Here is a 1,145,373-nt window from a genome sequence, read left to right as displayed (position 1 = left end):
AACAAATAGTGAAGTTGATCCTAAAGCCTAAAGCAGTTTTTTTAAAAAGATGAAATACACAGCTGTTGATAAAGGTTTTAAAAAAGAAGGCCCAAGGGACTATCAAACAGAGTAAGTATATTTTCAGCATGGGGATAGTTTGCCTACACTGATCCCAGAGCAAAGTGCAGCTTTCCCGCTGTTCACAAGCACGTGCGTATGGCTGGGAAACCCACCGTTACCTGGAGTCCTGGAACTTTTGAGTCCTGAGGGTTGTGGAAGGCTTTTTCTTTTTCAGATTAAGGTCTTCGTCATGAAAGATGCACATCCTGCAAGAGAGGATGACAGAGCCAGAGAGAGAGAGGCTCTGGGACCCGTCCCTCCTCCTGAGAGCGCGGCTGTGTCCGTGGAGTTTCCTGCTTCCCTTCAGAAAACCCCATCACTTCCCAGAGAAGCCGGCCTGCGGCTGGCGAATGACACACGTACTGTGCTTGATCTCACTGCTGTGAGCCCCGAGTGACACTGCTCTACGCGGTGTTCATCTCGCAGTCTCATCACTGGGGAAAGTAGCTTTTCCTTTCAGCAGCAGCCCCCTTGCAGTCGGATTTCACTGTTCATTTTGCAGATACAGTCTCCCTCTTAGCTTTGCAGGAATTAAAGATAATGAAAGAGTTCAAAAGAAATTAGACGCAGAAAATTTTAATAGTTTTCAACTACTTTGATTCACTGCCAACTGCTGGTCCAGCGTAAAAATCTTAACAAGCGTGGGGTTTTTCCTTCCTAGCCTGTTGATAACATAAACCACCTGGGTTTTGTGAAGTTTCCTGGACCCAGACTATTACCTCCAGGCACGCCGAGCTCAGTCAGCATTTTTTTGCAGTAAACCTTATGTCCCGGAAGAAGTCGCCCTGATGGGGAAAGGTTCAGAGTTCCTATGTGAACCACTTTCCAGTGGCTGCAAGAAATCTGGGCCCACGTCCACCCCGTCTGTCCACCCCACCTCGCCTGTGTCCCCACTGGCTGTTGCGTGGGAACTCCTCTGCCAGTCGAGTTCTTAGCTGACTGACCCGAAGTCTGCTCTGCTGTGTACCGCTGTCTTCTGCTTTTCAGCCTCAGCCCAGACCTGGTCTTCCCTGAAGATCAGGACGGCCCTCTGGGAGAGCCAGAGGGCCAAACGCCAGCGATCTTTGTCTTGTCTGGCTTTGGCTTTTTCCACTTTATAACATGTCCGTGTTCTGATACTACATTTTTCAAGTGTATTTATTGCCAAAATTATTCATCACCCTGGCAAGGTGTGTGGCACCAGCACCCACCCCCCCGCCCCCGGCACACCACTCTACCAGCTCTCCCTTCTCCCCCCAAAAATCTCGCATAGCATGTTGAATAGTTTTCCCCCAGAACCACTGTAGAGGGGCTCCTAGCCTAGGATCCAGGAGACCCACACACAGTGTGTGAAACTGTGCATAAGGGTGTTTTCTGGGAGGAACTGTGGCTCTTTCGTCAGATTCTCCAAGGGAAACCCCAGTTCCCCGAGGATTCCAGCTGCGGCCACTAGACGGCGCTGCCCAGGGAGTGATTCATTTGAAGGCACATCCTAGGGCCACATCTTCCCCTGCAAGGAGAGAGCCTGCCCTGGCTAACTGGGTTCATCCGATTCAAGGAAAACGCAGTGTCCCTAAGAGTTGAGTTCTGGTCCAAGTCCTCCGTACCCTCCAGAGCCAGGGTCCTCTCCATTTGAGAGAACAGTGCGTCTCACTCTGCATTCAGAAGGCAAACACTGGCCACGGTGAACCAACCCTGCTCACCGTTGGAGAGAAGTGGCCTGGTGGGGATGCAGCCTTCTCTTACTGGGGCCTGTCAGGACGGGCAGAGCTGGGGGCTGCTGGCCTTCCCTTACTCGGGCCTTCGCTCTGCACAGCAGCTGTGGCATCCGGGAGCGAGCAGTGCCGGCTGCCAGGCCCCGGTTCCCCAACCACGCGGACCTGCTCGCCTCACCCGTGGCCAGGCCAGATGGCTCCCTGGCTGCTGTGCAGGGCCCTGGGTGATTTGGACGGTGATGCCTGGGGTGGGCAACGGCAGAGCCCCCCTCATTGGGCTCCAGCCGGTGCCATGTGGGCGCCAGACTGCTCTCCCTGCCTCTGCTGCTGGGCAGGGGCTTCCAAGCAGAGGCTCCACCGGGGAACTTCTCTGCCCCTAGAATTGGGTGGACAGGCTCCCCCGTACCCAGAGCCGAGCCTATCCTGATCTCCCCTTGCCCAGCGCCAGTGCGAACGCCCCCTCCTGGATTCCTTCAGAGGGAGGCGCTGCAAGCTACTCCTTGGGCGCATCCATCCACCTTAGTGCATCTGCCCACCTGACTGCTGCCCCATGGACCACACCCCCGCTGCCCCATGGATCGTGCCCCCACTTGCCCCATGGACTTTTCCAGGGTAAAGACGGGAAACCCAGTCCCTGCTGACCTGGTCCACCAGCGGGTTAGGAGGAAGAGGAGCTATCACGTGCCCATCAGAGTCCTCAGTCCTCCTGGGGGCCAAGTTCCTCCAACCACTGAATCCCTCCTGGCATTGGTCACCGGTTCTGGAGAAGCCCAGAGACAAAGGCAACACTGACACCCTGGGAGGAGGTGGTGAAAGCCCCGGCTCCTCCCACTCAACTCTCCAAGGCCTTCCCAAGGTCACTGTGTGGGAGGACAGCTTGCAAGGCAACTTGTATTTTTAACTCTTATCAGCCTACGTGAAGTCACTGTGCTGTGTGAGGTTGAGCTTCAGCCTGGTGAACCCCGGGCAGCAGAGACGGGTTCACCTGCTCGGTGACAAGGATCAGATCCACACATGAACCTGCTTCCCATTAGCAAAGCACATAAAGAACATCCCCATTCCCCCGGGTCAGAAAATAAACGGCTGAAGTCTAGGCGTAACTCAGTAACTTGTTCCCTCAGAGGGTGCTCGGCCAAGACTGGAAGCTCCTGCCATCGTACTCCATTCCTTTATCCATAATTCATGTGTAACCTGGCTGCAGGTTTCCCTTGAGCTTCTCATATTAGATTTCCATTACACAGCCCTTTTGTAAACCTACCACATGGCTGTGTGTGTGTGTCAAATCGCTGTATTCTAACAGCCAAAAGCAGAGTTGTGGTAACATTTTCTCCTTGGTCATACGGCAGCATTGGACTAGACCCTGCCTTCATCCCAATTCCTGGGAAGTGGGTGGAGGACGTGGGGAGAGGTGACCTCACCCTCGTCCTGCACGCTGTGGACACGTCCCCGCTCCGTCTCCTCCACCCACAGCCCGAGGCCCTCAAAGCACTGACTTCAAATATTTGATTTAGCATTGATTAGTCATGAGTATAATTCCCAATGAGAGGAAAGCTGTAAAACGGGCATTTGTTCTACAGCAGGCAAATTGAGAAATCGACAGACACGTCATTTCAGATGGGGGCAGAGCTACACTCAGGGTCTCTGCCCCTTCTGAGCACACCCACGGGTCCAGCCTGTCACAGGGGCCATGCCAAGACTCGTGCCCAGAGCAGTGACCCTCGTTCTTTCCAGTCAAAGGCCAGCAGGCTGTGGGGAATAACCGCCCTCCCTAGGAGTGGGCCTGCCCTAACTAACAGCCGACCCCAATCACTCCCTGAATGACCAAATGAGTGAAAATACCACCTCACGCACACGGTGCCCTGGGGGCCCACAGGAGAGCCCCAGGCTGACTGGCCCGCCTTCTGGTGGCAGGCAGGCAGACTCCCTCAGGGACAGTGGGGTGTCAGCATGCTCTGGGGCAGCACGGACCAGGCTCGGGGTGAATAAATCCCTTTCTAACTAGCAGTTTAGGTAAGCCGTGGCCAAAGCTCCAAAGACACCCAGCTGGCCCTTGGTGAACAAGTACAAACGCACGCTCTGCACCCACAGTGGCCACGCTCCCCAACGCAGGCTGGGCAGGTAGAAGGTCTGTTATTTACAAAAACACTACATGAACTGCCTTTGTTGAGAAGACTAAAGCAAACGGAGAATCCCAGAAAACAGCCCTCGCAGCCACGCCAGCAGGCCTGCTCTGAGCGACTCCGCGGGCCCCTGGCATCCATGCTGGGCGGGAAAGGACTCAGCAGGGGCTTGGGGGCTAGAGGCACGCGTGCTTCAGCCAGGCCGCGGGCGTCTCACTGCAGACCCATCCTGGACGAGCGCTGACTAGCACTTACACGGGACCAGCTCTCCCGACTGCAGGTCTTTCTAAATTCCTTCTGCTGGCAACCAGATCCCAGCAACGGGAGGAGCGGGGAGGGGTGTTGGAGTCAGGGGTGGGGGCAATCACATCCCAGTCTCCCACACAAATGCTGCCTTCTTACCTGGAGGGTAAGAAGCAGAGGCCTCGGGCTTTGCTCCTGAAAATGTCAAAACATTTGTGGAATTCAGCACTAAACGAGCAAATCCAAAAGCATGGCACCAGGAACTACATCCAGTCTCCTGGGATAAACCACAGTGGGAAGGAATATACAGAAAGGATGTACGTAGTATGTGTCTAACTGAGTCACTTTGCTGTTCAGCAGAAATTAGCGCAATGCTGTAAATCAACTATACTTCATCAAAAGGCCAAAAATCAGTAAAAATTACAAAGAAGCAGCAGAGCTCTGGAAGTGATTCCACACGGCTCTCGACTCACGGGAGATGGAGATGGGGTGGCACTGTCCCAGCCGCCTGTCTGCACATCAGGGTCCATGGAGCCGGCGTTTCTCAGGCCCCGCTGGGGTGGGAGGTCCTAGCCAGCCCCGCCATGCGCTCCCCAGGGCTGAAATGCCCACACCAGCGCTCACCATCTGAATAAGGAGGGCTTTCCAGCTCTGCCACCACCCTGAGACACAGGCTTCTCAACTCTGTGCTAGGTGGTCACGCTTCCCTTCATCACCTCGTGGGTCTGTTTTGGCTTCAAAATACCAACATTCACCTCGTCCTAAGCAACACATCCGCTGTGTGCGCCTGACACAGCTCCGGGGGCGTGTAGACCCGGGCGCTGGGCATCGGATGAAGGCTCTGGGGTGTGCCTGTTACATTCTGAACCCTAACATGTGAGTGTAAGATAGAGAAAAGATGCTTAATACCAAAACTGAATTGCAAATTTAAGAGCACAAAGAATAACAGCAGTAACCAATGATCAGGGGAGCTTTCCTAGAAGGCTAGGAAGGTGCCTTCCAGTGGGTGTCAATAACGGACCACCAGGAAGCGGAGCGTGACGAGAGACCACAGTGCTGCCCGAGAGTCAGCAGGTCCCCAGGGCACCACTGAAGGCCAGCCCTGTGCTGACTCCCCGGCCACAGCCACCGCCCCGGCTGAAGGACCGTGCTTCCCCCTTGCCTCAGCCTCCACTGCCGGCGGGTGACAACCGAGGTGTGGAGATGCTTACCTGGGCCGGTGGCCTCCGCAGCTGCCGCTGTGCTGCGGACCTCTGGGTGCAGGCCGTGTGGCTGTCCTCAGGCCAGGCCCCCCGAATCTGATCCTGCCAGGCAGACTGCCGGCGCCCCCAGTACCACGGGGTGAACTTGGGTGGTCCCCGTGGCTGGCCCTGCTCACGTCTTCTCCTTGGGTCTCAATATCGGATCGTGACACCCAGGAAGCCCCCAACCCCAACCCCTGCCCCCATGGAGGAGCTGGAGACTGAGGAGGCAGACGAGTTCCCAGCACTTGTGTCGGGAAAACAGCAACCTGTTAATCCCAAATACGCCAGGCAGGAAGGGAGAAAAAAAAATCCCCTTGCAAACCAGCCTTTGAGAACTAGCTGCTACTGCTTGCTCCTCACGGTCAACCTCTGGGCCACCAGACGGCCAGGCTGCACGTGTGGACGTGGGGGACAGACAGGAGCCACGCTCGTTACCAAACCCTTTTCCTTTTTTATTAGAGATAAAAACACCAAAGTCCCACACACCATACCCTGCGGGAAAACGAGATGAGCGAGGCGTGTCGGCTATTTACAATAACGGCTGCAGCAAACGGGCCCCCTGCGCAGTCCAGATCCCGGTGCAGGCGCTCCGTGGGGGCGGGCAGTCAGTGGCACAGGGCGATGGTCTCCATGTTAAGGAAGCGGACGTGCATCTTGGTCTCGATGTCGATGCCCTGCCAGATCTGGAGCACGGACGGAGCGGCGTGAGTGGGCACCCCCGCTCCCCCAGACCCCCGGCCACTCCCCGCCCACCCACCTCCACCGCCCACCGTGATGCCCCCGCAGGTGAGATCCAGAGCGAAGCACGGAACCTCCTCCATCTGCCTCTTTGCTGGTTAACTGGGCTCTGATGTTCGGATTCTTTCTGGACTGTCACAGCAAGTCAAGTGCTGAATCCAGGCTCCTAGCTGAAGTCGCTCGAATCCCACCCACCACCACTTCAGACTCTGTGATTTTCACGCAAATTCCTGAGCCCCTGTTAAACCTCTTTTGCACCAGAAAGACGTGGAGACCACCACCTGTGCTGCCCACTCTGTGGTGGGGGCTCCCGTGGAATCCTGCATAGAAGTGGCTTTTAAACTGTTAAGAGCTGTGTAATTCTAAGATCGCATCAAGCCATCATTCATTCAAAGGTCGCGACAGTTAGGTCTTTATAACCTCCCAGAGATAGGTCACAGTGTTCCAGAAAGACAAGCTCCTGCCCAGGAAAGGTGATTTCTGCCAAAGACCAAGTCTGTCACCACATACCTGGCACCTCCATCAGGGTCCATCCTGGCCAGGTCCCTAGCGGACACTCAGGCCACCAGACCCCACGCCGCACTACGAGCTCCAGCGCCCAGGACTCCTGCCCCTCGGCCACTCGGGCCCCAAGAGGACCACGGATGGTGAGACGGCCAGAAGGATGCGGGCAGGGCCCGAGGGGTGTGGTGGGCGGTGACTGGTCACCGTCTCCCCGATTACGTAAGAACTTCAGACTCTCAGTGTCGCCCTCAACATCTGCAGGGACAGCCACGCGGCTCGGGCGAGCACAGTGCTGTGGGCACCCAAGCCACAGGGAGGCCTTGGCACGTTTTCAGCCACCTTCACAAGCCCACAGCCCCAGGCGCTTTCCTTGTTAGGTGGGCAGGGTGTTCCCAGGAAGAGATGTCTGGATGCCCAGGGTGGTTTCTGCCAAATGCCAAGGTGACGAGAGGGTCACAGTGGGGCTCAGAGAACGGGAGTGGCCGGCTGGTGGGGAAAAGCCCAGGGGCCACGGACTTGGGAGCCCTGGAGGCAGGCGGGGCAGGGCTGGGGAACGGACTGCGGGGGAAGAAGCTGGTTTTCTGGGGCCAAAAAGGATTTCATCTCGTCTTCTGGCTTAAAGCAGCCTCCCTAACCTCCCCTTGGCCTCCCTGGTCTTCTCACTGCTCACTCTGGTTCTTGCTTGGGTGTTACCACCTTTCCATATGCCAAGGTGACCCATGGCACAAATGCCAGCTCAATTTCTCCCCACCCACCTGCCCCCCTCCTGAGAAAGGAGAGTGCCCTCCTCCAGCCCAGCAGACCCTTCCAGTCTCTCCTTCAGGCCTGGTCTGTACCACCCATGCCCCTCCTCTTGCCATGACCGGCCAAGTTGGTGGCTCAGACTTAGGGGGAGTCCCTCAGGCAGGCTGCCCCTCAGCTTCCCAGAGCTTCAGCCATGGGGTGGGGGTCTCCGGCCCCGTCCTGGGCACAGGCCTGTTCGTTCTCTCAGGGTTGCCTGGGAGCGCTGGAGCCCCTGGCTGTTGTTGCCCCAACCTCCCATCTTCCTCAGCTCCTGGAAGGGGTGCAGGGACCCCACTGTTGGGGTACTCAGGGCCAAAGAGTGGGCAGAATACAGGAGGGGGGCTTGACTCCTCACCGATCAGAGCACCCAGGGCCCCCGTTCCCAGTCTGCGGGCACGTTTACAGATGTGAAGGCTGGGTGAGGCCTGAACATCCACTAACCAGGGTAGAAGGTGGGCAGCTGGGCACACAGCACTGTCTGTGAGGCCCAGGAGGACAGCAGGACCGCACGTGGGCAGCACCAGTGTGTGCTTCTGGGAAGAGCTGGGCTCACAGTCATGGAACATTCCAGACCCTGGCTCCAGCTGTCAACAGGGTGCTTCTGAGAAAGGGGACCAGGGACTTGATGGGGAGAAAAACGGAGCCTTCCTCAGAGGCCCTTTCGTACTTGCTAAGTTGTTTTGAGCGTCTGTGACTATGATCACCCTTTCAATAAACATAAGTAAAACCAGTTTCAGTTCAGTTGCTCAGTCGTGTCCGACTCTTTGCAACCCCATGAATCGCAGTACGCCAGGCCTCCCTGTCCATCACCAACTCCCAGAGTTCACTCAGGCTCACGTCCATCAAGTCGGTGATGCCATCTAGCCATCTCATCCTCTGTCGTCCCCTTCTCCTCCTGCCCCCAATCCCTCCCAGCATCAGAGTCTTTTCCAATGAGTCAACTCTTTGCATGAGGTGGCCAAAGTACTGGAGTTTCAGCTTATCATCATTCCTTCCAAAGAATACCCAGGACTGATCTCCTTTACGATGGACTGGTTGGATCTCCTTGCAGTCCAAGGGACTCTCAAGAGTCTTCTCCAACACCACAGTTCAAAAGCATCAATTCTACGGCTCTCAGCTTTCTTCACAGTCCAACTCTCACATCCATACATGACCACAGGAAAAACCATAGCCTTGACTAGACGGACCTTTGTTGGCAAAGTAATGTCTCTGCTTTTGAATATGCTATCTAGGTTGGTCATAACTTTCCTTCCGAGGAGTAAGCGTCTTTTAATTTCATGGCTTCAATCACCATCTGCAGTGATTTTGGAGCCCCCAAAAATAAAGTCTGACACTGTTTCCCCATCTATTTCCCATGAAGTGATGGGACCAGGTGCCATGATCTTAGTTTTCTGAATGTTGAGCTTTAAGCCAACTTTTTCACTCTCCTCTTTCACTCTCATCAAGAGGCTTTTTAGTTCCTCTTCACTTTCTGCCACCAGTTTAAACCACTGTAAAGGCCACACTCAGGCTAGACTCTATTCACTCGAGATGCCTGTCTCTTCCTGACTAGCAGGGTCCCCTGCAAGCCCCGAGCGCAGCCCCCGTGCCCACCCCCAGCTCCCAGGCACCCACCTTTAGGAAGTCATCAAAGGTGATCCCCTCATACACCTGATCGGGCTCCTGCAGAGAGAACGGGGTGCAGTGAGTGGCTTCTGCCCAGGGACCCTCCACTTCCACCCCCCGACACAGAAAGAGGGGTGAGGTGTGCAGGCAGGACCACGAGAACACTGTGACTGTTCGCCTCCAGCTCGGGGCTGGTCACCTTGAACTCCAGCATCCCCTTGAGGGTAGGGTGGAAGCCGGTGCAGGCTCACCCCCTACCTATGCTCCTGGGGAGGACAGGGCTGACAAGGATGGGAAAAGAAGGGGGGTGGGGTGGGCACAGAGGCTGGAGTGGCCACCAACAGACACCCCCTGTTGTTTCTCTGTTCTGCCTTCTCAAACCAGGCTTGGTTAAGAGCAGCTCTGGGCTGACCGGCGCTCCAGACACTGGGAAAGGGCCAAGAGAATGAAGGGCCAGCCTGCACGGCCCACCCCTTCTCGCCCGTGAGTCACCCTGATGGCATGGGGTCCAGGAGCCTCCCTCCTGCTGAGTCACCTGTGCACACAGGGACGCACAAGATGATAAGCAGGGCTCCTGCCCCTGATGCCACTACGGCCAAGTCACCACAGCCCCCGCCCCGGCCCACAGCGCCCTCTGTGCCTGTGACAACTGGGTGGACATCCCACCGCCTGTCAACACGAGACCAGCTAAAGAAAGTGTGGTCGTCCGGGCTACAGATTACCACGAAGAAGGGGTTGATCCCAGATGGGCTGACATGGAAGAGGCTCCAAGATATGCACCCGGTGGAAGAAAAAAACAAGGAGCAGAAAGATGCTTGCAGATGGCTGCCACCTGTCCTGTGGACGTGCAGGGTCAGCACGGGGATGAGGAAGCCGGGGGAGTTGAACGCCACGTTGTGTGACTCAGAACTAGAAGACACACATGTGTGCGTTGATCTGTGTCGGGAAAAACCCATCAAAGGCAGGTCTCTTTAGGGAGGAGGACCAGGAGAGACGCACTTCTCTTTATGCGCCGCCCAGAGATTTGTTCTGATGCATAGTTAAGAAAACACTAGGGACTTCCCTGGTGGTCCAGTGGTTCAGAGTCGCCTTGCAATGCAGGGGACACCAGTTCGATCCCTGGTCCGGGAAGATCCCACATGCCACAGGGCAACTAAGCTCATACATGACAACGACCGAGCCAGCGCTCTGAGAAGCCAGCGCACCGCAACTAGGGTAAGCCCTGTCGCCGCAGCTTGAGAAAGCCCACGCACAGCAACCAAGACCCAGTGCAGCTAAAAATAAATGCATAAATAATTCATTTAAAAAAAGAAGAAAACACCAGCAGGCTCTCTACGAGTGTTTTACCAACGTGATTACCATGAGCTGATGCGAATCTCACAACAGCCCCCTCAAGTGGGCTCTGCTCTTAATCTAATTTGGGATATACTTTTTAATTTTATGAAAAACGTCAGATTCTTAGAAGGCCTGGACCAGCCCTGTCCCTAGGGTTGCCTGCTCTTCCTGACCAGGGTCAATAGACAGAAGAAGTGGCTGCCCTCCGCCTGCCCGCCACCCTAGGTCCCTGGGGGCGGCCGAGGGGAGCGAGGCCCCGCTGGCCCGAGACCTGGCCTGGAGGGTGGGTGCCCAGTGGAAGCAAGGCAGGTGGAGGGGCCAGAGGCTCGGGGAAGCACTGGGGCTGAGGCCCCGGGAAAGCCGGCCCACCCTCCAGCCACAGGAAGGCTTCCCAGAGACACACTCTGGAAAGATCCCAGCCACACCGGACAACCAGCCCTGGAAGTCCATGATGGTGGGCGATGCCTCATCTGTCTTTGGCAGATATGTCAAGTGTCCTCAGAGGCCATGTAGTATGAAAGGATGTGGCCGCCCCTCGCCCCTGTGTTTATCTGGTCGACGATCACACGAGAAAACATTAGGACTGGTAACTAGAGGGAGATGATGCCCACGGTGGCGGGATGCCCCCCAGGAAGCCGGCACGGGCTCCAAAGATGCGTGGATTCTATGCAGACCAGCAGCTGCCAGCTGCCAGCGATTTCACGACAGCAAATTAAGAAAACTCGCCAATTGAAACTGGAGTACGACAGGGAGCAATTTATCGGAGGAGAGTGTAATTAAATCAAGTGAGGATTCTGCTCGCACAGCCCAGCCGGGGATCCCTGCGCTCCCCAACGAGGCCACCAGCCCTTTCTGCAGCAGTTTAATCTGCTGAAGAGGGTGGGTTCACCAAACTCAGAAGCCTCCCTAGGGCCCCTGAAGCAGACAGATAAAATGCAGGTCAATAAAGTGACCGCAACCCCCTTGCCCCAGGGGGCAGGCCCAGGCCCGCCGTCTACAGTGATGGGCCTGGGCACAAACAGCAGGTTCCAGCAGGAAAAAAACAGCCCTCCACCTGGGCTGGGGTGACCCCAAAGCCGTGGTGGTGTCTGGGACAGCAGCCACAGTGAATACGCAGGAGCCAGACGGGGTGGCCTTAGAGGGAACACCCAAGACACCTCCCCGCAAGGAACAAAGTCCATGGAGGTGATCATGTGCCTGCCCTCAGAGCCCCTGCAAGAGAGAGAGTCCAAGGTCATTGCCCAGGAAATCCAGAAGATTCCTATGCCTCTGAGCCTTGGTTCCCCTCAGTTCACTTGGAACCAGTGAAACAGGCTACAAGTCCATTAAGCAATGCCCGTGAAGAACCTAGCATGGCGCCTGCACACACTGTGCGCACACCCTTTGGAGGACCCTGGGGGTGCCTGGGTGCCTGGAGCCTCCCAAGGGAACCTGCAACTGCCCCTCCCCCCAACAGCACCATCCGAGCCCGTGAGTGCCAGCCGTGGCCGCTCACAGACGCGCTGGCTCCCAGTCCCCTGACCGTCCGTCCCTGTGCCCTCTGCTCCATCGGTTCTGCACTGGGGGTGACTTCACACACACACCCCACCCCAGCACCAACCCAGGGATGGTAGCTGTGTCTGGAGACACGTTTGCTTGTCGTGACTTGGAGGGTGTGACTGGCATCCAGTAGGTAGAAGCCAGGGACGCTGCTCAACACCCTGCAACCCCAGAGGGCCTCGTGTCCACAGAGCCGGGAGGAGAAACCCCAGGCCTGAGAGCCCGGCTGAGAAATGACTCACCACTTCTGATACCAGCCGGAGCCTCCCACCCTCGTCAGCCACACGCCCGGATGGCCGAGCCCCTGTCTCATCTACACGTGGCCCCCGCTGCTCCCAGCTCCTCCCTGGACGCCAGATCGTGGGCCCTCAGGAGACCCCTGCCCTCCAGGCCACAAATCGCCTCAAATAATAAAATTAATGACAGCGAGCCCCTGCTGTACACCAACTGGGCCTGGCGCTGTGCCAGATGCTACCTGTGGGTCCAGGGAGGCTATCTAGTAGGGTCTGTGGCCCCCCAAAGCCCAGCCTCCCCTGCCTGGCCCACCCCCCCAGGACTGGGACCTCAGATCTGGTCTGGTGGGACAGGAAAGCAGCGAGGCCTCTGAGCAGAGCTCTGCGCCAGGCCCAGCTGGAGTGGTGAGCAGGCCACGTGCGGTCTCTGCCCTCCAGGCCTTCCAGAAGCACAGACTCACAGCGGGCAGGGCTCCGCAGGCGGAGAGTGGAGCGTGGAGACAGGGGCCCCAGGCCCTCACCATCTGCCCCACGCAGACGCTGGCCGCCTCCATCATGGCGCCGTCGGCGATGGAGCGCGCCGACTCCTTTTCGATGTGCGGGTTCCCCGACAGCAGCTCCTCTACCACCTGCCGGAGGGGCAGACACACCGTGAGCTCGGGACTACGCCAGGCTGCTGAGCGCGGGGTGTGGGGGGGCGCCGGGGCCCGCCGGGCGCGGGAGCATACTTTACATTTCGATACTCTTCCAGGGTGATGCGGCCGTCGCTGTCCGAGTCGTACATGTGGAACAGAACTGGGGGCGGCGGGGAGAGGCGGAGGATGAGTCAGGCGAGGCAGACGGAAGCCCTGGGTTCCCCGTTACCGCAACCTCCCCCTCCCTCAAACTGAGCAAAACACCCCCAGCAATGCAACCCGAATGCCAAGGCTGTAGGGGGCAAGGGCAAAGGGCCAGACGGACCACTTCAGGTGGGTGACCTTGGGCAAGCGACCTCACTGCCCTGAGCCTCAGCTTTCCCATCTGTAAAATGGGAGTCAACACACCTCTGCCTCGTGGTGGTGGTATCAGGTGAGCCAAGGCCGGTGGACCATGCGCAGTCTCATTAACAGGAAGTCAGCGCAGCGTGACTTCAAGGTGTCACTCCTGACACCCAAGAGGCTGGCTGCCGTCCTGGGCTTGGGGCAGGTCACAGACCCCGCTGCTTCCCTCCCGCCCCTGGCTGATCCAAGCAGGCCCTGAGGGGCATTCACAGCAGCTCGGCTCGCTTCCCTCTCAGTGACGTCACCTGGTCCCTTTACTGACATCACTCAGCAGCCCACATCCCAGCAGAGCCATGAGCTGAAGGGGAGGGGACCTTTCCACCCCTGGCTGAGCCTCAGGGAGCCTCGAGCTCACGATGGCCTTGGTCCCGGCATTTACCCTGCCTGGCGCTCTGCAAGCATCTCTGCCCCTCATCCTCACATGACCCCTCCCCGAGCCCGTGTCACAGACGGGGCTGACAAGCTCAGAGAAGTGAAGGCATTTGCCCACAGCTGCCCCATTAAGGGGGGGCTTCCCCTGAGGCTCAGACGGTAAAGAATCCGCCTGCCATGCAGGAGACCTGGGTATGATCCCTAGGTTGGGAGAATCCCCTGGAGAAGGGAAGAGCCTACCCACTCCAGTATTCTTGCCTGGAGAATTCCATGGATAGAGGAGCCTGGCGGGCTACAGTCCATGGGGTCGCAAAGAGATGGACACGATTGAGTGATTTTCACTTCACTTCATTAACAGAGGGGCAGCCACGGGTTTGAACCAGAGTCCATCCCATCCCATAGGCCCCATGACCCCTGACCAGCCCTTGGAACCATCTGGAAGCTGGGCCGACACCAGGCGCCATCCCCCTGCCCCCAGCAGCCCTCGGTACACGTCCAGAGCTAAGTATAGCCCAGGCCCGTGTTTACATTTCCCTGCAGACGCTGCTGCCTCAGGGGCGGGGTGCAGAAGGATGCTGGAGTCATGGGAAAGTGCACAGGGAGGGCCGGGGTGCCGCCCGCCCTGAACTCAGATCCAGGGCCAGAGCGGCTCCAAAGGTGGGGGCGTGGGCCCGCAGAGGCCACCCCGTGAAGCTGAGTCTGGTGGCAGGCTGTGGACCGGGGCAAGGGACGAAAGCACCCCTGCGGTCTCCTCCAGCCTCAGAACCAGCCACATGTCCAGCCCACGTTCCCACTGTCAGGTTTAAGGTCACACAGCTGCTTAGTGGAAGGGCTGGATTGAACCAGGTCTGTCCAAACCAATTTCCCATCACCGACAGACCCTTCTATTCCCAGAAAATCACCAGCTGCTGAGGAGTGTCAACAAGGAGGCTGTCTCAGAACAGCCTAGGAGGGGGAGCACCCTCTGTGCTGTGAAAGCCCCCTCCTCAAGGCCCAGAGCTGGTGCTCCCTGACCCTCCCCACCCCCTGCAGGGGCACAACAGGCCTCGGGGACATGCAAACGGGCACCCACATCTCAGCTTCTCTTTCCGGCACAGCTGCACCTGCTCCTCGTCCATGGTGGTGTCGATGGGCCGGAAGTAGGACATGATGGTCAGAAAGTCCTCAAAGTTGATCTCGTCGGCCAGGCCGCTGGTCCCCTTGCGCAGGTTCCTGTAGGAGCAAGAAGGGGATATCGGAAATATATTCAAAACAGAAGCTCATCTCGCTGCTGCCCACAGCCCCAGAGAAACTGGCCCTTCCAAGCACTCGCTTCACCTACAATGGCTGTCCCAGCCTTGGGTTCTGCTACCCAGCGACCAGCTCGTGGGTGGCACCGGGGGGCCCCTGGGGGGTTAGTCCAGCCCTGTGCTGCACTCCCCCCTACCCAGAAACCACCATCTGGGGGTCTGGGGGAGACACAGGCAGCTGTGTCTGTGGGGCAGGGGCTGCTGGGCATGCATGGTGCACAGAGTTGGGCGGTAATTCACCAGGTACGTCTCGTGATCCTTTCCTTTAGATCGAAAGGGTCAGGGAGTCACCCAGGGGCCAAATCCTGTCTGCTGCCTGCTTTTATATAGCCCATGAACTAAGAAGGGTTTGTATGTTTTGATATGGTTGAAAAAAAAATGTTAAGGGGGAAAAAAAGAATAGCATCGCATGACAAGTGAAAATTACATGAAATTCAAATCTGAGCGTCCAGAAATAAAGTTTTATTGGCACACGGCCACGCCTGCTCATTTACATGGTATCCGCGGCTGCTTTCAGGCTATAAAGGCAGAGCTGAACAGTTGTAACAGAGATGATGTGGCCCGCAAAGCCTAAAATATTTACTCTCTGGCCTTTTAGAGAAAGTTTGCCAGTTCCTGCTCTCTATCAGCTGTCTGAAACTCGGGCACAGTGATCTGTTGGCAGGCACTCTGAGTAATCTGTTTCCTACCAACGTGTAAAGTGCACCAATTAACTGCAGGTTTTCGAACAGATCAGGACAGGTTTGAGGTTGTCCCTGCAGGTGTGTTTTTCTGAAGGGGTGGCAAAGGGCTTGAGTTCCTGGCAGGGCTTGGGGAGGGTACCCAAGGCTGGGTCCGTCCCATGCTGAACACACAGCAGGTACTCAGCAAATGCATATGAAGGCATCGACAAGCCACCAAGTACAGGTCCTGGCAGAGGAGTTGAGAAAACAGCTCGGAGCCGATTCCAACCAGACACGGGCTCCTGACCCACTGCTGCCATACTCTTACCACTAATCAACTTCTACTGGGGCAGGTTGCCATCTGTCTGATGGTCCCCCTACCCTCCCTGTGCCTCCTTACAAAGGGATAGCTCTCAGTTTGCCTGGGATGATGGTGCTTCTCAAATGCACTTGGGTGCCTCTTGGGGTCAAGACCACATCTCAGCTTAAAGGAACATGTTCAAGGTTCTCTAAGGGCCCAGCTGTTGTTGTTTGGTCGCTAAGTTATATCTGACTCTTTGTGATCCCCATAGACTATAGCCCGCCAGGCTCTTCTTACCATGGGATTTCCTGAGCAAAAATACTGGAGTGGGTTGCCATTTCCTTCTCCAGGGGATCATCCTAACCTGGGGATCGAACCTGCATCTCCTGCATTGGCAGACAGGCTCTTTACCGCTGTGCCACTGGGGAAGCAGGGGCCCAGCTGTTCCCTTTCAAATCCTGCCCCTGCAGCGGCCACCACACTTCACAGTTTAGAGATCTCACTATCCCCAAGCTTCCATTCCAGGAGATTTTCCAGAAAGAAGTGGCTCCCGAGCCTGGATCACGAAAGGTGGATTGTGAAACAACAAACTGCAGAGATGAGAGGAGATCTCCCCAGGACTCAGAAAGCCTAGTCTTTGAGTGTTTTTTTTTTTCCCCCCTCAATTTTCTCTGAAATCATCTCTTACAAAGGTTTCCCACTGTTTCTCTGGACAGACTTTTAATAACCTCAGAGTTCCTGCTGTCGGGGGCACAGACCAGACTTACAAGGTGTAAAAATAGCCCCAGGCATCATCAGGCTCCTAGGAGGCATGGTTCACTGGGTTAGCTTGCACCTCCTTCTCAGGGGGTTCCGGCTGCAGCAAGGGGCACGGAGATGAGCTCAGAGAAACGTGATGGACCCTGTGGCAGGCAGGCCATGTGTGTCTGCTTCTCAGGGAAGGCTGTGACCTGGCTGCTTCGGCATCAGGACCCAATTCAGGGGCAAGGGGTTCCTGCCCATGTCCCTGGGAGGTCCCTGTGGGCCAGCATCCTGGTCTCTCAAGGTAACCAGAGGGCAGAGGCCGAGGAAACCCAGACACAGCACCCAGAGCCAGGCCCACCTGCACTCCACTCCAATTTCCACAGTGGGGCACCCCGAGGCCAGGGTCAGTGGGTAGAAGAATGGGCGTGTGTGCTAAGTCGCTTCAGTCGTGTCCCACTCTATGCGACCCTATAGACTGTAGCCCACCAGGCTCCTCTGTCCATGAGACTCTCTAGGCAAGAATACTGGACCGGGTTGCCATACCCTCCTCGAGGGGATCTTCCTGACCTAAGGAACCTAACTCACGTCTCCCAAGTCTCCTGCACTGGCAGGCGGGTTCTTTACCACTAGTGCCACCTGGGACGCCCTAAAAGAATGGGGCTCCATCCAAACCTGCAGCCCTCCATCACAGCACTCTTTTGCAAGAAAGCCTGCTTGAATGCAGTATTTTCACTTCCTTAACTCTCCAATGACTCTGTGAGGACCAGAACCCTTGGAGGTGGGGACAGACCCTGCTCGGCTGCCTTCCAAACAGCTTTTTGCTTCACTGTCTTGTTCCCAAAGCACCTTAGGATGCAAGGCAGACACTGGTACTTTTTGAAAGGAAACTCCCACCTCCAGCCTGTCCTCTGACTCCTCCATCACTCCTTGGCAGAGCTTACAGGACAGAAATACAAAGGACGCACAGGTGCTGAGCGGCTCCAGGTCCCGGTTGGGGAAGCCTTTCCTCAATCCTCCTCTTCTTGTTCACCTTGGGCAGTCCACCAACTCACCAGGGGCCTCCCTTTCTCCAGAGCATGTCTGTAAGCAGCTGGCCCAAGGCTGAGGTCCCAGAACCCACAGGGGGCCGGGGGCAGGAGTGGGCTCTCACCTCCTGCTGTGGGCAGCTGTCCTTCCCTGTCTCCTGCTCACTGTCCTGCATCATCTTCCAGTGGTCACTCCCTAGAGCAGGGGTCTTGTGAGCCGCCCGCACTACAGGCCTGGGGACCCCCTGACTCCCTCCCCATCATATCCAATCTTCTTCTCTCCTAGGACAGCCTGGGCCAGCTTCCACCATCCCGACCGGCAGAGGCCAGGATGAGCTCCGCAAAAAGCAAGTCAGAGATGTCCCTGGCGGTCCAGTGGCTAAGACTCTGCACTCCCAACGCAGGGGCCCAGGTTCCCTCCCTGGTCAGGGAACTAGATCCCACATGCTGCAACTAAGACCCAATGCAGCCAAATAAATAAATAAATTAAAAAAAAAAAAAAAAGCAAATTAGACTCTGTTGCTCCCTTGCTCAATGCTCTCTGGAAGCTTCTCCAGCTCTTGTGGTGACTCCCCCCACCACAAGCCTCCACCTGGTCTCCCAGGTCTCAGCCCAGCCCTTGCCCCCGTTTCCGGCCGCACACCCCTCATGAGGGGCTCAAAGGCCTGATGACACCTTGCAGACACCCAACATTCCCTGACTGACCAAGGGTCTCCCTCCATCCTTCGGGAGGCACCTGCCTGTGCCCGCGCTCATGGCTCTGTCCTAACGTTGGATGCTCCAAGCAAGGCGGGGGTCTCTCCTGCCTCTGACTGTGGATTCAGGGCCACTTGTCCTCTGGCTGGAGGGAGGTTTCTGCTCCAGCTCGGGCCCAGGCCCAGCCCCCTTGGCAGGCAGCGTATCAGTCCTGGAGAGCAGCCTGGCCACACCCAACTTCCACCCCCACCTGAAAACACAACTCCTGGAACCTGTTCCCAGTTCCCCAGCGGACAGCGGAGGGCCAAGCAACCTCCGGCCAGCCTTGCTTTAAGGAACAGCTTCCCTGGTGGCTCAGATGGTAAAGAATCCGCCTGCAATGTGGGAGACCAGGGTTCAATCCCTGTGTTGGGAAGATCTCCTGGAGAAGGAAATGGCTACCCACTCCAGGATTCCTGCCTGGAGAATCCCATGGACAGAGGAGCCTTGGGGGGGCCAGTGAGGGAAGGCAGGTACAGTCCACGGGGTCACAGAGAGTCGGATGCGACTGAGCACTGAGCGTACCGTGGCTCTTGAACACACGTCACCTCAGCACAGCCTCACAGCAACGCCATGAGGCAGGGGCTGTTACTACCGTCATCGTTCTGTATATGAGCAAAGTGAGGCAGCCTCCTGGTGTCCACGGCCCCGCCCCCACCAATCAGGGCAGTAGAGGTTTCCTGGGGTCCCCCTCCAGCCCCGCCACTCTCCTCCTGGGCTGTCGGTGAGGACAGAAGAACCAAGCCCTTGGCCCCAGGTGGGCTCCACAGGCCCGGGGGGCAGCGGGGTCACTGGGACCTCTGGGGTGTCCCCCTCTCCCCATCTTGGCCCACCCGGTACATGAAGACAGCAGCCCCTCCAGCTCCAAGCACAGAAGGCTGGGTCCCCGGAGCCCGGCCAACCTCACAGCTGCCCCGGTCTCATCCCGTCTTTCAGAGACAAGCCTCACAGGCAGGCGCCCGCGGGCCTGTGTACACACAGACACACACATCTGCACGCCGCCCCCTTCTCGTGTCAGGCGCCACGACACTCTGGTCACCCTTCACCATCTTCCTGCGACACCTCCAACCCTAGACCCCACGGGCCATATTGTCTCCACGTTGGGGGCCACATCACCCCATCCCCGCTCCACTACCTGTCAGGAACCCACCCCCTCCAATCCTGCTCTGCTCACTGCCCACCCTCCCAGGCCTCACCCTGGGATTCCGAAGGCAGAACCAGGGTTAAAAAGGAGGTGGGGATGCTGAATTCTACTCCCGTCTTCACCACGGACCACGTGACTTCAAACTATCCCTCTGTGAAGGGACGTGTGACAATTTGCTGGGGGTGATTCCTCAGATACCAGCTCCCTCACTTTCCTCTGCCCTCTGTCACCCCCTCCGGTATCTCAAAGCCACCCATCGCTATCCCTCTGCACTCAGGAGTCCTGGCTCCAGCCAGAGGGACCCTGGCCTCAGTCCCCGACAACCCACTGGCAGCCAGAGTGACGTCTGCAAGATGCCAACCTGCTTCATGCCCCACATACCTGCCTTAAAGCCTATCTGTGCCCCCACCCCTGATGCTGCTCCTGGGTTGAAGTCAAGACCCCTCTTGCTGGCCTAGGGTCTGCACGATGCGCCCTGCCCACCCCACACCTCTCCCCACGCTCAGCCTGTGTTCCAGCTGAGTCCCCTGTCACTTGTATATCTGGACTTTAGGCCACAGGGCCTTTGCACATGCAGTTCTGGTTTCTCCTTTGCCTGGTTAACTCCTGGGCACTTTCTCCTCAGGTCTCACCCCACAGGCCCTAGAGGAAGGTCTCTGCATTTTCTGGGGCAGCCAGAGGACTTCCCAGTCCCAGCCCATGAGCACTGAGGTCCTGCTTCTGGCTCAGGTCCCCATAGTCCTGGCAGAACTGAGCTGGGCGGTTCAGGCTCGCATGACTTGAAGCCCATCCAGGGAGACCCCACCTATCACATGATCTCAACACACCAGTTCCCTTCCTTCCTCTTTCTGCCCGCTCCTCTGCTCCTCAGCGATCTCTGCAGACACAGGGTGTCAGCCCGAGAGTGTGCCCATCCCCCATGTCCATCTCCTACCTCCTCACTAAGCCTCAGACACAGTGATGTCCCTCCCGATACCTGAGTCTTTCAACCCTGACGACACCGGACATTTGGAGACATGAGCTCTGACCTTAGCCTCAGCTCTGGGACACTGTCCATGGTGCCTCTCTCTGCCTCAGTTTCTCCATCTGTAAGCCAGGGCACTGAGCATACTCTGGCTCTTCAACACACATCATCTCAGCACAGTCTCACAGCAACACCGCAAGGCAGGTGTATCACCATCATTCTATCAATAAGGAAAGTGAGGCAGCCCCCAGGAGGGCGCCAGTGAGCCTGCTTCCTGGTATCCATGCCCCATGAGGTCCCCATTTCAAGTGTGGGGAGACCCAGGGACTCACTTCTGAAGAAAACAATAAAGAAAAGTTGATGGAATGTTATGTGCAAGATGAAGTTCCAATAGATTCCATCTCAAGTGCCCAGTCTCTCTCTTCTCCCTCCCTCCCTCTCTCTCTTTCTCCCTGGAACATCTTACTCTTGAGGGAACCCAGCTGCCAGGTGTGGTAACTCTGGGGATTGGTTCATGAGCTGCCAACATCCAGGTGGATGAGCTCGGAAGCAGAGCCTCCCCCAGTCATGCCTTTGGGTGACTGCAGCCCCAGTTAACCCTCCCTGAGCCAGAGAACCCAAATCCCTGATGCATAGAACTGGTGAGCTAATAAATATGTATTGTCTTAAACTGCTAAGTTTGCTGCTGCTGCTGCTAAGTCGCTTCAGTCGTGTCCGACTCTGTGCGACCCCATAGACGGCAACCCACCAGGCTCCGCCGTCCCTGGGATTCTCTAGGCAAGATCACTGGAGTGGGTTGCCATTTCCTTCTCCAATGCATGAAAGTGACAAGTGAAAGTGAAGTCGCTCAGTCGTGTCCAACCCTCAGCGACCCCATGGACTGCAGCCCACCAGGCTCCTCCATCCATGGGGTTTTCCAGGCAAGAGTACTGGAGTGGTGTGCCATCGCCTTCTCCGAAACTGCTAAGTTTGGGGGGGGGAGCAATTTGTTATGCAGCCATAACTAAGGAATACAGAGGCTGAGAGAGACTGAGTGAGCTGTCCCAAGTCACCTAGCCACGAATCCAGAACTGCTAGACCTCTGGCCCATGCTCACAACTCCTACCAACATGAGTTATGACAGAGGTTACAAAGGCAAAACACTCCCCACAAAGTCACCCACCATCAGCATTCCAGGAGAAGGGCCCACCTGTTGTCGAAGAAGGCACGGACGATTTTGGACCGGATTGGGTTGAGCTCCAGGTCAGGGACGTTGTTGAAGTTCTCCTTCCTGGGTTTCCAAGGAGGCACACCGGGAAATGAGGGAGAAAAGAATGACATCAGAGAGCGTGTTCATCACCTCTCATGTTGTGTTTTCTGAGCAGGCCCTACGAGAATGGTCTGGAATTCCCAAGTCAGGACTGGGGTTCGCTGCACTGGTCCACCTCCTCCTCTAACCCTTGGACCAGCGGGGCCACAGAGGGCCTGGAGGCTCAGAGGCGCCTTTGGGAATCTGACAGATGTCCCGGACATCCACCCTGCCCATCCCCCAGAAAGATGCAGCAACACAAGACCTGCATCCTATTCCGAGGGGTCAGATACCCCAGTAGGGAAACCCTGAGTTGGCTATCCTGGAATCAGAGCAGCAAGCTGCTCGCTTGGAGATTTCAAAAACAGTGTCCACACTAGGTTAAAAACCTGGAGTTACACATGACCCAGTGATTCCATGGCTAGGTATATACCTGGATATGTCCCAAGAGAAATGAAAACATTCATCCACATAGAAATTTGCCTGTGAATATTGATAGAAGTGGGCTTCCTGGGTAGCTTAGCTGGTAAAGAATGCCTGCAATGCAGAAGACTTGGGTTCAGTCCCTGGGTTGGGAAGATCCCTTGGAGGAGAGCATGGCAACCCATACCAGTATTCTTGCCTGGAGAATCCCCATGGACAGAGAAGCCTGGTGGGTTACAGTCCATAGGGTCACAAAGAGTCGGACACAACTGAGCGGCTAAGCACATTCAGCCATTAAAAGGAAATAAATACAGACACAGGCCACAATACAGATGGACCGTATAGACACGGTGCTAAGTGAAATAAGCTGGGCCACACAGTGTATGATTTCATTTATATGAAAAGTCCAGAAGAAATCAATCCATAGAGACAGAAAGGAGATTCGTGGTTGCCAGAGGCTAGGGGATTGGGAGCCATGCTGGGGAACGGTATTAAGGGTACGAGGACTCTTTAGGGGGTGATGAAAACGTTGTCAAACTGACTGTGGTGATGGATACAGTGCTCTGGAAGCATACTAAAAGCCAATTGCATTGCACATTTTAGTGGGTAAATCGCTGGATATGCGAATTCTATTTCAGTAAAGCTGTTCAAAGAAAGAGAGAAATGTTCGTATGAGATGGTGAATTTCAAACACAGCCACCCTGTGGCTGAGGCCAGGTGTCGCTGGGTCCCAGAGGCTGTGAATTTGCAGTCATGGAGGCAGGTAAGTCCCCAGCTGCCTGACCTTCCCGCATAAGGCTGTCCTTTGTTCTCGGACCTGCTTCCTGCTCACCTTTTCTTCTGCTCTGTGGATTTCAACAGGCAGTGGCCTTGGTAGGGACCCAGGACACAGGCTGGTAATCCCGGGGAATAAGGAGGCAGACCCAGCTTGGGGAAGCTGGGAGGATATTAGCCACTTAAAAGTAGAATGTCCAGGAGCCCTCAGATTTAGAACTTGAACCTAGAACCAACCCACGCTGGGAAGGAGGAAGTGCCACATACAAGGGGTACTCTGCACCATCAGAGCTGGAAGGCTCTGTAAACACACAGCTGAGCCCTGTCCTGCCCCCACCAAACAGATGGGGGAGCTGAGGCTCAGACAGGAGAAGCAGGACCTACCCGGGGCCCGGATGCCTCCATCTTCTCTCCCTCTCCAAGCTGTCTCCCACCTCTCCCCACCACTCAGTGCTCCTAGCTTCGTTTGCTTGCAGCATCTGGCCAAACTCAGGAGCCAGCATCAACGGATGCCAACATTTCAGATTCCTGAGGTTCCCAGTTCTGAAGGCAACCCACTCAGAGCAGCTGGCCCACAGCACTGGAATATTATTCAGCCATAAAAAGGACTGCAGTGCTGACCCATGCTACAACAGAGATGAACTTCAAGAGCAAGATGCTAAGTGAAGGCAGCCAGACACAAAAGGCCACACGGTGTATGATTCTATGTATGAATATATGAGATGTCCAGAATAAGCAAATCCAGGGAGACAGAAAGCAGACTGGCGGGTGCCAGGGACTGGGGGACAGTTGACAGCTAGCAGATACAGGGTTTCTCTTGGCAGTGATGAAAATGTTCTTATATGGACTGTAGACTAAGTGGATGAATTGTATAACATGTGAATTATATCTCAATCAGGCTGTTTTAAGGGCTTCCCAGGGGGCTCAGTGGTTGAAGAACCTGCCTGCAATGCAGGAGGCAAAGGTTCGATCCCTGGGTCAGGAAGACCTCTCCCTCGCCCCAGAGGAGGGCATGGCAACCCACTCCAGTATTCTTGCCTGGGAAACCCCATGGACAGAGGAGCCTGGCGGGCGACAGTCCATGGGGCTGCAGAGAGTCAGACACGACTGAAGCAACTGAGCACAAGCATGAGCAAGTCTGCTTTAAAATATTCCTAAAATATTTTTTAAAAACTAGAAAGCAAAGAGCCACTGCACCACAGCTTCATCAATATAGAGCTCAAAAGGTGAGGCGCTAACCTGTGCAGCTCAGAGTCAGGTTCATGGTCAACTACCTCCAGGGTTGGTCACTAGGAGACAGCACGAGGCCTGGGGCCAAGGATGCTCTGCCCTTGCTCTGGTTTGGGGTCACGGGTGTGTTTCAGCTTGTGAAAGCTCGTCTCACTGTCCCCGTCACTGTTCACACACCCAACAGTCTGCACTGCTCTGGCACGGCACCCGTGAGTGAGATGCAGTGACAGGAGGAAACACACGGAAAACCCAGAGCCCCCGGGATGGGAACAGCTCAAGTCAAAGGGACTATGTGGGGTTTGAGAGGGGATGTGGGGAGAAAGGAGAGGAAGCCAGCAGCTGCTGCACGGCTAGTTAGCACGAGACCCCAAGCCCTCTCTGGCTTTTCTTGGCCAGTCTTGGTGACTGTCAACCCTTCCTCAGCCTCAGTCTCCTCATCTACAAAGTGGGCGCAGCCTCTGGAATCACATTGGGGTTCTACCAGCTCTGCCACCTGGGACAAGCGACTTGGCTTCTCTTAAGCTCGGGCTTGCTCTTCTGCACTCAGGAGCCTCAGAGGGTTGTGGCGAGCATTCCTGGGAGGAAGTCTGGAACACAGCACGCATGGTGTCCTGTGAGGAGCGAGGGCTTTCAGGTGCCCGAGAGCATGGGTACAGGCCTCGCGTTTCCATAGCACCACATCCTCAAGGCCTCCCGTAACCAGAGGCAGCGCAAGCACAGAGCACACACGGTGGAGCTGAAGGGAGAGTCGGCGTGGGTGGAGCATTGGGTGTGGGCGTGGCATTGGCCCCAGGCCCCGCCCCTTCCCCCAGCGTCCTTGCCCTTCAGCGTCCCGAGGCACTCCTGGTTCGCAGATCCTTGCAGAGCATCACAACCCTGCTCTGCCCTGTGGAGCCCAGGTAGGGGCTCTCAATGGAGCTTTGTCCCAGGGCTGCTGGAAGGACCACATTCAGGGATACACCGGGAAAGTGGGTCTGACTGATTCCCCAGGAGGGAACAGAAGCCAAAGCTGCAGGTTCTAAAGGGACTGGGAGAAAACAGGTCCTCATGCTTATTAAGGTGGCAAGGAGGGACACACCAGCAGCACCCCTGGCACCAGGAGATCCCACAAAAGGTAGCGGGGCCCCGGGCTGACATGAGAGGGCAACATCTCAGGAGGAGGACAGAGGCAGGAGGACTTCAAAGAACCCAACTGTACGACTGAGCGACTAGAGAAGAAAATTAACAACCAAAGAGAGGTCTGGCCTTCCACTGACAGAGGGCAGGCAGATGTTAGGAATCGAGCTGGGGAGACAGTGTCACGGTGTCCTGGCCTCAGCCCCCAGCAGGTCTGTGCAGGTGTCCTTGAATCCTAGCTGCCTTTCTCTGTAAGCCAGGACCAGTCTCCCTCACCGTGGGCACCTTACTGATGCTCCCAGCCTCAGTTTCCTCATCTGTGAACTGGGTACAGACCAAGCAGTAACCCCACCCCCACACACACCCATATCAAAGCAGAAACGAAGCCAAGCACAGCTGGGGCCAGTCCAGGCTCTGCCCCACACCAGGCACATGCCCTAGTTGAGGCACTGCAGATCCCAGAGTCTTAATTTCTTATCTATAAAATGGGCATCATGGAAATATCCAGGCAGCATCATGGGGTTAATGAGGTGATTAGGTGAGATAAACACACAGAAGGTGCTACTGGGCTCCCCAGGCAGCACTAGTGGTAAAGAACCTGCCTGCCAATGCAGGAGACATAAGAGTTGGGGGTTCGATCCTTGAGTTGAGAAGGTCCCTGGGAGGAGGGTATGGCAACCCACTCCAGTATTCCAGCCTGGAGAATCCCATGGACAGAGGAGCCTGGTGGGCTACAGTGCATGGGGTTGCCAAGAGTTGGACACAACTGAGCAACTTCACACACACACACAAGGTGCTATTAGCATAACGTGTGACACGCAGTGAGTTCATTTTAAAACAGTGATAATGGTGATAGTAGCAGCAGCTAACCTTCTATAGACACCCCAGGTGTCAGGTACTGTTTGCGAGCTTTACATTATGAAAGTAGGAACATATTCCCACCTTACAGATGAGGAAACTGAAGCAGAGAGGTGAAGTAACATCTTATTGCTGAGAACGATGCCCCGACTTAGAGTCTGGATGCCCAGCCTTGGAGCAACTTCTCCTGAGTTCTGTCTGGTCCTGGGGAGGCAGTGGGCACTTCTGCGGTATCTGCCAACATCCTTCTTCAATGAGTTGAGCTGCAGGCCTTGAGCCCAGAGGCAGGGAAAGGCCAACTGCAGTTTAGGACATGGAAAGATGCGGGGAGCTGCCCGTGAGAACGGGGTCCTTTGTCCGAAGGATACAGCTCTGGGAGCTGCCTCAGTCCTTGAGGGTTTGCTTGCAAACATAGCTCTCTGTCCCGCCACCCCAGAGATTAGGCGCTTATTTACTGCAGACACCTGGAGTTCTGTGCAAACTTCTCACGCACAGAGAAATGTTATCTGGTGTAAGAAATAATAACAGGGAGCCATTCCCATGCTCTCAAGATTTCTTGTGACTGTAAGACGTATAGGCCAACCAAGAAAAAATGTCAACTGTCTTGTCTTTCTCACGCTTTTCTGTATAAATATAAGATGCTGAATAAAGTTGGGGTCAGACTGCGTCCCTTCGTGGAGACATGTCTGAACCTCTCGACCCCATCTTTGTTGTAGTCTCTTGCTTTACTTTCTTTCTTAGCCCTGCCGTGCACGTTCTCGGGACCTGATCAACTTTGCCGGCTGGCACCGGCAGAAGGAGGCATTTATCTGAGGGCACGGAACAGGACAGGACCAGGACTTTCCTGCAAGGATCTTTTGCACAAAGGTACGTGGACAGGAGAACCACCTGGTGCAAGCAGAGAACTCTTGGGAGTTCCCTGGAAGTCCCGTGGTTAGGACTCTGTGCTTTCACTGCCATGGCCCCAAGGTTCAATTCCTGGTCGAGGAACTAAGAAGATCCTGCAAGCCGTGCGGTGCAACCCCTGTGCCCCCCAAACTAGGGAATTTGGGCACTTCTCAAACACAAACTTGCACACAAATCCTGGGGATCATGGTAAAAAGCGGGTTCTGACTCTACAGTCCTGTAAAGGCCAGTTTCAGTCTCATTTCCTTTTCTCCCTCGAGCCCCGAGGTGCCCATCAGGCTGGTCGAACCAGCTCAGCCCAAGACCTCCCCCCACCTATGGGAACTGCCCTGTATCACCCAGAGCCCAGCACTGGGGGCGGGGCACTGCTCGGGGGCAGGAGCTGAAACTGTGGCCAGTGGTCCAGCGACGCCGCCCCAGTGACCAGCGGGAAGGGTCTGCCCACACGGGGCTCCTGGGCTCACATCCTTGGGGCCCATAAAATTAAAAGACGCTTACTCCTTGGAAGGAAAGTTATGACCAACCTAGACAGCATATTAAAAAGCAGAGACATTACTTTGCCAACAAAGGTCCATCTAGTCAAGGCTATGGTTTTCCCAGTGGTCATGTATGGATGTGAGAGTTGGACTGTGAAGAAAGCTGAGCGCCAAAGAATTGATGCTTTTGAACTGTGGTGTTGGAGAAGACTCTTGAGAGTCCCTTGGACTGTGAGGAGATCCAACAAGTCCATCCTAAAGGAGATCAGTCCTGGGCGTTCATTGGAAGGACTGATGTTGAAGCTGAAACTCCAATACTTTGGCCACCTGATGCGAAGAGCTGACTCATTTGAAAAGACCCTGATGCTGGGAAAGATTGAGGGCAGGAGGAGAAGGGGACGACAGAGGATGAGATGGTTGGATGGCATCACCAACTCAATGGACATGAGTTTGGGTGAATTCCGGAGTTGGTGATGGACAGGGAGGCCTGTGCTGCAGTTCATGGGGTCGCAAAGAGTCAGACACAACTGAGCGACTGAACTGAACTGAAACTCTCCTGCTTGAGGCCCTCTTGTATCCTCTGAGGCTGAGTGCTCTGTGAGCTCAGGCATGTTCAATCACCCCCGTATCCCAATGATGGGAGAGGTCAATGACCTCCATTTTACAGATGAGAAAATGAGGCCCAGAGTGGTGAAGTGACCAAGCTATAGTCACACAGTTACAAGAAGAGCTTTGAATCCAGCACTCACCACCCCATGCACTTCCTCACACCCGCTACTTCCTTCCAGTTTGGTATGTTTTTACTTCAAAGAGAGAACAAGGGACCTTCCTGGGGCATCTGCTCCTCCCCAGCCCCGAGAGGCCCCATCCATGACCCAAAAGACAGCAAGGCAAGCACCCACAGGGGAAGGAAAGACTGAAAACCACAGAGGAGGGTGGGCGGGCGCTTCCTCCTGCCTCAGTGTGGCTTGGTTTCCGGTGGCGGTGAGGCTCAGCTCAAGTGCAAAGTTCTCTCTGCAGGTCCGGGGAGGCTTCTTGGCCTGAGGCCCCGGCCTCCCTGCTCTGTGCTGGTCCAGGGCTTCCCCCATCAAGACAGGCCGCCGGCCCCACACTGCCAGACCCACCCCCCACACTTGGTATTTACTTGTGACGGTTAAACAGTGGGGAACTGGGGGCCCCACGGTGCTCGTGCAGGAGCGGGCATGCCCCATCCAGCACGTGTCTTCCTGGGAAACGCTGAGCCACTCAGAGCACAGCACCCACACCAGCAGCAGCATCACTTGGGAGCTTGTGAGAAATGCAGAGTCTTGGCCAGGCCCAGACCTCCTGAATCAGAACCCCCATTTCACCACTACTGCCAGCATTCCCGTGCAAGTTCGAGAAGCGCCAAGAATTCCCGACACACGGTGAGTGGTTCTCCTATCCACATGACGATGTCCGCCTGGCACACAACAGTGTGCAGTTGCTCAGTCGTGTCTGACTCTTTGTGACCCCATGGCCTGTAGCCCGCCAGGCTCCTCTGCCCATGGGATTTCCCAGGCAAGAATACTGGAGTGGGCCAGCATGCCCTCCTCCAGGGGATCTTCCTGACCTGGGTATCGAACCTGCATCTCCTGCTCTGCAGGTGGGTTCTTTACTGATGTCTTTGCACAGAAGATTCTGGCCAGAAGGCCCTGGCCCCCGGCCCCAGGCAAATGCGTCTTTCAAATGCGGAGGCAGCATCAGCAAAGTGATTCCTCCCCCACAGGCTTCCCGCCTCCTCCTGCCTGCTTCACACCTAGGACTGGCCATCCCTCAACACCTGTCACGTACTCATTCCAGCGGGAGTGACAGGTATTCCAGCACCTTCCTGGTGTCAGGCCCTGTTCTGGGTGCTGGCTTCAGCAGTGATGGGACAGACATGATCCCTCCTGGCATTTCAGCGAGGGCAAAAATAGAGACGGAAAATGGAACTTTCAAGGCAGCAACAAGCGCTCTGCAGACACACCGAGCAGTGGGAACGGATGAGACCGCAGGGAGTTGGTGACATCCCCGTGGGCTGGTCAGGGAAGGCCTCGGAGTGAAGGGGACACGTGAGCAAAGACCTGCAGGAGGTGACTGCTCCCCCCAGGGGACTCTTGGTGACGCCTGGAGACATTTCTGGTTGTCTCACTGGGGAAAGGTGCTCCAGGAAGCCAGGGACACTGCACAACATCCTGCAATAATACATCCTAACTCCACTCTGCCCCTAGCAAGCCTGATCCAGCTCTGGGCTTCCCTGGTGGCTCAGTGGTAAAGAATCCATCTGCCAATGCAGCAGACACGGGTTCCGTCCCTGATCCGGGAAAACCCCACATGCCTCAGAGCAACTAAGCCCGTCCGCCACAACTACTGAGTCTGTGCTCTAGAGCCCAGGAACCGCAACTACTGAAGCCTGAATGCCTAGAGCCTGTTCTCCACAACGACAGACGCCACCGCGATGAGCAGCTCATGTTCTGCAACTGGAGAGTAGCCCCTGCTCAAGGCAACTAGAGAAAAGCCCGCACGCAGCACCCAAGATCCGGCACAGCCAAACATAAATAAAATTAAATAATTTTTTTTTAAAGTACCTACTAAAATTAAAAAAAAAAAATAACCCAGCCAATGGAAACTCTGCTCTGAGGAAGAGTGTTCTAGAAGGAAGGAAGGGTGTGTGCTAGAGCCCTGAGGCGGGAACAGCAAGAACATCCTTGCAGCTGGAACAGGAGTAAAAAAAGGTCAGGGGGTCGGAGAGGTGGTGGGATGCGAGGATCTGCAGGACACGTGCTGACCAGGTGGCTGTTATTTTTACTTGGCAAGGTGGAACCTTTGGAGCAGAGAGGTGCCATTTTCAAAGGTTCCCCCTGCCGCTCATGCATTACTGTGGGTCTCTATGAGGGTGGGGCAGTGAACAGGAGCGGCATATCCAGAAGTGGGGGGATGGTGTGAGATGAAGGCAACCCGGGAGGATGATGGGGGCTCTCCTTGGGACACGTTAAGTGTGAGATGCCACAAGAACATCAAGGGAACGAGCAGTGGCTGGGGTTCAGAGGAGATGGCCCAGCCACAAACTGGGCAGTTAGCATCCACGTGGTACTTTGAGCCTAGGCTGAGTCTTCCATTTCGGGTCCTTCCTACGGCCAAGTCGGGCCTCTGCGATCTGCCCCAACCGGCCAGTCCTCTTATCGCTCGGGCTGATGAAGCTCGGCCCTACCTCTGTCTGGAGCAGCCTTCCCTCTTCCCTCCACACGCCGCAGCCACCTCAGAGGGGCCCGTGCTGACCACCTGTCCCCAGGTCCTTCTCCCCATGGTGGTCCCAAGGATGCGCCCTCTGCCCTGCTTCCTTCCTCCATCATCGTATATTGTGAGCTTATATGCTAGTTTCCTCGCTCACACTCACATGCACACCTCAACAGAGCCCCCCGCCCCCTGGGGCAGTCAGCACTAGAACCCACCACAGAAGGTCCTGACGCCTGCTTCTGTAAAGCAATGACTGGGTCAAGTATTTATCATCCTGGGAAAAGAATCTCTTAAAACTTTTTAAGTGAGTCACCACTAATATATCTAAGACCATTTAGAAACCTTCTTTCCACTCCGGGGGACACCTAGGCACCTTTCACACCAAGCTGACACTTTCATGGCTCCCATTCTCATATCTGCCCTCACCTGAGCAGGTGTGGGAGCCCCAGGGCCACTCCCTCCTGATGTTTCCTAGCCAGTGTTACAAGTAACTGCGGGTCTTTCTTTCTAAGTGAATGTGCATCATCTCAGCTGAGGCTTTAAAGAGAGGTCTGGTTACCTCCTGAGTGAAAGACGCGCATAATGTCTCTTTGTGACCCCATGGACTACACTGTCCATGGATTCTCCAGGCCAGAATACTGGAGTGGGTAGCCTTTCCCTTCTCCAGGGGATCTTCCCAACCTAGGGATCGAACCGGAGTCTCCTGCATTGCAGATGGATTCTTTACCAACTGAGTTAACAGGGAAGCCTGGTTACCTCCTTGAATACGGTAAATACTGGCCATGAAACAGCCTCGCAATCTAAGCGGGGCCTCAATTCTCTCACTGTCAGGCATATTCTTTTTTTTTAAGTAAATCTTTAGCTACTTGACAGAGTTAAAAAGCAAAGTAAATAGGTTAAAAAGTGACTTAAAAAGACAGATACACCCACATATTCACAGCACTCTTATTTACAACAGCCAAGATATGGAAGCCACCTAATAGTCTGTCGACAGATACATGGATAAAAAAGATGTTTTACATATATATATGTATATATATATAATGGAATATTACTTAGCCATAAATAGGATGAAATTGTGCTGTTTTCAACAACACGGATGGGCCTGAAGGATATTATGCTTTGTGAAATAAATCAGAGAAAGATAAATACTGTATGTTATGACATGTATGTGGAATCTAGAAAATGAAAAATAAGTGACTTAATTTGGAGAAAAGTGATGTGATCACAGTGCTCCAGGGCTCTGGCTATTCCAACAGCCAGCCCTTAACCTTCCTGCAGGTTAAGCTGTGGGGCCTTAACCTTCTTAGCCTCAGTTTCTTGACCTGTCAGCTGGGGTAATGGTGTGAACTTCAGAGGGTCCCCGAGACCCTTAAGACCACACAGGTAATGGCAGCTCCTAACACCAAGCTAACCTCTCACTTGTTAAAGCGATGGGAGGCACTGCCGAGGGGTGTAAAACAAGCCCTGGGGTTGGGACTTCGCTGGCTCCGGGGATCAAGCCCATCAGAACGCTGCTTGGGGCTCTGGTGGTGCGGGCAGTGGGCAACTGCCTCCTTTCTCTTCCTCATGTACATCTGTGGTTGCGTTCATCCCAGGAATCACTCCACATGTGATGTGTTCAGTATTCATCTAAAACTATTTTTGCAGTGCAGCTCTATCTAATCAGGCGCCCTCCTGGCCTGCATCACTACATTTGAAGGGTTCTATCGCATCTATTTCTGGGGGTTGGTTAGCCTGCCAGAGCGCTCTCAGGAAGTAGAAGGCTGCTGTTTAAAACATCTGACACCTAAGGGACCCTACTAAAGGGAGAAAAAGTACAAGAAGCCATTCTTGTATTGTCTAAAATCAGTATCGTTTAATGAGCTTGCTTATGGAGGGTCTTCCTTCTAGAAGGAGAGCTTTTGAGGACAGAAGTCTCTGCATAGTAGATGCTCGATAAATGAGTCAGAGGAACATTTTCTATCATGCATTTTTCACCAAGACCCCTTAGAACAAAGTGCTTTGTGATCAAGGTGCTCTCAGGTTTGGGGGATCCTGAAACACATATAATCTGGGGGACCCTTCCTAAAGAAAAAGAATGCAGCATTAGGAATTGAAAAAAAATTCAAGTGCTGGGCCTTGTAAGGAAGCCATACAGAGTGGCATCCATACAGAGTGGGGCCCTGACTTGGAAAGCCTCATGGTAAACTCACCCCTGAATGTCCTTACATGATCTTCAGCCAAAGAGGGAACATGACCAGACACAGTAGGAAGTGGGGGGTTAAAATGAAAATCAATATTCAGGACTTTCCTGGTAGTCCAGCAGTCGGGACTCTGTGCTCCCAATGCAGGGAGCCCAGGCTCCATCCCTGGTCAGCGAACTAGATCCCACATGCCACAACTAAGACTCGTACAGCCAAATAAACAAACAAAAGTAAAATCAATTTTGGCAGTTTTTACCCTCTGATATTTTTTTTAAAGCTACCCTCAACTTACTCAAGTCATAAATTCAGAGACACAATTCTTCGTTAAGCTTTTAGATGTAACTTACAAGTCTACGTATAAAAGCTGCAGGTGTGAATGGGGCCTTTTGCACTGCTGTATTCAAAAGTCCAGGCCCTTCACTCTCTCAGAGGAGGGGGCCGAAGGGCCTGCAACCACCCACACCCCTCCCAGACTGGGGTGCTGGGGGCCACGCTCAGGGGACCCTGGTTGACGACTTTCACAAATCTCGGCACTAAAGAAACAAAGCTTCTTTCCATGCTCCGACATCCCAGCAAGGCTTCCCGAACGTGCCCGAGGATCAGAGAGGTTGAAGGCTCAGCCTGGGGTCACACAGGAAACCCGTGGCAGACTGGGGGCCAGAACACTGTCCGGGGCTGCTCACCCCTTCTGCCCAGGGAGGATGTGCAGGAAAGCCTAGGAGGACGGGAAAAGCTGCCCCCACGCCCTTCTCCAGCCCTGGAGGGTGGATGAGGGTCAGGCAAAGCAGCTCCAGGGGCTGGGAGGGGGCCCTGCATGCAGGCCTGTTTGCACCAGCACTACAGTTGGGTGGGGTCACCTCCTCCTGCAGGCTGGGCTGGCCTGTCACCGAGTGCAGCTGACACTGCCTGCCCAGCAGAGGCTGCAGACGCTGGAGCAGGGGCCGCGGTGTCGCTAATGTGCCCCCATCCCAGGATGTCAGGGCACAGGGTCCTCAGAGAGCAGAGCAGGGAGACTGAGGTCCTTACTGGACACTCGCCAGTCACAGCCAGGCTCCCAGCTTCTTTACAGAGGGATCTCAGCACCAGGCTTGAGTCCCAGCTCCTCCACTTGTGAGCTGTGTGATCAGGGGCCAGGTATGTGACCTCTCTGAGCCTCACTTTCCCACGTCTCAGGTGGGGCGCTCCCCTACCTATGGGGTCATCTAAGGCACACGTTAAAGACTGTACGGCACAAAGCACGCTGGAAATAAGGTGGCTTATTATCTGTGAACCGTCTCCACGTGCCAGGCCCCCAGATAAATCCTTTCACCACAAACATGTAAGCCCTGTGAAGGAGGGCTGTTAATAACGCTGGGTCTCATGTATACCATGCTTGGCGTTACGGAGAACTCTTCCGGCCAGTGTGCTCATTCGCTTGTTCCTCACTTCATTGCTCTCATTCATCCGTTCATTCAATCAGCTGCTCCCAGAGCATCTATCCCGTCATAAGCCCCGGACTCAGCACTAGAAACAAAGAAGAGATCCAGCTTCTGTTCCCCAAGGGGCCGGCCATCTGTTAGAGGGGGTGGGGGTGGCTGGAAGAGGGGCAGTTACAATTCTGTGCTGCAAATGCTAGGCTGGGGCACCCCCCAGGAGGGATCTGTGGGCTGGGGCATCCCCCAGGAGGGGTCTGTGGGGATGCAGGGGGCAGGAGAGTATCTTGGAGGAGGTGATGTCCACACTGAGACCTCAACAAAGCAAAACCCAGCAGCTGAAGACTGTGGTGGACCCCAACTAAAGAGCATGGACGTGACATTGACTGGGGAGCCCTCAGGGCTAGGGAGCAGCGGCTACTTGCTGGGTCCAGGTGGACAGAGTCAGGGGTTACTTGAGGGCAGGGCTGGGAAGGCAATGCATATGGTGCTCCTGGGGGTGGCTGTGCAAGAGATGGGTAAGTGGTGGGCAGGGTGGCAGGCAGAGCCACCAGTTCAAACTCTCCCACATCCTGGCTTGACCTACAAGGTGTGGGAAGTAGGAGGCTGCACTTGGACGGCTCAGTACTTGGGAGAGGGGTGCCCCCTCCACCTATTCAAGCCTGGAGGGCAAATTGGATCCATTCCCAGGTGCTAGGCAAGGCCAACCTCACCAAGATGGCCTATGGTAGTTATAAATGCAGAGTCCTAGGCCCCACTCCAGTCTTGTGAACCAAAACCCACGTTTTAGCAAAATTCCCCGGTGATTTGCACACACACTAATGGTGGGAAAGAGCCAGGGTAGACCGCTCACTATAACCAAGACAAGGAAACAGCCTAAATGTCCATCAACAGAGGAGTGGATAAAGAAGATGTGGAACATATACACTCAGCCATAAAAAGAATGAAATAATGCCATTTGCAGCAACATGGATGAACCCAGAGTAATTTATCACATTAAGTCAGAAAGACAAAGACAAGTATCATATGATATCACTTATATATGTGGAATCTAAAATATGAAATCTACTTATCTATGAAACATAAACAGACCCACAGACATAGAGGACAGACTCCTGTTGTCAAGGTGGAAGGGAGAGGTCAGAGGAGACAGGGATTGGGAGTTTCAGGTTAACAGATGCAAACTATTATATACAGAATGATTGGAAGGGAAGAGGCAAAGCTGTCACTATATGCAGATGACATGATATTATACATATAGAAAATCCTAAGGACTCCACAAAAAAACTACTAGATCTGATAAATGAATTCAGCAAAGTAGCAGGATACAAGATTAACACTCAGAAAGCAGTTGCACTTCTTTACACTAATAATGAAATATCATCAGAAAGAAAATGTAAAAAAAAAATACCTTTTAAAATTATACCAGCCCCCACCCCCAACAACAACAAACCCTCAGGAAAAAAACCTCACCAGGGAGCTGAAAAGACTTAAAGGCAGATAACTACAAAACATTAAGAAATTACAGAAGATTCAAAGAAATGGAATGATATCCTATGTTCTTGAGTTGGAAGAATATTGTTAAAATGCCAATACTACCCAAAGCAATCTACAAATTTAATGTGATCCCTATAAATTACCCATGACATTTTTCATAGAACTAGAATAATCCAAAATTTTACATGGAACCATAAAAGACACAGAATTGCCAAAGCAATCCTAAGGAAAAAAAGTTGAGCATGAGGCATAACTCTCCCAGACTTCAGACTATACTACAAAAGTACAATAATTAAAACAGTGTGGTATTACCGCAAAGACAGACACATGGATCAATAGAACAGAAGAGAGAACCCAGAAATAAACCCACACGCCTATGGTCAATTAATATTTGACAAAAGAAGTAAGAATATAAAATGGGAAGAAGACAATCTTCAGCAAGTGGTGTTGGGAAAGTTAAACAGCTACATGTAAATCAATGAAGTTGGAACACATCCTTACGGTCTACACAAAATAAACTAAAAGATGGCTTGAAGACATAAACATAAGACATGACATCATAAAACTCCTAGAAGAGAGCATAGGCAAAATATTCTGATATAAAAATCAACTTTTTTTGTCAGTCTCCAAAGTCGACAGAAATAAAAGCAAACAAATAGGAAATATTTAAACTGACAAGCTTTTGTACAACAGGGGAAACTATTTTTAAAAAAGGAAAAGACAATCTATGGAATAGGAGAAAATATTTGCAAATGATGTGACTGACAAGGGCTTATATATACAAACAGTTCATACAACTCAACAACAACAAAACAACCCAATTAAAAAGGGGCTGCTGCTGCTGCTGCTGCTAAGTTGCTTCAGTCGTGTCCAACCCTGTGCGATCCCATAGACAGCAGCCCACCAGGCTCCCCTGTCCCTGGGATTCTCCAGGCAAGAACACTGGAATGGGTTGCCATTTCCTTCTCCAATGCATGAAAGTGAAAAGTGAAAGTGAAGTCGCTTAGTCGTGTCCGACTCTTAGCAACCCCATGGACTGTAGCCTACCAGGCTCCTCTGTCCATGGGATTTTCCAGGCCAGAGTAGTGGAGTGGGTTGCCATTGCCTTCTCCTAAAAAGGGGCAGAAAGCCTAAACAGACATTTCTCCAAAGAAGATATACAGATGGCCAGCAGCACGTGAAAAGAGGCTCAGCATTACTAATGAGAGAAATGCAAATCAAAACTACAATGAGGTATCACCTCACACCAGTCAGAAGGTTGTCATTAAAAAATCTACAAATAACAAATGCTGGAGAGGGTGTGGAGGAAAGGGAACCCTCCTACAGTGTTGGTGGGGATGTAAATTGGTGCAGCCACTATGGAAAACAACACTGAGATTCCTTCAACTAAAAACAAAACCACCACATGATCTAGCAATCCCACTCCTGGACATATGTCTGGAGAAAACCATAATTCAAAAAGATACATGCACCCCAGTGTTCACTGCAGCACTGTTTACAGTAGCCAAGACACAGAAACAAACTAAATGCCCATTGCCAGAGGAATGGGTAAAGAAGATGTGGTACATATACACAATGGGATATTACTCAGCCATAAAAAAGAATGAAATAACACCATTTGCAGCAACACGGATGCAACTAGAGAGTCTCACAGTGAGTGAAGTTAGAAAGAGAAAGACAAATACCACATGATACCACTTATACATGGAATCCAAAGCATGGCACAATGAACCTATCTACAAAGTGGAAAAAGACTTACATAGAGACCAGGCTTGTGGGTGCCAAGGGGGAGAGGCTTGGCGGAAGGAGGGAGGAGGAGTTTGGGGTTAGTAGATGGAAACTATTACATTTAGAATGGATAAACGACAAGGTCCTACTATATAGCACAAGGAACTACATCCAATCTCCTGGGATAGACCGTAACAAAAAAGACTATAAAAAAGAATCTATACGTGGGTATAACAGAGTCACTCTGCTGTGGAGCAGAAATTAACACGATACTGTATGTCAACTATATTTCAACAAGAAAATAATGGATAAACAACATGGCCCTACTGTATAGCACAGGGGGCTATATTCAATATCCTGAAATAAATCACAATGAATAAGAACGAGAATATATAAGTAACACTGAATCACTTTCTGTACAGAAGAAATTAATACAACATTGTAAATTGACTATACTACAATAAAATTTTAAAAAAAGTGTAGAGCTCAACACGTTAGTATATCCTTGGAAAAGCCCATGAAGGGTTGCTGGGCAACACAGTCTGAGCTCCAAAGCTACAGCCTCAGAGTGGGAGGGCTTCCTGCTCACACAGCACCTTCCCTCCCCACCTCCACTCCAGCCTGAGGATCAGTGGCCACTGCTTGGGCACCTCAGGGTGCATCCTCATGACCTCACCAATGGTGGAATGATGACAGTCCTGTTTGCCAAATACCAACCCAGCTCAGAACAGAGGTGTACCATGTGCGTCTGCTCATCTTTAATGCTCAAATCAAATCCCAAATGACCACGCTCGCTTTACAGAAGAGACAGGCTCAGAGAAACACAGCAACTAACCCAAAGTCAACCAGCCAGGGACACAGATGTTTCAAATACGATTTGTTTCCCAGACCTGGGTTTTTGCCTCTGCTTCCCCCAAGTCTGAAAAGTATACATGTGTGGAATTGAAACCTGAAGCCTCTCACCAAACCAAGACCCATGGACCCCAGACACATAACAACGAGAAGCCCAGGGCAGATTGTGACATGCTGGGGGCACAGCATGCTGGAAAATCATCTTGAGAAAGGGGGCTCTGCCATTACACACCCCCAATTAAGAGTTGCATGGTGGTCCTGTCCCCCAAGCACAGGTACTGCCTGCCTGGCACAGCACATGTGCCCATGAACTTCTAAAGAAACGGAGGATGCCCTTGACACTTCCATGTTCCAATATCCAGGTGTACCTGTGTCAGCTCACCTGAGACCTGCATCCATTCCTCAGCCCCTGGTCCAAGGAAGCCCACCTTGCCCTGGGAAATCACCCCACCCTCCACCCCTCCCCTTGGCAAGTGACCCCGCCCTGCTCACTCACAGCTCTGGGGGAAAAAAAAACAGTTTGCTGGTTACCCTTGGCCACAGTGATTGGCTCAGCCTTGGGCATGTGACCCCATAGGAAGCCAGGGGATCTTCTGCTGGGCTCATTACTGGGATTAGTAAGAGAGACTGTGTAGAATTCAAGAAGCCAGTCCCAGGCCTCCTTGGTGATCCGATGGTTAAGAATCTGCCTGCCAGTGCAGGGGACATGGGTTCGATCCCTGGTCTGGGAAGATCCCACATGCTGTGTGGCATCTGAGCCCATGTGTCACAACTACTGAGTCAGAGCTCCAGAGCCCGTGAGACTCACCTACTGAAGCCCACACGCCTAGAGCCTGGGGTCTGCAACTAGAGAAGCCGCTGCAGTGAGAAGCCCGAGCGTTGCAACAGAGTAGTCCCCGATTGGTGCAACCAGAGAAAGCCCACACACAGTAACAAAGACCCAGCAGAATCATAAATGAATAAATAAACCTTAAAACTTTAAAAAGTCAGTCCTGATTTCACTTACTTCTGTCTTGGATCCAATCAAATTAAGACCAATGGCCCCCAGAACCTTGAGACTGCCAGACTCTGAGCTCTGGAAACGGATGCTCTTGAGACTATGACGTGCTGGATTAACATGCCATTGTTTAGACAGATGAGACAAATCGGACAGTATTTACATGTTGTTTTCCATTCAAACTTGGGTCAATTTTAAATCCACTTACTAAGAAAACAAGACACTTTCCTGGACTACTAAAAGGTTTAAAGTTCCAAGTCTGTAGCCTTGAGACTCTGCATGCCTATTTTAGGAAACTACATCTGTTAGATAGTTTGTGGCAGGGCAGCATTCGCTTTATGTTGGAAACGGTTCGGCTCCAAGCGTCTTCCTCACCAAGTCAGATCAACTCACTGACGAGGAACTCTCATAGCCTGGTTTGAAATGACATGGCCACTACCCAAGACTGAACACTCGTTCCCAGGAGGAGACGCACAGTCCGAGGCATTCCTCCTCAAAAAAAAGTTAAACCACCCACCTTCTAAGAGATTCACATGAAATAACGCGACGTAAAACGGTGGTTTTCCTAGACAGAAATCCACAGCTGCCGCCCACCATCTTGTCTGGGGCTGGAACTACTGACCAGAGGAAGCAGAGTCAAGACACCCTCATGACAGCATCCAACTCTTGAACTGAGGCACACCGCAACCGATTCACCTTGGGGTGCCTGGCACTGGGCATGGTCCTGGCATTCGACAGGCCCGCCCTTTGTGCCTGGGTTCCAGGGAAGTCGGGGTAGTCGGGGTAAAGTGGCTGACCAGCTTTTCATCCCACTTGTCTTCCCTCCAGTTATAATCTTCTGACTCCAGTTAGAACCATGATCCTGGCATTCGACAGGCCCTCCCTATGTGTCTGGGGTCCCAGGGAAGTCGGGGTAAAGTGGCTGACCGACCAGCTTTTCATCCCTTTTGTCTTCCCTTCAGTATAATCTTCTGACCCCAGTTAGAACCAGGTGGGGTTCCTCCCCCCCGGCCCAGTTAAGGACAGCTTGTCTAGAAGGGACCCAAAGCACTGAGGGAACTACAAGTTTGTCTCAGGAAATGGGATCACCCAGTGGCTCCGGCAGAGCCAGCCAGCACTCAGGGGAAGAGATATATGGAAAGGGACCTCCTCTAGGACCACAGTCCTGCCGACGCCTACACCCAGCTGCCCGTCTTACCGGATGGTGGGCTGGTCTCCGCTCAGCTGCTTAAACCTCCGGTGGAGCTGCTCAATCTGGTCTGATGAGACTGCAGGGGGGAAAAAAGAAAGAAAGAAAAGGCATCACCGACCTCTGAACTCAGAGCTGCAGGAGGCAGGCTGGACCCCCATCCCCTCTCCTGTTCGGTTCATTCTCGGGTCATATCCCACCAAGGCAAAACTGAGCGTGGGATGAAGCAGCAGAGAAAGGGTCTGCCATTCCTCCTGGTAATGCAGTGCTGGGGTTGCTGGCTCTGACCCCCTCAGCAGTAAGACAATTACTACTAACAACAGCTCCTGGCGAACAGGACAAACGTGAACCAGCTCACCCTCTCCTTCCTCAGCTCGTTAAGAGAGATCGTATCGGCTTGTCTGGCTTTCTCCCCTCCCACTCCTGAAGATGGGTGTCTTCCCCGATGAGAAAGGGGCTTCGTGTGTCACATCTTAAGAAACAGAGGATGAGGGGAGGGCGAGATGGTTCAGGCTGGTGCCAGAAGTGATTCGGGGAAGACCTGTAGTCAGAAGAGTACAGAGAATCTGGTAAAAGCGGGGGAAGTGGAAGGAAAAGAAGCGGACTTCTGGTCATTGCTGCTGTGGGCGATGCATTTACATAACCTCAACTGTTTCATTTTTTTCCCTTCCTGTTTGAGATATAACTGATGTACAGCACAGCACTGTAGACATTTAAGGTGTACTGCAAATGATTTGACTCACACAGTGAGTGAAAGAGTGACCATGTTTAAGTTTAGTGAATATCCATCTCATATGCAAAATTAAATAAGTCACCAAAGGAATCAAAGACACAATCAAAAAACACCTAGAGACAGATGACCATGAAAACACAATGATCCAAAACCTATGGGATGCAGCAAAAGCAGTTCTAAGAAAGAAGTTTATAGCAATACAATGGTACCTCAGGAAACAGGAAAAATCTCAAATAAAGAGCCTAACCTTACACCTGGGATAACCAGAGAAAGAACAGACAAAACCCAAAGTTAGTAGAAGAAATCATAAGGATCAGAGCAGCAATAAATGAAACGGAGACCAAGAAAACAAAAGATCAATGAAACTCAAAGCTGGTTCTTTGAAAAGATAAAGAAAATTGACACACCTTTAGCCAGACTCATCAAGAAAAAAGGGGGAGGTCTCAAATTAATAAAATGAAAACTGAGAAGTTACAATGGACATCACAGAAATACAAAGCATCGTAAGAGATTACTCTAGCAACTGTAAGTCAATAAAACGGTCAACCTATAAGAAACAAATTCTTAAAAAAAAAAAAAAAAGATTATTTGTTTATTGGTTTTGTTTCGGCTGTGCAGCCCAGAATGGCATGTGGGATCTTAGTGCCCCGACCAGGGATTGATCCCGCACACTCTGCCGTGGAAGCGTGGAGTCTTAACCACTGGACTGCCAGAGAACTCTCCTGGACAAATTCTTAGGTACAACCTTCCAAGACTGAACCGTGGAGAAATAGAAAATACGAACAGACAAATTACAAGTACTGAAACTGCAACTGTGATTAAAAATCTTCCAACAAACAAAAGTCCAAGACTAGATGGCTTCACAGACAAATTCTATCAAATGGTTAGAGAAGAGTTACCACTTATACTTTTGAAACCCTTCCAAAAAACTGCAGAGGAAGGAACACTCCCAAGCTCATTCCACAAGGCCACCATCACCCCGATACCCAAATCAGACAAAGACACCACACAAAAAAAGAAAATTATAGGTCAGTATCACTGATGAACATAAATGTAAAACTCCTCAATAGGGCTTCCCTGTGGTCCAGTGGTTAAGAACCTGCCTTGTAACACAAAGGATGTCAGTTCAATCCCTGGTCCTGGAAGATCCCACATGCCTCGGAGCAGTTAAGCCCATGTGCCACAACTACTGAGCCCGCTCTCTAGAGCCCGGGAGCCACAACTACTGAGCCCACACACTGCGACTCCTGAAGCCCGCATGCCTGGAGCCTGTGCAACAGTGAGAAGTCTCCACACCAATGAAGAGTAACCCCCGCTAGATGCAACAGGAGAAAGTCTGTGTGCAGCGATGAAGACCCACCATGGCCAATACATGAGTAAATAAATACTAAAAAAAAAAAAAAAATCCTCAGCAAAATACTAGCAAATCAAATCCAACAATACATTAAAAGGAACACACACCATGATCAAGTGGGATCTATCCCAGGGATGCAAGGATTCTTCAATATCCTCAAATCAGTCGGTGATATACCACATTAACAAACTGAAGAATAAAAACCATATAATCATCTCCATAGATGCAGAAAAAGCTTTTGACAAAATTCAACATCCATTTATGATAAAAATTCTCCCTAAAGTGGGCACAGAGGGGACTCACCCCAACATTAAAAAGCCCATATATGACAAACCCAGAGCTAACATCATTCTCAGCGATGAAAAGCTGAAAGTATCCCTCTAAGATTAGGGACAAGACGAGGATGTCCACTGTTACCACTTAAACTCAGCACAGTTTTGGAAGTCCTAGCTACAGTGATCAAAGAAAGAGAAACAAAAGGCACATAAATTGGAAAAAGAAGTAAAGCTGTCACTGCTCGCAGATGACATGATACTATACATAGAAAATCCTAAAGATGCTCCCAGAAAACTACTAAAGCTCAAGGAATTTGGTAAAACTGCAGGATACAAAATTAGTTACACAGAAATCACTTGCATTCCTATACACTTACAATGTAAGAGCAGAAGGGAAATTCAGGAAATAACCTATTACACCAGAAAGGATAAATACCTAGGAATACACCTACTTAAGGAGACAAAAGACCTGTGACTTGAAAACTACAAGACACTGATCAAAGAAATCGAAGATGACATAAACAGATGGAGAGATACACTACATCCTCAGATTGGAAGACCTTCAGCAGCGCCCCAGGCAGAGCGGAGAGGCCCTCCGGCCGGAGATGGGGTAACCGACTTCCTGTGACCTAGGAGAGGCTGCTAAAGATGTCTTCAATAAAGGATATGGATTTGGCACGGTCAAAATAGATCTGGGAACCAAGTCATATAGTGAAGTGGAATTTTCTACTTCTGGTAATGCTTACACAGATACAGGGAAAGCATCAGGCAACCTAGAGGCAAATACAAGGTTGGTAACTACAGCCTGACCTTCACCCAAGAGTGGAACACAGACAATACTCCTGGGACAGAAATTGCTTGGGAGAATAAGTCGGCTGAAGGACTGAAACCGACTCTTAATACCATATTTGTACCGCACACAGGAAAGAAGAATGGGAAAGTGAAGGCCTCCTATAAAGGGGATTGTTTCAGTCTTGGCAGTCATATTGATATAGATTTTTCTGGCCAACCATCTATGGCTGGGCTGTGCTGGCCTTTGAAGGTTGACTTGCTATCAGATGAGTTCTGACACAGCTGATTCCAAATTGTCACAGAATAATTTTGCCTTGGGTTACAAAGCCGCAGACCTCCAGCTGCACACTCACAGGAATGACGGCACGAATTTGGAGGGTCCGTCTGCCAGAAGGTGAGCGACAAGACTGAAATGTTAATGAATGTCACGTGGATGGGTGAGGGGAACAACACCCACTTTGGCATCTCTGCTAAGTACACGCTGGACTCTAGAACTTCTCTCTCTGCTCAAGTAAATAATACCAGCCTGATTGGACTGGGTTACACTCAGACCCTTCGACCTGGAGGGAAACTGACCCTGTCAGCTCTAATCGATGGAAAGAACATCAATGCAGGAGGGCACACAGTCGAGCTGGGATTGGAACTGGAAGCTTAATGTGGTTTGGAGGTGAAGAGAAATGTGTTTGGGCCTTAAAATTCTTCTTTGAAATTTCAAAAGCATGAACTTCTTATTCTTCCGAAGGATTCTGATCCTCCCCACACTGAAGCCTGGGTTCGGAGCCCATCCTAAGGGGAGGCGTGTTTGGAGGCATGCCCAGAGGTTGCCACGTTCGTGCCGCCCTTCAGTTTCACAGTGTTATTTTCAACGTGTTCCTCAGGACGGTGTAGTGTCATGTACAAAGGAGATGACCTGCCCCTGCGGCTGTCCATCACGTCCTGCGTGTCCCACGCCACTTTTTCATGACCTTGTAACATACTGGTCTCTGTGCAGCAGTGGAATCTTTGGTTTTGCATCAGAGTGAAAATAAAATAAACCCATCACATTTGGAACATAAATAAATAAGTGGAAGACTGTACCTTCTGAAGCTAAGTTGCTTCAGTTGTGTCTGACTCTTTGCGGCCCTATGGACTGTAGATTGCCAGGCTCCTCTGGGATTCTCCAGGCAAGAATACTGGAGCAGCTTGCCATTTCCTCCTTCAGGGGATATTCTCGACCCAGGGATCAAGCCCACATCTCTTACATCTCCTGCATTGGCAGGCAGGTTCTTTACCACTAGTGCCACCTGAGAAGCCCCTAAAAACACACAGGTATCTATATGTCTGATTCTTTGTGATCCCATGGACTGTAGCCTGCCAGGCTCCTCTGTCCATGGAATTCTCCAGGGGAGAATACTGCAGTGGGTCACCATTCTCTTCTCTGGGGGATCTTCCCAACAAAGGGATCGAACCCAGGTCTCCTGCATTACAGGCAGATTCTGTACCAACTGAACTGTCTTCAGCCAATTCCTCCTCTCCCCATCCCCAACTGTTTCAGAAAACCCACATACAGGTTTGCTTTTTAATTACCATTTTTAGTAGGTGGGCCCTGTTTTCTTCCACAGCTAAGACCAGACCTGGTGGGTTCCAGGATTTAGAGAGTTTCCACCCACATGCTTGCTTTACGAAATGCACAATATTAGACACTTCTGTGTACCTTCTCACCTCCTCCTCAAAACACCCTGTGAACAGATACTTTTCTCCTCTGTTACATCATTTGAATAGTGCAGCTCGGAGGGTGCTGTACTCACACAACTGTGATTGGCAGAGTTGGGATTCAACCCCAAGTCTCCCCAACTCCAAAGACCACACCCCCCAACCGCTACGCAACACTGCCTCTTTTCCCAGAACATCCTGGTGTTCGAGGCCCTCAAGCCTGGTGTCTGGGGACTATGTATGTGTTCAGTCGCTAAGTTGTGCCCAACTTTTGGCGACTTCATGGACTGCAGCTCGCCAGGCTCCTCCGTCCATGGGATTTCCTAAGCAAGAACACTGGAGTGGGTTGCCATTTCCTCCTCCAGGGGATATTCCTGACCCAGGGATTAAACCCGTGTCTCCTGCATTGGCAGGTGGGTTCTTTACCACTGTGCCACCAGAGAAGCCCCGGGGGACTGCATACAGTTCAGGCAAAAATTTCTGAAACCGCCTCTGGCCTGGGGCAGGGCTCACTCCTCCCACCACACTCGACATCTCTCATCCCTCAAGCAGCTTTTCTCTTCCTGTTTAAGGCGGCTAATATCTGGGGTCAAGTGGCCACCTTACTTCATGTTCTTTTTTTTTCCTTTTTGGCCTCAGGCTCCAGCTGTCATCTCTTCAAGAATCTACAACTCAGAGTTCTCAAGCTTCTCTAGAAGCTGTAGTTGGCTAGAAATGATCACTACAACGACCAAGCCATCCTGAAGGCCTGCCATGTGCTGGGGGAGTGGGACATCTCCAAGCATTAGCTCATCTGTTCTCAGGAAACCATGGGAGGGGGGCCACATCCCATGGTACAGATGTAGAAACTGATGCTTGGAAAGGTTAGGTAAGCCCTGGGGACAGTCACTACTTTTCCAGAGAAAAATACAGCCATTTGCGTCACATGCATGTTAGCACAGACATTCACATATTCCATGGTCTGGCCCATGCACCCAACAGAAATGCATATTTGCTGGGACTTCCTTGGTGGTCCAAACATGCATTTCTGTGCTTGCAATGCAGGGCACTCAGGTTCCATCCCTGGTCCGGAAACTAGATCCCACAGGCCACAACTAAGACCCAGTGTAGCCAAATTAAAAAAAAAAAAAAAAAAAAAAGCATATTTGCACTCAATCAGAGGCAGTATGATCTGAAGAGCCCTGGACTTCAGCCATGTGGTGCTAGTGGTAAAGAACCCACCTATTAATGCAGGAGATGTAAGTGATGCGGGTTGGATCCCTGAATCGGGAAGATCCCCTGGAGGGGGAAATGGCAACCCTCTCCAGTATTCTTGCCTGGGAAATCCCATGGACAGAGTAGCCTGGCAGGCTACTGTCCATAGGGTTGCAAAGAGTTGAAGCAATTTAGCACATACTAACACAAGACTACAGCCATGAAATTAAAAGACACTTGCTACTTGAAAGAAAAGCTATGACAAACTCAGTGTATTAAAAGGCAGAGACATCACTTTGCCAACAAAGTGATGGTTTTTATAGTCAAAGTTATGGTTTTTCTAGTATTCATGTATAGATGTGACAGGTGGACCATAAAGAAGGCTGAGAGCTGAAGAATTGATGCTTTCAAATTGTGGTGCTAGAAAACTCTAAAGAGTCCCTTAGACTACAAGGAGATCAAATCAGTCAATCCTAAAGGAAATCAACCCTGAATATTCTTGGAAGGACTGATGCTGAATACTGACACTCTAATACTTTGGCGGCCATCTGATGTGAAGAGCCGACTCACTGGAAAAGACCCTGATGCTGGGAAAGACTGAAGGTAGGAGGAGAAGGGGGCATCAGAGGATGGGATGGTTGGATGGCATCACTGACTCAGTGGACATGAGTTTAAGCAAACTCCGGGAAACAGTGAAGGGCAGGGAAGCCTGGAGCGCTGCAGCCCATGGGGCTGCAAAGAGTTGGATACAACTTAGCAACTGAACAGCAACAACAAACTGGAAATTACCTGAATGCCCCACAGCAGCAGAATAAAGTGGGTGTTCAGGGCCCAGTCGCTCAGTCATGTCTGACTCTTTGTGGCCCACCAGGCTCCTCTTCACGGGATTTTCCAGGCAAGAATACTAGACAGAGTTGTCATTTCCTACTCCAGGGGATCTTCCCAACCCAGGGATCCAACAGGCAAGGTCTTTACCACTAGTGCCACCTGGGAAGCCCAGAGTGGGTGGTATATTCAAACAATGGAATAGTATGCAGCAGAAGATGAATGCGTAGTAGGCCATTAACTAGGGTGATTTTCAAAACATAACAACAAGCAGAAGCCAGGTATGAAAAGAGTACATACTTTATGACTCCATTTACATAAAGCACAAAACCCGGCAGAGCTCATCTGCAGTATTAGAAGTCAGTCTAGAAAGGCTACATACGGTATGATTCCAACTACACGACCTTCTGGAAGAGGCAAAACTTACCAAGACAGTAATAAGACCAGTGGTTACCAGGGGAAAGATGAGCTGATGAAGCACACAGAATTTTCAGGGCAGTGAACCTACTCTGTGTGAACCTTATACATTTGTCCAACTCAAAGAATGTAGGACACCAAAGTGAAGTGAAAAAGGGTTAGTTGCCCAGTCGTGTCTGAATCTTTGTGATCCCATGGACTGTAGCCCGCCAGGCTCCTCTGTCTATGGAATTCTCCTGGCAAGAATACTGGAATGGATGGCCATTCCCTTCTCCAGGGGATCTTCCTGACCCAGGGATCGAACTCAGGTCTCCTGCACTGCAGGCAGATTCTTTACTGTCTGAGCCACCAGGGAAGCCTGGACACCAAGGAACCTAACATAAGCCTGATGTAAACCATGAACTCTGGGTGTTGATATGTCAGTGTAGATCCATCAATTATAACAAAGGCCCCATGCTGCAGGGGGTGTTAATGGTAGGGAGGCTGTGCATGTGGGTGGGGGCAGGCGTGCTGTGCTGGGCTTAGTCGCTCAGTTGCTCAGTCGTGTCCGACAATTTGCAACCCCATGGACTGTAGCCCACCAGGCTCCTCTGTCCATGGGGATTCTCCAGGCAAGAATACTGGTGTGGGTTGCCATGCCCTTCTCCAGGAGATCTTCCCAACCAAGGGATTGAACCCAGGTCTCCCACACTGCAGGTGGATTCTTTACCATCTCAGCCACCAGGGAAGCCTGGGGGCTGGGGTGCATGTAATCTCTTTTCCTTCCCATTAATTTGCTGTTAACCTTAAATGGCTAATAACAAAGTCTTAATTTTTTTAAAGTTACAACAGCAGTTGCCCTTGACGGGGTAGTAACTTGAACGGGGCATGAGAGGGTTTCTGGGGGCTGGAAAGGTTTCATTCTTGACCCAGCAGCAGGTTACACAGCTGTGAAAAGTTTGTGGAACTGTATGCTCATGCGTGATGCACTTTTCTATAGGTGACCGTGCAATAAGACATTTGAGAAGCTGAGTAATGCTACATGTCGGGGATCTATCCTGAAAGAATAAATCCAACAGGTACAGTGAGATGAGTTTGTAAGTGTGTTCACTGTGTATTCTCCACAACAGCTTAACAACTGGACTCAATCTCAGTGCCCCCCAAAAGCAGGTCAGTTAAGTATTCTATGGTGTGTGTGTGCGTGCTCAGTTGTGTCTGACTCTTTGCAACCTTTTGGACTGTAGCCCACCAGGCTCCTCTTGTCCATGGGGTTTTTTCAGGCAAGAATATGGGAGTGGGTTGCCGTTTCCTCCTCCGGGGGATCTTCCCAACCCAGGGATCGAACTCGTGTCTCCTGTGTCTTCTGCACTGCAGGTTAGTTCTTTACAGAGCCATCCGGGAAGCCCCCACCTTATGGTGTGTTTAGCCAATTAAACAATAAAAAAGGACGCTGAGAATTCCCTGGTGGTCCAGTGATTAAGACTCCGCACTTCCACTGCAGGGGGCGAAGGTTTGATCTCTGCCTGGGGGACTGAGATCTCACATGCTGGGCGGGCAGTGCAGCCGAAAAAAAAGATTTTAAAAAGGATGCTGACTTTAAAAGGGACAGCTGTGTATTTAACAGGAACATACATTCTAACATAATGTTGTCTAAAACAACCTGCTACAAAGACAGCAAGACTCCATTTTGGGGGGAACATCTAAATATACATAAATGCATGCAAGTAATGGAAGTCAACTTGTTTTCCCAAAATAATAATAGCAATTATCTCTCAACACTGGGATTAAAGACTCTTCTTGTTTGTTTTGCTTCCACTCATCTATATTTTCCAAATCTTCCATAATATACAATGTATACTTCTTAGTCATATAAGGATTTAAGCAGGTCCCATATGGGACAGCTGAGGAATCTCAAAAATAGTGTTAATGGTGAATCATTCACTGGCAAGTACACATCCTGGGCACACATGTACTATTTAATCCTTTCCGTGACCCTGTGACTGACCGACAATTCCCACTTTATAGACAAGAAATGGAGGTCCTGAGGGGGTCGGGAGTTTGCTCAAGGTCACTAAACTTAGAAAGCAGCAGCCCCAGGATATGAACATAGTTTGTCTGACAGAACATGTGTGATTCAGTCTGCTTGTTTTGTTTGTAGCTGACACCCCACACTGCCTCCCTTTGGGTGATCGGATTGTGTGTGTGTGTGCGCTCAGTCGCTCAGCTGTGTCTGACTCTTTGGGACCCCATGGACTGCAGCCCACCAGGCTCTTCTGTCTATGGGATTTCCCAGGCAAGAATACTGGAGTGGTTTGCCATTTCCCACTCCAGGAGATCTTCCCAACACAGGGATCGAACCCACATCTCTTGCGTCCCCTGCATTGGCAGGCAGACTCTTTATCACGGTGCCACCTGGGAAGCCCGGGTGATCAGAGTTTACTGGTCAATTAGAGTCCCCACAGATCAAAAAAAAAAAAAAAAAGGAATACACTGATGCCGTTTGCAGCAACAGGGACGGATCTAGAGATTAGCATTCTGAATCAAATAAATCAGACCAAGAAAGTCTCTTATGACAGTGCTCATGTGTGAAATCTTAAAAAACGATACAAATGAATTTACAAAGCATAAGTGGACTTTCAGACATAGAAAACAAATTTATGGTTAACCAAAGGGGCAAAAGGGAGGGAAGAAGAAATTAGGAGCTTGGAATTAACATAAACACACCACTATATATGATAGAACAACAACAAGGTCCTATTGTATAGCACAGGGAACTATACTCAGTATCTTGTAATAACCCATAATGGAAACGCATCTAAAAGAGAATATACGTAACTAAATCACTTTGCTGTACACCTGAAATTAATACAACACTATAAATCAATTATATTTCAATAGAAAATTCAAAAATACACTGATGTGTTGCAAAATAATGATCAGAAATTATAGCCAAACACATGCTGCTAAACCATCTCCAAGAAAGATGAGTTCCCTTGAAGACACTGTGCTAAGTGAGAGACGCTGATCACAAAGCCCACGCCTGGCAGAATCCTCTTTACACAAAACGCTTAGAGAGGCAAAGCCACAGACACAGAAAGTAGACCAGTGGTTGCCTGGGGCTGAGGAAGGAGAGAAGGAATCACTGATAATAGCAAAGGAGTTTCTTCAGAGGGGGTTGACAAGGTTCTAGAATGAGATTGTTACCCAACCCTTTGATTATACTAAAAGCTGCTGCTGCTGCTGCTGCTAAGTCGCTTCAGTCATGTTCGACTCTGTGTGATCCCATAGATGGCAGCCCACCAGGCTCCCCCGTCCCTGGGATTCTCCAGGCAAGAACACTGGAGTGGATTGCCATTTCCTTCTCCAGTGCATGAAAGTGAAAAGTGAAAGTGAAGTCGCTCAGTCGTGCCCGACTCTTAGCGACCCCATGGACTGCAGCCCACCAGGCTCCTCCGTCCATGGGATTTTCCAGGCAAGAGTACTGGGGTGGGGTGCCACTGCCTTCTCCGACGCTAAAAGTTGAGCACACTGTAAAGGCGTGAGATGCAGGAGGTGAGTGACGGCTCAGTAAAGACGCTGAAAAGTAAGTTAGGCCGCCCCTGGTGGGCCAGGGGTAAAGAATCTGCCTGCCAACTCGGGATGCGGGTTTAATCCCGGGTCCTGGACGATTCCAAATGCCAAAGGGCAACGAAGCCCCTGAGCCGCAGCTGCTGAGCCCCCGTGTGCCGCAGCTGCTGAAGCCTGCACGCCTAGAGCCTGTGTTCTGCAACAAGGGAACTGCAATGAGAAGCCCACGCACAGCAACCAGAGTAGCCCCTGCTCGACACAACTAAAGAAAGCACGCAGGGCGCAGCAACAAAGACCCAGTACAGACAAAAATAAATAAATAAAATGTTTTTAAAAAGTTAGTGCACCATCATGACAACAACCATAGCTGTTAATTAACAAGAGGCATTCATCAAGCTGTGTCCTGGGCACAGCGCCCGACTCTATTCTTGACGAGCCTTGGCTCACATAAGCCTCAATCAATCCTACCAGGCAGGCACAGCTTTTCCCCCAACCTAGAGATGGGAACACTGAGACCTGTCCCAGGCCACACAGACAGGAACGGTGAATAAACTATAAACCACCGTAGGCCAGGTTTCTCTAATGAAGAGTTTTCAGCTGATGCCATCCAAAAGGCAAGCACACGTGTGCACCACACACCTTTCTGCCCTGCTGCACTGAAAGCAGAGGAATCAGGAGGAAAACTCCTGCAGCTCGGGTTCCCTTTTTGGCACCCAAACCTTCAGAGCCAAGAACTCAGTCCTTAACAAAGTTCTATGTGCCCTCATCACCAGCCTCCCAGGTTGATCCTGTCACACAGGGTCCCCCATACACATGTGCCCATGTTACACCCTGGAAGGCCCTGTCTGTCCTTCCCTCAAGGGTTCTCATGATCCCTTGATCTCATGATCCCTCTCAAAGTTTCCCTGCTCCTCACTCTGAGCCCTCTCTGTTTCCCCCACCCCCACTGTGAGGTCACAGTTGCCATGGGAACGAGAGGCAGAGACACCTCGGTGCCTGGCATCTGGACCTGGTTATTTGGGGTTTTAGATTTCAACCTGAGGGAAATGCACACCCTTCCATGGGAGTGGTGGGAGTTTAATCTGCCTCATCCAGGGCTGGCAGGGTTGCGGGGGACGGGGTGGGGGCTGACCTGTTGCTTTTGTATCAAAAGTTTAAAAGGAAAAGTATACATCTGCAGGGCCCAATACAGAGCCACCAGCCACAAGTAGCTATGAAGATGGGCTGATGTGTGAAAAAACATACCAGCTTTCAAAGACTTATTACAAAACACGTGACAACTGTCTTAATACCTTTTCTATTAATTATATTTGAAATATTTTAGTTAGGTTAAATACATCATTAAAATTAACTTCAGTTGTTTATTTTTTTTAATGTGGCTACTAGAAAATCTAGAATTATGTTCCATCTATAGTTCACTGAAAATTTAGAATTATTCTACCTCACATTATATTTGTGCTGAACAGTGCCTGGTATTTGTGCTCTGAACCAGCAACTTGTCCCTAGGAATGAATCCTAAAGAACAGAGACAAATATACAAAGATAAATACATAAGAGTAATCACCATTGCCTATTTCGAACAGTAAAAAAAAAAAAAAAGAATTGGGTAAATGCTGGGCCACAGAAAACTGGTTAAATAAATGCTGAAAATTGTTTTAGTATTGTGGGACACAGAAAAATACTCATGGAATATCATTCTATGGGAAAACCAACAGGCAACAAAGATCTTATTTACATGAAAGATCTCATTAACACATTGATATACAAGTGTGTACAAAAGAAAAATTAGGAAAAGGCTACAACAAAACAGTAGATTGTTCCAGATGGTAGCATGACAGGATATTTGTCTCCTCTAGCTCCTTATTTTGCTTAAGTAAGTAAGTGTTAGTCGCTCAGTCATGCCCGACTCTTTGTGACACCATGGACTGTAGCCCATCAGGCTCCTCTGTCCCTGAGATTTTCCAGGCAAGGATCCTGGAGTGGGTTGCCATTTCCTTCTCCAGGGGATCTTCCCAATCCAGGGATCGAACCCAGGACTCCTGCACTTCAGGCAGATTCTTTACCTGCTGAGCTACGTATCTATCGTTTAAGTTTCCTGCAATTAATAGGGATAACTTGTGTAATCTTATTTAAATTTTTTTCCTTCTATGGCTATAATGAAAATAAAATAGAGAATATCAAGCACTGGTGATACCATGGAGAAAGTGGATCCCTCAGACGTTGCAGATGGGAGTGGAAAATGATCCAGCAACTATGGAAAACAGTCTGGTGATTCCTCTTCTAACTAAACATAGATTTACACCGAATCCAGAAATCCTGCTCCTAAGCATGTACCCAGGATAAACAAAAATGTACATCCACACAGAAACCCGTAAACAAATGCTCACAGCAGCCCTATGCACAACAGCCAAAATGTAGGAACAACCCAGATGTCCTTCAACAGGTGAATGGATTAAAAAAACAGCTCATGCAGCTCAATATAAAAAAGAAACAACAAAACTCAAAGAGTGGGCAGAAGATCTAAACAGACACTTCTGCAAAGACAACATACAGATGGCCAAATAAGCCCATGAAAAGATGCTCAACATCGCTAATTATCAGAGAAATGAAAATCAAAACTACAGTGAGGTTACTGCCTCATACCAGTCAGAATGGCCATCATCAGAAAGTCTACGAACAATAAATGCTGGAGAGGGTGTGGAGAAAATAGAACCTGCTTACAGTGCTGGTGGGAATCTAAGTTGGCGCACCTACTATAGAGAACAGTATAGGGTTCCTTAAAAATCTAAAAACAGAACTACCATATGATCCAGCAAGGCCACCCCTGGGCATATTTCTGAAGAAAACCATATACACGCACTCCAGTGTTCATTGCAGCACTGTTTACAATAGCCTAGACATGGAAGCAACCTAAATGTCCACCGCCAGAGGAATGGATAAAAAGATGGGCACACACAATGGAATATTCATCAATCATAAAAAAGAACGAAATAATGTCATTTACTGTACAAGGATGTACCTTCATACTAAGTGAAATCAGAAAGAGAAAGACAAATACCATAGGTATCACTTACATGTGGAATTCTAAAAAAAAAAATGATACAAATGAATTTATTTACAAAATAGAAACAGACTTGCAGATATCAAAAACAAAGATATGGTTACCAAAAGGGAAAGGTGGAGGGGAGGGATAAACTAGGAGCTAGGAACAAAGATAATACACACCATTATATATAAAATAATCATCAAGGGCCTACTATATAGGTCCTATACCCAGTGGATAGCACAGAGAACTACCCAATATTCTATAATATCCTATATGGGAAAAGAATCTGAAAAAGAACGTACATGGATAACTGAATCACGCTGCTGCATACCTGAAACTAACATGACGTTGTAAATCAACCATACTCTAATATAATAAAACTTAAATTAAAAGTACTAGGGATGATAGTATATAATAAATATAATTAACACTGCTGTATGTTATACATGAAAGTTATTGAGAGTAAATCTTAAGAGTTCTCATCACAAGAAAATTTTTTTCTGTTTCTTCTTTAATTGAATCTATATGAAATGATGGCTGTTCACTAAGCTTATTACGATAATCACTTCATGATCTATGTAAACCAAATCTTTATGCTGTACACCTTAAACTTATGTAGTGCTGTATATCAACTATATGTCAATAAAACTGAAGGAGGAAAAAGGCCAGGAACACAAATCTTTTCTTTCCTCCCATAGTCAGTTTGTTTGTTTACTAAAAAAAAAAACTACATATTTAAGGAAACAAAGAATATTTGATTAAAACTGATTTAATAAATGTGTGCTCTATCCATACAGTGGACTATTATTCAGACATAAAAAAGGATGAACTACTGATGCCAGCTACAACGTGGATGAACCCTGAACACATTCTGCTGAAGGAAAGGAACCAGACCCAAAAGGCCACAGGTGTGTGATTCCATTTATCTGCAAAGGCCAGAGTAGGCAAACCTACAGACACAGACTGGATGGGTGCCTGCCAGGGGCAGGGGGGCAGTGAGGAGTGGCTATGGACATGGGGTCTCTGCCTGGCCCTGGCCCCGCCGCTCAGCCTGCCCCCTGCTATGCTAGGAGGGGTTGTGCTCACTGGGGGAAGGAGAATCGCATAGATCAGGAGGTCAGAGACAACACTCAGGAAGGAGGGCAGGTGGAGACTAGGAGCAGAGAAGCCAGCCCCAAATCCCCTGCAGGGTCCAGCCTCCCCTACATGACTCGGGAGGAAATGGGAGACCCGCATTCACCCACGTCCACTATGGGGTGGTCAGGACTGTTCGAGCCTGGTGGCAGGCATACAAAATACCACTTGCTCCTTCCTTCCAGAATCTGTGCTGGTCTCAAGGGAGTGGGGGCCTGACAGATGCCCCCCTGGGGTACAGCTGTGTCTGCTTCATCCCCTGACGGGTGCCCCCATCACTCTGAGAGACATGTACTGAGTGCCTCTGATTTGCTGGGCACCTGCCAGATGCCAAGGACGCAGACACAAAAGGCAGAGCCCTCACCTCGCTGTGATCCAGGACCCTAAGAGGGGCATCTGCTGGCCAAGGAGCATCAAGTGGGGCTGCTAGTCCACAGGGATGGGCTGGGAGGTGATGCCATTGGGATCCCAGAGGCTGAGGGCCCGGTGCAGGAGGCAGGGCTGGTGGAGGCAGAATGGGAGGAACTCAAGGAGCCCCAAGCCCTTGAGCATGGGCGAAGGCAGACTAAGAACAGAGGTGCTGGGTGTGGGGGGCGGGCACATACAACAGACGACGGCAATCAGACTTTACTCTGAGTTTCCAGAGGATGCTAAGCCACAAAACAAGAGCCCAGGCACCTGGCAACTGAATGGACGGTGATGCAGATGATGGAGCTGCGTACCTGCTGAGAGGCCCGCAGGTGTAGTGCTCCTGGCAGGGAAGGGAGCTCAAGACACAGCTGGGAGAAGCAGGGCTGACTGAGAGCATGCTGGCTCCTTTTTCAGGGGGCGCCCTCAAGCTACCCTGCCCCTTCATGTCCCCTCAGCAGTGCCAGCCTGGATGCAGGTGCCAGGATGCCAAGTGGCATCACCGGGAAGGTCTTGGTGCCTCTCAGGGCCTGCTGAATCCTGACAGACTGACCAGGACTCAACCCCTGGCATCAGCCGAAGTCCTAAAACACAGAGGTATGCCCGACCGGACAGAAAGGGGAGCTAAACCCACTGCTGCCAAGAGCTGCCGGTTCCACCCCAGCTTCACGTCCTAAGAAACCGCCTCCCGAGACTGTAACTTCCTCCTCCGTATGAAGATAATAATAGCACCGCCCACAAGAGGCTGTTCATACCATGAGAAACAATCAAACCCCATACACAATATGCATAATCGTCAAAACGTGGGAACCCCAACATCCATCCACGGGTAGATGGATGAGCAAAATGAGGCATCTCCACCTGATGGCATATTACTCCACCACAAGACCAGCGAAGTACTGACACTTGCTACAGCCTGGATGAACCTTGAAAGTGTGACGTTAAGTGAGAGAAGCCAGACACGCAAGGCCACTACTGCATGCTCCCTTTCATATGAATCACCCAAAGCAAGCAGATCCATAGAGACAGAAAGTAGGTTAGTGGTTGCCAGGGGCTGCCAGTTAGTTGGGAGATTAGAGTGTTTGCTGATGGGCATGAAGTTTCTTTTGGGGGTGACGAAGATGGTTGGGAAATACAGAAGTGGTGGCGGCGCATCACTGTGAAAGGGCTTAATGCCACTGAATTGTATGCTTTAAAATGGTTAAGATGGGGGAATTCCCTGGCGGTCCAGTGGTTTGGACTTTGTGCTTCTACTGCTGGGGGCCAGGGTTCAATTCCTGGTTGGGCAACTAAGAGCCTGCAAGCTGCATGGTGCAGCCAAAATAAATAAACAAACACAAAATTTTAAAAAATTTTTAATAGTTTAAGAGAATTCCTTGGTGCTGGGGAACTAAGATCCCACATGCCACAGGGCACGGCCAAAAAGAAATAATATAAATAAAATTAAATGGTTAAGATAATAAATTTCATGTTATATGAATTTTGCCCCAATTGTAAAAGAAACTGTGTTACATGCTCAGCACTGCACCTGGTAGGAGGGGCATGAGACCCTGGAGTTGCCACGGTTGTTATTACTGTGCCCCCAAAGCACTCATCTCGTGGTACCTACTCAGCTCTTCAGCTGCCTCCAGGCTCCCAGGGAAGAGGGAACGTGCTGTGAGCCGCCTGGGGCTACAGCCAAAGCAATGACTAAGCCAGGGCCTGGGGAGGGAGAGTGAGGGACTGGCCTTCACAGCCTGGAAGGGACCCGCTCTCACACGCCTGGTGCACACAAGATGCTGCGTGGTGTGAGGCGCCCTGCTTCTGTCCTCCACCTGCCGGCCACGCGGAAGCCACGTGCTGGGTGTGTTACAAACCACACCTCGCTGCTGGGAATTTAAAAAAAAAAAAAGCACCTGGGAGCACGTGGCCTGGAGAAGGAAGTTTTCAGCCTCCATTCAATTCTCCACAGCTGAAGCAGCCACAAGAAGACTGACTGCTGGCCTTCCTCCAGCACCTTTAAATCCTTTCTACACAAACTTCAACCCACTTTGTAAACGCAAGAGCTGAGGAGTTCCCAGGAAAAGGTTGCCCCAGCCCTGAACCAGCGTGCAAGATGGCATTTATTTTAGGTACTGAAGGTCTTGTTAGATATTTGGGGTTGTATTTTTTGTTTTCCTGCACAGAAAGAATCCTCCAAATCTCAGAACTGGAGGGGATGCTGGGAGAGAGTAAAGTGACATGAGTTTAGAAAACATTCTCCTCCCAGGAGAGACGAGACAATTCTCAAAATCACACAGACCATGCCCTGCTCATCCACGCTCATCTTCCCACGGCTAGGGTCTGGCCTTTCCCGTTCGCCTTACAGCAGCAATCGTAACTGCTGTGTGTCAGCATTTATGCAGAGGCAGGACCTAAGCCAAATGCTTGACACACATTATCTTATTTAATCCTCAACACAGTGTCTGTCTCTCATGATTATCACACCCATTTTACAGATAAGGAAACTGAGAGGTTAAGTCACTCCCCAAGGTCACAGAGATATGAGTGGCAGAACTGGGATTTGAACCAGGGTCTGTGACTCCAGAATCTGCTCTCCTGACCATTTGTGGTGCTGTCTGCCAAAATGAAGAAATGACTAGGACAACAAACACATTATCACTTACCTCACTAAAGACAGAAAGATGTCTCCATTGTAATAAAAAGACTAGGGCTTCCCTGGTGGCTCAGTGGTAAAGAATCCTCCCACCAAAGCAGGAGAGGCGGTTCAATCCCTGATCCAGGAAGATCCCACATGCCGTGGAGCAACTAAGCCCATGTGCTATAATTACTTAGCCTGTGCTCTCGAGCTGGGAGCCATTACTGAAGCTCGAGAGCCTACAGTCTGTGCTCTGCAACGAGAAGCCACTGCAATGAGAAGCCTGTGAGCCACAGCTAGAGAGTAGGCCCCACTTGCTGCAACTGGAGAGAGGCCCACACAGCAGCCAAGATCCAGCACAGCCAAAAATGAATAAATAAAAATTATATTTTTAAAAAAGGCTAAAGCTAAGGAAGAAAAACAACAGGGGAGATTTGGGCACCTTTCAGAGCCTATAGGGAACTGGTTTTCAGATCTTTCCAGATCTATTTTCAGTTCCAGATTTACCAAAAGTACAAGGGTTTATTATGGTAGGACATTTAAGTAAAGAATTCCAGTTCCATCAGAACTGGTCCAATGGTTAAGACTCCATGCTTCCAATGCAGGGGGCACAGGTTTGATCCTGATTGGGGAACTAAGATCCCACATGCCACAGACAAAAAAATAAAAAAATATACAAAAAGAAAAAAAAAAAGAACTCTAGTTCCTTCTACAAAGAGCTAACACAGACTCTCTATTCCATTACAAACCCATGAAGCACTGGATTAAATTAGAAAAAAATTTAAGATATCACTAAGCTGGGAAATCTTCAGGTACTAGAAGCAAGGAGGAAACTCAGTCGCAGTAAGACAGGTGGCCCAGGGGTACCAGAACAATTCCAGGCTCTAACAGCTAAGTGTGAGGCTTCTAGCCCACTGAGTAGCAGCAGTGGCCTGGGGTCTGTATGAGTTAGAAGCGAGACTCCTAACAAAGGCTAGAGCACAAAAGGCTGCCTCCCCATGTAAGGTGGGACAGAAAAATGTTCCCACTGGCCCAGAGAACCAACAGGGAAGCTGACTCTGCCGAAGAGGTGGGATGGTGCAGAGGGGGGAGGAGGACTCTGTGACGAATCAAAACTGTGGGCCTGCGACGTGCATGAGAGAAAAATCCAAACCTCTGTAGTGAAGGAAAACCAAATTGAGGAATTAATGTAAATAGTGTTTCCAGACCAGTGAAAACCCTAATAAGGTATCCAGAACAACAGATGCAAAGCACTGTGAGAGCCACTTCTATAGCCCTGAGCACAGGGTACTCTCATCAGGGAGGCACTTCAGCTAAGCTCATCTCTTTGGCCTTGGCATGAATGTGGAGATGAAGGTACACAGAAAGATATGAAAACCAGGGGCAGACAGCCCAAAGATGAGCTCAGGCTCAAAAACCAAACTACGCAAGCAAACGATCAGCATTTAGGAGAATCAGCAGACACAAATAATAAATGGAATGGAACTCCAAGAAGATGAGACAGCAGAAACTATAAATTATTTCAAATAATGTGAGAACAGTGCCCTATGACAAAAGTGGTGACTCTGAAAACCACATAGAACTTACAAAATAGTTTTTTAAATTCCATAGACTTAAAAAAAAAAAAAGCTAAGGCAGCAAAGTTGTAATAAATAAAGAGTGAATTAGTGAATTAGAAGACAGACTTAAGTACACAGCTTAAAATACAGCACAGAGAAACAAAAAGCTATGGAATATGAAAGAAAGGTAAAGAGGCATTCAGGACAGAATGACAGGGTTCATCACCTTTCTAAAGGAATTATTGAGGAAGAAGATAAGGAGAAAGGGGAGAGAGAATATTTTCATGATGGAAGACATGAGTTGCTTTTAAATAATATAGCATAAACCATTCCCCAGCAGAATAAATTAAATTCACACCTAGACAAAAGCATAGTATATTAAAAAAAAAAAAACCAACAAAGAAAAAAAACTCCCACAACAGTTATTTTTAAAACACAGAGGAAAAAACAGATTTCCACAAAGGAATATCAGTCAGACAAAAGAGTTGACTTTTCAACAACAGAGAGAGACCAAAAATTTCAGTCCTGAGAGAAAACATGTAGCAATCTCAAATTTTATACCTAGCCAAATGATCATTCCTATGAAACGAAAGGAAATGTTAGTCTCTCAGTTGTGTCTGACTCTTTGCAACCCCATGGACTGTAGTCTGCCAGGCTCCTCTGTGCATGGGATTCTCCAGGCAAGAATACTGGAGATGGTTGCCATTCTCTTCTCCAGGGGATCTTCCTGAGATCAGGGATTGAACCTGGGTCTCCTGCATTGCAGGCAAATTCTTTACTGTCCGAGTCACCAGGGAAGCCCTATGGGCTAGCCAAAAAAAAAAAAAAAGACATTTTCAGACAAAGCTGACAACTCAGAGACTGACTGCAAACTCTATGGAAAAGTGTGTTACAAAGGAAGAAAACTGAATCTGTAAGGAAGAATGGTTGCAAGAATTAATAGAGACTGCGTAAAACAATAAAAATATAGGTTTTAAAAATAAAGAAAAAAAACTACAGAGTGATACAAATTCAAGCATGCTAAGGTCCCTGAAATTAAAAGATGCTTACTCCTTGGAAGGGAAAGTTATGACCAACCTAGACAGCATATTGAAAAACAGAGACATTACTTTGTCAACAAAGTTCCATCTAGTCAATGGTTTCTAGTCAAGGCTATGGTTTTTCCAGTAGTCACATACAGATGTGAGAGTTGGACTCTCACTCTCACATCTTCAGCTGAGCACTGAAGAATTGATGCTTTTGAACTGTGGTGTTGGAGAAGACTCTTGAGAGTCCCTTGGACTGCAAGGAGATCCATCCTAAAGGAGACCAGTCCATCCTAAAGGAGACCAGTCCTGGGTTTTTATTGGAAGGACTTATGTGGAAGCTGAAACTCCAATACTTTGGCCACCTGATGCAGAGAGCTGACTCATTTGAAAAGACCCTGATGCTAGGAAAGATTGAGGGCAGGAGGAGAAGGGGACGACAGAGGATGAGATGGTTGAATGGCATCACTGACTCAATGGACATGGGTTTGGGTGGACTCTGGGAGTTGGACAGGGAGGCCTGGTGTGCTGCGGTTCACGGGGTCCCAAAGAGTTGGACACGACTGAGCAACTGAACTGAACTGAAGGTCCCTGATCATCAGCACAAGGGCAAGATAATGACTAACTTGAGGCATGTCAAAGATGGCAGACATGTCAAAGATGATATGAACTTCTGAAGGAAGTTACAGAATACCCTTAAAAGGGTTATATGTGGCCAGCTTCTGAAAGGTTTACAAAAATCAAAATAATTCTTACCTGCCAACAACTACTGAACACAGATGGTGTGTGCAGACCTTTACTCAAATTCTTACTTAATCCTCACAGCAGGCTTAGGACACATTTCCATTTTACAGATGAGGAGACTGAGACTCAGGGAGGCAAGTTTTCTTGCTTAGACAGTTAAGAAGTAGTGCCGTGATTCAAACCCACACCTATCTGCTGGTAAAGGCAAACGTGGTGGGAGGCTAGTCTCTGCCCACAGGGGACTCTGGCTGAGGTCTCAGAGACACAGGAGAGGACAAGATAAGGGAAACCCTGAGAGCTACCAGGTGGGCGAGGTCTGTGAAGTGCTGGGTGCTCACCCGGGGTTCTTAGATCACTGGGACCCTGGTATTGGTACTCAGGAGGTGGAAGGAATCCCCCCGCCCTTCTCTTTCCATTGCTGTATGACTCAGTCACACCAACCCTGCTGATGTCTCCTGCCTGGCCACCGGCCCTCCGTCCCAGAAGTACCTCAGCCCTGAAACTGTGCTCTCTCACCTCCCAGGGAGCTGTGCAGAGAACTGCAGGCCCACTTCTGACAGCCTACCGGTCCACAAAGCTCACAGGGCTGGGACAACAAAGGCCTTTTTGTCCTGGGCCTTAAGGTGACTGCCACCACCAGCGGAAATCACCCACTTGACCTTCTGGTTTTATGAATTAATAATAAAGCTGGCGCCGGCGACAGGATGGCTGGCAGGACCTGGGTGCCAGGTTCCTTTCCGTCACCTTGCCTGGCCTCTCCAGCCTGGGAAAAGGAGGCCTTACCTTATCTCCCCAAAGCAGTGGGTATCCCAGAGCCAAAAACACTGTGTTCCCTGGGCTTGAGATAATAGATACTAAAGTGCTTTGCAAAAGCAGCAGCATCTTATCAACACATGAGGCATTTTGTCTGTAGGATTGGGCCGTATGGCATATCTGATCAGTGATTAAGTTCCACGCTGCCTTCTGGGGACCATTAACTCACAAAAAAATTATCCTGCCAGCGTGGGGGTGGGGAAAGCTAGAAGGAAAGATGCATAAGGGATGTAATTACTACTAGTCCGTGGAGCTGGGAAGTGCTGGAGTAGATCACCAGCTGCTCTCACGCAGAGAAAACACAACTATTTCTTCTGAAACCGGCGCGAGTCTCACAGTCAGACCTGTGAGGTCTGACTCCACAGGATTTGGAGAGGGCCTCCTCTTTCTTAGCCCTTTCTACACCCCTCACAGTGCCCACCACCAAGCTTGCCCTCCCTGGAGGATAGGTAGCCTACAGTTCTAGAACTTTCCAAATCACCCAGAGCTAATCCTATCCATCTCGAGGTCCCATTTTCCCCTTGCCAACTTAGTAAACAAGTGTGTAGAACACTATTGACAAGGTTGTGGTGAGGGGCACAGTTCCCTGGTAGTCCAGTGGATAAGACTCTGCACTTCAAGTGCAGGGGGCCCCAAGTTCAATCCTTGGTCAGGCAACTAGATCACACGTGCCTCAGCTAAGAGTTTGCATGCCACAACTAAGACCTGGAACAGCCAAATAAGCAATATCTAAAAACAAAATAAAACGAAACAAGGTCACGGGTCAGCAGTGTCACGTCTCCCAGATAAGACAGACTCAGGGACCCTCACACTGTCTACATTATGTCACGTGGGACAGGCAGTTTCTCCTTACCCCCCCCAAAAAAAGTCTGGTTTTGGATTTGGGTTCTACACACAGCATCTAAGTCATCTTTTGTAGACTGTGTTTTCCTTTTTTATAGAAGTATAACTGATTCATAGTATCAAGATCATGTTAGTTTCAGGTGTATAGCACAGCAGTTCAGTTACACATATGCATGGAAGTAACCTTGAGCCATCAGCTGCACGTCTGAGCCTCAGTGTCCTTCTCAGTGTCCTCATCTGTAAACAGGTAACAAAAGTCCCACTGGGCTCTTAGGATGGGAGGATGATGGATGGAAAGGGCCCCAGAAGGAGCAGCTATGACCTCAGCCACAGTCCAAGACCATCTGGTCAACTGCTGCATCTTTAAAGGTGTGGAACTGATGGCGTGGACAGCATGTCTCAGAACTACCACACGGGGCAGACCCCACGATCACCTTGCCCTGCTCTGCAGCTGCCACAGACACAGAACGAGCGGGCCAGCTGCACAGAGCGGGCCAGAGCAGGGGTGCTTGTGGGTGCCCAGGAATCAGTTCCCTTGTACCCAGCCCTCTCCTGCATGTTTCCACACTGTGAGCACCCAGAGGTAGGCAGAGATCCGGACACCCCTGCCTGACCAAGGGAGAGGAGGTTACTGAGGGCTGGGGCCTCTCGGCCCTCCCTTCTGTGGTAGAGACCACTGCACCCAGGGCCCCTGAGAGCTCAGACGTCGGCGACCAGTCCTCCTACACATGTCTGTTCCTCCCTCAGCAGGAAGCCACCCTTTTTCATTTTTCTAAAAAAAATTTAGTGCTCACTTTATCTTCACTTTTCTTTTGCGGTCTTATTTACATACAGTAGACTGCACTGTCACCATTTTAAGAATCTCATGAAAGCTGAGGGTCCATGTCTCCCAGGGCCCCCAGGACACAATTCTGCACCCTATTTTATGGGGGTTCAGAGACTCCTCAAGGATCCCAAGTTAAAACCACAGTCTAGGACTTCCCTGGTGGCTCAGTGCTAAAGAAACCACCTGCCAATGCAGCAGACACAGGTTCCATCCTTGGTCCAGGAAGATCCTACATGCTGCGAAGCAAATAAGCTTGTGTGCCACGACTACTGAACCTGTGCTCTAGAGCTTGGAAGCCGAAACGCTGAAGCCTGAGTGCCCTAGGGCCCATGCTCTGCAACGAGAGAAGCCGCCACAGTGAGAAGCCTACACATTACGAGTAAAGAAACGCCCACACAGCAACGAGGACCCAGCCCAGCCAAAAATAAATGAAATAAATACATTATTTTTTTTTTCTTAATGAAAACAAACTATAATCTACCCCAGAGAAAATGGAAAGGGAGCTGGGTGGGTCTTGTCTGGCCATTTAGCTTCACAAGCCTTGATGACAACAGGAAGAACACAGTGGTACCTGCTGGCCTGCCCTTACCCCTCAAGGCCCCTTCAGGAGGGCAGAGGAGGCGCCTGTTGCATGGGAGAAGGTGGTGAAGGGGCTGAGGCCACGGTCTGGGGCTTCTTGAAGGCTTTATAACCCAGGAGTATCGCCCAGCAGGGAGATTCTGGTGGAAAACGTACTGTGTCACCCCTAGAAGCCTGCCCAGGCCGCACAGGACTCCCTCATCTCTGGTTCCCTCCCCAAAGGATGAAGTCTGGGGGTCAGACCAGAAACTGCATCCTGCCTCTGCTTCTTAGTGGCCTGTGGCCCTGGTCTGTCATGTCTTCTCCTCAGCCTCGACTTGCCCATCTACGGAACAGGGAGGCCACAGCATCCCCGGGAGGATTCTGTGAGCCGCCGCGGGGAACATCCCAGCTCAGCCCGGCGTCTGGCAGATGACGGGCGCCTGATAAACACTAGCTCCAATCATCATGAGGTCTGAGCTCCCGATCTGTGAGATTGTTTTTTCTTCTTCCTTCTGGCAGCTTCTTGGCATCTATATAGACATGCCTGTGGAGCTGTTTTGGAGCCTGAAGGAAAAAAAAACAGACCCTTCCACCTTTCCCAGAATCCCACTCTTATTGTTTCCTTTCCAATTCCAGGAGCAGACATCGGGCGGGGGGACGGGAAGCAGGGCCACCTCCACGCCAGCTCCAGGTGGTGACGGGGGACACGCTTCAGTGAGTGTCTCCTAAGGAGCTTTTCCTCCCGTCCAGGGCCCATGTCACACCCCAGGACACACACGCTGGGCTTGACTCCACACCTGCCATGGAGAAAGGCAAGCTCACCACTCAGACACACAATGAGGATGCCTTTGCTGGGGTTTTTAATAGGAATGTTAACCATCTAGGTAGTTGGCTTTGCTGGCACAGCAAAGATGTTTGGGAATACTTGCTTGTGTTTTAAATTGATCGACAAGGTTCTCAGAGGAAAGGAGAGGTGGGTGTGCAGACCTGAGGATGCCCTCTGTGGGCGAGCTTGCACTCAGGCCTATTTTTGGTGGGGCTGGCATGGCCCGGGCCGGCTGCTGGGGTGGTGCTGGATTTTATACCGGACACACGCTCCTGGGCAATACTGCTCGGGTTATAAAGTCCCCAGGGCCTTCACCCCCTCAACGTGAACCTCTTGTGTTCCCAGTGAGTACAAAGGTGAACAAGACACATCCTCCTCACTCTCGAGGAGCTCCAAGTTTCGAGGGGGTGGCAGGTGACAAAGCTGACAATTACAACAGGCTGTGATGCTATTATGGGAGGCAACACAGGAGCTGCTGGAGTGCTGGGGACTGGCATTTAACACACCAAGGTTGGAAGGAGGGTAGCCAGGGAAGGCTCTCTGGGAGGAAACAATAGCTAAGCTGAGCTCTGAACCAAGAACATGAGTTTCATGAAGAGATGAGAAGAGGAGCCATGCTCCATCTTCTCCTGGGTGATGGTTACTGCCACATGCAAATGCCGAATTACCTGAAATGGAAAGAGTGCTCCGGGGCACGGGGAACAGATTGTGCAAAGGCCTGGAGGTGAGAAAAACGTATGGCAGGCTGTTCCTACCCTTTCTGGGTTCCTAGAAATCTGCAAGGCGATGACACACAGTAAAAGCACAGTAGTGGCAGGACAGTGAACCCCGGGGGTGCTGGGATCCCCTACTCCTCTGCTTATGCACTGTGGGATGGCAGGCAAGTTGCTTGAGTCCTCTGAGCCTCGGTTTCCTCATCTGAATTGGCCACAGTACCACCTTCCCTGAACGATTACTATGAGGATTCCTTGAGGGTGCGTGCAAAGGGATCAGGCTGATTCTTCCAATTAGGGACCATCTTGGTGCTCAGAGAGGCAGGGGGAACCTAGAAACCCCGTGGGAACCGCCTGTCCTCTGGCTGCCCTGGTCTGAGGCTCTGCTAACTTTCTCAGAGATGCTTCCCAAGGGTTCTGACGGGAACACTCCACCCAGCCTGCAGGATCCTGGGAGCTGATGTCCCTGCACCAAGTCAGGTATTGCCACACATACATACATCATCTGGTTCAATCTATACCTCCACCCCAGGATCCAGGTGGGTGCATTAACACTCAGAGAGGTAAAACAACTTGCTTAAGGTCACACAGCTCTGAAGAAGTGGGACCAAAACTTAACTCTTACTTGTGGCTCAGAGTGACCAGGATCTATCAATGTGTTTAAAGCAAGGCTGAGAATATTAAATAATTGTGCTTGTTCTAAATGTGTGCATAGTTGCTCAGTAGTGTCTCTCTGCGACCCCATGGACTGTAACCTGCTAGGCTCCTTTGTCCATGGAATTTCCCAGGCAAGAATACTGAAGTAGGTTGTCATGCCCTCTTCCAGGGAATCTTCCCAAGCCCAAGGACTGAACCCAAGTCTCCTGAGTCTCCTGCACTGGCAGGCGGATTCTTTACCACTGCGCCACGTGGCAAGCTGCTTGTTCTAAATACTTTGCATATATTCACTCATTTAATCCTTCCTAACAACTCAGAAGAAGGTATGACTTCTATTCTGACTTCACAGTGCATGAAACTGAGGCACTCAGGGCATGAATGACTTGCCCAAGTCCACATACCTAGCAAGACTCCCTAAATCAGGCTCCTGACCCAGCTTGAGCCCTACATCCGTGTCCTCATCTCAAACAAACCTCACTCATTGTCTTCACTCTGTTCCTGCCAAAGGACCTTTGCATTTGCTGCGCCCTCTGCCCCCAGTGCATTTCCCACTGGTCTTCACACAGCTTGCTCCTTCTTATTTGGGTCTGCTCCATTATCACCTCCTCTGAGAAGCCCTCCAGGTCGACCCTAAAGAAATGTTTCCTTGCCCCATCCCAGCCCTCATGCCATTGGGTTGTACCCTCTTCCCAGAACTACGGATTGATTTGTTCATACTGTGCGTTGCGTCTCCCCTCTGCAATATCAGTCTCTCAGGTCTGAATGGGTAAAAGAGCTCAGACCGTGCCAACCCTTTTCACAGAAATAGGGGAGCTTTCCACCTACTTAAAGTTCAGATAACAGAAGGCAGGCGTTCATCCATCCCCCTAGTCTGATCTCAGAACACCCCTTCCTGGCTCTCCTCTGTCTCCCCTCTCTCTTTGGGGTGTGAAATCCGAGTTCTGAGCAGCAAGAAGGGAAGCCATATCTGGGAAAGCAACAGAGCATGGAACACTCAGCATCTGTCATCCCTGTAGGAGGCTGGACCCAGGAAACTGACAAGATTCCCAGCATGCTCTGCAGCCCCATCACCTGTCAAACTGCACAGGCAGATGGAATTCCCCCAGACTGCCTGGCGTGGGGGCTGCCTGCAAGGCTATAGCCAGTAGAGCCCACACTTCCTGCAGAGATCCCAGCCTCAGAGAATCCTACTTCTAGGCAGCCAGCGGGCACTCAAGAAATATAACAGAAACGAGGGAAGCCCAAGGAAGTCAGGTCATGGTCCTACCTCCTCTCTCACATGAGCCTTGGGGCTGAACTAGACTTTGTAAAACTTTCTGAAGAAATAGTCACACATGATTCAAAATGAAAATGTAAAAAAGTTAACAGTGAAAGGCTCACTCCTCCATCCCTTCTACCAAATCCCTGGTAAGTATTCATTACTCTTCCTTGATGCAAATGAAACAGTTACGAAAATATACTCTTACTTCTCTTTTAAAAAAAAAAAAAGAAAGAAAGAAAGGGGTTCTATATTATGTATATGAACCACACCTTTTTCCCCCCTCCCACAGAAGACAGCTCTATATTTGTACACAGGAAGGTGTCTGTATACATGTCTGTGTATGTATGCACCTGTATACACACACACACACACACAAACACATCTAATTAAGGGCTTTCTGTAATTTTCACCCAATTCTTCTGGAAAGAGGTATTTAGATTGGGGGTCAGGAGGGGTCATTTTTCAGCCCAGGCACAAATGGCTGGGCTGCTCCCTCCAGCTGATCAACCATGGACTCTGTCTGCATTAAACTCCAAGCAGGCACCAGGGGCCTGCTGCCTGGAAACAACATCTGCGGCTCCCGTTTTCATGACCATCTAGTCTACCAGATACTAGCAGAAATTCCATTCTAGAAAGAAACCGAGACTCAGAGGGGTAAAGTGACTAGCCCAAGGTCACACAGCCAGGAAGTGGAGCTGGCAGGGATCAAACACCATCTGCCCACTGTCAAAGCCAGTCTGCCCACTCACCTAGCCTTTCGTGGTCCTCAGTCCACACTCCGCTTCACAGCCCCGTAACAGAAGCAGGGGCCCAGAGGTCATGGCCTACGGTCAAGTTCCCAGCCCGGCAGGACTTGGGCAGTCAGGCGCTTCCGCCATCACTTCCCTGCGGTCAGCTCAGCCCGCAGCACGGCCTCCTGGTGCGCCCTGCCCGGGCGGACGCTGGGCGCGCAGCCTCTGCGGGGCCCGGGAGTCCGGGCGAGCTCGAGGAAGGTCGCCGAGCTCCCGCAAAGTGCTCCTCGGGCGCTGCCTCGCTTAATCCTCCCAGTTACTCATGGAGCGGGACCCACCTGAACCCATTTCACAGACGGGAGGCGCAGAGACCCGCGCAGCCGCCAAAGGTCACGCAGCCCGGCTCGTACCCAGCTGCCGCCGATTTCAAAACTTTCCTCCCCCGGCGCATCGCGAATCCATCGACTTTCAGGTGCGGGGCGCTCACAACAGCTGAGCGCGCCCGGGCGCTCGCTCTCCCGGGCGCCTGCTCTGCCCCCGGCGGGGGCAGCCAGGACCCTGCTCCCTCCCGGGTCTGCAGTCCCAGGCGAGGCTTCCCGGCCAACTCCGAGGGCGCCGGGGCACAGCGGCCCCGGCACTTACTCAGCATCGCCGTTGCCTGCAAAGCGGCCGGCGGGGAACCCATTTGAAGGAAGAGGAGACTGAGGCGCCCAGAGAGCCAGCTACTAGCCCAAGGGCACACAGAGCGGGGACCCAGAGCCGAGCGGCCGGCTGTGGGCTGGGAACCCCAGGGCCAGCCGGCCAGCGGTCCCCGCCCCTGTCCCCGCGCGCGCCCCCCGCGGGATACTCACAGCCGGTCTTGCCCTCCAGCTCCCGCACCTCCTCGGACGCGGAGTGGGCAGCGCCCATGGTGCCCGCGGCGGGGTGGGGTCCCGGGACGCTTGTCCGTCCCAGGCCCTGGGCTGGCGTCAGCTGCGCCGCGGCCGCACCGGCCTCGGGTCCAACACACCGGTCGGGACGCCAGGAACGGGTCTGAGCCGCGGGTTCCGCGTGGGGCGCGAGCGCAGCCTCTTATAGCGGCGGCGGGCGGAGCGCCACGGTCCTAGCGCGCGCCGGTTTCGCCCACGGCCGGGAGTGGGCAGCGCCCCGCCCCGGGCGGGGGACCCAGGTTCCTCAGTCCTTGCAGCCGCCGCCGTGCTCATCCCTTCTGCACCCGTGACGGCCCTGGGAAGAAGCAGGTATGAGCAGAGTTGGGGTATACAGGTAGGAGGGATCAGAACGAATGGAGGTTCCACGCCCATGCCCACCCCCACCCCGGTTCCACTACACCTCCTCCCAATTCTCAGAAAGGAAACTCCCTGGGAACAGTGAAGAAGGACAGCGTTAATTAGCTCTACGGTGAACAGCAATAGAGATAATAATAATAACAATCCAGCTTGAATGCACATGGAGGGGGTGCTTTGCTTAGCTTATTCCAGGAGAGCCCAACATGATGAAGTGGACACACCCACAGACAACACTAACCAGCCCTAGCCGCTCAGCCTAGTAGCTTAGGGTGGGGACCTTCTCAAACTTGAGGGTCAGGGACTCAGGCAGCGCCCAGGAGGCTGCATTTCAACCTGTCAGAGAATGCAATCCTTCTGGGAGAAGCTCTGACTTAGGCTGGCTGTAGGGAGCTGGGTTTTGTTAACCAGGCTGGGTGACCCCAGCCAGTCCCACCAGCTGTCTAACTGTGACTCCTCCTCCTTAAGATGGGGATAATAATAGTTGATGAGAACCTCCATCAGAAGGGCCTGGCCTGGGCCACAGTGCAAAGGCAGTCGCCATGGAATCATGTCCACTTTACAACAAAGGAACTGGTTCTCAGAAAGGTCACACAGCCAGGGCAGAAATCAAAGTCAGCATATTCCCTGGTCTCAAGCCCAGACCACTGCGCTCCACGGTGCCTAAAGATGTGTGTTATTAGCATGTATTTGGGGACTGTCCTGGGTGCCAGGCTCTGTTGATAGTGCTGGCTGGGGGAGACTTGAGCAGACCCACTTACATCTATGTCACAGGAGGCTGGGGAGGGGGTGCTCAAACCAACTGCTCATACCTGCAGACCACAGGTCCAAGCTGAGGGTCACAGCTCTTTCAGAGTAGAGGAGCTGTTCAGAGTCACCAAGGAGCTACCTGAAATCTACCAGAGCAGAGAATCAGCCCCCGCCTGGTTGAAAATCCGGCTCCCCTTCACACTCTTGTTACTCACAGAGCAGGGGCTGCACCTGGAATGTGCATTTGCAAAAGCTCGGCAGGGCTGAGATCTCGCCAAGCTGGGGAAATGTTGGCTGCGGGGCATCAGCTGGTCCAAGCAAACTGGAAAGTTGCCTGGGAGGCTGCACATCAGGTCAGAAGGAATTTAGAAACCGAGGCTGGCCTCTGGAATAGGAAAGGGGTCCCGGGGAACCTTGGGAATTACCCGAAGCTGCCGGACACAGTTTTGTTCTGACTTAAAATATCTGTTCCTGGAATTTTATTCTATTGAATTATCCAGTGATTTTATGCTGGGGCTTTTTGCTGGGGAGAGAGAAAACGATGTTCTCATGCATCTCCTCCCCTTGGCACGGCTGCTCTCAGAGCTGGTACAGTGCAGGTGGGTGGGGGTGAAAGCCCTGGAACAGTGCCCAGGGGCAGGGAGGGTCACATGGCTTTGCTCTGGCCCTTGGGTGATCGCCCAGAGACCCCCCAGTGTATGGGGTGAAGGGAGGTGGTCTTTATTCCATCACCCGTCTACACGGTCAACTTCATCTCAAGCCCCGCTGGCCACTGTCAGCTCCGAGACAAGCATTTGCACTGGTCCCTTCTGCCTGAAACGCCCCTCCCTTCCCTCCTCCCATGGCGGGGGCTCCTGAATCTCAGTATAATCATCACCTCCTTGGAGAGTCCTTCTAAGGGCCCCCATCCACTGTTCTGGGTCTACTGCCAAAAATGCCACCTTCACCAGCCAGCAGGAGCTGGGAGGCTGGGCTGTGATGACCATGGGAAATTTATTCCTGATGGCAGGGCTTGGAGGAGTCAAGAACTCCGGGCACCAGGGAGGCACACTGTGCAGGTTTGCTTGCTCATTCATTTATTCACTGCCCGTTTATCCAGGGCCTGCTGTGTATAGGGGCCTGCATGGGTCCTGGAGCCACAACCAGGAACAACTGGGAGCCTTACTTCTGCTCTTGAGAGTCCTGGAGGAGTGGGAGACGGACACACAGGAGGAATGCAGCGGGGTAAACAGGCCCCCGGAGATCGGGATTGATCCAGCCAGAATGGCCCTGGAGAGATTGTTATACCCTAAGCTGAGCTTTGGGGAATCTGTGACTGTCCCCAACTGTGCTCCCAAAGGGACATGTCAGAGGCACATACGGCTAGACAGGTTTGGGGGCCCTGCAGTCACCCACCCTCTGCCTGGGCTTTGCCTTGTTCTCTGGCCGTGATGCCCACACACCGCAGGCTCTCTGCACACAAGCCTGCTGCACTGCTCTGGGACGTCAGGCCTTTAATTCGATCCAGCTAATGGCGTCAGGGATCCAGGAGGCCTGGAGTGCTGCAGGGGGTCTGGCTGGGCTGACTGGCTCTGTTGTCTGGAGCCCTGGAAGTGGGGGCGCCCCCTGTGGCGACCTTTATCCTCCCCCTCACTCAGCGTGACCTTCTTCAGAGGGCCAGGAAAACACTTTGGTCACCAGGCAACTGCTTCTCTTCTCCCAGAGGAGCTGATTAAAAACAGCGGCGGTGAGAACAACTGGTACCTGTGAGGCCATGCCGGGCAGCCGAGCCCAGGGATGGCAAAGGCCGTCCTCATTCACATAAGTGAAGCAGACCATTGAACCACTTGTGGGCAAGTGGCTTTGCTCCCCGGGCCTCGGCTTCCTGTCTGTAGAGTGGGATGATAACGGTGCCATCTTACGATGCTTGCGTGGAGTCATACGTGTGAAGACTGCCTGACACAGGAAGTGGCATCCGGCAGGGTGCAGGTGAGCAGGCTCTGAGGAAGCAGAGGGGAAGCTAGCCTTTACAACCTTGTCGATTGCCCTCATGTATAAATACTCCCACCACAGTCGATTTCAAGCTACCAGTAACTGAACAATGGGCTTGCAAAACTCTTGAATGTTTAATCATTTGTTCTCACAAGCTGGTCTGAGATAACTCGGTACACCACTACACAATCGGCTGTTATGATTCATATGTTCATCTGTCCATTCATTCATTCATCCATCCATTCACTCATTCACTACTGAGTGCTGGGGATTCTGATACTAGAGCGAGGTCATTGGTCTCTGACCTCCCAGTCTGGAAGGAAAGAGATAGGAACAGACCTAGATCACTAGCGGGTATCCAACACATGCCCATTCTATTGATGGGAAAGCCAAGGTGTCCAGGATGGGTGGTAAACCAGAATCAGAGCACATGTATGAAACTGTGTAAACGGCAGTTCCCATAATTCACCTGTACTGCCCTCCTGTCCCTCTTATCACTTAGCTTGGGGGATCTCCCAAGGCTTGGCAATGTTCTGGGGGCAACAAAACACTTTTCTTAATTTGGGGACCACTGACCCTAAGAAAGCTACGGGGATTTCAAGAGCCATCTTGTTTGGCCTTTGACTTAGAGAACACCACACCTAAGTCACTTCAAACAAGGAAGGAAGTGGTGCTCTCATAAAATACATCCAGGGAAGGAAACCCCAGAAATGGCTACACCAGCATCTCGACTCTGAAACAATTTTCCTCTTACCCTCATTTAAGTTCCTTACACTGGTCTCATATGTCTGGGCCTCTTTGTGAATGGAATGAGAGAAGAATCAACCCCAATTTGCATTTTGAATTAAAGTTGGCCTTTTGGTTATCTGTTAAACAATCCCTTCTCACCCAAGGCACCTTAATCTTTGAAGCTAACCTTGGGTGACAGTGCCCTGTAGGAGATGGATTCAGATCTGAGTTGCATCCGGGCCCTGCCACTCCCCAGGTAGAGTGTGGCCTCGGGTTGGTTCCTTTGCAGTGCTGAACCTTGATGTCCTCATCTGTATAATGGGTCCACAATCCCATCTCTATAAATAGGATTCAGCAAGGGGGTTTCAGGGCTGGGGTGGATCCACTGGGGGTGGATGCTGAGCAGGCCACCTTGGCGACCACGAACTTGACCAACCAGGCAGTACCACTGGCTGGGATCCTACCACCTGGCTCATCTCAGCACCTCCCCAGCCAAGGGGAGGGTGTGGGGGCAGGCACAGCCATCTCTGCCCTCTCTCCTTCCATCCTCTCACTCCTGGGGTGGCTGAAAGTACAAGCAAGACCCAACTGAGGGCCTGGGAGGTAGGGTGATAAATATATGCTGGGGTGCAGAGCCGGTGCAGTCGATAATTTGGAGCTGATGTGGGACAGGATGGAGCAGGTACCTCCCATCTGGGCCAGACGGAGGGCAGAGACAGGCTGGGGCGGACAGGGTTGAAGGTGGAGGTGAGAGGTAGGCCCAGGTGCCCCGCCCCACACCCTCCTCCCCAGGCTGTGCTGACTTGGCAGCACCCGGGGCGCTCCTGCTGACTGGGCACGCTTCCCAGATGTCCACCCGGCAGTGTCCTCAGGCTGCGGACAGCAGGGATGGGAACCGCATCCACCTCTACCCTTCGTGGAGAACGATGTGGATGTGAAGCAGAGACAGGCGGCTCCCCGGCTGTTCTTTGGAGACTCCTTAAGCAAAGGAGGCATCCCCTCTGCCCGAGAGACTCCAGGGCAGGGTCGGGGATGGCTGGGAGATAAAGGTGCTTTGGGGGCTTCTGGGTTCCTCGCTGCATGTAGTAGAAGCAGGTGAAAATCCTGGGCAGGATTGAGTGTTCTGACCTGGCGGAAGGGCTGCTGGGGGAAAAACACAGGGAGAAGGAGCCCAACAGAGGGAGCCAAGTTGGGGGCGGCTCCAGGAGGGATCAAAAGGCCCCTGGGAATTGACTAGCTCGATCCTTTCATTTTCACCAGGGAGGAAGCTCAGAGAGGTCAAGGTCACAGGGATCTAAGGCTCAAAGAGGGCGGGCGTGCAGAGAGGACCACGGGCCTCAAGCCCAACCTCCACATGTCACAGGGTGAGGGGAGGCCTGGGGATCCTGGGGAGGGGGCGGCCAGTGAAGACAGCAGGGAACTCACCTTTGTGGAGCCCCTGGGCTTCCGGTCAGCAGAACAGGAGAGCCCGTGCTGGGCGGGGGTTCAGGAGAGGGGCTTCTGGAAAAAGCCATCCTTCCCGGGGGAACTCGGTCACCCTGAGGGCAGGGCAGACGGTGGAGGCACAAGTGAGACAGAGCTGGGGCTGCCCTGAAACCCGTGGGGCTCAGATACTGCTGTGTGCACTCGGGGCTGAGGAGCCAGGACCCTCCAGAGGCTTAGGGTGAGGCCTCGGGGGTTGGCTGACCACAGAAGCCCCCTCCCCTGTCTCTGTCTTCATGCTCTACAGTCTGAGCCTTTATTTCCTGTTCAGGAAGGTGCAGCCAGAGGATGCATTGCTTTGGATCACCTTCTTGACATTCAAAAGTCAAGAGCAGAATTTTCTCGAGATGCAGAGATATAGATTTAGAAACAGCAACACAAGGCTACAGTCTCTCTGGGGAGGACTTGGGAGCTGCAGGGCGGCCCTGGCTGCTGGGGATTGGGCGGCCAAGAGACCAGGTACAGAATGAACCCGAGCGGCGTCCTCAGATGTGGCCGCACCTCTGAACCACCAATGTGTGTGCGTGTTTAGTTGCTCGGACTAAACAGTAGTGTCTGACTCTTTTGCAATCCTGTGGTCTGTAGCCCGCCAGGGTCCTCTGTCCATGGGATTTCCCAGGTAAGAATACTGAAGTAGGTACCCATTTCCTCTTCCAGGGGATCTTCCCGACCCAGGAATCGAACCCGTATCTCCTACAAGGGCAGGCTGGGTTCTTTACCTAGCCATGTGGGAAGTGTTGAAAACCCCTAATGCTCAAGCCACACCCCAGACCCCAATTAGAGCAAGCTGGGGATGGGGATCTGAATTGTAATCCCCCAGGTGATTCCAAGACCTTACCAAGTTGCAGGCGTACTGTCTCCACCCTAGCTGTGGTGACACACAGCTGGGGAGGTTACAGCCTGCAATCAGAATCCCTGGCGGGGAGGGGCGGTGCCCAGGTGTTGGTGTTTTTATAAAGAGTGGAGTATGATGAACCACATGGACAGGGCGCTGTGGCTCCTGGGCCACCTGGGCGCACAGGTGCGCCTGTGTTACAGTGTTTTCTTGGAGAGTCCTGGTAGCATGACCTTCGGCTGAGACCCGTCGCTTGGCAGCTGTGCAGAAAGACGCAGCTCATTAACTCTGCATCCAGAGACGAGAACCTTGAGGGCTGTAACACCAGTGTACCCAGGGACGGCTCACAGGTGGCACCATGTTAGCCCTTCTCCAGGGCCGGTCACCTAACCTCCGCCTCTTTAACCCAGGGAACATCTGAGGCCTCCCAGGGAGAGCCGCTCTCCTTAGGGACAATTCTGGTTAAGGAAGCCTCAGGAACGCGGGAGAACATCAGGGCAAGTCACTCTCTGGCTTCAGTGTTTCCTTTGTTTTTTAAAAAGACTGACTCGCACTTTGCTCCTCCTTGAAGGAGGGGGGTGAATGTTTGGGGCTCTCTGAGGGTCAGGTGCAATGAGTTTTTAAAAGATGGTTTCTCCAGCCCCTCCTAGGTGTCAGAAGACAAAAACTGAACCTCAGAAAGGGGGAAACTGAGGCTTGGGGTGGGGGCTCAGTTTTGTGGAGCCAGGGAGCAAGGCCAACAACAGACGCAGCCACAATAGCCCCCAAAGGCCCCCCAGTGGACACAAAGTAAGAACCGCACAGTTTCACGCACACGCCTGGCGCGGTAGACGCAGAATGTATGCAGCAAACGCCCAGTCACATACCGCGCAGGACCGCCGGCAAGACGTAATTTTAAAGAGTATATTTTAAGTTGAAACTTCCCTTTTCTCTCTCCTCTCTAGTACTTCCACTGAAAGCTCACAGCTCTTGGCGGGGAGCCATAGTTTAACCTCAGTTTGACTTAATCTTTGTACTTTCTCTCTACCCAGAATTAATGAACTTCAGAAAAAGTCAGCGGTTACCTGCTGGGGCTTGGAGCAAGCTCTGGACTGGAGTCTTCCTTCCCTTAAACAGCAGGAGTTCCCACACTCGGGCGCAAATGCGAATCCCCCCGCGGTGGGCTGGGCTGGGGGCCTGGAGTCTGCACGTGTTAGAGGCCCCTCAGGTGCCAGTGAGGCCGGGGGTGGGGGGTGCCGGCAGGATGGAGGCACCTGAGCTCTCTCGCTGCCCAGGAAACATCTAAATACAAAGCGGCCAGGGACCACCGGCCTCCCCTGCTGACCTCTGCTCTCCGTCCCCAGTCTACTGGTCAGGTGGCCAGCGTGCAGCCAGCAGTGGGGTGGTGAGGTGGGAAAGTGACAGGTTAGATCAGCTTCTTGACATTCAAAAGTCAAGAACAAATCCCATCTTGGTAATCACCTGGCACCGTTCCAACACCTTCATTGAATTCCCCAGGCTCAGCGCATCCCTCTGGAAGGTGGCGGGGGTGGGCAGGGAGGCTGTTCTGGCAGCTGTTATCCCCTCACCACCCCCCAAGACGCTGCTGCTCTGCTCTGACGTCACCAGAAAACATCTCCCGTCAGGCCTAGGCAGCTATTCTTAGTCTGGAGAACACACCTCTGCCTGTTAGAAGTCTCTAGACTTGAGCAGGCTTTTTATAAATCACTTAGAAACTTGCAGCCTGCCAGGCGCTGGTTAAGTACTTCTTTCTTGTACGCAGGATGTTCGACTGTCTCAGGGGTGGGCGCACCCCGCCCCTCCCTCCCCCGGGAACCTTGCAGACAATGTCATTACATCAGCAGTGATCACTTCTAGCAACTGAACTTGCACGAAGCCCTTCGGTACTAGCAGCAAACAGCGGGTGTGTTCTGTGTGTGGAGCAGCATGTGAGTGATTTCAGGGTACAGAGCCACTGGAAGACCTTGTTCAAATCCTGCCTGCTGGTCATGTGACCAAGAGGAGTTCACTTTGCCTGTCTTTGCGTCTGGGGACCCAGGATGCTCACCATCGCAGGGGCGCTGGGCTGCTGTGAGGTGCTCCTACTGCTGGTGCTGCTCAGTCGTGTCTGACTCATTGCGGCCCCATGGACTGTAGGCCGCCAGGCTTCTCTGTCCGTGGGATTTTCCAGGCAAGAATACTGGAGTGGGGAGCCATGTCCTACACCAGGGGAATCTTCCCTCCCCAGGGGATCGAACCCGAGTCTCTGCATCTCCCTGCATTGGCAGGTGGATTCTTTCACTAGTGCCACCTGGGAAGACCAAAGTGAAGATGTCTAGACCTTAAACACCAAGTCTTGGAGCTAGGTGAGCCCTCAGGGATCTGCTGCTCCCGACGGGAAGATGAGTAACACACTCCATGGAGATCCTCATCTCTCTGCCAGCCCAGTGGAAACAGAGACCCTGCTGCAGGCTATATGACCAGCCCACGCTAGTTAGTAACAGAAGCCTCTCTGGAACTTGAGTCTGGGCCACTGCAAAGCAAGGTCAGTTATGAGGCTCTGCTGCCCCCTAGGGCCTGGGGGGAATCAGACACCACTGCGGGGTTCCCAGCCTCTCTGAACCTGTAACCAAAGGAAAATCAGTGCCACTCTGTCCCCTGTCCCCTGGGGGAGCCATCCTCCTCCACCATGTGGTTCTTTCCCCTTTGAGATCTGGAGTACCCTGTCGCTGAGCCTCAGTTTCTTCATCTGTAAAGCGGGTTGATAACAGCGTCCACTCTGCAGAGTGGCACGAGGACTAAATGATGTGGCTTTTCTGAAGGCACAGTCCCCCGCCTTCTCCTCTTGGCCCCATCAGGTGGGGGGGGCATCGTCAGCCTCCTGGATGGGGCAGTCCCCCAGCCCTCACCCCGCAACACCAACTGATCTGCGAGATGTGCTCAGGCTGGGAACATTCTTTTCCTGGATCTCCTCACAGACCTCTGGGTGTCCTCTCTGGCACAGATCCTCTGGGGACTCGTACTGTTCTGCTGTTAGGTTGTGTGACTGTCTCCCTGGATAGACGCTGAGGCTTGGTGATGACCTCGCAGGAGCAGGTGTCCGGGGAGTCAGAAGGATGCTGTCTCTGTCTGCTCCCCTCACCCCAGCCCCACAGGCATTACGGCGCAATCCACCCAGCTTGGTGAGGCTCCATCTGGGGACTTATCCAGGTGTTTCCCACATTTTTTCACATCTACGAGGGACACCAGCCTTGGCTGAACTCACTGCACGGCCAGCGCCTCCTGCCAGCTCCAGGAGGGAGTGCGGAGCAAAGAATGCACAGAGACACGAGCCCCAGGGTCTCTTCCAGGCCCCTCCAGCCTGGCAGGTTCCATTTATCAAGGGGGCTCCTCACTCCATTTCTGACCTGATGAAAGTGAGTGAAAGAAGGGGTGAGCCCTTCATCCAACAATCAGGACTCAGCAGACCCCTCCCGAGACGGGAGGCAGTCCTCATTTCCTTGCCTGCACTTCCCTGACACAGGGTGGGAGACCACACAGCCGGTTTCCTTCCTAAGCGCCCCCTGATTCATCCCATGAGACCACTGTCTCCTCCTCGTGCCTCCCATAGCCACCGATGGGGAGATGGCAGGGCACTCCCAAAGCCCAGGGAGACACAGCCGGCCCTGGTCCTCGGGGCTGTGGGGACAAGGTACTGAGTGTCAGTTCCCTGAGTCACTTACTGGAGCCAAGAAAGGGCAGGTTTGCTCAGCAAACATGACCCCAAAGAGAGCGTTTTGGAAGCTACCGCCCCTCTCCTGTGACTTTTCCCAGCCCGTTGTGTTCTCGTGGAATTGTGGCAGGTCCCACAAGGCAGCGATGTGTGGCTCAAACCTCACCCCCAAGACCTGCCCATCCCTAGACTAAGGGAGGGGCACTTCCATTTAAAATGAAAGGACCACAGAGACACAGCGTCTCCAGGCGAACAAGCAGGGCCCCCAGCAGATGCGAGGTGGAGAGGAGGGCAGATCGCAGAAAGAACGGATCAGGAGGTGGAGTGGGTGTGGAGAAGTCTCCCTCAGCCTTCAGTCTGCGCTGCTCAGCAAGAGAAATGACAGAAGTAGTAAAACAAGCTGGGAACAGATTTTGCTTTCTTCTGAGTCACCCAGGGAAGGAAAATGGAAAATTACCACTCTCTCTCTCTGTGGGAACATGAGTTACTCGGAGAGGACAGCGGGGCCTGGGGTGTGTGAGCAGCTGGCAGGATCCCTGGGCCATCCTGCGTGGTGGCCGCTCCATCCTGGTTGTCTCTGTGCGCCTGTTCTGTGTCTTCTCCTGGCGGGTCACACAGTGCTGGAGCTTAATGTGCTTTTAACCCTAGGGGTACAGTTGCCTTGGGGAGCTGTGCCTCCTGATTGGGGGTGACATGCTGGATGCACCTCGCCCAGACAGTGACACTTAGCAGAATCTGTCACTCTCAGAGCAAACTACAAAACATATGCCCCAGCCCCCCTCACCCCAGAACCATCTGTTTGTCTCTATTACCGCAGGACGATGCTGCTGGGAGGGAGACTTCCGCCTCCCCTCCCTCCAGCGGGGCTCACTGTGGGGAACCGCAGCTTCAGACATCAGACGTGTGCACCTCAGCCCCAAGAAGCAGCCCTCTGTCCCCCCCTCACCCCGACCCTCAAGCTCCAAGCAGAAGGCAAAGCAAACCGGAATCAGCACCCATGATAAATGGTGCTTGGATGATTTCTAATTGCGAGAAAAGTTACACGGAAGACTTAATACGCAAGGAGGAAATTTAGCTGTTGATACCTAACACACCCATATAAACGTGTGACCGAGTCACCATCTTGAGAAACCAAGGACTCAACAGGCAGTCCTCCGAACATCTTTGGCTGGCAGCTCTAGTCCCTCAAAAGACAAAGGATGTTGAATGCACAAGGAAATCACACTTTGCCAGGAGGTCACACAGTGAGTGCCCTGAGACCACCCTTCTGACCTTCACCAACTCCCCCGCCTGTTCTCGCTGAAGCTTTCTCACAGTGAGCGTCACCAAAAGCCATCGACATCTTTAATGGGAGGGCTGCCTTTTTTCTGTTTCCGGGAGAGCTGTTATTCTAGTTTGGGCTGCTTTAGCAAAAACACCAACAGACTGGGTGGCTTCAACAACAAACACTTACTGTTCTGGAGACGAGGAAGGCCAAGGTGCTGGCAGATTTGGTGTCTGGTGAAGAGCACGTGTCCTGGTTTGGAGGTGGCCAGCTTCTTGCTGTGTCCTCATATGATGGCGGGGGTGAGGGAACAGCCTGAGGCCCCTTTTTATAAGGGCACTAATTCTACCACGAGGGCTCCACCCTCGTGACCTAATCACCTCCCAGAGGCCCCACCTCCTAAAATTCCCACCAAATGGAAGATGTTAACTACATCATGACCACAAACAAGGAGTCCCCCAGACCTACAGGTGTCTAGGAATGGACAGTTAACACCTGTGACATCACCTCATTACCTCACCGTCACCCAGAGAACTGTGCACTAGCTGATCACAGACCCTGGGATGCCCCTGTGTCACCTGGCCTTCAAAAATGCTGTCTTGAACCCTATCAGAGAGTTTGGGGTTTGGGGGCAGCAGCTGTCCTGGAAGTCCTTGCTGGGCGCCTACAATAAACGCTGCACTTCCCTTCACCACCACCTGGTGGCAGTAGATGGGCTTTACTGCGCATGAGCGAGCAGACGATTTGGTTCGGCAACATGCACGTGGGCAAAGCTGAAGTTTTGGGGAACGAAAAACCCCAAAGCCCAAAGGGATACAGGGAAACTTTTGGAAATGATGGATCTGTTTATCACGGGGATTGTGGTGATGGGAACACAAGTGGATGCATATATCCAAACTCAGCAAACTGTGTACGTGATTATGTGCAGTTTTCAGCATACCTGTTATATACTTCGAAAAGGCTGGAGCAGTGAAAAGCAGCTTCCTCGCAAAAGTCTCTACCGCCTTGTAATAGGGTATCCCCAACTGCAAGAGCACACATTGCTGGGATGGGGAGGGAGAATAACATGTCCTCATTTTCCCTCAACAGAGTCAATGCGAGTGAAACAGAGTAGCTGAAGGTGGCCAGGTGGTTGTCACAGCACAGTCGGCGAAGAAATAACAAGGTTCTGAATCCCAAATAATGAGAGATGGTATTACTAGTAAGGTGTTTTCTGAGGTCAAGTCTGAAGGCCCAAGCTCTAGTCCCTGCTTCGAGACCCACACCAGATCAAGTCACTTGAACCTCGGTGGGCCTCATTACTTCTCTCTGTAAAATACCAGGAACCAGGGTTCTAGCAGCTGATTCTTCAGGGGTCCTTTAGCTTTCAAATTCTCAGAGGAGGCAATTTAGGACATAGTCTCAAACAAAGGTGGCCATTACTCAGAAAACTTTACAAGTACACTTTTAAAAAATCCTACTTTTATAAGAGGCAAATAAATCTCTAATCGTTTGGTTTTTTTTTTTTAAGGAACACGTTCTAAGAGATTCTGGTTAAAGTGTTAGTTGCTCAGTCATGTCTGACTCTTTGTGACCCCAAGGACTGTCGTCTGCTAGGTTCCTCTGATCCACTGGGATTATCCAGGCAAGCATGCTGGAGTGGGTTGCCATTCCCTTCTCTAGGGGATCTTCCTGGCCTGGGGATTGAACCCCCATTTCCTGTACTGCAGGCAGATTCTTCACTGTCTGAGCCACCAGGAGATTCTGGGGTCAAGTCAATATACTAAGCAAAGACTATTATGCAATACATATCAAGCAAGCTCTCTGGAATATACCTTTTGGCTTGCAGGTGACATAAATGTACTTCTGTATTCACTACAGCTCCTGGCGCAAAGGTGGGCACACTAAAAGACACTCCAAGACAAGACAGCGGTGGTCAAGCAGGAAGGGGCAGACGGGCTTTTCCCAGTGCTGCCTCCCAGTGGGAGTGAAAAACAGTTACTCTTGATGTGTAAGGGCAGATACACATATGGCACCTCAGTGGATATACAGTCTGGTATTAAAATTTCATAGCAGTTTGCAGTGGCTCTATTCACAGGGGTTAAAAGGTGAAAACAACGCAAGTGTCCAGCGTCAGCTGAATGCATGAACAGAGTGTGGTCCATGCGTAAATATTACTTGGCCATAGAAAGGAATACTGCTTCATGCTACAGAGTGTGGACTTTGAAAACCTGATGCTACGTGAAATAAACCAGTCCCCAAAGGTCTATTATTATGATTCTTTTTATATGAAATGTCTAGAATAGACAAGCCCATAGAAAGAGAAAGCAGACTGGGGTGGTGGGGGACAGGGCGGAGAAACAGGGAGTGGTGGTTTCACGGGGTCAAGGTTTTGTTTGGAGGCAGTCAAATGTTTACATCTAGATAAAGGTGGTGGCTGCCCAATATTGTGATTGTGCTAAATGCCACTGACTTCAAAATGGTGAGAGACTGACCTGGCGGTCTAGTGGTTGAGACTTTATGCTTCCAATGCAGGATGCGTGGGTTTGATCCCAGGTTGGGGAATTAAGATCCCACGTGCTGTGTGGCATGGCCACAAGATAAAAAAATAAATTAAAAAAAAATGAAATAAAGTGCTGAATTTTATGTTCTATGAATTTCACCTCAATTTTTCAAAAAGAGGTCAAAACTCTTTCATGGGGTGAGGGCCCCCTTAATTTCCTTAATTTTAGGAAAAAATTTAGTAAAAAGGGTCCTGGAGTGGGGCAGGGAGGAATTACTGGGAAAACAAGGCTGAGAAGCACTGGGGGTAGAGACAGGCAAGAGACACTGAGGGGAAAGCCATCTGTGCAGGAACAGCCAGGAACGACCGTCGTGATGGCAGATTATGAAAGACCCTCACCACCTTGAGAAGACAGTGGTGATCTGCAAACAGGGAAAACTCAGAACTCTCCAAGTGCTCTCAAATTGCTCCCAGATTCAACAACTTAAATACCAACATTTCCATTAAGAATTCTGTCATGTTTAGAAGTAGGTGGAAATTTGATCTAACCACACAAGGAGTCTAGAATGAACTGGCTCTTCCCCTCTACATTTTTCTTTATTCTGTACAACTTCTTTTCCTAAGTTTCCAAAACAATGTGCTTTATAGATAGCTCTTTCTACTTCCCAGAAGACACTGACATCACTGTCTTTAGTTTGTCTTTTTTTTTTTTCCCATAGCCAAACAGGAAATAGAGCTTCCTCTGGAAAAATTAGCCCACTTTGAACTTAAAACCAAAACAAAGAAACATCCCCCCCTCCAGAAACCAACACTTGAAAGAAATGCTGTGCCAAACCCCACACTAACGGTGTCAGCAGTTGGGTGCCCGGGAGGCTGGAGCGCTGTGCTGGGGGTTATATTTGGTTAAATTGCTGCTTACAACTTGCAAGGTGGAGCCGCAGGCACTGCAGCAGGTCTAGGGGAAGTTGTCAAAGACACTTGAATACAGGGTGCTGGCTGCTTTTCGCAGCTGATAGCAAGGTACCAGAGGGATGCTCGGGCCAAAACATGCTGGTTTAGACCCAAGACAGAAGAGTCAGAACTCGCAGGCTCCCTTTGTTGGGAATGGCACTGTTTCAGGACACCGCGGCAAGAGAGGAGGATGGAAATCAGTTTGAGCCACGAAGGCCCCTTAGACACTTGCCTGTTACAGTGAGACTCTGCTCCGGCCAGTAGCAGAGTCAGGCAGCTGCCATCTAGGTCAGGAAGAAGGGACAGGCACCAGGCAGAGGAGCGAGGTAAGAAAGCGGATTTCTGGAAAAGAACCTGACCGGCACAGGTAGCCTGCTAAGTTTTTGAGGGAATTGTTGCTGGAGGTATCAAAAGCTTGTAGAAACAAATGGACGTCTTGGACTGGAGCTGTGAAGACTAGACGGCTTGCAGGCAGGGGGCGCCCCCAGCACCCACTAGTGAAGTGACCAGAGAGGATGGGCCCCAGAAGGCAGGATGGGGCGCGGGGAGCAGTGGACGAGGGAGTCCCTCCCAGAGGGCGCCATCACCCTCCCCCACATACCCTGCAGGGACGGGGCCTCACCCCCCTGCCCCCCAGTATTTCATCATCCAGGGCCCAGGGCCTGCTGTCTCATTCCTTCTTCCACTGCTGTTGTCCTGTCCCTGCTTCACCAGTGAATGGGCACTGGGAGTGGGGCGTGGACCGGTGGGGACAGCTGAGCTCCGAGAGAACTGAGAGCTGGGCAGGAAGTGGGTGAGAGGCACAGATATGGCGGGGACCCCACACACCTTTCACTGTCCCCACCCCCGACATGGGTGGCCACTGCCCACCTCCTCTGGAATTGGGCTGAGTGTCGGTGACCTGAGTTCTGGCTATGAAGGCAGTTCTGGGCGTGACTCACCTCGTGAGGTCTGTGCTCCTCCCCCCGAGGCCATCTGTTGCGGGGACGACGGGTCTGAGGTGGCAGAATGGCCAGCAGGAACACCCGCTGCTGGTGGTCGTGCTGGGCCCGGGGCCAGCAAGGCGATTCTGGACTGGGCCGCCTGACTGCAGTGGCCAGCTCCCTGGGCAGCAGCGGGTCCTACAGGGGATGGGCACACCCAGAGCGACAACCAGCAGGCCACCTCTGTCCCCTCACCTCCGTCCTGGCCTCCCTGCAGGAAGGAGGGGAAGCAGTGAACGCCACTGCCCGCCTCGGCGCAAGGGCTCTGCGTCCAGGGCCTGTGTTCTAGGGCCCTTCCAGACAAGTCCCTCCACACTCCCTACTCCCACTGGATGGCAGGGGGCCTGGGGGCTTCGGGAAGCCACGCATGGTGGTCCTGGGTCCTTAGGTGATGGCGTGTAGGGCCGCCCGCCAACCCACTCCCCCTGCCCCGTGTTATGTCAGCCAAGAAAGTTCTTCTGTGTTCAAGCCATCGTACATTTCTGGGTCTATTTATTACAGAACTAGTGTGACCCTAATACAATCATTGCTAAATGGCCATAATACATCTCTTCTGTATTTGCACATAAATTTTATTCACCGAAGGAATGTTCTTTTCTCTCAGGACTCTAAACTTTCAGAACTGAAACATGGGAAGTTAAGGATGCGGCAAGGCAGAGGACCAAGACGTTTGTGAGGTAGCTGCTGAGGTTGCAGGCAGCATGGCTGCGGGGAGCTGGAGTTTGGAGGCCAGGCTCTCCACCTGGGAGCGGTCCACTCGGGGAACTCGGCCGGCCTAGGCCTCAGCGGGGGTCAGCCAACTATAGCCCACGGCCATCTGGCCCCATCCAGCCTGCAGCCTCACAGCCCTCAAGCTAAGAATGCTTTTTTTCCCCTTACATTTTTCCAACCAAGAAGAACATGTGACAGAGACTTTATGCAGCCTGCGAAAGTATTCACCGCCCGGCCCGCGTCCTAAAGGGTTGCTGTGGGGGTTATAAACAGTTGTGCCTAGAGCCTAGCCTGACGTAATACAAGGTAATACATGCAATACAGCTGTTTTCTCCAAAACCAAACCGTCACGGAGCCAAATTCTGCATTTCCTCTAGGTGAACAGTCTCTCCTTCCCTTCAAAAAAAAGAAAAAAACCACCAAACAAAAACCACAAAGAGCAACAACAGCTTGATTATTATGACCACGAGACACTTCCCAAAGGAAAGACTTCTGGCAGTCTGCTTCAGAGGAAGGAAAGACGCATCCCCCACTTCCCCTTTTACAGCAAACGGGCCTGGCGGTAGCAGACCAGAGCTCAGGACACTAAAGCGCGACTCCGTTTAATACGTTAAGAAAGACTTGGACATTTTAAAAGTAGAAACGAGCCTTTAAGCGGATATTCGAAAACATAAAGCTGATTGAGGGAGAGTATTAACACAGGTTTTTGAAGTAACACGACTTTGCGGTGTGAAATGTCACTTCCAATGGAGATCTGTGAGGCTCTGGCAGACAGGCCACAAAGCCAGCCTCTCAAACTGCGAATAGATGGATCATACGTTCCAATGAGACGCTTGGCCAGACTGGTCTGCTGGTGACATGGACTAGATTGGGTGTGACTGACACCTCGCTGCAAGTGTTTCCCAAAGCACGGCTGCAAACCTTGGGCCTCGGGGTGGGCGGGGAGGGTTGCTGTGACTATGCAGGTGTGTCACGGCAGGAAAGCTCCAGGGCCTGAGCAGTTGGGAAGACACCACCACACTCCCCTCCTGGGAAGTCACAATCACAACAGCGCGTGAAAGGTTCCGAGTGTGCGGAACTGGGGAGTGCTCAGCCGCGACGAGCGTGACAGCATGCATGTGACCACAGGCAAGACACAGTGCTCGGTGCGACGCTGTGGACATGCTGTGGGCGTGCAGCTGTGGGGTCAGCATCGACACCCCGAGAACCTGGGTTTCCCTCACAAGGCGTCCACAGCTCTTGCTTCAAGACATGACTCAATGTCATTAAAAAGCTGCCATCTTTGTGTTACAACCACTCTCAAGGTGAGCAGCCAGCTCAGAAGGTTAACGTTTGGCAGGGAAATCACAGTATAAAGGTACTCTGTTTGCTCACAGATGTTAGAAAAAGGCAGGAGTCAATTCTCGCCCGTTTCAATCAATGAGAACCAAGCAAGACTCTGCTGTTGTCATGGCTGGGCTGTCTACCTGGAACGAAACCCGGCAGGCCATTTGTGTGGTTTCTCTGGATAAGTTCCATTTATTAATTATTGTACAAAAAAATCTTGGCATTCATTGGAGGAGAAAAGAAGTTACTATATCCAAAGAGAGTATTTCAACATTGTGAAAGTTCTACTTTTATAACAGGGCTTTTTTTTTTTTTAAGTGGAGAAAACATTTGGAAAAATTTTAAAAAGAAACTTATGATTTATTAGAGTACAGGATCCAAAACACGTTTTTAGAAAAATATAAAGTGCCCAAAGACCAACTTACACAGGTGACACAGGCTTCCTGGAGCCAAATGAAGCATTCATGAAGAAACACACTTAGAAACAGTCTAGATACATATTTACATCGGGTCAGCAAAGGTAAAACCATCTTTCTTGGCTTCAATGTCACTCTAAGAAAAAAGGAAATCAAACCAGAAAACCAACAATTTTAACTCTCAGCATGCGCCACAGATTCTTAGTAATGCATCTCATTAATATTAATGCCATAGTATCTAATTTTCACCTTTAAATGAGAGTAGTGTAAAACGGCCCCAACCTTGGGCAGGCCGGGTGTTGTGAGTGGTCACAATTTCCAATGCGCGTCCAGACCATCTGACTTTGGATTGGACCAATGAGGAACATGGGCCCTGGACCAGAGCTAATTGGGGCGGGAAGGAGCTGGCTAGCCAAATCCCCATCTCTTTCTAGTAACTGCTCAGGAACTGTCACTAGCTGGGAAGTGGTCTCAGGTGGCTTCTCCAAACCTCAGTCATCCCAGGGTTTCCGAAGGGTAAACGAGAGGCGGTCACCAAATGTAGTATGGGAATACTGCATGCAAAGGGACAGACGGGCGGCGAGGCGTGGCTGGATCACGGCCCCCAGAGCTTCATTCACTATAGCAACTGGAAATCTTTTCAGCTTAAGAGAGTAGAGTAACTAGGTTCTAACTTCAGAAGTTAGCTACTACAGGTTAACTGCAAGGCTGGCCCACTGGAGAAGGGGCAGGTGGAGAACGGTGGGAGTCCAGAGCTGTGTTAGGACAAGGTACCTTCCTGCTTGGGTACCACAAACGTGGAAAAGATGGATATCCAGCAGCAACTGGATATGAAGGTGGACTCCCGGGCGCTTGAGCACAGGCTTCCTCCTGCTGCTGTCATGGCAACGGTGACTCTGCCGGCCACACTGTCTCCTTTCCCACTGAGCTCATGCTCTTACACCGGAGGTATTTCGCTTACTTCTACTCTGCCACATTAAAAAAAAAGGTCTTGAAATGATTCTAAGGGAGAACAGGGAGCATGAGGCCTCCCCTTCCCTTTTTAGTTTCTAAGCTTCATTATTTCTTCTCGTTTCTGGTTATCAAAGTAAAACCTCATTTTCAGGTTTTTGGAGACCATGGAGCACGGTTTCCAAAAAGCAGACATTTTAACAGCAGACTGTACTTTCCTACTACAAAGAGAACTCATTGCTGATTTAAGATCTACTTATGATACTGGAGTAGATTAAAAAAAAAAACACTTATTTTTAAGGGAGGAATAGTAAATGAAAGTGGGAAAACCCATTCACAAAGACTATTATTATGCATTTTTTCAAAGAATTTTATGTAATAAAATTAAAAAACCTAATGATTCTTAAGAGATATGAGCATAAATCCGAGAGATGAATCTGGGAAAGCAAAACTGTGTCATGTGCTCGATTCATATAAAGAAAAAATAAAATGCCGGAAATCTGTTTCAAAGATTAGGAAAAAAAAAATCGAATGATTCTGATTACTGTTAGTTTGTTAATGACTCCAGATCCACTATGTGGCCAAGATCACTTAGAGCTTCAGCCCTGGGTAAAAAGACAGACCATCCTGACCAAGGAGCGCACACGGTTCACAAAGAGATCAGAGAGAAACGATTGCAAACGGACAACCCCACCTATCCAGCAAGCGAAACGCTCTGAGACAACGTAGACAGACGCGATGCGGGGTGGGGAAGAGGTGTGAGGAAAAGAACGGTTGTAAGTGTCAACAGTGAGACGTCCTGAAGACAGCATGTCATAAACGGTCACCACAGGACAAGCATACAAGCCATGCCACTGAGACAGTGCCTGTCAAATGAATCACTAGTGTAGGCGGAGAGCAACATTGTCTTTGCAGCTGGCGGAGAGAGCACACGTGATTTCCACTTGGTAGGAGGCAACCAGCACGACGGCTGAGTGGCCTGCCCGGTGGTGTGAGTCCAGAGGGATCCAAGGGGACGTCTGCACCCCAAACCCCGTCGTCTTGGAAGAGAGCAGCAGCAGCAAAGGTCCGATGTCCCCGAGACTTTACTCCACATTCTCTTTCTTTGCGCTGTAAATGTTCTGCACCGTCTCATACACAGACTCCAGGTCCTCTGGGTACCGGATCTCTAGCTCTGCGTTCGGGATGTAGTGAGTGCCTGTGAACTCCGAGAAGTAGCGTCCAACATCAGGATGGGAGATCTCCTGAGGCTCCACGTTATACTCCAAGTTCTCTGTTGGCAGAGAGGCACACGGACATTCTCATTAAAACTGGTTTTTCTGCAGCATCTTTTATTCAGAGAACCTCTGGAGAAATCTCTGAGTGCATTTTTGAGGTTGGGGGCAGGGAAAGAAACAGATGTTTTTGGAAGTCGGGAGGGAAAAGGTAGAAGGTGGGGGGTGCCCTGGAGGATGGAGGGAGGGGCCAGCTCCGCACAGAACACCAATGTTTTCCTTCTCTCTGAGCGGAGCTCCAGCAGCCCCTTGGGGTCTGCAGGCTGAAGGTGCAGAGGCTTGTCTCACCTGATCCAACACACACACAGCTGCACACGCGCGCGCACACACACACACACACACACACACACACACACACACACACAGCGGGCCGAGGGTATCCTGGCCTGTTCTGTTCTCACCACACACACACACACACACACACACACACACACACACACACACACACACACACACAGCGGGCCGAGGGTATCCTGGCCTGTTCTGTTCTCACCAGTGAAGTTTCTGAAGCCTTCACAGCACCGGGCCACAGGTCTCTCCCTGCGTCCTCTGTTGCACACTCCCCCTGCCCCCACCACCCCTGAGCACCGTGCAGTGCTGGCTCCTGCTTCCGAGGGTGAGGGCCCAGCTCCCAGGGCTGATGTGGCGTCCAGGGAGGAGTGGAAAAGTGGCTCGTGCCCCTAGACCCTAGAGGGTAGGGGTCATGCCATCTGTATCAGCTCTTAGGAAAACCATGCCCCGTCCCTTCTCTGCTCCATGTTTTGCCACTAGAGACAGAAACAGAAAATGACTCCTTTAAAATGGAAATAATAAAAAAAACAGAGGTGACAGCACGTGTGAGGTATTTTAAAGACCGACATCCTTTCAGATGGCTTCTCCCTCCCAAAGCTATCTGAGAAACGGCTCCTCCGTGGACCCAAAGAGAGGACGGTGGGTTGTGGGCCCTTCCCCGCTGGCCGTGGAGGCCTGGCCTAGACTGGTTGTGGGCCAGCCAGGAGGGCCCAGCCCAGTCCTCCATGACCTGGACCAGAAAGCAGCTGGCCAGGAAGGCCTGCCTGCTCTGACTGCGTCCCAGGGTGCTCTTGGTTCTGATCAACATGAGCCACAATCAATTCAGGGAGTCCCCGCACACGCCAGTCGACCGGCTAACTAACACCAATGGTGCAGGAGGTTATCTCTTACACCGCTCGCGCCCTCCACCCCGAGAACAGAGGATAAACACCACGGGATAAACACAAGCGCCTCCCAGAAGCACTGCCTGTAACTTGTAACTGATGCTTGTCTTTCAGGAGAGGGGGAAAGAGTTTGTAATTCAATCTGTAACATATTGCTTTAACCCAAGAAGGAACATTTAGAGAACTTCTGTGCTTATAGCTGTTTAAGGCTGATCCTTCAGATTACGTGGGACATACCAGTTTGAGAAATCACATACCAATTAAAGACGGATATCCACAGACTACCTCAGCATTGCTCAGGAGAGCAAAAGAAAAGAAAAAAAAAAGGCAGCAACAGTCTACATGTCCACCTGCAGGTCACTGTAAATAAACAACGGCATGTTAACTCAGTACATCCCAGGCAGCCAGGAAAACGAGCAACCTGTTTTCCAGACGAGACGGGGGAAGCGGGAGTAAAAACACGTCTTATGAAAGGATAGGAAGGCCAAACACCTGTGCTGCTACGTGACACGTGCATACAGATACATATTTTAAGTGACCTCTTTTAAACTGGGCATGTACGGTACGCCAGGCACCGCGAGACCTGCCCGGGCTCCAGCTCCTGTGACCCTCACAGGGCTCCACGAGAGGCTCCACTCACGACGCCCTCTAGCAGCTGGGCTGACAGCAGCAAGGGTGAGGACTCCGCCGGGGCTGGGGAAGCAGACCAAGAACGGCATCCCTGTGCACTGTCCTGCCAGCAGCGGTTAGGGAGAACGGGCTGGGACAGACCCCAGGGCCCAGACAGGCCTGCCTCAGAAGGCAGGCTGCGGGACGGTGCTCCGCAAACAGGCGCCTGGGGAGTCCAAGAGGTAACTGGGGGCTATGCTAACTGGTTTCTCCCTGCTATGACCACCAAAGTGTGGAGATGACTTCACTTCCTTCTTTACACTTATTTTCGACATTAAAACAAACTTGGACTTTCTAAAATGCTGCTGACTGAAAAAATCTGCTGTCCTGCCCACATGGCCCTCCTGCAGCGAGTGAGGGGTCACAGGCGTACCTGCCTTGGGGAGGCCTATGGGGATGCGAACACGGCCACGGGCCCTAACCTGGCCAGCTGCCTCCCTGTTGGCTTTTCTTGCCCCAGAGATGTTCAAGAGATGATGGCAGGGAATCTGGGATCACCAACAAGAGATCCAAGTCCCTTTTGTTTTCATCTGGGGGCCATTCTGCCTCAGACAGGATGCTCAGCAATGGCTGAAGACATTTCTGGCTGTTGCGATCGGGGCCTGTCATGATCTCGTGGGCAGGGGCCAGGGTGACAGAACATCCCCCAACACAGAGCTGTCTGGACCACAACACGTACAGCACCTGCTCTGAAGACAGTCAGACACACGCTTCAGCATCGCTTCTTCCCCCTCTTTTTCTAAGTATCACTAAGCAGCAGCCTGGTGTTGGCTGCCACTTGGCGTCTGAGTGTTGGCAGGAGGGCAGGAAGGCTGCTGTCAGGTCAGGACCACCCATCTGTTTAAGGACAGCACGACTGGGCAGCTGCACGGAGTTCTGAGCATGGGTCCAAAACAAGAGGCAGGGGCAGTGACGGCCCCGGGGGCTCCCAGCCCCGCTCCAAGCTGCCCACCAGCAGCACAGACTGAACGTGCTGTGTTTGCCTGCCTCGGCTCCCAGCAAAACAGGAAAGCTGTACTAACAAAAGACACTTTTTTAGGAGAAAACCAGACACTGAAGTTGGCAGCGAAGAGTTATCAGGGGACGATAATTCCCAATCCACTATATGAGTTTAAAAAATTTTTTTGAAGTTTTAAAAAAATTTGAAGGAAGAAATCTAAGTGAAATGAAACTTAAGAAAGAGCAAAATATTAAACAGGGAATACTTAAAATGCCTGTAAAAATCGTGGGAAGAACTTCATTCCCCCAATATTTTCTGAGAAATGTTTCTGATTTTATTTAAAATTTTCAGCTACCTACATCAAAATATATGCATACCTCCCTGTAAAAGCCTAGAAATGGTACCCATGAGTCCTCTGGGGGCACCTGTCAGGCCCTCCCAAGAGGAAACCCCTAGGACTGTGGGTCTAGCTTCCCAATCCTTGTATAAACACATATACATGCAGTTAAACATACTTACATGCACTCAGGAGGTAACTCCATGTTGTCTTACGTGTGTTTATTCATACAAAGCATACAGTAAGCACTGACCTGCATGTGGTTTATTTGGCTGCAGCTTAGCATCCCCAAGCTTGGATATACCTCCACTGACCAGGCGAGTCCCATGCATGACTGTTTCTGTCATAACAAGGGGACCGCAGGCCCCCTGTGTGAGGGTATCTCTAGTGGAGGGACTGACTGGGGGAGCTGCCAGGTCAGAGGAAAACAGGCACTTGAGATTTTGACAACTTAAAAGACAGCACCAAACTGCCCTCTGAAGTGGCTGCAAGTTTACACTCCAGCCCTGACACAGGGAATCACCACAGTTAACAGCGTGTGCAGACTGCCACTGGCTGTGTCCGTGTGGGGGTGGGGTGGAGGGCTATAGAGCAAACTAGTTTGGAAGTGGAGGACAAATCATGGAAAACGAAACTGGCGCTGGGGAGGGCACACTTGGACCCAAGCACTCAACCAGGTGCTTGGCCATCACACCCAAAGCGTGCAAGAACCAGGTTTTCACAGCACAGCCCAATTCCTGACTTTGCAATGTGGCAGCTGGCTTAAATTCAGAGCATCTGTGATAGTCACCTTCTCCAGGATCTAAGAAGTACGCAGGGAAGCTGAGACAGTTCCTGCTATCAGAAAAATACTAAAGCACGCCCCCTAGTGGTAGGAAAATCACAAACACGCAAAATGCTGCAGAGCCTGCTAAAATACTGATGGAAAACATATCTTAATGCTGCTGGCTAAACTATTTGAGGATGGCACACACATACTTGGCTCATAACTCACTCTTCTGTGGAGAGTGAAGAGAAGGGCATTCATTAATGGGCTCTTCCCAGATTACTAGGATCAATGCAGCCAAAGGCTGAAAATTTAGAAGATGAAAGTTTAAAAATAATTTAATGCAAACGTATTAGCCCATAAATGTTCAAAAATATATTTAAATAAGTCCTTTTAAAACGTTGTTTCTCAAGATCACTCCCTGGCTAAATGTGGGCTAACCTGAGCATAAAATTGTTCCAAATCATTATAACACATTGACTAAACAAAAAATCCAGCAATCCTTGGGAGGAGGCGGGAAGGAGAGAGAGACAGCCAGCAAGGGAAAGGAGAGGAGAGAGAGGTGGTGGTGGAGAGGAAAGTGAGAGGGGGCAAAGCTCTGCTTCACGGAACTAGAGGGTACACTCGCAGCAGAAAATCACCATTTTGCAACTTTCATATCATGATTTAGGCAGGAAGAGCCAACAGGAGCTAAAACAAACGTAAGGACAAAGGTCATCACTGGGGAACAGGTTATACCCAGGATTGGGTCACAGTTTGACCTCATGGATTTCTTGTTAACTGCAGATGGAACACTATCCCTTACAGGGTGTTGCTGTCTTGGCCAAGTGACCAAACCCCGCCTCCCTGATAGTGGACATGGAACCCCACGGCCTCTGGACGAGACGCAACGTGAACCACACAGCACCCGAGAGCAAGCTTGCCAGCCAAAAACCCTGACTCCATCTAATACAACCTGAGACTAACTTCTGGTTTACAGATGATAATACAAAGAAACAGTGAGACAAATCCAGACTGTTAAGACAATTCATAAGCCAACTGGTCCAGACTTTTCAAAAAAGTCAAAGTCTTGTGAAAAGCGGGGAAAAGATGAGGATTGAAGAACTGTTCTTTACCAAGAGAGAATAGAGACATAAAAACCAAACACAACCATTAAGGAGGCCATAGGAGTGAAGGCCAGGCCTGGGAAGAACCCTGAGGAGAGGGCCCCCCAGGGCAGGGCGGGCCGGCCTCCGGGGGCTACAACAGAGCTCTTCTTCAGCGCTGAACCCCAGAGCCCAGCACCCCCGGGCACACACGTGCTGGGGAAATGCGGACCTCGGGCCGACAAACCACTAGCAGCCATCACAGGGTGATACCCATGCTCAGTCCTAAGAATTTCCTAAGTCCCAGCATTTAAAACTTAAAAAGGGCTATTTGCTACCTTTACCCATGATCCTTCAATCTCAGTTTTAGAGTGTGAAACTGATAAGCAGATACTACATTTATAAAACAATGTCATTCCAGTATTCTTGCAGTGAACCTTTACAGCGCATGCTGGCCTCAGATACAATTAGGATGCATTCCTGAATCGTAGGGACACTGGACAAATTCAGGACACCTTGAAACCAAATACCCAGCTTTACGTACTCTAAAAAGCCCGTTTTAAAGTTAATATGGCTGTTTCTAGACACCCAAATATGAGATACTACAAGTCTTCATATCAACCCCACGTAATGGGCAACGACTGGATAAGGTGCGGGCGCAGACACTGGCCCCCAGAGCTGACAGTCTCCTCTGTTCTCGTGACGCGCTCTGAGACGTGCAGTGTGAAATGCGCAGAGTGATCGGTGGGGGTGCAAACCGTCCACGAATCATTCAGCAATTCCCAAATAACTTGATTGCTAAAATTTGTAGGATTTTTTTCTGACACAGCTTCTTACATTAAATAAAATCAGTCAGTATCTCCGTCTGACATGGAGTACACGCCAACCCCTCTCATAACTCCCCTTGTGCTGATGGAGGTTAGGTGACCTCTGGTCTCAATAAAGGGAAGTTCTCTTTTATAAGATCCTCTCTCATATTCTGATGAATTAATAGTAATTAACATGAGCCCTTTTCTAGTCTTGTTGGCACTTCTGAGATTTTTATACATCCAACATTTCTATTACTGGATTTACCAGAACATAATACTGACTTAGGTCAAGCCTTATGTTTTAGGTGAGACGCAAAAAGGTTCAGCATGAAGGTTAGGGTGAAGGCTCTTTGCCAAGCTGTCTGTGTTCGTACTCTGTAAAATTTACACATCTCTACGTGCTTCACTTTCCTAGTGTATCAAATGCACATGACGATGACGATGAGAGCGATTTAGAGTTCTCAGAGAAGTTAATACACATCAGAAGGCTGCTGTCACAGAGCAACACTGCAAAGCATTCATGTTTTTATGAAAAAATGAACAATGTGGATGCCTTGACAGGCAGGCATTCAATAAATTCATCCCATTAAACGGAGAGGACTAAGACAACGAGGGCCCTGGGTGAGCATCTGTCGGGCTGGCAGTGGCCCCTAACACCTAGGGAGCACCTACCTGCTGACTCCCAGCTGCTCTCAGAGCTAGAGCTGTGACCTGCAGTTCCCACGATGGCCACTGGGGGTGTAGCTCTCCCAAGCACAACTTAACTGGCTGCCAGTTTCAGGGTGCCAGGGCGGCTCCCCCAACAGAGCCCATTCCGTGCCCTCTAGTTCAGGTAGGCAGTATGAGCAGGGCAAAAACTGACCCTCCTTGCCTGGAGTGAGCCAAAGGCAGTGGCTAACAAACAGGACTTTCAGGAACTAGGACTGGTAGAGGCAATGACCAATCAGAACAGAAATGGGCAACAGCTTGGAACAGGGGTGTGGTGGTGACTAGGGGGGAAGACCCCAACCTGTTGATATGGCCGCAAAAATACATACCCACCTACGTTTAGCTGACTATCAGCCCTGATAAGGTTGATGGCCGTGTGACAACTGCTGACTCTCAAACCGACCACCTCTGCCCGCAGCATCCGAGTGCTCAGACGTGTGCCTGAGGTACAGACAGAGCCCGCCACTCACCCTGGGCGGCGTATCGACAGGACCCATCCTCCACCAGGACGTTGTAAAAGGGCTGATGGTGGCCGTGAGGCAGGCTGTGGACGTTCATGTTTCGGATCCACTCGTGTCCCATCATACAGGTGGGGTCCCAGCCGTAGATGACACAGTTATAGCCGTACCTGATCAACACAAGAGCAGCCACACGTCAGCTTCCTGTCGCGGGAGAGCAGAACAGAGGCGATGGCTTGGCTTCTCCGAGGCTCGGGTTCTTACAGATCCACCCGCCTTCACTCTACGCTGAGTCAATTTCACTCCTGACCTCTTTATGAGCCCCTCTTATTGACAAGCTCACTCCATCTTGTTGCTGCTGCTGTTAGTCCGACTCTTTGTGACCCCACAGACTGCAGCAAGCCAGGTTTCCCTGTCCTTCACTGTCTTCCAGAGTTTGCTCAGAGAGTAGTATAATTGGGGAAACACTGAAGTCTCACTAGATTTTTGATGAGGTTAACAAACTGTTGATTTTTTTCTGAGTTATGACAATGGAATGGTAAACACTCTTTTGAAAAGAAAGAGCTCTTACCTTTTTAGTGCTACTAAAATAGCTACAGATGAAATGACCTCTGGTATTTGCTCCAGGGGGAGGGGGAGAGTCAGGGGGTGGAGGGGAAATGTAGACTGACCTCATAATGATAGCCTTTGAAGCTGGACACGGGAACATCACTTGGTTCATTACACTCCTCTCTCTACTCTCACATACACTTGAAAATCTCACAACAAAGTTGAAAAAAAAAAAAAAAAAAAAAGAATCCAGTAAAAGAATGGAAAATCCTAGCCAAAAACTGAGGAGACATTTGCAATTTATCCGCCCATAGAGACTAATACACAGAATAAAGAAACTGCAAATCAGTAAGACTAACAACTCAATTGAAAAACACGCAAAATGCCCGAAGAGGCACTTAATCAAAGGAAACTTAAAAGGCCAGTTAACACAGGAAAAGAACCTCGATCTGCGTGGCAACCAGGAAAATGAAAATTAAAACCGCACGAAATGCCATTTGCCACTTACTACAGAAGCACACTGTTCAAGGGCTGGCACTGCCACAAGGTGGCGAGGCTCAAGCCTCAGCGCCTGGCCTGCTGGCGGGATGCGAATCAGCACAGGTGCTCTGGGGGGCAGGTTAACTGTGCCTCATCCACCAGCCATAGGACCCACTGGGTAAGTCCCTACCGAACTCAGATCCAAGGAGAGTGAGACGGCGGGACAGAGAGGCTGACAAGAAGGGGAAGCATCCGGCCGGCAGGGCTTCCACTCCCCAGAGATGGGACGCTACAATTGTTAGAAGAGCTCCCAGTTAGGAAAGCCAGGTGCTTCTTAACAAACAAAAAGGTTAGATACACGGTTTGGTCTTCGGTCCTTGCTGTGATGGGCCTTGGTCTCTGCTGCACCGGGTCAGGTCCCCGCCGCTCATGGCGCTGTGTCCTCGGCAGCCACGCGGGGTGGGAGCAGGCGCCAAGAGCACTCACCTCTTGTGCTTCATAATGAGCCCAATGGAGTAGCAGACGTCCCTGTGCTTCTCGTGGGAGCGAAGCTTGACCTCCACCCCCACCTCCTCCTTTTTCCGCTCAATGTGCTCCAGTGTGTGCTGCACCAGGTAACCCACCGCCCCGTGCTGCCCCGGGTCTAGGGTCTGGATGTGCTGGAGGATGTCAAGCACCTTCAAGACAAGACAGAAAGACTAGGAGATAATATTTTCATTTAGGCCTTTTCGGTTTCCTGGCGATAGATTTAAACCTGCATAACCTGATGAAAGACGGCAAGGTGGGCTGGGCTAATAGCCTGCGTCTCTGTGACCCATGGGGGTCTGTCCCCACTGGTGCCAAGTACACCCAGAGTCGCTTCATGTGCTGGGGGCTGACCCTGGCATCTGAGTCCAACCAGTCTGAGTGGGAGGAACTCTATTTAGATACACAAGGCACTGGAGCCCACACGGGACGGGGAGGCCAGGGCTGCCGTCCGTGAGTGCACTGGGGCTGGGTGAAGCCTAACAGGTCCGCACATTCCTGGGAAGTGGGGACTCGACGTCTTATACACAGAAAGGAAACCTTTTCAACCTGCTGCTCATGAACTGGAAAGTGAAATGCGAAGTTGCTTCAATCAAGATGGAAAGGCTGAGTGCAGAGTGGCCTCGGGGCTGCAGGAGAGGGGAGGGGTCACAGAGAGGGCAAGGGGAGATGGACGTGCGTCAGCACAGCGCGTTTATGATGCTCTACGTAAGAAGAAAGACGTGTAGGTCCAGGGCTCGGAGAGCCTACTGTCATGCCAAGCACGTTAACCCTCAGTGGACTTTAGTGTTCAGAACAGGGAGAAAGCCCTCTCCTCGGAAGTTACGTGACGAGCTGGTGGAGCAGAACTGCCTGAACCTGAGGTTCTATTCTCTTTACGGCACCCAGTGCCGCTATGGAAAAATACAAGTTCAAGGAAAGCTGACTCACGTGAGCAATTACCAAGCGCCTACTGTCTCAGCTGTCAGATGAGGGTCTCTGACGTGTTTCTGTTTTAGAAAAGGATCTCTTCCTATTTATTGACGCGGGATTCTGGCCCCAAATCTGCCAAACTCAACTGCTTTTGTCTTTGAATTAATCTACTTATCAAATAATGATTAAAAACTCCCCTATTTCCTGACACACCGTGAGCCTGTATAAGTGCTGTGAAAACTGCAGTTTTCTGCAACGCAAGGTATTATTTTAAAACCCAATCTTGTCTTCCAGAATGAAATTTGCAGGATCTCAGCATTTCCTGAATATTCTTCTCCTGCTGGTTCACTGTGCCAAGCCTGTCACAGGTCTTTTGAACCAGGCTTAGAGAAGTTAAGCAAGGTGCCTGAGGTCACAGGGTTATGGAAACATGCAGTGAAAACGTGGACCTGGGGCTGCAGCAGTCGCCTTCACACCAAACCAGAAAGAAGAGGATTGTAATTAACTGTTAGGAAAATTCTCAAACACGGATCAGGTGGACAGAATAGCACAACCCCCAGTAGCAGAGCCAGCTCGGAGCCCAGCCATCCACCTGCCACCCCCGCAGTGGCCTCGTCACGCAGGGGCACTAGCAACAGTTGCGCCTTGTAGCTAAAAGCATCGGGTTTCACAGTAGGCTCCTTGTGTTCCCCTCTGCAGTTCCAACTAATTACTTCCGACAAGTTTTCTGTAGACACAGGCTTCCTCTCCTTCCTGGCAGCCCCTTCCTACCAGATAAGTGAAAGAAATGTTAACTTGGAATCTTCAAAGCACAAAGGAAGTCTTGAACTCAGAGTGTCAGAGGAGGAGATAAGGTTCAGGGATGATTACGTCCTTCCTTTGGTGGGAGGGGGGATGATGGGGTGACGGGGGAGGCCAGAAATGGAGAAGGTGCCGTAAGACGTGCCCAGGGCGTCCCGAAGGCCTTTGCTGCCGGTGGGCCACCACGACATCTCCAGCTAATGTCCAGGCTAACGAATTCCGTCATTTCTTATTCATTCAAATAAAACTTCTGTGAGTACCTACTGGGTGGGAGGAATTGTGTTGAGAGCCAGGGGAATAGCTACAGTAAGGAACAAAACAAGGACGTCCCTGGTGGTCCAGGGGCTTAAGACTCTGTGCTGCCAATGCAGGGGGCTTCTGTTGACACCTGGTCAGAGGCCTAGATCCCACACGTCCCAGTTAAGAGTTCACATGCTGCAACTAAAGATCCCTCCTGCCACAACAAAGACTGGAGGTCTCGTGTGCTGTAAGAAAGACCCGGGACAAAAAAAAAAAAAAAAAGAACAAAACAGATGGTCCCGGTCCTTAAAGAGCACCGTCTAGTGGGGAAGCTTGGGGAAACAGGCAGCTCCAGACACCCTGCACGAGCATGTGGAAGGGCGAGCACAAGGCACAGCGTGGAGAGCTCGGAGGGGGTTCAGAGGCGAGAGCTAAGCTGACATTTTGTCTCAGCAGGCGTGAGCCACAGAGCTGAGGGACAGGAAGGAAGCTCCAGGCAGAGCTTCAGCGTGTGCAGAGGAGGAACCAAGAGCACGGGGGTGGGAGGACAACGCAGCCCGGGCAGTGCAGAGTGGACGTGAGAAAGCACAGCCTGGTGGAGCCGGGCCACCAAGAACCCGGCAGGCCTCGGCAGAGAGTGGGAGCCTGACCTTGCAGCCAAGGAGGGAGCCACTCGGAGGGTCCCGAGCAGGGAAGGGACATGAGTGACATATGGTTACGGTTACTCTGACTCCAGTGCTTAAAATGCGTTCAAGGGGTCTAAGAGAAGGAAGGAGACCGCGCAGGCAGCCTATGTGGTCACAGAGGGGACACAGCTGCCGGCAGATGTGTGGTGGACGCCTGCTGGTGTGGAGCCCAGGGTCCAGGCAGGGATTCAGGAGCCATCGGCCTACAGAGGGGAGCGGAGGACTGGACAGCAGGTATGATCGCCGAGGGGAACAGCAGAAGGAAGTCTAGAAACTGCTCCCCCCACCCTGCGCTGTGGAGCCTTTAACGGAGAGCAGGAGGACAGGAACTAGAGTCAAAAGAACAGAGCGTTCTGAGTGGTGGGGAAGTGGCCTCCATGATCAAGAGAGATAAGGAAAGACAAGTATCCACTGCATTTGGCAACAAGGAGAAAAGTTTTAACAAGAGGGGTCACGGACTTCCAGTTCACGTGGAGGAGGGGTGGGAACAGAGCCCTGGGTTCTGAGCAGCCGGAGGAGGCGAGGGGGAGGTCGGCCCTAGGACCCTGGCCAGGCGGGGAGCAGATAAGGTGGAGCCACGGGGCAAAGCAGAGGGCTGCCATGGGAGGCTTTGTCTTTTCTTTTTTCAAAGATGAAGAGAGACCTGAGTGTGTTTAATGCTGACAACAGAAGTAGAGACAGGGACCTGCAGATCCAGGAAAAGAAACAAAAGACTTAGCAGTCCCTGGACAGGCAGCAGGCTAGACCCAGAGCCTGGGGGTGTGCGCCTTGGGAAACCGAGGGGCTTCTTTTCCACTGAAATGTGGAGAATGGAGGCAGGAATAACTGGATCACAAGGATGCCGATTTGGCAGCAGAAGTGGTAAGTGCCCATCTGTTGGCTTCTTTAGAGACCATCTCGCCTGACCCGGTCCACAGGGGTGAAGTGTGTGGGTGGGCTTGGAATCTGAATGCCTGGTGCCATCAGCTCCTGTAGGAATCCCTGACAGGTCACTAAACTTCTCTCAATGCCTGTTTCATTATTTACAAAAGGGCAAAAAAGCTTGTATCCACCCCGAGGGGCTGGCAGGTGTTGGAGGCATGCAGCCTGAGCTCTCTAGCTGTCGTCGTCCCCCCCAGCCCTGGAGGAACCTACTCCTTGCTCTGAAATCCTTTCCCGGGCCTTCCAGGGGCACCTCAAACCCTCCTCTGGAGCAGACCCTCTTCTAATTGCTCTGCACCCCTGGGGGTCTTCCTTACTGGGGGCCTAGCCCTCCTTTCTTGCTGCAGCTGGAGTACAGTTCACGGAGCTGGGAAGGTGAGCTGTGGGAAGGGAAATGGCCACTTTCCCCTCCTGATCTCAGATGCGGAGGGGAGGGGTCAGTGGGGGGGGGGTCCCGGCAGCCCACGTCACAGAGAAAAATGTTCTGTGTGAGACAGTTTTTGGAACTTGCTCCAGTGACGTCTGCTTGGCAGGAAGGCAATCTTGGCCATCTGAGGAGGAGGCCGAGGAAACTCCCTGGAAATGGTAGAGGAGCCCTAAACGGAGCCCAGCATTAAAAGGAAGGACGCCAGCGCTTCAGCAGGCACTCCTCACAGAGGGGACATCGACCCCTCTCCTCCTAAGGCTGAGCTGTGTTTTCAGTACAGAATCTACTTGGGAGGAACCACACTTTGAAAGCATCTCTGAGTCTCACAAACTATCATGAAATTCCTTAACCAACATACAGTAAAAAGTGACAGGAATTAGTTATGTATATACTGGTATCAAAAATAAAGTAAAAAGATAAAAATCAACTGTTCATTTCTGGACAACAAGGTGCTGAGAGGCAGGTGGTGACTTGGGGGGAGTCTCATTTTCCTCTACTGGGTCCCATGGGGGTCCTGGGAAGACGGTGCTGTCTGGGCTGGAGGCAACACCTTAAGACAGGAGCCCAGGACTTCCTATTGCCGCGTCCTTTCCCAGAACTCCGGCAGATGTGTGATGCTGTGAATAGACGAGACGCCATAGATCTAAGCTGCGCTGAGTCACTGAGACTATTTCCTTTCTTAGAGAAGGCTTCCCCACTCTCCAGTGACAGGGCTGACGATTTCTTGATGTTGGTCCTGAGAGAGCTCAGAGGTCAATTCTCTCACCAGGCTGTCCAAACAAAGTGGACTATGAACATATTCTCAGGACATGCAAGGGCAGGACAGGAGTGAGCAGCTGCCCCAGCACATGCAGTGCGGCTGGAAGCCACATGGGCTGCACCCACAGCTTGCCAGGAGCAGGGCTGACCTCAAACATGGTCAGGAAGCGCTGACAGGGCTTTCTGCTGGCCAAAGGGGGCGTCACCAGCCTGCAAGATCCACATGGAATGGTATCAAAACCCAACAGCTTCCAAAGGTGTGCACCATCCTTCTTGCACCCAGCAGCTAGACCTGAGCAAATCTGAGATCTCCTTTTCCTACATCTCCAGGTCGGTTTAGTCTCTAACAGCACAGCTGAAGGATGAACATTTCAAACTTCTGCTCCCCCTTGAGAAGGGGGACTTGGGGGAAAAGACATCTTTGGGCCACCAGTGGGTGAGCGGTAGGGCAGAGGCCTTGTAGTTCTGGGAGTTTAAGGTGCTGATCACAAAGAGAATGGGCAACTCCTGGCAGGATAGCCAATTTTCAGGAAAATAAAAGGAGACAAAAAATTCAGTCGATGGGTCAAAACTGTGACACTTTGAATAAATCTGTGTTTATCCCCCAGGTTAATCCAAGGATAAACCGGTCAGTGTGGCCTTTCAATTAAGATTTCCCTCTCTATGGCAAGGGGAGAGCATCAAGATAAAATAATTACCTTCTCTGGCCAGATGCCCAGGTGGAAGTAAAGCCTGGCTTGGAGGAGGAGCAGCTGCACCTGGTCGGGGTACATCGCCAAGTACAGGTCCAGAGAGTCCCTCAGGAGCTGGTAGGACTGGTCGATGCCCTCCCTATGAGGAAGAAAACTTCATTTTAGCCTACTGGCTTCCGAGTTAGGGCCTGCTTTTTCAAAGACCAGGTTTCAAAACGAATGAGACACAAATCCCACACGTTCCCTGATTCTGATACTTCCTCTCTGTTTAGCAAAGTTACAGTGCTCTTAATAAAAAGAAGGAAGAGACAGAAATTTCGTACCCCACTAATTTAAAATCGTAAAAGTGCTTTCCTTGGAAGTCACCTCAACAGCACCGTACATCAATTAGAAGTGGATTCTGAATAGGTGGTGCACGGAGGTCCTTCAGGACAGTGAAACCATTCTGGATGATGCTACAGTGGTGGGCAGGTGTCACCACACATTTGTCAAAATCCACAGACTGGACACCACCTAGAGCAAAGCCTGATGTAAAGGACGGTAGGCTCATCAATGGTAACAAATGCCTCTGGAGGGGATGCTGACGTGAGGGAGGCTGTGCGTGTCTGGAGGCAGGGGGGAAATATTCTGGACTTTTTGCTCAGGTTTTGCTGTGAACCTAAAACTGCTTTTTTTTTTTTTTTTGATGCAGACCATTTTTAAAGTCTTTACTGAATTTGTTACAATATTGCTTCTTCTTCTTCTTCTTTTTTTTTAATGTTTTAGTGTTTTTGGCTGTGTGGCATATGGGATCTTCACTCCCTGACCAGGGACCTGCATTGGGAGGTGTAGTCTTAACCACTGGACCACTTTAGAAAAGTGGACTTTATGGGAAGTCCCCCTAAAACTGATTTTTTTTTTAAGAAGACTAAAGTCTATTTTTAAAAAAATTCTACCATTAGGCAGAAAACTATGACTCCAATGTATACATTTTTTTCCCTGAAAGACAATTTTCTTTGGACTCAGAAGCCTGTTTCATATTTTTGCTTGTTTCCTTAACTGCTGCTGCTAAGTCGACTGCTTCAGTTGTGTCCGAATCTGTGCGACCCCATAGATGGCAGCCCACCAGGCTCCTCCGTCCCTGGGATTCTCCAGGCAAGAACACTGGATCCAGGGTTGCCATTTCCTTCTCCAATGCATGAAAGTGAAAAGCGAAAGTGAAGTCGCTCAGTCACATCCAACTCTTCGCGACACAATGGACTGCAGCCTATCAGGCTCCTCTATCCATGGGGTTTTCCAGGCAAGAGTACTGGAGTGGGTTGCCATCACCTTCTCCGGTTCCCTTAACTAAGTGATTGGTATTGTTGTTCAGTCACTAAGTCGTGTCTGACTCTTTGCAACCCCACAGACTGCAGAACGTCAGGTTTTCCTATCCTTCATCTCCCAAAGTTTGCTCAAAACTCATGTCCACTGAGTTGGTGATGCCATCTAATCATCTCATCCTCTGCTGCCCCTTCTCCTGCCCTCAATCTTTCCCATCATCAGTCTTTTCCAATGAGTCAGCTCTTTGCACCAGGTGGCCAAAGTACTGGAGCTTCTGCATCAGCATCAGTTCTTCCAATCGCCAGTCTAAAATGTTTTTGTTACTGGAGAATGCTTTCAGCTTTTATAAAAGAGCCCTTGTCCAAGTCCATTGCAAAGACCTCGAGGAAAGGTCACTGAGCACATCCAAGTCTGGACAGTATTATGTCATGGGAACCGGTTCCTCCCCTGTGGCCCAAGGGTGCTGCGCAGCATCCAGAGCTCCTCCGTACGGCAGGCAGGCTCGTGAAACAAAACTCTCTGTAAGGCGATCTGCGCCTCCAAAGACGCACACGCTACAAAAGAACTGGAAAACCGAGCAAACCTTACCGCTTCCCCAGACTTAACAGGTTTCCCACCATTCGCTGCAACACCTTCTTCACGTTCACCACCCCGTACAGTGCTGCAGTCACGTGCTGGCCGATCAGGTATTCACACTCTTTCACTGTCAGCTGCTTGCCTTTCCCAAAAGCATCTATGTAGATGTAGTCGAAGATGTCCAGGGTCGTCCTGCCCAAAGAGCAGCAATGTAGTGAGTTGTCACTCAGGCTGGAGCTGAACCAGTCAAAACCCCCTAATAAACAGCTCAGAGACAGAATGTTAACACAGTTGCATTTCTGCTGAAAATATCAAGGCCTTGTCCAAAGTCTGAAAGCTGACCTTTATACATACTCTAATGGAGTAAGATGGCGATATACTGTTATTTAAGAAACAGCACTGATTTGTGCCATTTAATATAGGTTTTGAGAGACAGTAACCCTAAAACTCACTGCCAGGTAGATCTATTCAATATCCAGTTGAGAGGTATTTCTGGAATGCCTGAGGCAGTCAATAAATTCCACAGAGTAGCAGTTACTATGTGTGGAGCCTGGGCCCCTCGAGGCTGTGATGAAAGTTAGAGGAGTCTGGAGCCACAAGGGTTCTGGCCTCAGCTCTGCAGACACCCTCAGGCAGCTCAGGTGAGAACCTGCCCCGCATCACGGAGAGCTGTCCCTGGCCTCCACGCCCGCTCCTCCCTTGGAACTGCTTTGCACGAACCCAGCTCTCACACGAGGTGGCGGGGTGGGGTCGGGGGTGGGGGGTGGCCGGCAACACCAGAGCTAGGCAGGGAGGCGGTCCTAGGAGGCAAATTCTTACTGCAGTATCTCTAACTACATGGCATTTTCCCGAGGAGGATTCCTGAAGGGCTGGGGTGGGACTCTCAGGGAAAGCTGTGTTTTCTCCTTTGAGCAACTATTTCACTTTGATCTTATGCCGACTGCAAATCATGCAAGAGACTTTCTCTTGGGCTGCTAGAAAGCTGTCAGATTTCTTCCTTGAGTCATATCAATAGCCCAGCTTTAGCAAGACATATATAAATGTTCCAGAAATAAGGAATGCTCCTCAATCCCTTTTTAGTCTAGGAGAATCACACAAATGCACACAAATTTATGGGCAACGATTCTAAATACAATATGACCAAATCAAATACAATGATGTATGATCAAAATCTGTATGACAGAGTTAAGATGTTCCCTAAGAATGAAATGAGGGTTGAATGCTAAAAAACTTCAGCACATGCAGACTACAAGAGCAAAACCATATGATTCTATCTGTAGACACAGAAAAGAAATTTGAGGGGATAAAAATCCTATTAGTAAAACTCTGAGAAAATTACAATTTTAGAAGGTAGTTTTGATCATCTCAGTGAAAGGTACTGCTCCCGAACATCATGTCTGAGGTGAAATTGTAAAGTCACACCCAAGGCAGAGTGCCTGCTATCACTGTTTCTATTCCCTGTGTTCAAGAGGACCTAGCCAGCAGAGTAAGCGAAAGAGACACAAACATATAACAGTTGGGGGAAAAAAAAGAAGAGACACAATGTCATGATTCAGACAATATGATTATCTGCACAGAAAGGCTGAAAGACCTAACAAATATCATCACTAATAACTGATGCAGCAGAGGGGCCAAGCAATCAACCCAGATTTAAGTGTCAGCCATGCCCCTGTACACCACCAACACATAAAGTGCCATTTAAACAATGACCATTTTCAATAGCAACAAAAAAGTGAAGGTGCCCCGGAATAACTAAGATGTCAAAGAGCTGGCTATAGAAAAGAGTAAAATCCTTTGAAGGACATTAAAGATGGAGCAGGGACACACACACCATCTCCTCACGTGAATCCGTGAGTCCAGAGAAGCTCTGGGGCCAGCTGCCACACTAGAGCTTCAAGGGGCCTGACCACGGACTGTAAAGCTGCTCGTGGGCTTCAGGCTTAGAGGAGCCAGGGCGATTTTGAAGGACTCCACGAGGGTCTCAGCCTCCTAGTCTTTAAGACTCAAGATATGGTCACAGTCAGCAAGCACTATGGTCTCGGTGCAGACATGGAGGCCAAGAGCCCAGCAGGCGTGCACACCCCCACAGGCCAGACGTTCCCCAGCCTCAGTGTCTGCCAGGTGTTTGGGGTGCTAACAAACCACTTCACTGTTCGTCTGCAACGCGGTGTACATTCACTGGAGCCTAAACAAGGAGACACGATCCTGCTGGCACACACAAACGTGCCCAGCAATAGGTTACTGCGGTCAATAACATGGTAACTGGTGTTTTAAATGCTCTGTATCATGCAGAAGTCCCTGGTGGACCATTAAATAATACAGACATTTAAGGATGTTTTAGATATTTGGGGAAATTGGTTGAGTTACTCAGGGAGAGGGAATGGGCTGAAAAAGCATTTTTTTCTTTTCATTTAAAATAATGGAAAATGGGCACCTACTCTCCCACAGAGAAACTATCCAATACATCTTAAGAAACAGATTATATTTGGGAAACAAAGGAAGCTTGTCCTTCTTATTTAAGGAAACACACACATGTCATAGAATATGGAAATAACAAGTACTTTCAAACTAACCTCTATAAAGGAGAGGAGGGAGAAAAGAATGGAGAAGAATACCAAGGAGGTGTTTTATTTCCCAAACCCAGAGGTGGAAACACAGAGACCAGCATCAGAATTCCACCACGTGTAAAGCACTTGGGTTCTCTCACTGAACCCTCCAAAGCACTGTATGAAAAACATCAGCCCCATTTCAGAGAGGAAGAAACAAGCCCAGAGGAAGCTGAGGTCTGAACACAGTCAAACCTCAAAGCTCCGCTACTTTCTTTCATTCTGCTCATCACTTCAGCAAAGGGTACCACCACAGTCATCAGGAAGTAGTCTCAAATAACAGGATGTAATCAAATAACTTTGTTTCTTTTCCCTCTAAAGGGCACTTTTAAAGAGAGGGCATCTCTGCCCATTTGACGATCTGTTTTCAGAAAAGCTTGACTACTGCTGTAAAGGAGCTTTCTGTCCAATAGGATACCAGGTTTTAAAAAAAGAGAGAGAACAAAACAGAACTCTTTAACCTGGTCTGCAAAGCAGCCACTAACCTTGCCTGAAGGAGCTCCCCTGCTGAGAACATGCGTATTGGCTTTTGCAAATGAAGAACCTGGCCTCCCAGTTCCCTCTCCCCAGCCCAGTTCCCTCTACCTCCCCCACTCCACCCCCACCTCCCTTCTGTGGGAGGTTCTATGGAAGACTGGAAAGAAATATCTTAAGAATTCTTTGTCACTGATTTGCTTTGAACAAAGAGACTTTGAGATTCATACAAGACCCTGAACTGTTAGTCCTTCAAAAGTAAACTGTTTTCTTTGAGATAACTGGAGATTCACACTCCCGTTGGGAGAAACAAGGTAGAAGAATGCACACTGCCCTTCTCCCCTGAGCAGATTATGGACTTGGATACAATCAAGAGCAAACCAGCTCTCTCACCACCCTGGTCCCCTTGATAACTTCTGCTGTTACACTTCTCTCAGCACAGGACAATCACATGGGGTCGGAGATGGCTCACCCTTCTGCACCTTGGCACCACCTTAGTAAGAAGTGGCTGGGGAAGTTGACAGGCTCCAGTGGGACCCCCAACTGCCGGGCAATGGTCAGGTAGAGCAGTGACATGCTGATGGGGATTCCTGTTCTGCGGATTAACACCTAAAGAAGAAAGCAGGCTTTAGCTTCACACAGATGAATTACACCTTCTCGCCTCTTCCACACGCCTTCCCAGTCGGCGCCCACTGTGCAGCAGGTGCGAGGATAGGTTTTCAGACTTAAATGGATGAGTACTTTATTTATTTAGATCAGGGCTCTGTGGACTACAGTCCACATCAGACCAACCAGCTGTTTTTGGATTGCCTGCATAAGAATTTTAGCGTTTTTTTAATGTTTACAATAAGTCGACCAAACACCATTTCATAAAATGTGAAAACTATATGAAATTCACATGTCCTGGTCCACATACAAAGTTTTATGGGGACATAGCCACACTCCTTTGTTTCTGGATGGTTTGCGTTTTCCTTCACATGACTAGGGCAGAACTGAGCAGTTAGGACAGAGGGCATTTGGCTTGAGGAGCCAGGTCGAGAGAAGTCAGTCTGGCCTTCACAGCAGAAGTCTATAGACCTATGGTTAGGCCCTCCTTTTTCTAGGAAGAACTTAAGGGTATTTCAAAGAAAAGTGTGTAAGACATGACAAAAGAAAATACAGGTCTCAGAGCAACAGAACAGATATAAAAACAGAGACAGGTAGGGAGAAAACAAAAAATAAGCATCAATGACGCAGTCTGTCACTTACTTCTTCCAGTCTTCCTGGAGGCCAGTGCAAAAAGGGAGACCTGCTTAGTTTCACTGTTTACTGTTCACAAGAAGCGATCTGACCACACTGAGTCAGAGGAGTACCTATTTCTAGCCAGGAATTTACTTCAAGGGTTTTCAGACAAGAGGGTGCTCTGTGATGAATAAGATAAAATCCACAGCAATACCCTCATAGGAGAGGCAAAAAATGAGTTTCACCAGGCATTGGCAGACCAACAAAATCTAGTACTTGCCCTCAAACACTGTACGATTCATCAGAGATAAGCTCCACCTACCTACATTGTAACGGTATTTTCTCTCACCCCCACATTTACCTGGTGCATATATAAGTTCAAGGCGTTGTAGTAATCCATTCGGTTCCCCTTGAACTTCAGCTGGTCATATAGAACGTGGTTCATGGCATCCAGCACCTGACTCTGGAGCTCTATTTCCATGATCATGGAGGATTCGCCTGAAACACCGAGACCTACTCTGAGGACACAAGCACAAATAACGCCGTGACGAGTGTCCCCAACAACCCGACGTGAGACACTGGCAACATCCTAGGAAGGCTCATCAGGTGTCGCCAATGCTGGGTGGAAAAGAGACTGTGTTTGAAGCCTCTGACATCATGCGGGTTGTGTTATCTATCGCTTTGCGGGGACATAATAGGAATGCACTGCAGAATTTTCCAAACTAACCAATCACTCTAGGTTTTTCTTTTACAAATACAGCTGGATCCAAAGCAATTCCACACCTGCCTTGAAGGCCAAGCTGGGGTGGCGACTGTTTATGCCCCGGAGGGTTTTGCAAACAAGCTCCACGATGCTGTCAATCTGAGCCTGGATGTCCTTGAGACTGATGTCAGAGAGAGGGTTGCAGTACTGGTCAATATACACCGCGCCTGAAACAAACAAGAATCATGGATAAGTTCTTACCTTTGCCTTTTCTTAACAGTGGTCATTCGTCCCAGACTCCTGGGGCCATACTCCTCAGGTGGTTCCTATCCTGGATGTCAGGCCTGGCTCCTAATCCACTGAGAAGGGGCAACATGCTTACAACCAAGGAGCTGACATTTCATTATTAATATACCAAAACTCTCTCAGAGGTCAAGGACTTACTCTGACACATATATCCACGGTCTACTGCCAAGAGAGATAAATACCATAACGGAGCTCTTTTCAGGCTACTTCTCTCCCCCTCTTAATTATAATTCAAAATCCAACAACTCTGAGAACTCAATAGTATACAACAACATTTTGACTTGAAAAAAAAAATCGTTGAAAGTCCACAATGTCAGATATGCCATTTCCACTAACTATTCCCCTGAAAGGTGAGCCAGTAAATGGACTTTGGAGATAACCGGAGTTTGAAATTAAACAGTTACACTCAAGAAACCCACAGTTAAAAAGTTGTACAGAGCACACCAGAGACACTGTCTGTCAAAAATCACTACTTTACTGCCTCAGGTCACTTTTTAACCCTAGAATCGAAGAGCTAACTTGCTTTTTTGTCACAGGATATTTTCACTTGGGAAGTTGTGGAGTCCCTTAAAATCCACAAGGTGTTCTCAAACCAGCTCAGGACCCCGATTCCCAACTTGATCCCCAAGTGACCAGGGTATCAAGTGACCAGGACCCCATTTCTGGTGTTTCCACCAGCCCAGGCCTGGTTCCTGGGCCTCCTCAGGACTGAGTTCCCCCATCAGCCACGTGACAAGGTTTTTGCTGCATGGCTCTGGGATCCGCTGTATCTGACTGCTGCTTCCTAGACTTCATCAATGGCATTGGATGATTCTAGTCTGCCACTCAGAACCGGAATCCTAGAGCCAACTTCTATTCACTCAACTACTTAAAATAATCACTGCAGATGGTGACTGCAGCCATGAAATTAAAAAGATACTTGCTCCTTGGAAAAAAAGCTATCACCAACCTAGACAGCATATTAAAAAGCAGAGATATTACTTTGCTGCCAGGTCCATCAAAACCATGGTTTTTCCAGTAGTCATGTATGGATATGAGAGTTAGACCATAAAGAAAGCTGAGTGACGAAGAATTGATGCTTTTGAACTGAGGTGTTGGAGAAGACTCTTTTAAGAGTCCCTTGGACTGCAAGAATATCAAACCAATCAATACTAAAGGAAATAAGTCCTGAATATTTGTTGGAAGGACTGATGCTGAAGCTCCAATACTTTGGCCATCTGATGTGAAGAACTGACTCAGTGGAAAAGACCCTGATGCTGGGAAAGACTGAGGGCAGGAGGAGAAGGAGATGACAGAGGATGAGATGGTTGGATGTCACCAGACTCAATGGACATGAGTCTGAGCAAGATTCAGGAGTTGGTGAGCGACAATGAAGCCTGGTGTGCTGTAGTCCATGGTGTCGCAAAGAGTCAGACAGGACTGAGCGACTGAACTTAAAAAAATGATATTACTTTATATTATAAATAAAGAGGAAAGAGAAGTAATTGTTTTCATAAATAAAGCTCATCAAGTTATTCTTGACTGTGGAATAAACAGAAGATGACTCTCAGCTCCAGGACACATATGCGAAGACTCCAGGGCACTGAAGATATTTTAATGAACTGAAGCAGTCACTTCAATTGCTTCTGGATAGCACAACCAACGGAGAAGGCAATGGCAACCCACTCCAGTACTCTCGCCTGGAAAATCCCATGGACGGAGGAGCCTGGTGGGCTGCAGTCCATGGGGTCGCTGAAGGTCGGACATGACTGAGCGACTTCACTTTCACTTTTCACTTTCATGCACTGGAGAAGGAAATGGCAACCCACTCCAGTGTTCTTGCCTGGAGAATCCCAGGGACGGGGGAGCCTGGTGGGCTGCTGTCTATGGGGTTGCACAAAGTCAGACACGACTGAAGCGACTTAGCAGCAGCAGCAGCAGCACAACCAACAAGATCTATCAACAAGAACCTGCACACGGCACTGCGGAGTATATCTTGATTATAAGGCCAAAGAACCAAGAAATACAGTGACCACTGGAAACAGGATGGACATGGTTTACCAGCCACTGCTGCTGTGTTAGGTTGGAGGCAGCAAAATCTGCAAGTGCTGCAGCCATCAGAGAAACTTCATGCAAATGAAACCTGGAATGAACCTGGAGGGCGAGCAGGACTTAGAATGGAATCCTAAAGAAAAGGGATACTATGCACGAGGAAGTGAAGCCAGGTATCTGTGCGTAGGGTGCCAGTGAGGAGACTGGACTGGCTGGAGCAAATGGCACATTTTGGACAGTGATGGAGACAGGCCTGACCAAATAAAGGAGGGGACTGAAAGCAGGCAGAGATTTAATTTTAAAAAGGACGCCAGCTGGCCACGTGGCAGTATCACGTGGAGTGCAGACGGGGCTGCGTTTCAGATGGGGCCGGCACTGTATGCTGGTGACTTGGGAGCCAGAAAGGGCAATGCCCATGAAAGCAAGTATTACTTAGAAAGCTGCTGCTGGGAGAGGTAGGGAGGCCTGCATGAGACCAGGAATAGAATGGAGACGTGACTATGAGCAAGGGAAAAAAAAAAATTAATGTACTGGGTATATCACTGGGAGTAGGGAATGAAAGTGAATGAAGAGTCACACTTATATTTCATAACCATAATCTGTGGGAGTGTCTGGGTAATATGTTAGGAATTTAAAATCGTTTTTAAAAAATGAAGTCACATTGTGTTCTTGTCCAATTGGACAGGAACAGAAAGTACTACCCATCATCTTGCCTGTCCACAGGACTTCTTTCCACTCACTACTCATTATGGACGAGAAGACTCACTGACGTGCAGGAACATTTTGTCCTCATTAAACTCCAACCAGAAGGGTTAAGGGATTTGCTCAAGGTCGCATGGAGACAAAACTGGACACATTTGTTTCTGATGTGGAAATGAGACTTTAAAACTTAGAAAAATGGGGAATTAACCTCCTTAGCTAAAATATCAGCTTCATACTTTGAACTGACAATGCATCTTTAGAAAACACTCTTTAGCTGACAGCTGAAGATTCTGAGCAGATCTTAGCTCTAAACGCAATCATTTTGCTCAGACCATATATTGTGATCAGACCATATATCCCAACCTCCAGAAGCCATGTAGTACAGTTTCCTTCTCCACTGCTTCTTCATCAGGGCCACTTTCCACCACTGCTCTTGAGGGCAACTTAGCTGACTATCACAATATCAGTGCTGAAGTCTCACCTTCAAGATACGATTCATAGTCATCAGGCTGTTGAAGAAAAGCCTTAAGATTATTTAAAATTTTCTGTTGTCGTAGGTAATAAAGGATTTTTTTGGCGTAGTATTTCCAGGTCAAAGCTTTTCTGGAAAAAAAACAAACAAGTTAGCAATAAGTCAATAAGAATTAAGATATTAAAACTTTCCCATCATCCATTTCTTTACGTCATACTAATCATACTGTGTTAAGAGTCTACTTAACAAGAAAAGTACATCTGGCTCACAAGCGTAGAGTACTTCTCATGGAAACAGCAGAATTTAGGACTTTGAATTTGTAATTTACCACTAAATTAGCTGTGCTGAAATTCAAGAAATGGTTACCCATTTGGCTTCAGATATACTAACAGGAAATCAAAGAGAAACCTGAAAAGTCAGGGGAATTGGGTGAGTCTCAGGAAACAGGCATGAGGCACCTGGAAGCTTGCTGGCCACTTGGCACCTGCCAGGGGCAACTCGGGCCTCAGGCTGCTGCTGTCTCATCCATTCTCATGGCTTCAGACACCATCCATACCAACAGCCCTCGATTTATTTTCCAGAATGGATTTCTTCCTTCAACTCCACACCTGTATATCCAACTGCTACAATGATATCCCACCTCAGTATCTGATGAGACCTTAACTTTCTCCCTTCCTAGGGTCATGGCCATCTCAGACTGAGGCAACTCCATCATTCCAGGTGGGCCAAAACCTCTGGAGTCATCCTTGACTCCTTGCTTTTTCTCACAGTCATATTCAACCCATCTGCCAATAGTTATTAGTCTTATCATCCAAATGTATCAGAAACATAAAACATGTCTCACTAACTCAACTAAATCACCATCCTCTTTCATCTGTTTCATAGCAGCTTCTGCTTTGAACAGTCATAGTCAATGTTCAACAGGGTAGCCAGAGGACTCCAGCTGACATGTGAAGTCAGCACAAAAATACTCTGCCCCAAATTCTCCAACGGTTTTCCACCTTGCTCAAAGTAAAAATCCACGTGCCCATGATGACCGGAACAGTCCTTTACACTCTTGCTCCAGTTACCTATCTGACCCCTCAGTTCCTGTATCACCCCCACCCCACTCAGTCCAGTCACCGGTCGTGGGGGCTTTCTGACCGTCCCTTCATCACAGCTGCTGGAGCTCACATTAGGCCCCCTCACCTTTAGGCACTCAGTTCCTCCTGACTAGCACATCCTTTGAAGGCAATGGCACCCTACTCCAGTACTCTTGCCTGGAAAATCCCATGGGCAGAGGAGGCTGGTGGGCTGCAGTCCATGGGGTCGCTAAGAGTCGGGCACGACTGAAGAGACTTCACTTTCACTTTTCACTTTCCTGCATTGGAGAAGGAAATGGCAACCCACTCCAGTGTCCCTGCCTGGAGAATCCCAGGGACGGCAGAGCCAGGTGGGCTGCCGTCTATGGGGTCACACAGAGTCGGACACGACTGAAGCGACTTAGCAGCAGCAGCACATCCTTTCCCTGGAGATCTGCAATCTGTGCCCTCATCTCCTTTCAGGTTTTGATTCAAATGTCACTTTGAGTAAGGCTCTCTCCAATCACTCTGTTTAAAACTGGACCGCCCCCCGCCCCACCCCCACGACTCCCTTGCCCTCTTCCCTGGTTAACAGTTCTCTAGAACACTTCTCATTTCCTAATAAATATTTTACTTTGTTCAGCACCTCTTCTCTACTCAAGTGTGAGCTCCCTGAGGGCAAGGTTTTTAAGTGTGGCTGACTGCTGTATCCTCAGCACCCAGAATGTCTGACACAGCAGATGCTCAGTAAATAACTGCTGAGCAACTGAATTTCTCCACCAGATCTCTCGAATACACATAGGGATTGTGGGAAGTAGCAGGGAGTTAATGATTATCTTATCTGCCTGGCTTCATAAATAATGGACTCTTCAATTTTCAGGGAGTAAATGAAAATCAGCAGAGGTTTTACCAGCTTTTTAATCTTTGGGTTGTAAAATATTGCCATTGAGAAAAATCACATGAATCAAATAAATAACTTAATTACTATAAGGGAAACACCCCTGGATCCACCACTCAGGCCAAGAAACAACTTTGAAGAAACCCTGGAAGCCCTCCATGGGCCCTCTCCCCCTGCCCCACCCCCACCCCGTGACAACGATCACAATCCTCGCTCTACAGTCACCACTACTTTGCTTTTTTCCAGAGCTTTCACAAACATGCATCCCTAAAAACTCCGGACCAATCTGGTAAGATTCCTTTTAAGTCACTTAATTCACAGGCTTCCCCTTCACCTTTTTTTCCCCTTGTATTTTATTTGTTGAAGAAACCTGGTTGTTTGACCTGTATTTTCCCAGAGTCTGGAATTTGCTGACTGCATCCACGTGGTGTAGCTTAACATGTTGTTTTCTAAATTCCTGTAAACTGGATGTAGAGGCTTGATCAGATTCAGATTCCATTTACTCTTCATAGGTGGTAGTGAGTTCTGTAAGAAAGGCAATCGTGCCTCGGCTGTCTCTTTCTGTGACGTCAGCAGTGATTGCTACTCAAAGGCCCAGGTCCACTCCTTCATCAAAGGCCCTAAAGTGGTGAATTCTAATTCAACTATCCCTTTTCATTACTACCTAGAATATTTTACCATAATTTCCCCTCATCCATTATCTGGTCCCCAGTGGCAGCGTATGCAGGAAAAGGCAGAATAAATGCTCACTACCTTCATCAGATCCCAAAACAATACTTTGGGTTGTTATATCCTCCAAAGGTGACCAATTAGTTGTTGTTAAGTATTATGAGTTCACATTCTAGTACTGTCCACGTGGATGATTGAATCATCACATCTCTGACCAAAGGAAGCCTCCTCATACTGGCCCATGAACACTTCTGACGTGAAACACTGTTTACTTGTCTAAAGGAAGCCTCCTGTCCATGAATACTTCTGACATGAAATACTGTTACTTTCCTTGCTATCTGGCTCCAGGCTTCCAAGATGCTTCCGGGTCATCTTTTACATTTCCTGCTCTGGACCTAGAATCAGCCATTTCTCCAGAAACCCTGGCTGCTTTTGCGGGAAGTACTGACAGAAGACTACAATCTGAGGACTACTGATGATCGTTTCTGCTGGGTTGATTCTTGCTTCCAGACCTGTTCAGTCAGTCTAGTGTGTAAGTATGTGTACATATGCATCATATATACCTAACACATATTTCAGTAGCAAGTATCTTATGAGTTCATACTGATACATCTAATTTAAACTCACAACTATACAGTTTTTACCTTCTATATTTTTAATATATATATGTATGTCTTTTTTCCTCCAGGAGAATCCTGTTTCTTCAGGATACCAGGGATGAATCAAAATATCACATGATCACTTACTTGTTTTATTCCACATCTCTCTCTCTTTCACACACACACACACACACACACACCAGCCTTGGAATAACAAAAACAATATTCTCATCACCTTGATGGTTCCTGAAAACAGTGAACATTTTGCTCATACTCTCCCCCATTGTCTGTTCATTTCTTTTGGAGAGCTGTATTGTATCTACACAGAGCTTACAGCCACCACATACAATCCCTTTGTCTGTATCAACTGTCACTTGGATTTAATTCTACAAGTAAACCTATATTTAACGTTCACCACTAGTCCTTGTATTAAGGTCTCTCTGGTTATTTCGGTTGTTTGAAGCTTATTTTCTAGCACATTTTTCAGGCAGAGCTCAAAAGTCCCTGAGTTACTGCAAGTGGATAGGTTTCTCCACAGCTCTTACACCTGGAAATCAACTTGGCTGGATATAAAAATCCTTGGCTGACATTCTCCATCCTTGGATATCTTAAATGTGTTACTCTTTTTCTCTGGAAGAGACTACTCCTGTTGAAAAGTCTGATGGTATTCTGACTTATTCTCCCTTGTAAGTGGCTTCATCTTTTTTGCTTGGATTCTCAAAGGACTTTCCTGTCTTTAAAGTCCAATAGTTTTACTGAAATATGCTTCAGTGTTGGTCATTCTGGGTCAGTCTTCTTATCTATGGTGTATGCTCTTCTAATATGCTGCTTCAAATCTTTATTTACTCTTTTTTAAGACCATGAAGAATGTAAATGTAAACTGTTTTCAAATATCCAGGGATTAGTGCCTTAGCATTTATGGAAACTATGCTTCTTCCTTCCTATGCTTTCCATATCCAAACAACAAGCCATTTGCCAAGAATGAATATAAATAGGGTCATTTATGAAAACCAGCCGGAGAAGGCAATGGCACCCTACTCCAGTACTCTTGCCTGGAAAATTCCATGGACAGAGGAGCCTGGTGGGCTGCAGTCCATGGGGTCACTAAGAGTCGGACACGACTGAGAGACTTCACTTTCACTTTTCACTTTCATGCACTGGAGAAGGAAATGGCAACCCACTCCAGTATTCTTGCCTGGAGATTCCCAGGGACGGAGGAGCCTGGTGGGCTGCCGTCTCTGGGGTCACACAGAATTGGACACGACTGAAGAGACTTGGCAGCAGCAGCATGAAAACCAGCACCCCAAAATATTTACAAACGTGAAAGTTTTCTGTTATTAAAAACAACCCTGCTTTAGGTTTAAAATATTTGTCAGGCTAAAAAGTAACATATTTATGATATCTTATTTCTTAAAAAAAACTATAATAATATACATTTTTTTGCTAGCTATTCATATTTAGTCTTTGTAACCAATCCGATAAGTAAAAAAGCAGTACTTCATTATTATTTAACATTGATCTGAGTGAATTTAAAGGTATTTTTACTAGACTGTCAGTGCCCGGACTTGCTTTTCTGAGAATATTGTCCTCTTATCCTTTGTACATGTTAAAATTTCTTTTCAGAAATTTTAAGTATTCTACTGACTTTCTTTACAGTTTCTTTGGTCATACAAATCTTTTCTTTTTTACTGCAAAATCGTGTCCTTTTTTTTTTTTTTAAGTGCCTTTGCATTACCAGTCATGGTTCAGAAGGAATTCCTAGATTGTACATGAAGTCTCCTGTTTTCTTGAAATTTTCATGTGATAATTTAAAATTTTAGGTTGTTTAATCTTAGAATTTAATTTTTGTACATGATGCAAGTTTTACTTTCTTCCAGGTGGATATTCAGTTATGTCCAATACCTTTCATTAAATAATCCATTTTCTCCCCTCTGAGCTTAATTAAAATACGTTATCTTTTATGCTGGGACGTGGCTTTGAATGATCCTCTGCCACTGATGGAGCTATCCATTTTTATTCAAATTTTGTAATGTTTGATAACAGGTACCATTATAGTATGTTCTAATATCAAGTGGTGGAAGTTTCCTACTGTGTGTGTGTGGTTCAGTCACTCACTCATGCCCAACTGTTTGTGTTCCCATGGACTGTAGCCTGCCAGGCTCCTCTGTCCATGGGATTTCCCAGGCAAGAATACTGGAGTGGGTTGCCATTTCCTACTCCAGAAGTTTCCCGTTGTGATTATTTAAAAACTGTTTTTTTCTGGCTCTTCTTGTGAATTTATTCTTCTGTGTATATTTTATGACAATACTATCCATTTAAGACACACAAAACTCTTGTTGGATCCTAAACGGAACAGCACTATGTACTAATTTTGGAAGAACTGACATTTTTGTGATAGTAAGTCTTATTCAAGGACATGCTCTGCCTTGTGTACTTAGTCACTCAGTTGTGTCCAATTCTTTACAACCCCATAGACTGCAGGCCACCAGGCTCCTGTGTCCATGGGATTTCCCAGGCAAGAATACCAGAGTGGGTTGCCATTTCCTCCTCCAAGGGATCTTTCGAATCCAGGGATTGAACCTGCATCTCTTATGTCTTCTATGCTCTGCCTTATGTTTTTCAAACAACATTCTATAGTCTGACTTAAGAAACTCACTCCTAGGAACTAATACTTAGAAATGAAAGCACTAGAAACATCACTCTCCACAGTAACACAAAATAGAGAAAAAAGTGGTTATTACCAATAGAGGGATGGTTAAATAAGTCATGGTATATACTACAAAAAAGCAGGCAGTCATTATTAAAGGTGAATTTGATTTTTACCAATTGATCAGGACAGATTTCCACAGGGTAATGTTGAATGAGGATAAAGAGATATTTATTGCAAAGTACCTATTATATGATCTCAGTTTTGTAAAGTAATGATCCCCCTCCATCCTCATGTATATCATATTAGCATGGAAGCCTACAATCTAGATTGTCATCATAAATTATGGGAGTGGGGGCAGGGAAGGCCAATGCAAATGGATGGAGAAGAGAGGAAGGAAAAGTCACATAAATAAGATAAAAAAAACAAAGTCTGCACTAAACATCCAACCAAACCCAAACAACCAATAAACTCAGTATGTATTAACTATTTATGTATTTAAAAGTCCATATGTATATATGCAAAAAAGAGAGGTCGACTTTTATTTTTAAAGCTGCACAATACTATTAGATCACACTTCAATTCATTTATAGATAAACCAAAATAGAAACAGAAAAATGACCTCTGCATCAGGACTCATCCAAGGCCTAGAATAGTGACACATCTTACCTCTCCCCACAGTTGTTCCACTGATAGATATTTCGCTCTCCTAAAGCCCTTTGACCACAGTAAAGAAAAATGTCTTACGCCTTGTTTGGGAGCTATTTCACAATGAGCTCTCTTAAGAAGATGTTAAAATAGCATCCTTATCTTCCATCTCAAGTCAAGCTTCCAGAACTTTTAGAGCAGAAAATATTTTTCATAGATAAGTCAGGCTGGAAGCCAAGTCATCTTTCAGGTAAACTAGAAATTAACCTTCACAGCAGAAAATACAAAGCATAAAAAACTTTAAGCAACAACCAAGAGACAAAGGGTTCTTCTTGATCAGGAGAGATGAACAACTCTACCAGACATCTACAATGTCCATGGCTAAAGTAAGATCGCATCTTATCGGAATTCAGAAACTATGAAAAATTATCCATTAAATAAGATATCCCTAAGAAAAATATTTTTTAAAATTCAATTCACAACAGGCAAGTTTGGTGGTGACAACAAAGAAAGGATATTTGTGTTACCCTAACGACATAATGGACACAAGTACACAGAGCACAGCCATTTGACCCCCAGGAGGAATAAATACTATTTCTCCCACAAGGATTTTTGCACCATTTCTTCAAATATTAATTGTCTTGGTGTATTTACCTTGTATACACAGAATTTTTCAAAAACATAACTACAGCGACATGAAGGTAACATGAAACATTTGAAATAGATCTCATGGTTCAGCCACATACCTATTATAGCAATTAGTCCTGGGGTTAGTAAAACAAACTCCTGATAGAACTACAGCTTACCTTCCTTCCATATTTAGGATACACACCAGCTCATCCTCAAAAAATATCTCCGGGCCCTCAAGATTCTCAATGTCACTGAAACCGTTACAAGGGACCTATGAACAAGACAGATACAAGAGGCCTCAGTAAGGAGTAGCAATGCTGTTGTCTCTCACACACAAAGTTACAAGCAAAGCTGTTCACTTCCAAGGAAGTGGTAACACCTCTCCCACACTATCTGGCACCACCCACCCACTAGGGGAGAAAAGGAACCTGTGGGTAACAGTAATTTGTTCAAATAATATTATTAGCTGCAAATGAATTATATTTGGAATTTATAGACTGGAATTTCTGAAAGTGATAACCCAGAGTTCTCACCTAAGGAAAAACAACTCTGAAAGGAGGACTAAAAAAATAAAAATCATGTCTTTCACAGTACCTATTCTGTGCTGGCAACATGGTATTCAACTAGGAGTCCAGGGCCAAAGAGAGAAGTCTAGGGGTTTGGGTGACTCTGAAGGTCGAGGCATGTTTCTCCTCTGTAAGCTGAGGCGGTGGTGCCGATGAGCTGTAATATCCCCCCCCTTGGTTTAAAAATCTGATTCCTTTTCCCACTTTTCTTTCTGAAAGTAGGCAGGAAATTTGTCAGCCTATGTGCACGTGGAAAACACAGGAGCACAAGGGTCCTGAGCCAAAGTAATCATCTACCCACAGATCAATCCTAAGTATAGTCCTGCTATGTTCAAAGTCCTCGGCACACTTCTCATCATGCAGAGGTACAGGGAAAGACGAGCTGGGGAAAAACAACAACGCACCATTACTGGACAGAGGCTCGGGCTGTTACATACGCACACAAAACCAGCTGGACTGTAAGCAGAGGCTGCAAACGAGAAGCTCGTGTCCAAGTGCATCAAACACATCCAGCACCCCCACGTGTATGTGTGCAGACATATTTAAACCAGTGTGGAATATCTGAGACTATGAGTGCTTTTACCCAGCATATGGCTTATCCCAAATAGGACACAAATTCAGGTCATTCTGACATTAACAAACACTTGTTTATAGAAACAAATTACACTGCGCAACACCTGAGCTTTATTCTTTATAGGGAGATATATTCAAATGCGTGCCAAGTTCGAATTTCCCTTTCGAAACCTGAAAGGGGAATGTGTGAACTCATTAAAAGTAATTAAAATTAGACATCGGAATTAACATTCAGTAAATCAGGATAAATCAGACTGGTTCCATTTCTGGACCTCCAATCAGAAATAAAATATTGGTACTGTCTCTTTTCCAGAATGTGCAAAAAGTTAAGAATCAGGACCTCATACAGAAACTTCTGTGAGACATTTTGTGGAAGGGAAACCAAACAAACCCATGCATTTCAGCAACATTAAAAACAAACAAACCCCACAACTTTTCAGAAATAATGAATATGAGATGGTATCACTGAGGGAGTAATAATTCTTGCTTTACGGGTAGCTTTTAATCCTGTTACCGTAACAAATAATGCATTCACTACTGGTTTGAACCTGCAAAGCCAGAGAGAAGAACTATATTAACTTTGTCAACCATTCTGGGAAAACTACTGGGTGAAATTTGTAGTGTTCAATCATGGATGATACCCCCAATCATGTAGAGACTGCAAAAAATACTGTCTAACCCCCCTAAAGAGAAATAGTGCTGATCTGGATTCCCTCCACATCGCCCCCGGGGCCCTCCCTCTCTATCCCTCCCCCATTCTCTCTGGCTTTAGAAAACTAAAGCTGGCAGGGACAAATGGCTCCGTGTTGTTGGATAGGAGGAAAGGACACAATGACTCTTGCAGCCATCTAAGTGAGGAAGGGATTGTGAGCGCATTGAAAAGGGAGATAGCAAAAAGACTGGATGAGCTAATGCCTACAGACCCAGATGCAGACCACCGCTAGCAGGCAAATGCTTAGAGCTCCATCAACGGATCCTTACGTGCTCTGAAAAGAACCTCTTTGAGAACGAGGCTACAATCTTCCGGGCTTCTAACCCAGCTTTTTGCCGAACTTTGTACTCCTCCAACCAATTGACGTAGTCGGTGGGGCTGTAGTGTTTCATAAGGGAAGGCCACCTACAAGGAGAAAAACACCCCCTCAGCTTAACAGAGAAGCAAAGGCAGAAGAAACATGAATCAAAAGCAGCTCTGGAAAACAGCGAAAGCGGTTGGGTTTAGGGATCAGGGGCGGCCCTAGCGAGGGACCCAGTTCAAATCTTTACCCGGCGCGCACGCACTCGCATACACCGTGACCTTGGCTTAGCAATATCAATACTGTGTCTCCACTCCCCATTTATAAAATGGGGACAGTCATAGCAACAACAATCACAGTGACGGCAATCATAGTTAACATTAATTGTGCGCCTCCTAAGAGCGGGGCCCTGTGCAAGGCTCCCCTTGTATCAGCTCATCTAACCACCACAGTAAAAGATAGGTCTTCATCATAACACCATTTAAAGTCGATACATGAGACTCCAAAAAGGGAAGCTGCTACCCGCAAGGTCACACGGTGAGTATGCCAGGGCCAGATTTTATCCCGGGTCCTAACCGAAATCTGTGCTCTCGGCCAACTGCCAAAGGGATGCTGCGCCCGCTTCCCTCAAAGGGCCGTTAGGATCACTGCATCACCGGGTCCGTGTAAACATTTTAGCACGGAGTCGGGCACAAAAGAAGCGCGCAGGATGGATCAGCGGTGATAACCACGGTCGTCATCCTTGATGGGGGGCCGGACTACTGGGCGCTTCCCGAGACGCAATCTGGGCATTCGCGGGTCCGCCTGGCGTGGACGGAGGGGCCAGCGGCCTGGAGGCCTTTGTGTGTCTGTCCGCGGGAAGGGGTCCTCCCGGGGGTGGGGTCCGCGAGCCGGCAGGGAGGCGGCGGCGGCGGCTCGGAGCAGCCAGGCCGGGGCCCCGGGGTGGGGTGGGGTGGGGGGCGCGCAGAGAGAGGGGGGAGCGCGGGCTCACCTCACCCGGAACTGCTCCTTCCACACCTTCCCACTACCCTGGCACAGCTCGCGCAGCCGCCGGCAGGTGCTGGAGACGCGGCCGATGTCAGCGGCCGTCAGCGAGCCGCTACACAGGATGTACTCCAGCACCTCTCCCGGCAGGTTGACAAGGCAGCTGAGGCCCGCCGCCTCAGGCGCGGCCTCCTCCACCAGCGCCGGCACCACCTCCATCGCGCTGTCGACCACTGCCGCCGCCATCTTGTCCGCGTACCTGGGGCCCCGCGCGCGCGCGCCGGCGCGCGTTCGCTCGCGCCAGGGCGCCCCCCTTGGCCCCGCCTACCCGGTTCGAGGGGCGGGCGCCGAGGTCCCCCTCGGCTCCCCACGCCCCGCCCAGGCCTGTGGCCACAGCCCCGCTTGGCCCTGCCCACCCACCTCGAGGGGCGGGCACCGGGGTCCACCCCGCTCCCCCTCCGCTCAGGCCCGTGGCCACACCCGCCTCAGCTCCTCTCCCCCGTTTGGCCCCGCCTACCCGCCTCGAGGGGCGGGCCCGGGGTCCCCCAGCTCCTCCTCCGCTCAGGCCCGTGGCCACACCTCCCTCAGCTCCTCTCCCCCGCTTGGCCCCGCCCACCCGCCTCGAGGGGCAGGCGCCGGGGTCCCCCCACCCCCACCACAGCCCAGGCCCGTGGCCACACCCCCTCAGCCCCAGCTGCTCCGGGAGGGCTGCCCCTGGCTAAAGGAAGGAAACGCGTCTTGGAAAATAACCCGCTGTGGGCCTGGGAGCTGTGCTGCTGCTGTTAAGTCGCTTCAGTCGTGTCTGACTCTGTGCGACCCCACGGACGGCAGCCCACCAAGCTCCCCCGTCCCTGGGATTCTCCAGGCAAGAACACTGGAGTGGGTTGCCATTTCCTTCTGCAATGCATGAAAGTGAAAAGTGAAAGTGAAGTCGCTCAGTCGTGTCCAACTCTTAGCGACCCCATGGACTGCAGCTACCAGGCTCTTCCGTCCATGGGATTTTCCAGGCAAGAGTACTGGAGTGGGATGCCATTGCCTTCTCCGCTGGGAGCTGTGAGGGGACAGTATTAGTAGATTCCATCCTCCGCAATAACCCTAAGAACTGTTCTTTCCAAGTTACAGATCGGGAAACTGAGGTTCAGGGAGATAAATGGACTTGTTGGGAGTCCCGTGTCCTAGATTCTAACCCAGATCTGCTTGACTCTGCTTGACTGGATGCTAAACCAGTATGCTGTAATAATAAAACTCATGAGTGGGTGCCGTGCCAAGCATTGTAAGCACATTCTTCACGGCAGCCTATGTGAGCCCGGCTGTGATAGGTACCATATTTATATTTGATCTACAGATAAGGAAGACCTAGTTCACAAAGGTGAGCGTACTCATTAAAAGTGACAGAGACAAACAGTGGTCGAACATGGATTTGAATCCTCCAAACAGCAGTCCCCATTCAGCTATGGGCAGGCACTCTTTTTTCCCACACCTGCACCTATTTAAGTTTTTCAGCTCAGTTTCGTGCCAGGCCCTGTACTGTGTGCCTTGGGGACACAGAGGTGGACAAGACAGTGTCCTTGCCTCCCGGGAGCTCAAAGTCCTCACCCCTCCCCCAAGTTTACCTTGCTTCTTTCCCAGTGGTTCCTGCCTTGGAAGGGCTACCCATCCATGCATTCCTGCAAAACTGGAACCTGTTGCCATCCATGTCACTTCTCTCTCCCTCAGCATCTGGGTCCAAATGCCCAGTAGAGCATAACATCTCCAAGCCTCTGCTTTCACATCTATGAAATGGAGATAACAATAGGTCTTCCTGTTAAATGAAACAATGCACATACATCAGTTCCTGTCGCTGAGTAAGAGATTAATCCAAAACCTAGGAGATGGAAACAACCTTGTTTCTGTGCTCTTAATTTTGTAGGTCAGGAAACGGGGAAGGGCTTAGCTGGGCAACTCTGAGTTGCAATCAGGTGGTGGCTCCAGATTGGAAGCTTTCAACCACTGCAGATGCTAACTGCTGTTAGATCCCACAGGACCTGGAAAAAGGGTTGAGCTTTGTGCTAGCATACACTATTTGTATTCAGATGCCCAATACAGGTTAAGATTTCTGTGCCTCAGTTACTTCAAAGAAGCTTTTCTGGGGGGAAATAGGGAAGCAATTTCTTGTCTGAATGATCATTCTTAATATCCATCAAATCTGTCTCTTTCTCTTCAGCCACTGTCTCTGTCCATATCTCTACTGCGGCTCCTAACAGTCCAGCCCTGGCCCCGAGAAGGTGAACATCAGCCTTGGTGACACTCAGACCTTGGCAAAGTTTCCAGCCTGTGAAGCTGTTTTTATGAATGACTCTTGCTTTCTGATCAATGACAAATTTAAATTCTCCTCTGCCAATCCAGAGAATCCTCTCCAAGCCCTAGGAAAGAAGAACATTTTTATTTTTGTACATGCATTAAACCAGATGGTGATATACATCACAGGTAACCTGCTAATGAGATCACAGAGAGAAATCCCACCCTTTTATAGACAGCCAAGCATTGCGTCATGTACATGCTTCCGAGATTAGTGGTGGCTTGTGAATTACCATTCACTTAAAAAGTAAGAGGATCTGAGACTTCTCTGTTGACCTAGTGGCTAGGACTCCATTCTCCTAATGCAGGGGACCTGGGTTCGATCCCTGGTTGGGGAACTAGATTCCACATGCCTCAACTAAGACCCAACACAGCCCCAATAAATAAATAAGTAAAGTGTTTTTTTAAAAAAAGCACTAAAAGGTAAGAGTCTGATTGCATTTTCCCTAGCCCAGTTCATGCTAAGGTCACCTGCTAAGTGGAGCATACCTTATACTACCTGCTTTTGTCTCAAGGAATAAGAAAATTTCTCATCTTTGTGATAAGCTGGCAGATACAGTATAAATACAAGTGCTCCGATGCTGGATTCTTGGGGCTGATGCACTGGGAAGGCCCAGAGGGAGGGTATGGGGAGGGAGGAGGGAGGAGGGTTCAGGATGGGGAGCACGGGTATACCTGTGGCGGATTCATTTCGATGTTGGGCAAAACTAATACAATATTGTAAAGTTTAAAAATAAAATAAAATTTAAAAAAAAATAAATAAATACAAGTGCTCAAATTCCCACATGGCAAGGAGACAAGGACACAACCTTCCTTGACATTTACATTTCAAAGAGATGGCTCCCATGCCCTTAAAAGAAACAGTCCTGGGTTGTGATATTGGCCAAGAGGTGTATTTATTTAGCCTTTGAAAAAATTTGCAAAATGTAGTGTAGACACACAGTGGAGTAATACTCAGCCATAAAAAGGCATGAAGCACTGACATGTGCCACAACATGGGTAAGCCCGGAGAACATGATGCTAAGTGGAAGAAGCTGCATGTGAGGGACTTCCTGGTGGTCCCATGGCTAAGACTCTGCGCTCTCAATGTGTAGGGGGCTCGGGTTCAGACCCTGGCCAGGGAACTAGATTCCGCATGCCGCAACTGAAGATCCCATATGCTGCACCTAAGACCTGGTGTAGCCAAGTTAATTTAAAAAAGAAGCCACACTCAAAAGGACAGCTATTGTATGATCACACGTCTGTGAATATAGAATAGGCAAATTCTTGGAGACAGAATGTAGATTAGAGGTTTACCAGGGGCTGGGAGGGAGGAGAGAATGGAGGGGGTTCTTGCTGAATGGGTACAGAGTTTCTGTCTAGGGTGATGAAAAAATTCTGGAAGGAGATAGTGGTTGACAGTCACACAGCATGAATGCCCTCCATGCCATTGAATTTATACTTAAAAATAGTTGAATTGTAAATTTCCTGTTGTGTATAGTGTGCCATAGCATTAAAAAAAATAATAGAACCCACAGAAAAGATTCACATCCCTATGAAAGAGACAGAGGAGGGACTTCCCTGGTGGCCCAGTGGTAAAGACTCTGTGCTTCCAATGCAGGGAGCGTGGGTCAGATCCCTAGTCGAGGAACTAAGATCCCACATGTCCTGTGGCGTGGCCAAAAAAATAAAAAGGAGAGAGAGAGACAGAGGAAAGATTTACACATATAGAATTTATAAAGGAAATGCTCTGAGAAAGAAAAGAGGGAATGGGTCTCTCTTCATTTTGGTGACAGGGAAGATTCTAAGTTTTTAATGCACCTTTCTGCTGAACTGCTGACTGTATTTAACCCAAAGATGACCCCCACTACCTGCGTGTGCATGCTATCACTTCAGTCATGTCCGACTCTATGCGACTCTACGGACCGTAGCCTGCCAGGCTCCTCTGTCCATGGGATTCTCCAGGCATGAATACTAGAGTAGGTTTCCATGCCCTCCTCCAGGGGATCTTTCTGACCCAGGCATCTAACCCATGTCTCTTATGTCTCCTGCATTGCAGGCAGGTTTTTTACCGTTAGAGCCACTTGGGAAGCCACCCCACCCCTACTACCTGAGTTCCTATTTAAAATCCCCTCACACAAGCGCCAATCTTTGACCAACCTGGCTTCCCAGAGTTCCTCCTGGGTGTCCTTCCCCTGCTATAGCAAGAGAATATCTTCATGGACCTTAAGTGTATTTCTGGTTATCTTTGGCTGGAGGACTTCAAAATTCCTTTCCCATGAGACCACCACAGCCCAGCTAGAGAGACTATATCTCAACCCCCCTCAACATCTTCTATGGTTTTCCTTGTTCTCAAAATGAATCTTCTATGGTTTTCCTTGTTCTCAAAATAAATAAACGCATCCTTTCTCTTCTGGTCCAGCCCCTAGATTCTCTCTCCCACCTGCTAACCCAGGGCCACTTTCCTGGACTGTCTGTAGCTCCTAGTCATCCTTTAGCTCCAACTCAAGAGCTTGTCTGCAAGAACACATGCCTGCTGATCACAGACTAAGCCTGCCTCTCTTTCCTGTCCTCGCAGAACCCCTTTCATTCATTTGGTACATAGCTCAGCTGGTAAAGAATCTGCCTGGACTGCAGGAAACCCTGGTTCAATTCCTGGGTCGGGAACATTCCCTGGAGAAGGGATAGGCTACCCATTCCAGTATTTTTGGGCTTCCCTGGTGGCTCAAATGGTAAAGAATCTGCCCGCAATGGCGGAGATCTGGGTTTGATCCCTGGGTGGAGAAGATCCCCTGGAGGAGGGCATGGCAACTCCAGTATTCTTGCCTGGAGAATCCCCATGGACAGAGGAGCCTGGTGGGCTACAGTCTGTAGGGTTGCAAGGAGTCAGATATGACTGAGCAACTGAGCACACACATACTCCTAAAGTGCTGTAATACATACATTGGCATATCGGATTCACCCACCAGCATGGCTGATTCAGGCTTTGGGGGGTGTGGACAAAGAACATTGCCTCCCGTTTCAGTAAACAAAGAATGCTGCCACCCTCAAGCCAGCCGCTGCCTGGATGGTGCACCCTGAGGGGAATTCAGGATGGAGGAAAACGTGGTACGGCCCCACATCGTTAGAGATGCCTATCAAAGGGATGGTTTCCATGGGCCCGGCCTCTTGCATCTTTCCATACAGAGAAAAGCACTAAAATCATTAACGAGATGTCCGCTTTTGGTTGTTGTTTTTGTTTTGATTAGCAGCAATCTTTTGATGTTTGACTAAGTTTTGTTCTCCACCCCCCCAGCCAAAACGCCCATGTACCCTGGCTCCTCCCTTTTTACTTTGGAACAGTTCCTCAGAGCTTTCTGAGAAGGCTGACTTCCTGGGCTAGAGTCCTCAGTAAGGTCCCCAAATAAAATGTAAGTTGATACTTCGGCCACCTGATGCAAAGAACTGACTCATTTGAAAAGACCCTGATGCTGGGAAAGACTGAAGGCAGGAGGAGAAGGGGATGACAGAGGATGAGATGTTTGTGTGGCATCACCGACTCAATGGACATAAGTTTGAGTAAACTCTGGGAGCTGGTGATGGACAGGGAGGCCTGGCGTGCTGCAGTCCATGGGGTCGTAAAGAGTCAGACACGACTGAGCGACTGAGCGACTGAACTGAACTGAAACTTTGAGGTTGTGCATTTTTTGCAGTCAGAAGGAGCCTGAAGCTTTATTGTCTGGAGTCCTATTTTACTTTTCTTTTCATTTTTTTTTTTGGCCGTGCTGCTTGGCGTGTGGGATCTTAGTTCCCTGACCAGGGACTGAGCCTGTGCCCTCTGCAGTGGAAGGGTGTAAGTGTTAACCACTGGATCACTAGGGAAGTCCCAGGGGCCCTATTTTATTATTTATTTCTTTTTTTGGCCACATCACACAGCCTTCATGGAACCAGGGATCAAACCCAGGCCCTTGGCATTGAAAGCCCAGAGTCCTAACCACTGGACCGTCGGGGAATTCCCCGGAGGCCCTATTTTAGAAAAAGGACACACCAGGATAAACTCGTAAGTCAACTGGGGGACATTTATGTAAAATGAGGAAAGAAGGGGCCTTTGGTGAGGGTCCCGAGGTTTATCATTAATTTGATAATGAACACATTTCTTCCTATAAAAGGTAACCTCCATGTAAGCAGGGGCTCTGTCCCATTTGCTCAACTATTTGGTGACTCACATGGTACAGAATCTGCCTGCAGTGTAAGAGACAGGGGTTAGATCCCTGGGTTGGGAAGATCGCCTGTAGGAAATGGCAACCTGCTCCAGTATTCTTGCCTGGAGAATCCCCATAGAGAGAGGAGCCTGGCGGGCTACAGTCCATGGGGTCGCAAAGAGTCAGACATGACTTAGTGACTAAACAACAATGCTCCATAGGAATGACTGATTAAATCACTGGGCATTGACAGTTGATTCAACATCCAGCCCCTCTTCCCTCTGAGGAGCTCAGGGGCATAGGACCAAAAGATCCAACCCTCTAATCACCTGGTTGGTTCCCCTGGCAACCAGCCCCCTTCCTCAGGTGCTTTCCAAAAGTCACCACAGTAACATAAACGCAGGTGTGGTTGAAAGCAGCTTGTTAAGAATAACAAGACACCTTCATCACTTATCATAGGAGATTCCAAGAATTCTAGGAGCTCTGAGCCAGACATAGGACCGAGACCAAAAATGTAGCCTAGCATGCATGCTCAGTCATGTCTGACTCTTTGTGACCCTGTGGACTGTAACCCAGGAGGCTGCTCTGTCCATGGAATTCTCCAGGCAAGAATACTGGAGAGGGTTGCCATTCTCACTGGGGAAGCCCGAGAGCCCAAATATAACAATATTCCTTATTATAAACCGCAACATCACAGGTATCTTACACAGCAAAAGGAACTTTGCAGACGGAATCAAGTTGGGAATCCTGAGATGCAGAGATAATCCCGGACAATCCTGTGGGCTCAGTGTAATCACAAGGGTCCTTATCAGACAGGCAGGTGACTTTCCTGGTGGTCCAGTGGCCAAGACTCTGAAATCCCAACGCAGGAGGCCCCGGGTTCGATCCCTGGTCAGGGAACTAGATCCCACATGCCGCAACTAAGAGTTCACATGCCACAGCTAAAGATCCCGCATGCCACAATGAACACCGAAGATCTTGAGTGCCGTAACTAAGAGTCAGCACAGCCACATACATACTTACGTGCATGCGTGCTCAGTCGCATCAGTCGTGTCTGACTCTGCAACCCCATGGATTTCAGCCCACCAGGCTCCTCTATGAGATTCTCCAGGCAAGAATACTGGAGTGGGTGGACATGCCCTCCTCCAGGGGACCTTCCTGACCCAGGGATCAAACCCACATTTCCTGCATCCCCAGCAATGCAGGCAGATTCTTTACTGCTGAGCCACCTGGGAAGCCTTTTATATATATATAAAAGGGGGGCACAGGAGGGTCGGAGTCAGAGAGAGGGGATGTGACGATGGATACAGAGGTTGGAGTGATGTTGGGCTGTAAGCCAAGAAATGTGGGCAGCTTTCTAAAAGCTAGAAAACCTAAGGAAATAGATTCTTCCTTAGATCAGTAGCAATTAGAAATTAATATAGATTTAATACAGATTTTACTTTTCTATTGCTGCTGTAACAAATGACCACAACTTAGGGTCTTAAAACCATACCAACGTGTGATCTTATTGCCCTGGATGTCAGAGTCTCAAGTGAGTCTTAGGAGTCTTAGGAGTCTTAGGAGACTAAGATCAAGATGCAGCCGAGCTCTGTTCCTTGTGCAGGCTCTGGGTGAAACCCTTTCTGGCTTGTAGAGGCTACTTGAATCCCTTGGCTATAGCAGCATGACTCCAACCTCTGCAGCAATAAAATAGCATGCCAGGGAGATGTTGTGACTGTTTGTTAGGCAGCATTACTGTGGCAATAGATAATGGATACGCAGAAGCAGGTAATACAGACACACACACACACACACACACAATTGCAAAGCAGTACCTCCACTAGGTCAAGCGACTGGTACAGGCAGAAAGTATGGCTGGACGGTGGAGGAGGGCTTCCCTGAAAAGGCAGTGTTTGAATCCTGCCCTCAGCAATGGAGGTGAGATCCGCAGAAATGAGAGGGCAGGGTGGGCTCTCTAGGTGAGGGGCATGTCAGAAGCAAAGCCCCTGGGGGCAAATCAGAAGACTGGATGGTTTGGGTGGAGCAGCGGCCAAAACAGAAACACAAAAGGCTGCTTGTGGCCAGAGCAGGCACTGAGCGCTGGCCAGAGGGGTTGGTCTTCCCGCCTTGGCCCCTGGTGGTCCCAAATGCCTTTGCGCAAAGGCGAAGCGGGCTGAAAGAGAAGGTTCTGGAGGCAGCGTGCGCTTTTCAAGGAAGGCGACGTTATTAGCACCCGCTTGGAGGAACAAGGAACAGGTGTCTCTCCCTACAGATTTTCCCTGAGGCTTTTCTGCTAATAACTATATTTCCATTAGTGATTCTTTTCAAAGCCTTCAAAACAGAACTGATTCAGTTACTCACAGCTTAATGCCACAGATACTACACCTTGAGTTGGTAGTGTGTCTTAGAGGCTTTCTTGCCTTTAACAGTTTATTTTCCCCAATATATCCTTATGGCACGTGGGACTCATCACCCTTGAAGATCTCAAAATTCCTGGAAACAGTAAATTAGGGAGGAGAGAGTGGGGCTTCCAGCATCAACTTCCAACCTCAACCCTGACTTCCAGCCGAGAAAACGAAGATGCCAAGAAGCCGGGAGATCCATCTACCCTTGTCCTCTCACCCTGCCCCTACCCTGGTCTAGTAATCTAAAAGATTTGCATCTTAAAAAAAAAAAAAAAATCACTTTACTAATTTACTGTTTACTCTGGTTTTAATCTTCTGCTATTTGATTAACTTAATCTTATTTTCCTCCAGAGGTTATTACTAAAGTGGTTTCCTTCTACTGATGTGGGTTAAGCTCTGTATTGATTGTAAACACGTTCCCTGTTTTTTGCTTCCTCAGCGGTTTTGCAAAGGGTACAATGAAAAACAGAAGAAGTACATTTTTTTACTATTCAACTGACTGCGAAGCCCATATTCTCTATTGATCTGCTGTAACTCAAAATTCCTTTTTTTCCTTCCCCCACTTGTTTCCCGCCCCCTTCTCCTTTTGATTTGTGGTTGGGAAGGTTCTGTTTTGGTGTAAACTTGGATTTTTCACCTGGTTGCCAGGCAACAGAAGCCACCCCAGCCGGGAGGCACATAAATGTTAAATTGTCCTCAGCCACCTCTTGAGGCTGGGCCTGTCAAAACTCCAGTGTGTGTACGGGTCACATGGAGGAACTGGTTAAAAATGCAGCGGTGTCAAACCTAAATCCCCAGCAAGCACTAGTGAGCAGGTGTGGGGAGAGGGCAAGGATTTGGCTTTTAAAACCAGTGGCCCCGTGATGGCAGGTGGTCTGGGAAACCCAGCACCTAAGTGTCAAATGGCAAACAGCAACGAGATGGGGCTGTTTTGAGTTTCAATAAGAAAAAAGGACTGGGACTTCCCTGGTGGTCCAGTGGTTAGGAATCCGCCTGACAATGCAGGAGACACGAGTTCAATCCCTGTTCCAGGAAGATCCCACATGCCATGGAGCAACTAAGCCCGTTTGCCACAACTACTGAGCCTGTGCTCTGGAGCCCCTGAGCCACAACTATTGAAGCCCACGTGCCCTAGAGCCCCGTGCTCTGCAACGAGAAGCCTCCACAATGAGAAGCCCGCACACCACAGATAGAGAGTAGCCCCTGCTCGCTGCAAATAGAGAAAGCCCACACACAGCAATGAAGACCTAGCACAGCAACAAATAAATAAATACATATAGAAAAGCGATGAGAAAGTTGGAAGGAACCAGAGCTAGTTTACTCATGTATAGGACTATTCTATTCTGTCCTATTCTATTCCATTCCATGCCATTATGTTCTGTGTGTGTTGTATATATCAATTCATTTAATCCCATCGAAAGGCAATGAAGTCAAAATCATCACAACCTATTTTACAGTGAAGAAATGAAGGCACAGAGAGGTTAGGCAACTTATCCAAAGTTGCACAGCTCAGGAGTGGAGGAGCCGGGATTTGAACTGTGACAGTCTCTTAGTAGCAGCACTGTGTCAACTGGGGGAAAAAAAAGGCACAACCTAAAAGATTGCCAGGAGAAATATCAATAACCTCAGATATGCAGACGACACCACCCTTATGGCAGAAAGTGAAGAAGAACTAAAGAGCCTCTTGATGAAAGTGAAAGAGGAGAGTGCTCAACATTCAGAAAACCAAGATCATGGCATCCGGTCCCATCACTTCATGGCAAATAGATGGGGAAACAGTGGAAACAGTGGCTGACTTTATTTTTGGGGGCTCCAAAATCACTGCAGATGGTGACTGCAACCATGAAATTAAAAGATGCTTATTCCTTGGAAGGAAAATTATGACCAACCTAGACAGCATATTAAAAAGCAGAGACGTTACTTTACCAACAAAGGTCCGTCTAGTCAAGGCTATAGTTTTTCCAGGAGTCATGTATGGATGTTAGAGTTGGACTATAAAGAAAGCTGAGCTTAGAAGAATTGATGCTTTTGAACTGTGGTGCTGGAGAAGACTCTTAAGAGTCCCTTGGACTGCAAGGAGATCCAACCAGTCCATCCTAAAGGAGATCAGTCCTGGGTATTCATTGGAAGGACTGATGTTGAAGCTGAAACTCCAATACTTTGGCCATTTGAAGCGAAGAGCTGACTCATTTGAAAAGACCCTGATGCTGGGAAAGATTGAAGGCAGGAGGAGAAGGGGATGACAGAGGACGAGATGGTTGAATGGCATCACCGACTCAATGGACATGAGTTTGGGTAGGCTCCTGGAGTTGGTGATGGACAGGGAGGCCTGGTGTGCTGCAGTTCATGGGGTTGCAAAGAGGTGGACACAACTGAGCAACTGAACTGAACTGAAAATTAAGAATTATGTTTTACGTGGGACATTGTTGAGAACTCTAGCCTGGGAAAGGCAACATCTCAGATTGGTCTGAGGAACTGTTCCAGAGAAGAAAGGGGGAAGCTGGGGTATGTAGACATTTTTGCTGAAGACAAATGGACACGAAGTGGAACATCAAAAGATTACTGCTAGTCACACACATGCATAAAAACCAAGCCCTCTGAAGTTAATGATTTTAGTGCTGTTCTATGCATGGGAAGATCTAAGAATCTAGATGCACTGAAATTATTCCTTGAATATGTATCTTTTAGCAGCAGCAACTATCTAGGGCCAGCATCCTGGTTTTCTCCGTCCTGACTCCCCATCTGGGTGTGCTGAGGGGGAGGGGCAGGTTGTCCAGTTTTTTATACAGGAATGGCAGGAACAGTCTTTGTTTACTGAAATGGCTGCTGCTGCTGCTAAGTCACGTCAATCGTGTCTGACTGTGTGTGACCCCATAGACGACAGCCCACCAGACTCCTCCGTCCCTGGGATTCTCCAGGCAAGAACACTGGAGTGGGTTGCCATTTCCTTCTCCAATGCATAAAAGTAAAAAGTGAAAGTGAAGTCGCTCAGTTGTGTCTGAGAGACCTCATGGACTGCAGCCTACCAGGCTCCTCCGTCCATAGGAGTTTCCAGGCAAGAGTACTGGAGTGGGGTGCCATTGCCTTTTCCACTGAAATGGCAGGCAGCAATTTTTTTTTTTTTTTGTCTGAAACCAGGTGGTGGTTAAAAATGCAGATTCTCAAGCCGGACGGTCTGGGCTCAAACTCCATTTCTAATACTTACTGGCTGTGTTGACTGGTTGAGCTGCTTTCGCCTTGAAAGTGAAAATGTTAGTCACTCAGTCGTGTCCAACTCTTTGTGAACCCACGGACTGCAGCCACCAGGCTTCTCTCTCCATGGAGTTCTCCAAGCAAGAATACTGGAGTGGGTAGCCATTCCCTTCTCCAGGGGATTCTTCCTGACCCAGGGTTTGAACCTAGGCCTCCGGGTTCAATTGCAGGCAGATTCTTTACCATTTGAGCCACCAGGAAAGCCCCAAGCTCTTGCCTTAGTTTCTCAAGTTTTAAAGTACGGAGAGCAACAGTAACATGTCAGAGTATTCTTGTAAAGACTGGCACGTGATAACTGTTAGCCATTATTTTACTTCATTTCTGAAGGGCAGTGTGGATCGAGTGATGACTTTCTGCTTCCTTGCTGATCAGCATCTCCTGTTTGAACTTGGCCCTGAGGCTCAGAGATGGGGCAGAAGAGCCAGGAACAGTGTTAAGGGTATCTTTGCTGTTGGATAAATAACCTTGTAATTTAAAAGGTTGAGTATCTAATAGCTTATGCTTTTTGACTGGGAAATAGGTGTGAAGGTCAAACTGGCCACAGCATCTAATGGCCATGTTCAAAAGGGCTTGATAAAGGCCACCATTCACTTGATCCTTTCATAGTAGCCACTCTGTCAGGGTATTTGGGGTTGCTTCTTTTCATCTGTCCTTTATATGCTTTTTTTTTTTTTTTTAATGTGGACCAATTTTAAAGTCTTTGATGAATTTGCTACAATATTGTTTCTATCTTTTGTTTTTTCGGCCAAGAGGCATGTAGGATCTTAGCTCCCAGACCAGGGATTGAACCCACATCCCCTGCATTGGAAGGCAAAGTCTTAACTGCTGGACTGATGGGGATGTCCCCTTTTATTGCTTTGGAAGTCTCTTCCTTTCGGAATCGAGTCTGAAGTCAGCTGGGAATTAGGTTCAGGGCCTCAGGCTCGTGTGTACAGGGAGAGGGGGCTGAGGGAGAAGGTGGTACTATCCCTTTGGGGTCCTTTCTAGGGATGCAGCTGTGACAGGGGCAAAGGGGTCGGGAGGAGGGTGGACAGGACACTGAGAATTGCCCTCCAGATATGTGTCAGGAGTCCGCAGCTCTTCCTCTGGACCCTGAGAACGCCCTCATGCCCTTGGGAGATGGCTTCAGCTGCAGAGCGCCAGGGCTCCTTGTCCTACATTGGGGACAGCCCTGCAAGGCCATCTTCAGAATTCCCGGCAGGGTTGGCGGAAGTTTCTGTTGAGACAACGTGGCAGCTCAGGTTCCCTCCCTGCCCCATCCCCACCCATCAGCCTCCTGCCACCTCTATCTCAGACTGGGCTTCCTGGGGGCACCCGGCCAGCCGCACGCAGTGGGCAACAGGCGTGAGAAATTCTAGGCCAGTCAAACAAAAGACCACAGCCAGTTGAGTTGAGTCCACTTTTTAATATTTTGACCATGATGCAAACAGGCATAAATAGACTTTTGTTGAATTTCATCAAATTAGAAGAATGATACAGAAGAAGAGCATGCGGCGAGTACAGCCTGGACAACCTTGCAGAGCGCGTTCTGGGAAGGTGCTGGAGCGCACGGGACACTTGGCAGCATTAGCAGCATCGAGAGCTCAGAGGTAGGGGGAGGTCCGAGTTTCTGACGGTGCAGTGTGGTGAGAGGCGACGACACCCGCTCGGCCCACCTCCCCAGCTCCCCAGACCCGGAACAGAAACCCACCACCTGCCCAGTGACAGAGGGCGACCCCCACCCACAAACCCATCCGGCGCCGCCTGGAAAACCACTGCTGAGCCCGGAGTGGGTCTTACAATCACAACGACAACTCGACAGCAAGGACAGAAGGGTGGAGGCGGGGAGGGGGTGGGCACGGGAGGGCACTGGGCCTCCGTGAGTCTTCGTCCGAACTGGACGCCAAGGGCACAGCATCTTACTGAATCGGGACTGTCATCTTTCTGTCCTGGGAGGGAGTTGGTGAAACCGTACTTTCCCATTTCCTCTTGAAATCCTTCGAGTCTCTGTTGGGCAGCAGATAATGGAAGGAAAACCAGCGGGCTGAGAAATGCTTCGCTTATTCCAGAAGGTGGATGGTAAGAAGGCCTGGGGCAACCGGTACAGAGTCTGTTGTCCCCAGGGTTCATCTGGCAAGGTCTGAAGACACAGTTGGTTGTCACAACTTTCAAGGGGGTCGGGTGGGTGGGTGGAGGCCAGGGATGCTGGCCAACATCCTACAAAGCCCTGGGCAGCCCCCTACCCAAAGTTGAAACATGTATAATATCATATATGAAACGAGTCGCCAGTCCAGGTTTGATGCACGATACTGGATGCTTGGGGCTGGTGCGCTGGGACGACCCAGAGGGATGGTATGGGGAGGGAGGAGGGTTCAGGATGGGGAACACGTGTATACCTGTGGCGAATTCATGTTGATATATGGCAAAACCAATACAATATTGTAAAGTTAAAAAATAAAAAAATTAAAAAAAAAAAAAAAGAATTCTCCAGCCCCGAATGCCAACGATACTGAGGTTGACGGACTCTGGACTAGAGCCTCCAAGCATCTCCTAGGAGCCAAGTCTGGGCACTTTGATGTCCTGGAGCCAATTTCTAGAAGACTTTGGAAAGCTGTATCTTTGGGCAGATTTGTTCCCGCCTGCCAGGGCCACCTGCTTAAGAACGGTCTCTGCTTGGGACCAGACACACATGCCCTGCTTGCTCAGATATTCTAGGAAATAGCGAATTCAGAAACATGCCAAGGTGTGTTTACTCCCAATCACCTCCCATGCACATGACTCAGACAGTATTAATAGAGAACAGACCCCCCCCCCCCCCCTGCAAACAGTTCCTGCTTTCCTGGCGTAAGAGTTTACCTGAGTCCTTGGACCTGAGACACATCAGTGTGTTTGTGCCGTCAGGCAGAGACCGGCAGGTGGACCAAGGTCCGGGAGGGTGTGGGAGAAAGAGGAAAGGCCAGGCTGCATTAGTCCCCAAGGCTTCAGGTTTGTGGGGACCATCTCTGTTGAGTCCCTCGGGAAGGGGGCAGGGTTGCCTTCACAGCCTCTCAGATTCTTTATCCTCCATCCCTGCTTTTGGCCTTTCATTCTTGAGTCGAATGGCACACTTAGATGCAGGAGAAGGCTGGGAGAAGACAGGGAATGTGGGCAGGTCCCAAGGGAAGCCCAGATTAATATTTCTTTTTCCTTGTCTCTGGCAGGTGGTCTCAGATTAACGTGCCTATTCAGACAGCAGGCTTCGAGGGTAAGGCAGGCACAGCGCCATGCTGGATATTGGTGGCAGGGGCAATGGAAATATACAAGGGAACATGGCCAGCCTAAGATCTTAAGTCCACGCTTTTCCAAATGGCATGAATTAAAAGGGACCAGAGCCATGGTGGTGAGGAGTCCAGACATCAGCTTGCCGATAATCATTCTGGCACCGTGATCTGGGTCAGAGAATCTTGCTTGTGGCAAACCTGACTTAGGGCAAAACCTGACCTCCTTTTGGAAGCCCCAAGCAGGTGGCTGCAAAGAGTGTGTTTGGCAAGAAATTCCTGTGTTCTCGGGCTGATGTCTGGTGGCCTGGGGTCAGTTCTCTTTCTGCCCATCTAGGTGTGGACCTTGGAGGATCCACCCTGTTGACTTGGGGTGGAGGGAACCTGGCTCTGTCACCTCTGAAAACTCAGTTCTCTTTGGAGCCTGTTTTTTCCTCCTGAGACCTGTTTCTCAGCCTAGAGGCAAGACTTTTGACTCTGCCTTTGTTCTCTTTGTCCACAACAGGTCGGGAGTCCAGGTCCTGGTAATTCAACCCCTGGAATGTCTTTATCACTATAATCTGCCCCTTCCCTCATTCAAGTCTTGGGTTTCTGCAACAACTAGCCAATAGTTCAACAGGTCAGCAGTCTATGCTCTATGCTGTAGCCAGAACATTTTTTTCCAAGCATAACTCCCATCAGCTCATCTTCCTCTTAAAAAAGAAACACTCCTAAGGACTCCGTGTTGCCTACCAAATAAAGACAAAATCCCTTGACAAAATTCCATCCATTCCCTGCCTGTCTCTGCTGCATACCTCCATCTTTCTCAGCCTCCCAAAGCCAGGCTATGTCAGAAGCCAGACCTGATCCATCCTGCCTGCTCTCCATCCATGCTTCACCCCCCACCCCCGACCTCCTACATCCTGGCGATCTCGTTTCCCCAAACCTGCCGGGGGAATCCTGGCGATCACTCAAACCCCAGACCTGGACACTGATTCTAAGACCTGTGTCTCTGCATCACAAATCCCAACCTTCTGTAAGAGAGGAACTGTGGTTTGCTCTGTACACTTGACTGTGCCTTCCGGATACTGGAGAGGTAAGATGTGACACCGATTAAGTGAAACAAAATTCTATTGCTTATCATGGGCCAGGTATGGCAACTGGGGCATTTTCTGGACATTATCGCATCTAGTCCACTTTGTGATAAAGGGGGATATGCAGACTCAGAAAGATTAGGTCACCAGCTCAGGGCTGTCCGCAGAAATGATGGCAGAGTTACTGTTCGGACTCAGGACTGCTTTTAAAACTCCACTTCGGTGGGTCTGAAGCATTGCCCCCAAAGCAAAGACACCTGACTGTCTCACTCCATAGAAGCCAAGGGGAAGCCTGTATCCTCTTTGGGAGGTTAATGACTTCTGCTTCTTTTGCAGCACAACCATAGGAATAGGATTCACAGTGACAACCAGGGAGCATGACTGTTCCACTTTCCTGTGGCAGGGGATTTCGTGTCCCTCCAGGCCAAACTCACTTTTGTTAAATCGAGTTGGAGCTACTTCTGGCCAGCTCGAGAGGGAGGGAGAAATAATAGCCCTGTAACTAGGATGAACCTCCCCCCTGCCAAATCAAATGCCCAGTCAACCCCATTTTTGCTCACTAATTGTTAACACCCAAATTTGCAGGCTACTGGGACTGAACCTCACAGCACCACAAGAGGGCAGTGTTTAGCTACTGTGGATCAGAGCTGAGCCTGAAATCAGGGTTCCACTCCTGCCTCTTGATGGGCTCATTACAGCGAGGCTTTGGGTATCAGAGAATTCTGTCAAATGAGAGACACACATCAGACTAATCTCCTGTCCTCTAGACAGCAGTTATGAATCAGCTTGTGTTGAGGGTTGAAAGATACTTACTTAAAAACCAAACCAAACAATCGTTCTTGGGAAGAAAGATAAATCCTGGTGATACGATTATTTCTTTAGGCTATCTGATAAAACAAGATGCTATTTCCCTCGCCCTTCCTGCTACTAGATGACCAGGGCTATATGAGGAATGTGCCTGGCATGGAAATAAGTGCTCTTAAGTATTTATCTGGCGATGGAAAAGCATTTGTGCATAAAACTTGATTTGGAAAGGGGAGCACTGGTTCATTTCTCTGTGATGGCGGTCGGACACAGCAGTTCAGTCCCCCAGAAGCTAGTGACATCTTAGGAGCTATCTCCAAAGGGCTCAAACGGCTAGAAAGAAAGCTGCTGGGAGGAGAGCTACTAGCCAGGATCATGTTTGCAGGAAAGAAAGGGTTTAGAATGGGCTTCCCTCCAGGTCAGAGAGGGTCAGCCGAGCATGCTGAGCACTTGGTCTCTGTACCATGGAAGCCTGAGCGGGAGGAAACGGGATTAAAGGGAAGCAGGGTAATCAGAACTGGCATGAAGTCGAACTCCGAGCGCCAGGGATATGACACCAGCGAGGGCTGCCGGGAAGGGTGGAAAAAGGGAGACAGAGTTTACCCTTTGTCTTTAAGGGCACCTCCTGGGGACACCTCTGGCATCCAGATCTAAGGCCCTTCCAGAGAGGGCCAGGGCTCTCTCCCTTTGGCAGAGAAGAAAGAAAGAAATGCTCGTGCGCTGTATAGAAAGAAAAGGGCTAGCTTTCTGTAGGACAAGACAAAATGAAATAAGACGGAAGTTCCAAACTGGCTGACTGTTTGCCTTCAACCTTGGGGAAGGGGTTCTTGGGAGCATCAGCTGTCTCTGGGCACTGCCTACCATTGACTTTTAGTGCGTAAGTGTAGAAAGGGACCTTTCCATCCCATTTCCTCGGAGAAGGTGAATTCAGCAGGTTGTCTGCCTGGGAGAAACGGTACCCACCCTGATGCCTGCCAATGACTTTGCTGCCTTTTTTTTTTTATCTGAGTTGAGAATCATTTGTCAAGATGATCCTATCAGCTTAAAAAATGGGGGGAATCTCTTTTAGAAGACCAAAAGCATGAAGGCAGATCCTCCCCACCCTGGCTGTAGAGGAAGCCATTAGATGCCTCGTGACAGATTCCCTCTCCAACCTGATCTGCCTTCACTGGCTTCCATTACTTTACCCCCAGGGGTGAAATAGCAAGCTCCATGTGGGAGAATTAAAAAAAAAAAAAGTGATATTCTTCCTTGATATTGTTTCCAGTTTTCAAAACTTTAAAGTTTGATCCATTCACACTTTTTAGCTTCATAACATTACGATTAGGGGAAATTAAGCAACAAGTAATGTTTCCAAAGTTACCCAGAGGCAAAGACAGGAAGACCCTTATTTCCAGCTCATTCCCTTGGACAATGTTACTTCAGGTCTTGGGTGAGAGTGCCCGAGAGGGCCAATTAAGTGATCCTGGCTGGGGTGGGTGGGGCTGGGAAGTGGGTTTGCCCAATCCATCAGATGGGTTAACCTCCCCCCAAGAGCTCCGCTAACTGGTGCCACTACCTGAATGCATCTAATGCCCCCTTTCACTAGGGATTTCCCCCTTGGTCATCAAACCCCACCTCCATGCCCTGACCCTTTATAACCAGGACAATTAGGATGCGTCCCCGTGTTTCAGGTATGCTAGCACAGACCCTTAATTATGGATGTGTGAGGCTCCAATACGGGTTGGGGCGTATTTCTTGGCACCGAGGGTCTGGAGGCGACATGCTTACACAGGCAAGAGGACAGAGGGAGACCCAGGCCCATCACACCTGCGCACGCACATACACACACACACACACACACACGCACGACCGGAACGTCATCATAAAAAAGGATTGGGTGGGATTCGAATGGCTGAGGGACTAGCTCAAAAAACTCTTCTATCTGGTCCCTGCAGCCTCTCCAGGGCAAACCCCAGAAAACACCCTAACCCGAGCCCTGCCCACGTTCCAGTGGTTTTGTGCACCGGTGATTTGCCCTTGTCGGAAAGACAGAGAGAAAGAGGCGGGGGTGGGGAGATGGTTTCGTAAGAGCCACTGCGGATTATAAAGGCATTGCACTGCAGCACGAAAACTCAAGGAGAAAACCCAAGTGGGCCGGGAAACCACTGAGAGGTGAGAACCTGGGAGAGGAGGACCAGGACACAGCGACGGGACGAGAGGCAGAGCGGGGGCCACGTGGGGGTGCCTGAAGGGAAGGTTCAGCAGTGTCCGTGCTCACAAAAGCAGCCACCCCGGCCGAGTGCAATGGGGCGGCCACCCTGCCATCCGTCTGGGCAAGAGGGTCCAGTTAGGAGCTGAAAACCCTGTAGGAGGAGAAGTGGGGAGGGAGTTAGTGCCAGAGGAGCAAGGCTGCTCTGTTTCCTTAAAGAGACTCAGAGAAAAGCTCCTGAGTTCTGGACTTCGTCTCTTTCACTTCCTTGGCAGCTCCAGTGACTGGGACAGGCCCTGGCACCCGGGTGGGACTCATCTTGAGTGAATGAAGAATGAATCAATGAAAAGATGAAGGAGCCTGGCTCAGCCACACAATAAGCCAGGATGAGCTGTGATCTTCAAGGCAATAATGTCAGCTTGAGAGACACCAAAGTATGTTTTCAAGACTGCCGTGTTGTCATAAGGGGGAAGACAATGAGGAAGCTTATGAAATGGAATGTGTGTGCCCTAGCCTCCTGAAAACAAGGCAACTGAATTCCCACCTAATTTGAAGGGAGCTTGGTGGTGGTTTTGAGGCAGACGATGCAGGGAGTGAGCTTACAATCAGGGGTGATGTGTCATGGCATTAATGTAAGGCTTAAAGAGTTATGCTCAATCCCGGTTGTGTGGTACCTCAGACCATCTCCAGCAATTTCTAGAGGACAAATGGAATCATCAAAATAATAGCGATTGAAATTTGCATCCATGAGAATGCCAGCAGCATTTGAGGGGTGAGAGAGGTAGTATAAACCCTAGGAGCAGCGAATAGGAACACATCTTGCAGTGGCGAGAGCCATCACTCAACTTGGGGGTGCCCCAGTGGAAGCTGACATCCACAGCCAGGGTTCCCACACTTGAGGGGAACTCAGAATGCCCTGCAGGGGTCATAAAAACACCAACTGCTCGGTGCCGTGACCCCAGAGATTCAGATTCAGCAGGGCTGGGGCAGCCTGGGAATTTAGATTTGTAACACATTCCCAGGAGATGCCGATGCTGCTGGTCTGGGCCCCCAGCGTGGGAAAGCCATGGTCAACGGAGTCAGACATCTCTGTCTGTCAGGGCTCTGCCCGCCCCTCACCCCTGGGAAGGAGCCGGCTTACTCATCGGTGTCTTTCTTGCTCTCCTCAATGAAGGCAATGGATTCAGATCTAAGGCGGTTGGTCACTTCATATGTGCGCAGGGTGACCCCGAAAATATCCTCATGGTAGCGGTTGTCATCCTAGGCAACAGAAACAAGCAGGGATCAGATTCCAAATGCCAGCTGAGGGAGTGAAGAAGGGTGGACACACGGACATCCTGGAATGGAACATCCGTGGAGAAGATGGTTCCTGAAGACACCGTGCGCAGGGAGTTCCCTGGCGGCTCAGCGGTTAGGATTCAGTGCTTCCTTGGAGGGGCCTGGGTTCATCCCTAGTCAGAGAACTAAGGTTTTGCAAGCCCTGCACCATGGCCAAAGAAAGAGAAAAGAAATGAGATGTAACTCAGGGCCCCTGGAGACCCCTCTGGTCTCCGAGACTGTGTTTTAGCAAGAGCCTCTGCCCTGTAGGGCATGGGGTCTAAGCCCAGCTGGCAACAAACACTTCTGTTCCCACCCAGAGAGAGTGCTGCTGCTTTGCGGGTGCTAAGGACAGAAGAGCTGAGGGGCTCCAGGGGAAACCTTAGCTCATTTCCCCATTTCCTCCCTCCTCCTTGTTCCTGCCAGTTCAGATCTGGGGCACGGCTGGGTTTAGTGTGAAACGTCACCGTCAGTAGAGACCAGCAGAGATGGAAGAAAGGCCAAAGCGCCCGCTTAGCACTCAGGGAACACCATGGTTGCTAAAGTGGAGACTTCTCCTGACATAGTTTATCTGATGATGAGTATCTTAGCTCAGCTTTGCCCAGAAACAAACAGAAAAGTCGAGAAACACCATGAGTGAGGATGAACTTGGGGCATCCAAGGGTTTCTGGAGCCACTGGAGCTCCTTCGGCAGAACTGAGGGATGGGCATTAAGGAGACCCCATAGGGCGGTGTCACTGAGAATTTAACAAGGGGGTAAGGTGCCCCCCCACCCCTCACTGAGGAAAGGCGGTGTTTGGGGAATATGCATTGAGCAGAGTTTCTGGCATCCACAGTCCCAAAGGTTTTGAAGAAACTTTCCCATCTGTAGAGTGGCTTCATTTTAAGTTGGAGTGGTTTTTCGACCTTCTTCTGCAGAATCTATGAAAATGTGTCCCAAGGACTTATAGCAACGAGACAGAGTGGTAGGGGACTCTGCGTCTCTCCAGGGTGCTCTGGCATTTCTACTGGAAAGCTGTCATCATTGTTTTAACCTAGGAGAAGGCAATGGCACCCCACTCCAGTACTCTTGCCTGGAAAATCCCACGGATGGAGGAGCCTGGAAGGCTGCAGTCGATGGGGTTGCTGAGGGTCAGACATGACTGAGCGACTTCACTTTCACTTTTCACTTTCATGCATTGGAGAAGGAAATGGCAACCCACTCCAGTGTTCTTGCCTGGAGAATCCAAGGGATGGGGGAGCCCGGTGGGCTGCCATCTATGGGGTCGCACAGAGTTGGACACGACTGAAGCGACTTAGCTGCAGCAGCAGCAGCAGTAGGGGTTTAGTATCAGAATTAGAGCAAGGGCTTCTTCTGTGAAAATGTTTGACTGCTGCTCATTTAGGGAAGCAGGGAGAAGAATGGGGTCACATTTGGAGCTTTGTGGAGGCCTGGGACTTAGTTTATTCTATTTGGGGCAGTTGACCACAGAGTTGGGACTTTGCTTCCTGGGCTGCTACTAGCCTTTTTGCAAATTAGGAAAAGACACCCCTCCTTCTGGGAGGAACACAGTTCCATGCCAAGGCATGCTTCTTGGGAGGCCAGGCCTGGTGGTGACTTTCATCCACTGCTGCTGCTGCTGCTGCTAAGTCGCTTCAGTCGTGTCCAACTCTGTGCGACCCCATGGACTGCAGCCCACCAGGCTCCTCTGTCCTTGGGATTCTCCAGGCAAGAACACTGGAGTGGGTTGCCATTTCCTTCTCCAATGCATGAAAGTGAAAAGTCAAAGTGAAGTCATTCAGTCGTGTCCGACTCTTAGTGACCCCATGGACTGCAGCCCACCAGGCTCCTCCGTCCATGGGATTTTCCAGGCAAGAGTACTGGAGTGGGGAGCCATTGCCTTCTCCTTTCATCCCCTACTTGCCCCCTTTGGACAAACCCTTTTGTGCAGTGGCCAACCTACACAACTGCCCGGGGCAGTCCTGCAGCTTGGTACTGGGGACAGGAATGGTTGGGTTAGGATCGTTTCTGTCTAACTACTAGTGGCCCACCCGCTTTGTCATTTTCATACATCACAGCTCCCCATTCTATTTAATATACACACTGCATGCCCAGCTATCTTTCCTTCTCTACTATGGTTTGGGATCACCTGCGTCCTCTACCCCAAGTCATAAATGGGAAGATGGGAGCAGGGATGTCATCATGGGTCCCCTGAGTCACTGAGACAGGTAAGATGAGGAAGAGGAGACAGGATGCCAGAAAAGGGCTCCCAGGAGCCAGCCCATCACTCACCCTCAGCCTGCTGATGAACACACCAGCGTCCTCCACAGAGAGCTTGCCCTTCTGCGTCATGATGCGCTGGATGGCTTTGAGGACATCGGCCGCCATGGTGACATCCCCGCACACATAGATGTGGCCCCCTTGCTCCTTCAGGGCTCGATACACGGGTTCCGCCAGCTGCTCTTGTAGGATGTCTTGCACGTACTTCTGCGGGGTGTTAGGGGTGGGGTGGGAAGCGGGACGACTGGTGAGGAGGAGCCAGGCTGTGGAGCTCACCCCTCTCCCCCACCACCCCGGGAACAGAGCCTGACCCAGGCGCTTGGGGGCAGGTCTGTGTTTTGTGCAGAGATGCAGGGGACTGGGAAGAGTGAAGCAGGGGAAGAGGGACCATCCATCTGAGAGAGTGATGAGCTGCGCCTCTGCTGCAGCTTGCCTTTGCTGAGGACCCTGGAGGGAGCCATACTGCCCACGCCCAGAGCTGTCCGCCGGAGGCGTAAGAGTGGGGTGTTCTCTACCAGCTCCTCTCTCCCATGGCCAGTGGTCACCCCAGGGCTGTTTAGACCCGTGCACCTCTAGGTGTGGGGCTGGTACTGCAGGCATCCTATGCCCAGGTGCTGGAGAAGCCCCAGACAGACAGCAGGAGATGGGGGAGGGGCTCACAGGTGACACCCGAGCAAAGCCAGCTGCTGCAGGAATTGCTGGGATAAATGGTGGGCTAAGGGAATATCAGGTGGGCAAAAGGGGTGTCCAGTGCAGCCTCTAGAGAATTTTCTGGGTTGTTCAGGAAGCTTCCCCGAGGCGAGCCTGGTGTTCAGCTGGTACTTTTAGGCACGACCGTGCCAGCTGCTGAGACACTGATGAACTCTCATGCCAGGTGTCCAGTAGCTGCTGCCCAGACCCTCTGGGTACCCCCTTCCCCGGCTGTCCTGGGTCCTTTCCTGGGATGCGCCTGGGGGTCCAGTTGAAGTTCCCCAAGATCCAGCAGGGATGTGCCCCTGTCTTGTAGCCCGTGTCCACTCTGACTTGGAGTGCCTCTTATGGGCTGTTTAATTTTTTATTGGGGGGGGTGCTCTTTAACTTTAAAAAAATTCGTATTTAATTATTTTAAAAGTTTATTTTTTGGCCCTGAGGCATGTGGGATCTTAGTCCCCTGACCAGGGATTGAACCTGTGTCCCCTGCATTGGAAGCACGGAGTCTTAACCACTGGACCGCCAGGGAAGTCCCTTTTAATTCATTTTGTAAATATTTTTATTGTGATAAAATACACATAATGTAAAATGCAGGTGTGTTTTAAAGTGTGCAGCCCGACGCAGTGGGATTGAGCACATTCGTGGTATTGAACAACCACCCAAGCTTTCCCTCTGCCCCAGAAGGATACCCTGTACCCATAAGTGTCACTCCCCATTCCCCACTTCCCACAGGCCCTGGGGACCACAAATCAGCCTCTGTCTCTATGGATCTGGATGTTCTGGATATTTCATGTAAGTGGCATGACAGAGTATGGACTGTTAAATATTTTAGATCGCATGTTTATGCTTCATGCTTCCTGAAGTTCAGAGCAATGTCACGGAGGAGAGTTCAGAAGGGGTGAGGGTGTTCGGGAGCAGAGTGTGCATGCACACGTGTGTGACGGGCTGGGGCTTACCTTTGGTTTGTCTGGCTCCCGGGAGTAGGCTGTGTACAGCTCTCTGAAGACCCCCTTGCTCTTGGCCTGCAGGGTCTCCTCCCTGTAGATGTGGTCTATCTTGGACTGCCGGCACCCGAAGACCAGGACCATGGGGCAGGGGCTCATTCCTGGGGGTGGGGAAACCTGTCACCGACAGCTCTGATGCCCGATGTGGGGGTGCTAGGGTGCTGGGAACCTTAGCACGTGTGAGAGGGGCAGAGGCGTGCGGACGCTGGGGCAGGGGATGTGTGTTGTCTCTCTCACACACACATGCACACACTGAGGGAGGTAGGTGACGTGTGTTCAGGCTTCAGCAGACCCCTTTTCTCTGGGTCTCAATCGTTCCTCTGCCCCTCCCCCACACTGGTAGCACCAAACCCCCGGACTTGGAAGCTAGACTGCCTGGGTTCAAATCCCAGCTCTGTGTGATGCCAAGGGATGAACTTTCTATGTCTCTGTGTCGCCATGTGAAAAATGGAATAACAGCATCCAACCTCATAGGGTTATTTTAAGAAGCAAATGTACATTAGACCCCTGCCCAGTACATAGTGAAGTCCCTTGGTATCCCAGGGGGTCACTTCCAGGACCCACCCCGATACCAAAATCCACTGATGCTCAATGCTATAGTTGGTCCCCTGAACCCACTGGTCCTCTGTATCTGTGGTTCCACATCCATGGGCTCTCAGCTGGCCTCGGATGGTATATACGGATTTAAGGAAAAAAATTTTCATGAAAGTTGACCCACGCAATTCCCATGTCTGTCAAGGGTCAACTGTACTTTGTGAATGTATGTTTGCTATTCCACTAGAATGACAATTCCACTGGGCAAGAGTGTGTGTGTGTGTTTCCAGTTGTTTCTGTCTTGTTCATTGCTACGCCTCCAGCACCTACAATAGTGTTTGGCATCCATGAGATGCTCAGTAAATCTCCGTTTAATGCATGTCAGAACTGTGGGTTTTTTTTTTTTCCTCTCTCCTCCCAAAGCTGACGTGTTGTGTTTCTCGCACAGCAAACCCTGCACTTCAATAACCGCCTTTGCAACCATCCCAGAAACACACATCCATTGGATAAGGCTTAATGCACACCCCTTCTAGGACTGCGTACATTTTAAGATGGGGGTCCTAGCTTAACAGAAATGTTAACAGAAATGTCTTAACAGAAATGTCTTCTGGGGATGGGCTTTCAGGCCTTGCAACAAGTTGTGTGGATGACTTGTTTAGATGGGTCCCTTGAGTTGCCCCATAAACTTCACCTGTGGGTCTGGTTGCTACAGTATTCCCAGTCCCTCCCCAGGCAGTGATGCAAAGGAGACAGAACAGGACATGCCTCCTGGCTGCTGGGATACAGGCAGCCCTCCCAGGATCCAGGGGGAGGAAATCATGTGCTTGCTGGACCATAACCCACCTTTGTGTTGGATATCAAATTGCCGCTGCTGCCAGAAGCTCCGGAAGGGGGCGATGCCAGTGCCTGGGCCAACCAGGATACAGGGCACTTGGGGATTTTGGGGCAGGTGGAAGCTGGGCGCTCTGGACAAGGAAGGGAGAGTCAGGAGTCTGGCTGAGTTCAAATCTGATCAAGAACTGTTGGATCTCTGCTGTATACAGCAACAGAGATCCAACAGTTCTTGATCATATTTGAGCTCAGCAACAGCACTGTGAAACAATTATCTTCCAATAAAAAAATTTAAAAATAAAGAAAAGAAAAACCCTGTTGGATCTTAGGTAAACCAGATGGCTGTCCTGGGTGGAACTACAATGGGACTTAAAGCTCTTCAACTGGGGTCAGGTGGCCCTTTTCATGTTTGGAAGGTCCCATAAATTTGGAGAATTTCCCCAAACAGGAAATCCTCAGGGTCTGCCTATCGCTCCATTTTCTAATTATCCCCATTGCTGAGCTAAGCCACAAAGGGAATGGGATGGATCAAATACACGGCTTCCCTACCTCAGCCCTCCTGACATTGGGGGCTGCATAGTTCCCTGTATACAGTCCCACGACCAAGAGATGGGGGCTGTCCTGTGCACTGTAGGATACGGACTAGTGCCCAGGCCTCTATCTATTAGAAGCCAGGAGAACCCTCCAGCTGTGATAGCCAAAAATATCTCCAGACTTTGCCAAGGGCTCCTGGGGGGCAAAATCACCCTTGGCTGAGAACCACTGAATTAACCATCTATGAGATTTTCCAAATCTGGGAGCTGCAAATGTCAGCGTACAAAAGAATCACATGGGGATGTTCAAAGAGGGTGTAGATTGCTGGCAATGCAGTAAGTCTAGGCTCAGGACTCAGCATTTTTGAAGCACCCCAGGGGATTCTGGTGCTGGTGCTATGTGGACGATACCATGACCACTCTACCCTTCACAGCTGAGAAAAATGACTGTCCAAGTCCACGGTTTAGGTAGGGAAGTTATCAGTTGACAAAGCAGGTAAGTACAGAGGGCCTAAGCTCAGGTATATCAATGATTTTTTAATTTTTATGTTTTTAAGGCTATATTCTTCTTATTTGATTGACTGATTATGGTAGGAACACTTAACATGAAACTGATCCTTGTAATGTGTTTTTAAGTGTACAATACAGTACTGTTACCTGAGGGCAGAAATATCCTTTAAAACTGAGTTTGGAAGGGCAAGGTGGTTGACAGGGAGGGCGGTTAAATCTTCCTGGTCTCTAAGAAACTGGGAACACATGGGGTGGCCAGCAGGCTTCGGATAGAAATTTTATTGGCCTGAAAATTCCATTAAGGCTGAAAACTGCCTTTGCCTGGTTGTCTGCAGTGGCCCCAGCTAGCACAGGACAAGCACTTGATAAATATCTGTTGCACTGACCTGAATTTGACTAGAGGACTTGCTTAGCTCCTGCTAGGTTGCTCTGCCCCCATGAGCCTGTTGCCTAACAGCTGGGAGTGATGCTGAATGTTGCTCTCAGTCCTGCCTGACTCGGCCACCTCTCTAGAACCCTTCCGGCTGGTCCACCGGCCCCACCCACCCCATCTCAGGACCTCAGGATGCAGATTTGGGATGGCTGCTTCTCTTTCTTCGTTTGCTACTCACCCTCTCACGAAACAGGGCACCACTTCGTCAGCCTGGATCCGGTTGAGCCAGGAGGAGCACACGCCGTGGTGAATTGGTCCTTCTCCATCTAACAGGATAATCGAGGCGATCTGGCTCATCTACTGTCCCTCACGCTGCCCCATCCCTGGCCTCCCCAATCCTTCAGCACAGAAGGCTCACAGCCCCGATGCCAAGTTTCTGCCTTAGGGGTCCCTGTCTGGATCCCTTGCTCTGATGGCGAAAAGGAAATGGTAAAGCTGGGGTGGGCCCGTGGCTCTGAAACCACTGGGTAGGGGCGGGCTGGATTCTAATCCTGTCCACTGCAAGGGCCTCAGTCCATGTGCTCTCTGTGGCCTGCCAGGACCCTGGTCTCAGCACTCTCTCAGGCACCACGTACTTTTTTTCCTTTGGCTGTGCCTCGTGGCTTACAGGAGCTTAGTTCCCCGACCAGGGATTGAACCCAGGCCCCAGCAGTGAAAGCCTACAGTCCCAACCATCCGCCAGGGAATTCCCAGGCACCATGCATTTTCACCTCTTTACCAAGGATGGAAAACACAGGCACAGAGGTCAGGGTATCTGGCTGCCCTACAACCAGCTGGGTGTCACAGAGCACAGAGCTCCCCTCTCCGAGGGAAGAGAGGGTGGTGGTTTGTTCTAGCTGCCGCCTTGGGGTGCAAAGGGAGGAAGGGAGCAAAGGGCATCTCGGGCTTTGGGAGCAGAGGCTTCCAAAGGCACAGCTCATTTCTTTCCTAATTCTGCACAGAGCTGGCTCTGCCTAAGGGGGCAGTTTTCTGCACTGTTTCTTCTCGCAGTTTTCCTGACCTTGGACAGGGATGGGTCTCCTCCCCAGGGTTTGGGTCTTGGCAGAGGTTTAGGCAGGTGTTCAGGGGCCCTTGGAAGCAGGGTGGGAAATGCAGAGCCGGGGGCTCTCCCAGCGCCTCTGCCCACCTCGGGTGCGGTAGGAGACGATGGCCACGGTGAGGTGCACCTCGTCGGGGTACATGTCCGGGGAGGAGCTGATGGAATAGTAGCGAGGCTGCAGCAGGGACAGCTGGGTCAGGAGCAGGGTGGAGGGCATCTGGATGGACGGGAACTCCTCCAGCACTTCCACGATGGTGGGGTTCTTGCCCCATTTCCATTCCTCGTACTCCTGCAGACCCTGAACCGCAGACAGGGACAGAAGGGAACTTGCAGCCAGACCCTGGAGCGAACTTTCAAGGCAGGCTCGCTCGCGGAGGTTCAGGGAAGAAGGGAAATTAAAAAGTAGTCATAGTTAACTCTTACACAGGAATTATCCTGTGCCAAGTTTTCACTGTTGCAAGGATATTATGAAATAAGCCTGATTGTCACCCCTATTTTATTGATGGGGAAACTGAGGGATATAGAGATCACACAGCTATGAGGTGGTGGCAAACTTTAGCCCACAAACCACCTGCTCATATGGTCCGTGAACTAAGAGTTGTTTTTATATGTTTTAATGGCTGGAGGTAGAGAATCAAACGAACAATACTATCATCTGATGTGAAGAACTGAATCACTGGAAAAGACCCTGATGCTGGGAAAGATTGAGGGCAGGAGGAGAAGGGGACGGCAGAGGACAAGATGGTTGGGTGGCATCACTGACTCAATGGATATGAGTTTGAGCAAGCTCTGGGAGATAGTGAAGGACAGGGAAGCCTGGCGTGCTGTGGTCCATGGGGTCACAAAGAATTGAACACGACTAAGCGACTGAACAATAATAAGGGTTCCAAAGGAAGGAGAAAAAAGCGTTAGCAATTTCTACTGCCGTCAGAGAACTTAGAGGTTCAATGGGGTCGCTCTTCTGTTCCGTTAGACCTTTGTTAGAAGGAGGGGAGATGGCCAGGTCTAGCCTCGCCTGGAGAATCCCAGGGATGGGGGAGCCTGGTGGGCTGCCGTCTATGGGGTCACACAGAGTTGGACACGACTGAAGTGACTTAGCAGCAGCCGCCAAAATGGATTAGCTAACATGGTGACCTGCAAACTAGACCGTGGCAGCTCTCACTCAAGGCTGCCATCTGCTGAAACACTGCTGCAATAACCATAGGGAGAAGTGAAGTTGCTTAGTCACGTCCGATCCTTTGCGACCCCATGAACTGTGGCCTGCCAGTCTCCTCTGTCCATGGGATTTTCCAGGCAAGAATCCTGGAGTGGGTTGCCATTTCCTTCTCCAGGGGATCTTCCTAACCCAGGGATCGAACCCAGGTCTCCTGCATTGCAAGCAGACTCCTTACCAGCTGAGCCATGAGGGAACCATAAAATTCTCCAAGGAGCAGGTGGTGGGATTGAATGAGGCCAGGGACCCACCTTGCTGAGGACCAGCAGACGCTGCTTCTCTTTCTCACTGGTGGCCAGGGAGGCAAACTGCTGCAGCTGCAGTGGCGTTGGAGGCGTCGTGATGTCCAGGTAGTACTTGAAGGCCTGGAAGATGGTGCAGGGCGGCAGGCGATGCTCATCGGTCCAGTTACTGATAACCCCTGCAGAGGCACAACAGAGGTGAGAGATGGGTGGGGGAGGGACAGAGTGGGCTCTGAGGGTTTGGGTCCAAGTCAGGGAGGCCAGACCTGCTCCTGGAGCAGAGGATGGGGCCCAAAAAACTGACTGCCCCTGAGCCAACTGACCCCTTGGCTGGCCACCTCCATCCCACATCTAAAGCCAGGTTTCCTGGGGACCCTGTGGTCGCCTCCTGTACGCAAGGAGCATGTCCAAAATCAGCTGAGCAAGCTAGTGCCAGAATTTAAGAGTAAATATTAAAGTAGCATGAGACCGTCCCTTGATATTCTGAGCAATGAGCCACCAACTGAGCACGAACTATGAGTCCATTTTCCCCTCCGTCTCTCTTCTCGTGGTGTCAGTCTTTCACCCTCTGAGTGGGATTCTAGCATTTAAAATGACAAAAACGCCAAACACTTGCCTAGCCCTCTCTATGTACCATGTTTGTTTCCTCAGCACTTTCTATTAGCAACTCTCTTAATCCTTGCCACAATCCTAGGTGGTGGGTGCTATTATTATCTCCATTTTGCAGTTGAGAAAAGGGAAGCACAGAGAGGTTAAGGCATTTGCCCACGGTCACCAGGTGGCACTAGAGGAGATGCAGATGTGGGTTCCATCTCCGGTTTGGGAAGATCCCCTAGAGAAGGGAATGGCAACCCGTCCCACAGTATTCTTGCCTGGAGAATCCCATGGACAGAGGAGGCTGATGGGCTACAGTCTCTAGGGTCACAGAGAGTCAGACACGACCGAGCGACTGAGCTCAACAGCAACAACGCTGCTCAAATCCATAGTCAGGCAGTACTGCTCCAGACCATGTTTGAACTACTGCCTCTGTGTACTTAAGTCCAATAGAGGCCCTAAACACAAGCCTCTACTTCATCAGGCGCTCAACTCAAGATATAAAGTACTGTTCCAGTATGGAGGAAGAACTGGCTGGGCTGGATTTCATAAGAGAAGGAGTGTCTCTCCTAAGGGTACCAGCAGGGTTTCAACTACGTACTGTTTTCACACTCTGCGCTGACTTTATGTCCTGCCTCCCTTGTAGAAGAGATGTGTCACTGTATCATGGGCTACCACGTGCGGCCATCGCAGTTCCTTAAGTCCTGAGCTCACTCACAGCTACTGAGATGAAGCATCAGACCCATTTGCCTTGCAAAGTTCTTTAATAGGAATGTCAAGGGTGGCCCCCAAACAGGTTGGGACTTAATCTAATGATATCAGAAATCGGGTTCAATTCCAGTGGGCCACCAAGCTTCATTTAGTGCTTTTGGATTCTAAGAGAAGGCAGGAGTGGACTTTAGCTGCTATTCCCTTGGTGGGCGGTGAGGCTGGGGTGATGAAGGAAGTCAGACAAGTAGCCTATGCTAAGATCGGTGTCTAGCCGATGAAGGAAGGTAAGACTCTTTCCCTCAAGGGTGAACCATCAGTGTCCTGGCTTAAATGGACACTTGCTCAGCTAGTTGGGTCAAGGCTGTTCAGCCATGAAGAAGGGGAGCCTTCGGTCTCATAAGCTGGGGGGTGACAGAGACCCACTCTCCTGCCTGGACTGGCAACTGGGCAGAAGAACAGGTTTCCTCTTCCCTGGACACCTGGGACTCCTCGGAGATGGAAAGGGCCCTTGGGAGTGGCTGGGTGGGGTACTAGCTTGGCCGTAGTTACCCAAAGCCGTGTTCCGCTCCTCCAGCAGCTCCACCTTCACCAACTGGTTGGCAGGGGGGGCATCCTCCAGCCGCTCGATCAGGGCATTCACCAGGTCCTCGTGGTTGCCGGGGAAGACGCCCAGGTGGTCCCCGGGCTGGTACTGCAGCTCCTGACTCCCATTGGTGTGGAGACGCACGAAGATGGTCGATCGACTGGACGCAAGGGTGGGGGAACAACAGGGTGAGGGTCGCCAGCTTGTGCCCCTTTTCTTTGCCCCTTTGTCTGTCTTTGTGGCTACACCTCCCCTCCTTCCATTCTCCTTGGGGGCTCAGGCCAGACTTCCACCCTCATCAATTTCCACAGGGCGGGTTTCAGCAAGGTCACTCATGAGATCCTCTTTGCAAACCCAACAGCCAGCTCCCAGCGCTCACTGTGGTCATTAGAGCAGTACTCGACATGGCTTCTCACGTCTTCCTTCTCAATCCCCTTCTCTTGAGCTCCCCAGGCTCTCCTGGTCTCTTCCCTGGCTGCTCTTCCTCGGTCCCCTTTGTTGGTTCCTTCTCATCTCCCCTAACTCTGGACGGTGGAGCACCCCGAGATTCAGTCCCCAGATCTCTTTGCTTTTCTGACTTCCTGTCCCTGCTTTCCTTTTCTCCATAGCACTTACCAACCTCCACAGAATGGAGAGTTCACTCCATTCTATGGCATGTGGTCTGTCTCTATGCCTGCCCCTTCCCCATCCCCACCCTGAGGACAATAGAGGGGACTAGGAATCTGTCTAAACTCTAGAGGGCGAGGAACTTGTCTGTTTTCTCCACTGCTCTATTCTAGCACTTAGGACAGTGCATGACATACTGGATACTCAAGAAATATTTCTCGATTGAAGGAAGCTCAGATCCTCAGGGTTAACCAGCTGCTAGAATAGGCTCTACTTCTGATACCAGATTTCTACCAGGAACCACTAAACCCCACAGGAGCCACGGCAGTGATGGCCCTGTTCTGCGAAATTCCACCTCTCCTGGGAATCCCAAGCTCCACCTCCTTTTACAACTGGGATCCTCACCTTGTCCTGGAAAAGGGAAAAAGGCTTGACCTTAAGCTCAGGTTCTTACTATCCCCAGTCCACTGACAGTATAAAGTTTATAGAACAAAGGAGAAAACCCAGAGGGAAACTTGTTTAGGCCTGCCGAGTCATGCCCTTTCCTTCGATAGCTGGATTTCAAGTGCAGGACATCTATGAATGAATCCTTAGAATAGGATTATTCTGGTTCTTTTAAAGTTTTAGTACCAATACACTGCATTTTTATGCCTGAAAACTTTGGGATTGATGACTACACTTGGGTAAATCAAATCTTTTTGTATTCTTGGAGTTAAATTCGCATTTTCAGATCCACTTTTTCTTCCTTGCCAACTGGTTTTCAGTTGATAGAGACACTTGATATTCAACATGAAGTTTCTACATTCTCCATGGTATGTAAATCAGCACTTGAATAGACCAATGGGACTCGCTATTTGAAGGAGTTTTTGGCACAACCAAAAGTTCTTTTGTGCTGCAAATAGCCACCATTATTAAAAATAGTTGTGCTGGCATCTCTGCTTTTTTGGGTGTATTTTCTTAAAGCATGACACCCCTGTCCTTAGTAGGGTGGGGAACTCGGTGACTGAGCTTGTGAATGATGGTGGTGGGGGTCTGGGCTCCCACTCTCCTTCCCCGGGCAGATTTTGCCCTCCGTGGGGCACCGATCTTATCTATTAAATGGGCTTGCGTGAATGACTCTGCTCTGAGCTCATGCCAGTCTATTGGTTCCTGGAGAGCGAGACCTGCCAGCTTCAGGAAGGGAACGAGCAGAGGCCGACAGCCAGCAGGGGGCGCTGTGGGGTTGCGAATTTGGGAGCCTCCAGGGCCAACCACGGGAAGCCTTTGAAAGGCCCACAAATCAATTCCCACTTTCTCCCTGATCATCACGAGTTGTTGTTGTTGTTGTTGTTTTTTTCATAAGTATATTTGCCTCCGTTCCTATGGCCGGTACAAAATAGAAACGTGGAGGCCCCAAACTTGCTGAGCTGGCTTGTGCTCACAGCCTTTTCGCCTAAGTCCTCTTGAACGCAGCTGAGGGTGGTCAGGCAGAGAACGGCCAGGGATAAGAATGGAGCCCGCCTGTGGGCCACGAGGTGGGGGCAGGCTCTGCTGGGAGTCGGACCCCGGACACTGCATGCCTCTGACTGGAGAACCCAGAGCTGAATGGCTGCATGGCCCAAGGTCCTTGAAGCTTTGCTGGGAACCGATCCCCGCCTGTGGGCCATGAGGTGGGGGCAGGCTCTGCTGGGAGTCAGACCCCGGACACTGCATGCCTCTGACTGGAGAACCCAGAGCTGAATGGCTGCATGGCCCGAGGTCCTTGAAGCTTTGCTGGGAACCGATCCCCGCCTGTGGGCCACGAGGTGGGGGCAGGCTCTGCTGGGAGTCGGACCCCGGACACTGCATGCCTCTGACTGGAGAACCCAGAGCTGAATGGCTGCATGGCCCGAGGTCCTTGAAGCTTTGCTGGGAAGTGATCCCCCAGTGGGTAGCACTAGCCTGGAGACCTACTGTCTTATATCTCTGTTCTGCTGGGGGTTTCTAAGTATAGGACTTTCTAACCTTTCTTTCTTTTTTTTTTAAACGCTTGGGATATACATGGGTTGTCAGAAAGTATTAGGGGAAGGACTTCCCTGGAAGTCTAGTGATTAAGATTCCACACTTCTACTGCAGGGGGCATGAGTTCAATCCCTGGTTGGGGAAAGAAGATCCCGCATGCCACGTGGCACGGGCAAAAAAAAAAAAAAAAAGTCCTTTCCCAAGCTTAAAAAAAAAGTAAATATTTGGAGAAGGGGGTGAAAAAGGTAGCATTGGAAAGGCAACAGCCATTCAAATGCCTGTCCCCTGAGTATGGCCTGTTTGTGATATATTTACATCCACCTACAGTAACATTGCACACACACATACTCACTCATGTACACACACAGTTAGCAATGGTTCAATGACAGGTTCACAGGGGAAAGAACAGTCTGCTAACATCCAGCATTAAAAGTTGGGGGGGGGGTGGGAAACAGCTCATGTTCATTCACTTGTCAATGAAAAGAGTAAGCATGGTCTCTTGTGAGCAGTTTGAGGTGATAAGGCTCAGAGCTTCAACGAATTTGTTGACACTTTCTAGGCACTGGTGAGACAGTGATGGATAAAGAAAACACAGGGCCCCATTCTCATTAAGAAGCAACTGAAAAAGATTATGGATGGGGCTAGTGATGTGGATGGGTGGGTGCTGACAGGTTGGGGGCACTGGGCTCAGTGACCAGCAGATAAGGATGGTCAGGAAAGCCTTGCTGGCAATTTGATGTTGGAGCAGAGATCAGAACGATGAGGAGAAGGGGACATGCAAAGATCTGGGGGAAGAGTGTTCCCGAAAGGGGAAGCAGTACATGCAAAGGCCCTGAGGTTGGAAAAAGCATGACATGTCTGAGGATGGGAAAGAAGACTGGAGGGTTTGGAAGAGGGGTCAACACAGGGCTGACTGGCACAGGAGGAGGTTAGAGAGCTAGGAAGAGACCCGATCAGGAGGGTCTCATTGTAATCTGTTCAGGCAAGGAGTTTGGAGGTTTCCTGAGATCAGTGGGAAGCCATTGGAGGGTGTGAAGCTGCAGGAGGATGGGCTTCCATTTATGTTCTTAAAAGATTAGTCTGGCTGCTATTTGGAAGATGAATCTTTGAGAGAAAAGGCAAGAAACAAGGAAGACAAGTTAGGTGGCTTTGGGAGGCCCTCAGACCACAGATGATTGTGGCCTTTCTTACGGTGGCAGCTGTAGATCTGAAATGTATTTGAAAGACAAGCCCATGGTATCAGCTGAGAGTTGGATGGATATTAGGAGGGAGACAGAGGAGGCAGAGAGGGAGCCTGAGTTTGGGGCTTACACTGAATGTTGATGTCCTGTGTTAAGCTGGGGAAGGCTGGAAAGAAGTGATTTTATCCAAGAGGAGCTGGGAATTGAGAGTACTCCCATGCAGAACTCTCCATTACAATGTCCCATCTTTCTCTGCTATACCCCAGCACTCAGGCCCTTTCAGCATCTTTGCTCCTACACAGCCCTGTCTGTTCTCTATCTTATCTAAAGCTGACCCTGTGTCTCCCCTCCTCCTCCTGACTTCTAGGACTTACATGGCCCATACCCCACCCATTAGCGCTCCACTGTACTCTTTTCTGTATTGTTTGCTAATTGCCGCACACAGGACAGTTTATTTCCTGGCCAGGCAGTGTCGCTTTTCTCTTTAGAGTTGCAAGGATCACCCTCAAAAAGTGGTTTATTTCCTCTTAAGCACTTTGCTTGCTTAAGGGTCTCTTGTTATGGGTGGGAACAGGGTGGGGAGGGTGTTTCATAATATCTTTATGTGGTCTCCTGGCTCAAACATCCTGACTTTGGCTGTGGGCAGGGGAAGATGGGAGAAAGGGTCATACTTTTTTACTCAATCGTTAAACACACACACACACACACACACACACACACCCCTTATAAAGCTGGAAATGGTAGTAAGGCCTGAAAATAGGTAGTGCTGTGGAGTGTGGTTTTAAAGGGTTAAACACTGAGACCCCATTTGATTCTTTTAAAGCTAATCTGTAACTGATTTTAATACTATCTTCTGGTTACTAACCTTTCTGAAATGCCCTCTTGTAAGTCGCTCAGCACAGAGTCAGCTGCCCTTTCCAGAGGTGGATGGTTTGGTGGGGGTGGAGGGCATTTATTCTGGGACTTGGTCCAACTTAGCATCAAAACATTTGCAAATTACCTTGCTTTGTATGTACTATGGTTTGGGAGTAACTTTTATGATCTGGTCTTTCATGGTTGGTCGCTGAGAGAAATGCCCAGTAGATTCTTAGTCCCTTCTTCTCCAATGCCACTGAGATTGTACTTTTCCATGGGACAGAAATGGGGAGTAAGATGTGTATTTCAAATATAGAGTCACTTTCTACTGGGTTGGCCAGAAAGTTCGTTCACTTTGGGGCCAACCAATATATCAGAGATTATTATGCTCTGAATATTACATGTGACTAATTCTTCAAATACATTAATTTCCCAATCCATTTCTTGAGCGTTTGAGGGTCTGGGGGAGAACATGCGCGCCCTGGGGCTCCATCCTGTTGACCACATTGACGACTTTATCATATGTTTTACATCCGGGCACACAGAACAGACTTGTGGTTGCCAAGGGGGTGAGGGGTTTGGGGGAGATGGAGCGAGAGGCTGGGGGTCACAGAAGCAGCTTTTATATGTAGAATGGATAAACAAGTTCCTACTGTATGGCACAGAGGATTATATTCAATATCCCGTGATAAACCATAATAGGAAAGAATACTTAAGAATGTGTGTATACATGTATAACTGAAGCACTTTACTCTACAACAGAAATTAATGCAACATTGTAAATCAACTATAGTTTAATTGAAAAAAAAAGTTTTATATCCACATAGAAAGCACACATATTAAAATGTGCACATGTATGAAGCTGGGGTGGGTGAGGAGTAGTAGCAGAAACAGCATACCCCAGCTGCTTTGTGTGTGCTGTTTTTAATACAGCTGTCTTGTGATGCTGCTGATGCCACAGGTATAGCCATTTGGTGTTCTTGACTTTGGAGTCAGAGAACTGAGTCTGAGTGACCTTAAAAAGGCCACTTGCATTTTCTACTTGTCATTTTTCCTATTTAAAACACGGGTGATAACTACCTATTTCCTGGGCTGTTCCTGCACAGAGAGAACTCAAAACTGTGCTAGGAACACAGAAAATACTAGATAAGTACTAGTTCTCATTTTAGGTAAGGAGACAGGTATTCTGAAGACCTAAGGGACTTGTCCAAGGTCACATGGCTGGGGGATGGCAGCACTGGGGTAAGAACTCAGAGTTGTCTGGCTCAAGAGGCCACCCTCTGTACCGTGCCACGCAAAGGATGAAGATCTCAAAGGATTTTCATGGGCTAGTTTCCATTCAATGGGGATCCAGGCAAAGACTTTCAAAACTGCTAAAAAAATGTACTTATACATGGAGTGATGCAGAGATCTGGCTGGATCATTTTGAAAAGACTTCAGGTCTGAGAGCAGAAAGGACATAAGCTTAATGGGAGAGTGGCAAGGCTGTTAGGACAACCCCGGGCTGCTTTAGCAGCTCCTGTCCGGATTGAGGATGGTAACAATAGCCTTGGCGCACGTGGCCGTGATCACAGGACCTCACTGCTCTGTGACCAGGCCCGAGAACGACGCTTCTAGCAGGACAGTGTGTTCTTCTACTACAGCCAACGGTTCGGGAAACCGGGTCTCAGGAGAAATAGCTGGAAGGAACGAGAATCAGGGAGAGCGGCTGCTGTCTTGGCTACTGGCAGCTCTCTCATTTGGAAGAACTGACTTTGTTCTGGGTGTCACTGGAGAGTGTAACACAGGATCAAAATGGAAGTGCTAGGAACACATGCTTTGGTATAAACAATAGGAAGACAATTTCTAACAACTGGGACCTCAGAACACAGAAGGGGCTGTTTTGTAGGTTCATAAACTTCCTGTCATCCCAAAGGACTTAAAGTAGAGACTAAGCAGGCATTTCTCAGGACATCAGAGAAGAATTATCCGCAAAGAGGAGCTGTCTGGACTAAGCTGTCTGACTAAGGAGCTGTCTGACTAAGGTGCATGTTAGAGTGAATATTAGCAGTTTGACAAAGGTGTGGTCTCTATTAAAAAAAATTCCTCATAAAACATTTCTCTATCCCCTTTCCACAGAGATCATCACTATTCATTTTTTTTTTCTTTTCTTTTTGGCTGTACCAAGTAGCTTGTGGGATCTTAGTTCCTTAATCATGGATCAAACCTGCACCCCCTGCCGTGGAAACCTGGGGTCTTAACCACTGGATCACCAGGGAAGTCCCAACCATTTACTTTTTTCATCCCTGCAGGTTGGAGCTTGGCAAATGGAAAGCAGTAAGCCAAGATGCTGCAAGGCAGCAAAGGGGGTCTGGAGGACCCTTCCAGTGGTAATAGGAAGTCAGTCCTTGGAGTCAACAAGGGTTCATTCCTTGCTGTGGGAGGCGTCTGGGGCAGAGGCAGGGAACGTGAAGGGACCAGGGTGTTCCTACCTGGATTTTGGACTCTGAAGGTTCTGGCGGCTGAGGAGTCGAGCGGCTGAGACCCGCTTTTTGTGGACACTGGATAGACCTGGGTGGGGGAAGAACAAAGGTGCTCCTGAGATGGGGCAAAACAGTTGTCAATTCAGAGTCCCCAGCTTCTCCTGACCCTCTGGAGTGAGACGAAGAGATAAAAGAAAAGCGGTCAGGCGGGCCTTGGGGCGGGTGGTTGTGGATACAGCAGAACAGAAAGCAAAGCTGGCTGAACTTGGCGGAGAAGAGGAGGTTTAGGGTAACATGCTGCAGGGCTGGAGAGAGAGCCCAGAGCAGCCACAGTGTGTTTATTTGGGTGGCCTGCCTAAAGGGTGGAGGTGGGCACAGCAACCCACTCCAGTATTCTTGCCAGGAGAATCCCATGGATGGGGGAACCCAGTGGGCTACGATCCATGGGGTTGCAAAGGGCTGGACATGACTGAAGCGACTGAGCACACACGCATGTACTGCAAGGGAGACCTAAGCATCGAAGCCCACCTTCTCTAAGGACCTTTCGGAGGTGAGAACTGCCGTCTCCCGTCCCCACCCCCGGGTCGTGGATGTCTCCCCAGGCGGGTGGTAGGAGGTACCTTGTGTGAGTTCCGGAGCTTCCGCCACGTAGGTGAGACGGAACTTGTTCCTCTTCCAGCTGCGGTCATTGCTGATGAGGGAGTTGTTCGCCTTCTCAATGTTGACGTCATCACCCACGCAGAACACATCACAGGCTGCCTGTGTTACACATTATACACATTAGGAGCCACTCCCATCTTCCTCTCCGCACCTCCCCCGCCCCGGGGAATCACCAGTCCACTTCCTGTATCTCTGAATTTGCCTGTTCTGGACGTTTCGTGTACATGGACTCGGACAGTAAGTGTCCTTTTGTTCTGGCTTCTTCCACGTAGCACATGTTTTCAAGATTCATCCATGTCGTAGCATGCATCAGCACCTCATTCCTTGTTGTGCCCGAACATTCCATTGCAGGGACACACTACAGTTTGTTCATCCATTCATCATATTTAATGCTAACCAGTTTACATTTAAATCTAAATGACCACGTGTGGCCAGTGGCTACTGTACAGGTCACTGGAGATCTAGCACAAGAGGAACAAGATTGTCAAAGCAGACAGATTGGTGAGATCTGAGTTCCAGCCCGAGGCATGGCCCCCTGGGTTGGTTAACCAACTGTATGTTTTTGATTTACTTGTCTATGATTGTGAGTGAAGGATGGGTTCCTCCCAGCTCTAAAATTCCAAGGCTCTATAATTTTTTATAGACGAACTCTTTACCCTTAATACAGGAGGCTGGATTCCAGGTGGAAAATGTGTCTTAGGACCACCCAAAGTCATATGACTTGTTTAAAGCTGTCCCCTGGTTGGATACATAAGGGAAGTATCAAAGATTTTCTCAAGTTTTTTCTATTTCTGATGGTTTAGGTGATCTGTCCTTGGGGGTCCCTGGGGACATGATTCCTCATGGGTCTCTAAAACTGGGGCAGATGGTTACCTTGAAGACCTTCTTAGCCCAGGTCCTGAAAGCCTCTTCCTGCCCACAAAGCTCGTCCCCCTCCCTCATCTTCAAGATCCTCTCTCCTCCAAGCTCTTCCAGGAGAGTGTCCACGGCATGTCCAAAGGCGCAGAAGTGAGGGTATGCCCGTGAGCCAAGACCGAACACAGAGAACCTGCCAAGAAGACAAGAGAAGCTCTGGAATAGGGGGCTGGGGAGAACGTGCAGCGGTTCCAGTGTCAGGGACTGTTCAGTCAGTTCAGTTGCTCAGTCGTGTCCGACTCTTTGCGACCCTATGAATCGCAGCACGCCAAGCCTTCCTGTCCATCACCAACTCCTGGAGTTCACTCAAACTCACGTCCATAGAGTCAGTGATGCCATCCAGCCATCTCATCCTCTGTCGTCCCCTTCTCCTCCTGCCCCCAATCCCTCCCAGCATCATTCTTTTCCAATGAGTCAACTCTTTGCATGAGGTGGCCAAAGTACTGGAGTTTCATCTTTAGCATCATTCCTTCCAAAGAACACCCAGGACTGATCTCCTTTAGGATGGACTGGTTGGATCTCCTTGCATTCCAAGGGACTCTCAAGAGTCTTCTCCAACACCACAGTTCAAAAGCATCAATTCTTCAGCACTCAGCTTTATTCAAAGTCCAACTCTCACATCCATACATGACCACTGGAAAAACCATAGCCTTGACTAGACAGACCTTTGTTGGCAAAGTAATGACTCTGCTTTTCAATATACTGTCTAGGTTGGTCATAGCTTTCCTTCCAAGGAGTAAGTGTCTTTTAATTTCATGGCTGCAGTCACCATGTGCAGTGATTTTGGAGCCCTCAAAGATAAAGTCTGACACTGTTTCCACTGTTTCCCCATCTATTTCCCATGAAGTGATGGGACCAGATGCCATGATCTTCATTTTCTGAATGCTGAACTTGAAGCCCACTTTTTCACTCTCCTCTTTCACTTTCATCAAGAGGCTTTTGAGTTCCTCTTCACTTTCTGCCATAAGGGTGGTGTCATCTGCATATCTGAGGTTACTGATATTTCTCCCAGCAATCTTGATTCCAGCTTGTGCTTCTTCCAGCCCAGCGTTTCTCATGATGTACTCTGCATATAAGTTAAATAAGCAGGGTGACAATATACAGCCTTGACGAACTCCTTTTCCTATTTGGAACCAGTCTGTTGTTCCATGTCCAGTTCTAACTGTTGCTTCCTGACCTGCATACAGGTTTCTCAAGAGGCAGGTCAGGTGGTCTGGCATTCCCATCTCTTTCAGAATTTTCCACAGTTTACTGTGATCCACACAGTCAAAGGCTTTGGCATAGTCAATAAAGCAGAAATAGATGTTTTTCTGGAACTCTCTTGCTTTTTCTATGATCCAGCAGATGTTGGCAATTTGATCTCTGGTTCCTCTGCCTTTTCTAAAACCAGCTTGAACATCTGGAAGTTCAGGGTTCATGTATTGCTGAAGTCTGGATTGGTGAATTTTGAGCATTACTTTACTAGCGTGTGAGATGAGTGCAGTTGTGCAGTAGTTTGAGCATTCTTTGGCATTGCCTTTATTTGGGATTGGAACGAAAACTGACCTGTGAAGCCCTGTCCCCCAGTGTGACTGTATTTGGACATGGGGCCTTCAAGGAGGTAACTGAGGTCAAACGAGGTCATACGGGTGGGGCCCTAATCCTTCTAAAAAGAGGGAGAGGTACCTGAGAGCTCTCTCTTCCACCCCCAGTGAGAGGCTCTCAGAGGAAAGGCCACGTGAGGACACAGCAAGAAGGCGGATGTCTGCAAGCCAGGAAGACAGGCCTCACCAGAAACCTTGAGCTTGGACTTGCAGCTTCCAGAAGTGTTAGAAACAAATTTCTGTTGTTGAGGCCCCCAGCCTGTGGTACATTGTGGTGGCTGCCCAAGCAGATAAAGACAACTGGTACCTCCAGAAGGGCAGACCACCCCACACCCATTTGAGGAAGGCCATCTTTAAGCCTGAGAGCCCCTAAACCCTGCTCTCCCTTCCTTCTGGTCTCTGCTAGGTGCCACTGTCCTCAGGAGAAAACTCCCAGTTGGTCCTTAGGAGGATGGGTGACCTGGAACCATTGGCTGTTTCTTGAGTGTCCCTTTCTAAGCTAGACTAATTGGGAAAATTAATCTACTGGATTAGCCAAAAAGTTCATTTGGATTTTTCTGTAAGACATCGCAGAAAACCCTGAATGAACTTTTTGGCCAACTCCATACATCAGTGAAAGACTTGACTTTCTTACTCAGCATACAACTAAATTAGTTTCAAGTACAAAGAGCATGAAAACTCCAGCATAGCAGTTCTTGGGGACCTGTGCTAACGAGGAGATCAGAAGAACCCGTCATTAATACATCCAGTGTTGGTGTGTAAACAGGTTCTTCTCAAAGGGATTGAAAGATTTATGATATGCTGGCTGTGAAATTGATTTGTTTCACAAAGCCTCTTTGCTTGGAATAGACATATACACTCTGCTATATTTAAAATGAATGCGACAAGGACCTGCCGTACAGCACACGGGATGCCGCTCAATGTTCTGCGGCAGCCTGGATGGGAGGGGAGTCTCGGGGGGAATGGATCCATGTGTATGTATGGCTGGGTCCCTTCACTGTTCACCTGAAACTATCCCAACACTTGTTTGTTCATTGGCTATACCCCAGTACAAAACAAAAGAGCTTAATTTTTAAAAAATGTCTGTTTGCATAGATGCCACAAGAAAATGTTGGTGTTTGAATCAATGGGGGTCAAGTTAATGAGAATTTTCTGAAGTCTGGGAAGTAGAGGGCTGTGTCCCAGAGGACCCCTTAGTCCCGCACAGACTTGACATCACACTTCCAGGACTTGGTCCCGGCTGTGGGTCTTGGCCTCACTGGCCCTAGATGGACAAGGGAACAAGTGGGATACGAACAGCACCACAACTTGCATTTTTTTCCAGGTTGGAATGTGACTATCCTGTGGGTGACTGTCATTTCAGACAAGTCAAGGAGTGGAGCTGTTCAACTTGCTCCTTACAGAGTCTGACTCTGTCCCTGAATCTTTCTTATTAAAGAATGATGGAGCCAGCCATCACATGAAAGACTGCAATGGGGGATGAGGGGAAAACAGTAGGACAAGCTGGGAAGTGGCCCTCTTGTTATTGGAGAATGAGCCTGAGATGGGGTCCAGGTGTCTCAGAGATCGTGGGCAAGTTTACATAGATTAATATCCCCTCCTCTGAAATCCACACTGATGCTTCTTCATCTTATTCTCCCGCCCTTCTTTCCTGGGGGCTCCACAGTCTTCCCAAGGGAGGGATATAGGGTTAGGTAGCATGTTTCCCCATCACTCCTTCACCCACGATCCTCCTTTACCTGGATTCCTCACCTTTTCCCTGCAGGTGGTGAGAACTGGTGGCCAGCATGGGACTGCTTGGATGGGGGCCAAGAAGCTGCACTCCTGCCCCCAGCCATCGCCCTTAGCCTGATGCAGGTTTGAAAACTCAGTGCTAGTCATGCCTTGTGGTTAGGGAGTTGTTCCCCAAACCTCTACTATTTATTTACTTATTTTAATATTAATTTATTTATCTGGATGCACTGGGTCTTAGTTGTGGCACGTAGGATCTTTAGTTGTGACCTGTGGGATCTAGTTCCCTGACCAGGGATTGAACCCAGGCCTCCTGGATTGGAAGTGCAGAGTTTTAGCCACTGGACCACCAGGGAAGTCCCTCCAATATTGATTATGTTTGAGATATCCGCCATACTTGACTACCTCTCACACTGTTATTTACTTAATAGTTGCTATTTAATTTGGTTTTAATTTGTACTCTATTTGCACAAATTATTTGTACAATTATTTGTACTAGCTATTCAAACCCACTGGTGTTCACTAAGAGATGGCCCGGGGAATTAATTCATTAACGTGCTTCCCAATCTCTGAAGGCCTGTGTCACAGTCATCTCCTATATTCACATTTCATCACAGTCTAAACCTTATGATTGTAAAATTCCTATTTTAAAACCAGAAAACCTGGAAAAATTATTATAATTGGGGCCAGATAGTAAATATTTTCAGGCTTGTAGGCTAAGAAGCAAAACTGATTCTATTATGCAGATATCTGTGTAACAAGGAAGAAAATAAATTTCTGTATGCTTTTGGATAAAATTAAAAATATAATAGCAATAGTTATGGGGTACATTTTTCTAGTTATATATAGCTACTAATGAGAAGACTGGAATTTTTTTTTGAGAGGGGTATAGCATTTTGCTTAACTGGGGCTTGAAGGGAATATTTTCTATCATCAAATAAATTGTAGATGTTCATCTGTAAAAACCATTCTGGGTTGTACAGAGATATACAGTGGCTGGGCTGGATTCAGCCGATGGGCTGCAGTTTGCCAACCCCTGCTCTTAGGCATGATAGATTTAATAAGGAAAAAAATGGGTCTAAATGTCAAACCATGGATGTTTCAATGTCAAGCTAGAGAACATGAACTGATGTCAAAACCCATCAGTTCGAGGATGAACCAAGGGGGAACCCTAATGTAAACTATAGGCCCTGGGTGACAATGATGTGTCAATATAGGTTCATCAACTGTATAAATGCACCACCATGGTAGGGGATGGAGGTGGCTGTGTGTGTGTGTGTGTGTGTGTGTGTGTGTGTGTGTGTGCGTGCGTGCGTGCACCGAGGGTTGGGCAGGTAGTACACGCAGAATCTCTGTTGTCTTCCCTTCAATTTTGCTGTGAACCTAAAGCTACTTAAAAAAAAATAAAGTTTATTAAAAAGTGTACTGATGGGGAATTCCCTGGTTGCCCAGTGGTTAGGTCTTTGATGTACAGTCGCTCAGTCAACTCTGACTCTTTGCAGCCCCATGGACTGCAGCACACCAGGTTTCCCTGTCCTTCACCATCTCCCGGAGCTTGCTCAATCTCATGCCCATTGAGGCAGTGATGCCAACCAATCAAGTTACGTGGCATGGCCAAAAAGAAAAAAAGTGTACTGATAGAAACAATAGTTGAATATCTAGGAACCCTGTGATCTCTATCATATTCTAAGCATTGCCCTGAGCCGGTGTGGAGGAGGTTGCATTGGTGAAGGTCTAAGAGGTTCCTCGGACTGCAAGGAGATCCAACCAGTCCATCCTAAAGGAGATCAGCCCTGGGTGTTCATTGGAAGGACTGATGCTGAAGCTGAAACTCCAATACTTTGGCCACCTCATGTGAAGAGTTGACTCATTGGAAAAGACTCTGATGCTGGGAAGGATTGGGGGCAGGAGGAGAAGGGGACGACTGAGGATGAGATGGCTGGATGGCATCACTGACTCTACGGACGTGAGTTTGAGTGAACTCTGGGAGTTGGTGATGGACAGGGAGGCCTGGGGTGCTATGATTCATGGGGTCGCAAAGAGTTGGACACGACTGAGCGACTGAACTGAAGAGGTCCCTGGCTGTGCCTGAGCACTGCTTACACAGTAGCCTCATCTTGACCAGTGTCTATGAAACCAAGGGTTTGACATCCAGTTTTCTTCCTTTCCAAATACCCATGAAACTGAATCCACAACCACTGAAGTAGAAAATATCTGTCCACGTACTATCTAAAATGTTCTCATGGGATGTGACTACACTTTGGGAAACAAGGAGTCGTGACAATATTTTTTTTAATCTGACTGTACATGGGAGGCAATTAGGGAGATTGAAGAAAAAAAAAAAAACAAGCAAACCCTGGATCCAAGTTTAGACCCAACTACATCAAAGTCTCTGGAGGTGGGGCTCAGGTATCTGTACATTATAAACATTTCCAAGTGATTTTGATGAGCATCCAAGGTTGGGAACCACTGGGTCATGGTGGGGTGTCCCCAGAAGCTTCTAATATATAAGATATAGTAGCACTTATGAAGGGAACTCACTGAGTTACATCTGGGGGATTAGCATCCTTTAGCACAAATGATATGAAATTCATGCAAAGAGGTGAAACTTGGGTGATGGGGGCTCTGAAGGAGTGTGATTTTGGAAGAGGTCATAGGAGGGGTCCAGGTAATGTGCTTTAATGAAGCAGGAGGACATCCCCAAACAGTGAGAGTGCAGCTGGTTATTCAAGGGATGAATGGACATGGAAGGGAGACCCCTCCCCAAACAGAGAGCCCACTTTGTTACCCTGTCCAGCTCCCCAGGAGCCTTCATCATCCCTGACGCCCCAGGCCCCTCTCTCACCTCACGTTGGCCAGGGGTCCAGTACTCTCAAAGTTGTCTCTGAGGTCTGGCCCATCACCTGATGATTTGCGGGAGTCGGAGTACGAGGAAACGCTGTTGAAACGCACCTTGTAGCTCCTGCCAAGACGAAAGAGAGTCTGTGAACTCTGGTTCAGAGCCCCCGTCCTGGGGTTAGTACCCCCATGGCTATCTCTATTACCAGTCCTGGTTCTAGGACCTTCCCTTTGAGTGTTGAGTGAGACTGTAACACATCCATGGCCTTGACTAGAACATATCAACTCACCCTCGCCCACCACACGGACACCTAGCCATCATCTGATGCTGCGCGTATTGAAAAGGTTTCAGCAGAAACAGAATCACAGACACAGACAGCAGCCTGGTGGTTGCCGAGGGGGAGGGGGTGGCGGGGCGACGGAGTGGGAGGGTGGGGTGAGCAGGGGTAGCTTTCACACAGAGAAAGGATAAACCACGAGGTCCTGCTGTACAGCACAGGGAGCTATATTCAGTAGCCTATGATAAACCATAATGGGAAAGAAAATTCAAAAAAGAATGATTATATATAACTGAATCACTTTGCTGTACAGCAGATATTAATACAGCATTGTAAATCCACTATACTTCAATTAAAAATATTAAAACTGAAAAAAAAAAGGAAAAGGTTTGAGACCACATTAATTGTCCATTCCTTAACCCATTAGACCATGTTTCCTTACTTCCCACATGTTAACCAGGACAAGAATCATTCTGAGATCTTGTTAAGATGCAGATCCTGACTCAGGAGGTCCAGGGTAGGGCCTACGATGCTGCATTTCCGAGAAGTTCCCAGGAGATGCCGTTGGTCCCCAAACCTCACACTGCCTAGCGAAGAATTACACTCCTGCTGTCTGCTATAGTAACCACGAAAGAATTACATTTCTGCTGTCTGCTACAGTAGCCATGGGATGCATGTGACTATTTAAATTCATTCAGATTGGATATGATGAAACACTTTGCTCCCCACATGCACTAAACTCACGTCAAGGGCTTGACAGCCATGTGTGGCTAGTGGTGCTGTATAGGGCGACATAGATATAGAACATTTATGTGCTCATAGAAAGGCTTATTGGGCGGTGCAGGACTGTTTCACTCAATACTCTCTTTTCTTTTTCCTATTCAAAAAAATTGAAGTATAGTGGATATACAGTATTATGTAAGTTACAGGTGTACAATATAGTGATTCACAATTTTTAAAGGTTATACTCCATTTATGAGCTTCCCTGGTGGCTCAGTGGTAAAGAATTCGCCTGCCAATCCAAGATACACGGTTCAACCCTAGGTCGGGAAGATTCTCTGGAGAAGGAACTGGCAGTATTCTTGCTTGGGAAAGCCCATGGACACAGGAGCCTGGTGGGCTACAGTCTACAGGGTTGAAAAAGAGGTGGACACCACTTGGCGACTAAACAACAACTCCATTTATAGTTATTTTAAAATATTGACCACATTCCCTGTGTTATACAATATAACATTGCAGCTTATTTTACACATAATAGCTTGCACCTCTTAATCCCCTACCCCTATTTTAACCCTTCCCTCTCTCCATTGGTAACGACTACAACATTCTCTTTCAATAAGGCTATCATCTTTAGACATTTCAAGGGTCTTTCACATTTCACATTTCAAATAAACATGAAAAATGTTCAGACACAGCCTGAAAAGAGATTGGATTTCTTATGAAGTTGTTTCAAAGAAGGAGAAAAATGTCACTGGGACTCAAACCTCGGCATCGGAGGCTCAGGAGCCTCGAAATTAAAAAAAACAAAAACGGTTTCCCAGTTTTCTTCTAAAACTGGTAAGTTCTGTTCTCAGATAAGGCAAAAACCAATAAAACTCCAAGACCAACAAAACAAAACAAACCCCCAAACAACAACAAAAGACTTTCATAAAACCCTCAAATCAAAACCCCAAACACAAAAACTCAACACACAAATCTGAGTGCAAAAGACAAAAAAAGAAATTGCGCATTCTGGCAGCAGGGTTTCTAAGCTGGATGTTCTTCAAAGTTTTTGCTCCAGCATCAGGAAAGTTCTAAATATATGTAAGTGTATTTTCTGCCCTAAAATAGTCTTACATTGAGTCACATCTCCAAATAAGTCCTGTAACATATCAGGGGGTGGCTGTGTTGTTAGTGTGGGAGGTAGGGTTGATGGTTGTGGGGTAAAAATATCAGCACATGTATTTGTATGAGGTTTGAGGCTTTTCCAAATGTGTTCCTCTTTGTTATCATCCTTCGATCCCTGCACCAGCTCCCAGAGATGGTCGGGGCAGAGATAGTTTCTCCCTATTTGGAAGGTGAGAAAGACAGAGAAGCCCAGAGAGGTCAAGTAACAAGCTCAAGGTTACTTAGTGTGTTAGTGCCATGGCCTGCGTTAGAACTCGGGTCTCCTTGAGACAGGGGCGTGGCTTTCGATGCTGCAGTATTGGGCATGCGCACGTGCATACTCATCGCCATGCGCGCGAGTGCTTACACCATTCACACACGCACATGAACGCCGGGCAAACACGATCACACAGGTGCATCCTGCACGTGCACACGTGCATGTGAGCACACACACACACACAAGCACGCATGTGCACATACAGATGCTCTACCTGCGCTGGCTGTCACGAACTGCAGCCAGACCGTGGACTTCTCTGTCACCACGGGAGAGGGGAGGCCCTTTACGGGGAAAGAAACGCAAGGGTTCCGGGTACCTAGAGGGGAGAATGGATGGTGCCCTATCTCTCCCTGGAGGAGGGGTGAGGGGGACCTGCTGAAGACCACCAGGATGGGGTGGGGAGGAGAGAGGCAGAGAGGGTGAGGAATAAGATGCTGGTCTTAAAAACAGGAGGGCTGACCACCAGGGACTCAGCTGTCCCCTGGGTATGGGATGTAGGCAAGTTTGGCAACGTGTGCTTGGCTGAAAGAGAACCAAGAGGGATGTTCTGCAGAACACAGCCTCTGAACGCCAGTCAGGGAATTCCCTGGCAGTCCAGTGGCTAAGACTTCACCTCCAAGTGCAGGGGTGCAGGCTCGATTCTTGGTCAGGGAGCTAAGATCTCACATGCCTTTTGGCCAAAAAACCAAAACATAAAACAGAAGCAGTACTGTAGCAAATTGTATAAAGACTTTAAAAGCAGTCCACATTTTTAAAAACCCAAACAAAATAAACAACAAATAAAATGCCAGCCAGCAATGACATCCAATCCTCAGCTTAAGACCTACTCCATGGTGGAGGCAACACCGCATGTGATGCTCTCGAAGAAAGGCAGCTTATTACTCACAGTTTGTATGTTCTCTGCTTTGAGGGGATTTAAGGGCTTTTCACAGGTAATTTTGGTTACGAGTGTTTGTCACCTTATGAAATATCTGTAGAACCCAACCCATGTTAAGTGGTTTTACCAGTAACATCTTTTGACCTCAGGCATTCTTTTTTGCCTTAGGAGGTATCTTGTTTGAAGTCAGCCTCCACGTTAGTGGATGCAACTCCGCCATGAACATCAGATGGAAAAGTTCTAGGTAAAGAAGCTCACTGATTCTGAATGTAAGCTTCCAAAGGGTGGAGTAATAAGAACTATATTTACAGGGCACTCAGCTTTTCATGGGGCGTCCCTGATGGCTCAAGCACTAAAGCATCTACCTGCAATGCAGGAGACGTGGGTTCCATCCCTGGGTCAGGAAGACCCCCTGGAGAAGGAAATGGCAATCCACTCGAGTATTCTTGCCTGGTAAATCCCTTGGAGGAACCTGGCAGGCTACAGTCCATTGGGCTGCAGAGTCGGACATAACTCAGCACACACGCACAGCTTCTCATAGGATGCTGATACCTATTTTTTACCTTGATTCTTACAAATTAGAAAGTTCACGCAGGTAGAATAAACACAATTTGATGCAAAAAGAAACTGAGGCACAGGGCTGTAAGGTGATTAAAGACCAGAATGTCCACTTCAGTGGACCGCAGATACCCACTGGCTAAAATAAGTCACAGATGGACTTCAGGTCACAAAAGTATCCAGAACTCAGAGCTGAACCCCAGATGCCAAGAGACAACATTTGGTTTCCCCCAGAGAGTGTCACGGACACTGGCGGGTCGTTTACTTACTTCCTTTCCTCGTGCACAGAGTTAGGGTTCCTCATTTCCATCAGAGCACAGCCAAATTTCTGGAGGTCGAAAGAGACAAGCAGGATGTGAGGCAGATATGATTACCTTGGGAATGGGTTTGGGCAGAGGGTCTGGGGGTCCCGACTGGCAAAAGAGGAGCCTGATGCCTGGGGGCCAGGGTGTCAGGGGTTTGGGCCAGGCAGCAGTGGTGTGAGTGGAAGAGGACTGTTTATAAAGGGCTACAAGTGTGGATGCCCCGCCCCCCCACCTCAGCACGCAAATTCCCTTTGTAGTGGTTTTCTACAAAATATTCTCCCTGCTTCTCTCATCTGGAGTGGGGGACACCAAGCTCTTGACTGGAGCATCCACTGCAAAGAAGTAGTGAGCTCAGGTGACAACATTTTCAGGAGGGCTTGGCTGGTCAGCGGACGCCAGCAGACTGAGGACTAGGAGTTGTCCAGTCTTGGCACAACCTGGCCCCAAATCGAGGTCACTGGCTTTGCGATTCTGGGAGGATCTGCTACTGAAGAGCAGGGAAGGTGGAAACAGCTGCCAGAATAGGAGCTCATCTCACCTCCCCATTCTCAGGGGGGTCTCCATTGCCAAAGGTGCTGGTAACCACCAGGACCAGAGTTTCATGTTCCAGGTGTACAATGTCATATTCTTCCATGGACATCACCTAGGTGGGAGAACGAGAGGGGAGAAGAAGGGAGAAGGCGATGAGGAGAGAGAAGGGGTAGGAGAGAAAAAGTGATGGGGGAAGAGGAGAGAGGAAGAAGAGTTATCTTGAGCCATCTCCTTAGGACAGAGATCCAAAGGTTCTGGGTGCCACTGTTTCAATGGGCTCAAGTGGGTAGAACTAAAAGCTTGTTGGTAGTATGGGTTGCCTTTGGCCTGAAGGACTTCGGAGAGTCTGGGGCAATGCGTTGGCTGCCAGTAGAGACCGATCTTGACTGGGACTCCTGGGCTTCTTACAACCAATGGATGCCAGAGTCTTCTTGACCATGTGTAGGCTGGGAATGGCCCAGCTGGATCTGACCAACTGTGTGCTCAGGTTGCTTTCCAGTCCCCCATCCAGCAACGCAGAGGGCCTGGGCCAAACACGTCTGTGTGCCAAGTCACTGCAACCCTATAACTGTTTACAACCCTATGGACTGTAGCTCATCAGGCTCCTCCAACCCAGGGATTCTCCAGGCAAGAATAGCGGAGTAGGTTACCATACCCTCCTCCAGGGGATCTTCCGACCCAAGGATCAAACCTGTGTCTCTTAAGTCCTGCACTGGCAGGCAGGTTTTTTTGTTTTTGTTTTTGTTTTTACCATGAGCATCACCTTAAAAACTGCTTTGCCCTATCTCTTAGAATTCCTTGGGTACCCTTTCTCAAAGTAGATCCGAGGAAAACACTGTCTCCCTTAGATGTGCTTTAAAAATAAGTGAGCCATAAGCGAACATCTTTGGGATACATTTATTTTCTCTCCTCTCCTCTTTTGGAGATGGTAACACACATGTGCAGAGTAAAGGCTCTGAGAATTCCTGCAGCAAAGAAACCCACTGAATTGTATGAAATGCGGGGCTTCCCAGACTAACTTCCAGATTTGTTTTTCAGAAACTTTCTAACATTTTGGTCGAGAACTGGGGGTTATGATTCCTGAACTCCTGGAGAGTTCACAGGGAGAGAAGCATCATTGTCCCTTGAAATATATGCAGGTGGCCTGATGGGCATCTTCAGATGTGCTGTTACCCACTCTCTAAGGGTTCTTCTCTGCTGACTGCCTCTGTCCCCTCCCCAGCTTCACCAGGAGGGCCCAGAGAGCATGGTAACAGCCTGCTACCCACCTTGGCATCAAAAGCATGTTTGAAGATCTCACACAAGGTTTTGGCATAAGCCTGCGACTTGCCCGTCTCTGTGGCATAAAGGATGGTAGCCTTGACCCTCTTGGCCATAGCCTGCCCCATCAGTTTGGCTGAGAACTTGACGGCTCTGTGGGGGAAGAGGGTGGAGAGAAAGACAGGAAATGTAGAAGGGAGGAAGGGTGTCAGGCTGGGACTTGGGGGCAAGAACCACGATCCACGAGATATAACAGAGGGAACATACTCTCCTCATCTCTGATGGCATCAGGGATACTCAAAGTGTGAGCTGAGGCGCCATATTGATCCCTTTCTTAAGTCCCTCCAGAGCAACCAGTCATGAGCTAACATGGTTGGTGAGCTTTGCTAGTTTGTTACTTGATGGATCAATCCCAGCCGTGAGGACCTCGGTTTGCCAAGCATTGCCCCCAAAGATGATCATTCATTCATTCACTCACTCATTTGGCCATTCATCATGTGTTTTGTTGAGGCCTGGCTATGTGCCAGGCATTGTTATAGGAATGGAAAAACAGAGAAATGGCTGTCATGGGGCTTCCATTCTTGTGTGTGAGTGAGAGAGAGAGAGAGAGAGAGAAAATGAATCACTAATAAATGAACAGGCATTGAACTTGAGGGGATTTTAGAGGTTTATAACTCCACAAAAGAAGGGCCAGGTCTGGTGTAGTCAGCCATGCACATCCAGGGTTTTGCAGAGGGTGATTCTTAATAGGCACTAAATATCTACCAAGAGCAGGAATGGATTTTAAACCCGCTGCTACCACCAAAGCTCTGGGGAGCTTAAATGTCAAGTCGGGGCTCTTTCTGGTTAAATGGAGAGTCCAGAAACAGTGTTTTCTTCCTTCCCATCTATGAGGATGTGGGCTTGGCAGGTGGGCCAGAGGCTCAGGAATGCCTCAGTTCACCTTCCAAGCAAGCATCCCTGTTCTAAGTAGGAATCACTTTGAGTAGATAAATTGCTAATTTACCCCCACCTGGGGATTATTGGTGGTAAATTCATCATTTTTTAGACTCAGGGAAACCACCCACGCTGCCTGAGTTAAGGGGGAGAAACAGAAAAGAATAAAAGGCACCTGGAGGGTTCCCTTTGAATGACTGGAGCAGAAAAAAGCATCTGTAATTAACTCCCATTGTTTCTTCCTCAAACTTAATAGTGCAATTAATGCTTTAGATTTTTCCCTCCCTTCTTCCCTCAGAGACAGGTTGAACTGAACTGAAGCCAAAGGCTGCTATGCCTGAGAACTGGTGATGCTCTCGTTAGGGAAGGGATGGCTGCTCATGTGGTCCAGCTTGGCTGGAAGATAACTGTGAGGGAGAAGGAGAAGGGGGAGGGAGGGGAGGGGAGATCCCGTGGACCATATGGGTGGAGCCAGGACCTAGGTTTCAGTCCCTGCAGGATCTACCAGTCACCTGTAGAGAGCAGAGAGTTCTAGAAACGAGGGGCTGAGGAAAGTGAGTGAGTAGCTTGGTGCACAATAGCTCCTCTGCCAAAAAGTGAGCTTCAAATAAGGGGTCTGTGAGGAGTGGATCAGGGAGTTCTCTGTCTTTAGACAGAAGGCAGGCATCCCCATTTAACCATCTCAGTCACCCTACTTGTCCCCTGGCTGACCACAGGTTCTTCAGGACAATGACTCTTCAGTAGCCTTGGTCCCTGATCCTCTCCCCTCCCTCCTGTTCTCAGTGAAATCTTACTCATTTCATTCATTAACTCATCTCCTGAAGGAAGCCCCCTTTGACCTCTCAGACTCGGTGACGTCTGTGAGGCTTCCGTGACTCCTTCCTCGATGGTAGCTGGGAGCTTCATGAGGGCAGGATCACGTTACTAGGCTTGTCATGGCATCTCTGGGGCCCAGCATAGTGCCTGGCACTGAGTATCCATTTTTGTTGGCCAGATGAGTGAACTGAATGAGCGAGATGAGATTCAGCCCTGACGAGTGTCCACTCTAGGCAGTGGTGTGCCGGAGCCAGCTCATCCCAGCTCCTCCTGACTCTGGCTTCAGTGACTTCCTGTTGGGAGCTTGAAACTGGCCATAGCGGGAATATTTACACCATGGAAATTGGCAAATGTTACAAGTCTATTAATGTTATTATTACTGTGGCCACCATTATCATTAGGAGAGCTGGTTTATCAACACAACACTGCTTCCAGGACAAGAATTTGGGAACCTGGGGGTGGGAAGAGAGGTTGGGAAGGAGAAGGGTCATGGCAATGTTCACATCTCAGACTCTGGGGCAAAGGAGGGACAGGAATGTTGGAGAAAATGGAGAAGTTACGTCACACGACAGAGAGAAGCACAGCATCCTCCCAGCCTTCTTTTCTGGGGCTTTCTGAATCTGGGGACACATACATCCCCCCCCCCGCCACATTCCAGCTTTAGGAGACTTACTCTGCCAGCTTCTTGAAGCCGATGGCTCGCCGTTTTGTGGGGGTCCCGTTGGTGCCTTTCCAGACATGGGTGTTCCAAGGGTCAGGCTGGGGAGAGAGGACCATGGTCACTACAGTGAGGGAGCCTGGTTCCCCTTGGGAGATGTCCAGGATCCCTGGGGGCTTATGGCTGCCTGGCCACGCCCACCCCTTAGCCCTTGAAGGGAGTGAGTCTGCTGGTGGTGACCCCAGGGGACCTGGCAGAGTGGCTGGCCCAGCCTCCCTGCACTGTCCTGCTAGACCTTCCCACTCAGACCCTCTCTGACTCATGACCCCTGACTACTTGTTTCAGTTTCATTTGTCTTTCAGCTCGAGTTGTATTATCCAATCTGATGGCTGCACTTGAGAGTCTGAAACGCAAGTTTGAACTGAGGTGTGCCCTAGCCAGCAGACCCCAACTTTTTGGGCACCAGTTTTGTAGAAGACAATTTTCCCACAGACCTGGGTGGGCGGGGGACGGTTTTGGGATGATTCAAGTGCTTTCCATTCATTGCGCACTTTATTTCTATTATTATTACATCAACTCCACCTCAGCTCACCAGGCATTAAATCCCGGAGTTTGGGGACCCCTGCTCTAGTTGTAACATGCATACTGGCTACTGAAGATTTAGGACCAAAGACATGGAGAGGGGCAGGACCTGGTATTCGAAGGAGGGTGTGAGCCGGTAGTTGAGCATCTCCTGGTGGAAGACAGGGGTGATACTGCCAGACATGGGGGGCACGATCCACACCCAGTCAGCGGGGCAGCCCCCCCGGCAGCGGTATTCATTCTCCATGTGCTTAATGAAGGACTCGGTGGCGGAGTGGTGGTCGACGATGGTCACCTTGTCACTCTGTGGGAGGAGAGGACACTGGGGAGTCAGGAGGAAAGACAAGCCGGGCTGTTTCAGGGCTCCCTCACCCCCAGAGCATGTTTCCTAAAGGGTGGTCCTGGGGATGATTCTAGGCAGTGTAAAGTGATTCTCTGCGTTGTGTTTTTTTTTTTTTTTTTGATCCTGATCATATCCAGGAAAAAGACTCTGTGCTGTGCTTAGTCACTCAGTTGTGTCTGACTCTTTGCAACCCCATGGACTGCAGCCCATCAGCCTCCTCTGTCCAATGGGGATTCTCCAGGCAAGAAGACTAGAGTGGGTTGCCATGCCCTCCTCCAGGGGATCTTCCCAACCCAGAGATTGACCCCAGGTCTCTCTCATTGCAGGTGGATTCTTTACTGTCTGAGCCACCAGGGAAGCCCAGAAAGACTCTATTTGATGCTAATTCATTTTTAACATTTCTCTTGCCAATATTCCTCTCTCCTTCCTCCCTCCATTTTTTTTTAAACGAGAGAGAGAACTCAGGCAACTAGAATCTGACAACTTTGTGCTGTTTCCCTTGTGTGTATTTGTTTATATATTTATTTAAATTTACCATTCTCTTCTGTTTATGGCAAATGATACTGGTTCTCCGTTCATGAAGGTGACACAAAATCCTTTTTTTAAAATTGGAGTATAATTACTTTACCATGTTGTGTTAGTTTCTGCTGTACAACAAAGTGAATCAGCCGTATGTATACATACAGCCCCTCCCTCTTGAGCCTCCCTTCCTCCCCACTCTTCCCCTCTAGGTCATCACAAAGCACCGAGCTGAGCTCCCTGTGCTTGACAGCAGGTTCCCACTAGCTACCCGTTTTACACATAGTATATGTGTCCTCTTATGTCTCTGCTGTCTCTGGCTCACCAGCCTTCATACCAGTCCACCAGACCACCAGAGCATCCGCCTTCATTTCCCACAACTCCCCGAACTTCACTCCTCCGTGGTCAAGAGTGAAGGGAGGGGGCTTCTTGCCCCTTCAACCCCATCTCAACTGGTTTCTCCCCTGGGATATACATCTCCCAGTTTACCCAGTCTCCCTGTTCCTGACATGGGGACCTGTGGTTCATATTCAGGTCTTTATATGACTTGATATGCTCCTTCTACTGCCTGTGGGTGCCTCCCACATACGCACTCCTAGAAGACAGAGCTGGTCTCTACTACAGGAAGTGACCTCTATTCTATGGGTCTCCTGCTTTGCCCAGGAGAATCCCAGCTTATGCCCATGTGCTGTCACAATTATTAGTGGTGCTCCCACTTTGCTCTCTAATGTGTCATGGTTTAGCAGATAATCTTTTATTGGCTGTGCTGCATGGCATGTAGGATCTTAGTTCCCCGACCAGAGGTCAAACCTGGGCCCCCTGCAGTGGAAGCTGGGAGTCCTAACCACTGGACCACCAGGGAACTCCCTAGCTGATAATTTTTAAAACCATCATACTATATATATATATCTAATGGGCCTCCCTGGTGGCTCAGTGGCAAAGAATCCACCTGCCAATGCAGGAGATGCAGGTTTGATCCCTGGGTCAGGAAGATACCCTGGAGAAGAAAATGACAACCCACTCCAGTATTCTTGCCTGGAGAATCCCATGGGCAAAGGAGCCTGGTGGGCTACAGTCCATGAGGTTTCAAAGAGTCAGACATGACTTAGCAACTAAACAACAACTCAACTATATATATTTTAGCATTTACCATGGAGCCACATGTGCCGGGGGGCCCATATGCCTCTGATCATGATGATGGATATTTGTCTCTGCTATTTGAAAGTCTGAGTGTCTAAGAGGTCAAGACACAGAGGATGTTTACCATTTCAATTCTAAAAAAAATCAAGCAACAAGTCATAAGCCCTCTATCTTTTTATCTCTCCCTCAAATGGTCCCCCTCCCCCAAGATCCCTGATGGAGAGTCAGGCATGTGTGATGGGAAGGACACCTTGCTTATGAGCAGAGCCCTGCAAGCAAGGGTCCTGGGAGCTGGGCTCTTGATTTTCTGCCTAAGACTCTGAAAAGTTTTAGTTCCCCCTTTGCGGCTTGGCAGCCGGGAGGCGTGTCCTGATGCTACCTGGAAGCTGTACAGAACCGCAATATTGATCTCCACCAGTGCCTGGTCCTTCCACAGAGAGGATGTCTTCCTCATGTCCAAGTTCATCTTCTTGGCCACATCCTGAAAGGGGAAGGAAACATAGACTCACAGGCTGGGCTACCTCTGGGTTTCAGACTAAAGAGGGACCGGGCTAGCATCACCAATAAAATTCTTCATTAATTAATGAACTCATATGCAGACTAATTCACTCAAATTTTTTTTTTTGAGGACATACTGGTAGCAGGAAACTAGAGCGACTTGACTGGCCCTTTGGTTACTGAGCTTACCTTCTAGAGTGGGGAGAGACAGAAAATAATACTGTGGTGAGTGTTAATTCCTAGGAAGAAAATAAGGCAAGGAACTAGGAGAAAGAGGGATAGGGGCAGGATGAATTGAACCAGGGTAGTCACTGAAGGACCACTGCAAAGGTGGCACACACATGAGATCCAAATGATGAGAAGAAGCAAGACATTTGAAAATCTTGGGAGGAAATGTTCTAGGCAGAAAGAACAGTATGTGCAAAAAGCCTGGGGTGGGATCAGGCTGGTGTTGAGATACAGAAAGAAGGTCAATGTATTTGAACGGTAGGGAGTCAGGGGGACGTAGGACTCTGATGAAAAAGAGAGATGCAGGACTGGATTATGCAGAGTGTGCAAAGCAGTCAGGATTTTATTTCAAATATGATGAGGAGGGTCTTTGAAGGGCTTTAAGGAGCTATTTGGGTCTGGGAGTGATAGCAGTTGCTTTCTATCTTTTTTTTTTTTTTTTTAATTCTTCTTTTTCTTTCTTATCATCACTACTTTCTGTTGGGGAAAGCCCTCCACCCATTCCGTTTCATCTCCAGAGCGGCCACTACTTGGAATCTAGATCATGAGGATTTTGAGTTTATGGAGACACCTGTTGACTCCATTTGACAGATGAGGAAACTGAGGTTCAGACTGCTGCACAGACTTGCTCGCAGCCTGCAGAGCCAGTTGGCCTCAGAGCTGGAGCCAAGGAGTTGAGTAACACCCAAGACCTGGGAGCAGCTCCCCAGTCAGCCGACTCCTTTGGCAAAACTGCTTGGCAAAAACAACCCCTGACATTTAAGTTACGGCTCCAGCTCCAGTAGGAGCTGATGTCAGAAGCAGGGAAGACCCAACAGCAAATCCATTAATTAGAGCCTGGCTTCTCACTTCCTCTGTCAATTCTAATCATTTGTGGGAACCTAGGTCTCATTATGCGGCTAGAATGTGACAATTTCTCAAGTTTGAGTAAACTGCTTCGCAGTCCCAGCTGTCAACATTTGTACATAATGGCAGTTAGAGTTGGAAGGCTGGGGCGGGAGCAAGTCTCATTTAAGTTACCCAGTGACTACTCTGTGCAATCGAAATGTGAACCTGAGTCATGAAAGCAGACATTAATTTACTCTTTGGAGACTGGGGCGTTAGGTTCTGTTTGGGGTCTTTTAGCGGTGACACAAATGCAGAGAGTAAGAAATTGGCTGCTTTACATAAATACATATAAAATTTGAGTTACTTTATAAAAGAGAGTGTGTACAATCAGTCATGCTGCTATTGTTATTTCTACCACATTATTTTGGTTAAAATAATAGAAATTAGTTGCAGCGTCATCTAATGACTTCTTTTAAGTTATATGTATTAAGTCAAACATATATGACTTAAAAAAGTCCCCAAACATGACTTGAGCCACATCTCTGGAAATTGCCTAGAAATGTTTTTTCCTTTCCTGTCAGGAGTTTGTATAGATCAAGTGTCAGAGGTATTGGTTTGATAACATTTATATGTTGCAGTATAATTAGTGCTGTAGGGTGAGTTAACACCTCTATCCAGTCACATAATTACCATTTCTTTTTTTGTGGTGAGATTAAGATATAGTTTCTCTGCAACTTTGAAACTCATAACACAGTATCATTGTTGACTATAAATAACTACCTGTGCATTAGATCTCCATGACTTATCTGCAAGTTGTAAGTCTGTACACATCAACAAACATTTTTCCCAGTTCTCCTGCCACCTCCTCCTGCCAACCACCCTCCCGTGCCCCCCTTACAGCTCCTGGTAACCACCACTCTCCTCTCTGTTTTATGGAGTTTGGCTTTTTTTAGATTCCATATAGATGTGAGATCACCCAGTATCTGTCTTTTTATGTCTGATTTATCTCATTAGCATAATGCCCTCAAGGTCCACTCAGGTGAATGTCCATGGATTTTTAACACTATAAACCTAACGCATGACTCTGACGTCGAACTTTGCTCTGTGCTTTCTTTACTGTGTGACATAGGCTCAGTGCTTAACTTCTCTGTTTCTCAGTGTTTTCTTTTGAAATAAGGCCAACCACAGCAGACTGTTGTTAGAAACAGCATTTGCTGACAAAACCGCAGCGCTGCTGACACATTCAGCAAAGTGGAGCTCCAGGGAGCAGTCCGCCCCAGCAATGTTCAGTAGATGAAGATGACTCAGCCTGGGGTGGGGGTAGCAGAGGAATAGGGGGTGGGGAGTCAGACCCTCCACTGAGAAATGCACATGGTGGGAAAAATCACTGCCAACCCTCCCTCCTTGTTTTTTCAGAAAAGAGACCAAAAATGCCCCAAGTTCATGCCCCTTCCCAAAGCTTCTAACCAGGTTTGACCTTGACAGGCAGGGCAGTAGAATGGTCATGAACTTGGGTCATAATACCAGCCTGGGTTCACACCACAGCTCTGCCACTCCCTAGCCGTGTGACTCTGAACTTGTCATGTTAATCCGCCAAAAGGCCTCAGTTTCCTCACCTATGAAGGGGGCATTTTCACACCCGGAGGATGTGATGAAGATCAAATGAGCATACAGTAATCTGCAAAGTGCTTGGAGTCGCACTCAGCATATAGCACACGTACTCTTAATGCCACGGAAGCCTTCGGAAAAGCCTGGGGCTCCTTATAGCTGCAGGTTCTGTGTTAACCTCTTCCAGTTTCTGAGCCCCAGAGCTCAGCTGTGGGGAAGGACCACTGAGCCCATGCCCTCCACCCCACGCGTCCCCCGTCAGGATGGCCCGGGTGGGGCTTCACCTCCAGGATGTTGTATCGGGAGCTGTCGCAGTAGTCGCGGACGCCAATCTCTGTGCCCATGTACCAGCCGCTGAAGGGACACGCGCTGAACTCCAGGCCGCCGATCTCCAGGAGCATGTTGGACACAGCAGGGAGGCCGTACCACTTCAGTCCCAGGTCCTTGAACCACTCAAACCTGTGGAGAGCAGCATAGCCCAGCTCGCTGTGGGGCGGGAGCCTCAGGGGAACACACGTGGGCGGGATCTCCTTAGCCTGAGGATGCCGAAATGCCAGCGCCTGACTGGGGCTTACTACTTGGGAACCTGATTCCTGGGCTCACGTCTGACCTGTGGAATCATGCCGCCATCCACATCAGAGGCCTGAGAATATGCACTTTCACATATTTCCCAGGTCATTTGCATGGACATCCAGGCCTGGGAACCACTGCCATGGGCTGCTATTTATCCCCTAAACTCACCTGGAAGGTGAATTCAGGAGAAAGTGAGCATCGGTGAGTTCCTTTTTCTTTTTTTTTTTTTAATTAACTTTTTGTTTTGTATTAGGGTATAGCCAATTAACAATGTTGTGATAATTTCACGTGAACAGTGAAGAGACTCAGCCATACTTTTACATGTATCCATTCTCCCCCACACTCCCCTCCCATCCAGGCTGCCACATAACATTGAGCCGAGTTCCCTGTGCTACTCAGTAGGTCCTTGTTGGTTATCCATTTTAAATATAGAGCCGCTGAGTTCCTTCTGACCTCAGGGCGTTTGCAAGGCAGTTCCTTCCTGCTCTTTTCCTTCTGTGCCTGTCTAGCTCTTACTCACACTTTCATTCTCAGCTAAAATGCTGCTTACAAAAAAAATAATAATAAAATGCTGCTTACACTGGAAGCCTTCTCTGATGCCAGATCTGGGTTGGGTCAGGCAGCTTTACGCCTCTAAGTACCATAACATTATTTTGCAACACCCGATTGGAATTTTATTTGGGTAACCGATCTCCTCTTTGAGATCGAAAGCACCACGGAGGTGGGGACCAAGTCAGTGACAAAGGCCTGCACAATGCATGACCCAGAGTGGGAATAATAAACAGTTTTGAATGACAAGTGAATGAATGAATGGAGGCCAAGTTTCACCAATGAAGCTGGTTGAGATCCTAGATACCCGGCAGTGTTGGGAGCCTTAGGACACTTGCTCCATCTCCAGGACCTGGACCAGGGTGGGGCAAGTAAGGCACTGGCTGTGGGTACAAAATTGAGGAGCACCAACAAACCCAGTAATCAAGATCAAATATTCTAAATTAATTCAGTGTCTTAAAAAAAAATTAACACAAAACCGCCATGATGAGCAAAACATCAAAACTTTACATAAAGACAGGATCCCACTCTGTACTTGTATACTTTACCTCACTAGCTTACCCTAATCTCAGCCCTGAACTGGTCCTTGTTTGAGAATTTTGATCCATTATGCATCATGGATTTAAAAAGCTAATCTTGATTTTTTAAAATTACATTAAAATACTATTTATTTGATGATTGATTTTTTTGGTGCTTCCTCCATCAATTTTGCTCCTGAGGCCAGGTCTTATCGTGGGGTTCTTTTACTCTCAAAAAGTGTAAATTCTATTTGTGTTGCTGGCCTCAGCCCTCACAGCCCCATCCCAACCCCAAACTACTTTTGAACTTGAGCGGCATCAGGTCACACAGTTTTTAATGGTTCCCTCTGTTTGAAATTTGCACCTGTAACAATACAGGAAGCGCTTCTGCTCTTTTGCCCTTTGTGTGTGTGTGCGTGTTGATCACGTCAGTCACGTCTGACTCTTTGTGACTCCATGGACTATAGACCACAAGGCTCCTCTGTCCATGAGATTCTCCAGGCAAGAACACTGGAGTGGGTTGCCATTCCCTTCTCCAGCCCTTAGGTTTGGGAAATGGATTGGTCCAGGTTGATGGCTTAAAAGGAGTGGGGTAAAAAGGGACATTTTTAAAGAACTGAAGTATAGTCAATATATAATATTATATATTATAGTATGTAATGTGTACAATATAGTGAAAGACATATATATAATCACTATATATATAATCACTATAATATATAAGGTATACAATATAGTGATTCACAATTTTTAAAGGTTATATTCCATTTATAGTTGTTGTAAAATACTGGCTATATTGGGGCTTCCCTGGTGGCTCAGACAGTAAAGAATCTGCCTGCAATGTGGGAGACCTGGGTTCGATCCCTGGGTTGGAAAGATCCACTGGAGGAGGGCATGGCAACCCACTCCAGTATTCTTGCCTGGAGAATCCTGTGGACAGAGGAGCCTGGCGGGTTACAGTCCATGGGGTTGCAAAGAATTGGACAGACTGAGTGACTAAGCACAAAGCACTGGCTATATTCCCTATGTTGTACAGTATATTCTTATAGCTTACTTATTTTATCCATAATGGTTTTTACCTATTTATCCCCTATCCCTCTATTGCCCCTCACCTCTTCCATCTCCCCACTGGGACCCCTAGTTTATTCTCTGTGTCTGTATTCTCTATCTCCTTCTTTTTTGTTATATTCACTGCTGCTGCTGCTGCTAAGTTGCTTCAGTCGTGTCTGACTCTGTGCGACCCCATGGACTGCAGCGTACCAGGCTTCTCCGTCCATGGGATTCTCCAGGTTATATTCACTAGGTTGTTGTATTTTTTAGGTTCTACACCTAAGTGATATCATATAGTATTTGTCTTTCTCTATCTGACTTATAAGGAGGGGGATTTTGATTCAGAAAATATGATGGTCCCTCAGCTGGTAAAGGAGGAATTACTAATCTTGAGGGAACCCGCCTTGCCTTGGCCCCATGGTGAGGATAGGACCAAGACCCCCTTTCAGCCTCTGTCTGGGCTGGAGAGACAGGAGGGGGCTCCGGGGTTGGGCAGAGAGGGGCACTGGGTAAACCACTCCCCCACCCTCCCCCTCCCCACGCCAGGCCCTCTTACTTGGGGTGCCTGATGGGGACTTCCAGCACCAACTCTGGAGGGATCTGGAAGAGCTCTGGGTCATTGCCGTTTGCCTGGAGCAGGAGTGGCAGGACATCGAAGCGGCTTCGTGGGGGTTTCCAGCCCTGCTGTATGCAGATCTGCAAGCAGAGCCACCAGGTCAGACCACTGAGCCCCAGGCCCTCCAGACGCAACAGGGGTGAGGGGAGGGGCAAAGGTCCCAGGGCCCGCCCTCAGCGGCCCCTTCCTCCAGAGGCTCTGGGCCAGGCCACCTCCTACATGAAGTTCTCCCTGATATCATCACGTAACTAGTACAACTTCCTGTGGTTCCACAGGACAGAAGACAAGCCCCAAGCCCGCTCTCCGGCCCCTCACTTGGTGATGTTTTCTGGGCCTTCCCTGCCCTCTGGGAACTCCCGGGGCAAGGGTTGAACTGAAACTTGCACTGGAAGTATTTGCACTCCGTGCCCTGAGTGCAAAGACACAGGAAAATCTACCAAAGTGGATGAGGGCAGCTCTCTCAGAATGACCGCAGAAAAATGCATCTGTTAGAGCAGCTATCCGCTGAAATATAAAGCCAGCCATGTAAGTAACTTAAAATTTTCTAGAAGACACATTTTAAAATGTATTAACAAAAACACCCCAAAACCCCTAAAGCAAAACCAGGCAAAGATAAATTTAAATAATATATTCATTTGAAACAGTTTTAATTTCAATAATATTTAATTAGTTATTAATTATAGCATGATATTGATTATATAAATAGTAGTAGTAATTTATTAACACTATACTAAAACATTAATATAAAATATTAATAACAATCACATTAAACTAATATCTATATTATATCATTAATATTTATATAAAATATTAATGATATGTAAATATTATATAATATTGATAGCATATATAACTATACACTATAAGATTAATATTTTAATAGGGGCACAGTGGTAAAGAACCCACCTGCCAATGCAGGAGACAAAGAGTCAGACATGACTGAATGAGTATGTGCATGCAAGCGTGCACACGCATGCACGCACGCACACACACACACACACACACACACACACACACGTGGTGTGGTTCAGTCACTAAGTTGTATCTGACTCTTCTGTGACCTCATGGACCATAGCCCATCAAGCTCCTTTGTCCATGGCATTTCCCAGGCAAGAATACTAAAGTGCGTTGCCATTTCCTTCTCTGGAGGATCTTCCCAACCCAGGAATCAAACCCGTGTTTCCTGCATTGGCAGACAGATTCTTGACCCCTGAGGGAAACCTTATTAACAGTATATTTGGCACTAAAATTAAATATGAAATATATGTATTAATCCAATAAAATATAAAAATATATAATTAAAACACCATTAACTGATTAATGATAAATAATTAATATTAATATATTTAAAGATATTTAACAAAATTAACTATGTGTTAATACAGTAAATGTATTAATTTATTAATAAATAGATTAGTCCAATATTACCCACAACATTATTTTTCAGCAGGTAATCAAGATACAAATTACTAATGAGACCTTTTCACTCTTTTTTTGTTCTCCGTCTCAGAGACCGTGTACCTTACACTTAGGGCATGTTTCCATCTGGACTCACAACATTTCATGTGGTCACTGGCTCGGTGCGGCCAGTGGCTGCCATGCTGGGGCTTTCGAAAGTTACAGCCATGTGGTTATGTTTGGGGTGATTCCCTCTGCTGGGCTGGTAGACAGAGGAAGCACACAAGTGTGGGTTTAGGGGAGCATGTGGTATCAGTGAGGTTTCTGGGGACAGAAGGAGAGGAAGAGGCTGAGGCATGTCTGTTCTGGCGGCCACAAGGACAAGGTGAGCCAAGTATACAGTTAGAGCTCAGCCAGGTGGAGCAGAGAGTCTGGCTGAGCCTAAACGGCACAGGTGTGACTCCTGGTCACCTTGCTTACAACCCCCTCCCCAGGATAATAACATTTTAGTAAGAAAAGCTCCCTGAAAATAAAGTCAGCAGCCATGAGGGTGGGGGGCAGCCCCCTCACGGGGAAGGTACTGGGGTGGACCATGAGGGTGGTTTGAGGGAAGAACAAGGATGAAGCAGAATGGCAGCTGAGTGGGTGACAAATAAGAGGGGAACCAGGCCTGTACGCCTGGGTGTTCCAGGCGTGGGGTCCGCCTATGATACTTCCTGTGGGCATAGATTCTGGAAGCTTCCAGGCCTTACCTGTGCTACCTGTGTACATCACCACCTGGAAGGAACCTGGATAGGGAGAAGGTGGGGTTCATGTTCCCAGTGTCTTATATGAACTGACTTGGGCTGCCAGCAGTAGTGGGGTGCTGGAGAGTCAAGTTCATCTGGAGAGGGGCTGTGTCGGTGGGCAGAATGTTGTACAGAGAAATGAATGAATGGATGAAGGGGATGAGGCTGACATATACCTCACTCAGAAAAGATGGCGCCAGGGACTCCCTGGTGGCTAGGACTTTGCACTCCCAATGCAGGAGGCTCGAGTTCAATCCCTGGTCAGGGAACTAGATCCTACATGCCTCAACTAAGAGTTTGCATGGCACAACTTAAGATTCCACATTGACTAAAAGACTCCACATGCAGCAACTAAGACCCAGTGCAGCCAAACAAATAAATATTTTTTAAAAAGAAAAGAAAAGATGCTAGATATGACTTCCACATATTAGTTCCCCTCCTCGTGGGGGAAGGCAGGAGATTTGGCCTGTACTTCTAGCTTTCCCTTTGCTATTGCAGTAGCCTTGGATAATGCATTTGGCCAGTCTGAGTGTGACTCACTCTACTCATCTGTGAAATGGGACAACAGTCCCCATCATGAGGGTTGGGTGACGTAATGACATGAAAACGACCAGCTGTAACAGAACCAGCTGGACTGGAGGCAGACAGACAGAGCGGGAGGCCTGGAGGTGAGTAAGCGGCACCTACTGCCTGCTCTCTCTGTGATGATATCAAACCAAGAAAAGTCTGTGGATAAAGAGTTTAGGGGATGAGAGTCTGGGTGGGGGAGGGGCGGGGGCGCCTACCTCCGTGAACTCCACGTTGGCTGGGTCCCCCAGGATGGAGCCGTCGGGCTGCTTGTAGCCAGCGTAGCGGATGAGTTGGGAGTTCCAAACGCGGAAGTCGTGCTTGCCGTCGGTCCTCTGGGGAAATATGGTGATCGCAGATCTGTGGTGGAGACAGGGGGACATTTGGCATCGGGGCTGGGCTTGCACTTCAGAGAAAGACTGAAAGAGGAGCTGCTCAGGTCAACAGTGCACAAGGCTCAGGGTGGATTCACATCTGCTCCGAGGCCCCCAGGGCCCATGGAGCAGCTGTTGGAAGGGGTGGGACTCTGCTCTGTCCCTCCACTGATCACTAGGTGAGAAAGGGCAGAGGAAGGGAAGCCCTGGGCCAGCTCGCAGAAGGAAACAAATGCCTCTCCAACTGGAGTCTTTTGAACAATCTTGACTTGGGCCATTTTTCCAGAAAGTTCTTTTGTACCAGGTAATCCTCAGAGGGAGAAAAAAACCATCAGGCTCTGTCTCCTCTTAAGAACTCACCACTGATTCCCAGTTTCAGTCTTTCTTTTACCACCATCATTATTGCCCCAGTTGCTCACCCCCTCTACAGATTTATGATTAATAGGAGATCAACTTTCATTTATACTGATACTTATTTATTTAAAAAAAGTAGACTGCCCCTGGCCTCACTCACCCAAACAGGCAACTGTGAGACCCTGTATTATTATCAAACTGTAGAAAGATGTTGTTGCCTGCAGAAGGCACCTCACTGGAGCCCTGCCCTCTTTTTGTTAAAAGGGAGATCAGCAGTTTGGAGAGATGTTCATGATGCCTTATTCTCTTTGGCACCATCAGAAAGATTGAAAAAAAGGAGAGTAACTTTTTCACAAAGTGATTCAATGTAGGGACTTCCCTGGTGGTCCAGTGGTTAAGATTCCGTGTGCCCAAAGCAGGGGGCCCAGGTTCAATCCCTGATCAGGGAACTAGATGCCACATGCCACAACTGAGAGCCAAGGTGGCCACACACACACACACACAAAAAGGGTGGTTCAATGTTATCTCTTGCCAGGAGCTCTTGTTACCTGGACTTATCAGTTCCATCCATGGACCAAACCCGAGGCTACGGAAGCCACGTCCTGGCTTATGTCAACATGGGGGTGACATCACAGGTCCACCTCCATGCTCATAGATCTGCTCCCATTCATATCTTGCCCTGGAGCCCTGCTCCCGCTGCCTGCCTTGGCTGGAGTCCTTTTCTGCTGTCATGTACCTGATTTCAAGGCCCAACTCAAATCTGCCTTCTTCACACAGCATCACCTGTCTTATCTGGTTCCCAGGGCCTCCTCTGTGAGCACATTTAGATCTTGCTATCTGCACAAGATCGTTATCACATTTAATTCTGCAGGGAGTGGTGTGTCACACCTTGGGGGAATCTGGAACCCAGGCTGAAGGTGAAGTCACAGAGGGCCAAAGACGCTCTTAAGAATCTCTTGGCAAGGGTGCCGTATTGTAGATGAACACAGACTGAGTCAAATTGTCAGCATTTCCCTCCAGTGTTAAAACACATGGCTGTTTGGCTGAGCAGCAGATAACACGTGTTTGTGTGTGTTTGTTTACATATTTTAAAAGTATGTTTAGAAACTCCAGAATGACATGCAGTGGGATGGGATGCTTACTCTGTGCAAGAATGAGCCCGGAGGGAGACACGGGACAGCTTCACACCTCCTGTCTCCCAAGTCTCCTGAGCTTGTCATGAAATGGCAAGTCAAATGGCCCGTCTTGTTTAAATTTCATCTCTCTCCCTCTCTTCCTCCCTCTCTTATTTTAGATTATTTCTATATATGGCATACATTCTCTTATGGCCTCTCATTGTGTCCGGATGTGTAGTTTAAAACTTGTTAAAAAAAAATCAGCTGAATATTTCATCAATAGAAGGTCTCATCTAGACCTCCACCAACAGAAAATTGAAAAAAGTAAAGGTGCACTGCCCGGCCTGATGACCCCCATCCCAAATCACTCCATCACAGCATCATTTGAAAACTTTCAAAATAACTCACAAGCTCCTTGAGGCTAAGACCTTGGCTAGGCCATGCTTTAACGCTTAGGATATGCAGTTGAAGGGGGTTCTTTGTTGTTCTCTGAGGGGCAAGGTCTTTTCAGAAAAAGATCTGAATGCTAATTTCCCCAGCAGGCCTTAAATGACAGGCTCTTTTCTCACTGGTGGGCTCAGGTGGTAAACACAATTTCCTTCTCAAGGAAGAGACATGTCCAAGAAAAACCATGCTTAATGCCAATAAGCCACTTCATGGATGAGCTCAGCACAGCCCAAGGGCTTGTGGGAATATCTTTGCAGTGGTCCTGTGCAGCCCCAAGGTGAAGCTGGTCTTCAGCTTCTGGGAACAGATGCAGGGGCAGGACCGAGGAAGTATGATTAACAAGTGTCACCGCCTGTCTGTGGGGCCTCAGCTGTTCCTTCTCAGCTGCTCCTCTCCCAGCTGAGACTTGCTAGCATGGAAGCCACTAGCTCACATCAGCGCCTGTCTGCTTTGGCCTGCACCCTGCAGCTTTGTTCTTGGTGGGAGGTCAGAGAAGTCCCAGATGTGGCTCAGCTTGGTGAAACCAGAAATGGTGGTCCCCATGGCACAGGGAAGAGAAGTTGCATTTGAAACCCCGGAAACCTCGGAGGCGGCTCCAGGCAACAGAGGAGGTGCTGGTGAAAGCGGGTCACCACCAGCAAGGGGGTTTTCTTCTTCCTGGGAATCTGAAACATCTCATCCTGCTTCCTCTAGAGGTTGATATTAAACTGTGGGATGAACATGATTGTGGTTGCTATACTGCAAACCACAGGGGTGTCTGTGTCTCTCGGGAGAGAAGGCAGGTGGAGGTCAGAATGAGGAGGCCAGGCCACCTCTCCCCACGTGGCGCTGGCCCTGAGGAAAGAGGGGGAGCAATTCCATGGCAGGGGAGCCAGCTCCAGACTCAAGGGTCAACACCATGGGGACGTCAGATTCCCTTTCCCCAAGCTGGTTGGCTCACCTGAGGTTCCCTTTGTTGGTGGCATACTTGATGTGGTTACAGATGTAGTTGAACATCCCATGAGCAGTGGTACAGTCTCGGGCATCAAACACCTGTAAGGGGTACAATGTGGGAACGATTGCCTCCTCTTTCCCTGTTCAGCCCTGCCCAGCGCAGCCCTCCCATTGGAGAAGAGCCCAGAGCCCACCCTAGCTGCTGCCCCATAGGGGTAGTGAGCATTTCATTACTGAGCCCCCACCCTGTGTTTATCTTTTTATATTCTAATAACCATGGCTAATCAAACCAGGAAGAAATCCCCTAAAAGTAGGCATGGGGTGTAAGTGACCATGGGAAAGGAATGCTGAGCAGAGGAGTGACTCGTAATGGGCTGCCTGTATCTCCCGTGAGGTTGCTAGGGATTAGGGACTTTGTCACCTTGCCAACAAAGGTCCGTACAGTCAAAGCTATGGTTTTTCCAGTAGTCATGTATGGGTGTGAGAACTGGACCATAAAGAAGGCTGAGGGCTGAAGAATCGGTGCTTTGAAATTGTGGTGCTCAAGGGACTCTTAAGAGTCCCTTGGACATCAAGGAGATCAAACCAGTCAATCCTAAAAGAAATTAACCCTGGACATTCATTGGAAGGACTGATGCTGAAGCTGAAGCTCCAGTACTTTGGCCACCTATTGAGAACAGATGACTCATTGGAAAAGACTGTGATGCTGGGAAAGATTGAGGGCAAGAGGAAAAGGGGGCAGCAGAGGATAAGATGGTTGGATAGCATCATCAACTCAATGGACATGAGTCTGAGCAAACTCCGGGAGATAATGAAAGATAGGTGAGCTTGGCATGCTGCAGTCCATGGGGTTGCAAAGAATCATAAAAGACTTAGTGACTGAACAACAGCAATAGGGACTTAAAAATAAAACAAACACAAATCAGACAAACTCCCCCTGAGACTGATAACTAATCTATTTCCAATTTACAAATATTCTCCAAGGGAAAAAAAATCATACCAGGAGATGCAGAATCTAATGCTTTCAGGGAGTAAGCAAATAACGTAAATAAGGAAAGAGAGTAGGTGTAAGACAAAAGGGAGGAATGGGGTCTGTGGTAAACTGGACAGTATAAGCCCTACCTAGAGATGTCAAATTCAGTTTTTAAAAAAGATTGCTTTGGCTGAATAAAACAAGACTACAAGCCAGATGTGGTCATGATCTGAGAATCTGGGACCCCGTGATGACCATCTGATAGCTCACCATGGCTACCAAGGGCCCTCGGTAGAAGCTGACCCCTTTTAAAGCTCATTTCCCCCACACCGGTGCCCACCAAGGGGCTCTTCACAGTATCTGAGCCTGACTGCCCACCTGCAGCTTGGACCACTGGATCCTGCCAACACAGCGGGAGGCATTCCGCCAGGCGTGCTTGGCCCCGTAGATGAGCTCTGTGTCCTTGAGCTGGTAGGTGCTGGTGGTTTCGATTTCTTTGTTCACCTCTTCCAGCCTCTCCATGTGGGCTTTGGAGCCAAACCTGAGGGAAGAGGGAAGGGACACAGGAGCATTACTTTCTCTCCTCAGTTAGAGGCTGGTAGGAGGAGTAAGCTATTACAGGAGGCCAGCAGCCATGGAGAGTCTGAACTGATATCCGGACATGATAGTTTGTGCATAAAGCAGAGGACGGCAAATTCAAGTGCCTTCAAAGGCCCAAACATGGGACTAAACTGGCTGGGCGGGGACTGTGGCCAACAGGCCAGCCCGAGACTAGGCCCCAGCGGGCAGCCTTGACTCTGTTCCAGACTGCTGTTGTCTGATCGGGGGCGGTACTGCCAGGTCTTCTTTCAAGAGAAACTGGGCATCTGATTTTTAAAGGGAACTCTTCTCATTTCTAAACAAAAATTTAAATTCGTTTTTAAATAAATTCACTTTGAGAAAGTTAAAAAAAATTCTTATGGAAAGTTGCAGGCTACACAAAAGGTGTAGAAAATAATATAATGAACATCTGTGTCCCAAGCCTGGGAAATCATTAATAAACAAGAAAATATTTTATAATTCCTTGGGGACTACTCCTTACCATAGCTCACTTTCTTTCCAGAAGTGGTTGCTATTTTGAATGTGGCATTTAGCAGTCTCATGCTTTTGTCTAGATTTTTGCCATTTGAGCATTTGGTTGACCAAAAAGTTTGCTCAGGTTTTCTGATGTTATGGGAAAATGAATAAACTTTCTGGCCAGCCCAATATATATCCCCCTAAATCATGTATAGTGTTATTTTTTATGAATGGTGCTGTCCTAAATGTATCTTCTATAATAGATACACTGTATCTATTGAGTAGAATGTATCTATCTTTTCTTCCCTTTGCTCAAAGTTACTTGTGAGCTTCATTTCCATGAACACACAGAGCTTTAACGTGCTCATTTTCATAGCTGTATAATATTCCTTTACAGAAACTGCCACAGTTCACTTACACATTCTAACAATGGAGTTGAGGTCATTTCCAACTGGTTGCTTAATTTCATTTTTTCCCCATAATAACTATGCTTCAGTGAACATTCTTATGCTGACCTTCTTGTGAACAAGTGTGAGAGTTTCTTTAGGGAATATATCCAGGTGTGAAACTGCTTGAAGAGTTTCAAATTTAAAAGACACTCTTCAGGCTAAACAAAAACATTTCTAGGGGCCATATCTGGCCCTTGTGCATGATCAGGCCCAATTTTCAACCTCTGTGCGTGGCGGGCAGAGGTGCTCTGCTCGGGCTTGGTTCAACTGTCTGCAGAGCTGGACCTGAAGTCTCGGTACCCAGTACTGGGGCTCCCCAGTGTAGACATTAACTTGCCTTTTAATTGATGAGTAGTACTGATCAATGAACTCTTTGGCAAGGGGAAAGAGCTGTTCTTTTGTGCGGACGTCTTCAGGCTTTCGTATTTGCTGAGAAGGGAGCATGATGGACCCCATACAGATGTGCTCAGTGCATCCCGTTCCCTGGAAGGAAAAGAGGTTTGGGCTGTCACTTAGTTCCACCCAAGTGTGGCATGTGTAGGGCTGTGGCCTTGGCTCTGACATTCGTGGTAGAGTTTCCCTGGCCTTTAATTCCCAAAGTGAATTTCTCACATACCAGCTTCCAGTCACTGTTGTACCTGGTGATTAGCCCAGGTGAGGAAAAGATAACCAGCATTTTAGTGTGTGTGTTAGTCACTGAGTCATGTCCAGCTCTTTGCGACCACAGGCGCCTCTGTCCACTGGATTCTCCACAGGCAAGAATACTGGAGTGGGTTGCCATTTCTTCTCCAGGGTATCTTCCTGACCCAGGTATCGAACCCAGGTCTCCTGCATTTCAGACAGACTCTTTCCCATCTGAGTCACATCTGAGTTAGGGGAAGCCCTAACCAGCATTTTAAGGTTCTGTAATTATTTGCTCTACTCAGTGAGGTGGGGTGAGGAGAGGGGTTTTATGACTGTCATTCTCTGGGAATCAGAACCATTGATGCTGAATCTCCCAATATTAAAAAATTTTTTTTTTTTGGCTGCACCATGAGGCATGTAAGATCTTAGTTACCAACCAGGGATCGAACCCATGTCCCTTACATTGGAAGCATAGAGTCATAACCACTGGGCCATCAGTGGAGACCCCTCCCAACTATTTTTTGATCTCATGTTGATCAGGAAGGACTAGTAGAGTGATTACAATAGCTCTTTTGAGCAGATCCACGGGATGTTGATTGCAGAAAATCGCCCCAATTCTTTCCCTCCATCTATTCACGCCCTTTACTATGTGACTTTACAGCAACTCTCATCAAGAGGTGAAGCCTCCTCCCTCTCCTTTTGAATCTGAGCTGGTTTGGGCCAACAGAAAATGGCAGAGGTGACACTGTGCCCATTCTGATTCTAGGCCTCAAGATATCTTATATGTTTCTGCTCATTCTCTCCAGTGCATGGAGGAGACCAAGCTACCTTACTGGAGGCTGAGAGGCCCCATGGCACAGAGCTGATTTATCCCAGCCAAGGCCCTCCTAGCTCAGCCTGCCCAGAGCAGACCCCTCAGATAACTGAAGAAGCATGAGATCTGCAGAAGCATGAGAACCAGCCTGCCAATCTGTAGGTCCTGGAAAATAATAGTAGTAGTTGCTTTAGGTCACTAATTTTGGGGTGGTTTATTATACTGTGATAGCTAACTGATACAACATTCCTCCAAGCGTTATTTGCTCAGTCACGCCCGACTCTTTGCAACCGCATGGACTGCAGCCCACCAGGCTCCTCTGTCCATGGGATTTTTCCAGGCAAGAATACTGGAATGGGTTGCCATTTCCTTCTCCAGGAGATCTTTCCGACCCAGGGATAGAACCCGGGTCTCCTGCACTGGAGGTAGATTCTTTACCGACTGAGCTATGAGGGAAGCCCGCTTTCTACAATATAAAGAAATTGACTGACTGATTGACTTTAAAGTATATAAAAATTTAGAGGACAGATTGATAACTAAGAAGGGTTTGTTCAAAACTCCATCAGTGGTTGGATTGTGAGATGTAAAAAGAATGTACTTAGGAGCAGCAATCCCCTTTTGGGTACAGGGGACAGAAATAAATAGTATTCGCACAGCTAAGTATCTACCAGTGGTTCTCAAATGGGGGTGGATTTCCCCCCCAGTATCTACCAGTGGTTCTCAAATGGGGGTGGATTTCCCACTCAGGGGACATCTAACAATATCTGGAGACATATTTGGTTGTCACAACTGGCATCTGGGGGGCCCAGGTCAGGGGTGATGCTCAACATTCCACAATGCACAGGATGGTCCCCACAACGAGAATTATTCCGTCCCATGTGTGGATACTGCTGGGGCTGAGAAAAGCCTGGTCTCCCCCCGTGCTGGGATACTCACCAACGTGCTCTTGAGGTGGAGGGTGTCAGAGAGAACCACGTCGGTCTCCCAGTTCTTGACCTTGAGGAAGCGAGGGCACTTGGAGGGGCTGCCATTCTTTGTGGGAGACTGTTTTCCCGAGGCAGGGGGCTGGGGGAGAGAATGAAGATGGAATATTGGGCACTGGAAGATTGTCTCCACTGGGGTGGGAAGAGGTGGTATTCTCCCTGGAATCTGCCCCTAGTCACCACCTGTCTGTGACTCTCTGGGGTGGACACGTGCGAGGTGACTGGGACCTGGTCCCTCTACCTATACAGAAGGAGGTGCCGTGGAAGAACGTCTCAGGGGAAAGGGGTCAGGAGCTCAGAAGCTGGTCTCTCTGGCCTCTAGCACAGGGTCTGGCACGTAGCTGGGACTCAGTGAATATTTGTTGAATGAATAAGTGACTGAAAGAACACTGTCAGTCTCTCCAAATGGTAACAGCCCTCAGGGCTGAGGAATCAAACCTGAGGTTGGGTCAAGTTACTTGGATTTTTGGGCCATCCTGCCTTAGTCCAAACTTACCATTTTGGGCAAATACTGGGGAAACAAGAAGTTTAAGTGAGAAAGGTTTGAAGCATAGTGTGCTCAGCCATGTCTGACTCTTTGTGACCCCTTGGCTTGTCCCGCCAGGCTCCTCTGTCCATGGGATTCTCCAGGCCAGAATACTAGAGTGTGTAGCTGTTCCCTTCTCCAGGGGATCTTCCTGACCCAGGGACTGAACTCTGGTCTCCTGCATTGGCAGGTGAATTCTTTACCACCGTGCCACCTGGGAAGCCCTTGAAGTATAGGATACCTTCCTCCAATTTCAGGTTTCTGTTTTTTCAAAAAGGCCAAGCATGTCCCTGCCTCAGGGCCTTTGCACATACTGTCCTTTCCATCTTGAACATCTTCAGCTCCCCCATTTGTCTTCACCTCCGTAAGCAAATTTCCCAGTAGGTGAGAGGGGAGCGGCCTGGCTGGCAAATGTTGCCCATCCATTTTAAGCCTCGCTGATAAGGATCACCTTCTGTTCTTGGGTATTTCTGAGTGGTTGTCTACCAGCCCAGAGAGATGTGTGTTCATGCATCAGAAAAGCATCAGCAGCTCTAAGGGAGGGGCGTCAGGTATACCCTGATGCAACAGCTGAGCAAGGGAGGGGAGAGGATGAGACAGTGTTGAGTGACACTCATGCCAAAGAGTAGCATAGTGGGCAGTGACCTAGAGCCAGGATATTCACACATTCAAATTGTATTTCTTGAGCATCTACTATGTGCTAGGCACTGCTAGGTGCTGGGGACACTGAGGTGAACAAGGCAGTCAGGATCCTTGTTCTTCTGGAGCACTGTGTTTGGAGAAGTGGAGATAAATAATAAGTAAACTAATACGTGGATGATATAATTTCAGGAGGTGATAAGAATACAATATAGAGAGAAGTAATGGTGAAAAGTGGAGGAGGGTGGGAAAGGCACATGCAAAGGCCCTGAGGCACGGATGAGCTTGTAAGTTTAAAGGACCAGCAAGGAGGCCAGTGTGGCTGGGGTGTTTGAGTGTGAATGAATACAAAGGAGATGAAGTCAGAAAGGAGGCAGGATCCACTTCTCATAAGCATGGAGGTGCTCAGGCTAGTGAGAGAGCTATGAATTAGGACTGAATTGGGTTAAGTCTGGGACCGAAATCAGAAAGAACCCTGAAGGACAACTACTGAAAACTAACATCCACTGAGCACTTGCTATGTGCCAAGCAACCACCTTATCATCCCCATTTTACAGATGAGGAGACTGAGGCACAGAGAAATTAACTAAGTTGAACAAGATCGCAGAACTAATAAACTGGAGCCAGGAGTCAAATCCTGGCAGTCTGGCTTTCAAACCACGCCCTCCACTGTTTGACCACTCTGCCTCTTGGCCATCATGTACAATTCATTCACTCACTCACTCACTCATTCACCCAGCACAGGTTTACTGAGTATCTCCTATGTTCCAGGCAAGTCAGTAAGGGCAAGGGCTACAGTAACAAACACAACAGACATGATCTGTGCCCTCATGGAGTTTATGTAGCCCAGTGGAGATGATGATTGAATGAACTCTTACCACTGAATGAAATGAGTATCAGAACATGGGATGTTGGCAGTGTGCAGGGGACTGTGAAAGCGCACAGAAGGGGCATCTGACCAGGGTCACTTGACTTCTAAGTCAAGACCTGTTAATCAGGTAAAGAAGAGGGAGCAGAGTCTTGCTGGTAGAGAAGTGAGAGGCACAGCCACCTTTCTGCCAGTGCAGCGCTATGCTAAAGCATCCGTGCCACCACGTTGGAGTTTGGGGAACGGGAGGCAAGTGACAGCATGCCACCATTAAAGACTGCCAGACAGTGCAGGGAGCGAGGGCAAAGCACGAAAGGAAGGTGCTATGACTCATGATCTTCCAGACTCGCTTGTCCCCAGTGGCTCTCATCTCAGCGCTGGGTACCAACATCCACCCACCACCCGTGCACGCCACAGGAAGGAGCTGTCCTGAACATCATCTTCTTTATCTCCCACACCCAGACCTTCCCTGACTCCCATCCGTTTAGCCTTCTAAATGGCTCCAGAATCCTCATTCTCTCCATCTACTGTGTCACACTCTATCCAAGCTTCCACCATCTTTCACTTGGGTGATTGCAACAGCCTCCTAAATGTTAGCCACTCCTCATCATTGTTGGTGTCATTATTCTACTGCTAGTACAACCTGCAGTCCTGTTACAACTGTGCATGCGTGCTAAGTCACTTCAGTCGTGTCCAAGTCTTTGCAACTCCCATGGGCTGTAGCCCACAAGATTCCTCTGTCCATGGGGATTCTCCAGGCCAGAATACTGGAGTGGGTTGCCCTGCCCTCCTCCAGGGCATCTTCCTGACCCAGGGATTGAACCCACATCTCTTAACGTCTCCTGCATTGGCAGGTGGGTTCTTTACCTCTAACGCCACCTGGGAAGCCCTGTTATGACCGCTGCTGCTGCTATTGCTGCTAAGTCGCTTCAGTCATGTCCAACTCTGTGCAACCCCATAGACGGCAGCCCACCAGGCTCCCCCGTCCCTGGGATTCTCCAGGCAAGAACACTGGAGTGTTGCCATTATGACTACTACTGCTTTAAGTGTTACTACTGCACTATCACCCTGGGAGCAGGAGAAGGATTTGAACAAATTCTTCCCTCCATTCCCTATCTGCCCTTCTACCCTGCTAAACTCTTAAGTTCTTTTACTTATGTCCCCACATGAAGCCATGTACAGATGACTCTACTTTCTTTGAAGGCCTGTCTAGATATCCTGAACTTCTTTATTTAAGATTCTATTCCCACTCCCATCTCTCCCAGCAGATGTCCAGGTGATGGAGGTTGCCTCTAGGTGGGCCTTTGTGGTGACAAATTCCTCTGATCATGCCAGCAATCTGCATCCTTAGGAAAATAAAATCATCCCTTGTCCATATGGGATGCATCCTAGCCATCCTCCCTAAATACTGGGCATCACTTAGCCAGTAAAGAAACCCTCTCTTGACACCCCAGAGTTTGAGGAGCAGCTGCAATCCCAGAGTGGGGATAACAGACGTGGTGTTGGCATTTGGGGTCAGGCCCAGGGTCTGTGGAGGTAACAGATGGGCAGAAGGCAGTGGTGGGGGGAGCCTGACAAGGTGGGAGGAAGCTGGAAGTCTTCACAGGCAGGGTGGATGGAGCGAGATACAGGCGATCAAAGAGGCTATCTGTTGAGGGTCCAGATGTGCGAGGGGTGGCCACAACTAATTGGGGGCCCAGGCATGAGTCGTGCCACCCTCCGCCCTGGGCTGTGTGAAGGGCACACTTGAAACCAGGCATTAGGAGGCCTCTGGCAGGGCTGTTGTACTTGGGTTTTGATGTTTTAATTAGCCAGCAGTAATATTAGATGACTCAGGAGGGGACAAATGGGGAGATTAATATAGCAGTCGGGGGCCTGGCGTGGGGGATGCAAATGACTTTTCTGAGTGGGGACTGAAGTGCTTGGTCTAAAAACTCAGGATAGTGGCACTTGTGGGTTGTTAGGCTGGCGACAGGGCACGAGCAGGCTTGGGAACGCAGTGCGTTCTTCCCTGGATTTGTGTTCAGGGTAGACAATGGAAGCTTTTCAGGTGGCGGGAGACACTGACTCGACTTCAGTGGGTTCAACAGGAGGACTCCTCGGTGCCTGCTCCTAAATTGGCAAAGCAGGCTCTGAGCTCCTGGGCATTTCAAAGGCTTTGTCAACACCTATTCATTCTGTGAGTCTTTAGAGAGGTCCTGAGGAAACGGAAGAAAATGATCTTGCAGCCCAAGAGGAGACAGCAGGTGAGGTGTTGTCAGCCTTGGGCTCTGAGCCAGGAATTCAGCTTGTAGGATCCCTGGCAACTTGATTTCCACACCCCCTCCATGCCTCCCTTCCTTCTTTCTTTCAGCAAATACACACTGAGTACCTACTGTGTGCTATGGACTTGTGTTCTAGGTTCTACTGTGATCCCCACTCTCTTGGCAGCAGCATCTTACAGCTGCATGCTCTGAAGCAGGGGTTTGCAGATGGTGGCCCATGGGCCACATCTGGTCTACCCTCTCTTTTGGTATAGCCCATGGGCTAAGAATGGTTTTCCCATTTTAAACTTGTTGAATAAAACAGTCAGAAGAAGGATAATGCTCCACGACATGTGAAAGTTATATGATGCTTGAATTTCAGTGTCTGTAAATAAAGTTTTATTGGCACCCAGCTACCCTCATTTGTTTCCATATTGTCTATGGCTGCTTTTGAGATACAATGGCAGAGTGGAGGTAGTTGAGATGGAGATTCAGATGGAATGGCCCACAAAGTCACATATATTTCCTATTGCCTCCTATCCAGGAAAACTTTGCAGACTCCTGATCAAAAGGATTGAATTCCAGTGGCTGAAAGCAAATCTATCTTACTTAGGTCTCCATTAACTTAAACATCAGTTATCTGTTTTATACATGTGAAAGTGAAAATGTTACTCAGTGGTGTCTGACTCTTTGAGACTCCCTGGACAGAGGAGCCTGGCAGGCTACAGTCCATGGGATTTTCCAGGCAAGAATACTGGAGTGGGCTGCCATTCCCTTCTCCAAGGAGTCTTTCTGACTCAAGGATCAAACCTGCATCTCTTATGTCTCCTGTATTGGCAGGCGGGTTCTTTACCAGTGGTGTATATATGTCAATCCCAATCTCCCAATTCTTCCCACTCCTTTTCCCCCTTGGTATCCATACATTTGTTCTCTACATCTGTGTCTCTATTTCTGCTTTGCAAATAAGATCATCTCTATAATTTTCTAGATTCCACATATATGTGTTAATATACAATATTTGTTTTTTCCTTTCTGACTTACTTCACTTTGTATGACAGTCTTTAGCTAGGTCCATTCACATCTCTACAAACAACCCAATTCCATTCCTTTTATGGCTGAGTAATATTCCATTGTGTGTGTGTGTGTGTGTGTGTGTGTGTGTGTGTACACACATCATACCTTCTTTATACATATATCTTTATAGATGTTTGTATACAGATACCACTTTTTGCGACACATCATTCACTTTGCTCTACCTCCAGTGCCAAGCTGGAGAAGGCCATGGCACCCCACTCCAGTACTCTTGCCTGGAAAATCCCATGGATGGAGGAGCCTGGTACGCTGCAGTCCATGGGGTCGCTAAGAATCAGACACGACTAAGAAACTTCACTTTCACTTTTCACTTTTATGCATTGGAGAAGGAAATGGCACCCCACTCCAGTGTTCTTGCCTGGAGAATCCCAGCGATGGGGGAGCCTGGTGGGCTGCTGTCTATGGGGTCGCACAGAGTCAGACATGACTGAAGAGACTTAGCAGCAGCAGCAGTGCCAAGCACACACTTCCTGTTCAACAAACATTTGAGGTCTGCTATGGACTGAACTGTAGACCTCAAAGTTCTGTCGGAGAAGGCAATGGCACCCCACTCCAGTACTCTTGCCTTGAAAATCCCATGGATGGAGGAGCCTGGTAGGCTGCAGTCCATGGGGTCGCTAAGAGTCGGGCACGACTGAGCGACTTCACTTTCACTTTTCACTTTCATGCATTGGAGATGGAAATGGCAACCCTCTCCAGTGTTCTTGCCTGGAGAATCCCAGGGACGGCGGAGCCTGTGGGCTGCCGTCTATGGGGTCACACAGAGTCGGACATGACTGAAGGGACTTAGCAGCAGCAGTAGCAGCATGGACTGAACTGTATCCTCTCAAATTCATATGTTGAAGCTCTAACTCCCATTGTGACATATTTGGAGATAGGGCTTTTAGAAGGTAATTAAGGTTAAATGAGGTCACAAGGGTGGGCCCCTAATCTGATAGGATTAGTGGTCCTATATGAATGGGAAGAGACATCTATTTCTCTGCATGCACAGGCTGTTTAAGGACACAGTGAAGGTGGCTGTCTACAAGCCAGGAAGAGAGCCCTCACCAAATGTGACCACACCCCTGACTTTGGATCTCTACCCTCCATAACTGTGACAAATAATTTTCTATTGTTTAAGCTGCTGGGTCTGTGGTATATATAATGGCCGCCTGAGCTATTTAACATAAGATCTAAATGTATTTTTAAATTGTGGAGTCCCTTAAATGCTAAGCTGAAAGCTTTGGCCTTGAATGAGTAGACAGTGAGAACCCCTGAAGCTGCCTGGTGAAGAGGGTGGCCTTATCAAAGCCATTTTAGGACATACATGAGTGCAAGGACTGTAGGAGGGAGAGGGTGAAGGCTGAGAGACCCAGGAGGGGGTTGCTGCACCAGTGCAGGTGAGAGGCCAGGAGAGTGGAAAATACAGCAGTGGTAGCAGATGACAGGAAGGGAGGAGATGGGAGTTGGGGTGTCAGGAGCAGGACAAGAGCTCTGTGGCTTGAGAGGATGGGAGAGAAAAGAACAAGTCAACATTGACGCCGAGGCTTCCCATCTGGGTAAGTGGGAGGATGTGAGGCTTTTAGCAGAAGTTGGGAAGTAAGGAACTGAGGTGAGGGAAATGTGGAGGATTTTAAGGCTGGAAGACAGACACTAGACATCAGAATCTTGGTGGTCTAAAAAGAGAGGGCAGGCACCCTGTCCTCCTTCAGTTGTGGGCAGAAGGTTCACAATGAGATCGGGACAAGAGCTTGACAGAAGGGAGGGAGGGAGGTACCTGTGTACCACAGAGCATCTTAGGATGTCCCTCCAACTCATACGTTGATGGCCCAACCCCCAGGATCTCCAACTGTGACCTTATTTGGAGTCTTTAAAGAGGCAATTAAGTTAAAATAAGGTCGTTAAAGTGGCCCTAATCCAATATGACTTGTGTCCTTACAAAAAGGGGGAAATTAGGAGACAGACGTGTACACAGGGAGAACACCACATGAACATGAAGACCGTCATCTACGAGCCAAGGAGAGGAGCCTGGAGCAGAACCTTTGCTCACAGCCCTCGGGAGGAACGAGCCCTATAGCCACTTTGATCTCAGACTTTTGTGTTTCCAGACTCAGACAATAAATTCTGATTGTTGAAGCCACACAGTTTACGGTGCTTCCTCTAGAAAACAGCTCAAGGAGATGAATCCAGGAGCTGAGGCCCAAAGCTGTTCAAAGCGAGCCCGTTCCTATTTCTTTCACTGTTGGTACCAGCGCCAGCTCCTCCCTCTGAGGCCTGCAGCTCTTGCCCTGCTTGGCTTGCTCTAAAATGAGGGCAGCACGTTGGGGCTGAGCCAGGCAGCGGGCCATCCACACCAGGGGCCAGATGCCACACACCATGCCACAGCCCCTTCGCTGTAGCTCCAGGCAGTGCTGCTCCAATCTGTGGGTACCACCTTTTAGAGCAGTGAGTGTAACTATTAGGAGCTGTGGCAGCTCAGGTTCTAGAGCCATGGGCCTGCAAATCAGCAGGTACGCACCCATCCATGCAATTAAAAAATTGCTACTTATAAAACTTAACCAACAGTGTTAAGTACCCTGGAGTATAATTTCCTTGTAGTGTATTCAAAGCATGATTTCTAAAGTGATTCATTCTTTATAATAACTCCACAGAAGCTTGAAATCGCTTATTCTTCACCCCTCCACTCTCTTTCCCCCCTATTCAATGGTCCATGTTCTCTATGGAGGATGGTTACAGAAGGGAGTGCTTGGGAGTCAGACTCATCATGGTTTGGGGTTCACAGACAAGAGCCTCTGGAGATGAGGATTTTGTTTTGGCCATCCTGTGGCATGCAGGATCTTAGTTCCTCAACCAGGGATTGAACTCATGCCCCCAGCAGTAGAAGCACTGGGTCTTAACCACTGGACCCAAAGGGTCTTTAAGTTAGATTGTTGATGCTTTCTCCAAATGAAGTGATGCTTACAGTCATGATGATCTCACAAGATAATTAGATTATTAGACAACTTTAAACCTGACTCCATTACCAGATCAGAATGTACATGTGCATTATGAATTAATTTTGAGAAATCCTGCGATTATCTTGGGGCCCATCCCTCTTATATTGCATTGTACTGTGTGTGTTTATTAAAAGCATTAAACTGATAAATGTAAATACTTAAAATGTATAGCAGAAATAGAGACAGAGATGTAGAGAACAAACTTATGGATACCATGGGGGAGGGGGGAGTGGGATAAATTAGGGGATTGGGATTGATGTATATACACTATTATGTAGAAAACATATAATTAATGAGAACCTACTGTATAAACCCTACTCAATGCTCTGTGGTGACCTAAATGGGAAGGAAATTTAAAAAAGAGGGGATATATGTATACACAGAGCTGATTCACTTTGCTGTACAGCAGAAAGTAACACAACATTGTAAGGCAACTACACTCCAAAAAAATTTTTTTTAATTAAAAAAAAAATGCACAACAAGCTTTGTGATTATGTTTTGGACTTTTTACCTTGTAAAACATCCTGGGACCCTTAGAAAATAGAAGTGGGTTGTGGCTCTGTGGGCCTCTGAGAATCTCCGTGTGAAGGGAGTTTTGACAACTGATATCCATTTGTAAAGAGAGGAAGGAAAAAATGACTTTGATCGAGGGAAAGAATCTGAATATGGTTTGAAGCAATAAATGAGCATACAGAGTGCTATCACTGATTCCCAAACCAGAATGTCACTGTCCTTCTCGGACAACATTCAAACAGCCTGCGTTGAATATGCATGCTCAGTCACTCAGTCACTCAGTCGTGTCCAACTCTGCAACCCCATGGACCGTAGCCCACCAGACTCCTCTGTCCATGGCATTTCCCAGGCAAGAACACTGGCGTGGGTTGCCATTCCTTCTCCAGGGGACCTTTCAGACCCAGGGATGGAACCTGGGTCTCCTGCATCTCCTGCATTGGCAGGCGGATTCTTTACCACTGTGCCATCTGGGAAGCCCCTGCATTGACTATGCTCACTGTTAAACAGCAAAATATGTGGCAATTCCAGCAGGGCTGAACCCAAACACCTGTCAATTCAGGCCCCACTTCCTGGTTCCACCCTGCCTCTGACAGGAACAGGTGGAAGGACATGGGAGGCTGGTCCCCTGACTAAGTGACCTGTAAAGACCCAGGAGGTCACTAGGCAGGTGATGATCCAGGTGGAGGGATGTGAAACATCAGCAAGAATGGGATTCTGTGCCAGTGGGAACTGAGGGACTCTGTTCAATATAAATTCCTGGAAAGCATCCCTTTGTGCTTGTTTGAGGGTGTTCCAGGAACCCTCAAACAGGTGGAGGAAGGGGTGGAACATCCTTTTTGGGAAATCTGACCTGAGTGTCTCACTTCAGCCATGAGCCAGATCAAGGCCAAGGATACCTGGCCAGATACAGTTGGGGGCAGAAAAGGGCTTAATCAAGGCTTCTAGTAGGGACTGGGACACTTTCTTACAGAGAGAAATGAAGTTCAAAATAGAGGAGGTCTCTCAAGTACTTAGAGACAGGCTTAGCACAAGGGGCTGTGAGTAGGCGCCCCCAAGGAGTCAACATAAATGCGGCCGATGGAATGTGCTGGAGCCAGGCAGGGGGCACTCAGCATGGAATGTCTGTGCATGATTCTACAGAACCCCAAATATCACGGTATGCCGACTACCACGTATGTGTCTGTGTCTGGAGCTTGTTTCTGGACACTGAGACAAATATGTAAGTCTCAGTTCTGAACTAATGTCTAGGTTCTGAACTCGAGGGCTGTGATTTCAATTTCATTTTGAGTGACATTTATTAAATGCCTATTGTGTGTCTCCTCTAGGCTAGGCCACTGCGTACCCACTGGTTCGTGGATTCCTCATGATAACCCATTTTTCAGATGAGGAAATGGAGGCTCTGAGATGTAAAGTGCTGCTGCTGCTGCTGCTGCTGCTAAGTCGCTTCAGTCGTGTCTGACTCTGTGCGACCCCTGAGATAGCGGCCAACCAGGCTCCCCCGTCCCTGGGATTCTCTAGGCAAGAACACTGGAGTGGGTTGCCATTTCCTTCTCCAATACATGAAAGTGAAAAGTGAAAGTGAAGTCGCTCAGTCGTGTCCGACTCTTAGCGACCCCATGCGCTGCAGCCTACCAGGCTCTTCCGTCCAGGGATTTTCCAGGCAATAGTACTGGAGTGGGGTGCCATTGCCTTCTCCGGATGTAAAGTGACTGTCCCTAAATTAATAACTGACAGGCTAAAGAGCTGGGCATGGATTCCAGGCCCTCAAAGTTCCCATTTTTTTCCCCATTCCAGGTCTTTATTGCTTCCCCCCCTCTGCATATTCCTAGAGTCTGGCCCCAGAAGATAAAGACCGAATGCTACATTGATCTGAATGATTGACAAGGATGACAATGTTGCCATAAAGGCAAAGAGGTGTGCCTTTGCCACCAAGACTCCGCAGGTGGTCACCTTCCCTTTCGGGGCCATAAGGGTGTCACCTTCAGCCTCACATGAGCAATATGACCATTAGCAACACTCCTTTACCTAAATACACAGTATGATGCCTAGATCAGCAATATGATAATTAGCCAAACAACAATAACAGTAATGAACGTTTTTTGGAGCACTTATTCTGTGCAAGGCCTTGTAGAGTTGAGAGTGGGCTGTAGGGCTCTATGGCCTGGGTTCAAGTCCCATCTTGCCCACTTACTAGTCAAATGACATTCCTCAAGCTATTAAACTCTCTGGGCCTCAGTTTATTCATCTGTAAAATGGGAGCAGTAACAGTACTCCTTGGAAGGAAAGTTATGACCAACCTAGATAGCATATTGAAAAGCAGAGACATTACTTTGCCAACAAAGGTCCGTCTAGTCAAGGCTATGGTTTTTCCAGTGGTCATGTATGGATGTAAGAGTTGGACTGTGAAGAAAGCTGAGCGCCGAAGAATTGATGCTTTTGAACTGTGGTGTTGGAGAAGACTCTTGAGAGTCCCTTCGACTGCAAGGAGATCCAACCAGTCCATTCTGAAGGAGATCAGCCCTGGGATTTATTTGGAAGGAATGATGCTAAAGCTGAAACTCCAGTACTTTGGCCACCTCATATGAAGAGCTGACTCATTGGAAAAGACTCTGATGCTGGGAAGGATTGGGGGAAGGAGGAGAAGGGGACGACAGAGGATGAGATGGTTGGATGGCATCACCGACTTGATGGACGTGAGTCTGAGTGAACCCCAGGAGATGGTGATGGACAGGGAGGCCTGGAGTGCTGCAATTCATGGGGTCACAAAGAGTCGGACGCGACTGAACTGAACTGAACTGAACAGTACCCTCATGGGGTTGGGTTGGAGATTAAATGAGATTGCGGATCTAAACTGCTTGGCACAATGTCTGCCATCGCTCAACACATATTATTTCTTATCGTGAACAGCAGATGCAATCATTTCATATGGTATCTTATTTCTTCTTCCTCACAACTCCACAAGCTTATTATCCACTATAAGCTTCAGTGTGGATGCCAATCAGCTGTTTGACCAAGGTCACTGGGAGGAGGAGACCAAACCTGGGTTGACCCCTGAGCTGAGATCATGACCCCAGTGCTGTGGGTGAGTCCAGGGAATAGAACGGCCGCACCCCCACAAGGTGGTATTGTTGTCAGCATTATTGTTATTTTTATCCTGACATCATTAGCGTGCAGTGAGTCAGGGTTGACTTAGAAAGCTTCCCTGAAGCATGCTGGGTTGTCGCTGAGCAGCAGAGGGTTGGGCTTGTTTGCTTTCATCCAGGCATAGCTTGGAGGGGTCTGGATGCCTGCTTTCGGTCTTTAGCAAAGCCAGCAGTACTGGCCACTAGGGGTGCTTGCTCCTGAAGAGAGGGGCCCTGGACACCTCTGACCCTCTGAAGATTGGGAGCCCATAAGCACTCCCCTTTATGCCTTATAATTTGGAGTTCTGCAGAGAGGCTAGTGGGGGAGGCCGACACTTCCTTGGAAGGAGGGAAAAGCTTCTCAACAGATTTTGACATTTTGAAAGGCAACAAGCCCTATGTCCCCAGGGGTGAGGAAATGCCAGGTTGCTGATGAGGTGGTGGGGATGGGGTGGGCAGGGAGATTTCAAAATGAAAATCATCTCTCTGACTATCTGGCTGCCTTTGTCAGCAAGAGGCTGGAGAGAGGGGCAATGGGCTAAGTAAGAGAGAAGAACCCAAATGGAAATGCCACTTCCCCCAGACCCAAGACCTCTCACACTCACTAAGGGTTGGACGGATACTTAATTTGTATCTGAAAATAGACATTCTACCGCCAAGTATGACACAGTTCCACTCCTACCCCTTAGGAAAGCAAATCAGGCAGGCAAGAGAAATAGGTGCTTAATAAAAAAGGAAGCAAAGAAGGGCTTGAGTCAAATCCTAAGGTTTTGTGGGAAGAATGAACAAATAGCACTTTCTTACTAATCTAGGGGAACGTTTCCACTTAGGAGGGTTGTTATGTACAGGGCTTTGAGAATGGTGTCAAAACTCAAAGTGGCTCAGGTGGAATTAGCACCAAAGACAACCTCAGCAATCAAATAACAATCCTTAGTAAGAAAAAGAAACAGAGTTTATCAGCCCTCGCGGATTCTTTTAAAACTATAATGCCTTCCCCAACTTTCTTCTAGGCAAACTCCTATATGATCTTCAAAACCTAGATCAAAATGTCACCTCTTCTGGTAAATCTTTTCTATACCTGCCGAGGTATCTATGGCCCCACAGTGTCTTGTGCCCCTCTCTAGTTTAGGATTAATTGCACTGTCCATGTGTGTGTGTCGCCCCACTGCATCCGTGAAGGTCTTGAGGGCAGGGAGGGCAAAGTTTGCTCGCTTATGCTTCTACCCCAGAGTTGCGCATGCGGCAGTATTGAGTGACTATCTGTGTGATGGGTGAACGGATTCATTCCATCCACCAGTGCAGGCCAGATACAACTCGTCAGGGGATGCTAAAGATAAGCATCACCAAGTCATTCATACGCTATGTTCCAGTGACCAGGGATTTGAGTCTCACCAGCTCTACCCACTGCTGACCCAAGCTATCAAGAGAAATGACCACCAGGTATAGATAAGCATCCCAGATTTCTGAGGCTAACTTAAGAGAAGATGCTTCTACAGCAGAATTTCTGTTGAATTTGGACAAACAAGAGTATCAAGGAGAATGGGGCAGACCATAATATTCCTTCAGGGACCTAATAGTTGTCTGAGTCAGGAAGTCCTTTCTCGTGTCTAGCCTGCATCTCTCCCACTTCACCTGGCCTCTTGCCTTTTGCCAAGTCTTTGCAGGGAAAAAGCAGACCAGCTGTTCTTCCACCAGCTCCTATTGGCAGGTAGTAGCTGGGCCTCTCTCTGTGTTATTAACAATGCTCCCCCCTCCCTGGATGTCTAAAAAAGAAGCAAATGTGGGTTACAACTGGACAGAAGGGAGCTGATTCCAGGCGCTGCAGGTAAAGTGGCTTTGAGCAGATAGAGAAGAGGCTGAACACAGGAGCTGGTCTTTCAGGCCAGAAAGAAAATCATTGGGGTTTCTACTAATTTGCTTCGCCTGGGAAATGTTTCTGAGCCCTGTGGCTGTGGAGGTGTCTAGCAGGAGGTAGCCGAGCTGTTTGCTTAGCTCTGGGACTTCAATATAACTGAGCACTTGGGTCTCTGCTTCCTTTTAGCTCTATTTCTGAGAGGCATTTGGAAAATTGAGTCTCAGACAGCAGAGCCTGGATAATCTCACAGGCCAGTGATTTTGAAGCTTCTTTTGGGTCACAGACTAACAGCAAGGACTTGATAACATTCAAGGAGTAAGTCCAAGCACTGCTGGTCTGTATGTCACAATTCCAGGAGCTCCCATGTCTAAAACCGTTTGGCTGTCTTAACCTCAGAAGACTATCTTTCCCCCCTTTCTCCAGCACCCTTTCTCCTCCACAGAAATGGAGTTTCCATTTTAGAGGCAGCCTTAAGGCAGGTTCTCAGCACCTCCCCCTAATTGCTGTGGACTGAATGTTTATGACCCTCCTTCACCAAATTTATCTCTTGAAACCTAACCTTTATGTGATGGTATGTGGAAGTGGGGCCTTTGGGAGATGATGGAATGATGAGGGTGGAGTGCTCATGAATGGGATTAGTGCCCTTATAAAAGAGATCCTTTTCTCTTCTGCCATGTGAGGGCACAGTCATAAGAAAGTGGTCTACGAACCAGGAAGCAGGTCTGCACCGAATGTAGAATCTACCAGTGCCAGCCTCCAGAACAGTGACAAATATATTTCTGTTGTTTATAAGCCACCCAGTCTGTGGGATTCTGTTATAGCAGCCCAGACAGGCTAAGACACTGATCATTTCATCACGATGCCCCACAAAGGTCCCTGGGCCTATTAAACCTCCTGTCCTGTCCTCAGTATTGAGCCCTACTACTCAGGCTTGAAGTTCAAGGTTATGTTTTTTAACTGGTCACTGTCTGACCAAGGTGAAAGGAAATAGTCATCAGACTGCAATGGCTCAGATTTCAGCAGGACATAAAGGGTCTTTCTAGTGGGGTCAAGGCCTCCTTTGATTCTTCCCTACACCCCAGAGCTCAGGAATTACTGCAGGCCAGTGATTACAAACTCTGATACCTAGAGTAGGTAGGTAAGGCAAATCAGTAAAGCCAGCTGGGTAATCTTGAGACAGAACACTTGGTTGCATATCAAACACATAAGGATATTCTTCATTCTTACAAAACATGAAATCTTTCTCATCTTCCCTGAAATGTGTGAATCTCTCGGTCCATATCTACCTACCACTTACCCTAACCATTATAAGAAAACCAACAGTGCTAATGTTATGATAAATGACAATGAACAGTTGGTGGTAAAGAGAAGGGCACGCTAGGGAGTGGTGGGGATTGTGGCAAATTGGAGAGCCCATGCCCTATATAGTGGGAGCAGTGGTTAGTCAGTCTGGGCAGACAATTTCCCCATAAGAATATAGGCTCAATGTGGTCAGATTGTCCAGATTTGTAAGAGAAGTTGCAAATATGAGAGTCACATAAAAAACTGAAACACTGGCAATAAATTCAGTTATAAATATAAGTTGTCTATAGGACAATATAGTGCAAACCTAACAAATCATGTCTACAGCCCAGATCTCGCCTGAGTCTGCCTCTCTCTGCCCTTCTCTGTCTTGGGAGGGTTTGCATTATGGCAACACCCTTTACTTTCAATTGAGAAAATATGAAGAAAACTCAAGCTCTATTTGTTCACTTAATCATTGATGGATAACAATAGTCCTCACACTCACAATATGGCCTGGATTTTTGAGGACAGCATAATAGAGAACTAAAATTGTGCCTTGTCCACCAAACATTCCCAGGTGTCACTGTAGGAGTCAGAGTGCTTGGCCACTGGCATCATGGGTCTGACCTACTATGGGATCCCTGATGTCCTTCTTTTCCTGGCCAACCACTGGCAGCTAAGGAAAGCAAGTTCCACTGATGCTCTGGAATGTCCCATCCTCCCCCACGAAGCTACATACAGAGGCTATGAGTCACTGCTTACATGGGTTGGTGGTGAAAAGTGCTGTCCAAAGACTAAGCACTGAAAGAAAGAGCTTGGCAACCTGGCCTGTGCCATCCAAGGCTTGAGGTGGGTGGAGGGAAGGAAGAAGATGGCCATTCCAATAGTACTCTGCTGCAGTGCAGGGGAGGGGTGGGAAATTCACATGCTTCACCAGGGAAGCCATGGGCAGGTGAGAAACAGGCTCTGCTAATCTCTAGCCAGATCTAGACACTCTCAGGAAACCATATTGACTTTGCTGCTAAAACTCTCCTCAGCAAATTGGCAAAGTCTGGTAACACTCCAAGCTTGGAAGGCTGTGGTGAAATAGTTATTCTCCTACTTAGCAGATAGGAATGGTGCAACCTCTGTGGTGAGCAATCTGGCCATTTCTGCCCAAGTCATAACTGTATATGACCTTTGACTCAACAAGTGCTTCTAGGAATTTATTCTTTTGATGAGCCCACCCATCTGCCAATGAGGTATTTGCACAAGGTCATTCATTATAGTGATGTCATGGCAAAATATTGGTGAGGGGCCACATGTTCATTTTGGAGGCCTGGTTCAATAAATAAATAAAAGGGAATATTATGCAGCCATGAAAAAAGAACCAGGACTCTTCAACTACTAATTAGGACTAGTCTCCAAGATACACTGAAAGAACAAGATACAAAACAATACAGGCATATGGTGGAGATATTGTGGGTTCATTTCTGGACCAATAGTAATCCAGCAAATATCACAATAAAGTGAGTCACATGAGCTTTTTGGCTTCCCAGTGAATATAAAAGTTACATGCATTTTTATACTGTACTATGCATGTGTGCATCTTAAGTCGCTTCAGGAGTATCTGACTCTCTGTGACCCTATGGACTGTAACCCACCAGGCTCCTCTGTCCGTGAGATTCTCCAGGCAAGAATACTGGACTAGGTTGCCATGACCTCCTCCAGGGGATCTTCCCAACCCAGGGATCAAACCTGCATCTCTTACATCTCCTGCATTGGCAGGTGGGTTCTAGCCCACTCTGCACTTCCTATACTGTAGTCTATATGCTGTACAATAACCTTGTGTCTAAAAATGCATATACTTTAGCTTAAAAATAAAGCAATCAAAACCACAATGAGGTACCATCTCACGCCAGTCAGAATGGCTGCTATCAAAAAGTCTACTAAAAATAAATGCTGGAGATGGTGTGGAGAAAAAGGAACCCTCTTACACTGTTGGTGGGAATGCAAACTAGTACAGCCACTATGGAGAACAGTGTGGAATTCCTTAAAAAACTGGAAATAGAACTGCCATATGACCCAGCAATCCCAGTGCTGGGCATACACACTGAGGAAACCAGAATTGAAAGAGACATGTGTACCCCAATGTTCATCGCAGCACTGTTTACAAAAACCAGGATATGGAAGCAACCTAGATGTCCATCGGCAGACAAATGGATAAGAAAGCTGTGGTACATATACACAATGCAATATCATTCAGCTATTAAAAAGAATGCATTTGAATTAGTTCTAATGAGGTGGATGAAACTGGAGCCTATTATACAGAGCAAAGTAAGTCAGAAAGAAAAACACCAATACAGCATACTAACACATATATATGGAATTAGAAAGATGGTAACGATACCTCTGTATGCAAGATAGCAAAAGAGATACAGATGTATAGAACAGACTGTTGGACTCTGTGGGAGAAGGTGAGGGTGGGATGATTTGAGAGACCAGCATTGAAACATGTATATTATCATATATGAAATAGATCACCAGTCCAGGTTCGATGCATGAGGCAGGGTGCTCAGGACTGGTGCACTTGGATGACCCTGAGGGATGGGATGCGGAGGGAGGTGGGAGGGAGGGTCAGGATGGGGAACACATGTACACCCGTGGCTGATTCATGTGAATGTATGGCAAAAACCACCACGATATTGTAAAGTAATTAGCCTCCAATTAAAATTTAAAAAATGCAGTTGGAAAAATGGCACCAATAGACTTGCTCAGTGCAGGGTTGCCACAAACCTTCAATTCACACACACACACACACACACAAATAATACATGTAATAAGATGAAGTGCAATAGCATGAGGCTTGCCTGTATGTATGATGTGTTCTCATTTGTGTAAAAACATATGAAAATAATGTGTATATATTTGTTTGTCTATGCATAAAACATTGCTAAAAGGACCACAAAAATGATGAATAATGAATACTGCTTGCCTCTGGGGAGTGAAGCCGTGTGGCTGGGATGAAGGAAGAGAGAAGAAGCTTTTACCATCTATCTATTTTACCTTTTAAATTCAGAATCATGTGAATATCTTTCTTGGTAGAAACAATGAAAATTTGAAAACTGGCAAGCTAGCAAACAAAACCCACGGAATCAAAGCCCAAAGCCGCAGTCCAGGGAAAGTGCTGCTGGCTGAGCCCCCACGCCATTTCTCCAGCCACACGGCTGGTTTTCTCCCCAAGGTGGTTTGGAACTTGTCTTCCCAAGAACATTCAGGGACCCGTGGAGTGTGGGTGCCAGGCTGACATCGCCACTTACCTGCTCCTTCTCTGAGTACGGGTTGTTGAGGACGACGGGCATGCTGCCCTTCCCCCACAGGTCACTGAAGACTCGGTCGTTCTCCACGCCGAGGGGCAGAGGTTTGTGTGATTTGCCGTCCAGGTCTCTGAAAGGCAAGGCGGGAGAGGTTGAGGAAGACGGGACACCTGGAGTGGCCGGCTGGTCACCCTGGTCTGAAAGCCCTGAGTCCGTGAAGAACCCTCAGGGTTCACCCACATGACCCTCCACGGAGCCAGTGAGCTTTGGGTCCGCAGCCTGCCGCTTCGTAGGATCAAGCGTGAAGGTGAGCTTAACTGACTTGGCACCCACAGCTGGCACATACCCGTTGTGAGGAGATAGTTTCAGGATGTCTGTGACAGAGACTTTGTTCCTCCCTCCCCGGCCCCTGATTTCCTGATCTAGGAAGCCGGGAGGCCCCTCTCTTAGCAGAATCCCATGAAGAACCCCTGGACAGCTTAGCATCCATGAAACCTAATGGTGGAAGATACAGGAAGCAGGAGGGATAGGTCCGAAAACCAGTCCTGTGGGCCAGGGTGGGGAGTCACACCAACAGCAACTAGAGCACTGATCACGAGGCTAATGGTACCAGCCCAGGATATGCAGGAATGATTCTGAAAATAAGGGGAACACAGCGACAAAAACTATTAATACTGTTGGTGTTGATTAAGCACTTACTGGTGTGTCAAGCACTTAACATATGTTTTAGTGAATTTAGTCCTTGGGACAACCCGATGAGGTCGGTATGAATGTTTGTCACTCTTGTTTAGATGGCATAAGTGAGACAGAAGCTAAGTCACTCAAGGTCACAGTATTGCAGTCTGCTGTTGTTCAGTTGCTAAGTCCAGCTCTTTGTGACCCCATGGATTGTAGCACACCAGGCTTCCTTGCCTTCCACTATCTCCCAGAGTTTGCTCGAATTCATGTCCACTGAGTTGGTTTTCCAGCCTGCTCTTCACGTTTATCGTGAAGTGGAGGCTGTTACTATTACCCTCACTTATCATCAACACCATCAGCACCATCATTCTTACGATTGTTAACATCACCATCCAACTTTTCCTTATCAGCATCAGCATCATTGTCACCACAGCCATCATAAGTGTCCTCATCAACACCAATGTTGAAAACATCATTTTCATTATCACCATTATTGCCCAAATCATTCTCATCCTTCTCATCACCATCACCTTCGTCCCATCAGAATCGTCATGACCATCACCATGTTCATTACCACCATCACCACCCTTGCACTCATTATCAGATGAGGAAACTGAGGCTCAGAGAGGTTAAACCACTCACCTAAGTCTCACAGTCAGGGGTGAAGGAGTTGGGGTTCAAACCTAGGCTTACTCCTGACTCTAACCATGAAGCTTTCCTGGCTCTCTGCCCTTGAACTCGGATAGGTTCAGGAAGAGGCTATCTTGGCTGGACAGGCTGACCATCCTCTGAGCTGGAGGGAAGTCGTGGCTGAGATGGGACTGACTGCATCAGATCCAGACCTCCCAACCTGCCCCACCTCATCTCCGTGCTTCTGCCGTCCTGCTTTCTGACCCTCCCACCCAATTTCGCTTGATGGCCTCTGTCTGTTCCCCAACTTTGGGCAATGCGGCTCGCTCTGTACTCCATCTCACTTTTGGTCCCAGGCGTGGGGGCTGGCCGTACCCAGCTCTCCATCCTATGTTCCCAGCTTTGGGGACTCTTGGCTCCATAAATTCCCCCAGCCCCCAGCCTGGTGCTGATGGTCATTGGGATGAATCAGAGGCCAGGGCCCAAGCTCTGAGTGTAAGGCCCTACGTGGCCCCTCTGGCTGCTCGGATGGGGCTACCAGAATCCCCTCCTTGCTTTGTCTCGCAGCGTTCTGGTGGCTCATGCTGAAGCCACTTCTGCTCATCTTGCTTGGAGAGGTCTGCAGTTGTAAGAGGGAACATTATGTTTTACTCTCTCAAAAATGTCTCCAAAACACACCAGGAGTGGTTCTTGATTAGATATTTCCCAAGTCAATGGTTTACCTATGTGGTAATAAACAGAGGCATTGTCTGTGGAGTGGGCTGTTCTAAATGTCATGCAGCCCCTCTCAGCGCTAAAACTCCAGTTCTAGGATGTCATGTGACCATAAGTGGGGAATCAGCAGAGAAGAGAGGAGTTTAGCGCTGTTTGAGTGTTGGTAATGTACCAGGTACCAGCACAGAAGTTATTTCACTTCCTCCCAGCAGATATTAAAAGCTTCCCTATTTTACAGATGCAAAAACTGAGACCAGAGAGGTTATGTCAATTTCCCAAGGTTTCTCAGCAAACACAAAGAAGAGCTGGGATTTGAAACCAGGTCTGACTGATGCTCGGCTCAGATCCTTCCTTTTTCTGTAAACAGACTGGGAAAACAAGTCAGGATGTGTAGGATAAGCCAGAGGCTAAAGAGCTAGGAATCCAGCATCTCTCACTGAATGAGGCCAGTTTACAAAGATTACAGGGTACAATTACCCAGATGACTCTTAAATGGCTCACACGACCTGTCTTCTTGTGGATCTGTAGAGAGAGGTGCTTTTATCTTCATCCTTTGCTTTTTTTTAAAAAAAAGCCTTTAACACTTTTGTTTAAATAATATATTTGAAGTGTTTTGTCCACACAAACTTATGTAAGAGCCCTGTGATGAGCTGGGGAAGAATATTTTTATTTGAGACAACTGTCATGAGGTGAATGAAACTAGAGCCTGTTATACAGAGTGAAGTCAGTTAGAAAGAGAAAAGCAAATGTTATGTGTTAACACAGATCTCTGGAACCTAGAAAAATGGTACCGATGAACCTGTTAGCCTGGCTGGAATAGAGATGCAGATGTAGACGGTGGTCTTGAGGATATAGCAGGGGAAGGAGAGGGTGGGAAGGATAGGAGAGAGTCGCATGGACATATATATACTGCCATGCGTAAGAGAGACAGCTAATGAGAAACTGCTGGATGACACAGGGAGCCCAGGCCCTCTGCTCTGTGATGACCCAGAGGAGTGGGATGGGGGTGGATGGGAGGGAGGCTCAAGAAGGAGGGGATGCAACTTGCTTTATTGTACAGCATAAACCAACACAACATTGGAAAGCAATTAGCCTCCAACTTAAAACAAGAATATTTTTAACGTGGGACCACAGGGAACATCCTTCAGCATCTGACAAGGAGTTACTTTGCTTCTCCGCACCCAGGGACAAAATCAGGAGTAGATTTAGGTAGATTCTGAATTCCTAGTCCCCACCCCAAGTTTTCAGTAAAAGCTCTGAGGGAGATAAGGAGTTTATTGCCATGGATTTGCTCAGCCTGGGATGTGTCTGTTCGCTAGGTTTGTACGGGCAGTGAGATCCATGGGCTGTGGATTGGGTGGAGCTGGGTTCAACTTTCAGCTTTGCTGGTTGTAAGCTGTGTGACTTTGGATATTTTGGCTACTTAACCTTTCTAATTCTCAGTATACTCATCTCTAAAATAGTGTTGATAATAAAACCCAGTTTCCGGGGTTACTGCAACAATTACAGGAGGTAAGGCTCACAGCACTTAGCCTGGGGCATCTGCTATTGCTTTGACTACTGACGTGTTTGTAGGCTGATCAAACAGAAACAGAGAAAGGAAAATGTGAGTTCTTTCTAAAACAATCAAGATTCCTCTAAGTCAGCATGGTCTAGGAGAACTTTCTGAGTCAATGGAAACATTCCACGTCTGCTTGTGTTTTTTGGTATTTTAGCCATGGCCCACATGAAGCAACTGAATATTTCAAATGTGCTTAGGGACTTCCCTCATCGTCCAGTGGTTAATACTGCGCTTCCACTGGGCGGGTCATGAGTTCAATCCCTTGGTGGGGAACAAAGATCCCCTATGTGGCTCGGCTGTAAAAAAGCACCTATTGTCACTGAGAAATTAATTGAATTTTTAATTTTATTTCACTTTAATTAGCCATATATAGTTAGTGGCTATAGCACTGCATGGTACTGGCCAAAGCCTTACTGTCTCTAAAGACTGAAGGCATGTATGGCTCCTAACTGAGAAAGGGGCGTCTTCCCTGAGGGCTTATGGGGGCACAGGGAGGGATGTCTGCACTCAGACATTTCTTTTTAAATTGAAGGATAGTTGGCTTACAATGCTGCATTAGTTTCAGTGTATAGCAAAGTAATGCAGTTATACATACATATATTGCTATTGTTTAATCACTAAGTTGTATCTGACTCTTTTGGGACTCCATGGACTGTAGCCTGCCAAGGTGCTCTGTCCCTAGGATTTCCCTGGCAAGGACACTGGAGTGGGTTGCCATTTCTTTTTCATGGGTTCATATACATATATATGTGTATATATATTACATATACATTATATATATGTACGTATACATATAAATGCACACATATTATGTACAAGGCTTCCCAGGTGGATCAGTGGTAAAAAAATCTGCCTGCCAATGCAGGAGCTGCAGGAGCCATGGGTTTGATCCCTGGGTTGAGAAGATCCCCTGGTGTAGGAAATGGCAACCCACTCCAGTATTCTTGCCTAGAGAATCCCATGGACAGAGGAGTCTGGCAGGCTGTAGTCTATGCGGTCACAAAAAGTCAGACATCACTGAGCTACTAAGCACAGCAGAGAGTATATTTGATTTACAATGTTGTATTAGTTCCGGTGTCTAGCAAATCGATTCAGTGAGACACAGACACACACCCACATACATATATGTTTCCTTTCCATTATAGGTTATTATAAGATATTAAGTATAGTTTCCTCTGTTATGCAGTACAACCTTGCTTTTTTAAAAAACTATTTTCTATACAGACATGTGCAAATGTTAATCTCACACTCTTAATTTATCTCCCCCCTCCCACTAGATGTTCGTTTTCCATATATATGAGTCCATTTCTGTTTTGTAAATAAGTTCATTTGTATCATTTTTTTAGATTGCACATATAAGTGGTATTATATGGTATTTGTCTTTGTCTGACTTCACTCAGTACGATAATCTCTAGGTCCATCCATGTCGCTGCAAATGGCATTGTCTCATTCCTTTTTACGGCTGAGTAACTGCCCATTGCTCACAGAGCCCAGGAATCTGGGAATTCTCTGCTTCCTTTCCAGACTCCCCACTTCCATCACTCTTGGCCCCGACCTCCACTCCCCTCTCTTCCCAGGGAGCACACCGTGTCCATTCCTATGTCCATCCTTGCCCTCCCTGGAATGCCCTTTCATCTCCCCTCTGTCAAGAGTCAGCTCCTACTCACCCTTACAAGGCCCGCTTCACACACCACCTCTCCTGGGGGTTAAATAAGATCATGCTTGTAAAAGGTCTAGTATACAGTCAGCTCTGACCAAACATGAACTGTATTTGATCCCTGGGTCAGGAAGATCCCCTGGAGAAGAGAATGGCTACCCATTCCAGTATTCTTGCCTGGAGAATCCCATGGAGAGAGGAACCTGGTGGGCTACAGTCTACGGGGTTGCAAAGAGCTGGACACAACTGAGCGACTAACATTTAACTTGTGGCGATTGAAGTCCAGACAGATTAGGTAACTTGTTAAGATCACACCACCAGTGAGAAGCAGAGGAAATTTTGCAATTAAATGCCTCTTCCTTGCTGCCCTCCTCATTGAGAATCACTGAGAACAGGGCTTGAGGGGGGGCATTTGATTGGATTTCATACTCATGAAGAATCTCAAATTTAGATATCGAATGTTTCCCCCAAAATGAGGTGGTGGTAGTGAATGTGTTTATCCACTAAATGCAATTTTGCTAACTCCAGGTTATCATTTCTTCATTTAAGTAAGTACACTGGGAGCCCACGGATGGAGGTAGACGGGGCCTTGGCTTGACTTCTGAGAAGCCTGAATGGTGACTCTCCTTGGCCAGTACTTTTGAGTCTTGGTCCTGCCCAGCTGCCTGAGGGATCTTGGTTTAGATCAGAAATTCTCAGCCTGTAACTACTGATATTTAGGTTCAGATAATTCTTTGTGGTGGGGACTGCCCTGTGCATTGGAGAATGTTTAACAACATCCTTAGTCTCTCCTCATTAGATACCAGTAACATCTCCATCACCAGCTGGGACAACTGAAAACATCCCAGGAGATCAATCAATGTCCCTGTGGGGAGGGGAGGAATTAGACTCCTCCCTATTGAGAAGCAGGCGTAGCTTCAGTCAAGGACCACAAACCCACGCTTCCCAGCTCTCCCGTCCCTGTTCCACACCCACCCGGGGCCTGTGAGGATTTATTTACTAGTTGTGCCTTGTTCCCAGACGGGCCTGAGGAACCTGCCTTCGCTCAGTGGCTCCCACATCTGCTCAGTGTCCTTATTCCCCTGCAAAGACATCCTCCAGTGAACCTGGAATTATGGCAGACCAGCGAGGCCAGAGCCATCCTGCGGTCAAGCTTGGTGGTTCTCAAACATCAGGGTGCATCAGAATCAATTGAGGGGCTTGTTAAAATTCCCCCCAGCCCATCTCCAGAGAGTCTGAAATAGTGGGAAGCCTGGAATCTGCATTGTCAAAAGCACCCACACCGTCCAAGGACACCTGTGAAAACCTGTTTCCCTGGGAGAGCTCTGAGATAGACTCGCGCAGTGAGCACAGGTGCCCTCCTGGCTAGAAGTGCCGCCCTCCCCCAGCTCTCCTTCTCCCCCTGCCTTAGTGTGAGGCTCTCCCTCCTACCTGGTGAGCATTTTTCTGTGCTGCTTGGCAAGAACTAAACTATAAAGCCCTTTCCTTCCACTTCACTAGTTGGATCCTCATACTCAAGCCAAGAGTCGGTCTAGCATCTCTAAACCTTCTGAGGATCTTTGCCAGATCCTTCCAACCGAGGCTCCCTGATCTCACGGGCATCGGGATGGGGGTCCCAGGCCAGACTCCACAGGCAGTTTGCACGTGTTGGTTGGCCCCATGCTGACCACTAAACCTCCCCTGACCAAGGACCCAGGATGGGGAGCAGGTGGGCCAGGCCTGGGTACAGGGCGCAGCCTGGAGGTGGAGGCCACCCACTCCAGCCCAACCAGGCGAGGAGGCCGCCGAGGAGCAGCTGGTCCTGGCAGGAAGCCCTGCTCGCATCTCTCCGCAGACACCACGCTCTCTCCAGCTCCCCTCCTGGCCCTCCACACTCCAACGGTCTTTGGCTTCTGCTTCTATCTGGTTGCAGATTCTGATAGCTGAGTTGAAGCAGGAAGATTTGGGGGGCTGTGCAAGTGGGGTCTCTGTGCAGCTTTCCTTCTAGACTCCATCATGCTGGAGTTTGCAGGGGTGGTTCTTGATAAAGGTACGCTCTTCAGAGCAGGCATTCCACAGTGAGTGTTGTAGCGAGGGCCTCAAGGCTCCAAAACAACCATGACTCTCATTCCTAAGATCACAAAAGCTGGGCAGGATTCTCCAACTCATGTCTGTAGGCCCCAGGCTAGGGGGGATGGGGCTGAATTTGGGTCCCAGCTCCTAAGGCCAACTGTCTTACTGGGATTTGACTTCTTGCTAACAGCCCCTCTGATATATCTTTTTTTTTTTTTTTTTGAGAGGCTGGGAATAGGTTTTAATGTAAAATATCTTGATTTATCTATTTTGCCACAAATTCACTTTTTAAGAAAAAGATTTTTGGCCATGCCCCATGGCATGTGGGATCTTAGTGCCCTGAGCAGGGACTGAACCCACATCCTTTGCATTGTAAGGTGGATTCTTAACCACTGAACCATCAGGGACGTTCCAAGGTGTGTTGTTTTAAGGCACCAAGGTTGTGGTCATTTGTTAACAGCAGCCACAGGAACAATGGCAGATACAATGAGCGGGTGTTGGGATGGTTGATGGCCCTGCCCCCGTGTCTATGTCTGACCTCACTGCCTATTGCTCTCCTCCTGCTTGCTACACTCAAGGCCTCCCTTTAGTTCCTTGAACATCCCAACCTTGTTCCTGCCTCAGGACCTTTGCTCCTGCTGTGCCCTCTGCCAGGAACACCCCTGCCTAGATTTCGCAAGGTTCTCACCTTCTGGCCTTGGTACAAATGCCTGCAGAGAGGTTTTCCCCAACCTTCCGATCCAGCGTGCTACCCAACCCCAAGCCACTTCTCTTGAAGTCACTGTATGATCTCCTCCACAGCACACATTGCTATCTAAAATGACTGCATGTGTCTATTTATTATTCCTCGAGTGTTGTCTATGAGATGACTCTGTAGTGGATCATCAGTGGATCCCCAGCTCTGAGGACAGTATCTGAGGCAGAATAGATGCTCCATAAATATCCAGTGACTGAGAGATGCTGAGAAGCCATCAGTTACATGCAATTTGAGGTGGGTGAGCTTCTTTCCCCTCCAGAATGAGCGGCTGGGTGCCCACTAGACCAGGTGGCAGGGACATACGTGGGAGGAGGTCACAGAGCAAGTGCATTAACTGATTAAACAGGACCCCTGGCCCCTGCCTGGGAAAGAACGCATGGTGGCAGAGAGGGCAGTGCTGGAAGTCACTCACACTCAAATAGTCAGGGTGAGAAGTTGCTCCCAGATTCTGCATGACGGCAAAGTTATCAGAGTTAATTCCTGAGTTGAAAAATGCCAAAAAAAAAAAAAAAAAAAGAGAGAGAGAGAAAGAAGGAATAAAAAAAACAGTAGAAAAGAAAGAATGGAAATTGCCACCAGATGATGCACAGCCATGAGAAAGATCAAGTGCAGCCTAGGGGGAGGGGCTCTCAGGCATCAGTGCTGACATTGGTTGATCCGAGGTCACCTCTCTAGGGAGGCTGTCTTTAGTAGACGGCAACCTCAGGGCCTTGGTTTCCCCTCCAGTCTGAGAAAATACTCTGATAGCCTCAGAAAGTTGATGGCTAGTGGTTAAGGGCACTGTGGCCAACAGTGCAATCTACAAGCTTAGTAGAGGTCAAGAACGTGGGCTTAGGGTCAAGTTCTGGCTTTGCTGCAGGCTGGCTGTGTGACCTGGCACAAGAGACTACACCTCTCTGAGCCTTGGTTTCCTATCAGGAAAATGGGGTGCTATGTGGAGGAAGTGAATTACTTGATGTGAAGACCATAGCCTGGGGCCAGGCCCACCTGGAGTGCTCAGCAGAGGCTGGCTAACATGATGGGGATGAAACTTAGGCTTGTCACAGGAGGAGGCCCCTCCCCCAAAAAAGCGGATTCTCTAGGGTTAAAATCGACTTCTGTTCCTCCAGCCACATTTGCTTGTCTGGTTTCTTTTTAAACTCTAGACGCTCACTGTGAGATTGCTAGGTAGAACCTGGATAGAACCCTGTGGCCAGTGCTGTGTGACCCTGGGCAAGTTGCTTCACCTCTCTGAGCTTCAGTTCCTTCTTCTATAAGCGGGGGCTAGAACCACAGGTCCTACTTCAGGAGCTGCATTCGTACAGGTTCTAAAGAGGTGACTGTTGGGAAGGTACTCCTATAAGTAACCAAGGGAGGGCCCTGCAAGCAGACGAGGAGTTATCAGAGCGCAGGGCGAGGTGGCTGGCCGGCTGGTCCAGATGGATGCTGGACCGTGGACCTTGGCCTCTTTAGAACCCTCCTTCAGGGCAGCAAGCTGAGCAACCTGGATATCCTCTGACATGCAGCATTTTAAAGTGACCGCTCCCGAGTACAGAAGGCCCCGAATTCGCCGCCTCCCTTCCTGATCACCCTTCACCTGCTGTCACTGCCTGCTCAGGGTCCCCTCCCTCCTCCTGGGATGAAGGGAGGAGACTGTGTCTCAAGTCAACATCACTTATCTCCCCAAACACAGGCCGACACCCCAAACAACAGGACAGGGGTGCCCCCTGAGGGAAAGGGACTAGCTGGAGCAGGGGAATAAGTCCAGGTCCAAGGGGAAAGAAGGACGGAAGGAGGAAAATAAGGCCAAGAGAGCAGAGGAGTCAAGGTCGCTGCTGAGAACCAGTGATGGCCCAGCCTCTGCTCAGACCCAGAAGCCACGGATGCCGAGTGGGACCCGGATGTGGGGCTCTGGGCCCAGCGGGCTGCTGGCTTCATTGTCACCCAGCATCTAGGATGCTGGTCTGACCCCACCCCCAAAAGCAGCCTGGATGGAGAGGGGCCTGGGAGGATGAGTCGTTTCCAGGCAGCTGTGTGTGCTGTGGGGCTTGAACATTCCCAGGCCAGCAGCCCCAAGACGGGCTCTGAATGACATGCTGCCTCTGGGGTTGCGTTTCCTGACTTGGGACACTGATTCATAACAAGACACTTATTTTAGCCATGAGCAAACAGCTTTGCAATCTGTGGTTGTTACGACGATGGCCGATGCTTCTGACATCACAGTGGGAGGGAGGTGATGTCAGGGGTGAGGGACACCCTGGCAACACAAATGGCAATGCCACTCGAGGAGGAAGGGTCCTGACTGCCTCGCAGACTTTGGACACCTTTGAGTGAAAACAAAAACACGAAACATGCTTCAGTCTTTCAGCCGAAGTCTCATCGTGGGTTTATGTATAAATTCGGCTTTAAATTCTACTGAACTTGCAACTACTGGGAAATCAAAGACAGGACATCGTTTTACCAGGAATCATTCACCATTTGGGAAAACCGCATCACCAAGGCGACGCTGTGCGGCAGGTGGTGTCAGAGTTGCCAACACAACACACCTGTGTCAGTCTGCATCGTGTTTGCAGCGATTCTATCTTTAGGTGCCAACATGTGACACTCTGGTGGAGCCGTGCCTGTGTGCCGATATGTTAAATTATAGGCTCTTTTATTATAAATGACTTTTATGCTCTGTAGCCTTTATTCTATCGTTAGGGCATTACAGTGATTTAAAAAATGTAAAGTGTGGGTAGGCTACATGCTCCATGAAGGAGCTTCTGGTTAGTGAAGGGGGCATTTCAAAATATTTGTTAAAAAAACAGAGTGCAGGGGGAGAGCCATGCATCCAGCCATGGAGCCGGGGGGAACACATGCTATTACAGTATTACTCATCCTTAGAACCATTCATCTCAGTGGGTTTCGTGGAGCCATATACTTGCCCTGGGTCACTTTCTCCCAAAACATTTCTCCACCTAAGCAGTTTTTTCTGCTGCTTGTGGTCAGTCACACTGCAGGTGATGTGGGGTCCCTGGTGGAGGACCCTGAGGGATGAGGGTGGCTGAGAACTCAGATGTCACCTCCTGAGGTGGGAAATGGGTCTGTGGGAGCAGCGCTCCAAGGCAGACGGATCTATCTTGCCTTCATTCTTGGGGACACAAAGCCTGCTTCCCCGAGACAGAGTTTGGAGAGGCCCCTTGGGGCCTGGCTACCAAGTGGGCTCCCATTAAAGTTCATGGGACTCAAGTACCTCATCCCAGCCTGGGGTCCTGTCCACAGCCTTTATGTCCTGGACTGCAGGCTAGGAGAGGGTATTTGCTTGTATTTGCTCCTTGGATAGGCTTCTATAGCTCCCAACTATAGAAGGGACTTCTCTACATCATAACCGGAGAGTCAGACTCCTGGGCCGGGGTGGGGCTGAAACAGAGCCCTCGGGGTTCTGAGGCTCACACTCCACGCCTAGCTGATAATCAGAACCAAGTACACAGGACATTAGACCCAGGGCTTCCACTGGCATGCAAGGTGAGATGGTCCTATTCATGGACTCACTCCTGCTTCTGCAAGAGGTGGTGCTGAGGATGGGCGGGGCACGTAAAGGATTGGGGTGGGGAGAAGCCATGCCCAGGAGCCTCGGAGGATGGGCACTTCTGATGCCGTCTAGAAAAGAAGGCCAGTGATTGATTCTGGAGTCTCTAGCTGCCTTAGAATTCAAGCCCACGGGGTGAGACTTGGGAGTACCTACTGGCTGCCCAGAAACTACCTCATGGCTACACCCTCCATCTCCACCGAGTATGTCACAGTGGGGACCCCTGGGAAGTGGGTTCTAGCCCGCGGGGGGCTCCTGTGCTGGTTGTGGGAGAATGAGGTGCCAGGTCACTGACACCGGGAGAACCCTGAGGACGTGATCCTGGCCTCCAGCTCTGGAAATGGACATTAGGCCACTGGGGACCCCCAATCATCTGTCCCACTGAGAGGGTCACACCACGCCCTGTGTATGTGGCCTAAGACTCGCTGTCTCTCGTGGAGATGGGACCCAGGGTGTGGCAGACTCCAGGGTATCTGTGGGGAGCTCGCAGGAGAGAGGAAGGGTGGATGGGAGGGAGGAGCTGGGCGGGCAGGAGGTGCCCTCTGTCGCCCTCTGCCCAAGGCCTTCCGACAGAGCCTCCACTTTCCTCCTTGGGGGTCTTGCTGGATTGGCTCAGTTTTTGGCCAGGCGTGAGATGCTGGAAAAGCCCCAGGATGCAATGGTGGCCAGGGTGGGCTTCCACAGACTGGGGGGTGCACAGTGGGCGGTCTGGGGGCTGCCCTGCCAGGACTGGGTCCCATGCAGGCACAAGTGCACTTCAGGACCTTGGCACCTGCCACTGCCTCTGCCTGGATGCCCCTCCCCCTTGCAGCTGTGAGCCTCCCCGCCCCTGCCTCTGGGTCCTCCCCTGCTGCCTTCCTAGTGTGGCCTGCCAGCTTCCCCCCCGCAATGTTACCCTCCCCAACACTTCCTGGCCCTTCCCCGCTCTATTTATCTCCTCAGGGCGTATGACTAATGGTTTACAGCGTTAACCTCTCGCTTCTTTGGCTTCCCCTTGCACTGCAAGCTCCCCAAGTCAGGGGGTTTGTCTATTTCAGTCCCTCCCCCAAAGCCAGAGGACTTGTCCATTCATTGCTCCATCCCAGGGCCCAGAAGAGTACCTGCACAGAGTAGGTCCTCTGTGAATACTTCCTATATGAATACACACAGGGGCCTGGGAGCTAGTCAATTCAGGCCCCCACAGGATTTCCCAGTGACCTCTAAATGCCCTTGGAACTCTCAGGGGTCCTTGAGAAGAGGACTGGGAAAGCGCGGCCTGGATTTCCGTGGACCTCAGGTCTGAGCCTCCCTCTGTGTCTCCCAGGATCTGCCTAGTAACACTGTGGGCTGTAGCGTCAGTGCTAGACCTTAGAGGGGAGTGGAAGAAGGCAGAGAGAAAACCTGCCCCTCTCCACGTGTGTGTTCGCTCAGTCACTCAGTTGTGACCAACTCTTTGCGATCTTTTGGACTACGGCCTGCCAGGCTCCTCTATCCATGGGACTTTTCAGGCAGGGTTACTGGAGTGGGTTGCCATTTTCCTACTCCAGGGGATCTTTCCAACACAAGATTGAACTCGTGTCTCCTGGGTCTCCTATTTCCCCACCACCTGGCCCATCTGCTCCTCACCGACTGTGCAGCCCCTGGAGGGTCAGAAAATGCCAATCCGGCAAATACAGAGGGGCTGGTACCCAGTTCTAATTTTTAAAAAAATTTTTGGCCACACCACTCGGCATATGGGATCTTAGTTCCCTGACCAGGCATTGAAGCTGTGGCCCCTTCAGGGGAAGCATGGGGCCCTAACCACTGGACCCCAGGGAAGTCTTTGGTGCCCTGTTCTTCAACTGCTGGCCTCAGCTTCCATGTAATCAGAGCAATGCCAGAGTTTTGGGGAATGGGGACTAATTCTCTATTTTGTCTCCAGTTTCTCTCTTTAGAAGTTTTCTTGCCCTGGATGGGCTGCCCCCAGGAGAAAGCCAGTTTGGGCTGAGGCTCGCCCAGCACCCAGTTCTCTCTCTCTCTCCCCAGATTCTCAGCATCATCCACACCCAGGTCAGCCATGCCCAGGCGCCTCTCCTCATGCAGTGACCTCAGGGAAGGCCCCACCATCTGAGCCTTAGTCTTCTCACTCTTGAAATGTGGATTGCAAAAATACCCACCTTGTGGGGGTGCTGGAAGATGGGGCCTCAGCTACAATGATTATGAGCTCTGGGTTTCATGGCAAGAGATACGCACTAGACATTATGTCCATTCCATTCCGCAATGGCAATTTCCAGGGCAAGAGGCAAGGGGGGTTGAGCGGGTGTACGTGTGCTCGGATGCCTGAGACACTCAGCTTGGCTCCCGGGCTGTGAGATTGAGCTGCCACACACGCTCGCGTACAACACATGTGAGCACACACAGGCACCCCTGCAGCTTACCTGTCCACCTGGATTTCCACGTCCTTGGTCTCTGTCTTGGCAGGTCCCCCTCCATTGATCGCTTTGCCCCCACTGGTGAGAAGGTTCAGGACAGGCTCTATCTCTTTGAGCAGTTTATTGTTCTCTCCGCTGCCCTGGAGGGCGACCCCAGTGCTTTTCTTGGCTGGGTCCTGGCCTGGGGGCCTGGCAGCCAGGCCGTTGGCATGGGCGAGGGAGCTGGCTTCCTGCCCCGGGTCTGGCGCATGCTGGGGCCCATTGCCGGGCCCTGTGGCCCCGTCCACCACCAGCGTCTGCTCTCTGCCGGCTGACGCTTGGTGGGATAGGTCAACGGCTGCTGTGGGGGGACCCAGGGGCCGGGTCACCCGGATGGTCTTGGGGGTCCCGTCCCCGGTGAAGGTGGTCTCCAGGTGCGTGGTGAAGCCCTCGGGGCCCCTGAGGATGAGCACCACGTGGGTCTCAGAGGCAATCCCCCTGAGCACCTCCAGGGCGCTGTCGTAGCTCAGGTCCACCAAGGGCTGGCCATTGACGGCGAGAATGATGTCCCCAGCCTGGATGAGGCCGCTTTGCTCCGCGGCGCCCCCTCGGATCAGGTCAGAGATGATCACGGGTGGCTTGCTCACCCTCTCCTTCACCAGGAACCCCAGGCCCCCCACTTTGCGCTTGAAGAGGCGGACAGAAATGACATTGGGTTGGATCTGTTGAACGCTGAACATGTGGCTCTCCATGGTGTCTAGTGTCTAAGGGTCCACAGACCTCAAAACGGGTCTGGCCGAGGTCAGGTCCCCAGGAGTGGCCGGGCTTCAGGCCGCGCCGGGAGGAGCCGCCGGGGGCTGGTGCTGCGGGGCTGCAGCCGGGACGGGGAGCTGCTCTCGGTGCTGGTCTTCTGTGCCTCTGACGTCAACTCAGCGTCACTCGCTCATTGCTGTTGCGCCGTCGGTGGCATGATTTCCTGCGTCTGCCTCCTTCCTCGGTCTCTAAGGAAGTGATGGTTGATCAGGCAGACGTCAGGGGAAGCAGTGGGATGAGTCCCTATGCCACAGGTCAGGCGGATCCCGGAGGAGACGTGTCTGGTGGCTGTGCCTAGGGGTGACGCATGCTAGCATGGACTATCCAACTGGGCATCGTCAGCCCGCCAGAGGCAGATCCGATCCGGGTCTTCCTGAGGTCAAGAGAAGGAACAAGGGAGGGGAGGAAAAGGATTAAAAAAAAAAAGGAGAGAGGGATGTGGGATGCCCAAGACCACCTTTAAAACTAACATGGGAAACACAGCCAACTGAGAAGTCTAGCCATAAGATGCTCTGGAGTTCTGAAGACAACCTAGACACAAAATTCTTCTTCCTCCAGGGGGGCACACTCGCAGGTGGCTGCATATCGCCTGGTTTCATTTCCATGATCAAAGCCCTGTGAGACCGGGGGGCTCCTTGGGAAAACCACTGAGGAGTCAGCCCCAGAAATCAAATGGCAAGAACCCTAGGACCTCCCATCTTTTTTTCACCAGAAGAAGTCAGCACTCCTACCCTGTCATGCAGCCTTTGCCTCTCTGCTTTTTGCAACATTTTTCCATCCTCAGGTCAGGAGCTTGGCCGACAAGGATCATGGGGTGTGGGGCTCTCCATTCCTACCACTCCCAAAGCCCCCATCACAAACCCATCAACAGGAAATGACGTCACCCTCTACAGAACCACGGATGAGGAAGGTCAGCTGGACTTCAGGACCGTCATTTTTGTAATGATTCACTTATCTCAGGTTCAAAAGGACAGACTTGGCCACACTCCATCCCGTGATAAGCCAAAATTGGTATAATAAATACCAAAGACACAGGTCCTCGTCAAACTCTGGAGGGCATTTGTGTATCACAGACTGTCTGAAATCCTAACAGAGAAACATTAGGAAGTGTGGACTCTGTCCCCCTAGGGTTAGATAAACACAGAGCTGGTGCGCAACGAATATTTGTGGAACAAGAAAAAGCCCAAAAGACGGTGGACACTCATTGAGTGCATATGTTCTGTGTATTTTTTTCCTCCTTTGATCTTCACAGTTAACTCTTCAACAGATGAGAAGACTGAGACTTGGGAAGGTCCAGTGACTTGTCCAAGGTCAGGTGGAGAAGGATGGTGGGAGGAGGATTTGAACTCAGATCTGCTCCATTCTTGAGTCTGAGCTTTTAAATACTCTAGTTTTTAACAATTTATAGTCTAGTGACTTTTGCAATTCCCACCAGCTTCACCAGCCTCAGAGAAGGGACTGGAGTACCAAAAGACCACATGGAGGCCACCTGAAGATGCTGTAGCCCAGGTGAGGTGTGTGCACCCATGGCATGGGCCCAATGAGCAGCATGGAAGCACATCTTATGTGTCTGGGTTGGGGCAGGTGACCTGTGGGTTACGGGTGGAGTGGGGCAGGGTGGGAGGTAGCAGAAAATCCCTTCATCTCTTTTCCTACCCTCAGCTCCAGCCTCAGTTTCCTCTCTGCCCTGGCACCCCTTGCCATCAGCATCCTCAAAACTCCTTCACCCAAGGAGGGAGCTCTTATCCATCACTACTGACAAAGCAACACTCCCTTGTTTCCCTTTTAGCGGATTTCCGGGGTCACCCCAGGGCTGAGGCAGCCGATAAACTCCTGCCGCCTCTGAAAGCAGGGGGTGGGTGGGGATAACTCTCCCTGCACCCCGAGAAAGAGGCGCTACCTCCCAGATCCCCCTTTAAGGGAGGGTGGTGGTTAGCAAGTTCAGCCTCGCCCTTTTGCAGCTTGCGTTATGTAACTCTGCCAGCCCCTCTGTGTGGGTGAGGGAGTCATGAATACCCAGACCCAGCCTGGGCTGCTTTCTCCATCTGGCGTCGCTGTGAGTGTGTGTGTGTGTGTGTGTTTCTCTCTGTGTATTCATGCATCGCCCTCCTGCTGTGTCATTTCTCTGCTGTGTGTGTGAGCCTGTGTGGCCCGTGTGTTGACAGGCTGAGTGTCTTTCGGCGTCTTGCTGCTGGCCTTCTGGCTTGCAGAGAAAACCAGCCCAAACTGCTATGTCCTTCCTCACTGGGGTGGATTGGTCAACCTCCCTACCCGCCCCCACCCTGGGCTCTGGTTTCCTTAACTCTCCCAGAGCTCTCATGGTACCCATTTCTTCTGGGTACCAAACCCAGGATGCTTACTGTTTAGTTGAAGGCAGAGACAGCTGGGACCTCCAGATCTTTTGAGTGTTCTAGTTTGGCACTGGGCTCCATTCTTTAATTCAAGAAAGGACTTGAAGGTGAGCTCTTCGGGAGGTGGGGGCCCCCAGCTTGCTTCTACCCCATACTGGCTTCAGCCAGAACTTACCAAAGGGACTTTCCTTGTGACTCAGTGGTAAAGAATCCACCTGCCAATGCAGATGACATGGGTTCAATCCCTGATCTGGGAAGACCCCATGTACTGTAGAACAACTAAGCCCATGCACCACAACTCCTGAGTCTGTCTAGAGCCTGGGAACTGCAGCTACTGAGCCCACGCACCACCGTTACGGAAGCCTGCTTGCCCTAGAACCCCCGTGCTCTGCAGCAAGAGAACCACTGCAATGAGAAGCCCACGCACCGCAACTAGAGAGTGGCCCCCACTCCTCACAACTAGAGAAAAGCCCTCACAGCAACCAAGACCCAACACAGCCAAAAATAAACAAATAAAATTATTAAGAGAAATAACTAGTTGAGGCATTGCATTAAAAAAAACACTGCATTAAAAACTAAATGCTGGAGAGGGTGTGGAGAAAAGGGAACGCTCTTGCACTGTTGGTGGGAATGTAAATTGATAAAGCCACTATGGAAAACAGTATGGAGAGTCCTTAAAAAACTAGGAATAAAACCACCATATGACCCAGCAATCCCACTCCTAAGCACATACCCTGAGGGAACCAAAATTCAAAGAGACAAATGCATCCCATTGTTCACTGCAGCACTATTTACAATAGTTGGGACATGGAAGCAACCTAGATGTCCACTGACAGAAGAATGGATAAAGAAGTTGTGGTGCATATACACAGGGCTTCCCAGGTGGCTCAGTGGTGAAGAATCCGCCTGCCAATGCAGGAGATGCAGGAGACGTGGGTTTGATCCTTGGGTTGGGAAGATCCCCTGGAGGAGGAAATGGCAACCCACTCCAGTATTCTTGCCTGCAAAATTCCATGGACAGAGGAGCCTGGTGAGCTATAGTCCATGGGGTCACAAACAAGTCGGACACAATTGAGTGACATGGAATATTGCTGCTGCTGCTGCTAAGTCGCTTCAGTCGTGTCCGACTCTGTGTGACCCCATAGACGGCAGCCCACCAGGCTTTCCCGTCCCTGCGATTCTCCAGCAGCTAAGTCACTTCAGTCGTGTCCGACTCTGTGTGATCCCATAGACGGCAGCCCACCAGGCTCCGCCGTCCCTGGGATTCTCCAGGCAAGAACACTGGAGTGGGTTGCTGTTTCCTTCTCCAATGCATGAAAATGAAAAGCAAAACTGAATATTACTCAGCCATAAAAAGGAACTCATTTGAGTGAGTCCTAATGAGGTGGATGAACCTAGAACCTATTATACAGAGTGAAGTGAGTCAGAAAGAGAAAGATATATACCATATTCTAACGCATATATATGGAATCTAGAAAAATGGTACTGAAGAATTTATTTACAGGGCAACAATGGAGAAACAGACATAGAGAATAGACTTATGGACATGGGGAGCGGGGAGGAGAGGGTGGGATGCATGGAGAGAGTAACATGGAAACTCACATTACCATGTGTAAAATAGATAGCCAATGGGAATTTGCTATATGGCTCAGGAAACTCAAACAGGGGCTCTGTATCAACCTAGAGGGGTGGGGTGGGGAGGGAGATGGGAGGGAGGTTCAAAAGAGAGGGGATATATGCATATCTATGACTGATTCATGTTGAGGTTTGACAGAAAACAATAAAATTCTGTACAGCAATTATCCTTCAATAAAAAATAATACGAAAAACACAATTTACCAAAGGACAGAGCTGGGACTTGGCTTAAGAAAAAAGAAACAAGGCAAACCTGCAGATCTCCCTGGTCACTCCTAGCTTCTCCTCTCTCTTTCTCAGCTGCTTTCTAAATTGGCGGCAGGGAGAGGGGGGCGGGGGTGGGGCTGCTGGCTGGATGGGAATTGGGAAATTGAAGTGCTGTTTTTTAGACCTTGGCCCTAGAAAGACAACTTGATCTTTAGAAGGAATGGAAAGAGGCAGGGCTTCAAAGAGGCAATGATACTCAGCGTCTACTGAGAGACAGGTGGGGGTAAACAGCTCTAGGTCTAAGCAAGTGGATTCTGAACCTTCATCAGGGTCAATCCTAATCTTAATGACAATCCCCCCCTTAATAATATCCCTCTTTTCCCTCCCCAAACGCATCTTCACCCCCATCCTGACCAGGATCAGGTTTGACATCTGCAAAGAATATACTAAGATGCTAGATGGAGATGCGTCTGTCCTGCTTTGTGAATGTCCAGTATCCACAGTGTCTCCTCAAACCTGGGGCTCCAGGACGGCTGGCCACCATTTTGCCACAGGGAAGATTTTTAAGGCCCTTTCTGGCTCTATCTGTGTGTTTCTGGGTGAGTTCTTTATTTTCTCGGAACCTCAGTTTCTGTATGTGTAAAATGGGCTCTTTAAGTAATTCTTCACATCCTGGGTAACTGGGAGGACTGAATAAAAGAGTTAAGTGCATGGGTTTCAGTAATGTCACAGAATGAATGCTCAGAAGAAATGGCTTCTTACCACTGTCGTGTAACATGTAATGGTTCTGGCTTCCTGGCCCTTGACTCAGGGCACTTGCTACTCTGTGGCAGCCTCTCCAAAGGCATGTCATGTGCCAGGAGGGGGCCGATGCTTGAAAGCATAGAGAAATCTCACGCCACTCATGGTATGAGGCACTGAATACAGGGAGACGGGTGCTGGGTATCCTGCCAACCCAGCCTCCGACTCTTGGAGCTGTGATTTTAAACACGGCACATGTGCGTGCACACCACGGCATATACCATGGAAACAATACTTGGACCCAGGCCTCATTGGAGTACTTCAGTGGTTTTGGGAGTACCTTGCTGTGGAGGAAATTCATGCCTGACTTTCGAGGACGACTGCCAGGGAGAAGGAGGGAGCCAAAATAGGCCAGCGTCTGCTCTTACCATCTCACTGTGTGACCTTGGGCATGCCACCCCCGCCCCATCCTGGGCCCACGTCTGCATCCAGGATGGTGATGGGAGCAGTTCCCAGGGATGGAGAGTTTAGCCTGCCAGTGCAGGAGACGTAAGAGATGGGTTCACTTCCTGGGTCAGGAAGATCTCCTGGAGGAGGGCATGGCAACCCACTCCAGTATTGTTGCCTGGAGAATCCCACGGACAGAGGAGCCTGGTGGGCTACAGTTCATAGGGACGCAAAGAGTCGGACACGACTGAAGCGACTGAGCACGCATGCAAGCACAGCGCTGAGTCCTCCACACGGGTGTCTTATTTTATCCTGACAGTGACCATGTAAAGCACATGTCGTTTTATCCCCATTTAACAGAAAGACAGGCTTCCCAGCTGGCTCAGCAGGAAAAAAATCTGCCAGTGAAGCAGGATATGCAGGTTCAATCCCTGGGTTAGGAAGATTCCCCTGGAGAAGGAAATGGCAACCCATTCCAGTATTCTTGCCTTGGACATCCCATAGACAGAGGAGTCTTGCAGCTACAGTCTTTGGGGTCACAAGAGTCAGACGTGACTGAGCAACCAAACAACAACAATTACAGAAAGACAAGGTGATTGGGGTTCAGAGAAGCAAACTGGAAGACTGCCCTGGCTCTAAGCCAGCGGGTGCTGGGTACACACCTAACCCTAAAGACGATCCCCTAAGACGACGCCTCCCCCCAACACACTCTCATTGGCTGCCTTACTTTTCATTCTCACCCTGACTCATCGCATTCAATGGTCTCCATTTTACAGAGGTTGAGATTAAGCTGCCTATTCGTTTCATTTTTAGCACTGAAAGTCCATGGACAAGAGGATGATGAAGAGCCATTAAAATCCAAAAGATTGTCCAACTCCCACACTCAAAAATAAGGAAACAGAAGCCTGGAGAAGGGAGGAGGGTACTCATTCAACATGGATCAGCCACAGTTGGGGTGTCAAGAGCTGTCTGTCCAATAGGGCAGCCACCAGCCACATGTGGCCATTGAACACCTAAATTGTGACTGGTTCCTGGAGATGTGACCTAAGGGTGAAATCTACATGGGGTCTCAAAGACTAGGAGGAAAAAAAAGAATGTCAAATAGCTCAATAAGTTCGCAATATTGACCACATGTTGAAAGGATAATGCTTTGGGTATACTGGATTAAGCACAGTTATTATGAAAAAATAATTTCAACTGTTGCTTTTGATGCTTTTATATGCAACTACTGTACAGTTAACAAATCAGATATGTGCTCACACTGTGCTGCCGTTGGGTAGTGGAGGTCTAGAGTCTGACCCTCATGGTGCCTGGACCAGAGGGCCTCCCTGCACCCCACTGCCCCTTAGGTCCCCTCAAGCACCTACTGATAACCTAGGCAGGAAGAAGATAATTCTGCTTTCTAAAGAAGTCAGAAAATGACATAGAGGGTAAAAGGAAACATCTCGCCATTTTTTAAGGTTGACCACTGGATAGCAGGAGTGGGGGGAGAAAGAAAACCCACCTCAAACCATGTAAAGAGAGAGAGTAGGGTGTCATCTGGGCTGGTTGTCCAGAACCCAACAGCTTGCTGCCTGAATGTCATTTGAAATCTAACCCACCTGTGCAACAAATGTTTCATTTAAAAAGTGACGCAGATCTCTTTTTACAGGTGGGATATGAGCTCCAAGATATACCGCTAGGTGAAAAAAGAATGGTGCAAAAGCATATATTCTGTACATGTAAGTGGAGAGAATGTTCTGGAAGGAATGGGTGTCACTGGCTACATCTTAGATGGAATTCTGCACATCACTAGTAGGAGGGAGACAGACTTTGCACTGACTACCTTGACAGATTTTATTTTCTCAGGCTCCAAAATCACTGCTGATGGTCACACAGCCATGAAATGATGCTTGTTCCTTGGAAGAAATGCTATGACAAACCTAGACAGTATATTAAAGACCAAAGACACTTTGCTGACAAAGGTCCATATAGTCAAAGCTATGGTTTTTCTAGCAGTCATGTACAGATGTGAGAGGTGGACCATAAAGAAGAATGAGGGCCAAAGAATTGATGCTTTTGAATTGTGGTGCTGGAGAAGACTCTTGAGAGTCCCTTGGACAGCAAGGAGACCAAACCAGTCAATCCTAAAGAAAATCAACTCTGAATATTCATTAGAAGGACTGATGCTGAAGCTGAAGCTCCAATACTTTGGCCACGTGATGCAAAGAGCTGACTCACTGGAAAAGACCCTGATGCTGGGAAAGATTGAGGGCAGGAGGAGAAGGGGACGACAGAGGGTGGGATGGTTGGAGAGCATCACCGACTCAATGGACATGAGGTTTAGCAAACTCCGGGAGATAGTGAAAGACAGGGAAGCCTGGTGTGCTACAGTCCATGGGGTCACAAAGACAACTTAGCAACTGAAAAACAACAACAAATTATTACTTTAAAATCATCTAAATGTGTATACCATTAAATATTAAAGAAAACGACACTCAGCCTGTAAACTGGCTGTTTTCACTTCAAGCACCCACAAAATCTCTAAGGGAGTCACAACTCTGGTTCCCATGTCCCTCCAATCTCATTTAAAAACAAATCCCAAGCCCACCATGTCTTGAAAAGCAAAACAGGATAATGCCACCCCCAACACAAACAAAAGATCAAAACTGTAACCCAACTGTGCTCTTAAAATACAAAACAAAACACAACACCAAACCACAAAATACAGCAACCAACCAACTTCCTTACATCTCCTGAACTGCTAATTTGCAGTCTTTCCCCAGAAAGAACACCCCCCAGGGATCAAAATGACGTGCTTTCTCCCACGCTGGCAAGTCATAGCTACAAATCCTCCAACCTCTGCAAGCTGCTGGCGGGGGGTAGGGGTAGGTTGGCGTTCTGTGTCTTGGGGATCCCAGAGACACAAACACCCTGGTGCCAAGGGGGGTCTCCCCAGTCACATAATTCCCCAGTTTCAAGGCTACAGTTTGTTCCTGATCGTCTCAGATCTAATGCTCACAGATCATCGGGGCAGGAAGGAGCACTGTTTAGAGTCAGGAGCATGAGGATGAAGACCGTTTAGAGTTTGACAGAACACTCTGATGCGAGGCTTTGAGAAATTTACACTCTCATCTATCGTGCCTTGTATAGCCTCTTTGTACAGCAGATTGACAGTATCTACACCAAAATTGAAAACACATGGATTTTTGGCCTGGCAATTCAATTCTTAGGATAAATTGGAAGGAACATCCTTACACACACACACACACACACACACACAGGGTTGTTCAGAATATCAAGAGACTAGAAAATCTGAGTATCCATTAATAGGGAACTTCTACATAAACTATGGCACATCCATGCAATGGAATACGGCGCAGGCATTAAATACGGGGAGATTAGATCTATAAAGACCAATAAGGGGGCACTTCCCTGGCCATCCAGTGGTTAAGCCTCCCAGCTTCCAATTCAGGGGGTGTTGGTTCAATCCCTGGTTGGGGAACTAGGATCCCACATGTTGTGTGGCACAGCCAATAATAATAATAAATAATAAAGGGCCAATGGGGAATGATTCTTAAGACATAGTTAAATTAAAAAGCAAGGTAGAGAACACCAATACCTAAATATATTTGTAGACCCATTGCATGTATTCATCTATACTTCCATGTAAGCTTGGAGATGTACTCAGTATCTCTGGAAACACACTCAAGATGTTGGTCACAGGTGGCTTCTGGGAAAGGAGACGGGGAGGCAAAAGGTTAGGTGGGAGGAGGAAGTTCACTTTTATTATATATTCTTTCATATTGTTTATTTTTTTTACTATGCTTTTGTATCAGCTTTAATAAAAGGACAAATCTAAACTCCAATGAACAAAAAGATTGTTAGTGAACTTAGACAAATAACTATATTGCTATGAAAATAAGAATACTCAGTCTCTGAATTCTGGGGTGGGGGGATCAGGTAGGGGAAAAAATAAAAATGTTTTATCATTTTCCCAAAGATACATTTTATCAAATTGCTGTAAATCAGAGATAGCTTAAGAGAAAATAGAAAAAGGTTTCCTTAAATCTGGAAAAACAAAACATTTAGAAAATCAGCAATATTTTAGAAAATATACTTTTTAAAAAAACTTAAATTGAAGTCAGATTATTTTGTATTTGAACCCTAGCTTCTCCATGTAGCTTTGTGATGGTCAGCAAGTTACTTAACCTCTGAGTCACGGTTCTGCATCTATAAAATGGGAGTGATAATAGCATCTCCTCAGGGCATGCGTGTGTGAGGATGGCATGAGATAATAATGAGTATTTTCCGAGGTCTTACATTGCGCCATACAGAATGGTAAGTGCTCAGTAAATGGATCCTCCCCCGCCTCACTTCTTTACTAATTATTAAAATGCAAGCAGATGTTATTCTACTGGCTGTCTGGAGCATCCAATGGACGTATGTGGCTTAAAGTATTTTGTGCAGGAGGATCAGGTCAGTGCTGTGGACACACAGGTTGGTCCTGCTTGCCAATGGAATGGGAGCCTGTCACGGGCTCCTTTCTTGGAATACCAAGAGAACGGGATTCGTTGTGTCGGAATGTGGCACTCGAGAGACAGCCAGGAAGTCAGGCCCTGGGACTTCGTGAGGAGTCATCACCAGTGGGAGGGAGGTGGGGTATCACTGGTCCAGTCCATCATCAGGAGGGAGTTTCACAGCTGTCAGCCCCATGTTGGAAGAGATCTGGGGAATTATGAAACCTTCATTCCATCTTCATTTCGCAAAGCTCATTTTTATGAACAAGTTCAGCCGGCTGTAGAGCACTATACCCATCACACAGACTGCAAATTCCAGGGTGTGGGGCTAGGCTCTTAAAGTCTTCCATCTGTGGACCCCTCAGGGGCACAAGGTCCGCAAGGATGTACCTCTGCCCCTGTCCTTGCCAGACACACCCCATCACCGACATTGTCAGGTAGGGGTTGAAGGCATTTGCACTGGGGTTGGAAAGGCAAGGGTTTGTGACCCTCCTCCACCACATATTAGCCCCAGATTCCTCATCTGGCAAGCAGGAGAAATAAGTTACATGGAATAAGTGGATGGAAAACATTTGATGGCATAGTCCACGTAAAGTGCGTGGTGCTTCCATTATTTTAAGAGTCACTCTAGATGACACCTCAAGGAAAATGAAGTATTTCAGCCCAGATAGGTGAACAGAATCATGGCCAAGAGGACAGCCTCTTTACTATAAAAAAGAAACAAACTGGGACTTCCCTGGTGGTCCAGTGGCTAAGACTATGCTTTCAATGCAGGGGGCCTCAGTTCGATCCTTGGTCAGGGAACTATTAACAAATACCAAAACTAAAGGTTCAGACGCCACAACTAAAGATCCCCAGTGCCATAACCAAGATCTGGTATACATTTTTTTTTAAAGGAAACATATATTACCAGTGGTCTCTGAATCATTTCTTAAGAATCATTACAAGAAGATGGCACATATTTCCTACCCTCAATAAACCTTACCCTCTTTTACTTTCTTTTCTTCTTCCACTTCTTTTTGCTCCTTCCCTTCCTCTCTTCTTTCCTTTATTTTGCCATTCACATCATCTATTCCTTCACTAACCCTTACGAAGATCTCAGTTGGGCCAGCAAGAAGCTTGGCACTGAAAATGTAAGGTAGACAAGACAGACAGCATTCCTACCCTCGGATCTCCCAAGCCAGGAGTGAAGCAGGGAGTGGAGAGAGAGATTAATGACAAGTATAGTGAGTAGAATGAAGTGGAAAAACATGGTGCTAATGGGAGCACGGGAGGACACTTAACATAGTCAGAGTGGTGGTAGTCAGGGAAGGCTTCCTGGAGGAAGAGTCAGGAATACAGAATTGGCCAGATGAAAGGGTGGGTGGTGGGAGCAAAGGATGGGAGAGACAAAGCACTGAGGTGTGGGAGGGAGCAGGTTGGAGGCACTGGACAAAGTCCACTGTGATAGGAGAAGAAAGCCAAGGTTTTATAAAGCTGGAGGGATCTCCAGGAGCTAGATCATGCAGTTATCTTGAGGGCCAAGAGAAAGATTTTGGATCTTATTCTCACGGTGATGGCAAACACTGCAGGTATTTGAGAAGAGAAGTTCTGTGGTTAGATTTAGATTTTATTAAGATGCTGGACGGAAGATGGCTGGAAAAGCAAGGCTGTCTATGGGGAGCTCAGTTAGGAGGCTGCTGCAGGCCAGAGATGAGAGATGATGGTGGTCAGGATTAGGGAGGAAGGAGGAAAGTGGGTAGGTGTAAGAGATATTTGGGAGGTTGAGTCAACAAGATTCGGTGACTGAAACCTAAGGTTTGAAAGAGGGAGGTATCCAGAATAACTTTTCAGCCCTGGCTTCTACAAGCAGATAGAACATCACGGGGTGAAGGAAAGGAAAAGAATGAACGAAACTCATTTGACAGAATTGTCCTTCTTGGGCAGTAATAAATAATTTAACTGCATTTTAGTATATTTCAAGAGTCAACATTTCCTGATGCCATTACTTTCTTAATTCTGAGAATTAAGGGGGATTACAGCAAATAGAATTGATTTGGCTCATTTCCCCAGCTGTGCTATTTACTGGGCATTTGATCTTGGGCAAGTCATCTTTCACATTTTGAATCTCAATTTCCTTTTGTGAAATTGAAAAGGTAATAACAACTACTTGGAAGGTTTTTGTGAAGATTAAATAAGACGGATGCTAGAAAGAGCACTTTGTGAACTGGAAATGTCAACTGCGGTGGTAATGTTGAGTCTTTATTTTCAGGAGGGCATCGAGAACAGTATCATCCAGATAGCAGCTCACTGGTAATGGAGATTTAATTTAGTTTCTCCTCATGCCTGGCATCCTTGGGTGCCTCTGGTGCAGGGAAGCTGGGTCAAGAGGATGGCAAAAGGCACTCATGGGAGAAAAAAGAAAGAATGATTATATCTGCTCCCTTAATTCAAAGTGTTAGTCGCTTAGTCATGTCCAACTCTTTGCGAAGCCATGGACGGTAGCCCACCAGGTTCCTCTGTCCACAGAATTCTCCAGGCACGAATACTGGAGTAGCCATTCCCTTCTCTCAGGGATCTTCCTGACCCATGGATCAAACCCAGGCCTCCCATACTGCAGGCAGATTCCTTACCATCTGAGCCACCAGGGAAGCCCTCCTTAACTCCAAAGTTCCTTGCAAATAGATAACAGCATCCACAGAGGCTTAAATCAATTACAAATGAATTTCAGCAAAGGGAGAACACATTAAGTAGAAAACACAAACTTGCAATGGCAGGGATAACTCGCATATGTCAGATACATCAGTAATAATAATAAATGTAAATGGATTAAACTTAAGTAAAAGATCAAGACTCAGATTAGCTAAGTGGAATTGCAATTATCTGGTATTAGCATGGATGTAGGGACAAGAGCCAAGGACAGAAGGGAAAATAGTTTACTAAGGGAAGTATGAGCTGGGTGTGCATCTGCTGGTCACTTAACTCTAAGGCAGCATAAGTCTGATTTGATTTGAAAGACACAATTGGCTCTCTTCTTAGATTAGCATCTAGTAAACACAGAGTAAATATTTACTGAATACATGATCAGCTAGCCAAGCAGTATCTTTTAGTAAATTTGTATTAAATAAGCTGAAATATATGGAATTAGCAGTTTTGAAAATATCAAATTCAATAATTTCCTATAGTTCAATCTAATATTTCAAACATTTTTATATGTAAGAACTTTACTGAACTCTAATTTTGTTCTTGCAACAAATATGAAGGATGTGATAATAATATTTGTATTTATAGATGCTGAAACTGAGGCTCAAAAATATTAATTAAGTCATAGAAGTTTATCCATCTAGTGTCAATGGTGGGGATTCCAATCACATTTGTTGGAACTTAAAATCTTTGCTTTTTTTGTTTTAAATACTTACTAAACTCTTAATAGCCACAAGAATTTTGTCTCAGATTTTTTAAAGCAATCATATCACCTACAAATAATGACAGCTCAGTCTTTGCTTTTATCACTTTCCAGATACTACAGTGTATTTTTGTTTCAGTTGGCCTGATCACCAGCTATAATTTTAGTAATTGGAAGTTGAAAGGGACTCCAGGCATTTTCAATTCCATCATAATATGGAGTCTATGGGCCCCCTACAGGGCTCAGGAATCCCTGAAAATCCTGAAATTGTGTGCCAAAAATTTTGTGAGTACATGCATATATGCATTTACATGAGGAGGGGGGCATAGCATTAATATGATTTACTAAGCACTCCTTGACCCAATAAGCAGTAAGAGTGGAAGTTACTAGATTAACCTTACATTTTACAGATGAGGAGACTGAGGCTCTAGATGGGCAAGAACTTGCCATAAGTTCTTAGAAACAGAATCAGATCTCAGATTTGGACCTCTTGCATGATTTCTTCTCAAACCAAGGTTACATCCTCATTTCCCTCACCCCTCTTGTGAAATTAGGAAATTCTCTCAGGGTCCTGTATTCAACAGCAATGCAATGCTAATCTCAGGATGTCAGCTGCAGCCTTTTTGGTACCTGCCCCTTCTATCTAACTATACTATTTCTTGATTATTCAAAATAAGCCCAAGGCGTCAACAATCTCTTCATCCCTCCCCTCCTGGTGAGCCATCTCCAGTTACTTTATACTTCTCCAGGACTGGCGTCTGAGGACACCCTGACAGGTGAGAGTTAGGGGCAAATTGCCATAAAAGATGTACATACAATTCTAGGATTTTCAGGTAATCCAGAACCCTGTAGGGATCCACAGATTGCTTACCAAGGTAAATATTTGAAGACCAATACGTTCCATTTACTCACCTTTTAGCGAGTAACTACTTTGTTCTCAGAAAGGATGACTCTAGTGAACTGTGAGATTGTATGCACTATGAGACAACCTCTCCACGGTGCCGCAAACTCTCCACGGTGATCTCTCTAGAGAGCACGGTGCCCCGGTTTACTTGGACCCCTGGAGCACAGCAAAGTGCTGGACACACAGTAGGTGCTCAATATACCAGAGTCTCAATCCCCATGCCTATGACTTGCTATGTAAGGTATGGTCCATGGACTTCAGACATCATCTGAGAGCTGGTTAGAAATGCAGAATCTCAGTCTCCACCCCAGATCTACGAATCAGAATCTACATTTTTAATAAGACCTCTGGGTGATTGGTGTGTACATTATAATTTAAGAAACACCGTCTGGTTTGGCTCTAAATGCCTGTGTTACATTTTCACAGGCCAATGAAGCTTCAACCAGAACATTTCAGTCTAGGGTGTGCGGTAATATTACGCGGAACCACGTACAACTGCAGATACTCAACCATTTCGTGACCTACGAAAATGGCCATTTCCAATGAAATTTCAATTTCCTTCCAACTATAAACTGTTCTGCACAAAACTGTCTGCTTCAGAGAGGCAGGATATCACTTGCTTCAAAAAGGCTCTGGTCAGATTTTACAAACAATAGCCCACAGGCATACAGATGACTTCTGTTTAGTTAACACACTTAAAAAAAATTTTTTTTTTCCAAATTGGTTACCACCATTAAAAAACTGTAAGTTTCACATGAAAGCCAAATTTTTGGCTTTCTTGGGTTCCTGGCAGGTGCATTCATACTGGGTCTGCATTCCTCAATGTTGGCCAACAGCTGGAGTGAGAGGTGATGCCCCTTTTATGTGGGGCATGAGCTCCTCAGTGCCCAGCCCCTATGAAGCCCCCTCACTCATTTCTTCCTTGCCAGGACCCTGCAGGTGGGACCTGCAGGGTTTGACCGTGGGACCCCGGACAGATACTGTGTTTTAGAGGGGAACAAGGAAGGTCACCTTTAGAAGCTGCTCAGTGAAGGGAGGTGCTCAGTGATTTGGGTCCCATCATAGGTGCTCTCAGCTGGTCCAGGTGTTTGATGAGGAGCTCACCTTCCTGAGAGCTCTCTGCACCTGTCCCAGTCTGTGCACTTTGGTTGACGCTCACCCTGCCCTCGTCTCCCTGGGTTAAAGCTACTGAGAATAGCACAGCATTTCACACAGAGTGTGTGTGTGTGTGTATGTGTGTGTGTGTGAATCACTCAGTTTTGTGACCCCGTGGACTGCAGTCCACCAGTCTTCTCTGTCCATGGAGTTCTCCAGGCAAGAATACTGGAGTGGGTTGCCAATCCCTTACCCAGAGGGTCTTCCTGACCCAGGGATCGAACCTGAGTCTTCCGCACTGCAGGTGGTTTCTTTACCGTCTGAGCCATGAGGGAAGCCCGCTCCACATGACAGTCAACCTCAACTCCCTATCTGCTTCTTCTCATACCTCGGGGTTGTTTACAAAAACCTGTCCTGGAGTGACACCTCTCTCTCTAAATGGAGCTTTTTCTTTTGATGTCAAGCCGGTCTGTGCCTACTCATTCCAATGAGAGCTGAAGGGAAACCAGTGTCCTTCCTCTGTTGGGAGGGAACGCACAGTCCCAGATTCTATTGGTTTTCCTTGGTGACTCCACCTGGGTTCCCCGAGCTGGCTGGGAATTTATCTCCTGTTATGCCAGTGCACCTGGTAAGCCCCTCGAAGACATCCCTTCCTTGGTACTGAGGGACACATTCCTACCTGATTCAGTCTTACTGGACAGAGTTCTGCAAATTTCCCCCTGAAATAAAATCACAGGGAAAAAAAAAAGAGAATGATGTCACTGGGATCAGAGTCTACACATTGATCACAGAGGTGGGAAGGAAGGCTTATGGGAGAAGATCATGGCTAAGATTTTAGATTCTGGGTTCAAATCCTGACCCCGCTAATGACTGACTGTGGCTTCGGGCATGACATTTAGCATCTCTGTGCCTCTATTTTTTCATCTGGAAAATATCAAATATCGACAGTATCTACTTTGCAGGGCTCTTGTGATGATTCTATGAAATCATATCATGTTTCCCTGCCTGGTCTTGCCACCTTCATAGCTTCGTGCCATACCTGTGCCTTGTACTATGCAATTATTTATTTACTAGTTTCCCTTAAAGTCGACTCATTTTTTCCCTTAAAAACACCATGGCCTCATCCGAAGGAATAACATTCATGAAATTATGGTACAGAGGTGCCAGCTACATTTTTCTATTAACAAAACAAATATTGAATGAATGAATTTGAAAAATGGATACCGCTTTGCTCCAATCATGAGAAAACATTGAACAAAATCCAATTTAGGGAGTTCTAGAAAGTAACTGGGGTTTCCCTGGTTGCGCAGGTGGTAAAGAATCTGCCTGCAGTGCAGGAGACCACGGTTCAATCCCTGGATGAGGAAGATTCCCTTGGAGAAGGGAATGGCAACCCACTCCAGTATTCCTGCCTGGAGAATTCCATGGACAGAGGAGCCTGGTGGGCTATATAGTTCATGGGTCACAAAGAGTCAGAGAGGACTGAGTGACTAGCATAACAACACAGAAAATAACTGGCCATTCATCTTTAGAAGTCTCAAATGCATGAGAGGCAAGGAGAGATTCACAAACTCACAGATCAGAGAAAAGAGAAATCATGAATTAAAAACGCTGTGGGATCCAGGGCCCTGGAACAGGAAAAGGTTATCAGTGGGAAAAGTGGTGAAATTTAAATAAGCTCTGTTGTTTAGTTAATAATCTTGCTTCATTGTCCGTTTCCTGCTTTTGATAATTAATTGTATTGTGGCTGTGAATGATGATAACATTAGGGGATGCTGGATAAGGGATAATAAAGAAAATCATTATACTATTTTGCAACTTTTCTGTAAGCCTAAAATTACTTCCAAATAAAAAGTTTGAAAAAGTGGGTACCAGTGAATCGGTCTCTGTCTTTTGCCCTCTCCCTTCAGTGCCTGGCAAACACTAGCTTGCTTTTTGTCTCTATGGATTTGCCTGTTCCAGGCACTTCCTTTAAATGGAATCCTACAATTGGTGGCCTTTTGTGTCTGGCTTCTTTTACTTCCCATGATGTTTCCAAGGTCCATTCATGTTGTAGCAGGTATTAGTACTTCGTTCCATTTTTTACTGTTGAATAATATTCCATTGAATGCATAGGCCACATTTTGTTTATCCATTCATCCGTTGATGGCCATGTGGGTAGTTTCCACCTTTTGACTGCTGGGAACAATGCTGCTTTGAACGTTTGTGTTCAACCTTTTGTTTGAACACTTGTATTCAAAACCCAAGGGTATGGGGTTTCCTATTGGGATGATGAAATGTTTTGGAACTAGACAGAGGTGATGATTGTAAAATATTGTGAATGTACTAAGTGCTACTCAACTGTATATTTTAAAATGATGAAGTTCATGTAATGTAAACTTTATCTCAATAAAAATGGGTACTACCAGTGGAATAAATACCATATTTTGGAAAATCTGTGCTTATGAGACCCCAGCACTTAACATAGTACCTGGTCCTCAGAAAATGTGTGAAAAATGTTGGCCAGTATTAGTATCTTTGCAGGAGTAACATAAGACTCCCTTCTCCCACCACAGGAATTCTTCCAACAACATGACATTGCTTTCACCAAGAAAGTTCCTCCATGTTTAATCTACTACAGTTCTTGAAGGTACCAAAAATAAAAAAAATCTCAGGGACCTTGGGATACTACCACTAGAATGCCTTGCTTGGCATTCATGAACTTCTCCTATTTTCACAAAGTGCACAGCTGGCTGGAATGATACGGCCACCCACTGCTCAGACATGTGCTCAGAATGCAGAATGGAAGTTCAACAGATAAGAAACCGGTTACCTGTTGACTGAATACTGAACCTATTTCAGCAGCTTATTCAACAAGTCTCTTCAATAGACCAAATGCCTTATTGACCCAGGACTCCACCCTACAATTTGCTGGTTAAGTCTCAATGCCCCAGCACTCTTCACTTGATTTTCTAATGCCCGGTCCCATTTCCTCAAAGTACCTAGGGATGTACTCTAATGTTTGAAATGAAAGCAAATGCCTGAATCATTCTGAGGCTTTTATGAGGATCCTACAGGAGGCTGGGGACACCCCAGCACATCCCAGATTAGGGAAGCATCTCTCTGTTCAGAGCTAATGAACTGAGCTTGGCTGTACTGACCATTACCAGCAAAGTCGTCCTCTTTGTCTTGTCTGTGCTGGTTGTTCTCCGTCCTTTGTTCCCAGATCTGTTGTCCAACCTTCTCTGGGTCCTGGGAGGAGGCTGAGCTCTATGGGTATCAATAGGCTCCTTGTCCTCTGGCTTTTGACTGGAGGCCTCCAAGGGGACACACAAAGAAGATGAGACAGATGGAGGAGAGATAGGCTGCTTTCTTCCATCTCAGTGCTGTGGTCTGAAGAGGTCTACCATCCCCCCTTCCCTGACTCTGCCAGCCCACCCCACGGTCCAAAGGGCTTCGGCAACACTGGACTTCCTGCAGGTATATCAGGCCTCGGGTGATCCTCACTCCCTTTGCTGCTAACCCCTGGACAATTCACCTTCCCTGGTTGGTGCCAAAAACCATGTTCTTAAGTAATTCCTTCATTAAATTATCTGGGAATAAAGTCTCACAGCCACAGGTGCCTTCTGTTTATTGCTTGGACCTTGTCTAACAAATCTTCATCCTAATTGAACGTTGGGTTCAGGGATGAGGCATGTAAGAAGTGATGCTATGGTCAAGGGCATAGCAGGCCTCAACTGAAGCATTCTAATGGCCATCCCCATCCTTTCTAAGGGCTTCTCAGGTGGCACAGTGATAAAGAATCCACCTGCCAATGCAGGAGATGCAAGAGACATGGGTTCAATCCCTGGGTCAGGGAAGATCCCCTGGAGGAGGAAGTGGCAATCCACTCCAGTATTATTGCTGGGGAAATCCCATAGACAGAGGAGCCTGGTGAGCTATACTCCATGGGGTCACAAAGAGTTGGACATGCCTGAGCACATACACATCCTTTCTAATAAACACACAAGCACACAATGCGAGCCAAGCACTGACTGGTCCCAAGTACTCAGAGAAGTGGAGTCAACCTTCTGTTAACAGAAGAGGAATTCCATCATCTCCACTAGCTTTGCTCATAGTGATGCTTCCTAAGACCCACTTGACTTCGCATTCCAGGATGTCTGGCTCTAGGTGAGTGACCACAGCATCATGGTTTTCTGGGTCATGAACATCTTTGTACAGTTCTGTATATTCTTGCCACCTCTTCTTAATACCTTCTGATTCTGTTAGGTCCATACCATTTCTGTCCTTTATTGTACCCATCTTTACCTGAAATGTCCCCTTGGTATCTCTAATTTTCTTGAAGAGCTCTCTAGTCTTTGCCATTCTATTCTTTCCTGTATTTCTTTGCACTGATCACTGAGGAAACTTTCCTGTCTTTCCTTGCTCTTCTTTGGAACTTCGCATTCAAATGGGTATATTTTTCCTTTTCTCCTTTGGCTTTTGATTCTCAGCTATTTGTAAGGCCTCCTCAGACAACCATTTTTCCTTTTCTCGTTTCTTTTTCTTGAGGATGGTTTTGATCACTGCCTCCTGTACAACGTCACAAACCTCCATCCATAGTTCTTCATGCACTCTGTCTATCAGATCTAATCCCTTGAATCTACTTGTCACTTCCACTGCATAATCGTAAGGGATTTGATTTAGGCCATACCTGAACGGTCTCGTGGTTTTCCCTACTTTCTTTAAGTCTATTTGAAATCCTAAAAGATGATGCTGTGAAAGTGTTGCACTCAATATGCCAGCACATTTGGAAAACTCAGCAGTGGCCACAGGACTGGAAAAGGTCACTTATCATTTCAACCCCAAAGAAAGGTAGTGCCAAAGAATGCCCAAACTACCGCACAATTGCACTCTTCTCACAAACTAGCAAAGTAATGCTCAAAATTCTCTAAGCCAGGCTTCAACAGTACGTGAACCATGAACTTCCAGATGTTCAAGTTGGATTTAGAAAAGGCAGAGGAATCAGAGATCAAATTGCCAACATCTGTTGGATCATCGAAAAAGCAAGACAGTTCCAGAAAAACATCTACTTCTGCTTTATTGAACATGCCAAAGACTGACTGTGTGGATCATAACAAACTGTGGAAAATTCTTCAAGAGATGGGAATACCAGGACACCTGACCTGCCTCCTGAGAAATCTGTGTGCAGGTCAGCAAGCAACAGTTAGAACTGGATATGGAACAACAGACTGGTTCCAAATTGGGAAAGGAGTACATCAAGGCTGTGTATTGTCACCCTGTTTATTTAACTTATATGCAGAGTACATCATGAGAAATGCTGGGCTGGAAGAAGCACAAGCTGGAATCAAGACTGCCAGGAGAAATATCAATAACCTCATATATGTAGATGACACCACCCTTATGGCAGAAAGTGAAGAAGAACTAAAGAGCCTCTTGATGAAAGTGAAAGACGAGAGTGAAAAAGTTGGCTTAAAGTTCAACGTTCAGAAAACTAAGATCATTGCATCTGGTCTCATCACTTCATGGCAAATAGATAGGGAAACAAGGGAAACAGTGACAGACTTTATTTTGGGGGGCTCCAAAATCACTGCACATGGTGACTGTAGCCGTGAAATTAAAAGATGCTTACTCCTTGGAAGAAAAGCTATGACTAACCTAGATAGCATATTAAATAGCAGAGACATTACTTTGCCAACAAAGGTCCATCTAGTCAAGGCTATGGTTGTTCCAGTAGTCATGTATGGATGTGAGAGTTGGACAGTGAAGAAAGCTGAGCATTGAAGAATTGATGCTTTTGAACTGTGGTGTTGGAGAAGACTCTTGAGAGTCCCTTGGACTGCAAGGAGATCCAACCAGTACATCCTAAAGGAAATCAGTCCTGAATATTCACTGGAAGGACTGATGCTGAAGCTGAAACTCCAATACTTTGGCCACCTGATACAAACAACTGACTCACTGGAAAAGACCCTGATGCTGGAAAAGACTGAAGGTGGGAGGAGAAGGGGACGACAGAGGATGAGATGGTTGGATGGCATCACTGACTTGATGGACATGAGTTTGAGTAGGCTCCAGGAGTTGATGATGGACAGGGAGGCCTGGTGTGCTGCAGTCCATGGGGTCGCAAAGAGTCAGACACGACTGAGTGACTGAACTGAACTGAACTGAACAGAAGAACAAAAGGACATTTCAAGAGAGATTAAACAACTTGCCCAAGGTTACAGGGTGAAGGGCAGGGGACGGACTCCAATCCAGCTTGGTCAGAATCTTGCCTCCTCCCCCTCACCTCATGTCCAGAGGCCTCTGATACATTCAAGAGTTGATGTCATGGCCAGCTAGACCCCAGCGCCTGGGAGAAAAGCTTGCTGACACTGAGAAGGATGTCAAAGCTGCAGTTTTGAATCACCCTTTGGAGCGCTGTAGGTATTTCCTAGCTGTAAAGCCCGTGGTGGAAAAGGCAACTTTGGAAGATATTCCAGGGACAAACCTCAAGCTTATTTCTCAACTCCTCAAGAGGCCCAGAGCCTGCTCTGCGGCTGACAGAGGAACTGTCGCCTGCTCACTGCCCCTGATGTAATGAGCACCGTGGAAGAGGGCTCGACTGGGATGCTAAACAGCCATAAATGACATTGTCACCAGCCTTCATAAGGCACAGTGACTCACAGCTCTAATTAAAATGCTGAGGGAAAAATGTAAAGAAAGGCTGCCATGGAAAAACAGTGACATTCTGCTAAACTGCAGGATTATTTTCTTCCAGGAAAAGAGGTGCTTATGAGTGTGTGTGTGCATGCATGCATGCGTGTGTACGTGTGTGCATGCATATGTATTAATGGGTGTGTGTGGGGGGGGATTGGAGATGGGGAGGCTGAATAGTATTCTCTTAAGAAACTTGGGTAATTTTAATACAGAACAAACTCTAACTAAAGCTATTCTTGCCACCCAACTTTTTCTTTTGAAATATTTAAATACAGAAAATTTAAAAGGATAATGCAATAACATCTATAAGCTTTCCAACTATATTCAACGGTTATTAGCATTTGCCATATTTGCCCTGCCTATTGTATCTATCATCTACCTATCGATCGACCCATCCGTTCATCCATCATCTCTTTGACTCTACCTACCTACCTATCTATCCATCCATTCATCCACCCATCCACCTCTCTTCCTACCCGTATATCTGTATCAGTTATCTCCCATCTCTCTCTATCATCTTTGCACTGAACCATTTGGAAATAATTTGCAGACGTCATGATGCCTCAGCTCTAAATTCTTAAGCGTGCACATCCTAGACAAACCTCACAGCACCATCGTTACACCTAAAGATACTTGAAAATTTCACCAAATATTCAGCTAAAGTCATGTTTTAAATAATGGCAACCGAAGTAGTAAGTCCAATAGCTACTGCTCAGGAGAGAAGAGTCAATCTACCGCACAGAAACAGGCTGTCAGGGGTTTCTTGAACGGGAAGATTTTTGGCTTCATGGCTGGGTGCCGTCATCACAGTTTCAAGGTGAAATGCACAGGACATGATGCTTGACTTAGATGCCAGTTTAGAACTGCACAAGAAACCCAGTGTGATTACACGATATTATTTTAAAAAAGAGGCCCCCTCCTAACGAAATCATCACGTAACTTCATTCAATGCAACCTCCGCTTTTAACAAAATGTGGCTCCCAATGCCTTCCTGCTATTTCTGAAAAGCAAATGAACTCTTAAAAGCCCAATGAGGTAGCACTGGTAGGGAGATTCAGAAAGAAATATTGTAATTTCTGAAGGCAAGTCTTGAAGAAGATACCCCCAAGAAACCCTGGACATTGAAGGCAGTAGTTAAGAAAACAACCTTTATCTGTAAGTAAACGTTGTGCCTATTTGTTAAAAAATAATAATAATAAAAAAAAAACAAAAATAGCAAGCCTCCAAATTCAATCAGTCTCATCTTTTTGGAACACACATTGTGAGAAATCAAGGGATTTCAGTTCAGTGATGACCATGATATTAGGAGAGAAATGACAAATGAAGGTCTTTGCAGCTAAGACTTATCTTAATAAACTAGCACGGACATATTATTGACTCTTTCTATTACCTGAGTTCTGGTACATGAATATAATTGGTTTTCATTTGCCTTATTGAATATTCCAAAGAGACTGCTTCAGAAATCAAAGAGAAAAGCCTGCCCAAAATATGTCAGTGGCTATCGAATACCATTTTGATTTATCCCTGTGGGTTACATTTTTATGCTTAAAATTCCTGGAATGAAATACAGCACAATGAAATCCACATGGCTATTTTCATGACCAAATAGGAAGGATTGCTTGTATCGCCTGCCCTGTTGCATTCCAGTTACTGGCAAGTGGATCCCTTTCTTGGGCTTCAGGAACTGCTTGGGGGTACAGACGGTGTCTTCCACTCCTTTTTGCCCCAGACTGTCCTATAGGTTCTGGATCAGAGCTGGGAGCTCAGAGTTTGCTTCTCAGATGAAGGAGCTGCTGCCCCGACCCTTGTTCATGACAAGAAATCCTTTAAGTGAGAAACAGTGTCTGCTCAACAGTATTTAAAGTCAGGCAAGCTGTCTGAGTTCACAAGCTCCTTTCCTCATTCCTACCTGCAGCTGGGTCCCAGACAGACTCACCTTTTCAATCCCCCATGGGGGCAAGTTAGTGGTTGGGCTTGGAATAAAGAAGAGAGTCCTGAGTATTAATGCTGGTGGGCACAGTTCCCAGCAGCAGCACTTTCTAGGACACTCCTGAAAATCAGGGGAATTTCTTTCAGGTGCCTTTAGCCCACGCAGAAGCATCTTGCATGGTCAAAGAAAAGGTTTCTGTTTTCCGGGGATCCTGTTTGAGAAGAGGTGACCTAATGGACATACAAACAAGAGGTGGGGAAAAAGAAGACACTTCCCAGGCTGAAAATGGAGACTATGCCCCTGCAAAGGGCATCTGCTTTCAATCCTAACAGAACCATTCTTTTTTAAGGAACTGTCAGCAGAAATCACAAATGCCACTGATGGACAAGAATGTTTTTCTTGGGTGAGGCACAGAATGTAAGGTGGAAAAGATCTTGGGAGGAAGTTAGTCCAGGGTTCATACACAGAAATATCTCAAAGCAGGCAAGTAACACAAACAGTATTTAATGATAGGGGTCTGTGACCTAAAGGTGAGAAAAATGACCAAACCAAAGCAAAATGCAAACCGTGTGCCGGCCAGATAGAATGTATTTGCATGTTTCTGAATGGAGTTGCCCTTGAATTCCAGCTCCTTCATTTCACAGATGAGAATACTGGGGCTGAGTGAGGGGAAGGGCAGGGCCCCCATCAGCTAGCTAACTAAAAGGTCTTTTTTGCATTTCTTCTCTTTGATCATTAACTCAGCTCTGATGCTCTCTGTCCCCTTTCAAGAACTGCATTTACACCACCTCCCTGAATCCTTCCAACAACCCCATGCAGTCGTTATAACCTCTATTTACTGACGACAGGCCTGAGGTTCAGAGAGGTTAACTCACTCACCCCGAGTCACAGAATCCACAAGTGCCCGAGCCTGGCATCAGACGCTTTCCCAGATGACATCCTCATTTGATTTTCCTCTGCCTTTCGACCTGGCTGCACTTGACTTAGTTTGGTATCGGAGACCCTTCCACTGAGCAGGTGCTACACATCAGACAGCTACCAGTTCTGAGGTCACCTCCTCTGTGAAGCCTTCCCTTATACCTCGAGTCACCCGTCCCGAGCGCTGCAGCAACATTTCACCTCTCTTGTCAAACCTTTGAGCTTGGTATAGGGCTGGTCTAGTGCCCACTACCCAACCAGACTGCAGGCTGTGTCAGAGCAGGGCTCGCACCACCTTAATCCAAGCACCTGCCCTTGGGGCCGGACTCTGGGTCTGCCATTTAGCACTCATCATTACACATTTGACAAATGTGCTGACGTCTGCCGCAGAACCACAAGAACTGCTGCTCATCTCTGGCTGATCATTGCTAAACACAACTATGCCAAGATCCACGTCCACTGCACCCTGTCGGCTACACTCGCACTGGGGACTGAGGGACGTTTTCTGTTGAGAGATCCTTTTCATTTGGTAGATTCACATGGACTCAATTTTCCAGCATTGCAGGACCCTGCTCACCATTCTCCTTCCCTAGGAATGGGCATGTAAGCGGCATAAAGGGATGTGGGACTTGCAAAGCTGGGGTGGGGGCTGACTTGGCTGCTGAAATGAGCCCAAATCAATGGCTTTGGTGAAATCAAAGATAGGTAGGTAATAGGTAGACAAGGTTTATTAGCTCCTGTGATTACCTGGTTCCTAAAGTCATACCCACTAGCTCACTTTAAAAAGGGGATTTCCTCTTTGAAAGGACAAATGGATCAACCGAAAGGGCTAATGCCCAACATTAGACGAGGACTCGGGGCTTCGTGTACAAGGTCAAGGTGGCCAGGCTCACACTCAGTCTTTCCTGAACAGTTTATCCAACCTATGATGACAATCGGGAGAGAGACGGGATTACATTTCCTTTCAGTACTGAATCTGTAGGGCTTCTTTACACTGAAGTGAATGTGGCGTTATCATAAACAAGCACTGGGCAAAGAGCCAAGACACTGAGGTCCTATCCTAGCTTTGTCAATTCTGTGCTGTGTGACTTTCAGCAAATCCTGTATCTTCTCTGGGCTTCGGATTCTTCATCTGTAAAACAAGGGTACTGGACAAGAGCTGAGGGCACTGGAACCTCATGGAGAAATCTCATTAAGAATACATAAACTGCATGTCTCCCCTGGGGATATTGATTAAGGAGCTCTGGGGTGGGACCTGGCATCTCTGCTTTTGCTCAGTTCCTTGGTGGATTCTGACGCTGATGGTCCACTGGGCTAATGTTTGGCATCTACCGGATTAGATATGCCCAAATGCTGTCCTGTATTAGAATGAGGGAAATGGTCATGTTTACAGTCGTTGCAGTCTTCATGTTTTTAACTATGTAAACCCACCCTGACCAGTGGTGGGAAGAATGCCTGGCCAGATGAAAATTACTCCCGGAATGATGCCAGATTCAACTTCTGAGTGTTCTGGTTTCTAATAGGAAAAGGCTCCAGTTCTAAGGGTCATGATTATTGCCTGCAGCTCTCAACCACATTCCAAGGCTCATCATGGCATGCACAGACCAGGAACCTGAGTGACAGGCAACATAAGCAGTCTTGTCATGAAGACACCTCACAACATACACTGAAGAAGGCAGCCCAGCTAGACCCATGTGGGCTCACAACACGTGGATGAACTGACCCGCAAGTCTCCCTGTGTGCTAGGGAATCAGCAAGCCCCCACCAGTGGGAGGGAAAGTTTTTGGATAACTGCCTGGTGGTACCTTGGACAGCTCCCTGTGGCTCAGCTGTGGAGACCCTCAGAGAGCAGCCTACCCCACCACACAATTCCTAGCCTCTCATTCTTTCTGGTGAGGTCCTTCCCCAAAGGGAAGATAGAGCCTTTGGGGAATGGGGAGGGTCGAGGAGGTGGTGGGGTGGAGCTGGCTTTGGCCATTTGGGGAAAATGAAGAACAGGCAGGAAGAACAAGCAAACAGCAGGCTGATCTAGAAAAAACATCAACACTACGGGCCCCAAACGGTGCCACAGACTTCCCTGTTGGGTTCTTCTATTATCACCAATCTTGGCATAAAACTATTGTTTCCAGAACACTTGTCACATACCTTTTCACAAAATCTTCAGAACAAGCCCTTGTGGAAGTTATTGTTCTCATTTTACAGATAATGGAACGGAAGCCCATTATCAGGTTAAGTGATCGGCCAGAGGTCACACAGCCAATGGAGTGAGCTAAGCTTGGCCTCAATCAGGGGTCCTTACCAGGTCTCTCTACTGTGCGGCCTGCTCCTCTCCATACATGGCTGGGATTTTGCAGGGAACTCACAATTTCTGGAGACGCAGTCAGGTCTCTGACTATTGGGGTAGCCTCTGGCTGTGCAGACGTATCAGGAAATGAAGCTGTGAGCACTAAGGCAAGAGCACAGACTGCTTGTGTGCCCAGATGTGGGCAAAAGCCCCCCCAATTAAGTAACTAAAAAATGGCACTGAGGTCTCCAGTTGTGCCACTTACCAGCTAGATGGCTATGGGTGGGTCTCTTGGCTTGCCCTGCCTCAGTTTCCAAAGCTGCCAAATGGGTCAGATCACTGTGCTGGTGACCTGGGGGAGGTTTTAAGAGTATGCCTGGGCAGGGGGGCGGTAAACATTGTATGTAACAGCACCTTGAAGATGACACAGAGCTGTGAACCCTTTCAGGGGCTCCTAGAAATTGGATTGGTGGAAAGGACTGGGGTGATGGTGGTGGAAATGGTGGGGTGGAATGACTCCTTCTGGATACACGCCAAGCCTTCTCAAATCTGTCTGCTGAGATCCTGAGGGCAGAAGAGAATGGACACCACTCTGCTGCCAGCGAGGGCACAAGAAGGCTCCTTCCCTGTTTTATCTTAAATTCAAAATAACAATCGGGGGAAAATCGATGCTCCCTTGCACCTTTGTGAATGCAACCTGTTTGCCCCAATCCCAATTAGAGAAATGTACAAGAAAGAGAGCAGCTTTCCCTCATTCCTCTGGGGCCTGAGAGATCAGCTCCTTCCTTCTCTCTACCAAGGTTCCGGACCACCAGAGACCAGACAATGTGTTCTGGGTGTCTTCCTAGCCCTGCACACACCTCTGCCCATGGACACTGTCTTCCCAGGTCGTTTGTGTGCTCTTCTGGGGTCCAAAGTCAGGGTTTGAGCTGGGCTATGTGATTTTTTTTTTAAGGTTCTCAGGACAGTCTCATGAGAAAGGTACTGTTTTCCCATTTTACAGACAAGAACACTGAGGCTTAGAGAAGTAAAGGGACTAACTTAAAACCATGGAGTAAGTAAAAAGTAAATCTAGGATTAGAACCTAGGTATGTCATTCCAAAGATGCCTGCCCTCGTTCTAGTGACTTCTGGGCCAAGCGCTTCTCCTTTCTGGGTGCCGCCCCAAGCAATGCTGTCTGAGTGAGCGCCCCCGCCACAGCGCCCGGGGGATGGAGGTCTCTAGAGCACAGCTCGGAGAACCCTATCCAGACAAGGACCCCTCGGGTGGCTTGGATCTCACAGGGACCCAGCTCTGGCTTTGACTACCTGGCAGTAAAAACTACCGCTCTTGGTGGTACACGGCCCAGCCCCGAATCCCTGCAGAGTGCGCCCCTCGCCCGTCTGGGAGCTCTAGAGCCTCTTTCCAGCAGGAGGCACAACTTTCCTAGGTTCCGGGAGCCGGAGCTTTTGCACCCCAATCCCGCCCGAACGCTAAAAGTAAGAGGTGCAGGCAGCCCCGCCGTTACTGGGAGCGCAATAAGAACCCTGGCAAAGTTGGAAGCCAGGCGGGAGCAACAATGTACCCCACCCAGCAGCACAACCCTCCCGACCTCGGGGCCCCCCACCGAGGGTGGCGAGCGATGCCGAAGAGTCCGCCATTACCGGGCTGGCAGTGGCCGTGCCTCTGCCGAGCCCGGCGCGGAGGAAAGCTGAAAGTTGAGATTGGGCAGGTGCAACGATCCCCGGGGACTAGCGTCCCCCAGCCTCCGGCTGCCCGCGGGGGGTAGCGCGCCTTGCCAAAGGGGCCGCCATTACCGCAGGCGCGCAGCTCGGAGCCGAAGCGTGCAGCGGAACGGGGACGCTGGTCCCTGCAAAGTTGGAGCGACAGCGCAGCGGGCGCGACGATCGCTGGGACCTGAGCCCGCCGGCCTGGGGCTGCCAGCTGGGGAGGAGATCGAGGCCACCGGGACCAAGTTGGGACGCAAGCAAGCCCCCCATGCCCGCCCGTGAGCACTGGGGGCTGGGAGCCCAAGGGGACACCCAGGGGACGCGGGACGCCTGGGCCGAGAACTCACCTGCTGCCGAGTCGGGCAGTGCCGAGGCTGCCTCTTTGCTCTGCGCACCCGTCAGCCCGCCGGTCCGCGAGCCCGCCCGCCTCCTTCCTCCTCCTCCGTCTCCCTTCTCCTCCTCTTTCTCCTCCTCCTTCTCCCGGGCTCCTGCAGCCACCGCTCTCCCGGTTCCAAACCCTCCCGGTCCGACGCCCCGCACGGCTGTAAGGCGCCAGTCGTACCCGCTCACCTCTGGGTAGGAGCCGCGTGCATCCCTCCGCCTTCCCCGCCGCCTCTCCGATCCCTTCCCGCCCCCTCTCCTCGAGCCCCCACCCCTCCCCAAGTCCCCTCCCCTCCCTCCGCCCCTTGCGAACCCAAGTTCGGGACGGAGGCTGTGGGCTTCCCCGGCGCGGTGCCGGGGCGCCCCGCGCGCGCGCCCCTGGCTCACCCCGTCCGCCCGGCAGCCGCTCGCCGCCTGGCTGCCCCTTGGAGCAGCCCCGGGGCTAAGTAGCTCCTCGCCCAGAGGCCGGAAACGCGGCATAAATATGTAGGGGCAGAGCCGTGAGCTCAGCGAGGGTCGTGAGGGGGAATTTATTTCTTAATGTCCCTCCTTTATCCTATCATCGCTGAAACAAATTAGCGGTGACGTCCAACCCGGCTGGTTTATGGGTGCGGGGAGGGAGACGTCGCAACCCTCATTAAAAGAGCCGCTCTGGGCTCCAAAACATACATCTTTTATATAACCTAATTTCCATCTTTTTTCTATCAGGAAACACACACATACATACACACACACACACACACCCCATGACAATTTCTGGGAGCCTGGAGGGGGCTCAGTGTAGTAGCCACAGGGCAGCTCTCTTTGGGCAGAGAGGGCCCCGTGGAAAGCAGAGATGTTTATTTCTGCCTCTCCATCAGCCTTGGGGTAACGTTCCTCAATGGGACAGTGGGATGCGCTGCCTTTCACTCTAGACAAGGCCAAAAGACACCCCAGCCTGAATTCTGGCTCTGGCTCTTGGGTGGGCAGACAGGAAGAGAGGGGGCCGGTGGTGGAAATGCTGCCTTGTTCTGGTCTTCCTCCCCTGAGTAGCCTTAGTCCTGACAGCTGGCGAGGGGGAAGGACGGGAGGGCGCAGGCTTGCTCACCTGTGGCCTGGAAAAGCTGCAGGTAAACCTGCAGGTTGGAGATGCCCAGGGCTGGGCTGGGAGGAGGGGAGGAGGCAGAGAAGCAAGCTTTCCTTCCTTTCTTAGGGGCCCTAACATATGGGTAACCATATAAACCCGGCTCAAAAGCTGTCTTTTCCCGGGCAGATTGCAAAGAATTTTGCATTTCACTGTTGCTGCTGCTGCTCACACACTCTTGGGAAAATGGGAGAAAACCAGGGAAAGAGAATACACACACACACAGCACCTGGCTCTAGATGGCTTGAAGAGGCAAAAAGGAATCCCCCACTTTGTCACTAATAAATGCTTTTCTAATCGTTTTTCATATCAAGCACCAGGAGAAGGGGGTGTGACTTCGGGGGACAGAAGGAGGGGTGTGGGGATGAAGGGGGGGAAAGAGTGAAGAAGCTGGCAGAGAGGTGGCTGCACAGCCTTCTGTTTGTCTTCAACACACTGGAAGGAACACACGAGAGATTCCCTCTCAGCCCAGGGCTCTGCCACCTCCGGACTGTGCCACATGGCTCTAAGTCCAGAGCCTGTTTTCCCAGTGGTGAAACAGCCCCGGGGTCATTGTAAAGATGCCGACAGCCAGGTGATGCTGGCTGGGGAAGCTCTTGGCATAGAGCCTGGCATATAGTAAATGCTCAGTAAACAGTAGCCCCAAGTAATAATAACCACGATGAGAATCAGAACAGGAGCATAAAGGCTGGATAGGGTGTCCCAGGGAAGCATTCAGCCTGGGCCCAGCTTCCCCTGCCTGAACCATTTCAAAGTTGAGCGCTGGGCTTCAGTGCTACCAGAGTCAGACTCGGAATACTGCTCCCCTCAATTACCATGGCAACTGGGGAAAATCAGGAAGCCAGAGGAAGAGAAGCTGCTCTTCCACTGGGCTGGCCCTTCACCTGTTCAAAACAGCTACCATGTGCATGCCTGTCATGTGGGGGTGGGGCTGGAGGAGACCCCAGATGAGGGGGGCACCTTCTCTTCTGGATCACCAGCTGCTCTGACTCAGGGAAAAGGGTGGTTGGTAGGAGACAGGCAGCCACAAGATGGTGAGGTCCAGGCCAAGGCTGGCTGTGCTTACAGAAGGCAGAGTTAGCCTGGGTTCAGGGAGAGGGGGACAGACCCCCCGGCCTCAATCCTGTCCTCATCAGCAGGTGTCTGAGAGCAAAGCACAGGCATGCAGGTCCTGAGATGGAGATTTGGGAAGATGGGCTTCCAAGTCCAGGGAGGGAGCCAGTTACCACCATGGGTTTTGTGAGTGAGTGAGTGAGTGAGTGAGTGTGTGTGTGTGTGTGTGAGAGAGAGAAAGAGAGAGAGAGAAGGAGAGAGAGGTAGTGAGAGAGAGGAAAGGAAGAGAGAAAGAGATCCTCCCCTTCCTCCCTTACTCTGGTTGTTTCTGTAGGGATAAGGGGACTAGTAACAGTACTAATTGCGGCAGAAAGGATAATGACTGTCTTGTATCGAGTATGTCTCATTTTGCCAGTCTTGAGCCAAGCCTTCTTTAGGTGTTATCTCACTGAATGATCACAGAAATTGTAAGGGGTGATTGCTTTCTCTTATTCCCATTGTACAGAGGGGAAAGCAGAGGCTCTGAGAGGCAAAGTGACTCACTCCAGTTATCTGGTGGTAAAAGCAGCTATTAGCACTGGGCCATACTGACCTTCAGAGTGAGGCTCTTCCTGCCTCCCCACTGCCGCCTTGTGGAGAAAGAGGGAGTGAAGATGTTGCTGTTTTTCGGGGTGGCAGGGGAGTGTCTGGCGTTTGGAGGCCCTCCTTGCTTGTGCCAGAGGGCTTCAAAAACTGGCGCTTTTAAGCCACATGGTGGCCCTCGAACTGTGCAGAGGGACTGCCCCCCAGACACTCCTCAGGTGTGGTACCCTGGGAAGTCTTTCCTCTTTCTATGCTGCTTGGAGCTTTCCCTCTAAACTGATTCCTCGGGACCCCCTTGGTGTCAGGGGAGATGCTGATAACGCTTCTCTCCCTTCACCCACAACCCCACCCAGAGCACTGTAGTGCTCAACAGCCGAGACCTACCCAGGGGTCAGCCTGGAGCAAGGTGTCCATAAATGGTCACCATGATAACAATTATTCTTGGATCTTCTCTCGGGCCCACACCCTCCACCCCTGTGTGCTCGGCAGGTGGGTAAAAGCCTTCTCCCGGCTGAAGCAAGGGCCATCCCCTCTACCTGCTCTCTGCCCCTCTGGACCCTAACCAGTCGCTACCCCAGCAGCTTAGAGGTGAGCCTGGGGGAGCAGAGGGCTCTGGGGTGGCCAAGGGGAGAAGAGGGAAGGAGGAGTTGGCCAGTGTGCTGCCACTAAGGGGGTAATACATTATCCAGGGCTAATGAAAACATAATTATCTTCTTTTGGCTGCAGAGAGGGTCTAATTTAATAGGCTGCGATCGAAAGGCATCTGCTGAATTCACCCAGCAGTGAAAACACTTGAAGGGCTGGGGCGGAGGGGGACAGGGAGTGGGCAGAGCGCGGCTGGCTGGCAGAGCCCTGCAGCTGTGTCAAAGTGGTAGCTCTCCCAGGGGAGGGGAGCCTGGGGGCTGCAGGGCAGAGGCAGCAGAGAGGATGTGGCAGCTAACAGGTGTCCTCATTACAAGCTGGGGCTGCTTTCTTGCTCTCGAACTTGGACCTGTCCTTTGCCTCTCTGAGCCTCAGCTTCCCCATCTGTAAAATAGGGCTAATCCTGACTCCCTCCCATTAACTGGGAGGAATAGATGAGAAATGAGAGAGGAGTCCTGGTGCCTACTCAGTAAATATTTAGCAAAACCTCCCCACTCCCCTGCTGATTTGCTGGGTCGGTTCTACTTAGCCTTCTGGTCTTAGCATAAACAGCCCCTCTTTGGAGAAGACCCTGCCCCTCCCCTTTCATATCACAACACACTTTAGAATGTTTGCTGGTTTACAGCTGGACTGTTACAGCTCCACAAAGGCATGGCAGGTCTGTCTCATTTGTCACCAGAAGCCAGTGCTTCTCAGAGCATGTTCCCTGGACCAGAGGATTCAGCATCTCCTGGGAATGTATTTGAAAGTCTAGTCCTTGGGTCCCGCCCCAGACCTGCTGAACCAGATACTCAAATGCGGGCTGGGTGCTCGGTAATTTGCCCAAACTCTCTAGGTAGTCCTGATCCATACTCAAGTAGGAGAACCTCTTCTTCAGCCCCAAACTCCAGAAAATGTTTGGTTGAATAAATGAATGAAGAGCTTGCTAGGGTCCAGCTATAACAGCCTTACCTCCCTTATTGGCCATCAGCTGCATACCAATCCACCCAGGGCCCCTGATTCTGGAAGAGAATTCAGCTTTCAGGCCTGCTGCTGGGGTCTTGGCTGGGGAAGTCGCTCAGATGTGCTTGTGAAGGATTGTGCCTGGCGGTCAGTCTTGAAAAGTTAGAGAGGCCCCGGCACTGCGGCAACCTTGGAGATGACTGTCCTCAACCTTGGGTTTTTACACAGGGAAGTCAAGGTCCAGGGAGGTCTGGCAGCTCATCCAAGGGCAACAGCCAGTTAGTGGCCCATCAGATCCCTGCCGTGGCTCCCAACTCAGGATCCCTGAGAGGGCTGGGATCCCTGAGAGTGTAGTCCTGGAGGGCCCAGGGGATGGCAGGTCAGCAGAGCCAGGGCACAGAAAACAGAGTTGTCTAGGAGCCTGGAACACCCGGAAGGCGTGAGGGTGTCACAGTCCCTGGGATGGCTGCTGTAGTCAAATACCCTGCAGACATTCGCAGGGTTCTGACAGGGAAGAGAGGAGGAGGAGCCCTTTAAGGCTTAAAGAGGCAGCCTGAGCATAAGACGCACTAGAGCATCTGACTCTCAGACTTGGCTTTGCCACTAGCGGGCTGTGTGAGTTTGGGCAAACCCCTTGGAATCTCTGGGTCTCAGAGGTGATCTTAACCCAAGGATAGTCAGCTCCCTGGAATCATATGCAAAATCAAGCAGAAGTGTATTTTTCTGGGGTAGAGGATTCATAGTATTAAGTGGTTTTTTTAAAAGAAGGCTTAGAACTGGAAAAGGTTAATTGGAACTGAACCAAATGGTATCTCGGGGCGCTTTAATGGGCAGAAAAAGGAGATACCATTGCTGAGAAACCTGGCGGGGAAGTTTGCCCGACACCCTTTGCCCTACGCAGCCTATTTGGCAGAGAGGCAGTTCTCCAAATGACCGACAGATGGCGTTAAACCTTCACTGTAGCTTTCCTGTTCTCCCCAAGACCTGCCAGGTAGGTTCTGGCTTCTGTTTACTCAGCTTTGGGGACCAGGGGCCTGGGTCCCTGCTCTGCCGGGCTGACTTGAGTGGGATGACAGTGCTGCGCCACCTCTGGACTGTTGGTATCTCCTGGTTGCCACCCTGTCTTGCAGCGTCTGTCCACAGAGGAGGCATGGAAAAGGATACGAGTGTAGGGGCATTAGTGTGTAGGGCAGGGGTGAGGGGAGGTCTCTACCAGAGGAGACCACCTGAAGAATAGGAAGGGACCCTAAGTTTGGTGTTCATATCCCCTGCAACCCAAATATAGTCCCCGCTACACACCTGTGCTTCCCCATTCCAATTAAACACATCCCAACTCTCAGAACCCTGTAAAACTGGAGCGTCTGATGGTCTGTCACTGGGGTGTGAGGGGCCAAAGTATGTGCACCTTGAAGCCAGTGCCACTAGGGAACAGAGGAAGCCGGCTGGGTCAGAGACAGCAGGGAGTGGTGGGGCCTGGGGCTAAATGGAGGGAGTGCCCCCAACTAAAGGGCTGCACGTGCAAATGTTTTCAAAGCAACATTTTCTACCAGGCTAAACAGATTTGGCCCACCTGTGTGAGAACTTTGAGCAAGAAAATGGACTTCAGCACCTGAGTGGAGGTGTTTGAGTGCAAGGGAAGTCTTACTCAGAACAAAAAAAAGCAGAGATCCTTAACCTGTCAGGTACACAAAAATTGCATGAGATGAGGGCTACCGCTGCCTGGACTCTGCCTCCGCAGCTTATGAATCAGTAGGTCTCAAGAGGTGGTATTTTTTTTTTAAAGCAAACTCCTGGAGGAAACTGAGGCAGGTGGCCTTCTGGGCCCAAGTGGTCCACTCTGTGCCCGTCCGTCCACCCCAGTGAGCTGGGTGGGGCCTCATCCTCAGCCTGCAGGCACTCGGAGTTCAGTGACACAGCATCTTAGCAGCAAGACACCCCTTCCCGATTCAAAGTGGCCCTTCTCGTAATTCTCCTCCTCCGCACCATACTGCAGACATGCACAGAAAGGATGACACACCTGGTCTTATTTCTAAGAATTGAGGGAAATTCTGAGACCAGTCCCTGGGAGAGGGCAATGGGGAGGTGGTAGAGAGAAGGCACGCGCAATTCCAGCTCGGTATTCCAGAGAGCTACCCAAAGTGGGGTCATGGCGTGTGACTTCTCGTCTCCTGTGTGTGTGACCTTGGCCAAGGGGCCTCCCCTTTCTGGGTCTGTTTCCCCTTCTATAAAATTAAGGGGGTTGGACTGGAGCAGAGCTCCCTCCTGCGTTCCAGGACCTCCCTGGGGCTCTGCAGCAGTGTTTTGGGTGCTGGCAGTCATGCAAGTGGAGGGGCAAGGGTGTTGGGACTCTTCTGCCATTCCCGAGTTGACCTGCTTCTGTTCCGACTGTGCATCTAGCGTCCTCCTTTAGCTTTCATTTGAAAAACAAATGCGAGCAACAGGCCCGGAAGCTTTCTGTGGCATCTTCCATTGTCCATTTAATAGTCATTCATTATTGCCCCCTCTTTTTTTGTGGGCCATGGGCTGGGGCAACTGAGACCCCCATCCTATCCAGGCAGGATTTCTGGCTCCTGGAACACTCAGTCTAGTGGGGGAAATCAGACAAACACCCAGTTCATCAGCAGTGACAAGCCAGCCTACTGGTGAGCTGGCACCATGCCGATTGTACCTCCCCGAACCCCAGAAAGGGATCCTGCTGGCTTTCCTCTGACTTTTAAAGCCGTAATGAGAGAATCCACTTCCTTCTCCCCAGCCTGACAGCCCAGAGTTTCATTAGCGTCATGTGCTTTGGCATTTGATTTATTCAAGCTGACACTCAAGCAAACTGTCTTATACTCCTCTCTAATTGTGGGGAAGGGAAGAGTCTGCAAGTTTATGGTGTGACTTCAAAGCTTCAGAGTCAGTCTTGGGTTTTGCAACTTGCTGGCTGTGTGACCTTAGGCAGGTTAATTACCCTTTCTGAGCCTTGGCTTTCTCCACTGTTAAAAATGGGGACAATGATAGTTCCTACTTGATAGGATTGTGCTGATTAGATGAGACTGTGCTTGTGAAGTCCTTAGTAAGCACAGTCTTTGGCACTCGGTACAAGTTCAGTTAATTGTAGTTCCCCCTCCTTTTGAAACTACTATTATATTATATATTATATATATTATATTGTGTGGGGTTCTTATCTTCTGTTTTGAGATTAGAAGCTCTTTGAGGGATTTGGGCTGTATCTGAATCCATTTCTGATGTTCTCCAATATGCCTAGCCGTTTGCTGGCACATTCTAGGCACTCAATAGCTGCTGCTGCTACTAAGTCACTTCAGTCGTGTCTGACTCTGTGCGACCCCATAGATGGCAGCCCGCCAGGCTCCCCTGTCCCACTGGAGTGGGTTGCCATTTCCTTCTCCAACTCAATAGCTAGATTTATCTAATTGCATGGAGGAATCAGGAGAAATTCTCTGTTACAGTGGTTCTCAAAGTCTTGTCCAGCAGTGTGAGGATCACCTGGGAGCTAGAAATGCAGATTTTTCTGGACCCATCTCAGACTCACTGACTCAGCAGCTCTGGGAGGTTGTGGGATGGGGGTGGCAGTCTGGCACTTTGGGTTTTTACAAGCCTCCAGAAATTCTGATGCATTTTTAAGTTTGAGAATCACCTTTCTACACTAATGACTTTCAAACTTGTTTTAAAACTTAGCAATATTAAAAAAAAAAGTTCCAAATGAAATCATATTCAGAAGTCAAGATATAATAGGTGAAAGAGAAGTACTTAGGAATCACGGGGCAAGGCAAGACCCCTGCCTGCGTATCCTCCTAGGAGTCCTCAAACATTTAAGACTTCTGGAAATAGAGTTGAAAAAGCATGGCCTTACGATTTTTCATCCTCCTACTCATCACCTACCCGCCCATCTATCCACCCGCTCATGCATCCGTTCGTACACTCAGTATCACTTAGCACTTAATACATTTCAGCATTTCAATATGTTACCTCTCACCTACTTGGTAAGTGGCAGAGCCAGGATTTGAACCCAGCAAGGACAGGCTCTAGGGTCTATGCAATTAACCATTACATGATGGTTGCTGATATTGAGAAAGAAATGGGAAGAAGGAGCAGTTCAGGGCATAGAAAGATAGGATAGCAACTGACAAATAAGCTAAACATCACTTCTTCAAGATCACCATGGTTACCATTTCCAGAGCACTTCCTATGGGCCAGGCTAACCCTCCTTCATCTTCACAGCCACCTGGCAAATTGGATGTTACTGGCCTACTTTCTGGGGAAACTGAGGCACTGAGAGGTAGAATTACTTGCTCAAGGACACACAGCTAAGCAGTGGCCACCCCAGAATTTGAACCTAAGTTTGTTGGACTCCAACCCCCATAATCTTAAGGGGATTAAAAAGGTGAAGGGGAAGCCTTAGAAAATTGGAGTGACCTCAGGGCAAGGGGGTCTGTTGACTGGGTTTGGGGACAAGGTTGGGCTGACCCAGCCTTGGAGCCAAAGAGAAGACAGAGAGACAAAGAGGATGAGTGAGAAAATCTGGGCCCTTCCTGAACTTTCTAGCCTAGAGTACCCACATCACGGTTGTATCCCGCCAGCTGACGATATGAAAAAGTGTGTTGCCACTGGAGCCAGGTGGTGGTGGTGGTTTAGCCGCTAAGTCATGTCCAACTCTTGTGACCCCATCGACTGTAGCCCGCCAGGCTCCTCTGTCCATGGGATTCTCCAGGCAAGAATATTGGAGTGGGTTGCCATTTCCTACTCCAGGGGATCTTCCCAACCCAGGAATCGAACCTGGGTCTCCTGTACTGCAGGCAGATTCTTTATCCACTGAGCTATAAGGGAAGCCAAGTGAGACTGGGCCAAATCCTGGCTCTGTCTCTTGCTGGCTGTATGACCTTGGGCAAGTTACGTAACATCTCTGAGCCCCAGTAACGACTTGCCTTTCAAAACTTTGAAAATCATGTTAACAAACAAGGCACTTGGGTAGGCAGTAGGCATTCACATAATGCCCTATTGCCAAATGCCATTCATTGGTCCATTCACTCAGTAAATACTGACTGTAGCACTTGCTGTCAGTGCCCCAGCCAGACCACCTTGGTGTCCACCACTCATTCCCCTATGTGCTCACATCCCAGCTTCCAGCTGTCAGTACCTGCAATGCTTTCATAGAGGAAATAATGGGAAATTAACATCCCCCACCGCCTGGAGTGCCTTTAACCAATACCTGATAGCAGTTGGAGGACGTCTGCTCCCTTGACCCCCGAGGAGGGTAACTTTGAGACATATGGTCTACACTGGCTCCCAGGCGGTTCAGCTATGGTCGCCTACAGTGGTAACTTACTAGATAGCGCCCCCTTTCCTGGCTCCTCCCCTTCCCCATCCCACCTGCACTCTCTCCTCTGGGTGTTTCCTGGGATTACCTCCTGAAGAAATTTCCTTGTATTCCAGCACCTCAGGTTCTGCTTCTGGGACACAAAACCTCAAACAAAACTGAGACATTGATTAAACCCCTACTATGTGCCTAGAGGAACCTATGCCATCCTATGCCTAGATGAACCAGGCAGGGTCCCTGCTGTCAGCACACTGCCTACCGTCAGGCCATCAGAAAAACAGAGGATAAAAAAGCCTGTAAAGATTGAACTGCTTTCAGTATATGAAGCCCCAGAATGTTAAGGCCTCTTTCTTAGAACACGTCCAAGAATTACAATTATTTTTCTCCAGTCTTTCCCTGATGACCCAATGAATAAGCATTCTGAGGCCAGAATCCACATCTTGTTGCTCATTTCCTACTCCCCTGCAAATTGCCTAGCCCAGGGCTTGGCATTCACTTATCTGATAAAAATTCAGTGAGTACCCAGAGTATGTTCTAAGATGTGGGGACACAGCCAGCAGTGAGAAAAAGAGACCGGTTCCTAGCCCTCACGGAGTTGACCAAATGCAAGCAAGTAAAGTGGAGAAGGAAATGGCAACCCACTCCAGTATTCTTGCCTGGAGAATCCCATGGACAGAAGAGCCAGGGGGCTACAATCCACAGGATCACCAAGAGCCGGACATGACTGAAGTGACTTAGCACAAACAAGTGAAGGCAAACATAAGATAAAAGCACACGAGCAGACAAAGACTATAACGTCATTCTGTGACACATACGATGACAGAGACAGCAGGGCAAGGAGGAGATGGAGAGGGAGCTGGGGCAGGGAGAGCGTCTTGGAGGACGCACAGACCGCTGGTGCTCAGCAAAGGTTGCTGAACACAGGAAGTACAAGCCTTAGCTTTTGCGGTCAATGAGTAACACCACAATGAGGAGAGCATCTTCAACACAGAAAACCGTTCCAAGCACTTCAAACCCCGCTGACCCCTCTCTGAGTTGATGCCACAGGAAAGATTTCAATGACTTCATTCAGAAATCTGTTAGGTCCCCAACACAGACAAGTACTTGGGCCAATTAACACCCCCGAGAGGAAGGCAGCCTTGATCAATATGAGTAGGAGTGCGGCCAGAATCAATGAGGGGCTGTCTGAGGTCTTGGGAAACCACACGGCACTGGACAAGCAGGTTCTGGAACAGTTTCTGCAGGAAGTCTCATGACCACGAAGTGGCTAAAACCAGCAGCAGTGAGTCCTCACTGCCGGCTTCCTTGGTGCTGGGCACATTGCTAAGTATCATAAGGGCCACACCTGTTGGAGGCTCACACAGACCCTGTTTGCTGCTGCTGTTTATTCACTAAGTTATGTCTGAATCTTGCTGACCCCATGGACTACAGCCTTCCAGGTTCCTCTGTCCAAGGTATTTCCCAGGCAGGAATACTGGAGTGGGCTGCCATTTCCTTCTCCAGAGGATCTTTCTGACTCACGGATTGAACGCAAGTCTCCTGCATTGGCAGGTGGATTCTTTACTGTCTAAGCCACCAGGGAAGCTCAAAGACCCTGTTAGGTGGCTACTATCATAACCTCATTTTCCAGGGGAGGAAATAGAGGATCAGATGAGGTTAAGTAACTCGCTTGGGGTCACGCAATGACAATGTGGTTTGTTAAGGGCCACGAGGGGGGCTGCTAGTGGGAGCATAGAGGAGGTGTGCCTATCCAGTCTGGGGTAAAGGAACTCCTATGTCTGTGGGTATAATTTCTGAGTTGAGGTATGGAGAAGGTTGAAGTTGATGCAGGAATGTTGGAAGGTAAGGAGGGAGAGAAACTCATTTCAGTAACAGGCAATGCTTGAAAGTGAGGGCACATTCAGGAACCTCTGGGAGGTAGAACTTTGTCAAAAGGTAGAATTAACCCCTTGGCTTATTTTGTGCAGAGAAGGCAATGGCACCCTACTCCAGTACTCTTGCCTGGAAAATCCCATGGACAGAGGAGCCTGGTGGGCTGCTGTCCATGAGGTCGCTAAGAGTCGGACATGACTGAGCGACTTCACTTTAACTTTTCACTTTCATGCATTGGAGAAGGAAATGGCAACCCACTCTGGTGTTCTTGCCTGGAGAATCCCAGGGACGGGGGAGCCTGGTGGGCTGCCGTCTATGGGGTCACACAGAGTCAGACATGACTGAAGTGATTTAGCAGCAGCAGCAGCTTATTTTGTGTGGTTCAGGGTTTAGCCAGGTGGACATCACATTTCCGGAGCTGTGGTTTAATGCTAGGCTGGCTGGCACTCCCGAGAAGGGCTGTATGGGTGGTGTGGGCATCTTAGGGGTGATTCTGGGGGATTCCCTACTCCTCCTTCAGGTGGCAAGGTTATCCTTGTGCCCGTCTCCTTGGGCCCCATGGAGATCCCTGGGGTCAGCAATTGGACTCCACCATCCCAGCAGGATGAAGGCTATTCGTGTTGATTTTTAGATTAGCTTGTGGAGTCCACAGAGGTGATGGACGGTTAGGGGTGAACACAGTATCTGACAAGGTTGTCAGCATGTGCTGCCGCCCACACCCAGGGTGGCAGCCTCTCACCCAGGCCCTCTGAGGGTGCTGTGGACCACCCTGAGCAGCTTGATCAGTGATCGTCTATGTATAGTCTCCAAGGCTCTGACTGTGCCCCCAAGCCCCAAACTGCTTGACGTGACCTTCTCTTTCCTTCTGACAACACTCTAGTCTGAACTGCCATCTTCCTCACCTGGAACACTCCATCAGCCTCAAGAGGCTTTCTGCCCGCTGTGTTCCAGTCTCCCCGCACAAATCAGAGTCACCTTTCCAAAGTGCAAATATGACTGTGTCAAAGTCTCCAGTGCCCTCGAGTGCTTAAAGCCCAGATTCTCTAGCATTCCTCGGTTCATTCATTTTTCCATCCTACAAATGGTGATTGAGCACCACTGAGTCTTCTGAGGTCTGATGAGGTATTAGCCTCTCCACTGACTTGGCTGTATTGCCCTTTTGGTAGGAGTGAGTCTTGTGAGGACATCTCTTGCTTTTGTGGGCCCAGTTTTCACTGGGGAGTGCCCCCCTTTCACATACTGTCCTGGAGCCCATGAGGCACAGCTGTTTAACCTTTCCTCAAAATCTTAGAGCTACCTTGAATTCCTCCAATACATTCCTTGTTTTGTCAGACTCAGTTGATGGTGCTTGAAACCAAAGAAACCCTGATGGGTGGGGCCACCTCTCCTCTTTCAGCCTTAAAGAGCTGTGAGCTGCCCATAGTTTCCCCAGGTCCACCTGGACCCTTCTGTACTCTGCATGGTGCCCTTAGAGGCTGAGCCAATCAGCCGAGTCCCTTGCACCCAGCTTGCAGGGGGATTCAGCCAATGGAAAGCATCACACAACAGTGTGGGTGGGAGGACACAGAGGCTGGGTTTAATGCTCCTGGGTCCCTCCCTGAGGGCTAGAGGTGCAGTGGCCGCGCCCCTCTGTTAAAGGCAGTCTTTCACACACAGTTCACTCCCCAGGTCCTGTTAACGGCTCCTTCCTCTTGCTCTTTGAGGCTCCCCCTAGTTTTCTAGGCTCCCCCTAGTTCAAACCAATCAATCTGAAAGGAAATCAACTCTGAATATTCATTGGAAGGACTGATGCCAAAGCTCCAATACTTTGGCCACCTGATGTGGAGAGCTAATTAGAAAAGACCCTGATGCTGGGAAAGATTGAGGGCAGAAGCAGAAGGGAGCAACAGAGGATGAAATGGTGGGATGGCATCACAGACTCCATGGACATGAGTTTGAGCAAACTCCAGGAGATGGTGAAGGACAGGGAAACCGGGCATGCTGCAGTCCATGGGGTTTCAAAGAGTCGTACATGACTTAGCAACTGAACAACTAGTTCTGGGTCTTGCACTGCCTCTTGCTGGTTCCCCTTGACCCGGACCACACCTTTGTAAACAAAGCCTCCACAAATCTCGCCTCCAATTACATAGTTTGTATGTGTATCCTTTTCTTTCCAGGGCCCTGACTGTTTCCAGGGAGGCATCTGCCATCATCTGTGCCTGCTTGTTAGAAGCTGTGGAGGGTTTCCCAGGGTCCTGGATGCATGGGGGGTAGGGTGGGGGATGGAAGGCCTAGGAGAAGACAAAGAGAAATCCCCTAAAGTACCCCTAAAATGGGAATGCTAAGAAGAGCTCCAGCTAGAACAAGCTCTGAGCTGTAAGTTCACCATTTCCTTGCTGCGTGACCTTGAGAAAAACCACTTCCTGTCTCTGAGCCACATCTTCTCATCTGTAAAATGGGAATGATAATAGAACTTCCTACATCGCATCGGGCTCTGCTGGAGAGTCAACGACATCATGGTATTCATCCATTCATTCATTGACTCACTCAACAAATATGAATTGAGGGACTTCCCTGGCGTCCAGTGGCTGAGACTCTGCCCTCTCAATGCAGAGGGCCCAGGTTTGATCCCTGGTCAGGGAGCTAGATTGCACATGCCAGAATCAAAAGAACCTATATGCTACAATGAGGATAAAAGATGCCACGTGATGCAATTAAGACCTGGTACAATCAATTAAGTAAATAAAATTAAATATTAAAAGATGTATCGAGCCCCTGCTATGTGCCTGGCAATGTGCTGGGTGCTGGGGACCCCAGTAGAGAGCACAGATACTGCTCTTACCCTCCAGTAGCTCCCAGCCTACGTGGAGAAAGGCACATAGACAAAGAGCCATACAACCAAATATCCAGTCGTTCACTGTGGACATCCTTCTGTGGGGGGCCCAGATGGGACTGAAAAGTCTTCTCTGAGGAAATGGCTAGTGTGTGAGCTGAGTCTTGGAGGATGAGGAAGGCCAGCTGGAGGGTGAACCAAGATAACAGAGGTGGCTGTTGGAGGAGCTGTGAGTGACGGGGGAACAGATGATGAGGAAGAGGAGGTGGCAGAGATCAGGCTAATCAGAGCTTTGCCTCCCTCAGTGACGGGTCTGCATTTTATTCTGAGCATGAGAAGAGCCATGGGTGGTCTGATTTATGGCTTGAAGGACCACTCTGGCTGTTGTATGAAGAACAGACTAGAGATGGGCCAGGATGGAGTCAGGGAGACCAGAAGGGCCCTGTTGCAGTTGCCCAAGTGAGACAGGATGGTGGCTTAGGCTATGGAAGAGGCAGCCTAAGTGGTGGAGGAAATGAGCTGAGGCAGAGATGGCCTGCTGACCACCACAGATCCACTTCCATAGCGTATTGTGGCTGGGAAGCAGCTCTCCTGCCAGAGACTACACTTCCCAGTGCCCTTTGGGGCTGGATGAGGTCATGTGACTTGTTCTCACCAATGAAATGAGAGCAGAAGTGAAGGCCTCACTTCTGAACTGAAGCAGTTAAGAGCAGGTGTGTCTTTCCCACTTTCTCTTTTCCTGTCCATTGGTTGGAAGCAAAAAGCCCTACAGGATGGTGGAGGCATAAGATGGGAGCCCCTGAATCACCATCTGGACCCCTAAGTGGACTTTATTTGACCTATGCACACATTTCTGTTCTACAGAGCCACTGAGATTGTAGGGTCTGTTACAGTTAGACTGAGCAATGGGCAGACCAGTTAGGAGAAAGAACCAGCAGGACTTGGTGATGGATTGGATGAGCAAGAAGGAGGTCAAGAATAACTTCTGTTTTGGCTTGAGCAATTGTGCAGAGGAAGTTAATGTTTCCCGAGCTGGGGAAGATGAGAAAGGTGAAAGAGAGTCCCCCCCACCCCCTTCTTTCTTCCTTCCTTTTATTTCTTTGTAGGAGTGAAGAGTTGAGTTTAGAACATGATGTTTGCAATGCCTGGGAGACATTCGAATGGAGATGTTAAGTAAAAAGTTAGATGTAAGAATTCAGAAGAGGTCTGAGCCAGTGATGTAGTTTGGGATTTGTTGTTTTGTAGACAGCATTTGAAGTACATAGTAGGTCCTTGATAAATGTTCTCTGAATTGGAATGTGAGTCATGTCTTCTTCACTTCTACTCAGCATTTGGAAGTCGATGAGCGCAAATCATCCCAAAGTAGTTAATGACCTCTATCCCCACCCCAACAGCAAGCTGAACAACCACCCACTCTCTGCTCTGCGCTCCTCTACTCGTTGAAGAAGAGTCCCTTTGAGCTCAGAAAAAGTTGAGAATCTAGCTATTCAAAGGCTGAATGAAGGTAATTCTGATGACGCTTGAAAATGCCTTCCTGCTGTGTTGGGTAAAACACTCCTCTTTGATGCAATAAAATCACTTGTATCTCTGCCTCTTATGTCCTCAAGCAACTTCACCTAAGGGGCTGGGGTATGAAAACAGTGTGAAAGAGCAGGGCTGGGCTTCACCTGCCTCCAGATGAGGCCACTTGTCTCTTCCCAGGTCTTTTATTCCCCGGGTTTTACAGTTGCTGCAGCATAGGGAAGGTCTTCTGGGCAGACTGGGGAGGCAGTTTGGAAGAAATTCTTGGAAGAGCTGGTATTTTCACCCAATGGCCTCTAACTCCAGGGAAGCAAAACAAATATAGTCACCCCTCAGCATCCATGGGGGATTGGTTCCAGGACACCGCCCACCCCCCCACCCCCGCCCCGTGATCCCAGAATCCATGGATGTTCAAGTCCCTTATATACAATGGGGAAGCACAGTTGGCCTCTAGTATCTGTGGGGTCTGCATCTGTGGGTTTTGGATTCTTGAATTCCAGGAACCGAGGACTGAAGAATGCAGAACTGGTGAATGCGAAGCACTGGGATTGGCAGTTGGGTGAATCTGCAAATGCAGAACTGGACGTGGAGGGCTGTTTGGACCTGCAGGAGCCCACCAGTTGGACTCAAAGAAACTGGTCACGTGGGGACTTGAAGAATTGTGGAGTACAGATTCTCTCTAAAGGGATGGATGCAATGGGGTTCCAGCAGATTGTTGCCATGTGGAATGCAAATCCAGGATCACTGGGTCTTCTGACTTCTCAAGAGATACTTCAAATACAGATTTTATATGAAATCTGAATTTTAAATGCTGGCAACTAATTACATTTAAACAGTGTTTGTGGGCCAAACAAAGAACATGTGCTTGTGCATATGATGTCTTGAAACCAGCTTGCAGCCCTCAGGGACTTGTGGGGTGGACGTGTGCCTCTTTCCTAAGTAATTACCCATGGGGGGGAAATATGTAATCATTTTGGAATTGCTATTGAACCAGTGCAAGTTCATCAACTCAGCTCTATAAATCGTGAACCGTAATTCATGTGTGTGTGTGTGTGTGTAACCCCCTCTTCCCTGATAGCTCAGTTGGTTAAGAATCTGCCTGCAATGCAGGAGACCCCAGTTCAGTTCCTGGATTGGGAAGATCCGCTGGAGAAGGGATAGGCTACCCACTCCATTATCTTGGGCTTCCTTTGTGGCTCAGCTGGTAAAGAATCCATCTGCAGTGTGAGAGACCTGGATTCGACCCTGAGTTGGGAAGATCCCCTGGAGAAGGGCAAGGCTACCACTCCAGTATTCTGGCCTGGAGAATTCCATGGACTGTATAGTCCATGGGGTCACAAAGAGTCAGACACGACTGAGCAACTTTCACTTCATTTCACTTCACTTTGGTGAGGTAAGCCTTTTAGGTTTTTCAATAGGTGAGAAAGAATGTCAAGATAATGGTGATGGGGAGCAAACCAGACCTTGAGTCGGAGGGCTGTGTGTCTCTCTCACTGCTGAATCTTCGAAACTAAGCAGGTGCTTGAAAATATTGTTGGATAAAGTAATGAACGGGAAGGAATGGGCGAATAAAAGTAGAAGCAACCACAGAATCAGGTTTGCATGTTTCAGAACATGGGAACCCTTAGTGGCCCAATGGTCCCCCAAGCCCCACATCTTAGTTCTGCTACATTTATTTATTTATTAGGTAAGTGTATGTACTTGCCTATACTGGGGCTTAGTTGCTTAGTTGCGGCTTGTGGGATCTTAGTTCCCTGACCAGGGATTGAACCTGGGCCCCCTGTGGCGGGAGCATGGAGTCTTAGCTACTAGACCACCAGAGAAGTCCCAGTTCTGCTACATTTCAATGATCTTCTGAAGAGGTCACCTCTTGGGTGCTCGTGCAATGTATAATGATTGGTTCTTTCCTTCCTCCCTCCTTCTCTTCCACCCCTCTACTGTCATAAGTATTGAAGAGAATCAGAGAGTCAAGAGGATGCAGAGTCCCGTGTCCACACAAGCTTCACCCTACCATCCAATCCATTTTTCTTACTGCAAGAAGAGTGACATCATCCTGTCGCCCACTAACTTCATCAGTGGCCTTCCACTGCCCTCAAGACAGAATGAACTGCTAACTCCTATCAAGTGCATCTTCTGCCCAATCCTTCCCTGGCTCTCCCCGCCGCACCCACTGACCTAGACTCCAGCCAAACACAGAGACTCACAGTTGTTAGCAGGGGCTCACCCCACGGCCTTTGCACAAGTGCTTCTTTATGCCTTGAAGACATTTCCACTCCCTCTTTACCTGGCTAAACCCTACTTCTCCTTCACATCTCAGCTGAGACCTCACTGCCCCCAGAAGGCCTCTCCTATCTCCTGACACTGGGTTACATGGCCCCCTCTGGGTTCCCTGAGTTCCCTGGACTCCCTTCCAGCACAGATCACACGACTCTTGGCTCCCTGCCTGCCAGTCTCTGTCTCTGTGTCATGTTCAGGGTTGGCTGGCTTTCTGTTGCCTAACAGAATTGCAGGAAAGACTTCTGAATGAATACCATCTCTCCTTTCCCCTCTGCCTCCCGAGCCTGCAGGGCCCTGTGGATTATAAAGAGAGTTAATGGTCCTCCACAGGGTAGGGAGTGTGAGGTTACAGAAGGGGCCCCCTGTCCCCACAGCTCTAATCGACCACAGAGCAGGAGCCCACACCAATAGTAAGTCAGGGTCAAAAGAAAGCATTGTTCCCTTCTGGGAGGTCCTCAAGTAGAGACCTCACAAAGTCGGCGACACTTCTGGTGTCAAGGGAGTGTCCTATGGGGCAAAGACCTGGAAAGGGGTGTGTGTGTGTGTGTTACACCCCAGTACTTTGCAAGGGTCTCAAATTCAGACTTGTCAGCAGCATTGCCCCCAGATGCTGGGTAAGAGGCTCTGTGGTGTAGTGGTTACTTCCTCTGACTGTGGTGTCCAGCTTCCTGGGTTTGAATATTGTCTCTACTATAATTTTATTTATATAATATTACCCAGCGGGGTGCCCTTGGCCAAGCCATTAAACTTCTCTGTGCCTCAGTTTTCCCCTCATGTAAAACTGTCTTGAGGAGGACAGTATTACGTGTTGGGGTCGGAATGGGCATTCGGTGCTATGAGGTTGCTGAAGGGTTCAGGGCTGGGCTGGGCTGGGGTGTAGGAAGAGCTGGAGAAACCTCCGCGTTTGTCCTTGCTCTGCTTTGGGGACTGACATGAAGATGATTCTGCTCACTGCAAGGCCCGGCCTCCCCTCCCAGCTCTCCTGCAGACTCTCCGGGCAGCCCTGGGCAGGTTCCTTCTCCTTCTGGGGTCTCCCCAGCTGCTCAAGGAGTCTCCCGCCTCGGGCGGATGGGCCGTGCCAAGCATTTAGGAAACAGCTGTTTGACCGCCTGGCCAGAGCCTGCCCTTTCGGGGTGTGGATTAGAAGGCAGGTGGGTGGGAAGTGGGTTTGAATCACTGCGGGGACTGACTAGTCTGTGGAAGCCCTGGACGATAGGGGTACAGGGCCAGCAAACCGAGGGGGCCACAGGCAGGGTGACCGATGGTGCCCGTTTGCCTGGGACTGTCCTGGTTTTATCACTGAACCTTCTACGTACTGGAAACTCCCTCGGCCCTGGGCACACTGGGACCATTGGTGACCCAGGCACATCAGACACTCCCTAAGTGGGATCCTAACACTTCTGGGATAACGAGGTTGAGGGCAGATCGGATGTGGCTACTGGGGAACCGACAAGGGCACCCCAGCACCCCACCCCTGGTGTTGTCGGCTGCCTGACTTTCTCTTTTTGCATAACGTCCCCCCAGATGTCAGACACCCTATGAAATGAAAGCTGACACTTTTCCAGCCACAGGGTCTGTTCAGGCTGTACCCTCCACCTGGACCTGCCTTCCTCCCCTCCTTTCCTCCAGCAACAAAGGTTTATTGTATAGTACAGGGAACTGTAGTCAATGTCTTGTAATAACTTGTTCGGTTCAGTTCAGTTGCTCAGTTGTGTCCGACTCCTTGTGACCCCATGAATCACAGCACGCCAGGCCTCCCTGTCCATCACCAACCCCCGGAGTTCACCCAGACTCATGTCCAGCGAGTCAGTGATGCCATCTAGCCATCTCATCCTCTGTCGTCCCCTTTTCCTCCTGCCACCAATCCCTCCCAGCATCAGAGTCTTTTCCAATCAGTCAACTCTTCGCATGAGGTAGCCAAAGTACTGGAGTTTCAGCTTTAGCATCATTCCTTCCAAAGAAATCCCAGGGCTGATCTCCTTCAGAATGGACTGGTTGGATCTCCTTGCAGTCCAAGGGACTCTCAAGAGTCTTCTCCAACACCACAGTTCAAACACATCAATTCTTTGGCGCTCAGCCTTCTCATTCCAACTCTCACATCCATACACAACCACAGGGAAAAACCATAGCCTTGACTAGACGGACCTTTGCTAGCAAAGTAACGTCTCTGCTTTTCAATATACTATCTAGGTTGGTCATAACTTTCCTTCCAAGGAGTAAGTGTCTTTTAATTTCCTGGCTGCAGTCACCATCTGTAGTGATTTTGGAGCCCAAAAAAATAAAGTCTGACACTGTTTCCCCATCTATTTCCCATGAAGTGATGGGACCAGATGCCATGATCTTCGTTTTCTGAATGTTGAGCTTTAAGCCAACTTTTTCATTCTCCACTTTCACTTTCATCAAGAGGCTTTTTAGTTCCTCTTCACTTTCTGCCATAAGGGTGGTGTCATCTGCATATCTGAGGTTATTGATATTTCTCCCAGCAATCTTGATTCCAGCTTGTGTTTCTTCCAGTCCAGCATTTCTCATGATGTACTCTGCATATAAGTTAAATAAGCAGGGTGACAATATACAGCCTTGACGAACTCCTTTTCCTATTTGGAACCAGTCTGTTGTTCCATGTCCGGTTCTAACTGTTGCTTCCTGACCTGCATACAGATTTCTCAAGAGGCAGATCAGGTGGTCTGGTATTCCCATCTCTTTTAGAATTTTCCACAGTTTGTTGTGATCCACGCAGTCAAAGGCTTTGGCATAGTCAATAAAGCAGAAATAGATGTTTTTCTGGAACTCTCTTGCTTTTTCCATGATCCAGCGGATGTTGGCAATTTGATCTCTGGTTCCTCTGCCTTTTCTAAAACCAGCTTGAACATCAGGAAGTTCACAGTTCACATATTGCTGAAACCTGGCTTGGAGAATTTTGAGCATTACTTTACTAGCGTGTGAGATGAGTGCAATTGTGCGGTAGTTTGAGCATTCTTGGCATTGCCTTTCTTTGGGATTGGAATGAAAACTGACCTTTTCCAGTCCTATGGCCACTGCTGAGTTTTCCAAATTTGCTGGCATATTGAGTGCAGCACTTTCACAGCATCATCTTTCAGGATTTTAAATAGCTCCACTGGAATTCCAATCACCTCCACTAGCTTTGTTCGTAGTGATGCTTTCTAAGGCCCACTTGACTTCACATTCCAGGATGTCTAGCTCTAGGTCAGTGATCACACCCCTCCCTTCACACGACCCCTCTGGGACCCTGTGAAAATCCCTCCATCCTGCTGCTGGTGCCCACAGGCAAGTTGCTGGGACACCTCCATCTCCTTGTCCACACAACAGAACGTAAGAGACGAGACCTCTTAGGGGTACCAGGACACACACCACCCTTCTCCCCTGGGCCTTTTCTCTCACATACCTAAGAATTGGGCACCCAGAATGTGATTTGGTGAAGCCACTATGGAGAACAGTATGGAAGCTCCTCAAGAAATTAAAAAGAGTTGCCATTTGATCCAGCAATCCCACTCCCGGGCATAGATTTAGACAAAAGTATAATTCAAGAAGATACATGCACCCCAGTGTTCATAGCAACAATATTTACAACAGCCAAGATGTGGAAGCAGCCTAAATATCCATCAACAGACGAATGGATAAAGAAGATGTGGCACATACACACAATGGAATACTACTCAGCCATCACAACGATGACATAATGCTATCTGCAGCTACATGGATGGACCTAGAGATGATCACACTAAGAAAATCAGAAAGAAAGACAAATATATGATATTACTTATATGCAGAATCTAAAATAGGACACAAATGAACCTATCTACAAAACAGACTCACAGACATAGAAAACAGCCTTGTGGTTGCCAAGGGGGGGTGGGCGGGGGAAGGATAGATTGGGAGTTGGGGATAGCAGATGCAACCTGTCATATATAGAATGGATAAACAGCAAGGGCCTACTGTATAGCACAGGGAACTCTATTCAATATTCTGTGATAAACCATGATGGAAAAGAATATGAAAAAGAATGTGTATATATGTATAAGTGAATTACTTTGCGGTACAGAAGAAAATGAAGAAACTGTAAATCAACTGTACTTTAAATGAAAAAAAAAAAAAGAAGAACCAGGCTTACATATGTATCCATCCCAGGCTGGCCTTTAGCTCTCTGTACACATGTGATGTTTGATTGTTGAATCACGGATTTCAAAAACATCCTTTCAAAGGCCTTGAAAGGGCCTTTGGCAAGACAACTACGAGCACAGTGAACATCTGTCAAGTGCTTTCCGCGGCCTGCGATGTTCTAGGCTGCAGCCGCTTTGAATTCAGACATCGCTGCTAGTCTATCAAGTGCTGACCACATGCCAGTCATGGCACAGAGCGCTCCACACCAGTAATTCTCAGCAGGGGTGGGTTGGACCCCCAGGGGACCCGAGGCAACATCTGGAGACACTTCTGTTGCCACGACTGGGGGAGCGGTGCTGCTGGCATCTAGTAGGTGGAGGCCAAGGACGATGCCTAATGCCCTGCAAAGCACAGGGAAGCCCCCATCACGAACAGTTATCCAGACCAATGTATCGACGGTGCCAAGGTCTGGAGACCCCACTCCACCTGTGTGAGCTCTTATTTCATCTACCCGATGGCCACGGGACGTGGGTAAAACAGAGGAGGAAATGGAGACTCAGGTCCTGGCACATGCCCGGAGGAGTCAGGATAGGACCCCCAGTAAATATGATGCCGAGTCCCATGCTCTTTTCGCCCTGGCTTAGGGGGAGCAGACTCGGAGGGGTGTGTAGAGGTGGCTGCCTTGGCAGGAGATGAGGGGATGCTTGGCTGGAGTTAGGGGACCCTCCTGATTAGCTCAGTGCAACCCTGTCTGAGGGTCACTGGAGGGTTGGCTTGGGGCAGAGTGGCTTGCCAGAGCCCAGAGCCGGCCCTTCGGGAATTCTCCCAGCTGGCCAGAGCCGCCACCAGATGGGAGGCCAAGTAGAACTTAATATCTGACCATCTGCAGCCAGCAGCCCCCAAGCTTGGCAGGCAGCCCTCCCCGTGGATGAAAAGGGTCTGCTGGCAACACTGTATATCCTGCTGCTGGTTCTAGAAGACCTGATCACTGAAGATACAGTACCTCACACGCCACTGCACATCACACACACACACGGCTTCAATCTCTTGGGTGCCATGAGCTCTGATGGACACTGAAACCATCCATCTCTCTGTAACACGCCTGCTCCTGCCTTTCCTTAGGAACCTGATGGACACGAAGCTATGATAAAGGGGCTCTTGGTCTCCTACATCGAGCTGAAGGGAAAGCATCAACATTTCTGGGTGCAGCCAAAGACATTCATGACTGGCAAGGGGAGGGTGTCCTCTATCTGCCCCTGGCACACCCTAAGCCACCAGAAAGGCCTGGTCGGTCCCCTCCCTCCTGTGAGCTGCCCGCCAGCACTTTACTCTCTTGATCCACTTCCGGGAAGCTACAACCAGCTTCACACCTCGGGGACCCAGGGGTCCTGAGGCATTACAGAATCATTCTGAAGAGGCACAGTTCTTAATCGCAGCAGGGGTTCCCAGTAATGGAAGGTTTCTGTCAGGCTCCAGGCACTGCGATCCATTGTCACCTTCAAGTCCTGAGGATGCCTCTGATACTGAACCCCATTTTCTGATGCTCAGAGAGGTGAGGGCTTTCTCCCAAGATCACAGAGCATGTGCATGATTTCAGGGTTTTCTAGTAAGTTGAGAATTTTCACAGCTCATGCAGAAGGGTCCAGGGTAGAGCCGGCATACGGGGAACACCCCAGACCAGCCCATGTCCCTGTGGGGTCTCGGGAAGCCCTGTGCAACAAGCGACAAGGGTTGTCCCACTAGGCTCGTACCTGCCTGCCTTCCAGATGCCGGGGGCATGCTCTTCTTCTGAGGTGGTTGAAACACACACACTTGCCATCGATGACTCTTTTGATCAAAGCCCTCTTTAGAAATAGGGCCATGATCCACTTTGTAGCGATTACATGTCTGAGAAAGGTCCCGGCTCCTGAAGTTGCATCTTTTGCGCCCTCACCCTGTCCAGAAGTTGCATCTTCCCTGCTGGTTTACTTGATTAGCCGGGTCTGAGCCCAGCACAGGGAACACCAGCATGAGGGCAGCACGCCTCTGCCTGGCACATCCCATGTGCTGAGGAGAGCTGGCGTTAGCTTGGCACCCACCCTCTGAGGGGTGCTTTGCAGTCTCAGGCCTTCTCATCCTCTCAGTGGTCCTGTGATGTTGGATTACCATCACTTCCTCTTTGAGGCCTGGCAGCTGGGGCTTCCAGGGGTTTGTGGTTTGCGCAAAGTCCTGCAGTCAGATGGTGGCCAAGGTAGGGCAAGGAACCAGGTCTGGGCTGGGGTGTGTGTCCCCGTCCCTGTGGGTCTGAGCTCTGGAAGCCTGCCCTGCTGCCCTGATGGGGTCAGGAAGGGATGTGATCATTCTCTTGGCCTCCTGGGTTCTTCCACCTTTCGAAGTTCAAGGCAATTTCTTCACCAATGGGACCAGCTCTACACTCTTGCTTTTAACCTAAGCACACAGGGCTGGCTAGCTGGCTACAATTCTCCAGTAACTTTCAAGTGTCCAATGCAACCAAGCCAGATAGGCTAAAGAGTTTCCTTCTGCTGACCCGGGCAAGGAAATCATATTACCGAATTACGGTTCATTTGCAAAGTTCCCTTGACCAGCCAGTAGGCTGGCTTCCTGACCCCATTAATCAGATAGTCAACTTCCATGTTCAGGGTGGCCCAGACGGTCTGTGGCTGGTCCCAAAGGACAGTGGCCTGACCTTTGTGGAATGAGAGGTCAGTGATCAAAACACGGCTCAGATTCCAGTGGCTCATCTCAATTTCTGGGAGAGTTACCTAACTCCTCTGAGCCTCAAATTTCTCACTCATAAAACAGGGATGGTAACAGTATTTGGCTGTCTGGGAGGCCTTACAAATAGCTATGAAAAGAAGAGAAGTGAAAAGCAAAGGAGAAAAGGAAAGATATAAGCATCTAAATGCAGAGTTCCAAAGAATAGAAAGGAGAAATAAGAAAGCCTTCCTCAGCGATCAATGCAAAGAAGTAGAGGAAAACAACAGAATGGGAAAGACTAGAGATCTCTTCAAGAAAATTAGAGACACCAAGGGAACATTTCATGCAAAGATGGGCTCGATAAAGGACAGAAATGGTATGGACCTAACAGAAGCAGAAGATATTAAGAAGAGGTGGCAAGAATACACAGAAGAACTGTACAAAAAAGGTCTTCATAACCCAGATAATCACGATGGTGTGATCACTCACCTAGAGCCAGACATCCTGGAATGTGAAGTCAAGTGGGCCTTAGAAAGCATCACTACGAACAAAGCTAGTGGAGGTGATGGAATTCCAGTTGAGCTATTTCAAATCCTGAAAGATGATGCTGTGAAAGTGCTGCACTCAATATGCCAGCAAATTTGGAAAACTCAGCAATGGCCACAGGACTGGAAAAGGTCAGTTTTCATTCCAATCCCAAAGAAAGGCAATGCCAAAGAATGCTCAAACTACTGCACAATTGCACTCATCTCACACGCTAGTAAAGTAATGCTCCAAATTCTCTAAGCCAGGCTTCAGCAATACATGAACCGTGAACTTCCTGATGTTCAAGCTGGTTTTAGAAAAGGCAGAGGAACCAGAGATCAAATTGCCAACATCTGCTGGATCATAGAAAAAGCAAGAGAGTTCCAGAAAAACATCTGTTTCTGCTTTATTGACTATGCCAAAACCTTTGACTGTGTGGATCACAACAAACTGTGGAAAATTCTGAAAGAGATGGGGATACCAGACCACCTGACTTGCCTCTTGAGAAACCTGAATGCAGGTCAGGAAGCAACAGTTAGAACTGGACATGAAACAACAGACTAGTTCCAAATAGGAAAAGGAGTACGTCAAGGCTGTATATTGTCACCCTGCTTATTTAACTTATATGCAGAGTACATCATGAGAAACGCTGGGCTGGAATCAAGATTGCCAGGAGAAATATCACTAATCTCAGATACGTAGATGACACTACCCTTATGGCAGAAAGTGAAGAGGAACTAAAGAGCCCCTTGATGAAAGTGAAAGAGGAGAGTGAAAAAGTTGGCTTAAAGTTCAACATTCAGAAAATGAAGATCATGGCATCTGGTCCCATCACTTCATGGCAAATAGATGGAGAAACAGTGGAAACAGTGTCAGACTTTATTTTTGGGGGCTCCAAAATCACTGCAGATGGTGATTGCAGCCATGAAATTAAAAGACGCTTACTTCTTGGAAGGAAAGTTAGACCAACCTAGATGGCATATTCAATAGCAGAGACATTACTTTGCCAACAAAGGTTCGCCTAGTCAAGGCTATGGTTTTTCCAGTAGTCATGTATGGATGTGAGGGTGGGACTGTGAAGAAAGCTGAGCGCCGAAGAATTGATGCTTTTGAACTGTGGTGTTGGAGAAGACTCTTGAGAGTCCCTTAGACTGCAAGGAGATCCAACCAGTCCATTCTAAAGGAGATCAGTCCTGGGTGTTCTTTGGAAAGAATGATGCTGAAGCTGAAACTCCAGTACTTTGGCCACCTCATGCGAAGCGTTGACTCATTGGAAAAGACTCTGATGCTGGGAGGGATTGGGGGCAGGAAGTGAAGGGGATGACAGAGGTTGAGATGGCTGGATGGCGTCACCGACTTGATGGACGTGAGTTTGAGTGAACTCTGGGAGTTGGTGATGGACAGGGAGGCCTGGCGTGCTGCGATTTATGGGGTCGCAAAGAGCTGGACACGACTGAGCAACTGAACTGAACAGTATTTGGAAGACTTTTTTTTCCCTTTTAGTATGCATTTTCCTTTCTTATCAGCACCCCCATCTTTTAAGGGGTAGTTTGTCTTTCTCTGTTGGATGACCATTCATTCTGCTCATCCCTTGCCAAGGGGTGGGTAAGACTTAGCCTAGGGGGCCGTGGTGAGGATTAAATGGCTGATGCCTGCAAAGCATTTAATCTAGTACCTGGCATTCAGTGAGGATGCTGTCTCTCTGGGGTAGGAAGCCCCATGGTGTCGCCAATGACCCTGCCTCCCAGTAATCATCCTTGCATCCCTCTGAATCCTCCCCCAATGAAGTGTGGCTGGGACCTAGTGATTGCTTCTAACCAAGAGAACCCGGCTAAAGCAATGGATGTCACTTCCTAGATTTGGTTCCGAAAAGATAGACGCTTCTCTCTTCTTTCCTTCTCCTGTCCTTGCCTTAGAGATGGTTAAATGAGACAATGCCTGAAAAGCATTTAACCTTGGTTCTTTCTCTTGGAGTCTTTGCCCTGGGGGAAACTGGGGAGAAAGCCAGGAGCTGACGCTGGAGAGCCCTGCATTGTGGTGAGGAGCTGATGTCTCCTGGCAACAGGCGGCCAGACCCACACTGCAGAGACCCGCTGACTAGCTGGGAAGTGGATCTTCCTGCAATGGAACCTGGAGATGACTGCTAGTCTTCTGTCTTGCCTCACCCACTGAGGGGGGTCCGTGAGGACTATGGTTTTATTTTTTCTTTATTTAAAAAAATTTTTGGCTGTACCTGGCAACATGAGAGACCTTAGATCCCTGACCAGGAATTTAACCTGCATTGGAAGGTGGAGTCTTAACCACTGGACTGCCGAGGAAGTCCTGGGACTGTGGTTTTTAAAGTGTTCTGCTAGCTCTGAAGCCCTCTAAGGGATTTGCTATTTTTCTGTTAACTATTACTCCAGAAACTGCCAACTGAACCTCTCGAGACCAAAGTACACAGTGTTGAGCCCATCGGTCCACTTGAGATTTCAAATTCCCAGTTTGCAGATGTGAAAACTGAGGTTGGGAGAGTTTAAGAGATGTGTGCATGGTCACACAGCCAATACTGGGCCAAACTGGGACTTGCCAGAGTGGGCCTGCTCAGTGAACATTTGCCTCCCAACAAATTTGAGTCAGTCTTCTGAGAAATGGGCCCAGGGAGCCCTTTCTCACTCAAGAAACATCCTTAGCCTGTGCCAGGGTTGGCGAAGGTCATCCATGTTGTCTTTCCCAAGGGTCTGCCAAAGCTGAGACTGGTCCCAAGAGAACCAGAGATCAATGGGTTTGCAGCAGCTTCCTCTTAGGTTGAGGAGGGTGCTGGGACAGCCTGAGTGGAGGCAGGGGGATGGCTGAGGTGGTCTGTCTGAGCCCTGGATGACCAGGAGCAGAACTCAGAGGCCCTGGCCACAGGCCTCTGACTGGGTCTCTGGAGGCCCCCCTAGTGGAAAGTGGCCCCCACCTGTGTGATTGAAGGGTGAAGGATCCCCACTGTCAGTCTCCTTCCCGGGGACTCTCATCTGAGCCAGAGGTTCATGGTTGCTGTGACCTCATCCCCTGGGTCCGTCCCTGCTTCCCCATAATTTATGTCCACGTCCACGTTAATTGATGCTGCAGAGGCCGTGAACTGGGCTAATAGTTTCCAAATAGCAGATTGCCAGGTTTCTTGGCTGATTATGAGGCATTACAGTGGGAAGTGGCAAGGTTCTGCTGTAGGATAATTAGTGAAGGACCCGGGGGACGCCATCTGCCCGGATGGGATTCAGAAGCCTCCGTGTGGCGTGGCCACCCGGCGCCCTCTGAGGTCCTCCAACCCCAGACAGCAGGAAGGGTACATCTCCTGGGCGGAGCTGGAGGAATTCTCCTCGGGTGATTTCTTCAGTGTCCCCCATTTTCATGTGGTGATGACGTGTCAGACGGAAGCCTAGAGGGACTTCCCTGGTGGTCCAGTGGCTAAGACTCCATGCTCCCAAAGCAGGGGTCCAGGTTCCGTCCCTGGTTGGGGAACTAGATCCCACATACTGCACCTGAAGATCGCGCATGATGCAAAGAAGACTGAAGGTCCTGTGTGCCACAGCTAAGGCCTGGCGCAGCCATACAAATAAACAACCAAGTATAGATATATAAGAACGAAGCCTAGTGCTGGGCTTCCAGGATCCAGAGGGAGCAAATGCTTGTCAGATAATAATAATAATACCACTCTTAATAGTATTTGCTGTATGCCAGGCACTGTGCCAGGACTTTCCTTAGATCTCACCTACTTGACATGCCCACCTGGGGGAAGGGGCTTTTGGTGCTCCCATTCTACAGATGAGAAAACTGAGACATGAGCGGTGATGTCATATACCTCCAGCAAGAGGTGATGTTTGAGGAAGAGCTGGGCTTAACTCTGTGTGGTCTGGCTCTAAACCACCACTCCCCACAGCCTCTCCAGGGTGCAGTGGGACAAGCTTTGGGTTTTTTGTTTTTGGTTTTCCAACTTTCTATTGCTCCCCAATTACTCCAGTTTCAGTTCATTTCCAGGTTAGCCCCTTTGCACATGCCCTCACCAGTTATGCCAGGGTGTCCTTCCTCCCTTGTCTGACTTCCCACCTCCTCAGGATGGATGGCTGCAGGTGGGGAGAGGATGGGAAGAAGGGAGACAGGGCTCACTGAATCGTTCTGCATATATGATTCCATTTAATCCTTTAAAACGCCTGTGTGATAGCAGTGATGGCATTGCTACAATAATGAAAAGGAGAAACAGGCTCAGAGAGGTAGGTGACTTGCCCAAGGTCACACAGAAGACAGGTGGTGGAGCCAGGAGTGGTCTGATCTCAGACTCTGCTCTTTACTGTGGCATGTGACCTTGGGACAACCCCTGTTACCACCCTGCATCTATTTCTAGTGGGGCATTTTTCTCTAGGAAGCACAATGTTGTCCATTTGATCAGCTGTGGTAAATATCTGGCATGTGTACACCACCCACTCTTCCTGTGTCCCTGGCAGACATTACTAGTGGCTCACAGTACACTTTCCTCCTGATCCTGTATCTGTGCTCAACACAGTGGTCCAGGCAGCCATTACCAACCCCTCTGAGATGGCATTTGAGATGAAACCAGGTGTCACTCCTTTCCCAGTATTCTTGAAGACAAAGCAACATGTCTAATCCCTTGGACACCAATCTCAGGACCTCAGATGACTTCCCAATAATATGGAAGAAACCTGAAAACTCTTCCAAGATTGCTGAAAACAAACCCAACCTGAAGCTTGGCCTCCTTCCCAAACACAACTGTTTCTGGGACCTGCCCTTTCAGGAGTAAATACCACCTCAGTCCCACTAAATTGCAAATCTCAACTCTCACTCTTCTGAGACCCACAAAACAGATGAGGCAGTGCACTCTCATGGGTGTACCGACCTTAAGGCTGGAGAAACATTTAACAGAGAAGGAATGCAGTGCAATAGCTGGTGATCACCAGGACTGCCAACCCCCACCCATCAGGAGCTCACGGCATCAGGCATGGTGTGGCTGAAATTGGGTGGATGATGGGGGCAGAGCCTCATGCGTCTGTGATGCTGCCAGATCCTTCCCTCATGCTTGTGAAAGTCTCAGGGGCCTCCTGGAATCTACTTCGATATGAGTCAGATATTGACATGCTCAGGTGTTCCAGGGTCCCTTGCTTGATGACAACATGCCACTGTCCCACCCTGGAGGCGAGAAGTCATGAGGCCAGAAATGACTTCTCCCCACTGGTGCCCAGAATCTCCTCCAAGGACCTGGTGTAGGGTCTGTGATCCTGAGTCCTGAGTCCTTGAATCTACTCCCTGCACGGTCTGAGGAGGACACACCACCTGGATTTGCCTGACTGTCTCTATCCCACCCTGTTCTGGGAACATCTCATTATTTTCTTCTGGGACAATCCTCCCCTTGCTCTCATTGTCATGAGACTGGTGAGGAACAGGAGCCTCCAGCCAGGGCAGTCAGAGGCCCTGCACATCAGCTGAATTCCCACCTGTCTACCCCCTGCCCATTACTCTCCAACTCCCTCCCAGTTATCACTGGTTTAGGGAACTCATTATCCTGACTTGTTGATTGTTTGTCTCCCCACCTGGAACGTAGCCCCAAAGGACAAGGACTCTGTTTACTGATGATTCTTCAGTTCTTAGAACAGTGCCAAAACCCAGTTAAGGACTCACTCAGTTAAGATGTGTCCAATGAATAAATGGTCACTTGAACATGGTTGAAGTGATTAGAAAAGAGACCCTCTTTTCCCAGTAGAGTTGCTAAAACTTGCTCCAAGGAGACCCTGCCTGAGAATGAAGATAGCATAGAGGAGAGCAGTTCTAAGTAAACAGAGAAAGATTCCTGATGACAGCAATCACCTAGATCCAACTGTGCCTGAAGCCAGAACTGGAGTCACTGTATGGGATTGTTGTTGTCTCGTTTATTATGTGTAATTCATTGAATTAGATCCTGGGTTGTACACGGATAAATCATCCATAGTCCTGCCTTTTTAGTCCAAAGGAGGAACTAGACAACATAAAAGCAAGCAAGTGCACAAAAGCTATCGTTATAAGCCATGATAAGGGCTAAGAAGAAATGCCATAGGGTACAGTGAAAGAGAATGAGAGGGGATTTCCTCCAGCTAGGTATTTTGGAACATTATTCTGACTTGAAGCTTAAACTTGAATGAGTCCTCCTGCCTCTCATGTGAAGATGGGAGTATTCCAGACAAAGGAGAGAGCATGTGCAAAGGTCCTGAGGTTGGCACAGAGGCGGTATGCTTGAGGATGCCAGAATCCTGATGGGGACAGGGTGAGGGCCCACATGGCTTGAGATGAGGCAGGACAGGTAGATTCAGCTCATCATGTAGATTAGAATTTGCAGATTAAGGTGAGGCATTGAAATTTTCTCTGATAATCACTGAGAAGCTACAGAAGGATCTGGAACAAGGGAATGGCAGTCACCTTGTCTCTAGACGGAACTCCTCTGGTGCCTGAGATGAATGGACTTGGGAAGAGCAGAGACAGGAAGGAAAGGCACCAGCAAGGTGGTCATTTAAGACTCCAGGGAAGGACGTCAGGTGCTTGGAGCAGCGTGGAGAAGCTGGACTTTGCCAGGAGTGGGCAGATTCAAGGCTGGTGGTCTGACTGGACTTTCTGAGCCCCACTCATCAGCATCAGCTGTTTAGAATCATTCTGGTGGCTCCCCTATGGGATACCCACCCCCAGTCTGGCCCCGAAGACACTCCTAGTCATTTCCAGGCACGGCCTTCTGGGATCCTTCCCTCACCTGCTTTGCTGTCTGTGTTTTAAGCCCTTCATTATTCCTAATTGTCCTGGTTTCAGTTCTTTCTTGTTCTTGTCAAACACCAATTTAAAATATGAGTCATCATTAACTTCACACCACTCCTCATTTATAAATAGGCCCATTTCCCCACTCTTCCTCTCTCTCTGTCTTTTTAATCAGTGTTGAAAAACTAGAGGAGAAAAAGAAAACGATCATTTTTTTTTTTTGACATCTTTTGTGTCTCTTCTGCTAGCACAAAGGCTATTGGCTCTTCAGCTGTCTCGAAGTTCCCTTCAGCAGTTTTAATAGAGCAGTCTCGAGCTTCTGGCTACTTTAAATGCCACACATGGATCTCAGCTGGGGAACCTGAGAGGTGCCAGGATGCTTCAAGAGAGTACCATCAGCTGTGGCCTTTGGTGGCTCCTGGGGACATGTCTCACCGAGCCCAACCTCCAGGCCCCAGGACACAGCCTCCCAAACTGGCCAGCTCAGGTGTGAGTCAGGCTGAGGCCAGACCACTGGTGACATGATCCCATTGTTTGCCCTATGAGTAAAGCTGGCCTGGCTTTGAGCCCTGGGAAGTGAACCTAGGCTGTTTCTAATGCAGCAACTCCAAAGATCAACAGAACAGTTGCTTTGGGGGGAAGGGGTTTGTTTCAGTCAGTCAGTCAAAAAACACTGTCATGCTTGTCTGCTGGGTTATAAGGTTCTGTTGGGAGGGAGGGAGGATGGGCTTAGGGTTAAAGGCAGGCTCTGGATTCAAACTACCTGAGGCTGCTTCTTACAGGCTGTGGGGTTTGGGACAAATGTCTTACCCCTCTGAATCTCAGTTTTATTATCTGCAAAATGCAGGAATAAAAACGCTTTCTTACTGAGAAGGAAGAAAGACCTTTTTGAGAACTGAAAAGAAGTAGAAGGCTGTGTCTTACAGAGGAGATGAGGCACAAGGAAACATTCATGGATGCAGTCACTTGTGGTTTCTGGACCAAGGGTTCAGAGTGAGTGACGAATAAAAAATACACCCGTCAGCTATCAAGAAGGGGCCTCTGGCACAAAGAGATGTATACTGTGTGATTGCATCTTGGGAAGCTCAAGAGAAAAGAACTATTCCTTCCTAGAATACCTCTTGGGGCAGGTTACTGATTATAGGGCACAGGAGAAAGACAGCCAGGCGCACTGGGAATGTTCTGCATCTTGATCTAGGTGGTGGACACACAGATGCACAACCATGTAAATATCCATCAAGTGTGCGCCTTTAAGGTGAGTGTGCTTTCCTGGGTGTACTTATACCTGAGCCACAGAGAAATGGAGGGTCTGGGGGAGTTTGCAGAAAGGGCTGAGCGAGGGGAGCAGAGAAGAAAAGCTTAGGGATCCGGCTGAGCACGTTGAACCCCAGCCTTGCTAATGTTTCCTCCTCGTACGAAAGCTGGCCCTCTGGAATGCAGGCCAGGTGAGTGGACATCAAGTGGAAACTTGGTAGAAATGCAAATTCCTGCCCTCCGGGGGTAGGGTTTCCAGGTGGCTCAGTAAAGAACCCACCAGCCAATGCAGGAGATCTGGGTTCGATCCCTGGGTTAGGAAGATCCACTGGAGAAGGAAATGGCAACCCATTCCAGTATTCTTGCCTGGGAAATCCCATGGATGGAGGAGTCTATAGGTGGGCTATAGTCTATGGGGTTGCAAAAGAGTCGGACATGACTGAGTGACTGAACAACTTTCCTGGCCTGTCCCAGACCTACTGACTCAGGACCTCTGGGGCGGGGCCTGGGCATCTGAGTTTCATAAGCCCTGGGGGTGATCCTGCTCCCCCTCCACAGGGGATTAGCTGCTCTATGCCAAGACTCTGCCAGGGGAAGCTCTGGCCTTTGAGGACCCCCATCCTCTGGGAGAGTCTCCTTTGGTTTTCACTTGCTGCCCTGTCCTGCCCCTCCTCGGGCTCTCTGCATGCCTCTTCCTGTGTTGTCCTGTACATGTTTCTTTGTTCAGGGTTTTTCTCCATCCCTCCTCTTTTCTCTGTCCTGGGCTCCCTCTTACTCACCCCAGAAGCTTCAACCATCACCTTCCCCTGCCATGTCCCCAAGCTCTCCCATTAATTCACACTTCCATCTAGAGCTCCCAGCAGGTCCCTACACCCCTGCCTGGGTGGAGTCTGGGCTCCACTGTACCTGAGCAAGGAGGCAGGGAACCTGCTTCTCAATTTTACTCTCTGGGGTCTCAGCTGTTTTACCTTCAAAGGGGAATAATGATGCCCACCTCATCAGTCTGCTCTGAGAATTAAAGGAGATAAAATGTGGATTCAAATCTAGGCTCTGCCACATACCCCTGGACCCTTCTGAGCCTCAGTTTCCACATCTGTAGAATGGGATAGTCAATGCATGTACTCGACAGAGCTGCCGCAAACACGTATCTGAGCCTGGAAGGAGATCAGTGTTGGCTGATCTTGTAATCTATGATTTTACCAAAGCCTGGGCTGTTCACCTAGCTGGAGTGGGCTCAGCATTGACTTCAAGGTGCTTGGGGAAGAAGGAAGCTGCTTCTGAGGTAGAAACTGGCCCTAGACCTCCCCTCCTTCATAAACAAAAGCTCTTCCAAGGCTTCAGGATCCTCGTGTAGCTCCTTTCCCCTTTTCTCAAAACCTGAAAGTATCTTGGTTTCAGCAGTAAAACAGGCCCTAGGTCATGACCACACATCAACACACACTTAGTCATGGGTGCAATTTAGATTTCAGAAGAAGGTTTCTGGATTGTGTAATAAAAAACAGGAGTGTGTTAACAGGTGAGAGCTGATCTCTATTTAATTAGATGCCGGCTTCCTATGGCTCCAGGGAATGGTGAAAAGACTTCTGGGCTAGAGCGTGGCTTTTGCAGCCATGTCTCTCCTATGTTTCTCTCTGGGACATCTGTTGAAATTACCCGTGGAATATAAAAGCTAGAGAAAAGCCTTTATTGGAGGTAGAAACTAGGGAAGGTTGGCATTCATAATGCCCCAGACTTAAGATAATTGTGCAAAATAGCATGGAGATGGGATTAGATTGGAGGAAGGTCTGAACAGATCCATGGAAGGTCATGTGTGCAAGAATGTCACTACTAGTAAGGACCTGCTGTATAGCACAGGGAAACACACACACACACGCACACACACACACACACACACACACATGCATACTATGTGTAACATAATCAATAAGGACCTACTGTATAGCATAGGGGCATCTATTCAATACTCTGTAATGGCCTATGTGGGAAAAGTATCTAAGAAGAGTGGATGTATATATAACTGATTCACTTTGCTGTATACCTGAAACTAACACAGCATTGTAAATCAACTATATCCCAATAAAATTTTTTTGAAAAAAGAATAAGTCACTGTCAAGTTAGGAGAAGAGACCCCAGAGCATACCACTGTCAGGAATGGGGAGTAACAAGCCGTTCACTTATTGGACTTTTTAAAACCTGTTTTTGATCATGCCACACAGCATATGGGATGCTAGTTCCCCAACCAGGGATCAGACTGGTGCCCCTTGCACTGAAAGCACAGAGCCTTAACCGCTGAACCTCCAGGGAAGTCCCAAGCAGTTCGTTTAGCTCTAGCTGGCGCCTCTGGGAGGGTGTAGTATGGGCCACTGTGTTGTGGGGAGCCCCAAGGGGAAGCCGGTCAGCGGCTAGCATCGCCATGACTGGCTGACACTGAGGAAAGCCGGGCTTGGCGAGGAGTTAAGGGTATTGCCTTAGCTATTCCACAATTGTCAGAGACAAGACACTATTTGACCCAAAGCTTCCTAATGAATCTGGCGGTGTGGTGCAAACTCCACTCTGCTCTCCTAGGTCCCTAGAATTCCAAACCAGAAATGTTCCTCTGTAACAACTTCAGTTTTACTCCCTCTCACTCCCACTGTGACTGAAAGGACCGAAAGGATGCATAACCTTAGAAAAAGTCAACTCAATCCTAAAACTCGATTCAACACCCTATCAGCAGAGAGCTCCCTTAGAAAGGAAGTAGAGGAATGATATGAAACCTACAGAACGGTGGTGCATCCAAGAGAATAAGATGACGCATCCTTACGGGAGGGAGGGATTAAAAGAAATCAGAAAAACACTTGGTTAAATTTTTAGCTCATATTCTTGGCACAACTCTAATGGATGCTACCCTTAAGAAACTACAGCAAGTATTCATGAAAGAGGCATATCTGAGATTAAGGAAGACCGAAGAGATGAAAACATAATTGCTGAACTAAAAACTGCAATGGATATTAGAGAAATATGAATCAAAAGGACAGTGAGGCGCCACTTCACACCAGTCAGAATGGCCATCATTAAAACAGTCTACAAACTATAGATGCTGGAGAGGGTGTGGAGAAAAGGGAACCCTCCTACACAATGATGGGAATGTAAATTGGTGCAGCCACTATGGAAAACAGTAATGAAGTCCCTCAGAAAACTAAAAATAGAGTTGCTGTATGATCCAGCAATCCCATTCCTGGGCATATAACTGGACAAACTAAATTCAAAAAGATACATGTATCCCAGTGTTCATAGCAGCACTACTCACAATAGCCAAGACATGGAGGCAACTTAAATGTCCATCAGCACAGGAAGGGATAAAGAAGATGCGGCACATTTATACAATGGAATACTTGTGCTCATGCTTACTCACTCAGTCATGTCTGACTCTTTCTGACCCCATGGACTGTAGCCACCAGGCTCCTCTGTCCATGGGATTTTTCAGGCATGAATACTGGAGTGGATTGCCATTTCCTCTTCCAGGGGATCTTCCCGACCCAGCGATCAAACGCATGTCTCCTGCATTGCAGGCAGATTCTTTACCACAAGCCATCAGGGAAGCCCCACAGTGGAATACTACTCAGCCATAAAAAGAATGAAATAAAGCCATTTTCAGCAACATGGATGGATCTAGAGATTATCATACTAAGTGAAGTAAGTTAGAAAGAGAATGACAAATATTTAACACAACTTACATCCAGGAGAAAGCAGTGATCTCTTCTGTTGTAAGGAATGGGGAAAGAGGAGGTGTCTTAAATATCCATTTGGTCCCTTGTTTTCCTAACTGTGCTTTTTTTCCAGAGGGCCCTGGCTATGCAGTGACTGTTTGTAAGGCCTGATGGACATGCCATGCCTTGCTTTGGTGGCTTGCTTCTGCCAAGCTCTGGGCAACTCCACTGGTAGAAGTAGAATCAGGCCCTCCTCAGGGGACTGAGGAGTCACTGACAAGTTCTCACTAACATAGCACGTGGTGACCTTTCTGCCGGCAAGGGGTGATGACCTACCTCCAAAGTCCCCTGCTCTTCCCTGTCCAGCCAGGAAAGTTTTCAGCACCCCAGAGCACTGGCCAGCAGAGGCCCCTCTCCAGGGGCTTAATAAGAGGATGATGCTTTCGCAGTGAACATTTCCCAGGGATTTTCCAGCAGCCCTGTCCCGTTCTCTGCCTTTGAAACCAACTGCTCTCAAACTAAGACTTAAACAGAGGCCCCCTTCCCTCTTTTTGTCTCTGGTCACTGGGGTCAGGGGGTGGTGTCCCTGGAAGTGGCCTCTTTTATTCATGCATTCATGCATTAATCTATTCCCTCAATGTCATGTAATGTGCATCGTTAACAGGTTCAGTGACCACAGGAGGATTGATGGAGTCCAGTGAGAAAGACCATGGCCTCCAGTCTTAGCCAGCTTGGGGGTTCAAATCCTGGTTCTGCCATTTACTATGTGTGTGATCTTGGGGAAGTGACTTCACTTCTCTGTGACTCGGTTTCTCCTTCTGTACAATGGAGTCATAAGGAGCCCTACCTCAGGGAGCTGATGTGAGGATTTGAGCACATAAAATACTTAACCTGTGTTTAAGTGGCATATGGTGAGAAGCCAGAAAGGAAACTGCGATGATAATGATGACGATGGTGGTGGTGGTAGTGAGGAAATCTTGGCTTTGCATCCCAGTGATGCCCTCACATTTGGATCACTTTGGAAGGTTGCAGAATCTTCCTAGTCTTGAGGCTGGAAAACTAATGCAGGGGGAGTGCATGGCACAGTGCCTGGTACAAGCGAGGGTGTAAAAAGTATGAAACCAGCACAAAAGGGTGAAATTGGTTCTCTTGGCAACATGCCACACTAGTACGGGGAGAGAAGGGCAGGGTGCATTTGACTGGCAGCGGGTAGAGAGGACAGTGGCTTGGGCCCTCCTGCAGAAAGAACCCCCAGGGCCTCTGCTTTGCCTGTTTTTGTTTGTACCCCTCCCACGTCCTGCCCACAGGTCTAGACTCTTTGGAGCCAGCAGAGTTGAAGGGGTCGCTATGTTGTCCTGGGCGTATGCACTTCAGATCTAGAAAGAACCAGTCTGAGTCTTGACTCTGCCACCTCGCACCTGTGTGATGTAGATGAATTCTTTCTATGCCCAGGGCCCTAGTTTTTTCATCTTCAAAATAGGGGTGGTAGTAATGGTACCTGCTTGGGTGGGTGGTTGGAGGATTAAGTGAGATCACTCCACACTGTCCTGGATCTCTTAGACAGGGCCTGACACCAGGTATGGGGGTATGACAGTGAATGGCACAGGAATGGTCCCTGGCCTTGAGCAGGGGACATGTCACAAAGTCAGCATTCGATAATAGGGATCATTCAGTCATCATAACTAAATAACAGTGTTCATTCGTCCCACAACTCAAAGGTCCCTTACCCCAAATAGGATGATTCTGTTTTTCTTTTTGCATCTCTGGTCTCAGTTTCCCCAGGATTGTGGGAGGCTGGCTGATCCCTGGGCTCCCTTGCAGGAGGGTGACCATGCACTGAGCCAGCCTGATATTCCTCCACAGACCTGGCCCCATGCAGGAGGACACAGCTCTTCCCTCCATCTCAGAACCTGCAGCCTATAAGATGTCTCAGAGCATGCAGGCTGTATTTACTGAATGGTGGAGAGTCTCTACTGGGTGCAAGGGGTTAAGTGAGACCAGTCCAGGTCACAGAATCGCCATGTTTGCTCTTAGACCAAATAATGAAACCATAAACGGGGCTCTTAGTCAAGGCTTAATAGTTGAACTTGAGTGAAAAAGAGCCTAAGAGTTTCTGGTGAAACCACTTGGGTTTTCCTTGGGAAAAGAGACAGGAGGATTGATGGAGAATCCACCAGGAGCTTGTCAGGCTTTGGCTCCTGATAAATTGCAGGAGACGTGGCTCACGGGGAAAGAGGCACGTGCCTGATGTGAGCAGCCGGGCCTCCTTCTGTTTCAAGGACAGGTAATAGGATAAGAGCCCCTTCTCCCTCCACTACGTTATTTGAGTTTTATGATAACCTGTGAAATAGGCAGGATGAGTACATTTTTCCCTATAATATAAATGAAAAAACCGAGGCCCAGAGAAATTAAGTAACTGACCAAGGCCACATAGCTAAGTAATTGACAGCTTTGTGGAGCCAGATTAAGTGCTGATGCCACCAACCATGACGACTACATAAATAGGTACCTTGGCCTGGAAGGAAAACACCGTCAGAGGAGACTGCATGGTGATAATATACTTTGGGTGGAATCTACTTCCCCACCCTGTGGGTCTGGGCTGGTCATGTGACTTGCTTTGACCAATAGAATGCAGCAGAAGTGACAATACCCAGTTACCAGCAAAGGCACCAAGAGGCCACATATCTCCTCTCACACACTTAAAATCCTGCCACTGCCACATACATGAGCTCAGACTAGTCACTACAAGTTGAGTGACCAGGTGGAACAGAGGCGAGTCATTCAGCTAAAGGTCTTCTAGATCAGCCAGCCCCCAGCCAACTTGGGAGCTGACCACAGATTCAAACTGCTGACCCACAAGATGGCAAACTTCTATAGTGACTCTGTATAGAGAACGAACTTGTGGACACAGCAGGGGAGGGGAAGGAAAGGGTGGGATGGACTGAGAGAGTAGCATCGAAACATACATATTACTATATGTAAAATAGATAGCTAATGGGAAGGTGCTGTATGATACAGGGAGCTCAACCCAGTACTGTGACAACCTAGAGGGGTAGGATGGGGTAGGGAGTGAGAGACAGGGTCAAGAAGGAGGGGACATATATATACTTATGGCTGATTCATGTTGTTATATGGCAGAAGTCAACACAACATTGTAAAGCAATTATCCTCTGATTAAAAATTAAAAAAAGCATTTGCTTTTGGGGTGGTTTGTTACACAGCCAAAGCTCACTGATAAATCACAAGGAGAGACAGTTTCTTTTGGCCTGGCATCTGTCAGACTTGAGCATCTATGGAGTCAGGACCTCACTCCCTCATGAGGCCAGGGTCTCCATCCATGCAGTCTTCTGATCCGTCCCCTTGGGGACTTCCAAGGTTGGGAACCCGGATGCCTCCTGTGCAATGAACATATGGAGGTGTTCCCCATAAAATAGCAACCCCAATAAAAAGCAACCATTTTATTATATCACTGATACAATCTAGCAGTGTTTCAGTGGGTGGGCTTTGGAGACAAGGCCAGGTTCAACTGTGATACTCAACAGTCACTCTCCCTCTCAGAGCCTCATTTTTTTCAATTCTTAAAGTGGGGAGTTTTTAAAAACAGCAAAGGATTGCTAATGCTTTAACCAGCTTGCTACAGGCCTAGCACAGCATTAAGCATCAGCATCGTGTTAGGTGATATCCCTCCTGGGCCTTTCTCTGATTATAGGTCCCAGGCAGCAGGACACATGCCCTCTTGGCTGCTCTTCTTGTATTGATATTTACAAGAGGAGGGTGTGATATCCTGATACTGTAACAAAGAGTTAGAAGAAGGACTTCACTCTGCGTGCCCAATGCAGGGGTCCTGGATTCAATCCCTGGTCAGGGAACTGGAACCTGCATGCTGCAACTAAGAGTTTGCATTCTACAACTAAAAGACTCCACATGCCACAGCTAAGATCTGGCCACAATCAAATAAATAAATAAAGTCATCTTTTCTTTTTAAGAGAAGATGAGGTTAAAAAAAAGTTAAAATGTTGATATATGGCAGAAACCAACACAATATTGTAGAGCAATTATCCTCCAATTAAAAATAAATAAATTTAAATTTTAAAAAAGTTAAAAGAAGTAGAGAAACACACAGCCCTGGGTTTCTTGACCTCAGCGCTACTGACCTTAGGGATCATTCTTTGCGGTGGTGGTGGTGTGGAGGGCTGTCCTGTGCATTGCAACATGCTTAGCAGTACCCCTGGCCCCTACCCACTAGATGCCAGTTGTGACAGCTAGAAATGTCTCCAGACACTGCCAAGTGTCCCTCAGGGGACAAAATTGTCTCCAACTGAAAACCCACTGACATGGCCACCCTCTGATGCCCAAAGAACAGGGCTGAACTTCCTCCATCCTGGAGGACAGCAGAAAGTAGAGATAGGATGCTAAAAATACCGACTGCCCAATCAAGAACCATCAATCACTGTGGAGGGAGCTCTCTTGCCCAGATGATGCCATCTGCTTCCAAGTTGGTGGTGGAGGTGCCTGAGGGGGTTGTCCGGGAGGGGAAGGCAGAGAGGGGAGGGGCGATGGGGAGGGTGAGGATGAGAGGGAGGGGCCCCTGGGAGGCTGAGATGGAAAGAGATACTGTCTTTGGTTGGGTTCCCCAGCGTCAGACCCTGAGATGAGGATTTGGGTGGCACTGATTTATGGGAAATGTCTCCATGAAAAGTGGTCGGGGAGGGTTTCCCACTGGTCCAGTGGCTAAGATTCTGAGCTTCCAATGCAGGGGGCCCAGGTTCCATCCCCGGTCAAGGAACTAGATTCCACATGATGCAGCTAAGTGTTCACATGCCAAGCCACAGCTGAAAGAACCTGCCTGCCACAATGAAGACTCAGCACAGCAAAATAAATAAATATTAAAAGAAAAAGAAGAAGAGTGGAAGGGGAGAGTGGGAAGGAGGAACCAGGGAGGGAAGGTGACTGAGAGAGGATTTGTTAACACCCCGGAGTTGTCCCTATTAGGACATGAGGGTGCTACACTCCTCAATCACTGGGTAGGGGTCACCCCAGGAGGATGTCAATTCCTGGGCACTCAGGTTCTCTCCCAGGCAAACCAGGTTCTGGCTGTTGGGAGTGAGTGTGCATGGAGAGTAGCTGTGCACACAGGGAAGGAGCCTTGGTGAACGTGCATGGGACATGGAGCTTGGAAGCATGCCTGCTGCAGACAATCAGGGAAAGAACTAGAAGAGAAGAGGAGGAATGTGCAGACATAGTTGTTTTTACTGAATAGGGTGCCAGATACCGTGCCTGCCACCAGACCCCATGTGCAAGCCTGCGACTTGTGATGGAGGCTGGCGCTCCAAATCCAGCCAGCCAGTCAGAATCCTTCTCTCAAGAGCTGAAGCCCCCAGACACTCAGAAACAGTCCTGAGTCAGAGTTATGGAGGAGGTGCAAAGAGGAGGTGGTCAGAGGTATGGATGCTGAGAAGACAGTGGCGCACACTTTGTAAACAGTTTTATTTTTTTTAATACCTGGTACACCCCCCATGTCACCTCTGGTTGGGGGTGGTCTCCAAAGGAGGCCCTGCCTTGTCTGACTGTCAAGTGTGCAAGCTCCATGCAGGTTGGAGGGGGGTGTTCCCTGCTTAGTGCCGCCCTCTGCACACAGTACACACACCCTGCATACTTCTTGTTCAACAAGGCTGCTACAGGGGCTTGACAGCATATGACGTCTAAGGGCACTGTACCCAGGGCCTGGCACACAGCAGGTGCTCAATAAATGCATGCTGCATGTGTGAAGGAGGGAAAGGGTGAATAAAAGAATGCCATTGCCTACCCAGGCAGAGCAAACCATCTCATGCTTTTGAAGCCACAGCTTCTTATGTTACAAAATGGCTCTGAATGTCACTCAAATACCACCTCTTCCAGGAAGACTTCCTTGATCTCCTCCCAGCCCTCAGTTCAATGAATTATTCCCTTCTCTATAAGATCATCTGCTTGGGCATATCTCTACTAATCACTCATTTATTTGAAGTGAAACTTATTTTAATGCCTGTCTTTGCTCTCTAATATGATGGAGGCCACAGGACTGGAGAAGGTCATTTTTCATTTCAATCCCAAAGAAGGGCAGTGCCAAAGAATATTCAAACTACCATACAGTTGTGCTCATTTTTAATGCTAGTAGGGTTATTCTTAAAATCCTTCAAGCTGGGCTTCTGTAGTATGTAAACTGAGAACTTGCTGATGCACAAGCTGGGTTTAGAAAGGACAGAGGAACCAGAGATCAAATTGCCAACATTTGTTGGATCATAGAGAAAGTAAGAGAATTCCAGAAAAACATCTACTTCTGTTTTACGGTCTATACAAAAGCCTTTGACTACATGGATCACAGCAAACTGTGGAAAATTCTTAAAGAGATGGGAATACCAGACCACCTTACTTGTCTCCTGAGAAACCTGTATGCAGGTCAGGAAGCAACAGTTAGAACTGGACATGGAACAATAGATTGGTTCCAAATTGGGGAAGGAGTACGACAAGGCCATATACTGTCACCCTGTTTATTTAACTTATATGCAGAATACACCATGCGAAATGTCAGGTTGGATGAATCAGAAGCTGGAATAAAGATTGCCAGGAGAAATATCAATAACCTCAGATATGCAGATGATATCACTCTAATGGCAGAAAGCAAAGGGGAATGAAAGAGCCTCTTGATGACGGTGTAAGAGAAGAGTGAAAAGGCTGGCTTAAAACTCAACATTCAAAAAACTAAGATCATGGCATCCAGTCCCATCACTTCATGGCAAATAGAAGGGGAAACAGTGACAGATTTTATTTTCTTGGGCTCCAAAATCACTGTGGATGGTGACAGTAGTCATGAAATTAAAAAACTCATGCTCCTTGGAAGGAAAGCTATGACAAACCTAGACAGCATATTAAAAAGTAAAGCTATCACTTTGCTGGCAAAGGTCCATATAGTCAAAGCTATGATTTTTCCAGTGTTGATGTACAGATGTGAGAGTTGTACCATAAAGAAGGCTGAGCACCAAAGAATTGATGTTTTCAAACTGTGGTGTTGGAAAAGACTCTTGTGAGTCCCTTGGACTGCAAGGAGATCAAACCAGTCAATCCTAAAGGAAATCAACCCTGAATATTGTTGGAAGGACTGATGCTGAAGCTGAAGCTCCAATACTTTGGCCACCTGATGTGAAGAGCTGACTCATTGGAAAAGACCCTGATTCTGGGAAAGATTGAGAACAGGAGAAGAGGGCGACAGAGGATGAGATGGTTGGATGGCTTCACGGACTCAGTGGACATGAGTTTGAGTGAACTCCGGAAGATAGTGAAGGACAGGGAAGCCTGGTGGGCTGCAGTCCATGGGGTCACAAAGAGTCGGACATGACTTAGCGATTAAACAGCAACAACATGCTAGAGGCTGCTTGAACACAGGCACCTTGGTCTAATTATTTCTGTATCCTGGTGCCTAGTGCTGTCCTTTGTGTATTGTAGGCACTGGACTGTCGGACATTAAACACAATTTCAGAGCCTGCTGATAAAGAATAAGATTTAGATGTACATGGGAAGTCAGCCTGGCAGCTTTCTCTCCTACTTCGCGAAGCCTCAGTTTCCTCTTTTATAAAGTGGGGGTATGGAGAGAGACCTCTCGAAACCATCATGGGAGCCTATGGTGGACAGACTCTAGGATGGCCTTTGATGGTTCCCACCAGGCGTCCACCCCCTTGTGTAACCCATGACCCTTGAGTGGTGGGCAGGACCTGTGATGTGCTTTCAGCTAACAGAATACAGAAAAGGTGATGAGATGTCAGTCCAGCGATTTGTTTACGCAGGAGTGTGACTCCCAGGTAACTAATGAGAGCCTACTGTACAGCTCAGGGAACCTTACTCAGTGCTCTGCGCTGTGCTGGGCTGTGCTTAGTCGCTCAGTCATGTCCAACTCTTTGCAACCCCATGGACTGTACCCTACTAGGCTCCTCTGTCCATGGAATTCTCCAGGCAAGAATACTGGAGAAGGTTGCCATGCCCTCCTCCAGGGGATCTTCCCAACCCAGGGATCAGTCTGGGCTCTCCTGCATTGCGGGCAGATTCTTTACCATCTGAGCCACCACGGAAGCCCATGAATACTGGAGTGGGTAGCCTATTCCTTACTCCAGGGGATCTTCCTGACCCAGGAATCAAACTGGGGTCTCCTGCATTGCAGGCAGATTCTTTACCAGCTGAGCTAGCAGGGAAGCCCAGTCAGTGCACCATGGTGACCTAAATGGGAAAGAAACTCAAAAAATAGGGGACATATGTGTACATATAGCTGATTCACCTTGCTCTACAGTAGAAACTAACACAACATGGTAAAACAACTATATTTAAATAAAAAAAAAAAAAAGAGTGTGACTTCCAACCGGAGAGCAGATTCTATTGCCTTTTCAGCTTACACACTTTGATGAAGTCAATAGCCATGCTGGAGAATCCCACAGGCACGCAGTCCACCAACCCTCAAGAAACTCCCTATTTTCAACAAACACAGGAGCCTGGAAACCTGTCCTTCCCCAGGTGAACCTTCGGATGAGACCCAAACCCAGGCTAACAGCCTGATTTCAGGCTCAGGAGACACTGAAGCAGAGGACCCAGCTAAGCTATGCTGGGATTACTGACCCACAGAAACAGAGATCACATCTGTGTGTTCTTGTAAGCCTCTAAGTTTGCAGTGACTTTATGCAGCAATAGACAACTTATATATATATATATAAATATATAATAACATATACTATATTAAATACTAAATAGTCATATATACATTATCTGCTATATATTTAGTTCTGATGCTCTCAATTAATGGCAGCCATGATTTTTAATGCTATTATTTTGGAGGGAGGGAAAGAGCCACCCCATCCCAACACCTGTGTAGTTTCACACTCCTAATGACAAACAGTCCTGATCATTTTGCTTTCCCATACTTTTCTGTTTGTCTACAAGGAACATAGATGTATGCAAGTTTTAAAAACCACATTGACAATATTCACAAATAAAGAAAGTTTGGCTGAACTGACTGTAGGAATTGAAGTTCCAATTTCTGAATATGCTAGAGAGGGCTTCCTTGTCTGTACCTGCCTGCCCACCTCTCCATCCTCAGTTCTCATACCAAGGGCTCTAGCCTCATCTGACCAGTTTCTGCTGTTCTTTCCTCCTGGTACCTCCTTTCCACCCCTCCTCACCGGGTTCATGCTTAATCATCGTTCAGGTCCCAGGTTAGAGCCACCTCCTCCAGGAAGTTCCCCTAATTGCCCCAGGCTCTGTGAGATGCTTCCTCCATCCTCCCACAGTGCCCTGCCTCATCCAACCACATCTCCTGGGCACCCCACCAGAATCCCACATGTCTCCCTAATGACCCACCACAGGTTTTATTCTTCAGCGAGTAAGAGCCCCAAACTCAGTCACCTAACGTGGTCTCCAAGAGTGCTCATTCATACAGTCACCAAGACACAGCCATAGGATCTCAAGTAGATGACATTCATCAAATAACTTTTAACTTCTGCTCATAGAACACTATAAATTCATATTTTTAAAAAATCCTGTCATTTTCTTCTGGCCAGTGTGTTTGGTGGTTGTTAAATATAGTCGTATTAGTTCACTGCAATCATTAAACATATAGTGGAGAATTTTTAAACTCTGCTTTGAAATTTCCTCCTTTCTCCATATACCAGGAGCCTCAGGAAATGAGGGTGCTCTGGATCCTTGTCAAACGCCCTGTTCCTGCTGTGGCCACTGCTAGGAACGCCTTTCTCATTCTTTCCTGCCCATTCAAGCCTGCCCTGGCCCCTCCAGCCACAATGGGCCATTTCCTTCACCAAATCCGGACGCTGCCCGGGATTGTAAGGGTGGCTGGTACCCAGGCAGGGCCTCCCTGGGGGCCGTGTGGAGTCTTGGCAGAAGGCCTCCCATACCAGGCCGACTGGCTGGGCTCCTCCCTGCCTGGGCCTTGTACCTGTTGAGGACGCTGAGACCCTTCGAGTCTCCTCCTCTCCGCCTCCGCTTCTGTCTCCTCCTCTCTTCAGAGCCGGCAGGTCCTGAGGACACCTCTGGCCTGGCTGTCCACAGGCTCCTGGCAGCCTGATGCTGACCAAGTCTGACCCAGGGCCTCTGCGAGCCCTGCCCCCAGGGTTCTGGGCTGTGAGAATCAGCCCAGGTGCGTCCCCGGAGCCCTGTCTCCCAGGCCCAGCTGTGCCTGTGATGTTGTGGCTGCGTGGGAGGCTTTGGGGCTGCAGCTGGGGTGGGGGGTGTGGGGGGGCCGAGACAGTTCACTCACCCCAGGCGGAACCCACCGTCTCGTCTGCTGTCAGAACAGGATTCCAGGTCCTGCATGGGGTATCCACAGAAAGATACTAGAAATCTCTACCCTTTAACAGGTTGTACCAGTTGAGGCAAGGGTGAAGGAAAGTTCTGGAAAGAAGCTTCTGCTGAAGCAGGACCTCTGGCCCAGGCTGTTAGCAGGACTGAAGGAGAAGCGTAAGGACAGGCTGGAGTACTGGCAGATGGACGGCCAGCCAGATGGACAGACAGGCAGCAGCCTGGTTATCTTCCCCAGAGTCTTGGCCCAGCTAGCGATTATATATTTGGCTGTTTGTTTACTTGTTATTGCTGTGTCCCCTACTAGAATGTCAGCCTTGGGAGGGCGGGGACTGTGTCTGTTCCAATGTCCCAGGCCTAGCATAGTACTAGGCACATAGTAAGTACTCAATAAATACTTGTGGAATAAATGAATGAATGAAGTGGATGCTTGAGAGGAGGAACTGGCAGTCAGGCAGATAGAAAGGTGAGTAGATGGGTGGATGAATGCATGGATGGATGGATGGACAAAGGCAGGGAAAGGCAGATGGATAGGCACCCAGGTCAGCACTCCAGGCAGGCTCCTGTCCAGTCTTCATCCCTATTTCTCCATCCTGAGACTTCCCAACCTCGAGGCTTCTCCCCGTCCCTCTGCCAATGTGCCCTGAGACCCCTCTAGCCTCTCAGCAGGTGGTCTTCTCCCTGTGTTGTCCAACCCCAAAGAAAGTCTACTCAAAGAGAAAAGCTGCCTCCTGGGTCACACTGAAGAGTTCCATAGGCCAGGTCAGAGCTGTCCTGAGCACGGCTGGAAGCTTCAGACCCAAAGCAGAAGGGTGCACTGAGGGCTGATGCTATTTCAGCCACTGAGGCCTCAGAGAGACCCTCTCCCAGCCTCCCAGTCTCAAGGTGGGGCAGGTCATAAATTTTTAAAAATACAAAGAATAAAATACAATAACTACCCTGCATAATCTGACCACCCAGCATTAATCTTAATTAACATTTTGGCATTCTGGCCTTTCTTCTAGACACACGCTTTAAGGTTTTATTTTACATTTACTCTGAATGGGAAGTACAGCGTTCCCATATGCCTCCTGCCAACCCCTCCTCCCCCAACACACAGCCTCTTCCACCACTGACCTCCCTCTTCAGAGTGGGATATTTGTCAAACTGATGAGCCGGCACAGACACGTCATTACCACCCAGAGTCCATGGTTTGACATTCAATGGGTTTGGACAAATGTATAACGACAATGTAAGAGTTGGACCATAAAGAAGGCTGAGCACTGAAGAACTGATGCTTTTGAATTGGGATGCTAGAGAAGACTCTTAAGAGTTCCTTGGACAGCAAGGAGATCAAACCAGTCATTCCTAAAGGAAATCAACCCTGAATACTCACCAGAAGGACGGATGCTGAAGCTGACGTCGCCTGACGCAAAAAACCAACTCATTGGAAAAGACCCTGATGCTGGGAAAGAGAGAGGGCAGGAGAAGGGGGTGACAGAGGATGAGATGGTTGGATGGCATCACAGACTCAATGGACATGAGTTTGAGCAAACTCAGGGTGATAGTGAAGGACAGGGAAATCTGCTGGGCTGCAGAGAGTCAGACAGGACTGAGAGACTGAAGAGCAACATAATGACATGCATCCATCATTACAGTATCACAGAGTAGTTCCACAGCCCTAAACACCCTCGGTGCTCCACCTAATCATCCCACCCTCCTCCCTAATCTCTGGAAGCCACTGATCTGTTTACTGTCTCTGAATTTTAAATCTTTTCCTGAATGTCATATAATTGTAATCAGACAGTATGTAGCCTTTTCAGATTGGCTTCTATCACCTAGTAACATGCATTTCAGTTTCCTCCTGATCTTTCCATGGCCTGAGAGCTCATTGCTGCTTAGTGCTGAATAATATTCCATTGGATGTACCTCAGTTTGTTTACTCACCTACTGAAAGACATTTTAGTTGCTTCCAAATTTTGGCAATGATGAATATAGCTGCTATAAAATCTGTCTGTAGGCTTTTGTTTGGACCTAAGATTTCAACTCATTTGAGTAAGTATCAAGAGTATGATTGCTGGGTCGTATGATAAGAATATATTTAGGCAAATACTTTAAAACTTACATTATTACTGTATGAACACATTGTCCTCTAGAAACATGGCTAACATTTACTGAGCATGTGCCATAGGCCAGATGGTAATTCTATGAATTTTATGACATTCTCACTGCTCCTCTGTGAAATAGGTATTACTGGCTCCCTGTTCCAGATGAGGAAAACAAGACCAGAGAGATAAAGTAATTTGCCCAGGGTCATACAATCTTGGGGTCAGGATTCAAACCCAGCAATCTGACTTCAGAGTCCATGCTCGAAAAATCGGAATATTATGGGTGGAGTTGAAGTCTCCTTTGACACCCCCAGCTCTGACCCTGGTCCCTACCAGCCTTCCCTAGCAATGGGATACCAAGTGTTGGGCTGAGGGGGTGGACCACCCTGTAAGCATAAAATAATGAACTGAGCTGTCTGTAGAAAAGTTTACAGTAAAGCTAACTTGGTCTGCTTTTTATTATCACCACGAACTATGTATTCACTGATTCTAGTCGGTGATCAAATACTCCTCCACAAGAAAGTGTTTTAGGTTCTAAACCATTGCTGCATTGCTGTTAAGGTTTAATAATAAGCTTCAAATTAGCCCATTTTTGTTACTCATGCTTTAATGATCATAGTATCCTATGGAAGCTAAATCAGTGAACCCCTCAATTATACACTGGCCCCTGACACAGGCAAACTCAGCTACACATAATTGTTTTGAAAGTTCAAACATTCCCAACAGCTCGGAATTGTTCAAAGCCACTTTGGGCTTAATTTGTGTCTCCAGCTTCTGAGAGAATATATATTCCTATGTTTAAACCATAGATTCAAACTAAACAGTGATTATAGGCAGTTTTGCTATTCTTTGCCACTGCGTGCAGCAGTGTTTGAAATTAATTTGCGTTTAAAATGTAAAACAGTGAAATGGAGTACAAATTGTTAGATGTAAAATTTCTGGGTTTTTTTGTCAAACACAAATGTTTAGTTTATTCATGACCTATTTTATTGAATTTGAATACATTGAAATGTATTTCTTTAAACATTTTTGGTTTAAAAACCCAAGAACAAGCCCTGAAAATAATGCTTGCTATTACAGAAAATATTTTGCCCTGTAGAGGTGGGTAGTGTTAGAAAGATGACCCACTCTTGAGGCTTCCCTGGTGGCTCAGTGGTAAAGAAGCTGCTTGCCAACGCAGGAGACATGGGTTCCATCCCTGGTTTGGGAAGATCTCATACACCACGGAACAGATAAGCCAGGGTGCCACAAATACTGAGCCTGTGCTCTAGGGCCTGGGAGCCACAACTAGGAAGCCACTGGAAGACCACGCCCCTAGAGGCCATGCTCAGCAGCAAGAGAAGGCACCGCAACGAGAAGCCCACGGACTGCCACTGGAGAAAACTCCACGCAGCAACAAAGACCCAGCAGAGCCCCAGACAAATGAATAAATTATTAAAGAAACAGTATCTTTCTAAGAAAGTGACCCACTCTAGGTATCACATATCCTGATCATTCTTGTTCCCAGAGGAATTCTATGCTGTGAGTTTCCCGTGTCTTTCCAAATTTGCTTTATACTGATGGAAACAAGTATGTATATCGATAAAGTAAATATATAGCGTAATTTTTTATATGCACACATATTTAAATATATGGGGGTATTATCACCTTTTGTACCTTAGTCCATACATTTTTCCCACTCTGCGGATGTGTTTGAGGTCTTGTCATGTGAACGCTTTTCTTTTCTAGACTAGTTCTTTAACCTGGCTGTATTCATCATAGAGAACAAACGTATGGATGCTGAGGGGAAAAGGGTGGATGGGATGAACTGGGACATTGGGATTGACCACACACACACTATTGATACTATGTGTGGAACGGATAACTAGGGACTTCCCTGGTGGTCCAGTGGTAAAGAATCCAATGCAGGTTTGATTCCTGGTCGGTGAACTAAGATCCCACATGCTGAGGGGCAACTAAGCCCGAGTCCCACAACTAGAGAGCCCACGCCCTGCAACTAGAGAAGGCTTCGTGCTGCAACGAAGACCCAGCACAGCCAAAATAAGTAATATGAATAAATAACCATTAAAAACAATAGATAACAAATGAGAACCTACTATCCAGCAGAGGGATCTGTGCTCTGTGGTGACCTAAATGGGAGGGAGATCCAAAAGAGAGGGGATATGTGTATACAGACGGCTGATCACTTTGCTGCAGAGGAGAAACGAGCACAACATTGTAAAGCAACTAGACTCTGATAAAAATTTTAAAAATAATAAAATACATGGCTGTATTCTCAAAGAGACTGCATTACACTCAATATACTTTCCTCCCACCTGTTATTCAGGCTGTTTTCAGTTTTTTTACTATTTAAGCAATGTGTCTGGGCTGGGGTTTCTCTAGAGGTGACAAGGTCAGAGGCAGGGCAGGTGCCCTCCTGAAGTCCTCCCTAGCCTGCAGCTCCTGACGGTCCTGGGCTATTTTCACTCCTGCCCTTTCCCCGATGGCCAGGGCCAGGCGAGGCCAGAGATGCCATTCCCATCTCAGGTGGCGCCTCCTGCATGGATCCCGTGACTCTGTGGCTGTCACAAACCTCAAGCCTTGTGATCTGGGCTGTTTAGGCAAGCTCCCCTGCCACACACACCCACACACACACCCTCCCTTGGTCTCTTCATACCAAGGAGAGATTTCTAGCCCTGATCAGGTTACTCTGCTCTGTGTTCTGGGGCTGGCAGCTGCGACTGGGGATCCCAAGGACTGTTCTCACTACCCATCTATACCACAGCTTCTTCCTCTTCCCCCAAATCCCCCTGGCCCTGGCCCTGGCCCATGCCTGCAAGAGACACCAGGCACGGCTGCCTTCTCTTATGCATACGTCTGCCTCCCCAACTTGTTTGTGACACCCTGGAGGATACGGACAGTGTCTTGCTCACTCAGCCCCCAGAACTTGGCATGAGGTAAGTGCTGGGTCAGATGTAAGAGTTGGACCATAAAGAAGGCTTGAACGCTGAAGAATTGATGCTTTTGAATTGTAGTGCTGGAAAAGACTCTCAAGGGTCCCTTGGATGGCAAGGAGATCAAACCAGTCCATCCTAAAGGAAATCAACCCTGAATATTCATTGGAAGGACTGATGCAAAGAACAGACTCACTGAAAAAGATCCGTGAACCGTGAACTTCCAGATGTTCAAGCTGGTTTTAGCAAAGGCAGAGGAACCAGAGATCAAATTGCCAACATCCACTGAATCATTACAGAGAAGGCAATGGCAACCCACTCCAGTACTCTTGCCTGGAAATCCCATGGACAGAGGAGCCTGGTAGGCTGCAGTCCATGGGGTTGCAAAGAGTCGGACATGACTGAGTGACTTCACTTTCACTTTTCACTTTCATGCACTGGAGAAGGAAATGGCAATCCACTCCACTGTTCTTGCCTGGAGAATCTCAGGGACAGGGGAGCCTGGTAGGCTGCTGTCTATGGGGTCGCACAGAGTCCGACATGACTGAAGCAACTTAGCAGCACCAACAGCAGCTGAATCATCGAAAAAGCAAGAGAGTTCCAGAAAAACATCTATTTCTGCTTTATTGACTATGCCAAAGCCTTTGACTGTGTGGATCACAATAAACTGTGGAAAATTCTGAAGGAGATGGGAATACCAGACCACCTGACCTGCCTCTTGAGAAACCTGTATGCAGGTCAGGAAGCAACAGTTAAAACTGGATATGGAACAACAGACTGGCTCCAAACAGGAAATGGAGTATGTCAAGGCTGTATATTGTCACCCTGCTTATTTAACTTCTATGTAGAGTACATCATGAGAAACACTGGGCTGGAGGAAGCACAAGCTGGAATCAAGATTGCTGGGAGAAATATAAATAACCTCAGATATGCAGATGACACCACCCTTATGGCAGAAAGTGAAGAAGAACTAAAGAGCCTCTTGATGAAAATGAAAGAGGAGAGTGAAAAAGTTGGCTTAACGCTCAACATTCAGAAAACTAAGATCATGGCATCTGGCCCCATCACTTCATGGCAAATATATGGGGAAACAGTGGAAACAGTGGCTGACTTTATTTTGGGGCGCTCCAAAATCACTGCAGATGGTGATTGTAGCCGTGAAATTAAAAGATGCTTACTCCTTGGAAGGAAAGTTATGACCAACCTACACAGCATATTAAAAAGCAAAGAAATTACTTTGTCAACAAAGGTCCATCTAGTCAAAGCTATGGTTTTTCCAGTAGTCATGTATGGATGTGAGAGTTGGACTATAAAGAAAGCTGAGCACAGAAGAATCGATGCTTTTGAACTGTGGTATTCGAGAAGGCTCTTGAGAGTCCCTTGGACTGCAAGGAGATCCAACCAGTCCATCCTAAAGGAGATCAGTCCTGAATATTCATTGGAAGGACTGATGCTGAAGCTGAAACTCCAAAACTTTGGCCACCTGATGCAAAGAGCTGACTCACTGGAAAAGACCCTGATGCTGGGAAAGATTGAGGGCAGGAGGAGAAGGGGACAACAGAGGATAAGATGGTTGGATGGCATCACCGACTCAATGGACATGGATTTGGGTGGACTCCGGGAGTTGGTGATGGACAGGGAGGCGTGGCATGCTGCAGTTCATGGGGCCACAAAGAGTCAGACACGACTGAGCTATTGAACTGAACTGATGCTGGGAAAGACTGAAGGCAGGAGGAGAAGGGGGTGACGGAGGATGAGATGGTTGGATGGCATCACTGACTTAATGGACATGAGTTTGAGCAAATTCCAGGAAATAGTGAAGACAGGGAAGGCTGGTGTGCTGTAGCCCATGGAGTCACAAAGAGTCGGATGTGACTAAGCGACTGAAGAACAACAAGGTGCTGGGTCATTAGAGAATTAACAATTGATAAATGCAATAATTGCAGCTACTCTGTGTTGGGTCTTTACTCTGTTGGGCACCATTCATTATAAGCACTTTCTCACTGAATTCTCACATAGCCAAATGATTAGAAGCTGTTGTTATTCCTGGGCGGTGGGGAATTATCTGTACTTTATGACTGGGGAAACCAAGGTTCAGAGAGCTTAAGCACGTTGCTCAAGGTCACACAGCAAATTCCTCCAAGGCCAGGGGCCTTCAGTGAACCACAGTGACAAAAATCACTGATCACAGCCCATCGTAACAAACAGATAATCGGAACAGAATGAAATATTGCAAGAATTACCAAAATGTGACACAGAGACACAAAGTGAGCAAATACTTTTGGGAAAACAGCACCGAGAGACCTGCTGTTTCCTAAAGAATTTAGTACCACCGCTGGACAGCAGGCTCCCATAGCACTGTGGCTGGGACCTTGGAATGATTTGATTTCTCATGTACAACTGCTCCTGGTCCAGAAGCAGGTGAGGGAGGCCTAGTCCAACCCCTGTGGGTCCTGCTGAGATCAGGGCTTGGGCTGGGGCGTGGGATGCATGCCCTCCCACCTGGGGGGCACCCCCAAGGTATGCACACTTCTGGGGTCAGCAGTTGGGATGGGAGGAGACTGGCCAGTTAATGGACCACTGCCCAGAGCCCCCTTTGGCTCTGAGCCAAAAGCCTCTTCGTTCCTTGGCACTGAATTGGGGGTGGTGGTGCTACTGGCTACTTTTGGCAGGTGAAGCCCCTGGGGAAGTGTCCCTTGTCTGTCTGTCTTTACTTCTCTTTAGTCTTTCCTGTCCCACGTTAATTATCCATTCCCCACCCCCACCACCATGCCAGGCACTGGGATAGAGCTGACAGTGACCATGGGTTCAGAGAGAGGATGGGCCCCATGGAAGACTCCAGCCCAGGCACGGCTCTCTCAAAGCTCCAGGGGGTTCTGCCCTTGTAGCTTTCCAGTGTGTCCCTTTAAGACTGGCCATGGGGATGCCACCTGCCACCCGGGAACACCACCTGACCTGACTGTAGTTGGGCGTGGTTCCATCTCTTGTCTTCTTCCTCATGCAAGAAAACCACACTGCAAAGTCCTGGTCAAACTTCATGACATCCCTTTGGGGTCAACCTCGGTCAGTCACCCACAAATTGTCACGAGAGGCTGGGAGCCCAGCGTACAGACACTTGTTCTTGTGAGCTTGTGTGGCCAGTTGTCTCTGTTGTATCTGACTGACTGTGACCCTATGGACGGTAGCCCACCAGGCTCCTGTGCCCATGGGATTCTCCAGGCAAGAATACTGGAGCAGGCTGCCATTTCCTTCTCCAGGGGATCTTCCCAACCCAGGGATGGAACCCGAGTCTCCTGTGTTGGCAGGTGGATTCTTTACTTCTGGGCCACTCAATTATCAAAGGGATCACAGATTCCAAGCCATCCTAGCATGGTCCTGAGTTGCTATGAAGTCCCCTCTCATTAAGGTTGAATTAGGCTCCCCTAACCTGCCACTTCCAATTCATATACTGATATCCTAACCCCCAGCACCACAGAATGTGACTTTATTTGGAAACAAGTCATCGCAGATGTATTAAATAGTTAGATGAGATCCTACTGGAGGGGAGTGGGAATTCAGTATGACTACTGTTCTATAAGAACAACTCCACGTGAAGGCACAGAGGGAAGATGGTATGCAGACCGGGCCATGTCACTGACAGGCTGGGGAACCCTGATGCAGCCCGAGCTAAGCGAGGCACATGACATGTTCTCATCTGCACCCCTCAGAAGGTGTCCCCCAACCTTGGTCTTGGACTTGCAGTCTCCAGGACTGTGAGATGATACACTTCTATCACCAAAGCCACCCAGCGTGTGGGAATTTGTTACGCTGGCCCTCGCAAATGAACACATCTCATATCCAGAGTGGTGAATGCCCTGCAGTCCAGCTGCAGAGTGGATTGCCACAGTCCCCTCGCATTTCAGAAGCGGGCGCCCAGCGATGTCAATCACATACGCCCGGTGTCCCCCAGCACTCTGGGCCTGAGCAAGGGGTGGACTTGGAACCTTTCCAGGCTGCCTCTTCCCTCCTTTCTGCTTTGGTGACATCTCCCACATTCTGTGGGTGGAGATGACAGAGGGAGACAAAGGCTGTCGAGGGCTCTAGTTGGCATGAGCTGGTCGGTTGGACAAACACCCTGTGGATAGTGGCCAAGCCCCCAGGAGGGGCCCGGGGACTGAAGTCACCTACATGAGCGTCTCCTGTGGCCCTATGCATGGGGAGACATCGCCACTGAGCCAGCAGCAGCCTGGTACTTCCCTGCCTATCAGAGTCATGGTGGAGCAGAACCCGCTACTGTGTCCCAGCCAGGAAACACAGCCTCTAGGTGACCAATTTCCTATGACTCCCACTGTTGCTCCTATTATTAGACAGTCTCAGAGTTCTAGGAATGAGAATGAGCATCCGACGAAAGGAAAGAATGCCCATGTGCTGCCATGAATGGGGCTGTCCCGCTGTTCTGTGCCACTGAGGCGAGCAGCCCACATCCCGCCACCTGGGGGCATCCTGCCCTGGAAATCTCAGGGGACTTTGGGAGAGACGGGTTCAGCACGCAGCCACACGCCCAGTGTGCCCCAAGGCAGGGAGCAGAGCGCATCGCAGTCACCTCCAGGATCTTACCAGGGAGTCCTGATGTATCTGCTCTGCTGCTGATCCACCCTCATGAGCTCTAGCCCAACAAAGACCCCACCTTACTGCATTTATCTGTGGGCTGTGTGTAATAACATCCTCTCACGTCAGAAGCATAGGTTAAAGGGACTCAGGTTCAAATCCTAGCTCTGCGGCTTACTGAATGATCCTAGGCGAGTAACCTCACCTCTCTGAGCCTCAGTGTCTTCACCTGCAAACCAGGGCTTATTATACGTGGGATTGTTTTGTCTGGACAAAACAATGTGAATGCATGTAAGAGGGTTCATGCCATGCTCAGAACTTGGGAAATGTCCAAACAATGGTGGTGGTGGTGGTTTTTTCTTTTTTCTTAAAAATCAATTCATAGGTGCTTTAGAGCATTTTTTGTTGTTGTTTGTTTGTCCATAGAGAGATTTTTCAAACCGAGTCATCTATGGTTTGGAGAAGGTCAGACATGACTGAGCGACTTCACTTTCACTTTTCACTTTCATGCATTGGAGAAGGAAATGGCAACCCACTCCAGTGTTCTTGCCTGGAGAATCCCAGGGACGGGGGAGCCTGGTAGGCTACCGTCTATGGGATCACACAGAGTCGGACACGACTGAAGTGACTTAGCATAGCATAGCATAGCATCTATGGTTCCTTGGGTTTCCAAAATCTGAGATCACTAAAATGCTGATGTGAGCACCTGCATGGCTTATTCCTCGGCCCTAAGCCCAGGAGGTCTGGCCCTGGGCCCAGGGTGGTGTATGGACCTCCTGAGATGACATATGCAGTACAGAGTGTATGTGAAGTTTTCTTCAGAGGGAGGTTCTGGATGTTGTCAGATTTTCCAAGCAGTTCTCTGTCTACAAAGGGATCATCTCTGAGTATGCTCTGAATAGGTTGTTCGTGCCCAAGGGCTGGCCAAAGGGACCCATTGCTTACTGAGCCTGGGTGCCAAGTTGAAATACATTATCCCTATACTAACAATTGGGCAAAGTATGTACCATCATTCCCATTTTCCAGATGAGGAAACAGAGGCTTGGGGAGCTCAATCTGATAGCCAGACCCTGGACCTGGCCACTTGCTTGTCCCATGACTGGCTGGCACTGGCCAGGGGTTTCAGCTCAGGACACTCTGATCCCAAGGTGAGTCCTGTCCTTAGTACTGTGGTGCCTTGGGGAAACCCAATGAGGTACCACAGCCAGGAAGTGCCCTTGGTCAGAGCCTCAGAAGCTTGACCCCATAGACCTCACCAGGCATGGAGGCACCAGAGCCCACAGGACAATGATGCTCAGGTCCACGAAGACTCCACGTCCCCTCCAGGAAGGACGAGTGCACTTCCCTCTCCAAGCGCTCCCCCAGTGCCTGGCTTGCCCCCTGGTGGGCCTTCTCTCGTGCTTTGCTGTGGGCTACAAACCCCAGGCAGGCAGTTGTTAAAAGCCTGGGTCCTGGCTGTTGCTTGTCAGTCGCTCAGTCACATCTGACTCTTTGCGACCCTATGGACTGCAGGCTTCCCTGGCCTTCACCATGTCCTAGAGTTTGCTCAAACTTATGTCCACTGAGTCGGTGATGCCATCCAACCATCTCATCATCTATCATCCCCTTCTCCTCCTGCCCTCAATCTTTCCCAGCATCAGAGTCTTTTCCAATCAGTCGGCCCCTGGAGGCAGGGAGAATGCTGATTCTACCACTGATCAGCTCTGTGATTGAGTGACTCACCTCATCCCTCCGAGCCTCACTTGCTATGTTTATACAATGAAGCTAAATAGTACCTGCCTCACATGACAGGGTATTCTATTCTTCTTGTACTTTCTCCCATCAAGACCACCCTCTCTTCTCTCTCCATCTCCATCTATTTTCCTCTGAGCATGAACTCAATAAATGTTAGCAACAGTGACTGCTGTTGTTACTGTGTTGTTATCCACAGCGTGCACATTCACATCCGCTACTTTCCCCACATTTTAAGCTCCAGGAAGGCAATGATTGTTTATTTCCATGTCCCTAGCCCCTACCATAGTTGCTGGAGCGTAATACAGCATCAGGAAATGTTTGCAGCTGAACAATCAACTCAAAGAAAGTCCTGCTTACACCACTGACGGTTAACACCGAACATTCAGAGCCCCAGACGCACTTCATAAAAGTACAGTTTTCAGGAAGGTTCAGAGCAATTTTTGACTGATATATCCCTGCTAGGTTACTGGGGAGAGCTGGAGAAAGTTGGGACATGAACTTAACCTTAAGGCTATGTTCAAAAGGACCAATTAAACCATCTTATGGCACATGTTTTGATATCTCCATCAACAATGGAATTTTAGGATGAAGGAAGCTTGTTGATATTTCTTATTATACTCTCCTTTTTGTTGTTGTTATTTAGTCGCTAGGTTGTGTCTGATTTTTTGCGACCTCATGGACTGTAGTCTGCCGCAGGGATTAAAAAGTCATCTACCTTCCATTCTTCTAACTGCAAACGTTTTCGCCCACCTGTATATCCATACCATCCTTCCAGTTATCCATCCATCCATGCATCCAAATATCCATTCAAACATTCATCTATCGATCTATCCATCCATCCATCCATTCAAATACCCATCTAAGCATTCATCTGTCTGTCCATTTATTTACCCATTCATCCATCTATCCATCCATTCATGCATACACCTATTAGTACATCTATCAACCTATACACCCATCATTAATGTATATATTGAACACTTTCCAGCTTCCAGGCATTGTGCTAGACATTGTTGTGACCTATCACTGAATAACCTATGGATCCCACTTCCAAAGAATTTACATTCAAGAGAGACAGACAAACAAGTAAACAGGTGTTTTCAATTTGGCATGATATGGGTGGGATACGGTGGAGTGTGTATGAGAGTCTAAGGGAGGACATAAGACCTAGGAGAGTCCAGCAAGAGTTCCTGCCAGAGGCAATGTCTACGCTGAGGCAGGAAGGACCAGCAGGGGATGCTCTGTGGGGAGATAGGCTGTCCTGGCAGCAGGAGCCACAGGTGCAGAGGCGAGGGCAAGAGGAAATGTGCTGAGCTGGGGGAAAAGTTCTGTCCTGTCTGGATGGACTATGTGAAGTGAAGCTGGGAGGAATGAGAGAGCTGGCAAGAGTCCAGGGCCTTGAGTTGAGCTTGGACTTTGTCCCAAGAAACTGAGAAGCCATGGATGGTCATAAAGAGGCTTGAGTGAAGGGAGTGGCTTTAGAAACTTCCCTCTCACAGGAAATGGATTCTCTTTTTGAACAGGAATGGCACTTGGGAAGCAAGTCATCAAACTCAGAATGATACGAGAAAGCCTTCTTTCTTCTGAAATTTGCCGTCTCCTTTCCCAGAATCATTTTATGCCTGGCTGAAAATCCAGTGATCCTGGCAGGAGGGGAGGTAATGGTTCATTATCTCTCAGTCATTAATATTCTCCCTGAAGAAGCTTCCTTGAAGCTCTAATGGGAAATTCAGACCCCCAAGTCCAAGAGAGAATTTCTACAGAGCTTAATTACAGGCAATGATGTCTTTTGCTCATTCAGTAGTCATGTTCCATTTCCTACCCTGACCATGGTGGTGTTTGGGGGCCTGTTGCCAGGTTAGGGGTACCTACTATAGCCAAGGCACAGAGCACAGGATACAGACTCACTGCCACCTACTGTGTGCCAAGCACTGCTGGATCCATGAGAAACCACATCAGGACCCTGTCTTCCAGAAGCTTATAACCATATTAGGTAGATAGGACCTGTGTATAGAATGAATCAGTGATCCGCATGGATCAGGCAAGAAAAAGAGGGAGAAGAAAAAGAAAACAAGATAGAACATCAAGGGCTCATCTGAAATGGTCATGGAGTCAAAATACCCTGCTTGTGGCTGATGAAATAAGAAATGAAAGTGGAAGGCATTTCTTGAAGTTGCCACGGTAACCAACGTGGGACTGAATATAGTGATAGACTCCCATTGGGAGGACAGGGCAGGACGTGTTGATAGATAAGGTCTAAGGTCCAGAAATCAATAAGCATCAAGTATATGCATGGGTTTGAGAGATTTGGAGATAACCACAGAAGAAACTCCTAGAAGACGTAAGAACGGGAACCCCTGGGAAGCTGACTAAGGGTAGGAAGGGGTGGGACAAGGAGCTACTTCCCAGTGAAAGGCTTTGTCTCCTGTTTATTTTTTACCATGTGAATGTTCTTAGATAAGAGATTTTAAACATTCAAATGGAGAGAAATCTTGGCTTAAAAGAGTCAGTGGCAAAAGCTACGTGCATGGTGCAGGCAGTTAACACCACTGGCTTTGGAGCAAAGGGTCTCTGGATACAATTAAGAGGGGCTGTGAACTTGGATGGGAAAAAATAATTACATCTTTATGTTATTAACCTCGAGCTGAAATTTAGCATTTGCTTTCCTTACAAATACAGGGGAAAAGCCACATCGGTATTATCAGACTTGTGACTTTATCACTGATAGAAAATAGTAGGTATTTTCATATTACCTTTTAGCTGTTAACAAATATCCCAAAATATTTATGCTCATCACTTCTTCAAATTCACAGTGTGTTAGGCTCACAGCTACTCATTTAGTTAATGCATAAAGAAACACACGTATTCTCTATTTGTTTTTTATAAAAATACATTTTTAGTAACTACAACTCAACAAAATTGGTTCCTTCACAATCCTGTGTGTTATTTTTTATGCATTGAAAAACACTCTTCTGCCAAGGGGTCTGTGGGTTTTGCGAGAGGGCCAAAGGGTGTGTGGCATGAGATAGGTTGAAAAGCTTCTTTAGAGACAGGAGAGCAACTAGGGGTGAAGGTATTTGATAAACTGGGGGGAAGAGGATTCACCTGTTGAGGGGAGCTGGGACTCAGGCTGATGGAGAGGAGGATAGAGGGTGCTGATGGAAGGGATGTGCTGGTCACATAGAGGTACGATCACAGGAACAGCAGCAGCAGAAGCTGCAACTTCTGAGCTCACAAGGTTCCAGACCTTTCTGTTTGACCTTGACAATAACCGTAAGAAGGTTTCTAATTCAATTTCCCTTTCAGAGCCAAGGAAACACAGCTGCAGACATGTTCAGGGGCTTGTCTGAGGTCCCATAGCTGGGGAGTCATAGAGCTAGAATTCACACCATGATCACCTTATCCCAACTTGCTTGTCTGTACTGCCAAGTACGGTAGAAGGTCTCAGTTAACCGACCAAGAAGCTGAGGATGGGACAAGTCAAGGGAAGCCGAGCCCAGAATCCCAGCATGCCTGGGAAAAGCTGAGCCTCTTTCCTTGCCTGGCTTCCTGCGAATTCCTCTCTCCTGGCACCTCATGGCTCTGGGAGGCTCCAGAAACCCCATGCCAGTTCTCTGGGCATTACTGTTAAGCCCAAACTCTGCCTAATCTGCCTTCAGCCCACCACTCAGACCTTCTGTCCCATTTTAGCTTTGGAGCCCTCCCGGCATCAAATCTTAACCATAACCTCCTAACTGGGCCCCCTAACTAGAATGCACATTTCTTCATAATACTAGATGTACCTGAACTAACATTTCTGAAATTGGGGTTCCCTTGTTGTTGTTCAGTCAGTCAGTCATGTCCAACTCTGCGACCCCATGAACTGCAGCATGCCAGGCTTCCCTGACCTAACTGTCTCCCGGAGTTTGCTCAAACTCAGGTCCATTGAGTCAATGATGACATCCAACCATCTCATCCTCTGTTGTCCCCTTCTCCTCCTGCCCTCAATCTTTCCCAGAATCAGGGTCTTTTCCAATGAGTCGGCTCTTTGCATCAGGTGGCCAAAGTATTGGACAAATTATTGGCCAAAGTATTGGGGTCCCCACAGGGGTTCATAAGACACTCTGAACATTTAGAAGTGTTATCATTTATGTGTAGGACACAACCATCAGCCTTTCCTGGATCTGCTGATGACTGTCTCATATCTAGGAGCTGCCACATGATTCCAGTGACTGTTCTGTGATGATGGCAGCTGGGCTGAGCTGTCCTGCTTTAATTACTGCACAGGAATGAGAAGAAGCCACCGGCATGATACAGAAATGATCCTCCCCGTGCCTGGAGAAGGCCAAAGGCTGGAACACCATGTTATACAGACAGAGGGGTCTAAGCAGTGTGAGGAGAGAGGGAGGGAAAACCAAGTCCTCACAGGGCCTGGCAGGTGGAACCTGGGGGACCCCAGAGGGCCTTCTGGTCCATGCATCATGTATTATACTTATGTTGCAAACAGAACTTCACTCAAGCCATCACTTACACGTTTTGAGCTCACATCTGATTTGCTCTGTAATTGGGATGGTGTTCAATTTGTGGATTTGCTTTGGTTTTGTAGGAATATAAGCATGAAGAACTCGTACCTGCTGTTCTGCGGGTGCACAATTAAGCAGCATCATAATCAAAATATTTTACAACAACATTGAGGGAGAGTGTCTGTGAGAATGTGCCCTTGAAAAGTGTGCCATGTTTGAAAGACATGGACCTATATGCCATCTTTTGAGTCGTTTTAAAGTTTTCCCTTTCCATTTCTTTATTCTCTATTGAAGTATAGTTGATTTACAACGATGCGTTAGTTTCTGGTGTACAGCAGAGTGGGTCAGATATATAAGTGTGTGTCTTCCCCATTATAGGTTAGTACAAGATATTGGTCTCTGTGCTATATAGTAGATCCTCGTTGGTTAACTATTTTTTTTTAATTAATTTTTTATCGGAGTATGGTTGCTTTACAATGCTGTGTTGGTTTCTTTAAATTTATTTTTAATTGAAGGATAATTGCTTTACAGCATTGTCTTGGTTTCTGCCAAACACAGTCAACTATTTTACAGACAGTGGCGTGTATCTGTTAATCCCAAATCCTAGTTTATCCCTCCCCAACCCCTCTCCCTGTTGGTGACCAAAAATTTGTTCCCTATATCTGTGAGTCTGTTTCTGTTTGGCAAATAGGTTCACTTGTATAGTTTCTTTGGATTCCACATACAAGTGATAAAGGATATTTGTCTTTCTCTGTCTGACTGACTTCTCTTAGTATGATGATCTCCAGGTCTGTCCATGTTGCTGCAATGGAAATCATTTCATTCTTTTTTTTATTATATGCTATCATCTTGCAGGCTACACCCACTGCTCAAAAACTGTTGCTCACTTAGAAGTAAATTCCAATCCTGCCAATCCCCATGGACAGGCTCTTCACTGCATCCAAATAGTTCGATTTAATCATTTTCAGCTAGTCTCTGCCAGTTTCCATCCATGGCAGGTAAGGATAGGGGGTGCCAATGGCTCAAACCAGCACCTAAAACACCAATCAGTACCCGATGGGTAGCAACCACGACTAATACCAGCATCGTTGCTGGCTCATGGGACTGATGGAAGTGACACTCAATGGTATAAAAACATCCTCTCCTGACATAGCGGTCTTTGCGTCTCACAACCTGGTCAAGAGAATACAGGAGAAAATGAGGTAAAGGTGCCAGCCAGAGTGGAGAAACACCTGGGAAGGAGACATGGGAGGCTCCATGATGACACAGGGAAGAACATTCTGGACTGGAAAGTACAGTCTTGAGGGGATGGCCCAGCTCCATGTGACCTTGGACAAGCTACCTAACCTCTCTGAGCCTTTGGCTCTCAGTATATGAAGGAGGACAAAGGATCGTCCCAGTCTTGCCCACTTCACAGAGCAGGTGGGAAGAAGGCCAGGGAAGGGACAAGGAAGAAGGCAGTGACAGCAACGTGAAAGGCTACCATTACTATCAGTAGAGTAGCAGTGACGAGGCAGAGCCAGAGAGATGCTCACACAGCCAGTGAGGGAGGGAGAGGGAGGGAGAGACAGAGAAGGAGACCTTCATTGCCTCGACCGTCTGTCCCCTCCCCAATGTTAACTTGGAACTGTCCTGAGAGATTTCCCTCCCAGCTCCCGCCCTTGGCTGCATCCAGCTCACACAGGCTCCCTGGGGCTGTCTTGCTGGCTGCTGAGGTCCCAATTGGGAGGCCAGAGGGTCAGGTCACAGCCCTGCTAGAAGAGGAACCTCGTGGGGACAGAGCATTGACCGCCCAGAGCAGGGATGCCCAAGGCTGGGCCTTGCTAAGCTCAGACCACACCACTGGGGTTCCGGAGCTCAGCACTGACCCTCTGTTCCTCTGAATGTAAGAGAGTCACCACTTCTATCTTCCTGAGGGTACTCGGGGGGCCCCGAGGTTAAGTAGGAAGATCCTTTGGGGGCGTTAGCTAATATGAAGATCCAGTGGGCAGAAGGCAGCTTGTTTCCTGAATCCATAGGGATTGCTGGCCAATTGCACAACTGGCTTCCTTAAGACTGAATTTGTTTTCTCTGCTTTGGGGTCTGAGTCTTTCAAAATATTTGGTCTTTATTTGAGATAGTTTGTTTTTCTTGTAAGCAGCGAATGTCTCTGTATAATGCATTGTTCCAGGGGAATCCTGGTGAGCATTTGCAAACCCATTTTTTTCCCCCTAAATTTTTTGAATAATGAGCTCCACTTTGATTTAAACATTTTTATAAGAATTTTTCCTGTTAATTCTAAAGTGATTTTTTAAAAAAGACATTTGGCAGGAGTGGGTGTGGGTGAGGAATGTGTCAAAGTTACAGACTCATTCATCCCTAATGAAGTGGAAGGGAAGTGGAACCAGAGGAGAACGAGGATAAAAAAAGAAAGTAATAGAATCAAAGGAGAAAAGAAATAGTGTAATGGATGTGTGTGGGCTTTGAATAGGCATCTTGCTATGTGGGTAAGTGCTTGAGCTGGAAGAGATACAGGGAGGAGCAGTCAGAGCTGGAATCTGGCCAGAAACAGAGTCCTGGGACCTGAAGGCACTGCCCCCACCTCCCTCTTGGCCTGGGGGCCTCAGTTGCCACATCTGTCGAATGGGTTGAAGCCATGTTCCCAGGGCTGCTGGGGGTGGGGCAGGGAACAATGAATGAATAGGAAAAGTGCAAGCTGTAGGGTGCTGTGCACGCATGAGTGGCTTATTGGGGTGGGCAGGCGGGGGTTGGACTGAAGGGGATTCAAGACTCTTTCTGGCTCTTAGAATCCAGAATTTGATGAAAATACATAGACACACACTTGCAAGTATAGACCCATGCACACAGATACACTCCCACCCCCACACACACACCCTTTCACTTGCTGGTTCTCACACACCCTCACGTGTGCCTGTGTATGTACCACACACAGGCAAGCTCATTCATTACACACCCCCACACGGCCCCCACACACCATTCAATACACATGTGCATTCCCCCACCACAACTGCCCCCCCACACACCCTCACAGGGGCTTCCTCACCACATGTACTCACACAAGCTCATACACATACCCTCCACACTCTTTATCGCACACATTTGCCTTTAAACACATTCTTGCACACATCCACACCCTCCACAGCCCTGCACGCACATTCTTATGCACTCAAGTGATCCTCAGTTAGACAGTCCCTCCTGGCCTGCACGCCACCTCCCTTTCCCAGCTGAGCTCTGGATGAAAAGTGAGGCAGGAGATGGATGGGCCCCAGGCTGGGCAGCTGGAGTTCGTCCCCTGTGGACAGACACTCCAAGATGGAGAGGAGGATGAGCTGAGTCCTGCTCAGATAAGAGACCACGTATTCCGCATTGTCAAGGTCAAGGTGACCTTCCCAACTATGCTTGCCCAGAAAGGCTCCTTGGAGGTCAAAAGGGTGGGAGCGTCACCTCACAGTAAGTGATGTCAACCTACCCTTGCCTCTTCACCAGAATCCATCTTGGCTGAGAGGTGTGTGTGCACACGTGGGAGGATTCTGACTTAAACCAAATACGACCTTGGAATCAGGCAAAGCAAGACAAGTGGCCAAAGGAAACCAGGAAGAGATGCCCCAAAGAAGTGATTCAAGCTACCACGGCGGGTGCGCCTCTGAGTCCACCAACATGTCTATTTACACATACGGTACTCTTCCTCCTAATAAACATTTTACTTGCTCCACTACTTTCCATCTTTGTGGGAATTCTTTTCTGCAAAGCCGAAGAGCAAGGGCCTTGTCATGGGCGACTGGTCTAGTGACGAGGACTTAGCGCTCACTGCCACTCTCTGGCTGGGAACTGAAACCTGGCTTCACGTCGCTGCAGGCTGAGGCCACCCAAGGTCAAAAGCAGAGTAGATCCTCTGTCCTCTGCCCATGCTGAGCTCACGCCTCACCGCCCTGAACCCAGGCCTCTGCCCGCCCCCCACTCCTACCATGCCCAGAAACCGCTCAAAGCTTCCATCTTCTCAACCCCTTGGCCATGTCCCTCTTTCTGTCCCCTGTCCTTGGTGTTTAATGACCCCCCTCCCCACCACAAACTGAGTTCCATGAGATTAGGGATCCTTTCTGTCTTAAACACATCCTCAGAGCCTGGCACACGTAGCCAGAGTTCTGGAAATAGCTGTTGAATAAGTGAATGGATGGATGGATGGATGGTTGGACAAGGGTGTGGTGCCTAGGGGAAGAGATTGTCTGCTCAGACCCGGGCTCTGTGTGTTGGGAGCAAGGTGTGGGGAGACCATGGGGGCCTTCCCCCTCTCGGTCAGTTTCAGGGCACTGTTTCCTCCTGGGGACAACTCTGCTCCGTCCACACGCATCCCCTCTTTGCCTCCACCTGAAGGACCCAAAGTACCGATGACACTCGGGACCTGACCCTGGCAGGCGTTTCTGGCTCACCTCCCAGGGCTCCCAGGGCTCTCTGGGACTCGGGAAAGAACTAGACTCTGTAGGCTCACAGCACTCTATAACCTGACCCCACGTCCATCCACCAGCTCCACCATCTGCAGCATCCCAGCACTTACCGTGTGTCCCAGGAATGGGGCCACTCGGATCACATGCAAGTCCTACCCACTGTTCCAGGAGGGAGCCCCAGGTAGCATCCACAGCGGAGAGCCGACCAAGCAGAGGCTCCGGGAGGGAAGGACCTGGCCTGGGGCTGTCACCTGGCAAATGGCAGTGCTAGGATTTGAATCCAGGCCCCAGGCTGCTTGAGGCCCCGTTTCCCTGACTTCCCACACTGGGTCTGGGGCCCCCTTCTGGCCTCCGCCAGCCCTCTGTGCTTCTCCACTGGGCCAGGGCACCCTCCCTCACCCGTCCACTGCCTGCCTCCTCCACCCCACTAGGAAATTCTCAGGGGCGGCACAGGAGGCCAATTTGGTGCCTTGCCCGAGTGTCCTTTGTCCAGCAATGTACGCACTCCCCAGCTGCTGATCTTTATTCCCGGAGAACGGCCTTATGTAGCCAAGCCGGTTTGTTGGGGAAAGATGACACCCCTCACCCTAACAGCACCAGTGACTAGCCAACATGGGGATCCTAAAGGCTCGCCCCCTTGCCTCAAGGTGGGATCAACTCCGCCGTGCCACTCACACTCTGGAGCCCCCATGGGGTCAGCTGAGCGTCTCCAGGCTTGTTAAGCCCCTTCGGCTGCCCTCTCCTGCTTCCCTCACTCTCCCTTTCTAGAAAGCATTCCCTCCACCTGTTAATCATTATAACCCCAGTGCCAAGATCAAGGCCAGGTGGCAGTATCCCTTACTGAAGGAAGGAGCCATTCCTTCTGCCCTCAGTGCAAAGGCTGTGTTGAGGATCAGTTCTTGGCAGAGGGAAGGAGCGTGGTTTACCATCGTCACCCCTCTAATCCTTGTGCCTTGACCAGTACCCTGCCTGGAGTAGGAGCTTAGTGAGTGTTTGCTGAGTGAGTGAATCAATGAATAAATCAATGAATGACTGCCTCATCTTTCCCCGGCCCCCATGCCTGCCTTTCTCCAAACATTTCAGGCCACCTCGCCTTCACCTGCCAGGTGACCTCACCTGCCATGTCCACCCTGGCTGGCTTTGACTTCACACCAAAGTGCTTTGCCAGCTGCCCACACACCCCAGGGTTTCACTGAGGGACCTTGGCCTCCTCCCCAAGGGCAGGGGATGAGAGGGAGCCCGGGCTGCACTGGGCCAGACCCCCACCCGAGATTCACACCCAGGCCATCTCTGCTCTGCTCTACTTTTGGACAAAAGTGCTCTGCGGCTGCAAAGACTCGGGAGCTCTTTGCATTTTCCAGCTGCCCCACCGCCCGCTTGAATGGGGCACATCCTCCCTTTTGTCGCCCCACTCTAATTTTGTTTGTAGATGTTCTGCTCATGTCCCTATCTAGACAGAAACTCCCTAAGGACTCTAGCCTAGAGGTTAAAAGCTTGGGCTCTGGAGCCAGAAAGGCCTGGGGCAGGTCATGAAGCCCCCTCACAGCCTCATTTTTGTATAGCTATGAAATGAGGAAGTAATAGGGCTGCCAGCTGACCTGGGCACAGCTTCAAAAAGATGAATCCTGTATATGCCTGACTTGTGGAAAATAATAAGTGGCACCTTCTAGTATTTATTAGTTACCTGAGCAAGTGCCTCAGGCATACCTGGTAGTTAATCATCAAAATGATCACAATTTCCTTTGGAAAAGGAAGTTAAACCACGTGTGTGTGTAAAGCTCACCCTGTTCTTGTCATGACCACTGGGTTCCAATGAAAGTTACTAATTCCAGGTAAACACTGGGGACATTCTAGTGGCAGCTGCATGGCTAAATGGGGCCCTTATGCCTTGCTGCGAAAGGACCAGAGAAGGGCCCTCAAGGTTCTTCTGTTTCTTAAGCACCTGGCTTTCTTCCAGATCCAGGCTTGCTGTGTACAGACAGCAAGGAAAGTTGGAAGAGAGGATGATTTCTCATTTCCCAGACTCGCTGGTGCAACTGCAGTGGCAAGCCCAGCATAGTGGTGCATAGCACTTGCTCCATAAATATTGTGGGGTGAATGAAGGAATAATTCCTTTTATGGATTAAAAGGAATGGATTTGAACTCTACCACGAAATGTCACCACCAAGTTTAGGGGTCTCTCAATCAATACTTGTGAGTGAGTGAATGAATTCCAGGTTCACTCTCACAATGCCAGTTCTGAGCCCAGGTTGTAGCCTGGAGGAGGCCTGTGATAAATATTTATGGAGGAATGAACTAGATCCAGTACTTCCCAGAAACCAGCTGAGCTTCAGCTGTGGTCGCCCCCGCTCACCCCAGGCCCACAGACAACATTCCAGGGACCGAGCCTTCGGATTCCAGCCACCAGCCTGTCTTGGCCTCAGCCAGCCCAGTGGGAATGGTGCCTTGGACACAGAGCAAGTTCAGGGCCTGGGGTGCACGACTGGGACCTAGCTAGCTCGCCAGGGAGCTCGTGGGTGCTCCCCTTGGGAAACACTGCCCCCTAACCTCCACGATGGACTGAGCTGGCAAGAGCAGACTGCAACGACCCAGGGACACTGCCAAGGAGCCCCCGTCTGCACAGCACTGGCATCAATACAACCACACACATACACACAGATGGGGACGTGTAGCTGTGCCCTGCTGCCCACAGGGCTCTCTGCCCGCAGCCCGTCCTTCCTCCTGAGCCCACGTGTCGGAGCCAACCACGTGTTGGAGCCACCATCCAGAACGGGCTCCAGTGATCCACACAGGTGATCCTCCTCAGCTCCTAAAGTCACCCCACGTGGTGCAAGCACGTGGACACACACCAGCATAGCTCCATCCCCCCAGGGTCCGCCATCCTGTTCCAAACACACCTTGCCTCCGCCCCAAGCTGGCGGAGGCTGCAGACCACCGAGTGGTACCACCAAGGGACAATGCCATCTGTCACCAGGGACCCGGTTCATGGATAATAGCACACCTCTCAGCCAGGAACTGGGCCCACAGGTCAAAGTGTGGGCCCCAGGACAAGTCACCGTGTAGCTGGGAGGTACCGAGCTGGACCTCTCTCTGACCAGCCCCCTAGTCTGTGCCATGGGTTGGCAGCTGTCCCCTCCTTTGCCACTACTGGGACTGACTCCCCACTGGGTACCATGGGGTAGCTCAGACTCTGCAGAAGCCTGCATGCTGGATGACGCCCCAGAAGCCTCTGGGGTCCTAGGCCAGGGCCCTACTTGCCCCCGGCTGTGCACCGAACCATGCGGCACTCTGAAACCAGAGGACTCCCCCTGAGCTCTGGCTTGGGGAGGGAGCAGCCCCCCATGTCAGCTTCCTGCAGGGGTCTCATGCCAGGCAACCAAACGGGGCCACCCCACGACATGAGCTGGCGGGCTGGAGGAACATGCGTGGCCTTGGGTGCCCAGACGGGCTGGCACAAAGAGCCAGTTCTTTCAGGGTGACGAGGGAAGAGTTGGGACCCTAAAGCCTCCCTCTGGGCTGACTGGCTCTTTGTTCACCCCTCAGGTCCCCTTCAGCCACAGGCGGGGGGTGGCCCCTGCAGCTGCACGATCCAGGGAGAAGGCCTCCAGGCTGGCATTTGGTCCCTGCAGGTCAAGCCAAAGCAAAGGGGGTCAGGGATGCTAGAAGCCTGAGATGCCCCAGCAAAGCAGAGACTGCAGTGAGCCCCTCTGCCCTACCACGGCCCAGTCGGGCTAGCCAGGCCCGCCGGCCTGGGAGTGGGCCCCCCAACCTGGGTACTCACCGGCTCCGGCGAGGCCGTCTCCTGGCGTGGTGGCAGGCGCCCCTCTCAGGCCGTGCTCCCCATCTGGAGAGGCCAGCGGCACTAATCAGCCGCCTGGCGTGGCGTGAGCCTTGTGGCTGGGGCTTAATTGACACCAGGTGGCCCCTCCCCAGGGGCAGGCTGGGAGGCGGCTCTGCCGGGGCCAGGGGGTCAAAGCCGGGGCAAGGGGGCCTGCACCCAGGCCAGGCTGGTTCAGGCCTCCCCTGGAGAGACCGGGGCAGTCAGGCAGCCGCTGGCCACCCCTCCCCTCCTCGCCTGCCGGCTGCCTCCATCACACACCCAGCCCGGCTTCCCTAGGCTCTGACCTTTCTTTCATTTCAGAGGCAGCAGTGGCAGTGACAGCCTCTGCCCAGGAGGAGGGTGGCTCAGGTTTCCCCCCAGCTGGCTGGGGGCAGCCGCGAGCATGTGTGCTGGGTCTGCAGTGGCCAGGCTGGGCCCGCAGGGTCCTGAGGAGGGCCACCCACTGCAATCACAAAGGATACCCCAAACCATCTTTTATTGAACACTTACTACATGCCAGGCCCCTGCATGGTCCCCACACGGACCCCCCATTAACTCTCCTGGGCCCTGAAAGGTGGGTATTTATTTAACCCCACTTAGCAGATGAAAAAATAAAAAAAATCAAAGCTCAGAGAAGCTAAGCGTTCCCCCCAAGGTCACACAGCAGGAGAGGCACCAAGTCAGGGATTTTAGTTGCTACCTGCAAAGTGAGGAATCATTTTTTAGATAGGGAAATCGAGGCTCAGAGACAGGAAGCCAAGTCTCGAGGTCATAGAGCAAAGTGCGGAATTTGGATTTACCACCAGATGTATTGGGTCAGGCTGCCTGGAAAAACAAAGTCTGTGTGTATGCTGAAACATAAGCTTTCTTTTCTGACCCGCATGAGTCCCTGCCTGTATTAGGGCTCTGAGGTGGAGCCACAGGTGACTTTAGGGGTAAGAACATTGGACATAGTATCAGGAGACCTCTGCTGAAGTTGCTGTGTGATCTTGAGCAAGTTACTCTACCTCTCTGGGCTTTGTTGAAGCTCCAGTGAACACCAAATGGGATGCCATGTCGAAAGGGCTTTGCGACTGGGACACACAGGGCAAGACTGGGGAGTGCTAAAGTGGTCCCTACTCTGTCCCCAGTACCCCTTCTCAGAGGCCCTGCACCCCTGCCCTAGCCCCTCACTGCCAGGGGCAGCAGCACCTAGCAGTTAAGAGCACACACGGGCTCTGCAACCACACAGACATGGGTTTAAGCCCTGGCTCTTCCTCACCAACTTGGGTGACCTTCAGAGGTCACTTCCCTTCTCCGGGGCTCAATTTTTCATCTCTAAGAGGTGCCAAAGAGGTGCTTCTCTGCCGGGGCTGTATAAGAATAAATGAGAAAATGCCAGCACCTGCCTCTTTACTCAATCACATCTACTGAACACCTACTGTGCGTGGGTTCCCACGCTGGGTGCTATGTGCCCTGCTGATGGAGACTGATGATAAATTTAAGACACATATAGGCATAATTCCTTGTAGAATGTCCTCCAAAAATAGGAAGTAGTTGTTGCTTGTTGTCTGTGCACTTACTCAACAAAGAACTTGTTGAGTACCTCCTATGGGCCAAGTACTCTTACAGGCACTGGGCATACAGCAGTGAACAGTGAGGATGGACCCCTGTCCACATGGAGCTGACAATTTCTAATAATTAACCATGACAATCCATTGCAATAATAATTATTTTAAGACCATTCTCTGGCAACACACACACACACACACACACACACACACACACAAACTGTGTTCCCTGGTGTCCTCACTGGTAGAATAACATGCCTGTCTGCTGGGTCTGCCCCTCGGGGAGCTCCAGGGTGGAGCGTGCCATTCCAGAATGTTCTTAGGTCTAATCCTCAGTGAGGTTCATGGGCTCCTTTTTGGTGTGACTGACGGGCAATCTGGCCAGCAGCCCATCCCCCTTACCCAGGCTCAGACCCCACGTGGGTTGGGAGAAGCTGAGCCCGTGACTCAGCTGGCCTGACCTGTCAGGCTGAGAAGGAAGCAAGCAGCTGGCTGGGCTGTGAGCCATGGGGTCCTTCTGAGCCAGACGTGGGGCAGGTGGCCAGGGTGAAGACTGGGGCTTCCAGATGGGAAGGGCTCTGAGTTAGGCGACTGCACCCTGGCCCCTGGTTATCTCACTAGTAAAGAGCATATTCTAGAAAGAAGCAGTGAGCGGGACTTCGCTGGCAGTCCAGTGGTCAAGATTTCACCTTCCAATGTAGGGGTGGGGGTTGTGGCATCGATCCCTGGTCGGGGAGCTAAGATCGCACATGCCTCATGGCCAAAACAAACAAAACATAAAACAGAGAAGCAATGTTCATAACAAATTCAATAAAGACTTTAAAAATGGCCCACATCAAAAAAAATCTAAAAAAAAAGAAAAAGCAGTGAGAAATCACAGGATGTTCTGCTTTGTGAGGGAATGAGCTCCCCGTCAGTCAAAAGATTCCAGCAGGATGCTGTTAAGGGGACTCCAGAAATGGGGAGAGTGTTCTAGAAAAGCTAGTCGATTTCTCCCGACATCACCTTCTCCTGGAAGCTTTTTCTGAGTCCATCTCCCACGCTAGTCAGGTGTTTCCCTGACCTCCCCCACCCCTGGGTTCACTCTTGCCCCCAGTCAGCACTTACTGCCCTTTGCCAGAAGGGCCAGTTCACTTGTCCATCTTGCCCACAAAACTGAGCCCCATCTCCTCTGTCCCCTTTACACTATGAAACCCTCAGTACTCAAACACAGAGTGCGGCACACAGTAGGTGCTCAGCAAATGTTTCTTGTATTAAAAAATGTATCTATCGAAATGATGATCTACCATGCCCTTTCATACTTTGAGCATTTGGTACTTTGACAAGGAGGAGTCTTGCCATTTCACTCATTCATTTAACAAATATGTCCTGAGCACGTCCTACGTGCCAGGCACTGCCCTAGGCTCTGGGGATACAGCAGTGATAAAGACTGATTAAAAAATCCCTGTCTTCAGGGAGTCTACCTCCTCATGATTGTACCTTTAATTAGGTAATCTTCACAGGTGTTTTTATTAATAACAATAATAGCCATTGCCATACAGCACAGTTTCTAAACCTCAATGCTATTTATTGATTAGTGTTTGAGGTGGGAGCTGAACCCTGCATGGTAGGAGGTTTAGCAATATCTCTGCTTTCCACCATTAAATGCCACTAGCAACCTCCTCCCTCTAAGTGTGACACCCCAAATGTTTCTAGACATTGCCAATTGCTGTAGGGGAAAACACCACCCCTAGTTGCTAACCTTAGTTATCTGTGAAGCACCTACTATGGGATATGCACTTTGCATTCATTCATTTACTCCATCTCTAAAATAACTCTAGGAGGCAGGGGCAATTATTTTCATTTTACAGATGAGGAAACAGAAAAGATTAGTCATTTGCTTACGGCCCCAGATTTGCACATGCAGCCCTGTACACGTAGCTTACCAGCATCCCTGTGCAGAAGGCAGGGCTGGTGGACCTTGGGAGCCGGGATACCAGCTGCAGAGACCAATCTCGGAGTGGCATAGCGGGTTCCTTGCCTGGGCTCCAGGGGTCTGTCAGCCTGGAGCTGAATTCTTTTCTGGTTTCACCCTGTAGCCCCTTGCAGAGCACAGGGCCTGGCACTCAGAAGGCCTTCCAGGGCAGCAACAGATGGGAGAAATATGCTGCAAGCCAAAGACCTAATTATAAGCTTTCTAGTAGCCACTTTAAGAAGCTGAAAAGAAACAGGCAAAATTAATGATAGTAAGGTATTTTATTTAACCAGATCTAGTCGAAAATGATTACATCAATATGTAACCATTATACAAAATTGTTAAGAAGATAGTTTACATTCCTTTTGCTTTTTTTTTTTTCACACCTTAGAAATCCACTGTGGATTGTACACATACATCTCCACTCAGACTCATTACACTTCAAGGGGTTTATAACCACAGGTAGTAAGAATCTGACTGTCAATGCAGGAGATGCAGGTTCGACTCCTGGGTTGGGAAGATTCCTTGGAGAAGGGAATGGCAACCTACTCCAGTATTGCCTGGAAAATCCATGGACAGAGGAGCCTGGCAGGCTAAAGTTCAGGGAGTTGCAAAGAATCAGATATGACTGAGTGAGTGAGCACATGCATGCATTCGAGAAAGTTTGTTGATCGTGGGAATGAACGCAGGAGGTAGGATATTCCGAGCGCAATGGATAAGGCATCCCTGGGCCCACAGAGCCTGTGGGCTGTCACATGGTACTGTCAGTTTTTCAGCTCACCTCTCTGTCTTCCAAGTTCATCTGTCTTGTTCTCCTTGGAGCCCAGCCCCAGAGCCTGGCTCTTGTAGGAGAAGCAGTGCAGTCTGGTGGCTTGGAATCAGAGGCCTGGTGCCTATCCTGGCTTAACTACACAGCTGAATGGCTCTGAGCCTCAGTGTTCTCATCTGGAAAGTGGGAGTGATGACAGTTTCGCTTGGTGCGGTGCACTCAGTGGAATTTCCTGCCATTATGGCCATGTGGGCACTAAGGTGGTTAAACTCTATCCACATGCGGCAGGTCTGATGGAGACTTGCTTTTCAAACTTTAACCATTAGTCACTCCGTCGTGTCTGACTCTTGCTGCCCCATGGACTGCAGCCCACCAGGGTCCTCTGTTCGTGGAATTCTCCAGGCAAGAATACTGGAGTGGGTAGCCATTTCTTTCTCCAGGAGATCTTCCTGACCCAGGGATCAAACCTGAGTCGCCTGCATTGCAGGCAGATTCTTAACCATCTGAAACAGGGAAGCCCAATTTTAACTAAATTTAAATGTAAATAACCACAAGTGGCTAGTGGCTACCGTGTATCAGCACAGTTTTGGAGCATCACTGCAGGGGACGAAGTCTAAACCTCCTGGCCCAAAGCAGGCCTTCCCCGCTTGGTGCCTGGTTTACCAGGCTGGAGAGGCTATACTGTGTGTGGAGGTCCCTTTACAGTACTCAGGGTACTGATGTGGGTGTGAGGAAATCACCTCAAGGTCCAGAAAAGAAGCCTCTGAGGGGATTGAAAGTGAAAGTGAAGTCACTCAGTTGTGTCCGACTCTTTGCAACCCCATGGGCTGTAGCCTACCAGGCTCCTCCCTCCATGAGATTCTCCAGGCAAGAGTACTGGAGTGGGTTGCTATTTTCCTTCTCCAGGGGGTCTTCCCAACCCAGGGTCTCCCGCATTCCAGGCAGATGCTTTAACCTCTGCTCCACCATGGACTCTGAGGGGATTAGGGTGGGGTTATTTGAAATGCAAATGCTGCTAAGCTGCTGCTAAGTCGTTTCAGTCGCTGTACAACCCCATGGACGGCAGCCCACGAGGCTCCCCCGTCCCTGGGATTCTCCAGCCAAGAACACTGGAATGGGTTGCCATTTCCTTCTCCAATACATGAAAGTAAAAAGTGAAAGTGAAGTTGCTGAGTCTTGTCCAACTCTTAGCGACCCCATGGACTGCGGCCCACCAGGCTCCTCCATCCATGGGATTTTCCAGGCAAGAGTACTGGAGTGGGGTATTTGAAATGCAAATATCTTGATACAATTTACTGGGATGCCGAGGGCCCTGAAAGCCTCAGAAGAACCTGCTCTCTCAGAGGTGCTGGAAGTCTCCAAGTTCATTCCGGCAAAGACCTTGCATCTTGAACATCAACCTTTGATGGGAAGATGAGAAAGAAAGAGAGGGTAGCTGGAACCAGGTAGCCCACAGACTTGAGGTAGGGGCAGGTGAGGCGGAGGCCACAGGATTGTTTAAACTGTGAGAAATGGGGAGGAAGGGTGACTGCCACCTTGAAATAGTGCTGGCCTTTCTGTGGGTAATCTATCATAAAACTGGTAACAACAGCTATCAGTTGTTGAGGGCTACCTCTGTGCCTGGCATGGAGTTAAATGGTTTAATGTGAATTATATCACTTACTGCTCACAATAACTCTATGGCATAGAGACCTGTGGGCTTCCCCAGTGGCTCAAGCAGTAAAGAATCCACCTGCAGTGCAGGAGATACTAGAGACTTGGGTTTGATCCCTGGGTTGGGAAGATCCCCTGAAGCAGGAAATGGCAATCTACCCCAGTATTCTTGCCTGAAAAATCCCATGGACAGGGTGGCCAGGTGGGCTACAGTCCATAGTGTCACAAAGAGTCAGACATGACTGAGTGACTGAGCATGCACACGTGATTGAGACTTGTACTGTCTCTGCTATGTGAATGGTGGAACTGAGGTTCAGATTGGTTAAGCAACCTGCCCAAGGTCACACAGCAACAGAGCTGAGATGCCAGCACAAGTCTGGCTGACTGTGAAGCCCTCTCTCTTTTCTCTACGGTGTGATACTGTTTCCTTATGCAACTCCCGTTATGTTTCCATGGCTTCTTAGTGATTCTGTATCAATCTTGACATTAGTTTTACAAGGTCACGTCATACTATCATTTGGTGATGATGAAAAAACTGGGCCGCCAATAGGTTTAACAACTTATCTAATAAAATATTAGTGTTAAGAACACTGTTAATGAAATTGACTCTAAAATTGGTTTGTACAATGTTTTTATATTTAAAAATAAAGCCTGTCATCTTTGCTCAAATTTAATCTTTCTAATTTACTTAGAGGGTCACTGTCTTCATCCTCTTGACTCTGGGTGTTTTGTAAGGCTCCTTTGCAAGAAGAAATGACCTTAAGACCTGACATCATATCATGTGAATGATGAGCAGAGATCTGGGCTAGAGCCTTGGGTTTCAGGTTTGTTCGGTTTGCAAATAACATCAACAAAAATTCTAACCGAGCTTTGGGGAAAAGAGGAGAAAGGGGGAAGAACTGATTAGAATCCAGCTGGAGAATACAAGGAATCTGAGGAAATGCAGAAATTCTGTCAGCAGCAGAAATTCTTGAAGGTCTTTGAGTCACAGACTGACTTCTAATACTAATCAATCCCTCCCTGCAAGCCCCAGTTCAGAATTCGAAATCCCCAGGAAAAGACATCTGATTGGTTCAGTTTGGGTCAGGTGTCTACCCCTAAACCAATCAGCTTATGGGTCAGTTCAGTCGCTCAGTCGTGTCCAACTCTTTGTGACCCCATGAATCGCAGCATGCCAGGCCTCCCTGTCCATCACCAACTCCCGGAGTTCACTCAGACTCACATCCATCGAGTCAGTGATGCCAGCCAGCCATTTCATCCTCTGTCGTCCCCTTCTCCTCCTGCCCCCAATCCTTCCCAGCATCAGAGTCTTTTCCAATGAGTCAGCTCTTCATATGAGGTGGCCAAAGTACTGGAGTTTCAGCTTTAGCATCATTCCTTCCAAAGAACACCCAGGGCTGATCTCCTTCAGAATGGACTGGTTGGATCTCCTTGCAGTCCAAGGGACTCTCAAGAGTCTTCTCCAACACCACAGTTCAAAAGCATCAATTCTTCGGTGCTCAGCCTTCTTCACAGTCCAACTCTCACATCCATACATGACCACAGGAAAAACCATAGCCTTGACTAGACGGACCTTTGTTGGCAAAGTAATGTCTCTGCTTTTGAATATGCTATCTAGGTTGGTCATAACTTTCCTTCCAAGGAGTAAGAGTCTTAATTTCCTGGCTGCAGTCACCATCTGCAGTGATTTTGGAGCCCCCAAAAATAAAGTCTGGCACTGTTTCCACTGTTTCCCCATCTATTTCCCATGAAGTGATAGGACCGGATGCCATGATCTTCGTTTTCTGAATGTTGAGCTTTAAGCCAACTTTTTCAGCTATGGGTAGGCAGGGCTTAATCATATAGTCATGGAGCAGAAAGGACTGCTGGGATATACACATCCATGCAGAGAAGACAGGGTGGGCAGTCAAGGAAAAAGGGACCCTTACCTTTGACACAGAACCCTCTTCCCAAAATCAGTGTGGCTTGATGTCCTCTCACTGTCCTACTCTGAACAGACCTGTTTCCTCCTTCCCTAGAAAGTGCTGACAATTCTGTACTGCAAGAGTCAGCGAAAATTTTCTGTAAAGGACCAGATAGTAAATATTTTTAGCTTCACAGACCATACCATGTGTGTTGCTGTGTCCCAATAAAATGTTATTTATGGACACTGAAATTTGAATTCCATATAATTTTCATATGTCACAGAATCTTCTTTTTTAAACCATTTAAAAGTAAAAGACTCATTCTTGTGGGCTGTGCAAAACCAGGTGGCTAGTCATGTGGGGCTTGGGGGCTGGAGGTTGCTGATCCCCTGTTGTCATGAAGAGTAACATTAAGTCCTTTGATCTGAATATTTACTTCAAGATAGAGAAAGCAGCAATGGAACCAAACATCACTTCAAATATGTTACAAGTGAAAGCTAAACCAGCCTTAGGAGGACTTAATTAGACATGTAATAAAACAACTGCAAATCTGGCCTAAGTGAGTGATGCTGGTCAATTCACCTCCTCCCCCAGGTCAGTGTCTAGGGGACATCATTCAGCTATGTTTCACCTCTGCCTCCTTATCAAAGTGGTATTGTAATTTATTGTTCCTTGAAGAACTTCTAGCCATTATTCTTTACGTGGGATCTGATTTTCCTTAAAAAAAAAAAAAAAGGCTCATTGAGGTTGGAAAATGTCACATAGAACAAAGAATCAGGATGATGCTGGACCAGAAGATCACAGAGCTGCTTCCCACCCTCCCTCCGAAGCCTAACCCCATAGTCAGCCTCCTGGTAGTGAGTCAGATATTTAAACAAGAAAAGAGGAAGCGATCAAATAAATTGAAATCCTCAGAGGTATGGTTGGAGGCACTGAAGCTTCGTTCTTTCTGGATGAACGGTCAGAGGGGAAGGAGTCCGGTGCTAGAGCTTCAAGCTCTAGCCCCTGTTCTGGGAGTACCTCCTGGCAGGGCGTGGGGGCAGGGGCGGGGCTGGGCCTATAGGTGAGGACCTTACAGGTGCACCATTGCTCAGAAGCCAGTCTTTCTTGTACGAGACTGATCTCTTGGGTTTTGAGCTGGAGAGAGAGCTGCTGCAAACTCCAAAGACACATAGGCTCCAATAACAATGTAATAATAAAGGCAAGTATCAGCTTTTCTTGAATTATGAGCTAGGCTCCATGCTAAATGGCTCACATATATCAGCTTCCTGAAGCTAAGAAGTTAGATATGATTATTGTCCTTATATGATGCCTGAGGAAATTGAGACTCTGAGACTGGCATGGGTGACTGTCTTAGCATGGCTTCTCCCAGAAGCAGATCCTAAGGAGTTGTGAGTGAGTCATTTATTAAAGACGTGTTCCCAGGGATGATGGGTGGGGAGAAGGCAGGCAAGGAACCATTTCAGGCTAGGTCCAGCCTCAGCCTGATCCTGCGGGGGAGGAGGGCTCCAGAGTGTAAGGTGTGCCTCAGAGGTCATCCTCCTTCAAGACGAAGACTGCCTAGTTTGGTACTTCTGTGACCAGTCCAGTCCTGGCTAACAGCTGCCCTAGGGGGATGCAAGAGCAGCTCGAGCAGCTCAAGCAGCTTGAGCACGACCTTCCTGAGATCACAGGTAGAGCTGTACTTAGAGGAAGGGGAAGGGCACACAGAATGACAGCTCTTCAGGGCCTTTGGGCAATGAATGGAAGGACTGGGGTTCAGAGTCCTGGTGTCAAACCCTAGAGCCCTGGACCTACCACACTAAGCGTGAGGCCCCCAAACACTTGAATATGGACTCGTGCTGGTCTGTGTCAGCGTGTTCACTGGGCTTTGGAGAAATGAAAAATATAAGGATATTTCATTTTATTCCCCCAAATGGTGGCTACTCTAATTTTTAGCCTTTCTTTCATAAAACAGTGGTGATAGTAAGGTGCACACGTGCTTAGTCCCTAAGTCATGTCTGACTCCTTGCGACCCCATGAACCATAGCCTTCCAGGCTCCTCTGTCCATGGGATTTCCCAGGCAAGAATATTGAAGTGGCTTGCCATTTCCTCCTTCAGGGGATCTTCCCAACCCAGGTATTGAACCTAAGTCTCCTGCATCTCCTGTGTCTCCAGCATTGGCAGGCAGATTTTTTTTTTTTTTTTTTTTTACTACTGAGCCCCCTGGGAAGTCTGATAGTAAAGTGGTGGAGAGACCTTATTTGGATTTTTCTGTTTTTTGACAAAACAAAATAAGAAGTTGAGACAATGCATCAGTTACCCCATTTTTCCTTTTCATCTAACAATGCAGGAAACATGGACTGTCATACTATATGGTCTGTAAAAGGCCCAAGAATATACTTTGAATTTTTCCCATGACTGAGAGCAAGGTTTCTCCCTTAGAATATGTATCTTCTAAGATACAGTGAACAAAGAGTTCTGAGGTCAAAAGAGTTGGGAAACCTATATACTCTAGTCCACTCTGGGAGAGTTTATGAGGTACATGAACATATAAAGGCCCTGACAAGTCCTGTAGCAACGGAACAGCACCTCATCTCGTTTTACCCAGTGCCCCTTTGCTTTTTGATCACACTCACTAGCCTGCTATTGACATATTTCAGGAAAACTCGGCACTGGCTGAACCACTGTTATCAGTACATAAGAATGCATATACCCTTGTTTGGCTTGTTAGTGGCATTGTGCCTAGGAAGAGGCCGATGGGAGACAGGAGATGAGGGTAGGCTCCGGAAGGTCTCAGTTTGGGCAAAGGTGAGGAGGACCCCAGGGGCCAGAAAGGTTTGAGAGGCCTCGTCCCTGCCACTGGGGCGGCTGGGTGACCGCCTCTCTTGTTTTCTCGCTCCCAGGCACTTTCCTTGCAGCCTGTGCATGGTGGTTAATGAGCCGTTCAGTTCCGTTGACTTGCAAGGCCTCCCGTACTCAGCTTAACACCGGTTGTGCTTGATTGATGGTGGCCCTGCGGCCACAGAGGACCACAAGTCAGAACCGGGACAATCAATTAGTTCCAGGCCCCAGGGAAACCTCTCCCCTTCTCTTCTGCTAGAAATAGAAGAGGAGGGGACAGAAGTTTCTGCTCTGTCTCACACTTTCTTCCCACGTCAACACTATCCCAGGGCTAAATGTCAGATCCAGGCTGGAAATATATAATGTTTATTGGTTGTTTATGTCATGCAGCGTGTTAAGTATTTTACCTGTTTTTAATCCTTATCACAGCCCTCTGAAGTGAGAGCAATTGTTATCCCAATTTTATAGTCACAAGAAACCGAGGCTGTGACAGTTGACATCACGGCCCAGCCAGGTCACAAGGCTGGTCTAAGTAACATAACCTGGGACTGAAATTCAGGTGCTGTGGGAAACTTTCACTTCCTGGAACCTCAGTTTCCCGATCTGTAAGATGAGGCAACTCATACCACCCACCCCATTTGATTGTTTTGAGAGGGAAAAAAAAAATCATGCTTATGAAGGCAGGTCAGTGAATTTAGAGCATTAGATACCAGGTGATATTCTCTGAAAGAGACACTGAGGGTGGGCTGGTGCCTGGGTCACCTCCCATCAGAGATGGGGCACTCTGGGGTGCAGAAACTTGGAGCGGAGATTGTTCTTTACCCACTAAGGCTGGCCCCACTCCACAGCCATATTAGTAACAAACTCTAACACTAGCGACTAACATCCGTAGAGCATTTACTAGAGGCCGGCACTGCTCCAAGTAGTTATGTTCTTCCACGTAAGCCACAATTATGCCTATTTTACCACAATTATGCCTATTACATGAAAATGGAGGCTCAGAGAAGCTAAGCGACTTACCCAAGGCCACACAGCTTGCATGTGGTAGAGCTAGACTTTGAGTCCAGGTCCATCAGGCTGCCCGTGCTCCTGGACTGCGTGCTGGGAAGAACTTACTGGGGCCAAGGAGGCCAGTTCATCTCTCTGCAGCATGGTCTCCAGGAAGGGGGCTGGGAATCTGAGTCAGTTACCCTTTGGCTTGTTTCCCCAGCTCTCAGTTCCTCCTGCTTTGGATGAGTTGAATAGCCTCTGCCTCACTGGCTAGTTTTCCTGATGAGAAGTGATCTGGTTTCATAAAAGCACTCTGTAAAGTGGGCTTTAGTAATCCATGTGACCAAGGAGCCCGTCATGCTGTGTGTGTGCCCAAGAGAACGTGGGCTTTGGGTTCACACCTTGGCTTGGGTGGGTTACTTCATCCCTCTGCACCAGTTTCCTCTGTCAAAAGGAATTGGGTGGTTGTGGGAATTAATGACTGTGCTTAACACTTTCTGGGCCAGGGACAGAGCAGGTGCTCAATGTGTAGAATCACGCTGGGGGGTGTGTGTGTGCACAGTGTGTGCATACCTGTGTATGCTCTTATACATTCTCACCATATGCATCCCCAGGGAGAAAACTCATCCACGGCTGGCCAGATGGAAGGATTCCTGGCCAGGCTGTGACAGTTTGCATTGTTGTTGAGCAAACATTCACTTTCCTCCCCCTCCTACTCTGGGTAGAGTTTACGGCCCCTTGCAAATGAATGGCTGGATCACGGGACTTACTTTGGCCACTGGAATGTTAGTGAATGTGGTTTGAGAAGATGCCTTGAATGTCTTTATATGCAGTTTGGCTAAGCATTTCTGTTCTGGGGACCTGCCATAGGAAGAGCATGCCCCAGGGAGCTTCTCCTTCAGCCTGGGTCCTGAATTAGGGAGATGGGTGGAGCAGGCTTGATCTTGAAAGGACCCTTATTTAAGTCAATATGGGCCTCCAGACCTAGGAGCATGAGAATAAATGCTAGCTGTTGTTGGCCACAGAGTTTGTGGGGAAATTCGTTACACAGCTTTGTTGTGTCAATGGCTGACTGAGACATTGGCTGATATCACATCACAGGATCCCCTTTATACCACAGACAACAACAGAATTCACACCTGTTTTGGCGGCAGTGCGATGCAGTAATTTTTCAAATTCTTTATTGGCATAAATAATTCAGACATTGGATTCTCACTAAACATTGCACTAAACACAAGAAACAATAGGCTTGCCGGCCCAGAGGCTCACAACCTGTCCAACAGCCCAAGTTAGAAATACTTTTTTGAGAAGTGTAGAAAACTTTATAAATGATTCTGTACAAATATACACAGTGGACCCTCCATCCAGCTGGCCTTCCTTTCTTGGATGGCATCTGAATCGACAGTTCTTTCCCAGCAATGAGACATTGGCAATGAGAGAGATGGACAGACAGACAGACGAAGACAGACAAAGAGACAGAACAAGGAAAGGAAAGAAGTGGCCCCAAAAGGAAAACATGAAACCAACTTCTTACATGAACTCATTCTGTGACAGTCAGCACGACATGAAGAAAGTATGGGCCATCGGTCCATGTCAGTCTGTACAAGAATTAGTCTTTATATATATATATATAATATATATATGTATAATATTTATAGGTATATATACTTTGTGTATAGAAAAAAGTAACAGCATAATTTACATAGAGAAAGCCTTTTTTTTGTTTGTTTACAACTGAGAATTTTCCTAAGGTCAATAACTTTGAAAGTAATCAACCAAATGAATCATGCAGTAAGTGTGTGGAGTGGCCCCCAGTGGAAGATCAAAGCTCAGGGAGGCAGAAACGAAAAGCTTAGGGTGGGACTTGACTGCCCAAGTGGGATGCTCTCAGCCTGGCCCAGCCACGGGCAAGGGCACTCACCGGGTGTGACCAGACTCATCTGGCCCCAGTGCCTACCTCTGGCTTCTGTCTTGGCGCCCTGGGGGCGGCTAGTCTTGCCAGAGGCTCTCCAGCTCCCTGAGGGTGAGCCTCTGCCCTATGGATGCTGACCACCACAGCAGTGGAGGGGGGTGTCCTTGTGAGATTTGGGCATCCTACCCCATGTCTATCAGGGAACCAACGTCTAAGAAAATAGTAAACACCTACCATCTCTCTATTCCAGTCCTTCCATTTTTTCAGGAAGATCCCCTTAGAGGTGGAATTCCTGGGGAAGCTTCAGTTGGGTCATGGAGAAGAGAAACCACATTTACTGAGCACCTACAGCTGTGCCAGGTATTGTGTGATGCTCCTGACATTCATGACTTCAGCTGCTCCCTCCAGTATCCTTGAGGGTTAGGGATATATGAAGCTCTCATAGGCTGCATGAAGCTAAGAAAATCCAAGGAATGTTTGGGGGGGGAGTGCTGGTGCTGAGAATTGATGGCGAGGTCATTATTCACGATCCAGCGTGGCTTATGAAATACATGTTGTCACAATGAAACAGGTGAGCAAGCCCTGTTAATTTACAGCAACACACACACACACACACACACACACACCCCTGGGAGTCCTATGGTTGGCAAAAATACCATGTTCCCTATCCTTTAAGCTCTGACACATATTTATAGGGATAATGACACACACCATTCCATCAACAGGGTAGATGCATTTTCTCCCACACTTTCAGCTGCGCTGCAGACATGGCCTGTGGCCCACTAGGACCCCTAGGTCTTCTTCAGCCACTCTGTAACAAACCAATATTTCGCCCATCACACCTGTCACATCTAGTTGGGAGACCCTTAAAGCAGGGTATTTCCATGTTCACGCCTGTGCTTCATTTCAACACTCCAGTGGCCTATGAACAGGGTGACATAAACTCTCCAGCAAAGAGGCCCTGGTGACACAGCTGAGGGAGGCTTCCTGGTGTGGCAAGACAGATGTGCGGACCTCAGCGATCAGAGACACAGGTTGCAAGAGGAGGCAGAAGCAAAGACAGAGAGGAAAATGCCTTAAAGAGAAGGGCTGACGGCCAATCCATCTACAGAAGTGACGCCCCTGAGTCCTACCCAATGAAGGGGCACTAAGAGACACTGCATGGAGACAGGAAGCACAGAGCCAGAGGCGGTGAGGCAAAGGGAGTCCAAGGCAGCCTAAACGCTGGTCTGATGCGGCGAGTGCAAATTCACTTGGGACGCCTATTTCCTCAGCTCAAGGCCAAGATCCTGGACCAGGTATGATGGGGGAGAAGTTGAGGACTCCACATCTGAGCCAGGGTGCCTTCTGTTCAGGCATGAAACTTCCCAGGGTCTGGCACCAGGGTTGGGGGAAAGCAGGGGAAGGGCAGAGCTAGTTCCTAGGGGGCAGGCTTTTCAGTAAATCGAGATCTTGCCTCTGGGCCTGCACATGGGCTGTTCCCTCCACCTGGCACACTGTTCCCTACCACTCACTCCCATGTGACTCAAATCTCAAGATAAGGTTCAGGAGTCCCCTCCTCCGAGAAGCTTCTCTTGAGGGCCCTTGCTGGGGCAGGGTGATCCTCTGGAGCTTCAGAACCCCGTCACAACTTCTCTGTCTTCTCCTCTGGACTTAGGTCCCTGCAGGGAGTGGCCACCTCCTCACTTTTTCCAGGAACACAGGAAGCACTGACTGAATATTTACTGGATGAGTGTATGAGATGAAGTCTTGGGGAATGAAGGGACACATGTTGCCTGATGCTGAGCTCTGCGGGGGGTATAGGCAGTGTGGCTGGGGACACAGGCTTTTGAAATACTGGGAAGATTTTCTTTGAGTCCTTCAACTGCTCAATAGGAAGCATCTTAAACCCATCAAAGGGCCAGAAAGTAGGAGCTACAGTGGTACTCAGGGACCACGACATGGAGCAACGCCTGTGGAATGTGGGAGTCTATGTGGATTTGGGGAGCCCACAGTGGGTAAAGGCTACCAACTGGATGAAAGCTTGGGAAGGGGGTGCCAGAGAGGCCTGGGTGACATCACGCCTGACACTGTTCGGGCATCCAGCCCCAAGGCTTGGGGCTTTCTGAGGATTTATTCTGGACAGCAAGGTCAGGATGAATGGGCCAAGAAAGGGAAATGAAAATCTACCGCCTTCCTTGAGGTAGGGGGCACCGGGGCAGAGGAAAGACATGAGAGAGAGGAGGAAGAAGCTGGGGAAAATCTTTAGGCATCTCACAGTTGTGCTCAGACCTGGCCAAGGGCACCCACACTGGCTGTGCCCACTCCATTAATTACCCAGCCTGGCCCAGCACTGCCCAGCTGGCTGGGCATTTATAGGGGGGCTGAGCAGGACTCCATGGGAGGCTGGTTGGGAGCACGAGTGGGTGGGCACTGGAAGGGACTTGGTGTAGCAAGACAGGTACATTAGGGTAGTCTGGTATCTACACTGTAGCTGCAGAGCAGTTACTTGAACTTACACGGGTTCATAGGTACCCATTTCATTATTAGTAGTAGTAGCAACACAGAAAATAAACAGAGGGAAGTGGCTACAGTCTTGGGGACCAATGCATGGCATTCACTGACAAGGATGCATTTAAACTGCCACTGCCCCGAGCCAGGCAGGGCTAGGGTGGGGAAAAGTTGACACCCTGGGGAATGGAACTCCAGTCTTGACTCAGAATCCTTCTTGGAAGGTGCTGGGCTGAGTGTCCCTGACTCCCAAAACAACTTTCCCAGCCCTAGTCCTTTGCGATGCCTGACTTCCTCGCACCCCCCATCCTGGGACCGTGGGAACCCCCTAGGATCTGACTGCAGGGGTGGAGCAGTGGAACCCACAGAGCTCATCCATACCCCACCACCCACCCCCATCCCCGAATCAGTCACATGGCACGGCACTGAACAGCCACCTCTTGTTCACACCGTCCGTTTTATGACTGTCCCCACCAGAGACAGCCCTTAGAACTCTCTTCCCCACAGTTAACTGGGGATTAGAAGGAGGGTGGGAGAGGCCCTCGGATGTCAGGGGACTCTCCTTCCTGGGGAGGACAGAGGGGACTTCCCTGAGTAGCCCCTGAGAGCAGCACTGGGGTTGCTGATGCAAGTGCTGAGATTTCCATTCAATAAGAGGATCTGCATCAGTTAAGAGGATGGGGCCGGCCACCATGGAAGGAACAGGGGAGGATGTGGCAGGGAGAGCCGGGAGTCGGGTGCATGACCCGTGGGTCGCTTCCTAGCCTGTGAGCTGGGATTGCAGACCTTGTCATGTTCATGTAGATGGTGACGGGTAAGTCAATTTCCTCTTCACCCAGGCAGCCTTCCAACCATTGAAGATGGCCTTTAAAACCCATTTCCGTGCCTTAGGTACTTCCTTCTTGCCTAGGCAGCCTTCCAACCATTGAAGGTTGCCCTTAAAACCTATTTCCATGCCTTCGGTTCTCAAAGAGCCCCCTCCTTGGGTTTTCCCATTTCCCCTCCATCTGATTTCCCTTTTCTCTCATGAAAGGCTGCAGAATGGCAGGAGGCTGAATGTGGGTCCTAGTGAGGTGGCCAGAAGACAGTGTGCAAACGACGTCTGCCTTCGCTTAAAGCGGTGAAAGTCAGATGGTGACAGTGGAGCCCTTAAAAGCGCCCAGTGCCTCCCCGCTGCCCTCCGAAGACCTTTGAGATGCTCCCCAGCCTGGGATGCTCCCACTCCCCAGCCCCCAGCCTGCTTCATGCACTGTCTACCCTGCTCATCCCCTCCCTGGTCTCCCGCCACGCCTTGGCCCATGCCACACTTGTCTTCTTCTCGGGGTATTTGTGTTTTGTGTTTCCTCTGCCTAGAATGGTGCTTTCAAATGGGCGAGGGAGGGGGATCTATCCTCCTCCCCACCAGGGACATTTGCAATGTCTGGAGACATCTTTGCTTGTCTCAACTCAGGGGTGGCAGGAAAGTGGGGGTGCCACCAGCAGCTAGTGGATGGAGGCCAGGGGTGCTACTCAACACCCTCCAGCACACAGGATGCCCCACTCACAACACGAATTTCCTGGTCCCAAACATCAACAGTGTCGCGGCTGAGGGACCCTGACCTAGAACGAGCGCCCCTTCCCTTCTCTTCCCTGAAATCTCATCTGAAATGTTACCTGCCAGCAAAGACCTTTGCCAATTGCTCCCTCAACTATAGTCTCATCTCATGTTACTGATCCTCTTGTGGTGGTGGTGGGGAGGGGGAGGGATGGTGCTATGTGAGTGGTAATTTATATATTTGTCAATGGCTGCCTTCTTGTCTACCTCCTCCAGTAGGCTCTAAATTTCAGAAAGGGGAGACTTTATTTCCCTCATCACTGAATGCCCAGGGTCCACCAGCGTAGTAGACGCTCAGTGAATAACCTGTCGCATACATGGCATATGAAGGAAAAACCCTGTGGAGTTCAGATCTGATCCGGCCCTTGTCATCCGTGTGGGGATGCAAAAAGTCCGTCTACCACCTTGGCCAGCCCAGCGCTCCCTCCTTCACAATAGGCTTCTCTGTCTCCTACTGTCTGTTGTTGTTTTCTGCTATCCTGGCACCAGTCTCTCCAAAATTCTCACTCTAAGCACTGGAGGTCAGGGTATTTTTAAACTACAAGAACTAGCCAAGCTGGTCTTTTTTTTTTTTTTTTTCTTAAGTGGTGGAAAAGAAAAACTAAGATTTGTTTTTAATCATTAGACGTTCAAATCTAAGAAGGCAGGATGCAAATAGCCCGTTGACATAAACAATGACTGCCCGCTCAATGGAGGGAGGGAACTGTTCTTCTGAGCTAATTTAAGCTAAATACATGGCAGCTATTTTTCATCTCTACTATTGTGTAACTTTCTCCTCGGCTCATGGTCCGGGGGAGATGCTATCTGGCAGGAGGCAGTGGTGGTAGAGGATAAGGGGAGAAAGGGAACGCAGAAAAGCGGCATACAGAAAGTCCTCTCGGCCACCAAGCTGGTTACTAAAGGCATTTCAAAAGCTCAAGGATAGAGTTGTTGGTCCACTGGGATTCCAGGGAATTTTATCTGGGTGAAAACTTGATTTTGAGCCTTCCACACAGTGAAACAACCAAAAAACAACTGCAATTAGATTTCCTTCTGCCTCTCTACAGGCAGCATTCCATATCTCAGAGATGTCCAGATTGAACCACAGAAACTTTTATAAACTGCCTCAAGTGAAGAAACCCACCCACTCACATACACACCGTATTTTCCTAAGGTCCAGGAGATTAAACCAGTCCATCCTAAAGGAAATCAACCCTGAATATTCACCGGAAGGACGGATGCTGAAGTTGAAGCTCCAATACTTTGGCCACCTGATGCGAAGAGCTGACTCATTGGAAAAGACCCTGATGCTGGGAAAGATTGAGGGCAGGGGGAGAAGGGGACAACAGAGGATGAGATGGTTGGATGGCATCACCGACTCGATGGACATGAGTTTCAGCAAGCTCTGGGGGATGGTGAAGGACACGTTAGCCCGGCGTGCTGCAATCCATGGGGTTGCAAAGAGTCGGACGTGACTGAGCGACTGAACAATGGGGCCTTCCAGCCCAGTGAGTATGAGGTCTTGAGGGGAAGCCGTTCCCAGGAGGTTAAATGATTTCTCTCCAAGCAAACACATTATCAAATAGGATCATACTCAAGGTCTTAGGATAGAATCTTTCTTTCTGCATTTTAACTTACCTGACTGCAAATAAAGCTCTGCAGGGCCCATTGAGCCCACCAGCAACAGCCAAGACAGTTTCTGGAAATTTCTGGGGCCTTAGTTCTAAATCTGCCTCTAAGAAGGGCCCTGGCTTGGGAGAGTTCACCTTCCATGCTCTGGGTCCGAGTTCTTTCTCCTGTATAAGGAGGGGAGGCATGAGATAAGGCTGGCTACTTGTGTCCACATGAAGTAGGAAGGCATGCTGTGATTTTAGAAATATCTGCCACTAGTATGGAAGGTGCAGTGGTGGCAGAAATGTCACATATTTGTACCCCCTGGATCAGGTCGTCCTTCTGGATCTTCTAAATATAGATCATTCTAGACCTTTGCTGCAATGACCAGGCTGAGATAAAATTTCAGGTCCAGACCTAGCTGGCCCCTATGAGGGCATGCTGTGTTCCTCTATTTCTGCATTGGTCTCTGAGCCATAGTGTGTGGGGGAGTCACTGACACACAGCACATCTGACCCCTCCATTGGAAGACACGACCAGCCAGGGTTTTCCTTTGTGGGGTCCTTGAGTGTGGAATCATTGTCCTCATTTATGGAACCAGGCTCTTCCTTCAGCAGGCCTGGGGAGGGAATGTGAGGTGGCAGGGACAAATTCAAGTTTTCTGGGGCTCAGAATAGCCACTGGCCACTCTCCAGCTGCATCCCTCTGCCCAGTGCATCTTGTTCAGCTTCCAGGTTCATCGTCTTCACAGAGCCAGCCTCCAGGGGAGGTGGGGCTGATCTCCGTCTCCTAGCTCCTAGCAGGTGATGGCTGAATGCTGGGGGTCAGCTGTTCTCTTCTGTAGGCTGGCACTGGCTCTCAGAACACTGTGCAGGACATCAAGTCGAATTCACAGAAGTTGATTTTACTGGGGATTCAGAAACCAGGTGGGGAAGCTTGGAAAAAGCAGCCTGTTGTCAGTCTTTTAGAGATTTAGCTACACAGTAGTGTCTTCAAAGCTCTGATAAGCCCTGCAGTCAACAACTCGGCTCAGTCTTGTCCTTCCTAAGCATTTCCAATGCGTGTTTGTCTCGAACCCTTCCGACGATGTGACATTCATCTAATCTGCCATGGAATTAAAGGCCTATGCGCCACACCTGGTTAACTGGGTCAACCTGGCTGAGGCAAGCTCCGGACAAAGCCCATTTCCTCCAGCGTGGCCCTCGACAGAGGGACAGCGGCCATCTCAACCCCAGGGCAACAAATCCTTTGTATCCTTGGTGTTAGGAAAAGGGGCTAGAGGATGCTAGTGTTCAGCGTGACCCAGTGGGAGGGAGAGGGACTCACTGCTGAGCCTCCCAAGACAGAGGACCACAGTTCAATGTTCAGAGTGGTACAGCAAGGGGGCTGGGCTGAAGGTGCAGGCTACTCAGCACAGCGGTGTTGAAGAAGCTTGGGAGTGGCTTTGCCAACCCAGATGCACATTTCCTGGAAATGTGCAGCTCCTGGCAGCCTGTCAGTCTGGGGGTGTAAGTGGGAGCTTCCATGCAAACTCCCAGGAGGGTCCCCACCCTCCCCTGAATCCTCTCCTTATCCCGGTTATAAGCTACAAATAACACCAGCGGTGGGGCCTGTAACACCCCGACAGACAGCCAGCATCTACTGCTCAAGGTGGTGGTGGGCTCCTGGGAAGGAACGAGCCCAGAGAACCACATTTATAATGTTGGCTCTACCACGTCCCAGGCTGGTTTATGTCTGAGTCCCACCACTTCTCTGCCTGTGAAATGCGGGTGATGGTACCACCTCCGAGGGCCATCCTGTCAGGGGGATTCAGTGAGCCTGGCATGCAGCAAGTGCTCGGTGAAAAGCGGCTGTTAGAGATGCATCATTACTCTGCATCCCAGGACTTAGGTACCTGTGACACTGGTCCCAGCAAGTCTCTTTGTGAGTCACCACCACTGAATCTGGCATATTCATTCGGAGTGAGGTGGAATCCACAGTACAGGGCCAGGGTGTGGGGAATCCCATTACCACCCAGCCCTGCCAGTGGACCCTCCTGGCTGCAGGGAAGGACATGTGGTCCCCTGTCTCAGGGCCTTGCACTGACTCCCTTCAGCTCCCGGCCCCCGCATTCAGCAAGCATTTACTGAGTGCCTATGATGTGCCAGGAGTTATGCTTGGTGGCAGTGTGTAGGTAAGTTGAGAACGTTGGGGAAGCTTAAAGGTCTCCCACCAACTTTGTGCCCCATCTGGTAGGAAGGGCATGGATGGTGTGCCCTTGAGAGGGGAGTCAGTGACTTGGGGTGATAATCAGGAGCAGTGGCTGGAGAGGAATGGGGCTGCCCAGGAAGAACCTGCCAGACACAAGGTTTCTACATTCCAGGGCTCCAGGCTGCACCTCATCCCCCTTGGAGGTCAGGACTATTCTTACAGGTGTGTGCAGGTGAGGGCTGGGCTGGGAATGGGGGCTGGTAAGGTGAAGCTGGGGGGCCAGGGAGAGTGTCCGCCTGAGCTTGCTCAAAACCTTCCTCACTTCACAGGTAAAGCTGAAAGAGGACACAGCAAATGCACAGCTCACTGAGGTCTGTTCCTTTGTTGCTAAGACAGAATGTCAACAGAAGCCATCATGATGTCACCACCACCCTTTCGGACTGGGCTGAAGAGCATTCAATGGTCAAATGACTGTCCTGCTACACGTGGGCTGCTCACCCTCATCCATTGCACTGAAATATGGGACCACTGGACCCCAGTGATGGGATGTGGGGGGCATGGGGCAGGTTTGATAAAAGTGGCAGCAGTGGGCTGACCCTGGTGGCCCAGAGGTCTGGGGAATCTATCTCTGGGGGGTCTGCTACGAAAGAACCAAAGTGACCACCGAAGGCACAGCCGAAAGCTCCTTGGAGGACGTCAGGGGTTTTGAAATGAGCCCCTCTCCCCAAAAACGATACATTCAAGTCCTAACCCTGACTACCTCAGTATGTGACCTTATTTGGAAAGAGGGTCTCTGCGGATGTCATTGGTTAAGATAAAGTTGAACTTGAGTAGGATGGATCCTAATCCAACATAACTGGCGTGTCCTTAGGTGAAGATGCTGGGAGATGACAGACACACACAAGGAGAAGGCTGTGTGATGACAGGGGCAGAGGTTGGAGAGATGAAGCCACAAGCCAAGGAATGCCAAAACTGCCAGAAAACCATGGGGAGTAAAGAGGCGGCCGGGAAGGACTCCTTAAGAACTCCTTTATGAGTTCCAGGGGAACTGTGGTCCTGCCAGCCCTTGATTCTAGACCTCTAGCCTTCAGAACTGAGAACATCAATTCCTGCTCTTTGCACTTTGCTCCAGCAGCCCTAGCCAGCTGGTGCAGAGGGGGGAAGGGGCTTGAGTGCATCGGTGGCATATTTGAAACAAGACTGGCCCTAAGGGGATGGCTGGGTAAAAAGGCCGGTGAAGGATGAGGACAGAGTGGGCAAATTTAGGAACTCAAGGTTGAGAACAAGCATGGAAAAGCCAGCCAAGGATGGCAGTCTTGCCTCCAAAGGCCCCCAAGTCAGAGTCCTTGAAATCCCAAGGGTCCTTGTGAGGGACTGAATCATGCACACACTGCCCTCCCCCAACTCATACGTTGAAGCTCTAACCTCCACTGTGGCTGTTTGGAGAGAGGGTCCTTAAAGAGGTAATTAAGGTCAAACTGGGTTGTAAGGGCAGGACGGTAGTGTGATGTGACTGGTGTCCTTAGAAGAGACAGATGCCAGGCACGTTTGCACCCAGAGAAAAGGCCACGTAAAGACAGAGTGGGAGGCTGACTGTCTCCAAGCCAAGCAGAGAGGCCTCAGAAGAAACCAACCCTGACACCTTGATCTTGAACTTCCAGCCTCCAGAACTGTGAGCCAATATGTTTCTGTTGTTGAAGCTTCCCAGGCTATGGTATTTTGCAACGGCAGCCAGAGCAGACTGGACGAAAGCAGGAGCCCTCCTGAGGTAGGGCCTGAATTCCCCTCCAGATCCTGCCCACAAAGTGGTCTCCATGTCCGCACACCTCTCCCAGGATGGGGAGCTTTCTACCTCCCAGAGCGAGCCGTTGGGAAGTCCTTCCCCTGCTAGGATATGTTCTTGGCCCTTGTGACTCCCATCCCAGCTCCTGGTTCCCCCAGCTGGGAGCTATGTGCAAGCTGGTTTTTCCTTCTTTCTGACAGTTGCCTAGATCAAAGGTTAGGAAAAGTCTTCAGTGAAGGGCAAGACGGTAAATATTTTCAGCTTGAAGGGCCACCCTGTCTCCGTTACAAGTAGTCGTGGCACAAATGAAACTGTGGCCTGTATGTAAATGAGTGGGTGTGGCTATGCACCAGCCACCTTTGTTTATTCTCACCGATATTTGAATTTCGTAGGGTTTTCACATACTATGAAACCTTCAGTTTTTTTTTTTCCCCTCCAGTTAAACACTGTACAAACCATCTGATGGGCTGGATACAGCCTATTCTGCCTACAGTAAGTCTAGAGTTTTAAACATAGTGACTGGGCCTAAGTGCATATCACTTCTTTCCTGTTCCTTACTGCTAAGTCACTTCAGTCGTGTCCGACTCTGTGCGACCCCATAGAATCCCAGGCTCCCCCGTCCCTGGGATTCTCCAGGCAAGAACACTGGAGTGGGTTGCCATTTCCTTCTCCAATGCAGGAAATTGAAAAGTGAAAGTGAAGTCGCTCAGTCGTGTCCGACTCTTAGTGACCCCATGGACTGCAGCCTACCAGGCTCCTCCACCCATGGGATTTTCCAGGCAAGAGTACTGGAGTGGGGTGCCATTGCCTATTGCCTTTTCCTGTTCCTTAGCCAATCACAAAAACTGCAGGAGATGGTGGGTGGGGCAGGATGTGGAAAGGGGACAGACCAGGGTTTCCCAGATACAGGAATCTAGTCTCCAGATAGAAATCCAGAGCTTCTACTGGCAAAGAATCCAAGATAGAAATAGAGAGTCGGGGGGCTCCATGGCAAGATGAGAGCTTTCTCTTTGACCAGCAAAAGGAAAACCAGGACAAAACAATTACATGCAGACTCTGATCTTTAGTCTACTCTGGGAATGGTGACATGTGGAGATGGCCCCACATAAGGTCAAGGAAGTTTCCCTCCGAGGGGATTCCCCCCCGCCCCATTTTATGAAAGACCTGTGGCCAGGAAGAGCTGGGTGGAATTCAGTGTGCAAATCCACACACCCTGCAAAAAAGGCAGAGTCACGACTCACTAGTGAATCTTTACCCCACAGACTGGTCCCTTTGGGAAGCCCGTGTGTGTGAGCGTTTGCTGAAAGGGAGGCAGAGACAGAAGTAACTGGCAGTTGGGTGCTGGGCAGCTGTGTGCAGCTATGGTGGGATGTGTGCACACGATCTGTGTTGCGTGGATTCTGCAGAGTGAGCCAATGGTGGGTCTGGCAACTGTGATGTAAATGCACACACCCCTTTTCCTTCCTTGCAGAAGATGAATGAATGTGACCTCCTCCCTGTGCTTCAGTGAATGAGGATGGAGGTCAGCAGGGGAAGCAGCGGTTTGGTTCTTTATGTGAAAGCTGGCTTCTAAACAATTCAGGGCGGTGAAGCCAGAGGAAGGTAACAGGGAGGGGCTGGACTGGTTACAGTGGAGACGGAGGAAGGAGGGAGCCAAGTGAAGACCTGGGAAAAGAGGGAGGAGGTGAGAGTAGGTGACGTGGGACCCAGTTCTGCAGGCAGAGGAGCTGCAAAGGCGCAGGGGCTTCTCCCTGGTCTCTCAGCCCCTGTCTTTAATCCCAACCTGGTGCTCGTGAACAAATGGAAAAATTAGCCTGTGGAGATGCCGCTGGGCCCTGCCAAAGGCTCTGGGTGGCGTGTTAGTTTAATTCAGGAAACAACAGCGACCAGAGGTTCCGATGAGCATTTTGGCTTTAGGCAGCTGACCCTGACTGCTCCTCCCCTTCCCCATTTCCTTCCCCTGCACAGAGGTCCCTGATAAAGACTGGGGTCCAGGGACCCAAGAAGTCTGATTGGGCTAAAGAGATGCAAGACTCTCAGGAGGCTCAAGCGGAGGTCTGGGGCACGTCTGCTGGGGGACCTCCTGGGACAGGGAGGCAGCCACTGACGAGAGCTGCCTGCAGCAACATCAGAGCAGCTGGGGTTTGTGCAAACATGTATAAATGGCTCTAGGACACATAAAAGATGGCCTGAGGGCCACAGTGACAGATGCCCCCAGAAAAGGAACATTCAGGAACGGCCCATGTGAGGGCCTGGAGTCTCTGGTCCCAGGCGGCTGGGAAGGTGATCAGGAAGGCCTTTGGGGAGGCACAGGGCTCCCCTTCGGCCTGGGTCTTGGGAAGCATGACTGGTCTCATCATTTTCCCCAGTTTGGAAGCAGGCTTGGCCCCCACAGCATGAACCTGTCTGGGGGCCACCCAGAGTGGGAAAGATCCCTGTTTCTCCGGTTGGATGTTGAGTCTGAGCCTAGGTTGGGTTTTTGACGTCTGAGGTCCCCTCTCTGGGAGGGAGATGTCTGGATGAGGTGGCGATCAGAATAAACCAAGCCTGGGCAGTGCCCAGGAAGTTCGGCAGGACTGTGGGCTGACCCCGGGCCTCCTGCCTAATGCCCAGCTGTCCTGCTAGTATCCTACTGGGGAACAGAGTTCCCCCTGATGCCAGGTCAGGTGAGTGCAGTGCAGGGTTTGGGGAACGAAAGACATTCCCTTGTAAGGTAAGGAACATAAGATAGAGGCTCTCCTTATCGCTCTGCACCTAACTTGTTCCCAGCGACCTCCACGTAGAACACTGTACCCCAGTGTGGTCAGAAAAAGCAGCTGGTCCAGGTGGGGAGGGGGCGAGAGATGGGAGGTGGGGGAACCGAGTGTGCAGAGACATCAGATGGGGAAGCCACTCTGGGGCTCGGCACCGGCTGGAGCCCAGGACACAAAGCCCTGAAGAACAGCCGCCCTCCTCGCCTCCCCAAGGACTTCTTTTTTTTTTTTTTTCCCCAAGGACTTCTTAAGGGCAAAGCGGTGGGGGTGGGGGAGGGATCACTGGCAAATAGGATGCCATGCACGTGCCATACAACCTGTCACACACACACACACACAACCTAGCGACCCGTATCTGTCATCGTGGTGGACAAACTTAGCTGGTGTGAGTGCCAGAGCAGAGGGAGGGAAAAAGAATGTCCTAGAACTTATCCCTCCCAGAGCCCCGTTTCCCAAGGCTCAGACTTCAGAGGGTGTCATGGATAAAGGTGAGCTGGAAGGAGGCCCCCTGAAGTCATCCTGGCCAGGGAGCCACTGTGCTTTCCAAACGGTGGTGGTGGGGGGCAGCGAGGAAAAAGGGATGAGGCTGTTACAGAACAGGAGAAGGCGGCAGAAAGTGGGCAGCATACCCAAGAGAGACCCAGAGGGCAGAAGACATGCACTTCAGAACGAGATGCAAAAGTACCCAAACCCTGACGGGCTTGTGTGGAGCCTCTGAGAACAGACGTTTGCAAAGGAACAGCTGAGTCCCCCACCCAGATCTCAGCCCTGTAGCCTCCACTAAGCAGGTGCTCAGCTTTGCAGCCCCCTCACCATCTTTGCAGAGAGCGCAGCCGAACCCCCATGAAGATACGGAAACAGCTGGGGGTGGGGTGCCCTACTCTGGACCCGGACAGCCTGACTCCTGTTGTCAAGAGGAGCTGAGAGCAGATGGCATCGTGCACATAGACACACACGCACACACAGACCGGCCCTGCGAGCCTGCCCGCATGGGCCCCCTGCCCTCGTCTCCATGGCCCAGCGGCTCTGTATCCAGCCCGTCATTCTCTTGTCTACACCGTCCCCCGAGGCTCACTGATCAACTCCGTGTCCCCCTAGCCGGTCCCGTGAAGTCCTGGCGGGGGGTCCCTGCCCTTGCCTGGGCGAAGGCGCGAGTCTGGGTGCAGGGAAGCCGCCGGGCTCAGTCGTGCAGCACTCCCAGGCCGGCCCGGGGTCGGTACCCTCTGATGGTGAGCCTCTGGCCTCCTGAACTGGCAGAGGGCAGAGCGGGGGAGGAGAGGTGGCTTGGGAGCTGAGGGAGCTGAGCGCTGTCCCCTTGGCTCAGCGGTCACAGCCTGGAGCGCGGAGAGAATGAGAGAGTGGGAAGAGGTCACATGAGTATGACAACAGCATCTTTTGTGAATCAGTGCCCTGTCAGAGGGCAGGTGGTCTGAGATGAGTGGTTCCCATGCTCTGCAAGAAAAAGTGGTGGTCCTACTGGGCACTGGGCTCAGGGCTGAGTGCCGCACATACCTGATCTCACTTAAACCTGAGGATGGTCCGCAAGAAAGGCACATTGCACCCCTTTTACAGATGCGAAAACTGAGGCTCAGAGATGTTAGGTGTTTTGCCCAAGGGTGCACAGCCAGCAAGTAGCAGGCTCTCCTCACTGGAGCAAGTGGCCTCTGGACTAGGGATGGTTACCCAGGTGTGGCTGGGTTGAGGCCATGTGGAGCTGCTGAGAATGCTCGGTCGGGGATGGAGTTGCAGGAGGAGGAGGGGAGACCAGAGCCACATCACAGACCCCAGCTCTGACTGGAGGCTCTGCTGACTGCTGCTGAGCCAAGATCTGGGCTGTTGGGGGCAGAATTTATGCCCACTCTCCCTGGATGGTTTTAGAAAGAGACCCAGAAAGTACACAGGCAGTCTTTGCCTAGAAAGCAGTGAAGTGGAGGGATCAAGGTCCAGACCAAGCTGGGTTCCAGTACTTGCTCTGCTCCTTACTTGCCGTGTGACCTGGGATAGGCACTTAACCTCTCGGGCACTCCTCTGGGGTTACCAGATTACCTCTTGGTGAAGGGGTGGGGGTTCTGAGGATTCAGTGAGATGACGCGGATAGAATGCTTGACACAGCACCTTTCACACATATGTGCTTAATAAATGATCCCCAGAAGATGCAGATGGTGCTGGTGGTCGAGGTGATGAAAAAAGAACTGGAAGCAGGGACTTGAACAAATGCTCATACACCAAAGTTCACAGTGATGCCATCCACAATAGCCCCAAAGCACATACGAACCAAGTGTCCAGCAACAGATTAATGGAAAAAAACTGTGGTATATATTCACAGTGGAATATCACTCAGCCATGAAAAAGAATGACGGTCTAATACATGCTACAACAGAGGTCCCCAACCCCTGGGTCACAGACTGGCACTGGTCCGTGGCCTGTTAGGAACCATGCCACACAGCAGGAGGTGAGTGGCAGGTGAGCAAGTGAAGCTCCTCTGTATTTACAGCTGCTCCCTCTTGCTTGCATTACCGCCTGAGCTCCACCTCCTATCAGATCAGCGGCAGCATTAGATTCTCATAGGAGCACGGACACCGCTGTGAACTGGGCATGTGAGGGATCTTATGAGAATCATCCCCAAACCATCCTCCATCCTCCATGGTCTGTGGAAAACACTGTCTCCCACGAAGCCAGTCCCTGGTGCCAAAAGGGTGGGGACCGCTGTGCCAAATGTGGATAAAACATGAAAACATGCAGAGTGAAAGAAGCCAAACACAAAAGGGCAAATGTTGTATGCACTGGCTAAACGGAGTATCTAGAACAGGTACATTCATAGAGACAGAACACAGATGAGAGATTAGGGGTTAGGGAGGGAAGGGATTAACTGTTGTTTTTTTTTTTTTCCTTCTCCTAATTCTGAAATTTTGTGTAGATTTTACACTCAGAGCACATTTCAATCTAGATTCACCCCATTTCGACTGATCAATAGCCCCATACGGTGTGTGGCTGTTATTGGACAACACAGGTCGGAAGTGGGGTGTGGTCCATGGACCAGCAGCATCAGCATCACCTTGGAGTTTGTTGGAAATGCAAGATCTTGGGCCCCACCCCAGACCTAACAGAATGAAAATTTGCATTTTAACAAAGCCCCTGGGTAATATCAATGCGTATTAAATTTTGAGATGCATTGCTCTGGAACACAGGCTTGCCCCAGTTTTGCCTTCAACTTGCCATGTGTGAGGATTCTAGAAATGCCAGTTCCTCTGGCATCTGAGCCGTGGAAGGGCCCACCCAAGGTACCAGGGGCAAGTTTTGAGTTAGCTGCTGACCTCCTTGGAACATGTTGGCTACAGCTGAGAGCTCTTGGTTGGTCCCTTCTGCAGATTACAAAGCTCTAGGGCCCAGATCCTGGGCCTACTTTAGCCAAGGGCTCCCCCAATCCACTGCTGACCCAGGTAGCTTTTGGAAGGACCACACCACTGGAGTAGCCATCTCAAAGCCAGATGAGTGTGAGTGAGGAATCTGTAGGGGCTGAGGTTGTGGGGAGAGCAAATTCTAAATTATAGAACTGGAGCCTGACCTGTGTCCCCAGTTCTATCACCAACACCCCATGCAGATGTAGGTGAGGTGCTGAATGTCGCTGTGGGCCACAGTATATCCATGTGTAAAAGGAGTTAGACCAAATCTGGAATGGCCAGGAAGGGCACCAATGCTGATTGGCTGATTCTAAGTAACTGCTGATGAGTATCACTGAGTGGTGGCAAATGTACGGTGAGAGATTAGTCATGACTGCCATCAGTACAGGAACAGGGCAGAGACAACTCATACACGTTTATCATCCATGGAATAGGTACTCCCCAGGACTTTTGTACTTTGATGAATAGCTGACATGTAGGACTTGGTGGGTTCAGGGTACCACGTCACGATGTGATGCTCAGACTCACTGGGGTGTCAACCTTCATCAGGAAGAGATGGGCAATGAGATAGCCATGGTAGTCACTGGGATCTGTGCCCTGTGTGGACACCTCTAGGACCCAGATTCCAGAGGAGACTCCCCTGAACAGAAACGCAGTGGGGAAGGGTGTTGTGTAGGGGAGGGAGGTGGGTACACGGAAAGGAGATAGTTGGCAGAGGAGTTTGGAGTGGGAGCAAAAAGGTGACAAAAGCCACAGGAGAGAGGGCAGTGGGAAGAGATGCTAAGGCGGAAGGAACACTTACTCTGCAGACTTCCAGAAATGTCCAGGGTGAGACAGGCGGCGGTTTCGCTTTGGCAGTTTCTCCAGCATGTCCATGAGCTTGGTGAAGGTAGGTCTCTCTTCTTGTTCAAAGGCCCAGCAGAAGAGAAGAATGTCCTAAAAGGAACCAACGTGGTGATTTAATGTAAATAGTAACTGCTGATTACTCCTTGGCATCTCATTGGATCTGTCTACCCATTTGTTCCACTTTCAGATTCCACTATCGTCCATCCATCCATCCATCACGCATTCACCTACTGTGCATTTACCCATTTATCCATCTCAATTCACGTATTTACACTTCATCTATCATCCAGCCATGCGTTATTTATCCATGTATCATCCATCATTTTACTTATCTACTTTTTGAGCCTATATAGCAAACTAGGTAAATCCTATTATAGAAGATATGGGATACACTGAAATTAATAGTGCTCCCCAAGGAGTCTCTTGACAGTTTTCTCAAAAGGGAGGAGGAAGATCCTGAGGCTTCTATCCACATCTAATACTATAAGTGCCTCTGAAAGTCTCAGAGGGGAAAATTACTCTACCAGTGATCACCTCACCTGAGAAAGGAAATCTAGAGACAGGTAATCCTTAAAAAACATACACGTTTTTTATGTTCTAAAAACATACAGATAATTACACGTTCCCTGATTCATCTATTTTCTGATCAACAGAGGATTCTTCCTGATGTGTTTCGGAGGTTGATTATTAATTTATACTCGGGCTTCTGTGTTTTTGTGTATCTTGTTCTGAGTTGGATGATGCCCAAGTGTACTGCACCCTGATGGTAGGAACCTGAATTGCAGGCATAGTTTGAAGGCTTTGCCTTTGAAGCTCCAAATCATTACCTGACACGGCTGTGGGCAGGCGTTTTCATCACCCTCCCGGGAAGCATTTGCAACCTTAATGTATGGGGAAAGGAGTGCCTAGAACTGTGTCTGCTTCTCCCTTCGTCTCCCGGACCTGGCACCATCCTGGGACTTACCGAGATTTCTTTTCCCATGCCGATCTGGCTGAGGTTGGGTTTCATGCCTGTGCCCATTTGCCAGATTATTGCCTCTGCTGGTTGGGTCTTGAAAGGCCACTCCCTGGCATGGAGTTCATACCAGATAGTCCTGTGGGCAGACATTGTTAAGGGGATGCTGGGGTGATATGTCACCTGCAACTCTGTGTCCCCTCATTAACACACACCCACCCAGTCAGCCTGCTGGCTAATCACACTGGCCCCTGAGTTTCTGTCACACAGGACAGCTGTTTTGCTACCTAAGACGTACTTTAAGCTTTCATGATGTCTTAGAAGTCATGCTTATCCCAGGATATCTTCTCTGGTGCCTGAATTAAAATGAATCAAAAGCTAGAAACTGAACAGTTTAATATAATGTGGCTAGGATCTCTGGCCCCATGTTTGTAATTTTAGAAAACTATTCTAAGGATAAAATGAGGGATATAAACAAAAATTCATTTATAAGGATCTTCTGTACACCATTATATACACTGAAAAAAAGTAGCAATAACAAAACTGCTCAACAAGAATTGGTTATAGGGATGATGGTAAATCATTAAAATGAAATGGAATACTTTATTATTATTATTAGAAATTTCAAAGAAATTTTGCTGACATAAAAATGCTAAATATATTAATTTAAGTGAAAAAAAGCAGGACACAACTGTATATTAGATATGTTACACTTTAAAAAACCATTATATACATATTGCTATATATATAATGTATAATAATACACGATTGATATATGTATACCCATATGTATATGGATATAAAGAGAATTAATAACAACAAAGCAAAATATTAGCAAACTTTCTTTTCTTAGTGATAGAAAGGACATATTTTTTCTATTATATTTGTGTTTTCTAAGAAGGAACCCTTCCTGTGAAATAATGGAAAACAAAAATAAAGATCTGAAGGTCAGACTGCCTTGAAGGGTTCAAGTCCTGATTCTGTTCTACGCTACGCTAGGAGTATGTCACTGGGTGGGTTGCTTCCCTTCTGAATACAGGTTTCCTTACCTGCCAAATGAGAATGATGATAAAACTGCAGTGGAAGAATGTTTATCTGGGAGGCTGAATATCAGAACAACTCAAGGCTGGGATTATTCTAGAGGGATCAACTATGTTATCATCTCTGTTTCATACATCATGATATGGTAATGACTGAAGAAACCACTGCTTGTGAGCAGCACATATGGGCTGGATGGGGAGATGGGCTGACGCTGAAGGGATGCTGGGAGAGGTGTGGGCGGCACTGAGGACCATGGCGGATGCCGTAGGGGTGTCAGAGGATGCTGGGCTATCACTGAGTTGGACCATGGGGACAGGTCTCAACTCACTGAGAAGATTCCCCAACTCAGGAAATATCTGTAACAACGCTAGGAAATGATCTTTCCTCTAACCTAAGGTAATTTATGTACATTTGCTTTAAAGAATACGGAGCACTTGGTCATCCTTTTTAATGATGAAAAGTGAAAGTCATGTCTGACTCTTTGCAACCCTATGGGCTATACAGTCCATGGAATTCCCCAGACCAGAATACTGGAGTGGGTAGCCTTTTCCTTCTCCAGGGCATCTTACTGACCCAGGAATTGAACCAGGGTCTTCAGCATTGCAGGCAGATTCTTTACTAACTGAGCCAATAGAAGACTGTATCAAACCAGCTATTTCCAGGGGCCTGCCTCTCAGCATACTCCCTCCCCTGCTAACCTCATCCATCTGGGTCAGGCAGGGGTGGTGATGCCCAGGTGTTGGGCTGTTGAGTCAGATGCCAGGAAGTTCTCAAGTTAAGGTGCTGGATGGGTCTAGTCATCGTCATCATAAACAATAACACTTACTGAGTTTTCACTCTGTGCTGGACACTAATCTAAGCCCTTTGTATTTATTATGATTACAGAGGGGCTGTATTAAGCAAGCCTTTTTATTCTGATGCTTTGATATCTGGGGTCTAGCTGACCCTGGAGGGTTTGCCCCTCTCAGGGCCAGCCAATTTCTAGAGACAGTAAAGGGCTGATCTGTAAGTGGTGATTTTCATATGCAAACTAACCAATCCAAAGCTCTGTCCCCCATCTTCTCTATCAAGCTCTCACGTTCAGGTCTGGTACCCCCCTGTCCTACTTAAGACAGCTCTCAGACTCTGTGCCCACTGAAGTTAGTCAAAGCAGCCAATCTTAAATCTGCTTACCCTGCCTCATCCATTCCTTCCTGGGGAAACCGCAATAATGGCTCTTGCCTATATTCTCTTCCTGCTCCTTCTGGCTCTTGACTGACCCTGGTGCCTCCCCATGAGCCCCTGAATGGGACAATGTGCCCCCTCCTTTTGGGAGCTGTGAATAACAAACTATCCAATGCTAAGTTGTTTCCTGATCTACTGGCCTCATCATACTGGAAAAAGGGTAAAAACCTACACTTGAAAATAAGAAGTGCTATTATCAGCCCCATTTCACAGCTGGGGAAACTGAGGCTCAGGAGGGTTATGTATCTTACCCAGGGTCACACAACGTTTGAGAGGTCATAGCCAGAGTCGAGACCATCTGGCCACAGAATCACAGCACTGGCCATCCTGCTGTACTGGGAAACCTACACACGGTCCTATTTGCGAGACCTTTGTAACGGGGGCAGTGCACTATTTGGGAGGGCGACCCTATAGTTGATGGTTGGGGCCTGGTGACAGAGGCACGAAGTGTAGGCATTGCTCATGCGAATTGGGGAAGGGAGACTATGGGAAGCCTGGCCCTGTGCTGGGTGCCTTACAGATGTTTTCTCATTCAGTCCTTAGAATATCACAGTGGCTTTATTGACTTTGATTTGTGGCTGAGGGAAGTAGGGCTTTGAGTGGTGAAATGACTCTCAAGCCCACTGGGGGCTCTGTGATTAAAAGCTCCAAGTGTGGAGTCAGGATGACCCCAGTTTGATTCCCAGCTCCATGGTTAATTACTGTAAGGCAAGTCACTGAGCCACTTGGAACCTCAGTTTCCTCATCTGTCAATTGGGAACGATGGTACCTGCTTCAAAGCTGTACTTCTGAAGATGCCCTGAGACAGTGCCCATGACAAGCTTAACACGGTGCTCAACACACTTTTAAAAATCCATTTTTGTTCCAAGTCATGCCCCAGCATGAGGTTCCCAAGCAACAAGATGCACCTAATTGGCAGGAAACCAAGAGCACCAGGTCCCTTGGAATTCAGCAGTGTCAGGAATAAACGTCTCATTAAAACTTCCTTTCAAACCTAACTTTCAAGAGAAACTTGCTTTAAGGGGGAAAAAAAATTGCTCAAGATTAAAACTCCAGTGGAAAACCAATTACTTACTTTGGTACATTTTGTTAATTACATTCTTTTTTTTTTCTTTTGCTAAATTGATACTAAAATATACCAACTTAATTACTGCAATTTGGTTTCAGATAACAATATTTAACTAGATAAAGATCTGGGCATAAACTAGCTGGAACAAGTGACAGCCTCTAAAGGGGTCCAAGTGACAGATGGTGAGGCTCCTGATGTGCCAGCCAATGCCGCCCCCACCCCGATTTATGGAGAGGACGCAGTGGGGGTACTTCTCCGTGGAAGACGGTCTCTGTACCAGCTCCTGGTGGTGCTAAAATCTAACTTCACACATCTGTGAGCCTCCAGCTTTCCCAAACAGCTTCCCCCGCGTCATCTCTGCCAGTCCTTGCAACCGCCCCCCACGGTCAAGGTAAGATGAGGCTCCTGGTGGATCTTTTCAGAATGCCAGGATCTGCATCTTAGGACAGTGCCCTGGAGCCTCTCTCCCTCCTCTGTACTTTCAAAGACAACTCATTTTCTCCCATGGCTGCAGTTACTCTGTCTTTGCTGATGTGTCCTACGCTCTTCATCTCCAGACTTAATATGTAGATTCAGCTGCTTTCTGGTCGCTTCTATGGGCTGACTCTAAGGTGGCTCAAACTCACTGTGTCCAGATCTGCTCTCTTTGCCTTCCTGGTACACCCCACCCCCAACCCCCACCCCCCAGGCAGGGTCTCTACTTTGGCAAAAGACACTACTCTCCACCCAGCTGTTTCAGGAGGATATTGGCACCACCCACATTTAAACCAACAGTCAAGCCCTATCACTTCCACTCCCCAAATCCTGCTTCTTATGTCCAATCCCAGCTTTCATTCCCCTGGCACTGATTCGGTGCAGAATTTCAGGGTCTCCCCCTGCACTGGTCACCTGGCCCCATTTGTCCTCCTCCTTTCTGTTTTTTTTGACACAGTAGAGATTGTTCTAAAACTCAACATGTGATTATGTCATTCTCCTGTTTAACGACCATCAGTGGCTCCCTTGTGCCCTGAAGATGGAAACTGCTTAACTCAGCCTCTAAGTCCCTGCAGCGTGCCTTCTTTCCGCTCTAGGCTTTCATCTCACCACCTTAGTCTCATTTTCTCCCCTGAGTCTTCATCCATCGGCTCTCTTTCCACCCCTGCCCTGCTCTCCAGTGTGTTCCTCCATGGTGGGCAATTTGCTCCTTGTCACCCGTGTTCCTTTTCACTGGAACACGTGAACTTGCCCTCACCTGGACCACTTGTACTCAATCTTTAACACAGGCTCAGGAGTCCCCTCCTCCAGGAAGCCCTCTCTGATCTCCCAGACTGGATTTAGTTCCTCCTTTCTTCCCACAGTCCTGTGCTTATCCTCAGCATAGCATTTATCGTGGAATTTTGTAAAAACAACTGTTTCCTTGTCTGTCTTCCATTAGACAAGAGAGAATAGGGAACCTATGATGGTTTTAAAACATCTACGAATTGATACTCCTTTTTATAAAAAAAAGTAGAGCTTAATTCTCTTCACTTTGATTTACTGACTTGGTTCTAACAGAGTATGGTAGAAGTGACTATATATAATTTCTATGACCAGGTCATAAAGGCAGTGCAGCTTCTTGCCACTGAGCCTGTGGAAAGGCCTGTGTGGTGAGGACCTGAGGCCTCCTGCCAACAGCCATGTGAGTGGTCACCTTGGTAACAGATCCTCAGCTGTCAAACCATCAGATGAGACTGCAGCCCTGGTCAACATCTTGACTGTGACCTCATGTGAGATGCTGAGCCAGCTCAGAACCGCTCCCAAACTCCTGGCTATAGAAACTTGAGATCATAAATGTCTTTTTAAGCCACTAAGTTTTTGACAGTTCATTAATACTAAGCACCCAATACAAAGCTATTGCATGAATGAATGAATGAGTGAGTCAGGCAATTTGCCATGTTTGCACCATCAGTTAGAAACCAGGCATGGAGGTTTGCTATAGTCTCTCTACTACAGCCCACTCAGACCCCTCCCTCCATAATTTCACCCAGAAATCTTCAGACAGACGCCTTGCTCCTTCCAAAAGGGAAGTGCCCCTCTGCCCAGGCCGGGGCTCTGAAGAGCCTGGGTTGGGCCACCTACCCGAGTGCAAAGACGTCTGAGTGTTTGGAGAAGGGGAGCTTGTCCTCCTCTGTGTCGGGAGACAGCTGGCGGATGATCTCTGGAGCCAAGTGGCACAGCCAGCCGTTCTGGATACGCAGCTTGTCATCACGCCTGGAGAAGTGAAGCACAGGGTGAGCCCTGTTCCACAGCCCAGAGAGGACTGGTCTTCCATCTCTGACTGCAAGTCCCTGGACCATCTCTGCTGGCTTCCTTCTGTTTCTCCCCTGCTCTATGCTCCCCATAAGGCACTGCCTGACCTTGTACTTGAGGCCAAAACCCAGTGGGAGGTACAAGACAGGATGGTCTGGAGAGAGACGTTCAACACCCAAACGGTCATCCTGTTCCTTCGACACTGAGGCGCCCCCTCCTCCATCCTCATCGAACAAATAGAGCTGGTCCTCGTTATTCATGGCACTTATGTTCTATATGGAGCCTCAGTAAACACTGGATTAGTAGTGAATACTGAGAGCAAACCAGTCAATCCTAAAGAAAATCAGTCCAGAATATTCATTGAAAGGACTGATGCTGAAGCTGAAGCTCCAATACTTTGGCCACCTGATGCAAAGAGCTGACTCACTAGAAAAGACTGTGATGCTTGGAAAGACTGAAGGCAGGAGGAGAAGGGGGCGACAGGATGAGATGGTTGGATAGCATCACCGACTCAATGGACATGAATTTGAGCAAGCTCCAGGAGTTGGTGATTGACAGGGAAGCCTGGTGTGCTGCAGTCCACGGGGTCACAAAGAGTTGGACATGACTGAGAGACTGAACTGACTAATACTCCTGGAGGAGATATACAATATATACACTTGCATGCATGTGTCTCATATACATTAATCTTAAATCCTAAAAACAACTCACTCATCCTAGTCTAGTTTATTTTGCACAAGAGAAAATGGGGCTCAGAAGTATTAAGTGACTTGCTCTGAGGCTGCCCTTCTACCAGGGAGGCAGAGTTGCAAAACCCATCCAACTGGCCCGAGAGTTGGAGCTTCTTGCCCTGCACTGCACCACCTACTCCTGTGTCCGTGCCCTGGTCATCTCCAAGTGAGAGCCAAAGCAAGACTGCATGGCAGCCTCTCCTTGGACCTCAGTTGGGAACATGTGTATAGGTTGACCTGATAGAACACATTCTCTGCTAGAAAATAGGACTCAAATCCATTCACTAAAAAAACAAACCAACCATGAGTTTGCAGGGTCCAATGAGTTCTTGCTTCTAGAATCGGGGACACCTGCGGGGGTTTAAGGACCCATCTGTTGCTTACTAGCTGTGTGTCCTTGAACAGACCTGAGTCTCCACTTTCCCATCTGTGAAATGAACACATGAACTTGGACTCAAGATGACTGGCGCAAGAATGAAAAGGAGAAGGGTTGGGTCAGCTGCCAGGGCTACACGATTCCTGGACATCATTATTCCCTGTGGATGTTTTTGTGCCTTGAGGACACAGAAACGGAATGGAGGTTAGAGTCCAAAGTAAGAATGTCATCCAAGAGAGGGGTCGTGTCCTGGGCCAGCCGCCCTTCTCCTGGCATGCCCAGGCCGTGTGGGGTGGGATGCTGCTGCCAGAAGGACAAACCTGCCAGTTTCCATCTTACTCAACAGCCCCTTCTGCCTCCTCCTGACTTGCTGGGGCAGTGGAGCTTTGGAACTGCAAGGCTGGGTCACTTGATAACCATCATCCTGGGGTGGATGTAGGCACATGCCTGGCAGGGGGCTGGGACCCAGGCCTGGCACAGACACCCTGGGGTGTCCTGTTCCCCTGGTGACGGGCCTATCAGTGACCAACCCAAATTGTCTTCATTATGAGTATCACTATAGGCGGTTGGCGCGATAGCACTGGCATCTTAAATGACACCTTTTCTGGATGACGGCAGAACAGCTGTAGACAAGGCAGTGCTGGGGATGGGCTCAGGGAAGCCCTGGCGTCTGTCTGGATGTCCAGAATGTGCTCACTGTTACTGTGACTCACCCTTGCCCCAGACCCGGCTGATCTCCCCTTTCTGGGCACAGAGTCCTGTGGATGCCCCAAGGTCTAACTGAGGGAAGGGCAGGAAGGCGAGTAGCTCCTGCTGAGTGCCTACTGTATACCAGGAGTTCCAGCCCATTTAATTCTCAGGCGCCCACAATCAACTGGGGATCACTGCTGTTCTGTGGGTGAGGAAATCGCCTCAAAAATGTTTAAGTGTGTGCGTGTGCTCAGCTGCTAAATTGTATCCGACTCTTGGCGACCCCATAGACTGCAGCCCTCCAGGCAAGTTTGTCCATGGGATTCCCCAGACAAGAATACTGGAGTGGGTTGCCATTTCCTTCTCCAGGGGATCTTCCCCACCCAGGGATCAAAGCCGTGTCTCTGGTACTGGCAGGCAGATTCTTTACCACTGAACCACCTGGGAAGCTCCAAAAGCTTAAGTGACCCTCGCAAAACCACAGAGATAAAAAGTGAAAGAACTAAGATCTGTTTGATTGCTAGTCTTTAAAACTCCAGCGACTAGACTCCTAACTACAATCCTACAAGAATTCCATGGCACCATTTGGGAGCAGAGTTCTGAATTGAGTCCTATTTCCCCAGCAACAAAAAAAAAGCACAGGAAGTCACTGATGGCTCCTCCTGGGTAGCCAGGTGATGTGGGTCTCTGGTGGGGAGGTGTTACTGAGGGTTCCCTGGCCTCCTGTGATACTAACTGGGTTTGCATTGACAACCAGACTGGGGCACGGTTGGGGCAGGGTGCTATCTGGGGGACAAGGCCAGAAGCCATCTTGCCCTTGATTTGACTTCTCTTCCTGGTTAACATGGGGCCTCCATGAATAAGCTGAAGGTCATTCCATTTCCCTGTGCTTTTTCTTCAGTCTATGGCTTAGGAAAACCATGAATCTAATGGAAAAAAAGCAGAGGCCCTGCCCTGCTTTCCCCAACTTGGGGGAAAAGCCACTGGCCAGGAGGATGAGTGTGGACCTGCCACCAGGAGGGAAGAATCCGATTTTTTTTTTTAAGAGCCTTGAACTAGGTTTAAAGAGACACCTGCTGAGCCTCTTCATGTCTTGACACACAGTACTTAGGTTCATAATGACATCACCAACTGCTTTCTCTGCCCTTGACCTTGGGGTGATGGAAGCAGCTATTCCCCAACCAGGAAACTGCAACCTCAGTGAGCACCTGGCTTCTTGGGTTCTGCTTGACGACCCTCTCCATCTATCTATTAATCTCCTGTCTCCTTATTTTCTTATCTTAGGGACTATAGGTCATTTTGGAAGATGAATCTCTTTGGGTGAAGTAATATCTGAGAACAAACAAACCCTTAAGCTTCTCATTGTTAACTGCATCGCAAAGAACAACAAGATTAGGTTTTGCCAAATTTCAGATGGTCTGACCGAGATTCAAAGTATCATAGAGCATGAAGAAAATTCACTGTGCCGGGAGGAGTATTGGGGCTCCTGGGGCATACCTCAAAGAGATCAGAGATTCCCCAAATCAGCTGAAACAGGAGTACAAATAGAGAAGCCTGGAGGGGGGTGTAAAGCTGTCTTTCTGGAGAGGCACACCATTTGTTATAGAGCCGTGATTAGAGGAAACACACTGGGTTTACAGTGTGTGTGTGTGTGTGTGTGCACGCGCGAGCACAACTCTCCAAATTAAAAGTTACAAAGGGCAGACCTTCGGAATTAAGGGTTGTTTATTCAGGATCCCGGCTGTTTCTTCACTGGTCAGCTCAAGGCAGCCTGCTCCAGGGTGAGTGGTGGCTGAGCTTTAATTACTTAACGATAGTTAATGATCCTCCTGGGTGATACTGGGGAGGTGTATGCAAATTCATACTAATTAGAACAGCTCCACAGTGGCTATTGTTTATACTGCTTGATGCGCTCCAGGCGCTGTGCTGGACGCTCGCTGTGTGCTATCTTATTCTACGCTCATAAAGACCCGAAGGTAGGCACCATCATACCCATCATCTTCCTTGCAGGAACGTGGAGGCACAGTTAATGAGTGGCCAAGCCACACTAGGCCCTGGGTGGGTCTGACTTCAAATCTCTTGCTCTCAACTACACTCCAGCTGCACTGAAATGAAGGAATTCATATGAAAACTGAGCAAGGGTGCTTGGGTGAGTCCAACTTCCATGTGCGTGCTTGGAGGAAGGAGAGAGTCCTCAGGTGAAATTCAAGGGCAAGGGCATTGCAGGACTGAAGGAAGCTCTGTGCCCATTCAAAGGCACCACTTCCAAGACAGGCCCCATGGGACTCAGAGCCTGACCTGGCACCAGCATTGCACCAGAGGCATAGCAGCCTCGCCCCTTGGTTAAACAATCTCAGGTCCAGCATCACGTCTAGGTCACTAAGGCCATTTGGGTGACTTCCCATCCCCTGACCATCACCTCTCGAGAACCCCTCGGGGCCCTTCCAACCAGCGCTCACCTGCCAGCCTGCAGCACCCCAGAAATGCTGAAGAGCCCGAAGTCTGTGATCACCACTTTGCCGTTGTCGTAGAAGACATTCTTGGACTTGAGGTCCTTGTGCAGGATCCCCTTGGCGTGGAGATAGCCCATGCCCTGCAGGAGACAAGGACACCTCTGTGCTCACTGTAGCCTGGCCTGGGCTCACGGTTCACATGCGCTGCCTTCCCACTGAGACCACACATGCTGAACAGCTGTAGGCCTGGGGTCCAAACACCCAGGCTTGCAAGTAGGGTGGAGAAGGCATGGCAAGTGGGAACAGGCAGGGTCCCCAAGGCAGAAATCTGCCACCAGCCTCAGATCATAGCAAAACCATCTCTATCTAAGTGCTTCTGCTTCCTGAAAAAGAAGCAAGGAAAGATCTCCCCCGAGGGAAAGGGGCAGGGCCAAATCTGAAAAGAGGGCCCCCAAGAGAAAGGAACCCCTTAGATCTTATTCCACACCACTGCAGAAATTCACTTGTGTTCCTCAAGAGACGTATCATGAGGCAATAATCAAGAACATGGAGAAAGGCTTATGGGAGGTCAGGCTCAAGGGTGAAATATCTAGATTTCTATTTTTGCCTTAATGAGCAGTCACAGTTTTATTTCTTTTTTGAAGTTCAGTCCTAACACATCCAATGGAGAATAAAAACCTGAATATAACGGAGTCATGAGGTACCCAGAAAACACAGGATGTTCTTGTTTGTTCTAATCCCAAACAACACCCAACAATTTGATAGTTCCCCAGCAGCTATGGAGAGAGATGGTTTACACTCATGGGAATTCAAGGATTCAGGGGGTAAGGAATTCTAGTCATGAGAAGAGCCCCTTGGTCCCTGCACACACCCAATTATCCTGACGACGGGACACCAGAAGGAAACCAAACATTGGTTGACCGTCTCTAATGGTTGTTTTAGCAATTGTTACACACACATGACACCTGGTATCATTCAGGTGAAGTTTAATTGCTTTTAAGCCCAAACTGTTGGTCTGAAGCTAGACCATGAGTCTCAGGATGGGGCAAGGTCTTTCTGAGGTTCAGGGAGGAGGCCCCAGACCCTACAGTACCTTCACAATTTCTTGGGCAATCTGTCTTGTTTTGTTGACATCCAAGACGATCTTGGCGTCTCTCACCACAGAGTAGAGTGTCCGGCCCTTACAGAGGCTGGAAAGCAAAAGAACAAAATTAATGGCTGGCAGTTGTTAAGATAAGGGCCACCCACAACAGCTATTAAAAGCGACACACAGAGGGAATTTTCAAGTGGCCCAGGGGTTAGGACTTGGCGCTTTCACTGCCAGGGCCCAGGTTTGACCCCTGGTTGGGGAATAAAGATCTTGCAAGCTGTGCGGCACACACACAAAGTGATGCATAGAGAGTGGGGCGTGTGTGGACACACCACTATTATGCCCCTGAGATATTAAGCCTGCTACTGGACCTTGATTCCGGTTCTGGGATGCAGGTCTGAGAGCAAGTCCTTTGGGGTTCTTCAGGATCTTCACCAGCTTCCCCCTGCCCGCCTCGGCATCCAAGGATACCTTCAGAGTCTAGCCTAGCCCAGAAGCAGGAATGCCATGTACTGTCTAACCCAGGCTCTCACAGGTGAAAATCTGCTCGAAACCGATAACTTGTGTGTGGCAGTCCACAGGCAGCACTCAGACGGCACTCTGCTGGCCCCTCATCCCAGTTGCCATCACTTGCCAGGAGCCACTGGTGTGTGGGGACAGTGACGAAAGACCAGCAAAGCCATCGCTGATGTGTACTACGTGAATGATGTATTCAAGCCTTTGGACAGGGGTGTGTAAACACCAGTAACACTCCCCCAAACCAGATGCCTGTCTGGACAGAGGATTTTCAAACTATTTGCAGCCTCATTGAGTTCATTTTGAGGACCAGCGGTTCAAGATGAGTGACAAGATGAAAAAGGACATTATACAGTGACAGTAACACCTCATTTAATCGCCGGCATGTTTATCCATCCGTTTCCTCTGCAATGAGCACGATTCCTGATGCACACAGACCACACACTCGATGAACAGTCACCAAATGAATGAGAGAATGAATGAGTTCTAGATTCCCCATGGCATCCCCACCCCTAGGACCATGTCTCACTCACTGCATCCACTACTGGCTGGAAGAAGAAGGAAGGACACTAGGAACGTTCATTTTCTGTGTCAAAATGATGGCATGACTTTTTCTTTTAATCTGTGACTTGACTGCTAAAATGTTCTTGGCTTCGTGTTCATTCCTTTAGTAGTTACCAAGCCCTGCTGTGGGCTAGAATCAGCTGAGATCCTGTGGTTATAGCCAGAACTTTGGTGTCAGAAGGGCTCTGCTCTTCACCTACCATGTGTCTTGTGTCTTTCAGTGGGCTACCTAACCTCTCTGGGCCTCAGGTTCCTCATCTATCGAAGGATCTAAGGAGACCTAGCCACAAAGTTAGTACGAGGACCGAATAAGAAAAGATCTCTCTCACTGGTGTCCACCAATGAGAACAGGGGCCTAGTGTCAGATTGGGTTGGAACCGTGGTATGTCTGTCAGTGGCTGTGACCCTGAGCAGGAGAGTTAACCTGTCTGAGCCTCAGTTTCATTATCTGTAAAATGGGGTCAATACAGATTTTGCTTTTATCAGCTTACTTAGGAGAATCATATAAAATTGGGTGTGTCAGGGTGTAGGCAATTCTCCATGCCCAATACAGTCACTATTCCTGAAATGCTGGCTATTACGAGAGGTGGTAAATGATCAATAAAATGGTGAACATACACACACATACTTGTGTGCAAATATATATAAGAATTATATATTTATACACACGTCGCATTGGTCTGTCCACGTATTATCTACCCATCTGTCCACTCGCTCATCATGCTACCTATAATCACTCATGATCTTCGACTAAGGTTGGTTTCTTCACCTGCTTGAAGTGAGATTCCCAGGGTAGCTGACTCACAGACAGGCTGATTCTGCTGTCCAAGGCTGCCCAGTTTGTCAGCGGGTGACAGCCATGGTGACTCAGGGCTGTCCCCTCTTGCTGGGTAGTGCGTTTGCTGTGGCTGCTGGAGGCGAGGTGGAGGATCGGGGAGTGGGCTGCACAGCCAATTAGACCGAAGTGACATTTAAGTATTCAGGATGGTGGAGACCGTGGGTGGATTCCCTCGCCCAGAGACGCTGTTCCTGAATAGTCACCTACGCTGATTATCCGCCAGAGCCCAGAAGAAATATTATATGTTCCCACTGTAGACAGCATGGTGAACAATTGCAACAGGCTCCAAGACTCCTAGACTCTCAGAGTGATTGTGTAGAAGTTGCAGGGTTCAAATGTCCATCCCTGTCTCCTTTCCCCTGCTCACATCCTCCTTTCCAGCAGCAGCTGCTGAAGTCTGTGCTTCTCCTTCCACCTTAGGGCATCTGGAGCCCCGTGGACACACACACACACCACCTATGGCATCTGGAGCCCCCTGGACACACACACACACACACACACACACACACACACACATTCACACACAGGCTGGTAGGATATCAATTGGTAAGATCACAGCTTGGCACATCCACTAAAGCGAAATATACAAATAACTCAGGACCAGCAATTCCTTCCCTAAGCATGTACCCAGGAGGCATGCATACTCACACTGACCTACAGACATGTACCAGAATGTACCAGAATATTCTAGAATGTTAATAGCAATCCATTCATATTAGCCCCAAACTGGAACCTACCCACATGTCCACCAACAGAAAAATGATGATACATCCATGTAACAAAATACATTCATAACTGGATTATTAATAAGCAAATTATTGCTAACTGCAAAAGACATGAAGTTCTAAACAAATGCTGAGCAAAAGAAGCCACATAAACACTGAATGATTCCATTTACATGAAGTCCAAAAGCAGACAAAACTGGTTTATGTGCTACAAGTTAGCACAGCGGTGACCTTTCGTGGGGAGGCTGGAAAGGGCGTGAGGGGTGCTGGGGGCAGGTGATGCGCCATATTTTGATGTGGATGTTGGTTATATGGATGTGTGTTTAGTGAAAATCCATCAGGCTGTCCTCTTAGGATATGAACACTGTGGTAGATACATTATCCTTCCAAAAATATATACTTAAAAAAAAATCCATGATTACTGGGCATATACCCCTAAGAAAACCAAAATTGAAAGAAACACATGTACCCTAATGTTCGCTGCAGCACTATTTACAATAGTTAAGACGTGGAAGCAACCTCGATGTCTATCAACAGGTGAATGGATAAGGAAGTTATGGTACATACACACAATGGAATATTACTCAGCCATGAAAAAGAACACATTTGAATCAGTTCTAATGAGGTAGATGAACCTATAGCCTATACAGAGTGAAGAAAGTCAGAAAGAGGAAGACAAATGTCGTATATTAACACATTTATATGGAATCTAGAAAATGGTACTGATGAACCTATTTGCAGGGCAGCAGTGGAAACACAGACACAGAGAACAGACTGCTGGATACAGTGGGGGAAGGAGAGTGTGGGATGAATTGAGAGAGTAGTATGGAAACATACACATTACCATATATAAAACAGATAGCCAGTAGGAACTTGCTGTATGACACAGGGAGGTCAAATCAGGTACTCTGTGACAACCAAGAGGGGTAGGATGGGGCAGGAGGTGGGAGGGAGATTCAAGAAGGAGGGGACATATGGATACCTATGGCTGATTCATGTTGATGTATGGCAGAGACCAACACAACATTGTAAAGCAATTATCCTCCAATTAAAAGTAAATTAAAAATCAGTGAGGAAAGGATGAACCATTAATACATGGTGTTGAAACAAAATCCCAGCCAATATCGACACCCCTGGTATCCGTTTCTAAATGCTTCACACAGTCCAGAGGGACAGTACCTGCAGGGGAAAGGGGGGCAGCGTGCAGGGCTGCGCCTGCTCAGGTGTGTATACGTGGCTGAGTGAGAGCAGGTGTGGGGTGAGGGCTGAGCTCTGAGCAGAACAGGCACTGGGCAGGCGCACGAGTGGCTGAGGCTCCAATAGTCCAGGCAGGTCGGTCCAAGTATCCGCGGCAACTGCTCTGAGCATGGGATTTCTGTGGCTAATGCCAGTGCCCTAAAAGCCACTGGTGGATGCGCAGTGGGGAAGGGAAGGGAGGATGGGATGGTTTTCTGAGCACGTGTGGAACCTAACTCACCCCAGCATCCTCTAAGCATCCCTGCAGGGTCCACGCTGTCACCCACCTCTTACAGACACCCAGAGGGGCAGAGGACCTGTGTCAGGGACACAGCCACGGCATCCACGGTGCGGGTGCCAGGTGCTGGACACGATTCGGGGTGCCATGCAAGAGACACAGGGCTGAGGGAATCCAAATTCCAACTCTACCCTTTACTGCTTGTTGGGTGACCTGGGGAAGTGACTTCATACTCGCCTCCTCATGTGTAAAATGGGGATAATAGTAACAATACCAGCTAACACAGGCCGAGCCCTTTATATGTGCCCAGCGCCAGTCTAAGCCTAGAACCCAGGAGGTGGGTACTCTCTTGGTGTTTCACTGATTTCAATGGGCATTTCCTCACATTGTAACGAGCATCTTTGAAATCAGAATGCATTTTGCATTCGTGGACAGGCGACAGTTTTACGGGCACTGCCTTTCTCTGGGGTACATGGAAGAAATGGTACATGTTCTAGTCGATGGCATCTTTGACTTCACTGAGTTCAGGATCAGCCCCGTTTCTACAGATGAGGCTCAGAGAGGTGAAGCTGACCTGGGATTTGAACCCAAGCAGGCTGCCTCCAGGGTTTATGTTCTTAACTCCTATCTTTTAGCAATTGATGGGGAGTTAACTCCCATCTTAATAATTTTTTTCAGACTCCAACATATTATAGGCCCTCAGTAAATGGTGGCTGTAATATCACTACGAACATCAACGATAGCAATGAAGATTAATGAGGTCCACTGCCCTCAGTAGCAGAGTTAGTCTGGAGGTCAAGAGAAGGTGTTTTGGTGGCTTACAGATATATTTAGAACCTCTCTAGCTTCTGGGGCGTATCCTCAAGAGCTAGTGTACACACAGCACCTCGCTCTGCAACAAAGATCCTATTCTTCTGAGAAGAGGAGCATGGACTGGGAATTTCCCATCTTATCTACAGGTCACTGTCCCTCCCAGCCCTGGCCCCAGGCAGCTCATAAAAGGCTGTCTTTGATCCCACATCCCAGGTGACACAGTAAACCTTTGGTGCAGCAAGTGTAAGATTTTTATTGTAAACCGGCCTAAAAGAGGCTTGTCAAAACCGATCAGATAAAACCATCTAGTGGGTTTCTCTCCAAGGGCCTCTGTTCAAACTGGCTCATTCTGCCAAAACAGTGGCTGGGAAAGAAATCTGAACGCCATAGCAGCTGTTTCCTTTCTCTCCCACAAACTCCTCACCGTCAAAGCCAGGGAGCCAGGCCAGCGTGAATGGTGGGGAGTGGGGGCGGGGGGCAACCTCCTCTGAAGACTGACAGACCGGCTCCCAGCCCAACTCTGCCCGCTCTGAGCCCGCACGCCCTGGGGACTTACTGTGGCTCACCTGTGTTCCCATTGGTAACTGTGGTCAACTCAGTAACAGTCCCCCAAAGACATCCACAGGCTTCCCTGGTGGCGCAGTGGTAAAGAATCCACCTGCCAATGCAGGAGACATGGCAGATGCAGGTGTCAGGGGTTAGATCCCTGGGCCAAGATCCCCTGGGGAAGGAAATGGCAACCCACTCCAGTATTCCTGCCCGGAAAATTCCATGGACAGAGGAGCCTGGCAGACTCCAGTCCATGGAGTCGCAGAGTCAGACACTACGGAGCATGTATGCAGAAAGAATATTTACGCGCAAAAGGGATTCTGTAGCTGTGATTAGATTAAGGTTCTTGAGGTGGGGAGACTACCCTGGAGGATCAGGGTGGGCCCAACATGTCATCACAAGGGTCCTTGTAAAAGGAAGGCAACAGTTGAGCGAGGGAAGGTGGCAAGTGAACCAGGAGGCAAAGGAGAGGCAGAGGGAGATCGGAGGACGAGGACGGTAGAGGAGGCTGAGTGATGTGATGTGAGAAGGAATCAACCAGTCTTTGCTGGCTGTGGGGATGGAGAAGCGGCTGCAAGCCAAGGGATGCAGGCAGCCAAGAGAAGCTGGAAAAAGCAAGGTGTGGGTTCTCCCCAAGGACTCCCCTCCCCGAACAGAATGCGGCTCTGTCCAAGCCCTGATTGTAATAACCCTGTGAGACCCATTTTGGACTTCCAACCTTCAGAGCTATATGTTTTTGTTGTTTCAAGCCACTGAGTTCATGGTAATCTTACTGCAGCAACTGACTTACTCAGCGGTAGTAAGTAGTGTCGCAGATAGGGTATGAGGGGGAAATGGGATCACGGAAGTGCAGTGCTAGGCCCAGCAACTGGCCAGAATGTGTACGCCTTGAACATGGCTCACATCACACCTAATAATGTTAATATTATGTCTAATAATATTCTAATATTACCTCTAATAATAACTCTCTCCTGTCTGGATGACTATGATGCCCCTCATGGCCACTCTGCCTCTCCCAATTCATCTTCCATCCAGAACTTTTGAGTGGCAGCTTCAAAATGCAAAGCTGACCAGGTCACTCCCCCACTACAATGGCTCCCCACTGCCTAACAGTGGACACAGACCTGACTCTTCCAGCGTCCAAAGATCCTGCAGAGTCTGGCCCCTGCAGATGACTCACCCCTTTGCTCATGGAGCTCCAGCCACAGTGGCCTAGCTCAGGGCCGCTGCCCGCCAGCTCATCTTTTTGGCCTGCGATGCTCTCCCCATCTGGCCTCAGAAGCCTCCCCAGCTAGGTCGGCCCCTGTGGCACCGGGCACTCCATCTTTGCAGCCTTTGTTGTGGTTGCCATTCCACATGGGTCAGCTGGAGTCTTTGATTACGGGCCGTCTCTCCCTCTGGACTGTACACGCCATGAGGGTAGGGTCTAGCCTACTTGGCTGCCACTGTCCTCCCAACATACAAAAGCTTCTGAAGGATGGAGAGATGTGATGCCTCCTATGGCCAGGCCTCCTCTTCCAGGGTTCCTGGGTGTGGGATCCCCACCAGAGCATCCACATCACATCCAACCAAACAAAAACACCTTCTCAGGGGCCTGTATCTTTACCTTTCTTGGCTTGTTTTGCTTGTGGGCTTTTTTGGGAAGTTCTAAGGGGCTCTGGATGAAAGTAACAATTGGTCCTTTTAGGAAGGAAGGGGTGTTGGACTTTTGGGCAGGCTCGGTCTTGCATTTGAATGTCCCCCGACAGGGCACATAGGTCTCCTCTGCCACATCTGCTCCACTTCCTGCAGTGACACCACCTGCCTGGACCTCACAGGTATTTAAGCACTGGGGCAGTGGCCAACAAACTTGAGTGTGCGTGAGAATTCCCCGGAAGGGCTTGGGAAAACAAAGATGGCTGTTCCCACCCACAAGAGATTCCGATTCTGAGAGTCCAGGGGGAGCCCTGAGAATGTGCTTTTCTGACAAGTTGCCAGGTGACGCTATTAATAACGCAGGTGGTCTGGGGACCCCACTTTGAGACCTGTCATTCAAGCCAATCTTGTTTTCCTGAGCCCCAGAGATCATTAAGTTCACAATCACAGTCCCTTTAGTGAGTGCCATTTGGACCCGGTACTGTTCTAGGTGTAACAGATACAGTGAGTGAGGCGGGCCCATCTTCATCTGGGCCTGCCGGGATGAGGAGAATTTAGGCGATAAACACGTAAGCCAGCAAATTGATGAACTTTCCGGGTGGAATGAGTGCTATGAACAGAATGAACAGACTTACTGGGAAAAACATGGTGGAGCTGGGAACCTTCTGGGCTAGGACACTCAGGAAAAGCTGCTCCAGGCAATGGCATGCTGAGACTAAAGAAATAAGCTGGCTGTGTGGAAATCTGGGAGACAAGGCCTCCAGGCTAAGGGGCCAGCAGGTGCTAAGGCCCTGAGGCAGGATCAATGCAGTACACTTGACCGCACAGCCCAGGCCATATGGCCGGACTCTAGAGAGCATCTAGAGGTGTCCGCCTTCCCCAAGTGTTGATCCTCCAGATAAAAGAAACAGCTGGGTGGGAACCGTCCTCAGCTCTGCCTGATTTTTAGCTGTTTTTAAAGTCAGCTATTATTTTAAAAACACTGGGTTCTGTCAGAAGGGATTTACAACCCCTCAGCTGCTCCTCCTCCTCACTTACTTCTCAGCATCCCCATCTCTCAAAACTCAAAACCCACTTAATTGCCCTCTGCGCTTTCCCCTTCCCTTGAGCAAATAAATCACACGCCCAGTGACAAGTTGCTGCTCCATCAAATTCCAGCCGCAGGCAATCTCTAACTTCCAAGTACTTTGTGAATCTAACACCGAGGATATTAAACCTTGGCACTCTGGGGCTTTATAATAAAAAAAAGCCAGGTTAGCTTCCCATAAAAATGGGAAATGCCAGAAAGCGAGTGAGAAATGCCAGCTGTGTGCCACCTGCTTAACCCGACCTGCGTCCAGGAAATGAAGAGTTATAGAGTTGCATTAAGTGAGGGGCTGGCTGGGGAAGGCTCATGTCCCAGCCAGGCAAGAAAGATGACAGGGACCCTCAAGGCCTCGGAATATGCAGAGCAGGAACTAGCAGTGCTTTAAAGCAGGGCTTCAGCTTTTTTTCTTTATTTTTGCAATGCACCACCCCCAACCCCACCCAGGCTTGGATACCCTGCCATGCTTGAAGAAGTGGGAAGGAAAAAGCAGCTTATAATCTCCACTTCACTGGATTCCTCTCTCCGTTTTTGCTAAATCCAGAAAGGCCAAGTGTTGAATCCTCTGGGCCCTACAAGGAGTGAGATAGGGGTTCTGTACATTTTAAGGGGTGTCCTAGCCGCTGACTGTGACATTCTGTCCTCCCTGTTCTGTGTCTTCTGAGGGAGGGAGTGTTCCAGGGGCACCGGCATCCAGCTGGGGAGGGTTGGGCCTCTAGTTCACTGCAAAAACTTCTGGCTGCTTCCTTTGCCTCTCATCACACTGTGTGGTCCAGCCACTGCCCAAGACCTGTTCTTCTGACTTTATCAGAGACATCCAAGTAATGTTTCTCCTGGACTCTACAGTATCTTTTCTCAGCATCACCTAAAGTTCAGTGAGGATTTCACTTGGTACCTCCCACATTGCAATCATTCCAAAACCACCTAAAGATTTTTTTGCCAGATTGGCCAGCTCTTATTATTTATCACTTGCTAATAGTTTTCCTTTAGATGCACTGCCTCTGAAAAATAAGTGTACTTCAGGAAGAAAATGTATCATTACCTTTTATCATTATCAGAAGGAAACTCAGAATTTCTAGCCCCAAATAAATGTAAAAATAGATATACAATGAAAACAAACCCACTAAAAACCAAAATTAAACCCTTGCTTGGCATCATGGCCTGCCAAATGGTTGAAGCTTAAGGCCTCCTCTTTTTGTTTAAATGATTGGCAAGTAAGGGTTGCTGCTGCTGCTGCTAAGTCGCTTCAGTCGTGTCTGACTCTGTGTGACCCCATAGACGGCAGCCCACCAGGCTCCCCCGTCCCTGGGATTCTCCAGGCAAGAACACTGGAGTGGGTTGCCATTTCCTTCTCCAGTGCATGAAAGTGAAAAGTGAAAGTGAAGTTGTCCGACTCTTCGCAGCCCCATGGACTGCAGCCTACCAGGCTCCTCCGTCTGTGGGATTAAATACCAGAACTGAATGAAAAGTTTCTCCTAAATGTCACCAGAAGGATAGAGAGAGAATTAAGAGGAAAATCATGATCCCACTAGTGGTTCAATATTCTCTGGGGCTGGTGGTACCTGTCCTAACTTCTGGGAAATCTGGGCTCATTTAATCCTTAGGCCTGACAACTTTCCCCTCCTGCCAATTAGGTATTAACAGGGAGGTGCTTCCCAGGTGGCTCAGTGAATAAAGAATCTGCCTGCAATGCAGGAGATACGGGTTCGATCCCTGGGCCAGGAAGATCCCCTGGAAATGGCAACCCACTCCAGTATTCTTGCCTGGGAAATCCCATGGACAGAGGAGCCTGGCAGGCTACAGTCCATGGGGTCATAATGAGTCAGACATGACTGAGCACGCACACACGCACACAGGCCAGGTATGTGCAGTGACAAGGTAAAAAGGATCATTTCCCTGGTGATGGAGCTGACGTTCTAGTGGGGGAGACAGATGACAGGCACACAGAATAACTGTAGGTGACGATGAGGGCAATGAGGAAGCACATGTGTGGACAGGCAGACCGTGAGCATGGAGAGGGTGCCTCTTTGAACAGGTAGCCAGGGTGAGCAGCGGGGAGTCCTTCCAACATCCTGTTCTGTTGTTTCAGGGCAAGGACTGTGGAGTGACTTCTGGCAACATCCAACCAAATGACCCTGATCTAATATCTCCAAGGAGGGCAGGCCTCATCATGTTTAGGAAGATGACCATCTACCTAAGGCTTCCCTGGGGATCAAGACAGAGCCAAAAGGTTCCCAGGTATCATCACACTGAATGCTTCTAATAACTTGGCAAAATAGACCTAATAGATCAAAATAACCCTAACCCTAACCCTTTGTATAGATGAGGAAGCCGAGGCAATGAGTCAGCCTGTCCTTTCTTAGCTATGTGGTCTTAGGCAAGTTACCTGAAATCTTTGGAACTCAGAGTGCTTTGTGAACTATGAGGAGAGGTGATTCCAGAAAAGAGTTGGTTATCCATGTGAGCAGGAGTGTGATCTCTACATGCACTTAGCTGCCTGGAGCTGATGGTGGTCTCTCTACAAGGCACTGAGCCGAGACCCTGTCATGCCAGCCTGCACAGGAGGGGAGGCTCTATGTTACAAATGGAAAAATTCATGTGCAGGAAGGTTAAGTAACCTGCCCAGGGCCCCATAGTCAGTGGGCAATGGGGTCAGGACCCGAGTCCAAGTCTCAAATTGTCTTTCCAGGATTTCTTAAGATCCCCTGGGAAAGGATGGTTTCACAGAGCAGGAACTGGCAGAGCCCAGCTCAGAGGACCTGATCTTAGAAACCCTTGTTTATCCACTGAGCTGAGACTCTCCCTCCCTTCCCAGCTCTAGGCCTCTCCTTCCACCCTTTCAATTCAGGGCCAGCCCACGTTTGGCCTCATCACCCACTCTGTTGCTTCTGTTTGGGAACTCTCAGCTGCCACCCAAAAACAGGCAAGGCAGGCTGCAGGGAGCTAGACCGTGGGAGAGGATCTGGAGGCTTCTGGATGCATCCATGCAAGCCAAGTCCAGTGGACAGTACACATGGGCCAGGCCTGGGGGAGGACTCAGGTAGTGCTTCCAGAATGGGTGAATGGATGAACAAAGAAATGAGGGACTCCAACCACTTTCCTTCTTCCCATCGCCTGTGGGACCTGGGAGAGCCATGCTCCGGGCCAAAGCAGATCTTCCTTACCAGCTCAGCACATGAAACTAACTATGTGCCAAACCAGACCCACTCAGCAAGGAAGCTTCAGGTCTCGTTCCTGCCCAAGGCTCTCTGTGGCACAAAAAGACTGGACCGACCCAGGTCCTTCCCTCTGGAGCTGGATATCAAAACTCAACTGGATATGTTACTGTTGCCCCTGACCAGAACCACATTTTTGTAAACTGAACAGTCAACTGAATGACTGTTTTTAAAGTGTATACATACACCACCTAATTCATATGCATTAAAACTCACAGAGAAGATAGACTCCAGGGTGTTAGCAGGCCTAGTCCCGGGCTGTGGGATTAGAAGCTTTGCAAGAAATTTTTTCTCCCTGCTTATCTCTTTTTCCTAATTTTTCTCCAATAAACATGTATTACTTTTGTAAAATGAGAAAAAAGGAAAAAAGCAACTTTGAGTCAGACTTAAATGAAACTAGACACATGTTTATGCTATAGACAGTTTGAAAAACATTGAACTGGTGACAGACTGAAATGAGAAAGCAGAGTGGGAACCAAATTCTTCCTCCCAGGAGCCCAGCCTCGCCTGGAAGGCTCTCTGGCTGTGACTCTCAGGGCAGAAAGCTGTTTACTGCTCCCCCGTCTTCTGCACAGGGTTTACAGCCCGGTCAGGGCACATGGCCAGTGACTGGCCCTTATGTGAAAGTCCCAATGGATCTCTTTCCCTCTGAAAAAATTGCATCCCTAATGAAGAAGATGAATTTGACTATTTGATATTTTAAAAAACTCTATCGGAGTCTAGTTGGTTTACAATGTTGTGTTAGTTTCAGGTGTACGGAAGAGTGAATGTTATACACATACACTCCTTTTCAGATTCTTTTCCCATATAAACTACTAGGGTATTGAGTAGAGTTCCTATGCTGTACAGCAAGTTATCATTAGCTATCTATTTTATATATCAGTTCAGTTCAGTCTCTCAGTCGTGTTCGACTCTTTGTGACCCTATGGACTACAGCACACCAGGCTTCCCTGTCCATCACCATCACCAACTCCCGGAGCTTGCTCAAACTCATATCCATCAAATTGGTGATGCCGTCCAACTATCTCATCCTCTGTCATCCCCTTCTCCGCTTGCCTTCAATCTTTCCCACTATCAGTGTCTTTTCTAATGAGTCGTTATTTGCATCAGGTGGCCAAAGTATTGGAGGTTCAGCTGCAGCATCAGTCCTTCCAATGAAGGGTTGATTTCCTTTAGGATTGGCTGGTTTGATCTCCTTATAGTAGTGTGTATATGTCAATCCCAGTCTTCCAATTTATCCCTCCCCCACGCTTACCCCCTAGTAACCTACATCTGTAACTCTATTTCTGTTTTGTGGATAAGTTCATTTGTACACTCCTCTGTTCGCCCCCCTCCTCACTTTTTTAGAGATTCCACATGTAAGTGCTATCGTATGGTTTTTGTCCTTCTCTGACTCACTTCACTCAGTCTGACAAAGTGACTGTGGGGCTGGTAAAGGAGAAGGGGCAGACAGATGAGTGGTGTGTGTAACCCCATAAAGAGTTGTGTCCTTTCCACCCTTGGGAAGAGAGGGAGGAGAAGGAAGGGAGGAGAAAAGGGGAAAGGGAATATGTGTAGAAATTTCTAGAGTTGTTGGGTTCTTGTCCTTCAGGAAGAGATGGGGAAACCAAAAAGCAGAAGGGGGATGGAATTTCCCAAGGCTGTGCTTCGACTGGCAAAGCTGAGCTGGAAACCAGACCTGTCTGAGACGAAACTGTGGGCTTACAGCCACAGAGCCATGCTGCCTCCTGAGAATAAGCAATACCATTCACTGAACCTTCCCGTGAGCCTTCTGCTAAAGGTTTTGCATGTATGATCTTACTTAGTCTTACTCTTAACTTGACCCTTTTGGGGAGGTATCGCTCCTACTTCACAGATGGGAAAACTGAGACTCGGACTCGTGAGGTTGTTTTCTAAGTTCACACAGCTAAGATACACGAGGCAGAGCTGGCATTCTCCCCTTGGTCTATTTGACACGTACATCTTGCTCTCAATCTCTAAGCTACTTGGCCTCTTCAGGAAATGGAAAGAACAGAGGCTGAGGGCTGAGAAAACCAATGTTCTTGAGCTCCTGAGATAAAACTGATGCTTGTCTCCCTCTCATCAGAGACCTGGGGGGTGATGGGGAAGGGGACTTTTCATCTTCCTACTTTTCCAACATCCATTTGTGACTTTCCTGGTGGTCCAGTGGCTAAGACTCTGCACTCCCAATGTAGGTGGTCCAGGTTCCACTCCTGGTCAAGGAATTAGATCCCACATGCCACAACCAAGAGTTCATATTGTTGTTGCTTAGTTGCTAAGTCGTGTCTGACTCTTTGGGACCCCATGGACTGTAGCCTGCCAGGCTCCTCAGTCCATGGGATTTCCCAGCCAAGGATATTGGAGTGGGGTTGCCTCTTCCTTCTCCAGGGGATCTTCCTGACCCAGGGATCAAATCCATGTATGCTGCACTGGCAGGCAGATTCTTTACCACTGAACCACCGTGGAACCCTGTATTGGTATTCTTCAACTAAAAGATCCTGCAGCATGCTGCAAGACCTGGTGCTGTCAAAGTAAATAAATGAACACTCATCTGTGCTAAAAACTCCTTAGAAAGTGAGCAGAGAGGGAACATATCTCAACATAATAAAGACCATATATGATAAATCCATAGCTACTTTTAACACCTTTAAATAAAAGTTTAAAAAATTCAAAAGAGAAATGGTATTTTATGACCTGTGAAAATTACATGAAATTCAAATTTCTGTGAAATAATGTTTTGTCGGCACACAGCCACACTCTTTGTTTCCATATTGTCTGTGGACACCTCTGCATCACAGCAGAAAAGCTGAGTAGTTATGACAGGGACTGACACAGTTGAAATATCTCCTGTCTGGTCCATTATGGAAAATGGCTGTTGACCTTTGTTCTAAGAAACTGGAGTGGGTCAGCAGAAATTGGGCTACTAGGTCTAGGAGTTTGACAGATTTGAACCATTCCTCTCTGCTCTGAGAACCGGGTGTGGTCAAGGTCAAGTGGGTTTTCCATTCATTTGTTCCCTCATTCACACATCCAACCATTCACCATCCACCCATGCCCTGAGCCAACACTCCCCGCCAGGTGTGGGCGGGCAGTGCAGGGGCACAGCTCTCCGCTGGGGATTCAGCCAGGCAAATGTGGGAGAAGGCAAGCGTCTGGGGCCAGCATAAATGCAGGCCAGGGACTTCTCTGCAAGCTAAGTTCCACAACAGTGGAGATGGATGTACTGCCCACCGCCACCCCTGACTGGAGGGAGGCTCCATCAAGGACCCACCTGAGCCTGGCATGCCGTGACTTTAACCGGGAAGCACATACCAAGTTCATGTCACACAATGTACATGTTTCTGAGTTTCCTACCTCTTCTGCCATTCCCTGCCTGACTTCCCACACCGTACCCTACCAGAGCCTTCCCAGGTGGCCCCTGGGCATGAAATTAGCTGGACAAATGTGCACCGGAGTGAGGTAAATCCCAAATTGCTTTAGAATGCCTTTCTTGCAGACCACTGGCTTGGACAGGGCCAGCAGGGGGAGGTTACCTGATGCGCTGCCAGCAAAGGATCCCTGTAGCAAAGGACACGTCTGTGCATACTGATAAGTGCATGCACTTTGTTTCTATGGGTTCAAGTGCCTCTGCCTGTATGCATGCGTGTGTGCATATGAATATGTGTACATTGTTTACATGGGAGTGAATTCACGTGTGTACGTGTGCAAGAAGGCAGTAGTATGTGTATATACTTGTGTGTATGTGTGCTGGGGGGTGTCTTTGCATTTACGGGTACACTTGTGTAGTATATACTTGTGTGTATGTGTGCTGGGGGGATGTCTTTGCATTTACGGGTACACTTGTGTAGTATATACTTGTGTGTATGTGTGCTGGGGGGATGTCTTTGCATTTACGGGTACACTTGTGTAGAGTCTACGTATGGATTTGTTTTTTTGTGACTAGAATTGGGGAAAGGAAAGCAGGTACAGTCATGCCAGCTGCAGAACTGGCCACTGCCTCTCTCTCTCCCCTTGAAAAGCACTCTGTCTTCATTTCCCCCAGTCTCTGGAATGCTCCAATGAAAACCTCAATTTTTTTGTCTGAAAACTGGAGGCTCAGGTTACCAGGGGCTGGAGATAGTGAGTGACTGTTAATGGGTACAGGGTTTCTTTGTGAGGTGATAAGATGTTCTGAAATCATATAGTAACATTTCATGAAACATAATCTATAAAAATATTGAATAGCTATGTTGTACATCTTGCAGAGTCAGAAGGACTTAGCAACTGAACAACAATGTTGTACATATGAAACTAACATAATATTGTAAATCAACTATACTTCAATAACATTAGATTTGGTGACAGTTTCACAGCTTTGTAAATAAATTACAAACCACTGAACTGTATGGATAATATATACAGATTTTATCTATCTATCTATACATATAGATACAAAATCAACTAAGTTGTTTAAAAAAGAAAAAATTTTAAGTTCACAAAAATTTCCACCCTCCCACTCACTTATTCTCACTACATTTACAGAGGAGCCCTGGTCTGGGGAAAAAAAAAATCCTGATTTCTCAGCCCGGAAAGGAATTTTACCAGGGAGGGATTTCCTCAACTTTCTAGAACCCATGGCTTTGCCAGGCTGACAGCAAGGAATTCTGTGTCCTCTGCACTTGAAGTTTGTAGCTAAATCTACAACGCTGAGAAGGGGTTAAGACAGGCTGGATGGACAGAATCACGGGGATGAACACTGGCAGGGAAATGAACTACCATTTCATTACCCCGAGAGAGATGGAGAATCCAGGGACAGGGGAGTGCACTGGGAGAAGTCAGAAACAGAAATGGGAGAAACAGAAAAAAGAGGGGAGAGGGGAGAGAACTCACCAGGGAGGCAGCCGTGTCCAGCAGTTAAGAGCTCAGAGTTTGGAGCTGGGCAGAACTGGGCTCCAGATCCATGCCTGGACCTCTTATGTTAGAAGCCTCTGGGCATGTTGCTAAAGATAAAAAATGTGGGTGGACAAGGCAGAAACTACCTTACAGGTCTGGGGGTATTAAATTAGAACACTCTTGCATGGAAGACAAAAGGTCCTGTGCTCACCAAGTTCAGTGTCCTATTGCTCCCTTCCAGCTCCCCTGGAGACCACTTCTCGGTCTCTTTGTGGGTATGCAGCACCACATGACTGGTTCTGGGCCAATGGAAAGAGACCCCTGGAGCTTTCTGTCTGGGGTACAGAGAAGCCTATGGCTGATCTGCAGCCTCTTCTACCACGGTCAGTGTGGAGGCCTCAGGATGACAGGGTAGAGTCACAAGACTGGAGTTTGCTGGATCCCTGAATGACTGCGTGGAAGACAGCTCCCCTGGAGCACTGACCAACCTATAGCAAATTCAAGTGAGTGAGAAACTTTGAGTAAGCCAAAGAGATACCAGGGGCCTTTGTCACTGCAGCATAAGCCTATCCTATCCTGACTACAGTACCTGGTTGGCAGGTAATTGATGCAATCCGCCAACTCAACGGAAAAGACCCTGATGCTGGGGATGATTGAAGGCAAAAGGAGAAGAGGGCGGCAGAGGATGAGATGGTTGGATGGTATCATAAATTCAATGGACATGAACTTGGGCAAATTCCAGGAGACAGTGAGGGACAGGAAGAACTGGCATGCTGCAGTCCACGAGTCGCAAAGAGCTGGACACAACTTAGCAACTGAACAACACAGTAATTAGCAGGACGGAAAGGTCTGCAGGTGTAGGGCTTTCCCAGCAGGTAGGACAGGTACCACCAGCCCCAAAGAGCACTGACTCACACAGAGATGAAGTGAGTGGGGGCCTAAGAAAACATAAATAGACACAGTAGTAAAATAAAAATAAGATACTCTGGCTAGGGCCATGCTTCTACAGCCACCATCACCAGGGAAACCAGTCTCCGAGATGGGAACCGTGCTTTCCGCTCTGCTGAAGAAGCATGGTTCTTTACCAAATGGCCCACTGCTGCTGCTGCTAAGTCGCTTCAGTTGTGTCCGACTCTGTGCGACCCCATAGATGGCAGCCTACCAGGCTCCCCCGTCCCTGGGATTCTCCAGGCAAGGACACTGGAGTGGGTTGCCATTTCCTTCTCCAATGCATGAAAGTGAAAAGTGAAAGTGAAGTCGCTCAGTCATGTCCAACTCCCAGCGACCCCACGGACTGCAGCCCACCAGGCTCCTGCATCCACGGGATTCTCCAGGCAAGAGTACTGGAGTGGGGTGCCACCATCCTCTCCCACAGACACCTCCATTTGTCTATAACTTGGCAGTGGTTTTAAAGAAGCAGAAGCAAATGGGAACTTATGCTCAGCAAGATTCTATTTCATGTTTTTGTTAATAGCTTTCTCCTGCTTTGCACAGATAGAAAGCAAGTCACCCCAGGGATATGACCTTACCTCTCAATCATTTAAAAACAGAAAAAAAATAAATGTCCAGAGAGATTAAAAACACAGGTTCTGTGCCCCGAAGCGCTGTCACATGACAACGTGGCATCTTCATGGGAAAGATAAAAACTCCATGTAATCCTATTACAAATATTTCCACTAGTCACCTAGCTTCACTTTGGTAATCTGTTTCAATGTAAAGTCCTGTCGTTCCCCATAAACCAATTTAGAAGGTACAGGAGCAAAATGTAAGTTTGTGCCAATTTCTCGAAGATGGGTGAGAATCGTCACTCAGGTTCATCTGGGGTTCTTTTTTCCCCTTAAACTCTTAACTCCAGGGCATGAAGAGAGTTCCTTTCCAATATTCACTCAGGTAATCTTGCCCTTCCAGGCCTCCTTAACTCCCAGAGGCACTCTAGTTTCTATCTGCAAAGCTTTGAGGGCAAAGATGAAGGGATCTTCACAAGCAAAGGTCCGGCTATCTTGACACCCAAGGCTCATGTGCTTGGAGATGCTATAGGGAGGTTTGTGGGAGGGGATGCCCAGGCCTGGGGCTGGGATGCATATAAGAGAAGTGAGGACCAGCCAGGCCATTCAGTCTATACAGCTCAGGACCAGAGTCCTGACCTCATACCAGTCCCTATCCGGTCCTCTGTGCTATATCAGTTCATACACACTGCCTGAATGGGTCTGCTGCTTCTAAGTCACTTCAGTTGTGTCCGACTCTGTGCGACCCCATAGACAGCAGCCGACCAGGCTCCTCTATCCCTGGGATTCTCCAGGCAAGCACACTAGAGTGGGTTGCCATTTCCTAGTTGGCCCCATTTTACCCCAAGGAAATGGAAGTTCAGGGTTTAACTCAAACCCTGGAGCCAGCACGTGGAGATGCTACTTCTACCCAAGAGTAGAACCCAGACCATTCTGTTTCCATGTCTTCATCTTTTCCCATCAGATCACCCCAGCCTCCTGCTCAAACTGAGTTGTGCTTCTGTTGCTCACACCCAGGGTAACCTGGACAAGTAAAAAAACTTCTTGGACAGAATTATAGAGAAAATTTGTATCCCTCCACCTGAAATTCATAAGTTGAAACCTAACCCCCAGTGTGACGGTACTTGGAAGTGGGGCCTTGGGGAGTTGATTAGATCATGAGAGTGAAGCCCCCATGAATAGGACCAGTGCCCAGAGCTCCCTTACCCCCTCCATCACGTGAGGTTACAGTGATGAGACAGTCATCTATGAACCTGGAATTGAGCTCTCACCAGACACTGAGTCTGCCAGTGCCTCGTTCTTGGACTTCTCAGCTTCTGGAACTGTGAGAAATTAATGTCTGCTGTTTATAAGCCACCCAGTCTGTGACATTTTGTTACAGCAGCCAGAACAGACTAAAATAGAGTCTGATCTATAAGAAGAATAATCATTCACTTCTCAGGGTGGCCATGAGCATTCAATAACAAAGTATCATGTTACAGATCCCACATGTCACAACTAAGAGTTTGCATGTTGCAACTGAAAGATCCTGCATGCCACAACTAAAAATGATCTTGAGTACTGCATCTAAAGATCCTGAGTGTCACAACCGAGACCTGGTGCAGCCAAATAAACAAATAAAAATAAATATTAAAAAAATCCAAAATAACACGCTTGGCATAGTGCCTGGCACACAGTAAAACTCAGTAATCATTTACTCTTATTATGGTTACTTATCCTTGAGGGTCAAGAGACCTCACACTTTGGTGCCTATTGTACATGCTCCAGTTGACACCACATGTACCAACTGAACCGAACTATTGTTACTTTTCTAAATGTCACATCTTATTTCTACTACCTTCTTGCCTTTGCCTATACTGTTTCCTCCATCAAAAACACCCTTCCTCTATTTCTTCCAAATGTCTTATTCCTCAGGACATAGCCCATCTCTCTGCTCCTTGAATTCTCATCACACTTTGTACACTTGTTTCAACCCTTCCTACCTGGTATAGTGATTGCTGGGTTTCTCATGAGTTGGGTGGGTGGATGAACGGATGGACAAGTGAATGGTTGGATACACGGATTATTAACAAAGCTGTTTCTGAACATTTTGTTTGGAGACACATGTTTTGGGCATTGACAATGCATACCGCCTCATTGGGCCAACAAAACATCATCTCTATCAAGATTAGGAGCTACATGCAAGGCTCTCAGATGAAATTTCATAAATTATTTCAACCAGGCAGCTCAGAAGAATCAGACTATGGATTTTATTGGCTCTCTACATTATATGTTATGCTTTTTTTGGCAGCCTGAAAATGATGTTTCTCTCCCAGCCAATATCACCTCTTTTCCCACTTAACAAACATTGATATTCCACCCCCCTCACCGAGTTGTCAATTTCAGCTTGAGATTGTGTCCTCCTTTGGTGTGTGCACATGAGAGTCTGCTCACTTCAGAGAATCAGAAACACCATCCTCTTGGTGTCAGAAGAGCCCTGTGTTGCTCACAAGCCTGACTGTTGCTTCCTAGGGCAGCTTCAAAAGGCACACAGGAGATGGGAGGAGGGAGCCTGGTCTAGGAGCTTTTTCCAGGAGAAGAGCTGAGAAGCAGACCTTGGAGGATCTTCTCCAAGATCTGGAGGCTGGACAGAGACCCAGGAGGGAGCTCATGGGCTTCAGAGTAACACACAGGCTCAAGTACTTCATAGTTGAGTAACCCAGGCATATTTTTTTAACCTTTCTGGGCCTCAGTTTCCTAACCTGAGATAAGGGTGATAAGACCATCTTCCTGAGAGTCAAGGAAATGCTCAGGTGTGAATCCTAACTCCACCAATACTTTGCCTTCCTGAGTCTCAGTTTTTTCATCTGTAAGCTGGGCTTAATAAGCCTACAACCCTGCTCTGAAAATGCATTTAGATAATACATCTAAATTGTAAGAACCTAACAGAAGCAGAAGAGATTAAGAAGAGGAGGCAAGAATACATAGAATAACTGTACAGAAACATCATAATGACCTGGGTAACAATGATGGTCTGGTCATTCACCTAGCGTAAGACATCCTGGAGTGTAAGGTCAGTTGGGCATTAGGAAGCATAAAGCTAGTGGAGGTGATGGAATTTCAGCTGAGCTACTTAAAATCCTAAAAGATGATGCTGTGAAAGTGCTGCATTCAATATGCCAACAAATTTGGAAAACTCAGCAGTGGCCACAGGACTGGAAAAGGTCAGTTTTCATTCCAATCCCAAAGAAAGGAAATGCCAAAGAATGTTCAAACTACCACACAATTGCACTCATCTCACATGCTAGTAAACTAATGCTCAAAATTCTCCAAGCCAGGTGTCAACAGTATCTAAACTGTGAACTTCCAGATGTTCAAGCTGGATTTAGAAAAGGCAGAGGAACCAGAGATCAAATTGCCAACATCCGTTGGATCATCAAAAAAGCAAGAGAGTTCCAGAAAAACATCTACTTCTGCTTTATTGACTATGCCAAAGCTTTTGACTATGTGGATTACAACAAACTGTGGAAAATTCTTCAAGAAATGGGAATACCAGACCATCTGATCTGCCTCCTGAGAAATCTGTATGCAGGTCAAGAAGCAACAGTTAGAACTGGACATGGAACAACAGACTGGTTCCAAACTGGAAAAGGAGTACATCAAGGATATATATCATCACCCTGCTTATTTAGAATCTGCCTGCAATGAAGGAGACCTGGGTTCAATTCCTGGGTCAGGAAGATTCCCTGGAGAAGGAAATGGCAATTCACTCTAGTATTCTTGCCTGGAAAATCCCATGGACAGAGGATCCTGGTGGGCTACAGTCCTTGGGGTCACAGGAGTCAGACATGACTTAGCGACTAAACCAACCCCCACCACCAGTGCTTATTTAACATATACGCAGAGGACATCATGTGAAATGCTGGGCTGGATGCAGCACAGGCTGGAATCAAGATTGCCAGGAGAAATGTCAATAACCTCAGATATGCAGATGACACCACCCTTATGGCAGAAAGCGAGGAGGAACTAAAGAGCCTTTTGATGAAAGTGAATGAGGAGAATGAAAAAGCTGGCTTAAAAATCAACATTCAAAAAACTAAGATCATGGCATCCAGTCCCATCACTTCATGGCAAATAGATGGGGAAAAATGAAAACAGTGACAGACTTTATTTTGGGGGGCTCCAAAATCACTGTGGATGTTGATTGTAGCCATGAAATTAAAAGATGCTTGCTCCTTGGAAGAAAAACTATGACAAACCTAGATAGCATGTTAAAAAGCAGAGACATTACTTTGCTGACAGAGGTCCATATAGTCAAAGCTATGGTTTTTCCAGTCATCATGTACAGATACGAGTTGGACCAGAAAGAAGGTTGAGCACTGAAGAACTGATGCTTTTGAACTGTGGTTCTGGACAAGACTCTTGAGAGTCGCTTGGATTCCAAGGAGATCAAACCAGTCAATCCTAAAGAAATCAGTCCTGATTATTCATTGGAAGGACTGAAGCTGAAGCTCTAATACTTTGGTCACCTGATGCAAAGAGCCGGATCATTGGAAAAGACCCTGATGCTGGGAAAGATTGAGGGCTGGAGGCAACAGAGGATGAGATGGTTGGATGGCATCATCGACTCAATGGACATGAGTTTGAGCAAACTCCAGGAGATGGTGAAGGACAGGGAAGCCTGGCATTCTGCAGTCTGTGAGGTTGAGTCGGACATGACTGAGTGACTGAAAACAACAATACATTTAGGGGCTTACTGCTGTGCCTGGCTCACAGCAAGAGCTGAAGGATCACCACCATTCACCAGCACTCCTCATGTGCATGTTCTGAGTCTGTTACAGGCATCACCACCTTCAAGCTTCCATGTAAGTCTATGAGGTTGGTCCTCTCTCATTATCCCCATTCAACAGTGGAGGAAAGTGAGGCTTAGGGAGGGGAAGTGACGTCCTGCTCTCACTAGGGCACTAAGTGAGGGATCCCGGGCTGAAAGGCAGATCTACATTCTCTTGAGAAGACAAGAGTGGAGATGCTCCCTTTGCTTTCAGTTCAGTTCAGTTGCTCACTCGTGTCCGACTCTTTGCGACCCCATGAACTGCTTTAGCAGGATCTAAAAGGTTCAAGGCTTACACTGTTGGTGGGAGTGCAAACTAGTACAGCCACTATGGAGAACAGTGTGGAGATTCCTTAAAAAACTGGAAGTAGAACTGCCATACGACCCAGCAATCCCACTGCTGGGCATACACACGGAGGAAACCAGAATTGAAAGAGACACATGTACCCCAATGTTCATCGCAGCACTGTTCATAATAGCCAGGACATGGAAGCAACCTAGATGTCCATCAGCAGATGAATGGATAAGAAAGCTGTGGTACATATGCACAATGGAGTATTACTCAGTCATTAAAAAGAATACATTTGAATCAGTTCTAATGAGGTGGATGAAACTGGAGCCTATCATACAGAGTGAAGTAAGCCAGAAAGAAAACACCAATACAGTATACTAACGCATATATATGGAATTTAGAAAGAGGGTAATGACAATCCTGTATGCGAGACAGCAAAAGAGACACAGATGTATAGAACAATCTTTTGGACTCTGTGGGAGAGGGAGGTGGGGGATGATTTGGGAGAATGGCATTAAAACATGTATAATATTATATAAGAAATGAATCGCCAGTCCAGGTTCGATGCAGGATACAGGAAGCTTGGGGCTGGTGCACTGGGATGACCCAGAGGGATGGTATGGGGAAGGAGGTGGGAGGGGGGTTCAGGATGGGGAACACGTGTACACCCGTGGCAGATGCATGTTGATGTATGGCAAAACCAATACAATATTGTAAAGTAAAAATAATAATAATAATAAAATAGAATAATAAAAAAATAAAAATAAAAGGTTCAAGGCACGTGGATGATGATGCCTCACCATCCAGGGCAGCACCTCTCTGGTTATTATCTGCTTTCTCCCTGACTCTTGATGTGGAGGTTCTGGAGTCTGGCTGCTGGGTTCAAACCCCAGCCTGCCTCCTCCCTAAATGCCTCAGGAAATCACCTCCACTGAGTCCTTCAGCTGTCAAGTGGTAATACAGTCATAGCTCCTTAAGGAAGCTAGCTGTTAAGATGATCCCAAATCATCCAAGTAAAGGGATTATTTATCAAGAGCCCTGGGACCCTGATGCTGGAAAAGACTGAAGGCAGGAGAAGAAGGGATGATAGAGGATGAGATGGTTGGATGGCATCATCAACTTGATGGACATGGGTTTGAGCAAGCTCCAGGAGTTGGTGAAGGAGAGGGAAGCCTGGCATGCTGTAGTCCATGGGGTTGCAAAGAGTTGGACACGACTGAGTGACTGAACAACAACTGGGACCTAGTAGGTACTTCATACTGATGGTCATTACTACTGTTACTCCCGCTCTTCTAGCAAGAGCTACTGCCATTGCCATGGCTTCTACTGAAACTGAATTTTGTCCCAGGGAACCCCCAATACCATTTGTACCTGGGATTTTATTGGTCAGTCCCTTGCAAGTAACAACAGTGATTTTAGCTACCAATTGTTGAGCCCGAACTGTTTTAGGTAAAGAAGGGCAGCTGTGATGTTATCATATTTACTCTTCTCAACAACACTGGTCGCTGAGACATTCTACCCTTTGTAAAGGACAAACACAGCAGTGAGGAAGTGACAGAGGCATGGTTGTACCAGAGTCTGCAAGATTCCAGGCGCCCTGTCACGAAGCTTTTCTGATCCTAAGAGTGGGGAGAAAGCTTGACATGGCTCATTCTGGGAATTGTGCAGAGGTTCCTCATCCTGGTTCCAGGATAGAATGACCTGGAGAGGGTCAACAGAATGATACCCAAGCCCCACCCCAGATCAACTGAATCAGGACTTTGGGGGGATGGGAGGGGCAGAGAGTCCGGGCATCACTCAGGATTAAAAAGCTCCCCTAGGTGATGTTAATCCTAATGTGAAAAGGTTCAGAACTACTGGAAAAGCTGAAACCATTCATCCTGACTCAAAGGAATAAGAAAAAAAAACACAACCCTTATTTTCACTGAAATCCTTCTAAAAAACTATTTTCCTCCTCACATCTGTTTTTGTTGTTGTTGTTGTTTACAAAACATTTTCATCTTCTTGGCTTAATCTACTATTTGAAACAGTTCTGTGGAATAAGGATCCATGTGCCCTGTACAGATCCATGTACAGATGAGGAAGTTGAGGATCACAGAGCCCAAATGACTCACCCAAGGCCATCCAGCATCAAGCTGGGAAACCAGGGATCCCAATCCCAAGTTCACGAGATCTTCCTCAGACAAAAGGACCAGATCTTCAGGGCATTTAAAGAAAGCCATGGCCATTCACCTCACATAAGTTAAGGGACTCAAGGGACCTGGTTTGGACACTTGACTCCAAAGATATTCTTACTGAGGTTGAGCAAAGGGTTTTACCGTGATACTAAAATGGCAACATAGAGCTAACTGCCATCCATGGGTGGGAGTTTCAACAGAAACAGGGTTGGATGGGGCAAGAGAAGGGGAGAGACGTGTTCCTTAGAGAGAGACCATTTTAAGAGCAAGTGAAGGTTTCTGAGGTTGCAAGGCAGGAACCATGAAGGCCAGTGGGTGTCCATCTGCCAACAGCATTCCGTCTGCCTTTAAGCAGTGAATGTGCTCTGGAAGGATTTCTTGAGTGGGTTAAATCTACCCCACTGTGATCTTGTTTGAACTGTTGATTTGCTTAGCAAACACTTTCTCAATAAATAATGAATAAGTAAACTCCAGCCTGCCGCTGATAAATTATCATGAGTTGAGGGTTAATGGGGTGTAACACAGGCAGCAAACAGCCCTGTGCCTTTTGGTCTGCAGCAGCCCCCCCGCCCAACACCCAACCATCAGCTTCTGGAAAAAGTGCTGAGCTACCAGAGAGCCTATTAAATGAGCACCTTCTTCTCCCATCCCCCACAGCCCAAGATGACCCTCTGACCAGCCTCTCCTCCTCCATTTATCCCCAGGGTCTCAGCTTCCACACTTCTCAGCAGGGTTCCACAAAAATAGAGACGAAGGGAAGGAAACATGGAGGCACAGATGATTCTGAGTCTTTTAGTCTTGCTGCCTGGTTTTTCACTGGAGTGGTCTGTTTCCTTTCCATATCTGGGAACACGGCCTATAGTTCCTTTCCATAGATGTGCAGTCTGCTGAAACTCCCACCCGTGGATGCGCCTGTGGAGTCACTGATTGTTGGCTCCAGCCCAGTGACACCAGAATGATGCTAACCAGTTTCCCCACTTCCCTGCCATCCTGTGCTCAATCAAAGGACTGGCTTTAACTCTGACAAGCTGACTCCATCACATCCCCGAAGAAAAGCCCCAAATACTCGTTCTTAGTAAAATGGCAGTGCCTAAGAGAACAGCTCTCAACAATTATTTGCTAAATGGCTTGATGGCTGAGTGGATGGGTATATGAATGGATAGGTGGGAGGATAGATGGATGGTGGATGGATGGGTAGTTGAAAAGACAGATGTTGGATGGATGAATATGTGGGAAAGGCAGGTGGGTGGGTGGATATGGGATGGGTGGAAGGGTGGGTGGATAGGTCTATGAAGGGGGAGAGGGTATAAGATGAATGGACAAATTGATGAGAAGATAGATGGATGGATGAGGCTCATTCACTTCTCAGCATTCAGCTTAGGCCAACCAGGTCCAGACAAGGAAGGAAATGACCCTACAAAGGGGGAAGTAAGAAATGTTATAATCATTTCACAAACAAGGCAACTGAAAGGTTAAAGGCCTATCTAAAGTCACAGCAGAGAACTTCTTGAATTATTGGCTCCTTCCTCCCTCCATGCTCTTTCCTTGTCATATTCAGCACCTGATTGAAGACCCATTGTTCTACAGGCTGAGTAAGCAGCTCCAGTTTTTCATCTCTATACTTCGTATTAGAGTGGTAAGATTAGTCCCTGGGATATGCCAGCACCAAGGCTGAAAGCAGGAGAGGAAGAAGGTGAACAGGGAGGACAGAGGCAGCAGAGTTTCTGCAGAAGGAAGGGCTGCAAGGCCAGCAGAGCCAGAGAAAGAGTGGCTTATTAACAAGACTGAATAATAATCCACTGGGCTGTAGTGTGGCATCTCCAATTTTGAGAAACTGTCACAGGCAGCTCTTGTTGCTCAGAGAGAGATCAGATTCCAGTGACTGAGATGCTATGACAGTCCTCAATGGTCTACAAACACTTCCAAACAAGTCCGCTGAGAATCCTTGATCTGTGCCTCAAATCCCAATGGGCTGTGCTAATAACTGCCTTGGAGGAACTGGCCTCAGCTGGGGAAATGCTGAAGATGGTTGCGACCCCTTCCTTGCCTTTGAAGGTACTTGATCTGTTCCCTGCTCTGCGCTCCTCTGGGTCTTTTGAATGCCTAGAAGAAAAGGAATCCACTTTTGAAGAGAACTCAGAGACAAACCTTTTGATTAAAGGCAAGAGCAACTTCTCAGCCACAGATTCTCTGTTTCAATCAAAGAGAGAAGATGACAAGAAGGCTCAGGAGAGGGGTCCCTGCATCTTATCTGTCAGTTACAACCTAAGGATGGTCACTTCCCCAAAGACCAAAAGGCTTGAACCCCAAGAAAGGGAGACTGAGTGCAGGTCCCCTCAACTTTAAACTTGGGTCACTGCTGCCTACCAATTCAAGCAGAAAGTTCTCTTAGCCAATGAAGTATTTATGTATACCAGCTTTGACAAGAGCAGAACTAAGTTCAAATCCCTGCTCCACCACCACGAAAGTATCAATCTTATCTGGCAGTGGGGAAAAGTCAAAGTGCTAGAGGTTTCCCTTGTAGCTCTTGTTGGTAAAGAATCTGCCTGCAATGCAGGAGATCCAGGTTCAATCCCTGGGTCAGAAAGATATCCTGGAGAAGAAAATGAAACCCACTTCAGTATGCTTGCCTGGAGAATCCCATGGACAGAGGAGCCTGGCAGGCTACAGTCCATGGGGTCGCAAGTGTCAGACACGACTTAGAGACTAAGCCACCACTGGAGTGCTTAGAATACTACCATACATATATTCAATGCTTCCTAAACTATTGTTATTATTATAAAATTTAAATTATCCCACATTTCTCTATTCCTGGTCATGTTATGAAGAATTTTCAGTTCTGGTATTTCATGTGCTCCTCTTAAGACACCCAAGGATTTATGTTATTCCCAGTTTACAGATGAGAGCACTGAGGGTCAAAGAGGTGACATAAATTTGTCCAGGGTCAAACAGTCAGCAGGTCAAACAATCACCCAGGACTCCGAACTCTATATCCGATATTCTTTCTGTTGCAGCACAGGACAGGAGTGCTATTTTTGTCACTTCCCTTGGTGCAGGGCTAGTAGTAATAAAAACTGCAACAACAGCAAATGCTAACTAACACTTAAATGGCACTTGGTGTGTGCCAGGTTCTTATCTTAGTACCTTATACATATGAGCTCACTTAGTCCTCACAATAATACCAAGAGGTGAAAGCTATCATTATCTCCATTGTACAGATGCAGAAATTAAGGCCCAGAAAGGCGAAATTACTACCAGTACAAAAGAAAAACCTGCGCCAGCAAGGCTGCCCCCCCCACCCCCCACCCCCCACCCCCCCCACCCCCCCCCGATCCAGACAACTGGTCAACCAGACACTTCCCTACGGGATGTTTTGGTGACCATCAGCTTGGTATTTTCTGATAATCCACAAGGTCAATTGGTGGAAGACCCACAGAAGCTTGACTCTGACATGGAAGAACTTTTTTAATCAGTTTAAAATTTCTATACGGGGGTCAAGTCCCATAAATCTAACTCCATTCCCAAGACTGAGAGGAGAGGCTGGACTGTGATGGTAAGCTATATAAAACTCAGCTGGAGGGCCTTGGGGGAACAGCCAAAAAGAATACTGCTGTTTGTTACATATGAAAGTTGTTAAGAGAGAAAATCCTAAGAGTTCTCATCACAGGGGAAAAAATATATTTTTTCTATTTCGTTAATCTTGTATCTATGTGACATGATGGATGTTCACTAAACTTGCGGTAATCATCTCATGACATACGTAATTAAAATCATCGTGCAGTGCACCTTAGACTTACACAGTGCTGCATGTCCATCACATCTCAATAAAACTGGAAGGAAAAAATAAATAATTTAAAAAATATTCAAACAAAGAGGTAATTCAGTCTAAGATGGCACAGGACAGCCTGGTGTACTTAAGGCTCAGACTCTGGAGTCAGAAAGATCAAGTGAGACCCTGACTCAGCTTCACACAAACCATTTCATCTCTCTACGCCCCAGGTTCCCCATCTATAAAATGGGGACAACAATCACTGTCCATAAAGTTCTTAGCACAGAGCCTAGCATGTAGTAGATGCTCAATAAACATTTCCCTTAATAAATATTCAGAATGCCTTTTCACAGCAAAGCTCTCTTTCATGTTTACAATGGTTCGACCAAGCCACCAACTTTCCTTATTTTTAAAAGGATGGTGGTGGCTGAGTAGGTTTTGAGAACAATACTGTGCAGTCTCTCCCTGGAGTAGAGATTCATTTCGGTCTCAGGGACCCCACACAGCCATCAGATGAATTTAGACTCTTTCCTTTGGGAACTGTTTTTGGGGGATGGATCTTCCACCTGTGTTTCAGGCCCCTCTGACAGCTGTCACTACACCATCCTTCCGGTTTGGAAGGTGAAGTGCTCCATTATGATCTGAAGCCTAGCCCTAACCTGGAAGGCACATGGTAGGCACCCAGGATCACAGTGCGGGTGTCAAAGGTCACTGGGCAGGTGAACAGGAAATTCAAGTAGGTCTAAAATCACAACCCAACAAATTTCAAGGCTGCAATAAGTCTGAGGGCCACTTTTCCAGGTGTATCTTGCCTGTCTTTTCAACACAGCTGATCACTCCTCCTTTGTGAAAAAAAAAAAAAAAATAAGTGTCTTCTCCAGATTTCCATGATAACATACTCTCCTGGTTTTCCTCTGACTCTCTGGCCACTACTCAGCAGTCTTTAGAGTAACCCTCTGTTTTCTTCTCACTTTGATCTTTTCCCCCCAGGACTGCTGGTCCTCAAAGTGGGGTTCCCACACCTGCAGCATCAGCATCACCTGGGAACATGTGAATTCCAGGAAAAATGCAATTTCTTAGGCCCCCATTCAAGAGCAACCGTATCCAAAGCTGAGGGTAGAGCCCACCACCTGTGTCTGCTCGAGCCCTCCAGGGCATTCTAATATGCAGTCAAGTTTGAGAAGCACTGCCTGGGGCCAGCTCCCCAGGTCCATAGCTCTTAATTCCTCACAGTACACATGGCTCCCAGTTTTATATCTCTAGGCAAATAGATGGGGAAGAAGTAGAAGCATTGACACATTTTATTTTCTTGGGCTCCAAAATCACTGCAGCCATGAAATGAAAAGATGTTTGTACCTTGGAAGAAAAGCTATGACAAACCCAGACAGTGTATTAAAAAGCAGAGACATCACTCTGGCCAACAAAGATTCATATAGTCTAAGCTATGGTTTTTCCAGTAGTCATGTATGGATGTGAGAGTTGGATCATAAAGATGGCTGAGGGCCAAAGAATTGATGCTTTCAAATTGTGGTGTTGGAAAAGACTCTTGAGAGTCCCTTAGACTGCAAGGAGATCAAACCAGTCAAGCCTAAAGGAGATCAACCCTGAATATTCATTGGAAGGACTAATGCTGAAGCTCCAATAATTTGGCCACCTGATGCAAAGAGTTGACTCATTGGAAAAGACCCTGATGCTGGGAAAGATTGAGGGCAAAAGGAGAAGGGGGTGGCAGAGGATGAGATGGTTAGATAGTATCACCAACTCAATGGGCATGAATTTCAGCAAACTAAAGATGTTATTTAGTGGAGGACAGAGGAGTCTGGCGTGCTGCTGTCTGTGGGGTCACAGAGTCAGATACAACTTAGCAACTGAACAACAGCAACAAGGCTAGAACTCCTCTCTGAACAATGATTTATCTAAATGCCTACTTAACATCTCTTCCTAACAAATTCAGCGGCCCCTCAAACTCAACCCAACTCTTGATTTTGCTCCCTGAACCTGATGAGGTTCTGCAAACCTCTTTCTCTGTGCATGTCGCCAGTACCCAAGCAGCCTGGTCTCCGCTCCTCCGCTCTCCCCACCCCATCGTCATTTCCAGTCCTTCCCACCTCTTTCCTTCCAGTGATACTGGAAGGCCAAACACAAACAGAACGACACACCCCTTGGGCAGAGGGGGTCTCTGGGTGCTTGGACATCCAGAGAATAGAAACAGTAAACACAAAATAGAGGCTTCCCCAATGGCTCAAGCGGTAAAGAATCTGCCTGCAGTGCAGGAGACACAGGAGACTCGGGTTTGATCCCTGGGTCAGGAAGATCCCTTGGAGGAGGAAATGGCACTCCATTCAGTATTCTTTCCTGGAAAATCCCATTGATAGAGAAGCCTGGTGGGCTATAGTCCGTGGGGTCACAAAGAATCAAGACACGACTGAGCACGCACATACACATGCGAACACTAAATATAGTTTCTCTTTAAAGCAAACCTCTCCTTGGATTTCTGCAGTTCACCAAGGAATCAGCGAGCGCCTACGGTGTGCCCGGTACCCTGCTCAGGTATCCACGGATACCGACGGTCAGTCTCTGCTCTCCTGTTTGCCCCTTCTCCCAGAACAAACTCTTTCTTCACTTTTGAAGATATACGCTCCCAATGCATATAGTAATATACTATTGATCTTCCTCTTGCCAGTCATTATCAAGATTTATTTATCCCCCCAGTTCCCCATTGATTGAGGAAAGCAGTATTCCCAGTGGTCAATCAATTCTGATATACTCCATGACAAAGAGTCAATAGCTATTTATTATTTGATTTATGGGCTTAATTATCTTAAACATGATCAGGCAGGGACAAAGCAGAAGCTGAGCAGTGCTAAGCAACTGTAGCCAGGTTGGGAAGCCATCAAACCTAACCCCAAGGCAGGCAAGCTCCCAGAAGTGGTGAAAAGCCACTGCTCTGACGTTTCCCACCCTCTGCCCACTGGGGCCACCTTGGACTCTGCCATCTGGGGAGGGAAGAGAAGGGACAAATACCAAGGCCAACTCTGCATGCCAGGCAAGGCTTGGTGGCTCGGACAATGAATCTGACTAGGACGTGGGTCAGCTTTTGCTTTCCTTGGGGCAGAGGACCCAGTAGCGGAGGGTTCTAAGAGGTCCATGGTGCATGGAGAAGGGGGGATGGACTTAGGTGTGTCTGGGAAGGGAAACAGGAGAAGAAGATGGTTTAATATGAACTTTGGTCTGAACCAGACAGTCTTGGGTTTGAACCCTGCTTCTTCCTAAGCCTTATAACCTTAGGCCTCCTGCTTCCTCTCTCCATTCCCTTGTCTAAAATGGGAGGGTTACATGGTGCTTACTTCAGAGGGTTGTTAACATGATTCGGAAGACAGGAAAACCAAAATGTGTACCCAGGTCGATTGGATGCAGGGCACCAGCTTTTAATGACAATTTCACCTCCCTCTCTCCATGAAGCTGCCTCCACTCCCGGGACTCCTGAATTTCTGTTTAACCACTGCCTGCCAGCCGGGCAGAAGAAACCTTTCCTCTGGTTTCTGGGATACATGGAAAGGAGCTGATGCTGCCCACATTTGCCTTCAAAACATGGGAGTGCAGTGGCTATTTTTAACTCGGGTAAATAGAGAAAGGCTGTTGAAGACGCCTTCATTTCCACAGGGCTGCCAGCTCACAGTTGCTTTCCCCTTAGGGAGTCAAGCCAAGGATCTTTCAGGACCAAGGGCTTTAAAACCTGCACTGGTTCCCACTGACGTCGGATAAGGATCAACACTGACTATCTACACCCTTCTTAAAGTAGAGACGCACATCAACAATCCTGTGACAAGCCCTCCTAAGAAAAGGGATTGCCCTAAAGTGGTCTTTCTAAATTGCAAACCCGACGTTGTCACTCCTTTGGTTACAACTCTGGGGGGGATTCCTGCTGACTTTAGAAGAGTTCTGTGTCCTTAGCTTGGCTCTTGAAGTCCTTTAAGAGCATCTCCAACTTCTTATCTCTTGTTATTCCCCATGTGGATCCTATATTCCAGCTGTGACTCCAGCTTGTGCCCTAGCCCCACCCCTACCCCCTGGTCTTGCTGCCTCCTACCTCCTGCCCTCTGCACGTGCCAGTCCCTCTACTAGGAATGCCAAGACCTTCTTGCACATCTGGCCAATTGGTTGAATAAGGGGGCCACTCTGGGGCCCCAGTCAGCCCCTTAGGATCCTATAGCAGCCATTAGGACACCATTAGAGAATCACCCAGTTACCTGTCTACTAGGAAGCACCAAGGATGGAGGGGCCATGCCCACTTCTTTTCATTCCCAGCACCAGGGCCAGGACCTTATACATGATGAGTGTTCAAAGCAAACACCCCCAAGCCATTCAGCTTCTTTACTATATTTTTATCACCAACATCACCTTATTGGCATCTTTCCTCTTGCCATCACCACGAATTCTCCCACATCCTCAAGCCACCCCCTGACTAGTTTGTACTATATTTTACTTATGTCCCACTCATTCCTCAGTGATTCTAAGTAAATAGTACCATTCATTGTTTGCTGCTACACTTGCCGAGAGAAGCAGGCTATGATAACGTGAGTGAGTGTATTTTTGGAATCTGTTATTCATTCATTCAACATGTATTTATGGAGGACTTAATAGTTTAGGGGCTGGGGACACAAGGGTGAGTCAAATAGCTGAGGCTCTGTGTTCCTGGGGTTTATATTCTAAGGTCGGGGAGGGGATGTAGGGAAAAGAGGCAAGAAGCAAATGAATTGAGGAATAAAATATTATCTTATGGTAAGAAGTGCCCTATAGAAAATAAAACACAGTAATGACATAGGATGTGGGTTCAAATCCTGGGTCGGGGAGATACCCTGGAGGAAGGCATGGAAGCCCACTCCATTATTCTTGCCTGGTGAATCCCATAGACACAGGGGCCTAGTGGGCTACAGTCCATAGGGTTGAAAGAGTTGGACACAACTGAAGCGACTGAGCATGCACACGTGACAACATAGGAGGGACCAGTGGTGGGGAAGATGGGTGGTGGGAGGTGCTTTGCATTGGCTTCCCGACTCCATGACCTCTGGCTGCTCCTATTGCCATTCCCAGGGTGATCCAGGGGAGAGGAGGGTGACCTCAGCTTCCACTGAAGCCCACGGCTTCTATCACCACTTCTATGCGGATGACTCACATGCAGTTATTTCCAGCTCCAACCTTTCATCTGAGCTTTAGACCAGCACATTCAAGCCCTGACTTGACATCTCCTCCTGGGCAGCTTGAAGCATACAGAGGTTAAGCCACGTGGCCAAGGCTCAAGCCTGGAGCAGAGCTGGGTCACAAGCCCAAGCATCAAGCTGCAGTCATTGCCTTGTATCATTTGATATTATAATAAACACAAAACATCTTTTTGTAGCGCTAAGGCTTTGGCACCTGAAAATACACTACTTCTCCTAATTGTCGCTATCATTTTCATTATTGTTGTCATCGCTGTTAGAATGTTGTCATTACCATAGCAACCAGGAGATACAAGGTATCGAGCACCTCTAGTTACCAGAGGCATTAAGCTACAGCCTTTTCATACAAGATCTCCAATTCTTATCCCTCCCTAGAAAAAGAGATTAATGTCATCCCCATTTTACAGATGAGGAAACTGAGGCAAACAGGAGTTTGGCATTGGCAATAATAGACTTAAATCCAAAACAGGTATTGTTCATGCAAAAATCGTTCAGTGCAAACAGCTAGCCATGAACAGGGTTGGTGGAGAAGTCTATTTTCAATGAAGAAGGACTTGTTTAGATGCCAGGAGAAATATCAATAACCTCAGATGTGCAGATGACATCATCCTGATGACAGAAAGCAAAGACAAACTAAAGAGCCTTTTGATGAAGGTGAAAGAGGAGAGTGGAAAAGTTGGCTTAAAACTCAACATTCAAAAAACTGAGATCATGACATCTGGTCCCATCACTACATGGCAAATAGATGGGGGAAAAATGAAAACAGTGACAGATTTTATTTTATTGGGCTCCAAAATCTCTGTGGATGGTGACTGCATCCATGAAATTAAAAGATGCTTCCTCCTTAGAAGGAAAGCTATGACAAACCTTAGACAGCATATTAAAAAGCAGAGACATCACTTTGCTGACAATGGTGAATATAGTCAAAACTATGGTTTTTCCAGTAGCCACGTATGGATGTGAGAGTTGGACCATAAAGAAGGCTGAGCGCTGAAGGATTGATGCTTTTGAACTGTGGTACTGGAGAAGACTCTTGAGAGTCCCTTGGACTGCAAGGAGATCAAACCAGTCAATGCTAAAGGATATCAACACTGAATACTCATTGGAAGGATTGATGCTGAAGCTGAAACTCTAATACTTTGGCCACCTGATGCAAAGAGCCAACTCATTGGAAAAGACCCTTATGCTGGGAAAGATTGAAGGCAGGAGGAGAAGGGGGCAACAGAGGATGAGATGGTTGGATGGCTTCACTGATTCAATGGACATGAGTTTGAGCAAACTCCAGGAGATGGTGAAGGACAGGGAAGCCTGGCATGCTGCAGTTTAGGGGGTTGCAAAGAGTCAGACACAACCGAGTGACTGAACAACAACAACAAAATGCTAAGTTGTATCTAACTCTTTGCAACCTAATGGACAGTAGCCTGTCAGGCTCCTCTGCCCATGGGATTTCCCAGACAGGAATACTGGAGTGTGTTGCCATTTCTTTCTCCATATCTTACCGATCCTACCCATAAATGTGTGTTTTTCACAGCTGCTGGTTCTTCATTGAAACCCAAGTTGTTTTCTTTCCAGGGATATAGTTTAGCTATTTCTCAGCCTCCCTTGCAGTCAGGTGTGGCCCAGGGGCTGGGCCAGTCCCTGACGTACGAGTGAAATGGTGTGTCGCCCATGTGACCCTCCAGGCTTTTCCTCTTTCCCCAACTGAAAGCAGAGGACTCTGAGCCCTGGGAAAAGCTCCAAAAGATGGGATTGAGTATGAACCCCTCCACACGTGCAGAAGAGCCACCTGCCATCCAGAAACACATGTCTTGGACTGTTACATAAACAAGAAATACATTTCTCTTGTATTAAGCCACTTAATGTTTTAAGGCTTATTTGTTACAGCAGCTACTTGTTACTCTGACAAATACAAACTGTGAGTTGGCATATATCCTTAGAAAACTGCCTAGCATGATACATAGCAAAATGCCTCTGGCTGGAGACACTCTGGGTGAATTTCACTTTCTTTCTGCTGATCTGTATTTTCAACACCAAATGAGTTATCACTCGTGTAATAAGACACAAAGGGCAAGTGAAGATGGTGTCACACCGGCCAGTGTAGAATCTTTCAGATTTGAGGAAAGCAGTGGCATAACGTTTCACCCACGCAAGTCCTCTGCTGGTCACATGATCATTTACCAACAGGCATGTACAGTATAAATGAGACGATGCTAATAATAATAATAATGATGATGCAGCACATTTATAGGCTTCCTTCACAAAGGTCCCAGGGCATCTTACATTCCAGCACAATTAAAGACAGCCACAGACAAAAAAATCTTTTCAGCTGTGCTTTATATAAAGAGAAAGCAATTCAGCTTTTTGAACATAAAAGGAAGTCAGTTCCACTAGATGATGGGGGGGAACAGAATGTTCATGTGCTCAGGTCCCCCCCCACCCCCCGCCCAACTCTTGTATGATATATTTAGGACAATCAAAGTGGCCTGAAGACAGAAAAAAATCAGAAAGCCCATACATACAGAGTTACAAAAAAGATCTCATTCAGGCACTAAGTTACCATCTTAGCAGAAGGCAGGGTCCTCCTCGTGTCAAAGATAGCAGCCTGGAGTTATGATGTTTGAAAGCGTGAAAAACAGGAACTGATTCGGAGCTGGAAATAAATAACCTATTAAATAACTCCTGATATTTACCAGACTTAAAAAGCTGTGCAAATGAGGCCCCGTGGGATTTCATTCCTATCTCATCCCTGGGAGATGAGGACAGGCTGTGGATGTCCTGTGTGTGCCGGCAGAACAGTCAGGATGACATGACTGCAGAACTGCACGTGGACTCCAGGCACCCAGCAAGGGGACTGACGACAGGCACTAAACGAGAGATAAAATCTGCTCGAGCTGTGGAGAGATGTTCTCCTTCCTTCCCTCTCTTTCCTGGGGCGCACAGCCCGAGCCCCTCTTTTGAGACCAGATGTTTATTTAAGGTAATGCCCCTCCCTAATGCGTCACTCTCCCCTACTTCCATCCTTGTGAGAGCATCACGGTGAAGTTCACTGTGTTCCCAAAGGCAGAGGAACAATTCAGCATCTTTCCTGTCAGCCAGGACACCCCAGAGTCCCATTTCCTCTGTCTGTGTCCCTCAGAGCTGGGCTTGGTGAATGGCATTGTTGCTCTCAACCAAATGAGTTCTGACACAGTTGATTCAAGCAGGTGAGAGTCAAAGGAGGCAGCAGCCTGGCCTTCAGGAAACTTCCAGAGGGGTGGGAGCAGCTCCTGCTTAACATCTTCCCCCTGCATTAGGATAGACTCCAAGGCTTCACCTGCACTTCTGAGGCCCTGTAGCTCCTTCCCCCCGGCCCCCATCACTCGCTCTTGCTTCCTTGTAGTCCTCAGACATGCCCATCTCATTCCCATCTTGAAACCCAGTCCCTTCCTAAAACCAGGTTCCTCTGCCAAGTTTAGGATTTCCTCTTCTCGTCCTGTACCTGTTCCTTCTCAAGATCGAAGAGTATCAAAGAAGAGAGGGGATCGTAGCTGAGCAGAACCCATGGGGCCTTCTGGGGATAGAAACCCCGCCCTCCATGTCCTTCCCTTGCCTCTTATTTATAGAAAAATTTTGGCCTCCCAGGCCTTCCCTGGGAGGAAAAATTTAATTAGAAAAGTGAGAAAATGCAGAGGCAAAGGAAAACAGCCAAGGAAGAGAAAATAATAATAGTTTAACCATTAAGCAAAGTCGAGGACTTTTCTTTAGTCCTCCCCAATGCAGGAGACCCGGGTTCAATCCCTGGGTCAGGAAGATCCCGTGGAGAAGGGAATGGCTACCCACTCCTGTATTCTTACCTGGAGAACCCCATGGACAGAGGAGCCCAGTCGGCTACAGTCCATGGGGTCTCAAAGAGTCAGACAGGACTGAGTAACTAACACTTTCACTTTCAAGGGCTGTAGATAATATTCTGAGCTATATCCTCTGACCTGTTTTGTAGATACTGAAACCCCTAGGTGGAAGAAGTTAACTACACATTGCCCAGAAGCATGCAGATTCCAGACCCACTGGAACCAGAAGGTTGATAATGCTGACTCCCAATTACCTCAACTACCAACCCATCAGGAGAATGTCTATATATTCAGATGTACGTCTGCTCAATTTCAGGTTCTACCAGTTATCTGTTCTATGATCTGGACAAGGGCTCCCTGAGCTTCTCTGACCTCAGTTTTCTCATCTGTAAAATGGGCATCACCCTTATGGCAGAAAGTGAAGATGAAGTAAAGAGCCTCTGGATGAAAGTGAAAGAGAAGAGTGAAAAGTTGGCTTAAAGCTCAAAATTCAGAAAACTAAGATCATGGCATCCGGTCCCATCACTTCATGGCAAATAGATAGGGAAATAATGGAAACAGTGGCAGACTTTATTTTGGGGGGCTTCAAAATCACAAAGATGGTGACTGCAGCCATGAAATTAAAAGATGCTTACTCCTTGGAAGAAAAGTTATGACCAACCTAGACAACATATTAAAAAGCAAAGACATTACTTTGCCAACAAAGGTTTGTCTAGTCAAGGCTAAGGTGTTCCCAGTAGTTATGTATGGATATGACAGTTGGACTCTAAAGAAAGCTGAGTGCCCAAGAATTGATGCTTTTGAACTGTGGTGTTAGAGAAGACTCTTTGAGAGTCCCTTGGACAGCAAGGAGATCCAATCAGTCCATCCTAAAGGAGATCAGTCCTGAATATTCATTGGAAGGACTGATGCTGAAGCTGAAACTACAATACTTTGGCCACCTGATATGAAGAGCTGACTCATTGGAAGATTCTGATGCTGGGAAAGATTAAAGGTGAGAGGAGAAGGGGACGACAGGATGAGATGGTTGGATGGCATCACTGACTCAATGATCATGAGTTTAAGTAAACTCCAGGAGTTGGTGATGGACAGGGAGGCCTGGCGTGCTGCAATCCATGGGGTTGCAGAGAGTCAGACACGACTGAGCGACTGAACTGAACTGAAAATGGGCACAGTGATAACCAGGAGACTGTCCCTGTGCCTTGCTGAAGGCTGGTGGCATCTGTTGCTTCTGGAGGATTCTGCATTTATTAACATTAAATTATTAACGTTCCTCAGTCAGGGAAATGGTTTTAACAATGAGGATCAGCTATGCTGCCTCCTTTAGCTATAAGAAAAGGCAAGAAAAGCCTCTACCTGGCTCACAGCTCTCCAAGTCCTCCTGTCCTGGCTGATACAGAATGTAAGGAGGACACTGGGACATTGTGATAAACCTTTCTGGAAGGAATGGGGCAGCTTCTTCTTCCCTAGGCTTACACTTGGCAGCTTCCCCTCTGCTGGTGCAGACCCTCATTCACTGTTAATACAGTGCTTCCCGGTCTGGCCAGGGGCAGTGGGATGGGTGGTGGGAGTGGATGCTGGCACCCACTGAAGCCACCAGCTCTTTGATCGTGTTGGGAAGTTAGGGCAGATAAACTGACATTTCTTTGAACTGTTGTTGCCTTGGCAGCCATCAAAATACTCCTGCTTTAAAAACACTCCGCAACATCCTTCATGTTGGAAATTTCCCAGTTTTTGCCCCCAAACACACTAGATACTGTCCCTGCCTGCTGCACTGAGCATAAAACTCAGAATTCTCATCAAGCTTTTAGGTCCTGTGACAGAGGGTCTCCTGGCTGCTCAAAGAGTCACCTGGGGAGGCTTTGTACTGAGGGCCAAGCCCCATCCAGACTAATTAGAGATTCTATGGGAACTACAGAGTCCTTAACTGGGGCAACTTTGCCCCCAGGTGGTGTCGACAATCTAAAGACATTTGGGTTATCACAACTAGGGAGTTGGTACTGCTGGTGCCTAGTGGGCAGGGGGCAGGGAGTGCCTAGAATGCACAGGACAGCCCGCATAAATGAATCGTCCAGCCCCAAAGCTCACAGTGCCGAGGATGAGAGACTGGGGTAGGTGTCAGTATTGTTTTAAACCCTGCTCCCTAAACCAGCTAGAGAGCCCCTCCCCTCCCCAGTCTGAGTCCTGCCAGCTTCTTTACCTTTGTTGTCTACCCTCTTGCCCTTACCCACCGGGCTCTGCCACCACAGTCTTCCTTCTGGTCTTTTAAGCACCCTCTGCTCATTCCTACTCCTGGGCCTTCGTATTTGCTGTTCCCTGCCTCCATGTCTGCACTGCTGGCTCCTAAAATCAGGGTCCCTGCCCAAATACCACTGCTTCAGAGAGGCTGCCTGGACACCACCCCAGCCTGACACACACATCCCTAAAACTACCCTGACACCCAAGTCCCTCTGCAGCACATCTCTCCAGTTTGTTTCCTTCAACAGACTAGGACCTACTCAAATGATGTCTATTGCTTTAGCATTTACTGCTGTCTCTCCAAATGAAATAATAGCCTTCTGTGAACCCGGTCCATGTCTGTCTTGCTCACTATCATCCCCTAACATCCAGCAAAATGCTTGGTGCTTAATAAGAGTTTGCTAAATATCTGTTGTTTGGATGGATGGATGGATGGATGGATGGTTGGATGGACAAGACTGGAGAAGGATGGGATTTTCAAACTGACAGGGGATGACGTGTACTGATGATGGAGACCTGTGCTCCTGTCCTGGCTCCCTCTTGCCTTTCCTGGTCTCAGTTTCCACATCTGTGACATGGCCAGGGTGGGTTCAGTGGCATCAGGCTGCCCTAGGGAAGCCCTTCTGGAGACATAAACTTCAGGGATTTGTTTTGTCTCCATGGCATCAAGCTAAGGCAGGTTGGCCCAGACTCCTGTCACCAGACAGGTAACACATTACCTCCCCCTGAGGTCCCAGTCCTTTGTAATTCTGTCCTGCCTGTCTTCCTTGGAAATTTCCATTTCCATTTCCCTCTGCATTAGCTGGACGCATCTGACACCTATGCTGTGCACTTAATAATACTCCCTGGCGATACTCTTTATGGAAGGATCCCAAGTGTTTGTTGGAATTAGAATGGGAGCTTGGTTGAAAAAGGCTTCACCTATAGACTTGATCCACCAGATTGAGGACAATTCAATAGACTGGAAAGTGGCCCCCAGAGATATCCAGCTCCTAATTGCTGGACACTGTGATTGTCAGTTTATACGGCAAAAGGGACTTTGCAGGTGCCATTAAGTCAAACATCTTGAAATGGGAGATTATCTTGGATTACCTGGGTAGGTCCTACATGTAACCACAAGAGTCCTTATTAGAGAGATGTGACCTGCGACAGTGGAAGTAAGACGCCATGTTTTGGGCTTTGAAGATGAAGGATGGGGCCACAAGCCAAGGGATGCAAGGAAGGCAGCTCTAAAAGTTGGGAGCTCTAACAGCTCCAAAGCCTCCAGAAAACAAAGCAGCCCTGCTTTGGTTGTAGCAAGACCCACTCCAAACTTCTGACCTCCACACCTGTAAGAGAATGAATGCATGGTGCTTTAAGCCATCAAGGTTATGGCCATTTGTCATGATGGTCCTAGGAAATGAATAGAAGTGGGACCCAGGAATCTGCATTTTAACAACCTTCCTCCCTTGGTGGCTCTGATGCAGGAGGCCCTGGTGGACTGCGTTTTGGGAAGCATGGTTCCAGGGCTGTTCCAGACTGCTTCTGAAGCAGCCCAGGCTCAGAGAACCAAAGAAGGACCCTGCACTCAACATCTGCTTCTACCTCTTCATTTTACAGACGGGGAATCTGATATCTAAGAGACACTGCAGCAAGGGAGAAGCACAAGAGATGCTTTCATTCAACTCTATCTTTATTAGCTTTCACATTCAATCTGGGGCCTTAAAAAAAATGAGTGATTGTGCAGACGGTCTATAGCCTTGCAATAATCCTATAATGACCCAATTGTGAAACGATTTAGCAATCTTGCTGCTAATTGCATTTGTGGCTCTAGCAACTGGGTAACTAGTTGGTTATTACTCACTCCCCAACAGCCACCCACACCGCATTACAAGGAAGCTAATCTTAGAAATATGTGTTAACTTCAATGATAATTACTAAGTAATTGGCTAGAACATGCCATTGTGAATTTATCCAGAATATGCCAGGTGATTATCTGGTTTTATGTTCCCTGTAAAATAAATCCAGGGTCCAGAAGCTGTTCCAGTTGGTTGGCTCGCATCCAACCATCAACCTCTGCCAGCCAATTGCACGAATGCAAGTGATTAATCAAATTACTCAAATATTTGGTTTCAAACTGAACGTTCAGATAAGAAACCTGGTGGCCAACAAGTGGACCGTGTTGAACGGGAATGAAGAGGGCACCCGGCCCCTCCCTCAGATAAACACATAATGACACAATAATATGGAATAAATGCCACTTCTTTGGGGCTCATCTGGCTTCTTCAAACAAAATACCAAAACACTTCAGAGACCAATTATATGTCCCAAAGCTGCGGAGTCTTTATCGTGGTGCCAGGAAAAGGCTGTGCTATTTGTGAAATCTGCAGGCAGTTATGGTGCTTGGGGAGGGGGACTCAGGATTCTGTATATAATAGAAAAGGGGCCGCCAATGCAGCTGGCTTGCAGGGGGAGTGACACATTTTCATAATAGCCCACTCTTTTTTTCAAGGAAGGCTGCTAACTGCATCCATCCATTTCCAATTAGCCTGCCCTTGGGGAAGAGGGGAGGAGACGTGGGTAAGTGGGTTCCACTGTTACCCCTGGAAAAAGTCAGAGGCCAGGAGGTCCTTAGAGGGTCCAGGCACAGGAGAAGAGATGATGGATTTTGAATTTCTAATCTGGGGATTTGAAAAAGAGGGGTTTAGTAGGCCAGAAGGTGAGGAGCTGATCAGAGAGAAGGAACTGGGATGACAGACTGGTGGGAACAGGGACAGAAACCAGTGGTGGTGGGGAAGACCATCTTCTAATCAGACTTGTGTACCCCAAGTAAAGGGCTGCAGACAGCCTGCTAATATAGATGATACATACCAGAAAGGAGAAAGAAAAGGGAGCTAAGGGGCTTGCTGGCAGTGGTAGATGGGAAAAACAACCACACACTGGCCCTCTCGCGGCATGAACATTCTTACAACAATGGCATTCCAAATCCTCCCAGCCAGAGGTAGAGTCTGTTCTCCACACCTTGGATGGAGGTTGGCCATGTGACTTGCTGTGGCCACTGGACATCAGCCAGTGCAACACAGACAGAGATGAGAATGCCTCTGTCCATCAGGGCTTGACCTCTTGCTGTCTTGCTGCACTTGGAACTCCAAGACCACCATGGAAAGGAGCCCACGCTGGCCTTTTGTGGGTGAGAGGCCACGTGAAGAAGAACTGAGGCACCCCAGCTGACAATCTGTCAACCATCAGACATGTGTCCAACCATCAGACATGTGAGTGAGGGCATTCGAGACTGACCAGCCCTCAATCTGACCTGCCAGTGGACCACAGACACATCCAAGACCCCAGCCACTGAGCCTGGCTTAGCCCAGAAGAATTGTGTGCAGACTAGCGAGAAACTGTAAAGTTTGGGGGTGTTCGTTATTCAGAAAAGCTTACTGATCCAGTCCTCTACTCAGAGCAGCTCAGCCCCCGAATATGATCTGAGCTGATTATCTGAAAGCCACTTTTGGTCCTGTGTAGAAGTGAGAGCTGCCAATTTCTACCTTGGTTTAAAGAAGGGTTGAAGGGCCATCCTTAGATCTCTAATCCTTTGCAAACACTTAGCATTTGACACACAAGTTCAAGTCAACCCACCAGCTGCATAATCAATGGTGACAGATGATAACACAGCTTCTACCCATCACCCAGGTCTTACAAATGGACTCAAAGAGGGTTTGTATGGATCACAAGGGAATAGATCAAAGACATACCAGATCTTCCCTGAGCCCACAGGTCCCACCACAGCACTTGCCAAGATGCAAGGCTTGTGTACTTGGGATCTTATTGCTTGTATTGAGATTAAGAAAGAAAAGATTCCTAATGGACCCCTGGCATCACAGTCCACACCAAGAACACTGATGCTGTGGCTAGTCCTAAGTGATAGGAGAGCAAAGGCCTCAACTTAAAAACACATCAAAAGATTGTTCCACAACTGCTCAACTGAGTCTACATCACTGCATGAGGTTAGAGACAGCAAGTCCAAAAAAGTTACCAACATCTGATATGTTCCTAATGTCACTTCTCTGTTCACCATCCCTTTTGTGCAGCTATAGACTATGGATCCTGAATATTTAAAACAACAATGGTGGAGCCCTACAAATGTGCTCTGCTGTTTTAATGAAAGTCAGACTAAGTCATCAGAATGTTGATCCGGGTTCAACAAACTAGGGTCTGTAGGTCAAACCCAGCCCATTGCCTGGTTGTGTTAATAAAGCTTTATTGGCACACAGCCACAGACATCCACTTATCGTTTATCTGAGGTTGCTTTCACACTACAGTAGCAGAGATGAGCTGTTGCTGCAGAAACCTTATGGCCTGCAAGGCCAAAAACACTATTGGGTCCTTTACAGGAAAAGTTTGCTGACACCTGAGTTAGTCTAATCCATTCAATTACATTTGGAGAAAGTGAGTCTCAAAGATGCTTTTTCACAAATGTGGAGCACAAGGGGGTTCAATACCAGCTTTTCTGACTTCCCACGGGGAGCTCTCTCCAGAGCACTTCTCAGCCAGAGTTACAGCATGAATAGCATTTTCTGGAATCTCAAAGCTTCAAACCACAGATGTTGTGATTGGTAAAGCCAGACTCTCTATTCACCAGAATGTTGAATCTACCAGAACCCCCGCTGCTCAACACTGCCGGAAGCAGAGCTTTGGGAATGAATATTCCCAAATATTCCTGGTGGGAGTATTCCTGGTGGGGAACCCGGGCAGGACTGACCTGGTGATGATGGCCAGGTGGGGCGGGCTCATGCAGGCGCCCATGAACAGCACCACGTTCTCGTGCCGCGTCTGCCTGTAGGCCATCACCTCCCGCTTGAAGGCCTTGAGCTGGTCCTCGTTGTCCCTCTCAATGTCAATTAGCCGGATGGCCACCTCGCCATGCCAGCGGCCGTGGTACACCTGCCCGAAGCGGCCCTTCCCGATGAGCTCGCCGATTTCCAGCTGCTCGAAGGGGATGTCCCACTCCTGGAGGAAGATGCTGGTCTGGCTGGCCTTGCGTGGGAAGCTCCGGGCCGAGAGGAGGGACAGGTTCATCTCCTCAAAGTCGTCCTCCGACTCCTCGGCCTCGTCGTGGCCCTCCTCATTCTACAGCCAGAGCAGGAGAGGGGTCAGTTCCCATCAGCACCCCGCCTGCCCGCCAGGTCCCCACTGTGTATTGTTGGCTGGTGCACACGTGTCTCTCTCTAATTGCCCAGGTACGTTCTGTCTATCATTGTGCTGCAGTGAAGGGGCTGAAAGGGAAATCATCAAACTGAAGCTCAGAGATAGGAAATGCTGGGGGGCAGGGACCACCTATCCTGGTTTCCCAGGACTTTGCCCGTTTGGGGACAGATAGTCTCACACTTGGGAAACCAGCAGACAGGGATGGTTGGTTCCTGAGGGAAGTGCCTAGCTCTGGTCAGGCCGCCAGGCAGAGCAAGGGTTAAGAATCAGGTCTCTCGACTCCTAATATTCGATGCCCTTCTACTAGACCATGATGTTCTGACTTGTCTGGTTATTTATGTGGGAGTAAGAAAGACAACAGGCTGAAATACAGACACCCTATACACCTTCATATAACATGTGACAGTCCTCAACAGGGAGGGCCTTCGCTCCCTCGGAGGAATTTGAATTCATGAGGCAGAAACCAGGAGATGTCAGAGCTACTCGGCATAGGCCGGAGGCCCGGGGTTCCTGTGCAGCTGGGAGGGCAGGAGATACAAGAGTGAGAGGTTGAAAGAATGCGCTTAACAGTCAGACCAGATGAGCTGGAATCTGGCTGCTGTGTGACCTTGGGCAAGGTGCTTCACTTCTCTGGGCCTTCCTTGACTCATCATAAAGTGGGGCTAATGACATCTGCCCCTGGGGGTGGTGCGAGGTTTTCCATGAGGCAAAGATCTGTTGAGTTCTTTGCACAGACCTGACTGCCTGTATGAAACAGCTTCCAGGATGGCTGAAAAAAAATACAGACTCCTGGGCCCCAGCCAGATTTTCTGAATCAGAAAATCAGCAGGCCAGATCCAGGACTCTGCATTTTCACTGCATATCCACATGACTCAGGCACACTTAGACATGACCACTGCAACAGTGAGAAACTCCAGGCCTAGGGATCCGCCTTCCCCGCGTGGTGTCTGGGGGCACCTAAGGCTAGGGGGCCTGGTCCCTTGCCTTCTTCATCTGGAACAGGCAAGCAGCAGTGGCCTGAGCCCAGTGGGGGTGGTACTGGAGGGGGAGGTGGTGGTGATTTTCAGGGGCTTGGAGCCTGACAAGATGGCCGGAGGAGGCCCCTTGGCCGGGTGCAGTCTCTCTAAACCCCAAACCTGAGCAAGCTACTCCCAAAGGCATGTTCAGGAGAAATGACATGGGAAATACAGCTTCTTTGAGGGTCACTTTCCAGCTACTGCGATCATTCTAGAAAAGGACATGATTTGCTCTGGGTACCCTGACTCTATTCCCTTCAGTTAAGGACAGACCAGCAGAGCAGAGGAGTCAGGGCTCTAGTTCTCACCCCAAAGACTTCGTTTATTCCTCTAGGAGTTCTGGCAGCTGGGAAGAGGCCCCAGAACATTCTTAACACCCTACTAAGCCAGAGACCCTGAGGCCCTCGTCCCCTCCTCTCACATATTCTTCAGAAAGTAGTGGGGGCACATCCCCCTTGGTACTCACTGGCCCTGAGCTGAATTTCCAACTAAGAATGCAGATCACTTGCCAACTTCTGCACAACTAGCTTTTCCGTGATGCACACCATGTTAACGGCCCATTAGGCTTGGCGCCAGGAGGGGCCCCTCGCTCATTAGTCGTCCTGGAGTTAGAACATCCATCAAGCAGGGCACTGTACCCCCAGTCCACCCCAAGCCCTCTGCGTCATCAAAGACATCAATCGCCTTTGCCAAGTGGGCAGCCCCCGGAAAAAGCTGCTTCATTTGCTTCATCGCTCTCCGGTTCTCACCTCCGAGGTTGGCTCCACTTCAATTTGAAGTAATGGATTTCCTTCCAAGCTTTAAAGAAAGAAAAATAAACGTGACCCTTGGGTGAAATGATGGGTGCATGCATTGACTTGATCCATGTATGAAACATCTTAAAATGTGAAGTTCTCCATTAAGCCTTTTTCTCCAATTTCCCTTCACTGCTTGTGTCTAAAATAATCCATAACCTTGCCACCAAGGAGAGGTGCGCAAGGACACTGTTTTAAATGGACTTTCTGGTCTGCTCAGGGCTCATTTTTCTTTGTTGGTTTCCTCTAATCTAGCAATTTCTGTATAAATTGGCCTTATAAATCCCTTATAAAATGCCATGGATGGCAGGCAGGATCCCCAGAGCTCTAGGTGTTCCTTAGGAAAGGATTAATCAGATCTCTACAGTTCTGAATCTTTTGGAAGGATTCTTTGGCTGTTTTTGCTCATTCATTCATTCACCCATTTGATTAGAATTAAGAGTCAGGAACAGTGCCAGACCCTTAGAGGGATACAGCATTGAGACTGACCTTAAGGAATATTTATATTACTAGTGCAGAAAGGCTATGAGTAACAAGGGTCAAAAGTTAGGTATGAACTGAATAAATGGATGGTGATGGAAATGCCCAAGAGAGAGGATTACTGGATGAATTTGAAAGTTCGCAGTGTTTTGAATTGGACCTTGCCAATCACGTTCAGTGGAGATATGTGGGTGAGAATGAGGAGGAGACAGATTGTATTGGACTGGAAGACACAGGTGTGTGTGCGAGTGTGTGCATGCGTGTGTGTATCCCATGCATTCTTGAGCTCCTGAGCTGCAGTTGTGTTCTGAGTATGGGAACAAGCAGGGTATGGGAGCTGGGGGCACACACACCGTGAGTGCTAAGTGTCCACTGAGGACTGTGTGGGTATCATGGGATGTGCTCTGTGCAGGGGTTTGTTCTGTGTGCATGTGAGTTGGGTGCACATGCAGGGGATGTGTGGGCGTGCTGGAGCACAGGATACGTGAGGGAAATGCAACGCACAGTGTGTGTTAAAGAATTTGGTGGGGGGAGTGGGTTTTTAAGGTAGAGGATATTTCCGGAGTGAACTGAAACTGGTGGGAGAAAAGGATCACAATGGCCACCATGGCCCCTTCCTATTTCTCCAGTGGAAGCTTAGCAGATTCCCCCAACCCATCTCCTTATTTGAGGGGGGCTCCCCTATTCTGACCTTCAGACCGCACCAGGAAGCTACCAACCCTGCAGACAGGGTCAATCCACTTGCTGGAGAGACTCCTGGTGAGAGGGAGTCTGAAAGATTGTAAGAGCTCAAAGAAGAAGAAAGAAGTAGCATTTGCCGTCCTATTAACCAATAATTTACAGTACAGCTTCGAAAGGCAGAAACCACACGCTGGAAATCTGATGCCCCGGGGGAGATGGAACAATGCAGCTGGAGTCCCTCCTCACGCCCAACAGAACGGGCTGCCCTCCTAGGCTTGCATCAGGCGTGATTACAGCAGCCAGGGCTATTAAATGATTTCCCTGCTGCAAAGAGTCAGTTCCCATCACTCCACGCACATTTAAGCAGATCGTGGGCACTTATTGACTTCGTTTTTCACTGGCACTCCCTGACTCTCAGTTAATAACCTGGAGTTCATCTTGCACAAATTGTGGAATTGGTTTATGTGCTGCAGAGAAACGATCTGGAGCTAGATGTCAGCACAACATCCCCCCGGCAAATGTACCATTTGGGTCTTTAACAAAGTGGGTAACATGGGTCAGAAAGGATGGAGCAGCTGCGGGAGCCGGAAGAAAAACCAGGTAGGCAAAAATGTGAGTTTGAAAAGATGTCAAACCGAAGTTGGGTCTTTAGCATGCCCTGGACTTGGGTCACAACCAAAGAAGTTATGGAAAGTGATTTCACTTTGGCTGCATGGGCAATAGAGTGCCTAGAAAGAGGGCTTGTATCCTAAGGATGCTAAAGACATCACACACAAAGATGTTCACTGCAGAACTGTTTATAACAGTGAAATATGGGAAGATGTAAGATCCAGCAGTGGAGAAACGGTTAAGGAAATCATTCCACATCAATATGGTATTTTAAAATCAATGTGTATGAAGAGTCTGGAATAGTAAGAAAAATATGATGTTATAGCATTAAGGGATAAACAGAGCAGGATGGAAATTGCACAGTTTAGATCACAAGTATGTAAAATATGAATAGAGCATACTTCTAAGAGTGGTGCAATTATAAATTATTCTTTTTCTTTTTTTATAGAATAGTTTAAATTTCACAAAAGAAGCTTGTTTTATTTTTGTAATGTTAGAAACCAGGGATTGGCAAATTTGCTGGGCCAGATAGTAAATATTTTAGAGTCTGCTGGCCACACAGCGGTCTCTATTGGAACGACTATCTCTGTTGTTGTAGTCCGAATGCTGCCATAGATAGCATGTTGTGAATAAATGGGCATGGCTGTGTTCCAATAAAACTTTATTTACAAAAACATGGGTCTGTCCGATTGGCTGTAAGTTACTGATCTCTAGTATAAAACCTAAATTTTCCTCTTTAAACAGGGGATAATGATGTAGAATACCTGCCCTTCCATTAAGGTTTAGCTATTGCCTGGGGGAAGTTGTATTTCTGATCACAGGAGGGTCTGGGGATCTGAAGGAAATGGTCTGGCCCCTGGAAGTCACACTTGATTGGCAAGACCAGAGACACAAGGCAGAAGTGGCTCAGGGGGACTAGCACTGTCCATCTCGGCCTGGGCTGTCATATTCTCTCCTCTCTTTGCCCAAGTTATTCCCTTGTCTCTATGGCCCCCTCAGGCTTTCCCATCAACCCTGCCTCCCACCCCATCAATTCCAGGAAGAGGAAGAAAGAAGACAGGGATCCTGAGCAAACTGAAAGGCCAGGGCAGGGGGAGAGGTCTCTGTCCCACTTACATTGGATTTGAGGTCACTGGGTGCAGGATGACCTGGGGTGCCCGCGTCGGCGTCTCCGGCACCGGCACCACATCTGAGAGCCAAAGATTGGACAGTCAGAAACCAGACAAGGGGTCCACGAGCTCCCTCAAAAGCCTGATTCCTGGGAGATGCCGGCGGCTGGAAACTTCTCAACAGATCAGGAGTCCCTGGCTGCCCAATTCCCTCTCTTCTTTCCCTGGCCACTTGAATTTACCTGCTGAGATGCATGAGCAGTCAAGATGACATCCTGAACAAAACTCCCCATCGGCACCTATGGGGCTGCCGGAGCCCTCAAGCCTCTGGCCTGAAGCACTCACTGAAGCATCATCTCTGGGTTCTCCTCACTCCTGAGTCCCCTTTGGGATGATGAGGCCTCTTAGTTTCATGTCTCCCATGCCCGATTACAGCCCCTTTGACCATCTCTCCCCCACCATGGGGTTCTGGACCTCTCCCCACCCTTGCCCATCCTTGCACTGCAGACCACCCACTCAGGCCTTTCCATTTGTGCTTTGGGACCTCATTGGTGCCACTGAGTCCTTGGACTCCCCATCCTTTTTACCCTCCGCCTCCACAGCCAGTCGCTAGCCTGTTGTCTGGGTGGTTCCACCTGATCCTCTTTGGGCTCATCTACCCCGGCAACACTCGCCGCTGTTCCCTCACAGCAGCTGCCATGCCTCAGTGGGCTCGCTTGGAAGAAACTGAGCTCACAGGAAACTCACCTGGGAAGATGAACTGCTGCCTGTATTTGTAGTAGTGGGACGCTTGCAAAAGAAAGAAAATACCACAGTGAGTGCCGCCCCAGAGCTGGCCCTTCAGGTAACAAATGGGGCTCCTGTAGCCACCCTGTGGTCCTCTGCCCACCCCTGACAGTTTCCAGACTTCTGCAGACACCCCGAATTCTAAGGGACTGAGAACATGTGTAAAGAATCCAGAAACATTCAAGCCAACCCTCCCATTGAAACTCCCTAAAGACAGAGGACCCCACCTTGGAGAGCCATCCTGAGCACCATCTCATCTTTGTTAAATGCATAAAGACACACACGTAGAGAGAAAAAGCCTCTAAACCCACAATCTAACACATTAATTTTCTCCCTTCTGGCAGAGTGATTATAGTGGCTTAAGAAAATCCTTTATGACCACAATAACGTATCACCTCACAGTTAGGATGCCTATTATCAAAAAAGACAAGAAAATGACAAATATTGGTAAAGATGTAAAGGAAAGGAAACCCTTGTGCACCCTTAGTGGGAATGTAAATTGGTGCACCCACTGTGGAAAACAGTGGGCGGCTCCTAAAAAAGTAAAAATTAGAACTACCAGATGATCCAGCAATCGCACTTCTGGGTATGTATCTGAAGGAAAAGAAATCAGCATCCAAAGTTATGGAAATAACCTAAGTGTCCATCGATAGACAAATGGATAAAGAAAACATGTGTGTGTATACACACACACACACACATACATACATACACAATTGAATACTATTCAGCCGTGATAAATGCTGTTTGTGACAAAAGGGATGGGCCTCGAGGGTACCATGCTAAGTAAAATAAATCCGATGGGGAAGATAAACAGTACAATCTCACTTATATGCAGAATCTAAAAAACAATATCAAACTCACAGAAACAGAGATCAGATTTGGGACTGCCAGATGGGGATGGGGCCAGGAGCACTGGATGAAGGTGGTCTATGTGTTTCCTCTATGTGTTTCCCATGTTTTTCTAAGTTTCTGCACTGAGCATTGTATTGGTTTTCTTTGGGGCTGCCGGAGTTTGTTGCTGCTGTAACAAATTATCATAAATTAGATGGTTTAACACAAATTTATCCTCATAGAGTTCTGAAGGTCAGAAGCCTGAAAACAGTCATAGGCGGCTTGTTCCTTCTGGAGGCTCCAAAGGAGAATTTTCTCCTTGCCTTTTCCAGCTGGAGAATCTACCTCCATTTCTTGGCTCACGCCCTCATCACCCCAGTCGCTGCTTCCATCCTGACGTCAACTTCTACTGTCTTTGATCGCCTTGTCTCCCTCTTATAAAAGATCCTCATGACTGTGTTTAGAATCCACCCAGACAATCCAGGGTAATCTTTCCACTTCAAGATCCTTAATTCAGTAACAGCTGCAAAGTTCCTTTAGCTGTGTAAAGTAACATATTCACAGGACCCAGGATCAGACCATTATTCTGCCTAGCAAAGGCACAAATTAATTTCTGTATCTAAAGAAAGATAATATAAAAGAAAATTCCTCAGATTCACTGCTGATTTTCCTAGAATTCATTTTACTTTCCGTCTGTGTACTGGAGGCCAGTTGTTCTGGACATCCCCAAGGTTTCCAGTGTTATCACTGCTCCAGTGTGGTGGAGAACCTGGATCGGGGGTCAAGAGGGCAGGGCAGGGGACAAGGGGACAGGGGCAGGGGACAAGTCACACAGAGTTTTATATCCTCAAGTAAAGGCAGTGAGCAGGGATGGGCTCAGATATGAGTCTGAGCTGGTGGATACACTTCCAGAAACAGTTTTATCCATTCAGGGACAAGCTGGCTCACCAAGAAATCAGTACAGTGGCTCCAAACCTGGAGTCCAGAAGCCGATCCTGTAGGGTTGAATCCGTGTTCCTCCTTTGATTGCCTGTGAAAGTTTGGGCATCTCTCTCCAAGTCTCAGTTTCCAGATATGTGTAATGGGGACCAATAATAATCTCTCCTACATAGGGCTCATCATTACATGAGATGAGAGCTCAGGGATGATGCAGAATCAGGGTTAACGGCAATGCATAAGCTGGTATCTTTCTAAGTTCTCTTAACTAACAGACAGAATGCTTTATAATTCATAGACAGAGTTTCAAACAACTCAGTCATGAGCTGGCCCTGAGGGTGGAACTGGTTTATAAAGCTTACCCCCATCCCAGAATGGACAGCAACTTCTGGTATTCAGGATCCAAGCACCTGGCTTGGAGCCTTGCACCCAGTCAGTGAACTGCTCATGTTTGTTGAATTACTCAAGTCTCTTTTAGCACAGCAATCCCCCAAATATCTTAGCTAGCTGGAACCCAAATGGATGCATTTTTTGATTCTGGAAAACAAAGTACCCAGTTTGGGCAGCAACTCATTCAAGGTTACAGAACACAGCTTTAAAAGAAATCTGACCTCCATGATATCAGGGACCCTTTTCCCATTAGATAACTTAGGTGTTTTTTTTTTTTTTTTTTTTGCATTTGGACATTTTATTAGTCAACAAGGACTAAAATTTAAAAAGAAAAACTACCTGGGATTCTCAAGAGACTTAGCTTATCTCTTTCCTCCCGAACTGGAACTGGGGATTCAGTGTCTGCAGAAAAGGTTAGCTGGCAGTTAAACATTCTTTTAAAGAGGCGGGGCTGGTGATGCAGAATGGGTGTCACTCTGAGAAGGGACAGGGGTCCAGCAATGGGACGCCCGGCAAATGCCTCCACACACAGCCTCCGACTCCTGCCAGGACCCTTCCGTGGCCTGAGGACAACTCGTTCCTGATGACTGACAGGGAGAGAGTCTTGGGCAGAGGAGGAGGGGAAGGGTGCTGTGAGCCCCGCCTGATCTTGCTGATGACAGACACCAGAGAGAAGCAGGTCAGAGAGGCAGCTGATGACTCTGAGTGGCTCCTGGCTGTCTGGTACCAAAGACAGTTCGGGAACTGAGAGGTTGCAGGTGACCAGAGGTCAGAGAGACAAACAGGCCACTTTCAAGGCTCTTCCACTCTCAAGGCCACATTCCCTCCCTATGGACTCCTCAGAGAGCAGCCTCAGTGGCCATCTGAAAGAAAGGATCTAGAAGGAAGGTGGAAAGATCAAATCATCCCCTGCCTAAACCATGCAATTCCCTGCAAGGCCCCACCAGGCCTCAGCCCTGCAGCTCTGAGCCTTGCCTGGTGCCTTGGTTATGGGCACTCTGAGCCATCAGTCACATGTTTCCAGCTCTTTCTGGTAACAGGGCCTTTACATGTGCTCCCCTCTGTCTGCCTGAACAACCTCCCTCCTGCCTTAAGCTGCCTCTGACGTTTCAGCCTCTTGACTTTGCTCATAGCACTGTTCTCTCCTCACAGCACTCACCACAATTTATAATCCTATTTTCGTGTGTCTGTTTGCTAGACTAACACCTGTCTCTTCCACTAAGCTATAAACTCAATGAGGGCAGAGACTGTGACAGGCAGAACAAGGCCCTTCTCCCCCAACTCCATTCCCAAGACGGCCACATCCTAGTCTTAGGAACCCAGGAATATGTTACCTCACATGACCAAGGGGACTCTGCATATGTTAAGTTGAGGATCCTGAGATGAGAGGATTATTCTGGATTCTCTGGGTGAACCTTGAGTATAATCACAAGGGTCCTTATGAGAGGGAGGCAGGAGGATCCAAGTCAGAGGATCAGAGGAGGAGATGTGACAACGGAAGCGGAGGTTGGACAGATGCAGGGCCATGAGCAAAGGCACGCAGGCGGCCCTTCAGAAGCTAGGAAAAGGCAAGGGAATGGATTCTTTCCCAGAACCTCCTAAAGGAACCAGCTCTGCAGACACCTTGATATTGAGCCCAGGGAAACTGATTTGGGACTTCTGACTCCTTAACTGTAGAGTTGTAAACTTCTGCTGCTTGGAGCCACTAAGCTCATGGCAATTTGTTACAGCGGCAACAGTGAACTCATACGGGGCACATCTGATGTGTACCTTGCTCCTTACCCAGTGCCTCAAACAGCACCTGGTATATAGCGGATGCTCAATAAACATCCGTTCAAGAAATGAATGGGTGGAATGCCGGGCCAGAGACAGTTTAAAGAAAAAGACCCTGCAGTTCTGGGAGGTAAACGAGCCTCAAGTCACGTGTTCAGTCATTCATTCACTCAACAAACATTTAATTAGTGCCTTCAGCAGTCGGCACTGGGCTGGGCTTTGGGTGTAGAGTGGCAGGTGACGCAGATGAGTTTCCTAGTGTCATGGAGCTGACTTTCTGGTGGAGGAGACAGTAAACACGGCACCAGGTTACTCCAAAGGAGGAAGGCATTTGAACACTTTAGTCTGAGGAACCCACACAACAGTCCCTTACAAAGTCCCTTCATGTACCTTCCCACAGCAACTGTCATACAAACGGGCAGGTCAGACCCATTTTACAGATGAGAAACTGAGGCCTAAACAAGAGTCAGTGCCATAGTCAAGGCCACAGAGGTGGGAGAGGGCAAATCTGGGATCCAAAGGAAGCCCTCCACCCTTCACTGTGCCACGTTCAACATGGTACCAGGATTCTGAAGGGAGTGGCAAAGAGCAAGGGGGTCCACCCAACCAGCAGAGCACAATCCCAGATCTGTGAAGGGTGTCCTTCACGGGCCCTGAGGTTAACAGTTAAGCCAAATGCCTGTTAACCACACGGCCTCTTTTTGAAAAGAATGTTCTAGAGTAACCAGTGCCAGGGGCATTGTTATACCTAGGTGTTAGCTTGAATTATCTTCAGAAAACTCAACATCTGGCAGGAAACCAGAGCCAAAGCTCCTTTCCCATCAACAGAGACTCAGTCTGGAGTATGTAACAGGTGACCGGGGCCTTGTGTGAACAGAATAGATGCCTGTCACCCTGGAGGAATTTCGCCAAAACCGCCTAAGGCAGGCAGCAGGGGTGGGGGAAGGTCTGGCTGTCCTTCTAGAGGGTGAAAGTGAAAGTGAAGTCAAGTCCGACTCTTTGCAACCCTGTGAAGTGTAGCCCACCAGGCTCCTCTGTCCATGGGATTCTCCAGGCAAGAATAGTGGAGTGGGTTGCCATTTCCTTCTCCAGGGGATCTTCCCAACCCAGGGACTGAACCCAGGTTTCCCGCATTGCAGGCAGACGCTTTTACCTCTGAGCCACCAGGCAAGCGTCCTATTTTGTTTTCTATGTCAACACTGCATTTTATTGTTATTATTCAGTTATAAAACGGATGCATGTTTCTCGCTATTATATACACTACAGAAGTGCATAAAATAAAATTCCTCTTCTTAGAAAGAACACCTGCCATGAAGTCCTGCAGACAATTGTCTGCATATACAAATACATACACACACACACAGGTATAAATATATACATATAAATACATTAAATCATTTTACAACAAATAGGATGCTATTATACCAGTGCTTTTGCAAATCACGTATTTTCCACTTAAAAAGATATTATGGATTTCTTCCCATGTCCAGGATATTTACAAAGAGCTACCCCATTCTTTTCAAGGGCGGCTGAGTATTTGGTTTTACAGATATATTACAGTGTATTCAAACACTCCCCTCCTGATGGGCATTTGGGTTGAGTCCAGATTTTTCACTGCTGCCAAAAAAAATCGTTATAGATCCCTGTGCAAACACTTCTGTGTATAAATTCTTAGAAGTGATACTGCTGGTCCAGGGAATGTACATTTGAAACACTGACAATGCCAAATTACCTCCCCTAAAAGTTTAATTCCTACTCCCAATTTCAGGGTATCTGGGGACCTCATCTTTATTTCCACAATTCTGGTTAGGGCATAATACTTAGCAGTGGGAGCCACGGTAACTTGCTAATCCTGTGTTTAATCTAATAGTGATGAAAGCAGCTCACCTTCGGTTAGCTCTCGGATGAGACCGGTGCTCTGCTAAGTTTTGCACATGTATGGTAATGTTGAGCCCTTTGAAGGTTCTACAAAGTAGGTACTATTATTATCCCCATTGTACAGATGAGGAGACAGGGGCACAGACAGGTCACTAGTTTGCTCAACAGCACATAGATATTAAGTGATGGAGCTGGGATTTGAACCCAAGCAGCCTAGTTCCAGAGTTCACACTGTTTTAACTGCTGTTCTAAAGCGCCTTCACCCAGAGGACCCGTTAGTCCACTCCCCAAAGAGGGTCAGGGCACTATTGGGACCAGCCATGGAGTAGATGCAGACCCGCTGGCAGGCTAGCATAGTAATTTGGTCAAGACCCCTCCCCAGGGCTCTGACTGACAGGATGAAGGAAATAAGGATCACCCCTGGCGACTCAAGATGCCAGCAGAGTGTCCTAGAGATAAAAGAGTGCTGGTGTTTTGATGCACGGTTCCCCCTTAAGACGTCCTTTGCCAGCTCCGTGTCTGTAAACAAGCAGCAATGGTTACAAGGAAAATAGCCCTGAAGTGAGCATCTTGGGTGAGGCGTGGAACAGCTCCAGGAAAGCATCCAGACTCTTCCCCGCTGAGATTGAGGGGGAGGGGTCTAAGGGGTAAAGGGGGTGTCAAAGGGCTTTTTTCCCATTCGCCTCCTTCCGCGGAAGTGGAAATGGCTGGGGGTGCTGGTGGGAACCCTCGGTCTACGGAAACACTGGGCACTGTTGCCTGGTTGACTCGGAGGCACTTACTGAGACGGTTCCAACTGATGATTCCCGTTATGGTCCTTGTTGGCTGCCAGGTGAGAGGCCCTCACACCACAGGTACGAGGCTGCCTCGGGATTGGACTTAACCAAAAAAATTCCTCATGATGCAAGTCTTTAAGACGCACTCTATCCCTTCGGATGCAGCCCAGATCAAAGCGGTGTGGGCAGGTGACATGAGCAGCTTATGCTCAATGGGTGGGTGTATCTGGGTGTTGCCTAAACGTGGGGCTGAGTCTTCATTTGTTTCCCAGATATCCTCTCGTGGCTGGGTAGGCTTGGAGATGTGACCTGTTACTGAGGACCTGGGGTTTTTTCTTTCCCCCTGTGAGGAAGCTCTCTGGCTCAAGAGGAAACCAACCCCTAGACCAGCACTGTCCAGTGGAACTTCCTGCAACGGTGGGAAGTGGTCTACACCTGTGCTGCCCAACATGGTGGCCACCAGCCACTAGTGGCTCCCAAGCACTTGGAATGTGGCAAGCGTGACCAAGGAATTAAAATTTTAATTGTATTTATTTTTAGTTCATTTAAATTTAAATAGGCACGTGTGACTAGTCTGTACCATATTGAACAACATAGAGCTAGACTTTGCTCCCAACTCGTCAAACCAGACCTCATCCCGCCAGCCTCCGTCTTGAAGTCAGCTATGGTGCCACAAATATGGCTGAGCTGGAAGTGTCCTTGAGGTCGGAGAACAGGAGGTGGGCTGGGCTGAGCCCTGGAAGGGGTGGGAAGACACTCAGGTCTGTCTCACCTGAGAGCTGAGAAAGATCCCTTTCGTAAGTCCAAGAAGCCAGAACACCACACGAGGGCTTCTCCATTGTCTCATAGCCCAGCACATGGTCTCAGGTCAGCGGCGGAGTGGCCTGGAGTTTGTGAGCTGGAAGACCCTTTGGGGTCCTCTTGTCCACCGGCATCCCTTCAGAGGTGTGAAAACTGAAGCCAGAGGTCACAGGGCAGGGGCATGAGAGAGCTGGCTATTGACTCCTGGACGCCAGCTCACTCTTTCGGAGTCCTGTCTTGATGTCTGCGCAGACTCAGGATGCAGCCCTGCTCAGGTGTGTGGGCCCTGAGATCCTTAGCACAGGATCCCGTTGCCAGTTTCAACTGATTTAGCTCTTCTTTTTTTTGGCAGCACTAGGTCTGAGCTCTTCTTAGATCTTCACTCTTCATTGGGGCATGCGGGCTCATTAGCTTTCAGTGTGCAAACACTTATTTGCAGCATGTGGAATCCAGTTTCCTGACCAGCATTTGAACCCAGGCTCCCTGCATTGGGAGTATGGAGTCTTAGCCACCGGCCCACCAGGGATTTTGCACTTAAGGCAATGTCCAGCTCCAGAGCAGAGGGCTCCCCCTGTGACTCAGACTTAGGTAGAGACCCTGGGCTGCTGCTTCCCAAAAGACAGAGTCTCTGAGAGTCTCCTTACCTTCTGAGCCTCGGTTTCCTCATCTGTAAAATGGAGCTGATCCTACTTACCTTGTGACTGCTCTAAAGATCACATAAGGGACTATGCAGCAGTTGCCCTGCATATGGTAAGGCTTAATCCATACGCTGCCAACTCAACACCTTTCATGCGGACTGGCCTGGACACGGCCCTGGCACGAGCCCGACTGCTCACCCCATGACCTCCCACGCGCAGGAGGTACCTGGCAGGCTGAGATTCTTCTGTTGCCTTGTGCACTGTGGAGAAGGGTGTAGGGGAGAAGGCGGCGTGGCGCTGGGCGGGAGCGGGGGCGCTGGCGAGGAGGGCGTGGAGGATGTCGTGGACGAGGGGTTGCTGCTGGAGTCCGGCTGGTAAGGAACAGGGATGTGGTCCTGAAGAAAGAAAACAGGGCGGGGTGGGGGCAGGGGCAGGCGGAGACACTGCAGCAGTGAGGCTGAGCTGCTCGGGAAGACCACCACCTCTGCATCCTCAGTGCCTCCTCTGTTTTCCTCAACCACCAGACAACCCCCAGCAGAATCCCACCTGCCTCCCCCACCCCACCGGGTTGCATCCAGCTGTGGAAGGCAGTCGCTCGAGTCAAGTTCCTGCCCACTGCCTGGAGCCCGGGCTGGAAGGTTACCACGCAATGAAAGCCAGGCGGGCGATAGCCACACTCCTCGGGCCTCTTTGATTTTGGAAAGTCCCATGCCAAGGTGCCCAGAGAGCTCTTCCCATCCTAACGCCTCTCCTCCCGAGTGTTTTATTAAAGAATCAACAGCCTGACAGCTCAGGAGAGAGTGCGAGAGCCAGCCTGCAGCATCTTTGCTCGCATCTCGGTTGGAATCAGCACAGCCTCCTCTGGCCAAGATGAAGACAGAATCTGTGTGCACATCCCCAGAATGGCGCTGGCCAGGGTGGGGCCAGTAGCCATGCAGTGGGCTGAATACTGTCTCCCCTCCAAGACACGTCTACTCAGAATCGTAGTAATTGACCTAATTGTGATGGGACCATCCTGGATTTGGGGTGGGGTGGGGTGCATAAAATCCCATGTCAAGTGTCTTTATGAGAAACAGGAAAGGAAAGACACACAGAGGAAATGGTGCTGTGAAGACGGGTGGATGGGGACTGATGCTTCTAGAAGCCAAGAAGTGCCAAGGACTGCCGGAGCCACCGAAGGTCAGGAGAAGGGGATGGAATGGATCCTCCCTTGGAGTTTTCCTAAGGAGCCAACCCCGCTTGACACCTTGACCTCAGGCTCCTGGACCCCAGACTGTGAGAGAGCAAATGGCTTTTGTCTCAGCTACCCAGTTTGCAGTAATTTGTTTCTGCAGCTCCAGGAAAGTAATAAGAGCAGAATTCCGAGTGAAGAAAAGGGAAACACAGCCACCTGTTCCCCATGCATCCTGAACAAAATGCCCAACCTCACCATTCCTCAGTTTTGCCCTCTGTAAAATGGGAATAAATACTAGCAAACCTCAGCATCCCAGGAAAGAGGTTCCTGCCTCTCAAAGTTGGCAGAGCTAAGCATTCTCAGGGGTACCTTAATCTGTTCACTCACAGCACATGGATAATTTGGTCCCTGAATCACTCAGAGCTCCACCACTCAGCATGGCTCCAGGTACCCAAGGATGGTTTTGTGTGATCTGATTTTGTCAACAGGTGTGTTTACCTGCCAAACTCCAGAGTCTGTATAGCAAATACCAACGAGCATAGAAGAGTGGAGGGTGGGGAACAGACATTCCTCATCTGGAGGCCCAGTGGGTGCTCAACCGGGTTGTGCATGCCCGCTTCCCAGAGGTCATTCCACTCCCATGAGGTCATACTGCCTCCACATCAGTGACTTCCCCACTTCGAGCTTCAGTCTCTCCTCGTCCTTCACGTGGGCTGAGAACACCCACTGTGCGGCTCTGTTGTGAAGTTTAAGGTGATGTATGTACCTAAATCCCTAGCATTGGGATAAGGCATTTTCTTATCAATAAATGGAAGCAATTATATTTGTGACAGCATTTATTTTTGCAATTAAGCTTTCAATTTGAGATAGCTGCAGTTTCGTATGCTGTTTTAAGGGATCCCGGTCAAAGCTGTGCTTTTTCCAGTAGTTATGTACGGATGTGAGAGTTGGACCATAGAGAAAGCTGAGTGATGAAAAATTGATGCTTTCCGACTGTGGTGCTGGAGAAGACTTGAGTCACTTGGACTGCAAGGAGATCAATCAGTCCTAAAGGAAATTAACCCTGACTATTCATTGGAAGGACTGATGCTGAAGCTCCAATACTTTGGCCACCTGATGTGAAGAGCCAACTCACTGGAAAAGATCCTGATGCTGGGAAATATTGAGGGCAGGAGGAGAAGGGGGCAACAGAGGATGAGAAGGTTGGATGGCATCACTGACTCAATGGACGTGTGTTTGAGCAAATTCTGGGAGGTAGTGAAGGACAGGGAGGCCTGGTGTGCTGCAGTTCTCGCGGTCGCAAAGAGTCAGACGTGACTTAGAGACTGAACAACAACAATGCATTCTTATTTAGTTTTTTCCAATGATAACATCTTGCAAAACTAGGGTACAATAAAACGACAAGCCAGACACTGAATTGATACAGTCGAGATACAGAACATTTCCATTACCAGAAGGATCCCTCATGCTGTCCTGTTCTAACTACACCCATTTCCTTCTCTCTCCTCACAACCCCTCCCTCCCATCTTTTCTCCCCGGCACCACTAATCTAGTCTTCATTGCTATAATGTCATTTCAAGAATGTTCTATAAATTGAACCATACAGTACGTAATCTTTTTGGATTGGCTTTTTTTTCACTCAGAATGGTTCTCTGGAGATTCACTCAAGTTACTGCATGCAACAATGGATTGTTCCTTTTTATTGCTGAGTGATATTTCATGATATGGATGTACCCAGTTTATTTGATCAACCATCTACTGAAGGACAGGTAGGTTGTCACCCCCCGAGGCTCTTGTGGATCAAGCAACTACAAACATGCCCTGGACAAAGTCCTATTCCAGGCAAGGTCATGCTCTAGTTCATTCCAGCCACCTTCCACGCAAGACCACCTTGGAGGTAATTCTGATCTGATTTTAATAGTAAGGTATCAGGAGGCCAGCCTTCTTGCTCCATCCTAATTTACCAAATGGTAATTACATGTTCCTGGCAACAGACTTGTTAATGTAAGGAAAAATAAGGCAGTGACATGTGGGCTAAGGTTTATGTGGCTGGGCTGTGAAGCTACCACACATTCAAAGAGGGTACAGGAGGTTTTCAGAGGAAGTCAGTGACCGTGTCAGTAGAGGGATAAGGGGAAATGAAAGTCAGGCATCTATCCATCCTAGCAAGACTCTCTTCTTTGAACTTCTACTCATAGATGGGCAAAGAAGTTTCCACAGATGCTCTGCAAAAAAAAACATTATCCTTATTTAAAAAGCATAAAGGTTTGTGCTAAAAACAGTGTCCCACTAGGCATACAGATCATGCTCAAATGACAGAGCATGTTTAAATGAACATGTTGGTTCATGATGCACACATTCAGGCTGGACCTGGGCTCGCATCACTTCCTCTTCTCATTCCCACAACGACTGCCATAGTCACATCAAATGGCCCACAGTTCCCAACACAAACCAGGCTATTTCACATCTCCAAGGCTTGGGAGATGTTATTATTCCTGCTTGGAATGGGCTTCTCTGGTGGCTCAGATGGTAAAGAATCTGTCTGCGATGCAGGAGACCTGGGTTTAATCCCTGAGTCTAGAAGATCTCTTGGAGAAGGGAATGGGTACCCACTCCAGTATTCTTGCCTGGAGAATTCCATGGACAGAAGAGCCTGGCAGGCTGCAGTCCATGAGTTCACAAAGAGACTGAGTGACTAACACTATCTTCCCAGCCTTGTCCAGTCGGCCTGGAAGATGCCTACTCTTTCTTCAAAATGCAGCTCAGATTGCCCCTCCTCCATGAAGCTCCCCTGACCTCCCACTCAACCAACCAGGTCAGCACGTTCCTCCTCCTGGGAATGGCCCTGCCTGGTACTAGCTTGCTCTGGTACTGGTCTTGGCTTCTGCTGTTGCTTCAACACCATCACTTCTCAGCTTGCTTGTCTGTCTTTGTCCTCAAGGCTACTGCTACTGCTAAGTCACTTCAGTCGTGTTCGACTCTGTGTGAGCCCATAGATGGCAGCCCACCAGGCTCCACCATCCCTGGGATTCTCCAGACAAGAACACTAGAGTGGGTTGCCATTTCCTTCTCCAATGCATGAAAGTGAAAAGTGAAAGTGAAGTCGCTCAGTCGTGTCCGACTCCCAGCGACCCCATGGACTGCAGCCTACCAGGCTCCTCCGCCCATGGGATTTTCCAGGCAAGAGTACTGGAGTGGGGTGCCATTGCCTTCTCCAGTCCTCAAGGCTAGAAGCTCCATATTCTCATCGTGGTCCCTTGAAAAATGTGTGCTAGAGGAAGGAAAATAGAAAGAAATGAAGAGAGAGATGGATAAGGAGAGAGAGAGGGAAGAAAAGATTTATGTCCTCCTACTAGACTGTGCCTTATTTATCTTGGAATCTGCAAAACTTAGCACAGAAACAAAAACATAAGAGGTGGCTAATAAATGTTATATGTATCAGTGAATGGAAAGGAAGGAAGGAGGGAAGGTGAGACAAAGAGAGGGAGGCAAGAAGAAGTTGTCTTTATGGAAGAAACAGTTAAGGCAGGAATTCAGTCTCTTTCATATCTGAGGCTCAGGGCTGATGTGAATCAACAGAATCAGCAGAAGAGAAATGTGCATATAGTGCCCACATTCCCCAGCAGAACAGCTAAATGGGAGGGGAAACTCCTTCCTTGGGCCAGACCCAGATCTGTGTCCCAGTAGGAGGTTGTCTTCCATCAGAAGGAAACTCAGACTCTCTCAGATCATGCAGGGAAGGGCTAATGGCGTAATTCCTCTTTCTGAGTGCAGCTAAAATGTGGAAACATCCTTCAGAAACCATCCAACACCCCATTTCATGTTGTAGAGGGGGATGCTGAGACTCAGACATGGGGGCGATGTGCTAGAGTCATACAGAGAGTTAGTAGCCCAGGTCCCCATCTCCAGCCCAGAAGCAGAAACAGAAGGCTGAACCAAGTATTGAGAACTCACATCTGACTCTGAGAATCAAACAAAGTATGTTCGCTTCCCAGGTTCCCCTTCAACCAGCTGTGCACTGACTTTGACATGGCAGTGATAATAACTCTCTCCCATGGAATCTGTCTCCTAGGGAAACTGTCCCCACCCCCCAACCCAAAAGTAGTAGTAGTAGTGTTAGTCGCTCAGTCGTGTCTGACTCTTTGTGACCCCATGGACTGTATAGCCCGCCAGGCTACAGTTCACGTACATTCCTCTGTCCATGGAAATATTCAGGCAAGAATACTGGAGTGGGTTGCCATATCCTTCTCCACTTCCAACCCAACAGAGTCTCCTAAACAGCCTTACTTGTCTTGTGACCTCCAAAGCCCACTCCCAACTCAGGACCAAAAGTCAGGGCATCACAGCAGCTGGTTAATGACCTATGATACCTGGAATAAACAGATGAGTGGGTCTAAGAGGAAGAATAGCAGAAAGCAGAGCAAAGGTGGAGAGGAGATGAGGTTGAAGGGGACAGAAGAGCCACAACAGGCCAGAAAACAAATCAGCTGAGGTAACAAGGAGCAGGAGTGCTTCTATGGCTGCAGAAGTGAAGATGGAAAGAAAAGATGAGAGCAGAGGATGAGGAAAACAGTCAACAGTTACAGACCAGAGGGGACCCACAAAGAGTAGCCAACCACTGTCATGATGGAGGACCAGAACAGTGAGCCATGGTCTTGCTGGGGGTCTGAGCTGCTGACCTGAGCACAGTTCTGTCCTCTACGTCCAGTTTCATGAGCCCTAGCTCCTTAACCAGGATTCCTCTTTCTCTTATTGCCCCATGCCCAATCCTTCCAAGAGACAGTTCCTGGTGCTGAGCTAGCAGAGATGAGGCTCTGTTCCTTGCAACCAGCTGAAAAGGACAGCGAGTAGGCAGCCACTCCAGAAAGCTTCCCTGCAGTGGGCAGATATTCAGCTTCGGACACCCAGATAGGTGGGGCTTTTGATGCCTTGATGTGGAAGCATGCGCCTTACAGACTAGACCCCTCAGGAGCCGGCAGATGCTCCTGCTGCTGTCGCTTCTCCTCCATCTCCTCATTCTCCTCCATGTCCTCCGTCCTCCACATCCTTCTTCTTTCTTCCGTTTCCTCCTCCTGCCTCTTCTTTCTTCTTCCTATTCTTGTTCCTCCCCCGTCCTCTTTCTCTTCTTCTCCCTCCTCCTCCACCCCTTTTCTTCCTCCTACTCCTCCTTCTGTTCCTCCTTCTCCTCCCCACTGTCTCTCTTCATCCCTGAGCTCTTCCATGCCCTGAGGATCCAGTGTCAGGACTAAATCCCTTACATGTATCACTGCACCAAATCCTCTCCACAACCCCTGAAACATCTATTATTAGAATGCCTATTTTACACAGAGGGAAACAAAGGCAGAAGGATCTTGGTTCGGTCACAGAGTGTATGAAGAAACTGAGTTTCAAGCCCAGACCTTCTGATTCCAAAATGCACATTCAAACCATTAGGCTGGGTGAACAGGCTAGGTTTTTATGAAGCTAGATTGACAGAGCTAGACGAGAGAGGAGACAGAGCAACGAAAAGGAAATCCTCAGACCAAATTGGCTCAGATATCTATTGCACTAACCACATCATTGCCTGACAGAAAGAATCTGTGTGAAGCTAGTGAGAACAGAAGTAGGGGGGAAAAAATAACCCAGTTCTCTGATAGCTCCTGTCCACCTTCATGCCAAAGCCACTTTCTAAATAGAGGTTAATTTATTTCTCTTATCAAATTCTCCTGCTGGCAGACAAGCAGAACAATGTCAGAGTCACCGATCTATCTGACCCATGTTTCTGTCCCACCTGACACCAAGAGGCTCACTGTGTCTATAAAGCCAGAGAGAAAGGTCTCAAGATGGCTCTGAGCCACTCACCCCTCAAGAGGTCAAAAAGGAAAGGATGGTTATAGTTACTGCCCAGGAGCCTCACCACCGGAACCCCATAAGCACCCCAACTCCAGAAGGGGGAGACCCTCCCCTAGAGACCTACGTATTTTACCAAAAAATAAAGGAAAAGTGGACCCAGCCTGACACTGTGATTAGAAGCCCAAGATTTAAGCCTATAAAAATAGCTAGAATTTCTTGGACACGTATCCACATGCCAGGAACCTCTCCCAAGTGCCTCGCCTTACACTGATTATTTCATTTCATCCTCACAGCCATTCTGAGGTTGGTACTCTTCTTGCTCAGCAGGAGACATTTAAAAAATGTGGCCACAAATTCCTTGGACGCTTCCCATTGACAAGTGGGGCCATGCCTCCTCCCCTCAAATCTGAGTAGGCTTGCGACTGCTTCTATCAGTACAGTACAGCAGAACCCACGCTTGCGACTGCTTCTATCAGTACAGTACAGCAGAACCCACACTGACACCCCGAGGCTAGTGACAAGCCAAGACAGTGCTTGGGGCTTTTATATCGCTAGGTTACAAAAGCCTCGCAGCTTCCAGCTTGTTGGATGAGAAAGTTGCTCTGCAAGCCCTGAGGTGCCGTGTAAGAAGAGCCTCACTACCCTGAAGCAGCCATATCGTGAGGAAGCCCAAGCCACAAGGCAAGACTGTGTGTACTTGCTCCCAAAGAGACCCTCTGTTGAGTTCAGCCTTTGACTCATCCCAGCTCAGACATGTGAGTGAAGGAGCCTCTAGATCAGGGGTTGGCAAGTTTTTTCTCTAAATGGCTCATTAGTACACATTTTAGGCTTTGTGAGCCAGTGATCTCTGTTGTAACTGCTTAATTCTGCTGTTGTAGTTTGAAAGCAGCCATAGAAAATATGAACGTGGCTTGTTCCAACACAATTTAATTCACACAAAAAAAAACAAGCTGTGAGCTAGATATGGCCTGTGAACCATAGTTTGCCAATCCCTATTCTAGATGATTCCAGCCCCCAGCTGCATCAGCTTTCCCAGTTGAGTCCCTGGGCATCATGAAGCAGAAACAAACCATCCCCACTGTACTGCTTTCCAGATACCTGACCCACAGCTTCCACAAGTGTAATTAAAAAGCTGTTGATGTCCACCACTAAGTTTGAGGTTGTTGGTTTGCACAGCTGTGGATAACTGGAACATGCCCATTTTACACATAGGAAAGCTGAGGCTCAGAGATATTAAGTAACTTGCCCAGAGACTCTAAGAGCGAGGAAGTGGAGGAAGCCAAGACTGGCTGCCAAGTCTGCCTGACTTCAGAGGCCAAGTGTATCATCAAGTCCTAAGACGATGCCACAGGAGCCAGATGGTGCATGACTGAGACCCAGTGCGGTAGGTGACAGCTAGAGACAGAAAGAACATAGGGGCTTTGGTAGGGAGGTCAGAGAAAGAGGGAGGGACCAGTTGTGCATGGAGGCTTGCAGACTGCAGGAAGGGGGTTGACTGTTTCCTCCACTTGATAGAAATCCACAGGAGGGTTTTTCAGCAGAGGGTGGCATGATTCAAATTACATTCATTAAGAATCACTCTGGCTGCTGTGTAGAGAATGGATTAGGGAGGGGGCTAGGCCCTCCCCAGCCTTATGCACAGAAGGGAGAGTATGGTTGCCAGAGAGGTCAAGTGGCCAGAGATGCTCATCCGGGTGGGTGACTGTCCACACACATGGACTGGCCCACACTTTATCCACCTTCCACACAATGCATGGAGGCACCATAGGGCTTGAGAAATCATCTGCTGGCATGTGTTACCTCTTCCTTCCATGAGGCTTTAAGTGTCCCTGGGATCCCTTTGGTGTCATCCAACCCATAGATCAAACAAAGAATGAGGAAATCCCCAGTGGAAATTTCCAGGCCATGTTAGAAAGAAAGACACACAGAGAGGCCCACTGCTGACCGTCATCTGAGAACCAGTCAGAAGCCAACCAGATCGGCTATGGCTCAGAGCTCAGGGCCTCCACACAGATCCATCTACCTGGTCTCCAGCAGGAGCTCAGAAACTGACTTTTGTCTGGGGTGATTAGATTCAACAGATGTGTCAGAGAGTTCAGAACCTTCTGCAAAGCTCATCCTGGCAGATGATGAAACAGCTCAGAGCAGAGGGTGGAGCCTGGACCACTAAGGATCCCCTCTCAGGCTCTCCTCCCATCCCTACTGTGCCCCCATCAACATGTTCATTCATTCTCATTGCCAGGTGCCCTCTCTCTACATCAGACAGACTTCTGGCACACTCGCTCTGCACTGATGGCTGGATGCCCCCCAAAACTTTCCTAGACACAAACCACACAGAATGAGGACAGAGCCCAGGGGCGCTGGGAAGTAAGGGCAAGGCTCCCAGATCAAGCCACCGAGTCCTGTTCGAGAACATTCCTCCCTCCTGCTCCGCATCTGGCAGTGCCCCAACCCAGCAAGCCTGAACCCAGGGGAACCCCAGTCTCACCTTGTTGATTTTGTTGGTTTTGGGGAGCGTCTGGCTGATGTGCAGGTCCGAATACCGGGGTGGCTTTCGTAGAGGGTTGTTGATGTCACACGGGACGGACTCTGTCCGGACTAACCTTGCTGGATCCGTAGGGGTAAAGACAGAGATTTGGGAGTTTAAGTACCACTTCTGCTCTGTAACGATGCCAGGAGAGCAGACCCCACCTCAAAGGCCCACCCCCAAGGCTGGAAGGGAGTTGCTGAGAAATGATAGTTGTTGTGTTGTGTTACAGTAGCGGGACACTCTCCCCACTACCTGCGTCCTCTGCGGTTTCTAAGATGTTCGTGCTGTCAACATACAGCTTTAGACAATTAAAACTTCTAATAATGAAACTGAAGCTATCAGAATTTTTTTCTCCAGGATCATAATTGTTTCACATTGGTGTTCATTTCAGAATTGTACCTCCTTTGAAAGACAGGAGGCTCCAGATTTCTCAGGCGCTATCATGAGTGGACAGCTCATCATGGCCACCGGTCCCTCCCCCATCTAAGCTTGTGTGTTAGGACCGTCCTGCATCACTGGTGGGATTTCTCAGGCCCGAGCGGCCTCTAGCCTGTCAAAGCACACTTGTCCTACACAAGGGCATTGGGGATCCCTGAAGGGAAGTCTCGGCTCCCCCAGCCTCCCCTCTGCATCCATCCCTGAAGGCACACCAAAGCTGGACCAGCAGGCGGTGCTAAACAAACGCGTCCTGACTCCAACCGTGCCACCTGAGCCCCTCTCTGTGAGCCCTTGGTTACTTACTGTTTACAGGGGCTGTGGGAGGGGCGAAGCTCACATGCAAATATGATGCCTGGTAATGCTACTGGTTAGCTGTTTTTTATTGTGTGGGTGGGGCCGTTAGGGAGAAAGTTACAGCTTTGGACTGACCCAGGGATTTAATTTCTCTCTTAAGCCTGAGCTGCCATCACCATGGAAACCAACTATATTTTCAACTTCCTACCAAAGAGAGGCCGGTAGAACAAGAAGCTAGCAGAGTGCTGGAAGGTTCCTGTTTGTTCTTTGAGTAACGGGGGCATGGCCCTGATGGTAGGTGGGCAGGAGGGTGCCCTTCTTCAGATGTTGGCGTCTGAGAGTGGGTCACCTCCCAGCAGGCTGGTTCTGGTCTCCACGTGGGAGTCAGGACTCCAGCAGGCTACCACGGAGGGGTGTCCAGCGGGAGGTGATTTTCCCCAAAGAATCTTTTGCAAGACAAGGTCTCCAGAGCAGTGAGAGTTCAGGTTTAAAATAGGCTTGGGGTGTGTATACAGTTGCTCAAGGAACAGATGGTTCTTAATTAAGGATGTGAGGTGGGAAGGGGCAAGAGGAAAGAGCTGCAGACTTTTCCTTCTCTTGCAATTTCCTCTTGGAGGAAAGCAATGCAAAGATCATCGAAAACCAATGGCCCATTGGCTCTGGAAGACGAGCCAGCACTTTCGGCAGCCATCTGCCTCCTTTTTTAAGTTTTCCTTTGGTTCATTTGAGAACAGGGCAGGTTGCCCTGAGCCTACGCTGACCCAAGACCAGGAGGACTGGGAGGGGTGGAGGAGGAGGACAAGGACTAGCAAGTTGTGTTCCCCAAAGTTGGCGCTAAGCCTCCACCCAACCTAGAGAAGGCGGGTGGCCAGAGGGGGCCAGCAAGTATTTTCATAATTTTAATAAGTTGTTTACATGGGCTTCCCAGTGGCGCTAGTGGTAAAGAACCCGTCTACTAATTCAGGAGACATAAGAGACTGGGGTTCGATCACTGGGTCAGGAAGATGCCCTGGAGGAGGGCATGGCAACCCACTCCAGTATCCTTGCCTGGAGAGTCCCATGGACAGAGGAGCCTGGAGGGCTATAGTCCATAGGGTCACAAAGAACTGGACACGACTGAAGTGAATTAGCACACACGCACAACTTTTAAAAGTAAGTATACGGCATATGAAGCCATTTGGGCTTTTTTAGAAACATGAGAAGTGGTACAATGCAAGTCATGTTGCTGGAGTGGCCATCCTCTCTAGGAGGTGCCTGGGCTCTCTCTCCACTTTGCATGGCCCCGTCTGGCCAGCATCTGTCATTCACCTGCTTGACCCTGGCAGGCATCTGAGTTTGCAACTTCTACTCCAGAGCAGTGCTTCTTAACTTTAAAGTGCAGACGAATCACGTGTAGATGCTGTTTAAAATGCAGGTTTTGATTCGATAGGTTTGGAGTGGGACCAAAAGTTGTGCATTTCTAACAAGCTCCCAGGTGATTCCCGTGTTGCTGCTGGTCCACGGGCCACAGCTGGAAGAGTAAGGGTCTGGACCAGCGATGGCCAATATCTGCGATGATGAACGTGTTCTATGTCTGCACTGTTCAGTACAGTAGCTGCATGTGGCCACGGAGCCCTTGAAATGTGGCTGGTATGACTGAGTAATTAAATTTTTATTTCATTGTAATTCACCTAAATTTAAATAGTCAGATGTGGCTGGTAGCTACTGTATTGAACAATACAGGCTTAGAGAGTCCCCCACTAGATGAAGTACAGTGTCGATAATGGAAAAACTACCCCAAGAATCAGGAGAACTACATTTTGAAAGTTGGACTACAAGGCCTCCTATTGTATTCTTGGCAGGCAGGGAAAAAACTTTCCTTATAGTCTTTCCTTCCGACTAAATTGGTCTTGCTTTTGCCTGGTGGAAGGCTGGTAGTGGCTTCCCAGAGGCAGTGTCTGGCTACCTCCCTGCCCAGCCAGGTTGGCCCAGGCACTCCCAAGGCCCCAGGAGACAGAAGATGGATGACCCAAACCAACAGGTCCGATCAAGACCCCTCTCTGTGCCTATTTCTACAGGGCCAATTGACTGAGTCTGAAGAGCACACAGTGGAAAAACACTCAGCTAGTATTCTTTTTACGTGGGAAAGGAAAGGAATAGGACTGGGGGGAAAAAGAGGAGAGTGAAAAATTAGGAGAGAGGACAAGAATGAGAGAAAAGAATTAGGGAGGGGAGATGAATCTGGGGGCTAAACTATCAAGGAGACCAGAGTGAGGACAAAGAATAGGGAGAACAGGCACTGGGGTGGATTAAGGAGACAGATATCAGGAGGAGGGGGTCAGAGGGAAAGAAATGAGGCAGGCAACGGTTAAGGATCAAGGGGTTTTCCAAAATTTACCTGGATGGACAGCTATCTCAGATGGCCTGCAGGAACCCCCACTACTACCCCAGGGCAGGAAGTGTTAAATACTTACCTCCTCGGTGGATGATCAGAAGATGACAAGGCGGGGCTTCTTTGGTGCATTTGTTGTGGCACTTTAACCTGAGAGAGAAAAAGAGAGAAGGATGGATAGGTGTATGGATGTCGGGATGAACAAGTGGATGGATGGATGGGTGAGTGGATGGATAGATGGATGGATGGATGAATAGATGGATGTTTAAATGGATCAGTGGATGGATAGATAGATGGGTGGATAGATGGGTGGGTGGATATATGGCTGGGTAGATGGATGGGTGGATGAGACACACCAATGGTTCAGAAAGCTCTGGGTGCTATGGATACCAAGACGTGGGGGTGAGATAAGACAGCTACTGCAAAGGCATACCCCGGGAACCTAGGAGATTAACTCTGGAGAGAGTTTTTCTGCCATCCTACATTCACAGGTCAGTCCTGGGTAGTCCAAGAGTGGGAAGCAACTGTTTAACCAACAACATCCACTTGGCCTTCAGGCTTTGAAAGACATTGTTATCTACCAGTCTATATTTGTCATCATTCAATCACCACCTGCTTACCTGAAGACTCATTTGGCAGCCATTGTATCAAGCGTTCTATAGATGTTAAGTCATTAGATCTTTAAAGCACTTTTATGAAATAGGTATTATTCTTCCCATTTTACAGATAGAAAAGCTGAGATTAACTGACTTGTCCTGGCAGAAACCCTGGCTCAGTGGTGCCTGAGGCAGCCTCATTTTTTTCTTAAAGGCTCATTCTATAGGAGACAGCCAACCCAGACTTCCAATTAGGATGAGATTAGTAACAGGTATTAAGTTTTACTGGCATAAGAGTTTAGAGGCAAAATGTCTTCCTTTGGGACAAATCCAAGATGTCACCTTGCTCTTCCCCATACCTTTGTCAGATTTCAAAGGGTACTATGACCTGGTTTTCTCTCTTTCTTTTCTAAGGCCCAGACTCAGACCCATAGGGAAGGTGCCTGCTCCCCTGGAGATAACTAGTGTTGCATCAAAGCCCTTATGGAAAGCCCTGCTGAGTGTGAAATTAGCCTTTGATTCATTCTACAAATACATCCTGGGGACATACACAACAGTCACGCAGATGAAGCCCCTGTGTTTATGGGGACAGTTAATAAACACATAAATATCAGATCATTGCCAGTGTGGGAAGATGGTGGAAAAATAATGCAGGGAAATGAGATAGAAAATGACAGGAGTGGGAGGGGAAAGGCTCCAGAGGCACAAAGGTTAGGGGGCAAAATCAAGCCTGATGGATTCAAGGGTCAGAAGTTAAAGGCTGATGCTGAAACGAGAACCAGAGTGAAAGGAAGATTTGAGGAACGGGAGGTGGGCAGAGCCCCAGTATGAGAGTCTGTATTTGATCCCACAAACACCCGGAAGAAATCAGACGCTTTAGACAACTGTGACTGGGTCAGATGAATGAGCCTGAACTGGGGAGACTGCTGATGACAAATGATAGTCAGATCAAGAGGTTTCTGTACTCTTCCCTGATTCAAATAGCTCAACTTCCAGAAACTTCCAGAAAGAGATTGTTCCTTTCTGCCACCCCCGACCGAGGAGTCTTCTTGAGCAAACCCAGCTGGAAGGCTGATGGGCAGGTGTGAAGCACCCTGTTCCCTGTCATGGGCAGCACCATGAAGCGAGGGCAAGCAATTCAACGTTACCTCTGGACCGTGTCCAAATCAGGACGAGACAGGCGAGAGCCCTAGTGACCTCAGCCATCTCCTGTCTCCTCCTGGCATCTTCCTTTCCGTCTTCTGCAGGAAGGGAGCAGCCCTCCTCCACCTCTGGCTGCAAGGTGGGAGATGGAACATGCATCCTTCCAGTCATGGCTTCAGAGGGCAGTGCCAGGGCCGGGAGCATGGCCCCTCCTTGCTCTTGCAGAAACCCCAAGAGATCGTTCTCTGATGCCCGGACAGTTAAACCTTGCACAGAGGTTCTCATGTGAAAAACTAGAGCCCACACATCCAGGACTTGCTGATCCAGACAGTAGGATGAGCTTGGCAGTGGAATCACCCAGACCCTGGAGGGGAGTGGGCACAGGGACTGAGGCCAGACATGCCTCATTTATGAAGAATCATTTTTCCAGCAGGAAACACGCACAATTCCACCCAAAATTAGATTTTTTCCTTTTCACTGGCTAAGAAAGAAGAGCCACTAGCATGCAATTTATCGGTAGACCACCTACTTCAGAGTCAGATTCCCAAGGCATACCCTCTTGGGTTCTGAATCAGGAAGTGCTGGGAGTGTGGGTTTTCAGCAAATGCACACCAGAGCTCAAGGACCACACAGAAGAGGGACATACTCTACTTCCCAGATAGGAGATGTCTGGATGCCTAAGTCTTCCAGAAGGCAGGGTTCTCCTTGCTCCATATACCCCCCACTAAATAAACAGATTAAAAAAGTAAAAGGAAATGGTGTCAGGATAATATACTGAACAAATCTGAGTTCAAAGCCTGACACCACCACCTCCTGACTGTGACAAGCTGGGCAAGTCGCTGACCCACTCTGAGCCTCAGTTTTCTCATCTGTAAAGTGGGCACAATCACAGCATCTGTCTCACAGGACAGTAGAGATGAAAGACACAACAGAGGTAAGGTGCCTAGGACGAGCACTTGAAGCTGCAGGTACTCTTGTTTTTACTGTGGGAGTTCTGTTTAGTGTTAGTTTGCGCAGTGTTCCACAGACTAACAATTTGTGGGACAACTCAGGGGTGTATTGTCAAGGGATTGGACCCCAGGTGCCCATGACCGTCACCTGCTCTTCTAGGACCCAGGACAGGCTGCATTCCCTTCCCGTCCCTCTCTCACTTCTCAACACCTACCCCCCACCCGCCCTCACACTGGGATGGCCTTGGCTCACCTCTCAAAGAAACTACTTGTCTCCAGATCTTTGTCTCAGGGTCTGTAGAAAAAAGGGAGCCCAACTAAGTCACCGTGATTATTACAGGAGGTTTGGAACACCTACACGGTCTGCCCCAAAGCTCTCACATCAAACCCAAGCCTTCTGTTCCTTGTCCTTCACGTGTCCCTTGATCCCACAGTCCTTAAGGAATTGGGTCCTCCATGTGCTCCGTTCCACAAGGAGGAAAACGGAGAGGTGGGGAGGACACAGCAGACCGCTCTGGACAAATCTCCGTACCAGACATGGCCCTGAGGAGCCCTGCAAGTTAGGGTGGTAGCTCTGATCAACTCAAGGCACCAGGTAAAGGTCATATGTGCTTCCAGGTTAAAAGCCTGGGCTTCAGAATCCAGCTGACCTGAGCCTGGGTCACAGTTTTACCTTTTCCAGACCAAGGAGGCATCCACCTGCCTGGCTAAGTTCCAGGTTCCTCCTAGGCAGAACTGCCATGAGGATCCAATGAGAAAATGTCTGAGTGGTGCCCACCTGGATGGCAAATAGGTCAATGTCTCTGCAGGCAGGGCTAAGGCACACTTGAGGGCACACAGGAAATGTCACACGAGCCTCAGGCAGCCTGGACACTTGGTAAGGATTTATTTAAAACTTTCATGGAAAACAGTTCATTTTTTTCAACTTCAAAGGCTAACAGGATAAGCTTCAGTTATCAAGAAAAGTTGCTTACGTGGGATATCTCATTCTCCAAAGGAGCTAGCTGCTGGCCAAATGAGACACCCTTTCTGTCTGAAAATTAAATATGTGAATTTATCTTGGGGGCAGGATTTGGGTCTTCCGCATCCTTGCAGCAACTTTCCTACCCTGATGTCAGTGCCTGGTTTGGTGGCTGATGCCTGATACATGCTGAACAGACACTGGAGAGATGGAGGGAGAGAGGAGAAGAGAAAGAAACAGGAAGGTAGCCCAGCAGAAGGGAATGCCCCCAGATTGCTCCTGGCATGGGAACATGAATAGTTTCCATCAAATTTTCTGAAAATTTTTTTGATGTGGACTACTCTTTAAAGTCTTTATTGAACATGTTATAATATTGTTTCTGTTTTATGTTTTGGTTTTCTGGCCATGAGGCATGTGGGATCTTAACTCTCTGACCAGGGATTGAACCTGTGGCCCCTGCATTGGAAGGTGAAATCGTAACCACTGGATCATCAGGGAAGTCCCAAGTCTTCATCAGTTTTTAGAAAATTATTTCTATTTCTTATAAATTGTATCCCTTGCAGTTTGTGAAGTGCGAACACACCCAATTCTGCGTTCCCTTCTTTTGGCCCTCTTCCTCCCCAGCGTGGGGGTGGGAGATGGGGATCTGACCACAAGCAAACTGGACTTCTGTGGATCCTGCCCAGGAACTATATGAGACAAACAGTTTTATAAGCAGCTCTGCCCCGTCCTTAATGGATGTGTCCTGGTCCCCAGCAGCCCCTAAGAGCAGACACAAGCCAGGAGAGTGGCGTGGGGCTGGGATCAGAAAGGCAGCCTTCATGGACGGGGCGCCACTGACCCTTGCTGGTGAAGACAAACATGTTCAAGTGGTTTGCCAGCGGAGTTGAACCAATTTATGAAAAGTTTGCTCCAGGTAGCCTAAATCCCTGATCCTTTCTTTCATCCCACACCAGCTCACTTTGCAATCTGCCTCTCCTTACGGAGTGCAAATGGGATGTTTTTAAATACCTGGTCCCCAACATCCAGTTGAAGAAATGTTAAGCAAACACCCAGTTGGAGCCAGGCGCTCTTATATAACCCTTGGTGATTCTGAACAACAATTCTGTGAGCGATGATTACTGTTACACCCATTTTAAAGTCAAAAAGACTGAGGCTCAGGAAACAGCCCAATCACATAGATATCAGACTCAGGATAAACATGCATTCATGCTCACATAAAACAACATCATCTTCTCCCTCTGTGCCAGGTGCTGTGTGAGGCACTGCGAGTGTATAATAACATAGGGGGAGAATTCTTCTTTAACCATCTTTCTTAGAATCATCTAGCAAGGAGTTTACTATCTACATGGGTATGGAAACCCATCTCTTGTCCTTTCAAACATAAATGCCATTTCACTCATTTCATTGCCTCAAAGTCAAGTCATCTCCTAGAAATGACCCCATTTGGATGGGAACCAGGGTCCCAGAGCCTTGGGTTCGGAAGAACCACTTCCATCCAGAGGCTCCTTTTGAGATCGATTCCACCATCTAGTATTTCCTGAGCACTTACTGTGCCAGGCATTGTGCTCACCCTGTTTGTATGAACGGTGAACAAAGCAGACACAGCCCTTCCCTTGAACAAAGTCTGGTTAGAGGGACAGAGCGGTAAATAGACAAACACATCATATGTTACACGGGATGATCTGAAAGGGCAGGATATGGCAATTTGGAACTGAGGGGAGTCAGGGAGGGCTTCCTGGGGGAAGTGATAACTGAGCTGAGCCCAGGGAGCTAGCAGAGGTGCACAAGAAAGATCTAGGCTGAGGCACTTGAGTGCAAAGAAGCATCAGTGAGAGGGCACGGATGCTGCTGCAGGGTTGGTGGCATGAAGAGGCTGGAGCTCTGGGCCAAAGGAGGGACGTGGTGAGAGGGGAGGAAGGAGAGGTAAATGAGGATGGCACAGGTCTGCTCAGGAAACTGGATTTTATTCTGAGAACTGAGGGGAACCAAGGAGGGTGTTAAACAGGGAGGTGAAGGCTGGATGAGCATTTTCGAAAGACCTCCCCCAACCCCCGCCCCACTCCGGGAAGCAGATACTTACACTTACAGGGCAGCCAGTGCCCTTCTCGGGTTATCCCTCCTCACTCTCCTGCCTCTGCGTGCCTCCCCAACATCACTGTATTAGGTGCTTCTTAAGGCTTCTTGCAAAATCTCTAAACCAAATCAGTACCCTCTTTGCAGTGGGCTTGTCTGTATGACTACCCCAACTGAGCAGTTTTGTCTAATTTTGGTTCCCCTGGGGTCTGTCATTTGAGCCAATACTTCTAGAAACGCCTCCTTATGGTCTCGGTGAAGGACCTCAAAGAACACACCCCCCCTTAACTCACTGCTGACCGCCCAGTGGGGTTGAGCTCTTTGGCCTTCAACTAACTGAGTTAGAAAGAGAAAGGCAACAGCCGAAATAAGCAAGGGAGATGGGGAGTATTAACACAGAAATCAGAATGAATGCTCCAGCAACATAATGGACGACAATCGGGAAAACCCCAGCACCGGTCTTTCCATAAGAGGTCTCCGTAAGGAAGCTGTAGAATTATTACCTGTTGGAGACTCCTCCCCCAACCCCACACCCCACTTCCCCGAGAGAGGAGAGCGTGACTACAGAGTCTTCTGGGTTCCCAGCACCTGGTGGGGGATGGGGTTCATCACAGAGACCCATTCATTATCTTTCTATTCAAGAAGGGATGATGGGAGAAGGCAGCAGGCGGGGGAGGAAAAGACTGATAGCTCTGGTCCAGTGTCAGGTTGAGATCAGAGTCTCATCTTCTGCTTGTCTGGTTCAAAGAGAAGCAGAGTGGGGACTGGCAGCTGTGTGGTTGGTCCTTGGCCCACGTAAAATGGTTAAGGCTCTGGGATCTTGAATCAGAGGGATCAGTGGGTTTGAGGAATGGATTCACCCACGGTGATACTTTTGGGCCAACGAGTTATTCCTGAAGGGCTCTGTTTTCTTAGAAACAGGGATAATAATAGACCCTACCTTCCCTGGTTGTTGTAAGAATTAAATGAGTTCGTGCATGTAAAGTACTTAGCAGAATGTCTGGTACTCAGCAAGCCCTCGATACATGATACCATGACCATGACTATCATCCTTGTATCCAATCCCCACCTCAACCTCCAGAATTATAATCCACCCTCACATACAACTGTAATTGGACTGAACTATAACAGATAAGGGGCTTCCCAGGTGGTACAAGTGGAAAAGAACCTTCCTGCCAATAAAGGATACATAAGAGACTCGGGTTCAATACCTGGGTCAGGAAGATCCCCTGGAGAAGGGCATGGCAACCCACTCCAGTATTCTTGCCTAGAGAATCCCATGGACAGAGGAGCCTGGCAGGCTAAGAGTTGGACATGACTGAAGCGACTTAGCACACATAATAGGTAAAAACTCATATAAGGGATCATTAATTCTCACGATGATTATTGCAAAAACTGAAGTGTTTCTATTAATGGAAAAAATAAGTTTAGGCTTCAAGCTGGTGATCTCTGAAATGCACGCTCATAATTATATCCTGCCAATATCCTGCCTGTTGTACAAATTCCTGAAGCTTCCAGGAACTTCGCAGCAGCTGCAACACCAGCTCATCATTTCCCCAGTTTTGCAAGAGCTGGGAAAATTAGAGCGCCCAGTGGCTCAAACCAACCATGGCTTACTTCCTGCTTTTATCTCCTTGTCACCTGTGGCTGAAGTCATTTTGCAAACACAGGAAAATTTCAGATAAAACATTGGACTTTGAGGCAAGGGCACCGGAGAGGAGGACACACAGGGCAAGGAGGGCACCGAAAAGCATGTGAAATCCAAGTGAAAAAATCCAATAACAGAGCAAAACCAGATAAAGAAGTGCCTGTAAAATGGCAAAGGGACTGCTTACGTGAAAAGAATTCAGTGCAAGCATGTCTATCCAGGCTACTGCGGGCAGGAGGAGGGGAACTGTGGAAAATGCATTAAAACACACTGGAATAAACTGGAAATAGTGTGCTGTTTCTAAACATCACTTTCTACCTTTTCTGGGAAGTGATTATGGCTCTCACGCCTACGGAAGCGGGCAGTGACCTTAATTGGAGCATGTCAAATGTTTCTACCAGCACAGACCTGCCTCCGCCAGCCTGGGCCACCTGGGACCTGGGACTTTCAGCGCTTGACCAGGGAAGTCCCAGGCTACCTGAGTGGTTTGATCATTCTATTGAGTACTTTAGTAATGGCACTCTAATGCGGGCACTTAAAAGCTGAATAATGGATATACAGCCCCACTGGTTGGGGATGAGGGATTTATGATATAAAACAATGGTTCTCCCCCAAGGGCAATTTTGCACCCCCTCCACAACACAAGGGACATTTGGCAATATTTGGAGACATTTTTGATTGTCATAGCTGAGAGTGGAGTCGGGGAAGGGTGGAGTGGGGGTGTGTGTGTGGAAGTAATGGTGCTAATCATCCTTCAATGCACAGGACAGCCTCCTTACCACAAAGAATTATCTGGCTCAAAATGTCAAGAGTACCAAGGTTGAGAAACCTTGTTACGAAGCCTTTAACTAGTCTCCCAAGAAACTGACTGGTTCAGAAAATCCCCAAAGAAAAATGGGGAACAAGGACTACAGAAAAGTAGGAAATGGGCTAACTGTTCCAGAACTTCGACATTGCTTAAACCCTCAGAGGTGATCTGGTGAGTCTGTTTCTTTTCATATTTCATATTAATAGAGAATCCACTTCTTTAATGAAATAACTGCTGAACATCTGAAAGAATCATCAAATCATTAATGTGACTGGAGCACTCACATGTCTCATCACATCAAATGAACATAGTAGCCTCACTTTATCGGAGAAGGCAATGGCACCCTACTCCAGTACTCTTGCCTGGAAAATCCCATGGATAGAGGAGCCTGGAAGGCTGCAGTCCATGGGGTCGCTGAGGGTCGGACATGACTGAGCGACTTCACTTTCACTTTTCACTTTCATGCACTGGAGAAGGAAATGGCAACCCACTCCAGTGTTCTTGCCTGAAGAATCCCAGGGACGGGGGAGCCTGGTGGGCTGCCGTCTATGGGGTTGCACAGAGTCGGACACGACTGAAGTGACTTAGCAGCAGCAGCAACCTCACTTTATATCAGAGAGGGTTAGAAACTTTCCCAGAGTCACACAGCTTGGAAGCAGCAGAACCAGGACCTACTCTCTCTGGCTCCAGCGTCTGGATCGTGTTGTTGCTTTACTGTCCTAAGTCGAGCTCCCTAGAAACAGATCCTGAGATGGGCAATCTGGCAAGTGATTTATGGAGGGAGTTCTACAGGATGTTCCTTAGCACGGGAGGATGGGGGAGAAGCTAAGCAAGGACGTGGTTGCAGGTGACTCTAGTCTCAGCCTGATCCCATAGGGGGCTCTGGGGTGTGAACTGTACCCTTGAGTCCGTCTGCCTGCAGGAAAGGAAGCTGGCCTTTTGTACACCTGTACCAGTTACAACCTGACTGCCTGCCTCTAAGCCCCCTGGGGGAGAAGCTACAATCAGCCAAGGGCAAGCCCCCCAGGGAAGGTCTCAGGTTTGAACTGGTAGCACCGGCATCCCTAAACGAGGTCACTGGTACTGTGCTCAGTGGCTACTAAGTTAATCATCTTATCTTCAAAGCAGAGGAGCGAGTACTCTGTGGTCCTAGAGGAAAATGAGTCTTATACATCTGCAAGGTGTTCTGATACCCATACAGTTCCTGTCTCAGGCCCCAAGAGCAGGTGACTCAGAGCACAGCAGGACTCTCCACCACCACCCAGAGGCACAGCCATCCCAATACCATATTCTCCTCCCTGCACTGGGCCTCGTCCTGGCCAGTGAGCTGGTCCAGGGTAGTGGGAGCTCCAGAGCCCAAGACTGCTTTCCCAGAAGAGTGGCTGGCTGGGTGGTAAGGGGTGCCTCCCCTCCATGGGCCTGGAGCCTCAGGAAGCAACAGCAGGAGTCCTAGGGCTGGTACCACAGCTGCAAAGCAGAACCAGTTTCCCCCCTACCCTGGACTCTGCCTGCAAAATACGCTCAGACCAGGTTCGATTCCTGGGTTGGGACGATCCCCTGGAGAAGGAAATGGCAACCTACTCCAGTATTCTCGCCTGGATAATCCCAAGGACAGAGGAGTCTGGCGGGCTACAGTCCAGGGGGTCGCAGAGCCGAACACAACTGAGCAACTAACACTAAATCCCGAGCCAAGCCTTTGTCCGTGCTGTTTCCTCAGCCCAGGACACTCACACTTATGTGCAAATAGGAATTATCTGCGAGGTTGACTAAAAATGCAGATTTCTAGGCCCTACACCAAGAGTCCGGGTCAGAGTCACCTTGGTTCAAACTCTTATTTTCTAGAACACAACCACTCAAATCACCACTGCTGGTTTTCCTGCAAGAAACCCAGAGAGACATGGAGAGGTTTCCAAGGAACCTGACCTCAGCCCCGCAGAAGTGTCCTTCTCTGGAAGGACTCTGAGAAGGGGGAAGAGTGCAGATAAGACATGACTGAGCCAGGAAAATCCATCAGCATCTTACTGCAAAAGCAAACTTCAGCCAGCTGAATCCATGGTTATCAGACAATACATGGTCTGTACTGACAGCCGACCACTTAGAACTAAACTCCATTCCGTGCTCATGAACCTATTAGACGAAAACGCCTCATTTTAGATAACTGCAAATTGCTTTCTGAGCATAATTTCCTATTAGTTCATTAATCTCTCTATTCACAATGCTGACAAGACAGCTGATGATAATTCCGGAGGAAGTGGGCACAGAACCAAAGCAGGGGGGAAGGCGGTTAGACATTCAGAAGTACTCCGGGTTCCTGGGTGGAGAGGTACTCCCAAATTAATTTAATAACAGCATTAACTTTCATTTATTAAGCTCTTATAATAGGCCAGGTACCAGGCTAAGCATTTTCCCTTATTTAGTCAGTTTAAAAAAAAAGATTTAGTAAAATAGATGTCATTTTTTTTCTTTCTATATAGCAAGAGGGCTTCCCAGTTGGTGCTAGTGGTAAAGAACACACCTTCCAGTACAGGAAATGTAAGAGACCTGGGTTTGATCCCTGGGTTGGGAAGATCCCCTGGAGAAGGAAATGACAACCCACTCTAGTATTCTTGCCTGGAAAATCCCATGGACAGAGGAGACTGGCAGGCTACAGTCCAGAGGGTCACAAAGAGTCGAACATGACTGAAGTGACTTAGTACGCATGTAGAAAAAAAGTGAAGCTTAGAAGTGATTATACAGTTAGTGGTGAGTCAGGATTCAAAGAGAGGTGTGTGTGTGTCTGACCTACAGCCTGGGTTCCTAATCATAGCGTATCTTTTCTGACTCAGCACACAAATATTTACTGGATGAATTTACTGGAGAGACCAGGATGAGCAAGACTCATGTCTACAGAGTGAGGCCAAGGGATGTAACAGCAGAAGAGACTGAAAAGTAATCAGCAAAGATGGACCAACGTTAAAAAAACAAAACAAAAAACTCATGTGCTAAAATAAGGTTTGATCTTGGGAAACCAGTGCTTTCATATAGAGAGCAATGGTTCTCAGACTGTGGTCCCAGGTCCGGCACTGGCAGCATCAGCATCACCTGAGAACTTGTCAGAGACGCGGGTTCTGGGGACCCACCTCAGACCTGCTGAACTGGAGACTCCGGGGTAGGTCCTGCGAGCTGTGTTCTATTCAACTTTCCAGGAGATGCTGACTCAAACTCCAGTTTGAGATCCATAACCTACAGAAATAAAATCAGCTCTGCAAGGGGATTTGGAGCTCATGAGAGCAGCGCTTCTCAAAATTAATGTGCACAAGAGGCACCTGGACAATCTTAAAATGCAGATTCAGGTGCAGCAGGTCTGGGGTGGGGCCTAAGAATCTGAGTTTCTGATCAGCTTCCAGGTGCTGCTGCTGCTACAGGTTACAGGCCCAGGGACCACATTTGGAGTAGCATATGTCTAAGCCAGGACACCACCAGAATTGTCCTAGATTTTTTAGTTGCTTAGTTGTGTCCAACTCTTTGCAATCCCAAGGACTGTAGCCCTCCAGGCTCCTCTGTGCTTGGAACTCTCCAGGCAAGAATACTGGAGTGGGTTGCCGTTCCCTTCTCCAAGGGATCTTCCTGACCCAGGCATTGAACCTGGGTCTCCTGCATTGTAGGCAGGATTCTTTACTGTCTGAGGCACCAGGTAAGCCCTGTTCTGGGTTTTCTTTTTTAAAAAAGGCAGGGATGGGGCAGGGGTGGGGGTGGAGAATCACTACCTTCAGGACAGATTCAAACCCAAGCCTCTGGAAATTGCTTTAGGGTAATTAGGAAATGACCCGCATCACACACCACTTTCCCCCTCAAGGTTCCCAGTCAGGTTTAAGACCTTCCCTGAGCACTCCAATTAAAACTGCAGCCCCTTGCCTGGCCCTCCCTGCCTCCCTGCTCTGCTTTGTTCTTCTCCTTAGCACTTCAGCATCATCTGAACAGATGACCTATTTCACTACTTCGTTTACTGTCTGGCCTCCCCGTCTCCACCCCCACTAGCATGCAAACTCCGTGAAGGCAGGGATTCTGTTTCATTGACTGTTGTTTCTCCTGTTCCTAGAACAGTTTCTGGCACATAGTACATGCTCAGTAAACATCAGTCAAGTACATGAACAAACAGTTCTGCCCATTTTTTAAATCAGCTCTGACAGCTAAGAATCTGCAGGAAACACAGGTTTGATCCCTGGGTGGGGAAGATCCTCTAAAGAAGGAAATGGCAACCCACTCCAGTATTCTTGCCTGGTGAATTCCATGGACAGAGAAGTCCAGCGAGCTACAGCCATGGGGTTGCAAAGAGGCAGACACGACTGAACAACTAACACTAAAACAGTTCCCGGCACACGGTACATGCTCAATAAACACTGGTAGAATAAATGAACAAATAGTTCTGCCCATTTTTCTAACCAGCTCCCTCCCCATTTTCGGCGTTGCCCTCTGGGATTTCACTGGTTACTGCTTGTGTGCCCACACTTGAGCTTCACCGAAGTTCATTTCTCTATAGGTGTGTCTTCCCCTAACCTCTTTGACAATGGGGTCTGTTTCCCTTTTCTGTCCTTCATCCAAATCTTTTCAACTAAAATTTTGCGCATCTTTTAAATCACATATAAACAGCCATCCATCATCACTACTAATCAATGCAAAAAACTGCACAATTTCACTGATGGAAGAGTAAAATCAAACTTCAGAGGATGATATCAGTAATGCAAGCTCCTAATGGCAACCCACACCAGTACTCTTGCCTGAAAAGTCCCACGGACAGGGGAGCCTGGTGGGCTACAGTCCACGGTGTCACAGAAGAGTCGGACATGACTCAGCAACTAAACAGCAACAGCAACAATTACACACCAGAGAGAGCACTAAACTCTGCTGACATCAGGCGAGTACAGCATCAAAGTTCCTGAGGCATCCGGAAGGTCTGTGGCTGCTACAGATTCTGCTTTCACCTTTTGGGTGGTTGTTCTAAAGTGAAAGAAAGTGAAAGTGAAGTCGCTCAGTCGTGTCCAACTCTTTTCGACCCCATGGACTGTAGCCTACCAGGCTCCTCTGTCCATGGGATTCTCCAGGCAAGAGTACTGGAGTGGGTTGCCATTTCCTTCTCCAGGAGATCTTCCCGACCCAGGGATTGAACCCAGGTTCCCGCATTGTAGGCAGACGCTTTACTGCCTGAGCCACCAGGGAAGTCCTAAGGGCTGAGCAAATTGGTTAGATCAAGTGTTCCTTCCAACCAGGGCTTGGTTTGAATCCTGCCTCTTACAATTCCAGGAGGCGTTTCTGTACAAGGTAAGAGTGGGGAGGAATGTTTGATAAAATGTTTGTCATCTGGGGCGAGGACCTTTCACAGACTCCTTCCAACAGCCCTGTGACGGGGGTGGGGGTGGGGAAGGGGCACTAACATCACGCCCACTTTGCAGGTGAGGAAACTGAGCCCGCAATGAGAGTCCCTTCCTAAGGTCACACAGGGAGTTCGGCAGTGCAGGTGGGACTCCAGCTCAGTTCTGCCTGCTTTAGAGCCTCTGCTTCTGGCAGGCATCCACGTCTCTCTCTCTCAGGTCCCCATCCCTCCCCCAACCTTCCGCAGGGTCTGAGCCTCTGCTCATTACTTCTGGAACAGAGAGAGTGTGAGTGAAGGCTACCTCAGACTTCTGCCTCTAGCGCTGAAAATTAAAACGGCTTAGGAAGCGTTCAGCCTCATGGACTCCTGGCTGCGTTCCTGTCACCTAATTACCTGACTTCAAAGCCTCTGCTCGGCAGGTGTGAGGATGTGAAAGCTGCCATCTCCCCCTCAGAACATGGTGTGACTACACACAGATGAGACGGACCCCGAAGCATCTGGTGTACCGGGGAAAGCAGACCAAAGTTCCACCCGGACCCAAAAGCATGGCTTCGTGCGTCTCCAGATCAGAAAGAGGAGAGGCCGCCGTCCTGGGGACTCACCTGGGGCCAAGGTGGGGACGTGGGCCTCTAGACACTAACACCTGGTAGCTACTGCCCCCACCCCGTCCCCGTGTGCCATGCAGTTTAAGGTTCCTTAGAAGTTGGAACTAATTAATCCTCCCCACAACTCCAGGAGGGAAGGGGGCTCAGCCTTGCCTTATCACTGAGACATCCAGGCTGCAGGGAGAGTAAGAACTCCTTCATGGGGCAGCGATGTGGGGAGGCCTGATGCAACTTGAATCAGTTCCCAACCTGGGCTGGACAAGGAAGAGGGAGGCTGGAGGAGAAAGAAGGAAGAGGCTGGAGGAGTCCTACTTTTCAACTTAGTGGCCCCTATAAAGCGATCAGATGCATACTCATTTGTAACCCTTGATATAGTTGAACGTTCATATTTTACAGACCAGAGCAGGTATTTAGTACAAGTTTACAGGAGGGAAGAAGAAGACCAAACAGAAAGGCATTTGTGACCTTTGACAGAAAGCCTGGCCCTGGGCTATGTCCTTTGGTGTTGATTTATTCAGTGCTCACTGCCACATCAGGCAGGTGTGATGATCATTTCTTTGGTGCAGATGAAAATCCTAGCAACAGAAATGTGAGGCAACTCGCCCACGGTCACTGAGCTAAACAGTGGCGGGACCAGGATGTAAAAACCTATCTCAGTCTGACTCCAAGGCCTACGTTGGGCGTCACAGTCCCTCCTGCATCCCGTTGCCAGACGCGACCTGGGGTGGGTACGTGGAAGCAGGGGGAGGTGGGGGCTTGAGTGGTCTGGTCTTCTCGCCAGAACTCGAGACCAACACGATGCCACAGAAAGAACAAGAGTTTGTGGGACAGGGTTCAAGTCTTGACTGCCACCTCTCAGCTGTGTGACCTCAGGCTTATCCTAGCTTTAACTCAGCTTTCACATTTGTAAAATGGGAAGAATCGGAACCACTCCCACTTGGAGAGACACCATGAGGAGAAAAAAATTAAGGGCAAAAGCCCTTTGCAAAGTTGAATTCAGGGATTGGCAAACCATGGCTGAGGGGCCAAAACCAGCCATGGGCTGTCTTTGTACAAAGGGCTTTACTGGAATAGATAAATCTGTCATGCTTATTTGTTTATATATTGTCTATGGCTGCTTTTGAACAACACAGCAGAGCTGAGGGACCCTGTGGGCCACAAAGCCTAAAATATTTACTCTCTGGTCGACCAGAGAAACAGTTTGGCAACCCCTGATTGCAGAGCCTGTGGAAATGCAGGTTCTCTCTGTACTCTGCAGACAGTACTCTGAGTTTCCAGCATAGACCATGAGCTCCAGTTCTTACTCACAAGCACTCTCCTGACCCCTTCCCCAAGTGCAGGTGTTCTTTTAGGGCATATTTCCAAAAACAGAGCAAGCAGCTCTCCTGAGAGCCAAGGAACAAAACCTCCTAAGCCATTTCAGAGCCCAGGCCGGCTCCAGCCTGACATTAGGCACTATGAAAAGGCGTTTGTGGGAACAGCCACTTACTTGCAATTTTTACACTTGAGGCCAAAAAGCATTCCTTTCCCACAGACTGTGCACGTCTGAGACATCCAGTACTTGGTGGAAAACCTGTGAGGAAGAGAGAGAAAGTGTTCAAGGCCAAGGTGATGGTGACTGACCTAGCTCTAGAAGGATGACCACTGGAAGGAAAAGCAATGGGCCCTTGATTCCAGCCCCACTTCTTCCAAACTAGGTGACTTAATCAAACTGTTTAAACCACTGGAGCTTTGGTCTTTTCATCTGGAAAGTGGGCATAATAACACTATTGACCTCATAGGTTGTTTGGAGGATTAGACAAGGTTACACATGTCAAGGGCTTCACACAGGGCCTGGTAGACAGAAAGCAGTCACTGCATGGGGTTGTGACTATATTATTACTATATTATGACATTCAAAACAGTCATTCAGTCATTCAACAAACATGCCTGGAGGCCTACTATGTGCCAATTTCAGTTCCAGGACAGATGGATGGGACTGTGACTGTCCTCAGAGAACCACAAAGCAAAGTGCGGTTTCCCTGGGAGTCTGTTTCCTATCACTGAGCTGAGCCTTCCCCATCACTGCTATTTACATCCCTTGGTTAGGGAGCTTCAGGAGGGAATCTCCCCAAAAAGTGGAGACCCCCAAACTTTAGTAGCAGAGAAGAGGCCTCTAAAGGGAAAGCCTTTGCGGACCACCAGCTCACCTCCCTGCCTAGCCACCACCACGTGTTGCAAACAGAAGGCAGTTTGGAGGTTTCTGATATTCAGTTAAGAACTAGCGGGAACAGAGGTGCATTAACTTCCGAGGTTCCCTGATGTTGCCAGGGTGCTTTCCTCGCACAGAGATACCAGGCAGCAGCAGGGCTGGGCCCAAGAAAAGTACTGAAGGTTGTCAGGTCAGAGTTAATTTTCATTTCCAATTTTTGTCACCTCCAGCAGGAGTTGTATCTAATCTCCACTGCCTCACAGTGTCAAAATGAAAATTGGAAGTGATTATGTAACTTTGCTGCTTGAAAATTTTGAGGGCAAGCCTGCATCCCTCTGCTGTACCATCTTGCCTGATTTGGGTCAGTCACTTTCCAAACAGAATGAGCTGCAGCCCGAAGCCTCCATGTATAAACAAATAGCAATATTCTGAATACAGACTCTTGTGGCCAAGAAAACTCCCTTTCCAGTTTTGGACTGGGGGTTGGTTAAGTCCCATTCTGCCCCTTCAGTAGGGCCAGTGAGTTTGGCAGGATCTATTTTTGCAGGATTTTGCAGCTTTGGGGAATGGCAAATGGGCTCATGTTCCACCCACTAGCCAGCAGTGTGGGAATCGAGAGTATGAGTGGCAGACGGGAATTCCTTTTTTCCAGCCCTCTCTCATCCTTGGGATCAGCAATCCCTCTTCCCCAGATGTGACTGAGGTGACTCTGAGGACAGGGGATGGTATGCGATTTTAATTTCATTTTTTCACGAAGGCTGGGATGAGTGCAGGTCTCTCTGTCCTGGCATGGAGCCGGGGAGAAACACAGGGTGAGACTGGACAGTAACAGGGAATCCTAAGTGCTAGCTCTTCTAAGAAGATGTTCCTGTTGCCCAAAATCACCAGATGATTTCCCTCCTCTTGGCATCAGCATTTGAATCTGAGGTACCACCAGGTCTAACCTTAGGATGCTAGAGTCTGGCGTCTTGGTTCAGCCAATTGGGGTGGAGCCAAGTCAGGGCGTAAAGCTGAGCTAGGGGTGTGACCAATCCAGAGGTGGAGCTGAGCTGGAGTGTGGCCAACCCAGGGGTGGAGCTGAGCTAGGGGTGTGGCCAATCCCAGGGTGGAGCTGACCTTGGGGTGTGGCCAGTCCAGGGGTGGAGATGACATCAGGGAACAGAATGTAAGAAAACAAAACCGGGCCCTTCTTTTTGACGTCTTTCTCTCTGCATCTCACTGCCTGACTATTGATGTGTCTATCATGTATTTCTCAAGGCTTCCTTCACCGTTTTCCATTTGAGTCTTAGCAACTATCCTGTCAACACATTTCTTTCAAAAACTGTTGACGAGATGACATTCTGAGAGATTGTGCCCACTCCTGCCTCACCCCAGGATACCCTTAGGTGTCTGCCCCTGGTATTGCCCATCTCTTATAGCCCCGATCCCCTCTGTACTGTCATGGTCTGTTAAATGTCTATCCCTCCACTAGACTGCGAGCTCCCCAAGGCTGAAAGCCTTCCGTGGTGCTCAGCGTTGCAGCCCTGGTTCAGATATTCTCTATAAATACTAGAGAAAAAAACCATGAATGAGTGAACTCTGCTGGTCACAGAGGCCTCAGTGCACAGAAAACTCTCAGCAGTGGTGTCAAAAGAACACAAAGTTCTGAGGTTAGTTAGCTTGCTGATTCATCACTTAATTATTTAGGGCCTCAGTCTCCCTATCTGTCAAATGGATGTGACCACACTTGTGCTACTTACCCCACTGAGTTTGTGAACAGATTGTGAGGATAACACAATAAAAAGTGAAAAGTTAACTTCATGTAATGGGTGACTTAGTGGACAGAAATCTCCCTCCTGAAAAGGGCAAGTGCACTCCTGGAGAGGCTGAACCCTGCACCAAACAGAGCTGGAGCTCTGGACTGACAGAAAGTGAGCATCTCTGCAATCTTGTCTTCTGGGTACAAAGACTCAAAATTAGGACAAGCATTTGTCTCAATACTGAGTGGTTATTACATGCCAGGCCCTTCGCTTAGCACTTCAATACATTATCTCACTTAATCTTCATGACCACCCTGAGTAGGCAGAATTATCTGATGAGAAAATTGATCCTCAGCGAGGTTAAGTAACTTCTTCAAGGTTGCAAAACTTTACTAGCTGGGAATGGAATACAGATCAGTCTGACTCCAAAGCCCTGGCTTTTAACCACTAGGTGTTAACTTTGTAAGAGCCAGGTGAAAAAGAAGCAGGCATTTCAATGCCCTGCCACATCAAGGTTCAACCTGGCAGAGGACAGAAGGGAAGAGCAGGGCCATCCAGGAACTGGGGCAGAACACTCTGCCGAGCCTTTCCCCACCCTGGGGCCAGAGCCCCCAGCCCTCACACGCTGGGAGAGAGCCACCCATGCACTCAGGAACCCGGCCTACCTGTGCTTGATGGAGTTGCCGAGGTCTCTGCGAGGGATCTGTGGGGACCAGCGCGGCACTGACAGTGTGTCTGCAGGGAGAGAAGACACAAGAAGGTCTGGTTACACAAAGAACTGGAAGTGGGGTGGGCTCTCACCAAGCCCTGGAAGGAAGAGGCAGGCTTGCTGGCCTCAGGAAGGGCACTGGCCACCATCACTTGCTAAACCAAAGCGAAGTGGAAAACTGGTTTAGCTTCTGTTATCTTGACTCAAGCAAGGTCCCCAGAATGAGGCTTCCAGTCAGTGCCTGGAAAGAAAGCAGCCAAGGGAGAATAAAACTGAGCCTGGCTCCCATCAGCAAGCACTTACTGTGAGCCAGGTGTGTGCCACGTGACTCACATGCCTGACTTCATGACATCCTCAAAACACAGTTAGAGACTGTGAGCATCCCATCCTCACAGATGAGGAAGCTGAGGCCTGGAGACAGGAAGTCATGTGCTCAAGGTCCTCACACCTTGTAGATGGCACACCAGCTGAGTCCGGGCTTAAGGGACCTAGAACACATGCCTGTGCTTGCAAGGCTCTGACTCGGCAGATTCCAAATGCTGGTCATACAACTACCACTCCCCTAGTTTTTGTATGCCCTTGTACAACTTAATTAAGTTGACTTGTTTGTTTAAACACATTTCTCCTCAAAGTAAACTCTATATGGAAAACCAATATCACATTCTGTATAAGTAACTGTTTAGAATATGTCTAACCATGCACCACCTTAAACTCACGCTAGAATAAGTGATGGATGGATGAATGGATGGATGAGTGGGTATATGGATGGATAGATGAATTGGCAGATGGATTGGTAGGTGGGCTGATAGATGGATAGATGAATGTTTGGATAGATAGGTGGATAAGTGGTTGGATGGGTGGACAGATGGGAAGATGGGTAAATGGACTGGTAGGTGGATGGATGGATGGATGTTTGGATAGCTGGGTGGATGCATGGTTGGATAGGTGGGTAGATGGACAGATGAGCTGCAATGTGGACAGATGGGTAGGTGGATCAATGAATTGGTAGGTGAGTGGATGGAAGGAAGGATGGATGGATGGATGGAAGGATGAACTGGTAGGTGAGTGGATGGAAGGATGAATGGACAGACAGCTAGATGGATGGATAATCTGATGGATAAATGGGAATGAGGAGGAAGCAATAAATCACATGGACTTTAGACTGGGTGCCTGTTCTCATCAGGTCTTTTCTTTCATGCCTTGGGCTACGTCCCAGTGACCCACACCAGCACTCCACCACTGAGTTCCAGGACTCCTTCCACTGCCTCTGAGCACCAGCCCCCACCTTCACTCCAGTGCCTGGGTGCCTGCATCACCCTCCTCACAGACCTCACAGGCCCCAGGGAAGTGTGAAACAACAGCAGAAATGAACTGGTGCTTTCTGTGAAGCCTCTACCAGTTAGGAGAGAGAAGAAGGAAGTGGCTGACCCACACGCCAGCTCTCATTTCTCAGGCCAGATGGATGGAGTCGGTGCCCCGTCCTCAGAGCTGCAAATGCACGCCTCATTTTTCACAGCAATTGTTATGGAGTGGCATGCTCATTGGGGAGCCGGGCATGTCTGAACCCATCAGGGAGCGTTTAACCCCAACCCATTCACGCCTCCCTTTTGTCTAATGACACTGTCGACAGCCATCTGAAAGCTGTTTCCAGAAACCCCAATTCCGCCCTTGTAAAGCTGGGACCATTTCTGGGAGAGCAAATGATTCTGTAAGTCCCAAAGGGCAGAGAAAACCTAGAAGAGAGACAGCATGATGTATCAGTCAGAATCATAGCCAGTGGAATCTCCTCCAGGTTAACTAAAAACTAAACGTCATCAAACCCAAGCCCATTTTATAACTTGTTTCAACTTGTGGGAGAAACAAACAAAAAACAAGAAAGAAAAATAATTTTAAAGGAAAGAGAGTGGGGGACTGAAGTCAGATTTCGGAGGAAGGATGCGACCTGCTAACTCCTTACAATGGTTTCTCCCGGCCAGGAATGGGAGGCGGAATGACCGTGCTGGAGTGGAAGCTAGTACACTAGCTCAGATACACAGTCTCCTCATGGGGAATCCACAAAATTATTAGTACCAGCACCAAAGAGGTTTCATCTCATGGGACATTAGTAGCGGCTGTCTAGAAAGGTGTATTCAGAAGGATTCTGAGGCTCAAGAGGAGAGAGCATTGGGGTTGATCAGCAATGTCTGCCATTTTGTCCTTGTTTAGTCACTAAGCTGTGTCCGACTCTTTGCGACCCCATGGACTGTATAGCCACCAGGCTCCTCTGTCCATGGGATTCCCCAGGCAAGAATACTGGAGGGGGCTGCCATTCCCTTCTGCATTCTGCCACGGGTAGAGAACAAGGCAGTGCCAACAAGTCTGCACACTTCTGCCGCTCCTGCAAGGACAAGGACACATCTCCATCTCTGCATCACTGTCTCATAGCACAGCATCGTGGACGAAGCAAGCATGTAATACATGTTTGCTGAATCTGAGACTAGTATCACAGAAGGAGTGAGTAGACTGAGTACTCCATATGTGGTAGGCACTATTCTGTGCAGCTTACACCCAGAAGCTATGCCTCTGTGCAGTCGGTGTTCTCATTATTCCCACAGCACAAAGGAAGAGACAGGAGCTCAGAAAGCTGCAGTGACTTGCTGAAGGTCACACAGCCGGGCCCTGGTAGATCCTCAAGGAGAAACTCTGCAAGTGTTTATGAGCCTTCCAAAAGCCCCAGTCAGGGAGGTTTTGCCTTAAGGGAACATTTGGCATAGTCTGGAGATATTGCCAAATAACCAGAGTGGAGGAGGTGGTGGTGGGGCACTGGCATCTAACTAGGTAGAGACCAGGGACGCTGCTCAACATCCTATAATACACAAGACAGACCCCTGCATCAAAGAACTAACCAGACCCAAGTGGCAATGGTGCCAAGGTTAAGAAACCCTCATCAAGATGTTTTTCACTTCTCTGGCCGTCTCCCCACCCCCGTCCCGCCCCCCAACATCTCGAGATGATACTTGTGAAGCTCAACCCGGTAGAGAACAAATCCTCTTTTATTATAAGCACATCCCACCGTTGGATTTGTATCCTAGTTATTCTGTTATTCTCAATTACAGCACCTTCTCAGAAAAGTAGATGTAATTAAGTTTAGTAGTTTGGTTTCATTTCTCAATATCTGGTTGAAGGGGTGAATTCCGTCAATTACATTCAATGGCTGCGACATCATTAGTCTCAAGCAATAATAACCTCCAGACGGCTTCATCCGTGGGTGTGCAGATCTGAATTCTGAGATCTTCTCTTTACTTTCTTCATTTGGATTTCATTAAACTTGCCAATGCAAGCCTTAAAGCAAAGGAAAACTGTTTAAAAGGAAAATCTATGAAAATTCAGGCCTTATCATAACAGAGAAGGCAAACAGCATTTAGAGCAATTAAACTGATACAGAAACTTCTGTTTAACAATCAAAGTGCCTATTAAGATGTCTCCATAGCTGAACAAAAGCTTTCTACTCTCATTTTCTGATAACAAGTCAGGCAGACACAGAGGCAGAATTGTGATCATCCCTGGTGTGTTCCGTTCCAGGGGCAGGATAACAGGAAAACAGACACTTCTTCCCAGATATTTTCATTCACGGGGCATGGAAAGGGAGAGGGTTGGAGAGAAGGAGGACTCCTCTTCCCTCCTTTAGGTCCCACTTTTGATGCCCTCTCAGAAGTGGCCTCTGTAGAGAAGGGGAGAAACCAGGAGGCTTGGTCTTTGACACCTTGGTAGCCAGACAGACAAACAGGACCCATGATAGAAGGAATCAATATTAATAAAATCATCACAGTAGGTAGAGCTTTAAAATTAAAAACTTGGGCTCTGACCTGGTGAATTTGAACTCAGGCTAATGGAGGAGTCAGGCATGGAGAGCACGCTTGAAAACATTTATCACAGAGACAACACGTGAAGATGGGTGGTGAGAGACTTCTCTGGAGGCCCAAGGGTTAAGACTCCACGCTTCCACTGCAGGGGGCATGGGTTTGATTCCTGGTCAGGGAACTAAGACCCCAAATGCCGCTCAGTGAGACCAAATAAATAAATAAATACATTTTTTTTAAAAAAAAGATTAACAGTTGGAGTGATTAAAAAAAAATTTTTTTAATGGCTGATGATAAAACAAAAGAAAGGGATGAAAAAGAAGAGGAGGAGAGAAATAAGAATAATGATAAGAATTTTTAAAAATGAGAAATAAGAAAAACAATAAATATGCTTTGTGTTGAGCGTTACCACGCACCAAGCACTATTGCCAAATGAGCCCTTCACATATGTGATCTCATTTTATCCACACACCGCATGTATGAGCACATGTGATGCATCAGCTGTTACTGTCGGTGCCACTTCACCAACGAGGAAATCAAGAAGTGATGCCATTTGTCCAAGGTCACACAGCGTGTGTTTTTTAATTCAGGTTACCTAGCTGAGGCTCAATAAACAACAGCCAATTCATCCCTACTTCACAGATGGGAACACTGAGACGTAGAAGCAGTACGCAACTGTCTATAGTTTAGAAGTCTCTGAACTGGGATTTGAACCACAGACAGGAACAAACTGGATGCTTCCATTCCAGATCGCCCTCCAGATACACAGAGTTCACCCACCCTGTAACTGTCCATGCTTCCTACTTCTGAGAAGAGTAAAGGGAAGATGAGAACCAGCCGGTTCAAAAAGGCCACAGAGGCTTGGAGAGTGATGCCATAGTGTGCTGTGTATTCTGACTATCATTCATGCAGTTACTCAATAAATATTTTGTTGAATTTGCCCACCCTCCAAGTTATGACCAACCTAGACAGCATATTCAAAAGCAGAGACATTACTTTGTCAACAAAGGCCCATCTAGTCAAGGCTATGGTTTTCCCAGTGGTCATGTATGGATGTGAGAGTTGGACTATAAAGAAAGCTGAGCGCCGAAGAATTGATGCTTTTGAACTGTGGTGATGGAGAAGACTCTTGAGATTTCCTTGGACTGCAAGGAGATCCAACCAGTCCATCCTAAAGGAGATCAGTCCTGGGTATTCATTGGAAGGACTGATGTTGAAGCTGAAACTCCAATACTTTGGCCACCTGATGTGAAGAGCTGACTGATTGGAAAAGACCCTGATGCTGGGAAAGATTGAGAGCAGGAGGAGAAAGGGACGGCAGAGGATGAGATGGTTGGATGGCATCACCGACTCAATGGACATGGGTTTGGGTGGACCCCGGGAGTTGGTAATGGACAGGGAGGCCTGGCATGCTGCAGTTCATGGGGTTGCAAAGGGTCAGACACGACTGAGTGACTGAACTGAACTGAACCACCCCCAGAGATGTCCACATCCTGTGACCTAACAGGTAAAAAGAGACTTTGTCAGTGTGATTAAGTTAAGGATCTTGAGATGGGAGATTACTCTGGACTAGCCAGGTGGGCCTGATATAATCAGGTGAAAGAGGGAGGCAGGAGGGTCAGAGTCAGAGAAGGAGATGTGGAGATGTGGAGATCTGCTGGCTCTGAGGATGGATAGGGGCCAAGTGCCAAGGGATGCAGTGGCCTCTGGAAGCCAGAAAAGGCAAAAGAGCAGCTTCTCCAGAAGCAACAGCCCAGCAAACTCCTTCCCTTTAGCACCGAGACCAGTTCTAGGCTTCTGACCTCCAGAACTGTGCAATGATACATTTATGTTTTTGTAAGCCACTGAGCTTTGTGAATGTGTTACAGCAGCCACAGGAAACTGATAGATCACTGAAAGTGCCAGGAATGGAATTGGGGGTGGGTATGGTAAACAGGAGAGTTAAGAGTCTATAGGGGGAGACATAATGTGATATATGCAATGAATGAAATAAAACAAGACTTTGGAGTTTGTGTTAAAGCAATGGGAACCGTCTAGTACTCATTGGAAAAGTCCCTGATGCTGGGAAAGACTGAGGACAGGAGAAGAGGGTGTCAGAGGATGAGATGGATGGGTGGCATCACCGATGGAATGGACATGAACTTGAGCAAATTTCAGGAGATGGTGAGGGACAGAGAGGCCTGGCATGCTGCAGTCCATGGGGTCTCACAGAGTCGGACATGACTGAGCGACTGAACAAGTGTCTTAGAACAGAGTGGGATGCTGTGTGGGGTCTTGTACATATAAGCACTCCCTCTGGCGGCCGAGTGAAGAACAGCCTGCCAGGCTTTGACAAAAACAGGAGGGTCCACCCTCACCCCAACCGCTAACTCCCCACCCCTGCTGGGGTCCAAAATATGAGCCCTGACCCTTACAAGGCCATTCATCTCCCGGGCCAGGCTTTTCCCATTTGAGCTGTCATGTCATGATCTCACCTGCAGCCCCCAGTTGAAAAAAAAACAACCATACCGCAGGGACTTCCCTGGTGGTTCAGTGGTTAAAGACTATGAGCGTCCACTGCAGGGGACTTGGGTTCTATCCCTGGTCAGGGAACTAAGATCCCCCTGCGGGCACGATACAGCCCAAAGTGAAACAGACAAATAATACAGATTTAAAAAATAAACCCATATCCCCGAGTAATCAGTCCACTGGCTGGCACAGGAGCAAGGCACGGTCTTCTTCTTGTACGTATCCCAAATAAGGATTCACCTCTTGGAGCTGTTTCTTCATTGAATCCTGACAACCCCACGAGGTTGTATCCCTAGTTCAGAGATAAGGAAGATGGGGATATGTGTTCAACGTCTTACTGCTAGTATTTGGTGCACTTGAGAGTTGACTTCAGTTTCCTATAAAAACCAAAGCCTTGCTTTTCACCCCCACACCATCCTGCCTTCCTGTGCTATGTCTCCTGAGACAAGTGTAAAAATTATTGTTCAAATTGTGCATCCTAGAGTTGGACAGGACCACAAGAAACCATCTACTGCAGTCTAGTCCCTAAACTCTGTTGGCTAGAAGAGAAGCTATGCTAACCTTAAATGTTTCCATGGAGATAAAGACTTCTGAGCACACAATACTATTAATAATAACAGCTAACATTTATTGAGTATATACTATACGGCTGGACTCAGATTAAATGCTTAGATGTATTATTTCATCTGATCTCCTAACTCCTTTTTAGGCGGGAGAGCTGGGGTTTCATCCAGGACAGCCCAACGCCAGGCTTCATCCTCAGAAATGCCACAAATGAAATGGAAGGTCCAGCTGCCCTTCAGCTTCCAGCCCAGGGACAGGACAGACTGAGAACTTAACAATGGTGCTGCACTCAAATCGAGTAGCAAATTCTTTAGGCTCCTGAAACTAATAAAACTTAGAGCGTTCAAGCCACCAGCTAAAATCCCACTGATTCATCCAAGGTGCCAACCAATCCTTGACTAAAGCTGTTCACAGTATTATTCACATAGCGGCGAACAACTCTATTTGCTTTAATATCCAATTCAAAACATCACATCCAAGAGTCTTTTCATTCTGTGCTATCTCTAAAGGTTACAGCCCCATGGTGCTTCAGGGCCAAATTGAGTTTCTTGGCGTAGATGGACATAATTTTCTCCCTGTGACAACTACAAGCCACTTCTCAAGATGAGAATTTCATCATCTGGGGGCTCATGATTGCTATGGAGGTGACCGGGGAACCACTTAGCACTGGTGAGTATGTAGATGAAAGCGAACCTGGGTCCTGGGTCTTGCAGGGAAGCAATAAGGCAGAGGGACGGACAGTGATAAAGAGATGCTTGGTGTGAGCAAAGTTTGTGCTGCTCACTCTTAAAGGAAGAGACCCTTCAGAGGAGATTCTTAGGGGTCCACATGGCATTGGGGCAAAACAAAGGGCAATGGTGAAGCCACCAGCCTAGAAATAGGAAAACTGTGGGGTTGGAGGTATAGGGTAAACCAACCTGCATGTATATGGGGTTCAAGCCACCGACAAGGCTCTGAGTGTAGACCTATTCTGGAGACAGGGCAGCAGACTTCATTTCTGAATGGGAAGGGCCTCCAGGTTATCAAGCTGCCCGGGAGAGTGTGGGACTTTGAAGTGAGCAGACCTGTGTTCACCCATCAGCTCTGCCACTTCCCAGCTATGAGACCTCGGGCATTTTCACCTCTGTGAAAGGTGTCTTTCCTTATCTCCGGCCAAAAAAAAAAGGGGGGGGGTCACACTATCCCCCTCCTAGGAGGATGAAGCGGGCAATACAACTGGAACAGAGCTCAGCTGAGTGCCTGACATATTATTGTCATTCTTGTTCTTGTCATTGTCATCATCACTCTGCCTCTAGAATTAACACACCAGTTAGAACCTGACAAGGCTCTCCAAGGACCATGATTTAGAACAGAGGTTGGCAAACTATGACCCTCAGGCCAAGACTGGCCCATCTCCTGCTTTTATAAATAAAGTTTGATTGGCACATAGCCACGTCCACTCATTTACACATCATGACTGATTCTGCATTATAACAGCAGAGTTTGAGTAATTTAGACAGGGGCAATGCAGTCCACAAAATCAAAAGCTAATTATTACCTGGCCCTTTATTGAAAAAGTATGTCAAACCCTGATTAAGAGCTGTGTAATTCATTCCTTGGCTGATTAGTGGGAAAGTACTTTTCTACCTTTACTGAGGTATAATTAACAAAATTGTAAGATATTTAAAGTATATAATGTGATGGTTTGACATACGTATACATTGTGAAAGTTTTTTTTTTTTCTTTGAAGCCAGAAGGCTAGGGTTTGTAGACCCACTTCAGCCATTTACATGGTGGGAATTCTTGGACAAATGGTGTGCATTCTCCAAGCCGAAGTGTTCATGACCCACAGGGCGTCACCCCTCTGCTTACCTAATCCTAACACGGCATAGGGTGTGTTGTTTCCATGCCTATTTTACAGAAGAGAAGAGCCAGACACAGTAGGACCAATAAGCGGTCCAGCCAAGATTCTAACCTATCCCAGTCTCACCCCATGCCTGTTTTCTTTCCAGCTCTCACTGTCTCCTGGTAGAATAATCTGTGATGAGGCAATGTCTCTGATTACATGCCACTGCTGAAATCTATGTCAGCTCATGGAGACAGGGGGGGGGCGGGAATTAACCCTCTCCTCTCACTGCTTCTGTCTGGGTTAATTAATACGATTATCCGGTTGTCACTTCATCAAAGCAGAGAGAAGACCCTGAGGACGTGCAAGTTATCGTGGGAGAGGTGGCGGTGCTGGTCACGGCCAAGGGGAAGAGATGAAGTGGTCTCCTGGGGGTGTCTCAGGTGAAAGCCTACCTTGGTGGGATGGGTGGGCAGTGAGGACTAAGCAATGCGAGTGCAGAGAGGACTGATGTGTGGGGCGAGAGGCAGAAGAGTGCAGAGGAAAGGCCATGCTAGCACAAGGAGTTAGAATCCAAGCTGTCCTCTACCACCTGTCCCTCCTGGCCCACGGCCTGGGTAAAAAAAAATTTTTAAATGGTGAAACCAAACTGGAATTACCTTCAGGATCTAGTGGGAAAACTAGAATGTATGTATTGTAACACCCCCCACTTCAGAATCATGTTCCCCTTTTTAAAGACCATCACCACCTCACGTCTGAGTCCCGGCAGGTAACTGCTGAGCTGGGATCCCCTGAACTGCCCATAAATTACATGCATAGACAGCGGATAACATCACACCCTCTCCCAGTAGACACGTGAAACGTGGAGTCATCACCCGTGATTTATCTCAGCCCCCTCACGTGGCCTCAATTAAATTTCATTGCCAGTAAAGAAAGTGAAGATGGCTGAGGCATTTAATTACATTTTATAATGTGCTCACTGTTGAATTTATTAAAGTGTATCGGATTTTTAACCTCGTAACCAAACAATGGGACACCCGGGTGCCACACGAGTAATTATCTTCCTTGTGGGGATGATAGATGGAGATTCTAAGACATTAACAGTAGGCTGAGGATGTGTGTAGGCAGTGTGGGGGGAGTGGGGGCTGATGAGGGGGTGGATATGACAAGAAAATGAAGCAATGGGCCTCTAATTCCATAAGACACCACCACACAGATTGGAGTTGGGGGGAGTGGTACTAATTATCCATTTTCCCTCAATTCTAAAAATGAGACCTATTAGAAAACCCATCTTCCTTCTCTCTCCCTGTATCCTTACTCCAAACCTTCCCCTTGGGTTTCCCCTTGATATCATTTTACTCCTATGGTCTAGAAAGAGGAGAGGGATCATCTCCTTGAAATGTCAAAATCACTTTATATAATAAGATTTAAAAAATGCAAAAAGGGGAGAATAAAACATTATCTAGAAATCCAGAAGAATCTCATCAGGATAGTGGGTCCACGGTGGTTTATTCATGAAGCACTAAGGAAATTAATTATCAATAAGGAAATATGTGGGCTTCCCAGGTGGCACAAGTGATAAAGAACTCGCCTGCCAATGCAGGAGACATAGGAGATGCAGGTTTGATCCCTGGGTTGGGAAGATGCCCTAGAAGAGGGCATGGCAACCCACTCCAGTGTTCTTGCCTGGAGAACTCCATGGACAGAGGAGCCTGGCGGGCTACAGTACTCAGGGTTGCAGAGTCAGACACGACTGAAGCAACTTAGCATGCACGCATGCAAGGAAATATGTGTGGTGCTTCTGGAGGAGGAAGGTGGTGGATCCCATAAATATAATCCTGAGGGCAGACTTGGTATATCACAGGACCTCTATTATGGCATCATGTCTGCTCAAGAGACCAAGACAAGTCAGGTGAGGAGGAAGGCTACACTGATCCCAGACCAAAGAGGAAGAAATGCCCAGTGCCTCTGAGATAGCAGAAGTACAGCACTGAGAGCCAGTCCTGGCCTGAAAACTGCCACTGGCAGCACGGCTGTTTTGCAACAGCATCTGTATGCAACATACATTCTTCTGTATGTTCTATTCCCTTCCTACTTCTCTTAGTCCAACTCATGCCAACTCTCTCCAAGATCCAACACAGGCACGGTTCCTCCAGGAAGCCTTCCCTGAATGCACAGGGTCAGACACCCCTGCCATGCCCCTCCTGTAGCATCCTGTGCTGACTTCTCCAGGCCACTTGCTTTGTTGCACGAGAGCCTCTGCTAACACCTCTGATATCCTGACTACCCACTTGACAGTGAGATCCTGGACAGTAGGAGCTGCCAATTACTCACCTGTATGTCTTCAGAGTTTGGCTTAAAAGAGAGGTGAAGGGTTTTTCTTGCTAACTCCAGCAAAAATAACCCAGCAGCCTATCCCTCCAAATGGAGGCTTCACTTCTCCAGGGCATTTGAGCGCCTGGACCGGGGAGAGATCCCAGGAAGCCAGGCACTCTACTTGGCCCTGGCCACCCACCCATGGCTCTAGCCCCAGCTCTCAGGCTCTGGGTGGGGCTTTGGACCTCAGCTAGGGTGGCTGACCAAATGAAGCTCATCTGCTCAAAAACACAGCCCACCGCTTCCTCACTCAAACCTCTTCCCATGTGCCTGTCCAGGGCCCCATGGTTTCCAGAGCCACTGGAACATTTTCAACTCCTCCTGACTCTCACCATAGAGTCCCTCCCTGCAAGGTGCATCAGTGTTCACACTTAGGTCTCTTAGCTACTGTGTCAGGGAGGTCTAGTATCAGTCCCATTTTACAGGTGAAGACACTGAGGCTCCAAGAGCTTAAAACAGAAAACCAAAATGACCAAAAGAAGGGGTTCAGGGTTAGAAAGACCAGGGTTATTGTCCTGGTTCTGCCCCCAAACTGGGCAAGGTACTTGACTTCTGTGAGCTACAACCTAGGAATTGTAATAGCTAACATGACCCAGGCATTGCCCAAGTCAGTGGTTCCCCAGTTGTCAGCACCCTGGAACTGTCTGATGCCTGGATCCCTCCCCTGCACTGTGATTTAATTCAGGGGTCAGCAAACTAAAGGGCAAGGGTCAAATCTGGCCTGTAACCTGTTGTGTAAATAAAGTTTTATTGGCACATCAACATGTCCACTGTCTACAGCTGCTTTTGCACTGTAAGGGCAGAGCTGAGTAGCCATGATGGAAACCTGATGGCCCTCAGAACCTAAAATATTTACTATCTGGCTCTTTAATTAAAAGTTTGCTGATCCTCAATTTAATTATGCTGGGGTATGTATGGCCTGGCTTTGAACATTTCAAAAGGTCTTCACACCCTACTAATTCACAGGCAAGCTTGAGAATCATTGGCCTAAGTGTTCCATGTATATTGGCACACTGATTCTTTATAACACGCCTGTTTCATTTCCTCCTGTATCCCCAGCAGCCAGCACAGGGATGGGTACAAAGTGGCATTCCCACAAATACTGATGAGAGAATGAGTGAACGAACGAAAGACAAATCTACCCTGTGAGGTAGGTACTAATGATCCCATTTTTCAAATGGCAAATCGGAGGCTCAGAGGTCATCTATGGAATATGTCCTTCTGGGATTTTAACCTAAAACTCCTGGACTGCAGAGCCCTGTTCATGAGCACTGTGGCCTCTCTTCAGATATTCAGAAAGGAGGAGAGACCAGCAGAGTGTCAGTGAGGGTGTTTTCTTGTGCACCCTCCCTAGGAGAGGAGCCCCGAGCAAGAGGAGAGGCAGCCTGGAAACCTGAAGGAGCTCGGGGTCCCGCCAGCCATGCAGAGTCATCTCAGACCACACAGATACAGAGCCGTTCTCCTTGACCTCAAGGAAAATGCTAATTGGAAGAGGCTGGCTTACTGCACCCGGTTTAGGCTTAAACGAGGACAAAACAAGAGTTGACAGACAGAGGCCCCACGCTGCCATCACTGCAAATGTCCCTGTGAAGGGAGGAAAACAGTCAGATCTGTGCTCCATCAATTTCAGTTGTATTAATAAATGGCCTCATGTTGAAACCGAGCCACAGAAAAGGCAGTATCAGTGACAGGCGTGGGGCAGGGGGGACGTGCAGACTACAGCCTGGGATCTGCAAGTTGGGCTTGACACCTGGACCCAGAAATGGGCAACGAACACATTCATGGATGGCATGGTCCACCATCCAGGCAACCCAGGGGCCCTTGCCCACTCTTTTGCCTGAGAGGCAGAGGGACAAGACGGCATTAATTACAGGCGCAGACCTGAGTCCCAACCCCTGACTCTGCCTTTGTGATGCTTTTGTTCTCTGCTCTTTGGACCTCTTGCTCTGAGGCAGAGGACTGATGGAACCCATCCTGTGGGCTTTCCTTAGGAACGAGGCACTGGAACATGAAGCAAGTGCCTCGTACAGAGTAGGTATGCAACCAGGCTGGCTCCCCCTCGAGCAGCCCGGGTTCTTGTCTGCTTTTTCCTTAGTGGCCCTTCTCTCTGGCCCAAGAAGACAAAACCAGGGGGTGGAGGAAGCTCTTTTGGGAATGAGGCCACGAGTCTGGAGAAGCAGTGGTGAGTTATGGGGAAAGCAGAACTGTCTAGGTCCCTCTGACCATTTATTCCCCTCCTATCATCCTGTTCTCTGAGCGTGTCCACAGTCCTTGCTTGCCTGGGTGTGATGGATGGGTCTTAAGTTGCTTGCACACTACATCATCAATTACTTATATATTTATTGCCTTGAACTGGACTTACGGATCTTAAATCAGAGCCGTTCAGAGTTGCCTGAGATGAAATTCTTCCCCCATGGAACACTGGCACTTTTTTTTTTTTTTTTTTTAAATTATGCAGTCACCCAGTAGTCAGTGTTCGGCCGAAGTTAATTATCCATAGAATAAAGGGCTGCTGAGAAGTTCCCCACATGGAGTCATTTTGTGGAATTTACTGCCTTAGTGGGCTCAGTGGGGACAGACCAGGTAAGCTTGCTAGGAGAGACCCCAGTCTGACTTTAAGAAATCCAAGACACCAGGCATCTTTGGGTCTGAACTTTAGGCGATAGATTTGCTCCCCCTCTCAGTTCTGTGATGCTCAAAGTGATGTCCAAAGAGGTGTCACACTGTCTGCAGTTTGCAGACACGGTGGAGACAGGCTTGTGACGGAGCATATTCCAAGGTCAAGATGGGGCGCCGACATGCCAAAGCATCTCTAAATGGGGCTGAGGTGATGGAGATGTGACATCAGATACTGGTCCTGATGCACGGCCCTGAAGGTGAGGCCATGGAGATAGGAGACCTCTGCTCCAACAGGGTCACAGTTTATCAGCAAAGTATTGTCAATACTGGGGTGGACAGAGAACCCCCACCCCAAAAACTTGGAGCTAAGGAAGTTGATCTTTCAAGAGCGAATCTAGCACAACACCTAATTGGTCAGAGGGCAGTGGAGGAACATTAACCTAAAGCAGTGGTTCTCAAGTATCTGGAAACATTTAGGAGGTCACAACTGAGGGATGGTGCAACTGGCACCTAGTGGGTAGAAACCGGGAATGCTGTTGCTGCTGTTGCTGCTGCTGCTACTAAGTCACTTCAGTCGTGTCCGACTCTGTGCGACCCTATAGACGGCAGCCCACCAGGCTCTCCCATTCCTGGGATTCTCCAGGCAAGAACACTGGAGTGGGTTGCCATTTCCTTCTCCAATGCATGAAAGTGAAAAGTGAAAGTGAAGTCGCTCACTCATGTCTGACCCTCAGCGACCCTGTGGACTGCAGCCCTCCAGGCTCCTCCGTCCATGGGATTTTCCAGGCAGGAGTACTGGAGTGGGGTGACATTGCCTTCTCCGGGGAATGCTGTTAAACATCCTCTAACTACACATGGACATCACCAGATGGTCAACACTGAAATCAGACTGATTATATTCTTTGCAGCCAAAGATGGAGAAGCTCTATACAGTCAACAAAAACAAGACCAGGAGCTGACTGTGGCTCAGATCATGAACTCCTTATTGCCAAATTCAGACTTAAATTGAAGAAAGTAGGGAAAAACCACTAGACCATTCAGGTATGACCTAAATCAAATCCCTTATGATTATACAGTGGAAGTGAGAAATAGATTTAAGGGCCTAGATCTGATAGAGTGCCTGATGAACTATGGAATGAGGTTCATGACATTGTACAGGAGACAGGGATCAAGACCATCCCCATGGAAAAGAAATGCAAAAAAGCAAAATGGCTGTCTGGGGAGGCCTTACAAATAGCTGTGAAAAGAAGAGAAGTGAAAAGCAAAGGAGAAAAGGAAAGATATAAGCATCTGAATGCAGAGTTCCAAAAATAGCAAGAAGAGATAAGAAAGCCTTCCTCAGCGATCAATGCAAAGAAATAGAGGAAAACAACAGAATGGGAAAGACTAGAGATCTATTCAAGAAAATTAGAGACACCAATGGAACATTTCATGCAAAGATGGGCTCGATAAAGGACAGAAATGGTATCGACCTAACAGAACCAGAAGATATTAAGAAGAGGTGGCAAGAATACACACAGAAGAACTGTACAAAAAAGATCTTCATGACCCAGATAATCATGATGGTGTGATCACTCACCTAGAGCCAGACATCCTGGAATGTGAAGTCAAGTGGGCCTTAGAAAGCATCACTATGAACAAAGCTAGTGGAGGTGATGGAATTCCAGTTGAGCTATTTCAAGTCCTGAAAGATGATGCTGTGAAAGTGCTACACTCTATATGCCAGCAAATCTGGAAAACTCAGCAGTGGCCACAGGACTGGAAAAGGTCAGTTTTCATTCCAATCCCAAAGAAAGGCAATGCCAAAGAATGCTCCAACTACTGCACAATTGCACTCATCTCACATGCTAGTAAAGTAATATTCAAAATTCTCCAAGCCAGGCTTCAGCAATATGTGAACCGTGAACTTCCTGATGTTCCAGCTGGTTTTAGAAAAGGCAGAGGAACCAGATATCAAATTGCCAACATCCGCTGCATCATGGAAAAAGCAAGAGAGTTCCAGAAAAACATCTGTTTCTGCTTTATTGACTATGCCAAAGCCTTTGACTGTGTGGATCACAAAAAACTGTGGAAAATTCTGAAAGAGATGGGAATACCAGACCACCTGACCTGCCTCTTGAGAAATTTGTATGCGGGTCAGGAAGCAACAGTTAGAATTAGACATGGAACAATAGACTGGTTCCAAAGAGGAAAAGGAGTACGTCAAGGCTGTATATTGTCACCCTGCTTATTTAACTTCTATGCAGAGTACATCATGAGAAACGCTGGACTGGAAGAAACACAAGCTGGAATCAAGATTGCCAGGAGAAATATCAATAACCTCAGATATGCAGATGACACCACCCTTATGGCAGAAAGTGAAGAGGAACTACAAAGCCTCTTGATGAAAGTGAAAGTGGAGAATGAAAAAGTTGGCTTAAAGCTCAACATTCAGAAAACAAAGATCATGGCATCCAGTCCCGTCACTTCATGGGAAATAGATGGGGAAACAGTGGAAACAGTGTCAGACTTTATTTTTTGGGGCTCCAAAATCACTGCAGATGGTGATTGTAGCCATGAAATTAAAAGACGCTTACTCCTTGGAAGGAAAGTTATGACCAACCTAGATACCATATTCAAAAGCAGAGACATTACTTTGCCAACAAAGGTCCGTCTAGTCAAGGCTATGGTTTTTCCTGTGCTCATGTATGGATTTGAGAGTTGGACTGTGAAGAAGGCTGAGCACCGAAGAATTGATGCTTTTGAACTGTAGTGTTGGAGAAGACTCTTGAGAGTCCCTTGGACTGCAAGGAGATCCAACCAGTCCATTCTGAAGGAGATCAGCCCTGGGATTTCTTTAGAAGAAATGCTGCTAAAGCTGAAACTCCAGTACTTTGGCCACCTCATGCGAAGAGTTGACTCATTGGAAAAGACTCTGATGCTGGGAGGGATTGGGGGCAGGAGGAGAAGGGGACGACAGAGGATGAGATGGCTGGATGGCGTCACTGACTCGATGGACGTGAGTCTGGGTGAACTCTGGGAGTTGGTGATAGACAGGGAGGCCTGGAGTGCTGCAATTCATGGGGTCGCAAAGAGTCGGACACGACTGAGCGACTGAACTGAACTGAACTGAAAGCACAGGTCAGCCCCCCACACGAATAATTATCCAGCCCTAAATGGCCACAGTTTTATAGTTTAGAATCCCTGTCCAAAGAGTTATTAGGAAGGGATCTAGATCCAGAGCCTGATGTAATCAGATTAAATGTTAACACAGACTGAAAGAGGAGCTGAGTCGACTATGTTTATGTGTTTGCTCAGTCGCTTCAGTCATGTTCAGCTCTTTGCAATCCTATGGATTGTAGCCCACCAGGCTTCTCTGTCCATGAGATTCCTCATGCAGAATACTGGAGTGGGTAGCCATGCTCTCCTCCAGAGGATCTTCCCAACCCAGGGATCGAACCTAAGTCTCCTGTATTGCAGGTGGATTCTTTACCCACTGAGCCACCTGGGAAGCACTTAGTTAACCATAAAGAGAAGCAAAAAGAGTCCTGGAGGCAGATGTTGGCTCAACTCTCCCAGCCCATCCAGGGGATGGGGGACTCTGGCATCAGAGCCTATTCCTTCTTCTAGTAACAGCAGCCTGGTTTTCCATTGGGAAACAACCCTTCCAGCATCTCAGTCCTAGAGATTCAGAGTAGGCTGGATCTCCCAGTCCTGGGGCAGAGCATTTACCCAGGCACAGAGAGTCCAAAGCATTCCAACTCCTTGACCACTGTGATTGGTTCAGGGGCAGGCATGTGACCCAAGAGGGGCCAGAGTCCACAAAACACTCTGGGATTTTTTTTTTTTTTAAATAAAGGAAACCCTCTGTTCCCTGGAGTAGCTAAGTTGGTGGGTTGTACACCTGAGTGCCCGGGGCCACCTGAGCATACCTGTGAGAAGGGCCTGCCTGAGAAGGAAGTCAACACTCTAGGAAAACAGAGTGGAGGAATGCAGAGAAACCAAGGGCTGACAGGTCATATGAGCTCCTGGAGCTTCTCTATTACATCCTCATTTTTAAACATGTGAAGCAGTTTGAGTTGTTTCACTTATAAGCAGAAGAATGCTGTCCTTATACAAGGTCACACAAACAGACCTTATAGCAGACTTCTGTTATCTTCAATCCCTATAGCAACCCACTCCCAAACATTAGATGCTTAATCACTTAATCGTTCATATCCACGATTCACAGGCCACGCACCAGGCACTAGTACTAAACACTTTACAGGTGTTACCTCATTTAATCTGCACAATAGTCCTACAAGATCATCATTATTATCATCTCAAAATCACAGAGAAGCAAAGTAACATTCAGACAGGTTGAGTAACTTGCTCTAGGTCACACAGTTTTCCAGCGGTGGGGCCAGGATCTACCCCTGGGCAGTTTGCCTGTGTACTCCTCGTTACCCTGCCCAGGAAAAGCGGGTTATCCCAGCTTGGGGTCTTCAACATTTCATGTAGCAAACCCTCCTCCTCTGTATTCCAGAATCACCAGGAAGCCTCCCAGTGAAAATCTGGCCTTCAGGAAGGGTAGACTGCCGAGAGGAAATGGGCAAATCACACAGCCCTTGAGAAATGCAGCACTGGTGACAGTGAGTTCTCCTTGTACATTAACAAACATACATTTCAGCTTTATACATCAGTCTCAAAAGTCAGGTTAACGTGAATCTAACTCTAGGAGTCTCTATATTCTGAACTGGCAAAGCAAGACCCAGATTTCTGAATTCTGATGAATTCTTTTTCTCAGTAGTTCTCAAATTTGGGCATTCCTAACAGCATTATTGATAATATCAAGAAAGTAAAGACAACCCAAATGTCCATCAAGTGATGTGCAGATAAACAAAATGGAGTCTATCCAAATAATGGAATATTACTTGATCGTGAAAAACTATGGATGAGTCCTGAAAATCTTATGCTAAATAAAAGAAGCCAGACACAAATGGCTACATATTGTATGATATAATTTACACGAAATGTCCAGACTAGGTAAATCCACAGAGACAGAAAGTGGATTAATGGTTGTCAAGGGTTTGAGGGAGGAGTAACAGGGAGTGACAGCATATGGCTGTGGAGTTTCTTTTGGGGGTGATAGAAGTGTTCTGGAATTAGAGAGTGGTGATGGTTGCACAGAAGTAGAGTTCTTTCTGGAACTCTGCTGCTTTTTCGATGATCCAACAGATGTCGGCAATTTGATCTCCGGTTCCTCTGCCTTTTCTAAATCCAGCTTGAACATCTGGAAGTTCACGGTTCACGTACTGTTGAAGCCTGGCTTGGAGAATTTTGAGCATTACTTTGCTAGCATGTGAGACGAGTGCAAATGTGCGGTAGTTTGAGCATTCGTTGCCATTGCCTTTCTTTGGGATTGGAATGAAAACTGACCTTTTCCAGTCCTGTGGCCACTGCTGAGTTTTCCAGATTTGCTGGCATATTGAGTGCAGCACTTTCACAGCATCATCTTTCAGGACTTGAAATAGCTCAACTGGAATTCCATCACCTCCACTAGCTTTGTTCATAGTGATGCTTCCTAAGGCCCACTTGACTTCACATTCCAGGATGTCTGGCTCTAGGTGAGTGATCACACCATCATGGTTATCTGGGTCATGAATATCTTTTATGCATAGTTCTTCTGTGTATTCTTGCCACCTCTTCTTAATATCGTTTGCTTCCGTTAGGTCCATACCATTTCTGTTCTTTATTGTGCCCTCTAATTTTCTTGAAGAGATCTCTAGTCTTTCCCATTCTGTTGTTTTCCTCTATTTCTTTGCATTGATCACTGAGGAAGGCTTTCTTCTCTCTCCTTGCTATTCTTTGGAACTCTGCATTCAAATGGGTATATCTTTCCTTTTCTCCTTTGCCTTTAGCTTTTCTTCTTTTCTTGGCTATTTGTAAGACCTCCTTAGACAACCATTTTGCCTTTTTGCATTTCTTTTTCTTGGGGATGGTCTTGATCACTGCCTCCTGTACAATGTCACAAATTTCTGTCCATAGTTCTTCAGGCACTCTATCAGATCTAATCCCTTGAATCTATTTGTCACTTCTACTGTATAATCATAAGGGACTTGATTTAGGTCATACCTGAATGGTCTAGTGGTTTTCCCTACTTTCTTCAATTTAAGTCCGAATTTGGCAATAAGGAGTTCACAATATGAGCCACAGTCAGCTCCCGGTCTTATTTTTGCTCACTGTACAGAGCTTCTCCATTTTTGGCTGCAAAGAATATAATCAATCTGATTTCAGTATTGACCATCTGGTGATGTCCATGTGTAGAGTATTCTCTTGTGTTGCTGGAAGATGGTGTTTCTACGACCCAGTGCATTCTCTTGGAAAAACTCTGTTAGCCTTTGCTCTGCTTCATTCTGTACTCCAAGGCCAAATTTGCCTGTTACTCTAGGTATCTCTTGACTTCCTCCTTTTGCATTCCAGTCCCCTATAATGAAAAGGACATCTTTTTTGGGTGTTAGTTCTAAAAGATCTTGTAGGTCTTCATAGAACCGTTCAACTTCAGCTTCTTCGGCATTACTGGTTGGGGCACAGACTTGGATTACTAGGATACTGAATGGTTTGCCTTGGAAATGAACAGAGATCATTCTGTTGTTTTTGAGATTGCATCCAAATACTGCATTTTGGACTCTTTTGTTGACAATGAGGGATACTCCATTTCTTCTAAGGGATTCTTGCTCACAGTAATAGATACAATGGTCATCTAAGTTAAATTCACCCATTCCAGTCCATTTTAGTTCACTGATTCCTAAAATATTGCTAATCACTCTTGCCATCAGAGTTTCAGAAAAACATCTACTTCTGCTTTATTGACTATACTAAAGCCTTTGACTGTGTGGATGACAAGAAACTGGAAAATTCTTAAAAAGATGGGAATATCATACCACCTTACCTGCCTCCTGAGAAGTCTGTATGCAGGTCAAGAATCAAGTGTTAGAACTGGACATGGAACAACAGATTGGTTCCAAATCGGGAACAGAGAACGTCAAGGCTGTATATTGTCACCCTGCTTATTTAACTTATATGCAGAGTACATCATGCGAAATGCCAGGCTGGATGAAGCACAAGCTGGAATCAAGATTGCCGGGAGAAATATCAATAATCTCAGATGCAGATGACACCACCTTTATGGCAGAAAGTGAAGAAGAACTAAAGAGCCTCTTGATGAAAGTGAAAGAGGAGAGTGAAAAAGTTGCCTTAAAACTCAGCATTAAGAAAACTAAGATCATGGCATTCAATCCCATCACTTCATGGCAAACAGATGGGGAAACAATGAAAATAGTGAGAGACTATTTTCTTGGGCTCCAAAATCACTGCAGATGGTGACTGCAGCCATGAAATTAAATTGCTCCTTGAAAGGAAAGCTATGACCAACTTAGACAGCATATTAAAAAGCAGAGACATTATTTTGCCAACAAAGGTCTGTCTAGTCAAAGCTATGGCTTTTCCAGTAGTCATGTATGGATGTGAGAGTTGGACTATAAGAAAGCTGAGCACCGAAGAACTGATGCTTTTGAACTGTGGTGTTGGAGAAGATTCTTGAGAGTCCCTTGGACTGCAAGGAGATCAAACCAGTCCATCCCAAAGAATATCAACACTGAATACTCATTGGAAGGACTGATGCTGAAGCTGAGACTCCAATACTTTGGCCACCTGATGCAAAGAATTGACTCATTGGAAAAGACCCTGATGCTGGGGAAGATTGAAGGCAGGAGGAGAAGTGGACAACAGAGGATGAGATGGTTGAATGGCATCACTGACTCAATGGACATGAGTTTGAGTAAGCTCTGGGAGTTGGTGATGGACAGGAAAGTCTGGTGTGCTGCAGTCCATGGGGTCACAAAGAGTCGGACACGACTGAGTGACTGAACTGAACTGATGGTTGCACAATCCTGTGAATATACCAAAAACCAGTGAATCGTTTTAAGAGGATAAACTTTAAAGTATGTGAATTCTATTTCAATAAAACTACTATTTAAAAAAACTTGAATGGGCATCAGAACCATCAGGAGAGCTTGCTAAAATGCAGATTAACTGGGCTCTGCTGCCAGGGAAACTAATTTAGTTACAGCTGGATCAGGACCTGGGAATCTGCATTTGTAACAAGTTCCCAGGTGCTGTGGTGCTTCTAATCTAGGTGCCCCGCTCTTAGAAACACTGGTTGGTGCTTGCTGCTCCCCACCTGCCATAACTTTGGACTAGCCCTCAGGAATGGCAGTACCCGAACATCACCCTGTCACCAAACCTAGTGCCGGGCCCTTTCACTACTGTGTCTCCTACAAAGGGCTTTATTTATAGAACTGCCAATGACCTTAGTCACTGCGTGTTATGGACTGAATGTCTGTGTCCCTCCAAAATTCACATGGTGAAAGCCTTATCCTCAATGGGATGGTATTTGGAGGTGGGGCCTTTGGGAGGTGATGAGGTCATGAGTGTGAAGCCCTCCTCAGTGGGATTAGGATCCTTTCAAAAGAGACCCCAGGAAGTTCCCTGGTCCTTTCTCCCAGATGAGGACACAGCAGGAGGATGGGCATCAGGGAATCAGGAAGCCAGCTTCACTAGATGCCGAACCTGCTGGCTCTTTGATCCTGGACTTCCCAGCCTCCAGAATTGTGGGAATTAAATGTTTGGTTATTTAAGCCACCCAGTCAGTAGCATTTTTGTTACAGCAGCTTAAATGGGCTAAGACACTGTAGGCTGAACAATGGCCTCCCAAAGACACCTATTTCCTAATGCCGGGATCACATCTGGAGCCTCTAGAAGGAAACAGCCATGCACACACAAAGCTTGATTTTAGCCCCCTAAGACTCATTTTGGGCTTCTGACCTCCAGAACTGTTAGAAAATGTACATGTGGTTTTGAGTCATTAAACGTATGACAGTGTGTTACAGCAGCAATAAGGGAGGGACAGGGCCATATGCCTCCCAACTCTTCTTTCAAAGGAGAAGTATAAACGGGCATTTATCAAGTGTCTACTCTGTGCATGGCATTTTAGGTACAGGATTCTCCAGAAAGACAGGGACCCTATCCTTATTTACAGAAGAGAAAATTGCAGCTCAGTTCAGTTTAGTTCAGTCGCTCAGTCGTGTCTGACTCTTTGCGACCCCTTGGACTGTAGCACGTCGGGCTTCCCTGTCCATCACCAACTCCCAGAGTTTACTCAGACTCATTTCCATTGAGTTGGTGATTACAGCTCAGAGTTCAGTAATTTACCAACACAGCGAAAGGGAGGAGGGAGGAATTTCTTGCTACTTCCTTTATCAGAAACTTCCCATGGGGGAGCGAGGGAATCTGTTCATGCATCTAGCATCCTGAAGTGATGAGGCAGGCATGGTAGTATCTTTAAATAAGATTCAACATTCCGTGGAAATCAAAATCAAGGGAAATCCTGCCCTGGCTCTTTGTGGAGTCAAGCAACGTAATCTAACAAGCCCACAAGAGCCGGCAGCAGCCAGAGAAGCTCAAGGTGTGCTCTCCCCTCCAGTGGCCGTTTGGCAGTGCTTTTCACTTAATTCGCAAATTCTTTAGCCTCTTAGACCAACACTAGGCCCTGATGTGGGCCTTCCCAGGTGGCCCTAGTGGTAAAGAACCTGCTTGCCAATAACAGACGCGGGTTCGGACGATCCCCTGGAGGAGGGCATAGCAACCTACTCCAGTATTCTTGCCTAGAGAATCCCATGGACAGAGGAGCCTGGCGGGTTACAGTTCCTAGGGTTGCAAGGAGTTGGACACAGCTGAAATGACTTAGCACAGCAAGCAGGCCCTGGTGTGGAAGGTTAGCTATCTGTAGTCTGGCACAACCTCAAATGGGACCGAGAGATAGAATGATGGAGAACATGGACTCTGAGGTCAGAGAGGCATCTCTGTGGTATATGCAGGGAGACGTGGGCCCACAGCGGCTTCTCTCGGCCTTTTATAAAATGCACTGCCCTAAGTCAATGGTTCTCAAACCCCATGTGTCAGATCACCTGGAGGGCTTGGTAAAATACCGGTTTCTGGGCCCCAGTTGCTGAGTCACTGAGTCTGGGGTCGAGACCAAGAATGTGTGTTTCTAACAAGTTCCAGGTGATGCAGACACTGCTGTGAAGTTTGGTGATTGCACCTTGAGAATGATGCTCTAGATCAGGGTTTCCTGACCTCAGCATGATTGACACTTAGGGCCAGATAATTCTCTGTTGGAGGCTGTCTGTGCCTTATAGGATGTTGAGAAGAATCCCTGGTCTTCACCCACTAGATGCCGGCAGCACCCCCACCTGTGACACATATAAATGTCCCCAAACACTGTCAAGTGTCCCTGGGGAGTGGGTGGGGAAGAGACAGCATTGCCCCTGGTTGAGAATCGATGCTGTAGGCCAAAGATACTGAGAATGTATAAGAAGAAGGGAAACACTTAATGGGAGCCCCAAACATCTTGGGGTTCTTGACTATGGTCCCAACTACTTATCAATGGTGTGGAGTGAATGGTGAGCATGAGGGTTGGGACAGGTTGCCCAAGCCTGTGACTCCCGTGGGGATCACAAGGTCAGTCATGCAGCCACAGGTTCAACCAGCCACATGGCTCATCATCTTCAGACTAATCCTGAGGACTGAGTCTGAGCTGTCGAAGGCATTCAGGGCCAATGTTCAAAGATGGTGTGATTGCAGATATCACAGAGGAAAATAAATTCACAAAAGGAGCCCCAGGTTCCCAATTCTCCAGCTCAGCAAGCCAAACCCTAAGGTGAAATTTTCTCAGGTTTTGAAAAAGCTATGTGATTGACAGCTGGTGGAGAAAGGAAGAGGGGCTGAACCCAGGGCTGATGGATGGGCGTGGACGCAATCAGACATGTTTTCAGAGCCTCTTTGCTCCGACACCTGCCCCCATTCTCCATCTAGGTGGGCTCTGAATGCACTCCTGGACCACACCACACCCTCCGTCTCCTCTCCCTGGTGCCTCTGTGCTTGCAGGAAGGAACACAACCTAATGATGGATTCCTTCAATGTGATTATCCTCACTTATGCACAAAACAAAGGCAGGATTGATGAACTCCGAGGAAGCACATTCACCGGCCTGATATATGCCTTTCACCTTGGAGCGGGCAGTCAGCCCAGCACCCATGTCAACATCTTCACATTTGTCAATAGGACCTTGATTCTCTAAAGGCTGAAAGGGTTTTCATGGGTGAATGCTCAGAGTCAGCTCAGGGATTTTGGAGCCTCATCAAAGCCTCCAGGTGATTCTTTTTGCATCCGCTAGATTCTTTCATCCCTAGATACCACCCTTGAGTGAGGGCAGGCAAAAGACTTTCTCCACGCATGTAAGGAAGAAACGGAGATTAAAGGTGGGGGCTTGTGGGGAGGGGACACCTGTGCGCTAGAGAGAGCAAGGTCCTACTTCCTAAGTTTACAGCTCAGCTTTGCCGGTGGCTGAGTCCACTATCCTCTCTGAGACTGTTTACTTACTTAACCCGTGAAATGAAAATTTAAACAGCAGCCCCGCGAGGTGGCCGTCGGATTCAATAAGGCCCTGGAGTCATGCTGCCTGGGCTGGCATCCTCTCTCTGCTACGTGTCAGCTGCAAAACTTCAGGAAAGTTCTTGTCTAACCTCTTTGTGCCTCACTGGTTCCTCAGAGGATTAATCAAGCGCTTAAAACCATGCCCAGCACTTAGAAGGTGCTTAATTCATATTTAATAGCCCTCTGCTTACTTCCATTCAGCCTCAGGATGCTTCCAATTAGGCGTGAGTAGTCTGTGCTCCGACTGAGCGACTTCACTTTCACTTTTCACTTTCATGCATTGGAGAAGGAAATGGCAACCCACTCCAGTGTTCTTGCCTGGAGAATCCCAGGGACGGGGGAGCCTGGTGGGCTGCCGTCTATGGGGGTCGCAGAGTCGGACACGACTGAAGCGACTTAGCAGCAGCAGCGGCAGCAGTCTGTGCTCACTCATTCAGAGTCAAAGATCTTGGGAGCGCCTGATGCACTGGGTTAAATAGGGTCCCCCTCCCAAATTCATGTCTACTCAGAACCTCAGAATGTGACCTGATTTGTTTTTTCTTATCCATTATGGTTTAATCACAGGATATTAAATATAGTTCCCTGTTGCTGATCCATTCTGTATACACTAGTTGGATCTGCTAATCCCAATACTCTATACATCCCTCCTGCCCTACCACCACTTCCCACAAGTCTGTTCTCTATGTCTGTGAGTCTGTTTCCTAGATGTTTCTTCATTTGTGAGAATGTGACCTTATTTGGAAATAGGGTTTTAGGGGATGCAATCAAGTTAAGATGAGATCATAACGGGTTAGTGTGGTAGGTCCTAACCTGATGGTTTATAAGAAGAGGGGAAAATGGATACAGAGAAACAAAGAGGAAGGAGGATGTGACGTCACATTCAAGAGAAAGCCGTGTGAAGACAGAAACAAAGATTGGAGCAATGTGTCCACAAGTCAAGGATTGCTGGCAACCCCAAAAGCCAGCAAGACACAAGAAAGGATTCCCCACTAGAGCCTTTGGAGAGAGCATGGCCGTGCTGGTGCCTTGATTTCAGACATGTGGCTCCAGGAATAGGGAAGAATAAAAGTCCATTGTTTAAGCCACCCAGTTTGTGGAACTTTGCTGGAGCAGCCCTAGGACTAACACACTGAACATTCAGGGAAGCCTGTTTGTCCATCCCTCTGCCTCCTGGCTCAAGACCAGTGACCACTGTGCTCCCCTCTGGGAAACTGAGATACTAATTTCCACCTGACTTCCATTGCCTGGTCGAAAAAGATCTAGTCCAGAGGACAGAAAACTTCTTCAGTAAAGTTCCAGATGGGAAATATGTGAGACTTTTCAGCCCACAGAGTTTCTGTCTCAGCTACTCAACTCTACTGCTGTAACTCAAAAGCAGCCACAGGCAATACATAAATGAACTGGCATGGCTGTTTTCCAATAAGGCTGTATTTATGGACACTAAAATTAATTTCATATAGTGGTCACGAGTCATTAACTATTATTCTTCTTTTCCTTTGCTTCACTTATTTAAAAATGTAAAAGCACATTGTTAGCTTGCGGGCAGGGCAAAAACAGGAAGGGGGCTAGATTGTTTTTTTAACGAAGGGAAATTCACATAACATAAAATTAACTATTTCAATGTGTAGGATGCAGTGGAATTTAGCACATTCACAGCGCTGTGCAAACCACACTCTGTCTAGTTCCAAACCATGTTCATAAATGCCCAAAAAGGCTTATGAAGCAGTCCACTCCCTGTTTTCTACCCACTGGCAGCCCCCAGCAGCTATCTACTTTCCGTCTCAGTAGATGTACCTACCCTGGACATTTCCTATAAATGGAATCATACAGTCCATGACCTTTTGTGACTGTCTTCTTGCCCCTCAGCATCATGTTTTCAAGTTCATCCATGCTGTAGCATGCAGCAGTGCTTCACTCTTTTATGGCTGAATAATATTCTACTGTGTGATCACCATTTGTTTATCCACCCATCCACTGATGGGCATATGAGTAGTTTCCACCATTTGACTACTGTGAATCCTGCTTCTATGAACATCTCTGTACAAGTACTAGTTTGAAAACCTGTTTTCTATTCTAGGGATACATCTAGGAGTAGAATTCCTGGGTTTTATGGTAATTCTAAGTTTAACTTTTTGAGGAACTGCCAAACTGCTTTCTACAGCGCGTGCATGCTCAGTTGCTTAGCGACCAACTCTTAGCGACCCCATGGATTGTAGCCTGCCAGGATTCTCTCTTCATGGGATTCTCCAGGCAAGAATACTGGAGCAGATTGCCATTTCCTCCTCCAGGAGATCTTCCTGACTCAGGGATTAAACCCAAGTCTCCTGAATTGGCAGGTGGATTCTTTACCACAGAGCCACCTGGGAAGACCCCGTTTTCCCTTCTGCCATTTTGCCTTCAGTGGGCCGGGTGTCACTGGCAACTCACAGTTTGGCAATCCTTGATCTAGAGCAAGGAGATGAAATCTCAGTGCCTACAGGTTAGACTGAGCACCAAAGAATTGATACTTTCGAACTGTGGTGCTGGAGAAGACTCTTCAAAGCCCCTTGCATAGCAAGGAGATTAAACCAGTCAATCCTAAAGGAAATCAACCCTGAATATTCATTGGAAGGACTGATGCTGAAGCTGAGGCTCCAATACTTCAGCCACCTGATGTGAAGAGCCAGCTCACTGGAAAAGACCCTGATGCTGGGAAAAACTGAAGGCAAAATGAGAAAGGGAGTGACAGAGGATGAGATGGTTGGAATGCAACACCGATTCAATGGACACGAGTTGGAGCAAACTCCGGGAGATAGTGAAGGACAGGGAAACCCGGCGTGGTGCAGTCTATGGGGTCACAAAGAGTCAGACTTGACTGAGCAGCTGAACAACAACAACCACAGCGTTAGACAAATGAAACATGGGGCCCTCTCAGTCTGTTCATAATTTTCTTAAATTTTATAGAAACATGGATGCAGGAAATTGTTTATGATAATTAATCCAATTAAATATAGATTAAACCAACGAGTGCACGCAGTGCTAGGTGACAGCTGGCATTCTGCCTTGCTACTGGAGAGAAAACAGGAAGGGCGGGTTCTGTGATGAGGTGTATTCTGCATATGACTTACAGCAGAGGCCGCCACTCGGCTCTAGGGCTTTGTGGCCAATCAGGAACGAGGGTCCAATGCTGCCAGATTTTTCTGGGTTTTCTTTGAGAAACCAGAGATTCAGATTTTCATATGAAATTTTGCAAGTTTTAAACGTTGACAATTAATTCAGGGGAAAGATGGATTCATCTGCATGGACCATACAGTCTGTATTCAAGAGGTCTCATCTCTTGTGTTTCCTTCTAAGTTTGTTGGTGGCTTCTTCTAAAGAGAGGGACAAACAGATTCTCTGGGATCTTGGGGAATTTTGGTCTCTTGAGAGGATTTGTGTTCTGAGGTTCTCCCAGGAGTCTGCTGATGGACAGATGCGTGCATCCTGAGTTCGGGTGAGTGGTACTGTGACAAACTTGTTGATTGGGTTTTAAGGAGGCTCTCTCCAAGCCAACAAGGCTCTGACATCCACTGAAGCTCCTCTAGTGTTGCTGACAAGAACCCCAGACTTCCTATCCTGTCACTTAACGAGAGATAGGGGCAGTGGGCCACTGGACTAATGACAATGGGCTTATTTCATGCCTCAGATGGAATCCAGAAATAAGCAAAAGAAACCAATGAAAGAAACAATGAGGCCAAAATGAAGAAGGTTCGTCCACAAAAGATAGACAAGATCTTCCAAAATATTTATGGCAGTGAGTTGGGAGATATGCAATAGTTTTGTCTGCTGATATGAGCACTGGGCTTGGGATCAGGCTGGGTTTTAGGGATGCTCTGCTAACCTCTCTGTGCCTCGGTTTCTTTGCCTGTTAGATGGAGGCCCCGGTAAGCATTTTTCCCGCTTCTCTGACTTGCAAGATCAAAGTGTTTGGGGTTGTAAGATATAATTCTGTGCATCCCAAAACTTATTACATATACCATGCTAATCCTGATAAATGCCCTGTGAAAAAAACAGGATGCCATATCCACTGAGCTTTGAAGAGTCACCATTACCAACATCATCAGTTTTGAGAAGTCTTGTAGTTAAAGACTTAACTTGTTATAACTGCTTAACTTGTTATAACCTAGATTTTCCAAATGTGTTTGACCTGGGACCTTACCCTCCCTCCCATCACACCTATTAACATTCCACATAACTAATTTTCAACAAACACAACAGACATCCAGGATTTTCACAAAGGAGGCAATGGAGTGATCCCAATAGGCTAAGAGCTGGTGGTTAGCCTACAGCCCCTTGAAGCTTCTAAACATCTTCCCACCTGCCTCATCCGGGCTTCAGTCCTCAACCTCCAGCTCCCAGCTCCCCTCTCCAACTGTGACCCTCACTCCAAAAAGGAGAGGAAGGATCATAGAGGTTCCCTCTAAGGAAGGGTAGGACAGGAAAAGCCCTCCAACTCTACCCATTAATGAGAATCGCAGCAAGAGCTCAAATCTCAGCTCAGTCACTGCCTAGTCGGGCACTTTAGGTGAGTTACTGCTGCTCTCCGTTCTTTTCACCTGTTGTAAATCAGTAATATGCATGCCCCCGGGTGGTGGTCATGATTCATGTAAGATGCTGTAAAGAGATAATGCATGCAAAGTGTTTAAGGATAGAGCTGATCACAGAGGCAGGCTGTGCAGATGAAAGGTGAACAAATTAGAAAGCTTAAACAAAGCATTAAGGCTTTGGTCAAAACAGAGACAGGCTCCATAGCAGACTGAATATTTGTGCCATCCTCCCCCCATCCAGCTCTCCCCTCCCCAAGAATCTCTTTGTTGAAATCCTAGCCCTATGTGGGTCATTTGAGAGGTAATTAGGTCATAAGGGTGGAGCCCCTGTGAATGGATTAGTGCCCTTTCAGACACTTTCTCTCTGTTCTTCCCCTCTCATTGTGAAGACACAATGAGAAGGCATATAGCTGCAAACCAGGAAGGGGGTTCTCACCAGACATCAGACCTGTCAGCCCCTTGATCCTGGGCTTGCTCCAGAAGTGAGAAACAAAGTTCTGTTGTTTAGATGACCCAGTCTAGGGAACTTTTGTTAACAGCAGCCCAAACTGACCAAAAGTCTTCTTGGTGATTCCTGCTGACTCTCACACTGCTTGATTCCCTCCTTCCACCAGTGAGTGCCTGCTCACTGCCTTCTCTGGTTCACACACTGGACTTGGTTCTGGAAACATGGAAACAAGAATAACGGGACATCCTTTTCCATAAGAAACAAACAGTTCCTTCTAGACACATTCCTAAATGGCTAGAAAACAAAGAAGAAAATGAGTGATGTAGAGAGAGGATCCTGTGAATAAACCCAGGAGTGGGGACAGAAGATAAAGTTCCTGCCCAACATGGGAAGGAGGGGGTTCTGGAAGCTGCTCTCCACCCACTCAGCCCCCCTGCCTGCCTCCCCAAAGTTCTACCTACTCTGGAATCCACAGGCAGTTCTGTAGGGGATGGGGCCCTGTGCAGCCCTGACCTGTCCCTGAGAGGCACCTGCAGGCTGACTTGGGCTATCTCTCCATGCGTGATGGCGATGACCTTCAAGAACAAGGGGCAGATCTGGTTCATCTCAGCCTCCCGGGTGCTGGCCTAGGATTTGTATCGCTCAGAGGAATGGCTACTGAAGATCTAGGTGCATGAAAGTGAAGGTGGGCTAGGCTAGTCTGCACACAGAGGGATTCCCTCTCATAGTAATTACCTGAAATGTGTTCACTGTCTTTCCAAGGACTATGGGATGGGGAGGCATGCATATGTCCATTTCTCAGATAAGGAAACTGAGCTCAGAGAGATGCACGGCTGGTCGGCAGCAAAGCCAGCACTGAGCTCAGGGTGGGTAACCTGGGAAGGCTGCAGAAGGTCAGGTCTGCACCACCCTGGAGGGACCACTACTCCCTTCCGGCATGGGGAGCTGGGAATCTGGGGATCTTCTTGCCTCTCCAACCTCCCTAACCTCTCCCCGAGTAGGGAGATCCCTGAAGGGGAATCAGCAAAGTTCAGAGCTGTCCTGGACTCATGCTCCACCACCCGTATTGCATCAACAGCGCTTCCTGGAAAGCAAACTTCAGAGGAGCAATGAACAGGCTTGATGGGCAGGGTGGGTGACAGTGTCAGGCATCCAGCAGACAGGAGATTAACCCAGGGGTTCTGAGGATCTCAGGCTGAAAGACAGGTATGTCAGGAGGGGGCAGGATTTCTGACACTGCCAGGGACCTTCCGGAGAGAGCGGGACAGAGTCTGGGCACAGTTGCTACTACATGAAACTGGGTTATCCCTGAGGTCACTGAAGCATGAGTGATGCCTCCTGAGCAGGAACGCCCAGGCCACAGGAACCACCACCATGAGGGATCAGCTCAACTGTGCAAGGGGAGTGTCCCACCCACTGGGAAATATTATTTAAACTCTCTGAGCCTCAGCGTCTTCATCAGTAGTGGAGCAGAAAACAGTGCCTGCTTCCTGGGCTTGTTAAGTGCCAAACTGCCCATCAAGTGCCTAATGATGTCTGAGACTCACCAGTGTTTTGTTATAAGGTCAACCTGGACCACAAGCTCCTCAAAGCACAGCTGTGTCTTATGCTGCACCTAGAAAAGTACCAGGCATGTAGTAGTTGCTCAATTAATAAGAACAGTATCTGCTGACTGAAGGAAGGAAACCTCAGATCATTTCATCATTGCCTCCTGATTGAGATTTGTAAGGCATTGTTATTACTTTTGAAACAAGGAAATCTCAGCTCTGAGAATAAAGACTTCTCTAGAATTCATAACAGTCATGACCTGATCCCAGAACTCTGGGGAAACAGCACTGGAGCAGCTACTCTGCTCAGCATGGGAAGTTCAGTGCTGGAGGCCCATGAAAGAAGTTTTTGGTTTCATTTCTTTATAAATTAGAAGAAAGAAATGAATGCATGAATAATGGGTATATAATAATCAACAACAGTCTGGATAACAATGTAGGAGCAAAACAGGATTTTAAAAATTTTCTACTGGAGGAAGGGGTTCATGAAGGCAAAAGTGCCTTGGGGCACTCAGGGGGAACACAGCCACAAGAAGAGCCCATGAGTGGAGCCCATGAGTGGAGGCTACTTGATGGAGCCAAGTGCTGTGAGGTCTGAGATGGACATGGTGAGGGAATAACAGCTCAAACTGGGGGTGCATCCTTAGCCAGGGAGCCTCCTTTGTACCTTCTGTCAACAGGAAGCAGGGCTTTCTCTCAACCTCCTTCCTTTATACACTCTTCATTCTTCCCTACAGTCCCATCTATTCCCCCCACCTCCTGCCATCTCACCTTGGTCCCAACCTCAGACACACACATCTAGGTTTGGGGAAGAGGTGTATCATTTTGGAGCCAGGCGGTGTGTGGATTTCACGCTCTGGGTCCAGAAGGGGCCATCCCTGGGTTCAAATCCCAGTTCCACCACTTTGTAAGTGACAGATCTCAGACAAGTGACTTCATCTCTCTTTTGGTCTCAAGTTCCTCACCTCTAAAACAGGGATAAGAACCTTGCACAAGGTTGACATGAGAGGAAGCAAGGTAACCATCCACATACAGTACCTGGCGTAGAACGAATGCTCGAGGAGTAACATCTGTTGCCTCCCTCTGACAGAATCTCTGAACAGCTAACCCAAGAGGCTATAGAGTCCACCTAACGCAGAGGTCAGCAAACTGGCTTGACGGCCAAACTCAGTCCACCACTTATGGCTTCAGTCTAAGAATGGTTTTTACATTTTTTAAGTTATTTAAAAAAAAAAAAAAAAAGCTTCTTAATGACCAGTTTGTGACACGGGAAAATTATATGAAATCCAGATTTCAGGGTCCATAAACAAAGCCCCACTGGAGCACGTGGTGCCCATCCCTGACTCCTCCTGGGCTTCAGGGACAGAGCTGAGAAGTTGTGACAGGGAACCTACGGCAGGGACTCTCTGCTTCGGCACTGCTGACTTTGGCGTTGGGTGAATCTTTGTGGTGGGGGCTGTTCTGCTCGTTGCAGGTTGTTGAGCAGCACCCCTCCTGTCTCCCCGCTACACACCCATGGCACTCTTTCCCTGGCTGTGACGACCATAGTGTCTCCAGATACTGGCCATGGAAAAATAACCCCCAGTTGAAAACTACTGCCATATGGCCCACAGAACCTAAAATAATTACTATCAGGCCCTTAAGGGAAAAGGTTTGCCAGCGCCAGCCATAACCCAACTTCCCTACTGCATAAATGAAGAAACCGTTGTGGGGAGGGAGACAGAACTGCCCAGATCCTCCCAGCTGGGTAGTTTTCTTATTTTTATATTTTTCCGGAGTGTTCTTCCTACTATATTATTAACCAGCCTCCTGGGTAGGAAGATTTTTTAGTTTTCAGGGAGTATAAATCAGTACAATTTCCAGTGTAATTTGGCAACATAATTCAATAGCTTTATAAATATGCGCGCTCCCTGACACAGAAATTATTCTTACAAAAAACACCACCTAAGGAAATAATCGTGGTTGCACACAAAGCTCTGTAGCTATGTAGATTGTTTGGAAGTTGTAAAATTTTTAGAATGCCCCCAAATTAGAGAGCAACCCAAATGTCAAATGATAAGAGAATGGGTAAATAAAACACAGGACATGAGATGCTATGCAGCCATTAAAGTTGATCCTAATTAGCAGATCTAGACCCAGATATTCCAAAATTTTATATACAAACAAAATACATGTGGTGGGGGGAGGGGAGAAAAATACTGAATACATTTCACAATATAACTAAGAGCACGCTCTAAGAAGCAAGATTACTTCTGCGATAGACCATTATTAGCACTGTGTAAAAATTAAGTTCTTGTTAATTTTAAACTTTAAATGAAACTGAAATCATCATTCCTCCTTCCTCTCCTCTTAGCCTCAGCACCACATGTGGGCTTGGAGTTGTGAAATGAAGCCTACAGGGAGTAGGAATCCATGGGTGGGGCGGGGTGGCAGTCTCAAGGGAAGCTTGCCATGCTAAGTGGCTTCAGCCTTGTCCGCCTTTTTGTGATCCTATGAACTGTAGCCCGCCAGGCTCCTCTGTCCATGGGATTCTCCAGGCAAGAATACTGGAGTGGGTTGCTGTGCCCCCTTCCAGGGGATCTTCCCAACCCAGGGATCGAAACCGCATCTCTTGTGGCTCCTGCATTGCAGGCAGGTTCTTTACCCCTTGGCGCTACCTGGGAAGCCCCAAGGGAAGCTTGGGCAACTCTAACATGGTTCTGGATTTACAAAAGAAAGCTTAGAAGGTCCCACAGGGCATGGCAATTCCAGGGTTAACATATGATCTCTTTCAAAATTAGTCAAATCATGCCCCTCAGCATGACAGAAATCTGTCAATACTTGAAAAGACACACATACACATGTGTATTCGTTGCAGACTGTCTGCCATCAGTAAGCAGGGTGAGAAGTGGAGGGTCAAGGCAGAGGTAAGCGCTAATAAAGCTTATGTTCACAGGAAGCAGACAGAGAAGGTGAGGGGACACCTGGGGGCGCCTAGGAACCATGACGTGGCCAAGAAAAAACAGATCTGGAGCAGAAGTGATGGCTGAACCCAGTGCTCAGATAGCAACTTGGGGCCTCTTCTAACGATGGCTTCAGAAACCCATGCTCTACTGGAAAACTACAGGCAACCCTGTGCTGTGCTTAGCTGCTCAGTTGTGTCTGACTCTTTGTGACCCCATGGACTGTAGCTGGCCAGGTTCTTCTGTCCATGGAATTCCCCAGGCAAGGATACTGGAGTGGGTTGCCATGCCCTCCTCCAGGGAATCTTCCCAACCCAGGGATCGAACTCAGGTCTCCCCATTGCAGGCAGATTCTTTACCATCTGAGCCACCAGCCTCCACAGACAATCCTAACCAGTGATAATTTAAAGTCACACTTGTATCCCACCTCAGAGGATGGAAATTCTGATGCATGCTACAATCTGGCTTGAAGGTATTATGCTCAGTGACATCAGTAAGTCACAAAAGACCAAATCTTGTCTGATCCCACTGATAGGAGATACTTGGAGTAGTCAACTCACAGAGACAGGAAGTACAATGGTGGTTTCCAGGGAATGAGCAGAGGGGGAATGAGAAGTTAGTACTTAATGGGCACAGAATTTCTGTTTGGGAAGACAAAAATGTTCTGGAATTGGGTGTCAGTAATGGTTGCCCAGCAATGCAAATGTGTTTAATGCCACAGAACTGTATGCTTAAAAAATGTTACAATAGTTTTATGTTACATATATTTTACCACAATAAAAAAACAGAAAAAAAAGTCACATTTGTGTTTGACTTTGCAACTCTTTTTTGGCAGCAGTTTTCCTTTCTCTAGGGTCCCTTTGAACAATACTTAAATGCATTTATACTCCCTAGAAAAAGCATCCAGTAACTTGCTAGAAAATAGAAAATTGAAGTTGTTCCAAGACATATGAACGGGCAATTCACAGAAAAAACAAACAAAAAAAAACCAATGGCCAATACGTCTATGAAAGAAATGTTTAACCTCACTATTAATTAAATAATCACAGGTGAAACCAAAAGCATTTTCACCTATCAAGTTGGAAACCTTGGTGAAGACTGACAGTATCCTGAGTTGGTGAAAGTATAAGAAATGACTTTTTCATGCTCTCTTATGAGACTACAAATCTGTAGGACATTTCTGGAAAGAAATTCATTGGAATCTATCAAAATTCTATATGCACATTACCTTTGAATGAACAATTCTAGTAATACATTTTATAGAAGTATGAGTTTATTAGACACAACTCACTAGCCTCCCCAGACTATCTAGGCCTCCTGGCTGGCTTAAGACTCAACATTCAAAGAACTAAGATCACAGTCCCATCAGGAAAATAGATGGGGAAATAATGGAAACAGTGAGAGACTTTATTTTCTGGGACTCCAAAATCACTGCAGATGGTGACTACAGCCATGAAATTAAAAGATGCTTACTCCCTGGAATAAAAGCTATGATCAACCTAGACTGCATATTAAAAAGCAGAGACATTACTTTGCTGACAAATGTCCATCTAGTCAAAGCTATGGTTTCTCCAGCAGTCATATATGGATGTAAGAGTTGGACCATAAAGAAAGCTGAGCACCAAAAAATTGATGTTTTTGAACTGTGGTGTTGAAAAAGACTCTTGAGAGTCCCTTGGACTGCAAGGCGATCAAACCAGTCAATCCTAAAGGAAATCAGTCCTGAATACTCATTGTAAGGACTGATATTGAAACTGAAGCTCTAATACTCCAACTGATTCATTGGAAAAGACCATGATGCTGGGGAAGATTGAAGGCAGGAGGAGAAGGGGATGACAGAGGATGAAATGGTTGGATTGCATCCCTGACTCGATGGACATAAGTTTGAGGAACTCTAAGAGTTGGTGATGGACAGGGAAGCCTGGTGTGCTGCAATCCATGGGGTCGCAAACAGTTGGACATGACTGAGCAACTGAACTGAATGGTGCCTCCTGAAATCTCATTCTGCCCCAACTGCCCATTCAGACCCATCCCATGGGGCCTGCGTTGTTTAGTCACCTGAGGCTGATCAACAACACAGTCGGAGCCTCTGCAGCCTCCTGTACTGGCCCCAGAGAAAAAACACTGCAGGGAAGATTATTCAATATCCTGTGGTAAACCGTGATGGGAAAGAATATGTAAAGGAGGGTATAACTATGTATCACTGAATCACTTTGCTGTACAGTAGAAATTAACACAGCATTGTAAATCAACTACACTTCAACAAAATAAATTACACAGGAAAAGAAGAAACACCACCATCCCACGAGGCAGGGGATCTGGCCTCTGAGCAGCTACCAAATGGGCTGAAAGACACAGCCCGTAAGGGTGGGAGGCTTAATGCGCCGCAGGGTGAACCATGACCACTGGAAGCCAGGCTGAGAGAGACTGGTGGGCAGGTGCATTTTGTCTCCCTTCCTCCCCTGAGTGGTCAGCTCTTGAGGTAGAGTCTCTCTGCCCAGCTTGTCCTAGGACACCCCACATGGAAGAGCAGACACACCTGCCAAGTGACGTGGTGCTTCTGTGTGGCTCACAGTGGACCATTGGCCAGGATGGCATTGCTTCTCCTTCATCCTTTATTTCTCACTCTTGATGCCCTGGGATTGCACCACCCAAACAAAGCATTAGCACTTAATCCTTGCCTTAGACTCTGTGTTCCGAGACAGGCTAAAACAATGAACATTATGCTAAGAGAGCTGCATATGAGACGCTATGGTAACGACAGTTCCGTAAAATATGGGCACAATTTTATTTATTTATTTTATTCCCGACCCAGGGATCAAACCAGCACCTCGTATATCTCCTGCATTGGCAGGCAGGTTCTTTACCTCTAGTGCAGCCTGGGAATGTCAAATCTTTGAACAGCAATTTAATATTTTTGCCATCAACAGTACGATATGCCTCTAATATTTTATTTCTCTTTGCTGTTCTTCTGTTCTTTCAAAAAGCCTCAATTCAGCTTCTGATGGTTTAATGGTTTTTAAATTGGGTTATTTTCTTTTCTATCACATGTAAACCTAGCACTGTTTGATGGATTTTAGTGTAATATATATATATTTTTTCTTTTCCTTTGTTTTTGGGGTTCAGGTACTCATCTTGCTAGAGGAGGGCATGGGAACTCAGTCCAGCGTTCTTGCCTGGAGAACCCCATGGACAGAGGAGCCTGGTGGGCTACAGTCCACGGGGTCAAGAAGAGTCTGACACAACTGAAGTGACTTCACATGCACACACACTCATCTTGCTAACACACCTCTTCTAGATTTTGCTACCAACGCATACTTTAGGCCCTCCTGTAGTGAGATACAAAATTCTGAGTCTATCAAAGGCATCTGTTGCTTATCTAAATCTTGTCCAACTTCACCTCCTCTAAGTTAAATAATTCTATCCAGAAGGAGGTGTTTTCCCATTAAATTGACATACATTTCAGACTTGGACCAGCTCTCTCATTGCCCTGACTGACTTAGAAAAATACATGTCATCTTTGTTGGTATTTCTCTTAGAATCATATTTCTCTAAACTTCTTGGTGCTGTTCTCTCTTTTTTTTTTTTGAATGTTTTATACATTTGTATTTGTATTTTTTTTATTTTTTAACTTTACAATATTGTATTGGTTTTGCCATATATCAAAATGAATCTGCCACAGGTATACATGTATTCCCCATCCTGAACCCTCCTCCCACCTCCCTCCCCATACCATCCCTCTGGGTCGTCCCAGTGCACCAGCCCCAAGCATCCAGTATCGTGCATCAAACCTGGACTGGCGACTCATTTCATATATGATATTATACATGTTTCAATGCCATTCTCCCAATTCATCCCACCCTCTCCCACTCCCACAGAGTCCAAACGACTGTTCAATACATCAGTGTCTCTTTTGCTGTCTCGTATACAGGGTTATTGTTACCATCTTTCTAAATTCCATATATATGCGTTAGTATACTGTATTGGTGTTTTTCTTTCTGGCTTACTTCACTCTGTATAATAGGCTCCAGTTTCATCCACCTCATTAGAACTGACTCAAATGCATTCTTTTTAATGGTTGAGTAATACTCCATTGTGTATATGTACCACAGCTTTCTTATCCATTCATCTGATGATGGACATCTAGGTTGCTTCCATGTCCTGGCTATTATAAACAGTGCTGCGATGAACATTGGGGTACACGTGTCTCTTTCCCTTCTGGTTTCCTCAGTGTGTATGCCCAGCAGTGAGATTGCTGGATCATAAGGCAGTTCTATTCCCAGTTTTTTAAGGAATCTCCACACTGTTCTCCATAGTGGCTGTACTAGTTTGCATTCCCACCAACAGTGTAAGAGGGTTCCCTTTTCTCCATACCCTCTCCAGCATTTATTATTTGTAGACTTTTGGATCGCAGCCATTCTGACTGGTGTGAAATGGTACCTCATAGTGGTTTTGATTTGCATTTCTCTCATAATAAGCGATGTTGAGCATCTTTTCATGTGTTTGTTAGCCATCTGTATATCTTCTTTGGAGAAATGTCTATTTAGTTCTTTGGCCCATTTTTTGATTGGGTCATTTATTTTTCTGGAATTGAGCTGTAGGAATTGCTTGTATATTTTTGAGATTAGTTGTTTGTCAGTTGCTTCATTTGCTATTATTCTCTCCCATTCTGAAGTCTATCTTTTCACCTTGCTTATAGTTTCCTTTGTTGTGCAGAAGCTTTTAAGTTTAATTAGGTCCCATTTGTTTATTTTTGCTTTTATTTCCAATATTCTGGGAGGTGGGTCATAGAGGGTCCTGCTGTGATGTATGTTGGAGAGTGTTTTGCCTATGTTCTCCTCTAGGAGTCTTATAGTTTCTGGTCTTACGTTTAGATCTTTAATCCATTTTGAGTTTATTTTTGTGTATAGTGTTAGAAAGTGTTCTAGTTTCATTCTTTTACAAGTGATTGACCAGTTTCCCAGCACCACTTGTTAAAGAGATTGTCTTTAATCCATTGTATATTCCTGCCTCCTTTGTCAAAGATAAGGTGTCCATATGTGCGTGGATTTATCTCTGGGCTTTCTATTTTGTTCCATTGATCTATATTTCTGTCTTTCACAATTTTAATAATAAGACAGACTCACACAGAACCAATCAATGGTTATTAATGAGGAGGGGGTGGGGGAAGGGCAAGATAGGGTAAGGGGATAAAGAGGTACAAATACTAGATATAAAATAAGATAGGAGGATGTAATTAATGCACAGCATAGGGAAATACAGCTAATATTTTATAATCACTTTAAATATTTTATAATCACCTTTTAATAGAGGTATAATCTATAAAAATATCGAATTCCCTATGTTGTCCACATTATAATATTGTAAATCAACTGTCCTTCAGTTTAAAAAATATGGAAGTAAATAAATTATATTGTATCCAAAGTATAAAATATTATATCTTTAAAAGCATGGACATATACAGATAATGTGAAGAGATGTCCTTGACATATTAAGTGAAAATACACAACTGTCAATACATTTTAAAAATAGAATACTACTATATGTATAGAAAAAAAATTTAGGAAGGTAGACTCAGACTTGTTTATGTGAACATATCCTGATGGTGGGACTTGAGACCTCTTTATGTGATACACTTGATTTGTTTGAATTTGTTGTAATAGCATAAATTACTTTTTGTAATTAAAATAAAAAGCTGTAAAAATCTGGAGAAAACCTGATCTATGCATAAGACACACAGAATAAGGATTACAAATGGATAACAGAATTGACTGGACTTGTTCAGGCTGGATAAAAAAAAAAAAAAATGCCCTGAAACTCTCTGAAATACTTCTCCCTGGGTGGGCCGCTCAGAACTCTAGTTCATCATCTGATAAAATGTGAATTTAATATCACTATTAAGAGTAAATGATAGATCCTGTTGAAAAAGGAACCTCATAGATGATAAAAGGGAAGGCAATTGACATCTCCGTATGGAGAAAGGTCGCTTAATATCTTCCTGTTGTACTTTTGCACATTCAACTGTGGGCACCTGGGGAGAGGAAAATGATTCAACATTACAGGCTGGCTTTTAATTCACACCCATGAAATAATTTTGACAGTCATTCATAAGTGTTTAACTAATGTTTATTCTGGAAATGTCACCACTGCCTCTGAAATTTACTTGGATATTCTGAGTGTTATCTCTCTATTAATATGGGAGTGTGGAAACACTTGCTGTCTGCTTCCTGTCCTGACATCTTTTCTGACGTGCCAAGACTTGGCCTGAATTTGTTAATAGTGGTTGCAGTGGCGATAAAATTTATTTTTAAAGACCATTTATTTCATTCTCTTCGCCTCTCACCCCAACATACACACTTGGGTACACACCCAGTATACATATCGGGAACACCCCATATATACACCAGGAACTTCCACTACACACACCACGAACACCCAATATATGGACCAGGAACACCAAATATATGGACCAGAAATACTCAGCACACACACCAGGAACACCCTTGGTGTCTGGGGTGTTCCCCACTTCAGTGGACCTGCTACAGAGAGAAGAATCCTAGGGTAAAAGCAGAGGTGACCACCCACTCTTCTCCTGGTGAAATATACCCAGAGTGCTGAGAAGGCATGTTCCCTCCTCTCCAGTTCTACAACCCATTCAGGCATCGTATTCCATCTTGGTCTAGAAGAACTTGCTATGCTTTAAAGACCTAAGAGCAGCTCAGACACAGGGGTTAAATTCTGTCCAATGACCCAGCACCTTGAGAAGAGTACAATCTGCTAAGCAATGCTAAACGCTTTACCATTCTTTGCCACTTCCCCTTCCCTTCCTGCATTACCTATCCATCCCCAAGTTTCTAGTCTTCAGTAAAACATCAATTTACAACTCTGCTCACCTTGGAACAAAGCAGACTGGAGAGACCAACACGATGTGGAGAGGTGGGAACTAGCTCCTGTGAAACTCAGGCTGCTGTGTCATGAGGCCACTCAAAGAGCCCTACAGAAAGATACACATGGAGAGAAAGTCTTGCTGCCAAAAGCCAGCACCAGCTTGCTAGCCATCTAAGCACACCATCTTGGAAGCAGATCCTGCAGCCTCTGCTACAGGTCTAACCCGTACCTACCAAATTCATGTGTTGAGATCCGAACTGCCAAAGGATGATGGTTTAGTATGTGGGGCCTTTGGGAGGTGCTTAAGCCTGCGAGAGGAGCTCTCATGAATAGAATAAGTGCCTTATAAAAGGAGGCTCCAGAGAGATCCCTAGCTCTTTCCATCATGTGAGGACACAGCAAGAAAGGGCCAGCTACAAACCAGGAAGAGGGCCCTCTTAATGACTGTGCTGGTACCATGATCCTTCTAGTCTCTGAAACTGTGAGACATAAATGTCTGTCATTTGTAAGCCATCCAGTCTGTGGCATTTTGTTTTGGCAGCTCTAATGGACTAAGACCATCTCAGTCAAGTCTTCAGATGTGATTCTAGCTCCAACAATATCTTGCTTGCACTCTCATGAAAGACCCTTATCCAAAACCATCCAACTAAGCTGCTCCAAAATTCCTTACAGAACTGTGAGACAATAACGATATGTCATTTTAAGTCACTAAGTTTTGAGATAATTTGTCATGCAGCAACAGATAACATACGGATTTTTAAGAAAAAAGAACTTCAGTACCTAGTACAGTATCTCAAAAATAATTTTAAATATTTTAATAATGATGAATCATTAAATGGGTGAATTCTGAAAAAAAGAAAAGCATCAGGAAAAAAAAAAAACAGAATAGGTAAGTAGCACTTCAGTCACCACATCCCACAAGGTAAACGGATTTTCTTCATTCACACAGTATGAGAGCATAAGTTATTTTATATGAGTGTTAAAGAACTGGTAACTCCTGAAGGCTTTAAAACTTGGGATGCTGGGTTTCCATATCATTTCTTTTTCATGGGGAAGAGAAATGAAAGGAAGTATCAGAGAGCGAATGAACACTGCGAGGCACCCCCAAGATACACTCTCCACCTAGCAACCACTCTTGGCTGAAGAAAGCAGCCATGCCCAAAGCACACCCCACTCCTTGAGGACAGCCCACTACCAAAACTGGCCAATGAAGGCATGTAAAGACCTGAGCACTTTGTCCCTATTGAGAACATCTCTGCACCACCAGCCAAGCTCAAGTGTCCTGTGAGGTTCAATGAGGTCTTTATTGAGACTGTATCACAGCCCAACTTCTCCTTTTGCCCAGTTTGCATCCTTTACTTGCCCCTCACTGTAGATTCCAGGAGTGGTCCTCAAGAAACTTCCCACATGATAATTTCCATCTCAGATTCTGTTTCCCAGGAAACTACCTACATGGCAAGTCAGGGAAAGAAAACTGGGCTCCACGACTCATCTTCCTTCCGTTTTTAATTCTTTCCCTCTTTCCTTTCCTTCACCATTCATTCACACATACATGCATGTAACGAGCAATGACTGAGAGCCCTCCATGAAACAGGAACTGGATCTTACCAGTTTTACTAAGAGGTGCTTGGGTGTATTGGAGAAGGCAATGGCAACCCACTCCAGTACTCTTGCCTGGAAAATCCCATGGATGGAGGAGCCTGGTAGGCAGTTCATGGGGTCGCTACGAGTCAGACACAACTGAGCGACTTCACTTTCACTTTACACCTTCATGCATTGGAGAAGGAAATGGCAACCCACTCCAGTGTTCTTGCCTGGAGAATCCCAGGGATGGGGGAGCCCGGTGGGCTGCCGTCTATGGGGTCGCACAGAGTCGGACACTACTGAAGCGAATTAGCAGCAGCAGCAGCAGCTTGGGTGTATTCTTTCTTTGTATTCATTCTATTTGGGGTTCAAGGCACTTCTTAGCTTGACATCTTTTGTCATTTTTGGAAATTTCTCTATCGTTATCACTTTGCATGTTGCTTTTGTCTCTTTATCTCCTACCCTTCTGAAATCCCAAATACAAGTATATTAGACCATACAAGCATCTCCCATATATCTCACATATATTCTTCTCAATATTTTCTCTATCTTTATTCTCCCTTTGTGCTTAGGTCTGAGTATTTTCTTCTGACCCATCTTCCAGTTCACTAATTCTCTCTTCAACATGCTAATTTTTGAACCCACATATTTAATTTCTATTCTTATACCTTTCATTTATAGAATGCTCATTTGATTTTTTTTCTAGTTTCCAGATCTCTGCTGAAATTCTCCATCTTGTCATCAAATTTCTTATGTATCTTAATTATAGTTATTTAAAATCCATGTCTTACGATGAAATATAAGCAATAAAAATAACAAACCACTGATAACTCTAACAACAGAAATGAATTTCAGAAACATTACGCTGAGTGGGAAAAAAGCCAGACACAAAGGAATACATACCATATGAACCTATTTATATGAAGTTTTATAAAGTGCAAAATAATGTATAGTGACATAGAGAAGATAAGTGGTTGATGGGACTGGGAAGATGAAGAGATTAACTGCAGAGGGATATTGAAGAATTTTTTGGAATGATGAAAATGTTCTATATCTTCATTGTGATGGTGGTTACCTAGATGAATACACTTGTGAAAATCCATCCAACAGCAAATTTAAATGGGTGCAACTTATTATACCTCAATAGTGTTGATCTTATAAAAGCTAAATTAGACCTAGGCTAGTTGAGGAGACATCTTCTAATTCTGGCAAATCTTGAATCACGTGAATTAAGAAATTGAATCTTAATAAAACAAAAGACAAAGCCCTCAAATAACTCCTCTGGTCTGTCCTTTCCTTCTGGTTTTAAGTCATGTGGTTTTGCCTCCTAATATGCTTGGTATAATTTTTTTTTTACTGAATTCCCAAAATTGTCTGAAAATTGAGGTAATTCGAGATTCTAGATAATGTTATTTTTCTCCAGAAAGGGCTGGAGATTTTTGCTTCTGCTTTTGGCAGGCAGTTAAGGAAGGGGGAAATCATGTTAATCCAACCAGGGACTGATGAGATTTGAAGCTCAGCTTTATCTTTATAAGCACTGGTATGTTTCTACTTTACCCTTACTCCTAGAGTATAGCCTCTCAGGTCCCTACTGGACACATTACTATTTACCAAGGTCTTCTTCTGTTTGTCCTGAGCTCCAATTTTTATTCCTCCAGCCCCAAAAGGTGAAAGAAGTTCTTAGCTTTCTAATCTTTCGGCCGCCACTTTGGATTTAACCAATAACTTGAGTGGAAAAGTAGCATTGACCTATGGGCTCACTTCTTTGTGTGATCTTTCTTTCTGGGAGCCTCACTAACTGAGTACCTTACTGATGTCTTTAAATAGATTTTTCAAAATATCTTATCCAGTATTTCCAGTTATTCTTGGCAAGAAAGTTGGTCCACAAAAGTAAAGATTGCCATTACTGGAAGGACTTTCTTGAGGGCCTTTGGGAGACCCAGATCCAAGGCCAGCCCCTACCTTCCAGAAACTGACAACTTTCAATATTCATTATTTACTACAAGGATGTCTGGTAGACTGCCAGGCTACCAAGTTGGTGCAACTGTATTCCCCAGCAACGTTTTCTCTGTGCAGCTGGCCTCAGAGAGCAGACAACTTCCAGTTTTGAAAATGCTAATGATGGTGCACACACGTAGTGTCAGAATGTCTTAAGTGATTCCATTCCCATCATCTCACTGAGCCTCACAACGAATACTTTTTATAAAACAGCTTTTTTGAAATATCCTGGAGAAGGAGGTGGTAGTCAACTTGCCTAGAAGTCATTCTTGTCATTCTTGCCTGGAAAGTCCTATGGACAAAGAAGCCTAGTGGGCTACAATCCATGGGATCACAGAGTTGGACAAAACTTAGCAACTGAGCATGCATGCATTGAGGTATAATTTACAAATTTGTAAAATTCAGTCAGTTTAAGGGTACAGTTCAACGAACGTGAAAGTGAAAGTCACTCAGTTGTGTCCAACTCTTTGCAACCCCATGGACTGTACAGTCCATGGAATTCTCCAGGCCAGAATCCTGGAGTGGGTAGTCTTTCCCTTCTCCAGGCAATAGTCCCAATCCAGGGATCAAACCCAGGTATCCCACAACGCAGGTGGATTCTTTACCAGCTGAGCCACAAAGGACGCCCAAGAACACTGGAGTGGGTAGTCTTTCCCTTCTCCAGCTCATCTTCCCGACCCAGGAATCAAACCAGGGTCTCCTGCATTGCAGGCAGATTCTTTACCAATTGAGCTATCAGTAAATTTACACAGTTGTGATTATTGTCACAACTCAATTTTAGAACATTTCCATCACCCCAGGAGATACCTTGTGCCCATTTACAGTCCCTTCTTATTCCCATTTCCAGCTCCAGGCACCCACTAATCTTCTGTCTCTATATATTTGCTTTTCTGGACATTTCATATAAATGAAACTGTAGGGAATGTGGTCTTTTACATTTGCCTTATTTCATTTATCACAGTTGATCTTTAATGAAGGTACTCTTCCTTTCATTTTACAAATGAGAAAGTTGAGGGTCAGAGAGGTTAAGAGACTTGCTCAAAGTTCATCAGTTGGTTAATGATGAGGGCACTGGGATTTGAACCCATGTCTGAGAGCTTTTTCCCTCTACCAAACTGCCACCATCATGTGCAAGATGCCTGAAAATTAGAGCTAGTCCTAATGGTCCCTAGATCCTGAGTGATGAGCAGTGTCTGGCCCATTGGAGTGTTCAGTAATTATTCATTGAACTGAAGTCAATTTATCCTATTTAGTTCCTGCCCCTTTCCTTATTCATTATCCCCAGGTACCATTTTGAGTGACCTCATATTGACTGTCATTAGTTGATATATTCCTCAGGATCACACATTTGTGTCATGGTTGACCAAGGGCAAATAAAGAAAAATGAAGAAATTAAGGAAGTACATGCAGCACCATAGTTTGCGGATTAACTATTACAGAAGCTCACACACCTCAGAGCTTCTGATGAACAAATATCTGTGCCCTGATAACGGTAGGTTAGGTTTGCTCCTAGCTCCATTATGGGTTAGGCAAACACCAGAAAGGTGAGCCCATTCGCTGCCAACATGGCTTAGGATGCTGGTATCAGATCAAGTGGTTCATGACCAATAACCAAAGTGTGGCTATTTCCCATTCTTCCTTTTTTTTCCAAGGCTCTTTCATTCCTAGTTCTCGTGGCTTAGACTTAGCCATCCCCAAGTTCTGGGGATGTAGAGGGAAAACAAGATTCACTCTGGTCATACCCCATAGTCCCTGAAAGTGAAAGTCACTCAGTCATGTCTGACTCTTTTCAACCCCCATGGACTGTAGCCTGCCAGGCTCCTCTGTGCAAGGAATTCTCCAGGCCAGAATACTGAGGTTCGCTTCTCCATGGGATCTTCCCAACCCAGGGATCTTCCCAACCCAGGGATCAAACCTAGGTCTTCCACATTGCAGGTGGGTTCTTTACCATGTGAGTCACCAGGGAAGCCCAAGAATACTGGAGTGGGTAGCCTATCCCTTCTCCACGGGATCTTCCTGACCCAGGAATCAAACCAGGGTCTCCTGCATTGCAGGTGGATTCTTTACCAGCTAAGCTACCAGGGAAGCCCACTTCATAGAACCTACCCATCATGTATTCAAAATGAAAGTAAAAGTTGCTCAATCGTATCCGACTCTTTGTGACCCCAAGGTCTATACAGTCCATAGAATTTTCCAGGCCAGAATACTGGAGTGGGCAGCCTTTCCCTTCTCCAGGGGATCTTCCCAACCTGGATCGAACCCAGGTCTCTCACATTGCAGGCAGATTCTTTACCAGCTGAGCCAAAGGGAAGCCCAAACAAACCTAAATATGTAGTAAGCCCCTACCACAGGTAAATCACTGCAGTAAGAGTAGCAGGATATATAATTTAAGCCTCTACTTCCAAAGAATTTTACTACTGAGCTGGAAGGCACTAGAGAAAAGAGGTTAAGAATGTAGGCTCTGGAGTCAGATTCCAGGTTGGTATCACAACAGCACACTTACTAGCTGCATGCATTTAGGTAGCTTTTTTAACCAGTGTCTCACTCTCCCCATCTGTAAAATGGGGACAATGATAGCATCTACCTCAACATGTTCTAACCCACTCCAGTGTTCTTGCCTGGAGAATCCCAGGGACGGGGGAGCCCGACAGGCTGCCGTCTATGGGGTCACACAGAGTCGGACACGACTGAAGCGACTTAGCAGCAGCAGCAGCAACAGGTTCTTACAAGAACTTAAATGGTATCAGCATGCAAAGGGGTTGGTACAGAGTAAGAATTCAGTGATTGCACCCACATATTGTTGTTGCTCAGTCACCTGGTCGTGTCTGATTCTTTACAACCCCATGGACTGCAGCACAGCAGGCCTCCCTGTCCCTCACTATCTCCCAAAGTTTGTCCAAGTTCATGTCCATTGCATCGGTGATGCCATCCAGCCATTTCATCCTCTGATGCTCTCTTCTCCTTCTGCCCTCAATCTTCCCCATCATCATGATCTTTACCAATGAACTGGCTGTTCGCACCAGATGACCAAACTCTACATATATATGCATGTAAATAATACAAACCTTCTCTTTTAGTTTAGTTAATAGTATCATATCAATGTATCATATCATAAGAAGAGGTGGCAAGAATACACAGAAGAACTATACAAAAAAGATCTTCATGACCCAGATAACCACAATGATGTGATCACTCACCTAGAGCCAGACATCCTGGAATGTGAAGTCAAGTGGGCCTTAGGAAGCATCACTATGAACAAAGCTAGTGGAGGTGATGGAATTCCAGTTGAACTATTCAAATCCTAAGAGATGATGCTGTGAAAGTGCTGCACTCAATATGCCAGCAAATTTGGAAAACTCAGTAGTGGCCATCGGATTGGAAAAGGTCAGTTTTCATTCCAACCCCAAGGAAAGGCAATGCCAAAGAGTGTTCAAACTACCGCACAATTGCACTCATCTCACACACTATCAAAGTAATGCTCAAAATTCTCCAAGCCAGGCTTCAACAGTATGTGAACCGTGAACATCCAGATGTTCAAGCTGGATTTAGAAAAGACAGAGGAACCAGAGATCAAATTGCCAACATCTGTTGGATCATTGAAAAAGCAAGGGAGTTCCAGAAAAACATCTACTTCTGCTTTACTGACTACGGCAAAGCCTTTGGCTGTGTGGATCACAACAAACTATGGAAAATTCTTTAAGAGATGGGAATATTAGACCACTTGACCTGCCTCCTGAGAAATCTGTATGCAGGTCAAGAAGCAACAGATAGAACTGGACATGGAACAACAGACTGGTTCCAAATATGGAAAGGAGTATATCAATGCTGTATATTGTCACCCTGCTTATTTAACTTATATGCAGAGTACATCATGAGAAATGCCAGGCTGGATGAAGCACAAGCTGGAATCAAGGTTGCCGGGAGAAATATCAATAACCTTAGATATGCAGATGACACCACCCTGATGGCAGAAAGTGAAGAGGAACTAAAGAGCCTCTTGATGACAGTGAAAGAGGAGAGTAAAAAGTTGGCTTAAAACTCAACATTCAGAAAACTAAGATCACGGCATCTGGTCCCATCACCTTATGGCAAATAGATGGGGAAACAATGGAAACGGTGAGAGACTTTTTTTAGGAGGCGGCTCCAAAATCACTGCAGATGGTGACTGCAGCCATGAAATCAAAAGACGCTTACTCCTTGGAAGAAAAGCTATGACCAACCTAGACAGCATATTAAAAAGCAGGGACATTACTTTGCCAACAAAGGTCCATCTAGTCAAAGCTATGGTTTTTCCAGTAGTCATGTATGGATGTGAGAGTTGGACCATAAAGAAAGCTGAGCACCAAAAAATTGATGCTTTTGAACTGTGGTGTTGGAGAAGACTCTTGAGAGTCCCTTGGACTGCAAGGAGATCCAACCAGTGCATCCTAAAGGAAATCAGTCCTGAATATTCATTGGAAGGACTGATGCTGAAGCTGAAGCTCCACTATTTTGGCCACCTGATATGAAGAACTGACTCATGTGAAAAGACTCTGATGCTGGGAAAGACTGAAGGTGGGAGAAGGGGATAACAGACAATGAGATGGTTGGATGGCATCACGACTCAATGGACATGAGTTTGAGCAAGCTCTGGGAGCTGGTGATGGACAGGGAAGCCTGGCGTGCTGTAGTCCATGGGGTCACAAAGAGTCGGACATGACTGAGCAACTGAACTGAACTGAACTGATCATACTAATGTCATTTTCCTGGTAGTGGTAATAGATCAGTACTATAGCTATGTTTGATAAGGTCACTGGAGAAGCTGAGTGAAGAGTACACAGGAATCCTATACTATTTGGGCTCTTGTCATGAGTTCACTGTTATTTCAAAGTTTAAAAAAAGTATAAAATTCCTAAGCCAAATATAAAAGTGATCATCATAATACAGACCTTCTCCTCAATACCATCCACACCTCCAAGCTTTAGCCTCCACAATACTAATTTGCAAAAGGGAGACAGATGAAGGGGCCAGAGACACTCCATGGTTTACCTGGGGATGCACTGGCATACTCTAGTCCGTCAGTTTCGGGCACTGAGGGATGATCTCATTCAGCACATGAAAATTACATAACTGTATTGCTTACAAGCAAGATGGCACCAGCTGCAAACCTCAAGCCCATCTTTATAGAAGAGACTCAAACCATTCCCACCAATGACTCCCAATGCAACCATAGGCTGCTGCTGCTGCTAGGTCGATTCAGTCGTGTCCAACTCTGTGCGGCCCCATAGATGGCAGCCCACCAGGCTCCCCTGTCCCTGGGATTCTCCAGGCAAAAACACTGGAGTGGGTTGCCATTTCCTTCTCTAGGCAGGTCACCATAATTCTCTGCACTTTTGATTTCTTTAAAAAAGAAGAGAGGTGGAAAAAAGCACCCAATCCTTAAGAATCCAGGATTTAGGATGTGATTTGCTCAGGATTGAATCATCATTTCCTGCATCTTATTTTACATGCGTAATTCTAGAGCTCAGAGAGTCAACACGATTGGGATTCACAATTAGCCTTCACAGACTGCACCCCAAACAGCTGCAAAGCAGAAGATCCTATTGCAGAGTCTCTTTGATAAGACAACGAAAGTCATTTTATTCAACTGGCATCTCCTTCTCAGTGAGCCTATTTGTGCAATTTGAGTGTTGTGCAATTTAGTTATCAAGATTTCTTTTTTTCCCTGTCCCCAGAAGACAAGGTCAAACATGATTAAACACATGTTCATATCTTCCACTGCCTTGAACAAAGGCAAAACCATGACTAACTCACACTGATTGAAAAAGGTTCTCTTATATCTGCACAAAACTTCCAGGTCCATTATACACCAGAAAAAAAGAAAAAAGAAACACTTTAAATGAAATTTTCAGAATCATGAATTTAGAAATGTTCCTTACTCCACTTTTAGGAATAAGAGGAAATTGTTCCCAAAACCTAGTTTAAGCTGATACCCACTCAACAAATATTTATTGAACTTCTTCTATACTCTAAACATGGTGCTCAGGGCCAGGAATATGACACAAGTGTGAACACTGTCCTCCTGAAATACAGTCAGATCTGGGAAAAAGACAAGAAGCCAGACAATCACAATGCGCAGAGGTAGGCAAGCGCTCCCCTGGAGGAAGTGTAAGCTGGTGGTCTGAAGCCCAGTTTTTAAGAAGCTAGACTCAGCCCAGTGCTGATGTGTGACTCTGCGCAAGCTATCCAACCTCTTTGAGCCTCATTTTCCTTTTATTTAAACTTCATAATGCAAATCTGATCATGTAGACCAGTGCCTGCCATATGATAGACTCCCCATGGGCCCTTGGGGTGGAGGTGGGGAGGGTGAGTAGCCATAGATACAATGATACTTAACATTTGTACATTTTTAATGCCTTTATTCCAGAAAGGATCTATAACTGTTTATATGCATACACTATAGAAGGAAAATAAAAGTTTTTTGAATGAGCTAATAAAAAATGCTGAGCAAAAAGAAAATGAGAGTAGGAAATAAATCTAAAACCTAAGAGAACAGATGTAGCGTTTAAGCTGACAGTTGTGGGCAGCTGGCCAAAGATTTGATCTTGAGCTTCCTGGTAGCCCATGCAAAGAGGAAAATACAATCAGTCACCTGACCCAGTCGCCTGCTTCTATAATATAAAAAACGAAGCAAGAGAGTGTGAGAATCACAATTCTTCCTGTTACTGAAAGCAGAAATAGGTCCTCCCTAGGATACTGGTTACCAAGGCAACCAGCATCTGCCACAAACCCCTCTTGGGATCATCCTAAAATGTTTCAGTTAATGATGAGGAAATATAAGAGCCACAATGTAGGTTAGTGACAGGAATCCTGTGGGAAGTCAAAACGATTCCAGTCCTGGTATCATCCCAGAGACTTACTTGGTATATCAAGAAATGTGCACATACCCTCCATAAGCTCTACTCCCTTCAGTCAACTTTATGCAAAATAAGAAACATTAGCCAGTCCTCTAGTAGGGGGACTGTCTCCAGCTTCACTGAGTATGCTACCATCTGCTTTATTGTTCAGCCAAGTGGGCTCTCACGGAAGTGGGTCATGGGAATGTTCACAGACAGGCCAGGGAGAGTTCTCTTAAGTAGGTTTACAGTCCTTCCAGCACATCCAGGAGGAAGCAAGGAGAACCCTGAAATTTTAAGGAAGTGATGGTACACATGCCTAATATATGTACTCCCACAAGTAATGTCTCTCGGTATCTCCTTATGGAAACACAAACCTACTGCAGGGTGAGGGTTGACGCATACTCTGGGTGCTCAGTTGTGTTCCAGGCGGAGAGAGCAGCATGTGCAAAAGTCCTGGGGCAGAAGAGAACAGGGTGGCCTAAGCAGGGCTGAAAGAAACCAGTACATATGGAAGAGGGAGCGTGGAGATGGGGCAAAGAGAGAGAGGGCAGGAGGGAGAGAGAGAGAGACAGAGCGTGTGTGTGTGTGGTACAAAATGAAGCCAGAGAGGGAGGGGCCAGAGCACACAGCCTGGTGGCCACACTGAGGAGTTTTGTCTCTGATCTAGGGCTTCCCAGGTGGCGTAGTGATAAGGAACCCCCCTGCCAATGCAGGAGACATAAGAGATGTGGCTTTAGTCCTTGGGTTGGGAAGATCCCCTGGAGTAGGGCATGGCAACCCACTCCAGTATTCTTGCCTGGGGAATCCCACGGACAGAGGAGCCTGGTGGGCTACAGTTAGTTCATGCGGTTGCAAAGAGTTGGATACAACTGAATCGACTTAGCATGCTGCTGACCTGAGAGCAATGGAGGGTTTTGAAAGGATTCTAAGCAGGAGGAACTGACCAGAGTTGCCTTCTGCACAGATCTCCTTGGCTGCAGCTGGGTCATGGTTGGGAAGAAGACGAAGGGAGAGGAGGAGTTAGGGGACTGTGGTTGTGGCAGTGATGGCTTTGACTCAGAAGGAAAACATAAATGTAAAGATGCAATTTGAGAACTCACTGCTGCTGCTGCTAAGTCGCTTCAGTCACGTCCGACTCTGTGAGACCCCATAGACGGCAGCCCACGAGGCTCCCCCGTCCCTGGGATTCTCCAGGCAAGAATACTGGAGCAGGTTGCCATTTCCTTCTCCATGAGAACTCACTAGGAAGTGACAATAGGGAGGAATCAGGAACATAAGGTTCTGTGGGTGTGTGGTTGCTGAATGGGTGAAGAAAAGAGGCCCTGGTGGGCAGAATGGAGGGTGTTAAGGACAGCTGGACAAGGTAGAGGTCAGGACTATGTCTTCTGCAAAAAGCAGAGACCCTGAAGATAAAGGACAACAGTACTATTTCCTGTTGGTATCTATTCACCAAAGACCTGAGGATTTGCAACCCAGGCCAGTGGACTCCATGAAAAGTAAAACTCTTCTCCAGGCTGCCAAGAGAGACAGATGGAAAAACAAGGTTCTGAATAGTTTATTGAAAGAATGAATGATCAACCAAGTCTGGAGCTGCCTGGGACCTGCCATTTTAAAACTACAAGCCTGGATGATGGCCTGACCTCTTATAACTATTTCTGTTTTTGAAAAATATTTAGACTCTTAAGCTCAAAAAAAAAACTTCATGATTCTTCTTTGTGATTATTATTAATCTAAGTCTTTTCTTCTCCATCAGAAAAAAAAATCTTGATTTTTATCTATATTTTTCATGCCTAATTATTTTTCTTCATCTATATTCCAATATGCTAAATATTATGATAATAAATCTAGATAATCTTTAGTCAGTTCCTTTTCTAAGCATACTAAGTGTTAATTAACACCCAGAATCCAAATGAAACCTCAGTGTTTTCTACATACTCACAAATAAGATGAAACAAGTTCCTTGGGGGCAGAATGGGGATAATTATCATTATTTATCAACTATATGAGATTATAAACGAAAAAGCACTTTTAAGCTAAAAAGCATTATACAGAATGTGAGCTGTTACCATGCGTTAAACAAAATTCCAAAGTTAAAAAAAAAATCTTTTAAAGCCCTCATAAAAGATTTATTTATTCTGATGGAAGGAGAAAGTTGGGTGTGTAAGATGGAGCTTTAAAAGGCCCTCACAAAGTTCAGGTTTCCTGTAGAATCTGAAAGCCCCCATCAGGCATTCATCAGCCACCATGAATTGGCATTCACAAGCCAATCATGAAGGCACACAGTTGCCAGATTTAAAGGAGAAGAAATTTCACTTCAAGCAGAAAGTGGCTAGACAGAGATGCCCTCAGGATAAAATCTTACAGGAATTGTCTCTCCCCCAGCCTGCTGCTGAAATATACCAACTGAGGAAGAATTTCCATTTCAAGTCACACTTTCACTGTCACAGGAACTGACCACAAGGAAGGTAGGAATTCAGGGCTGGGTCGCCTTAGATCAGCCACACCCAGCACTCAGAGTCCCAGAGATGGTCGGCCTGCCCTGAGGACTCTGGAGTCAACTAGGGTTACCTCCAAGCTGAAGGTGTTTTCCTCGGTAAGGAAAATGTCAGTGTTGAGATACACCATCTCCATCTTCCTGGAGAACTTGAGTCAGGCCCAGAGGCAGACTGTCTGACCATCCCAAAGTCAGGGATGTGAGAGCAGTGAGATCGGTCAACAGAGGTGAAGGAGGCCCAGATGCAATGATACCAGGCCGGGACTTTCAAGGAGGAGATGCCATGTAGGTGTGATGGCTGTTACCCCAGCAAATCAAACATGCCATCTGCACTCAGAACAGTTGCCTGTAGAGGGTTAACCCAGGGCAAGGCTCCCAGAGCGGGACCTCTGGAGAACTAGAGGCCAACGCTAAAACTCAGGGCAGGGAGGAAGCAGGCCAGCTGTGGCCCCCTCCCCATCCCCATTCATGCTGAGGGTTTTCTCCTTGCTGGCTTCCTATGGCCAGGTTTTCTGCTGTTACAAACACGACCAAAACTAAGAAAAGGTATTCAGAGAGAAGCAGAGGAGAGAAATATTACATATTTTAATACATATTTATATAACATGTAATAATATTATGTATTTAAAATATATAATATTTTAAAGGGAGGGTAGATGGTTATGAAGAGATGAAAGGTGAGAGCGAACTAAAAGTGATGAATAACCCATAAGTTCAAAATCAGTCAGGATGCCAATAAGCAGAAGACAGAGAGAGTTTTTGCCTTATGTGTTGAGAGAGAAGAAAGGAGACTGAAAATAAAAAATGACTATCAGTCAAGGAAGCAGAAATTTAAAAGATGGAGGGCAAAAGAGCTCAAAGATTAAGACAAATGGTTTAAAGCCGAGAGATGATAAATTAAAAAATGTAAAAGTAAGTGATGGGTGTAAGGATTAGAGACGGCATTAGAGACGGTGTTAGTAACAAAAGGCCAAAAAAAAAATTTTTTTTTAAATGAGAGAAATCTGTTTTAATCAACGTACTACTTTGCAAAGATAGTACAGAGAATTCCCATATACCTTTCATGCAGCTTCTTCCACAAACACAGTACCTCTGTCAAGACTAACAAACTGATGTTGGTACACTGCTACTCAGTAAACACCAGACTTTATTTATATTTTCCTCAGTGTCCTTTTCTTCTCTGAGATACCCCAGTGCATTTAAGACAGACTACTTTTAAAAGAAAATTAAAACAAAATTTTCAAAATTATTCAGATACACTTGAAAAAAAAAAATAGGGATAGGAAGAAGTGACAACTAGTGGAACAGAATAAAAAGTACAGGAGTGGCCCTGAGTGAACGTAGACACCTGACCAACAACAAGGCGAAATGGCAGATTCGTGGGGCAAAAGAAAGCCTACTTGATAAGTGACGCTGGGAAACTGGCTACCCATTTGGGAAAGAAAACAAGAAAGAGAGCTGCCCTTACACCATACATCCAAATCAGTTCCAGGTGGACAGGACAATGTGTTTATGACTTCAGGGCAGAAAGACTTTATTAAATAAGATTTCTTAAAAGCAAGAGCCATAAAGGAAAGAAATGATACATCTGACTACATTAATGTTAAAAACTTCTATTCATCAACAGAGACAATAAAGTGAGAAGGCAATGCCACAAATCAAGAAGATATTTGCCACACATATAACAAAGAATTAGAACCCAGAATATTTTTAGTCCTTAAAAATCAATAAGGTAAAAAATAAAAAGGAAACAACTCGTTAGGGGAAAAAAAAAAAAATGGGCCAAAGGCACAGAGGAGGAAACATGAGAGGTCAAAACACTTTTGAAAAGATCCTCAACCACACTGGCAACTGGGGCACCGCAAACAGAAACAAAGCCCAGACGCAGTTTTATTCTCACCACATGGGCAAAGGAGTTCAACAGTCCGGCCTAATGAAAGCTGGCAAAAACAGGGAGGATAGAGAACCCCATGAACCACTGGGTGAACGTATTAATTGAGGCAGCCACTGTGGCCACCAATCATATATCCTCTAGTTGCGCGGTTCTCAGCCATGGGGTGATTTTTGCCCCTGGAGGAAGGTTGGCAATGTCTGAAGAGCTCCTGGTTTCTGAAATGTGCTTTTTTGGGGGAATGGTTCTCCTGGCATTTCAGAGGGAGAGGCCATGGGTGCTGCTAAACATCCTAAGACAGACAAGCAGGCCCCACCATGAAAAATGACTCATCCTCAAGTGTCAATAGTTCTGAAGCTGAGAAACTCTGACCTTGAGTTGAAAACTTCAGTGAAAAAGAGGGAAAAGGGACTTCCCTGGCGGTCCAGTGGTTAAGAATCTGTCTGCCACTGCAGGGGACACAGGCTCGATGCCTGGTCTGGGAAGTTTCCCCATGCTGCGGGGCGACTAAGCCCATGTACCACAGCTACTGAGCCTGCACACCCGAGAGCCCATGCTCTCCAACAAGTTACTGCGATGAGAAGCCCATTCAGAGCAACTGGAGAATAGTCTCTGTTCCCCGCAACTAGAGAAAATCCAAGTGCAGCAACGAAGAACCAGCACAGCCAAAAATAAATAAAGAGGGAAAAATATCCCAACATCATCCACAGAGGAACGCTTGCATTCACTGTGGCCTATTCATACAATGGATTATTACCATATTTCACTGGCTTTTAAGATGCTGTTGAGTGTAAGGTTATCAATTTATGAACCACTAAGATAGAAACACTACTTTGTCAACAAAGGTCTGTCTAGTCAAGGCTATGGTTTTTCCAGTAGTCATGTATGGATGTGAGAGTTGGAATATAAAGAAAGCTGAGCACCAAAGAATTGATGCTTTTGAACTGTGGTGTTGGAGAAGACTCTTGAGAGTCCCTTGGACTGCAAGGAGATCCAACCAGTCCATCCTAAAGGAGATCAGTCCTGGGTGTTCATTGGAAGGACTGATGTTGAAGCTGAAACTCCAATATTTTGGGCCACCTGATGTTAAGAGCTGACTCATTTGAAAAGACCCTGATGTTGGGAAAGATTGAAGGCAGGAGGAGAAGGGGAAGACAGAGGATGAGATGGTTAGGTGGCTTCACCGACTCAATGAACCTGAGTTTGGGTAAACTCCAGGAGTTGGTGATGGACAAGGAGGCCTGGCGTGCTGCGGTTCATGGGGACGCAAAGAGTCGGACACGACTGAGCAACTGAACTGAACTGAACTGAAGATAGAAAGAGGCTACCAATTATCTAGGACACAGTGCTTTCTTACAGTTAAAACTTTTAAATTTGATGTTACTTTAAAATATCTTTTAGGGCTTCCCTAGTGATTCAGTGGTAAAGAATCCACCTGCCAATGCAGGAGACACAGGTTCAGTCCCTGATCAGAGAAGATTTCATTTGCTGCAAAACAGCTAAGCTTGTGTGCCACAACTCTCGAGCCAGTGCTCTAGCGCCTGGAAGCCACAAGTACTGAAGCCCGTCAGCCCTAAAGCCCATGCTCCACAGTAAGAGAAGCCACCACAATGAGAAGCTCTGTGCACTAGTTACAGAATATAACTAGTGAAAAGCTCACAAATCAATGAAGATTCAGTGCAGCCAGAAAAATAAACCAAAAAAAAGTATTTAAAAATAAATAAAATACCTTTTAGACTTATTTAGACATATCATATATCATGCGGCTCTGTTCTTACACCTTTCTGTGTAAGACTGTTTCAACTCCAATGAAACTCAACTCACATAAGATCAAAAAAGCAGAGGCCCCCAGAAGTGACAACGTTATGAAGAGCCATGTCTGTGTGCAATGCATGGATGGTAAATGATGACAGCCTGAAACTCTGCCAGGAGGAGAGCAACCAAGAGGTGCCAGAAACTGCAAGTCACAGCCCAGTTTCAGTGGTGTTGAACTGTGGGGGGACATGTGCGTCTTAGAGTTGGTGAAACACAGGATGTGACAGTATGAAAATGATCTACGATTATTTATATAGACCTGAATGCATCTAAAAACCAGAGTTTTCACAGGGGAAAAGCCACAGAATATGTGAGGGATGATTCCATTTCTGTGAAGTCAAATTCATGCAAAACTAAACTATGTGTTGTTTAGGGACTTGCACATGTGAGGTGGCCCACAAAGAAAAGCAAGACTGGTGAGACAAACCCAGGATGCCGTCAGTCCCTCAGGGGAACAGAAGAGGAATGCACATAAACAGGAGCCTGAGATGCCATATTCTCAAATTCAAGTTTGGTTTCCTGAGCAGTATTATCAGGGCTGGGACTAGGGGAAGGACTAGGGGCATTAGCCTGCAGGAATTTAAGGAGGTGGCCAAAACACTCAGGTGTCAAGATAAAAATATTTTGATGCGGCATTTTGAACTGAGCGCAAAAAATCCACTAGAAACAAAATAGCCAACTTTTATATAAGCACTTACATGACCTTGCCTCACTTGATACTCCCTGGTTTGAATAAAACTTTATTAACAAAAACTGACGGCTGGCCCACACACTGTAGTCTGTCCACCTGTTATCTTAAAATATTGCATTAAGCTTGTAATATTTTTCTTTTGAGTGTATATAGATTGTAAACACACACATATGTATTATGTATATATGCAAATACACTATTTTTCATTTGGGATATATATTTTGTAAATATTTTACAGAAAGGAAAAAACAGTAAGAACAATACCCAGAACAACATTGGTCTGGGAGATCTCAACTGCAGCCACCACTCATCAGTCATTTTCAGTAAGATCAAAGGATGTTTTCTACCATGAACCCCAAACAGAGGGGTGGGGGGCTTCACGCAAACCTCTCTCAGGATGAGTGGATAAAGAAGATGTGGAATATATACATATATATGTATGTGTGTGTGTGTGTATACACACACACACACACACACACACACACACACAATGGAATATTACTGAGCCACCAAAAATGAAATATTGCCATTTGCAGCAACACAGATGGATCTAGAAATTATGCTACTAAGTGAAGTAAGTCAGAAAGAGAAAGGCAAATATCATATGATATCACTTACATGTGGGATCTTAAAAAAAAGCAAATGAACTTTTTACAAAACAGAAACAGACTCATAGACATAGAAAACAAAGGGGAAAGATGGGGAGATAAGAGTTTGGGATTAACATATACACATACATAAAACAGATAACCAACAAAGACCTACTGTATAGCACAGGGAACTACATGATATTTTGTAATAATGTACAATGGAAAAGACTCTGAAAAAGAATATATATTGTAATATATATATATAATATGTATAAATCTATATACCTGAAACTAAGACAATATTGTAAATCAACTGTGCTTCAATACATTTTTTTTAAAGCCTCTGTCAGCCTGCCTAGCAACTCCTTCAAACAGCCTTCCCCAATGGGGCAGAATTCTTCAGGACAGAAGCCACTTAGCCATCCAGTCTTAAATCTAATCTTTATCATATTACTGTGTGGGGAAGTAGCATAATCTTCACTTTCCAATGGGGACACTGAGTCTCAGAGAGGTTGACTAACCCTGCCAACACTGCACAGTGAGGGATCACAGGCCCCGGCTCACACTGGGGAGTTTCCAATCCTTCCAACATTCATTACGTAGACGCCAGCATCAGACTCACATCCTTTGTGAATTAAGAGGCGCCATACCCAGTTCACCATCAAATCACCACATGGGGTGACAATAGGTACAATGGGGCTGCCACTGAGGCTTTCTGGGCTGGGACAGTGGCTGATTCCGAAGAGCTTATTCCCATGGTGCTGCAGGCAGTATGGACACGTGCGCCTGAGGGTGGGCGGCAACAGCTGTGCCTAATTGGCTCCCACCCTCTCCTCCGCCAAGAGGCCCCGTGGGCTGCATGTCCAGACTCTCTTCTGTGGCAAACGGCCATCCAGGGAGCCACCAGGCCATCTTGGGAAGCGGCACTAACTCTTTATGGTCACTAGGAGGCCATCTGCGAGGTGATCACTCGAACGCACTGATTGACGAGCAATTTCACAGCTGAGAAGAACTCATGTCATTTTCCCAAAAAGCACCCAGTTTACTCCCAGACCAATTATACAGTCACCAGGAGACTGACTCATGAGCATGACACTCGCATACGTCAGGGCTGAAGATGTAGCCCTTAGAGACGCCTGTTACTGTCCGGGGGCTGCCGTAACAGAGTGCCCCAAGCTGGGTGGCTTCCAACAGTGGAGAGGTATTGTCTCATGCTTTTACAGGCCAGAAATCTGAAATCACGACTAAACGCAATCCTTCCTTGTCTCCTTCAGTTTCTGGGGGTGGTCGTCAACCTTGGGGGCCCCTTTGTTTGCAGCTGTGCCCCTCCAGTCTCTGCCTCCATTTTCATGAGTCATTCCCCTTGTTGGTTTCTGCCTTGGTGTCCAAATTTCCCTCTTCTTAAAAGGATTACCAGTCATGTTGGATGAAAGGCTTGCCCTGCTCTTTTATGACCTCATAGTAACTTGGCTAATTATACCTGCAATGACTCCCTTTCCAAATATGAGCATGTTCTATCCTGAGGGGCTAGGACTACAACATATTTTTGAGGGGATCTCAATTCAACCCATAACAGACCCACCTGTCAGAGAGCTGCTGCTGCTGCTGCTAAGTCACTTCAGTCGTGTCTGACTCTGTGTGACCCCATAGACGGCAGCCCACCAGGCTCCCCTGTCCCTGGGATTCTCCAGGCAAGAACACTGGAGTGGGTTGCCATTTCCTTCTCCAGTGCATGAAAGTGAAAAGTGAAAGTGAAGTCGCTCAGTCGTGTCCGACCCTCAGCGACCCCATGGACTGCAGCCTACCAGGCTCCTCCATCCATGGGATTTTCCAGGCAGGAGTGGGGTGCCATTGCCTTCTCCGGTCAGAGAGCAGGAGATGCCATCAAAGGGAAGGGTGAAACAGCACAGGTGAGTCAGTGCCTGAGACCTGAGGCTTAAAAGCTTCCCTCAGCACTAAACCCCATACACTAAACCAAAATTCCGGATCTGCGCTCCTGTTCACCTCTTTTTCTCTGCCATGCCTCATCCACAGGCTCCTGGGTTCCTGAAACCTGTCCAACTCTTTCAGCCCAGGCTGTTCTTTCTGCCTTAAATGGATGTCCATCACATTATCTGACTGGCCCCATCTAGCCTTCAAGTCTCAGCATAAACAGCCCATGCTCTTGGAAGCCTTCCCTGGTTCCTCGGCTGGACTAGATATCCCTGCTCCGCCCACTGCCATCATCGCTCCTGTTTTAATTTGCATAGCATCCTGGACATTCACTCGCAGCTTTCATCACTGCCATAGCTAGTGGCTCTTTATATCTGTTTCCCCCAGCAGTCTGGCTGCTCCGTGAAGACGGAGATCTTGAATGTCTACACATCCTCGTATCCCTGGTACCCACACAGGGAGAAGGCAATCTGAAATATTTTTGGTTGAATGGACAGATGGAGGAATGACTCTTGAAGAGATAGACTCATACGTTATACTATCAGAAAAGCCATAGTTCCTTAATATTTTTGAAGCTCCCTCCGAGACGCCAGAGCCAGCTTTGTCCCATAAGGGAAAACGGAAAGGTGCTCTGGACCTCAAGGTAAACCAAGTCCTGACCCCAAGTCCTTCCTCCTTCTTGGTGACCCTGAGAAAGTCATGTCACTTCCCTGGGCTATGTTCTTCTCATTTTCGAAGTGAGAAAATAGGGGTTGTTACAACGAAGATGATGCCCCCAATACCTACTAGGTGCTAAGTCCATTCTGGGGTTGGTGGGGGATGGGAGAGTCTTTTTAATTCATCAGTGACATGAACCCTTGGGATGACTGGACCCAATTAGGAATCAGGAGTTTGAGAGAATGCTCTCCATCCTAAGGCCTCAGGTTTCCCATTCGAATCATTCAAAGAAATTTCTGAGATAGCAGTTCCAAATTGAATTTCAAAGAAGTATCTCCAAAGCCATCATTGAGGGGAGGGCCAGGACATGGAACATCAGGCTCCTTGGTTTACAAAACCCAAAACAACTTCCCTTTCGTCTGCTGATTCATACAGTAAGGGGTTATATGAGCTTCTTTTTGAAGAAGGAGCTTTGGTTCAATAATATTAATAATCAACCTTTAAACGCCAATCTAGAGAAAGAGTTCCTGACTTGAATTTTACAGACCAGAATATTTAATAAACAGGAGACAGCTTACAGTTAGCAATGTCTGTTTCTAAGAAAGGACGCTATGTAAAAAAAAAAAAAAAAAATCACCATCTATAATTATCCATCATTTCACTTTAAAAAGGATATTTAATACCAAAAAATTTTGATGGATATTATCTCAAACTAAAGGAAATCAGTCCTGAACGAATATTCATTGGAAGCTGAAGCTCCAATACTTTAGCCACCTGATGTGAAGAGCTGACTCATTGGAAAAGACCCTGATGTTGGGAAAGATTGAGAGCAGGAGGAGAAGGGGGAGACAGAGGATGAGATGGTTGGATGGCATCACTGACTCAATGGACATGAGTTTGAGCAAACTCTGGGAGATAGTGAAGGACAAGGAAGCCTGGCCTGTTGCAGTCCATGGGATCGCAGAATCGGACACACCTGAGTGACTGAATAACAACAATCTCAAACTAAAAAGCTGCTTATTTAGCTCACTAACATACTTCCTGGAAACACAATTTGTTCCTTGTCCTTATTTCTTTTATCTAGCTGGAAGCCAGTTAAAAACAGCCCCAGGCCCCAAACTGGGGCATACTTCAAGGGTGCTTGTTCAATTCCCAGATTCCAGGCCCAGCCTCAGAGACTGGGATGGGAAAGAGACTCTTGAACAGCTGATCCATTTGAACCAATACAGGACCTTCCAGGGTCTCCTCTCACTCAATAAGAGGAGGTTCAGATGCTTCTGCATAGCTCCTGATTTTGTAAGCCCGTCACCAGCACTGAATGAGCCTAAGAGGAGAACTGCAGATATTTGAAGCTCTCTGGGGAAGGCAATGGCACCCCACTCCAGTACTGTTGCCTGGAAAATCCCATGGATGGAGGAGCCTGGTAGGCTGCAGTCCATGGGGTCGCTAAGAGTCGGACACGACTGAGCGACTTCACTTTCACTTTCCACTTTCATGCCTTGGAGAAGGAAATGGCAACCCACTCCAGTGTTCTTGCATGGAGAATCCCATGGATGGAGAAGCCTGGTAGGCTGCAGTCCATGGGGTTGAACAGAGTCAGACACGACTGAAGCGACTTAGCAGTAGCAGCAGCAACACAGGTGTCCAAGTCTCCTCATTGGCCCTGTTGCCATAAGCTGATCTGTCTGTCATCCACCCCAGGAACCACAGTCCTGTCTGTCTTTCACACCTGTCCGCCCACCCACTTCCTCCACCTCTGCATATATGCTTTCAAAATCCCATGTTGCTGCCTCAGTGTCGGCCCAGCTTAAGATTCAGCAAGGAAACCAGATAATCTAACAGTAATCAGTGTGCTAGCAAGCAGGAACAGCAGTGGTGAATCATGGCCCCAGCAGGGGCCCAACACCTGTAAATCACATGGGTCACACTGCAGACCAAAACCTGTCTTCTATTTAATTCTAAAGCTTGAGATGAGAAGACAGTTCCCAGTATCCACAGAGATGACGTAGGTCTTCAGAAAATCCTACAAGAACTTACCTCCGCCTGTCTAGGATAGCTTCTGAATATGCTGGCCACTCCAGCTGGATCTGTGGTTCTTGATGTTGGCTGCACATTGTAATTACCCAGGGAGCACTGAAAAGTATTGATGCCTGGGCCTCACCTTCCAGTGACTCTGGTATCACTGGACAGGGGCTGCAGCCTGGGAATTAGGATTTTGAAAAGCCCTCCCTGCCCAGGTGACTGGGATGTACAGTCAGGGTTGGAACCACTGCTGCTGCTGCTGCTGCTAAGTCACTTCAGTCATGTCTGACTCTGTACGACCCATAGACGGCAGCCCACCAGGCTCTCCTGTCCCTGGGATTCTCCAGGCAAGAACACTGGAGTGGGTTGCCATTTCCTTCTCCAATGCATGAAAGTGAAAAGTGAAAGTGAAGCTGCTCAATCGCATCCGACTCCTATCGACCCCATGGACCACAGCCTACCAGGCTCCTCCATCCATGGGACTTTCCAGGCAAAAGTACTGGAGTGGGGTGCCGTTGCCTTCTCCATGGAACCACTGAGTTCCTTCTTATTTCATGACTGACTGAAGGGGAAAAGATTCCTGACGCCCTCTGACAGTGGGAATCTCAAGTAAACAGAAAGGGAAGCGGAACTCATCAAATAGGTTCACGCTCTTTTTCTGATTTACTAATCATTCATATTTCCCCTGGCTCCTCAATGAGGAGAGAAACAAGTGAGAGACTGAATCACAGGTACTCAACCCACAGACAGTTTTGTAGGAGCAGTTGTTGCTCTTGTCTGCTCAGCATCCCTATTCTGGATGTTTCATAACCCTGGTGTTCCCTGGAGATCTATCCCCTTAACTGCAATCCAGTTGGTTCAAGGGGCTGATGCGCTTAGATCTATAAGGATGGAAACCTGGGCCAGCCAAAGGCTACCATGAAGGGAAAGCCTACCTGAGAATGAAACCCATAAAAAGGAAAGCATAATGTGAGATGAGAGACAAAAAGAACATGATCTGATGACACTGGCTTCTGGACCCATCCATCCCTGAAGACCTTGTCTAGGCTTTTTTCCCCCCCAGTACCTACACCAGCAACTTCCCTTTTATCTTCTGAAGCCAGTATGTGGAAGGTCTCTGCATCAGAAAAAGCCCTGATGAATGCAGTCTTGGAGGCGTCTAAGCCAGGTACTCTTCTTTCACCAGCAACCCCTACTCTCTTTTGTTAAAAAAAAAAAAAAAAACCCACTTTTTTGTCCAGATTCTATGGGATTTCAAAAGGAAGTGAAACTGGGTAAGTAAGGACTGTTTCCTCTGTCTAGACGCCTGGGTCTCCCAAACCATGTATCTGCTCTTGGGATTAAGTTTACATATGAGCAGAGGCTGTACTGGCCCTGGTGCAAATCTTGATTTCATAGTCTGTCTCTCCACTCACTGTCACTGGAAACTGAATCCCATACTGCATGGAAGGGGTTGTGAACGGCAATCACCCCAATGTGGACGAACTGGGTGGTGGGTATGGCAGCCCTGACACAGGAAATGGGTCCTGGATTAAAGCCCTGGCTTCTCGTGAGGACCAACTGTGAAGTGGCCTCATTAAGTAAGGTGGGTGCAGAAGCCTCACCAAAAACCACACTGTTTTGGTTCTTCCTGTAATTCCAAATCCATCACAGAAAACAACTGCAACTCGTGGAGCATATGTGTATGTCTGTGTGTGTGTCTGTGTGTGTGTATGTATATAACGTATATAACATATATATGAGTGTTCTATATAACATGTACACATATTAGTAACATTATATATATAATAATTGCTGATATTTATTGCCTGCTCACCATGTGCTTGACCCTGTGCTAGCCATTTACAGGCATTCTCTCATGTAATCTTAAAACCACCCTATGAGGGAAGCCCAAATGTTCTCCTAACTTTGCAGATGAGAAACAGCAGCTCAGAGACCTCACTCGCCCAAGGTCTCCTTGCCAGTAGGGGGCAGAGCTGGGAGGTGAAAACAGGTCTTGTTTAGCTTCCAAGTCTGAGCCCAAGTTAGCCCACCCCCTGTTTTATAAATAAAGCTTTACTGGGACACAGCCCTACCCCTTTGGTTACATAAGGCTATATTCATGCTACTATTGAAGAGTTAGTAGTTGAGACTGTTGACTTGCAAAGCTGGAAATATTTGCTCTCTGGTCACAGAAAAAATTGCTGAGCCCTGGCCTAAATACTCTGTCTCCTGGGGTTTCCAGAAAATGCTGAGGCCAAATGCAGCATGGAAAGCTTGGGGAAACAGAAAATAATGACCCTGGCTGGAAGCAGGCTGAGCCATGCCAATTAGCATCTAAGGACCTAAGACCCCAGTTCTGTCATGATGGGATCAGCAGTGGGGTTCACCCAGAAGAGGCAGGCCAGCCCCTGCCCCAGACAGGACCCTTCTGCCGTCTACCCCTACGATTTGTAATGAATCCCTAAGAGACAGGCACTTTGGGGTTTTTCTCTTGGCGGGGGGGTTAGTCGTCCCTCTCTCCAGCCCCCAAGCCACCAAATCCAGATCACCTCTATCAAGGAACGCAGCACAGAGTGGCTGGAAGAGTCAGGCTGGGAAGGTGGGTAACTGGAGACAGCAGGGTGAGGACAGAAAGACAGAGGAGAAGAGAGAGAGGGGACGTCAGCAAGGGGTAGGGCATGGAGGGGGACTGAAAGTGTGAAGGTGACACCACGGGAGAAAGGGGAGGGTGCAATGTTCCCAGGGGAAACCAACAGAAAAAGAGGCTGACCAATCCAGAGAGACAGACAGGATGGAGAAAGAGAGGAGGAGAGAAAACAGAGAAGGGAGGAGTTGGGGGCAGCACCGTGTCCATCACGCCTGCCTGGTGATGCCCTGACTTTTAGCCGAGGGGAGAATCGCTTAACAGGGGTCTCGGACAGAGCAGCGTGGAGCACAGTGAGACACTTGCCACTCGTATCCCAGCTGAGAAGAAAGTGCCTGGAATGAAACACAGGTGCCCAGATCCTGCCTGGATGCTGGTGGGGTGGGGCATTCGAGCAAGGGTGTGCACCCATGACCAGTAAGACGATGCGCCCAGGCCAGCAGGGGTGGGGCGGGGACAGGTCCACCTGAGGCCCAGGAGGCAACGGGCGACTCTCCCCGTTGAGAAGGAGTGTGTACATGGTCAGTTACCAGGTCGTGTCTGTCTCTTCATGACCCCATGGACTGTGGCCTGCCAGGCTCCTCTGCCCACGGGATTTTTCAGACAAGAATACCGGGGTGGGTGGCCATTTCCTCTCCCAGGGGATCTTCCTGACCCAGGGACTGAAACCATGTCTCCTGCATCTCCTGCATTGGAGGGCAGACTCAACCGCTGAACCACCGGGGAAGCCCCACTCAAAAGGAGTAACAGACAAAATGTCTGGGAGGAAGATGAGAGTTATCAGAGCTACATCCTAGAACAGGACAGCCTGTGTCATGTGAGTGATGGAAAAGGTCATCAGGAGGGGAGTGGGGGGGCACAGTCCTGGGGATGAGAAGAGTGGACTCTATGTCTGTGAAAAGAAAACCTTCTGTTGTTAGAATTAGCAAAGGACATGTCATTTAAGGCAGGTATGGGCACAAGGACCAGAAAAGCCCACAAGGACTAAGTCGCTCAGTATCACACTTTACTCGTCCGGCATTCAATCAGTAGTGATGGTTCCATTCAGGTGTGGTGTGGGTGACGGGGGTGGTTTGGACCGATGTCCAGCAGAAACCAGGGAGGATCAAAGCTGACTGAAACCCAAACCCTACATGATAGTATTGACGACCACAGAAAAACAGGTCTAAGCAACAGGCACAGTGCTCAGCTTCCTTTTATTTCAAATCCTAATAACTAGTCCACGAGCAATGGACTGAGGATGGGGAAACTGAGGCTCAGAGATGTTAGGCAATAAGTGGCAGAGATGAGATTCAAACCCAGGTTTGTCCAACTCTACATCCCATGCCTGGCTAATACCAAGATGCTATGGCTTCAAATTGTGAGTGGAGCTGAGTCTCCACCCGGAACCACGGGTTAACCTTCCCTGACAGGCTGTGTGCTTCCTGGAGACCCCACCACAGGAGTGTCAGAGGGATAGAAAAGAAATTCCTTGCCAGGGATCACTGAGAAATACAGCCCAAGGGAGACCCGCAGAAATAGGAAAGAGCTTTCTGTACAGTAGTGGGGACAAGTCCCCACTAACTTGGATCATGAACTAATTTGGCCAGAAAGGTGCTCCTCAAAGCTTTTGAGTACAGGGACCATTGTTGCTCATTTCTACTCTAATGGGCACTGGTTGTCAGCTTCCCCAGCATTCATGTTCCCTTTTTAGGCAAAAAAGATTCCATTTCTAAGCCCCAAAGTAAAAATCACAGCTCAGGATTAAACGAGTAAGTTTCCACCCCATTCCCCTGACTCCACTGATTGGTTCAGAGGTGAGCACATGGTCATGCTGGTTGACTCAGTGAATCTCAGACTTAAACAATCTCACTCCTTTACTATGGATCAGAAGAGGGAAGGGACTGGAACTTCTGAGGCCATATAGTCACCACATGAAAGCCTAAAAGTGAAGCCACCCTGGAGAGGAGCAGAGCTGAGAGATACAGAGTCCTGACATGAACTGAGCCCCTAGATCGAGCCATGCCTGAAGCTCACACAACCCCTGGACTTTTCACTTACATGTGCCAATAAATCACTTTCACAGTTTAAAAAAAAAAAGCTCAAGTTTGTTTACTGTCACTTGTAACAAAGCCATACGTCCATACAACCACTATCATGAAGCAATAAAGACCTGCTTATTTTCTGATTAACAAAACAGTTTTTGGCAGAATTTTGCTTGGACACCTGCTTCTCTGGTCAGGAAAAACATCCATAAAATACAAAGACTGCATTGAAGTCTAGCAACTTCAGTTCCTGCCTCAGTGATGCCAAAACCATCCAGCTCAGCAGCTCTGAAGAGCAACAAGCAGAATCTTTTCTACTTTGCCTTCAAGCTCCTGGGTAGCTATAGACTCACAATGTTGGCCCCAAAGTGCATGCTCAAAAATGGTACTGTCTGTTCAAAAATATTTATTTGTGCAGGAGGCGCTGTTGGTGAGACAAAGGCACAATCAGACACAGAAACAGGATGTCCGTGCCGACAATGTGTACCTGACTGGGGATCAGGACTCACTCCAAGAGGTACAAATGACTCCCCCACACAGTTCCAAGTGCCAACCACTTACCAACCAATTTTTGCTGCCACAGTTCCTGGTGAGAACAATCATAACAAAAGGTCTAAGGCTGTCCACACTGCATGCTGAGCCCAAACTGTTTGTGCTAAGGCAGGAATTACAAAATATACGGGCACATCAGAGAAGGAGTTGATAAAAACCCAATAGTGGCCTCACATAAAATGTACATATTCACATGCGCACACACACACACCCCACACATCATTAGCCCTTCATACATACAAAATACATTGCCTTTTAATCAAAGGCACTGTTCCCTTCCTCTGTGGCACTTTCAGCACAAACCTTTATGAAGCTTCAGTTTTCCATCCAACTTGGTGTAACAGAGAGAACCATTAGCTGGGCATCAGGAGACCTGGGTTCAAACCCAGCTCTGTAACCCTGGGCAAGTCCTTTCCGCTCTCTGGTCTCATTTTCTACATCTGTAAAAATGAGGGCTTAGACTTGGTTATTTTTGAGGTACCTATCTGTTCTGACCTCCATGATTCTAGAACAGAGGTTAAAAACTGGGAAACCCAAGACCAAGTAGGACCCACAAGCCTGTGGGACTATTTAAACTGGTTCACACACGGTTGAAAGATTTTTCACTGGGTGCTTAGATTTTAAAATTTGGAGCTTTCTCATCAACATCATGGTCTCAGACTGTTTTTTTTTTTTTAAAAAAAAGCTAAAGGTCTGGAAGCCCTGGCCCACAGAGAATAGGGCTGCACTGGAAAGTTATGACCAACCTAGATAGCATATTCAAAAGCAGAGACATTACTTTGCCAACAAAAGTCCATCTAGTCAAGGCTATGGTTTTTCCTGTGGTCATGTATGGATGTGAGAGTTGGACTGTGAAGAATGCTGAGCACTGAAGAATTGATGCTTTTGAACTGTGGTGCTGGAGAAGACTCTTGAGAGTCCCTTGGACTGCAAGGAGATCCAACCAGTCCATTCTGAAGGAGATCAGCCCTGGGATTTCTTTGGAAGGAATGATGCTAAAGCTGAAACTCCAGTACTTTGGCCACCTCATGCGAAGAGTTGACTCATTGTAAAAGACTCTGATGCTGGGAGGGATTGGGGGCAGGAGGAGAAGGGGACGACAGAGGATGAGATGGCTGGATGGCATCACTGACTCGATGGACGTGAGTCTGAGTGAACTCCAGGAGTTGGTGATGGACAGGGAGGCCTGGCGTGCTGCGATTCATGGGGTCGCAAAGAGTCGGACACGACTGAGCGACTGAACTGAACTGAACTGAAGTAAAACACAGCACCACTTGAGTAGAAGTCCCACCAAAGCTGCACAGCCCAAGTCTAACCACAAGGAAACGTGAGACAAACCTAAACTGAGGGACATTCTGTTATGTGGCTGGTCCCTACTCTTCGAAAATGTCAAAGTCAAAATGACGAGGGCTAAAGAACTGTCCAAGGTCAACAAAACAGCTAAATGTAGTATGTGACCTCAGATTGGATCCTGCACCAGAAAAAAAAATACTATAAAGGATGCTATTGAGACAAATTGCTGAAATTGGAAGATGGTCAGATGAAAGTCTTGATTCAATATCAAGTTTACTAAATCTGGTGTGGTTATGTAAGAGAATATGCAACCTAGTCTCGAATGGTCCACAGAAAGGAGAGAAAGAGAGAGAGGGAGGGAGAGAGATGGAAAGAGAAACTGAGGGTGGGGGGGGGTGGGGGATTGGAGAGAAGAAGCAAATGTAAAGAAATGATAAAAACTAATGACTCTGAGCTAAGGGGGTACAGGAAACCTTTGTATTGTTTTTGCAACTTTTCTGTAAGCTTGAAACTATTTCCCATAAAAGAGAGAGAGATATAATCGGGTGATTCTCAAATGTTCAAGTGCAGAATACCCTGAAGGGGTGGTGAAAATACAGAAGTCTGGACCCTCCCCAGGGGTACTGATTCAGTGGGTCTGGAAGGAGAAGAGTAAGAATTTGCATTTCTCACAAGCTTTGGGATGGTGCTGGTCTGAGACATGCTTTGAGAACAACAAAGCGGTTATAACCTAGCTTAAATTGTGTGAGTCCAGCAGCAGCAGCAGACATGGAAAGCATTTTTTAAAAGCAAGACTGGGAGAGGGATGATGAGAGGGACAGAAGTCCTCATTATGAATCTTTCTGTACCATTTCACTTGCTCCCAGGTACACACATCTGAGAGCCTATCAAGCACCTACAGCAGCACCTGCCTGGCAAGTGGCAGGCAGATGGTCAGTAAGTGTTAGCAACCCGCTGGGATCTCAGTTTCTAAAATACCACAAAGATGCCAGGTGGCATGGGACATGGGCGCTTCCTGGGTCTCTTGGGTACGGGTGTGGGGAGCAGGATTTCCGCTGGCTCACTCTAGGGGAGAAAAGTCCTTTGGGTCACTCGTATGGGATATCATGTCTTCCCCTTGGATATGCCACCACTGAGCCAGGTCAGACTCAAATTTCTCAAAATTTCTCCCGATTCTGAGATGAGAACGTGGTTCAGGCAATCAAATTTTGTCAAAGCACGCGCTCCTCTTCCCCCTCTTCCAGGGGGTGGCGGTAATGAACCTTGGCCTCAAGCCTCATTAAACCCCATTATATAATGCACCCCCATCCCGAGTCTCTTTATAACCCTTCCAGTGGCTGGTTTCTTGGGAGTCCGCAGCTCGGCTTCATCAGTCTTTATTGCTACCTTCGGTTGCCTCCCTAACAAACTGGGCTTCTGACTCATCTTGCCAAGGCACACAAGGCCAGGCCCTCAGCTGAGGGTCAGCTGCCTGTTGCTGTGTCTCTGGAACAAAGAACAGGAGCTTCTTGGAAAAGAGATGAGAGGGCACAGTGAGACGGGGCAAGGCGAGGGCATGCTGTCCTTCAAACACCTGGTGAAGGACTATTTCATAAGACCGGGGTCTCATATCCAACTGCAGCTGGTGTTCAGGACCAAGATGGGGATGTCCAGGTATCATCAGTCACTTGTTCATTCTGGCAGCTGCTGCCCTGAAGTACCCACCCACCCAGCCAGACAGCTAATAAACACCCCCAAAACTGCAGGTGGCAAAAGAAGTCCCCATCACCCCTCATCTTCTACCAAAGATGTTCAGGATGACATCTTTTGGGTGCATTCTGCAGCTGCCTGCCCCCTGCCCACAGGGATGGCCACTGCCTGGGACGATGGATCCCCTGAATATAAACACTGGAGTCCGGAGGGGTAACAGTCTGCTAGCCAGCATGGGTGCTGATTGTTGAGCAAGCACTGTGCTCTGGTGGAACAAGAGGCATCCTTGGAGCAAGACTGGCCCCCATCACACAGTCTCCCAACGAGGCAAGGGTGCCACAGAGAAACTTTGAACAAGGTAAGCTCCCTACTTGCTGAACAAAGAAGTTTCAGTGGAAAAGGTGTTGCCATTTCACATGCCAGTGTTGCAGATTTGGCAGATTCTGAATAAGAGCAAACTCCATCCCATTCCTGGCCTGTGACCTTGGGGCAATGACTTAAATCTCAGCCCCAGCTTCTTCATCTGTAAAATGGGCATCATAATAGGAAGCCTGGTGCGCTGTAGTCCATGGTCGCAAAGAGTCAGACATGACTGAGCGACTGAATTGAACTGAACTGAAGAGTACCTACCCAATGGAGGACTATGAAGCTTAAACAAAACAACACAAATAAATTGCTTTGCCTGAATTGATGAAGCTTGGGACATTGTCAACACACAATAAATGCCGACTGCTATTATTATCGGCATTTTCCTCATTGTTACAAGCTATTCCATCACCTAATGTACAGCAAGAGCTCCCCAAGCGACCCTTCATTGAGACTTAATGCTTTAAGTTCTGGCCCCCATGCTAGGAAATTCACACGATTTCCTCATTTTACCCTCACTACCATCTTTGCTGGGTAGAACTAGACCCACGGGGTTCAGTGATGTGCCCAATGATACGTCAGCCACCACTTGGTTGCTATAATCCCCAAATCACTTCCACCATCCGGTATCGAATGGTGATGAATAGTTACTGTTCCCATGTAGGCAGCAATTTATTTTTTTTTCATTCTGAAGAAGCTCCTTTATAGGGATCATAGAGGCTACCTGAACTGAGTCAGCTGGGGGTCAGAGATGCCCTCCAAGGTGGCACAGACACACAGCTTATTGGTCCAAAAATGGTCCATGGGTGGAAGGCATCCAATGAGACAATACAGGGCAATGTGGCATGCATGAACGCAGCACGGAGTAAATAAATACAGCAAGGATGGAGAGGTAAGTGATGGTTCTCTCCTCTGAGAAGCAGGTTCACTCCTGGGTCAGCATCCTCCATGCTGAGCAGTAGAGTCTGATATCTGGTGTTTTGTCCATGGCTAATCTTAGAGATGGATTCCTCAGGAGCCAAGACTCCTTCTACTCTCCTCCCTTCCCCTGCCTGTCATCCCCAGACCAGGGAAGCAGGGCCAGCCCCAAGGAGGTTAAGTCCTTCTTGCAGCTCATTCGAGGTGGCTAGGCACCCCGGGTCCAAGGCCCGGCCACTCTGCAGCCAGAATCTTCCTAATGCTGACTCCCGGCATTACCATCGGGGATAACAGGACATAGGATCTCCGCCCTTCTCAGCACAGCCACAGCCAGAGCTGACAGTGACAAACGGGAGGACGGACTCAGCCTGGCAGGGACACTGCCTCAGAGGTTTCCTCAGCCGGGTCAGGGGAGGAAGGCTGGCACTGGGGCCCAGAGGCCGGAAGTTCTCCTCTAGAACTCAGAGTGGCGTGAGAACAGGACTGTCAGTAGTATGGGGGAGCCGGTGCCCGCAGCTGTGTGCTCCCCGTAGCCCTGACCCAGAGACTCCCAGACTGGCATTCTGAGTGCGTCAAAATATCTGCCTAGAAAAGCCGCTCTGCATACTCCCTGGGTTAGCCTTAGAGTTCCTGAGCTCCGGAATGGACCTGCATGGAGTCTTTTATTGCACAGTTGGGGAAACTGAGACCCAGAGAGAGAAAGGAAGACGGGATGCAGGTTAGAGTTTGCGTTTGAATTCAATACCTATAATGTGGTCAAGATCACTCGCCTTTCAGAGCCTCAGTTTCCTGATCTGTAACATGGGAATAATGATATCCGCCCGCAAAGAGTGCAATGCATCTGAACTGTGACAATGCCACTGACATGCCCAGCGAGGACAAAGGTCACAGGGCCACTGGTGACAACACCAAGATCCAGTGGAGAGCTTCTCATTTCCTGATCTGGAGCCTCCTCCACCAGGCTGCCTCTGCTTCTGTTGTTTGTTAGGATCACTAAAAATACGACTGGTCCACGGGAGTCCAGCTAATACTTGGGTTACACACTTGCTATCTCCCTGAGACTCAAATGCTAGCTTTCTCCTTCCTGGGAGATCAGGGAGGGGCCTCTCTGCATACAAGGACCAGGACTGTCCTGAGAGAAAATTGTGCTTCTAGGGCCTCATAGTATCGGGAGCTGATTTTAATTCAGAATGACTCCGCTCCTGCCCACGGGCAGGCAGGGAAGCGTCTCCTCCAGATGGAGATGAGGGCAGGATGAAAATGGGAAACTACGGTGAATCCTTGCAAAACTCTGGGGCAGAAGCAGGGGTCTGAACGTGCAAGTCTGACGGCTGTTGTTTTTTTTTTTTTAAGGTAAGATCGAGATATTTCTCCTCTGGCTGGAATTAAAGTCCAGAGCTATGGTCAAACCCTTTGAGGCAGCCATGCTGACATTCTCTCATATGACGGCGATGCCTGAAGACAGATGGCTGCCAGAGGCAGTGCGCAGCATCACGCCAAGGTAAATTCCAGGCACTCTTAGGGCCAAAAGGGAGTTGGGTTGGGGGTGCTGGGGTGACCTGAAAGGCATTTAGCTACAGCCTCAAAATTAATCATGGAGCCAGAGGATGGAAATGACTCTAGGAGAAGGAGACAACAAACATCAGAATAGCAACTGCCATTATGAGGCGCTTACTGTGTGCCAAGTACTGTGCAGGCAATTTGACAAATATGAGCTCATCCAGTCCTCACAAACATGTGTGACGTGAAGCTATTGTTTTCCCATTTCACAGATTATGGAAACTGAGGCTCAGAGAGGCTCTTAACTTGCTGGAGGTCAGCACACTGCTCAGAAATAACAGAGCTGGGGCTGGAACCCAGGCAGCCCCCTCCAGAGCCATGGCGCCCTGCCCCAGTCGGCTGCCAATACTCACCGCAAATGTCATCACCCCTTTCCCTTGACCAGGCTCACCTCAGGCCCACCCACCATCATGGAGTGTCTCTAATCCCTCTGACAGTGATTTCTCTTGACAAATGTATAAACTGGCTTTCTGGCGTCGACGTGTGTCGGGAGCACTATGTTAGTTTGCTTGCTTCAGGGCCTGTAGCCTCGGGCACCGAGACAAGCCAGGCTCTGGAGCCTCTCCTGACGTCCACACAAGTCTCTTCTGGCACCAGGCCCTCCACTGAGTCCTGCAGTGGACGCAGGAGACACATGTGTGGACTGTAAACTGAGTTCACCGTTCTGCTCGGGCCATCCAGCCGGGGAAAGGCAGAGCTTCTCAACCTGACAATCCTGACTCCAGACATCTGTGTTGGACATTCCATCTGCAGTTTTCCAGCGAGAGAACTAACAGATTGCATCCAATCCTTAACAGGTCCATGGGCTCCCTAAAAAGAGTTTTAAAAACCTTTATGTAAAGATAAAGAACAGAATCCCACATTTAGAGAAAGATGTCCTGCTGGGTATCTGAGGAACTTGGTTACAAAATCAGGCATGATGGTTAAACTGGTATACTCTGGAGTTAGAAGGAATCAGATTCAAATCCTGACTCAACTACATAGCTGTGTGACTTTAGGCAATTCTTTGATGTCTCTGGGCCTCAATTTCCTCATCTATACAATGGGAATAATCCATGTGTACCACTGATTGTTGCAAGAACTAAATGACATCACACATGTGTCTGATTAGCACATACTAGTTACTCAGTGAGCATCATTTATCACTTATCAGAGTAGCAACACGTGGACACAGTCTGGCTGTATTAAGGGCAAGGGGTTATTTCTCCACATTCTAGCACCCCCTCCTCTTCCCAAGTTCCCAAGCAATAAAGTTATTGTCTTGGCTGGAGGACTGGTTGAGCTTTTTTCAGGGGCTCCCCTCTGACCACATCTGCGCCTGCTCAGCAAAACGGGCCTCTGGGCAGAAAAGATTAAACGCCTTCTGAGACTTCATCCTTGATCACCAGAAAGTTCCATTTCTGCCCCTAGGAATAACCACTTTGCCGCAAAACTCATGACAGCAGAATGTAAGCCACCCCGGGCCCCGCTCAGCCCAGTGTGAACGAAAATCCATCATGGAGATGTAAAGGTTACACGCATCCACCGGTGTGGGGGAGAAAATTACAAAATTAAATCAGAGACGCCTTAGCCCATGGTGTCCAGGGAGAATCCTGTGACTGGGCAGCTGAGAAGCACAGGAAAGAAAGGACTGCTGTTTCCTGTAACGTCCTGCAAGCTTGCTTCTCGCTGTCATGCCTACACACCCGCAGGCACACGGGCCCAGTGACACTTAGCAGCACACGGCCCAGGGCCGCCCTATTCCACCCCCTTTTCTCCGAAACCATCCGCAGGGGCGTTGCGTGGCGCAGCGGGTGGTGCCTGGCGGAGCGCGGATGAGGCGTATTTTCACCGAAGGAAAAGCAGAGGGCGCGCCCCGGGAGCGGAGAGCAGCAGGTGCAGCCACCCGGGTACGGGTGCAGAGGACTTACTTGCGGAGAAATTGGCCTCGGAGTGGACGGGAGGGGTGGAGGGCAGGAAGGGCGCATGTCCCACGAAGAAGGAGCGGAGGGAGCGCTCGGACAGCAGCGGGGAGCGCTGCTGGGAGGGGATGTTCTCACAGCTGCCCACGCTGCTGTGGATCTTGAGGTTCAAGGGCTTGCTTTTCTTCTTGGCTCTGAAAAGGAGACAGAAAGAGAAGAGGGGAATGTATCCCTACGCACACACAAAGACAGCCGGAGGCCCTATCTCCTTACCATAGCACTCGGCACCGACCCCCCCCTCCCCCCCCATCTCCACCTGGCCTTGCCACCCTCTTCCGCTTTCCCTCCCGAGGCTCCCCGCACTATATTCTGTGCTGTTCCTCACCTCCAGTCCATGGCTTACACTGTTCCCATCGTCTGAAAGACCCACTCCTTCTTTGCCTGGTTGACCCCCACATGTCGTTTATAACTCTGGCTCTCATGTCCTCTCCTCCAAGAAGCCTTCCCTGGCACCGGTAGTGCATCCCAGCCAGGGTCGAGTGTTCTTCCTCCAGGAAGCCTTCCCTGATACTCCCCATTTCCTCCTAGTTTCGGTTGGTGCTCCTCCTCCACCCTTGTAAAGTATTCTCTATGTATCTCTGTGTCTGCACTTCCCTATTTTTTCCAGACTTATTCCTGTAGGCTTCCCAGGTGGCACGGTGCTAAAGAGTCTGCTTGCCAATGTAAGAGACACAGGTTCAATCCCTGGGTGGGGAATATTCCCTGGATTAGGAAATGGCAACCATTCCAGCTTTCTTGCCTGGGAAATCCCATGAACAGAGGAGCCTGGTAGGCTACAGTTCATGGGGTCACAAAGAGTTGGATACAACTAAGCTTGCCCGTGCATACACATGCACACACACACTCTCTCTCCCACGTGGACTGCGGATCTTTGAGGGCAATGATTTTGCACTGTTTTTGTTTTTCTGTCTTTGGCAACCATCACAGAGCCTGACACACAGTCGGTGCTCATGAAATGCTTGTTAAATGATTGCTCTGGATGGACACTTAGCAGACGGCGTTTGAATTCTCCTGACTGTGGGCTCTTTGGAGGGTGGGACCCCGTCATTACTGTTGTTGGAACTCTCAGCCCCTAGCTCAGCCCCAGCTGAATAGAAGGTCCCTCTTGGGCTGGTTTTGAAATGTTTCTGCCCTTCCCCAGGAGCTCATGTGATCAGCTGAAGAGAGTTTGGTTTAAAACTGCACCCCAAATTACCCTCACTTCTCTCCCCCTCACCTCCCCCCACCCCAGTGCCCTGTTCAGGTGTGGCAAGGAGTTGGGCGCCCCCCTGTGGTCAAAGCAAACCCCCTTGCAGATTTTCACAGCTCTGGACAGAGGGCGGGAGAGTGTTAATTTTAAGACTGGAGGCCTCCCACACGGGCAGCCTAGAAGTCACCCTCTCCAGGAGGTCTGCTGCTCCTCAGCTTTAAGGAGTTCTAGCAGTGCCTGCCGAGTCGCCCCCTTGCAGCACCTGCGCTGGCAGCCTTGCTTATTATCTCTCCAGGGGTCAGCAGCAAGGCCTCTTGTTAGAATGGCAGGCGGCGTTGGCTGGCTCACCAACCCCCCCCCCCGCCCCCCGTGAGAGGGATAGGGCGCGGCATTTCATTCCACATGAGCGTCCAGCTGTGAAGGTTCAAAAAGGCGTCTGCACAGAGGGAGTAGGAGTCAAATTCACACAGGCTTTGGGGTCGGGGGGAGGACTGGCGCTCAGGTCCTGATTGTAACCTCAGGAAAGAGATCCCACCTTTCTGTGCCTCAGTTTCCTCTCCTGGACCATGGGGGTAAATAATAGCACCTATCTAAGAAGGAAATCGTGATACGAATACTTCTATGAGATCACATGCATGACACGGGACGCAGCACAGAATGAGGGTTCAGGTTCAGTTCAGTTCAGTTCAGTCACTCAGTCGTGTCCGATTCTTTGCAACCCCATGAATTGCAGCACACCAGGCCTCCCTGTCCATCACCAACTCCCGGAGTTCACTCAGACTCACGTCCATCGAGTCCATGATGCCATCCAGCCATCTCATCCTCTGTCGTTCCCTTCTCCTCCTGCCCCCAATCCCTCCCAGCATCGGAGTCCTTTCCAATGAGTCAACCCTTCGCATGAGGTGGCCAAAGTTGGAGTTTCAGCTTTAGCATCATTCCTTCCAAAGAAATCCCAGGGCTGATCTCCTTCAGAATGGACTGGTTGGATCTCCTTGCAGTCCAAGGGACTCTCAAGAGTCTTCTCCAACACCACAGTTCAAAAGCATCAATTCTTCGGCGCTCAGCATTCTTCACAGTCCAACTCTCACATCCATACATGACCACTGGAAAAACCACAGTCTTGACTAGACGGACTTTTGTTGGCAAAGTAATGTCTCTGCTTTTGAATACTCTCTCTAGGTTGGTCATAACTTTTCTTCCAAGGAGTAAGCGTCTTTTAATTTCATGGCTGCAGTCACCATCTGCAGTGATTTTGGAGCCCAAAAAAATAAAGTCTGACACTGTTTCCACTGTTTCCCCATCTATTTCCCATGAAGTGATGCCATGATCTTCGTTTTCTGAATATTGAGCTTTAAGCCAGCTTTTTCACTCTCCTCTTTCACTTTCATCAAGCGGCTTTTTAGTTCCTCTTCATTTTCTGCCATAAGGTTGGTGTCATCTGCATATACCTGCTATTAATGCAACTATGACCAGGTTAAGCTGGATGTCCATGCAGACACAAAGCAGGCGCCCCACAGTGGCAGAGCCAGGTCCACAGACTCCCATCCAAGTCCATGTGCCCCAACTCAGGCTGGGAACCAACATCCGCCACCTCGTGAGAATTCTAAAGGACTGTGGCCCAGATCTGATCTGTGAGTCAGGAGGACTGTTTATTAACATCTTCCCAGTTACTTCTCAACTATGGGCTCCTAGAGGATGGAGATGCACCTTATTTCTTTTGCCAGCCTCGGCCACCTCTGCCTGGGTCTGGCAGACAGCTCTGCACTCAGAAGGCTCATGATGAATGTCCATTTGCCAACCTGCCTCTTAGAGCTTTCATCACAAAGGTTGCCGGGGGAAGTCGCAAACTGATGGTTGGGCTTTGTACCATTTCCTCTCCCTAAAGTCTGCTGGATCTTGAGTTAAGCTGAGCTGCCGGCTCACAGCCCCTCAGCTGCGTCAGGGGTGGGGTTATGTCCCCTTGAACTCGAAAGCCTTCAATGGCCAAATCCCTCAGCATCTCATTAACGGGGTCTGGAGCATCTGGCCCTGTCGACTGGGAGGAAATGACAGGGTTGGGGACAGACAAGCTCCTCTCGGCGGGCATGGCAGGAGGACAGGCGAAAACACGCGTTCTCACACACCACCCTGGGCGGTAGGGGGCTAATCCAGGAGCCATTTCCCCAAACAGGAAAAATGCCCGCTGGTCTAACCCGGGGCTGTGTGAGTTGCTCCTCCTTCTCAAATTGGGCCATTTAAATCTTTTGCAGTGGGCCTCATCTAATTAGCCAAAGGGTGACCTCCAGGAAAGACCCTTTTCAAACAGCAAAGAATAACACCAGTTCGTAGATGAGAAGGGGTGAAAGTTGGGGTGGCTGTACTTAGGGACCCTGGACACAGCTGCTCAGAGGAAGGGGAGGATTTGGAAAAGCCTAAGGCTGGGAGAGTGTTTATTGAGAATCCACTCTGTTCCTTGGCCACAGGCAACAACCCTCATTTCTGGCTTAAGCATGCCTGGAGCAGGGCAAGTATCAACAGGGGCCTTGGCAAAAGCAGAGGCACCAATGAGTCAAACAGCATAAGTTGCATTTGCCCGGGTGTGGAGGAACAGGCAATACTTTCAGATGAGACACAGAATCATGTTTGTATTTTAATAGTTAAAATTTGAAATATTGATTTTGTACACTAAATCTATAATTTCATGCAGTTAATTTCCAGTATACAGCCTTATGTAAAATATAATAAAAAGAATTAAAAGAAGAAGAGGAAGGGAAAGAAGAAAAAGGAAAATAAAGAGAAAAAGAGGAAGAAGCAGATGAGGAAGAAGAAAGGAGATGGAGATAGAGACATTGGTTAAAAAAAAAAAAAATGTCAAGTAAATTTTCGTACAGGTCTCACCAGAGTGGCTAATGGAGCTGACAGCACCAAATGTCAATACAGAGCAACCAGAATTCCCATAAAATCCTGGTGAGACTGTGAATTGGTACAACCATCTAGGAAAACAATTTGACAGTATCTACTGAAACTGAACAAATACTCTGATCCAATCATTTCACCCCAGGGTATTGTGTCCTTAACCAAAATGACTGCCCGTGTCCACAGAATGACCCATGTAAGAATGTTCATGCCAACATTGTTCATATGGGCAAACACTAGGAACACTCTCAATGGCCATCAATAATAGAATGGATAAATATATCATAGTATACTCAAATATTTGACTGTAACTGCATGACAATGAAAAAGAGGAAACCACTGCTATTCAACAATATGGCTGAGTCTCAAAGATACAGTGCTGGGCCAAAAAAGCCAGCCACAGAAGAGCATACGCTGTCTGAGTCCCTCATGATTCCATTTACATCAAGTCCAAGAACCAGCAAGACTGATCCATAGTGAGAGAGGCCAGAAGAGTGATTTTTGGGGGGGAGGTTATTGACTAGAAATGGAACCAGTAATCCTTCTCGGTGCTGGATGTGTCCTCTGTATTGATTGGGTGGTACTGATAAATAAAATTCGTCAAATTGTCCACAAAAATAGTGCATTTTACTTCTGAGTGGAAGTTATGCCTTACAAAAAAGTCTTTTAGACAACAGTAAAAAAGACAACCCAATTAAAAAGTGAAAGATTAAAAGATTTGAGCTGACATTTCTCCAAAGAAGGTACACAAATGACTGACAAGCACGTGAAAAGATGTCCAGCATTATTTAGTCATTGCTGCTGCTGCTAAGTCGCTTCAGTCGTGTCCGACTCTGTGCGACCCCATAGACGGCAGCCCACCAGGCTCCCCTGTCCCTGGGATTCTCCAGGCAAGAACACTGGAGTGGGTTGCCATTTCCTTCTCCAATGCATGAAAGTGAAAAGTGAAAGTGAAGTTGCTCAGTCATGTCTGACTCTTTGCGACCCCATGCACTGCAGCCCACCAGGCTCCTCCATCCATGGGATTTTCCAGGCAAGAGTACTGGAGTGGGGTGCCATTAGGGAAATGCAAATCAAAGCCACCATGAGATGCCACTTCACACCCACTAAGATGGCCATAATCAAGAAATCATAAAACAGTGAGTGTTGGTGAGGATGTGGAGAAACTGGAACCTGTGTGCACTGCCGGTGGGAATGTAAAATGGTGCGGCCACAGTGGAAGACAGTTTGACGATTCCTCAACAAGTAAACGTAGAATTACTGACCCAGCAATTCTATTCCTAGATATGTTCCCAACAGAATTGAAAACAGGTGTTCAAACAAAAACTGTGCGCAATGTTTATAGCAGCATCATTCACAGTGGTCAAAAGGTGGAAACAACTCAAATGTCCATCGACAGGTGAATGGATAAACCAATTGTGGTCTATCCAGACAATGGACTATTACTCAGTATTATGAAATACTGAGTCATGCTACAATGTAGATGAGCCTCAAAAACTTGAACTAAGTGAAAAAAACACATGCAAAGGCCACACACATATGATGATTCCATTTATATGAAATATTCAGAATAGGAAAGCCTATAGAGACAGAAAGCAAATTAGTGGTCGCCTGGGACTGAGGTCAGAAGGGTAAATGGGAAATGACTGTTTAATGGGTCTGGGGTTTCCATTTGAGCTGATGGGAAATTCTAGAACTGGATAGTGGTGATAGTTGCACAAGATTGAGAATACACTTAATGCCATTGAATTGTACACTTTAAAATGGTGTATTTTGTAGGATGGATAAACAACAAGGTCCTACTCTATAGCACAGGGAACTGTACTCAATATCCTGTGGTTTTCTGTGGATAAAGACAGCAGACAACACGGTAATGTGCTTCCCAAGGCCTGGAAGTCAAGTAGCCTGGTTGGAGGTCCTGCTCCCCTCGTGTTAGCTTTGTGGTCATGGGCTAGTTGCTTCCTTGTTCTGAGCCTTTCTGCTGAGGTCTATCATCCAAGTGTGCAAATTACCACTGGAGATTAGAGGGATCTGAAAGGTGTGAGGCCTGGCACCATCCTCTTGGTATGGATCTGTATTGTTTCCCGTCAATTTCCTACCTCACGAAGGCACGTGACCTCAACTCTGTTTTCCTTGTTACCTCTTACTGCCAGTGAGCGCTACCTCAGCTTCCCTGTGCCTTTACTCTCCTAGAACCCTCTCTCATCTACTCCCTGCACACCCTTAAAGACTGAACTCGAGGATGAGCAGCTCTGATCCCTCCAGAACCATCTGACGCTGGGTTGCCATCAACAACCCAGCATGTGCATCTCTGTCGTGCCCGAGTACTCACTGCATTCCAGACACCAACCCTACACAGGCAGTAATTCTTGCGGTCCTCCCCACTGCCTTGTGGGGAAGGTGCTACAGTCATTCCCATTTTACAGATGGGGAAACTGAAGCTCACAGAGTTGATGTGGCACTTGGTTTCAAATTCAGCACAGGTTGCCCAAGCACACTCTAAGTGTAAGGCACTGCATTGGACACCACAGGACATAAAAAAGGAAATGTGAGCCCAGTTTGTCCTCAGCAGCCCCATCTTGCATACCACTTCCACACCAGTGTAGACCTGGCCAGAAAGCAGGAGTCTGTACCACACCTGCTTTGTGGCTGTGGGTACCCCACCAAAGCAGAGCAGGAATCTCAAACTCAGGTGTAACCCGCCAGAAATCGTCTTTCACTGGAAGTAGGTCATCCCAGTAGCTACCTCCTACCCTGGCTGGGTGTACAAAATGTAAGAAACCCTGAGTTATGCCTGGGGCATTGTTCTCCTCTTGTTCTCTGGGAGGCTGCCTGCTGGTTTGAGCTGGGTAGATCCAGCCAGATTCTTCTAGTCCTGGGGCTGACAAACTCTGGACCAACTCTGGACCAAATGCACCTCCTAGGCGGTTCTTGTAAATAACGTTTTATCAGCCATGCCCATTCATAACACACTGTCTGTGAATTCTTTAGCTTGACAACGGGGGAGTTAAGTTGCAGCACACACTGTATGGCCCACAAAGCGGAAAGAAACTATTTCCTTTCTTGCCCTTTACCGAAAAAGTTTTCCAGTCCCTGTTCTAGGCTCCCTGCCCAAAGATGTTAATCATGAAAAAATCCTAAAAAGAACCAGAGCCAGCTTGGGATTTATTTTCCCTCAAGTGACAGCATCTCTTGACCTTCTGCAGCTAAATAATAAACACTCCGCCTTCTTATTCCCTTCTCTCCTTGTAGCTCAGCCACGGTGGCCTGACTCATCCAGGGTCAGGCATTGGCCACACCCCTGAGTGGATGCCTAAACCTATGCCATCCTATACAGTAACCACAGCCACAAGTGGCTATGAAGCTTTAAAAATTCAGTAAGATAAAATTTACAATTCTGTTCATCGGTCTCAAGTTGCCACAATTCAAATGCCCCGAAGTCACCTGCAGCTAGTGGCTGCTATTTGGGACACAGCACTTCCAGCATCACTGAAACTTCTTTTGGACTTTGCTGCTCTAAGGCACCCTGTTCCCGGCCAGACAGGGTGAGGTGATCACTGTTCTGCTATTAGAGCATCTTCATCATCCTACCCCCTCTCTTCTCTCTGATTTTCCCCCTCCCTCTCCTATAGTAAAATTAACTTTGCTTCGCAAAAGGCTGGAGACAGCAGAGATATGTATCATAGGGGGCTGATCCATTAAATGGTATGAAATGGTAACTCCGTTTGATGGAGCTGTGTAGGTGTTTAAAAGAATCTGGATAGTGAGAATACCACTTATTACAAAGTGAAGGAAGGAAGAGGAAAAAACAGTGTATATAGTATGACCTCATTTGTGTCGTTAAAAGATATATTAGTGAAAAACATGAATCCAATAAATATTCTTTTTTAAAGTTTTTTTTAATTTAAATTTATTTATTTTAATTGGAGGCTAATTACTTTACAATATTGTATTGGTTTTGCCATACATCAACATGAATCCGCCACGGGTATACACGTGTTCCCCATCCTGAAGCCCCCCTCCCAATAAATATTCTTAGGACAAGGAGGTGCTAGACTCCAACAATGAAGGAGGCAGATGCAAGAGCCATGGTTTCCCTGGGTTGGTATCCTGGTGGGGGATACAGACAAATACATGAAATGATAAGGAAATACTGGTTAATAATAAGAGCTACAGGGAGAACAAAAATCAGGTGATGTAGTGGCTCTGTGGCAGGGTCTCTCTGGGGACACGGCCTTTAGGCCGAGACTTGCATGTCAAGGAAAGCCAGACTTGCAGAGATCTGAAGGGAGAGGAGACCAGGCCATGAGGAAAGATCAAGGCCAGGGCAGGTCAACTCACAGCAAGAGAGGAGAAAAGAGGCAGGGGGCCACTCAAAGGAGATTGTGAAAGTGATGGGAACCTGTTGGAGAGGTTTAAGAAGGAAGATGATGAAATCTGATTCTGTTCTTAGATCGCTCTCCTTGGTGTGTAGAAAGCTGACTGGATGGAAGCAAGAATGGGATGAGGGAATCTGAACTGGAGGCTGCAGAAGGCACCCAGGCAAAAGATGAGCACGCCGTGGACCAAGGTCTGGGTCATGGAGGAAGAGGGAGAGGAGGCATTTGGGACTCAGCTCTCCCAGGACGTGCTGGCCAATTCAATCGAGGAGGGAAACAGGAAGAGACACAAGATGTGTGCTAAGCTGGTGTGTCATACGGACCCCCAGTCTTAGGTAGACACGCTCATGTCTAAAGCTACACAAGAAGCAATTGGCAAATTGGGATTTCCAGAGTACGTACTTTATTACTTTTAGACTTTTCTTTGCCATTTTAGCTTAGCAACAGGAGCATTCTTTTATAATAATAATAATAATAATAAATCTTTAAATGCATACCATATTATTTGCTTGAATTTCTCCTCTTTTTTTATTAAAATGAAAAAAATCTCTAGAAAACAAGAGGTATGGGCATGGAATAATGTGCTCCATTGTTACTTAATATTTCAATGATGTTTCATTATTATTTCAAGTTTTATATTGAAGATCAAACTTGAGGTGAATTTTGTTTCCCAGATGACTGGTACCAGTTAGTAACTGGTATCTCAGATTTAGTTAACAGATATTAAAATGTGGTTGTTTATATATTTTTAGAAATTTAGCATATATGTTTAATTATATAATATTATGTTTGTATATATTAATTATATACAATATTACATAAAATTTATGGATGTATATATTTATACACGTTTGTACTTTTATATTTATATGATATACAAGTAAACATATACATATATTTTTATATATTATATATGCATGCATGCATGAGTGCTAAATCCTGCTCTACAGCTTAAATGAGACTGTGCGTGTCGTGTCCGACTCTGCATGACCTTATAGACTGTAGCCTGCCAAGCTCCTCTGTCCATGGGGATTTCTTCAGGTAAGATTACTGGAGTGGGTTGCCATGACCTCCACCAGGGAATCTTCCCAACCCAGAGATCAAACCAGTGTCTCTTAAGTCTCCTGCATCGGCAGGCATGTTCTTTACCACTAGTACCACCTGGGAAGTCCATTTTATATATGATATATAATTAAATATATGTAAACTTTTATATCAGAGAAGGCAATGGCACCCCACTCCAGTACTCTTGCCTGGAGAATCCCATGGATGGGGGAGCCTGGAAGGCTGCAGTCCATGGGGTTGCTGAGGGTTGGACATGACTGAGCAACTTCACTTTCACTTTTCACTTTCATGCACTGGAGAAGGAAATGGCAACCCACTCCAGTGTTCTTGCCTGGAGAATCCCAGGGACAGGGGAGCCTGGTGGGCTGCCGTCTATGGGGTCGCACAGAGTCGGACACAACTGAAGTGACTTAGTAGTAGTAATAGTAGTAGTCAACTTTTATATAGTACATAATATATAACTAAACAAATATATTACATATAAATATGTCATATGTGAATGTATGTATAAATATGCACTTGAAAATCTTAAGAATAGATATACTGTATTTTTTTAAACTTCGCTCAGTAACAGATCAGCTCTCAATATCCAATAGATTTCTACCTATTGATTGACTTGATTTAGAGAAGAGCAAACAGTCCTCATACACACATTCTCCTCTCATCCACTAAGATACACTTCAGATCCAAGGTGAGTTGTTTAGTTGCTAAGTCATGTCTGACTCTTTGTGACCCCAGGGACTGTGGCCCTCCAGGCCCCTCTATCCATGGGATTTCCCAAGCACAAATAGTACAGGAGACAAAAAAAATGATCAGGAGAGGATAGGAAAGATGTTCAGTGCAGAGGTCGACAACTTCCTGTAAACAGCCAGAAAGTAAGCATCTTTGGCTTTGCAAGCCCTAAGCTCTCGGTCACAGCTCCTCAGCTCTGCCCTTGTGGCACAAGCTCAGTCAGTCCCGGGTGACAAGTGATGAACGGGCAGGGTGTATTCCAATAAAATACCCACAAAAGGAGGCTCTGGGCTGGATATGAGCTGCAGCTTACCAACCCCATCCTAGTAGGGTCTGGACTCACCTGAAAGCGGGAAAACTCCTCTGGTTTGTTTCACCCTGACTCCCACTTCCCATCACCTGGCTCATCCCATGAGCTTGCCACCCCTGCCTGCTGGACTTTGTTTGGTGTCTTTCCTTTCCTCATCCTGACCCCGCCTGTCCAGGGTAGGCTGGGTCTTGTCATAGCACCTGGACAGGCTTTCAAGTTCCAGCCCCGTTCTGGAATACACATCTGTTTTTCTAATTATTTGAAGAACATAGACCTCTCCCATCCACTTGGAAGCACCAGGAGGGCAGGGATCATGTGTGACTTGTTCTGTGTGGATCCCTAGGGCCCAGTATGGAGTCTGACACATAATAAGAGCTCAATTAATGAAATGAATGTCTGAAGGTCCAAGTGTGCCCACTGTACCACAGCCTGAATGCTCGGGGGCTCCTCCTGGCAGTGAGTGAGATGAGGGACCCTCCAGTGCACCCACTTTGCCTCGATGCCACAGGTGGGGGGTGCCAAGCTGGCACCCACCCTATACATTTATTTCTGGTAGGACACATTTTCTACATGGAGTGGCTGTGGGGCTGGTTAACCTGCAGGACAGGTAGGTGCCCATAATCAGCTACCTGGGGAGGCGGGTGGGGTTTGAATTCCAGTATTCCTGGGACTGCTAATGTCAGCATTAAGACTGGCCTGGCTGAGAGGTAAGGGGTCAGATGCTGTGTTCTGGACACATTATCTCATTGGAGTAGGAACAATCATGACTGCCGTTTTGCAGTGAAGGTAACTCGGTTTCTCCACACTTAACATACCCAGGTCACAGCTCAATAAAGGCTAGGAGCATGATCACAGATTTCACTGACTTCAAAGCCAATTCCTAATCGCTTTATCAATCACACCATAAGAGCTGACCACACATATTCCCATCTTACAGCAGCGCCTGTGCAGTTCTAGAGTTGTCTAGGTTGTTGATATGGGGGTTGGCTGGGGACAACCAATCTTACACTTGCAAGTCATGCATCTTGCAGTTTAGACCAGTTCTTGACCTGGACACGGACAACGGTGCTTCTGACCTGTGGGATGAGCCGGAGGCCCTTCTCCAGCTCCCTCTCCAGCCTCCCCCACCCCATCTGAGCTCACCCAGACAGCCACCCTCAATTCTGCCTTCCAGGCCTGATCTGTGCCGGCATCCAGGCCCGCTGATTTTCCTGCATCTCTGTGATTAGGAACTAATCTTATATTTTTGTTCCCCAACCCATAAATCAGTTACAGACCAAATATTTACACAGACCGTCATTTCCGAATGAACCAAGGCTCATGACAGCCCTCATTATTAGAAAGGATGACTGATTTTGGACAGAGATTTCACGGGCATGTGGCTGGATGTTTTCCTTTAGGTTTCCCTCCCCCTCCCCTGGCCTGAAGAAAAGACAATTTCCAAGATGAATTGGTACAGAGGTCTGCTCTTGCTGTCTCCCTGGGGACAGTAGGATGTGGACAGGCTTTCATCAGCCCCATAAGTGACAGCCAGTATTGGCTTCTTCCCGCTTCTCTTGGCCTCCTCCCGGGCAGAGAATCATTTAACTAAACATCCCCTAAAATCAGAAACCCTAAAGGAGACTGTGGTGCTGGAGAAAACTTTTGAGAGTCCCTTGGAGAGCAAGGAGATCAAACCAATCAATTCTAAAAGAAATCAACCTTGAATAATTCACTGGGAGGATTGACGCTGAAGCTGAAGCTCCAATACTTTGGTAACCTGAAGAGCTGACTCACTGGAAAAGACCCTGATGCTGGGAAAGACTGAAGGCAAGAGGAGAAGGGGGCGACAGAGGATGAGACGGTTGGAATGGCATCACTGACTCAAGGGACATGAGTTTGAGCAAACTCTGGGAGATAGTGAAGGGCAGGGAAGCCTCACGTGCTGTAGTTCCTGGGGTTGCAAAGAGCTGGACGTGACTGAGCAACTGAACAACAACAAAAGGAGACAGAGAGAGAAGAGGCCGGGAAGAGGGAACTCAGCAGCATCACTACCACCGTTAGGGACACCCACCCTACAGGGGATGCTGTGGCCTGTCCAGGGTGACCCTGAGGGGTCATGTGCTGTGCTGATAATATCTCTGGGTATGGAAGCAGGAGGCTGAGCTGCTGACCTGGCTCTGTCATTACTTAGCAGGTCACTGCGGCCTTGGAGGCTGGTTTCCCTTCCTGTCAAAGCAGGGATCTACCAAGCTGTCTCTGTCCCTTCCCAGTCCAGGTATCTTGGCTCTCATGGTGACAGGCACCATCCATTAAGCCCTTATGATGAGCCTGGTCTTGTGCTAAGCACTTTATAGGTATTTGGTCGTTTTAATCTTTAAAATGGGGATGGTCATCTCCAGGTGAAGAAACAGAGGATCAGAGAGACTGAGCCACTCTCCCAAGGTCATACTGCATGTGAGGAACAGAAGCCAGGACTTGAAATTGGTTCTGTCTGACCTTGGTGCTCGTGGTCCTAAAATATATCACAGCCTCCCTGAGACCTGAATGTGCTTGGGGCACAGAAGCAAGCTGTCACGTGCATTCTCAATGCCCCTTTAACCCCCAGTGAAAGCACTGACTGAGGGTCAGCATCCTAAGCAAAGGCAGAATTGACAGCTATCTGCCAGGTGGTGGGCCAGCGGAGAGCCTTCTCTCTGCAAAGCTAGAGGTTGGCAGGAAACGTTTCTTCAAGGAAACCATGATTTTTGTGTGTGTGCCACCTATAAAGCTCTTCAAAGAAGCTTCCTTTACCCTGGGAAAAATTAATTGGGAGTGAATCTTTACACACAAACCTAAAAAGCACATATTTCAATCTGGTGGTTCTCCGAGAGCCACATGAAAGGCGTCCATCAGAGCTGGCGAGACAGACAGCAGCCTCTGACACCCCTGAGGGTTTGGGCAGGATTCAGACAGCACCAGGGCTGGCTGGGCACTCGGGCCAGCCACTTAACCCCAGCGGGTGTTCAGCCACTCCACTCGTAAAATGAGGGCTTAGAGCAGATCATCCTTAAAAGCTCATCCATCCTCACTATGATCCTCCATCCTCACAGTCTTTCCTCCAGACTTACACCGTGACCTTCAGCAGGTCAGAAACCACAAGGCTTCAAGCCTTCTTATTTATACTGTGGGATAACCTCTCCAGACCCCTTGTCTACCCCTCGCTTCTCTGGGGGCAAATGAGTCAGCATGAGCGTGGTGAAACCTCGGCGCTATGATCCCAGCAGTGCGGAATTTCCGATAAGTCGGGACTGTCCTACGGCGACTCCAAGAAGAAGGTCTGAAACCCTTTTTCCATGTGAGTTTGAACACTGTTGCCTGAAATCAGTGTTTTGTTTTGCCTTTCAAACCAAGGCCTTCCACATGGTTTCAACTTATGCATCCAACAGTGACTTGTTATGATACAAAATGCATTCATTGGGGATCAAATAATACAGAGGGCGGGCCCACCAGGGATTGTAACTTAATGCACTTGCCCATGTATTTCTCTCTGCTCAGCACATCTCAGGTATTTAAAATTCTTAGCCAATGGCCTGTCTGGCTGCTTTGCAGTGGAATTTGATTGTGACCACCCACCCACCCCCACTGTTTGGGGGAATTCTCTCTCCTCTATGCACAACCTTGTTGGAGGCGTCCACCAGGGAACAGACGTTGCCTACCCCAAGTCACTAGGTGCCAAATCAGACCCATCAGAATCTCACCAGGGAATGTGAATCTTGAGTGGTGTGACACAATGGAAAAAAACACTTTGAAGCTCAGGTGATCTATGGCAGCTCCCCCAAACCCTTTCAAGTCATTCCTGCTACTGAGAACCTCTGGGACGCCCTGGATCCTGCTCCTTTCCAAGCTTTCCAGTAGATCCTGAGAGTTATCCCGGAATCTTCCAAGTAGGTCCATTCTCTGTGTAAGCCGGCTAGAACTGGCTTCCGTCATTTGCAACCCAACACCCCTAGTGCACCCTTGAGGGAGCCAATGAAAGCTGAGTTTCTTTTTCAAGAATGTCTATGGTTCCCTTTTTCATTGTGTTGGGCAGTATATGCTCAGCTCCAGAATTTCTCAAATCCTTTGGGGTGGGGCCCAGACATCTGCATTTTAACGGGCTTTCCAAAACCACTTCCACACTCCCAAGAACTGCTGCCCTGTCTGCCAATTCAACACCAATGGTCTATACTGTTACCAGCAGGTGTGGCACAATCTGACACTCTGAAATGAAAGACCACTCACCTTGCCAGCATCTGCTCAGGTTCTCCAAGGACCAGACCTCAAGGTCTGAGAGTTTAGGCCAGACCAGGGCAAAGGTATGCCAGAAGAGACAAAAACTACCACCGAAACACACTCCCCAAGACAGCCGTGGGGACACAGCTGCAGAAGCCACACTGCCCATCTCTGGTGCAAGCTTGAAAGCTAAGGGTTCACCACCCTCCCCATCAGAAAAGTCCACAATATGTATGTCAAACTGGAGGTATCACAGAGAGAGCCTGAGTTAGTGGGTCCCCACTAGAGTACAAACAGAGACTAAAGCAGAGGGCTTCCCTGGTGGCTCAGCTGGTAAAGAATCTGGCTGCAATGCGGGAGACCTGGGTTTGGTCCCTGGGTTGGGAAGATCCCCTGGAGAAGGGAAAGGCTACCCACTCCAGTATTGTGGCCTGGAGAATTCCATGGACTGGATAGTCCATGGTGTCACAAAGAGTCGGAAACAACTAAACGACTTTCACTTCACTTCACTTTAATAAAATACAGTACATCCACACTTTAGACTACTATGCAGTCATGAAAAAGGATAAGGTAGTTCTATAGCCAGGATCAACCAACTTTTTCTATAAAGGGCTAGGTAGCAAATTCTACAGACTTTGCAGGCCAGGGGGTATCCATCACAGCTCCTCAACTCTGCCAATGAAGCACAAAAGCTGTCCTGGGCAACACATAAACACATGGGTGAGGCTGTGTCCTAATTCAATTTTTTTTTTTTTTTTTTTACAAAAAAAAGCTATGGGCCAGATTTGACCTGGGGCCCTGGTTTGCCAACTCCTGTTCTCCATGAGCAGATGGGGAAAATGCCACCAGACAGTGATTTATGAAGAAAACTAACTGCCCAGCAACACATCCAGTGTGATCTCATCTCTACAAATATATAAAAATATGTATAGATACATTTGTGCAATATTCAAATATATTTACTATATATTCCTATGATGTATTTAAGGTCACAGAAGAAAGGCAGTGGGAGTAAGAGACTTGGAGAAACTCCCACATTTGACTATGTATGTGACAAGTAAGTGAAAATGCTTACCATGAGTGTAATGTGTGTAATTTGGAAGGAAGGGGAGATGGAAGGGAAGAAGAAGGAAATTAGGAGAAAGGAGAGAAAGGGAAGAGTGCAGGGAGGAAAGAAGAGAGGAAAAGAAATGAGGCAAAGGAGGAAGGGAGAGAGGGGAAGGACAGAAGGAAAACTGTGTTCCAATAAAACTTTATTTACAACACCAGGCAGTGGGCAGAGTTGGTCCATGGACCAAGGTCTAATCTAGAATACCAACTCAGTGAGAGCAGGGACATGGCAGTGTCTAGAGAAGACCCTGGTGCACAGTAGGAGCTCAAGAAATAACTGTTAGAAAAATGAATAAAACTGGCCTCTCTCTATGAACCTAGGAAACGAACAAGTCAACTATTACCCTAAGCCCTTGACACGAGCAGATATAAAGGGACCTGATTGTGTGTTACTCAGATGTCTTAAACTAATTGCTGCCAGCATATAGGTTAATTAAATGGCAGTGATCTTTAAAAAAAAAAATTCAGTTCTTATTCTAACAATACCACATCAAAGGGGTCTCGCTCTGTGGCACTGGGCTGCTTTAGAAAAAGAAACAGGACTCTGGCTTCTGCTCCACATCTAGAGACCAGTCCCCCAGTTACTGCCAGGCACAAAAGCTCGTCTGTGGTCATGCAGGTCCCCAGATCTGCCGGCAGATGTTTCCATCTCCACGGAAACCACATCTCTAAATGCCAGGCAGTGTTTTCCAACCACAGGCAAACAGATTCTGATTTGGAGGAAAATCTGCAAATCCCTTCTCAAAAACAGGAACAGGGCTTTAAGGGGGGACCAATATGAAGTGATGACATTGCAAAGGTGACTTTCAAAAGTATCGGGGCTGTTTTTTTGAGGGGGTGGGAGGAGAGATGAGAAGCTTTGCAAGAGGATTTTTAAAGCAGTGAGAAAATTGCTGTGCTTTTGGACACTTTGTTCCGCGGTGCCTGCGAATCAAGGGCAATTGGCGTCTTGACTGGCAGACTGGAGGGAGCAATGTCAAGTATGATCTTTAAGTCTTGGGGAAATGATACAACCTGGAGTCTCACTGCTATAGAGAAAGATAGCTGCAGTGGACACTGAGTCACTGGCCCTCACCTTATGCCACAGGCACCTAGGAAGCTAATAAGTAAGAGGCTCCCCTCTTCCTCTTGAATATGCAAACCTGCCTGCCCTTTGGGTTCTGCTGCCTTCAGTGTGACTGGGGCATCAAGATGAATTATGTATCGGAGAGGTTTGGCAGATTGACAGAGACAGACGGCTGCCCACCAAAGGCCGTGCTGAGTGCAAACACAGCCATCAAGATGTTGCAAAAGGCTCTCTCCTGCCCCTGTTCGCTTTGGTACAGAATCCCTAAGCTGTCTCCATCACTATCTGCAGCGTCCATCCCAGATCGCTAGTGGATGCAGAAGCATCCAGGAAGAGAGTATATGTCATGAGCCCAGCCATGAGCTGCAAATTCAATTGAGGGGCAGGAACAAAATTCAAGCTAACAAAAAGGGTTGCCATTTCTCGGGGGGCCTCCCCATGCTGGGCACTGGAATAAACATTCCCCCTACATTACTTCCAATCTTTAGAGCTCATGTAGGAAATAGAGGACCATGTCTCCATTTTATAGATGTAGAAACTGAGGCACAGAGAATGGAAGCTGCTTGCCCAAGGGCCCACAGAGGTAGTACTCCACCTGCCTACAGCAGTAGACCCTGCTGCCTACAAGTCTGCACTCCTTTACCTCTGAAAGGTGCTACTGCTACAGTTGGTGGGGGCTCAAGAGAAGGAGAAATGACAAATGTGGATTCGAAGAGAGCATGGAACAGAGACCAACAATCCAATTATTAAATGGACAAAAGGCTTGAATAGCTATTTCTCCAAAGGCGATCTACAAATGGTGGCCAACCAAAACATGAAAGGATGCTCAACACTGGTGAAACCACAATGAAATACCACTTCACACACCCTAGGGTGGCTAAAATTTTTAGAAAGGAAAATAACAAGTTGCCAAGGATGTGAATATGGAACCTTTGCCCATTCCTAGTGGGAATGTAAAATGGCAAAGCTGCCATGGGAAAGATTGGTGGCTCCTCAGAAAGTTTAAACATGATGTGACCACAGGACCCAGCAACCCTACTCCTAGATTAATCTCCAAATGAATTAAAAATAGGGATAGGTATGCAGGCAAATGTGGGCTTTCCTTGCGGTTTAGTGGTAAAGAATCTGCCTGCCAATGCAGGAGACATGGGTTTGATCCCTGGGTTGGGAAGATCCCTTGGAGAAGGAAATGGCAACTCACTCCAGTATTCTTGCCTGGAGAATCCTATGGATAGAGAGGAACCTGAAGGGCTATAGTCCATGGGGTTGCAAAAGAGTGGGACATGACTTAGTGACTAAACAACAACTCAGACCAATACATGTATATGTATGTTCACAGCAGCATTATTCAAAAGGTGAAAATGACCAAATGCCCATCAAAGGATGGATGGTTAAACAGGTTGTGGCACATCTATGCTGTGGATTATTATTCACCTGTGAAAAGGAATGAAGATTTACAATATGGAGGAACCTGAAAAACATGATGCTAAGTAAAGAAGCCAGACACCAGTGGTCACATATCGTACAATTCCACTTATGCGAAACGTTCAGAACAGCAAACCCATAGAGACAGAAAGCGGAGTAGTGGCTGCCAGGGGCTAAAGGGAGGGGGCACAGGGAGTGACTACTTAACGGGTATGAGCTTTCCTTCTGGGGTGATGACAGTGTTTAGGAACTGGACACAGATGGTGGCTGCACATGACGAAGTTACCAAATGCCACTGCACTGTTCACTTCAAAAGAGTTTGTTTGATGTTTTCTGAATTTTGATGTTGCAAAAGTGACTTTATTTCAATTTTAAAAAATACTTTTTAATAAAGGGTGGCATCCAAAGAAATGGGGACATTGGGTGATTGCAAAAGTGGAAACACGGATGTCAGGAGACTTGGAGGTTTTTGTCACCACTGGCTCTGTGACGGGTCACATCCATCGGTCTCTCTGGACCTCAGCTTCCTTGCCTACTGGATAACACAGTCACAGAAAAGTCTCTTGGGTTTACCCTCACTCGACAAGCACTGGCTGAGGGGCTACTATGTGCAGGTACTGGGAATTTGATAGTAAGCTACAGGCCTGCTTGCTGAAACCTCTGAATTCAGCAGGAACTACATAACCATCTAGCTGCTCCAGAAGTGAGTGGGGGTGGGGGTGAGAGGGATTCATTCCAACTCTAGAAATCAGTGAAAGGTTTACGGAAGATGGGGGATTGAGGCTGGATCCAATATGAATAATCTTAGTAACTCTCATTTATAGAGCATGTACAATGGTCCAAGCGCTGTACCATTTTATACACATCTTTCAAAACTGAATCTTCATTACAGATCCATGAAGCCAAGAGTGCTGTGCACCCTGAGTGCTAGATGCTGTGAGGTGCCACCCAGATGTGCCTTCAGGAAGAACCTGTTGCCCCAGCTGCCCTTCAGGGACTGGCTCACTCAAGATCATACCTCTTGGGGGAAGCCCTCATCCAATGACCCAAAAGAGTAGGGATATAAAGGCCTGGCCATGTGGACCCACTGCAAGTCAACTCTGGTTGGACATTTTGGCTCCCGAGCTCCCGTGGGATCTCTGGGCTGAGACTGTCTCACTTGACCATCACCACTCGACATCCCCCTCTGTCTGTTCCTACATATGCCCTCTCCCTTCCATAGGGGTGGATCCCCACTGCTGCTGCTGCTGCTAAGTCACTTCAGTCGTGTCGGACTCTGTGCGACCCCATAGATGGCAGCCCACCAGGCTCCGCCATCCCTGGGATTCTCCAGGCAAGAACACTGGAGTGGGTTGCCATTTCCTTCTCCAATGTATGAAAGTGAAAAGTGAAAGTGAAGTCGCTCAGTCCTGTCAGACTCTAGAGACCCCATGGACTGCTGCCTACCAGGCTCCTCCATCCATGGGATTTTCTAGGCAAGAGTACTGGAGTGGGGTGCCATTGCCTCCTCCGTGGATCCCCAGAGCACTCCATAATAAACATCCACTGTGCTTAACTCCATCTAAGAGGCTTATTCCTGGGGGAACCCAGCCCTCTACCCCATCTCAGAGCGGAGGAGACAACTGAGGCTCAAAGAGTTTTTTTTCACTTGCTTGAAATCACACAGCTGGGAAATGAGAAAGCAGGGACTCAAACCTCGGTTGACATAGCTCCTAAGCTCCTGTTTTATCTACCCTTTGAGATCACTTCCCAGGGGCTTCCCAGGGGGCACTAATGGTAAAGAATCCGCCTGCCAATGCAGGAGACTCAGGTTTGATCCCTGGGTTGGGAAGATCCCCTGGAGTAGGAAATGGTGACCCACTTCAGTATTCTTGCCCGAAAAATTCCATGGACAGAGGAGCCTGGCGGGTTATGGTCCATGCGTGGCAAAGACTTGGACACGACTGAGCACACACACATGCCCAGGAGCAAATAGAAACAGGACAGGTGTGGGGACAGAGGTACTCTTGAAGGTTCCCACAGCTCTGGCAAAGGAAGAGGTTTAGAGGCATGTGGTGAGGGCAGAGGGTCGAGTTGATTCTGATTGGTGGGGCTTGGTGGTGCCTGTGACATGCAAAGAATATTTCCCCTGAGAAAGGACTACAGGCAAAAAAGCATGAGGGCCATGTGGCTTCTGCTGAATTGCACTCAGTCCTGGAAATTTCAGGGAGCGGGGACACCATTTACTATTTCTCAGCCTGCACTCAGGGGCTCTTTCAGCTGCGTCATAAAGTCTGGAGAACAACTGTGGGTCCCAGCCTCGGGCAGGGGAGAGAGAACTTGACATCACCCACATACTTCTTGTCTTGCTTCAAGGGAATGTATTTGTTGCACAAATGAGATACTTAATGTGGTGGGATACCAAACAGTAGGGAGAAGAAAATGAATCAGACTAGAGAAAGGAAAGGGGAAGATGAACATGTCACCTGATGCTGGAGGCAGCCAGATGGCAGCTCTGCTGTGTCCTAGCTGTCACTCCAAGGGCCCTGGGCCTGTATGTCCTCATCTCCATCTCCACTGTAGGATGGACCTCCCTCCAGGGCTGTCATGAGGATTGAATGGGGTGACGCGTGTAAAGAGCTTTGCATGTGCCTGATGCTTAATGGATACTTGGTAAATGTTTCACATTTTCCCAAACTATGATATTAACCATCAGCAGTCCCTAGAGCTCCATAGTACACTGCAAACAAACTGTCATCTCTATGAAATAACACTTAGTAAGGACATCTGATCTGCCAGGCTTCCTATGTACATTAATAAAGTCAATTTAATTCTTCCAAATACTCCTTGGTGGGCACTAGTCCTACTGTCTTCATTTTACAGATAAGGAAACCGAGGCAGTATCCAGTCAGAACATCCATTCAATCTCTGAACAAATATTTACTGAGCGATAGGGAAGGATATATGAAGAGGCACCTGCCCTCGAGTTGCTGATAATCTAGTTGAGGAGACAAGATGGACTCCCACAAGAAGCTATACACAGAAAATGAATAAAAATAAAGGGGAACACATAGTGTTCTTTTATTCAAGTCATCTGTCCTGTGAGCAGTGAACTCAGGCTTCAAGAATTACCCTCTTTCTGTTGGTCTTATTTAAAGAAGAATCTAAGAGATGCTGTAGAGTAAGAACCAACATAAAATGAACCACTTACAGGCAATAAATGATTCCCAACCCATGCTTGATGGAAGCCCAGAGAATGGGACTGACATTCTAGAACATTCCTGAACTGGAGGAAGAAGCTCATTTTTCAAAATCTAGACCTCCTCTTCATTTCTGCTAGGTCACTGAAGATGTGACTATTTCTAAAGGCCTCTGCATCTCGAAGCCCAGGCCTTAAGAAGCAACAAGCATGACAGATAGTAGGTGTCTCTGTGAATTCCAAGGCCGAGCATTAGTAGGTGGTTGATAACTTCTGAGTGGAGGGATGCCTTCTATCCATACTAGGGATACTCCCAGAATGCTTTTCTCCTGTCAAGTCTCTATGCTAGATGCTTTCTATGCACAGTCTCATGGAACCCTCCCAAACCTAGAAAGCAGGTCCTGCTGTTATCCCACTAATTAGATGGGACACCTAAGACTTAGAAGGGAGCGTCATTTATTCAAGTCATCTGTCCTGTGAGCAGTGAACTCAGGCTTTAAAAATTACCCTCCCTCTGAGTCCACCCTGGGGCTAAACCACTCTGCTCTTGCCACTCAAATAAATTCCTTTCCTCAATTCCATATTCCTTGGTCTGCAATGGCTGAAGGGTCATCATTCAGCCCTTGAACTTTGTCTGGGCAAGACTAAGAGAGTTAACCAAAGGACCTACAAATGCATTGAGGATATGCAGAAATTGGAACCCTAGGGCATTGCTGGTGGGAATGGAAAATGGTACAATTGTTGAAGAAAACAATATGGCAGTTCCTCAAAAATGTAAACAGAATTACCATATGACTTCTAGGTATACAACCCCAAATTCCACTTCTAGGTTTTTAATCCCTCCAAAATGGAACGCAAAATCTCAAACTGATCTTGGTTTACCCATATTCATAGCAGCATTGTTCACAACAGCCAAGAGGCAACCCAAGTGTCCATCAACAGAAGAACAGACAGACATAATGTGGTCTATTCATACAACGGAATATGCGTCAACCTTTAAAAGGAAGAAAATTTTGACACATGCTACAATAAGGATGAACCCCTGAAGCCATTCAGTGAATTAAGACAGTAACAAAAGGATAAATGTATGATTCCTCCTATATGAGGTACTCAGAATAGTCAACATCATAGAGATGGGAAGTAGAATGGGAGTTTTCAGGGGCTGGGGGAAGGGAAGAATGAAGAATTCATGTTTAATGGAAACAAAATTTCAGTTTGGGAAGATGGGGAAAGCTCTAGAGATGGATGGTAGTAGTGGCTACAGAACAATGTTCAATTCATGCCACTGAACCATACACCTAAAGATGGTTAAAGTGACACGTCATAATAGCTCAACTGGTAAAGAATCCTCCTGAAATGCAGGAGTCCCCAGTTTGATCCCTGGGTTGGGAAGAGCCCCTGGAGAAGAGATAGGCTACCCACTCCAGTATTTGTGGGCTTCCCTGGTGACTCAGATGGTAAAGAATCCATCTGCAATGCGGGAGATCTGGGTTTGATCCCTGGGTTGGGAAGATCCTCTGGAAGAGGGCATAGGAACCCCACTCCAGTATTCTTGCCTGGAGAATCCCCATGGACAAAGCAGCCTGGTGGGCTACAGTCCATGCGGTCGCAAAGAGTCAGACATGACCGAGCGACTAAGTATACACATATTTTATCACAATTTAAAAACTGTGTCAGCAAGGGGATAATCCACCCAGTGATGTTGTTTGGGGAGGAGAGTCCTGTGGGGGAAGAGAGAGAAAGAGAGATGCTTGGAAAGGAAACTGCTTTTCTTTAAGGAGACCAAAGAGAGGACCACCGAGACCCGTGGCAGAACCAGGGTGCGAGTTTCTAGGCAAAGGAAGCTAAGCTGTGGGAATGAAAGTGCACAGCCATCACAATGAGAGAAGCCATCAGCCAGCACTGATTGTGTCCCCGCCTTTCCCATACACCTGCTCTAGCTATGTGCTCTCCACCTGCTCAGATCCAGTTTCATTAGAGAGTCAGGGCTTCCCAAGCACCAAAAGCAAACGCCAAGTTTATGAACACTGGCAAAGGAGCCGTAAAACCCAGACCTGCTCAAGTACATCTAGTGCCACCTGCCACCCTGAGGAGGCTGCTGAGCCCCAGCTTGGCTGTCCTTGGGGTCCCACTCCACCCATAATCAACACATTATCTGGATCATAAGGAAACCAGTGGACAGTGAACCCGAAAGGAGAGTGGATTTCTCAGGAGCACAGCTTGTACAAACTTTCAGAAAGGATCATGGTAATAATCTGAGCTACTCTGACAGCTGAGCAGCCAGAGCACTAGATGCCAAGAAAAATGCGGATCTGGAGTCAGACCAGCTTGGAACTTGTTTCTCTTACACCTTGGATTTCTCTGTAAGAAGGGATGTCATGTGTCTTTGCATCGCCAGAGGCGGTATCATGGAGCTATTCTCTGTGTGGGCTCAGGGGGTGGAATGGGATTCAGGTGCCAGTTCTGCAGTGGAGCACCTGGGCTGATTCAGTGAGACTGCTTAACCACTCTTATTAAGGGACTGGGTTGGGTTAGAGAGCACCATTCCCCAAAGGACCCTTCTCACGCCAACCTTCCCTAAGAGTAGCTACTATGGAAATTAAAGAGCGATTCCAGACATCCAAGGACATCCACGGCCTCCCCTTGCCAGGTCTGGTTGATGTTAAGAAAACACCTAAGAAACTGGACCTGTGAAGTCACCTCCAAGACCTTCAGCCTCCATACCTGTAAAATGGGACAAACAGTAGCGCCTGCCTCCTGAGGTTTCAGGACGGGTTTCCTGAGATGACATGTGTCAAGCTGGGCTCCTGAATTGTGTTCACCCCATGGTTCATGCAGAAAGTGACACAGATGACGGGGTCCAGCTGCCCCAGGCACCCAAGAGACTGTGTGGCCAGCTCCCAGAGCTGATGACCAGCTTGGTCAATGCTTTGATGCACCTTTAAGCCATTTTACAGGACACTGGTTGGGAAGCTCCACTGAAAAGCCTGAGCACGGACAACGCGCTAAGCTGCTCCCCTTCCGCCATGATGGAGGGACCCATGTGCGCTCCTGTTCCTCGGAGGCCCACAGGCTTGAGTTCTTTATTTCTAAGTTCAACTTGATTTTATCGTAAAGCAAACCCACACCATTTTAAAACGTCAAAGTCAGCATCAAAAGGTACATAATGAAAAATGAAATGCCCCTCTGGAAGACTTCTGGAGAGCTAGTAATGTTCAGATTCTTGGTCTGGGAGCTGGTCACACAGGTGAGCTTATTTGATGAAAATCCAAGAGCCACCGCCGCTGCTGCTGCTGCTGAGTCGCTTCATTTGTGTCCGACTCTGTTCGACCCCATAGACGGCAGCCCACTAGGCTCCCCCGTCCCTGGGATTCTCCAGGCAAGGATTCTGGAGTAGGTTGCCATTTCCTCCTCCAATGCATGAAAGTGAAAAGTGAAAGTGAAGCCTCTCAGTCGTGTCCGACTTGTAGCGACCCCATGGACTGCAGCCCACCAGGCTCCTCCGTCCATGGGATTTTCCAGGCAACAGTACTGGAGTGGGGTGCCATTGCCTTCTCCAATCCAAGAGCTATACACATACTAACATGCATTGTTCTATATATACGTTAGACTTCAATAAAAACGTTTCAGATCCCTTTGTTATAATTCAGATCTCTCTGAGTTGAAGTGGGCTCTGCCCCCAAACTATGTCGATTTTCTAACCTCCAGTAACTCAGACTGTGACTTTCCTGGGAACTAGGATTGTTGTAAATGTAATCAGTTAAATCTAGACCAGGCCATACTTGAGTCTGGAGAAGGGCATGGCAATCCACTCCAGTATTCTTGCCTGGAGAATCCCATGGACAGAGGAACCTGGCAGGCTACAGTCTATGGGGTCACACAGAATTGCTATCAGGGTGGTGACATGACTGAAGCAACTTAGCATGCATGTATGCACCCTGGAGTAGGGTGGGATCCTGATCCAACATGACTTGTCCTTACTAAAGGGGGAAAGTTGGGCACATCCAAGTGAGGAGACATGGAGAACACCATGTGAAGATGAAGGTGGAGGTCAGAGTGATACTCCTACAGACCAAAGTCTGCCGGGAAACCGCAGAGGCCAGAGGAGAGGCTAGAACAGGCTCTTCCTCCAGAAAGAACCAACCTTGCCAACACTTGGTTTTGGACTTCAAGCCTGCAGATCTGTGAGACAGTAAACTCCTGTCATGTACGCCATCCTGTTTACAGTGCTTGGCTATTACGAAATGAATACACTTTCTCTGTTTGTTTCTCTCATTCTCAGTCAAGCTCCTGAAAGGTCCTCACTTGTTAAGGGCTTCTTGTGTGTACTCCCAGAGAATGTGTTTTAATCCCCACTATCTGTTATCCCTTCTTAGCTTTGCTCGTGGCTCCGCTGTGAGGGGTCAGGCACACCTGGATTGAGAGCTCCACGCCCACTTCAGAGTAGTACCCGCTGGGACCTTTGGGGCAGTAGCCCACAGCTAAGAGCAGCCCCATCACTTCCCTCTATCTAAGACCATAAGCACCTTCAACATGGAGGATCAAAAAGGATGCTGCAGAGCCGCTCCCAAAGACGAGCTCTCCAGCACATCATACACCACTCTGATATCAAGATCCTCAAACAGACCTTCCCTGACTGCTCCCCCTCAAAAGACTTCCAGCAGGCTCCCATGCTGCATTCTGTCCCCTCACCCACCTCATTTTCTACCTAGCACCACCTGATGTTTTATTACCTCTCATTTATTGATCTTCTGCCTGTCTCCTGACTGGGGCCATGGAGTCTTACTGGCTGCCTCAGTGCCTTTGCACACACTGTTGTCTTAAACTGAAATACTCTTTCTACGGAAGTCCATACAGCTTGTTTTATCATTTCATTCAGCTCTGTGTTCCATCGTGCCCTCATTAGTAAAGCCACCTCACCCACCTTATCTAAATGGTAGCCATCCCCTTTACTGGAAGATGCGGATTGACACATATGCACTATTGATACCATGCATAAAATAGATGACTAATGAGAAGCTGCTGTACAGCTCAGAACTCTACTCGGTGCTCTGTGGTGACCTGAGTGGGAAAGAAATTCAAAAAAGAGGGGATATATGTATTTGTTGGTGTTGTTCGGTCACTCAGTCATGTCCTGAGCTGACTCTTTGCAGCCCCATGGACTGCAGCACATCACGTTTCCCTGTCTGTCACTATCTCCCAGAGCTTGCTCAAATTCACGTCCATTGAGTCGGTGATGCCATCCAACCATCTCGTCCTCTGTCGTCCCCTTCTCCTCCTGCCTTCAATATTTCCCAGCATCAGGGTCCTTTTATACGTATAGCTGATTCACTTTGCTCTGCAGCAGAAACTAACACAACTTAGTAAAGCAACTGAACTCCAAAAAAATTAATCTAGAAAATAAATAAATAAATAAAATGGCAGCCTCCTCTCCCACACACTCTGTTCCCTTACCTTGGCTCTCAGCTTCTTTGTGGCAGTAATCATCACCTAACACCGTGCATACTTCCTGGTTTATGTACCTAGGTCTATCTCCCCCACCAGGCCACTTGAGCACAGGGCCTTCAAGATTCTGTTCTGCTTGTAGCCTGGCACCTAAGATAGTGCCTGGCACCTAAGATAGTGCCTGGCATGTGCTAGGCACTCAACACACGCCTGTGAACAAATCCATCTGGTAGCGTTTACGTAAAACGTCTATGATGATCAGCACTACCCTTTGGCGAACTATTGTCAGTGCAGTATCTCATTTAATTCTCACAACAGCCCAATCAAGTTGGCATTAGGATTATCCCCTTTTACAGATGGAAACAGGGTTGCTAAGTGACTCACCCAAGGACACACAGCTATGGGGAGGTGGAGGGAGGATTTGATCGCAGGACCCCAGATCTCAGAGCCCCCGGGCAGAACCACCTTCCTTGCTCCCTCCACTCACCTCCTAAGCTCACCACGTACCACTCTGTCTCCCCAGCCCCAGCCATGATTTGAACTAGCACCATGGCAGAGCAAGATCCTTCAAGAAATGCAAATGAAATGCAACCAACAGTAACCACGAAATTGCCTTTTCTTATTTATTTCTGCTGCACAGGACTGGCCCAGTTGTTTTTTTTTTTTTTTTTAAGTCACTGGAAAATAATGATGCTGCACCGGTGCCTTGGAGCTATATGGAGATATATAAAGCCTTCCCAGGCTTTAATTGGCTTCCTGCCACTGTGTGTACTTAACTAGGTGAGGATGCTATTAACTGCCCAGAAGAAAACATTTATTCACAAAAAAGCCATGTAATGAGGGGAACTGTCTGTGTGAGAGCAAATGTTGGCATCTCTCAGATGAGGAAGAATGGCTCACTGAAACTGCTGAAACGTCCTCTTAACAATTCTCAACAACCAGGCCACCCTGCAGGGCAACGCTGAATAAATGATCCTAGGTGATAAGAAGGAACTTCTGGTTTATTTCCATTCACTTCTTCAACATCATTCCCTCCACTGCTCCAGGATAAGCCCCAGCATCTCTCTCCTGGAGGGAAAAAAGTCTTGGCTGCATCCGATGCCTTCCAGTCCTCTCATTGCATTAAAGAAGAGAAAACTTTTTAAAAGTTTAAATTTGGACATGCCATGCCTTTGCTTAGAACTCTTTAGTGGCTTCCCAAAGTCATAAAATAAATATCAAATTCTTTATCATCACCTCTGTAGTGAGTTGAATGGTTCCCCCCTCCTCCTCTGCCCTAAAACATACATCCCCTGGGATTTGTGAATGTTGCCTTATTTGGGGGGAAGTACATTTGTACTTTTGTACATTTGTACTTGTACTATTTGTACAAGTACATTTGGGACCCAAAGCTCAGATGTGGGGCACAGACAGGGTGGGGATCATGCCACTTTTCCTCATTTGTATAAAAACCTCACCTATGCATTCATGATAAAGAGATAAGCATATGTATTTTGTTCCCCAACCTCAGAATAAAAACCTGTTTGTTAAAAGAAAAGAAGGTCCCTGTAGATGCAATTAGTTATGGATCTTGAGATGAAATAATCCTAGATTATCCAGTGGGGCTCCAAATCCAACAACAAGTGTTCTTATAAGAGAAACAGAGAGGGAGATTTCAGATTGAAGAGGAGACAGAGTAGAAGGCCGTGTGAAGACGGAGGCAGAGACTGGAGTGATGCAGAGGAAAGCCTGAAGCCGCCAGCAGCCGGAAGAGGCCAGGAAGGGTCCTCCCCTGGAGCCTATGGAGGGGGCGGGGGATCCGCTACACCCCTGCTCTGACTCCTGGCCTCCAGAACTGTGAGAGAATTAATTCTTATTGTTAGCGTAAATTGTTACAGCAGCCCCAGGAAATTTGGGCTTCCCTGGTGGCTTAGATCGGTAAAGAGTCTGCCTGCAATGCAGGAGACCCAGGTTTCATCCTTGGGTGGGAAAGATCCCCTGGAGGAAGGAATGGCAACCCCCTCCAGTATTCTTGGCTGGAGAATCCCAAGGACAGAGGACCCTGGTGGGCCATGGTCCATGGGGTCACAAGGAGTCGGACAGCACTGAGCGACTAACACTTTCATTTTTCAGGAAATTTACACAGCCTCCAAAGTCTCCATGGGATTCACCCCTCACACTTGCCCCTGATCTCTTCCTCCTGCACTGCCCTTCTTCAGCCATTCAAATGCAACATGCTTTCCTGCCCACCCCAGGGCCTTTGCACTGATGTTGCCTCTGTCTGCCCCCATTTAACTTCTCCTGCACCTTCAGAGAGTAATTCAGTCATAACTGCTCTAAAGGAGGTTTTCCTGATGTCACTGGCCAAGCATGAGCTCCCTGTTAGAATTCTTCCCATTACCATGCCCCTCTCCTTGGTAGTCATGTCTGTTACCATTGCCAAGGTATGGAATTCAATCATCTTCCTCATCAAAAGTGCTCCATCAGGGTGAGCATCACATTGGTCTTCTACTCCTGTCCCTAGAGCTGTGCACACAGTGCCTGATATATAATAGATCCCTGAAGACTTGATTGAATATTGAAGGGAGTAGTAATTCAGAGAACCTCAGAAACAGGTTCTATAGCCAGACTTCAAATAGATCCATCAAATTAAAAAGGGAGGGGGGAAGAAAGGTCTCTGAGGTGAGCGGTCAATTTAGCCTGACTTGTTTTCCCAAAGCCACATAAAAGTTTTCAGGAACAACTTTCAGAGCCTTTAGATGGTGTCAAATCAGGACATCTTGTCTTCCAGACTCCCTAGTGTGGGCAGAACTAATTTCCTCATTAAGCATCATTTCTATCCATGCCTCCACCAAACTGGAATATTCCCAGAGACCAAGGCCAAGACTCTGATCATTTGCAAAAGGAGAAAAATTCAGTGAAGCTGCTGGAGCTGGTGACCGGCACACCATGGCCTTCTTAAAGCTCCTCTCCGGCTAATGGGATGTTTAGCTTGGCGTGAGATCTCCCAGAGCTACGCTATTACATGTTCGGGGCCATTTTTCTCTATTCACAGCTGGACAATTGACTGGATGAAGGGAAAACCAGCCAGCTTCCCCTGGGGGGATGAGGAGGAGAAAAAGTGAGGAAAGACAGTTTTCCAGCAACGGACTCCGTTCCTTCTCATTCTCTCTAAATTCAAACTCATCAACCTCCTCCAAAAACCCAACCCAGAAACAATGGGGAATTGACGAAAGCCAGGCTTTTGAACTGCGGTGTTGGAGAAGACTCTTGAGAGTCCCTTGGACTGCAAGGAGGTCCAACCAGTCCATCCTAAAAGAGATCAGTCCTGGGTGTTCATTGGACGGTCTGATGTTGAAGCTGAAACTCCAATACTTTGGCCACCTGATGCGAAGAGCTGACTTATTGGAAAAGACTCATGCTGGGAAAGATTGAGGGCAGGAGAAGGGGACGACAGAGGATGAGATTGTTGGATGGCATCACCGACTCAATGGACATGAGTTTGGGTAAACTCTGGGAGTTGGTGATGGACAGGGAGGCCTGGCGTGCTGCAGTTCATGAGGCGCAAAGAGTCGAACACGACTGAGCGACTGAACTGAACTGAACAGGATGGAGCAGGGGGCCATGGTGGGAGAGCAAGATGGCCCTGGGGTCAAGCCTAGGTTCCAGTCACAAACTCAGGAGCTGCCGTGTGCCAAATCTTGGGCAAATTGTTTAACCTCTTTTAGTCTCATTTCAGGGACTTCCCAGGTGACTCAACGGTAAAGAATCCACCTGCAGTGCAGGAGATGCAGGTTCGACCCCTGGGTCAGGAAGATTCCCTGGAGGAGGGCATGGCAACCCACTCCAGTATTCTTGCCTGGAGAATCCCACGGATAGAGGAGCCTGGACAGCTACAGTCCCTGGGGTCGCAGAGTCGGACATGACTGAAGTGACTCAGCATGCACGCACAGTCTCATTGAAGCTGTGGAGCAGGATTTCATTTGTTCATTCAACAAATACTCATGGAGTGCCAACAACGTGTTAGGCAGGGCTGGAACTAGGGGGAGCTGGGGGAGGTAGCTGGGGCCAAAGGTTCAGGCACTGGCCCAGCCCCCGAGTGAGCATCTCTGTAAACATCACTCCATATGCTCCTTACTCACCCAACCCTGGCTCTGGTGTTGGGGCAGGGGTCCTGGGAGAACAGCACCAAGTCCATTTTGCAGTCATGAAGTCTAGGAGCTGAAAGGGGGAAAGCCTGTCTACACTTCACGACACTGATCCCTTTGGCTGCAACAACAACAACAACAATAACGGCAAAGAAATTGCTCCCTGAAGTTCTTAAAAGGCAATTCCACCTCCTGCTGAAAAATCACTCGTGTGTCCTAGGCTAGGCTGAATTTATCAAACACTCACAGCTACCCAGCAATCTTCCCAGAGAGCAGGATTAGAGGCCAAAGGAAATTAACGCAAGCAGACCCAATAAATAGCAGCCTCTTCCAGACCTGCCCTGTTGGAGTGTCGGTCCTCCCAATCTGAATGCCAGGCACTCCAATTGCACCAGGGTCTGAATTGGGAGCACTGAAATTACCCCCTCTCTGCTCAGTGTAAGGAAGAAGCAGTGGAATCAGCTAGTCTCTTCACTTTGCAAAGAAACTGTCGGGGAGGAGGGGGAGGGCAAAAGAGGACATGCCCACAACTGGGATGTATCAACATAAATAGAAGGCATTCAGGCGATTTCTGGGTAAAAGCTGAGTCTCACTTGGGGGTATTATTTGATCCGTGCACTGCTTTCTGTGAGGTTCCAATAGAAGACCTGTAATCTTCAGGATTATCTGAATTTGAGAAGGACATTCTGTATTCACAGGTGAAGATGTTCCTATTCATGCTTTGGTGATGAACTTGGGCTCATCACCCAGCTCAGTTCCTAAGCTGCAGGTGCCCCTGAAAGATCTTTCACATCCATCATTTCCAGTGATGGAAACGTGTCTTTCCCTTCAAGGACTGTAAACCCACACACCACCATCTCCAGCTAAGTGGACAAGTGGAAAAGCCTGTTTCCAGCATGGATGGGGAAATTGGTACTGGCGAAGCTGGAAGAACCCAGCTGACATTGACCTTGGAGCTTACTTCTGCGTCGCTTCAATAACGAGCAACGAAGGCAACCCTGGAGACCCAGACGGCTGGGAAGAGAAGGAAGACCACCAAATGGGCCCCGGAATGCCAAGAGGCAGGGTGTCAAAGAACATGGGCTCCGTATCAGATTGCCTGGGTCTAAACCCCAGCCCCACACTTTACATCTGAAGGATGGCAATGATAATGACGTCTCTCTCGTGGGGCTGTTGTAAAGATCACATGAGATGATGTGTGGAAAGCCTTGGTGCCCCTACATCACTACCATGTCAGCTACTATCTGAGCAAGACAGCTATTCTGAGTATTCACTTCCTCGGGCTGCTGTTCCCAACTCCGACAAACTGGGTGGCTTGAAACAACAGAAATCTATTTTCTGGAGGCCGGCAGTTCAAAATCAGGGTGTTGGCAGGCCCACGCTCCCTCTAAAGGCTCCCGGGAAGAACCCTCCATCCAGCTTCTGAGGGCTCTCAGCACGCCTTGGCACTCCTTGGTGTGTAACCACTCACTCCAGTTTCTGTCTCTGTCTTCCCACGGCCTTCTCATCCGTGGGACTCTTGTGTCTCCCAGTGTCCCACTCCTCTACCGATAAGGACACCAGTCACTGGATTTAGGGTGCGCCCTAATCCAGAATGACCTCACCTTAACTTGATTCTTATCTGCAAAGACTCTTCTTCCTAATGAGGTCACATCCTGTAGTTCCGGATGGACATGATTTGGAAGGGGATGGGTCACTGTTCAATCCGCTCACTGCTCATGCTCTTTCTGGTCCTGAAAATCACCAGGAAGAACACCCTAGCACCTACTCTTAGCAGACATCTTTCAAGATACCCATATCTCCCGCTGTGAAGACTCCTACCCACTTCAGCCAGTACTGCAATATGTGTCCCTGCCCACTCCTCCCCAGCAACAGGTGATTGGATGAGAGAGGGCTCTGGACCTAGGAAGGGCCAATCAGAGTCTCTCTCCTGGGATTTTTGGCATTAGACCTAGTACATATGGTTGGCTAGCTGCAGATGCTGCACTATGAGGGCACATGAACTTGGGGTTGAGGCTGCCACTCAGAATGGGCAGAGAGTTAGGAAGGTTGACCTATAAAGGAACAGGGATTATACAGAGGAGCAGGGGAGCAGTAGCCCCTGGGTTCCCAACTTCAGCCTCCCTGGGGCACCCTTACCATTCCAACCAATGTCACTGTGTGTGTAAAAGTATGAATGTTCTTACAAAGGAGGGACTTCTGCTCCTTACATCCTTTACAACCTTGACTGAGACAAACACTCTCTAAGCCAAGGCTTCCATAGGGTCAAGAATTCTTTATCTCCAACCAAAGATTTTTTTAACTTGGGTCCACTTCACTTGTTCTGACCTCTCCATTGGAAATCACTGCATAGGATCTGATAAGCCGAAAACACACACACACACACACACACACACACACACACACGCCCTGAAAACAATCCCCTTCCAAATTCAAAGATATGAGCTGGACCACCTTTCTCCTCTGGGCCCAGGTTTCACAATGCCAGATCTTCCAATCTTTTGTCTATGGCCCTCCACACCCAAGGTCAACAAACTGTGGCCCTCTGGCCAAATCTGGCCCACAACCTGTTTCTGTAAATAAATTTTATTGCAACTCAACTAAGTCCGCTCACTGACATATCATCTCTGACTGCTTGCACATGGTAAATGCACTTAGTTGCAACAGAGGCCGAACGGCCCATGGAGCCTAAAGTATCTCCTATCTGTCTCTTTACAAATGAAGTGTGCTGACCTCTGTAATATACCACACTCAAGACACAATGGAAAAGGATCTAGAGCTGAGGTGATTTCCATTAGAAGCTACTAACTCTACATTTAAAGAGTAGGGCAAGGTCTCAAGAGCTTCATGTCTGGCCTTTTATTCATCACCTGCCCCACAAAGGGCCTAGACTGTGTGGGATGCTGGACTAAATGCTGGGGGTGTGATGTGGACGAGACTAGCCAAGAGCCCCTCCGAGGGACTCAGAGCTCATTCCATAAAGCATGGCTTCATTGAAACCACGGAAAGTGCTATGGAAGGGTGGTCCTCTCAGAGAGGATCAGGGGCACACAGCCTAGTGAAGGGGGCCAGGGAAGGTTCCCCAAGAAAGCTACGACCAGATGGGGTTAGGCAAAGGATGTTCCCAGAGTGGGAGATGCATACATGTGCAGTTTCTCAACCTGAATTAAGAAACGTCAGCTTTGTCCGTTTGCTCCCACACTCTCTGGATTATGCAACAGGGCCCCCTGTTTGTCAAGAAGCCATTAGGAGTCTGGAATTGGGGACATAGGGCAATGTGGCTCAGGGATACCCTTTCCTAGCTCTTCCATGCATGATGGCAGGTTCCCTGACAGGGCTCTAGGGGACACTGAGCAGAGGTGCCTAACCCAGTCCTCATCCTGATATCTTCAGATCCCACAGTCCCAGCCTCGAGGATGGCCTTAGCTTGGTGGCGAGCAGCTGCATATGACAGTTCCCATCTGCCTTATTACTATCCTTACCCAGAAACCACATTTACAGCTAAGTACTCTCGGCCCTAACTGGTTCCTGAGAGATGGGGCCATAACAAAGCACTCAGAACCCGTCAGGCAAGGTTGGGGTGGGGGCTTCCCCTCCTCTTTGGGAACTCTTCTTGTTGCAAAATCTGAGAAGCCAGTGAAGCAAGAGGGCCCAGACTCTGAAAGCTACTGATTTTGGAATTCATTCCCAGTACCTCCATCTACTGCTCTGAGTCTCAGTATATCCATCTGTAAAATGGGGCTGATGACACCCACCTCACAGAGCTGTTAGGAGAAGGTGAGGAGGTAATCAGGATGCCCCAAATTTGCTGAGCACCTCCCACACGAAGACCATCAAGCTGAGTATTTTGAATATATTCACTGGTTACAACTTCCAATCCTATAGTCATCAATCCCATTTCACATCTAGGGAAACTGAGGCAAAATCACCTGCCCAAGTCACCTGTCCCCGATCCACATTCTCCATCATGGATAGACATTCAGAAAGCAGAGCGTCTTCTCTAAGTAGTAACCGTTCTGCTTGCAAAACAGATATTAACATGGCTGAGTCACATATGTGGAGACACCTAATGTGAAGAAAGCAGATGGACAGTTGCCCGGATCTGGGGTAGGAGCAGGAATTAACTGCAAGCAAATGTAAGAAATATTTTTGGTCTGATGCATGCAATCTAAAACTAGGATATTGTGAAGGTTGTACAATTCTGTAAATTTACTAAAAATGCATTCATTGTATTTAAAATGGATGTATTTTATGGTATGTAGGTTAAACATGAACAAATATGATTTTGTTTCCCAAAAAAATAAACAAATATGATTATATTTCCCCAAAAGTGAGCTGATCAACGTGGCTGTAAATGGCTATAAAGATAAAATGTATACTATCACAAATAGGAGGGTTAAAATAGAAATGGAAATGTATGTCCGTACAAAAACTTCTACATAAATGTTCACAGCAGCGTTATTCATAATTGCCAAAAAGTCAAAACAACCCACACGTTCCTCAACTGAAGAGGGTATAAACAAAATGTGGTCCATCCATACAATGGAATAGTATCCAACCACAAAAAGGAATGAGGTATCGACACATGCTAGAGCCTTGAAAACATCACGCTCTGTGAAAGAAGCCAGACACAAAAGGCCACCTAGTATGTGATTCCATCTACATGGAAGGCCCAGAACAGGTAGGTCTACAGACACAGAAATAGGTTAGTGGTTGTCAGGGGCTGGGGTGGGAAGGAGTGAGGAGCAACTGCCAATGTAGATGTACAGGCCAAGTTCTTCAAAAAGCAGGAATGTGACTTTATTTGGAAATAAGATTTTTGCAGATGTAATTAAGGAACTCAAGATGAGATCATCATAGATTTAGGACAGGCCCTAAATCCAATGCCTAGTGTCTTTTAAGAAAAAGGAGAGGGAGATTTGAGACTCAGACACACAGAGGAGATCTTATGAAGACGAGGTAAAGATTCGAGTAATAAGTTTATAAACCAAGGAACATTAAGGATTGCCAGCAATCTCCACCAAAAGCTAGGAGAGAGGCATGAACTCCAGAAGGAATCAACACTGAGGTCATCTTGACTGCAGATCTCTGGTCTCCAAACTTGTGAGAGAATAAATGTCTGTTATCTAAGCCATGAACTTTGTGGTCATTGGTTACAGCAGCCCTGGGAGACTCATACAGCTTGCAAATCCAGAAACATCAGTTCTTAATCTCTATATGATTTTTTTTCCTGAAAGGGGATCAGGGGATGGTGGTCAGCAGGAACAGGAAGTGGGGGGGACGTAGGTGGTAGGTTACAATACAGAGGGGACATTTGGGAGGGAAGGGGCCAGACTTATTCACAACTTAGTGGACTTCACATAGTGATGAGCACCGTGATTGGGTGAGAGGAGAGTGTGATGGGGCTCGGAAGACAGACACCAGCATAGCCTGAGGGAGTCAAAGAAGGCCTCCCTGAACTGACTGTTAAAGAGTAAACAGGAATTAGCCAGGAGATGAAGATAAGGAAGGGCATGAGGAAAGGAACAGGTGAAGAAACTACACAGAGTTGGGGGTTGCTGGAGTGGACCATGGAGGGATGGGGGATGTAGGTGGGCCATTTCCCAAACTTCCAGCTGAGAGTGGCCAAATGTGATTATTTGTTCAACCAACATTTATTGAGTCTCTGCTGAGTGCCCAGAACTAGCCTGGGGAAACAGTGCTGAAGACAACAGCTTCCCTTGGGAGTCACAGTCTGATTCGGGATCACTCAGCTTCGATACTTTTGGGGTCAGGTAATTCTTTGTTGGGGCTTCCCAGGTGGCTTAGTGGTAAAGAATCCGTATTCCAATGCAGGAGACTTAAGAGATGAAGGTTCGATCCCTGAGTTGGGAAGATCCCCTCGAGAAGGGAATGGCAACCCACTCCAGTATTCATGCCTAGAAAAATCCCATGGACCGAGGAGCCTGGCGGGCTACACTCCATGGGGGTTGCAAAAAAGAGTCAGACATGACTTAGGAACTAAACAACAAAAATTCTCTGATGAGAGGAGCTGTCCCATGCATTGTAAGATATCAAGCAAAAAAAAAAAAAAGATATCAAGCAGCATCACTGGGCTATACCCGTCAGATGCCAACAGTGCCAGAACGGACCCAGGCATTGCCTGAAGTCCCCTGAGTAGCAGAGCCATCCAGATTGAGAACCACCGGCCCATGGGAGAGAGAGGTACTAAATACACTTGATCACAAAGAGTCTAGTTCCACACCGTTCTTATCCTCAGAGAGAAGGTCACAGAGTGAGATGGCTCTCAGCCCTCAAGGGGGTGGATCTGGACAGGACCTTTGGCATTTGAGACATATTTGAACAATTGTCTGCAAGGCAATTGGAATATTGAATTGGAGCCCTGAATCCAAGGAGAGAAATGAGTGAATAAAATATAGCGAGGCCCGACAGGTAATGATGCCATTTGAATATGGCCTCTTGCTCCGAACCATCAAACCATCACTGCTGTTTGTTCAAAGAATTAAAAAAAAAAAAAAATGACCAACATAAAAATTGGCAGGTGACATCGCAGGCCTTGAGGGCATCTGGATTTCATTATCTGCTTCTCATCTTTTATTTAACAAGGAAATGGGGGGGGGGAAACCACAAGGAAATGAGAGAGTTTCTGAGCACTGGGGGGGAATGAAAATAATAGAACATTTGAGTGCCTATGGAAAAAATGTCCATATTAGGGCTGGGCAGAAAGCTGGTTCCTGGAGTGGATTACAGGGGAGCTGGGGATGCTCATACCTCCCTGAACCTCCGGTGGCCTTGGATGCTGGGGCAGAGGAACCTGATCCTGTAACAAAGTGTAGACAGAAACAAGTGCATTGTGGGATTTAAAAGCTTTGGAGTTCTAGATTCAAATTTGGGTCTGTGCCTGCAGGCTGTGGGAGTGGGACTTTGGACATGTCACTTAACCTTTGGGAGTCTCCATTTCTTCATCTATATCCTAAGAATAACCTTATTTGGGGTTGTAAGAATTAAAGGAGCTACAAAAAAGCTTTTTGCTCAGGGCCTAAACATATTCAGTCAGTTCAGTTCAGTTGCTCAGTTGTGTCTGACTCTTTGCGACCCCATCAATTGCAGCACGCCAGGCCTCGCTGTCCATCACCAAATCCCGGAGTTCACTCAAACTCACGTCCATCGAGTCTGTGATGCCATCCAGCCATCTCATCCTCTGTCGTCCCCTTCTCTTCCTGCCCCCAATCCCTCCCAGCATCAGAGTCTTTTCCAATGAGTCAACTCTTCGCATGAGGTGGCCAAAGTACTGGAGTTTCAGCTTTAGCATCATTCCTTCCAAAGAACACCCAGGACTAATCTCCTTCAGAATGGACTGGTTGGATCTCCTTGCAGTCCATGGAACCCTCAAGAGTCTTCTCCAACACCACAGTTCAAAAGCATCAATTCTCTGGCACTCAGCTTTCTTCACAGTCCAACTCTCACATCCATACATGACCACTGGAGAAACCATAGCCTTGACTAGACGGACCTTTGTTGGCAAAGTAATCTCTGCTTTTGAATACTCTCTCTAGGTTGGTCATAACTTTCCTTCCAAGGAGTAAGCGTCTTTTAATTTCATGGCTGCAATCACCATCTGCAGTGATTTTGGAGCCCAGAAAAATAAAGTCTGACACTGTTTCCCCATCTATTTCCCATGAAGTGATGGGACCAGGTGCCATGATCTTCGTTTTCTGAATGTTGAGCTTTAAGCCAACTTTTTCACTCTCCTCTTTCACTTTCATCAGAATAAATGGTAAGTACCATTATGCTGGGCTTTCTCTGGTAGCTCAGCTGGTTAAAAAAAAAAAAAAAAAATCCAGCTGCAATGCAGGAGACGCCGGTTTGATTTCTAGGTTGGGAATATCTCCTGGAGAAGGGATAGGCTAACCACTCCATTATTCTTGGCCTTCCCTGGTAGCTCAGACAGTAAAGAATCCACCTCCAGTGCAGAAGACATGGGTTCAATCCCTCAGTTGGGAAGATCCCCTGGAGGAGGGCATGCAGCCCACTCCAGTATTCTGGCCTGGAGAATTCCATGGACAGACAAGCCTGGTGGACTACAGTTCATGGGGTCACAAAGAGTCGGACAAAACTGAGCAACTAACACTTAATGTCTAACATTTCCTTTAGAGATTGTCTTGAGTGTCACTTAATCAGAGATGCTTCTTCCATCTGTCTCATCTAAGTCAGATCCTCCTGGCTTCATCCTTCATCATGCCCATTATTTCCCTTCCTATTCCTTAACACAATTTTATCATGTATATAACTCTCTGTGCAATTGTCTGTTTAAAGACTATTGCTGCCTCTAAGTTCCAAGAAAGCAGGGGCTACTAGGAACAAGTCAGGGAATCCACAGTGGAGAACCTCAGAAACCTGGCTGGAGGGGCTTTCTTCCCTGCCCAGTCACAGGAACACTCTCACGACTGGGCTTCACTCCTTCCACCTGTAAGATGGGGTACTGAGCTTCACCCCTAACTCCTAGGTCATTTATAGGAGCAAACAGTTCAGTTGCTCAGTCATGCCCAACTCTTTGCAACCCCATGGACTGTACCACACCAGGCTTCCCTGTCCATCACCAACTCCTGGAGTTTGCTCAAACTCACGTCCATCAAGTTGGTGATGCCATCCAACCATCTCATCCTCTGTCATCACCTTCTCCTTCTGCCTTCAATCTTTCCCAACATCAGGGTCTTTTCAAATGAGTCAGTTCTTTGCATCAGGTGGCCAAAGTATTGGAGTTTCAGCTTCAGCATCAGTCCTTCCAATGAATATTCAGGACTTATTTCCTTTACCATTGACTGGATGGACCTCCTTGCAGTCCAAGGGACTCTCAAGAGTCTTCTCCAACACCACAATTCAAAAGCATCCATTCTTCAGTGCTCAGCTTTCTTTATAGTCCAACTCTCACATCCATACATGACTACTGGAAAAACCATAACTTTCACTAGATGGACCTTTGTTGGCAAAGTAATGTCTCTTTTTTAATATGCTGTCTAGGGTGGTCATAGCTTTTCTTCTAAGGACCAAGCATCTTTTAATTTCATGCAGTCACCTGCAGTCATCATCTGCAGTGATTCTGGAGCCCCCCTTCAAAAAAGTCTCTCACTGTTTCCATTGTTCCCCATCTATGTGCCATGAGGTGATGGGACCAGATGCCATGATCTTCGTTTTCTGAATATTGCCTTTTAAGCTAACTTTTTCACTCTTCTCTTTCACTTTCATCAAGAGGCTCTTTAGTTCTTCTTCACTTTCTGCCATAAGGGTGGTGTCATCTGCATATCTGAGGTTATTGATATTTCTCCTGGCAATCTTGATTCCAGCTTGTGCTTCATCCAGCCTGGCATTTCACATGATGTACTCTGCATATAAGTTAAATAAACAGAGTGAAAATATACAGCCTTGACATACTCCTTTTCCTATTTGGAGCCAGTCTGTTGTTCCATGTCCAGTTCTAAATGTTGCTTCATGACCTGAATACAGATTTCTTAGGAGGCAGGTAAGGTGATCTGGTATTCCCATCTCTTGAATTTTCCACAGTTTGTGATCCACACAGTCAAAGGCTTTGGCGCAGTCAATAAACCAGAAATAGATGTTTTTCTGGAACTCTCTTGCTTTTTGGATGATCCAACGGATGTTGGCAATTTGATCTCTGGTTCCTCTGGCTTTGCTAAATCCAGTTTGAACATCTGAAGTTCACGGTTCACGTACTGTTGAAGCCTGGCTTGGAAAATTTTTAGCATTACTTTGATAGCATGTGAGATGAATGCAATTATGCAGTAGTTTGAACATTCTTTGGCATTGCCTTTCTTTGGGATTGGAATGAAAACTGACCTTTTCCAGTCCTGTGGCCACTGCTGAATTTTCCAGATTTGCTGGCATATTGAGTGCAGCACTTTCACAGCATCATCTTTCAGGATTTGAAATAGCTCAACTGGAATTCCATCACCTCCACTAGCTTTGTTCATAGTGATGCTTCCTAAGGCCCACTTGACTTCACATTCCAGGATATCTGGCTCTAGGTGAGTGATCACACCATTATGGTTATCTGGGTCATGAAGATCTTTTTTGTATAGTTCTTCTCTGTGTTCTTGCCACCTCTTCTTATTATCTTTTGCCTCTGTTAAGTCCATACCATTTCTGTCCTTTATTGTGCCCATCTTTGCATGAAATGTTCCCTTGGTATCTCTAATTTTCTTGAAGAGGTCTCTAGTCTTTCCCATTCTATTGTTTCCTCTACTTCTTTGCACTGATCACTGAGGAAGGCTTTCTTCTCTCTCCTTGCTGTTCTTTGGAACTCTGCATTCAAATGGGTATATCTTTCCTTTTCTCCTTTGCCTTTAGCTTCTTTTTCTCAGCTATTTGTAAGGCCTCCTCAAACAACCATTTTGCCTTTTTGCATTTCTTTATCTTGGGGATGGTCTTGATCACCACCTTCTGTACAATGTCACAAACCTCTGTCCATCTGTCTATCAGATCTAATCCCTTGAATCTATTTGTCACTTCCACTGTATAATCTAGTAACAGATTTGATTTAGGTCATACCCGAGTTGTCTAGTGGTTTTCCCTACTTTCTTCTATTTAAGTCTGAATTTGGCAATAAGGAGTTCATGATCTGAACCACAGTCAGCTCATGGTCTTGTTTTTGCTGACTATACAGAGCTTCTCCATCTTTGGCTGCAAAGATATAATCAATCTGATTTCAGTACTGACCATCTGGTGATATCTATGTGTAGAGTCTTCTCGTGTGTTGTTGGAAGAGGGTGTTTGCTAGGACCAGTGCATTCTCTTGGCAAAACTCTGTTAGCCTTTGCCCTGCTTCATTATGTACTCCAACGCCAAATTTGCCTGTTACTCCAGGTATGTCTAGGAGCAAATACGATGCCATTAAAGGGCTTAACACAGCACCTAGCATGTGGGAAAGAATTCTGTCACCTCGCTGCCTCTGGACTCAAGGCTGCAGCATCAACTCTGGAATTGCTAGTCTGCCTTGCAGATTTTTGACTTTCCAGCCCCCACAGTCCCATGAGCCAATCCCTCAAATTCTGAATAGATATAAATACAGGTGCTATAGACATCACCGACTTGATGCATGAGTTTGGGTGAACTCCGGAAGTTAGTGATGGACAGGGAGGCCTGGCATGCTGCAATTCACGGGGTCGCAAAGAATCAGACACGACTGAGCAACTGAACTGAACTGAATAGATATATATGATATTGATATAGATACCTATATCGATATAGACGTAGGTGGTATTGATATAGATATAAATGATACTGATAGAGATGATATTGATAGAAATGACAGAGACAAAGACAATCCAGAGATAGAGCTATACACACATAGCCTCTTGGCTCTGTTTCTCTAGGAACCCTAATACAGATTTTTTGGCATGTTGGCTATTATTCCCCCAAAGCATGCACAGCAAAGGATTAAAAGCAGTCATCTGGGGAATAAAACTGGGGCTAGAGGGAAGGGGGACTCATCACTGTTTTACTCTAGGTACTTGTGTGTCATCTGTCTGTTACAGAAGCACAGCTTACCTTTATCATTTAAAATAGAGGAAGGGGAGGGATGGTCAGGGACAGTGAGAGGAAGGGATGAGAGGACAGAGCAGGATAAGCAAAGGAAAGCCGGTCCAGCCTCCACAACCATATCCTTGCCCTCTCTTCCCTCCTGTTTTCTGTAAGCGCTGATGAGCAAATACCAGCGAAAGGGCTTCTAGAGGGAGAGGTGAAATGGGGCTGCTCCCCCGGGGATGCAGCAAAAACACAAATTACTCCTGGAGGCTGACTCAATCTCGACTCCTCGGGCTCCCTGGATGCCAGCAACTCACTGCTCTGAAGTCAGAATTAAATGAGTTGGGCAGCATGATATTACTTGTGATGTTTGGGGGCTGGGGAGGGCAAATTATTCCCCACTATTTTACTTTATCCTTTCCTCATTCATCTAAGAGTCTGGAATGAAGAAGAGGAATTTTCTTTTCTGATTTGGGGGCAGGATCAGGGGAAGCAGCAGCTTTTCGTTATCAAAGCTGGGCTCATTAAATATTCATCCGGATGCCTGTCACTGTTCCAGGAGGATGATCGGATTTAAGGTTCGAATCTCACTGATCTATTATTCTATTTGGAGCTGCAGGTGGAACTCTTTCATGCAGCTGCAAATCAGAAAACCGCGCCATTCTTTGAAGAGAACTTTAAGTAATCAAATGCAACTTTTTCTTCACCCCAACAGGTGCTCTCCTATGCTGGATCTCATTGAAGAAAGGCAAAAGAAGAACAGGGGAAAACCTGGAATGAAGCCTGCACCCATTTGCCCTTACGGATCAGCTCAGAGGGGAAAAGACTCCAAGGAACTGGGGAGAAGGGAAGACAAGGAGGCAGCAGCAGTCGGGGGCAGGAAGCAGGGAAAGAAAGAATCCACACTCACAGAGGCCCTCCCTGGTGCCCAGCACTTCACTGAAACCATCCCATAGCATCTCTACAATGACCTTTCAAGCAGGAGTTATGCTCCAAAAGGTTAAGTCGTGTGTTCAGGGTCACACAGCTAGCAGGGACTTGAAGCCAGTTGGTCTGACCGCTAACCCCAAATCGGGAACAGCTGTCTGTTAACTCACACAGGTGTCCACAGCCAATGGTTACCTCTATACCACTGCTTCTCAACCAGGGACAGAGCTGTCCGCCAGGGGACATTAGGTAATATCAGGAGATGTCTTTGGTTGTCACAACTTGGGGGGAGGCGGGGTCCTAACTGGAGGCCAGGGAAGCTATTAACCTCCCTCCAATGTACAGGAAAGCCCCTTAATTACCTTGCCCCAAATGTCCACAGTGTCAAGGCTGAGAAGGTCTGAACTATGTGGAGGCCATGGGCAATCGCTCCCACAGCCCCCTGGCTTTCACCCTGGGAACCTAGAAATTCTGCCCGGTGCTCCTATATTTTTGCCCAATGCCTGGGACAAAACTCATCTGGTAGTGAGCAGGTATGTGGGGAATTCTTGCCTCTCTGCGTTGCCCCTGGATACATAAATTCTCATCTAAATTCATGCTCACGCTCACAATTTCACGGTGGCGAGAGAAGCACAACTTTCTCATTAAGGGGTGCAGTCAAAGTTTCTCTCTACCGAGAGCAGTAAGAAGAGTCTGGGCTCCCTTGAAATGAAGCGAGGCTGTAATTAACGTTAATGAAACCCCTAAGACAGTCCACATGCCTTGGAGCACGGGGTGACGGCAGCAGGGTCTATGAGCTACAGACCACCCCATCCTACCCTTACCCCCTCAAGCAAATGAAACACCACATTCAGGAGGAAACTCTGATCCAGACAGAGAAGTCAATTTCCCATTTCACCTGCCTTGGAACGTGAGCCGTCCACGGAAGGATGAACAGAGAGTTCAGAGAAGGATGAGGGAGGGGATGCAAAGGAGAAAATCCACCTCCTTGAGGGTAAACTAAGCCTAGTCACTGAGGCAGGCAAGGGACAGCCTCCTCTCATTTAATCACAACAACTGTTCAAAGAGGTCAGTATTATTGTTGACCCCATTTTATAACTCAGGGATCGTCAAACTTTTTTTCCGTAAAGAGCAAGATAGTAAATATTTCAGGCTTTGTAGTCTGTAGGATCTCTGTTCCAACTATTCAACTCTGCCTTTTTGGCAGAAAAGCAGCTGTAGACAATACATACGGCATGCACTCTTCTGTCCATCCAGCTGTCCATCCATTCATTTATTTATCCAGCTATCCATCTATTCATTAATTTATCCAACCATCCAACAAACCATCCATCCATCCATTCATTTATCCATGTGTCCATCCATCTATCCATACAATGAACATTCATTGACAACCTATCGTGTGTCAGAACCTTTGGATATCAAGACAAATGAGTTTCCTCCAACTCCTTCTCCAGGTAGCTCTGGCCACACAGGTTGTCAGAAAGCTCCTGGAACATGTGAGTGCTTTCCTTGCACAGGACCTTTGAATATTGTTCAGGGCCTCTATTCTCTTCCCCCTACAACACCTTCCACCATCCCCACACAACCAGCTCTTTGCCTGGCCACTGCTGTGATCCTTCTGATCTTAGCTTCTGATACAGACAGGCCTTCCTGACAGCCCTGTCATTCTCCATCTCAGCACCGTGTGTGTTTCTCTCATAGCACTGGGTATACTTTAAATGATTTTATTTATTTCATTTTAAATCAGCTTTGTGTCATCCTCCCTTATTAGCACATCGATTCCACAGAGGTGGAGATCAAGTCTTTCTCATTTGCCGTTATATTCTCAGCATCTGGCACATAACAGATGCTCAACAGATAGGTATTGAACTGAATTGGTAAGTTGATAAACCCAGAAAAGTTGATGCCAAAGTATGACCTCCACCCATTATAGCAAGTACAGCTTAGACTGTGCCATCCAGTATGGTGACCACTGGTCACATGCGGCTAGTGAGCAACTAAAATATGGGGAGTCTGAGTTGAGATGAGCTATAAGTATATGACACACACCAGATTTAGGAGACTTCATATGGAAAAAAGTAATAATGTAAAATATCTCAAGTTTTTAAACTGATTGTATTAGTTCAGTTCGGTTCAGTCACTCAGTCGTGTCCGACTCTTTGCGACCCCATGAACCGCAGCACGCCAGGCCTCCGTGTCCATCACCAACTCCCGGAGTTCACCCAAACCCATGTCCATTGAGTCAGTGATGCCATCCAACCTCAGGATGCCATCTCATCTTCTGTCATCCCCTTTTCCTCTTGCCCTCAATCTTTCCCAGCATCAGGGTCTTTTCCAATGAGTCAGTTCTTTGCATCAGGTGGCCAAAGTATTGGAGTTTCAGCTTCAACATCAGTCCTTCCAATGAACACCCAGGACTGATCTCCTTCAGAATGGACTGGTTGGACCTCCTTGCAGTCCAAGGGACTCTCAAGAGTCTTCTTCAACACCACAGTTCAAAAGCATCAATTCTTCTGCGCTCAGCTTTCTTTATGGTGAAATGGTATTTGAGATTTACAGGGCAAAATGAAATAAATTATTTAAATCAATTTCATCTGTTCACTGGGTAATTTTTTTACCTTTTTTTTAATGTGGCTACTAAAGTTTTAAAAATTACATATGGGATCTGCTTTATATGTCTATTAAGTAGCACTGGTTTAGACCTCCCCGATTCTATTCCCAGACTTCCTACTAATTAGCTCTCTGATGTTGGTTCAGTCAATTAACCTCAACAGGTCTTGGTTTCTTTATGCAACAAATGAATATTTCTGACCTGCCAAACACATGGGTTGTGGTGTAGCTCAAATGAGATAATGGATACGAAAGTGCCTGGAAAAAAATCTATATAGATGTAAGCTCTTCTGTAATGAGATTTTCTGACTCTGTTTCTAAATCCCCAAGGCGTTTTTTCCCTGCCTCCCTGGCTCCTGACTATGACCTAAGTTGCTCCATCCTTTCCAAATTCTGATTTTCATGGTCTGACTTCTGGAATCAATACTGGTTCTTTCTCCCAAGTGACACATCCCTCCTGCCCTGGGGACAGAATTCCAGAAGCTGAAGAGTTTGGCGAGACAAGTCCACTGTCACACTTCTCAAGTTCGTCAACGTCAGTGTGTTAGCACATTCCCACGCCACTCAGGGTGCTCTTTCAAGTAACAGTGATGTCAAGGGAAACTTAATTATTCGGACAGCTTCCTCTTGTAGTACAACTGCCCATTGACAACTGTACCCTTGAGAGAGCTCTATATTAATTAGGCTGACCCAGGGCTGAGGTTTCAATTATTTTTAAAATGTAGAAACCTTGTAGGTTTAGTCTGCCTATCATCCACTTCCTCTGGTTCCCACAAATGGATAATCATTACTCTATTAAGGACCCATTCTTTCCCTGGTCTTCACCCACATAGTCAGTGTAGGGCAGACAGGTGTATGTATGCCTGTCTTGATCAGTTTATTCCATCCCCCTGGACACAGTGATGGTTTTGAGGAAGGGTACAAGACTGAAGTTGATCTAGAGGAACTTTCAAGAAAGAAGAGTTGACTTTGCCACTGGATGATAAGTCTGCAACTACTTGAGACATGGAGTTGAGGGAAGCAGGCCACCATGAGAAAGCTAGACGAAACTATCATGGAGAAAGGGTCAAGACAGACAGTCTCTTCCACCCTGTTTAGTCACCTAGACACCACTATACCTGCAGCCAGTGAGTTCTGAATTCCTCTGAACTTTGCAGTCCCAAAAGCCAACAAGTGCATTTTGTGGGAGAAGTCAGTTTAACTTGAGATGTAATCACTTGCAACCAAAAGACACCTTTCTAAAACAAAAAGAGATCAAATACAGTGCATTTAAAAGAATTTTACTTTTATAACTTTCAATTAATGCAACAACTCCATCTGGGTTTAACAGAGTATTGTCCATAGGTGCCACTAAGAATCCTTTATAACTAGATCATGAATTAACCACAAACAGCCTCTTCTAAAGTCACTGAGAATGCATGGAAGTTCATGAAAGGGTCGCTTTCACTGGAATCATTTTCTGAAACTCAACTGTTCACTGTCCATGGAAGGAAAGGTACTGCTCTTCAGAAATAAACTTCAGACAAGTCACTCCACTTGGAATAATTCAGAATTGGATTACTGGGGTTTTAAATTAATGTGGGCTTCAGGGTTTTAGTCGTGTTACTTGAGAAAAACCTTCTGCCACCAGGAATGCCACCAAGAAACCTCCACTTTTACCCTGAAATCCTGGCCTGCTGGTCACCTTCCTGGCCACCTCACAAGGTTAGTGAGTAGATGGCTCATGGGGAGATGGGGAAACTGAGGGTCACATGTGCCATGCCCAGTCAGAAATAAATGTGTGGACTTCGGAAGTCCAGCTCTGCCCTCCAAGCCAGACTCCATGACATGAAGATTAATAAGGTGACAATTGTCAAGGACCTGGGAGGGGTTAAAACAATCACCCAACACCAAGACTATTTTTCAGCTTCTTCTGCATGGGCTTCAAGACATATGCCAACAGCAGACCTGGCAAAGTATGGCCTTTCAGCTGGTTTTCCGTGTGTCCCTTCTGCCATATATAACTTGAACATGGAGACACTGACAAGGTCCAGTTGATGTCATAGAGTCACCATCTCCCTGACAAAGATGACTTCCAACCTTTATTATTATTTTGGTTTTTTCCGGCTGCATTGCAAGGCTTGTGGGATCTTAGTTCCCCATTAAGGATTGAATCTGGGCCTCAGCAGCGAAAGCTCAGAGTCCTAACCACTGGACTGCCAGGGAAGTCCCAAGAGGACTTTCAATCTTTCAACAAACCACCCTGCAGTGGACCCAGCAGGCTTTCTAGTTTGGTGGACTTCAAGAAAAACATTTGTTAAATGAAGGCATAAGACTTTAAATTTAGTAAGCAACGGGGTGACCTATACAGTACCATTTGGACAGCAGACAAATTTTATCTGGCTCAATACGAGGCTTAAGTTTGGAGTTGCTGGCAACATTTTATTAACAGAGAAATTTCACATGAAAAAAATGCCATACTTCTGGCTTCACTTGATAAATTGAAGCAATGCACAGCCTGCATTCTCCACAGCAACAGTCAGCTGGAGATGGGGAGTGCAGATGGGGGCATGGGCTCTCTGGCTGGCCCCACTCCCCACCCTGCCCTATTGTGCTCCTTGAGTCTGAAGCAGAATGTGAGTTGCCATTTGTCATCTTACACCAGGCCTTTTCTGTCTGTCTGAATTTCCTGCCTGGCCCTATTAAATACTGGAGTTCACAAGCTCTGCAAAATGCACATGAATTAACTGCATAGTAAACTGTTTTGGTAAAACTCAAGTAAACCAGGAGGTGAAAAAAGATGAGGCTTCTAAGACCCCTTTGGACTCAGAAGATACCAGAACTGTACAAGCTTTGTGTGTGTGTGTGTGTGTGTTTTGTACAAGCTTTCTGAGACCACTGGCAGGAGGAGGCAGGGAGAAGGGAGGCAGGTGCTTCTCAAACCTTTAGTATATCTTTTCACGTGAAAGAAGCTCCACCCACATCCCACACAGGGTCCCCCTTCACCCACCATCACTCCTTCCGCAGAGAGAGGGAGGTTCAGTAACTCGAAGTTTGGAGGAAGAACTGGGCCAGTGTGTCCCCTGTGCTTCCTCACCCTCCTCCAGATTGAGAGTAGTAAAGTACTCCAGATTGGGAGTATTTTGATCTCCATCTGCATCTTTCTTTACTCACATTTCTCAACTGATTCAAAGCTCAGGCAGGGAAGGAAAGAAGGAGAGCTAGCTATTGAGTTTTGCAAAGACCCTGATGATCATCTAGGATGACAGTTATCATCACTTGGAGGGTTTGTTTCCCCCACTTCTGAGAATCTGATGAAAGCTACACACCTGTTCACACCACACTTGTACACATAATGTCCTGGTGCTCACAGCCCCCGAAGCCCATTCATAGACTTCAGATTGTTTTTAATCCTTGATTGGTTTCCATTCCCAAAGAGGAGTTATTCAAAGTGAGATGAGGCAGAGACAAGACTGATAAAAGCCCAGACATCCTGACTGGCAGTCTCCTTGTTTGGCATTCAGATGCAGGTACTCATTCAACACCGCCCAATGCCAGGCACTCACCAGGCACATGGTGCTGAGCTCCACTGTGTGTCCTAATAAAGGACTCAAACACCAGTCCACTTATTACACAAATGAACTTCCAAGCACACACCATGCCAAATACTATGATGGAGAAGAATGGGCACCATTCTTGACAAGGCAGTCTGATGTATTTGAAGGTTGTGGAGTGAGGAAAGATTCTCAAAGAGAATGACATTGGAGCCTAGATCAGAAATCTAAAGGATAAAGAGAAATTAATTAAAGGGGGAGAAAGGAACACATATGGAGAAGGAAATGGCAACCCACTCCAGTGTTCTTGCCTGGAGAATCCCAGGGATGGGGGAGCCTGGTGGGCTGCCGTCTGTGGGGTCACACAGAGATGGACACGACTGAAGCGACTTAACAGCAGCAGCAGTAGCAGCAAGGAACACATATAAGAGGCATCCAGACAGCATAGGCAAAATCTCTGGGGTAGGAGGGCTGGGAGAATGGAATGAGATGGAACTGGAAAGGAAAGACAGGTGTGTGCAGTACAGGTGACACACAGACATGTCAGGATAGACCCTTACAGCCCCATTCGGCCACTAGATCCACAATTGGTGTGGGGAGGGGGGCCACCTTAAGCTCTGACAGAGTTAAGAGGTTCATAAATTCAATCCCATGTCCCAATTCTGGGAGAATTTCTCCAAAGAAATCATCCAAATCAAGGAGCTATATACGCCAAGATGCTTGCAGTCGTGCTATCTATAACATCAAAGCTCTGGAAAGAATGGAAATCTCCAACTAAAAGAAGCATCACTAGAGAACCATGGGCATCAACATGATGTGATATTATCTAAAAAGGGAAATTCTAGTTGAAGTAGGAATTTGGGGACATGCATGTGAGAAATGAACAGCTATACAAGAGTGTAGAGAAGAAGTGGGGGGCAAGATATTTCCATACCTGTAGGCATGACTAGAAGGATATATGGTCAGAATGATTTTATTAATAATGACAGTGTAATAGGATATCAAGGGGGATTTCTCCTACTATCCTGGAATTATGGCTTAGGCCCAAAGTTAAAAATAAAACACATAACTCCACTTTCTAAAGAGAACTGCCCACAAGCTAAAGGTGGGACCAGTCTCCTTCCCACCAGGGTAGCAAAGAGGGGACAGAGTCAGCCCCATACCCCAGTGATCACTGCCACCTCCTCCTCTACAGGGGTATGGGGTGGTCTTTGCCCTTGTGAGGGTACAGAATTCACAAAGTGTGTGCAATCTGGTTCCCTGGAGTGTCTGCAAGAAAAGGGAAACAGGCATCTCATATCCTGAATAGACAGCTGCTGAAATATTGATGCTACAGCCATGCTCTAATGCCACCATCCAAGCAGAGAAGGGTGGGGGACAGTTCTTGGAAGAGATTAAGGTGAAGGATGTCTAGACCAACAATGTCCAAAAGAACTTTCTGTGCTAATGGAAATGTTCTATACCTGTGCTACACAATATGGCAGCACCCCCCCCACCCCGCCCCCCCCCCCCCCCCCCCGCCCAAACATGGTTACTGAGTACTTGAAATGTGATTGGTGTAACTGAGGAACTGAAAGTTTAATTTTGTTTCAAAGTCTGACTCTTTTGTGACCCCATGGACTGTATCCCGCCAGGCTCCTCTGTCCATGGGATTTTCTAAGCAAAACATACTGGAGTGGGTTGCCATTTCCTACTCCAAGGGATCTTCCCAACCCTGGGATTGAACCCTGGTCTCCTGCATTGGTAGGCAGATTCTTTACCACTGAGCCACTGGGGAAGCTGTTATTTCATTTTCATTACCTTCAATTTAAATAACTGCCAGCTGTGGCTAGTGACTACCATATTGGACAGCACAGGTCAAGGTGTTTCCATGGATGACACAGAAGTAGTGAGCCTGGGGAGGAAATGGGAAAACTTTCTACTTCATCCCAGATGTCTGCCCCCTCAGACAGTGTGAGAAGGGACCCCAGTGCTTCCATGGCTCCAGGAGAAGGAGCCTGAAGGTTAGTGGGTGAGTGGCATCTGTCCATGTCTAGGTGGCCACCAGAGAAGGGGTCAAGGGTGGTGCCCCAGATGGGGCCCACGGGATCCTCTGAGGAGGGTGGTTCTCAGGACGGGAGAGGCTGTCAGTATGAGCACGAAGACAGGTCAGAGAAAACCATGCTCCCCATTTATAATGGAAACCACTCACAGCAGAAGACCAAACCAGAGCATTACCCAGGAAGCCAAGCCTGGTTTTAAGTTTTTCCAACCAAAAGTGAACAAACCTGCCCAAGTTGTCATTAAGGATGGGAAAGGAGACATTCAGTTTATCTCAACTACAGGAAAAACAAACTGCTTCCTTCATGTTCACACTCTGATGAGTTTAGACTTTTCAACAAACCAATTATAACAGTGTCCAAGCACTATGTGCTCATAAAAGTTGTTTAAGCCTCACAATAACCCTACAGTTACCCCATTTTATGAGGAAGAAACTGAGGCTCAGAAAGTTTAAGTGAATCACCCATGATCCCACAGATAAGTGGCAAAGCTGAAATTTGCCCCCAGGTTTTCTTGCTCCAAAATTTTTAATTTTTTTAAGTCATCTTTTGGGCAATATGATAATTGTGGGTTTTTTTTAAGCTGAAAAAAAGCATTCATGTAAAACTGATGAAATCCAAATAAGATCCACACTTGTGTGAGCAGTCTTGTACCAATGTCAATGTCCTGGTTTTGACAACATACTGTGGTTAGTAAGACACCATCCATGCAGGGGGAAGCTAGGAGAAGCTGCACTACAACTTCTTGGGAGTCCTAAATCATTTTTATGTTCTACCTTTTTTTTTTCATTTTGGCCTCACCACCTGGCTTATGGAATCTTAACTCCCAGACCAGGCCCACAGCAGTGAAAGCACCAAGTCTTAACCATTGGACCACCAAGGAATTCTCAAAGGGAGTCCTAAACCATTTTATAATAAAAAGTTCTTTTAAGCTGAGTCTTTTGGAAGTTGTGCAAAATGTTTATTGTATGTTTTTTACATTAAAGTATTAGTCTATGATTTAAGAAAGAAAATCATTTAAAGATAATGGAAATCCTAAATTTTTCAGGTAAGTATTCCAGATTCAAGCTGTCTTTAAAGCCTGCTCTTACTGTTTATTTCAATGTACACTAAAATGGGGTTTCCCTGGTGGCTCAAATGGTTAAGAATCTGCCTGCAGTGTGAGAGACCCGAGTTTAATCCCTGGGTAGGGAAGCTCCCTGGAGAAGGGAATGGCTACCCACTCCGGGATTCTTGCCTGGACAAGTCCATGGACAGAGTAGTCTGGTGGGCTACAGTCCATGGGGTCATAAAGAGTCGGACATGACTGAGCAACTAACGTTCACTTTTTACTCTTTAAAACATAATATGTTTGGGGGACAGGACTTACTGTAAATCTTTTAAACCAGGGGTCCCTAACCTCCAGGATCTAATGCCTGATGATCTGAGGTGGAGCTTATGTAACAATAACACAAATAAAGTGGCAAAATAAATGCAATGTTCTTGAATCATCCCAAAACTAATGCCCGTTCCTGGTCTGTAGAAAAATTGTCTTCCATAAAACTGGTTCCTCATGCCAAGAAGGTTGGGGACCGCTGTGGTATACCTGGAAATAAGCAGCAATGCCTCTCAGATACTGAGGAAATCAGGGCAGGTTCTAAAGATCATTTCCATATAAAAGCACCAGACTTTCCCAGATACGATGGGCACTATAATCTTTCCCTTTAGTCCTGCAGAGTCATGGGACTTAGGTGGCTTTGCTGCTGGTAGCTACACAACAAGCATCGACTCTCTGGATCATTAGCAAAAGATAGCCTTGCCCCCTTCCTCCCTCTGTGCATTTCTGAGCTGCTGGATACTCCATGAGCCACGTCAAACAGGCAGGGGGTCTGCAATGCCAGGGCATAACCAGTGGCATCAGCCCAGATGCACAGGAACATGCCAAGAATAAACAGAATCAACGGAGACAAGAAACATTTTTGATCCCTTATAGGGATGGCTGTTTGTGAGTTTTCAGTCCTGGCTTGATGAGTCATTCATTAGGAGAGAAACATGACCTTTTTCTGTTGATTCCAGGAAGACTGGTGGAGGAGGGCAAGGATTTCAAGAAGTCAACAGAATCAAAAGACAAGGGGAAGAATAAGTTGTGGCCAATCTGCTTAAGCAGGACATTCTTGGGGTGAGTGAGAACTCAGGGGATGTGTAAAAAATAAGGAAACTGGTTAACAAGAACAAGGATGCTGGGTGCAGTCAGGTACTGCTTTTCACTCCTGGCTAAGTCAATTTTCTCACTCACACAGACACACAGGAGAGAGAGAAGATGAAAAGGGAGAGAGGCAGGCAAAGAGGCATGAAAATGGAAGAAATAAATAGTTTTTTTCCTCCCAATTGCCTTTATCCCAAGCCCAGTGAAAGAGGGGAAATTTAGGGAGGGGAAAAAAACAGAAGAGATGGATGAGCAGAGCAGGGCCAAGGAGACTACAGAATCAAGACAGTGTAAGACTGGCATAAGCATAGAACAGAAAAAGAGGCTTGAAATAGACTCACATATACATGGCCCATTTATTTGCAACAAAGTTACCAGGTAATTCAATGGGGAATAGGGGTCTTTACAGCAAAATAGCTGGAACAACTGGATATTCACACCTTAACCCTTACCTCACACCATGTGCAAAAATTAATGTAAGATGGATAATAAATCTAGATTATAAAAGCTGAAACTGTAAACTTCTAAAAGAAAACAGGAGACTATCTTAGTGACTTTGGGATTTGCAAAGATTTCTCAGGATATAGAAAGCACTAAGCATTAAACAAAAACTATGATACACTGACTCCTTTAAAATGGAAAACTTCAGCTGTTTGAAAGACAACTAATTGTATGAAAGTGATAAGGGAGGTTACAGATTGAGAGACAGTAGCCATAAAGCGTAACGTGGTAAAGGGTCTACAATACAGTAGTAAGAAGATAAACAATTAAAAAATAGGCAAAAGACTTGAACAGATAATTCACATAAAGAGAGATTAAATGACAAGGACAGGTTTAACATCTCCAGTCATGTGTGTTGTCCTCAGTCGTGTCCGACTCTTTGCGACTCCATGGACTGCAGCCCGCCAGCCTCCTCTGTCCATGAATTTTCCACGCAAAATTACTGGAGTGGGTTGCCATTTCCTACTCTAGGGGATCTTCCCGACCCAGGGACCAAATTTACCTCCCCTGTGTCTCCTGGATTGGTAGGTGGATTCTTTACCACTGAGCCACTTGCTTCTGCTGCTGCTGCTGCTAAGTCGCTTCAGTCATGGCTGACTCTGTGCGACCCCCATAGACAGCAGCCCACCAGGTTCCGCCATCCCTGGGATTCTCCAGGCAAGAGTACTGGAGTGGGTTGCCATTGCCTTCTCCGCTGAGCCACTTTTAAGCCCCAAAAAGTGTTAGTTGCTCAGTTGTGTCTGACTCTTTGCTATCCCATAGTCCACTAGGCTCCTCTTTCCATGGGATTCTCCAGGCAAGAATGCTGGAGTGGGTTGCCATTCCCTTCTCCAGGGGATCTTCCCGTCCCAGGGATTGAACTCTGGTCTCCTGCATTGCAGGCAGATTCTTTACCTTCTGTGCCTCCAGGGATGAGGGAAATACAAATCAATTAATTAGTGCAAATAAAAACATAATAAGATACCACTTCATACTTATTAAAAGGACAAAATCAAAAGCCTGACAATATTAAGTGGTGACAAGGATATAGAACACTTTCTCAGCGTCAGCACTGGTGATATTTTGGGTGTGAAAATTCTTTGCTGAGGAGGGGAGGGTGAAGGTGGGGGCTGCTCTATGCATTACAGGATGTCTATCAGCACCCCTGGTCTTCACCCAGGAGCCAGATGCTAGCAGCACCCTCCCCCCAGGCTGTGACAACACAAAATGTCTCCAGATGTTGCCAAATCTCCTCTGGGAGGCAGAGCTGTCCCGCACCGAGAACCACTGATGCAGACTTGCTGACTTTCCCTACACTGCTGGTGAGCTGTAAAATGTACAACCAGTTTGGCAGAGTCTTATACATACACTACAACCTAGGAATTCTACTCATAGGTATTTAACCAAGAGAAATGAAAATATACATTGACAAAAAGAAAAAAAAACACACAACTTGTACGGAATGTTCATAGCAGATTTATTCTCAATAGTCCCAAACTGGAAACACCCCAAATGTCAATCTATGTGAGTGTAGGGGGCTGAATTGTACCCTCCAAAGGACATGTTAGGGGCTTCCCTGGTGGTCCAGTGGTTAAGAGTTTGCCTGCCAACGGAGGGGATGTGGGTTTGATCCCTGGTCAGGGAACTAAGGTTCCACATTCTGCAGAGCCCGTGCACCACAACTACTGAAGCCTGTGCCCTGTGAGTACTAGACCCGAGTAGCCCTCGCTCACCGCAACTAGAGAAAGCCCAAGCACAGCAATGAAGACCCAGCGCAGCTATAAATAAATAAATGAACCCAATTTGGTGGGGGGGGGGGGGGATTGGGGGGAGGATATGCTGAAGCCCTAACCCCCCAGGATCTATGATTATGACCTTACTGAGGAATAGGGTATTTGCAGATATAATCAAGTTAAGATAAGGTCATATAGGATTAGAGGGGGCCTGACATCTACTGACTGCTGTCCTTAAAAGAAGAGGAGGGAAGAAGAAGGCCCTGTGTAGACAGAGGTAGAGATTGGAATGATGCAGCCACCAACCCAGAAATGTTAAGGATTGCTAGGAGCTGGAAGAGGCAAGGACAGATTCTTCTCTAGATCCTTCAGAGGAAGTAAGGCTCGGTCATCACCCTGACCTGGCCTTCTGGCCTCCAGAGCTGTGAGTTAATACATTTCTGGTGTTTTTTTTTTTTTCCCCTGGTGTTTTAAGCCTCCAGGTTTGTATTGCTTTGTTATAATAGCCCTAGGAAAAAGAATACAGGGAGAAGGGATAAATACACTGTGGTGTTGTCACACAATGAGGCATTATTAACAGATAATAATAAAGTGATGGGCTTCCCAGGTGGTGCTAGTGGTAAAAGAACCCACCTGCCAGTGCAAGAGAGGTGAGAGACTCAGGTTCGATCCCTGGGTCGGGAAGATCCCCTGCAGTAGGAAATGGCATCCCACTCCAGTATTGTTGCTTGGAAAATCCCATGGACAGAGAAGCCTGGCAGGCTACAGTCTATGGGGCTGTAAAGAGTCAGATGCAATTGAGTGAGCACACACGCAATAAAGTGATACAGAAGAATAAACTACTGATACACACTACAACATAGATTAAGCGCAAAAGCATCACACTGGGTGAAAGAAGCCAGACATGAAAGAGTATATGTTCAATGCAGGATTCTGTTTGCAATGAAGTTTTATAAGATATCTCAGCCTCTTTTAAAGTAATAAAAATCAGAATGGTGGTTGCCTTCAAGGTAGGGGAAAACAACTGGAGAATGGGGCACAAGGGGACTTTCCAGAGTGGATGAGAAATATTCTGTACCTTGATTGGGGTGGTGAGCATATGAGGATATACATTTATTACAACTCACTGAACTTTAAACCTGTATTTTTGATTGTATGTAAATTAATGCTAAGTTTTTAAAACTGGAAGTAAAGAGGCTCAAAAGAAAAGAAAACTGGGAAGCATGGGATGTTCTCACAATGATAAGGGTCAGAGAAGGAAAAGAGAGGAAGAAAGTAAGTGGCTGCATCAGAAAAAGACCAACTGCAAACACGCCAGCCACTGTGTCCCCACCTCCAACAAGTTTTGTCACTCTGTTACACCTGTGCTCGCCACGGGTAAGTAAACTCGAAAATTCCCCCCTGGAGGCCAAGTTTGCAGAGCTGTTCACAGCAAATTGGCCCAGGCAGACATCCCAGCTGCTGTCCATTATAACCTGGAATGGAACATTAACTTCTGAGAGGCCCCTCTGGCTCCCAGAGAGCCCCTAGCCACCCCACACTTCGGGAATTTTCTTGAAAACATAAATGGACAATGGAGAAAAACTCAGAACTCAGTGCCTGCTGAGCAACCTGTGAGGTTCGCTGGCATCAAAGCATGAAACGTTCTGAGTGAGGCCAACGACCATGCTGCCATCACCGCCCAGACAGCAGCGGGCAGTGCTGGGAACTTGGCCTGCGTGGAGCTGCAGACACCTAAGGGCTCAGGTAGGAAGCAGCGTCTGAGGTCAAAGCCTTCCTTGCTGCCTCACCTACAGCCAAGCCACACCAGGAGTCACTGCAAACACAGGGAGAGGCCAAAATTCCTAACTTTGGCTCCAGATAGCCCAGAGTTCAAGTGTCCGGACTGCCTCCTCCCTGGGCTCTTTACACCATCATTTCCCAACCTGAGAAATGGGAAGATGCTAAGATGCACACAGACAGGGAACTGGTGCTCAGGAAACACGGGGTTCCTCTTATGAAAGGTTAGCAGCTCTCTAAAGACTGTAAATTCCATGTGAATTACATTCCCTGCTTTAAAAAAAGCTGTCTGCTAGAGACTTCATTTTCTGTGGCCTTAGGATTGGCTGAAATGCTTCTGGGCTCGCCATTGGGCTTGGCCTCACAGCTGCCCTTTGAGGAGGGTGACACTGCTTTGGCCGCTTCCTGGGATTCCTGGCTGAGTGACAGAGCCCCCCTCTCCTTCAGGCCTAGTGCAAAAGTTCCAGCAAAGGTTCCCCACGAGTTCACAATCGGGACTGTGCTCACCATGTTGGCTGACACACGCTGCTTGAATAGAATAGGGTGTCAGGAATATTCAGAATCTGAATTCCAGACAAGGACAACTCCATGAGATTTGTCCAAATGAACAGTAAAGATTGCTTACTCTGGCTTCTGCCAGCTGCTTCCACATTACTCTGCCAGCAGGCGGGAGATGGAAACCATGGGGGAGGTGTCTTTGCCAGGGACATCACCACTCCCCTCTCTCCCTGACGTACAGGAGCAAACTGGACAAGGGCCCTTCTTATGCATCTTTGCTCACATTTACTCTGTAATGGGAAGAGTGCTAGACTGAGGGTAGGAAGTGGGGGCTTCCAATACTGGGGGTGCTGGGAGAATCATCCATCTACCCATTCATCCAGTCATTCAACAAACACTTATTGAGCCTTTAACTCTGCAGTCAGTGCTGTGTTAAGCAGAGAAGTGAAAGAGATGAATGAGACAGCATCCCTCCTCTCAAAAAAACTCACAGTCCAGGGTCTAGAAAAGAAGAGAGACTTAAACCCTGCTGGAGGAAAAGTGCCAGGTGCAGGCATGGCAATTATAGAGGCGGCCTAGTGTGTGTAAGGTCATGAATTCAGCTTCTGGGCCTGAAACATTACAATCACGACTTCAGCTAAAGACAGGAGTCTGTAAGCATTCTCTGAAAGGGCCAGAGAGCAAATATTTCAGGCTCTGGTCTCAATGACTTAACACTGGCATTGTAGTGTGAATGGATGTGATGGATTCCAATAAAACTTTATTTACATAAATAAGTGGAGGGCCAGATTTGGCTCTTAGGTGGTAGTTTGTCAATATCTGATGGAGAAGATGTCATCCTAGATGAACTATATAATCTCCTTTCACCTCAGTTTCTTTCAATACTAAAGAGAGATGATAATAATTACCTATTGCATGGGTGGCAGAAGCTGATACGACATGTAAAGCACTTAGCACAGTGCTCACAATATGGTAAGGGTGCAATAAATTATTATTTATTATTTGTTACTCACTGCATTACAGTATGAATACAAAATTATGCTGGCAGAGGCAGAAAGGAGTGGAGGGTCCATCTGGTGTGAGGGAAACCACAGTCAATGTTACCTATTTGAGTCTCTCTAAAATCTACTGCAGATGTTGACTGTAGCCATAAAATTAAAAGACTTGGAAGTGAAGCTATGACAAACCTAGACAGTGTATTAAAAAGCAGAGACATCACTTTGCTGACAAAGATCTGTGTAGTCAAAGCTACGGTTTTTCTAGCAGTCATGTGCAGACATGAGAGTTGAACCATAAAGAAGGCTGAGTGCCAAAGAATTGATGCTTTCTAATTGTGGTGCTGGAGAAGACTTTTAAGAGTCCCTTGGACAGCAAGGAGATCAAACCAGTCAACCCTAAAGGAAATCAACTCTGAATATTCACTGGAAAGACTGCTGCTGAAGCTGAAGTTCCAAAACTCTGCCCACCTGATGTGAAGAGCCAACTCTCTAGGAAAGGCCCTGATGCTGGGGAAGACTGAAGGCAAGAGGTGAAGCAGGCAGCAGAGGAGGAGATGACTAGATAGCATCACCAACTCCATGGACATTTGAACAAACTCTGGGAGACAGTGGAGGACAAAGGAGTCTGGTGTGCTGCAGTCCACAGGGTCACAAAGAGTCAGACACAAGTTAGTGAATGAACGACAATAACATATCTATGTGTCAGAACAAGGACTAACCCACCTAACTACCCTGCAGGGCTCAGTAGTGGTCCAAAAAGCTCTCTGGGGGGCGGGGGGGGGGGGGGCGGGGGAAGCTCTCTGAAAACTGGAACTTTCTCAGGTCCACACACACAAACTGTTGATGAAACAAGGGTATAAGAAAATTAATCTGTGCCTTCCCTGTGCAAACACGTTCCTTAGATACTCCCCCTCATTTTCACAGAAGACAAATGTTTTCAGTCTCAGGATCTTGGAAAGTGACATCAAAGCCGGTGCCAACCTCGGGTCCCAGGAGATGACATCCTGACAGCTGGGGCTCCCTAGACACAGCACACCCCTATTTGGTGGTTGAAATCCAGGCTGGTGAAGTGATAGCCACACACCTGTGCCTGATCCAGTGGCCAGACACCTAAAGGCCATCTCTTTCTAATGTCAGAGTCACGATCCCGAAACACAACCAGGGTTAGAAGGAAGGATTTGCTGACAGCTTCCTAACAATCATTAAGCACCATTCTAGAACGTTAACCTAGCCTGTTCGCAAAATCCAGGGCCCCAGCTGGACGCCTCAAGAGTTACTAAAATTTGTATTCTTACTCCGTTAATTTGAGTTAGTATTGACAAATACCTCTAGTCTGAGGAAAGCAAGAGCAGGGGGCGGAGAACTCACTGCTGTCCGGGGGAGAGCCCCAGCCACATTCATTCCAAATTACAGTCCCAACAGGGCCCAAAGGGGACTGCAAGCCAGGAGGCACTAGATGAAATGGGCAGCTCTAGAAGTGGGGTCAGGGGCCCCCTTCTCTACTATCAGCTGCCAGGAGCAGATGGTACGACCTCCCAAGTTACCAGAGCCATACTCTCCTGTGTCCTGGAAGGGACACCATATACCTGAAAGAATTAATTAATGGAAAACATGAAGAAAAGCGCTCGGAGCAATTGGACCGAGGCCTCGAGGCCAAAATGCCTCTCAGCTAAAATGACTCATGACAGGTCCTGCTCCTCAGCGCCGAGAGTCCTTCCAGAGGCTCCCTACCAATCACCTCGGGGAGACACTCCAAACTCCCCAACAGCTTATCCTTAATCTTCCCTCTCACCCCACACCACACCACACACACCACACCACACACACCACACCACACACACCACACCACACACACAAACACACATGCTACAGTCTGGTCACACAAATATTTTCAGCTCCCCAGGCAGCCCTCCCTTCCAGGCCTTTGCACCTGCCATTCCGCCTGCACACCTTTCCCCTTCTCTCCTCACCTGGACAACTTCCACTCACTCTGCAGGTCTCACCTTGGGCCAGGAACTGGCACACTACTACAGCCCGAAGGCCAAGTCTGGCCCACCACTTGTTTTTGTAGGGCTTCCCTGATAGCTCAGTTGGTAAAGAATCTGCCTGCAACACAGGAGACCCCAGTTTGATTCCTGGATCAGGAAGATCCTATGGAGAAGGAATAGGCTACCCACTCCAGTTCTGTCGGGCTTCCCTTGTGGCTCAACTGGTAAAGAGTCCTCCTGCGATACAGGAGATGGGTTTGATCCCTGGGCTGGGAAGATCCCCTGGGGAAGGGAAAGGCTACCCACTCCAGTATTCTGGCCTGGAGAGTTCCATGAACTGTACAGTCCATGGGGTCGCAAAGAGTCAGACTGAGCGACTTTCACTTGTTTTCATAAATAAAGCTTTGTTGGAACACAGCCACACCCACTCATTTGCATACCATCTATGGCTGCTTTCGCTTACAACTGCAGAGTTGAGTGGATGCCAGGGAGCCCACTGGGCTGCAGAGGTTGATGTATTTACTACCTGACCCCTACAGAAAGCTTTCCCACTGCTGCCTTAGACAACGGTTCCTCCACAAAGCTGTCCCTGACCTCCTCAAATGTTCTGGGTTATCCTCACTTGGGCTCCTTCAGTCCTACCCTTACTTCCCTTACTCCAGATCCTTCCCCACTGAGTTATAATATAGGTTTTGAGTCTGTATCCTCTAAATCCTGAGTTCCTTGAAAGGAATACTGTTTTCTTTTTGCAACTCTGCTTCCCCAGCTTCTCACACAGATCCTAGACATCCTAAGTGCTGGAAAAATACATTTTTTCTGAATGAAAGAATCAGTAAATGAGTGAGTGTTTGATGCAGGGCTGGAGAGCCCAATAATACCATTAAATAGGGTACAACTGATTCAGGCTCTTGGCAACTTGGTCAGGACACTTCCCAGCAGCATTATTCTCCTGGGATAAACAGAGAAAAGAGGGAAGGCTCAAATATTAGCCCATCCAATGAACAAAGAAGCCCTAAAATATGTCCTGGGGAATGGCTTCAGGACAAACACAAGGAAAGAAGAGAAGAAAAGGTCACTACCAGTTGGGGATGGACTGTTCCAAGGCGGGACCCATACTTTAAATCCTACTGTCCCTTCCAAGACAGCCCCCAAGGCTCAGCACACACTACTATTTTAGTCTGCTAACTGACCATTTCTTTCTGCTCAGTTGTAAGCTCCTGGAAAGTGAGGGTCATTTGCTAATCAGGGAATCCCTGTAGGACTTGGTACCAGGTAGGCAAAAACATATGATACATGAATGAATGAACCATAAAACATCAAATCCTTCTATCCGGTATACAGCAGTACAGAATGTCAGACGGGGCCTGATTTTACTCTGCAATGGACCCATGACTGGCCCCTGACCACAGGGGCCACAGGAGGGAACACAGAGTACCTTCCATAAGGACAGTCATGACTGTTTCATGGCTGTTTCACACCTGCATGCTGAGGCCACACACTTGGCTTCCAACAGCTTCTCCATCATGGCTTCCAGTTTTCTGGATGTATTTCTGGGGTCTCAGCTGTACCCAGCCTTGTTCCCGACTTCTGCCTTGGCTCTCAAAGGCCTCACTTATAAGCCTGCCTCATTGTGACCATTCCACCCCACGCTGATATCACTCCTGCATCCCGGCCCCCATTATCTTAAATCAAAGTGCTGGGCAGCTGCCCTCTATGACTCAAGTTGCCATCTGGGAGCCAAACAGAGGGGTGAAGTTGGCCCAGGGAGGAACTTTTCTGTCTTCCCATTTATCACAATAAAAGGTTTGTCTCAAATTCTATCAGACAGGCCAGATAGCAAGATAGAGAACAGTGCCTCCTGTTTGTTTTTTCCAGAAATGATACCATTCTCTCGAGTGAATAGATCTGGGGTATTTAATCTGGCAATCAAGTGACATTCCCTCCCAGAAGCCTGGCGCCTGCCAGTGGCAGAGCAAAGAGAGGGAGGCAGAGCAAAGAGAAGCAAAAACTCAACATCATTACCACAAAGAAAGATAAAAAAGACCCATAAATTCTACTCAGTAAATGAGGTCAATCAGGAAACCCTGCAGTTTTCTGTATGCAAGATGGACTTTTATTCCTAGGCATCTCAATCCTGAGTTTAATTCTAATGCTTTCCCTTTAATCCTGGTAATAACAATAACTATTGTTATACATTCAAAAGGATGCATGAATGAATGAAACTCAGTCATCAAGTCCTTCCCTCTGCCATACAGGGGTACAGAGTGTCAGGTGGGGCCTGATTTCACTGTGTGGACACACAGCTCCGATACCAGTGCCGTGCAAAATGTCTCATTCCACTTGCGGCCAAGCAGCTCTGGACTTACATGAACAATGGGCCCACAGGACGACATTTCTGGATGATTTGGGGAGAGTGCATCTATAAGATAATCATGGCACCACAAAAACCACTGCTGTATAACAGTAGGTAAGAAACACTTTTAACAGCTTAAGGGTGACACCCTTTCTCCAGCTTTTTCTTATCTGTCTTTGTTTCATATTTGAAGTCACATGCTCATCAAGAGAAGAACCATTTGTTCTAATCAACAGAACAAAGGGCTTTGGGGAAGGATGGAAATGCACAAACATTAATTAATCGAACATTCCAGCTTCAACTGACTGATAGTGACTTTCCCAAGGTGTTATGTTGAGAAGGATTCTGAAGTCATTAGCAGGGTCCATGAAAAATGCCTGCCCCGGAACTGGAAGGGAATGGCCAGTCTTACACATAGCAGACATGCCAACCCTACCGTTGGTCCTTTGACCATAGCCGAATCAAGTAAAATGGGTATTGAAATTTCTCCCCATTCTCTGTGCCCAGCCAAGTCAATCACACCCCACAAGGTGCCATTAAATGGTAACCTAGTATCACTTATTCACTTGAGCTTTCCTTGGCACTGTTCCCTTCTGCCTGTGGAGAACAAATATTTCTTTCTTCAAAAATGTAAAGTCATCCTTTTGATGGGAATGCAAGTTGGTGCAGCCACTATGGAAAACAGAATGGAGGTGCCTCAAAAAACTAAAAATAGAGTTGCCATATGATCCAGCCATCTCAGCCCTGGGCATACACCCAGACAAAACTATAATTCAAAAAGATACATGCACTCCTATTTTCATAGCAGCACTATCCATAATAGCCAAGACATGGAGACAACCTAAATGTCCACAGACAGATGAACAGTTAAGGAAGATGTGGAAGATGTGGGGGGTGTGTGTGTGTGTGTGTGTGTGTGTGTGTGTGTACTGGAATATTACTCGGCCATAAAAAAAGAAAGAATGCCATCTGCAACAACATAGACGGACCTAGAGATGATCATACTAAGTGAAGGAAGTCAGCCAAAGAAAGACAGCTACCATATGATATCACTTATGTGCGGAATCTAAAATATGAACTTATCTATGAAAGTTCATCCGTGTGAATAGAAACAGATTCACAGACACAGAGAACAGACATGCGGTTGCCGAGTGGGGAGGGAGGGAGGAGAGGGGTGAATTGGGAGTTTGGGGTTAACAGATGAAAACTGTTATACAGAGGATGGATAAACAACGAGGTCCTGTCGCATAGCACAGGGAACCAGTTTCAATATCCTGTGATAAACCATAATGGAAAAGAGTTTAAAAAAGAATGTATATGTAACTGAGTCACTTTGCGGCACAGCAGAAATTAACACAACATTGCAAATCAACTATCTCAATAAAATAATTTTTTTTACAAAGTAAACTCTACTCATTCTATAGCACTTTGACACTGACTAGGGAAACTTGCCTCCGTGTTCGTCTCTCTGTCCACCATGCTTATCACCATGGCTGGATCAGGAAAGGGGCCCAGTAAATAATTTGTTGAATTCATGTTGCATTTGAACAAATTCCATCCCATTCTCATCCCATCCCAAGAACTTTTAAAATTAATAAGGTGTATGGATACATTTCCACAGTACATTCCAATAAGTTTATTCCAGAGTAGGAGAGTTTCCTCCCCACCAAGAACCATGCTCCACGGCTTAGAGGGAAGCATGAAGATTAACCAACTGGAAAGCCACAGGAACACTGTACTTCTCCCCAGTCTGCAATCCAAAATCTTCTATATTCAGCTCAAAACACAGCTTTCTGCCTCCATGAACCTGTACATGTGTGTCACCCACATTGGATGTGTCTACCCTCTCACTAGTTGCTATGGTAAAGATTTACTAGCAACCTAGATGTCCATCAACAGGGGAATCAATAAATATGTGACTACGGTATATTTGTATACATATTTGTATACACATATTGTATATTTATATAATATACAATACAGCCATTGAAATGTGAATAACATGAAGCTGTGTATATATCAGCATGGAAAGGTCTCAAAACATCTTGAAGGAAAGCAAGAAACAATGATATGCACATATGTACATACCAGTCACATAAAAATGTTAAGTACACAAAAATAATACACACACACACAGGAAAGACACGCTCTGGAATGCATTTGTGGCTGCCTCCGAGAAGTGGCAGGAATGAGGCCGAGTTTTCAGAGGGCTCTTCGACTTTATCTGTCAGTTTCTGTTGTTGCTATTGTTGTTATTTGGGGGGCAGTGCAAATAGAACAAAATGTTAAGGCACATTCATTCTGAGTAATGAGAACCTAAGTGTCCATTATGAGTCATTACGTCTTTCTATAAACTTGCTAATTTCTCAAAAAAAATAGTGGACCCACTCCAGTGTTCTTGCCTTGAGAATCCCAGGGACGGGGGAGCCTGGTGGGCTGCCGTCTATGGGGTCGCACAGGATCGGACACGACTGAGGCAACTTAGCAGCAGCAGCAGCAAGGGGATACCCCCTGAAGACTGTATTGGAGTGAGTTAAGAGTCTGGGCACCAGAAGAGACAGCTTTTGTGCCTTTGTGACAGACATCTGTGTCTGGCAGAGCCTGCCTGCCCGCTGCTGCTAGAAAAAGATCAGAAGGGAGGAGAGTCAAGGGCTTGCATATCATAACAACACAGAGATGACATGAATGGTAAGAGTTAACACTTACTTTGCATGAGGCAAGGTGCTCAGCTCTGTACACACAGTATCTTATACTTGGGGAAAAAATAAAAACCACCTGCCTTCAGATAGAGATTTCACAACTTTCCGTGCCAGAAAATAAGGCAATGCTCAAAGAAAGATGAGAACGTGTCTGAAGGATGCAGGAGCCAGTTTGATGGGGCTTCCACTAGGCAAATCTGATACAATTTGAGTAGCAAGATAAATACTGATATTATGTAAAGGATTATAACCTAATGAATAAGCTAAGAATCCATGAGACCCCACTGATATAAATCAAGAAGGAGAAGGAAAACTTTTCCCTTCAAATGTAAAAGAAATGATGGAATTAGAAAAGGACCATTTGGAAACCATCGTGATAACAGATTCAGGCAAGAATCATCAATAATGGATGCTAAAATGAGTGGTGAGATTTTGAAGAACAAAAGACTTACATAGTTCCAAAGTATCTCCCCACAAGATGCTTATTTATTTTAATGGGCAAAATAATTTTATTATGGAGCACTCCCTCAGATGCCACTTTCACCAGATGACCATAACTGGCATCACCAGGAATAGGACAAACCAACATGTGTTTCCTGCTGTGATGCACTGAGAATTCCACATGGCTTCTGTGATATTCTTGCTAAACTGTATAACCTGAACGCAAACATAAGGAAACATCAGATAAACCTAAACTGAGAGACAGTCTACAAGATAAAGCATATCTCAGGAACTGTTTCAATTAAAGAAATCTAAGGGGTCATGATAACTGGATTCAATGCCTGATTTGGAATTTTTTCTTTTGCTATTAAGAGCATTATGAAGACAACTGAAATTTGGATAAAGTCTGAGATTAGATGAAAGTACTTCATCAGTGTTAATTTTCTGATTTGGGGAATTATATGGTAATTATTTAAGAGAATGCTCTTGATTTTAGGAAATACATACTGAGGAAGGTAGGACCAAGGGGTATTTGTCTGCCACTTATTCTGAAATGGTTCAGAAAGAAATATGGATGGATGGATGGATGGATGGACGGACAGGCAGATGGATAAATGGGTGTATCAAGGGAGAAAGCAAATGTGATAAAATATTAATGTTTGGGATCTGGGTGAAGAGAATTAGGAAGGAATTCTTTGTTGTATTCTTTCAAATTTTCTACAAGCCTGAAATAATTTCAAAAACATTTTTTAAACAGATTTTAAGGGACCTTTAAAGAGACTTTTCCCTCCCAAGTATTTGAAAACACAACCAACCCTGTCAGTCTTTAAAATCTAGACAGGAGTAGAAGAATGCTCATCAGTGAGTCCCTCTCCACTGAACCAAAGCCATCCACCCCTTGCAAGAATAGTTACATCATGAGGAAACCCACATACCAGATAACTGAGCCAAAATCTGTGATCAGAATGCAGTTGATAAATATCCTACTTCACTTATACAAAGTGTGGCTAATATGGGAGTGTGTGCCTGGGGCCATGACATTTACTCAGTCACCTCTGTGAGCTCTTGAAGGGAACTAGACCCCTCCCCTCTAGGAGAATCTGAACCTCCAGCCTCTCCAGGTCAAGGTCAAGGACTTGTCTCTCCCACACAATGCAATTAGCCAATCACCACGTGTCCCCCATAAACACATAGAAATCCTAATAACAAAGTCTTCGGTACACCGCTCAGGCTCCTGGCAGAGCACCTCATCACCACCAGCCTCTGCTGAAGAAGCTGAGCAAGCAGGACACCTCATCTTCACTGAGGATTGGAGTCTCCCTCCAGCTCTGTCACTTGCTGTAGAAGAATCTCTTTTTGGATCACAGGCCACGATGAACTTCTCAGAGGGGTAAAGGGCAGACCAGAGATGAGAAGAACTGGATTACAAATGGCAAGGAGGACAAAAGGAGCACAGGGCTCTTCCCTTGCCTCCAGGCTGACTACAATGCTAGTCTATACACACAGGGAAGTGCGTGGGTATATTCTGCGAGTGCGTGCCCTACAATATGCCCATAGCACTGAATCTGCATCAGTAACTCTGTACTCTAAATACTATAACTGCCCCTATTTTGCAAAAGAGAAAATGAATGCTCAGACGAGTTATCTTTCCAGGGAAATCTGGCCAGGAGGTCGCCTGACTGGGATGTGAACACACGCCTGTTTGGCTCTACTGCCTGTATGCTTAGCCTTGAGGCTTCCTACTTTTCTGTCACTGATGGACAAGCTGGCTCTAAAATGGTAAGGATTTCAGAAGCATGGTAGAGTCCTTTTAATTTGGGGGGACTCAGGGGAGCAGAAGTTTCTCTACTGCCTGGATGCTTTCAACCTGGCCACTAGGTTACAAATCAAGATGCTCTTGGGAAGTGCCAAGAGCATCGCTTGAACTCTCTGGCCCCCTCACTTTATTACCAAACATCCCCATCTGTAGGTGCTGACTGTCCCAAGCCAGCAAGCACGCCCCATGCTCCCTAGTGCATATGATTCCCATAATCTTTGGTTTCTACACCATCTTCTCGGTGCAAACCACATCCAGCATGGCACAGTAACAAGAGCTCTGGTGTCAGGCTGGGTTCCCATCCTGCCTCTGCTGCATACAAAGCTGCACGACACTGGTCAGCCTCCCTGAACCTCAGTTTTCTAATCTGTAAAATGGGGATAAAGACGACGACCTCTCCCGTTTACAATGAGAAGTAATTACCCTTCCACATGTGGAGTGTCGGGCTTCCCTGGTGGCTTAGACAGTAAAGAATCTGCCTGCAATTCAAGAGACTTGGGTTCAATCCCTGGGTCAGGAAGATTCCCTTGGAGAAGAGAATGGCTACCCACTCCAATGTTCTTGCTGGAGAATGCCATGGACAGAGGAGCCTGTTGGGCTATAGTCCACGGGGTAGCAAAGAGCTGAACACAACTGAACAACTAAGTGCGTGAGTACACACACACACACACACACACACACACACACACGGAGTGTCAGGTCCTCCATATACATATTCAGTAATTGTCAGTTCTCTACCTCCTTGAATTTACAGTGATGCTTTTCCCATGCATCCATGCACTTTGAGTACCAGGACCTACCCCACCTGTAAACTAGGGTACAGACGGTGGGCTGGTAGACTCATAAGACTGTATCAGTCACATTATATGTCCCACAACATGGGAGGAAAGGAAAGCAGTGCCCCAGTTAAAGCCTGATAGGAACTTTGTGGTTCCAGCCTAGAGCTTGGCTTATGGAAAGCCCAAGATCTAACAGAAGTTTTCTAAGTCAGCCCGCAAGAAGGGAAGGAGCAGAGGAAAGCCCTGGCAATGCGGCCACTCACGGAAGCACCTGGAGCCCGGGGCTAGGGGTGACAAAGTAGTTAAGTTTTGTCTCTACTTCCAAATCTATTTCTGTGTTTGAGCTGCCTTACATTATTAAGATTAGGCCTTAACGATATGCTGGTCGTCTCAAACTAGAACTGAAGCGCCTTAAAAGCAGCAGGGGTCCTATGAGATCCTCTTTTCTATGCCTCACAGTATTATTAATGGATTATTCCCCTGCAGGAAACCTACAAATAACCAAGGTTATTATCATGGATTCTGGTTTTTTTTTTTTTAAATAGTGACTATGAGGAACACTTATTTAGCCCCTGCTGTGGGTCAGGCACTGTTCTAAGCACTTGACATATATTAATTCTTTCAACAATGCCATGAACTAGGAACCATAGGAGAAGGCAATGGCACCCCGCTCCAGTACTCTTGCCTGGAAAATCCCATGGATGGAGGAGCCTGGTGGGCTGCAGTCCATGGGGTCGCTAGGAGACGGACACGACTGTAACTTTCAAGTAGACAACCTGAGCGACTTCACTTTCAATTTTCACTTTCATGCATTGGAGAAGGAAATGGCAAGCCGCTCCAGTGTTCTTGCCTGGAGAATCCCAGGGACGGGGGAGCCTGGTGGGCTGCCATCTCTGGGGTCACACAGAGTCGGACACGACTGAAGCGACTTAGCAGCAGCAGCAGGAACCATATGAATCTCATTATATAGATGAAAACATCAAGGCTGACAGAGGGTAATCCACTTGCCCAGGGTCACACAGCCAACAAGTGGTAAAGTCAGAACGCTAACCAGGTCCCTTGACTCCAGGGCCCATGGCCCCTACTCACCCCATCCCCCAATGGCACCGTGGACTTTGGGTTAGAAGGAACCCCAATTCTGTACTTAACTAGTCTGAATGGGTTTGGAGGCAGCACATTCTCTTAAAGCCAATTTCCTTGCCTGTAAAGCGGAATGTTTGAGGATTAAATAAAATACACCACATAAAGTGCCAGCAAACAGTAAGCTATACAATATACAATATGTGACAGCTATAATTTGCATTATTATAACAGTCATCCAATCTTTTAAGTAGAAATGTGTCCACACAGCTCTGTGTAGAGCTTAATGTGATTATATAAATGATTACCTTTATTCCTGTTTTAGTTCTGTTTCTCCCAAAATCAGACCCTGAGGGAGGTTCTGGAATACAAGTAGGATACTTGGGAAGTGGCCCCTGGAAACAGGATGAAGCAGAGAGGTGAGGCAGAGATGGAAGGAAGCTTACAGAAAATGTGTTATGATGGGTCTGTACCACCACGGGCAACTGGGGCATGGCCCCTCTGAGAACCCTCCAAGAGAACACATCAGAATGGCCTCACTGAGGACAAATTTATACACAAACTCTCAACCCTGTTGATTGAAGCTTGCTCCTGGGGCCGTGGGCTGCCCTGCACTCAAGCAAGACATGCCCACCGGCCCCAAAAGGCCCCCAGACAGAGACTCCATGTGAGAGGTATGCACAGGGTCTGCCCACCAAAGCTGCAGGTAACATCCAACCCGGGGGGGATGGGCAGGGCCTCACCTGCCCTGAGATGTGAGCATACATATCTTCCTTTCACTGGAAGCAGTAGCTCCTATGAGACTTGCTAGTCACAAGCTAGTCAGAGCAACACTGGGGCTGTCCCATGCACTCATGCTAAGTCGCTTCAGTTGTGTTCAATTCTGGGCAAGCCTATGGACTATAGCTCACCAGGCTCCTCTGTCCATGGGGATTTCTCCAGGAAAGAATACTGGAGTGGGTTGCCATGTCCTCCTCCAGGGAATCTTCCCAGCCCAGGGACTGAACCCACGTCTCCTGCAGTGGCAGGTGGGTTCTTTACCACTAGTTGCCACCTGGGAAGCCCTGGGGCTGCCCCAGGCTCCTTCTAAAACTGGGAGCTACCTCAGGTGGAGTTGTTATGAGAGATCTGAGGAAACTCTCAACTTCTTAAAAAGAAATAACAAGAGACAGAGGCAGAGCTGGGGAAGCAGAATGACTCTACATAGAACAAATTTCACCTACAATAAATTCAGTTATTCCTTGCACAAGGCACCTCAAACAAAATACCTGCTCCCCAACCCACTTGTGGGTGAAGCACGCTTCACCACAAGATGTCATAATACAATCAGCACATTTGTCTAGCTGAGTTTTCACTGTGGAACTTCTAAGTTGCTATGTCAATAGGAGTGTAGCAATGATAATTCATTGTGGTGTGTTTAAAAGCCTCTGGAGCAAACAGAGAGAGACAGTCTTATTAATATCTGGAAAGCTAAACTTATTCTAAATGACTTTCACTGGAGTTATCACAGGACTGAAAGGTTCAGCAGCTTGAGGGAAAGGAAAGGTATCCATGAGAGTAAGAGCCTACTCTTGTTCCAGCCCTAGGGAAGAGGGCCTGGCATCTAGACCAGAGGACATGGGTCAAGGGTGAATGGGAAGTCTCAGCTGTGAATATAACTTTCTTATGTAAAGTAATGATAATATTTAACCAAAAAAAACTAATAAGCATATATTTTATGGCAAATAATTATAATAATGTTATATATAATGTATCAGTTCAGTTCAGTCCAGTCGCTCAGTCATGTCCGACTCTTTGCAACCTCATGAACCACAGCACTCCAGGCCTCCCTGTCCATTGCCAACTCCTGGAGTTTACCCAAACTCATGTCCATTAAGTCAGTGATGCCAGCCAACCATCTCATCCTCTGTCATCCCCTTCTCCTCCTGCCCTCAATCTTTCCCAGCATCAGGGTCTTTTCAAATGAGTCAGCTCTTCGCATCAGGTGGCCAAAGTATTGGAGTTTCAGCTTCAATATCAGTCCTTCCAATGAACACTCAGGACTGATCTCCTTTAGGATGGACTGGTTGGATCTCCTTGCAGTCCAAGGGACTCTTCAAAAGTCTTCTCCAATACCACAGTTCAAAAGCATCAATTCTTCAGTGCTCAGCTTTCTTTATAGTCCAACTCTCACATCCATACCTGACTACTGGAAAAACCATAGCCTTGACTAGATGGACCTTTGTTGACAAAGTAATGTCTCTGCTTTTTAATATGCTGTCTAGGTTGGTCATAACTTTCCTTTCAAGAGTAAGCGTCTTTTAATTTCACAGCTGCAATCACCATCTGCAGTGATTTTGGAGCCCCCAAAAATAAAGTCAGCCACTGTTTCCACTGTTTCCCCATCTATTTGCCATGAAGCAATGGGACCGTATATAATGTATACATGTTATATATTATTATATGAATTATAAAAGACCTTGCTAAAGACCTCACTGATTCAAAATAAGAAATTCACTGCGAATCAGAGGCATTTAAAAATGACAGGATTTTTCAAGAGAAGCTGTAGGTGAAGGGTGAACTCAACCTTTTCATCTTCTGCAGGTGGGAATGTGACCTTGGGTTGACTTTCTAGCCCTAATCCTTTGAATCTCAAGGGGGAATGTTGACTCTGTCAGTAGACCCCGTTGCTAGTGGCAGAACCGGCCTGTGATGGGTGAACTGCATACAGACTGGGAGTTTTTGGTATGAACCTGAAACACCTGATGAGGAGTCCACAGCCTTCGGGGATCCTGGAGCAGCATGACTGTTCTACTGGGCACGTCCCCTGTGGAGACCCAAGCACCTATACTGATGGAGTGTTCACCCGAGTTCTTGTGCCCTAAGCCAGGATGGCTCCCACACCTGCTTAATGTGTGTCTCACCACCTTGCACTTGAACTGCCACTTGGAGATGAAGGCAAGGAAGAACAGCCCCCAGGGACCCACCAAAGAGATGCCTGATGCTGCCTGGCATCAATCGGATGCCAAGTGTGATTAGTATTAATCTTGTGTGTCTGAATGCTTAGTTAGACCTAAAAGAATCCCATGCATGAGCCTAGCAGAAGCCTTCCTATTTTAATGAATATGCTATGGTATATAAACTAATCACTCACTCTTGCCCTTATAAATATATTAGTGAGTGTCGTATTAATTAGCACAATGATCTGTAGGTGTGTGTCAGAGACTCTAAGTGCTTGCCCATAATTAGTTTTCTAAAATAAATGAAGAGAGCCCCCTTGAAGTCTTATTTACATAAGGAATCTGTCAAGAAAAGTCTGTTCTCATACAAACTACAAATGGCATAGATCTCAGATATAGAAATGTGAACTCACTGGAATGAAGGGTCAGAATGAGGACTGAGTGTGGGTTTCATCCAGCCTGTTGTCCTTGCTCCCAGGTCAGCCGAGGTTTTCATATTCTGTCCCAGAAGGGCAGAGGGGAATTGTGCTCATACAGAAATGATACAGAGGGCTGAAAGCGGAGATAGGAACAATGTTCTAGATGAGCTTTGGGGAGACAAAAGAATTTCTAAAAGATATAAGGTGTGAAAAAGTTATAAGTGGGATGTTTATATTTATGTAGGACTAATTAAGGCAAGTCACACTGGAAAAGCCATACAGAGTGGTTCCAATTATGAAGAGAGGGAAGTAGAGATATTACAGATGCGTACAAGCACAACATATGCACACAAGGACTCTTATTAAGAGAAGCTCTAGGTGTTCTCTGTGGCAAGGGGAGGGGGACTCTGACCTTGGATGGTTTACATTTTATATTGCTTTTACTTTCTAAATGAAGCTGTACTTGGGAATTAACTGTGTAATTAAAACAAAGTTATAATTGGAAATTACCTTTAAAAAGGAATTTGCCAAAAGGGGGAGAGGGTTACAATAGAATTCTTTTTTAATACTGAGCTACTCCTATGCATTTAAAAGCTGATTCAGTTTACAGAAATCCAGTTTACCCTTTCAGATGCTCTGACAAGAGAAAGCAAGTCATTTATGTGATGGGGGGACAAATGGGGGGATTAAAGACAGACAACTCATCACACTCTTAAGAATGGTTAGGTTTTTCTTTCTTCCAACACTATGACCATGGAATCCATGTACTGAAGGCCAAGACAACCAGAGTCTTTGAGGCTGGCTTAACTTTTAACTTTTCACACGGCTGACTGTAAGGAACCAGCGCCAGTTTACCTATGTAGATGTGACCACGGAGGCTGATGGAGAAGAAAAAAAAGACCACTAAGAACACTGGGGAGACTTAACAGCCCTCAGTGTTTATGCCTAACTCTATCCACAGGATTATATCCACAGATCTATGTCTGCATTTCTCAGACTTTTTTTCAATGACCCCTAAAGAAACTATACAGATGGTTCTTCTAATCATCACCCCCAACTCCCGAGGAAACGTGAGTACCACAGATATACTGAGTATCTATATGTATATTGCTCTATGGAGATTTGCAAATGATTATATCAAGGATTTTTTTCCCACCTCACTCTCCTAAAAGTCAACCTGCGCCCCACTGGGAGTGACTTCACCCCTGTGAGAACGCATGGTGTGTGTGCGTGCATGTGTAAAACAAAAGGAGTAGCATATACTTTCCCCTGTCTTCATCATACTTCCTGTGTTGTCTCAATTTCCACAATAATCAGGTATTACTTTACCAGAGGAAAAAAATAAGTTTTTCCCCCTCTGTGTATGCGTGTGTGTTTAGTAATGTTGTAGGAGTAAAATCACACTCATAAACTCAAATGCAAAAGAAAAGAAAAAAGGAAATGTGTCGTCACTCAGTCGTGTCTGACTATTTGTGACCCCATGGACTGTAGCCTATGCAGCTCCTCCGTCCATGGGATTTTCCCGGCAAGAGTACATAAAAACATCTTGGAGAATGCATATAAAGCAGGAGAAATGGTTTTGGCCAAGACTGATCACAACAGTTGTGATCCAGCCAATATACCTGGGCTGCAAGGCTTCCAGTGATGAGAGACAGACTACTGCAAATATATTCTTGTTTTCTTGCGGTGCTTTTCCTACAAATGCCCATGAGATGCTACTGGGGACAAGACTGAACCCCACCAGATCTCTGCTAAATACCACCGTGGGTATACCTGAGAGTACCCAGGATAAATGATCTCAAACATAGCCTTCCTCCAACCCACAACCTAGCAGGGTGTTGGTGCTGAAAAACTCATAGGAAAAGATGGTTTTGAAAGATTCAATTCTGTTTAGAAAGACCTCTAAAAAGGTGAGAAAGACATTCTGAAACCCCACATCCCACTGAGAGGAAATAAAGACAGGCTGAAAACTGCCAAGTTGGCGGCAAAGAACCATCCCCAGCAAGGCTACCAGACAGGAGAGAAGAAATTAGATACTAATCAGACTAACTGAAACCGGAATGAGCTGAGCGATATTGGACGTGCCTCTGGCCACATTCCACAGGATGAAAGGCCATCTTCTCACCTGCTCACCTGCTCCCTGCTGGGGTTTATCCCCAAACCAAAGCTGTCCAGAACGAGAAGAACCCCCAGAGAAAGAAAAAATCTGTATATAGTTGACCCTTGAACAATACGGGTTTGAACGGCATGGGCCACTTACACACATTTTTTTCAATAAATCATACATAAACTGTGGTTGGAACCATGGCAATGAAGGGCCACCTCTGGGACTTCCTCCACAGGTTCCAGAACCCATCCTCTACAGATACAGAGGGATGACTGTATATCAGACACAAGTTTCACAAGGCAATACTAACACTTAGCCTCATTAAAGGCAATGCATTCTAACATAATTGAGTCTGGGATAGTCTATTTCATATTCTCAACACTGGTCATAGCCCATGAAAAGTGAACCCTCGTACAGTGTTGGTAGGAATGTAAATTGGAACAACCACTACAGAAAACAGTATAAAGGATTCTCAAAAAGCTAAAAAGATAACTACCATGTGACTCAGCAATTCCATTCCTGGTGTGAGTGTGTTAGTCACTCAATTGTGTCAGGCTCTTTGTGACCCCGTGGATTGTAGCCCACCAGGCTCCTCTGTCTATGGGATTCTCCAGGCAAGAATACTGGTAGCCATTCCCTTCTCCAGGGAATTTTCCCAACCCAGAGATTGACCCTGGGTCTCCTGCACCGCGGGAAGATTCTTTATCAACTGAGCTACCAGGGAAGCCCACTCCTGGGTATATATCCAAAAAAATTAAAAACACTAATTCAAAAAGATACATATACCCCAGTGTTGATAGAAACATTATTTACAACTGCCGAGATATGGAAACAACCTAAGTGTCCATCAACAGATGAAAGGATGAGGAAGATGCCGTATATGTACACAACGGAATGCTACTCTGCCATAAAAAAGAACAAAATGTTGCCATTAGCAGCAACATGGATGAACTTGGAAGGCATTATGCTAAAGTGAAATAAGTCAGAGAAACATAAACGCTGCATGATATCACTTATATGCAGAATGTAAAAAAAAAAAAAAAGAAAACTAGTGACTGACTATAACAAAAAAGAAGCAGACTCACAGACATAGAAAACAAATTAGTGGTTACCACTGAGGAGAGGGAAGGAGGGAGGGACAATAGAGGGGTAGGGGTTAAGAGGTAGAAACTGTTAGGTATAAAATAAACTACAAGGATATGTTGCACAACATGGGGAATATAGCCAATATTTTCTAATAACTATAAATGGAGTATAACTTTTAAACATTGTGATTCTTTATATTATACACCTGTAACATACAATGTTGTACAGCAACTATACTTCAATTTAAAAAATAGACCAAAAAAATAAGCTCCTTAATACTGGTCTTGGCAATGATTTTTTGAGTATGATAACAAAACCACAAGAAACAAAAGGAAAAGTAAGTGGAACTATATCAAACTCAGAAGCAAAAGAAACAAAAATGAAAAGACAATCTACAGAATGGGAGAAAATGCTTACAAATCATATGTCTGGTAAGGGGTTAATATCCAAAATACCTAAGGAACTCCTACAACTCAATAGCCAAAAAAAAAAAAAGATCCAATTAAAACATGGGCAAGATACCTGAGTAGACATTTTTTCAAAGAAGATTTACAAATTTACAAAAGGCCAGTGTTTACATGAAAAAGGGTTCAGTATCACTAATCATCAAGGAAATGCAACACCACAATGAGATATCATCACCCCACACCTGTTAGAATGGCTACCAAGAAAAAGACAAGAGATACCAAGTGTGGGTGAGGAGGTGGAGCAAAGGGAACCCCTAGGCACTGTTGATAAGAATGTAAACAGCGCAGCCACCATGGAAAACAGTACGGAGATGCCTCGAAAACTTAAACAGAACTACCATACGACCCTGCAATCCCACTTTTGGGTATATATCCAAAGATGAAATTATCACCTCAAAGAGATATCTGTACCCCCATGTTCACCGAAGCATTGTTCACAATAGCCAAGACATGGAAGCAACCTACATGCACACCAGTGGACGAACAGACGAAGAAAATATGGCATACATACATATATATAACACACACACAGAATATTATTCAACCATAGAAGAGAAAACATCCTGCCATTTGCAACAACGTGGGTTGGCCGTGACAGCATTAGGCTAAGGGAAATAAGTCAGAGAAAGACAAATACTATGGTTTCATTTACATGGGGAATCTAAAACCACTGGATTCATAGAAACAGTAGAATGGTGGTTGCCAAGAGCAAGCAGGTGAGAGAAATGGGGAGATGCTGGTCAAACAGTACCAGCTTCCAGGTATAAGAATAGGTACTGGGGAATCTAGTGCACGGTGTGCTGACTGTTTAACAATATGTATTGTTAGTACTTGAAAGTTGCTAAGAGAGCAAATCTTAACTGCTCTCACTGCACACACACAAAAGGTAATTATGCGAGGTGATGGGTGTGTTAAATAACCTTATTGTGGTAATCATTTCCCAATATGTGTGTGTACTAAGTCATCACATGGCACACCTTGAACTTACAGAGTGTTATTTGTCAATTACATCTCAATAACACTAGGGAAAAAAACAAACAGGCAAAGGGCAGCCTCTCTCACTTTGCCCCCACCTCATAGATTAGAAGATGGTGTATGTGTCCAGCCAGGCTCTCCTCCTGGTTAAATTCCACCTCGCTCTGTGGTCAACACAGGGAGGGATATGGAAGATGCATAATCTGTGGACACCATGGCCAGCAAACCTGCAATGCCTCTCCCATCTTCCACAGTGGTACCCTGCATTCCTGAAACCCTCCCCACACCCTCACCCTGAGGTCTCAGCAGCACTCCCAGTCCCTCAGGATCTCACGAAACCATGAAAATCAAGCCGACCTCCAATCAGAAAAGCATCGGCCCTCTGCCTCGGGCTCTGATGTCCCAAATAGGTCTGGTGAAACAGAGTGTTTCTAATACAGACCTCACACAGAAGCTTGCTAACCTTCTTAAAATCAGATGCAATCGTGTCTTCCACTTAAATCACTTTAAGCGCTTCCCTTTCAGGCCTCAGGAGGGAGAATCCCTCACTGTTTACAACTGGGCTTCTGTTAGGGCATACCACAGCCCGTAGGATTAGGGTTAGGGTTAGCCAAACGCAGCCAGGCACCTAGTTTTATAAGCAAAGTTTACTGGGACATCACCATGTCCACCTACTCAGCTACTGTCTGGGACTGCTTTCGCTACAAGGGCAGGGATGCCGCAGAACACCTGGACTGAGAAGCCGAAAATATTTACTATCTGGCCCTTCACAGAAAAAGCGTGCCCACGCCCGGCTTTCCTGCCTAACTTGTTTTTTGTCATCGTTGTAAGATATATATACTTTGGCCACCTCACGCAAAGAGTTGACTCATTGGAAAAGACTCTGATGCTGGGAGGGATTGGGGGCAGGAGGAGAAGGGGATGACAGAGGATGAGATGGCTGGATGGCATCACTGACTCAATGGACGTGAGTCTGGGTGAACTCTGGGAGTTGGTGATGGACAGGGAGGCCTGGTGTGCTGCGATTCATGGGGTCGCAGAGTCGGACACGACTGAGCGGCTGAACTGAACTGAACTGAAGATATATATCCATCTCTAGGAGTTTTCCACTACCCAAACTGAAACTCTGTCCCCAGTAAACACAACCTCATCTCTCTCTCTCCTTCAGTCCCTGACAACCTCTGTCCTCCTTTCTCTGTGTGTGAATTGGCCTGTTCTAGGCACCTCACATCAGTAGAATCACACCACAGTTGTCCTTTCATGCCTGGCTTATTTCCCTCAGCATAACATTTTCAAGGTTCATTCTTGCTGTAGCAGGTGTCAGAATTTCGTCCCTTTTTATGGCTGAATAATATTTCGTTGTATGGACCACACTGGGTTCATCCCTTCACCTGCTGATGAACAGTTGGGTTGTTTCCACATTTTGGCTGTTGTGAACAGTGGTGCCACCGGCCCAAGCTACGTGTCTCTTCTTGCATCACCTGTCTGCTCCCTTAGCCACAGAGGCCTTCTAGTTGAGTTCTCTAGAGGGTCACACTCATACTCCCTTCCTGGAACACCTCCCACCCCTTGCTCCATCTTAATCCCCAATTAGTCTTCAGTCCGAACAGTCCTTTGGAAGCCTCCCCAGTTCCCTTCCCCGCCTCCCCCGCCACTCACCTCCCTGCCAGTGCAAACTCAATCAGGTCCATCTGGTTGTAAGCTCTGATAGCTTCCTACACTTTCTCCTGATGGCCTGTAATGCTGTTTGTAATTACTGAACATAAGAGTATAACACCTACGTGTGGTTATTTGATTAATGTCGATCTTCACAGGACCAAAGGCTATGTCTCTTCTTCCTTTCCATTACACCCCTGCCAACTAGCCCAGAGCCTAGAACCTACCCAATTTCATCAATTCTAAGATGCACATTTTTAAACTTTTATCACAGGATGCATGGTAATGCGAGCTCATGAAACAACTGCTGAACTGTTGAGATGGAAACACAATGAAACATTCCCCAGTGCTCCCCCACATCAGAGTTCCCAGAACCAAGATCCACACCTCTCATAAACAACAATCCCCAAACGTAGACTCCTTCCCATATCTCCTAACAGGATTATACATAACCACTTTATCTTCTATGCTATGCCGCAGATGCAATTTTGTTAAATGTAAATATTTAAAACATGCTACCCACTTTTGTGATCCTGTTTAGCATTTCTTCCATTTCTAATACACAGAGAACCTCAAAGTCTACAAGGGACCCAGGTCAGAGTCAGCCTCTGAGCGACCCTGCAGAGAGTTGTCCCATTTCTCTCATTAGCCAGCACTAGCCACAGATACTGTGTGCTGGCAGCAAGACCCCTCCAAGCCAGAGCCAGGTATACAACACATCCACTTCCAGAGCAAGTCCTACGCATAGGGTCTATCAGCGCTGCACTGCCCAGCACAGAGGCCACCAGACACAGGTGGAACACGGCCACTCTTGGAGCATGGCCAGTACCAATTAAGATGAGCTGGAGGTGCAAACTACGCTCCCGATTTCAAAGACTTAATAAGGAGAAAAGAAAAAAAATATTTCCAAAGTAATATTTTACACTGATTCTGTGCTGAAATGATCATGTTTTGGTAGATTGGGTTAAATGACATATTTTGAAAACTAATAACACTTGTTTCTTTTTACTCTTCTTTAAGGCAGCTACCAGAAAGTATAAGGCCACATGTGCAGCTGGCACCCTATTTCTAGGGCAGCACTAGGATAGACTCTGCAGGGACTGGCAAGTGTTCCACCCAAAAGGGCTGGATGGTAAAGATTTCAACTCTGTGGGCCATACTCAACTCACCCATCACAGCACGAAAGCAATCACAGACAAAACAGAAGGGAATGAACCTGGATGTGGTGCAATAAATTCAGAATTGGCTCCTGGGCTACAGTTTTCCAAATCTGACTTTAGAGCACGAATAGTATAAAAAGAGGTCATTTCTGGGAAATTCTTTCCTATTCATTTTCCAGCCCAGCCATTAGAGAAAATCCACCTTTCCTTCAACAGGAGGAGGGGAATACAGCCGATTTGTGGCTTGGCTGAGTGGGAGGCTCAGCCACCCCGGGGGGCCCAGCCACCCCGGGGGGCCCCACCAAATGCACTCACTTGGGCGTGTGGGCCTCGTCTACGCGGTGACCCAGCTGGAATTCATGAGACTTGCTCCGATGCAGGGCCGTGAAACCCGGGATCAGGTGAATCAGCTTCCGGGAGGAGGGCGGCGGGGTCCCCGGGGGCTTCAGTTTGTTCTTCCTCCTCATGGGCGGCGTGCCCGGCGGGGTCACGGTGGTGACAATGTTGGGGGTGCGCGGTGGGGTGCGGACCGCGTGCCGCTGCCGGGGCGATGGGGGCAGGGACCGGTGCCCCGACTCCAGCGGCGGGGGCGGGCACAGGCCCGGGTAGGCGTCCACGGTGAGCCTGTCCACGTGGGTGTACACGGGGGCCCCCAGGGTGGGGCTGGCGTGACAGTAGTGCTGGACGCACTTGGACTGGACCCTGGGGCTCTGGGAGAGGTGGGTGCGGATCCACGGGGTCGGTTCCGGGGGGCACACGGGGTTGTTCTCCTTCCCCGTCTCCGTGGTGGGCCACTGGATGGTCCAGTCTTGTTTGGAAAGGTTGCCTCCTGAGTTGGAACAAAGAAGCAAAGACGACAGGTGAGCTATGAGAAAGCTGCTTAATTACACCATCTGCACCTTACCACATAAGCACATTATACCATACACACCCTGAACACTGCCGGCTGGGTACAGGGTGAGAGCGAAGTGCTGTGTGCATATTTACATAAATTATGCACCATGAGTTGGAAGCACAATTTACATATATTCAACCACACCCACTTGGCCCCAACAAAAAGAAAGAAACCCTTCCTTGACCCTCTCACCATAAGCCTCATTCAACAGCCTTGCCCTCCTCTGTCCAGGGCTGGGGAGCCCACAGCTCAAGTGTCCAAGGAAAGAACTTGCAGGTGTGAGGAGAGAGGAGGAGGATGGCAAGGACACCAGCATAGCAGTAGGAAGGGGAGTTTTTGTTTGTTTGTTTTGTTTTACAACAGTTTATTAGAAAAAAAAATGGAGCACTGAAAAAGTAATATAATAAAAACATCCTACTGTCTGAACACAACTTGAGGTTTTCAGCCCTGATACGAGCTACGTCAGAAAATAAAAATAAATCCACTAGTGTATTAACATTTTTCACTCATTTTCTGTATTGAGAGTACAAACACAAATTTGGTCTACATGTACAGACCCTCAGGCCACAAAGTGCAGTCCTTCCGCACCGTCTATGCAAGGAGATGTAAAAGCATAAGAGTCAAATACCAATACCAAACTACAGGATCCAAAACCATCTAAATCAAGCCAGGTACTTCTCCGGGTCTCTTTTCCGGGCTCGTCTCGAAGGTGATGTACGGCAACAATGGGGCAAGTGGCTTGGCGGCTGCAAGGATGGGTGAGGGCAGACTTCCAGGCTCACGGGCCTAGTTGCAGGGTGCATTTTATACCACGTTCAGTGGAAAGCCAGTGAGGGCTTTGATCTAAAACTTCATTTCTCCAGTTACCATCTGTCACCGTACAAAGATATTACATTATTATTGACTATATTCCCCACACTATAACGAGACTCGCCACGGTGATCATTTTGTAATATATAGAAATTTTGAATTACTGTATTGTATACCAGGAACTAACATGGTGTTGTAGGTCAGTTATCCTTCAAAAGACAAACAAACTCGGAGACAAAGAGATCAGATCTGTCATTCCCAGAGGCAGGGGTTGGGGAGGAGGGGAACTGAATGAAGGCGGTCGACAGGTACAGACTTCCAGTTACGAGATAAGGAAGTACTAGGGATGTCATTACAACATGATTGATACAATTAACACTCTCATTTGTTACATATGAATGTTATTGAGAGAATAAATCCTAAGAGTTCTCATCACAAGGAAAGACAATAATTTTTTTCTGTTTCTTTTCTTCTGAATCTATAGAAGATGATGGATGTTCACTAAATCTATTGTGGTCATCATTTCATGATGTATGTAGGTCAAATTATTATGCGGGACACATTAAACATAGACAATGCTGTATGTCAAACATTTCTCAATAAAACTGGGAGATAGATATTTAGATGTAGATAGATAGAGACAGATGACGGATAGATAGATGATAGAGATAATAGATGATATATGGATTGATAGATGATGGATAGATTGATGATAGGTGATGATTATAGATAAAATTTTAAATAATCCAAAAAAATAAATTAAAAGAAAGTTCATTTCTTAAAGATACTGGGGATGCTGCACGGATAAGGAGAACCCAGTTAGAGGGTATCACAGCGCTCCAGGCAAGAGGTAATACTGCCTTCCACTTGAGTGGTGGCAGCAGAGGTGGAGAGAAGTCGGCAGGTGTCAGTGGAGGACCACGTGGTAGGACTTGACAGAAGGCAATTGAGTGGGCCCTCCCAGCACAGGCCAAGGAAGGAGACTTGGGGCAGAAATAAATCCCAACTCATGGCTGACTAGCATTAACAGTAATAATTACGATAAGGGCCATAACGAGAGCTAATTCACAGGGCCTCTGACAGTTTATAAAGTGCTTTCACGAACACTGGCTCACTGCCCCCCTTTTAATTAAAACAACTCATTTTGTTATTACATATTCATTATAGGAAAATTAGAAAATTCAGATAAGGAGAAAGGCAATGCTGTTCTACAGCCTAGCCGTCATCCCTATTAACGCTCGGCTATGGAGCCTGCCAGATGGTTTGCTGTGCATTTTTTTTTTTTTAAGAAATGCCATAAGATCTTATTTAATGGTTTGTCATCTGTTTTCTTCATTTGTTATATTGAGACTGCTCCACATCTTACTTAATTTTCATAAATCTGTGTGCAAAGGGCCATTTTGATCTCTACTTTGTAGATAAGGAAATGTATGGACAGAGATGATGTTTCCAAGGTTATAGCAGAAGTGGGGACTGGCAGCCGGGATTCAAACCCAGGATCTCAGCCACCCCAATAAGGAGGGGACCAGGCATCTGGGAAAGAGTGGGACCTGCATTCTCTGAAGACCCTGGACCATCATAATGAGCCAAATAGGAGCAGGAGCTGGAGCCAGGGCTCTTTCTTGCAAGAGTCACCCTGTTCCCTCCTCCAAGACTTTGCCAGAACATTCTACCAATATCACCATCATTACGGTGTCGATTCTCAAAATATTTGCACATATACATCAGCCCCGTGACAAGAGAGTTAGCTCTGTTAGTGACTTGGCCTTAATTCTGGCTCACCTACTTCCTGGCTGTGTGACCCTGGCACTCATCAGGCTTCTCTGAGTCTTTATCAGCAGTGAGACAGGACAATAACAGACATGCCCCCTGGGAATGGTGTAGGGCTCAGATGCAACAACACACACAGTGCGCTGAGCCCAGCACCTGGCACACAGCAGGCACTCCACAAATGTTAGCTGCTTGTATTGGCATTCCCCACACCATGGTGACATCCACCACCTCCCATTTACAGTGTGTGCACCTGTGCTGAGAGCTGTCCACACACCGGGTGACGTCACCACTCTGTGTACCTCTAGGAAGTATGAGGTTCAGAGAGGCCGAATAGCTCTGAGAGCTGGGGACAGACAGAGAATCGAGCCCAGATCAGCTTCTCCGTCACCCGGCAAACTCCTGACTGATGTATTTGCTCAGGAAATACAAACATATTGCCAAATGGGCATAATTAAAGCATGTTTAGGAAGGCAAATCTATTTTTTAAGTTATCTTGATCATATATTGCCCTCCAAGGCCACAGGAAGCACTTTGGGCATTATCACTAGACCTCACGGTCCCCTGAGTGAAGTGAAAAGAAGATGGGACCATGACTCAGAGAGAGCCAGCTGATCAGCTCCGTGACCTTGGGCCCGTTACCTGACCTCTCTGAGCCTCTGTTTCAGGGTTTGTGAAACTAGAATGCTCATGGCTCCCTTGGAGGGTGCAGCGAGGGTTAAACACACTCATTCATTCATCCAAGTATATTTCACAAGTATCTGAAGTCTTCTCATATACCAGGCCCTGTTCTAGACACCACGACAAAGCAATGATCAAAAGAGCTGAAAGTCCCTGTCTTCAGAGTGCACGTTCTTGGTAAAGAAAGAGAGAAGAGAATGGGATGAACAAAAAAGTGACGGTATATTATCTATAAGATGTCATATATAATGTATATGTTGTCTACAATATGTCAGTGATAATAAATGCCATGGAGGAAAAGAAAGCTGGACTTGGGTACCAAGAGTGTGCTGGGGATACCTCAGTCAGGAAAGGATGAGTGGGCATCTGAACAAATATCAGAGTGAATCAGGGAGTGAAATAATGAGATAAAATGAGTCGCGCCGTCAGTAGAGCCTGGACCATGGGATGATGCAGACAAACGGGCAGGCGGGTGAGGACGAGTGAGACAGCGACTCTGGATGCCGGAGACTCGTCCCATCTGCTCCCCAGGCTTTCGCTGGGCCGGCCCCTGGGGTCGGGTGTTTGTCTTCCTCTACCTTCACGGAGCTCACAGTCCACTGGGAAGATCAATGATGAAACAAGCACCTACTGCAAACTACACTCCCAGGTATAGATCCAAAGGAACTGAATGCAGCACTCAAGTGTTTGTATGTGAATATTCATATCAATGCCCATCGCAACAGCCAAAGGACGAAAACAACTCAAACGCTCATCAACTGCCACATGGGTAAGGTAAATCTGGCGTGTCCATAAAATGGAATATGATTCCACCATCAAAAAGAATTAAGTACTGTTACATTCTATGATTTGGATGAACCTCCAAAACACGATCCCAAGTGGGATCAGAATGGCCCATGATTCCATTTACATGAAATTTCCAGAATAGGAAAATCCATAAAGACAGAAATCAGACAAGCGGTTGCCAGGGGCTGGGCTGTGAGGGGGAGGAAGGAATGGGGAGCAACTGCTTAATGGGTACAGAGTTTTGGGGTGATAAAAATGTTGTGGAACTTGACGGAGGTGATGATGGTTGCACACCATTGTGAATGCACTGAATGCTGCAGAATCATTCACTTTTTTTTTTAGGCCACCCCATGTGGTAAATGGGATCTTACTTCCCTGACCAGGGATCGAACCCATGGCCCCCCGCATTGAGAGTGCAGAGTCTTAACCACTGGACCTCCAGGGAAGTCCCCATTCTCTTTTAAATGGTTAATTGTTAATGTTCTGTGAGTTTCACCTCAATTAAAGAAGTACTTGCCATACAAAATAGGGAAGCCCCTGTTGGAGGAAGCACAGGTGAGAACAGAGGGGAAGAAGCCAGCCCTCTGGGGAATGAGGCGGAAACGCATCCTGGAGGAGAGGGCACCTATGCCCAGACCTTGAGGATGAGGGAGAAGGTCCTGGGAAGGAGTGGGGTGGAGAGTGTGGGAGGAAGGGTGCAGGCAGAGGGAACAGCAGGGTCAAGAGCCAGATGATGGCAGACCAGGGTGAGTCTGGAGAACTTCGGAGAGTCTGGTGTGGCTGGAGATGTTCCAAGGGAGGAAGAAATCCGAGCTGAGGCTGCAAAGAAGGGCAAAGTGCGACTGTCCAGGGATTTACTCTCCTAAGCTGATCCCCTGCATGGGGCTCCTGTGGAGCTCCTGGAAACCTGAGGCAGCTGAAGGCTCAAGGCCATCAAACCCAGTAATGACAAGGGGGAAGCTCTGTTCCAACACACCACGCAGCTGTAAGCTCGAATCTTGGACCCCAGCCTCATGGTCATGCCCAAGGAGGGGCTGGCACTCCCCCAACCATAAGTGATGATGATATAGAAGCCAAGTTCTTGCCTGGCCACTGTTATATCCCCAAGCCTTGGACCCAAACCCCTACTCATGCCAAGGGAAGGGCTGGCTCTCCTGGTGGACAAATGCTGAGAAACGGGTTAGGGCTAGAGACTAGAGTTTTTGCCCTCATATCACTGTTATATCCCAGCCCTTGTTCATACCACGGGAGGGGCTGGTGCTTCTCTGATCCCACAGCTTAAAAACCACACAGTGCAAGGGAGTGGGTCCATGTGCCATGGAGTCCTGCTGGACCCAGTGTGCTGGCCCAGAGTGCACACTGGCTACTCCTCCTGTCCCTCTGTGATTAAAACTGGCCCAGAGGCCCTGGTATGGGGCTGTGTGAGCATCCATTCTCGTTCAGTGGGACCCGCTGTGCATAGGGGACACGACCAGGTGAGTGTTGTGGAAAGGCGCTATCTGGCCACAGTACGGAGAAAGGGTCGGACAAGTCAAGGGCAAGCGCAGGAGCCCAGCCTGAGGCTGCTGAGGCACCTGGATGGGAGATGCTGGGGACCAGGAATGGAGTGGTGGCCGCAGAGATGGAGACAGCTGGGATGACTAGTATAAGAGGAGGAGAAACAAACAGCTGTCATGACTGAGAACTTACCATTTTCCTGACACTGTTGTTTCAAGCGATTTACTTGTATCAAATTGATAGCCACACAACAATCCTACAAAGTAGCCAGAAATCACTCTAGTTTGTAGACAAGGAAACTGAGGCACAGAGTGTTGAAATGACTCACTCAAGACAGTTGGAGGGAAGGACAGCTGGGCTTGGAGTCTGTGCCCCTGAGCATGACACTAAGCCAAGGCTGACGTCCTGATTCCACCCCTCATCTCGGGTCAGCACAGCAACGGGAAGTGCAGAAGGGAACGGGGCACATGGAGCGATGTGCGCACGGAGCAGTGAAGCACAAGGAGCACATGAAGGACATGACGTAAGTTCAGGGTCAGACCGGCCAAGTCTGAGCTTCCTGCCGGACACCTGGTGGCGATGCCCAGGATGCAGCAGAATTCCGCCTCCTCCTCTGGCTCCCTGGAAATCTTGGGAGCACTGCTCAAGAAGTTATTGGTCGAGCCTGAAAGAATTGGTCGGGGGATTCTAAAACCTTCTAAGTCTATCGAGGAGTGTCAGGCTCATTTTATAATTTTTTTTTTAAAGAAAGACATGACATTTCACCTTTTGCCTCCTTTCCCATCTGACCCCTGAATCTTCAGAGCAGACATCCATGGCCCTGAATTATAGGGCAGGGAGGGGACATAATGAGCACAGCACCCAGTGACTGACTCCCCCAGAAAGAGAAGAGATGCCTCCGCACATTGAAGACTTGCTTTCTGAGCCAAAAGAACAAGAACTGGTTCCAAGTAAATATCAAGTAAGGAAATGGGACTTTTTATATGCACAGAACACCCTGGAGTTTGCAACATGATGCGTAGAGATTAACTTGTGCCTACCTTTCCTGTGCCTCGGTTTATTAGTCTGCAAAATGGAGATAACATTAGACTATTTTGAGGATTAAATAAGACCGTACAGGTAGAGCATTCAGCATGATCTTTGGCACACAGCCAATGCTGAATAAATGTTAATGAAAATGGGAGTAAAACCACCTATTTTTACATGATGCTGGTGAGGACTAAATGAGATTGATATGCATATATATAATGTGTCTGGCCTTTAGGACTTCCCTGGCAGTCCAGTGGTTAAGACCTCACACTTCCACTGCAGGGAACAAGGGCTCAATCCCTGGTCGGGGGATTTCCACATGCCACACAGTGCAGCCAAGTAGTAATAATAATAAAAAAATAAATAGATGCCTGGCCTTCAGTGCCTATGCCCCTGATCTTGCCTGCTGCCATCCCCTACTGAAAGCAAAGCCAAGGTACAAAAGCCTCTGAGTCCTTACTGCAGTTAAACTGTATCCCCTCAAAAGCTATGCTGAAACTCTAATCCCCAGGGCCAGTGAATGTGACCTTATTTGCAGACAGGGTCTCTGCAGATATGATCGAGTCAAGATGAGGGAACACTGGATTAAGGCACATCCTAACCCCAATGACTGGTGTCATTGGAAGAGGAAAGGTCACACAAAGGAGGAGGCCATGTGAAGACGGAGGCGGACACTGCAGTGATGCAGCCACTGGAACTGGAACTTAGATGCCACCAGAAGCTGGGAGAGAGGTGTGGGACTGATTCTCCCCCACAGTCTTTGGAGTGAGCATGGCCCCACCAACATCTTGATCCTCGACTTCGAGTCCCCTGGAACTGTGAGAGGGTACACTTCTGCTGTGTTAAGCTGTCTAGTTTGTGGTGGTTTTGTTACAGTAGATCTAGGAGAGTAACAGAGCCTTCAACAGGGAGTCAACAGTGTTTACCGAATCCAGACTGGGGAGTAACAGTACAAAAGTTAGCCTTTGGAGGTGGTTAGGACTTGGTGGCCTTCACTGCGGTGGCCTGGGTTCAAGCCCTGGTTGGAGAACTAAGATCCTATAAGCTGTTCAGTGCAGGAAAAAAAAAAAAAAAGTTTGTATTTTAATCAAAGAAATATATCACATGGTTGAAAGCAAAAAGGTATGAAAACATTTTTGCTAACAACAGTCCCCTGCCCAATCCTTCTCCATCCCAGAAGGCAATCATTCTCAATTCTTCTAATTTCCTGAGTGTTTATCTCAATGTTTATCTCAACTAATCCCCAGTTAGGGGATTCAGTGCTTGTCTTACCTGCCCTATGAGGTAGGTGTCATTGAGCTGTTTTATAAATAAGTTCTAGATGAGGGACAGGGCTAAAGTTTCCATAGCTGGTAGTAACCTTCACCTTCAATCTTTACCTTGATCATGTAGCAACTGAAGTTGAGCTGAGATCCAGTGCCCCCCCCTCCCACAGCCTACAGTTCCTCCAAACACACACACACATGCCTCCATGAGATTCAAGGAAGTACTAAGTTGGCCCCAAGGATCCCTGTCCTAAAGTTTCAAAGTTCTGAAAGATAAAAAAGAGGGAAAAAAAGCTTCACTCTTTCCAAATTTACTTCTCCATCAAATTCTCTTCTCCTTCACTCTTACATTTAAAATGTAATGTTTGGGGATGGAGAAGCAAAAAGCCTCATTTCATTATCCAAATTGCCAGCTGTTCAACTGTCGACTTCTCTCTGCTGATGCTTCAGAAGTGTTTCACTGATGGGCTGTACTAACATCAACCCTTCCCCTCTCTCTTTTGATCCTCTTTTTAATAAAGTCTGAGGGAAGAGTGTAATTTTTTATTTTAAATAGGGAAGGTGTGGCACCAAGGTGCTCTGGGGTTATTAATCGTTGCCCTTGCTATCTTGTCATCCGTTTCTGGAAAATCATTTTATTTCAGGTCTTGAAAGGGCGGGGAGAAGGGAATAGGTTTTAAGAAATGAAAGGTCTGAGGATTGATTAAAGACATTTCAAGGTGCAGGGATTTTTCTTTTGACATTCTCCAATAAGCGTCTACAAGAAATAAAAGCCATTATCAAGAGAGAAAGTGATTTCAGAAAGTCTAGGCAAGGGTCTACCTTTTTTGTCCCTTTCCATTAAAATTTTATAAACAGGCAAACGTGTGACTCAGTCCTTGTCTGAGTTTCAGAGCCAGCATCAGAATGCATATATGCTACTATTTCAGAATCACCCCTGCCTGTAACTTTTGTGACTATTTCAAAATGCTTGTCAGTTTAATCCTCATAACTTTTCAGCAAGAAACAGAACTTTCAGATGCTGGTTGAAGAGAATAGACTGAAGCCCTTGGTGGAACAAAAACAAAGCGTTTGTACTTTAATCCCTTTAACTTTGTGACAAGAAACAGAACTTTTAGATGCTGGTTAAAAACATTTCACTGGAGCCATTGGTAAAGCAAAAAAAAAAAAAAAGTAACAATAACATTTACAATTAACACTAATCAGCTCAGTTCAGTTCAGTCGCTTAGTCGTGTCCGACTCTTTGTGACCCCATGAATCGCAGCACACCAGGCCTCCCTGTCCATCACCAACTTCCGGAGTTCACTGAGACTCACGTCCATTGAGTCAGTGATGCCATCCAGCCATCTCATCCTCTGTCGTCCCCTTCTCCTCCTGCCCCCAATCCCTCCCAGCATCAGAGTCTTTTCCAGTGAGTCAGCTCTTCGCATGAGGTGGCCAAAGTACTGGAGTTTCAGCTTTAGCATCATTCCTTCCAAAGAAATCCCAGGGCTAATCTCCTTCAGAATGGACTGGTTGGACCTCCTTGCAGTCCAATGGACTCTTAAGAGTGTTCTCCAACACCACAGTTCAAAAGCATCAATTCTTCGGCACTCAGCTTTCTTCACAGTCCAACTCTCACATCCATACATGACCACTGGAAAAACCATAGCCTTGACTAGATGGACCTTTGTTGGCAAAGTAATGTCTCTGCTTTTCAATATGCTATCTAGCTTGGTCATAACTTTTCTTCCAAGAAGTAAGCGTCTTTTAATTTCATGGCTGCAGTGATTTTGGAGCCCCAAAAAATAAAGTCTGACACTGTTTCCACTGTTTCCCCATCTATTTCCCATGAAGTGATGGGACCGGATGCCATGATCTTCGTTTTCTGAATGTTGAGCTTTAAGCCAACTTTTTTACTCTCCTCTTTCACTTTCATCAAGAGGCATTTTAGTTCCTCTTCACTTTCTGCCATAAGGGTGGTGTCATCTGCATATCTGAGGTATTGATATTTCTCCTGGAAATCTTGATTCCAGCTTGTGCTTCTTCCAGCCCAGCGTTTCTCATGATGAACTCTGCATATAAGTTAAATAAGCAGGGTGACATATGCAGCCTTGACGTACTCCTTTTCCTATTTGGAACCAGTCTGTTGTTCCATGTCCAGTTCTAACTGTTGCTTCCTGACCTGCATACAGATTTCTCAAGAGGCAGGTCAGGTGGTCTGGTATTCCCATCTCTTTCAGAATTTTCCACAGTTTATTGTGATCCACACAGTCAAAGGCTTTGGCATAGTCAATAAAGCAAAAATAGATGTTTTTCTGGAACTCTCTTGCTTTTTCGATGATGCAGCGGATGTTGGCAATTTGATGTCTGGTTCCTCTGCCTTTTCTAAAACCAGCTTGAACATATGGAAGTTCACGGTTCACGTATTGCTGGAGCCTAGCTTGGAGAATTTTGAGCATTACTTCACTAGCGTGTGAAATGAGTGCAATTGTGCAGTAGTTTGAGCACTCTTTAGCATTGCCTTTCTTTGGGATTGGAATGAAAACTGACCTTTTCCAGTCCTGTGGCCACTGCTGAGTTTTCCAAATTTGCTGGCATATTGAGTGCAGCACTTTCATAGCATCATCTTTCAGGATTTGAAAGAGCTCAACTGGAATTCACTAATAAGATTTACTATTTACTGAGCACTTACTATGTGCCAGAGAGTATTCCAAGTATTTTTCATGTACCACATGACATTATCCCCACAAGACCCTTTGGAGAAAATTCTGCCATTGTTTCCATGTTACAGCAGAGGAAATGGAGGATTATCTGAGAGAGTGAACTACCCAAGGTCACACAGCTAATAAGTGGTACAGTGGGGTTTGCAATGCAGGTCTGTACCCCTTTTCATCTAGGTCTTTCTAGGAACCTCCCAATGCCCTCAGGAAGCAAGACAGCCAGCCAGCAAGCCCTTGAAAGGCTGATCTGTTTTACACAGTGTTTTTGGATCAGCACTAGAGGCAAGTCAAATACTGTACTCATTATAGCCACTGCGCCTGAAAGAGTGAAACCAGAAATCCAGGATGGATTTTCAAGTTTCTGGTTTGGAGTGCTTGCAAAGAGAAGTAAATAAGGACAAATGAAAAACACACTGTTGCCAAAGCAATTCAACATTGGCAAGAATCTTAATCTAAGATCACGTTAATGAGCTTGGCATCTGGTCAAACTGTGGGTCCCGCTGGACACTGTCTCTGCCCCCAGGACATCCCAAGCAGGACCAAAAAAATGCACTGACCCCAGTCTGTGCAGGTCGTCTGGGAGATGGGTCAAGCCAGGGAGCTTGGGCTCTAACCCAGTAATGCTTCCTAGGTCTTGCTCTATGAGGTTTTTGTCATTTTATTACCCACTAGGAGATCTAGATAGATTAATTTTTGGTCACTAACCTTAGGGTGGCTTTTCTGTTCTAACAAAGCTCCTTTTGAAAAAAAAATTATTGAAGTAAAATTCACATCAACCACTTTTAAAGTGCAGAATTCAATGGCATTTTAAATATTGTCTCTATTGGTTTCAAAACCCTTCCATCAATCCCCCCAAAAAACTATGCCATACCTGTTAAAGAGCCACTCCTCACCTCACCGCATTCTCCCAGCCTCTGGTAACCACTAATCCATTTTCTGTCTTTCTGGATTTACCTCTTCTGGATATTTCACATAAATGGAATCAAACAATATGTTCTCTTTTGTGACTGGCTTCTCCCACTTTCCATCATGTTTTCAAGTTTCATTCATGTTGCAGTCTATATCAGAATCTCATTCCTTTTTTATGAAATATTCCATTCTGTAGGTAGACCACATTTTGTTCATCTGTTCATGAGCTGATGGATATGAGGGCTGTTTCCACCTTTTGGTTGTCTCGAGTAGCACTGCTGTGAAAATTTACATATTATACAAGTATTTATTTGAACAACTGTTTTCAGTTCTTTAGGGGTATACACCTAGGAGTAGAATTGTGGGTCACCTGGTAATTCTATGTTTAACCTTCTGAGAACCCACCAAACTGTTATCCACAGTGGCTGCACCATTTTATATTCCCACCAGCAATGTCCGAGGGTCTAATTTCTTCCAATCTTAGCCAATTCCTTTTACTTTTCTTGTTTCATTATTTACTTATTTTAAAATTATTATTATATTATTATTGCCATCCTAATGAATGTTTAACAAAGCACTTTTTAATAGTACTTCTTTTTAAATTAATTAATTAATTTATATATATATTTTCCCCCTACCCCCACGGCTTGCAGGATCTTAGTTCCCCAAGCCAGGGATCAAACTTGTGCCCTCTGCAGAGAAAGCGTGGAGTCCTAACCACTGGATCTTCAGAGCATTCTCAACGAAGCACTTTTAATCATGGCCATAGCTTCCTGTACACCTCCCCATCTCTCATCCTGAAACATCGCTTCATTCTCACAGCAACCCTGTGGGGTTGGTGAGGAAATTAAGGCTTTGGAAAATTAAAACACTTGCTTGAGGCTAAGTTCCAAACCCTGGTAAGTCTAACCACTGACTGCATTCTCTTGGCAGCCATACATAGCGCATCTGAATTAATCCACGCAGACATGCAGGTGACATGTATTACCAGCCCAATTGTTCAGATGGAAAAACTGAGCCCCACAGAGCAGCAGGGACCTTCCCTAGGTTCCACCCATCTAGAAAGTTCCAGGTCCTTCCGACTCCAAACGCCATGTTCTTTTCCCTCTGCTATACATTCTTTTACAATATGGAGTGTTTTAATTGTTAAGCACAATTAAAATTGTAGCTGGGATGCATCCAGTCTCCAGAATAAAGAGAGCAACTGCCACCATCTGTTGGGCATTTTAAACTGAAAAAAAAAAAAAAATCCCTTCCTGGTGAGTAACACGGTGAAAATCTGCATGGAGAATACTACCACAGAACGCTTCCCAGAGGATCCTGTGGTTAGGATGTCTGATAGCAGTGAACCCTGGAGGGACTGACGGTTCTCACACCATACACTGCAGTCTCCTTGGAACCGTGGTTCTGAACCCTGGTGACCGTCAGCATCACACAGCAGCTCTGAGCAGCCTAACACAAAGGCAGAGTGGATGGCACAGCACGCTGGACACCAGGATCCCTGGGTTCCAGGCTTCCCAAAGCGCCAAGCACCCACCCTCACTTCCACCCTACCACTCTCTCTCTCTCCCCTCCTCCTCCTCCCACTTCATTTTCCTCACACTCCTCACCACTTGGTGGAACTATTCTTTTATATCGTGTGTTCTCATCATTCACCATCATTATAATCTATAAAGTCACTGCAAGCACAGAATTAGCCAATATTTAACCATGGCTCCTAGAAGAAATACAAGGTTATGTTCCTATGAGCCTTGGGTCACATTTTCATCTATTGATCCATACATAATCTTGTTTTATGAATATTTCTGTTTAGAAACAATTTAATAAGTCACTGAATATCTATATTGCTGACTCATTAACGTTCAACTCATGGCCAACAGCACCGTCACTCCTGCCTGAATAAAGGAATCTTACATAACATATGTTTTCTCCATAAGGCATGTGGCAGCCTCCTTACTCAGGACTACGGGACAGCACCTGCTGCGCTATGCTCAGGGGTATTTTAAACAGAGAAATCACCCCCCCAAAAAAAAATCATGAAAAGGTGAAAAAAAAATTTAAAGCGTTTTTGACAGTATGAGAGCTGAAATAGCAACCTCAGCTGAGGATGTGCACGTCAGGTCACTCACATTTCTCCCCGCTCCACAAATGCAAGTATTGATTTTAGGATTTCAAATAAATTTTAGGGAGTTGGCAAATTCAAGTAGATAAATACAGAATCCACAAAGAATGAAGACTGACTATACTGGACTTCCCTGGTGGTCCAGAGGTTAAGAATCCACCTGCCAATGCAGAGGACATGGGTTTGATTCCTGGTCCAGGAAGAATCCACATGCCGTGGGGCAACTGAGCCCGTGTGCCACAGCTACTGAGCCTGAACACCCTAGAGCCTGTGCGCCACAAGAGAAGCCACTGCAACGAGAAGCCCGAGCACCAGAACTATAGAAAGCCCGCGGAGAGCAACAAAGACCCAGCGCAGCTATAAGTTAAAAAATTTTTAAAAATTTTTAAAAGACTGTTTATCACCTGTCTTCTTCACTGAAATACGAGCTCTAAGAACACAGAGCCCTGGGCTAACTTTCCCATCACTGCATCACCCAGCAGATAGCACAGCACTTGGCAACAAATACAGGTATTTTCCCCCAAACCATACGTATATCAAATCATCATATGGTACATCTAAAACTTAGAGCGTGTTATGTATCAACTGTTGTTATATCTTGATAGACCTGGAGGTTGTTGCTGTTCAGTCACTAACTTGTGTCTGACCCTTTTCGACCCCATGGACTGCAGTACACCAGGCTTTCCTGTCGTGAGTCGGTGATGCAATCCAACCATTTCATCCTCTCTTGCTCCCTTCTCCTCATGCCTTCAATCTTTCTCAGAATCAGGGTCTTTTCTAACAAGTGATTCTTTGCCTCAGGCAGCCAAAGTACTGGAGCTTCAGCTTCAGCATCAGTCCTTCCAATGAATATTCAGGGTTGATTTCCTTTAGGATTGACTGGTTTGGTCTCCTTGCAGTCGAAGGGACTCTCAAGAGTCTTCTCCAGCATCACAATTCAAAAACATTAGTTCTTCAGTGCTCAGCCTTCTTTAGGGTCCAACTCTCACATCCATACATGAATACTGGGAAAACCCTAACTTTGACTATACAGACCTTTGTCGGCAAAGTGACGTCTTTGTTTTTAACCTGCTGTCTAGGTTTGTCATAGCTTTCCTTTCAAGGAGCAAGTGTCTTTTAATTTCTTGACTACTGTCACCATCCGCAGTGATTTTGGAGCCCACGAAAATAAAATCGGTTACTGCTTCCACTATTTCCCCTTCTATCTGCTATATAGTGGTGGTACCAGATGCCATGATCTTCATTTTTTTGATTATCTGCATAGCTGAGGTTGTTGATATTTCTCCCAGCAATCTTGATTCCAGCCTGTGATTCACCCAGCCTAGCATTTCACATGATGTATTCTGCATATAAGTTAAATAAGCAGGGTGACAATATATAGCCTTGACGTACTCCTTTCCCAATTTGGAACTAGTCTGTTGTTCCATGTCCAGTTCTAACTGTTGCTTCTTGACCTGTATACAAGTTTCTCAGGAGGCAGGTCAGGTGGTCTGGTATTCCCATCTCCTTAAGAATTTTCCACAAAACTAGAGGAAATTTTTAAATAAAGACTTTTGTCTCAATGCATATATTATACATTGCTTTAATATATATTTGTAGACTGAATTGATTCTTCATACATTCTAACTGCCATGATTGATCATCTTGTTTATACCACCCATTCTGAATTCATCGAGTGGTGAGGTGGGAAATGCCTTACCATAGCTAAAGTCTCTGGGGATGCCCAGGGCTTCCCTGGAAAGATAAAATCTTAAGAAATAAAGTCCTTAAAGAAATAATGACCGAAGAAAAAGAAAAAGAAGATGTCCTTATCTTGAGCCTGCCTCCTTCTGGTTCTACACCCTCTGAGTAACAGCTGTGTCTCTGCCCTGCTCCAGCCTTGTGCAGAAGGATGGTCTGCCCCATGGGCCTCTGAGGGAGGAGAAGGGGAGATTAGAAGTTGGGGGAGGTGTCCACTGGGCTAGGACCAGCTCCCAGTGATGCAGGAGGAGAAAGCCCACAAAGGAACAAGCCACGTTAGAGAAGGATGCTCTCTGAGACTCTGATTCCAGAACCCTCTGTTGCTCCATCACAGTATCTCTCTTTGAGTGACAGGAAGTATATTAGTTTTATAACTTCTTGTGTTGGCAAATTCGAGAAAGCAGAAGGCAGCTTTAGATGAACTTAGGTGCAGCAAGGCATCCTATTTTTATCTCCAGACACCTGACTGGGACGGCAGGTCTTCTTAATCCTCCTGCCGGTTCCCTCGCCGTGGGGATTCAGTGGGACCAGCACCCGCCCTGGTTTCTCTCCCAATTTTCCTCGGCGGGGAAACTGCTTGTGAAAGCTTTAGAGCCTGGGGTGTGGCAGGCAGTCCATCTGTTCAGGTTACCCACATAGGCAGAAATATGGATGCTTCCAGGAAAAAAGGTGGTGGGAAAACCTGTATTATCCTCCATCACCCCTCTTGACCAAGGCAGACACCTCTGTGGGCACCAGAGGGCTTTGCTGAGACCCCTAGATTTAGCACCTCTTGCGATAACTCCTTGTCACAGAACAGCAGCACCCAGCTGAATCCCAGCTCTGCTAATTACCAGTGGTGTGACCTGGAGTCAGGTGCCTAACCTCGGAACTGCCATTTGCGTATCTCAGAAGGGAATTATAAAAGCACTAGCTCCGTAGGGTTGTTTTGAAAATTCATGAAAATAAACCAGTCCTCCTGCCCTCGTTGTCACGACTGTTGCTAGTGTTGCTTAGCTGTAATCCTCTTTCCTTCTCCAGGAAGCTACAGACATACATCTTTCAGATTAGATACCCACCCCAGTGGCTCAGCGGTAAAGAATCCACTTGCAGTGCAGGAGTTGCAGGAGATGCAAGTTCAATCCCTGGGTCAGGAAGATTTCCTGGAGGAGGGCATGGCAACCCACTCCAGCATTCTTGCCTGGAGAATCCCAAGGACAGAGGAGCCTGGTGGGCTACAGTCCATAGGGTTGAAAAGAGTCGGACACAACTGAAGCAAGTTAGCATACACATGTACAAGGCACCTGGATCCACAAAACCAGTGGCTCTCCATCCACACAGAATTTATACCCTACAAACAGGGTTATGAAGACTTAGCATGAAAAAGAAGCTTTAAAAAAAATCCTCATTAATAATTTTTATGTGAACTGCATGTTGAAAGGGTAATTTTTTTAAAATACTGGGCTACATAAAATATATGGTAAAATTTAATGTCATTCCTTAAAATGTTAAACATCATTCTATATGATTCAGGAATTCCACCTCTGGGTATATACCCAAAACAATTGAAAGTGGGACTCAGATCCTTGTACATTGATGTTCACAGTGGTGTTATTCACAGTCACAAAGAGGCAGAAACAACTCATGCATCCATCAACGAATGAAAAAACAAACATCCACACAACTGAGTATTATTCAACCATAAAAACAGGTGGCATATTGATAACTGCTACAACATGGATGAACCTTGAAACCAAGCTAAGTGAAATAATCCATTCACAGGACAAACATCATTATGTTTTCACTTATATAAGGTCCCTAGTCAACTGTATATAGACAGGAAGGTAGAATGGTGGTTGCCAGGAGCTGGGATTGTTTAATGTTTACAGAGTAACAGTTTGAGATGACAAAAAAGAGTTTAGGGAGGGATAGTGGAGATGATAAGACAACATTGTGAAAATACTACCTCTGACACAGTATACGTCTAATGTTTACCATGGGCAACTTGATGTTATGTATACTTTGCCAGAATAAAAAATAAACATAACCTGTTTCTTTTTTACTGTGACAACTACAAAATTTTAAATTATCTATACGTACATGGCTTGCCTTACCGTCCTCTCATACATATACGATCCAGAGCAGATCTAAAGAAGAGGCAGGCTTTAGATTCAGGTGATGGACAGAGGCCTGGCGTGCTGCGATTCATGGGGTCGCAAAGAGTCAGACATGACTGAGCGACTGAACTGATTGAACTGAACTGTGTTTTAATTATCTAGTTGGAACTGAGAGAGCAGAGGGTTGGGAAGAGGTCCCCCTGAGCTGGAGTCTGGTGGATGAGCAGTGATTAATTAGGTGAAGAAAGAGGGGCAGGTGCCCCAACCAGGACACGCATGTCTAAGGATGGAGCCCACTGGAGGAAATTTGAGGGGCCAATGGGGCCAGGGTCTAGAAGATGGTAACCTGATGGGGAGATGAGGCGGGGTACGGGCCAAGGTGGAAAGCTGAGGCTTCATCCAGAGGATGGTGCCCTCTGTGCTCTCAGGGCACTGATGACCAGCTCTCAGGAAGTGAGCCCACTTCATTGGAGCTGCAGACCTGTCCACATCTGCAGTTAGACCACCAACTCCTGGAGGTCAGAGGCCACATCCTGGCACTTCCCATTTCCTCACACCATCTCGGGCCCATAGCAACTAACCTTGGCTGGAGCCCAGGCTGCCACTGGAGCCCGAGCATCACACTGATGATGCTTCCAAAGGATATTCAAAAGGAGATGCTGCTGAGTCCATAGATTTTTTAAAAATGCAAAATTAAAAAATATCCCTCCAGGTCTAAACAATAATTGAACATTTTAAACTGCTTTAAACAAATCAGAGCCTGAGATGGAACTCAAGGTGTCTAGATATTAGCAATGCAGACCTCATGGCTACTCACTCCAAAGGGCCGTCTGATGCTGACAGGCAAGGCACAGAGATTGAGTTGTGAGGTGGCTTACTCACTTAATGAACACTTACTATGCAGCAAGCACCTGTGAGGTGTCAGAAGCCTTGGGAAGCTTTTTGCAAACTGTATCTGGACCATAACTCCTCCTACATTTGGAATAACTCCTTGTACACTGCAGTCGGAGCTTCCGGATATCACACTATCAGGGGTTAATAAGGAACATGTTTAAAGGACCTACTATGTGCCTGACATCGTGCGAGACGTTTTGCCTGTATTTTTAAATTTCACAAATAGAAGCAATTATTCACAAGGTACAGATGAGGCTTTGGGTGTTGCGGGGGTGGGGTGGGAGTGTGCGGGTCTAAGTTTTACTTGTCCTAAGCTATACTGCTATTGAATGAGAAAGGCAAAATCTGAAACCAGAGCTCCTCTTTCTTCCTTTTCTGGTGGAGGATGATAAGGAAGAAGTGGGAGAAGTTCATCTAAGAAAAAAAAGAAGAAGAAGAAAACTGGGAAAGGGCAGAGAATGGGAACATGAGACTCAGCCCCCTGGGCATATCCTCTGGGCACATCCTCTGGGCCATGTCAGCAGCTGGGAGAGGAAAAGGAATAATGGCCCAAAGTGCTAATGTATTTCTGAAAGAGAAACGACAAAGTAATATCCACTGTGGTTAAGAATAAAATGGTGTCACAAATGACTGAAATCAATAAATATTTACTGAATCCCATGGTATGCCAGTCATTGTGCTGAGAAATGTCTAATACACAAGGAAAGAATCAACAGCAGTGGCAATGACCCCAGTCACCCTTCACTGGAAGTGTATGCATGCCAGGCACTATTCTAAACACTTGTATCACCGCATCCAATCCTTGCAGTGTTGCTACGTGGTAGACACCAGTATTTCCCCATTTTAAATATGAGGGGCAAGGAGGATATCGGCACTGGCCCCAAGGGCATCCCAGTGGAGGACGGGAGGTAAGGGGCCCAGGTAAGCAGCTCTGACACTGCTGCTGCTGCTGCTAAGTCACTTCAGTCGTGTCCGACTCTGTGTGACCCCATAGACGGCAGCCCACCGGGCTCCCCCATCCCTGGGATTCTCCAGGCAAGAACACTAGAGTGGGTTGCCATTTCCTTCTCCAATGCATGAAAGTGAAAAGTGAAAGTGAAGTCGCTCAGTCGTGTCCGACTCTTCGTGACCCCATGGACTGCAGCCTACCAGGCTCCTCCGTCCATGGGATTTTCCAGGCAAGAGTACTGGAGTGGGGTGCCATTGCCTTCTCCAAGCTCTGACAGTACAAGGATGCTTTAGGCAAGGCACCAGGTAGCGTGAGTACATCAGTCAGCTGAGGGTTTATCTCATGACTTCATCTCTCTGAGCCTTTGATTCCTCACCTGTAAAGTGGGGGCAGTATTGCCTACCTCCCAGGATTGTTGGGAAGGTCTAACAAGCTGACATTTACAAAATACCTATGTGGGTTCTGGGTCTGGCCATGATGGAGAGAGACTATCTTAGGAGCACTGATTACAGCCCCAAACTCTCAGAAAAAATGCAAAAAGGCAGCTAACTGAAGATTCAAACAAGTAAATAACAGCAGGTGAAGAAGGGAGGAAAGTAAAAATTTGAAGAAGGACCAATACGATGAATTTCCTTAGCCTCCCTGTTTTGCCTTGAAAGTGGGCAGGATCTAGCAACTATGGAATCGGGCACACAGAATAAAACTCCCAGAGCAGCCCATCTTTCTAGCCAAAGGATGGAGACACAGGGCCCAGTGAACAGAAGAAGGTAGGGAGAATCTTCTTTTTCTCTCTCTCTCTCTCTTTTTCCTCTCCCAGCCTTGCCCCCAGGTCACCCCAGACACAAAATCGCTCTCTTATGACACAGAAACAACACGGGCACCTAGGACTCCAAGAGAAAACCCATCCCTCAGATGGAGGGGCTGGGAATAGGGGTCTGTGTGATGTGCATACATGAGGGAGAATCCATGGGGGTCCTTCTCTCTCTTTCCTCACTACTTCATCCCAAGATCAGGCTCAGTCATTCAGAATACTGCACCAGGGCAGCAGACTACCCTCTGAGAGAACCCCATCTTCCGGACAGAAGAACTGGAGAAACAGAGAACGGGGAAGATTTCCCCAAAAGGAAAGAGCAGGAGAAGGGGCTTCTTAATTTTGTGTGTGGAACACTGCACCTGCTCAGACCAATCCAAAGAAGCATCGCAACATCTCCGAGAAATCACCTGGTATTGGACCCACAGAAAGTAAAGCAAAACGGACAGCCTGAACCTAACCAGATGGATCGCTTAAGAAAATCAACACAAAACAAACAGTAATCGATACGCTCCAAAGGAGATTCAGAATCTCAGTTCAGTTCAGTTCAGTCACTCAGTCGTGTCTGACTCTTTGCGACCCCATGAATCGCAGCACGCCAGGCCTCCCTGTCCATCACCAGCTCCCGGGGTTCACCCAGACTCACGTCCATCGAGTCAGTGATGCCATCCAGCCATCTCATCCTCCTGCCCCCAATCCCTCCCAGCATCAGAGTCTTTTCCAATGAGTCACATGAGGTGGCCAAAGTACTGGAGTTTCAGCTTTTACCATCATTCCTTCCAAAGAAATCCCAGGGCTGATCTCCTTCAGAATGGACTGGTTGGATCTCCTTGCAGTCCAAGGGACTCTCAAGAGACTTCTCCAACACCACAGTTCAAAAGCATCAATTCTTCGGCACTCAGCTTTCTTCACAGTCCAACTCTCACATCCATATATGACCACAGGAAAAACCATAGCCTTGACTAGACGAACCTTTGTTGGCAAAGTAATGTCTCTGCTTTTGAATATGCTATCTAGGTTGGTCATAACTTTCCTTCCAAGGAGTAAGCGTCTTTTAATTTCATGGCTGCAATCACCATCTGCAGTGATTTTGGAGCCCAGAAAAATAAAGTCTGACACTGTTTCCACTGTTTCCCCATCTATTTCCCATGAAGTGGTGGGACCGGATGCCATGATCTTCGTTTTCTGAATGTTGAGCTTTAAGCCAACTTTTTCACTCTCCACTTTCACTTTCATCAAGAGGCTTTTTAGTTCCTCTTCACTTTCTGCCATAAGGGTGGTATCATCAGCATATCTGAAGTTATTGATATTTCTCCCGGCAATCTTGATTCCAGCTTGTGTTTCTTCCAGTCCAGCGTTTCTCATGATGTACTCTGCATATAAGTTAAATAAGCAGGGTGACAATATACAGCCTTGGCATACTCCTTTTCCTCTTTGGAACCAGTCTATTGTTCCATGTCCAGTTGTAAATGCCCAAGAGATACTCCAAGACTACTTCAATGTTTGCAGGCATAACGCATATGACAACTATTAATATAATGTCAAGTCAGAGGGGAAACTCAGACCAGAGAAGACCCTTAATAAATGATGACATTATTCTTGCTCTAGTATACTCTGATGTTTAAGAAAGGTAATAGCTTGTGGATTGCTCTTCTACAGGGAGAGGCTTGTTCCAACTGTACATGAGGTGTTCAAATTTCCCACAACGTCCACCACAATGCTTATGCCTTTATACTGAACACAGTGTGAAAACCTAGTCCCTGCCTCTCAGTCCTTACACTCTAAGGCTGATTATAACGATACAATCAGAAACCAAAACAAAACAAAAAAAGGTTGTGATTACATACATCAGCTCTCAGCTCTAACATCAAGCATCCTTCCCTGACCATCTTCTCTGGGTTGGTTCTCACCCCTCGTCATTCTCCATCACTTCCTAGCCACTCAGTACACATTTAAAATGTATATTCATGTGTTCTTTTCATTTTGTCATCATTCTTCTCCCTACAGACTGCATGGATCAAATCGGTCTTGCTCAGCTCTGTCGCACCTTGTAGATAGATGCCTGGCACAGAGTGGACACCCAAAGATTTGGGGATGAATGAATAAATAGACAAACGAGAGAAGTCAGTCAATTGGTCAATTGGTTGTTTAGTACAAGTGAAGTGCAAATATGGTTTAGGAGCAGACGGGCAAGCAAACCATGCAGTTAGGCATATGAAGGAGATTTCAGATGAACAAAACTACTGGTCTTCACCAGAACAGATGAATAAGAAAACTGTGATCTCCCCAGATCTTTATTAATAGACTGGACTACTTGGGTGGATGGAATGATGATAAACTACTACAGAAGATTCTTGAAATACATGTCTGCCCAATGATAAATGTTTGTTCTTTGTAATCACCTCTGTGAAAGAAGCCAATTTAAAGAGGCAACATCCCAGTACTTACCTAACCACAGAAATCAAACCATATTCATGGGATGGGAAATGGAAAAGAGAAACCTTGGGAAGAGATTGAGGATAAACACCTATCTTTCTGCTACCATCAGGCAGAAAAGGAATTCGATTTGTCCCAGATGGTTCCAGGGGTCATTGCTAAAACCAATAAGAGGAAACTAAAGGAAAGCAAATTTGGCTTAGTACAAATAAAATGCTAGTAGTTACCAACAGCTTCTCTAAAATAAGAAATGGGTGACCTCATGAGGTCTGATACTTATGATACTGATACTCCCTGTATCAGAAGCTTTGGAGAAAATGCTGAATAACCAGAAATTCACAGATGGGGTTTGTCCATGTGATGGCAGACTGAACTAGATCTGTGTTACCCAAACCACGTGCCATGGAATATGAGTCCTGAAAGTAAATTTGAAAACGACTGCAAGCTACAGCCCTCCATTGGAAATTCACAAAGAACATTAGCATATTAAAGGCTCTGACAAGTCCTGTAGAGTAGAAACTCAGCATTTCTCAGACTTATTTGATCATAGAATCCAAATTACTTAACTTCCACCACACATGGGTGAAACTCATGGTCTATAAAATGTGTTTCAAATAACCTGGACTAGAAAATAATTCTGAACATTCTGATTCTCTCTCCATTAAAGGAAAAGAAGTATTAGAGGCTGGAACCTCTAGGCTTTGGATCTCAACTTGAACATGCATGTGAATTCCCTGTAGGGATTGTTAAAACACTGAATGTGGGGCCCAGCCCAAGGTTCTAATGCCCTGGGTTGGAATTGAGTCTGATATTTTGCATATCTGACAAGTTCCCAGGTAGCGCTGATGTTGCTGGTGCAGGAACCACACTTTGAAAACTGTTTGTCTACAATCTGAGATGAAGACCAACCTGGAGTCAGAGAGCTCCATATCATCTCACTGACTTAATCTCCAAGCCTTCATAATTCTGATCTTTTATTCTCACTTCAAAAGGTGGGAAGTGGAGAGGGGAGAGAAAGAGCAATCTGATCCTTAGTGATAGAGGCCTAGTCCACAAAGCCCTCGCCTGCCAGTTGTGTGTCCAGAGAAAACTCAGGGGTGTTATTAGCCTGGACAGGACACCCAGCCCTGTTCAGACCTCTCCTGTTCTAATCCAGTCACATACTTCCTTTTTTCCCTAGACCTCATCTAGGTGCTTTCACTCACACGCTCTCAACTCTCCACTATGGCTACCTTTCCAGGAAACTACCATGGTTCCCTTTTTACTGATGGTAAACCTGAAGCTCAGATAGGTAAAGTGGCTTTGGCCAAGGTCACACAGTAGAAGGAGGCAGAGCCAGGGTGTGAACCCTGATCCTTTGAGCTTATGTTTGGAGCTCTTTCTACTACATGACCCTCTTCTTGCCACCTGGCACGCCCTCCTATTTTCTCTCCTCCAACCCTCTACGTTTATATCTAGAATGTTGTTTAGTCACTAAGACATGCCTGACTCTTTTATGACCCCATGGACTGTAACCCGCCAGGCTCCTCTGACCATGGGATTTTCCAGGCAAGAATACTGGAGTGGGTTGCCATTTCCTACTCCAGGGGATCTTCCCGACCCAGGAGAACCCATGTCTCCTGCGTCTTCTGCATTGGCAGGTGGATACTTTTACCACTGAACCACCAGGGAAGCCCTATATTGAGAACAGATTCTTCCTCTTTTTTTGGCTACACTGAACGACATGCCAAACCTCCCCAACTGAACCCTCTGCAATAGAAAGTGTGGAGTCTTAACCACCGGACCACCAAGGAAATCCCTGGGAACAGATTCTTGAGAGAAGAAGGCCCTCCCCTCCCTGATTCCTCCTGTAAGCAATTCCATGCAGTTCTTCAAAGGGCTACTAAGCATCAGGTACCTTGAGACACAGCAGTGAACAGGGCAGACCAGGCACCCATCCCCGCTGGGGTTAGAGCAAAGTCATGGAGACAGACAACTGTCAGGAAGCATGCATCCCTTGTTCACACGCTGACACAGGACAGCTCAGATGGGGTTTCTGGGAGGAGGATTCTAAGCTGAATCTCAGAGGAGAGGTCATGTTAGCTGGAGGAAGGCATGCTGTTCAAAGCAGAGCCCTGGGTCAACTCCTTGGCCATCACCCCAGACCTCCATCATTCCCCATGACTCCCCAACTCCAGATACAGCAGGGTCATATGCTCAGATGCATCTTTCCCTCTCTCCCCACAGCAAGACCTGTCCGTGCCACCTCCATACACATCCCAAACCCCCCTATTCTCTCCATCACATGGCCATTGCCTGGTCTGAGGCTTCACCATCTCATGCTACATAGCTGTAGCAGACTCCTCGTCGATCTCCTCACTTCCTCTCCAGCTCCTCTACAAACCATTCTCCAAAGACGACTGATCTTACAATCATACAAAAAGCCCTCACCTCCCTACTGTCAACTTCAATGGCTCCCTATTACTCCTAGAATCCAAATTCCCTCCCGGGGCCTACAAGCCTCCCCTCCTCCTCCCTTCCTCCTCTCCCACCCTCAGACCTCCTGCCACACTGGACTTCCTACTTTCCTTCAAACACACCAGCTGACCTCAGGGCCTTTGCACTTGCTTTTCCCTGTTTGGAAAGCTCTTCCCCAGATCCTTCAAGAGCTGGCCCCTTGTCTCACACACAGCAGCTTCTCGGAGAGGCCTCCCCTCTCCTGCTAATCACTCCCTATAACATCAAAGTGGTATTTTCTTCGCAGCACTGAGCCATTCTCTATTTGCCCGTTTATTCATTTACCGTCTGTCTCCCCCAGCTGGAATGTGAGCTCTAGAAAAGCAGGAACTTCTGTTTTATTTTGTTTACCATTCTCCTACCTCAAACTGAGCTTGGCACACAACAGCACCACAAATATTTACTGCACGAGTGAGTGAAGGAGTAAATGGCCAATAAAACCCCACACTACTCAGTGTGACCAGATAACTGCATCTGTGGAAGATGATCTGTGGGAGAGGTCATTTTGGAGACTGACCTGGAAATCCAGCAGAGGCTAGGAGGGCCAGGTTCTCTGTGGCTGTGGTGTGTGTGATGTATGTGGTGTGCATGATACAGACCAGCTCGAGGGTTGTTTGGATGAAATGAATGAATGACAAGATGTGGAGGAGGTCGAGGAAAGGAGGCCTTGAAGATCAAAACCCCCATACGGTCCGCCCACCATGCTGCCCAGATACTCGAATCATGTAGCCAATAGAAATAAACATTTTGTTTGTCTGACTCAACTGCCCTCTGTGTATTTCAGAAACAGAAACGACTTTTCCATGTCTCTGTCTCTGTACTTCTCTCCACCCTCAAAGATAAATTGCATGGCTCAGTGTCCACAGTAAGTGGACTATTTTATACACTTTATAAAGTGGCTACTTTATAAACACATGGAGCTTATAAGAGGGAAAAGACCAGTACTCTCTCAATAAGACACAAGGGACTATGGTGCTCTGGATGGAGCTGGTTACACTCCCTGCAACACCTTGGCAGCTCACTTAACTTGTGGGCCCCAGTATTTGCATCTGCACGATTGGGATAATGACGCCCCATCACAGAAGATGCTGGCACGGAGTAAACAGGACCCTACGTGTAGAGGGCTCGGCGCTGAGCCTGGCACTGAGCAAGCCCTCGTCCTAGGGAGCTATTATTAGGAATGTCGGCCACTTAAATCAATTCGGCAGCCTCTCCCGGCCCCTCAGCCCCTGGCCCTCTGGCTCTGTCCCGGTGTCTGACTCACTCTGCTCCCTTTCCACGTCTTGCCTGCTGTTTAGCTGCTGTTTCTCTGGAGCTGGAATATGTCATAATGTGATTGATGCACCCAATCACAAAAATAACCAGTTATTTTTGATGTCGGGTGCGTCATCCCTAAAAATAACCCGGCGTCTTATAAGTGAAGGCGACACGATGAATGTTGGGTTGCATCAGGCACACGCATCCTCACATGAGCGTGCGTGCATGCACACACACACACACACGGGAGTCACTTTAAATGGGATGGGGAAACACATCAACTTCAACCAAGGAGGAAAAGTCCTCTACTCCTTTATCACACTCATGGTGAGTTGAGGCCGGTGACATTTTATTAGAGGCCTCTCCTGTAGCCAGCCCGGATGGGGAACAGGACAAGGCAGCCTGACTACAGTGTCAGAGAACACGGCCAGGTGACATTTTCCCTGGAGCTACAGCAGAGGTGCTGACTTCCAGCTCTAGCGACCTCTCTGGACTTCATTTGCCACGAGAGCATCCACTATTCTAAGCCCGTGTCTTGCTTCCCTCCTTTAGCAGGGGAATGGCCCCCAGGCATGCCATCCCAAGTTGCAACACAAAGGGAAGCGGACTCATCTTTCTTTAGCTACTGGAAACACATCCTTTGCCACTGAAAGTGCCTGGGAAGCTGCGGTGGGGAAGAAATTCACTCTCGACTACGGGACCCTTTGCTTCTTCCCTGTACAAATCAGGGCCCATGAGCACAAGGTTTTTTAAAACCTCTGGACTTTCTTAGAAAAGAGAGACAGCCCAACTTGTCAGTGGTGTCACCATTCCAGGGACATCACCCGTGCCTCCTGGTGACAAATGACACTCACTCTGGAAAACGATGCCAACTTTTCACAGCTCAGCCTGCCAGGTGGAACAGGCTAGAAGACTAGGGAGGCACAGCGGGGTTTGGGTTATCAGTACACGGAGATGTTCTGGGAGCCATCCAGAAACTTCCCAGTTGTCCCTGGCGCCCAGAGAACAACATTTGTCACTAAGGTGAAGGAAGGAGGTTACGACAACTCACTGGCAGGAGAACGTGGGGTGAGGACGAGTCAGGGGTGGGGTCAGAAGCCTGCAATTGAATCCAAGCTCTGCCTCTTACTCTTAGGCATTTGGGAACAAGAGAAGTGTGAGCCTCAGTTTCCTTTTCTGTAAACTAGGGTGGACAATATCTTCTGTGTAGTGGTTAAGGACTAAATGACATGACGCAAGGAAATCACTCATCACCAGCTGGGCATACAGTAAACACCGAATTGTCCTCATCACCATCATCATCACATTCATCACTCTTTCTGTTTTTGGCCCTACCACGCGGCTCGTGGTATCTCAGTTTCCCAACCAGGGAGAGAACCTGGGCCCTCTGCAGCAGAAGCACGGAGTCCTAACCACTGGACCACCAGGGAAGTCCCTTCATCACCTCTGAGGAAGTGTGGAAGGGGTGCAAACTGCCCGGTAAATTTCTAGACCCATGTTACATACCTGAGAGTGCCCAGTGAAGCCTTATACCTGAAACAGTACTGTTCCATTGGGCAAAGAGCATGGCCTGTGGACTCAAATAGACCTACGTTCAAATCCCAGCCCTTAATTCTCCAGGCACAGTGTCCTTAATTCTCCCAAGCCTCAGTTTCCTCAGCTGTAAAATGGAGCCAATCATGTCTACTTCCCAGAGTAGGTGTGAAGATAAACAGAGTTTCTCATCACGGAACCAGGAACACAGGAAGGGCTCACAGTTCAGTTCAGTTCAGTTGCTCAGTTGTGACCGACTCTGTGACCCCATTGACTGCAGCACACCAGGCTTCCCATCACCACCACCCATACCAGTCCATCACCAACTCCTGGAGCTCACTCAAGCTCATGTCCGTCAACTCGGTGATGCCATCCAACCATCTCATCCTCTGTCATGCCCTTCTCCTCCCGCCTTCAATCTTTCCCAACATCAGGGTCTTTTCCAATGAGTCGGCTCTTCGCATCAGATGGCCAAAGTATTGAAGCTTCAGCTTCAGCATCAGTCCTTCCAGTGAATATTCAGGACTGATCTCCTTTAGGATGGACAAGGGGAGAGCTTTCTTGGCTTCCCCTTCCCAGAGTGGCTCAAAGAAGATGAGAAAGGATCTCCTGTACCCAGGGGGATCCTTGCAAATCATCATGGCTGGAAGACTGGATTATGGGTCCTCAAAAAGCTAAACAACAGAATTACCACATGACTCAGCAATCTCACTCCTAGGTACGTACTCCCAAAATGGAAAACAGGTGCTCAAACAACTCTCTGTATACAAATGTTCATAGCAGAGCTATTCACAGTAGCCAAGAGGTTAAAGAAACCCAGATGGATGGGTAACAAAATGTGCCCTAGTCATACAATTGAATATTATTCAGACACAAAAAAGGAATGAAGCATTGATGCATGCTACAGCATGGATGAACCTCGAAAACATGATGTTGAGTGAAAGAAGCCAGACGCAAAAGGAAAATATGCAATGATTCCATGTATATGAAATACCCAGAATTGGTGAATCCATAGAGACAGAAAGCTGACTGGTAGTTGCCAGGGGCTTCAGGAAGGAAGAAGTGGGAAGTGACTGTCTGATGGGAACAGGGTTTTATCTGGGGTGATGAAAATGTTTTGGAAATAGAGGTGACGGTTGCACAACACTGTGAGTGTAGCTAAACGCCACTGAATTGTTTGCTTTAAATGGTTACTTTGATGTTATGTAAGTTCCACCTCAATTTAAATAAAAGATTGAGTTGTGCATAATAGGAGTGAGTGTTTTGAAGCACCAGGTGCTTCGTATAGCGCCGGGGCAGTATGCCATTGTTCACCGTGGCATGATTCACGGTGGAAACAACACAAATTCCCATTGATGGTTGAATGGATAAACAAAATAGTGTCCACACAATGTAATAGCTATTCAGCCGTAAAAAGGAATGAAGTACTACAACTTGGATGAACTTGGAAAATATTATGCCAAGTGGAGGAAAAAAGCCAGACACAAAACAAAAGACAAACGTATGATCCCACTTATATTAAATACCTGGAAAAGACAAAGTCACAGAGAGAGACAGCAGAATAGTAGATTAGCCAGGGGGTGGGAGAGAAAGAAGGATGGGGAGGGACTGCTTAACAGGTACAGAGTTTCTTTTTGGGGTGATGGAAAAGTTTGGGAAATGGATTGTGACGGTTGTACAACATTGTGAATGCCGTCAATGCCACTGAAGTGTACACTTCAAATGGTTAAAAACGGTGAAAAAGTCGCTCAGTTGTGTCCAACTCTTTGCAACCCCATGGACTGTACAGTCCAGGGAATTCTCTAGGCCAGAGTCCTGGAGCGGGTAGTCTTTCCCTTCTCCAGGGGATCTTCCCAACCCAGGGATCAAACTCATGTCTCCCGCATTGCGGGCGGATTCTTTACCAGCTGAGCCACAAAGGAGGCAGTGATCAAGACCATCCCCAAGAAAAAGAAATGCAAAAAGGCAAAATGGTTGTCTGAGGAGGCCTTACAAATAGCTGAGAAAAGAAGAGAAGCTAAAGAAAGGCAAAGGAGAAAAGGAAAGATATACTCATTTGAATGCAGAGTTCCAAAGAATAGCAAGGAGAGAGAGGAAAGCCTTCCTCAGTGATCAATCCAAAGAAATCGAGGAAAACAGTAGAATGGGAAAGACTAGAGATCTCTTCAGGAAAATTAGAGATATAACATTTCATGTAAAGACGGTCACAATAAAGGACAAATGGTATGGACCTAACAGAAGCAGAAGATATTAAGAAGAGGTGGCAAGAATACACAGAAGAACTGTACAAAAAAGATCTTAATGACTCAGATAACCACGATGGTGTGATCACTCACCTAGAACCAGACATCCTGGAATGTGAAGTCAAGTGGGCCTTAGGAAGCATCACAACAAACAAAGCTAGTGGAGGTGATGGAATTCCAGCTGAGCTATTTCAAATCTATTTTGCACAATAAACAAATTTTTAAAAAATTAATAGATGATGGGCAGTTATTGGCTTTATTGTTTCTTAACGCAAAATTCAGAGAACTGGTGTCAGGACTCAAGCAGATTAGTGTCTGCAGCTCAGCTGCAACCTCCTCCAAGCTGTGTGACATTGTATAAGACACTTGACGTCTCTGAACCAGTTTTCCAATCTATAATAATACCCAGAGCTACCCTGATTTCCCATATGTGATAGGTCCTATTCTTCATCCTCCATGTACATTCCCTAAGAACATCAGAAGCCAGCAGTAAAGGTTATTGAAGTTGAATTTGAAACGACTCCTTCAAATTCTAAGTAAAAGGATCCATTCTTTTCATGCATTAAAAATATAATTTGATTACTTTTCTTTCTAAACAAATTAGACAAAGATAGCTGCTATAATAAATAAACTGACAGAGTAAAAAGAAAATACCCGGAGATGAGGGTTATTGTGAATAAAGATCTAAACCACAGTGCCTGGCTTAAATGTCGAATCAATAGTGACGAGTGTTAAGAACTGTTGTGTCTAAGAGGCATCAGAATTCTTCCCCACCTCCTGGAGCCTTCCATGTTGAGAATAAAGACAGGCAACGAGAGTCGGGGCAAGCAATCTGCCTCTGAGGCTGACTCCTGAGACGTGGCGGCAAGATGACCGTGGAGTGGTATTAATAATTCAGTGATCATGGCACCACACGGAGACTTAGGAGAAACAGCCAAAGGACATCTTCCATGTGGTATGTAATATACACTGGAATACTACTCAGCCATAAAGAAGAATGAAATGATGCCATTTGCAGCAACATGGATAGGCCTAGAGATGATCATACTCAGTGAAGTAAGTCAGAGAGAGAAAGACAAATACCATATGACATCACTTAGATGTAGATTCTACATCACGGCTCAAATGAACTTAACCTACACAACAGAAACAGACCTGCAGACACAGGAGCAGACTTGTGGTTGCCAAGGAGAGTGTCGGGGAGGGCTGGATTGGGAGTTTGGGATTAGCAGATACTAACTATTATATAAAGGGTGGGCAAACCACCAGGTCCTATTGTATAGCACAGAGAACTGTATTCCACATCCTGTGATAAACCAAAATGGAAAAGAATATGAAAAAGAATGCACATAGATAGATAACTGAATAGCTTTGCTGTACAGCAGAAATTAACACAACATTGTAAATCAACTATACTTCAATAAAATAAGTGTTAAAAACAAAACAAAGGACGTACCCGAGCCCAGGTACTATGGGCACCAGCCTTTCTAAAGAGCCACTGGCATTCCCACACGCCCAAGCACCACCCGTGGTTAGACTGCTTTGGGGCGCCTGCTGCTCACCTCTGGTAACTTCATTCCAGAGTTAGGAATAAAAGGGGCAGCAGAAGCTGCAAGGGCCCTCTGGACACCCTTTCAGACGGTCACAGGAACCAGGAAGGCAGGCTGCCGTTATGGCGGCACTTCCTGGGAGTGAGGAGCTCTAAAGACAGAGCCCCTATGAGTGCTACCTCACCAGCTCGCCCTGACCGTCACGGCAGAGAACCCTAAGAGTCACAGAGGCCTGGGTGCTTGTCCACTGGGGATCTGGGGGGGCCAAGCCTGCTGGCCACTCAGCTGGGGGAAAAGCAGATTCTACCCAGATAGAGAAGAAGGGGGTGGGCAGGGCCAAGGGGAGGAGAAGTGCCTGTAGCTGAGTGAAGGCCATCAGGCAGCTGGTCTGGGACTCCTGAGTGACCCTGGGGCTGAAGAAGTTTACATGATCTGAGTGTCTCACCATGGAAACTTGTTTCCAAGAAAAGCGTGACTGAGAAGGTAATAGATGGGGTGTGGGACTAGCCACTAACCTCAGGTAAGTGTATCAGTTTCCAGTGGCCACTGAAGCAAAACACCACAAACCCAGTGGCTCTGGTGGCTCAGATGGGTAAAGTGTCTGCCTGCAATGCAGGAGACCCAGGTTCGATCCCTGGGTCGGGAAGATTCCCTGGAGAAGGCAATGGCAACCCACTCCAGTACTCTTGCCTGGAAAATTCCATGGACGGAGGAGCCTGGCAGGCTAGAGTCAGACACAACTGAGCGACTTCAATGTCACTTGTCAGTGGCTCAACGTAACACCCATTTACTGTCTCAGAGTTCTGGATGTCAGAACCCCAGTGGGTCTTAGTGGACTACAATCAGGGCGTCACTACAGGGGATGCTCTACTGTTTCCTTACATTTCCCAGCCTCTCTGGCCTGCCTACCTTCCTCAGGTCCTGGCCCCCCTCCTCCATCTTCAAAGCCAGCTGTGTAGCACCTTCAGGTCCCTCTCTCTGAAGCTGACCCTTCTGCCTTCCTTTATCTCTTACAAGAACCCCTGTGATTCTTGGGACACCCAACCCCTTACATTGTGCCCACTGAACATTCCAGAATAATCTCCCCACCTCAAGACCCTTAATCACATCTGCAAAGTCCCTTTTGCCATGTAAGGGGACATAGTCACAGGTTCCAGAGATTAGGGCAACAAGAACATCTCTGGAGTCCATAGCAAGCAAGTGCCTTCTCCTCTCTAAGCCTCAGTTTTCCCACCTGTAAAATGGAGACAATGAAAATGACAGTAATAATAATAGCATCAATTACCCTGGGTTTATGTGAGGATGACAACAGGATGCAGTGATCTCTTAGCACAGCATGAGGGACAGAGCAGGTTGGTGGGGAGGGGGTCTTTTGGGGGCCATCCCCTTTCCTTTCCCACTCCCACTCTTTTACTGGAAAACCCCAGGAGGCCTGTTGCATCTTTAGAACTGGGGTTTGCCAAACTATTTGTCCAAGGCTGAGGCTCAGGAGAAACTTACCCTCTGACAAGAGGGTATCATTCTTCATATAAAAGTGAAAAATGAATCTTCACACACCCCCCAACCCCGATCTGGGAGTAATGGGATTTTTCAAGCAGGCTTCATTACAGTGTCTCAGCGTTACTGGACTGATAATTGCATTCTGAACCAGAATTGATAAATTGCCCGTGCATTGTCATTACTGGATGTTTACCTGATCTATTTGATGAATATTAATTCACAAAAAAAATATTTCCATCCCTAAAGCAATTCTGGGCAAAATGATTCCTTTCTCCCCTCCTGTCTCCTACCGGCAACTGCGGAAACAATGTATAGAGTTAAATAATAACAAGCCCTTGTCAGAGTGATTTATTGGGTGTGAAAACAAAGAGAGAGAAGGACTTCAGCCTCCCCTCCATCCAACAGCACCTGCGGGAAGGAACATGGTGTTTCCTTCCAAAGCCAGGAGGTGCATGGTGGAGAGATGGGAGTCTGCAGGCCATGCAGGAGCAAGTTTGGACGATATACATCACCCTCCTGCCAAGGGATCTGAAAGAGGTCCTGGGGTGCCCACCACCTACCCCTACTCCACCCTGAGGGGCTTATATAAATGAGTTAACACTTACTGAACACTAGCTACCCTGCAGGCTCTCTGTTCATGCATCCTCCCTACAACTCTGTAAGGTTGGACCCACCACTGTCCCCATTCTACAGATGAGCACACTGAGGCTCAGAGAGGACAAGGTTGCACGTGTCCAGGGTTATCTGCTAGAAAGCCTCAGAGCTGGGTCTGGAACCCAGGCCGGACTCCGGAAGATGGTGCTCTTTCCACTCCACAAGGGGGCGACAAACTGCAGCCCAAGACCAGATACCTAATACTTCAGTAACTGATTTTATTGGAACACAGCCACATTCGTTGACAGATTGTTAGAGCTGATTTCGCCCTACAATGGCAGCACTGCGTAGTTTTGACAGAGATGAGATGGCCTTCAAAAGTCTAAAATAGTCACTCTCTGGCCCTTTAAGAAAAAGCCTGCTGACTCCTGGTTGCATATCCTTTGCCAGCAAGTTCACGGTCCATTTGGAGACCCTACACTGTGCGCTCAGTAAACAGCAGCCAAAATAATCATTATCATTATTATTGTTGTTTTCTTATTACTGTTGTTATTAGGCTGCTTTTACCATCGTTACCTCCTTGAGAAAGACAGATTTTGCCAACCACCCATCATGGAGCTAGCCTTCAAGATAATAAATGTTGTGTTTTCCACAGTAAATCATAAGAACCTTCAACATAAGAGTTTAAGTTTTTCAACGTTCCTAGCATCTTAATGGGGCTTCCTGGGTAGCTCAGCTGGTAAAGAATCCACCTGCAATGCAGGAGATCCCAGTTCCATTCCTGGGTTGGGACATTCCCCTGGAGAAGGAATAGGGAAGCTCTCTTCTCCCCTGGAGAAGGGATACCCACTCCAGTATCCTTGGGCTTCCCTGGTGGCTCAGATGGTAAAGAATCTACCTGCAATGTGGGAGACCTGAGTTCGATCCCTGGGTTGGGAAGATCCCCTGGAGGAGGGCATAGCAACCCATTCCAGTTTTCTTGCCTGGAAAATCCCGAGACAGAGGAGCCTGGCGGAGTACAGTCCATGGGGTCGCAGAGTCAGAAACGACTGAGCGACTCAACACAGCACAGCATCTTCAGGAGAATTTAGTTTGCAACTGCATCCTTCAACAGGCTCTTCTGAAAATGTAAGCTGCTCTCCTCCCCCATCATAGCACAATTCCAGAGATGTTCAAAGGAACACAGGTTGACAGAGGCAGAAGTCATTTACCAAGACCAGCCATATGTGGGGACAAAAGAGGGGCAGCTTCAGACATCTTTCCCTGCCAGCCATAGCCAACCTAGCATCCTTGGAAGCTGTAGAAGATCTCCTGAGCTCTCAGTAGGGGACAGATCATCCTGGCTGGCCAAGGAGTGGGGCGATTTCCAGGGACGGGGACTTCCAGAGCTAAAATCAGGGAAGTCCCCAGCAAACCAGGATGAGCTGGTCACCCCTGTGCCCCAGAGATATGATTGCTCCATCAGGAGGCCTTGCAGAGGTCAACTACAGACCTTTTTGATTGGCCAATCTGCCTGGCTTGTGGGATTCTTAGTTCCCCAACCAAAGATCGACTCTACACCCCCTGTGGTGGAAGCGTGGATTCTTAACCACTGGACCACCATGGAAGTCTCTCCAACTACAGACCTTTTAATTCAGGGGACCCACTTGTTGAATCCTAACACACACACACCTTTTTATGGACTAAGTGGCTATGCTGAATTTGGACTCTGAATACTACCCTGGCCATCTCTGCACCATCTTGAGCTGAGACACACAGGTCTGGACCACCTCTGTCCCTTCCCTGGAGGCGGGGGAAGGCAGAGGTCTACAGTATGGCTGTACAAGCATGGACACATTACTTCCCGCCTCTCAGCCTCACTGTCCTCATTCGTCCTCAAAATGACCAAAGCATATAAGACAGGGATAGCACCAGGATCACCGGCATTGGCAGGTGAATTCTTTACCGCTGAGCCACCGGGGAAACCCCTGGAGCCTTTTTTTAAAAAGCAGGTAGCACCAGAGAGCGACTGTTGAACTGTCTTACATGCTCCGGTCATTTTGGTCCTCACGCCTTTTCTCTGAAGCAAGTGCTTCGATTGTCCCTGTTCTACAAATGGGGACAGACAAAAATAATCCTTTTTAAAAAGTCTCCGGACCTGAATTTTCACATGTTGATTTATTTGCATTTTAGACCCTGGCTGAATTTGGTCCCTGGACCAGCAGCATCAGCATCACTCAAGAGCTGGTTGGAAAATGCAGATTCTCACACCATCCCAGACCCGCTGAGCCCAGATCTTCACGGTGATACATCCCCAGCTGACTTATGTGCACATTAGAGTGTGCCCCCCGCCCCAAACCACCTGGAAACCACGCAGGGCTTGAAAGTGGCAAGGGAGAGAGGCAGAGAAGATACAGAAGAAAACCACCATCACTCTCTAGAATATCCCCCAGGCTGTACTCCCACAACAATACCGCTTCACAGCAGGTTGTCAGGGGTTCTGGAAAAGAGAGACCAGAAGCTCTAAGTTTGGGTATCACTGATTGTCGCTCCCCATTTTGAAGATTCTCTAAGCAAGTTTGTAAATCTATGGTCCTGAGAAGTCCTGCAGGAAGGGAAACTATGGTCGTTTCATTTAATGCATCCGATCACAGAAATATTCCTCTGCATGTGTGGACCCTCGCTTGTAAAGGCATCTTAGAAGTCCCTAAAGGATTCACAAATTGAATCTTTTGTTCTCCAAATGTTTATTGAGAACCTACTATGTGCCGGGCACAATTTGAGGAACTGGGGATGTGGAAGCAAGAAGAGTTGTGATCCTTGCACCCAAGGAGCTTCTATTCAGGTAGGTGGAGACACAGTAAGTAAATAAATGAACAAAAATAACAACACCTGAATCTACTCTTTCAGTGCCTGCCTGAAAGATCTCCACAACAAACCTTTCTGGGCCCCTCCAATCAGCGCTGACATCTTCCTCTTTGAGCTCCTATAATATTTATGGTTGGCACCATGCAGGAGGAAATCATTTGTGCTCTGCCTGTGCCAGCTCCCAGATCATGATGTTAGAAATTTCATGATCTCTTGGGTTGTTAACATTTCCTGTTTTATGTCCTGGATTCTCAGCTGAATTGTAAACTCCACTGGGAAAGGAATCTCTCTGTTTGCTCCCCCGTCCCCATTGATCCCCAATGAATGAATCCCTGAGAGGCTTCTTGGAGAACCCTGGGTGGGTTACAGTGAGTCGATATTACACATATGGTGCTCTTCAAGGACCCCTCACGTCCATCTAAGCACAACTAGAAAGGCAGGACCCAGCAAGCCTTCTAGATAACTTTGATGCAACAAAAGTTTAGGAAACACTAACCTAGGGTCTCTACCATGGCTTCTTGGTGTCTGCGATTAAATCCCAGCTCCAACCTTTATTAGCTATTACATGGGACTATGGGAAGTTATTTAATCTCTCTAAACCTCAGAGGTTTATCATCTTATCATCTCTCACAGGGGAATGATATGAGTAACAATCTCAGAGAGTTGGTGTGAGGATTAAATGATATTTTCATGGAGAGAGGCTTAGCCTGGGGCCCATCGCCTGCTACCTCTCACTGGCCAGTGTTCCTAGGAAAACAGTGTCTGTCTACCTCAGACTGAAGCCATGACTATCCCTTCAACCTCAGCCCCTACACACTCCCCTCTCCCACCCATTCCAGTCCTGGTGAACTCCTTACTGGGCCTCCCAAATCCCAGGCTCATCCCCACTCTGGCTGACTGAACATGGAAAGCATCTCCACCTCCTCCAGATGTGGGCCCACATCTGAATATTTCCCAGCCTCCTTTGTAGTTAAGAGTTCTGGCCAGCAGAACATGGATGGAAGCAAGGCAGACCAGAGAGAAAGGTGTGTTGAAAAAATACAAAACCACCTGCTCAGTCCTCCCCTCACCCCTGCCCTCCACCATCCACCTTCTGATTGTCAATCAATATGCAGGACAACCTCAGTAGCTCTGTGTTGAAGATGGTGGAGACTGGGCCTTGGGTTACCGAATGAACAGAGCCCCTGCCCAGCCTCCCATCAAAAACATCCATTTAAATTATAACTGAGTTAGAAATAAACTTTTCTACTATATTTAGCTGCTGAGACTTCTATGCTATGCTAAGTCACTTCAGTCGTTTCCGACTCTGCGACCCCATAGACGGCAGCCCACCAGGCTCCCCTGTCCCTGGGAATTCTCCAGGCAAGAACACTGGAATGGGCTGCCATTTCCTTCTCCAATGCATGAAAGTGAAAAGTGAAAGTGAAGTTGCTCAGTCGTGTCCGACTCTTAGCGACCCCATGGATTGCAGCCTAACAGGCTCCTCCGTCCATGGGATTTTCCAAGCAAGAGGTACTGGAGTGGGGTGCCATTGCCTTCTCCGGAGACTTCTATAATAGCCAGCATTATCTTAACTAACACATTACCTTAGGGATTTGTTTATACCTGTGGTTTCTTTTCCCTGGAAATTTTGCTGAAGCATCTGCTCCTTAAGGACAGACCAACCAGTGAGCTTCTGGCCAATGGAACCTAACAAACCAATCTGTTTTTTTTAGGTCAAACAACAAAGAGTCCACAAAATTCATGAGCTATCACTCCATTAATCCTGACTCTACAGTATCTCTATCGAACCCCAGTTTGAAACTGAAAGTGAAAGTCATTCAGTTGTGTCCTACTCTTTGTGACCCCATGGACTTTACAATTCACGGAATTCTCCAGGCCAGAATACTAGAGTGGGCAGCCTTTCCCTTCTCCACAAGTTCTTCCCAACCCAGGGATCAAACCCAGGTCTCCCACATTGCAGGCAGATTCTTTACCAGCAGAGCCACCAAGGAAGCCCAAACCCCAGTTTAATATTAAATAAATCCTTTCTCAATTTCAAAGATGATACCTGACTGGCAATTAAACCATCATGTCTTAGCCAGCTAATATACAGGAGAAATGACACACAGCTACTGCAATATGAAGATGGTTAAACCACGTTTAGCCATCCTGGACCTAGTCATTGTTTTGTGTTTATTTTGTTTTGTGGGTATTATTTTTGGTTGCTTTGAGAAAAGAGAAATGAAAAAAAAAAAAAAGCCAGAGTTAATGAGCTTAGCAGAACAAAGCTAAAAATAAATGAATAAATAACAATGATGTTGTGAAACAAAATAAAATTAAATCCAAATTAAAATGTGCTATGATTTTTTTTTTAAAGAAAGTAGCAAACAAAGAAAGGATTTTTCTCCTGCTTTTTGACCAATGTGAGGGCTCAGCTCAAACCCTCTTACAAGGAGGGAAGGCAGGTCTGGCTAATAGAAAGCTCTTTCTTTTCTGGAGCCCAGGTCCAGTCAAGGTGCATTCTGTCTTCCTGGCCCTGCTCTGCACTCTATGCTCACATAGCACAGACCTCTGGGTGCATTCTGTCTTCCTGGCCCTGCTCTGCACTCTATGCTCACACAGCACAGACCTCTGGGTGAATTCTGTCTTCCTGGCCCTGCTCTGCACTCTATGCTCACACAGCACAGACCTCTGGGTGAATTCTGTCTTCCTGGCCCTGCTCAGCACTCTATACTCACGCAGCACAGACCCCAGTGCCCTCTGACAGCCCTCTTCACATGTGACACCCATGGGGTGGCTGTGCCCCTCCTGGCTTCTGCTTCAGGATAAACACCTTCAGTGCCTTCACCCTTCTGCAAGGGAAGCGACTTGGAGGAAGGGTTGACTTCAGCACAGTGCTTTTCAAACTGTGGCCCCCAGACCAGCAGCATCAGCATCACCTGCGAACTTGTTTAAAGTGCACACTCCTGGGCATTCTGAGTGGCTCAGTGGTAACAAATCTGCCTGCCAATGCAGGTGACATGGGTTTGATCCCTGGTCCGAGAAGATTCCACATGCTGCAGTACAACTAAGCCCATGCACCACACCTACTGAACTGTGCTCTAGAGCCCAGCAGCCACGACTACTGAGCCCATGTGCCGCAGCTCCCGAAGTCAGCCTGCAAACAGCAACCAGAGAGGAGCCCCTGCTCACCCCAACTAGAGAAAGCCTGTGCATAGCAGGAAGACCCAGCAGAGCCAAAAACAAACAAATGTTTTAAAACACACATTCCCAGGCCCCACCCCAGACTCACAGAGCCAGAAATTCTGAGAGCAGAGACCAGCAACCTGTGGTGTTCTAAGCTCTCTGGGGGATTCTGACGCACACTCGAGTTTAGAATGCACTGCTTCACATTAAGACCTTGGCCAGTTACTTTACCCTCTTTTGCCCCAGTGTCCCCTCTCTCAAATAGGCACATCAGAAGTATCCACATCACACGGTGGTTGTGAGATAAGGCGTGTGATGGGGCTAATGTGGTGCCTGGAGCCTGGTGAGGATGTTGGCTAGCGGTGGTTCTCGTTGCTGGTGTTATCATTACCTAGTTGTTAAGTTTTGATAGCTACGGAGAGGGTGAGTCCTAAGTTGGGTTGAGGTCTTTGTGGATCTGCCTGCTCAGCATCTGGAGACACTGCAGGAAGCCAGAGCATCTCCTGGCAGCGTCTGGAGATTCACAGCCCTGCCTGGAGCCTGGGAAAGGACACGGTTATGTTGGCTTCCATTCCCAAGAAAAACAAATCCAAAAAGGCAAAATGGTTGTCTGAGGAGGCCTTACAAATAGCTGAGAAAAGAAGATAAGCTAAAAGCAAAGGAGAAAAGGAAAGATACACTCGTTTGAATGCAGAGTTCCAAAAAATAGCAAGGAGAGAGAAGAAAGCCTTCCTCAGTGATCAACCCAAAGAAATAGAGGAAAACAATAGAATGGGAAAGACTAGAGACCTCTTCAAGAAAATTCGAGATACAACATCTCATGCAAAGATGGGCACTTTACAACAGAAATGGTATGGACCTAACAGAGGCAGAAGATATTAAGAAAAGGTGGCAAGAATACAGAGAAGAACTATACAAAAAACATCTTTATGACCCAGATAACCATGATGGTGTGATCACTCACCTAAAGCCAGACATCCTGGAATGTGAAGTTAAGTGGGTATTAGGAAGCATCACTACGAACAAAGCTAGTGGAGGTGATGGAATTCCAGGTGAGCTATTTCAAATCCTAAAAGATGATGCTGTGAAAGTGCTGCACTCAATATGCCAGCAAATTTGGAAAACTCAGCAGTGGCCACAGGACTGGAAAACATCAGTTTTCATTCCAATCCCAAAGAAAGGCAATCCAAAGAATGGCCAAACTACCACACAATTGCACTCATCTCACACACTAGCAAAGTAATGCTAAAAATTATCCAAGCCAGGCTTCAACAGTACATGAACTATGAATTTCCAGGTGTTCAAGCTGGATTTAGAAAAGGTTGAGGAACCAGAGATCAAATTGCCAACATCTGTTGGATCATTGCAAAAGCAAGAGAGCTCCAGAAAAACGTCTAATTCTGCTTTGTTGACTATGCCAAAGCCTTTGACTGTGTGGATCACAACCAACCATGGAAAATTCTTCAAGAGATGGGAATACCAGACCATCTTACCTGCCTCCTGAGAAATGTGTATGAAGGTCAAGAAGCAACAGTTAGAACAGGACATGTCAAGAATCAACAGTTAGAACTGGACATGGAACATGGTTCCAAATCAGGAAAGGAGTATGTCAAGCCTCCATATTGTGACTCCACTTATTTAACTTATATGCAGAGTGAAAGTGAAAGTGAAGTTGCTCAGTCGTGTCTGACTCTTTGTGACCCTGTGGACTGTAGCCCACCAGGCTCCACCGCCCATGGGATTCTCCAGGCAAGAATACTGGAGTGGGTTGCCATTTAGTACATCATGGGAAATGCCAGGCTGGATGAAGGACAAGCTGGAATCAAGATTGCTGGGAAAAATATCAATAACCTCAGATATGCAGATGATATCACCCTTATGGCAGGAAGCAAAGAAGAACTAAAGAGCCTCAAATAAAAGTGAAAGAGGAAAGTGAAACAGTTGGCTTAAAGCTCAACATTCAGAAAACTAAGATCATGGCATCTGGTCCCACCACTTCATGGGAAATAGATGGGGAAACAATGGAAACATTGAGAGACTTTATTTTGGGGGGCTCCAAAACCACTGCAGATGGTGACTGCAGCCATGAAATTAAAAGACGCTTGCTCCTTGGAAGAAAAGTTATGACCAATGTAGAAAGCATATTAAAAAGCAGAGACATTACTTTGCCAACAAAGGTCCATCTAGTCAAAGCTATGGTTTTTCCAGTGGTCATGTATGGATGTGAGAGTTGGACTATAAAGAAAACTAAGCACCAAAGAATTGATGCTTTTAACTGTGTTGTTGGAGAAGACTCTTGAGAGTCCCTTGGACTGCAAGGAGATCCAACCAGTCAATCATAAAGGAAATCAGTCCTGAATATCCATTGGAAGGACTGATGCTGAAGTTGAAACTCCAATAGTTTGGCCACCTGATGTGAAGAGTTGACTCATTGGGAAAGACTCTGATGCTGGGAAAGATTGAAGGCAAGGGGAGAAGGGGATGACAGAAGATGAGATGTTGGATGGCATCTCTGACTGGATGGACATGCGTTTGAGCAAGCTCTGGGAGTTGTTGATGGACAGGGAGGCCTGCATGCTGCAGTCCATGGGGTTGCAGAGTCAGACGCAACTGAGCGACTAAACTGAACTGAACTGATACTGGCTTCCTTATCCAACAAGCCAGCTGAACGTGCCTGGTGAAAGTCCCCACTGGGAGTCAGCTCCCTGAGCTTGGGTTCTGGGAGAAGCAAAATTCTGCTTGGAATACACTGGGCTAAAGTCCAATGCAGATGTTTGTTGTTCACAAACCACCCACCTTGGAGAGCTCTGGAGCTGCCCAGTCCAGTAGGGTAGCCGCCAGCCAAGTGTGGTTATTAAGCCCTTGAAGTGTGGCTAGTTGAACTGAGATGGGCTCTAAGTGTAAAATAAACAGCAGGTTTCAAAGACTTAGCATTATATTTTTTTTAACGTAAAATATCTCAACACTTTTTTATTTTGATGACATATTGCAATACTTATATCTTGGATATGCAGAGTTAAATAAAACACACTAAAATTAGTTCCCTGTCTACAGATTCAATGCAATCCCTATCAAAATTCCAATATCATTTTTCACAGGAATAGAAAAAAATTCTAAATTTTGTATGGAACTGCAAAAGACCCCAAAGAGCCAAAGCAATTTTGAGAAAGGCTGGAAGCATGATGCTTATTGATTTCAAACCATATTACAAAGCTATAGTCATCAAAACAATTTGGTACTGACACAAAAACAGACACGAAGACCAATGGAACAGAACTGAGAACCCAAAAATAGACCCACACATTGTCAATCAATATTTGACAATAGAGTCAAGAACACTCAATGGGGAAAACATAGTTTCTCCAATAATAGTATCAAGAACACTGACTCCTGTCTTACACACTCACAAAAATTAATTCTAAATGGAATAGACTTAAATGCAAAACCTGTAACCATAAAATTCCTAGAAGAAAACATACAGAGAAAGCTCCTTGACATTGGTCTTGGTAATGGATTTTCTGGGTATGACACCAAAAGCACAAGAAACAAGAGCAAAAATAAACAAATGGGACTACATCAAACTAAAAAACTTCTACACAACAAAAGAAGCAATCAACAAAATGAAAAGACAACATATAGACTGGGAGAAAATATTTGCAAACCATAAATCTAATAAGGACTTAATAACCAAAATTTATAAGAAACTTGTACAATCTAATATGTGTATGTACATACACACGTACACACAGAGAGGAATATTATTCAGCCATAAACAGAAGGAAATCTTGCCTTTTGTGATAATACTGATGGATCTTAAGGCCATTATGCTAAGTGAAATATGTTGGAGAAAAACAAATACTGTGTGATCTCATTTAATCTAAAAACACTGAACTAGAGAAAGAGAACAGAATAATGGTTGCCAGAGGCTGGAGGTGGGGGGAATGGAGAGATGCTAGTCAAAGGGTACAAACTTTCAGTTATAAGTCGAATAAGTTTCAGGGATCTAATGTACAGTGTGGTGGCTGTAGCTAAAAATACTATATTGTATCCATAAGGGGCTTCCCAGTTGACACAGTTGGTAAAGAATCTGCCTGCCAATGCAGGAGACACAATAGATGCAGGTTTGATTTCTGAGTTGGGGAGATTCCCAGGAGGAGGAAATAGCAACCCATTCCAGTGTTCTTGCTTGGAAAATCCCATGGACAGAGGAGCCTGGAGGGCTATAGTCCGTGGGGTCGGAAAGAGTCAGACACGACCGAGTGCGCACACACATCAATCATCAAACACTGTATCCATAAAAGCTGGTATGAGTGTAGAGATATAATATTTTCCCATGACAACAACTATAACAAAAAGGTAATTACATGAGGTGGAGGATGTGTTTGTTAACTAACTTCATTGTGGTAACTGTTGATTACCATACATCATATCTCATTATCATATCATACACCTTCAGTTCAGTTCAGTTCAGCTGCTCAGTCGTGTCCGACTCTTTGAGACCCCATGAATCGCAGCATGCCAGGCCTCCCTGTCCATCACCATCTCCCGGAGTTCACTCAAACTCACATCCATCAAGTCAGTGATACCATCCAGCCATCTCATCCTCTGTCGTCCCCTTCTCCTCCTGCCCCCAATCCTTCCCAGCATCAGAGTCTTTTCCAATGAGTCAACTCTTCTCATGAGGTGGCCAAAGTACTGGAGTTTCAGCTTTAGCATCATTCCTTCCAAAGAAATCCCAGGGCTGATCTCCTTCAGGATGGACTGGTTGGATCTCCTTGCAGTCCAAGGGACTCTCAAGAGTCTTCTCCAACACCACAGTTCAAAAGCATCCATTCTTCAGTGCTCAGCTTTCTTCACAGTCCAACTCTCACATCCATACATGACCACAGGAAAAACCATAACCTTGACTAGATGGATCTTTGTTGGCAAAGTAATGTCTCTGCTTTTGAATATGCTATCTAGGTTGGTCACAACTCTCCTTCCAAGGAGCAAGCGTCTTTTAATTTCATGGCTGCAGTCACCATCTGCAGTGATTTTGGAGCCCCAAAAAATAAGTCTGACACTGTTTCCACTGTTTCCCCATCTACTTCCCATGAAGTGGTGGGACCAGATGCCATGATCTTCGTTTTCTGAATATTGAGCTTTAAGCCAACTTTTTCACTCTCCTCTTTCACTTTCATCAAGAGGCTTTTTAGTTCCTCTTCCATTTTTGCCAGAAGGGTGGTGTCATCTGCATATCTGAGGTTATTGATATTTCTCCCGGCAATCTTGATTCCAGTTTGTGCTTCTTCCAGCCAAGCGTTTCTCATGAGGTACTCTGCATATATGTTAAATAAGCAGGGTGACAATATACAACCTTGACGTACTCCTTTTCCTATTTGGAACCAGTCTGTTGTTCCATGTCCAGTTCTAACTGTTGCTTCCTGACCTGCATATAGGTTTCTCAAGAGGCAACTTATCCAAAGTTATATGCTAATTATATGTCAGTAAACCTAGCAAAAATTAATGTTACCTGTTTCTTTTCCAGTGTGGCTATGAGGAAACTTTAAACTGCATTTGTGGCATATTTTGAGGATACCCAAGCAGCCACGGGTCAAGGTCAGTGCAGGAGTTTCATTGAGGACCCTAGGTTAGGTTTTGGCCAATAGCTGGCTTTGACTTCCAGACATGTAAGTGGGGGTCAATTTTTAGATGATTTCAGCCCCCGGCCATCATGAAGCAGACACAAGTCACCCCCACTGTACCCTGTCCCAGTTCCTGACCCTAGAAATCCATGAGCATCATAAAATGGTTGCTATTTAACATCATTAAGTTTAGGGTGGTTTGTTACATGGCAGTGGTAACTGTGACATTTCACAAATGTCTGTGAAGTGGCTTTGTCTTTTCTTGGCCATCATGGAACAACTGGAAAGTCATGATGGTTGGAGGGGAGAGTCCTGGAATATAGCTGGTGTGACTCTTCATTATATTTATTAGCTTACATCTTTGTCTCCCTTAGCAATGCGTGAGTTACTTGAAGATTAAGGTCTAGGTCATGATCATCCTTATGTCCTTGATGCCCAGCACAGAAATTGGCCCAACCTTGGTGTTCACTGGGCAGCAGGCACTGAGCTGAGGGCTTCGTGCAATTTTAGCTAATTCATACAACCACCTGTCACATAGGAATGACCACCCACTTGGCAGAGAAGGCAACAAGGTTAGAGAAGCAAAGTGAGTTTGCTGGCGGTTCATCGGCTCTTAAGGACAGAGCAGAAATTCCAACCCAGGGATGGTTGTGCTGGCGGGTCCTGTAATCTACACCCTGAACCATCATACACGCAGCACAAAGAAGCTACCAGACAGACGGGTACGCTTCTGTCTGGAGTGGCCAGTCCACGAGGGAGAATGCCCTCTTGACAAATGTCGCCAACAGTCCCAGAACTCAGCTTTTAACCAACTCCTAATTCGTGCAAGTTTTGATAAGCCATTTCGAGGCTGTGAGCCTCTCCGTGACAGCCTCTCTTCCTCTGGAAGAGAAAGTTTGCTGACACAGAGAAGTCCCTTAAGACCTACTGTTGGATCACATCTGAATTTCTAAGCTGTTCAAGCAAAACTTCATTATACTCGGAGTGTGGCAGAAGAGACAATGATCTGATCTCTCCCTCCCTCTGCCACCCTCCCCACATCCCCAGCTGGAAATGGCAGAGGAAATTAGACGGCTCTAATTAATGACTCAATAATTAAAGAAAAGGGGATACGTGTTTCAGCCCTGAACGAGCTACCTTCCCACAGCAAGCCTGCCGCTTTTTAGAGAAAAGGGCACCCTGCTTCCAGGATCCAAGCTCTGGTTCTTGCTATAAGGGTCCTCTCTGATGCCTCATCTTTGCAGGCCAACACTGTGCTCCCAGGCACCTGGATTAGACCCCGGGTGCTGGGGCAGTGGAGAAAGAAAGACTACTTCTCTCTGCAGAACCTGGGACTCGCACCCCAAGCTCCTCTCCTCAAGATGCTCCTCCAAAGAGGAGGTGGAACAGAGCAGGGTTTCAGGACAACCTCTGGAGTCATACCACTGGGGCCAAATCCCAGTGTCACCATTTGGCCTTGGGGAGATTCCCAACCACTCCCCCACCCCAAACCTTTAATATCCTCACTTGGAAAACAGGAGCCATAACAGAGGTCATAGAATGCTTGCTGGCTCCAGTCACTGACTCTGGGGATTTGGTCCTGGCTGGATGGCCTGGGGCAAATTGCTTAACCTCTCCCTTGGCCTCAACATCCTCATCTGTGAAGTGGGACTAGTCCAAATACCTACCTTGGCAGGTGTCTATAAGGATGAAGTGAGTGACGAGGCATAAACTGCTCACAATGGAGGCTTCACCCCACCGTGTGCTATAAAGGGTTGGCTCTTACTAGTAAGTTTATATTGTCATGGGAGCAGTGAGGTGAATGAGTTCCCGGGAAGGGGCTTAGCACAGGTAAGAGGAGCATCTGATGGGTGTTCGTGGGTGTCGGTGTCTTACTGCGGTTATTGTTGCTTCTCAGTCAGCCTTTGATCCTGCTGAACACTTCCTGTGTCTGGGGGAGGAACGTGAATGCAGTCATTGACTGGGTGATTAGGCAGGTAATGTCCTCAAGACAGAGCTCCTGGTGTCCTTCTGCCACGGGATGCAAGGATGACAAAAAGCAGAGGGGGATGGAGATGCCTGAAAGTCCTGCCCAGTGAGAAACAGCTGGACGAACTGAGGATGTTTGGTCCCGAGAAGAGAAAACTGAAAAGAAGCATAAGATGCTACCTCCCAACAAACAAAAAGCACATTAAATGCTGCTTTCTATAGAGGGCTTCCCTGACTGAGGCATTCCCCACCCCCCAAAAAAGGTCAGCACCCTGTGATAAGCTCTGATAGTGCCTTACGCCCCCTCCTTCAGCGTGAGGTTCATCCCAGGGTTAAGCTGTATTTATATACTTGGTTGTTGAACACCTATCTCCCTCACCTAATCATGAGTCCAAGGAGATCAAAATGTATGTCGCAGTCACAGCTGTGGTCAAAATATTTAACATCAGGCCCCGGGGCGGGGACTGAATGAACAGGGAAAGAAGCTGCAGTCAGCAAGGAGAGAAGGAATGTCCCCTGAAAAGATCAGAGGGCAGAATTAAAACCATAGAGTGTACATTGAGTCAGGAGGCCCATTTGAGAGACTGGTCAAGGGAGAAACATGCAGAACAGTCAGCCATGAAAGGAGACTGACTTTGGGGGTAGTGAGCTCTCTGTCACTGAAGGCATTCAAGGCAGATGTGTGTGAAGTTGCATTCTTTCATTTGGTGAACTGTGGCATACACCTTCTACATGCAGGGCATGTCCTAAGCTATGCCCTGGGACCCAGAAGGGGATCCAAAGTTGCTAAGAGCATCCTAGACATGTGAGGTCACCGCCAAGTGCAAGGAAAACAAAGTCACTCAAGGACAGGTTGGGGGTGACAGACACATTCATTGTCTTGACTCGTGACATCAGTTTTGCACGTGTTTTGTTGTTTGGTCGCTAAGTCGTGCCTATTTCTGCAACCCCATGGACTGCAGCACTCCAGGCTTCCCTGTCCTTCACCATCTCCTGGAGTTTGCTCAGATTCATGTCCATTGAATCCATGATGCTATCTAACCATCTCATCCTCTGCCACCGTCTTCTCCTTTTGTCTTCAATCTTCCCCAGCATCTGGGTCTTTTCCAATGAGTATACATATGTCAAAACTCATCAAATTGTATACTTGAATCTGTGCAGTTTATTATATGCTGATTGTAACTCAACGAAGCTCTTAAAAAATATACCGTCTTTAAAAGAAATAGAGTAAGAGTAGATGATACCAAGACCAGATGATACAAAGATGTTCAGGACACTAGTGCTAATAATAATAAAAAAGGAAAGCACAAGATAACCAAAAAACAGTGGTTATGCAAATTCACCATACCCACAGGAAGAAATAAGGTGTAGCTACCAGGTGTGATATTTTCAAAAGTTAATTAATGACATAGCCAAAAAAAAAACACAACTGAGTGAAGGAAAAAGGGCATAAGACAATTTACACAATTTGGTACTGTTTCAATTTTGCTAAAAATGTGTAGAAGAAAACCAAGAAATTATCATAATTTAAATGCAATCCTGGGTTATTTAGGCTTCCCAGGCAGTGCAGTGGTAAAGAATCTGCCTTTCAATCCAGAAGACACAAGAAACATGGGTTCGATACCAGAGTGGGGAAGATCCCCTGGAGGAGGAAATGGCAGCCCACTCCAGTATTCTTGCCTGGAAAATCTCATGGACAGAGGAGCCTGGCAGGCTACAGTCCATGGGGTCGCTTGCAAAGTCAGACAAGACTAAGTGACTGAACATGAGTGCGCACATGTGCGCACACACACACAGACACACACACACACAGACAGACAGACAGACACACACACACACACACACTGTTACTTGGGCAATTTTGAAAGCATTTTTAAATATTGAAAGGACTCACCATAAAATGTGACTACGGGCAAGAGGATAGATGATATGGATTTGCTTTTTCTATTCTCTTTATTTTCCAGAATTTTACAAATGAAAATGATTTTAGCATCAAAAAGAAAAATAAATATTACTTTAGAACAATAAGTAAAGGGCATGAAGGTGTTCTCCCCACACACTTCTGTGGGGAAGGAGAAGCCAGAGGCGTATTGACGTCGAGGTGACCTTGGCCCCTTTGAAGCAGACTTTCCTTTTAACCTCCAGACCCAGGTCTGGGGGCTCTGAGGTTGTGGGCGGGGGTGGGGGATGTGCTCCCTAACGCAGATGCCGATTGGATTAGGGTCTGGTTCTGTCTTCCTCTAAGTAGATTATGCTTTTCTTGAACTCACTCCAATGGGTCCCGGAAATTCATCCCAGGACAGTCCTGCAGTTCGTTTTCAGAGCTCGCTGGAATATGTTTAAGCATGTAATAAATACATTTAAGCCTAATCGGATAAATCACTAAATCAGATCGTTATCTTGCAATTTGAAAACCAGACTCTGGCTCCAGATCCCAAGGGGAAGGAGGAATAGGAAGAAGTGGAAAGACTCGGGGCATCGACAAGGTCACATTCTTACCCAGGACCACCCGACACCAAAGGCAAAGACCTGCACCTCTGCCCTGAGCCCAGATGTTCGGCGGCGGCAGACTGGCCTCACATCTGCAACAGAACTTGGCAGCAGAGTGTAAGGAAAAAACATCTGGTTGCCTCTGTCACTTAGGGCCTACCAAGGAGCACTAGTTCTAGAATCCCAAGTGGGGTTCATCTGGTCTACCTCTCTCCTCAAAGCAGAAGAACATTCACGTGCTTAGCCAAGACCACCAGAAGCGCTGACGTCACCCTCCTCCAAGTCTGTAGATTGTGGAGCTTGCGCTATGTCAAAGCCCTAAGAGGCAAGAACTTGAGACTCTCATAGCTCTAGGTCCCAATCCCATCTCTGCCTCTGATCTGTAAGTGCTTAGACAAGTGACTCCACCTTTCTGTGTCTCAGTCTCTTCATCTGTAAAATGGGGACACTAATAATAGTACCTACCTCACCATGCTGTTGGGAGAACTAAGTGAGATAATGCATATAAAGCACTTAGCACACTGCCTGGCACAGAGTAATTAACCCATGGTAAATACAGTTATTGTCTGAATTGCTTTTATCGAACTTCCCTTCCTGATGTATTTTTTAATGTGGGCATATAACTTTAATCAGAGGAACCACATGATTTGATTTGGGATTATAAGAGGTTAATCTGACTCTAAGTAGAGAAGGCAGTGGAGAGGAACAAGTACGAAAGCCTGGAAACCAGGTAGGAGGCTGCTGCAGTCATCCAGGCAGAAGATTAAAGCTGTAGTGGTGAGAAGTGGGCATACTTGAGATACATGTTGGAGACAGAATTAACATAACCTGGAGAGGTACAGAATGTGAGGAGGGAGGGTAGGGCTGAAATGCAGATGATTCCCAAGTTCCCAGCTTAACTAGCGAGTTGGTGCTGCCACTTACTAAGAAGAAAAAAAGTACTGGAAGAGCAATTTGAGAGAAAGATAAGCAAATTCTGTTTTAGGCATGTAGGAGCCAGAAAAGTAGGAGTAAGCTGGGAGAGTGTGCCTTCTTGGAAGCCAAGAGAAGAGAATGTTTCCAAAAGGAAGATGCGGCCAATGGTTGTATCTGCTCCTGAGAGATTAAGTCAGATAAGAGAGATGTGTCTGACACATGTATCCCATTGTTCATTGCAGCATATTTACAATAGCTAGAACATGGAAGCAACCTAGATGTCTATCAACAGATGAGTGGATAAAGAAGTTGTGGTACATATACACAATGGAATATTACTCAGCCATAAAAAAGAATGCATTTGAGTCAGTTCTGATGAGGTGGATGAACCTAGAACCTATTATACAGAGTGAAGTGAGTCAGAAAGAGAAAGATAAATATCGTATTCTAACACATATAGATGAAATCTAGAAAAATGGTACTGAAGAATTAATGCATAGGGTAGCAGTGGAGAAATAGACATAGAGAATAGACTTATGGACATGCGGAGAGGGGAGGAGAGGGTGGGATGTATGGAAAGAGTAACATGGAAACTTACATAACCATATGTAAAACAGATAGCCAATGGGAATTTGCTGCATGGCTGGGGAAACTCAATCAGGGGCTCTGTATCAATCTAGAGGGGTGGGATGGGGTGGGAAATGGGAGGAAGGTTCAAAAGGGAGGGGATATATGTATACCTATGGCTGATTCATGTTTAGGTCTGACAGAAAACAACAAAATTCTGTAAAGCAACTATCCTTCAGTTAAAAGAAAAGAAAAGAGATGTGTCTGATATAAGATGTCAGCTAAAGTTTGTTAGATGTATGGCTAAATGGACGGATGGGTACACGGATGTGTGGATGGATGTGCACGTGGATAATTGATGGATGCACAGATGGATGAATGAGTTAATGGATGAGTGCATGGATGAATGGCTGCACAGAAGAGTGAATGGGTACATTCTCTGGGATGGATGGATGGGTGCACGAATGTGTGCCTGGGCGCAGGACAGATGTGAACAGGGATGATGAGTGGTTATAGATAGGTATACCCAAATAGATACATGGATGTATCCAGGGATGCATGGATGTGTATGGGTGAATGGATGGGCATGGATGGACGGGTACCTTCATGGGGGCATGGCTGCAGTGGCTCCAGCCACAGAGGACTCTGGTTACTTCCTTAAGCTGGAAGTACTTCCCTTCATTGTACAACCATTACCTGTGTCTAGAGAACTCTTTCCGGAGAAGGCCATGGCACCCCACTCCAGTACTCTTGCCTGGAAAATCCCATGGATGGAGGATCCTGGTAGGCTGCAGTCCATGGGGTCGATAGAGTTGGATACGACTGAGTGACTTCACTTTCACTTTTCACTTTTCACTTTCATGCATTGGAGAAGGAAATGGCAACCCACTCCAGTGTTCTTGCCTGGAGAATCCCAGGGACGGGGAAGCCTTGTGGGCTGCTATCTATGGGGTCGCACAGAGTCGGACATGACTGAAGCGACACGGCAGCAGCAACAGCAGCAGCAGCGGCAGCAGCAGAGAACTCTTTCTGCCACTTTCTCTCCCCTTCACATTCTTCAGGCTTCTGTTCAAATGTTCCTCAGAGGAACCTTCACTGACTCTTCTAACTAACATGGTTCTCTCACTTAACTTTCTTCACAGTGTTTATCAGATTCTCAAATTAACTCATTTCCTTGTTTAATGGTCTATTGTCTGTCTCCCTCATTAGCTGGTTCTGTCCTCCACAAGGGGAGGGGCCTTGTTCATCATACCTAAATCTGCAGCACTCAGCAGACTATCTGGTGCATAGAAGGGACTTGGTACCTATCAAATAGATGGATGGATGGATGAATAGATAGATGGGTGAGTAAATGTGATAGACGGGTAGATGGACAGATGAGTGGGTGGATGGAAGATGGATAGGTGGATGAACAGATGAGTGAGTGAGTGGATGGATGGCTGGGTGGCCAGGTGGATGTATGAGTTGGCATGTAGGTCAGTAAAGTGAGTGAATGAGCAGATAGATGGATGAATAGTATATGGATGGATGGGTGGATATATGGATGGATCAATTGATGGAACAAAGGATAGAAGGACAGAAAGAGAAGAGGGTAAAAGAGAAGGAAGGAAGAAAAATTGGATGAATGAATGAGTGAATGAATGCACCCACTCCCTTCTGACCCACACTCGGGACAATTCAACCCTGCTTAAAGAAGTCTCACTCAGCCTCCACTCAGTCACCAGCTGACAAAGCCCAGAGTGGTCGCAGAGAAGACACTCAACCCTCCCAGGTGCTAAGGGACTTAAATTCTCTCTTCATAAAGGCCATGGCAATTCTGCTCTGCAGCCTCAGCCTGTCCCCAGGGGTTAACGTTAGCTTGTTCCTGTTTTATTGTCTTAGATAAGCAAGGCAGGGTCAGACTACAGGGCACAGAGAAGGAGGAAAAAGGAAGATTTTTAAAGACAAGGAGAAAAAAAACACTGGGATAGGCAAACAAACAACAACAACAAAAAACACTCTTAAAATACACTGTTACAGAGGGGGTCAAGCCCCCCACTCTCGAAATATTCAGAGGATGACAAGCAGGAGACAAACGAAGTCTGAAGGGTGACCTCTGTGAAGCCCTGCCTGACATCAGCAGAGGCAGGTATTAGCATTTGGCAAGAACACATACAGAACACACACACGTACACACAGAACTGATTCAAGAACTAGGGCTCCCATGTCCTTACAGTTTTGGTTTAAACACTGTGGAAAGTAGTTCTTTCTTTTCCAGATCTGTTCTTAGGAGCCCTGAACTATACCTCTGACTTCAAAAGGCCGTTACAAAGGCTAGAGAGAGGAAGAGGGAAAAGAATCAAGTCTGCCTTTTGAAAGGGAAAAAAGGAGAAGGCGTACAGGTTCCTGAAAGTCTAGGGAAGAACGATAGGACTCGATTAATCTCTGAAAATGCTAAACCGAATGCAGGCTGCCCCCTGCTCTGCTGGATTCTCCTCTCCACATGCGTCCACAAGCTGGACCCCTGCCTGGTAACATGGTCTGCTCTGCCATAATCTCAGCGAGAGTGATGGGGCAGTGGTTACAACCTCAGGCACTGGAGTCTGTCAGCCCAGCTCTAACACTAACAAATTGTGTCCTCTTGATAGGGGCTTAACGGTAAGCCTCAGTTTTCTCATCTGTTAAATGAAGATAATAATAGTCGTTGCCAGGTAAGGTTGTTGTGAGGAATAAATTAAACAAATCCATGCAAAGTGCCTAGAACAGAGCAAACAATCCACCAGTGTTGGCTGTTATTATTATCATTGCTATTGACTATTCTTTTATTAAATACTTATAAAGCACTTTATACATGTCAGTGCCTTATAACTCATTAAATTCTCATATTAACCCTGTGAGGTAGGCGTACTCTCCTCATTTTTTACAAGAGGCAACAGGTGCAGAGAGGTGAAGTACCTTGCACAAGATCACACAATCAGAGACCACAGTTAGACAGAGCTGGTTCTCCAACCTCAGCTGACTGATTGCAAGGTCTGTGCTATTAGCTCCTACATTAGGCTTAAGCATGACTCTTCCCCAATTCAGTTTTACTACCTCCTGCCAGGTCAGTATTTCTCATCACCCTTCCAACCTCCTGGCAAGACAAGAGGCAGTGGAGATTCATATTGTTCCCATTTTACAGGGTGTAACACTGAGGCACAGAGCAGCTCAGGACCCTCATGTAAACTCTAGGAACTACCATCAGAATCCGTGAGGCCAGGATTTCTTGCTCACTCTTCTGTCCCCAGAGCCGAGCACAGTGCCGGACGCAGAAGAAGCCCTCAGTAGGCGCCACCCTTACCTTAAAAAGAATTCCCCAAAGCCTGCTTTGTGCAACACTGTCTCAACATACACTCAGTGAAAACAGAGAGTCATGGCCAAGTTTGGGTTGAATGTTATAAGTAAAATCACAGTACATAGCAACTTACTACCTACACCAAGAAGCCTTACAGGAAACAAACACATTTGACTTTAAGTAAAACACTTTGACATTCTTTAGAAAATGCTATCCTGGATAACAATTTCATTGCTGAATCATTTTGTCAAGTGCTTACTGTCCAAGACAATTTCTTTCTAGCATAACTCACTAAATTATCACAACAATCCTAAGAAGTGAGAATTATAATTATCCCATTTCACAGATAAGGAAGCACAGGTCTCTAAGACTCTTTATAAAGTAATGCAACCCTGGACCTGCCTTTGTGGCCCGGCTGTCCCAAATTACAGGGGCAGCCAGTGTTCAAGGTCGTGTGTGCATGTAAAGTCACTTCAGTCATGTCTGATTCTTTGCATCTCTATGGACTGTTAGCCTGCCAGGTTCCTCTGTCCACGGGATTCTCCAGGCAAGAATACTGGGGTGGGTTGCCATGCCCTCCTCAAGGGAATCTTCCTGACCCAGGGATCAAACCCATGTCTCTCACATCTCCTGCATTGGCAGGCAGGTTCTTTACCACTAGCACCATCTGGGAAGCCTGGAACTTATCAGCCCTGATCTCAGGCCCCCAGTGGGAATACAATATCCAGACCACATGGCTGTCCCTCTGGGACATGCTCAGACACTTTATGGAATACACCAGATTTCAGGGTCTTCTCCCCTGGTCAGCCTCCTAACTGCCATCTGTACTGTAAAATAGGAACTGTGCCTTGGAGAATTCTACTGCTAACATTCTCACTGACCTCAAAAGCAGAGGTATTTTCAAAGGAGACATTTGAGATGAGTATAAAAATGGAAAGTCAACCTGCACCCAGATCAGCCAGCTTCAAAGCCACCTGAAGATGTGGTGACCTTAAGATACACCTCAGATGTATGGACCCCATCAACCACACACCACTCCAAAGCTGTGGCTTGGAGACAATCACAGCAGAATAAAGATACAGAAGTCACCATTCCTGTCCTTAAAGTGCTCCCACATAGCTTCTCATATTCTTACTAGTTTCAGCTTTTCCTCTCATCACCCAAACTGTCCTACAAATTGACTTCCTGCTCTCTGAGCCGGTCATGCTTAATCACAACCAGTGATTCACTACAGGCTGTTCCCACGCCTGGGAGGTCATGGTCCCCCAGCCGTTTGGTAACTTCCCATTTTTATACCCATTTCAAATGTCTCCTCCTCTATGAAAGTTTCCCTAGCTTTCTCCTATACTCAGCCTCCAAAGCACTGCCTGTTTCCTCCTTCCTGACACCACTACAGCATACATAGCCTCTGTTTGTATCTTACTATATTTCAATACTTTCTTAAAGACAAAAAACACCCCTTGTGCCTAACAGGGGGCTTGGTGCCAAAAAAGTGCTTTCTAATGGCACCCCACTCCAGCACTCTTGCCTGGAAAATCCCATGGATGGAGGAGCCTGGTGGGCCGCAGTCCATGGGGTCGCTAAGAGTCGGACAGGACTGAGCGACTTCACTTTCACTTTTCACTTTCATGCATTGGAGAAGGAAATGGCAACCCACTCCAGTGTTCCTGCCTGGAGAATCCCAGGGATGGGGGAGCCTGGTGGGCTGCCGTCTATGGGGTCACACAGAGTCGGACACGACTAAAGTGATTTAGCAGCAAATGCTTGATGAATGAATAAATAAATGAGCTTACTTGTTCACATCACACACAGCAGAAGAAAAGTGAAAAATCATTTTCATGCACAGTCAAGGACTAGAACTACTAAGTCGCTTCAGTCGTGTCCAACTCTGTGCAATCCCATAGATGGCAGCCCACCAGGCTCCGCCGCCCCTGGGATTCTGCAGGCAAGAATACTGGAGTGGGTTGCCATTTCCTTCTCCAAGGACTAGAACAGAGATTGGCAAATGTTTTCTGTAAAGGACAAGATAGTAAAATACCTCAACCTGTGAGCCATATGACCTCTACTGCAACTACTCAACTCTGCCATTATAATGCAAAAGCAGCCACAAATGAATAGATGTAGCTGTGGTCTAATAAAATTTTATTTTAAAAAGCAGGCAGCTGGTCAGATTTGACCTACAGGCCATAGTTTGCTGGCCGCTGGATTAGATTATCTGATATATCTCAAAATGGCATAAAGAAGATAGGCTCATTCTTAGCAAGTCTTTCTCTATTTTCTCCCAAAGATAGCTGGCCAGGCTACAATAGAGAAGGAAAGGATGGGAGGATGGAGGGATGAACGATGGAGGGAGGGGGGAAGGAAGAAAGGAGGCAGGGGGTGGATATGCCATTTCCTGAAAGTTTTCTGCATGATTAAAAAGATTTTCTTGAAACTCAGACCCCAAGCTTCAAACCCTTGAGGTAGACATGGGAAGAACAAAATGTATATAAGCTGCAAGTTAATGACAGCTTCCTCTAAAGACAGAGATGTGACTTCAGCCACATACTTAAGATAACAGAGGATGTGGTGCTGTTTGGATTTTATTACAATCTTTATTGTTATTGTTACTAATACTGTCATTTCTATTGATAAATTCTGCCCTAACTGACGTCTTGGGAAAGAAAGAAAACAGAAGAGAAAATTAGCTCAAGGGAAAAACCAAACTCAAAGGAAATTTAATTAAATAAATAGATTCTCTTGACTGTAAAAGAAAAGAGATAAGACGTGTTCCCAAAGTCCAACTTCCTCCCAGGTCCCTGTCTCCTGGGGGACTGGCGGAGCATGAAAAATCCAAATACTTCACCCAGAGCCAGAAACTTCCTGATATTATCAATATGCCCTGGCCACACGAAATCATGTCTGTTCAGGCAGAACTTGTTCATTTTGCTCTTTCCCCTTCCCCAAAAATGCATTTGAAAAGAAAGTTTGGTCAACTTTTTCTTCTTTCGTCCTATGTTTTGGCTGATACTCTGTCTCCACCCAGCATCAGCCATTTCTTTCCTCAGGTGAGAAGTTTTGTGCAAGCATCCCACTGGCAGAAACCATCCCAAGTTTGGCCCATCTTGACAGAGGCACAGGACAGGCAAACCCAAGACCCCTCTTCTCTGCCTCTTTGAGACCTGGACCAGTTGGCATAGACAGCGGTACCTCTTTCTTCATCCATAAATTGGGACCATGAACCTCAGGCACTTAATTCACACAGAAAACAGGGGAGGGAAAGGGGAGTGCCAATGAGAAGAAGAGGAAAATAATTCTTGCAGGACTCCCAGGAGCAGTCAACAGAATTGGAGAAACCGAAGAGTAACAACAATTATTGGTCAATGACAGTAATAGCAAAGGAACAGTTATCAGGCTCCACGGGAACACCATGCCAGGCACTGCTCATTGCCTATTTTATCTCATTTAATCCTCACAAGAAGCCAAGGAGGGACAATTATCACCTGAATTTTCTGGCCAGGAAATGATGGCTCACAGATGAAATGACTCACCAATGTCCCCCCAGTACCAGGGACAGGGAGGTAACTGATTAACACCAGTTCAAGCTGAATACAGGAGTGAGCTATATACTAAAACATCGTCCCCCTACTGTCCCAACCTCCTAACCAGGCTCTGCTTTCCCAGGATTGGCCATCGAAGATTTCTGTGTGCCTTGCTGTAACATTTGTATTGTGTCTGCCTACATCTGTTTGAGGGAAGCAAACCAGAGCTCCGCGGAACTTGCTTCAAGAGAGATCCACCTTTTCTTTGCTCAAGGCCCCAGATAAAGCTGGTGCTTCAGACCCAGCGGTCCTCAGTAAAAGTAACTGCCCCTCCCCACTGTAGGTTCTAGATGGCTGGCAAAGCCCTTCCTGGATGACACCTGGTTTGACCCTCACTGACACCCAGGCAGGTGAGGAGAGTGAGAATTCTGATTCTCTTCTTTAAAGAGAGGAAGTGAGGCTTGAGTGATGTGGCCCAGGAAGTAAACCGGGAGGATTCCAGGAAGGTCTCAGGTCCCAGCCCGGGGTACTGTGCTCTGAGTTGTTTTTCTGCTGGGCAGGGCAGGTGAGGGGTGTGGGGGGAGACTTTGCTCCCTGCTCACATCTGTGAAGAGTCTGGTGGGTCAGGGAGAGAGAAACGGCTGATGGCTGTAGGATCCAGGAACGTTCTTTGACCTGAGAGGCATCACCCCAGCAACACAGGTGCAAAATGCAGCGCAGACGCCCAGCGGTATCGACGCTGACCTTTGTCCCTGCTCACCTGGATTTCTGGTACCCCAGCTGGTCCCCTTGCCTGAGTCCCTGCCTGCTCCTCCAGGCCCTCTCCAGCTTGCTAACCATCACCTGCTCCCAGTTCCTGTGGCCCTTCCAACTCCACAGCCTCTTCCCCTCTGTGCAGAAGAGGACGCTGATGCCTGGAGAAGTGGACCAACTTCCCAAAGTTGCGAGCAGGAAAGCTGCAGGAACCCAGCATTTGAAACCAGGACCATGTGACAGCAAGGCCAACGTTTAATGAGATGACAGCTGATTTGTGGAAGAGTCTCCCCCATTTCCTTCCTTTTCCATTCCTCCTGTGCGGAGCCCACCCAGATCCCCAGCATATTCCTGGGATCTCCCCGGGCTGCTAGCACTGAGGAACGGCGCCCTTCGGACTATAGAACTGGTCCTTGTTAGCAGAAATGTGAGCTCAGCACACTGGGAAGCGGGCAGCTGTGATTCCCCTCTCACTGCACCAAACCCCAGGTCTCCCCTTCGCCTGACGTTTCACTTTAAGAAACTTTCGCAGGCAGCAGCCATGCCTACCTGGCCCTGAGCTGTTTCTGTTTGAACCTGATCACTAGCAGTAACAGTGTAAGCAGCGTCTGCCATGCATTTACCGAGCACACACTGTGCACCAGGGCTGAGCCACAGCCTTGAGACGCATCGCCTCACTGTGTCCTTCCTTTGCGGGGAGATACAGGTACTCCTCCTGGAGGAGGAAATGGAAAACCACTCCAGTATCCTTGCCTGGAGAATCCATGGACAGAGGAGCCTGGTGGGCTGCAGTCCATGGGGTCGCAAAGAGTCGGACACGACTGAGCGACTAACTCCCACTAAAGAGATCCAGAGAACTCCGGCCAGCAGCTGCCTGATGCCGCAGAGCAGGCCTCCCTTTCAGGCCCCAGGCCTCGTCCCCACCCGCCCCCTCCTGTTTCACGTCACCTCTCTCCCCTTCACGTACCACTTGTTCCAGGCCCAGCCTGGGTGCAACTCCATCAGCGACTCTGTTCCGATCTACTCCCAGGGCATCAAGTCACCCACTGGCGTTACCTGCGCCCACAGGTCACTGCCACCCAATGAGTTCATGATTCTCAAAACTCACGCCTAAGCAGACCTGCCAGTCCAGGTGACCTTGCCGGGCAACTTCTGTAGCGCGCTTGGGCTCTCAATCAATGCCACTCCCTTCCTGCCTCTCCTCAGGGCCTCGGGGCGTGGTATTAAAGCAGTGGTTTCACTCCAAACTCCCAAGTGCAAGGCTGCCTTCCTGACTTGCCTATGCTGTGCAGTCTCAGCTAAATTCATCCACCTCTCTGAACCCCCATCTCCTCCCTTTTCGGGGGGCAGCCCCAACTTGACAGAGTTGTTATAAGGACAACAGGCGGCCGTCACGGAAATTCCTGATATGCCGTGTGTTGAGCACATTGTAAGCATGGAGCAATGCCTTGGACACAGTGGGGAACAGCAATCATTTCTGCAGAGAGAGACATCGAGGTGGGGGCAGGAGGGGCATTTTAAATCCTCCCTTTCCACATTCATTGGCACCATGAATGTTTGGAAAAAATCTACTGGACACCAAGCCCTTCCTGCATAACTAAACCTCTAACCTAAACTCTGGCCCAACCTTTTCTGGCCCAGCCCTGTTGCCATAATTTGCCTTTGCCAGTGTCTCCTCATAGAACTGGCATCGCCCAGGAACATGAAAGACCTTGCCAAATAAAGCCCATGGTCAGAGCTTAGGAAGAACTTAAATTCATCTTTCACCTTCTGGTCATGGGTACCGGGATCAAAGGAAAGTGGATAAAGCTGGGTCAGATCCTGCCATTTTCTGTATATACAACATCCTTCTTTCCAAAAAAAGAACGTGCACATGACTGACTTTGGCACTGAAAGTCTGCAGGCAGCTTTTACAACACAAAATGGTTCAGGAAGATACTGCCCCCAAATCGTCCCCAAAAGATACTGTAAATATAAAAAAAATTTTTTTGAGCTAGGATGATTTGAAAGAAAAAAAAAAGGCAATGACACCCTGAGCAGATCTGAGAGTTGGCACTGGTGGGCAATAAAACAAAATAATTCGGGAAGTAGGCAAAGAAGCCCAAACACAGCCTGTCATCCTCGGAACTCCATGTAGCTGGTTCCTTCCTCTAGAAAGATCCCTGGAACTCACTGGGGCTGCACTTGGCCCCTTTCCCCAGGTTCTCCCAGCCTGCTCCCCTGAGTAATGACGGAGAAAGTAATCAGAGAACTCCACGCAGTGAGTGCACCCAGAGCTGGCAGCACACAGAGGGAAGGAGCCAGCCCCCAGGAAGGGTGTCAGAAGAGGGCAGAAGAGATGAGGGCAAGGGTGGGAATGAGCTTCTTATGTTCAAAGGATCCCCACACGGTGTCATTGAGCTGATTCAGGCATCCATGCAACAATAACCATCACAACTGGAAGCTGCCGTCTGAACCGCACAGCTGTGGGTGAGAGTGGGGTCGTGGTCACTGCTGTCAGCTCACTGGCCAGGCATGAAGGTCAAACCTGAGACACAGAATCTCGGGGGAAGGGTTCATGCCCATCCTTCCTGTCCCTGGGCATTTTACAGACACAGGCACAGAGAGGCCACATGGCTGGTCCAGGCGGTCACAGCCGGAGAAGTCAGGGCATCGAGAGCTGTTTACCTGCAGAAGTGATGGAAGTTTTAACTAGGTCCCTGGAGAGAGAGAGGGAAGGATTATGCACGTGAATATGAGCGTGTGTGTGTGTGTGTGTGTGTGTGTGTGTCTGTGTCTGTGTGTGTGTGCACACATGCTCGCTGGAGGGAGGGTGGTACATCAAGGTTCCTGGCTTTCATCTGGTTCCTGGAAATTTGACTAAAGACCCCTGGGAAAATTATGCTCTGGGCATGATAAACCCAAGTCCAACTCAATTACGGTTTTCTGTGCTTTTATAGACCCTCAGTCTTCACAAAATTTCCTGGCTTTCATCTGGCCTCAGAATACTTCACTTGTCATCATCCTTGACATCCTTATCATCACCACCATCATCTGAGCAGGAGCATCATCAGCTGGGCGAAGCCTGGGGCACCTCGGAGAAGTCAAGACAGCGGTTCTCCACCTGGCACATCTGAGGACGCTGGGAGGCATTTTGGATTTCACGAAGGAGGAGGGGGTTGGAGGATGGATGCTTCTGGCATCAAAGTTCAGGGCATGGAGGGACGCTGCTGAACAGTCTACAATGCACGGGATAGCCCTGACCACCAAGCATCATCGAGCCAGAAGTGTGGACAGTGCCATTTGAGAACCTTGAGCTGCCCTTTGTCTGCTGTCATTGAGGAGCCCAAGAAAACCTCCTGCCCGGGGCCTGAGATCTGGTGACTGTGACATGGATGGGATTAACAGACAATGATCTTTGTTCTTAAGCACAATGCCTCCCACCCCACACCCGGAGACAGTCAGCAGTGTGAGGAAGAACCCTGTAGAAATCGACAGATCCCCTTCCTTAAAAGCCCTTTCTTTAGTCTAGAAGCTTGCTCACTTTGGAGGAATAAATGAGTCTTGTGGTTCTGTAAAAGACGATGGGAGAACTTTTCCAACCTCTCAAGTGTATAAAAAGTTGGCTGTGATGGGTTATCTTTTTTCTGCTCCAAAATAATAAAATTGGCTGCACTGCCCACCCTCCATCCATGTGGCATTAGCTCTGGCTGATTCGGGGGCTTGTCTGAAGTCATGGCATGACCCCTGGCTGCCCATGCACATCGGCGACTGGGCTTCACCAGCTCTGAGGCCCCAGGACCTTTCAGCTCCTGAGGCGTCTGCCTTTAGGGAGCAGAGAGAGAAACCTTTGGCTCGTCCCGTTCAGCTGGCTCATATGATTTCTGATTCACTGTAGCCAAAAGGATCAAAGTGCGGTTCTGCTCAGGCGGGGGAGGCAACCCCTGACGGGGGAGGAAACATGCATCATCACACCTGTTCCTCCCGACAGCACTAAATGGGCAGGTGCTTTCATGCCCGTTTCTTCAAAGACAGAGACTCTGATGGGGAAGGGGCTGAACCAGCTCTAGTACAGCCCAGTGGCCCTGCCAGGACTCACATCCCAGGCTCAGAACTCACACATGCTCCCACCTGTGCCAAAACCTGGCCAGGCTGGCTAGAAGAGGAAACCAGGAGCCCAGCCCCTTGTCAACTGTAGCCCGCGTGTTTTTTTAATCTCTACATCCCCATGTCGGGCACGTTGGCAAAGGCTGAAATGATTATTTTGATCAAAGCAAGTCCTGCTGCTTCTCTTCGTGGCCACCCTGTTCAGTGCCTCCAGGAGGCTCCTTTATGGCCAGAGTTACCCCACATCTGGCCCCCTGCTCTTGCCAGACGTCTCCCAAGGGAATGAGGCCACTGACTATTGAGCTCCTGCTGCATCTCCAATAGTTGTTATTTGGAGACTACATTTCAACATTCCTCCTTTACAGATCACTTTCTTCTCTTAAGGAGAAGGCAATGGCAACCCACTCCAGTACTCTTGCCTGGAAAATCCCATGGTTGGAGGAGCCTGGTAGGCTGCAGTCCATGGGGTCACTAAGAGTCGGACACGACTAAGTGACTTCACTTTTACTTTTCACTTTCATGCATTGGAGAAGGAAATGGCAACCCACTCCAGTGTTCTTGCTTGGAGAATCCCAGGGACGGAGGAGCCCGGTGGGCTGCCGTCTGTGGGGTCGCACAGAGTCGGACACGACTGAAGCGACTTAGCAGCAGCAGTAGCAGTTCTCTTAATTGGTCTTTCAGTGTGGCAAGGAGCTGGGGGGCGAGAGCTTCGGTAACAAGAGGGCTATAGGAAGGTTAGTGACTGCAAAGACCCCGTCTGAGACGACTGGAGGCAGGCAGGAACCAGGAGCTGCTCCGATGCCCTGTAGCTCACACAAGGCCAGCTGGGACAAGGGACTAAAGTTCCCCTGGCTCTCAGCCTGCCCAGATGCTCTGTCTATAACACAGAATTAAGCCCACATTCTTCCATCCTGTACATGGGTCAGGCCTTTATCCTCTCCGGGACTCTATTTTTCCCCTATTTGAAAGTTCAGATGATTAGACTGAACTTCCTTCTTCCAGTTTGCACCTTAATGTAGATCTCCCCGCTCCCCCACTCCCTGGCTCAGCTAAAGGATGGTTGTCAGGCAGCGCCCCCTGGTGGCCATCAGGAGTCATCATGTACTAGCCCCGGTTGGATGGTGTCCAAGGTAATAAACACAGGGAGGAAAAATCATCCAAGTGTGTGCAGCCAGCCAGCGATTTGACCCCAACTTTTTCAAGCAAGGAGCCTAAGGTTTAAAGCAAAACAGACAGCCTGCCACTTAGTACCCCCGCCTTCCGTGACAATGAAGGCAGAAGGTCTTTAGAAGTTAGAGCTAGAAAAACAAACTGTCGCTGTCACCGAGGGTGTCCTGGTATCTGATTACAGAGCTTGTCCGCCTCATTTCTCCTCCACAAAGTACCAGACGGAGAGGGGAAAAACAAAAGTGCTAAAGAAAGAAGATGATCAGATGATGGAGCTAAACTGAGCTCTGTTCCCAAGGACAGAGCTGACGTGGAGGGTGGACACATCAACAGGCCTGTGTCACTGGGGGAAGGGAGGCATTTCGGGTTTCCTTTTCCAAATTGAGAGGAGGCAGCTGGGAGACCTGGAGTGTGAGGCGCCCCCGCCTTCAGAATCCTATGGGGATGGTGTGACATGTTTGCCCAAAGAGACCCACAGACCCCACTAAATGAGAGTGACCCTCCAGGGGCACAATCCAGGCGGCACTCGAGAGATGCAGTGTGATCCCCAGCCCCCCAAACCTCACATCTAGCAGGAAACAGACAGGAAATATCAGCATGCAGGACACTGCAATAAAAGCATGTGGGCTTTTTCATTTTGTTTTGTTTTTTTGGCCACAGCGCATGGCATGTCTGGAGAAGGAAATGGCAACCCACTCCAGTGTTCTTGCCTGGAGAATCCCAGGGACGGGGGAGCCTGGTGGGCTGCCATCTATGGGGTCACACAGAGTCGGACACGACTGAAGTGACTTAGCAGCAGCAGCAGCATGGCATGTGGGATCTTAGTTCCCCAACCAGGGGTCAAACCCACGGCCCCTGCAGTGGAAGCATGGAGTCTTAACCACTGGACCATGAGGGAAGTTCCCTGAAAGCATGTATTTTGACTGAGTCTGGCATAGGCCTGAGTGCAGGCTGTATCCTGTAGCAGCTGTGTGACCCTGAGCAAGCTATTCAACCTCTCTGGGCCTGTCCAGCCTTCCTGCCCTTTCTTTTTTTTTTTAAATATGGAACGCTTCTCGAATTTGCGCGTCATCCTTGCGCAGGGGCCATGCTAATCTTCTCTGTATCGTTCCAATTTTAGTATATGTGCTGCCGAAGCGAGCACCCTTCCTGCCCTTTCTTCCTTCCTCTGAGCATTTAGAATGGTAAGTGCTCGATAAAGGACAGCTCTAGGTAATGCTGCGCAAACAGTAATGCACCCTCATGGCAGAGTTCTCCACCATCAATGTCCCATCAGATACACAGCATGTGTGTATTTGTTTTAAAGAACACTTAGTATCTCTTGCTTGGTCTTTTACAATAAGGGTTATTAGCCAACTTCCTCTGTAAAAGCCAGAAGGTAAATACTTTAGACTTTCTGGGCCAGATGGTCTCCATTCTGCCATTGCTGTGTGAGAATAGCTATAGACAACATAATATGTTGTCGATGAACATTTAACCCATAAATCTAAGAAAGAAATGGAAAATTTTATTTGAGTGAAATTATTGACAGTTTACACAATCCAGATCTAAGCCTCATTGTGGCCTCTTAAGACCAAGAAGGAATGGTCTCTTTGTGTTGTCCTGTTGATGCTAGGAGAATATTGCTTTTTATGGTTGAACAGGTATTTCTGCCGATGGGGAAGGTTGCTCACTGCATAACGCAGAGAAGCAAAGCACAGTAGAGCTGAGAGGGGAGGTCACAGGGCACAGAAAACTTTTTTATGTTCAAATTTTTCTTATCTTGACATAAAATGTGAATTTTATTTTACAATGTAAAAAATGGGTATGGCAATGTTCCAATAAAACTTTATTTTTGAAAGCAGGCAGATAGCTGAATTTGGCCAGTGACCCCTGATTCAGAGTGAATTCTCTTTCATTGTCTGTCTGTTATCTCCACCACACAAGCCCTCAGTGATATAGGCAGAAAACATCTGTTTCTCACTTCTCTCTCCTGGAGCAAATCTAGAAATGCACCAACCTCTCCCTCCAAGAGTGTCATTTCCATGATTAAATTATGACTGCTCATGTATTTGTTCAGGGCTTCCCTGATAGCTCAGTTGGTAAACAATCCGCCTGCGATGCACTGCAGGAGTTGTCGGTTCGATTCCTGGGTCAGGAAGACCCCTGGAGAAGGGATGGGCTACCCACTCCAGTATTCTTGGGCTTCCCTTGTGGCTCAACTGGTAAAGAATCTGCCTGCAATGAGGGAGACCTGGGTTCTATCCCCAGGTTGGGAAGATCCCTTGGAGAAGGGAAAGGCTACGCCCTCCAGTATTCTGGCCTAGAGAATTCCATGGACTGTATAGTCCATGGGGTCGCAGAGTCAGACATGACTGAGAGACTTACTTTCATGTATTTGTTAAATGCTTCAGTGGTACTTTTGCTACTGTGTTAAGTAATGTACAGGAAACAAAAGAAGCAAAAAAGAAAAGAGAGAAAAAAAATGAGCCTGTGGTCAGCCAAAGCTCAAATGCTGGTGCTCTGCAAGTCACTTCATGTAACCTTGGGTCAGTAGGTTCACCTCCCTGCTCCTTAGTCTTCTTATCTGAAAACTGGGGACTACAACATTCCCTATCTCATGGTCAAGTTCTGAAGATTAAGTGAAGTTATCCTTGAAATCAGCTTAGAACGATATCTGATACAGAGCATGCTTTTAATAACTTACCGCTATTTGTGTGGCTCCTGCTAATAAGGAATTTCTAATCTAAGAGACTTTTATATCAAAGCAACTACAAGAGGGATGTCTATGGCAGTCCAGTGGTTAAGACTTCGCCTTCCAATGCAGGGGGTTCAGGTTCGAGCCCTAGTTAGGGAGCTAAGATACCCTATACCTCAAAGCCAGAAAAAAACAAAATATAAAACAGAAGCAATGTTGTAACAAATTCAATAAGGACTTTAAAAATGGTCCACATAAAAAAAAAATCTTAAAAAAAAAAACTACAAGAGAACTGTGGGATCATCAACACAAAGTGAAGAAGGGGCAGTCTAGGAGGCCTTCCAGCAGTGGTGGCATATAAATTGCTTTTGGGGCATCATCAAGAATTGTCTAAGCTACAGGGAATTTTACTTCAGGAAATCGCAGCAGGAAGTTTTCCCTTTTGAACAGGTGCAAAGAAAGGGGTTAATCAGCCAAGAAACTGTTGAAATAACAGAAGGGGTGGGTACAGAAAGAGCTAAACTGGGTTCAAGGAGGAAATTTTTTCCTTTCTTCTTTTTTTTTTTTTTGTTTAAATTACATAACTGCTTGTTCCTCACCCAGACAGATAGAAAAAGCAGACAAGCAGAAGAGAAATCACAATCACCCTAATCCAAAAACTGTGCTAAATACCCAAACGTATTTCCTTCCAGACATTATTCCTCCTATGAATCGTTTTTAAAATACTAACATGCAAATTATAGTCAAAACAAAGCCTTGTTTTTCCCTTCCCCAAACAATAGCTTGGATACTTCTCATATAAGATTATAAGTCAATAAATAGAAAAATTATTTAAATAGTAAATAGTTTATTTACTATTAAACAATGGGGGTAAAAAAAACTACCTGAGTAAAAAGCGTGACTATTACAAACTAGAATCCTCTCGTAGTTTCCAGGAATGTGCTGTCACAAAATTGGGACATTTTAGGGGGAGGGGAAAACAGCTCTGTTCCAAATAACATCATGACATCGTAACATCTTTCTCCATCATCCCTGCCCTTTCTACCTTCCTCCTGCACATTTACTGAACTTTTCAAACACATTCATATACCTGAGGATGCCTCCATGGCTGAAAAGGACAGAAATAGTCACCAAGACAGACTTAACCCTGCCAGGAAAAGGGGGGAGTCTCCCCAGACTCTGAAGCAGATCTAGAGACTCCTGAGCTTTCCCAGCCATGCCCAGCTTGGGGCAACACCCCATTCTCCCCAGCTCCAGGATCCTACCTGGAGGAGAAACACGGCCACTGCCATCATCCCCACCCCACTCCTGACACCAGACAAGAGAAGGGGTTCTGCACTGAGAAGCAGGAAAGGGACATTGCTGTTCCAGTCCCAGCTCTGTGAGATCCTGGGTGGTTCAAAGTAACCTTCTCTTTTCCTCAGTGTTTCCATCTGTGGAATGGGTACTCATCCTGGTCTGTCTGCCTACCTACCACTCATCAGGTTGTGAGAATCGAAAGGAGCTATCTGTGTGTGGGTTCTTACTACAACTGAAGGTGCTCTGCAAACAGGCAATTTGGTAGTTACATATCATTCAGGGTTTATGTTCTTTCTTTTTATCTCTGTTCTGGCTTAAGCTGTTACATCCCTGCAACCCATTTCCCCCACCAAAGGCAGTCACTTCAGCAGAGCAAATGGAGGGAGACACATGAAGGTCTCAGAGGTAAGGGGAAAGCTGCCCTCACCTCTCTCCTAGGAGGGAGCCACAGCTTAGGAGTCAGATGGACCCAGGTTCAAACTCTGTTTTGTTTTTTTCTTGTTTGGCTGGTCTGGATTTAATGTTTATATAAAATAAATGTGGTTTGGGATTTCTGACTCATCAGATAAAATCTAGATATTAAAGCAATTCAGCCACTCAAAGAACCAACCATGAAGTCTGAAACACCAGTGTTTTCAGGGCATCAGGACTCGCAATCTCTACCTTCTTATATTCTATGAACTGATATGCTGTACTTTCTCTGGGGTACGCTCTTCCACTAAGCTGATTTGATTTTGTCTCTGGGAAACCCAAAGCCATGACTGTATTCCATGCCAGGATATGACACTGGAGCACGCTTAGTCGCTCAGTCATGTCCGACTCTTTGCGACCCCATCAACTATAGTCTGCCAGGCTCCTCTGTCCCTACTGGAGTGGGTTGCCATTTCCTTCTCCACAAACCCTGTTTCTGATACTCAGTTGCGGTGTGACTCTGAGCCTCAGTGTTCTTACCAGAAAATAGAATCACGTAGACTTCACAAGATTGTGGAAATGATTAAGTAAGCTAAGGCTGCATGTCAGTTACCCAGAGCAGCTCTTGGCCCGGCAAGAATGCAGTATTTGCTGTTACCATTACCATGGACCGCCACTCATTCAGTCACTCAGTAACCCCTCCTGACACTCTGGTTCTGAGTCAGGCCCTGGGACAATTCCAGCACAGTGGTTCTCACAGTGCAGGCCCCAAACCAGGAGCAGCAGCATCCCCTGGGAAACTGTTAAAAAATGCAGGTTCCTGGGTGCTGCCCCAAATTGGCTGAACCAGGGAATCTGGGGGTAGAGCCTTCTGGGGGATTCTGATGCATATTCAGGTCTGAGAACCATTGTTCTAGTGAGAAGAGGTAGAGAAACAAACATTTAAGCAAAAAAATCGTTGTATTTATGATAGGGACCATGAAGAAATGAGTGAATAAGAGGGAGGTGGGACCAGGAGAAGGTGGCATTTGAGCTGAGACCCAAGGGACAAAGAATTAGCCAGACTAGGGTTAGTCTGACTAATTAGGCAGACTAGGGTAGTGCGTTTCAGGCAGAAAAAATGACCCGTGCAAAGGCCCTGAGGCAGGCCTTCCAAGGAAAAGCAAAGTCAGGGGAGGCGGGCGCGGTGGGCGGGTGAAGACATGGAGAGCCTGGGAGGAGGAGCTGTGATCTGATTACGGATGTGACCGTCCGTCTGGGCCTGACCTGGCTCGTCCAGTGCGGTGCATGTGGAACCACAATCCTCAGACAGCTCAGCCCCTGCAGACCGTACAGTACAAGTTCAGGGTCAGTTTTGTGCCCAGTTCTGCTCAGCACCTGCTGGTCGCAATCCCGGTGCTGATCAGAGGCGACAGCAGGGGGCCAGGCTCTCTTTGTTCTCATCTCAGAGGGCTGGTGGGGACGTCCACAAAAGCCAGAGCTGGTCCCTACAGGGGAAGCAACAAGTGGGCTCTACAGAGGGGCCAAAAGGCAGCCTTCAAGAAAGCAGGAGAGGAGGCTGGATCAGGAACGGCAGGTTAGGCCCCAGATGGGGTGCTGACCTGGGGCTCTGCTTCTCTGGTAGAGCCCTGACTGACACTCCCTCTGTGGCCACCCCATCAGAACCAGCCACCGAGTCACCGTCAGAGCACTCTCCTGTAATTCTCTGCATAAAACTGATCACCGTTTGTTACTTCTTTTGCTTATTGTTTCTCTCTATATAGTCTAGAGCAGAGCGTTCCAACAGAACTTTCTGTGATGATGGAAATGACCTAGAAGCCGGGGCTGTTCCCGTAGGGGAGCCACTAGACACAGGTGGCGATGGATCACCTGAGGAGTGACTAGTGCCATGGAAGAAGTGACATTTTAATTTTATTTCATTTAATGAATATAACTTTAATTTGCCACATGAGTCTTGTGGCTGCCATAATGGATGGCTCAGGTCTAGAACACAACAAAGCCCGTGGCAGCTGGCTTGCCATGCCCACTGCTGTGTCTCTAGTCCCCCGGTGTGACGTTCAATCGTAATTTGGGGGGTGAATGAATGAGCTGTGTCTGCATGAGGGTGATCATGTTAGGTTTTGGTCACCTGCATCAAGAGCCCTAACACAGGGCCATGCTGTTTCCGGGATTCCTGATAACCCTCGAAACAAGACTCTGGAGAACGAACAGGGACTGGAACTCAGCAAACCTGGGGGGCTGCGGGAGGGGCGGCTCGTCCTGCGCCACCCAGCCCAGCCCTCCCAAAGTTAGAAGCAACTGAAACAATCGGGCAATCAAGACGGTGCCTATTCTTTGTTCCAGTGGAGGGAAGGCTCTAGTGGAAGGCGGGGTCCTGGTGGGCTTCATTCAATCCCCAAACTGCGGAGAAACCAGAGAGCATCTGAGGCTGTCCTACTTTGGGGCCACTTTGCCTCCTGTTTGTCTCCTGGCTGCCAGTTCTCTGACCCTCCACCAACCCCTAACCTTTAGGGGAGGAGGAGCTGGGGTGGGTGCTCAAGAAAGCAAGCCCCCAGGACACCTGTCTGCCAGTGGCACCCCTGGGCTCCTCTGACACTCCCTAGCATCTCACTCCGAGCCACCCACCCAATCTGCAGCCAGTGTTTGTTTGAAAACTAGACAAGTGATCCAGGCATCTTCAACTCAAAACCCTGCCATGCAAGCTCCATGCCCTGGTCCACCGTGAGGGCTGGCCTGCCCTCTGTCTGACCCCAGCTCCAACCTCTCTCCCCAGCATTCCCAGTGAGCCGGCCCTACACTGGTCTCTCCACGCCTGGGATGCTCCATGCTCCCTTGTGGAAACAATGCACTTCCACATGATCCTACCATCCCAGAGTCATCAGGAGACCTCCTCCTTCTTCTCCTCCTCCTCCTCCTCTTGGTCTCAGCTCCACGCTGAAGTTCCAAGAGAGTCCTCAAGCCCTGGAACCCAGCACAGTATCAGATGTGTAGTGAGTGCTTGACACATGTACATGAGGGAGGGGTGAGGAAAAGGGAGAAAAGCAAGGTCTTCCTTTATCTTGAACCTGGTTTTTCCCTTAGGAAAGTGAAGACACAAGTGACCATGTATTATTAGGCTGAAAATAATCAAAAAGCCAAGAAACAGCATAGAGAGAAAGAGGAAGCCTCAGAAAAGAGAAAGAAAGCCACAGCAACAGCACTCTGATATCGGAGCCATGCCCCGACCAGGCTTTCCTCTGGTAAGGCGGTTGTGACTCAGGAAAGGAAAGTTCAGAAAGGAAGCCCGTGGTCTTTGCATCCAAGGTCTCAAGCCTTGGGCTGGAGGGAGTTGGGGGGCGGGGGGTGGGAAGAATGGCAAGAACATACTCTTCTAGCACCGAAATCAGTTTCACCCTAGGACCTCAGGTCTGTAGTGACCACAGCAGCAGGGTATAGCTTGGAAATTTTTTTTAGCCAGGGAAAGGTGGGCCACCACAAGAGAACAATCAAGCCAGTGAAAAGTGGGAAATAGGTTCTAAAGAATCATCAAGGTTGAGGAAGACAGTGGCTCAGAGGGAAGAGAAATCAAAGAGAAACAAAGAATTAGAGAGTGGAGTTAGAAAACAGAAGCCCAGGGTCCCTTTGGAGGAAAAAAAGAGAGAGAGAGAATGGAAAGAGGTGGAGGAAAGTGAGCTGGAGGCAGAGAAAGGCTAGAGGCCCTAATGACAGTAATGGTGGTCATGATGCTGGCGATGATGGTGATCATGGGAACTGAAGCAGGAATGGTGGTGATGGTGGGTGTAGGATGGTGATAATTACTACAATAATAACAGTAAAAGCAACAATGTACTTAACCCAGACCAGGAACTGTGCCCTGCCTGATCATTTCCTGTAATCCACCCAAACAATCAGTGGGGTGGAAATGATCGTCATCTTCACTCTACTTACGAAACTAAGCTCAGAATCAGGAGGTACCGAACTCAAAGTCACCCAGCTGACAGGTCTGTCTGATGCCAGATTCCATACTCCAAGCAGACGACTGAGGACTGAGGAGACACTGGAAAGGAAAACACTGAAGGGAAGGGAGGCCTGCCTGATCACTCTTTTTAATATGACAGCTGTCCCCTGTTCCCAGAGGACACTACTGCTCCGCCTTCACCAGCTCAACTTTTCATTTTCTCCACAGCTCTTAGTCTAACACACTTTATAATATACATGCTTGCTGCTGCTGCTGCTAAGTCGCTTCAGTCGTGTCCGACTCTGTGCGACCCCATAGACGGCAGCCCACCAGGCTCCCCGGTCCCTGGGATTCTCCAGGCAAGAACACTGGAGTGGGTTGACATTTCCTTCTCCAATGCATGAAAGTGAAAAGTAAAAGTGAAGTCACTTAGTCGTGTCCGACTCTTAGTGACCCCATGGACTGCAGCCTACCAGGCTCCTCCAACCATGGGATTTTCCAGGCAAGAGTACTGGAGTGGGTTGCCATTGCCTTCTCCAATATATACATGCTTATTATGATATAATTTATTGCCTGTCTCCCCCCACTAGAATGTAAACTCCACGAACACATATATCTAAGCACGTGTTTTCAGAGGGTGCCTGGCATACTTGAAGCATTGATAAATTCTGTTAAATGAGCAAATGAATGCTTTCTGGTTTCAGGTCACAGCTGATATGATAAGGAAAGGTTAAGACACCCTGGCTCCGGGGTTCTTGGAGCTTGTTGAAGGGAGGATTGAGTATTCTTTGGTGTCAGACAAAAGCTGATCTAACGAACTGTGAGAAAAGATCAAAGGGTTAAGCTTTCCTATCTTTGGGGTTCCTTGGGAACCCGGAAATAAGAAGAGCCCCAGAACCCAAGGGGAAAACTAAGATTAGAGTTAACAACCCTAAAATCAAGCTGCCCCTATGCTCTGAGACAGAGGCAGAGATTACACTCATTCCTGGTCAGACAGAAAGCTCCCTTGTCTCGACAAGCTTGGTTTCCAGATGGGTTTCTCAACACAACTTTTATTCCTTCAGTCACTCAACAAACACACATTGAGTCCCCACTACACACCAGAATTTTAAATATCTGACTTCACTGACTGTTGGAGGCTCCAGCTTTCTGGCTGAGACGTCGGGATACCAAAGATGACGACCCTCAAGAAACAAGAATCTGGTGGGAAAGACTCACGTGTGTTTGTGTGTGTGTGTGTGTGTGCGTGTTTTCCTTTAGTTTTGGATACATTTTTGGTTAAGGTGAAGGGCGGGGGAAATGGCAGGAACCATCCAGCTCCCCAGAGAGTTTGAAGCCTCAAGGAATCAATGGTAATTTCTGAGAGAAGAGAACGTAAAGCAAGGATTGTTGAAGGGTGGCTCACTGCTTCCCCCTGGTGGAGATGAGTAGCAAGCACATCAGGTGGTCTTCCCAAACTTCCTTCACCACAGGCAGGTAACCGGGCCAGCTGCCAGCAACAGAGGGGTGAAGGGCACGCAGCCAGCCGCATCTGCTTCAGAGAGGCAACGGTCAGATGAGGGCGTGAGTCAAGGATACTGGAAGTCACTGTTAGACATGGTCAGCCGGTGGTAGAAGTATTCAGTCATCCATTCATTCAATAAGGTGCGGAAGCTTAGAGGCAGGAGCTGGCTGTGAGGATAAGCAGGGATTCATCAGGAGGACAAAGGGGAATGGAATTCTAGCCAGAGGAGTGGGTTTCGAGATGGGAAATCCATGTCTGATCTAGGAAACCCTAAGTAACTAATAGATGAATTGGGTATTTAGTGTTCTTGCCTGGAGAATCCCAGGGACGGGGGAGCCTGGTGGGCTGCCGTCTATGGGGTCGCACAGAGTCGGACACAACTGAAGAGACTTAGCAGCAGCAGCAGCAGCAGCAGCAGGACTTGGGGGGGGGGGGGGGAATGTGAACAGTGGGCCTCCAGAAGAGAGCGGGAATCTGAGGAGACTGGCATCTATAAGAGAGCCTGTATGTGCAGGTACTGGGGAGTTTTCCTGTGCTACATGAGGGTGGAAGGTGTATTGAGATATTTACTGAGTCCCTCCTACGGGCTAGCTATATAGCTAGGAATAAAATGGTGAACAAAAACAGGTACGACCCCTGTTCTCTCGCAGCTTTAAGTCTACTAAGGAAGAGAGGCATCCATTTAGGAAAAAAACACTCTTTAAAAAAGTTTAAATTAAAATGTGAAAGGTGGCACCATAACATCGACGAAGGGCAGAAGTAAAGTATAATACTGATATTAAGGAGACTCAGGGACTTCCTCAGCGCTCCGGGGGTTAAGACTCTGCCTTCCAATGCAGCAGGCATGGGTTCCATCCTTGGTGGCGTAACTAAGATCCCACGTGCCACAAGGTGCAGCAAGAGAGAGAGAGACTCAGAGCTGAGTGGACAGCGCTTTACTGCACTGAGGTTCTCCCCAGGCTGACCTTGGTGCTGGAAGAATCTGGGCATGAGCACAGCCCTTAGAGGACCCAGTGGCTCAAAGGGTGGCATCAGAGGTAGGGCATCGTTGAAGGAACCTTAGCTGCCTGGGAAGGGTTGGTGGAGGCAGGAGGATCAATAAGATCAATATTTTTTCGAACTGTGGCTTAAAGTCCAAAGTGGGGTGTGAGATCAAAGTGGTGGGTCATCACCAGCATTCAGTAAATGATATGGAATACACCAGAAAAGAGCGTGTAAAATACCATGCACAGTACCATGCACGAATGAGTACTATTTCATGAAACTCCGTTTACTTGTGTATGTGAATGTGTACGTGTGTCTTTGTGTATTTGCGTAAAGGGTTGCAACATAAGTCATATTTGTTCCTGTGCATCTTGATCAAAAAATTTTGGAAAACACCAGATTAGAGGCCTTCTCAAGTCTCAGCCAGCCAGGATGTAACAGAGGGTGATGGTCCAGCCCATGGCAAAGTGACATAAACCCCTTTCTCAGGAGAAACTGGGGTCCAGCTCACTTATAAGGACCTTTTCAAACTCAGCAGCACAGTTCTGAAGAGAAAATATTAACTCTGAAAAACAATTAAGAACCTAACCTCAAATGCTCACTCTCATACATTGTAGGGGGGCAGGGGTGGGAGAGAAGCAAAAATTGGCACAAATTTTGGGGAGGTCATGTGGCAAGGTTCACCAGAAGTTTTAAAATATGTACATACTTTGCTGGAGCCCCACTCGTATGAATTCACACTACAGGGATCACCAAGGATGTACCTAAAGTTAACACTCAAAACTGTTCACTGCAGCAATGCTTATCTAGGAGAAAAAAACAGACACAACATACATTTCTAGAACTAGGAGGTGGGTGAAATGAACGGTGGCAGAATTCAGGCATTAAAAATGAGCAGCAAATGCATTATTGACAGAGGAAGATGTTTGTGATATAATGCTGCAATTAGGTGCAATTTTTTAAGGGTGAGAAAACTGCCAGCTGCTTCTCACAGCAGGGGGAGAGAAGTCACCTTGAAGCAGGTTTTGTCTGCGCTGAGTGCCTTTCTTAACTATGCAAATATTAGGTGAGTCAATAGCATTGTGCTAGAGTGAAGAATAACATGACCTTTATAGTTAGTCAACCAGGGATAATTGTGCACCCTCCCTGGAACATTTAGAAACATCTAGAGAGGTTTCTGTTTGTCGTGACAGGGGGTGTTATTGGTGTCTAGTGGACAGAGGCCAGGAATGCCACCAAATATCCTTCAAGGCAAGACAGCCTCCAACTCAGGGCTACCTGATGATGACTGTAGCCATCGTTAGAATCCACTAGCAAGAAAGAACACAAAAAGGCATCTGTGGGGGAGCTGGCCCAATGACCTGTTTCAAATATGTTCTATTCTGTCCACTTCCATATACCGAGCCATGCTGGCACGTATAGTCATTCCATAAATACTCGTTAAATGTTGCATGTTGAATCCATCGAGGGCACCTATGAACATCCACCTGACTGTGCCAGACTAGTGCCCAGCAGTGACCCCTTGTGGCAGGAACTGAAACAACAGCGCAGGTGGACCAATAATGCTTTTCTTTGGTTGATGTTTGCAGAGCTGATCTCTTAGGACTGAAAAGGCCCCGGAAATTGTGGGAAAATCATGAGACTAGAGGAAAGCCGGAAGTCTCAGTCAGGACGATTTTTGGTGTCTTGTTAATCAGGGCAAACAGAGATTTGAGCAATTAATGAGAAATAGCAAAGGAAGATGACAATATATTTGGACCTCAAACTGATAAAACAAGTGAGAGCTTATTTTGCTGGGTGAAAAGAGTAGGTTTCAAAGTCATATGTATGGCTAGCCCTAGTTTTATGGTTTTATCACTGACCATTTAAAGACACTGCATCCATACCCATTTGTCAGGAAGAATCACACCAAAAACCATACCAAAACGGTAACAGTAGAGGGTGGGGACTTGGGGCTGTTATTTTATCTATTTTTTTCAACTTATTTTCAATGAATTTATATTATTTATGTAAGAAAATAAGTTAGGTGCTGAGCCTAAATACAAAGGCACGTCATAATGTCTAAAGTAAAAAGACCCCTCGACTTTCACACACGTCCAATTTCCGTATCTGGACCTTAATTATCCAGAACCAAATGCCGTACGACCTCAGAAGAGTGGGCAAGAGCAGCTGCCCTGACCACTTCTGGCTCCGAACCCCAGGCCCCTTTCCTCTGCTCATGAGCGGCACACAGCATCCAGAACCGACTCCGCCTCAACCCGGCCTGCAGGTGCGGGAACAGGAACCCGAGGGAACGCCGGCGCACATTGGGGACCAGCGTCCATCCCCATGGGTCTGCTCACCTGACATATGGACGTTCCGGAGGCAGGAGAGGGAGGCATTGAGGCGGGCACACTCCTCCCGGTTGGCCCCGTATTTCTCCACGGTCTCACACACCTGCTCATCTGTCATCTCCAAGAGGTCCTCCAGACTCAGCTGGCCCGGGGTGATCTCCTAGAGGAGGGAAAAGACAGAAGGGTAACAGACCCGAAGCGCCCTGAGAGGAGGCCTCCATGCCGCCCTCTAGTGGTACCTAGCGGAACGCCAGGCTCTGGGTGGACGTCTGCTTGGGATTGCTGTCTTGGAGTCAGACAGGCCTGGATCTAAATCTCAGCCTTGCCACTCGGTAGCTAGATGACCCTGGGCAAATAACTTAACCTCTCTGAGCCTCACTTTGCTCACCCGTAAAATGGGAATCTTAAGCTCACGAGCTTTGTAAGGTAGCACATATGCTCATATGCTATGTATCCACACAATTAGAGAGCTCTGTAAATGGTGGCCGTTAATTATCTGTCTGTCTTCCCATGTAGCTCCTAAACTCCTTATGGGCAAGGCTCCAGTCTACTCATCTTGGAGGGTTCTCCATGCCTCCTGCCCAGCTTGGACTGCACTGACTTGCTACAAATCCAGGGTAACCTCAGAGCAGAGCAAACCGGACAGCCCCAGTCTCCTGATGGCTGGTCTCCATTCCCTGCTTCTTTTTTTCCAAGCCACACACATTCTAGGGTTCAGATTGGGGGTTCAGGAGCCCTAAGGGGAAATGGGGGCTGGAACCCTGTGGGTGGTTCAGTGCTGTCAGTGAAACAGGGTTTGTGTCTGAGCCCGACTAGAGGCATGATTTTGCAACCTAAGACAAAGTGGAGCATTGCATGGAGTGGGGGGAAAGGACACCTCTGAAGACATGGGCTGGGAAAAGAAATGGAAGATTCCCGAATATAAATGTGTGGGTCAGATGTCCCTTCACCACTGTCAGCAACCACTCCCCTCCCCCAAACCGTGTGTCTCTATACAGAGCGGACACACCTCGAAATTTGTCAATTTCTATGTTTATGTATTCACAAAAACTAGACTTCACATTATAGCACTTAATGATAACCAATGTTTTTACGTATTATTTTTATTTAAAAAAAAGAGTTTTAGATATCAAAGGATGGCGATTCTGAAGCACTACCGTGGAGTAGTTCTGCCCTCTTGTGGCCATATCTATGTATTACAACAGAAAGATGAAAACCGCATCGGCACAAAAAATTCTATTTAAAGAAAAAAAAGCTGCCAGGCAAAAGGTGAAACCCAGTCAGTGCCTTTCCAACTCACTAGGTCAGGGGTGGAGAGAACAGTAATGAGTCACATAGGAGCTTTCTTAAATAGGGACTGTTACAGGGGTAGCGCCACTTTAAGAAAAGTGATGGACCAGGATCTGGAATTACTGATGTAAAACGAGATACATTTAGAAGGGATGATTCACAACATAAAAGAATTCTCCACTTTGCTGCAAGAGTCACTTGCGTGTTTTAATCTTATTATGTATCCTCCAAAATACTCAATTTACACTAAGGTTTATAGCTCACATCCACACATCACAAAAGGAAAAATGACAGAAAAAAAATGCAGAAGGCGTTAACATGCTTGAGCCAAAAGAGGAGAAGCATTTCTGTTGGATATAATAATAATAAATGAAATAGATGTAACAGCACTTTAAGTGCTTTTCGTGGATTTTCTTTCAAGGTCACAAAGACCACATAAAGCAGGTACTTCTACCATCATCACCAGTCTGTACATAGGAGACTAGAATTCAGAAAAGTTAGACCACTACCCAGGGTCACACGGTGAGTAAGTTTGAACCCAGGCCGTCTCTCCTGGGAGCTTTCTGTAAAGTGCCTGTTCCTCCGCAGAAGGTGGCCCTCTTGTGGACATATGCGGGAGTTGCAGAGAGAGAGCTGGAAACCCAGCTCTGTCCACACCGCCTGGTGGATGGCCTTGGACTTCGTTTATTCCAAAAAACTAAGGTGAGAGCCTGAGCTCAAGCACCTGCAGCCCAGGTAAATGTAAATGAGCAAAGCTGCAAACTCGCCTGAGGTTTCCTAAGGGGCAGACTGACACCAGACAAATACAGTTCTGTGTGTCAGCAATTCCGATTTTTCAAGAGAAGTCGAAGACCTGGGTTTTTAATGCAAACTCTTTCAACTTTTACATATGGGCTCAAAAATAATTTTTCAGACAAAAATATCTGTGCATCAGATACAAGATAAGACAGAGGGCCTCTAGTTTTCAACCCCTGAAGATTAGTCTCCGTCTTACTCGCCTCACTTGATAAATGGTCCCAAAAGCCTCTGAAAAGTTATACAGGGTCAAGCAAATAAAATGTACTGCTTGAACTTTTATGAGACCTTTCATTTGAAGGATATTCACAAGAAACCACCATCCTGGGAACAACACCAAGAAACACGGACGCATATGCCATCTGGTTCGCAGGCGCAAGATGGGGTCGGGGGGATGGAGGGGACGGGGAAACGTGGGAGGGTCCTGCGTCCCCAGTTCAGGACTGTTAGATGCGGTGGGTTCAGGCAAGATTACATTGAGGACGAGGTCTAAAAAAGACAAAAGGCAGAAGAGGATGTTTCAGGCCTCTCCGAGAAGAAAGCAGGGAGTGCCTTGAGAAAGGGCACTTGGCCCTGCAGGCAAGGGGCACACCCAGCACCCCCTCTCCCCAGCCCAGAAAGGCCCCCACATCAGGAAAACAAGGAGAAAGCACCGTGCTTCCCACCTCACCCTCTGGAGTCTGTCTGAGCTGGCTTTTCCTGCTAGCCCCTCCCACTCACTAGCAGGGCAAGTCCCTCCATCTCCCAGCCTCAGTTCCTTGCTCTGGACAATGGGGTAACCGTCAGACCAACCTCAAAGGTCATCGTGAGGGTCTGAACACTCTCCAGAGCTGAGATCCTGCATGTAAAGCCCTCAACACTATGCCTGGCCCTGAAGATTCAATGAATGTAGAAAGGTTCCACGCAGTCAGTGATAACAGTGGGGACCCAAGATCCCGGAGGGTAAGGAAATCTCACCACCCTTGAAACCTTAAGGATGTGGCCCACCCTGGAGGGTGGACATAAGACAACCGGTGTTTTGGTTTTGTCACTGGAAAACCCATTACTTCCTAAGTTTTCAACAACAGCAATGGCAATAATAATAATAATAATAGTAAGTTGACATTTCCTGGGTACAATTAGGTCTCAGACTATGGTCTGAACAGTTTACACAGATTATCTCATTTTATCACACCAGCTACTTAAGAAGAGGAGACAATCATTACCCCATTTAACAGAAGAGAAAACTAATGTCTTAAGACCGTGCTGCCTGGTACAGTGGCCACTGGCCTCATTAATGAACATTAAATACAATTAAAAATTCAGTTCCTGTCACGTGCACTGAGCACAGTTCCAGTGCTCAGGAGCTTAAATCTGGCTGGTGGCCACTGCATCAGGCAGCATGGATTTGAAATATTTCCATCATAGTGGAACATTCTGCTGGACAGCACCAATCTAAGAGGTAAAATGATTTGACCCAAGTCACCAAGCGAGTCCTTAAGTGGCAGAGTTGAAAGAGGGTCTACCTGACTCTAGAACCACACCCTTTCTTTTTTTGGGTACACTGTGTGGCACGTGGGCGCTTAGTTTCCTGACCAGGGATCGAACCTGTGCCCTCTGCTGTGGAAGCATGGATCCCTAACCACTGAACCACCAAGGAAGTCCCTAGGAACACCCTCTTACTGACTTCATTCATTCAGAGCATCAGAGATGCTCTGTATTTTCATCCCACACATATTCAAGTCCTACTATGTGCCAGACACAGCCAAAACCCCACTGCCTGAGGGGGCTGGCTACCAGCCGGTAAGGGGCATGGGGCAGGGGTCGCCTCCGGTCACCTCAAGGACTTCTTTCCGTACATCGACGATCCGGAACCAGTGCCGGAGCTGGGGGAAGCCGTCCAGCTCAGCGTTGCGTTCCTGCAGGGCGACCTTCTTTTTGCAGGACAGCTGCCGGCTGAAGTACTTCACCAGCTTGCTCTGCAGAGAGACACAGAGAACAGAGGACACGTCTCAGTATTGCCACAGGAGGACAGGCAAGTACCTCCCCAGCGTTCCCTCCCACCCCAACTCCATCCAACTCTATTTTAAAGACCCATTCAACTGCAGTGAGACCCAGTTTCCACTCATGACCCAACTGTGTTGGCGAAGATGGGCACACAGGCAGGTTCCAATATTTTGCCAGGGAGCGAGGCGTGTAAAGTTCCAGCGTTAGTGGGGATGTGGGACTTGGGCTGTATCCATCCATGTCTCCACTGCACAAAGGTCTCCTTTGACCTTCACAGTTGCACTTCTAGGAACTTCTCTCTCAGAGCCCCCCCATCCTATGGCAAATGACTGGAAAAGGATATTTCCTACACATCTGTTTGCAATGGTGAAAGATTACAAACACGCCAAGGGGCCATATGTAGGATACTCTTCATAAATGAGGATACAGGCCCACAAGGAGCTCCATGCAGCTCTAGAATAAAGCAAGGAAGCGTGCTATTGTACTGAGACAAGATGCGCTGATAAATTAAAAAAAAAAATACTCTCTCATTCGTGTGGGAAATTTTACATGTGTAGATCTTTGTAAATGCAGACAGTCTCTGGAAGGATCTCTAATCTTCCAGGGAAGGGAAGAGGGAGGGTGGGTAGCAGACGTGAGAGGAACCTTTGTTTAACTCGCTGTGTATTATTTCAATCTTAAGACACATGCAGATATTCACAAATTAACAAATACTTTTAAAATGAGATGGACCCCGGTACTTCCCTGGTGGTTCAGTGGTTAAGACTCCATGATTCCACTGTAGAGGGACCCGGGTTCCATCCCTGGTTGGGGAACTAAAATCCTGCATGCCCCTCGGTGCAACCAAAAAAATAAATTTTAAAAATAAAATGAGATGGACCTGAACTCATGCTTCTAGAGGGATGCCATGACTTGAAAAAGGCAAGTTTTTTTACTGCCTATTTTGTAAAATCTAACAACATTAACAAAAGAAAGGCAATAGGCATGTATGAGCAGAGAATAAAGTGTGCAAGACACACCCCCCAGCCTGCTAAGTTGAGATGGGGAGGTCCTATAGATGGGGTGACAAAAAATGGCTTTGCATTTCTCTATATATTTTTGCTTTGTTTCAATAGTTACCCAAAGTATATTATCATCTTTGTGATATAAAATCTATTTAATAAAGATAATTCAATGAAAAAAAAAATCTTTAGGTATATAAATGCCTTTGACATTTCAAAGCACCTGTCAACGAATATTTATCAAGAAGACAGTCCTGGAATTCTGTTGTTGTTTAGTCACCAAGTCGTGTCCGACTCTTTGTGATCCTATGGACTGTAGCCCGCCAGACTCTGCTGTCCATGGAATTCTCCAGGCAAGAATACTAGAGTAGGTTGCCATTTCCTTCTCCAGGGGATCTTCTGGACCCAGAGATCGAACCCACATCTCCTACATTGGCAGGTGGATTCTTTACCACTGAGCCACCAGAGAAGCCCCCTGGAATTCTAGGATCACATAATTTGGAGCAAGGAATAACAGGAGTGGGCGTGTGTTTCTGTTCAGCTGGTGAGCACTGCCCCTCTTTTGGTAAAGACCGTTTGAGTCTCTTTTGGGGGGAACCTTCCTTCTTTGGCTCCCAGTTCACATGGGTGAGAGGAGGCTGGCCTCACCCACCCACCACACCTGGGCTGCAGGGCAGGCTGGTGACCCAGGCCTGGCCAGAGCACTGGGATCAGGGATAACAAGCGAGCTGTGCTGGGCCACGGAAAAGCCTCCCCAGGCTCCCTTCACAAGCACTCAGAAGACAGCCCTCACTCTCCTCTAGAACTGTCAGGAGGGTGCCAGAGACACCAGGAGCTGCCAGGGCATTCCTGCCGCCTGACACTGAAGCGCATTGGAAGAAATCAGAAAAGTGTTTTTTAAGCTAACATTAATTTTATTCACCTTACTAACAAAGAGAAAGTTGCCATTCTTGACAAGCCCACATTCCATTGCAATAACAGGCACCATAATCACATTAATAAGCCAATGTACCTAGAATACCTGTCATTTGGAATCTCAGTTTCGAGTGTTAAAATAGAAAATGTCCAAAAGGATGTTTTTCTTCTCTAACTTATTTCTGAATGAATAGGGTCTGACCTACTGAGAACTCAGAGCCAGGCTCTCAGCTGAGACATCTATAGAACATTCCTGTCTGTCTTTTGTTTTATTCTATGACTGGTTTAACAGTTATCTTTACACGGGTACGGAAAACCACACAGAATAAAAAAAAAAAAAACACTCTGACACATCCCCACGTTTCCTGGAATACTTCCTTACTTTCTGGCACAACAAAGTTTTCCAGGTTCATCATCTTCTTTTCCTGCCCCAACCCTGGAATCAGTCATTTCTCCAGAGTCTTGCTTGGTTCCTCGTGGTATTCAGAAACCAAGGTGTGGGTACTTGGTGAGATCATTGACATTTCCAGTCCCCTCCGTAGACAGCCTAGGCACCACAGGTATGTGCAATGCACGTATGAATATGTAGACACATAAATATCATAAATCTGCACTTGTATTGATTTTGCTATCTCTATGTGTAGCTGACTGACGCCTCTAATCCCAGTCAACACCACGGGGCTTCCTCTAGCGTTTCCCCTCCCCACATTTGTATCACTCTTCTCAGAGAGTGAGGAGAAACAGTCCCCAATATATTTCTTGGCTCCATCTGCTGAATTTAGTTAATTCCCCAACTCCACCAGGCTACTGCCTTGCGTGGGCGCTGCCCTAGGGAACCCTGACCCCTGCGGGGCTGCCTTCTCACCCTAGTTCTGCTGCCTGCTTTGTTGTTGCTGCTGTTTTTGAAATTGAAGTATACTTGATTTTCCACGTTGTGTTCATTTCTCCTGTACAGCAAAGTAATTCCCTTAAGACGTGTATTCATGGAGCTTCCCTGATGATTCAGAGCTAAAGAATCTGCCTGCCAATGCAGAAGACACGGGTTCGATCCCTGGGTCTGGGAAGATCCCCTGGAGGAGGAGATGGCAACCCACTCCAGTATTCTTGCCTGGAGAATCCCATGGACAGAGGAGCCTGGCGGGCTACAGTCCATGGGGTCGCAGAGAGTCATGACTTAGCAACTGAGCATGCATGCACCCAGGCTACATATACACACACGCACACATATGTATATGTTCTTTTTTCCATTCTTTTCCATTACAGTGTATTACAGGGTACTGAGTAGTTTGGCATGTCCCTGTGTCCTACTATAGGACACTGTTGGTTTTCTGTTTCTATATATAACAGTTGCGTGTGCTAGTCCCACACTCCCAGTTCGCCCCTCCCTGCCCCACCCTCCCCTCTTTGGCAAAACCGCAAGTCTGTTCTCCATGTCTGCTTCTGTTTTGTAGATAAGTTCACTTCTGTCATACTTTAGATTCCATATATAAGTGGTATCATACGGTATTTGTCTTCCCCTTTCTCACTTACTTCGCTTGGTATGATCATCTCTAGGTCCATCCACGCTGTTGCAAATGACATTATTCATTCTTTTTTGTAGCCAGCAATATCCCATCGTATGCGTGTACCACATCTTCCTTACCCGTTCATCTGTCAGTGGACGCTTAGGTTGCTGCCATGTTCTGGCCATTGTACAGAGTGCAGCTATGAACACAGGGGTGTGTGTATCTTTTTTAGTTAGAGGTTCGTCCGGATGCATGCCCGGGAGTGGGACTGCAAGATCGTGTGGCCCGCCTTGCTGTTGTGTGTGGCATGCTGATGTTGTTGTTTCAGGTCTTGACATGTGCCAGTGGATTCTCAAATCCCAAATTCAGGCCCCATCCCCAACTGTGCTTTGGTTTCACACTTGGAGAAGTGGATGTTAGTGAGGTTGACTTAATTTCAGTCTCAAAATGGCCAAAACGGTTCTTTCACTGGCCACATGTAGCTAACTGAACCTCTGGGGTATGGCTACTGTGACTAAGGAATGGAACTTTAAATTTAATTTAAATTTGAAAATGGAAGTCAAGTACAGTATTTTTCTGTTAAACATAATTTTATTGTTATGATAGAGCCACATTTTATTTTAACCTTGAAATTTTAGTGTCTGAATTGAGGTATGCTATAAGTGTAAAATACACACTATCGAAGACTTGATAGGAAAAAAATAACATAAAATATTTCATTAATATTTCTACATGGATCACATGTTTCAATGATATTTTGGATACACAGGGTTAGATAAAATGTATTATTAAAATGAGTTTCATCTGTTTATTAATGTGGCTACTAGAAGATTTTAAATTATACGTCTGGCTCACATCTGTCACTCTCATTATAGTTCTAATGGACAATGCTGCACTAGGGTTTCATCCTGAAGAAATAATTAAGGGTATTCATGAGGTCTTGCTCCAAGTGGATAATAGACATGAAAGATTGGAAACCTTCCAACTCTTCAATGATAGAAGTCTATGTAAATAAATTACAACGTATTCATACAATGCCATACCATTAAGATAATGTATTAAATATGTATGTGTAACATCTGCAATGTATAAATAATATATTAAAAGATTTATAAAACTATATGGGTATCAGATCAGATCAGATCAGTCACTCAGTCGTGTCCAACTCCTTGCGACCCCATGAATCGCAGCAGCCAGGCCTCCCTGTCCATCACCAACTCCCGGAGTTCACTGAGACTCACGTCCATCAGGTCAGTGATGCCATCCAGCCATCTCATCCTCTGTCGGCCCCTTCTCCTCCTGCCCCCAATCCCTCCCAGCATCAGAGTCTTTTCCAATGAGTCAACTCTTCGCATGAGGTGGCCAAAGTACTGGAGTTTCAGCTTTAGCATCAGTCCTTCCAAAGAAATCCCAGGGCTGATCTCCTTCAGAATGGACTGGTTGGATCTCCTTGCAGTCCAAGGGACTCTCAAGAGTCTTCTCCAACACCACAGTTCAAAACCATCAATTCTTCAGCACTCAGCCTTCTTCACAGTCCAACTCTCACATCCATACATGACCATAGGAAAAACCATAGCCTTGACTAGACGAACCTTTGTTGGCAAAGTAATGTCTCTGCTTTTGAATATGCTATCTAGGTTGGTCACAACTTTCCTTCCAAGGAGTAAGCATCTTTTAAGTTCATGGCTGCAGTCACCATCTGTAGTGATTTTGGAGCCCAGAAAAATAAAGTCTGGCACTGTTTCCATTGTTTCCCCATCTATTTCCCATGAAGTGGTGGGACCGGATGCCATGATCTTCATTTTCTGAATGTTGATCTTTAATCTTTAAGCCAACTTTTTCACTCTCCACTTTCACTTTCATCAAGAGGCTTTTGAGTATAAATGCATACAAAAAAAAAGCCTTGGGAGGGCTTCCCTGGTGGCTCAGAGGTAAAGAATCCACCTGCCAATGCAGGGGACACAAGTTCGATCCCTGATCTGGGACGATTCCACATGCCGCGCAGCCACTAAGCCTGTGTGCCACAGCTATTGAGCCAGTGCGCTAGAGCCTGGGAGCTGGAACCACTGAGTCCGTGTGCTGCAAATGCTGAAGCTTGCACGCTCTAGAGCCTGTGCTCTGCATGAAGCCACGCCACTGCAATGAGAAGCCCAAGCACCGCAGCTAGAGAGTAGCCCCCGCTGGCATCAACTACAGAAAAGCCCACGCAAAGCAACAGCACAGCCAAAAAGAAATAAAAACATTAAAAAAATTCTTCTAACCTTGGGAAAATATATAACAAAATATTAGCAGCAGTAAGATTACAAGTGACCTATTTTTTTTTCCTGTTTGCTCCTCTGTAGCAATATTAGAAAATACAATGTGTATGTACTGCCTGCTTATCAATAGAAAAAAATGTTTGGATAGCATTAGTGAGACCCATAGCTAACTGATACACCACCGCATCAACTCAGGAAAATCTGACTTTGTCCCCAAAGCCCATCTCTGATGTCACCTTCTCCAGCAAGTCTTTATCAATGCCTTCCTGGCATTTTATTTGTACATACAGTATTATAAACTTTATTACTGTTTTCCTCACATCATAATTGGTGAGTAATGAAGACACAGGAATCTTCATTCCTTCATTAAAGGATTAAGGAACGCTTTGCAGATTTGGAAGAATAAGTGAAATAAGCATCAGGAGCAGAAGGGGACGACAGAGGATGAGATGGTTGGATGGCATCACCGACTCGATAGACATGGGTTTGGGTGGACTCCGGGAGTTGGTGATGGACAGGAAGGCCTGGCGTGCTGCGGTTCATGGGGTCGCAGAGTCAGACGCGACTGAGTGACTGAACTGAACTGAACTGAAGTGTTAGTCGCTCAGTTGTGCCCAACTCTGCGACCCCATGGACTGCAGCCCACTAGGCTCCTCTGTCCATGAGATTTTCCAGGCAGGGTTACTGGAGTGGGCTGCCATTTCTTTCTCCAGGGGATCTTCCCAAACCAGGGATCAAATCCGGGTCCCTTGCACTGCAGACAGATTCTTTACCGATTGAGCTACAAGGGAGGCCTATAAGCCCATAAGCATCATTGCTATTTGATAAAAATGGCATCATTGATAAAAATAAAAGTAGCATTATTGGGTACTTCCATGTACTCTTACATGCATCCTGTCAGTGCTTCCCCGCATCCCCCGGAGGCAGGTGCTGTTAGGAGCTACACTTTAAAGATGAAGAAACAAGGCCCAGAGAGATTAAGTTATCTGCTCCCTGTCACACAACTTAAGTAGAGGGCAGGGATTCAAACCCAATCTGATTCCAAAGACCCAGTGTTGCAGAAAGGATAATCTTCTTTTAATTATTTAAGAAACACATCTATATATTTTCCTCGTAAAGGAGGAGCTAGAACATTTCAGACAAAGACAAAGCTCCCTGTGACCACCCCTTCTCATGCTGGCCTCCTTCTCCATGGAGAAAATGGGGGAAACTATTGAGATTCGTTCGGTGTCCATCATTCCAGATCCTTTCCATGTACATTCACATGTGTGCTAGTGCTCAGTTGCTTCAGGCGTGTCCGACTCTTTGCAACCCCACGGACTGTAGCCCACTAGGCTCCTCTGTCCATGGGATTCTCCCAGCAAGAATACTGCAGTGGGTTGCTATGCCCTTCTCAGGGGATCTTCCCAACCCAGGGATGGAACCCGTGTCTTCTGCATGCAGGCAGATTCTTTACTGTTGAGCCACCTGGGAAGCCCTACTTTCCATGTGTACATATATGTAGAAACTCTGTAGTGTGGTTTGATGTTAGGATTGTTTGTTGTGTGTTTTTTTTCCCCACATCAATTATATCATTTTTTCACTTGGTAGTAAGCCTCCAGGATCTCTCCCTGCTAGTTCATACTAATCTGCCTCTTTCTTTTTGATCTTTTGCATGAGAGATTTTTTTGATACCAGGGTCAAAAGCCCATGATGCAAGCAGTTCTGAGATGTCTGCTGAGGGTGTCTTTGTCAGCTCCCATAAAGCGTTTTCGGGACTAATGGCCTTGAATGTAACCACTATTCACTGAATACGAGCAGTGTGTCCAGTGCTGTGAGATAAGTGCTTTGAATATGTTCATTTTTAATCCACACAAGAATGCTAACTATGAGATGGATGTTCTGAGCCCATTCTTTGAATGAGAAAACTGAGCATCAAAAATGTGAAAATGTTAAATCACTTGCACGGATCCACAAAGTTACTTAAGTCAGGGAACCAGGGTATGATCCCAAAGCACCCTCTTTGCCAGGATACTAAACTATGAGTTAGTTGTTCATGGGTCTTTCCCATCAAACAGGAAGTTCAAAAGTTGGGCATTGACCCCGCAAGGGCAGGGAAATGGTCTCACTCATCTTGGGAAACCCACTGGCTGTTTTGGGAGAAGTATATTTCTGAATTCCTGTTCTGAGGCTTGGATAAGTCATATCAGTTTCCTGGGCCTCTACTTTCTCATCTGTGAATGGGCATATATCACCTTTGTTCACATGCCTACTGAGGCATCACAGGAGATAATGTCTGTACAGAAGACAGGCTGAGCCCCCCACCACACACACACACTGTGTCCTGACTACTTTGGATTCTGGAGAGGTGTTTCCAGGGTCACTCAGAGACTGGACCTATACCTGCCCAGAAGCCAGAAGCAAGGAACATCGCCACTATGATTCAGTAGAAGCAGGGAGAGAGACAGTGTAGGAAGCAGATGGTGGGGCAGAGTCTGGTTGGAAGACAAGTCCAGGGCTTGCCCCGGAGTTAAAGAGGAACACAGATCACCTTTCAGGGAAGCAGCTGGTCTAAGCAGGGAAGAACCCAGTGAACTGTCCCCAGTGTGAGGTCAGACTGGGCAGAGAAGATACAGCACCTCCCACACAGGGGCCCTGGGGCTCAGCAGCTCTTTCCACCAGGGCCTGGGCTGGGTGGTACAGGACAATTGAGGCTGTCAGCTAAAAGGGGCTCCCTCTGAGCCAGATGCCATGATAAGTGCTTTTTTACGAATTACTGATTTAATCCTCATGACAGCATCGCAGCACAGGTTTGATCACTGCCCAGCTCCACAACTGAGAAAATCAAGGCCCAGAAAGGTTAAATTACTGGCCCAAGGTTACTCAGCTACTAAGTGAATGAATCAAGATTTGAACCCAAGTCTAACAAACTCTTATTTCTTGATGACACACAAAGAGTGCTATGATCTACTTGCCAACAGCAATAACACAACAGGAACAGTATAATCCCATTTTCTGAATATAAAATGCATGTACAGACACAAACAGAAGACAAGGAGGTAATACCCCAAAATGTTAGCACCTGCATCTCTGGGTAATTAAAGATGAGACTTATTTGCTCATTTCTGTGCATGTGTATCTTGTAATTTTTCTGTAAGCCTGCTGCTGCTACTGCTGCTAAGTCACTTCAGTCGTGTCCAACTCTGTGCGACCCCATAGACGGCAGCCCGCCAGGTTCCCCCTGGGATTCTCCAGGCAAGAACACTGGAGTGGGTTGCCATTTCCTTCTCCAATGCATGAAAGTGGGAAGTGAAAGTGAAGTCACTCAGTCGTGTTTGACTCTTAGCGACCCCATGGACTGCAGCCTACCAGGCTCCTCTGCCCGTGGGATTTTCCAGGCAAGAGTACTGGAGTGGGGTGCCATTGCCTTCTCCGTCTGTAAGCCTAAGTTATCTAAATAATAGCTACAAATGTCATGAAAATCAGATAGTTGCCAAAAATAAAGATGTGGGTCATTCACAGTGTTAGGCATTTCAAATTAAATAAAATTTTAAATATATACATAATATATAAATAAACATAAAATTTCTATTTGTGTATAAACACACACACATATCCCCATCTTACAGATGAGGAAACTGAGAGCCATAGAGCTTAAGTGGCCCTCCTAAGGCACTAGGTAATTTTACAAGTTAGTTTCCTCTTTCCCTAATTTCCTAACAATAAAAAATCACCTGGAGGTGTTAAAAATCAAACTTCCAGATCCATGCCCTGATCCAGACATTCTGATACAAGGAATCTAGAGAAGGCCTAGGAATCCACAGAAATGCAAGCACCCTGAGGATTCTGAGCGTTAGGCAGGCTTGAGAAACATCCATCTCCTGTCTGAATTACGTAATGAAAGCTGGTTGCTTCTCAGACAAGCTTAAGCATCCAGGTTCTTTCTTGGGCAACAAAACCAGGGCCGAAAACCATTTCTAGAAGCCAGGGTGCAGCACCCCTGCCAGCAGTGCCCTTTAAGGGCTGTGGGCGCAGCTGCACAGCAGGCCTTTAGCAGCAGCTCCGGGGAGGAATCCACGGGAATCCAAAGAGCAGGCCGCACAGGTCCAGGCCTCAAGGGGCTCCCAGTGGGGCAGACGAGACAGCCGGGCACACACAATCACCACAGTCACGGGGCAGAGAACAGGAGAGCAGGAGCAGAAGGGCAGCCGGGGTTCAGCACAGGCACCAAGGAAGAAAAAAATCACGAGAACAGCCTCTCACAAAACAGTGTTCCAAGATCCCAGGGCAGTTCAAGTGGGAGTTCCACGTTTATCCTAAGAGAAGTAAACTTTCTCATTCATTCATTTAAGATTTTTCAGGTACTCTCTAAATACAAGGAGCTTGGGAGAGGGGTGGGATCCAAGATCAGTTACACCCTCCCTGCCCTAAGGAAGGGCCATTCAAATATGGGAAGGCCCTGAAGGCCAGCCCCCTTCAGTTAAGGACAGAAACTGAGAGCATTTAGACATTTTAACAGAGGATGAGATGGTTGGATGGCATCATCAACTCAATGGACATGATTTTGAGCAAACTCCAGGAGATAGCGAAGGATAGGGAAGCCTGGCGTGCTGCAGTCCACGGGGTCGCAAAGAGTCGAACACGACCGAGGGACTAAACAAGACATGTTAATGGCTCTTGGACAGGGCAGTTTTTTGTTTTGTTGAATGTGATAGTTTCAAAGTGAAGCTTCCATTGTGTTTGGGGTTTGGGGCCCATTTCATTTTTCTAGTAAGTATACAATTTTTATCCTATTTTTATAAGAGTATTGGCTCCAAAGTCCCAGGAAAGAACAAAGCTGATCCTTCCCCCACACAAGGTGTGAGAGGCACTGACCTCCCCTTGGGGAATTTTCATGGATTGATCTCAATCTCCCTACACCACTAACTAAACTATTTTCCAAAATGATTCTAAAGATACGGCCTTATAAGAGCAGCATGACAATGCTGAAGCATGTGTTGGGCTGTTATTAACGAAATTCTACAAATGGTGAAACTGATGCTCAGAAGCTTGGGAACTATGTCGAAGCCCATCACTAAAGAAGCAGGAGGGTCAGAATTTGAACTCAGGAGCTAATTTCCAGTTCGGATCCCTCTCCACTGTAACACTCCACCAAAGCAGAAGGTTCAAATCACCTGACGTCGAGATTGTGAAATACAATTAGAAAAGGCCTTGATATGTCCTCACCCTGCCAGGTGTCCTGATTTCTTTTTAGGTCACCTTCAATTTAAGTCCATGCAGAGCCGAACTGCAAAACGTCGAAAGAAATCCCATCTTTAAGTGAGAAACATTGGGTTTCTGGAAACAGCACATCCAAACTTAGCCCACCACCGTTGGCCCCTGTACTGTCAGGTACAAAATAAGGTCTCGGTGGGCCTGGGGTCAGAAGGATCACAGGTCTTGGGGGAGCAGGAACGAGATGTGTGTTTCCCCAGCTTCCCACCAGGGGGCAGCCTGGCACTGTCCACAACAGATGGAATAATTCCTCAGACCTTCCTGGATTTCGGCATCTTCCGTGCCTTATTACAGTACTCGGTATTAGCATGATGATAAATTTAGCAGCATAAACAACAAAAAAAAGTTTAAAGTCAAGACATGTGACAGAGCTATAAATAATCATGTCTGAAATCTCTAATGTGAAAATGGGTACTTTTCACTCAGAATCTAAACCAAGATAAACCCAGACACCCATGAGCAAACCCCTGGGGTTTGGTTTGCTGGAGTTCAAAACCTTCACCACTCAGATGGTTTTAAAAAAACACAAACAAAACAAATAACAACAACAACAAAAACTAAAGCAGAGTCGGGGACGCTGGAAAGAGTGCAATACAGAAGGAGGATCTATGTGGTCTTACAGAGCATCTCGTGTGAACCTCATGGCAGCGCCCATTTTACACATGAGGAAACTGAGGCTGAGGAGAGCTATAACTGGCCTTAAGATCACACGAATGAACAGGCAGGCTCCAGAGCCCATTGTACCCCTCGGGGCTGCCTGTCAGCAGCCACCCATATTCCTGCCATCTCTTTAACAGTAACCGGCTAGCTGTGGGGAGCTCAAAGCACAAAATCCGAACGGTTCATGTCGTCCCACCGCCCAGAGTTCTTTTCCTCTGCCGTTAGACATAAATGGCATTTTCCTGTCCTCTGGGTGTCATCCCTCCCCAACCATCCCCCTATGTCACCGTCACAGCACCCTGTTTTTTTCCTCAGGAGCACTCAGGCTATCCCACAAATTATCCTGTTTACTGGTTTCCATGGTTACCCCCCCACCCCACCCCACCTCATCATCTCACACACCCATCGGAATATCAGCTCAAAAGAGCACTGGCTTTTGCCTGTCTTTCCTCCCAGCTTTCAGATCAGTGCCTGGCAATACAAGACGTTTTTCTTTTTGTCGTTCTATGAACCAGCATCATTGGCGGGGAGCAGGTGGGGACGGGGGTGGGGGTAAGTGCCGAGGCCTCTATCCAGAAATCTCAACTCCTTTTCCAGCGGGCGCTGCACGTTCAGAACCAGGCCAACCAGGCCCTGGCTTTGCCGCCCAGTCTCTCCGAGGGTAAAGCAATCGCCCTGGCGGCCCGACGCCTTCCCGCGGTTGCCAGGGCGACCATTGTCATAACATCCCCGGCGCTGGGGGGACCAGCTGACAGCAGAAGAGAATTATTTGACTCGCTAAACGTCTCAAGTAACCGGCCATTTGCATCCGCAGGCAAATCCGCTACTGAGGGTTGGAGGCTTGGGAGACGCGCCCTTCCTCTTCTGCCAAACCGGATCCCAATTAGAACAGGATTCCTCAGGCCGAGACCAACCTCACGCACCCGTCCAGCTCCGGCTCCCTCTGCCCGCAACTGCCCGCTGCCTTGGGTTAAAGTCCTCAATGTTCCTGGTGGCTTTTCCTTTTCTCTATAGTCTTATTGCTAATGAATAATACAAACCCTAGGGAAAAAAAGACTTCACACATTTAATGAGCACTTACTTAGATGCTGGCCCCGCTGGTAACTGCCTCACATAATGGTAAATTACAATTTTAATATTTTTGCCATGACAATATATTTTGCTACATAACATACACACAGTTTATTATATGTAAATACATGTATTATGTTATTGTGGATTGTACATTATATATAATTTATCTGCCTAATACATATTCATAGATCTATTCTTATATATATCATAGATAGTGATAAAGTGTTTGTCACTCAGTCATGTCTGACTCTTTGCAACCCCATGGACTGTGGCCCACCAGGCTCCTCTGTCAGTGGGATTTCCCAGGGAGGAATACTGGAGTAAGTTGCCGTTCCCTTCTGCAGGGGATCTTCCTGACCCAGGGATTGAACCAGGGTCTCCTGCATTGCAGGCAGATTCTTTACTGTCTAATTCTAAATATACAATACATAAGATAATTTTAAACATAGCAATATCTATATTATACAGCATATATATCTATCATAATAAAACTGACATTTGTTGATACTTTTTATATGCCAGCCCTATGCCTACTGCTTTAGTTAAGAACGATGCTATTATCAATAATCCATTATACAATAATATATTCATAATCATAGCTCAGTTTAACTGAGCTACCTACCAGGTATCAGACATTACGCTAAATGCTTCATTCATGTTATTTGATTGTCATATGCACCCTAAGAGCCAAGAACTTCATCACTCCCCATTTTTATTTAAAAACTTTTTTTGGCTGCGCTGCTTGCAGGATCTTGGTTCCCCAACTGAGGATCAAACCCACGCCCCTCTGCAGCAGCAGCACTGGGCCCTCACCACTGGACTGCCAGGGAATTCCCTATCCTCATTTTTAAGATGAGAAAATGGAGGTACAGAGTGATGGGATAATTTGCCTAAGGTCAGAGAGAGAACAAGAAGGGGCTGAGAGCCTGGTCCATTCCTTATTTCCATTCCACACTTTAAAGATGTCGACCTTTAGCTCCCTTAGGGGAGCTTGTTAAGAGCACACAGGCTGAGCCCCGGCTCCCCCCAACCCACACGTGCAGAATCAAATACTCCTGAGGACGGGGGGGCTTTTCTTCTTGTTTCTTTTAAACAAGGTCCCCAGAGAGTTCTGACAGAGGCAGAGAGGTGCAGAACCACTGCCGAAGGGTTCTTATTAGCCACTGCCACTGCAGCGCCAATTAGGTGATCTGATTAAAGGAGGGAGTCTGGAGGGGCTCGAATTCCGGAGAGGGCACAGTGACCAATCGTCCTGAAAATGAGGAGAAGCAGGGGGAAAATAAGATTGCAGGGTCCCCTCGGGCAACCTTAGCTTGTGTCCCCGCTGTAACCTCTCCCAACCTTTCTGGAACAAGGACAGCCTGTGTGAAGAGTAATAAGTAATAGCACACACTTTTGTCCAGGACCGGCTTGAGGAGGGCAAAGCCAGACAGTCGAAATGACCTCCCACTGCCCATCCCCTGGCCCTCCTCCCTTAATCGTCCACCAGGGACCAAGCTGTACAGAGAAATGTAAGCTTGCAGGGTAGGGACCCACGCTTTGTACCTACACTGCGAAGCATGAGACTTCCTGGCAAGTGACGAAGATAGATGAAGTTGTTTAAAAAAGAAAAAAAAAAGGCCAGTGGGTGGGCATGGCATAAGAGGAGGCATGGCTGGAAGTTTTGGGGGGCCCTGTCTGTGGTCCCTGTGCTACTGGGGGGACAAAGCCAGACTCAAAAGAGGAGCAGGCAAGAACATCTGTGGAAGGTCTGGCCTGGGCCATGTGTTGCCTCACTCTTCACTGTCCAAATGAGAGGGAAAGTAGAACTAAGACCCAGGCATAAGGCAAGACCAGATGACACAAGGAAAAAACACAAAACCCGCGAACGTTGAAAGCAGGTCTCATTTGGGCAACTACTCCAGCTTAACTGTGGAAACCTATTCCATCTAGAGCTGTGCTTTCCAGTACACCAGCCACTCAGCACACGTGGCTCAGTATAGGTATTAAATTAACTAAAATTACATAAATAATCAACATAGTGACTAAACAAGGTTGAGACAGCTTATGTGCACTGCTAACAAAAATCCAGAAAGCAACCTGACTAGCCATTAAGTGACTTCAGACAAATCAGAGAATTCATCTCCCAAAAACATCATTAAAATTGAAGCTTATAATTGTGTGAGGTAAACTAGTTTCCTGAATAGGTTAGCATCTTTAGGCTCTGGGAAAATCTAGGATGGATTATTAGACATATTTAAGATAATTAAACCTGTAATAGTAATATTTAAATTAAAGAGTCTGTGCCTTTGGAGTATTGCTTTTACATTCTCTTAATGTTTTACATAGGATCAATTAGGGGAAGACTTCACCTTCCTAACTCTAATTTCAAATGTGTAACTGAATAACTGGTTTACATTTTAAGTTGAAATTGTACTCCATTCATGTACTATATCAGAAAGTGGCTTAAGGCCCAGTATATTTTACAAGTTTATTTTTTTAGATTTCCATGTGCTATGTAAGTAGTTGGGGAGGCTTGTCTGTCAACTGAGTACTTAAAAAAAATTCTGTATCTCAAATTTATAAACATAGTTAAAATTGTTTGAAGGTGTTTAATTCACTAAGGTTGCTGATGGACGCGAATGTTATGCAAAATTCCCTTATATGTGATTGCTAAAATGTCCTGGACTTATGTGAATAGAATAATACTGCCTGTCAGCTGAATTTAAAGCACAAGGAGAATAAGGGTATTGAAAAAAAATTTTGCTTTAATAAACTATTAACTTCTAAAACCAAAAAATAATTACATAAAAGTGAAAATTCCTTTCTTCAGTTGCACTAACCACATTTCAGGTCATCAGCAGCCACATGTGGCCAGGAGTTGTGGTCCTGAGCAACGCAGAAGTAGACTATGTCCGTCATTCATAGGGTGTTTCCTCTACACACATCTCCAGCTTTTAGCGGATCTCTTAGGAAACAAACACCTCAAAGCCTTTCCCCCCAGGGGGGACAACAGGACTCTTTCCAAGATGTTCAGGATTGGAAAATGCTTGGGAAATGCAGGCTCCTGAAGACCAGAGGCAAGCTCCAGAGGGGACTTGAGATGGGAGAGACAGAGAACAGTACAGGGAATGCTCCTGTGAAATTTACTCCAGAATGAAGACAGTCCATAAAAATCTGCAGGAGGAAGTGTACAAGTGATAAACCTCTACCCCCTGTCCATTTTATTTGATGATGGAGTTTTGCCAAATTCTTGATATTGCTCTCACTCTGATCCCCACTCAGTACTAAGCAGCTCTGAACCGGGAATCAGGGAGTGGTTTAATCGAGCTTGGTTTTCTTCCCCCGATTTGCTACATTTCACAGGCAACCTAAAGGATTCTGACCCAAAAATAAACTTGGAAATTTGCAAATGAGCCAGAAAAAGGTACAGCTAAAGATGAACCATACGACAACACTGTGTTCTTTGAATGCCAGGGTGAAAAAAGACTAAAAGTCAGGGGGCTGCATTCAACTCTCTGCTTAGTAACTAAGAAACCATGAGGTGCCAGGCAAGCCCCATGAGCCCTCACAGGCTCGTTTATCCATTCAGTGAAAGATTTAGAAATACTCCCCAGAGTGACCCAAGTTCAGAGATTTCAGGATTATTCTTAGAAATGACACTGATGAAGGAGAAGCAAAACCTTCCTACCAAATTTTACACACTTGTCTTGACCTCGCTGGGCAGTGAAAAACCATTTTTGTGTCTCCTTCTGCTGCACTTAGGGTCTTGGGAACAGGGTCAGTTTTCAGAAGAGAATTCTGGCCAGGCAGACAGGGCTCCGGGTTGGGGCACCAGCCTCCTGGTCTTGCATGCAAGCAAGCAAAGCTGAAATCAGGGAGATGTCCATACATGTGATGGCACAGGTGGCTGCCATGGACCGGAAATCGTGGAGCAAAAAGAGTTCCATGCTGGGAGCTGTTCAGGAGACCGGGGTCCCGTCTGACTGTCCCATCTGACAAGCTGATAGAATCTTGCTTCCAGCAGCACTTATCCAATGTCTGGTACGTGCAGCACCCATGATGGGAGCCATAGTCACCTGTGGCTACTGAGTACCTGAAGTGTCGCTTCTCCGTGTGACTGAGGAGCTGAATTCAAAGTTGTATTTCACATTGATTAGTTTTCAATAGCCACTTGCAGTCAGTGGTTACCATCTTGGACAGCATTGATGTAACCCTTCTCCATGGTGTTTCTTCTCCCCATTTTCCTCCCCCTCAGCAAACAGCCATGCCTGCTGCTCCCTACCTTCCAGGCATGTTTAGGGGTTGAACAAAGGAACTACTGTGCAGGACTGAGGGTTTGCTAAGAGCAGATTGCTTTGGAGGTGTGAGGTGGCACTGTGCAGCCTAGCTCAGGGCAGTCCCCATTCAGATCTTTCTGTGGCCATGGATGAAGGTCCAGGGTCCTGAGATTGTCATCTAAGATCTAAGATCTTCCTCCACTTCTCCCCCAAGATGTGCGTTTGCTGGATATCCAATGCACTCAGAGTACCATCCAAATGCCTTACTCTGGCTGCAGGGCTCTGCCCACTTCTACTCCACCAAGAGCCCCAAAACTCTTTATTCCAAGTCCATGAGAAGGTTCTTCCACTCCTCAAACAAGCCAAGCTCGCTACTACCCCCAGGGCCTTTGCATATGCTGGCCCTTCACAAGGAACCTTCCCTATACACGTCTTGTCAGATCCTTCTTATCCCACAGAGCCCCCGCATATGCCATGTCCATTCCAGCAAAACAGATGAGACCCCCACTCTGTTATTCTCTCCTGTATCACCACGTTCTTATCCTTCATAGCACTTACCACAGCTTCCAGTCATAATCCCCTGATGTCTCTCTGCTTAACATCTTTCTCTCCCTGCCCTGACAGCAGTCTCTCTTATCCTCCTCCATATCCCCAACAACCAGCACAGGGCCTGATGCATATAAGTGTGTAATACCTGTTTGATGGGAAAGTGGGTGAATGAAAGATCTCTCGCACTTTCTTCTCTGCCCCTTTGCCTTCACCAGGGGTTCTCAAAGTGGGGTCCCCAGACCAGGGCCATCAACACCAGCTGGGAACTTGTTAGTGATGCAGATTCTCAGGCCCCACCCCAGAACCAGTGAATGAAACACTGGGGGGTGACCCAGCAGTGTGTTTTTCATAAAGTGATTCTGATGCACGTTCAAGTGTGGGAGCTCTCGCTCTAGGCCCTTCTGCGCTTCTGAAATAACCTCCCTACCCTTCAACCTCCTGTTCATCCTTCAAGTTCTAGCTCCAATGTTCACTCTCCCTGGAAGCCTTCTTTTTTCTCTAACCACCCAAAAGTACAATCCACCATCTACAACTCCAAGACCACAATGTTTATCCCTGACAGCTAAAATGTATACCCTTGTTTTAAAGGGAGGTCTATTCATGTCTTAATTCTCCTACCAGATTTTAAGTATCTTAAGGACAAGGGGCCTTGTCTTTATTGCCTTTGCATTCTCCCATCGATGAACAGAGTGATGTCCCCATAGGAAATAATTAAAACAGCAGAATGGATTCATGAATGAATGAGAGATGCACAAAAATGACCAAAGGAAAGGCCTCCATTCCCAAAACCCACAGCTGCCCCACAGGTCCTAGCTTCAGATTCCCACTCTCAACTCTGGATTACCATTTTATTTTGTTTGTTTGGGTGTTTTGGGATGTGGAGGGGGTTTGGTATGCAAACACAACAGACTGATAACTCCAACCATCTGCTGCTCACCTAGAGATGAGGTCGTTGACAAAAGAGAGAAGCAGAAAGCTATTCTTTTCCAAAAGAAAGAGAGAGACTTTTGATCACGTGACCCTCTTTAGCACAGTGACCACCCTACAGCCCCTGCAGTATCATTTCTCCTAGTCATCTCAGCAGCTAATAAATGGCAACAGCAGGCTCTATTTTTCAGGCTCTTTATGTATATTCTCTCAAATCCTTACTGCAAACCTACGTGATTGGCTTCACTGTTTCCATTTTGCAAATGAGAAAAGCAGGGGCTCAGTGGATGTCTGAGGCAACGCTAGCTGGCCAGCAGCAGAGCTGACCCCTGGGCTGTCTACTTCAAAGCCGAAGGGCTTCCACAAGCCATGATGGCCAGTTGGTAAGAGGTGGAATCAGAGGCCAAGGTTGTGGTCAAGTCTAGCAGAGTTAGTGACTCTATGCATCTTAGCCCAATTCATCTCTCAAGGTCATGAGAACAGAGAGGACAGGACACTGAATAGCTTAGGACCTCACCCGAGGACCACAGTCCTATCCAGAGCCCCTCAAAGGGGATGCTGAGGTGTCCTGGGCACATTTGCAGAAGACATATGTTTCCTTGAAAACCTGCAGGCAGTTATAGGCCTCAGCAGGGAAACACCTCAGCAGGTATAAAATCCATACCTCAGCAGGTATAAAAGGGCAGACAACCTCAAGAGGAAAGCACCTTGCAGCTCCCAAACAGGCCCTGCTCTCAAGGAGCTGGGAGGGTAGTGAAGTGGCCAGGTGCGCACACAGCTCCTTCAACCAATGACGGGGGACAGCTCCACGTGTTCCAAGGACAGAGAGATGACTTCTGGGAGGGACCATCTGAGAAAATTCCCCAGAGGAAGCAGCATCCAAGGCCAGTCTTGTCAGACATTCACGATTTCCTGTGTTCCCAGTCACCATTCACCTGTCCCCTACACACAAAAACACATCCACACCAGCTTTCATTTGAGCAGAGGATGGATGGGGGATTGAACTGGATGAATCTGGAGGTTCCTTTCCACCCTGGTATCCTATGATTGCATAGATCTGGAACCTAGCCATTCTTCTATCCCATCCATCTACCCATCAACCATCTACCCATTCACCCACTCACCCACTTACTCCTCCATCTATCCACTCATCCATGCAACCATCCATTCATCACAGAAGCATGTCGTTGATGGTACCTGCCTAGTACCATATAATGAAAACACAAGGAAGCCAGGATGGATTCCCATCTTGAAAGCCAATGACATCACACTGGGCACTTCAGGCTTTGGGTAGTTGTTATACCTAAGTGATACACATTTCTACTAGTCTTGACAATAAAGTTAGTTTACAAACAACCACAGAGTAGAATAAGATATTGTTTTTAAAAGTGCTTCTCACTGTGCCTGACACATAGTGGACAATCAATAAATAGTTGATTTCCTGCAGGTGTCAACCACTGTGCTAAGCTTTGTGATAAAATGATGAATGAGGGAGACTTGGTCCCTGCCCTCATGGAACTTCTATCTTGGGAGAGAGAAACAACAAGTAAGAAATAAATGTTAATCACAGATTGTGATAACTACTATGGTTGTAAAAAAGAGCCTAGAGAATGTAACAGGGAAGGATGGGTACCTGGACCAGCCAGAGGAAATCTCCCTACGTCAGGGACCATGCAGCCAAGCACAGCGTGTGCAAAGGCCCTGAGGTGAGAAAGCACTTGGCATGTTTCAGGATCTGGGAGCTGAATTATCATGGGCAGAGGGAAAAGAAGAAGATGAGGTCAAAGATGCAGGCAGGGGCTAGATCACATGGGTCCTATTATAGATGGCCAAGAGTGAGGTTTTATTCCTATGCCATAGGGAGCAGTAGATGGTTTTTGGTTTTACTTTGTTTCAGTTTTGTTTTTCTTGAACTATAGTTAATTTACAATATTGTGTTAATTTCAAATGTACAGTAAAGTGATTCATTTATATATATATATATCTTTTTCAGATTATTTTCCATTATATGTTATTAAAAAATACTGAATCTAGTTCCCAGTGCTCTACAGTAATTCCTTTTTATCTATTTTATATATAGTAGTTTGTATCTGCAAATCCTGAACTCCTAGTTTATTCCTCCCCCCTCCCTTTCCCCTTTGAGAACCATAAGTTTTCTATGTCTATGAGTCTCTTTCTGTTTTGTAAATAAATTCATTTGTATTATTTTTAGATTCTACCTTTAAGTGATATCATATAATATCTGTCTTTCTGTGGCTTGTGATAAGTGCTATGTCACTCCAGTTGTGTCTAACTCTTTGTGACCCCATGGACTGTAGCACCAGGCTCCTCTGTCCATGGGGTTCTCCAGGCAAGAATACTAGAGTGGGTTGTTATACCCTCCTCCAGGGGATCTTCCCGACCCAGGGAGCAAACCCGAGTCTCTGGCACTGGCAGGCCAGTTCTTTACTCAGTACGATACTTTCTAGGTCTATCCATGTTGCAGAAGTTTTTAACCAAGAGGTGCTATTACCTGATAAAATGAGTAAACAATCTCATCTGCAACCTTAAGAGAGATGGGTCTGGCCAGTGTCACTATGCCCATTTCACAAATGGGTAAACAGAGGCACCAGGTGATTAAGGGGCTTCTCATCTGTTCTGGATCTGTAACTCTGTAACCCACCCCAGCTGGCCATTTCAGCCTCCTCCTGCCTTCTAACAGTAAAGGCCCTTCTACAAAATACTCCCCAGCATAATCCCCAATCCCAGAGCAAATGATAGAAGCAAAAGAGAGACAAGAAGACAGGAAACCGGGGATGAGGGGGGATCCTGTCTCCAGAGAAGCCTCAGCACAGCAAACATTAATGAGCATGTCCTGGAGCTGAGATGGACATTTTTGTCTCCATATCACACAGGCAAAATTCTTAACGACGCCAGCTATTGCCAGAACTAAAATGGTCTTCTCAAAGGGAAATTTCTGAAAACCTATTACTTGTAGTGCTGGGGAAAAAAAAAAAAGGCTTCCCAGAATCCTGATGGCCGGCCAGCCTCATATATTCAGCTTCCACCAAAAGATGATACTCAGAAGAGCTGCTGCCAAAAAAGTACTGCCTTGAGACTGAGGGAAACACACCATCTTATGCTTCTGGTGGATGTGCAAGAAGTCATATATTTATGAAAAGCAATCTGGCAGGAGTTATTAAAAAATAAAATTAAAATTTCTGACCTCTGCAGCTGTTGCATAGTGAGTGAGTGGAAAGGAGAAAGGCAGATGCAAAATATGGCACTGAATAGACCTCTGCAAAACCCAGCTCAGGGAATGAGGCACTAGAATTCGCCAGCCCTGTCTGTGTCCAGCCTCTCTACCGTCCACTCAGGTCCTTCTCTTTAAGTCTCACAAATGGGAGTAGAAGCAAAAATAGCATCTGCCACGTAGAAAAACTACACGTAACTAATGCATTTCTGTCTTCCCTCCTGATGTTCAATAGGTAATGCCAAAGGATGCCGCAGCCCGGAAGAGGAAAGACGGAGCTGAACTGGGTGTCCTTGGACACGTCACTTCATCTACCTGGGTCTTGGATCCCACTGCAACGGGCATGATCACAACAGCCCTGTTGGGTGCAGATGGGCAAGCCCAGGCTGAGACAGACAAAAGGGTTCCTTCAGGGTCACACAGCTATGAGGCGGCATAGCTGGACCTGGAATCCAGGTCTTTCCAGTGAATGTCACAGGAGTCATTACTGTCCCTAATTATTGAGAGCTCGCTGTACACTGGGCATTGTGCTAAGCACTTTGCATGCATATCTCATTTGATCTGCGCCACAAAACTATGAAGCAGGATCATGGTGATGGTTACACAACATGCCAATAAACTTAATTATTATTATTAATCACTTTTTACAGATAAGGAGACCGACACACAGAGAGGTTAGTCACTTTGCCCAAGATTCCTCAACCAGAGAAGATGGAGCCTGAAAATGAATGCAGGAGGTCTTGCTCGGAGCCCAGACACCCAACCACTGTTACCCTGCCAGGGTTATCTCTGGGGCAAAAGTATGCATGTGTGCATGTGTGCCATATGTACCCTATCTTTATAATATGCATGAAATCATATGTGTATATACACAAATGCGTAACACGATTACATACACACATACAGATGTATATATGTAATTGTTAAGTATATACTTTTTTTGTTTTTGCTATGCATTTTTATGCATATTTATGCCTGGAAAATCCCATGGACGGAGGAGCCTGGTGGGCTGCAGTCCATGGGGTCGCTAAGAGTTGGACACGACTGAGCGACTTCACTTTCACTTTTCACTTTCATGCACTGGAGAAGGAAATGGCAACCCACTCCAGTGTTCTTGCCTGGAGAATCCCAGGGACGGGGAGCCTGGTGGGCTGCCATCTCTGGGGTCACACAGAGTCGGACACAAGTGAAGAGACTTAGCAGCAGCAGCAGCATGCAACTATTACCTGGGTTATTAAAAAACACTGGGTCACCCCCCAGGGAAAGAGAAGAAAACATCTTGTCTTATTTTGTATAAAGGTCCTAAGAAGAGGTGTTCAAAGTGAAGGAAGGAGGTGCCTGTGATATTTACATGCAGTTCCACCTTGGTCAAAATCCAGTATACACAGGTCTCAATGAAACCACACAGGTCCAGGATCAATTCCTGAGAATCAAGCCTATCCATAGGATGCTCTGTTTTAGGGAGCTAAAAACTTAAAACTGGCTTCAACAGAGGACTCTTTCAGTCACAGAGCAAGAAATTCAGAGGCTGGTAGCTCCTGGGGTTGGTTCATTCTTTGGCTCTTTGACACCAGCAAGGACCCATGAATGATTTCTCTCCTGCTGCTGCTGCTGCTACTGCTAAGTCGCTTTAGTCGTGTCCGGACTCTGTGCGACCCCATAGACGGCAGCCCATCAGGCTCCCCCGTCCCTGGGATTCTCCAGGCAAGAACACTGGAGTGGGTTGCCATTTCCTTCTCCAGTGCATGAAAGTGAAAAGTGAAAGTGAAGTCGCTCAGTCGTGTCCGACTCTTAGCGACCCCATGGACTGCAGCCCACCAGGCCCCTCCATCCATGGGATTCTCCAGGCAAGAGTACTGGAGTGGGGTGCCATTAGTGGGCACCAAGTGGCTGCAGCAGTTTCCCATAGGTGACAACGAAGGGGCAACATTTTCACCAAGGGTCTCTTTCTATGAATGATACATACTTTTTCCAGGAGCCAGCCTCCTTCTAGACCTTCCCTGCATCCCATTGGCCAGAATGGGGCAGTCATGTGGTAAGAACTAGCCAATCATTGCAAAGAGAATGTCATTGACTTGGACCAGTCAGGAGGGACCCATTGAAGGCATCCTGCTGCTGAGGCTAAGTTGCTTCAGTCGTGTCTGACTCTGTGCGACCCCATAGACAGCAGCCCACCAGGCTCCGCTGGCCCTGAGATTCTCCAGGCAAGAACACTGGAGTGGGTTGCCATTTCCTTCTCCAATGCGTGAAAGTGAAAAGTGAAAGTGAAGTGGCTCAGTAGTGTCCAACTCTTCGCAACCCCGTGGACTGCAGCCCACCAGGCTCCTCCGTCCATGGGATTTTCCAGGCAAGAGTACTGGAGTGGGGTGCCATTGCCTTCTCCCATTGAAGGGCAGTGGTATTCAAATGAACACAAAAAAAATCATTTTAGAATTCAGGAAGCAGGGAGGAAAATGGATGACTTTGGATAGGCAAACAGGAGTGTCTGCCACACCCAGTGTTTATCTCAATTCAGCCCCAGATAACTTGTGGCTTAAACCCCTATTGAGGATAATCCTAAAACCACCAGCATTTTTTTTTTAAGTTTTTATTCAGATGTTTGACCTTTGGTTTTTCCCCAGGGCACTTTCAAACTTTCCACCAGAGTTCCGATTCAGCCCTGAATGAAGCTTCTGGGAAAACTCAAAAAGGGCCAATGCTACAAATAAAAGCTTCCACCATATCAAAAGTATATCCTCGGAAAGGATGAATATCGGACGATTCCACTTATGTGAGGTGTCTAGAATAGTCAAATTCACAGAGACAGAAAGTAGAGTAGAGGTCTGCGGGGGAGGGATAGGAAGCATTATGGGCTGAATGGGTCTCTCCAAAATTCATATGCTGAAGCCCTAATCTCCAATGTGATGGCATTCGGAGCTGGGAACTTTAGGAGGCAATAAGGTTTAAATGGGGCTTCCCTGGGGGCTCAGTGGTAATGAATCCACTTACAAGACAGGAGATGCAGGTCTGATCCTTGGGTCAGGAAGATCCCCTGGAGGAGGGCATGGCCACCCACTCCAATATTCTTGCCAGGAAAATCTCATGGACAGAGGAGCCTGGTGGGCTACAGTCCATAGGGTCTCAAAGAGTCAGACAAGTCTGAAGTGACTAAGCAAGATTTAGATGAGGTCAGGAGACTGAGGCCCCAGTGAAGGGATGAGTGGCCTTGTAAGAGAAGGAAGGGACCCAAGCACTCTCTCCACCACGTGCGGATACAGCAGGAGGGCCGCTGTCTGCAAGTCAGGAAGGGAGCCCCCACCAGAACCTGACCATGCTGGCACCATGATCCTGGACTTCCAATCTTCAGAACTGGTGAGAAAATAAACGCATGTTGTTTAAGCCACCCAGTGTATGATATTTTGTTATGGCAGCCCTGGCTGACAGGGAGTTAAGGGATACAGAGTTTGAGTTTAGGATGGATGAAAAAGTTCTGGGCAATGGATCGTGGTGATGGTTACACAACATGCCAATAAACTTAATACCAAATTGTACGGTTAAAATGGTAAGTTTTATACTTTGGCCACCTGATGTGAAGAGCCGACTCATTGGAAAAGACTCTGATGCTGGGAAAGATTGAGAGCAAGAGGAGGGGGTGATATAGGATGAGATGGTTGGATGGCATCACTGAACTCAATGGATATGAGTTTGAGCAAACTCCAGGAGATAGTGAAGGACAAGGAAGACTGGAGTGCTGCAGTTCATGGGATCGCATAGAGTCAGACAGGACCTAGCGACTGAACAACAACATGTTATGTGTGTATCTTACAACAAGTAAAAGAAAAATCATGCTCCCACAGAAGCCCCAGGTACTGTAGTGTCCATTTTACAGATGCAGAAACCGAATGACTTGCCTGGCATTTCCCATGAAAGTCAGCAGCAGGGGCAGAGTTAGAACCAGGGTCACCCAATTCCGAGGCATCACACGGGGATGATGCCCCCCTCCCCCAGCCTCGGATGCCTCTTTACACGCGGGTCACATGTCAAAGGAATATCCAGGCACCAGTGACAGTTCACCAGCAAAGGAAAACAGATCTCCTCTGGTTATTATTAGCCAGGCGAAGGAGCCGGGTGTGGAGGGCACCAGCTGTGTGGCTCTCACGGGAGAGAAGCCCAAGATGAAGTGAGGGCCAGCATGCCCGTGCATCTAGGCAAGCCCTGCAGTCACCACGGCCTAAAACTTTCCACCAAAATCCCCATGTGCAGCCACTTAGTTCTTGGGGGAGAATTAACACGAGTCCCCAGGGCTGAGATTTTCCATGTTTAGCTTCAACCTAAAGGAAAATTTTGTTAGAAAGTTTAAAGGGTGTGACTATTTTTAAATTAAACATCAGGCCACAATGTCAGCACACCCACAGAAGTTAAAAGAAAAGAAAAAAAAAGCTTTCATCTCACTTTTTCCCCTTTTTGTATTACAATTCAAATGGCTAAACCATAGAAGAAAGTTAAGCAAGTTAATGCTTAATTAACAGTCTACTATAGTTCTAGGAATTTGCTTTATACTAAAGTAGTGGTTGCCAACTAGGGGCGATTTTGGCTCCCAGGGGACGTTTGGCAAAGTCTGGAGACATTTCTGATTATCACAATTTGTGGTGGGGGCGGAGGGCTGGTTGCTACGGGCATCAGGTGGGAGAAGCCAGGGCTCCCTCCTGCTCAGTATCCTAGAGTGTGCAGGATAATCCCCCATTTCCTCCCATCGCCCCCCAAACAAACAAATCTCCAGCCCCAAATTTCAGTAGTGCAGACACTGAGAAACCCTCTCCTAGGCCAATGCTTCTCAAACTTGAGCTGCATCAGAATCCCCTGGAAGGCTTGTTAAAAACGGAAATTGCTGGACTGCCCCCTCAGAGCTGTGATTCAGTAGGTCTGGGGAGAGGCCCAACTTCATATCCAACCAGGTGATGCTGATGCTGCTGGTCCAGGGACTACACTGTGAGATGCATTGTCCTGAGTCATCCTCACAACAGTCTTGAGGCATCAACATTGTTCTTCCTACCTTATGAATATGAGAACAAAAGCTCTATAAAGGGGAAAAGGGTTGCCCAGAGTCACTCAAGCTATTAAATGACAGAACCAGTATTCAAACTCAGATGTATACGATCTCCAGCCTCCATGTGGACCCAAAGGCTTTAGTGTGCAGCCACTGTGGCCTGGGAAGCCAGGATAGTACCATTTACAAGTGCCTTCTCCAACCACAATCATCCTCTATTATTGAAGCTTGTAAGTTTCAGAATAAGGGGACCGAGCTTAGAATTCCATAATCGTGTTCTTCTGGAAACACTGCTTACAAATCTAATATTTTTAAATAAGATCACTATTTAACAGTCCTTTCTGTGTTACAGCATTTTGTGGGTTGTAGAAATTTTATATAGAAGAAATATTTTATCCATGAGTTCATGCCTAATTGACTTTATGTGGGGACCCCTGCCCCATGCTTCATTCAGATCCATTTTACTGCATTTAAAGTTGTTTATATATCCATAAACCATAGGGGTTTTTTCCTTCCCACTTGGATCCACCATGGGACATTTTTCTGCCAAATCTTGCATCACACTCGAATGGTGTAATGGAAATAGCATTGGACTGGGAGCCAGGAGACTTGGGTTCCAGCAGATGGGAAAAGGAAGTCTCAAAGTGGAATATTGCAACAGCCCATTTTCTCCCTCCAAGGGCTACTGATTCCCTTGTGGACAAGGAATTACCTCTGGGTCACCTTGCTACGTGGTTAAGCACTGTCATCCCTTTAAATCATTCAAAGTTCACAGGAGAAGTGTTTATGTCAGGAGTGGAGAAAGTAAGTGAGGTGCCTCAATTCTTAGGCCTCTAGTTCCAATCACTAGAGCTCACTTCTTTTGTTAGAAATGTCTTGGGACTTCCCTGGTGGTCCAGTTGGTTAAGACTATACCTTTGCACTGCAGAGGGCACAGGTTTGATCCCTGGTCAGGAAAAGGAAGGTTCTACATGCTGGGCCGCACAGCCAAAAGAGGGGAAAATAAAAATTTTTTAATGTCTTATTATATCTAAAGTGATATTCAAAATTGGTTGGGAGGAGGGGAAAATGGGGAGTTGCTAACCAAGAAGTATAAAATTCCACTTACGCAAGATGATAAGAGTTCTAGAGATCTGATATACAACATTGTGACCATAGAAATCTCACAGTAGTGTATTATACACTTAAAACTATTAAAAGCGTGTGTCTCATGTTAAATGTTCTTACCACAATAAAATTTTTTAATGATTTGTTAAAAGACAGTTGAGAGTCAAGCGAAAAAAAAAAAAAAAAGCAGTTTATATGTCCTTTTCAACATCTTTGTTCTAACTTACATTCTCATTTCCCATCCCTATTAAAAATTCAAGATTAAATTAAAAACTAAGTCCTTGCACCCCCTCAAAAACTGGCATATCTTTTTTGTTTCTCATTCCCCTGCCTGAAAGGCTAAGGATTCTCACAACACAGTATTTCCACCTCTTCCATTTCTGCCATTTAGAATTCATTTTGTTTCCAGCCTTTCAAGATTCTATGTTCCACAGGCCAATTTCAGTTCAGTTCAGTTCAATTCAGTCGCTCAGTCGTGTCCGACTCTTTGCGACCCCATGAATCACAGCATGCCAGGCCGCCCTGTCCATCACCAGCTCCCGGAGTTCACTCAGACTCGCGTCCATCAAGTCAGTGATGCCATCCAGCCATCTCATCCTCTGTCGTCCCCTTCTCCGCCTGCCCCCAATCCCTCCCAGCATCAGAGTCTTTGCCAATGGGTCAACTTTTTGCATGAGGTGGCCAAAGTACTGGAGTTTCAGCTTTAGCATCATTTCTTCCAAAGAAATCCCAGGGCTGATCTCCTTCAGAATGGACTGGTTGGATCTCCTTGCAGTCCAAGGGACTCTCAAGAGTCTTCTCCAACACCACAGTTCAAAAGCATCAATTCTTCAGCGCTCAGCTTTCTTTACAGTCCAAATCTCACATCCATACATGACCACTGGAAAAACCATAGCCTTGACTAGATGGACCTTTGTTGGCAAAGTAATGCCTCTGCTTTTGAATATGCTATCTAGGTTGGTCATAACTTTCCTTCCAAGGAGTAAGCGTCTTTTAATTTCATGGCTGCAGTCACCATCTGCAGTGATTTTGGAGCCCCCAAAAATGAAGTCTGACACTGTTTCCTCATCTATTTCCCATGAAGTGATGGGACCAGATGCCACGATCTTTGTTTTCTGAATGTTGAGCTTTAAGCCAACTTTTTCACTCTCCACTTTCACTTTCATCAAGAGGCTTTTTAGTTCCTCTTCACTTTCTGCCATAAGGGTGGTGTCATCTGCATATCTGAGGTTATTGATATTTCTCCCAGCAATCTTGATTCCAGCTTGTGTTTCTCCAGCCCAGCATTTCTCATGATGTACTCTGCATATAAGTTAAATAAGCAGGGTGACAATATACAGCCTTGATGTACTCCTTTTCCTATTTGGGACCAGTCTGAAATTCCCAAGCATTTTTTTCCCCACGTACTGGCTTCTGGTGAAAGATACACCTTCCTTTACACCCAGTGTCAGAAAATCATTGCCCACAGGTCAAATCTGGCCCTTATTTTGTTTTTGTAAATAAGTTTTATTGAAACACAGACTCACCCGTTTATTTACATAATGTCTGTGACTGCTTTCATGCTATAATTGCAGAGTTGAATAGTTGCTGCAGAGACTGCAGAACCTGGAAAGCTTAAAATGTTTACCATCTGGCTCTTTATAGAAAAGTTTGCTAACCCCTGCTCCACATACAAAAATAAAAATCAATTTCATGAGAATTGCTTGTAAAATGAATTTTTATGAATAGTACTGCATCACTAATCCACACATAGGACTTTGGCCATCTTGTCACTGACTCCACAACCAATATGACAGAGTGCACATAGCTAGATTCAGTAATTATTTGCTGAGCCAAAGAAATAAATTACTAATTAAATTTAAGGGGAAAACAGAATGAGATTCTATGTAAACTAAAAAAGCCTTTTCAGAAAAAGTGACCAAGTCTCCAATGAATTAGTGACTAAGGCTCAGCTTTCTCATCTGCACATGAGGACCCACATTTTCCATCCTTGCTACTTTGCAGAGTTGCTTGAGGCTTGTGAATGTGAACATGTCAGACACCCCAGCAGGCAGCAGCACAGTGCTATACAAAAAGCATCATTTGGGGCACGAAGATCTGAGTCCAAACCCAGCCTTGCCACCTGTGCTACCTGTGGGGTTTGGGTCACAGTCACTCTCTCTCCAGTGGCTCAGCGGTAAAGAATTTGCTTGCAATGCAGGAGACGTGGGAGACGCAGGTGCAATCACTGGGTTGGGAAGATCCTCTGGAAAAGGAAATGGCAACCCACTCCAGCGTTCTTGCCTAGAGAATTCCATGGACAAGGTAGCCTGGGGGGCTACAGTCCATGGGGTCACAAGGAGTCGGACACAACTGAGAGATTAACAGTTTCGCTTTTCACTATATCTCTGAGCCCTGTATCTTCATCCATGAACTGAGAGTTCTATCACCTACTTTAAGCGGATTGCTGAGAGAATTAGGTGTGATAAAATGAAGTCAGGTAGAGCAACTAAAAGTAACTAGAACATAGTAAGTGCTTAATTTTCACCATATCTAGAGGCAAGTAAAGGCAGAGATGGGAGAGAGTTGAGGAGAGTGATGCATTCACCTTGGGTGCAAAATTCAAGGAGGCATCAAAATTCAAGTCGGATTCTACTTTAATGCAATATTTTTAAAAAAATCAAAATCAATACCAAAAAAAAAAAATCTACAAAGAACAAAAGCTCACAGTCAGTTCAGTTGCTCAGTCATGTCTGACTCTTCATGACCCCATGGAGTGCAGCATGCCAGGCTTACCTGTCCATCACCAACTCCCAGAGCTTACTCAAACTCATGTCCATCACGTCAGTGATGCCATCCAACCAACTCATCCTCTTCTTGTCCCCTTCTCCTCCTGCCTTCAATCTTTCCCAGCATCAGGCTCACAATCTTAAATAAAAATAGGACCTAATAGTACCAGGATTAGGGTGAGGGGAATGAGGTAAGTCATGCCAGTTTGGGGTCATAGGCTGTCTTTATATAAAATGTGGCATTTTGTTTATCAAGAACTTTTTGCATTAATTTTGATTTTTAAATATTGCATTAAAATATTAGATATCTTGATCACTGACTTTTTTCACATTTGGCCCTTAAACTTTGTGCCCAAGCAGAGTGCCTTGCTTACCTCACCTACCTCCAGCCCTGGGTAGAGCCCTACAAAATATCTACTAATGTGCTAGAAAGTGCTCTCAGGCCCATGGTTGTAAAACCTGGCTGTACAAGAGAATCAATCAGGGGAATATGTTCCCAGTTGGCGCTAGTATTAAAGAATTCACCTGCCAATGCAAGAGACAGAAGAGACATGGGTTTGATCCCTGAGTTGGGAAGATCCCCTGAAGCAGGGCATGGCAACCAACTCTAGTATTCTTTGCCCGGAGAATCCCATGGACAGAAGAGCCTGAAGGGCTACAGTCCGCAGGGTTGCAAAGAGTTGGACATGACTAGCAATTTAGCACACAATGATAAAACTGATGCCCACGCCCAGCCCCCAGACCAATTCATTGGAATGAAGAGAGATGCGGGTGGTATAGACATTTGGTATTTTTTTAAAAGATATCCTAACCACTTCCCCTGCTGAAGCTGAAGCTCCAATACTTTGGCCACCTGATGCAAAGAGCCAACTCATTGGGAAAGACCCTGATGTTGGGAAAGATTGAAGGCAGGAGGAGAAGGGGATGACAAAGGATGAGATGATTAGACGGCATCACCGACTCAGTGTACATGAGTTTGAGCCAATTTCAGGAGATGGTGAAGGGCAGGGAAGCCTGGCGTGCTGCAGTCCATGGGGTTGCAAAGAGTCGGACATGACTGAACGACTGAACAACAGCCACTTCACACTCGCTAGGATGTCTATCATCAAAAAGACAGACAAGTGTTGGTGAGGATGTGGTGAAACTGGAACTCACATACATTGCTGGTGGGAATGTCAAATGGTGCAGTTGCTGTGGAACACAGTTTGGTGATTCCTCATAATCCAAACAGAGTTACCACATGACTCAGAGATTCTGCTAGTAAGTACTGTGCGTGCTCAGCCACTCAGTCATGTCTGACTCTTTATGACCCCATGGACTGTGGCCTGCCAGGCTTCTCTGTCCATGGAATTTTCCAGGCGAGAATACTGGGGCAGATTGCCATTTCCTCCTCCGGGGGATCTTCCCGACCCAGGGATCAAACCTGCATTTCCTGGGTCTCCTGCATTGCAAGAGGATTCTTTACTGCTTGAGCCATTGGGGGAAGCCCACTACTAGGTATAGACTAAGAAAACTGAAAAACGTTATGTTCATACAAAAACTTGCACACAAAAGTATACAGCAGCACTATTCACAGTAGCCCAAGTGCGGATACAATCCAAATGTCTATCCACTGAAGAACAGATAAACAAAATGTGGTCTAGCCATAACACAGAATATTACTTGACCAGAAAAAAGAATGAGGTACAGACATAGGCTACAACATTTTCAAGGTTCAAGGTATGAACCTTGAAAATATTATGCTGAGTGCAAGAAGCCAGACACAAAAGGCCATGTATTGTATGATTACATTTACATGAAATATCTAGAAGAGGTAAATCTACAGAGACGGAAAGTAGGTTAGTGGTTGCCAGAGGTGGGTGAGAACAGACTCTAGTCTGCAGAGCAGGCCCCTGGAGTGATGCAAATATTTTCCTGGAGTGATGAAAATATTCTGGAATTGGATAGTGGTGATGGTTACACAACCTTGCTCCTTATGCTAAAAGCAATTGAACTGTACACACAAAAGGAGGAGATTTTATATTATGTGAATTATATCTCAATTAGAAAAAAAAGGCCTCCACATGACACTAACATGCAGTCAAGTCTCCATCTTCATAAAATGGGTGTGCTGGTAGTTGCCCATCTCAGCAAGGTCAGGGCTCCGATAGCAATCAGACTGGGGGAGCTTGACAGGGCAGGGCTGTGCTACTTCCTCCACTAACCAGAAGGTGTTAGAGAGGAACAGTTTCTTCCCCTTCGCCCTGTTCCTCTTTGCCCAAATCAACAGGGACTGGTCCTCAGCTCCAGTGGGGGGTGGGGGAGGAAGTGGGTAGCATCTACCCTTATCAGGAGTTATCGCCTCATTAGGATCTGTCTCCCAAGCTGTGGCAGATGCACATTATCCACAGCAGAAATGATCTGGAGAGAGGGAAAAAAAAAAAAACCACTGCACGGGTGCCAAGGAAATACACGCGAACTAAGAATAGCTTTGGCGCTCAGCATGCTGTGCAGAAAGGTGAGAAGGTTGCTCTCCCTGACCCAGCAGTCTGAGATCTCGGCTTCTTTTAAGAGAAAAAGCAAGCACTCCAGTCTTCCCAGCAGCCTCCATTATCAGGAAGCATGAAAGGTTGACTAGGAAACCACATCAGCTTTGCCATGTCCAAAAATACAATCAAAGCTTAGCTGGCGTCTCCTGTGATTCCCATGCAAGGGGCCGAGTTCTGGCTTCTTTCTGTCTGCATGCTTGTCCCCATTACCTGGCTCAACAGACATGCCTTTGAGGTAGCAACAGCCTTCAGAAGGGAGGAAAATTCTCCCCCTGTGGAAATCCCCTTTGGTACAAAAATAAGCACTGGGTTGGTTATTTTCCTATTTCTTTTTTTTTTTTTTTAATGTGAGCTGGGTGACTTGGGTGCTAGCTGTCTTCAGGGCAAAGAAACCTGGTGATGCCAGATCATTAATGCAGAAGAAACCACCAAGCAGATGCCCCACAAATACAATGGTCTCAAGTCCCCAAATTGTCGAGAATATTGTTTTATTTTGAAGTCTTCTATGAAAACACCCCCGCATAAGTTTCACTTGGCTTGAGAATATGTCCACCCACACAAAAGGGTTGGCAATGTATTGTGCACCTCACCAGAGTGTATGAGCATGTGTGTGCGTGTGCATGTGTGTGCGTGTGCATATGCGCGCAAGCACAAGGGAGTGCATGCCTACAGTCATATATTACCCTCGCTCAGCGACTTAGCACCTCTCCCAGGTGGCTTCCTGAGAGCTATCATTTGCACATCAACCTCCTGCAAACTAGTTCCCCATCTCCAAGGGTTAAGACACTCAAATGCACTTCAAAAGGGTGATGGGATTGTAAACACAGACACTGATGGTCAATCACCCCTCTCTCAACAACTATCTTCTTAGTACAGAGCCAAACGCAATCATACTTCACAAGTCCTCCAGCTGGAGGAGAGGTTAGTGAAGCTTTTCTTTTTTCCACTTTCTTTTAAGAAAACAGTAGGGAGTATTTGCGGGGCTGTTTTGTCTCCTGGTTGTTTTTGTTTGGGAGGAGTAAGAACTAGCTAAATTCCTCCTTGGAGACAGGAAGCAAGATCAGATGACCTCATATTCTTCCTTCCGTGCAAACTGTTTTTGAAAGCCCCCCTTTCATAAAACCTTGATATGATGGATCCCAACATAAACACAGATAATCTCAATAGCTACATAAATTTGATTGGTCTCTCATGGATACTTAACATGATAAAAACACAGAAGTCACTACTTACTCCCAGGCCACACTTCCAGCAACTTCCCCACTTTGGGCCACAACCCTAAAGTAAACTGTAGATGAGGTCCTATGAGAAGTTAGTGTTAATGAGGCCCATGCACTAAAATCTACATGTTTTCTCCAAGAAGGCTATAGTAGGCAGAATTCTAAGATGTCCCATGAAATTAAAAGACGCTTGCTCCTTGGAAGGAAAGCTATGACAAACTTGGTGTATTAAAAGCAGAGACATCACTTTGCTGATAAAGGTCCATATAGTCAAAGCTATGGTTTTTTCCAGTGGTCATGGACAGATGTAAGAGTAGGACCATACAGAAGGTTGAATGCTAGAGATTTGATGCTTTTGAATTGTAGTGCTGGAGAAGACCTGAGAGTCCCTTGGGCTGCAAGGAGATCAAATCAATCAATCCTAAAGGGAATCAACCCTGACTATTCACTGGAAGGTGTGGTTGAAGCTGAAGCACCAATACTTTGGCCATCTGATGCGGACAGCTGACGCATTGGAAAAGACCCTGATCGTGGGAAAGACTGAAGACAAAAGGAGAAGGGCGTGACAGAGGATGAGGTGATTAGATATCATCATCAACTCAATGGACATGAATTTGAGCAAACTCCAGGAGACAGTGGAGGACAGAGGAGCCTGGCTGCAATCCATTAGGTCACAAAGAGTTGGACATGACTTAGTGACTGAACAACAACATGACCTGCTATGTCCTTGTACAACCCTTCCTTTTTGAGTGTGGGTAGACTATGTGGCTTGCTTCTAACCAATAGACTATGGTGAAGGTGATGGAATGTCATTCCTATAATTAGGACTCATTCTATAAAACTCCCATCCCAGTGGACTGGGGAACAAGACTTCTCTGCTGGCCTTGAAGAAACAAAGAGCTACGTTGTGAACCACTACAGAGACAGCCATATGGTCAGGGAACCATGGCTGACTTCTGGGACATAAGGGTGGACTCCAGGCAAATGGTCAGTAAGAAGCTGGGGTCCTCAGGCATAGACCTGCCAGGAGATAAATTCTGCCAACAACATGAATGAACTTGGAAGCAGATTATTCTCCAGTCAAGCTTTCAGATGAAAATGCAGCCCAGTCAACACCTTGACTGAAGCCCTGTGTGACTCTGAGCACAGGACCCAGCTAAGCCATGTCTGGACAGACAGCCCATGGAAACTGAGATAATAAATGTGTATGTTTCAAGGTGCTAAAATTGTGATAATCTGTATGCAGCACCTAAAACTAATACAAAGATCCTTAACTACCTACTAAGAGCTGAATAGGCTCTCATCCAATATCCAGTACAGAGGTTTATTAACTCTAATCCCATACATATTTCAGGTGTATATTTTTCTATAACACAGCTGGAAAGAAACATAATACCAGGAAGACATTGCCATCAGGAACAGACCCTATACGAAAGGTGCTATGGTCAGTCTTTACCACACAGTGTGTAATCAAAGAACATTTCATGGATGCAGTAAGAGAAAGGAGAGAAAAACAGAAAGATAGACATAAAATTCAAAGTAATAAAGACTATCACGTATTGAAAATCTAGTGTGGGCCAGGCACCATGATAGGGACTTTATATGTTTCATCTTCACCAGAGATATAACCCTGGAGAAGGCAATGGCACCCCACTCCATTACCCTTGCCTGGAAAATCCCATCGATGGAGGAGCCTGGTGGGCTGCAGTCCATGGGGTCGCTAAGAGTCGGACATGACTGAGCGACTTCACTTTCACTTTTCACTTTCATGCATTGGAGAAGGAAATGGCAACCCACTCCAGTGTTCTTGCCTGGAGAATCCCAGGGATGGCGGAGCCTGGTGGGCTGCCGTCTATGCGGTCTCACAGAGTTGGACACGACTGAAGCGACTAAGCAGCAGCAGAGATATAACCCAACTTACAATTTGTAACCCGTTTTTTTTCCCTATCATAAGAACATTAGCATCATAGCCAAAACTTGTGTTTAAGAATGCACTCAGCATTGATAAGATTTTGAATAAACTGACATTAGACCATACTGTCCATCGTGATGAGCAAATGTGATGGGTCAACATGTAAGGGGGACAAGTTCTGGACTACATGGATGCTTGATTGGACACAATAAATTCCCATGCCTCCCAACCAGTCTGTATTTTAGCAAAGGCATGCTTTCTCTTCAAAATGCTTAGAACAGCATGGTAAGACATTGAATCATTAAAACCAAAAGACAGATTCACCTTTCTTAGCAGAGAATCTGTTGGCAAAATAAATTCAAAAGCATCACAGACTCTTACCAAAAAGTCAGCTTAATATCCGTGAAGAGAATACCTTGTGACAAATACTCAAGAATGAAACAGCACATAGCAGGGTCACTGAAGCGGAGGGACCAGGGCCAGGGTGATACAGATGAGGCATTCACCTTGGGTACAAAGTTTAAGGAGTTCCACAGACACAGAGAACAGTCTTATGGTCATCAAGGGTGATGGGAGGGAGAGAGTTGGAACTGGGAATTTGGGGTTAGCAGAGGCAAGCTATTATATATAGAATGGATAAACAGCAAGGTTCTACTGTATAGCACAGGGAACTATATTCACTATGCTGTGATAAACCATGATGGAAAAGAATATGAAAAAAATGTGCATATGTATATGTATAACTGAATCACCTTGCTATACAGCAGAAATTACAACATTGTAAATCAACTATACTTCAATAAAATAAAGTTTCAAAAAATTGTTTGCCCCCCAAAAAAGTTAAGGGGTGCCAAAACACCCAACATCCAGGAAATGACAAGTAAATAAACATATAATACATGTGTAAAAATATAAATAAAATACACATTTCCCTAAAAATGGAAAAAATGATTCATGAACAAAATATTCAAGTATTTCTAAAAGACAGGCCATTGTTGATGGCTCATTTTAAGACCCTGAATTAGTATACAATAGGAGTTTTCCCTTCCAATCAGCCCTAGACCTGTAAGGCCATCACGTCCCCCAATGAGCAGGTTCATGGGGGTTGACAATGACATTCAGAGACTGGACAATGCAGGCTTTACATGTAGTCATGCTTTTTATTGTAGAGCTTTTACTAACTTTCCCACTTAGCTAAGAATATAAGAAGATCTTTTTTTTTTTTTTTGGAGGAGGGGGGAAGCTATGCCATGTGGCTTGCAGGATCTCAGTTCCCTGATCAGGGAATGAACCCTCACCCTTAACAATGAGGGCACAGAGTCCTAACCACTGAACTGCCAGAGAACTCCCTGGACAGATCTCTTGAGAGACATAGAGAGGAGCACATTTTTCCTATCCCATCATGCCTCAATGTGATTCTGCTCCACACTATCAAAACCACCTTTCCTGGCCAGCAGTCAGCAGTCAAAGCCTTTCATCTTTATATACACTGAATGGCCAAACACAATGAACACAATTTCAAACTCAGTTTGAAAATTTGAAAATTCTGGATACAGCAAAGTTTGTCTATTCTTGCTAAAGGTGAATTACCAGGAAAGGAAAAGGAAATCTTTGGTACAAATGTCAATAGACTCCTATTTTAAGGAGTCTCTGCTAAACCAGATCTGATGGGAAAAATTCCTTCAAAGGTTCCAAAGGTTTCATTTATGGATTCATCTTAAACATATACTGAACGATGCCGAGAGATCAACAACAGTCTCTGGAGCCAAACTGCTTGGATTCAAATCCTGACTCTACCACCTATGACGTGAGAGTTGGACTATAAAGAAAGCTGAGTGCCAAAGAATTGATGCTTTTGAACTGTGGTGTTGGAGAAGGCTCTTGAGAGTCCCTTGGACTGCAAGGAGATCAACCAGTCCATCCTAAAGGAGATCAGTCCTGGGTGTTCATTGGAGGGACTGATGTTGAAGCTAAAACTCCAATACTTTGGCCACCTGATGTGAAGAGCTGACTCATTTGAAATCTTTCCTTGATGCTGGGAAAGATTGAGAGCAGGAGGAGAAGGGGACGACAGAGGAGGAGAAGGGGACGACAGAAGATGAGATGGTTGGATGGCATCACCAACTCAATGGACATGGGTTTGGGTAGACTCTGGCAGTTGGTGATGGACAGTGAGGCCTGGCGTGCTGCAGCTAATGGGGTCACAGAGAGTCGGATGACTGAGCAACTGAACTGAACTGAACTGAACTGCCTATGAGCTGTGTGACCTTGGGCAAGTTCCCTTCACCTCTCTGAGCTGAAAAATGGAGGACTATCATACCATTCATATTATCACTTCCACATCAACACTTTGTTTAAATTCAGACCATCTTTAAGAATCTAGAAAACAGATTTCAATGGCATTATAACCCCCTTCCTCTCCTAAACATACTGGGCTTCTGTATATTGGGCATTCAGGGCTTCCCTGGTGGCTCAGACTATAAAGGATCTGCCTTCAATGTGGGAGACCCGGATTCAATCCCTGGTTGGAGAGATCCCCTGGAGGAGGGTATGGCAACCCACTCCAGTATTCTTGCCTGGAGAACCCCATGGACAGAGGGGCCTGGTGGGCTACAGCCCATGGGATCGCAAAGAGTCAGACATAACTGAGCGATTAACACACACACACATATTGGGCACATACTAGCACCAGCACTCTGCTAAGCATTGTGGATACATTTCTCACTTAACCCTCCCTATTACCTGTGAAAGAAAAAATATTCTCATTTTGTGGATGAGGAAATAGTTGCCTGGGACTTCCCTGGTGGTCCAGTGACTCCACACTCCCAATGCAGGGGACCCAGGTTTGATCCCTGGTCAGGGAACTAGATACCACAAGGCACAATTGGGATTGAAGAGCCCATGTGTCACAACCGAGACCCAATGCAGCCAAATAAAGAGGATAATTGCTTACAGATGTTCAACGATTTGGCCAAGGTTACAGAGCTGGTAGGGGCTTCTCAGATGGCTCAGTGGTAAATAATCCACCAGTCAATGCAAGAAACACGGATTTGACCCCTGGATGGGAAAGATCCCCTGGAAGAGGGAAATGGCAACCAACTCCAGTATTCTTGCTGGAGAATCTCATGGACAGAGGAGCCAGGCAGGCTACAGTCCATAGGGTTGCAGAGAGTCCAACAGAACTAAAGTGACTTAGCATGCACAGACACACAAAGCTGGTAAACGGCAGATCCTGGACTCACACCCAGCTGTGTTTAACCTCAAATATGACGCTTTTAGTTCCTGGGCCAGTTTCCAAAACTTGTCACCTGTATACCACTTTACTGACCTTTGCCATGGTCACTGCCATGTCTTTAAAATCAACAATTGTTATTTCTTTAAAATTTGTCTTCAAGTTAGTGGAAAACTAATATCACTACTAATTCTGGCCTTGTCCTACATCATAATGTCTGGGAGGCCATAATTTCAATATGCTAGTACTGTGTTTTTAATACAAATAAAATGAAACCTGTAACTATTTAAAATGCAAAGTGTTTTGCCCATGTGCCACACCCTGGGCCTAAATCACTATGTACATGTACCATTACTGGTCAATTTGCCACAGTCTGGGATGCTTGAAACTCTGGAAGCAGCAAAAACAATGAAAGGAGGCAGGCACCCAGGGGAGGAAAGAGAAAAAGCTAACATAATGGGTAGGCTACACACTGCAGCTATGAAAAATTCAGCATCACTAAGAACATATTTTCTGCAGCAGAAAAGCATTGCCCTGGGAGGTGGGCAACAGTTCTGCCTTATGCCTGGGGACTAGACACTGAGCCATAATAAGAGGAAAATAATAAATAAAATGGGCTTTCCTGATGGCTCAGCTGGTAAAGAATTCACCTGCAATGAGCAGGAGACGCAGGAGATGGGGTTTCAATCCCTGGGTTGGAACCATCCCCTGGAGGAGGAAATGGCAACTCATTCCAGTATTCTTGCCTGAAAAATCCCATGGACAGAGGAGCCTGGCAGGCTGCAATGCATGGGGTTGCAAGAGTCATAACCACAAAATGGGAATCATACATCCTTATCCTTCTGAAGAGATTTGAACTAAATCATACAACCTTCCCCTTTTTCTCATCTGATTCCATGACTTAAAAATTATCCTATCTAGGATAATTGGGTGATCAGGATCATAGTTAATATTCATTCATTCATTCCACAAATATTTGTTGAGTATCTATTATATGCAAGGCTTGGTGCTGGGGATATGGGTGAAATATATTACAAAATCACTAGTCTTCACCAAACTTCTGCTCTACAGAGGTAGAAGCTTCTGATGTACCAACAAGTCTTTCCTTGATTCCTCATGGCAGTGGTTCTCAAAGTTTAGGGTGCATCAAATTCCCTGGCTGCTGCTGCTGCTGCTGTCACGTCAGTCGTGTCCGACTCTGTGCAACCCCATAGACGACAGCCCACCAGGCTCCCCCATCCCTGGGATTCTCCAGGCAAGAACACTGGAGGACTTGTTAAAATGCAGATGCCTGGGTCCCACTCTCAAAGTTGTTGATTCAATAGGTCCTGGAATGGGATCTGATCCCTGGGTTGGGAAGATCACTGGAGGAGGGCATGGCAACCTGCTCCAGGATTCTTGCCTGAGAATCCCATGGACAGAGGAGCCTGGTGGGCTACCGTCCATGGGGTCACAGAGTCGGACATGACTGAGCAACTAAGCACAGCACGATATGTGTCAAGGTGACGTTAATTCATGCTGCTGGTTGGGGGCCCCACTTTGGCAACCACTGTCTTTCAGTAAGTCTATAAGAAAGGTACTTGTATTTTCTTTGTTGGAGAGCTGGAGAAACAGGATCAGAGAGGTTAAATGACTTGCTCAAAGTAACACAGTAAGGGACACTACCGAGATTCACACCCGGTTCTTTCTGACTACAGGATCTCTGAGATTTGCCACTGCAATAAACTGTCTTTGTTTGAGGGGCAGGGGGTGGTCCTGCCATGCTGATTCAGTGAAGATTGAACAGGTGCACTTTATTTCTTCCAGAATGTATAAAACTCAAAGAAACGAGTCCTCCAGCCTATAAGCCTGGACCTTCCTGGTCTGGGAGCTCAAGATGACACTCGCCAGGCATCTCAGGTGAGACCTGGTCTCCAGGTGAAGGCACAACAGCTGCACCCCTCTCGCAACACCCTCGGCTAACTAATCTGCAGGGCTGGATTGACGTCAGCCACAGTGGAAACTGCTCTCCTGCCCTGACCTGTTTAGAGATTAAGAGAGCACAGAACAGAGAAGGGGAGGGGGAGGGGGAGACAGAGAGAGAAAGAGAGAGAGGCAGAGGGAGAGAGGAAGAATATCAGAAAAAGTGAATGGAAAAATCTGCAAGCAAACCAACCACCTGTAAGAGTACAAGGTCAAAGGAAGCTAACCTCACACCGTTGAGTCATAAAATGCAAATGAAGAGAAATTCATGTGCAAGGTTCCAGAAATATCTGGAGGGGGGAACTGTAGCCGCATCTTTGTTTTTCCCTTTTTCCTTTCTCTGAAGCTATATGATCCTGGCTTCCTAAGAATCCTTTCACTGCCCCTCTTTGTTGCTGCTGTTGTCCACTCGCTCAGTTGTATCTGACTCTTTGTGACCCCATGGACTGCAGCACACCAGGCTTCCTTGTCCTTCACTATCTCCCAGAGTTTGCTCAGACTCATGCCCTTTGAGTTGATAAGGCCCTCCTGGGATCTGCCAACTTACAGAAAAAGTATTCAATATAATCACACTCCTTGTCTTTTAGAGAGAAAAGAATCAAGTGAAAGTTTCTAGTGAGAGCGGGAAGATATTGGAAGATTTGAGTTAGTTAAAAGTTAAAGTGATAATCAGTTATAAAGAAGAATGTAACAAGAAAAAGAAATATTTGGGTGAGTATTTGCAGGACAGAGTGGTTAACAGTAATCAATTTACGAAGTGGCATCAATATCTTCTATTTGTATCTCGTGTTGAAATGAAAACAATTCATATATGGAAAAGCAAAACACAGACTATATTTAAATAGAACTTGTCATATATCCATTTATATACATTTCCAAATAAACATCCGGAAAAAAATTACTGGAAAACTCATTCACTGTGGCCCTGTTTATGCTTTCTTGCAAGACTAATTCTTTACTGAGTTTGGCTTTCTTCTGGATTATATTTTAAAATCTGCTGGCATGTTTACTGAGTGAGGCTGCCTTGAGAGGAGAAACAGTCTTCTGAAATATGAACAAATGTGGAAATGAACACCTACCTTCACCTTTAAGGGACTTCGTCAAGGCAAAATATTCCTAAGCAACCAGCCTTAGGAATAGAATGGTAAACAGAAGCACAATTCACGAAAGCTGCCCTTTCTACTATCTGAAGGATGTCTGTAGTTTAGCTCTTTAAATATATCTCTAGGACACACAAAAATCACAAAGATAATCCTGTCTTTGGGACCTAAATCCACAGAGGTCAAAGGTCAAAGAGATGCTAGCTGTTATAACAGCCACTCTGAGGTTGAAGAAGCTTCAATGTGCTGTGACTCTTACAAGAACGTCAAGTTGTTGGGACTTCCCTAGCAGTCCAGTGGTTAAGACTCCATGCTTCCAATGCAGGGGATGCACTGGATTAATCCCTGGTCGGGGAACTAAGATCCCACATTCCTTGTGGTGTGGCCAAACGAATTTAAAAGTAAGGTAAAATAAAGACAGCAAAAAAGAGAAAACAACCTGTTAAGAACGTGAAGTTATGTGCTATACAGCTAATAAATCACCATTCTAACACAATACACGGAAAAGTTATGTACTTTGCATAAGCCCCTCCACTTGAGGTTCAAAAGCAAGTTACAGAATTTCTTTTTACTATTAAGACAACGAGGTAGCTGGGCAATGAAATATCACTTTCAATTCCAGTATTTAATTCACTGCAACATATAACTCTAGAGAACACTGAAACCGAAAGTGAGCCTGAGGGCCTCTCATCAAATCCAACTCTAAGTGCGGAAAGACAGAGAGGGGTGATGTGAACACGCAAAGCCAAGAAGCAAGTTAATCCCAGCACCGAGACTCACACTTGGTTGTGCCTCCCAGGACCAAGATGTATGTCTAAGGATATGCACGAAACCATGTTCCATGGAACCCTTAGGGTCCAATAACCCCAACTGCTTCAACCCAGTAGTTTGACTTTCATCTACTTTTTATATAGAAGTCTTTAAGATTTCACTTGGAAAAAAGGTTACTACCCCAGTTGTTGTCTCCTATAAAACAAATTCACTAGTTCCCTCCCTACCAGGTCTAAGTTATCTGACATTGTTTACTGAAAGGATGGTGATAAAGTGTGAAACAACACTTCTCCACATCTTCACTTGTCCCTCCACTGCCCCCACTGCAGCTCCTATGTCTTTCAACTGGCTTTACCCTCCAGAACAATTGCCTAAGATACAGTTTACCAAAGTGTGGTATATGTACTCCTGTTAATATCAGGGGATATTTAGCTGGCACCTGCACATGGCATTAAATCACACAGAATCACGTGGTATGAAACGTATTCGCCTTCTCCAATTTGTTTTCAACTACATCAAGATTATACCAAAAGAGTCTCAGCTTAGTGCTATTCTATCCTTAACAACTTCCTGCTGCTGCTGCTGCTGCTGTTGCTCAGTTGCTTCAGTCGTGTCCGACTCTGTGCGACCCCATGGACTGCAGCCCACCAGGCTCCTCTGTCCATGGGGTTTTCCGGGCAAGAGTACTGGAGTGGCGTGCCATCGCCTTCTCCAACAACTTCCTAGTGTTTGCTAATCTCCTTCTTCTAAGCATGTCTCTATTTCCTCATTTGTAATAACAATACTTGCCTCATAGGATGGTGTGAGGTTCAAAATAGATACGTGAAAAGCGCCCAGCTCAGTTCCTGGCATAGAAAACAACCAATGTCAGCTCATGGGATCTTACTTTATGCCTGTTCCTGTATTAGGTTCAGGAAGGCAAGGTTCGCTGGTCCCCCTGCCCTCAAAGGGCATGCCCTCGACCCTGGCATTACTTTTCAGTCATCTGATACATGCTGTATCCAGACCCCCTCCTCCACTATGGTGGTACTTAAACACATCTCTATCCAAGGACTTATCACACTCTAAGTGCTCTTACGTACAAGTCCAGGTCCTCATAAGACAACTCCTTGCGGGCAGGAACCACATCTCTTCCAGTTTCTTATATGACAGGTATTTGATATACCAGTGTTGACTGGACAGATACTGCAATTCACCATGATTACAAATTCTCAATCATGACAGGCATAAAATAGCAAACATGAGCTGGATTTTTAAATATGCCAACATATTGCTTAGCAAGAAGCCAGGGCTTAGGCTTCTTAGGTTAAGAGGGCCACCTATCCTTAGCTTTGAATCCACAAAGAACCGTGGACCCAGACATCCAATACCATCTCAAAAAGCCAAAAATCCCACAACATTGTGAGGGTAAAATGTATTGATTTCCTAAATGAAAACATTTAAAACAAATCACCAACTTGCATAATCTTGTTTGGGCCTCTCCTTATTTTTCTTCATTTCCAACATACCAGGAAACTAAACAGAAGGAACATTGCCTAGATCCTCTCAACCTCTAGGAAGTGTTGAATAAACAAGAATCTTACATGTTCAGTGCCTTATATACTATATATGAAAATTAACTTCTCCCAAGAACAAATTAAGCGGCCAAGTTGACTGGGGAAAAGCTGTTTTGCTGGTATTTAGCTGTTTGGATCTGTAACCCTGATTAATGCTTTATCTTAACTTCCTTGTTAAAATAAAAGTAGAGATTAATATTACTCAAATGATAGTAGATTATGTTCTTCCGGGAAAAACAAAAACTACACCTCTGACTTTAGGAACATTTGGAAGCATGGTTTTACTTACAGTAAAACCTTGCCAGAGATTTCTGTTATAATGAAACAGAAACTTACAGAAAACCGCAGATCTGTTTGTCCACAGGGATCTAAAGTCCAAGAGTTTTGAAATAACAGAGAAATGGTCAAATAAGAATATAAGATTTTGAAGCTGTTTTTAAAAGTGCAAAAAAAGAAAATAAGATTAAGCAAGAAGAGCAAGATTTAAAGTATTAAATGCAGATCACCTCGATATTATAAAGTGGAAAAAATATAAAAAATGTTTTGGTGAATGCTTTTGGGTGGTACGATTATTGGACTGCTTTGTACTCTTTTAACACTTTTACATACTACCCAAATGTTCAACAAGAAGCCAGATTTTAAAATATAAAATACAGGGAACAGATTAAAAGGCGGAGTGATTTGCGCTTAACACTCCAGAGGATATAGAGTTTTCTCTGATCTTGGCCCCTTGAATGCTGTATTTCAGGAAGATGCAAGCAGGGACCTGTAAAGACAGTGAAATGCCAGCTAGGGAGGCTTACTTAGTTAAAAGAAAAAAAAAAAATTCATTGGCAGTCAGTCCCCTCAGGGCAGACACTGTTTCCAGCAGTTCTGAAAACAGTTTGTTCCAAATTAACCTTTTGATGAGAATCTCCAGCAGGCCCAGAGGTGAGAGGCCCTATCCCAAGCAGGGGAGCCAGGAACAGTGAGCGGGGAAGTCTTCAGACCAGGAAACGAATGGCATATCTTCTCCCCACCACAAGATGGTCTGAGAAGCAGAGTGCCCCATCTGCACGTGGCCCAAAAGAAGAAACATCCTGGGATTTGAACGATGAGTTTCTAGAACAGGACGCAGGGACCTGGTTTCTTTCAGCTGTGAGATGCTCATGTGTCAGTGAACTGCGAGAGCTCTGAAAGTCGCCCCCAGGGAAGCAGTCACCACCGCCCTTAGCCGTGGGGCAGTAACGACTGCCAGCCTTTCTGCCCACAACCCCTCCCCATCCAGGCCTCTCTTTCTTTAAACCTGTCCATCCTACTGTAGTGCTGAGTTGTGTCCCCTCCAAAATTCATGTTCCCCTGGAATCTTAGGATGTGACCTTATTTGGAAACAGACTCCTTGAAGATGTAATTAAGGTAAAAATTGAGAGGAGATCATACTAAATTAGGGTGGGCCCTGAATCCAATGAGCGTGCCCTTATTAGAAACAGAAATAGGACACACAGAGAGACACAGGAAAGAAGGCCACGTGAAGACTGAGGAAGAGACTGGATGATGCAGCCACAAGCCGAGGGACACCTGGAGCCACCAGAAGCTGGAAGCGGCCAGGAAGGATCCTGTCCTGGAGCCTTTGGAAGGAGCACGGCCCTGCTGATGCCTTCATGTGGACTTCTGATCTCTGGAACTTTGAGAGAATACATTTCTACAGTAAATTTGTGGAATTTTGTTACAGCAGCCCCATGTAATGAAGACACCTCCCACCCCAAGTCCTCCACCCTGGCCCCGTGAACCAGCTCTGACACATCACCCTCTCCCTGTGACTTCTCTGTTGCTCTCTTCATTCCAAATGGGGCAAGTGGCCCCAAAATGGTTCTAAGGGGCTCCTGCCACTTACTGGCTGTGTGACACTGGATATATATTACATTAAGTTCCTGGAGCATCAGATTTCTCATCTGAAAACTGGGAAGAATAATGTGTTAGGTGTATCCTGTTACTAGGATGATCAAAGAAGTAATCTATGCAAAGTATTTAGCACAGCAACTAACACTTAGGAAATATCCAACTAATCTCTCCTATCTGGTGATGCTTTTACTCAGCTATTTATGCTCCTTTCATTGACAGTTTTTCCTAAGCTGATCTGCACAGCCTTGGATAAAAGAGGAGCTGAGAGAATAGTGAATGATTCTAAGGTTTCTGGAACTGGGCAGGAAAATTAGCAGTTGCTAGATAATAAATTCCAAAAATGGTATCCCTTTATAGTTTGCAAACTGCTTCCACTTTGTAAGTTGTTTGAGCGTAACAGTAACTTTGCAAAGTAGAAGTTATTATACCTGTTACATAGATGAAAAAGCAAAGCTCAGAGAGTTGAATTTTTATTATTGGGCATTGAGCCTTTATAAGATCCCTGATTTGTCCCATCTATGCCTGCCTCTGGGGCTTCCCTGGTGGCTCAAACTAAAGAATCTGCCTGCAATGCGGGAGACTTGGGTTCAATCCCTGGGTTAGGAAGATACTCTGGAGTAGGGAATAGCTACCCACTCCAGTATTCCTAACTGGGAAATCCCATGGACAGAGGAGACTGGCGGGCTATAATCCATTGGGTCACAAAGAGTCAGACATGACTGAACGACTAACACAGACACACACACATACACACATACACACACCCCTGCCTCTGTCTCGGTGTCTGGTAATAATAAGTGCTGGACAACACTTTAATGAAAACGACAAGTGAGGACTTCCCTGATGGTCCAGTGATTAAGAATCTGCCTGCCAATGCAGGGGACATGGGTCCAATCTCTGGCCCAGGCAGATTCCACATGCCGAGGGGCAACTAAGCCCATGCCCACAACTACTGAGCCTGTGCTCTAGAGCCCGCAAGCCACAACTACTGAAGCCTGTGAGCCTAGAGTCCGTGCTCCGCAACAGAAGCCACCACAATGAAAAGCCCACTCGCTGCAACTAGAGAAAGCCTGTGTGTAGCAACAAAAACCCAGTGCAGCTATAAATAAATAAATTTTTTTCAAAAAAAGAAAATGATGAGTGATAAATTTTCACAAGCAACAGCTAAATACAGTGTGAATGTAGGGATCTGAAGGGGGTGGGGGGATTGTGAGTCAGCAGAGCATCTCACAGGGATGAGGTCAATAAAGGACACTCAGGTACCCAGGATTACAGTCACAGGGTGAAGGGCCACAACAGCAAGTGTCAGTGGGGGGTACAAGGTCACCCAGAGCCATTACTGTACCAGCATCAGTCTGTGCCTCCTATTTTCTACCCCAAAATCTAGATTTGAGATCTAACAAGCCCCCAGTGCACTTAGGAGAATGCTGGGGCAGAGAACTCTCAGCTGAGATGACCACACACTCAACCTTTTAATAGATACTCAGCTGCATACTCGTATATACCAGACAGCAGGCAAGCAATGGAGAGGAACACAGATATGGCCTCTGCCATCAGGCTGATCCCAGACTAAATCTGTCCCAGCAAATCCAGGGAAAACTATCCTGTCTGTGTATTTTCTGTGGACCCTGACAAGTTTAGAAGCTTTGGCTTGAGATATACCCTAAAAATCTCCCCCTTCTTTCAAGACCTGATTCAAATAGCTCCTCCACCTCAGAGCTTCTTTAAGCCTTGAGGAAGATTTAAAATCTCTCTGTACACTCTCTGCCTGCACACCCAGAACACCCTCCCACCCTCTCCCCCACACACAGAGTTACCAAAACCTTCTCTACCATTAAGCAGACTTAGAGGAAATGGCCAATTTATCATTTTTGCCAACTGCAAGATTAGCAAAATAATTCCACTTCCGTCTCTTCCTTTTTTCCCCAATTCAACGACTCTGACATTGTCCACACTGGTGATCCTCAAACTAGGATACGTAAAACCTTGAGGCTCCTCAGATGAATTCTTTGGGCGGCGGGGGGGGGGGGGGGCGGGTCTGTAGATTTCACATGAGAATTTAATTTTGAGTTTTCACAGCTAATTTTTTTTTAATGGCACAAGATATATATATATACCTGCTGGATGCCCACCTTGGAAACCAGTCCTGCCCAGCAATTTCAGTGCTTGTAATTTATGAGCCTTTTGGTGCTGAGCTGTTCTGCTTCAATTATCACAGGTTAATGAGCATCAGACTGAAGCGGACTTAATACAGAGATAACAGGCTCCCCGTGAAGGCCAAATCCTACCGTTCTTCCTTCCTCACGGGACAGGAGCACTCGGTCACCAAGGCACACACCTGAGCCTCACCAAAGACAAAGCAGCCGTACGGGAGTAAGTGGAGCCCCATCGGGCTCCCAGGAAACATCTGGCTTTTAGTAAAGTAGCGCTTGCCCCACTGATGGGATCCAATGGAATATACTGGGTTTGTGAAACTGTGTTTAAATTTTGCAAATGTGTGTTGTTTTAATCACTGTTTAACATCTATAAGCATAAGGCATTTACATCTAAGTTTGTGCAAGGGCGGTGCAGCGGTAGGGTAGGGGATGGGAGGGTTGGGGGGAATCTCCATATGGGCACTACTGATATTTGGAGCCAGATAATCCTTTGTTGTTGGGGCCATCTTGTGCATTGCAGGATGTTAATCAGGGTCCTCTCCATACGGGAGGCTAGTGGTACGTCATCCTCCCCAAAATCATGACAACCAAAACTGTCTCCAGATTTCTCCAAAGAACCTCTGGGAGGGGGCAAAACCACCCCAGGTTAAGAACTTAGCTTATGTCAGTAGAGATTTAATTAAATTTTACTTAAAATAGTTAAATCTATATAACATTTCTGAAAGTCTTTTTTCCTTTATAAAAAGAATATTCTGTGAGCTTGAGAAACTCCAACTGACAGAGTATCATACCAATGGATGGATACATCTGTAGATATATTGGAATGTAATCAATACTCTGAATTCTTACTGTATCTGGCCTCTTTGTGTTCTGTTCTCTGCCCAGCACCAGAGGATGAAAATGGGCAACTCACAGGTCAGATCCAGCCCATAAAAGTGTCCTTTTAATTGTGCATTAGTTGCCAAACTTGGAAAGTTAGGGGAAATCATGAAAAATCTGAATGTCTGACTTCTCCTGAAAAACAAACAGAAGGTCCAGCAATTCTAAGCCCACATTCGTGCATGGAAACCCCAGCTGGAACACTGTACCAGTGTCTCCACTTTCCACCTTGCTCTGTCTCCTCCCTGCACCCCTCCCCAACCCCTGCTTATTATCTTTCATCCAGTCAGCAGCAGCTCCACCAGGGATGGCTTTCTGATTCAAAGAGGAGGCTGACCTGAAATGCCCTGAGCTAGCAAGCAGCTTCGACCGTATGTTTACTTCAGGGGATACTACCCCATTCATTATGATGGCCTCTTTGGCATCTCTAAGCACTAGAGTTTGCAAACCTAAGCCCTACATGATGCCTTGCACAGCATCCTAAAACACAACTCTGATCACGCCACTTTCCTGCTCATGAAATTTCACTGTCTCCCACTGCCCACCAAACTAAGTATTCAAAGCTCTTGATGATATGGCCCCAGTCTCAATGGTCAACTTCTGTGTGCTGCACCACAAACTCCAAACATCCTTGCCCTGTCCCCTACTTGCTGTTGTTTAGTCGCTGACTTGTGTCCAATTCTTTGCAACCCTATGGAGCCCCATCAGGCTCCCCTGTCCATGGCATTTCCCAGGCAAGAATACTGGAGTGGGTTGCCATTTCCTTCTAAAGGGGATCTTCCCAACCTAGGGATCAGACATGCATTGGCAGGCTGATTCTTGACTGCTCAACCACCAGAAAAGCCCTGTCAGCTACTTAATTACCCTATCACTTACCCACTACTGTCTCCTAGCCATCTTTCAATATCCATTTCATATACTGTCTCTGATAAACCTTATCTGGTCCATCAGACCAGGCATGATCTTGACCCTGCTTTCAATAACTCCTGTGTTGTACATATAGTTTGTTGGTGAAGAAGTCCCAGAGCCCCAAGGAACAAGTAGGAGCATCCTCAGCTTTAAACACAGTGTGGCAGAAGGTACATCCTCCAGTAGGCATGTACTCGGCTATTTGTTGCAATAATGGTTGTAAAAACAAAATGGTCAAAAGTATCCTAGATGACTTTTACTAGTAAAATGTCAAACCACCAAACATCCATTTTATGGCTTTCCTTAGTGCTACTCACTAATTCCACATTCATTTGTCACAAAAGACTAGTGCTAAGTCGTTTCAGCCGTGTCCAACTCTTTGTGACACATGGATACCAGCACGCCAGGCTCCTCTGTCTATGGGATTCTCCAGGCAAGAATACTAGAGTGGGTAGCCATTCCATTCTCCAGAGGATCTTCCTGACCCAGGGATCGAAGCCGCGTCACTTTCATCTCCTGCATTGTCAGGCGGGTTCTTTACCCCTAGTACCACGTGGGAAGCCTCACAAAAGACTACACCCCCTCACATCCTTTAACGTAAGGCATGACCATGTGACCTGCTCTGACCAATGAAACACAAGCAGAAGGGACGTGTCATATCCAAATGGAAGCCGTCAAGGGCCAGTGTGGTCACCTCTACATCCCCTTTATCTGCCTTATCTGCCTCTGTGATTGTAAAGTTGAAGCCTTCATCAGCCTACGCCCCTGAGTGGCTCTGATTAGCAAAGATCCCTGCTGGCCTGCGCTGAGCACGTAGCATGAAATAAGGATAAACTGTTGTTGTGTTAAACTGCTGAAATTTGAGGGTTATTTGTCACTGCAGCATTTCTTAACCCATGCTGACTGGTATATATTCTATAGAATACAATGCAGCACTCTAAAAGATGAGACTAAACCATACAAAATACACATCTAACAACAAAGCTCCAAAATACAAGAACTAAAAACTCACAGAACTGAAGGGAGAAAAAAACAATCTAATAATAATAGTTGGAGACTTTAATATTCCACTCTCAACAAATGATAGACATAGACAAAATCAGCAAAAATGGGGAAGGCCAGAAAAAGTAAGGACTGATTCACATTAAGTGGAAAAAAATACAGAATAATGTATAAAGGTATAAATATATATTTATATACAAACAAAACAATGATACGTATTTCCTACAAGTGCATATATGTATATGTAAACACACAGAAAACAGTCTACATAGCAAGCCAATCATACTAGTTAGCTCTGGGGAGCAGGAAACAAACCATAGAATTGGAGGGGTGTTTAAGGGCATTTTAATGCTATCTGTGATACTCTAATTTTTACCAAGATAATGAGTCATACATTATATGAATAATTTTTTACCAATATAAATGAAAGAAAAGTAAGATAGGTCTGATGATGGTGGATTTGACCTGGAATAAAAGGAGGTTAAGAAACAATTGCCTGGATTAAAATAAGACAGATGAATAATAGTAATACATTGATGTCATTTATTGAGCACTTTCTATATGCCAGGCACTAAACCAGCTACTTTGTATGCATTAACTTAAAACCTCACAAGAGTCCCATGGGAGAGGTATAGTTATGGTCTCTCAGTTTTAAATAAAGACACAATGAGTTGAGAAGGTAAATGGCCACTCTTAGTGACCCCATGGACTATAGCCCACCAGGCTCCTCTGTCCATGGGATTTTCCAGGCAAGAATACTGAAAAGGGTTGCCATTCTCTTCTTCAGGCGATCTTCCTGACCCAGGGATTGAACCTGGGTCTCCTGCACTGCAGGCAGACTCCTTACTGTCCAAGCTACCAGAGAAACCCTTCCTAAGATTACATCCTGAAATGCAGTCTCCTACCATCTATAACGAAACACAGGGCTCACTTGGAGATGGCAGGGTGACGACCCACACTGCAGCACAAGGTAGAGCGGAGGAAGAATTCAAGCACAAACCAGCAGGGTTTCCGAACCCGGAGACCACCTGGCTTTAAAATGGGTTTGCAGTCCACAGATGGTGAACTCCCAAGAGGAAAAATATAAGCCTAGAGAAAAACTGTGGACCCACTGTGGATGGAAGCACAAAACCCTCCTCGTGCTAAATTATGGCTTTTTAGGTACTGTTCTCACCCCCACACTCGTTCTTGATTTACCTCTGAGAGGCAGTGAGAGTGCAGTGGTCCAGCCCAGGGACCCTGGCGCCCAGGCATGAGGCCTGGCTGCTATTCACTCACTCTGTGACTCTGACTTATTATTTAACTGCTCTTGACTTCAGTTTCCTCATCTGTCGAATGATAACAGTAATGAAACCTACCTCAAATGGTTGTTATAATGATTATAAGAGCCAGTATATGTAAAATCCTCAGAATAGCATGGGGAACATTAAATACTACATTAAGTGCTAGCTGCTACTATTATTAATTCCATAAAAGCCTACTGGGGTGTCTAGCATATGATACCTGTTCAATACACATTAAGTTGAATAAGACTGTCTTTGAGGCCATACAGTGAAACCTTATCACAAAGAGGCTTTTAGAGACTTTTCTAACTGAGGTGGTCAACACACAGGCTTTGGAATCAGGCTGACTTAGACTCTGCTACTAACAGGCTGTGTGACTTTGGGTAGATTGCTTCACCTCTCTGAGCTTCAACTTCCTCATCTGTAAGATGGATATTGAGACTATTCCCTCAGAACTGCTGGGGGAATTAAATGCAATCAATATATAGCTCTTAGCATGATGTCTAGTACATAATAAATATTAAAATAACAGTAACCACTATCAGCAACTAAGTCACTGCATTGGGTGCACTTAATCCTACTCCCTTTCCATCACAAATAATGTTATAAGGGCAACCAAAGAGGATGTGTAGCTAGTAAAGTGGTTTGAACTTTTCAAAATAACAGGAAGTGATCAGTAAATAGTAGTTGCTCTTCCTAACAAATTCACATGCAAATCCCTAAAGAGGTTACCAAATATGTTTGTGTGACAGCTATTTATGGAGGCTGCATGCTTTTATTTGTCTAGAATTTGATGCACTATACATAAACAAAATATGATGAAGATTGTAATAGAAGCAGTCCCCAGACAGAAGCCAGGACTCCTTCCCAAGCTCTCTGGAAGCCTAACTCCTCTGCAGGCAGGATGACATGGTATATTTAGGCTTCTAATCACACCCAGAAATGTTCCCACCTATCTGAAGACAGGGCAAACCCAGCGAGTCTCAAATTAGAAACATCCAACAAAATCTCATCAACTAATCTAATGCAAATGTTTTAACCTCTTCTCAGAGAAATTCTGTGAGAAATTCTGCCTAACAGTTTTTAAAATATTCATGGCTGAAGATCACCTACCAGTACGTATCAATCAACTTGGGGTAAAGGAAAGCACATTTTGCACATATTAGTAGAGTTCCCTACTTAAATAAAACCTGGGTAAATCGTATGGTAGGGTGACCAACAGTCACAAATGAAGCACTTGAGAAATTTTACATGAATCTGACTTCATGTAAGATATTTCTGAAGACCTGGAACCAACAGAGTTGATAGATTCGATGATTAATATGCTAGGCCAGTGCCTTATTGACAAATAACTACTATTTCAGAAGAATGGAAACACGTCTAAACCAAATTAAACATCAATATTTAGAGCTATATGACCCAAAGTAGAAAATACCCATTCTCATTTGGGAATTCATTCATCCATCACTATTAAGCTTCTACCACATCCAAGACACATACACATGCAAGCTCTCCCCTCCTGGAGCTTACAACAGTGGAGAATGAAGGAGAAAGAAGATAAAGATAGGCAAATAAAATACAATCCATTCTCATTATTCACAGATTTCCTGTTGCAAATCTGCCTACTTGCTAAAATGCATTTGTAACCCCAAAATCTTTACTCACAGCATTTGGGGACATACGCAAAGCAGGAAACTATTCCGCTGCCCACTGTATGTTGTCAGCTGAGGCTGAACGGAGTGATACTCTGGCTTCTTGTTTCAGCTCTGGTTCTATAAACAAGTGTCCTTTTCAGGGTTATTTAGAGCCACTTTTTGTGCCTTTTTCTTTTTTAAAGACTGCACTTTTTCAAATGACACTCAAGCATAGTGCTGAAAAGCTGTTTAGAGTTCCTAAGAAAGAAAACTGGGAAATGTGACTTATGGAGAAAACACCTGTATTAGATAAGGTTCATTCAGGTGTGAGCTATAGTAGAGTTGGTCATGATACAAAATAAGATATCTTTAAATGGTAACACACATAAAGCAAGGTTATGTTCTGATCAGTTGGCAAAACTATGACCAGAGGCTTGCGGGAACCTAACCTTCCATCTTCCCTGGGGCAGTGGTTCAGTATTTGTGAACTTAGTGATGACTTTATAGAACATAACTGCCATGAATAACAAGAATCGACTCAATCAAATCTATAAACACAACAAAGCCAACAACTTAGCTGAAATAGAACTAAACAGGGGAACTTCAGAATATTAGGGTATATAGTGTATACAGTATTCTACCTTTTATGTAGAACAGGGGTAATATTAATTAATATACTTGTCATATATGTATATATTTGCATATATATAATAAATATTTGCTTTTAATAATGGAGCTTAAAAGAAATAAAACTTAAATGAATCTCTGTATCAAGTTAGTGACATAATTATACAGAGGAAAAATTCATGTGATTTTAAAACACAATGTTTCAACTGTTTTTGTTGAGTAAGACATCACAATGACAAAAAAGAAACTCAAAATATATTAATTATATTCAGTATTCTTATTTAATAGTAGCAGTATAAATATCATTATTTTGAAATACATATTAGTATTAAGATCAACATAGAAACCAAGATTCTTAGCTTAAGAGAAATGAAGTACAAATATAAAATCGAAAGTTAAGTAAAATTATATACTCTTAGATTTAAATTATAAATTCATTTTCCTCTCTCTGAAAAATTTATATCTTCTAAGTCTGTCTACAAAAATGACAATAAGTAGCAATGAGCACCCCCAGTGCCCAACTAGGTTTTTAAATTCCATTTTCTCTCAAAGGAAGCAGGACTTCTTTAAGAATGGAACAAAATAATATATTGGGCAAAACTTGTGCCAGAAGGCATGGAAGCCATTCAAGACAACCGAGACCATGTCTGAAGAACTTGGGAGGCAACTTAAAGGGGCTTTGACTGGTCAAAGATGGAGCATTTTGAGCTTCAAAAAAGAGTCATGGCTGTTGTGGATTGTAACACATCAAGTACATTTTTAAAATCCATGACTTCAGAATAATATTAAGGGACTTCCTTGGTGTTCCAGTGGTTAAGATTCCATACTCCCAAAGCAGGAGGTGTGGGTTTGATGCCTGGTTGGGGAACTAAGATCCTGCTTGCTGCAAAGCACAGCCAAAGAATACATATTCTTTTAAAATCACTGGCCATTTTTTCCTCCCTACATTTGAAAAATTGGTTAAGTAAAGGGAAATGATCAACATTTCTCCTGCCTTTCCATTTAAACTTGATTTCAAAGTAACCATAGAGGAGATAAGTAAAGGTTATTGGTTCCAAATAGGAAAAGGAGTACATCTAGGCTGTGTACTGTCACCCTGCTTATTTAACTTATATGCAGAGTACATCACAAGAAACGCTGGGCTGGAAGAAGCACAAGCTGGAATCAAGATTGCTGGGAGAAATATCAATAACCTCAGATATGCAGATGACACCACCCTTATGGCAGAAAGTGGAGAGCAACTAAAAAGCCTCTTGATGAAAGTGAAAGAGGAGAGTGAAAAAGTTGGCTTAAAGCTCAATATTCAGAAAACGAAGATCATGGCATCTGGTCCCATCACTTCATGGGAAATAGATGGGGAAACAGAGGAAACAGTGTCAGACTTTATTTTTGGGGGCTCCAAAATCACTGCAGATGGTGACTGCAGCCATGAAATTAAAAGACACTTACTCCCTGAAAGGAAAGTTATGACCAACCTAGATAGCATATTAAAAAGCAGAGACATTATTTTGCCAACAAAGGTCCATCTAGTCAAGGCTATGGTTTTTCCAGTGGTCATGTATGGATGTGAGAGTTGGACTGTGAAGAAAGCTGAGCACCGAAGAATTGTTGCTTTTGAACTGTGGTGTTGGAGAAGACTCTTGAGAGTCCCTTGGACTGCGAGGAGATCCAACCAGTCCATTCTGAAGGAGATCAGCCCTGGGTGTTCTTTGGAAGGAATGATGCTAAACCTAAAACTCCAGTACTTTGGCCACCTCATGCAAAGAGTTGACTTATTGGAAAAGACTCTGATGCTAGGAAGGATTGGGGGCAGGAGGAGAAGGGGACGACAGAGGATGAGATGGATGGATGGCATCACCAACTCGATGGATGTGAGTTTGAGTGAACTCTGGGAGTTGGTGATGGACAGGGCGGCCTGGCGTGCTGTGATTCATGGGGTCACAAAGAGTCAGACACGACTGAGCAACTGAACTGAACTGAAAGGTTATTTATAAAATATTTCTAGCTTAAAATGCAGAAGGAATGACCAAATTAGAAAAGCATGATACTGCAACCCCCTAAGGGAATCAAGGATCTAGATGTGGTTATCAATGGATGCCAGTCATTAGGTGAAAGACTGTTGGAACACATAATGGGTACATCAGGTTGGCAGCACATGATCCCGTGTGATCAATGTTCACATCACTAAAAAGGCGATATTCAGATGTTATGTGTTTTGTGGTGTGATCATTACAAAATGTTCAGCATCACCTATGACGTATTCTTGCAAAAGAAAAAGTAAATCTGAACTTAATCAAACATCTCTAGACTTAGCTATCATTTGACAGGAAACATGGACTTCCCTAATAGCTCACTTGGTAAAGAATCTGCCTGTAATGTGGGAGACCTGGCTTCGATCCCTGGGTTGGGAAAGTCCCCTGGAGAAGGGAAAGGCTACCCATTGCACTATTCTGGCCTGGAGAATTTCATGGACTGTATAGTCCATGGGGTCGCAAAGAGTTGGACACGACACGACTAATCGACTTTCACTTTCACTTTGATAGGAAACATGCGGATAGAGGGACAAGTTAAACCATACTCCAAGGAAGCATGCAAACTTTACAGGACAAATCAATCAGTTTTATCAACAAATAAGTAACATGGGGCAAAAGGACCAGGAACTATCAAGATTAAGAACTTAAGAGACACATAAACCAAATGCAATATAAGATCCTCATATGGATCTTGATTTAAACAAATCAACTACAAAAACACATTTTAAAAACACATGGAGAACTCTGAACATGAACTGTGTACTAAATTATATTAAGAAATTAGTTTTTATAATGGAAGCTGTGGTTAACAGCTTTGTGGTTATATTATTTTAAAAGGTTTATTAACCTGATTGAGACACATGCTGAAGTACAGATAGAAGTTTACAACATTTGAGATTTGCTTCAAAACACTGCGAACACACACACACATGCACACACACACACACAAATGAATCAAGACTAGCAAAATGCTGATTACTGTTCAATCTGTTAATTTTTTCCATTAAAAAAGAGTTTAAATAGTCTCCTGTTTACCTTACTCTTTATAGGAAAAGATAGTTAATGCTGACAATTTTTAACACGTGGTGGTATTTTACATAATAGTAACTGTATAATAATGACAACTTTTCTTATTGCAAAACTCAGGCTTAAATAAAGAAAGTAGGGAAAACCACTTAACCATTCAGGTATGACCTAAATCAAATCCCTTATGATTATACAGTGGAGGTGATGAATAGATTCAAGGGATTAGATCTGGTGGACCGAGTGCCTAAAGATCCATGGACAGAGGTCCATAACATTGTACAGGAAGTGGTGACCAAAATCTTCCCAAAGGGGGAAAAAATGCAAGGCAAAGTGGTTGACTGAGGAGGCCTTACAAATAGTTGAGAAAAGGAGAGAAGTGGAAGGCAAAGAAGAAAGGGAAAGATATACCCAAATGAATGCAGAGTTCCAGAGAATAGCAAGAAGATACAAGAACATCTTCTTTAGTGAACAATGCAAAGAAGTAGAGGAGAACAACAGAATGGGAAAGGCTAGAGATGTCTTTAAGAAAATTGGAGATTTTCTTAGGAGATTTTCTTAGGAATGTTTCAAGGGAACATTTCACAAAAGAATGGGCACAATTAAGGACAGAAACAGCAAGGACTTAACACAAACAGAAGAGATTGAGAAGAGGTGGCAAGAATACACAGAAGAATTGTACAAAAAAAGGTCTTAATGACCAGATAACTACAATGGTGTGGTCACTGATTTAGAGCCAGACATCCTGGAGTGTGAAGTCAAGTGAGCCTTAGAAAGCATTATTGTGAACAAACCTAGTGGAGGTGAATATACCAGCAAATCTGGAAAACTCAGCAGTGGCCATAGGATTGGAAAAGGTCAGTTTTCATTCCAACCGAAAGAAGGGCAATGCCAAAGAATGTTCAAAGTACTGTACAATTACACTCACTTCACATGCTAGTAAGGTAATGTTAAAAATCCTACAAGCGAGGCTTCAGCAGCATGTGAACCAAGAACTTCTAGATGTACAAGCTTGATTTAGAAAAGGCCGACTGTCAACATCCACTGGATCATAGAGAAAGCAAGGGAATTCCAGAAAAACATCTACTTCTGCTTCACTGACTATGCTAAAGCCTTTGACTGTGTGGATCACAACCAACTGTGGAAAATTCTTAAAGAGATGGGAATACCAGACCACCTTACCTGCCTCTTGAGAAATCAGCATCCAGGTTAGAGAAGCAACAGTTAAAACTGGACATGGAACAATGGACTGGTTCAAAACTGGGAAAGGGGTACATGAAGGCTGTATATTGTCACCCTGCTTATTTAACTTATATGCAGAGTACGTCATGCAAAATGCCAGGCTGAATGAATCACAAGCTGGAATCCAGATTGCCAGAAGAAATATCAATAACCTCAGATATGCAGATGATACCACTTTAACGGGAAAAGTGGAGAGAATTAAAGAGCTTCTTGATGCGGGTGAAAGAGGAGAGTGAAAAACCTGGCTTAAAACTCAACATTCAAAAAACTAAGATGATGGCATCTAGTCCCATCACTCTATGGCAAATAAATGGGTAAAAAGTGGAAATAGTGACAGATTTTCTTTTCTTGGGTTCCAAAATCACTGCAGATGGTGACTGCAGCCATGAAATTAAAAGACACTTGCTCCTTGGAAGAAGTGCTATGACAAACTTAGACAGTATATTAAAAAGCAGAGACATTCTTTTGTGACAAAGGTACCTATAGTCAAAGCTATAGTTTTTCCAGTAGTCAGGTACAGATGTGAGAGTTTAACTATAAAGAAGGCTGAGCACTGAAGAATTGGTACTTTCGAATTGTGGTGCTGGACAAGACTCTTGAGAGTCCCTTGGACAGCAAGGAGATCAAACCAGTCAATCCTAAAGGAAATCAACCCTGAATATTCATTGGAAGGACTGATGCTAAAGCTGAAGCGCCAACACTTCAGCCACTTGATACAAAGAGCCGACTCACTGGAAAAGACTCTGATGCTGGGAAAGACTGAGGGCAGGAGGAGAAGGAAGCAACAGGACAAGATGGTTGGATGGCATCATCGATTCAATGGATGTAAGTTTGAGCAACCTCTGAGAGATAGTGAAGGACAAGGAAGCCTGGTGTGCTGCAGTCCAAGGGGTTACAAAGAATTGGCCATGACTCAGTGACTGAACAACAATAATGACAATAGCCGTGGCTATTAATATTATTACTTCCTGCATGCCTGATATAAGGCATTTTACATGCATTATCTCATTAAATTCTAACCTTGAGAGGTAGGTTTTGTTACTCTGTATTTTACAGATGATAAAACTGACAGAGTTGTTCAAAGACACACAGCTAATAAACGGCAAATTCAAGATTTGAACCCAGGGCTGATTCTACATTGTGTGCTTATCTGACATGCAATGCTGCTCAAGGCAGCCTTTTCAGATAAACGAAGTAATGGCTGCCCGTCTATCTTTCTCGTGTAGATCTGGAAGTAAACAACAGAGAAAAGAGAAGAAAAGTCAGCTCTCTCCCCGTCCTCGCCTTGGTTTCCTTCTTAGGAAACCAGGCAAAGCTTCACTAGCTCATCTTGTTTTCTGCTACAAAAACAAAGTCCTGATAACTTGTTGACAAGGATGCTATGAGCACCGAACATCATGTGCAAAGCACCCCAAGGATGACAAACACTCCATAATTCCTAATTAGCATCTCTCAGTTAGGAATCTGGAAGCTGCTGCTTTGGAGGTGAATTATAAATTTGATTTGCATATGTCAGGGCTGCTTTAAACAGAGGAAACTAGTTGATCTCTCCTGGGAGGGAATCCACTGGTACTATTTCCAAGAGCTCTTTCTGGCACCAAGGGAGGTCCCCTGAACACCCCTTCTCCTGTCATGCATTCATTCCTACCCAGAGGAGAAAATTCACTCAGTAGCCACTGGTGGGGAAAGCCGCAGATAGCCCAATCACCTTCACCACCTACCCTCTTCCTGCAATAGAGAGGCGTAATTATGGTCTGGGGGTGCCCTGTGCAGATCACCTTTGGGTGCACATCCTGGGAGGCAGCATGGCATGGTTTGTAGGACAGCAGGTCCTGAGGCTCCCAAATCCTGCCTCCATCAACAACGAGCTGTGCGTCCTTTGGAAAGTTATTTAATCTCTCAGTTTTTTCATGTGTTGAGTATGAGGGCACCTACCTCCCAGGGTTGCTGTGTGGATGAAAACAGACTAATATATGGAAAGGGCTTTGCCCAGCACTGTCAGCATCCAGTAACAACAATGATCACTTATGGGTAATGATTTTATTATCATTATAAAGGACTCAGCCTTTCCTGGACACCAGTCAAACACTGGTACGCTGAAAACAAGGTAGTCAGGACATACCAGCAAAAAATTAGTACCTATAAAAATCCTTCTTCCCTTTCTTTTCCTCCTTATGTTTATACTGTAGTAAAATATATATAACAAAATACACCACTTTAGCATATCCATATTTTTGTGCAACCATCACCATCATCCATCTCATTAATCTCTTCATCTTCCTAAGCCGAAACTCCATGCCCATTAAACAATAAATCCCCATTTCCCTCTCTCTCAGCCCCAGACAACCACAATTCTACTTTCTGCTTGTATGAATTTCACCATGCCAGGTAGCACATGAAAGTAGAAAAAGACAGTGCTGATTCTTTTGTGTTTGGTTTATTTCACTTAGCATAATATTTTCAAGGGTCATCCATGTTTTAGCATGTGTCAGTACTTGATTCCTTTTCATGGCTACATAATATTCAATTGTATGGATGGACCACGTTTTGTTTATTCATTCATTAGTTGATGGACGATTGGGTTGTTTCCACCCTCTCAGGTATTGTGAACAATCCCTCTATGAATATTCATGTAGAAATACCTATTTGAGTCCCTGCTGTCAGTCCTGATGGATATACATCCAGAAGTGGAATTGCTAGATCATATAGTATTTCTGTGTTTCATTTTTTAAGGTGTCTCCTTATTTTTAATGGTAAATAATGCTTCTTAAATACTTACAAACCAGGCATTTGAATTACTTTTTCCCATTTAACTCTCACAGCAATTCCCATAGGTGGGTATTTTGACTTTACAGATGGAAAAATGGAACTTAAGACTAGACAGGTAATAAGTGCAAGACACTGAACTTAGCAAGGGCAGATGCTGGGATTTCAACTCAGAGCTGGAAGGCCCCAAAGCCCAATATTTACCACCGGGCCATACTGTCATCCCTTAGAAAGGAAGAACAATACTTGTCTTTCTCTTTATTATGTATGTGGCCCCTGGAAACAACAGAAGCGACCAAATAAATGCAGAAACCCAGGGACTTCCCTGGCAGTCCAGTGGTAATGACTCTGCCTTCCAATGCAGGGGGCACAGGTTCAATCCCTAGTCAGGGAACTAAGATTCCACATGCCACAATGTGCAGCAGCCAAAACACTTTTTAAAAATCCAGAAACCTAGCACTACCACCCAGCAGCTGGGTGACTTGAGACGAGTTCCTTCACATCTCTGCATCTCAATTTCTTCATGTGTAAATGGACTTAATGCTCCTAGGAATACATCCAAAAGGACTGAAAGCAGGAAAATTACAAACAGATATTTGTACATGAATATTCATAGCAGCATTATTCACCATAGTCAAGAGGTAGGAATGACTCTTCAGTGTCCATCAACAGATGAATGGATAAACAAAATGCGACCTCTCCATATAATGGGATATTATATGGTAGCTCAGATGGTGGCTCAGTTGGTAAAGAATCCACCTGCAATGCAGGAGACCCTGGTTCAATCCCTAGGTCAGGAATATCCCCTGGAGAAGGGATAGGCTATCCATTCCAGTATTCTTGGGCTTCCCTGGAGGCTACCCACTCCAGTACTCTTGCCTGCAGAATTCCATGGACAGAGGAGCCTGGCAAGCTACAGTCCACGGGGTTTCAAAGAGTCAGACACAACTGAACAACTTTCACTTTCACATGGAATATTATTCAGATGTAAAAAGGAATGAGGTGATGATACACATGACAACATAGATGAACCTGGAAGACACTATACTAAGTGAAATAAGTCAGACACAAATGAACAAATACTGTATGATCCCACTTATATGAGATATTTAGAATGTGCAAATTCATAGAGACAGAAAGGAGAATAGATGTTACCAAGGGATGGAAGAAGGGGTGGGGGGAGTGATTGTTTTAATGGTTACAGAGTTTTTCCTGGGGGTGATGAAAAAGTCTGGGGTATAGACAGTGGTGATTATTATACTATATTGTAAATGTATTTAACATCACTTAATTGTATACTTACCAATGGTTAAAATGGTAAATATCATGCACATTTTACCACAAGAAAAACATTTTTAATGGAACTAATAATATTGGGGTTGTTCTAAGGATTAAACTGGTGCTTCACAAAATTTAATGTGCATGCAGATAACCTGATTGTATTAAAATGCAATTCAGGACTTCCCTGGTGGTACAGTAGATAAGAATCCATCTGCCAGTGCAGGGGATATGGGTTTGATCCCTGGTCCAGGAAGATTCTGCATGCCACAGAGCAACTAAGCCCACAGGCCACAACTACTGAGCCCATGTGCTGCACCTACTGAAGTCCATGGGCCTAGAACCCACGCTCCACAGCGAGAAGCCACCGTAATGAACAGCCTGTGTACCACAACGAAGAGTAGCCCCTGCGTGCCATGACTAGAGAGCCCACGCACAGCAACGAAGATTCAATGCAACCAAAAATAAACAAACAAATGAACTATGTGGATGAGTCTGAGCCAGAGTCTGAGCCTCTGTATTTCTAACCAGCCCCCAAGTGGCACTGACATCACTTGTCCGTGGGCCACACTGTGGGGAACCATGTACCTGAAGCTCAGGTGAGAGCTTAGGATTCAGCATGCACCAGCACGTTTTGACTTGCCTCTGAAATTTTCATAACCCCCAAGCACACTCTTTTTTACAGAAGTTACAAGAATCTTGCAGAGACTTCAGCCACTGAGTCTCCCACAGTTGTCTAAAAACTTTCCTCTCACAACGCCATATGAATAAAAACACCCAGGTTGAAAACATTTCCATGTTAAATGATTCCAAGGAAAAAGAAGCATGCATAACACACAGGGGGAACCTCGGGCAGGCCCTTTCCAGACTCGGTTCCCGGGCAGCCCTCAAACACTTCTGGAGACCAGGAGTTCATCTGTACTCAATCCTGGCATTTGCCATGGGGTGACGAATAGATAGAACCAGAAATAGGAGCTGCAGAAAATGATTCAAAAAGAACAGCTCCATAGCCTTGGAATCCAAGTCGTGTTCCTACGTCCATCCTCCTGCTAAACAGGGCATGCCTCCTTGAATGTGGGGCAAAATCTTGAGGTAAGACTGCCAAAATCATGCCCAAAATCCAGCCTGGGAACAACAATCCAAATCACTGTTAGTTCTCACTCCTCATTTCTCTCTCATCTCCCAGTTTGGAGGTCAAAACTGTTCATACATGTCAAGTTCAAGTCTGTATCTTGTTACGCTGCTCCAAGAGTTCAATCTAGTAAGCATAAAGCCCAAACCATAGGACAGTTCAACTCCAAATTTTCCAAATAGAGCTGAGAAGTTAATTTGGAAAACCAAACGCATTTTTCTGGACCAGATTAATTTCTAAAGCTTTACCATAACTGCAGCCGCTAATGCTTATTGAGCTCTTGTCACATGCCAGACACTGAGCTAAGCACTTTGCACATATTATCCAATCCTCATAAGAACACCATGAGGTAAGTACTGTCATCTTCCTGTTTGTACAGATGGGAAAACTGAGACACGGAGAAGGTTAAGCCCAAGGTTATGACTCGTAACTGGAAGAAGCAACACTATTATCCAAGATTTAAATCTTTCTTACAATGAGAATTTCAAAATGTGGTAGTATAGGATTGACATATATGACTCTAAAACAGTCAAAATTTAAAATTCAAACTTAGCCATAAACCCACAGTCCAAAAAGAGAACAAAAAATCCATTTATGTCCAATCTGAAAACACTAGTCATGTCTCCTCGCATGAATTGTCAGTAGACAGTCATGAGCAATCAGTAATAATAACACATTTCCCTTGTCATCCCAGTGCTGTCAGGATTAGCAAATAAAAGAATAGTTGGCTAAATCTGAATGTCTGATAAACAAAAATGATTTTTGATATAAGCATGTCCTGTACAATATTTGGGCATACTTGTACTGGAAAAATATTCATTATCTATCCAATTCAAGTTTAACGAATATCCTGTATTTTACCTGGCAACCCCATGATCAGAAACTACAAAGCAGTCTTTAACTAGGAGCAATACAGCCAAGGCCCTGACACGTGGGTCCATTTTCCCAAGCACTTTAAAAAGGATCTTTCAGGACTTCCCTGGTGGTCCAGTGGTTAAGACTCCATACTCCCAATCCGTGGAGCTCAAATTCAATCCCTGGTCAGAGAGCGAAGATCTCACATGCCTTGCGGCAGGACCAAAAAGTAAAGTTAAAAATAAAAAGTGTCTTTTGTTTGATCCTGCCAATATCCTCTATGGTTCATTAAAGTTATGTAATTTGCCTAAATCTGTGTGGCAAGAGGGTGGCAGAACTGGGACCCATATGTTGTATTCTAACTCTCCATCTACTCACTGTCCCAAGAGAGATACATAGCCCACCTCAAAAGGGAGGTCAGTCATGAAAACGCATTGGAAGCAAAGGTTCCTTAGGCCCAGAGCCGACTACCAGAGTAAGACTATTAGATAAATCTGCTGATCGTGTGAACACTGAGTTAAAAGATCTCTGAAATATCCCACTCCAAAGCACCTCGACATTCCCAGGGTATGCTCTACCCTTTGCTCCTTATATCCTCCTTAGAATTCCCGATATTTGCTGAAATTTTGGATTAAGAATTAGGACTAGAGAATCTAGTGTTCCCTCCAGCTGAACTTATTATTTTCTGGTTAGAACATCCCTACTCAGTCCATGAGGCTTGGAAGTGCCAACCTTTCACCCTGGTTCCAAAACTGACCTATAAGGAATGCTCTGCCCTCCTATAGAGAGGAGGAGTACAGGAATGAACCAAACCTGATCAGCAGAAAGGCTATCCCAGACATTCACTGGAGCTCCTAGGAAACAACAGTGCTCTTCCTCCATAGTAGCTAAAGTGACAGAAAGACTGGATGAAGACAAGAGAGGATGAAAGCAGAGGTGAGAGATGGAGAGAGAGAGACTTGTCTGCTTCTATAAGTATCTGGATCCACCCACACTGAAGCTAGCATGACCCATAGACTTCTCAGTTACATAAGCCAAAGAATTACCACTTTCTATACAAACAATTTGAGTTATGTTTCTGTCACTTGTGACCAAAAGAGTTCAGATTAATGCAACCAGTAAGCATCATCATTTTTTACATCAATCAACAGGCAAGGTAAAAAATATCTGGAAATCCTATTTGCCGTAATTTCTAAACATATCCAAAATCCAACCACAGCTCACCCGCCTGGTGTGACCCACCATTGTCTCCCATCCATGATAATCTTCCAACTCATCTACCTTCTTCTACTCTTGCCCTCTACAGTCTGTTACTTAGAAAGATGCTATTAAAACTCAAGAAAGGGACTCCCCTGGTGGCCCAGTGGTTGAGAGCCCACCTGCCAACACAGGGTTCAGTCCCTGATCCAGAACTAGGATCCCACATACCTCAAAGCAACTAAGCCTGTGTGTCACAACTACTGAAGACCACGTGCCCTTGAGTCCTTGCTCCACAGCAAGAAAAGCCATTGCAAAGAGAAGCCTGCACACTGCAACAAGAGTAGCCCCCGATCCCCACAACTAGAGAAAGCCCATGTGCAGCAGCAAAGATCCAGCACAACCATAAATAAACAAGTAAATAAATACCTTTTAAAATAACAATAAATTAAAAATAAATAAATAAAACTCAAGACAGGTCATGTTACTCCTCTGCTCAAAACCCTCCAGTGCACCTCATTGCACTCAGTAAAAATTTTACAGTGGTTTAAAAGAACCTTGGGCTTCCCAGGTGGCTCAGGGGTAAAGGATCTGCCTGTAATGCAGGAGACGTGGGTTCAATACCTGGGTCAGGAAGATCCCCTGGAGAAGGAAATGCTAATCCACTCTAGTATTCTTCCCTGGAAAATCCCAAAGACAAAGGAGCCTGTGGGCTACAGTCCAGGGGGTCACAAAAGAGTCACACACGAATTAGCAACTAAACAGTAACAAAAGACCCTGTTGATCTGGTCTCACTCTGCTGCTCTGAGCTGCTTCTCAACACTCCACACCAGTCCTACAAGCTTTCTCCAAGGCCTCAGGGCTTTTGTACAAGATGTTGCCTTACTTTAAATGCTCCTTCCCCTGACCTAGACAGCTTCATGGATGGCTCCCTCACTTCCTTTAAGTCTTTGCTCAAATGTCATCTTTTCCATGAAACTGGAAAAGGTGATATTTCCTTTTCTTTACATGTATTTATTGTCTGTCTCCACCAGTTAGAATGTGAGCTGCATAACAGCAGGGCTCTGTGCCCATTTTACACTTGCATGTATCCCTAGCACCTAGAACACCACACAGAACACTGCAGGGACTCCGCAATGAGAAATCATGAGTTGGGCTGACAAGGTTTAGGAGGAAGGTGGGTCTGAAAAACAGAAGGGCAGTATCAGGGAGACTAGACAAAAGCTGGAGCACAGGGGAAGGTCTAGAGACTTTTCCTCTATCGGACCCCAGGTTCAAAGTGGCATCTGGGCTCAACCCACCCTCTGCCATCCTGGCCTATCTTTGCAGAGACCCTGCTGCTGCTGCTGCTGCTGCGTCGCTTCAGTCGTGTCCGACTCTGTGCGACCCCATAGACGGCAGCCCACCAGGCTCCCCCGTCCCTGGGATTCTCCAGGCAAGAACACTGGAGTGGGTTGCCATTTCCTTCTCCAATGCATAAAAGTGAAAGTGAAGTTGCTCAGTTGTGTCTGACTCTTAGCGACCCCATGGACTGCAGCCTACCAGGCTCCTTCGTCCATGGGATTCTCCAGGCAAGAGTACTGGAGTGGGGTGCCATCGCCTTCTCCGGCAGAGACCCTAGTTCCCATCTTAGCAGACAACTAAGGGCAACTGGCTGTGAGGAAATGTGATTATATGTGAATGACTGAATAGTAGGGGAAAGAGTCCTCCTCTTAATCTGAGTTAATATAAGACTGCTCTCATTATCATTAATCTGATCAAACAATGACCAGCTTCTCAGACCTGTAGCATGCTGCTAATGAATTTTTCATAACTCTGTAGAGATGTTTTCTGCGTTGCTGTTAATAATAAACCACAAAGCATGGGACTGAAAATGTATTTCCATTTTGCCAACTCTCTCTCCTGGCTTTATTTTCCTTCCCTCCAGGTCACCCTTCTTAAGGTCTTGCCCATCAATTATTATTATGGGATGCCTTGTATTTGTCACGTGTTAAGGAACTTGTCCCCACCTTCAGTTCAGTTCAGTTCAGTCGCTCAGTCGTGTCCGACTCTTTGCGACCCCATGAATCGCAGCACGCCAGGCCTCCCTGTCCATCACCAACTCCCAGGGTTCACCCAGACTCACGTCCATCAAGTCAGTGATGCCATCCAGCCATCTCATCCTCTGTCGTCCCCTTCTCCTCCTGCCCCCAATCCCTCCCAGCATCAGAGTCTTTTCCAATGAGTCAACTCTTCGCATGAGGTGGCCAAAGTACTGGAGTTTCAGCTTTAGCATCATTCCTTCCAAAGAAATCCCAGGACTGATCTCCTTCAGAATGGACTGGTTGGATCTCCTAGGGAACCAATAAACTCATGTGAAGCTTTCAAGTCATATTTGAGAAGTGGTGATCATACATTAGAGAGCTTGATTCAAATTTGGCAAACGAGATGCCTCATTTTTCTATAATGAGGAGATGAAGTAGGAAGAAGATGTGAAGGAACTCAGTTTAGAGAAAGGAAAGCATGCTGGCCCATCCCTTTGCCTTCCAATGGGCCTGAAGCACTTGGTGTGCCAGCCATGCTGGGCTCCATCAGGTCCCTCAGAAGCCCCAGACTGTCTTCTACCTCTAGGCTTTCTGCACACACTTTCCCTCTCCCTGGAAGAACTTTTCCTCAACTCAAGTTAACTCTATGGCCCTTCATGTCTTAGCTGTAGCATCACATCGCTAGATCCATGAGGCAATATATTCCAGGTGCCAATACTTAGAACATTGCCTTATGTGCTGTATATAAATATATACATCCTAAGCCCCATATGGGCAAGACTTTGTAAGTCTTAACAGTCTCCTTTGTATGTCTAATGCATTTGACACAAAGTGGAATGAATGAATGAGTGAATGAATGTTGAAACTAATCAACCAGGTCACCTTTCAGAACAGACATTGGAAATGACTGAACACTTATCCCAACATCAAACCTATGACTCTTCTCCTCAAGTTTCCTCTTAGACACACTGCCCAGAACACTGTCAAGATCATCTGCAATGGCAACACAGCCTATTTGAGAGTGGACTTGCCTATTTTTTTGTTTGTTTGTTTTAAATGGACAAAAGTCATCAAGAATCAATCAAGCCAAGTTAAGATGGTAGCTTTCCATTTTGAAGGCTACTATTTAAGGTTAAGAGAAAATAAAGAGACTTGTTTTCTTGTAAAGTGACTCTGAAGAAAGTTTTCAAGAATGTCTTAAGTTATGCCAGCAGAGCTGGAGCAAGACAGCACTGATTATCTGTACCTTCCTTTTCCTTATCCAACATTAAGTATACTAAGGGAGATAATGGTGAGGTTCTTTTTAAAAAGTATTTCTTTTTAAAATTAATGTATTATTCTTATTATTTTATTTATTTTGGCCACGCCATAAGGCATGTGGGATCTTAGTTCCCCAACCAGGGATCGAACCCAAGCCCACTGATTGTGCAGTCTTACTAGATCACCAGGGAAGTCTGTGGTGAGGTTCTTGATCAGATAATCATGAGTCAGTGTCTGCTTTTTGATTTCAGTTTTGATTTCTGAGTTCTGCTGGAAAATGGAAATTCCATGATAAAATGAGGCTTACATCCAATCCACTGACAACTCTGACATCTGTAAACATGACATACGTTCTCCAGTTCACCATGGCCTTGTCTCCTCCTAAGTATCCAGCCCCTGGCTTGTTTTTCTTCTGTGGGTTCCCTGTCTGGTCCCAGAAAACAATTGACTGCGTGATCCCCTGAAATCAGATGACCTCATCTGTAAAACTCATGTCCCTTTCTGAAGTCATTTCAGAAAAATTTCATCTTAAATTAGGTGTCTTTATTATTAACATGATTATAACTGCATTTATTTCAACTGAAAGTATGTATTTTTAAAAACCAAGCCTGCCTCAAGTTTCTTAGCTCATCACAAGCGGATTCACAGATGTAGTAAAGTGACTTTACATATATATTCTATTAAGTCACAGATTTGCTAGTAACATTTGCCTCTCACAGTTGTCATTCCTGGAGATGCAAAGCGACAAACTCTACTCTCATAAACTCTGAGAGCTTTATAAATGGACACTCTTTCTAAAGGACCATGGTCATACATGAGAAGAAGCCTTATAAGCACACAGTAATTCTACTTCTAGGCATATTTCTTAAGATGCTTTACAAAGATTTCATTTCAAAAGTAGTCACTAAGGCTGTGTTTATGAGAGCTAGGAACCAGAAATAAATCTAACTCACTAAAGGGGGTTGTTTAACTCAATTATGCTACATCTTTATGCTGGAGTGTTACCAGCCATTTGAATTGCTATTAAAAAAAAATGGTTTTGGCAGGGAAAGACATTCATGTCTTAAGTCAAATTTTAAGAGGAAAAAGAAATAAATAAGAGAACATTATGAAATAAATAACATATAGTTGTTCATAGAAGTCATATGAAAGTACACATATGCATGCAGAAAAATCTGTAAGGCTCCATAACAAGATATTAGCAGTGCTGATCTGTGGGTGGTGGGATTATAAGTGTGTTCATTTTTCTTTTTTATTAAATGTACATTCTCTTTTTTTCCTTGGGTGAATATACTTTGCTTTAATGGCTATAAATGTCTTTTAAATCACTATTTAATGAGTTCCATTTCTGAAGTCAGTGTGAACGTCTCATAACCTGGCATACATAACCTCAAGAGCCACCAAAGCACCTGCAAGAGCTCCAGGGAAATGTCACAGGGACCATCGTGTACAATCACGGAGGGTATGGAAGGGACTTCCAGCTCCAGAGTTCTAACTCTGTGCCAGCCTGAACCTGGGGGTATCTTTCTTTCGTCTGTAGCAGAAGTGAAACAGTTTCCTCCCCAAACGGCCCCATCCTCTTAGGCAAACAAACATTCACAGCAGCACTAGTCACAAATAGTCATAAGGCAGAGACAACTCAAATGTTCACTGATGGGTGGATAAACAAAATGGGCAGATCCACACATTGGAATATTATTCAGCCATAAAAAGGAATGAAGTACTGGTGCATGTCACACCACGGATTGACCTTGAGGACACTGTGTTACGTGAAAGAAGCCACGCATAAAAGGCTGAGAACTGCATGATTTCATTTGTATGAAATACTCAGAAGTGGGAAAAAAGTACCGAAAATAGATTAAAGGTTGCCAGGGGATGGAGGATAGGAAAATTGGGGTGGACTGCTAACAAGTACAAGGTTTAGCTTTAGTTTTCTTGGTTGTTGAGTTTTTTTGTTTTTGTTTTCTTGCATGTGTGGTGATGGAGATGTTCTAAAATTAGATGGGGTCAGTGGTTGCATAACACTGCACACGTACGAAAAGTCATTCAGTTGTGTACTTGAGGAGCATTTAAATGGTGACTTTTATGTTATGCATATTTTACCTCAATTTTTAAAAACCTAGAAAAAGAAAAGCCGGGGTGGCTACATTAATATCAGAGAAATAGTTTTCAGAGCATGGAAAATTATCAGGATAAATAGTAACTTTACATAATGCTGGAGGGTGAAGTCACCAAGAAAACAACTCTCCCACATTTGTATAAACTTAAAAACAGCTCAAAATACATAAAAACAAAAACTGCTGGAACTACAAGGAGAAATGGAGAAATCCACATTTAGAGTAGGAGATACCAACACAGATTACCTCTGTCTAATCAATAAAACTTAAGAGAAAACCAACAAGGATATAGAGGACTTAGTACCATCAACCAACTGGACCTAACTGACATTTATACAATACTGCACCTATCAACACCAGAATTCACATTCTTTTCAGGTGCACCCATTACCTTCACCAAGAGAGAATATAGTCAAAGTGACAAAATAAACCCTAAACACTTTAAAAGAATCAAGATAGTATGTGTTCACTCATCATAACTGAATTGAACTGTTAAAAGAAGTCAGTAACAGAAAGATAACAGGAAACATCCACAGTGCTTGGAAATTAAATGACACACTCATAAAGAACATATGCATCAAAGAGAAAGCTTCAAAAGAAACTACAAAATAGGTGCACTAAAGGGAAATGAAAATATAACATACCAAAACTTGTGGGATGTAGCTAAAGTAATCTTTCAAGGGAAATTTACAGTGATAAATACTTACATTAGTAAAGGAAAAAGGTCTCAATTCAACAAAGTGTCCACCTCAAGAAAACAGAATAAAGAGGCACAAAATAAACCCAGAGCAAGCAGGAGAAAGGAAATAATAAGAAGAAGAACAAAAAATGAATAAAATTAAAAACAGAAAAACAATATAGAAAATAAATGAAGCTAAAAATTAGTTCTCTGAAAATAAAACTAAAATTAATAAATCTCTAACCAGATTAACACAGAATAGAAGAGAAAGAACATACATTACCAACATTAGGAATGTAAGACCTCACTAAAAGAATAATAGGGAAATACTATGAGCAACTATCCAGATATAAATTCAGCAATTTAGATAAATTGTACCTATTCCTTCAGATCCACAAACTACTAAAATTCATCCAAGAATAAATTAAAGAAACTGAAAAGTGAAAGTGAAGTCGCTCAGTCGTCTCCGACTCCTAGCGACCCTATGGACTGCAGCCTACCAGGCTCCTCCATCCATGGGATTTTCCAGGCAAGAGTACTGGAGTGGGGTGCCATTGCCTTCTCCATAAAGAAACTGAAATTGTAGTTAAAAACCTTCCACAAAAAATTTAAATTAAGTCTCTACTCCACATAGTTTTCACTGGTGAATTCTACCAGCATCTAAAGATGCTGGGGCTGCTGCTGCTGCTGCTGCTGCTGCTGCTAAGTCGCTTCAGTCGTATCTGACTCTGTGTGACCCCACAGACAGCAGCCCACCAGGCTCCGCCAGCCCTGGGATTCTCCAAGCAAGAACACTGGGGTGGGTTGCCATTTCCTTCTCCAATGCGTGAAAGTGAAGTCGCTCAGTTGTGTTCGACTCTTAGTGACTCCGTGGACTGCAGCCTACCAGGCTCCTCCATCCATGGGATTTTCCAGGCAAGAGTACTGGAGTGGGGTGCCATTGCCTTCTCCAATCTAAAGATGAAATAACACCAAACACCAATTCTACACAATCTCTTCCAGAAAAGAGAAGTAGAGGAAACAATTCCCAACTCATGTTATGAGGTCAGTATTACCCTGATAATTAAATAAAGATGGTACAAAAAAGGAAACCACAGACAATATCACTTATGAAGAAAGACACAGAAAACTCTCAATAAAATACTAAGGAATCAAATCCAGCAATATATTAAAATAATAGTATAGCAACATATTAAAAGGATAATATTGCTTTGGGGGTTTATCACAATGTACTGTTTATCCCACTCAGATAAGCATAACAATATAAAAAGTGGCAACTAACTTTGCTCTACGGCCTACCTAATAATAATAATAACAAAGGTCCATATAGTCAAAGCTATGGTTTTTCCAGTAGTTAGAAGGTAAAGCATCTGCCTGCAATGCAGGAAACCCCGGTTTAATCCCTGGGTTGGGAAGATCCCCTGGAGAAGGAAATGGCAATCCACTCCAGTATTCTTGCCTGGAGAATTCCATGGACAGAAGAGCCTGGTGGGCTACAGTCCATGGGATAGCAAAGAGTCGGACACGACTGAGCGACTAACACTAACACTTTTGCAATGTGAGAGTTGGACTATAAAGAAGGCTTGAGCACCAAAGAATTTACATTTTTCAAACTGTGGAGTTGGAGAAGACTCTTGAGAGTCCCTTAGACAGCAAGATCCAACCAGTCAATCATAAAGGATCTGATCAGATCAGATCAGATCAGTCGCTCAGTCGTGTCCAACTCTTTGAGACCCCATGAATCACAGCATGCCAGGCCTCCCTGTCCATCACCATCTCCTGGAGTTCACCCAGACTCACGTCCATCAAGTCAGTGATGCCATCCAGCCATCGCATCCTCTGTCGTCCCCTTCTCCTCCTGCCCCCAATCCCTCCCAGCATCAGAGTCTTTTCCAATGAGTCAACACTTCGAATGAGGTGGCCAAAGTACTGGAGTTTCAGCTTTAGCATCATTCCTTCCAAAGAAATCCCAGGGCTGATCTCCTTCAGAATGGACTGGTTGGATCTCCTTGCAGTCCAAGGGACTCTCAACAGTCTTCTCCAATACCACAGTTCAAAAGCATCAATTCTTGGGCGCTCAGCCTTCTTCACAGTCCAACTCTCACATCCATATATGACCCCAGGAAAAACCGTAGCCTTGACTAGATGAACCTTTGTTGGCAAAGTAATGTCTCTGCTTTTGAATATGCTATCTAGGTTGGTCATAACTTTCCTTCCAAGGAGTAAGCGTCTTTTAATTTCATGGCTGCAGTCACGATCTGTAGTGATTTTGGAGCCCAGAAAAATAAAGTCTGACACTGTTTCCATCATAAAGGAAATCAACCCTAAATATTCATTGGAAGGACTGATGCTGAAGCTGAAGCTCCAATACTTTGGCCACCTGATGCAAAGAGCTGACTCACTGGAAAAGACCCTGATGCTGGGAAAGATTGAAGGCAGGAGGAGAAGGGGATGACAGAGGACAGGATGATTGGATGGCATCATCAACTCAATGGACATGAGTTTGAACAAACTCCAGAAGACAGTGAAGGACAGGGAAACCTGGCATGCTGCAGTCTGTGGGGTCGCAAAGAGTGAGATGATACGACTGAGCGACTAAACAACAGTAAAAACAAAGACCCTGGATGGGTTCTTTTTTATACCTGATAAGTTCTTTATTACACCTGTCTATTAGTCTCATTGCTCAAGTCCAGGCCGCCCAACACTGCCCAAGGCACCATGCCAGTGCCTTTGTGGATGGGCACAAAGAGACATATTCATGACAATTTCTGATTGCTGCGATACTCTGGGTAGGATTCGTGCACAGGCAAAGGAAATGTCACCATCAATAGTGACACCAGAATCCAGAATTCTGTAAGAATAGAACTCACACAGGACAAAGCAGGGAGGCAGTGGCTGCAAAATTTGGGTTGGAGACTTGTCAGGAATCTGTGGACGCAGCTCTCTTGTCTCTACCTGGCAGGTTCCAGATCTAAATGCAAACACTTCTTGAGAGTTTGTCAGCCAAAGGAAGGACTGACCTTATTATCTTTTCCTCAGAGAGTAGAACCAAAGGATAGAAGTCATCAGAGAGCAGATACAGGTATACATAACGAGGATAATTCTAACCTTTATAACTCACCCATATCAAAAGGCTGACTTATAAAAGGGCTTGAATAGATATTTCTCCCAAGAAGATATACAAATGGTCAATCAGCACATGAAAAGATGCCTAATTCGTTAGTCACTGTGCTGTGCTGTGCTGTGCTGTGCTAAGCCGCTTCGGGTTGCGTCTGACTCTTCGAGACCCTATGAACTATAGCCCACCAGGCTCCTCTGTCCATGGGATTCTCCAGGCAAGAATACTGGAGTGGGTTGCCATGCCCTCCTCCAGGGGATCTTCCCAACCCAGGGATAGAACCCATGTCTCTTTCATCTCCTGCACTGGCAGGCAGGTTCTTTACCACTAGCGCCACCTAGGAAGTGCAAATAGTAGGGAAATGCAAATCAAAACCACAATGAGACACCACTCCATGCCCACTAGGATGGCTATAATCAAAAAACCAGAAACTTGTAGGTATTGCCAAGGAGGTAGAGAAATTGGAACCCTGGGGCATTGGTGGTGGAAACAGAAAGTGGTACAGTCACTGTGGAAAACAGTATGATGGTTTCTCAAAATATTTAACACAGAATTACCATATGACCCAGCAATTCCACTCTAGATATATAACCCCAAAGAATTCAAAGCAGGGAACCAAACAGATACTCGTAAAATAGTGTTCACAGCAGCATTATTCACAATAGTCAAAAGATGAAAATAACTCAAGGTTTTTCAACACAGGACAGATAAAGAAAACATAGACTATCCATACAATGTAATATTATTCAGCCATAAAAAGGAATGAAATACTGGTATATATACTATAACATGAATGAACCTTAGAAACATTATGCTATATGATAAGAGCTGGACACAAAGGGCACACAGTGTACGATCCAACTTACATGAGATAACTAGAATAGTCAAGTTCATAGAGACAGAAAATAGAATAGAGGTGACCCTGTGGCTGGGGGCAGGTACAGAAAGGATACGGAATTTTTATTTGGAGTGATGAAAAAGTTATCCAGATGGATGGTGATGATGGATGCATAACACCGTGAATGTCCTTAATGCTGCTGAACTGTACATTTAAAAACAGTCAAAATGGTAAATTTCAGGTGATATATATATATATATAAAACCACAATTTTTAAAAAATGAAAAAATTTTTAAAGGCAGCCTTGTGAAGTAGTGCGTGCCCCAAATCACCTAGCCAAAGCTGGACATGGGCAGGAAGTGGGCTTGCACAACCTCTAGGGTCCTCTAACCTTGAAAGAACACACTCTTCAAGCCCTTGGATATCGCGGCTTCTGACTCTTCTCTTTGCCGCACAAGCTTGAGACAAGTTCACGAGTAGTAAGGCCCAGCCCCATAACTGGTATTTTGTTATCCAACTTGCAGTTATGATGAGCACGTGGTTTAAAGACTAAAGCCTGCCAGGCACTGATGTGAAGTGAGTCACCTGTGAGCAAATTCAAAGACGCAGACCTGGTATAAGAATCTTGATTGCTAACGTCACCTGCAACCCAGCAGGTGTGCCACTATCCCATAGAAGGCTTCCATGGGCTTCTCCTTTTCACGCCTTGCTGTGTTAGTCCCTGCCTCTCACACACTGCGGCCTCAGTGATCAATGACTGAATAAATGAAACTCCCCTCAACTACCCAGGGCTGAAGCATCTCACCTCCCCGTGACCATCTACAGAGGGTATGATCATCAAAACCTCCGAAGCTAGTAAGCATTTGCCGTGTGCCAGGCACTTAAGACAGCTTTGTAATACATGAGTCCACTGAATCACCATAACAACCCTATGTCAAACTGTCCCGATTTTATGAGCAAGAAAACTGAGGCTCAGCAAGGAGAGCTCATTGACCCTCAGGTTACTGAGCTAGTAAATCCTGAACTCAGACTGGGATCCAAGCAGTCGTACTGCAGAGCCCAAGCCTTCCCAACTATTTAGCTCTACTGTTTCAAGCACTGACCCAAATTTCCAAGGACTCAATTATGCTATAATTTTTGAGCCTTCATCTCATTTTTCTCTCCTGGTCCAGGGAAATCGAAGGCATCCATCTTTGGAATGCATCCATGGCTTTAATCAATGGCTGCCTAGTAACTCCAGGGGGCCCATGCTTTCAGTCTTTATCAAGAACAAGCTTTCCATTATGACAAAACACAGAAAGAAAGAAAGTGAATGTGTTAGTCACTCAGTCGTGTCTATTCTTTGCAACCTTGTGGACTCCTCTGTGCATGGGATTCTCCAGGCAAGAATACTAGAGTGGGTTACCATGCCCTTCTCCAGGGGATTTTCCTGCCCTAGGATCGAACTGGGGTCTCCTGCATTGTAGTCAGATTCTTTACCATCTGAGCCACCAGGGAAGCCTGAAATCACCTCAATGCTCAAAAGCAGCACTGACCAACTGAAATACACTTTGAGCTGCCTGTATCACTTAAAATGTTCTAATAACCTCAGGAAAAAAATAAGATGCAGATGAAATTAATTTTAACATAGTTTGTTTAACCCAATATGTCTAAAAAAAAATCAATGAGCTATTTCACATTCTATTCTTTATTCTAAGAGTTTGGGATCTGGTGTGTATTTCACAGGGGCTTCCCTGGTGGCTCAGTGGTAAAGAATCTGCCTGCAATGCAGGAGCCATAAGGAGATGCAAGATGGATCCCTGGGTCAGGAAGATGCCCTGGAGGAGGGCACGGCAACCCGCTCCAGTATTCTTGCCTGGGAATCCCATGGACAGAGGAGCCCTGCAGGCTACAGTCCACAGTGTTGCAAAGAGTCGGACACGACTGAAGCGACTTGGCATGCACCGTAGCACATGTATTTTACAACTATAGCACATTTCGATTAGAACTCGCCACATTTCAATTGATCAACAGCCAAAGTGGCAAATGGCTGGACCTTTCAGATCTACAATCCTCTTCTCATCTTTCCTTTTCTCTGTGAATGCCCTGCTTTGTCTCCATCAGTTCTGTATTTCTCTTCCATCACCATCGGGAATGGTCACTGATGGGAGCATGTGAGTGGTGGAGTATTCCATCCTCACCATTCTCATGAATCCCCCAGCTCCCATCTCGGATCACACTGCTCTGATTGTCTGTTCTTCCTCCTTTGCCTGCACTTGCCCTCAGCTTTGCTTTCTTTGCTTCCAGGTCAGGCCCTCTTTGGGACTCCAGAGAGGAGCTGTCAACCTCTTCCCAGAATCAAGGCTCCCTGAATTTGCAGGATTGGGGTCAGATCAGTGACTCCAAACCTCAGTCAACTGGCTTGTAAAACAGGAACAACTATAGTTATGGTCACTCCCCACTGGAGAGACATTCCAAGGGTCACAGAAACCCTGCCAAAGAAAATCAGGCTTTTTTTTCCTCTCCCATGTCTGTCCCTTTTCCCTCCCCACCCCTCATCTTCTCCATCCTCCTTCCTGGATGCCTTGTCCCCCTTGGCTTCCTTGGCTTTTGAATACCTTCCATTGCCCAGCTCCAGAGCAGCAAGGAGGAAGCCCAGGTCCCACAGATAGAGTCCGATGCGGATGGCTGGAAGACAGCCCAGAAAACCAGTCGTCCTCAGGGAGAGGAGGAAGACTCCTCAATTTTCTACCCATTAGAGGAAGGATTAGAGCTCCCTAGTAGAACCTTTCACAGAGAACCCTCCACAGAGAACCCTTCAGAACCCTTGTTGCTGAGTCAGACGTTTGGGATCACACTCCACCCATGTCCCTACAAGAAAAAGGCAGAGGCTGGGTCACTGCAGGCTGGCCACCATCTATGGAAAACCACGTGCTCCTCTCGTCTATGCAGGTTCCCAGGTCCTTCTCAACCAGAAACAGGAAAGATGAAATTCTGGCCTGAGACAACTGCCTCCTTAAACCCAAGCTCTTGGTCATCAAAATACAGGCAACCAAAAATCAAAACAAAACATAAATCCAGACTAAGGATATGGAAAACCAGGTCCTTTCCCACACTGTAAGTAAAAGGTAATTTGGCAAGACCTATCAAAAGTCCAGAAACTTTGCATATTGCCAGATCCAGCAATTCTACTTCGAGAAATCAAAGACAAGCATTACTACAGGCCACGAGGATGTCTACCACAGTATTATTTATAATAGTAGAAAATGGTAAACATATACAACTTTAAGAATTACATTAAATAAGTTAAATAAATTTTCGTATGTTCATATAACACTACACAACCATTAAAAATATTGTTTAATAAGGTGAAAAGATATTCCTGACATGTTAAGTGAACTTTATATATCCAGCCTTCCTCAAATCTCCAGGCTCACAAACCCAACTGTCTACTTCACAAACATTAAATGTCTAAACAGGCCTGAATCGTCAAGCCCAATCTGATGCACCCCAAGTCTTCACACTTCAAATAATGGCACCGCCATTCATTTAGTTCTTAGGCCAAACACCTAAGAATAACCCTCAGTTCTTTATTTCCCTTCGCGCCTCACATCGATTCATGAGCACCTCTCACGCCTGTGAACTTCTGAGTCCAACTACTTGCTCCATCTCCCCATCATCACTGGAGTCAAAAGGACCGTCATTCCTGGCTTTGACTCCCACACCAGCCTCCCAGTTTGTTTCCCTGCTCCCAGTCTTATGCCCCTATTAACTATTTTCCCTGCAGCAATCAAAAGGATCTTTTAAATAAGTCAGTCCCCAACCCTTTTCACAGTTAGAACAAAATCCAAGTATCTTAGCCAAGCCCTCCATGACCAGGGCCCCGTGTCTTCCTCCTACTGTGCCCCTCATCCCTTCCCCACTCACTCTGCTTCAAATACAGTGGTCCCTGTGCTGTTCTCATAATATGTGGAATGTATTCCCACCCAAGAACTCTGTACCTGCTGTTCCCTCTGCCTTGCACACTCCCCAGATATTTCATGTCTTGCTCCCTCACGTCTGTGAAATCTCCCCAAGGGGTAGGGCCTTTGCTGATCGTCCCATACCCCTCTCTCTCTTTCCTATGCTCTTTTGGGTTTATTTGGGAATTTTTCCATGTGGTTCAGTTACATCAGATTGTTCACTAGTCCCGAAAGAACCACACCTGCCAAATCCATATCCTTGAATACGAACTCCCACACAGACCATGGGCTCAACCACATAATTTGCTTTGGCCACTAGCATTAGTGGGACATTAGCAAAGGTTACAGAAGCAGAGGCTGAAAATGGGCTATGAACTGGAGCCTGCCTTCTTGGAACACTTGCTGCTGCCACCATGTGAGAAACCTGGATGACACTACAAATCAACTATACTTCAATCTTAAGGAGACAGAATAGAAGGAAGGGAGGAAGGAATCTGAGGTGTCCTGCTGGAAAGGCCATGTGGAAGAGAAGTGGGGTGCCTTAGCCAACCACTAGCCAACCGTCAGCCACGTGAGTCCACACGGGACCATTCAGTCTCAATGGACCCACCAGATAACCACAACTACACAAGTGGCCCAGGCAAGATCAGAACTGGCCGGCTGAGTCCAGTCCCAACTGCAGACTTGTAAGCAGATAAATAACTGTTGTTTTAAACCACTAAGTCCTGGGTTGGCTAGTTTTAGAGCAGTAGATAACTATTACGCTAGCTTCTCATTAGCTGTGGCAGAGACTACCAGCTCTTCAGTCAGTTTGGGCCCACTTCACCATCTTGTTGGCAATGTTGTGACTCAATTCTAGCCAACAGAATGCAAACAGAACTGATGAGGGCACTTTCAGGGGTGAGGCTTTTAAGAGGCTTTGTTTTCTCCACACTTTTGTCCCTTTCTGGATGCAAACAAATGACAATGTTGCAGAATGGAAAGGGCCTGGACCATGAGAGAAACATCCACCAACCAAGACAGCAAGAGTAAGACTTCCACTCTACTGGAGCCATTACACATTTGGGGATCTATATAGCTTCACCTAACTAATACATAACTGAGATTCTCTGTTCACTTGTTTATTGTCTGTCTGCCCCAACCCCACCTTGACATTCACCCGTAAATGTAAGCACCTTGAGAGCAGGGGCCTCACCTGCCTTATTTATCACTGTGTTTCTAGTGCCTAAAACAGCTCTGGGCACACGGTGAGTGTTCACTAAGTATCTACACCTGTCAGAAATTAAATATGGCCAGAGGGGCTTTGCAGCTCCTCCCACTTAGTGGCAGTCTTGTTCCCCAACATCTAAATTCAGGCTGGCATGTGACTTGTGCCAACACATAAAAGGCAATGAAAATGACATTGTGTGACTTCTGAATCTCAAGACCCTTTGCAACTTTCGCTGTGACCCTCTTGGAATACTGGGACCATGTAAAAACCCAGGTGATCCCACTGGAGAGTCGACGTGGAGGGAAAGGCTCGGCTCTCTCAGCAGCCAGTGCACCTGCCAGTGAATGTGGCCACACGCTAAGTCCAGGCCAGACCAGCAGAAGAACTGCCTGGCCGATCCCAACACACAGAATCACTGAAAATAACGGGATACTGTCTGAGGTCCAGTTTCCCAAACATAATTAAGTCTAGGTATGGTCTCTCTAACCATTATTAATAATTGAGATAGAACAGATTAAAAACAAGTAATTGGTAAGTGATGGCTAGAATGCCCTTGCTGTATAAGGAGATTCTGTTACTTACTTATCCCCCAACCCAATCCCTGATATCTCCCTCCTCTTATAATTTAACCAAAATAGAACCCAACTCAGGACCACCCACACCTGGCCACTGCCCACCAGTCCTAGGGCCACTCAGTCATCTTTCAGATGGTCTCTGTGCCTCCAGGTTCTTTCACAACCCATATACCCTAAAGATCAAGGATCAGCAAACCACAGCCCATGGGCCAAATCTGACCCACTGCCCGTTTTTGTAAGGCTTGACCTGAAACCTAAGAAAACATTTTTAATGTAAAAAAAAAAATTAGAAGGAAAATAATATTTCATGACATGTGAAAATTATATCAAATTCAAGGTTCAGGGCCCCTAGGTGAATCTTTATAAGAACACGTTTATTTCTGGATTGTCCGTGGCTACTGCAAGCTACAGCAGCAGAGCTGAGTGGTTGCGATGAAAACCTCATAGCTCACAAAGCCTCAACACCTTACTATCTGTCCCTTCACAGAAAAAGCCGGCTGGTCCCTCCTGTTAGTTCCTCCTACCATTGGACTAAACTTTAAGCAACTTTTAAATTGTATTCCCTCCAAAACCTTTAAAAATTTCCACCTCTTCCCTCAAAGAGATAAAAACTTTGTTGGTCTGACTTCCCAGTTCTAAGGCAGACCCCAGGAGTTTGTGACCTGAATTCGTTTCTTACGAAGATCTCCCAGGTACTCGCCATTCTGGGCCAACCCGTCTGTAAGCTGCCCCTTGAAGGCAGGACAGTGCCTCTATCGTTTGTTGTTCTGGCCCAGAAAGCTCCTCTGGCCCACTGCAATTGAAACCCTCTCCATCCTTCACTCCATTCAGAGTCGCAGCTTTTTAACCAAGAATGCTTCCCTAACCACTCTGCCCCATGTTTCCCTGGGTGAATTCTATGGAACATCAAGCCCAAAAGACATCTTTGGAAAAAGACGTCTGCAGATGTTCACCTTCCTTGGAGTCACAATGTACAAATACGGCATATTAAAGGCTCTGAGAAGTCCTGCAGTCCAGATGCCTATCTATCTCTTTTGCTGAACTCAGCCTTTCCCCAGTGAGTAAACTATGGGATTTATTTTGTCTACAGAATACTTGTTGACCACCAGCATCTAGTACAGTGCCTGGAATTCAGCACTTGTTGAAAAAATGAATAATGCTGACATCCCATGGAACTAGGGTTCCACAAAACATACTTTGGAAATGCTGCTCAAGCTCCTTCTGCTGTCCCTCTAGTCTGAGCTGTTCCCTCCCATGTCACCTACTCCACACCACGTGATGATCATCATCACCATCAAAGGAGCAAGCATTGCACTACAGACAGTGTTAGACCCTTGAAAATGTCATCTCTTTTCATCCTCACAACCACCTCTGAGGTAGGTAATGTTATTCTTCCACTATTTTGCCAAAAATGAAACCATGGGTCAGAAAACTTAAATCATTAGGCCAAGATAAAGTAAGTGGAAAAGCAAGAAGACAAGACTACATAGGTCTAACTCCAAAGCTCATGACCTTTCTTCTCTGCCAGAGTGCCTCCTGACAATGTACTGTGGCCAGCGTGGCTGGCTGCCCACCCAATATCCCTTCTAGCTCTCTTCTGCTAACAGAACCCTGGTTTTATACAGAGTAGCAACAGGTCAAACCAGGAAATGGATTGCAACCACCTAAATCAGTCATGACAATGGTCCCATTGCCTTGCAGCTTGGATAAGTGATTTGACCTAGTGCTGGCCAAGAAGACGTACTAAAACAACATTTGTGGGGTAGTGAGGAGAGGTGTTTTACGGAAGCCAAACAAAGATATGAAGCCTTTATTCCCTCCCACTCATCTGGTCCCCCTCTTCCCTACCTTGAACCTGGGTGTAATGATGAAAGCTTCAGCAGCCATCTTGAAACTGTAAGATAGAGGCCATGAGAATTCACAAAGATATCAGTCCTGATGTTATTAAGTCACTGAGCCAACTCAAGCAGCTATATACCTCCAGACTTCTCGTTACTTGAGAGAAAGAAACCATTATTTGCTTAACCACGCCAGTTGGATTTTCCGTTACACGCAGCTGAACACATTCCTAATGGATGCAGATGCAGTCTCCCATATCACTTACTGTTGAACTTAATCATTATCTCACATGTACGTTATTACTCTTGTCTCTCTCATCATAAAGTATGCTTCTTGGAGGGTAAGTCCATGTCGTATATTTTTGTTTCCACAGGGGTATAGGCAAGAATTTCAGGAATGGTCTGTTCAATTTACTGCTTTCTTTAGTGCTTGTGAGCAGAGAGAGATCATCGTCGAATAGCTGAAATATGGCCTCTATCTCTTATTTAGTCTTTCCATGGTGTCAATCGGAAAGCATGCATCAGAAATACCTGACTGTTTATTAAACACAGCCTACTGGGCCCCCTCCAATCCCAACTGAATTAGAATCTCTGGGGTTAAAGGCTGAGAATGGACATTTGCAATAAGCTCCCCCAGGTGGTTTTGATACATAAAATTTGACAACTTCTGGGATTCAAAAACAACAACAACTGTGGATCCAAAACCTATGTGAGGTTTGGCAGGACTTGGCTGGACCCTAAGGCACCAGCCCTCCTCAGGGGCCCTACCTTAGCCCTGGAGATCTAGGAAGCCTAAATTGGCATAATTGCTCAAGACCCTTTCTTGGGCAATATAGATAACGTAGCTGGCACGCTCTGTGGCATACTGGGATTAGGAAACAAACAGATGCACTCCCAGTAATTGCCACCTCCCACCATACCAGTGCCTACCTCTCCCAGTTTAAAAAGAAACCTCTATGCAGAAAAGAAGCAATGAAATCAGTGGTCCACTGCAACAATCACCATGAGCCACAGAGCTCTCAGAGGATGAAGCGTGTTGAAAAGAAGAAAAGAAAACTAGAGAAAGTTACATACTGATACACAAGCTAGCACTTGGGACTCCTGACTCAGAGGATCAGAAGAGACCTCCGGTGGCCCTTTTGGGTTATTTCTTTATTTACAGCATGCAATTCTGAACAGAATCTTCTCTGAGGCACTGCTCAAACAGAGATGGAAGGCTGGGCCAGGGCATCCCACACTTTTTCTTCCATTGGCAGAGTCCCAGCCTGCATGGCTCTCCAAAGCTCCGAGAAAGAAAATACCTGTGCCTCCCAACAGAATTCCCACGCCTCTGCTACCCCTTGACACTTTTTCATTTCTGACAGTTATTTTCCAGGTGACAGGTGCACACAGAGACACATTCTAGGGGAGCAAATAGCATAGTCAATATACACAGACACACACACAAACTTCACTTTCAAACTGATGGCCTTCCTGCCTGCTGACATCTAGCCAAATTTAAAACCACGGAGAAAGACTTGAAAGTGAATCAGAGAGAGGTGCTCATCCATGCTGGGACGGGAGCACAAGGGCTAAAAGATTCAGCCTGGGATTGAAGAGTGCAGGCCTTGGAAACTCGCGGGCTGGAACGAAGGGCCCTCCCAGCTCTGCACATGCCAGCTCCACCACGGGGAGAACCACTTTCCTCTGTTCCCAGCCCCATGGCCACCACCCTCAGCAAATGCCAGCTAATGGGAGTTCCCACATTTCATCAAGCCTCAAACCATGTGTACCACCGGCCGGTTTGAGGAAGGGAGGTGAGTTAAACCCTTCAAGTGTTTGGAACACCGTGGATGCCAGGCATTTTCTAAACCTCTTGAAACCTTCCTTTGACCAGATGGCCTTGGAAAGGAATAATTTCTGCCATCTTCTTTCTGAGTAACTTTGCATCCATCCTACCTCCCACCCCACCCCACCCTCCTCCCCCCGGACAAAATTGCTTCAAACTCCCCCTCAAGTTCTGTTAGAGAGAATGTTATAACACGCCAAAGATAACTCCTCCTCCCGACCCCCCCCACCCTTTTTTTTTCACCGTCCCACCAAGATTCCAGAGTATTTTCTCACACCACCTGTGTGTGCCGATCCAGGCTTTTTCATTAAAAAAAAAAAAAAAAAAAAGCATGCTTCAGGCCTGCAACAGCTCCCTGAATCAAAATGATTCTACTGGAAATGGGGAGCTCAACGGGGAATTCTTTTTCAGGCATCTTGCCTCCTGACATGTGTACCCCTGAAAACAAACAAACCAAATCCAAGGAGCCAAAGGTGGGGGGCGGTGGGCAGGCTGGGAAGAAGACCGAGAAAGACGAGGTCTACATTTATAGGCAGTCCCATTCCGCGAGCAAAAACCACCTTTTGACCACCTGCAGAATGCGCAAGGTCACGTGGGTTCTCTGCAGCGCCTTAATGTCTTTACCCTGCACACAAGCCCCCCGCGGCATATCAACAAATCCACAAGCGGAAAAAAGAGAGAACTCACTCCTCAGAGAGGAAGTGAACGATAACCACAGCCGCCAGAACAATAATAAAGACTAACAATTACTACTACTGCTCCCACCACCCAGCCAAGCGGCAGCCGACAGCGGTACAGTGAAGGGACATCCAAGCGCAGGGTTTGCAAGATAAATCACAGAAGATCGAAGACCGAACCATGCCCACCTTGCAAACCTCCCACCCCCTCCACCCCACCCCCAACAAACAGAAGGGAAAAGGGGATGGTGGGGGAGAAAGGGGAGGGGAGGAAGGATTGCTTTTTTTTTTTCCCATAGGCAACACCTACCTCCAAGGTCCGGATTTCTTTTTGTGTGAGGTCGTTGGAGGTAGCACATTTGGTCCTAAGCCCTTCCAGGTTGGAGATGCTCAGGTCTATCATGTTTTGGACCAACTCGCACTGCTGTAAGGCTTTTTGCAAACTCAGAGGCTGCTGCTCCTCGCTTTTCGTCATGTTTTCCTCATCCATCGCTTGCTCTGCAAGCCCCCTTCCCCTCCTCCTCCTCCCAGAGAGAAAAAAGGGGGGTGTGTGGGGGGGAGTAGAGGTAGTCTACCCCCTACGCCTCTCCAACCACTGCGACTTCTCAACAGTGTCTCATGAAGAAGAAACCCAACATCTCACACAGGGTTGAGGGGGTGGGGGTGGGAGGAGGGGACAAGAGCCAAAATTTATTATTTTATTTTGGGGTGTCAAGCAGACTCCATTAGAACGTCTCCCCTCTCTGAGTCTCTGGTCCCTGAGAAGAAGAGATGCTGTTTCTCAGAAGCAAACCAGGTGATGTGATGCTGTCTGTACACTTGCGGGGAGGGGGGGGGCGGGGAGAAGGAGGAGGGGGAGGGAGAGGAGGAGGAGAAGGAAAATAGCGCTCACTCTTTACACACCGGCTCCGTGAAGGACAAAATTATATATTTTTGGCTGGCTGGCTTTTATGTCAAAAAAAATCTGGTTTGCCCCCCTCCCAGTTGCAGTGACACGGCATTGTCCACCGTTTGGGGTGCTTTAGCGCGTTCTCAAGATGCTGTCTGCATTGCTCCCGCGGCTGCGGCGGCGACTGCGGCTGGCTGCTGTCTCGTCCTCGCGCTGCTGCTGCTGCCGCCGCCGGGCTCCGGGGGTGACGGCTGCTGCATTCGCTCCTGCCTCGCTCCACACCGACATCTTGCCTGTCAATCACGGGGAGGAGGGAGCGAGGGAGCGCCGGCGAGGGATGGAGAGCGAGCGAGAGACCTGCAGGGGAGCGGGTTGGTGGAGAGGCGCCGTGCGCGCATCCGCCCCCGCCGGGCCCGGGCTCCGGCTCGCCAGGGACCCGCTGGAGGAGGCGGAGGTGGAGCGCGCAGGCTCGCGCACCTGGCCGGGGAAAGGGACGGCTCCCAGCGCGGGTAGGGGGAGCGGGGGGCGGGATTTCTAGGGGATGCGGAGCTCGCGTGGCAAAGTGAAATTACTACCGGGCGTGCGTGCGAGCGAGCAATCGGCGGGCGGGGGCGCGGGGGAAGCGCGCGGCGGCTGAGGCTGCTCCTGGGGGCGGTGGAGAAGGCAGGGAGTGTGCCAGAGCGCGGAGACTGGGCGAGGGGGCGGGGAGAGGGATTTGGTGGCCGGGCGGGGGTGGGGGACACTACTACTGCACCGCTCTCGCGAGAGGAGGCCGGCGCGCGGCTCAGCAGGTGCGCTCTGGCTGGGAGCAGGTGTGTGTCCAACTTTAAACCCCGTAGTGCGTGCTGGAAAAACGTCAGCGTGAACCTGGGCACGTCCTCTCTGGCTTTCTGGCTAGAAGGGTGTGTGGGTGTGGGGGTGTGGGTGTGGGTGTGGGTGGGTGGGTGTAGGGGTGTGGTGTGGGGTGGGGTGTGTGTGTTTGCTTGTCCTCCCTTTATGGTGTGTGTGTGGCGGGGGCGGGGACAAACCTGATGCGCTCCCTTGGGCTGTAGGAAACTGCCTCCCAGAATTGACACCCAGGCCTTCAATCGCCCTAATGGGTGACTTTCCATTTGGAGAGTGAAAGGGGCTTTGCCTTAATCTGATTGTTAACCGTGTCCTACATGTCCTGCATGATCTGATCCCAGATACCTAACTGACCTTCTATCAGCAAACTATGGTCCCAGAATTACAAATGGATTTTACGCTACAAACAATATATGCTGGAGAGGGTCTGAAGAGAAGGGAATCCTCCTGCACTGTGGAAATGTAAGTTGATGCAGCCACTATGGAGAACAGTAGGGGAGGTTCTTAAAAAAACTTAAAATAGAGCTACCATATGATCCAGCAACACCACTCCTGGGCATACATCTGGAGAAAACCATAATTTGAAAAGATACGTGCACCCCAATGTTCAGTGCAGCACTATTTATAATAGCCAGTACATGGAAGCAGCCTAAATGTCCCCTGACAGAGGAATGGGTAAAGAAGATGTGGTGCGGTACATATACACAATGGAATATTCAGTTCAGTTCAGTTGTTCAGTCATGCCAGACTCTTTGCAACCCCATGGACTGCAGCACACCAGGTTCCCTGTCCATCACCAACTCCCAAACCTTGCTCAAACCCAGGTCCATCAAGTCAGTGATGCCATCCAACCATCTCATCCTCTGTTGTCCCCTTCTGCTGCCTTCAGTCTTTCCCAGCATCAGGGTCTTTTCCAATGAGTCAGTTCTTCACATCAGGTGGCCCAAGTATTGGAGCTTCAGCTTCAGCATCAGTCCTTCCAATGAACACCCAGGACTGATCTCCTTTAGATTGATTGGTTTGATCTCCTTGCAGTCCAAGGGACTCTCAAGAGTCTTCTCCAACACCACAGTTCAAAAATATCAATTCTTTGGTGCTCAGCTTTCTTTATGGTCCAACTCTCACATCCATACAAGACTACTGGAAAAACCATAGCTTTGACTAGATGGACATTTTGTCGGTAAAGTAATGTCTCTGCTTTTTAATATGCTATTTAGGTTGGTTATAGCTTTTCTTCCAAGGAGCAAGCATCTTTTAATTTCATGGCTGCAGTCACTATCTGCAGTGGTTTTGGAGCCCAAGAAAATAAAGTCTGTCACTGTTTCCATTGTTTCCCCATCTATTTGCCATGAAGTGATGGAACTGGATGCCGTGACCTTCGCTTTTTGAATGTTGAGTTTTAAGCCAGCTTTTTCATTCTCCTCTTTCACTTTCATCAAGAGGCTCTTTAGTTCCTCTTTGCTTTCTGCCATAAGGGTGGTGTCAACTGCATATCTGAAGTTATTGATATCTCTCCCGGCAATCTTGATTCCAGTTTGTGCTTTGTCCAGCCCAGCATTTTGCATAATGTACTCTGCATATAAGTTAAATAAGCAGGGTAACAATATATAGCTTTGACCTAGTCCTTTCCCAATTTGGAACCAGTCCGTTGTTCCATGTCCAGTTCTAACTGTTGCTTATTACCCAGTCATAAAAAGGAATGAAATAAGGCCATCTGCAGCAACATGAAGAGACCTAGAGATTGTCATACTGAGTGAAGTAAGTCAGACAGAGAAAGATGAATATCATAATATCGTTTATATGTGGAATCTAAAAAACGGTACAAATGAACTCATTTACAAAACAGAAATAGAGTTACAGATATAGAAAACCATCTTATGGTTACCAAGAAATAAAGGAGGGGAGGATAAATTGGGAGTTGAGATTGACATGTACACACTATCATATACAAAATAGATAGCTAATAAAGACCTATACTGTATAGTCAGGAAACTCCACTCAATACTCTGTAATGACCTACATGGGGAAAGAATCTTTAAAAAAGTGGATACATGTATATGTATAACTGATTCACATTGCTGTGCAGCAGAAACAAACACAACATTGTAAGTCAATGATACTCCAATTAAGAAAATTATTTAAAGAATGGATTTTACATTTTTAAATGGTTCAGAAAAAATCAAAAGACTATTTTGTCATGTGAAAATTAACAAGGAATTCTAATTTAAGTGTTCATAAATAAAGTTTTATTGAAATACTGCCACCCATTTATTTATTGTGTGTCTTTACCTTTGCATTGTAACAGCAGAATTTAGTTGCAGCAGATACTATATGACTTGGAACACCTAAAATATTTACTATCTAGCCCTTTACAGAAAAATTTGCTATCCCCAGGTTAAACATACTCTTGCCAAACATACTCTTGTCCTAGAGATCTTTGTACTCTATGTCTCCTCTCCCCAGGTCACATTTCCCCCAATACTTTTCTGATTAGCTCCTGTCACTTTGTGTCAACTCAATGTCATCTCAGAAAGGCTTCATTTCCCTGATCATCTTAACTAATAGTACTCCCAAGATGCATTGCCCAAAGGATATATTTAGGATAATTGGCAAAAGGCACCTCTTTCTCCAGGTGAACAGAGCTCCATTCCAGGGATTGGGCTTATAGAGCAGAGGAGATTCAGAACTCATGGTAATATGTATTCCTTAAAGGAAGTTGCTTAAGATGTAGAATGACAACTGGAGATATCAAACTTTTTCTTGGACTGTGGGCCCATGGGATTTAATGGCTCAAATAGAGCTGAATCAGCATTTTCAAAATTTCCCCCCATCCATGAGGAGCTCAAGTGTGTTCTCTACGTTCTCAATCTTTTGGATTATGAAATTTACAAATTCCAGTTCTCTGGGAAAATTCTCTCTTCATTCATTTTTTCCGTCTTTTTGTTTTTCTTGAAAATATTAATTACGGTTATCTTAAAGCCCCTGTCTAACTCCAATGCCTCAGTCACCTGGGGGGAGGGGGGTCTATTTCTATTGACTATTTTTCTCTTTGTTTTCAGTGATTTGGTCCTGTCTCTTGGCAGGCCTTGTAATGTTTGTTGAATGCAATACAGTATCTGTGTATGAAAAAAATATCTAGAGTCTCTGGTTGATGTTGTCTAACTCTGGAGAGGGCTCATCCTTTCTCTGCAAAACAGATGGCATGAGGACTAACCATCCTAATCCAATCAGAGGCTGAGCTGGATGGAGGCTGCATAGCAGTTTTGATAAGAGCCATTTAACTCTGGCTCTCACTTCTAAATCCTTGCCTTTGGGTATTTCCAACTGAGAAGTTTAGGTGTTCACCAAGGCCCCTCCCCCTGGTCCTAGGTTCTAATCCTTGTCTCCAAAACATGGCAAGGCTGTTGAAAACTCTGCTGTTTCTCAGAAACGTTTTGCTTGGCTCCTTAGCCTCTTGGCCTGCACTGTTTCAGAATTTGCCAAATGTCTTAAGCAGGAAATTGCCATCTATGAAACTCACTTTTCTGTCCCCCACTCCCTCTTTACGCAGTATTAGCCTTTCAAGTTCCCAGTTTTGTCTCTCCAACCTTAGAAGGCTGCCAAAAGCTTTGTGGCTTCTCTGTCCCCTAGAAGCAGCTCCTTGCCTGGAAACTAACTGATGAGAATCGTATTTCACCCTAGAAACTGCACTCGAGCTCTGAAAGATGAAAATCTCAGAGTAGCTTCATCAATAGTGGAAATAAATTATTGTTACTGGGCTACTGAATGAGCTGAACTTGGCAAACTCTCATAAGATCCCATAGCTTTTAGTTTCAGCCATTAAGAATGATCTCAATTTTGCATATTAGAAGTCCATTCTAGTCCAACCAAAGCTTCCTTCTCACATCCAGTTTTATGCCTCTTCCCCACCCACTCTGGTATGGAGACTAGGGCAGGCATGTCCTTTCCTGCCTTCTCTCCAGCTCCTCTTGCTGGTGTTCAGGAGCAGAGGAATGAGTGCAAGGGACTTTCAGATGAAACAAGTGAGAACAGGTATATCTGATACTTGAGTGTCAGATCTCCCCCGTCCATGTCCTGGTGAGTCCTTACATGCTGGTTCTTTCACATGGGGGTGCACGGTGGGGTGGATCTTTGGAGACCTCTGTGGGGACCATGTGGAGACTCAAAGCACATGCTATGATCTCTCCCACATCCCCTTTCCACTCACACCCCAGGAAGTACCCTACATTCTCTTTCTGAGAGCCGCTTGTCTGGCAGGCTGCCCTCTCCGGTGAGTTTTTCAGGATGACTCAAGTCTAAGGATATGTGCTTTGGCCCATGAGAAGCAGGATGTACCTTTGCCCTGCTGCCCTTTCTCCTCACCATGGGCAGCCTTAAGTGGGCAGTGAAATGCCAGCCACTCCCCCTCTGTGTGCCCAGTCTCATGAGTGATCCTCCTTTGAACTCTCCTCTCTTGGCTTGGGGGTTGAAAGGGAAGAAGAAAACACCCCCTACAAAGACCTGCTGGAGAAACCTCCTCTGGATAAAATCTTGACCATGTCTTATATTAGCTGGAGGCTGATGGTTACTGATGGTCAAAGGACCAGTCTGGCCACCTCGTAACAGAAGGAGGAAGTACTGTTACCCACTGCCCTCACCTTCAAAGTTTTATAGTTCTGGGTTGACAGGAAAAGTCTCATTCCACGTCCTGTTGTATTAGTGTGTGTGTGTGTGTGTGTGTGTCTGACTTCTGTGACACCATGAACTGTAGTCCACCAGGTTCCTTTGTCCATCGGATTCTCCAGGCAAAATTACTGGTGTGGGTTGCTATTCCCTTCTCCGGAGGATCTTCTGAACTCAGGGATCAAATCTGGGTCTCCTGCATTGCAGGTGGATTCTTTACTATCTGAGCCACTAGGGAAGCCCATTAATGATGACCTGCCCCCAATATTTTCTAAGTTGCACTGTGAATGCAGATACAAATTGGAAAATGGCAGATTCAAAGGCAGAGGGGTGATTTATGACCCTGAAACTGAAAAACGAACAAAAAAACAACTACCACTGACTTGTCCTTAAAGCTATTGCCCAGGGCGTTGCTTTTTTCTTTTTCCCTATTGATTTCTTTGAGGAGGAGGAAAAGTTCAGAAAACTAGTCCCCAGAACATGACCAAATCTTTCGTAGCTTCGAAAGGATTACTATTGTTCTGTTCTAACTCATTGATCCCCAAAACATAAATGGCTTTTAAAAAAAAATACCTTTGATGAGTGCAGGCAGAAAGTTCCTGCCTTTAACCTTATGAAGTTTTCCCAACATAAGAAAACTGACTTGTTTCAGAGTTCTCCTTTTGGCCTTTTGCCTCTTAATTTTCCAACATGAGCAAAACCACCAGCTCACTCTCTTGATGGCAAGATAGTTTGAGCTCATGGTAATGGACAGTTTAGTCCAATGATTTATGCTGGTTTTACAAATTAAGCACCCAAATGATGCACTGTAAATTTTCAGATACAGAACCCTCAGGATAGAAGAGGATGCAGACAGTGGCTCTCTGTAGATGCTGAGAGGTATACAGCTGAGGAGTATTAAAAATTTTAATAAAGTGAGGCCATCAACCAAGTTAGTTTGCTTCTCATGCCATCTTGTCTATGAAGTTCTGCTTTAGCCCAAATGGAGACTGTGTGTGAATCAGAACAAGGCATCTGCTCTGCAAGGGGACCAAGGGTCACAGCTTGTATGGCAGGGCACAGCCTGGATTACAGACTTGCCTCAGTCTGGGCACCTGCAACCTGCATAGCCTCTATCTGCAGCAGCCCGGAGGAAGCTCCTGATTCCTTTATTTTTATTGTTGTAAAATATACACAACATAAAATTCACCAGTAGTGACATTTGGTACACTCACAGTTTTGGGTGACCATCACCACTGTCTAGTTTCCGAACATTTTCCTCACCCAAAAAGGAAATCCTGTACACATTTAGCAGTCATTACACATTCTGGATATTCCATATAAGTGGAATCATACAATATTGTGTCTGAGTTCTTTCCCTTTGCATCATGTTTTCAAGATTCACTCACTTCATAGCACGTGTCCTTTTTATGGCTGCATAATATTCTATTGTGTGGCTATACTGCAATTTGTTTTTCTGTTTATCGTTGGTGGACAGCTGATTTTTTTCTACCTTTTGGAACTTGTGAATAGTGCTGCTGTGAACATCTTTGTAGAAATTTTTGTTTGGACACATGTTTTTGATTCTTTAGGTATATATATAGGAGCAGAATTATCATATGTGGTAATTCTGTTTAACTTTTTGAGAAACTGTCACTGTTTTCATAGGGAATGCAACATTTTACATTTCCACCAGCAGTGTGTGAGGGCTCCAACTTTTCTACATCCTCCCCTCCTGACTCTTCTTGCATCGATATTATTTCATTAATGAATAAAAAAAATTACCCATCATAATGGCGTCTTTAGGAAAGTATCAACACATTCATTTCTTGGGTACCTATAATGTGCTAGGGAAATGCTACATGCATGGAATTTAAAGATTAATTAGGGACAGTGTGTTCTTCAGTTTTCTTTTAGTTGCAAAGGACAAAAACTCAACACAAATCAGTTTAGGTAAAAAAAAAAAAAAAAAAAGTGACTGACATCATCAGGAAATGAAGGGGAGGAATCTTGCTCTGGCCCGGCACCATCCTTTTCTCTCTCTATCACTCAGCTCTGCTGTCTTCTGTTTTGGTTTTGTTTTTAGGTGGCTTTCTCCCAGGGTGTGACAAAGACAAGCACAGAGAGCTTAGTAATTATATGAGAAATGTAGTCCCTTTCTCCTTAGCTCCAACGAAGTTCTAGCTCACTCCAACATAGTTCCAGCTAGTTTCAACATAAGTTTCAGGACTGAATGTGCAGGCCACCGATTCCAAAGCCAGTCACATTGGCCAAGGGGGTGGGACGTGAGGATGGGCCAGGCCTGGGTAGTAGGAAGTGGCATCAAGTCTACACAAACCATGTGGTATGAGATTAGGGGAGGACTGGTCCCCCAAAGAGAAAGAGAAATACTATTATCAGAAGTATAAAGGGTATATTTGGTCAGACAAAAACATCAGCAACCATCCACCCTTCTCGAGAAAGTCACAGTCTAGTGGGGGGACCAGTGCAAACAAATCCTGTAATTAGAACATGCCCTGGGAAAGGAGAAAAGAGTCCTTTAGACCTGTGCAAGAGAAAGGGATGGGACTCTGGGAAAGCTCTGCTGAGGAGGAGATTCTGAAGCCAAGATAAAGCAGGAATGGGCCGTTTGCTGCAACATAGATGAGCCTACAGATTATCACACTGAGAAAGTCAGACCGAGAAAGAAGATATTTTATGATATCACTTATAGGTAGAATGTCAAGTATGATACAAATGAACTTATCTGTGAAACAGAGACAGACTCACAGACGTAGAGAACAGACTTGTGGTTGCTGGGGTCAGGCGAGGGGAAGGATGAATTAGGAGTTTTAGGATTAACAGATGCAGACTATTATATACAGAATGGTTAACCAACAAGGTCCTCCTGTATAGCACAGGGAACTATATTCAACACCCAATGATAAACAATAATGGAAAAGAATGTGGAAAATAATATATATCTATGTATTTATGTAAGTGTATACATAAAGCTCAACATTCAGAAAACGAAGATCATGGCATCTGGTCCCATCACTTCATGGGAAATAGATGGGGAAACAGTGGAAACAGTGTCAGACTTTATTTTTTTGGGCTCCAAAATCACTACAGATGGTGACTGCAGCCATGAAACTAAAAGACGCTTACTTCTTGGAAGGAAAGTTCTGACCAACCTAGATAGCATATTGAAAAGCAGAGACATTACTTTGCCAACAAAGGTTCATCTAGTCAAGGCTACGGTTTTTCCTGTGGTCATGTATGGATGTGAGAGTTGGACTGTGAAGAAGGCTGAGCGCCGAAGAATTGATGCTTTTGAACTGTGGTGTTGGAGAAGACTGTTGAGAGTCCCTTGGACTGCAAGGAGATCCAACCAGTCCATTCTGAAGGAGATCAGCCCTGGGATTTCTTTGGAAGGAATGATGCTAAAGCTGAAACTCCAGTACTTTGGCCACCTCATGCGAAGAGTTGACTCATTGGAAAAGACTCTGATGCTGGGAGGGATTGGGGGCAGGAGGAGAAGGGGACGACAGAGGATGAGATGGCTGGATGGCATCACTGACTTGATGGATGTGAGTCTGGGTGAACTCCAGGAGATGGTGATGGACAGGGAGGCCTGGCGTGCTGTGATTCATGGGGTTGCAAAGAGTTGGACACGACTGAGCGACTGATCTGAATTGATACATGCACATTTCTGAACCACTTTGCTGTACACCAGAAACTAACACACCATTGTAAATCATGTATACTTCAATTTTTTAAAAAAATTTAATAAACACATAAAAGAAGTAATAAATAAAAGGGAATCCTCCAGGTACACACAGAAGCATTGGTTTGTGCTAAAGACAGAGGCCTGAAATCACTGGTGATTACAAACAACAACAAGGAACATATGCTCGGCACAATGATTTTTAAAGTCACACTCAAAAGACTTAAACTATGTGGCCTGACCTTGAGAAGGCTCATGCTGGTGAACGAGAGAGGCCCTGTCAGCCCTTCCTCTACCTATTAGCTTCAGCAGCCTCTAGAGGGGTATAACCACCCAGAGGGGCTTCCTGGGATATGGAACCTTCAGTGCTAAAACTGTGACAGTACAAAGCAATCTGGGATGACTCGGTCATCCTAGAGTTAAGTTCCCAAGTCATAAGCACCTGCTTGGAGTATGCTTGGAGTTGGGATCAGTGTTCTGGGAGCGTATGTTGTTATGGAAGAATAAGCCCTGTGTTGAAACAAAACTTGCACACAGTTGTTCAGAGCATCACTATTCACAAGCGCCAAAAGGTGGAAACAAGTCACCTATCCACCGTCTAATGAGCAGATCAACGAAACATGGTCTTTCCATACAATGGAATTTTGGTGGTGGTGGTGGTGGTGATTTAGTTGCTAAGTTGTGTCCAACTCTTTTTCAACCCCATTGACAGGCTCCTCTGTCCATGGGATTTCCCAGGAAGAAGACTGGAGTGAATTGTCATTCCCTTCTCCAGGGGATCTTTCCAACACAGGGACTGAACCCAAGTCTCCTACATCACTGGCAGATTCTTTACCAATGAGCCACGAGGTAAACCCACAATGGAATCTTACTTAGTTATAAAAAGGAGTGAAGCACTGACACATGCTACAACATGCTGCTGCTGCTGCTAAGTCGCTTCAGTCGTGTCCGACTCTGCGCGACCCCATAGACGGCAGCCCACCAGGCTCCTCCGTCCCTGGGATTCTCCAGGCAAGAACACTGGAGTGGGCTGCCATTTCCTTCTCCAGCTACAACATGGATGGACTTGAAAATGCTGCACTGAGGTAAAGAAGTCAGACACAAAAGGTCACATCTGTATGATTCTGCTATGGAATACCCAGAATAGGCAAATCTGAGAGACAGAAAGCAGATTGGCCGTTGCTGGGGGCTGGGGGAGGGGAGAATGGAGAGTGAGTGCTTAACAGCTATTGGATTTCTATTTGGGGTGATGAGAGAGTTCTAGAACTAGATAGAGGTGATGGTTGTTCAACACCATGAATGAACTTAATGCCACTGAATTGTATACTTTAAAAAGGATTAAAATGGTAAATTTAATGTTAAGTGTATTTTACTGCAATAAAAAGAAGAATCCCCAAAAGATGTATAAAGCAAAGGCAGTCCACAAAGCCAAATGTGGACTGTAGGTGAGTTTCATTTGGCTTCAGGGAGTTTTAAATTTTGGCAAACAGTTCTAGCAGGGGGATATTTCACATAAAAATAATTCTGATGAGCAATTTATTCAGAAGAATTTGAAACCTTGGCCCTACTTAGGCTGCATCTGCACCTGGAAAGGATGGGAGGAGGGGTGGAGCAAAGGGGGTGTTCCAGTTCCCTCCAGTCCCCTTTCCCTCAGCCTTCACCTCCTCTTTGGTACCTGCCTGGCCCCCAGAGGCACTAAGCACAGGCCTTCCAATACTTGCACAAAACAATTAGAAGAGAGGCAGATGACAAAGTCCAGAAATCAGCCACACTACATGGTGACTTCCATTTTCATTCCTTTGTAAATGAGATATCAGTGGATCACTATTTTCCCCAAAATGCTATATGACTTTCAAAAAAGTAAGGAAATATCCCCTTAAAGCAGTGATTCAATAAGCTTTATCTGCACATGGGAATCACCCAGGAAACTTTTTTTAAAAGTGTTGAGGCCTGGGTCCTACCTCTGGAAATTCTAATTTCTTTGGTCTGGGGTGCAACCTAAGGATTGGAATTTTTAAAAGCTCCCTAGGTAATTCAAACATGCAACTGGAGTTGAGAGAATTACTGCTTGACAGCTGTCTTTTAGAGAATCACCCTTTTTTGGCCTTGGACCTTACAGATCAAACTGCACACAAGTTGAAAATCTTTCTTTGGTTTTTACTGACATGTCTTTTGCAGTTCTCAATATCTACACTCACAGACACAGGCTACCTTCAGCTGCCCAACAGTCATCTTGACAGATACAAGAAACACATGAGTAAATCATCTGTTTTTTTTTTTTTTTTGTGGAGCGTTCACTGCTTCATTATCAAAAGGACATCTAAAGCGTCTCATAAAATATAAAAGTTAGCCCCACATTTGTTTAATGGGTGTGAAGGGCTCCAGTCCACAGTGTGCTGCGGTCTGAGGAAGCCATCTGATAAAGAACACATGCTGTTTCCCTGGGACCAGAGTCTTAATGGTTTGTCATGTGAATGCATGTGCATTGTTCAAAGTGATCACCCCTTTGCAAAGTGCAACTGTGACGCAATTGCTGACATCCTGGCCATGCATTTTCCATGTGCTCCTGCTTGTAAGCTCTCTTCCACCAGAGCAATTCAGCGGTGCAAAAAAGCATCTGCTGACAGGAAAAACAAAACCTGTTCCACAGTCTGTGCATATTCAAGGCATCCTTCCTACCTTGGTACCAGACCTTTGTGGAGGTCAGCTGTGCCTGGGTCAGAGATGAAGCCCACCACTGCCTCTAGCTCACACTGTCTGGGCTGTCTGGTCGGTAAAAGCAGAATGTGCCTCCTCTTCACACCCCACCACAGCTGTCTGCAGCTCGGCTGGTAGGCCAGTGTTGGCTTCGCTTCCAGCACCAATCTGTGACTTTGGCTGGGGGCGGGGGTGGGGGGAGGGTGGGGAGGGAAGAAAAAATGCACATGGTGAGTGAACAAAATTGCCCAGGTCGTCCTGCGTGAGCTTCAAGTCATCCAAAATTTGACTGCCTTCTTCTGAAAGGTACAGACTGGGAGTTTACTGAGCCCCATTTTGTACCTGAATTGGAAAAATAGAACCGAAGGTCCTTTACAAGTCTCATCTGTGATTTTTGGACTTGTCTTTGAAGAAATGGGGGAGAAAGTTAGAAATGTTTAGCAAGACAGATCACAGGTTTTCCCCGTCTTGTGCTTTTTGTGTACAGGATCACGTAAGTCAGTAACAGTTTATTTTTCTTGGTAAATTGAGAACGCCTCTTTTTTTTTTTCATCAAAAGAAGTAAAAATGTTGACTTTTAGTTTTTAAAAGACAGCCCTGCCCCTAGTTTCAAGAGAAGGCAAATTGTTCTCAATGCTGAAACATTCACCCAGTCTTTGATTCATTTATTTATTCAGTCCAAATATCAATATATTTCTGATTATAAATAGTCTGATTTCCTGATACGATGGATTCTTCATCATCACAAGTAGAGCTGGAGTCCAGGAGAGGTAATAGACTACTAGAGGGAAAAATGCTGGTTTGGAGCCACATAACCAGGTTCTAATCCCAGCTCTGCCAACCTCCTGGCCTTGTGACCTTATTCAAGGGATCTCAGCTCTCTGGATCTAGGTTTCCTCACTTGTAAAATAGGAGTAGTAACTATCTGCCCCTGGGGTGGTAATGAGGAGTCAGTGACTCAACAAGTGTAAAGTGCTTAGAACATAGCCTGAACGTTAGTTGTAACTGCTTCTATCCCTGGAAACACAAAAGTAGCACAAAGGCAAAAGCACTTCTGTGGCTTGGCAGGTTTGCACACAGGTAGCCCTGTTGCAAATCCATTAAAAAAACAAACAAACAAAAAAACACCCCCGTATTGGGTTAAAATTGGAAGATCTAGTTCAGAATTTCTGTAAGTACCCCATGCTAACCAGTTACCTCAAAACTGCAAAATCCCAGGGAGTTCCCTATGGCCTAGTGGTTGGGATTCTGGGCTTTCACTCCCATAGCCCAAGTTCAACCCCTAGTTGGGGAACTAAGATCCTGCAAGCCATGTGGCACAGCCAAAAAAATTTCAAAATCCCAGATCCCACCTGGGACTTACTTCGGCTCTCTGGGGTTAAAGTCCTGGGAACCTGCATTTTTAACAAGCATCCCATGGGGCCATGATGTACCCTAAAGCTAGAAAAGTATGAAGAGTTAACAAATAGCAGTACCTCGGAAGCCCAGATACTGCTGTTACAGATCCACTAAAGTAGTGTCTCCAAAACTTCATTCGAGTATTATCTTTATGCATAATTTTTGCCCAATTATTTTACAATCTGACACAGCATATAATTTTCTATGAAGTGACTTGCTATTTTTACAAAAGCAAATTTATTGTAAAAGGGACATTTATTTCATTCAAATAAATGAAAAATAGATATCTTGCCATAATTAGATGATAACCATAGAAGTAAATATAATTTTAAAAAATAATGTTATTAAATTCTACCTAGACACTGTTACTTAATGAAGCTCTGAATTTGCAGGTGCATCTTTGCTTTTTAAAGAAAACTGGCCAGGGTTAAAGAGGTGTTACAGTCTTTCTAGCACCACGTAGGGACGTTCTCCTTGATGAAATGATTGCAAGGGATCGAGGGGAGTAACTTCCTTGCTGGGTGATTCAGTGCCATTTAATATTGTGTTTGAGCAGCCCCTAAAGTCACTTCCTAGTGAGTCATGCCGCACACTCTGTGCAGAAGTGCAATCAAGTCTTCGTCTCAAAGTTTACTGACTCTGGATTTGCACACACACTTACAAAAGAACAAAACAAAAAGCCCCAGAATATTCGAGACACTGGGAGTTATGGTTCAGGTAGTCCATACTTGTCTCCACAAAGCTCCAGGACCCACTTCAGATGTCACTCTCAAGGACGTCAGACAGATTTGGGTTGGGATCCACTACCCACCCCCCTGCTATGCTTTGTGACCTTGGGCATATCTCCAGAATCCATCTCCACAACTGTAAAATGAGATGTGTCTGTTCCAGCCAAGATGATGTAAAATGATGTATGAAAAGCCCCTAACACAGAGAGTGACACATGGTTGAAGTTCAGTAAACGGTAGCTTTTTAAAATTACCAAGCCTTCATATTTTAAATCATTTTTGATAGAACTCTTTGTAAAAACACAATTCCACATCCTAAATCCCATGCAACTACTTGATGACTCAGGGCTATCATTTTGAACATCTCTGTAGTCATTTTATTGTATTGGGACGCATTTTCTAATAGCTTCCCAAATTCACCCTCCTCTTTGGGCGTTTCACATATGCAGTGGGCTGGTAACCAAGCTAAGTGACCACCAATAGAAAACTGATTACACCATAGCTAAATTACATGGGTAGCCAACACCAATGCAAAAAGATACTCCCAAAGCAATCACAAACATAAAAATTTAAGCACTGAGGTTTTTTTTGTCCATGTGCATAGCAAATATTAAGTACAATATTATTTAAGTGGGTGAGGAAATGGCAAATAAAAACTTCCATACACTGACAGTGGAAGTATAAATTGGTACAACCTTTTGGAGGGCATATACATTTGACCTAGCAATTCCATTTCTAAGAATCTATACAACAGAGTCTCTTCCATACGGGCACAAGAATGTATGTGAAAAACAAGTATTGATGAGGATGTGGAGAAGTTGGAGCCCTGGTGCATTGCTAGTGAGAACGTAAAATGATACAACCACCATGAAAAACAGCATGATAAAATCAAACATAGAATTACCATATAATCCAGGAATTTCACTTTGGGGCATATACCCAAAATAATTGAAAGTAGAGACTCAAACAGATATTTGCAAATGAATGTTCATAGCAGCATCATACACTGTGACCAAAAGGTAGAAATAACCCAAATGTCCATCAGTGGATGAAAGGATAAACAAAATGTGGTCTATTCAAGCAATAGGAAAATTTTCAACCTTAAAAAAAAAAGAATGAAATTCTGATACATACCACAACATCAATGAAATTTGGAGACATTATACTCAGTGAAATAGGTCAGACAACTATTGTATGATTCCTAGATTCCTAGATTGTATGATTAACTAGAATAGTCAAATGCATAAAGAGAGGAAGTGAAATAATGGTTACAGGGGTGGCAAGAGGGGGCAACAGGGAGTTACTGTTTAATGGGTACAGAGCTTCATTTGGGAAAGATGAAAAGTTCTAGAGATGGAGGTGGCTGCACAACAGTGCCTATGAACTTATGCCACTTAACTGTGTACTTACGGTTAAAACGGTAAATTTTATGTTAAGCCTGCTGCTGCTGCTGCTGCTAAGTCGCTTCAGTCGTGTCCGACTCTGTGCGACCCCATAGACGGCAGCCCACCAGGCTCCCCCGTCCCTGGGATTCTCCAGGCAAGAATACTGGAGTGGGTTGCCATTTCCTTCTCCAATGCATGAAAGTGAAAAGTGAAAGGGAAGTCGCTCAGTCGTGTCTGACTCCTAGCGACCCCATGGACTACAGCCCACCAAGCCCCTCCGTCCATGGGATTTTCCAGGCAAGAGTACTGGAGTGGGTTGCCATTGCCTTCTCCAGCATGTTAAGCCTATTCTACCACAATTTTTAAAAAGAATGCAGTGCTAAGCCAAAAAAGTGTCACTTTTGAACTGATGCCCAGGGGACATTGTTCTTTTTATTTCATGTTCAAGACTATGGGTAATAGGAGGACAGAGGATATTGGAAATTTGGTTTCAAAATAAGCAGAATGCTACTGAGTTTATCTTGTTTACATCTGTATCTCCTAGTTATCGTTATTCCCATTGAAATACTATTAATAACAGAAACAAACTTTTGTACCAACCTAGAAGGAAATGGCAGCCCACTCCAGTGTTCTTTCCTGGAGAATCCCAGGGACGGGGGAGCCTGGTGGGCTGCCGTCTATGGGGTCGCACAGAGTCAGACACGACTAAAGTGATTTAGCAGCAGCAGTAGCAATAACAGAAAACCATTCATATTAAACAATGAATAATTATACAAATAATTGTTGTGATATGATGCCCTTCATAAATTTTGCAAGTCCTAAAGATTTAATGAGATAATAATAATAAAGGAGCTAGCACAGTTCCTTAGTTATTAGTGTTCTTATTTTTAGCTCATTTAATTCTCAAATCAGTCCTATGACAGGTATTATTGACATCCCCATTCTATAGGCAAGAAAAACCAAGGCTCAGAGAAGTTAAGTGATTTGTCCAAGGTTACAAATGGCAGGGCTGAGGATAAAAAAGTGACTGTCAGACTCCAAAATCTATGTACTTCAGATGTAGAAAACAAACTTATGGTTGCCAGGGGAAAGGGGGGAGGCATAAATTAGGAGATTGGGATTGACATTTATACACTACTATATATAAACCAGATAACTAATAGGGACCTACTATATAGCACAGGGAACTCTACTTAATATTCTGTTTGAGGGAGCATGGATTCTATCCCAGGTTGGGGGGAACTAAGATCCCACAAACCTTGCAGCCAAAACAACAACAACAAAACAAAATAATATAGTTGAAAAACAACTATATTTATTTAATTTAAAGGACCTGTTCTATTCTTTCCCCATCTCACCTTTCAGGTCCTATTCCTCTTAGGCAACCACCCGCAACCTTCATATTTTTTATCCCAGTACTTATTAATGTCCTTCTAAATAAGAAACATAAACCAAAATTTCTTGATTTATCCATTTTAGACTATTTATTGGCTCATTTATCCCCACACTAACAACATTCCCTACTTATCCTCCTCCTATCCAACATCATTACATAGCACTTCAGGAGTGGAAAATGTTTATATTATGTTTTTATTACAACCACATAAATACTGTTTACTACCAAACCAAGTAGATGCACTATGACTATGCCTCCTTTCTTAGACAACTCTTTGCTTTTCCTAGAGTTAATAACTACCTTGGTTTTTTTGTGTGTGTCTCTGGTTTTCTAACTATTGTTTCTAAGTAATTCTCCAAGTGCTCTGACATCTCCGCCATAGGCTGATCAACAAAATATTCTCTACGTTCAAAGAAGCTGTTTCATCTTTTTCCTGGAGACCTCTTCCCAGAATCTGTTTTCTTGCTCCAGTCTGGACAAGCTGCTCTCTGGGGCCTGCTACACCGTTGTCATTTCAAATCATCTTATTGTCACTGTCCTCAGAATTCACTTTACCTTTCGCCAATTTAAAATCTCCTCTTCCCTGGAGTCTTGTCTTTAGCTTTCTCACTTTACTCTGTCATTTTTTTGGGGGGGGGGGAACACATTTCCAGAAGCTTACTAGAAGAGGGTAAATGGGAGGTAATTTTTTTTAAAATCTCTGCATGCCTGAAAATATCTTTGCTCTAAGACCTTACCCAAGGATAGCTTCCCTCATCTCTGCCTTCCTCAGTTACTAGGGATGAGTTCCCCCAGAAAGGACACGAACTTGAAAGAGATAGCTCTCTGTAGCTGAGGCTGACCCCAAAGAAGTTGACAGGAGAATATGTCTCCAGATCATGCTCCCAGCAGCTGGACAGTATGTCCTTCCTTGAATAGAGTCTGGACCATCTCCAGGCCCATCATTACTGTATGAGTCTGCTACGGCTGCTGTAACAAATTAGCACGAACATAGGGCTAAAAACAACCCACATTTATTATCTTACAATTCAGAAGATTGGAAGTCCAAAAATATCTTGAGCTAGTCAAGGTGTCGGCAGGGCTTTGTTCCTTCTGGCTCTAGAGAAGAATATTTCTTTGCCTTTTCTGCCTGCAAAAACTGCCCACAATTCTTGGCTCCTGGCCCCCAGCCAGCCATCACATCCCTCTGCTTCCAACTGTCACATCTTTCTCTGACTCCTCTGCCTCCTCTTTCACTTATAAGGACTCTGGTGATTACACTGGGCCCACTGGGATAATCTAGGATAATCTCTGCATGGCAGGATCCTTAACTTAATCACATCTGTGAAGTCCCTCTAGCCATGTGAGGTAACATAGTCACAGGTTCTGGGGATAGAAAAGTGAACATCTTTGTGGGCCATTATCCTGACTACCCAAGTCACCACAGAGATGGATATTTCACAGTAGCTGGTGAGATTAGCACCAAACACAGTGAACTTGATCCCTGCATTTGTCTACAATAACACCTCCCATGGATAGAGAGCTTACTCTGTCCCAAGTACTGTGCCAAGTGCCAGACATGAATATCTCAATTATTTCTTTCAACAGTTCTCTGAGGTAGGCACTATTTTTACAGTCCTTATTTTGCAGATGAGGTGTGAGAGGCCTGAAAAGGTTAAGCTGCTTGCCTTTGGTCAAACAACTGGTAAGTGGAAGAGTCCTCATTCAAACCCAGGTCTGCCTGACTCCAAAGTCACGGTGCCCTTGACGGTGTCTTTCTAATCCTGCTTTGCTTGTTGCTAATTTAGGTCTTTAGACTGCTAAACACAACTCCTTACCGTATGTGCCAGCTCAGAGTGGCACACAGCAAGGGCTCAATAAATATTTGTTGAATTTAACTCCCAAAAAAGTCATCTCTTACCAGTTTCCTCATAACTTTTAGGGCATTCCCAAATCCCATATCATCCTTCTCAAATCCAGTACACTTTTGTTTTTGTTTTTTGGCCAAACTACAGGGTATATAGGATCTTAGTTCCATGACTGAGGATCAAACCTGTGCCCCTGCAGTGAAAGCACAGAGTCCTAACCATTGAACCATCAGGGAAGCCCCCCAGTGTGCCTCTATTGGGCATTTATGCGCTGCCCACGGGAGAAATTCAATCACGAACAGAACACGTGGTTTACGTCCACGGGAGCCCACCTTCCAGTGAGGGTGTCATGATTGTGACCTCGGAGTAATTTTTTTTCCTGTTTAGACAATGAGCGGAAAAGAGGAAACTTTTGAAAAGAGGAACTATCATGGTTATTGTCCCTCTCCTCAACTATCCAGGACAGAAACCAGAAGAACCAGAAGAGGAGGTTGGTAGCTCTTTCAAACTATTTTTCATATTATTACATATTTTTACTATGCACACAGGTACAGGAGCAGTTTAGGTTTTGTTTCTCTCTCTTTTTTTCAATGGGACCATGTTCTATGTATTATTCTTATGCTTGTTTTTCCATTTAGGAAGGCACAATAGATTTATTGTCAAGCTTACTTCCTCTTAACTATTTCATTCCCCTATTGATGTTCATCAAAACTGTTTTCAATTGTCCCCCTCCACCCTTAAACTTGCAGGATAGGAACTTCCTTTTGCAGCTCAGTCCTGGTTACAGGAATGATAGGTAATACCTTTTACTAAACCATTTGGCACCTCATCCCCAGAATGGTCTTTCCAAAGCATGAGTTTAATGATCTCTTCTCTCCCAAACTTCCCAAGGCCCTGCAGGATGAATCTACATCCCATCTGCCTGGCCTAACATGAAAATTTTTCAGAATCTGGCCCCTAGACCAGATCAGCCTTGAGTGGTAACAGTCTACACACATATTCCACACCCCCATGGGCTTTCTTCATTCCGCCTTAGTGGTCTTCTTGCAGACTCTTCACTGCACCAGCCTGTCTGGAATCCAGTTAAAGGTTATTCTTTCTTCAGTCTGCTGATACATCATTTCCTCAGGGTCCTCTTCGGCCCCTCCCAGCCTGGGTCTCCCTTTCCTTTCTTTCACCCTGGGCAGGTGCTTCACACTAGTGATTAACTTCCTCAGTATCTGTGTTGTCTGCTCTTCTCTCTCATCTACTGTAGAGTCCGTCTCCTTTACCTGCTGTATCCCCAGGACATAGCACAGTTGATAGCCCACTGCAGGTGTCAATAAATGTTTGCTGAATGGGTGATGACGAATGACTCATGGGGAAATTTTACTGCTTCTAGTTAATACACAAACACGTAGGTACAGTCTCATGTTGAATATTTGCTTCCACTGACAGTGACAAAAGAGAAAGATAGCTTACCAAAATACAGGCATCCTACTTTCTTTTTCGAAAGTACCTTATCTATTTTAAGAGTTGTTCTTTTCTCATGGTTTTTATTCATTTATTTGTGGCTTTAATCACTGTGATCCAATGTATTTTAACGGAGTCTTTAAAAATACAATTATCTGAGGCAGTTGGGAGTTTATTTTGTTGTTTATTGTTTCTATTGTCCCTTGCTCATGGTGAATTGTTTCCTTGTGTGGTTAGTCATTTCAAATGAATAGATCTTTATGGGAATCCTGGACATCAAGTCTGAAGGTTTGTCCTTCCAGAGCTTGTGTTTAGCTACTTTCTTGGTTTGGGCATTCTCCATAGCATAAATCAGAACTCCAAATCTTTGTGAATAGGGCCTTGTTGTGATAGATTCAGAAGGGACATTTCTTGCCTACCCGGGGACCTCAATAAGACAGATAAACATCCTAGTTATCGCCCTATGCTGGCTGGGCAGATTTTTCTAGACCCTCCACCCCTTTGCATAAAGGTGGAGCTCCTCTTTGAAGGTCCTTGTTCGTGTGGAGGCCACAGTCCTCTCTGTCCTTTGGGACCTTTAAAACTCAAAATCCTTCCTCTACTATCCTCTGATTCCAGAGGATTATCCCTATGTTCTGCCTTTAAAAGGGTGTTTTTTATATTTTTACCTCGATTTCTATCAAATGTGGGAAAGTTTTTAGATTGTCTAGTCCAGAATATTGCCAAAAATGGAAACCCAGTGGACTAGTTTTCAGATCTTTCCCTAATTCTGCATGCATGAGTCTTATTTTTTTAAGTCACTTTGTTCTCTTATTTTCTATAGATTTACCACTTCTCTCCTAGTCTCTTACATTTACAAGTTACATTACAGAACAAAATGCCTTATGCTAATAATTTCTCATGTATAAACTATTCTTTTTTCCCTTAGTATTTGGCTCGTATTATTGGCCCTTTTCCAGTCCCTTTTCTATCTTTATTTTGTAATTTCCTAGTGAACAGGCACCAAGTATGCTTAGTATTTGCTCTATATGTCACCTGCTCATTTAAATGCTCTTCTCTCTTTTTAAAAAACTAAATACTTATTTTGGGCTACACGGGTCTTTATTGCTTTGCACAGACTTTCTCTAGTTTCGGCAAGCAGGGGCTCCCCTTCCATTGTAAGAGCTTCTCACTGTGCTGGCGTCTCTTGTCGTGGAGGTCGGGCTCTAGGCATGCAGGCGTCAGGAACTGCAGCCCTGGGGTTCGGCGGTTCCAGGGCGCGGGCTCTGGGGCTCATGGGCTTCAGTAGTTGCGGCCCACAGGCCCAGTAGTCTCAGCTCTCGGTTCCAGAGTGTGCTTTTAGTGCTTGTGGCACAGGGGCTTAGTTGCTTCTCAGCATGTGGAATCTCCTGGAGCAGAGACTGAATGTGTGTCCCCTGCATTGACAGGTGGATTCTTATCCACTGCACCACCAGGGAAATCTTGCTCTTCTCTTAAAAAATCAATCAATCAATCCAGGGGCTTTCCTGGTGGTCCAGTGTCTACGACTCTGTTCTCCCAATGCAGGAGGCCTAGGTTCAATCTGTGGTCTGGGAACTAGATACCGTGTGCCACAACTAAGAGCTGACATACCCAAATAAATAACTAAAATTAAATATTTTTTAAAATACACCTGCTTTCTCCCCAGAAGACAGGTCATAGTTAAAAAAAAAATCTACCCCAATCTTGCAGATAAAACAATTTTGAGGTGGACAAAATTGCTAGCAATGTTTCCATACACACTATTGTCAAAAGGCTGGCAAACTTGGCAAAACTAAATACTAAGTTTTTAAAATTTCAGTATTGGTAAAACACAGAAGAACTGTGCAAAAAAGATCTTCACAACTCAGACAATCACCATGGTGTGATCACTTACCTAGAGCCAGACATCCTGGAATGTGAAGTCAAGTGGGCCTTAAAAAGCATCACTACGAACAAAGCTAGTGGAGGTGATGGAATTCCAGTGGAGCCATTTCAAATCCTAAAAGATGATGCTGTGAAAGTGCTGCACTCAATATGCCAGCAAATTTGGAAAACTCAGCAGTGGCCACAGGATTGGAAAAGGTCAGTTTTCATTCCAATCCCAAAAAAAGGCAATGCCAAAGAATGCTCAAACTACTGCACAATTGCACTCATCTCACATGCTAGTAAAGTAATGCTCAAAATTCTCCAAGCCAGGCTTCAGCAATACGTGAACCATGAACTTCCAGATGTTCAAGATGGTTTTAGAAGAGGCAGAGGAACCAGAGATCAAATTGCCAACATCAGCTGCATCATCAAAAAAGCAAGCGAGTTCCAGAAAAACATCTATTTCTGTTTTATTGACTATGCCAAAGCCTTTGACTGTGTGGATCACAAGAAACTGTGGAAAATTCTGAAAGAGATGGGAATACCAGACCCCCTGACCTGCCTCTTGAGAAACCTGTATGCAGCTCAGGAAGCAACAGTTAGAACTGGACACGGAACAACAGACTGGTTCCAAATAGGAAAAGGAGTACATCAAGGCTGTATATTGTCACCCTGTTTATTTAACTTATATGCAGAATGCTGCTGCTTCTGCTGCTAAGTCGCTTCAGTCGTGTCTGACTCTGTGCGACCCCATAGATGGCAGCCCATCAGCCTCCCCCATCCCTGGGATTCTCCAGGCAAGAACACTGGAGTGGGTTGCCATTTCCTTCTCCAATGCATGAAAGTGAAAAGTGAAAGTGAAGTCGCTCAGTTGTGTCCGACTCCTAGCGACCCCTGTATATGCAGAATACATCATGAGAAATGCTGGGCTGGATGAAGCACAAGCTGGAATCAAGATTGCCGGGAGAAATATCAATAATCTCAGATATGCAGATGACACCACCCTTAATGGTAGAAAGTGAAGAAGAACTAAAGAGCCTCTTGATGAAAGTGAAAGAGGAGAGTGAAAAAGTTGGCTTAAAACTCAACATTCAGAAAATGAAGATCATGGCATCCAGTCCCATCACTTAATGGGAAATAGATGGGGAAACAGTGGAAACAATGTCAGACTTTATTTTGGGGGGCTCCAAAATCACTGCAGATGGTGATTGCAGCCATGAAATTAAAAGACACTTACTCCTTGGAAGGAAAGTTATGACCAACCTACAAAGCATATTAAAAAGCAGAGACATTACTTTGCCAACAAAGGTCTGTCTAGTCAAGGCTATGGTTTTTCCAGTGGTCATGTATGGATGTGAGAGTTGGACTGTGAAGAAAGCTGAGCACCGAAGAATTGATGTTTTTGAACTGTGGTGTTGGAGAAGACTCTTGAGAGTCCTTTGGACTGCAAGGAGATCCAACCAGTCCATCCTAAAGGAGATCAGTCCTGAGTGTTCATTGGAAGGACTAATGTTGAAGCTGAAACTCCAATACTTTGGCCACCTGATGTGAAGAGCTGACTCATTTGAAAAGACCCTGATGCTGGGAAAGATTGAAGGCAGGAGGAGAAGGGGATGACAGAGGATAAGATGGTTGGATGGCATCACTGACTCAATGGACATGAGTTTAGGTAAGCTCTGGGAGTTGGTGATGGACAGGGAGGCCTGGCATGCTGGGGTCCGTGGGGTCGCAAAGAGTCGGACACAACTGAGCAACTGAACTGAACTGAATGCAAGTCATACCTATAATTTGAACAAAAATTCTAACTTGCTTCAAACTTATTTTAGGTCTAGATAAATTACTTTTGGTCTTAGATCTAGGAATACATGCATATAAACATTCTATTGATGCTGTGTACTTTATAAAAAAAATATTAATATTTCCAGCCTAGGGATGCTATAGAAAAGGGCCTAGTTTGTAATACTGTTCATTCTCACTCACAGCTTTCTTGGAACATCTCATTTACCTAATCCCAAGTAAGAAGTAGATAAATATTAAAGTGACTACTCTTGTCATTGCTATAGTCATGGTTACACATTCAGTTCAGTTCAGTTCAGTCACTCAGTCGTGTCTGACTCTGCAACCCCATGAATCGCAGCACACCAGGCCTCCCTGTCCATCACCAACTCTCAGAGTCCACCCAAATTCATGTCCATCGAGTCGGTGATGCCATCCAGCCATCTCATCCTCTGTCATCCCCTTCTCCTCCTAACCCCAATCCCTCCCAGCATCAGGGTCTTTTCCAATGAATTAACTCTTCGCATGAGGTGGCCAAAGTATTGGGGTTTCAGCTTCAGCATCAGTCCTTCCAATGAACATCCAGGACTGATCACCTTTATGATGGACTGGTTGGATCTCCTTGCAGTCCAAGGGACTCTCAAGAGTCTTCTCCAACACCACAGTTCAAAAGCATCAATTCTTTGGTGCTCAGCTTTCTTCACAGTCCAACTCTCACATCATACATGACCACTGGAAAAACCATAGCCTTGACTATTATAAATCACTCGCTATGACAGAAACCAGAGAAGGCAATGGCAACCCACTCCAGTACTCTTGCTTGGAAAATCCCATGGACGGAGGAGCCTGTTAGGCCACAGTCCATGGGGTCGCAAAGAGTCTGACACGACTGAATGACTTCACTTTCACTTTTCACTTTCATGCACTGGAGAAGGAAATGGCAACCCACTCCAGTGTTCTTGCCTGGAGAATCCCAGGGACAGGGGAGCCTGATGGGCTGCCGTCTATGTGGTCGCACAGAGTCGGACAAGACTGAAGCAACTTGGCAACAGCAGCAGCATGACAGAAACATCAGCAACTGACACAGTTTATAAGCACAGTACAAAACTTTTTCAAAAGGACTTTTAAGAAATTCTCTTAGCTATGTCAGCTTTGGTTAGTGAATATTCTACCTAGTTTTTCTTTGTAGCCTCCAATAAAGTTTTAAGAGTTGGTAAATTCCAGTTTGAAGGAGTTTGGAGAACTGTCACTGTGGTGGTTATCTATTACTGCATGACAGACCATACCTAATGCAATGGCTAAAAATAATTCATTTAATTTGTTCCTGAATCTGTAGGTCAGGAACTCCAGCAGGGCTCAGAGGGGCAGTTCATCTGTGTTCCACATGGTGTTGGCTGGAGTGGCTTCATGAGGGTCTGGAGAACCCAGGGCAGCCTCACTCACAGGGCTGGCACTTCAGCCAGATTGGCTTGAGTGACTGGGGACTATATGGCTGGGCCTCTTTCCTTGTGGGGTTCATGTGTCTGGGGCCTTCAAGTGTCTGGGGCCACTTAGCTGTCAGTTGAGTCCCTGGAGTGTCCTCCCTTGGCCTCTTTCTCTAGCAGGATAGCCTGGCCTTCTCTTTTTGGGGTGGAGGTAATGGCAGGGGGTGGGGTGGGGTGGATCGTGTCTCATGGCCTGCAGGATCTTAGTTCCCAGATCAGGGATTGAACCTGCAATGGAAGCAGGGAGTTGTAATCACAGGATCACCAGGGAAGTCCCTAACTTGGACCTCTTGCCTAATATGATTACAGTGGAAACTTCCAGGCCTCAGTTTGGAAGTCCCAGAATAGCATTTCCACCAACTTCCACCACATTCTATCAGTCAAAGCAAGTCAAAGGCCAGCTTCCAAAGAGTAAGAAAATAAAGACTCCACCTCCTGAGAGGGGAAGAGGCACGCAACTACAGGGATGGGAGGGATTGTTGGTGGCCATTTTTAGGCAGTCTACCACAGTTGCTTTACCCAAATAAATACATAGCACCCATTCTGTTTATAAAGTGTTACAAATCAAAGGGGAGGTGTTTTAACTACGGTTTAGAAAAGCTTAATAACTAGTATTAGAATACTTTGTAATACTTAGACTAAAGATGTCAAAGTATTTTCCTATTAAATAATATAAATACATTTAGGGCTGAGTTTCAATGTCACTGCCATTATTCAGCACTTAGAGCTTCAAGTGAGGAGGTACAATTTCACTTGATTAACATTAAAGCTTAAGCCAAATTCAACTCGTCATGAGAATCTGGGGGATTACCTTTATTAATATATTTATTTTTTAAGCAGCAATTTCATATGGTTTGACTTATTACGTTTTCACATCTCAGAATAATTTTAAAAGTCCTTTATATTTTTTATTTTTGGGGCCACGCCATGGGGCATGTGGGATCTTAGTTCTCCTGCCAGGGATCAAACCTGTTCCTTCTGTAAAGGAAGCTCAAAGTGCTAACCACTAGATCACCAGGAAGTTCCTGTGGGAGATTACCTTCAGTTCATTTACCTCTGTGTGTGTCTTCTCCCTGGCAGTCACTTAGGAGTATGGGAAGATATGAGCAAATTATGTTGTTTTCTTGTTCTGATAATACCATATTGTCGGCTTGGAATAACTTTTTAATCCCACTAATTGTTTTTTAAAGAGATAACACAATTTTGATTTTGCAAATTTTATCACACCAAGTTCTCCACAATTGGGTACACCAAGATCTTACCACTGAAACCCTTCCTGGTGTTAAGCAGATGGATAATTTTGAAATATGTATGTATGGAATTAAGTTTCATGACTATCCAAATACGCCAACTACTTCCACAGCATTTGGAATTATGCAATGGAAAACATTTCCAGTGATGCCCTTTTTTGTGTTAATTTTGCAAAATTTATTCTCAATTATAATTTCAAATCACCTGAGCAACAGAAGAAAATCAGAAGTTGTATTAAAATCAAGAACTTATTTGAATTTAGCATTAAGAAAACATTTTTAATTAATTAAATGGCACAAATTGAAGATAACCATATTTAACAAATCAGTTCAGGTTGACATTTGCCAAAATATGACATATTGACTATGTTCTCTTTATTCAATACCCCTTAAATTGTGAAAAAAATAAAGCAGAGAGTATAAAATAATTTTCTCCCATGAGATGGAACTTTAATTAGATACCCCCTTTAAGAAAGAAATTTGCTTCTGTTGAGTTTTTAAAAAATCTGTACCTTAAATGACCTTCAAGTTTCAAGATTTCTTCAAGATACAATTGCCCAATCCTCATATTAATGAACAAGCCAGATATTTTAATTTCCTGCACATGTGCCAAGTATCTTCAGTTTAGAAGAGATTAATTCTAAGGTGACTCCCCATTTAAAAAACACAATTTCTCTTAAGTAAAAAGAATTTTTAAAAATATATTTTGACCATCTATATCATTGAAACACTTAAAATACTTTCAAGTTTAAAAATTCTCCTCCAAGCTGACTTGCGGCAGTCTTGGCTCTTAAACTTTCAGTACTACTCTCTTGCTGTACTTTTCAGCGTTGCAATTGATTTTAAATACACATTTTTTTTTTTATCACATTGCCATTGAACTTGGGCCAAATGCTTTGAAAGAGTGAGTTTAGGGGGATTGGAGGAACGGGATGAAATGTCTATAAATAGCAGTTCTCTGTGTAGCATGCACTATATAATAAAGTGTTGTGTAATTCTGCCATACAACGTAAATGACGATAGTAATTTGCATTTTCTTATTACTATTTGTTCTTGAATTGAATCTGTGGTCTTTTGCCAATATTAAGGTCTATTTCTCACTTCCTTATCTCCCCAGGGTCCCTACTATGATGGGAGTAAGTGGTCAACAGTCCCCTTTTTAGCTCTTACAACAGGTATACACTCAGTTGCTTTCTCTTTTTTTTTTGCCTCTCTTTTCCAGTCTCACAAACATAAAGACAGTATCATCCATGACTGGACCAATGCCAAACAGAGTCAGACAAATGTAGCCACACTTCCATTATCTCCTTATTAACACTCCTTTCTCTTTTTAAATCAGGATGACCCCAGAGATTCTAGCCCAAGGCTATTAAGCTGGACTCCAAGTAGGGAGAATCAGGAAAGGTTTCAGAAGAAGAAATATCTTTAAAATTTTACTAGCCTGGAGGGCCTATTATTAGTGTGACAGAATAATATGATTGAGAATTAACTGGACTTATTTTCTACTCTAGACTCATCACACATGACTAAGGGGGAATTTTTTTTCTCCAAGCAATTAAGTCTTGAGTCCGGGGAAGCTGGGCTTGCCTTGCTCAAGGGAGCTAGGATGCCTAGGAACTTAGGGAGATGAATTATTGAAATGAAGGGCCCTTAGAGGAGAAGAGGTGGGAGTGCTGTCTGTGAGAGAGGAGTGGCCCAGCTCCCTGAAGATCCACACTAGGGATGCAGAGCAGTGGTGGGGAGCAGGATTCGGGGAGAAAGATACATTCTGTGATCCAGGTGTCACCTGAAAGGTGCATGCAAACTGCCTGGAGAACTTGTTAAAATGGAACTCTGATCTGGGTGGTCTGGAGTGGGTCTAGAGACTCTGCATCTCTAACAAGCTCCTTGGTAGTGCCCGTACTATGGGTCCTGGGGCCTCACTTGAAAGAGTAGGAGGAGGTGGTGGAAGGACTTTGAAGGAGGGACACGAGGAAGTCTAAACTTCATACTCTGTAGCATTGGGAGGGATGACAAAAGTTCTGGGTGGCTGAGTTGTTTGTTGAGGGAAAGGATACTATTACCAACAGAACTGTCCATCTTAAAAGGGATCATTCCCATCTGTACAAAGAGCATCTACTCCAACAGATTATGTAAAGAACTGAAAACTAAGAGTCCTTCCTCACATTTTCTGGCCTGTTTGCCCACAACCTCTTAGACATCTTTAATGACCTAGAGAAGGGAAGGAAACCAACTCCCAACCCCTCAGTAGGCTAAATTTCCAAACTACCTTCCCCTGTGGAAGGAGCAGTAGAGGACCTTGAACCAGATGTGTTTAATGTAGAAAAACTGAAATTTTTGAGCACTAGTGTCATGGAGCAAATTCAAATGAGGTACCCTTTCAATCTCAAACTTGAAAAGAATCAAATTCAGGAATCTATAAATAGCCATTTCATTAGTTATTCAATCAACAAATGTTTCAATTCAGTTCAGTAGCTCAGTCGTGTCCGACTCTTTGTGACCCCATGAATTGCAGCACGCCAGGCCTCCCTGTCCATCACCAACTCTCAGAGTCTACCCAAACTCATGTCCATCGAGTTGGTGATGCCATCTAGCCATCTCATCCTCTGTCGTCCCCTTCTCCTCCTGCCCCCAATCCCTCCTAGCATCAGAGTCTTTTCCAATGAGTCAACTCTTCACATGAGGTGGCCAAAGTATTGGGGTTTCAGCTTCAGCATCAGTCCTTCCAATGAACACCCAGGACTGATCTCCTTTAGGATGGACTGGTTGGATCTCCTTGCAGTCCAAAGGACTCTCAAGAGTCTTCTCCAGCACCACAGTTCAAAAGCATCAATTCTTCGGTGCTCAGCCTTCTTCACAGTCCAACTCTCACATCCATACATGACCACTGGATAAACCATAGCCTTGACTAGACGGACCTTTGTTGGCAAAGTAATTTCGCTGCTTTTTAATATGCTGTCTAGGTTGGTCATAACTTTTCCTTCCAAGGAGTAAGCGTCTTTTAATTTCATGGCTACAGTCACCATCTGCAGTGATTTTGGAGCCCCCAAAAATAAAGTCTGCCACTGTTTCCACTGTTTCCTCATCTACGTCCCATGAAGTGATGGGACCAGATGCCATGATCTTAGTTTTCTGAATGTTGAGCTTTAAGGCAACTTTTCCACTCTCCTCTTTCACTTTCATCAATAGGTTTTTTAGTTCCTCTTCACTCTCTGCCATAAGGGTGGTGTCATCTGCATATCTGAGATTATTGATATTTCTCCCGGCAATCTTGATTCCAGCTTGTGCTTCTTCCAGCCCAGCGTTTCTCATGATGTACTCTGCATATAAGTTAAATAAGCAGGGTGACAATATACAGCCTTGACGTACTCCTTTTCCTATTTGGAACCAGTCTGTTCCATGTCCAGTTCTAACTGTTACTTCCTGAGCTGCATATAGATTTCTCAAGAGGCAGGTCAGGTGGTCTGGTATTCCCATCTCTTTCAGAATTTTCCACAGTTTATTGTGATCCACACAGTCAGAGGCTTTGGCATAGTCAATAAAACAGAAATAGATGTTTTTCTGGAACTCTCTTGCTTTTTCGATGATGCAGCGGATGTTGGCAATTTGATGTCTGCCTTTTCTAAAACCAGCTTGAACATCTGGAAGTTCACGGTTCATGTATTGCTGAAGCCTGGCTTGGAGAATTTTGAGCATTACTTTACTAGTAAGTGAGATGAGTGCAATTGTGCGGTAGTTTGAGCATTCTTTGGCATTGCCTTTCTTTGGGATTGGAATGAAAACTGACCTTTTCCAGTTTATGGGATGCTGAATGAATTTCCCTAAGTTCTGATGTGGACTTCTGACACGAGAAACTGGTTGTAGGGGACAATTACCCGCAAAGATCTGAGGACTTAATTTCATCAGTCAGTGAACTTGCCATGGTCACCAAATAAGATGGCCCTTCCCCCTATATAAACTCTTTGAATTGCCCTTTGAGATTTTTCCCTCCTTCAAGACCTTGCTCTTCATTTAAACATGATAAATTTCACCAGTATAAACATGTTCAAGAGAAAGACCCAGTTTGATTTTCTTCTGCCAGCCTCTTCCAAAGATAGTCCTTGAATCCCATTCTCTCATAAGAACAAGTCTTAAAAATAAACTAAGGCAGTAAGTGCTGTGTGTCCAAAGCCAAGTTGGTTTCAAAGCTGAGAATAATAAAATTCAGGGTTCCCGTTCCCTAATTCAACTTTAAGAGCAAATGTCTTTTGTTGTTAATTCTGCTTGCAACCTCTGATCCCACCATCTCCAGGACCTGATGTTTTATTAAAGCATTTCAAAGTCTGGTTCTGATTATACAAGAAAAGTTTGTGCCTGTGTTCATCAATGTCACAATTCACATGGAGATACCAGCCTATTTGCCATAATCCTCCAGAAGGTCTAAAATCAGGGTAGAGGATAAGAAGGGGTTGATGTTATCTTTCCCTGATCATCTGTTCTTGAGAAATCAAAAGTCACAAGTTCTCCTGCTGCTGCTGCTAAGTTGCGTCGGTCGTGTCTGACTCTGTGTGACCCACAGACGGCAGCCCACCAGGCTCCCCCATCCCTAGGATTCTCTAGGCAAGAACACTGGAGTGTGTTGCCATTTCCTTCTCCAATGCATGAAAGTGAAAAGTGAAAGTGAAGTCGCTCAGTCGTGTCCAACTCTTTGCGACCCCATGGACCACAGCCTACGAGGCTCCTCCGTCCTACAGTGTTTTTATGTAGCCAGCAGTTTTGTTTTCTTTAATTAGTTGTCAAGGTTTAACATACAAAATTTTCACATACAAATCCAGGCTTTTGGTTTCTCTCGAAATTCGGAAGAGCTGGCAACATTTGCCTGCTGTCCCTCATGGCTCAGTACTGGTACAGTGGACACTTATGATCCTTTTGGCTGCCAGCATCTGAACCCCTTTCCTATCATTTAGGGATGTCACCAGTTCACAAGTCTTGGTGGGAGGCAGATGTCACTTCCCACTGCTGCTGCTGCTGCTGCTGCTAAGTCACTTCAGTCATGTCCGACTCTGTGCGACCCCATAGACGGCAGCCCACCAGAATTCCCCGCCCCTAGGATTCTCCAGGCAAGAAAGAACACTGGAGTGGGTTGCCATTTCCTTCTTCAATGCATGAAAGTGAAAAGTGAAAGTGAAGTCGCTCAGTCGTGTCCAACTCTTAGCGACCCCATGGACTGCAGCCTACCAGACTCCTCTGTCCATGGATTTTCCAGGCAAGAGTACTGGAGTGGGGTGTCATTGCCTTCTCTGGCACTTCCCCACTACTCAAGCTATATACCTGGTACTCACTGGCACATGACCCAGGCCTGGCTAATTAGGCATCTCTCCCCAAAGTTTTGTTGTTGCTGTTGTTTTAAAACATTTTAGTCTGTACTAGGGTATAGCCTATTAACATTGTTGTGATAATTTCAGGTGAACAGCAAAGGGACTCAACCATGGGTCACTGGCTTTAGGAAGACTCCAGTACAGGAGAGAATTGGTGAATTCTTTCTGATATTAGAAATGGTGAAAGCAACATCCAGTGAGTAGGGGCAGTAGGGTCCAACGGTAAGCAGCAGAGTTTCCCTACTGTCTTGGCTCTGTGGAGTAATTTTGACCATGGTTCCAGTTCCATGGCCTGTCTTTGTTCCATTTTCCAAGTAGGGTTCTCCAGGATTTTACTGACTGTGAGCTATCCAATATTTCATTACTACAATCCTTTTCTGCTTATATCTTTTATCTACAAACTCTTCTCCCTTAGAGGCAGGGCATAGAGTCCACCCAAACTTTTTCCTTTATATATTAACTTTATGCTGCTTATAAGATATGTAAGCTTGGAACTTAGGTCTTCTCTCTCACTTTCTCTTTGAAGTTATAGAATTTTGTCACTGGGAGAAAAGCTAAGGATCATCTAGTGCAACAGTGAGCAAAGTAAGGAGAAAAGTTTCCCAGAGGTGCCTTCCCCACCCACTGCCATTTCCTCTTACATCTCATTGGATGGAACTGGGTCACATGTTATGCTTTAAGCCAATCAGGGAACTAGGGTCACTGTGATTGGCTTAGCCTAAGGAAGTAGTCCAATTTTGGCTGAATATTAGAACAACTGAACAGTTTTTTAAGAGGCCAGTGCCTGGTGGCACCCCCTAGGCCAAACTTAATTGATCTGATTGGATTTCTGGTATTGAAATTAAAAAAAAAAAAAAATCCTGTCGTGCTTCTAATATCAACCCTCTTTCTAGTTCAGTCCCCCTAACCCCATCCATTTTTCAAATGCCAATACTGAGACCCAAAGAGATACTAAGTTGCCTAAAGGACTGTATCTTCAATTAATAGCAAAAATAGATACAAGCAAGACCACACACACATTTACTAAGAAATGACATTTACTAATTGTTTTTTCAAAATATGCATGTGAGTACCCATTCCTTTTCTTAGAAAGAGAAGTCCTGAGGAGCTCAAGGACTGAGAAGCAGTAGAGTGTAAGACACTGTTTATCAAATTTGAACACATCAGAATCCTCTGGAGGGCTTGGTACAACAGGGAGCGCTGAGCCCACCCCCAGAGTATCAAATTCAGTGGTTTTGGTTGGGGAGAGGGGGTGGATAATTTGCTTTTCTAACAAGTTCCCAGGGGCTGCTACTGCTGGTCTGGCGACTACACTAGCTACTAGCAGAGTGGCTAAGCCTTTTGGCTATAGAATCACACCAAGATCCAGTTCTGCCCCTTACACCAAGTCAGAACATGGGCAAGTTACTTAACATACCAATGAAATGGGGTCAATAATAACAGAAGGCTGGCCTTATGACAACAACTAAATATGAACTTAGAATGTAAAGCAATTAGAACAGTGTCTGGCCCACAGCAACTGCCTAATGAACATTAGCTATTATCATTCATTCCTTCCTTCATCAAACAATTATAAATTGAGTCTTTCCTTTGAGACATGCACTGTTTCAGGCACCAGGAGTACAGTGGTGAGGAAAGCAAAGCCTTGCCTTTCAATGAGCTTACAATGCACTGAGGAAGAGCATGATAGATGACCTTGTAAATATACAGTATAACACAGAGGAATTTTGCATTCCAAGCAAACAATATCAGCTGTACACAGAGCTTTATGAAAACTTGGTCCAACCTTGTTCACATTTTCCAGCTCAAGGAGGCGGTGGCGTTGTTTCTAATGCAAAAACCTCTTAGCAGCATGGCTCTTACCATGGCAGCTGAATAAAGCTCAGGTTATGGCTTTTCCAGTCAGGTTCTCCAGAGAAACAGAACCAGTAGTGTGTATGTTTGTGTGTAAAATTTAAATTTACACTTATTTTTAAAGTATGTTCAAATATAATTTGGGAATTCCCTGGCAGTCCAGTGGTTAGGACCCTCAGCTTCCACTGCACAGGGTACCGGCTTGATCCCTGGTTGGAGAACTAAGATTCCACAAGCCAAGTAACGTGCCAAAAAAAAAGTTTAAAAAAATGTGATTTATATTTATATTTATACTATATATTATATTTATGTAGATTTAAAAACACTCTATTTTAAATCACTAAAATGTACTACATGAATTAAAGGGCCAAAGGAATTGAAAAGAAAGCAAAACATGCACAAAATCCTGACCCTGAGCACCTTCTAACATTTTTTACAAATTCCAAGTCCATCAAGATCAAATCTTTGATATCGAGTGCTCTCACTTCTCCCATCCTCAGAAACAAGCAAAACAATAGCTCTAAGATGTATCATGAGAGACCAGGGTAGATGATAGAAATAACTTGCCTCCTCCCCCTGAATAGATCCAAGATTGTCACTTACGCCCCAAGGATTTCTCCCAAATAATGCTGCAGGCATAAGGATAAGACAAATTTGGCAATCAACTATTCTTACTTAACTCTATGTTTACTGGGTGAGGAACTCCATCAAAGCTATTAGAATTAATCAGCCAGTTCAATGAAGCTGCAGGATATAAAATCAACATTTTATATACTAACAATGAACTATCAAAGAGAAACAGAGAATATAATCCCATTTGCAACTGCATAAAAAAATAATAGAAATGCATTTACAAGGAGATGAAAGATCAATACAGTGAACACAACACATTGAGAAAAGAAACTGAAGAAGACATATATAAGTTGAAAGATATTCTGAACTCACAAATTAGAAGAATTAATATTCTTAGAAAGTGCATACAACCCAAGGCCATCTATAGATTCAACACAAGCCCTAGCAAAATTCCAATAATATTTTCCACAAAAGTATAAAAAAAAACAGTCCTAAAATTTGTATGGAACCACAAAGGACCCTAAGAGAAGAACCAAGTTGACAGCATCACAATTCCTGATTTCAAACTTTATTACAAAGCTTTAATTATCAAAACACTATAGTACTGGCATAACAAAAAGACACACAGACCAATGGAACAGAATTGGCAGCCCAGAAAAAAACACATACATATATGATCAACTAATACTTGTCACCGTTAACTTCCCGATGTTCAAACTGGTTTTAGAAAAGGCAGAGGAACCAGAGATCAAATTGCCAACATCCGCTGCATCATCGAAAAAGCAAGAGAGTTCCAGAAAAACATCTATTTCTGTTTTATTGACTATGCCAAAGCCTCTGACTGTGTGGATCACAATAAACTGTGGAAAATTCTGAAAGAGATGGGAATACCAGACCACCTGACCTGCCTCTTGAGAAACCTGTATGCAGGTCAGGAAGCAACAGTTAGAACTGGACATGGAACAACAGACTGGTTCCAAATAGGAAAAGGAGTACGTCAAGGCTGTATATTGTCACCCTGCTTATTTAACTTATATGCAGAGTACATCATGAGAAACGCTGGACTGGAAGAAGCACAAGCTGGAATCAAGATTGCCGGGAGAAATATCAATAATCTCAGATATGCAGATGACACCACCCTTATGGCAGAGAGTGAAGAGGAACTAAAAAGCCTCTTGATGAAAGTGAAAGAGGAGAGTGAAAAAGTTGGTTTAAAGCTCAACATTCAGAAAACAAAGATCATGGCATCTGGTACCATCACTTCATGGCAAGTAGATGGGGAAACAGAGGAAACAGTGTCAGACTTTATTTTGGGGGGCTCCCAAATCACTGCAGATGGTGACTGCAGCCATGAAATTAAAAGATGCTTACTCCTTGGAAGGAAAGTTATGAGCAGCCTAGATAGCATATTCAAAAGCAGAGACATTACTTTGCCAACAAAGGTTCGTCTAGTCAAGGCTATGGTTTTTCCAGTGGTCATGTATGGATGTGAGAGTTGGACTGTGAAGAAGGCTGAGCACCGAAGAATTGATGCTTTTGAACTGTGGTGTTGGAGAAGACTCTTGAGAATTCCTTGGACTGCAAGGAGATCCAACCAGTCCATTCTGAAGGAGATCAGCCCTGGGATTTCTTTGGAAGGAATGATGCTAAAAGCTGAAACTCCAGTACTTTAGCCACCTCATGTGAAGAGTTGACTCATTGGAAAAAGACTCTGATGCTGAGAGGGATTGGGGGCAGGAGGAGAAGGGGACGACAGAGGATGAGATGGTTGGATGGCATCACTGACTCGATGGACGTGAGTCTTGGTGAACTCTGGGAGTTGGTGATGGACAGGGCGGCCTGGCGTGCTGCGAGTCATGGGGTTGCAAAGAGTCGGACACGACTGAGCGACTGAACTGAACAGTAGCTACTTCTAAATCAGAACACTTGTAATCCTGGGTCAGCCTCATCTCCTCTCAGGATTGTTGTCTTTCTCAGCATGGCAAAAAAAACCCCCAAAACCAAAAAAACAAACCAACAAACAAAAAACAGGGACTTCTCTGGTGATCCAGTAGCTAAGAATCCGAGCTCCCAAAGCAGGGGCCTGGCTTCCATTCCTGGTCAGGAAACTAAATTCCACATGCCACAATGAAGAGACCGCATGCTCTAACAATGATCCAACAGGCGGCAATGAAAATCTCGTGTGATACTGCGTGCCACAACGAAAACCCAGCGCAGCCAAAACAACAGCCAAAGTTTATTACAGATATAATACACACTTATTGCTGGGAACTACAGACCAGCAAAATAGAAAACAGAAGTGGTTCATAATTCCCTGCTAACTGCTAAGTCACTTCAGTCGTGTCCGACCCCTAGCGACCCCATGGACTGCACCCTACCAGGCTCCTCCGTCCATGGGATTTTCCAGGCAACAGTACTGGAATGGGGTGCCATTGCCTTCTCCGTCATAATCCCCTTACCTCAGAAAAACAATACTAACATTTTGATACCAATTCTCCTCAGCAGCTTCCTGTCAGAGGGACCCTGTCCTCTTCGCTTACTAACTAGCCCTGTCCAGTTACACATATTAACCTGGCGGGAAGTTACTTATTATTTATTTTTTCTCTCTGGAGTTGTTTCTGGAGGTCGGTTCTGTAAATTTTGTTGGGTGAGGGGCATAGATTTGAGAGACGGACTGAAGTTGGAGTTGTGCTTGGAGTTGTTTTTCAATGTGAAGTGCTCACCTCCTAGCTTTGGGGGCAAAAAGTATTTCAAGCCTTGTTTCTTATGGCATCTGTATTCAAGAACTGGTCGTGTCATTTGGGGTTGTTTTACCTCAGAATTTTTTAGCGCTGGCCACTTTTCGTTCCTTTGAACGGTAACAGCTAGAACTCTGGTGACGACTGGAATTGGCTTTGGCCGTGAGACTTTAATTTGTAATGACGACTGGTGGCTGTAGGGGGTGGCCGTGCCTCTCCGGCGCGCGCTCCCTCTGGGTTCAGGACTCTGGTCCACATTGGAGAGGGCAGCTCCAACTAGAGAAGGGCGGAGTTGGCGCGAGGCGTCGGCCCGGGCCTGCCGGCAACCTGGCAACAGGGGCCTTAGCAACGGGGAGGGGGCGGGACCTAGGGAGGAAGTCCGATTGCCGCTAAATCTCGCGAGAGTTGCGTTTGCGCGCGAACTCTAAGAGCGAGGGTCCCGGGGTCTGGTTGCGGCTGTTGGCGAGGTTCGGGCCTCTGGGAAACGCGACAAGCCCACCGGCCACCATCATCACTCCGTTATGGAGACCTCAGCGCACAAGCAGCAGCAGCCTGAGGCGGCCAAGATCAGAAACCTGCCCTGGTAGGAGGGGGCCTGGCTGCTGCGGGGAAGGGGATCGGCCGCGCGCGGAGGCGGTGGCCCGAGTGAACAAGTGGCCAGTCCCCAGTCCGACCTCGCCCCGCCGTCCCCAGACTTGAGGCCGGGGTGGAACCACATAAGTTCACCTCCCCTCAACTCCCCAGTCCTGCTCCATTCTATTTATAACTAGCTAGGTCTCCCTTCACCCATAACCCTGGGCCCCCTTTCCTGTTGCGGAAGAGGAAAACGGCTTCCCCACTTGGGTGGCAACACAGGGGTTCGATCCCATGTCTTCTGACATTGCCTTGGCCTCTGTGGCAGAATATTCTCTCTTGCCAAAATAGTCTCTTCTCTCGGTGCGATTACCGGTCACATTCTAAGCTAGAATAATGATGATGATGATGATAACAGCACTTCCTAGTTAACTTTCATTTCAGTGATTTCGTTACACGCACCCTATTAGATGTTGGAATTTTGCAAAGACCCTAGGAAGAAGGCACTGTTATTCCAGCTTTACCAAAAGGCTAAATGACTTGCTTAAGGTCTAGAGTTGGAAAATAGGTTTGGATTTGAACCCAGGTGGTCCAGATTCAGAGCTTGCACTCTTAGCCAGCCTGCTTCCACAACTGTGTCTCAGTGTTGTTTTAAAGACTGATGGGATTTGGCTTGATTTTGAAAAACTCTTGTTTCTTTTCAAAAGTTTTCAAGATAATGAGTTCGGTTTGTTATTACTATAGTAAAAATACATAACATGAAATTTACAGTTGTAGCGATTTTAAAGTGTACAGTTCTGTGGTGTTAAGTGCATTCAGACAGTTCTGTGGTGTTAAGTGCATTCAGAATGTTGTGTGATCATCCACTATCTAGTTGCAAAATTTTTCATATACCTCAAATGGAAACAATATACCTGTTGGCAGTCACTCCCCATTCCCCTCTCCTTCAGCTCCTGGCAACCACTAATCTACTTTCTGTCTCTGTGAATTTGCCTATTCTGGATATTTCATGTAACTTGAATCATACAATATGTAGTCTTTTGTGACTGGCTTCTTAGATCAGCAATTCATGTCCTTTTATTGCCAAGAACATTCCACTGTATGGCTATATCACCATTTATTGATCCATTCATCTGTTAATTTATATTTGGATACAGGTTCAATTTTGGATTAACTTTAGGTGCCCATCCAGGTTGAGATTATAGGCAGATAGCTGGAAAGGTGAAATGAGAGCAGTTTTTCAGCATTATTGACATTTTTAACCAGATATTGGAGGGGGGAGCATGGCCACAGGGATTAGCCTTTGCATTTCATAATGTTTAATAACTTCCCTGATGACTATCCACTAGATGCCAATAGCACCTTCCACCCAGTTTTGACGGGAAAAGTCTGTAGATACTATCAAGAGTTCACTGGAGGACAAAATTGCCCCGATTGAGAACCACTGGGTTACAGGTTTTTGTAGCTCTCTCTTCTTTTAGGTAGGATACGTATGAAAGGATTCTTTTGCACATAACAAAATATTCTTGCCTTTATATATGTCGTAATGCATGCTACATTGTATTTTAGGGTTGAAAAATATCGGCCACAGACACTGGATGATCTCATTTCTCATCAGGACATCTTGAGTACTAGTAAGTATCCATGTGTCAGTGGCTGGTATCCTAGTTGAAGGACCTGGATATATTTCTTAGGGATGTTGTCTCTGCTGTAATAACTTTAAAGAATCTGATTAAGCTCTTTGGGATGTGGCTTTGACAGCTGCATCCTTCAGATTTTTCATTCCTGCCTGAGCCCTGGATTTGAACATAGAGTTGAAGTAGATTCAGTCCAACTCTGGCCCGCAGTGAATGAGGCGACTCTAAGACTGATAGCATCTCTCTTTTTCCCCCCATCTTCAGTTCAGAAGTTTATCAGTGAGGACCGCCTGCCGCACCTCCTTCTGTATGGTCCTCCAGGGACAGGAAAGACATCCACCATCCTGGCCTGTGCTAAACAGCTGTACAAAGATAAGGAATTTGGCTCCATGGTCTTGGAGGTAAATGAGAGGATTACCCTTAACTTTCAAAGAACTCTGGTCTCTTATTTTTAGTTCTGCTAGTTTTGTTTTCCAAGTTAGTTGCCGTGCTGGTGGTTGGGAAAGAAGCAGATGTACAATATTTCAATTCACTTTTCCTATAATTGACATTTTTGCCTGGAGATTTTTGGTGTAGCTAGAGGGCAGTGGTAGGGCCAGGTGTTTTTGTTTGCTGTTGCCAGCTTTTACTCAAAACACTCAGGGGTCACTTGGTTGCTAGCTGTCTCCCATGTGCCCTTCTGCATGTTGCTCCACACTGTTCTTGTCCCAGAAGACTGGGCTGTGTTGCCAACAAGCTCTCTTGCCCTCTGGCTCCTATTGGGTTTGGCCCGTAGGGGCCCTGGCAGGAGTTGGGGGAAAAATGATGCCTGGTCCAGCCCCGGGTCACCACATTACACAGATGGACAATGTCCCCTCCCACAGGGCACAGCACCCAGCATTTCCCCAGGAGCCAGCACCACTCCCCCAACAACCCCTTAAGACTTGGGAGTGGTAATGGGCCCCAGTAGCCCGTAAGGTATTGCATAGCTCTTGTGGTTTCTCCCACACCTCATAAGCACCTTTTAAAATCTCTCTTCATTTAGTTCTCTTCAAATTACTGAATTTGAGTGTGCTGTCTGTTTACTGCTGGGACACAACTGATCCACTTAGATTATGAAATTCTAAATGTTGTCTATTGTTAAGAAAAAAAATGGTTTAACTTACTTTTTTTGTTATAGATCTTAGAATCTTGCTGCTACCAAGATTCTTAATTGTTCTTACTTCAGTTTATTAAAAACTTGTTAACTTCTGGGTTGCTCTGGGTTGTGGTAGCTAAAATTAGTATCATTCTGCTCCTGCCTGGGGTGCTATTCACTGTGACCAGACCAATTAATTATTCCTCCAAAGCATGTCAGTGATTGTCCTCAAAAGGGAGAAGAAAGATAGTCATTGGCCTTTCAGAATATAGTGGAATGATCTAGTGAGCTGTGAGTTTTAAATATAATTGCAATCTTTTTTTTAATGATCATCTCTTTATCTGTCCTTAGACCTAGAGACCTAGCTTGCTGAGCAGGACTGATAAAAAGATACATTAATTCATAGCACACTAATACGTTTTCTATTTATTCTGGCTTCTTTCATGTTTAGCTGAATGCTTCAGATGACCGAGGAATAGATATCGTTCGGGGACCAATCCTGAGCTTTGCTAGCACAAGGACAATATTTAAGTAAGAATTCTTTGCATGATTTCTCTCCCTAAAGATTTTGATCAGTGAGTTGAGTTTTTTAAATCCTCTCCTTTGCCAGTTTATAAAAGTGTAAGAAAAAGAGCGGGGAAGGCTTTGTCAAAAGCAGCCATGAGAAAGACATAAAGTATAGGAATGGTGGTAAGAAATACTAAAATGAAAATATTATCTAAATCTATTTGCAAGTACCCTGGGGAAGCATTAGTTCCATTTTATTGGTTAACAGAGAACTGATTACATCATAAGACTGGGTGAGCTAGTTTGAATTTAAACAAAAATGAATTGAGATCAGGGTGGATAACTAGGATGGTGGTGAAAAAAGAGAGGAAAAGACAGGCAGAAGTAAAGGTGGTAGGGAAAAGGCAGCACTAGGATAATAGGATTCTGGGAGGAAGAAAGATGAAGGTGCCAGAGGACAGAACCTGACACAGAGGTTAGACCTCTGTTCCCTTTAAGAGTTGAAGGAGCAGTGGGGTATTTGCTCTGTGTTACCACAAATGTCTGCTTTGGTCAGAGTTCTAGGAGAAATGAACTTTGTGAGCCGGGGCCCAGTGGCACAAATGTGAAGGTGTAGGTTTGGGCCTGGAAGTCACAGTGAGATTGAAGCAGCTTTTAGAAAGTACCACTTGTCTTCCCAGGAAAGGCTTTAAACTGGTGATCTTGGATGAGGCTGATGCCATGACTCAGGATGCCCAGAACGCCCTGAGGAGAGGTAAGGAGTATGGCCATGTACAGTGGTTGGTGAGGACAGCTCTAGAGGAGAATTAGCATCTTTGGACATGAGATAGGACATGGGTTCTTTTCAGTTTTCATTCATCTTCTGACCCAAAGAAATTTCTGTATGCCTTTCACTGCATATCCCATCTGACGATCTAGACAAAAATCTCTGCACTGGGGTATTACCTCTTTTAGTAATTTAAAGACATAAACCTTTTGGGGACTCTTAGGTAATGACCAGACACTGGTGTTTTATCCTCCTTTTCCCTTGGGTTCAGTTTCAGAGTTGGGAATTTGTACTGATGGATGGGGGCAGGTAGGAAGTTGTTCATTTCTAAACTGCTAGATAGGCCTTTCTGCTATTGGTACCCTTAGATACAAAGGAGCCAGGAAAATAATACTAGAAATTTAGTTGCATCAGTCATGTCAGAAAGCTGACATGCTTTCACTTCTTGCCAGAAGAATGATTTGGCCAGGAAGGGAGAGTATGCTGTAATTTGTCAGTCTTAAGGGGCCCAGTGCAGTTAGTTTCTTTGCAAGGACATTCTTAATCTCTCATTAAGATTCTGCAGTGAACAGCTAAGAGAGAAGAGAATCTTTAAGAATTTTAGGGAGGAGTAGATTGCAGCCCATGTTTAAGGAGGAGGAGAACAGAATATCTTTTGGTCCTAAAGGCGTTGGCAGCCTTTCTGCAGCATCTTGTTCTGTTGAGTCAGTCTGGGCAGATCCCAGCGTGAGAATGTTGGTACAGAATGAAACTGATGTCTTAGGCATCTCTGAATTCAGCTTAATGCTCTCGAGAATGCTTTAAGAGTTTGAGACAAAGTCCACTGGAAAGTCTTCAAAAAGCCATTCTCCTCCCCTGCCCAGTAAAAGTTGGGGCATCATCCATCTGCCAAGTAGAATTTTATGCAAAAGGGAAGGAATACTGGATTTCACATCTTAATGGAGTAGAATGGCAAGAGTGCCAGAATCATGGCCACTCGTGGAAAAGGAAGCTTTTTGTTCCGTCCTGTTCATCAGCTTGGGAAAGAATGGCTGGTCTCCAGGGACATCCTCTATCACTACCATAGCATCTCCACTTGTCTGCATTCTTGTTTTCTGTACCTTTCACATGACCCTAGAAAAGTGCAGGGTTTCTGGGTCCCTTGAAGAATCAGAATGGAAATGAGGTGGTTTTCTTTTCTCTTGCCAGTGATTGAGAAGTTTACTGAAAATACCAGATTTTGCCTCATATGTAACTATCTGTCAAAGATCATCCCTGCCTTGCAGTCCCGGTGTACAAGATTCCGATTCGGACCACTGACTCCCGAACTCATGGTTCCCCGCCTGGAACACGTCGTAGAAGAAGAGAAGTAAGTATGTTGAAAAGCAGGGAAGGAGGTGGGCCTTGGGAGACTGGGTGTTGGGTAAGGCGACTGGCTGGTATGTTTCAAGGTGATACCGTTTGTAGACAATTCAGGAAACCTGGCACAGGTTAAGCCTCCCTGTCTGTTAGCTGCCCTGGCATCTCACAGACATTCTTCATGAAAGTCATTTGGTTCTTCACTGGATTCCATCCTTCTCCCCTGGAAGCTGTCCCACCTTCTTCCTGCTCTTCTTTTGTTGTTGGGAACTGCACATTGCCAAGTCTCTTCTGCTAAGATGCCACTAGCCTTTCTTGACTAGAAGGGAGGGTCCTGAGTCATCACATTCTGTGTAATCAGATGCCAAGCAAGTAACCAGCCCGAGCCGCTGCTGTTGTTAACAGGTGCCTTGGCTCTGCAATTGCAGATCTCATCAGGACCCTATCCTCCCAGAGAACAGATTTCAAAGCTACCTGCGCAACAGAGCAACACTTGATCCCAGTAAGAGTCCTTCTAGACTTGAACTGGACTGTGACTCAACATGAGGCCAATGTCCCCAAAAGCCAGTGAATTCTGGAGTCTGTAGATCAGGAGAGTATTGTTAACTCCATCCTTCCCTTTTCTTTCTTTCATTGTTTAAATGCCTCGATCATCCCAGGCCATCTTGTTCTCTCCATAAGCACTTGTGCTCTCAGGACCTCTGAATCCCTTCTGCCTGTTTCCTTTCAGAGTTGATATAAGTGAAGATGGGATGAAAGCGCTCATAACTCTTTCCAGTGGAGACATGCGAAGGGCTCTGAACATCTTACAGGTATGGCACCACTCCAAGCAGATCTCTAGTTGCTTTGGAATAGTTTTCCAAGAAAGACATGAGTAACAGTACAACAGAACTGGTAAAAACTTGATCTTGTTATATATTAAAGATGTACCCCCACCCTTGTGTTTCGATTAACTGAAAGAATAATTTGTTGCAAACAAGGGAGAGATAGGGAAGGACTCTGCAGCAGTAACATAGCTGACTGGCAGCGGCATCCTCCAGACATGGCCAGATCTTAGCAGTGTAAGAAGTACAGGGTTCGGCCTGTCGGGTACCTCCCCACCCCCACATTGCTGCCTCCGCAATTGCCTCCTGATCCGCCTGCAGCAGCCATGGTGATTCTCCCCCTCTGACTGCACAGAGCACCAACATGGCCTTTGGGAAGGTCACAGAGGAGACTGTCTACACCTGCACAGGGCACCCGCTCAAGTCAGACATCGCCAACATTCTGGACTGGATGTTGAATCAAGACTTCACCACGGCCTACAGGAATATCCTTTCTCTTGCCCTACAGTCGGTGCATTAAGTGTCCAGGGTCTGAACATGGAACTCTTTTCAGCTCATGATGGAACACGATGTCTGTGGGTGGAATGAGTGCTTGTCTTTAATGTCACAGAGTTCTTCCTGAAGGGCCCTGACCTGGGTGTGGCTTGCAGCCGCTCCACTCACAGATGGGAGGGAAGCACTTAGACCTTGGGTAGAAGATGCAGTCATTTTCAAGATGTCACTGTTACTCTTGTTTTCCTGTAAAATTAAGAGCTAGGTGTAGTGATGTAAAGCCTTTTGGGGAATGCATTTGGTTCTATTCTCTACTAGACAGATACAACTGTTATCTTTCAGAAAACTCTTATTGGATGGAGATGAAAACAGAAAAATAAGAATTTGGGTCCAACATATGCCACTTCAGATGGAAAGCAACAGCTGTGTTGGGGTGAAAAGCCCTGCTTTCAAAAGTCACTCTCTACAGTGTTTGTCCTGGAACTTGGTCCCTTTGCCTTAACTGTTCCTCTCTAGATATCATGGAGTTAAAAACTCTGAAGGGGTTGGCGTTACACGACATCCTGACAGAGATACACCTGTTCGTGCACAGAGGTAACTCATGTTCCTCCCCGGTTCAGAAGCTGTGTATAAAGCAGCATTCTTTGAGGTTGGGGGTGATTGGAGAGGGAACCTGAAGCTCCACTGTCCACTTTGGAAACAAAGAAACAGGAATGAAGAGGTGTAAACCTGGTCCCTCATTTTTTGTTTTATCTTGCTATTTAAAACCTTGTTCTAAAAATACTCTTGACCTCTAGAATGCTGGGGGGAAAGAAGAAAAGAAATTTCTCAAAGGCTAACTTATGTCCTCCAAGGGTTCATATTTTAAAGCAAAAAGTAGGATATTGTAATTCGTATTTCTAAAAGGGTATTTTCCCCAAAAGGAGAGAGGGAGAAGGAAGATCTAGCTTCACATCAGCCAGAGTGGTCTCACCTAAACCATTTTAAGTTCCCCACTTGGTTGTATGTTATGTACAGAGAACTGCTTCTCGACCCTGGCCCATATACAACCCACCCCAGGCCAATCCAGTTAGCCCTTTGAGGGAGGACCAGACACTTGTGTCTTCCAAGCTCTGAGTGGTCTGCTGTTCAGCCTCATGGAGAAGCTCCTCCCTGACCCGCAGTCACCTGCGGACCGTCTGGTCCATGAACACTGGTTCTGCCAGTTCCTTTCTAAGCCGCTGGCTGGTGTGAAATTCTGCCCAAGAACATGGTTGGCTCAGGCCCAGCTCTGCACTTTGTGGACACTGAGAATGAATCGACCTTTAAAAATCAATCGTTTTTAAAACTGGGATAGCAAGTGAGAACTCAGCTTTGACGGTAACTTAGAGTGACCCAGCAGAGAAGGCAGTGGCACCCCACTCCAGTACTCTTGCCTGGAAAATCCCATGGGTGGAGGAGCCTGGTAGGCTGCAGTCCATGGGGTCGCTAAGAGTCGGATACGACTGAGCGACTTCACTTTCACTTTTCACTTTCCTGCACTGGAGAAGGAAATGGCAACCCACTCCAGTGTTCTTGCCTGGAGAATCCCAGGGACAGGGGAGCTTGGTGGGCTGCCGTCTGTGGGGTCGCACAGAGTCGGACACGACTGAAGTGACTTAGCAGCAGCAGCAGTAGAGTGACCCAGTGGCTGACAGCATTATGGACGGCTCTTCCACCTTCTCATGATCACTCTGGAACCTGCTCATTTTTTTAGCTGCCCTACAGACTCAAAAAGAATAAAAACTTTGAAAACCTACACACTGTACTTCTAGAAGCATGGTGTCTCAAGATCTGTAGCTTCAAGAGATTAGTCTTATCTGATGTGGAAACTCATACTTGTCCTCTGTGATGTTTTTAACAGTAAATGACAGACCCCACTCATTTGATTTTTCTCCCAGTTGACTTTCCATCTTCAGTTCGAATACATTTATTGACCAAAATGGCAGACATTGAGTGAGTATTTATTTTCCGGTTTTGTTTTCCTGCTTTCCCTTTGTTCTTTGTTTCTACTTGTTTAGGATCAACGGTTTGGTCTAAATCATTCATACTTGGTGGAGTCTAGTTTTGGGTGGGATTACTGAACCAAGCGGGGGGAAGGGTATGAGCTGCTTTTTTAAAGCACAGGGGTTAAGCAAGGACAGGTACAGCTCAGTTACATATTTGAGATAAAGGCCTCTCCTTCAGCCTCAGAGGCTGGGTCCACCCTTGTTCTCCACGTGCTCTTGTTATTTGGGAGGTCTGCTTTAGTTCAAACATCTAGGTTGTTTGGGGACAGCCAGCTATCCAGCTGTTATTAAGGCATTTTGGCATATGAAAGCATATTGCAGGGAAAGTAAACATAAACTCAATTTTCCACTTTGGCTGCTTCAGTAAACACAGTTATTAGCCCCCAGTGAAGCTGGCAGCTCTCATCTGAGTAGACAAAAAGCACTGGGTTCAAAATAGACATCCACCTCAGCCAGCTCCAATTCACCATCACTGGTATTCACACGTACCAATTAGGTCACTTCTTACTGCTATACTGTGAATTGCAGTTTTACTTTCAGTAGCTGGGCACTTGAAAAGGTTGCAAGATAAATACCAGTGTCTTGCTTTATTGACTAGACCACAGAACCACAGATATGGCAAACCAAACTTCCCAGTGAATTAGGAGAAAGGAAACTTAATTAAAATCCTTCTCAATGCATTTTGTAGGTGAAGAAATAATCCCTAGTCACACGCATTTTGCATATTCACATAGAGCTTCAACAAAGTTAAGTTCAGATCACTGCTACTGGTAACAATTTTTAAAAAAATTTTTACTTTGAATCAGATTTATGAATATTTGAGGCAGCAAAGAAAATGTCAGGGAACACAAAAGATTGCTGCCTGGGATGAATTTCCATTCCCTCCTTCCAGTCCTGCAGCCGACTGTAGGTCTGATTGCTGTTGTTCTGTGGTCGAAAGGCAGCTGCCGTGCTATTCTCTCTCCTTACTTCGGTTTGCTTTCTTTTAGGTACAGACTTGCTGTTGGCACCAGTGAGAAGATTCAGCTGAGTTCCCTCATTGCCGCTTTTCAAGTCACCAGAGACCTGATTGTCACTGAGGCCTAGATGCCGGGGACCACACGCTGCCAACTAACTCTCAGGCCCAGAAGTGACAAGAGAGCAGGGGACACAAGTGAACAGCTGCCTGGGCTGGCTGTTTACACAGTCACCCCCACCTGTGTAAAATTGTTCCAGGCATGGATGGGCAGACATTTAAATACTGTTTGTGGCTGTTTGGAGCAGGGCTGTACAAAGCAGTTTTAAAGTCCAGCTCTCTTATTGCACTATGCGTGTGTGTCTTACAAGGGAACAAAGCAAAACCCATTTTTAGCCTTAAGGCTTTTACCCTTCAGTTGCTTGGATGATAGGAAACTGGCGTACCCTATTTGGAACATCAGGCTTTCAAATCTAATACGGCCCAAGTATCTTCCAACACAAGGTAAAAAGAACATCACCAAAGTCACGTTTGTAAATCTAATCTGTGCTATACTTTAAATAGGTGTTAATGGGTTTCTGGCCCAAGCCATTATGCTTTTATAAAATGAACTCAATTTTCTTCCTTTAAAACCTGGCCTTTTTATTTTTGCTCTTGAAGTAGAATAATTGCTTGCCAGTTCCTAATTGTAGTGTGGACAGGAGAGAAAACGTTTGAAGTGATGCCACTGGGGCCAGAGATCATCCAACACTGACTTGTTTAACCCAGGGCACATGAGATGAAGCCTGACTAAGCCTGCCAGTGCTGAAAGGATTGGAACTCTTCGTATTTAAATAGAAGACAGTTTATCTGCAAGCATTTGTGCTGCATCTGTGACAGGGTTCTGCACAGTAAAAATAAAGCAGCTTACTTACTGTTTAAGTGACTCCTCTTTCCTTAGCCGGCTACACAGAGGCTGACTTGTTCGACTTGCATTTATATGAAAAAGCCGCCTCCGACCCTGATTATCACAGAATTAACTTTCTCTGGAGGCTGTTCTTTATAAAGGTGTCTAATTCTTATACTGTCAAAAGGGAGAAGTTGGTTACACCCATCACTCAGGTGGGCCTTGTCTGAAGCTAATGGCCTGGGGGTGGGGGTGGGGGATTGTCTCAAGGTAGCTGCCCAGGGCCTCTCAGACTACACCGTATATGATATTTCAAGATGAACACGAAATCTAAATGCTGCCCGATCTAGTCCCACTTGTTTTAAAAGGTGATTTTTTTTTTTTCTTAATGGAAAAAATGAAACGGTGAGCCAAAAGCTTTCTACCTTTTTTCCTTCAATGAAAGCCTCTCATCCTGAAAACAAAAGTTTTTCTTTTAGCAACAAAGGCAGCAGAGGAGAGGCTCCTCTACCTTTTCAACACGCTTTTTCATAATACACAGGCCTCTACAAAGCACCTAGTAAGAAAGCCAAAGGATAAGATGTTGCATTTCTTTTAAAATAATTTAAAATATATTAAATTTTCCAAAGGCAGATTTTGTTTGAATGAGGTGTCTTGATTAGATAACTATACACCACTGAAGGAGAACAGTACTTTTAAGGAGCTAGTTGTGTTTAGGGGCAGAGTTGAGACTGGCTGATGAGTCCAATGAGTTGAAGCAGTCAAGTCAGATCTCGTACAGAAGAAAATCAGCTGAAATGATGACACCAATTCTTCACACAATTAAGGAGACATCTTCACAACTGTTCAAATTGAGTACTATGGTTTTTAGATACCATTGACAAAAACACAGCTGTACCTTAACATCTGTTGAGGAAATACAAATAAATATGCTAACTGGCAAACAACTGACAGATAACTCAGTAGCCACTGGGACAGTCATGCAGTTGAGGAATACGTTCTGTGTAACCCGACACACAAATCTGACACCTCCGGCACATGCACACCATTATTTAAAAAAAAAAAAGCCAAATCTACTAGCAGGAGCACGGCCTCTTGAGTCACCTGGACTTGAGCTGACAGTGCCTCCCACCAGACATCTCTATGACACCTGTCCTGCGGGCCAGAGGGGAGCAGGGAGAAGGAAAGCCCTTGCTCACTCACATCAGAGCCGCTCTGACCAGCAGGACAGAACCAAGGCCTCTTCTGCATCTGGATCAGTGACAGACACTTAGCAGAAGCCACACTCCAGTCAAGGGAGTGGGAACTTTCCTGCTGCCACAGAGGCGTGAGGCCCAGGCGCTCCTCTCTGTGAAACAACTCCTTAACTGCACTTGGAATTAAAATGACCAGAGGGCCCAGCACTGCTGTGCGTAAGTGGACTGAAGGTAAAGCTCAGGCTCCATCACTCTGTCCCTCTTCTAAGACTGACACTCTTGTGTCCTGGGGAAGAGACCCCGGCGGGTCCACTGGAATCTGGCTTTGCTACATTCTGTTCACAGCTTCCCAAATAGAAATTGTATTTCAAGCCAAGGCCAGATGTTTGGCCCATTATTCCACCTACTCCTTTGTCAGGAAGATTTATCCTGCTACAAAGAAAACAAGTAAGACTATGGAGACTGGGTTAGAAAGTCCTGTACGTGAGGAACTCTTTCATTTTCTTGGGGATTGGCAGTGCTAGCACTTGGTATGTCGTGAGGAAACTTCGAAGGGCTTTCCGGCATAAGTGCTTCAGTGATGACAGGACCCGAGGAGCCGTCCAGAACTGGACGTGGCCGTCCCTTGTCCTGAAATGAAACGAAAGACAGACCTAGGAGTTGTCTTTTCACCGTGACAGTTATTAACGTTTCTACTGACTTGCACTGGCAGGAGACTGCAGAGAGTGAAATGCAACCTGGACCTTGGAAATACATGTGAAGGGTGTGGCGCTGAATAATTAAGGCTGCCGAGAGCACTAAGAGAACTCTAGACACCTCCGAGTCCAAAGTGCTATCTCTGGGAGTGCAGGCCTTTATAAATCATTCTATGGCTTCAAATGTAATGGGGCAGAGTGCCACTTACTGCATTACAGATGTTCCCTGTCAGGTGGTCTCTGCCCCAAATGGTTTCCCATATAAATTCTGCATCATCTTAATTTCTGTTTCCTTGCAGACTTGGCCTGTTTGGTAGCATGAATTGTAGATTTTTCATTACATTTAGGTTAAATATTTAAAGTGAATGATAAACTACACTGGCAGAAGTAAATATTAGAATTTTATGTAATCTCAGATTTCCTTACAGCCGTCCTCATAGGCAAGAAAATTCTAGATGCTTTCTTTCCTTAAAAAGCTGCATGGAATACTCAGCAGAAATTGCTACCCATCTGTTCAGCTAACAGATACATACCCTGTGGCAATAACTCCACCATGTGGAAAAAATGTGCAGCAAAGACCATTGGTCATAGGAGCAAATGCAATCGGAGTCTTCAGTTCCAGGGCCCAGATCCTGAGGAGCCTGGAGGAGAATGGGACACGTCAGTAGGCCTGAGGTCAGACCCTGAAGGTGATGGTACAAGTCCTTTCAAGCACTTGGCTCTGAGGCTGCGTAAAGAGGTTTCTCTTCATTACCTGTCATCTGCCACCGTGGCGAGGTACAAGCCTTCGGGGGAGAAGCACACAGATCTCAGGGAGCTGATGTGGACGTCGCTATCATCCATGGGGGGGTTGAGCTGGGTGTGGCTGAGGAGAAGGACACAGGACAGTAGGCGGGCCTGGAGTTTCAGCCACCCTCCACCCTTCAGTGTTCATCCCCAGGCAGGAGGCCAAACTGCCTCGGCCACAAAGAGGTTCCAGACATGTCTTAGATCCTATGTGGAAAACCTGGGGATTTGCAGACTGGGTAAAAGACAACTGGAAACAAGTGCATTTCATAGCTCCAGTGTCTCATGGAGAGGGCTGAAGAGCTACCAACACTCCCCGTGCTAATTTCCTTATGCAAAGTAGGTCAGCCCTCACTTGTATGCCCCAGTACAAACTGAAAGTCTTTTTTAGGCTAAGATACATGATAATTATAGGACTACCTATTATTTGCTTCAGAAAACAACAGAGACAAAGGGGAAAAGGAGACCAAGTTGGTGAGAATATGAAAACTCACTTTGGAAATAACAGTTTCGATAAGAGGATCATTCTGAACCTGTTACTACAGTTATTAGTAAATGGAAAGAAAGAGTCACTGTGAGGTTTCATAATGCTGAATCCAAGCAATACAGTGAGCCTCCGATCACAGGAGACTTGAAGGCACTGGGGGCTCATTTGAGAACTTCACTGACAAACACCGCCACACACCAGTGCCTTAGAATAAGCAGGACCGCACTGGGTCCTGCACCAAGACAGGTTTCTCATCGGTTACCCCATCAGGAAGCTGAAGCAGGGGAGTGGTCCTTACTGGAGTGATCGCAGCCGCTCGCCGGTGTAGGGGTCCCACATGATCACATTGGTATCGTAAGAAGCCGTGACGAGCAAGGCAGAGTCAGGGGAGAAGTCACAAGACACCACACTGCTCTGGTGGCCCTCTAGCTTCCGGATTAACGTGTAGGAACGCATGCTCCACAGAAAGACCTGTGGGAAGAGCAGGTGCCTGGTCACGGTGGAGACAGCACTCAGGACATGACCAGCGAGGGGAAGGTACAGCCCTGCCTCTCCCAGCTCGACAGCCAGGGGAAGCCAAGCTCTCTACCCGCTCTTCCACGTTTCTTCCAGTGTGTGTCATTTGGGCTTAAATAAAGTGACGGGTCTGAATTCTTGAGACGCCTAAGCAAGGGACATGCTCAAGACACTTACTTCAAGGGAGATAAACTGACTGACCTTAGGAAGATGGCTGCCAACATGGCTCAGGGGAGGCATCTGGGTTCTGCTTCTGAGCTCTCTTACCAAGTAGGGCAATGCATGCTGAAGACCTAAGCCAGTGGCTATCTTGCCCTTTCACTTAAAACTAAAAACAGGTGTCAGAGGTGAATTCCAGGGCACCCAACAGAGCCATCTGACACCCCGCTTTGGTTTACAGGACCAGAGAAATCTGCCCCACAGCTGTAGGTCTGACCTAGCTCATTAACTTAAAACTTCTGAGAATCATTAAAAGAATAATTTTTTTCTTTCCTTTAAGAAAACTCTCATTTTCACCTAGTTCCAAACCTCAAATCAATGATTAACCTCCTGGGCTGTACCAAATAGTGGACTCTTAACTTTCCCAAGTCAGTCACAGCAACCAACAGCCCGATGCAGATACAAAACTCAAACGGTTTCCAAACTGTTCCTGGGTTTCCAGTACTTTTCTTATAAGAGATAGGATTTCAGGACAAAGTTCAAGAAGGTTCTATATATTTTATGATTTGAAATGGAAATCCTAATCAGATGGATTCAGATTAGATGGTTCGAAGGAAATATGGATCCAAGTGTGGGTTGCAACTTTTAAAATCTTAGACTTTGAGGGGGAAAGACATTTAAAAAGCACCACTTTCCCATCTTGTGAAGGCAAACGGCCCTCCAGTGGTGCAGCGGGTCCGTGTCACAATGCAAATCAGAAGGCAGGCGTGCAGGAGGGGCCTCAGCGGGCAGTGCGGCTCCCGCTGGGGTGGATCTGCAGGCGAGTTTCAAGGACACTGGCTCGCTTACCCTCCCACACACAGGCCTCCACGTCTCATGGAACTGAAGCAACACAGCATAGGGCACCCCTAGTTTGAGACTCACCGACTTCTCTCCGGCCGCGGAACATAGCATGCTGCAGTCTGGTGAGATGGAGCAGCAGTAAACCCACTGCAGGTGGCCCGATAACACCTGAATCTGTTTACCTGGCAGAGAAGTTGGAGCACACAGTTAGCCAACTCCCTGAACCACAAAGCAGGAAGCCCCAAAACCAGTGGTGTTGGCCCCCCTACCTGCTGTATCCAATGGTTCTCCAGCAGCTGAGCCCACACTCCCCCCTTTTTATTTGGAAGACAGTCGCTTTATAATATTGTGTTGCTTTCTGCCATACATCAACATGAATCTGCCATAGGTATATATATGTCCCCGCCCTCTTGAACCTCCTTCCCACCCCATCCCACCCACTCTGGACTGTCACAGAGCATAGGTTTGAGCTCCCTGAGTCATACAGAAAATTTCCACTGGCTATCTCTTCTACATATGGTAGTGTATCTGTTTCCATGTTACTCTGTCCATTCATCCCACCCTCTCCTCCCCCACTGTGTTCACAAGTCTGTTCTCTGTCTACATCTCCACTGCTGCCCTGCAAATAGGTTTTATCAGTACCATCTTTCTAGATTTGGGCTCCTTTTTTAATGCAGAGACATATGACAAGACTTGTCATTTAAATGCCTGAAACCTATTAACGTGACATTACAATGCCCACAGGAAATCATTACCAACTGCTTCACCAAAATCCACAAGGTCAATGGGATAAGGGCTGGCCACAGATTAGATTGGACACATTCCTTTTATAGCAGACTATTCTTTTCAGGTCCTCCAACCACCTGGATTACTCTGAAGCATCCTCCCAAATTTGAGACCTTCAATTCTGTCATTCATGCTCTGTAATGGCTTCCCCCGGTTACAGGATCCCACTCTCCACACCTCGCCAGAATGAATGGATGAGTAGTGGTGCAGGGTCATTAGGGCCACGTGCTCTGAGGCAGGCAAACTTGGGCTTGAACCCTGGCTCCACTGTCTACTCAGTGCATTATGCTGGGACACTCATTTCATCTCTCCAGGTCTCCATTTTGGGAAAAAATCAAATGCCCATCAACAGAGGAACGGATGGACAAAGGGTAGTAATTCCATCTGTTAAGTCACATGAAATTAAGGAACTAGATTTTCTATGGAGTGTTTAATTTAAAAAAAAAAAAAAGGCAAGATGCAAAAAAATGTAAAAAATGAGATTCCATTTTTGTGAGACAATGACCCCCAAATCCATAAATGGAAACGTGAGTGTCTGAATAGATTATGTAAGTATAGAGAAAAACATGGAAGGAAACGTGGAAGGCTCTTAGCATGGGTGACAGCACTACAGGGGGGATCATGGAGGAATGCAGTTGAGGGGAGGGTGAGACCGCTTAGGGGGAGAAACCCCAACAAGGGGGGGGAATGTCTATGGTCATATATATGCATTTATGAGTTTATGTGTATGTGTGAGTATACATTGGAAATAAAATTTTTTAAAGTCAGTCATGGTTTCTTTAGCTGTAAGAAGTGCACCTGCCCCCGGGTAGGTGTGAGTGAATATATCAAGGCAGGGTAGCACGGCAGGGCCGGGTAGAGACACAACTCTAGCCCTTCTCTCCTTGAAAAGCCCTAGTAATTGGCCTAGGCCATTCTGCCCACTCTCGGTCCCCTCCCCCTCCTTCCTTAGGTGGTGGCCAGCTGCCTGTGGACACACATTATAAATGGCGCTGCCTCTGAGCGGTGCTCCCAGTCTGCAGGCCCACCTCGGACCACGCAACTACAAGCTCCAGAGCAACAGGCAGAAGAGGCTCCAGGGCTGTGTGGGTGACGAGGCGCCTCCAGGGAAGGCCACCACACGCACCTCCTTAGTCGTCTGACAAGCTAGCAGGCTTGTTTCTGAGAGGAAAGGGACAGGTAAGCGGGAGCTGCAGTAGTCACGACTCGGACTTTGCACTGTCAGGGGGACAAGTGCGCTCTTCACGGGCCACGTCGCCACTTCCTCTTTCTGCCACCTCCCTCCACACCCACGTCCCTGCCCACATGAGGGAGAAATATCCTGGAAATAAATTCCTCTTCCCTGTGTCACCATTCCAGCTAAGGATCAACACCAGAGATGAATGGAATTCTTCATCAGGCCACTCCTGGATACTGTTCTGCTTAAAGGAGAAATGAACACCCTGCTCCGCCCCACCCCTAGCCTGAGAGAATTCTTCTAACCTAGATTCTTTCTAACTGTATCTCTAACAGGAAGTACCCAACATGGATGATTTCTTCTCAATCACTGGTTCTCAACCCAGGGAGACTGTGGCCCTCCATGTGGAAACCAGGCAATGTCTGGAGACATTTTTGGTTGTTACCACTGGAAAAGGTGCTACTGGCATCTCACGGGTACAGAAGTATACTGCTCCACAATCGAGAACCCAAAGGTTGGCCCATGACAAAGAATTATCTAGCCCAAAGTGCAAGAGTGCCAGAGCTGAGAAAACCTATTCTATACCATGTATTTTCATCAGCGGTGAAAACTGGTTCTTGATGGTCAGAATAATCTTACCTTTTTTATGTACAAAGCATAGATAAGCATTCAGCACCTGAACAGATACACAGTGTATCTCTGTATCTCTGGTATGAAAATCTCCCAGGTAGTTGGGGGGGGAGGTGGTGACTAGGAAAAGTATGTCTAAAAAGTCTCCTTAGGAGGCACTAATAGAAAAAAGGTTAAGAAACACTGTTCTGGATAAAATGACACTGGTCAAGCAGAGAGGGGGGCAAATAAAGAGTATATGGGGGCTTCCAAGTCATCCCTTCACTTCCATACCATGTTTATTCAGATCCCAGATGCGAAGAGTCTTATCCCGAGATGCAGAAACCAAAATCAAACTGCCACTGGGTGTGAAGCTCAGATCTCTCACGACATCCTGGTGGCCGGAAAGATTCAAAAGCAGGAGCCCTAGCGTGAGAGAGCGGGGCACTAAGTCAGGGGGAGAGGAAGCCCTGGTCCTCGGGTCACGGCCACACCCCTCAGTCAACAGGCCGTCCCTGATCAGAATGTGCAAGCGAGCCCTGGGGTCCTTGATCCCAGCCAGAAATGACCTACCTGTCTGTACCTCCCAAATCTTGATCTGCCCATCGTTGAGCCCAGTAGCAAGGATCAGGCAAGAGACATCTGGCACCTGCGGATGGTGGCGAGCCCAGAGTTTCTTGCTGGGTGGAGAAGGCCATGGGCTGAAGGCCAAGCCCCAGACAATCTGCCCACAGTCCAGTGTCTTCTCCTTTGGGCTGCCTCGCCCTTTTGTCTCATTTTTGCTGCTTCGGCTTTTGGCTTCAAACCCTTTAGGGATGCTAGGGAAAGCAGAAGAGTTCTTAATGAATCTGAAACTGCCAAGTTAACCAATCTTTCACTCTGGGGCATCTAAGCCTTTGAAGTTCTAGAAACTACTTTGGTGAATTCTAGCATGACTTTCGGAGAAGGCAATGGCAACCCACTCCAGTACTCTTGTCTGGAAAATCCCATTGGCGGAGGAGCCTGGTAGGCTGCAGTCCATGGGGTCGCTAAGAGTCAGACATGACTGAGCGACTTCACTTTCACTTTTCACTTTCATGCATTGGAGAAGGAAATGGCAACCCACTCCAGTGTTCTTGCCTGGAGAATCCCAGGGACCGGGGAGCCTGGTGGGCTTCCGTCTATGGGGTCGCACAGAGTTGGACACGACTGAAGCGACTTAGCAGCAGCAGCAACATGACTTCTCTTTTTGTTTCTTTTTAGAATGCTTGTAACAGGGACTTCACTGGCCATGGCTCATTCCACTTCTGACAGCCCTGCAGTGGCGTGACCTGCCTTGTGGGAGAACTAGATCACAGATGCTCCAGGGAGTCATTCTCTTCTTTGGAAAGTTTTCCTGGGTTTTGGTGCATGGAAGGAGAGAGACATTCAGTGTTCCTCATGAGAAAGAAAGCATGCTGTAGGTCTGGAACTAGGACAGAACTTAGAGCCTGATTACGCATTTGCTACTCTTCTGCCTTGTAGCATTCCTTTATCTCTAGCTTAGAAAGCACCCTAGGAGCAGAAAAATAAACCCCTTTCTGGACAACAGTTTTCGTGAAAGTGAAGTCGCTCAGTCGTGTCCAACTCTTTTGCGGAGTCACATAACTATAGCCTACTAGGCTCCTCCATCCATGGGATTTTCCAGGCAAGAGTACCGGAGTGGGTTGCCATTTCCTTCTCTAGGGGATTTCTTCCCAATCCAGGGATTGAACCCGGATCTCCTGCATTGTAGGCAGATGCTTTACCGTCTGAGCCACCAGGGAAGCCCAACAGTTTGCTTAATACACGTGATTTCCACCTTCCCTCACTTTGCTCTGATCCATGAGTGGGGCTCTTTCATTTCTTTTCTGATGACTCTTCCAGCCCAGGAACCAGTCAGCAGGGCATCAAGGAAAGAACTCAGAGCTGTTCACAGGTACGCTGACCTCAAAGATCTTGTAGCCCAAGCCTTGCCTTTTACCTTCTACTTATGCTGAAACACAGGCCTAGACAAGCTAAATAAGACTCTGTCCCTAAGAAACAGGGCCCTGCCCACACTCTGCCTCACATAACTCTCAAAGGAACAAGCAATTAAATTGCCCTGCAGTTCAGCCCGCAAACGCAGTTTCTGGTCTGTGGTATACTTTATCAGTGCAAGTACTCAGTCCTGCTTTTCTACCTGACTCTGACCACACTCTTGGATTTATCAAACTGAAGGAATGGTGATGATAAAGCTGGAACTCATTTCCATGAAAAATCCTATAGTCGACGTACATGCAGCTGAACCTCTTTCTGTATTACATTTGTTCCCCAAAAGTTAGGTAAATCATACTTTTGTCAATCACTTGGTTGAAATATATTAAAGAATTTTAACCAAGTTCACCTACAAAACTGGCAGCAAGAGACTGAGGCCAGTGTAGGTTCTTTCAGCTCTGGAAACCCTATTATTCCATAGCAGAAGCTGGCAGGGAGTGCCCAGGTAGGCAGTCTGTTTTGCATATGAAGTCTGCTTGTTTGCCTGCATCTCATCGAGGGTTGCTTAGACCCTCTAGCAGCAGAGCCGACTTGTCCTGATGGAGACATATGCCCCCAAAGCCAAAATATTTACTATCTGGGCCTTTAAAGAAAAGGTTTGCTGACTCCCGGTCTAAATGGCCAAATGTGCTCTGAAAATTTGTCATTCTGACACAACACCTGAGTATGACAGTGAACTTCTTTTCAATGAAGGCCGCCCAGTGCACACGTGGCCCAGACAGGCCGACACATGCACTTCAAAGACCTGCCCGGCTCTGACTTGGGAGCCCGAGTTGGCCATGGAGCTCTGCAGGACAGCTTGGAACCTCCAAAGTTACCTTTTATTTCTTTTATAAAATCCTAACTTCTGTATTTGAATTAAGAGATGCATCTGTAGCTACTTTACTCCAAAGGAATTAAGGCACATTTATATATTAATTCATTTTAACATCATAGATTCTCTAGAACAAGATATTAAAATCTCCATGCTTGGGATAGAGATAACTTTCCCAGGGCCACAGAATTGCAGGCAGAATCAGAGCCAAGTCTTGGGTGTCCCAGCCTAGTGTCCAGCAAATGCCTTGGACTTCAGAGTCTGCAATGAATTCAAAGGGTGAGCTACATGGAAGGTAGGGGGTAGCTGGGGACCCGGGTAGAGTCATTAGAACTTAAATTCATCAAAATTAAAGTGTCTGAAAATGTTATTTCTAAAAGTAGTACATTATTTTGTTAATATCAATTATTTGCTCAATCTTGAAAGCACTGTATGATTTCTTAAGTGTGTAACAATCCTAACAAGAATATAAAGGACTCAGATTTTCTCTTTTAAAGAACTTTTAAAATAACAATTATTTCAAACTATAAAAATAATAGTGGAAAATGGGGAAATTTTGGAGATGAGAAAATTATAAAAATTACCCAGATCCTAATAACAAAGATCCGTCTAGTCAAAGCAATGGTTTTTCTAGTAGTCACATATGGATGTGAGAGTTGGACTATAAAGAAAGCTGAGCACTGAGAATTGCTGCTTGAACTGTGGTGTTGGAGAAGATCTCATGGACTGTAGCCTACCAGACTCCTCCATCCATGGGATTTTCCAGGCAAGAATACTAGAGTGGGTTGCCATTTCCTTCTTCAGGGGAACTTCCCGACCCAGGGACTGAACCCGGGTCTCCCGCACTGTAGGCAGGCACTTTACCGTCTGAGCCACAAGGGAAGCCCAATAACAAAGATCCGTCTAGTCAAAGCTATAGTTTTTCTAGTAGTCATGTATGGATGTGAGAGTTGGACTATAAAGAAAGCTGAGCACTGAGAATTGCTGCTTGAACTGTGGTGTTGGAGAAGACTCTTGAGAGTCCCTTGGATTGCGAGGAGATCCAACCAGTCCATCCTAAAGGAAATCGGCCCTGAATATTCACTGGAAAGACTGATGCTGAAGCTAAAACTCCAACACTTTGGCCACCTGATGCGAAGAACTGACTCATTGGAAAAGACCCTGATGCTGGGGAGGATTGAAGGTGGGAGAAGAAGGGGACGACAGAGGATGAGATGGTTGGATGGCATCACTGACTCAATGGACACGAGTTTGAACAAACTCCAGAAGATGGCGAAGGACAGGGAAGCCTGGCGTGCTACAGTCCATGGGGCCGCAAAGAGTCGGACGCGACTGAACACCACTCTAACCACAGTAAGCACGGTACCATGAATTCTTATTTATGTATATACATGTTTTTCAAAAACAAATTTGGGATCATACTGCATAGAGTTTCATAGCTTGCTTTTCTGAGTAAGCCTTATACTGTAAATATTTCCTCAAGTTATTACTCTTCAAAATATATGGTTTTTCCCTAAAATAAGTAACATGCCATTTAACACGCTAAACAATATTCCCTCCATTATATTAAACAAAAGATACACAAAAAGGGCTAATGCTCAAATTTCTATTTTCCCTAATTAATATGGGAAAGTTATATTTATGTCTAGTAATATACATATCTCCAGTACTCCTGCCTGAAAAATCCCATGGACAGAGGAGCCTGGTAGGCTGCAGTCCATGGGGTCGCTAAGAGTCGGACCTGACTGAGAGACTTCACTTTCACTTTTTATTTTCATGCATTGGAGAAGGAAATGGCAACCCACTCCAGTGTTCTTGCCTGGAGAATCCCAGGGACGGGGGAGCCTGGTGGGCTGCCGTCTATGGGGTTGCACAGAGTCGGACACGACTGAAGTGACTTAGCAAAAAAAAAAAAAATATATATATATATATATATATATATTTGAATACAGAAGTGATTTTCAAAAAAAAAAAAAAAAGAAGTGATTTTCAAGGAAATAACAGATTTCCCACTTTATGCTTTTTAAAAAAATTATTTTTCAGACTAAATATACATTATACCCAAATCTGGATATGAAGCTGAATCTCTAGCATTTAGACTGGGGGATTAATAAATAATGAATGATCTTGACATTTTCATTAAACGAGTATAGAAGGAACTGAAAAATGTAATTAAAAAAAAAACAAAAACAAAAAACAGAGCTTCCCTGGTGGCTCAGTGGTAAAAAATCCCCCTTGCCAATGCAGGAGACACGGGTATGATTCCTGATCCAGTAAGGTCCCACATGCTGTGGATCAACTATTGAGCCTGTGCTCTAGAGCCCAGGCACTGTGACTACTGAGCCCACCGTGTGGCACCTATTGAAGCCACAGCAACCCAGGGCCCAGGCTCTGCAACAGGAGCCACAGTAACGAGGAGCCCTCGAGCCACAGCTATAGAGTAGCCCCCGCTCGCCACAACTAGCGGAAAGTCTGCACAGCAATGAAGACCAAACACAACTGTAAATAAATAAACATTAAAAAAAAAAGCCTACATGCAATCTTCGATGGCTGCAAAAATATCAGATGGCAATGCCATAATTTCCTTAACCATTCTTGTTACCAGATTTTAAGCTATTTCTGACTTTTAACTATCATATGATTAATTTCATATTGAAAAGCAGTGTAAGTAATACATGACCTCCCATTTACAGCAACATGGGTGAACCTAGAGGCTGTCATACTGAGTGAAGTAAGTTAGAGAAAAACAAATAACACATTATAGCACTTATATGTAGAATCTAAAAAAAAAAAAGGTACAGATGTACTTATTTTACAAAACAGAGCTGCAGATGTAGAAAATAATGTTATGGTTAAGGGGAAAAAAGGGGAGGGATAAACTGGGAGACTGGGATTGACATATACGCATTTGCCGCTGCTAAGTCGCTTCAGTCGTGTCCGACTCTGTGCGACCCCATGGACTGCAGCCCACCAGGCTTCTCCGTCCCTGGGATTCTCCAGGCAAGAACACTGGAATGGGCTGCCATTTCCTTCTGCAATGCATGAAAGTGGAAAGTGAAAGCGAAGTCGCTCAGTCGTGTCTGACTCTTAGCGACCCCATGGACTGCAGCCTACCAGGCTCCTCCATCCATGGGATTTTCCGGGCAACAGTACTGCAGTGGGTTGCCATTGCCTTCTCCATATATGCATTACTATATATAAAATAGATAATGAATAAGGACCAACTATACAGCACAGAGAACTCTATATTCAATATTCCATAATCACCTATATGGGAAAAAATTTAAAAAAGAGTGGATAAATGTGTACGTATAACTGATTCACTCTGCTGTACAGCAGAAAATAATACAACATTGTAGATCAACTATATGCCAATAAAATTTTTTTTAAAAACAAATAAATAGATGACCTCATTTCTGAGATTTTTTGATTGCAGGAAGAACAGTTTTAAGATTGTTGAAATGGCCTTCCTTCCAGAAAATGCACAAATGTACACCCCTCAACCCCTGCAGCGTGCAAAGTACTCATCTCAGCAAATTTGCATCAGCATTACCTATTATCAAGGCAACAAGCTTCAGACTGGACTTATGAAAAACTTTAATATGCAACTTTTAAAATGCTTAAAGCAAAACAAATGAGACCTTCAAGGGCAGGGGCCATGTTTAATATATTTCAGAATTCTCAGCCCTTGGCTCCTGGTCAGGCAAGGAAGATTTGCAAAAAATGCTGGCTGAATAAATAAATACAGACATAGAGTTGCCCTGGGACAAATGAAAAAAATGCAGATGCTAGGCCATCTGACTGGGAGCTCACAGCCTTCAAACACTGAGACTTGTCCAGCGCAGAGAAAGAAAAGCTAGTTAATATCAGAAACAACTTAGTTGATAACAAAAAAGGCAACTAGCCAATTTTAAAATGGACAAAGGATCTGAATAGACATTTCTCCCAAAAAGATAGGCAAAGGGCCAGTAAGCACATGGAGGGGGAGGGCTGTGAGGGGCGGGGAGGCACAAGATCAGCAGTCAATAGGGAAATGCAAATCAAAGCCACAATGAGATGCCACTTCACACCCACTCCGATGGCCATGCTGCAAGTGTTGGTGAGGATGTGGGAAGTCTGGGAATCTCCAGCACTGCTGCTGGGATTATAAAATGGTACAACCACTCTGGAAAACAGCCTGACACGCCCTCAAATGGTTAAACGTACATGCAAACATACATCCACACAAGATACGAAAACATATCCACACACGAACCAGTACGGAAGTGTTCGCAGCAGCATTATTTCTAATAGCCAGAAAGTGAAAACAACCTAAGTGCTCACCAGCTGATAAACTTATAAAACAAAATGTGATGTCTCCATAAAATGGAATATCATTTGGCAATAAAGGGAAATTAAGTCACGGAGCATGCTAAAACACAGATAACCATGAAAATAGTCCCCTAAGTGAAAGAAGCCAGTCAGAAGATGACAACATACGATTCAATTCATATGAAATGCCTAGAACAGGCAAATCTTTAAAGACAGAAAGTAGATTAGAAGCTGGTCAGGGATGGATAGGAGAAAGGTATTAAAGAATGATGGGTTTCTTTTGGGGGTGACAAAAACGTTCTAAGATTGGTCATGATGATGGATGCACAACTCTGTAAATATACTGAAGTCACTTAACTGTACACTTTAAATGGGAAAATTGTATAGTATGTAAACTATACCTCAGTAAAGCTGTTAGAAAAAAAAACACTTGGGGCTATCAACAGAATGAGGTTTCACAGGTACAGGATGAAGGACCCTGGAAACCCCGATGATCAATTTCTGAACTGGTCGGCCAGCTTCCCTCTTCTGCTCTTGGGCAGGATGTCATTTGGGAAAGTTCCCCAGGACATCCGCATTCCTTTGGGTGTGAAAGAACTTACAACTGCTCCTCCAGCGGCCAGGGGATCAGCTTCACAATGCAGTGTCCTTGAGACCAGGCAAACCAGGAACCATCCGGGGAGAAGGCAACGCTCCACGTTTCACAGCTCGACTTCCAATCAAACTGGTGGGGGCGCCCGGGCTTGAGTTCGGCCAGCAGCAGCGGCTCCTCTGGGGCAGGAGATAGCATACTTCAAGAAGGCACCCGTGCCTCACCGGAAAGGGCAGAGCCCAGTCCCCCAGCACCTTGCTGACTCAGACACAGGAAAGCAGAGGTCGTCCCCTGGCAAAAAGTGACAGTCTGGATTCCGGGAGGGAGTTGTCATTTAAATGACCCAGGGCAATAACAGTAGCCACAGGCCAAATTCCAGTGGGGTTACTCAGTTCTGGCACTGCTGGTTAACCATGACTCAGAGTAACCTTTGTCAGGGTGAACCCAGTGAAGGGGGGCCTCGTTTTCCCATGAAAGCCCAAAGAGGAAGAAAGGAGACATGCCAGGCAAGGATTGAGCTAGAAGGTACTAATCAGGAGGCCTTCAGATGTACTTAAGTTCTCTCCCGAAAGGAGTATTTGAAACACAGGCTTCCCCTCACTTGCCAGCATCCCTCCCATCACCAAGGCTAACACTGGCCCTGCTCACCACCTCTTGATCTGCCCTCCTCTTCCATCTCCTTTCTGTTCTGGCTTAAATCTTCATCCCATCTTGCCCATATTTTTTACAAGATTCATGTTTTCCCTGCCTCTAGGGACCCTGCTAAAACTGAAACACATATTACATCACAACATTTCTTTCAAATACATTCCAAGGCACCCACTTACCTACCACTAAAGGCAACCTTCCTCCCCACCCCACTGGCCCCAGCCTCCCTTTTCCGGTCCATACCGCGTGCCAGCCACACACGTCTCCTTGTCATGCCCCAAGTAGCTCATTCGAGTTCACACCTGGACTCATATTCTGCTTATGAGAATCCCACTGAGATTAGCAACTGAGAAGCGTACCCAGATCTCACACTATCAAAGCGGAAATAAGTCCTACCCTGTTTATTGCACTGCTCTCCTGTAGTTATCAATTCCCTCTGCCCCAACCCCATCTCCAGCTCGGGATTTATACAGCCTCCTTCAAACACCAAGCCAATTCAATCCTTGTTTCTCGGGGTGAAGGGTGGGGGCTGGACTGGTGCTTCTTCATTGACTTGAAGGGCAGTCCCTAATTCAACTCCATCCTCTGACAGAAGATTCTCAATGGCTGACAAAGTCTTTAAGTTCAAGGCCTTCAGAACTGATCCTCTGATTGCAATACATATGAATACAAAAACTGGCTTCCATCCTGAATGAGGTCACTGTCTGATGAGTATGTTCCACTTTAGCAGTTTTGAGACTGACCCTTTTATAGCTGTTACCAGATAGATACTAATTTAACAGCTCCTGTTTTGTGTATTTTAGGACATATCTCTATATGTCTTCTCGTAGTTTGACCTTGTTAAAATCAGGATGTGTCAAGTGATGACTTCTCATAGTTTAATAGGCAGTATTTTTTCAGTGATACATATGGCAATACAATCCATGATCTCTTAGATTCAATAAATCAGATAGTAAACATGCAAATATGTATATAATATTATGTGTGCATATATATAATATTTCCTGACGTATGCATTATAGGAAAATACAGGGGTACATCTTATTTACATGGATATATTTTGCTGAAAATTCTCTTTAAATAGAATTTTAATAAATTATATCAAGACTTTGTGGCTTTGCTATTTAAAGAAAATTTTTAAAGTTTCCTTTGTAAAGAGAATATTCATTCCCTGAGGTTCTATGTGGAAATCTAGGTCTGTCTAAACTGGCATTTGTACAGGCCTAGGTAATTCCTCCTAGAAATTTGTATTTTTGTATATGTGACCCTTTCACTTATACAATTACTTGTGTAATCGAGCATTCTCCTCTGGATGTGAATATTTGCATGGTAGGACATTATTTTATATTTCAAATCGAAAACAAGACTCAATGTTAGGCAGCAATCCTGTGGTGTTTTCTTTATTCTCATTATTTCTAGGTATCTTAAGGTAACAAGGCCCTACCCTGTCAACGCCTCCTTCATGTAATCCAGTTCTCAGCTGGGGGCACTTCTGTCCCTTGGGGACATGTGGCAATATCTGGAAATATTTTGGTTGTCCCAACTGGGGGTGGTGGTGCTGCTGCTGCTGCTAAGTTGCCTCAGTTGTGTCTGACCCTGTGCAACTCCATAGACGGCAGCCCACCAGGCTCCCCCGTCCCTGGGATTCTCCAGGCAAGAACACTGGAGTGGTTGCCATTTCCTTCTCCAACGCATGAAAGTGAAAACTGAAACTGAAGTCGCTCAGTAAAGAAAATTTTCTTGTCCAACTCTTAGCGACTCCATGGACTGCAGCCTACCAGGCTCCTCCGTCCATGGGATTTTCCAGGCAAGAGTACTGACCGGAGCAGGTTGCCACTGCCTTCTCCGGGAGGTGCTGCTCCTAGTATCGAATGGGAGGAGGCCAGGGACGCTGCTAAACATCTTACAGCACACAGGACGACTGCCCCCAACTCCCACAAGAAAAAAATTATTTTGCTTAAAACGTCAATGGAATGGTGTTGAGGCTGAGAAACCAGAGTAGTCAAATATTAAATGACATTGACCTGGAGGTACATTTTTATCACCTGACTTTATTCCATCTTGGTAACAGCCACACTTGGTTCACTTCCTCCAGGATATGCATGTCATCCATCCTTTCAACGCCACGCAGGCTCCACACAATATGAAAAGGGGTCGTCCCCGACTTCTCTCTTTTCTTGACCTCCCAATCCAGACCCATGAACAAGTTCTATCGAGTCTGCTCCCAAAAGACTTGGCAAACCTAACTTCCCTCCACCTCATGGCTGTTTATTCTCAACTATGTAACACCATCTCATCAGCATCAGCTCATCTATCCAACATTATCTCTAAGCAGCTTCCGACTGCTCTCCTAGCCCCCTCTCTGGCCCCCACCACCTATTCTCCTCACCTCTCAGTGATCAGTTTCAATCCATCTCATAATAAAAACCTCACCCTGCCCTAGAAGTCCTGCACATAGGCCTTTTCTCACCCCTTGGTGGTGCTAAATTAGTTCCAACCTCAGGGCCATTGCACCAGCTATTCTCTTCACCGTAGAATATGTGAAGAGAGAGAGCCCTAAGAAAGGCTCCTTAGAGAGCCCTTCTCTGATTCCAAGTTAAGGTTCTTCAAAACTTCTCACTTTATTTTCTTTACAGCACAAACACCATTGTGATCATTATCTGTCACCTTCCAACTAGGACATCAATGCCACAGAGTCAGGACCTTGTATGTTTATCTCCAGTGCCTAGCAGAGTTCCTGGCAGAGAGCAGGCCATCAGTAAATATTTGTGGAATAAATATACATGGTATCTGTCTATAATATACATGAAATGAAGTCCCTTAGACTGTTATGATGCCTTTGCCAAAAATTTAACATGAAATGCTTCTTAAACATAAGCCATATCCAGATTTCACACTCTATTTCTGTCATTTGGGGATTTAATCTCTTGCTATCTTAGGCTCGGGAATTCAAAGACTAAAATAAGGAGGAAAAAAAAAAAAAAATGAAGGAACTATGAAGATTCTGAAAGGGAGTCTGGGCCCAAACTAAACTTGGCAGCTGGAAGAGAAAGCCATAATTAGTGCAGAACTTAAAAAAAAAAAAACAACAACAAAACAAAAAACCCAGAGGCAAGAGGATCCAGCTTCATCTGGGATTGTACCTGCCCTGGACCTTCTTGGTGAAAAGGCCTATGGATCCGAGTTTTCTAACTAAACATTGGGATGTGTTTGGATAATCAGGCAGAGTAGAAAAATACGTACCATGGGCCTCTTCTGTGGGAGGAGATTTGCCTGTACACAGAGACAGAAGCTATGAAGGACTCTAGCTGGCAGGAAGCTTTACGATTTATCCTGCCTTGGGATCTTTACATTAGCTGTTCCATCATCCTAGAAAACTCTGCCTGGCTGGCCCCAGATCCGTGTCAACGTCTGAGAGACCTTCCTGGCCTCACTACCCAAAGTGGCCTAGTGACTTGCGTTCACTGCACTGAATTTTCCTTTTAACCGTCACTCACCCATCTTCTCTTGATTGCTTGTTTTTAGGTGACTGTAGTTTCTCTCTTCCCTATCCTCACTTCAAATTGTTCACTGCTATCAGGCTGCACTGTCCCATTCAGTAGCCACTAGCCACATGTGGTTACTAACCTTCTGAAATGTGGCAAGTCCCAATTAAGATGGGTTGTTAGCTACAGAATACATGCTTTATTTTGAAGATTCAGTACAAAAACAAAAATCTAAAAATGTTCAATAATTTACCAAGATTATATGTTGAGATGACATTTTAGATATGCTGGATTGACAAACATTTAATTTTAAGGTTAAATCCACCTGTTTCACTTTTTTTAACACCGCTACTAAAATATTTCAAATTGCATATGTGGCTTGAGGTTATAGTTCTCTCAGCCAGCGCCGGCCTAGAGAGTGCCTGACATACAGTAGTTACTCAATAAATATTTCAACGTATAAATGCATTCTAACCACTGCTCTGAAGATATCTACTGTTGCCCATTGTAATCCCATCACAATGGCCTTTATTCAGGTTCAAAAGAACATAAAACTGACCTTTTTTTAAAACAGTAGCTTGGCAGCTCTCAGTAGCTCAGCCCACACCCCAAAACACAGTCATCAATCATTAGGAAAAATCCAGAACTGGAAACAGATTCCTGCTAAAAAGGGAGACTAGCTCCAGATCACTGTCAGATATAAACTAAAAGGAGTCAATGGAAATGACAGCGGAAGCTAGAAAAAGATTCACATAAGATTTCAGGCAAACACTAGAGGCCATTTAACAAGAGTTCTATGGGTAACACACTCACTGAAAAGAAAGCCCTTATCTAGATGGGAAAGTAGAGAGAGCTACCTCTACACCTGGTATTGAATGCCTGACTCCAGCAAACAAAGAAATGTCATTTTCCAAATTAAAAAGTTACACCACCCTGGGGGAATCCCCTGATTTCAACCCACCCACCCACCAGTAATCCCTATTCCATCCAAGGAGTCAGGGAAACATAAAAACACCCACAATCATAATCTTCCAGACCAGAATGAAGCTTGCACTTCACTGGAAGAATACAAAGAGGTTCTGGAACAAATTCTGAGTCCAGGCCTTGACCCCTTCAGAGAAATTTCCCCTAGGGAAACTGCCTTTAAGCAAGGGAGTATATTCAAGAGTTGGGACTCCCAGAATAAACCACAAGCCCACCCCAAATTTCTATATTAGTGGGGTTTAGAGGCAAAGTGGTTGGAAAGATTCTGAAGCACGCGCCTTGAGGTTTGGCCTTAGCACAAGCACACCATTCCCCCTGAGGCTTATTAAGTTCATTTGGGCTGACCCTCCAAGTGCTTCCAATATTCTCTGACTTCCACACCATTTTCTGATACAGCTGTTAACAAGGATAAAGGCAAGTACCTCACTCATCGGTGTATCCTAACTTGTCCCCCCATCTATGTCACCAGGCTCGCAATATGGGTTTTCAAATGGAATTCCAGACCCGATTTTCATGCGCAAGCAAGTTTGAGAAGCTCCCAACCGCCCGCTAAGGCAGATACTATTATTAGCCCATTTTGCAGATACAAAAGAGACTTGTGTTAAATGGCTCGTCCACGATCACACAGCTTCTATGGGGCAGAGCGGACTCCCACCCAGACCTCGAGTGCGTCACATGACAGCTGGGCACCCACCTCCTCTCGGGAATCAAAACACCCACACCTCAGAGGGCCTGGCGTCCCAACCGGGCGGTGGCGTCTGGCCCCAGGCGCCCCCCCAACTGTCCCGGGGGTGGGGATCCCTGCTGCACAGAGGCCCGTAGTCCCCGGGTCCGGCGGGGAAACGGGAGAGGTTGGAGACGGTGTGGGGGCCGTTGACAGCGAAAGTGAAACAAAGCTCAGCGCCGGGCGTGCACCTCGCCGCCGGCCGACGCGGTCGTCCCAGGCCCGGTGGCCCATGCCACCCCACCCCCGCGGACCGTTCCCGGGCGAGCCTGCACCCCCCACCCCGAGGGGAACGGGCCCTGCCCCGCCGGCGGGGAACGCGCGCTGCGGCCCGACTCACCTCCGGCCTCCATGGAGGACGCGCGCGGCCTCGCGGCAGGCGGCGGGCGCCTCAGCCCCCCGGGCCGCCGGCCCTCATGCCGCCCCCACGCAGCCCGCCCCCGCCCCGGCCCCGCCGCCGCCGCGCCCGCCGCCACCCGGAGAGGCCATCAGCTGCTTCCCGTCACATGGCGGCGGGCGCGGGCGGGGACGCGCGGGGGGCGGGGCCGGGGCACGCAGGGGAGAAGCCGGGAGCCCGGCTGCTGGCCACGCGGGGCGGGCAGGTGGACCCTGGGGGCCCGGGGGAGGCGAGGGCTGAGGGGGAGTCGGGGATGTGGGGGCAGGTGGCCTCGGGCAAGATCGAGCTTGGATGGAGGGGCAGCAGGGCTGATAAGGAGATGGGGAGGGTGGTGGGCAGAAGAACCTGGGGTTTGGAGGAGCTTGGACCAGGGGAAAGTGGGGGCGGGGCGGCGTAAAACCCAGGGGTGGGGGTGGGGCTCGGAGGAAAACGGGGGTCGGTGCGGACAGGAAGTAATCCCGGGCGAGGGTGGTACTGAGGGAAAAACCGGCGTGGGAGGCGGGCAGGTGAGGCCCGCAGAATAAAAAGGGAGCGGTGGGGGGTATTCGGAGAGCTTGGCTGAAGGGAAACCGGGGCCGGCAGGGCACGGTGGTGGGAGAACCCAGGGGCAGAGGGAACGCCTGTGGTAAAGCTGAGAGGAGCGGGGCTCGGGTGAAGAGGAGGCGGGGGCTGGGGTAGAAATCCGGGTTGGGGGAGAGATGGGTCAAACGGAGTGGGGAGGACTATAAGGGCCAGATAAGGACCAGAGATGGAGGGAGGAGGTGTGGGTTAAAAAAGGGATGCGGTGGAGCTGAGGGAAAAACGAAGGCTGGGGTAAGGAAAGGCATCGGCGAGCTGAGGAGATGGGGCAGGGTGAAAATCGGAGTGAGGGGTGGGGCGGGAATCAGTTTGGAAGGTGAACCTGAAGACCCAAGGAATCAGTATTGGGAAAACAAAAAGCGAAGCCTGAGGAAATAATTGGGGTGGGAGGGTGAGGGTCTGGGAATTCCGGAGAGAGGGAAGAAATGAGAGGAATAAAACTGGGGACCTGAGGCGGCAGGGAGCTCAGAGGTTAAATGGGAGCCGCGGTAGAGGAATAAAAGGGCTGAGTGCAGGGTCAGAGGAAGGGGTCGTTTTATGAAAAAATGGGAACCAGAAAAAGAAAGCCCATTGGAAAATGGAGGATGAAAACGGAAATGCTGTGGTTATAAGGGGTAGAAGGCAAGGGGCAAACAGCCAGAGAAAAAGAGGAGTTGGGCTGGAAAAACAGAAGCTGGTAATAAACACACACACAACATGGAGTGAAAGTTGCTCAGTCGCGTCCAGACTTTTGAGACCCCATGGACACAGTCCATGGAATTCTCCAGGCCAGAATACTGGAGTGGGTAGCCTTTCCCGTCTCCAGGGGATCTTCCCAACCCAGGGAGAGAACCCTGGTCTCCCGCATTGCAGGCGGATTCTTTACTAGCTGAGCCATAAGGGAAGCCCCAGCACATGGAGAGACTGGATTTAAAACAACCTGGGAAACATGGGTTTGGTTAGAAGGTAAGGGACTTGAAAATGGGACAGCTTTGATTAGAGTTTAGGAAGCTTGGAGTGAAGTAGAGAAACACAGGAGAGACAATGACCCAAGAAAAAAGCCTCTAACAGGGATAGGGAGTGGAGCTGGGCCTCCTCAAGTGGGAGTTGAGGTGAGACTTTGTTACTGTTTCTGTTCAGTCAGTCTTGTCTGACTCTTTGCCACCCCATGGACTGCAGCATGCCAGGCTTCCCTGTCCTTCAGTGTCTCTCACACTTTGCTCAAACTCATGTCCATTGAGTTGGTGATGCCATCCAACCATCTCATTCTCTGTTGTCCCCTTTTCCTCCCCTCAGTCTTTCCCAGGATCAGGGTCTTTTCCAGTGAGTTGGCTCTTCGCATCAGGTGGCCAAAGGATTGGAGCTTCAGCTTCAAAATCAGTTCTTCCAATGAATATTCAGGACTGATTTCTTTAGGATTGACTGGTTTGATCTCCTTGCTGTCCAAGGGACTCTAGAGAGTCTTGTCCAGCAGCACAGTTTGAAAGCACCAGTTCTTCAGCATTCAGCCTTACTTATGGTCCAACTCTCACATCCATACATCAGTTCAGTTCAGTTCAGTTGCTCAGTCATGTCCGTCTCTTTGCAACCCCATGAATTGCAGCACGCCAGGCTTCCCTGTCTATCACCATCTCCTGGAGTTCACTCAGACTCATGTCCATCGAGTCAATGATGCCATCCAGCCATCTCATCCTCTGTCGTCCCCTTCTCCTCCTGCCCCCAATCCCTCCCAGCATCAGAGTCTTTTCCAATGAGTCAACTCTTCGCATGAGGTGGCCAAAGTACTGGAGTTTCAGCTTTAGCATCATTCCTTCCAAAGAAATTCCAGGGCTGATCTCCTTCAGAATAGACTGGTTGGATCTCCTTGCAGTCCAAGGGAATCTCAAGAATCTTCTCCAACAACATACATGACTACTGGAAAAACCATAGCCTTGACTAGACAAACCTTTGTTGGCAAAGTGATGTCTCCGCTTTTTAATACACTAAGTTTGTCATAGCTTTCCTTCCAAGGAGCAAGTGTCTTAATTTCATGGCTGCAGTCACCATCTTTAGTGATTTTGGAGCCCAAGAAAATAAAATCTCTCACAGTTTCCATTTTTCTCCCCATCTATTTGCCGTGAGGCGATGGGATGATGCCATGAACTAATGCTGAGTTTTAAGCCAGCTTTTTCATTGTCCTGTTTCATCTTCATCAAGAGGCTCTTCAGTTCCTCTTCACTTTCTGCCATTAGTGTGGTGTCATCTGCATATCTGAGGTTATTGATGTGTCTCCCAGCAATCTTGATTCCAGCTTGAGTTTCATCCAGCCTGGCATTTCGCATGATGTACTCTGCCTATAAGTTAAAATTAGCAGAGTGACAATATACAGCCTTGATGTACTCCTTTCCCAATTTTGAGCCAGTCCATTGGTCCATCTTCAGTTCTAACTGTTGCTTCTTGACCTGCATACGGGTTTCTCAGAAGGCAGGTAAGGTGGTCTGGTATTCCCATCTCTTTCAGAATTTTCCACAGTCTGTTATCATTCAGTCAAAGGCTTTAGCATAGTCAATGAAGCAGAAGTATGGGGACTACTATTAGCTGAGCCCAGTGAGAAACTCCAAAACCACCAGCCACTGCAGTGACCCAACAGCTTGCAGAAACCGTCTTTTCAGACAGTCCATCAATCTACTGCTCTATGATGATTCCTACCCTAACCCTTTAACGTTAGAAAACAGGCAATCTGACCAAAAAGAAATATGTATTTGAGGATATGCAAATACAATGGAGAGATGAGAGAGTAGGTAGCATCTACAAGTCATAGAAAAGAATAAAATGGCAGCAAGAACAATATTGTTACCAGTGTTGGGAAAGCTAGTTAAAAAAAAAAAAAAATTGTGGATGGCAATCCCATTTCCCCAAATTTTTTAGTTTACTAATCAGGCCTAAATGAAGATCACTAAAGCATTTATTTAAAAATAACTTTATTCTATTATCTTAAAAAAACAAATCCATGTTCTAACATCAGGATGAATTTCTCCCAACCCCCCACCTCCATACCAAATATTAAAATGTAAGTAGTGCAGAGAGAGCTGTTTCTTTTTGCATCAGTTCCTGGCCAGGACCATGGTGAGAAATACCAGTTGGCACATGTTGCATCATAATAAATTTTACCCAATAAAGATGATTTTCCAGGTTTCAGTGCCTAGGTTAGGGAGATTTTCCATCATGGGCTTTCCTGCTGCAGTAATAGTAATAGGTATGTGCTTGTGAGAATGGGAACAAATATCAAAGCCACAGGATTATGGGACCCCCCTCCCCAAGGTCCACCAGGTTTTGTGGAAAAGGAATGTCAGTTGCAATGGCCCACAAGTATTTATCTTCTAGGTTCTGATAATTATATCTCCTGGTCTCCAGTTCACAATTCATTCAGCTAAGTTTTTTTTTTTTTTTAAAGCACAATGTAATGAGTTGGACTTTGCCACAGAAAGTCTACAAACCACTGTCGACGATGTGCTAGTGGAGTTGGGGATGGGTCATCTTGAAGAACAAACAAAAAGCCCTAATTCTTTAAAAATCCTTAAAGCTTGAAGACACTACCCCCCGCCCCCAGTACTTCAGCTATTAACTGACCCAACAATATTATCCGTGCACACAGGGCTCAGATATACGTGACAGCAGTCACAGCTCAGCTGGACAAGGGTTTATCATGTTTGGCACCAAGACCTTGAAGCTCCCATTTGCAAGGGGAAAATCCTTTCTTGAAGATTTCCTATCATCAGGTGTGCATGCAAGAGAAGAGGAAGTCACGGGGAGCATTTCCGTCATATTGCAAATCATTGTATGCCTTCCAGGTAGGGAATTCTTTTTCCCCCTGCCTACAGTTTCTCTGCTTTTTCCTTTTTAAAATATGGTTGCCTCTGCACAGTGGACTGTCAGATCCAGAAATGGATTCATCAAAGACTAGCTCAGTGTTCAATGACTTTAAACACAGCCTGTCTTAAGTATCCCATTCTGAAATGACACTTAGACTGGTGAGAGTGGTTAAGTACATGAGGTACCATGCAGCAAAAGATCCAGCCCATCAAGAGAACAAGGCCACAGGTATTCCTGAGGGGTGGACACTGCAACCAGCCTCTGACTTCCCCAGTGTTCTGAGCTGAGGACAGGGCTCTCACTTCTGGTGACTTCCTCAGTTTTGTTCCTTCATCCAAGAAAACTGACCTGCCCCAACCACACCGGCAGGGTAATCCTGCAGATAACCAGCTTCTCATCTTAGAAGTCCCAGGCCCTGTTATTGGAGAGGGAAGTTCTCCTTTAAGTCTTGCCTGTTAGAGCAGAATATGCAGTATTAAAGAGTGCAAATTCAAGTCAGATTTTCAAGTTTAGCACACATATTTTATACCCTTAGAAGGTCCCTGACATTTAAGAGATTAGGATGAAATCAGAAAGAAAAGAAAAGAAAACTCTATACAGGGATCTACTGGAAACAATAGCAGCTTCAACTCATCACATGTTATTTTCATTCAGAATTTAGCATTATTGAGCAGCGTATCCTCATAACATCCTTAGGAAGGAAATACATTTTCCTAATCCCATTTCTGAGATCAAGAAACCGAGGCCACAGGTCTACTATGTTACAAAACATTCCTCCTGCCTTTTTCAAAGCCACAGGAGAAAGGAAGGGTGAGAAAGTCAAAATTAATAGTGCATCACCTAAGAGGCTTGTCTATAAATATGAAGCTCTGACATACGTGAGGTTCTGGTGAAAGGCACTTCCTCTTATTGGCCCCATCTCTTTTGAAAAGAATTTCATCTCCAGGAGAGCAAAAATCCGCAGGAGAGCTCTGATGATGCCCTGGTCTGGAACCATTCTACAGAGAATGAAAGGCCCAGGTAGCAGTTTGTAACTGAACCGAGGACATCTTTTTCCCTTCCACTAGAGAAGGCAAAGGAGAAGGAGCATCTGCTAGGCACTTTCACATCCTGCAGGACCTCAGTCCCCACCATAACCCTGTAAAGTAAGTGTGATTTCACCCATTTCACAGATGAGGAAATTGAGGCTCAGGGGAAAGGTAAAGCCCAAGCCCATGAAACAGGCAAGGAGCCAGGTCCAGATTGAAGCCTGGGTGTTTCCAACTCAAAACCCAAAGCAAACTGCCTCCCTCTGATTAACAGCAGTAACTGGCACCTCTTCACCTTTTCAGAGAGCTGATGTTCACCTGGTTCTTCAGCTCACCTAGGCAGTGAGAAAGGAAATGTCCTTATCAGCCCACACTGTTCCTTTGTGTACCGGCACGGGCTAGTTACAGACCTTTAATAGTGACAAAGGACAGTGAGGCCTACTGCCTCCCCCTACTCCTGCTCCCCCATCTCAGCATCAGTCAACCTGGAGAAAGCCCAAATGTAGCTTTCCCCCGACACACTACCCATTCCCAAAGCTTTTCACCATTGTTGAGAAAAGTTACAGTAAATCAAACCAATTTAGGAAAAAAAAAGGAGGAGGGGATAGGAAAGATGTATGTGTGTTTTCCTATTTTGCTGAGAACCTCCAAACCCATTGCAGCCCTCAGGCAGGGGTGCAAGTCAAGTAAAGCAGAATATGAAACTCATCTTGAACATAGCTTTCCAAGCTTTTAAGACAGGATATCAAAGGACAGTTGTATTCTTCACACTGGCCTGTCTTCTTCTTGAATGATGTCACTCTGCTGCTCACTGCTGTCATCTGTACAGGGGGAAAAGTAGACCCAACTCCTGAGTGGTGCTCTCAGTAGAGATGACTCCATTTCCCCCTTCAGTTTTCTTTTTTAGGAAGTTAGGGGCTGCTAAGGGTTGCTTGTAGGGTCTTAGTTCCCTGACCAGGGATTGAACCTGTGCCCCTTTCAATGGAAGTCTTAACCACTGGATCACCAGGGAAGTCCTTCCCATCAGTTTTCAGTCGCCTTGATTTCCAGTCCTTTACTGGTGAGTTTCATGAATGTGCAGTTGGAGCAGGGTGGGTTTCCCTGCCTTTTACCCATTCTTTCTACTCAGAATCCACTGACCTGCTTGACACTGTCCACATTTCTTGGCTCCTGACATTCCCCTCACCTGGACCACCCTCTGCTTTCTGCTTGCTCAAACTTAACTGTCCTGAAAGACATGCCTCATAGCCCACATCTTTCATAAAATGTCTCCCAACCAATGCATCCCTCTGGGCTCTCATCTTTCTCCTGAGGTCCTGTAAATTGTAAAAGTATCATTCATCAGGCAAGTAATCGTTCCTTTGTGCCACAACTCTACTACCCTTGCAAAGGGTTGGTTAAGTCTTCCTTCTATTTTCATTTTCCCTTCATATTTTAGTCTGTTCATGCTAACTGCTTTTGTAAAGCCTGTCACCATTGGTCTTGATTTTCTGGTGCCTGACAGTACCAATCTGTGTCTTTCCCAGAGCTGGCCCGCAGTAGGTATTTGTCAGTTTAATTGTTATGTTGGTAGTTAATGGGAGATTCTTAGATTCTAGATTAAACTTTAACTGTCTTTCCCAGCCCTTAAAAAGCAGACCCTTGGAGACTTCTTCCTGGGAAGCCCACCACGACCTTGCAGAGTGCTTTAAAGGGCAAAGAGCTTACCCTGCAGAGCCTGCAGTCCGTTGCCCATCTGGTCCACATTCCCGTTCACCAGTGCGGTCACTCTGTGAATGTGGCCATACTTGGTTATTTCTATTGGCGACTCCTCCCTCTCACTAGCTTCCTCCTCTTCCTCTTCTGCAGCATCTTCCTCCTCCTCCATCTCTTCCTCTTCCGAATCCACCAAAACCATGACATCACCCATGTCTTGCCTCCTAATTTCCAAAAGGGAAGAAATGATCAAGAAGATACCCTGTTTTCTCCAACTTCAGCCCTCACTTGAATAGGGAACACTCGGTTCTCTGCAGCCCCTTTGGTAACATGGACAATTCCTCATGGACTCAACGTGGTTGAGTTGTGAGATGGAGATGATGACCTTTCAAAGAGGTGCTGCCACAGACTGTCTAGATAATCACACTGTGTGCTGGGTGAATTTCATCATCCCCCATCCCCTCTCCCCACTGTTCGTCTGGCAGGTGACCTCAGGGTCCCAAGCTCTCACCATTTCAGTTCCCCTTGCAGCACGCACAGAGATGCTCTGTTCCTTTCCTGAAATGCCCTTATTTCTCCTCTACTTACTGAAATTTATCTTCCTTTTCATTATTCAAAGCCCTAGTAAAGTCCTCTCCCTCCCCCTGCAGCCTTGAGCTGTGACTGAGTTTGGCATCCACAGCCAGCGGTTTGGCACTTAATTGTCCTCTAGATGATTGCTAGTTCTGCCTCCCCAGCCAGACTGTACATTTCATGGGCCAGTCACAATCCTGTGAGCATGACATTCTCATTTAATCCTCACATCCTGCCTCTGAGAAACAGTTGAGGAAACAAAGGCTCAGAGAGGGTCAGGGCTTTTCCAGGAGCCTCAGGCTTGAAGGGCAGAGCAGCCATGTGAACCCAGGTCCACTTATTCCAAAGCCTTTTCCCATTATGCCAAGCTGCTCCCTCTTGTGAGAAATAAGCCTGGGAAGGACAGACTCATGCCAAAATGACCCTCAAAAATGGGGCAGTACAGGTAACACTCTCCCATGAAAGACGGTGCCAGAACAATGAAATCTCATTATTTGTCCCAGAACAGTAATACCCCAAATTATAAGCGGATAAGAGAAGCGAAGAGAAGAGTTCCTCGCTCCTGCGCAGGCTCTCCTGGGAAGTCAAGTTCCACTTAGTTGTTTCTCTCCTACTAAGGTTCCCTCCTTTTGGGAGGGGCTTCTGGGCATACGCAGACTAGTTTTCCAAAGCACGCTGTAAGATTATGACTTATTCTTCCTTTTAGCTCTTTCCAGAAAATTAGATAAATACATGAATGACTGAGCTCAACACATTCATGCTGTCTTTATGCCTCAACAACAAACCAGCAACGTGCCTCGCCCTGAGGTCTGGCATTGAAAAAGGAGCACAGACTTTGCAGTCAATCAGACCTGGGTCTGACTGCAGGTATGGCCATCACTTCCTAGATGAGCCTGCAGAAACTGCTTCGCTTCAGTGAGCCTCCCTCACCGTATCTGGAAGACGGCGATGCCAGCAGCACCCTGAGTGTATGATGGGGTCTCTAATAACGCCTGAGGAAGCCCCAGCCCCGGGTCTGGCCCCTGGTGGGTGCCCAGTGGTAGTGATTACTACTGCTCTTATGAAATGTTATAAACAAAACATCAGTGAAAACAGATTATGGAAATTGGTTTCTGATTTGAGTCTAGGGGACACTCACCTGAAAGTGCTTCCTACTGAAAGGAGAAAGGAAAAAACATTAATATCCAATAAGATCTACTTCGGCCTCACAGAAGTTTCTAAGCCAGCTAACAGTTACAAAACGATGGGCAACGAGAAAACTGACCCAAAACGAGAGATGACAGGGTGCTCAGGAAGGGTACTTGGGTGCTTCATTATTGCAAATCTGGACCCAGTTTGGAAGCCTACAGAATGGAGCTTCAGGGGGGAGCATAACAGGGACCATCTTCCCCCACCCACACCCTCTCAGGAAGCCTGCAAGAGAAACAAAGGGGCCCAGGAAGTCCTTACCATTCCGGGAAGCTCTTACCTTTCCAGCAGAACACAGGGCTGTAATACAACAGGAGCCCGGTGATAATGGCCAGTCCCAGCAGAAGCAGGCTCACGACGGTGGCCACGATTCCCCCGATGTTTAGAGGTTCTGCAGACACACCACACCCTTCACTTATCCACGTGATACACACAGCTAGGAGCACAACACCTCTCCTCCCCTGCCTGGATCCTGCTCTTATCTTGGTTTCGTGACCTTGGGTGAGGCATATGACCTCTCTGTGGACTGTGTTAGTCACTCAGTTGTGTTGGACTCTTTGCAACCCCATGGATTGTAGCCCACCAGCCTTCTCTGTCCAAGGAATTCTCCAGGCAAGAATCCTGGAGTGGACTGCCATTGCCTTCTCCAGAGGAACTTCCCAACCCAGGGACCGAACCTTGGTCTCCTGCTTCACAGGCAGATTCTTTACCGTTTGAGCTACAGGGAAGCCTCATGACCTCTCTGTGCTGCTGCTGCTAAGTTGCTTCAGTCGTGTCTGACTCTGTGCAACCCCATAGACGGCAGCCCACCAGGCTCCCCCGTCCCTGGGATTCTCCAGGCAAGAACACTGGAGTGGGTTGCCATTTCCTTCTCCAATGCATGAAAGTGAAAAGTGAAAGTGAAGTCGTTCAGTCGTGTCCGACTCTTAGCGACCCCATGGACTGCAGCCTACCAGGCTCCTCCGCCTAGGGGATTTTCCAGGCAAGAGGACTGGAGTGGGGTGCCATTGACTTCTCTGTAAAGCAAGACAAATATCTCATTTTCCTACTTCATACAGTTTGTGGGAATCAAATGAAGCATGTGATACAAAAGAACATTGGAAAGTTAAAATCTCTGTCTTCATACATCAAGACTGCTGTTAAGGCTACAGTAATTAGGACTGTGAATTACTAGTGCCGCAATGACATGATCAACAGAACAGAATAGGAAGGGACTTCTCTGGTGGTCTAGTGGTTAAGACATTGGGCTTCTACTCTACAGGGCATGGGTTCAATAAGAACAGGTCTATGAACAAAAGGAAACTTGATATAGGACAGACTAGTGAGTAAAAAAGGAACTCTTTAGGAAGTCATATTAGACCAAATGGTTATCCAAACTGGGGGTGGAGGAAACTTGATGTCTACTTCCTCCATTCACCAAAGTCAACTGTAGATGGACTACAGAGTTAACTGTGAAAGGCAAGCAATAAAACATTAAGAAGACAATATAAAAGAATGCCTTCATGACCATAGGATAGATAAGGATTTCTTAAGACACAGAAATGCTAGTGATACAAGAAAATATTCATAAAATCAACCACATTAAAGAACCTCTGCAAATCAAAGGATACCATAAATAAAGCAAGAAGGACTAACTGAAAGATATTTGTAACATGTAAAACAAGGAATTAGTGTGTGGAATTTCTGAAGAACTCCTATATATCTATAATAAAGAGGAAAACATCAAAAGAGACAATTATGGGGAGTTCCTTGGTAGCCCAGTGGTTAGGATTCCAGACCTGAGTTCAGTCCCTGGTTGGGGAAGATCTAGAAAGCCACATGATGTGACCAAAAGAAAAAATTTTTTTTTAATTTTTAAATAAACTATTTTTTAAAAAGCATAATTATATATTTCATAGAAGAAAACTAAATAGCAAATAAACATATGAAATAATGTTCAGCCTTCTTAGTAATCAAAGAAATTCAAATTAGAACCACAGTGAGATTTCATTTTGCACTTACTTGATGGACAAAAATCACAAAATCTGTGGTTGAAAATCTGGGACAACTGCCATTGCAAATGGAAATTAGTATAACCACTTTGGAAAATAATTTGATATTACCTCATAAAGATAAAAATGCACATAACCCATAACCCTTCATTTCTACTTCTTGGTACAGATATGCTGGAGACATATTTGCCTGGGGACCTGGGTATATGTGCACAGGGGGCTGGGTAAAAGATTTTCACAGCAAGACTGTTCATCACAATAACAAAAAATCAGAACAACACAAATGTCCATCAGCAGGAAAATCAACAGTTTAGTTGTGGAATAGTGCTACAGTGGAAAATTAAGAAGCCAGGAAGAGGCATAAAATATAATTACAAATGTCAGCATGAATAAATCCCGGAAAACAAAATGTGGAGTAAAAACAGCAAGTTACAAAAAGACTACATTTGTATAATAACACATTTTTTTCAAAACTCTAAAACAAAAACTAAACAATATATTATCAAGAAATGTGGAAAAAAAATGTGTACATATGCAGCAAAATTTTTCTTAAATAAAACATGAAACTCAGGAGTTACCTTTTTCAGAAGGCCCAGGATGAGACTGAAAACAGGCCTACAGGTAGGGTTGCCAGATAGAATACAGTATGCCCACTTAAATTTGGATTTCAGATAAACAATGAATAATTTTTTTTGAGTAAGTATGTCCCAGGATTTCCCTGGTGGGACAGTGGCTAAGCCTCCAAGCTCCCGATGCAGGGGGCCTGGGTTCAAACCCTGGTCAGGAAACTATCTCACATGCTACAACTAAGACCCAGTGCAGCCAAATAAAAAATAAAACTTTTAAATATTAAAAAGTTATGTCCGATGCAATATTTGGGACATAACACTAAAAAAAAAATTCTTTGTTTTTCTAAAGTGCAAATTTAAGTGAGCAGCATGTTTTTTTAGCTTTGCTGCTATTGTTTTCTAAATCTGCCACACTACCTACAGGTAACTTCAGCAGTGTGCTGGTTACTGTTCTATATCTTAAATGGGATGGTAGTTTCTTAGGTGTTCATTTTGCTGTTATGTTTCACAGCTTACAATATATAAAAATATCATTATATCTTTTATTTTAGACATGTATTTGAATATATATTTATATGTTTTATATATATATATATATATACATTTTTTTTTCTTTAGGATGTAACTGATATTAAATAACTTTTGTATCTTCCCTGGTGGCTCAGGTGGTAAAGAATCTACCTGCAGTACAGAAGACCCGGGTTTGATCCCTGGGTTGAGAAGAAATAAATTTTTTATCTTGATACAATAGAGATTTAGGACTGGACAGTAATTTCCCCATCCCTCTTGTCAAGCCACAGGTAAGCAGATATGCCTCCTCCCTGATGGCAGTGACACAAGTAGAGGGAAGCAACAAGCTGTCCCCATGATGGTCCTCTGAAGCTCTACTCCTCCAGGGTCACTTCCATCACTCACCTTTCACGCTCAGCCAGATGTCCACCTCCCTCACCCCCACAGCATTCTCAGCCCGGCAGACGTAGTAGCCCTCGTCCAGGTCCTGGGAGCAGTTGCGGATAGTGAGGGTGGAGCTCTGGCCACTCTGGGTGATGAGGTGGTGGCCGCTGGGCTGGATGACCACCTTGGGCTGGGTGAGGTTCCTCAGCCACATGATCTTGGCAGGGGGGTAGGCTCCAGACACCTGGCAGGTAAGCGTCACACTGCCCCCCACGAAGCAAGTCTTCATGGGCTCAGAGAGAAGGGAGGGGCTCCCTGGCCATCAGAAGAAAGTAAAGAAAGAGAAACATTTAAGGAGATTCAAGCGGTGACCTGAGAAGTTCAAGAATGTTACTTGTTTTGGAACAAAGAAACTCCAGGAATATCTGTACCACACCTGGTCTCGTATAATAATAAAAGATAATATTTGTTGAGCATTTACCATGGGCTAGGCACCCTATGTATTAACCCAACTAGTTCTCAACAATAATCTTGTTATTCCCATTTTGCAGATGGGGAAACTGAGGAACACAGAAAGTCAAGTAACTTAAAGTCACACAACTAAGGAAGTGAGCAACTAAAATTTAGGGGGACCACCTGTCCTGGGTTGCCCAAGACTGAGGGGATTCCCAGCACCTGGGGCTTTCAAGGCTTGTGAAATCCTAGGCAAACCAGGATGAACTGGTCTGTGTAAGAATGGAACCCAAGAAGTCAGGCTTTTGTGATCCACTTCTCCTTACTTCCTATGTACTAGGCTTCTGTGTGTAATAACCACACTGATCAGATAAAATACGGGCACACACCCTGACAAGGGTGTTTCAGGGGACAGGAGGGCACCTGAATTAGTTTCCTGTTGTTGCTGTAACAAATTGCACAAACAGCTTAAAACAATACAAATTAATCCTCTTAGTTTTATAGTTCTGGAGGCCAGGCATCTGAACTAATCTCACAGAACTAAAGTCAAGGTGTTGGCAGAGCTGGTTCCTTCCGGAGGCTCAAGGAGAGAATCCATTTCCTTTTTTCTCAGCTTCTAGAAAGAAGCCACCTGCATTGTTTGGCTCATGGCCCCTTCCTTGAATTACTCCTTCTGCTCGCATCTGTCATAACAAATCACTACCACACTGACCCTCCTGCCTCCCTCTTATGAGGAACCTCGGGATCACAATGGGCCCAACCAGAGAATCCTGGACAATCTCCCCATCTCAATATCCTTGATCACAGATGCAAAGTCCCTTTACCATGTAAGCAAACAAATTCACAGGCTCTGGGGACTAGGATGTGGATATCCTTGGGAGGCTATTCTTCTGTCTACCATAGGTCTGTCCTAGAAAACTCAAGACTGTGCATCCCTGTGGCCTTGGGGTCTGATTTAAGGGGGTGACGGGGAGCCATGAGATCTACTATGAGGATCAGTCTGTAGCCTTCACATGGGAAGCCTTTCCCCCTAATGCATATCCTCTTGGGAAGGGTAGTGAATTCATCTTGGGAGGACTTATTAAATCCATATTTTCAGCAGCTGAGGAATACAGAGCAGCATGTTGGGTTCCTGCCCAGGAGAGTGAAACTACACGCTTCCCCTTGGCAGTTGTTCCAAGAGAGAAATCTAGGGTTTCACTGCTGGTGTCCAGGGAAGAAGGAAGGGGGAAGGGGGAGGGGGCTGGGGGTGGAACAACCTCTCTCTAGGTCGGGTCAGCAGAGGAGAATCGCCCAAACCTGGTTTTGCTCAGAAAAATCACCTGTGAACACCCCTTCTTGAATCAACTATCAGATTCCCCCCATGTTGTTGCTAAATTGCTCCTTCCCTGCTTGTGGTTAACCAGAATTTCCTTTGGGGTCACAAAGCCGGCAGCAGTGACAAGCCTCATCAGTATGTTTGTATTTCAGGGTCCCAAGCCAAAGTTTGAGAAATGGCCCCTTCTTCCTTTACTAAAGGCAAAACAAACAGTCCCCCAGTGCACCTCCCCTGCAACCCAAAGATACGTACTTTCACCAAACACAGCATTCACCCCTCAAAAAGCTATGTCACCAGCCAGCTCGGTTAGAAATTCAGAGTTTTGCTTAAGACGATGCTGCATGCAAGGGTGGGGCAAGGGTGGGGTTGGTGCTGCGGAGCCTCACAGATCTGCAGGAGATGGACAGCATGCTAGAGCCCTCACACCTGGGGTTCCATAACACTGCAGCTTGTCATGAGTTGAGTTGGTTTCTTCAGTTTTAGGGGGCCTACATGCCATATAATATGGTAAAGGACAGGGAAGCCTAGCGTGCTTCAGTCAATGGGGTCTCAAAGAGTCTGACATGACTGAGTGACTGAACTGAACAGAACACGCCATATAAAGAGGGATCTGGGGAGTTCTCTGGTAGTTTAGTGCTTAGGAGTCAGCGCTTTCACTGCTGTGGCCCAGGTTCAATCCCTGGTTGGAGAACTAATATACTGCAAGCCATGCAGCAGAGCACCCCCCCCCCCAAAAAAAAAGAAAGGAAGAGAAAAATAAAGAGAGATCTGGGCAGCAGGAATCCCTGAGAGCACTGCTTTTCATCAGCTTGGGGGCTATGCTGCCCTGCATCCCTGGGTGGATGTTAGGATTGCCCTTCAGTGATGCTCTAGTCCTTCTGTGTGGAATAATCCAGAGCCCCTCAACCCCGAAGGCATTGCTACGCAAGGTGTGGTCCTCAGACCAGCAGGATCAGCACTTCCTGGGAGCCAGTTAGAAATTCAGTCTTGGATCCACCCAGACCCAGAGAGTCAGAATCTGCATTTTTGACCAGCCCCTCAGGTGACCAGCATGCACATGCAGGGTCGAGTGCCCATGAGTGAGGCGGGGAGAACTGGATGGCATCAGAGTTGAGAAGGGTCCTGGCTATTTCCCGTGCTCCTGGAATTGGGAAAACTTCCAGTCAGCTCCCTTTTCCAGACACATTTCTTAGCCCTGAGCACATATTTAGATTCAGATTACAGGTCAAGTCTCAGGGGCCATAGGAATAATGACTTAGGCAAGATCTGCAAATAAAATGAGAGGGTAAAGGCAAAATAACAAAACTCGGCAGCTGCCTCTGCCAATTTCAACCTCTTTCAGCATCAGTCCATCATTTATTCACTTCCTGGGACTTACGGTCCACAACACACTTTGGGCATTTCCCGTTATGTACCACCCTGAGTGTGTCTACTGCTTTCTAGCTGCATGAGTCTGGGCAAGTATTTCACCTTCTGTAAAATGGAGCGTCCTCCCAAAATTTGTGTTCATCTAGAAGCCCAGTATGTGGTCTTACTCAGAAATGGAGTCTTTGCAGAGGTAACTAGTTAAGGATCTCAAGATGAAATCATCCTGGATTGAGGGTGACCCAAAATCCAAGGACTGGTATCTTGTAAGAAGAGGAGAGGGACTTCCCTGGCACTCCAGTTGTTAAAGACTCCATGCTTTCACTGCAGGGGTGCAGGTTAGATCCCTGGTAAGGCAACTAAGATCACATGTGCCATGTACCAAAAAAGAAAAATGAAGAGGGGAAGGCATAGGGAGACACACCCACAGAAAGGGAGGCCACATGAAGACAGACGCAGGCACCAGAGTGATGGAGCCGCAGGAACACACAGAGCCATCAGGAAGTGGAAGAGGCCATGAAGGATTCTGCCACAAAGGCTTTGATGGGAGCATGGCCCTGCCAACACCTTGATTTCAAAGTTCTAGCTTCCAAAACTGAGAGAGGATAAACAGCTGTTGTTTTAAGCCACCACCAAGTTTGTGGTACTGCAACTCCGGGAAACTGATTCTGGGGGATAATACTGCAAGGGCTCAGCTCACCAGCTGATTGAGGACTGAACAAGATGCTGTGTGCAAAATACTCGGCACCTGCACAGGGTCTGCACTCAATAAAACATTACTGTCTCTATTGCAGTTGGCCCTAGAACAACATGGGGGTTGGGGGGGCCAGTCTGTGTGGAATCTAAAATCCATGTCCTGCTATCTCTGCCTCAAACACAAAGAAAATGACTCACCCAAGGACAGGAAGCTGAAACAGTTTTGGATAGCATCAGGACTCAAACCCTAGTTCTTTTGATTCCACATCTTATGCTTTCTAATCAGACACAAACTTTTCCCACACTGAGTTGCTGCTGCTAAGTCACTTCAGTCGTGTTCGACCTTGTGCGACCCATAGACGGCAGCCCACCAGGCTCCCCCATCCCTGGGATTCTCCAGGCAAGAACACTGGAGTGCTTGCCATTTCCTTCTCCAATGCATGAAAGTGAAAAGTGAAAGTGAAGTTGCTCAGTCGTGTCCGACTCTTCACGACCCCATGGACTGCAGCCTACCAGGCTCCTCTGTCCATGGGATTTTCTAGGCAAGAGTACTGGAGTGGGGTGCCATTGCCTTCTCCGCACACTGAGTTAAAGATCTATAAAATGAAAATATAGGTACTATATTTATTGGGGAAAAAAAATCCACATGTAAGTGGAACCTCGCAGTTCAAACCCACCTGTGCTGTTCAAGGATCAGCTGTATTGTGATATTGCCATTTTCTGGTTTAAGTGTGCCAGACTTCCCTCTCCAAGTTTAAGTCTTTTAAAGGGAAGGACTCTGTATTCTTCCACAGCACCTGGCACCATACATGCATTGTGTCTGCCTTCAGTCTTGTCTGACTCTTTGCAACACTATATAGCCTGTCAGGCTCCTTTGTCCATAGGATTCTCCTTGAAATAATACTGGAGTGGGTTGCCATGCCCTCTTCCAGGGGATCTTCCTGACCCAAGGATCAAACCCGCATCTCTTCTGTCTCCTGCACTGGCAGGCTGGTTCTTTATCACTAGCCACCTGGGAAGCCCACTTGGCACCATGCTGAGTACCTAAATTCCACATGAAGAAAAGATTTGCCAGATCAAGTCTGGAAAGAGGTCACCTGGATAAAAGCAAGGGCCCTGGCGTCAGACCAGTCTGGCTTAGTGCTGCTCCATCACTTAAGAGGTCGCTGATCCTGGGTAAATTAGTTTACACACGTTATCATCTACAAGTTACAAATCATCCCAATTTGCACTCATCTCACACGCTAGTAAAGTAATGCTCAAAATTCTCCAAGCCAGGATTCAGCAATACATGAACCTTGAACTTTGAGATGTTCAAGCTGGTTTTAGAAAAGGCAGAGGAACCAGAGATCAAATTGCCAACATCCGCTGCATCATTGAAAAACAAGAGAGTTCCAGAAAAACATCTATTTCTGTTTTATTGACTATGCCAAAGCCTTTGACTGTGTGGATCACCATAAACTGTGGAAAATTCTGAAAGAGATGGGAATACCAGACCCCTTGACCTGCCTCTTGAGAAACCTGTATGCAGGTCAGGAAGCAACAGTTAGAACTGGACATGGAACAACAGACTGGTTCCAAACAGGAAAAGGAGTTTGTCAAGGCTGTATATTGTCACCCTGCTTATTTAACCTCTATGCAGAGTACATCATGAGAAACACTGGGCTGGAAAAAGCACAAGCTGGAATCAAGATTGCCGGGAGAAATATCAATAACCTCAGATATGCAGATGACACCACCCTTATGGCAGAAAGTGAAGAGGAACTAAAAAGCCTCTTGATGAAAGTGAAAGTGGAGAGTGAAAAAGTTGGCTTAAAGCTCAACATTCAGAAAACAAAGATCATGGCATTGGTCCCATCACTTCATGGGACATAGATGGGGAAACAGTAGAAACAGTGTCAGACTTTAGTTTTTGGGGTTCCAAAATCACTACAGATGGTGACTGCAGCCATGAAATTAAAAGATGCTTACTCCTTGGAAGGAAAGTTATGACCAGCCTAGATAGCATATTGAAAAGCAGAGTCATTACTTTGCCAACAAAGGTCTGTCTAGTCAAGGCTATGGTTTATCCAGTGGTCATGTATAGATGTGAGAGATGGACTGTGAAGAAAGCTGAGTGCTGAAGAATTGATGCTTTTGAACTGTGGTGTTGGAGAAGACTGTTGAGAGTCCCTTGGACTGCAAGGAGATCCAACCAGTCCATTCTGAAGGAGATCAGCCCTGGGATTTCTTTGGAAGGAATGATGCTAAAGCTGAAACTCCAGTACTTTGGCCACCTCATGCGAAGAGTTGACTCATTGGAAAAGACTCTAATGCTGGGAGGGATTGGGGGCAGGAGGAGAAGGGGATGACAGAGGATGAAATGGCTGGATGGCATCACTGACTCGATGGATGTGAGTCTGAGTGAACTCCGGGAGTTGGTGATGGACAGGGAGGCCTGGCATGCTGCGATTCATGGGGTCGCAAAGAGTCGGACACAACTGAGCAACTGAACTGAACTGAACTGATGAGGATTACAGATAATAAGTTAACAAGTAAGAGACAAAGACCTTTTGAGCACAGAAACCTAAAACAGGACTGACAGAGGCGACCCTTTCAAAATCAGAAATTGCTCATCACTAGCAGAAATGTCACAAATATGGTTTAGGAACAAGATATGCCAGAATAATATCTATAATGTGCATGACAGTTCTATGAAATTAAGTGACTCTTGTGACATAATAAGAAACGATGAAGAAACCAATAAAAAAGAATGGACAAGATATGAACAGATAACTCACAAATAAAATATAGGAAGCCAATAAGTGTATAAAAATTATCAACCCCACCAGTGATCAAAGAAACCCAGATTAAAACAATCAGCCATGTCCCAACTAGCAAACAGGAAAAGTTTTAAAAAATTAATAAGACTCAATGTTGGTGGAGATACTGGGAAATAAATATCTTTGCATGGTCTTTCTAGAGAGACTGACTGCCAGTAGGTACAGGGTTTCTTTTGGGGTGATGGAAATGTTCTGGATTAGAATGGTGATGGTAGTACAACACTGTGAATATACTAAAAAAAAAAATAAATAAAGCCCACTTAATTATACACTTTGCTACTGCTAAGTCGCTTCAGTCGTGTCCGACTCTGTGCGATCCCATAGACGGCAGCCCACCGGGCTCCCCTGTCCCTGGGATTCTCTAGGCAAGAACACTGGAGTGGGTATTATACACTTTAAAATAGTGAATTTTAGGGAATTCCCCAGTGGTCCAGTAGTTAGGACTCCATCCTTTCACTGCTGATTCAGGTTCATCCTGATTGGGGAACTAAGATCTCACAAGCTGCATGGTGCAGACCTCCCTCCACCCAAAAAAACGAGTGAAATTTACATTATGTGAATTATATCTCATTTCTTAAAAATTGCCCCAAAACAGTTCAGTCAGATTTGGTCCATGGAGCACAGTTTGCCAACCCCTGTCCTTGGACAGAAAGTGAGTCCTGGTCCCTTATGTTGCCCAAGGCCAGGTGCAGTGCCTGACACAGAGGGGCACCTGGGGACAGTGCTCAGTTAGTGGGAAGGGTCAGCCATTCCAATGCCACTTGCCTAGGAGGACAAGCACTTGCTGGTACAGCAGGGCTCACTTCTCAGCGTGTCCACTGTCCACACGCACCTCTGAGGAGTATTCTCATAACCTGTGAGGACAACCTCACCAGGGCCAACACAACCCAACATACGTCGGCCCTGGCTTACTCATTATATTGGTCTCCTGAGGCCGCTGGAACAGAGGACCACAAACTGTGTGGCTTAAAACAAAAGACATTTTTTCTTACAGTTCAGACAGTCTGAAGTCCTAAATCAAGGTGTTAGCACCTTGCCCTGTATGAATTTCTGGCCCACAGAAATCATGAGATAATGATTGTTGTTTGAAGCCATTACGTTTAGGGATAATTTGTTCCATGAACAAATTGAACCTTTGTCATTTGTCAACAGATAAATGAACCTTGTCTGTTTTGTTCACGGCTCCATCTCCAGGACTTAGAAACTTATGCCTGGCATGTAGTATGTGCTCAGTTAGTATTTGTCAAGAGAAAACCAGCTTGGACTAGAACCAAGAAGTTTCATTACGCATCTTTAAAGTTTGAAAGGAAGGAAGCATAAAGCAAAAGGAAGGGCGTAGGGAAGGAATGGAGTGGCAGTTTGGAGTTAGCAGATACAAACCAGTATATATAGAATGGATAAACAACAAGGTCCTACTGTCTGGCACAGGGAACTATATTCAGTATCCTGCGATGGGGACTTCCCTCGTGGTCCAGTGGCTAAGCCTCCACACTCCCAATGCAGGGGACCTAGGGTCGATCTCTGGTCAAGAACTAGATCCCACGTGCCCACAGTGAAGATTAACGATCCTGTGTGCCACAGCTAAGACCTGGCACAGTCAAATAAATAAATATTCTGTGATAAACTACATTGGAAAAGAATATTAAAAAGAGTATGTATATGTGTATATGTATATATGTGTGTGTGTGTGTATAACTGAATCACTCTGCTACCCAGCAAAAATAACACAATATTGTAAGTCAACTATACTTCCATTTTTAAAAATAATTTTAATCAATAAATTAATTTAAATTAATGATTGATTTTGTTAATAAATAATATTTGATTTTTTTAAAAAAGAAAACGGGAGGAAGATATGAAAGGAATTCAATTCACCCCAACACCCTGGGATCTCTTTCCCAGACCCTCTTTCAAAGGGTTGTCCCAGAAGACAGGAAGGTAAGAGGACCCCAACCCCAGGACAAGGCAAGGCAGACTCACTGATCTGTACCACACAGCTGGCTCCCAACTCCGGCCCCACTATGTGGCTCCCGACACACTTGAACTTCTTGCCATCCGACAGCTGGGACTGGCTCAGCATCTCCACCCCCAGCTTTGACGTTCCCACGACCACACCTCCTGGCTCTTCTGTCCATAAGAAGTCTGGGTCTGGGTATCCCCCAGCCCAGCGACAGTTGAGCTGTAGTGAGAACAATCCTGGTGACACCTCTGCCCAGCACTGGGGGGCTGACGGAGGGGGAGCTGCAAAATACCAGAGAACATGGCCTTAATCACAGGCTAAAATGAGCCACTGGGCTGAGTCTAAGGATTACAGAACCAGGGTATCGGAGAAACAGCAACTCCAGTTAGTGTACCTTGAAATAAATCCTAGCACAAATCAGTGCCTGGCAAAAGTCGGGTTTCCCCTGCTGGGTGTTAAGTCTCTGAAGAGATTTGCATTTCTCACTAGCCACATGTGGCTATTTGATTTAAATTAATTACAAATTTAGTTCCTCCGTCACACTACCCACATTTCCTAGTAATCACAGGTAGGAGGTGGCCACTGAAGTAGACCACACACAAGAGAATATCTCCATCATCACAGAAAGTTCTACTGGACACTGCTGATCCCTGGAGGGCATAACAGGAAGAGAGAGACTTATTCATCCCCTATCCTCAACACACACTTTTTTTTTTGCTATGTGCAAATACAATTTTTAAAAAAATATATATAATAATTTAACAAATTACAAACTTGTAATGTAACCCATGTATTCATAATTATACATAAAAATAGTTATGTATTATTATATATAATATATTTATATATTTTATATAATATATAAATATTTTATATAGAAGTATTTTCTATAATATGTAGATATTTTAAATACTTTATATATTTTATATAATATACATAAATAGAAATTTGGATCTCATGTGGGTAGATATGCGGCATCTACAAGAAGAATTATTGGAAATACATCCAAACGATGGTGAGAGTACAAGTGATTATTTTCTTCTTTCTATTCATCTGTGTTTCCCGCAACAAGGAAATGACTTTATATAACTTTATACACAATAAATGTCATTTATGATAGAGAGCATTGAGACTTAACAAAGGCTCTGAATAACATATAAAGTAAGTGTGTCATTACCTGCCTACTAATTTGTTGTTCTCATGCTCCCTTTCATTAGCATGGATTATGAGTGCACCCTGTGTTTCTACAGTGGTTTTCCTCCACTGAATGTGTGCATGAGTGTATTTGGTTGTTTCCTCACCTGCAAAATAAAGCTTCATGAACTACGTGTTCTTAACAGCGCTAGAGGGCCTGAGTTAACGGACAACGTGAGTAAGGACAGATGAATGGATAAACAAATTGTAGTAGATCCATAAAATAGATACTCTTCAGCCATATATGAAAACAAGTACTGACACAAGCTACAACAGGGATGAACTGTGAAAACATGATGCTAAGTGAAAGAAGTCAGTCCCAGGGATTTCCCTGGTGGCCCAGTGTTTAAGACGCCATCCTCCCAGTGCAGGGGGTGAAGGTTCCATCCCTGTTTGGGGAATTAATGATCCCACATCCCATGCATTGCTGCTGCTGCTGCTGCTGAGTCGCTTCAGTCGTATCCGACTCTGCGACCCCACAGACGGCAGCCCACCAGGCTCCCCCGTCCCTGGGATTCTCCAGGCAAGAACACTGGAGTGGGGTGCCATTTCCTTCTCCAATGCATGAAAATGAAAAGTGAAAGGGAAGTTGCTCAGTTGTGTCGGACTCTTAGCGACCCCATGGACTACAGCCCGCCAGGTTCCTCCATCTATGGGATTTTCCAGGCAAGAGTACTGGAGTGGGGTGCCATTGCCTTCTCATTGCAGCCCCTCCCCCAAAAAATAACCTCCATTAAAAAAAAAAAAACACAAGAAGCCAGTCCCCAAAGGTCACATAGTATATGATTCCATTTATATGAAATGTCTCGAATAGGCAAGTTCATAGATATAGAATGTAGGTTGGTGGTTGCTAAGGTCTGGGGAAAGAGGGTATGAGAGTGACTGCTTAATGGGTACAGGGTTTCCAAACTGGGGTGATGAAAATGTTTTGGAAATAAACATGATGGTTGCACAACACTCTGAATAGACTCAATGCCACTGAGTTGTACATCTTAAAATGGTTATACATTATATAGTTTCACCTCAAAAAAAAAAATACTTTAAACCTGGCATAAATTCCCTTCTGTGGCTCACAGGGACTCTCCTGTACCCCTAGTTAGCAGCGAGCTGTCAGAAAAGGTAACATTCTCTGACATGCAGTTTGGGTGTGTCCGTGTGTCGAGGGAACCAGAGAAGCAGGTTAGGACCTGTGTATCAGGGAAGTCTTTGCGCACAAAGGGAGGCACAAACACACAGGTCACCAAGGGTCAAGGTGGAGGAGAGGAGGGGCGCATTTCTTACGCACAGTAGACCAGGAGCTCGGTGGTCACCTTTCGATGTCTCCCGCTGAGCACGTTTTTGGCCAAACAGGTGTAGTTCCCTTGCAAGTTCTGTGACATTAGTAACAGCGTGAAGCAGCTGGCTGTCAGGTTGTTCCCAAAGAGTTCAGTGGTGGAATCTGGGGCCTGGAACCACCACTCAATCACAGGCGGAGGCTGGGATCTGCTGCTGCAGCTGAAGTCCACCTGGGAGCCCTTGGCTGCATAGAGGGTGCCGTTGGGGAGCCTGCCAGTGCTGGAGATGTTGACCTCAACCTGAGAGGGGCCGTCTGCAGACAACAGGGCAGTGGGGAAGGCAGAAGAGTTAACTAGAGCCCCTCATCAGAATTAAGGGACATAGAAATAATCAAGCAGCAGCCAGTGAAGATGACAATACTACTTACTATGCGACAAATGCTGTGCTGAGTGCCCTTAGGCATGCTCTTATTTGTTGCTATTGTTAAGTCGCTAAGTCATGTCTAGCTCTTTGCAACTCCATGGACTGTAGCCTGCCAGGCTCCTCTGGCCATGGGATTTCCCAGGCAAGAATACTGAAGCAGGTTGCCATTGCCTTCTCCAGGGCATCTTTCTGAAGCAGGGATTGAACGTCTGTCTCCCTTATTGCAGGTGGATTATTTATCAGTGAGCCACCTGGGAAGCCCATGATATCACTTATGTGACAAATGTTGTGCCAAGTGCCCTTAGGCATGCTCTCATTTACTCCTGAGCAATGACATGAGCTTTACTGAGGGGATCAATCCTCATACAATAGGGAAAATGCAAATTGATCCTTTTCAAAAACACTGATGAGCAAAAAAGGTATCTGTGCTTTAAAGAGTTAACATAGCAGGACCTCCCTGGCAGTCCAGTGGTTAGGACTCTGTGCTCTTACTGCCTGGCCAGGGAACCACAAACAGACAAAAAGAGAGTTAAGGTAACAGACCTGGGTATGCTTTCCTTAGAAAAGCCGGTCTATAAGGCTGGCCTTGGCTGGTGACTAAGACCTTGGATTTCAGGGGGGTTCCCACCATTCCCAGAACTGGTAAGAGTGGGGTTCACTGGGGTTCACTGGGTTTATGCTAAGCACCTGCTTTCCTTCTGAGAGTCTGGAGTTTTGGTATGTGCTGGGCAGAGGATGCCTACGTGACCAGCCTCAGTAAAAACCTAGGGCACTGTGTCTCTGATGAGTGTCCCTGGCAGACAATATTTCACATGTGTGGTCACAACTTGTTGCTGGAGGAATTAAGCATGACCCATGTGACTGCACTGGGAAAGGACTCTTGGAAGTGTGCTCCTGGCTGTCCTGTGAATTCTCCTATGGAATCAGTGAGCCAGGGGGTGGTCTTGGGGACCCCCCACACAGTGTCACACTGAAAGAGAAGGAACACTGGTTCCAGCCCCGATCTTGAACTACACTTACTAGCTGTGTGACTTTTGGCAAAGTATTTAACCTCTCTTAAGCCTCTGTTTCCTCATCTGTAAAATGGGGGGATGCTAGAACCCATTTTATGGGGTTGTCATGACAACTAAATGAATTACCATTATACAGTATTCAAAACAGTGCCAGAATTGTCCTCCCACCATTTTTACCCAATGCGCCTAAGATGCCACACCCTCTTTGATGAAGAGATCCATCACCTATTTATGCTAAAGTCCTGTAGAGTGTTAACCACTGCCAGAGACTTCCTCTTAAGAAGAGTTCAGAAACGGCAATGCTTGGCCAAATGAATAAATCTATGACTGTAGAATTCTGAACAAAAATATGCCAGCAAGGACTTCCCTTTTTGGTCCAGTGATTAAGAATCTGCCTTCCAATGCAGGGGACATGTGTTCGATCCCTGGTCCAGGAAGATTCCACGTGTTGCGAAGCAAGTAAGCCCATGTGCCACAACTACTGAGCCCTCAAGCTGCAGCTACTGAAGCCTGCATGCCTAGAGCCTGTGCTCCACGACAAGAGAAGCCACCGCAATGAGAGGCCCAAGCACAATGAAGAGTAATCCCCACTCCCCACAACTAGAGAAAGCCTGTGCACAGCAATGAAGACCCAGCACAACCAAAAATATAAATCAACAATTTTTTTTAATGCCAGGGGGATACATTATTAGAGGGAGCAAACAGCCTTCCCAGAGTCCCTTATAGTACAGAAGCTACTTCACCTATTTTGGGGCCACTGTGTAACTATAGGAATTGTGAGTTTCTGAGAAAACTATTCTTGACAATATGCATTTCTAGTTGGAGCTGGCTTCTAATAGTTACAATTATTTGCTGGAATCATGTCACTTCCCACGGAGGGTCTGGGGAAAAGTTATACTGTGGTTTGGGAGATGCTCAAATCTCCCATTGAATGTTGGCAACTAGCGGGGTAGGTATGTGGACCAGCAGGTCTTAGGGAGTGCCCACAGATGGTGCGCACCTGGTCAAGCACAGGGTATCTCTGTGGTATTAGTAGCCACGTCTGGACCAGCAGAGGTATTGTGGTAGGCTGGGCAGCCTGGGTCTACCAAACTGTGGTCTGGAGGGTCACAGAGGCCTGTCATGAACAGTGCAGACCCCCAGAAACTGACTGGGAAGGGCTTTTGACCAGCACAATCCTCAGAAAAAAAAAATGGTGTTGGATACAAGGAATGGATGAAATGAAGCAGATAGAAGGGTTAAAAAAAAATTAAATGAGGGAAACTGAAGGGTTTTCTGAATTGAGTGTTCAAAAGTAACAGTTCATCTATAAACCCTTGGGTTGAGTCTGCTTTTTTTTTTTTTTTTAATAGTTCTAGAACGTAGGACTCCTCATTCCCAACCTAGGGCTTAGGAGTCAGTTTATCCTCAGTTTTATTTGAGGATATTTTATTTATTTATTTTTTTGCCACACCACTTGTTTGTAGGATCTTAGTTCCTTGACCAGAGATCAAACCTGTGCCCTCTGCATTGGAAGCATGGAGACTTAATCACTGGACCTCAAGAGAAGCCCTGAGTCTGCTTTCTTAATTAAAGCTGATGCCACCCATATAAGATGAACTTAATAAATGTGTGTGTTTTAACTGCTCCACCAAAAAAATAACAAAAAAGCTGATGCCGTCTTCTTAAACCCTTGGGGTTCTTCCCCTATTCTGACTACGAAGAAGGCGGCACCTATTTCCATCCCTCCTACCTTTCTCTCCACCCTGCTGCTATTCCAAAACAGAAACCACCAGCCACTTCTGCTTGCAGGGTGATGGCGGCAATCATTCAAAGAGACAGATGGGGAGGAAACGAAAATAGAACAGCAAACAAATAAACAAAATATAGAGTGGTTACAAAGGTTTAGCATCTTATGGAGGCCATGGTCATGTCAAGTTCGGACTTGCGGATGAACACCTTAGCCTAATTGTTATGGGTGTGGACTCTGGACCCAGACACACCCAGGTGTAAATCTTACTGCCACTTCTAGACGGACAACTTCGAGCAAGTGTCCTTCCCTTCTCTCAGCCTCCTGTGCTTCCTGTGAAATGAAAAGAAAAGGAGTAGCTTCTACCACCAGGTTACCAAAGGCTCCAATGAGGTGAAAGAAGAAGAATTCTTACCCTGGTATTTTGACATGTGGTTGACATTCTATGGGCTTCTCCTGTGGCTCAGCTGGTAAAGAATCTATCTGCAATGCAGGAGACCTGGGTTTGATCCCTGGGTTGGGAAGATCCTCTGGAGAAGGGAAAGGCTACTCACTCCAGCATTCTGGCCTGGAGAATTCCATGGACTGTATAGTCCATGGGGTCGCAAAGAGTTGGACACAACTGAGCGACTTTCACTTCATTAATATTCTATACATGTTATCTAACATTGTATCAATAGTACACCTGTAGACTGATTCTAGAACAGGCATCAGCAAATCATAGTCCACTGTCTCTTTTTGTACAGTCCACAAACTAAGACAGTATTTACAGATGAACTTTCAAAATCGATTTGAGAGAAAACACTATCTTTGAACCTCAACTAAGCGAAATGTTATCTCCCTGACAAAGAATTCCATTGTTCTAATTAATAGGCCTATACTACCAAAGAGTACTCAATTCTCTGGCAGTCCATTGGTTAGAACTATGCTTTCGCTGCTGAGGGTATGGCTTCAATCCCTGATTGGGGAACTAAGATCCTGCAAACCGTGTGCAGCAGCCAAATTAAAAAAAGAGAGAGATGAAATATAGAGGCAAATGGAACAACCCCACTGACTCCCTGTCTCCCAACTGGCCACTGTTCCTGTTCAAAAGGCCAAAACCCAGAGGCTGTTACAAGCATACGTCTCTGCTTCAGATGAGCTTGGCAAGACTTGAGTTAATCAATCTTGGGCAAGGGCCATTCCATCTTCTGATGAGGCCAGCAATCATTCTTCGGTACACCCAACACCCCCTTTCCCTAGGACCTTATGTAGTAACAGGGTACAGTGTCACTTACCACCATCACAGAACGTGTACAAATCAGAAGGGCCCAATTAGTGAGAGAACATGTGGCTTTCTCGAGGCTCCCTTTCCTCCAAGTCTGGCATGGCAGTCACATCCCTGGCTAGCCAGAAGCACTCCTATCCTCCAAACCCCAACTGAGTCATCCAAAGGGGCTCCTGGAGGTGGATACAAACCAGCTTCCTCATTGCTCATGTGCCCCCAGCTCCAATGCTCCCTCAACACTTGCCTGGCCTGAGAAAAACAGACACAGCGAGAGGCTGGCATAGTGTACCACTCGACTCCCCAGTGGCTACAAAATGATCTCTTGAAAGAAGCACAAAGTCTACTGGAATGTGTTAAGGTCCATGCTACCCACTGTAAAGGCAGAAAGTGAAGAGGAACTAAAGAGCCTCTTGATGAGGGTGAAAGAGGAAAGTGAAAAAGTTTGCTTGAAACTCAGCATTTAAAAAACTAAGTGGCATCCGGTCCCATCACTTCATGAAAAATAGAAGGGGAAAAAGTGGAAGCAGTGACAGATTCTATTTTCTTGAGCTCCAAAATCACTGCAGATGGTGACTGAAGCCATGAAATTAAAAGACGCCTGCTCCTTGGAAGAAAAGCCATGACGAACCTAGTTGTTTGTTGTCGTTTAGTTGCTAAGTCATGTCCAACTGCTTTTCGACCCCATGGACTGTAGTCCAACAGACTCCTCTGTCCATGGGATTTCCCAAGCAAGAATACTGAAGTGGGTTGCCATTTTCTTCACAAGGGGATCTTCCCAACGCAGGGATCAAACCCGCATCTCCTGCATTGGCAGGTAGACTCTTTACCCCTTGGGAAACCACCTGGGAAGCCCAGGACAAATCTAGACAGTGTATTAAAAAGCAGAGACATCATTTTGCCAACAAAGGTACCTATAATCAAAGCTGTGGTTGTTCCGGTAGCCATGTATGGATGTAAGGGTTGGACCATAAAGAAGGCTGAGTGCTGAAGAATTGATACTTTTGAATTGTGGTGCTGGAGAAAAAAACTTTTGAGAGTCCCTTGGGCTGCAAGGAGATCAAACCAGTCATTCCTAAAGGAAATCAATCCTGAATACTCATTGGAAGGACGGATGTTGAAGCTGAAAATCCAATACTTCGACCACCTGATGTGAAGAGCTGACTCACTGGAAAAGACTGGGATGCTGAGAAAAATTGAAGGCAAAAGGAGGACATGGCAGAAGATGAGATGGTTTGATAGCATCACCGACTTGATGGACAGGAATTTGAGCAAACTCTGGTTGATAGTGGAAGACAGAACAGCCTGGCATGCTACAGTCCATGGGATTGCAAAGAGTCGGATACAACTTAGTGACAGAACAACAATAGCTAGCCCCCCAGCCTTTCTGCAGGTGAACACACGGCAGTTCTGCCATCATGCCCACCCAGTGTGGAGGCAAAAGGGGGCGGGTAAGGCAATGGAAGAAACAGCCATGGGAATCCTGAACTGCTCTGGAATAAGGGATTTCTGTACCCTCAGAAGCAGCAGCCCCAATCCTGATGGCTAGATTCTTCAACCGCATCATTAAATTAATAAGGAACAGTGCAGAGCCCTTGCTCCTGAAACAAATAACAAAAGCACATCACAGTGCCCATTCCAGGCAGGTTGAATCACCCCTAGCCTATAGAAAACCTTCCTCCCTGGAAGATAGAGGCATCAAATGCCCACTGATGGATAAACAGAGATCCAGGTGGTAAGGAGGGTGAAAGCTACCAGCCCTCATACAGCCAGCTTCGTGCTTCTGCCGCGTTTCTGTCCATTCACACATTCAAGGTCATTCTCAGCTCTTTGTATGTTTTGGATATTGATCCCTTATCACTTGCAACTGTCTTCTCCCATCCAGTAGTTGGCCTTTCTGTTTTGTTGATAGCTTCTTTCATTGTGCAAAAGCTTTTCAGTCTAATGTAGTCTCATTTGTTGATTTTTGCTTTTGTTCCCCTTGCCTGAGAAGACATATCCAAAAAAAATTACTGGGGAAAAAAAAGAAGACAGCATTCCAAGCATTGGGACAGTCACAATTGTGTGTCTGACAAGACCAGAGTTGTAACAGAATGGACAGTGATAGAACACTGATAGAAGAGTGATAGAAGGATCTTGGATTTGACTGATGATGTTGCAAGGCCACTGAATGAGCTTCCTGAACCTGAACAGGACAAGAGCAGCACCACAGAATCTGTTAAATAACCAGAAACGAAGTGGACCGACGTGGCCTTACAGTGCCTCCATGATAGTGTCCCTCCCATAAGAAACCGATGCCTGCCTCCTTGTCCATCATCAGATTCTTTTTAAAAGACACAGATATAAAACATTTTTTTTCAGTCTCCTAACTTGAATCTTTTAGTGATAGAGCAGCACTCAAAAATGTACAACTAACTTTGCAGTAGAAAAATGGTATATATACCATGTACATACCATGTATGTACACATATATACACATAATACAATGAAATACTATCCAGCCATAAAACAGAATGAAAGCTTGCGTTTGTGACACTATAAAACTAGAGAGTACTATATCAAGTGAAATAAGTCAGATTGAGAAAGACAAATTCTGTATGATTTAGATATGTGGAATCTAAAAAATAAAACAAATGAACAAATATAAAAATCAGAAACAGAGCCACAGATACAGAGAAAAAACACGTGGTTGCCAGAGGGGAGGGAGGTGAGGAGAGGAAAGATATAAGTGAAGGAGATTAAGAGGTACAAACTTTCAGTTACAAAATGAATGAGTCATGGGTATGAAATATACAATGTGGGGAATACAGTCAATAATTATATAATACCTTACAAATAGCTGTGAAAAGAAGAGAAGTGAAAAGCAAAGGAGAAAAGGAAAGATATAAACATCTGAATGCAGAGTTCCAAAGAATAGCAAGAAGAGATAAGAAAGCCTTCTTCAGCGATCAATGCAAAGAAATACAGGAAAACAACAGAATGGGAAAGACTAGGGATCACTTCAAGAAAATCAGAGATACCAAAGGAACATTTCATGCAAAGATGAGCTCGATAAAGGACAGAAATGGTATGGACCTAACAGAAGCACAAGATATTAAGAAGAGATGGCAAGAATACACAGAAGAACTGTACAAAAAAGATCTTCACGATCCAGATAATCATGATGGTGTGATCACTGACCTAGAGCCAGACATCCTGGAATGTGAAGTCAAGTGGGCCTTAGAAAGCATCACTACGAACAAAGCTAGTGGAGGTGATGGAATTCCAGTTGAGCTATTCCAAATCCTGAAAGATGATGCTGTGAAAGTGCTGCACTCAATATGCCAGCAAATCTGGAAGACTCAGCAGTGGCCACAGGACTGGAAAAGGTCAGTTGTCATTCCAATCCCAAAGAAAGGCAATGCCAAAGAATGCTCAAACTACCGCACAATTGCACTCATCTCACACGCTAGTAAAGTAATACTCAAAATTCTCCAAGCCAGGCTTCAGCAATATGTGAACCATGAACTTCCTGATGTTCAAGCCGGTTTTAGAAAAGGCAGAGGAACCAGAGATCAAATTGCCAACATCCGCTGCATCATGGAAAAAGCAAGAGAGTTCCAGAAAAACATCTATTTCTGTTTTATTGACTATGCCAAAGCCTTTGACTGTGTGGATCACAATAAACTGTGGAAAATTCTGAAAGAGATGGGAATACCAGAACAACTGATCTGCCTCTTGAGAAATTTGTATGCAGGTCAGGAAGCAACAGTTAGAACTGGACATGGAACAATAGACTGGTTCTAAATAGGAAAAGGAGTTCGTCAAGGCTGTATATTGTCACCCTGCTTATTTAACTTATATGCAGAGTACATCATGAGAAATGCTGGACTGGAAGAAACACAAGCTGGAATCAAGATTGCTGGGAGAAATATCAATCACCTCAGATATGCAGATGACACCACCCTTATGGCAGAAAGTGAAGAGGAACTAAAAAGCCTCTTGATGAAAGTGAAAGTGGAGAGTGAAAAAGTTGGCTTAAAGCTCAACATTCAGAAAACGAAGATCATGGCATCCGGTCCCACCACTTCATGGGAAATAGATGGGGAAACAGTGGAAACAGTGTCAGACTTTATTTTTTTGGGCTCCAAAATCACTACAGATGGTGACTGCAGCCATGAAATTAAAAGACGCTTATTCCTTGGAAGGAAAGTGATGACCAACCTAGATAGCATATTCAAAAGCAGAGACATTACTTTGCCAACAAAGGTCCGTCTAGTCAAGGCTATGGTTTTTCCAGTGGTCATGTATGGATGTGCGAGTTGGACTGTGAAGAAGTCTGAGTGCCAAAGAATTGATGCTTTTGAACTGTGGTGTTGGAGAAGACTCTTGAGAGTCCCTTGGACTGCAAGGAGATCCAACCAGTCCATTCTGAAGGAGATCAGCCCTGGGATTTCTTTGGAGGGAATGATGCTGAAGCAGAAATTCCAGTACTTTGGCCACCTCATGCGAAGAGTTGACTCATTGGAAAAGACTCTGATGCTGGGAGGGATTGGGGGCAGGAGGAGAAGGGGACGACAGAGGATGAGATGGCTGGATGGCATCACTGACTCGATGGACATGAGTCTGAGTGAACTCCGGGAGTTGGTGATGGACAGGGAGGCCTGGCGTGCTGCGATTCATGGGGTCACAAAGAGTCGGACACAACTGAGCGACTGATCTGATCTGATCTGTCTGGTGCCGATCATAACTCGAGTTATTGCAGTAATCATTTGGAAAAGTACGGAAATATCAACCTACTGTGTTGTGTAACATAGTGTTGTAGGTCAACTATATTGGGTTGACCAAAAAGTCTGTTCGGATTTATCCGTAAGTTTGGCCAACCCAATAGTTCAAAAACAAACAAACTCATAGAAAAAGAGATCAGATCTCTGGTTGCCACAGGTAGGCTGATGGGAAGAAGGGAAACTGGATGAAGGTGCAAACTTCTGGGGTCAAGCCCAGTCCATTTTCTGAAACTCCCATGCAGAAACGAGGGCTGAGTTCCAATCTGAGATGCCAAGGGCTTGCCTTCAGCCACTGTCTGAGGAGCAGGAAGGGGCTCCCTGGTGCTTGGAGGGGTATGGTATAGCTTGGGGTCTCTCTGAAATGGGAACACAACCTGACGTTCCAGAGGGTTCCTTTTGGTGTATGTGAAACCAGACGATATCTGTGCTGTGGACTGAACGCTTGTTTCCCCCGCCAAATTCATATGCTGAAGCCTGTGTCCAGTGTGATGGCATTTGGAGGTAGGGCCTTTGGGAGGGGGTTAGGTCCTGAGAGAAGAGCTCTCATGAAGGGGATGGGTGCCCTCATAAGGAGAGGCCCCCAGAGCTTGCTTCCTCCCTCCTTGTTTTCTACCAAGGAGAGAAGATACTCATTTACCAATCAGAGAGCAGGCCCTCATTAGACACTGCATCTGCCAGCACCTTGATCTTGGACTTTCTAACCTCCAGAACTGTGAGGAAGAAATGTTTGTTCTTTAAACTACTCAGTCTATGCTATTGTTATAGCAGCCCAAACTGAGTAAGATAGCCTATGTCCTGTTTTCATGAACAAGCCCTACACCAGTCAGGGACACCATATGTTTCCAAATGAAGTTTCCATAACACAAATTACACCACAGTAACTCAGAGAGCTCAAAGCACCATTTGAGTTTAGTGACTTTTTAAAAAAACATAAGTTCACTTTCATCACAAGAAGACCTTGCATTTATCTCCCTCAGGGCAATAATGAAACTAATCCATCCTCCAATAAACTTAGCCAATGATTAATAAGTTAGTGCCAGATAAAATCATCATAAATCAGAGAGAGTGAGGATAAAATAAAAACCCAAAGTTGTAATGCCACCTTACTCCTTGAGGTCAAAAGCAAAGACGTTTAGGGACTCCTTTGGTGGTCCAGTGGTTTAGACGCCACACTTACACTGCAGGGGGTGTGTGTTGAAGCCCTGGTCAAGGAACTAATAAGATCTTGCATGCCTCATGGTGCAGCCAAAAATTAAAAAAAAAAAAAAAAAGACATTTATTGACATTGATATGAAGGAATTATTATTATTTTTAGTCACATCATGCAGCATGCAGGATCTTAGTTCCCCAACCAGGGATTGAACTTGTGCCCTGTGCAGTGCGAGCACAGTATTAACCACTGGACCGCCAGGGTAGTCCCAAAGGAATTATTACTGTTTGGCAGCTGGAGTGAGGGAGGTCTGTTGGCACCTGCCAGGAACAAATAAGAACTGGGCCAAATTGGGTGACATTTTTTGATACACCCACATTCATTCTGGGTCATTCAGCAATTTATCCAGACCCAAAAACATTGTATTTGCAAATTCCATAAGCCTTGAGAGTTGGTGGGAACCTTAGAAACCATCCAAAAATCTAGACATGTCCTCGAAGCCTCTCTTTCCTTCATCCTCCATTTCCAACCCAGCAGCAAATCTTGGCAGTCTCCCTCCAAAATATTCTCTGAACTGTACATTTTCACCCTGACTCTGACCACTAACATCTTGCACCTCTGACTGGCTTCCTTGTTTTTTATGTTACCAGTTTTCTTTGTGATGAGACACATCCATTATGTGTAATTTAAATGATACAAGACCCCTGCTAGCTTACAGTCGCAGGGGTGCCTCCTACACCTAGAATAAGAGTCCCAATTATCTTTGCCAGTTGTATTAGTATCCTTGGGCTGCCTTAACAAAGTACCTCAAATTAGACAGATTAAAAGAACCGAAATTGGGACTTCCTTGGTGGTCCAGTGGCTATTCTCCATGCTCCCTACACAGGGCACTGGGCTTGACCCCTCGTTAGGGAACTAGACCCCACATACCACAACTAAAGAGTTTGTATGCTGCAACTAAGACTCAGTGCAGTCAAATATACAAATAAATATTTTTTTAAAAAAAGAATAGAATTGACTCTCCCACCATCCTGAAGTATGAAATCAGATGTCAGGAGGGCCATACTCCTCTCAAGGCTCTAGGAGAGAACCCTTCCTTGCCTCTTTCCTCGTGGCTGCTGCTGCGGCCATCTGTCTTTGGCATTCCTTTGCTTGCAGCTGCACTACTCCAATCTCTGCCTGCCACTGTGTGAGTTCTCCCTGTGTCTCTGTCTTTGCATGCATTTTCCTCCTATAAGGATAACAGTCAATTTTAATTAGGGCCCACTCTAATGACCTTATCTTCTGGGCTTCTCAGGTGGCAGAGTGGTAAAGAATCTGCCTGCCAATGCAAGAGATGCAGGTTCAATCCCTGAGTCGGGAAGATCCCCTGGAGGAGGGCACAGCAATCCACTCTAGTATTCTTGCCTGGGAAATCCCATGGACAGAGGAGCTTGGCTAACTATAGTCCACGGGGTCACAAAAGAGTTGGATACCACTACGTGACTGAGCACACAATGACCTCATCTTAGGTTGACTGTAATTGCAAAGAGCCTATTTCCAAATAAAGTCATATTCACAAGTACTGAGATTAAGAAATCAACATATCTCTCTGGGGGATACAATTCAACCCACAACACCAGTCCTACCCAGCCCCACGTGGTCTGGCCCTGCCTCTCATATCTCACACGTCCTGCCTGCTCACATCCTGGGTTCCCACCACACCAGCTGCCTTCTCACCTACACATGCACCATGTTCAACTCGTCTTGCACCAGTTCAGTTTCTGCCTGGATCCCTCTCTCTCTTTTGTGTGACTGGTTCCAACATATCATTCACTGCCAGTGTCACTCCTTCCAAAAGCTCCTGACCCACCCATGTAAAGTGTTTCAGAGAGTCACATCACACCACCTCAATTCTCTGCACAACACCTGTCACTCTGATACTGCCTGATGCATTTTTTTACCTGCTGTCTGTCTTCCCCCATTAGGATGTCAGTTCGGTGTGGGTAGGGACAGTCTCTGTCCGATCCATTCCTGTGGCCCAGTGCCTGGAACAGGTCTGGCATCAGGCTCTCAGTAAATACATATTGACTAAAGGAATGAGTAAATTCTTTAATTTATAGATGAGAAAATCAGGGAGCAATAAAATGATCACATGAGTATTTCCACTCAACTAGAATGTAGATATCCCTCTAAGACAGTGATCAACAAACTCTTCTGTGGGGGCCAGAGAGTAAATAGTTTAGGTTCTGTGGGACATACAATCAGTTTCACAGTCACTCAGCTCTGAGATTATAGCACTAAAGACAATCAGAGATAATATGTGACTGGATAATCATTGCTATGTTCAAATAAGACCTTATTTGAATCTAAAGTTGAATTTCATATAATTTTCACATGTCACAAGTATCATTCTTCTTTTGATTTTTTCAACCATTAAAAATGTAAAAAAATATTTGCCGCTTGCAGGTCATACAAAAATATACAACAGTCTAAAAATGGCCCACAGGTTATAATTTGCCAACTATTGGTCTAAATTCATGCATATATATTGACAGACATGATAGACTGACTTAGGAAAGACAGTAGTAATAGTGGTTCATACTAAGCCCTGTATTTAGCACTAGAGCATAAGAGCATATATCTGGTAAGGCATGCAATGCATTGTCCCCAGTTAACAAATAAGAAAAACTGAATCTCAGAGATATTAAGTTACTTACTCAAGATGACCTGTCCTTAGGGTTGGAACTCAGGCAGTCTGACTTGCTTATGTTATACTTTGAGTTTGTTGCATAATAAAATGAGATTAATAGCAAGGATGATATTAATAAGCTAAAAGTAATAGCTAACTATTAATAAATAATATGCCAGGAGCCATTTACAGCAAGTTACATAGGTATCAGTTCAGTTCAATTCAGTGGCTCAGTCGTGACTGACTGTTTGCGACCCCATGGACTTGAGCACGCCAGGCCTCCCGGTCCATCACCAACTCCCGGAGTTTACTCAAACTCATGTCCATTGTGTCGGTGATGCCATCCAACCATCTCATCCTCTGTTGTCCCCTTCTCCTCCCTCCTTCAATCTTTCCCAGCATCAGGGTCTTTTCAAATGAGTCAGTTCTTCACATCAGGTGGCCAAAGTATTGGAGTATATATGTAGATATACTGGCATTTATTCCTCCCAGCAATTCTATGAGGCAAGAATTCCTATTATCCCCATTATACAGATGAGGAAATGACAGATGTGAGAGCTTGCACGTGCGAGTGCCCAGAATGAAAGCCAGGCTACTGACTCCAAAGGCCTCCTCAGGTCCAAGGCTCTGAGCACCTCCCCACTAGTTGCAATCCCCACCCACCACTTACTGGCCACCTGCAGCCACACTTGGAACCTCCGGGTCTCGGTCTTGTTCAGGACCTCAGAGCAGGTGTAGTTCCCCTCATCCTGCAGATTCAGCGCCTCGATGTGCAGGGCGCTGGCATTCACCAGAGAGAAGCGTGACTGGGCTGGTGGGAGGCTGGAACTGGAGGACAAGAGGAAGACCGACTCCGAGTCATTGCGGCACCAGGTCACGAGGCCCCTCGGTCCCGAGATGTTGCCACAGTGCAGGGTGATGTTCTCGTGAATTTCTCCAATGGTGACAGCCTCCAATCCTGTGCAAGGAAAGGTCAGGCTGTTACTATCTTTCTTGATCCTAGATAATCTCCTTTTCTTGCCGTTCCCCTGCATTAAGATTTAAAAAAAAACAAAACAGGCATGTATGTTTGAGATGCAATAATACATCGAGCCCCACCCTGTTGGGATTATTGGCCAGTAATTGACAGTAGTGAACCTGTGGTGGATCACAGCTGCAAACAGTCCTAATAAGCCCCTCCTCCACTGTCTATGCCCTTCACAATGTCACTCCACAGAGCCCTCCTACTCTTGACTCTGGTAGCATCATGTGACTTACTCTGATCACTGGGGTGTTAACAAATGTGTTGCAAGCAGAGACTTAAAAAGCACTGGTGTGATTGGGCTTGCTCACTCTCACCTTCTGCTACCACCTTGAGATGCATGTGCCTGGGCTAGGTAGCAGGGGAGGGTGAAAAATACATGGTGCGGACTCCAGCTGCCTCAATCCTCTCAGCTATGGCCACTCACCTGATGCCCAGACACATGAGTGAGCCCAGGCAAGAACAGCAGGGCCAACTGTCCAATACTCCCAGGCCCTTCAGAAATAAGCACTCATTGCCGTTCTGTGATGCTTTGTTACACAGATTATTGTGGCAATAAATAGCTGATACAGAACCCGAGTGGCTTTACTTGCCTAGAAATCCAGAGTGGTGGAAGGAAGAGGGCTCTGGCTTTGTTTCCTCTTTCCTGCTGCTCTCTGTCTTTCTCCATCTCAGGTACAATGCAACACCACTCAGCAGCTCCATGCAGGAATGGGCTCAGAGTGGGGACTTTGGGGCATGCTCTGAGCTAGGCACTGGGGAGCCAATGACAGACAAAACAGGCAATAGGGACTCCCCTGGCAGTCCAGCGGTTAAAACTCCACACTTCCACTGCAGGGGAATGGGTTCGATCCCTGGTCAGGTAACTAGGATACCATATGCCATGCAGCATGGCAAAAAAAAAAAAAAAAAACAGGCAATAAACTGGCAATTAGGATGCAGTGTGATAAATAGCATGATAGGAGCTTGGAGAAGGGGCTCTTAAGTCTAGCTGTGGTTTGTGACAGGGAAGGCTTCCTCTAGGAAGCCACACTGAGATCTGACGGTCAGGAAAGAACTAGCTAGGTAGAGATGAAGCTGGTGTTCCCAGGCAGAATGGAAAGTGCATATCAGCAACAGCACTGTCAGAAATTCAGATTATCAGGTCCCATCCAGAACATCTAAATCAGAACCCAGGGGTGGGGTGGGAGGTAGCACTCTGCATTTTCACAAGCCCTCCAGGTGACCCTGATGCGCATTCAAGACTGACAAATGCTCAGGCAACTGATTTGGCATTAAGACTGCCACCAGGTAACAAGAAGCGAATGCAGCCCATTTTGCTGAGAAATGTCCTAATATTTCAGCCCCCTCCACAATCAGCACCCATATACAAAGAGGTCACAGGCGCAGGAATAACGGGCAGAACCAGTCTTACTCATGCTGTCACATTCAACAGATGAGAAAACTGTGATGCAAAGAAGGGAAGTGGGCTGGCCTGAAGTCCTACAATGAGAAGGTAGCAGTGTGCGACCAGAGTCTAGATTTCTTGCTCCATTCAGTGCTTTTTCCACCACACTGGAAGTTTTCAAAGTATGTGAATATTCTGGGGTTTTGTGAAAGATGGTATTTCATTACAAAATAAACTGCCCTCAACAGTGGTATTGGGACAATTGGCTGTCCACACACAGAAGAATGAAGATGGACCCCTTACCTCACATCACATATAAAAATTAACTTAAAATCAGGCGTTCCCTGGCAGTCCAGTGGTTAGGACATAGCACTTTTACTGCTGTGGCCTGGGTTCAATCCCTGGTTGGGGAACTAAGATTCTGCAAGCCAGGCAGAGAGGTTAAAAAAAAAAAAAGGAACTCAAAATAGACCATAGATCTATATGGTCTATAAAATACTTAGAAAGCTATAAATTACTTAGAAAAAAAAAAACAAAAGAATGTATCTTTGTGACTTTGGGTTAAGCCTGAGGGTGCCCGAGAACCTGTGCTTCGCAACAAGAGAAGACACTACAATAAGAAGCCTGCGCACTGCAACCGGAGAAAGCCCACACCAGCACAGCCAATAAATAAACAAATATTTTTTAAAAAGCACCCTGAAACAAGATGAATGGGAAACCATCCCAATAAACACATTTTGGATACAAAAAAATAAAGTGAAAAGAAGACCCACAAGCTGAGAGAAAATATTTGCAAATCACATCTGAGAAGAGATTTGTATGTGGAATATATATATACAAAAACTCTCAAAGCTCAACAATAAGAAGACAATGTAAAAATGAACAAAAGATTTAAATTGACATTTCTCCGAAAGATAAATAAAAGGCCAATAAGCACATGAAAAGCTCAACATTAGTCACTAGGGAAAATGCAAATCAAAACTACAATAAGATATCTAACACTTCACACTTGCTGCTACTGCTAAGTCACTTCAGTCGTGTCCTGTCAGGAAGCATTTAACAGGAGGCTTCCTGTGTGCTGTTTTGGATCTGTCAGGAATTCTCTGTTCCTTATTAATTCCTGAATATTCAGAAATTAAGAGGAGAGGCAAGCCTCTCCCAGGACTAAGGAATCCAGGCATTTCCTTCGTTAGTTTTTCTATACGGTGGTAAGTACCCTCTTCCTGTTTATGAACCATATGGTAAAAGTGGTTATTTACAACCCTCTCTTTCATATGGATGACCTCATGTTTTCTTGATAACTTGGAAGTTTTGACTTTATCTCTGCTGAAAACAGCTATCTTGTAAGACAGTATAAATACCTACACAATGTTGAATAAAACACCTTTGCTCCATCAGAGCTCTAGTCCCCATGTCTTTCTTTCTCTTTCTCTCTGTCTCTTAGGCTATTTCTTTGGAGCACAGAGGCCCTCTGAGTTCACTTTCCTGCCCAGGCTTCTAAGACCATCTCGAGAAGGCGCTCTGTGCCTTCACCCCATCAAGAGGGCGCCTGAAGCCTCTGTGAACAGAGCAAGCCCTGTGCCAGGGGCTTTATTGGCTTTCTGTGCAAACCAAGGAATATCAGCCTCTTTCTTTCCTTTACTTTCTTATCGTCGACTCCGGACCACCAGGTTCCGGTCCATTAAAGGACCTCAACAGTGTCCGACTCTGTGCAACCCCATAGACGGCTCCCCCATCCCTGGAATCCCGGGATTCTCCAGGCAACAACACTGGAATGGGTTGCCATTTCCTTCTCCAATGCTTGAAAAGTGAAAGTGAAAATGAAGTTGCTCAGTCCTGTCCGACTCTTAGCGACCCCATGGACTTCAGCCCACCAGGCTCCTTCACACTTGCTAGGATGGCTAAAATGAAAGACAATAACAAGTGTGGCAAAGATGTAGAGAAACTGGAACCCTTATACATTGTTAGCAGGATTTTTAAATGGTGCTGCTACATTGGAAAACAGTTTGATATTTCCTCGCAAGGTAAAGCTACCATATGACTCTACCCTGGCAAGTCTACCTCTAGGTATATGACCAAGAGAAATGAAAACTTGTCCACACAAAAACTTGTACATGCATGCTCAGATTATTCATAATAGCCAAAAGGTGGTAACAGCCTGAATGCCCATCAACTGATGAATGAATGAAATGTGGTATATCCATATAATGGTAATATTATTTGGCCATAAAAAAGGCCAAAAGCTATAGCATGGATGAATCTTGAAAACACTGTGTTAAGTGAAAGAAGGCCGTCATAAAAGACAACATATTTTGTGATTCCAATTATGAGATGTCCAAATAGGCAAACATACAGAGATGTCCAAATAAATAAATCTCCGGAGATAGAAAGTGGATTAGCTGTTGTCTAGGGCTGGAGAAGTGGCTTGTCTGGGGGCAGAGGCACGTAGTGGGGAGTGACTTTTGAAAAATTTTATTTATTTTTGGCTGGGTCTTCATTGCTGCGTTTGGGCCTTCTCTAGTTGCGGTGAGCAGAGGCTACTCTCTAGTTGCAGGGCTGGATCTTCTCATTGTGGTGGCTTCGCTTGTTGCAGAGCATGGGCTCTAGGTGCACGAGCTTCTGTAGTTGTGGTTCCTGGGCTCTACTGCACAGGCTCAACAGTTGCTCTACTGCACAGGCTTAGTTGCTCCATGGTATGTAGGATCTCCTCGGATCATGGGTCAAACCTGTGTCTTCTGCACTGGCAGGCAGATTCTTTACCACTAAGCCACCAGGGAAGCCCAGGAGAGACTTAATACTTAAGTAGAGGGCATCTTTTTGTGATAAAAATGTTCTGGAACTAATGGTGATGGTTGCACAATCTTGTGAATATACTAAACACCAATGAATTGTACAGTTAAAAGGGTAAAGTATATAGTATGTAAGTAAATTATATCTCAATTAGGTTGTAAAAAAATTGTTACCTGCCTTTGGAACTCATTCTCTTTTATAAAACAAAGAGTAACCGTTATCTGTATTTGGGCTTTTATCTGGTTGGAAGGGGCTACCTCTGAAAAATCACAGGACAGCTGAAGCTACAGCATGTTCCCACACTCTCCCATTGTAGCTACACCATTCCCCGAAGCCAGGGTAAAATGAAAATAAATAAATAAATAAATAAATTCTAATCACTTGTTGGAAGGCAGAAAATGTGACCTAATGATGGAGATTCCAAAACAGCAAGAAACACTTCAAAACAATCACTTTAAAAAACAAGTGAGAATTATTTTTAAATAGTTAGGCCTGGGAACCCAAGTTGTCAGTGGAATCCCCACTGAGGAGAAAAAAACTGCAGAATTACAGATGCAACAATGTGTTAGTGAGACCTGAAGACCTGCCCTTCCCAGGCCCTTTGGCAAAGGAATAAAAAAAGCCTTGGAAAAGCCCTGGTGAAACTTTAGTCTTGGAACTTGAGCTAACACTGTCTTTTCCTCCAAGGACTAGAATGACATAACCACAAACTACACCATTTTAAGGCCTTTCCCTTCTCCTGGCTTTCCTCACTCCATTCTTTTTAAACACTGACGCTGAAGGTGACCTTAGAGAGCCCTCAGTCCTGAGGGCTGAGTTCAGGACAAGCTGAGTCAGGGCTCGGTAGGGAAGAACACAGCCATCAACTAGTGATGTCTGATAGGGAGAAGGAATGGGTGGTCCTTGAGGGTGCACTGGTTCCATGCTTAATCATCCTAAACCTCATGTTATAGCTGAGAAAACTTAAGTCCAGAAAGCTGAAGTGATTTACTTACTGCTAAGTCACTACAGTTGTGTCCGACTCTGTGCGACCCCATAGACAGAAGCCCACCAGGCTCTCCCATCCCTGGGATTCTCCAGGCAAGAACACTGGAGTGGGTTGCCATTTCCTTCTCCAATGTGTGAAAGTGAAAAGTGAAAGGGAAGTCGCTCAGTCGTGTCCGACTCTCAGCGACCCCATGGACTGCAGCCTACCAGGCTCTTCTGTCCATGGGATTTTCCAGGCAAGAGAACTGAAGTGGGGTGCCATTGCCTTCTCCGAAGTGATTTACTTAAGCTCCCACAAAAGCCACTGGGAGAGCTGGGACTGTCATTCAGGTCTTCGATGTGCCAGGTCACAGGAATTTACTCGGTCTCCCAACCAGAAGAGTGAGACATTCTACGTTACTAGAAGTGGTCCATAAGGTATCCAGAGGGCCCCTGAAAGTCCCCCAACCTTAAATTCAGAATATGGACTGGAGGGGTGGGATGGTAGGGGTGGTAGGGAGGCTCAAGAGGAAGGGATATATGTATACATATAGCTGATTCACAATGTTGTACTGTAGAAACTAACAGTTATATCCAATTAAAAAAAGAAGAATATGTACCAGAGGAAGAAACAATATAAACAACCCTTTTCCAAAGCTGCCATCATATTAACATTTACAGAGTTGGGACTATATCAAACAGTTATTTTTTTTTTCCTATTCTTTTCTCAAGAATGATCCCAGATTTACAACCTGAGGTGACAGCAGGGCCTTGAACACTGTCTGGAGTTAAGTGACAGGAGAAAGATGGTTTTCTCCCCCAAAACAACTCCCAGCTTGAAAAACAAAGAACAAAAATACGTCAAGCAAGGAAAGCCCTCTGGCACTGTACACAAAGGTGAACTTGACCTGGGCGTCAAAATACCTGGGCATGGCAATGGAGGAAACATCCTCGTGTGGAGAGCTACAGCCAGTTCATTCCACAATGATGATTTCAACCCAGGGTTCTGGGTTGAAAGGTCCCCAGGCCCTTGATATCCACAGTACAGTAAACACTGCAGACAGCTGGGAAGTAGGGAATACACAATCACCTTTAACTTTGAGGGTCAGCCGACTGGAGACGGTATATCCACTTCTCCTCCCCAAAGCACAGTGACCACCCCTCCATATGGAGGTGCCAGCCCAGTCATGTCTATGACTTCAGTGGGCCAGGGGGAAGCATTAGTATTAATACTACAGCCAGGAGCGGGGAACAAATTTGAAGTCACCTATCCTAGATGAAAACGGGTGACCACAACTCAGTTCCATTGGGAAAGCAGGCCCTGAGCGGCAAGATCCTCAGATTTTCCCACCTAAACTAGAAATCTAGCTTATGAGAATTTTATTGTTTTTAAATAATTGCTAAAAAGAAAGCAAAATAAAAACTTGTGAGAACCTCACAATTAGGAACTTTTGGCACTTGCTGCTGGGAAGCTCACAGCGGGCAATTCCTCTAGGCACCTACAAGAGATCAGCAGACCACACTGGACTGGGTGACTCCTGAAAATAGGGCTCTGTAAGTATTCTGGCAAACTCCATCTCCCTTCCCTCAGCTCAGGTCCTCTCACTGCTTGTCACACTGCCCTGAATGCAAAAGACATGCATTTGCTGGTGAATTAAGTTCAAAAATATTTTTTCAACCTTTTAAAAATTCTGTATGTTTTTGTAAGGGCTTCCCTGGTGGCTCTGTAGTAAAGAACCTGCTAGCCAATTCAGCAGGCATGGGTTTGATCCCTGGGTCAGGGAGATCCCCTGGAGAAGGAAATGGCAACCCATTCCAGTATTCTTGCCTGGGAAATGCCATGGACAGAAGAGCATGGCAAGTTACAGTCTATGGGGTCACAAAAGAGTCAGACAGGATTTAGCGACAAGACAACAGCAACAACAAAATGTTTTTGTAAGCAACCGTCTGTTCTTTATTGCTCCAAGGCAGATCACAGATGAAGCAAGTTAAGACTCTTCGCCAATCATATCAAGAGTAAGAGGCAATGTCAAGTGTAGGGGAAGTTTCCTATAAGTTTGAAATTATTTCAAAGTAAAAGTTTTTTCGTTTCTTTTAAGTAATGGAGAAAAGCATAATTTTGCCATAGTCCACACCGGTCGGCTTGCGGGAATGAGTAGGGAAATCACAGGTTACAGGTGCAAGGCGAGTTCAACCTTGGGCAGAGGGAGGAGAGGAGAGCAAACTGAAGGAGCCTCGAGTTTGAGAACCAGCGCAGCACGTAAAACCAAACCACGAATTTACATACGCCGTTTTAAAAAAAAAAGAATAAAAATAAACATTTCACACCTCTTCAACGTTTCCATCTTCAGTTTCCCCAATTTTCACCTCCGCAGGCCCTTTGCAGCCTCGCCTGCTGCCCACTCTAAGGAGGGTAGGGATGTCTTGCCCTTTATCAAGGGCTCGGTAAAATTCCTTCCTGCAAAAAGCTGAGCTGCGAGCAGGAAAGTCAAGACCCTCCCAGGGCGACTTCGAGGCCTCGGCCACGACTGGATCCAGGGAGTCGGAGGGAATTCGGTCCCCGGCTCTCCCCTCCCCACCGTTGCCTCGCATCAACTTTTTGCCTCCAGATCGTCTCCCCTTACCTGCGGCGACCCAGCGGGCCAGCAGCGCTCCGAAGCAGACGAGAACCCAGGACTCGGACGCCCGGACGCCTGCGGCCATCTCGCCCCAGATACGGGCAGGGGCCCTTCGGGAAACTCAAGCTCCGGCTCGGCTGGATGTGCACTCCCCAGGGGTACCCAGTACTCCTCCCAAGTCCTCGGAACGGCAGAGTAGCTCCACTTTCCGCAGCCCCCAGGAAGGATGCTTGGGGTGAGCCCGATGTCAGGGGCTAGAAGCTGCGCCGGGCTCCAAGCGCCACTGTCCCTGCCGAGAGCCCAGCCCGTGGTGGGAGGGCGCACCCCGCCCCCTGCGCCCGCCACCCACTCCCGCTGACGGAAAACAACAGGAGCTGAGTTCCCTCCCGCCTCCCATCCAGGCGGGAGCCCAACTTCCTCTACCTTGGCCGAGGAGGAGGGCTTTATGCAAAGGGCGCGCGCCCGGGCGCGCCGAGTCGGGTCGGGGCAGGCCGGGGGCGGAGCGCCGAGGCTGGTCCCTCCCCGAGCCCACTCGCCCGGGACAGCGGCCCTGAGTCGCGGGGAAAGTGGGCGGTGCAGAGCCCTGCAGCTGCCGCAGGACGGCATCCCCACTCGACCCGCCGGCTGCTCCCTCCCGGGCGCTCAGGCTGCGGCACTCGAAGGACCGTCTCGACTCGGACGGGCTGGTGCCAAGCTGCAGAATTCACGGTCCCCTCGGTTTAGCTGTTCTAGGGGTTCCCAGTTGTTTCCCTGTGCCCCCGGGCGGACTCCTGGGCCGCCATCGCTGCCTTTCTCTACCCTTTGCAGAAGGACGGCAGGTCTGGAGCAGGAGAAAGATGATCCTTTAGAACTTCCAGCCAAGAGCTGCCACGAGACTCTGGTCCTCTGGCTAACCGGCAGAGACCACACAGTAAGCGCGAGGGCAGCGGAACTGGGTGCTGGGAGCTTTTTTGTTTTTTCTAGTCGTCCCCCGCCCCCCCCCCGCCCCCCCATCCAGTCTGGTTCCCAGAGAACTGCATTCCCACACTAAAATCCCCCTCTTCCTGCCACACCCCTAACCCATCCTCTGTCCTAGGGAAAATGCGGTTATGACATCCTGAGGAAGAGATGATCCTTGAAACAGCCCTAACAGAAACTTACTCTTAAAAAACAAACAAACAAACAAACAAAAAACCTGCAGCTAACATAGTGAAATATTAACTGTGAATTAACTAGGAGGTGAATATATGAGAGCTCCCATCCTTTCAACTTTTCTATCTTTGAAAATTTCCCCATCATCTCACTGTAAATTTTTGTTGGGGAAAAAATAAAGAAAACAATGCTATTAAGAAAATCATTCATTCTGTTGCCGGAAGACCCCTTATTGAAATACTTCTTCCATCAGGAAATCCTCTTGAAACCAATAAAAATGTGTTTTGCCCACGAACTGAGACATAAAGTTGCACAGTCCCTTTTTTTCCTCCCTCTTTTGTTCAATGATTTTATGTCTTCAGCCAGCTCCTGAAAGTTTTCCTCATTCCTCTCCTTTTGTTTTTCATCTTTTACTTGGTGATGGAAAGTTAAGTCTATCCTGGATGCACAGGTCCTGTATTCCTAGCACCTGTTACCTCAGGTACCACCCAATGAATATTTGTTAAATAAACAAATGAGAGTTCATTGGTTTTGATATTACATCTCCTCAAACTTTTCTGACAGACATCTCACATCCTCACCTGAAGTTAACAAGATACAAATAAAATCAATAGGGGGCAAGTTTTTCAGCTGAGGGTCTGGAATTTTCTGTGACCCTACTGGTGCCTCACAGGGAACTTGCTCAGAGCACGCCCTCCTGGTATATTTGCTGAATCAAACACACTGCTCTTACACCCAGTTTTCCACTCCTAGAAGGATCAACCTCCTACACAATGTTTTACAACAGTGATTATAGGCACCTCATATTTGCATAGCTGGGGCTTTTTTCTAAAGCAGTTTTAGAAACTTGATCTCACTGGTCCCTCCCTCCAACCCTTGGACCTAAAAATCATTCAATCCCATTTTCACCGAGAAAGTACAGCTAGGAGGTTAAGCTCCAGTTGGCGGTAAAGCCAGGACTGGAACCCGTGTCTGTCTGACTCCAATTCCTGCCAAAGCAAGTTCCAATCTTGTCGCTTATACAGAGTCTTGTTGACTTGAAAGAAAAGTAAGTGCACAGCCGCGGATCACAACCATAGAGACAGTCTCTCAAATAGCACCGAGAAACCGCTTGAAGAGGTAAGGGATGAGCCAGGTTATATATGAACTTTCTTGCTGGGAAAAACAAGTAGTCAAGCTTTTAAAGATTACTGCTAATGATGAAGAACAGACATATCAAATTAACGATTTTAATGTTTTTTTCTGTGTATGAAAAGATGCAAGAATTTGGGGTCATTTGAAATTTTCCCTAGATATGCATCTTAAAAATTTTTTTTTGGCTGCTTCGGGTCTTAGTTGTGTCATGCGGAATCTTTCCTTGGGGTACAGACTCTCCCTCTAGTTGTGGCACAAGGACTCAAGCACCTAGGCTCAGTAATTGTGGAGTGAGGGCTTAGTTGTTCCACAGCATGTGGGATCTTAGTTCCCTGATCAGGGATTGAACCCACATCCCCTGCATTGCAAGGCGGATTCTTAACCACTGGACCACCAGGGAAGTCCCTAGATAGGCATCTTAACTATTCAAGGGGCTGTATATCCAAAGCACAGAATGTTTCCTGCTTTTTTTTCCCATCCTGAATTTCCTGGAGGGTGCACTGTCATGGGCCACTGTAGTGGCTAATGGCTTGATCCTTGTAGAACTGGAATGGCAGGCAATAATTCTTTCTTTACACTCTGGATGTTTTGGGTGTCACCAGGCCAACAGACATGGGCATTCCCCTAAGCAATGCTCAAAGGAAGCCTCCAGACCACTCAGAGCTGGGACAGGGCTGGTGCAGGTAACACCCACTCTCTCTGGTTTGAGCAAGGCTGTGACTGACTCTGAGAGAGGACCTGTTAGGAAACACCCTGCCCTAACATCCGGTTGTGTTCCAGGCCACTCTGGACAGTAGAAAATGCCCTACCTAGTACAGTGATGTTGGGGGTGAGTTGGGGGTTCACTATGGGGTCTCTAGCAAGATAGGAGTCTTTCAAAGCCGTAGTTTCACTATCTGTACCTTATGGTCAATGTTTATTGTATTTGCATACGTGCTCAGTTGTGTCTGACTCTTTGTGACCCTATGAACTGTAGTCCCCCAGGCTCCTCTGTCCATGGGATTCTCTAGGTGGGTTGCCATTTCCTCCTCTGGGGATATTCCTGACCCAGGGATCAAACCTGCATCTCCTGCAATGCAGGCAGATTCTTTGCCACTGAACCACCAGGGAAGCCCCATGGTCAATGTTTACAACATGAGATTGTCATGAAAATAAAGTGAGGGATTCAGTCTTTAAAGCATCGCTTTAGGGTTTCTATTTGAGATGCACCCTGTCAGAACCTGTCAGGACTTTTAAATCGCACAATTAGATATTAAACATGAGGCTCAAACACCTCTTAGCTCAGGCTGCTATGCATGGCTACTTTTGTTTTCTTTCATTTTCACCTCCTAAGAATTGAAAAAACTCTCTCTATGCTAGGTGCTTTGTGTCTGTTCATTGAATCTTTAGCACAACCCTAAGAGGTTGGCATTAAAATTTCCAATTGACAGATGGCTCAGAGAAACCAATTTACATCTCAAGTTAAAGGGGGAATCTGGATTTGAACATATATCTGAGGCAGTGTCATCCTGATCAGTCTTGGTGGGAGGACTGTGCTGGGGCTCCTGCCTGACTCCAGAGCCAACAGTCTTTGAAGCATCCTGGGTCTTTGAAGCCATCCAGCCACCTATTATTTCTGCCCCACTACTCCTCTTGCCAAGTCCCCTCCCTAGAGGTAACGCTGAAAGGTTTCTTAGCAACAACCTGCTTTTCTGTTTAACCTCTTGGGGGCTCAAGAAAGGATGGGCCAGTCGGGAATAGCTTGAGTAGCAGCCTGGCCCTGGGGTCTGGCTCCGAACCCCTTGCTTCAAGAAGTACTAAAAGGCGGATGACAATATCCTACCAGTCCCCTGAGAAAGGGTTAACCAGGGACTGACAAGAGATGGAAGACTCACTCATCCTAAGGGGTGAAAGGAGCCCAGTCATGTGCTGGTGAACATGGAATCTCTCCTGGCAGTGAGAAGAGAGTATAGTGTCTGTCAGTTTCCATAGTGTAAATATTTCCACAACAGCCAATTACAAGTTATCCCTGTGAAGTTACTGAGCCATAAGCACAGTCAGCTCTCCCAAGCCTGTACCACTGGAACTTTGTTCCTATGAGATGACTCCAAGGTGGGAAACTTGCCAGGATTACCCAGGAGGAGAATGCCTGGGAGCCAGCTGTATCAGATGCCTCAGGTGAATACATTTTCCCATCAAACTCCTGTTGTCAGGAGTTCCCTGGTGGTCCAGTGGTTAGGACAGCCACCCTCATTGCTGAGGGCATGGGTTCAATCCCTAGCCGGGGAACTAAGATCCTGCATGTGTGTGACCAAGGGAAAACAAACAAAGAAGTCCTATTCTCTGCTCTCACACTCACCTATTTTTTTTAAATTAATTAATTTATTTGGCTGCACCTGGTCTTAGTTGCAGCACTCAGAATCTGTGATCTTTGGTGTGGCATGTGAACTCTTAGTTATGGCATGTGCACTCTAGTTCCTTGACCAGGAATTAAACCCAAACCCCCTGCATTGGAAGTATGGAATCTTAGCCACTGGACCACCAGGAAATTCCTTTACCCTCACCTATTGAGTGCATCTGTTGGCCAACATAACTGTTATCTTCTTAATTCCAAATCCGGACATATGGATTGACAATTACAAATGTATTGAATCCACGGGGTCAGAAAAAACTAGCAAACTCAAGGTACCCTGAGAAAGCTTGATGAAGCATTTCCCCGAAGTTGTCTGTTTTTTAAATAGCTTTTGCTGTGTTCCTGATTATCAACATAGGCATCTTATGCTCATTCTAGACTAATGGGGGAAAAAAGAGAAAATAAAATGTAACCATAGTCATCCAGAAGTAATTACCATCATCACTAGAAACTTCTAGTATTTTCTGCTGAGTTCCAATATATGATTTTTTAAATGCAAAGTTGTGATGACATTTTACAGGGAGTTTTCATTCCTGCTTTTTTCCCTTAATTCTATATTAAAAGTAGACTTTGTGTGTTTTTGATAACTATTTTTTTTTAAACTGGAAAATTAATAAAATGCTAGTGGCTTTAAAAAAAAAAAAAAAGTCCAGATGAACCTTGCAGACACTGTGCTAAGTGAAATAAGGCAGTGACAAAAGGATAAATACGGTATGATACCAGTTATTTCAGAGGTACCCAGTGAAGTCAAATTCCTAGACACAGAAAGTAAAGGGGGAGAGGGGGTAAATAGGAAAATGAGGAGATATTTAATTTGTCTCTCATTTGCATTTTACAAGATGAATTCTGAAGATAGTTGGTGGTGATGGTGGCACATCCATGCGAATGTACTTCATGCCACTGAACCACACACTTTAAAAGGTTAAGACAGTAAATTTTATTTTAGTTTTTCATTTTGGCCACACTGTGCAGCTTGCAGGATCTCAGTTCCCCAACCAGGGGTTGAACCTGGGCCATGGCAGTGAAAGCCCAGAATACTAACCATTAGGCCACCAGGGAATTCTCAAAACAGTAAATTTTATGTTATGTATACTTTAAAAAGTATATTATTTATTTATTATTTGGCTGTGCTGGTCTCAGTTGCAGCATGCAAACTCTTAATTGTAGCATGCGGGATCTAGTTCCCTGATCAGGAATGGAACCCATGCCCCTGCATTGGGAGCGCTGACTCTTAGCCATGGACCACGAGGGAAGTCCCATGTTATGTGTATTTTACCACAAATTTTTTTAATGCAGAAAAAAATGGGAAAGTGACAAAACAATGAAGGGAGAAATGATACATAGACAGGACAGAGAACAGAGATACTTCAATAGATGTGACGAAAAAATCAAATCAGGACTTCCCTGGTGGCCCAGTGGTTAAGAATCTGCCTGCCAACGCAGGGGACACAGGTTCAGTCTCCAGTGGAGGAAGATCCCATGTGCAGCAGGGCAACAGCCTGAGCACCACAACCACTGAGCCCATGCTCCGAAACAAGAGATGCCACTGCAGTAAGAAGCCTGAGCGTTGCAATGAAGACCCAGAACAGCCTAAAATAAGGCTTTAATTTTTAAATTAAAATAAAAATAAGATTTTTAATTTAAAAAAATCAAACAAAATCCAAGCACTTTTATAATGTAGTTATATCTTGAAAGTAAGTCATCTGCCCACCTCCCCCAGGCTTCTATCCTCTTCCCCAAAGACAACCAGACCCAGCAACTTCCAGAGACTAGTCTTTGCTGGTTACCTAATATACACCCATTGAAATATTATATATCCAGGAACACTTGTTTTCAAAGTTTATGATAGGAAGTAATGATAGTGAAGTGAAAGTCCCTCAGTCATGTCCAAGTCTTTGCAACCCCTTGGGCTGTGTAGCCTTCGAGGTTCCTCTGTCCATGGGATTCTCCAGCAAGAATGCTGGAGTGGGTAGCCATTTCCTCTTTCAGGGAATCTAACCTGGGTCTCCTGCACTGCAGGCAGATTCTTTACCAGCTGAGCCACCATGGAAGCCCAGGTAATGACAGAAGATCCATCTATTAGGATTACCCAGATGTGTGACTTTCAATAAAATTTTTTTTCAACATAATTATTGAGGTATGTTTCATATGCCATACTTTCAATCTGCCATTTAAAATCTATAACTTTTTAGTATAGTCACAGAGTTATCCAACTATCACCACAATCAGTTTCAGACTTTTTTCAGCTATGACTCTCAATTCCTTCCACTTGCAACAGGCAAATGCTGGCAACCACTAACCTACCTTTTTTCTCTACAGATTTGCCTATTCTGGACATTTCATATAAGTGGAATCAAAGAATATGTTGCAATAGGCTGCTTTCACTTAGCATGTTTTCAATTAGCAAAACATGCTGTAGCGGGTATCAGTACTTCTTTTCTTTTTATGGTGGAATTATATTCCAGTGTACGGAGATAACCACATAGTGTTAACCCATTCATCACGTGATGGCCATTCAACAGACATTGAAGCTATGAAGGGACTCAGAGAACTTGGGGCACCTCTTTTCTAATTTCCTCTCTGCCTCAACCATAATTCCACTCACATCTTCTGGAAAGAGATTGTTCTCACTTTCTGTGAGGCTGAGATGCTGGCATTTTACAAAAGCCTGCCTCTCTTCACTTAGACTGGGCTCTCTGTATGCCAAGGCACTTGCCTGGAATGTGGTCAAGTAGCATTTTATGCCATTATTTTTTCTTTTTCCAAAGGCAAACTCCTTTGGCTGTGTAGCCAGGAATTCCCAACCTCTTAGGGTCCCAGCATCTGATCTTTGTTTGCTTTGGTTCTTTCTCCTGTGTGCTGCATAAGTTCTATCACATTTCTCAAATACAAAGTGTATGATGCCTGATTCCACTCTAAGATTTTTGCATTCCCTCTCTGGGAGAATTCCCTGTCTCTGCTCAACATGGCATGTGGGATCTTAATTCCCCCAACAGGCACAGAACCCATGCCCCCTGCATTGGAAGGCAGAATTTAACCACTAGACTGCTGGGGAAGTCCCTCTTGTAAGAGTTTTGAGAAAATTTCCTCATAATATATACTAATTGCTCTTGCCAGGCACACTTTCCATGGATTTTCTCCTATCCTTTGAGCAAACTTCAGAAGGAGGCACTAATCTTATCTACATATTATAAATGAGGAAGCTGAGGCTCAGAAAAATAAAATAACTTTCCAAACAAAGTCATAGCCTCAAGCCCATGCTTATCGAATGAATCACTTCTGCTCTGGGCCTCACATTCAATGACAGTAGTAAAAACTTCAATTGAAGAAAGGGGGTACTAAGAAATGTTGGATGAAAACTATATACCCTCTTTCCAGGAAAATGGACATATTCACAACATTTTAAAAAGCAATTTCCAGGAGTTAGGGGAAAAAACCATCCTGCAGGTCTAAACTGGAACTGTCAACTGGGTTAGCTGGGCACAGGAAGTGAAAAATCTCACTCACAAGTTTGAATCACAAGGTGGCGCTCTCAGCCCTGAATGGATTTCGGGTTCGACAGCCAAGGCCTTCCAAGAGATAGGAGTTGGCCCAAGTTGCCTGGAACTCAAAGAATTTCAGAGATTGTTGATTCAAACAATAACCTTCACCATCCAGGGGAGGAAACAAGGCCCAGAGTTGTTAGGCAGCTTGCTCAAGGTCAAAGCTCATGGACAAAGCCAAAACTCACCCACTTATCCAAATTCTGTTATTTCTGAAATGTAACACAGTTCTCTTACTCTGAACAGAGCACAGTGGACACAATGCAATCTTTTCTCATAACGATTCCAGGAATGAGCTTTTTTGCATGTGAACATTGGCTACCATGCTAACTGTGGGAACTAGAAGAGCTTATCCCACACACAGAATGGCCCCAGACTGCTGTTTCATTGTTAATTCCTCCTGCGGATTAGGCACTGGGTTTGGGTCTTCCTATCTGTCAGATTTGCTTACATTTCATTGTGTCTTTAGGAAAGTTATTTCCCGCTCTTAGAGCCTCTGTTTCCGGGGGTTATTGAGTGGATTTGATGAGGCATGTGCCAGTAAAGTACCCTGTAGACAATAGATGTTCAGTAATTGATAACTACTGATATAATTGTTCTTGCTCCAGTCAATTTACTGCTTTATATATTCTCTACCTTAGAACCCAGACAACTAAACTTATTAGACCTGGGTAAAATATCTGGGACTTGCCAAGTAGTCCAGGGCTAAGGAATCTGCCTGCTAATGCAGGAGAGACAATCCCTGGGTTGAGAAGATCCCCTGGAGTGGGAAATGGCAACCCATTCCGGTATTCTTGCCTGGAAAGTTCCATGGACAGAGGAACCTGGCGGGCTACAGTCCATGGGGTCAGAAAGAGTGGGACACGACTAAGCATATACAAACACACACACAAAACATCAGTAAGAATACAGAGACACTAAGTGAGAAAATTACCTGCTCCATTATGGACTCTATGACCTTTGTTTTGTAACTTGGCAGTTCGGATTCTTGGCTGGGTTCTGGAGAGGCAGGGGTTCCAGGTGGAACCTTCTTCAAAGGATATAGAGCATTTGTGGACATAGAAGGGAGATGGAAGATTAAACTTCTTGACAAGCAAGTTACTTTTAAGTTTAACTTCCCTAGACCTCTTCTTTCTTTTCAACATGTATTTCTGACCATTCTGTGGACAGAAAGAAGAAAACGTAAAGACTTGTGAGTTTCAGTTTTATTCAGGGATCTTACTGAGGAATACAGTCTGAGAAAGTCTCTCTCTGTAACCCTGAGAAACTGCTCCAAAGGTGTAGGAGAGGCCAATATATGTATGATTTTGGAGAGGGAATACGTGCAGTCAAGCATATATCTTAGTAAAATGATGATTGCTAGTCATAAGGAACAGGTATCTTAGTTCAGGATTTTAGTGCTTTACTATGTATGGGAAGATGTAAGAATCTGGGTTCATTAAAATTGATCCTGAAAAATACACCCTAACTAAGGGGCCTGTTTTCCAAAGCATAGAGAGCCCCATCCTGTTTTTCATCCTGAATTCCTATCAGGATGCACTGTTGGTCAATCACTGGAGTGGCTAATGACTTAATCCTTGTAGAAACGGATGGTGAGCAACATTCTTTGTTGTACAATTCCAATGTCAAATAGCAATGAAATTGTATTTTTACAAATAGGAGATCTCCAAAAGGCAAAGCTCTAAGAAATGTGAAATTTCACTTTTCAGTAGATATGTTTATTGCCAAAGTTCTTTTAGAGATGTACACCCTTAAGTTATTCACACTGAATAACTGAAGACCCCATGAAGGGAAGATGAAAACCCCATCTCTTCCCTCTCCATCTCTTCCCTCTGTTCCTACACTCCTCACTGGAGTTCTGACCTTTTAAATATATATATATGTGTATATATATATATATATACATATATATATATACACACACACACACACACACAATATCAGTAAGAATACAGAGACACCAAGTAAGAAAAATACTTGCTCCATTATGAACTCTATGCCCTTGTATTGTAACTTAGCAGTTCTATTCTTGACTGGGTTCTGGAGAGTCAGGGGTTCCAGGTGGGTACCTTCACAGGATATAGAGCATTTGTGGAAATAGAAGGAAGCATGTGCCAGACACTGTGCTGGATACTACAGTAACAAAGCAGAACAACACACAGAGTGGGCTTTCCCCTGGTGGAGCCCACACTCATTCCCATAGCTCCAGCCATGTCTGACAATGAACACTGTGGTGTACTCTTTACACCTCCTTATCCCTTACCCATGTTCTTGCTCTTTACTACTTGTTACTTGTTCTCCACCTAGCTAATTTCCAGCAATTCTTTGGGCTCAAGTGGTCACCTCTTCCAGGAAGTCTTCCTTAATGTACACAACAGAGACAGATACACTTCTTCTGCCTTCGCGTAGCACTCTGTGGAAATTCATATCAGAATCCTTGCTACTCTGAATTGTGAGAATCACTTTCCATGTCTGTCTTCCTGCTCCAGTCTGGAATCTCCTTAAAGGCATGGACAATGTTTCATTCATGTCTCTGCCTTCAGAGTCTAGCACAGGGCTTGGTAGATGTTCAGTAAATGGTATGCCAAATTGCTTCAGTCGTGTCTGACTCTTTGCGACTCCATGGACTCTAGCCCACCAGCCTCTTCTGTCCGTGGGATTCTACAGGCAAGAATACTGGAGTGGGTTGCCATTTCCTTCAGGGGATCTTCCGCACACAGGGATTGAACCCACATCTCTTAAGTCTCCTGCATTGGCAGGTGGGTTCTTTACCACTCGCGTCACCTGGAAGCCCTCAGTAAATGGTACGTGAACAAATAGAGTGTTGGTCCCAACAGAAGCAAATGGCAAAACTGAATATAGCACTCAGGAGAGGATTTATTTTGGCAACTCATGCTCACAAAGATCTGGAATCTTGATGATGTTTCTTGTTTGCCCAAAACTATCTTCTTGACAATCAGTTCAGTTTGTCCCTTTCCAGGGGACATCTGGCCTCCCCAGGAGTTGCTTATCTTCCCTGCTTCAGGCTCAGCTTGTCTTTTGATCATCTTTAATGGGTCATCTTCATTTCAGTTTATATATAGTCACAGGTAAGTTTCACTGCTCTTGTCCTCAACATTTATCTCCTTAGTGACTTCGTTTTTTTTTTTTTAATTTTTAAAGTTTTAATACAGTTCAAACCAGCACACGTGGTTCATTTCAGCTTCTTCACTGTCAAATCTGGAGGAAGGGACTGCTTCAGTTTGTCTGCCTTCTCTTTGTGATAATTAAGGTGTAAACATATCTGCTGCATCAAATTTTAATCTTCACATTATCCTTATTTTTCTTGATATTGACAGGCTTGAGGTCCTTTTGCCTGGTTGTAAACAGTAAGTCCTTATTTCCTCAATTTTGCAGACATGGCAATGAGGCACAAAGAGTGGGGCCAGCACCTTCGATCTAGGCCCGGGGTCACCAGATGTCACCTGGTCTGGATTACCAAGGCTCCAATGGATTAGCCCCCATTCCCCATGTACAGCCTGAGAAACACTCCCTGGCATTTCACTTTTCTTATGCTCGCTATTCCCTGGTCTGCATTCCAATCTTTTCTAACTGGATGCAGGATAAGACCCTGTGTTCTGGTATCAAACACACTTGGATTTATATCTCTATCCCACTGCTTCTAAGCTTCCCTAAGAGATCTCTCTGAGCCTCAGTTTCCTCTGCTATAAATGGGAATAATAAGTATAGCCCTTACCTTAGGATATGTTGAGAGGATTATATAAGAGAAAATCATTATAAGATGCTTAGCATGGAACCTGGCAAAGAAGAAAGCTGAATAAATATCATTATGTCATTTGGGACATGCACAATATGCATAATATTATTTTATTTTATAATTTATTATACTGATAATATTATAATTATATAAAAGATAATTGTTGAGTCTTGCCCCAAGGCCACAGAAATGGAGCCCAGAACCAAGGACACCTCCAAAGCTAATTGAGCTCCTCTGTAACTGTTGTCAAAAGCCCCTGATCATTAGCAACAAGCTTCCTGATGCCAAATTAGTCAAAGATGCTCACTTCAGTAAACACCTTATATAGCCTATAGCAGCCTAACCAGCCACCTAACGGCAGCCTTCCAGGAGGGATTTTGTCTCGAGGCTATAAAAAGCGGCTACTAACCCACACAAAGTTGGCTTTCCCTGCTCTGTCAGGAGGTCAGCCCCCTGCACTCAGAGTGCTCACATTATCTCTGCTCTTTGTTCTTAAAAAACTCACTCCCTTCTGAAATGCACTCTGTCTGGAAATTCTTTTCCAACCTGTGCTCAGATTGCCTCAGCAATAATATTCATAAAATAGGATAGTAAATATCACATTATAAGTATGTACGTTTATAATACATTACAATTTATAATACTTTCAATTACAATTATAAAAATTATAATTTTCTCTACATTTTATATATTAAATAATCTACATGACCATACTAATGATCTGGATTACTTTAGTCTCCTATCTTTTAAAATGCTTTTTGCTTGTCACCTAAGAAGAGCTATGTTGTCTTAAAGGGAAATTTTATAAATCTTTATTTTAAAATAATTTAGTCCACTTGTGGGAAATAGAAGTCCTTATAACAAATCTTCTTAAATTTTAGATTTCTCGCTGAAGAAAACCACAGTTAAGTGTTATTTATGCTTCTAGTTCGGAGAAGGCGATGGCAACCCACTCCAGTACTCTTGCCTGGAAAATCCCATGGACGGAGGAGCCTGGTAGGCTGCAGTCCATGGGGTTGCTAAGAGTTAGGCACAACTGAGTGACTTCACTTTCACTTCTCACTTTCATGCATTGGAGAAGGAAATGGCAACCCACTCCAGCGTTCTTGCCTGGAGAATCCCAGGGACAGAAGAGCCTAGTGGGCTGCCGTCTATGGGGTCGCACAGAGTCAGACACGACTGAAGCGACTTAGCAGCAGCAGCAGCAGCAGCAGCAGCATGCTTCCAGTTGTGTGTTTCTGTACACACACATTATATACAACATGTAAACAAATAGATTTTTTTTAAAGCATAGATGAGATCACACACTATATATTTTTAAGCAGCTTGCTTTTTTTGTTTTTTTACCCTTTTAAATGAAGTGTACAATTCAGTGGGTATTCATAATTCTCAAGGTTGTACAACATCACCATTAATTCCAGCTCATCCTCATCGCCTCTAAAAGAAACCTCATATCCACTGGTAGTCACTTCCCATTTCCTCCCCTTACAACCCCAGCTCCTGGCAACTATTAATCTAATTTTTGTCTCTATGGATTTGTCTACTGTGAATATTTCATATAAGTGGAATCATATAATCTATGGCCTTTTGTGTCTGGCTTCCTGTCACTATATTTAGGTTCAGCTAATACCTTTTAAAGATTGCCCAATATTCTGTAGTTATGATGATTCCATACTGTGGCTTCACCGTAATTCAGTTAATCCTCCACTCAATGGTCATTTAAATTGCTTCCTCTTTTTCATTATCACAAACTACAAAGCAATGAACACCCATGGCTTCACAGCGATGTTCAGGCTTTATGAACCTCATGAGATTTCCTGCAGGAAAAAGTCTTATAGGAGAGGTATTATTATTGGATAAAAAAGCATGAATAGTTGAAATTTTGATTGATCTTCCCAAACTGCCCATCAAAAAAGTTATACTACTCTCTACTCCTGCCAAACAGTATGTTAGCTGACCATTGCCCCCCGACCCTTACTAATGATATATATTTTTTTTCTTTACTTTTTTTGGTTATGCCACACAAAATGTAGGATTTTCTCTAACCAGGGATCGAACCCGTGTCCCCTGCATTGGAAGTGCACAGTCCAAATGCTGTACATTTTAGACTTCAAAGAGAAGTTACTTCAAAGCCCACTTGCAATCACACCAGATTTTGCGGTAGAAGTAGTGATATTTTGGGGTACATTGAGTTTACTGGAATATAATATTAAAATTAATTTTACCAGCTTTTTTAAAAAAACCACATTTTTAAAAAGTGACTACTTGAAAAATTTTAAATTACATATGTGGCTCAACTTTTATTTCATTGGATGCTGCTGCCCTAGAGTTAACCATGATCTCTATCCTTCTTTCGAATGTCCTGTTATTGCTTTTTATAATCGATGCACATTGATATTTATCCATATATTTACCAGTGTCTTTGTTCTCCAAGTCTTCTTTTTTGTTTCTTTGTTTAGTTTTTTAAAACTTATTTTATTTTTTGGCTGCACCACATGGTATGAGGGATCTTAATTCCCTAGCCAGGAATTGAACCTGCACTCCTGAACTGGGAGTGCAGAGTCTTAACCACTGGGCCACCAGGAAAGTCCCGTTTGTTTCACTTTTACTGAAGTACAGTTTGTTCAGAATGGTGTGTTAGTTTCAGGTGTATAGCAAAGTGAATCAGTTATGCATATGCATATGTCCTCTCTTTTTCAGATTCTTTTCCCATATAGGTCATTACAAAGCACTGAGTGGAGTTCCTTCTGCTATACAGTAGGCCCTCATCAGTTATCCATTTTATATATATAGTAGTGTATATCAATCCCAATCTCCCAGTTTATCCTCCCTGTTACCCCCATCTCCATTAGTTCTTGCATCTCTTTCCTTCAGGCACATATATCTTCTCCAAAGAACCATTTTAGGGGTAGTTTTTTCAGCAAAAAATGAGTGTGGGAACCACTCTATCTTAGTCTAAAAGGTTATTGGAAGATAGTATGTGTGTGTATATACATATATATGTACATATATTTCTGTGTAAGGGGGGTTATCTAGAATTTTTGTGGGTGGAGGAGGGGTTGAGTTAGAGAGATGATGACAGCAATTGAGATGTAAAATCATAGTCAAGGGCTCTCACAAGAAACTGAGAAGAAGAATATACCATATCTTATGTAGGAGTCCAAAGTCAGTGTGTAAGGCCAAAGCAATGGCACCTCACTCCAGTACTCTTGCCTGGAAAATCCCATGGATGGAGGAGCCTGCAGGGCTGCAGTCCATGGGGTCGCTGAGGGTCAGACACGACTGAGCGACTTCACTTTCACTTTTCACTTTCATGCATTGGAGAAGGCAATGGCAACCCACTCCAGTGTTCTTGCCTGGAGAATCCCAGGGACGGGGGAGCCTGGTGGGCTGCCGTCTATGGGGTTGCACAGAGTCGGACACGACTGAAGTGACTTAGCATAGGATAGCATAGCAAGGCCAAACATGTAGCTCCCTAAACTACTTACATTATAGTCAATTTGAATTTTAAAAGTAAATTTCTTTTTTTTTTCAGCAGGGGGCTTCCCTGGTGGTCCAGTGGTTAAGAATTTGCCTTGCAATACAAGGGATACTGGTTTGATCCCTGGTCCGGGAGGATCCCACATGCCGTGGAGCAACTAAGCTCATGTGCCACAGTTATTGAGCCCACACACTGTGACTACTGAAGCCCGCAGAGAGTAGCTTCTGCTCACCACAACTAGAGAAAGCCCGTGTGCAGCAATGAAGACTCACCACAGCCAAAAAATGAAATAATTTTTTTTTTAAAGTAAATTTCATTTTAAGTAAACTTAAACTCTCTTTCCTAAGTGGAAATTACAAAAGTTGTCTATGTAGATAATACATTTATTATTTCATATACATATATATTTCTGTATTTGTGACATTTGCCCTTCTAGAACTTTGACTAAGGGAAATAGCTGGGCACCCTTTGGTTATCTAATCTCTGTTCACTTGCCTTGAACTTCTGGACAAATGTTAATTAACAGCAAAACCTTCCTAATTTGAACAAGTTGGGGAAGTCAAAGCAAATGGTAGGTTAATATGTTTTAATAAATGTACAGTTGACCCTTGAACAACATACTGGTTAGGGGGTACCAGTTCCTTCATGGTCAAGGCTAATGCTGACCACAAGCCTTACTCATACCATAAACAGTCAATGTATATTTTGTATGTGATATTTTTATTTTTAAAATTCTGTATGTTATTTATTTACATACATTTTATGCACTCATGTCTTACCTTTTTCTTAATTTTTTCTATATTTCTAGGTTATATGGTTCATGTGCCAGTTTTTTCAAATTGTCACAAATATCCAAAACATTTTTCAATATATATACTGAAAAAAACCCATGTGTAAGTGGAGCTGCACAGTTCAAATCAAGGGTCAGCTGGAGTTGCTTAATTTCTGGAGTATGCAGAAAGTTCTAGTAAGCTCATAAAATTTTAATAAGTAATGATGGAGTGTAAAAAAGTGGCCAGTATCATAAGTAATTAGTATTAGCTGTGAACTCATGCAAAAAGCTTACTAACACAGTGCTTGAAAGTTGCTCTTTTGAGCTGGTCAATAAGACCTCTGCAAAGGTGTACACTTTTACCCCCTTGCTACCTGTAGAATATATGTCTTGCTTTTGCTTTTCTGCCTCTGTTTCTCTTCTTTCTGGTATTGGCACAATTATTTTCCTTTGGAAAGCTGCCCCGCCCCAATTCTAAGCAAACAGGGTTGGAATGGAGCTATGGAGGGGATGAGGACCCAGGCTGGTCAGAGTGATAATGAGTGGGTTAAGGCGGGGCCCACAGTTGGTCTGGTTTAGTGAAAGGCAGTCCTTGTATTCCGCTGGCAACCCCTCCTCCTGCTGGAGTTGCTAACCTGAACAAATTCAGGCCTGAAGTAGCTGGTGGCTGTCATTGGTCAGCTATTGCTGCATAAGAAATCACCACAGACTTTGCAGTTTAAAATAATATTACTATATTATATATCATCTCACAATTTCTGTGCACCAGGAGCTCTGCCTCAGGGTCTTTCAAAAGACTGCAATCAATGTGTCAGACTTCCCCGGTGGTCCAGTGATTAAGACTCTATGTTCCCAATATAGGAAGCATGAGTTCAATCCCTGGTGAAGATTTGGCATAAGCTGGGGTCTCCTTGGAGAAGGAAATGGCAACCCACTCCAGTGTTCTTGCCTGGAGAATCCCATGGACGGAGAAGCCTGGTAGGCTGCAGTCCGTGGGGTCGCACAGAGTCGGACACGACTGAAACGACTTGGCGGCGGCGGCGGCGGGGTCTCCTTGTCAGGATCCCAGTCTAGCTGGGACAGAGTGCTCAAGTGTCAGGTGTGCAAGTAGCCAATTAAAGCTACAAGCTGAAAATGAAAAAGTTAAGCCTTTGATCATTTGCTTAGATGGTTTAGAGAAGAGACTGAAACTGGAGGAAGTACCTACTCTCCCCATTGAATTTTCCCCTATATACATCTCAGGGTTGAAGAGATTTTATAGCCCCTGGGACTTTCAGGGTGGGGACGGAGAGAGAGGAGGGATAGGAGTAGAAGAATACTGGGTATGAGGTCAGAGTGAGCAAGTGACTGCAAGGTCATGCCCCACCCTCCCCCATAAGAAGGCCTTGGCAGAGGTGCCTGGAGAGGACCTCTGCCTAGGACCTCAGATAAAGGGACCCAGGAAGCAAGGAGCACAATACACATGAGAGTTTGACAGGTAAGAGGGGCTGAGTCCTTGAATGCAACTCCCTTAGAGACAGCAATCTGCTGCCCATGCACCAGGTCTGGTGTGGGAAGGGCAGCTTTCCTCCCAGAGGCCTGCCAGGTAAAGCCTTTGAATTGCCTATGGCCTGAGAAATTACACGTAGGTTTTTCGCTGGAAGCCAGACAGTTCATTCATCTGGAGCCTTGACTGGGGAGCAATCTGCTTCCAACCTCACCCGGTGGTTGTTGGCAGGATTCAGTTCCTGGTGGGACATTGGACTGAGGGTTTCAAGTCTTCACTGGCTGTTGGCCAAGGGCCACCCTCAGTTCCTTATCACATGAGTCTTTCTACTTGGCAGGCGATTTTATGAAATTTAACCAGAGGAGATGGCAATAGAGTCTGCACCAGTAAGAGCTAAGTCCCAGTCTTATATAACCTAATCACAGAAGTGACCTCCATTAACATGACAGCGACAGTGACAGTGTTAGTCACTCAGTCGTGTCTGACTCTTTGTGACCCCATGGACTGTAGCCCATCAGGCTCCTCTGTCCATGGGATTCTCCAGGCAAGAGTACTGGAGTGGGTTGCCATTTCCTCCAGTCTATTGATTAGAAGCAGAGAAGGCAATGGCACCCCACTCCAGTACTCTTGCCTGGAAAATCCCATGGATGGAGGGGCCTGGTGGGCTATAGTCCATAGGATCGCAGAGTCAGACAGGACTGAGTGACTTCACTTTCACTTTTCACTTTCATCCATTGGAGAAGGAAATGGCAACCCACTCCAGTGTTCTTGTCTGGAGAATCCCAGGGATGGGGGAGCCTGGTGGGCTGCCATCTCTGGGGTCGCACAGAGTCAGACACGACTGAAGTGACTTAGCAGCAGCATTGATTAGAAGCAGGTTACTCAAGGGGAAGGGATTGCACAAGGCTGTGAATACCAGGAGGTAGGGGGATCACTGGGGCTGTCTTAGAAGCAGCTGACCACAATGACTGTCTGGTAACATTAAGGGAGAGTCTACTTGGGATTGACACCAGCCCAGAGGCCAAGAAAGTTGACAAATAGAAGGGATACTTAGGGCACCATTTAAGCCTGTGGACCCAGATACTTCTGAGGTCAACTATCCATTGGCATCCTAGTACCAGAACTAATACCTTTTCTTCTTTAAGGATTCCATTTGCACTGCATTTTAGTCACTTGCAACTGAAAGAGTACTGATTAACATAAAAATAACGTGGGCAGGTTCTTTTGGTTTCCTTGGGACAGAGAAGTGCTGAGGTCACCTTAAGAATAAGGTGTTTCTTTTGGTGGCAGGAATGTAAATTGAGAAATTTACTGTGGAGAACAGTGTGGTGGAGGTTCCTCAAAAAAATAAAAATAGAGTTACCACATGATCCAGCAATCCACTCCTGGGCATGTATCTGGACAAAACCATAATTTAAAAAGATGCCTGCACCTCAGTGTTCATAGTAGCACTATTCACAGTAGGCGATACATAGAAACAACCTAAATGTCCTTGGACTAATGAATGGGTAAAGATGTGGTGCATACATACAGTGCAATACCACTGGGCCATAAAGAAGAATGAAATGATGCCATTTGCAGCAACATGGATGGATTTAGAGAATATTAAGTAAGAAAAAGACAAATACCATATCTGTCACCTACATGTGGAATCTAAAATATGACACAAACTTATCTATGAAACAGAAAAAGACTCACACAGAGAACAGAATTGTGGTTGCCAAGGGGATGGGGGTGGGAGGGATGGATGGGGAGTTTGGGATTAGTAGATGCAAACTGTTATACAGAGAATGGATAAACAACAAGGTCCTAGTGTATAGCACAGGGAACTATATTCAATATCTTGTGATAAGCCATAATGGAAAAGAATATGAAAAGAATGTATATATATATATATATATATGTAGCTGAATCACTTTGCTATATAGAAGAAATTAACACAACATTGTAAATCAACTATACTTAGTTAGACAAAATAAATTTTAAAAACCAAAATGTTTGCTGAAAGGGTGCTGGTGGTCTGGAACCCACCTGGAGCCTTTTTGTGGAGTGGTCAGCTCTGGAGAAGGGAAGCCATCTCTTCGGTACTCACTGTTCTCTGTGAATCTGCTGTTTTCCCACTATCTGTGGGCCATTTCTTCTCCATACTATTTACCCTTTTACCCACACTCCCTGTTGCCTCCGATTTCTAGCCTGCGCAAGACTCCTTTAATGGCCCCTTTGCACCATCTGTACATCTTCTCCTTTCTGCACTAGCTCCTACCAGTTACTTACACCTGCCTGTTCCTTCTCATATACTAGTGCAGATTCAAGAGGTCGAATCTGATTGGTGTGCATCACCTTTTTTGAGCCAGGCTAGTTCACAGGTGGTTTGACAGGCCTGTGCACTGCCTATCAGGTGGGGCAGGAATGGACTCATGAGGGCTTCCCAGGGGCTGTGGGCAGGCTGGGCATTCTATGGCTTCTCTTGTTTAAGGCATAAGGCAAGGGACTTCCCTGGTGGTCTAGTGGAATCTACCTGCCAAAAGCAGGGGACATGTGTTCAATCCCTGGGCAGGGAAGATCCCAAATACTGCAGAGCAACTAAGCCACAACTACTGAGCCCATGCGCCGAAACTACTGAAGCCTGCATGCCTAGAGCTTGTGTTCCGCAACAAAAGAAGCCACTGCAATGAGAAGCCCACATAACGCAACCAAGAGTAGCCCCCTCTGGCTGCAACTGGAGAAAGCCTGGTGCACAGCAACAAAGATCCAGTAAAGCCAAAAATAAATAAATAAATCTTAAAATAATAATAATAAAAATACAGATTCCTGGATACAGAGATTAGGATTTTTAAAAAAGACATAAGGCAAGCCATTTTTCATGAAGATAGTAAAGATTCCAGTTTGAATAATCACTGTCTTGATAGTTTAAGGTCTGAAAGAATGAGGCTTCACTTAGTTTTAGCATGACTTGGGAGACCTTGTTTCTATTTCTAGCTACTTTTTGATGAGCAGATCATCTGCAGTGATCAAGGACTCATTCTGTTGCAAATGAAAATCATTCAACTTAAATAGGCACACGTCCAAAATGGAATTTGCTGGCTCCTGTATCTGAAAAGTCCAAGGGTAGATCTTGTTTCATGCTTGGCTCCATCTAGGGGTCAAACAGTGTCAATGTCATCATATCATGATGACTATCTCAGAGATACTTTCCTCTGTATTGGCTCCTTTCCCAGGCAGCCTCTTTGGTCCTGGTGGGAAGATGACCACCAACATCTCTAGGCTGACATATTCTATCTTCAGCAGCACTGCTGGAAGAGAGATTCACTCTTCCCAGTGTCCTGGAACTGAGTCTCACTGGTTTGGCTTGACACACCTGTGCTTCCCTGAACCAATGGCTAGACAAGAGGGATCCAATGCTTTGGTTGGCTAGAGTTGGGTCACGTGATTATCCCTGCAGCCCCACCTAAACCACAGGAACTGAGAGTGACAGAAGGATGATTCCAAAGGAAGAGTGGGGAGATATTAATTGAAAGAGAAATGGGTGTTGGCAAAGGCAACACCAGTGTCTGTATTCCTTAATCTATTGTTGTTTCCCAGTCTCTGAAAGCACATGCCAATTGCAGAGTAACCATGTAAGCAATCTCTGAGCCTAAAAACATCTGCAGGTGACTTCTAGAATTTGCTTATATTTTTAATTGAAGTAAGATTCATGTAAAACAGCAAAATGGCTGAGGAGGCCTTACAAATAGCTGTGAAAAGAATACAAGTGAAAAGCAAAGGAGAAAAGGGAAGATATTCCCATTTGAGTGCGGAGTTCCAAAGAATAGCAAGGAGAGATAAGAAAGCCTTCCTCAGTGATCAGTGCAAATAAATAGAGAAAAACAATAGAATGGGAAAGACTAGAGATCTCTTCAACAAAATCAGAGATAGCAAGGGAACATTTCATGCAAAGATGAGCACAATAAAGGACAGAAATGGTATGGACCTAACAGAAGCAGAAGATATTAAGAAGAGGTGGTGAGAATACACAGAAAAACTACAAAAAAAGATCTTCATGACCCAGATAATCACGATGGTGTGATCACTCACCTAGAGCCAGACATCCTGGAATGTGAAGTCAACTGGGCCGTAGGAAGCATCACTACGAACAAAATAGTAGAGGTGATGGAATTCCAGTGGAGCTATTTCAAATCCTTAAAGATAATGCTGTGAAAGTGCTGCACTCAATATGCCAGCAAATTTGGAAAACTCAGCAGTGGCCACAGGACTGGAAAAGGTCAGTTTTCATTCCAATCCCAAAGAAAGGCAATGCCAAAGAATGCTCAAACTACCACACAATTGCACTAATCTCACACGCTAGTAAAGTAATGCTCAAAATTCTCCAAGCCAGGCTTCAGCAATATGTGAACCGTGAACTTCCAGATGTTCAAGCTAGTTTTAGAAAAGGCAGAGGAACCAGAGATCAAATTGCCAACATCTGCTGGATCATCAGAAAAGCAAGAGAGTTCCAGAAAATCATCTATTTCTACTTTATTGACTATGCCAAAGCCTTTGACTGTGTATGCTATGCTATGCTAAGTCGCTTCAGTCGTATCTGACTCTGTGCGACCCCATAGATGGCAGCCCACCAGGCTCCGCCATCCCTGGGATTCCCCAGGCAAGAAAACAGGAGTGGGTTGCCATTTCCTTCTCCAATGCATGAAAGTGAAAAGTGAAAGTGAAGTCGCTTCTGACTTTTAGCGACCCCATGGACTGCAGCCTACCAGGCTCCTCCGTCCATGGGATTTTCCAGGCAAGAGTACTGGAGTGGGGTGCCATTGCCTTCTCCATTTGACTGTGTGGATCACAACAAACTGTGGAAGATTCTGAAAGAAATGGGAACACCAGACCACCTGACCTGCCTCTTGAGAAACCTGTATGCAGGTTAGGAAGCAACAGTTAGAACTGGACATGGAACAACAGACTAATTCCAAATAGGACAAGGAGTATGTCAAGGCTGTATATTGTCACCCTGCTTATTTAACTTATATGCAGAGTACATCATGAGAAATGCTGGGCTGGAGGAAGCACAAGTTGGGATCAAGATTGCCGGGAGAAATATCAATAACCTCAGATATGCAGATGACACCACCCTTATGGCAGAAAGCAAAGAAGAACTAAAGAGCCTCTTGATGAAAGTGAAAGAGGAGAGTGAAAAAGTTGGCTTAAAGCTCAACATTCAGAAAACTAAGATCATGGCATCCGGTACCATCAATTAATGGCAAATAGATGGAGAAACAGTGGAAGCAGTGACAGACTTTATTTTTTTGGACTCCAAAATCACTGTAGATGGTGATTGCAGCCATGAAATTAAGACTCTTACTCCTTGGAAAAAAAGTTATGACCAACCTAGACAGCATATTTAAAAGCAGAGACATTACTTTGCCAACAAAGGTCCATCTAGTCAAAGCTATGGTTTTTCCAGTAGTCATGTATGGATGTGAGAATTGGACTGTGAAGAAAGCTGAGCACCAAAGAATTGATGCTTTTGAACTGTGGTCTTGGAGAAGACTCTTGAGTCCCTTGGACTGCAAGGAGATCCAACCTAAAGTTGGATCCTAAAGGAAATCAGTCCTGAATATTCATTAGAAGGACTGATGCTGAAGCTGAAACTCCAATACTTTGGCCACCTGATGTGAAGAGCTGACTCATTTGAAAAGACTCTGATGCTGGGAAAGATTGAAGGCAGGAGGAGAATGGGACGACAGAGGATGAGATGGTTGGATGGCATCACTGACTCAATGGACATGAGTTTGAATAAACTCCAGGAGTTGGTGATGGACAGAGAGGCGTGGTGTGCTGCAGTCCATGGGGTCACAAAGAGTCAGACACGACTGAGCAACTGAACTGAAATGAACTGAAGATTCATGTAACAAAAATTAACCATTCTTAAAGTGTGGAGTGGCTTTCCTGGTGGTCCAGTGGTTAAGACCCTGAGCTTGTGCTGCGTGGGGCTCAGGTTTGATTCCTGGGTGGGGAACTAAGATCCCACATGCCGCTTGATGTGGCCAAAAAATAAATAAAAATTAAAAAATGAATCGTGCAGTGGCATTTAATACATTCACAGTGCTGTATAACCACCACCTCTATCAGGTTTCAGAACATTTTTATCACCTCAAAATAAAACTGTAGTAGTTTCCCATTTCCTACTCCTAGGCATGGTGACCATCAGTCTGCTTTCTGTGCCTGTGGATTTACCTATTCTGGATATTTCACATAAATAGAGCCATAAAATATTTGATTTTTGTGTCTGGCTTCTTTCACTTATACCAGGGTTTTCAAGGTTCATTTACATGGTAGCATATATCAGCACTTCATTCCTTTTCGGGGGGTGGTGCTGCTGCTGCTGCTGCTGCTGCTGCTAAGTTGCTTCAGTCCTGTCCGATTCTGTGCGACCCCATAGATGGCAGCCCACCAGGCTCCCCCATCCCTGGGGTTCTTCAGGCAAGAACACTGGAGTGGGTTGCCATTTCCTTCTCCAATGCATGAAAGTGAAAGTGAAGTCACTCAGTTGTGTCTGACTCCTAGTGACCCCATGGACTGCAGCCTACAATATTCTATTGTGTTATTATATTAGACCATTGTGCAACCAACCTCTGGGACGTTTTCACCTCGCAAAACTGCAACACTATTCTCATTAAACAACTCCCTATCCCCTCCTCCCTACCTGGTTCTTGGCTACACTATTCTATTTTCCGTGTCTATGAATTGACAACACTAGATATCTCATGTAGTGGAATCATACAGTATTTGTCCTTTTGTTTCTGGCTTATTTCACTTAGCATAATGTGCTCAAGTTTCATTCATGTTGTAGCTTACGTCAGCATTTCCTTTATAAAGCTGAAGAGTATTTCATTGTATGTATACACCACATTTTGTCTATTCATTCATCTGTCGATGGACACTGGCTGCTTCTGCTTCTTGGCTATTGTGAATGAGGCTGTTGTGGACACGATTTACAAAGATCTCTCTGAGACTCTGCTTCCAGTTCCTTTGGATCTACACTCAGAAGTGGGGTTGTTGAATCATATGGTAATTCCATTTTTAATTTTCTGAAGAACTAGAATTTCCTTGTTTTTAAAATTAATTTTCTGCCTCTTTCCTGAACTATTTTATGCAGAAGGTGCCAATGGGAATGAGTGTGTTTTAAAATGTTTTGAAATTCTCGGAGAGGAAAAGCAAAAATCTCAAAAAAAAAAAACTAACAAGTGGAATGATGGAAACCAGTTGAAGGTCAATTTCTAGAACAATGTCTCAGTCCATCTCCTTGGCCAAGAGCCAGAGCCTGGACCCCTGGAGTCACAGTTCCAAGGTCACTGAAATGGCCTTGATGACAGTTTATGAACTCAAGTTTTGGCCACAGGTGGGAGATTTATCTTTGTTCAGGCCTCCCTTATGAACACTTTCTCTAGCAGAAGCACTAGAGTAAAACTGGAATGAAGCCATTCCGCTGAATAACCACATCAGTGAATTTCCTGCCCTTACTCAACAAACAAAAACAGCCTGTGGTTTTACAGGCTCATTCATTCTAGTCTACCCAGAGCAGCCCTACAAAAGCTCCTTGCCCAGACTCACAGACAATTTACAACCCAGAAAGGCAAATGTACAGAGTAGATGTGTGTCCATAAATACTAACATTGTTTTTCTTTTTAAAAATTGCTTTTTCCACCTCCTTTAAGACCTCTACTGTGACCTGAGTCAGCAATAAGTGTCAGGAGCTAAAAAAGTCCCCCAGGGCTGAGCTTTTACCTGGATTTTTAAAGCACTTCTTGGTTTCTAGACAAAAACAAGGCTTTCTGGAGGCATCTGCAAGTGTGCCTGGCTCCACCGCTCTGGCTGGCAGAAGTCCTCTCCCCACATACAAGATATGTTCTCCTTTCAGTTGGATTTCAGCCTTTGGCGAGTCCCTGAGGCTTTCTGAACATCAGTTTCCTAAACTATGGGAGGGTAAATGAGAACCAGTCTCAATATCTAACAACAAATGCATGATCAAATTATTCATGACATCATAATTGACAGTTGTTTTAAAAAACAATTTTTTCAAATGTATTTAGTAACAGAAAATATTCAACATAGAATATTAAATAAGAGATAATACAGAAGTTTGTGTTCTTATGTGGATCGAATATATTCTATATATATTGTTAAAATCATGAATATAAAACTTCATGGAGATAGAAAGGAACATTGAAAGACAAATGAGAAGGTAAAACAAAAACAAGCAAACAAAAACCATGAGAGAAGGATGTCCCCGGTAGTCCAGTGGTTAAGAATTTGCCTTGTCTGAGTCCCTTCGCTGTTCACCTGAAACTATCACAACACTGTTAATCGGCTATGCTGTGCTGCGCTGTGCTTAGTCACTCAGTCCTGTCTGCTCTTTGCAACCCCATGGGATGTAACCTGCCAGGCTGCTCTGTCCATGGGATTCTCCAGGCAAGAATTCTGGAGTGGGTTGCCATGTCCTCCTCCAGGGGATCTTCCCGACCCAGAAATTGAACCCGGGTCTCCTGCATTGCAGGTGGATTCTTTACCAGCTGAGCTAACATAGAAGCCCATTAATCAGCTATACCCATAACACATGTATACCTGTGGCGGATTCATTTTGATATTTGGCAAAACTAATACAATTATGTAAAGTTTAAAAATAAAATTAAAAAAAAAAAAGTTCAAAAGAAAAATCTGCCTTGTAATGCAGGAGACGTGGGTTTAACCCCCGGTTGGGGCACTGGGATCCCCCATGCCACAGGGCAACTAAGCCTGAGCACCACAACTGCTGAGCAGGCCCATCCTGTGTGCCGCAACTCAGACTCAACACAGCCAAATTAAAAAAAAGAAAAGACACAACAGAATAAATCTGTTGATCATAAGGTTTCCTTTTGGCTTAAAAATCAGTCAGTCACAGAGACTTCACACAGTATGGAATATGGTATCCCAAACTTAAAATGCAAATGTTTGGCTCACTTCTATGATTTTTGTCCTTAGGAGAAAACAACCAACCAAGTAAGTGTACACGTAAAGAATATGTACATGTAAAAGAACACACATTGTGAGATGTTTCTAGAGCCTACTAGTGAGATCACCTAAAGTATTCCCAAATGGCAAATGTTGTGTTTAAACAAGGGATTGATAGACACAATAGAATCCTGTGCAGCCATTAAGAATGTTGCTGTAGTAGTTTATTCACGGACATGACAGGAGGAAGTGAAGAACAGCAAATTACACAGTAGCATGCATGTATAATTTGACCCAGTTCATATTGAATCCAAATTATCATATATGCATATTCACATTTATATACAACGAAGTCTGGAAGGAAAATCATAAGATGCTCATTGCTTTTGGTTGGTTGGATTATTAATCAATTAGTTAATTAATTTTATGTTTGTATTTATGAGTTTTATATAATGTAAAAATAGTAATAGCCTCCCATTAGGAGGTGCTCGGAGAAGGCAATGGCACCCCACTCCAGTACTCCTGCCTGGAAAATCCCATGGATGGAGGAGTCTGGTGGGCCGCAGTCCATGGGGTCGCTAAGAGTCGGACAAGACTCAGCGACTTCCCTTTCACTTTGCACTTTCATGCATTGGAGAAGGAAATGGCAACCCACTCCAGTGTTCTTGCCTGAAGAACCCCAGGGATGGGGGAGCCTGGTGGGCTGCCGTCTATGGGGTCGCACAGAGTTGGACACGACTGAAGCAACTTAGCAGCAGCAGCAGCAGCAGCAGCAGGAGGTGCTAGGTTGTGTATGAAGCATACCACCTGTGTTTCATTTAATTCTCACTATGATCATTTCAGGGGTGTTGACAAACCCATTTTAGAGATAGGAAAACTGAGGCTTAGTGAGGAAAGGTCATATTCTGTATAACTTTCTTATTGTTGCTACAACAAATTACCAGAAACTTAGTGGCTTACAGCAACATGAATTTATTATCTTACGGTTCTGGACGTCAAAAGTCTGAAATGGGTCTCACTGGGCTAAAATCAAGGTGTCAGCTGGGCTACATTCATTCTGGAGCCTCGAGAGGAATCTGGTTCCTTGCCTTTTTCAGCTTCTATAGGCTCCCTGCACTCCTTGGCTTCTGGCCCCTTCCTCCACCTGCAAAACCAGCAATGGCTGGTCAAGTTTTTCTCACGTGGAATCCCTCTCCTTCTAACAAGCCTGCCTTCTTCTCCATTTAAGGACCTTTGTGATTACATTGGGCCCACACAGATAATTGAGGGTAAACTCCTGATTTTAAGGTCAGCTGATTAACAACCTTATTTCCATCTGGTATCACAATCCCCCCTAGTCATATAAACGGAATATTTTCACAGACTCTGGGAATTAGGATGTGGCCATCTCTGAGAAGCCATTCTTCTGCCTGTTCCCCTTGCCCAAGGTTTCACAGGTACTAGGTGATGAATTAGAACTGTGAATGCATTCTGATTTCCATTCCTGTGCCCTTAGATTATGTTATTTGGCTGATTAACTGTGTATCAGTGGTTGTGGTTTAGCCACTAAGTCGTGTCTGACTCCAGCAATCCCATGGACTGTAGCCCACCAGGCTCCTCTTTCCAAGGGATTTTCCAGGCAAGCATACTGGTGTGGGTTGCCATTTCCTTCTCCAGGTGATCTTCCCAGCCTAGGGATCGAACCTGAGTCTTCTGCATTTTAGGCAGATTCTTTACCACTGAGCCTTCAGAGAAGCCCACTTGTATATTAAAGATGGTTAAAATTTTTTTATATGTTAAAAAAAAATAAAAGGACTTTCCTTTCGCTGTCCTTTCAGCTTTTTTTGCTATGTCATCCATCTGCCCCTACCTAAATCTCCCATTCTAGCAAAACCAGTCTGCTCACTGGTCCAAGCCCAGCATCCTCAAACACACCCCAAGCTTGCTTCCACTGCAGGTGGTCCTCATACTGTCTCTTAAACTTGGGAGTGTCACTCTTGGTCATCTGAGAAGCTGATGACAAGATGGGATTCAATGTGCAAGGAATTTATTAGGAGATATGACTGAGAAAAAAAGGGGAGAGAACCTGAGTGAGGGAAGGTAGTAACCTAGCCTGAGGTGCAGTTCCAAGGAAACAGGCAAGCTGGTTCTGACCACAGAGAAGCCCTGAGCCTCCCAGCTGTGGCAGCTTAACCCTGCCAAGTTTGGTCATGGGCTGGGGGCAGTCTGCCAAAGCATAGTCTTGGCCTCAAAGCAGAGACCAGCAGTGAGGGCCCTGGCCAACTTCTCTCCCTGCAGTCAGAGGTGTGAGAGTTGCATTCTCATGGCAGCCGGGCAGGGTCGTAATGGTGATTTACTGTATAAACCTTCACCAGTGGAAAGTTATCTGGAGTCAAAGACCATGCTTGCCTCATCTACTGCCAGCACTTCCAGCTAAAGCATGCTTAAGGACTTTGTGTCCATCTGACACTGGGGGCCAGGTGGGCTTTCAACCTGCTTTGTCACTTCTACTTCTCCAAGTCTCAGTTTGTCTATGAAACGGGTGAAGAGCACTGCCTCACACACTGGATTGGTGTGAGGCTGAAATGAAACTCTGAGCATCAGGGTCTTTGGGCAAGGCCTCGCATGGGGAAGTGATAACCATGAGGTGACGGAAGTTGTTCTCACTGGAGCACACTGACTTGCACGCAGTGCTTAGTAATGATAATTGTTGTTACTGGGGTATACCTACAGTGGATGCTTGGTAAATGTTAGTCATTCTTGGAATGAACTGACCTATAGGGAGCATGCACTTGGTAATGGCAGCAGTCCTTATGGGAACAGGCTGATCTGCACACAATGGATGGTAGTAAATATAGTTTGGCTGGTTCCAACTTCCCTGATAGCTCAGTTGGTAAAGAATCTGCCTGCAATGCAGGAGACCCTGGTTTGATTCCTGGGTATAGAATATCCTCTGGAGAAGGGATAGGCTACCCACTGCAGAATTGTTGGGCTTCCCTTGTAGCTCAGCTGGTAAAGAATCTGCCCACAATGCGAAAGACCTGGGTTCAATTCCTGGGTTGGGAAGATCCCCTGGAAAAGGGAAAGGCTACCCACTCCAGTACTCTGGCCTGGAGAATTGAAGGAATGTACAGTGCATGGGATAACAAAGAGTAGGGCACAACTGAGTGACTTTCACTTTCAACTATTGTTTTAATGGAAGTGGTTCTAGTTCTCTCTCTCACACACACATTCATTTCAGTTTGTAAAATGAAAAAACAACCAAAAAAGCACAAATGTCCAACATAAAGAAGTGAATAAATTGTGGTGCATCTAAACCATTAAAGTAATGAAGTTTTAAAAAAATTTTTTTCAGGGTGTGGATCATTTTTAAAGTCTTTACTGAATTTGTCACAATATTGTTTCTGTTTTATGTTTTGGTTGTTTGGCTGCTAGGCATGTGGGATCTTATTTCCCCAATCATCAGGAACTGAACCCACACCTCTTGCATTTGGGGAGAAGCCTTAACCAATGGACTTAGAGGGAAGTATCATGAAGATCTATTTTTAAAACAAATATTCTACAATGGTAAAGTAAATGTAATTGTTTTGGTGAACAAACGAACAAAATTATTTCTATTCATAATTTTAAAATTGGAAAGATATGTCCCAAATTGTTACCAATGTTTATGTCTAAATAGTGGAATAGAAGCAATTCTTAATTATTTCTTTGGATTTTTTTAATCTTAATTTTCTACAAAGCACTTGTATTATTTCCTAGTAGTAACTAAAAAACAACAAACAACTTGGGGGGAGGGTAGTGATCAATGTCAAAAATTGTCCTATGGTCTCTTCAGTCGTGTCCCACAATTAGCAACCCACGGACAGTAGCCTGCCAGGTTCCTCTATCCATGGGATTCTCCAGGCAGGAATACTGGAGTGAGTCGCCATGCCCTCCTCAAGGGATTGAATCCAGGTTTCCTGAATTACAAATGGATTCTATAACGTCTGAGTCACCAGGGAAGCCTTAAGGTCACATTAGGTAAGGACTAGTAAATAGTGCCCATCATATTTAGCAAAAATAAAGCTGGTGGCCACAACGAAAGCAGTTTTGAGGCAGAGTCACTCGTCAACAAAGGAGGAATAGTAACTATGGTTTGTTGACTAAAACAAAAATGCACAGCATAGCTCTGAGGAACTGCTTGGAAGAGGAAGGGGGAGAAGCCAGTACATATGTAATTTTGGCTAAAGGGGTATGTGCGATCAAGCTTAAGTCTTAGTATAAGGTTGCTTCTAGGAGCAAATAGTTCATGATTTTAGCGCTTTTTAAAAGAAGTATGGAAAGATGCAAGAATCTGGATTAATTTAAAAAAATTCTTAGAATATATCTAATTATCTAATAGTTTTGCCTTTTCTTCCCCAAAGCACAAAGTGCCTCGTTCTGTCCCGAATACCTCTCAGGGTACCTATATTGTAAATCGGGGACTGCAGTGGCTGACTTCATTCTTTTAAAACCGGATGGTAGCAACTATACTCCAATAAAAATTAATTAAAAAAACACACACACACTAGATGGTGAGCAACATTCCTCGTTTCACAAGTTAAAAAATAATTTCTCAAAAAAAAAAATTTTCCCCCAAATCTTGGCAAGACCAAGTGCGGATAGGAGAATCAAACGCTATGTGCAAATATTCTTGCCAGTTGAGAAAAGCGCAGACAGAAAGAAAGTGAAGTCGCTCAGTCGTGTCCGACTCTTTGCGACCCCATGGACTGTAGCCTACCAGGCTCCTCAGTCCATGGAATTTTCCAGGCAAGAGTACTGGAGTGGGTGGCCATTTCCTTCTCCAGGGGATCTTCCCGACCCAGGAATCAAACCCGGGTCTCCCGCATTGGAGGCAGATGCAAGAGGGGATAGGAGAATCAAACGGCATGTGCAAATATTCCTCCCGGTTGAGAACAGCGCTGACAAGCTCCCCGCAAGACCGTCTCCAGGCCGTTACCGAAGCCAGTGAGCATGCGCGAAAGTACAACGAGGCGGGGCAATGTGGGTTGCTTTAAGAAGTGCGAGAGAAAAGCGAGGCCTTACCATTTCTGCATTTATAAGGTTGAACAAAGAAAAAGGCAAAAAGCTTAAAAAAAAAATCGAAAGTAGCTCAATTGCAATTCTTGAAACAACAGTCTTGCAAGCTCAGTCATAACTCTTCGGAACTCCTACAGCAGCGAGTAGCTAGATCTCCCTCTGCAAAAAGAAAGGCCAAGCTTGGTGCATTGACCCAGGAGCGCCGGACGGCCCGCGATACAGGGCTCGACCAATCAGAGAGCAGAGTGGGGCCCCTCCCCGCCGGTGACTGGAGGAGCAGGGATGAGGCGGGGCGGTGGCTCAGGCGCATGCCCTCCTCGGCCGTGTGACTTGAGGTTCTTCGGTAGTGTGCAGACTGCTGTGAGTCCACAAGCCGCTTTCTCTGCTGTCTGACCCGCTCGGCTCCGCGATGCCGGTGGACCTTAGCAAGTGGTCCGGGCCTCTGAGCCTGCAGGAAGTGGATGAGCGGCCGCAGCACCCGCTGCAGGTCAAATACGGCGGGGCGGAGGTCGACGAACTGGGCAAAGTGCTGACACCCACCCAGGTACCGAGGGCGGAAGGGGTGCAGCTGCTGGAGGCTGGGAGACTCTCAGGTCCGTGGGTCGGCGACCCAGTGGAAGTGGGGAGGACGTTCCGGTCTCTAGTGCGCCGGATCTACCTAGGGAAGGGAGTCGCGGTGCCTAAGCCGCAGGCCTGCTGACCGCTCCCTCCCCGTTACCGGCGCCCGGAACCTGGCACGTGGCGGGCGGGGCTTCCCCTGTGGAAGAAATTGATACACTCTCCTGGGACTTCGAGGAGCAGGCAGGGGAGGAGGCCTTCCCCCGGAGGAAGTGGGCAGTGGCTGCTCACGCCCCCAGAGCGTCCCCTCCCGGCCCGGAATATTAGGCCGCAGTGTGGGGAGTAAAAGCCCCACCCGAGGGCGTTTGACTCATTATGTAACCGGTGAGCAGTAGAGCCCTGTGATTCCTCCTTTGTTTTTAACGGTCTGGAGCTGGAAGCCACCCAAAGGTAGGTGCGTTCTGCAGCTGGAAGGCTCGAGGGTAACGGCCGTGTTTTACGGTTTGGCCTTTGACCCCCGGCCCACCAACCCCACTTGGCTAAGGCCTAACCAGGTTCTGGCTGCTGCCAAGTGGGGGAACTAGGTGCCCGGACACCGTGGCCAGTAGTTGGTCCTGAAGCTTCGGGGCAGCAGTGCGAATAAACAGTGCTCAGATGGTTTATTAATTTAGATGTTTACAGAGTTTCTTGTTTTGGGTGTGTAAAGTGCCCGTCTGGCAGCCTCTTTTTGCCAAACTCACTGTCCACGTCTATCCATCTTGGTTTTCTCTGCCCTTTTAAATATACACTTAATTCAGATTTCACTTTAGCAGGCCCCAGATAATGTGGTCTCCAGTCTAGAGATTGTGTCATTCCAAATAATGTAAGGTTGTAGTCAGCAACCCTTGAAATCCTGACCCACCTCTTTCTGTTAATAACATGCTAGGATACTAGCCCCATAGTGTTGTTGGGACTAAAATAAATAACGCATATTAAACATCAGTTCTGGGTTCTTTGTTGAGTCAGTACAGTTGAGCTTTTATTAATAATTTCTGTGCTTGACCTTTGAGGAATCCAAGGTCAAAGAAAGAGTGCTGGTTTCTTCAGCATTTCTGACTTTTAAGCTCCAAATCTGTTCCTTCCTACAGGTTAAAAACCGGCCCACCAGCATTACATGGGATGGCCTTGATCCAGGTAAATTGTACACCTTGGTCTTGACAGATCCGGATGCTCCCAGCAGGAAGGACCCCAAATACAGGCAAGTTGGAGAAAGATGGGGAATAGTGGGTCATCCAGTGTGACCCAGTGCTTCTTGCAGTGTGTAAGTCCCTTGCTGGACATGCTGTGTGGGAAAAAATAGACTTGATTTGGGGTGTTCACTTCCATGCTTAAACCTGAGTGTGCTTTTTGCTCCCTAGAGCAAGATTCTAGAATAGCCGAGAGCTGGATCTACCCAGGCCTGTTTTTGTACAGCCCCATGAGCTGAGAATGATTTTAACATTTTTAAAAGAGCAATAATACTTTGTGACATGTGGACATTACATGAAATTCAGACTTTGGTGTCCCTAATTAAAGTTCTGTTGGCTGACTTCGCCTGTGAGTATGTACCGACTTCCTGTGATGCTGATGGTCCTCTCTTCCTCCATGCAGGGAATGGCACCATTTCCTGGTGGTCAACATGAAGGGCAACAACATCAGCAGTGGCACGGTTCTCTCCGATTATGTGGGCTCTGGGCCTCCCAAGGGCACAGGTCAGTAAAGGTTGCATTTGGAAGGAGATGGGAGGGGAGCCTGGGTGCATATTAGGATTGATATAAAGTGCTACAAAATCCTAGTCTAGCTTTTAGAGTTTTATATTTATGAGAGCCCTTACCCTAGTGAAGATTTTAGGCAACTCCGTTCCCCTCTAAAGCAGCTGCCTGTCGGGGACACTCAGACCCACTGTAGTGTCACGTGGCCAGAACCATGGTACTGGTTAGATGGACGTTCTTTTAGAGAATAGTGTATTGGACCTTGCCAAGTTGGATCAGTGCTGCCTAGGCTAATGGTGGGAGATGCGCTGTTATCATGTTGTGCCTGACAGGTGTTGCCATTTCCTGGAACAAGGAACTGGAATGAGGCAGAACACTTGATCTTGTACACACTGTTCACCCATAAGTTACTCTGAAGAGGTACAAGAAGGTCCCTGACAAGGGACCTGGTGTTTTATCTATAGGCCCAGAAGCTCAAAGTCCTCTCATGCATTCATAAGAGGGACCTCTGTCCCAAGCATCTCTTTAAGTTCTCTAGAGCCAGTTATAAAATCAGGCAATTTAATTATGGAAAGTATACCTATGAGAATAAAGCAGTTCTCTCAAGTAGCAGCTGTGTTCTCATTAACCAAAAAAGCTTCAGTGACTCACTTCTTTTTCCTTTTCACATTTGTTTAGTAAGGTATAATTTACATTTAATAAAACACAGATCAGAAGGGTTTAATCAATAAATATTGACTGGTGCATAAATTCATGTTAGCACCATGGGAAATAAGATGTAGGATGTTTCTGTCACCCCAGAAGGTTCTTAAGGGACTTTTTAAGTTAAATTTCCCCAGAGCTAATCATGTTCTGGCTCTTCTCTCTATGGATTACTCTTGCTGTTCTTGTATTCTTATAAATGGTGTCATGCAGTATGCATTTGTGACTGGTCTTCTGGACTTAAGGTAGTGTCTGTGAGACTCATCCAGGTGAGATTAGTAGCTCCTTCCTTGTCATTGCCAAGTGGTATTCCCTTGTGCAAATATACCACAGTTTGTGTAGCCATTCCCTGGACATTTGGCTTGTATTTTAGTGTTTGGATATTATGAATAAATTTGCTATTTCCATTCTTGTCCTTTTATGGGCATGTTTCCATTTTCCTTGGGTAAATACTTAGGAGTAGAATTGTTGAGTCATAGAAGTCCAAAATGGTTGAAAAACTTCTATACTCTAATCAGCAGTATTTCAGCAGTATACTGAAAGAAAGTTTCAGTAGCTCCATATAAGATTCATGCCATATGTATTGATAGAACCATTCCAAGATTCATCCATGTGGTAGCATGGGACAGGATTTCCTGCCTTTTTTTTAAGGCTGAATAATATTCCACTGTACATATATACTATATTTTGTTTATCTTTTCAATTGTCAGTGGACATTTGGAGTGCTTTCACCTCCAGGCTGTTGTGAATAAAGTTGCAGTGAACTTAGCCCCCTCTCATAAATGGGGGGTGGTCTGGGTCCCTCCGAGTTGGTGCATTCTCAGAAAATGGGTGACATCTCCCTCTCAGATGCTTAGCTATGTGTATGTCTTCCCTTCTGCCTCTCCCCCCAGGCCTGCACCGCTATGTCTGGCTGGTTTACGAGCAGGAAGGACCACTGAAGTGTGATGAGCCCATTCTCAGCAACCGATCTGGAGACCACCGTGGCAAATTCAAGGTGGCCTCTTTCCGCAAAAAGTACGAGCTTGGGGCCCCAGTGGCCGGCACGTGTTACCAGGCCGAATGGGATGATTATGTGCCCAAGCTCTACGAGCAGCTGTCTGGGAAGTAGAGGAGATGGACACCGTCTCAGAGTTCCCAAACAGTGTTTCAGTTTAGTGATGCATGTAGATTTTCCCCCATCTCTCTGCCTAAGCCCTGAGTGGTCAGATTTAGATTTAGGGTGACTTTTCTTTCCTTCTGCCTGTATTGTATAATTTTAGGGGGGTTATGTTTTGATCAAATTTGAACTCCATTTTGGTGGGGGATTCTTTGGTACTGTGATGCAGTTTATCCAAATGTTAATAGACGAACAACAACCCAGACTTTAAAGAAGAAAAAAAATTCTGGTAAAAAGACCAGGTCTGCAGTATTAGAACAGAACTTCAAAGAGTCTTTAAGGGAGGTTGAAAACAAAAAAGAGATTGACTGTCTCCGCCTTTGTGACCCTGAGCACAGAATTGTGTGTGAAGGTACCTACTGGCATGTGTTTTCACGGCTCTGTCTCACCAAGACAACCAGGGGACCCCCAACGTCTCAGGCTGGTTACTGCGTGTCAGTGTCCCACTGTGGCTCCTTTAAAGAGCAATACTGGAAAAAGCTCCATAGAAGAAATTGCTTTGCTGTTAAAGCCTGGCCATCTAGATGAGCAGCAGGGCTGGGTTGGGTAAGAGGTTATCAGAATCTGAAAGTCTGTGCTTGTTAAATTAATCACACTTTGGTTTAAAAAAGAAAACTGTTCTGGAGTTGGTGAATATTGTGTTAATTTTGCTGTTTGCTTATAGTTGAATAAAAATAAAAACACTGTGTAGATGAACCCGGCCTTCAGATACTTTGCCTTTTTCAGTGTGGGGTTTCATAAATAATGAGACAGCAAGAGATAATCTTTAGGGAATTCCCTGGCAGTCCAGTGGTTAAGACTCCATGCTTCCACTGCAGGGAGCCTGGGTTTGATCCCTGATAGGGGGAAGATCTGCAAGTCATGTGGTGCAGACCAAAAAGAAAAAAAACCCTGACCATCTGTTAAGTGAGTAGCCCCTTTCCCTGATCAGCAGTGATGACTGGGACTTGATGTAGGAACTATACAGGGGGTTCATACTTATATACGTGTCATTACACAATAGCAGGAGCAACTATTAAAACTGGAGGTCTTAAAGTCACAAAACTTTAGGCCAAATCTTGCCTGTAAAGCACTTTGTATTTTGTAAGTGGTCCTTTCCAACCTGAGAGTGAAGCTGGTTGAAAACGTTCCCTTTTGGTGTAGTTCAGTATAGAAACCACAGCAACGACTAAGAAGTTAGTCCATGCTTCTCATTGTTCCGTGATCCATATAGATCTATACCAAAAGAGCGGGGGAAGGGGAGACGGAGGTCTGTTTCACTGACCTGGTCTGTAATGGAGAAGCATCCTGGCCAGACCTGGCAGGTGTCAGCAGAGCTGGGCCTTTCCCCACCTTTGGCTGCAGTACCTCTTCTGAAAAAACTGTTGGGAAATGTTGCCTCGTGTAATCTCTGGGGACGAGTAAGGGAGAACATAATTTTTTTTAACTTCAGGGTTTTAAAATTCAACTTTTAAACAATATTTTGTAAAACAAAAGCTATAAAGGGAATGACTACCCTATTGCCCTTAAAAATAAATGTAAGGGACTTCCCTGGTGGTCCAGTGGCCAAGACTGGGCTTCCAATGCAGGGGGCTTGGGTTCAATCCATGGTTGAGAAACTAGGTCCCTTACGCCACAAATGAAAGATCCCACATGCTACAACTAAGACCCAACCAAATACATACATAAATAAATATTTTTTTTTTAATGTGAGAAGCAAGACATGCACTTGGTAAGACAAGGCAAATGGTAAAGAAAATGCCAAGCCTCCTCCATGGCAGTTAGCAGTTACTTGTTTTCTTTCAGAAGCAAATGTAAATATTCATATCAGCATATATCTGCATGTATATTGTTTAGTCTTCTATACACTGGTATACATTGTTCTGTACTGTTCCCCCTAGCTAATGTACCTTCATGTCATATGTCTTAAGGTAAAAGGTCACCACAATTCATATCATTATTTTGAACAAATTATCTACTTTATAGATGTTCCATAATTAACCAGTCTAGTGCCTTCTGTGGTTAGATTATTTCTGGTTATTTGCTGTTTTAAAAAGTGCTTCAGCATACGTTTCTATGTGTATAAAATGCTTTTGTGAGTAATTCAGTGGGAGTAAATCCTTAGCATTTTCAGTTCTGATACTGATAAACCACCCTCCAAAAATATCACTCTGATTATATTCATGTCAGTGGTACATGAAAGCACCTGTTTTTCCGCTTGCTCACCAGTTTTCTTGTCTGTTTACCAGTTTTCTCAAACTACCTGTTTGAACAGTTTGATATTTATGTATATTTAAAATCATTTATTCTTTTTATCTAAAGTTCTGTTTTCTTTGAGAGTTTTTAAAAATCTGCTAACCCACAGTATTTTTTTGATTCTAGATATAGAATCTAAAGAGTAATGAGGAATTATAGTAATCTATTAGTTTCCTTGTTAAAACAGGTACAGACCCAAAAATGATTCAGAAACAGGTAAGCAGCCTAACCAAAATTATGAAGTGTATGCACAAGAAGTTCACACAAAAAGAATACATATGAAAGCACATATTAATAACCTTAGAAGCAAGGAGATACCCTGCTTCACCTATTAAATTGGAAGAAGTGAATTTGCCCTCAGAATCCCCTACTTCCAGCTAGGAAGTAGGGGATTCTGGTTCTGAATGCAGCTCTGGCTTCAGAGCCAGCTCATCACCACTTCACCCACTTGCACACAAATTCCTTGCGAGGTTTAGCATCCTCATGTGAAAAAATGGGCGGGAGGGAATCATTAATCTGCCTTATTTACCTCAAAGGGTTTTGGAGAACCAAAAAATGATCTGTTGAGATTAAATGGATTAATACAGATGAATAAACTTGACCTGACTGACATACAGGGATCATGTCTACAAATGGCTCACTTTGCTAAAGGCTACACAAAAGTGTGTCTGTAGGTTTTAGAACAGAAAGACACAGGAGTCTGTTCTGTAACATGGTGCAGCTTAGCAGCCCTTCAGAGCCCAGTATTTCTAATAAACCTAAACCCTTGGGAGCTGCTCATCATACTGACTTAATTATAGAAAACATGGCAGTTACTCTGGAGGCCCTCAATCCCTGGTGAACACAGACTCTAAGACCATACATATCTAGTCCAAGCTCACAAAAATTTTGTTTTCTTCTAGAAATTTTATAGTTTGATTCTTTACTTGAATCTGTCATCCATTTTGAATTAATTTTTGTGGATAGTGAAATAAGGATTGGTGTTCAAGGTTTCCCATGTGGATGTCCAGTTGATCCAATACTATCTGCTGAAAAGATTTTCCTTTCTTCATTAAGTTGTACCTTTATAAAAATATGTGTAAATTAACCATATGTATTAATCTATTTCTGAATTGTCTGCATGGTCCCATTGTTCTGTGTTTATCTTTTTGCCCATATTAAAGTGTCTTGATTACTGTAGCTTTATAGCAATTCTTGAAATCAATGGAGTAAGTCATCCAATTTTCATCTTTTAAAAATTTGCTCTGGTTATACACATACATTTTAGGATCTGTTTGTCAATACCTATAAGAAACTTTGCTGGAATTTTTATTGGGATTGCACTGAAACTACAGATGGATTTAGGGAGAATATATATCTTAATACTATCGAGTCTTCCTACCCATGTGCAGAGGATGAGATGGTTGGATAGCATCACTGACTCAATGCTCTTGAGTTTGAGCAAGCTCTGGGAGATTGTAAAGGATAGGGAAGCCTGGCATTCTGCAGTCCAGGGGGTTGCAGAGTCAGACATGAATTAGTGACTGAACAACAACAATTATTGATATGGTGGGATTTAGGTTTTATTGATATGATAAAACAACAGAAAAATGTTTTATGTTTCATCATTTCTATGGCAAATATATTACTAAATTAAAACCAGAGGTATATGTAATTCTTACATGTGCATGTTTTCAGCTACCCAGGAATACTTTTTTCAGTAGATATTTAATTTTCTGTTTTTTGTTTGCCCTTTTATGTATACCATTTTATGTTTTCTGTTTGCCCTTCTTTTTCTTTATATCTCTGTTCTCCCTTTACTGCCTTCTTTTGGATTATTTGAATTTAAAAATTTTTAATATTGTTTGAGTATCTTAATTCATCTCTTGGATTTTTGGCTAATACTTTTTTGGGTTTTGTTTTTGGTTAAGTTACTCCAGGAGTTAAAATATACATAACTTTTTTTTTTTTTTTAACTTTTTGGTTGTGCCATTCAGCATGTGGGATCTTAGTTCCCCACCCAGGGATCAAACCCATGTCCCCTGCAGTGGAAGCTCAGAGTCTTAAATATTCATTGGACTGCCAAGGAAGTCATACATAACTAATTTTTCATAGTCTGCTTAAAATAAGAATTGTACCACTTCATGTAAAATCTAGAAGCATGGCAACCATATGGGTCAAATAACCCCCAACCTTTAATTTATGGTTCTCATATGGATTGCATTTATATACAGTGAAACCCTCCCCAGACAATGTTATATTTATTGTTTATAAGTATATATATATATCTGTATATTTTAAAGACTTACAGGGAAAAAAACCTTTTCTATATTTATCTAGATATTTATCATTTCTTGCTTTTCCTTTCTTCCTAGAGATCCAGTTTTCCTTCATGTTATCATTTCCCTTCAGTATGAGGAACTTCCTTTAGTGTTTATTGTAGAGTGAGTCTGGTATTGGTTTTAGTTTGCCTTCATTCCTGTGTCTAGGCTGCTTCTCCACAATCCACCTGATTTTATTCCTCTGTATCTTCAGATAGTTGTTTTTGCATTTTTGTCTATTTTTTAGCTGTAGGAAAAGCACACAGCTATGCCAAACTAGAACAACAGAAAAATGTTTTATGTTTCATCATTTCTATGGCAAGTATATCACTAAATTAAAATCAGAGGTATATGTAATTCTTACATGTGCATGTTTTCAGCTACCCAGGAATACTTTTTTCAGTAGATATTTAATCAACTAATTACAGTTGGTGGTAAGTTCAATACATTTTTACTCAGTTAATTAGACATCAATGGTAAGTGTTCTCTGATATTCCCCATGACTGTAATTTTTCCTTTAAACTCCTGGTCACACCTGTCCTTGTCCACTATTGATTTAAATTACTCCATGCTTATTTACTTTTCAGTGGAGATTTAAACCATGAGCAGACCCCATCCATCTTACTTATTGCTACATCTCCAGGCACACAGTAGATGCTCAATAAATATTTCTTGAATGAATGAGCTGAACGTATGCTGATCCTGGCACTTCTGACCCCCCTTACTCTTTCTTTTATCTATAGCACTTATTTCTATTTAAGATCATTTAAAATTGTAATTCTTATGTGTCATCATTTTCCTCCTAATGTAAGCTCCATTTGGGTGAGGATCTTTAAGGTTAAGATACATTGACAGAGCTTAAACATCTGGCACTGCATCTGACATACAAGGTAGTCAGTAAATATTCAGTGAATAGTTGCAAACCAAAGGGAAGCAGTCCTTATATTATGACAAACCTATAATAATCAACTCAGGGGAGTTTAGTATATGCTGGAATAATACCAGACACTGGCTCTCTGCTCCCGTCCCCAGTACTTTTATACCTCTTCTAGCTACTATTCTGGTCCCTGTCTGTTCTTACTGCCTAAGGTACTAGGATTTGGAAGACAGTCTGTACCAGATGTTAGGATCACAAACCCACATTCCTTCTGATAACTCCACCTTGGGACATATCATTGATAAAACTGTGGAGAGGGAATTTTTACAAAGCTCAGCACCTATAATCTCACAGACATAAGGCCTTTACATAAGCTAGCTAGCTAGTTTTCACTACAGACAGAAATGGATGAAATAAACTACAGGAAGTTTAATGTCCCTTTGCATGGCAGTGTGATTATACTTAGGAGTGTGGGTTCAGAAATCAGGTCTCAATTCAGACTCTATTGCCTCCATTTACCCTGGTCTGAGCTTAATTTCTCATCTACAAAATGTTTATAGAGTTCCATCACATGGTAAGCATAATGCAGTACAGCCTTTTCCAGTATTACTTTCTGATGTACCTAATATGGGAATTTTAAAGACCTAAGCTGCTTAGGAAACTGGATGTTAATTATTAAAGGATGGACTTCCCTGGTGGCCCACTGGTTAAGAATCTGCCTGACAATGCAACGGATATGGGTTCGATCCCAGGTGAGCAACTAAGTGACTGAGTCACAACTACTGAGTCCGCGCACGTTAGAGCCCATGCTCCACAACAAGAAAAGCCACCCCAGCAAGAAGCCCCGTACAGCAATCAAAAGTAGCCCTTGCTTGCTGCAACTAGAGAAAGCCCACATGCAGCAACAAAGACCCAGCACAGCCAAAAATAAATAAATTGATTAAGTCTTCATGCTAGAGATCAGTTCTCAATGACCAGGGCTCAGAACCCTAAGAATATGAAATCTTACTGAGACTGTCTTGACCCCAAAAAACCATACCCTAGAAGTTATATATTAGTATTTTACTCCCTCATTGTCATGTGCACAAAATTATTCTAATAAAAGCTGACTATGAGGGGACAGGGTATCTACTATTACAGTGGGATCATTTCAAAATTTGGTTATAATGTCTTCTTCACAGCCTGCTTTAAGGTGCCTCACTTCTCTGAGAGACAGGGATCAAGACCATCTCCAAGAAAAAGAAATGCAAAAAAGCATAATGGCTGTCTGAGGCGGCCTTACAAATAGCTGTGAAAAGAGAAGTGAAAAGCAAAGGAGAAAAGGGAAGATATACCCATATGAATGCAGACTTCCAAAGAATAGCAAGGAGAGATAAGAAAACCTTCCTCAGTGATCAGTGCAAATAAAGAGAGAAAAACAATAGAATGGGAAAGACTAGAGATCTCTTCAAGAAAATCAGAGATACCAAGGGAACATTTCATGCAAAGATGAGCACAATAAAGGACAGAAATGGTATGGACCTAACAGAAGCAGAAGATATTAAGAGGTGGTGGTGAGAATACACAGAAAAACTGTACAAAAAAGATGTTCACGACCCAGATAATCATGATGGTGTGATCACTCACCTAGAGCCAGACATCCTGGAATGTGAAGTCAACTGGGCCTTAGAAAGCATCACTACGAACAAAGCTAGTGGAGGTGATGGAATTCCAGTGGAGCTATTTCAAATCCTTAAAGATAATGCTGTGAAAGTGCTGCACTCAATATGCCAGCAAATTTGGAAAACTCAGCAGTGGCCACAGGACTGGAAAAGGTCAGTTGTCATTCCAATCCCAAAGACAGGCAATGCCAAAGAATGCTCAAACTACCACACAACTGCACTCATCTCACACACTAGTAATGCTCAAAGTTCTCCAAGCCAGGCTTTAGCAATACGTGAACCGTGAACTTCCAGATATTCAAACTGGTTTTAGAAAAGGCAGAGGAACCAGAGATCAAATTGCCAACATCTGCTGGATCATCAAAAAAGCAAAAGAGTTCCAGAAAATGATCTATTTCTGCTTTATTGACTATGCCAAAGCCTTTGACTGTGTGGATCACAACAAACTGTAGAAAATTCTGAAAGAGATGGGAATACCAGACCACCTGACCTGCCTCTTGAGAAATCTGTATGCAGGTCAGGAAGCAACAGTTAGAACTGGACATGGAACAACAGACTAGTTCCAAATAGGACAAGGAGTACGTCAAGGCTGTATATTGTCACCCTGCTTATTTAACTTCTATGCAGAGTACATTATGAGAAACGCTGGGCTGGAGGAAGCACAAGTTGGAATCAAGATTGCCGGGAGAAATACCAACAACCTCAGATATGCAGATGACACCACCCTTATGGCAGAAAGCAAAGAAGAACTAAAGAGCCTCTTGATGAAAGTTTAAGAGGAGAGTCAAAAAGTTGGCTTAAAGCTCAACATTCAGAAAACTAAGATCATGGCATCTGGCCCCATCACCTCATGACAAATAGACGGGGAGACAGTGGAAACAGTGGCTGACTTTATTTTGGGGGGTCCAAAATCACTGCAGATGGTGACTGCAGCTGTGAAATTAAGACACTCCTTGGAAGAGAAGCTATGACCAACCTAGACAGCATATTAAAAAGCAGAGACAATACTTTGTCAACAAAAGTCCATCTAGTCAAGGCTATGGTTTTTCCAGTAGTCATGTATGGATGTGAGAGTTGGACCATAAAGAGAGCTGAGCACTGAAGAATTGATGCTTTTGAACTGTGTTGTTGGAGAAGACTCTTGAGAGTCCCTTGGACTCCAAGGAGATCCAACCAGTTCATCCTAAAAGAAATGAGTCCTGAATATTCACTGGAAGGACTGATGCTGAAGCTGAAACTCCAATACTTTGGCCACCTGATGCGAAGAACTGACTCATTTGAAAAGACCCTGATGCTAGGAAAGACTGAAATTGGGAGGAGAAGGGGATGACAGAGAATGAGATGGTTGGATGGCATCACTGACTCAATGGACATGAGTTTGAGCAAGCTCCAGGAGTTGGTGATGGACAGGGAAGCCTGGCGTGCTGCAGTCCATGGGGTCACATGACTGGGCTACTGAACTGAACTGAACTTCCTCTCAGCAATACACGCTCCTACCATGGCACAGTGTGTGTGTGTGTGTGTGTGTGACATGTGCCACCTTCTATTCTTTTTTTTCACCTTCTATTCTTAAGGGTAAAAAGGTGAACTGACAACTTCAGACAGTGTGACACCATCTTCAGCTCTGTAGAAGAACTTGAAGACACAGCTTTACCTGAAAATCTTGAATGGCTCTTCCTGAGGGGCCATGGAGAATGGTTTCTGGATGGTGGCTCTCCTTCTGCGTTAGGAACTGACGAACCTAGAAAGGAAACTTCCTGCTACAAGAACACAGCAAGGCAATGTGATGAACACTTTTATTTACAAATATAATTAAAAGCTCTGACAGTTATCATGCTCTTCCTTGGAACCTGAAAAATGTTTTTTTTTTTTTTTTTAAAGTGCATGCAAAAGAAGTAAAGCCTTTTTTTTTTCCATCATTTTTTATTGTAAGAAAATACACAGTTTGAAAGTGTGAATAATGCAATATTTATGACCAAGATATGGGATTTAGGGAGGGGCAGGGAAATAAAGAAAAAAGATCAAGATGATCTGATTGAGAGACAGTGTTGAACTCCAAATACTGAATTGGAAAAGGAGGGAGGTGGGGAGGACTAGAGGAGGAAGTAAAAAAATTTGATCAGAGAAACAGTTAAAATACAATATGAAAATAAGTAATACCTCTCCTTAAATTCCTTCTATACACAAAATACACGATTTGCCAAAGCCCAATTTGTGCTACTGGGATTCTGTGAGCTCCTTAAGTGTATTCACATCCTCTGCAACAGCAGAAAATGATTATGATACAATCAGAATATGCTGAAGACAAGTTAAACTCTTGCCAGCAGGTTCTTAAAAATCACAAGATCTCTTCACCCCACCCACCCACCCCATTCCCCAAAAAAGTAATAATATGTCACCACTGATATGTACATCACAATTAGTTTCTGTAAAATGTATCAAATTTTCAATCTTTAATAAAACTTTGTTTTTTTTTTAATTCCTGATGAATAAATACCAAAAAATAAAATAAAATAAAATAATGCAGCAGCTAGTTAAGGTGTAAGGCTGCGGATATTGTGTCTCTCTCCCCCTTGGCATTTATTATTATTATTATTTTTTGCTTTACTTTCACAGATTGGTGGTAATGAGTGATTGCTTAAAGCAATATACATCCACTTTTTTTGTTGTTGTTGGTTTATTGGTTTTGTTAAAACTGTCTCCAAAGTTTTCACTGAAACACTTTGAATCACATCAATACTGTGACGTGTACTATGAATAGAAGAGATGGCCAAGTTCTGGCCAGCACTGAAAGTTGACACGGGGGGAGGAAGGGGGCCCCTGATGGAGTAAGAATAAACAGGCACTAGTCCGACACGATGTCAGTAAGAGTAAGAGAGAGAGAGAGTGAGAGCAACGCCCGTTAAAATGGGGAATGTGGTTTTGTAGGGTCTGAATTTTTTTCTGTTTTCTTTTTTTTTTGTAAATGGCAAAAAAATTTAATCTTATCTATAGTCCTCCTTAGGAAAATCTAATGTAACCAAATTCCCAAATCCCATTCTGAGGCTCTCCATGTCAAAAGTTTCAATCTCTCGCTCTTGCCTTTCCAATAGGTACTTTATTCTCTCGCTGCGTTCCTTCTGAAGGGCAGCCAGCTCTTCTTCAATCTGAAATAAGCACAATGAGCAGTTCTTAATGGAAAGCAGCTCCTAACAGGCATACATATACACACAGATGCACACAGATGACACACAAACACACGGGAACCAAGCGTTAAACTAGTCTGGGGCAGGCTGGGAGAGTCTTGTAATAGATGCTGTGTGTCCCATCCGTCATATTTAAAAGTTGCTCACGAGAATAAAAATGTCTGGGGCCACCTAGGGCTGGCACTGCCCTGCTAGCAAGTCAAGCAGCTGGGCTGATCTAGGTCAGTGTCCTGTCTCAGCAGGAGATGGTTCAGGAGAAGCTAAAAGACACTCATGCACAATTAGATTATGTAGCTTTCCCAGAGAGAGTCAAAAGCCCCCTGGGTCATTAGCAATTTAGTTCTAGATCAGGAGCTGGGAAAATAGTCTTTCTCGTTGACCTCTGGGAACTACCAGAAGAAACCCCAAATAACTGGTTAAGCAAATACACACTTAATGGCTTTGAGATGCTTTATGGCATCTTTTCTACTTCATATTCCTCGTAACATCTAAAAGCAATAAATATTTAAAAATCTGATAACATTAAGTATAGCAATATCAGTCTCTCTTCATTTTGACTTTTTTTTAACAGCTCTGCAGGTGATTTCTTTTGGTTTAGAAACAGCTGAGAACAAAAACCAGATCTGCATTTGGCTTCCTTGGGCCATTCAGTGGCCATACTATCAACTTAGAATACCTTTTATATGTCAAATCAGCTACCTAGTTATCTGTGTCAGCCCTCAGACTGTGAAGGTGGAGGGTTTCTGAGCAGAGTAATAGACAGAATTCAGGCTGTGGGATCAGATTTACGCATGTAATCTAAGCCTTTTGAGCCTCAGCGTCTTGCCTGTGGAATGGGGACTGTGCCTACCTCTCAGGCACTAGGAGGGTCAAAGCAGGTACAAAGGGAACGGCACCTTGTTAACCCCCCATTACACAAACAAGGGTCACGCCCAACCTCTGTCCAGTGGTACAGGACCCCTTGGCAACACGCTCATACCTTCTGTTCAAGATGTGCTCTGCGCAGAGACACCCTCTGCTCTAGCTTCTGGAGCTCACGTTCATGTTGTGCCTCTGTTTGCATCTTGATTTTGCTCTGGTAGGCATTGAGCAGCTCCATTTCCTGCTGGAGCTGTAGCCTCAAGGCCTGGCATTCTGCTTCTTGAGCCTCATCTAGCCGTAACTGCGGGCACAGAAGACAAATACTGTGATTGGCTCCTAGCTTACAGTGCATGGTGGCTAAGGGAGGATGCTTCCTTGTCTGGACTGAATTGGGCCCCTCAGGAAAACAGACGCCCTGGTTACATTCAGAGTTACAAATCAAAGATAGCACATTCTGCCTGATGGGCTACAAGTTCTAAAAACACTTCCATTAAAAAAAAAAAAAAAAACATTCTTAAGAAAGCAAAAACACTCTTTTCTTAAGGAAATCTGGCTTTCTTAAAACTACACTAGCCAGGAAAGTGCCACACTCCAGAGATTAAGCCTGTGGGCTTTCCTCGAGGCAGACTCCTGAGCTAGAATTCCAGCCTCACTATTCACTGAGGTGTGTCACCTTACTAAGTTACTTAACCTCTCCAAGTCTCTCTCTCTCTTTTTTTTTTTTTTCCATCTCAAGCAAGTAACAATAATATTTCTTGCTTTCTAAGATTTGTATGAGGATTAAATGAAAAAATTCATATAAAATTCTAGGCATAGTTCTTGATGTCTACCAAAGGATCAGTAAAGAGCAGCTGCTATCATTATTTTGACTAACCATTTCCATATTTAGATATCTTTAAGCCCCAAACCATCATACATTTAGATATCCTTAGCTCTAAGAAGAAGAGGAAGAAAAGAGTTCAATCTCTATAATATTTGAGGAGTATACCACAGTACCATTATGTTCCTAGCAAGTAAAGTTGGTCCCTATAATGTTGGCTGTACTTTATCCTGCTGGCCAGCCATCAAAAACTCAATTGGTTCAAAATCTCCTCCCCATAGAAGGTAGCCTAGATAATCTTAAGGAGCATATTCCAGTTTGAAGTAGTGAAATCTAGATAAAGTTTTCCTTGCGCCCTGCAGCACCCATACTTTGTATTATTTATTCACCAGGATACTGATCCTGTGTGGGGAATGGGCCAAGGCAACCAGCAGAAACACCAACCTTTCAATAAGTACAGTCGAAAATTTAGGGCCATTAGCAGGACTGTGTTTAGGGATGATGGCCCTCCTGCCCCACCTGGTTTAGTTTGGTCTAGATTTAGCAGGCCCTCAGTTCAGCTGGGAACTATAAGATTAGAACCCTTGAATTAGACAGTTCTGTCTACCCTGAGTATATTGGCATGTTTCCATACAGACCGCTTAGCCAAGATATTTACTTTCTATCTTAAACTGCCTTCCCTATTCTGTATAATTTATGACAAGTAACAACATTTCTTAATCTCTTGACTGAGTTATGGCTTTTTGAAATGTTATTAGAATAGTTTTATAAAGCTATTTTTATAGTGTCTTCTTTTGTACTTTTGGAGAAGTATACTCTATCAAAGGAACACAAAATAAATAATGGAGTCATATTTCCAAAGTACTTTCTAATAATTAATCCTAACCAGTTTTCACTCAAACCCACTAGAGAGGATACCACTCTTCTTTTTCCCAATCACAAGTGAAGGGAGAAGAGATACTAGACACAAAGAATGGTCACTCTGTAGCAGCAACAGCTCAGATAAAGCCCAAACGGCTCCCAATGAGGTTGTTCTTGATTCCCTCTTGATATGGGAGGCTTCTTACCAATAAAGGGAATGAAGTCTATTATTTTCTACCTGGTTTGGTTAACTGTCATGAGTACTGGCCAGAGGCTCATTCTCTGGACAATTCAGACCACTGAATTACCTCTGTCTTCTTTTCTTTCTGGCAATCCATTATTAATATCAGTAACTATGTTACTCTTAACCAGCTCTGACTCTAAAAAAGTGTCAGTCTAGAAATCAGAGGATATTCCAGTATTTGATATTCATCAACCCAAAGTTGCACATACCAAATCCATTAAGAAGTTTTATAAAAATATAGGTAAATATCAGGTTTGTTCCCTCTACTGGGTTAAATTCAAGAAAGGGATGTGACAGAAGCAGCATATGTAGTAGTGGCCAGGCATACAGGTTTACAGGGTCCCCCCAAACGTGTTCAAATCGCAGTTCCATCACTAATTAGCTACTTACCAGTAAATGACCCTCTAAGTCAAGAGCGGGTACACTATGGCCCAAAGGGCAAATTTGGCTTGCTGCCTATTTCTGTAAATGAAATTTTCCTGGAACAGACAAACTCATTCATGGCTGGACTATCTATGACTGCTTTTGTATGACAATGGCAGAGTTGAGTAGTTGTGACAGAGACTTTGTGGTCCACAAAAGCCTAAAACATTTACCATCTGCCCCTTTACAGAAAAAGTTTGTACAACTTCAATAAACCTCAGGTAAATCAGGGTTTAAAAAAAGTAACTACTTCAAAGGTTAGAGGGGATTCACAAAAATTAGATAACACAAAATACTTACAACAGTGCCTAGCACATGGTAAGTGGGTAGTAAAGGAAGCTGTAATTATCATCTGTACTTTTATCTCCTCCCTGACACAGAAGGGTTATTTCTCTTCTTTTATTCAAGGGCAATCATGAACCTATATTCCTGACCCTGTTCTCTCTCATCTTATGTAACAAACATCCATTGAGCACTTGTTGGATGCTAGGCATTGTAGCAGATGCTGAGAATTACAAATAGGAACAAAACCCAATCTTTACTGGAATCCCACCAATCTTTATGTTCCCACTGCTAATTCTCTCCTTACCTTTAACCCCTGTATGCACTCCTTGTCCTGATTCTACATCTCATCTCTGACCATCCTGCAGGGGCGCTTATCTTACCTGTCCTCCCAGCAACATTTGATACTGTGGGCTACTCCTTCTTTCCTGGAATCTATCCTGTCTTCTGAGACATTGAACTCTCTTGGTTTTTCCTTCCTTCCTCTCCTTTTCCAGTTATTCTCTACCCCTCACTGGGTCATTAAATGTGGGTGCTCCTTAGGGCTTTGTTAGTCTTCTTCCTCTAATCTCCCTTCCTAAGGAGTCTCATCTATTTCAAAGGTTTCAATTACCATCTTTCTACAAATGATTCCCATAACCACACCTCTATTTCAGACTTCGTTTCTGAGATCCAGGCTAGCTTATCCACTCTATATGAGATACCTTCATCTGGATGGTTCCCAGGCCTTCAAGCTCAACATGACTAATATTTATATATATATGTGTATATATGCACACACACACACATACATACATATATGTGTGTGTGTTGCACTATGCAGCATGCAGGATCTTAGTTCCCTGACCAGGGATCGAACCCTTGCCCTCTGCAGTGGAAGTGCAGAATCTTAACCACTGGACTGCCAGAGAAGTCCCTCAACATGACTTCAGTTCAGTTCAGTTCATTATGTTGGTGCAAAAGTAACTGTGGTTTTGCATTGCATTTAATATCGAAATACTTTCTTAAATAAATGTGGTTATGTTATACATTTTAAATCACATTTCTTGATTTATGGTTTTTGCTAATGAATTATTACTTACTGTTTATTTTACACATACTTTGTACTATGGAAATGATGTTAGACAAAAAGCAAATTCAAGTGATTTTCTTATTTGAGTGTAAAATGGGTCATAAAACAGTGGAGACAACTCACAACATCAACAATGTATTTGGCCCAGGAACTGCTAATGAACATATAGTGCAGTGGTCACTCAAGTTTTGCAAAGGAAACAAGAGCTTTGAAGATGAGAAGCAGAGGCCAGCCATCAGAAGCTGATAATGACCAACTAAGAGGATCATCAAAGCTGATCTTACAACCACATGAGAAGTTGCCCAAAACTCAGTGTTGACTGTTCTATGGTCGTTCAGCATTTAAAGCAAATTGGAAAGGTGGAAAAACTTGGTAAGTGGGTGCCTTGTGAGCTGACCAAAAATAAAAAAAATAATTGTTTTGAAGTGACATCTTCTCTTATTCTGTGCAAGCGATGACAATTTCTTGATTGAATTGAGATGTGCAATGAAAAGTGGATTTTATACGACAACTAGTGATGACCAGGTCAGTGGATGGACTGAGATGCCAAAGCACTTCTCAAAGCCAAACTTATACCAAAAAAGGTCAAAGTGAGTGAGTGGTGGTCTGCTGTCACTTGATCCACTACAGCTTTCTGAATCCCAGTGAAACCATTACATCTGAGAAGTATGCTCAGCAAATTGATGAGATGTACCAAAAACTGCAACTCCTGAAGCCAGCATCAGTCAACAGAAAGGGTCCAGTTCTTCTCCACAACAATGCTCAAGTGCACGCTGCACAACCAATGCTTCAAAAGTTCAATGAACTGGGCTAGAAGTTTTGCTTCAGCTGCCATATTCACCTGACCTCTCGCCAACCAACTTCCACTTCTTCAAGCATCTAGACAACTTTTTGTAGGGAAAATGCTTCCACAACCAGGATGAGGCAGAAAATGCTTTTCAAAAGTTTGTTGAATTCTGAATCACAGATTTTTCTGCTACAAGAATAAATAAACTTATTTCTTATTGGTAAAAATGTGTTGATTATAATGGTTCCTATTTTGATTAATAAAGATGTGTTTGAGCCTGGTTATAATGATTTAATATTTAGGATCTGAAACTGTAATTACTTTTGCACCAACCTAATAATACTAACTAATCATTGTTTCCTTCCCACTTTCCCAATTTCCAATTCATTTTTTGACCATATAGATAAATGGTATCATCATCTACCATTTTATTCAAACCACAGACTGGGTGTCATTCTTAATATCTCACTCTCCACATTCAATCTGTTACTAAATGCTTCTAGTTCCACCTCCTGCCTCGCTCTCAAACTGAGTCACTTTCTGCTTCATCCTGTTCCCTCTCTAGTCCGGCCACCATTCCTTCACACCCAGTTAAAGGCAGCAACTTTATACACGCTCTCCTTATACCTGCACTTGCTATCTCCCAAGCCATTGTCCACATTTCACCTGAGTTATCATTTAAAAATGTAAATCTGAAATCAGTCTCCTCCTTAATGCTCTTTAATCGCTTCCCAATGCTTTTAGGATAAGATCAAAATTCTTAAGAAAGCTTACTAGCCTATACATGATCTCGTCTTATTCTCGTGTTAGTTGCCTCCTAGTTCTCTATATTCCAAATACAATGGACTTTGAGTTTTTTAAAAGTGACACTGTCTTTCCCATCTTTACATATGTATAATAGTTTCTTTTGCCTAGAATGTGCTCCCTACCCCTCGGCTTAAATAATCATTTTGTCTGAGAGCCCTTTCCTGACCCTCTAGACTAGGCACACTCTGTGGGTGGGCACACTGCACTTGTTCTGCTGTTACATGTAGACTTTTCCAACATCTTTTTTCTTCACTCTTTCATAAATTCCATGAGGACATTATCAACCTCTGTTTTTTTCACCACATTATTTCTGGATGTCAGGGGCAGAGCAGAGGCATTCAATAAATACTTATTAGATGAAAGGATGAATGAATTACACTGGTTTCTATTCTCAACTAAGGACATATTTAAGCCTTTCCAATTAATAGAAGTCCCCCTTTAACTGTTTCTTCCTTTAGCTAGAGCTCTATTTCGCCTTTCCTTCACTGACAAGAATCTGGGAAGAGCAGTCTCACAGTTTTTATCTCATTCTATAATCCCTTTTTTCCATTTCCAGCACTCCACTGTCTGTGACAAGCAATGGAAAAAGCCACTGCTGGGTCCACCTGGTCTCTCTGAAACATCTGAATTCATCAACTAGAAACCTTTGTTCTGGTTTCTGTGACACTCCCTTTGGTTCCCCTTCCACAATGCTGGTTATTCATCTTCTTTGGTCTAACTTCTACTTTGCCCTCAAATGTTGGTGCCCTCTACTCTGTTCTGAGTCCTCTTCCTCTTTAAACACAATCTTCTATCCCTTGGAGGTCTCAGGTATTCCCAACAGCTACAACTGCCCCCATATAATAATGACTTTTTTTTTTTTTTTTAAGCTGTGTCTCATGACATCAGCGATTTTAGTTCCCCAATCAGGAATTGAACCTGTGCCCCCTGCATTAGAAGCACAGTCTTATCCACTGGATGGCCAGGGAAGTCTTTTAAATTTAAAAAAACTTTAAATTAAAAATTCTGGGGGGCCATGCTACATGGCATGTGGCATCTTAGTTCCTCGCCTAGGTATCAAACTCAACCAGGGATCAAACCTGAGCCCCCTGCATTTGAAATGCGGAATCTTAACCGCTGGACCACCAGGGAAGTCAACAATGATTAACTTTTTGATGTTAATCCGGACACCCTTTTGAACTGAAGATTCCCATCTCTGTACCTTTCTACCTAGATAGCCACACAGCTAACAGGTCAAGTAATCTTCAAGGCACCCTAACTCATTTCTCCTTCTGATTTTCTACCTTGGTAAAATGATGACCCGTTCTGCTGTTATCAAACCTACCTCTCAAATTGGTCCCTAAGTTCTCTCTATTCTACCTCCTAAATATTTCTCAAATCCTCCTCTCCCTCCTCAGTACCCCCATTATCATGTTCTTAGTTCAGGGCTTCATTTTTTCCCCCTGGACTATTACAACAGCTTTCTAACAGGTCTCGTTACCTGCATTTGCCACATTTACAGCCAGTATCTTTCTACAGCCCACATCGGATCCTGTCACTTTCCTTCTTTAGATAGGTTTCAGCAGCTCTCTCTCTCTTTCTCTTTTTGCCACACTGCACGCATGTAGGATCTTGGTCCCCTAACCATGCCCCCTGCATTGGAAGTGCAGTCTTAACCACTGGACCACTGGGCAAGTCCTTTTAGCAGCTCTCCATTGTTGACAGAACAACGTCCACACCGCTGGCTTTTGAGGCTCTGACCCCTGACTATCCACCAGCTGCCTGTCATCCTTCTACCACCAACTACTCATCGTTTCTCAAATGCACCATCCTCTTTCAGGCCCTGGAATCTTTACATATACTGTATTGTCTGCCAGGAGTAACTTTTCCATTTCTGCTCATTTGACCAACTATTACTGTTTTTAAGATTCATCTCCTTGTGAAAGCTTCACTGAATTACTGGGCAAATTCCCATCCCTGGCTCACTAAGTTATGACTTCTCCATTTTGGGCTCCCACAATCCTCCTCCTTGAACTTTTGGGCTCATACCAAAGTTCTTTCACTCCCCAAATGCACACTTTCTATCTTTGAGCCTCTGTCTTTGTAGGCCCTTTTCCACGTAACCTGTTTGCATCAATAAATTCCTTCATGCTTTTTGGCTCCTGATGAGAAGCTTTTCCTCGACCAGATTAGTTGTTCCTACTTACCCTCCCATAGATCCTGGCAACTCCCAGTTCAAAGCACTTTTATGTTTTATTTTCATTGCTTAATTATCTGACCTTCTTACTTGACTGACAGGTGTGTGAGGACAGGGACCACTATCATCTCTCTAGTTCATCACTCTTACCTCTGAGCCCAGCAGAGTGCTGAGCATAGGTGCTTAATAAGATTTTACCAAATGAATGTGTCTGTGTGTCTCATTCATTTGTGCCTGACATTAGCTGTGAAATCTTTGGTGAATGAAATTATGATATTACAATGCAGTATCTATCGCACTGTGCCCTCAAAGAACCTATGTGCCACAGGTCTCATTTAGTGCATTATTCCTTGAATTCCATCTCTTAAAACACACTCCAGCAAGTATCCGCACTGGCTTGGCTTTATTCAGCGTCGTCATTTCCTTCAGTTCTTTGGGTGGAAAAATACCAATATCTTAAATGTGCACAAGAATCATCCTGGGACCAAAAGGCTGGATCTTGAATTTTCTTGATTCCTAAAGCTCTTGAAGCTGTGGCACTGAACCTAAACCACTTACCGCTTGAGAGGCCATCATTTCATTTATACTCTGTTCATACTGCTCTGCCAAAATGGCAAGTTTTCTTGTCTGCTCATCTTTCAGTGTCTTTAAGATTGTTTTGTGCTCATTCTTTGGAGTAACTTCCAACTGGTGATTCTTGAGTGCTTTATACTGTTTGGTCTGTACTTTGCAAGTGTCCTGAAACTGTTTTTTAATTTGCATTTCCATGGCCTGTATAGAAAAAGTGACAAAAGGAAAATAAAGACACATCAGTAAACACAGAAAGTCTTCCATTCTTATCATACAGTATAGGTTCTGGGACCAACTGTCTTTTGGTGCAGTGACTGATACTACTAGTCAATGACAATGAAAATAATACATAAGTCACAGACAGGAGTTAACTCCACCAATACTTTTGGTTTTATTGTCTGAATAGAAGTTGTTTTGAATTTACAAATAGATTTAAAAAACGAATTTTTACAAAATCACAACTCGAAGAAGATTGTGGAATATTGTGAAGCTTAATTTGTTAAAAGCTTGTTCATTATTTCAGTGGTTTCCTAATTAAAAATTTCAGTGTCTTCTATTGCTTGTTGCCTCACCTCTTTTTAATTGTTTTCCCCCATTTCCAAGTAAGAAAGGGGACAGCAACATATAAGTCATCTCTCACTGCTCTGTGTCTCCTTGACAAATCAATAAAGGACAACACTGGATTACACTTCACACCACAACCCATTCCCACTACTTGCATATAGCAATATCAAATATGCATTTTGGCAAAGATAAGGTGGGGTTTTTAATTGTTAGTCCAAAACGCATTCCATCATGTTGCTTGATAGTCACATGTACACTTCATGAACATGTGGAGGAATTTGGAAGACAAGGATCACTAATTAGACAAGTTGGCATCTAGCTAGAGAGAAGCATGGCCAGTGTGGTTGAGGTTGACCTTGTATCTTTGAAAATACTGACAATGACTTCCTTGACATATAGCAATGGCTTAGTCCACATAGCTTGTTAATGAGCAGTCGGCTAAAATTCTCTGGAGCTAGTGAGGGCTAAAGGAGCTCTCTATTTCTAATGTAGGTAAAATAAATGCTTGGTATGTCACTGCTGATTCCCATGCCCGGGACAGATGTCACTAATAAATTATACTCTTTGTTACTAAGTGTGGATATGGCCTTAGAGTCTTTCTCAATAGAGTAGCACTCAAGGTAACTAACACCAATAATATGACTGGCATGACTGATAAAATTTATCTGCTATATTTTGTCAGGTAACTTTCTCATTTCCTGGGATAAGAACCATGGACTGCTTTTATTTTATGTGTTATAATTTTAAAGAGAGAATGTCATGAAGGGGGTCAAAGAGGTTGTATATAATGGATACAAAGAAAAAACAGAGGTATCACATGGCCCAGAAACATCCCTTTAGGAGTCTGTTATACCTAGACTCTTGTGCTTCTGATTCAGTAGCCGAGGGGCCCTGAAAAGTGCAATTTATGGAGCTTCCCAGGTGACTCTGACAGTCATCCATGTGTAGGAACCACTGATATAGCCTAGCTGTGTTTTGGAACACAAACCAGGGAATTTCTTCTCACCTTTAAGTTTTTTGGCTGTTGCCGAAGTTCCATGACATGCTTTCTGTGCAGTTCCCTTTCTCGCCTCTTATTGTACTCCAGCTGGTTTTCCAGTTCAGTCTGGTGCTGTAGCCGGATCAGATCCATGCGGAGTTTCTGTAACGTGTGCAGCTGCCTGTACTCGAGCTCTCGGGTGGACTCGTCGTGCCGAATCAGCATGGCATGCTCCATCTCCTTCTGTGTCCTCTTTTTATTTAGTTCCTGCATTTAGCAACAAAAAGTACATGGAGAGAGATGAATGGAGATGAACTGGAGGAAAGTCACCACTCAGTAAGGGATGGCAAGGAATAGCACTGTTAACTGTCTCTTAATTGCCCATTAGTGTTTGGGAGCATGACTTAATAAGACTAGATGAACAATCCCTGGAGACTGAGATTCTGTATGTTCCACCATTTACAACTTGGGCATCTTCAGAGCCACCACAACCACTCCACCTGTAAAATGGGATTAATTCTGCCTGACCCCTTCTTACCTCACAGAGCTGCGGAGAGCCTTAATTAGGTGATGTGTTATGCATGGGTCTAAATAAACATTTATTTAGTTAGGCTGGCTGGCTGCCTGCCCATTAAAATCATGTGAGGAAGCTTTTAAACCAAAAGATGTCTGAGTCTCATAACCTGAAATTCTGAAAACTGAGTGGAGTGTGACCCTGACATCAATAGTTTTAAGAATTCTCTGCTACTGTTTCGTTGCTAAGCTGTGTCCAACACTTTGTGACCCCACGGGACTATAGCCTGCCAGGCTCCTCTGTCCATAAAATTTCACAGGCAAGAATACTGGAGTTGGTTGCTATTTCCTTCTTCAGGGGATCTTCCTGACCCAGGGACTGAACCCACGTCGGCTTGGCAGGTGGATTCTTTACCACTGAGTCAACAGGGGAGCCCTAAGAGTTCTCTGTTGCTGCTGCTGCTGCTAAGTCGCTTCAGTCGTTTCCGACTCTGTGCGACCCCATAGACGGCAGCCCACCAGGCTCCCCCGTCCCTGGGATTCTCCAGGCAAGAATACTGGAGTGGGTTGCCATTTCCTCCTCCAATGCATGAAAGTGAAAAGTGACAGGTAGATCTAATATGCAGTCAGAGTTGAGAATCACTCTATTAAACTGATCATGTCTGCAATGTTCCTAGTTTTGGGGGAAATACTCTGCTTTTGCATGTATCAAAAGTAGGCCAATTATCTATTTTTCAAAATCTCAGAGGTCAGCGCTCACTGGGGAAAAGCAGATGAGATCTTTCCCCATTCATCTTTTCCATTACAGTCTGTTTGGTCATTTCTAGAGCTAATCATTCTGCTCCTCCCAGTTTTACTCATGTCTTCCTCTTTTGTTGAAGGGAGAAAGAAAGGAAACTAGAATTAAAAAAAAAAGGGGGAGGAGGAAGTTGGGTGAAACTTTTTTATTCACCAATTCAAGAATATTTCCTGAATGGCAGTGTATCAAAGCTGTGAACCATGTTCTCTGGGTACATAAACATATTTACTAAGCCATGACTTGGTGGCCAACTTGCTAACACCCTGACAGGGAAATGTAGTAGACACTTATGAAAGTATATGCTCAGCTCACAACACACTGAATCAGTCTATCTTCTCTCCTGGGAATTTGGATTCAGGGACAGTTAATCTGTGTGTGTGTGGTTAGAACTGAGGGGCATATTAAGAACTACATATGTGGAAGCCACCTGCTGCTATAAGGGCTAAGGATTAGATAAAGCTGAGCTTCAGAGCAAGAAGAATGATAAAGAGAAGAAAGAAGGGCAGGAAATATACTGCTACCCAAGTTCCTAACTGGTTCTAAGCTCTCCGTATAGGTCCAGATATGTTATTGCTACTGGGCTTTATGAAACATTCCTATCTTTCTGTAGAAAATACCTTGGTTTTGGTTTTAGCCAGCTCAAATAAATTTTAGTAAGACACAAACAAAAGAAGCTTGATTAATACAGGGACATAAATTTTATGTTTATTTATTTTTTTTCCCCAAAGTGCAAGGTTGGAAGTGGTAAGAGATACAAAAGAGATGAAGATTATTTGCTAGAAGATTTCCAAAAAGAATGTTATCACTACTAGTTAAGAAGAGCAAGGAAAGGAGAAAGCCCTTGAGCTGAACTTTATATCAGAACAATAGGGTGCCTCTCTTTTCCAATGGCATCCACTATGGAGAAAATGCAAGATCATTTTCATAGAGATATCATTAATATTTGTGCCCTGGCATGGTTGAGAAATATCTTGTGTGTTTGGGCCTTCCATTCACTTGAAGAGAAGTCCTTTAAACAGCACAGTATCTGTTACTGGAGCAAAGTTGCTAGTCATTCATTTACTTATTCAACAGATATTTGTTGAGCATTTCCTGTATGTTGGGCACTGTTTTAGGCACGAAGAAGGGTCCAGTGAACAAGTACATCCCCTCATGGGCTTATTTTCTAGTGGGGAAATACCTGGAGTATAAATGCCATTTACATTTGTTACAAACAATAAAAGATCATCTCCAGAGTATCTCCCCACATCCTCTCCCACGTTTTTCTTTTCCTTCCTTACCTGGACCATCAAATGTCTTTTAAAAATCACTAACTGGCCCCTGCTGCTGCTGCTAAGTCACGTCAGTTGTGTCCGACTCTGTGCGACCCCACAGACGGCAGTCCACCAGGCTCCCGTCCCTGGGATTCTCCAGGCAAGAACACTGGAGTGGGTTGCCATTTCCCTCTCCAGTGCATGAGAGTGAAAAGTGAAAGTGAATTCGCTCAGTCGTGTCCGACTCTTCGCGACCCCCTGGACTGTAGCCTACCAGGCTCCTCCGTCCAAGGGATTTTCCAGGCAACTGGCCCCTAGGTGGCACCAAAGGATGGTGAGGGCCTCTCAGAGACTAAAGCCAAGGAAAGCTTTTTGGATGGCTCAAGATTCTGTTCCTAGAACACTATCATCTTCAGTCTTTGAGTACCAGGAGCCCCAGTATTGGGCATTTATACATTTCACACATTTTCCTAAATGGAGAAGTTCAAACTGAGTCTGAGCTGTCCAGAGCTCAGAAATTCACAGGGGGAAAAAGATACAAAGCAAACAGCACTTTCAGAAGAAAACAATTGCTTCTCTGTTTAACGGAATGCTTCAGGATGTTGTCCTTGGAATATCTGCATCAGAATCACCTGTACTTGATAACATGCCACCCAGGTAAGTCTGATATGTACTAAAGTTTGAGTATCAGTGGAAAAATAATTCAGGGTGTGAGTCAGTTTTAGCTTTTCCATTGACTCATTATGTATGGCATTTGGTAAGACTTCAAATCTACATTTTGGTTTCCTCAAGTGTAAAGTACGGATAATAGTACCCATCGTGAACTACCAGTCTTGTGAAGTTGAAAGGAAAGACCATAAGAAAATGCTTCAGAATATATATAAACATGCCATTACTATTTTTCTACATTCAGAAGCGAATATCTGGCATACAATAACAAATCTAGATACTATAAACTATTTAAAAGGTGAGAGAAAAATAATACTGAAATGTTTTTTCTATTACAATTATAATAGAAATTACCTTTAATTAATTATCTTTAATTCATATGTCTGAGTTGCAGAGATGTTAAGCTGCCTATAACATTTTACACTATGGGAAAAAACCATTATTCAGCTTATTATGAGCCCATTGCTGTACCTACATAATAATGTGTAGTGTGCTCTCAATTATTAAAAGTGATTTTATATATCTTCCTCAATCCTAGCTGCAATCCTTATGCAGTGGTAAGACTGTTAGGATTTAACCATTTTTATATATGATAGTAAGGCATTTGGGAATGGAAGGGCTAACATAAGGTTACATAATTTCTATAAAGTAGAATTGAAGCTAAAACTCAGGTTTTTAGCTTTTCAACATTTTCCACTAAAAATGTCCCAAAGAATGGCTTATGTTTTTCTGTTTTATGCTGTTTCAGTCTGGAATACAATATTCTGAAGAGTCCCTCTGCTCTAGCTAGACATGATGCAATGGTTGCTTAGTCTGTACAAATGATATAATATATATAGTAGGGCCATATTCTAGCTTATATAAATTCAATAAAATTAGCTGAGCAAAAATACAAAAACAAATTTCACAGTAAAGGTGATTCTGTGCACTCCAGGTATATATGCCTTGGAGGGAGTATAAGATAAGAAGGCAGCTCCCTTTACCCCAGCCCACATCACATACATTGAGCATCACATCAGGCTGATGTGAGCTTAGGGGTGAAACATACATACAACATATGGCCATGACAGTACACCATGGCCACAAAACACATTTCTGTACACATTATTTGAACCTACTTCCTCTGAGATGTGGATCTAGGGTGTATCCCCAAACAAACCTTCCCCAATCATGATTCAAGCATTCTATTTAAGTTTCTATGGACGTACTATTGACTTCTTTAAAAGCATCTGATCTGACTCAAAAATTTTTGTGTTCATGCCCACTGACACTGAGTAAGAATGAGAATTCAAAATATAAGTGGGGATGTTGTTAGCCTATGACATTTAATATTTTCTTAGCTTCAGTTCTTAGCTGCATAACTGGTTAGGAAACAATGAGCACTGACGTGTAGTGACGATAAAAGAGGCTCAACTCAGCCTAAGGTGATCTTTTTAAATGTTTTCATTAACAAAAAGGAATGCTGGGGACTTCCCTGGAGGTCCAGTGGTTAAGACTCCATACTTTCACTGCAGGGCGCATGGGTTTGATCTCTAATTGGGGAACTAAGATCTTGCATGCTGTGTGGCAAGGCTAAAAAAAATTTAAAGTCTACCAAAAAAAAAAAAAGTGGGGGGTGGGGAAGATTACTAATTCTCAGTTTTGGCAAAGGTAGAGGAAAACAAGTAGTTTTTCTTGGTGGGAGTTATAAATCCTTAGAGGGCACCTAAAAATTCTCCTCCTGAGAATATTATATCCTACAAAATACTTGCTTACACGTAAAAAGTGATATTGCACAACTCCAACAAAATACCCAGAGAAGTGCTTCATTAAATAAATTATTCTATAGCCATACCAAAAAATACTATTGATGATTAAAAAGAATGAAGCAGAGTTATAGGTTTTAGATAGTAAATGAAAAATAATACAAACGGAAAGAGAGTTATGAAAGAGTAAACTGGATATTTTTGTAGGTTCAGTATCCATTTTCCCTTCTTTTTGTTAACAGGCTCCTCTTTTTGCTTCAGAAACTACTCCACCCTATGTGGAAATCAGAGAGACTACTGAGTAAGTGAATAAGCACATTACCCAATCAAGGGCTATCTCTCCTAGGAATTTGAGTCTTAAGCAAAAATGATACAAAGATGAAACATGGTTGGAAGAGGTACATCCAAATGGCAGTGTCTTGAGGAATGTCAATTAGCTCTTGCCCTCTAGGTCACGAAGTTGCTTTCCCAGCTTGATTCTTCATCTTTTCCAGCTTGGGTCTTCAGCTCTGTCATCTACCCCATATCCTTCCAATTAATTACTTTCCACGCTAAGTCAGTCAGTTTGTTTCTATTGCTTGCAAATCAAATAAACCCACTGGTACTAACATAATCTTATTTTTGTAAGATTAAAGTTATATATAATATATAAGTTGTACACACACACACATGCATATCTGAAAAAACTCTGGTAATATATCTGCCAAATTAATGGTGACTGTCTCAGGGGAGAAAATGGGTGGGATGGGATTATCAAGCACTTTCACAACTCAGTGTTTTTCTGCATTTGTCATTTTCAATGTTCTTTTATAAATAGAAGACAAAAAACTGAACATTTTCACTGAGGTGGCTCCAGGATAAGACTAAACAAAGGAAAACCTAGACTTTTCAGAAATAAACCCTTGTAGAGTTATTCTTCACCCAGTAGGTTAGAACCTGATACTAATGAATATAGTTTTTATCATTTGGAGGAATAATTGTCTTCTATAGTTTTTATTGGCACTAACTGCCCCTTAATCTCAGACTTCTTCCAAATACGTGACACTGGAACAAAAATAATAACTGCCAGATGGAAAGAATCCCAAATACCTTGTTTGTAACTGGCTATTGGACTTTTTGATTTGAAATTTTTAGCCTTCTAACAAACTCAACACATGTAATATTGAATTAACCAGTTTCTTACCAATATCTCTCTCTAAGCTTCTCTGTTTCTGCCCAAATCTACATTTCCCCAGCTCTTAAATCCTAGAAATAACTTTGACTCTACCCTCATCTCTTTCTCATATCCTTCTGTATGCCAAGTCCAGCTTATTTTATACTTCAAAATGTTTCAAACCCATCTCTCTTTTGCCAGCTAACACCCTATCTGTGTCTATAGCCTATTCCTCCCACCGGATCTCTTTGCTTCTAGTTTATTCCCTCTAAATTCAATGTTTCTCAACCTTTTTTCTCCCCCATTATTTCCATCAGGGGCCTTTTTAGCCTCCACCCTTCCCTGATCATCATCACCATTGAAATGCTAATAACAAACATGTACTGCATATCTTTTTATGTACTGTAGCCCTTCAGAGAGCCACAAGTCACTATAATATCCCCTCCTCCACAAGAACTCCCTTTTTACTCCCCAGGGGGTTATACTGCTCCCACTGACCATGCATGCTCTAATCAATCTGTGCATCACCACCAAACTGGGCTAATCTCTGTAAAGTAGAATGTTAGCCATATCACTCACTGCCTGGCTCAAAAATGTTCAGTTTCTCCCTCTTCCAATAAGATGAGATAACATAGATAAACAGCCTGAGCCTGGCCCATGATTATGTGTTCAATAAATTTTAGTTTGCTCTTTTTCTTCCCATTTGAATACTGCTCTCCAAAAAGCTTACACCAATTCACATTCTCATTAAATGTGCCGAAGGGCTTGTTTCCCTCCTGCAGCCTAACACTGGGTTTTTAATCTGACTTTGATAATTTTACCAATGTGCTAGCTCACTTGAGGGCTTCTCGTATTACTCCAGGTCACAGTGATTTCCTACTGAACTTTGTCTCTGCAACCAATTCACATTCTGTATTCCTCGTCTCAGCGAATAACATCATATTCGTCCAATTTAGAAACTCTGCATTCATTTTTTGACTCTTCTTATTTCTGAAATTCTCACAGCATTTGGTTTGAATTACTGTCATTTCTGCTTTAGAAATGTCACTCAGATCTAATCTATATCCCCACTGCTTCTTCCAGGTAGAACTAGAGAAAAGGCATTCTTACTGACCTCACTGTATTTTGCCTTGTACCACTCTAGGCTATCTTCAACGCTGAGGCATTCATTCTTCAAAACAAAGAAAAACTCTCATTGTCATTTCTCTGCTTAAAATTCTCTCATTTTGACTTACTTCACTCAATATTGTAGAGCAATTATCCTTCAATTAAAAAAAAACACACCTCTCATACCCATGCAACTGACTTCAGGCTGAAATCTAAAAGCCTTGCCTTCAGAATCAAGGCCCTCCGCCCTCCATTCTGCTTCCAACTGTTCCTGCTCTAACACTCCACTCCACACACTCAGAACACACAACTCCTCTTCAATCACAGACTCTTCCAAGCCCTTTCATGACTATATGCCTGTCAGAATTTATTTATGTCTACTATGGTAGACAACATATTACACTGTGATTAGCGTGTTACGTGTCTATTTCTCGTGTCTTCAGAGAAAGCTGAAGGTAGGGAGGATAGCATTTAAATAGCCCTGGCATCTCCAGTAAGTAAGAAGGCACTCTGTAAGTGCTGGATGACTGAATGAATTACCTTAACTGTAGAGCACCATTCTGTTCTTTTAAGTGCTTCAGAGAGAGTCACAAAAACTCAAGTCTTTGACAAACAGGCTAAAAGCAAAAATTCTCTATTCTACTTCTTTTGATTCTCCACTGCATGAATTTGGCTTATAATAGGTGTTCAAGAAAATTTTATTTGGAAAAAGTTGATTCCTTGTTCTGTAAATGGGCTTTCTCTGATCAATGGTAAACTCATTCCCTTTCACTTTTGTCTATCTGCTTTGTGTCAGGCATCACACTGAAGTCTGTATAGGTTAAGGATATAGGTATGGTCAAAACAGACAGTCATGGTCCTCACAAATTAACTTATGTCTTCATAAGTTAATGACGATAGTTGTGGACAAAATACATACCTCCCGAATATTCTGCTGCTCCACTTCATGCCGCTTGATCATTATTTTCCGCTTGAAGAAACGACAGTTTTTGTCATAGTACAGTCTCTGCTGAGTGAGAAGGTGGGCTTCCTCTTCAGCCTGTGTGTGCTGCAAGTTCTCTTTATGCTTAGATATCCGCTCTTGCTTTTCCTTCTTGGGTGTGCTATGGTCCTCATTCATCTCCTTCACAAAACCAAAAACCAAAAAAAAAAAAAAAAGAAAGCTAAGCTCATCAGGCAAAAGGAACTATAATAGCTTATTGCAATGTAGATTACATTATTTTTGAAAGCAATTGAGAATGTAAGGTCAGAAAGTCTTGGTGTTGCAAAAAACACTCCCCTGCCATACGTCCCTCTCCCTTTTTTTTTTTTTAATCCGTTGAGAGGGAGACATGTTAGCATTCATGTCTCTGTCTTCTCACGCTCAGAAATCATGGGTTCACTCATTTAACCAATATATGCTTGCTGAGTTCTTATCATGCAACAGATGCTGTGCAAGGCAAAGGAGACAACGGTGAGCAAACATAGTATCTGCCATCATGGGGCTTTACAGTCTAGAATCAAAAATAAATCAAAGAACCACAGAAATTAAGTGAAGATTACTGTGATAATAACTACTGTGTAGTTGAAGTACTTGGTTTGAAGAGTGTTTAATAAAATATATTTGACCTTGGTAACAACTAAGCTGAAATTTCAAAAATCTGTAGCGAGAAAGGACAGGGAAGAATACTCTGGGCAGAGGAAACAGCATGTGCAAAATTGCTAGGGAAGGTTAATTGAAACATGGTACAGTTAAGGAACTGAGAGAAGGTCAGGGCAGGTGATACAGTGTGACATGAGATGAAGCTGGACTGGTAGGCAGGACCACTGGAAGTCTTACAGGCCAAGTTAAGGATACTGAGCCTTAGCACAGGAGAAATGGATTTTATATATACGTGGGGGTGTCATAATGAGATGCATTTCAAAAAAGATGACTCTGGCTGCCATGTGGAAAACAGAATGAAGGAGGCAAGAGCATGTCCATGGAGACAGCTAGGAAGCTATCACAAAGTCCAGATGAGATATAATTGTAGCTTGGACAAAGGAGGTGGTGACAAGATGGAGAGAAGTACATAGATGTCACAGGCGGGAGGTAATACTGCAAATGTCGCTAGTTTGAATTTTAGGAAAAAGCATTCTTCATTTGGTATTAGACCACCTGATCTGCCTCTTGAGATATTTGTATGCAGGTCAGGAAGCAACAATTAGAACTGGACATGGAACAACAGACTGGTTCCAAATAGGAAAAGGAGTTCGTCAAGGCTGTATATTGTCACCTTGTTTATTTAACTTATATGCAGAGTACATCCTGAGAAATGCTGGGCTGGAAGAAGCACAAGCTGGAATCAAGATTGCTGGGAGAAATATCAATCACCTCAGATATGCAGATGACACCACCCTTATGGCAGAAAGTGAAGAGGAACTCAAAAGCCTCTTGATGAAGGTGAAAGTGGAGAGTGAAAAAGTTGGCTTAAAGCTCAACATTCAGAAAACGAAGATCATGGCATCCGGTCCCACCACTTCATGGGAAATAGATGGGGAAACAGTGGAAACAGTGTCAGACTTTATATTTCTGGGCTCCAAAATCACTACAGATGGTGACTGCAGCCATGAAATTAAAAGACGCTTACTCCTTGGAAGGAAAGTTAAGACCAACCTAGATAGCATACTCAAAAGTCAGAGACATTACTTTGCCAACAAAGGTCTGTCTAGTCAAAGCTATGGTTTTTCCTGTGGTCATGTATGGATGTGAGAGTTGGACTGTGAAGAAGGCTGAGCACTGAAGAATTGATGCTTTTGAACTGTGGTGCTGGAGAAGACTCTTGAGAGTCCCTTGGACTGCAAGGAGATCCAACCAGTCCATTCTGAAGGAGATCAGCCCTGGGATTTCTTTGGAAGGAATGATGCTAAAGCTGAAACTCCAGTCCTTTGGCCACCTCATGCGAAGAGTTGACTCACTGGAAAAGACTCTGATACTGGGAGGGATTGGGGGCAAGAAGAGAAGGGGACGACAGAGGATGAGATGGCTGGATGGCATCACTGAATCGGTGGACGTGAGTCTCAGTGAACTCCGGGTGTTGGTGATGGACAGGGAGGCCTGGCGTGCTGTGATTCATGGAGTTGCAACGAGTCAGACACGACTGAGTGACTGATCTGATCTGATATTTCCAAAAGAACAAAATACATAATTGTTTTAGATCATATGAGTGAAGGGAAGAAAGCAGTAAATCAGAGCAGTTAAGAAGATGTTAGTCTATGGGGAAAGTAAGAAGATCACTTTTAGAGAAAGTATTGGGCATCCTTTGTTCATACTGTTCATAAAGGTCCAACTACAAGCTGGACCTTTAATATCTGGTTAACTATTCAGTTGAAATCTTTTATTTATACCTATTTTACTTATGTTTTGTAATGTGGATGTCACACACTGTTTAGATTGTTTTGGCACTTAGCTAAGAAGTATTTGTAAATCAACTTTCAATTTTCCTGTTCCAGTGAAATCTCAAGTGAAATATTAGAATCAACAAGAACAAGAGCTATTTCCATTATGGAGTAAGCTGGGATCTAGATGCTGTGACTTCACTACTAGGTTTGGCATTAACCACTATATTGGACATCTAAACTGAAATATGATCATAAAAATTCATTTCAAAATCAAAAATAAATTATTTCTGGATCATCCATCATTCTGGATTACCCAGACCCCAGTTATCTATCAACAGTAGGGATAATGGAGATTGTTCTGTCATCTCAAGGATTATACCTTTTATTTTATTTTTTTTAGGATGATACCTTTTATATCAATATTTAAGCATACATGACATTTTCTTTTTCTAAAGATTTTTTTTTTTTTGATGTGGACCATTTTTAGAGTCTTTATTGAATCTGTTACAATATTGCTTCTTTTTTTTTTAATGTTTTGGTTTTTGACACAGAGGTATGTGGGATCTTAGCTTCCCTACCAGGGATAGAACCCCCTACACTAAAAGGCAAAGTCTTAGTCACTGGACCACCAGGGAAGTCAACAGTCTGAACTAAGCTTTACTTCATAAGGAGTAATACTAGCTTTGCATAGAGAAAGTATTATAGAGGCTGTCTTAAATTGAGTGTAGGTTTGTTTTTCTTCATGAGAATGTGAAAGACTTGTACGCTTAGGCCCGTGGTCTTTAGCACTCATAAATCTGAGTATGGCAAACCCAAAATAGCTCTATGCCTGAGGACTGAGTGGGGACTCTCGAACGCTGTTCTGTGGGAGCATCTTCTAAAGATGGAGTTCATACAAAGCTCCAAATACCTTAGTGGTACAAATGCTCAAAATGGTGGCTGCAGCCATAAATATGGCTTCCAGAACATGAGAAAACACATGGAGCTGTAAGTAAAAATCTATCTGCAGTTGAGAAAATTCCAAAATTTGTTACTGAAAAATCAGGTTTATCTCTGTGATCTAGTAACATCTATTAGGATATAATAATCCAGATCAAGAAATAAGTAAGAGAAAACGGAGAGCATGTAAACCTTCTTAGTTGGGCTATTTCTCTCCATAGCCTAGTTTTCCAGACCTTACAGTGTCAGACAGAGATGATTCTCATTCTGGCAGTGCAGGTTAGATAGAAATTTCTGTCAGTTCCAACAACTACCAGTGACCCATCTGGGCAGAGCAAACCCCAAGGCACTTGCTTTTAGTTATTGATTTAAAAATAACTGTTTAAAAAAAAAAAAACAACTGAAAAGGAACCTAGCTAACTCTCATACTGTTAACTTGGAATATGTGCCCAAGTGACTGATTTCATATACTAAATCAAGTCCCATCTGACTTCTGTTAAGCCTTAATACACTAGTAGTCCACAAGTGAGAAACCCTAAGTCTTATGAGAAGGAATGTCTATGGACCTGCAAGCAATTCAGCTGTAAGTCCTGGTAAAAGAAGAAGTGAAGTCACTCGAGCTTCCAGTTCAAACTGCAGTTCCTCAGAGGAACTAAGTCCACTAGAGGTCTTCAACCTAATACTAAAGAATCACTTACTCACTGATCAAATATTTCACATGTACCAGGCACAGGGAAGTAATGACACAAAGAAAAAAGACATATGGTCTTTGCTCTTACTGCTTACTGGCTAGTAGGGTAAAATAGCTCAAATAATCATATATCTATATATAGATACATATAAAACAGAAAATTAGTGTTATAATACCAGAGGTACCTATCTTGGTCAAGGCAGTCAAGGGAAGGTTTTCCTGGGGAAGTGAAATTTAAGTTATGGTACTAATAAACAATCCTTAGTCTTACAAGGAGGCTGGAAAGGGATTGGGAGTAGGGATGGGGATGCAGAGAGCACCTTGGTGGAAGAAAGAGTGTGAGTGAAGACTGTGGAGATGGGCAGAGCTAAAGGACCCAAAGGTGACAACTGTGGCAGGAGTAGTGCTGAGCTGGGATGGGTAAGAGGTGAAGGGAAAGTTGGTATGAGGTAAGAAGGGAGGCTGGTAGCTGACCACATAGGGACTTCTAGTATTTTGATCAATGAGCAAATACAAATGAAAGAGCAATGAAAAGTCAATAAATATTATACTCATGAAGTGATATGATGGTTTGAAAACTTATGGTTTGAAAAGATCACTGGCTGACATGTGAAGAATAAACCAGAAATAGGCAAGAATGGTTTAGAGGGTTCCTGAAGTGTTCCTGGACAAGCACCATGAGCATCATGTGGGAATTTGTTAGGAATGAACATCTCAAACTTCACCCCAGATTCACTGAATCAGAACATCTAGTAGTGGGTTAGCAATCTGTTTTAATAATCACTTCAGGTGATGATATTAGAAAGTTTGAGCATTAATGGGTTACGATATTGTTCACAATGTAAGATGAATTAAGTTCTAGTCATTCTAATGGCAACTTGATGACTGCAAAATAATGGTATGCTTACCTCTTTTATTTTTTCCTTACAAATCTTATACTGCTTCTTCTGACTTTCTAAGAAAGTTGTCAAGTCTTTCTTTTGCTGGGCCAAGATCTGTTGCTGGAACTTCTTCTCATCTGCTGCAGCTACCTTTGCCTGATAAAACAACAAATATAATATAGGATGAATTGTTCTTAACACAGAATTCAGCTGTCTATTCTCCAATGCATTCAAAGAGTCCAAAAGTACCGAACAGCATAATTTTTTTGAACACATAATTCATAAAACACAGAAAAGGAAATACCTGTTTTGATTCTCTTGTATCTTAAACAAAAAATTTTTAAAACTTATACCATCAAAAAATATATTCCCAATTATGGGAAAAACATGAAGGTAAACTGTAAATGTGTTTTATTGGACACATACATAAAATAAATGGGATGAAAGGTGGACCAAGGATTATAATAAAAACTCTTCATTATACTGCTGGTGGCCGAAGGGCTAAAGTATAAAATAGATAAATAACCATGACTGGCCAGTTTCTTTCTTTCCCCTCAAGAATTTAACTCTCTAATTGGTTACTTCAACCATCAGATATCTGAATGAGGTCATCTTTAGTATAACAGGCAAAAATTAATGACTTTTTGTTTTCTGAAGGATCTGCTATAATCCACAATAGTTGGGTATCAGGACATTTTGAGGACTCCTAGATGGATAGAAAATAGACTAGTCTTTGGCCATATAAGCCTGAATGCATCCAATCTCATCTGATCTCAGAAGCTAAACAGGGTCGGGCCTGGTTAGTACTTGGAAGGGAAAAAATAGACCAAATAAAAGATAACCCAACCAATACTGGCTCCTGAAAGTGACCAAATCTAAGCTTAACGGAACCATAGGTGAAGTACATGTGTAAGATGATATACTTAGAGAATAGAGGGGGGAAGTATGCGTCTTGGTTCTTTCTATGAATCTTTTCACTTTTATCTTCTATTATTAACAGTTTTTCCATTATGAACAATTTTTTCCACATATTTACCAAATCTAATTCCCAAGAAAGACTGACTGGCTTATTTAATCAATATTACCCCTGTTTGGGCAGAGGTTTTCATGACACACTGCCTCTAGATTGGTGGCTGTTTGGGGGAATGATCCTACAATTCTGATGTTTCCTCCCATGTAGAGAGAGAGAGACAGCTAGTGAGCCTGATTACTGAAGCACCCCTGACACCCTGTCCCCAGTCACTCCATCCCCAGGGAGCACAAATTCATTCCTGCTTTCCCACACTATGTAACTATATAAGTCTTATCGGGGTGGGAAAGGCAACTGGTTTAGTACTGCCAGTGCCTGGGTGGGTGAGTCTGTTTAATTTTGTTTGGGATTGTTAGGCCCATTTCCCTTCAGATATAAATCACTTCTCTAACATTTATTGGTAATAAAGAGATATTTTGACTATCTGCATTACCCTTCTGTCTTAAAAAATTTTTTTTTAAATTTATTTGGCTGTGCAAGGTCTTAGTTGTGGCATGCGGGACCTTTAGTTACAGCACGTGGGATCTAGTTCTCTGACCAGGGATTGAACCTGGGTCCGTTGCATTGGGAGCATGGAGTCTTAGTCACTGGACCACCAGGGTAGTCCCCCATCTTGTCTGTTTTTAAAATTAGTTTAGAACCTGGATGGGGAAGAAAGATGTTCCTAGAAGACCCAACAGTAGCCAGATCAACTATTTGCTGCCATTTACCAAGGTAAGGTGCCCATTCGTAGGCCAGTCACCACTAAAAGGGACTATTTGTAGAGCAGTTTTCTTTTGAAGAGGACTGTATGAGGCAGGCACACAGTAACAGACCTGAAAGGTGCAAGTTTCCATAGGATAGAAGCATCTTGTTTCTTTTCATTTGTATCATACCTCCATCAGGGAACTGATGCTCAGAATACAATTGAAAAGACAAGGATGCAATATATACTTTCATTTACTATTTGAACTTATAATGACAAATTTAAGTAGCCTCATAAAACCTGGACCCCTCTTCCCCAAAGCAACCCTGTTCCTCCATCACTAAAAAGCACAATACACCTGCCTCCTGCTCACAGGATGTGGCTGACTGGGACAGGCTTGGCTTGGCTGTGGTACAAGGGCATGAGTGTGTATACTGACCTCCTTTTCTATGATAGCCACTTGCTTCTTGGCCAGCTTCTCCAGCTCGATGGACGAGTTGTTGGCATGCGTCTCCACCTCTTTCTGTAGCTTGAGGCGGTGCTCGTCCATCTCAGCCTTCAACTTGTTCTCCAGGGCGATCAGCTGCTTCTGGTGCTGGCGCCGCATCCGCTTATAACCTGACATCTGTTCCCGCAACTCGTTCTCCTGCTCATGCTCATGGATCTGTCGTGTAACCTGATTTGGGTTGGGGAACAGAACTCAGGTTACCAGATTCATGGAAGAGGAACGTTCAGGCAAAGCAGAAGAACCCTCTGGTAGAATTTTATTTATCATCATCAGCATCAGTTCAGTTACTATTTCCTGAACACTCACATGTTCCAGGCACTGTGAGTAGGGTCATCTCTAATCCTACAAACAATCTCATTCACTTGTTCATTCTATTCACTCATGAAGTATTGTTACCATCACCATTTTATAGATGAAGAAATTGAGACTTAAGGAAATTAATGTATCCATTCAGCCAAAAATATTCACATATTTTTGATATATCACAATATATATCCTCATGGTCATATAGCTAATAAAGATTAGAGCTGGGATACAGACCCATTTCTATCTGATTTCAGAAACAGCACATGCTATTTCCACTACACCAGGATCTTTCAACCTCAGCACTACTGACAATGAGCCAGATAATTCTTGGTTTTGAGAGGCTACCTTGTGTGTTGTAGGATGTTTAGCAACATCCCTGGCTGACCCAACAGATGCCAGTAGCACGTCCCAAGTTAAGACGATATTAAAAGTCTGCAGACATTCCCGAATGTCCCCTGGTGGGCATCTCTCTCTGGTTGGGAGGCACTGCACTATAGCATACTGCTTATTTGTTTCTTTTTAAAGATCACATCTCTAACAGTTATAGGAATCTTAAATATCCTTTTAACATAGTTTGAATGAGATTTATTTCTGATTCTTAGTATGAACTGAGTGAGAGTGAGAACAAGCTCTTTCCTTTTAAATCATCTATCTCCTTCCTCCCCTTCCCCACAAAAGAGATATTAACAATTACAAACACTCACTTGCTCTCTGAGGAGAAAAGATTCCTGTAATTTTGGGATGGTTACTTTTCTTAGTAATTTTTCCTTAACCCATTCTCAAGTGACTATCCAACAAACTGAAGATTCCAAGTGTAAATTTCAACATCTCTTGTTTCTATTAAACCTTTTCTGGTTTTCCAGTCCTTTCTTCAATTTACAACCCCTCATTATTGTCTTGTTAAGAGTCTCTGGTCACTTCCTTCTAATCTTCCCTAGTTTAGTAGAAAGTCTTAATTACATAATTATAACTTTAATTTTGTTTTACACTATATAATTCAGTCATTCCAATCTACTACTACAAGACACTTCTCCCCAGCCTAACCCTCAGACTAAGTTTTACTGGAAATTTTCAAGCTGCTCTTAATTCTCTCTACTGTTTTCCTTTAATGGGTCAAAGTACATTTTGTACAAAGGACAGTTTGTTTCTTTGCTCTTTTTAGAAGGTGTCCCTGCATTCTTGACTGAGTCCTTACTATCAAGAGAGTGCTGTTCTGTAACTGGATAGCATTATCAAAGTACACCATTAAACAGAAGGCGAACTCTTGAAATCTTTCCAGTTGAATCTAACACTAGGTTTCTCATATTCATGTTTCTTTTCTAAAGGACAACACTCTTTAAGAATAAAGAATAAGAGCAGAAGATGTTTCAAGACCAAAGAACAAACAAAAAACAGGATAGCATCACCAAAGAGACACCTGACACTTTAAAAGAAAATAATCTGTTTTGCCATCATTATTTTTTTAACATGTATTTATTTCATGATAAAAAGAAGAATTAGTTTGAAATATATGTATATGTTTTACTTTCTTGTGTCTTTCTGAAGTTCAATTATAGAGGAAAAAAATTCCAATCAACTGAAAGGATACCATTTAGTTCTTTTCACATTCACTTCTTTTTCAAACAAATATGGCAGTAAAGTGTCTGTTTTGGGGTAATGAGTTTGAGACATGTTTCACATATAAATTTATTTTTTTCTTATTTGATCATCCCTTTCTTAATCAGAGTCTCAAAGTTGAGGCATGGCACACTCTACATACAGCCATCATGACACATTTAAAACTTGCCAGCATATTGTTTGGCTTGTGGTCAATAAAATAGTCTCAGGATAGCCACTTCCCTAAACCAGGTAGCCTCAAGATAAAATGGAAATGAGTTGTGTCAAGAACATTTTCTATCCTAATTGGTGGGTGAGTCCCTGTGAAGAGGGTTGGTCCTATCACATACCAGATCATATAAGCATGTGGCAGAGACAAATTACAAGCTCACCATATTATCACTGTACATCACTGAATGTTGGGAGACATTTTGCTTGTAAATGAGAATGCATCCCGTAATTTGGATAATCACTTTCTTAAACTCCTAATATCACCTTTCATTTGTTACAACCATAATTTCTAAATTTCAAAGTAATTGTCTTTTCAGGTACATTTAGAGTTACTGAGTTTTAGAGTTCCATGCTCAAGTTAGATAGATGAATTTAAATAAAAGTATAATGATATTTCATTTATCAAGTCTAACATGAAATACATTAAATTATTATAGTTATGTATTCAGTATGTTTTAAGTTTATAGTTTGTGTTTTATGAATATACTATCTGGTCAACAATGAAAAATCACTCATAATTTTAATCATGCTTTACGGTTTACACAATGTGCTTTCACATGTAATTTATTTCTTTAATTTTAATAAAGCCTGGGATTTGAACTAAGGTCCTAGGCTCTTGAATTGATTAAGGAAATTCATAACACCAAGGCAGAGAAGAAAGGAAACTTTCTGTTATGAAGTAATGGAAGGAACCAAACACCCCGGAGAGTGAGAGCTGGAGAGAATGGTAAGTCTAAACTACAAACTGAATAACTTGAAGATCTGAAAAAGTTATCAAAATGTAATTGACTGGTTTTTACAACGATAGCCTCAAAAATGTGATCAGCGAAAAATGGGTAGTATCATCTTACTACACTAAATAGGTTTCTGGGAGATAAATCTCATTCCATCCCTCCCTAAATAACTGATCTTGGGCAAATTACATAATTTCTTGAAGTCTAACAATATCTTCATTTGTAAAGGGGAACTACTGCGATGATGAAATAACACTTGTGCCTAGCAAGGTGTCTGACACATAGGAGATGTTGAATATATGTTGGTTTCCTTCTTCTGCCAAACTAACAGAATTTTTTTTTTTATTAATTTTTTTTAATTAATTTTTTTTTTCCCCTCAGCATTTCTGGTGATGGAGACATAGTATAGAAGTGGATCCAAATTTGCTGTGTGACACAGAGAGCTCAACCCAGTCTCTTTGACAACCAGAGGGGTGGGAATAGGGTGGGGGGTGGCAGGAAGGTTCAGGAGGGAGGGGAAATATGTATACTTGTGGATGATGCATGTTGATGCATGGCAGAAACCAGCACAATAATGTAAAGCAATTATCTTCCAATAAAAAATTTAAAAAAAGAAGTGGATCCAAGAGAAAGGACAAATTTAACAATAAAACTGTACCTGTATCCAGGTTGTGGATTATAAGTATATATAATTTCTGACTCTGAATTAGCTATTTCATGTATCTGGAATAATATATAAAAATAAAAAAACCATAAATGAAGACTGAACTTTTTTCAGGAAGTTTCTGTAGCCATTGAATTCTACCCTACTTATTCCAGCAAAATTTGGTCCTAAAACAAACCACTTCATTCTAAGTGTACTTTGTGCCTATCCCAAGTACAGAACATTGCACTAGGAGGCTAATAAACAACTTACTAAAGATAAAAGAGGAGTATGGTGGCTGATAATGTTACCCTCTTAAGAGATCAAAGCCAACTTACAAGACTAATTATGTGGAAGAATAAAAATAACATAAAACTGGCTACCTCAGCCCTTAGAACAAATGAACTTTATAGCAAGTTCTTAAAAAGAATAGAACGAGTCACATACTGGCATCAGAAATTTGTCATTCCACTCTTTATAACACCTAGGGAAAAAAAATGTTTCAAATTCATACTAAAGTAATGACTGATCACAGGCAATTCTGCCTTATACAGAAAAACTGACATAAGGAGCTTTGAAATGCACACTTATAAATCCAAATTCTCCTGTGATAAGAGGACTGGAAGATACTTCATTTATTCATTCATTCAACACTTTTATTGAGAGACTATGGTCATGTGAGTTGGGCGGTAGCACAAGTGAAAAATACTATCAGCAATGATCTTAGTGAGATTAAAAAACCAAGAAAAAGGAAAAGAGGAGATGTGCAATATTTTGATAAGCAGCCTCTGGTATATTTATGCTGAGGTTCTAGTATTTTTATGCTTGTCTATCAAACTCTTTCAGGTACACAATTTCACAGTCAGCTCAATGATTAGGTTGCATTTTTAAAAATCAATTGAAGATTTCATTTTTATATGAACTTTTCTATTGAATCTGGTAAAACCAAAGTGAAAGAATCTATATTTGAATGGATAGAACAATCATCATCTTTCTCTCACATGCTTTCCTGGAGACTAGAAATTAAGAGTTTCATGCCCCTCTCCCTAATGTGCATTCTAACATAAATCCACACATGTAGCAAGACCACTGCATTCTAGTTAGAATTCCTTTACAAGGCCATACAGAGGCTGAACTATCTTATAGAATGGCCTTGGTGCTCTCTATAGTAACATCTACTTGGGAACTGCCAGGGACCCAGGACACTATGAAATTTTAAGAAATGACATCAGATGTAACAACAGCTGAAAACACACTTATGGGTCACTAATTTAATTAAAATATTATGGTCTCCATTCACCAATAATAAAAACTCAAGGAAAGCACATCTCAAGAGTCTAAGAAGTCAGATGAGTAATTCTGAAGAACTATATAAATAATTCTTTTCTTCAGACAACAAATCAGCCCAGTATGAACTTTCTTACAGAAAAAGAAAAAGAAAGGATAACATAAAAGAGATTCTATGAAATGACATTCCTTCTAATTTTTCAAAATAAGGTCAATAACTTCTGCTCTTAAATTATATACATATATATATCTGTAAAGTTTCCTTAGAGTTTACTCTGGCATCAAGGTCCTTTGTTACAAACATAATTGTGCAACAGTCCATGATAATGTGTAAAAAAAAAAAAAATCTCAGTTTTAAGGTGCCAAAATAATAAAAATATCTAGTAGTAAAAGCCTGTAGATCCCTGGCTTAATATATTTGTCAGCAGCCCCATTCAAAAGCACAATGTAGAAAGAAATGCTAAGGGGAAAAATAGCAGAGCTAGGCCTCTTACCAGTTTATGTAGAAGAGGTAGGCTGATACAAGAAATTTGAGGAATTGTAATTATTTTTTTTATCAGTTTGCAAGCCTGTTTAAAACAGACATCACTCATTTATCTAGTAACTGAAAAACTAATTTCTAAATTCTTTTTCTTCTTGTTGTTCACTTTTAGATCACTCTGTGGCTTGCTAACACTTCTGCTAGAATGTTATAAAGAAAGAGTAGGACCAAAATAAATAAATCAGTATAGTATTTCTACTAACTATGAGATGTGAAGTTTCAACAGTGACTTGATTATTTAAACCCCAGTCTTTCATTTTTCTGTGATCTTGTTCTTACTTTTATGTCATTTTAAGGAATTTTAGACTTTCTCACTTGAGTAGGGATCCACAAAAAATAATAAGGTGTGAGATAAGTTTTTAAAAATTAGATACTTCCTTTTGATGTTCCAGTATTCTGATTTATATATTCCTATTGGAATTAGCCTTTAAAATAACATAATGATAGCGGAACTGTAGTAATCGATAATACACATTAAAATATCCATACCAACAGTTAGATTGTCCAAAATGGGACATGGAACAACTCAACACCACATTACTTTTCCCTTCATTATTTTTTTTCTCCCTAAAAACCATTCGATACAAATACTGCTGAACTCTAATAAACTTACATCAATCCCACTCTGACTCCCAAATGATCACATTTGCAGAAAATTTTACACATAAACCAACTTATTCTGTGATTACAGAAACAGCCTATCAGCCACTCTGTTTTTAACTTAATGCAGGTGCAGGGGCCTTCTAGCAAATCAAAAGTCCATCAGATAGACTGATCCCAGCTGTTCTCTGAATGGGCACTAGGAAGTCTGCAGGATTCAGAAGGGCTCCTAAGGACTCTGCCTGTGGCCCTGAGATGGCCTAGTAGGGAAGCAGCTTTCATCATCCACAGAGAGGGAGACTGACGGCTGATGTACACACAGAGTAGCCCTGGGTGAGTCCACAAATGCAAGCGTGAGATCATTCTGGCATGGCAGTAGTGATCTTCCTGGGCGGCAGGAGAGGTCATGAATATATGATGTGGGAATGAGGGTGTGGCAAGTTGACAGAAGAAGAGAACCTGTCCTAGAGAGGGAAAACCCACTTGGTACAATGTCTGCTTCAAATATTCGAAACCTGTTTATGGAGCCCTGAATCTCAAGGGCTGTTGATTTCTCTCATTTCAACATGCATGAGTCTGGATAAAGGTACAAGTCTCAGAAGAGTCAGTGGTAAGTAGTCATATTCCAAACACACCATATTTCTTCTTTTATCAGGTATCATGGTATGAAGGTATTTATTCTTTAATAATTTCATGATACTTTATTTAGACTCAAAGCATGTTTTATAGTTGGCTTAAACAATCATTAGCAAATACAGAGTGGACATTTTAAGATCTCCATTACACAGTACGGCATGCATTTAAAATGAAAAATTGTTCATTGAAGAGAATACAAGAAACTTCTATACAAAGGAACTTAAAGGCAGGCTTATTTATAAGCAGCCTAAATTAAATTGCTTGCTTTTAGACAGCAGCAGGCATAGCAATATGTAGGTGCTTTAACTTCCATTTTCCTTATATTTTGGGTTTTTCAAAATTACAATCCATTATCAATCCCAAAGATAAATGAAGCCTTTTAAAACACTTGAGAATTACAAGTGGAAATCAGATTTTAAAAATAGGACAAGAAAAAAATCATCATTTCTGGGTCGGCCTTGGATGATGTCATCATAGGTTCTAAATGTAATAGCTGGGCAGTGTACACTAACTCTTCCTGCCCATGTGACCTCTAACATCAATTCAGGCAAAACAACTAATATTTCAATAATTTTTTTGGCTGAGAAGTGAGATTTGGAAACAAAAGATTAAAGAGAGTTTAGAGTGCCAAGGATGAAATGATGTGAATGTGTGTGTGTGTATGTGTGTGTGTGTGTGTGTGTGTGTGTGTGTGTGTGTGTGTGTGTGTGTGTGTGTGTGTGACTATGAGTGCGCACGCGCACGCGTGGGGGGCCAAGGGGAGGAGGCATGAAAACTAACTCTTCCAGCACACACCCCTTTTGCTACTACAAGGGCATCCAGCAATCACATTTGCAATAGTAAAAATGCTGAAGGATCCTACAGTATCTTTGCGCCCACAACCATCCCCACCCTCTCTTACAAAGCCCTTCTTGTTCTACGGGTGCCAGGAAATTCTTCAGGGGTTAAATGGGGAAGTGCAGCCACTACCATTGTTGCAATAAATAAATGAATGAACCAGAACGAACCGGCAATCCATCCTTGGGAACCAAGTATCTTATTTCCTACAATTATATACGTTAGCCAGCAACCATATATATATATATTTTTTTAAATTGTGTTTTATCTTTTGATGTGTGTGTACACATTACAGACACACATGCATCTATACAAAAAGGAGCATAGTGCCCTGCATACACACACATCCAATACCTTTAAGATATTTTTTTAGCATTATTATTTCAATGAAAAGACAAACAGCTTTTACAAAATTAGATACATTAGCAACTTCATCTCAAAGGCCTTTTATTTTGCACACACAGCATATATAAATACACACACACACACACACACACACACAAAGGGTTTTTTTTTTCCATGCCGTAGACAATGCTAAAATATCTGAGATCAGGTTGCTATGCCAACAGATTTTTTCTAAAATGAAAAAAATTATTAGGAGGGAGAAAACATTCTTGACTCCTTTCCTCCCATCCATGAAGCCGAGAGAGGCTCAGGGAGGGCGAGAGGCTGCCAGATGGGGAGGAGGGGAAGGAAGGGAAGGTGGGTAGAGGGGTGTTTGCTTACCAAAGATGCTGATTTGATCGTGGCAAAGCGCTCTCTGTTCCGGTAGTGGAGGGCCTGGCTCTGAACTGACTGGGTAGGCCGCGGCTCAGGCCTGGGATCGCCGTGGCCCGCCTCATCCCTTATGAATACATGATCCTGCAGAAATGGATAAAAACAAGGAGAAAGTCCAGCTGTGCTCTTTCCTCGCCGGCTGCCTCTCTCTCACCCCTCTTTCTGCACAAGCACTGCTGTTTGAAATGCATAGTTTAGCTCTCTGCTAGTCCCCGCAGCTCCCACGGTACAAAATGAATAAGCAACACATTGCAGCCTTCAGTTAGGAATGTCAGCTGATCGCTAGTGGGATGCCTTCTGAATCCCTGGCAGGCTTTTTCTTTACCTCCAGAATTACATATATGCAAAAGAAAAAAAGAATAGAAAAAACAAGGCAATGTACAGACTCCTTAGAACAGTTTGCTTAAAACGCTGTAACCAAATAATTCCTTTAAAAATGTCATGTCCATGTCTAGCAAGGAGGATGCTGGTGGCTTTTAACATAAAAGCGAGCCTCCGCCTCATTCCCTTGAAAGATCTGCTTTCTCAATTTAATTTTATTTGAAATCTGTTCGGTAGGATCATCGTTCTGCCTAGAACCAGTGTAGGCTTGTGCTGAACTGCCTCTCTATCTTGTGCTGGGAAGATTCGGCAGTCACTGAGGGATCCTGCTTTCCAGTCATGATCGTACACAGTTCTAGCACCTTCTCTCTACAGCTTCTGAAAGGATTTTTTTTTTTTAGATTTAAAGAGACAGGCATACAATTTTAACCAAATGATACTTTCACAAATTCTTCCTCAACTCTGTGTCAGTATGGTCACAAGAGAGAGTATAGCTGGAATTTAATGCCCTTGACTGATTTAATCAAGTCTGTGCTTCTTGACGGGCAAAGATGATTAATCTTATTGTAGTGCCCAGTGAAAAATAACATTCCCTGGAAGGATAATAATGGATGTTTCTTAAATGCCATTGAAATGACTTTTAAAGGGGAAAATGCTTTCAAAGGGCGATGCTTTGCTCTATAAAAGATGAAGTGGTCAGTCAGTAAATAGCACTAACCTTTCAGAAAAAAAATTACTATAATAAGTAATAACTCAGAAACATGTACAACCATGGGGGATTTTCAAATAGTACATGTTCAGGATGGGGAAAGAAAAATTAATTCTCTTATTGCCCTGGGGTTTTAGGAGAAACCATTGTGAGAAGTCAGTTTTGCATTCTGTCTCTGGCTATTTGGAATCTCTTATAATTGCTCTTTCTTTCTTCAGGAAATAAAATTATAAAGAGGTTTAAAAAACAAAATTTTATTATATAGTGTAAAATGTTGACAAGTCAAAACATATAAACTCCTTGAGGAAAATTAAATTTTACACCCAGGTTTCTAAGTAAAAGAGAAGAGCCATGATTAAATTTATCACTGGGCTAATTTTCTTTTCCCTTTTATAAAGTTAGAATGCTTCAGAATGTTGCGAGGGTATCTACCGTTACATCTATATTTAGATTTTTTTTTTCAGAATTACTATATTGTGGCCTATTTTGCTTTCAAATAATTAAAGTACCTTTAATGCCACTGAAGACATATATATCAAATTTGAGGGGTGCTCTACCTCTGTGCTGTCCAATAAGATAGGCTTTAGTCACATGAATATTTTAATTAAATAAAACGTAAAATTCAGTTTCTCACATGGATATTTTAATTAAATAAAATGTAAAATTCAGTTTCTAAGTCATTCCAGCTATGTTTCAAGCTAGCCACTAACTATGGCTACCATATTGAACACTGCAGACATAAATAATTTCTATCATTGCAGAAAATTCTATTAGATGGTGCTATAGATTAAGAATGCATCTTAACCCATATTTTTGAAATTTGTAAAAAAAAAAATACTTGATAGGTCAACTTAAAATTTTCTTATCATCTCCTTGGAAATCTAAACTCTTATTTCACTGGGCAAAGAGAGATTAGGTGCAGGATATATGCACCTAGATTTATGGTTCTAAAGATGAAGGCCCTGAGATCTACTGCCATTCAGATTATTTATTAATAAATATTTATTCTGAATATTAACTCCAAAATCAACCTTACTTAATATTATAATCCCAGAAAAGCAATAAGCTTCTAAATGCCAACAATCAGAAGAGAGAGGCTCAGCAGAGGCCTGTGGTTTTACAGGTCAGAGTTTTGGTATTAGTTAGCTAAGTACACTTACTGAGAGGGAGCTCTTCAATGCTGTGGCAGCAGCTAAATTTCAAATTTTAATAACTTGGTTTACAAAGTTAACCAGTGACATTAGAATCCACGCTATTCACATAACAGAATAAAACAGAACACATTCATGTGCAAATAAGTATAACTCTAATATTAGTTTTCTATAATTTTCTAATAATTTTCTCTCAGATAAAAATTAACACTTGTAGGTTAGGACTCTGCTTATCAAATTAAAAGTCACATCATATTAGCTAAGTTTTTAAACTCAAGGATACTGAAATACACTGGAAAAATTAAAATCTGAAATCATAGTGATTTTAGTTGACATGAAGCAAATTAAATGACCAACTATGGCATATTTTAAAAATAATGCTATTTTAGAACTTAGTCTGAGAGAATAGGTCCAAAATTTTAATCTACTTTAAGTATAATAAATAATATTAAAAGTATAATCCCTTGTGTTCTTCCTCATTTTTTTTTTAAATTTTATAAAAGAATTCTTAGTTCCTGTAGTAGCTTTGTTACAGAGATCACAAACATTAAAAGTCTCCAAATAGATGAGAGACCACAGGATGAGGCAGTATTTTCATCTAACAGTAGATATCCACTTCAAGAACACAGGGATAAATTTTAAAATATTCAACACCACTGCTTAAAGTTCAAAATTCTACAGACAACTTAAATAATAATGCAATTTTAAAATTAGGGCAATGTGACTTGAAAAGCAAGTAAGAACTTATTAAACTATCAGCTTTATTGGGTATGTACTCTGTTGGTTATATCACCCCTTCAAGCAATAGCCCCTTTGAGAATGACTGTACCTGCCTCCCAGAGTTTCCGACCTGAACACATTTTAAGATCAATACTGGAGTGGGTCAATTTGCTATTTTATGCAGTTAAGCACCACTGCATATGATTTACAAATGAAGATGAGAAGACCAACATCTTCTCTGACGCTGAAGAATGATTTTTAGAACAAATATCATGTTTTACTTTACCAAGACAATATATATGACTTGCTTATAGTTTATCCTTAAAATCTTATCCAGAAGTGAGCAAAATAGCTCTCTGAAATATACGGTTTTGGGACCAGTTTTAAGTAAATTTATAGTGTCCTTTCATTATAAAAAGAAATAAAATTTCTTCAGATTTAAAAACTTTACTCTTATTCCCTGGACAAAGGGCTTTACTTTTATGTAGAAGTTTTCCCCTAAATGTCTGACTATTTATGCTTCTGAAGTGATATGGTGTGATCACTCGCTCAGAGTTTCTAGATTAACTTGAAATTAACCTTGGAAACCACTCCACTGGACTCTATTATGCTTTCGGTATATCTTTATCACACTCCTCATCATACTTATACTCATCTGTGCATGAGACTGTGAGCTTTCTGAAGGCAGAGTAAATGTGGTTCAAAAAACCTCAGTCTTTGCAGCACCTATCATGGTGCTTGATACTTTGTGGGCATTCAAAAAATGTTTGCTGAATAAATAAGCTCAAGAATATAGGTCTGAGAAGATTCTGAGAAAGTGACTTTTTTTTATTATTTAATAGAATCCTAATTCATATTTCATAAAAACCTGTCACTTTGTACTTTAAGGCAGTTGCAAAACAGTGACACACACACAAGCACATCTTTACATGGGGGGATTGGAGGGGATCTAAGAATGGCTCTTTTTTCTGGTGATGAGAAGTCTTTTTATAGATTCCCATACCTTTCACACTGTGGAGAAGGGATCAGCAAACTCACCATCTTTTTTGTTTTGTTCACTTCAAAATGATTAAATAATTGCCTAAGCAGGTGCAACTATCAAAAGCTGGGGCTAGAGGAAGGGGAGAAGATGGAAAAGGGTGTCTTCACCTGGAAAGATAGCTGTTAGGGAGAAAAAATGACTGGCAGAACACTGAAAGAAGGTACCATGGAGGGGTGGTTTGTACGACTGCTCTGTTCAAGAAACATTATCTTCATATATTAATTTACTTTTACTTGGCCAAATGCAAGTTGAAGAGTCAAAGAAACTGCCCCGCTCTTCAGCAAAAATAATAGGAAAGGCCACTGAAGCAAGTGAAAATTAAACTAGAACATCCTATCCCCTCGAGGACATTTCTTTCTTTCCTCTCACGAAAATGGGGAAAGCTGTTCTTTTTTTAAATAAGGGGAAAAGAAAACCCTCACTAATATTGATTAATGGAAAGGGTCAAGGAAAGCTTTAGGAGTTAGAAGAGAACAAGTTTTTAAAAAACTGATCTCTAAACAGGGGCCATGATGACTACAGTTCATTAGGCATACTAGAAACAACAAATTGATTAGTGAACAAAGAATTTTAATACATAAGTCTCATGATCTATATTAACAGAAGGCAGCAGCAAGCAAAAATAATTGATTGTAGACTTTAACAAAATAAAAATATACCTTTCAATTGACAAATTAAAAACAATAGACTTTTGTTGCTTAGAACAAAATTAAAATCTGCTTGCTACTGCTGTACACCCAATGGTTAAGGTGTAGGGTGGAGGCTCAGAGGCAGCCTAGGCTACAGCAAAAAACCCAATCTGGATTAAGAGTTTACCCTGGACTCACTTGTGAATAATCAAGAACTGAGGTGTAGAGTTGTGTCCCATAAAAGTTCATCTTCATGTTAGTTCACAAAACATTTATTGGGTGCTTACTATGTGATAGGGATTTCCCAGGTGGCACTAGTGGTAAAGAACCTGCTTGCCAATGGAGGTAGACTAAGAGACACAGGTTTGATCCCTGTGTCAGGATGATCCCCTGGAGGAGGGCACAGCAACCCACTGCAGTATTCTTGCCTAGAGAATCTCATAGACAGAGGAGCCTGGCAGGCTGCAATCCAAAGGGTTGCACAAAATCATACACAACTGAGCAACTTAGCATGCATACATGCACAATGTGCTAAGACACCCAGCTAGGTGGTATTTGAAGAGAGGTGTCCTGGAGAAGCAAAGAGTCTAGAGATGTAGTGATAGTCATATTATTGGAAAAAGCAGTGTGGCAACGCTACAACGGAGGAAAGAAGTGCGTGCCTAAAGTTTATTTTGTCAGAATATACCTTTAGACTTATCAAACCATTCTTGTTCAAAAGGAAGATTGGATTAGGATTTCTTCAGGGCCAGGGAAAGACCAGAGTAGAGGCAAAGATTGTAGAGAGGGAAGTAACTTGAAAATCTGGTGTTAAAGGAAAATTTTCAGTGTGCCACTTTGCATTTTTTGGGCTTGATCTATGATAGGTCTGTCCTCCTAAAATTAGGTTATCTTTATTCTGGATGCAGAACAGTTAGTTGCAAATCACGCTCTTAATAGTTATACATGGCCCTTAAAAGTAAGTTTACTTCCTATACAAAATGGGCATTCTGTTCATATATATGATTTGACTAATTTAGCATATGTCTGCAATCTTAATTGTAACAGTCAAGAGCGGGGAACAAAACAATTCCCTATCCTTATTCTTACATTTTAATATTTATTAAGCCAGTTCTTATTGTCAAGAATACTGTTATTGGAGACAATCTATTGTTTAAATCTTTCAAACCATAAAAATAATACTTAATATTATTCAAGCCTTTTAAACCATTATGTTCAAAATAGCACGGTGTTTAGTATCTGGTAAGCAATTTATTCATTGTGTATTTTTTGTTTGTTAATTCACTCATTCCTTAGATATTTACTGAGTGCCTATGCTGTGCCAGGTACTGTTCTAAGGTGTTGAGATACAGCACAGAACAAGGTAAGCATAATTTTGGCTATGATGACATTTATACCCAAATCATGAAATAATGAATTAGTACATAGTATAACTTTAGATAGTGACAAGTATAAAAAAGACAACAAAATAGGATAATGAGATAATGGTAGAACATTATTTATAAAATGATAATTCAGTGATACATAGGCTTTTCTATATCAAGGTATCTCTTTACCAAACAACTTGAAAGTCACATTAGACATTTACTCTTTTAAAATTTACAGGAATAGAAGCACAACATTTTAGAGCTAGAAACAATGTTGGAAATCATACGGAACAACTCCTTATTTTACAGATGGAAAAACTGAGGTTTGGAGAGGTTTGTGACTTGTCCAAAGTAAAATAAAACTAACAGTGGCAGACAGAACTTAAAACTAATTTTCTCATTCCTAGAGTCCACACCTAACTTTCTGTTGAGAGTTTAAGATCCTACTTTCTTCACAGTGTCTTATTGATTTTGAAAAATGTATTATTTATTACTGAAAACATATGTTATGTAGGAAATAAATAAGTTACTTTTTTTAAAGCAAAAAAAAAAAAAAAATCCCACTTTATGTTCCCAAGTGAAAAACTTTGAATTCAAGTAAAAAAACAAATATGAAACTTATGAAAAATTTATTTCTATTATGTTTAAAGACATGAAGCCCAAGTATAAGGCTAAATGGGTTTCATGAAGAGATACCATTATTTAATATTAAGTTTTTATATGCAATGGGCTTCCCTGATGGCTCAGGTGACAAAAAATCTACCTTCAATGAAGGAGACCTGGGTTCTACCCCTGGGTTGGGAAGATGCCCTGGAGAAGGGAATGGCAACCCACTCCAGTATTCTTGCCTGGAGAATTCCATGAACAGAGGAGTCTGGGGGGCTACAGTTCACGGGGTTGCAAAGAGTCGGACATGACTGAATGACTAAGCACATATATATAACATGCTCTATTTTTTTAGCCTGCTTCTATGTTTTCCTTTTTTAAATTGTGGTAAAATAAAGTTACCATCTTGATTATTTTTAAGTGTATGGTTCAGTGCTGGACTGGAAGAAACACAAGCTGGAATCAAGATTGCCGGGAGAAATATCAATAACCTCAGATATGCAGATGACACCACCCTTATGGCAGAAAGTGAAGAGGAACTCAAAAGCCTCTTGATGAAGGTGAAAGTGGAGAGTGAAAAAGTTGGCTTAAAGCTCAACATTCAGAAAACGAAGATCATGGCATCCAGTCCCATCACTTCATGGGAAATAGATGGGGAAACAGTGGAAACAGTGGCAGATTTTATTTTTCTGGGCTCCAAAATCACTGCAGATGGTGACTGCAGCCATGAAATTAAAAGACGCTTACTCCTTGGAAGGAAAGTTATGACCAACCTAGATAGCATATTGAAAAGCAGAGACATTACTTTGCCAACAAAGGTCCATCTAGTCAAGGCTATGGTTTTTCCAGTGGTCATGTATGGATGTGAGAGTTGGACTGTGAAGAAGGCTGAGCACTGAAGAATTGATGCTTTTGAACTGTGGTGCTGGAGAAGACTCTTGAGAGTCCCTTGGACTGCAAGGAGATCCAACCAGTCCATTCTGAAGGAGATCAGCCCTGGGATTTCTTTGGAAGGAATGATGCTGAAGCTGAAACTCCAGTCCTTTGGCCACCTCATGCGAAGAGTTGACTCATTGGAAAAGACTCTGATGCTGGGAGGGATTGGGGGCAAGAGGAGAAGGGGACGACAGAGGATGAGATGGCTGGATGGCATCACTGACTCGATGGACGTGAGTCTCAGTGAACTCCGGGAGTTGGTGATGGACAGGGAGGCCTGGTGTGCTGCAATTCATGGGGTCGCAAAGAGTCGGACAGGACTGAGCGACTGAACTGAACTGATTAATCCTCTCCCCAAATCCCTAGTAACTATCATTGTACTTTCCATGATTTTGATTATGCTAAGAGCCTCATATATGTGGAATCATACAGCAATTGCCTTTTTGTGACAGGTACATTTGTTCCACTTAGCATAATGTCTTCATGGTTCAACCACATTGTATTAATGGAATCTGGCAGAATTTCCTTCCTTTTGAAGGTGAATAATACTCCATTGTTTGTATATAACACATTTTGTTTATTCATTCATCATTTACATGGCTTCCACCTCTCTGCTGTTTTTGTGAATAAGGCTGCAATGAACATGGGTATACAAAAATCTCTTTGAAATCCTTCTTTCAATGCTTTTGGATATATACTGAGAAGTGGAATTGCTAGGTTATATGGTAATTCTAGTTTTAATTTTTCAAGGAACCACCATTTTCCACAGTGGTTGTACCCTTTTCAATCCCTACCAGTAATGAACAGGGTTCTAATTTTTCCATATCCTCAGCAACACTTGTTACATTCTGTTTTTTTAAACAGTGGTCACTCTAATGTGTGTGATGGCTACACACATGGGTGGTATCTTACTGTAGTTTTGATTAGAATTTCCCTAATGATTGATAATGTTGGAGATCTTTTCATATGCTTATTGATCATTTTCATATCTTCTTTGGAGAAATGGTGATTCAAGTCCTTACTCACTTTTGATTCCAGTTGTTTTCTTTTTTTTTTCCTCTTTCATTGTTGCTGTTGCGTTTTAGGAGTTCTCCATATATTCTGGATATTAATCCTTTAAAGATAGATGATTTGCAGGTATTTTCTCCCATTCCGTGGGTTTCCCTTTCACTCAGTTGATTGTTTCTACTATCTTACTTCCTTGCTTATATTTTAAAATTAACTAATTCATAGTTTTATTTTCAGATGTTTTTCAATATTTTTCATCACATTACCTCTATATTTAGTAATTAAATAGAAATACATTTTGGAAAAAATTTTCCTGACAAATATTTTCTGTATATCAAACACAACTACCTTCTATTTTGGATTATAAATTAAAATCTTATCTTCTTAAAATTACACCAAGGAGAAAAAGGCACTGAAAGGCTCATATTATTACAAGAAAGCTCTATACCAGCCTGCAAAAATTAAAATTAAAACCTCCAATGAGTTCAAGACCAGGGTCTTCTTTCTTGTTGATTATGCCAGTAATCTAATTTTGCTGATTATTCCAGTAATCTAATCTAATTATCTCTCTTCTAATTTTGGGTGCTCATTTGAGATGTCCTAGAGTAAAAAGATCCAACAGAATTCCTTTTTTTTTTTTTTTTTTTTGCTCTCTATCCCCACAAAGCCCTAGAGCTAAAAGAACGGAAAAAGTCAATATCTCTCAGCATCCATGATAACTCCTTCTAAAAAGAGAGCCCAGCAAAACCTTTTCCACCCTTCAAATACATGACCATTTGCCCATGTTTAAATACGGCTGACTGACAATGCTGAACTCTTAGCAGATTTCTTCATCTGCGTGGTATCACTGGTTTCCTCAAAATGCTTTTATGGCTTTCTAATAATCTGGGTCCTTGCTGTCACTCTGGTCCCAATTCAGTCTCCACACAGTCCTCCAAGCTCTAATTTCTCAGATTTTCCCTTTTTCTTGAACGTACAGAATTTCTTATCTCAGGGCCTTTGCACATATTGCTTCCTGAGTCACCCCCATCTTTCACCCCAAATTAGCTAACCTCTGTTTGTCTCTGAAGTTTGAGCTTAAATGTCACTTCACTGGGGAGATTTTCCTCTACTCCCCAATAGAATAAGTCCTCCTTTTACCCAGAACACGTTTTATAATTACACAATCAATTTACTTGTGTGATTATCTGCTTAATCTCCCCCACAGATAATAAGCTCTATGAAGGCATCATGTCTGTTTTGTCTGTATCCAAAGGACCTGCTACAGCTCCTTGCAGATAATAGGGGTCCCCACCAATGTTTGTTGAATAAATGAGTAAGTTAATCAGTTCAGAAAATAAACGTGATCCCTCCACTATTCATGACTAGGCACCAATATATTTTCACATGCTCTTCATCCTACCTGTTTAATTTTCTTTTTCTCCCAATAATAATATACAACCAGCAGACATCTAAGTGAAAAAATTCTTAAACCTGCTCTCCTACTTGGAGTTAGAATGTAATCACTCACATTTATTAAAATGAGTACATATACCAGAGAAGGCAATGGCAACCCACTCCAGTACTCTTGCCTGGAAAATCCCATGGATGGAGGAGCCTGGTAGGCTGCAGTCCATGGGGTCGCTAAGAGTCGGACATGACTGAGCGACTTTACTTTCACTTTTCACTTTCATGCATTGGAGAAGGAAATGGCAACCCACTCCAGTGTTCTTGCCTGGAGAATCCCAGGGACGGCGGAGCCTGGTGGGCTGCCGTCTACGGGGTACCACAGAGTCAGACACGACTGAAGCGACTTAGCACCAGCAGCAGCAGCAGCTGGTACATACACAACTCACATATACCTAATATGGAAAAAGTTATAAAGGATTCTTTTCTATAGTCCCATATTATGAACTGCTTACCTAAGGTACTTAAAACACTTTTGGGAATTCCTCCAAAAAATCATTGATAATTCTGTGCAATACTCATCTTATTGCTTTGAAAGAAGCTTAAAAATAATTTTTCATTTTAAAATAAAGCATATCAAATTATAAATCACAATAGGCTTTGTATGAAATGAATGATCCTCCATTGGAAAAGTAAAGTCAAAACAAAAAACAATCATTAACTCAAAAGTCAGACTATTTAAGCTGACACAGAGCTGGTCTTAGAAGAATTAGAAATGACAAATCCAAGAAACAACAAAAAAGAGTGGAAACTTTTTCTAAAACAAAGAGTATTTTAAGACTACTCAGGAAGAAACATACATCTGAAATACTTCTATAAGGTCACAACCAACATGTTTTACTTTAAAAGTAAAACCAATAGGTTTTACTTAAAAGAAAGCTTTTAAGGTCAACAGTATTAAGGTTATTGGTTTAGAAAGGAACTTAACTGGTTTCTTTGATGTGGAGATTTATAGATTTGTTTTTGTTTATTTGATGGTGGTGGACATCAGAGTATCAAGAGAGGAAGATGAAGAAACAGGCACAAATACAGCTTGCCTAGTCCTTCATTATCTTTTTTACCGAAAAGAACTATCATGTGCTCAGCTGAGTTCCATAATTTCAGCTGTAAAGAGGGAACTAAAATATCTGAATGCTAAGTGACCTGAGTTGGCTTCATAATGATGGGCAAAGCCTAGCACTGTGAAGGGGATCATGAAACTTACTTTCTTGTGCACAACAGAGGGAGTGGAATTTACTGGGCTTTCATCATCATGCATCATGACAAGTTCAGAGCTGCTATCGTCCATGACCTCTTGCATGCTGTTCACGCTGCTGCCCTGGCTGCCTGTACTCACAGACATGCTTGGGATGGAATGGTTGCTGCCCAGGCTGTCCAATTCCCTGCTCAGGCTGGTTCCATGTTCGCTGTCCTATAAAAATGGGGCACTTGGGTTAAAAAAAAAATGACTGGAGATAAAGCACCAATCCATTGACTAAGCTATTAAGTACATTCAATTTTGCAGTGCCAAGTTGCTTTTCTGCCAAATCTGCAAGATGAAACTTTTAATGTAGTGGCTCCACTACTCCACCACCATTTTCAGACATCTCCAATTCACTCTGATGCTGTCCCAAAGGCCTATTCTGGTGTTAGGGAAAGACTGCAGGCTACTGAACAGGGGATCTCTAGGAAAGCTACAAACATAGCAGTGGGCACTTGAAGCTCAAAGAGGATAAAAAGAGTTTTCAGAGATTTGACAAGCAATATGCTCTTTTTGCAAGTCATTATTGAGAAACTTCATATCTGAGCAGGGATATTAATTCTACTGTCCTGGACAGGTAATTAAATTCTGCCTCCCTCAAGCAATTCTATCAAGCTTACCTCTGTAATCTTATTAAATATATCTGTTAAATAATACTGGTATTCATCACTACTAGTCCAAAGACTACTATTTGAGAAATGCTAAAATAATTGGAACATATAATTTATCCATCACAGTGGGTATCTTTTGATACAAGATTAAGTAATATAATTAAAGCAACTTAGTTCCAAATAAACCCTGTTTTCAAAGAAGCATACTCTGTACCTACATAACTTTAATGAATTGCTCTTTAGCCATGGCAATATAAGGAATCACTGACAAAGGTAATTTGAGCAATTTAAGATGATAGATAATACATTATATTTTAAATAGATTTATTTCCCCAATTAAAGGGGCCCATTTGTATATATGCAATCAAGAGATTTTTATATTCCAGTTCAGCTTTCTGAATTTTATTTTTATAATTATTGATAAAACAATTTTATTTTCTTCTATATTAAAAAGTTAAACTAAAATTCATTCTTCATTTTTTCCCCCTTTTTAATCTATTTTTAGAAGAGTCCTTTCTTTTGTTCAAGGCTAATCCCTGCACTAATGCTCTTACTCCTATGCACTTTCTGAGATCCTAATTCCTTAATTGTGTCTCCTTCCTCTATTTTCAACGCCTCTGTCCTGGCTCCTTTCCTTCTGCATAGTATGAAGAGACTTGCCTTATATGTATGTACCTTTCTACATACTGCCCTTTGTCATTTTTCCTTCTTGACCCAGTTTATGAATCTTAAAATGACCAACTTTCACTATCTTTACTTTCTCACTTCCCACTTATTCTATAACCCACAGTAAACGACTATTCATCCTAACTATTCCTGTAAAACTGCTTTTACTAAGGTCATCAAGAAGATCCTACTTGAAAAACCCAGTTAACACTGTTTTTGGTCCTTGTTTAACCTGACTTCTCTGTGGCATCTGATGGTATTTGTAGCTCCCTCCTTGAAGCTGTGTATACTTGTAACATCTATGATGCCTTTATCTCCCCGGTTTCCCTTTTCTTAGGTGGCATGGACTCTCTTCTCATTCTACATTCAACTCCTGATTCATCATCATTTTAATGTCCTTGACCCCCAACCAACTACCCTTTACCCAGACCTCTTTCCTATGTTCTGGATTTGTATTTTCCAATCAAATGCTAGACATCTCTATTTAGGCCTCTTCGACTAATCCTTCTTAAACTATTTGAATAACTTAAACTAAAGTCATCTTTCTGAAAAAACTCCACCTGTACACTGTGTCAATAGCAGATGATGCCAAGACCTTACTCAGCAGGCATCAAACTGAAATCATCCTAAACCAACTCTTCCTTCTTGGTTCTTCTCTGTTCTTGGTACTGACACACTCTAGTCACTGAAGCACAAATGCTCAGAGTCACCATAAGCTCCCCTTCATCTGTCACTGTCAGTGAGAAGCACAGTATTATCAAGTTCATCTCTCTAGTGTTTCTCAGTGTTCCTTCTCCCCAATTCCCATGAATATTGCCCTTACTGCCTCTTGCATGGACTATTACCCAGAAAGTTATCCATTCAAATCCATCTTACATTCTGATGCCAGGATAATCTTCCTAAAGCACAGCATGAAAGTGCCCTGTAACTGCCGGTCAAAAGTGACCCACCTCTTCACTAATCCCACCAGCAGATGACTTATTCTGTCCCCACTATGGACCCCTACTGTGTGCTCTACCTCTGTAACACTGTTCATATTTTATCTTATTTTTTTCAATATCTCTTTTGCAACTGTGCATGTCTCTTAAGGCAGAGAACATCAACTGAATACATTGTTATTTCCCAAAGTGTTTTTCATAGCATCCTAGTCCAGAACTTTTACACATAGTAGGTACCCAATGAGTGTTCGCTAAAAGAAACTCAACCTACTTCTTCATCTTCCTGTGACTCATTCAAGGGTCCATTTCGTGTCTCTTGGAAAAGGATTTTTTTCATTTTCCGGTATTGTAGGTTATCTAGCTCACGAACGGCATCTTTTGTCCTCTGTATAAGGTCAATAAGGACACGAAGTGGACGGTCTCGTCGAACGAAGTCATGCTGATTAAGGGAAGAGAAAAAAACAGAAACTGATAATGAGGAGACATATTTTTAGGTGCAAGATTAAGATGTAAAGATAAATCAACGTAAAACAGTTCTGTGGATTTTGAAGATACAATTTTCATCTCATGTAGCCTCATACCTTGTATAAATCTCATAAAGTCATAATCATGTTTTTTCTCTTCTTCCTCAAGCCACGTTTTGTGGACTTGTTCTAGAATTTACTTGAGAATTCTTGAGGTTTACTTTGCCATGCAAATAATAACAATGACTAGAACTTTAAATAGTAGCTGAGAGCTTGTGCCTTTCAAACCTGAAACTATGTAATAAGCAAAAGCAAGGCAGAGTATAGAATATTCTTGTTATAATCTGCCTCAATCCTCTTTCTCACCCTACACTACCGTTTTAAAGACAGACTTCTGAATATTTTGTTTTCTATTTCTGTGGTCATATACAGTGTATGCTTGAAAATGTGGCAATTATTCCATTTATCTCAGAGGTCAGAATTTTGGCAACTTCATCTTCCCTTTACAGAGCTGTACAATGAGAAATAAGGCAAAAGGGTCTCCAAGGGGTTAAAATATTCACCCCAAGTCCACAAGCTTTTCTTGATGTAAACAAGCTTCACTTTCAATATTATCAATGATCTTTAACACATATTCTGGTTTCCTGGTTTCTCAGCCACAGCAGTTTAGAAAGAGGGAACAAAAGTAGGAGAATAGAGGACTGAGGACTGTTAGAGAGTTACTTGTTGCCAAAAAAAGAGTCTGTTGAAAAGGTATCTGACCACCTGACAGTAAAGAGAAGGAAATTCCATGATTAACACACCAAGCAACCAACCAACCAAATAAAAATGAACTAGGGTTTGTGGACTATTTTGTAAACGGGCAACTGTCCTTCATACACTTTTTTTATACTCCCAAGATCTCATGAAATGCTATTATCTCTGGGTAATCAAGAAGTGGCATTATATTCATTATGCTTTCTTGAGGAAGGCAGAGAAGCATATCACATATTTTGATAAGATCACCACACAAAATGATCAAAAGGAGGAGGAGGAAGTTTTGTTTTTTAAAGGAAAAGTTTCAGTTATGTGGAAAATTCGCTTATGTGAAATTATAATTTGAATATATTGGGAAAATGAGGTATTAATGTGGTAGGCCTCAGATGATGGAATGGATTTAATTTCTTTATAAGTTAAACAGATATAAAAGAGGAGCAGGACCACTGTGAGGAAAAAAAATCTGTATGTCTTGCAGTTCTTCACTCTGACTTTGCTGTCCAGGGAATTGTGGCTTTTGCTCCTATTTTAATAAAATATCTCTTTCTCTGCAAAGAATCCCTTCTGAAAATGAAACACCATTCCTGGAAGGAAGAGTAGCTTGCATATTTGAAGAGGAGAATTTAAGGGAGAAAGCAAAATTATTTGGCTACTTCAGTGCTTGCAATTAGACAAGAATAAATCAGTCTTTAGTAAACTTCAAGATATAATCTAGGATACTGAATTTTAGAGAAGTAGCTCTTAGTAATTCTTTTATTTCCAAGGTGAGGGATTTTAGGCCCAGAGAGGTTAAGTGATTTACCCAGCTAAACAATGCAAGAGCTAGAATGGACACCCAGGTTTCTTTATTTGGGAGTTTGTTTTCTGGTGGTCTACCACAGAGTTGATCATGGTATTAACTGTGACAGACACCTATTTATCCTTCATTCCAATCTCTTTTCCTTGCCTTTCTTTCTTGAAAGTAGTAAAAAGTATAAGACCTGGACTCTACCTTTCTTTGCAGGTATAATTAGCAATGTGACCAAGTTCTGGCCAAATTCTGAGATATAGGCAGAAACCCCAGAGGAAGGCTTTGTTTTCCAGGATAAAAAGCAAGGCACAGGAAGAGAAGGTGTTTTACTCTTTGTCCTGCCTCCTTTCTCCTGCCTGGAATAAAGTCTGAGTCCCGGAAACACAGGAGCCATTTTGTGACCAAGAAGACAAAAGTCAAGTGCAAAGAATGGTAAAGTAGAAGACAGGAGGAGCTATTGAGCTGCTTACAGGTCTGGACTGCTTCTAACACCTCCTTTCCTAAATCCTGGACTTCTTATTGTGGGAGGTAATTAAACCTTAAAATATTTCAAAACTGATACACCCAATGTCTTAAAAACATCTCATGGCCTCCATTGTAAAGTCTGGCCTGAACAGTCGGTTCCTGCTTGAATTTCTAGGCTCCACTCTAGTCACTCCTATTCCCTGTTCCACCCAATGCAGCATACTTGTAGATCATTCTTGTCTCTGCCATGGGTTTCACACCTGCATGTCTTTTCCCCTGTTGTTCTCTCTGCCTGAAATCCCATCTCTTCACTGTTCTCCAAACCCATACAGTTGAAAGGTTCTCAGATCATTTTCAAAGAATGCTTTCATTGTTCTTAGAAATATGTTTACTTTAAACATTTAAATAATAGAGAAATCAATAAAAGATAGTAAAAGAAAATCAAAATTCTGCCATCCAGAAATAAATGAAATATTATTTTAGACACTTTCCTTCCCTCTCTCCCCTCTCTCTCTCTCTCTCAGAATGATGGATATCCAGAAATAATTTTACATGAGAAACTTATTACACATGGTAATTTAAAAAATAATCTATTAAAATAAGGTATATTTGAATTTCATAGAATTAGAGGAGTTTAAAGTAAGATGACTGCTTAATGTTAGTTAAAATTTCTTCACCAAGAGTTACCAGTTCCTAAAAGGCCCTCTAAAGTTAAGGGGGGAAAAAAAAGATCATGTAAAGCTTTAAGAGATTAGAGTTACTTAAAAAAGACTTTCAGTTTAAGAACTGTTATTGACTATCTACCCTGAAAAACAGGAAAATCAGTACATTTACATTTCTTTCCTACCCCTACTTCTTTCTAGGCACATTATTATTTTCACATTGTTAATACATATACTGTCAATGTGTATAACATTTACATTCTGCCTTTTAATCACAGCAATGATTTTACTGTAGTTCTCTCTCTGTAGTTTTAATTCTTTGTGAAGGTGACATTTTAACACCAGGAAGAAAATGTTTGGAAAAGATGGATTATTTTAAAAATATTTGGGAATAATTAGAAAGCCAACTGGAGGAAAAAAAAAGTTAAATTCCTTATAACAAATTTCTGCACCTCCCCCCAAAATCCCAGAAAAAATAATGTCAAAAGTGAAATAAGAAAATAGTATCTATAAGATTTACTACAAATTAACAAGGGAAAAGCCCTCAGACAAATGAGAAAGATCAACAGAGAGTTCACAGAAGAGGAAATAGAAATGGCTTATCAACATAAGAAAGACAATCTAATTCATAATGAGAAATACAACCTAAAATGACAGTGAGAAAAGTTTTCCACTGAACTGATTAGAAGGTCAAAAAGTTTTGGTATTCATACTTTGCTAACAGGACCATAAACTGGGGCATCCTCTTTGGAGGAAAATTTGCAACACCTTTTAAAATTTAAAATTCACATTCCATTTGATTAGCAATTTCACTTCTAGGAATTTATTCTTTGGATATCTGTATATACAGATACAAAATGACACATGTGTAAGGATATTTATTGTAGAACAGTTTGTAACAGCAAAAGACTGTCAACACCATAATGAGTTGGTTATAAAAACAACCATCCATCTGACTATATAATGGAGTCCTTAGAGACGTTGAGATAGTTCTGCATGTAGTAACATGGAACAATACACAAAACACACTAAAACTTAAAATATTCAGGGTAGAACAGTTTGCTACCATTGGTTCAAAAATTTAAAAGGATATTTACTTCCATATGCATAGAATATTTCTAGAAGGACATGTACAAAATTGGTGACAGTGGTTGCTAACTCTAGAGAAGGGCCTTGAATGGGAAGGTTTTCTCACTTTTTATTCTCTCTTCTACTGTATTTTTATCTTTTGAAATTTGTATTGGTTATTCAAAATGAGGAATGTAGTCTCTTTACCATGCTAAACAAACACACAAACTAGTAGTGAATGAATAAATAAATGAATATTGGAGAGCAAACTTAAATTCAATGATCACCACCAGTTCTTTCACAAGTTTCTCCAGTCCCTAATTTACTTTTTCTTCCTTCTTCCCTCCCTCCCTCTCTCACTTTTTGTTTCATTGATAGACTGGCTGGATTTCCTTATCAAGCAATTGAGAAAAAGCTTTTAAGAAAGGAAAACTGCTTAAAATTTGTGAGGCTGGAAAATGTCCAGCTGCATTTATAATTGAGGAGCACCTTAGCTGGGTCACAAATCTTTGGTTTACATTTTCTTTTTCTTAGAACTTTGTAAATATTGTTATATAGTTTTCTGGCTTTGAGTGTTCCTGAAGAGGCAGATCTGAAGTCAAATGGTTTTTTTAGCCCCAAATAAATTTTTTTCAGCCTATTATGAATTTTTCTTTATCCTTTGAATTTAGAAACTAGATACAGGTAGGATTTGTTGATCACTGAAGTTCAGTTTCACCTCCCTAGAAATGCCTTGTATTAAAGAGCAGCTCCTGTCACTCTTTATCCCAGTCCTTGCTTTATTTTTTTGACATTATATCAAATTATTTGTTTGTTTTCTCACTCCTGCATTAGAATATAAGTTCCAGGAAGGCAGGGACTATCTTTTTCTTTGTACCACTGTATGATTTTCAGTGTTTAGAACAGTGCTTGGCACCAGGTAGATAATCAGTAAACATCATTGACTAAATGTTAGGCTTACTTGATTTGGTCCACCAAATCAAATAAGGGTAAATCAGGGGATTTCCCAGGTGGTCCAGCAGCTAAGACTCTGTGCTCCCAAGGCAGGGGGCATGGGTTTAATTTCTTGTCAGGGAACTAGATCCTGCGTATCGCAACTAAGATACGCATGGACAAGTATATATGTGTGTTTGTATACATGCGCACGCATGTGTGTATATACACTTAAGTAAATCAAATAAAATAAAGGTCCTAACATTAACTTTCAAAAAGTATATCTTCAAGTATATCTTTAAATATCTTCTACTCCATGTGTTTTGCTTTCTCTTTTAGGAATAACAGGTTGAAATATATATCTCCTCTGCCTTCCACATGTCATCTTTTCTATAATCATCTTTAGAAATTTTTCTTCTTCATTTAATTTTATTTCCCTCGGGCTATCCATCATTGGAAATACCCTACATGGGTGTGTTTATCATATTAGCTTGTTGTTTATGATATGATTTGATATGATATATCTTTAAATTTTTCTCTTTCATTTTCTTTTTCTACCTCTGCCCATTTGTTTTTTATATCCTTTTGTTGTCTGTTGCCCTATCATCTTCGAGGCATGTTTTTTGCTTTATTATTTTTAAAGCAAACTTTTAATTTTTTTTCCTCTTCTTTTCTTTCTCTAAACTGCTGTTTGTGTCCTGTATTTATAAATCTTTGCCTACTTCAAAGTAATAAAGACACTGTCTTGTGCTTCTGGTATTCTATTGTCTATAGTTTATGTTTAGAACATGTGATGCTTCTACACCAAAAGAGAATAAGGTAAAGCCCATTGTCTTGTTGCTTCTGTCACCATATTCCTGTGACCTGTTACTCACAAGAAGGAAAAACTTAATTTTGGGTAGAAAAGCTAGTCAGCTTCAGACCTACCTCTTCAGGATACTCAAAGCCAGAAAATAACAGAATAAGATTTTTGAGAAAAAGAAAATATAAACCAAGAATCTGTGACACTTAGCCAAGGTGCAATTATAAAGGCAGCTGACATGTTTAAGCTTCACAAATTTAGGCAATACAATTCTGAGGTTTTCTTAAACCAAAGAAAGAAACAAAAAAAGACTGGAAAACACACATACAGAAAAAGATTAAAGAAACCTGGACTATTCTGTGGCCAATAAAATACATTTATATTGTAAAAACAACTCCCACATACTTCACTGATATTAATGGAACACTGCCTATGTACACAGAGCCTATAATACAAAGTTACATGAAAACAGATGCTCAAAAATGCTATATTTAAATCAAATGAATGCAGTTAACACACAATAATTTTGTCACCAACATGTATGATGTAACACTATGTAAATATCTGTCTTATATATTTATCACATATCTTCACTGCCTGATGATTTGGCAACAACCTAACTGAAATCCTAGAGTTGGTATTTGAACCATTGGCAGACTCTGTCCTGAAAACTTTGAGTTAAAGTTCAGGCAGATATTAGTCACTGGAACATCAGAGTGATGACCAGAGCAAGGAGAAATGTTCTTTGTCATAAGGCAAAAAAGGTGGGTGGGGTGGGGAGCAGAAAAAGGGAAAAGTTGGAGGGAAAAGTATTCATGAGGAATATACAGTGTATCAGTTCAGTTCAGTTCAGTTGCTCAGTCATGTCCAACTCTTTGTGACCCCATGGATTGCAGCACGCCAGGCCTCTCTGTCTATCACCAACTCCTGGAGTTTACTCAAACTCATGTCCATTGAGTCGGTGATGCCATCCAAGCATCTCATCCTCTGTCGTCCCCTTCTCCTCCCACCTTCAATCTTTCCCAGCATCAGGGTCTTTTCAAATGAGTCAGCTCTTCGCATCAGGTGGCCAAAGTATTGGAGTTTCAGCTTCAGCATCAGTCCTTCCAATGAATATTCAGACGGATTTCCTTTAGGATCCAACTTTAGGTTGGATCTCATTGCTGTGCAAGTGACTCTCAAGAGTCTTTACCAACATCACAGTTCAAAAACATCAATTCTTTGGTGCTCAGCTTTCCTTACAGTCCAACTCTCACATCCATACATGACTACTGGAAAAACCACAGCTTTGACTAGATGGACCACTGTTGGCAAAGTAATGTCTCTGCTTTTTAATATGTTGTCTAGGTTAGTCATAGCTTTTCTTCCAAGGAGCAAGTGTCTTTTAATTTCATGGATGCAATCACCATCTGAAGTGATTTTGCAGCACCCCCAAATAAAATCTGTCACTATTTTCACTGTTTCCCCATCTATTTGCCATGACGTGATGGGACCAGAGGCCATGATCTTAGTTTTCTGAATGTTGATCTTTAAGCCAACTTTTTCACTCTCCTCTTTCACCTTCACCAAGAGGCTCTTTAGTTCTTCTTCACTTTCTGCCATAAGGGTGGTGTCCTCTGCATATCTGAGGTTATTGATATTTCTCCTGGCAATCTTGATTCCAGCTTGTGCTTCATCCAGTCCAGCATTTCTCATGACATACTCTGCATAGAAGTTAAATAAGTAGGGTGACAATATACAGCCTCCACGTACTCCTTTCCCTATTTGGAACCAGTCTTTCGTTCCATGTCCAGTTCTAACTGTTGCTTCTTGACCTGCATACAGGTTTCTCAGGAGGCAGGTCAGGGGGTCTGGTATTCTCATCTCTTGAAGAATTTTCCAGTTTGTTGTGATCCACACAATCAAAGGCTTTGGCATAGTCAATAAAGCAGATGTTTTTTTGGAACTGTCTTGCTTTTTTGATGATCCAATGGATGTTGCCAATTTGTTCTGTTTCCTCTGCCTTTTCTAAATCCAGCTTGAACATATTGTGTTAATCTTGCTACTTCTATGCCTAGCTACTGTCTCTGGACTTTAAATGACAAGGTGTATGTTCTAATCCACTTTGTCATGATGAGCTGCCACAGGAATGATTTATTATATTTCATTACAGTTCAGTTCAGTTCAGTTGCTCAGTCGTGTCTGACTCTTTGCGACCCCATGAACTGCAGCACGCCAGGCCTCCCTGTCCATCACTAACTCCTGGAGTTCACTCAAACTCACGTTCATCGAGTTGGTGATGCCATCCAGCCATCTCATCCTGTTGTCCCCTTCTCCTCCTGTCCCCAATCCCTCCCAGCATCAGAGTCTTTTCCAATGAGTCAACTCTTTGCATGAGGTGGCCGAAGTATTGGAGTTTTAGCTTTAGCATCAGTCCTTCCAAAGAACACCCAGGACTGATCTCCTTTAGAATGGACTGGTTGGATCTCCTTACAGTGCAAGGGACTCTCAAGAGTCTTCTCCAACACCACAGTTCAAAAGCATCAATTCTTTGGTGCTCAGCTTTCTTCACAGTCCAACTCTCACATCCATACATGACCACTGGAAAAACCATAGCCTTGACTAGACGGACCTTTGCTGGCAAAGTAACGTCTCTGCTTTTCAATATGCTATCTAGGTTGGTCATAACTTTCCTTCCAAGGAGTAAGCGTCTTTTAATTTCATGGCTGCAGTCACCAACTGCAGTGATTTTGGAGCCCTCAAAAATAAAGTCTGACACTGTTTCCACTGTTTCCCACATGACTTTAAATTCCCCCCCTCAAATATAAATTTGAAAAATTACCCGTAACAGTTCTGCTGATGTTGGCCTTTCCTGAGGCATTTTCTGCAAGCAGTAATCAACAAATCTCCTGAAGGAATCTGTCCTGTGTGTGCAAATACAATGAAAGAAAATAACATCAGAATCTGTAGAACATACTGATCACTTTAAATAATTTTTATCCAAGGGAAAACTTTTTGATTTGGGAGATTTTTATTAAAATACTTTGGAATATCAGGAGAAGTGGCCCATTTTCAAGTCTGAGGTATGTAAAATTAATTCTTTAGGATAATGAATGTGGACAGTTTCAAGTCAGTCAACACATAAAGGTATCTTATGATATAAACAAAGTCAAATTGTAATATATCTCAGAAAATGAAAAATACTATATTTATATAAAACAATTTTGTATACATTTTTCTCTCCAAAGATAACAGCTCTCCTAAGTCTAAAGCCTATATTCTTCATGACAAATTGGTAACTCTTTCATCACCCACAACCTATAACCAGGTAGTAAAACTTGAAGCATAAGGGACAGAGAACCTAGGAGTATGCTCTCTGGATGAAAAAGCCTTCTCTCTAGAAAATTTCATTCTGTGTACTCTTCTTGGACATTGCCCTTTTACAGTAGCTCTGTGATTCTAACAGTTATTAAAATGTTATAATTTTCAGAGAGGGTACTTTATCCTTGCTGACAAATGATAAGACTGAGATGATCAATATAAGACCAATCATGACTTAGAGATTAGACTTGTTAGGAAGGTAGCAGGAGATATATGTACCTGTTAGAATTTCAGTTACTACACATATTAATAACACAAACCATAGTAAGGGCAGAAATACTATGTGTGTGTGTAAAAAGTTCAGGCTTATAAAGCATCAGTGTCCATTATCATAGCATAAACGAAGGAATGAAATGCTTTCTAGGTCAGATATTTAAAACGTAATTTAGTGAAAGTGCCAAAAACATATGGTGATTTTCTTACAGATTTAAAATGACAGCTCAGCCTTACCATTCATTAGACTGTAACGTGGGGGAGTCATTCTGGGCAATGTGATATAAGGCACTCATGGCATTCATGTTGAAAAGTGGGGGCTTCCGTTCCGCTGAAAGAAGAGAAACACAATAAAGCAGTTCTTGAAAGACATTAGGCAGATGGAGAAATAAGGAACTGTGAGCAAAGCTTGGCCACTAGCTTGCTATTATCATCATGCTGTATAATCCACTTATTGTAATCTCTAAGGTTGCTCAGGATAGCCATTCAAAAGAAGCTGCTGGTCATCTTAAAGTACACTGGAAAAGCTCCAAACAGAATCCATTTCAAGAAAGTAAAAAAATTTTTCCTATGTATCTTCAAAAAGTTGAACTTTGTTTTCCTACAATGGGTATGAACATCTTTGTGTATTGTTTTATTTCAAATAAAAATGCGTATTCATTGAAAAAAAATCAGAAAGCAGAGCAGTCGAATTAAAAAAAAAAAGATTATGGAACATCTTAATCATCACCAACAGAGTATGGAAGATAGAGTAAATCAATCCAATAAACACCATTTGAGGGCTCATCCAGACTAACGAAGTGGTACAAGTAGGGGTGGAGGGGAAAAAGGAGGATAAATGTAAGCAAGGTTTGGCCCATCCACTTTCTAAGGAGAAACTCACTGAGTCAGTTACTTCTTTATAAAATACATACTCCACCTCAGCCCATTGTTAACTCCTCTTTGGAATTTCTATTACTCTTTTAGTAGAGTGCTCACTTGGCATGCACTCTCCTATTGCATTTACATAAACATACAACTCTTTCCTCTCAACACAAATCATAAACTCTTAAGAGCAAGATCTTATAACCTTAATACTCTTGTTCTTTTATTTATTCTCTAGCATATGTAATAAGATGCTATTCACATATTAGGTGTTCTACTTGTTGACCAAAGGAAAGAAACAAGGTTCTAGTTCTTAGTACAGTTAATTTTACGCTATTTACTAGTTATGTCACAGAAGATAAATCACTATCTTGTTCCACTGTGCTTATCCTAATGGATTCTTGATGTAGTTCCACTCTGTAATTCATAATCTGATCTCAGGTTTCATCAGAGCATCTTGGTTTTTAAGTAAAGATTTAACCACTTTAAAAAAAGTGATTCCAGCTTATTCTATGCAATTCTAAGAAACAGAACAAGAAGTAAGGGCAGGGAACAAGAAGTTACAGGTAAGACATTTTTACTCATAGAAGGAAGAACTTCTGAAAAACCAGAATGGTAAAACAAAACCAAAAAACCCCACGAAACCCAGAATGAATAATGTTGAGATAGTGAACTTTAAGCTATTGGCAGAGTTCCAGTAGAAGCCAACTATATTTATCAGTGATCCTCCGGAGGGGCCTCTTATATTCTTAACTTTCTCAATAGGATACTTTACACTTACCAGATATCAGTATTATAGGGACATGGATGGTTAACAAGTGGAAATTTGAAAGTTGCAGTGTGGACAAAAGGATTTTATACCTGTTTCAAGCATGGAAGGCAAAAAAAAGTCTCAGGTTTATTTTATTTATCAGGAGGTAGATCTGAGAAAGTTTTTAGAGCTTGGCCTTCTGAAAACTTCAAGTATTTGAAGCCATGTGGAAGCAGGAACTCATCATGTAACCATCAATGGATTCCCACTGTTCTTAGGACAAAGTCTAGATTCTTAAACAAAGTCTCCTGGCCTTTACTAACATGACCCTGGCTACTTCCAGCACATCTTTCTGAGAAGCAATTTTACCCCCACCCCGTTCTCATGCATCTGTTGCTTCACTGAAAGAACCAAGGTCAGAGCCTTTCACACATGTTGCTTTCTCTGTCTGGTCTCCCTTTTCACTTTTGTTCCTTAGACTTTACCTGGTTAATTCTTCCAAATCCTTCAGGTTTCACCTTAAATAAAGTTGCATTTCTGCATTAGTTTAATACATATTTATCCAAGGCTTTTTATATGCTCGCAATCTCTTCCTTAGGGAACCTCTGAAGACTAGTTGTCCCACTAGATTTTGTCACTGCAAATTACATTTTAACTTTTTACTACCTATCACAACCATAACTGATTATGTAATTCTTTCCTTGATGTATATCTTCCTTGCTAAATTTCATTAGGGACAATGTCTATTATGTTCATCTCTGCATTCTCACTGCTGAGTATAACATCTGGTATATATTTTTGGTGGCCCCAAAATACCTCTAAAATAAATACATAAAGGTTAATCAAATTAAGACAAAGAAGAAACTTTGTCAACAAAGAATCTTTGTGCAGCAAGAAGTCACAAAGATGACTGAGAAGTGACTAACTCTTGGGGCTTACATCAGATACTATATGGTGGCTTCATTCACTATTAGAATAGTAGGAACCCTCTCATCGGCCAAAGAAACACAATTCAAACTGCTCAGAACATGAAATTGCACAGGAGAAACAGTAAGGAAGGGGAAATAAAGAAAGAAGAAAGTAGAAATTTAGAAAGAGGAGGATGAAGGAACAACAAAATCCAATTCAATTATGATAAGGCTCCAAGATCTGTCTGTTCAAATAGACCTCAGTGTCTCTTCAATAATCCTGTGCATTTTATAAAGATAGTACTGGTATTTCAATTTTAAAAAGATTTAAAAAAGGAAGAAGCTCTGTAAGACTAAATATATCCCTATCCCCTCAACATACATTACAACATTCATTTATTAACCCAAACAGTGAGTGGCAATAAGAAAGTGAATGGAAGAAGAAAATTCCAGGCAGAGAAACTATGTAACAACATTTATGTCCTCCTGCCCCCATTCCTTGGAGAATTCATTTCTGAAAAGTCAATTCCCTGTCAATGCTGATGAACCATTTGCCAGCTTCTACCATGATCTGTGCTGGTGAACTAAGTGTCTGTAGATTAAACAGAAAAGCATCAGATGAACCTATTCTTGAAATAATCTCAAAAAATAAAGTATCTGGTGACTGGATAATTTTAATGTCCAAGAATTTTCCAAGGATGCATGAATTTAACTAGTTTTTTTTTTTTCAGTGGAAGATCAAGTTAGCAAAGATAATTTGTAACTACTCAGGAATCTTGGAGCTTGATCCAGGAAAGAGGGATGGTGCCAGTAAAAGTATCATCTTCTTGCTTTCTGATAATACCTCAGTGATTCAATGTACAGATTAGGGGGCTTCTTAAGAATATGCAATTCTACAGAAGAGGTATTATAAAAAAAGGGGACAACATATTATTCAGTCACTACAACTTGTACTGTAATTTCAATATTAAAAGCACAATTTAGAGTATACTGTCTGTATGTGAAATTTCATTAAACCTAAAATACACAGAAAACTTAGAAAAATTATTGCTTAGGATTATATACACAGCAGTTTAATCATCTTTCATGTAAAAAAAAAAAAACTTCTTTTATGTGTCCATTAACAAGACTAATGGAGAAGGAAACGGCAACCCACTTCAGTATTCTTGCCTAGAGAATCTCATGGACACAGGAGCCTGGTGGTTTACAGTCCATGGGGTCGCAAAGAGTCAGGCATGACTGAGAGACTAAACAACAACAATAAGACTAATGCCAAGGAAATAGAGATGTTATGGTAAAGTTGTCAAAAAGATACTTGTATGATTTATTACATTACCAATATAATGTTTTGAATAACTACTGAGAACTTTAATATCCTTGGTAGCAATTTTATTTTATGAATATTAACTGAGCATGTACTATCATCCTTCTCTGAATCTGTCATTGACAATAAGCTGCATTGCAATTTAAGATGCACCACTATTCTAACTTAGAATAAAATCTGCCAATTATAATCATGAAGTGCTGTTGCCTGTAAAATACCTTCCTGTTTAAATAAGAGATGTTAAAATGTAATTAAAAATTTGATGAAATATGACATATATTACTAGGATTGTGCTGACGATGCCTAACATTTACTGAACACATACTATACACAAGATTTAATAATAAGCACATTAAATCCATATTTTCATTTAATCCTGACAATCTGCATAAGGTAGGAGATCTTATTAGGCAAATTTCATAGAGAGTTAAAATATCTTGAACAAAGTCATACAACTAAGAAATGGCAGAGCTGGCATTAGAACTCAGGTTTATCTGACAACAGAGCCTGGGTGTTCTTAGGAATAATGTGATACTGTCATCTATCAATTTGAAGGAATAGCTGTTGTGGAGGATAAGACAATTTGAGAGAAAGTTACTTTGTTCTTTGATTCAGTAAGTTCAGTTCAGTCACTCAGTCGTGTCCGACTCTTTGTGACCCCATGAACCGCAGCACGCCAGGCCTCTCTGTCCATCACCAACTCTCAGAGTCCACCCAAACCCATGTCCATTGAGTCAGTGATGCCATCCAACCATCTCATCCTCTGTCGTCCCCTTCTCCTCCTGCCCTCCATCTTTCCCAGCATCAGGGTCTTTTCCAATGAGTCAGCTCTTCGCATCAGGTGGCCAAAGTATTGGAGTTTCAGCTTCAACATCAGTCCTTCCATTGAACACCCAGGACTGATCTCCTTTAGGATGGACTGGTTGGATCTCCTTGCAGTCCAAGGGAATCTCAAGAGTCTTCTCCAACACCACAGTTCAAAAGCATCAATTCTTCGGCACTCAGCTTTCTTTATCGTCCAACTCTCACATCCATACATGATACTGGAAAAACCATAGCCTTGACTAGACAGACCTTTGTTGGCTGTAAATCACTTTATAAAAGGCAATAAAAGTCAGGTTGATACAGAGAGCATGTTGTTATATATATTTCAATTTAAAAAGGTAAAATCAGAAATTAAACACATACAAGGGACTCTCAAGAGAGGAAATACCAAGGTATCTCCTGGAACCTGTACCTATTTTGCCAATATCCACTGCTGTTTGAAACTCTAGTCATTATTACATCTACAGCGTATTAAAAAGCAGAGACATTACTTTGCCTACAAAGGCCTGAATAGTCAAAGCTATGGTTTTTCCACTTGTCATATACAGATGTGAGAGCTGGACGATAAAAAAGGCTGAGCGCCGAAAAACTGATATCTTCGAACTGTGATGCTGGAGAAGACTCTCGAGAGTCCCTTGGATTGCAAGGAGATTCAACCAGTCAATTCTAAAGGAAATCAACCCTGAATATTCACTGGAAGGACTGATGCTGAAGCTCCAATACTTTGGCCACCTGACATGAAAAGCCAACTCATTGGAAAAAACCCTGAAGCTGGGAAAGACTGAAGAAGGCAGGAGGAGAAGGGGATGACAGAGGATGAGATGGTTGGATGGCATCATCAACTCAATGGACAAGGTTTGAGCAAACTCTGGGAGATGGTGACGAATAGGGAAGTCTGGCATGGTGCAGTCCATGGGGTCGCAAAGAGTCAGACATGACTGACTGACTGAACAACAACATATCTACATAGTATAAAAACTGATGTGATGATGATCTTGAATCATCATAAAAGGGTATGTGCCAAACCCATGTTATAGTTTAAATACATTTAGGTAAGAAAAAACTTGTTAAAACAATGGGTGGGCACTAATTAGCTGTAATGTTCAACTCAGGGGACATCCTTGTAAAGTGCTGTAAGTGAGGAGGTGCTACTATAGTTTCAGTGTTACAAGTAAAATTTTGATTCATTTTAGAATATAAATGACAAAATAGGAATAATCCTTTCTTCTAAAAAATAAGTAGATATAACTTCCTCTTCTATTCTCCAAAATTACTATTCTGAAATGGTATCTCTTACATCTATTAGTATATATGTATGCTCATAAACAACATATAAAGTTGCTTATAAAACTTTCATAATTGGTATCATACTGTATACTCTTCTGACGTTTTTTGTTCATTCAATGTTGTGATTTGAGATTTATCCATGATGACACATGTAGATCTAGTTCATCCTTAACTGTGATATAGTAATCCATACTTAATTTAGTCATTCTTAGGATAAGAATTTAGGTTGTTTCCACCTATTCTTGCTTCTACAAACAAGGTTGAAGCCTTCCACATTTTCTAGTGTACATGTATAAAATTTCTAAAGTGTATACTTAGAAGTGTTGAGTCACTGACACTCATCATCCTTACCAGATGTTGCCAACTTGCTCTCCAACACGGTTATACCAATTTACACTCCTATCAATAGTGTTTGGGAGTTCCTGTTTCTTTAGCAGTTTCCCGTCTGACTTAAAAAAATTATACCAATCTAATAAATATGAAATGGTTTTACTTTGCATTTCACTGAATATTAATGAGATGGGGTATCTTCTGATGTTTGTTGTTCATTTATGCTTTCTTTTCAGTGCTAACTCCTTGATCATACTCATTGCCCATTTTTCTGCTGGCAGTTTGTTGTTTTCTTTTTAATAAAGAAATTTGGTAAAGAAATTTTGAGAGTTCTTCAGAAATTCAGGGCAAATACTCTGTTAGTTAGTTATGTTTCAACTACTTTCCATTAGTCTATACGTAAAGTAATGCTCAAAATTCTCCAAGCCAGGCTTCAGCAATACGTGAATCGTGAACTTCCAGATGTTCAAGATGGTTTTACAAAAGGCAGAGGAACCAGAGATCAAATTGCCAACATCCGCTGGATCATCGAAAAAGCAAGTAAGGTCCAGAAAAACATCTATTTCTGCTTTATTGACTATGCCAAAGGCTTTGACTGTGTGGATCACAATAAACTGTGGAAAATTCTGAAAGAGATGGGAATACCAGACCACATGACCTGCCTCTTGAGAAACCTGTATGCAGGTCAGGAAGCAACAGTTAGAACTAGACATGGAACAACAGACTGGTTCCAAATAGGAAAAGGAGGACATCAAGGCTGTATAATGTCATCCTGCTTATTTAAATTATATGCAGAGTACATCATGAGAAATGCTGGGCTGGATGAAGCACAAGCTGGAATCAAGATTGCTGGGAGAAATATCAATAACCTCAGATATGCAGATGACACCACCCTTATGGCAGAAAGTGAAGAACTAAAGAGGCTCTTGATGAAAGTGAAAGAGGAGAGTGAAAAAGTTGGCTTAAAGCTCAACATTCAGAAAACGAAGATCATGGCATCTGGTCCCATCACTTCATGGCAAATGGGTGGGAAGACAGTGGAAACAGTGGCTGACTTTATTTTTCTGGGCTCCAAAATCACTGCAGATGATGACTGCAGCCATGAAATTAAAAGATGCTTACTCCTTGGAAGGAAAGTTATGACCAACCTAGACAGCATATTAAAAAGCTGAGACATTACTTTGTCAAAAAGGTCTGTCTAGTCAAGGCTATGGTTTTTCCAGTATCATGTATGGATGTGAGAGTTAGACTATAAAGAAAGCTGAGCGCAGAAGAACTGATGCTTTTGAACTGTGGTGTTGGAGAAGACTCTTGAGAGTCCCTTGCACTGCAAAGAGATCCAACCAGTCCATCCTAAAGGAGATCAGTCCTGGGTGTTCAATGGAAGGACTGATGTTGAAGTTGAAACTCCAATACTTTGGTCACCTGATATGAAGAACTGACTCATTTGAAAAGACCCTGATGCTGGGAAAGATTAAAGGTGGAGGAGAAGGGGACGAGAGGATGAGACGGTTAGATGGCATCACCGACTCAATGGACGTGCGTTTGGGTAAACTCTGGGAGTTGGTGATGGACAGGGAGGCCTGACGGGCTGTGGTTCATGGGGTTGCAAAGAGTTGGACACAACTGAGCAACTGAACAGAATTGAACTGAATTTTTAAATTTTTTGTGTTTTATATAGCTTTATATTTTAGAGCATTGGGTTGGCCAAAAAGTTAGTTTGGGTTTTTCCGTAAGATCTTATTGCTGGAGATATTCCCTAATATGAAGTTTTATCTGGAACTGCTCTCTATGTAGGTGAGTTTTTAAGAGTCTGATTTGATAAGCCTGTTGTTACTTTCCCAGAGTTCCCTTATATAAGCTGAAATGTAAATTAAGTAATGGATATTACCATGAAGGAAGAACATATGTCATCATTTGTGGTATGCAGAATGGATATTTTTCAAATATTAATACCAACTATTGTATATTTTTACACTGGTTAGCTGCCATATCTGCTCTAACTCTTTTACTTAAAACAATAACATGAAAATATAGCAGAGAGAAAAAGCAATCTTATGAGGTTATTATAACAAAGCATAGAAAAAATATACTAAACTCACACCACCTAGCACATATGTACCAGAAACTCATTAAATATTTAATAATAGCTGGATAAGTGAATTTGTAATTGTAATAAGGAGTGATTCTCAAAAGTACAATGAAAACAGCTCTTTGCTCACCCATTTCAATGCAGGTGATCCCAAGTGACCAAATATCAACTTTCCCATCATACTGTCCTTCATCCATAGCTAAGATCACCTCTGGAGCCATCCTGCCAAATATAATTCACAAAACTCAAGTTGCAAATTAAAAATAAAATTCACTTACTATATCCATATAAATAGCTGTTCTTGAGCATATTCTAAAGTTTTATCTGATAAAGTTATCATTTCTTTTTTTTCTTTTTTCTTTTTCTTTTATTTTCTTTTATTTTATTTTTAAACTTTACATAATTGTATTAGTTTTGCCAAATATCAAAATGAATCCGCCACAGGTATACATGTGTTCCCCATCCTGAACCCTCCTCCCTCCTCCCTCCCCATACCATTTCTTTACACAAATAATTTGAAAAAACACTATTGAAAATACAAAAATATACCCAGTGATTTACATGAAACAATACATCATTTTCAACAGGGCTTTTACTATTCTTTGATCTTGGCTAAGTTACTTAACCTTTCTTTGTATCAGTTTCCTCATCTGTAATATGCAGACAATTTTATTAGCTACCTCAGAGATATTTGTAAAGGATTAATATGTATGAAACACTTAAACTACTTTAAACAATATGAAAAATATTTCATGCAATTACATAAAGCAATATATAATCAGATATTTCCAAGATGTTATAAGTTAAAAAACAAATAAACTGGATATAGTAATGGATATTATTTTGTTTGTCCATAATGGATTTTCATTAGGAGGGTAAGGGTTATATAGATTAAGATGATCTATTCTCTATTAGTGTGTGTAGGTAGTTGCATAGTATATGTTATTTGATGATGGTGGGAAAAATTTCAAATAGTAACTGATTTTTTTTTAGTAGGCAAGTTAAGTTTCCAGGGGTGTAAGTCATTCCCCAAGGTACAGTGAAATTCCAATGTATCTATGAAATAAAGCAAAGGTGTCTTGAATAGAGTGAGATGAAACTTTAAGTCAGAATGACAAGTGAGATAAAGTATCAGAGAATTCAACAGAAATAACATGGATTTCTTTCATTGAAAGGTAAAATTTATGCTCATTGGCTAGAAAAGGCTAAAGAAATTAACTTGCTCTTGCCTAGGGACTCTGCCTGAAGAGAAAAGTTCAAAAGAAACTTCAAATGAAATATAAAACCTGAGCTTGGTCAGTGAGTTGATAATCCTACTCAGTTTACACACAGTGACATCAATCTTATTTGAACAATTTAAAGTCACTGGAACTTTTATACTCAGTCTAAGTATTTCTTTTTTGCTAGTGAAGTTTCTATCCTTCCTAATGAAATCTCATTTGAGGCACATGGTGAGGCAGTGTTAAAAAAAAAAACAAAAACAAACAAAACCAGTGCTATGAGCCCATCTTGGTTACACACACATACTGTAAAACTATGTTGTGTTTTCTAATTCCACATACCAGTAAGGTGTGCCCACGAAGGAGTTGGCAGGAGAAGCCATTGAGGCAGATCCAAAATCTGCTAGTTTCACCTGACCTGGCTCTGTTAGAAGAATGTTTCCTGCTTTAATATCCCTATAGGAAAAAATAAGAGGGTTAGAAAATTACTTTTCAATTTTGATTATGGAATAGGTCAGAGCATGCAATTAATAAGACAAAAAATTTATTAAAAAAAAAAAAAAAAACTTGCTCAGATAGCCAGAAGGGGATTTAGTAATTACTGCAAGTTATAAAGGGGACCAAATTCCTTGGTGTACTTACTGGTAGGTCATAGTAATTATTAAAAGATACAGCTTCCTTCAGAGGCGAGGAATGAAATGAGAAAAGAGGCAGACATGGCAGACGAGGTAACCTACTCAGTTCCTACACTTACAAAAGCATATGAGTTGCTAAATTCAGTCATCAACAGTATTCTTCATGCTGGGAAAACTGGTGCCATTTGTAACACTTTTTTTCTTTTCTAAATTTCATGACATTTTTTGAGTCTAAACAAACCTTTAATGACTCTGAATTGACTACCTACCAATAAACCTCAACTACAGACATACCTTTTCTTTCTTGCCTGTGACCCTTTCTCTCTGCCTTTAATTGTAACTGCAACTCTAAGGCATTTGAGGGTACATGTTATAGAGAAGGTGTTATTTTAAAAATAACACTGTACAGTAAAAAGAAGACCCTGAAAGATCAAAACAAACAAGGATTAGGGGTTAGGAAATTGCATTTCTATTGTATTATTACATCTCAACTAGTTACTATTAAAGCTATTAGAAGTTTTATGCAACAAAAAGTTAAAAAAACATGATTTTAAAAAATTCAATCTCAAGTGGTTACTACTAAAGCTATTAGAAATTCTATGTGGCAAAAATTTTTAAAAATATGATTTAAAAAATTCAATCTTTAGTATGAAAATTTGGAATGAGAAGATGTGGATGTACTCTTTATTATTTTTAAAAAAGGCATGAGGTGTAATGAGTACTAGGAACTAAGAATTATACATTGATGGGCAATGGAAAGATAAAGCAGAGGGAATGAGGAAAACTTATGTCAAGTTGAAAATAAAAGGTTCAAATGCTCCCAAAATAACTTTTCCAAAAATCTTCCCTTGAAAATTCAGTTTCTTTCCTCATGATGACATTAGGCATTGGCAGAGAGAACTAAAAAAAAAAGAAGCATTATTTAATTCTCATACAACAGAAAAATATCTTTTCTCTAACACTGACTTACTTGCCTTTTAAATCAAAACAATAAGAATCTGAATTTATTTTTAACTAAAGAGCATTCTTTAAAAGTTTTTTTGTCTTTTCAATTCCCTTTACATATTAAAAGATAAAGTGTAATATAGAACAAAACATTAATGTGTAAATTAAGGTAACAAAGGCACAAAAAACTGAACTGTGACTTTTATAAACAGAAACAAGCAAAACTGTCAGAAACAAGTTGACATTCAGTAATGGCACCTTATATACATTCATTTTAAAGTTGTCAAATCTTCAGAAATTATAGTTAAATTAATTTTGTCAATATTTATTAGCCATGGCTAGGGTCATCCTTCATCCTTATAAATAAGCCAGACTCATGGCAGGAATTTCGGTCTGTCTGTCTTGAGGGAGTTCTGTTTTGAAGTATGTACCAGTAACTGACAATGGCTACTCTAGGGGCATGAGAAAAGAAGCAAAAGGAGAACCTATGACTTAATAGTTTCATTTCTTCCTGGTAAATGTAAATTTTTTTCTTATGACTTTAAGCCATCTCAGATCCTTTATGCCTACCTCATATACCACTACTTGGCCACTATTCATTAAAGTAACAGTACTAGAAGTTCTTTACTGAGATAAGGAAAAACTGGTAATGACATCTTTGTTTAGAAATTAGTGCTGGGAAGTAGGTTGGAAAGAAGAGAGTGGGGCTGTGACAAAAAAAAAAAATGTAACTTAAGAGGGAAGCCTTGTGTTAGGCATTAGAAAATCTGAGTTTCAATCTTTATTACATAAATGCTAGGAAACTATGGGCTAATTATTTAAATTGCTCTAAGTCTCAGTTTCATTATCTGCTAAAATGAAGATGATAATACCTTCCTATATATCTATATGGACTAAAGAAATGCAAAAAATTTTAAATTGATAGAATAGCATATATTCACATGAGACTGACTTGTTATTGGCAACAGGAAAAGAAGAACTCAGCTAGGAAATAAACATATGCAAGGAAAGCTAATTTTCTTTTCTTTTTTTTATTGACACAGTATCAAAAGGTTGCTGGGCTCTTCAAATTTCGCTGCAGCATTAAGCCTGAAGAACAGTCACCTAGAGAACAGGGATGATATAAGTCTTTATGGATATATGGGAGAGACGAAGAGTTAGGAGCTAAATTCTGGCAACTTTACTCTTTACATTCAGAAGAGCAGCAACCTGTTTGCTTCCCATAAATCCTCAGGCACCCTAAAAATTTGAGCATGCACTAGTTTTCAAGGTTCCTTGAACAGACAGTCCTGTAACTGAAATGAAAATGTAACTGGTCTCTAATCTTACCTATGAATCAATGCATGAGAATGCAGGTAGGCTAGCCCCTGCAAGGCACCGTGAGTAATGGCAGCGATCTCCATTTCCTGAAGTGGTTTCTTATGAACTGAGGAAGGAAAAAAAAAAAGCCCAGTGGATGATCAGTTTCATTCCTATTTTTATTATCTTATATAGCAATACCAGATTGAATTATGTACTTTCTTAAATGACAATTTGGAAACACATTCACTTAAATACATAGAATATATATTTCCTATAGAATAGCAATAAATAATCAGATAACAGAAAACTCAAGCATAAAAACAAACTCCTTCAAAATAAAACAAAGCCTGATAGTCACTGTGCCTCTGTGCTGTGCTGTGCTGTGCTCAGTTGTGTCTGATTCTTTGCGACCTTATGGACTATAGCCCTCCAGGCTCCTCTATTCATGGGATTCTCCAGGCAAGAATACTGGAGTGGGTTGCCATTTCTGTCTCCAGATATTCACTGTGAGTAACTGTTAATTTGCTTGTCAGTTGCAAGTCAAAACCACACTGATTCCAATGTGTGGAATTTGGCCAGGTCCAAATTTACCAGTCCCGCTGACACTTTAAATGCCTAGAGTGTTTTCAGTTCAGTTCAGTTCCTCAGTCCTGTCCAACTTTCTGCAACCCCATGGACTGCAGCATGCCAGGCTTCCCTGTCCATCACCAACTCCTGGAGCTTGCTCAAACTCCATCCAGTTTGTGATGGAGTTGTCCATCCAGTCGGTGATGCCATCCAACCATCTCATCCTCTGTCATCCCCTTCTCCTCCCGCCTTCCGTCTTTCCTAGCATCAGGGTCTTTTCTTCGCATCAGGTGGCCAAAGGATTGGCATTCCAGCTTCAGCATCAGTCTTTCCATTGAATATTCAGGACTGATTTCCTTTAGGATGGACTGGTTGGATCTCCTTGCAGTCCAAGTAACTCTCAAGAGTCTTCTCCAACACCACAGTTCAAAAGCATCGATTCTTTGGCATTCAGCCTTCTTTATGATCCAACTCTCACATCCATACATGAGTACTAGAGTGTTTTAGATTGCATTATTTTCCCCTGTCACAAGCCACCTATAAGTACTCCTTCTAACTACAAGTTTTCATTATTGGTGAAAGCAGCTAATAAGCAATTTCTATTCAGAGATCAAGGATAATATAAGAAAGTCTTTTTTAAAAATGTAAAAATTTAACATAGTCTCTGGTTATAACAGTGTCCTGCATAGGAGAACTAGGTCAGTCAAAAGATGTGATAGGGTTAAATATCAATATAATTTGATACAATCTGCCTATATTTCAAAAATACACATGAATTTGATGTTTCTGACTACACATACTACATGACATTACCCAAATATTTTAGTAGTATCTGCCGTGGATGGCCATGAACTAAAATACTGAGAGGGCTGCTAATCATTAATCATTACACAGATATTATCAGTGACAGTGCAGAGATGGAGTCTGCATGGCTTATCCACGTAACCCTTAAGTCTAAGTGGCATTAGCCATTTAGTTTGCCCAAGGGGTGCTTTAGTATAGGAGCAGATAACATTCTGGTCAAGGTAAAAAGGAAAGAAGGGGAAAGTGCTTTTATCCTTACCTTCTAACAAATCAGAGGCTGAGCCTAAGCAATATTCCATCACCAACTGTAACAGATTGAAATAATAACCAGAAAAATTATTCTTATTAACCTAAGAATAAGAAATTGCTAATACCAATCAACTAACCAAGAATTAAGAATACTAAGAGAATAAATACTCTGATATACCTGAGCCTGGATTAAATCTTGGTCATCTGGCACTAGTAATTGATTTTTATAACTTTTATCATCTGCTTTTGCTATTTTCTATTTGAAATTGGAATTGGTCTAAGACAATATGGGGATTGTACTCAAGGATTTAAGGTGGTTAGGTTACAGTATAACTTTAAATTTTGTAACTTTAAAAAAAAGTGGTAACCAAATAGTGACCCAGTAAAATCTACACTAGGAATTACTAACTAGAATAAGTCAAAAGCTATAAATTCTCTACTTTCACATTTTAAAAAATTCTAAACAAGAAAATACTAGAACCTCAATCTAAAAATGTAGGCTTCTATGCGTCATTACATTAGCTTGAATTCCCAAGAGAGATGGGATGTTCAATGTATGTCTTAAAATATTTCTAGAATATTATTAAAATTAAAATAATATATTGTTTTGGGATTTGCAACCTTGGAAGACTTTTGAAAAGCAAAAATGAGAAAACTCTTTACTCTCATCTTAGATTATTTTATGCATCCCAGACTACTGCTGATTTGTAGCCAAGGTCAGAAGTGGAGTGTTCAATGACCAATCTACACACACATACACAAGCATGCACACTCCTACAAATTATTATTTCTTAAAAACATAATATGTTTATTATGAAATACAAATTTCCTATAATCACATAGACACAACTACTAATAACATATTAATTCCTTTCATTTAAAAAAGTATATGTGAAAACACTTGTGTATTATTTACCCTGCATTACTGGAGTATTTTAGAAGGATATGAGATATAATATTATATATTATATTATAATTATATGTCATAATATAATAAATAATTGTACATAATATAACAATATAATATATATCTCATATTCTTAATTATTCTAGTAGCAAGGCACACAATACATATTATATATCATACATATATTATATATAATAATATACATATAAATTTATATTATTAAATTTATTATATATTTATAGGTGTAATTAAATATATATTATATGAAAAAGATTGTATTTCTAGAATACTCTAAAAAGTATGAGAAATTTAGAAGCTTAAAGTTTAGAAACTTTATTATAGCTTTCTGCTTTATATTAAAAGTAAGGAGATTCAGAAATATTAATTTTATATCTTATTGTGAAATGAAACAGTCCACATAAGTGAATATTATAATGAACATTAGCCTTTTATGGGCTTCCCTGGTGGCTCAGCTGGGAAAGAATCTGCCTGCAATGCAGGAGACCTAGGTTCAATCCCTGGGTTGGGAAGATTCCCTGGTGAAGGGAATGGCTGCCCACTCCAGTATTCTGGCCTGGAGAATTCCATGGACAGTGTAGTCCATGGGGTCACAAAGAGTTGGACATGACTGAGTGATTTTCACTTTCAACCTTTTATGTGTACTATTTTTCTTTTTTATTCTGCATTATTAAGGTATAATTGACAAACACTATTGTCTTCTTAGTTTTGATGGAAACATTTCTCATCTGTATTACTTACTTTTCTAAGTTATTTTTAATTAAAAAATTTTTTTAAATTTTTTATTTTTTCAGTGGAGTTGTACAGCTTGCGAGATCTTCATTCCCAAACCAGGGATGGAACCTAGGCCCTCTGCAGTGAAAGCATGGAATTCTAACCACTGCATCACCAGGGAATTCCCTCTACTTTCTTAAATTGTGTAAACTAATATGCGCATGTAACTTCCATAAACTGAGTATAAGGAAAATGAACATAGAATTTTAAAAATGAATGGAGTAAATGTTTATAGTTATGCTTCTATTTTTTAAATTACATGTTAACTCTGTATTTCTGTCCCAAATATTCTTTTTCCAATTACTACAGAGCACAAGGGCACCTGAGCATGGCTAGATGTTTGACCCTGACATTTAACAGCTCTGGTTGTTCTGCTTTTAAATTATTAGGTCTGCTCTCTAAATTCCCTAACTTCTTCCTTAAGATCAAATTAGTTGTGCCTATTTGTATGCATGTCTCTGGCAGCTTAGTTCTATGAGGTTCCTTCTAATTAGCCTAACAAATTCTTATAGACAGAGACTAAGTAACCAAACTTATTAGCACTCTATGTAATCAAAGAGTAAATAGGCTTCAAATAAGAGCTCAGAGAATTTTCTGAAGTTCTGAAACATATGAGATTTAGCACTTGATTTTGTAACATTTACTCTGCCTGCTCAAAATCCCTTTCTTGACTCCTTTAAGATAGCTGAGATTGCCAGAGAACGGATTTCCACATAATGAGATACTCCTCTTAATTTCTTCTACTCAGGATAGACGCAGTGGCTCTACATATCTTAAGAACTGCTTGAGCAGAAAGGTTTTATGTTTAACCTTTGCTAGTCTATCTGAGAACAAAAATTCCATTCCCTAGCTGGAGATCATGTATAGGAAAGCACTTGTACAGTGGTGAGTATTCAGTAAATGATACTGATATTGAATACTTTAAACTGGAATGTGCAATCCCATAAAATACAAAGTATAGCATTTTCTGGTTCTATACAATGTCTAATGTGTCAGATTAAAATCAGAAGCAAAATCATGTAAAAATAAAAACATACCAAGAGGACAGAGTGGAACAAAAGATTGTTTCATTTAATCATAACCTAGCAAAAAAAATCCAGCAAAAAACCTTAGACAGTGATAGTAATATCAAGCACAATTCCGAATTTGTGGGGAACTGGAGTAGGGGATGAGAAATGACAAAGATAAAAACTGTAGGATGAGAATAAAAGGCCTTTCTCCTTACTTTTGCAAATAAATCATTATAAAATGATGTTATTAACTTTCCACTATCTTTTCATTGAATGTTTAACAATAAATTTCCTATAGACTCTTAGATGTCATATTTAAACTTAAGAATGTATACCATATGACACACACTGGAGTAACAAATATTAAATACTGAAAACGAAAATCAAATGGGACAGAAATGGGCTGATAATTTTATAAACCAAAGACGTAATAGAAAAAAAAGGAAAACACAAAAAATTTTATAGGAAAAGATTAAAAGATAATAGAGGTCCTTTGACTTACCCAAGCAGTGTGCTCTTTCAAGTAACAACCTTTGTATTCAATGGTATTAGGATGTCTCAATTGTTGTAAAAATTTGACCTCCTTAAGAATATCTTGCCATTTCTATTGAAATCAAAAAGAAATATCATGATTTTTTAACAGAAGACAGTGTTTTATTTTCAAGTATACATACATAACATTCTTTTCATTATTTTAAGTGGATAAAGAAAATGCTTAATACATGAAGAAGCTATTTAAACTTGTGTTACTTCTTGTTTTAGTACACGTAAATTAAATCAATCACCAAATATATTATAACAAATCCATTATACTAATCCTGTGGCTTCACAAGTGGTGCTAGTGGTAAAGGACCTGCCTGCCACTGCAGGAGATGTAAGAGACGTGGTTTGATCCCTGGGTCGGGAAGATCCCCTGGAGAAGGAAATGGCAACCCGCTTCAGCGTTCTTGCCTGGAGAATCCCATGTACAGAGGAGCCTGGAGGACTACAGTCCATGGGGTCGCAAAGAGACATGACTAAAGTGACTGAGCATACTAAATTCATATTTTATTCCACAAAAGAGTTGACTGAGGTAGAATATTAGTAAATGTTTATTAAATTATACATAAGGGGAAAAAATGCTCAGGAAACTTTGTTTCTACTGTCACTTTCATACTAACTTGCATATGTCAGTTTAGTGACACAATGTCTTTAACATACCTCATGTGCCTGCTTCCCACTATAGGACATTTTCTTAATTGCCACCACCTCATTGGTGTGAGCATTTGTGGCCTGTGTTAAGAGAATAGAGAAAAAAAGTTAAAAAGAATGAACGGTGTTTCAGCCAGTTTAATTTAAATATTTGACTTGACTTTTATAACATTTCACATTCATTCTCACAGCTTAAAGATGTTGCAACTTTTGACAGCCTAGACAGACCTTTCCAGCCCACTTTAAGGCACAACTTCTCTTTATCCCCTTCTGAATACATGCAAAGGCTATAATGTAAAAATGGATTGTTGTTGTTCAGTTGCTAAGTCATGTTTCATTCTTTGTGACCCCATAAACTGCAGCATGCCAGGTTTCGCTGTCCTTCACTGTCTTCTGGAGTTTGCTCAAACTCATGTGTTGAGTTTGACTCAGTGGTTGAATCAGTGATGCCATCCAACCATCTCATCCTCTGTCGTCCCCTTCTCCTCGTACCCTCAATCTTTCCTAGCATCAGGGTCTTTTCCAAAGAGTCGGCTCTTTGTATCAGGTGGCCAAAGTACTAGAGCATCAGCAACAGTCCTCCTTCCAATGAATACTCAGGGTTGATTTTGGTTTAACAAAACATATCCAGTCAAAAAAAGTCGTATTTCTAAAATATCCTTACAGGCTTCACCATGTAGAACGTCTACCACTGGAGAAACAGTTAATTAAATATGGTAGAGTCATGTAATGAAATAAACATTAAAAGAATGAGGTGATCAGGACTACCCCGGCAGTGGTTAAGACTCCACGCTCTCACTGCAGGGATCATGGGTTCGACCCTGGTCGGGGACCTAAGATGCTGCAGGCAGGGCTGTACAGCCAAAAAAAGAAATGTTAAAAAAAAAAAATGAGGTAATCAATATGTATATGTGATAACAGTAAAAACTAAGATGATCACTGGGCTCTGCATCAGTGTTATACCCTTGATGTTCAATATGATCTTATTTTTGCAAAACTGTAATAATGAGTATATGTGTAGAATAAATTATAAAAGAATTTATACTGAGATACTTATCAGTGATAATCTTGGGATTATTTAATATATTATTATTATAATTATTATTAATAATTATATTATTATGGTTCTTCTTATTATTATCTAATAGAACTTTCTGTGATGATGGAAATGTTCTATATCTACATCTACATAGTAGATGTATATAGTATATAGTAGGATGTCAAATGTGGCTCTTGTGACTGAGGAAGTGGATTTTTAATTTTAATTAACTTAAAATTTAAATAGTGGTTAAAGTATTAAACAGTGAAGCAAAGGATAACATTAAACTTAAGAGGGGCTTTGACTTTCAAAGATACTTATACTTTATAATAAGAAGGTATTATATAAATATATATACATATTTAAGTGTACATGTGTATATTCATTTATAAACGTTGCCTTGTCTCATAATTATCTGTATGTATCTTCTCCATGGGGCTTTCCTGGTGGCTCAGTCGCAAAGAATCTGCCTGTCAATGCAAGAGACGCAGGTTCGATCCCTGGGTCGGGAAGATCCCCTAAAGAAGGAAATGGAAACCCACTCCAGTATTCTTGCCTGGGAAAAATCATGGACAGTGAGAAATCCATGGAAATCCATGAAATCCATGGAAATCTCATGGAGCCTGGCAGGCTACAGACCACAGAGTTTCAAAATGAGTCAGACATGACTGAGTGACTAAAAACAACAATCTTCTCCAAACTGAAAACATAACAGTTCATTGAAAGCACGCATGACAACCAGAAATACCTCAGGTAATAATCTTTCCCTCCAAATTCACTTAAGAAATTAAAAACTAAGTAATTTTCTAAAAATTTTCAGAAAAATATAAACACAAGACATTAAAGATTATCTAATCTTAGCCTTCTTTATTAACAGGGTTCCATATCAATGTCATATCCTTGATGTTAAGTAAGCTGTTTTAGTTCTGTGATATTATTATTGTGGACTAATAAAGCTATAGCAGTGTTTCTGAAGTAAAAGATTGGAATTCACTCTCTGGTAAAACAAGGTCACCGATTTTAAAGAAAAATCCCTAATCAGTTTCTTATGTACAATTAGAAAAGCTCCTCAGATACAGCAATGGTTTCTTTCTAATTAGAAAAAATAATTTCAACAATAAATAATAATGGTATACAAAGAATTTAACCACAGAGTCTTATTCCAAAATGCAGAGAAAATAGAAACTTACTAAATTTTTTTTGTACAAGCACTCAGGTAAAAGTATCCTATTATAAAAACAAGGTCTCCACTAGTTACAGTTTTTAATTGGCAGGACTGTGTAAAGGCATTTTTTAGTATTTTATTCATTTAGAAGGTACAGATTGACTTTTGTTAAAAGCAAAAACCTCTCACATTTTGCTGGTTTTTAAAATGCAATATTAAGACTATGCTTGTGTAACAACAAAGAAAAGTTGGTGTAAATTCAGTAATACAGGTAGAGGGACTGTATCTGTAAAGCAGGTATTTGGGGTATGAATCTATGTACTATGCAGCTTAAGGAGTCTGGGAAAGGCTTAGAAAATGCTAAAACAATGCTGAATTTTAACTTATAGTAGGGGTTTATAACAAACAAATCCTTACACTTTATAGAAAGAAAAAAAAAGGTCCACACAAATGTAATCCAATAGTATTATATAATTGCAATATTATTAAGGTTATTTATTATCAACACTTATTTGGAACAAGAGAAACGAAAAAAGAATCACCTTACAATAAAAATGTATTTCTTCACATTTACAGAGTTACCATCACTTAGAACTTGATATGTATACTTGTTTACAGAACCTATTGGCTAGGCAAAGACTTGAAATTTGAAAAACATTTCCATTTATCTATACATGGGAAATTTTTAATGCATTTTACACTAGTTAAAATTCAGAACTGAAACTTAAAAAAAAAAACCAGAAATCAGTGTTTTAGTACAGAGAAAGGAAACTATCAATGGGATTTCAGCTTTCCAATGCATCATACTGCTTTATGAATCATTCAGTTCAGTCTCTCAGTTGTGTCTGACTCTCCGCAACCCCATGAACCCCAGCACGCCAGGCCTCTCTGTCCATCACTAACTCCCGGAGTCCACCCAAACCCATGTCCATTGTGTCGGTCATGCCATCCAACCATCTCATCCTCTGTCGGCCCCTTCTCTTCCTGCCCTCAATCTTTCCCAGTGTCAGGGTCTTTTCAAATGAGTCAGCCCTTCGCATCAGGTAGCCAAAATATTGGAGTTTCAGCTTCAACATCAGTTCTTCCAATGAATACCCAGGACTGATCTCCTTTAGGATGGACTGGTTGGATCTCCTTGCAGTCCAAGGGACTCTCAAGAGTCTTCTCCAACATCACAGTTCAAAAGCATCAATTCTTCGGCACTCAGCTTTCTTTATAGTCCAACTCTCACATCCATACACAACCACTAGAAAAACCATAGCCTTGACTAGACGGACCTTTTTGACAAAGTAATGTCTCTGCTTTTTAATATGCTGTCTAGATTGGTCATCACTTTCCTTCCAAGAAGTAAGCGTCTTTTAATGTCATGGCTGCAATAACCATCTGCAGTGATTTCGGAGCCCCAAAAAATAAAGTCTGACACTGTTTCCCCATCTGTTTGCCATGAAGTGATGGGACCAGATGCCATGATCTTCGTTTTCTGAATGTTGAGCTTTAAGCCAACTTTTTCACTTTCCTCTTTCACTTTCATCAAGAGGCTTTTTAGTTCCTCTTCACTTTCTGCCATAAGGGTGGTGTCATCTGCATATCTGAGGTTATTGATGTTTCTCCTGGCAATCTTGATTCCAGCTTGTGCTTCATCCAGCCCAGCGTTTCTCATAATGTAGTCTGCATATAAGTTAAATAAGCAGGGTGACAATATACAGCCTTGACGTACTCCTTTTCCTATTTGGAACCAGTCTGTTTGTTGTTCCATGTCCAGTTCTAACTGTTGCTTCCTGACCTGCATACAGGTTTCTCAAGAGGCAGGTCAGGTGGTCTGGTATTCCCATCTCTTTCAGAATTTTCCACAGTTTATTGTGATCCACACAGTCAAAGCCTTTGGTATAGTCAATAAAGCAGAAACAGATATTTTTCTGGAACTCTCTTGCTTTTTCGATGATCCAGTGGATGTTGGCAATTTGATCTCTGGTTCCTCTGCCTTTTCTAAAACCAGCTTGAACATCTGGAAGTTCACGGTTCACGTATTGCTGAAGCCTGGCTTGGAGAATTTTGAGCATTACTTTACTAGCGTGTGAGATGAGTGCAATTGTGCGGTAGTTTGAGCATTCTTTGGCATTGCCTTTCTTTGGGACTGGAATGAAAACTGACCTTTTCCAGTCCTGGGGCCACTGTTGAGTTTTCCAAATTTGCTGACACACTGAGTGTAGCACTTTCACAGCATCATCTTTCAGGATTTGAAATAGCTCAACTGGAACTCCATCACTTCCACTAGCTTTGTTCGTAGTGATGCTTCCTAAGGCCCACCTGATGCTTCCTAAGGCCCACCTGACTTCACATTCCAGGATGTCCGGTTCTAGGAGAGTGTGAGTGATCACAGCTTCATGATTATCTGGGTCGTGAAGATCTTTTTTGTACAGTTCTTCTGTGTATTCTTGCCACCTCTTCTTAATATATTCTGCTTCTGTCAGGTCCATACCATTTCTGTCCTTTGTTGAGCCCATCTTTGCATGAAATATGAATGATTACAACTTCTAAACATTTCAAGTTTTATTCTTGAAACTTATGTTCATTATTATTTCCAATTGTCTCAATGGTCTCAGTAATGTTAAACAAGATCACTGATTCAAAATATATTTATTGTGAACTTACTACATATGTGCTTCTAATATTTTCATAACCATTTCCAGCTACATTTAGACTATTGTCAACTCTTTGCTAGTTTATGGAGAAATATAAGAATTAAAACATAAGTGTTTCCTTTTGCCCTAGTTATTAAGCCTCAACTAAAACTAAAAGGCATTTATACCCAGAAAAACAAAACTAAATGATCTGCTTTAGGTAGATTATGGATGATATACTGAATTCAACAAGGCAACACTAGAACCCTAGAAACTTTATAACTGTCTTTAGTGAATACACTGTCTTTAAGTGAATACAAAAATGAACACATTCTGCCCTTATTTTCCTTTAATACAGAGTTTTTCATTATTTCATTTTTACTGCTACTAAATTCTAAATTACTTATGTAAATCCAAATACACAGAGATATTTCATCAATAGTTTCAATTTTCTCTGAAAATAATATATATTCTTAACTGATTGATTCTATAAGAGCAGTGCCAGCATACTATTCACTTTTAACATATTCCCTGGCATCATTCTGCATAAAAGTTATAAACTATAAAAAGCCTAACAGAATTATAGTGCTGAAGTGTAAAAATTTTGAAAATGTTGGTTGCTAGACTCTGGTCTTTACAGCTTGCTAATATGACTCTGCCACAAGAAAAGTACTAATAAGCAGTGGCAAATTCTCTGAGTTCTTCATAATTCAAGTATTTATTAGGTGTTTAAAATTTGGCAGGTATTGGGCTAAATGTTAGGGATAGAATTGTGAGTAAGTATGCCAAGTACCTCTCTCTCTTCTAGTAGCATAGACAGCAACAAAAATAAAATCATAATTAGTATAGATCCTATGATGGATGATTACAAGAAAACGTTTATGTATTAACTAGAGCAATGAGAATAAGAGGGAATATAGAGCAAACCAGTGAATCCTAAAGGAAATCAACTCTGAATATTCATTGGAGGACTGACGCTGAAGCTGAAGCTCCAATACTTTGGCCACCTGATGGAAAGACCCAACTAACTGGAAAAGACCTTGATGCTGGGAAAGACAGAAGGCAAGAAGAGAAGGGGGTGGCAGAGGATGAGACAGTTAGATAGCATCACTGACTCAATGAACATGAATTTGAGCAAACTCCTGGAGATAGTGGAGGAGAGAGGAGTCTGTCATGCCGCAGCCCATGGGGTCACAAGAGAGTTGGACACGACTTAGTGACTGAAGAACAACAATAGTTCAGATATAGAGGGATCACCTCATAAAGGACCTTAGAGGCTGAATGCAGTAAGGAATTTGAACTTAACCTAAGGACAGAGGAGGAGATCCCCTGAAGACTTTATAGAGAAAAGGTGATGTGATCATATTAACATGTTTCTGCTCCCCAACAACCCTCAAGCTCTCTGTGGTGTTGCCGAAAGACTGGAGAGAGACCAGAATGGATGTACAAATATCAGTTTGGAGGTTACAGCAGTTGTAAGAGATGATAGTCTTCTCGGTTATAATGGTATGAGTGACAAGAGGAAGAATCTATTAATAGGGAGGAGCAACATGGACTGGCACAGGAGAAAATCCATTTTATGCCTATGAGACCACTGTAGATAAAAGGTTAAAGCTTTTTAAAGTTTTATAGTAAAGTATCAGTTAATTTCCCTTTAATCTGTTTTTTTTTTTTTTAATGTGCCTTATGGGTTTATATGGGGCTGCACTATATACTTTTGTATACAGGCAATATATAGTTAATGATTACATTTCAGTATCAAAGCCATCCAGGTATCTTTGTGATTTCTCTAGTCTATCATTATCAACAAATAACAATTTTTTTCAATACATCATGTTACTCAGAACATCTAGCAATTTAAAACTCAAGAATTGCTTATTTCTGGATTTTTCCATTTAGTATTTTTGGACTGAGGGTGACCACTGATAACTGAAACTGTGGATAAGAGGAACTAGTGTACTCTAGCTAATCAGACAGGACTTAGTCCAAAAAGTACTGGGTTTTCTATAGCAAAGTAGGTCTCATTTAACTCCTAACACAAACAGCCTGTTAGTAAGTTTCAAAGCATTCTTGGTTTATTGTATTTATTCTAAAAGAGAACTTTGAGAAGGGTCTGGCTGCTTTTTAAATCTGAAGAGTCAAACAGAGATTGGAACCACTCTCTTTCTTTAACCAAGGGAGATTCTGAGATAATGAATTAGTCATAAAGTAATAGAAGGACAGTAAGAAAGATGACTGGCTGAAGAAAGTATCTCTAAGCAAAACAAACAGGTCACAACCAAATGTATACAGAATACTTCCGTGTTAAAAAGTTCAAAATGAGGCAAAACCAAATTACATTATTAGGGGGTGGAGAAGTAAGTGGGTTATATATAAAGACAAGGAAGTCATTGTAACAAAATTCAGCATAGTGTATTCTTCTAACCAAAAAGGGGCTTTTGGGTGTTGGCAATATTTTATTTCTCAGCATGGCTGGTGGTTACAAAGGGATTTACCTTTTAATTATTCTTTAAATTATATATTAAAATATACGTGTGTATGTGTCATGTACACTCTGTATATATGATATAATTGTAATTTTAAGAATCCTTTTTAAAAATGGTGTCTCAGTGAATGAGAAAGATAGGACTTTGATTGGCCTGTAAATACTACTCTAACCTCAAAGATTAACATGAGTGTATTAACTAGAAAATTAGCACTCTCTTCAGCCCTGGAAGGTAGTACTTAATGATAAAATGTACTTGAGTGGGAGCCAAGTATTAGATGAGGGAAGAGGAGTAGTGGTAGTGCTGAGTATAGACATGAAGGAATGAGAGAGCACTCAGAGAAAACTCGGGCTTAAGATTTGGCTAGAAACAAAAGGATGAGCTCAAGATGCAATTAATATAATCGTGTTTGGAAGGACAACTAAAGATAAGCCCTATCTAGATGGAAGGACATAAAGGACCACTTTAAAAAAAGTCAAATACTATTTAAGAAAAAAAAATGTGATAACAGGTTTGGAAGAGAAATAGGTAGTAAAGTCATACTTAAATATTACTTGCTTTAATGAACTAGTACTCTTAAGGAAGTATGTGTTAATTTGATGATGCAAACTCCTACAGTTATTGAAATAAAGTAGTACATGTTTTATGAAATGAACTTTAGGTGAAGGAGGTATGTTAACACTTAGCTGATCATTTCTCACTCTTCTCATCAGAAGCTAAAGTCTTGGAATTCAAATTGACTCTATGGAGCTAGGCCAAGTATCCCTTAACCTAAGATACTGGGTTAACATGATTGCTACTAAAAATCTGTCAGTCCATCTAAGTGGTTACCCATTTGGCCATCCACCCATCTATCCATCATTTACTGATGTCATTTACATCCTACTACTCAGACATTATACTAGTTACTGGGGATATAGCAATGAACAAGTAGATATAACTCTTGTCCTCATGGAGCTTATTATTTAGTGAGACATAGAGGAATCAAAAAAATTCACACATAATTATACAATTGTAACTGTGACAAATGCAACAAAGTGGGCTAAGCACAGGGGGCTATGAAACCATAAACGAAGTCTTAATTCAGTGATGCAGGGTTGAACAGAAATGGCTTTCTTGTGGATTTAACACCTGAGCTGATATCTGTAGGAAAAACGAGAGTTAGACAGGAATGTAGAATGTAGAATGTAGACAGGAATGTAGAATGTAGAATTCCTGGTAGGAGGAATAGCATATATAAATGCCCTGAGGCAGAAAAGAACATGGCATGTAAGGAAAATGTACAGGGTTCAAATTCAAGCTTATAATGTTTTGGCCTCACTTTGAGAGCAGAGTCATTTGATATAGATACCACTGACTTGAATAAGGCCTAGAATTCTAGGACTGGCTTTTCTGCAAAGACTATTTGCCTGGACTGTAGACATAATTTAATTTGTAGAATAAACATTAAAAACATGTGCATTTTACAAGTAATAGTTGGAATGTATAGAAATCAAACTTTCGTAATTTGATCCAAACAATTTTTAATCACTTACAAAATAAACTGCTCCAAAACTTCCATGTCCGATTTCATGTAAACCAATAAAAAGTTCTTCAGGATCATCTTTATAGAACAGATCAGCAATCTCTGGGTCTCGTGGCACGCCTTTCCGCATGATGACCAATATGTGCAAGCACTTTGCTTTTGAAATCCCAATCAGCTTTCTCTCTCATTGACAAATATTTGAGGGGGGAGGGTGTAAAATTTCAGTACCTGTAGGAAAATAAGGTTTGACATTAGATTATACATTTTGTTTGGTGGCAATTACATATTAAATTCATATTAATTAAATTCATTAATTCATATTAAAAAGCATCTTGGTCTTATAAATTATAATAAAAAGACAGGTAATCCAAAAGAAAAATGGGCAATGGATCTGAGTAGATATTTATCCAAAGACATACAAGTGGCCATTAAGACATAAAAAGATGCTCTACACCATTAGTCATAAGACAAATAAAAACTAAAAACACATGAGACACCATTTTCATACCCACTAGGATGGCTATTATCAAAAAGTCAAATAATAAGTACTGGTAAGGATATGGGAAAATTCAGACCTTCCAAAACTGCTGGTGGAAATGTAAAATGGTACAGTCATCTTGGGAAAAAGATTGGGAGCTCATCAAAAACTTAACATAAGAGTTATCACTTGATCCAGAAATTCTCACTTCTTGGTATATACCAAGGGAAATAAAAACACATGTCCATACAAAAACTTGCATGGATATTGATAGCAGCATTATTCAGCAACAAACCAAAAGTATACTTGGTGAAACAAAATAAGGTGTATCAGTACCATGGAATATTATTCAGGGATAAAAAGAGATGCAGTACTGATACACACAACACAGATGAAACATTACACTAAGTGAAGGAAGCTAGTCACAAAACACTATGTATTGTATGATTCTATTTATATAATACATCCATCACAAGTAAATTATATTATAGAGACAGGAAGTAGACTTTTGGTTGCCTAGGGCTAGGAGGTGAAAGAGTTGGGTTGATAGCTAAAGGGTACAGGCTTTCTTTTTAGTATAATGAAATGTTCTGAAATTCATTGTGGTGATGGTTGTAAAATTGTTTATATACTAAAAACTACTGAAATGTACTCTTTAAATGGGTGAATTGTACTGTATCAGAGTTATATCTGAGATGCAAATCAAAACTACAATGAGATATCACCTCACACCAGTCTAAAGGGCTATCATCAAAAAATTCACAAACAATAAATGCTGGAGAGGGTGGAAATGTCAATTGGTACAGCCACTATAGAGAACTATGCAGGCTCCTTAAAAAACTAAAAAAAGAACTACCAGATGACCCTGCAATCCCACAGGGGATATAACCAGAGAAAAACATGGCCCAAAAGGATATATGCACCTCAGCGTTCACTGGAGCACTGTTTACAACAGCCAAGATAGGGAAGTAACTTAAATGTGCAGAGAGAGAGGAATGGAAGAAGAAGATGTGGTACATGTATAGAATGGAATATTACTCAGCCATTAAAAAGAAACAGATAATGCCATTTGAGACAACATGGACAGACCTAAAGATTGTCATATTGAGTGAAGTAAGACAGACAGATAAAGTGAAAGATCATATGATACCGCTTATAAGTGGAATCTAAAAAGAAATGATATAAATGAACTTACTTACAAAACATAAACAGACTCACAGACATAGAAAAGGAACTTGTGGTTACCAGAGGGGAAGGGTGCAGGGAAGGGATAGTTCGGGAGTTGGGAACTGACATGTACACACTGCTATACCTAAAAATGGATAATAAACAAGGACCTACTATATACCACAGGGAACTCAATTCAGTATCATGTAACAACCTAAACTGGAAAAGAATTTGAAAAAGGATAGATACATGTATATATGTATAACTGATTCACTTTGCTGTACACCTGAAACTATCATAACATTGTTAATCAACTATACTCCAATAAAAATATAAAGCTAAAAAAACCAAAAATAAATAAAATAAAACAGAAAGACTTCTGTTTTAGATAACTGAAACAAATGGGAAGTAAAGATAAGAAAATCAAAATATCAATGACAGATTTTGAGAAGAGAAAGAACAGATAAATTATCAATTATGTAAGGGGAAGAAAACTCAAAAAATTTCCAAAAGGGGACTAAAGAAATATAAACATTATTATTCTGAATTGATTCTCCCATTAATGAGTTAATCAAACAGTCTGTAAGACTGCAAGGCCAAGTATATATCCTTCCTGACCATTAGCTACATAGATACTTTCTCTAGTTAATGACAACTGCAATAGGCAACTGGAAAATGTCACTTAGCCAGCATGCCAGCTGGATCTTCCTTGACTTCTATGATGAAAGCTTTTCCTAGGGAGAGACTACATATTTATCCCAGATACATGACTGACAATAGAGGTAAGACATGCAATGTACTTTAGAGTTTGTAGACTGCTATCTAATTTGGGGTAGCGGGTGGTTAGTACTACGTAGATTCAGAGAGAAAAGTCTGGTGAGAAAAACATGTGTTAAAATATATTACAATTCAGCTGCTACCTTTTTATGCAACAATGATTCTGCTTTTGAAGTATATTCATTTAGGTGTGATCTGTTGTATTTAGAGCATCAGCAGTGGTATTTAAGTTTCTATACTGGGAAGGTTACTTGGACAAATGCAAAAAAACAATGAGCATTGATTTCAAAGTGGGTAATAAGCAGTCATTTAAAAAACAAATTAGCTTAATTTTAGTTTACAATATAATCTAAATTTTGGATAAAACTGTTCTTGTCATTGTTGTTCAGTCACTAAGTAGTGTCTGACTTGTTGCAACTTCCATGGACTGCAGCCTGCCATGCTTCCCTGTCCTTCCCTATCTCCTGGAGTTTGCTCAAATTCATATCCATTGAGTTGGAGATGCTATCTAACCATTTCATCCTCTGCCACCTCCTTCTCCTTTTGCCTTCATACAGTCCATGGGGTCACAAAGAGTCAGAGAGGACTGACTGACTAACATTTTCAACTTTTTTCCCAGTATCAGTGTCTTTTCCAGTATCAAAGCCTTCATGCAGTAATGAAGACTCACCACAGACAAAAAAATAATACTAACTAACTAAATAAATCAACTTTTTAAAAAGCCTAAAAAATAAAAGCACAATCCATAAAGGAAAAAAAGGTTAAATTAGATTAAAAACATTCTTTTTGAAAGACCTGGTTAATAGAATGAAGCCACAGTCTACAAGAAGGTCTTTGAGAAACATATGTCTCATGATGGATATGCATTCAGAAAATATAAACAATCCTCAAAACATGAACAACCCAATTTTAGAAATGAGAAAAAGAGGGTGAGAGACTTCCAATTCAAGATGGTAGAGTAGAAGGATGTGCACTCATCTCCTCCTGAGAGAATACCAAAATTGCAACTAACTGTTGAACAACCATTGACAGGAGGATGCTGAAACCCACCAAAAAATGATACCCCACATCCAAAGACAAAGAAGAAGCTGCAGCAAGACAGTAAGAGGGGTGCAATCACAATAAAATCAAATCCCATACCTGCTAGGTAGGTGACCCACAAACTGGAGAACAATAATACCAAAGAAGTTATCCCACTGTTGTGAAGGTTCTGAACCCCACTTTACGCTTCCCAGCATGAGGATTCAACAAAGGGACTGGGAATCCCCAGGGAATCTTGCCAGCAGGATTTGATTATAGGACTTCCATAGGACTGGGGAAAACAGAGACTCCCATCTTGGAGGGCACAAACAAAATTTTGGACACATTAAGACCCAGAGGAAAGGAGCAGTGACCCCGCAGGTGATGGAACCATAACTACATGCTAGTGTTGGATGGTCTCCTGTGGAGGCGTGTATCAACAGGGGCTTACCACAGGGACAGGGGCACTAGTGGCATTAAGCTGGGAAGGTCCCCCTTGGTGTAAACCCTCTCGGAGTTAGCCATTAATCCTACCACAGAGTCCGTAGACCCCAGGGCTGGGTCGTCTCAGACCAAACAATTAACAGGAGGGAGTACAACTTCACCATCAGCAGATAATTGGATTAAAGCATTACTGAGCAAAGCCCTGCCAACTAGAGCAAGACCTAGTTTTCCCTATCACCAGTTCTTGCCATTAGGAAGCTTATACAAGCCTCTTAGCCTCATCCATCAGAGCGCAGACAGAAGAAGCAAGAAGCACAGTCCCACAGTGGCCAAAACAAAAACCATATTACAGAAAGTTAAATATGATGAAAAAAGCAGAAAGTTACATCCCAGATGAAGGGACAAGATAAAACCCCAGAAAAACAACTAAATGAAGGGGAGATAGGCAAGCTTCCAGAAAAAGAATTCAGAATAATGATAATGAAGATGATCCAGGATCTTGGGAAAACAGTGGAGAAGATGCAAGAAATGTCTACCAAAGACCTATAAGAACCAAAGAACAAACAAACAGATGAATAATACACTAGAAGGAATCAACAGCAGAATAACTGAGGCAGAAGAACGGATAAGTGACCTGGAGGATAGAATGGTGGAAATCACTGTGGCAGAACAGAATACAGAAAAAAGTATGAAAAGAAATGAAGACAGCCTAAGAGACCTCTGGGACAATATTAAACACACCAACATTTGCATTATAGGGGTCCAAGAATAGGAGAGAGAGAGAAAGGACCTAAGAAAATATTTGAAGAGATAAAAGTGGGAAAAAGACTAGCACACACACTTCACCAAGAAAGATAAATGGATGGCAGCTAAGGGGAAAAAAAAGATGCTTAATATCATTATTGATTAGGCAGGTACAAATTAAGACCACAATAAGATACTACTACACATCTTATTAGAAAGATTGACATTAAAAAGACAGACTATACCAGCTGATGGTAAGATCTGAGGTAACTATATCTCTCAGATGCTGCTGGCGGGATGTAAAAGTGGTAGAAATACTTTGGAAAACTATTTGGCAGTTTCTTAAAAACTGAACATACATCTACCATATGACCTAACTATTCCACTCCTAGGTATCTACCCAAGAAAAATGAAAGCAAATGTCCTAAAGAAGCACAGCACACAAAAGTTAATAACAGTTTTATTTTTAATAGTTAAAACTGGAAACAACCCAAATATCCATCAACAGATAAATAGATAAAAAAATTTGTGGGACTTTCAGACAATGGAATGTACCTCAGAAAGAAAATGAACTATTGATATATGCTACAACATGGATAATTCTCAAAATAATTATGCCGAGTGAAAGAAGTCAGAACAAAAATAGAGAATATATTTTATGATTTCACTTACATAAAATTCTGGAAAATGCAAACTAACCTAGAGTGACAGCACATCAGTAGTTGCCTGGGGACAGGGCTAGGGTGAGAAGAGAAAGGATGTGAGAAGCTTTTGGGAGTGATGAATATGTTTACTATCTTCATTATGATGATGGATACACATACACACACACACATGTTAAAACATTGTGACTTAATATGTTCAGATTATGGTATGTCAATAATTATTGCTTTAAAAAGTTGAAATAAATAAAATTGAACAGCAAGTAGAGATTGTTCTTGCAAAATAAGTCCCAGTTAATTTATTCTTAACATCAGATAAGTAAACATATACATACACATACCAACCCACACACTCAAAGGACATAAATAGGAAATTAAAGAAGAAAAAAAGCAGTGTCTATTAATGATATGAAACACATATAATTTCAATAGTAATCAAAGAAGTATAAAGTAAAATAACAAAAAACCTAATTTTACCCACCAAATTGATAAAGTAATAAAGAAAAGATACATTTTATGGTGAGAGCATAAGGAAACAGTCATCTTTATACATTCCTGAAAGAATAAAATAGGAATTCTCTGACCAAGTGTTATTCTTCTACAAGACAGTTTCTACTTGTTTTGCTTTGATTTATTTTAGTAAATAAGCCAGGGTATAAGGTAGAGTGGGCTTCCTATCTGGCTCAGTGGTAAAGAATCCGCCTGCCAATGCAGATGACATGGGTTCGATCCCTGGGTCAGGAAGATACATTGCAGAAGGAAATGGTAACTCACTCCAGTATTCTTGCCTGGGAAATCCCAAGGACAGAGGAGCCAGGGGTCCCAAAGACAGAGATCGCAAAAGACTCAGACACAACTTACTGACTAAACAAGAACAACAATAAATAAGGTACAGTACAAGAGACATGCAACAGTGGAGATGGGAAACAAGGCTTCTTTCACCTACAAATTTGAATTTCTTTGCAGGCTTGTGTTTTAGCTCAGGTAGGAGTTGGGATTTCAGGTTATTTTTTATTTTCTTCTTTTTGCTTATTTGTACTTTCTAAATGTTTTGCAAAGCCTGTTACTTTAACATGAAAAAAATTTGTTATTTCAAAGTCGAATTATGAAGCAAAAGCAATATATATACAACAAAAAAAGCAATATATATTTCTGCAAATAACAATAATAGGAATAAAATAACTTTAGCCAGGTAATTATCCATATTTTATGCCATCATCGAAAATAATGAAAATGGGTTGGGAAGATCCCCTGGAGAAGGGAACAGCTTGTGGCTGTTCTGGACAGTATTCTGGCCTGGAGAATTCCATGGACTGTATAGTACATGGGATCGCAAAGAGTCGGACATGACTAAGCAACTTTCACTTTCATAAGGAAATAATTTGAAACTAAAAAATTTTTATAAAAGAATATTTTGTCCCAATTTTATTAATTCCTTTTTTTTGTATAAATATAATAAAAGTTCACTGCAGAAAACCCAGAAAATATCATTTGCTCCCATTTGGTAGGAGAAAGCTAAGTCATAAATCTATAGACAATACCTTTTCATATATGGCACAAAATATACTGTATTGTTCAGAGTCATTAAAGCAGCAATCTTTTTTTTTTCTCTTTTATAACTTCAGTCTTTTGTATTTATGGTGCACCTATGGAAAAAGAAGAATAAAATATGTAATTATAGGGGTAAAATTCAAGAAGCAGTAACTGATAACATGACAGTTTTAAGTATTTACAAATGTAGTATTACAAAGTTAAAATTTTATCTTAATCAGTTTGTGGATGACATATGTAAAGGTAAAATTTTCGCAACAAAGACCCAGGCTACTCTGGCATAAACAACACCAGGGGGACAAATAAGTCCTTAGATTTCAGAATCTACAGTAAGGCTTCCACTGGTCTGTCTGAGTCTTAAGGAAACTCAATAGAGGCTACTAGTAGACAAGACTAATCTGACAGCATATGGTGATGCTACTGATTCTCTGTCACAAAGGTTTATATTTTGAATTGCTTTTCTGAAAGGCATGATGATTTAAATGGACTCATCAATCTTCCCTTTCCTAGTCTCTCTATAACTCATCTCTCAGATTTGGGGGGTAGTGATAATTCTTTATTATCTATTAAAGAAAAATACATGCCCAGTGTAGAGTGGGAAATATGCACCATCATGAAAAAAAAATCCATAATCCTACCTAGGATAAAACTTCATTAACAATTTGGGATTGTTTTCTTCATGAACATATTTATTTCTTCATGCATATATTTTTTTGTTATACCTCTGAGATCACATTATACACATGATTCCACCAGTCAACCTCTTTTATCTAACTCTAGATCATTAGCATTTTGCCATGTTATCAAACATGGCAAACTATTCACAAAGATCATTTAAAGGCTGTTCAATGTTTATCTTATGGAAAAGCCACAATTCATTCACAACTGTTTATCCAAAATTTGAAATCAAGGCTGTATTCAATCCTTTGTTCAAATACTAAAAGTTACTGTGTTTTGAAGACCTTTGTCTTATTGTCCATTTACATTTTGGGGTTTTTTTGGGAATGTATTTCTAGAAGTAGAACTATTGGGTCAAAGAATATAATAATTTAAAATTTACATATATTGAAATAATTTGGGGATGCCTGACTAGCTTTGGATATGAAATCCCTACAGGGGGAAAAATACTATTAAAAAAAGGCACTGACCCCCATTTGCACATTTCTCCTGTAGAGGATATCCTAATCTCCTCTTACATCTATACTTATAAACTAATTTTTCATTATTTTGTTATTTCCTCTAATTCTATGGCTGTGGAATGCTTTAGATCAACTGGTAGCTAAAACTTGCCTGAATTCAGCATCACATTTTACCTAAGCATCACCCAGTCAAAAACTACAATGTCTGCATGTACGTCCTGCTAATCTAGTCTGACTATAGCTTCAAGGAACTAAAACATTCCTTGTTATATGAACACTAGTTGCGAAATTTCTGAGAAAGTAGTTTTAAAATAAGGCATTTACTAATATCTTCATGTCCTGACTAGTTTCAAATGCAGGAGGTGTTCACTCCTAGAAAATATTTTTCTAATGCTATGGACACACATGCTGAGTATTTTTCTTCTCTCTAAATACTTATTCATTTTTACATAATTTTCCTTAAAATGGGTACTCTCTCCATCTGCAGTTACACAGATCTATAAATGTTTTAAAATAAACTCTTTAAGATTTCTAGGAATTAAACTTTCTTGGTTTTATCATTCCCCCTCCCCCACTAGAATACTGCACATAGCATTACGGCTGAAAACCTTACTTCTAAAGTCCAGTTCTTTGGCCACCTCATGCGAAGAGTTGACTCATTGGAAAAGACTCTGATGCTGGGAGGGATTGGGGGCAGGAGAAGAAGGGGACGACAGAGGATGAGATGGCTGGATGGCATCACTGACTCGATGGACGTGAGTCTGAGTGAACTCCGGGAGTTGGTGATAGACAGGGAGGCCTGGAATGCTGCAATTCATGGGGTCACAGTCGGACATGACTGAGCGACTGAACTGAACTGAAAGTTTATTCATTACACCTAAGATGTTCTGGATTTTTCCCCCATTTAACCACCTTCCTTCTTTATTTATAAATGTCCCTTGGGTTCCCTGAAACTGTCCTCTCCTGTTTTTCCACATTATTCCTCCTGTAGTTCCTCTTCTCTCTGATCTCTAAATCAATGTTATTCCTCCAGGTATTTGCCTAAAGGCCTCTGTGTGATGTAGGCTGCTATCCTAATTTCTGTCCACTTAATGGTTTCAAGTAACACTTTGTCAATAGAAACTTCTGGCCACTGTTTTAAACCCCAGACCCATTCTTTCAACTATCCATTTGGCTTCTTCCCTAAATGTGCATGCATGCTCAGTCACTTCAGTCATGTCCTACTCTTTGTAACCCTATTGACTGTAGTCTGCCAGGATCCTCTGTCCATTGGATTTCCCAGGCAAGAGTACTGGAGTGGCTTGCCATTTCCTTCTCCAGGGGATCTTTCCAACTGAGGGATTGAACCTGTGTCTCCTGCCTTGCAGGCAGATTCTTTATCGCTGAGCCACTAGGGAAGCCCCTTTACTAAATGGCTCACATCAACTTTCTGACTCTTTCCTTCTCATTTTCCTTAACATTCAATTAAATCACAAGTGTGCTTCAATATTTCTTTTTATCTGTTCTTCACTTTCCCTTTCTGTTAGCATTCATTATCTCTCTCCTTTGTTTCTGCTCTTTCAGCTTCTAGTCTATCTTTTCTGGAATTCATCTTTAAAACACTACTATTACAATCATCTTCCTGAAGCACAGTTAAGATAGTAGCACAGCTCTGTTCAAAATACTTCCATGTTTCCATACTGCCTCCAGTAGAAACATTAACTTTACCTAAATAACATTCAGAGCTGGCCTCAAACCTCATGAAAAAATGAATTACTACAGTTGCCTCATCATACCTTTGTCTTTGCTTACGCTAATCCCTCTACCTAGAATATCCACATCCCAACTATTCTCACAGTCTAGCTAAATGTCACCTCTCTTCTAAGGCTGACTGTTTTCTCTTTTTGCTTTCAGTTTTAAAAACTTAAATATTGGTATAAGTAGTATAACTGGATGACAAGTGCTTTCTTCAGAGGAGGATACATGTGTAAATCTATGTTTTGATTAATCACTATATTCCCCCATTTTTTTGAGATAGAATTCACATACCATATGATTTCATCTATTTAAAGTGAACAACGGTTCTTAGCATATTCACCAATGTGTGAGAGCATCACCATGGACAGTTTTAGAACATTTTCATCACCACAAAAAAAGTTTTATTTCCTTCAAATATTAATCTCTCCCATCCAACCTCTCCATTCCTGAGCAACCACTAATCTGTCTCTATAGATTTCCCTGTTTTGAACATTTCATCTGAATAGAATCATATAATATGTGGTTTTTTTGTGACTGGATTCTTTCCCTAGCATAATGCTTTTAAGATTCACCCATGTTGTAGCATGACTCAATATTTCTTTTCATTGATGAGAATTCCATTGTACAGATATACCACACTGCTTACCCATTTATAAGGTGATAGATATTTGGGTTGTTTCCACTTTGGGGCTATTATGAATACTGCTGTTATAATCACTTGTGTACACATATTTGGTTTCTCTTAATTATATTCCTAGAATTGGAACTGCTGGGCCCTGTGGCATCTTTATACAACAGATAGTCTATAAAAATCTGCTGACTCTCCTTCCCTTTTCCACTCCAATCTCAGCACTGGGAATGATCTTTAAATTCATCCTTCCCTCAAAAGCTGAACTAGAACATTTTTCCTTCCAAGAGGATAACATTATAAGAATTAACTGAAGATGAAGTGATATGCATGAAATTATTTTTCCTCCTCTTCCTTGACCTCCTGCAACCTCAGGTATTACATTTATAGTGAGAACTCAGAACTGTGCCAAGAATGTAGAATTTCAGGTCTCAAGCTCTTGGGCCAACTGAACAATCCAGCTAGCTTAGAGGAAAAGATTGCATCAGAGATGTGGAACTGAAATACTTATCCTCATGAAATCCTTATCCATTTATTCTGAGGAATGGAAATCCTCCAACAGTGATAATCAAGTAAATTATTTTTCACAGACATTCTAACTTAATATACACTTGATAGAGAGCAGAAATATAAATATTTTTCATGTTTTCCCTTTTCCCAGAAACTTTCCAGAAAGATGATTCAGAGAAGATCTTAGTTGCTTTTCAATGTTGTAGTCACACTTCTGCAACAATAAACCTGGAGCCAACTAGACTGAAAATCCACAATATTTCAGCATTAAGAAAGGAAGTAAGAAAGCTTCATATTGGATGCTACACATATGAGGAAATAAAAAATATGACACAAATGAACTTATCTACAAAACAGAAACAGAGTCGCAGACACAGAAAACAGACCTGTGGTTGCCAAGCAGGATGGTGAGTAGGGGAGAAATTGCTTGGGAGTTTGGGATTAGCAGATGCAATGGAAAAACAACTAAGTCCTACTATATAGCACTGGGAACTATATTCAATATCTTGTGATAAACCATAATGGAAAAGGACAGGCATAATGAGGTGAACGAACCTAGAGCTTGTTATACAGAGTGAAGTAAGTCAGAAAAAGAAATATAAATATTGTATACTGACATATATATGGAATCTAGAGATGGCACTGATGAATATATTTTCAGGGTAGCAATGGAGAAACAGAAGTAGAGAACAGATCTATGGACATGGGGGAGGAGAGTAGGGAAAAGGGGAGATGTATGGAGAGAGTAACATAGAAATTTACAATACCATATGTAAAACAGATAGCCAGTGGGAATTTGCTGTATGACTCAGGGAACTCAAACAGGGGCTTTGTAACAGGCTGAAGGGAGGGGTGTGGAGGGAAATGGGAGGGAGGGGACACGGCTGTACCTATGGCTTATTCTTGTTGATGTATGACTGAAAACCACAAAATTCTGTAAAGTTATCTATCCTTCAGTGAAAAAATTTTAAAGCACACTTATGCAGTACTATTATCCCAAATTAAAATTCCTTCTAACTTCTCACTCCAGAAAACTTTTTTTCTGAATCAAGCTGCCTAAATCAGACTTCAAAACACCAAAAAGTTTTCTATTTTGGAGGGTGATAAGAAAAGTTTAATTTAATATAAGATTGAACTTCTCTGTCACTATTTCTCCAAATATACTTGAATAAATAGTGGTGGATTCAGTTATTATGGATACAAATTTGGAGATCTCTTTAAGAAAAATTTTTTTACAAACTTTCCATACAAGAATAAGGTATAGGACCTTAGGAGCTGGTATAAATAAGGAGCTCTGAAATGTAAGTTTCACAGTAAATCTGCCTGTGTAAATTTCTATTACTGTATTCATGATTTTGTTCCCAGAAAATACACAGAGGCTGGTAAAATCTTCATTTTACAGCAATGAAGAAAAAAGTAGAAATTGATGATTGGACTTTTTCAAAGTCAGGACTACTCTGATATATTTAATCCTCTGATCTTATAATACAACCTCCCATATAGACTTAAACTATCTTTAAAGAAAATAACAGAAAACTGGTTTTGAATAGTTTTTACCACTGTCTGTCACTAATACTTAATTGTTATGCTGAGGTAACAAACCATTTTTATGGTACTTTCAGTATGAAAATGAAGTGTTTTCTTTATGCCAAATGATCACACAGCCAATTGTGACAGAATTTGAGAACTGGAAGGGGATTTTAGTGATCATCTAACTTCTACTTAAGCAAATAATGCAGAAGTATCTGGGACTTACCATCATACCTTGTAGACTACTTCTAACTGACATTAAATTATATGAAAACAATCATAGTCATCATTTAAGACTATGTGTGCTTAAAAAGTAAAAATATCAATTATTTTGGTTTCTTAAAAAATATTACTTTCTCCCCCTCTTACAAAAAGAAAAAGAAAAACAAAAACAGGTTTAGGTTGTGAGACAAATGGGAAAGGAATCATTCCTTTAGATTTCTTAAATTTAATACCAAAAGGTTTTGTTCTGCCTGATAGTTTTATATGTGGCGAGCAACTTTAAATTATGCATTCATTTTGGGGAAAACAGTACATTCTTAAAATTAAGACCACTATAAAAATGGTGTCTGCTAAGTCACTTCAGTCGTGTCTGACTCTGTGCGACCCCATAGATGGCAGCCCACCAGGCTCCCCTGTCCCTGGGATTCTCCAGGCAAGAACACTGGAGTGGGTTGACATTTACATAAATTCTGAACTATTCGAATGGATTTAACCAATCTTTTGAAGTCTTCATTTTACACAACTTAAACATGTGTGGTATAAAAATTGTAATGATTATAATATACATAATTTACTCTCTAATACAGGGTTTTTCAAATCTGATTAATATTCAGCTTCCTTATAGAAAAACACTCAGATCTCTAATGTTTTCTCAAATTATTTTTAGTGATTTCTTTATTCATATGTTCATTCGTCCCAAAAATGTTTATAAAGTGCTTATTATCTGCCCAGAACTGACAAAGCTTTAGGCTCTTTCCTACTCTTATAAAACTTACATTCTAGTGGAGAGAGACACATAAATATTGCTATGTCAGGTACTAAGAAATATCATGAAGGAAAATAAGATAAAGTAGAATCAGTTAATATTTTAATATTTTGGTAACTTAGGAAAGTGAAAGGAGTATCTTTTGTCATCCATGACAAGTCCCTTCCAACCATGCCTGTGTGTGTGTGTGTGTGTGTGTGTGTGTTAGGTGTGTGTGTATTAGCTGCTCAGCTGTGTCTGACTCTTTGTGATCCCATGGACTGTAGCTCTCACCAGGCTCCTCTATCCATGGAATTCTCCGGACAAGAATACCAGAGTGGGTTGTCATTCTCTTCTCCAGGGGAATCTTCCTGACCCAGGGATCTGAGTTTATGTTAAATGGTGACTTAGAAAACCCCTTAGTAAAGGGGCTGATAGCCAGGAGAACCAAACCTGATAGAATTGGAATTTTCAGCCCTAATCCCTGACCTCAAGGGAAAAGGGAAGGACTGGAGTGACCAAAGATTGATTGTACTTCCCTCGGAGTTTGACTGGTAAACAATCCACCTGCAATGCAGGAGGCCCTGGTTCAATCTGTGGGTCGGGAAGACCCCCTGGAGAAGGGATAGGCTACCCACTACAATATTCTTGGGCTTCCCTGGTGCCTCAGTCAGTAAAGAATCCACCTGCAATATGGGAGACCTTCATTCAAAGCCTGGGTTGGGAAGATCCCCTGAAGGAAGGCATGGCAACCCACTCCAGTATTCTTGCCTGGAGAATCCCCATGGACAGAGAAGGTTGGTGGGAGACAGTCCATGGGGTCACAAAGAATTGGACTAAGTACTGTAATAAACTGGTAAATGTAACTGTTTCTCTGAGTTCTATGAGCCACTCTAGCAAAACCTGCTCCACAAAATCAAGGAAGGCTTTTAGGAACCTCCAATCTACAACTGGTTGGTCAAAAGCACAAGTAACAACTTAGACTCACAACAAGCACTGAAGTTGGTAGTAGGGGCAGCCTTGTGAGACTGCTTCCTAATCCTGGGAGATCTGATGCTACTCTCAGGTAGATAGTGTCAGAATTAAGTTAATACCTTGGTGGTGTTAGAAAACACACATCAGAACAGCCTATCTCACAGAACAAACCAGGATGTTCAAAAAACAGAGAAAGCCCTAGAAGAAAAAAGGCATAATCAAGATCATGACATAGTAACCATCTGCTGATGCCATTGCCACTGGTTTCTGTTCTCTTAGATTCTTCTTTTTTAAAATTTTTATTGGAATATAGTTGATTTACAATGTTGTATTAGTTTCAAGTGTACTGTTCTCCTAGACTCTTAATACCACAACTGCTAGAATTGTCTCTGTAATGCCCTAAGCTCTCAAGATTCAAAGTCCTGGGTGGGAGTATCTGACTGATCAAAGACACAGGTCCATGTCCAGCTGCCAGGCAATCAAGAAATGAATATCTGCTTGTGTTTCTTCCATATCCATAGCAGGAGACCACTGCCTCCCTCTTGAATCTAAGATGGGATTATGTTCAAGTGATGGCAACTCATAGGAAATGATGGAATAACAGTTGAGCTATTTCAAATCCTAAAAGATGATGCTGTGAAAGTGCTGCACACAATATTACCAGCAAATTTGGAAAACTCAGCAGTGGCCACAGGACTGGAAAAGGTCAGTTTTCATTCCAATCCCAAAGAAAGGCAATGCCAAAGAATGCTCAAACTACCATACAATTGCACTCATCTCACATGCTAGTAAAGTAATGCCCAAAATTCCCAAGCCAGGGTTCAACAGTATGTGAACTGTGAACTTCCAGATGTTCAAGCTGGATTTAGAAAAGGCAGAGGAACCAGAGATCAAATTGCCAACATCCGTTGGATCACAAAAAAAGCAAGAGAATTACAGAAAAATATCAACTTCTGCTTTATTGACTACACCAAAGCCTTTGACTGTGTAGGTTACAATAACCTGGAAAATTCTTCAAGAGATAGGAATACCAGACCACTTTACCTGCCTCCTGAGAAATCTGAATGCTGGTCAAGAAGCAATAGTTAGAACCGGACATGGAACAACGGACTGATTTCACATTGGGAAAAGGGTACATCAAGGCTGTATATTGTCACCCTGCTTATTTAACTTATATGCAAAATACATCATGCAAAATGCCAGGCTGGATGAAGCACAAGCTGGGATCAAGACTGCCAGGAGAAATATCAATAACCTCAGATATACAGATGACATCACCCTTATGGCAGAAAGCAAAGAGGAACTAAAGAGCCTCCTGATGAAAGTGAAAAAGCTGCCTTAAAACTCAACATTCAAAAAATGAAGATCATGGTATCCAGTCCCATCGCTTCATGGCACGTAGATGGGGAAACCATGGAAACAGTGACAGACTTTATTTTCTTGGGCTCCAAAATCACTGCAGATGGTGACTGCAGCTATGAAATTAAAAGATGCTTGCTCCTTGGAAGAAAAGCTATGACCAATCTAGACAGCATATTAAAAAGCATAGATATTACTTTGCCAACAAAGGTCCATCTAGTCAAAGGTTATGGTTTTTCCAGTAGCCATGTAGGGATGTGAGAGTTGGACTCTAAAGAAAGCTGAGTTCCGAAGAATCGATGCTTTTGAACTGTGGTGTTGGAGAAGACTCTTGAGAGTCCCTTGGACTGCAAGGAGATCAAACCAATCAATCCTAAAGGAAATCAGGCCTGAATATTCATTGGAAGGACTGATGCTGAAGCTGAAACTCCAATACTTTGGCCACCTGATGCAAAGAACTGACTTGTTGGAAAAGACCCTGATGCTGGGAAAGACTGATGGCAGGAGGAGAACAGGATGACAAAGGATGAGATGGTTGGATGGCATCATTGACTCGATGGACAAAAGTTTGCGCAAGCTCCGAGAGTTGGTGATGGATGGGGAAGCCTGATGTGCTGTAGTCCATGGGGTTGCAAAGAGTCAAGACACGACTGATTGACTGAACTGAACTGAACTCATTCATAGCCCAGAGGATAAGAAACAAACTTGGATTTAGAGCATTTCAGTTTTTAACTCTGTCTCGTTACTCAATTCCTTCTAATCTAAGTCCTATTTGTTTAAGCTTTTTCTACATCTACAAAATCTTGGTTTTCTTATGAGTTTAATAAATGGTATAATGACCCCAAAGCAGTGTTCAACTATTCATTCATTCATTTATTCATTCAGCATTTACTGGATACCTGCTATGTTTAAAGACATCATGCTATGTGTTAAAAATACATAACCCTGAAATGTGTTCATCAGAAAATAATTATCTAGAATAAGTGCATGTTCCAAGTACTACAGAAGTTCAAAAGAGGGAGAGAGAACTTCTAACTCTAAGGAGTAGAGGTTGGGGATGGGCAGGTGATTGATGGCTTCATGGTAGAAATAGCATTTGGAATGCTATGCTATGAACAGGAAATAACTGGAGCTTGCAGCATGTACCGGCAAGTAACTAAAGGGGTTGTTTTGCAGGTTCAGGATAGAATCCTTTGGAAACAAAGCTGGAAGAGTCTAAAGGATCTAGATTGTCCAGGTCAAGACTGAATACCATGCAAAGAATTTTAAGCTTTTTAACTGTAAATAATGAAATCATTTGATATTAAAATTAGTCTTCAAGAATAACACTCTAGTTGTTTGGGAGTAATATACAGGTTAGAATTGAAGTAGTATATTTAAAAACATTATGCACACATCATAGAAAAAAATTGGAAGAATATAGACCAAAATGTTAACAGTGATTATCTTTGGGTATTGGGAATACAGGCATTTTGTTTTCTTTTTACCTTTCTGTATTCCCTATATTTTCTCCATTGTAATAGAAAAAGTAAGCTAAAAATATCTTTAAAAGAATGGACTGGAATAGGAAACTAGAGCAGGAAGGTCAAGTTAGGGCTACCAAGCAAGAAAGAATGATAATCTTTTTCTATAACATTGGGAATAAAATTGAAACCAGAAGGCAGGTACCATGTCTCTGGATTCAAGAATAACACAGCAATCACATGGCCGTAGAACCAGCAATTGATGGGCTACAGAGCATGAAAAGGATACAGAAGTCAAAGTTAGCTCTGAGGCTTTAAGATCAAGTGAAAGAGAAGATGACTGTTCTATAAACAAAAATAGGGAATTCAGCAGAAGGCACAAGTTTAATAGTAGAAAGATGGTAAGTGTATCCCAGCCAAAATGATGTTTAAGTGCCAGATGGGCATCCAGGTAGAAATATACAGCAGGAGAAATAAATACAGGCTGAAGTTCAGGGGAAACAATGGAATCAGAGATTCAGATGTGGAATTATTTGTGTAAGGTAGATAAGAAACTCAAGAGGGAATGATGGTAACTTTGGCAAAAATTGCAGACAGAAAGGCTGAGAATAAAATTTGGGAGAAATATTTAAAGTTGAATCCTTAGTGATATTATGTAAGTACTAAATACAGTATTTCTATAATTATTCATTCATTCCATTCTATATATAATCAAAAGGTAAAAATGACTTCTCTGAGTTTAACAAATTAAGATGAATAGTCAAAAGAATAGTATCAGAAATAAAATTTAGGTTATTAACTGGCAGTTCAGTGGTTAGGACTCTGCATCTTCATTGCTGACGGCCCTGGTTCAATCCCTGGTCAAGGAATTAAGATCCCATGAGCCATGTGACATGACCAAAAAAAAAGAAAAAGAGAGAGAAATTAAATTCAAATTTTAGAATAAATTGGCTTGTCAGTTGCTTCATTTGCTATTATTTTCTCCCATTCTGAAGGCTGCCTTTTCACCTTGCTAATAGTTTCCTTTGTTGTGCAGAAGCTTTTAAGTTTAATTAGGTCCCATTTGTTTATTTTTGCTTTTATTTCCAATATTCTGGGAGGTGGGTCATAGAGGATCCTGCTGTGATGTATGTTGGAGAGTGTTTTGCCTATGTTCTCCTCTAGGAGTTTTATAGTTTCTGGTCTTACGTTGAGATCTTTAATCCATTTTGAGTTTATTTTTGTGTATGGTGTTAGAAAGTGTTCTAGTTTAGCAATAAATGCTGGAGACGGTGTGGAGAAAAGGGAACTCTCTTACACTGTTGGTGGGAATGCAAACTAGTACAGCCACTATGGAGAATAGTGTGGAGATTCCTTAAAAAACTGGAAATAGAACTGCCTTATGATCCAGCAATCCCACTGCTGGGCATACACACTGAAGAAACCAGAATTGAAAGAGACACGTGTACCCCAATGTTCATCACAGCACTGTTTATAATAGCCAGGACATGGAAGCAACCTAGATGCCCATCAGCAGATGAATGGATAAGAAAGCTGTGGTACATATACACAATGGAGTATTACTCAGCCATTAAAAAGAATACATTTGAATCAGTTCTAATGAGATAGATGAAACTGGAACCTATTATACAGAGTGAAGTAAGCCAGAAAGAAAAACACCAATACAGTATACTAACGCATATATATGGAATTTAGAAAGATGGTAAGAATAACCCTGTGTACAAGACAGCAAAAGAGACACTGATGTATAGATCAGTCTTATGGACTCTGTGGGAGAGGGAGAGGGTGGGGAGATTTGGGAGAATGGCATTGAAACATGTATAATATCATGTATGAAACGAGTCGCCAGTCCAGGTTCGATGCACGATACTTGATGCTTGGGGCTGGTGCACTGGGACGACCCAGAGGGAGGGTATGGGGAGGGAGGAGGGAGGAAGGTTCAGGATGGGGAACACAGGCATACCTGTGGCAGATTCATTTCAATATTTGGCAAAACTAATACAATATTGTAAAGTTTAAAAATAAAATAAAATTTTTAAAAAATTAAACATTAAAAAAATAGTATATTGTTATTTTCAAAAAAAAAAAAAATATATATATATAAAGTTCCCTGTTTTTCTGTCCTTGGAAATTTATTTTGAAAAAAGAAAATATGTGCAGTACAGCAATAAAATGAACCAAATGACTGGTAATTGCTAAGTTAACCTGTATATTTTTTACATTCTCTTTATAATCAGAATTTTAGATTTGGAATGGATCTAGCATGGTTCAAGTAGTTTCTAAATAGTTTAGCAGCAATGGATTGGTGTCATTATGGTCTCAATTGAATTAATGATCAGAAACTTGCCATGTGGATTGCAAGCATCCTGATTCAGTGGAAAGAATTCTGAGTGAAAGACAGAAGTCTTTGGTCCTAATCCCATATTGGTCCCCAAATGGCTTTTTAGCATTAATTAAGTTACTTAATTTCTCAAAGCCTCAGTTCCCTGGTCTTGGGGCTAACTCAGATAATCTAAGTTTCATTCAACTCTAAAAGTCTATGATTATGTATGATATCACTTTATGTGGATTCTAAAATATGAAACAAATGAACCTAAGAAACAGAAACAGATTCATGGACATAGAGAACAGATCTGTGGTTGTCAAGGGGGAGGGAGTTAGGGGAGGGATGGAGTGAGAGGTTGGGACTAGCAGATGTAAGGTATTACATGTGTAATAGATAAACAAGGTCCTAAGGAGTACGTCAAGGCTATATATTGTTACCCTGCTTATTTAACTTATATGCAAAATACATCATGCAAAATACTGGGCTGGATAAAGCACAAGCTGGAATCAAGACTGATGGGAGAAATATCAATTATCTCAGATATGCAGAGGACATCATACTTAATGGCAGAAATTGAAAAGGAACTAAAGAGCTTCTTGATGAAAGTCAAAAAGATGGCTTAAAACTCAACATTCAAAAAACAAAGAGCATGGCATCCAGTCCCATCACTTCATGGCAAATAGATGGGGAAACCATGGAAACAGTGACAGACTTTATTTTCTTGGGCTCCAAAATTACTGCAGATGGTGACTGCAGCCATGAAGTTAAAAGATCCTTGCTCCTTGGAAGAAAAGCTATGACCAATCTAGACAGCATATTAAAACGCAGAGATGTGATTTACTTTGCCAACAAAGGTCCACCTAGTCAAAGCTATGGTTTTCCCAGTAGTCATGTATGGATGTGAGAGTTGGACTATAAAGAAAGGTGAGTGCTGAAGAACTGATGCTTTTAAACTGTGGTGTTGGAGAAGACTCTTGAGTCCCTTGGACTGCAAGGAGATCAAACCAGTCAATCCTAAAGGAAATAAGTCCTGAATATTCACTGGAAGGACTGATGCTGAAACTGAAGCTCCAATACTTTGGCCACCAATGTGAAGAATTGACTCATTGGAATAGACCTTGATGCTGGGAAAGACTGAAGGCAGGAGAAGGGATGAGGATGAGACAGTTGGATGGCATCACTGACTCGGTGGACATGAGTTTGAGTAAGCTGTGGGAGTTGGTGATGGATGGGGAAGCCTCATGTGCTGCAGTCCATGGGGTTGCCAAGAGTCAGACACAACTGTGACTGAACTGACTGACTATATAGCATAAACAGCTAGACTCAGTATCTATGATAAACCATAATGGAAAAGAATATTTTTTAAAAATGTATATATATGTATAACTGAATCACTTTTCTGTATAGTAGAAATTAGCAAGCATTGTAAATCAACAAAACTTAAAAAAATGTGTATGATTATGGCATGTTGATTGGTTTTAAAATCTTATTCAAATACACACACATACAGAAAATGTCCTGAGTTCAATATAACTGAAATTCTCAGCAATCTTCACTTTAATTGTTCCAAATTCAAATAAAAGAAAAGCTAAAGATAAAAACACTTTTAGACTGTGAGTTTTACCTGCCATTGATGAAGGTACTGCAAGAGTCCTGTATTGATAACTTTTGACTCTCTGCTACAGGATTACAATGCCAGGCACTGGAGATAAAAGAACATGCAGCAATAAGTGCTCTGAAAATAAACCTTCTTAGAGCTAATGAAGGATTATCTGGCATGCAATTTTTCTAAAATGCCACAGCTATTAGCACGTTCTTTTCTCGTTTGTTTGTTAGGACAATTTCTTTCCTGTCTCCACTTTGTTGCCCAGAAAGCTTTAGGGACCTTAAAAACCTAGACTTAGGGATCCTAAAACATCAAAATTAAATTGTGTATACTTAAATTTGGGGCTTTCCCAGTGGCTCAGTGGTAAAGGATTTGCCTGCAATGCAGGAGCCTCAGAAGACACAGGTTCAGTCCTTGGGTTGGGAAGATCCTCTGCATGAGGGTATGGTAACCCACTCCACTAATCTTGCCTGGAGAATCTCCCATGGACAGAGGAGCCTGGTGAGCTACAGTCCACAGGGTCACAAAGAGTTGGACATGACTTAAGCGACCTAGAACGTATACTTAAATTTATATTTACTTTTATGGAAAAAGGCCTACTTAGCCTCTGCTATGCATTGAATTATATACCCCTCAAAATTCATATTTTGAAACTCAGCAGTGGCCACAGGACTGGAAAAGGTCAGTTTTCATTCCAATCCCAAAGAAGGGTAATGCCAAAGAATGTTCAAACTACCACACAATTGCGCTCATCTCACACACTAGCAAAGTAATGCTCAAAATTCTCCAAGCCAGGCTTCAGTAGTACTTGAACCATGAACTTCCAGATGTTTAAGCTGGATTTAGAAAAGGCAGAGGAACCAGAGATCAAATTGCCAACATGCGTTGGATCATAGAAAAAGCAAGAGAATTCCAGGAAAATATCTACTTCTGCTTTACTGACTACACCAAAGCCTTTGACTGTGTGGATCACAACAAACTGTGGAAAATTCTTCAAGAGATGGGAATACCAGACCACTTTACCTGCTCCTGAGAAATCTTTATGCAGCTCAAGGAACAATAGTTAGAACTGGACATGGAACAAGAGATTAGTTCCAAATTGGGAAAAGAGTACGTCAAGGCTGTATGGAGAAGGCAATGGCGCCCCACTCCAGTACTCTTGCCTGGAAAATCCCATGGACAGAGGATCCTGGTAGGCTGCAGTCCATGGGATCGCTAAGAATCGGACACGACTGAAGCGACTTAGCAGCAGCAGCAGCAGCAGCAGCAGCAGCAGCAAGGCTGTATATTGTCACCCTGCTTATTTATCTTACATGAAGAGTACATCATGTGAAATGGCAGGCTGGATGAAGCACAAGCTGGGATCAAGATTGCCAGGAGAAATATCAATAACCTTAGATATGCAGATGATACCACCCTTATGGCAGAAAGTGAAGAGGAATTAAAGAGCCTCTTGATGAAAGTTCAAAGAAGAGAGTGAAAAAACTGGCTTAAAACTCAACATTCAAAAAACTAAGATCATGGCATCCAGTCCCATCATTTCATGGCTCATAGATGGGGAAACAGTGGAAACAGTGACAGACTTTAATTTGGGGGGGGGGGCTCCAAAAATCACTGTGGATGTTGATTGCGGCCATGAAATTAAAAGATGCTTACTCCTTAGAAGAAAAGTTATGACTAATCTAGACAGCATATTAAAAAGCAGAGACATTACTTCGCCAACAAAGGTCTGTCTAGTCAAAGCTATGGTTTTTCCAGTAGTCATGTATGGATGTGAGAGTTGGACCATAAAGAGAGCTGACTGCCGAAGAATTGATGCTTTTGAACTGTGGTGTTGAAGAAGACTCTTGAGAGTCCCTTGGACTGCAAGAAGATCAAACCAGTCAATCTTAGAGGAAATCAGTCCTGAATATTCATTGGAAGGACTGATGCTGAAGCTGAAACTCCAATACTTTGGTCACCTGATGTGAAAAACTGATTCATTGGAAAAGATCCTGATGCTGGGAAAGACTGAAGACAGAAGAAGGGATGAGGATGAGATGATTGGATGGCATCACCATGGTCATGAGTTTGACCAAACTCCAGGAGTTGGTGATGTACAGGGAAGCCTGGTATGCTGCAGTTCATGGGGTCATAAAGACTTGGACATGACTGAGTAACTGAACTGAACTGAATGTTCTCTGTGACTATATTTGAAGATAGAGCCTTTGGGGAGTAATTTAGATTAAATGAAATCATGAGGATAGGGAATATCTGTTAGGATTGGTGACCTTAGGAGAAGAGGAAGAGAAGAAAGATCTCTTTGCACAACACATACCTCACACACGTAAGGAGGAAAGGCCGTATGGGTACAACTCCAGAAGGTGAACAGGAAGAGAGACGTCACCAGAAAACTTAATGCTGGCACATTGTTCCTGGACTTCCCACATTCTAAAACTGTGAGAAAATAAATTTTTATTATTTAAAGCACCTAGTCTGTAGTCCTTTGTTATAGCAGCCTAGGCAGACTAAGACCGCCTATTTAATCAATTTTTGGACTAAGAGTTCAAACAGTTTACCAAACGAATAGTCAAAATGTATTTTTTTTCCAGGTAGCTAGAGAAACTAGCTGGATTTTGAGTGGATAATCCTTTCCCATTCAAAAATATATCTTCGTAATTCAAAGCATTTGGTAGGGAAATATTATTTTTTGAACTACAAGAAAAAATTTACAATTACTCCATTAGTTTCTACCAAACAACTTAAAAAACATAAATAAATATGGTAATTAGAGCACACATACTTGATTAAGTGTAAAATCTTGACCTAAAATCTGTTTCCTAAAACTCTTTGCATTTATTTGATCTTTCAACAATGCTACTCTGAATGAAAAACCTCAAATGTATAAATTCCACAAGATATAAGTGATTACAAGTACTTTCCTGTTCAAGTATTTAAAGCAGTTTCTTCATACTTGAGTGATTTACTTGAAATTCAGAGTGAATGAACCCTATCAGTTCTCTATATACCACTTGATTAAAAAAAACAAAACAAAAACACCTCTGTAAAGCTGTTTATGAATGGAATCCATTCCCAACACTACTGCCAACATTATCAACCTGAAAGTAAAATCTCACCACACCACTCTCCAGCTTAAAACCCTTTAATCCCACCATGTATAGGATGTAAAATCCAAGCTCCTTGTAAGTAGATGGCAAATACAATCCCTCTGTGATCTGCTCCGTCTGCTCCTGAACTCTGTCCTTAGTAACTTCATGGCTTCACCCTGGACACCCAGCTACCTCATACTACTTCCCTGGGATATCAAGAAGCATTTGTTGGCAAACTCTTATTTTCCGAGATATCTAGAATTTCTTCAACAATCTGCTTATACAGTACCTCATCAGAGAAACTTTTCTGGTTCTCCTCCAGGCTGAGGTGGGTTTTTTCCTTTATGTTTCCACAGAAGGGCACTGTGAACATTTACATAAATGGTATAAACACAGATTTAGGTTGTCTTAGGTAAATCTTTCTCCATTTGGACCCTACACTGCTAGGAACAAGGGATCATATTTCTATCACCAGTGCCGAGCAAACTGGTTGATACACTGCATTTGACCAAAATATGTTGAATTATCCCAGATACCAAATACACTAAGTTGTTTATGATTTTAAGGAATATTATGGCAAATTTTTTTTTTGTTAAACGATAACCATCACTCCTCCAAGTGTTTTTGAATTACTATTTCTCCAGGCTGCTTTACTTCAAAATGATCTTGACCTTCATTTTGAAAATTTATAATTTTATTGAACTACCTGGTACCCAAATGTCAATAATTTAAGAGTTGTCAGCACTCTCAACTTACTTGTTCAAGAGCCTATTTTTAATGGGTGTCTTAAAGAAACTGGCATCTGGTAATACATCATTTAAACATTGAGAAACATCCCTGGGAGTTGAAATTAGCATTTATTATTTTTTTAGGTGAAATAAAATTTATATTACATATTAAACAAAAATTTAATCCCGTTATACTGTATTTTTTCCACATGGACAGTCATAATACATGGCATCTTTGCATTAAGTAATTTATAATCCATTCCTTAGGCCTGCCTTCCGTCAACAAGGCAAAAATTTCACTTATATTGGTTTACAGGACTTCAATCTTTTATTTCCATTATTGCTTTTGACAAATGAACTGAGCTTAGAACAAATATAAAAGAGAAAATCAACAAGCATTTATTTTAGATTATTATAGGCACTAAGGAAAGAAAGAAGTAAAAGCTGCTTTCATTAGTAGGGCCTAGTTAAATGTAATCAACACTGTCATGACCATACTGACATTTATTCAAAGTTCACTATGTACCAGGCATTATATATTACCTCATTTAAACTTTAACACAATACTATGAAAGACTTACCATTATAGATGTCAGTTTACAGATAAAAATCTGAGACCCAGCTTCACAGAGCTAGTATAATGTAGAGCTGGGATTTAAATATAGACTGTTCAATCTCAAGCTCATTCTCTCAACCACTATGGTATAGTTTTCAGTTAAATCGCTATATAAAAGATTTCAGAAATTAATGACTGGATAAATTATAAAGGATTCCATTTAGCCGACAATATTCCTGAATACTAGCCATTTAATCTTTTTGACTTTCTTTACCAAACCAGAAGATCAAGCCCCTCTGTCTAAAACTTTCTTTTCACTTCGTGCTTTAAAAAAAAAAAGTCATCATTGAGAATTTCTGTTCAGCAAATAGTAACGTGCCAATTCAAGACAAGGGAAGCCTAAGTATTCCAAAATCTTCTGTACAGGAGGTAATCCTGTCTTGGGACTTTCAGAGATGCCTTAATAAACAAGAAAGTATTTAAAACTTTAACTCTTGCCTAATTTCTAATGTTGAAAGAATAACTCAGCATTCTTAGTCATTTTTAATTTTGCTTTGCCACTGGCAGAAGGGCAAGCATCCATATATGCTGACAGGATACATGTTGGAGCAGTTTAATCCCGTTGAAAGTTGCCTTACACTGTTTCAGCAATTCTCTCTCACAGGAACTGCTGTTTTCAAAAATATATGAACCTACATCTATTATAGATAATATATAAGCAAACAAATAGCAGTACTAAAATGCCTTTAAAAAGTAAACAGTCTTCTAACAACTGACCTGGGATAGCTTCAAATTTTTAAATTAATTTTGAGTAGTAGAAAAAGTATAAAAGCAACTGAATTTAATATCCAAAGGAAAAGTTTTATCCTTTATGTATTTAAAATGTAGAAGGAGAGACAAACCACACAAGCAAATGATACTTATAGTAAATTCAATCTCCTCCTACATAAATCTTGCTTCCAATCTCATGGACCAGAGAAGAGGGGAATTAGTGAACCGCTAAATAAATTTAGCTCTACTTAGGTGTAAAGAAAGAAAGAAAGAAAGAATGAAAGACAGGATGAAAGAAAGAAAGAAGGAAGAAAGAAAGTGAAGACACTCAGTTCTGTCTGACTTTTTGCGACCCCATGGACTGTAGCCTACCAGTACTCCATCCATGTGATTTTTCCAGGCAAGAATACTGGAGTGGGTTGCCATTTCCTTCTCCAGGGGATCTTCCCGACCCAGGGTTTCAACCCAGGTCTCTGGAATTGCAGACAGATGCTTTTCCATCTCATGATCCACCAAGGAAGCCCTGACTGAAACAAGGCTTCTCAATAAATTATTCCTTAAATTTATTTCAATGATGTAGAAAGAAAACACTTTCTAGGATATAAAAGAATTGCCAATAATGTGAATAAATCTGTTCAGTCCTTCAATTTTTAGTCCAGTTTGTCAATTTTTAAGAAAATCTTAGCCCAATTTTGACAAATATAAAAATTCCATGCCATTTTAGGACATCCCTGGTGATCCTGTGGCTAAGACTCTCAATTCAGTTCAGTTCAGTCACTCAAGTCGTGTCTGACTATTTGCAACCCCATGGATTGCAGCACACCAGGCTTCCCTGTCCATCACCAACTCCCACAGCTTGCTCAAACTCATATCCATCAAGTCGGTGATGCCATCCAACCATCTCATCCTCTGTCGTCCCCTTCTCCTCCCTCCTTCAATCTTTCCCAGCATCAGGATCTTTTCCAGTGAGTCAGTTCTTCGTATCAGATGGCCAAAATATTGGAGCTTCAGCCTCAGCATCCGTCCTTCCAATGAATATTCAGGACTGAATTCCTTTAGGATTGATTGGTTTGATCACCTTGCAGTCCAAGGGATTCTCAAGAGTCTTCTCCAACACCACAGTTCAAAAGTATCAATTCTTCCGTGCTCAGCTTTCTTTATAGTCCACCTCTCACATCCATACATGACTACAGGAAAAACAATAGCTTTGACTAGATGGACCTTTGTCAGCAAAGTAATATCTCTGCGTTTTAATATGCTGTCTAGGTTGGTCATAACTTTTCTTCCAAGGAGCAAGCATCTTTTAATTTCATAGCTGCAGTCACCACCTACAGTGATTTTGGAGCCCAAGAAAATAAAGTCTGTCACTGTTTCCATGGTTTCCCCATCTATGTGCCATGAAGCGATGGGACTGGATGCCATATCTTCGTTTTTTGAATGTTGAGTTTTCTTTTTCACTCTCCTCTTTGACTTTCATCAAAAGGCTCTTTAGTTCCTCTTCACTTTCTGCTTATGGCACAGGGTGATGTCATCTGCGTATCTGAGGTTATTGATATTTCTCCTGGCAATCTTGATTCCAGCTTGTGCTTCATCCAGCCCAGGATTTTGCATGACATACTCTGCATATAAGTTAAATAAACAGTGTGACAATATACAGTTTTGATGTACTCCTTTACCAATTTGGAACCAGTCCGTTGTTCCATGTCTGGTTCTAACTGTTGCTTCTTGAGCTGCATACAGATTTCTCAGGAGGCAGGTAAGGTGGTCTGGTATTCCCATCTCTTGAAGAATTTTCCAGTTTGTTGTGATACACAGAGTCAAAGGCTTTGGTGTAGTCAGTAAAGCAGTAGATGTTTTTCTGGAACTCTCTTGCTTTTTACTATGATCCAATGGATGTTGGCAATTTGATCTTTGATTCCTCTGCCTTTTCTAAATCCAGCTTAAGCATCTGGAAGTTCATGGTTCACGTACTATTGAAGCCTGAGTTGGAGAATTTTGAGCTAGCGTGTGAGATGAGTCTAATTGTGTGATAGTTTGAACATTCTTTGGCATTGCCTTTCTTTGGGATTGGAATGAAAACCGACTTTTTCCAGTCCTGTGGCCACTGCTGAGTTTTCCAAATTTGCTGGCATATTGAGTGCAGCACTTTACCAGCATCATCTTTTAGGACTTGAAATAGCTCAGTTGGAATTCCATCACCTCCACCAGCTTTGTTTGTAGTGATGCTTCCTAAGGCCCACTTGACTTCAGACTCCAGGATATCTGGCTCTCGGTGAGTGATCACACCATCATGATTATCTGGGTCATTATGATCTTTTTTGTATAGCCCTTCTGTGTATTTTTGCCACCTCTTCTTAATACCTTCTGCTTCTGTTAGGTCCATACCGTTTCTGTCCTTTACTGTGCCCATCTTTGGCTTCCCTGATAGCTCAGTTGGTAAAAATTCGCCTGCAATGCAGGAGACCTTGGTTCAATTCCTGGGTGAGGAAGATCCACTGGAGAAGGGATAGGCTACCCACTCCAGTATTCTTGGGCTTCTCTGGTGGCTCAGCTGATAAAGAATCAGCCTGCAATGTGGGAGACCTGGGTTCGATCCCTGCATTGGGAAGATCCCTTGGAGAAACAAAAGGCTACCCACTTCAGTATTGTGGCCTGGAGAATTCCATGGATAGGCCTTGGAGTCGCAAAGAGTCAGACACAACTGAGCGACTTTCACTGCACAATATAGGAGGGATAAGATTCTATGCCACAATTAACAGTTCACATCCCTCATCTAAAGATCTCGCATGCCTCAACTAATATCGAGGATCCTGAGTGGTGCAATCAAATATATAAATATTTTTAAAATGTCATGTCCTCTTTTTAAATGATTTAAAATGTCAAAAGACCTCACCTGCACCCATTCTGAGTAATACACTGCACTTCCAGAGTTAAGAATCATTGTTCTAGTATTAAAAATGGGAGGAATGGATATAATATGATTAGAGTAGGCAACAGCTAATACATAATCTTCAGGTTCTAATTGATTCAGATCTCCTAGAATGCCCTGGTATGATATACTGGCAAATGACCAGATTTTATACGTGTGTGTTACTTTGACAATACAGCATCTTAGGCCAGCCATTTAACCTCTGTACCTCAGTTTATTTTTCTGTAGAATGGGTGACATTTATACTGTCTCCATGGTTAAAATATGTTACATTTCATTACTATATATACATTCTAAAACCTTGGAAAATGCCCAAGTATTTACACCTCAAAGTTTAAAAAGAATGAACATTTCAAACCACATTTAGCTTACTGCATCTAGCTATTGAGTACCTACAGTAAATTTAATATAGATAGGGAAAACTGAGTTATTATATATGAATATGGATTTTTAAACAACTAGGATATGGGAAGCAAAACTGACTAATGAAATAAAGCCACTCATCTATTTAGCTAGCACCTAACTGTTTTAGAAAACAGACAACTATGTATTTAAGAGGCTGTCTTTGGGTAGGAAAGGCACTATTTCCTATGCCAGTTTCTGTTATTTCCAATGTCTTCCACTACAAAGCTTCACATGTTTCCTTATGTCTCCAGTCCTGAGTTTGCTACCTACTCCTGGAAAGATTTCTTCTTTCTCGTGATTAAGAATTTTTTAAATGATGTATATTGGCCACAGTCACAGCAGAAGTGAACAAGGTAAAAAGTTGCCCTAAAGAACTAGAATGGAAGGTAAAGGGCTTAAAGAGTAAGTTTTAAAAACCTCAGATACCAGTCATTGGTTAAAGAAAGAGAGGTCATATTATGACAACTATTAGTCAAATGTCTTAAGGTTAAATTTTATGTGATCTGCCTTTCCTTAATTGCCTGACTGTATTCCACATCATTCTCTGCTCCTTTTTGCCACACCTCAGCCACACTGGCTTCTTTTCATACCTCACAGCTTGACTGGGCTGGTTCCTTCTGGACTTGAAGATCTCTGCTCAAATGTCACCACTTCAAACAGCCCCTCCCGGAACACCCTTATCTAAAGTACTTTTTCTTCTTCTCACTGACTATCACTATGCTTTCCTTTACATCACAGCCCTTGAATTTATCTGAAATTATTTTATATGTATGTTTGTTTATATTTTTATTGTTTCTCCTCTGTTATTTCCTGTTATATAACAGGCATTTGACAAGTAGTTGTTGAAAGAATAAAGGAGATACCCAAATTATGTTCTTTTACTGGGATCAATCACATGGTAAAAAGTTATCTGCAAAATTCTACTAAGAATTCAAAAATAACTACCTACTGTCTACTCAGATAAAGCACACTGTTTAAAGTGTAACAAAAATATAATATTCAGGAATGTGGACAGCACAGTTGGTAATGCCAGGTTATATATAAGGTGCTTTTCATTTTAATCCAAACTACTGTACTTCTTGGGCTTCCCTGGTGGCTCAGATGATAAAGAATCTGCCTGCAATGAGGGAGACCAGGGTTCAATCCCTGGGTCAGGAAGATGCCCTGGAGAAGGGAATGGCTACCCACTCCAGGATTCTTGTGTGCTTAATTACTCAGTTGTGTCTGACTCTTTGTGACCCCATGGACTGTAGCCCGCCAGGCTCCTCTCGGGAGATTCTCCATGGGAATTTTCCAGGCAAGAATACTGGAGAGGGTTGCCATGCCCTCCTCCAGGGGATCTTCTTAATCTGGGGATTGAATCCAGGTCTCCTGCATTGCAGGTGGATTGTTTACAGCCCGAGGCACCAGGGAAGCCTAGTACTCTTGCCTGGAGAATTCCATGGACAGAGGATCCTGTCAGGTTATAAAGAATCAAACATGACTGAGCGATTCACACACACACACACACATACACACACACACACAGTCGAACACGACTGAGTGACTAACACACACACATACACACCATTTCTCACAAATAGGGAGTCAATCCATATTTCAACACTTCCTTACAAAGTCTCTCAAATTCCAAGGCGCTCTCACAAATTCTTTTGAACCATAAATTATTTATTGGGGAAGACATATGCTTTGAAATGACCCAATTAATGCTACATTAATTGGATGCTTACAGAGGTCCCTGAAAATAAAGGGAAGTTTAGCAATTAACTATTCTTAAGGCTGTCACTGTCTAGTAATTCTGGACCAGTAATTCTCAAACTCTGCTGTGCATCTATTACCTGGTATCCTGTTAAAAAGTAGATTCTGAATGACAGTAGGTCTGGGGCCAGAGACTCTGTATTTCTAACAAACTCCCAGGCAGTACTGCTGGTTTATGGACTACACTTTGAATTGCAAGGCACAAAATGAAATTGTAAACAAGGCTCTATTTTTATAATTAAAAACTGTCTTTTGACGTTCATTAGAAAGGAAAAAATGTGCTAGGCAGCTGAAAGCTGCAAAGGGAATGGGAGCTTTTCATAAAGCTTTTACTAATAATTCATCCTTGTCCCCTGATAAATTCAAGTTCACATTTATAAACCAGATTTTTTTTCAAGGCAATGCCTTTACCCAGAATTAACTACTTAAACTTAATTAAATACAAAAAGGAAAAATCCATTTATTATATTTAACTACTGTTTTCTACCTCCCAATAAGCCAAATAATTTCATTTTAATCAGCATATATGGAAGCATTACAGTTAGAAAGAGAACACTAATTTTGGTAGTAATATCTGGACAACTTTACTAGTCAAAAATATTTTTCCTCCTTTTAAATTCTTGGCATCTCTCAGGAAATCATTAGCCAATACATAAGTTTTCAAGTGATATCTTTGATTTTTTAAAAACATCAAGTAGCTAAAGACTATATAAGATTAAACTGAAATGATAACTATATCAAAAAAGTTAAACCAAAAATTAGAATCCCTCAAATATATAAACATGAAAATGAAACTGAGTAGGACCCTCTGGGACCTTTCCAGGTACAAAAGCCCCTCCATGTCACCTGTTTCTTGTTCACAGAAAAAAAATGTCTTTAGTCTTGGAGACCTTCCCAGAGTTCCAGATAACAGACACAAGCAGTTAATGATAAGAACAGCAGAGTCATAGGACTTCTAGTTCCTCCTGAAGGGACACAGATAACAGTCTCCTGCATACCTTTGAATTGCTCTAGTGGAGGACAGTGACTACTGTCTGACCACAGGCACATAGGCCCCAGACCAGTTTGAACCAGAAGGTTAATGACTGAGATTCCTGAAACATGACCCTGTTATTTCACCACTAACAAAACAGAAGAATGTCCAGGAGTTGCTCAGGCACCCTGCAACCCTCACCTCTAAGGCTGCCTTAAAAAACTCTTCCCAGAAATCCAGCAGGAAGTTGGGTCTTTTTGAGTGTGAGCTGCTCATCCTTCTTGCTTGACATCCTGCAATAAACACTGTACTTTTCTTCACCAAAACCAGTTGTGAGAAGATTGACTTTGCTGCACGATGGGCAAGTGGACCCAAGTTAAGCAGCAATGATCTTCACAAATCTTGGAAGAATATTCACTTGTTTCAGCACTGTTTTTCCTCCTTTCATGGGTAAACTTCTTTTAATTTAACACACTTAACACTTAACAGACTCATATAACCCTTTATAGCTATCTTGAGATCAGCACACAGCACCCATTTTTTAGAAAAAGATAATAGTTCATAATGACAAATCAAAAAAGACACAAATGTGTTCTGAGATGTTTTTAATGGGTCTATGGTACTTAAGGTTTCCCACAATTTTGTGAACCATTATTAACAGAGTTCTATTTGTGTTCAGTTTAAATTACTAAAGATTGTTTCTTGTTTTTTTTAATTAAGTGTTTTATTCTTTGTGGCTGACAACTAGGGGTAAAGAACAGTTACAATAAAAATGCATTCCTGCGAGTCTCTGTTGAGGGAGTCAGGCTGATTTGACATCAGGGCCAGTGGGTATTTTTTGCTTTCCTCTCCATCCATCCTCTTAACCGTATCCTGTAATTAAAGCCTAACATGTACAGATCGAGCAGGATTACTGGGCAAGAGCCATTTCAGGAGGGTATGAATTGCTTCTGTGCTAGTTCTAGAATATCAGCTGGGAAACATCATCAAAAGGAAATCAAGGCAATTCCTTTGCTGATAAGGAAATTGTAAAGAATCTCTTTAGGAGTAGAAACAGCCAGTTCAGTAATGCAAATGCCCTTGTGTTTATCTCAACAATAACAATCTCCGCATTTACTATTTAGCAAAGATTGAAAGAGCAAAACCAAAAACTCAAAACATGCAAGGTGTAAAAGAAGTCTCTCTACTGCTCAGTACTTTGGCAAGCATAATACCACATTTGCATCTGTCTGAGTGGTAACTTCCAAAAGTCTGAGAAAAAAAGTGTGAGCTGAATATCAAGCAACAAGAGAGATAATTCTGAGCAACTGTGTGTTGTGTGTGGAGGGAAGGGGTTGAGTACCAAAGAGGTGAACATTAAGCAGAGTGAAGAAAGCTCATAAAACTGAAACTCAGTAGCTTTAGCTGCTGAATAAAGATGAACTCAGAGCAAGTTTTCTAAATCATCTCGCCATGTTAAATACACACACACCGAAAAAGCTTCAGTACATTTAAGGATATTTTGTAAAGTACTCTTTTCTTCCTGAATTCTGCTATTCTTTCTGTTCCTCAATAATTATGTGTGTCCATGGTCTAATTATTTCCTCATTCTCTGCTCATCTCTCCTTTCTTAAGACCCTCCCTTCCCACTTTTTTTTTTCCGTATCTCCCTCATCCAGCCAGAAATGAGCAAATCCAGTTCTCCTTCAGTATTCATGTTTTAGTTAGATTCATATTTTTTGTGCCTTCTCCATTAGTACTCATTCACAACTGCCCTGGTTTCCTTGGTGCTTGATAAATGTTAGTATGATGCCACAAGTAGCTGGGAAATGTCACTTAAGAAGGCTTGATTACAGTGGCAAAGAAGTGGAAACATCAAAGCAAAATAGCTAATGGAAACTTAAAATAAAAAAATCCTCACACTTAGCTGAGTGCCTAAGAGGTACATGGAGGGAACTCAATAATAAGTTTGCTTCAGTGTTTGTGTGGAAATTTTAAAGACCTTTCTTACCACAAGCAACCTTGTACTCTGAAGCTAGACTCCTCCCCAAAGCTAGAAGAATTCATGAATGGTGATTGAACAAGGAGTTTTTTTTTTTTTTTCTTTCATTTAAATTTGCAGGTATTAAAATCTGAAGTTGTGGTCAGGATAAGTGAGAGTTCAAAGCATGACAAGAATGAGTGCATTAAAAATAAAAAAGGCTGGAGATGATCCTATTATGATATATATTTTTTTCTTCTCAGATCATCCCTCTTCAACTTCCACAGAATTACATGACTTATGAACAAAATAAAATTAAAAAAGTCTCTTTTAGAATTTTGGTATGCTTTCAGATATTTTGCTCATAGATATTTTTTGTCATCCTCTGTCTCCATTCACTCATCTTTCAGTTCAGTTCAGTCGCTCAGTCGTGTCCGACTCTTTGCGACCCCATGAACCACAGCACGCCAGGCCTCCCTGTCCATCACCAACACCCGGAGTTCACTCAGACTCACATCCATCGAGTCGGTGATGCCATCCAGCCATCTCATCCTCTGTCGTCCCCTTCTCCTCCTGCCCCCAATCCCTCCCAGCATCACAGTCTTTTCCAATGAGTCAACCCTTCGCATGAGGTGGCCAAAGTACTGGAGTTTCAGCTTTAGCATCAGTCCTTCCAAAGAACACCTAGCACTGATCTCCTTTAGAACGGACTGGTTGGATCTCCTTGCAGTCGAAGGGACTCTCAAGAGTCTTCTCCAACACCGCAGTTCAAAAGCATCAATTCTTCGGTGCTCAGCTTTCTTCACAGTCCAACTTTCACATCTATACATGACCACTGCAAAAACCATAGCCTTGACTAGACGGACCTTTGTTGGCAAAGTAATGTCTCTGCTTTTGAATATGCTATCTAAGTTGGTCCTAACTTTCCTTCCAAGGAGTAAGTGTCTTTTAATTTCATGGCTGCAGTCACCATCTGCAGTGTTTTTGGAGCCCCCCAAAAATAAAGTCTGACACTGTTTCCACTGTTTCCCATCTATTTCCCATGAAGTGATGGGACCGGATGCCATGATCTTCGTTTTCTGAATGTTGAGCTTTAAGCCAACTTTTTCACTCTCCTCTTTCACTTTCATCAAGAGGCTTTTGAGTTCCTCTTCACTCTCTGCCATAAGGGTGGTGTCATCTGCATATCTGAGGTTATTGATATTTCTCCCGGCAATCTTGATTCCAGCTTGTGCTTCTTCCAGCCCAGCGTTTCTCATGATGTACTCTGCATATAAGTTAAATAAGCAGGGTGACAATATACAGCCTTGACGTACTCCTTTTCCTATTTGGAACCAGTCTGTTGTTCCATGTCCAGTTTTAACTGTTGCTTCCTGACCTGCAAATAGATTTCTCAAGAGGCAGGTCAGGTGGTCTGGTATTCCCTTCTCTTTCAGAATTTTCCACAGTTTATTGTGATCCACACAGTTAAAGGCTTTGGCATAGTCAATAAAGGAGAAATAGATGTTTTTCTGGAACTCTCTTGCTTTTTCAAATGATCCAGCATATGTTGGCAATTTGATCTCTGGTTCCTCTGCCTTTTCTAAAACCAGCTTGAACATCTGGAAGTTCATGGTTCAGGTATTGCTGAAGCCTGGCTTGGAGAATTTTAAGCATTACTTTACTAGCATGTGAGTGAGTGCAATTGTGCAGTAGTTTGAGCATTCTTTGGCATTGCGTTTCTTTGGGCAATTTCACTCATTTTTAAGTGGGGAAAACGAAACACAGCATGACTTTCTGGACACATAGATCAAGGAAGGAAATTAAAGTAACCTGTGCCATTCTCAATAAATGGATCATATCTACATTCTGCTGGAGGGGTCAGGAGAAGAACAAAAAGGTTAGTAAGAGGAAAAAATAGGTCAAGCCCTAGGTTTCAGAATAAATGATGGTGCAGGTTTTGGCTATCTCAACTCTACTGCCGATTACTGAAGGCAGTTTAGATGCTAGCTAAGAATATTAGCTCAGATACGAGATTACCTGTGTCCTAAGCGAGCTTCTGCCTGACTTACAGTATGGTGAAGTAACTCAACTTCTCTAAGCCTCAATTTGTCATGAGTAAATATGGACACTAAAAATACCCGTAACTTATAGGTTCTTATAAGGATTATATGAGATTTTTCAAGGAGAAGGCTAACTGTCACACATCAAGACTCACTTAATAAATTCATCAGCAATATTGCTAGTGGAACTTCCCTGATAGCTCAGTTGGTAAAGAATCTGCCTGCAACGCAGAAGACTCTGGTTCGCTTCCTGGGTGGGAAAGATCTGCTTAAGAAGGGATAGGCTACCCACTCCAGTATTCTTGGGCTTCCCTGGTGGCTCAGCTGGTAAAGAATCTGCCTGCAATGTGGGAGACCTGGGTTCAATCCCTAGGTTGGGAAGATCCCCTAGTGAAGGGAAAGGCTACCCACTCCAGCATTCTGGCCTGGAGAATTCCATGGACTGCACAGTCCATAAATGGCAGTTCTTATTTTGTATGTAAACTGATACTCCTATAAATGCAGGCTCAGTCATGTCCTATTCTTTGTGACCCCACAGACTATAGCCCGCCAGGCTCCTCTGTCCATGGAATTTCCCAGGCAAGAATACTGGAGTGGGTTGCCATTTCCTCCTCCAGGGGACCTTCTCTACCTAGGGATAGAATCTGCAACTCCTGGTCTCCTGCATTGTGGGCAGATTCTTTACTGTTGAGTACCTGGGGAAGCCTCTCCTATAAATAGTATGTTCTTAAAGGAACAGGGTGTCTTTCTAAATCCCCAAGTATCTTTTATACTAAATATTCTGTATGTTGTAGTCCATGTTTAAAGGCAATAATCACAATATTTACTTTCAGAAAGATGGCTTGCTAAGATGTCAGTGCTTTGCACTGGATAAATCCAAAATGAAGAAATAATGCTAAGGCAGACTCTGCCTGTTGGTTACCTGTCTAACAACCACTTCTCATTATTCTGCTAACAGAACAATTTTCTGCCCTGTGGTGATACAGGATAAGCCACAGTAGGTATAAGCTAGTTGTGGTAATATTTTAATTGTCATCGCCAGTGATTGATCTAGGGGTAAGCATGTGCTCCAGTTTGGCCCAACAGAACCTGAGAGGATGTCTGCTAGAGGGTTCTGAATAAGTAACCTGTGTGTGTGTGAGTACCTAGTGAAATAAACACCTAGTGAATAAGTGAAATGAGGACCTAGTCAGTAAGTATCTAGTGAATAAATACTAGAAAAAAACAAAATTTTCCCCATCTGCACGAAGAATTAGTAAGTTAGCAGTATTTGTTATTTATCCAGTGTGTACAATTCTAGATAGATACAATTCAAATAAGTATAAAATTTCCAACAGCTCTCATTCATTTTTCACAGTATGTTTCTAAAATGATGGGGGACAATAAGTAACTATAGGGAAGTAACAAAAACACATATCAGATAGACTTTTCTACCTGTGTTAGACTTGTGTAAGGATTAGGCATGTATGTGTATATCCCTTGGGAAAAATACTATATCAGCTGATGTAAGGTAAGACAAAGAAATGGAAAAGAAATTAAAGATGGTTTCAAGTCTGAGTGATTAGAATGATTAAAGTGTCACAACTAAATTACTAAAAAGGAGTACATTCTGAGGTAATTCTGATGAGGTCTGCTTTAAACAAGTTGAGTTCAACATGATGAAAGCAAGATAACTCAGAGCAAGCAGCTGGAGGAACAGGATACAATGTCAATGTCTTTTAAACTGAAGTACAGTTAATTTAAAATGTTTCAGGTATACAGCAAAGTGATTGTTTTATACACACACACATGCACATATATAATTTTTCAGATTCTTTTCCATTACAGGTTGTTAAAGACACTGACTATAATTCCCTGTGCTATACACTAGGTCCTTACTGTTTGTCTATTTTATATACAGTAATGTGTATTTGTTAATCCTAAACTCTTAATTTATCTCTCTTCATAATGTCTACTCTTAAAGTGTTGATTTTGATGTCACTAGCATAGAACTGCCAATTGAAATCAAGAATGAACTCTACATGGGAGAGAAGAGTGTGAAGAATGGGCAGAGAACTAATATCTAAGTCCCAGAAAAGCTCAGTTAGTTTAATTGGTGGCTCCACTATGTACTGGGCTTCCCTTGTGGCTCAGCTGGTAAAGAATCTGCCTGCAATGCAGAAGACCTGGCTTCAATCCCTGGGTTGGGAAGATCCCCTGGAGAAGGAAAAGGCTACCCACTCCAGTATTCTGACCTAGAGAATTCCATGGACTGTATAGTCCATGGGGTCGCAAAGGCTTCCCATATAACTCAGTTGGTAAAGAATCCACCTGCAATGCAGTAGACCCTGGTTCGATTCTTGGGTTGGGAACATCCTCTGGAGAAGGGATAGGTTATCCACTCCAGTATTCTTGGGCTTCTCTTGTGGCTCTACTGGTAAGGAATCCACCTGCAATGCGGGAGACCTGGGTTCTATCTCTGGGTTGGGAAGATCCCCTGGAGAAGGGAAAGGCTACCCACTCCAGTATTCTGACCTGGAGAATTCCATGGACTGTCTAGTCCATGGGATCTCAGAGTCAGACACGACTGAGCAACTTTTACTTTCACCACCATGTATTAGCTAAATATGTGGGCCTGCTAATTCACTGAAGAGTTCTAAGTATCATTTTCCTCATCTGTAAAAGAAAAATAACTACCCTATCAAGTGGTTGTGAGAAATAAATGACATAATTAATACAAAGCCTTCAGCACAATGACTAATATATATGTTCTTAAGCAATAGGTTATGGGTCAGAAAGAGGAAGACCATAAAAGGAGATGGATAAGAAGTGATAGGTTCATGCTTTCATTCATACAAACCACAATGTACCAAGTATCTACAATATTTAAGGCACTGAGCTGGAACAAGAACCCAGAGATGGTAAAGTCATTTGCAGTTCAAATTCAATCAACATTTGTTGAGTACTGTCTTATGTCAGACATTATGATATGCTTTCACTGATCTCACTTAAGGAATATAACACAAGGTGGGAGACTTTTCCAAAGAGATCAGGTGGATAAGTTAGATAGGAACTTAGAAAAGATGATTAATGTGGGTAAAATGGAAATTACTGGTGATCTTTGAGAAAATCTTTTTGGTTTACAAGAACAGGGTTGGGATGAGTGGACAAAAAGGGAAGGAAATGTGGGCTGGGGAGTGTGGGGGGGGCGGGGGTGGGGTTAGGTGGTTTATAGGCACACTAGAACAAAACAAGAAAGTAGTACTGGTTTATGTAGGTGAATTAGAGATTGTGCTTGCCTCAAAGAAAGTGAGAAGGGGTCAGTGGAAAGGAAGAGACAAGAACAATTAATACTTCAGTTGGTAAAGCATCCAACTGCAATGCAGGAGACCTCAGTTCAATTCCTGGACTGGGAAGATCTGCTGAAGAAGGGATAGGCTACCCACTCCAGTATTCTTGGGCTTCCCTGGTGGCTCAGCTGATAAAGAATCTGCCTGCAATGCAAGAGACCTGGGTTTGATCCTTGGGTTGGGAAGATCCCCTAGTGAAGGGAAAGGCTACCCACTCCAGTATTCTGGAGAATTCCATGGACAATGTAGTCCATGGGATCTCAAAGAGTTGGACACAACTGAGCAACTTTCATTCACTCACTCACTGATTTTTTAAACTGTGAAAAAGAAATACTCAGATATACTTGGAAAAGAAAATATTTTTTGTACAAATTAGTCACTCAATGAATGAACAACTCAACTAATCAACACTTCGGTAGGCTCAGTTTGATAAAGAGACATGGAAGATGCAGATTTTTCTTAACTACGATAACTTCACAAGATTTTAAGAGGATAGACAAAACATTTTTTACTACAAGTGAAAATCTCATTCTCCTGAACACTACTCAGTAGGCATGTTCTTTATGCTTGCATACAGTGTGCGCCAAGATCTCAGGGCAAGGTGAAGGGAACCGTGCTCTACTATCAGTGAAAATATCTTGAATACCACGCTCTCTATCCCATTTTATCACAAGAATGAATCAGCACTATCAAAGCACCAAATTTACTTCTTTTTTTTTTTTTTTGCAGACTTCTTTTGGGGGGCTTCACTGGGTCTTTGTTGCTGTGCATGAGCTATCTCTAGTTGCGACAAGTGGGGGCTACCTCTTGCTGCAGTGCTGTACAGCATGGGTTTGAGGACATGTGGGCTTCAGTAGTGGTGGTACATGGGCTTAACTGCATCAAACCCATGTCCCCTGCATTGGTAAGTGGATTCTTAACCATTCCTAACCAGGGAAGTCCCAAAATGTACTTCTAAACACCTCCCAAACAAAAGGATACAACCAGGACCAGGAAAGGGGTAAACAAAGTGCCTGACACCAGTCTCATCCCTCCATTGACTTCCTCTCACCAATTTCTTCACTAGAGAGAAGAGCTTGGTCCTGTTTTAACTTTGGCTCCAACAGACTAACATGATTTTAATAAAAGATATATTATAAACCCTACCTACCCTTCTTAAAATTATAACCTCCCCCAGTGTCCATCTTGCTGCTTTAATCAGCTTCAAATACACTATGTGCTCAATTTGTATGTGTTCTCTCTCCCCCTTCTAGAATGTAAACCTCTTAGGGGAGGTTTTTTAGTCTGTTTTGTTCACAATTGCATCTCCAGATATAATGCTGGACAGACAGTACTCATGAAAAATAGAGTTGATGAAAAACTGAGTAAAATCAATCCCATCATAACAAAAACAATGCTGTGAAAAGTTTCTTTTGCATGGACTTTTGCACCATTTTTCCTGTGTTAATGTTATTTTGCAAATCTCACAATATTTCATATGAATTGGTTTCTTTCAATTCGACTGTGACTTTCTGGAATATAGCTCCACATATTATTTTTAATTATTTCCTTATTGCTCTCATGTACTAAATGCCAGCTAATAAATAAGGTCTAGTTACCTCTTCTTTACATTCCTGGTCTTGCCTTCTCCTTTTGCTGCCTCATGCCAACACCACTTCGCTGAAGAAGGTTTGGCACTGTTTCAGCGAAGTCATTCTCCACACTACTTTGTTATAAAGTGATTGAATAGACCACGGTTTTAAGTTGTTGAAATGGCAAGCAGTGTTTTTCAAACGGAATTCTTTTATGAGTTACAATGCAATAAAATAGTTCAGTGATTCAACTTGCTGTATTACGTTTCATTCACTTACAGAGAAATTCCACTACAGACAACTGAAGAGAAATCACTTTTATTTTTATTCTCCAGATACTTCACATTTGGTGAGATTTCTCAGACTGAGTACCTGAACCCTCAAAGGTCTCAGAATAGACATGGACTGTTTAGACTAGGTTAACTACAAAATATATTAACCACAAAGAGCCCTTCACAACTTGGTCTTCAGTTATTGATTGCCTCTTCCTAGACTTCTTTGTATGATATTTGAGTACTTCTTCATAATCCAGTTTAGAAAAACTATAACTTATGTTTACAAATAAGGAATTCCCTAAATATTTCTTAACAAGTTTGTAAGACTGCAATATTCTCTAAAAAATGAATGTAAATGGAAATTAAGACAATGTTAAAACAAGCCTCTGATAAATATCACCTCTATTGATTGAAGGCTTTTGATTTTTTCAAAGTCACATGAATACAACCTGTATTTCAGGTGTATTTAGTGATCACTACTGTTCATTTTAGAAAAATTATTTATGCCTAGAATAATCAAGCCACAATGGTTAAGTTCCACCTTTAAAAATAGTATATGTAATAAATATACTTTAGAATACTTATGAATTTTTGCCTAGCTAAAACATTTATGACATTTTGATTCCACTTATTTGACTTAGTATGAACAGAATGCTAGATTTCCTCCCAGAATATTGGAAATAAAAGCAAAAATAAACAAATGGGATCTAATTAAAATTAAAAGCTTCTGCACAACAAAAGAAACTATAAGCAAGGTGAAAAGACAGCCTTCAGAATGGGAGAAAATAATAGCGAATGAAGCAACTGACAAACAACTAATCTCAAAAATATACAAGCAACTCCTGCAGCTCCATTCCAGAAAAATAAATGACCCAATCAAAAAATGGGCCAAAGAACTAAATAGACATTTCTCCAAAGAAGACATACAGATGGCTAACAAACACATGAAAAGATGCTCAACATCACTCATTATCAGAGAAATGCAAATCAAAACCACAATGAGGTACCATTTCACACCAGTCAGAATGGCTGCAATCCAAAAGTCTACAAGCAATAAATGCTGGAGAGGGTGTGGAGAAAAGGGAACCCTCTTACACTGTTGGTGGGAATGCAAACTAGTACAGCCACTATGGAGAACAGTGTGGAGATTCCTTCAAAAACTGGAAATAGAACTGCCATTCGATCCAGCAATCCCACTGCTGGGCATACACACCAAGGAAACCAGAATTGAAAGAGACACGTGTACCCCAATGTTCATCGCAGCACTGTTTATAATAGCCAGGACATGGAAGCAACCTAGATGTCCATCAGCAGATGAATGGATAAGAAAGCTGTGGAACATATACACAATGGAGTATTACTCAGCCATTAAAAAGAATACATTTGAATCAGTTCTAATGAGGTGGATGAAACTGGAGCCTATTATACAGAGTGAAGTAAGCCAGAAAGAAAAACACCAATATAGTATACTAACGCATATATATGGAATTTAGAAAGATGGTAATGACAACCCTGTATGTGAGATAGCAAAAGAGACACAGATGTATAAAACAGTCCTTTGGACTCTGTGGTGGGGGGGGATGATTTGGTAGAATGGCATTAAAACATGTATAATATCATATAAGAAACGAATCGCCAATCCAGGTTCGATGCAGGATACAGGAAGCTTGGGGCTGGTGCACTGGGATGACCCAGAGGGATGGTATGGGGAGGGAGGTGGGAGGGGGGTTCAGGATGGGAACAAGTGTACACCTGTGGCGGATGCATGTTGATGTATGGTAAAACCAATATTATATTGTAAAGTAAAAAAAAATAATAATAAAATTAAAAAAAAAACAATAGGTATGCAACAACGATGGTTTATGTATAGCACAGGGAACTGTAGTCAATATCTTGTAATAATCTACAATGGAAAATAATCTGAAAAATAATATATATGTATATGTATAACTGAATCACTTTGCTGAGCACCTGAAAAATTGTAAGTCAACTCTACTTCAATAAAATAGCTATATCAAGGGAAAAAAAAAGGAATTTTTTTTACATACTATACTTTGGGCTTCAGTCATTTGTTTGTAAAGTACATATATTTAACATTACACTTTTGCTGTCAGAGTTTGTTCTAGATCAGCACTTTCAGTTAGAATGTTTCATGATGATGGAAACAGTCTATATTTGCAGTGTCCAATACATCAGCCTGTACCACATGTGGCTACTGAGCACTTGAAATGTGGCTAGTGTGACTGGGGAACTGAATTCGTAATTCTGTTAAATTTCAATTAAACTGTAATTTACATAGCCACATGACGAGCAGCAACCAGTTGGACAGTACAATTTTAGACAGTTCAAAAAATACTGGTAATTATTATTGAAAATAAATAATAATGATTCTCATAACTATACTGTAAAGCTTGTATTACTGCCTCAGGAAATGCTGACGCATCTTGACTACTTGTGCAAGAAGTACTCAGGTTTCAGTACTGTTTGACCATTTTATAAATCAACCTTCCACTGTCTTCTCCCTCCCCGCCATCACTTGTGGCCTCTACTCTCTCTTTGAAATCAATTGTGAAACAAAAAGCTAAGATCTAAAAATCTAACCAGTAGCCTAACTCTGACCCCAGGCTGGAGGTATAGCCACCAATGCCATCTGTTTAACGTACCTTCTCCTCAGACTAGTCACATTCAATTAACTCTTGACCAGGCTGTCTTTGTTTTAAGCAGGAATGAAAGAGAACCACAATGGGAAACAGGAACTGTTGCATTTAGTTATCACACAGCAGTGAGAGTGTACATGTATATGTGTGTTTTCACAGGGTCTAGGAGAGCAATTATACCTATCCCTTCCTTCTTCTTCCTGTTAGATATGTTTTCAAGCACTTGACAGAAGAGTCCCACAGCTAGCTAAAAGTAATTCCTCCCTGAATTGTTAGTGAAGTTCAGGGAGTCTTCCCGTAAAAGACTATTACTTGTTCTCAATGGTTGCTTGAAAGAGACTGCTAGAATTAAGCTTGGTTTCTTTTCTCATTTTAAGAAACAACAATATTAATGCTTACACTGGGATAAAATGCTTTCTTTCACATACCTGTGTGTCAGTCGCTCAGTCATGTCTGTTTCTTTATGACCCTGTGAACTGTAGCCCTCCAGGCTCCTCTGCCCACAAAATTCTCCAGGCAAGAATACTGGAGTAGGTTGCCATTTCCTTCTCCAGGGGATCTTCCCTACCCGGGGATCAAACCCAGGTCTCCTGCATTTCAGGCAGACCCCCAACCATCTGAGCCACCAGGGAAGCACCTTCACTTACCTAAATGCATTCAATTATTGTAACATCCTGGTAAGATAGGAAGATGTTATGATTATTCTGACTTTTTTATGAGTGGCATCTGATTCCCAGTTTCTCACATTTTTCTGGTATACCAACCCTTCTACATGGCAAAAGTGCTAACCCAACAATGGCTCTGGGAAAAAGTGGACACTGTAGAAAAAACCTATGACCCACTTCTTTATGATATTTGGGTTTAATTAACTGAGCTCTCAAATTTAGTCCATGAAACTTTTTCATTCTTTTCTTGGTACTAAAATGGTTTAAAAGGGAACTATGAAAAGTATCCATAGTTTTGCTTGGGAAGATTTCTATTATTTGTCTACTTAATATATGATCTCTGATAAAATTGGTTAAATGCTTATAATCATCCTTCTATTATATTGTTACTAGTCATATAAATAGGTTTACCACATTTGCTTGATGATGTTGCTAGCTCTTTTCTGCTTATGTGAGAATATGGAGAAAGGATTTAAAGAATGGGACAAAAAGAAGTCAAGAATATGTAAGTCATATAGTGAAGATGATGTTAATATGTTCTTAGTTTTAGAGTTTCAGGACTGTTGGAAAACTAATCACATTCATAAGACATTTTGCAACTATATTATTTCCCCAATAAATCTATAAATAATAGCTACTGGCTGTACCTACAGAATTAGTGTATATATTCATAGATTGTCTATAATTTCTACTTGTTCTTATTAATGTTTTGTGAATATTCATGCAATTTTGTTTTGTTTTTGTTTTTTGAGCATACGATAAAGCTTCTAGGATCTTAGTTCCCTACTGCTACTGCTACTGCTAAGTCACTTCAGTCATGTCCGACTCTGTGTGACCCCATAGACGGCAGCCCACCAGGCTCCTCCGTCCCTGGGATTCTCCAGGCAAGAACACTGGAGTGGGTTGCCATTTCCTTCTCCAATGCATGAAAGTGAAAAGTGAAAGTGAAGTTGCTCAGTTGTATCCGACTCTTAGCGACCCCATGGACTGCAGCCTACCAGGCTCCTCCATCCATGGGATTTTCCAGGCAAGAGTACTGGAGTGGGGTGCCATTGCCTTCTCCTGACCAGGGCTCAAATCTGGGCTCTTGGCAGTGAAACTCATAGTCCTAACCACTGGACAGCTAGGGGATTCCCCATTTTTTTTCTTTTTTAAATACAATTAACGAATTATGTCAAGAAAAGGTCTGTATTGGTCTTTCCTTCAAAATTAACACAATAAAATTGCTAATCTGTTCTTTCAGTAAAAGTAGGGACTAAAAGGACTCAGAAATAGGTTTGTTCTAATAACATTTGTCTCAGTTAAAATAAAGGCTAAAATAATTCATCAATAAGCTTGTCAAAAGGATCTCCACCAGTAAGCAGGAAAAACTCTTACTAGCACTATAATAAAACACGGTCCTGGGCCACCCCTCATAGGAATCTCATAAGACTAAGGAGAGCTCATCTCATTTAGAAATGAATACTAATAAAAAATGCTGTCATAGATCAGATGGAAGCTGAATTAAAAAAAAAAAAAAAGGAGGTATTCAATGAAGTAATTGCTATATAAAACCAGGGCTCATGGCAGGGATATAAGAGTCAACCCAAAAAGGGAATGAAAAATGAGGTGGCAAAAGTCAAGAGAGATGTGAGAAAAAAATAAAACCACTACTGAAATGTAGCCTGCACTGGGAGGCAAGACGAAAATGTGCACTGCTGCAGGAGCGTGGTAAGGGACATGCAGCACAGAACTGAGAAAATTAACCAGACGGCCCTGAACAAAGTTTTAAAAATCAGAGAAAATTAGAGCTTTTAGCGATGAATATACTCATAATCAGTAACTGGGAAGAGGATGAAAATATAATAAAATTTTAAAATTAAGATAATTTTTGAAAAAAGCTTTCTAAGAATAAGACTTAAAGCTACATACAGATTGAAGGGGTCCACAGTATGCCAGGGAAAAGGAACACAGAATAATTAAACACTGAAACATGTCCTAATTAAGTTACTAAATGCCAAAGATTAAAGAAAAAAAATTCTTCAGGCATTCAGACAAGAAAGGCTCAAGAATAAGACTGGGAAAATATTTACAACCTAAAGACTACAACAAATCCCGTATTTATTCACTTTAATTACTGGTTTAAAAATTAACATTTATCATTACAATAGTTTTTCACAAATGCATTACTTATTTTATAAAAGAAACCATAGATAAAAATTATAGAAAATTAAAACAGATTAACTGAATAAAACTGTAAAACCTAAGTGATTCCTTAGTATTAAGGATTAAATTTTTAAAGAAAATCTACTACCTTATGGTTTGACATTTATTAAGACTAGTTACAACTTCATAGAAGAAAAACAGTTAAATCATATAAGCAATTGTGATTTTTAAAATAAGCAACAATGCCATAATTTTGGAATATATTAGTTACCCATGTTTCTATAACTTATAATCAGTTAAGAAATTTTTTTTCTTCTAAAAATTTTTGTTGGAGTATAGTTGATTTGCAGTATTGTGTTACTTTCTGCTGTTAACCAGTCATGTCTTAAACAGCTGCAATAAAGTAAGGTAATTTTCTTGGGGTAGGGACATAGTTGTGAGAGAATAGCTTCTTACAATTATTTATTTATAATATTATAGGTTTAAGACTAACATCTAATTCAATGGACATAACAAGCTACAAATGTTTTATAATTCAATTATTTGCTAAATCCAAAAGATAGCTTGTTAGCTTCATTTTACAAATGAAGAAATGAAAGCAAAGCTAAAGGAAACTAATTGGCCTAAGTTGCATATTGAATCAACGGAAACAGACAAGTATCACTTCTACTATGAATTTTTTGTCTCTAACAGCTTCAGTCACAACTTTGCACTCATATTATTTTGGCTACTGAATAACACTGATCTAAAACAGAGCTTGTAGTATCATGATCTAGCACAACAAAATCACGAGGTGAATGCTGAAAGACTGGGGGGGAAATACATTTTGGGAAACACAACAGATGAGAATTCCATCAGTCAAAAAAGCACTTATCTGATAAGACTATTCTGCTGAGTCTTATATAAAAAACTGGAGTTTTTTTTGTTTTGACAAAAAAAAAAATTCCTATTATTGAAGAGGGGGAAAATGCAGAAAAGATGCTGAACAGCTAACTAATAAAGAGTTAAAAGAAAACAAAATGAAATCTTCTAAAAATGACAGTTTAAAACCCATACATAATAGGGAGCCAACCACCTAGAGGAAATGGTGGATCCTAGTACAATGGTCAGGCCTCACATTACAGAGGAAGGTGTTTTCAGCTGTATTACAAAGAAAGAAAGACCATCTCATAACTTCACCTAACTGGGACACCTAAGATTATTGTCAATAGTAACACCTTTACAAGGCTGTATTAGATACTTTAATGGTCATTTTTTACACAAGAGAAATTATTAAATTGTCCAGTAATCTAGAGATTACTGGATGTCCAGTAAACTAGAGATCTCTTTAAGAAAATTAGAGATACCAAGGCACAATTTCATGTGAAGATGCGCACAATAAAGGACAGAAACGATATGGACCTAATAGAAGCAGAAGATATTAAGAACAGGTGGCAAGAATACACAAAAGAACTATACAAAAAAAATCTTCATGACCCAGATAACCACGATGGTATGATCACTTACCTAGAGCAGGACATCCTGGAGTGTGAAGTCAAGTGGGCCTTAGGAAGCATCACTATGAACAAAGCTAGTGGAGGTGATGGAATTCCAGCTGAGCTATTTCAAATCTTAAAAGATGATGCTGTGAAAGTGCTGCACTCAATATGCCAACAAATTTGGAAAACTCAGCAGTGGCCACAGGACTGGAAAAGGTCAGTTTTCCAATCCCAAAGAATGTTCAAACTACCACACAATTGCACTCATCTCACATGCTAGCAAAGTAATGCTCAAAATTCTCCCCCTGGAGAAGGAATTGGCAATCTACTCCAGTATTCTTCCTTGCAGAATTCCATGGACAGAGGAGTCTGGTGGGCTACAGTCCATGGGGTCACAAAGAGCTGGACATGACTGAGTGACTAACTTTCACACGCTAGCAAAGTAATGGTCAAAATTCTCCAAGTGAGGGTCCAACAGTATATGAACCAAGAACTTCCAGATGTTCAAGCTGGATATAGAAAAAGCAGAGGAACCAGAGATCAAATTGCTAACATACAATTTGATTCCTGAGAAATCTGTATGCAGGTCAGGAAGCAATAGTTAGAACCCAACATGGAACAACGGACTGGTTTCAAATTGGGAAAGAAGTACATCAAGGCTGTATACTGTCACCCTGCTTTTTTAACTTACATGCAGAGTACATCATGCAAAATGCTGGGCTGGATGAAGCACAAACTGGAATCAAGATTGCTGGGAGAAATATCAATAACCTCAGCTATGGAGATGACTGGAGAAGGCAATGGCACCCCACTCCAGTACTCTTGCCTGGAAACTCCCATGGACGGAGGAGCCTGGTAGGCTGCAGTCCATGGGGTCGCTAAGAGTTGGACATGACTGAGCGACTTCACTTTCACTTGTCACTTTCATGCATTGGAGAAGGAAATGGCAACCCACTCCAGTGTTCTTGCCTGGAGAATCCCAGGGATGGGGGAGCCTGGTGGGCTGTTGTCTATGGGGTCGCACAGAGTCGGACACGACTGAAGCGACTTAGCAGCACCAGCAGCATGGAGATGACACCACCCTTAATGGCAGAAAGTGAAGAGGAACTAAAGAGCCTCTTGATGAAAGTCAAAAAGTGAAAAAGCTGGCTTAAAACTCAACATTCAAAAAATGGATATCATGGCATCTGGTCCCATCACTTCATGGCAAATAGATGGAGAAACCATGGAAACAGTGACCAGCTTTATTTTCTTGGGCTCCAAAATCACTGCAGATGGTGACTGCAGCCATGAAATTAAAAGATGCTTGCTCCTTGGAAGAAAAGCTATGACCAACCTAGACAGCATATTAAAAAGCAGAGACATTATTTTGCCGACAAAGGTCTGTCTAGTCAAAGCTTTGGTTTTTCCTGTACTCATGTATGGAAGTGAGAGTTGAACCATAAAGAAAGCTGAGCACCAAAGAACTGATGCTTCTGAACTGTGGTGCTGGAGAAGACTCTTGAGAGTCCCTTGGACTGCAAGAAGATCCAACCAGTCAATCCTAAAGGAAATCAACATTGAATATTCATTGGAAGGACTGACGCTAAAGCTGAAGCTTCAGTACTTTGGCCACCTGATGTGAAGAACTGACTCGATGGAAAAGATCCTGATGCTGGGAAAGACTGAAGGCAAGAGGAGAAGGGAACGACAGAGGATGAGATGGTTGGATGGCATCACCGACTGGATGGACGTGAGTTTGGTAAGCTGCGGGAGTTGGTGATGGACAGGGAAGCCTGGTGTGCTACAGTACATGGGGTTGCAGAGTTGGACATTTCTGAGCTGGTGATGGACAGGGAAGCCTGGTGGTCCACAGTACATGGGGTTGCAGAGTTGGACATGTCTGAGCGACTGAACTGTCCAGTAATCTGAGGTCAAAAAATTAAAGAAATGAAAACTCAACATTTTACTTTAAAGGAAAACAAAGACAATCTCTTCTGAAGAACTGGAGTAAATAATAATGGCTTGTCTAATTTGGTGACTCAGAGTAGTTATTTACCATTATTGCTCTTGAAGTTCTGTTGGCTTTTCTGCTTAGTATTTGCTAAAATTTTCTCCACACCATGACTTTAATCTTATCTTCCTTTCTCTAGAAGTAGTAAAATGAATGGTGCTGCTGGTGGAGAAAACAAAGCGTAAGAAGGAAGTCGTAGGCCCTTCCAAGACCACAAAATGCAAATCTTTTCGCAGTGACATTTTAATTTTCCATCACAGAACACACCATCCATATATCTTGAGTTATAACTGTATATTTGTCTAGGATTTCCTGAAATTAACGTTAAATTCGTTTGCAAGTGTTGGGTTCCAAATGCTTGCTTCCAAGTTAAGTATCTGTTTTTACCCACAAATCAATGTTTCATAAGAAATGTAAGTTAGTTCACAGAGTTTATTAACTATAATGCAAATCTAATACTTTATTTTGCATTTTAAAATATCTTTAAAAAATACAGTTGAGATACAACTAATTATGCAAATCAGAAAATACTGAATTGAGTAATACTTTCAAAGCTCTATCTTGAATTAAGATAGAGTACATACAAATGACATAGCAAGCGGAGACTTGAGACTATTGTGAACTGAACTTTTTGATTACTTAAAGACTTTAGGGACTGCTGACAGTAGCCTTGTATTAAATCACATTTCATTAAAAGTGTATGGCCCTTCTGTCGCTCAACACACGATACATCATTAGCACTGAAACCACAGAAAATCAAGGTTAGAAAAGACTTCAGAGATTACATTCAATTTGACCTTACTTTAGAGGTGGAGAAAACAGATTCAGATGGAATAACTTAATATAAGTTATGCAACCAATTAGTTCTGGAACTGAAACCTCATCCTAATTTTCATCTAGTATCTTTTCCATTATTGGGGCTTCCCAGGTGCTGCAGTGGTAAAGAATATGCCTGCTAATGCTGGTTCAATCCCGGGGTCAGGAAGATCCCCTGGAGTAGGAAATGGCAACCGGCTCCAGTATTCTTGCCTGGGAAAGCTCATGGACAGAGGAGCCTGATGAGCTATGGTTCATGGGGTCACAAGGAGTTGGACATGACTGAGGGCACACACACACACACACACACACACATATCTTTTCCATTATAATAATGCTTACTAGGCTGCAGTCCATGGGGTTGCTAAGAGTCAGACACGACTGAGAGACTTCACTTTCACTTGTCACTTTCATGCATTGGAGAAGGAAATGGCAACCCACTCCAGTGTTCTTGCCTGGAGAATCCCAGGGACGGGGAGCCTGGTGGGCTGTCGTCTATGGGGTAGCACAGAGTTGGACACAACTGAGGCGACTTAGCAGCAGCAGCAGCAGTCATAATCAATGCCAGTAAAAAGAAAAAAATTACTATAACCATTTTATCAGCATAATTTAGCATTATTTAGTGAAGCTGGGGATGAGTATACCAATTGACTGAAATATGGGCACACGAATTCATTAAGGCATTGTTTGTAATGGTAAAAAATGAGAACAACTTAGACATCTATCAACAGGGGAAAAATAATTATGGCATAATCATCTGATGTGTCAATAAATGCCATACTATAGTTTTTTTTTATTATTATTTTTTGGCAGTGCCACATGTCATGCAGGATCTTAGTTCCTTAACCAGAGATCAGAACCCATACCCCTTGCACTGGAAGCACAGTCTTAGCTACTGGACCGCCAGGGAAGTCACTGCCATACTGCATTTTAAATCAGTGAACTTGATTTAACTATTTCCTATATAACTCTTTCTTTGGGATTGGAATGAAAACTCACCTTTTCCAATCCTGTGGCCACTGCTGAGTTTTTCAAATTTGTTGGCATATTGAGTGCAGCACTTTCACAGCATCATCTTTCAGGATTTGGAATAGCTCAACTGGAATTCCATCACCTCCACTACCTTTGTTCGTAGTGATGCTTTCTAAGGCCCACTTGACTTCACATTCCAGGATGTCTGGCTCTAGGTCAGTGATCACACCATCGTGATTATCTGGGTCGTGAAGATCTTTTTTGTACAGTTCTTCTGTGTATTCTTGCCATCTCTTCTTAATATCTTCTGCTTCTGTTAGGTCCATACCATTTCTGTCCTTTATCGAGCTCATCTTTGCATGAAATGTTCCTTTGGTATCTCTGATTTTCTACAAGAGATCCCTAGTCTTTCCCATTCTGTTGTTTTCCTCTATTTCTTTGCATTGATTGCTGAAGAAGACTTTCTTATCTCTTCTTGCTATTCTTTGGAACTCTGCATTCAGATGTTTATATCTTTCCTTTTCTCCTTTGCTTTTCGTTTCTCTTCTTTTCACAGCTATTTGTAAGGCCTCCCCAGACAGTCATTTTGCTTTTTTGCATTTCTTTTCTATGGGAATGGTCTTGATCCCTGTCTCCTGTACAATGGCAATGTACAAAGGCAATACCAAAGAATGCTCAAACTACCGCACAATTGCACTCATCTCACACGCTAGTAAAGTAATGCTCAAAATTCTCCAAGCCAGGCTTCCGCAGTATGTGAACCGTGAACTTCCTGATGTTCAAGCTGGTTTTAGAAAAGGCAGAGGAACCAGAGATCAAATTGCCAACATCCGCTGCATCATCGAAAAAGCAAGAGAGTTCCAGAAAAGCATCTATTTCTGCTTTATTGACTATGCCAAAGCCTTTGACTGTGTGGATCACAATAAACTGTGGAAAATTCTGAAAGAGATGGGAATACCAGACCACCTGATCTGCCTCTTGAGAAATTTGTATGCAGGTCAGGAACCAACAGTTAGAACTGGACATGGAACAGCAGACTGGTTCCAAACAGGAAAAGGAGTTCGTCAAGGCTGTATATTGTCACCCTGTTTATTTAACTTATATGCAGAGTACATTATGAGAAACGCTGGACTGGAAGAAACACAAGCTGGAATCAAGATTGCCGGGAGAAACATCAATAACCTCAGATATGCAGATGACACCACCCTTATGGCAGAAAGTGAAGAGGAACTAAAAAGCCTCTTGATGAAAGTGAAAGAGGAGAGTGAAAAAGTTGGCTTAAAGCTCAACATTCAGAAAAATAAGATCATGGCATCCGGTCGCACCACTTCATGGGAAATAGATGGGGAAACAGTGGAAACAGTGTCAGACTTTATTTTTGGGGGGCTCCAAAAACACTGCAGATGGTGACTGCAGCCATGAAATTAAAAGACGCTTACTCCTTGGAAGGAAAGTTATGACCAACCTAGATAGCATATTCAAAAGCAGAGACATTACTTTGCCAACAAAGGTTCGTCTAGTCAAGGCTATGGTTTTTCCTGTGGTCATGTATGGATGTGAGAGAGGGACTGTGAAGAAGGCTGAGCACAGAAGAATTGATGCTTTAGAACTGTGGTGTTGGAGAAGACTCTTGAGAGTCCCTTGGACTGCAAGGAGGTCCAACCAGTCTATCCTAAAGGAGATCAGTCCTGGGTGTTCATTAGAAGGACTGATGTTGAAGTTGAAATTCCAATACTTTGGCCACCTGATGCGAAGAGCCGACTCATTTGAAAAGACCCTGATGCTGGGAAAGATTGAAGGCAGGAGGAGAAGGGGATGACAGAGGATGAGATGGTTGGATGGCATCACTGACTCAATGGACATGAGTTTGGGTAAACTGCAGGAGTTGGTGATGGACAGGGAGGCCTGGCGTGCTGTGGTTCATGGGGTGGCAAAGAGTAGGACATGACTGAGCGACTGAACTAAACTGAATGGAGAAAAAAACATAGAGAACAGACTCATGGACATGGGGAGAGGGGAGGAAAGGGTGAGATATACAGAGAGTAACATGGAAACTTAAATTACCGTATGTAAAATAGATAGCCAATGGGAATTTGATCTATGTCTCAGGAAACTCAAACAGGGGCTCTGTATCAACCTAGAGGGGTGAGATGGGGAGGGAGATGGGAGGGAGGTTCAAGAGGAAGGGGATATATGTATACCTATGGCTGATTCATGTTGAGATTTGACAGAAAACAACAAAATTCTGTAAAGTAATTATTCTTCAATTAAAAAATAAATAAATTGAAAAATAAAAAAGATATTTGTAATAATTATAATATTTAGTCTTACTCTAATTTATATTTTCAGATTATTAATAAAGTTTAACATTTTCCCACTTAATGAGAAACTATTTGTAATCTCTTTTAATCACATGTCTAGTCAAATATGTCTAGCATCATAGGTCTAGTGAAATTTAGTGATCTTGTAAAGGCTTATGACTTTTTTATGTTTTGAAAGTTAAGTTTACAGAAGTTTAAACCATCACTCCTTGAAACTGATGCTGGCAGCACATGAATAATGAAACATGAAAGTATATTGATTATGCCAGGATACCCAACAGGATATTCAGTTCAGTTCAGTCGCTCAGTCGTGTCCGACTCTTTGTGATTCCGTAAACTGCAGCACGCCAGGCCTCCCTGTCCATCACCAACTCCCGGAGTTTACCCAAACTCATGTCCATTGAGTCGGTGACGCCATCTAACCATCTCATCCTCTGTTATCCCCTTATCCTCCTGCCTTCAATCTTTCCTAACATCAGGGTCTTTTCAAATGAGTCAGCTCTTCACATCAGGTGATATTACATCCTCTTTTTTATACTGTTTCCCCCATTAAAATACGTATATTTGCCTAGTAGATGAGAGATCTGTTTTGGCACAAGCCCACCAGTAAACAGCATCTTGCTACCATTTCCTATACACTTTGTTTCACATACTTGATTATCAGCCTGTCTCCCTGCAATCTGTTGGAGGCTCAGGGCAAGTAAGTGATCAGCTCATAGTCATGACCAACATTTTACAAATTATAATTTATAGTAATTATCATCGATTTGATACATGATGGTCAACCACACTGAACTGTAAGCTCATTGATATAAGGACTGTTTTATTGTTGTTGTTGTTTAGTCACTAAGTCCTGTCCGACTCTTTACAACCCCATGGACATGTATGTGTCCAATTGTAGCCCGCCAGGCTCCTCTGTCCGTGGGATTCCCCAGGCAAGAATAGTGGAGTGGGTTGCCATTTCCTTTTCTTGGGGATCTTCTTGATCCAGGGATCAAACCTGGGTCTCCCACACTGGCAGGCAGAGCCCTTTTACTATTCAGGAAACAAACAAAACAGGACTTTCTGTTAGCAACTGCTTTACAGTAAAGAGGCCTTCATACTGATGAAGTTCAAGGAAAAAATAGGGTCCTCAAGCTGTAATACTTCAGAGTCAGAGTAGATGAACTGAAAATGAGTCACAGTGCTATTTATAATGATAATTATAGCATGGTTTATAATAGAAAACATTTGGAAACAACCCAAATGTCCATCAAAAAGAAACTGGTACAATTACATTTGACCATGTACCTAACAGAACCAGAGACAGATCTATAGCAAAGATGTCTACTAATGTACTGTGAGTAAACAGTAATAGGCATGATATGATTCCAATTAAAAATAACATCAATAATATGAACAATGTTAGATATAAAAGAAAAATTTAGAAGAATATGCTTCAAACTGTAGTGACTATATCTGGTGGAGAAAAGTTTAGTGTAATATGTAATAGGTAAATTTATTTGACTGGGGACATCTACTTTCTATACTGTGTATTGTTGTATCATTTAAAATATAAGTATCTTTAATTAAAAATAATTTTAAGCAACAAAATTAATACTTTTGCCTTTGATCAATTAAAATGTGTGCAAACACAGTAAGTTAGATTTTAAGATATTTCAAGAAAAAAATATGTAAAATTCCAGGAAAATAATTTCTTGCTGCTACTGCTGCTAAGTCACTTCAGTCATGTCCGACTCTGTGCGACCCCATAGACGGCAGCCCACCAGGCTCCCCCGTCCTTGGGATTCTCCAGGCAAGAACACTGGAGTGGGTTGCCATTTCCTTCTCCAATACATCAAAGTGACAAGTGAAAGTGAAGTCGCTCAGTCGTGTCTGACCCTCAGCGACCCCATGGACTGCAGCCTACCAGGCTCCTCCGTCCATGGGATTCTCCAGGCAAGAGTACTGGAGTGGGGTGCCATTGCCTTCAGTTATGTTTTAAGTAAACAACTTCTACATCTGTTGTTTCACTTATTTGATTGAGGCAGAAATCTTATTTTTAATCAGTGAAGTTCTTATGATACGTCTTCATTATTTCTGTAAGTATATATTTTTAAACATTTTTTTAAAAAACAAAGCATATACACAGAGACACAAATAAGAAAAAAAACCAAGTGTAAGAAAAGATCCCTTTAACAACTGTATTTAAAAAAACAACCCCCAAAAGTTCAGGAATAAATTCAGTAGAAGTAATATACAGGAACTAGATGGGAAAATACTACAAAATGCTAAGAGATATAATAGAAAATCTAAATAAATGAAATATCTTTTGTCCTTTTCAATACTGAAAAGATACTATTTCTCTTGAATCTATATATTACATGAAATTCCAATAGATTTTCCTTTTTAATTATTAAAAACTTAACCTAGTACAAGGCTCGGAGAACATTTTCTATAAAGTACCTGTAACAGTTTTAGGTTTTGTTGGTCATATGGTCTCCAAAACAACTCAATTCTATCTTGTAGGGTGAATTCTATCTTGTAGTGTGAAAGCAGCCATAGATAATAAATTAGTGTGCACTCTAATAAAAACTTACAGACATTGAGATTTGAATCATATAATTTATAAATTTCAAGAAATATTATTCTTCTTTTGATTTTTTCTCCCAATCATTAAAAAACTTGAAAACTATTCTTGGTTTGCAGGTTACACAAAAACTGGTCACAAGACAGATTTGGTTTGTGGGCTATAGTTTGCCAAATTCTAATCTAGATGAATAAATATCTAATGGCATCCGGTCCCATCACTTCATGGCAAATAGATGGGGAAACAGTGGAAACAGTGGCTGACTTTATTTTTCTGGACTATATTTCTCCAAAATCACTGCAGATGGTGACTGCAGTCATGAAATTAAAAGACGCTTACTCCTTGGAAGGAAAGTTATGACCAACCTAGATAGCACATTTCAGGATGGGGAACACGTGTATACCTGTGGTAGATTCATGTTGATATATGGCAAAACCAATACAATATTGTAAAGTTTAAAAAAAAAAAAAAGCAGAGATATTCCTTTGCCAACAAAGGTCCATCTAGTCAAGGCTATGGTTTTTCCAGTGGTCATGTATGGATGTGAGAGTTGGACTATAAAGAAAGCTGAGCACAGAAGAATTGATGCTTTTGAACTGTGGTGTTGGAGAAGACTCTTGAGAGTCCCTTGGACTGCAAGGAGATCCAACCAGTCCATCCTAAAGGAGATGAGTACTGGGTGTTCATTGGAAGGACTGATGTTGAAGCTGAAACTCCAATACTTTGGCCACCTGATGCGAAGAGCTGACTCATCTGAAAAGACCCTGATGCTGGGAAAAATTGAAGGCAGGAAGAGAAGAGGACAACAGAGGATGAGATAGTTGGATGGCATGACCGACTTGATGGACATGGGTTTGGTTGAACTCTGGGAGTTGGTGATAGACAGGGATGCCTGGTGTGCTGCAGTTCATGGGGTCGCGAAGAGTCAGACACCATTGAGTGACTGAACTGAACTGAACTGAAATAGTCAGGGAAACTCTGTCAGGGGAGGGAGGAGTGAGTAACAAAGAAGGAGTTCTTCCATCAGGTACTGAAACAAATTGTAAAACTACAGCATATCAAATATTGAGATCTAGCACTGGAAAAGGACAAAAAGATCAATGAAGCAGAATGGTGGTCTCAAAAACAACCAAATACATATGATATAGGTGGCACTTCCAATCAGTGTGGGAAGATGAATTATTTATTCACTAAAATGATATAAAGATAAGTACCTATTCAAAGTAAAAAATATAATAAACTTCTACTTTGTTCTTTACACCACAATAATTTAGACATTTATGCAGAAAAAAATAACACTGAACCATTACCAATGTGAACAAATATTTTTAAAATCTCAGAGTTTAAGTATGATACAAAATATAGAAAATTAAAGACATTAATTTTGCTAAATAAAAACATAAACCTCCAGAATGATGTTGAAGGGAAATCTCTGAACAGTAACTGAGTAAGTGCGAAGTAGTATTATGGAGACAACCAGTCCAGATCAGAGCAGAAGGACACAGAGATCCTACAGGGAAGTCTTTAAGAAGATGAAACTGATAGATTAACATATCTGAGTATACTAAATGGATATATTAGAGGATATTTATAATTCTGGCATAGAATATGGTGATTAGTTAACACATACTAATAAAAGAAAAATGAAGCAATTGTTTAGGGAAAACGAACTGTTATACAGAGAAAGCAAATTTAATCATCGTACACTAAAAATCACAGCTGTAAATAATATACAGAATCAGAACAATGGAAGTATTGTCTATTGAGCCAACCAAAAATTATAACTATATCTGGAAGATGGAGGTCAAATGTGTATATATGTAGGTATGTGTAAAAGCTAAATTTTCACCTTTTATCTAAGACTTGAGTACTGAGATGGCAGTCTAAATATGTTCTTTAGAAAGAGAGGGAAAAAAAATAGAGAAAACCCCTACTAAACTTTAAAGAGGTTACTTCCGGCAAACAGGATTTGGGAGTGGGAGTAGAAATGTGAGGCAGAAGACAACTGTTTATCATTATCAACTTTGAAGAAAAATCTTACTTTTTAAACTGCATAAATGTACAATTTTGATAAACATGTGATTACATAAAAAATTAATGCTTCTTTGGCATGAAATACTATTAAAAGATAGAAAAACAACAAATGGGGAAAATATCTGTCTCATATACTACAAAGACTGTCATTATCCTAAATATATAAAGAGCACTTACAATTCAAAAAGAGAAAGTAAAAAAAGGTAAGGTATCACAATGAGCAAAAGAAGGTGAATAGCCAATTTATAGAACTATAAATGGCTAATGAACATATGAAGAGATTTTTAACCACAGTAGCAAAGAAACGTAAATTAAACTATATTGATTTCTTTATTATTGTTGTTGCTCAGTCATTAAGTCATGTCTGACTTTTTGCAGCCTCACAGACTGCAATACATCAGGCTTCCCTGTCCTTCACTATCTCCCAGAGTTTGCTCAAACTCAAGTCCATTGAGTCGGTGATGCCATCCAACCATCTCATCCTCTGACACCCTCTTCTCCTTTTGCCTTCAATCTTTCCCAGCATCAGGGTCGCTCCCCAGAGCAGCAAAAAATAACTTATTCTTAGAGTTTACCAGCACATTCAGTGGTTTATTCTACTTACAATCTCTGCTCTACCAATTGCTGCCAAAACATTGAAGTGTTGGAACAAGTAATATTGGGCCCTGTGGGTGGATGGGTGGGTGTGCAAGTTGTATAATAATAGAATTTTCATTGGCAGACAATCTGGCACTGTCTATCAAATTTGAAAATAGAGATACCTTGTCATCTGGCAATTCTACTTCGGGCCATTTGTTCTACTAAAATGCACAATGGGATAGGAGTGTTTGACACAGCAAGGCAAGGCAAAAGCTTTAACTTTCATCAATAACATTGATTAGATAAATTATGGTACAAAAGGTTAGAGATTAAAAAGAGAGTTAAGTATATATATACTGATCTTATATAAATACACAGAGTGAAAAAAGGCATGCTGAAGAACAACACATATAATGAAATCTCATTTTAAGAAATGTATGTATACAATTTTATGTGGGTTTATGTATACCCAAAGGAAAAATTCCAGAAAAATATACATCAAGTAGTTAACAGTAAATAAACTTCAGTGATGGTGTTACTAGAGAGAACTCCACTTTCAACTCTTATATGTTGTTTACATTTTTTACAGAAAAGAAAGTACTCTGAATTAAAAACTATGACAGGGAATTCCTTGGCAGTCCACTGGTTAGGACTCTGTGCTTTCACTGACGAGGGTCTGGGGTTAATCCTTGGTTGGGGAAGTAGGAACCCATAAGCCTCATGGCATGGCATCTTTAAGGTACCTAGCATTTTGGCAGGTATTTGGGATTAATTCATTGTAATTTTAACATCAACATTTCTATATCATTCATTTCTATTTCATTTTTATGATCATGGGTTTAATTCTTCTGATGCTTTTATAAAAAAAGATAACTTACTCTTAGATTTCACCAGCACATTTATTCGGCAGTTTATTCTCATTTACAATCTTCACTCTACCAATTGCTGCTAAAACATTCATTTTTTAAAAAAAATAAAAGTAATATGTTGAACAACATCAGCTCAAAAAAGGGTGCAGAGAAAAGAAAAGGTTTCTCTCTCCCCTTAGTATCTCTATTCTCACTCTTCAAAGGTAATTCCTAAGAAACTACTGTGTATTCTTCAAAATTTTTCTATCAATATGTATAATGACTGACCCCTTTTTCTTACATTAATGAAGTCATACTATAATACTAATCTGTAACCTCCTGACTTACATCTTCACCTATCAGCCTAAAGAGATACCTACAAGATTATTGCAAAGTATTCCTTAGTGGTATTTCTTATTTAAAAGATATATTTAGACTAATTTGGGTCTACATGATCAAAAACAAATAAGCAAAGCAAAATACCTAATTCAATTCCTGTATATGGTTTTAATAACAAAAATGACTACTGATTCCACCTTATCACTTACCTATCTGTGAAATGCTTATTTTGTGGTGCTGGAGGATTTATATATATTATGTCAATTAATTCTCCCCAAATCCTAAGAGATAGATACTTTCATTCCCATTGTCCAGAGGAAAAAGCTGAAATTCTGAAAAGGTTAAGAACCAGGACTAGTGGAAGTTCATTTTGCTAACTTTCTAATTATAGCATGAAAGCCAAAGTCTAAACAAGTTTGAACCATTTTTTTATATAATGTAAAATATATCACTCCGAAAGAAACATACTTATTTATATTAAGAAATAATAATAGTAAAGGAAAATTCCCAAAACATACATATAAATGGTATGTCTAAGCTATTTTTACCTTGGGCCAAAAATAATGAAGCCAACCAGTGCTAGACAAAGAGTTAAGTTCATTCAATATTAAGTCCTTAGAGACTGGTTCTCAAACTCAAGTTTCCTTTTTGGCAGAAGACGAACTTTTATAAAAATCTTAAAATATAATGTTCACAATAAGCCTCAGGATTATTGGCATTTAGAGTTTCCATTTTAAGTCTTCCTGAATAAAGATTTACTTAGAGGCCACAAACACTATCCTTTTCAATTTTTATTGGTAGATAAAATTTGAAAGGTCGATTTGCTCTTTATGGATTAATTTTAGACTCACTAGGCCTGAAAGCGGAGAAGGCAATGGCACCCCACTCCAGTACTCTTGCCTGGAAAATCCCATGGATGGAGGAGCCTGGTGGGCTACACAGTCCATGGGGTCGCTAAGAGTCGGACACGACTGAGTGACTTCACTTTCATTTTTCACTCTCATGCATTGGAGGAGGAAATGGCAACCCACTCCAGTGTTCTTACCTGGAGAATCCCAGGGACAGGGGACCCTCGTGGGCTGCCGTCTATGGAGTCGCACAGAGTCAGACACGACTGAAGTGACTTAGCAGCAGCAGGCCTGAAAGAGTAACGATACTGTATAAAACCGATGCCAAAGTTGTGGTTTTCCTAATCCCAATAGAACCTTTTTGCTTATTTCCAGAAATCATACTATAATATTTAGACAGTAAGTTCTACTTTTGATATTGGCCATATATGCATTCTACCACACAGAGTTCACATAAAAAACTAAGAATGCCACTGGAAGGTTCCCCTTCTTTCATGAATTTATACAACAAATTTTAACTGAGTTCCTAAAATGACCAGTTTGTGCTGGGTACTAGACAGAAATGTGACAGCCCCACACCCTACTTCCAGGAAGCTTGTAGTCTACAGAGAAACAATTAATTTAATGATCTACCCATCACTTTCATGGGAATGGAGAACCAGACTCTACTTCCCATTCAAGCTCAAAGCTCTACACTGGGAACAGCAAACTCTAACTTACTATTAAAAAAACAAACAACCCAGCTATTTCAAAAATTCACATTAGTGGGTAACATGTTATACTAATGATTTCCTCTGGGTAGATGAGCTACACCTTTTTTTTCTTCAAAGGAAACTGGAGATCTCTTACTAAAGAAGCCATTTTGCCAGTCCCAAATTTAAAATATAACCAAACTATTGAAACTTTCCATTTGTATGAAGAAATGTAGTGTTAACAAGGTAACATATATCTTGGTATATGGGATCCATAATGGCTTTTAATTCTAAAGAAATATGAAATTAATCAACATTATTTTTCCTATAAATTGTATTCATATATTCAGCAAATACTTAATATCTATTGTGTGCCAGGCTTCATGCCAGATAAGGACATAACTGTGAACATATTAAGATTTCTGTCATGGACAGAGGAGCCTGGTAGGCTGCAGTCCATGGGGTCACTACGAGTCAAACACAACTGAGCGACTTCACTTTCATTTTTCACTTTCATGAATTGAAGAAGGAAATGGCAATCCACTCCAGTGTTCTTGCCTGGAGAATCCCAGGGACGGGGGAGCCTGGTGGGCTGCGGTCTATGGGGTCGCACAGAGTCGGACACGACTGTAGCAACTTAGCAACAGTAGCAGCAGCCTCAAGGAGTTTATATTTAGTAAGAAAGCAGGCCCAAACAGGACAGTGTAGCACATATAAAGGTTATCTAATCTACTCTCTTGAGGAAAGAGAGTAAGACAGTTCCAGAGAAACCAAAAAGTATTCAAGGCAGGGGGCACTAACACACTGGCCTAGAGGCAAGAGAGCATGACAGAGTGCAGAACTAACAAACACAATCAACAGACTGGATAACAGAGTTTGTCATGCTTCCTGAAGGAAAGAGTGTGCAACTCCTTTCTACTAGGAATAGTGATTTAGTTCCTGAGATTAGGATCATTTTCTCCAGAATTAACATAGGAACACACTAGGATTCTGCGTCCTGAAAGACTTGAATTCCAAAGCAATTCAAATTGATTCTCAACCTTTAAAAACTCAGCAATCAAAATTATCATTTATTTCAGAATATATTTAGGGAAAATAAAATAGGGAAAAAGGAAATAATGTACTAAGATAAACGTTAAATATTTGCCAGAATCATAAACAGCAAGGCTTATTTAAGTTATATGCAGAGTACATCATGTGACATGCTGGGCTAGATGAAGCACAGGCTAGAATCAAGATTGCCAGGAGAAATAACAATACTTCACGTATGCAGATGACACTACCCTAATGGCAGAAAGCGAAGAGGAATTAAAGAGCCTCTTGATGAAGGTGAAAGAAGAGAGTGAAAAGCTGGCTTAAAACTCAACATTGAAAAAACAAAGATCACAGCATCTGGTCTCATCACTTCATGGTAAATAGATGGGGAAACCATGGAAACAGTGAGAAACTTTATTTTCTTGGGCTCCAAAATCACTGCTGATGGTGACTGTAGCCTTGAAATTAAAAGACACTTGCTCTTTGGAAGAAAAGCTATGACCAACCTAGACAGCATATTAAAAAGCAGAGGCATTACTTTGCCAACAAAAGTCTACACAGTCAAAGCTATGATTGTTCCAGTAGTCATGAATGGGAGTTGGACCATAAAGAAAGCTGAACGCCAAAGAATTGATGTTTTTGAACTGTGGTATTGGAGAAGACTCTTGAGAGTCCCTTGGACTGCAAGGAGATCCAACCAGTCCATCCTAAAGGAAATCAGTCCTGAATATTCATTGGAAGGACTGATGCTGAAGCTGAAACTCCAATACTTTGGCCACCTGATGCGAAGAATTGACTTACTGGAAAAGACCCTGATGCTGGGAAAGACTGAAGGCAGGAGGAGAAGGGGATGACAGAGGATGAGATAGTTGGATGGCTTTACCAACTCAATGGACATGAGTTTGGGTAAACTCTGGGAGTTGGTGATGGGCAGGGAAACCTGGCATGCTGCAATCTAGGAGGTCGCAAAGAGTCGGACACGACTGAGTGACTGACTGAACTGAATATAAATCTATTTGCTGGTGGTATAAAAAACAATTCCCCACTTCTGAATGAATTTTTAAACTATGCCAAAGCAGCTTTGTGTATTTTTAGGTAGTATTCAAATTCTTGACTGAAACTCTATTATCATGACTCAGGCCCTAGCACTCTCCCGGCAATCTTGATTCCAACTTGTGCTTCTTCCAGCCCAGCGTTTCTCATGATGTACTCTGCATATAAGTTAAATAAGCAGGGTGACAATATATAGCCTTGATGTACTCCTTTTCCTATTTGGAACCAGTCTGTTGTTCTATGTCCAGTTCTAACTGTTGCTTCCTGACCTGCATACAGGTGTCTCAAGAGACAGGTCAGGTGGTCTGGTATTCCCATCTCTTTCAGAATTTTCCAGTTTATTGTGATCCACACAGTCAAAGGCTTTGGCATAGTCAATAAAGCAGAAATAGATGTTTTTCTGGAACTCTCTTGATTTTTCGATGATCCAGCGGATGTTGGCAATTTGATCTCTGGTTCCTCTGCCTTTTCTAAAACCAGTTTGAACATCTGGAAGTTCATGGTTCATGTATTGCTGAAGCCTGGCTTTGGCATTGCCTTTCTTTGGACTGGAATGGAAACTGACCCTTTCTAGTCCTGTGGTCACTGCTGAGTTTTCCAAATTTGCTGGCATATTGAATGCAGCACTTTCACAGCATCATCTTTCAGGATTTGAAATAGCTCAACTGGAATTCCATCACCTCCACTAGCTTTGTTCATAGTGATGTTTTCTAAGGCCCACTTGACAAAGCCTCTTGATGAAAGTGAAAGAGGAGAGTGAAAAAGTTGGCTTAAAGCTCAACATTCAGAAAAATAAGATCATGGCATCTGGTCCCATCACTTCATGGGAAATAGATGGGGAAACAGTGGAAACAGTGTCAGACTTTATTTTTTTGGGCTCCAAAATCACTACAGATGGTGACTTCAGCCATGAAATTAAAAGATGCTTACTCCTTGGAAGAAAAGTTATGACCAAGCTAGATAGCATATTGAAAAGCAGAGACATTACTTTGCCAACAAAGGTCCGTCTAGTCAAGGCTATGGTTTTTCCAGTGGTCATGTATGGATGTGAGAGTTGGACTGTGAAGAAAGCTGAGTGCCGAAGAATTGATGCTTTAGAACTGTGGTGTTGGAGAAGACTCTTGAGAGTCCCTTGGACTGCAAGGAGATCCAACCAGTCCATTCTAAAGGAGATCAGTCCTGGGTGTTCTTTGGAAGAAATGATGCTAAAGCTGAAACTCCAGTCCTTTGGCCACCTCATGTGAAGAGTTGACTCACTGGAAAAGACTCTGATGCTGGGAGGGATTGGGGGCAGGAGGAGAAGGGGACGATGGAGGACAAGATGGCTGGATGGCATCACCGACTCGATGGACGGGAGTTTGAGTGAACTCTGGGAGTTGGTGATGGACAGGGAGGCCTGGCATGCTGCAATTCATGGGGTTGCAAAGAGTGGGACACGACTGAGCAACTGAACTGACCTGAACTGAACTGAGGGACTCTCCAGATAGTTAAGATATAATGTCTGTGTATATCTGGTTCCAGCTGATAGTAGAACAAAGAGGAAACTCTTGCAAAGAGGAAGTATACTGCACAGCAACCCCTTTGGATTACAAAAGAAGACAGTTGGCCATTAAATTTTAAATGTGTTGGCAGATAAGAAAAAGATAAGGAAAAGAAACCATGAAAGAAAAGAGGCCAAACAGAGAAAAGGAGAGGACAAAAAGAAGGAAAAGAAAAAAAAGAAGGGGAAAAGAGAAGAAGAAAGCCAGAAATGTATAAAAAGGTACAGAAGGCAATCTTGGTGAACAATGATCCTTTGGTTTGACAATTCTCATTTATGTTTAGGAGGTTCCTAAGTCTGAAACTACCATAGACCTTGTGAAAATGTTGGTTGCTTCCTTTGGTGTGAAGAATGAGACTGTTGGGTTTCTCGGATCTATGCCTAACTAACTGCCACCTACTAAAAACAATCAACAGACCAAGAAGCAATACCAAATTCTAGATAAGGTAGCCAGGTCTGTGGTCTCATTTTATGTTGTGGGGAGTTATACAGACACACACACACACACACACATATAATATATATGTATATATGATTGGTATTTTTTAAGAGGAGTAATTACTAGAGAAGAGAAATGTAATACAGAATTCAGTTGCATTTCTTTTAGAAGGAAGTCTATACTGTTTTACCTTTGATTATTGAATTGATGTACACAGGGAGTTGATGTAAGAGGCAGACAGCAGGGGGTCCCAGAAAATGATTCTACCATGCTAAAATCGGAACCCAAAAGCTAGGTTCTGTTCCATCTACCCTGTGACTTTGGGCCAGATGTTTACCTAAAATGAGGATAATAATATGTGACCTTATGATAGTCTCAAGGATAAAATAAAATAATGTACATAAAGATGCCTTAGAAATTGCTATAAAATATAATCTATGACTAGTAAGTAAAAGCATTTTGAAACCTATTAAGGTAAAGTATGATTATCACATTATAAATTAATAAATTTATTTTTAACACCTATGATACCTATGAATAGGAGAGAAAATAAGGAAGAATCTCTACTGTTTATACTAATTGTTTATTTTTTTAAAACTAAAGATCATCTTTATTTGTGGATTTTCTTGTTATCACCGGCCTGCCTCCAACCCTAATACTATCCAGTCTTCATTTTCTATTATATGACTTTATTTTCTCATACTTGTGGTTATAAACAAAGCTATCTTTTCTAAGATACTCATGTCCATTTAAAAAAAATTGTTAATATACCTGTCATTTAGAATTCTCTCTTTTTAAAATTAATCATCTTTATCGAGTATCATTACAGAAAAATTTCTCTATCTGTAGGTCAACTGACATCTCAGTAGCACCTTATACTTTATACTTCTCTTTTAGTATAAGGCTACAATTAGATAAGAATAAATAAAGTGTCTTCATTAAACACTTCTTTTTCTGTATCCATTCCTTACAATACACAGAGAAAAAAACTATGCTGTTGTCCTGTCATTAATTAGTCATTCCCCACTGCCCAATGATATAATTTTCCATAAAGAGAACTGCATGCATAGTCTATTACACAATGGTATGGGTAGGTGGTAGAATTAGATCATGTAATCAGTTTCTTTATTTAAATTAAACTTTTAAAATCATTTAAATGTGATCTAAAGTCTCTTTTGTCCTATTTGATGTGACTAGAAAACCCAAAATTAAAAAAAGAAAAAAAGGAATGCTGTTTTTATAAAACAGAAACACATACTAAGTAACCATATTATAACTTATAGATTTACGTCACTTAACCATCACAAATTCAACCACAGCTCCTTCTCTATACTACATATTAAAAATTATATTCATGGGGTCCATGTCTGTGATGGGACTGGGGAACACCTCAAATTTCCTTGACACCCACAATGCTGGTCAGCCGGCTCCAGTTCAGCTTAAAGAGAAAGAACTGAGAGGCTAAGCAGAACCTCAAGTTTGTTATAACAAAAACTGGGAAATGGTGGTTATCTCAGGATAAAAAAAATGAGTTTGGTAAATTTACCATTTTCTACACTGATTGTAAAAAAAAAAATACCCATGCTTTAAATTTTCCTTTGTATGAGTTTATTTTAATAAAGTTCTTCTGGTTAAAAGATTTTCATAATGATGACTCGGAATCATGTAAAATCCTGAAGCAACAAATACATTATCAGATACATTATCAGAAATTCGGTTACGTTCAATATTGCTTTAGTGTTAGCTGTATAACATTCCTCTTTAAAAATCCACATAAGTTTCTTGTTGGGGATGAGATGGCTCAATTCTCCCTGTTCCTCCCCTCCAAGTACAACTATACAAACTGTCAATAATTCAGTAGATAACCATAATGGACTCAGAAAGGTAAAAAGAAGGAGGGAGTGACCTCAGAATTTGAAGAATTTCTTGACAGAGTCTCACTCCCTTTTATCTCAGTCTGTGCATGACAGAGGTCTGCATCCCTTCAGCCATAGCAAAACCCAAGCAGGCCGACCCATTCTTGTCCCACAGCAGGTGGCAGCAGGTGTGCCGCTCCACTCACCCCAGTGACCCATGGAGGCCTGTGTCTCCCCGCTTTCATCCAGCAGAGAACTACCCAAAACTGGTGGCCCCTAGCCATCTCCCAGCCCTTCACTTAAAAGCAGAAGAGGAACCAAGCCCGGAGTCTCCTGCCTTCTACCCAGTAGCAGAGGCCACCCATAACCCTTAGCTCCTGGCCCTCCATTAGCAGTAGAAAGTGGCTGCAGAAGGGTGTTCTCCAGGAGCACCATCAGAGACAGAGTGGAAATATTAACTAGGGGAAATGCTCTCCATTCTGGAATTCAGCATCTCACACCCCCTACCTAATAATGATGGTAAGTTAGGAGGTCCAGGGGAGTGCCATCCATGCCCACAGGTGGCATCAGCAGGGATCCAGCAGGGAGCTCAAGTGGGGCCAGAAGAATGAAGTAGACCAAAGTCGCATTGAAAAGAAGACTCAAAACTAAATTGTCATTGAAGCTACCACCCACAAAATAGTGTATAACCTACATGCTAAACCTAAACAGGGCAAATGCCTGGAAAAATAGATTTAAAGAGGACCAGTGGTTGAAAACATAATATCCATTATTTTAGCACACAACAAAAAAGTCAAAAACTTTTTGTTGTTTTGTCATACCAAAAATCACAACTTGAATGAGAAAAAACAATCAACTGATGTCAATACTAAGATGAATCAGAAACTGGAACTAAGAAAGCTGTTAAAGTGGCCATCATAAAAGACTAACAGAGTGAATGAAATTCCATAAACAAACAATATGATGGTTGTAAGAAACTCAATTCAAATATAATGTCATAAGTAGGATGAAAATATAAAAGCATGGAAAAAGATATATTTTGCTAATTTGCATAAAAAAGAGGGAGTAGCTATGTTACTATCAGATAAAGTAGACTGAGAATATAAAATTACTATCGAGTTGGTGATGGACAGGGAGGCCTGGCGTGCTGCAATTCATGGGGTCGCAAAGAGTCGGACACGACTGAGCGACTGATCTGATCTGATCTGATCTGATGGACAAAGAGGGACATTTCAGAATGACAAATGGATCAATCTACCAAGAAGACATAGCAATCCTAAATGTGCACATACCAAACAGCAGCTTTAAAAAAAAAAAAAAAAAACTACCCCAAAAAAAACCCCAAAAATCTGAGAGAGCTAAAAGGAGAAACAGGCCTACAGTTACAGTTGGGGGCTTTAACAGACAACTCTTAGTAATTGGTAGAATTATTAAATAATAGAAAATAAGCAAAGATATAAAAGAGTTGAAGAACACCATCAACCAATATGATCTAATTGACATTTATAAAATACTTGACCCAATAACAGCAGAATACACATTCTTTTCAAGTGCCTATGGAACATCACCATATCCTGGGTCAAAAAACAAACTTCAACAAATCTAAATAAACTAAAAATCATGCAGGCTATGTTTTCTGACCACAATGAAATCAAACTAGAAATCAATAACAGAACAAGGAAATCCTTAGGTTAAAAATTAAACATTTCTGAACACTGCATGAGTTAAAAAACTTGTTTCAAGGAAATAAAAAATACACTGATCTGAATGAAAATGAAAACATGGAACATCAAAATGTGGGATGCAATTAAAGCAGTGCTTAGAGGGGAATTTGTAGTACTAAATGCTTATATTAGGAAAAAGGAAAGGTTTCAAATCAATAATCCAAGTTTTTAAGAATCTAGAAAAAGATTAGCAACATAAACCCAAAGTAAGCAGAAGGGAGGATATACCAAAATAAGAGCAGAAATCTATGAAATTGAAAGGGGGGGGATAAGCAAAATCAATGGAATGTAAAGCTATTTAAAGCTGATTCTTTGAAAAAGGATCAGTAAAATTTAAAAAAAAAGTAATACATAAAAATTCTCAACAAAATATTAGCAAATTGAGTCTAACAATGTATAAAAAGAATTATACACCATAACCAAAAAAGATTTGTTTAAGTATGCGAGGGTGGTTCCATATTTGAATGTAATCTACCTTATCAACAGGCTAATGAAGAAAAGTCATATAATCATATCAATTGATGCAAGAAAAAACTGACATAATCCAACACTAATTTATGATGAAAATTCTTAGCAAGTTAGGAACAGTGAACTACTTCAACTTGATAAAGGGCACTGACCAAAAAACAAACAAACGAAAGCAAATATCATACTTAATGGTGAAAGATGATGGTTTTTCTATAAGGTCAGGAACAAGACAAGGATTTCCTCTCTTGTTGCTTCTATTAAGCACTGTACTGAAGATTTCTAGCCAGGACAATCAGGCAAGAAAAACACATAAAGATTGAGAAATAAAATGGTCCCTACTTGCAGAGATATAATCGTCTACATAGAAAATCGCAAGCAATCTATTAAAAACTAGAACTAATAAGTGAGTTGAGCAAGGTCACAAAGATATGAGAGAAGCCCGAAAAATCAATATCATTTCTACATACTAACAATAAACATGCATGCAGATACTAACATTAAAAACAGTGTCATTTATAATCATTCCACAGAATATTAAATACTTAGGTATAAATTAAAAGAACATATACATAATCTGCATGCTGATAATTATAAACTGCTGATGAAAGAAATCACAGATTTAAGTAAATAAAGAGATATACCATGTTCAATAATCAGAAAACTCAATTTCAAAAAGTTGCCAATTTTCTCCATGCTGATTAATAGTTTTAATACAAAATTTCAGCAAAGTTTTTGCGGATATAGTAAAACTCATCAATTTATATGGAAATGCAAAAGAGCTAGAATAGCTAAACAATCTTGAAAAAGAGTAAATATCAGCAATCACCCAATATTGTAATATTGCTTAGAATATAGCTACAATAACCAAGATAGTTTGGTAATGGTGGAGAGAGAGACACAAAGATCAACTGAGCAGAATGGAACACCTAGAAAACAGACTCACAAATAGACCCAACTGATTTTTGACAAAGTGCCAAAGTAGTTCAGTGGAGGAAGGACACCCTTTCAACAAATGGTGCTGGAGAAACTGAAGATCCATAGGCTAAAAATAAACCTTGACCTAAACCTCATACCTTATACAAAAATTAACTCAAATAGATTATGAATTTAAATGTAAACATAAAACCATAAAATGTTTATGAAAAAAGCACTAGGGAAAATCTAATAGGATCTAGTCAAAAGCAAAGAGTTCTTAGACTTGACACCAAAAGCATGATCCATAAAAGGAAGAATTGATAAACTGTAGTAAATCAAAACTTAAAGCCTCTGCTCTTCAAAACTCTTAAAAGTATGAAAAGACAAGATACAGACTGAGAAGAAATATTTGCAAACCACATACCAGTAGGTAAAAAATATCAAGAACTCTCAAAACTCAACAGTAAAAAAACAAAAATTAGCCCCCCACCAAAAAAAAAACCTCATTAGAAAATAGGCAAAGACAAATAGTAATTTCACTGAAGAAGATATACAAATAGCAAATAAGTACATGAAAAGATGTTCAACCTCATTAGCCATTAGGAAATGCAAATGAAAACCACAATGAACTATTACTACAAACCTATCAACATGGCTAAAATAAAAAATAATGATATAACCAAAGGCTGGTATGGATATGGAGAAACTGGATCTCTGCTCTACTGCTCTGCTATATATAAAATGGCACAGCTCTCTGGCAAACAGTGTGGCACTTTCTTATAACACTAAACATGCAATTACCACATGACCCAGCAATTATATTTCTGGGCATTTATCCCAGAGTAATGGAAATTTATGTTCACATAAAAACCTATACACAAATGTTCATAGCAGCCATTATTTGTAATAGCCGAAAACTGGAAAGCAACTCAGATGTCCTTCAATGGATATATGATTGAAGAAGTTGTAGTATATCCATACCATGGGATACTACTTAGCAATAAAAAGGAATGAACTATTGATACATGAAATATCTTGGAAAAATCCCCAGATTATGAGTTTAAAGGAAAAAAAGGCTAACCCCCAAAAGGTATACACTGTATGATCCTATTTTACAACTTACTTGAAATGACAAAATTATAGAAATGTAGAGTAGATTAGTGGTTTCCATGGGTTAAGGATAGAGACTGGGTAGAAGGGGATGTGAGCAGGTGTGGTGATGAAATTATTTTTCATCTCAACTGTGGTGATAGATATGCAGCCCACACATGTGAGTAATTGCATAGGTCTAAATATACACAAACACACACTCTCTCACACAGAAGAGGGGCAAGAAAACTGGGAGACATCTGAATAATATCAATAACTTAGTTGTGCTATTGTACTATGGTCTTTTTAAGATGCTGTCATTAGGGAAAACTAAGTTAAAGGGTATATAAAGTATCTCTGTATTATTTCTTAGAACCGTGTGTGAATCTATAAAATCTCAAAATAAAGCTTAATTTAAAAGTTCCATGTAGTTCATGTATAGTTATATATTCATTGCTGACTTTCTAAAACATTTATTGAGTTGCTTATATACGTGAGGCATTAGCTTAAGTGCCAATGGCCTGGAAGTAGGGAAAAAGGAGGGTGGGCAATCTATAGAGGTATTGAGACCCCACCTTCACTGATGTCACAATTGTAATTATATAAAAATATTTTCATTGTAATTTTTTTTAAACACGTGTCTCCACTAGCAGAGGGCAGAGACTGTTTTAATTACCACTCTATCTCCAGTGTCAAAACAGTCAAAACAGAATATAATAACTATTCACCTGATGAAAGAATGATTAAATGAATGAAACAATACAAAAGGTGCTAAACACCATCAAATGGTTAGAATACAGTATAAACAATAGTGATATGCTGAAAAGTGCTGATGAAAGCAGAGGAAGGAATAACTAGCATTGTCTAGGGGTTCTGGGGGAAAACTTCAAAGATGTAATCTTTTAGCACAGTTTTATAAGAGATGAGGAAGAGGAGAAAAACCATTCCAAGCAGAGGGAATGGGGCATTCAAAAGCTCAGTGGTATAAGAAAAGCACAGGACTTCTGGGGCCAGCAGAGTTTGTTGTATACGTGAGTTTACAGTTCTCTACTGAGGAAGGCAGTGGGTGAAGCTAGAATTGTGGATTCGACACTAAGGCAAATAGTGCTTTCATATGAGTGATGTGGTGATACTAGTTTTTGAAGCCTGCAAATGATGATCAGATTTATCTTTAAGAAAGTTAACTCTGATGGCAGTGAGGGAGATGCACAGGAGGGAGAAGGAGAGAGAGAGAAGGTGAGAAACCAAGACAAATGCTTGAAATGAATGAAAATTCTCAATTCTTCATTACCAATTTCCAAGAAAGCTCAATTCCCTGAAGTCCTGCATTCATGGAAGTGTTTGTAATTGCTGACCTGAATGGGTTATAATATTGTTATCTTTAAATCTATGTAATGAATCATATCACAAGGCTGTGAAGTAAAGACATTTATTGAATTGGTCTTTTCTGCAGATTCTTCCAATAGAAGCATGCTGTTTTAGTTTCTATTTTGAAATTTCCTTACCAATTTTAAAAAATTTGAAATAATAAATTATTTTTATATTTAACAAAATTTTGCATGTTAGTATTTTGAACTCAAAAATGACTATTTTAACAGCAAGTTACAGCTTCAGTAAATAAAATATTGATCTTTGGAGAGACTTAATTATAAATCTGAATTAAAGAGAATAACTGTAAGTACTTTCCACACATTTCTGTGTGTATATACATGTAGTACTTGTTTATGATAAAACGTCAATACAACTGAATGGCATCTTTCTAATGTGTTAACAACATGGCTGAACCACCCCACCCTCCTTCTCACCCTGCAAAAAAGAAAACTCTCTGCCAGGTTGGAAAGGGAAGAGCAAAGGGGTTAAATACAATTCCTTCAGGTAGAATGAGATGACTTTATACCCTTTGCTTTCTTTTTCCACTGTGTGACAATTTTAACAGTTCTTTTCTAACAGCAAAGAGAGGAATATGGATTATGGGAAGAGAAGAGAATGGTGAGGTGTGCAATTTATTGTAGGTAATACTTTTCTTTCATTTTACAAGGAATAAAGACTTTTTAAATGGTTTTATATATAAAGCCTCACAGATGAGTATTAAAAGTTATTTTTTATTTTTTTATTATAGAAAAAGTCACATATAATGATAAGTTGACAGAACGGTATAATGAACCACCTGGGGCCCAGCTTTAAATTATCAACTCACTGTCCACTCCGCATTATTTTGAAACATAACCTAGATGCACCATTTCATCCCTAAACAGTTCAAACTGATTCTCTAAAAGAACTACTTTTAAAAACATAGTAACCATACCATCATTATAACTAAAATTTAACAATCAACTTCAATGTCATCAAAAATAAGGCCAAATTTTTGAAGTTCCCAGATTGCCTCATAATTTTTTTTTCTGCTGTACTGTCTTCTACACGAGACAAAGTTTAGGTCCACGTACTGTGGTTAACTGATGTGTCAAAATTTTATTTTAATGTCAATAATTCAATATTCTTTAGAAATGGAACTTAGAAATTTTAATGAATTTACATAATTAAATCTCATAAAATGAGTAAATAACCAGATTTAAGTCAACCTAGAAGGACAATGTTGATATGTGTGCTACAAAAACTTTAAAAAAAGTGGTGGTGGGGGGAGGTTTGATTTCATTTTCGCCTGTTTTAAAAACACTTCCTTTTTCGGTCAGTTTTAAGTACAAAACTGCCTATAACAATGATCTTAGTAAGATTTTTAATAAGGGAATTCACTAAATCATGCTAAGAAAACTCTTTTGTAATCTTTTACTTGCATGTTTTAACATTTTCCCTGTTTTACTTTGGCCAAATACTTCCTTCTTCATTTGAAATTAACTTGAAATCATAGGATTTCAGAGTTTGGAGGGATTGTGGCTTCCTCATCTCAGACAGTAGGCAGCTTCAATATTATTATAATATTGTGTTTTCAGCAAGAAAGCTAGCGTGAGAAATAATCTGCTGACAACTACAATTTGTTGACAGTGCTATGTAAACATAATTAGTAAAAGTTTTATTAGCACAACATGAAATGACTTTGGATTTTATCCTTTTATAAAGCTAAGTTAATATTTCTTTATGGAGAATATTAATATTTCTCCATGTTGAAAAGATCTTGTTATACGAGTAAGAAACACATTTAGCTCAAGATTTGAAATAATAAAGGTTAGTATCTTATATTTCACAGAAGCTTACAGAAATCAACATAGTAAATGCTACAGACTCTTTAATCAGATGGTATTACAACAAAAGTTATAAACTTGTATACTATCAATAAATTTAAAATGTAACATAAAATACTTGATGTTTATGTGATACTGTAATTAGAAATTACTAGGTCATCTGAAGTTTGCATATCAAATTTTAATGGTAATTCCTAGGTTTAAAAAAAGTATACTATGGTCTCTTCCAATATCCATTAGTAAATTCTAGAGAGCAGTTCACTATGGAGTAAATTAAAAAGCAAAAGTTTATTATGGAAATTCAGGAGTTCTGTGCACTCCATATATGTGACACTTTAAATTAAGCCCAGGGCTTAGAATGCCCAGTAAAGTAATTAACAGCACTTGGTGAGTGCTTGATATATATAGGGAACTGCACTAGATACCAAGTGCCAGAATGATACCAAATTAAACCATTAATACATTTTGTTTTAAAAGAAGTGCTTAGAGAAAGTAATTTGGAGGTGGAAAAATTTGAGATTTAATGTTTTCTTTTAAACTCAGAGAATCTTGTAAAAATTTCCAGGATTTAAACTGTTTCAAGCTCTACAACATAAAAAGAAAAGCCCTGCGTGGACTTTGAAAATTTAGAATGTTGACAATGAACTGACTTCTAATTCTGTTTATTTTTACTATTTATCCTGATGTCACTCATTTTCTCCCAGAGACCCTCATATACTAGTTGCACTTTATTCTGTGTACATTCCAAAATTTTCTGACTTACAAAAATACAAAAATTCAAGTTCTTGATTCTTTTAAAACAAAGTAAATGAAGGTATAAAAGCAAATATAATTCACTAGATTGCAGTAAGGCAATTATAGAGTCGAACTGTTCAGTTATTATATAAAAGTACAGGTGTAAATCTCTGTTAATGTACAGAACAGATGGAATACCACATTCTAACCTAACCATCCATCTTACCTGCCTCACAAGGGAGAAGCAGTGTTCACATCAACAGTACCTATTCACATTTTGACAATGATGGAAATATCTAAGAAATGTGCTATCAGCACTATCACTTTTCAATATGTTCAATAACATGAAAGATATGTGGCAATTAGAACTTTCCGATCCCACAGTCCTGTTTGTTTTGTTTTTGTCAACTTGTGTACGTCTCTCCCTCTCTTTCTTTCCCTCTCTCTTCTCTTTTCCTATTCTCCTAATGCATATTGGAAATGATGGAGAAAGCTTAGTCAAAAATAAATTTATTAATAAGGCTCCTTCTTAACTGTAAAATAAGTCATGATCAGTTAATAACATCTTAATATTATGAATAGTTTTATGGCCTTTATGATGATAACAATAATTTACTGTCCCATACTTAACACTAGTTCTCTTTCTGTCATGCCTTTTTTAGTCTGGAGCCCAATGCTGTATTTACACTTTAGTTTTTAATTCAATGAATCATATGTCCTCTACTTAACTTTCTCCTGCTGTTAATACCCATGCACCCCTTCACCTTGTCAGAGATAGTTAGAATTCAATTTGTTCTTCTAAGAAGAACAAATCCAGTTTTCAGTTCAGTTCAGTCGCTCAGTCGTGTCCAACTCTTTGCGACCCCATGAATCGCAGCATGCCAGGCCTCCCTGTCCATCATCAACTCCTGGAGCTCACCCAAACTTATGTCCATCAAGTTGGTGATACCATCCAGACATCTCATCCTCTGTCGTCCCCTTTTCCTCCTGCCCCCAATCCCTCCCAGCATCAGGGTCTTTCCAATGAGTCAACCCTTCGCATGAGGTGGCCAAAGTACTGGAGTTTCAGCTTTAGCATCATTCCTTCCAAAGAAATCCCAGGGCTGATCTCCTTCAGAATGGACTGGTTCGATCTCCTTACAGTCCAAGGGACTCTCAAGAGTCTTCTCCAACACCACAGTTCTAAAGCATCAATTCTTTGGTGCTCAGCTTTCTTCACAGTCCAACTCTCACATCCATACATGACCACTGGAAAAACCATAGCCTTGACTAGATGGACCTTTGTTGGCAAAGTAATGTCTCTGCTTTTCAATATGCTATCTAGCTTGGTCATAATTTTCCTTCGAAGGAGTAAGCGTCTTTTAATTTCATGGCTGCAGTCATCATCTGCAGTGATTTTGGAGCCCAAAAAAATACAGTTTGACACTGTTTTCCCATCTATTTCCCATGAAGTGATGGGACCAGATGCCATGATCTTCGTTTTCTGAATGTTGAGCTTTAAGCCAACTTTTCCACTCTCCTCTTTCACTTTCATCAAGAGGCTCTTTAGTTCCTCTTCACTTTCTGCCATAAGGGTGGTGTCATCTGCATATCTGAGGTTATTGATGTTTCTCCCGGCAATCTTGATTCCAGTTTGTGCTTCCTCCAGCCCAGCGTTCCTCATGATGTACTCTGCATATAAGTTAAATAAGCAGGGTGACAATATACAGCCTTAACATACTCCTTTTCCTATTTGAAACCAGTCTGTTGTTCTATGTCCAGTTCTAACTGTTCCTTCCTGACCTGCATATAATTTCTCAAGAGGCAGGTCAGATGGTCTGGTATTCCCATCTCTTTCAGAATTTTCCACAGTTTATTGTGATCCACAAAGTCAAAGGCTTTGTCATAGTCAATAAAGCAGAAATAGATGTTTTTCTGGAACTCTTGCTTTTTTGATGATCCAGTGGATGTTAGCAATTTGATTTCTGGTTCCTCTGCCTTTTCTAAAACCAGCTTGAACATCACTTAAATTTTGTAAGTTTAGTCTACTCAAACACCTAGTCATTAAATACAATGTTAAAAACCAAGGACTTCCCTAGTGGTCCAGTGGCTAAGACTCCACATTCCCAATGCAAGGGGCCTGGGTTCAATCCCTGGTCAGAAAACTAGATCCTATATGCTGCAACTAAGACCAAAAGCAGCCAAATAAATTAATTATTAATCAAAAAAAAAAAAGCAACCAGGCTTACTGAATCATATCTACTTTTTGGAAGGAGCTTCTAAATTGTATTCAGATTTACTATCGTGATATAAATTTGAAGTAAAATTTTAAGATAAGAATGAAGATATCTGTTTTATAAAAGGGTCAGACCATGAAAAAAATTTAAAATAATACAAAGAGAAAAGATTAAATTGAGGAGGCTGAAATACAGCCTTTACAATAATGGACAAGATATAATCATTAATCAAAGGACTACAGTAATTGGTTCTTTTGAATAAATCCAGATTCTCTCCCCTCTTAATGATACTCCTAAAGGACCCATAACCAAGAAGTTTAAATGTAAAACTTGAACAAAACATCCAGAATAGGAGGGAATATGACAGGAAGGAAGGCTGGTGACAGTCTAAGGGAAGAAGGGGAGCTAGAGTTCCTTTGGAACAGATGAAGGCAAAGGAAAGAGCCATGTGTTTAGGGAGATAAGTATGTGTCCCTTGAAGTCCTTGATGACTGGTAGAACTGTCAGAACACTACTAGCTCATGTTTCTGGATGGAGAAAATGGGAAACATTCTTAAACTACAGTAGGCTTGGTTGAGACATATAGTATGATAATGATATTCACTCTTCCTATCTGAAAAAAAAGTAAATCATATTTTGAAAAGTAATTTCTTATCTGCTGTAGAATTTCCTATCATTGGAAAAAAACCTAGAGTTGTATTGGAGATAGAATAACTGAGGAACCATCCAGAACAATTTGAAGAATTAAAACTAAAAAGAAATAACCCACCATGAATAGCCATCTAATAAGGATGGTTTGAAAATGAGGTAGAAGAACTATATTTAGACACAGAAAGATGAGTATTTGTTAATATGGTATAGAGATACACTGTTAAAGCCTTTGTTTTTTTAAAGCAGCCTTAAAATAATACATAGAGTATAATCCTCCAAATTACTATTTTTAAATAACTGAAAAAAGTATGAGAGGTTATATGTAAAAAATATTTGGGTATAGAAGATAACTTGCTGCTGCTGCTGCTAAGTCGCTTCAGTTGTGTCCGACTCTGTGCGACCCCATAGATGGCAGCCTGCCAGGCTCCCCCGTCCCTGGGATTCTCCAGGCAAGAACACTGGAGTGGGTTGCCATTTCCTTCTCCAATGCATGAAAGTGAAAAGTGAAAGTGAAGTTGCTCAGTCGTGTCCGACTCTTAGCAACCCCATGGACTGCAGCCTACCAGGCTCCTCCATCCATGGGATTTTCCAAGCAAGAGTACTGGAGTGGGGTGCCATTGCCTTCTCTGGAAGATAACTTATTTTCTTCTGATTACTCATCTGTGTTTTCTATTTATTAAAATAAAAAGCATATATAACTTAGTTGTTAAAACTTATATAAGAAAAGTTATACTGGGTCAAAGATTTCCCATCATTTTGTGTGGAAAAGGAGAAAAAGCTGAGAATAAAGGAGATCCTAGTTTCCATATCCACACATTTACCAACAAGTCTTCTTGCTGGGAACTCTGAAATTCAGGAGTAATAAGGAACTGATTTTATAACATTACAGGGAATTTATACTTTCAGAGTGATATAAATTCATCATTATTATTTAACTAAATTCACTAAATTTACTTATGTAATAATCATTACTAAATCATTATTAAATATTCAAGGAAATATTTATATTTAACTAAATATTAATAAATAATTACATAGATTAAAATGTTTCCACAGTACCTGCTACACTACAGAATGGAAGTAACAAATTTCTAGCCTATGGAACATAGCAATAATACTGGTTTTAGGTATCTTTCAGAGAAAATAAAACATTTATATAAAAAGAATTCAAACCAAGGATTATGATCTAACCTTTAAACAAAATACCTTATTTGGGTTCCAACTATTACTAGCGCTTAAAATATACAGTTTGAATAATTATCAGAAAAATGTACTCCACAGGCCTAACTGGTAATCTATATATTCTATTACATCATGTAACTATGCTTCAGGAACAAAAATCTATTTAAAATCACAGGCAAAGGCATGCTCAATACACAGGCAAAGGAATGCTCAAAAAACATTTATATAGGGTAGAAATTCAGAATCCAATCTTTCTATATAATAATTCAAGGTATTTTCTAATTTTAACTACTACTAATAAGCAAATCCTGAAAAGATGATGCTGTGAAAGTGCTGCACTCAATATGCCAGCAAATTTGGAAACTCAGCAGTGGCTATAGGACTGGAAAAGGTCAGTTTTCATTCCAATCCCAAAGAAAGGCAATGCCAAAGAATGCTCAAACTACCACACAATTGCACTCATCTCACACGCTAGTAAAGTAATGCTCAAAATTCTCCAAGCCAGGCTTCAGCAATACATGAACTGTGAGCTTCCAGATGTTCAAAATGGTTTTTTAGAAAAGGCAGAGGAACCAGAGATCAAAATGCCAACATCCGCTGGATCATCGAAAAAGCAAGAAAGTTCCAGAAAAACATCTATTTCTGCTTTATTGACTATGCCAAAGCCTTTGACTGTGTGGATCACGATAAACTGTGGAAAATTCTGAAAGAAATGGGAATACCAGACCACCTGACTTGCCTCTTGAGAAATCTGTATGCAGGTCAGGAAGCAACAGTTAGAACTGGACATGGAACAACAGATTGGTTCCAAATAGGAAAAGGAGTACATCAAGGCTGTATATTGTCACCCTGCTTATTTAACTTATATGCAGAGTACATCATGAGAAACACTGGACTGGAAGAAGCACAAGCTGGAATCAAGATTGCTGGGGGAAATATCAATAACCTCAGATATGCAGATGACACCACCTTTATGGCAGACAGTGAAGAGGAACTAAAAAGCCTCTTGATGAAAGTGAAAGAGGAGAGTGAAAAAGTTGGCTTAAAGCTCAACATTAAGAAAACGAAGATCATGGCATCTGGTCCCATCACTTCATGGGAAATAGATGGTGAAACAATGGAAACAGTGTCAGACTTTATTTTTTTGGGCTCCAAAATCACTGCAGATGGTGACTGCAGCCATGAAATTAAAAGACGCTTACTCCTTGGAAGAAAAGTTATGACCAAGCTAGATAGCATATTGAAAAGCAGAGACATTACTTTGTCAACAAAGGTCCATCTAGTCAAGGCTATGGTTTTTCCAGTGGTCATGTATGGATGTGAGAGTTGGACTGTGAAGAAAGCTGAGCGCCGAAGAATTGATGCTTTAGAACTGTGGTGTTGGAGAAGACTCTTGAGAGTCCCTTGGACTGCAAGGAGGTCCAACCAGTCCATTCTAAAGGAGATCAGCCCTGGGATTTCTTTGGAAGGAATGATGCTAAAGCTGAAACTCCAGTACTTTGGCCACCTCATGCAAAGAGTTGACCCATTGGAAAAGACTCTGATGCTGGGAGGGATTGGGGGCAGGAGGAAAAGGGGACGACAGAGGATGAGATGGCTGGATGGCATCACCGACTCAATGGACATAAGTTTGGGTGAGCTCCAGGAGTTGATGATGGACAGGGAGGCCTGGCGTGCTACGATTCATGGGGTCGCAAAGAGTCGGAAATGACTGAGCGACTGAACTGAACTGCACTGAATAAGCATTAATATTAAAAATTCTACACTGAGGCCATTCAATGTACACTTGCTTCCTCAGTTTTTCTCCATTTCAGTTTAAAATTTCTCTTCACCCTTCAGCCTTCCTTTTTCAGGTTAAACTATCTCTTCCCATTACTGCCCAAGAAATGGCCTCATAATTTTGTAGCCTACTACCTTCTCATTTCATTAATTCACTTTTCTCCATTTTCTTAAATCTTTCATTGCTCTTCATATACTCTTTTTGGACTACAATATGCTCAAGGTATCATTTATTGAGGGGAGAGGAGGGAACTTGCCCTGACAGGAAGACGCCCTGGGGCTAACAAACTCACCAGGTCCTAACCTCCTCATCTCCAAACCCAACAGGATCCTTCTCAGGTGGATCCTTCCATGACATTCATGCAGCATCTCCCTACAAGGCTCTCGTTTCTTGGTACATATGGCATTTTGCTCTAGTGGTTTCTTTCCAACATCTCTGCTTAATTGTCTTCCTCTTACCTTTTAACACAGCATCTGTACTGGGCCTCTCTTCTCTCTACACTTTCTCTTATTTATCTGATATGCTTTCAGCTCTCTCCCCCAAGCTGTGGATGCCCTTCATCAATCTCTTTACAGACTGATTTTCTTCTTTCCCTGGAGGCTGTCCTAATTCCAGAACCTCATTCCCAGTCCAAGTTCTCATTCCCAATCTCTTTCTTCTGTTAAAGCATTCTAGGAACTCTTGGTGGAATAGTCTTTCAAAGGCTCTGATTGTATCAGTCTCTAATCAAACACTGTAAATGGCTCTCCAACATCTAGTATTTAAAATTCAAAACTCTTGGTATGTGATTCGAAGCCCTTTGATCTGAGGGACAGAATACTCTTCTTAAGTATTCTATACTTTATTCACAATGTCTGAACTGGGCTAAAAAAAATACATTGATTATATCCTACCACACCTGCTGAAGAAGTTACTAAGTATTTAAACTCAGCTCAAATTCTATCTCCAAATTACCGCATCTCCTGGTATAGAAATGATCTCTTCATTCTTCATGTGTAGAAAGTACTTGACAACTTTTTGTAGCACTGAAGTCATTCTGTCTTGATATGAAAGGACATGGACATTTCTTAATTTCATTAATTGAATATGACCAGCAATAGGAATCTTATTTACTTATTTGTCCTCTTTAGTGTCTTGAATGTAGTAGGCAGTGCAGATTATATTCATTTAGAATGAGAGACTACTCCAGGATCTGAGCTAAAGTTTGCCTCTGACTTATTTCTGAAGAAAAGACCTGGGAAACAAATAAGCTAAATAAACAATGGTGTGTGAGAGAGAGTGTGTGTGTGTGTGTGTGTGTGTGTGTGTCTTGTGGGGCTGGTATTTAATAAAGGACTTAAAATGATTTAATTTGAATTATTTTACAAAAATAAGCAACTCTACTCCTAGACCTATACCCAAGAGAATTGAAAACTAAGTTCACACAAAAATTTGTACATGAATATTCATAGCAGCATTATTCATAAAGCCAAAAAGTGGAAACAACTTAAATGTCTATCAACTGAAGAATGAATAAACAAAAAGTGGAATGCCCACACAATGGAATAGAATTAAGCCATAAAAAGGAATAAGTACTGATATATGCAACATGGATGACCCCTGAAAACATTATGCTGGAGAAGCCACACCCAAAAGGCCATATACTATATAATTCCATTTATATGAAATGTCTAGAACTGGTAAACCCATAGATACAGAAGGTAAGTTAGTGGTTGCCAGGGGATGGAGGTAATTCAGAGTAACTGCTGACAGGTACAGGGTTTCTTTTTGAGGTGATGAAAATGTTCTGGAATTTAGACAGTGGTGATGGTTGCACAATATTGTGAATATACTAAACCCCTGAATTGTACACTTTAAAATGATGAATTTTATGTGAATTTTAGCTTAACTAAAAAGAAAAGAAAAAATAGTTGTGAGTTTGGTCTCCTGAATAACTTGATTTGTATTTGTGGTATAACTGAAAAGAAGTCTGACCTTTGAGTCAGCAAATCTAGGTTTAACTTATTTCTGCCACTAACCAGCTGTGTGATCTTAAGGACATTACTTAACATCTCTAAGCCTCACAGCCTCATCTATAAAGTGAGAATAATTAACGCCTCACAAAGCTGTGAGACTCATGAAATCATGTCAACCATAAAGCCTTTCATATAAACTGAAAAAACTTTCATATAAACTGAAAAAACTTTCATATAAATAAAGCCTTTCATATAAACTGAAAAACCTTACTATCATTTTGTACACTTATACTTAAAATGATTTTTTAAAATCGTAAGCTGTATTGAATAGTCCATAACTTCAACTTTTACCACTGGCATATTATCTAACCAGCTTTTATTGTCAAATATGAATGGCATCCTGGACTTGCAGCAGTTATCCTGTAGGCACTAGTAGTACAGCATGTTACAAAGTTATTTAATTCTAATCTTCACGGTGAAAGGTAACATAGAATGATGGTTATGACCAGAGGCACAGAACTGAGTTTCAGTCCAGGTTCTTCCATTGACTTTGAGCAAAGACCTAACTTCTCTGACCATCAGTGTACTATAAAGTATGTGTCTGTGTGAGTGTGCATGTGTGTGTGTGTGTGTGTGTGAGAGAGATCTACTTAGTAAAGGAGTTATAGGATTCATTAAGATATTTGATATATAAGGCACATATTGCAGTATCTGGTACCTAGCAAGCAATCAATAATCAGTAGTTGTTATTATTATTTCCATTTTATGGAGTAAGAGGTTTAAATAACCGGTCTAAGTTAACAAGTCTGAAGCATAACCAGGAAGAAAAAATAGATATTTTGCTCACACTACGTCAGGTGATCAGGATAGGGGATGATTCAGTATGTTTCCTATGTGTTAAACAGCATCATATAGAGCACTCTAGTACTGCATTAGCCAAATAGCTTAACTTTTTGCTCATCAGTTAAAGAAAAGACATAATCCTATTCAGCACTAGCACAAGGTCTGACACAAATAAATTTACACAAGTAAATATTTACTGAATAAACAAATGAATAAAGAGTGTTATTATTGGCTATATTTACAACCAAGCATCAACACAAAATCCAAAGACATTTCCAAATACCTGTACTTTTACATATATAAAACATTTTGGGTTTTCAAAGTTCTCATTTGTATTTTGAAAGTTCTCATTTCAGTGTCCTATCTGTTCTTTGGCATTAATACAAAGGAAGGCACATATTTTTTTAAGTAGGAATGTAAACTGATGCAGCCACTGTGGAAAACAGTGTAGAGATTCCTCAAAAATTTAAAGACAGGGACTTCTCTGTCCCAATTGCTGGGACTCCAGGCTCCCAGTGCAGGGGGCCCGGGTTCAATCCCTGGTCAGGGAACTAAATGCCACATGCCACTGCTAAGAATCCTGTATGCCACAACTAAAGATTCTACATGCCACAACTAAAAGATCGAATGCTGAAACGAAGATCCCACCATGCTGCAACTAAGACGTGGAGGAGCCAAATAAATAAATTAATTAAAAAAAGTTAAAGACAGAATTACCAAATAATCCAGCCATTCTACTTCTGGGTATATATCCAAAGGAAAGTATAAAATACAATTTTATTCATCCATAAAAAGAAATAAATCTTGCCACTTGTAACAACATGGATGGACCTTGAGGACACTATGGTAAGTGAAATAAGTCAGACAGAGAAAAATAAATACTATATGATCTCATTTATGCATGGAATCTAAAAAACAAAAAAGGTAATTCAAGCATATAAGGAACAGATTGGTGGTTTCCAGAGGTGGGGGTAATGGGTGAAGGTGGTCAAAAGGTAAAAACTTACAATTAAAAGATACATAAGTTCTGGAGATGTATGTGCAGCATGGTGATTACAGTCAACAATACTGTACTTTATATTTGAAAGTTGCTAAAAGAGTAGATCTTAAAATCTCTCTCCCAATGGAAAAAAAATTATAACTGAAAAGTGAGTGTGTGTGTGTGTGTGTGTGTGCGTGCATATAATGAGAACTCTTTAGGATTTATTGTCTTAGAAACTATCATGTACAACATATAGCAATGTTGATTATATTTATCATGTTACATTACATCCCTTGATTGATGTTAACTAAATTTACAATGGTAGTCACTTCACAATATATACATATATCAAATCATTACAGTGTATACTTTAGACTAATACACTGTTGTATGTCAATTAAGTCTCAAAAAAATTGGAAAAATATAAAGGGGAAAACAAAAAGTTTTCATTTGGGGGCTCCTAAATGCTCTCTGGCATTGATACAAAGGAAAGCATTTACTATTTCAAACAACAGGAGACTGAGAATGAAAGAAAGATATTCAACAAGTATTCTTATGTTTCAGATTCTGAATATATAGTTTGTCTTCCCTAACAGAATTCTGATAGTTTCCTAAGAGCAGGAATCATATGCAATTAATTTCAGTTTACCTTTACAGAGCCTAACCTTACACATGCTGCTGCTAAGTCACTTCAGTCGTGTCCGACTCTGTGCGACCCCATAGACGGCAGCCCACCAGGCTCCCCCGTCCCTGGGATTCTCCAGGCAGAAACACTGGAGTGGGTTGCCATTTCCATCTTCAATGCATGAAAGTGAAAAGTGAAAGGGAAGTTGCTCAGTCTTGTCCGACTCTTAGCGACCCCCTGGACTGCAACCTACCAGGCTCCTCTGTCCATAGGATTTTCCAGGCAAAAGTACTGGAGTGGGGTGCCATCGCCTTCTCTGAACCTTACACATAGCAGGCACTTAATTACAATATATTTAAACAGCTGGGTAAGAATATTTCTTGGCTATATAAAATGTATTGATCATATTTAACCTATTCTGCAAAACACTGAAGGTTAATATCAGAACTAAAACTCTCCATGTGTGGCTGGCTATATCATTTTAAGAAAATAAAATCATACAGATACACACATACATACACACAGTTTCTCATAAAGAAATGCAAATATGTCAAACTATAACCAGTTTATAAAACTGTCTTCATTTGCCTTGCATATTTCTATAAATTAAGTGACAGATCTGCACCAAGCTGGAAAAATATTCGGGTCCCCTCAATATTACTAGGATTGCTGACTTGACTTTAGACCGGTATAATGAAACAGATATACTACGTTGTTTTTTTTTTCCCTCAAGTCATAGTAAGGTATCTCAGCATTATGCTAGAAACTGTTAAAGATTTAATTGTAAGATATTGTCCTTGTACTCAAAATACTGACATCATTAGTGAAGATAAGACAACAGACAATGTAAAATGGTATGCACATTTTCGTTCACTGCATTGCTAATTTAAAAATCACCTGGGAAAGACAAATATCATATGGTTTCACTTATATGTGGAACCTAAAAAAGAAAAGAATGATACTAATGAACTTATACACAAAACAGAAATAGACCAACAGACATAGAAAACAAATGTACTGTTACCACAGGGGAAAGGGAACAGGGAGGGATAGATTAGGAGTTTGGGATTAAAATATACACACTACTACATATAATATAAATAACCAACAAGGACCTACTATATGGCACAGGGAACTATACTCAATATTTTATAATAATCTGAGGGAAAAAAATCTAAAGAAACAGATATATATGTTTGTATGATGGAATCAATTTGCTATACACCTGAAACCAATACAACACTGTAAATCACCTATGCTTCAATTTTAAAAAATCACCTGGGAGTTTGCAGAAAAACAGTAAGAACTGAATAGGAAAAGTTTCAAACAGGAAGTAAATTTTACACAGGGTCTTGAAGAAAAGGTAAAATCTGACAAGGCAGAAAGAAGGGAGGAGGGTTTTTTGAGGAAAATAAATAGTAACAGAGGCTCAACACTTGAATCAGCACAACGTTCAAGACAGACTTCAATGGCAGAAAGAACAGGCCAAGGAACACAGGAAATGAAGATGGATGAGTAGTATGGGACAGATTAGACAGGGTGTCAAAAGTCAGGCAGAAGAGGTTAGACTTAGTGTGGTAGATAACAGGGAACCAATGAAACTTTCCAGTAAGGGGAGAGATGTGCTAAAAGCAGTAGCATTTACAGAAGGTTAATCAAGATGAGCTGGAAAAAAGAGGGAAGCGAAGGAAGGCAATTGTAGTAATCCAGTAATGAGGTGGTAGGGGTATGAGTGTGATAAGTGCACACAGAGTGTTTCTTAGTGGCAATGTGATGGGCCTGGAGACCGTACAATCGGGAGGGGTACCAGAAAAACACAGACTAACCGAGGGACTGGCTACAAGGTAAAAGAGTCAGACCACAGATCAAAACCTGGACATCTCAAACACTAGAAATACTTATGCAAGGCCTAAAGGTTTTTCAAGTACTCTCTCTGTAAGTAGTTCCATTGTTTTGTTTAGTAAATTTACTGAAGGTGCTCCCTACTTTCACAACTGTTTTGCTAACACAGCCCCATGAAAGTCTGTTAAGGTAAAAATTCATTTGTTTTCAATACATTTTTCAATACAAAGTTAATTAACGTGTCACAGGATATAAGCTCCCAGAGAATAACATGGTGAAAAGAGAAAAACATTCTTCTTTACATTCAAGTGTATGTTCCTTACAGTCTGGTTCTAGTCCCCCTCCGCCTAAAACAAAAACGAAAAAAACTAACACATCCCTTGAAAACTCAACCTGGTTTGTTTTTTTTTTTTCCCAGCTGATCTAAAATCTCAAAACATAGTCCCGACTTTAATCTGGTAGTGAGCCAGTCCGAAAAAAACCAACAAACTCTCGTGAGAAAATGAATTAAGAAATCAACATTTTGCCATGTTGCTTTCCTGAGTTGTGCTATCAAATTAGGAAGAAATTCTCAGAAGTGAAAAACAAGGAGAAAAACGTTACTAAAGCCAAATTTAGCAGGTTCATATGTATATATATATATTTTTTTTACTAAATATTTAAGTCTACAGTCAACTCTTCCCTGCTTCCACTCTCCTTAGAGAGTAGTAAATACAGAAATGGCATAAAGAAGATTTACAGATTTCATTCACATGCTCCACAGTTTTTTCGGATTCTTCTATTCCTGCAACACTGACCCTGCTATCTATACACAGCTGCACGCACTGTTTCATACCTTCTCTCAAGATCATTTTCTGGTAGACCTGTGAATAAGACTCGAAACATTCCCAAACAGCAAAAATAACTCTATCTGCTATCATTCACTGAACTCTTCCTTTACAATGTGTAACCAAACTTGTGCTTTAATACACAACCTCGTTTAATCCTCATAGCAATCTTGCAAGGTAGGTACTATGATTATGCCCATTTAACCAGTGAAGAAACCAAGGCTTTGGGAGTTCAGGGAATTATACAAGGTCACAAACCTAGTGACCTAGTAAGTGGCAGATATGTTCATCTGACATGCTCTTGTGAATCGTTAGAATACACTGCCAATCCTACAGACATGTGAGTGAAACCAAAAGTGAGAGATAAGGAAGGGTGGCGTGCTATTCACAGAGTCCAAGGGTTTGAGAGGAGCATCAAAGATACAAATGGAGAGATTTCTGGACTCGTCTCTAACCTTTCCTTACACAATTCCTGGAGGAGAGTGAGACAGTGCTATGAAATGGGAGTGAACTGTCTCCTCTTGTAGGAGGACACATATTACACGACTATTTCATGGTATTGACAGGATCTCAACATCTTAATTTGATTCACATTAAAAAAAATGTTACTTAGATAGGCCAGGTCAAGACGAATTAGGCTGATTGGTGACATCAAAATGCTTTAAAAAAATATTTTCTTAATAGAATTCCAGTGACCTGAGAAACCTATGTAACTCCTACCAATGACCCTGAAATAGAAACTAGCTTTTTAAAGCTACTTCTCAGTACAACATATATATTCATAAGAAAACATTTTTAAAAATAACTCTCCTTATGCATCTGGGCAGAGATGTCATATTTCCTCCACAAAGCTTCCTTTTATGTTGCAACACTAAGAATCTCAATTTTAGGCTGAACTAGAACAACTGAGAACTGCAAACTCCTTCACAGGAGATGATTATTTTTAATAGTTTTTATATAAATTGTCTAAAACTTTACGTTTTAACTCTGCAATACTCTTCACTAGAGGGTAAAGCAGTTAAAGTTTCAAGTTCTGTTTCCCCTCACCCCTCTCTTTTTTTTTCTGCTAACACATGGTCTTTCACAAAAGAGTCAGTGTGATCTCTGCCGACTGAAGATAACAGATATGACTGTGGTAAACTCAAGAAGATTAAGCACATGTCAAGTAATTCAGAAGTTTAAAACTTGTCACCTGTGTGTGAAACCAGCAAACAGTTATAACTGGTTAAATAAACATGGACAAATTAGTAGGATGTAATTAGTAACTACCACTTTTCCCTCCAATGAGTGGTGTCTGGGCAGGCAGCCATACAATCTGCAATAATCGGTCACTACTGTGAAGCCCCAGCAACTTCCTCTGCCCCACCCTCATCTAACCTCCGACTGGGATACTTTTGGACTGCTAAAAGAATGCTCAGATAATCACAAAAGTCCTCTTTATCAGTGAACACTGAAATTTACCTAATTTGCTCTTTTAGGTTTTTAACATTCATAAATATTAAGAAAAAATGCAATATGATAATATTTCAAAGATTATTTGAAGGTTTTGATTTCCTTTTTATATGTTAGAAAGAATAGTGTCCCCAAATCAGTAATATCCACTGCAATGCTTCTTGACCCTGATGCTGGGAAAGACTATAGGCAAAAAGAGAAGAGGGCAGCAGAGGATGAGATGGTTGGATGGCATCATTGACTCAATGGACATGGATCTGAGCAAACTCTGGGAGACAGTGAAGGACAGGGAAACCTGGCATGCCTTCAGTCGACAGGGTCACAAAGAGTTGGAAACAACTTAGCGACAGAACAACAACAATCCTATGTACCATCATAAGACTTTACAGATAAAGACTTTACATAAAATACCAGGAGTTTAGAAGTCAGGGTTATACACATTTCATTTAAACCATGTTCCAAGAGTCTAGTAAATTTGGGAAAAACTGTTAAGGTAGCTTTCCTGGTTTATAAAATATTATGAATGACATACAAATATGAGATATTTAAAAAGTATCCACTTGCCTACTTCATGTAATTTCACCTCATGGACTGGAGTAGTCCCATAAATTATTACCTCATGCCTAAGATATTTTATTTTTATACTTTAATAAGTAAACTACCCTTACTACTAAAGAAAAAAAATTACAAAACAAAGTAAATGTGATCAAATCTTCTGACTTTTCTGCCTCTAAATGTGATATTACATAAAAAAAAAAAAAAAAACCTGCTCTGTTTTCTCTCCTTTTATCCCTTTCTGTGAAAGAAGAAAAATGGGAAGTGGCTTGTTATTTTTTAAGATCTCCGGGATAAACAAGTGTGCTGTTTTAAGTAGCCTAATTTTGAACTGTTGTCTTATAGTAATAATATCATTCATTATCAAAAACTGCATCCATTTAATAAAAATGGCCTTCAGTATATTTAAAATTTGTGTTTAAAAAACTCTTCTGACAAGATTTTGATGTTTTATTTGCAGCTTAGTATTTACCTTACTTATCCAGGAGAAAGGAAAAAATAAAACACTTTGAAAATAATCCCCACTAATAGTTATTTGTAGAATATCAAACTACAAATTAAAATTAATAGAGCATATGAATCCAGTGAATTTTTAGGTTGATTGCTCTCAGCTGGACTTTTGAGTTAAGGCCATAAATATTCACATGAAACTCAACAGAGTTTATTAGCTATGTTTAGACACAAACTATATTTATAATAAAACATTACATTTAAAACAAAACACCAAGCTTACTCTAAGTAGATCTTCTCAAACGCATGTCCTACATTCCCCATTTGACATACTAAAGACTTTAAAAATTCTTTACTTAGCTACAGCAATCAGTAAGATTGCCCCAGAGATGGCTTTCTTTAAAAGGCAGCCTCTTATTCACTTAGGAAAGATAAAACTGAATTCCACTTAAGTTGTAAGAACAAGATCATGCTATCAGCACCTTCATCCTGAGAAAGGAAGTTATTATAGTCACAGTTTTATAAATGAGGCTTTAAGAGAGTACTTCCTGGTCAGACAGTTAACGTCAACAGCATTTTATATAGCTTTACATTTCGACATTTTGAAAAGAGCTTTCTGAAAACTTTTCCTGATTCTTTTCCTCCTGTCCCCACAACAGAGGAAAACCAGCTCAAGCTAAACGAACCTTAAGGTAAAATCTACGAAATCCTACCAATGTCTACCGTTATGGTATCATGTAAATATCAGAACTGGTTGTTATTGTTGATAATATCAGCTTAAGTTTTAGTTATTGTACATTTACGCACCCTCTGTCTAATCCCCTCTGTGCGCTGGAGTGAAGTTTCAGGGTACACAACATTAGAAGGAAAAGAAACGTTAGAAAGAAAAGAAAGGAAAGACAACTCACCAATTCCTTGATAATGAAGATGATGCCAGTCAGCATTCACAGTTCAATTTTCAAATTCAAAGTTAGTTATCTTTTAAACTTATATATATACATATATATATATACACATATATACAAACAAGCAAAAAAACCCAACTCCACGAAACCTTGTACAATCCGAATAAGGAACTGCAGATAAAAGCAGCGTGACCTGGGTGCTGCTCATGACTATCTGTATTGCAAGCTCAAGTATTTCCTGTTACGACGCCCATTGGTTCCCACAGGTGCAAGTGCCTATGGGTGTTGCCGCTTTACCCTTCCTTTGGTAAGTGAACCGCTAAAGGAGATTTCAGGTTGGCATAATCAATGCTGGGAACTATTGGGGCAGAACTACCCCGGGCTAATACCAAGAGCCTCCCAAACTAGCTTGATTGTGAATTGATGATTACCTAATTCAAAACGGCTGGAGAAAATTTATTTTAGTAGATGTTTATGATTTTTCTAAGACGCACTGTTATTAAAGAATATTTGTGATTTTACTCAACAAATATGTATTAATTGCTTTCTCTGTGGAAAGCTCTATTTAGGCACTAGGAATATAGTAGTGAACAAAACAAAATCCCTGTGGTCATTCATACACTGTCTGGTAGACTTTTGACTATTTCACATATATAATGAGAAAACTTCCCTAAAGGCAGAGATAAAAGAAATTTGTATGGAAATTTGGAGAGTCAATTGTAGTGCTTATTATACAAAACTAAAAAGCACTGTAATTAAGGCCATGCCACCTTAAACCTTAAAGAACTTTTCCAGAACCTAGTACAGAAAAACAAGATTCTTTATGTTTGCAGTGTTTCTAAAAGGCCAGGTTGGAGGCAATGGCGTATGTTCCAGCAGGGAAAAGGAAAAACTTCTCACCATGAGTCACCAGTGACTAAGTTCTTTTAATTCAGGCTTAAAACACATTTCAAACCCAATTACTTGTACATGCAGAAAACTGATAACCCCAAATTAACATCAGGAGCTTGATTTGACCAATTTTCAGGGTTAATATTAGCAGCTAAGAAAAATAAATGAAGTGCTTTTAATGCGAAAATGCCCCTGTACTGAATTTTGTTATCATTTTGGTCTTATAAGTCTTTACTGCCTAAGGGCCATGTTAGAAGCTTCCATTAGATTTTATTACAAGGAATGTTGTTTTCTTAGATTGTAGCCAGACTGGGACACAATCATCTTGGATATATGATGTCATGGTAGGAATGGCTTTTATTTGTATTCAGTAAAACAAAAACACAATAAATTCAGGGCTGCTCAAAAAAATGTAAAGCCCAGAGAATAAAATATATGGATAAAATCCACTCTTCCCAGCTATGCTTCACTTCCTTAGGATTTTATTATGTTTCAAATAACAAACTTTCTTTTTTGACAACAAATGGGAGAAATTCCCAGAGCCAAATTCATCCATTTAGTGAGTCAATAAATCTTTATTGAGCAACTACTACGTTTCCCTGGTGCCTCAGTCACTAAAGAATCCTCCTGCAATGCAGGAGACAGGAGTTTGATCCCTGGGTTGGGAAGATGCGCTGGAGAAGGAAATAGCGACTCACTCCAGTATTTGTGTCTGGGAAATCCCATGGACAAAGGAACCTGGCAGGCAGTTCTTGGGGTTATAAGGGTCAGACACAACTTAGTGGCTAAACCACCACCACTACATGCTAGGTAGGCACTGTTTCATGAGTTGGGAAAAAGCAATGAATAAGAAAATCTCTGCTTTCATGGAGTCTAAATTCTAGTGGAGGGATATAAGGCAAACAAAAACATAAAATATCTGATGTGTCAGAATGGTGTCCTCTCTCCAGTATAGAGAAGAATGCAATATGAAAGATAAGGATAAAAATAAGAAAATGTACAAAGTAAGCACTTAAGGAATTTAGAGGAGAGAGTAGCAAGAAGATGATCAGAGAAGGCCTCAGGAAAGATGGCATTAAAATTAGATCTGCGGGAATTCCCTGGTAGTCCCAGTGGTAAGGACTCAGCGCTTTGACTGCTGGGGACCTGAGTTTGATCACTGCTTGGGGAAACTAAGATCCCACAAACTGAACTCTGAAATAGGAGGAATAGAAAAGGCATTCCAGGGAAAAGAAACAGCAGGAACAAAGGCCTGAACGTGTAATCAGTATAAGTGCTTGGCTGTAAGCAGGCTGTTCTGGGACACAGGAGATAGATATAGATATATACAGATATAGATATAGATGGATTATGGGGCTATAGGAATGCTAAAACAGGTTGATAAATCTGTACTGAATTTAGTAGGCCACAGGGTATTAAAAGTTTTTAACACAGAAGTGACAAAATCAGAGCTGTACTTTAGGGGGAATAAGAGAGCAATAGTGTATACAGGAAGAACAAAAAAGAGGAGACTGGAAACTTGTCACAGTAGACCTTCCTGAGCACATATTTTGGGCTTTCATTAGCTTTTTCTTGAACCTTTAAGAAATATACAGTAAAACGTGTATTGAGTTGAAAAACCAGATCTAGGTTACAGTGGTCAAGTTTGCCACTGTCGGTATGGCCTTGGGAAGTCACTCACATTGTTGTTGAGTCGCCCAGTCATGTCTGACTCTTTGTAACCCCAGGGACTGCAGCACACCAGGCGTCCCTATCCCTCACCATCTCCAGGAGTTTGCCCAAGTTCGTGTTCATTGCATCAGTGATGCCGTCCAGCCATCTCATCCTCTGATGTCCTCTTCTCCTTCTGCCTTCAATCTTTCCCGGCATCAGGGACTTTTCCAATGAGTCATCTATTCACATCAGATGACCAAAATACTGGAGCTTCAGCTTCAGCATCAGTCCTTCTAGTGAGTATTTAGGGTTGATCTCCCTTAAGATTGACTGGTTTGTTCTCCTTACAGTCCAAGGGACTTTCAGGAGTCTTTTCTAGCACCAAAGTTTGAAGGCATCAATTTTTTGGTGTTCTGCCTTCTTTATGGTCCAGCTCTCACAACAATACATGACCGCTAGGAAGACCATAGCCTTGATTATACAGACCTTTGTTGGCAGAGTAATGTCTCTCCTTTTCGGCACACTGTCTAGGTTTGTCATGGCTTTCCTGCCATGAGGCAATGGTCTTCTGATTTCATGACTGCAGTCACCATCTGCAGTGATTTTAGAGCCCAAGAAGAGGAAATCTGTCACTACTTCCACCTTTTCCCCTTCTATTTGCCATGCAGTAATGGGGCTAGATGCCAAGATCTTAGTATTTTTAATAGTCTTAAGTTGGCTCTTTCACTCTCCTCCTTCACCTTCATCAAGAGGCTCTTTAGTTCCTCTTCACTTACTGCCATTCGGAGAAGGCACTGGCACCCCACTCCAGTACTCTTGCCTGGAAAATCCCATGGATGGAGGAGCCTGGAAGGCTGTAGTCCATGGGGTCGCTGAGGGTCGGACACCACTGAGCGACTTCACTTTACTTTTCACTTTCATGTATTGGAGAAGGAAATGGCACCCCACTCCAGTGTTCTAGCCTGGAGAATCCCAGGGATGGGGGAGCCTGGTGGGCTGCTGTCTATGGGGTTGCACAGAGTCGGACACGACTGAAGTGACTTAGGAGCAGCAGCAGCACTTACTGCCATTAGGGCAGTAACATCTGCATATCTGAGGTTGTTGACTTGATTCCAATTTGTCACTCATCTAGCCCGGCAATTCTTGTGATGTGCTCAGCATATACGTTAAACAAACAGGGTGACAGCAGACAGCCCTGTCGTACTACTTTCTCGATTTTGAACCAATCAGTTGTCTCGTACAAGGTTCTAATTGTTGCTTCTTGACCTGCATACAGGTTTCTCAGGAGACAGGTAAGATGGTCTGGTATTCCCATCTCTTTAAGAGCTTTCCACAGATTGTCATGATCCACATAGTCAAAGGCTTTAGCATAGTCTATGAAACAGAAATAGATGTTTTTCTGAAATTTCCTTGCTTTCTCTGTAATCCAGAAAATGTTGGCAATTTGATCTCTAGTTCCTCCTCCTTTTCTAAACCCAGCTTGGACATGTGGAAGTTCTTTGTTCACATAATGCTGAGGCCTAGCATGCAGGATTTTAAGCATGATCTTACTAGCGTGGGAGATGAGTGCAACTGTCCAATGGTTAGCATATTCTTTGGTACCACCCTTCTTGGGGAGTGGGGTGAGAATTGATTTTTTCCAGTCCTGTGGGCACTGCTGGGTCTTCCAGATCTGCTGACATAATGAATGCAAAACCTTGCTGACATCATCCTTTAAGGATTTGAATCAAATTGATTACATTCTTTGAGGCTGAAGATGGAGAAGCTGTATACAGTCAGCAAAAACAAGACCTGGAGCTGACTGTGGCTCAGATCATCAGTTTCTCAAAGCAAAATTCAGTCTTAAACTAAAGAAAACAGGGAAAAATAATAGGCCAGCCAGGTATGACTTAAATCAAATCCTGTATGAATTTGCAGTAGAGATAATGAATAGATTCAAAGGACAAGATCTAGTTAACAGTGAGCCTGAAGAACTAGGGACAGAGGTCCGTGATATTGTACAGAAGGTGGCGAATAAAACCATCCCAAAGAAAAAGAAAAGCAAGAGGGCAAAGAGGTTATCTGAGGAGGCTTTACAAATAGTGGAAGAATGAAGAGAAGCAAAAAGCAAGGGAGACAGGGAAAGGTACATCCATTTAAATGCAGAGTTCCAAAAAATAGCTAGAAGAGAAAAGAAGGCCTTCTTCAAAGAACAACGCTTAACAATAGAACAACAAAAGGAGAAAGACTGGAGAGCTCTTCAGGGAAATTGGAAACATCAAGGGAGCATTCTGCCCAAAGATGGATACAATAAAGGATAAAAATGGCAAAGACCTAGTAGACGCTGAAGAGATCAAGAAGAGATGTAAAGAAAACACAAAAGAACACAGAAGTATAAAAAAGATCTTAATGAAGTGGATTACTACAATGGTGTGGTTAGTCACCCAGAGCCAGACATTCTAGAGTGCAAAGTCAAGTGGGCCTTAAGAAGTACGCTGTTAATAAAGCTAGTGGATGTGATGAAATTCCAGGAAGTCACTCATACTGAGTCTCAATTTCCCTACGTGTGACCTATTAATTATTCTTTTTGGAGCCAGGAGCCACGGGATTCATCAAGTGATTAGATACTGAGGATAGAGCAAACACAGCACTAAAAAATGGTTTCAAGTGATTAAAATAACAAGCAGCTATCACTTGTTAAACACTTCCTATGCATTTATCACTGTACTTGGTGCTTTACATAAATCACATCATTTATTCCTTATAAGCCATAAGGGCTTCCCTTATGGCTCAGCTGGTAAAGAATCTGCCGGCAATGTGTGAGACCTGGGTTCAATCCCTGGGTTGGGAAGATCCCCTGGAGAAGGGAAAGGCAACCTACTCCAGTATTCTGGCCTGGAGAATTCCATGGACTGAACAGTCCATGGGGTCGCAAAGAGTTGGACATGACTGAGCGACTATCACTTCACTATTCCTTATAAGAATCTTGTGAGGCCCATATTTTTGTTTTACAGATGAGAGAACTGAGAGCTTTAAACACTTAAGTAACTTAACCAGGATAAGCAAACTGGCATAGTGATAAAGCCAAAATAGGTGCCTGGGTCTGAGTCTCAGGCCCTTTCTCTTTTCAATGTATCATGCTGTTTTCTACATGGCAGATAAATAATGCTAACATTTGTTCTTGGGTTGCAACAGAATCATTCTTTTAACACTCTTTTGATGCACTAAAAGCCCTCAGTGAAAATATGAAACTAAATGTGAACATAATCTAATAATTTTCCATCATTAATTCATTCACATCCATTCAACTGACATGTAATGAGCACCCTTCATACTCTGTGCCTGCTATTAAATCTTGATCTAGAAGAGTTAAAAACTCTATTTATGTGGTTTGGGGAAATATTTGTGTATTTACACAGAAAGCCTTCAAGAAGTAAAGGCTAATATTTGCAATAGAATGAAAAATTGGCCATGAACTCCGATTCTGTTTTGTATGCCTACTGCCAAGACCAATTAGGTTATTAGTTTATTTAAGAAAGCATTCTGTCTTGATTAGTGCCATCTATTGTAATGGGTAAATAAAATGTATTTGAATTGTCATAAGCCTTGATTGCTATGGACAAAAGCCACTGTCATTAGACAGAAAATGAAACATATAAAAATACTACACAGAGTCCTAGTCTGATTTGGAAATAAAAGGTTATCCTCCTGTCCATCAAAAATAGTGTGAGGAAGTAAAACTGAAATCTTCTAATGAGTACTTTGATAACTGACTAAAATAGTAAGCATAACAAATATGGGGTTGATTTTGCTATCCATCATTTTTACTGAGGCCAGGGGTTAGGTGAAAGGTTCCCAAACACTAGGCTACAACATATCAGTTCCAATGTTAGGAGCTAAACTGACATGAGCCACCTATAAGTAGGTTTTGCTAGGTGTAAGATGTTTATTACATGGCATGTTCCTCTTCTCACTCTAGGGATGATAAATGTGTATCTTTGAGAAAGGGGATAATGGTTAGGAGTTGATCTGCGTATCATGAAACTGACCCCTATGCCACTCTGATGTAAAGTAGAAATAATTTACAAAGACTTTAAATATACTCATTTCTAACAAATCCCAGGTCAGACAGAAAAAAATGCATTCAGTTCAGTTCAGTTTTAGGTAACTTTAAAAACATGTAGCTGGAATGATAAAATTTATCAACTTAATTCCTACATCATAAAATTTCTGAATACCTGTTATTTTTAATTTGTTGCCCATAGCCTGTAAGTTAGTTACATCACATTTTGGTCCATAAATTCAATGCATCTAATCCATTATTAGATGTAAGTAAATTTTTTTTTTTACTACAATGAATTCGAGTTTGAAAATAGTAACAAATTTTTAACGTATCCTTACAAATGACAAAGTAACCAATTAAATGAATGTTAAAGCTAAATAATCACAAACTACACTTTCCATGAAGAAATGCAATTGTACAATATCCCATAACTCAAAACTACTAATCCAAAACTATGGTGGGACTCTTTCATTGAAGACTGAAAAGAAGTCTTCTCTTAGAACAGTCACAAAACACTGTTTGATGGAAGCTTTCCCTCTGTCCACCTGCTTTCTTTTTAGGGGGAGGGAAAAAACAGACTGAAGGAAAAGACTATAAAGGAAAGATGCTTTTAATGTCTATAAAATAAACTCTAAAAAAACCCTAAAGTCAAAGTACCAATAGTTACTTTTCATTCATTCTCCCATATCACTGAAACCAACAAGTATGAACAGTGGCAAGTAAGAGAACTTTTTTCAGGTTGGCTTAAAAATTAAGCCAAATTAGATATCAAGGTAGACTCTGAGATTACAATGATTTGACTGTATATGACTCAAGTGCTAAAGAAAGTATAAAATGGGTTATTGTATTTACTGGGCAGTACTTGCATCCTGCTAAACTAAGAATTATTTGAGAACTCCAAACCAAAAAAAGCATGTATTCTTTGGTGGTTATAACCATGGAAGGATGAGGCTCCTTCTTAATCTCTGCTTTTGATTATATTTTTTTAATCAAAAAGTAACAGGTATAATGAAAACCAGTATTTTACATATTAACAGCTTCTCAAAGTGTAGTTTTATTTTGTGAAACAAATGAAAATAAACTCCCACAGAATTGCTACGCTCCTAACCAACCTCCCCTACCTCCACCCCATGTCCCCAGAAATAAAAAGTTATTATAGACCCTGCCTATTATTAAAAATCCTATTACAAGGGTTTTCTTGTCATCGTCTCTGGGTCAATACCATAGCATAACATGGTTTAAATGACTGCTTTAGTAATCACTCAGGGGAGTATCAGAATATTTTCTTTTCTTAGAAGGAACTAAAGTTTCATCTTGAGAGACCATAATTTGTACCAGACAGAAATGAGCTAACAAGGATGATGGAAGAGCTTATCTATTCAAACATTTCTATTACTTTGCAGGATTATTGTTACCGAGATTCTCAATCCTTCTACAGACTATTTTATACATTACATGCACTACATGGAGAAGGCAATGGCACCCCACTCCAGTACTCTTGCCTGGAAAATCCCATAGAGGAGCCTGGAAGGCTGCAGTCCACGGGGTCGCTAAGAGTCGGACACGACTGAGCGACTTCACTTTCACTTTTCACTTTCATGCATTGGAGAAGGAAATGGCAACCCACTTCAGTGTTATTTCCTGGAGAATCCCAGGGACGGGGGAGCCTGGTGGGCTGCCGTCTATGGGGTCGCACAGAGTCGGACACGACTGAAGTGACTTAGCAGCTTAGCAGCATGCACTACATAATAAATACATGCCCCTTATAAACCTAGGCTTTCCAGGTGGTTCTGTGGTAAAGAATCTGCCTGCCAATGTAGAAGATATGGGTTCCATCCCTGGGTCAGGAAGATGCCTTGGAAAAGGAAATGGCAACCCACACCAGCATTCCTGCCTGGAGAATACCATGGACAGAGGACCATGGTGGGCTACAGTCCAGGTGGTCGCAAAGAGTCAGAGTCAACTAAGCATGCATGCCCCTTGTAAATAACCCTCTGGAGTTAACTAACCTTCCTTTTACTTATACCTAGGGTTCTGGAAAAATAAATTTAATGTAAAAAAGTTATACTTTATACATCTTAAACATAGTCTCTCATATTTCAAATTTGTTTTTGTGTATCTACTATTTGTATTTGTGTATTTGTTCCTCTCATAACCATAACTTCTGTTTCTGAGGACTTCTCAGAAAGAGAAGTCCTTTCTCTTTCTGGTGGAATTTTCATAACCACACCAAACTCCACACTCTCTGAAACCATTGTACCTGATACAAAACAGTTCTGTATCAGGTAATATCAAATGAAAATCCTCAAATGATACATTACCTCTACTTATTATCACCCTCATGTAAGATATCTTCAGTAATTTTTGTCTTGGATTTAAACATTCAGTTCTCTGTAAGCCTTCTACATTATGTCTTTGAGAAATAATACAGCATTTCTTTCTTCTTCTTAGCTGCCCATTACTGAACACAGGCAAAGGCTTCCAATAAGACATTATTTTCAACCTGAAATAAAGACAATATCTAAATAACTGCAAAATGATAGGGTAATTACGTGAGATAAGTCACTTCAGTCCTGTTGGACTCTTGGGACTCTATGGATTATAGCTCTTCTGTCCATAGGATTCTCCAGGCAAGAATATTGGAGGGGATCATCCCCCAGTATTTCCCCCAAGCCATCATTTTCTAAGTCTACTTCTATCAAAAAGAAACCTGTCTCAAGGGTGAGGAGAAGCAACACACACACAAAAAAGAGGTTAAAAAATTCAAATGTAAAACCGCTGGGAACAATCATAACAAAGCGTGTGCATTCAAGAGAACACTGGAAAGGTAGTCAGGACAGTATTAACATATCCTAAGTATTCTGAACAACTAGCCTGGTCATTAATTTTCACATCTGTCAAAGTAGGAGGCTGCCCCTCATTTCCTACCCTCTATGGCTTTCCACTATTTGTTTTAGCATTTTACTAGACATACACTTGCTTTCCACCAGTGTAGTGTCTGGTTTAAATAGGCTTCTCTCTCTCCTTAGCTTGTCCTGGAATTTCGCCTAAAGTTCAGTCCTGGTAGCTTTTAGGACAAGAATTCTAACTGGAAAGTGGTGTTAGTTCAGTGACTCCAATACTTCTTTTCAAAATTTAGTTTGACTTTTCAATTATCTTTCCAACACATCAAAGATAAACAGTCAAACTTACTATATTCGTTCCTTTAAGTCTGCCTTGTAAACACTGATACTGGTGTGCTGCCGAACCTGAAAGAATTTCTGAGCTCCTCTCTGAGCCCAAGTGAAAAAAGAAGCAGGGTCTATCAAAATTTAAACAGCCTAATGAATCAAAAACCTGCATCTCCAAGAGGGGCCCTTCCCTTTCCACTTGTCTGTGGGAGTTAAAGAAGCCCGGTTCAACTTTTCACGCTCTGAGGAAGCACTGAAGTCAGGAAGCCCCTCACTTTCAAGGCATCCACGCCCAACTAGGAGAAACAGATGGGAAGCCAGGCGGCCAGTGAGCCGAGGTCCCTAGCCCCTCGCTCCTGCCCTTTCCCGGATCCTCGCACTTCAGCCGGACCCTCCAGTCCGTGCGTTCTCCCAGAAGATGTTAATTACATAATCCCCGTTCCTCAGAGTCACCCACGGAGTCCTGGGGGCTCCCGCGGTCCCCCGTCTCCCACTCCGTCCTAAGAAAGCTCAGCTGACTGCACCCGGGGAGCGGCGGCCGGCTGTCGCGATTCGCCCAGCGCCGCGACCCGGACCCAGACCCCCTCTTCTCGCCAACGCGGGGCGGGGCCGCACCTCCGCCGCAGCCCCTGGGGAACCCCTCAGACTCAGGTCCTCAGCCCCCAAGGGGTCCCCCGTCACAGCCGCTGTCCCAGCTCCTCTCGGTGTCCCCCAACACACCTGCTGTCCCAAGCCTCAAGGAGTCCACTTTGCCGCTCAGACCCTCTGTCCTGGTCCATTTCTGGGGCTCCTCCTTTGAGACCCTCTTCCCCAGCCGCTCTCGGGGTCTTCCCTCAGACCCACTGTCCCAGCTCCTTTCAGGGTCTCGCCCTCCTCAGATCCACCGTCCCAACTCCTCTCAGGTCTCCCCCCTCCCTCAGATCCCCTATCCCAGCTCCCCAGGGTTCCCTCCTTACACCCAATGTCCCAGCTCCTCTGAGGGCCCCCTCCCGTCACTCCCGCTGTCCCAAGCCCTCTCGAGGTTTCCCTCTCAGGCCCGCGGGGCCGGCCCCTCTGAGGGGTCTCCTCTCCACAGAGAGGACTGTCAAAACCACTCCCGGAACTCCTCTCCCTCGAGTACTCGCCGACCCCACTCCGCCCTGGGTCGGCTCGTCTCGACTCACTCTGTCAACTCCTCGCGCCCCGGTGCTCTCACCTCAGATCTGCTGTCACCACCCCGGGCCCCGCGTCGCCGCCGCCGCTTCCTCTCTCACACTTGCTCCGGAGTCGCTCTTCTGCCGCTGTTCCCCGGTGAATACCTGGGTCCAGTCACTGAATGTCCGGTCCAGCAGCGCAGAGCGTCCGCCCGCGGTCTCCGTGTCGGGTCCCACTCTCGCAAGCAGGACCCCAACGCCGCCGTCGCAACTGGGCGCCTCACGGACCCTCCCGCGGCAGCCGCTGCTGCTGTCCGAGGTGCGGCTCCTGCCAGGGGTGGCCAATCGCACCCGACTGCGCCGAGCGCGCTCCGCCCAATCGTCCCAGTCTGCCCGCCCCCTGCCCCCGGCCACGCCCCTAGTCAGGCTCCGATAGGCTCTCTACTGACCTTCCCTGATCGTGGGGCACAGACCCGTGGCCGGATATAGGTACTTGATTGGAGGTGCCTGGGAAGCCGAGCGGTCGATGGCTCCCGAGGATTGGCGGAGTTGAATGTGGGCGGGATAGGGAGGGGCGGGGTTTCCTCAGACGCGGAAGACCTCGCAACTTCAGATACACACTGGCCCGCCTGGGGTGGGGTCTGGCTTGTTTGTGCTGCGTTGGGGGTCAAAGTTCATGGCACTCCTGTCTGAGTTTTCTTGGGAGACTCCCAAAGGCGGAGGCCCCCTGGGGCTCCCTGGGACCACCTTGTTAAGAGTCTTTGGGGTCCCCATTCCCCCTTTATACCTGGCACACCTTTCTAAGTAATTCTGACATAAATTGATAATGGCATTTATTCACTAACGACTTGTAACTGTTTCCTGAATTTAAACTCTCTAATATCTTTGTCTAGGGAGTTGCCCTTCCTTGCATTGCATTCTACAGACGTCAGTTTGATGCTGCTGGGGGGAAAAGAGTCTATATACTACGTGCATACTCTGCACAACTTGGCAGTCAACACTGACGGGGCACATTTTGATAGGTACAAAGACAAAGCTTAAGAAATACTTAGTTTGTGGGTTATGATAATCATTTTGACAAGTAGGAACAGGAACTGTGTGCTAGGGGAACCCTTGCTAGCTTTAGCAAGGCTTCAACATACTCTTTTTCAGGGCAACATGAAATGATTTTAATGATTTTGTGGGAATTAATGGCCAAAGTATAATGAACTTTGACCCAAAAGCAACCCGTGATAACCAGAGAGACCCATCTTGACCCAAGCAGCAAGAGGATACTTGCCAGCGGTGAAAGTGCATCCTATTAACTCAGAGTCATTCTTTATATTTTTGTGAAACTGGCTATGTTGATTAAATCAATTAAATTAAACCTAAAACTCCTACCGGCACCCCAAAACCCTAAAGTTTATGGACTTTGACAATTCAGCCTTTTGTGAAGACATTGTTTCATTTTAGGAACACAGTTTGTTCCTAAGCCTTGTCAGATGTATACAGGACTTTGCTCTTACAAAAGTCTCCATCATTAACTCTTTTTTAACTCCTGCTAACAAAAATTTTCTAAACTATTCAGGTTTTTCCTAGTATTTTTAAAATCATTGTTGTGTGTTGTTAGTCGCTCGTGTCCGACTCTTTGCAACCCCATGGAGGTCCTCTGTAGCCCACCATGGTCCTCAGTCCATGGAATTCTCTGGGCAAGAATACTGGAATGGGTTGCCATTTCTTTCTCCAGGGTATCTTCCTGACCCAGGGATCAAACCTGCATCTCTTGAGTCTCCTGGATTGGCAGGTGGATTCTTTACCACTGTGCCAGTGGGGAAGGATGGCACAGTATGATTTAAAATCATTATTTAAAGTAATGCTCATTCCAATTAAGATCATACTGATCTAAGATCATACTGTAGATAGCACCTGAACCGTGTGACTGAGTGCCTTTTTGGGAAGGGATGCAGAGATTTCAAGGTGGTAAAACTTGGTTTTAAGGGAACTTGATTTTTAGAGGCCTAGGGAAAGACTGTCCAAAATCATATTAGACAACTATACTTGTTGGGTAAGACTAAAGTCATGGGAGAATTTTTTTGACTAGGTCCCCTTTCTTTATAAAGTATTTATTAGTTAAGAGCTCATCCTGAAAATGTGAAAGTGTTAGTTGCTCAGTTGTGTCCCACTCCTTGCAACCCCTGGGACTGTAGCAACCCCCACCCCCTCCCTGCCGGTTCTTCTGTCCAAGGGGTTCTCCAGGCAAGAATACTGGAGTGGATAGCCATTTCCTTCTCCAGGGGCTCTTTCTGACCCAGGGATTGAACCCAGGTCTCCTGCATTGCAGGCAGATTCTTTACCAGCTGAGCCACCAGGGAAGCCCAAGAGCTCATCCTACTAATTGCAATATGGATGGGAAAAAATGGGTTAAGTTCACTATGCAAGTGTTCAGTTCTGTCTAGTTACATAAAAAAGAAATGCATGATCATTAACAGATACTATTTTCAATTAAGTAGACAAAAGTAAGCAACATAGACATGCCAGTGTCTTGAAAGGAAACCAATTAGCAATGATATCAACACTTTAAAAAAAATCATTATATCATTGTATCA

At 45.2% G+C, this 1,145,373-nt stretch overlaps 9 protein-coding genes, 3 long non-coding RNA genes, 2 other non-coding genes and 1 pseudogene across 50 annotated transcripts; 6 read left to right on the top strand and 9 right to left on the bottom strand.

The window, feature by feature from the left end:
* Positions 1-5,834: 5,834 nt before the first annotated feature.
* On the bottom strand, positions 5,835-70,225 carry TESC (tescalcin). 4 transcript variants are annotated; one of them, XM_005217999.5, is made up of 8 exons: positions 70,029-70,225; positions 40,595-40,664; positions 21,606-21,686; positions 14,625-14,764; positions 12,874-12,935; positions 12,602-12,769; positions 9,043-9,090; positions 5,835-6,086 (listed from the first exon to the last, which is right to left on the bottom strand). In XM_005217999.5, the coding sequence occupies exons 1-8, from the start codon at positions 70,084-70,086 to the stop codon at positions 6,009-6,011; spliced, it is 705 nt and encodes a 234-aa protein (XP_005218056.1). In that variant the 5' UTR covers positions 70,087-70,225; the 3' UTR covers positions 5,835-6,008. The 4 variants fall into 4 exon arrangements, with proteins under 4 accessions (XP_005218056.1, XP_002694632.3, XP_010812350.1 ...); XM_002694586.7 differs by having other exon boundaries at positions 12,662-12,769; XM_010814048.4 differs by lacking the exon at positions 21,606-21,686.
* LOC101905541 (voltage-dependent anion-selective channel protein 3-like) lies at positions 43,596-44,516 on the top strand (annotated as a pseudogene).
* Positions 70,226-86,073: 15,848 nt separating the features above from the next.
* On the bottom strand, positions 86,074-125,167 carry FBXO21 (F-box protein 21). 5 transcript variants are annotated; one of them, XM_024977469.2, is made up of 13 exons: positions 124,904-125,167; positions 123,881-124,016; positions 121,937-122,031; positions 114,618-114,739; positions 111,178-111,324; positions 110,756-110,892; positions 109,646-109,782; positions 106,106-106,285; positions 104,222-104,354; positions 98,739-98,950; positions 97,895-97,981; positions 97,236-97,393; positions 86,074-90,275 (listed from the first exon to the last, which is right to left on the bottom strand). In XM_024977469.2, the coding sequence occupies exons 1-13, from the start codon at positions 125,140-125,142 to the stop codon at positions 90,088-90,090; spliced, it is 1,971 nt and encodes a 656-aa protein (XP_024833237.1). In that variant the 5' UTR covers positions 125,143-125,167; the 3' UTR covers positions 86,074-90,087.
* LOC132342621 (uncharacterized) lies at positions 100,139-106,379 on the top strand. The gene is made up of 2 exons (XR_009491078.1): positions 100,139-101,650; positions 102,048-106,379. It is a non-coding gene; the product is annotated as an uncharacterized lncRNA (long non-coding RNA).
* A 93-nt stretch (positions 125,168-125,260) lies between the features above and the next one.
* NOS1 (nitric oxide synthase 1) lies at positions 125,261-333,941 on the bottom strand. 2 transcript variants are annotated; one of them, XM_059876393.1, is made up of 30 exons: positions 333,859-333,941; positions 232,336-233,494; positions 218,347-218,473; positions 199,884-200,012; positions 197,847-197,992; positions 196,383-196,545; positions 195,039-195,130; positions 192,027-192,168; positions 188,996-189,135; positions 186,034-186,208; positions 182,967-183,068; positions 180,695-180,889; positions 180,019-180,104; positions 177,602-177,746; positions 176,341-176,445; positions 175,767-175,825; positions 174,277-174,378; positions 171,649-171,765; positions 165,448-165,622; positions 164,535-164,673; positions 163,924-164,002; positions 156,797-156,990; positions 154,952-155,121; positions 153,575-153,785; positions 152,627-152,714; positions 150,985-151,106; positions 149,560-149,708; positions 147,926-148,120; positions 145,478-145,596; positions 125,261-126,668 (listed from the first exon to the last, which is right to left on the bottom strand). In XM_059876393.1, exons 2-30 carry the CDS (start codon positions 233,058-233,060, stop codon positions 126,506-126,508), a joined length of 4,554 nt encoding a protein of 1,517 aa, XP_059732376.1. In that variant the 5' UTR covers positions 233,061-233,494; positions 333,859-333,941; the 3' UTR covers positions 125,261-126,505. The 2 variants fall into 2 exon arrangements, with proteins under 2 accessions (XP_059732376.1, XP_059732377.1); XM_059876394.1 differs by lacking the exons at positions 125,261-126,668; positions 333,859-333,941 and adding exons at positions 138,418-144,490; positions 330,188-332,108.
* On the top strand, positions 229,944-236,546 carry LOC132342620 (uncharacterized). Its single transcript, XR_009491077.1, has 3 exons — positions 229,944-230,345; positions 233,680-234,431; positions 234,557-236,546. It is a non-coding gene; the product is annotated as an uncharacterized lncRNA (long non-coding RNA).
* Positions 333,942-346,695: 12,754 nt separating the features above from the next.
* Positions 346,696-832,067, bottom strand: KSR2 (kinase suppressor of ras 2). Of its 5 annotated transcripts, XM_059876166.1 has the most exons (21): positions 831,817-832,067; positions 806,619-806,816; positions 706,872-707,012; positions 702,979-703,129; positions 625,156-625,669; positions 543,345-543,529; positions 466,176-466,245; positions 463,070-463,153; positions 447,526-447,593; positions 444,299-444,417; positions 435,031-435,199; positions 426,740-426,781; positions 426,000-426,072; positions 423,069-423,117; positions 420,858-421,225; positions 376,001-376,097; positions 374,914-375,047; positions 370,487-370,618; positions 365,065-365,194; positions 364,057-364,190; positions 346,696-361,187 (listed from the first exon to the last, which is right to left on the bottom strand). In XM_059876166.1, exons 4-21 carry the CDS (start codon positions 703,085-703,087, stop codon positions 361,181-361,183), a joined length of 2,484 nt encoding a protein of 827 aa, XP_059732149.1. In that variant the 5' UTR covers positions 703,088-703,129; positions 706,872-707,012; positions 806,619-806,816; positions 831,817-832,067; the 3' UTR covers positions 346,696-361,180. The 5 variants fall into 5 exon arrangements, with proteins under 5 accessions (XP_059732149.1, XP_015330981.1, XP_059732150.1 ...); XM_015475495.3 differs by lacking the exons at positions 806,619-806,816; positions 831,817-832,067 and adding an exon at positions 794,168-794,471; XM_059876167.1 differs by lacking the exons at positions 346,696-361,187; positions 806,619-806,816; positions 831,817-832,067 and adding an exon at positions 794,168-794,471 and having other exon boundaries at positions 364,053-364,190; positions 444,299-444,471.
* On the bottom strand, positions 690,862-690,968 carry LOC112442117 (U6 spliceosomal RNA). Its single transcript, XR_003030125.1, has one exon. It is a non-coding gene; the product is annotated as a U6 spliceosomal RNA (small nuclear RNA).
* Positions 831,520-842,897, top strand: RFC5 (replication factor C subunit 5). 3 transcript variants are annotated; one of them, XM_059875929.1, is made up of 11 exons: positions 832,148-832,323; positions 833,883-833,947; positions 834,215-834,351; positions 835,519-835,598; positions 836,255-836,328; positions 837,529-837,688; positions 838,409-838,490; positions 838,858-838,992; positions 839,516-839,588; positions 840,914-840,968; positions 842,011-842,897. In XM_059875929.1, the coding sequence occupies exons 1-11, from the start codon at positions 832,262-832,264 to the stop codon at positions 842,105-842,107; spliced, it is 1,020 nt and encodes a 339-aa protein (XP_059731912.1). In that variant the 5' UTR covers positions 832,148-832,261; the 3' UTR covers positions 842,108-842,897.
* An 810-nt stretch (positions 842,898-843,707) lies between these two features.
* Positions 843,708-864,209, bottom strand: WSB2 (WD repeat and SOCS box containing 2). 3 transcript variants are annotated; one of them, XM_024977120.2, is made up of 9 exons: positions 864,049-864,209; positions 857,878-858,046; positions 850,690-850,934; positions 850,411-850,542; positions 847,626-847,726; positions 846,325-846,497; positions 845,508-845,618; positions 845,287-845,394; positions 843,708-844,688 (listed from the first exon to the last, which is right to left on the bottom strand). In XM_024977120.2, the coding sequence occupies exons 1-9, from the start codon at positions 864,059-864,061 to the stop codon at positions 844,526-844,528; spliced, it is 1,215 nt and encodes a 404-aa protein (XP_024832888.1). In that variant the 5' UTR covers positions 864,062-864,209; the 3' UTR covers positions 843,708-844,525.
* A 3,397-nt stretch (positions 864,210-867,606) lies between these two features.
* Positions 867,607-910,297, bottom strand: VSIG10 (V-set and immunoglobulin domain containing 10). 6 transcript variants are annotated; one of them, XR_009490960.1, is made up of 10 exons: positions 909,341-910,293; positions 901,223-901,580; positions 887,547-887,849; positions 885,088-885,348; positions 876,475-876,768; positions 873,280-873,390; positions 872,950-872,965; positions 871,251-871,462; positions 869,394-870,364; positions 867,607-868,967 (listed from the first exon to the last, which is right to left on the bottom strand). XR_009490960.1 is itself a non-coding variant. In XM_059876189.1 (9 exons), exons 1-9 carry the CDS (start codon positions 909,938-909,940, stop codon positions 870,309-870,311), a joined length of 2,211 nt encoding a protein of 736 aa, XP_059732172.1. In that variant the 5' UTR covers positions 909,941-910,293; the 3' UTR covers positions 867,607-870,308. The 6 variants fall into 6 exon arrangements, 5 of the variants coding, with proteins under 5 accessions (XP_059732172.1, XP_002694551.1, XP_059732174.1 ...); XM_059876189.1 differs by having other exon boundaries at positions 867,607-870,364; XM_002694505.6 differs by having other exon boundaries at positions 867,607-870,364; positions 901,223-901,510; positions 909,341-909,646.
* TRNAK-UUU (transfer RNA lysine (anticodon UUU)) lies at positions 903,302-903,373 on the top strand. The gene has a single exon. It is a non-coding gene; the product is annotated as a tRNA-Lys (tRNA).
* A 15,963-nt stretch (positions 910,298-926,260) lies between the features above and the next one.
* LOC107133301 (uncharacterized) lies at positions 926,261-941,241 on the bottom strand. Its single transcript, XR_001502215.3, has 3 exons — positions 941,049-941,241; positions 934,803-934,990; positions 926,261-926,671 (listed from the first exon to the last, which is right to left on the bottom strand). It is a non-coding gene; the product is annotated as an uncharacterized lncRNA (long non-coding RNA).
* A 114-nt stretch (positions 941,242-941,355) lies between these two features.
* On the top strand, positions 941,356-945,887 carry PEBP1 (phosphatidylethanolamine binding protein 1). The gene is given in 4 exon segments (NM_001033623.2): positions 941,356-941,586; positions 942,728-942,837; positions 943,230-943,330; positions 944,926-945,887. Coding segments are annotated over 4 exon segments (564 nt in total). The 5' UTR covers positions 941,356-941,451; the 3' UTR covers positions 945,144-945,887.
* An 8,160-nt stretch (positions 945,888-954,047) lies between these two features.
* On the bottom strand, positions 954,048-1,143,127 carry TAOK3 (TAO kinase 3). 16 transcript variants are annotated; one of them, XM_059876085.1, is made up of 25 exons: positions 1,142,851-1,143,127; positions 1,101,089-1,101,182; positions 1,063,620-1,099,804; positions 1,062,559-1,062,677; positions 1,060,260-1,060,337; positions 1,045,992-1,046,096; positions 1,039,169-1,039,386; positions 1,030,332-1,030,403; positions 1,029,634-1,029,735; positions 1,026,433-1,026,478; positions 1,024,830-1,024,926; positions 1,022,263-1,022,376; positions 1,020,831-1,020,922; positions 1,012,557-1,012,650; positions 1,011,568-1,011,649; positions 1,003,078-1,003,245; positions 1,000,556-1,000,762; positions 989,366-989,500; positions 981,160-981,396; positions 979,033-979,161; positions 974,054-974,257; positions 965,923-966,162; positions 964,341-964,553; positions 956,429-956,611; positions 954,168-955,410 (listed from the first exon to the last, which is right to left on the bottom strand). In XM_059876085.1, exons 7-25 carry the CDS (start codon positions 1,039,286-1,039,288, stop codon positions 955,249-955,251), a joined length of 2,697 nt encoding a protein of 898 aa, XP_059732068.1. In that variant the 5' UTR covers positions 1,039,289-1,039,386; positions 1,045,992-1,046,096; positions 1,060,260-1,060,337; positions 1,062,559-1,062,677; positions 1,063,620-1,099,804; positions 1,101,089-1,101,182; positions 1,142,851-1,143,127; the 3' UTR covers positions 954,168-955,248. The 16 variants fall into 16 exon arrangements, with proteins under 16 accessions (NP_001192987.1, XP_059732068.1, XP_059732067.1 ...); XM_059876084.1 differs by lacking the exon at positions 1,060,260-1,060,337; XM_015475484.3 differs by lacking the exon at positions 1,060,260-1,060,337 and having other exon boundaries at positions 1,063,620-1,063,693.
* Between the last annotated feature and the right edge of the window lie 2,246 nt (positions 1,143,128-1,145,373).

Source organism: Bos taurus, chromosome 17 (assembly GCF_002263795.3).
Source record: "Bos taurus isolate L1 Dominette 01449 registration number 42190680 breed Hereford chromosome 17, ARS-UCD2.0, whole genome shotgun sequence".
Lineage (NCBI taxonomy): Eukaryota > Metazoa > Chordata > Mammalia > Artiodactyla > Bovidae > Bos > Bos taurus.
Note: the sequence above shows the minus strand (reverse complement) of the source record. Positions and strands in the feature narration are given on the sequence as shown.

Excerpts from the sequence above, each read along its gene's own strand:
- FBXO21 (XM_024977469.2), bottom strand. The coding sequence starts at position 125,142 with ATGGCGGCGGCAGTGGTCGACAGCGCGATGGAGGTGGTGCCGGCGCTG. Across the intron at positions 98,951-104,221 it reads TGGGCATCTGGCCAGAGAAG|TCTTTCTGTCTTGTCTTGAA; the intron begins GTAATTATTTTA and ends ATTATCTCCTAG. Across the intron at positions 97,982-98,738 it reads CTCATTATGAAGCACAAGAG|ATTTTCAAGTGTATGTGAGA; the intron begins GTGAGTGCTCTT and ends CTTTGTTGTGAG.
- KSR2 (XM_059876167.1), bottom strand. The coding sequence starts at position 794,347 with ATGGATGAGGAAAACATGACGAAAAGCGAGGAGCAGCAGCCTCTGAGT. Across the intron at positions 375,048-376,000 it reads TTGCCCAAGAAATTGTGAAG|GGCATGGGCTATCTCCACGC; the intron begins GTACTGTAGGGT and ends TGTCTCCTGCAG. Across the intron at positions 364,191-365,064 it reads GCATGGGAAAAGAAATCTCG|GACATTCTTCTCTTCTGCTG; the intron begins GTAAGTCCCAGG and ends GGTTCCTTTTAG.
- VSIG10 (XM_059876189.1), bottom strand. The coding sequence starts at position 909,940 with ATGCCGTCCTGCGGCAGCTGCAGGGCTCTGCACCGCCCACTTTCCCCG. Across the intron at positions 885,349-887,546 it reads CACCGAGCTCCTGGTCTACT|CTCCCCCTCCGTCAGCCCCC; the intron begins GTGCGTAAGAAA and ends GGTATTTTGCAG. Across the intron at positions 870,365-871,250 it reads CGGACTGCAGGCTCTGCAGG|ATGACAGCAGTGAGCAGCAG; the intron begins GTAAGCTCTTTG and ends CCCCCTGTACAG.
- TESC (XM_005217999.5), bottom strand. The coding sequence starts at position 70,086 with ATGGGCGCTGCCCACTCCGCGTCCGAGGAGGTGCGGGAGCTGGAGGGC. Across the intron at positions 12,936-14,624 it reads CCGGAAAGAGAAGCTGAGAT|TTCTGTTCCACATGTACGAC; the intron begins GTGGGTGCCCGT and ends CGCCGCCCCCAG. Across the intron at positions 9,091-12,601 it reads CCTGCGGAGCCCTGCCCGCT|GAGCCCGATCAGGTGTATGA; the intron begins GTGAGTCTGTGC and ends TTCTCTCTGCAG.
- TAOK3 (XM_059876085.1), bottom strand. The coding sequence starts at position 1,039,288 with ATGCGGAAAGGCGTGCCACGAGACCCAGAGATTGCTGATCTGTTCTAT. Across the intron at positions 1,011,650-1,012,556 it reads ACGTTACAGTCTAATGAATG|GACAGATTCCTTCAGGAGAT; the intron begins GTAAGGCTGAGC and ends TTGCACACACAG. Across the intron at positions 981,397-989,365 it reads CGATCAAATCAGCATCTTTG|GTTACACGACAGATCCATGA; the intron begins GTAAGCAAACAC and ends AACCCAAATCAG.
- NOS1 (XM_059876393.1), bottom strand. The coding sequence starts at position 233,060 with ATGGAGAGCCACATGTTCAGCGTTCAACAGATCCAACCCAATGTCATT. Across the intron at positions 164,003-164,534 it reads AGCTCCGGAACTCACACAAG|GTCTATCCAGTGTCCACAAA; the intron begins GTACCTCCTACC and ends TCCCCCACCCAG. Across the intron at positions 153,786-154,951 it reads GTCTGCTGGTCCTCAGCAAG|GGTCTGCAGGAGTACGAGGA; the intron begins GTGGGTCCCTGG and ends TCTGCGGTTCAG.
- WSB2 (XM_024977120.2), bottom strand. Across the intron at positions 850,935-857,877 it reads TGGCCGCTGGAGGAGCAGTT|CATCCCTAAAGGGTTTGAAG; the intron begins GTAAGTTCTTTC and ends TGCTTTCCCTAG. Across the intron at positions 846,498-847,625 it reads CCGCGGCCGGAGAGAAGTCG|GTCTTTCTGTGGAGCATGCG; the intron begins GTGAGTCTCAAA and ends CTCTTCCCACAG.
- RFC5 (XM_059875929.1), top strand. The coding sequence starts at position 832,262 with ATGGAGACCTCAGCGCACAAGCAGCAGCAGCCTGAGGCGGCCAAGATC. Across the intron at positions 838,993-839,515 it reads CCACGGCCTACAGGAATATC|ATGGAGTTAAAAACTCTGAA; the intron begins CTTTCTCTTGCC and ends TCTCTAGATATC. Across the intron at positions 839,589-840,913 it reads ACACCTGTTCGTGCACAGAG|TTGACTTTCCATCTTCAGTT; the intron begins GTAACTCATGTT and ends TTTTTCTCCCAG.